This window comes from Dromaius novaehollandiae, chromosome 1 (assembly GCF_036370855.1).
Source record: "Dromaius novaehollandiae isolate bDroNov1 chromosome 1, bDroNov1.hap1, whole genome shotgun sequence".
NCBI classification, from domain to species: domain Eukaryota; kingdom Metazoa; phylum Chordata; class Aves; order Casuariiformes; family Dromaiidae; genus Dromaius; species Dromaius novaehollandiae.
This window is the reverse complement of record NC_088098.1, coordinates 192,448,158-193,601,590: the sequence shown is the minus strand read 5'-3', so window position 1 is coordinate 193,601,590 and position 1,153,433 is coordinate 192,448,158. Positions and strand designations below refer to the sequence as shown.

Genomic DNA, 1,153,433 nt, shown 5'->3' with positions numbered 1-1,153,433 from the left:
GCTTGCATGGTCCTATGTCCAGCTTACAAAACCTAGTTTCTTAACTTGCCTCTTCAGCAGGGTGTATTAGCTCAGGCACAGCACTAAACCTCAGATAAAGCTTTGAGCACAGGAAAAATGAACTGGAATCTATCTACATGTACTCAGTTAAACATATCCCCACCATTGTCAAACACATTTTTGCTGTGGTTGCCAAATTCCCAGTGGTGACAGTTTTGACAGTCGCAGTCAAAATACAACTGTGTAATAATAAGTTTTCATGTGGCAGCTGCTTATAAAGTCCTTGGTGACTACACGTAGATACCAAGAGACCTTGAGAACTGCTGGTTTGAAGATGGCATGACTTTGGTAAAAGTTTCCTGGATGTTAAAGCATCTAATAATATCAAGTTCTACATTTCTGAAAGTCAACTCCAGAGACAAGAGTTGCCATTTCCTATGCCTTCCTATGTTCTTCCTGTGGAAGATCAGGAAACTGATTTCCAGTATCTCCAGAGGGAAGACTGAGGTGTTGACCTGTTCTTTTCCTTCCTTCCCATTCCTCAGTGAATGAACTTCATCATGTCTGTCTAAAGACAGTTAAAAGGACTGCTCAAGAAAGGCTGGTATTTCCTCACCATGACGCTCTCAACTGCCAGTAGAAAATTATAAAATAAAGCAATAAAAATTTAAGAAAACTTTTAAGTGTAATTCTCATCATCCTTTCTTCTTTTGCTTAATAAGGAGCTAAAAATAATGGTGACTGCAGTAGAAATAAGGCAGTGTCACATATACATAGCTGTGAACCAGAGCGAATGCTTTACATGTTATAATCTCTCATCCTCACCCAGACCTAAGAGTCTGTTCATATCAATACAACACTCCACGCTACGATCTGTGTCGTCACTTGGAGATGTTGTGTTAACTTGATCTTTCCCTTCCTTCCCCTTCCTCAGTTGCTGCATATAGCTTCTTCTCCATTAGCTATATCTACAGGTACTTGTTTATCTCATCTATCTTTTGGAGAATAAGATGTCTCAGACCTGGATCATCACTGACTATTTTAATCTCTGCAGTTAGCTGGCATTCACGAACTTTCTGGACAAAGAATCAGAAATATGAGTCACTGTGATCTTTTTTATTCACAGTAAGTCCAATTCTGCAGAAGATTTTCCAATAAGCTTATCAAAACACTGATGCCTTCCCCTTTGTCCTCTTCAGCCTGAGATGGTACAGATCTGCTTTGCCTCTGGAGGATCAGCTGCTGTGTACAAGGTTACACATGCAACCTATTGAAGTATTAGAATGGAGCAAATTATTTCACGCTTTAACATCAATACAATCAATTCTTCTCTCGAATCATTTTGCTTGTTGGGGGATGTAAGCAAATGTAATGAGGCACCCCAGTATACTCCTCCTCCCCCACAAAGAGGACATCTTCATACAACTACACTGCCAAAATAAAAGGGGGGCAGGCAGAAAGACTTCCGATTGTCCACACTGGAGAACTGCTATTTTACTCCCTGTTTCTGTTTTGGTCCACTCCAGCTAGCACTCTCAAAGCATTGGCTTTGTTCATGTAGGAGTAAGTGGATACTTCAGCACAGGAACCAGTCCCAAAAGCCAATATGGACAATACTGCATCTGGCTCCCTCAATGCTGCACAGTCCCAGAAGGCGTTGTGAAACCTCCACGCATTTGCACCTCAGGGCACACAACACAAGCCTCAGTTTCTTATTGGTGGGGTGCAACATGGCCCTGATATTATTTCTGAACTTTGAACTGAAAAAAAACACATATGAGAATAATTATATTCTAGATCCTGGACCAGCTGTTATTCAGTATGAACATGGACAGCCTGCTTTATGTCAGGCTAGCCCTGAACAGTGTTGACATAGGTCCTCCTACCACCGGACCTTAGAGGCAAGACTCTTCCTTGGAGTGGATACATTCAGTGGCACAGACGTGGCCCTTGTGAGGGTTGCAAGCACAGACTTAGGGCCAATCTGTGATTTCCCCCACTACTGCTATTGATTTAATAAAGGAGGTTGCAAGCAACTCTTTACCTGAAGCAAACACCTCATATCCCTGTTTGGAGCTCTAAATCAGTCTTACTGCTGACATGAATGATATGCCCATGTCACCTCCAAACCAAGCAGTCATGCAATTAATCTTTCCTATATTACAGCTGGTTCCTTCAGTGGAACGCTGTTTTGTTTTTGGGGATGGTGAGACTGTCATTTTGAACATAATTTACTGACATGGAGGGGGAGCAAAATATGCTACAAAAACTTGCAGAAGGGCAGGAAAACTAGTAGAGAAAAACATGTGCCAAACACTCAAGGATTTAGGTCAACAGATAGCAGGGGTTTTGGGTAGGTTGCAGTTGTCTTTTTCATAAAAACTCTGTGTCCATTCAGTGGTATTTTTTGGCATTTTCTCATCTAGACTAGGTCAAATTATTTTTCATTATGCTGTTCTCCAGCAGTTTGCAAATGTAAAACTTTCATTTTCTATTAAGATTTTTTCAGTTGATCTTCTGTGATAGAAAATGAAATTTCTATGTGAGCCAGCCACTAGAGAATCTGAGGAAGTGATATCTGGGTTAACAGACTGTTTTAAACACATTCTCTCAGGACCTTTCTCTTCCCCTTCAGCATTTGCAGCCTGGCTGCCTCCTCTTTCCCACTTCTTTATTCAATAATCAGGCCAATTGTGATGTACTTAAAAAGGTAGACTGGGTGTATTAAAGAATGTCTTCTCTTAGAAAGTGAAGATTCAAAATACTGTGGCTGTAAGAAATGTGCTGGAGAATAGGACCCCAGGTAGGGTTGGAGGAATGGTGGACAGATCGAGGTACATTACATAGGACAAATGAGGCCTACTAGTAAACAGCTAACTTTTATCTCATTAATTGCTTTCAAGGTAGCTGTATAGCTTTGATCTTAATTTACAACAGTGATTGCAAAAATAAAGTTTAAAAAATCTTTAAATCTTTAGATTTAAATCTAATCTTTAATCTTCAATCTTGTAGGAGCTGTTGCCCCATATTTACTCACGTTTATCGGCCTCGTGGGTGTACTATCGGTGTGTATATGAGAGCTGGACTGCCACTCTGCAGTCTGCCTGCAAGTGACAGGAAGGTACAGGGGCAGATTTGCACAGCTGAAAAAAACACCCGTTTTCAAAAAACTAAAAATATGTGTACATGCATGTGCTCATGGATGTATTTCATTCTGAATGTTGCAAAAGGAAGTTTTCACAGGTAGCTCTTTGTCCTGAAACTTGCAAAGTTATATTTTGCAAACTTGCAAACCTACATTATAAAAACCCCAGAGCCTGAGTCAATGCTGTGCACTGCCTTTGATATCAGTAGCCTCTATTTTTCCTCCCAGCAGGAATGCTGGAGTTCATTGCCAATAGCTTGGAGGGAAGCTGATGGTATCCAAACTAAAGGAGTGCAGAAAGAATAGCTATTTTGTGCCCAGAAAGCATTAGCAGGTCCAACGAAAAAGGAATCCAAGTTATAACACCCTCAGGATTTTGAAATAACACTCATGACAACATTGCACTGTATTCTGATGTACTATGATCTAACTCTTATCTGAACAACAGGCATTTTAGATTCTATGGAGACAGAACATAGTACTTTCAATGACATAATGATGGACTGCAGTCCTGCAAGACTATGCAAAGATCATCAAATTCACTCAGAACTTTAGGCTACATGATCAAGCACAACACAAATAACACAAAATCCCTTCAGCTCAATTATGTGGCTTTGTCCGAGAGATCAATGCCTCCTATTCTAACTCCACATTTAGCTGCCTTGTGATAGATGTAACAACAGCAGATTTCTATAAAAATAATTTTGAAAAGCACTCGAGGAGCCATGTGTCTGCTTTTTCATATTAAATCCATTTCTTCAATGAACAGTAGACATTAGATTTCCTAAAAATATATAAAAATGATTTAATGTTAATGCACTGAAACAGTGAAAATGATACATAAAAAATACCCACATTTCCTAATTATTCTTCTTTTTTCAAAAATCAGTTTTGTTTCAGGAACAGAAAAGAGTAAAGATTATTGTGTGTAGATACAAAATTACAGAATGTGTTAACTGGCTAGAAATTAATAGTTCCAAGTCATCCTCTCTTTTCCAAAAAATAGGCTGATCACATCAGTGTAGCCTTCAGCCCCATATTAATCAGATCAAGCTGATTTCTTTCATCTCAGTATTACCCTAGCATTTCCAATGTACCTGGGAAGTGGACACCTTTGTTAGTAACACAGTAACACAAAACCAATAGCCATAATCTCTTATTAGCCTAGTGGATGGTGTCATGTGATAAAAATACCAAACTAAGATTCTGGAAATTGGAGATGCTTTTTCACATGTAGCATGTGACCTTGAGTAAATTACTTGGTGCATTTCTCAACCCTGGAAAATAATAACAGCACAATCTTAGTTAACACAACAGTTTCTCACCTGTATTCATAATTCACTTTATGTTAAAGGCAAGAACATACTTCTGGTTTTCTTAGCTTTTCTGAGGCAACAAAGATAAATGAGTCTAAACTGGATTCTACTCTTGCTTATGCGGTGTCAGTGTACATCATTCACTGCATTTCTAGGGACTCCTCAGTGCTTCAGAAAGAAAAGAAGGGTCCCTGACTTTCCAGGTGAAGTCAGAAAGATCAGGCAGTATAACTAAGGGCCCCATACTGGCCTGATGTATTTGTACTACTCCTTCTGCTGCACAAAATGGAAAGACTCAAATTCCCTCTGGGACCCCACACTTGGGACCCTAGGAGTGGCATTTGGGAAGAACAAGCAGTTCTTGTCATCTGTCACATTTGTGTTGAGAATCACTGAGAAATGTAGGCCTATTCACAGTTCAGAGTAAGTCTGCACTGTAATTGTGCTGTACCTGTGGGTGAGCTAAACTCTATAATGACTGTTAAGTGCTTTGATGTCCTAAGAAGAAAAGTGCAATGGACATTCAAAGTTATCTTTATTCAGAGCAACACTGCTGCTGAGCTACAGCTCCTGTTGGAGGGATGTACTGAGCATTGCACAAAAGCCATGATGTAGAAACAGTGCTGCATTCGGGAAGAGAGTGGGCAGATTTGGCAGTGAGAGGATCTTGTCTGGACTGTGGCCACATTGCACAATTCCTGCACATGAATCAAGGTACGCGCTCTTGCGGGGGTATGGGTGCTGCAGACCTTGGAGGCAGGGTGAGCCCCAGCCCCATTACGAACAGGGACACTCTTTGCTCTGGCAGAATGAGTCACAGGAAAGCAATTCTGACAGATTTTACTGTGAAAAAGGATAACCTAATACAGGGCTGAGACTGTGAACGCTGAGTTACATCCACAGAGACAGCCTCACAAATCCAAGTGTCCCTATTATCTGAAAAGCCTCTGACTATTGGCCAAAACAGACATAAGTAAATTAAAGCTCACACATTAAGCCATTCCTATGTAGATAATGGCACTATACCATGACAAAACCAGTTTCAGAGATTAGTCCCAAGCCCTATGGGTAATAACACAAGAAGACCCAAATATATTCACTCACTTCACACATATTCATACTGAAGAGTGTGTCAGCAACATGCAGTTTATCTCAGCCCACAGAAATCTATCCATAAGGCATGTACATGAGGAGAAACACATTACAACGTAGTGACTAATCCTGCACCAGCAGCACTGTTTTCTTAGTCACTTCATAGCTTGGAACATACCCACATTTAGAGCTCAATGACAATTGGAAGTGAATAATTTAATGGATGAAACCAACTTTTTCCTAATTATTTATTTGTAATCTCATGAAAACTTCTTTTCATACTGTAATTATCCGAAATTATTCTCATTTTATCAGTGTACATATGTGTGCGATTATTGAAAGTGTGTGACACAACAGTCAATATCTTTAAGTGATGACTGGTTATGTAAGTAACCCGGTTCTCTATCTTTTCCTTCACTTGCTGAGTATAGCTGTCAAAATTTGGACTTGAAGAGGCCAGTGCAGTGCTGAATACCTCAGAGGAAAGTGGTGTTTCAGGGATAGGTTGTAGCTAAGAGAGATAAGAGCTACATGAAACACTTACATATTCATCCTTTCCAAACTACATAAGACATCACTTAGGCAGTATCCTGAAAAATCCACAGACTCCTACACTCTTTACTGGTATAAGTACAGAATTTCAACTTAATTTTGGCTCACACTACTCATACAAATGAATCATAGAAATGTTGGGCTCACTGGCAAATGTTATCAAAACTTGATACTTCTCCTTTGGGGCTGGAAGAGTCAATAGATCTAATATTTTCCCTGGTGATGGTATTTCTAAACTTCCTGCTGCCACACTTGAGGCCACCAGTATGACCTAGGCAACAGCAGGGGAGCAATTAATTTAAGATATGACATAGAATAAATGTCTGCTATGCTCAGTTGCTACATATATATTGATTAGTGTCAACCTTATGCAGGGGTATAACTGGATCTCCCATGGGTGGAGCTGTGAAGCAAGGGCTTAAAACCAGTCTGAGGCAAGAAGCTGCCTAGTCAGCCCTGTTGCCCCCTCAAAGGTGGTCCCTGCACCCTGCACAGTGCTGCCAAGTGTTAAATGAAAGTTCATGTAATTTGGCAACATTTACCTAGTGCCCTCTCTGCCTCCATTCTTTTATAGATAGATTGTTAAAGTACCTTCCACACATAATGTAAGTTTATCTCTCACTTTTTGGCAGGATACTGTGACATTTGAACCGAAATATCCACAGTTTGCTACCATAACAGAGCTGCTGACATCTCAATGTAACACAGCTTGGCAGGCATCCCTGCAAATACAATAGAATGTTTTATTGCTTAAAAAGTACAGTCTTTCACTACCTCATACTGTTTTAAGGGAGGAGCCCTCGTACTCAGGAAGGAAGGGAACTGCTGTTACCATGCAGAGGCTATTGAGACCTTATTTTTGAGGCTACATCTCATTGCTATTTCTTAAGAAAAGAGAGAAGAGGAGGTTGATGAGCAGCTTCAGGTAAAAAAGAATAGAGAAATGGTAAGTAACATGTAAACAAACCAGTGACAGGACTGGTCATTGAAGATGTTAAAGAAGTGACTCTTAGCATGAGATCTATGTAGTTCTTCATCTGGGAGAGGCACGAATTTGCTTAGAAGTAAAGACAAATCAGGAAGGGAGGATATTGCCTGCCTGTGCTCAGATGCAGGAATGATCTCAGCTGAACACATCTTCACTTCGTAATTGATGTTGATCTTTGCCCAGGTGGCTATGAGGACCACATGTGAAATCAAAGAAGAGGTAAGGGATGGCTTCTGCTAGAGTATGTCTATGTTATAATGAAAAGCTGACAGTAGCTAATCTAGGCATACCTGAGCTAGCTCTAAGTTGTCTAACCCATGTCCTGATAATAGCAGACTCAACTGACAATTACATTTACCCAGAGTTCAGGGCAAGATTTATAACCTGGCTGAATGCTGTGCTACTGCTGTTAAATATTTTCAGTATGTGTACCAGCTAGGTACTTAACCTATATTTGTACATATCTTCAATATTTAACTTGAACATTGCAAGTATTTTTCTCTATATAAATAAGAAACCAGGATCTGGTAGCTACCATCATGCCACATCATGGACCCTCTTCCAACAAAGCTGCAAAGTGAACCTGACCTCCTGATTTCCAGGTCTATGTCTTAGCTGTAGCAGTTGTCTGCGCTGCTGTTTCAGTAATTTCAGATTGCTAAGTGACAGGACCAAGTGAGTTGTGCAGTATTGTGAGTTACAATTGCCCAGAGCAGGTCAGGAATGCTCTGAATACGTGGGTCAGTCATTCGTTGTGACATGGGAAGGCATTGATAATATACATTTCCATACATTTTTTGCCTGCTTCACATGTCTCAGAACTGCAGGTTAAGAAGCTCTGGGTCACGCTGGGTCTATGGGTCCTTATTGAAACCCTGCAGTTCAACCACTCTTGGACTGAATGCATTTCACACCCTCTTTTTACTAGCCCTGTCTTCTGGTTTCTGGCTGATCCAAGTGGGCTTGGTCTCTGGAGGCGATATCCTTTCAAAGCTGCCAGGAGCAGGTGCTTGCAGGTGCTTACAGTGATTCGAAACAACTTGCTAAAGCACGACTTATTTTTTTCTGCAAGATAAACTAAGTGGAGAACTCAGTTAAACTAGCACTGAGCTTTACCCATACTTTAGCTTATCTTCTAGATTTTATTTCTTTAGTTTGGGCATCTCCAATGTCTGGACCCAAATGGATGGCATATCCTTCTACAGCTACTGCCTTGCTGTCCCCCCAACACTGTCTTTCCCTAGGCAGCTTCCACCTCCACTTCTCTTCCTCTCCAGGAAGTTTTTTAACAGCTGGATGTCCTTTGATCTCAAGCCTCAGAACTGGGACAATAAGCCTGTTAACCCAAGCCTGAACCAGACAGGTAGGCGCTTTCAGATTAATAGCCTACCCATTGTTCTCTCAAGGACTCTTAGTATTTCCCCTGGAGATATCTTATCTCTATCACTGAGCAAGCAGGAAATGAAACATAGATTCATAAAGTTTAAGCCCAGAAGGGACCATTAGAAGAGCTATTCTCATCTTATATATATCAGAGGCCCTTTAATTTCACCCATTTATCCTTGTAGTGAGGTCAATAACTTGTATTAGACTAAAGTGAATGCTCCTCCTAACAGATGCTCAGGATTTAAATTCATGCAGTCAAACAAAAAAATATCAAGTACATACATTGAGACAGGTAAAACAGCCATTGAAAAATAATACAGATGTCTCCCTCATTCTCCATAACAGCACTTGTCTGCGTTTTGCTACAGCCTTGGCATGTTTTAATATGCCTTCACAAGTCACTCCAAAATTCACCCATCCCCAGCATGAGAGTTTCTGAGAGTTAAGATATACATTACAGACAGATTAGACACTGTTACAACCTTGTTAGGTAGGGTGCAAAGTACAGTATAGTGATATCAGTTCAAAAGTAGCACAATACCCTGTGCAGGACTATGAATGTCATCAGCAAGTAAGTCTAGACTGATAAATGAAAGAGGGCCACCACTAACTATTCTTACCACTGACCTAGGGGGAAGTTCACTCCCCTGCTCTGTTTTGGCTCACTACAGCTGTCTCTCTCCAAGACATATCTGTTCTGGGGAAGGCTGATCCTCAGTCGTGCTAGTAAAAGACAGTCAGTACTGCTTGGTTTCAGGGTCAGAGCTCAGTCAAACCCTGGCCTTCTTTTATTTAGCAATGTAGACATCAGTCAGCCTAGATAGTTTGTAAAGAAGAGCTGACATCAGTAAAGAAGTCATTACCATAAGTGCAAAAAGAATAGCAAGCACTCTAAGCTGCTTTGCTGCAGAGCAGAGAACACCCCAGAGATCATCAGCCTTTTCCAAATTAACCAACACACCTAATATAACAAGTGCAGTGATCTTACTATCAAAGATAAAAAAATTCAATACAATTATATCTTAGGATACGTGTAAATTATGCTGAGGCAAGGAGGAGCTAAGCCCTTTTGTTGCTTTCTATCTGTATGTATCATGATCATGCACATTTATGAATGGGTGTTATCATAGCAGCATTCCTTCGTAGTGTTGGTAATGAGCCATTGAAAAGAATGGAAAATGTTGAACGAAAGCACACTTTCTGGTTGAGTGCCATCTCTAGCAAGTTAATAATGAATGCAAATATGATTAAAACATTCCTTTTTCTAAAGATATCGCAACATTTAAAATTGACTTTTCCAAGACACCATAAAACGTTGTATTTACATACCACTATTTATTTGGTAGATTTTATACAAATACTGGCCTGCTCAAAGTTAAGAACCCAGTTCTATCTAGGTCAGATAACTTCAGGGCCGTGCTACTTAGATTTATTTACTGGTGGATGTGATCTGCAGTATGCTCAATCAAACAACATTTTGATCTGTGACATATTTTACCGTATAAGACTGAAAGATAAAATCTGAGGACATTTCGAGCAGCCAGTTTCCATTAGCTTTAGAATTTGAAAATAGGCCCATATGAAATAATTCAGTGAAGTTAGTTATCCTCCCTCCAGCATAGTCTATAGCTCTGATACCCAGATCTGAGAGAGAATATGCTATTATTCCTGCAAAATCTCTGCACTACTTATTATTCCTTAAATGAAACTAGCAAACCCAGAACACCATGAGGGAAGACAGTTAAGACGATGCATACGTCCATCCAGGTGGAAGATTTTGCTAACATAGACTACAGTTTCATAACAACGATCTAACAAAAGTTTTACCTTGTGTGTACCAAGGCAACCATTGGAAGAGGATTCTGCTAAAGCTCATGAACTAATTTATAGGAGAAAACTAGGGAAGAACTGTAGGGGCAGACAGCGAGGGATTGGACAAGATAGAATTAAGGAGCCGAAAGCCTTGGGAGGAATAAATAGCAGTATGTAGATAAGGTAGTAGCTGCACGGAATGAGAAGGAGTGATGATGGGAACATGACCTTCGAGAAAGTACCGATCCGGGCTAGAGCTTATATAAAGGGCTTGCTTGCTTGAATACAGTTGATTCTGATCCAGCACATCGGAGTCCGTGAATCAGACTGCCACAAAGAACATGCCTAAAAATGAAACATAGATGAGGGGACCATAAGATTCAACCTGTTTTCTGCAGGATTCCTTGAATTTCAAAAGTTAACTCCATTAAATTCTCATTTAAAAATTCATTAATTAATTAAAAACTATTTTTTACTAGCATGTATGTTGTTTGATTCGAGGACTGTAGACTACAACAAGGAATGAATTTGAAGGACATTGCACAACCTTCACTCTGACAGAGATTTCAGTGATGCCTGTAATTTCAAGCATCACATCCAAAATTAAATCAGCTGCTAGTTTCCAGTTTATATTTTATACCTATGATTTTTTAAGTAGTACCTGCTGATGAGAATGTGTCCTAATCTAGCTCAGCAACTAATCTATCAGTATTAATAACTATCAAAAGACCAATTAGTGTGCACCTGCTATGTGTATTTCAACCATACAAATGTCTTATGACTCAAAAGATGTCAGATAGTACAGTGATCTTTATAAGTGGGCTCTGTGTCCTGCTTACAATAGAAAGCTGAAAACATCTAATGTTCTCAGTGCAGTTCAGCAAACAAAGGACAAAATTTTCAAATTTGGATGCCAATTCTTTTTAGATATTTAATTTTTTGATTTATATGCTGAGTTTAAGCACTTGTATTTGAGCATTGTATTCTGAATGGTGTCTATAATTTTCAACAACGAAACTCACTTTCAGATTTATCTTGTTATGTGCATTGTTCTCCTTAACTTCAATACAAATTGAGAACATAAACTTTCTGCAAGCAATAGGCCTTATTCTTTTCAATTACGCTAGCTTTACAGTGGAGTAACTTCAGTTGTTTCAGAAGAACTAGCTGGTTTACACTAATGTGCATGAGAAGTGAATGAGGTCTAGTGACTGAAGAAAAAAGCATGTAAATCTGTATTTCAATTCTGTAGCCATTGTAATAGAAAATCCCACAGTTTAGAGAATGCCATCTTCTCCATGATAGCCTCTTTTCTACACAACACAGAACTATTGAAGCTTTTACTTCATTATCAGTGTTTGCATACTATTGCAAATTCATGTTTTCCTTTAACTACAAAGAAATCACTTCATTTGCCTTGCTACATGCCTTTTTTGTCCTTATTACTTAATGAATATCATCATATTCAACAATAAAAGTCATAACCTCCTCAGCAGCCCTGCTCCTAACAGTCATTTGTGAGGAACTGGAATAATGTTTGAGAGAACATTATTATGCATATACAGAAAAAACAATCAAGTCATTAAAGTTGTATCTTATTTCCTTGTAATGTTCTCATTGTAATAGCTGGTAAGCACTATGGAATTCATTTGATTGACACGAAGACTAAGATTTTTTATTAACTGTATGGGTGCTGAGTCTCCTCAGGGTTTGGGAAATCTGGAGTCTCCACTCTGCATGGGCATTAGCACAGTCCCTTCCTTCACCAATAACATCATAGATGTTTGCAGAAATCATTAAGTTCCCAGTACTCCTTTGAAAATCTCAGCCTCTTAATTGATGTCATTTTCTGGGCTTATTAAGAGTGGTAAATGCTGTAATGATTCTCACTGGTAAGCAAACTGCCCAAAGGGAGAATGTGTGTGCTGTGTGCCACTATCAGCATGTACCTGCCCCCAGGGAGACCCAAACACTCCAATGACAACAAGCAGATAAGTCCGCCTTTGCGGACAACATGCTGCTCATGAAACATCTTCTGTAACAGCAAAAAAAAAAAAAAAAAAAAAGGGAGTTCTGCTCTCACAGTCATACTATAGAGACGTGGTTTGTTGGGGACGCTGCCATCACTACGAGTTCGAGCCTCGGCTTGCAGAGAGCTCCTTGACTCCTTCAGCCCGGGAATCAGGTGTCTGAGGGGGCCTGGTCCCAAGAAGCCCCAAGAAGCTGTGCTGTCTTCCACAGGAGCTGGAGCCATGGCCATGAGATTAACCCATCCCTTGAAGTGTAACCCCCCGCAATTAATGCCAGCCCCAGGGGTTGATGGCCAGGGAAGGCTCCAGGGGGCCAGGAGCAGCTCTCAGGGCACAAAGTGCAAACTGGCCATTTACCTTCTTTTGGTGTTGAAGACACCATGGCAAATGTCCTTAGGTGTTTGCACCGTTCATTGCTGTCACTCTCAGCAAAAAAAAGAAAAAAGTTGGGGAGAGCCCTGGCACGAGCTGTGCTGGTGCCCCGGGAAAGCTGTGTGAGCTTTCTGCCAGACAGGGAAGGTGACCTGGTGCAACTCGCACGGCGGGGACGGCGCTGCCAGCACAAAACAGCTGGTACCAGGGGCCCTGCTGTGACTCTGAGAAGAGTCAGTTCTTTATATGTAATTGATGATTTTGAAATGCGACAGATATATTGATGCCCTGAGAGCCTACAGCCTCTAAGGGTGTTCATAGTTTACCTAATAATATCCTGAGTTGCTAAGACAGATGTAGTTGCTGCCAACAGCAGGGAAAGAAATGGAGCCAGTGATGAACATAATAGCACTTCCCCACACTGGAGCAAGGCAGCTGCTATGCACTGCAGAGTAGCAGTTTTTTTTTTCTTGCGAAGGATCTTATACATGCTCTCTGCACGTTGTAGTGATTGCTGATGCTTTGTTCAGAAACTGCAGTCTCCTGTTGCCCAGTTTATCACAGAGCGGAAACCTCCTTACCATGTATTTTAAACAGACTTTGTGGTGGATTTCCATTACCATAGCTGGCTTGAGTGAAAGGTACTGTCTGGACTTGGACCCCACTTAGTCAGCTTTTCCTCACACAGTACTCATCAGTGGATCGCATGACTGGGGCACCTGTGCAAGGCTGGTATCTGTGTCACCTTACCTAATGTATATAGTGCCTCTGTGGCCGTGTGGTGTTTGCCATTATGATTGTTTCCTTATAGAGCTCTTTAAATGTTTCATCTTTTACAGTAGGGGTAACTAATACTGGGAGTTCAATGTTCAGTCATGTCACTTTGACTTCATTAATATGCTCCTTTGTACTTCATTTCACTCAATATTTGCATGCGGTGTTTGCAGTGTGCTCTCCTCCTCTCAGGCAACGAGAGGTATGGCCTCTCTTTGTTGCTGGTGGTTTACCTCCACTACAGCTTGCAAGGCCTGTTTTGCAATAGTTTAATTTTTTTAAGTAAACACTGGTGTTAAAAAATCTCTGGGACACAAAATTTTAATTAAGAAGAATTAGATCCATGCCATTAAAATCCTGGCTACAATTGCATTTAAACGTAATTTGTGGCTTGTCTTGACAGCAGTGCAGTGTTGCATAATGCCTGTTTGCTCAAAATCAATAGGCACCTTGTGGCCAACCTAAAAGCTTCCCAGGCACTAAAGTTAGGCACTGTACGTGTTAATTTGAAACCTCAGAGAAGCTGGTATCAGTGCATAACTTCTGCATAACAGTCCTCTAGTTAGAGCAATCATCCAGAGTCAAGGGACCAGAAGCACAGGGCGTGCTGTTTGAACCGAAATCTCCCAACCACCGAGTTAGAGTTAGGCTCTTTTTCTTTTCTTTTTTCTTTTGGCTGCATTAATCTTGCACTTCAGGCTATGGAAAGGACAGGCAAATTCTCTGTTTCTTCCTTTCCTTCCACCACACATTAAAAGACTGCTCTCTGATCATCTCTACAGGGCTACCTTGGGGAGCACATATTTGAGCCCTCTCCATCTGAAGGGATTTTGGAAGCCAGATCACCTGTCACTGGTCTAACCACTGGTCTATTATAAAAAAATCCTATGAGTACAGCCAGTCAGCATCCCTTAGAAGAAATGAGTTCAGCTTACATGAGCAGCTGCCCTCAGCAGTATGGGAAAGAGGACGTATTTTCAGCCTGTATCAGAAATTGAAGTTCCAGGGAGGGTGGGAAGGGCTTCTGAATTCCATGGTTTTTTTTGGATATCCCTATGCAGCATCCTGTTCGACGTCTCTCTTCAGAGGTAGTAGCTCTCTCTATGAACCATCACATGATCTAGACATCTAAATTAGGCAGTCTGGGCCACCTTTGGAAAGGGGGGAACAGACTCTCATTTCTAGTTTTAGATATTTCAGCTAATAATTCAAACACCTAAGGTAAACCATCTAGCACATTTTTTTCCCTACATTCAGTTTCCCACCACCTCCAGAGCACTCCCTGCCAGATGCAGAGGGAGTGCTGAAGCGGACCCCATTAGGTTTTCCTGGGACCTCTGCACTGGAGTCAATAGACAGTAGTTCTCCTGATAGCAACTCCGTCCAGATGAAATCTATTTCAGACTGAACCTTAGTTTTTATTTAACATTAAATATCTTATAGGATAGTCAATTCCTTATTACAACCATGTTTTCAGCCTCTGGATGATATGACTTCACAGGCCATTTCAGCATATTTATTATAGATTCCAAATACATTAACAGTAACTGACAGTTACTGAAGCTTAATCTCATATTCTGTACTGATGTTCTCACTTGCCTAAAGTTAATAAATTACAGAGACTCCTTGTTATACCGAGTTATATACTGTTTAGAACCAATAATGTCAGCCTTTTGCTTCACTCAAGCAAACTGGATGACTACCCACCCCATCATATACTGAGTAATGAGTATCATATACCCACGTAACATACTGAGAGAAAACGGATTTAACTTTGTTTAAACATTTTTGAAGAATGAGGACAATTTTACCATTTTTAGATGAAGTTAAAAATAAATGTGCTTCTAATGATGGTTTCAAGGAAGATTTTCAGAAATTTTTCCAGGGTTTGCCTGTGCAATCCGTACCTTTGTTTTAATTTATAACGGAGGCATTGGCATTCTTCCTGAAATTCCAAAGAGAAATCTTGGCCCCAGTAATTTTATGGTGATTTTACTCCATTAAAATTCCACCCACTGAAGATGGGATTCAGCTCTGAACTGTTAACACCTAGGATGTAGTTCAGTTACTGCACACAGGCATCAATAGCCATGTTCGATGCTGTAGGGTGTAGCGAGGGGCCCCATCTGCTTTTCCAGAGGACACGTCTGCTCTAGGTCTTCTGCCATAGCCACCAGTCCTGTGTGAATCTCAGATGCACTAGGCTGTTTCATACAGCAAAAGACATCAATGATCGGGCAACTGAGCTGAACCCTTGGTGCTTGCAAACAGGTAACTAACTGTGTGTGAGCTATATATCTAAGCTCCTGTCATAGCCAGTTCAGGGAACTATTCATCTCACCGTAACATAGACAGCTTCATTTGGTCAGTTGAATAGCTTTTCAGATTCCATTGACTCTTATCTCAAATAAGGCATTATAAATGTAGCTGTAAACTTGCAGATCGTCTTCACCATTAGTACAATGACTAGTACTGGCAAAAGTGAAATGAAAAAAATTGCCATGCATACTTAAAAAATTCTCATTCTTTCCACCTTAAGCCAGTAACTCTTGTGCATATGAATGTTTCGTGCACTGAGAACAGCTACAGATCCTAATACTTTGAAGGGTTCATAGGGGGCAAACACAGAGATGTGCAGGCACATCTGGGAGCCAAGAAAAGGTGGTTTCAAAAATGTCCTTTCACTCAACATGTGGTAAGCTGTAAGCTTCTCCAACTTATTCTCGGTTAAGGTAGGCTGATAACTATTTTGCAGTTTCCAAAATATGCCTTACCCACTTACAGTATAACAGGTTATAACAAAAAAAGTGTTATTCCTCATTAGGGATGTTCTGGTGCTTTCTAGACAGACTTCTGCTGGAATAAATGGCTTCCTGTTTTATGCCGCCCTTACTATACAAAAAACACTATCAACTTTCTGATGTCTTGTAAAGTGTTAATTTCTGTATATCTCACTGACTATACAGACCTCCTATTTATTTCCTTATTAATCCAGAGCATTGTAGACAAGAAAAGGTGAAGCTAACAATACAGTGTCCTGGAAAACAATCTGAAACTTATGAGATGCAAATCAGTCACTCAAATGTATTTTGTTCTGCCTTATGGTGAGTGATAAATCATATCATAGTACAATTTCAAGACTAGTCATGGGACTCTTAGCAAAAAAAAAGTCTTTCCCTTGTGTTCAGGTTTGCAAAGGGGCCTGAAAATACTGTAGGCTGATATATAACTATGTAAAATTAGGATTTAAGATATAAAGACTTCCTCTGATAGCAAAACTCCAACCGATTTCAGCAGGGCAAGGATTTGTCCCAAGGAGTTGTATGTTCTTAGGCACTATAGTGTCTGAGTGAAGCTGCCTCTAGTAAGTTCCTATAGAAACAAACTCCTTGGAAGGATGAGAAATGTGAACTTGGTAAACAAATTAAGAGCCGTAGCAACTGCCTAAACACACCCACTACATGAATCAAACTGCCTCAGCGGTGTGCTCCCATCATTCAATCTCTGCTGATAAATCTGTGCACAGAACAGCCAAGGCAGGGCTGCGCACTGCTGGGGGGAGAACGTGGGAGAAGTCAGGGCCAAATGCGATAAATTTTCTTGCTACCTACACATCAGATTCCTCTAATTCTACTGGAAAACACAATGCAATATATTATTGTTATTCTTGGCAGCGGTCACCCATGAAAGCAAACCACACACCTCACAGCGCCCAATTCTGGCACTAGATAAATCGGTGGGAATTTGCTATTTGTTTCTCCTCGGGGATGGCTGAATTCTGCCTTAGCAAGTCACGACCATCCTTGTGATATAAAGATCTACCTGTACATATGTGTATACACAGATATATATATTTAGTCATTCATTTTCTCTACATCTATAGATTTCTACCATTTTCAAAAACAAAAAATTCAAAATAAAAAGATTTTTTTAATCTGAGTTCAACAGGTGATATTGAAGACATATTAATAACAATAATATGAGGTGAGCTTTCTCTTTTACTCAATTTCAAAATATTTTATAAAGGAAGGTTAAAGTTCAACTATTGTCATCTGATAAACAAGGAAAGTGAAGCATAAAAAGGGGAAAGGAACTGCGTGAGGTGATCATGTTTCAGGTCACTGACAGAGCTGGGAACTGAACAGAGATCTTCTGAGTTTTAGCCCAGTGCCAGCTCAGCTGAATCACGCCTCTGTCCAAGTACACAGGTGTAAGCACTGACTTGAGCAGCTCTGCTCACCACCTGCCCCCACAAAACCAGGCCCATATGGAGAAATAAAAGCTTTTTGTGCCTTTCAATGGATGTCCATTTGATGCTCTCAGAAACCTGTGCTGGGCTTCTGTTTGTCCTACATGTTTCCCTTTAACTCCATTTCTCAGGTTTGCTGTCCTCAGTTTTACTTTTTGCCTCCTGCCAAGAAGACAGCATGTGCTGAAGAGCATACATTTCATGATTAGGTATCAGTGGCTATATTAAAAGTGCCAACCCTCATAATGTGCATTGCTTCGTCTCTGTGTATTGCTCAAAGTTTTGGTTGCTGGGACCCGCCCTGTTCCCATACGCTCTCCAGGAAAGGTGCTAGGACCATCCGCTGTGTGCTCTGAGCCTGGAGCCAGGGACTGAACTCCCCTATCAGCTCCCTAATGGACTCCCTGGTAGTAACTCAGGTATGAATGCATCTCACCTAATTTTAGATATCTAAAAGTGAGCTGTCTGGTTGTAGCTTGGTATCAAGCCTCCTTCTGTAGTCAATGAACAAAGACAGGCATTTCCAGAGCTCATCCCAAACATCGACTGATGTCGATGTCTGACTGATGTCTAGAATAGGTGTGATAATTGCCCTCTGGAGGTGCCTATGTCTCTTTCTATACATTAAAGGCAGCACCTAGCTAACTAGAGTAGACAAGGTGCCTTACATTTAGATAGCTGTCATTAGGTGAGGTAAATTCTACCGTTAGTACCTTCACACCCTTTTTTCCCCATCTGTTAACTGGGAATAATATGGCCTTCAGTGGAATGCCAGGTGTCCAAGTTTATTAATATCTGCAATTATGGGGAGATTTTTGAATGTATAACTCTATGGAAGTATGAAGAACTCATTATCCGCAACTGTGACAGATGGTAGAACAGTTTTTGGGCACAGTCTACTGTAAATATACCGTATATTATGTATTTTAGGAGATGTAGCTAGGCAGCAGAGAGGTTGGATGACTTCTTGTGCTGTCTTGACTACTGCACTGAGGGTCTGGTGGCCGGTCCCACAAGGAGGACGAGACTGGTCCTGCTAAGACTGCACCTCTCCTGCAAGCAGCTGGGCTAGGACACACTGCTGGACAGCTGCGCAGGGCAGGAAAGGAGCCAGTGAGCAAAGCATGGCTGGAGCAGGACAAACAGCAGGATCCTGAGGGGAGCAGGGGCTGGGCTTGTACAGCAACATGCAGACCAAAAGCAACACCTCAGAAGTGACAAAGACAACGAGGCTTTCCAGGGGAAACTGTGTGAAAGTCGTGGTAGCCCAGGAAGACATTGAAAATTACTGGACTGGAAAGAAAAACTACAAGAGTGATGCCCCTTGGAAGGGCATGGTGGGGAGGGAAAAGATTTATTTTCCAACCTTTTAAAATAATCTGTCTCACCCAGCCACGCTGAGTGAATGCTGTTAAAAGAGTTACCTTGCTCTAGTTTACTGTTTTTGTACTCCGATAAATCTTGCTTTTGGCTGTGGAAGTTTTCAGGTGTCTTTCTGAGTGCGTGCTCTAAAGAAAAGGCACGATAATTTCACCTCTGGCTCATGTGGAGCCATGTCACAACAATAGTCTTTCCTCTCATGCTGACATCTATATTGGCAGGTGTGGATGTCTTTTCTACAAAACTGGATACAGAATCTGATTAAACTTTATTTAAGACTAATGTAAATAAGCAGTCAGTCCTTTACCAGGGGTATTGCACCTGGCATCTTAGCATGATACTTAAAATTTGCTTGACACAAATGATTTTAAAAATGTAAATTTTTGCCTGAAAATAAACAAAGTGCCATTGAAACGAGGAGTAAGCGACAGAGGCAGCTACCATGGAGTAAAGTATTTGCTGTAGAGTAAAGCATGTGCTGTAAATCAATACTCTCATTTAACTCACAATAGCTCCTTCAGAAATTTATGATTGATAGATGCAAATACAAAAAGCTGATGGCGCTGGAATGTCTTAGGCCAGTAGGGAATTTGGCCCATCAGCAATTAATGTGAATTACCTTGAAATAAGAAAATCTTGTCATAGTTAGAAACGTTCTTTGTGTGGTGTCAAATTACAGACTGAAGGCCAGCTCTATCACACCTAGCTCTGGCCTTTTTGACCTCAGCAAAAAGAATAGAAAATTTAATAGCTGTGGTGTTGGAAATCTAGTTCTTGGAAGTGTTCACAAATAGGTAGGGGGCAGGCCAGGGACCAAGCTTAAAGAAGGCATATTTTGAGGATTTATTTGGTCTGGAATGAGACACTGATGTTGTACTGAAATGAGACAACTCTTTGAAGTCAGGGGATTTTGACGGATATTTTGATTCTGCTTTGCATTAAATATTCATTTTGGTGGATTTTTTTCAGCCATCAGATTTATTGCATGCAGTGTAAAGCAGTGGAGAGTAGGGTACGCCATTGTACTGCCCTATCCTCTTTAGTTCTTATAAACTTCATGAATTAAGTAGACTCACACCATTCTGTACATTAGATTTTCTAAAAAATAAATCTCATTTGTGCTCTTCTACCTATGCTGGATTCCTCTTACTTTATCTCACAGGGATAGCACACCATTTGCACCATAATATATGGAAACTCACTGCTCACACTTCTGTTGCAAATGTCAGGGTAATGTGCAGCATCTGTTTACAGCTCCCATGAACAATTATGCTGAGGCAGAGCCTCAGACTGGCATTAAACATTATCTGGGTTTTCGAAATAGTTCTTCATAAAAGGGACAGTTTCAGTGACTGAACTGATATCCAGCCACACACACACAGCAACTCACAATTGACTCAAAAATTCAAAAAGGATTAGCACTGAGCAACCTAATTGCTTAAAATGTTTTCTGAATTTTTTTTTTCATTTTACTGCAATATCTTCAAGGGGAGCTGTTACTGTCTATTTAAATTATTTACCTAATATAATTTCATATAGGCAGACGTTTACCCCTAGGAACTGTTCAAACAATGGAATTTCCATAGGAAGTACGCTTAAGATCATGAGTACCAGAAACAGAGTACTGCTTGCACTAGAAAGCTTTTGTCTCATTTATGAAGAAAGATGACTGTAAATTCATTTTTCATATATATACTTGTCTGAAAATTGGGAATCAACCTCTGATAACAAATATTTCACAGAAAGCTCCTGAAAAGTTCTGGAAATTTATCTTGAAAATCCGTCTAAGAATATGCACAGTTTTAAAACATGTTAATTTATACAGATATGAACCATTCAATTAAGCTCACACTCAAAATGGTTTCCTCTGACAGGAGCTGTCTACCATCTGTTAAGTCAACTATTTCTATTGCCAGTGATCTTAAGTTCATCATTTATGCTACAGTGATTGAGATTCTTAATCATAAATATCATCTGTTCTTTTCCCTCCCTGTCCTCCCCTTCTTCATTTGGGTCATGATTTTTTGGGGGGCTTTCCTGATCAGTGGTTTCTGAAAGTGAAGCTGCAGGAAGAAAGAGTGAGCAGGCTGGGAAGGGGAAAGAGGGTGGTGGTTGTTGCCTGCTGGTTTGCAATGATTTTTGGATGACCACAGTATTATCAGTTTCTGTGCATTTTCCTGTCATCTGATACACTGCCGTAATTAGGAGGGCTGGTGACTAAAGCATCAGGTCACCTATTCACTCCCTTTCTGCATGTCAGTGTTTCCCAAGCAGGCAAAGACCTTTCAGTTTTCATGAAAGGGTCACGTGCCTAAGGAAAAGTAAAAGGCATCTGAATCAGCAATATTTGCTTCAATAACCCCAGAAGCTTTCTTACACAATTCCTGCTAGCCAATCCTTGTATCTGGGGCACCCATATTCTGTAAGTAGCATATTTTCCCAGACAAACAATTACGTTTAACTGAATTTAGGCATCATTTCAGACAAATGAAAAAGAAATGATTGTCAATGTGTCTTGTTATTGCTTTTTGGAGATGTGTAACAAAGTAGAAGACTGAAGAATTGCTGCTATTTTGTTCTATTTAGCAATAATTCATTTTTTCCTGATTCTCTGATACGCATATACACTTATCTATTATCTTTTCGGGGTGTTGTACCCTGACCCATTCTCTCTCATCTGTCTTTGAAAATGTACAACTGCCAAGCCTCTGCCATCAGAAAGAGAGCACGTAAAGGAGAGATAAGGACCATCCCCTTCTAACCCCTCCTTCCTGCGCAGGCCCTGAAATCATCCTTCATGCTGCCGAGCGGCACGGAGCACAGCAGTTTATGTCTAAATTCTTGCTATTAATGTTAGAGTTTGGGGCAAGTGTTCATCTCAAGAGCGCATATATATTGGCCATGTGAAGTCCAGCAAGCCTAGGCTGTGCATCCCCTCTGGGGCCGCAGAAGAGTTGGTGAGCCCCTGCCACCTGGGAGCCGCCGTGCTTGCATGAGCAACACGGATTATAAAAGTTCTCATGGCTCATTCCACCCCCACCCAGTCTCCTGCTGTGTGTTTTGACCTAATGCAGCGACTGAGGCTTTGTGCTGTGATAAAAGATAGAAGGGAATAAGAATACATGCATTATTGACTTTTTACCATATATTTTAGGGTTGTTTTATTTCCCTTCACCTTTCTGACTGTGGGTAATAGGCAACTTATCTGACTATATGAAGAGCCAGGAGAAATTCAGCAATGAAGACAAAAGGGTTTTTATCAGCTGGGTAGCAGTGAGGGTGCTATTACTCTTGCACCACCAGCTGCTTACTACATACATGATTTATGAAAGTGTGACTGACTTCACATTAGCTTCTGCTATTTCAGCACCCCTATTAGCAATGATATTAGCAAAATTATCATTCTCCTGTGTTTGAACAAGAGTTTGGAATGGCATCTTGTTCTTGTAAATCAGACAACAACAACAAAAAAATCCCAAATAGATCGCATTAAGAACAAGATACAGTGATGTGCTGAACTTCCACAACTCCCACTGAGACAATGGAGTGAAGGCACTCTGCGTTTCCCGAGATGGGGAAATCTAGTTCATTCAGCACTCTGATAAATTATAAATACACAGTTGGTTTTACAACTAGGTCTTGATGAAGAATATATTCAGTACTAGAACAATCAAAGAGGAATCGGAGTGGACATTATAAATTCACCAATATTTAGTTGATATGCAAAAATGAACCCATATGGTATGATCTTCTAAGCTACTTGAAATTGATTTTGAAGGGTGTTACCATTTCCATGCCATGTTACATTTCCAGGAAGAAATACAGCCTTTTGATTGTACTGTACAGTATTCCACAGTCATTTCTTCACTGACACATAATTCTTGTGTACTTAAAATATGTATTGAAGCTCTAAAGCTACATTCAAGTTCACTAGTGGTGTGATCTGAACACTGAAGAAACAAGACACAACAGAGGAGATTAAACTGCCATTTCAACACAAAATGTGAATTCCCTTGGCTAAAATGTAAATGCGTTATTACTTTGCTGTTCTGACACCGAGGAATTGGAATGTAATTAAGCCTGATTTGTTTTCTATTGAAAACCCTGCTATTTAATTTTGTATCTAATTTCTTATCAAATTAAACATTATAATAATAATATAAGTTTAATCCCATAGATAGTAGGTCTTTAACCTGATCCTCCATAGGAAACTAGATGGAGTTTCACAGTATGCCATTACTGCAAGAGAAGTATGACTTCTATGACAAAGATCCCCAAACAGACAAAGGGTCCAGATCTTTAAGAACAATGGTATTTAATCATGAAGTGGAACTTTATTTCCCCCTCTAATTTGAGATCTCAAAATCCAGGTCGTGTTTACTAGACATGTCTTTTAAAGCAACTAGTAACCCATAACTCTGTCACGGTTTGTGGGTGTGTTCACTCCAGTGACAGCTGTTCTATACAACTAAAGGAAAAGCAATGGCAGTATCTATTATTGTCAGGAAAGGACTGCAATTTAGGATCAGATCCCCATAGCTATTTAGATGCCCAAGGCTACTGCTGGCATTTCCAGATCTGCAGCTGAGTTTCTGCTCTTCCTGAAGGTGACTAAAGTTTCCAGCCTTTGGTGTCTGTAGAGCTGAGTAAGAAGGCAATGCTGTTTCACTGCTGACTGACCGCTCAGAGAACAAGGTCCAGTTGAGGCCCAGAAGACCCTGAAGTGAGGTTACCGAACAAATGTAAATTTGCTACCGGGAGGAAAAATTCTAAGGTGTTCGTGGCCTTCCTCACGTGCCCGGTTTTAGTGTCATCTCCCAGTGCCTATGCCAGGAACATGAGTGCTACATATTCAGGGGCAGGGGGGTGGGGACGAAAACCCTCCCGTGGTTGTGGCAGACAGGGCAAGTGATGCTCTTCTGGGGTGATGTGACAGAAGGGGTGGACCTGTATATGTCAAGCAGTGTCTACCAGCGATGCCAAGCCTGCACGGGGGGCAGTCCCCCAGCTGGAGCCAGCAAGCTGTTACTGGGCTGTGGCAGGTCCTGCTCCTCCCTTGTGGCACCACTGTGGTTTGAGGAAGACAGACAGTACATGGTGCCACAACTTCACAGTCTGCCTGTGTCTGCTCCTGCTCTTACTTTCTATGCCAGCCTCCCCAAACCTGTAGATACCCTCCAAGAGTAGCTGCGCTTCTGTATGAGGAGATCTAGTGACAGTCCCAATCGGATGAGGAGTAGTCTTGCCAAAATGAACATGAGAGAAGTATCCCACACGGTTTGGTTGCTAGGGCTTGAACTGCCTAAGCAGATGATTTAAAGGATATGTACCCCTATCAACCAGCTGGTTCCACCACTTTATGCATCTAAGTTCTCACTCCCTCTTCTCCACTCCTTCACATTTTAGTCCTGGTGAGGTAGCTTTTTGCATCACTTACAAGTAGATAGGGAGCCTGAGCTCAGCTTATGACTGTATGTACTAAGAGGTTAAGACGTGCAAGCCATAGCAAAGTGGGAGTTTAGCAGGAGAGCCTGGGTACAGAGATAAAGCAGTTTCCCCATGATGAAATAAAGGTGATCTTGCTTGCTTGCTCTGGCAGACCTACGAAATATTGAGTATCCTCAAGTCCTAGAGAACTCTCCCCACACAGCATTTAACCTGTAGAGTTATTAAAATTTGACTTTGACTTTTGTCCATTATTATTACTTACTGGCAAAACTAATACAAGTACATAAGGATTGTCTTCACTTGCCACTCGCTATCTAGAAGCCCTCTAAAATCTGTTCTTATCTACTGCAAGAAAAAAAATCATTGTTCCCTGAGTGGAATTTAGATGATAAGGTTGATCAGGAGAGGCTTATTTGTAACTGGATTACGGAAACAGTTTTATAATAGAAATACAAATTGGCCTTTAATCACACTGATTTCGAAAAACATTGCCTTCCTCTTCTCTGTGTATGTGTGTGCAAGTTAATTAGAAAGTTTGTAGCTTGCCTGTGAAAAACCACCTTTTTAAAAAGTAGTTTGAAGTTGGAAGTTTAATGAGATCTACAGAAGTCTTGCAGCATTATCTGCTCAAAGTCACAAGGCGGAAGAAGTAATATTACAGTCTATTTCCTGTGCTTTTCTTGACCACACTGACTTTCTGGAATATACAAGGCAATTATTAACTCCATGGATAGTAATTACCTCCATACAATATTTAATACACACCAAAATAAAAAAAGAAAATTAAAATTCCACAGTCAAGTGTTCAACACACAAACAACACCAGAATGAATGCAGCTTGTGTCTTACTTCAGACTCCTATTTTTCAGAGAACAAATAAACTTCTTTCCGCGAGGTAAAACTTTAAGACTCATTACACAGAGCTCCACCACTCAAGCTCATGGAGCAGCTGTTCACGGTGGCAGGGTGCCAGTTTCAATGGGCATAAGTAGAGGACAGATGGCATAGTTTCCCGTGGTGTTTCAAGCCAGTCCTGGAGGCACAGCAGACCCCAGAAGCTTTAGGTTCTACTCCCAGCTCTGGAGAGGAGCGTGCAGGGAAGGGCACAGCCGTATCTGCCCTTCTCCCCACTTGTGAACCTTTCTGTTCAGATACAGACCAGTCCTGCCTTTTGCATATGCTTGCCACAGTCTCAACCTCATTCTTTATCTAATCTAAGCCTAGACTTCTCATCCTAAACCTGGCCTTCTTGCACAGTTATTTCCAGTTCCCTCGTTTCCTTTCTTCAGCCTAGTTATCTAAAACCTTTTCCCATCTTCTTATTTCATCAGCTTCTTCCCCCCCCAGTTTTTTTTTTAGTCATCCAATCATCCTGAGGACAGATTCCCTGTCTTCATTTTTCTACTGTGACTATTGAACCAATTTCTGAAATAGTGAGTTCTCCTATGGCTTGTGGCAGGTTTTTAGAGGCTGCCTGTTAAGATCAAACTCCTCAGAAAGCACATACAGGTTTCCATAACATTTACTTTTAAAAGCTGGCAAGAGGAAGAGGCGTTGACTTTCCTGCTTCTCCCATTTTATATAATAGGCTGGTATGTAGAGCTGTCACCTAGGAAGTGGACTCAACTCCATTTTCAGCTTGAAGCATCTAGGTCTGCATGTTTTATTGCTTAAATGAGGCTAGCTAGCTAGCTTTTTGAAGGGAATCTCTTCCTATTCCACAGCTGAAACTGCTAGGGTACAAAATAAAATTCATATTTCACTGGGAGAAAATGTGGGACAAAACATCTGTTTAACCTACCGGTTGCACCACTAGCCCATTCTGGCCCTTGCTACTAAGACTATATCTGTATTTGACATTAAAAATCATCAAAATAAAATACATAAAGCTTCTAGAGACTCAGGCTTCCTTTTTTTCACCTTGTGGGAACTCCAGCCACCACACTTTCAAATAAGATTGTTTTCTCTATATACCTCATTGAAAGTGTCTGATACTTTTTCTGTATGGTCACAGAGCTTGTACTGGACTTTCACATGAGCTAATAGGTTTCCCCTTTTGCAGAAAAGACATGGGCAGCTAAACCATCTGTGTGGCAATAATTTTCCTGCCTTTTATCTGAGGTTGTCCTGTGACCTTAGTAAGGCAAGTTCCCACAGCCCTCCCACAAATCTCTGAATGTTTAGTGGTGCAAAGACTGATTATACATTCAATATTTCTAGCAGTTTCTATAAGTGAATACAACAACTATCAGGACAAAGTAGCTGCAACCACACTGTGGAAGTACCCAGTGCAACACTCTGGATGCCTAATTTGCTCAGGATTATCTCCTGACTTCCTTCAAGGGTTTCCTGAAGGCATTAGGAGTCATGTGACTGCAGCAGTTGATAAAATAGGGAAAACTCTGGTAGCACCCAGACCTGGGAGTATCTTCCAAGAAGATACCCTTCTGGCAATGTGCATGACCCAGCGATGGGGGTATTCGGCCTCAGGCTGAATCATGCCCACATGGCAGTGCTGCAGAGCTTTCCACTATTTAGAGGAGCATTGCACACATAGCCAGCGCTTGTGCCCTGACCCAGCTCACCCACACGGGTGTAAGCAGGTTAGGTCTGTGTCGGGGTTTCCAGGAGCAATTTCCAGTTTCTGCATGCAGAGGGACTCTACAGCCATTTTGCTATCTCTTCTGAGGTTAAGACGTGGTTATGCATCAGTTGCCCCAAATTTCCTCTGCTCTGTGCACACACAGTGGTTGATGGATCTGTGGCTCCAGCGCTTACCTCAGCTATCTGGCTTTCACCTGTAGCGTGCTCCTTTTCTGATCCAGTTGGCTAAATACTGACATTAAGGTTTCCAGGCAACAAATATCTGCCTAGCAACCATTATATTCACCACTTCTTGGGCTGTTTTACTGGAAAAAGAACTAATGTTTCCAGTGAGGGCCCAGTGATAAAGTCATAAGAAATATTTTTTGTTTATCAGACAGTTCTGTACCCATCTTGCCTAACACCAGTTTTGCTCAGCATCGAGGGGTATCCGAGATGACCATTTCCCACATAATATCTGAGAACCTATTTCCCATGCAGTATCTCTAAAATCAGCATCATCAGTGTCCCAGGCCTGAGACCCACAAGCTTGCATTGGAAACACCTGCCAGCCAAGGCCTACAGTCCCTAAAGACTGCAAGGATGGCTGATTTCTTTTTGGATTTTTCCCTTGAGAGAGCAGGTTGCCTTATGTGCTCAGTCAAGTCAGACACTTGGATACCTAGGCTGTCCTTCCCCCTCCTTATCCCTGAAGGATCTGGCACGTCTCACTGGAGTGAGACAAAAGGCTCCAAAAGGCTGCTTGGTGGTGCATGGGGCATGACTTGGGCATGACCTGCCCATGGGCATCTAGTGCCGTTTGAGATGACCTGGAGTATCCAAGACATCCAGAGAGCTGGCAGATATGACATTGGCCATACAGAAATCAGTGCCGTTCTGGCAGGAGAAAGCCCATAGGGGTCTAAATCCTTAGGGGTCTAGGAAATGAAGGGATCTAAAAACAACACTAGGCTCTGATGTTCATGCAGCTGTATTTCACTCAAAGTGTGCATAGTGTGGGTTAGTCAAGGATGGGGTGAGAATTAGGAGGAACTTGCTAAGTGGTCCATCTGAGCCCAAGGGTCTGCAGTGGAGGAGCCTGTGGGGTATTTGGAGATGGGCAGAAAACTTCACCCTGGACTGTTCTCACTGAAGTGGTCCTCAGAAAATTACTCTCAGTACGATTACTCTGAGAGAGTAATTGTAGTGTGCCTGTTCCCACCTAAACTGAATTGATCTTCCCAGTAAAATTCATCAGAGCTATCACAGCTATGGTTTTTTCATTAACCAAACTCAGTCTTTATGATGTATATTTTAAAAAATTAGGTAAACTGGCATTTGGACATGAAGCTGTGTAGAAATGGATGTTTTTACATGTGATTGTCTATAGAATTTCTCAAGCTTGATAAATTTGGCATGGTATGACAATAACTATAAATACTACATAATCAAAGGCATAAAGCAAATGGTGGCTAAAGTGCAATGAGGAGATAACTCACATTCTGCAGAAATTAATATTAGGGAGTTGTGCTATAACCTTATCACAGTGTTTAAGTGTGGATGATAAGCATCTAAATATTACATTAAAATTACAGTCTGTCACTCTGTAACCTATTCCAATGATTAATTATTAGGAGAGAGTAATAAAGTTGAAAAGAGGTGGTATTTCATTAGTAAATTATACTGTCCATATGACATGGCTTATCACCATGATATTAACAAATTCTTGCTGGTAATCATGAATTCAGTAGAGCAAGTCCTTAATGGGAATTTTTATTGGCTTTGAAGCAGAAGTGTTCTTATGGAGAATGCTTTGGCTCTCTACTGCTCTCTTGGAAGTGAAGACGGCGCTTCCATTGCCTTTAGCAGATGTTTAGTCACTCTTTCTTGCTTTTCCTACATTACAAACATCGAGGTTTCTAGCAGACAACCTCCTACAGCTGTCTGTCTTAGGAATTGTTATAGTTACTCTGATTCAAACTGCCTGCTCCGCATGGCTGTTAGAAGTTGGACCCCTATGAAAATAAGTTTTGCGAAAATAATACCTGCAGTATGTGCCTACAGCTGGTGATCAGAATATATTGTTGAGGCACTGTGGTAGAAGATCGAAAAAGATTAATGTTTCGCTTCTCTGAATAACAATTTTGAAAGATATACATTGATTCCAAAACAATGATGAAAGAGAAAATGTATTTGACAAAAGTTTGTATTGGAGTTTAAGAAAATAAGTAGTGATATGCCATGTATGTTTATTGTCTAACAGATAAACAATTTGCTGACCTTGAGATGAAATTTTCTTACAAGACACCAGTCTTTTATACACATACTTGTGAATTGTTAAAATAGGCAAAATCAGAATTTCAGCAGTCAAATAACCAACTTACTTTCTTAATGCAATTTATGTCCTATTTCTGTCATAATTATTTTCTTTGCAAAAACAAGATTGTTAACAGTAATTGATTAGTTATGCAGTGGCCTGGGTTTCCCATTGTTTAGCAGGAGCCTTTGCATACATCAAGTCTCATGCATTTTTCAATGACATGAGTAGCAATTTTCCTGTTTGGCAGCTCCAAAATGTCATTTTGCTATAGCACCTATCTTAGGAGTGGATACAATTTCTGTTAGTGTCTGGGAGGTTTTCCAATTAAGTGAGTTGGAGCTGACAGGACTTGAATGAGTTATTGTCTGTTTTTATATCTTGTTAAAATTTGACTACTTGATTTTTTAGCACTTCAGCTGGGTTGTTAACATAACTTAGACTTTTTGTTAACTTCCCCAAAGTGACCTACACTGTTCCAAATGCATATGCAGCCTTCACTTTGCTGGATTCCTTAACAGCTTTGTGTATCTGGGCCTGTGTTGCTACACATCTGCTCTAATTCCCATTCAGTCAATCAGATTCTTTTATTTTAATAGGACTTAGAGAAAAGCCTAAAAGAGTGGACTTGTCTTTCTACTTCAGCAAGAGAAAACTATATTGCTTTTGGGTGGGAATAAACATCATCATTAATTATCATTAATAAATTATTAATTGCTTCTTTAATAAATATTTTAAAATTACAAAGAAGTAAGTACTTAGTGCCAACTACTAATTACATTTTAAAAGAATATCTGATTTCCCTAAAGCAACATCTGCTTTAGTTATGGATTTCACAGTTTCTTTTATATTAGTTTCCACTGTTTCCATTGTCATTTGCCCTTCAGAAAGTAATTATCTTATTTGTTAGTTAAAACATTTCTTTCTGTGAAATGATACCCAAGATTTCTAGCTTTTCTACTCAACAGGGAAAGTGTAGAAGCTGTTACCTTTCTTACTCAGCTTATTTCTGTCAATTATTTATTTCATGCAAGTTTTTCTAACCTAATCAATTTTCACACATTTTTTTTTTCCACAGTCAGGCTCGAAAAGTAGAGAAAATCCAGTTAGCTGAGGTGGTGACTTCGGTTAAAAAGAATAAGGAAATCTTGTATGCTACGATTTATTTTATCAAATGCCTACTGAATACTGAGGAAAGTTCTGTGTGCCTGATTTCTGCACAATTTACATGGCAATCACAGTGGGCATTTGGTGTTTTTAGTGCTTTTTGAAGTCACGCCTTTGTTTTTCATCTGCTGTTAGTGAGAGCTGTTTGTTTTCAGTTGCAAAACCAAGACTCCCAGTTTTGCAGTCTATCGCTTAGCACTGTGAACAAAGCCCAGCTGACCTGGGTTAGGAGCACAAACCTGGGTTAGGAGCATATGGGGACACCGTCGGAAAGGAGAAGCTCTGCAGCCAGGCGCCAGACAGGACGTTGCCCTGGCTGCCAAAATGCTATAGCTTTCCATCCAATGTGCCTAAATCCACAGCAAAGACGCCAAACTCTCACCAGGGCCACCATGGCTGTTCAATGAGCAGTAGGTCATGGTTTTGTTTTTAGCCTTTGAAAACTGCAGATACAAACCCTGATATTCAGAGGCATGTAGTTTCATGTCTTCTCTGCACATGGAAGGATGTCAGGAAAGTAAAGAAATAATTTAACAATCCTGAGTGTCTCAGAAACCCAAGCTCTTTTATCTCTTTTACTTTTAGTGTGTTTGCCCTGAATGTAGCCAGATGAGACCTGTAGTTCTTGTTTCATGCTTGTACAAGAATGACCCCAAATCTCAAGATAAACTACCCCAAATGTTGCATTAAATCATTGTTTTAGCTGCAGAGTGTATGCTTTCTACACTCTGAAGCCACAGATGATATCAGATGGTATCTTGTTCTCCTAGATGCTGCACAAACACACAGCAATGAACACGCAGGGAGAGCTAGGGAGAGCTTATCTCCTGAGCAGATATGACAGACATGTAACACACAAATGGGGATGGTTTGCAGCTCTCAGTATTACCTCCACAATATTTACCTTGTTCTACGGTTGCAAAGTGGTTTTGTGTATTTTCTTTCTCAAAAGAAGAAGGTGCTCACTCTTCAAACCTGTTGGTTAACAGCAAGAAGGCTTGCTTTAGAGCTATAGAAAGGCAAAGAGTAAAAGCAGACAACTCCATTTTCCCTTCAGATACTTGAGATTTTGAGGCATTTTTGTTAAAGTATAGTCAGAGTTGGAATCTAGAGGTTATCAATTACTACTCTCCCTGATGTAATTTCTTCCTCGTCATTATCCAGCAAACATGCCTGGAATAAGGAGTATCTTATTGCCAGTGAAATCAGGCAGACACTGGTATTTGAGCAAAAAAAGCCTTCTAGTTCTCTCTCAGCATTTCTTTGCTGTTCTTTGGGGGAGCACTTTGCTCCCCCACCTTCAAAAAGTTTGATGAAGCTGATTTGTTCTTATTTTATTTTGTGTTATTTTAAATAGTTTTTGTCTTGGTGATACTGGGGAAGAATTTTGTGTGGTTTATCTGCTTTTCCAGTGTTAGTAAAGAAGCCAAATGTTGAACTATAGTTGTCTCACTAGGAAGTTCACAGAGAAGTTCAAAAGGTCTTAGTGCTTAGTTACTGGTAAAGCTTAATGAACATTGTTTTACATTTTTATTACAGTGATTATGATCTTTTTATAGTATTAATATTTTCACATTCACATTCACATTTCACATTCAATTTCACATTCAGTCACGCCAAATTTTGAAACTTGGCTGGCTAAAACTAAACGGGCTTGTCCATACTTGAACACCTACGATGGAAAACAGTGTCCTGGACCTCCTATATTAGGTCCTTAGGTAGGTGGATTTGTCTGTTCTTTCCCAAGTGAAAATAACCTATTTTTCAATGGAAGTTAAGCATGTGCTTAAATATTATGTTGAATTAGGCTGTGATTACTTGCTTGTTAAAAATTAGGCCCTTCTTCCTATTTTGATTAGGTTTCTTAAAAAAACAAAGGAGCTGTCTACATCTGCTAAAAGGGACTTACACAACAGCAAAATCAGGTGGTCAGTTCTCTTATGCACTTTGTATTTTTCAGAATTTGTATAAGCTAGGATTTAAGCCACTGTGAATACATGAGGGGAAATATAAATTATACACCACAATGCACATCATTTGTAAATTTGTGCCCCGGTCTGATACGATGCCTAGCCACCCAGAGCTCTCAAACTCACCCAGCTCCTGTTATCCAAACCAGATAAAGATAAATCCTCCTTAGAGCAGGAATTCTCAAACTTTTAACAACCAAGTCATTAGCTGCAGGATGTAAGACAATACCAACGATTTCTTGTGGAGAAGTTGTAAAAAGGAATAGCAGAAACAATACCTACTCAGTAGGGCGGTGGGCAATAACAGCCTTCTTTCGCCTGAGGCTACATATCTCATCGTGGTACTTAGGAAGCAAATGAGAAGAAAAGCACTACCCGCTTTGTGGGACCTCCAGCCTGTGATGAAGTGCAGTGCTATGTAGTGCAATGGGAATATTACTTACTTATTGACCGAAGTGGGGCATGGGATAAAATTGTTGAGCAACATTGGTTTAGGGGATAAACCTCATGATATATCAGTAGAATTTCATAAACTCATCAATCTCAGTGACTTTCTTAGGGTTTTTGACATAAGAGTTTTAGGGCCACAGTAGGCTTTTCTAAAATAACATATTTTTAAGGAAATGTGAAGGAAAACTTCAACAGCCTATGAAACTTAATCCCTTGAAATTATTTGGCAGTCATAAATTATAATTACCTTGTATCTACACTACAGTATATTTGTTGAAATTTCCATAATCAGCAAGGTATCTATTCATATCAACAGACTTGACTTTGATTTTTCTAGCTATTCAAAGCTGAGCTCTCTTTAATGCCTCATTTCCCAAAGGCATAGCTTCAGTGATTGCTCTGCTTCAACTCTAACAAGTGCTTTTTCTACAAATGTGAGCAGTGAATATACATCCATCACTCATCCTCTTCAAGGACCCTATTGTTTCCTCTTCAAGATTTTTCTTTTATTTTTTCCAAATGAATGATTTTGAATAGCCATTTTCATTTCTGTTGAAGCTTGACCATTACTTAAGTAAGTAGTTTCAGGAAATATTCTCATTGTCATTATTATTAAAAATAACCAGAAACATGGTTCCAACCTATACGAAAATCTCAGGGGTGAATGATAAAGTACTGTTCTGTCTTCAGTAGTCAGCAAAGTACAAGCTCACTTGAAAAGGGGGAGTTCAGAAGTTCAACGTGATCTCCAAAGTTATTAGGTTCACTTTCCACTAGGGAGCGACAATGAGTGATAAATGGTTATACTAGGGTATTGGATTTATTAATACTTATTATGGCTGCTGAATTCATTTTAAATTATATCTGAATAAATGGCACTGCTGTGACTGGGCAAATCACTCAAGATGGTGACCAGTTAAATATGAACAGATGGGAATAGTCTTAAATCAACCAACTGGTGTCCTTAAAAGATGCACATGCGTGTACAGCAGGGACTTGGAATCAGTATGTGGAGTTGCAAAATGCTGCAGACTGATCCAAAATAAAAATCAGTAACATAGATCATGAAAACTGGCAAATGGGCACTACACATTTTCCCTGGCTGTATCTGACCTTTTTTTTTTTTTTTTTTTTTTTTTTTTTTTTTTACTGCTTTTCTTTGGCTATGTGGTGAAATGACAGGTACACACGTGGTAATACTTGGAGGTTTCTTCAAACCCTGCCAGAAATCATAGACTCCATCGAAACAAGAAGCTGGAAGGGGACCTCAGAAGGTCATTGACTTCATTCCCTAGCTACAAGCAAGGTCAAATGCAGTTTCTGGACTATCCCTGACAGATGCTTCTCTCATTGGACCTGTTCTAAAAAATCTCCAGTGACAGGAATTCCATAACCTTCACAGACAACTGAACCCACCGCTCAAATGTCTTCACAGTTAGGAATTTTTTGTAATATCTAATGTAAATGTCTCTTGTTATAAATTAAGCCAATTGCCTCTAGTCTTGCTGATCACTGCCATGGAGAAGAGTTGATTATTGTCCTCTATATAACAGCCTTAAATATCTTTAAATGATTATAACATCCTGTCTCAATCTTCTCTTTTCTAGACTAAACATTTTCTTCAACTTTTCCTGTAAAGTTTTCTTGACTACTTGTCACTTTTGTTCATCTCCCAGAGATCTCTTCTTGTTTATCTGTAACATTTTTAAATGGTGGTTTCCAAAATGGGACATAATACTGTCATCGAATCTCTACCATTTGTTCAGGAGAGCTTAATAATTACTTAGCATGTTAATAACTGCCTACATGTTAATAATTACCTAGCAATAAGCCTTGAGATTTCAGAATGAGACTTGTCTCTTTTGTGACAGTATTGCAAATGCTGACTCATCTTATGTGACACCCCACCCCAAGCTTTGCTTGAAGTGCTTCCAGTTAACAGGTAACTGTTTTTCTTCATTTTGCATTTATGAATTTATTTATTTTTTCTTCCTGAAGAACATTTCAGTTATCCTTATTAAACTTCATTATATTGATTTCAGATTAGATCTGTAATTTATTGAGTTCTTTCTTAATTCTGATTCTGACCTGTGAAGTGATTGTAGCACTCTTCAACTTGCTATCATCTGCAATTTTATGGGGCTACCCCTCTATTTCATCATCCAGTTTATTAATAATGATATTGAATATTAATGGAGAGAGACTTTTGTAGGGCCTTCTAATTTGTTAGGGCTTTCCATTTTGAAAGCAAATTTTTCATAAATACTATTCAACAATATTTTCTAAGTTTGCACATGAAAATGTCACAGGGATTGTGCTGAGAGCTTTATTAATGGCAAGATGCATAACTGCTCCTTCTGTCATCTCCAGTAGGCCCTATTACCCCACTGAAAGAGGCACTTTGGATGTGGCTGCTCTTGACAAATCCATGTAGGCTATTTTTCATCCTTTTAAACATCCTTTAGGTGTTTTCAATCTTATAGGTTCAATAATTTGCTCCAATAGCTTTCCAAGTAACAAAGTTAGCCTAACTGGCCTATGGCTACCCTTCGCAAAGGCTGAGACCATATTTGGTTTTGGTCCCCTGATGAATAAGTTAGAGAAAATTACTTCAAGGCTCTTTTTTGAGGTCCAGAAAAGAATAGGAACTCTATTGGTTGACTTTCTGACAAAACACAGGGTTTTGAACAGGGGAGCTGTAATACTAATTACAGCCATGCTATTGCTTTCATGTGCTGACAGTCCTTGTGAACTGTATTTTCTTTCTCCACATTGACATGGAAAAGTAGGAGTCATCTGCATTTGAGTAGGGCTAGCATTCCAGATGAAGCATTTATATTCCTGTTAATATTTTTGGTTGGTTGTCCTAGCAGTATAGACAGTTTCTGGAGGCAGAGACTGGAGGAAAAACAAATTCTTTCTTGATCTCAAGCGAGGTGAAGCAAGAGAAATACAAAAAGCATGATGGGTTTATTCCTTAGGCATTGAAACAGGTCAAATTCAGAAGATAGATATTTGGTTACAACCCTTGTCCCAAATTTCCTGAGAGTCACTTTTGATAGTCCCACAAGCTGACTGTCTGAAGGTGCCTGAATATTTCCATCCTTTACTTCACTTTCCATCTGTAAAATGAAAGCAGTACAACTCCTTTTCTTACATGGTTTATCCCTAAATAACTTAGTATAAAGAGATGCAGATGCTTTCTGACTATACCTGTGCTATGTTTAATACAATGGAGCCCTGATACCCGAGGACGCTATGCACTGATGGAATATAAAAATAATAATATGAATGTCAATACTGAGCCAAAGGGGAGGAAATTATTCCTGTTGTCCTCAGATGATTGTACAAGAAATCCAGACTAGGCTAGCTGGTACATGTAAAGAACTAAATTGTCGGAGGGGTGCCAAGCATGATTATACTGTCGAAAAGAAGTATATAGAGGGAGTATGTGTGGGAAACACAAATACAAAATGACATGGGAGCAGTGTGAGAAAAGGACACAATATGACATATAGAGGACGGCGAACAAACAAGCGAGACAGAGAGCAACACTGCATCCTAGCAGGTAAATCAGCCACGTAAGACAGGGGCATGCTGGCGTCCGGTCTCTGCTTCGGCAATTTTACTGCTTGTCTATTAGCTGAAGGTTATTTAGTAGAGGAGCCGTTCTTGTGAGCAGGGCCAGGCCAGCAGGTCTGCCACTCCCAGGTGGGTGCCCAGCGTCTTCCTGCAGGACCAGGCATCTCCTCAGTTGCTTTTGTGTGGGGCGAATCCTGGCTGATTCACTGCCAGAGGCTTTGCTGTGAGGGGAACAGGAGTGGAGCCTGCTCCTGTTATGCACATGCACAGCAGCCAGCAGGTACCCCTGGGAAAGTGGGAAAGGTGAAGTCCTTGGAGGGCAAAAGAGGATTAAACCCAATTTCTCCTCCTTTCTTGGTTAGCACTCTAAACAGTAAAGGTGGACTTCAGCTCTGGAGTATAGACCCCAAAACAGATGTGTTTACATGTGCGGTGAGTATCTAAGCTCCCACAACATTCAGCTGGGATGCGAGTGCAATTCAGTTCCCTAAGTGTAGGTGTCCGTTGCCATTTGAGATACCCTCAGCTATCCGAGGTGTTCACATGGGGCTGGAAGATAGGACTCAAAGCACAGAGGAAACTCACACCTGATGAGCTACAAACCTCCAGAGTGGCAGCTGGAGGGCTAGGACACCTCAAATAGTACTAGACAGCCATGTTTAGGCAAATGTATAGAGCCCTAAATCTCCATTGACAATAATGAGAGTTTAGATAACTGCTTCACATTTTCAAGCGTCCCAATTGATCAAAAATCTAACTCCCAAACTCGAATGCTGTGTATGAGGTTGGGGAAGTGGCTATATTCACCCCTCAAATGATATGGGTAGATAAACACAGAGGTTTTGCACTGCTCTTGCTCTTAATGCTCACCTAGGAAGCAGTGCTCAAAAAAGGGTGCCTCTGAGTAGGTGCAAAAATATAGCTCTAGCCACCTAAGGAGCTACAAACCAAAAATAAATGCATGCAAGGGTTTATGATACTTCCAGAATTAGGAGAGAGTTAAGCAAAGGGGTCTGGTGCCAGGGCTGTGCATTGGGCTTAGTACGTGCAATGGAAGTGTCCTCGCTCCTGCTCCTGCTACGCTGCAGGCTGGCATGCAAGGGCATCCATCCACCCAGCCTGGGGGATAACCAGAAGAGAAACAGTAAATTCTCTCCTTGAACAAAATACCCAACACAGGTGTCTGCATGCTGGGACTGTAAAAGAAGCCAGACAGGAGGGAGAGTGACTGAATTCAGCTGCTGTAAATTACTGTAAGAAAAAAAGAAAAGAAAGAAAAAAACACTCTATACTTATTCAGCAAGGATTTGTTCCCTAGGTTCTGTGCTCTGTGAAAACTAGGCATTATCAGGAGTCAGTTAGGTAGGAGGAAGCTTCTTCAGACTTAATTTTTTAGCCCTGAATACAGGCAGAATGTTTGCTCTCATTTATCTCAGCCTGGGCCCTGTCTTATTCTGATTTTAGCCAATCTGTTGCCAATCTGCAGAGCAAATACTACACATTTGATCAGAATATTTGCCCAGATCCCAAGCAATTTTTGTGATCTGATAAAATCATTTACTTTTTTACTGCAAATGAGGTATTTATAGTAAAAGCTGTAGAGGACTAAGAGAGCACTACCTGTTAGGTACTACTTTAGATAAAATTTTATCTAATGCAGTACCTAACAGACGACCCTGATAAAAAGAGCCAGGTTATGACATGTTAGTTGCAATCTGGGTGCTGTAGTACTATCAAGAACTATACAATAAACAGAGTGTTTAGCCTGGAAAAGTGATGAGTTGGAACTTGGTAGAAATTAAGCAAAATACAGAAGTGACATAGGGCAGTAATATTTACCTGAATTTAAGATAAGAACAAACTTACTTTCCATTATAATGCAAAAAGAAAAAAAGTTTTTATATAGTGTGTAGGTAACTTAGGAAACTCATTTCCATAATATATCACCATGTTCAATATCTGTAACACTGAAAAGAAAAATTAGAAGCTAATTTGAACTAGAACAGTAATGACCATTGAAACAAACCTCTCTTCCCATATATACATAGCTATATAAATCTACATTATATTTTGAGAGTGGGGAGGGAGATCCAGCTACTGTCAACTGGTGGAGGTTTGACAGACTTTTTAGTGAGGAGATTATGGTATTAACTGTACACTGAATTTTAATATAAAATCTTTGGTCATTGCCAGAGACAACACATTTATGAGATGAAAAGCTGATATGATCTAGTATTCCATTTCCATGTGTCTGTTAGTGCACTAACCTGATAGTTCTGGACAATCTGTCTCTTGCTCTCACTTAAGGCATAGATGATGATTGATCAGTGGTCACTCCAGCCTATTTTTAGAAAGATGTAACCAAAAAAAAAAAAAAAAATCCACTATATATCTGGGCAGAACTGACATTTATGCATTCACTGTATGCTTTTATCCTGTGTATTTATTATAAAGAACAAATTTAAACAAAAAACCAAAACATTCAAAACTGGCAGACTGGTTAGAATTGAGATGTGCTGGAGACGTTCTTCAACATGAAGCACGTTACATGGCAGTACTACTGCTCTTCTAATATGCTATGCATGCAATTCATTCAAAATGAGATTCTAGTAATGTGTTTTCCTGATAGAAACAAATCACAGATTTGAGATGTTTCTCACAAAATAATGGCTTTTGAGAGAAAGATATTTTATATGACTGAAGTTTTATAGAAAGTCAGTGCTTGCCTAGAATCGGTAGCAATTGCAAAGATTTAATTGGGATTAGTGTTGTTTTGTCTTACAGAAATCCATTAGGTCTTGTTTGAAGCAAGAAATTTGTATATTTTTAGAGGGAAAATTGCATTATGCATTTTTGCTCTAAGTTCTCCCTTAATCAAAAACTGATATTAGTCCCAGTATCCTTAAACTAAGCAATTTCCTCCATATTTTATTACTGTATGTACTACCATTCTTTCATTTAGCATCAACATGTCTTGCAAGTCATGGAAATAATATTATCTTCATTTTTCATAAGGGGATTTTTTCATAAACAGAATTGAATCTCATGGAAAATAAGTGGTTTGCCCAATCTGACACTGGAAGACCATGGCAGGGTCGAGAATCAGTCCTGAACTTTTTACTATGTAAGATCAGAGAATGTAGCAAGTCCACGAAAATGTGACCATTAGTAGTATGAATGAGTGATGTGAAATTACTAAGGCAATGACATTGCAGACCTGCATACTTTTTCAGGTTTGAACTTAGTACTGGTTATTTACAAGTGGGTGTTTCAACTTACACAGATAGAAATCATATTACTCTGAGAGACAGAGGGAAATTAGATTGGGTACACCTTATGGTATGTTGGGTAGCTGTTTAAATTGTGATTGTATATGCTCTTTGGGCTTACTGTGCTTAACTCTGATCTATGACTAGTATTTTTCCTGTGAGCAATTTCTTGGCCTTGGCTGTAAAGAATGGTATCTTCCCCTAATATCTACAGAGGCACCTATAATACTGGCCTCTTTTTTGTTGTTGTTGTTGTTGCTTTTTTTAGCCCGAGGAATGAAACAGTTGTTCACACCAAGATTTAAATGATCAAGAGGCAGCTGAGTAACACCTTGCTGAGATGAATTCAAATCTCACAAAGTTATTCTCCTTGCTTTCAACCAGCTCGTGTAGTCATGTGTGGTTTGAATGAGTCATGGGTATGTTTTTTTTACAGCTGTGACAACTAGAGACTTATTTTTCACAAAGTTTTTTTGGTCAAAACGAATAATTAGATCATTTAGTCTGATCTGCCACTTACTGTGCATCGACTATAAAACTTCCCTGTCCCATTATGTGGCTGCACTAGCCCTGGTAGATAATTAAGTCTGAGAGTCTAAGGACTGTAACCTTGACCTCCAAAGTGGATAAAGGCGATAAGGGATATGGACATTGTGGCTCATGCAGTACAGAGCCAAATTACATTGCTTCCTGTCTTATCACAATCATAGACCTCCACATGAATCATTAAAACTGTCTTTAAAATGAAAAAAAAATGTTTAACAAAACTGTCAAATTCGTACCAATGTCAGTTCCACACTGCTTATTCAGTGATTCGTTTTATTAATTGGTGATGGAAGTTACACAGCTCTACCTGAGAATGTCAATCCTTTTATCTTTTAACTCACTCCTTTCCTTTCAAAGAGCAACTAGAGAAGACAATATGCATGTGCTGATGGCTTTTACCCTTTGCGTTGTACCCTTCTGATTAGTACACTTTCCCAGGAAGGGAGATATAGGTCATGTTTACAATCTGACCCTACTTCTCTTGTGAGATTAACATAGTCTCCAGGTATAGACAAGCTCTGCAAAGATGTAAGTCCTCCTCTGAAAGGCCGTACCACTTGAGCAGCCAAGAACACGGTGTTCATGAGACCAGAAAGTGAGCAGGAGGCCAGCTATGACTCTAACCAAGTTGTAGTGGCTCTCACTTAGGTTTCTCATGAAGCAAGCTGAGCTTCTGGATCCCACTGGGGCTTGGCCCAAAGTCACATGCCAGCCTGCTCGTGCCTGTGTGCTTACACTCATTCCTTGTAGCAGAACAGGTGGCAACCAGGAACTTGCAGGTCCAACAGGGAAGGATCAAATATATCAGGTGCCTGTGAAGTCAAGCAGTGGTTTTTTTGAACCACAGCTTCAAACACATCTGTCCAAAGTCTTGCTTTAGGTAGATGCAATATCCACAGGGGTCCCTGGTGTTGTAACAGCTCCTGGCAGAATTTTTATGCATGCATGCAAAGAGTAAAGGCACTTTACGCAAAAATCTCCTTAAGTAAAACAAGAAAGGCTTCATAATCAGGTGGCTTTTCTGTGGATTGCCCAACAAGATTTCAGCATCCCACAAGTGCTAACTCCCCTTGCAGAGATTATGCAAAGGTCTGGCCTTTTGGCCTTCGCCTCGCTGTGCTGCTAGAGCAGTTACTCTAGCTGAAATGAAAAGCACCTGGTTCTTCATGTCTTCTGAAGAGCATGCTGAGAACAAATGTACCTCCTTCTGTAACCAGGCTCCCTAGCCAGTTAGATTGCTTGTACTGTACTAATTCATATGAACATGGCAATTTAAAATATAAAGCTTTCACTAGTTGATTCAATCTAAATTGTTCTTAACTTGCTCCATCTTTTAATTTGCAAAATTGTACTTAAGGATAAGCTAAGCATTAAACAGAATTTTGCACTAAGACCACTTAAAAATGTGCTCCTTTTGGGTGTATATTCACTTACTTAACTGCTCTAGTAATCTCAAAAACACGCAACAGGTTTATTTCATCCAGGTTATGAACATGGTGGGCACCAGTAACAGCAGGCAGGACATTTCAAATCTCTCTGCTTTGCTTTTGGATGAATATCCAAATTCCTCACAAGATGTTCTTTTCAGCTACAGTTTAGATTAAATATACATAATTTATTGTAAAGTATTTGTATTACACTTTTAGCATGCTACCAGCAGTGGTTAATAGATTATATCACCACATAATACATGTAAGTCATTCAATATGTTATAATTCCAGGCTATTACTCAAACATGGTTTTGTGTTCTTTGTTTTCTTATTAGCCATACACCTTGGCTAAGAAAAAAAAAAAAAAAAAAAAAAAAAAGACTCCAAAGTGAAAATGAAGTCTCTTTGATAATATTTTCCATGCATTCTTCACACATCTGATGTTAGTTGACCGACACACCTAAATATGCTGTAAGTGAGGATGATCATGCCACATAAACTAAGGAGACTTCAGGCTTCAGTAACAAGCAGAGAATCTGTGAGTCCAGTTTTTTAGAAGCTTAGAAAATATATCGCTGTTACTACAGGGAAACAGAGCCATTCAGCTCATCTTTTTATACCAGCACCTTACAAAAACCTTAATCCAAATAATAGCACTAATACGGTAACATAAAAATACATCTAATACCTTCTAGCTAGCTTGTAAGAAATTACCACTTTAAGGCTTACCCCTGCCAAGTGTGCTGCAAGTGGATGCAGTTGCTGGAGCCCATGTTTTTTCAAGCCATTTGTGTCCAAACTATTTTTAGCTCTTGACAGTAAGGCACACACCCTGCAGCTCGAACCACTTGCCCGTCATCCTCTGGGTGGGAGTGCGACACACACAACCTAGAACCTGAAATTCCGTTTCTTTCTGAAGTGTGATCATCTCTGAGGCCTCCTGCAGGTACCTGCATGGATGTATTTTTACATGGCAACAGAATCAGAAGAAAACCAGGTATCTTCTCCGCTAGCTGAAGAAATTACTAACCCAGTCTCTGCCAGCTCCTCACCACTGTCTTTCCATTGGAGACTACTACACACAGATCTGGAGTTGAGCTACTCACATGAGGACACTCTAGCTCTTTTCGGTCCAAATGGGGCAGTCCAAATAGCTGATTTTTGTGCTCTATCCTCATTTTGACTGAAATGGTTTCATGAGCAGCTCTGAGGAAACAGTACCTGACAGCAGGGGCCACCAATAAACAGCTGAGACAGTGCAGAGAAAGGGAAATTATGATTTCTTTAGCTCAGCCAGCCAGAAATGGACATAATCAAGCACTAACACTGCAGAACTAATCAAATCTGAAGTGCCCCATTACCAAGTTGGTGGTTTCTCACCTCTCCAGGCCAAGGCAGCTGTCAGGAGCACAGTTCAACAGGCATACCTTTTGGCAAGCTTAGACATGTGGCCAAAATGCAGCTCATAATTTGTCACTGTCACAATCACAATCATAGCAGTCTGTACTGTGGTTGAATGCAGCCTTCTTTCTTGTTTATTGCAATAATAAAAGGAAAAACTGTATGAAAATGAATAAAGGGAGATTGAGCAATTCGTATTTTGGATGTAAAATGAGAGAAAACCGTATTAATTTGAACTTTGTCTTCATGCAAGTCAAAATGAGGTTTGTGGGTACCGATAATTCAAGACATGAGGGGATTAGTTCTGGAAAAGGAATTTGAATTAAATCATAGTAATCATCCAAATTGGACATAGAGGAAGGTTTAAATGTACATTTAATTATCCAAACTTCATGGATTAGATAGCAAAATTAATGTAATCACATTCAAAGGATGTGCTTTAAGTTAGCAAATTAAGCTATATTTGAAGTAGTGATAAATAGATTATAGTTCTACTCACTGAGAAAATTATAATATGCAGTAATTCTGCTCTTCGATAGTCCCTTTTAATACAGGAGAGGGATGGGAACTTGTCCACACCTGGATAAGCTGAGTCCCATGTGGAATATCAGCCACAGAGGTGACTCTTCTGACTTTCCCCTTAGTGCCTGTACAAAACCCTCCAGGAGACAGTTCAGAGCATCTCCAGTTGGGCTCCGGTTCTGAATTGTCCCTGAGAGAGACCTTTCCGCTGATTACAGAAGGAGCCTTAAGAGATTAGACCCTCAGAGCTAAACACAGGTTTTATCAATAACCTTCCTAATTTCCTTTTGTTTCTTCTGACTGCTGATTCTGTCTTACAGTCCAGCGTACTTAAACACACTCACACATCTCCCTGTGCTCTCAGAGATGCAATATTTCACAAGAGATATGATGTATTACACATTTAAAAAAGGAAGCACTCATGTGTTGGGAGATCTGATGTAGATAGACATTTAATTTAGCATATTAAATAAAGAGAAACCACAATACAAGCATCCTGTTGATATCCATTGAAACCACTCCTGGCACTACGCTTGGCTCCCTTCTATTCTTTCTTGGATGAGACTCCAATTGCAGAGTGGATGGCAACAGAAAGCTCTGCAATTTAATTTCCAATCCCACCTTGCTCAAAGAAGAAAATAACTGAGCCACAATTACTGGCAGACTTCTTATTCCTGTAGTCCTCGAACTTTGATGATCTAGAAAAAAAGAGTAAAGAAAGAGAAGAGTCAGGAAAATAAGGTCATCTACCCAGCTGATCATACATAGTCTTTTGCTTTTCTTCCTTTTATATTTCTTCTGTTTTAAATGTTTCTATCCGTAAAAAAATGGCAATACATTGTTTGAACAATGACTAATCAGAGATATGGAGTGCAATATATCCTCAATTCACATAAAGAAATTTAATTCTTATTTTTCTTTATAAAACATCTTTCTTTGCCTCTCATTTCTCTCTCTTCCTGTGCTCTGCTCCACCTTCAGGAGTTTCCTCTTAATGAAGGGTAGAATATTTCAGAAGAAGAGGTTATGTTCTGTCATTTCATTTGTCTGCGAGTCCAAAAACTTGACATTCTCTCTTGGAAATGAGTTAAAAAATACTTGCAGAGCTGGACATGCATCTGAAACCAATCTGAAGGTTCCAGAAGGTTTTTCTTTAATGCCACCAATTACTTCCTGCATTTCATTATGTCTTTGTTGCCCTTCACTTTCATGATTCCCATAGGCATCAGCAAATAAGGTTTAAATTGAAATCCATTCGCCTAAACAGATATTTTCTATCTCAATTTACTTGTGACAAGCTTAATGAAATCATATGGACAACATGTATTTGTGTACCAATTAGCTTTCAGGAATTGCCAGCTCATGGCCCCCAAAAAAGTTAGGTATTGGCTTTTGAAGTCAAAATATCTTGAAAATATAGCAATAGTCTGATCTGCAACATCATTAACTACCTGCTTCTCTTCTTTGCTTCCCTGCATTATTTGTCACGCAGCATCAGTCAGAGAATGTCAGAAAATCCAGAAACTAGGCTTCATTTCCTGCTGCCCTGAAGAAACTGTGGAAAGAACACAAAGAGCCACATGTAGTATTTGTACCACATAACGCTATATGCAAAAAATGACCATGTCCACTAATGAGCAACAAAAATCAGATTATTGATAACTGAAGTATATCTTTTTGGCATGACCTTTCTGTTTGAAGGTAAAACAAAGAATAAGGCAGAGAGAAAGAGTTAAGCTAGAGGGAAGAATACAGTTTTTACACAAGCAAATGCAGTATGCTATCTGATAATTTCCAGGAATGTATAAAGCATAGTCTGTTCTTCATATATATAATATTTCCTGATGCTTTGAAAAATATCTCATGCCTAATACAGAGGACACATTTTTCTGTGTAAGATAAAGAGATGGCTTTCCTTGACTAAAGCATGAGATGATCAGAAAGCACAATGCAGAGACCCAAGACAGTACCAATTTTTAAATATATGTACTTGCTGTATATCCACTGTTCCTAATTCATGCATTAGAGTGCTATAATAATATGCCTTTTCCAGTCACATGCCTTTTTCCACTCAGTGTTGCCAAAATTCTCATTGGCCAAAACTTATTTCTTTTCCCTTACCTATTTTGTAACTAGATAAGAATTTAAATGCCACTGATTTTTTTTTTAACTGAGTATGTTTTTAATTGATTTTTTGCTCAGGAAGGGAAAGGTCTAGACAGGCCTACATATGCATGAGTTTTCCATGCAAAATAAAATTGTTTAGAGAACAGGACTGTAATGTCAGAAGATTTTTAGAATTGTGTATATTTATGCAGTAATCCTGAGGTTGTGAGTAGGTCAAGCTGAAGAGAAAAAAGTAAAAGTGAAAGGTCAGGATACAAGCTAATTTTGCTGCAAGGTTTTCCATCATATGACAAATACTTAGTGCTGAAGAAGGAAAAGACGTTATAAATTTTTCACTTGCCATATACAATATTTCCACACAAAAAAGCTCCCACAGAATTCCATTTCAAAATATTTCCACCACCAACACAAGCAAAGGTATTGCTTGTGAATTACATAGCAGAATAGTTTTTCTTGCTGACTGTAATAGGAACATCTATGAATGACCAGTCTGCAATCAGTAATCTTTAATGACCTTTCCAAACTATAGTAATTAGTTCATTATATGCCTTATAAAAAGGAGTGGATAGATAACTGATGTGAAGATAACACATTCTGTAAATAGGAATGTATGGAACAGGTTCTAATTCCATTTATTACACAAATTTAAACTACATTCACTCATCTAACTTCAGAGGAGTTCTATAAATTCACTGTGGTGTGGCTCAGCATCCAGCCCCGAGCTTTTTGAAATAAATGGGTTCCATTTGTGCAATACAATGACCAGAATTTTCTGATATTCAGGTGACTTGAGAGTTAACAGCCTAGAGCAAAATCAGTAAGACATGGATCATAAGGGTAATGTATTTTGGCCTATGAAAATAATAGAGCACACATGCTGGAAGGGATCCCCTGGTTAATTTTTCACAGCATTTTGCATATAAAAGTACACATGCATCTCACTGGGTGAAAACTATTTGTGCATTTAGAAGTGGCACTTCAGCCTAGAAGCCTTTGTAAGCCTTCACTTTCTTTAAACTCAACAGTCCTGCTTATCTGAGTTGAGAAGCGAGCATCACCCGACCTCTGTGGCCAGGCTGCGGGGTACCAGTGCAGCCATCCTCCCAGCCGCTCTCTGCTGATGCAGGTGGGCTGGTGAGTTCGGGAGCAGTGTGTTTGTGTGTGTGTTTGTGTGTGTGCATGTGTGCAGGGGGGATGTTTTTAAACTGTTCAGAAAGTTGCTCCTATAGACTGTATAACTAAAAGTCATCATTACAGATACAGGCACAGCACTGGACACTGGCTGTTGATTCACCAAGACTCCTGGAAGGAGTAGACGTTTATAATGTGTGTGTCCTAATGATGTGAGCAAGTTAGTTAGCCTCTAGCCAGTGGAGAAAACCAGCACTCCAAGGGTGCTGGGAGCTGCTGAATCCAGTAGCCTGATGGAGGGAGGCTGCCGCAGCTCCATGTCCCGAGGCCCAGGCCAGGAGCGAGGCTGAGCAGGTATTCCCAATGGGCATGCATGCACACATACACACAGTACATACACATATACACATGTCCGGCCACATAAATCAACACAGACAGAAACCACAGCATTAACCACAGCCACGTGGGCCCCATGACTTGTGGCCCACCCTCCAGCTGCTGACACTTAGACCTCCATACACACAAGCTCAGAGCCCACTCACACAGGAAAACAGTTAGAAATGGAGTTTGATGAGAAGACAGGACAGACTGAGGTGACAGGGCACAAAGCATGGCCAGACAAGCATACTGTCCAGCAGCCTGTTTACAAGCAACTGGCCCCTTTTATCCCCTCTTCCCTGTGTTTACACATACTGATGCCTCCTCAAAACACCTTGATCCCTCCCCTTCCCTGCTTTTAGTTCTGCTCCTAAGCACCCCGTAGTAAGGCTTGTACAATCCCACAGCGCTCTTCCTTGCATCCCATAATGCATCCCATACTCCTGTAGGCAGTAGCCCCCTCAGTCCGCAAGCTGATCCGGAGAGCCCCTCTGTTGACTCTTGCTGATTTGTGTCACCCTCGGCCCACGGGGCTGACATCTCTTTGGTGACAGTCCTCGGAGAGCAGGGTCGGGGCACTCTGTTTTCTCTGGTTATGTTATTGGGTTTCCTCTGCCTGTCATTGTTCCTCTGTGCTCCTTTGCGTTCAGGGAAATGAGCCTTTAATCACTTAAGCTAATACAGGGTAGAAGCTGCTTCAAACCTGATGTGAATGGCTCAGAAAGGTCAAATGAATGATACCATAAAAGTTTTCATTCTCCCCTTTGACTGCCTAGAAAGCTTATGCAGTCACATGAATTTCAAACTTGGTGGTTATATTAAATAAGGGCAGACATATTTAATAGGGAAGAGTATGGCTATTTTCCTCTTTGAGTTAATTTAGATCCTCCTACACCAGGAGTTTAATCCACTTTTATTACCTTAAGCCAACCCATATTTGCTCAAAGGCAGTCTACATTCATGTGTCTATCCCATGTGTTTCCTCAGCTCATTGGTAAGTAAGCTGCACCCGCTCAGGTTTCCTTACATATTGGAAAAAGTTTCTCAGCAGCTAAATGAACATAGGGAAATCCAACTTACTGTAGGCAATTCAGATCAATACAAACCATCTGAATAAAGATAACAGGAGAGAAATATTATTAACGCCACTATACAAAGGAAGCTGGGGTCTATTATTCTGTACTGTTGATTTATATTAATCAACCTAATTGCAATCTGAAAACTTATAGTAATACATAATTAGGATATTTCAGGTTTGCAAATCTATCAAAATACCTTCAAATGCACAGGAATTGTATTTCAAAGCAATTTCTTTGTTGTGTGGAATTGTATTTTTTCATTACAATCTTAGGAAGTATTCCTGATGGACATTGTGGCAAACAAAATTCCTGCCAGTATTTTAAGACAACCTTCTGCATTTAGTCTTTCCAGATATAAATGAATGTAGATGATTATAAAAAACATCAATTATAAACATCATGGATTCTTTTAAGGAGAACAATATATTCTTCTACGGACTAATTGTCATGCAATTATGACCAGAAAATAATGAGAGCTTCCTACTACGCAACTTTGACCTGTGAAAGAACCTATGAGAGAGAATGTAAAGCAAGTCAATGCATGCACTCATATGCCTCGTCATACACCACAACACGTACAACATACATACAACACAAATAGATTAAAGGCAGAACTTACTTTAATTAGAGATGTGATCAGTTCCAGAGATATCAAGACCTTTTTACCAAAACTCAAAAATTCCTCAATTAGTGGCTTCATTTCATCTAACTCTCATCCAGAAAAACAGTATTCTTCTGAATATGAGTGGCTGAAGAAGAAAGAAATATATAATTGGATTTACTGTACTTTCACAGTGATGGAATGAATTCTGATTTACACCAGCAAAAGTGAAAAGAAAATAATCCTCATTGTCTTGGTGACGTTGGCATTGTCTTGGTGAGAAGCAGTCTGAAAGGGAGCAAGGAGTAGAGTAATAACTAAGCAGTGAGGATGATAATGGATTCAGCACCCAGGCTCACTTTCTGACCCCCTTTCACTTCCTGAATCAAAGAAAGATTTCTCTCGGTGCTTCTGAACCACATATTACAAAACTCCAGCCACTGTCCACCTCGTTCTTTTCATCTTTTCTTTCTGAACAAACCATTGACATGACTGTGGTTTAAAAATTATGAGTTCATCTCATATTCACTAATTACAGTGGATCCCAGCCTAAAACTGAGGGAGCACTTCCATTTGTTATTCTCATTTCAGGGACAGACCTACTGAGATTTTGAGAAAGCAGGAACCAAACAGAATAAGCTGGAAAAAATGAACCTTAAGAAGACAGGAAATTACATTTGAGCTGTTAATTGTAGGATGGCACTGAAATAATTCAAATTAAACTATGATCCTCCTTCTTCTAGAGATAAAATGTCTCTTAGATGAAGCTATTCAAAGACAGGCATAATTTCTTCCCTCACATATCCTGAAACTCTGTCCCACCCATTCTGAGAGAAAAGTACCAGAAACAGTTCTCAGACAAGCAACAAAAAACAAATGATGGTTTCCTAGCAGGAAAAAAGATTTCTGGATAGTTCATTGTTGGGCAATTTCCAGATGTCGTAGATAAATTAGATGGCAAAACTTTCTTTGACTTCTATGGCAACAGGAGCATTGAATGACAAATGGAAGGGCAGGTAAATCCGGAAAGAATACTATATCATGTCTCACTGTGGCAGAAAGAGCATTGGCATCTGCCACCCTGCCTAGGTATTGGGTCTTGTGGTGCCTTTTTAAAATGAGGATTTAATTGAAATTTAAGCTATAGTATTATATTAAAAAAAAAAATCAACTTAATTCTATTCCGTCTGTTGTGGCCCGAAGGGAGTCGTTCAGGACGACCTCCCTCCCCTTTGGACCAAAGGGCCAAGTTCGTGATGCCCTTGGACTGAATTAAGGTGAAACGACACCAGCCAACCAATTTTAAGATTTATTAACACAAAGATAAGGCATGTGGTCAAACAGGATAACCAACTAGCTAGACAAGTCCCGTGCCACACGTTTCAAACAGATTCAACAAAGGAGAGGGAAAAAGGGGTGGGGGGGAGAGAGAGAGAGAGAGAGAGAGAAGATATCACCACCTGTGGATCCAGCGTTGTCCCGTTGGTCCTTTTCCTTTGGGATTCTCAGCGCTGGGGGGGGGCTCCCGTCTGGTGGTAGGTGGGTCGTCTTCACCCTGGGTGTCTCGAGTTGGGTACCTCCGAAGAGGGACCCCGAACAAAGAAATCCCTGGACAATTATACCTTCCAATCAAAGCTCTCCACCCCTCACGTGGTAGTTTGGACCAATAGTAATTTTCTGGGTCTGGGGTCTCCTGCTCCTTATTGGATCTCATCGTTGTTCCTAGGCAGGCTGTTTTCTGCTGCAGTTTCTTCCACAGGTGTGTCTCCATTCCTCGGGTTCTGGTATTATCTGTCAAGGTCCTGACAGAGAGATGGTAACTCCAGCAATTAGCACTGTTTCAGATGCAAATTGTTGGTAACTCCCTTATCGTTCCCGCCTGCACCAGCTCTGGGGCCCTTTCTCACCAAACTAGGGAGTGCGGCCCAAGGCTCCAGCAAATTCAGCCACTCATGCCAAGCAAGTTTCACAGAAGTTGCGCTAGAAACAGACAATAATCTACAGTCCAGGTCCCAAAGTCTCTGCCCAATTGTGGTCTCGTTCAGTGCAGGCTCGGTGTGTCCCGGGTGGTCGCAGGGAGACCATCTCGGGGGTCGCAGCAGCCCAGTCCTGTTTCTGCCAGGGACAGATGGCTTGTTCGGGGTTATGGCCTGCCTGCACCCCATGCACCAAGAAATGTTTAAGGCAAAAAGTTTCATTCATCTGTCCGCCACACCGTCCAACTTAATTCTATTCCACCCAAACCCGAGTGATTATGTTGATACTAAGTGGTGTTTTGGGGAAGGAGAGCCATACTGACACCCACATCAATACCTGAATAATCATACGTTAGTAGCCTAGAAATCTGCCTAGTTTCTGTATAGTCAGTAAAAACCTATGGCTTGGTAAGTGTATAGGATGCAGCATTTCCAAAGTGTGAGGAATGGAAGCAGAAGACAGCAAAGTTTGCCTGGGTCTGGTTTGTAGGGAAAGTTCAGCCACTGTGCTGCTGAAGAAGGTCAAGATTATGTTTATATAAAAAGAATTCAAGGATTTTGTTAGGAGTTGTCAGACCCTGTAGAAGATTAGATGTGAGGCAGCTGCAGCTTCGTGTCCCCAGGTGCAGTCAGCAGAGAGGCTGGACACGTATTCCTAATAGGCACACATGTATACATACACAAATACATGTATACATGGCTGGCCACACAGATCAGCACGAACAAAAAACATGCAGTGCTCACACGGACATGAATGGGCAGAGGGCCTGATCCTGTTCCTCTGCTGCTGATCAGGATAGAAGTCTGCTAGGTCAGCCCTTAATCACACAACCTAACAGACTCCCATTTAGGGATGCTATTTCTGAAAGCTCTGGCAACACAGTGTAATAAAGCAGTTTTTGTGACTGAGAACTTCCTTAAAAATTATTCCTAAATCACCTGCTCTACAGGCTAGGGAAAAAAAATATATTCAACACAAAAAAAACTATTAGGTAGGAAAGGAGGAAAAGTCATCCTCTTGAGATCTTCCTTGAGTTTTTTCCCTTTTTCTTGCATGTTATGTGATTCCTGTACACCACAGGAGACTGCTGAGGTATCTAGCATTTCTTTTTACCTTAAATCTCATGCTCAAAAAAGTTCTTTCAATTGTATCTTAATACCAGTGATGATAGTGATATAAGAGACAGAGACTTAAGATGAGAAAATAAGGCTGAAAATAGCAAAATAAGCTTGGAAGAAATACAAGTTAATTTATGTGGGGGAAAATGGCACCAGATACAGCTTCACTGGGAGTGACATCTCTGGAAAGCAGGAGTGCTGAAGTAGGTGTAGAGGATTTGATCTTTATCACCGTATATGTATGTACAGCATATCTGCTGTATCTGTGTTACAGCAGAGCTTGGCTCTGACCCTTGCAGGAATCAAATATGATTGTTCTGTGTCTTTATGTAGCATTTAAAAGCCCCCGTTGTCCCATCAAACTAGGGATAAACTTAAATGCTGTTTTAATTTCTACTGATTTGGAGATGGTCCAACAGAATTCTCTTTGCTGAGGATGCACAGACCATGAAGTGTTTTTTCTTTTTCTTTTCCTTTTCCTTTTTCTTTTTTTCTTTTTTCTTTTTTCCTTTCCCTTTCACTTTCTCTTTCCCAGTTTCTTTTTTCTTTTTTCCTCTTCTTTCTTCTCTTTTCTCTTTTTGTTTTTCTCTTCTGCAGGTGCATCCTGTTCACCAGACCTAGAGGAGTCTAACCAGCTTAGTCTGAAAGCGAATAAGCCACTTCATTCAGTCCCCTTTTTTAAGTATGGGGCCCATTTTGAAGTAAATGGAAGGAAAACTCTGAGGTTTATATCTCCAACCATGAATTCACAGATTTATTAAACTACTTAGAAACCCCAGAAAGAATAAGCATTCATTTTCTGTGAAGGGAAAAGTGGGCAATCAATTTTTTCAGGACCTTCTGTGCAGAAAATGTTCCACTCCTTCACATAAGTGTGTTTGTGACAGACCATTGGGGCTTGCTTTAAAAAGTCAGCTGTCTAGAGGTTACTAGGTCAATTCTCTTCATCTCAGAGACAGTAAAACTACCATGGTATGCATTACATCTGGAAACACATATTGGCCAATAGTTGATCTTTGGGATGGCCAATAGTTGACCTTCGGGATGCTTATTTCCCTCTCTCTTGGACTACAATATAGTGTCATTGATTACAAATATAAACTCTTCAAAGAATTAATTTTATGTTTAGGTAGGTGAGCTAATAGTTTTAAAAAATGTGTCAGAGACCAGATTCAGATCTTCTACAGTCACTGCTGTTCACCTAGATTGAACTATGCTATAAAAGTCAATAGAGAAATTCCAAAGTGCATCAGTATAACTGAGATTAGGACCCAGTTTACTGCAGGCAGCTGAAGGCTGACGCACGGATGCTGTACTTAAAGGCTGGCCAGGTTCAACACTATCACTTGACTTAGATAATCTGGCAGAGGGGATTGTGAAATGGCAGACTAAAGCTGCTTTAATTCCACTCACACTATTTGCCTATAAAAATCTCTATGTGAATGAAGGATACCTTTCATCCGTTACATCAGCCAATCCTTATTTACATCATTAACATTAACATTCCTGAGTCAGACAAAGGGAAGAGCAAAGCAGGCCAAGGCAACTGTGCAGGCCAAGGCAACTATGCGTGCATTGCCACCTTCAGGTGAGTTGCCTTTGGGTGACTCCGTAAATTTCGCTTGCTTAAGGAAGAGAAAGTAACACAGGAATTACATGGAGAGAAATCTGAATTTTGCTCATGGAATCCAGAAGTAAACCAAGAGTATAACATGACATTTTTAAAGAGGATTTGATATAGTTAGGTATATGTGATAAGAATTTGATGTACACTGTTCCAGCATATCTGTCAATACAAGGAGGATCTGGCCATAAATTAGGTGACGCTATATATATTTTTTTGATCTATGCTTAAAAAGGAGGAAGTATTGCTGACTGGATTTACCAGGTCCCAAGTTATTCTTTGGGGGGATTTCTATTTTCATCTATTTTTTTTAAGTTTCTGAAGTTAGAATAAAACATATTTCTACAGTTCTAAACTTGCAAATCACTAAATGCTCAAGAAAGCTCTTATTCTGATTATATTTAACAACAGTTCTCCCTGTCTTAAAGACATTGTATGGATTAATATGTTCAAGACCATAAAGCACTAGGACACTAAATTTACACTATTTGTATGTTCACATTACTAAACACTCAAAAGAAACATTTTCTAACATGCCTATTTGCCCACCCTACTACCACCACAGGTACTTCCCAATTCCCTAGCCTGCATGTGCATCCCAGCTCCCTTCCATCTCCGTATCAAGCTGAGACCTATACACAGTAAAGTGCATGCCTCTCCAGGTATCAGACAGGACCACAACACACTAAGCAAAAGATTTGGGTGCTGGAAAGCCAGGGCCTCAAGGCATCATGTAATAAGGTCACAGCCAAATTGTACCAGCAATGGTATTTTTTAACCGGTTATATGACAAATAGTTTATACAGAAAGCTGCAGTTGTTTGACTCCAGTGAAATCAAAATTGGTCACCATATAAATGAAATTGCCAGAAAAAAATATGACTCAAGCTGTGAGCCAAATAAAAGGATTTTAGTGCTGCAGTATAGAGCACTGTACTACCTACCTTCTAAGCACCTTGTTTCCACTGCAAAATCCCAAACCCTGCTTCAGGCAAGTGGATTCCTCTTATAATGACAGAGAAGAATTAGTGACTCAGAATGGGACTTTCCAGATCAATCACAGTGAATTGTTCAAGCTTGTGAGAAGGGGAGCAATGACAGAAGGGGTGGATCTCACTCTGCTCTGCAAGAGCATTGCTCAGTCCACTGGGGTTTAAATACGCAGATTTTTCTCTTGCAAACAGCTATCCCAATTTTTTATTTTTTCAAGATTAGAATAGAGATCACTGTTCAGGCCAAGGAGATAATGGGCAGGCCTTGCTGGAGGATGGATCAGTATGTATACTCATCTGACAGCTTCACTGAAACATCATTCAAAGCAGTCCTCAGAGACAGCTGTGATTGATAGACAAGCTGTCTATTTGAGAATGTGCTAAGTTGGAAGGGTGGTACAGGATGCACGGTCCTGCAAAAAAAGTGTATTCATTGAGTGGAGGGTAAGCCAAGGTGAAACACGAAAATCCAGATCCAGAGGAAGGAGCAGTCTGAAACATCATTGCTTTGACTACTGCATAAAGGAGAGTCAGAAATAATGCAGCTTAGGTTTTGTACTTAGAGACATGGTAAAGCATTGTCATGGGCATACATATGGTAACACCTTGCCAGACAACATATTTTTGTTTTGGGTATGCCTTGCTGACAGAAAACATGACTATGTCTTTGCCACCAAACAGATCTTACACTTGTGTTTTATGAGACAAGATTAGTACTGAAGTTTGCAGGCAGCAGGTAAGCTGGCACCAGGTTTACAGTGCTGTAACTGCATATGTACTAACAGCAGACAACAACAGCCAAAGCAAACAACATTGGTGCCACAAAGGAGGACTTGCATCCCTCTTTTTGTAAAATACCTTGACAGTATGTGAGAGACCAAGTTCATTTGCCTCTTTTGCCTCAGTAAGGGATCTTCCAGCCTGCAGGAGCAGGTTGAGAAGTCCTCCATATGAGGACCATGTCTGACCAATCTATAGCCTCATGGTTAGAGTAATCTCCCAGAAGATGTGAATTTGAATCCTTTCAGGTGCAAAAGTAGCTTCCACTTTATATGACAGTGCTCTAACCAGCTGACTCTTACAGGAGGAGATCATCACTTCCTTCTCCCAAAGAACATCAGAGGAAAGCAATCTCCACCTCCGTGTCTTGTACAATCATGATCTCACATGCTCAAGCACGTTGCCTGGATCAAGTTGTTACAGGGTCTACATTGCTACATAAAAGGGTTCTATAAAAGAGGGAGCCCAAACACTGACCAGCCGCACTGCTCAATTCCCATCCCTGATGTAAATTGCTTCAGCTAGCTTTCCCTGTGAGAGATCTGCTGTAAAATGGCTCGCCCTCAGCAGCAGGGTATTACATACATAGCTTAAGGGGACACAAGGCAAACAGAGTCTCTGGTGAAATTCATCTGCTTTAGCTTAGGAAGGTAAAAGGCAAAGTCTACATACTTATTCTAGGCTGCCCTTACAGTCAATGGAGAAATAGGCACCTCTGGGGGTGATGCAACACACTCTAGGATAAGTATCTACACCGTCAGTTCCCATTTCTCTCCCAGGTCCTGAAATCTAGCCTGTCCATGCTGCATGCCTTCCTCTGAGGGCTAGCCAGCCACCTCCCTCAAAAGGGAACACTGGGTGTGTTCAGCAGGGTGGTCCTCCCTCAACAGACAGTATGGCACATTGTACCTGAGGTAGCCTTATAACAACACGCTAGCAGACTTTGCACCCTTATGTGCCCCAGCACGCCCACACCCCACTCCTTTTCATGTAGCACACTCACTAAGTTCTACGCTATGAAAACATGCCCCCTCATTATATTGGATGTGGTCAGTTTTCACTAAAGGTAATACCAGTGTGGATATCAAATAGTCAGCACAACTAGCTTGGGGTTCTCTCCCTAGCACGGACTACAGAGCCAGTAGAGAGGTAGCCTGAAGGCAACTCATAAGAATCGCCCTCCAGAGTGCATATTTCTTTCTATGAGGGGAATCTAGGGTGACATGCTCAGATTTAGATATCTATCTTTTATATCATTATGGATAAGCCTTGAAAAGTGATTTTTCTGGACAAGAGCAGTAAAGGAGCTCAGGAGGAGATAATTTCCAACATAATAAACAAACACATTAATTCTTACTGAGTAGCACTATATTTCCACCCATAATGCTCATGCATTACTGACTATATCAAGAAAGGTTCTTTTGCTGAAGAACATAACATATATTAAAATCACTCTGAAAAACTGGTTAGTATTTATTACGCTTGTGACACCAGGAGAGTTTGATTGACTGATTTGACAGCTATAGTTGATGATAATAGATTTAGAAGCCATTAGAGATTTGATGGCACAAGATACATGCTTTTGTTCCTTACCTAGTACTACCTTATAAAAAAATAGGATACTTAATGCATCTATGCTCAACATAAAGCCTGGGCCAGAACCATACTCTTGAGCCCTAAATCACATTATATGTACAGAGTGTAGGTGAAAGCTAAGCTTATGATGAGCACCAATTCATGTACTATTTTCAGTGCAGAGTCTGGACACACAAGGTCTAGCCCAACTACCATCATATACCTGCCCTTGTGACCTGAGCTTCTCTCGTGTAGGCAAATTAGTTCTGGGACCTTTATTAAAAGACCTTAATATTATATGATGCAAGACCAGATATAATTTTTAAGACAATGAGAATTCATAGTGTTGGGGACACATCTAATCTAACTACCATTGCCCCAAACCCTATTTGTGTGGAACTGCAGGACTGGGTCAGGAGCATATGGACCTATAGCACATTTCAATGTATAGATTACATATTGTATACATCACCATATTTCTGTGGATTTTGTCCAGTCTTGTTTTATGTGATTCTGTACACTTTGGTTTTGCTTCACTTCCTCAAACCAATGGCTTTAGAAATCACATAAGTTCCAGGAAGCTTTGTGTCCAGTCTGAGCACTGTATTTCGGTTTGCAATGTTTGCAAATGAACCAGTCCCTTCAGGCTCCTGTTGAGATTTGTGTTAAAAGAGCTCACTGCACCATCACCTGAACATTACTGTCATCTCTGGATGATAAAACAAACATTTCTGCACCTTCAGATTTGAAACTGAAATAGTTTCTGAATAGCTCGAGCTATTCAGAAAGCTAGAAACTGTAGCTCAAGCTTTTCACAGTTCTGTGTGGAAGAATAGCAGTACTCAAACAACCCTTTGTTCTTTGAGAAAAAGAGCAGATCTCATTCATACACTTACATGTTACTTGAATCTTTGAGCTTTTGGGGGAGGAAAGGCTAGGTTTTGTTGCAAAAGTGAGAGCATTTGATTTGAGTCAGGAAGGTTTTACAGAACTGCAGCTTAGTCAGTGTTCAATAAACATTCAAGTGAAAGGCTTTGGTTTGCAAATCATAGAAAATGAGGTTGGAAACAATCTCAGAAAATCATCAGATCCTTTACCCTGTGAGTGCAAGTTTTTCAGATCTTGAGCCCACAGCCAACCTTCCAGGGCCTTCTTTTTTTTTAGATATGAAGGGATTCTCTTATTAGGTTTATTTGGCTAACATAAGCCTTTTTTCCCTTTCTCCTCTACTATAAGAAGTGAGCACTTTCTACATCTAACCATTACTTAGATCCACTCTTCACTTACTAATTTATGCAAGGTCACAACAGATGCTTTAGCTTCAAATGGCTCTTGAATCTAAAAAGTAAACCTTTGTTCAGTTTTTTAAATACCTCCCTCTTCCTGTTTAGTTCTCGGTCCTAATTATAATCAAAAGGTTTCTACCGGACAAGGACAGAATTTGCCAACCCATATATAAACAGTGATTCCGAAGCCAAGTCTTTTCTCATTAGTCCTCAGTTTGCTGTGCTTTGTTTAGCTGTCGTCAGCTTGCTCTACCAAATTACCAGGGTTCACACTAGCAGTGATCGGAAGGCAAAAGCAACCCAGAGTAATAAAACTAATGTGAACTACAAGCCAGCTAATTCCAATGCCATCCAGCATCTGCCCCTTCTACTTGATAGATAGCAGGTTATTTGGTATCGTTCTTCAGAGTGCCATGACCTCTTCAGCCATCCCATCACACCTGTTCCAGAGGAATGAGATACAAAAATAGCTAGATGTACCCATTTTCACCAGCATATATCAGGAAGCTGTTCAAAGAACAGCTCATATTATCCTATTTACAGATCAGGCAGATCTGTAAAAAACATTGTAAAGAAATCCCTGAGAGCTAATTAATTAATAATTGAAGAGGGAAAAAGTATAAAGAAATATATTGCTGTTGTCCCTAAAAGCTGACAGAGCTCTACAAATAAAAATAAAAAGGCAGAACAAACATAAGCAGTGAGAATAACAAGTAGACTAAGGGAAATTGTAACAGCCGTAAAATGCAGAAATAATAATGTGCCTGAGGTCTGTTGAAATTACCACCACTTCTCCGTCAAGCCATCAGTTATTTCTCTCTTAGTGAGACTAGTACAAGGTTGGCAGGTCTGCATCCAATGCACAATACCAAGCCATGGAGAAAAACATCCCTAAAAACTTCAGCACAAAAGAAGCAGCTGCCTGAAAAGATAATCAGCTCCAGAATACTCAGACAGCCTATTCAAACACAGGAAAAGGAGGTAAATACTAACAGTTGATAAACACACCAAATGAAGCAACTGATGCTTTTATGGTATCAGGTAGTAACAGCCAGTGCACGTATTCACCAAGCTACTCTCCTTTCTGAAGGGAAAAGATTGGTAAGGGGTTTACTCTGGTTTCAAAAGTTCTTGCAGTGATGCTTGCACATGAAAAAAAGATCAATACATTTTCTTATTTCAGGAATTTGGGATTTTGGGGTTCTCTTTTCAATACCTCTCTTGTTTGTCCTACATCTTGAAGTCAGTACACCCACTCCAATGGGCTGTATTCAGCTTTGACCTAAGAGGGAAATGCAACACATACACTGCTTTCGAGGGAAGGGCTCTCAATTACCTTTATATTCTTAATAGCTCTGTACCTGTACTTCGAATTGACAGCACCCTTCTCTTCAAGAAAGGCTATTTCTAGCTGTAGCTTATAAAGCTGAACCAGGGAGTGAGCTAAACTGCAGTGCACTCCCTGAACTATGTCTGTGCCCAGAGATGACACATACAGCTTTGCACATGCCCACCATGTGCAAGGCCAGCCTGGGCTTAACTGCCCAAGGTATCTGCAAATCTAGGCTGCTTCTGCGGCAGTCTGTGGTGGAGCCCATCTAAGAAGGCTTCTCTTAATGACATATCTGTGCAATATCAGCCACTTGACAGCACCACAAGTGCCAGTGGGACACATGTGGAGGATAGGCAGGACTTCAACTGGTCTAGCTGCATGGAGGTGGATGATATGACAGTGAAGAGTAATAACAGGCTAATACTTTCTCCTGGAAATGTGTTTCAGCTGAAACATCTAAATCATAGTCTTAGCATAGGCTTGCATTTGAACAGTGGCTCAGTTGGCAGCAACAGCCAGAAGGCCAAAAAAATATTAGTCATCATCAATAAGACAACTGAGAACAAAATAGAGGTCAGCATTTTGCTGCTACAAAAACCTTGGAATAGCCATATCTTGAGAAGCATGTGTACTTCTGATCTTCACCTCAAGAAAAATATAAACTAAAAGAGGATGGGGGAGCTGCTTTAGGAGAATAGACTAAAAAGGCCAGGACTCTTCAGTTTGGAGAGGAGAAATCTGGGTGGAATATGATTGAAGTCTGCAAAACCGTGAAAGCAGTAGGTAAGGTGAATGCAGAACTGTTATGCACCAAACTGTGCAATACCTGAATTGCAGAAAGTTACTGAAACTGGTAGGAGCTTGATTTAAAACAGGGGATGTTTGGAGTACTGCAGAAAATGGTGTGGCTCCTGTGCCCTCCTGAAATAGCATCTCTTATTGCAATGACAGAGACAGAAAAGTGGGCTAGATGGGCCAATGGGCCACTGGTCTGACCCAGAAAGGCATTTCTTTTGTTCTTATGTTCTTATCTTCACTCTCTCATGAATACAGCCATGTGCTGGGCAATTCATATTCTGGGGACTTCGACTACTTCATTACAAATGATCAAAAAAAAAAAAAAAAAGAAAGAAAGAAAAGAAGAGTCTTGTCTAACAATGATCATTCTGAGTGGGAATCTGCATTATCTTCCAATTCACGAACTACAGCCTGAAGAAAAAAAAAGGAGCTCATCAGAAGTGAAGAAAAAAAGGAAACAAGAAAAATGTTCCTCTTTATTAACGCGTTTAATTCTTTATGCAAGCTTTTGTTAGTCAAGCCTACACGACTGCTGCAGAAAAAGAATACAGTTGTCTCTGAGATGATATAAAGACTAAAGGTGGAAAATGACCAGGTAGGAATATGATTATCTAGTATTCAATTTGTGTGTGACATTCAGAAAGCGGCAGGAAGTGAGTAAGGATAATTCCATCATTATCGCATAGTGCTCACACTTTAATGCTTTTATAATGTACAGTAGCCTTTCTGGGCCTTTCCACAGTAATTGCTGGGTCGACTCAGAGTGCTATCAATATGCTGCAACTGCATTATACTGCATAAAGCTAATGGTATTTAAGAATGACAGCAGGCAAATAATTACAGTGTGAAGCAAAGGGAGAACTGCGAAGGGATAGAAGCACTGGCTATGCTGTGACTCCAGCGAGGTGGGAAGGGACATGGAGGTACTTTGCATAGGTAATATGCCTATATGTAGGGAGGTAGATGATAGGTTCAAAAAGCTATCCTATCCAGTCTGTCACCACCAGAAGACATGATTTAGCACGCATGTAAATACATGCCTCTCCTGAGTATGTAAACAAACCCACTGAAGATCAGGTCACTATTTACTTCTTCAACAAGCCAGATGCTTTAATGCATTTCTGTGTCGGGGCATGTGAGAGTGATATTTCCAAAAGTTGAAAAGGAATATAAATCCTCAGGTTTCAGACAGCTTAAAACTTCTTGATGCAACAAGGGCTAGATATGTTTTAATGACATGAACAACTACTACCGTAAAATTCATTTAAATGTCACTTTGCTGTAGGATATCCACTGCAGCCTGGGCACAAGTTGACACACACAGGGAAAAATAAAATCCTCATTGATAATTGGGGCTATTAACTGGAACTTGAAAAAGAAACCATACCTAAAATGAAACTTTCCCTTCATCAAGCAGCGGGGAGCAAGAAGCAGAGAATGCCTATACTCTTTTCTAATCTCTGTTCCTTGTAAGCAGAGAACATTTATTACAGCTAAAACATATCTTAGGCTTTCTGCAAACAATGCATGAATTATAAATGTAAAATACTTACACTGTTATTGTTAAAAGTTGATTTTCTGCACTTATTTTTTTGTTCTCTACTAGGAACAGAATAAGTTGAAAGATGATTATTTTGAAGGGATTGTCAAGGTCCCTTGCAGTCTTTTCATCTTTAAAAAGATTTGTTTTGAGCTACCAAGGTATAAATGTTTAACTAGTGACCAGAGCTATATATGCTTGTATTTCACAGAATCACAGAATCATTGAGGTTGGAAGGGATCTCTGGAGACTGTCTACAGCCTCCTCCCACTCAAACGTGATCCTGCACTGAGGGTGAGTCCTCCTCGCTCCACACTTTCCCACTGGTCTCAGGGAGCTGGGATTCCTGAGGCCAATCTTACCAATAAAGACCAAGGTGAAAAAGCTGTTGAAAACCTCAGACTCTTCCACATCCTTCATCAGCAGGTCCCCTGCCCCATTCAGCAGCAGGGCCACACTTTCTTCAGTCTTAATTTTGCTGCTGATATACCTGTAGAAGTCCTTCTTGTTGCTCTTCATGTCCCTCACCAGATTCAATTCCAGATGGCCTTTGGCTTTCCTAATCCCATCCCTGCACACTTGGACAGCGTCTCTGACATTGATGTTCCTCCTGGGTTACCTGTCTCTCTGCTTCCACCTTCCTTTTTATGTTTGAGTTTAGTCATGAGCATCTTATTCATCCATGTAGGCTTCCTGTTGCCTTTGTTTGACTTCCTGCTCATCAGGATGGATCATTCTTCAGTTTGCAGGAGGTGATCCTTGAAAATTAACCATTAATTAAAGTTTTGATTATTTTTATCTTGATGTTTTTGCAGTTTTCCTACCTTTTCCCATTTGTGCCTATTTAGTGCTCTAATTTGTCTTAGATGTTTTGTACTGAAGTAGCATATATCATATCAAGCTTGTTACTATTCTGAAATCTTACCTTGTCCTTGTTGAATCAAAAGATTTTGATTGTCTATATTTTTGATTCATCTATATGAATCTGAGGATAATATTTGTTTCCAATATATTTCTGGAGAAATAAAGCTTCAGTAGCGTAACTTGCATTATAGACTTCCAACTGCACTGTATTGCAGAAGGAAAAATAACATTAATGAATAACTAGTTTATAGTAAGCTAATAATTACAAGTACTCATCAAAACAATATCAAACTTCCTTACATATAATCAGTGGAATTTAGAAAATAATACTTTTATTTGAATCTCTAGGACACAGTATGAAGCCCATGTTTTCTCCTTTCTCATCTATTTGTGTCTACTTTTTTTTTTTTTTTTTTTTAACAATACATGAGCAATGAAAAGTTTGAAAAGCTGGAATTCTTTCAGGATTCAGAACTGAAGAAAGGTTGTGAGCTGAAAACACTATGTGGAGGTTTTTTTCAGGGATGTCATTTGGTCTTACATTGTCTATTACCTCTCCATACAAACTTTCTTGCTTCAATTGCATTCTGTCATTGCAGAAAACCATCAATTGCAAAAGTATTTAAGTGATTTCTTCCACAGGATTAAGTCGAAGGAAATATTAAAGAATTATTCTGAACCTGTGGAAACAAGGTAATCCATATCTATCAGAAACGCTGGTCTGAGGCTGCTTCCCTCCCCTAAAATGCTGCAAACATTGGCATTCCTGAGACTATGCACAGCACCACATGTAATTATGACTTTACACGGTTGAAGCGCATGCGCACCCAGTACTGTGCTACGGTAACAAACTTGATTCCGTGCAGCAGAGAAACTGTGAAGACATACTTGTTAAGAACAAAGAATCTGCTTTTGCAATGAATATTCTTGTTAAATGTGTCCTATGAATAGACTTTAAAAGGCTATGTTGTTTGGCAGTTTTTAACACCGCTTTTTACTACTTCATGGTGATGGTACTGTGCTTTTTTTTTATTAATTTTCTTTCCTCCAGGATTTTCATGAACTATAGGCTCTTGGGATTAAAAGGAAAAACTTGATGTAAGAGATAAAACTTGCCACTTCTGTTAAGTTAATAGGCCTTTCTATTCCCTAAAGGAAATCATTCTCTGAGCCTGCATTTCTGCTAACAGTGGTCTCCAGCGGCAATGTGCTTGCTGGCTGTGGTCTGTTTGCAAAAGTTAGCCTCAAAAACAGCCAGTCCCAATTTGAAAGAGAAACAGAACATCTATGTCACATGGCTTTTAGCAATTAAAATTTTTTTAAAAGTGACTTTATGACATAAAAATTATTTACATATGAACTGAGAGCTTTGGTTCTCAATAGCAAATTCTAGTCCTCAGCCAAACCCCTTAAAAATAACTGAGGTGCTTTGAGTTAAACTGTGCTGCTTATACTATCTCAGAAAGATTCCCGAGAAAGCTTTGGATCTCATAAACCACAGTTCCTCCCTTTTTGCTCCGGAGAAAGTGTGAGAAAGCCATGAAAGGGTTAGTCCACATACACTTTGCCTATGCATTTTCGCCTGGGCAGCAGCAAAAATCTTTGTGTCTTGATCTATGTCAGATGAGGAGCTGTAAACAGAGCAGGCTTTGTTGGATGGGAAGGGTGAGAGATTTTTGTTTTCTCTTTCCTGAAACAGACCTGTGTTTATGTCACTCAAAGATGAGTAAAATGAGATGTCATTTTCAACATGACAGTCCTGACTGATAATGCCATGCATTGCACTGTTCTAGGTAATGAGCTGGTTTGCTATCTCCGAAAAAGGAGATAGAACACATTTGTCAGGCTTTTTTACTTTGTGCAGTTGGAACATTGAACATTTTGTGCATTTTAGATAGGCAGTTTAACTGTTTCTTTTATGGGTTCTCTAAAATGTTTTTTGTGGGTAGCTCTTAAAACTTAAATGAAATCTGTAATTTCAACTGAATTTCCAACAGGCCTGCTAACCAACTCACAGTGAGAAACTAATATCACTGCAAAAGTTGTGGTGACAGCTCATCTGGAATACTGTGTACAGAGTGTTCATCCCTGTGAAGAACATCAACCCACACTTGTGTTGAGCCTGGAAAAACTTGAATTATAAGTAGAAAGGTAAAATAGCACTCATTTTGAAATCAAAAGTCATTAGAGTGAATTATAAGCTTCTACATCTTCCCTAAGTCTGTGTTAGTAAAGGTCCAAATATTTCAGGAAAGCTGGGTGTAGTTGCTGTGAAAGGAGTATACATGGAATGAATCTATTTGACTGTATGATAGGATTTTTTAAATAAAAGATGATATCTGTACTTTCCTCCATTACCTGAGCTGGACAACTGGCACCACAGCCTACAACTGAGCCAAGATGATTTCACAGCATCACTGCTTAGCAGACTACAGAGCTTTTCTTCACAGCCCAGATTCACCTGTCTGGTCTGAAGGCACAAAGACAGTCCCTGAGAGAGCAGGGGAAATGTTCTAAATAGTGAGGACTATGTCAAAGAAGAGCAGTCTGGGCACTCTCTCTCTTCTGTCATACCCTCAGCAACTTCTGAAGTCATGGGCCACTGCCATTCATTGGTAGGACATTGCAATCTGATAAGAAACCCCAAAGACATGATGATCTCCAATTCCTTGACATACCAACCAACCATGTGAGTCAGATTTCCTAAGAAACAAAACTGAAGATCAACAAATTTTTTGTCCCAGTCATCTTGCATATTTTCTGTAATGTGTATGTGGGAGGAATGCCTTTAAGAGCTTCCTGGAAGTAAACATTAACCAGTCATTAAATCAGTCAATAGATTATTCTGAATTCTAAAAAAGGACTGTTACTCATGTTATTCACATTACTGTGTATAATTTAACATTATGTCTGTCTACAGTTTGTGGTGAAGGAGGGTGGAATTAAACGCAGTAGTCAATAGCATGAAACAACAGTGAGAGATACAGCGGGAGCATTAAAGCTACACTTTTGCAACCATCATATAGCAAAGTTCCTTCTGATAAACCACCTGCACAGGGTGTCATCCTTGGCAGGAGTCTTAGGGCCAGAACCAAGATTTTTGCTGGGTGGGATTCACCTCATACTTCTGACAGCTGAAATGAAGATGTCCCTATCTGAGTTAGTCGTTGGTAGTCAACAAAGGGGAAGAGGTATTTTAGGCATCTATTGAAGATGAAATGTGCCACAGAAGTGCTTTTATTTTCTCTCCACTGCCAATCAAGATAAACCAGATGAACCAGATGACTGGCTGAGGTGTAGATGTCTACACTGTAAATATCTAAAGTTATATGAGACCTACAGTCACCAATGTTTTTCACCAAGAGGCCATTGCTTCAAAGTATCTAATATATGGTCTGGGATGTTAAACTGGAAGTAAACTTGCTCCTCAAATTCTTCCAGAGCAAAATTAACACAAACTGTGACAAAACGAGGTAGGCATCTAAATCTTACACTACAAACAACATATCAGATTTCTCCCTCTTTTTGGCACTTCCTCTTGATAAGCTTACACATCCCAGTATTCATTTTGCATCCAGCCTTCTCCATCCAGCATAAAAAGAATTGTGATGCAAAATTCTACACTGTGAATTCCATTCCTGTAATAAAGTATCTAAAACACCCCAATTTCCTTTGTAGTGCTAACCCCTAAAATCCTCATGGGCATGTTCAAGAAAGGTGAATTCAGACTGAAACAGGTGCAGAGATGAACAGAGATGATGATCAGGGAACGTGGGTGATCAGAGGAGCAGAGAGCATGTCTTGTGTGAAGAGTTTTTAAATGCTCACATAGCTTAACAAAATTAAGGTGACTGAAAGGTGATGCAATTGATTTTTAAAAATACACAAAAGAGAAAGGAAAATTATTTTATCTAAAGGAAATGCTGTTACAAGCACAACGAGAGATAAACTGTCCAAAGAATATATTAAAACTGGATATTGGAAAAAATCTGTATTTGCTGTTCCAATGCAGTCCTGGAACAGCCTTATGGTAAAACTAATCAGGAAGAATGGGAAGCATATAACTTCAAATAGCTCCCAACCATTGAATGGATGGAGTCACCCACTGCACCTGGATTGCCTGTGACAACAGAGGGCTGGAGTCAGGGGCCCAGCAATCTCCTTGCAATCTTGTTTTCTTCATATTCCCACTGCAGACATAGAGTTTTAGCTTGTTTCTTGCTGGAGTTGACCTCTAGCATTAGCGATGTTTTTCAAATATCTAGAAAGCTACAAATCTTTGTGGAGGCTACAGGTGCCATTTGTTAGCACTGATAATATCACATGTTGATGGCATCCTTTTACTATTTACCCTTTATACTTAGCTACCCTAGGTCTGTGCCATGGCATGTCCAAGCCCAGGAAGACCAGCAACAAGGGAGGGCTGCAGGTCAAATGCATCACAAAGGTGAGACAGAGATAGGAAAGGGATTAAAGCTACCCTGGGCATCCCTTTTGGTACAGCAGAGGCTCAGCTTCCCTCTAAGCAAGGAGCACTTCTGATCCCAGGAGTCAGTTTTACAAGAGGAGCTGCTGAAGAGCAAAAGAAGTGCTCTGAAATGTCCTTTTCAGTCCTGGCCAAGGCCAAATCCAGCTGGGACATGCTAGCTGATGCCAGCTGGCCCTGGGGGAGGGCAGGGAAGGCTTTGCCCTCCCTGCATTTCATCCTGGTCCCTGAAATGAGGAAGAAAGGAGCTGCCCCCGCTGGGAGCCGGCACTGTACTTGTGCCCGGGAAGAGGCCCTGTTATCTGCTGCTGCTGAAAGGCCCAAGCAAAATCTGCCTTCCCATCTTTGGCCTGCACGGTATGCAGGCTGTGACGCAATTTGTGCCATTAAATCAAGGCACTTTGACCAAGGCAGTTTGGCTTCAGGACTCCTTGACCAGCATTGATAATGAAAAATACAAAAAAGTGTTCCCTGTTTCTTTTCCTTCCTCTTTGTGTGGTCCAGTTATGTTTTTCTACCTATTCTACCATGAATTACTAATACCTAATTGTAGCTAATATGCTCTTAATTGCTTTTCCTGTATCAGAGATATGTTCTTGTTAACCAAAGAATATGAAATACAATATTAACCATTAAGGACTGTTCTTTTCCGTAGTTTGAAACTGTAAATGAAAGAATAATAACTGTCAGGCACACATGAGAGCATTTTCTTGTCTTTTCTGGGCATATTTGGCATTGCTGTTTCCTGACTGCTAGAGAAAATGAGATTTGCGTGGTTAGAACGCTGTCTTCAAAGCACCATTCTCCCATGTGAGGGCAAAACTAATAGAGGAAGGCCCGTTCTAATTTCTGGGTTATAACCCAACCCAGAAGACTAGATCTGTGCTTTATAATCCAGATTCTGCTCCCAGATGTGCTATCTCAATAAAGGATTAAGTGCAAATGCCTCACCCACTGCTCTGGCCCTCTAGAAATCAGCCGTTTTCACCAGTCACCTGAAGAGAGTCAAGATTTTAAATCTTCACTAGATCTGAAGTCAGCTCTTGTGCCTTGGATCCATTTGTAACATATAAACCACAGTAGTTCTCAAAATTATCATCCTGCGGCATGTAAACCTGGATCTATACGTACGGTGACAGCCATGATAAATACGCTACTGCAAGTACACCAGACAAACCGCGGCAAACAAGCTCAACAATGTACGAAAGTCTGTCTCCCAGAAGGACTCAGATCAATTTCACTGGAAACAAAAGCTTTTGGTTAGATTACTCTCACACAAAAGAACTGGTGTTACATTTTTCATCTTACTGATGTTAAAAGTGCCTTTTGTGTTCAAGATCATAAGCAACATACATTTAACAGCCTGACATATGTAGGTGAAAACAAGTTTCCTTTCTGCACACCAGATGGAAATTATAGATGTGAGAGTTGGGCACAAAGCAACAACACCTATAAATCTAGTATTTTATCAACCTATTTCAGGCTGTACAATTAAGAAAGTTATCAGTTACATTACCATTCATGATACATACCTGCTGAAGTAACCTGTTTGGGAAGATCTCTATGGAGAATGAATCCTGAGAGTAAAGGATGTACATCACTGAAATTACACTAATCCCAGGTCATGAGCTAGGTTATCTGGAAGCAATTTCATATGTGGAGCTGATGTCAGGCCCCAGGGAGTCCCACAATTTACACATTACAGCCTGTGAATGCACAAACAAAGAGATCACTGTGATCATCCTCATCAGATTGATTGTTCTCACAATCCGTACCCTATAAATGACATTTTTTTAAAAAAGTGGACTATGGATACAGTAGAATTAGGAAACCTCAAGCAGTCAATAGAAACTGCCAAGGAAGATACATCTTTTCTCTTTCTCCTCCTTTGCCTGGGACACCTCTCCCAGGTCAGCAGAGTGCCTCTGCAGCACGAGGCTGGATTCCTCTCATCTACTTTTTAAAGTCTACACTTGAGCTTGTCTGTCTCATGACTTTTACAATGAGCAGAGAAAAACCGGAAATGTCAGCTCACAATTCATTTGATCTCCTTTAGACATCTACCTTAAGAAAAGAGGTGTCATGCCTTAGTGCTTATTTCTCCCCCTCACTATAAAAAAGCAGCTAAGTGGAGAAATTCGGATATTATTTGTATTTTGTCATACAAATTCCACCCTGGGATTTAGAGTTCAAAATCCCTGCTGACCTCAAGCTTTCCTTTTTAGTAAAACACAGTAGGAATACACTGTGGTCACTTCATGCACAAGCAGAAATACATTTGGCAGAAGCATCCCTGTGCTTTTGCCGTCTTACTGTCACTCAACACACTGAGCATGCTCCCATGTCACCTCATTAACTATAGGATTCGTAAGGTCTCCCTCATTCCTACCTAATCTACATTAGAGCTTAGTGGGTAATGAACTTATTCAGGAAATGAGACTTGCCACTTCTAGACCTGTTCCATTAGAAGGAGGCAAAGCTGAATCCACAGTCGTCTCATCTTGGAAGGGAAATGTAACTGATACTTTGGAAACTATCCTCCTTCCTGTTAAAGCTGGGCATATAGGCAGGAGTGTAAGACGCACAGGTCCATAAGGAGAAAAAAGTAAAAAGAAGAGCGTGGCTCCAGTCTTGGTTTTCAAGAACTCAGCTGATTAGAAAAAAGCTGATTATGCCAGTGCAATGATTTGTGTCAAATTCATGACTATCTCCAAAATGAGGTGAGTTTTTGTTTTCCTAATTCATTTCCTTGGTCTGCTTTTCTCAAAATTAATCCTTATCTATTAACATGAGTAAAATAAAGCAAAAAACCCTCTATTTCCTAAAAGATAATGCTGCAAAGAAAGCATTGCTGCAGGGAATGATGCTGTTAGCATTCCAGCTAACCAGGGCTTTAGCTCTATAGAAACATAGCATAATCAGTGCTTTCAAGAGCTATGGTTCCAATTATAATGCAAAGCATATGATAGTTCCCTTGCCTTCTAACTAGTGCTGAAGGTAGTAAAATATAACTGCTACACTGCTTTGGCCAATGTGATTTTTCTCCATCCCTGTGTAGTGAGTGAAGCCTTATTTTTCTAAATGTACTCCAATCAACCATTTTAATTATCTTCTTTTATAACTAAAAATGAATGAATGAGAAGATTTCAATATCAGAAATTTAAAAATATAAGGGTGATAGGAGGGTAATACAAGCTCAGTCTAGGCTCTAGCCTAGTGTCCAGTCCAGTGGCCAGGACCACAAGTCTTTCAGGTACTCACCAGTGAGCTAATACAACCCTTTGCAGGGGGCAGTATCCCCTTGTATTGGTGGCAGTACAAGCTGCCATCTATATGAACCTGGAGTGCAGCTGTCTGGGCCACTGCATGCACAGGCAACTGCCGAAGAGAGGAACGGGGCCACTCAGGCACCCAAGTCCCCCTTGGAGGCCAAGGGACACCGAGCTGCTGATGGGCGCACACCTTCTGCTCCAGCTTTTCTCAGTCCTGACCACCTTTTGCCTATTCTGGCCAGGACTTTACTTCACCTCCAGCTATTCATGCCAGGCACATTCACCTCACCTCATCGGGCCTAGTTTCAGGCTTTTCCTTGACCAGACAGCCTGAGTTTTCCCATTGAGTTCTTCAGTGTCTGCCCATAAGCCTCTTCCCCAGCTGCTCGCCCCTCTCAGCTATCAGCCTGGCCCTCGACCCCTCCACATTTGAATCAAACAATTTCATCCTCCATACTTCCTTGATCCAGCTTGGGAAACTGAGAGCAGAGACGAGAACGTGCTCTCCATTCCCAGTTCAGCCATGACGAAGATTATAGACTGGATACAGATTTTCTTCAGGGTGAAAAGCACATTGCTGGCCCTGGGGACATATTTTCAAATTGTGGGTCCAAAGTATGGGACTGCCAAAATAGCTGCCTGATTTTTTTTTTTAATGCTTTAACTGAAATTGTCCCTAGAATGCAGGCTGACATGAGCAGCCAGCTTAAGGTGTTTCATACTTGGTGGTTAACAAAATTCCAGTAATTGGAAAACACAGAATAATAATGTGAACTGTTGAGCTGCATTAATAATATGAGCATATCAATTGGCTCCACTCATTGTTACCCACCACAGCACCTTTCACATTTCTCTCTTTTCTCTAGCCAGGTGCTGAACTGCTGGATCTGAGTTTTCCTTTTTGTGCACCAGGTTGCCAGAGGTCCTCACTCCTCACTGCTCATTTCATCATCACAGATGCTGCCCATTGATGCTGTTAAATCTGTGTATCTCATATGTGTGAAAGTGGCATTCAAACTAGACATTACTGTGTGACAAGATTCAAAGGGTGTATAATATTTATAAAGTTACTGGGATTATCTTTAATCTAATTTGCAACTTTTCTGTTTATCAAGTTTTATTTGTTGTAGAGATGAACATACAGACATGAACTTTTTGTTTCAAAAACAATAAATAGTGACTCAAAATAGTTTCCAGAAGAGTACAGTTATTAGACTCCACTGAGGGAGTCCAGTTATGATCTGATTTGATTTACAGATTCCTACAGTAAAAAGAAACATCTTTCCCCTTTTGGAAATAGTTTTGAAAGTACCTTCCTAAAAATTCAGCTTTAAGCACAAACTTCTCCAAGAGCTTTCTGAAGCTCCACTGTTCTCTCCTGTGCTGGGAGGCAGCCTACTTCAAAAACAAACAAACACAAAAACCTTTGAAAGCAAAGACTCTGGGGCCCTGTTCAGTCTCACTAACAAAGTAGAGGTACTATCATTTCAGTCGCTGATGCAAAGGACCCTAGACTTAAATCGGCCTGTTTACTATACTGGCAGTACTACAGCAAAAGCTGCCAGCAGGAAACTGAAGAAACTGGTGCAGAACCAGGAGATCTGAAAGTAAATATGAATAAACCCCCACCCCCAACTTCTGAGTTACCGGTAGAGTATAAAGAGTTCAGAAGTGATGGGAGTATTAATTATATATGTGTGATATTAGTTACACACAAGTGGTCAGAAGGGCTAAGGTCTGAGCAGTGACGAGTGCTCTTGGCAACTTCTGTCCCTGAACCACTATCACTACTGCCTGCCATCCACCCTGCCTGATGGCACATCTGTACATGTCAGTCCTTCCCTCACAGGCACAGCTGCCTGCTCCATGAGAGGACATGGTGGCAGTGGGAAGGAATGGGAAAATGTAGTCATGGCCTTTAAAGTTGGTCCTTGAGGCCGTAGCAGCAGAGTGTGGGTTTGCTTGCTGCCATTTGCTGGCCCTGCTCAGAGCTGTTCTCTCCTCCCACTGCTCCTTCCTGACACCTTGGTTACACCTCTGCTATAATTTATCACCTGGTCCTAATTCAACCGCTCTGCAGGAGTGGCCTGAATCCCTCTGCATTCCCAAGATCTGGCTCTCTGCAGCCGTATCACCCTCGTATGTAAGATGAACTATAAATGTATCGTCCTGTCAGTCATATCTCTTTTGCAACAGATGTTTCTGGTCCTTTTTAGGAAATAGCTTCTGCTCCATCGCCAGTCAGATGGCATCATTGCAAAGGCAGATGGGAGCCACGGAGATCGCGCTGGGTCAGGCTCTGCATGTTCACACTGCAGATGAGGGTACACTTGAGCGTGTGTGTACGTGCACATTGCTGCGTCTAATTTGCAAGCTCTACTGACAGTTTTTTTCCCCAGGCAGACCCTATGTTTCATAATAAACCTAGTACAAGTGCTTTTGGAAATGTAAATGGTATATGAATCTGACACAAAGCACACTCTGAGAAAACAGTTCCAAGCCCAGGAAGTGTTTTTGACATAGAGCAAGAACAAGAAACTTGAGGCACATAAATTCAGAGACACGAACTGCCTGGACCAGAAGCTGAAGGTGGCAAAGTACATCAGCCCTTTACAAACAACGTAGGAATGCCCCACGGCAGTTCTGACCAGTCTCCATGTCTTTAAAAAGGGACTATAATTGCTGGAGGAGAGGAGTGGCAGCAATTTGCAGTTCAGCAGGGACTCTCAGGTGCTGTGGTGTTCAGCACTAGTGCTTAATGAGAGGACTGACCAGGAAGTTACCACTGTGATGAATCTTTGTTATTATGACAAGCCAACCAACAGAGGAGATGCTTATGAGAGAAAGCAGGAGGTAGTTGTTCAGCTCCTTATAGGCCTCTATCACTGATTTAACTAAACAACTAAAGCTGGTTAAACAAGGGTGTTAAACTTGAGCACAGACTTTAAAGTGCAAGACGTTCCCCTGGCTGCTATGCCCTGCGGCAGATAGAGTACCACATCTCAGCTCCTTGCTGTGCTGGGTGATCAGTTCAGCGTGAGGAGCTGCATCAGCTCACCAGGCAGTGGGATGTGCTCCAGCCTATCTATGCCTTACAAGCGCTATTCAAAACCAGGGACACCCCAAATGTGTCCCACTGCAGCCCCCATTTTGCTTGCAGGGCCAGTTTTCACTTCCTTGTTGTCTTCTGACCTCCATCTTGATTAAAATGCTGAGCTGGAGGTGGACAGCAGCACAGGGATAACAACAGAGGAGCCTTCAATGTTCAGAAAATAAGCTGAACAAAAAGATTGCAACCACCCTCCACAAGACAGGTTTTCAATTCTGAACTCTAAGGAGGATGTAACTAAACATCATAATAGTGGACTGGAGGCTTCAATCATGTAACAGAAGATTGTGGATTTATTACAAATTGCATTGGTACTAAGGCATGCCTGTACTATGCAATGAAGGACAGTACAAGAGATCCCCGCACTACTGGCGATGCTTGCAATAAGTCAACACAGTGCATTATTAGCCCAGTGTTGTGCTAGAGGCAATTTTTGACCCATAGGAAGACCGACCAGCTAAGGCAAATACCATACCCCTGAGCCAACCTGCCTCACAGCCAGAAAATCAGGCTGTGGTACCACACTCCATGGTACTTCCCATTCTGGGACCATCACAGGCAGAGTAAGCTCAGGTCCCTCTGGACGTGGCAGAGCAGTCACAATGAGGGACAATTTGGGAGAGAAGGATTCTGCCCTCCTGGACAGCACTGACTTTACTGGAGAAAAATCTCATGTGTTAACCGCAGCCGAAAAACCCTCAGTACTCACAAGGTAGCAGCACCAGCCCAGAGCAGGTCATACCACATTATTATTCTATTCAGGCTCTGTAGCCATCGGAAATCACAGAGTAGCACATTAGTCTTACAGCCAGAAAAGGCAGCAAAGGGTTAAACTTTGGCTTCATTGAAACCAATAAGAAGGTTTTAGTGAACATCAGTGAAACCAGGATTCACCTTGGGATATATAAAGGCTCTCACATTAGAAACAGTTTCCAACTCCTGGCAAATGTCAGTAAGCTTATTTTCAAGTGACACTGGAGCAGACTACACTGTTCTTGCAACAAAACAAACTGGCTTGGAAGGGGATTAAGCATACCATACCCAATGCTTTTCAGCTCCATAGCCCATCGAATGGGGGCTAAAAGCTGTATTAGATGTGCACTGAAACCACTCACCTCTCAGAGGGATCTCAGCTCTGATTCTGGCTCCGGTGTTATCCAACTGGCATTTCTGGAGACAATTTCATGTGAGCTACATGGTTAAAGTTCAATCCTGAGCCAGTTTAATGCACCCAACCCCCTGCAATCTCCAGCAACCCCATCTGCTTTGGGATTGACAATATCAGGTAGGAAAAAAAAAGATTCACATTCTCTCCTGGAAGGGCCTGACATGACCTGCTGCAAAGCGGGTGGGATTAGCAGGCAGAATTCAAGCTGGGCTGAATGCCGGCTGCTTGAAAAGGCAACGCAGATGCACAGTGCTGGGCCTCTGAAGCAGCCTCAGCTTCAAACTGCTCCAAGGAACTGTCTGGTATAATATGGACAAGTGCAATGTGGAAAATGTAAGCTGTGGATATCTTCTGGAGAATTGCAGTGGTTTCAGCCCAGCCCCTGACCTCATAAATCACCCCTGAATAAGTGAGTGCTTGGCTTGTGTCAAGGTGCCAGCTGTGTTTGGTGCTTATTGACTTTTGTTGCTGGTACCACATCAGCGTGCTGTTGGTAAGTCTGAACTTGCTGTTGGACCTGCAGCACACCCTTCAGGGTGTAATCTTATTGACTATGGAGCAAAAGGAAGGCCAGGTGTGATAGGACTTCTGTCTGCTTTCAAATATTTCTGGGTCATCACCCTTTGTTGGGTTTTTTTGGTCTGCTTTGATACATGAGACAATTCAGTCTTGTGCTAGGGAAGTATTTGAGCTTTTATGAAATTTATAGATGGTAAGCAAAATCTAGAAGATATATGTGCCACTTTGGAACAATTTTAGAAATGGATGCTTCTAAACAATTGTCGTTCCTCATTTCAGATCACCTTGAGCTTGTAGGACCGTAACAAATGTCCAGCAGTCTTTGACAAACTGATGCAAAAGCCATCACAGCGATGCTCTCCAAGACAAATTTGAAAAGCACTGTTAGTCTCTTGTTTGAAACAGATTCCCTTTATCCAGAGTCTAATTTCATTAATTAGTATCCGGCTTTAAAAACATCTGAAGCAGAGGCAGAGAGATGCAGTCCCTTTCAAGTTATCATCAGCAAAGTATTTTCATTCAGAATTTCAAGATATGGAAGAATATATGATTATTGCTATTTTCTGATGATACTTCACTTTAGAATCTCAGAACTATTTCAAACCTCATCAATTCATCCAGAACTCTCATCGGTCCATTTTATTTAGCTCAAATCCATGAACTGTGTAAAACAGGAAAACAGCTGTCTGTCCTGGGTTTTACTTTGTTTTTTTTTTTGTGGTTTTTTTTGTTTGTTTTTTGGAGGATTTTAATACATTGAAATTAAGTCCTCTGAAGTAGTGTTTCAGTTGCATTTTAAATGTCATTTGAATAGTTCTTGGTCCATATGCAGCCTCTTTTAGCATTTTTATCTAATGAAACAACAGTAACACTTTTTCATTGCATGTGCTTTACCTACATCTCAGCGCTTGAAACTTTTAATTCATTTGAAGCTGCTGGGTACTAACTGCCTGGCAAGAAAGAGCCAAATGGCAACCCCATTAATGAGGCTGTCTGAGTGATTTGTCTGGGCTGACAGTAGGCCTATCAAATGGGCCTCTGTAGGAGTTTGGTCCAAATTCTTGTGGATCCCAAACAGTTTCAAAGGCGAAATACGCACTTGGATCAACAGCTCTAGGAAATGGAGACTCTGTTAGGCATTTGCTAACTGTACTGATTAAACTGATATATAGCACATGCGGCAAGGTTTATCTCACCTTACTGTTTGGATGTCTCCAATGTAAATGAATAAATCTGGGCTGGTCACCCTAAGGCTGTCTTTGTAATCAATAACATAGGTCCCTTTAGGGTGTGATTCATCTCACCTAGCTTAGACATGTAGATGAGAATGAAAAAAATCATTTTGCAAAAGTGCTACTTCATCCCATTAATGACAAAGGCATAGACTTACATTTGGTCTTGTAAATCCCACTTTCTGCTTGATGGAAGTACTTATGGCATATTAGCTGCCTAATGGGGTTAGGCAGGTATTTTTGGACTGCTCTCCAGAACCGAGGTGCCTCGAAGCCTTGTAAGTTTCATTTTTGGCACCCAAGGATTACTTGGACCTTGTCCTCTCAGGGTTTTTGGTGACACAGACACTGGACAGGGAGAGGGATACAACAAGCAAAGCCTTCTGAGATGTGCTGGTTCCCAGCCTCTTCCACAGCAGTATGTCTATGCATTCAGGACTGTGGCCAAGCCACAGCTGCTCTCAAATGTAATTTAAGCTTCCTAAAATCCTTAGCCTACCTAATCAGTCCATTTCCACTCTCAAATCTGGAATGTTTCCCATGGTGCGCTCAACCACATATCATTCACAACCTTTTAGGAGTCAAGGACATTAGATGCTCATTGTAACTGTCATAAATCCATTGCACATCTTCTAAGAGCAATCAGACAGGTTTAGTCATCTTCTCAGAGTTCCTCAGCTATGATGGGGAATGAAACTTCTCTCATGGCAGGAATATCTACAACCTATTTGGTCTGCTGAGGAAATCTAAAAGACTCGTTGTGCGAAACAGTTCAATGAGCCTCTGTGTTAGATCGATACTATAGCTGTCCAGGAGGTATATACTATGCAGAAAAAACATCTATGGCTCTTAACTTAGAATTAACTAAGATGCCTCAAATAGTAGGTACTTACCCCAGTGCTCTCAGTAACCTGTAGAGTCAGGCAGGCACCTCAAAATGGCAATTCAGATCTAGCAAACACAGGTAAAACTGCTATTTGCATGTACTTCTCTCTTTCTGTATTTTACAGAGCTGAGAGTAATAAGATGTCCCATTTGAGCTAGGAAATAATCTAAGACTTATCCAATATTAATGGAAAGACAATGATCAGTCTGAAGCCTCTTTGTGTCCTGGGATAAATAAATTTGTACCTCTGGAAGTACCTCTGACAGTACCATACTATAGGAAGCACATAGCACAAATTCAGAGCTCCCCTAATCTCACAGGTAAATAATTGAACAGTGAGAATATTTTGGCTCCAAGTATATTTAAATAATAAATTCTAGGTTTAAACATAAACATTAAACTACCCACTACCACAGCTCTAGCAGCAATTTGAAGCCTCTGGTACATACAGAGAGAAAGAGACAAAGGGAATGAATTCTGTGAAATGTATTTTGTGGGGCAAAAAAACTGGATGCAAATAGAAATGAGTTTCAAATGTGCTTATAACAGAGCTCCAGCATTCAGCTGGCTGAGAAATCTGTTACTGAAATCCCAACCTTTTGATAGGATTGAATTTTTTCTTTGGTTCAGCAGACTCCTTTTCATCACTGTAAGAAATACTGTAGAGCATGTAAAGCTCTGGATAAAGTACACTAACAGTTGCAGCTGAAAAAAAAAACCTGTGGAGTATGATACAGGATTAAGGGAAAGGTCTTTTGCTACAGCAATTATCAGCCTTGGCCCTTGCTTGCTTGTCTTCCAGAAGATGAAACTGATATATGGAAAGGTTTACAACCAAAAATCTATTTTGAAGTACTGGAACATTACTACTGAAGAACAGAAGAAAACAAAACAAAATAAAGCAAGCTTACTCAATTGACACTAAGGGCAGACACAAGCAAAATCACAAAACTCCAGCAGCTGTCATTTTTAGGATCTGTTTCCTGCATTATGCCCATAACATTCTGTGGGAAGTACATTTCAACATCCTCAAAGATTAAAATTTAATATCACACCCAAGTATGAAATTGTAAAGGCTTTGAGCTAAAGTGAGGGAATTGAATCTTAAAAGGAAAAATTTGGTCTGTGATTACAAGCAAGCAAGCAAGCTCTAAAAGGCAGAAACTGAATTAATTTTCTCTTTGCAGTTTCTATACTGTCAGTGCAATAGTCGAGGTTTTACCGTGGCCAGTACATGAAGTGGGATTAAAGGAAAGGTACGTATTACTGAAGAGATTTTACCTTAATATCCATTCCTAAGTGCAGCTCAGTAGAACAGTACAAGTAGTAGTAAGTCATGGTGCAATTAATGACACAGTCATCAGAGTGGCAGCTGGTAAGACATGAGGTACACGAGGTCCCTCATGTACCTTTCTGTGGAGGTTTGTAGGAGAAGCAATCTGGGCTGTGAAAGGCAGTGGCGCACAGTCACCTTACTGCAAAAATAAACTCTTTAGTTTGGCAAAACCAAAAGAGCATCAATCACAGATGTTTTTGCAGATGTCTTCCATAATGTCACCTATGTGATCTTATCACACGTAAGCTTAACTGTGGTATTGATGCAAAAATTAGGCATTTATGTTCTAGTAGCATACAATAAAACCAATATCCTTCTTGCTATCCTTCATGATGTTCATAAAGTAATGATTTAGAGCTTCTATTTAAAGACATGTAGCAGATCCAGTAAAGGCATGTGCATAACCTGAGGGACTTTGTCTTCCTTTCCTCCCTAATTGGCTTTTGTTTTGTTTTTTTTTTTTGCCTCAGTCTAAAATTAGATTGTTAAGTCTTCAAAGCAGGGACCCTGAACTCAATTATCCTTTCATTTGCTTCAGTCAAAGTCACTGGAGTCTCACTAACAGCAAATTTGCAATAGTGAGTGCAGAATCAGGCATGTCTTACTGTATGTCCCAAAAGAAGTCTGAAGTGCCGAAGTGGGCAATGGAATCAAGTATGTGATACAATCACTTGGGAAAAGTTTGCTGAATACAATGTAAGTTGCTCCGGCTTCCCCATTGTAATTTCTGTGATTATCACATGACTACAAAAAAGTTGCCTGTTACTGTTCTTGCACCAGGAGAGAGAAGTACTTTCTTAGCAGTGGGCAAGGCTTGTTCCACTTCCTCAGCTGCTGTTGTAGTACAGCACATTACTTTACTATGTTCTGTTACAGCTTTTGCAAACATATACCTCTTTCCAAGCATGTTGGACTCATATTCCTAGAGCTACAAAACATAGTTCCTCACTATAAACCCATACTTAAAATCCTCTTCCTAGGAAGGCTTAGACTGATTCAAGTGCTGAACGAGGCTGAGAGTACACGGTTATAAATCCCAAGCAGAGAGAACTTCCCAGAAGTGCACCATAAAGCACCTGACCAACCGTGGCAAGAAGGGGTTAGTCTGCACCCCTCCCTTCCCTGCTTGCTAAGGTACAGCTGCACCTATGCCTATGTCCCTACGTTGACTCTTATGCCTCTCCTTCTTTTGCATATACTCACCCCAATGCACAATGCAGTGGAGTTTAGACACCAACTCAGTAGTGAGAGCCTCGCATAGTTGGTAAGGAGCCAACAGGTTCTTCTGTGAATCTAAGTTTATAAACAGTTTCTTGGATTAGCTTTGAGAGGAGGTGCTGCAGCAACTGGCAGGGTTTGCGCCATGCAGGGGTGCTTGGCTAGCGGGACAGGACAGCTGAGAACAGAGTGACTGTCTACCTCATCTCTGCAGCTCCAGCACAGAGATGCCAATGTGCAGCTGGCAGTAAACACCAGGAGATCTACTCATGGGTTTGTCTTGCACAATGTGAGGGATCACCTGGAAAATGAGGATAGGGTCAGAATATTCTGCAGCCACTTCAGTTGTCCTTGGAAGTGATCTCAAAGATCTTTCATGTGCGGCATGATACTCTGTCAGGAGAAGGAGGACATACTGATGCACTGGTTTCCAGCTGGAGTAGCTGCCTGTGCAACCAGTTCCAGCTTCCCATGTGTCCCACAGTGAGCAGCAACCTGCATCTGGCCCCTGGAGACTTTGTCCTCTTGCTGTGATTTCGGGTGCAGCCAAGGTGGTGACTGGGATTTGGAAAGTCTTCTGGATTCCCAAGGACAGCTTCTGCAGCACCAGGAAGCAGGAAGAGTTTTCTGCCTCACTGAGGACAAAAATCACAGGCTATAAGGGATAGCAGAGACCTCTGTCCAGGCCATTTTCAGGTCAGTGAGACATATCACATAGCAGGATGGCAAAGGAAGTGGGTATCAGAGGCACTCCTGAAAATCTGAGGAAAAACAAGCTGTTCGAACAAGTCAAAGGGCACATGGAGGAAGGGAGCGCTTGTTTAGCTTAATTTATCTTTTCTCTTTGTGAAATTTCCTTCAATTATGTATACATGTTAGAGATACATAGATACCGATAAAGATAAAAGCTCCTAACTGGTCCTCAAATATGATTCTTTATACTGATTCTGTTCTGTTTATAGATGATATGGGTTACATACACATTCAGATATGAGCAGCATGTGTTGTAGAAAATTAAGGCATTATAAATGTCAAAAAGCCAGAACGCAACCCGTTGTACTTCTGTCACTTGATGAACTAGTTGTTTAAGTACACCTTTATAGTTTATTAGCCTTTTTATAAATTGAACCTTAACATAAAATGTGGTGTAATGCTTTATAATGAGTTCAGGTGTTCAACAAGGTGCTGCAGTATTTTAAATAGAAATTGTGTTCACCTAAGTTGTCTCAAAATGAGAACTATTTCTGCCAAACAATAATAACTAGGTTCAAGCACTGTCAGTTTGAAACATAGTGAATAAAAAATAGTTAAAATGAAATTCTTCCTCTGCCCTACAGTCCTCCTGCCATATTTATGAATTTTATTGCTGCAATAAAATTTGAGGGGGAGAGGGAATTTGATTGATTTTCTTTTTGCCACCTATTAACTCTACACTGGGTTTTGAAAGATATGTTCTGACAGGGAAATAATTAAACCAAAAATGCTCTTAAAATGTAAAGAAAATAAGCTGTATATAATATTTTGAGTCTACTTCAGTTACAGCAAGTCATGATGATAAAATTGGAACACTTTCAAAGAGGACTTTTTTGGTTTGCTTGCTTTTATTAGGCTGGAAATGTGCATTTAACATTCTAATCTAAAACTGAATTATTCACATTCTCTTATGTTTCAGAAGAATGAGATGAATTTAAAGCAAGCAGTTAATGTCAAGCACACATATTCTGATTTTGTCTTGAAAAAGTAGTAGGGCTGACAGTTTGGTTTGTTTTTCTGTGTTATCATGAGTTTATGGGTAAAAATGAGATCTATAGCACTATTCATAATAGAATTTTTCTTGTTACTTGTATGTATGTGGAATCAACAGAGAAAAAAAAAAATACTTTCCCAGGCACATGAAGCATACCTGTATGATATTGTCTGATTGTTTGTCCAAGAGATACTTCGTTATGCTACAGTCCTTCTACTGAGGTCTGAAAGGAAGTTCATGCAACTATTCATTACAGCGTGTTGCAGTTTGATGGGCTGATTGTTCCATTTAGACAGTTGGTATCAATAAACTCATTTCAGCTAAGGTTTTAGACTGTGTTTCATGATTTATGATGCAAAGGGTTATCAGCTTTCTCAATGCTTCATCTAAAGTTATTTGAAAAATTATTTTTTCAAAGTCGGAAGTGCCAAATGCTGATGTGAGGTTGGCTGGGTTAACCTCTAGGAACAGAGGACTTTGTTCAAGCATTGAATACACACAAAGGTCCTGAGGGCTTCAGCTTGCAGGCTCTTCTTTCAGCCTCTTCCTTTGCTACCTGTAACTTAGCATCTGAACTCAGACAAGTCACTTCTCAGGGCCTCAGTATACTCAGGCTTAACTTATGATGAAAAATTCTCCTTCAACACAGCAAGAATCGCTATTCAGAAAGTGCTTTCAGACCCATGGATAAAAAGAGCAATAGATATGCCAAATACCATAGCATTATTTTTAACCTTTGAATTTCAATGCTGTCCTCTCTAGATGTATTTAGAAATTTGGCTCAGATTTACGCACATTGAATTTTATGGTCTTCATTTAAAATTAACCCTGCTTCACTAATTCTTTCAATTTACATTTTTCTGTGTACTTCGGATCCCTTTTTTGGTGAAACCATGCATCCAGCAGAGTTTAGAGATAATTTTTAAAACCAATTAAATATTTTCTTCCCACTAATATTTAGGACTGCTGTTGTTTGGTTTATTCATGTTGGAAGGTTAAAGTAAAGTCTTATTAGAGACATGATTAAAGATGCCTTTTGTTACTATTAGTTTGTATGAAAAACAATAGATAGAAAATTAAACTTTGGAGTAACAGTGACCTACAAAAAAAAATCAGATTTGCTCTAGGGATGAATAGTGGTTGTTTAAAGTTACTAATAGATGTTCCAGAGATAAAAAGAGGAAGGGATTTCACAGCAACTCATTAGATACCGCCTACCCCATGTACAGAAAGGATGACAATGGCCTCAGGTACTGTAAATGAGGCCAATGCAAAATTAAGAAAATGAACCAAATTCAAAAGGATGAGGGAGAGTGAAAAAAAACCATGCTGGTTTCTAGTGGGATGTGTTAATCAAAGACAAGCAAGCTGCTTGAAGATCCCAGTTGGTTTCTTCTTATTCGTATGACTAATAGAGCATTCACAGGGAATACTTCTAGGAGTAAAGCAAGGCTGGAGCTGAAGTTGGAGTGGCCTCAGTTTGGACACTGGGCTGGGGTGTTGCTGTGTCACCTTGGCTCCTCCTCATCTTCAGTGAAGAGTCTCCCCGCACCAGGTGTGCGTTGTGCTGTCAAAACCCCTGAGCGCAGGAAAGTGTCTGAAGTCCTGCTCCTCTTGGGGTTGAGGCACTTCAGGCAGAGCCACTCACGATCCTGGGGACAGCAGTGGAGCTGCCCATTTAACCGTAACACCCAAGTTATTAAAACATTAATGAGCCCTTGGGGACAAGGTTCTTTTTGCCCTGAGATGATTTAAACCCAAACCATAGAAGAGCACCCCAGCTGCATAACAACCTAAGTTAGTCAATTCAGGTAACTGTCTAAGCTAGCCATGTGGGAGGGACACTTTGCACCTCCTGGTGTGCCAAGAGGACAGACCTGGATAATGATCCGAATTTTCTGCTGTAACTCATGAGAGAGAAACATAAAATGCACCCAGTGTTTTGTGGGCAAGCACCAGCCCATAGGCTGAATGTACACACGACTCTACTGCCAAACAGGTTAGATTCTGGATTTCCATCCTTACGGCTTTTACATTCGTGGCCACCTTGCAGCGCAGTCTCAGCGGCAAGGCTGCTGCACGGCAAAGTGCTACCATTGCTAAGCCTGCAAGTGCTCTGCCTGTGTAAGGCACAAAGAGGGGGGCATTCCTGTGCTGTGTTGTACTTACGTAGGTCTAGAGTACTGCTGCGGAGGTCACTCATTATCTGAGATTTATACCTGCCGAATTAATCTGATTTAGTCCTCACCCCTCTCTGCAGGTACTTTCTACCAAAATGACATAGCAGTAACAGTCAATAACATAACATAAAACTCACCATAAAAAATGAAAAAGTTTAATACAGGAGTACCCACTGGTTTTTTTATGCTGTTATTTACTGTTTAAAAACCAAATGTCTTTACACTAGCTAATAACCAGTTGATAACAAATATAGACTAGACTTTTTACTTTTTGCTCTTCTATCTGATGCAGCAATAATTCAGGCTGCATGCGAAGGGCATTTTTATAAAAACACATTTTTGATAATTTCTAGTCCTGATCCTTTTTAAAGGGTATGAGTTTCAGTACATTGCTATTACCCACTAATTTCATGGTCCATGGCTGAACATAAGGCTGTAATTCAATTGCCTTTTTTTCCCGATATTATGAACAGCAAGAGTAATGCTGATTTACATTCTCAGTATTCACTGAGGACTACATATTGTTATTTATAATATAGGCAAGGGATTTTGCAGACACCTAGTCATTAAGTTATTTAAAGTCTGTCATGCTGGAAAAGAAGACTTAATCCACAGAATGTAGAAAGGAAGGGATTACAGTGCTGGAGATCTCAAAAGGAAGAGATTACTGAGGAAAAAAACGAGCACAGTATGTTGACTTGCTAAGGAGAAATCACTTGTAGGCAAGTAACAAACAGTGTGCAGTGTGCAGGCATGTACAACCATTTTTTTTAAATAAAAATTATTATGTGGCTAATCAAATACTAAAATCATTGCATTATAAGATATTTATAATAGAATACAATTTCTGCATAATAATACAAGGGAATTAATCAACAAAATAATGAGGATCTCATATCTACTTGTGCTTGTTTTGGCAGATACCTATTTCATGTAACATTCAGATAAATAAGAAAGTACAGTCATAAATGCAGTAGGAAAAGCTACTGAAAGATGTGAAATTAATAGCTGTCCTGAAATTGGTACCTGAAGAGAAATACTTTGCAGGGTGATTAAACTTACAACTCAATGGGAGCCACACACTGCTGCAACACTTGATCTTACAAGAAGCTGAGAAGTCTCGCTGTGCTCCAGCAGACCACGCATGTGTGGATGATGGATAAAGTGCCACTGACCGCACTGGCACTACTCATGTGCTTACATTGAAACTGATCCTTAAACACTTTGGGTTTCGAGCCAGGATACCCAGCACTTTGCAACAACAAACCCTTCAATGAAGAGTGATTAACAGTCCAGAAACAAATTCTTCAGTCCTCAAGGTCAAAATCAAGTTTTGCTCATTCACAGTCTGTGACTCACACTCCTTAAGGCACCTGGGTTGCATATTTAAATTATCATCATCTCACAGTCTCTACGCAGGCAAAATGTTCTTTGGCCTAACTATTGAAGCAGACATACTAATTCTACAGGTCACATTCTGGGTGCTTTATAATAGTGTAATCCTTTTTCTTTACTTGTTACCATCCTCTGTAAATCACGGATGACAATATGTATCACTGACAAAGGAGTGATTTTGTTGCCCCTGCCACATGTAGCAGAATCCACATGCATTGGCTGGCTGAGGTAGGAGAGGAGGAATCCAAGGTGCTCCTGCGTGGAACTTGCGTCTCTTCAGCAGCAGCAAATCCCACTACTGGCAGAGCCGTGCCAAGGAGGTACCAAGAGTACCATGCTTCTCCCACCACCTCCAGCTTTTGCTGATACAAAAGAGTGGAAACAGCTAAAAAAGGCTGAGAATAGAGGAGGCAGCCAGCAACTGGTGTGTCCTGCTGTTGCTCCAAGGGCTGGCTTCGTTGACCCTATCCAGCCACTATGGCTTTACATGCAGAGGAGGGCAGGAACAAGTCAGAAAAGTTGTGATAGAGCTGACAGATCTATCATCTACCCATCATGCTTCTCTCATCCTCTGGAAAGCAGAGATTTGGGCATGCTAGAGTCTGCTCCACTGACATGAGACCAGCCGCTCTGCCCTCCTCCAGCCCCAGGAGTACTCCTCTTTCACACCCTCACTCCCTAATATAGGAAGTTCAGGTGCACCGGTTTCCTGAGTATAGACCCGGGTGGCTAAAAAAGGAAGGACTTATTAAAAATGTTCCCTCTGCTACATACTGTCCTCACCAGATTGCTCAGGGAAGTTAATTTTATTAATGCCTGCCCATGGAGTTCAAGAAAACAAGGACTTGTTCAGCTAAATTAGGATCTCTTTATAATAGAGAAGGCTGGTCAATAAAGATAACAGCATTGATCTAACATCAGCAGAGAAGAAAATATTTGACTTGATATTGTACACTTTGATTAAGAAACTAGGACAACAGAAGAATTTCCCATGATAAATAGATTAAAAATTAGTGAGCTGATAGATCTCAAAAGATAACTGTAAATGAATAATCTTCAAATGCGTGTGCTGCTCTTCAAAGCCTACAGAGATCTATTTTTGCTTCTGTGGTGTTTAATACTATTCTCAGTGACCTGGAAGGAAACACAACATCATTGCAGATAAGATTTGTAGATTGCAGTCTAAGGGAGGGGAAGAGTGAAAAGGACCTGTCACTGATAAAGAGGATGGTGTTAAGCAGTCTCAGACAGGTAAAATGTGAAAGAAGAGGGATAAGTATAAACTCATGTCCAAGATTACAAAATCACAACCTAGATAATGATCTAAAAAGATCTCGAAGACCATAGTGGGCAATCTGAATATAAACAATTATGCCAACACTGTCCAAAAGGCTAAAAGAATCCCAGGATATAAAACAGGAAATTTCCAACATGAGGATTGAAAATAATGTTTTTATGTGTGGCGGGAGTATGATTCTGTGTGTCATGGAGTCATGCTCTAGGTGTCCAGAAGACTGTTGAAAAATTAGATAGAATTCAGGGAGAAGCAACAACAAAGATTAAAGGATTGGAATATCTGTCTTATATCTCCTTCTATTTAGCTTATCAAAGAGGACGTTCAAGGATGGATAGATCAGTTTGTGAGAATCTATGTGGGGAAGAAAACACTGACAATGAAAGGCTTTTTAACTCAGTAGAGAAGGTACACAATTTAAACATTAAAGCCTGTGGTCAATTCTGAAACACGGGAGGTATTTAAACTTAAACTGGCTGTTTTGCTGAAAGAGACATTTTTATGTTTTCATTCAAATACTCAATAATACAAGAAAGGATTATTTTGCCTGTGCTACATGAAAGGTCAGAATACAGCATCTTAATGCCTTTTTCTGACCTTATAATCTTTGAGTGTATATTTTGCAAAATGTTTTATCTCTATAATGTCTTATTTCAGAGCCAATGTTTTGAGAATTTTCTTCTTCCCTCTGGTCTGAGAATTTCATTATCCAAGAAAAAACAAGTTTAGTAAATTAAACTAAATTTCATCCACTGGCCTGGCCAATTTTGCTTCCAAAAGAATAGCACAAGTAAAATGTACTGGACATTTTATGCTCTTTATTTTTTGTCTCCTGAGTACCTTGCTCATTCACAGTCCCATATGTGCAACAAAGCCAATAGGATTAAGCTTATAAGAATAATTAAATTTTCCATTTGAGTGCCAATCCAAAATATTGAAAAAATACCCTCACCAAAATAAAAGCAACCAAAGAAAAATATTAAATTTAGAGTAGAATAATTCATTCTTGGGTATTTGACAAAGAAAAAAAAGAGACAGGTGGACAAGAGTAAAAAAAATGTTGGGAGTGAAAGAGGGAGAGAGAAAGAAGAAGAAGGTGTCTAGGTAATTCAAACTCTCATTCTTGGTGTCAAGAAATCTGTTGAAATCTCACAGCGCTCATCGGACTGCCCAAGGTGCAATGCACTCTGCTTTGAGACCTCTGAAATCCCTTCTACTGAAGCAGTTCTGCTTAGGAAGGACTGCTTAAATATTCACTTAGCCATTGTGAGAGAAAAAGAGAAAATACATCACCAGAGGAGCTGTCAAAAAGAGTGAATGAAAGGGGCATCTGGAATAGGTAGTCTTTTAAGGAACTGCCAAACAGGGACACATGTGGCTAAGCAGTGCAAGCCTTTTAAAGGCAATAGGTCCACCGTTGTGAGGTGAGCAGGAGGCTAAAGCGCCTGGAGTGAGTTTGGGAACAGGGAAAGTACTAGATGTCAGCGTATCTCACTGTTGCTTCTGAGACAGTAATCTCTGACAACATCCATTCTCCTAAATAGAAGAGGATAAGGACCACTGCTTAGCTAAAGGCCAGGTGGCATCAAGCAGCCTGCATCCACTCTGCCCAGGGCTAGCTCCCTGTATAGCAAAATTATCTTGGAGAGCTGAATGAAGCAATCCAAAACAGAGCCAGGGAGCAAGCAGGGGGCATGTGCCTGAGTTTACACCCTGGCCCTTTTTTTTTCCAAGCTCTACGCAGACATACTGCGTATACTCCAGTCTGCCAATGTCTCCATCACCGGGATGCCTGTTCTCATTGGCTCAGCACACATTTAAATACATCCCCCCAGAACAGACAAAAACCAAGAGGATAGTCTAAGGAGTAACCCAGAATACCTTAGACCACGGTAGCCAGGATCTTGTGCAAGAAAGAAGGGGCTTCTATCTGTCTTTCACAGCCTGTGTGAATTCTTTACTCATTGAATAAAAATGGATCACCAGTATCTTGGCAACGCTGCCAGGCTATCACATTGTTTTCTTTGCTTGTATTTAGTGTCCGAAATGAAGGGATTTTGGAAATGGAAGTCTATGTAAATACAGTTTCAAAAAAAGCAAGAATGCACTGTTTTGACATTCTAGTATTTTTTGCCATTTTCACCATGAAAGTTCACAAAGGCTGAATGCATGATTGCAGCTGGTCTAACACTGTTTTTTTGTTTCTTGGTTTTTTTGGTCTAACAAAAGATTAACTGAAAAAAAAAGAAACACATATCATCTATAAACTCCTGGAATCACAGAAGTTGTTACGGGGAAAAACAAATTGAAAGTGGTTCCCCTGCAACCAGAGTGCCAATTTCCATTTGGTGAGAACTCAGGCACTGAGGGAAGGGCGCTGACGCACACCTAGATCTCACCCCACCATGGAGCCAGGATGTTGATTTGTATCCAGGAGCTCAGGACCTCTCGCGGTCTGGTGGGACATAGTGTCCTGCAGCAAGGGGTCACAACAGCGGTGTTCAGGGTCTGGAGAGCAATCCCCCCTTCTAGGAGCTTAGCTGGCCATGCTCAAGGCTAGACTGCTGATAAGAGCTGTTGTGCAGAAGGAGCTGGAGGAAGCCTCAGAGGGGGCTGCTGATGCTGGACCACTATCTTGAGTTTCTGACTTCACCTTGAACCTGCCTCATCACTACAGATTTACTGGGTGAACACTAGCCTGCTTGGCACTCCTCTCTTAGGGAAGTGAGCTGGCACATTGGGCCCTTGCTGGTGACACCATGGCCTCTTCTGGCCTTGCCGTCAGTCCCAGCTCCCAGCTCCCAGCTCCCCTTCCTTTGCAGAGCAGCCTGCCCTTGCTGCTTCCTGACAGGCAGTGTCCTTGGCAGGGATTTCCAGCCAGTCCTTGGTTTCATAGTCACTAGTTCAAATGCAGTTTATCTCAAAATGCCTGGAAGTCCTTCTCCAAGTTTAACTGCCTTCATAAAATGAGGAGTATCAAGTAAGTCAGCTTCCTGGAGATGGCTGTCTACAGCTCAATTCACACATCATCTAATCAGTGTTAGCACAGGTATTCTCAGAATCAAAATGCAGGTGTGCCTGACTATATGAAATCGATGGAATTACATTTGTGTGTGTTGTAACAGACCCTCCGACCCTGAGCACTTAACTTCATAGATCTGACATGAGGCACAAAAGCTCAATAGTGGAATCTCACCCACTTCTTGTGTCATGCCTCTCTACGGAGGTAGGCGGAAGAGTCCAGGCTTTCTGCCTCTCAGTCTATCACCAGTTATCACAGAGGGAATTGCCTATTAAAGTCAAACAGAGAAAGGAGTGAATTAGTGAATGTATAGATCAGTGGAAGTATTTGACAAAGTTAATGCAGAGATATACTCAGAGTGATATGTGGCAGAACCTCCAATGGTTTCCCTGGTATGTAGATGCTGTCACACAGATGCCTTGTTTATGCAAAATTCTATTGTATTCTAAAAGCATAAACTTAAGAGAAACCACAGACAGGAAATTGTAAAGGTCTGAAGGGCTGAATTTACTACTCAATGCTCTTGGCCTTGTTTTTAATCCTTGACTATCCTAAAACTAGTTCCTGCTACTTCTTCCCAGGACAGGAAATTTAAGAACTGCCCCAGACTCTGATCATCTGTTGACAGTACAGCAGAGGATTACTGATAATCTTAACTTAAACTGTAAGGTCTTAGAGGCAGAAGATACTCTTTTTCTCTGTCTTTTTAAAACACCTGGTAAACTGAGGTCCTACAGCATTGTCACGGAAACTAAACACCGTATTAAATTAACAGAACCCTCTCTTCACCTGTCCTGAATTAAATTTCTATCCACCTTCACAGCAGGTGTAGACTGCAAAATGTAAACCCCTTTTTGCTTAAGGAAATCTTTTTCACAAAAATGGAAGTTACCATAAAAGCTACAGGTAAACTAAAATATCTTTATAATAAAATAGGAGGAAGGAAAGCATGTTTAGAAATTAAGTCAGTATTTAGAGTGCAGACTAAGAGGATAATGAGTCCAAATTTACTGATTTTTTTTGAAGGTGAAATCTTCTGCACAAAAATAAAAAACCCTGGCTCCTATAATAACCCTTATAAAGCAGTGAAATGTAAGAACAAGAACATTAAGTTAGAAAATCATACCAATGTGACATGACTACACCTTTTGTTAAATTTCCTAGGGACTGTGATTTTCATCAGAAAACTCATTCAGATAATTATGAATTTTATAAAATGTGCTGAGTTCTGGCTTAACTGCAGTCATCCACTGCAGTGAAATATATAGGCCAAAACCTGACATAAATAGGAAGTGAAACAAAGGGTTAAACTCAGGGGAAAATTAAGTTTACAGATTTGCCCAAGCTACATTTGTCACTGTTGAGCTAAGTCAGAAACACTAGGGGTGAAGGACTTCTTCAGGTAGTGCAGCTACGAATATCCCCTTAAAGGTGCTCTGAGGGGCACCTAAGAAGGAGGTCTTGCAGCCACGCATGGCGTTAGACAGGCGGAGAGGACTCACTGCAGATGACACTCTGACCTGGTTCTGGAGCTATGGTCTACGTTGTCCTGAAAAAGTTTTCAGGAAAAACGGATCTGCAGAACTGTGTAAAAAGCATGTTTAGTGTGATCAGAAGTACCTATGGAGCTCTACGCTTGGCTCAGGAAGAGTCCAACGCAAATATGGAAATTTTTGCTCACGTGCCAGGAAGTTTGAAGTGATCTAACCTGAGAATCTGTTGTTTGGGTCATGCGAATTTGAGAACACAGTGAACACAGAACACATATCATTTTTCTTCTTGATTGCGCTCCCATATTTTACTATGATAAACAGATATGAATGTATACTGACAGTGAGTTATAAGAACAGAGATCAAATGAAGCTGCTGAGGACAGTATTAACAAAATTTTTATTTCCCTTACTGATTTGGGTCTTTGTTCTGCAAAGTTTCAAAACACATGATTTCCCTTGCAGGAAGGTGTATATATATATATGTGTATGTATACTTTTAGATCTCATTGGTGTTAGCAGCAGTTAAGCAACCATTTAAAACATAATGCATCGTCAAGAATTTTGCTGAATATGAATTGGGAAACTGGGGCTGTAATTGCAATTAGCACCTTGAAAAGCCCCATTGTGACTTGGGACATATGTGGATGAATCTCCAGTAGGGGATAAATTCTTATCCTTTTTCTCATATTAAACAGTACAGGATAAAGATTCTATGCACTGAAGTTTACTGACTACTTCAAGTGAATATCAAAATTTTGTCCAAAGGGACAAACATACATCTACTCCAAAGCAGGGTTTTCCAGGTAACATTTTGGAGGACCAAAAATATTTATGTTTAAAGCTAATTTTTAATATGAGAAGATATTGAATGCATTTTAGAAGGACTCCACAGAAACCTATGGTTGTCATTCCTTAGCTGCATGAAAAATATTATAAAGGATTTACATTTTTAACAAAACTTGACTGTTGTAAAAAGTCTGCCAAGCAGAGAAACATCATTTTACTCTAATAAAACAACACAGCTACCATTGTCTGAATTCAAATTGAAACTTAACCACATTTTTTTAAATCAAGCCTGCCAATAAATAAAGGGTATATTTATTAAATGTGGGTGTTAGATAATCCGAATTGTACAACAGTTACAAGCTATGCTTTTTCATCCTAGACATTTACATCACCTTATTCCACTTTCCCAGCAAGTGGAGAGAGAGCTGAGTCAAAAAAAAAAAGAAAGAAAGAAAAAAAGAATCTCATGTAAAACTCGCACTTTAAAGCCTTCTGTCATTCAGGGATTTTTTATATTTCCCATAGAAGAGACTACACACGTGAAAACAACACAAATATCAACTCGAATAAGTTGTAAAAGCCTGCTATCTTTTTTTTTCTTTTTACTTTTGTCATGTCATAATAATGATTACTTTCAAAGGCTGCCGTTTGACAGTCCCACACAGTGTAGGAGGGGTGAATGAAAACTGCTTCTTCTGCCTTCAGAAGACTTGTGCAATAAGCAAGAGCTGAGAGGACGCTACATAGCATTCTTTTGCAATCATTGCTCTTACAACCATGCTTTGAGTTGTTCTTAGATTTGATTTTATGTTTTAGAGGGTTTTAATGAGACTAAGCCTCTATCGTCTTCTAACCCCAATGAGTCATATTTTGTGCTTTTAACTATTTGCTTCAATTTTACCTGTATTTCAATGAACAAGAAGCATGAAGAACAATCTTCTTCAGGCAAAGAAAAAACAATCTTCTATTACGCTGGACTTCTCCTCTGCAAACAGCCTACAAAAGGACCCACCCATGGACATTATTTAAATCTCAGTTAAATTCTTGAAGACTGACCATCACTGCCAGTGATTTACAGCAATTTACAGAGTCATCTCTGATTCTTTGCTGACAAGCTAAAGGAGTGCACGAAATCCTGAGTGGCTGCTCAGTTGTACTGAATTGCACCTGAAATACAATGTGGCTAGATTTAAGTGTCAGTGTCCAATATTTCAGCAAAAAGCTTGAGCACAGACTTAATTTTTTGTCCATGAACAACCCACAGAAATTAAATCATTCTTGGTTTAGTCTGGAGCAGAATTAAGTGCCTTAATTTGTTCTCTTACAATTTATACTGATAGTATTTTTGTTAATTGCTGCATTCCATTACTTATTTGTGGTCTCAAAACTTTATCTGTTACTATTTTTAAGTGTTTCAGTTTACACTTACACAAAGCATGAATCCAGCCCAACTCCCACTGAAGCCACTATGTCTGCATTATGGTTGCTATCGAATCAAGTGCTGAGATTTTACCCAGTCAGGTTCACATGTTGTGTCAGTTCACCCAGCCGTGTCCACACTGCAGGCCTGATAGCTCCCTTATACTTGTCCTGTCCCCTTCATTCTCCAGTTGGGGCAAGATAAATCTGGGCTTACTTACTGTCTTCCATGCTGCCCAGATGGACTACATTGTCCTCTATCACTAGTCCAGGACTTTGATATTCGTATGGTTCCTTTGTCTAACCGTGAAATGCACTGGAAGCAAAGAGTGAAAAGTGTGGGGAGAATGGAGAAGGGTAAGCAGGGTAAGAACTTTAACCCCTCCTTCTTGAATCTAAGCATTTCATAGAAGTTCTCAGCCATCTACCTGACTAACAGCTCTGAATACCCTTATACAGAGCTTTTTGAAGGAAGGGACACGATCCAGTTGGACCCCCCGTTATTTGCAGCACTGTTGGCAGAATGCATTCGCTCCGCAAAACTTCTAGTCACAGGTTAGAAGCACGCTTTGACAGGACTGTATTGTGCTGGACGCATGGCATGAACTGCAAAACCTTCACGTGCACAGGGCCACTGTCATGACCTGTGAAGAGCTGATTCTGTTTCTACAGCAACAGTTTTCTTCCTCTCAGCAATGGAGGTTGCTATCACAGGAGGATGCAGGGGGAAGGAGGACATTAGATTGCCTGTTCAAGAAAAGGACGGCAAGACACTTTGGAAACAGGCAAAGTGAGAATCTTGGATAACCACTTCGGAAGAGGCAAGGATATGCATTACCAGCATTGTCATAAAGACAGCACTGTTCAGTATCACCACTCAGCATGAGATGCAATATGACAAACATGATGGTTGACATAACACATTCCAAAATGAGAGGGAAGTCCACAGAGAGGATGTACATCTTGTTATGCCTATTGGCTCATATAGTTATTCAAATCAGAAAAACTATCACCTATCTTTCAAAACAAAGTGAATCATACTGTTCCCACAGAAACATTAGACATACCAGCCAAATTTATGAAACCCACATACCCCAAAGTCTGTATGAAATGGGAGAGGTTCTGTATCAATGGAGAGTGGGTACACTCTTCACTGTGGGAGGTGATGCTCAATCTCTCTTCAGTCTTGGTAGGCAAGGGACATATAATCATTTCAACCTTTCACTCCTGCCCATGTTTTCCATGTATGCATTCAGACAGCTGAATGGGGAGCTGTTTGCAGTCCCACAGCAAAATCAACATCGGCATACTAAATAACAACTACATAAATGTGTCCCACTCAACTTTACACACTTTCTGCAAGCACGTTACTCTATTCAGAAGTGACACCGGAGGACAGTAAACTGGTCCATGTTCCTAATCCCATGTGTGATGTAATCTGCAAGTAAGTTGCCAGAATAGCCAATGGGCCAACCTAGCAAGTAGTGCCTAACCTGTTGGGACTTCCCTTTTCTATTCCAAGCATATTTTTCCTGCTGTGCCCTTCTTAATAATTTCTGTGCAAATAACAGGCACAGGCTTCTCATGTCCCAATGGTAGGAACACCAAAGTCACCGATGCATCTGCCTACTACCTGTTATTATTTCCTGCCTTGAGGTTTTTTTCTTCCCCTCACCTTCTTCTAGGATGCCACCTATGCAGAGTGCAGCTCACTCTATCCTGCTACTCTGGGAGCAACCCCAGGCCAGAGCACAAGTCCCAGTGATAGCCTCTTTGCTTCACATGGTGGATATCAGCCATTTCAACATCTAGGTTAGCTAAATGTTTTCAGGCCTTTTCACTGCATAATATTCCTAGAATCCTGTTCTGTCCCTTCTTAAGTCTCTGCAGAATACAGGTTGTATAGTCTGCTTGGAGAGAGAGGGTACCTAAAAAATATGGCCTTCTGTGCCCCTAATTTTCCAGTGGCTTTACATTTACCCCTGTTTCAGACAGCCAAACTTGGCAAAGTCAGGAGTTGCTACCCAGATTCACAGCTGTTGACATGCCACACTGCTGTTCTGACTTCAATGGCATTAGTGCAAAGTAACGAACACAGGAAAAAAGTAACTCTATTCAGACATTTTTGCGCTGACAGTTGTGAATTATCAGCAAGGAAAGGTAGCTTGGAGTCATTGTAAATAGCTGGTTGAAACTGTACAAATCTACAGCTGGTCATCCCTGCTATAATGTAGGAGAACTGCAAAAAGTTCAAAGAAAGGAACTGGCATTAAATACATAGTATAAAAATGATGCAGAAGTGGTGAACAAGAAAAAGATTATTCACTATTCCTCACAACAACAGAACCACTCAACACCAAATTAAACTGTCAGGTAACAGGTTGAAAACAAGGAAGGTAGAGAAACTGAACTCTCTAGCAATTATTGCCCAACTTAATTTTTGTATAATGGCTAATCTTCCTTAGTTTACACTTCAAAATTGAGTGAGAGACTATCCATAAGAAAATCAGCCTTAATGGTTACATACTGTCAGAGGTATGGGCAGCCAAAAATGATATTCAGATGGAATGTGTGGGGCATGTTTACTTGCCTTTCAAAGACATGGCATGAAAAATGGAACAGGTATTTGTTACCATCATTTAATAGCAGGTATCTTCATCTTCAGAGAGTCATTATTTTCTCTTCTGCGTATGCTGCTAGTCATATCACCTAAGCCATTATTCCCCAAACAGATACATCATTAAATAATACCGAAAGTGGATTAGGAAAAAGGAACTGAAAAAGGCACCCTCTGGCATGGAAACCAGCTGTGCAGTAGCAGCTGTAATGGCATACCCACAGGAAAGCTTCAGTTCTTCTCTCAGCACTCCCAGCAAACTATGGACATCCTATCGAAGGACTTGCTGAATGCCCAGCCGACACAGGAAAAACTGGGCCGCTGTCATGGAGGGTTCAAACTTCATGAATTGGCAAAAGTTATTGCAAGTAGACAGTGAGAGAGATTTAAGGCAAAAAAAGTGATCTTTTCTGATAAAGCTTTGAATAATCACTTGACAACAACGGCCAGACAGCCTGAGTTATTTTGAATCAGGACAGCAGGAGGTATTTTTGTACACCGAGCACTATAACACAGTGAAGCTTCATATCCTTATTATTATTACTCTAGTATTTATGTCAGCACCAAACAGTTACACCAAAATAATCAGAAAAATGCAATATAAAAATGATATTTACATTCTTATTACTCTTCAGTATGTCATAACAGGAAAGTAATTTCAGGGAGTATAATAATAAGAAAATGATATCAAAGTACACAATAAAATAATCTCTTTTGCACTTCTGGGAATGTATGTAGTTCTCAAAATAAAACCGCCAAGCTTCTGGTTGTCAGTGGAAAATCTGCAATGGCTCGGGTTGAGTGAAATATTCCAATTACATTAAACTGGTAGAGCTGTGTATCTTGCTGTCAAAAATCTGTAATGGAGTAGCAACCTTATCGCGTATTGGACACATACTATACCTCGTTCTGTGTCCTGGACCACAGTAATGTGGGAGAGAAGCTCAGGAGAAACACAGCAGCAGGAAGATGAAGAAGGGTGGAATGGGTGAGAAAGATTAGGATTACAAAAGCACAATGTTTGCCAGATGAAGCAGGTTTTGGAAGAACTGTCATTAATTAAGGGGCACAGTAATAAAAGGTACAATTAAAACTGATTTCTCTGTTCTACTCCTTCCTTCCCTCCCCATGGGCATGAGAAATCATGAGCCCGATGTGTGATTTTCTTTCACTGGTAATTACAAAAAGATTATCATTTAAACAAACTAAGAACTATCACAGCAGGTTATGATGGGAGTCTTCTGGCAGAACAGAGAAATATAAATTACAGTCACCTGTGGGAAATAATCACCCTCTCTTCCATGAATCACAGAAGCGAGTCTTTGAGGGAGCCATAGATTATAAGTAATAAGAACAATAGAATTGTTCTATCTATCTTAAATATGGAAGGAAAAGGAGTAGACTCTAGTCAGAAACAAGGAATAGGATATCAGTTCAGTATGCTGCAATGACTGGAGTCACCTTCATTGCAGCATACCAAAGTCGGAGTTAAAGACAAGTGGAGAGTGACGTGGTAAATGATAAAAATGATCATATGTATGTCAATAAATGTAAAGAAGCTGCTATGGAGTGATAACCCACATTCATTTAAAAGAGGGGGTAGCAGGGAGGCGCTGTCAGCAGGAAAGGAAAGACCAAGCTTCTTCACTTTGGCTTTTTTTGGGTAGTTTTTCCTCTTTCACTGCCAGGTAGGTTAAGTCCTGTTACTATATAGGCATGAAGGCACTGGAGGTAAAAACATGGCCCATTACCCAATTAATAAAGGACAGCTACTGACTTCAGCAGAATCCAGATTTTACCCAAGGTCCTCAAAATGCATGAGAAAATCTCAGATCAGGGATGCTGTTCATTTTTTAAAAACTGAAATGGTACAGCTGAATTCAGCTGAATTTTAAGTTTTGTAGACAAAAACACAGAGCAATTTCATTTAAGTCACTTTGTAATGCAAGCTATAGAACAGCTCTGTAAAGACCATAGCCACTGCATATACTGTCTGTACCCTAGGTTAAAATGTATTGGAGCTTTTCTCCCTCAGCTTACAGGGGATAAAGTTAGCTGAACACCACGTATCCCACATTAGATATCATGAAATATTTAATGAACTGCCCACAGGACTTTGTTTATGGGAAACAAAATAAATGCAATATAAAATGGATTTTTTTACATCCAGGCTATTTTATCAGCTGTACTGACTACAAGACCTTTTGAGGTCTTGAAAGAGAATTGAGGACATATTTTATCTTTTTTCATATCCACCAAAATATTTATATGAAATGAGTTGCCTGGTCCCAAGATGCTCATGACTGCTCTCACAGAGAAGTATGAGATAAAAAAAAAGATTTGCACTTTGAGCAAGAGGGAGTGCTTGTTACTTTTAAAACTTCAGATTACTCTTCACTGCTCATGGAGAAACATCCAGCCTTCCCTAGCATAAAATAATAGATGCTGAATTTAAGGCTTAAATACATTGTTTTTCCCAGTGACATTTAACTTGACCTTTGGTAATCAGACACTGTTTTTTCACAACCCAGAGAAAATTGAGGCTGTTATCTAACAAGGAAAGTTAGAGGTCTCAGGAAATGCTTCAGTATCCTTTCTTCAAAATCCAGTTTGGAAATAGGCTAGCAACTACGGACTTTTTTATTTTGCACACTCCTTTTAATGTGCAATCCTGACCACAAAAATTTTTGCTTCAGTAAACTCTCATTTTTTTTCTATGTAGGATTTAATGCTAGTGAGTATTGCACTATTGCATCTTGAGGCTGGGAGTCTCTAATGTTTTTATTGTATTTTTAGTTCCATTTTAAAAAAAAGTATAACCTCCTAGCAGTTGTCTTTCAGGAGCCTCAAATAATGTTACAGTTTAGAAGCTGTCTGGACAAAGTATAATTCAATTATCTTTTTACTATTAGTACATCGTTTTATGCTAATTCATAATTTCAGCTTCCCTTATTTGACACTTTTATGGAGATCAGGGCCACTGGCAAATCTGTGACAGACTTGTTCTGATATTCCTGGTGGAATTCAGTAAGAACAGCTGAGCACTGAGACTCTCCAAGGTCCATGGGAGTAGAAAGTACCTTTCCAGCCTTCAGAGGCCTTTGAAACAAGTCACAAAGATGTATGGCAATTCTTTTTAAGGAAAAAACTGGTGTGTCACTCTGAGACTACAAAGCTAGTACTTAACCCAGTGCAAGCTGATGTGACTTCATTAATGCTGAACTTCTTTCTATCAAAGTAAGATACGGCTTTGAATTCACACTTTTCATAACATGTGATATCACCTAAGCAAATCTAAGTAGCCTAACTCATAATGTCGGTCAAAGTGTAGCTCACTGTTCTTCTTTTCTCTCCCACTACATACGTACGTATTTATTTCTATATAAGTAGTTGCACATAGGGGTCATGTTATTGGATAATATTTTTAATCAAGAGCCAGACTTTAATTCCTTTATTCAGGATACTTGACCTGAGGGTCAAGATTGGCAGACAGACCAACACAGGCAACATTCCAGTGAGTGTCTGCTATAAACCACCTGATGAGGAAGAAGAAACATCTTCTTCGGACAACTGGAAGAAGTCTCGTGTTCGCAGACCCTGGTCCCCATGGGGGACTTTAAGCACCCTGATATCTGCTGGAGCAGGGCACATGCAATGCAGGAGGTTTCCAGGGTGCACTGATGACAGCTTCCTAACTAAGGAAGGCCAGGGAAAATGTGGCCCTGCTGCTGAATGGGGTGGAGACCCTGGTGAAAAAGGACACAGGAAAGGCAGAGGTACTCAATGCCTTCTTCACCTCTGTCTTTACTGGTAAAACCGGCCCTCAGGAATCCCAAGCCCCTGAGAGCACAGGGGAAGTCTGGAGCAAGGAAGACTTACCCTGGGTGGAAGAGGATAAAGTTTGGGAACATATAAACGAACTGGACATGCACAAGTCCCTGAGACGTGATGTCCATGGCATCCATGAATGGTGAGGGAGCTGGATGATATCATTGTGAGGATAGTCCTGATTATCTTTGAAAGATCATGGCAATTGGGAAAGGTTCCTGAGGACTGGAAGAAGGCAAATGTCACTCCTATCTTCAAGAAGGGCAAGAAGGAGGATACAGGATACTACAGGCCAGTCCTCCTCACTCGATACCTGGGAAGGTGATGGATCAAATAACCTTGGAAACCATTTCCAAACACATGAAGGACAATAAGGTGATCAGGAGTAGTCAGCATGATTTATGAACAGGAAATCATGCTTAACCAATGTGCTAGCTTTCTACGGTTAGATGACTGGCTTGGTGGATGAGGGAAGAACAGTAGATGTTGTTTATCTCAACTTTAGTAAGGCTTTCAACACTGTCTCCCATAACATTCTCATAGACAAGTTGATGAAGTACGCACCAGATAAGGGGACAGTAAGGTGGATTGAAAACTGGCTGAACTTCCAGGCTCAGAGGATTGTGATGAGTGACATGAAGTCCAGCTGGAGGCCAGCCACTGTGGCGGTGTACCCCAAGCATCAATACTGGGACCAAAACTGTTTAACATCTTCATTAATGACATGGACAATGGGAGAGAATGCACTTTCAGCGTGTTTGTGGATGATGCAAACTTGTAAGGAGTGACTGACATGCCAGATAGTGTGCTGCCATTCAGTGGGACCTCTACAGGCTGGAAAAATAGGCAGAGAGGAACCTCAATAAAGTGAAGTGCACAGTCCTGCACCTGGGGAGGAATAAATCCATGCACCAATACAGGCTGGGGGCTCACCAACTGGAAAGCATCTTTGTGGAGAAGGACCTGGGTGTCTTGGTGGAGGGTCTTGGTGGATAATAAGTTCACCATGAGCCAGCTATGAACCACTGCAGCAAAGAAGGCCAATGGCATCCTGGGCTGTGTTAGGAGTAGCATCACCAGCTGGTTGAGGGAGATGATCCTTCCTCTCTACTCAGCATCGGTGAGACCACACCGAGTGTGCTGGGTCCAGTGCTGGGCTCCCCAGTACAAGAGAGACATTGGCATACAGGAGCAAGTATACCAAAGGGTCACTAAGATGATTAAGGGGCTGGAGCATCTGTCATATGAAAAAAGTCTGGGACTGTATGACCTGGAGAAAAGAAGGCTCAGGGGGGATCTCTGGTGGGAAGGTGTCAAGAGGACAGGGCCAGACTTTTTTCAGTGAAGCCCCGTGACAGGACAAGAGGCAATAGACACAAACTGAACCACAAGAAATTCCAGATGAACATCAAAAAACCCACCATTTTCTCTGTGAGGGTGATCAAACACTGGAGCAGATTACCAGAGAGATTGTGGAGTCTCCACTCTGGAGATATTCAAAAGCTGTCTGAACATAGCCCTGAGCAACTTGTTCTAGGTGACCCTACTTGAGCAGGGTAGTTGGGCCAAATGATCTCCAGAGGTCACCTCCAACCCTGACTATTCGCCAGGCTTTCCAGATAACTGAGAAGGACATCACATTGTGTTTGTACTGTGTATAAGGGAAGTGAAGGATAGGAAGGTTTCCTATAGGGAACAAGTTTCTTTTAAAAGTATTTTTTTTCCAAATAAAAAAACAAGGACTTTAAAAGTAGAAATAATTAGAAAATAGGCGGGGGGGGGGGGGGGGCAGGGGGAGGAGTGAGGCAGAAGCAGGGATAAGACCGAGAAGGGAATGATGTTCTATTCTGGAGAAGATAGATAGTCACAGACAATGTTGAGGAAAGAAAAAATGGTGACATGCCATACATCACAGTCATGTCTCCCATCATCTTAAGTTTTACAGATTTTTCAGTGAAGGGGGAAAAAATAAAGCATGGTGTTCATCAAAGCCACTCCTGGACTTTACTCAGAAAGTCAGCAAAGTGCAAGTCCTTTGAAATAGTAATACCTGCAATATCCTGAATGTAATTCAAGCTTGTTCCAAGCCTAGAGCAAACCCATTTTAACACATATAAGCAAACTGTATTTCAAAACTATTACTGGTGCTCCCTAGCAACAATATTAATTGCCTAACATAAACTACAAAATCTTAATAAATCAGGCTTTTATTTAGCTACAAATAGATTTCAGCTAAAACTCTAGAGTAGTGTGTCAATCAATAATACAATAGAACACCTTGTTTCATGGAAGCCACTAATACTGGGCAGCATATCAAACAAATACATATATACATACAAATGAGCTGTTCCTGCAGTAAATTAAAATGTGCACTTATGCTACCGTGAATCATTTCACTTCCTTTTCAAATGCATCTCAGATATCAGAATTCTACTGATTTATTCTGGTACTTTTGATTCCCTTTGAGACTGCTTGGATTCAGCCCTTAGCCAGCAACATAACTGCTCACATTTGGGTCAGTATCAGCATCTTCCCCCACTGGCAGCAGGGAGAACTAACATATGTTTTTGCAGGCTGATGAAAGAGCCAAAGTTGGCATTTCAGGATTCAGTCAGGTGTCCATTTAGTTTAGATAATGGAGAAGATCACAGTCAGTTTGATGTAGGAGGGATTTACTAGACAAGTGCTTAGAGATATAACAAAAGAACCAATTTCAAGTGCTCTGCTGAAGCAGTAAAAATATTCACTTTGAAAAGGTTTACTTATTATGATATTTATGTCTAGACTAAAATATTTAACTCTCTAAAGCCCAATTATATGACTGTTCTTTTGTCATTCTCATTTTTACCATAGTGTTTAATTGACAAAGGATCTTTGTGATTTTATACCTGTTGCCCTTTTATTTTATTCACTGAAGAGCTTTTTTTGCAGCCCACACTTCTGGACATATTTGGAGCTCCCTTCTGCCTGGATTCCACATGCTACTCTAGTGCTCCCAAGAGCTATGACCAGAGCTGATTTCAGGGCCAAACTGGAGAAATTATCTAGAACGCTATAAGGAGTGCTTAAATAGCAAATATAAGTCACCCAGTCATCACACAGGATGAGAAAAGAGGCCTCTCCCTTAGCTTCTAAAACTGAGACACCTTTTGAGCCCATCTCCAGGTCTCTCAGAAAAATCCCCTATTTTTTTAATGTTGGTTATAACTACATCCTTGTTTTTTTGTCCATGAATACCACATCTGTATGTTACTAGATCAACTTGCAGTACAAATTTGATACAGTTAGGTGTGTGGACACAACTACATTTCATTTTGATTAGCCAGAACACCCTATACAATGTTTAACTGGCTTTATGCTTCATGCCAGCTGCATCAAGTCAGAGGATACCTGACCTAGCGGCAAGTCTGATGATTGACAAATTTTTTATACAAGTTTGGACTGGCACAGTAAGTTTTTACTAATTCAGTGGTGTGCATCATGTGAAGGCAGTGTTTCAGATCTGGTATTTTGCACTCTAAAACTGAATTTATTCTTTTATAGAACCACAGCCTCGGTAACCCCTGAAACATAGTCCAGATTTTGGGAAAGAATCCAATTCTCTTACACAGACCAGCACTGAAGTAACCCCAGATTAAAGCTCATTTAAGAAAAGAGAAGGGCTAAGAAGGTCCCTTGGGTATCCTTTATTTGCTATCATGCAATGTGCTATCATTGACATTGTGTAGATGTCCATGAAAGTCCCTGTCCCAGAAATGCACAGATCTGAGGCTGCACACTTGTAAATAGGTCCACATTAGGTGTAAAGTTAAGCATATGAGCACCAGGTTGCATGACTGGGGCCTATATGATGAGCTGGCACATAATTAAGACATTAAAAGGGGGAAGGGCAGTAGGCTGTGGGATAGATGTAAGTCACAAAAATTCAATATTGCGAATTTAGCGTAACTATATATAGGTAGTTTTATAACTGTTAATGAAGTATCATTAATTAGAATATATGCACACATTTGTTACAAGAGGAGGAGCTTGCAGGGCAGGACACAGGCCTGCTAAGACAGGGTACAAGGGAGTATTTCTGCCTCACACACCCAGACTGCCAGGCTGTGTTACTGGAAGTGCAGGCTGGATATATCCCTTTCAGTTCCCATGGAACATCCATTCATGGTTATTGCGATTTGAAAATGACTGCAAAATTTATATGAAAAGGATTCTGAACTGGGGCTTCTGGAAATCTATGTATTTATTTGCATTGTTTACAGTGAATTGGCTTAAAAGCTAATTCAGAAAAACTTGTTATTTTTACAGAAAAGAAATGTGGCAAAGGCTGGAGTTGCATCAGATATTTTCCTTCACATCCACATTTTGACCTGTTTGGTTATTCATTTAGAATTCCGAGGCCTTTTTATTATTTGTGTAATCCTGTATGGGAGCAGCTATCTACAGGTTTAGAATTTATTATCTCAGGCTGCACAAAAGGGCCAGAAGATAACCTCCTCCCCTACCGTTCTGTCATGGCTGATAGCGACTTTAAACGTTTTAATAATGGAAAAGATCAGAGCCTGGCTGAGCAAACAGCTAGCTTTTTTAAAGAGTATATACTAGTAGTGCAACAATCCAGAGTGGGAAATGGAAGTGGAAAAGAGAATGGGGCGGGGGCGGGTGGAGTGAAAGCCAGAGAGATGGCAGGCAGAAAATCCTTTTAGCTTAGTGCTACACTTTGGAAAATCAACCAAAGTCTGAAAAGAAAAAAGAAAAATTCAAAGCAATTCTAGAACGTGAAGCTATTTTAAGCCAAATAGTGCCTTGGAAGGCATTCCGACGTGACTTGCTGACAGCGACTAAGGCTGGACTAGCTCTAAGCTTCCCTGCAACTACATTTGTCCTGTATCATACGCTTCAAGGTCAGCTGTGAGTGTCACAGAGTGCACGTGTCTCCTTCAAACAATGCACTCTTTTTTATAACTTACTGCACACATTTTTTATTTATCTCTCTGCAAATGAGAGAGATGGTTATGCCAGAAGAAAATTGTTCAGCAGCAGTGAAGGTCAGGAGCTGAACAGATTTGTTTAACAAACTGTCTCAGTACCACCTTTTTAATCCTCTGAGAGAGGAGCAGAGCAGAAGTGCTGTTAAAATTCAGTCTACTTCATTATTAATTTGCCTTTTTTCCCCTTCTATTAACTCACATACTATAACACCTTCCATCTCTAAGCAAGGGCCCCAGGCAAAGCCAGACTCTGGCTTTAAGTGAGACACACGTACATGTCTTGCAGGAGCTCTGCAGGATGGGGACGACATGGGGCCTCCAGCTGAGGAAAACACCCACACGCTTCCAGTCACCTTCACTCCCGCTACCCAAACAAACCCTACAGAGAAATACAGGATGCATATACAGCATTAAAGTGATTCTCCATCTCAAACTCAGCAACCACCCACTGTGTTTGCATGGAAGTGCATATGCAGACATGGACTCACCACGAGCGCCACAGCCCTTGAGAAGCGCAGCATAGCTTTAGCACAGGTATGAGCTCTCACACATGCAGTCTCATTCACAGATCTGATTCAAGTGCAACTGAGCACGTGACACACCACAGCACCAGCAGATACCGCTCCAGAGCAGAGTGCGTACATGATTGTTGGCATACAGCCAGCACAGATGGAATAGGATTGAAGGTGTTAAATTTATGCTCCAATCCACAGAACAGATCTATGTACAGAATAACCCACAAAAGGCTTTTCCCTCCATCGCAAATCATGCAGCCTGAGAAGCCAGTAAAACACCTAAATGAAAATATAGAGTAAAACTGACTAAGAAGTTGGAGAAAAGCTGTATAAATAGCTAGCAATCAAATAACATTCAGATTGGGTCCATCTTGTGCAACCGCCAGTATGTGTATGCTAGGAACAGCTCGAGCTTTGTACTAAAACTCATCCTGGTGAGGCTGAAGATGGTGGTAACAAAGGCCTGACAGAAAACAGGCTGGCAGAAGTCCCTCAGGGCTCATGGGCTTCCTTGGTGCGATTATTTGGTGAGGGGTGCTCAGAACCAGGGCAGAATGTTTGCAGGTACTAAGGGCTCCTGAGAAGGGCGAAATTGAGCAGCATCTTTGGGTGAGATTTCTGCTTCCTTGAAGTCTTCCCAAGCAGCATGTCTTTTCCTTGTACCAGCTTGCTGTGGCATCTAACTGCAAGCTCTGCCTCAGGTCTACAGTCCTGACAAAACTTCCCCCAGTGAATTTTCTTAGCTTTCCTGTTTTTTCAGACTCTTTTGACATGTCTCGCCTTTATAAAAAATCCTAGGCTTCACTGGAAAAAAATTCTTGATGACATTTTCCCTAGCTAATTTCTGGGGAGTAGGACTCCTTGCTACAACCAGACCACGGATTTTGAGAGATGAAAAGGAGAGCTCTTGTCCTAGAGTAGCTGTGCACACAGGTCTGTTTCCACCAGCACTAGTTTCTCAGGTCTCATAGACATCTGTCAAGATAAGTAGTTGAACTCCTACCCTGTGGGTATATTACTTTCTCATGTATCCTTCCCATTTCTTTTTACCCATCCCAAGAGAATTAAATGCCAACCTTTCCTTGCAGTTCAGAGACAAGTAGGCACATTGGGTTGCAAACTTGTTTTGTCTCTTGCAATACTGAACTAGGCACTGGGACTGATAATCCAAGACAATCCAAAACCTCCTCCTCAGTTTATGCACCTGCTTTTTCCTTGTGAATATCAACAGCTGACTCATTAAAAAAAGGCAAAGACAAATACTCCATATGTGAAAACAGTGGTGCTGTCCCTGATGTCAGACTCAGGGATACTGACAGTCATGTCCTCTATGCAATAGCAAAAAGCCACAGGCACCAACAGAGATCATATCCTCCTCCCTTGTGTTGATACTGCTGCAGGTGCTATCTTCTAGCAAGCTAGTTCAGGAAACAGATGTAGTAGAAAACATATCAGGGTTTTTCCCCCCTCATGCTAGAGCCAGTCCCCATCATGCTCATATGAGCACAGTGTTTGGGAGCAGGCAATAACGTAAGGCCAAAGCAGGTACATGGTGGACTTCAGCTTAAGCTGCTATGAGCTAAACCCCCCAAAGTATGTCAGTCTGAGACGGTTGAGGAGTCATTTGACTTGTCCCCTTGTGCAGCAGCAGAACTTTTCTAGGTGCCCAGAAGAGTTCCTCCTCCCATTTATTGGCAGAAATGTAGCCCCCTGAGAAACATCCAGCGCAGACACTTTGGAGCCTGTACTCGCAGACATGCACACATTTCACCTAAGTCTCGCTGTAGACACCCCTCTGCTTTTGTGGATGTGGGTCTTAGTGACATTCAAACCTGGAAGAACATTTCACAAGAAAATAGGAGACTTTCGGGGAGAACTTTATGACCGAATGGGGAAATCTGTGTTTCCACATGACTTTCCAGTTATCAGAATCTTTTAAAACATATGTGGACCTTGGATTTTCAGAGAACTGATGATATTTGACATAAATAATACTGGGTTTTTTTTCAGGGATAAGAGAATAAGCTATAAAACACAATATTTTAAAAACAAAATCTCACCCTTTCAGATTACACTACAGTCAATGAAAATCTTTGTGGTACTTTATGAAAACAGCAGAAAATCTTCCCAGAGTTAACAAAAAAATAGTTACCTTTCCAAAACTAGCTATTTCTACTTTTTCCCCAGGCATGTTGTAAAATCTGTGCACTAAAGGTCATGTTACAGGCTTGAGAGGATTCTGTAAATGGAATCACTGATTATTTTCATTCAAGAAGCCTGAAATGAACTCTTACTACCACACTCTTGTTGATAGTAACACATTCACTTCAGAGGTTGAGTATTATTATTACTTTTTCAATGATTCTACTCATGACTGCTTTTGCTTTAGTTCTCTGATTTATAACTAGGTATCATGCCTTATGATGACTTCAAATTTTTTCAAGTAGAAGCTGAATCTCGTCTTACTATCGTTATTAACCAAACTTCTTGATTACTACTTTGGCAGCAGTCATGTAGGACTCATGAAAAATAAGAGGCGTAAATCTTTCTAAAACTAGCCCCAGGATAAAAAGTCTTTCCTGGAGACTGTTTGAAGCTGTATTTATGCCTTGTTAGCAAAGACGCAGTGGCCTTTTGACACAAAGAAAGTCTCATTAAAACTTAGACATCACTGAACTCTCTTGATCAGAACTCCTTTCTGTCAATTCTGTTGTGCTTCACTGAGGAAAAAAAAGCGGTCTCAGGGTAAACTAGCTAAGGGTATTCTATTTAAGTACAGTAATATCTGTTCAACCAAGAGAGCCTACAGGATGGCTTTGTGTTCTGATTAAGAAGTATATGTGATTAAAGGTTTCAAACCAACTCCTAAAATCAATGGAGCTTTCTCCATCAACTTCAACAGTGGTTGACTGGGCCTGAAGAGAGCAGCCTCTTTCATATCTGAAGTAGTTCCCAGATCACCCTTTTTTGGAAGTAAAATGATAGTTCAAATAGGAGAAGGAGGATCCCAAGAAAAGACATGACCTGAGAAATTTCTGAGGCAGAGAATTCTTGCAAAAAGGCTGAAGGCCAGGAACTATTCTGAGAATTTCTGCATAAGACCTGTTTCTTTCAGTTGGTGTTCTGAGCTGTGCACACCTGTTCTCATGGGTGTACGCATAAGAATCCACAGAATAAACAGAAGGCTGACCCTTATTTTTGCTTGAGAGTGCAAATAAATAAATAATACAGATTAATATATATACAACAGAGCTCTGAAGGATTACAAAGACTTTTTTCTGCAAGTGCTGATGAAATGCAATTCCAGTAGAAAACTGCAGCACTAAATTTCCCAAAACTCTTGTGATCTCTTGTGAGAATGTCTGAAAAACAGCTAATTTTAAGGAATATTAAATATTAAAACAATTTATCTGTACCAAACTGAATTGACATAGTCCTTATTAGAAAAGAAAAAAAGTAAAAAGAGCTCTTTGGTGTCACAATGACTGCATGTGAAACTCATTTACAAGTGTCTTGATTAATTGGAGTTGCTTTCACAATTAAACAGCATTGCGGCATTTTAAAAGTATTGTTGTGTTTCACTAACTCCCCTATAAAGTTCCATAATCAAATGGATGAACTGCATTCTGAATAAAGATTCAGTTTAAAAAATTAACAAATACCTAACACAAAAAAAAAGTTAGGAAACTAATTCATGGTAAGAGTCAGGCACCTAGAAATAAGATACATCTGTACATCGACAACTATGATCCTAACTGACGTAAGAATAAAATCTAGATCTTACTTTCCAGATGACTTAGGCACTTAAGCCCCTTCAAGGAGCTGAGTCTTGACACTTAGTTCGTTTTATTCATTAACTTATGATTGGTTTAAGGATCTGGACTGTAGGTCTGTCCCCATCAACCAGATGCAAGATTTTCAATGCTTTAAATGTTTTTATTTTTTTTTAAAAAAAAGCATTTAAATTCTATAGCAGAGGCAGAACAGCAAGATGAAAACTTATGTGAATTTTTGAGAAGGCCAGAGGAGCTGGGAGATAGGAGCCCCAAATATAACTGGCTTAAAATAGTGAAAAACTGTTCTTTTTGAGGTGACTCAGGCATATTGTGCCCCAAATATGTTTATAGTTTGGTTTGGATCTTTTCAAAGGGAAAAATTGTGGTGTAAAACCAATCATTGTAAATGATTAGCCATAGCCAAGAATATCCGTTAATTGTGATTAGTGCACTACCAGCACTAAGGGGGAAAGAGGACAATGAAGAAGGCAGCTAGCAAACTCTTTAGTCCTCATTAAAATATTGTTTCTCATAGCCTTCATCACTGCCAGGTAGGCACCTTACTCCTGACTGTAAGACATCCACTAACTTTGACATTAAAATGCTAAAGAGATGTTTTCTCTTTAGGGTTTGCACCAACAGGGGGAAATAGTTTTGGGGCTGCAGAAATCTTTCTTTGGGTGAAATAGGAGCCACGAACTCCAGACATGTACAGATTAAGAACTGAGTTTAATTTATTTATGTTAATTTTCTTTTTCAGTGTTTGAGTAAACTTTTGACAACTTGTGAAGTGGCAAGTGAATGCTGGTGAGGCTGAGAACCAGAAGCTACTTTGCAAATGATCTTAGCAGGAAAGAGGAGAAAAATCACAGCAAAAGTCACCTGCTTAACTCAAGAATGAGGGTTCTTGAGACGGGCCATCTTTAGTCTGTCGTATTTAGGACCACTTACATGGCAAATAGCCTGGCAGTGGAACTCCTCTCTCTGCACTGATCTGCACAGGGCAGGCGTATTTTGGATCACTGAAGGGGCACCGGCAGGCACTTAAGCTTGCCAGTGTTGGTGAGTGGCTGTGTGTGGTGAGAGACTTGGAAAGGAAAATGGTCACCAGCAGCATTCAGTAGGCTAACCAAGTTAGGAGCTAACAATTGGCCTGTTATTTGACCCACTTAATATATGCCATAAGTCTAGGGAAATTGGCCACCCTGGATTCCTTTAATTTATATTACTTCTGCAAAGCCCATAAGCCTATACTCCTACTGCAAAGCCATTGTGTGGCTGAACAGATGAGCTGGGATGCAACCAACTAACTTGGAGCTTGAGGGTGACTGTAGTCAGTATTACCATGGAGGTTTGTGGTCATCATCACCTTGTACAACGTCAGCTGACAGCTTCCTAGAGCCCAGGACTCACAGCTTCTGCCTAAGCATCCTCGTCACTGGCTACATACTCTTTTTCACTTGCTTTCTTTACCTCCATGAATGTTGCATTCTTTCCTACAGTTTGACGCAATAGTAACAGGTAAGTAGAAGCCCCGGTATGGGCTGCTGCTTTGTGATTTGGACATATTCTTGGGAGGTGAGATGTATGGGTTTGGATTTTTCAGTATAAAAGGTAATTGAACTGAGGTTTCACACCTTGTGGGAAACAATCATAACCACTACGGTACTATAAAACTTGTAGAATTTCAAGCAATAAGCTACTACTATATTTTGGGAGGATGCTATATGGGCTGCCAGTATGTCCACCAGCACATGTACACTACATGCCTCTGACAAACTTCTAGGGCTCGATAGGGGTTACAAGAAATTAGGAATCTAACTTCTAGGACCAGGTTGTTCTAGACATGTGTCAAAAAAGGATGCCTTAGGGAATATTTAGATTTTAAGCGAGGTATTAGTGGGTTTAGAGACCTTCAGTGTAAAGCAGTCAATGAGTGGGAGGATTTTAGAGTGCAACTTTGAACTTTGGATCTGCAGTCCACCTAAGTCCTATTCTAGATTTGGCCTGTAATTGCTAAATGCCACATTTCTTTGCACATGTTCTTTCTTGAGCTGATCTGTCTTAATTCTGACCGTATCAAGTTTTTGAATGAGTATCAAGTGGCACAAGGTCAATGTATCCCACTATTGTTTCCTGCTCATGCTGTTGAATGAAGATTTAATTTGAACAGTGAATATATTAAAGAATGCCAAGAAAGTCTTGCATAATGCCAGCTTCAAGAGAATTAGTGGGCTATGGTGAGAAGCATTCTTGGCATCTCACAGTTCTGATCCCCTTGGCTAAGCCTGTTTGCTATTTAACCACTTCTTAGAAAATGTTATTCTTTTACTTCTCTGACAAAATAAGTGGAAATTATTAGTAACATTTAGTTAAATATAGTGCTTCTTTCACTTTCCTCTATCTTGCATTCCTACAATTTGCGTAGTCTTACTGATTTTGTCCACCCAACTCAGAATGAGTTCTACAGTTAAAAGCCTCATTCTTATTATTACAGTTATTACTATACTGCCTATGGGCATGTCAGTGCAGCATTTTTGGTGTGCACAGTGTTGTGCAAAGAGAAAACAAGAATGCAATCACTGTCCTCAAAAGGATGCTATCTAGGTAAAATAAAAAAAAGCTACAGTGGATATAGACAGACAAGTCAGCACAGAAATAGACAGTAACATTTCTTTTTCTTTCTTTCATTCTTTTTACTTTATCCAGGTTCAGAATTGTTCCCTAGTCCTTTGTCTGTCTTTCTGACTGCACCCTTTAAAGCGTTAGGCCCCAGTGTCCCTACTTGTCTGAAATGGAGATTTTCGGTTCTTACCCCCAAATGCCCACATATTATCATTATGCAGCTGACAAATTGAGAGGAAGAGCATTCTTAAAATAATTTTTCAAAACTTAAAATTCTGAGTATAAAATCAAGTGAGTGGAACCAAGCATCAGTGAAAATTAAAGGAACAAAAAACAAGACCCACCTAGTTTACTTCATTAGGCTAAGCTGGATATGTTTGATTTAAAGAGGAAAATTCATGTAATTGACCTCTTCTGAGCAAGAATAACTTCATCTCTGTTAAATTCCTAGCAACCTGTTCCATTCTCAGGGAACTCCCTTCTTCTGAACCATATTCTCACCCAAGTCAGCATCAGTTCCCAAATATTCAATGCTTTTTATATAAGGCCTGTGTGTAAACTTCTGCATAAAACATCATCAGTAAGCAGTTAGAAGTTTATCAGATTTAGGGGTTGTTTATATTGCTTGTTCACTCAGGAGTTGGTGTAGTGAGCCTTCAGATTTACATCTTAGGTGCAAGGCAGCAGGAGCTTGATTCTCGCAGAAATAGTACTGTTTGCTGCCACCTCCCTGGTGGGACTGACAACTGTGCTGTGGGTTTGCTTATTCTCTGCTCCTGTCCAAAGTCAAACAGGTGAACCAAAACCACCTGCACCTAAAAATAATTACATTTTAAGCTCACCTGTCTGACTTTGTATTAGAAGAGATGATGAGCAGTGGTCTCAACCTGGAGATGGTGAGCAGCAGAAGGTGTGTGCTGAAATCATTCCCTGCCTGTGGCATTTCAGCACATCACCAGAGGATCCTGACAAGCTCTGTTTTCCTCAGTTGTATTCAGCAACTTCATATGCACCAGGTAATATGCCTTAATAAGCAAATTCTAACAGAACTTGGTACACTGGTGAGAAGAGTAGGTACCCATCCGAGTTACAGTCAGCAAGAGCAGTATTTTGGCTTGAGGATCCTCATCTCCTACTCCCTCTGAAGGGGCATATTCATGGAGAATTGGTGCAGCAGACAGTGTACAGCCAACCCTTCACTTTACCCCTGGGCTTAGACAGAGACAGCAGAAAATGCTGATCACAACAAGACTCCTTGTCCAGCTAGATGCAATACTAAATGCAGAGCAAAATCCTTTCTTAGAAGAGATGAAAGAGAAAGGACCAGAAAAAGAGACAATGACCCTATAGTATACTTGGGGAAGGAAGAAAAGAAGAAATCCAGCCTGGAAGGAGAAAAGTGGAAATAGACCTGATGAGTGGAAAGAAGCTTCTGTTCTCAGTTTTTCAAGGATCTAAGTGGTTATTCTCCTTTCCCTAAGGTTGATCTCTAACATTATTCTCCCTTGAAAACCACTCTGGACTTGAGTGTGCCATGATGGGTTTATATGGCATTTTGAGTCCTCCCTGACATATATCACATGCATCCTTCATCTCGATTTTGCCAGCAATTTATTTATTGTTCTTACCCCTTCTTCTTATTCGAACAGGATGTCACTGTTTTATTTGCCATCTGTGAGCTCCATATGGTCACAGCTAATGAAAGCAAGTAGTCTAAAAAAGATGACACCATTAAATAATCTTCATTTGATTAAATACACAATCTACTTCTTTTAGACTATCCTTCACATCACTGAATGTTAAGAGAGATAGTCTTCTTGCAGGATCTGAAAACCACAGGGTATGGGATGGCTGAAAAAAATTTTGGCTGTCAAGTTACAACTTGGGTGAAATCTGTTAAAACCTTTCCAAAGTTTGAAGTCCTTCTGTATCTTTTTCCCTCAGATAAGATACTTTCATATTACCTGCATTCTCTTAACCCCCGGCTCCATCAGAAACAAAAGGAAGCTGCTGGGCCATCATTTTTTTTTCTTCTTCTTGTCCTGGAGGCTCAAACCCATCTATCCATAGAATTTATCTCGGATTCAATCATCTCCTTTATGAACCCATCCGTCTCAGGATGGGCAGTGTGCGAGTCCCCTGCTGTGTTCCCAGGCACCACAGACACCACTGTGTTTCCGAGCATGTTGAGAGGAATGAGCAAGAACAAAACAACTGCATCTCCCTCTCACTTGTCTGTCTCCTCGTCACGCTGTGCTTTTAGTAGAGAATAAAGCATTCTTGGACCTCTATCTGTAACAACAAGGCCTTTTAGACCTGTGCAGGCTGCTTACCCTGGAGGAAGTCTTAGTGACCAAAATAACATGTCAGGCGTCCTTGTGGAGCTCTCTGAGGAAGCCACTTTTTCTGAAAACTCTTGAGAGAACAGGCCAGGGTTTGCTCCTGATATATTTTTATACTTTAGGGATAAAATTATGCCCTGGCTTACATCTGTGAAACCCCATTAAAGCTCTGGCAGTCAGAGTCAGGACCTTTCAAGCCAGTGAGTTTCCAAGTTTGATTTTCATAAGTGAAGTTGAAATGGATGCCAGCATTATGTGGCCACAGCATTGCTACTGCACTATACATGAATAGTGCTTTCAATGATCTGTTAAAATCCCTAGGGTGCTGGATGTTTTAAATATGGTTTTAAAATATATTAAATGAAAATAATTAAATAATGTATTGCTTTTGCAATGCAACTAAAAGGCTATGTAATTAGAATGAGGGGTAATATATAATATTTAATTGTGGCCCTGGTGTTCTTTATTATGAAGTTTGAGTAATTAGTGGGATGATGACTGTGTACTTATTACTTAGTGTGAGGTTTGTGTTCCATTACACAAAACATCAATCACTGTTTCCCCATGACAGCTGTTATGGCAAGTTTCTGTTTCTCTATTTTCCTGTGCCTCTGTTTGGATATCTGTAGAGTTTCCCTAGTTTTTGATTAAATTTTTCACTATCTGTGTTGACTGTTTTGACAAGTGAAGCCAAACTCCACTGTGATCTATATAATGCAGCATGAATGACTCCTTAAAATCAGATTTATTTTTTCTTTTGATAAAACTCTTTGCTGCACAAAAAGGCATACTGCAAAAATGGCAAGTTTAACAGGGTTTTTTGGCTTAGGTGTGCATCTATGAAGATTTTATACTATGCCTATTTATTACAGAATGTAAAAGACCTTTCTGTGCAGCTGCGAAGCTTTCCCCCCCTACTTTCCTGAGCTCTTCAAGAAGTTGTGGCCTCGGGAAAAAAAGCATCATCTGAGATGACCTGCTCTGATCCTATCAATGGTTTTGAAATGGAGGAAATGTGTCTTGCTTCAGTGTTTAATTAGCAGCCAGTACTGATGAAATGCTCTTCTTATCACATGTCTTTTAGGAAGAAGTCTATTCCCCTCAACATCACCTGAAGTTTCACCTGTACCTGTGATCAGTCTGAACCCTATTACAATAAGGGCAGGTTACTCAGAAATGGATAGATTATGTGACTTTCTGACAGCGTGGCCCTTCTTCTCCTGCCTAGAGAAGGAATAAAGAAAGTTTTTCATGTTGTTGTTGCCATATATATCTCTATCAAAAACATGTTAAGGAACAAGCCAGAGCTGTTTTAGTGTCTGTGGAACATCTGCAAAGGTAAAGGAAGGGTTTTGACTGGCTTTCCAAAGTTTGGGCACTACTGTGCATTTCCTGACTATGTTCCAGGCAGCTGTTCTGTGCTTGGATGATATCTGGTGTCGAATAAAGAATTTGCCTAAGAATAACTGTAGTGGATGTTAGATAATGCACTTGGTCTGAACTCTGCAGCCTTTGTATTTTTATTCATTTTTTTTCTTCTTTTTGTTTCTGCATGAGCTTCTATCCCACATTCAAGAAACAGTGAAAGAATCTTCTTTTTCAAGTATTTTCATACATGTTACCTGAGCCAAACAAGACATATAAATATTACCAACTTAAGGTATAGTTTCAGTCCTGCAAAGATGAAGATTTGAAGTTGCTAGCTTGTTTGAACTGATCAAATAAATAAGCGAGAAATTTCCACAGAAGGAACCTTCTACGACAAGCACTTTTGCTTGAGCTCAGATTGACTCATACAGTCAATTTCATTGACTTTAAGCTAACTCTTCAAGGCGCTGAGTGCCCTCAATTCTTATTGATTTAAAACAGGTTTAAAGCATAAGGAATAGAGGAAGCTAATGAGACATGCTATGAAGGCAGAACAGACCCAGAAAAAAACACTGGCAGTGAAGTGAAAAAGGAAAGAACTGAAAAAGGAAAGGAGAACAAGACATAGGGCAAATTTAGTTTCACCTAACTTCAGAAACCTGGAAGCTAGAAGTCTACCCTGTTCTAATTGTCCAGATTCTCTCCATAGTAAGTGAAGAGAAATAGACACCTCCACAGAGACATTAATTTCACAAGTCTTGTCAAATTATTTTAGGAAAAGATGTATCACCCTTCAGGGGCGTCTTTCTCTCTCCGCTGGCTTTAAAGGGAGTCTAGGGAATAAGCTTGGACTGTAGGTAGGTGAAATGAAGCTTTCAGTAAGAGATAAATGCATTCATTTGAAAGGAAACAAATCAGCTGTGGAGCAGAGCAGAGCAAACCACTGTCCTAAAGATAAACCAGTTCATAAGCTGGTCAGATTTCCTGATTTCTACTGTGCGCTTTATTGAACTATGAGGTACAAAAGATCTGAAAGGCTTTTTCGCATAGAAACACTAATAACTTTTGTTCATAGCTCCATTCATTTTTAATCAAACAAACCAAAGTGTTTTAGAGTACCTGAATGCCTATGTACAGAAAATGAACCAGCTGTTATGTGCTAAAAGCAACTTGCACACAGTCATAAGAATTTCCATTATTACCACTTAAGTCATGGTAGGTATGTCCCATAATGTTGGTAACTTCTTCACTGTGGGCTATAACCACAGAACTTAAACATCTAAACCAAGATTTTGGTCAGATATAATCTTCCTTTACAATCTTTAAACCTCTACCCAGCTATAGACATATTTCCTATTTGATGTCTAACAGCCTGCTCCTTTAATATTCTGCAGAATTATTCCCATCTGAAAAATCAGATGCAATGTTCAGTACCAATAGATGCCTATAAATAGATGCTATAAAGCTCTCTGACCACTTGCGGGTTAGGTGCTCCAATGACTAGCTTTCAAGCATCTGGACAGCAGCCTGGAACCAAAGAGCGACTGAGAAGTAAAAAAACTGAGTAAGGAGCTACTTTGAACTAGCCACTAGGAAAGTTTTAAGCACAGGAAAAGTATGGATTCCTCATCAGAGCTGAGGTCTATGTTAGGCTGCAGGGAGTTGTTACTATACATATAATATTCATAAGCCAGAGCCTTCTCTAGAATACCTAAATTAGGTATGGCTGAGATGATTAAATATCTCTTTGCAATGCATCCTGTCCACTCCTTTCACACTCTTCTGCCATATGGTTGATGTTTACACTTGCTAGCATCTATATTTAGATAGCTAAAGAGCTCCTGATCTTAGATGCCCAGGTGTGTCTGCTATCTGCTCACAGCACACACACTCTTTACAAGAGTCTTATGGCCAGGTCCCATTACAGTACATTTCCCTGGCATTTAAATCTTGTGCGTACAAAGCTCATACTTTTTATTCACAGACCACAGCTAGTCCAAACTGGCAGGATGAAACTGGTCCTTCTAAATGAACAGTGAGCCTTAACCAGCAGTGAAAATACACTGATTCCAGTCGCACTTACTTTAGCTTCCGCATGAACAAGTATCGTGGCTGGAGGTAGGACACCAAGCAAGAACCATTCCAGCCTCACCTCTCTCACAGAGCTGTGTGTTATATTAGCATAAAGCAGCTGACAGAAAAAAACTAGGTAGGGACCAATGTGAGACAGCATTAGATACAAGTTTAGGTAATTGGGCAGGGGCTCCAAGGTCAGTTAGGACAGGGCATGAGTTAGGGAGCAGGGAGAATGTGTTTGGACAAGGTAATGGTTGGAGACGCCAGAGGCAGGACACAAAGGAAAGCAAAATATTCCTGTGAGATTTGTTATCATAAGAACACACATTGACGAGGTGTGGAAGTGTGCTCCAAAGGAGAAGACAACCCTGAGGCTATGTCTTGGCCCTAATTCCCACACTTCAGCTCTCTGTGCCTCACGTGGAGAGTTTCAGGGTGAGCACGGCACGGCTGCCTTTGGGATTTCCTCCAAGAGATGCTCTCTATTGATTGTGCAGCAAACATTGTTCCCTTCTTTTAAAGTGTATACAAGTGCCACCTCTGCATCTTGGCCACCAGTCCCTTCCAGCATCTGCTGAACTCTTGATTGGTGGAGGGTGGGAGCCTGTTTCTGCTCCCTCATCAGCCTGAGAAGACTAAACCTCTGTCACTCATGCTCATGGCCCTAACTAGACAGTTATATCCTAGATCGAATGAAGGAGCCCTCCTCTCCTCCTGTTGAAGTCACAACATAGTCGGAGATAAAATCAATCACGATTTCCATAATTAAAAACAGAGAGAACAAACACAGTCAGGTGAGAAAGGGCCTGGGAAACCTGGGCCTATTTTTGCAGAGGAAAAAAAACAACTACTTCTAATAACTTGAAACAGTTTGTACCAGTCCCATACACTTCCTTCTTGTGTGAATGCCCTGCATACTGGGTGAGCAATCATGAGATTTCTTCTGCCTTCTCTTTCTGAGCCTTGAATTTCTGAATTGAATTCTTAGCTGTCCAGTAACCCCTAACTATAGGAGCAGGGCTATTATATATTAATATTTTCCCAGACACAGTCTCTTTTGCAACCCAGAAATCTCATCAATGAGTAGTTCAAGAAACTGATTTTTGTTCAGGATCTCCAGCAGTGTGCTACTCCTAGTCTCCAGGAACAGTACAGCCCTCCAGCAATGGCAGTGAGCATGCTCAGTAGAGAGTGCTCAACCTGTAAAATAGCCAAAAACACTGGAGTACCCTCTGCAATGCATTTGCAGTGCAAACCCCAATAGTTCCCATGCTTTGGGGAATGATTAGGTTTAGCGTGCATGCATCACAGTATGCACATATTCTGGACACATGCAATAAGTTTGATGCTCCAGCTTACTGGGCACATCCTAAATGTCACATATGCACTGTAGTCATCCTTGATACACAGATAGATACTGCTCCATCTCAAAATGAGCAGCGAGAGGTTATATTTAGGTTTCCCATCACAAGGTATAGAAATCTTTTCATGCAGCAAATAGTCATCTAGCATGGACTTGTTTCTCTTCCAGCAGCAGGCCCTACCAGTTAAAGTATTACATTACATAACCAGCATGCAAGTGAGTCCTCCTCTACATTTGGTCCCAACTCCCTGTTCTTATTTACTGAACAGTGATATTCTCTACGTTGTGTTTGCATTTATAGCAGTGCGGCATGAATGCAAAATGTTACTGTTCTGTTTTGTTGACTCTTCAAATTGATTTTAGTCTGATTTACACAGGAGACAAAGGCTCAGGCCATTGCTCATTCAGGCTCACTGTGTTTTCAGTTGCCACCCGAGTAACAGGATTTGCTTAACTTGATTGATTTGTGATAGTCATGATTAGTCTCCCAGAAAACAGGACATTTGTATCCCACATGAAGTCCAAGAATAGTACCATGAAGCTGTGGCCAGACCAAGTGCCATGACTACCAAGGGCAAGAGCAGGAAAAGCAAAATTTCAGCTCTGAGGGCAGTTCTTGTTACTCTCAGACCCTTGAAGGCATTGTAACCCCTTCCAACATTATGTTTTTAGTTTTTGAGAAGTTCATAGCTTCAGAAGAAATATGATTACATGTAATTTTCCCTCTTCCTGGTTCACCAGCATCAAGGATACTAGTCCTGACACATGCTCTATCTCCCTCTGTTACATATGCCAGTAAGATGAATTTTGCAATCTCGTCTGTACTTGCACAGAAGACAGCAACTTGAGGACAAGAGGGATTGAGCAGTGATTCTGAGGTCTGCTTACTTCCCTAATCCAGAGTTTAGCCAGGCTTGCTCTTCTTATCTGACACGTGAGCTTGTCAACCTTGAACAGGCCTCCAAAACCTGCTTATCAGTCTGGCCTCTTACCTCATTCCACTCCCTCTTCAAAAATCACTGAAATATACAAAATATACTTTTTAAAATAAAGACACTTAGAGCACCAACATACAAAAATGCCTTCTCAAGTGACATGTTGTTTTATTAGTATCCCCCTTGTCTTTCCTCTCTCTTTTTCTTTGTTTTGTAAATGCAATGAAAATGTTTGATCTTTAGGGAAAAGGCCATATGTTGACTATTGACTTAAGTTATATGTTGTACAAAAAATTACAGTATGATCAGCAAAACAAACATCCCCAAGTACATAAATTAACATAAATTCTCTAACCTACGCATGAGTTTTGAAGCATGAGTTTATGAATTAAGGTAGATTTTTTTCTCCCGTGACCAGATCTAAAAAGGAGAAAATGGGATGCAATGGTTAGTGCTTTAGAAAGGTAGCTCTCTTTGCTCTTCTGTGTTAGCATTAGCAATAGGTTGTTTGCCAGGACTGCAGCTTAGAAAGGAGTGAAAGGGCAAGTCTTGCATCTCAGTTCTGAAAACTGCAACAAAACAATGTCCTGATGAAATTCTGTGTAAGTGGCGTCGTAATCCCAGAGAGATGGTCATCCTAATTCTGGTGCATTGTTACTCTTAAATTTGTCAAAAATACAAGGCTATCTGCACAGGAACAAATATTCCAAGGTTTCATGAATTTTTATTTGTTTATTTACCAAATATCTATAGATTTTCAAAGATAAATGTGGGCTGTTTTTACTTTGGTTCCTCACATGAGCATTTATTCTTTTCAACTTTAAAGGACTCTACTCTGAAAGACTAAGAACATGGGTATTCGTGGAAAGAGTGAGTGAAAGTCGGCCATCTGAGGCTGCTAAGTATATTAATTTCACTTGGCTTTAAGGAGTGATTCAGAAGCATAAACATAGATGTTTACTGCCATTTGAGATGCCCGTGAATATCTCAAATGGGTTCTAGCTTCTACTGCAGAGGGCGATGCGTGTCCCTCAGAGCATATGCCCTATCAATCATATTCACATGGACATTTTGGTCATCCTACAGTGTCTAAAATGGCACTGGATACATATGCCTAGGTATCTTGATTGCTCCACGCATGTCTAAGTTAGTTGTCAAGTCTGAGATAGTCACTCTTCACAACCACAACCACAACTCTTCACAAAAGGCCAATCGTTTGATCTGTTCTAGACACCTATCTGAGGGTGAAACGAACCACCCTTTGCAGGTGCCTGCTTCTCTTCACTGATCGTAAAGGGGGACTAGAGTGGACAGCTCAGGCCTGATGTACAACCTCTGGACACCTGTCCTACAACAAATAGATCCTACCTCAAATCTTAGGTTCAATTCTGTTCATATTTGGGTTAAAATGCTCTTCATGAGTAATGAAACGGAAATAATAGCACGTGAGTCATCTGACTGTCAGAAGTGGACAATGCACCTCACTCTGCAAATTTTAGGCAGATTCTGCTCTCAGATACACTACTACAAAGTAGGTATAAAATGAATGAGAGCAGAAGCAGTCCCTCAAAATGTTTATGGAGAACCGTTCCTGAGGAAGCAACCTGCACTGTGTAACATGCAGAGCTAGCTGCAGAACAGTCCAGCTCTTTCATGGGCTTCCCATTGAATGGGAATGACACTAAACAGTTCACAATAATTGACTAAGAATAACACTGTATCAAAAAGCCATTTGGGGACTGAAAGTGGAGCCTTTTCTTCACTGTTTCATGTATGGAGGATACAAGCATTTCGGTAGCTACGTTGTTGACCTGGTCAGAGGAAAATCCAAGTTCTGCTCTCAGTCAGAAAAGAGGTTTTCCATCCCTGGATCGCTGTAAATCAAGCAATGACAGTCTGAGACAGTGCTGGTGTTGCTGACTCATTTCTTCTTGAGTGTTGAAACCCATCCACTTTACTATAATCAATTAGTTCCATTTCATTCACCATGTTATGAGCACAGAGAAAATATTAATGGGAGTATGCAGTTAGGATCAGACCATTTACATGTAAAAGGCAAGGTGCTTGTCACAGTGGGATTATATCTTTATAAATAGCCTGTGTTCTTAAAGCAGTTACTGAAAGGATTAGTATATTTTTGAAATTAAAAACAATGAAACTAATCAAAACCCATCCAGCAAACAAAATACTTCTCGCTTGAATCAAAACAGCAAGAATGTCTTCTGCCATCTCTGTCAGGGAAATCCTCGTGCTATATAACAAGGCAGATTTTTTTGTTGTTATTACTTTCCTATCGAACTAAAAGCATTCCAATGTGAAGTCCCGAGGAAAGCTAATTTAAAAGGTCTGGGAACTAATGGACAAGTTAGAAAAAGTTCACATATACATAGACTAGAGAGGAAGGCCAATAGCTCTTGACCTCCTCTTGCTTTCTTGGCAATATTTTCGCTCATGGTAAGAATGTAGTGTTTCCACATGAATTAGGGTGTGATTTAAAACTCGTTAAATTAAGTTGAGAAACTTCTTATTTCAGTCAATGGGAGACAATCTTTACCGACTTTTCCTGAAGCATCCTTCAGCAAGCCTTGTTTTCAAGGATGGCATCTTGCTGGCACAAGGTTCAAAGAGAAACCAACAGATTCAGATTTTAGCAAGCATTCACCAATTTCCTCTCAAAAATGAAAACACACCTTTTTTCCATTCCCGTATAGCAAGGCAAGGAATCTAGATATATGAAGATTCAGTTCAACTCTGCCTGAGATTTGGGATATACACAGATGAGAACAAATGGTAATGTTATGGCAGTGTAACAGCGAATCACTTATTAACTGAGCTGTGTCAGCTGACAGTGGTAGTAGTCCTAGCCAATTGCAATGATGAAGTAAAACATACTACCCTAAACCTCTCTGAGAATATGGATGATCATCCTTCATCTCAAGACAGTTGACGTAGCTGACATAATGCGTTGGAGATACGTTAGATTCGGTTCAACAGGGTACATTCTCTTATCCTCCTGAGTATTTTGAGTATCTGACCACAGCTGGAGATCTGGACCATACACTTCCACTGCCACATCTTTGATTTCTTTAGTTCATCAGTTTGTATAAAACTACCAGGCAATACTAATCAGACTGCTAAAAAAAAAAGAAAGAGCAGACAGAATAAGGAAAGATTAGGAGGGTGCACTGCATCTTGCAACATCATGATCAGTTAACTGTGAAATTACTGCTTATCACCGCTATACATTTTCTATTACCCCATGGACATTTTCAAACTCAGGATGTTGTTGGCAGAAAAAGAAACTTTTTAAAGCTGCAGATTAAGGTCAAGGTTAAGCACATATGTATGTATGTATTTAAAAGTAAAAACAAACAAAACAGAAGATTTTAGTTATAATTTTAAGGCTTAGAAAAAAGCATGCATTTGAAGTCAAGATAATTATTTCTTTAAGCTGATCATTTGAATAAACAGAAATATGCATTAGGAAATCCAGGCATCCTAAATTCTGCCCTACATGTAGGTACTAAGCAGCTCTAAGAGTATCTTATCAACCACAACAAACAGTTCTCCCTGTACTTTGTGCAGCTTGGCTGGGCTCCAAATCCTGTCCCAGAGAATGTATTTTCCAGTGGATATAAAAGGATTATATTTCTCCTTTAAGGGAAACATTTTGCATATGATTAATTACCACAGGGATTTGATATTGATCTAGTCACAAAACTGTATTTTAGAACCAAGATTAAGAAGTGCTAATTCACAAAAATTCCAGTAAGTCATTAAAACGAAGATCTATCCAGGGGTTGTTCATGTATTTATTGTAATAACATCGATCATGACAAAACTGTGATATTTGATAATAACACAGATGACATACATACTTACACAGAAATAGTTTGTTCACTTCTGTACTGCACCACTGAGCCAATATTTTAGTGCTGCCAAATGCCTTAAGAAGAAGAAGCAAACTAATGTTATACTATAATAAACATATTAAGGGAATGAGAAAGCTAAATTTCCAAGATATAAAATTGTTCATTTTTTAAAAGCTGTTTTATTTTAATAACAGACATAGTAATAGCTCATTTAGTTTATATATCTGTACTCTAATTTTGGAATATTTGCACAGTTATGTGAAATATTTGCACCATAAAGATATCGCGATGCTTTGTCATACGAATTAGCATGTAAATAACAAAAAAAATCATGATTTCCCATAAAATATCTTCAAATGATGTTGTGTTTGTATAACAACAAATCCATTAAAAATAATTATCAGAGCCTAAATATTGTGATAGAAGGTAGCAGTGTACAGGAGGAAGTAAACAAATACAATGATAACACATCTAACTAAAGAATATTAAATTCAAGAGTGGAATATTGCCCTAGTCTATAATTGGTCTTCATTTTTGGTCTGTATAACTCCTACTGAAGTGGAAGAAAGGATTTCCAATGACTTCAGAGGAAACTGGATCAGTAACTGTATCCATTAGCAGAGGCACAAGTTAAAATAGAGTTATTGGCATAAGCCAAAAGCCAACAGAATATAAACTAGTGACCTCAGTTCCAGACAAAATGCTCAGCAGCTCCAATTAAATAGCAGGGACAGCAAATAGTATGTCTATTAGGCTATCCAGAGTGTCAAAGTTTAATAGAGCTCTCTGCAAAGAAGCCATGATGGGGCCATTCTCACATAGACACCATTTAATTATATCTTTTAACAGTACAACATTCAGTATGATGTAAATTAATCAGCTTAGTATTTTATCACATGAAGAACAACTTTCAAATAATTAACATGGATGTACAAACTTGATATCCATCAATCTCATGACACTTTGAATCATTCCCCTGTGCTCTCGTTTTGCTACCTAATACCCCTTGCGGGTATAGGTCTAGATAATCTAACTAAATTAAATAGGGGATTAAACTACAGGTATATATTAGTGTTTCAGTCATGTCTGTCCACAGGGAAATATCTCACCTCTTGCAACTAAACGGAGCGGCCTCAAGCTTGTGGTGCCCAGGCTCCGCAGTGCTGGATACCTTTGGGACAGGGCATCCTACAGTGGAGATCCAGCGACCCAGACGGAGATGGGGGCTGCCAACACTAAACCGAACTCAGGCAAGAGGCTTCTCTCACAGTGTTAAAAGCTTTTCTCCAAAGGAACTGTGATATGGGAGATGGCCAAAAAGACATCAGAGGTATGCAGTCCTCTCACCAGATACTACAGCTAGGTTTGCTTAGTCTGTTTTAAAAGCTTATACCGCTAAATCCCCAGACTGCCTTGGCAGTGCGGCATGGAGGGATGGGCCAGGAAGCACAAATCACTGCCGTTATCTCCGTACGAATAGGGCTATGGGGTTTCACCTACCAGTCAGATGGTTCTTTTGTGGTGATCAGGATTAAGTGTGGAATATGCAAACTTCAGTCATGGACATGACACACTTGGGATGGAGAAATGTTTAAAAGGGCCATGTACTCTTTAAATGCAATTTTAAAGGAGGATGGAGATTCTGCTGGGGAGGTAAATAATGCGAGTTACTTTATACTCCATGCTGTGCAATGTAAAGGGTATGAGATCACATAGTCATTGTTAAATGTGACCCCATTTTTATTTCTTTTGACATTTGTGCATGTTCATCCAACTGAAAGGGCAGACAGAACTAGAGCACTGCAAGCCAGTGTCTAGTGCCAGTTACACAGTTGCAATTCCACTGAAGTCTTATCAATATGCATGGCTTAGGTTTTTTGAATGGGGTTGTGTGGTTTTATTTATTTTAGCATTTGCAGGCCAGCAGTGGAATAGTTTTGGAACAACAACTGGAAGAAGAATTTAGCCAATATTATCTCACAGCAAATCACTGTCAGCTTGCATTGGCATCAAATGAAGCAAAGTAAAGGGAGCTAGGTACAGATCTAAAAGCTTAGATTAGGCATCGCTCGCTGAACATTTTTCTCAATAAACTATTGAGTATATTTTCTGTGAAACAGCCTCATTCTAGAAAAAAATATTAATGTAAATTTAAGTGACACTGGAGATAAACAGCACTGATAAATCTCTTAGAATCACGACTATGGCTCTTTTTCTGTTTTTAATGCATTCGCAAGATAATTGTGATTTTTTTTTTTTTTAGTAAGTGAAACTGTTTGTAGTTTCCGGAATAACTTCTAAGGTGAAATATTATATTGTGAACTTTTTGCAAATAGTTCACCCTATTTATTTGCACCATCTGACTGGCTTTCTGTGGTAAAGAGCATGATATTGTTCTTATTCCTTTTTTAAATTATTTAAGTATTGTAGGAACCCATATTTAAAATAGTATATAGAAAAATAATTTCCAAAATGGCTTCAGAAACAAAACATCTCTGATGCAAATTTCACTTGTATTTGTTTGTGCAAGCAGTCATAGTGCTTCTGTTTCCTGCGCAAGTGCTCAATTACAGAATGGTTACAAGTGCACCGATATAAGAACTTATAAATTCCAGAGCAGTAACTGTATGAATTTTATTTTCAAAAATACTTAACATATTTTACTGTGTTTGCCAACCTATGATCACATGAACAAAATGACAGTTTCACACATAGTCTAAAAATGGACTTCAAGAGCTTGAATGCACTTAGAATCACTTCACAATTCTTAGTTAAATCTGGCAGCAAAATACATTTTAAAGGTGTAGCTGTAGAAGGTGAAAAAGAAAATGTGAACTTTACAAGAGTTTTAGATAGTGGATCCAGAAAAATACCCCCTACCCTGCCCTCAGAAACAGTCATTAGGCCAGAGTTGCTCTTAGAATTTTGAAAGATAGAGCAAAGAGTCCCAGCTGGACAGGCTAATTGGTCTCAGATGGAAAGTGTGACACAGAAACCAGCACTAGTCAAAAACTGGAGAAAATTGCCTTGCTGTTTTGAGCAAGTAGCTTAAAAACTTGAATATATTGGATGAACCCAGATCAACTTTTGAATTTAATTAGATCCTAGACTTACAGGTAAATCTTGATTTTATTACTTAGCGAAATTCCTACTGGAAGGACTGGAACTTCGCAAGAACAAGCAAGAACTGAGCATTTCTTCTTCTGCTGCATGACAATAATGAATCTATATGAAAGAACTCGTTTCCAATTCATGGAGTTTCCTTCCCAATTTTCCATACAGAGAAAAGTCTTAGGATGTTTGTGCCCTCTCTCCTCTTCCCTGCCATCCCTTTCAACTAAAAATCTTCAGGAAAAGACAAGGATAAAAAGTAAAAAAAAATTTTTAATGAGTTCTCCAAAATGAAAATACAATGAAAAAAAGTTCTTCCATAGCAGCAGGACCACACTGCTTAAGACAGGCTCAAGCAGCCCAACACCTCCCAGAGCCCATCAGGCCACATCTTTACTCATGAATGAAATGGGCCGAGGCCTTTTCTCTGGCTATTAGGGCAAGTGACATAGGAGAGGCTCCACCCACAAACCCAAATTCCTCCTTCCCTCTTCCAGACAGGATAGCCTCCTGTGAACAGTCCTTGGCCACTGCTGTCCTCTGGACTGTGCATTACCTGGAACGTGCTGGTTCTCATGGAACAAAACCATGCCAGTGTCCATGGAAAAAAAGACTATGGACAACCATAGACCAGTTTGCCTGGTCCAGCCAAGTCCATGCTCTGTCTATGCTTCATTTGTTCGTATAGATGAAACCACAATGTCACTCCGAAGTCATATCCAGTCCCTCATTCAGCATCTGAGAGGATTACAGAAGAGTGCAAAAAAAGGTCATCCTCATGGGATACTTCCCTGATACACTCTCCCAGGCTCCCAGAATGTGTAGCTCACAGAGACTTCTTGAGCCAATCTTTGTATTTTATATAAATAACTTTTCTTCAGTGCAATGTGCTAAGTTGCTTTCCAAATCCAAATAAAGTCATAGCAACCAAAATATCCTGTAGCAAAATGTTCCACCTTCTAAAAGCATGTTTTATCAAGAAGTAGCTCCTTTCATTTCATTTGAATTGCTACCAGCTATTTTCATTTTATGCCCCCTAGTTCTTGTAATAAAAGTGGCATTGAGCTATTACTTTCTATCAACTTTTTCCATGTCATTCATGACTTTATATTACATCAGAGTTCACCTTAGTCAATTGTTTTCCAGGCTGAAAAGTCCAAGTCTTCTCAATCATTCCTCATAGAGCACCTTCCCATATCTTTTCCAATTCCATCGAATCCTGTCAGAGCTGAGAGTAGCAAAGCTGCAAACAGTTGAAGATACTGAATGCAATAAGCATACTAAGCAGCACTGTGATGTTTTATTTTTTATTCTCTATTCTTTTCTGAGCATTTTCCTAATGACATTCTATTCATTTCTGAATGCTCCAAAGCATTGAGCTAGCATTCTCATATAGCTATCAACTAGTCAAAATACCAACACCTGGTATCTTAATTTAGGATTGTCTATTTTGTCATGACTATCACATTTTACTTGTTTACATTGGATTTTACTTACCATTTTATCACACTGTCATTCACTATCTTCAGTCTTTTCTGCAAATCTTAAGCAGGTCTCTTTGTTACATCCTATTGAAATAGTAATGTAAGAAAGCTTTGTCGCCTCACTATTTTCTCTCATTTCCAGATCATCTATGAATATATTGAACAGTTGAAATGTTCCACTGGTGACCGCTCAGTACTGGGGAAACTAACCATTTGTTACTGCTTTTGTTTTCTGTATTTAACCATGTCAGAACTTTCCCTCTTAAATCATAATAGCTTATTTCTTTAACAGTGTTTGGTGAGGACATCACAAAGGAAGTCTGTGATTTTTTTTGTTAACTGAACTCTTTGAAGATGCCTTCTTATTTCTAGTTTAAGTGCTTGCTTGGTCTCTCTAACACCTGTTGATAAGCAATAGACATTTTCTTTGAAGCTCCAATATGTTGTTTAACTATTTAAAGCATTTTATATGTCACTTAAGAACATTTTACCCTTTGGTTGTCCCTTTAATCTTCTTTTTAACAAGCTTCCTCATGCTTATGTAATCTGCTTTTTGACATCAAATCCTACCGTTGCAGATTTGTGGGGCTTGCTATTCTTGCAAAAATGCTGGATCTAGGTACTTTACAAAAAGCTTTTCAGTAACAATTTTTTGGGTGCTGCTCAGAAGCAAGCTGCAAGTTGCTTCTCTTTCTGCGTGTTTCCTGACTAGTTGATCCATGGAGCAGCCAGTCAGGTTGTCTAAAAATTTAGTCTCAGCTTGATCCCCTGCTGTGACATGTACCCCACTGACAGGTGCAAAACTGAGCCTTCTCTATTATTCTTCTGTTTCTTGCCCTTTTGACGATTGCTCTGAGCTGGTCACAGATATCACTGTCATCCTAGTTGGATATTACTATGTTTCTTATTTAAGATGAAAATTTCAAACAGTAGGGTTTCAGTATTACCTGAGACAGTGAGCTTATTTATTTGGTTTGACTGTAGGTTTCTTTAAGATATAGCACCAATGTTCCTTGATTACAACATATGCTGTATTTCCTAAATTGTTTGTGCCTGGTATTTCATGTCCCCCTAATGCTATTCCTCCCATCGAGCTTTTTGTGTGGTTACAGATCACTATACTAGTTTAAAACAATATAACTTAGTTTTTCTAGTCTTATTTCTTTAGCTTTTTAGCATTTCCATACTTTTTTTATTATTATTTTTCAGTGCCTTGTTTAAGTGGGTTTCCATTTATTGAGACTTTTCCTCATCAATTACTATTTTCATTGTGTCACGTTCTGTCCTTTCCTTTACCTGCACATGTACAGTTCCCCACCTTGAACTGTGTGTCCTTCTGCTTCTGCTGGCTTCACCTCACTCCCCTCCTCCCAACCCCCCAAAACTGAAATCAGCCTTGTTCCATTTTAAGTTAAACAAAAATTACTACTACCTATCCTGCAAGGACTTCTTCTGTTCCAGAATTTTACCCAGTTGCTGAAGACTCTAAATGCCCCTTCCCATCTCCCTTTTCTGTCCTGAAAGTCTCACCAGTGAGGCTTTCCCTCCAGCATGTGGCTGCCAGTCTAGAGTGGGGACTGCTTTAAAGAGGCTCTGGGAAGCCCCGTTGCCTCATGGAGGCCCCGTTCCAGACCCACAACCCACTCATTCCTGCAGGGCCTCTTCTCTGTTAGCACTGCCCAGGGGATTTTCTCAGGTGACTTTCCAAACTGTGGCAGCAGAAAACCAGAAAGAGCCAACATAGCTTTGGATTGTGAGAGTCTGATGGCACAGAATAATCCTGGGGAGAAGAGCAAGTTCCTCAGTCCTCTAATTATGCTGAGCTAAGTCCACACCAAGCGTGTGCAGGGACCTTTTTGGTGATATGAGAAGAAAGTGAGTGTGCTACTAAAACAGACAGTTTCTGTAGCATGAGTCTCCTCACCCTGTGTGCAATTAGATGACCAGATCAGTCTGGAGCAGTGCCTAATGTAAGTGAAAAACTAAGGATGTGGTCCTACACAGGAAACACCAGCGAAATAAAGTGTTTTCAAACATAGGGTCTGGGTGGAATTTTAACTACAAATATTTTTGCAGTTCTGAAGAAGGAACACTTTCCGGTTTAGCAACAGATCTGAAAGAAGGGAACAACCGTGGCAAAATAGAGTGTGAACACAGTCGATTCTGCCAAAAGAGAAATCCTTGAGGGAAAAGGAGGATGAAGGTGAACCCTTGGAGTTTTTATTGGATTAGTTCCAGTATAGTGCTGCATGTTGAAATGAACAGCAGCGAGGCTTGAAACAATCTCTGGTCAGGAATAGGGATTTGTTTTCTCAGTTCCACAATGCTACAGATTATGTACAGCTGTTATGTCATGTTCATTAGCTGCACCTCACTAGCTAACCATTTGGCTTCTATAATGATTGCAGGCTTAAGTGATTTCTCTTCATTATTTTAACTCTCTTTTTAGCTTAACTCTCTTTAACTCTTTAAAACTATTTAAAAAGCTCTTCATTATTTTATTCACTCACTGGAGCCTGGAACCCTTGAGAAGTTAACGAGAGTAAAAACTTCCTTGATTTATGTCATTACAACAACTGATTCAGAAACAAAAAAATAAATAAATCAATGAATGGAAATGAAAGAGAGAAAGTGAGAATCAGCTGCAGAGAAGGTTGGGTGAACTGCATTGGTTCACATCCTCCGGTTTTCTCAGACACCCCTTGGATGCTCTTGGAGCTAGTGACAGACTGGCAGACACAGCTTCACCTTTGGGATTACCAGCATTTGCTCTTCCCTTGTGACAATGCCAGACATATAAACCACTGCAAAGACAGAGCTAGCCTCAATGTAAGCCAAAAACTAGAAATCCAATTCACTGTTTTAAATCAACACCTGTGAAGAAGTCTTGACAGATGTCTTTAGTCCTAGACCTCATTTCTCTGTCAGGAGGAAAATCCAGATCCGCAGAACTGTATGAGGAAAAGAGAAAATGGCACTGATCAGTATAGCAGCAGAAGTATATTTCCTTTAATATAACCAATTTAAAATTTGTATCAGCTCACACAAATATAAAATAGCAATTGGTAAAAAATAATAATAATGAGACACATGCTAATTGAATAGCTATATTAAGAAAGGAAAAACGATCTTAGACTTAACGCATTTCTATTAATCAGCCGCTCAATCTCTCTGTCTCTCCAAGGCAGGATATCAAAATATTCTCTTGCTTTTACAGTTTACATCACTTGACAAATTGTAATATCTGGAAAATATCTTTTATCTGAAATCTCAGTTTCTTTTTCACATTTCCAACTTAGCTATGATATCTCTTTTTATCTTAAAAAAAAATGAAAAACCAAAACAGCCTGTTAAACAGCTACCACAAAGGTTAGGATGAAGAAGTTTGTAGGATATGAATGAAAACCTTCAAAGAATGTTCCTTGGCTACAGCTACACTACTGCTTGTCAAACAGTTACTCCAGCTGAAGCTCAGGCCCCATGGCTCCATCGTCCACATGGCTACCTGTTAGATTACCTCATGAGGCCTTTTCTGGGTAAGGAGGATTTAAGCCACAGCTCAGCTTCTTAATGCAAGGGTAAAAAACCTAATGCCCAATCTATGACTGGATATCCCAAATATAGTTCTTCTTCAGCATGGGGTGAGTGCTGTGAGCCCAATCTACAGTTAATCTAACATCACATTAAAAAAAAATATAGAGAGATTATGGGGTTCAGTGTAGTTAATCTGCTCCAAGGCAGCGTGATGTAATCTCCAAGGAGATTTGCTAAGGAATGATGTTGAGAATGGGCTACTTCCACTCCTTTATGATAGACAGAGAAGGCCAGTAATATTTATTTTTATTAAAAATGCAAAAGATGGTGTTGATAGAGGGGTTAATTATACTTGGATAAATATTTGGCTGTAATAAAGAAAGTAGCTTAGCAAGCTATTTGGGATCTCCTTAAAACCAGGACAGTTTTCAGGCAAAAATTCTTTGTCTTTATTTCATCCTACAGAATGGCTGGTGTGTTTTGGGAAAGGGAGCCATCTCCTGACACCTCCAATAGGGGACAAACATTGCACACAGCAGGGGAACAGAAAATAAATTTGGTAGGAAAAGAATATGTTAATACAGGTGTATACCCATGTTTTATGTAAGTGCACTGTTGAATCATCTGCAGAATATTATTGCAATTATAGAACAAGTGGGACAGAAAACCCTAGTTACTGCTGTGTAAGTTTCCATCCAAACTGCCTAATTTCAGTCATTAGCAACTTTCAGGAGCTACCATCTATCAGGTTTTTCAGGTAGCTTTACTGTTCCACAGTAATTTGTTTTTTAAAGTTTAAAGCTAAATAATCCAATTATTTTTGAGAACTGGAAAACTAGAAAAATACTATCCCCATGGCAAATAATGATAACCATTCATAATTTTGTAAAAGCTCTAATGTCAGCACTGTTATCAGACCACGAATGATATCCCACATTTGCAGCTGGAAAAGCACAGCTCCCTTTCTCGTGAAGCAGGGAAGAGTCAAAGATCTATTGGGCCAACACCGTTGGAAACCACACACCTTCCAAGGTGCACAAAAGGGCTCCCATTTGCCCCCCCCCTCTAAAATGGAAAAGGAGTTTGAAGTATTTACCAAAATACCAAGTACCAGTTTTAACTCTTAGGAACTTAAGTTAGACTTTCTCAGGGAGAGCAGGGAATTAGAGGTCACATCTGCATCACCAGCAAGACCGACTGGCTGATAAGAGAAAGACACCACCATCAGCCTTGGAGATCTTGGAGAAGAAGCTGGAGGAAGTTCAAAGGGGGCTCTCCTGTCACCCAGGAGCTGCTTTACACAGGGGCTCTGACCCTGGATCCTTTTTCTTTTTTTCCTCAAATAAACTCTGTCAGAGCAAACGCATTGCAAAAAGAAAAGAGGGCTGACTGATCTGCTTTACCTGCCACTTTCCACTCATGGCATGCTGGGTGGAGCGCAGTTCTGCCTGTCAGTCATTACAGGTTAATGTCACTAAAAACAAGCAACTAATCAGGCTAAAGTTAGGATCCTCCTGCACTGCCTCACCTCACGTAGAGGAAGTACAGAAAGCTTTGCCCCTCAGCTGCAGTAAATCTGTGTAAATAACCTTCGGAATGTGCTTGCCATTTTCCCCAACATTAGCAATCTAAAGTTAGGCACCTTAGACATCTCAGCTCTCTAAATGGCAGACAGACAGGGACAGGCACTTACAGAATGCAATTTATCCCACCTATCTGAGACACCTGTCTCACGATAAAGCACGTCTCCTTTTACTCGGTATAGAAGGAGCTTACATGGCTAGCTTAGGCTAAAGAGTAAATTGCAATGATTTGACGTAAACACTGTTTTGGTGTGTAGTTGACAACAGACTTTTTAAAAGTCTTGTATATTGGAATATTTTGGTTATGAAAGGCAGGAGGTATGAAAATAGTCTTAAATGCATAGAAGTGAAAAAAAAACAGGTAAATCTGATAATTCAAAAAGCAAATTGGCTGCAGAGTCATACCTCTGTGTTATTTCTCAGTCTGTATGAATCAGAACCCTCATAAAGGTTTTGTAAGCTTTATTTTAAATAGGTAGTTCCACTCCACTAGCTACTGCAGAAGAGTAGTTACTGATGCGTTGGCTAATATATGAACTTGGAGGATACTTTATGCTGATTTATCTTGGCTAAGCTTCTGTTCCGTGTGCAAGAGTGGGAGGCAGGGCAGCTGTCTGCAGCCAGAGGCTGTCAGGGGGATTTCACTACAAGCAATGGCAGCTCCTTGCAATTAATTACAGCAAATTAGTACAGGAGCAGTAGTCTTGGAAAGAGGTTTTTGTTGGTTTTTTTCCTGAAACTTCTATAGGTTAGAGAGAGATTCCTTGAATGGGAATCAGCTGTCATGGATCTCCTGAAACCACTGCTGATTTTTAACTTTTAGTCTGGAAACATGAGGCTGGGAGGGACTTGCTCGATTGTAAAGAACAATAGCTTGCTGTTGTAGGCAACCACACTGTGTAATCTGTCTTTGAAAACTCACCTATCTCTGTCTTAACAATCAGTCTTCTTTCTTGTTCCCACCGAGAGGCTGTTCAGAACCTCCAATGTTTATTTACAGGCTCTTCTCTAGTTCCCAGACTCAATGTACTGATGGCAAATGTATGCTTGTCTGGTTTTTTTTATGCTAAAACTGTGTTATCCATAGGTTTAATTAGTACACTCCTATAATTTCCACCTACATCATTAAGAGATGATCAAATAAGATCAGAATCTAAAGAATCTAAAATAAGATTTAGGGACACTATTGGTAATCCTTCCCTAGATTCATGCTTCCTCTTTTGCACAACTGGTTATCTGCTCCTCCTTACCCTCCTTACATTTTTGTGCTCATCTCCTCCAGACTTACTCACTGGTATCACAGCATGTACTTTAGTGAATGACACATACATTAATTCTTTCTCTAGAAAATCAGTTCTCTTATCAAAGAAAGAGATCATGTTAGTCTGGCATTATCTACCCTTAGTAAATCTATGTTACATTTTTGTCTCATTTACTTCCATGTTATTAGTTAGTCTTTCTTTCCAAATTTATTCTAAAGCCTTGCTTACAACTAAGATCATTCTATTTTTGCTGATGTTGCTCAATATTTTCCATTTTTGAAATATGCAATGCTCCAGTCATGCAGCATGACCCAACATTTGACAGGTTAATTTAAAAAAAACTTGCTATCAAGACCTGTGATTTCATATGAACTTTTTTCCCGATTCTAGGATGGTGATTGTCCGATGTGAGCGTATCGTACCTCATGCGTGAGGCTTCCACTCTGCTTGTGGTAATTTCTATTTCTGAACATAATCACCTGTCTTTGCCTCTGCAGTGAATATCATGGCACTTTTTTTAAACTGAAGCATCTGGGGAAGAGGGCAGAGAGGAATGACTAAATCTTATTTGTAGGGGCAGACAGCGAGGAATTGGACAAGATAGAGTTAAGGAGCCGAAAGCCTTGGGAGGAATAAATAGCAGTATGTAGATAAGGTAGTAGCTGCACGGAATGAGAAGGAGTGATGATGGGAACATGACCTTCGAGAAAGTACCGATCCGGGCTAGAGTTTATATAAAGGGCTTGCTTGCTTGAATACAGTTGATTCTGATCCAGCACATTGGAGTCCGTGAATCAGACCGCCACACTTATTTACTCTCAACACCATGCGTATTGTACAGAATTTCCTTTCTCATTTCCCTTCTTAAAAACATAGAAAAAATCATACTGGCTCAGACCAGAGGTCCACCTCCCTCAGCATCATCTTTCCAACAGTAACCATAAGCATTTGCCATGGTAAAGTAACAACAGGGAAGGGAGGATGATATTTCCCTTATACTCTCTCAGCCTTTCAGTACCTACTATTGTGCTCTTCTTTTTTTATTTAACCAATCTGAAACTTTATTTTTCTATTTATTTTAATTTCATATGCCATACTAAACTTAGCTTGACCTGAGACAAGTCCCAGTCTTCTTCCTGAACTTTAAGACATTTTCATTCTTGTTCTTCCCCCTTTTCTATTATTCCTGATGTTTTTTCAGAGGCAGCAGTTTATCCTGTTAGAGCTACAGTCCTCATGTGCAGATTTTTTCTTTACTTGAGGTACAAATTCTAACGACCCGTTGTGCCTTTGATTTAAAGAAATTTCAAACCAACAACATATTAGAGGCCCTGTGCTGTACAGTCTAAATTCATAATCTAGTATCTTTAATTTTTCAGGCTTGCTCTTTTAAAACTGAGAGTCTTAAACAAAAAGATTGTTTTGCTCATATATTAATTTATACAAAGCAAAGCCAACCTTTAGTACTCATTCTGAAATTATATTTTAAAACCAGTTCTTATATAACATTCTCTTACTCCCTAAAAACCCCCAGTCCTGAACAGTAGCATTCATTACTTACTCAGTGTGTTACATTTGCCATCTGCAAATGGCTGTACAGTCAATGTACAAACACTGCCATTTGCACACCATCCAAGAGACAGTGTTTTCTTTTTGAACTCTTACTGACAATAAAAACAAAAGAAAAAAGAAAATTAGAAAATGTTATTGAAAAATGTATTTACAGGTGGTACATGGAAAAGTCATAAAAGAAACTATTCAAATGGGAATTGAGTGCATTTGGAGGGTTTCTGGACTTTCTCACTTTGCTAGTCACTCAGAACTGAAAAAATTAAATTGGTTGGTATATTTTGGATGAGCACTCACTAACACCTTCAGCTAAACCCAAGCATTCCCTGTGTATTTCCAAACTGGTCCTCTTTCAGGATAGTTAGAGAATAGATTTGTGACATAAAGCTAGTGTTCTCAAAGTGTGGCTGGATACTCAAAATCATATTGTATTTCCCACACTATGCAAGAGGCCCATATTGATTTGAATAATTCAAAATCTGAATGAAGAATCTGTTTTAAATCAGAAGATGTTATTAAATCATTTCCTTGGGCCTCTTCCTTAAAAGGGTTTGGTCCTGCAGTCGTGCTCTCTCTTCAGATAGTTCCTGTTATTGCCTCCTCCTCTCACCACTGCCCCCTCCCATGTCCTGCACGGAGAAGAGCCACCACCTCCACAGCCCGGTGGTTCTGTCCCTTCCAGAAATAATGCAGAGAAAGATAATGCATTCTTCTTGCAATGGCATCTCCAAACCATCACACCCTACATATGTGACCATAGACAAATCCCTCAGGAAGTTATTTGTCCTACACAACTGCTTGGCATTTTGTTGAGATGCATCTAACATCTCTTAGTGCTTATCTCTCTATACTGAGCAGCAAAGAGAGTCCATTTCAGTGCTTTACTCAACATGCCTAAAATTATGTGGCCTGAACCTAGGACACAGATTGTGGTTCAGAAAAAACCACTGCATTGCCATGTGGTTAAATTCAATTGGTGTGGTTAAATTGATTAAAATCAAGCTTATAAGTGTTTTGATTAGTAGAATTGAAATTACTGATACTGTGAAATTAAATGTGCCTAAATGCATTAACAAACGGGAGCTTTTCCCACTCTGTGCCTCAGTTTCTCATTCAGAAACAAAAGCAGTTCATTTCTTATACATTCAGACTGTGACATCTCTAGGGCAGGTGGAGCCTCTGAAAGGAGATTTGAAGAGGATCAACGTTGTCTGCACCTCTGTATTTCTTTGCAAAGTTTTTCTTACAGTCATACTTGCTGAAGTCCTCTGGAATCTTGGCTTTCATTTCGAAAAGGGAAAGCTTCTGTGCTTCCTAGATAGGGAGAAAAGTTTGAATACATGTTTAAATTTTTCTTGGCAGTTTAGCAATCAGACAACAAAGAAGGAATGAAAATCTGTAAAGCATCATTACTTTTAAATTGATCTGATGATAATTGGAGCTTCATTTACAGGTTTTGAAATGTTGAAATTGGCAATTCTGATCTTGATAGCACAAAGGGAAGAAAATCTTCATTGGAATCAACCACTGTAAAAAAAATGCCTCATTAGCAGAAGTACACTGTGACTGCATGAGCTCATGTATAGAAAACAGACATTTCTGCCCTGACTTTATCTGGAGATACTGTTTGTGCCAGATTATGGCCTAGAGTATTTGGGCTCTCTGAGTCTCCCTCCTCAGTCAAGGCAACTAACTGCTAAAGAATAGCCAACGACACTGATGACAGAGGGGAGTTCTGGCATTTAAAATGAGCAAAAATGGTGGTCTCAAACTGGAAAAAAAGTTTTTAAATATTCCCATATCTGTTCAGCCAACTGAAACTGAAAAGCCAGACATCCTCAGTAGAGGCTGCTTTTCCCCCTTCTTCGTTGTAGTTTCTCATACCATCAGGAAGTGTATTACCAAAGAATATAAATGTATGTCCTTGTTTTATAAGGAACCTAATTAACAAAATTACTGAGCAATCAGAAGAATCTTTTAAAATAATTCCCAATTGTTCCATTTTTTCCCAATTTTTTCCCAAAGGGTTCTGGTCATTAGTCCTTGCCATACCTTAAACCAAGCACCCTACTTCATCTCCTGAAGGTTTGGCTAGGCCTCTAGTTCCATATACCTTTGCCCATCCACAATTGTTTGTTTTCTGTATGAAAGTCTGGTCCCCAAGACAGCTTCGGGTATTAAATAAACTATGTCTCAGCAGGTTAGCTACTGATAACTGCTGCCACTTGAAAACAATAGCAGTAGGAAAGCAAAATAAGATTATCATATGCTTTTGAGAACAGAACGAGAGACAAGGAAAACAAAAGTCTCTCAGAAAAATAAATACTAGAAAAAGAGTCCAATTATAGAACAAGCATATCTTATGTTCTATTTCTTCCTCTAAACAAGAATAATAATGCTTCAAAAACTGAGGAATTTCATATTGAAAGACCAAGTGCTTTTCAATTACTCCAAATTGAAGCTTGAAAGAGGCAAGGGTGTATTTTTCTCTTAATGCATGTGCTTCAGATTAATAATAGTAGAAGTGGGGAGCCAGACCTTACAAAATACATGGAAAGCAAGATATATCCTAGTATTCTTAATACAACAGACCGCCCCAACGCCACTTATTTGGCCAGCCAGTAAGTGAGAGGCAACACAATCTTTCTGGTACTTCATCTGTCTTGCACATGTTTCCTTAGTAATTCAAAATCTGCGTCACTACCACCCAGCTAGCCAAACAGTACCCGTAACCAAACTAACCCAAATAGCAAGAAAGGAAAGAGGCTGGGCAGAAATGCCCTCCAGAGCTGCCAGCTCCTGAGAACTAATGAGGAAAACTTAGCAATTTGTTTTGGGCTGGATACTGTCCAGTCTTAAATAGATAAATTTAGCTGAGATGAAACCCAGCAAAAGAAAATAGCTTTGTCAAAATGTATTTCTCATAGGAATTAAGTGTATTCCATATAGCATTTAATTTAATTAATTATCTGTTTAATAGGAATCATCCAAAGGTTTCTTTCTCTTAAGGCTCTTTCTGTACTTTTTATAGAAATTGTCATATTTTTCAAATAAGTTTATATCAGTCTCTTCTTTTTATGCTTGGAGAAGAGTGATTCATTTTCTTTTTTAAATATTTTGCTCTGCACTTGGTTAGTAGTGGGGAAAACATTTATAAATTTGCTAGTTCTAATTCTACATTAATCTGTTAATATCTGATTCTGTCATTTGAATATATGTGTAGCCTTATTTCTTCCCCATGGATGTTTGGGAAAAGCCTTAATCTGTAGAAGTAAAACATACTTGAGCTCATACATATGCTTATGATAGGAGTCCTCAGTAAGACATTACATTTTCTTGGGAATGCAAATATTTAAACAAGACTGGAGAAATGTTTTAAAAGAACTATTTTTCTCACACAAGATAATCCACATCTAAACATAAGCAGCAGTGAGGAAAAAGACGGAAGAACAAAGGTTCTTTGCCTTAAAGCACTTACTTACATTTCTTTCAAGTACAGTACATGGAAAAAGTTATCAGTAACGCAAGTAGACATCAAGACAGGAGACATAAATGTTGCTGCACCTTTTGGCCCCAGCAATTAGCCAACATTAAAGGTCCTGCTGCTTATTTCTCTTAGGAGGAGGAAAGGGTGGTGTCAGATATCTTTGATGCTCTCCTGTTTATTAACAAGCAGTGCGCACAAAGTCCTTTTTCTCTTAACACATCAGGAATGAAAAAGCCAGAGGCAGTTTCCATGCTTGCAGTTCCAACCCCCTTCTCAGCTCACCCCTGTTTAATAAATAGCTTCCTTTCATAGCAGGAAACTGAGAAAAGGTAGAAGTACTTCGCTATTTGTATCTTGGCCTCCTTATTGTTTTTTTTGTGCTGAACTGCAGAGTTTTTAGTAATTCTCTTCAACATATAGTCACCCTGCTGCAACTAATTCAGTCTGCCTTCTCCTCCTTTGTTGTTATCTGACATTTGGGAAAACCCTGGAACCACAAGACCTCCCTTAGCATTTAAGACGCTCACCTTGTTGCAAACCTAGGAAATGATTTCTCAAAAAATAAGAGAGGTAACTGATCATTCAAAGTTGTCTGGTGGCAAAATTGCAACATTTCTATTGGCTGCCTTTTTCTTTAGGCCCTTCTCCAAGGGAAGAATAGCCAGTCAGGATCCAACTAGTCTACTTAGTCTGAATAATAGACAGCAGTGTCATCCTACTAATTTCACTGACTAATGTAACTGTAGCATTGGTTTATTTGCCCTCTAGGGGTATTTTTTCACATCGAACAATATCATTTCATCTACCACAGAGCTCCATGGCAGCAGTGTTAGAGCCATGCCCCTGTTTTGCTGGATGCCCACTGAGGTCACCCTCACTCAGCCTCAACCCATGAACGGACCCCCGGACCTGCTATGGTCACTATGGACCCAGCTGGGCATGGCTGCGTGGTAGGCTGAACTGGTGACCATCAACTGGTCCTCCCCAGCCCATCCTGCTGGCCCGGGATCCCTCTCGGCTCCTAGCCTCCTGGCCCTTGCGGAGCGGCTGGCCTTTGTGACACCCTGGCACTGAAAAGGTGGTAAAAGGCAGCAAAGCCACCATCACCAGTAGCACCCGGGAAAACGAGAAGCCTGCAGACACCTGCATCCTACAGGAAGGCACAAGTTAAAGCAATAGTCAGAATAAATGGTTGTTCTGAGTGCAAATAAAGCCTGATAGGTAACCAAAAGGCAGGGGCGTCTTCACTGAAAATAACGAGTGGCTATAATCTTCCTCTTTGAGTGTACGTGTCCACAGGTGCTACTTGGCTTTCTTCCATCCAAGCCCAAAAGACACTGTACAAACATTGCTAGTCATGAAACACATGATTAGGCTACATGTAAATTAGTACTTGACTCTGATTTATTAGCACAATGCCAAAAAACTGTAAGTATATTCTATGTTGCATCTCTTTATAATGGATGGTCTATTCATTTTAATGACATTTGGTTTGAAGATGCCTGGCTTAGTTCATTTAACAAGCCACAGATTTTAATGAAAAAAATATTCGACTCTGTCTCCAATATGAATGATAATAATTAAAATTATTTCAACTACATTATTGTTAGAGGCCTCAGGTTAAATGAATTCAGATCAGCTTCTAACATAGTTACACACATCATAAATCCTCTGTCTTTTTTCTACCAACAAAAACGAGTGGCTGAACCTTGTTCCAGTAATGCTTCTTGTAAGCTTCGGCTTACAAGGAAACACAATCTGAACCACTGTGTTTTTTCTGTGTACTTGTCTACTCTTTCTGGTCAAAGAGAGGCTTATAAACAGATATGCATCACAGAAGGAATAATTCTGATTCAAAACACAGGTACCTGGTAAATTCTTACTTAGCCTATAAACTAGATATACATTGTACCTTATACATTTCAAGTCATATCCAGACACATTCATGGTAAGTGGTAGCTTACTCTCCAAATTATTTAAATGAAATCGGTAATAATACTCATATAGTGAAGGGACACCCATTGTGCCAAAATGTGTATTGTGAAGAAATAGTAGAGAATCTCATCTTCATTGCATAAAATTTAAGACTGAGACTGAAAAATGCTTTTAGCATTCAGGAACAAGATAAAGATAAAGTTTGGAGGTAGCAATACAGACGGGAATCAGAATATAATACAGGAAGATCTGAATGGCTCTGAAGACTAAAGAGAAACCAGTGAAATGAAGGTTAGTAGTACAAAGTGCAGTGCCATGTGTGCAGAGACAGCTCTGAGTATTTGTAGAACAGCACTTTATATTTGGAAACTGCAGAAGAATTTCAGAGAACAGCATGACACACAAAAAATATGCCCACCAATATGACAAGACTGTGAAAAAGGCATCTCTAAACCTAGAATATATCTCTTCTTACAGAGAGAAAGTATGAATAGTATAGTCCCCCTGAGTGCCCACCAGGCAGATCATAAAGTTTAGGTTACCTGTGATCATGGAGATGAATTCAGATAGGCCTAAATTCAGGAAAAATTAAGTAGGCTCTTCTCGAAAATGGAAAACACATTTTATTAGATGAGACTGGCAAGCTTGGCTTGCTTAGCCGAGCAGGAAGAAGACTGAGAGGGAATTGGATTGTTGTCTATGAATACCTCAAGCAGAGAAAGAAAAAGAGACATACAGATCTATTTATGCTAAAGAGCAGCTTTGGCATATATATGAACAGGTATAAATGGACCATGAACACACTGAGCGTGCATTAGATTATTTCCAAACAATACAGTGAAGTGCTGAGCAGGTAGCTTGGAGGCTAAGGGAGAATACCTTAAGTATTTTCAACCTCTCAGTTCAAGAAAGAGATTAATAAGCGTATAACAGGAGATGACCCTCTTGGAGCTGATGACTCAGAAGTTCCTTTCCAACCCTGTGGGACATGGAGTGATGTGGAGGAGGTAACACAGATCAGCAAAAAGCCTGAGATATACTAGGAAGAGGATGCTGGAGACGAGACTACAGTGGTCTTCCTGATCTATTTTTAATGCTATATTGCTCTGAAATACTAGAGTATTTAGTGTTGTTGAATTATTTGCTATTGTGTACAGAGAATATACATGCATTTGAATTGTAAAATAAAATTGTGAAACTATTCTAAAATTGTAAAATGTTATTTCGGTAACATTTATTGGAACACCTCTCTTCCTTAGGGCCATGTCTACACTTAATCACATTCTATATTTACTGTTCACAATGGATACAGAATGGGTTAGCAGAAAGGCAATAGAGTTGTCGAGATTATCCAAGAGCTACAAATTATGCTGCAGAGGGAAGTGAATGCTCTAATATTTAAACTGATTCTCAGATTGGTGCAGCATAGTGAAACAAAGCCTTTTATCCAATGGCAGAAATCAATCCTGTTTTGTCTCTTTCGTTTAACTTATATGATTAGGATATCTGTTACTTCAGCTCCTTGTTATCCTGCATTTCCTTCTTTGGCCCACTAAAATACCAGCATGGTTTTCGCAAGTGCAGGAGGTAAATTTCTCCCTATGTGCTGCTGTTTGAGGCATCTTCTCTGCTAGATCACCAGTACCAGAAATTGCACTGAGCCATAGAAAATCAGTTTTATAATGCTCATGCTATGTTCATTTTTGCAGTGTTTGATGTGACATTTTGTTTGTCTTCATGCCTCTCTGCAAGGGCCCAACGCCTCTCTGCATGGCACTTAGAATGAGGGAATTCTGAAATCTTAGTATTGTCAGAAAGCTGGAACTCGAGCAGGGCTAATGGGGCAATAAGTGACCAATGTCCCATTGCAGCTACCGTTATGGATTTTCAAACTCATTTTGTGGGCTTTTTGAGCATGGTTGTTTTGGGAGGGTGACTTCCTGTCCAGGTCTTCCACCACGGACAGAAGAATTGCTCCGAAAAATGCTCAGTAGTCAGTGCCTCGCTCTGCTTCCTGCATTGTTAGGGCTCTGTTCACCATTTTGTTTCATGCTGTTGGTTTAAGCACACTCAATATCCAGCAACTATGCCACATATTTCAAGGAGTATGCCACTGATTCTCCACACATTTCTCCAAGCTACATCTGTCATGCACGTGACACAGCATTTCACATATATTAAAAGCCCAGCAACTACATTTCCACTGTTCCTGTTGAGTTTGGGGACGTGTGTGTCCCCAGCGTGGGTAATGGCAGACAATAGAGTCCCATAAGGAAGCGCTATTCAATCTTATATCTGTGCTGTCTTCTGTTAGATTGCTCCAAAGGACATGCTGGTGAGGAAGACCAAGCCCGATCTTCCTTGTTCACTTCAGGATTGTACAGCACCTTCGGGCCTCTCCAGCTACCTTCACACTTCAGGTTATATGGGGAGACTTTGGCAATACCAACTCTCCCGCAGGCCCCTGTGATATCTTTTGGCAAAGCTATCTCAGAGCCTAGCTCATATCCTAGTCTGTCTTTAGTTCACACGCCTTCGTAACCCCACATGCCTGTGTCTCAGCATCAATACTGATCTTGCTCTGCGGCACACTGACACAAGCTAGGACTCACAAGTCTGGGAAACAATAAATCCACAGCAACATCACAATGCCTGCTGCATCCCATTATACCCGGGTGAGAGCACATCCTTCTTCAGAATGGGATGACCAAAAGCAAGCAATTAATTTCAGGAAATGAAAAATCACCTTCACAGACCTTTGCTATATTTTTTGGGAGAAGGGGAACAAAAATGCTTCCGGGACCCCATTCGAGTCCAGGAGAAGGAGAGCATGTCCTCTGCCTTTCAGACACGCTGAACCAATGGCATAAGGGTATCCAGCTACTGGGTATCCAAGCACTGCAAGCAGCACTTACCGTCTTTGCTGTGGTGCAGGCCCTAGGACAGCACCAGCACACAGGAAAAGCTCTGTCTCCACCTCATTCCCTACTGGATGTCTGTCAGATACCCCTTGAGACTCAAAGTCATCAGTGATACTTACATCAACTTGAAGCCAGTATCATGTGCTACTGTGTGCTTTTGCCTTCTTTTCTGATGAATGTGAAGGGATTTTTCGTATTTAGGAGACTACAAGTATCATTTGTACACAAGTATATCAATCATCAGCTCATTCACAGTCCTGGTCTCCTGATTGCACAGATGTTGGTTTATTCCTAGGCTCTCTTCCTGGGAAGATCAACCAGTTTCTTCTGAGCCTTGGCATGATTTGAGAGTTTATTTGGGTGACTACTCACAAAAAGCAGCATTGACAAGAATGCACCAGGTTTGGCTTCTGTCACTGAGCTTGACTGAACCAGCGAATCTTTGCCAGATTCCCTAATCTTATCATCAAAACAGTTTGTTATATGAAAAGATACTTATTCACGATTTCCTGAACTCTGACCAGAACCCACTATAAAGTAAAACAGGCTGTTTCTCCTTCCACCTGCGAACTCCCAAGGCCTACCTTGAACTATACACGTATTCCAGCCATTTTACAACCATTTTCCACTCCTTCCTGGCTCCTTTTGACAAATGTCTGGGTCTCAGTGCCCTACCCTATATTCTCGCTCTATTTCCTTCCAAACATACGACTCAGGAGTGCTCTCTTCTCTATGAAAATCTACCAGCTTGCCTTAACCTGTGTGACTGGCCCTTCATGTAAGGACCAAGATATGGTACTTGGGGGATGATCTACCTAATCCCCCTTCCCAGAGGACATTAGGTCAGGAGAACAACACACATGAAATGTAAAAGCTCTTTTTTTGTTCCTCATTGCAAATGAATTTTAAGGCTGCAGATAAACAGGCCAATGAAAAGGGCAAGCCCTAAAAACCAGGCCACATTTAAGAGCACTATGCCATTTGGAACAATAAATGAATACAGAGAACATGTATATGTAAATATAAAGGACAGCCTTTGTCTGGGGCCAATACACTTAATCAAAAAAACCTCCTATATGTACATACGGAGAGGCTTATATATTTTTTTTTTTTGAAAACATTGTGCATTACTTAGGATCAATGGCTCTAAAACTCTTTTTTCCTAGACCCATTGTTTACTTGAGCCAGCATCAATTAGGCAAAATGCTATCACAGAGCAGTGACATTTCAGATATCCTTATTTACAAGAGTTGCCAGGAATCCCTCAGTGACCCTTCAGACTAAATACACAGATTAAATATTGGCTGCAAGCAGATTATTCAAAGAAAGACCAGGAATAGGAACACGCTATCCTCTGAGAAATACAGAGTTTCTTCTACTGTCCAAAACTTCTACTGCTAAATGGCTGCACTGGGGTAATGCCTCCTGGGTGCACAGAGGAGGTGTGACACAGATTGCAGCAAGGACAGAAAAGCTTCAAGACAGAAGCCGTGGGAGCCCTACTCCAACTGACGGACAAGCGCTCTTCTCCAGCTACCAGGATAGTGTCCCAGCAGGGTGACGCTTGGCCTGGTGCCCTGCAGGAAAGACATCTTTCTGCTCTCTGCTGGTGCTCCTTGCTGGCTAAGTAATGGGTCTCTAGCAAACAACAAGTAGCTTCCTGGGTGTCTGTGGCAGGAGGAGGCATTCACCTATGCACCCATAGTTCGAGTAACTCCCTGGGGGTACCCTCGGTTTGAAAGCCTAGGGGTCTGTCTCTTCCTTCCTTCTCCTGCCTGATAATGAAGTTTTCCCCAGTCAAGACTGTGCTAAGCATGGCCAAGAGCTCTGTAGCAGCTTTGCTGCTGAACCCCTTTTTGGAAAACCTTGTATCTGAGGCAGGATTGCTCACCCCACATGCTCTTTCCCACCATCTTAGACTTTTAAGCACTTTTTCCTTGAATGTCAGAAAGATCTGGGCACAGATTCATAAACATTCAGTCTATCTGTGGCAAATTCAAAAAAAATCAAACCCAGGACTCAGTTCTTGAATGAATTTTTCATTCAGTTGTATACTTGACTCCGCAGAAACAGAAAATCTTTGAAGAATATCTGTATTTTTTAAATATTGATTTCAGTATTCTCTATCTGTAGCATCTCCCAGTGTTGTGCTAACCTACAAATACAATAGATACCTATCTTAAGCCTCTTGCATTTCACACACCTGTAGAGAGGCTACAGTGTAAATTACACCCCTGCCCATGGATTTTCTTGCTCTTTTTCCTTCAGGAAGTACCTGGTTTATTTTATCTTTCTTTTTCATTATTGTTGCTCCTGTATGCTTTCAAAAGGTTTCGATAAAACTATTTATTTTAGTTTATTTCCCTAGGTAAAGGGTTTAAACTAACTGTCTAAGACATCACACTTGAGTAACATCAGACATCATTGTTGGAAGCCTATCATTTAGGATTTTATAAAGAGAGTGAGGAGTACAATGAGTATTCCTGCAGAACGAAGGTAAAGTAGCTTTACACCTGAAAGTTAAGAGAAGCTTCAAGAGGCAGAGTGTCAGATAGACATCATTCTCCCCCTTGATATAACATTTACAGTTTGAACATGATGATCTCAATTTAATATGAAGAACTTTTGTAATTCTTAAGACAGAAAAACAGCCAAAGGGAAATGGTATCTTTCAATGCATAGCAGATACATTCACTAAAGGTATAGCAATACACTTTAACAAATAAGAGATCATATGAGTTAATTAAGCTGTTTTCCTCTTCCATTTAATAAGAAACAAAGTTACCATGGAGACTGACTGGATAATGCATTCTATTCTGATAGAAAAACACCTTTTAGAAAGAACATATTTAGTGAGGAATTTTCAAAGGCAGTGAGTGCTCTGAAAAAAAAAATTTACTTATTCTTTCAATTTTTTTTTTCATTTGTGTGTGAGTTAGTGGTTCTGACCCTGTTGTCTGGGGGTTGGCTGGGAAGAGTTTTGTGCTCTCCCTAGAGAAAGAGAACGTGGGAATGGCAGTTTTAGCAAGGCCAGCCACAGCAGCCCTACCTACATTGACACTGCAACCTAACAGGCCAAGCTACCAGTGGACCAGATATCCCTGGCACCTCTTTGAACCACCATTGAGATGCTTTCTAACGCCACAGTGCTAAATTCCCTAGATGTCTAAGCTGCCTTGGGTCTGGCATTACAGCTCCTAACCCGGCGGAAAGGCCTTCACAAGGTCTCTTTTCTGGGCCCTCTGTAATTCATTCTTAGCAGGGATTTGAACTAGGAATAGAGAAAAAAAGCGTGACAAGGGGCTTTTCCTCACTCTTTTCTGTCTGGTAGACACCTAATTCAGGGGAAGGTGCCCCTCTGATAGGTTTTCTACTGACACAAATTCTTCAAAACTGCTCTCATATTGACAGATGGTGTGAAGTGCGTTCTCAGGTGCCAGTCCCCCCTTCCCAGACCATGTTTCTCCATTGATTTAGCTCTATGAGCCAAAGGGATTATCGTTTGTTTACTGTTTATAACTGTTTTGGTTTTTATGAAAACAAAATTATCTGATGGAATACCTGGAGACCATGAATATATTATTGTGAGACTTTGAGTTAGCTATTTATTATTCCAGATTTATATTTCTCTGAAATATTTCATTCAAGTGACTTGGATGGTCTTTTTGTTACCTGAAGGAAGAGTCCTAAAATATTTTTTGATTTGTAATTAAGTTTACCTTGAAAACATATTTTTATGTGGGCTCTCATATGAACACAACACAAATTTGCTTCTCCAGTCACAGAAAGGCAAATGAAAATAAGTAATACTAATCAAAAATTAAATTATTTTCAGAAGTGGTTGAATTGTTACTGAATATTTTTTCTCTTATTCACTTAGTTTCAGAATGCCAGTGTTAAATATAAATTGATGAATCCTACTCAAAAGCAGGCCTATAAATGAATTATAGAATGCATACAATAAAAAATATTTTGAAGGGCATTCATTATCTGTTCACAAGATTAAATATATTTTGAAACTGAATTGCTTATATATACTAATGAGTGGAAAATACCCCATAATGCTAGAGATCTTTTTCCATGTATTATTTCATTCATTTTAAATTCCATGTTTTCCTTTGCATCTAGAACAGTTTAAGGAAAGAACTGCAAATACTTCAATTTATGTGTTTCCTTTAAAAGATATACCACTCTCTCAGCATTTCTATATACAGTGAAGACCTTGGCTGCGAGTGGGCTATTTTAAAATATCTCACAAAGAATCCTTATCTAGCTGGCATGGAGGCAAAAACATCTGGACAAACCTGATTATAGTCTCCAAACAGAGCAGGTAGTAGCTATGTGGAACCAAGCATAATCTATCATAAGAAAAGCTTACTCGGGGCACTTGGTAGAAGTGAGACCATTTAGAGGAGGAGTCATTTTTCTTAAATTTCTTCCCTGAAGGACAAGAGGAAATATTAAATATTTAATGACAGTGCAGAAAAATAAAATTGCCAACCTTAACTCAATTTACAAGACTGACTGATGTTGTATTATTTCTGCAGTAACACAGGTAACTCAGAACTCGACATATGCCCATAGCTTGTTATAGACATACAGAATAGCAACCAAAATATTGAAGATATTACTATCTTTGATGGATATGGTAATTGATCAGAAGAATATTACAGCACATTTCTCCAGCTCACAAGCCAGATAGATACTTCCAAAATGACACTCAGGTTATCATTAACAGTGATAATGGGAAATTTGAAGAAAGTGTTCATAATATACAATTTTTGTAAAATATGTACTTTTAATGATTTTTCAGACAGTAGAGTCTTAACACAAGGCTGTTTTTACTATTTTATTGGTTTGCATTTGCTTTTATAGAAAATGGACGTAAACTTGATTCTGCAGTAAAATTGTAAATGAGCAGTAAATAAGGTCTTAAAGCAGTTTAAAATACAAATCCGTAACACAACTTAGAAAATAAATAAGGGAGGAAAAGCATTAAAAAGTGTCAAAAAGACTAAAATTACATATGCATACAGGAGATGGCTAGCAGTGTTATTAAAGCATAAAATCATTTTTCCTTCCATCAGTGTACCCTGCCAGAGCATGTAGGCGAGGACTTCTTGAGTGGGAGCCATTTGTCTAGCTTAGGATGTCTGAAAGTCGGGTGTCAAGCCTGAGCTAATCCCTGCAGGTTCCTTTATGATTAAGAAAGAAAACACACACTATCAAAGAGGATTCATGTGACCTGTGCTAGACTTTGGTCACAGGACTACATCAATTGAGTATTTCTCTCCACTGATAATAAAAGGAACCCAAGCTAGTGAATCTTCTAATTTTTAGATGCTCAAGCTAAGGAAGACGAACCCCATCCCCTGTATATTGTGAAAGCATAGTTTCTTTCCACATTATTCTCAAATGTAGGTGCAAGAACCTTAAATGTTCTTGTTCCACACATTAAGATGGGGAACAGACTGAGCATCCCATGTTTGTTTGCATCTTGAATCAACAGCAAGGCTCTGGGACTGTTCATTTGCATGTTGCATACATTGCTTACCCTGACCACAGCTTTCCATACATAGCACCAGATAGACTGGTGCTTGAGCTTGGGATACAAAGTGGAGATTTAAGTTCTTTCCTGTGGAATTATAGCTGATTTAGTTAGAGTCTCATAGATAAAATCTCTATGGGAAAATGCATTCAAAACTGTGAATGCGTGTAAAAGGAATATTCAAATACTTGTACTCATTCTACATGTGCCTTCGGATTAACTGATGAATAGTGCTACTCTTCTCCTTCCAAAAGCATGACTAATTAGTAGCCCTAAAGGATAAAGAAACAGAAGCGCAACCGTTGCCTCAATATACTCAATTTATACCTATATTCCCCATAAAATCAGTAGCATAAAAATGTCATCATAGAGAGACCAGGAGAGAGAGCATATTTCTATAATCATCTGTTTCATATATAAATAAAATAAGAAGGATCATGCACTGAACTTTATCAATTGAACTGATCTCCTAATCTGTGGCTATAGCTATGCTGTGGCAAGGCAATGCAAGACTGACAAAGATGTAAAGATAAAATTATCAGTTGTTGCAATGAACATTATTCAGGCTGGAGTAACAGATATGGGGGGGCTTTAAGAAGAAAATCAAAGCTCCTGTTGCAAGATGGGAACAACAATATTTCTTAAGGATTTTATAATAATATTGTTAATGTTACTGAAGAATTGTGAAAAGTGTCCCTAAAATGTCAGAGACCATACAGGTGTTCATTGGAATATAACCAGTATCATATGAAGATTTTTACCTGATTCTGGGCTTCATTTCAGTTAAGTTAGCTTAGGTCTCAAAATGAGCCGGTCGGGTGGCAGCTGAGACATAAGTCTTTTCAGTAAGAGTGCAATGGAGGCAGCAAGAGTAGAAAGAAAAGATGATTTTGCACAGTGTCCTTCAATACCACCTGCCTTTACCTCCAGCCAGAGAGATTAAGCAGATATGAGGTATGTTCCTATTCCACACTTCAAACCTTCTCTGCTAGCAACTGCAGAACAGATAAAGCTATTGGGCTTTTTCTTCATTTTCTCTCCTAGAGATCCAGTCAGGGAACAAAACAAATGCACCAAAGCTACTGGAACTTCAGTCTGAAAATGTTGGTATCTTCAGCATCAGCCAGATGGACTTTTTCCTCCTTATGAGCAAGGTCCATAAATTCTATGATGAGACTGAACATACTTCTATCAGGATCGACTTGCCAGAAATGGTTCAGTAATGCTGATGCTGCCCTGAACATTTTTAACTGAATCATTTAGTATTGTCCCTCCTGGTACTGAAAGAGGGATTCTTTCACTACATTGCCAGTGATAAAACATACATGAGACAAGGTGCAAGTCATCCAGTGAGCATCTCTTCAATGTTTTCTTTTTTCTCTTCATTTTTATAATCCAAAAAGAACTGGCAGATATAGAGCTCTCTGAGGTACCCTGTGATTGCAAGCTCCAGATGTATTAATTTTGCCTTTAAGGACACATCTATTTTGCTTAGTCTCTGTCTGCTTTTGCTATGATGTCACTGGAACCCCTCCTCCAAAGACTGCTGAAGAAAGGAGAAGTTAATGGTTAGACCTCTCATGCTGGTACTACTCATATCCCTACACGTAGTATTGTTCTTCTCTTCTTTGCAGTAAACAAATTCATTACTTTGTTGATGAAAAAGTAGGGATGTGCCAAAGCATTCAGCTCAAACTGTTAATTGTTAATGATGTGATTTTTCAAGCAGCTTGAGGACATAGGGTTTGCTTTTAGTGATTTACAGAATTTACAACTGTGTTCATCACTTTAGTCTAATTTAAAATATGAAGTAAGAAAAGTATTTTGCAGAGAATTTCAGCATTTGCTGAATGATCTCATCAAGCATGTTATGGGCAGCAGTGTGCTTTGCTTAGGAAAACAATTTTGAGAACTTGGTTGGAGTTAGCTGGGATTATTTGGTGAAAGCAACAGGAATTTCATAGATGGACAACATTCCTTTCCATCCTACAGAAAATCAGCTTGTGACATTTTAAGAATTTATAGTACAGAAGGGGGAGAATATGTGTTTTCAAGGGTTTATCCCTTTGGCTTAGACTGTAGGTTATAGAAACAATCAAACAAAAGAACAACCTCAAAATAACAAAGAATATGTATTTTTAACAGAAATAGAAATCAAACAGAAAATGTGATTACACAGAACTAAAACCCAGCTCAAAAATCCCTGCCCTTTGAATACTAGGACTGGATTTTGTCATAGCACCTGAATTCTCTGAAAGCCTGGCCCGATTCTCCCACTGCACCGTGAAGGAGAGGTGGGCAGGAGCTTAACCTCACCAATACTCGGATTGTACCTCCTCTGTACTGTATTCAAAACTCAGTATCAAGTGTCCAAGTTGTTCTCTTGAATAGCTTAAATTCAGTACAAGTTCAGACTGCCTACAAATTCCACCTGCCCTTGTAGCTTGCAACATTAAAGGGCTCCTAGAAAGGCCCTGGGGTCCCTTCAGGAAAGGACTCCAGTAACTCTTTCACCTGACAGCCTCCCTGCAGAGGCAAATCAGGTAGCTGGAGGACACACAGACGAGTCAGCCTGTGTTTACCGTAAGTCTGTGAGGTGGCTACGGAAAGTGCAGTGAACGTTTCATCCCCAAAATATCGGCTGCATATCCGCCTACTAGTAAATGATATGAGTGAATTTGGCCTTGAGCCTGCCCTGTGGGCCAGCCGATACTGCAGTGGTGACACAGCTGTTGTGTCTTGTAAAATTCCAGCAGGGTTTTTCTATTCTGCATGCACACACGTGCAGAACAGAGCCACAAACCACTGGAACTTGTGGATAGTTGGACATGTATATCACCAAAATATATCTGAAACAACTTGCTCAGTGAGCCTTTTAATGATGGAAGTCATCTGCAGTGTTGCTTTTCATTTAGGTGTCTTTCCACTTAATCTAGAATGTAATCATTTGACCTTTTCTGTGTCTTTGTTTCTAAAGTCCGAGTGGGTTTAGTTTTTCCATCTTATTTCAATCAGCGCTCAGAGAATTTGTTTTAAAGCAAAATAAACTTGAAATAACTGCAGACATTAAAAGCTGTTTCTTTTTTTTTTTTTTTTTTTTTTTAATATGTCCTTACTGGAAGCACTTTACAAAAAAGAAATCTGCATAGGATAAAATGTTTCAAAAATCATTTTTAACGAATGGAAATGCAAGTCAGAAGTGAACCATTATATCCTGAGTGGAAACAAACAATTATAGCTTTGCTGCTATGAAGGGAAAAGGCCTGCATTCCACATTTCCCACCCAAACCCAGCACTGAGCGGTAGGTTTTTCAGATTAAATTATAGCCTGCTTTGTGGTTTGGTTTTGAACTTGTAGTCAAACTCATTATACTCTTTGAGCACCAATAGAAGTATTTAAACATATGTCACTTCCTTCTGAGAGGGGGATAAATATTAAAGCCACCATTAGAAAATTTGGCAAATACAGTGCATTTCATTTAGTGTTCAAAATGACAGCATAAAAACTCACTACAGTATGTTGAAGCAAAAAGATAAAATATTCAACATCCTCTTTAATTTAGAGAAAAATAAATGAAATATTGGCAGTGTGGGAGGAAAACCTGCTGAATGGGAAGAGAAGAAGCTGTCGTCTCCGTCAGAACACCTCTTGGTCTGGAGCGCTAAGGGAGGAGGACCCACACTACAGTTAAGATGCAACCACACAGCAGAACTGATATATGATGTTCACCTGCTCGTCCTCCTTCCATTTTGTCAAAGATGTCTGCAGTCTCATTGGCATAAGTTAGGTTTCTGTAAGAGTCCTAACTGCTGATATTGATTGACAGCTCTTTTCTATGTGTGAACTACAGAAATTTGAAAGCTGTTGAAATAATTTCTCAGAGAAAGATAATTCTATAAAGTGGAAGATATTCCATTAACTAATAGCAAATTCGGAGAATAATACACATTTGGTAATTTTAGACTTAAGTAACTGCTTTTGGCCTCATTTTCCCAAATAAAAGTTTTAAATGTTTTACACTGTCACAAATATTTCCATTTTTAAAAATGTCTATGTATTTGTATTTTTTGCCTGTGTGTATTATGCATATATGTCAGGCTAAGCCACTGTTTTTCTTGACTGAACCCTTTACTTTTGTTCTTTGGTGATTTTCCAGGCCTAACAAGAATCATTTTGCCTCACAGCACAAGAACTGAGGCCACTGCACTGAGGGAATCAGCAGACAAGATGCATCCTAATACAGTAAATCCATTTGTTAAGCACTATTATTTGCAGTCCACAGGAGAAATTTCTGCAAGAGTTTGTGGAAAACCTCTGTCACTAATTCTGTAATGACAAAAATGGCTTGATCTGAGGACAGAAATACTTATATGTTTATATGGTGCTTTTTCTTTAGCACTTTCCCCTTGTGCTGAAGTGCATATGTAGAATATTTTACCACAGTTGTCAGTATTAAGTGGTTAAAAACTGCCCCTGTATTAGCACAGTATGCAGAGAATGTCAGCTACATTTTAATCCCAGCTTTATAAACTATCTGTAAAAGCAAGCACATGCCATTTCAGCTCTTTTGCAGCAAGCTCAAAATTGCTGTTTTTCTGTGCCAAACATGGCAGTTGGCAGTTCATATCTTAGCTCACACACTTAAATGGTCTTGGGCAGTGGGCCATTCCCAGTGTATATAGGCAGGAGAGGACACAACTTTCTGGAAACATGAATGAAGTAACTGCACAACCTGCCTCAACCTCTCTGCCCAGCCTCACGCCACTGCATCCTTCGCAGTGTGGAGAATTTTGCCAGCTGAGGCGGGCGCCGTGAGAGCCCAATCTTCTTCTGTGCAGATCACGGCATTTCAGAGACACCAAAAGAAGAATGAGCACCCTGGAGAGGTGCAATTCTGCCACCTCAGTGCATGCCTGAATGCCTTCAAACCAATGGCTCGCTCTTGTTTGCAAGGTTTCTGCAGCTATTAAGCCATGGAGACCCGAACTGCCAATAGAGAAATGAGGAAACCTGCATGCTGCCACAAAGTTTGATTATTGTATTGTCATATTTTACTCATAAGCTTTTCACATCTACTGTTGATTTACCTCCTCACAATAGAAAACTCTGTTATATGGCTCACCTGAGGACTGGTATGCCAGCAGTAGTTTTGCATTTGTATTGCTGTACCAGGCAGAGAGGTCCATATCTGAATATGCTCGAGAAAAGTGTATTTGCTCTGCAGTGAATGGAAGTTCATCATACAGAGATACAAAGATAGCTGTGCCTGTCTAGGTTAAAAGTAATTGGAACAATTCATAAATTTTTTTTCTTGAATGAAGCCACATAATGACTTCTATCATTTTATTGCCTGAAGCAAGGAAGTAACTAGATTATTTCATCATATTTAATAAGATGTTGACAAATTACTGGTAATTTGTAAAGCTATAGACCAGACAGAAGATTGGTACCAGTTTTTCCAGTATAGGTCTCACATGTCTTATTTTTGTGTTTTTGCACAGCACTTATTACGGTGTTCTGATTTTGTAGGTTACACGTAATTCATGGGTGGGATTTAACAAATTGACATAAATCCCAAAGATTGCCCCTGGTGTGGGGCCTGGGCCAGGCTGTGTCTAAAATACATAAACCATCTACTTCATCCCAAAGTTACATAGAAAATACTTCAGATAAACAAAGTGGAAGGCAATTTCTATAAAGGTTAAGACCATGTAGTAGGGAGGTACTCCTTTCTTATCTTGACAAGATGCCCAAAGAAAGAAGACCGTACCTTTGCACCGCCAGTTGCTATACTGAGTCCATCACTACATAAGAGATTGGTCATAGCAAATAATCACATGAATCAGAGGGGCCAAGAAAATGATGAAGATGCTTCCTTCCCTTATTTGAGCAGACTTGCTATTTTGCTCTCTTTCTGTGTGCATGGGCACTTTATGTACAAGTGGACTTGTATGGACAGAAAACAGCATCTATAGAATCCCAAAAGCCCAAACTGTTAAATCTATTATTAATGAGTGTCTTCTAGAAAAAAGAAAAAGTTATTGCATTCAGAAGCATGCACTGAGTTTTATGTTTCCTAAAATTTTTACTACTATGTAGGGAGGAAATAGAGCAGAAGAAGTAAAATGACTACTTTAGCAGCTATGAGCTCTAACTAGAAATGGTGAGTGGTAAAAAAGTCACTTTGGTCTCTGTACTTCTGTAAAACTGGTAAAGACAATTTTACTGCCTATCTTGGTTAATCTTCCTTCATCAAAGATCTAAATGTCCTTCACCACATGATCAATGCCCATTTTCCAGCTGGAACACTAGTTAGACTCAAAGGAAAGGAAACAACTTCTCATTCAGCTACCAAGGCAGAACTAAAAAAAAAAAAAACCGACAGTTTTTTTTGTGCCAACCACATGATTAAATTTAAGTAGCAATTGTATTACTTCAATGACTTGATAATTTGATCTCATTGATTTATTGATTCAATTTCAATTATCACCTTGATTTAATCATTGTGTTAGTCCATCATTAATTAACCTCACACAATAACAGTATCTTTAACCAGTGATGTATATGTTTAATTCTAGATTAGCTTGTTCTTTTAATAAATTTCATAAAAATAGTCTATTTTGGTATATTCTTTTAACTTGTAACATGCACAGTTCCTCCAGAACAAAGGTGTTTAGCTGAGATATTTGAGAACCAGCTGATTTTCTTTGTAATTTCGGACTTATACTCTCACAGTTATGTACAATAATGTTGTGTTTTGATCCATGAATCGCTGTTACTGGCACTCCCAATAAGAAGTTGTCTTAGGAATGTTGTCACTATCACCAGCAGAAACAGAATAAGCAACTGGACACCATGATTTAAGAGAAAGCAAACTGTAGTTATCTTATAATCCAAATGTCTGTTGTCTCAAAATGAAACCTTCAATGCTCCCCTTAGTCAGGCCAACATCTTTTCATCATCCCTTTCCTCCCTAAGTAAAAACAATTATTCAGTCGAACATTTAGTGTGAAAAATATCAAGAATCATGGAAAAAGAAACTTGATTTGGAAGTGGTTTATTAAATTGGTAAGAGAGGATGACACACGCAGCAAATCCTCACTGGATCTGTATACATGACAGGCTGTCCTATGCGGGTCTGTTACAGCAGTGCATCCCTTAGACGTGCGGCAGATAGCCCTGGAATGATGCAGCGGCAGCAGACGTTCAGCATCATGTCCTGCTGCCTGCAGGCTGAAGCCAGTGGTTTGTCAACACAGTCAATATTGTGCTGTAGGATTAGTGTTTCTACCTGTCTCTGTTTCTACCTACCATGTGGCTCTAATACATACATGTGTGAGCTCTCACAGTCACTCAGTTAGACCTGCTTCCAAATGTAGCAGTGCTGCTTTCTGCTCTGGACTCCCAGGAGGAACAACGGCATCAGCGCTGACAACAGATCCCAGCTTTTCCTGAAACAGACACCTTCGCCACAGCTCGGAAGCACAGCATTGCAATGTTACAAGGTTTATCCGCCACCATGTAGAAAGAGGGCTAACGGATCTTGAAATGGGTCCTAGCCCACCCGATGGTCAGTTTGCATATCACTAAGTTTTTTTTCAGATATTAGGTCAATCATTCCAGTATAGAGCTGCATAACCAGCCTCACACCTGGCAGAATTTCATGAAGCATCCTCCATCAGAAAATTACGTAAACACAGTTCATCCCAGACTGAGAGCAAAATGTAGTCCCACCGCACTGTTTGTGGCATCTGGTAATGATCTTGTCATTACCAGATCCCACAAACACTATGGTAGGACTACATTTCACTTACCAGGAGGACATGCGGCCACTCTCTCATGTGGCACTAGTGAGCTATCCTCTTCTTTACCACCTTCCACTGAGTTGGGGTATGCCAGAGTAATTGCATATTTTGTCGTGCTCCAGTTGCTTTCAGCAACTTTGTGAAACATTTTCCTTGCAACCAAAAAAAGCTACTTTTGACACAATGCTGAAGAATCCATGCTAAAAAAGATCAGAAACTATTTATTCATAAGAAATTGGTGGGCCATGGAAGCAAAGGGAAATTAGTACTCATTAAGCTTTCTAGCCTTTTGTAGACCCTAGAGGACTTATGGGACTCAGCTGATAAAGAAAATAATGAGAATTTGATGTTTTCTCCAACAATCCCATTAGATGCCCACAAGGTCTCCAGGTAACACTGCATTGTTATCTACAACAGGCTGAAATTCGGATTAATGCCAGAAATGTGTGCCTAGAAAATAGCTGTGTAAAGCAGTTAAGTAAACCATTAGTACAGATATAATCTGCAACATTAGGAAAACCAAATATATGTGAATCCTCGTCATTACTCAAAGACACAATGTATAATTAAGAAAACTGTCCATCATAAAAGGGTTCTATATGTCAAATATAGCTGTAGCTTTATTGAATCCTTCTATCCTCCTTTGGAATATCCTTTCTTCAGAGGTATGGATTCAGCAAATAGCATTTAATAGAAAATCAAATGGGACCAAGTAATGGGTAACTGAAAAAAATCCTATATATCTTAAAGACAAAAAAAGTCTGGGTTTTGAAATGTTATTTTCTGTTATTGCAATTGTCTGCCCAGTCTGAGTATGTAGTAACATAATTTTGAGTCTTTTGCTCAGGCATGAAACACAGGAATGAAAAAAATTCATGTCTCACCTCATGACAAATAGCGACAAACAAAATGTAATTCCCCTGTTTTAAAGATTGGATTAGTTAGATTATTTTAAAGACAGCAGCCAGTTTGTGCTAGGCACAATTTGTGCTAGGCACAAACCAGTATGACAGATATCTTTCATATGTTAACTATAGGGAAATCCAAGTTTAGATGCTAGGAATAGAGCTTCCTTGAATTCAAGCTATGGGATGTAGAACCCTTGTCAGAGAAATTTAGACTAGGTCTTAATTTGATGTGATTTGTTTAAGATTCAACATCCAACTTTTTAGCAAAGTCTCTCCTTCCTCTGCAATGACATCTGCCCTTGGCGAGTATTTGAGAGACATAAGTAGAAAAAAAAAGAAATTTGGAAAAGGAATAAAGAAAATGGATATTTTGAAAGCAGGCATTAGAATTGCTGAAATAATACAGGGACAATGCCATACAGAATTACAAATGTTAAATGTATTTGTGCAGAGCATAGATGCCAAGATGAAAAGTGTGTGAGCAATATTAGGTATATGAGCTTTGCGTCCCCAGGTTCAGCTGTTACAACTGTGATGCACTATGCTGGGGAAGGCATCCATCACCTCGAAAATAGACATGGCTACTGGTGTGCACTGCAGAAACCTGTCTCCTGAAAAACATTGGCTGGCAAGAGCATACCTGGATATCTGTACTACTGGACACACAATCAAGGTCAAACATCTAATCTTGATCTTGGCCCAGTTCAAAGGCTTTTTTTTCCCCACTATAATTCAGATGGGAAAAACGAGATACTATGCATGAGAGTGCATCTCCTGCTTGCACCTTACTTATGACAGAGCCCACTAGTATGATGATCATGCAACATGAGCTGACCACCTTTCTGGCAAGATGCAAGACGCACTTTTGTCATATTTCATATCACATGCATATTCTTTCACACCTCAGAGACCCTCTGGAAACAGGAAGAAAAACTGGGGGAATATCAGCTAAGTCATACGAGAGAATTAAATATAGTCTTAGGGAAAGAAAGCAGATCTTTGTGCAGATTACCTCTTTAGTAAGGTGAAGGCACACTCATTCTACAGCAACTAGTGTGGCAGATGGCTTAAAGGCATTGGTAATAAAAGTATATTATATCTAACTCAGGTTCTAGTATAGTCACTTGTTTTTATTTTCCTGAAAACAGTATTTTTCCTAATATTCTTATATAAACAAGAATACAATACTTGTATAGCCATTTCTGTGGAATTAACAACATTCTATAATGTAAAATAAGATGTCTAAAAAATAAAAGCTTTGGTCTTAAAATGTTATGGATCTGTAACTACCAGCATACTGCAGCTGATGTTATTTATAGTGGGTCTCTTTCTTAGAACCTGGAAAGTCTTATATATGTTTCACACGAAACTTTTTGAATGCTGTCTTTTATACACCAGGTTTCCAACTGACTGACAGAGATATCTACATATAGAATACTCATAAATTGTCACTCCGAGAGTCAGAAGAGCTGTTAGTGCCAAGAAAGTTACTGACACCAGCAGTTGTCCTTTCTTCGGTAAAGCAATTTAGAGCTGCAGCCAGCAATGACCAGAGGAACAAGTTTTGTACACACACATATGTGCAAACATATACACTGACATTGGTGATGCATTTTTCATTGGAGGACCTCCAATTTGCATTCAGTGCCATAAAAAATTTCCATCGTATTTCCTATTTGCATTTTATCTCCAGCCGTTTTGAAGCTGCTACAACTAACCCTTACTTCTTTAGCTTTTTCAGTTCTAAGAACGAGATCAAAGGTGGCAAAGAAGATCCACCTGATACTTTTATTTGGATTCTGTTTGTGTAGAGGCTTCTTTGGACGACAAACAGTACAGTCAAGATTGCATAGGAAGATGAAAGTAAACTTTTTATTAATCCATTCTGACAAACACACTTATGAAGAGAAAGTAGAATGTACATAAATTTAGATGTAGGCAAATTTAAATGAATTGCTTAACTTAATTTGATTATAAATCTGGATGTAAATGTTCAGAGAAGTAATCTGAAAATAAACATTCACAAATGTTACTCTTTAAGGTGTAAGTCTGTCAAATTCTTGTAACATTTGATTTTGGTACAGCTGGGCCATGTTGGAATGCACTCCTGAGGTCTCATTCAGCCCTATTTTCATAATTTTACAGCCTTTGCTCGTCCCCACCAGCTATGAGGAAAGGAGTAATTTTAATACCAAAGAAAGCTTTAGAATTCCCTGTAAGGAATTAAAACTACTAGACCCAAAATTTTGCCTACATGTTTATATACAATTTCCCCATATTGTTAGCACTTTTAGAAGCAGAATTTTATGTATTACCTGCTGTGACTGTACAGGCTCCCCACCAGGACTAGAAAGGGATAAAAGGGCCACCCATTGGGAAGAAGCACCACATCTGTGAAGCCTAGTTAGCTTAAGGAGCAATTATGAAAGCTAACTGGCAAGGGGAAAAGAATTCAGAGACTGACTCCTACCATGAGGAATATGGCACCTTGCTTTCCCTTCCTGGACAAAGAGGAAACTGTTTGCCTTAAGAGAAGAGCAACTTGAATGCATACTTAAAATGCTTAAAATGGATTCCCCAAGTGACAAGGTGCATTTGGAAAGACTGGAAGGATTGCTTTGCCAACGTTAAGCACAAAGGACTGCTAGTACCTGGAGACCTCAGGTGACAACTGTTATATACACATCTGCATGTTTCATCTTGTTCAGAAACTGAGTATTCCTTCTGGACATACAAACGGATATTTGTACTGAGAGTTCTCACTATTGCCTTATATGCAAGAAAAGATCAACAATCTGATCACTGAAAAACATGTAGTGTTGATGTCAAAGTGAAACACCTCTCTATAGTTTCTACTTTTTTCTTAGAACAAAATAACTGGAAATCATTACAGTCTCATTTGCCTTACTTCAGCTGATATTTTTTGTTTAAAATAGGATGAGCTAGTGAATGATGAAAAGAACATTTTTTTCCAGAGTTTCAGAAGACGAAAAATGTCTTGAACAGTCTTCTATCCATCAAATGACTCAACACTAAGTTGTCAGTATCCATGGACATCTTTATATAGTGTACAGTGTACTATCTATACTAGTACTGAGTAATTTCCAAGTACTTTCATGCATTAGACTATATGTAAAAGTTAATATAGACTTCTGAATGCAGTTTCCTCAGCAGGTTGTTCTAAGACTTTGGTCAGGCACAAGGAATAAATCCTTTTAAGTCATTCCTTACTGCTCTTCAGACAATCACTAGGAGAAGTTTAATCTCAGTATATCATGCTTACCCTTAGGAACTGATGATTCAGCAGTGTGCAAAGTAATCAGTAAAAAACATTTAATTAGTAGATGTTCTTCAGTACTTTAGAGAACTGAACTACTCAGGAGTTATTCACTTTACACACTCATACTTTCAAGTTACATATTTTCAAGTTATATATTTCCTAAAGGAAGAAAGATTTCTGCATTGGAGCACTCTGAAAAATGGAAGCAATCTATAGGCAAGCTATTTAAGTCTTTCCCTGTCTTCTCATTTATTACCAAGTAAGAGCTATTTGGCCCTGTAACTATGATTTGTCTTTCAAACCACGAACTAACTGATGGACTAGAAACAAATCTCTATTAACCTCAACCTCTAAAAATAGCTATATAAAAAACAATATCATCAATTATAATTATAGTGTTTCCATTTTCAAAAACCTATACATGAACTAGCATCTGCATAGGTTTTTGAAACATACCACAATTTTATTAAAATCTAATCCTCATTCTTGCTCAGTCTATGGAAAACAGTACTGCAAAAATAGACTTTTCCAAGCAGCAGAGAAAGCCTGTTTTCTGTACTGGTATCTTTTCCAACAGCACTCATATAAAGATACTGCTCAGTGCCTAGAATCTTCCTCCAAAATTCTTCACCCTTCAAATAAACAGTATCTTCCATAGCTCCATAAATGACCTCTGCTTTTGTTTCTGCTTCTTATCAGACTGTATTCTTAGGAAATCATGACCTTAGTAAAAAAGTCTCAGAGATTTCTTTGCGGATTCAGCTCTTAAACTTCACATACTGATGTCTGTCCATCAGCTTGCATTCTCTGCTCAACTCAGAAACTTTTCTGTTTCAGTGTGCAAATAAACACCTCATTATGCTGCATCATGCATTTGAATGTTTCCAATCAGCAAATTATTTCCTGTGGTCCATCAGAAAAAATGCAAATGCTTAACACACACACACTATAGACTTTCCCGGTTTGGTCAGGGGCAAAGCTGTTGTGTAAATACCTCCAAAAAGATTTTTCTTTCCTTGCTTGGCCACCTAAGCTAGTCACCTTGGCTCTCTCTGTGTCAGTGGGACGAGGCAGACACCTCTGGGATGCAATTCCCACCTGTCTTTGACATTTTTCTTAGGATGGGCTGAACGGGCCTCTCTCTTTCATGTCTCTTTCCCATAAATTTAAGCAGGATACAGGATTATCTTCAAGGGGATGGCTGACTTTTAGAAGGCTAAATTCAGTCAAACTAATTCTGTTACCTGCTCCATAAGAATCATATTATCACTCCTGCATGGTACATAAAAGAAAAGGAGAACCCAGCAACACCTTGCCAAGTTTCCAATCTATCCTTGTCCTATACTTTCTCAGTTGCAGTGCAACAATATTCTTACAGAAATTCACAGTCATTGTGTGGAAAATGGGATTCCTTGCTCACTTCCCTAAAATTACCAGAAGGACTTGAAGGCATTTCTAAAGTTCTCTGGCTTAGGCAGGTCCCCTGATGGGTCCTAATCTGACAGCAGGGCATGACTCTGGTGTATACTCTATAGCTGGGACATGGAAGCCATGCCTTTCTTATGGTGCATTCTGGAGAGGTCTCTGATCTGACATTTAGCGGATCCATCTGCACTAATATTGCAGTATTCATTTGCTATTTAGCTTAGATGAACCTGAAATTCGCCTTCAGCAGAATTCCAGTTTCCTTCCCTGGTGACTTCCTTCTAGGCCTTCAGGTCCATCATCAACAGATGTTGCACTGCACATCCACCTGAAGAGAGGACAGCAGTGCAGCTGCTAACTCTTTCTCTACAAGTGGGAGCATTTACATACAACATCCTTTAAAATAATGATTATCTGACACTTTGACATCATATGATGCTTGGGAACACTCTTAGCCTCCTGTTGTCTACATGCCAATTTGGAGAAACAAGATAGAGAACAAAATACAAGCACACAGTTACTGCAATGTTACTATTAAAATGGTCCTCACACAAGAAAATGGAGTATGTGCCATTATGTGAAGACAGGCCACCACAGGAGGATAGTGTTTTGTTGTGCTATTGAAAAATTACTAGAGAACTTTTTAGGCAGAAAATTTCACATGAGTATAAACAGCAGACTTTGCTTCATATACACACAAAAGCACTACACTCATCATTAAAAAAGCCTCTGCAGCAGAGTAATCAAATTATGTGATGTGAAAATTTTACCTTTCTGAACAATAATAAAGTTAATAAGCACAGGGCAAAAGCCATTTGGTTTCATTACCTAAATTGAACTCCTCCACAGATAATTATTTTCCCTTCAATTTCACATTTTACAGAAAACTTGCTGCACTAAAAAGTATAGTTCTCTTCTTTTTTCTGAATTTACATAAGGTTTATCATGGTATTACAGTCTGTCATTCTTTACACAGTCACACAGCAAAATATGAAACAGTTGGCTTGAAAAAAATCATTCCAAGCTTTCCTTAGATGGTACATCATTGGCAAATGGCTCTCATGGATATCACAAAAATATAATTACAATGTCATGGGGTTTTATCATTCAGATACAGTCCCTATTAGCCCATTTGATTCTAGTGCACGGAACTTTGAGTCTAGACAAAACATGAAAGCAAAACATCAGCTGACAGTGCCTTTCGCTGTCTCAGATATCCTCATCAGTCATATGTTAGTGTGTCAGTATCATCTACCCTGATCCTCTATTTTATCATGAATAAAAATGTATTTTCAAACTGAGTAGTCTTTGATACAGTGCCAGTCTTGAGAATTTATGGAAGATCCATGTAACAAGTTTCTACCTCTTCCTTACAGATATATTGGTAATATAAAAGAATATGCCAGAGAATCTGTGTAAACACAAGTAGAAAAAAATAAATTAGAAGCATAGCCAAGGCAGTAAAGAACAATACAAAACTGTCTTGAATTCTGCAAATTTCCATTATTGCAGTCATTGTGTCAAAGCTGCACAATATGGATATCAGAGTGTTAACTGTCAAGATAAATGAATGGACCAGGGCATTACAACTATGAGCCTATTACAACGGCAGTAAATATTACAAAGAACTCACGGTATGAAGAAATGGTAATGTGCTATTTGCTATGGACACAAAGGCAAAATGGATGGAAACACAGATGTATTTTGTAGTAAACTATGATCAGAGAATGAGCCAACAGACCTTAAGATCTTTCATCAGTGGGAGGAGAGGACACTATTCTTAAAACTCCAAAGGTGGAATTATTCTTGTGTCCTTGTTTCACATCTAGAAATCCTTCTTTCTCAAACCTCAGGACTTATAATGATGTAAAGCATAAAGATGTTCATATTCACAAGATTCTACCAGACTAAACAGATGACCCTCAGTAAAGTGTAACTTAATCAGTGCCATAGCACATCAATTGACACATAGAAGACCAGGATGAGAGCCTGTTTCTTGCTGCTCCTAGCTCCCCTAGTTTCCTTGCTTTCAAATGAAAGAAAAATCTAAAGACTTCACTTACATGACATTTTTAAATTACAACATTTTAACCCAAATACCGTAGACCAAAAATTTTGCAGTAGTTTGAAGAAGAGACTGAGAAAATTCTACTTCCACTCCATTTATTGAGGCTCTTTGTAGCAGATTTGCTTTTCAGATCACTTGAGTATACAGTATTTAAGATTTGAGATGCCAGCGTAATAAAAGACAACTCTAAATTATGTGATATACTTCAGTAATCAAGTGCAGAGACAAATGAAGTAGGCATTTGTGGTCCTAACTTTCTCAGAAGCTGAATAGTTGCTAATTGCAGTAGATAGTATTCTACCCTACTTAAAATACCCAGTGATACTGTATCTTTGTTACTAGGAAACCATTAACATATTATAGCGAACGTGAAATACCATAGTAATGCATAATTTTGTTATTTACTCTTCCCTTTTCACTATGAATCCTTCAGAATGAATATTTTTATGTTTTTTAGAGTGAAGAAAGGAAATGTTTTCTAGCACTCATGAAAGGTATCAAACTGAAGGCAAAAATCCTTTACTTGCCCACGTAGTTGATGATGCATTGGCAGTGCAAATTTACACAAGCTGCTTTGTTAATACACCTCATAACCTAGAACAAGCATTTGAGGCATAAAAGATTTCTCTGGCACTTCTGTGAAACTAAAAAGGGTAACCATTGCTACCCACAGATATAACCTATGTGATAGTACCATATTTGTTGTGAAGCAATTCAAATATGAATAATATCTAGGTAAAAAATACATGAAATATCAATAATTCATAAGTTAAATGAAGTCGGAATTGGCTGAAGCCCCAGTTCCACAATACAGTGGTTTTGGCAGGAAGGCCAGTTTGAGGAGCTCTTGCTCCCTATTTTATTCATGGATCTGAGCTTCAAAAGTGGGTTGAGTAATTTTAACCCCATATTAGTTCACTGATACAAATGGCAATAGCAAGACAGCAGCATGCTACAGCGTGGGGATGGAAGCAAATAGTTAGGTGCACCTGATGTAAGAAGGCAACATTGCTGCTAAACTGCTCCAAATGAGAAACTGAGGTGCTGCAGAATTCAGAACAGGTTTCAACAGCAGTTATTACTAAATGTAAGGCATGTTACCATGCTTTCAGCAATGAACTGCAATAAATCATAAAATGTTTCAAATTAGGATTTACCATTAAGATTGGCAAATAATGGTGGAAAATAATGGAATGGTGGAAATAAATCATTTAATACAGAATATCCATACAAGACAAAAAATGTTTGATAGAGCTACACAATGGGGACTCCTTGCTGGAAAGCAACAACTGAGAAAAGATAGAGGAGTCACAGTGGACAAGCATCTCAGAATGATATCCTTAATATCACTGATCAATGCAGAAGCTGGGGAGTATTTGAGAAGAAGCTGGGAAATGGTTTTTCCCTCTTTATAGCATTCCAGGACTGGAATATTTCATGCAGTTCTTGCATTTACATCCCTAAAAGGGTGTAGAAAAAGTACAGTGGGTACAGGAGATATGGCACAAATTATTCAGACCTACGAAATTATCTTTCGATTTGTAGACTGAAGGAGCTCAACAGGTTCAGTTTATCCAAAGGAAGATTAAATGATGTGTGTACATGTACACCTATCTTCCTGAAGATAAAATATTAGAGATGAAAGGGTTCTGTTTGGAAAAAGGTTTGTATTAGGTTTTAAACATTCTGTTCCATAAGCTGCTGAGACACTTCAGCTTCTAATGATGTTAGCTCTTGCAAATAGTCTCAGTGTCTTACCAAATAAGAATTCTTTGCACCAAAAATAAATTTAGTGGCTGTTTCTTAATACCTCTGTACTTATAGCCTGTAAATATAAGAAAAGGGAATTTAGCTTTATTGGATTTTGAAATTGGATTTTGCTGTTCTTTCTTTCCTTAAAAAAAAAAGGAAAATAAGTGTGTAGCTTAATGTATGTATTTAGGGATGAGGGAGAATCAAACATTTATACTTTCATGAAGAAATAATGTTAAAAAATACTCAGTTTTATAGAAACTGATGATGATATAAAAGTCTATGCCATTCTTTAAAACACCATTTTCTTTTCTCTAACTATATGAATAGCTTTTTAAATTATTATAAAAAATAAAAAGCTAACAGACAAAAGTTTGCCAGTATTTCATTAATAAAAACCTCCAGAAATTCAGGCTGACTGATTTTACAACAGCAAAATATATCATCAGTATATCAGCAAAATATACAACAATGATAAACAATAAGGTCTCTTCCTAACTCTGAAAAGAGAAGCGAGCAAAGAACTGATTATTCCCACGCAAGGGTTAATTTTTCAGCTTTATCAACATGAGAAATAGTTTCAGTGAAGATCCAATTTGGTAAATATCATGAATGTGTGTACAAACATTCAGTGTTCAGTTTCTCAGTGTTATCATCCATTTGAATGTGAATTAAGAATGCATATTTCCTTTTTATTTATTATTTATTTATTGTTGCTTAAATAAAACAAACAGAAAACACAGGTGCGGTAGTATAAAACAACAGCATCACGTTATTCATCTTGCACTTTCTTTGCAAAAATTATTAAAGCAACATGTCACATTTATGACATTCAGGAGAAAGGATCAGTGTAATAAACCTGCAACATAGAGTGTGCTGGCAGGAGATGGACTGTTTTTTTCCTGGCACAGCTCGCAGTCTGGATAATGGCCACCATATTGACTTTCACAGTGCAGGCCATGAGAGGACGGGACGCTAATCCTATCATGTTTGTACAGTGACTCATCTTCCACATAAGTAATAGAGGCAAAGAAGCAGTAACGTCTTTGTAGTACTGGGGGGTGAAACATGGGAGGTAGTGAGGAAGGAAGGGAAATTAGAAAATATGAGCAAAATGGAGGAGGCTTAAAATTGCTAAGCTTTGCAGTTCCACCTCTAGTCTTCCCTGCAAATGAAGATTACTAATTCCCTGCTCTCAGCCAAGGCAAAAGAAAACACTGGAGATTTAAGTCCACCTAATTTGCACATTCCAGAAAAATAAGTTCTACTAGATCTTCCAACTTTCAACTTTTCTTCGAGGAATGGTTAATGAGAGAAGGAAGGTAGAAGGATGAGCCTGGATCACATAGGAGACTGAAAGAGTAAATGAAGTTGCAAATATCAAGGAAGCTGGATTATGGAGTCAGATAGTGGGACAGGAGAGAAGGGTAGGGACTGGTGTATGAGGGGACTGAGTGCATCAGGCTGGCTTCAGCAATAACGAGGTGTCAAGAATTGCAATAGGACCTCTGCAGCTGCTGCAGGGTGTTGGCACGAGTACATGTGAGTATATGATATCAGCTAGTGTATTTGCTGCAGATGTCTGAGAGGGGGTATGAGTTTTTCAGAGGTGGCATTCCTATATGGTGGGGTGAAAGGCAGAGTCATAGTACTGCAGAGAACAGTGTTGTCTCCCTTGCTCCACCATTACACTTCATCTGCGTGGCACTTTCCCATAGCCACTTGCTGTACGGTCAGTGAAAGACAAAGCAGAAAATACACATGACTGGATGAAAAGAGGATGCTAAAGGTCAGGAAGAACTATTGAGTAATGTCAACAGCCCTGTTGAATGTTGAGCATTCCAGTGGGGCTGCTAGAGACATGAAATGCATGTGATTTGGCATATTAGAGAATAAATCTAAGCCTAGAAAGTGCCGTTGCCTGTTGCAGGCTCTCTCTTTTAACCTACAGGGCTTTCAAGCTTTTCTGTGGATGCAAGAAACAAGCAGAGGTTCAACAAAAGCAGCTGTATGTCATCAGAAGGAAGAGCCTGAGTGAAACACTTGGCTTCAGTCCTGGTGGGTGTGGAAGCAGGGAGAAGTAATAAGAGCTGGCATGAGGAGCTTTTTGGTGATCCAAATAGGAAAGGACAAAAAAGATTGAAAGAAGACTGCTGACTGGAGAATTTGGACAAGAAGGCAGGCTTGTTATTGATAATAGCAAAATTGAACTTTGCATGAACTTTAAAGCACATACCTGTTTCTTATTTAGAAGAAGCTTTGGTGACATGGGAATTCCAAGAATTGATGAGGAAATATTGCATTTCTAAGGGTGGCCAGTGTAACACCAGAAAATGGGAGCCGAGCAAATGTAGGAATGGTCGGCCACAGAAGGAAGGATCTTTGAAAAAAGCAGCATTGGGCTACAGAGAGTCATTAGATTTCAATGAGCAGGAATGATTCGGAGGAGCCCTGCATAATGGCATGCAGTTATGAGAATATTGCAGAGATATGGAAAGAGATAAAAAGAAATATTTGTTGGAGAAGGAAAGTGATGGAACAATGAAAGGGCGTGTGGAAATTGTTAAGCAACAGCAGGAGAGACTGAGGAAGAATGAGAAAATACACTACAAGTACATGAGCAAAGAGGAACAGAGTAGGAAATAGCATTGTGATTAGCAGGCATGTTACCTGGAAGGATGCAACAGCACACTAGTGGGAAAGGCTGGAAAAAATTTCCAGAAAGACTGCAAAAGTGAAAGGAAGAAAAAAATTAGGGAACAAATGGCATACATTTTCATCTAAAATGTTATATAATAATGTAATTTGGCAGTTTGTGTGTATCTGAATGCATACAATTTTTCAGGAATAGGAATTATACCATGATTTGCATTTTGTAGAATATCTGCTATTTGGAGATCCTAGTCTTCCCTGTGGCCTCTGAAGATCATTTGAATATAAATATTACATGACAGTAATTTTATTACTTCTGTGCAACTACTACTAAGGAAATAATATCGCTTTGGGTGTGTTCTTTGTGTCTGTGCCTATAAGATCACTTCAGACACACAGAGACACACTTCATTTGGATTTAGAAAATATACCTAGGGTGCTTGGGCACCCTGCCACCAGGGCTTATACACTACTCAAAACAAATCTGCTGACATATATTTTCTGGACATTGTAACACAGGCAGAGAGGATTTTTGCTTCCCACTTAGCCACAGCACAACTTCTGAAAAATCTGTCACAATCAGCTTAATCTTGGGTCTTTCATGACTAGTATTCTAGAAACCTTTTTTCTTACTTTGCTTCCTGAATGCCACCTGAAAACCAAAAAGTTCATGTAGGCACCAGTGGTATCCAGGATTAAAGCAAACTTGTTTTGGTGAAAGTCTGGATGAAAATTACTTAACTCTTGTAACTTGACTGGATTTTCTCTTGATTTCTGTTTGTACAAAAGAGAGCAGAATCAAGCGGCATCATTTCTGCCCATGTTATTAATGCTAAACAAAGAATTATTAACAACAATATTATTAGTCAAAAGAAATAAAAGGAATGAGAATTACTTTTACATACAGAGAAAAAAAGAAATACTAGAGCAAAAGAGTCTAATTAATAAATGAAGAGGAAGAAAATTAGTAATGATGATATAATTGCTGAGTTGCTGACTACTCAGTTTTTAATGAGGGGAAAAAAGAGAGGGAAGTAAGTATGATTAGCAAGTAATGAGGCTTCTCTAAATACAGCTGTTGATAAAATAGAGGTAAGAGAACATGCTGGAAAGTATAATAGCTACATTCACCAGCATACTGCTTTGTACTCAAAGTATTGACGAAGGTTAGATTCTCTTCTAGTTAGACTGGTGTAAGTGAGCACCTATTCAAGGAGCACAGGGGTTGCTTAAGGTTTTCCAGAGAAGTTGCAAATAGCATTTATCCCAAAATATCCCACAGGGAATTGTCCAACAAACTGACTGACATCATTCTTGAAAAGTCATAAAGAAATGAACGCACATCACAGATATGATTCTCGAGTTCAAAATGAATAGAAGTATTTTCTGGAAATAAGCATTTGCTAGCATTGCGTTTGTTGTCTGCTAAAAGAAAAAAACAGTAGTTATCAAAAGTTTTGCAATGATGGCTGTTATATGTTTGAAAAAGGTTCTGTAGTTTCAGTCCATTTCTTAGCAGACTGCAGTACATCTCCACTATCGTCCACGTTATTTGTTATCTCTATTGACATTCCTATCAGACAGGCCAAGATTGAAGTAGGTATTCTAGAGAAATTCACTTTACCTTTAAGGATGATCCTCCAAGGTCATATTTGAGGCACCTAGGAGATAAGTGCAAAGAAATTTGTAGCTTTCCCTGTAATCTACTTGTATACAGGGCAGCCCTTGACTTCAGTCTCTGTGGTCATGGATGAAACTCTTCTCATGACTACAAATTTTACAGGCTGTTTCTGTATAAAATGCAACAGACAGAATTCATGAGGGATAAAAACAACAGCAATCCCATAAATAATAAACTGCAAGGACCAAATAAAGGCAGGAATAATGCATTTAGCACTGTGAAATTTCTGAGACATACAATGTTTAGGAACGGAAGGTAACACGGTATAAGTTGCAAACTGGCTGTATTGGCTTCATAGTCAGTAACCAAGTCAAATAAACATCATTTTTACATGTAAGAAAATCTAAAGGGAATGGGTAAAAAAGAAAAAGCATGTCCTTCATACCTGCTTATCTAGAAAAATGAAAACATTAGTGCTGCTTTATACTTAAAAAGATGTATATGGACATAAACAGTCTGAGTTTCCTTTCACACTCCCAGCACTCAAGTCTCAAATTCAGTTCTGATGTTAAACTAAACCCCCAATGTACCTAAGTTCTTCTCCATTTATTTTCAAGACTGTGTAGCTACAAAGGATACTAGAAACTTTTCTTGCAAAGAAACATTTATTCTAGGAAGTGATATTTGCACAGTGCCTATTACAACAGGATATATCTCTAATTGTTGTCTCTGGCAACATTTAAAACACAAACACATTTAGCCCGCACAGTACCAAATGAAAACAGTATTGAGTTTATCCAACTCAATACCAAATAAATACAAAATTAAGCAACAGTACTGTTTATCCCTATTTTCTAATTCACTGAAGCTGATCAACGATATTTACCATATTTTATATCAATTATAGAATGACAGTGGAGGGAGATCAGGGATGTGAATTGAGCTGAGCCTAAACAGCTACAACTGAAATCGAGATTTAAATTTCTTGTAGTACTCAGATCAAACCATCACTTTGCACTGTCTTCTTCAGACGCAAATTTTGCAATATGATACAGTAAGGCAGTAAGATTGCTACAGTTCAGGAGTTCTACTATAATTGAGGGAGTTCTATTGTAATTGAGAACCCTTTATTTTCTTAAGGATTACTGTTTTCAGAACTCTGAAATTCACAATACTTATTCAAATTGTCTAGAAACTTAAGGCAGTGGTTAAGGAGTTAAGGTCAGCAGCAATGGAAAAGGACTTTTCATAAAGTCAGTGTGCTACATTTATTTTGTATTCAGATCAGGGGCTCAAACTCCATCTTTATTTGTTTATGCTGCAGTCCTTGCACTTAGGCCACTGAAGTTTTCCCACCAGCATTAGTAGATTTTTCCACCTTACTTTCCAAATCCACACTACCTCTAGTGCTCTTCCATTAAACAAGTTCTAAAATCTCACAAAAGAATGACTGCTGTAGGCTTTATTTAATTTTTTGAATTTTGGGTGGGGATTGTTCTCTTACTATTCATATTTGCTGTGCTGACACCTCTCTTGACACACTACTTCTGCACTAGGAGCCCCTGCTGCACTCCTGTTCTTCATGGAAGGGACCCACAACACACACGATCACAGAATTCTTGCCACAGAGAGGGACTCTTGGACAGTCCTTCTCCTTTTCAAAGAAACAAAACTTTTCTGAGCCGTCTTGAGGGCCACCTAGCCGCTTGCATGTGACCCTTACGTCAGAACATACTGGACATGGATTGTCAGCCTATATTTGTTCAGACAAGATTGTTACACTCACCTTTGTTACTTCTAACAAAAAAGAAAGAAAAAAAGATCAGGCAGGTGGATGAGCCTTGCTTTAGCTAAATCCATTCTCTTCAGTTCTTCTGGCTCTTCAGAGGACACTGGTAGATGGCCACTCTCCTCTCATCAGAGGTTCTGTCCCTCTGAAGTACCCAGGTAATGTTGGGCTGCTCAGGGCTATTTCTTGGTGGGGACTTACCGACAAAGGGCGCTCTGTACATTGCGTGCTTCAAGTCATCAAGTTTACACATTTGATGGAATAATTGTGATACATGGCTCCTAACGGATATCTTAAGAGGCCACAAACAGAGCAAGTTGGGTTTTTTTCCTGAAGTGTCATTTTGGGAAACAAAATTCTGTGCCTTATGCCAATGAAGTATATGGTATGAAAATGAAAGAAGATAAATTTTCAAACTTTTTCAGTTTTACCATTCCTCTCTCACAGAAACCAGTTTTTCCTGAGTATCAGGAACAAGTAAGTGAAAGCCTAACCCTAACTGATCTGTCATTCAGCATTTGTACAGGGCACCTACATCCTCTTTGGCAGTAGTGTAGAGCAAATAAAGAGTAGGCAAGCTTAACATTTTTGAAGCATATGAGATGAGAGTGAACACAATAGGTGGATAAATTCTATACACCTGTATTTATCCTCAACTATGTCTCAACCATACTTCAGAGAACTGATATGGAAAACTTTAAAAGATCGGCTCTCTAGATTAACTGTTTAGCTCTTACGAGAAATATGTGTGTGTTGAAAAGGTGGAAATTCATAGGTACGGCTAGGCAATTAAGAAAGACTGCAGACATCTAATTATCACAGCAATCTGGGGACTCAAGGGGATGCCCTTATATTTGTGTTACTTGTGCTGTGAGATACTGTCAGGCTAGAGGTGCAACTGTTAGTCTGCTCCTCTCATTGCTCTCTGTCACTGAACTGGCTTCCAGCCTCTCCCTGTGATACGCTTCTTTCCCTCTTCTCCTTGCCACACTCAGCTGTCTCCAAACTCCTTGAGGAAGCTCAGTTGCTCTTCAGGAAGGGAGCAATCACCCTCCAAAGCATCCTACCTGACCCAATCACTTTCTACTTAAAAATAATAATAATAAAAAAAACCAGACAAACTGAGAGCAATCTGTGAGAAGAACATACACTGTCTATCACAGATGAATATGTTGCTACTTGATTAGAAGTAGGTGTGCCCTATCCTTCTGCATGACACTATTGAATTCCTTCAGATCCTCTAGGTTTAGATCAAGACCTCAGAGCTTGAGCCTGTCTTTGTGCCTCAAGTAAGCTGGAATCTCAGGGTCTAACCCCTCTTTCTCTGAGTATTCATATCTGTTGGGAGGCGCTACATGTCTTCGGAACCGTTGCTTCCAAGTCCCAGATGAATGCTGGACACTGGAAGGTCCTGCCACTTTGGACATATCTGTGCCTCCCTTTGAGAATGTCCAAGCTGACTGGGATAAATGGCTTTAAAGTGAGAGAAGAGAATTAACAATTTTAACTCATAAAACTTGGAAATACAAGATTAACATACATATCACCTAATGATTCGTGTGAGGAGAATGTGTCTGATGTGGAGAAAATAGAAATGCACTAATAAAAACAGCTACAGATAAGAGCAGAAGCTGCACTGGGGGAATTATTATAGGTACACAGGGCCTGGTTTGAATTACATCTCAGCATCTATAGCAAAGGATGTATGAAACACTCTTAAACTTCTGCCTGTGGTATGTGGCTGGTACCAGAAGGCAACAGAAAGCGAGGGTCATCTGCATGTTTGGCAGTGGTATAACCAGACTAGCTGCACATGGTAGTAGAGAAGGAGGGAGTCAGCATATTACAAAAGATGGTAGAAGAAGTGAATGAATCCTCTTTCATACATTTAAAGTTAACTTAACCAAAATTGCCTTTAACTGTCAACATTTGAGAATTATGATCTGTAATTTCTCTCCACGTCCTCTCAGCAACTCCATGTGTTTTTTACTATGACTTTTATTTCTATTCCATTATAAGAAATCATAGAGAGATTGTGTAGATGAGGACTACAGAGGTTTTTTACAGAATATTTACCTATCCACAACAGTGCAGCAAATTTATGTAATTGCAAAAGCTTCAATCTGATTCCTTAGGCAAAATGAACCTTTCTCTTCTCCTTCTTCCAGAAAATCAATGCAAAAAGTGCTAACACAGTTGTCCTTCTTGCTACTTTATGATCTAGTCTATTTAATTTCAGCAGTGAGACATGGATTCATCTCACCTATCTTTATACATTTAGCTGGAATGCTCTGGACCCAGTGGTGTATAGTGACCCTAAGTGCCCCTATAGTCAGTGAATAGAGGTATCTGCAAAGGGTGATCCACATCTCTAGTTGGCATTTCCAAAGCTGCCTGTCCCTCTGTGAGGATTATAGAGGGCCACATAACTCTCAAGTTCTGTGGAATGAATCTTTGACTTAAGTCTTACACCTTGTAGCTACAGAGGCACAAAGCAGTTTTCTGGCCCAGACAGCATTAGTAAGATCAATTAGGGAAGCAGGCAGTGGCCAAGTGAAACAGTGTGTTAGAGGTCGTTCTTTAAGAAAAGATGCAGAGATTGTAAAATTTAGCAAAAGCATAGTTATTTCTGGAAGTTGTTTTTGTATGAATGTCTAAAAGATGTAAGTCAATCCTGTCTCTATAGATCAGCATTCACACATTGCCTCATCAGAAAATGGCTGTTGGACTTGGTCTTACAGTATACCCACAGTTCCCTACATTCCCTGAAAAAAATCAAAATTCAATTATTGCAGGTATTTTTGGCATTGAGTGGAAGGAAAAATTAAATTTGCATTTACCTGTATATTAACTCTGTATTTTTCATGTTTTCTAAGGCTTCAGTTTTGCTACATTCTGGAAGGACATGAGATATAACCAGGAAAACTTAACTCTGCATTAGCAATGATTTTTGACACTGAATAGAGACATCACATCCAAAAAAGAAGGATAAGCTTTCTCTTCTTTTTGCACTGCCAGAAATCATCTAGAATAATTCATTCCAATCTTAATGCTACAGAGATTTTAATAAAATTGGGAGAATTCAGAGATGAGAAACAAATGAATAAGAAGATGGTGTGATAACATGTTGTTGAAAGGTAACTTCTTCCACAAGTAGTGAAGATACAGAAATGTGATAGCATTCAGAAAATATAGAAAAGTGTAAACACAAGGGATGGAAGGAGTAGCTGAAGTTGTTCCAAAGAGTCTACCTCAGTAAAACAGGAAAGCTGTATAAAAAGAACCTAACTGAACAGTGAGAATAAATCAGCCATGAATAGTTCTTTAAAAGAGGTGACACAGGATTCATTGTGAGTGATTCAAAATGGTACTACAGGGCTTATGATGGGTGCTGTAGGGAAAGGTCTTGTATTATTAGGCATAGATCTCTTAACCTGACTATTCAGAGCTGTTGAACACTTGCAGCCATTGAGAGGTCAGAATGCTGAAAGTCTCTAAAATTCAGACTGTTTGCTTGCAGTACAAGTAATCTGCTCTAGCTTCAGCAACCAAGAGCAAGGCGTTTTAGTCAGAGCTAGTAACCACAGATGTTCTTTATAGTTAATGGACAGAATGCATCTCCAGTAAGCCATACAACTCATCCTTAGGCATCTAAGAAAGCTTACGTATACCACTCTCAACAAACAGTTATTTCTCTCAGTTGATTATGAACAGAACAGATGGTGACTGGCTGGCCCAGACTTAGAGGTTCTGCTTCTAGATATTAAGCTAGAAGAGATGACTTTAATGACTTTCGTTCACAGTTACCTAAATATAGATTTAATTGCTTAACTAGGGATATTGGCTCTTGGATATATGGGCATAGGCAAGCCTTTAAGATGATTTCTTCATTTTTCTCCACATTTTTTAAGTTTAATTTTCACTAGTTCAATAAATTGTAAAGGATGTTGAAGCTGGAATGTGAAGCTTATAAAACTTTTTATTCCATAAATATCTGTTTTGAGATCTTACCTAATCTAGGCTAAATTTCTTTTTCTGGAAGTGAATTCACAGGGGGAGAAATACAAAATTACATATTGTAAGCACAGTAACTACAACATAATTGCTGTCACCAGAAACTACCATATAATTATAACACAATTTTTCTGAAGTTTTGACCTTTGCCTTATTCTTAGTAAAACTTATTCCAGTAGCTAATTTATTTTTTAAGTAGAAATTTCACAAACTACCTTGGACTAGTTCAAGAACAGTCAAACAAAAACAAGCAAGAGTTAGCCAACATGAAATATAGTTTTTTCACTGCCTTCTTTTTCTGAGTTATGAATATAACCAAAGTATTTATTGGGAAATATTGAATAAATTGACATTACTCACAGTTTTGTAAATATCAAACCAAGACAAAATTACTGTATATATATGTGTCCTGAATTTTTAAAGTACCTCCTCATTTTCTTCATGCAAATAGGATCAGATAGTGTAAAGAATCGTAATTCCTCAGACACTATTCCCCTTTATCCTCCTTCACAGCTGAAATACAGTCACTAGCATAGAATCAATGGATCATTCAGTCTGGAAGTGATCCTGGGAGGTACCTAGTCCAGCCTCCTGCTCAAAGCAGGGTCAACACTGAATTCAGACCACGTTGCTTAGGGCTTTGTCTAGACAGGTCTTGAAAAGCAGGTGTGATTTACCAACAGCAAATCCATGCTGGCTATTCCCAGTCACCATGCTCTCCTTCATGTGCCCAGAAATAGCTTCCAAGCAGACTTGCTTCTTGATTTTCCCAGGGACTTCCGAAGTTCTTTGGCTTGTCCTTGCCAGATCAGTGTAACATTAGCCTTTTTCCATCAGGAATCTCCATCTCCCAATCTCCATGACCTTTCAGAGGTGATAGAGCAATGTCACCAGCCATCTCCCTCAGCACCACTGAATGCATCCCATTTGGTCCAGTGGAGACAGACATCTGCAAAGAGCAAGTTGTCTTATTTTAAAACAGGTGGTGAATAGTCTTCTTGTTGTGCCTCTTTCTTTCTGTTACAGAAGGAGCATGGGGTGATTACCTTCAAGACAAAACATTATTTGATGAATGTTTATTTCAAAAGCATTTCTAGGTTAACAGCAGTCCTAACTGATACACAAAGAATGGTTTTAGTGTAATTCAGGTGATAGTATGGAGAGAGAAGCATACAGTGAAGTTAGCACCTGTTCAAGCCAGCACTGGCAGCAAAAGAAATGCTTGTCAGACTGCATCCTTGGCTGAATAAGATTTAGGTATCTAAAGTAAGACAAGACAAATCCCACCCCTAATGTGTACACAACGTACTGGTGGAAGTCTGTACATGAGAAGTAGTTGAAGCTCTCTCTTTTTAAAATGACACATCTTCATTGTTTACTGTTATTCTTTTGTATGTTATGTGTAGATAATAAAATTGTAGGAGGTTTATTATAGCTAATGATAAGTTATTTTAAAATATATACTTAGAAAGTTGGTATCAAAGATATGAGGATTTCCAGGTGTGCACTGAATACAAGGTATAATATAATAGTTATGGGCTAACACTTGAAGATTGGTATCTTTTGGATGTGAATATTTGCTTAACTCATTTCCTTGTTTTGTTATTTTCTTTTTGAGGGAAATTCACCATTCATTTGAGCAAATTTTATTCGAAATCTAATCTTTTGGAGGCTTAGCTTAGAGGAAATTAATATTCATTCTTTGTGGAAAAAATAACAGGCAGCATTTAAAAAAATGCCTATGTCCATACACAAATATTTTGGGCATGCTGAGTTTTCTGTATGAGCAATTCCTAGCTTACTGTTCAAGTTTAACTTATTGTTTTTGTCTTTGAAACATATACGCTCTGCTAGACATGCTGAAGTAGCTTAATAATTCAATAAATAAATGCATTCATTAATTATTTAGTATAGTACCAGAGGAAAAGAAAGCAGCCGGCGTCACTTCACAAACCAAGGATTTTCCATTTTGCTAAAAATTATCACAATAGTATTGACATTGTAAAGGAAGAAATATGTATTAGTAGGGCCTGGAAAGTGAGGAGATGAAAAGGGAATGTTGTGCTGCTCCTGGTGCTGCAGTTGTTGCTGGCAGAATTTTCTTCCTGCTGTTATTGATGATGTGGCCTTAGAATTTCTACTCTAACATTACTCAGAGAAATGTTAATGACTTCTCAATCCTGCTTTTCTTTTTTATGTCAATGTTCTAGCTAAGTTCAAGGCATTGTCTTAGAATATATTTATGCTCATAAATTAAATCGGCAGGTGATCAATGTTTAATGTTTACACTCAAGACACCTCAAGATTCTTTATCACCTAATTACATTTGTATTATCAGATTGCTACAGAAAGACTCTTGGACTAGATTCCTATCCACTGCAATATATGACACTGATTTCAGTGAAATTCCATTGAAATGCTGATTTATATAAATGAAGAATCTAGCTCTTAATGTAAGACAGTTTAGAGTTTGTGGGGAGGGGAGGATTAAGAGTGCAGGGATACCTTTTTGTCATTTTTTTCCAGACTTTATTTGCTTTTTCTAGGTGGATGACAGTTAGAAATTCAGACAGAACACAGCTATCTAGCTTTGTATTAACCTAGAACTTGCTTGTGATAACATGTTGTATTACAAAGATTTATAGACTCACTATTACCAATAAATAAGAATATTTAGGAGACAACTTGCACAGCACCACCCTCCATTAGGACCTGTCTGTACATATGGTTTCAATAGCACATTCACTGACATATAATCTAATCGTTAAAGTTCATTTATTTTAATTTTCTTATGGGATGATTTAGTGGAAATTCTCAGTCAAATAAGCAAATTTCTAGCTTTCCCTATGTTCTTTTCTGGATTCATTAAAAGTGGTATTCTCACAGCAGGTTTCATAAATAAGCTGAGAAATCTTGTTTTTACATAGGATAACTTGTTTCATTGTACCAGTGCATCATTTCTCTTACAATTTGACAAAAAAGCATGATTTAAACATAGTATTAGTTACTTAGCAGTACTAGTCTGAAATCACACTTTTAACCAGGGTCCTATTGCATTTGCATTGTATAAGCAAGGGAGAAACACTGTTCTCATGATTATCCTAAAATTTGGTCAAAGACAAAAACTATGATCAGATATTACAAAAAGTGAAAACAAGAAAAGACAAAGGGTGATTTTAGCAATAACAGTAACAGTGACAGCAATACATGGTATAAAGACATAAGCACAATTTGTGTGGTTCAGAATCTTTTTTTAATGAATAAATATAAATAAGCTAGATATCAACAAAGAACATAATGGTTCTTTGTTGTAATATATGTAACAGCCATATAATAGTACTCATCTCTGCAGAGTACATTAACATTTGAGTTATATGATAAGCTAGAGCCAAAAATCTGAAAAAAAAATGACAGGAATAAATAAGAACAAGAAAAACAAAAGTGGAAAATGAATATGGTACTTCTTCTGCCAGGAAGAATATTCAGCACTTTGATGGCAATGAAAAATTCTGCATATTCTGGAGGAAACTGTTTCATTTAAAGGATTTTAGTTTTTTTTTTTTAAGTTCTTTGCTCAATTCTGTTGTATCTAGCCAAGTAAATCACCTAAAGCACTATCATGAATAACTGTGACTCTAGAACATAGGCCTTATTTGAAAATCTGTCATTAAATTTCTTTCTAATAGCTATGTAGAGAATAATATCTTTGGATATGCTCAGTAATGTTTGGAAAGGCAAAAAACTGCTTACCTTGCAGTAACTGGTTCTGTGGGATGTGGGGTTTACAAAGATTCCACTCTCTCTGTGCATTTGTATCCCAGGTATGAGAAATATAATTCCTGTCTAATAAACTAATAAAAGGCATGGCAACTTTATCAGCCTCCCATTTTATTCAATAATAAAAACTCCTAATTGTCAGAACTCCAATTTGTCAAGACAGAACACAGGCTTGAAAAGCTTACTTACAATAATATGAATTATTCTTTGACAGAGTAGAAACTCTTGGTGAGTTGCAAGCAGTGTTATTTGTGGAGATGAGTAAGAGGCCTTCTGTAGTATCAACAGAAAGAGCTCTCTACCAAACCTTTATCTGTGTAAGGGACTGCACAATATCACAATGTGGTATCAAATCATGCATAGAATGCTATATTGTTGTTACAAATCTCAACCATAGAGAAGTTTTCAAAAAGATTGCAGCAGAGATTGTATGAGCTCAGCTCATATAACATCTTTTGCATTCTAGGGTATACTTCATCATTAAAGCAGCATGAACATATGTTATTTGAAGCCCACTCAGACTCTTTGAAGATACCTGCCATTCTGAAAATGTCACCAACAGTTCTGGTGGAAATGTAATTGCAAGTCTAATCTAGACCTCTCAAGGAAGAAGAAAATCAGCTTAAATATATCCAGGATGTAAAGCTGTGCTTTGGCTTGAGAAGAAGGTGTAGGAAAAGACATTGAGGGAGGGATTCATTAATTTGGGGGTGAAACAGTTGCAGTGAAGCACCTAAACTGAAGAGTCTACATGCTTTCATGGAAATCTGCCTAGGAAGAACCACTATGAGCTCAGGAATTCCTTTATTCTCCGAGTCACCCGGAAATCAGTCTACAAGGAAAAGTGAAGAACAGAATAGGTACTGAGGATCTACTCAGCATTTAGCCTGAGAAGTACACGTAGAAAGTTGAGCCCTTTAATCAACCTTGATAAATAGATGTTGACCAAGTACCAACTTAAAGGCAGTGCTCTGCCTGCTGGTGGAGTATATATATCACAAGCTATACAGACTGTCTATGCTACAATATAAGGACAGGGGAGTTTGAGAGCAGAGAACCAGTCCACTGGGTTAAAAGAGAACATGCCAATTCTGAATTTGAAACAATAAATAAAATGTCTGAAATGCTAAAGATCTAGACTGCAAGTTCTACGCTCTTTTTATTTTTGGACTCTGAAAGTAGTGGGAATTGGAAGGCTTTGTCTAGGAATTCTTGAGGTACTTACTCCACAATTTCCAGATGTAGTAACAAGCTGATTTCATGTTCTAAAATCATGCCTTGAAAATTACATCTAAAAGGTGATGAAAAAGGAGCAGTGAGGTTGTGATTATCTGACAGCAGGTGAGACTTCAGAACTTCTTAAGCTCCTAGACTTTGGAACGAAGAAATGCTGTCAGTTGTGATGCCTTCTTGAAACAGTGAGTTCTCTAAAGTAACAGGGGTTATCTGTACTAGATACTATATATATATTATATCTGTTTTATATACTGCTATACAAAATGAGCCAGGGACCATTTTCTGGCCCTGAGGTCAGCTCTTGGACATCTAAACTTCATATTGAACTTTATACATGCATATAACACACAACACCATCTAAACATCTGAATGAGTTCAATCTATGAGATGGTATACTCAAGTCTAAGCTTATCACCAACAGGTCAGACTGAGTTCATTTTACTACAGTTCATTTTCATCAAAAGCCAAAGAGGAGACAGTAAACACTGTTTTTTATATCCTATGTAGACAGTTGTTCTGGCAGCAGCCACTTTTTTCATAATAATCTACTTAATAAACAACAGTCTTTAAACCTGATTTTGAACCCTTGGTTCCCACTTCCAAAGACACTGCCTCAGCCACTATGCAGGAATGATAAGATAGTGGGATAGTGTCTATCCTTTCTGCTGGACCTTTCTGGAGAAAGAAGTATAATATTAAATGGGAGTGTAGAAAGAATAAACAAAAAGAGCTTGACTTTTTAGTTCAAAGAGTAGGAGGCTGGCTCTCAAGGAAGAGAGAGTCTCATGTTCTAGCTGCTGAAGAGAACTTCATTGTGAATGGAGATATTTACTGTGCAGCCTTGATTTAAGCACTCATTCAAACACACCCTCATAGTCACTGTTTCATATCAGTCAGCTCTAGGCAGTTCCTCACACAGGATATGAGAGCACTTACGTACCCAACTTTGGAGGCAATTATATACAGAGATAGTTACCTCAAATAACAGAGAAAGAGAGGTACCTCATTTGATCTGAGTCACTCTTTGTTAGGCACTTGCTTTTCTCTGTTGACAGTACAAAGGGACAAAAGCCCACAGATGATCCAAATCATTCTGTTGTAATCACTGGACTTAATAGTAGGCAGAGTACAACACTAAGTCTGTCAATGGCTCTAGTCAATCAGTGAATTTCAGAGAACAACTCACAGGAGAAAAAAAGAAGATTAGGAGAAGTCATCTGCCCCAGGAAGCAGTGCTTGGGTTAAGAATGAAACTGGATGCTGGAGCAAAATTATCTTCTCAGAAGGCACTGATCTCAGACCAGAAAGCAGAGCAAACAGACAGTAAATGTGAAATATCTATCAGAATGTCTTGGATCATCAGCAAGCCAAAATGGGATTTTATCGGTTTTGCTAAAGAAACAGTTAGCCAGAAGATTATAAGGTGATGATTCTATTTTTGCTTTTAAATGCAAGAGTGAAAGTCCAATCAATAGTGCAAGCCATTCACAAATTGAGCTAACTATGTTTGAAAAGAAAACCTTCTCAGCCTGAGTTTGCTAAAACTGCATTTCAGGAGGCCAACAATCACTTCAAATAAACTTACCTGGAATATGAGTAAGCACAATAATCTGTATGTAGCATGTGATAAACAGATTATCTAAACTTTTAATGCCTCTTAAAAACCAACAATTACAAAATTCTGGGCAAAAAATATGTATAAGAATGGAAAGGCAATCTTAGAAGATTAAATCAGTTATAATTTTGCTTGCCTCTGCAAAAATATAAAGATACAGGTTAGACAGCCCAGTTGTGGTGATATCAGCTTCCACAATTACTGTTATGTGCAAAGAAAGCAGTCAAAAGATAGGGAAAAGATGAATCTCCAAAGGAAAAAAAAGTGGGAATAAGTTACTGTGCTATGATGTTAGGCTCTTGGGCTAAACAGTGCAGAAAAATTCCATGACAAGAGAGATTATGTATGTAACCAATATCCAGACTGAACACTGAGGTTAAAGGCTGAAGTAAAGATTGTCTTGTTTCCCTCGTAGCCACATCAAAGCCAAATATATTGCAGCCTATCTGTAAAGAAATTAAAGATGGCATTGATGTCGCTACCTGAAGTTGGAAACTGTGAAACTGCAAGTAATTGAACTGTGTGGAGGGTAATAAAAAAACAACAGCTATCCAAGAAATAAGTCAAAGTTGTGAGTCTTGACAGACCCTTCCTTTAAACACGCAAACCTTTGAGATGCCCTGTGTACAAGGCACAGTGAGACTGACAGCTCTGAAGAATCAAATATAATGTTGGCACGGTTCAAACATTGCAACTCAGTTATTACTCGCCAGGTCTGTATAACCTGTAGGGGAAATAGTCCGGTGCTATACTACAGTTTCATGTTAGTATAAACAGAAATAGGTTGAAGTTATTTCAATGTTAGAAAAAAAGAACTTCAAATAAACAGAAGTTGATAAAGTCCTATCTAAAATAAGTTGTACGAATATATTCTTAAAAGCTACCTTCCATTCATCCAGGAAAATAATAAATAAGCTGTAGAAAGGACCATTCTACAGTCCAGAAATGCCAAAGTTAAGTTTGCCTGTGCAACTATAACTACTCCCTTGTGCTTACGTGTTATGACAGCCTAATTGCTTGATCACTTACTAATATTCAAATGATACATTAGAATATCTTGCAATAACTTTTACAGCCCTTCTGAGACACATTTTGGAAGGCAGGGTTTTCCTGGAGACTTTTCCTTATTCACTGGGTATCTTAGTAAATAAATGTTATTCGTGGACTTTAACATACAAAAAACTTGTAAATTTGCAAATAGGTTGCTGAAAAATGTATATCATAATGAAGATAATAGTAAATAACTGTGAAACTCAAGACAAACTTGCCACATTACAGAAGTGTGCAAACGGCTTCAGTGAAGTTCAGTCTGCCTTATCAAAAACCCTCCCCACTATTCTCTCTATGCCCCCTTTTTTGCAGTCCTAGAAAGACCAAGTGAGGACTGAACAGTAAAGACCAAATCCATTCAAGAAGAACTTCAGTGAGGGATGTATCTGCTGGAGAAGTTTTCAAAGCTTCTTTCTCTAACATTCCTGTCTTATTGACAAACGTAGAATGCCCAGCAGTTGTGTTTTTCCCTTCATCAATATGTAGTAGTAATTTACAAAAACCTGACTGAGTATTTACACCTTGAGTGTATCACAGCCAGGAGACAAAAAATGAGATGAGAAGTTGCCTGCCAGGCAGGTCATCTAGTATGTGCAGGAGGGAAACATTGCTGTGCTGAGCTGCTTTTATAACTAACACCTAGGGAGTGCCCCTGGCCAGCGATGCTGCAAACAGTATGGAAACAGGAACTCCACAGTCAATAAAGCAGTTCACACAGGAGGGAAAAGTGAGGGAGCTTGGACACTCTTTCTGAGACTGCACAGGATTACAAGAGTGAGCACAATGATAACGGCAACATACCACAATACATGATCCCTAGCATCAGCTGGAATCATTGCTCCTGGCACATCAGACGTCTTGACCTAGACTGACTTCATGAAAGAGGACTTGACCATTCAGGTCTTAGGCTGCAGGGAGCACCTGTTGCTTCTCTTAAGACTGAGCTGTAAGTGATGGTGTCTTCATCTGTATGAGATGGGCTCTGCTTGAAACATTGAGCCACCATGTAAAGGAGACGAGGGAGAAAGTGAGCAGATAGCATAGGATTGGATCTATAGGTCCACTCTATAGATCCTGCTCTACGGATCTACAGGTTCCTCATGGAGACCTTTCAGAGGTCAGCCAGAGGCTACACTTGAGTGGGTGGAAGATGGAAAGACTTGCGACTTCTGTTGACACAAAGATAATTTTTTCTGTAACTGCACACTAGTAATTGGACCACCCTTGCAATGGGGGAAGAAGAACAAGGTCCCTCAAAGGACACATTTGATCCATGCATGGAAAGAGTGCCACTAAGAGGTGGCAGTGGTTGGAGACTGCTTTCTGCAGGAGACAGAGGCACCAATGTGCTGATGGGACTTGCCATATTTGGATGTTTGTTACCAGGGGCTTGGATCTGAGATGTTGTTGTCGTTGTTGGATCTGAGATTACCATGGGCTTGCCTAGCTGTCAGGCTATTGCCCTTATTCTTGTGGGCTCCAACACCACTGTCAAGGGAGATTATAGGGTTCTGGGATCTAGGCAGAAGGGCACAGGATCCCAGACAAACTAGGGTAAGCATGGAAATATGCTGTGAGTTAGCAGTTGGCTGAGTAGCTGGTTTTGTAGGCAGGGTTTTGGGTTTTATGACCACAGCACTCTCTGAGGAATGAAGACAACGGCAGAGAGCTGGCATCTATCAGACAAAATGGGGCATCTTTGTCAAGAAGCTTGTTCACATAATGAGGAGCGCTTTACACTAGGCTTGTCAGTGGATGGAGCCCAAAGCCTGAAGAGAAGTTGAAGAAGAAGGGACAGGAAGGAAGAGTCTTGGGGGACAACATAATGGTGGAGGCTCATTCTTTCCCTGAGAAAGCATCACAACTGGCAATCTAGGTCAAGTGAAATGGGAAGTATCTCAACCTTCCATTACAGCATAGGAAACAAACAGGACTGTCCATAGACAGCCACAGAGCTATGGTCACAGAGTGATGACCTTTTAGCAATCACAGAGGCGCAGGGAGATAGTTCACACGGCTGTAGTGCTGGAAAAGATGGATACAAACTCTTCAGGAAGAACAGGCTGAGAGACAAGGAGGAGGGGCTCTGTTCTAAACAGACAAGATGTTTGAAAGCACAGAGCTATGCTATGGAAAGGGTAACAAGCCAGTCAAGACCTCATGTAACAGGGTCAAGGGGGAAGTCAACAAGGGGAAGCTGTGATAAGCATCTGCTACAGACTGCCCCATCAAGAATAAGAGGTGGATGAAACTTTCTTCAAACAACTGAAAGAATCCTAGTGATTGCAGACCCAAGTTCTCATGGGCATCTGTAACCACTCCATATCTGCTGGAAGAGCAGCATGGTGGGGAAGAAGCAAGCCAGGGGTTTTCTGGAGTGCATTGAGAATAGTCATTTCACACAGATGATTCACAAGATGAACTATGGAGGTGATCTGCTGAGCCTGCTAGTCACAAATAAGGAAAAACTATTTGGGATATGAATATCAATGGCAGCCTTGGCTTTAGCAACCATGTGATGACAGGAATTTAGGATCCTGAGAGAAGTGAAGACAAGCAGCAGAATAACGACCTTTGACCTCAGGAGAGCAGATTTTGTCTTTTTCAGGGATCTGCATGTCAGGATCCCATCAGAGGCTGCCCTGAAGAGCAAGGGAGACCCAGACACCTGGTTGATCATCAAGGACAGCCTCCTCAAAACACAAGAATTCCACCCTGAACTTGATGCTGGAAGTTGAGCAAGTATAGCAAACGGCCAGCTTGACTAAATGAGGAACTCCCGATTTTTGCTCAAACACATACAAAAAAAGAAGTGTATCTGGAGGTGGAAGCAAGGATGAGCTATCCAAGAGCAATACAGAGAGTATCCCGAGTGTGCAGAGATAGAATTAGAAAAGCAAAAGTTCAGCTGAGATTCAAATTAGCAAAGGACCTGAAGGATCACAAGAAGGGCTTTTATAGGTACACTGGCAACAAAAGGAAGAGTAAGAAAAATGTGGGCCCATGGCTGAAAGAGTTGAGGGACTAGTCACAAAGAACATGGAAAAGGCTGAAGTACTCAATGATTTTTGTCTCAGTCTTTACTGGTAAGGTCTGCTATCAAGCCTCCCTAGTTCTTGTGCCTAGTGGCAGAGTCTGGGAGAGTCGAGCGCTACCCTTGATAGAGGAAGAGTGAGCTGGGGATGACTTAAACAAGCTGGACATACACATGCAAGCAGTACTGCTGAGGGAGCTGGTGAATGTCATTGCAAGGCTGCTTGCTACCATCTTTGAAAGGTTACAGTGATCAGGGCAGATTCCTGATGACTAGAAAAACACAAATGTCATAATCATCTCCAAGAAGACTGGAAAAGAGGATCCTAGGAACTAAAGGCCAGTCAGCCTAACCTCACTCCCCAGGCAAATTATGGAACAAGTCCTCCTGAAAACCATTTTCTGGCACATGAAGGAGAAGAACATGATTAGGAACAGTCAGTATGGATTTATCAAAGCAAATCATGCCTGACCAACCTGATTGCCTTCTGTAATGACTTTGCTGGCTTTGCGAATGAGGGGAAAACACTTATGTTGTTTACCTTGGCTTTAGCAAAGCTTTTGACATCTATCTTGTAGATAGGACATAGATTGGAGATAGATGGATTAGACAGATGGACTACAAAGTGTGCACAAAATTGGCTGGAAAGCCAAGCTTAAAGAGTACTGGTCAGCTGTTCAGACTCCCAGCTGGGGGATGGTTATTAGTGGCATTCCTCCAGACTGGATACTGGGGCTGATTGTCAGGAAGCAGTTAGGACTATCTGCTCCACAAGGGATACTGAACTGGAAGCCGAGTGTGATAGCAACACTGGCATGGACAGGGGCCTTGTCAGGAAGGGCCCAGCACTGCAGTGCCTGAGCAAGCTGAACAGGACAGATCTGGCTATGGTAATCCGGGTCAGACACAGCCCAGATATTGCTTGGTAAATCCACAGTGATGAGGCAGCTCCAAGGTCAGACCAGGAAGTCAGCCCATTACTCAGGGTCCAGGTCTAGGTCAGCAGTACTCATGACCAGGCACATCCACGGCTGCAACACAACAGGAGCTGTAGCTCAGGTGGGGGGCCAAATGGTAGAGGCTCAGCTTAAAGCAGCTTCTGTAGGAAGGGGGTGGGCCCTTGCTGAGGCCTCCCTGCAGAGCTGTCTGGGAGCACTCTGTCCAAGGTCACCAAAGGAAGGGGACAGCCCTCAGCTGCACTGTCTCTAAGCTGGCCCTGAGTCCAGGGAGCCAAGCCTCCAGGAGGGGGGATGCTCTTAGGGCCCTTACACTGATATTGTTTAATATCTTCATTAAGGACCAGATTGACTGTATGGAATCCACTGTCAGGTTTGTGAATGACACCACCAAGATGAATGGTTGATAAGACGGAGGGCAGGGCTGCTGTTCAGAGGGACCTCAACTGACTGGAGCCATAGGGTAACAGGAACCTATCAGGGAACAGCAAGGATAGGCTGCTTCACAAGGGAAAGTGAGCTAGGAGCAAGGCAGGCAGGGGCAGTGACATCAGTGACAAGATCCAGAACAGAGTCAGCAAGCCAGGGTCAGGATCAGGTCTGGACACAGTGATTAGGGCCAGTGATTATCCAGAAAGTCTGCCCTGACAAGGCATGTCTAATATCAAGCCAGGAAGCCAAGCCAGCAAGTCCAGGTCAGGATCAGGATCAAGGAGGTACAAGGTCAGGGGCAGACATAGCTGCTGTACAACTGCACTGTAGCATGGTCAGGGGCTGGCGGTAAAATCTCAGCTTAAAAGCAGCTCCCAAGGGAAAGGAGGAGCAGACCCTCACTTCTAGCTTGCTTCACAACTGCTCTTACCAGTGAAGGAGCTGACCTCGGACTCAGCCAGCTAAACTACTAGAAGGGGGGAATAGGCTCAGGGCCTTGACAGCACCTGATGAAATGCAACAAAGTCAAATGCAAAATCCTGCATCTGGGATAAAACAAACCTCTGCAATGGTACAGGCTAATGGCTAACTAGAAAACAGATCTGTAGGAAAGGACCTTGGAGGGCCTAATGGACACAAAATAAACATGAATAAGCAGTGCACTTTTGTAGCAATGTAGGCTTAACTACAAATTGGGTTGCATTAGAGTGTAGCCAGTGTGTGAGCTGAAATGATTATTCTCCTCTAGCTGGCACTTGTGAGATTACATTTGAAGAACTGCGTCAAGTTTCGGGCTTCCCAAGAAAAGAAAGACATTGACAGACTGGTGGAGTGAGTTCAGCAGAGGACAGCCAAGATGGTTAGAGAGCCTGGGCACAAGACATACAAGGAGAGGCCGAGAGAGCTGGGTTTGTTCACTCTGAAGAAAAGAAAGCTAACTGACAGCTAATTGCTGTCTTCAACTATACCATGGGTGGAAACAGAGAAGATGGAGCCAGACTTCTTGGATGTGCACAGTGAAAAGACAAGAAGCAATGAACAAAAGTTGCAGCAAGGGAAATTTCAGAGAAGTACCTCGGAAAAAAAATCACCATGAACATGATCTTGTTTCAATATCAGAACAAGATTCCCAGAGAGGCTGTGAAATCTTCATCCCTGGAAATATTCAGAACATGATGGGACAAGGTCACTCAACAATCAATCAGCTACATTCAATGTTGCATCTAACTTCAAACTTGACCCTGATTAGAGACTGGAGGCTGGGGTGGGGGGGAGGTGGAAGAAGGGAGAGTTAGACAAGGTCACCTTCCAAGGACCCTTCCAGCCTAAATTATTTTATGTCATGCATCTCAACATCAGATATTGAGAATATCCTAGATCATATTCTGAAAGCAAAGCTTGGAAACATGGTCTTTATGCAACTCTAATTTTAAGATAAATGAAGAGCAAGTACTGATGACTCACTGTCCACATGGAAAGTTGTGCCATGTGTGCTTCTGCAGGGGTGACCAAGGTTTGATACTATACAATGTTGTCATTAATGACCCAGATGAGGGAACAGACTGTGTGCTTATTAAATCTACAAAAAACACGAGGCTGGAAGGGACTGTGTGTACACTGGAGGACAAAATTAAAATTCAAAGTGATCTTGATAAACTGTAAGAATGATCTGAAAAAAAAACAGGATGTTACCAAACAGAGGCAAGTGTGAGGTGTTACTTTTAGAAGGCATACAAAGTTAAACAAATACAGGATGTGGCTCATCCAGCTTGTTTGTACTTCCATAGGACAGGATCCAGGGGCAACAGCAGATCATAGTTGAGTAAGAGTCAACAATGTCAGGTTGCAGCAATAAAAGCAAACACCACTGATATTTTTTCTTTAAAGGGTGTAGCCTGCAACATGTGGGAAACAGTCTTTCCACTCTACACAGCACTATAGGGTCTCAACCGAAGTACCAAGCCCAATTATAAGCACTACCTCAGGGAAGATGCAGAACAATTAATTCAAGATCATGACCTTAAACATAAACCCTATTCGAATGATGATGACAGAATAATACTGACTCACCTTCTCTGTGCAACTGTAAACATCCAGAAACACATCCTTTTCCCTGCTGTTTGTTACATCTCTTCTGTTATAGTCATAGATCCAAATGTTTAAGCTAAAATCAATAAAATATCATGAAGGGTAATCCTGAAAGGAAGGCAAAATAACACTTAGAACTTGAGCTGGAGAAGGAACTTGTGTATCATGACTCTTTCATAGATGGCCTTTTCTTTTTTTGGCCATGAATGTGAGAGGAGAAAAGAACTATCCTGAACACATTCTTTTCTTTTTAATGTAAGCAAACAAGCAACTAAACAAATCACTTTTGACAAATCCTGCACCTAGTTTCATTTATGAGACTTCACTGAAGTCAATCACTTTGCAGGAATACAATAAAGATGGTTTTGCTGGGTGTTTTCTTTTTAACAATTTCTAAAGTTAGAGATATAATAGCTGAAAATATATTTTAGGAAGACAATGTCAAATAATACCCATATCGACTGTAGAATCCTGATGATAATATCAATGATATTTCTGTAATTGTTAAGTATTTATAGATGATAAAATTAGACCTTCAAATATATATATACATTGTTGACATAAACTAGACTACCAATTTTAAACCTTCCTTCCAGCTCTATTCCTTGGCGTATAAATGTTAGATCAGTAAAGTTGTAATTTAATCGTATCTGTTTGAGAAAATGCTTGTAATGAGATATGAGAGCTTGCTATAATTTTTGTCTCCTGTTGGTGGTCATACTGTGATATTTAGACAAAAGTTTGTGACAGCACCCTTTCTAAGTATTTATTTGCTTCCCAGTAGTTTAAGCATGAACATTGAGAAGCATACGAAATAAACATCACTTGCCAATGACTTTATTTTTTTCTTCAATAAATATACAGATATAATAGCAATGATGAGTTTGTCACACTATTGCAGAAAATGTTTTCACCAAAAGTTACTTTCCATCATAAGTTGTTGTCTATAAACACATTAAAAGAAAAACATTAGATGTAACAATAATTTAGCTCTTATATATGAAACTCAGAAGAATGCTTTTTTGTTGTATCATTTTGAGAGAGCTGAATTCATTTGCTGAGAGCCACATGCTTTTAGCCCTATTTATAGTTTTGAGGTTATAAGGAAAAGTATTTTTTTCTAAAAATAGCACACACAAATCTAGCTGTAAAAATGTTTTGAACTATCAATGGGTAGTATGGACTGATTTCCTTGTGAATTGGCCATATTGTGATGGAACTTCAAAAAGATGACAATAACTTCAGAGGTCAGCTGTTAAAGTTAGCTGACAGCTTGGTATATTGTAGACAAATGGAGGCTTAACATAGAGTAGGGAATACTAGAAATGAGAGACTAACATAACTTTGCTTAAGGTCCATACTGTTGTCCAGAAAATAGATACTTACAGGTCCTCATGTTACGAAATCCCCATTGTACAAGAGCCAACAATATAGACTGATGCATTTACAGATCAAGGTGACCAGAAAACAGGAACAACAAAATAAAAATCAGTTATAGAGAGGCCCAATAAAGAGGTCACCTCAATATTAAAAACTACTGTAGTCATTTCAATATTGAAAGGTTCTCATGGTTAAGTACATATAAAATAAAAAAGACAAGAATAAAATGGCTGAATTGATGAAGTAGCTCAAACTGATGGCTTTAAAGCAAGATTGGTGGATCAATCACAAAATAAATCCTTTCGGAGCCAAGAACGTAAGAGCTACGCGTTATCATAACAAATTGTGCTGTCTATTTTCTGTAACATTGTTGAATCCTGTTATTTACATGCATGCACCTTTTACTCTGATTACACCATAATAACATACCATATTACCATACCCATTTAGCAGAAGATGACTATTGAAATACATATTTTCATTTAAAATTAAAAGAGTTATATTTAAGTGGTTCTGGTCATTATTTAACTACTTCCAGGACTATCTCTTCTTTTACTCTAAAAGCTTACATTTAGAGAACTCTTAGTAGTAATATTTACAACAAACATAATGTCTATTTTATTTTTACTAGACAGAAAAACAGAGAGAAATTTAATTTTGAATAATATCAACTTCATATAGATATTATTAGCTACAAGTTTTTTAAATCACAACTGAATTATATGGATAATCTATTGCGATAAAAATCAAAATAAGTTAGTGAACACATACTGGCTTCATATGCTTTACCATGATTGAGATGTTTATAATCTCACTGGAAGGCCTGTTACAATGTTTTTGAAATTGCACAGGGTATGAGAAAACTTGCCTCTCATTGGAAGTACATACAAGATATTTTTATTTCATGTTTTTTTCTGTTTCAAGACTAAAGAAAAGGAATTCTAGAGAAAGCAAGTAGAAATTGTTTAAAGTTATAGTACCAAGGAAATTCTGAGTTCAGGTTTTTACTTCTGCTTTAATGCACCCTGTCGTGGGGAAGTTTAAAAACAGTGAATGGAATCATTTGGTGCAATACATATACACAGCAGGGTAAGTTTAGATGCTGTGATAGCCTTTCAGTTTGTATTTCCTTGCTTTTTATTTTAAACTTACAAGAAATCCTACTTTTCAAGAGAAAGGGGCTAATAGCACTTCCTGAGCCTGGCACAGGAACAAATCACATTACCCTTACCCATGAGAATAGTCTAATTAAACACAACAGGAGTCCTCACATGGACATGGTAAAGCAAGTGGTATTTTGATGCTAGTGTGGCAGATAAATGAAAATTCTCTCTTTTAAACATAGCTCAGTCCTGATCTACATCACCTATTTCAAAACATCATAATTTTTCCAGGATTTAGTGTAAAGCAAATATATACCTGTACCAAATAGCCCTATTCTTTAAGCAGATCCATTATTTGTAGCCAAGAGTCTGTCTTCTGGAACATTATTTGTAGCCAAGAGTCTGTCTTCTAGGATTTTTTTCCAAGTCTTTTCAGTTGAATCACTACATAAGCTTTTTGCCCCCAAAATCTTCTGTAGTGTTGCTACAATAATTTATTTTATAACTCAGACAACCATTGAGGTAAAACTTTAAACATTTGCTGGCTTTATTTTCTCACTCATCCGTTTTGTTTATTGCAAGCACAGGAGCATGGATATATGTGGTTTTTTTGTTCTTTGGAGTTATACTTGAGACCATCTTCTGGCATTTGTGGAGTACAGGCTGAGAAAAATTTGAAGGATATCATGAAAGAAGCCTCCCATCTTCTATTACAAATAATGGAAAGGTATGCTCTAGGAGCAAAGGCATTGCTTTCTCTCAGTTCAATCGGGAACAACTGTTGTGAAAGGTACAGAAAGGGATGAGATCATATCCTGGCATCAGGCTTGTCTCTGTGAAGAATAGAGGAATGTGTAGCACAAAGCATCCTCCATACATACTAACTCCTGCCACATCCAGTCCTGTGTCAATGACTGATCTTGCATGCTGAATTGAAAATGGTTATAATCTATGCAAATACTGGTATTTGACACTGCAGAACACCTTGCTGGACTGGGACCAGTTAGCCACTTCACAAATGGAACTGTCACTGACAAATTCACACCGTCTTTTTACTGAACATGTCAATATGAAGGAGAAAAACAGTATTTTTCAAAGAAAAGATATGAATCTTTTTCTGTAGCATTTCTAGTATACATACTCTTATTTTAATTTTCAATCTGATGAGGTGTTAGAATGGAAGAAAATAAACACCAGAGCTGCGATTAGTACAGACTTGAGATTAGCATTACAGATTTGCTGCTCTTTCAGAATGCCAGTGCTCCAGTAACGTTCACATGAGTTGATGAATGGCTCACCTCAATGAAGGTTTGCTTATCAAAAACAAACACTGTTGATTAGGGAAGACAGCTATTCTAAAGAGGTTCAACTTAGAAAAATAATGAGAACATGATTTTGTAAAAATTTGTAAAACCAAATAGAGTTTTTAAGAATTAAAGGAAGCCTCTAATATTAAACATAATGTTGGGAATCCTTCCTTTAAAAGAGCTTTTCCTTATATTATGTACTGTATATTATATTATTTCAGCAGACAAAAATGACTGTCAGCCAGTTCTATTTTAGTTCAAGTCCTAAACTGGAAATCATGTAATGAAAGATTTCACAAATACAGCTTCTAAACAAACTCAGGATTGCAACTTCATCAGAAATTCAATGTGGAGGAATGTATCAATAGTTGCATATGTAATAGCTGTGAACAAATACTACCCCAAATTTGGATACAAGTGTAAATTATGGAATCTTCCATGAATAGTGTGACATATAGAATGGACAATAAAATAGATATCAAGCTGTATTTTGTTTCCCCCACTTCCTAGGGAGAAGCTTATGTGATTGTGCTATTTGTCCATCTGTTTCATCACAAACACAAACAGCAACCTACTGACAAATTCCAAGAAAATTTAACAGTGGATCTCAATGTTACAAAGTACTTCTGGGATTTGTAAAAGCTGATGAGTGGCTAGAAATCCAAATTAATATACCCACCAGTAGAAAAGCAAAGCGATTGTAATTTAGCTCCTTACCCATTTATCAGGCAGCAGGCATCTTACGAAGTAGAACAAAAAATTGGTCAACCAGTCAGCACATACGTGGTTTCCAACCAACTATACTATCTGCAGCAACATGCCCTAGCCAAATAGATATGGAGACAAGAATAATAAAGGGGAGAGTTGTTGAGTATTAGCCATGGAGAGTGTTGCATTTTTTAGTGAATGTTACTGAATTTAGGTTAAGGTTTCAGTTTTGCAAAAGAGGCATGTATTCTTGAATTTTCAAAAATATTTAAATGTATAATTAAATAACTTAAGCTTACACAAACCTAAGGACCTACAAACTCTAAGTTACCAGATAGAATCATTAAGCACATGAAATATTCCTTTTTCAGATTAAGATGAAAATTGGTGGGCAGCCTAACTTAAACATTTGTATAATTTGTTGGTTTGTAGACTAAATTTAAAACTTCTACATATTCAAAAGTTTTACCTTTTGGATTGATTTTGTTTGTTTTTTATGGGAGATGGGGCAAAGTAAAACAAGTAATGGAGTCTTTCACTGACAATTCCAAGTTAAGGATTTTGCCTATGTTTTTTAGAAAATATTGTAAAAAGCTTCTGGAATATGACTTACTTCAGCTAATGATAGAGACAGCGAGATAGAGACAGCGAAAGCAATTCAAGCCATACTGCTCCATCAGCTAATCATCATCCACTAGCTGGAAGTTACTGCCCCCAGGACTCACTCTAAGTGAAATACAATTGCAACAGCTTCCCATCCACTACAGTCAAAAGTCTGCCTGGTTACCTCACAGCTTTGGAGATTTATAATAAGATGGGTGACTTGATACCAAGCATGTAAGAAGTGCTTGTCTATTCAGTTTTGGTAGTTCTGCTCTGGGGTTAGTGGGAAAGGAGCCTTCAAGCCCTCCAGCAGTATTAAAAGTATATTTCTACCCGGAGTGATACAAAACTGCCAAAGCAAGGCAATAAATTGTAAAGGAATTTCCTTTCACAAAAACTTTTTGCTTTATCTCTCATAACAAATCATTTGCATTTTCTCCCCACCTTTTGTGGCTTTCAGAAGTGTAGCTGGTTTTGTGATTCCCAGCTATCCACTGCCTTAGTCATCTCTATACATCTGGGATGTGCACTCTGCCAACTACCTAGAGCTTGCAAACCCCAAGTAAATGTGACATGACGTATTTGTACATATGTATATTTGTATATTTGTAAATATGTAGATTTGTATATTTGTAAATATGTAGAGCTAATGTACCTAATGGTAGAGAGCTGAGGTCTTGATTGAGCTTAAAGCAGCTGCTCTAATCCTGGAGGATGTAGTGACCAAGTCCTGCTGATTCACTGTGTTTATCCAGGTTTTTATCTAAAGCTTGCTAAGAGGGAGACTAGCACTCTAGCCAAATTTTCCAATTTAGGGTTAAAGAGACACGATGAATGGTATTCTGAGACTTGGGGACAGGATTTGTTGTAAAACTGAACCTTGCAGAAATAGTCACTATGAAGCCAAGACAGAAGATGTTTTTGAATAGGGGTGGATTAGGTCCGGCGCATACAGACAAAATACATATAACTTTATTCAAACAGTTATTGGAATAATTCGAGCTCCCTCAAAACACATCAAAGGCACTTCTATCTCTCTGCTGTAATACAGAAGAGGCTTGAAATGGACCTCATTGCCATGAGGCCTCACTGAAACCAAAGGGCTCACTGAAACTCCTATTGACTGGACGCCTCCCACATGATACGGAGAACTAGAAGTACGGATATTAGTAAGACCTTTGGAAAAACGCTCATCATCTGGAGCAAGCAGCACACCAGCCATGGGGCAGGCCCAGCCCAGGGTTTCTCCCATCCGTCCCCAAACCCATGACATCCTGCCACGACCACTAAAATCCTTGTGGCAGCCTCAACACAAAAGCGTCCCCCAGCTTGTACAGACTCAACTTTCTAAAAAAAGAGTAACAAAAGGATCCCGCCCAGGCACGTTTGAGCCTGCACCCGCCCGGGGAAGGCACGGTGGAGGCCGGAGGATGAGGCTGAGCCGGCTGGAGTGCGGCGGGGGCAGTGAGGCCTCCAGCACTGGGCGTCCCGGCAGCCCGGGGGCAGGGGCGGAGGTGGCGGCCCCGCTGCGGCCCAGGCCCGCCCCGGCCCCGGCGCGGGGAGGCGCCACGGCGGCGGGAGGCCGCCAACGGCCGCGGGGGGCGGCGCAGCGGCGCACTGCCCCCTCCGCCCGCCCCTCCCGACAGGGGGAGCCCTGGGCAGGCGGGCGGCCGGGCCCTGGGCCGGGGGCGGCCCCGCGTCGGGGCGAGCGGCGCCGCCCTGTCACTTCAGCCGGCGCTGCGTAATCTCCTCAGTGCGCTGGGGAGCGGAGCGAAGCGCGGCAGCCCCGGCGGGAGGCGGCGGCCCCGCTCGCCAGCGCGGCCCCTCGCCTCGCGGCGGCGCAGCGCCGCGCACCTGCTCACCTGTGCGCCGGCCGCCGGGGGGGCCGCGGCCCGGCCACTCCCCCCGCCGGGCTCGGCGCAGGCGCCCTGGCGGCTACCGCAGGCAGGGGGCGGCAACATGGCGGAGTGAGCGGCGGCTGCTTCGGCTCCACAACAACAGCGGCAGCGGCGATCGCTCGCGCCGCCGCCAGCCCCGCGCGCCGCTCGCCTCTGCCGGGCCGGCCGCGCTCGGCAGCGCCCGCTCCTCCCGCCCCGCGGCGGGGAGGCGGCCCCGGCTGGGCAGGCGCCGGCTAACGGGGCATCGGCGCCCATAATAATCCCTCATTATAGCGGAGCGGGGGAGCGGCTCCTGGGACGGTGCCTGCGCCTCGGGCCGGCTCCCTGCGGCCCCGCCGGCTGCGGCGGCGGTGGATGCTCGGCGCGGCCGGGCCGGGCGGGGAGGCGGCGGCAGGTGCCGCTAGCGGCGGGGGGTAGATGGCGAGCGAGAAGCCGGTGTCGGGGCCGGACCCGCAGCCCGCGGGACTCATCTCCGTCGGGGCCGGAGGAGGCGGCGGTGTCGCGGCGATGGGGGAGCTGCGGGCGTCGGGCTCCGGGTCCGTGGTGCTGCCCGCGGGGATGATCAACCCGTCAGTGCCGATCCGCAATATCCGGATGAAATTCGCCGTGCTCATCGGACTCATCCAGGTCGGCGAGGTCAGCAACCGGGACATCGTGGAGACGGTGCTGAACCTGGTAAGCGGCCGGGCACCGCGCCCCGGTGACGCCCAGCCGGACTGAGGCCCCCGGCAGCGCCCGGCCCCCGGGCTGCGCCCCCGGGAGACACCCCCGGCGCCCGTGGTCCCCCCGCGGCCCTCCCGCAGCCCGAGACGGGCCGTCTTTTCTTCCCAAACTCGCGTGTCCCTCTCTGCCCCTCCGCGTGGGCGGGCGGCAGCGGCCCCTCGGCGCGCCCCCGACTCCGCGCAGGACCCCGCTGGCGCGGACAGGCCGCTCTGCCCCTGCCGCCGCCTCCCGCAGCTGCGGAGCGCGTGCGATTAGCGGTACACAAAATAATGAGATGAAGTAATTTGCAACTCCGAGTTCTCGATGCTGCCCTGTAACCTGGTGACTTCTCCGTTGGCAGAAGAGTGGCGTGGATATAGTGTCTGTTTTTCATTGCGAAAGATTAAAAAAGCAGCCCGAGCTGGTATCTTTTCTTAGTGGCTGAAATGTGTGAAGGGTTTAACCCTGTTAGCTTACAGCTAGTTGTTTCTTTTTTTCTTTCTTTTTTTTTAATGTAGAGAAAAAGGGAGGAGGAGGGAGATTTTGTGAGGGTTTAATACGCCTTAATATCAGCAATAAAGAGTTAGTTGTATTGCAGTATTGTACTGGGTTGCTCATGTCTTCATAATGTCATGCTTTCCAAAACACATTCTTGTTCTCAAAATAAGTGTTGCTAATTTCGTTAAAGGTCTGTGCATTATAAAACGTTGTTGTTGTACACTGGTAAATAGCTTGAAACAAGGAAAGGATACTAAAATGTAGCTCCTTAGTCATCTGCTCACTTCATGGAGTGAAAGAGTTACTGCAGGACTGTATGACTTAATGTTTTTGCGCTACCTACACCAAAGCCTGAGGAACCTACAGAAGCCAAACGAGTGGATCTAAAAATGAATCACTTTCAATTATGTGCAATTTTGTGCTGCTTCTGAATGCAAGATTTGCTGCAGCAAAGCTTTTGAAGCAGTTCAGTCAATGAAATATATTCTATTTTTGCATATAAAATAGGATAGGAAAATGACTGCTCAAAACTGAATGGCAATTAATTGAAACTGCCTTTGTTTCAAATGAGTTTAACACTTCTAACTTATACTCATTTTATACAAAGTCATGAGGAGAATATATCTTTCTTTGAAGCACTCTGCGAGGATGTATTCCTCTGTTTGTTTGACAGTTATTTGCATGTGACCTAGCATAGGCTGAATGGAAAAGCTGCAGCATGCAGAGAAAGACATGGTTTGGTCAGATCGCTTTAATATTTATAGCTTACATGGATGCACAGAGTTAAAGCCCTAATAGTTCTGTGAATATGTCAAAACAGTAATCTTGTGGATATTTCCCACCCTTCTCTACAAGCTATTTGGCACCTAACTGAAAGATGATATGTAAATAAATATTTCTGTAGAAGTGTGGTACAAGTCGTCATAACTTTATTGGATTTTTACCCTGTTCTTTAAAAGTAGCACTCAAAATAAGGAAATGACATGTAGTTATTTCATTAAGTAGCTTCATGTAGATCATGACCGATACAAAAATGTTTTGTCTTTCCCAGTTTTCTCTCTCATCTTGCTTTAGTTACTGATATTTCAGCTTCTTTTAATTCCAATTGTTAATACATCAGCAACTGGGCTAACGTTGGTTTGTCTCTTTAGGATTTTAGAATATATTTTGGTGTTTGGAGGATGTAAAGTGCTTATTACAGTGCTTGGCTACAAGATTTAACTACTAATTAGTTGCTATTGCTGAAAACTGTGCTTATATTTAAAAATAAATGCAAGCGTGTTTAACAGTGCTCTCAGCATCAGGAGACATGCATGAATGTGAAACTGGTTGGGAAGCTGCTGCAGTAGCGTTGCATTCTGGATCAGTCGTTACTTAACAGATGGACTCTAATATACAATAGTCTGTATTCCCACAGCAGAGAAAGGTTACATTGTGTCTTCTAATCTGTTTCTTCTCAGTGCACTGAATGCCTCAAACTTATGCTTGTGTATCCGAAGTTTAATTTACTTGCATGTAAAACAAGCCCAGTGGATATGGCAGATATGAAGCAAAGCTGAAGGCATAACCATAAACTACAAAATGTTTTCTGTATTATGGATTTTAATAGCAACTTTAAATAAAATGCAGTTTTGTATTTTAGAGGTATTATTTTTGGAGGGGGAGGAACTAGTTTTTTTGTTTGTTTGTTTTTCCTCCTCTTTAACCTTTATGCTATAGTATTTGTGAATGATTTGTAATGCAAGTGTGATAATGAGTGGACAGTGCTTAAAGAGGTGATCTTAGTTTGATAACACAGTATGTCAGTCTCTGGCAATAATAGCCCCCATCTAGCCTATACCATTCTGGATATATAAGCCATTTGGTAGATAGTTTTTTAGTTTCTGAATTCCGTATGGCAGTTACTTGTAGTATTACCAGATAGTATCACGAACTTTAATTTCTGTTTTTTTAAATTATTGTTATTATCTGAAATTTCTGCTCTCTTCTATACAGCTTAAATAAATCTCCTCTTTATTCTTCCTGCTCTGCTTTGCAAGCAGCAGCAAATGTCTGAAACAAAACTTTGCTTCAGCTGGCCCTTGTTGTGGAGATACTCAGTTTTCTTTCCTGATAAGTTTCTCTCTTGAGGCTTCTCTTCAATAGTTTTTACTTGTAACCGATTGGTTTGGTGGCCACACGTTGTGGTCTCTGTCACTGTGTTTCAGAGTTATTTGATGTGTTACCTTCTAATGCTGATGGACATGGTGATTTATTGCATCTCCCAGGTGATTAAGTACTTTCATCCCGTGTTCAAAATCTTTTTTTCCATGTGTAATAGGTTGCTGGATTTTCAACTTTTGCCAAATGTTAACAGTTGGATCACTTCTAGCTCAGGCAATGTTTTGTTCTTGTGCGTGCTTCCATTTTTATGGGATTAGTTGTCACTCTTGAGCCTTTTCTTTTTCTCAGTGACATTTCTTTTCCTCTGAAATTACTGTCTGTTCAAAATCGTGTTATACTGATACTTGTTTAATCTATTGCTAGAGCATGCTCTGCTAGTGTTGTTTATATTATTTTTCATTATTTAGCATTACAGCGTGAGACATATTGAGTAAGGGTTCAGCCCTTTCTGTGCCAGTGCCTGTGAACTGCTTACAGTTATCCTTAAAAAGATATAACATCTTTTGACCTTCGTAGTATTAATACTAACAGTTTTGTGATCCGAAGGCTTTTTAATCATAGCGTTCTAGAATATATTCTTTTTAAATTTCCAGAAATTTGAGGGAACTCCTTGTCATATCATGCATTCTTCTGTAATGGTCTTTATTGATTTTTGGTGCTTGGATTTGATGAGAATCCCCAGGTTTTGAGAGGTGTATTCATTGGCCCTTGTGTACTACAAAGCATTAAATTGAAAAAGGCTTTCCTTGCAAACTGTGTAATCCTCTAATTGCTTTTGGTGATTACTGTTTTGGGCTAGTTTGACACCAATCCCATGCATTTACTGATGAGCAGGCCTTCCCTCTTTGAACAGCTCTGTCAGTTTTTGTCAGGATGCTGTCAAGGATGTTATTGCTATGGTAGATGTGCTTGTTGTTGTTCTCCATAGTCCTTTTGCTTCTTTTTACCGGTATGTACTTCTGATATGTGTTAGACTGATGTTTAAAAAGAAGTTTTGCACCATGTGCTCCAGCAAATGTGGTATTAAGTTGGAACTCGGTCAGTCTGCCCATCTGCATTGTTTGACTTTGTGTTTGACTTCAGGTCAGTATTTTTGTTATTTCCTAGTTCAGAATTTCAACACAGAGTTTTAATTAGTTGGTCTATAATGTATCTCCAATGATCTTTCATTATTTTTACTGTCTTGCTTCCTTAATTCTCTGCTTTATCAATATTATAATGATGGGATTTCTTTTCCTTCAGAGTGTTTTTTAACTGTTGTCTGACCAGTTTTGATCAAGTATGACTGCTAAATTACATTGTCTCCAAAATCTGTTTCTGTATTCTAGTTTGAATTTCTTAGAGGTTTTGATTTTGAGTTTTGTAGTGCTGATTCTATGGGAGTGCAAAATAAGAAATGTCAACAGGCCAACTGAAGCTAAAAAAAAGTGTGACTGTTGCTGACACATGCTGGTCATTTTGCCTGTGCATCTTGAGCAGATGATGCGATGCAGACTTGAACAGACTTCAAAATGAGGCAGGTGTAGCTGAGCAGTGTTCTCTCTGTGCAATCTGGAAAACTTTGTTTTTTTATGTATATGTTTGTCAGACAAGAGGGTGCTTATAAGAAGTAGGTCAAGCACCAGGCACAGTTCAAAAAGTCCCTTGCTGTTCTTGTTGACTTCAGCCCACACTCCTGCCTAGCTCTCCTCATTTTCTTGGCTGTACCATCCTACTTCAGTGTTAGTCACCCATCACGAGAGGTAAGCCATTTTTTAGTGTTCTGTCACACTTCAAATTGCAGGAACAGCATTTGCTGCTTGAGAGTAAATGGACTGGACTATATGAGAGATCCTTCTGGCCCAACAGTCTTTCTGTAGCAGCTGTTGTGAGGAAGAGTGAAAGGGGGCATGTGTAAGACTGGTCTTTCCTTTGGTGCTTCTTTTACTCAAAAAGCTGTTGAGGGAGTTCCTGAGCTCAAGTTGGGTTGTGATATTTGGGTTCTTTGAATCCACTTACACTCTTGGCTGCTGCAGCATCCTGTGGCAATGCTCTATTGGTGAGGAGAAGCGCTTTTATTCATTGGATGCTGTTGTGCTCTGAGAAACAGTGGGTTTTAAGACCTTTAGCAGCTGTCGTATGGCCTCTGTTCCTCCCAAGGAACTAGCTTTGCAGGCTCAGGAACTTAATTCCATTTTCTAGGTGGAAGCCTTTCTATAGTTGTAGTTAATTCCCTGCTGGTGGACAGTATTATTCAGAAAAGTAAAGTTTTGGGGAATTTTAAAGGTGTTTTTTATTTATTTATTTTTTAAGTATTATGGAATACTTACATGGAAGTAACAGTTCTTGTCCAAGTTACCGTCTGTCCAGCTGGTCTCTTTTTATCCTGCCATGTCTCCGCACTAAGCTGTACCTGGAAGTGACAGTAGAAGGCATGACAGTAGGAGGCATGTAGCAGATTCATCTGAAGATGGCAGCATCCATTGTTGGAGGTTGCAATAGCATTCCACAGGCAGCAACTTAAGAATACTGTAGCAGTTCTCATTATTTAATACTTGTACAAAAAACTTTGTTCTGATCTGAGGAAAATCTTTGAATGACTGAAATACAACAGCAATAGAGTTACAATATTCACTTAATTTTTTCTAATATTTCTGATCACTTTTAGCTTTTTTTAATGTAATCTCTGACAGGTGTTTAAGGGTGGGAGATTTTTCTCAATTCTTGTATCAGTCATAAAGCACTAGAGATATCTAGCAGGTGGCTTGGAATCTGTTGTAGTTCTGGTATGATGGATTGATATGTTTCTATAGGTGATAACTTTTCTAAATCTGTCGTGATGCACATACCACTGAGTAATTTTTACCACTTAACTCTGAACAGCTATTTTCTTCTTAAGTATACATCTTAAGTCTTCTTTACAGGATTCCAGTTCATGGATTGTATGGGAGATGAATACCCAAGGCTTTTTTCTTCTTTTTGTGTCGCACCGAAATAATAAAGTTCTGAGGTATTATCTGTAAAACACCTCAACTCTTCCCTCCCCCCCCCCCCCAACCTGAGACTCTACCTATGTTTTCTCCCTTTAGATCAAGGAAAGGGTTAGCAACTTTCACCATCAAGATGCCATTTTTACAAAATGGTGAGCTTGTTCCACCTTTAACCCATGTGTTTTACAAGACTAAGTATTTGGTGTATGACTGAGCACACAGCTACTCTTTCCTCTCCCCTCCATATTTTCTCCTCATTTCTGCCTCCTTGAGTTTCAGATCAGTACTAAAGGGTGTAGAAGTCAAGGAGCATGGCTCAATCCATTCATGAGGTTGATGTCTAGGAGGCTGTGATGCAGTTTTTCTTTCATGTTAATATGTTTCGGTGCCTCCACTCATACTTATTAAATGTGTGAATCACTGTGCTTAACTACATGCTTTAAAAACAAAACAAAACTGTGAAATTATCTCTGAATTTCTGCTGAAGGGTCTGTTCCCCCATTCCCTTTCACAAGACACCGTGTTGAATGTAGTCAAAGTGAAATGAAATAAAATCTGCAATTGGACTGGTAGCAAAACTGAGACTGTTACATACTGATGAGTATTGTGGCTTTTCACAGCTTTGTTAACTTCATAAGCTATCTGCACGATTTGATATCAACTTCTTAATCATATCTGTTTATTACTTGGTACTGCACTTTTTTGTTTCTCTGTCTTAGTCTGTCCCAATAAGGCCATCATTACAATTTAACTTTTGTTGCTTTCCAGTTAATACAGCATTTTATAGCTTTGCACACAGAAAAATATCATTGCAGCAACCTTGTAAGTTGATATATGTGTCTGATTACCAAAGAGTCAGTATAGTAGTGTTCATTTATGTCAATGATGTTCCATTAATTTTATGACAGAATTTGATCCTTAATTACCATTCATATTTTTGGAAGTACCCTATCCTGGTGTTTTATTAATTCTTGCATAGAACCTTTAAGCTTTCTTTGTCTGAGCCAAATTTAGAACTCACTTTTATAATCACAGGCAGCAAATCTTTTGAAATACTATTTTTGAATTTGACAATGTACCTACCACTTCTAGCTTATAAAGGTTTGACTTGCATGTAGTATGAATGATATGGCATTCAATATGTAACACTGAGCATAATGATAATTAACAGTAAAAAAAAATCTAGATTCTTTGCACTGAATTACATATCACTTCCTTAATTATAGAAATACCAGCTTCAACTATAGAACTAGGATGGATTTTAACTATTTGAGCTGTAGTTTCATAACTTCAAAATTAGGAAGGCAGTTAACTGCATTCGTCTCTAAAAGCAAGATTATTTGTTGTCTGTGATAGAGAAACACCACAACTCCTGATCAATCTGATGATTGTCTCTGCTTTTTTGCTTTCCGGCAATTTATGTGCTTTAAAGCACCTTTAAAGTATATGGAAAGTAGTAGTCTTCAGAAAATAAGTAAGTCAAAGTAGTTTCTCTGTTACAGAGGTGTGTACTGGTGATGTCAAATTCATTTATATTAATGCAATTCAATTATGTAGACATCCTGCATTAATATAAAATTGGGTTGCATCAGTGAAATTGTTCCAACTTAAAGCTTCACTGAAAGCTCGCATAAATATGACTACTGCTTATGCTAGTCTGTAACCTACTCACAAATGGTTGAGTTCTGTATTTGGGAAATGATGCTTCATGGGCTACCCTTTTTTTGATTACAGTTGGAAGGGTTTCTTGACTATGTAGACTAGGTATTAGTTTTTTAAATTAACTGAAGAATGAGATAGGGCAAGATACTTACTTATAAGTGAAACTGTTATTCTTTTGAGTGCGTATAATTATGCTTTTTGGTACCTCATGGCTTATGTAGTAATGGGCCAGTGTAGAAAGAAGGATGGAAATAATCAAACTCCTGATTAGAGCTTTCTAAACTGTAGTACCAGCAGCATGGCATTGTAATCAGTTTTATATGATCTCACTTTTTCTGGTCTCTTAAGTTTTCAATATTCTGGGAAAAATAGTCAATAATGTAAAATCTTTTCTAACTTTTATTGACTTCTGATTGTTAGTTCTAAGCTGACTAAGAGCCACTTAAATGGCTTTTTCATTTTTTTATCACTTGTTTTGTAAAGAGAATGTTTTGAATATCTGTAAATACAAATATGAATTTTGAAGCAACATATCTGTTGATTTGCAAAGTAGCCTGTACAAACCTATTGAAGTGAAGATTCTTTCACAATACAGAAGTATGGAAAACTGTAAGGTACGCTTTTATCAACTATAGATTAGTAACCATGAACTATGGGTCAAAGCTGGGATTCAAAGCTGAAAGAGTGAGTGAGTGAATCTACCTTATTGTCACTTAGGTTTTTGAATACAGCACTCTGCCCGAAATTGTTCATTAAATACATGTAGACAACTTCTTCATAATCCTGGAAGAGAGTCACCCTAACTGCCTCCAGTCTGGGAAGGAATTGGCTGAAGCCAAAGTCTTGAATGAGCAGCCCCCTCTTAGATTGCTCATCCCTGACCAACCACAGTTTGCCTTCACCCTTCAGCAACTCTTTGTGGCTTACTGTGTCGATGAATATTTCTACATCTAACTGTGAACTAAAAATCTTTTTATGTCACTTTTAAGAGTTGAGAGCGTTGCATTTTAAAAAAATAGATAGCTGTAACATCAGGAGAGAGTTCCTGTTTAAAGCTGAATTTGTGGTTTTTGTAGCTGGCAGAGTGGGAAAACTGTCTGCCTCCTTCTATAGGACATGTATCAAAATGTGGCTCAGGAACTCTGTCAGCTCTAATTGTGTAGCTAACCACATCTCCGTACTATGAGCAAATGTACCTGAGGATTGGGAAGGATTAAAGCAGTAAACCTGAACGAAGATCTTGAAAAGCATACCTTGTACTAGCGTGTCTGAGGGTGTTATGTGGGGAGAATGAACTTCTCAATTGTCTGGGGGATGGACTGAGAGATGTCGCACCTTTGCAAAGGCAGGTTAGCTGAGGCTGTTGCTTTGCAGGGAGTTGGAATGCTGAGGGAGTGGGGCAAAAGCTGCTGCTGCTGCCTGAAATCAGAAGAAAAACCCAGTTTTGTAGAATGGAGAGCAGCTCCGTCCCTCTTCAAGGCATATCTTGATGAATAAACTTATCACGGGACCTCTGAATACTGCATTTTGGGTATGTCCAGTTGTGGAAGATGGAGAGAGATAAAGAACAACCTTACTAAGTGGAGTTTTATACTTTCATAGCGGATGTCTTCTGCTGTTTCCTATGAAAAAAGGGCCTGGTGACTTTCCAGTGTCATCAACTCCATATACAAAACTACATTTATGTTCATTTTTAATTTGATGAATCTTTGCCCTGAAAAAGGTCTGAAATATTCAAAGGCAGGAGTGTAAAACTTTGTAAAAACCACTTTTAAAAAATGAAAATACTACTCAAGTAAGACTTGTGAGACTTAATGTGTCAAGTGCAGAACTATAAAATCACTCATTTGCACAGTTAGCAGGGTCTACTAAGTCATGCAATAATCAATACCATTTTAGTTTTACTTTTCAGTTTTGTTTTTAAATACACTGTTCTTCAGTGATACTTAGCTGGAAGTGCTTCCTGGCCCCGATAAATGCAGAACTGAAACAATATACCAGTCAGATGAATATGTGGATGCTCAGAAATACACGTGTGAATGTTTTGTACAGCCCTTTTTATAGCAGTTTTTCAAATTAAAACAAGGTAGTATAATTATTTAGCTTGTGAGCTGGGCCCATAATTATGTTACAGCATCAAATATATATGATGATGGTCAGAAATAGTTTTTAACCTTAAAATATAACTGACACAGTCATGCTTGGAAGTTTTCTTATTGTAACTTTTCCTAAATCATCCAATTTGAGAGCTTAAATTTGCTCAATTTAAGATTTAGAAACCAAGGCTTCCAAAATGGGACTTGCAGACTAATTAGTAAAAAATCTCTGTCTATAATGGTTTGTGGAAGAACTGGGATTGTGTGTAGTATTGTAGTAAGAGCTTTGGAACAGGATTGAGAGCTCAAACAAAAGCCGTCCTTGTCAGCTCGATTTTTACATGTTCAGCAGGATTGTTGGCCTGTACATGTGCCTCCATGAGCCAGAAATTCACTGAAGTACTGACATAATGCTGTCAACAAGTTAGTATTGGCACTCCCTCTTTCTCTTCTGTTACTCCAATGAAACCTATAGCTTTGGTAAATGGTAAGGTGTGGTGTCAGTGATTCATATCTGTGATCGTTTCCTACTTGGCTGTTAATATTCACATGCAGCATAGCCAGAAGTTATAGAAACACTTCTGTAAGACTACTTTCGACTCAATAAAGTCTTCTAGCAAGATGTTCTGGAGATGGAAGCCACTTCATTCCTCTGTAGTTCTACGGCCCTACGGAGGTTTGTAGAGTCCCTGTCCCATGTATTAGTCTCTGAAGTACCAGAAGACTTTTATTTGCCTTTTCTTCTGTGTCTTCAGCTATGGCATGTACGGTTCCAAAAGACTTTCCTCCAGATGTCTTCCTTTTTTTTATTATTTTTATTTGTTGTAAGTAGCTTTCAAGTGTTTTGAAAGGCTTCCTCGTCCGCCCTGCTCCCCATGGAGCCTGCACTCTCTCCTTTGATACCTCAGAGAACATTATCTGAACATTATGTGAATGCAGAAATGGACAGGAGAGGAGAAACTGCTAGAACTGCATGTACTCTTTAGGGCAACATTGAATTAAGTCCCTAAGAAAAGAAACTTAAACATACTCTCCTAGGTCCATGCGACTTTTTTTTTTTTTCTTCTTTCAACAAAGCCATGTTAATCCCTTTCTTCACCTGTCTCTCCCTCCCTCTTTTTGGCACTTACACTACAAACTCTTCCTGCAACATCATTTTCAGAGCACTTCCATAAGCTAGCAGAATCACAGACATTTCAGAGAACTGTAGAATAGTTGAGGTTGGAAGGGACCTCTGGCAGTCTCTAGACTGACCCCCCTGTGCTAAGCAGGGTCAACTAGAGCAGGTTGCTTGGGGCCTGCTCCAGCTGGGTTTTTGAATATCTCTGAGGATGGAGATTCCTCAATCTGTCTGGACACCCTGTTTCAGTGTTTGACCACCCTCATAGTAAATAAGATTTTACTTATCTATAAGTGGAATTTCCTGGGCCCATTGCCTCTTGTCCTGTCACTGGGCACTGAGAAGGGACTGGCTCTGTTGCCTGCGCTTGCTGTCAAGTATCTGTACACATTGATAAGATCCCCTCAAGCCTTCTCTTCTTGAGGCTAAACAATCCCAGTTCTCTTCAGCTTCTCCTCGTATGTCAGATGTTCCAGTCCTTTAATCATTTGCACATTTAGGTCTTTATTCTTGTGCAACTAATAGAGCTCCATCTTCTAAAAAGTGGGAGGTGGTGCCTGGGAAGCCTTTTAATTATAGCAGCCCTTTTCCTCGTCTCACAATATGAGCTGCAACATCTACTCACAAATAATCCAGTCAATATTGCTATGCCTAACCCAACAAAGGACAATTTGCACCACATGCAGCCAGGAAAGAAAACAGACCTCTATGAACTGCAGCAGCAAATGTTTGCTTTTCATCCACTGCGCCTTCTCGTTTTTAGATAGCCTTGGATGAAACACACAGACCTGATAGTGTCTGTCAGTTCTGGAAATGGTTGTAAGTGACCTTTATTTCTTGGATTTCAGAAATTTAAAGGTAGCTACATTCAATATTCTGCTGAAAATATTTGATGTTAATATTAATTGCTTAATAAGGAATTAATAAAACTTTGACTCTTAATATTCAGTATAAATGTTAATTTCCTCAGCTGATTGGCATGAACTGGAATTAAACTAGAAAAGCTGTTAGCACAATTTTCAAAGTTATGATGCTTGATATCAGTGTGGAGGGAAAAAAAAAAACAAAACCAGCTCTGGCTCTATACTGGAAGTTAGTATTAGGTTTTGCATCCTTTTTGTTTGGAAGAATAGATTCATGACTTGTACATCTAATCTTTACAGATGAAATGTTTGATATCAGTGGTTTTTATTGCATATAAATATATGTAACTTAGAAACTAATATATTAAGCAAAGAGGATTTTGTAATAAAATGATGTAATACCATTTTAATAGGTCATCTTATATGAAGAAAATTCTTGTGTTTCTAAGTAACTTAATGTACAAGAATAAACACATGACTGGAACAATGTGTAGGCATAGTCACTGAGAGGGAGTCAGTCTTTGACAGTTGACACATGCAATATTTGTCATTTTAAAGGTAGTGCTTATTGAATAGGAGTTGATGCTGTCTTTTAAACAGACTGCTCTTCAGCAAGTATGGCTTTCAGTCTATGGTTATAGGTATTTCATGACACGAATATGCAAGTTACTCCTAGTCCTCACAATTGTGGTGTTTTCCCTTGTTACTAGTATAGAAGGTTCATGTAACAAGGAGAAATTCATTATAGTAAAAATGCTTACACAGTAACAATTTGAATGTATCTGCTTTATTGGACGTACTGGTTCAGTTTTTTTTTTTTTTTTAAAAAAAGATGTTGAAGTCCATAATCCTTTTTCTCACTTGAAAGTGTAGTTTAGTAAGCCAGGTATCACTTTCTCAGAAATACAAGCACTCAAACTAGTGCAAAACATTTATATATTGAGAGCCTTTGGTCTATCTATAAGCAGCAACCAAAAGGAAGGGTGGGAAAGGGAGGGGAAGTATCCACTGAATGGGGCTGAACCGTGCAAGCCGATACCTTTCAGAGTGTCAAAGATGATACTTCCCATGTTGAACCTGTTCTGAAAAGTATCAGCACAAAAAGTTGTTAAAGTTATTTAGGCTAAATTTAGCTCTTAAGAAATGATACCACTGAAAGGAAGCTTTATACTAAAATGCACTAACTAAAATGAAGAGTGGAAAACCCTGAGTGTGAACATGTTATCCTCTAAATGATGCAACTATGTCTGCCTGTCTGGATTTGCAGAGAATGCAATGCAATGAAATGAAATTGAAATGGCTGATTATATGGCATTTGGTTCACTTTTGAGGTGTTTTGAGGGAATTACCCCCATCTGTTAAAACCAGAGGCTGAGCCTGCAGGTGGGCTTTGGAATACTTTAAATGTTGATTTATTTTATTTCATTTTTTACAACATTTTAAGAAATGTTCCTTTCAAAACTAAACTTACAGCAGTTAAGTTTCAGAGCATATGTTTTTTCTGATTTTTAAGAAAGTCAGAGATGCCAGAAAATAGGCCAAATTTGGGGTTATTGTCACAGCTTTGATTTGTGGTCCCAGCCCAGTGGACAATTACACTTGTAATTGAGTTCTACTCTGGTACTAATTAGGACATAATTGGATTCTCAGCTTATTTTAGGTCTGTCAATCTCTTTTATCCAAAATTTACTTCCTCCTTAAAAAAAAAAAAAAAAAAAAAAAAAAAAGCAGGATATATAAAACACTTTAATTTGACTAAGATCAATCCTAAATGTGTATTGTACCCAAAACTGATATTATCCAGATGTTCACAAAAAGCCATAAAAAGTTTGAAGTGTTGATATGATCTAAATCATTTTTGGGAAGTCAGAGCAATTTCAGGAGCACCTTGTTTAAGTTATCTAAAATATATCTTTCTCACATGCTCCTTGTGGAGTTTCGGTACATTTTTAGGATGTTCTTAGTAAGTAGATTGGTTAAGCTAGTCTCAGCCTGAACTAAACTGGTACTTTCTTTTTTTTTTTTTCTAAGCAGTATATCTGAACTTGCAATATGTGGTTTTGCTATATCAGGTTTTGAAAAGCCTTGCCTCTAAAAGATTTCTTTCTTGTGTATACATTTTCTAGTATATAAGTTGTTGAGGTGACCACATACTCACAGTATGCAAGCAAAGCACAAGCAAGACATGATACAAGCTGCAGTGACAGTGCAACCAATTAAATCGAAATTAACCAATTTAAATTAAATTTCCTTTAAGAAATACTCAAGTTTTTGGGGGAGGCAGAAAGGAATTGTTTAAAAACAGGTCCTGACTGAAGGAAAACTCACTATCGTTTCTATTTATTTAGAAAATAGAAATCTACCTAAATAGTCTATACTTAGTGTAGCAAGATGGGATCTTTAAAGCACTATACTGAAAGGATACCGAGGCATCATTAAAAATTAATGCTTACAGCCAAGAGAGTTATTGAGGAAAGTAGCATTTTGCAGTAATTGTTAATACATTTTAGTACTGGTATAGTGTAAGCTATTTCCAGCCTCTTGATCTGTGTTATGTTTCCACTGTAATATTTTTAACTGCAGATGTTTTACTCTTCTCACACTTCTGCAAGTTAAGAGTAGGCATTCTAGGTCAATAAGTTTGTATTGTAAGTGAAAACAAAAATTGACCTCAAGTCTTTTACTGTTGTAAACATCAAAATAAGTTGCAAAAAAAAATCTGGCTGATCTTTGGGGGGTAAAATGTCATGGAAAACAACTATTGTGCAGACAGTGTCTGGAATAATGCAATACCTAGCAACTTGGACTTTGAGGGGCTTGGGTTTCTGGGATCTGAGAGCTTGTGTAGTTCTGGCCTTGGAGATGCTGGTTGTGTTTAAATGGTGGAAACATTTCAAAATATAATTATTAAGGAGGTCCTAAAAATCTGAGTGTTAAATATTTTCCCTAATAGTTGTAAGCGGAATTACAGTTTTATGCAGAGATTGGTCAATGTCCAGTACTACTCATTTCTGTGTATTCTTTCAAAAAACAGCTGGTTTAGCTGTTTTGCAACTTTTGCAATCTGAGGATTTTCTTAGTTGGGTTGGCATTTGCAGTGGTGAGCTGTAATTAGATGAAATGTGATTGATCCTTCCAAGTGATGAACAACAATTAGTTATCCATACTGACTTACCTAGATGCATCGCCATTTCTTTGTGACTTGTTGCAAGTACTGGCAGTGAGTGTAGCTCTGCAGTAGCTTTGCCGCTTCCCTCGGAAAGGCTTGTTTCGCTCTGCTGGAATCTGCTTGTTCTCCCCTAGACTCTTGCCTGCAGATTCTGTGGGGATTTTTCTTGGTATCTCTCTCTATACATGTGAAGCTGTTCAGAGACGTTTTGGGGGACAGTGTCACCAGTAAGTGGCTTTTGTTAAACTTATTTTGGCATTAATCACCCACTCATATTCACTGCAGTGCGGATGGAAGTGTTTAACTTTCATGCTGTGGGCTCAAAACTTGCATCTTGTAGGATTTGTCTCATACCTACATTGTGCTTTTTGAGTCATGGGCTGAACAGAAAGAAAAGTAACTGTTCCTCTCTTGAAAGATTTCATAGCAATTGAAATGTTTTAGCCTGCTGGGGAATATTGTAATTAAGTATGTGTTAAGGAGGTAATTAAATGTTTCCTCTTTCTAGTCTATCATACAGCTACTATTATTTGAAATGCACTTGTATAGGAGAAAACTCTAATTTATTTGTTATGAGGGTCGAATAGTAAGTTAAAAATAGAAGTACAAACATATAGAAACTTCTTAAGTTTACATTGTTTCCATAAACTTTAATTCAAAACCTAGCTTTTAGTTAGGCATCACAGTGTTATGGCATGGCTATTGTGTGACTTCTATTTAACTGGAAGGCTTTTTGTAATTTGATTTTAGAAGAAAGGATCAGGGCCTTGTTTGAACTTTTGCTTATCTCTATCATGTAGTATTTTCTGCTTTGGTTGATTGCTAGAGACCAATGTGTATGCATTTTATGCAGAAACATTTGATTGTCTTATCTGTTTTTGGTAGTTATACCATGAATGCTTGCATAAGACTTTTTTCTTTCTGTAGGTGAAGTTAACATTGTTTAGGGTGTGTGTGTGTGTGTGTGTGTGTGTTAACTACAAAACTCTTCCTTTCTTCCTTGCATGCTAGTTGAGATTTTCACAGATGTCTAGCTGATTTAATTGCAAACTACTGGTGAACTGCACTTGCATTGGTTATGTTTTAAAAATTCATTGCAAAAGTGAAAGAAATAAAATGGGATACCTAGTGAGCATTAATGAATTATAGATGTAAATATAAGCATTTTGGAAGCACTTCTGTAGTATGAAAAAAAAACTTAATGTAGATATTGTTATCCAGCTTTGAATCATAGGATTCTGAAGCCTTAAGGATGGACTGTAAAGGTTGGTAAAAACAGAAAAAAAGTCTTGGATCAGTTACAGAATGGTAAATCACGACTCAGAGAATGATTTAGGATGGAAGGTTTCATATTAGCAGTAGTCAAAACTGAGGAAGCATGCATTTGTATGTAGGCTTTGGAGGAGGGTATGACAGAACATGTGCAGAGTTAAAAATCTGACATCCTCCAAATACCAAATTAGTTTAGAAATACTTCCAAAGATCGATGTTATCTTCCTTCAAAAAACACTAAAGTTGTTCATTTAGAAAATGTAGTTTTGTAGGACCTATAAAGTCCTTGTCCTCAATAGACATTGGCCTTATGGCTCAGTAGCTGAAATTTTTTTGGTGAAATATTACTTGCATGTGAATACAGTTTGCTTCTTTGAGATACAGGAGTTCGACAGACCTGATTTCAGGAAAAAGTAATAAAAAGAAAAATACATGTCTGTTTTAAGTAAGCACAGATGACTCAACAAAAGAAGGGCATGGCTGTTTAGGGAGGCACCATATAGATAATGTTACAAAGTGTTCTGCTTGACATTAATAGCTGTTTTAGATATTTATTAGCCAACTAATGATATCTTTGTCATTGTTCAATCAGCTGGCCTTCACTTCTTTCAGAGTGAAAATTTGAACTGATGTACTTAAAGATTCACTTTTTTAATGCTTTGCCATCTTTATTAATTAAATAGGCTTGCATTTTTAAAGTCTCCTTTTGATCTGCAGTAATAAAGTTGACTGTAATCCTTGTTATACATGATGTTAAACAGTGGGTTATGGCTTTACTTTCAAATTGAGTAAAAATTGAATTGTTATGGAGAGCAAGTATTGAAGATGTGTTTCAAGGACTCTATCTGTGAAGTACTGGGTAGGTATTTTTAGCAAAGAAAGCGGAAGCCAGGTATCTGATATAAGTTTTCTGTCTGGTTTATTATTTGTTTGTTTTTTGAAGGCCCATTTAATTAGACTTATAAATATTCTTCCTTCAGCTGCTTCACCATGCAGTTCTCCATTAGTTCAGAGTTTATCTGTAAATGAAGTTATTTCATTTTTCAAAATTCTTAAATCAAAATGTATGTTCTTATTTATTGAATAAATATAGGAATACCATAGTCTTTTATACTGAATAAACAGATTACATTTTACCGGATTAACTTTTCATGAACATCACAACTCTGTGCCTACTCTTACAGTCTTTTGGACTAATTCTTTTCATATGATTTTCAAGAGGAAAATGTGCATGTATTTCTAGCTCTGCTTTCCTGAAAATAAAAACGTACTTTTGAAATAATCTTACAATATACGAAATATGAAGTATTCTGACTGAAGTATTTCAGTGAAATATGTCTTTCCATGAAAGTCTTTGAGCTTGCATTAATTTCACTAGACTGCTTTTCATAAAGGAGTATAGGAAAACATTTTTGGATTTGAATGTTGTTTGTATGATTTCTTTATTTTAAAAAAAAAGGCTTAAATGACAGACTAAAAATTCTAAAGTGAAACCATCTCTTTTGATTGGAAGTCATTCTTTTTAAACTTCTTAGAATACCAGTTGGTTTAAATTGTTTTCTTTAAACTGAAAATTAAAGCTGGTTATTTGCATAATGGAATGCTAAAAAACATCAGCTAGGCTCAGCTTTGGTATGGCCTGTGAAAGTTTTCTTTTCAGATTAATTTGTGATAGACAGATGTATGAAAGGCTAGAATTAGATTACTAAGATCATTTTCACTTGTGAATGCTGGATTTTAGCCAGTATCAATAAAAGCAAAACATTAATTCATTTGTGTCCTGTCATGGTAGATTATATTTCTACCACTCCTCATAGATTTTTATGATTTGTGAATATCAAAAAATGCCCTCCACTAAATGCCTACATGCTGTTGAAGGATAAAACAGGATTTTTAAAAGTATATGAGACACTGTACAAAAAAAGTTCTAAGGAAGGAATCTTTGTAGCTGTGAAGTTTGGCTGCTTTGGTTTACATTTAGCTTAAAGGCACATTTTCAACTTACATTTTTAACTATATGTGTAAGTATCATCTAGTATAGCAAAGGGGAAATATTTTATTTCCTGATTTATACAAAACAAGTAAATATGCATTTCTTACAGCAACATAGTAAAGAGAAATACACATTTTTTTTTTATTTTTAAAGGAAATGCAAACATGTATAAACTGTCCAGAAGTTTTAGTTGTCTTTTCAATATGGTTTTTGGCTTTTTTTTTTTTTTTTTTTTCCTCTCCCCTCTCATGTTTGTGAAATCTGATATGTTAGATCATCTTCTGTTAAATAATTAGTGGAGGAAACAGTTATCTTTGTATGGTGGAGGATACAGTCCAAGCACCGTTTTCCAAGGTAACTCGAGCTCTTCAGCCATTCAGTTCTATTGAGGAGGACAGATACAGGAAGGAGAGTCATTTTGAAAAGTGGGATTTACATAATTATGAAAAATCTCTTCCAGACCTCTTGGTCAACACTATGAGAGACATCACTTGAACTCTTTCAAGTATTTCCTTAGCCAAGGAAGTGGATCTAATACTAATTAATCCTAATGTTAAAATGTATCTTGCACACTCAGATTTTAAAGGGAATTTCAAATTGGTCTTAGACATTCAATATGGTTCTAAACATCTTGTGGAAACCTTACATGCATTATCAAATTAAGCTATAGAGTACAAGTGCTAATAGGCAGTTATGAAGGCCAGTATTTTAACTTTTGTAAACATTTTATGGAAAGGAAAGACGAGAAAAAAGAAATTTCAACATTCAGTAATTTCTCAGTTCCAGGATTTAGAAAGCTGTGTTCCAAAATTGCATGGTATATTCTTGCCATAGGAAGCCTGAGCCCAGCGTTGCCACAACTGTAAGCCCATTAGATTTCTGCATAGGTCCTCAACTTGTGATTGGGGGAGGAGGGAAAGAAGTGCCCTTTTTCTTTTATTGTGATTAAAAAGTGGTATTGGGGTAGCTGATTTAATTGGATATTAACTATATCATATATCAGTAAGTAATTCCTGCAGTGCTGTGAGGTTTTTACATCAGAGTTTTTCAACTTGACAGCAACAGTACATTCAGTAGTTCACTGCTGATGAAACTATAATAACTTGTGTTTAGATACATGTTGGATTGGGCAAACATAACGTTGTTTTTAAAAATAAAAATTTATAACTGTATGTCAGACTTCAAACAGAAAAGGAAATGCTATTTAGAAGCTCAACCATTTGCCAAAACCTGATGCAAAAGTTTAACTGACAAATAAACTCTTGTAACTGAGTGATGCCATTCCAAATTTAAATTACCCTATCGCTATAAAAGGCATGCTCCAAACTTCAGCCCCTTCTAGGGAGACATCAAGAAATTATTTCAAATGGTAAGATAGACTAGATTTGAGAAGTATGAAACTGGAAGTTAAAATTATTTTTTCTGCTAGAATCTCCCTTTCCATACCAACATGGAAGATTCCTTTCTCCCAGATTACAATGTTGGTATAATTTCTAAAACTCTTTTTTAAAATTTACTTTTAAAAACCACTTAAAGCCAAACTTCTTTCAAGTCTCTTAAGATGGGATTCCTCCCACCATATTCCAAAGTTTTTTTCATATTCATCTGAAGGGGATGTTGAGGTATTCTTAATGGGAATTTTGTCTGCCGAAGGGGACTTTGAAGCCAATCTTCCACTCCCTTCAGGTATCACTAGACTTATTAAGTATCGGCCTTAAGCTCCAAAAACCTCAGCTATAAGCAATGCACTGACTGTCTGCTACCATCGACCTGCTTTGTTTTCATTAGGACCTTCATTGCTTGGGAGTGATTCTGAGCTGTGAACAGACTAATCTTGCAGCTAATCTTAACTAACTATTCCAAGGTCAGCTTGGGTCAGTGAGAAGCATAGCAGCCTAAATATGCATGACTCCTCTTGGCGGGTCCCTCTGTGTCCAGAGTCTTACACACTTATACACTTACACTTCAGTCTTGTATCTTCTCAAGATCAGAATGCTTCCATTTAATGTGCAGTTCTCCTGAGGTTACTTTCTGTATGAGGTGGTGACAGGATCATCAAAGTGTCTGAATGAATATGGCCTTTCATCCTCTTCCATCTAAGCTGGCTGTGATTTATTTGCTGATTTGGAGAGCTTATTCGTGAGAGACATGGGCCTACTGACAGCAGGAAAAGAGGCTGCACAACAATGTATTGTAGCTTCCTTAAGAAGCATGTGCCAGACGTTTGTCTTGTGTTCGGGATTATGATGTGCGGGTGAATGACAAGAGGACTGTGTTGCTCTATTTTAACAAAAGGGAATCCAAGTTTATGTCATGAAATGGATCAGTCTTCGTGAGTAGTCTGTAAGCATTAGATTACCTGTCAGAAGTTTCCTTTCTGGAAGTGAAGAACACTTTTTGGCAAACGGTCATGGGCATTTCAGATGCTTAGACTATAAACAGGAAGTATAGTCTGCCCTTCATATCCTTTTGAGGATCTGGATTTACCCTGAGATCAGTCTTTCACTGAGGGCTCAAGTGGAGTATGCCATGCATTCCACTACAGGGCCTAAGTCTCTGTTCTCTGTTGTATTTCTTCTGATTCCTTGGCGTGTGAGACTCTGATGTAATCTTGGGGGGGGGGGGGGGGGAGAAAGAGAGATGAAGTGCTTATGACCCTGCATGTGACTATTGTGAAGCTGAAGTTCCATTGTTATTTCAGTCAGTTGAGCCTGTTAGCTAGGATTTGCAAATCTGTTGTGTTTTTGCAAGACCTGCTAAATCAGAGAATGGCGGGACTGTCTGTTAGCTGAACCTCATCTCCCTTGCAAGCTGAATTTTTTGTTAGGCAGCTTTTTTTCCTAAATTTGTTTTTAATCTTATAAGGTCTGTATGGATTCCACTAAGCGAGACAGATTCAAGCTTGAGTCTTCCTCATGGATTATGATCCTCATCAGATGAAGATGCTTCTTAGACTGTCAGCTGCATTAGGGTCTGCTGTATTGGAGTTGTTCAACATATGTTCTTCAACTGCTTTTCTTTGTTCTCTCTCTCTATACTCCTTTCATATAAGGATAATAAGATATTTAATTTCGTTAGGTAGCCTATATCTCTGTAGGATCTAAAAGTGATGGTGAGGACCCTGTGGGTATCCATTACGCCCTTTGCAGTCTATTCGTTATTTCACCTTTTTCTGAAAATTTTATCTCCATTGGAAGAGTTCCAGCTTTAATGGCAGATTACTGTTGTGCTGGCTATTTTTCCAGTAAGGTATCTGATTGGACTCATCCTGCATTTCTCTTCTAAAGGGTCATAAGTGAGTTTCTCTCAAATTAACTTAATTTACTGCTTCTTCTCCACCCCACTTCCCCCTCCCCCTTCTAGTATAAACGCATTTCCCAATATCATGGATACCAGGGAAATTATCTTCTTACCCCCCACAAACCAAGGTGTTTAAATTCTGTTTTAAAGGTGCAGCCGTCTTTGTCCAGAAGCTATCAAAGTTGTGTTCTGTTGTGTCAAGACTTTTTACAAAACTGTGTAAGTAGATTCAGTTCAAGCTATAATATCCATGGTCATGTTGGAGAGTTCTCCTTACTGGATGACAACAGGCTGCACCTGGAGCTTCCTTCACTTGTCTGCGAAGTACTATGTAATTACAGAATACCCAGGAATGATGCTTTTTTTTGACAGAACAGTTTTGCAATAACTTTTTGTATGGATTCTGAGAATTAGCTCCAGTATTGCGATTATTGTGATTGCACAGGAGACCTCTTGGAATCATCCAGTGTGATTGTGATGAACAGATTAAAGAAAAGGGTGAATTATAAAAATCTATCTTTTTGTATATGTGACTACAGATAGCTTATGGGTGCCAAGAGTTGGTCATTTTGTCTTTCCTTCTAAGAAAACTCTAGCACAACAAGACCCAAGGTGTTTTACTGAGAAGACTAAAGTCGACTTAGAGTCCAGTTAGTCTTTTGGCTAATGAAGTTGAGCTGCTGGTAACCCAGGAATGGAGAGGTGTTAGTAGAAGAATGCTGAATATGTCAGGATCCTATACATCTTTGCTGATGCTTAGCTATGTGTTAGGCCTTGATTGTTTCCTTGGGACATGATTCTTGCCATTTTGTAGATGACCTTTACCAGAACAAGAACAGATACAGTGCACTGTGGCTATATCCACTTTAGCAATTAATGCTGGTACCGGTGGCTCTACAGAGTAACATAAGTGGTTGAAATGACCTCGTCTCCACATGATACACATTTTAGGGGAAGTTAGTTCAGAATAGTTCTAGTGTGGTCCCTTGGACTGAATGTCTGTTAACAATTGAAACACACTTTGTGTTATTTTTGAGGACCTGATTTTACCCGGAGGTGAGTTTTGTGTGTATTTCTGGAGTGTATCTTTCACCTTTGATTCATTCAAAATAAAAAGTTTGTGTTCTTGAAGATCATACTGATGTGAACCAAAGCATTCATATTTGACTGTACTTTTTCTTATTTAAAAGTAATCATTATCATTTGAATTGGATTTTGTTCTGAAATTTCTTTCATTTAACCTGCAGAGTCCCATTATGAGATTAATTCTCTACAAAATACTGAAATGTATTTATTTTTGACAAGCTTTGCATTTGACTACTTTAAGTGTTTGCTGGGGAAAACCTTGAAATTTATTTGATGTTAGCACTGTCCTCTCCTACAGGGATCCTTATACTAACTAAGGAAATGTAAAGGAGTGATTTAATCAGACTTACTGAGATTATAAGAGGGAGAAGCTGAAGGTCATGTTTTGGAGTCATGCAAACCATATCTTACAGTCTTCATTCCATTGTTTAAAAGTAATGTGATTTTTCAGAACCTTCAGGATGTTGATGCCTTGTTTGTGGCCTAAATGAGAAAAGAGGAAATACAGAAACAACATGTTTAAGAAAGTCTGATAATGCAAGTAACTTGGAGATTCCCCCCCACCCCGCCAACCTCCAACTTAATTCCATTATTACTTGATTTTTTTCAGTAGTAATTTAATTTTGAGTGGATGCTATATTAGTGGCAGTAAAGATGGAAAAAATTTTTTCGACATTTCCCTTTATGCGTAACTTCATGTGGATGACCTGCATTCTTCCTCAGTATGAGCTCACTGCATTAAACATGTCTGAAGTAGGATTCTATTTTTGTTTGGTTGGTTCAGTATGCATTTAAACCCATGCATTAAAGCCCACTGCAAGAAAATAAATGGTAGGAAATTAGTCTTGTCTTGACCAAATGGAATTTGTGTGCGCTCTGGGGAAATAAGTAGTCTGAGTCTCTCAGTACAATTGTTAATTCCTTGACAGAATTTTTCAGTGTACCTTTTTCGCTGGAGATCTTGTTTTATTACTTTGAGGTTGTAAGTATCTCTTTTTCAAAGAAGAATTTTGATTGTCTTTCATTAAAATATATTCATTTAGAACATAGGGCTTATTCGAGGTCAGACCAAAGACCTATCTAGCCCGGTATCCTATTTTTCAAAAGCAGTTGCTTAGGGAAGAGTTTGAAAGGAGAGTAAACATGTAATGATGCCTTTGCAGAATGCTCCTTTAGCCACCAGCAATCATGGCTCTGAGACTTCTTAGCCAGAGGTGCTACCTTTGTACTGAATATCCCACAAAGGATTTCCTTCCAGTGAAATTGTCTGTTGTTTTTGAACATAGGTTAAATATAAGTTTTAGCATATATTCCTGTGGGAAGGAGTTCTGTAATTGATCATGTAGTATTTATTTTTAAACCTTCCTGCTGCCACTTCACTGTGATACCTCTTAGCTCTTCTGTTTCAAGAGCTGTTAGGTTTTGTCTTTATCATCCATAATTGTGTAGGTCTCTATTGTGTTTTTCCTCGGATACCCTCTTCAAGCTGAAGAGTCCTAGTCTGCTTCCTTGTTTCATGTAAGAAACTATTCCATAGCTAAACAGAAGAAAATATAAGTGGTAAATTGAACAAGCTTTTAAAACTAATGTTTCAATTCTTAACTTCAGTGAAAAAAAGTGTTTTGTGGAATTATACCTTTCGGTCTTAACTACTGTTTGGTTTTTTGGGCTTCTTGTGTACGAGCCTGCTGGAACAGATTGAAGTCATAATCCCTTAGTTTCAAATCCCCTAGTTTTGAAAACATAGTGGTTTTCCCCACTGCTTAAGTATGTGATGCATGGAGCAAATCCTCATCTGTTTTGTTTACTTGCTCCTGCTGTCTTATTAGGCCTCTCTGCCCTGCATTCTGGTTATATCCTTCTGTCGCAAGTAATTGGGATAATGATGCAGAGACGAAACTGTTTTACTACTACTAAATTTTATGGCCATTCACTTTTTCTTTGCAAAGGGAGTACTGGAGAATTTGTGAAGCACCGTATTGAAATTTAACTGGAAGATTCACACAAACCTGATTTGGACTAAATCTGCTACTTACAGGCAGCTGAGACTGTTGCTATAGTGGCATCCACAGAATCTAGTAGTGATGCTACCTTGATTCTTGACTGGATTTAGCTACCTGTAGATTTCATCCCCTGAAATTGTTTATCAAACGTCGTATTGAGCTTCTGTAATGAAGTTCTCAATGGTTTTCATTTAAGCGGAAATTTTCATTTCTGATGTTCATACGGCTATGATTATTAGAAAGTGGGATAAAATACAGTTTCTGCTCTCTTGCCTTTACAGGGCATGAGAAACTAGGTAAGTATATTTACATATGCTTTACAATGTGCATATTTTTCATTTTAAAATGTTAAAATACCTCAAATATCAGATTGTAGAGATACTTGGGAACACAGAGCTATCAGTGTGGTGTTTCTCTTTTTTTCAACAGCATCTGAGGTTGTAATAGCCACTGTATTTTTTCCATATTTCCAAAACTTAGTTCCTAATAGGAAAATCTGAAAGGTTCTTTTTCTAGCAAATGGTTTTCCTTAAAACTGCAAGCATTTCTTGTGGCCACTCACTTAATTTACTCTCTGATTTTACCAAGTACATTGTACTACCAAAGTAATAGCTAGATCATCTAAATCTGATAAAATGTCTTTTTGTCCATTTTTGAATGTAGACAAAGTTGTGGCCATTTCCCAGTACCTTAAGTTTAATTGCATATATATCTGGTCAGATTATTGTATAACTCCTTCTCAGATTTAGTCCCCCTGATTATGCAAGCTTTTTTCAAATTTGGTTTAGGTGTTTATAGTAGTAAAACCTGCTTTTATAAATTGGTATCAAAATTCAGTGTGTTACTTGGCTACTAAGCAATGTGTTAACATATATACTAACTGGTCTCTACTGAGAAGAATGTGGCCAAAGACATTATGAAAAAATATTTAGATGGCACTTGTGACAACACACCCACACCCCGCATACTTCTTGTCCTGTGACCAAAGCATTCTGCAGCAGGGCTGTGGAATGAGTAATTAAAAATACCATGGAATAGTTTTTCTTTTCCTGAAGTTGAGTCATACCTTTTAGAAGCTGTGTGGTTGGAAGCGTACCCAGCAGTGCATCATGGATGCCCTGACAGCTCTTTTACTGAGACTCTGATAACTATGAACGTGTTGCGTAGGAGGAGAGGAAGGCGGCTGGGGGGGTAGAGAACTGAAATTGGAGAGTCGATGGTGCTTACAGTGTCTAATACGTACCAAGTTTGAGGCTACTGTCGCTGTAGATACTCTTTACAGCTAGTACACAGAGGAAAGAGATAGAGAACTCTTCCAGAGGTAGAAAAATACCTGAATTAGGATCTTTCTTTCAGTTGACCTTAGAAAAGCCTTTTCTTTTTCTTTTTCTTTTTCCCTTGTTTCAGGAGATTAACCCTTTATTTGGGAACCAAATTAGATCTCTAAAATTTGGTAGTGTGGATACCCTCCTAATCACCTAGTGGTTCGTTTTCACTTAATTTGAGATCCATTACTGCAAAATCAATATCGTCTCTCTTCTTGTGGTATAGTTAATGGATCTGGCCTATTCAAATCTGAGATTTAAACTCTGAACTTGATGTTTTATTCTTAGAGTTGTATTATAGTTTTTAACCTAGGTTTTTCACTTGTAGTCTGTTCTTGTATTGGCTTTGCAAATTATTGTGCTGGTATTTGTAAAGATTTTGCTGAGCAATTTGTTACACTCGATATAAAACATCTCTAAGTTTCTAATGGAAAAGCTACGAATATATATGATTTCAGATCATATTCAGACTAAAATTACTGAAATGTCAGGTTCATTATTTTGACTCTTAAGGCATTGTGCATATTTTGCATTGTGTATCCATTTCCTGAATATTTTCTTGTTTATAGGACAGCTGTCTAGTTAAGATCAATGTTTTTATTCTTAGTGTATTTTCTTTCCCAGACATAGTCATTGTTGTGATTAAAAAAACCCCAAACCCAAAAAACTAGCTTTTATTGCAAACTTCATTGTGTTTTTTGCAAAGAGCTCTTATCCTGTCCATTTTTTTTCACCGTAACATTTCAAGCCCAAAGTTAGTAACTGCAATGAGTGATAGTCATCCTTATAGACAGGACTATATTATTTGTAACTCAGTTTCATTCATGGCATTGTCCTTAGAAGTCCTACCACTTTAAAAAAAAAAAAAAAGAAAAAAAAAAGTAAGGAATAATCTGGTTTGCGTCTTTTAGAAGACTTCCATTTGTTATGTGTGAATCTGAGTAATGGATTTGGAGAGCCTGAGTAATAGATTTGTAAAATAAGTATTGTCAAAGCCTTACTTTGTAAAGCTTTAAAAAGTAGCTTCTGGGTACCAAAAAGAAGCAGGATGAGCAGTGTATCCTTACAGTAGTTTTATGAAAAACTGCTTTTCACAACCACAAAAAATGTTTCAAATCCTTGTCCCTATTTGTTTGTCTCTTCTGTGTTGAATACCTAGCCTAAAGCTCCTATTTTGTTCTCTCTGCATCAGTGATGTTATAATTGAGCATGTCTAAGGAGACCGAGGGAGATGTTAATTAGGAGTGATTCCTAAAAGAAATGGTGCTGAACACTGGAGGGCAACGTTACTGTTTGCTGGAACCAGTTGGTCTCTACATGCAGGAGAATGTTTGCTTCCACTGCGTGGAAGCTTTACGGCTGCTGCTTTCTGTGTCTCTTTCTTGCTCTGCTTTAAGGTGCTTCACATATGAATTATAATGACTGTTACTGCTGGCTGCTAATGTGGCCTTTGCTTTGCTTTACTGTTTTCTGGAGTGGAGTTGATTAAACGAAATGGAGTCCCTGTTTTAGTCAAGCTTTAACCCAAAAATCCAAGTACCTCCACTTTTAATGAACAACTTCATTTACAACTACTTTCTAATTGGGAAGAAACTTTTCATTCTTTATAAGCTAGTAATTCTGTAACATTAACTTAATGAGTATTTTTGCCATGCTTCCAAAAGTATAAATTTTTTTATTAGATAATGGCTTGAGATTTGTATCAAAATGAATTTACCTGGTAACTGGGATTCATTCAAATATATGAAACAGTACTTTAACACTTGTTTTTAAATAAAGCTATTCTAATTGTTTTATAAATACTAAAGTATCAAGCATATGTGTGTTAGATATATTTTTAAAGATTTATCAACATACTGTCCCAAAAAATTGAAATTGAGATCAGTGTTCTGAGACTGTTCAGGCATGCCTGCACATTCAGTTAGACACAGATATATATATATATATATATATATATGTGTGTGTGTGTGTGTGTGTGTATATATATATTTTAGAATCTATATTTCTCTTATACCCCCCTTTTTTTAAGACCACAGCGTTTGTGTTCTTATTTGCAACTAGTTCAGATGAAGAAAATATTCTCCTACTTTCCATTAAACATGATGAGCCATTATCTACTTTGCCTCTTTTAAAAACTGTTTGCACACAAACTGCTTATCTTCTGTTGCAACACTTCTCTCTCTGCCTACTTGCTCTAACATGAGACTTGCTTTTTAATTGCATTCTTCCTGAATTCAAATTTACGATTCAAAAATGTTTTTGAAAACATGCTGACAAAAAGCATTTTCTTACTGACTTCTTTTTAATGGTAACTGTTTCTTCATGGACCTGCTTCAGCATAACCAAAATTGTCTTACAGGTGAGAGGTGTTTTTGTTTATTACTTTACTTGCAGTCTCGTGGGATAAATGTCTCATTGTTTACATACAAATTTGATCCAAAAGACAGTTCATATACCCCATGTTTTATGGCATATTAATTTATTTGTAGTTACAGGAAACAATAGGCATGGGTCTTGCAAGAGTCCTTTAAGCTGTTTTAGCAGATGTTTATGAGTGTTTCAGTCATGGTACTGTCTTTATAAAAGATAGATATTGAGGTCATGTTCTCCAGCTAAATATGCTGAAAGAGCTGCCTGACTTAAAGCTTCAGTGTCTGTGGTTAAAGGAGAATACCATGGGATAATCCAGTTCTGAGATGGATTAACTTTCTAAAATAAAAAGCTCTACTAGCAACATGAGGTATGTGCTCGTTGGACTTGGCCCTTTAAAAGTAGTCTGTGGTATCAGAGTGCTGAAATTTGCCTAGGGCAGATTTAAAGAGTAACAGTAATGATGTGCCAAACTCTTCTACTATAATAAATAAAAAGCCCTTATGTCTATTGATTCATGAATATATGATACTACCATAGAAACTGAAAGCCTGGGAAAGAAAGCATTATGGGAGCTGTGAATTAATGAATGGGCAACAGATCAGAAATTGTAGCTATTTTAGTGGAGTTGAATGGAAGATGGAAAAGAGAGCAAAGAGAAATAAGGTGACATATGAATGGTAGTGCAAAGAAGGACTTGGAGTGCACAGGAGTCCAAAGGCATGAAAGAAGAGAGGAGAAGGCTCATGTAAAGGAGGGATTCATATTCTTGATAACATGGAAGAAGTATGTGAAGTGGTAGAAACCACAAGGAAAGACTCAAAAGAAGAAATACCTTAAGTAGAATACTTATACAAACACAGAAATAGAATAAGGATAATCCCAAGATTTGAAAGAGGGAGAGGAGAAAAAGTTTAAAAAAAAAAAAAAAAGAGGAAGGGACAGTTAAACACTATATTTTCTTGATTTTGACTGGAAAAAAAAATACTGTCTTTAGCCATTTGCTGAATTGGTCCAAAGTCCTGGCTTTAACCTTCAATTTCAATTTTCTCCGTTTGCAATTTCAGTTAGTATAATGTGATTCTGATGAATGACAAGGGAGTTCTATGTTGAATTTTGTCAGTCATTAAAGGTGTTTTCCAGGCTACTTTCATTTGCTTTCTGTAGATCAGTGAGTAATTTAAAGTGGCATCATTCAGTGATCATTCTGTAACCTCATCCAGAGCTGCAGAGGCAGATAGTTCTTCCGTGGTTGCTTAGTCTTCAGTCTTAGCTGAATAAGTCTCTGGTTTTGTAACAGTGCTAATCTGTTCCTAGTCTGCCTGTTTTGCTCCGCTGTGTAAAACACTCACTGCTGCTCTGGAGTCATATTTTCCTGTCTCCCTGGAGTCCTGCATGGGCGGCTCGTTGGAGCCCATCTGAGGCTGTTGGCTGTGATGTTCAGCTCTGTCAGGCCCTCTGCCATGATGCCATGACTAAAAGTAAAATTGATCCAAATGAAGGAAATACTCCATTTAAACAGAAGTACATGATTTGCTGTAATTGAAAGATGATTTGCCTTAATCTTTCATCAGATATTTGCATTTTTCAAAAAAAAAAAAAAAAGTAGCTTAAAATGTATTGTAGTGTTTTGTAATATATTTGGAAGTTTTAACATTTTGGAACTAAATATATATTTGTGCAATGTACAAATTGCATGTTACACATTGATCTTCACATACTTAAATATTTGTTTTATTTCAAAATGTCTCTATTCCTGTTGTAGCCTTCGTGGTTTATGGTAACTAGATTTAGAGGAACAGAGAAAAACCTGAGGCAGGTCCTCAGGAAATTAGATTGATTTATCTGCTTCAGTGTATCTTATCATTTGAAAGTACGGTTTCAATGCTATTTGAAATCTGGTAACTTATCTTGATATCATCTTTCTCTTAAGGTGGAACTGGTAAATCTGTAAAGCATGTAATGTAAAATGCTTATAATATCAAATTATAAAATGAATTCTTATCTTCTAGAATAAGTTAAACAATTTATACTTTCTTAATTGTGTATATGTGTGTATGTAAATATAAATATATATAAATATATATGCGCACATATATCTTTTACCCACTTATTAGCCATCTAACAACCTGGTTGAAGGAATAAAATAGTTTTTTGTGCTATAGTTGATTGCAGAAATTTGAAAAAACACTGCTTATGCTTTTACTGGTTTTTATCTTTGCTTTTCTCTTCTTTCATTTTCTTTTAATAAGGTTTCCTGATTCAACACCTGCAAACAATGGCTTTGTTTAAAGAATTAGTTTGAGCTTGTGTCTGCCTATCCAGTAAGACACAACTAGGGTTTGGAATGGTTCTTTTACAGATAAATCTTTTAAATTACATGCCTTTTGTTTACAGAATGAGTTGCATGCTTTCCAAAAATCTTGGTTAAATGATTGAGTGATAAATCTGTAAAAGCCACAAACTTGATATTTTTAATTTTCTTAATCCAGTTTTTTTAACAAGTAAGCCTCGTTTTCCAGGGATGTGAGTCCCTTTAAAATACCCCCCCTAGAAAAAATAGGCAGTATTTTTACTTCCGTTTTTAGAATACTTGCTTTTGTTTTTGCAGCAGGCATTTTAGGAAGGCATGCTCAACAGGGATACTATGTCAACTGCAGCCCCGCAAAATTTATATGGGTGTAGTTAGCTGGTTGCCAACAGAGAGGTCAGAGGCGGTGACCAAGTATTTTATTTTCAAATTTCCTGTTTGTGCACATCCTTTGGACCATTTATGAAAGATACTCGAGCACTCTTCAGCATATTTCTGCCTCTTCACTTGGGTCTGAGAAAACTTTAAATGGTGAAACTAGGAAGTTAGTTCTTGAAAGGTGTTTTTTTTTTTTTTTTTTTTTTTTCCCCACTCCCACTTTTTTAGGATAAAGAAGCTGGTGGCAGAAACTTCTGGAACTTCCTTGTGACTGGTGCCCCCGACTCCCTTTCCCCCCTCAGAGTTTAGCAGGGAGGAAGACTTTGTCTGCCTTTTCATTCTTTATAACTTCTTGGGACAGTAAACTGTCATTGCTTTCTTTTGCTGTTTCTGCAGTGTTTTAATCTCAGAAGGAGGAGGTTCAGTGGTCTGCAGGGTGCATACACCATGGGTGGAAGCGTTGCCTGTGGCTCCCCTACAGCCTCCAGGAGCAAGGTTTAGTCCCGGCTACAGCGCTGCAGCACTAGAAGCTCCTGGTGCTGGAGCAGGTCCCAGTGCTGTTACAGCAGCACCGTGCTTCTGGTCCAGCGCGTCCTGCATCGCCGGCGTCTTCCTACAGCCGTTTATCATGGTAGTCCTCCTTCTGCCGCTCCAAACTCATGAGATCCAGGTTTTTCGTTTAGGTAGTGATGGTTGCAAGAAACTTTTTTTTCAGCTTAGAAAAAAGACATCTCCACTGCTAGATATGCTGTGCGTACTTCAGTAAATTTAAAAATGAGGAAGATGAGGAAGAGCTAGCTCTGGCCACTGTTGAACAGGCTGTAGGAGTGAATGTCCAATCAGTAGCCTAGTCAGATAAAACGTGTAGTACCTTGAAAGTTGAAATATTAATTCATTTTGCTGGAGAAGGTTAGTCCTTTTGTTTGTGATACCCCTAGAATGTGCCAAGGACTGCTTATGTCATTGCGACTATTTTCCCAGGTCTGTTAATGTCTAAAATCTTACTAAGGATTGATTCAAAACCAGATACCTTTATAGGTTAAATTGTGTTGTAAAGATTAGGTCATGACAAAAATATTTTACTACTTCTCTGGACATGGACGGGTGTAGATTAAATGGAAAAATATATATATGTGGGAATTAGGTATTTTACCCAACTTGAACAGAGATTTGAACTTGCTGAGCAGATTATAAAGGATTTTTTGTTAGGACTGTGATCAGCCTATGGTTGGGAGCTGCACGGATTATTTACATTTACTTCCTGAGTACCCTTTCTCAGCTTCCTGAGAAAGAACACTGATATTGTCTGCATGCTTTCCTTTCTTTTTGGATTTTATTTTATAGGCATTAATTTTTCATTTTGTTTTTCTTATTTCTTAGCAATTAACTAATAGTTAAGTAATAAATAAAAGTTGCAATGAAAATCTGAAGTAAATAAGGAATGTTAGATTTTGGAGAGAAGACAAAACAGGCATGGGTAGTATAAAACTTAGAAAAGTGAAAGCAGTCCTGAGGAATTGTGCCGAAGTAGTTTTGCATCTCAGTAATAGCTTTATAAAAATAAAGTAAGCAAGAAATTTTTCTGCTCACTGAGTGAAAGTACGAAAATGTTTGTGACTAAAGGTGTGAAGTATTTGGTGTAAGTCATAGAAATAACAAGATGGAAGAACTTGATACCTTCTCAGTACTAAGGCATTGTATATCCAACTTAGACTGACATCAAATTGATTAGCAGTTTCAAAGGCTAACTTTTGTTAAGTTTAATATAAAACAAAGCAAAGAAGTCACTTGATTGTTTTTCACTAACTACAGCATATTGGGCTTCTTCAGTACCTGAATACCTATAATGCTTTCTTTTGTGTACTATAAATTTTTAATAGTTTGTAGAAGTAACAAACATAAAAGGTGAAATAGCTATAGCACCCTGAATTTTTAAAGGTGAGAAGGAAGCAAAGTATTTTATAAATTTATTAAAGCAATGTGTGTTTCTGGTTCCTATTACTTACAATATGATGATTTGTAAAATTACATCTAAATATTACTCTGAGATAAGGTAATTATTAATATTCTTATTTTAATAGTATGAGCCTGAAACAAGATGTGTCAGATGTGCCTACACAAAGCTGCAATTGAAATAGCTTGATGAGGTTTAATTTACCTACTTAGTATGGCAGAATTTGCGTAAGGTCACCCTGGGTATTGGTGTTAGAGGTAGGTATTATCTTACTGGACCAGTAGTGAAAATACTGGCTTAAACAAAAGAATTCTGCATGTTAGGAGAGCATACTATCTGCATACTCATATCAAAAGATGTGTTGCAATTTACAGCTTGTAAAGGTATAATAAGCCAGCTGTGTGTTCAAGCACTATTATAAAGTGTGTGAAGACAAACTTAGTATGCCCGTGTAATCAGTTTGTGCGTACGTGATCTAAAACTTGTAGTCCGAGGAGATTGATTTTCAGAGTCCTGAGAAGTTTCTATTTGGGTTTTTCTTCACTTTAGTGTTAGCATAGGTAAAATGTTTTTAAATTATCCAAAATGACTTGCTTCTGGATTGAGAAGAACATAAAATATTTGCCTCAAGGAGGTTTTGCAGTGGCCGTTTTCAGTCAGAGGTTAAAAAAATAAAAACTTTGAAATGCCATGTGAACCTAACAAAGACGTAACTACCATGATACTGGTACTTGGTAATTCTTCAACACCACTCTGGTGTTTCAGTGGCTCCTGCAGTCAGTTAGGTGCAGTATGGTGTCACAAAATCAGATTGGAAGTGCTCCAAGCAAAACCCATAAGGTCCTCGTGTATGGTAACTGGGGACAGATACAATCTTCAGGGTCTGTTGTTTCCACTTGCTGATAAATGAGTACAACATCTGTTACTTAATGAATATCTTTCTAAGAAGAGGGGGGGTGGAGGGGGAAGGGAACACAAGGTGTTTTTTTGTTTGTTTGTTTTTCCCTCATTGACCTGCTTATTAACCCAGTACACTTTATTTAATTTTATGGAGAAAATGTGTTGTTTCATTTTGGGAGACTTGTTTATGTTCTTGTACTATCAAATAAAGAAGGGCATATCCTGCAGCATGTTTCAGCATAAAACAAATTTAATGTGTGCAAGCATAAAATCATGGAGCCGATTCCATATTAGGTTATGTAGCAACACTTTGATTTTGAGGGAACTCTTTCTTACGTAATCCTGTCTTGAACTATACTTGGTGCATAGGGTATACATGCCTTCCAGCATTACTCAAGCAATGTGACAAATAAGGCATGCGCATTTTTCTTCCCAAGAGGACTAACTGAATTGGAGCAGAACCCCTTATTTGAACCATTACATTAAAAAAAAAAAAAAAATCCTTGACACGGAACTATTATCTTGAGGTCTTTGTTGCTCCCACATCAGAGATGAGCAATAAAACTGACATTTTTATTACACTTTCAGGATGACTCCATTAAAAATGTATATATTCTGTTGAGGACCCATTGGCAGTGGGACTGCATGAATCTACTAGGATTTGCAGAGGAGCTGTTCCTTGCTGCATGACTCAGGAGTATGTTCAGCAGCACAAGACCTTTCTTTCTTTCGTATTTGACTGTTGTGCTGCTCTGTACTGCTCTGCTGACCCTAACAGGGGTCTGTACATGTTGCATGGAAAAGTAACAAATAAACAAGACCAAGTGATTTTCACCCAGTGTTTCTAAGGAATTCAAGTCTGAAGAAACTGAGTTATATGTGTATAACCTTTTGTTTAAAACTGTCTTTATACCAAAATGACAATGATGCTACTTTTTTAAAATGGTTCTGAGCAGATCAGAGACCTGTAGATCAGTGCATCTGATATGTATACTGGTAAGCTGATAGAAATTATAGAGCAGAATAGAATTAGTGGGCATGTGGGAAAGTTTTGACGTGTTTTTTGTTAAGGACTGTCAGGCTTCATAAACTTAGGATTTTCTGAAGGAAACTAGTGTATGAACAAGAGAGATACAGCTGATATCATTCAAGATATTGGGTGAGATTTGCCATCAAAGGCTCTTAAAAAAGCTTGAACTGTCATGATATGAGACAGGAGAGTCTCACATGTATAAAATGGTATGTGGTATATATGGTTAAAATGTAGAGTGAAAAGGACAGGAAATGTAGAGTGAGAGGACAAAAGGACAAAAATGCACTCATGTTTTTTCAGTGAAGGGAGGTCACCAATGGAATCTGAAAAAGATCTAAAATGAGGTCTCTGCTCTTACTATATTCATAAATCATTTAAAAAAGAGAATAATGAGTTGTCAGAGTTTGCTGACACTACAGGGTAATTTGGGGTAATTAAAAAATCTGAATGATAAAATGGCATTTCAGTTCAATGTAACTAAGTATGTGTATGGAGAGATGGAATAATCCTAATTTTACATATAAACCTATGGTCCTTAAAAGGGTTGTTACCAGAGAATGAAATATTGTAGTTGAAACAGATTAATGAAAACGTTAGCTCAATACTCAGTCACAGAAAGGGAACTCTTCGGAATCATTACGAAAGGTATAGAAAGGAAAAGAGCAGAATGGCACAGGAATATTTTCTAGCAGTTCTGTATGCTGGTCTATGCTATCCCCTTACCACCTGCTCAGAAATGATATTATTCTTTCCTGTACTTTTTTCACTTCTGCAGCAAAGATGATCAAAGGATGATGGAATGACTTCTCTGTGAGGAAATACTATATAGATTAGCCATGCATGGGAAAGACAACTAAAGGAAAATAGGGTACAGGTCTGCTGAAATAATGATGTGGAGAATTGAACAGATTTGCTGTTCCTTCTAATATAAGAAGTAGGAGTTATCACATTAAACAAGCAAGTGAGGAACAGTCAAAAGAAAATGGGATGCTTTTCAACATAATGTGTACTTAAGTTGTTTTACAACTTGCCACGGGCTTTTGCAGCTGAAGCTGTTAAAAATATGCTTGCATTATATACAAGTATATCTACACTGGTTCAAGAAGTCTCCAAACAAAATGCTGGAGGCAGGGGGAAAGGAATTGAAGTGAGTGATGTATATGGTTGCCCAATGCTTATGTTCTTTCCTGTTAACAGCAGATATTTATCTAGATAGATTTTTTTTTTTGTCTGACCTAGTACTGCTATTCTTATGAACTTCTTCAGTATGAAGTCTCTTTATTCGAGCCTCAGGCTCTAATTAAAACTCTAATTAAATTCCTCTCATGAGGGAGAGGTGAGAGGGAAAGGAGAAGTAATGGTTTTTGTTCCTGTTTTCCTACAGTGGTAATATTAATGTATAGTTCTCCTGTAGTCCTGTGTAAATACCTGCTGAGCCTCGTGATCTGAAATTTCTTCCAATACTTTTTGTCATATGGCTGTATATAGATAAGACTTGTTTCTGTTTGTAGTTTGCTTTTCTCTTAATATCCTAATCCTGTTCTCCTGCCAGAGCACTACATTTCCAGCATGATGGCACAGCAGCTCTTCAGTTTCTCAACCCCTTGTATCACATACAGGAATTGGAGGAAGCCATAGTGACTTGCCAGAATAAAAGTTTTTTTCTAGCTCCACTGTGGCGCAGGAAATAATGTTTAAAGCTTTTCTTAACTAAAGGCTTGTCTCACAGACCTAGCTAATCATGTAAACCACCCTCTTTATAAATACTATTCCTCTTCCTTTTTCTGAATTGGGTCAAATTAGAGCAAGCTAACAAGACTGATTAAGGAAACATTATTGACCTGAACAGGAACTTGAACTAGAACTTAACTGTAAGTGTCCCTGAGCTGAAGAAGGAAGTTGTTCTGCTCTGTGGCTTGCTCAGTGTCCAAGGAGACAAGTCTGTACATTGTTAGGGTCATTTTGGGCTTGTTAGGGAACAGTTTGGTGGTTAGACAAAGTTGGAGACATGCTTTGGTGTGAAAATGGGGAAGATTTTTGATGATCCTTGGCTCTGTTGATGTTCTTTGGCCTTGAACTGGCTCCTATAGAAATCTCTCTCTCTGCTATGCAATAAGGGAAAAAACTCATTTGCATGCCTCAAAGAAGTAAATTGTCAGCTGCAGCTTTAAACATGGAATTGTAAGAAGTCTTCTAAAAATCAAAGAAAGAAACTGTACAACCTCCTAAAGATAGATACCAGATCTTTTGATTGTAATACTGTGAGAAAGCAGTAAGGGAAATGGAAGATCAGATGTGGTGTGCTTGTAGCATTTGTTTTCTAGGCACTGAAGACTCTCTGCCCTGTTATGCTCTTTTGCTGTCATCTAGCGAGACAGGGACGAGTTACCATCTACTAAGATTAAACTGAGTTGGTCATCTGGGTTTGGATTACTAGTGGATGCTCATGCTTGAGAATTTAGTGTCACAAAGAGGTACTAAGAGTCATGCTAAAGTATAGACTGAACTGACCTTCAACCACTTGAGAGTTCACCATGGACTGAAAAACCTTCACAATCCTTCCCTTCTTCTGTGGGGCAACTCCCATGTGAATTTTGGCTCTTCACAAAAACAGATCCAAGAAATTTGCAAGTAGGCTACCTGAAAAGGATTCGAAGTTTTTGAGATTAATTGAAACAAAAGAAAATGCTACAATTATTTGAAAGTCATTTTATATTTTTAAACCATTCTTTTATGCTGAACTGTTGATTTTGACTTGTTAATTGAGAAGTGCCATGTGGGTTTTTCATTTACAAAAAAGTAACACTTACGCTGCAAAACTGTTAAAAGTGAGCAGGGAAAAATTCCCAACAAAGAGAAGCCATTTTGGGGGAATTTAGTTTTGAAAATGTAAGTATCTAGCTTCCACATTAATTTCCAAAGTGAAGATTTAGCAGACAAAATAAATATTAAGCATGGTATTTTTAAAAGTATAAAGGTGACTTCCACTAGTTCATGTGCCTATATGTTTTTTCTAGATATCACTTTGAAACAAAAGATACCTTTTTGTACTTCCTGAGCATTTCCAAAAGCAACTAATTTGGTATAATTCTCATGATTGCCATATTTATTTAAAGAAGTTTACTTAAAAGCAGTTTACAAGCTTACTGTTCGTTCCTGTAACGAGCATTTAGAACTACATTGGAATAAGAGACAACTGAGAATTTTTGTCTGCGCTTTTTTTCACCAAATCTCAGAACATATGCTGCTGATACTACTATTTTGTACTCAACTATGTATGTTCCTGAGGGTATTGTGGTCCATGGGGGACCCATGTTGGATCAGAGACACCCCTGAGGGACCGTGGCCTGTGGGCAACCAAGGGCAGAGACACCCCGAGGGACTGTGGCTTGTGGGTGACCCACACCAGAGCAGGGACACCCCCGAGGGGCTTTAGCTCGTGGGCGACCCATGCTGGGGCAGGAACACTGACGAGGGGCTGTGGCCCACCAGTGACCCACACCAGGGCAGGTGCAGTAAGCGACAGAAAGGCAGAAGTCTTCAAGGCAGAGCATCAGAAAACTGTCACAGATATCACCTCCACCTCCTCCACCTCCCCCTGCCTTGCCAGAGGAGCTTTGAGAGACTAAGTGTAACCTGCAGTGAAAAAACAGAAAGTTGAGATGGAGGGGATAGATCATGGAATTGCAGAACGGTTGGAAGGGACCTCTGGAGATCGTCTGGTCCAACCTCCCTGCTCAAGTAGGGTAACCTAGAGCACATTGCCCAGGACCCTGTCCGAATGGCTTTTGAACATCTCTAAGGAAACAGACTCTACGACCTCTCTGGGCAACCTGTTCCAGTGCTCAGTCACCCTCACAGAAAGAAGTTCTTCCTTATGTTCAGATGGAGCTTCCTGCGTTTGTTTGTGCCTTTGGCCTCTCATCCTTTATATTTGCCTCTCATACTAGATGTTGACCTATTTGTGTTCCTCTTTTTTCTTGATCCTCAAATAAGCGATTGGAGGTTTGTGTTGGTTGGCAATAAATTAACTCAAGTGGAATTCCCCAGCTCTAGACTGCTCTGCCTGTGTCAAGTACTAAGAACACTATTTGTGTAGAAATAATCTAGATTTTTGTAAGCAGTGTCTGTTTTTAGTTTGGACACAACTACAATATGAGACAGACTGATGCATAGCTTAGTTTGTGAATACACATTTCCATATCTTACATTTAGGTTTCTTTTACATAATCTGTGTATTGATGGAGCCGCCTATAAAATATTCAATTTAAATAGTATCTCTGTTTTTCTACAAGCTGTTTTTCTACAGTGATACTAGCTAACAAATAAAAAAAGTTGATTGGTATGTAATAGTGGCTAGTGTCTTAGGTAAAGTAAAAATCAAACCTTTATGAGAAATTGTGCAGACTGTCCTCATTCCGACTACACAAGACAGCATAGTTTGTTATGATCACAAGCTTCTTGTTTAAAAAGAAAAAACAACAAAAAAAACCCTTTATGAATGTAATTGAACATGCCCATGTAGAGAAGATATGTGCATGATATGACTTTGGCCTATTGCACATTACTTAATTTAAAATAAGTTTAGCTGTTTGCTGTTTTTTCACATTGGTTTATGTTAGTTTTCCTGTATCCTTTTTCTTATCTTTGAAAAAAAGATAGTTATACTAGATATGGTTAAATTTTTTCCTAGCCTTTTTACAATCGTAGAGTGTGTAAGAGATCTGGCTAGTTTAAACAGGAAAAAAAAGTTTCTGACATGGCTTGCATGCAGTCTGAATTTGACAGTTAAACCCCAGATAATCTAAAATCAACTGGACCTGCTAAAGGCAGAAATTTATTTTAGTTAACATTCAGCTTCATCTTGATATCTTCTTCCTGTACTGAATTGTGGAGGGTGACAAATTTGTTGTTTGATGTGGTATAACTTCTTTATCTGTTTTGTTAATCACTAAAAAACAAGACCACACTAGATAAAGCCAAATTAAGACCTTAATATTGTAAAATCTTGTCCAATACACACAAAATAGTATGTATTTAAAATTAACAAAAGTTTAGTTTTTACTTCTAAAGGACTATGATCTTCAGTGTGATAAAATTGTCAGTGTTCTGGGAATGTCTAGGCTTCTGTTAGATGACATAAATCAATGTTTAAAAAATACTTGTAGTTTTTCTGTTTTTGCTGGAACTTTTGTCGTCTGTAAAAGTCAAGTCAACTTTGAAACTTTCATTGTAAGTGGATACATTGTGGGGCTTCTTCTTTTCTTAAAGCACAGTATCTAAATCTAAAACTAATAATTCAGCATACTTTACCTTCTCATTATTTTCTAGGGTCATGCATGCAAAGGATATGGATATATTAATGGATATTCTAATTTATATAAATGTTTTTACAGCAGACTGATGATCTGATTGAATAAAATGCACAAACTGCATTTTACTTACAGCGTTCAGTTATGGCTGCCATTGATGAAAATTTTTGCATTAACTCCTAACAGTTTTACACTTATATTGCCTTTTTTTTTGTTTTCCTTCCTTTCCTCTGTCTCACATTTCAAATCATGGATGCCTGAACAGTCACTCAGATTCTGGCTATTTGGGTATTATGGCAAGCAGCAAGGTCACAACTCGTGTTTGTGAGGCTGTATGGCATGTGAGAGCAGCTGCTTCGTTAAGATTTTCTGATCAAGGAATTTTTCAGTGCAAAAGGGATAACAAATAAAGGCAGGAGCCATAAACAAAACACACAGAGACACAAACCTGACAGACAAGGGATAACAGAGATGATGGCAAGACCCAAAGTCCCCAGTCACTAATTGATGGGCCATTAAGGAACTGCAGAAATGGCCAACCTGGACTTTGTAAAAAGAAGGAAACAAGAAACATAAGGATTTTTAGATAAGAGGGGAACCTGTGAAACTATGTGAAACTTTCTAACGAACAAAGAGGGGAATAGAGAGCAGGGAGTATAAAAAGTGCCAGTCATTTGTAAGCAGTTGCTGGTCAGTATGCTTGTCCTATTGAGCCCTGTGCCTCATCACTGTAGTCTATCCTAACTTTTTATTAAATGTTTTCTTAACTGTCTTTCTGTGTAATCTCATTCTCTATCCCATGTGTGAGTGTGGTAAGGTGTAGGTGCCAGCAACTGGAGAGACAAGAGTGAGTGAATTTGGACCAGCAACTGGAGTCAAACCTCAGGTGATGTTGGCCTCTGTGTCTATGGTGCTTGCAACTGGACTGAGAGAGGCTCCTGGTGCCAGCCACTGGAGCAGGACCAGGGGTCACAGGGCCTGTGGGTCCTGCGGGCCAGCTCCTGAGGGGGCCGGAGTGAAAGTGAAGTGAAAGTCTCGGTGCCAGCAGCTGGAGCAGGGACCACAGGTTGTAGTGTCTGTGTGCCTGAGCACCAGCTGCTGGGGGGCCAGTGCGTTTGTATTTTCCCCTTGCCTGGTATGTATGTGTGTGCATGTGTGTCATGCAGTAGCAAATTTCAATCTGGGCTAGCTGGTGAGTAGGCGGCCTGTATAGCGGGCTGAGAGTGTTCAGGATCCAGGCAGGGATATCAGACAGATGGATGGGGTATGCTGATATTCAAGGGATCCATGGAGGTGTGTGTGTGCTTGTGAACTAGAGAGAGAGCATGTGTGCGTTTTCACTAGTGAACTTCAGTTGTTACTCCTGGAAAGGAGGAAGGGGATTTGGCTATCTATACTTACTTTTTTGTGAGTTCTGGTGGTGTTACATGTGGATGTTGTGGAAGGCATTGCCTTGTCTGTGGCAGTCTGTGTAGCTGACTGTGTTCATGTCCTGTGTGTGTGTCCGGGATACACGTTTAGCCTCGCTACTGACTTGCAAATGGGAGGGTAGCAGCCACATCCATCAGCATGGGGTGGAGAGACCTCTGGGTTCCCAGGTGCAGTGGGCTGGCCTCCAGCCAGCAGCCAGGCAGCAGGAATCCCTGCGTCCTGGAGCCTGCCAGAGGTGGCAGCCCCTGTACCTCCCTTCAACAATATTGACCAGATAATATCAGTAAGGCTTAATTGCTCAGCACCTAGAATTTAAAGCTTACTAACCATGGCTTTGTTATATACCACAACATAATATTACGTAACTATGCCGGTGTTGTGTAGTTGTTACATTGTTATATTATGTAGTACATGGCTAATTGGCCATGAAACTATTTATAAATACGCAAGAATATTATTCAGTACCCTGATGATGTATTTAGTGCGTGTATCTGCTATTTTTGGAACTATTCTGATCTTTGGTTTGAATTTAGGTAGAATGTGTGTGTGATATAAATGTAAGTCCAAATTATTTACTTCAGTTAGAAGTCTCTTGTTTTTGCTAGCATCTTGGCATCAGATGCGGTCCCACAGCAACCAGCAGTTTCCCTGTTAACTGTTGCATTTGTTTTTTCTGATCATTTCACCCCTGGCCAATACTTTTCCTTAGAATGAACCAATGAAAGCAAATGCTGTCTTTATAGATATCCATATGATTTTTCATTGGTTAAGGACAATTTCAGTGTCTGTGAAACCTATTATCTCCAATACTGGCTATGCTTTATAGCCCATAATGTAAAGTGCAAAAGCATCATTCAGAATTGCTATGGGATATCTCGTGGAGGGGACACTTTGCATGTTTACATAATAATGCTAGATAGAAGTATAGCAATGCAGCGATATCGATCAACAATGCATTCATATCACCTTTACGAAGTTTTGTGTCATTGCAATCATACAGTTTTGTACTTAGAACTACCTCCTGAGTTTTTGTCATAGGTGCTGCTTGTCAGCTATGTCTCTGATTCCCCCCTTTTCTCCCTTCCATTTTGGGATCACTACTGAAAATATGGGATTGGATTTCCATGGTTTCTTTCTGGACATCCATTAATTTACCAGGACTATTTCCAGACTGCTCCTAGGCAGCATTGTTAAATGCTGTGATTAATAGAGTTGCTACTGTGTGTCTTTCCCTAGCTGAATATGAGTGTGCTTTTATGGGAGAAGGAGGGAATAAATACTCTTTAACACACTATTCACTGTACCATTCGATGTATGTGCTGTTTTGCCTCTGCCTCCTTTGTCTGAAATATATCTCCTCCGTAACCATAGAGTGCTTCTGGTCAAGGAAGTCTACATTTTTGATCATCTTGGTGTTCAGTTACTGCTCATTTGCAGAGAAGTGCTCAAAAGAGTTTTCAAGCAAGTTGCACTCAAGCTGTTTTCAGTTAAGTCATTTCAGTTGCTCTCTTGGACAAAACGTTCATCTTTTCTTGGATTCCAGTTTCCTATGCAGGAGCTTCATGGGTACAGATCTTTTATCAAAATTTTGTGTCTGGTTTATTATAGCTGGACATCTATTAGTGTCCTGATGGATATGCACCTAGTTTACTAAAAGATTATATCATTTCTAGCTTGTTATAACACCTCATTTAATGAGGGTATGAAGATGGGGCCTAATTTCTTTTAATGAACACTGCACAGGAAACGCATCTAGATTCTACATAGGTCTCAGGTAGTAAGCACAACAGCAATATGTTAAACACAACTGTCTAGAACAGTTTTAATCTGGTGGAGAACCTTTATCTGATGGCAACTCCATGCTTCATAAACTTGCCAAATGGTAGGCTTGGAGCTGTAAGCGATTAGTTCTGCGCTATTATTAGAAAGATCATTCACGATGCTTATCACCAGAATAACTTATTTCAAGTTCAGGCAATCTGAAAGATCTTTCCAATCGTGGCCAACAGAGAGATTCTCTGTTGCACCAGTTGCATTGTTTGCTTTTCTTCTACAGAATGGGCAGTAGTTGTAAGTCCTTTTGGGAGGGTTCTTAAATTCCAAATTCAATACGAAAGATTTTATAATTGCTCACTTGGTCTTTTAGTCCACTACAAAGTTTTCAGCAGAGGTAGGTGCCGTGATGTCTTTTGTGGACGTCACTGCATACACTGAAGCTCATCCAGAGTAACGTTTTTTGGTTTTTGTTTTTTTTGTTTTGTTTTGAGATGCAGTTTACCACATCTCTTAGTTTCTTTCTGCATTGCCTGTGATTTTTACTGGTACTAATGAAAACCAGAAAAATATACCAGTGTTTGTCTACTTCCTGACTCCATGTTATTAATGATTTTTAAAAAACCTTTCAACTTCAGATTTTTTTTTACGTGGGAGTAGGGTGATTATTGAATTGATATGATATTTTAAATGAGAACATTATTTGTTCAATAATCTTCAGGTAAAGAATTGCAAATACTCCTCTTCATGCTTCTTTAGACAAGAAGTCCTAGGACATGTAAGGACCGTTGGTAAGAACTGAGAATATAAATGATATTTGTGTTTAATTGATTGGTCTCACCTCATCTGGTGGGGAAGTGAAAAAGAAATACTAACTATCAAACAGTTGCAAAAGAATTGCTTTTTTTTTTGTGACAGTGCTTCTGTGTACTGCTTTTAAATTCTGTGCTGACACTTACAGATCAACGTAAATTATTCTGCAAAAGTAGCAGAATCCTTTCGTGATTATTTCTAAAGCTGTTGTAAGACTTAATAGAAATGTGTATCCTGTATCTCTAGAAATATGTATCCTGATTTGGGCCATTTACCTCATGGAATCTTGTGTTAGCTAAAACCTGAAAATGTTTTAAAAAGCTGTAAGCTAGTGTAGTCCATCTCTTGGTTCTTCTTGTTCCATATTTGTTTCTACAACAAATACTTGTGGTGAATTTTTTTAATAAGGTTTCATCCATTTAATGCTCACCTCTTGAGCAAATCAGGGGATTCAAGTTAATATCCTGGAATATGATAAGTGTGGGTAATAGCTGTGTTTTGTTACAATGGTGGTATATAGTTTAGCATATCTAATGCAGATCTGAGCACAATATGATGAGGTGTCTTAATTTTGAGCAGGTGAAGAGAGACTTTCATTTGCCCAAATGGCACATAGAGAAAATAGGTTAATCCCTATTTTGTGTACGGAACAAAAACGTACTTATTAGCAGATTTCTTTTCTATGGAAATTTGTCTGGTTGTAGTAGAGCTCTTTTCCACAGCTGTTCCAGTATTTCTTTTTTCATAAAGATCTTGCATAATGCTCAGATCTCTATGATCATGCAGTCCTTGAATGCCGTGATGCATCTTCTCTTGATCTGATCCTTCATAATGCACACTATGTCCAAGGATGCTTTTGACGTTGTTTATTCCCTCACAGACATTCTGTTGAGAGCTATCAAAGAAAGTAGTCTAACACAACTTGCAAAAATCAAGTCCTTCCCTCATGGTATGGAGAAGGAAGCCTATTGAAGGTAACCAAGCTTGAAAGCTCTGTTCTGTTCCCTTATCCTAAATATTTAGATCTCCTTTGCTTTGACTTAATAGTTATTGAATTGCTTTAAAAATATATGTGTGTGTGTATCCTAAAGTTTCTTTACCACGCGTTATACATACTCTAGAGACAGCAGTTCCACAGAGTTACATAGGGCAACGTGGATGCTATTCAGTTTATGTGAGTTACTCTCTATCGTTGAAAAGATAGAGCCAGAAAGACTTTAAAAGCAGAGGTGTCTGATCAGCCTGTTTCCAGGGCGATGGTGGGATATAAAGTGGAAACATGGGTTGTACCAGATGAAATAATTTTGTTGTTGTGAGCTAGCTGGAGTTATTTTAGAAGAACAGTTAAGAATGTGCATGTTCAGCTGAAAGCAAGCATACTCCCTTTCCACAGATTATTGCTGCTTCTGACGTGTGAGGGGGAAAAGTAAATTAAGCTAAGAAATAAGTTTTATAACTTCTTTTTTGAGAAAAGGCCTATCATATTAAATTGACGCTAGTAAAGGTTTGTCAAAGTTTTTTTTGTCCATCTCCTATAAAATTTAAGAGTCATACTGCCTGTTACAAGTGTCCAGAATGGTCTCATTTATTCATTTATTTATTTATTACTAGAGTGATTTATTTATTACTAGAGTGCACTCTCTTATGCTCTGATTTTATCTTTTTACTTTGGTCAGCAACCTGACTTTTTAAACATATATTATGAAATGACTACAGATTCCTTCCAGAGAATAAGATAGCTGTTTTAAATGATTTAAGTGGCTATCAGTAAGAAGAGTTCACACTAACATTTTAATAATTCAAACAACAAATATTTCTAAGTCAAATGAAGTGATATTTTGAGTCTTTAGCAGAAAAATTCTATCTAACAAGAGAATAATTTTTGTTTTTAAATATTTTAAAACGTGATTTCCTTCCTTAAATGATTTGTGCATCTTCAACCTTCTAGGATATAAAGTGAAGAAGTAAGAAAAGGCTGCTTTGAGGAGAAAGGATTACTTTTTCTCCTATATGCAAGCCAGAGGCTGTAACAAACCTTATTTCAGACAAATCTGATTTTCAGCTTGTAACTTAAGAAGTTGGAGGCAGTCTGAATATAGTGATGTGGTACACTTTGAAAATGCTTATTCTTGGTGATGTTTTCTTGGGAGCACCTCACAGAACAAGCCTTTGTAAGTCCTTTAAAGGTTCTTTTGGGGATTTTGTCATTTATCATCTTATTTTAAATCAAACTAATTTATAAGAGGAGTAAGTGTATATTTTCAGAGTATCTGAATAATAAGAATTGTCCTTAGACAGTTGGTGCATCTTCCTATGCTTTTGTGCTTTTTCAGTTATGTTTCATAAAGTAAAGCTCAATGCTTGACAGTAGTTAAGATATTCTGATATGCCACCAAATAAAGCGTTATTGCTAAGCTTGATACTACCTTTCTGTCAGTAAGCAGCAAAGCTAGTATTTTAGAGCTGTGTTTGTTAGTAAATGTTTTTAAGTGTGTTGATTATAGTTCATTAAAATCAGCTTTGCATTTAAAAGTGACTTAGAAACATTAGGTGACTAAGTTGACTTCCCTGGTTCTTAAGACATTAGAATTATTAGACTGACCTGTTCACTTATATTCATGAATAAAAAGGTGAAGTGGGGAAGGAGGTTTTTTTTTCCTGTATTTTTAAATCCTGTCCTGTTTCAGACATTTGAATGAGTGGATAGGAATATAGACCAAAATTGTAGTAGGCTTTAATAAAAAACAGACTAAAATTATTATTATTTTTTAATTCTATTTATCTGCAAAAGAGACTCTTGCTGTAAAGAGTTGGTTTAGCCTATCAACAAACTTTAGTTCCAGACAGTTAATCAATGACTTCCCTTTGATTAGTTACATTTTTTTCTAAAACTTTAGATGTACTCCTTAGGTGCATTGTATTGATGCTAAAATTACTTAAAATCCAAACTTATTTCAATTATTTCAAATGCAATTTTAAATAGATTTGGTTTTAATAATTGTGTATGAAAAATTTGAATGATTTTCTCAAGGATTTAAGCTGTTCTACATATAAAGAATTGATCTGAGTGACTTACAGATATGTGACATACTCTTCTTTTGGTCTTCTTGCTGATATGTAGGCCAGGCTCACTAAGGGTAAGAATAATTTTTCTGTCCTGTTCACAGTTTTGGTGGTCTGAGTTCCTGAAGGCTCCTTCCATAATTACTGAGAACAAGCAAAATGTTTGTTAAACACAAATCCAAGCAGTTAATTTACAACCATGCAAAGAGCTTTTTGTTGCAACAAATATTGGGAAAGAACAACCGAACATCCAGTTCCAGTGTATGCTAGTTGATTTTGTCTGTCACTTGAACAATTACTGTGCTGCTTTAGGTACCGGGAATCTTACCCTGCTGGAAGTCTTGATAGTGATCCTTCTGGCTACAGTGTCTGTAGGTTTTCTCTAAACCAGACCTCTGTTGCCACATGCAAGTACAAGCCGCTTCTGTATCTGCTGGCCTTTCCCTTACCAAAAGGGCAAATAGCTCAGTATTTGGTAGTAGTAGATAGCGAGGGAGAGAAGGAAAAGGAGGAAGACCTAGCAAAGTGTCGAGGCTCTCTGCGAGGCTTGCAAGACAAGCTTTAATGTAGTCCAGCAAGTGGGCTTTCATTTTTAGCAGAAATAAAAGGAGAGCTGGCTATATATTAAGTTCAATCATTTTAATCTAACACAATCTGCACCTTGTGCAGGAGGAGATAAATTGTGCTAATCATCTACATACATGGTACATTAGAGGTAGCATTTTGGTGGTGTTTTCTGTAGAGAAATGACTCAACAATTAATTTTGCTTTGATATTTCAGAGATATTTTTTTTAACTGACTTAATATCTGAGTAATAAATGGTGTTCAGCTAATGCTGAACATTGCTGCCAGGTGGGGACAAACATCCAGAAGTGCATCTGAGGTGGCAATATTGTGTTCTTACAGAGCAAACATGCCTATGCATGTTGATTTCCAGAGAAGAAATGTACCCTACACCTGTCAGATTCTCCTTACTGTGATAATGAGTAACCAAAAGTAAGAATGAAAGCAAGAGAAGTTCCTTTTAGAAAAGTAAAATATTGAATTCTTGATTACAAAATTGGAAATGTAGTTACAGAAGACAAAATAGAAAAATGTAGTTTTAAATCATACTTTAACTTTCAGGTTAATGACTGAACCATCATTTTGCCTTTTGGTCCACTATCCAAAAACAGCTGTTGATGAAGTTGTTTTGAGCTTTCTGTTCCTTTAGATCATCATGAAATGGCCTTGTCTCTCATGTTATATCCTAAATAAGCATCTCACTTCAGGATTTGTAATGCATCTGGCTATGAAAATTTATTTTAAAGCTTTTCATTGCTTAGCAGAATTGGATTAAAAATGCAGATGGAATAAACAGAACACTTCTACCCTATCTTGTACTCTGAGATGATACTTTTCTCTCCTTTCTGAGAGCTTTATTGACTTCACATTTCAATTTTGTTATTTAATTCGCTAGAAATTGTAGTTTTCATAAGACATAAAATCTTCAAGAGCAAAATTTTATACATACATATATATATATATATATATACACACACACACACACACACACACACACACACACACATATTGATATATTGAAATATTGATTCTAGATGCATCTTACTGAACTCGGAAGTTATAGTGTCTTTTCACGTGGACCACAACAGACATGATAGTCAGTTAAGCTTGGCAGTTAGATGACTACTTCTAGACTGCTCTCTCCCTGCTATAGGCTTACTTTGCCACTGTCATAGCTGATTAAAGAAATAAATTGAAGTTTTTAGAGTAGTTACATTAGGTAGATGAAGAGAAGCAAATGACTATGAAATTACTAATCAGACCAAGAGGACAAACTACAGAAGAGTGTAAGTGAGGTAAGTAAATTTATCACTTCTGTTTTTCTCCTGAAGTTAAGTTTAACTCTTGTATTTTTTAACAGCTGAGTTTTAATCTCTCTTTTTTTATTTTTTTAAAAAAGTAAAGTCTAGTTCAAATAGTTATTACAAAGTCTGTACCAAGTGTATTTTTCAGGAATTTGGAACTGAAAGTAGAGATTTTGGCCAAAAGGGAATGGCATCAATTTATTCCAGTGTTGAAGTGAAGACTTAATGACAGATTTATATCACTGTTGGAAGGCCTTACCCTACCAGGAAAAAAAAAATAGCTAAAAGAAGAACTGGCCAAAACTGTCCCTATGTTGGTTAGGGAATAAAATAAAACTGAGAGGAATTAAAGTTATGAATGGAGAAAAATGTTTAATTGTTCAAAATCTGATCCAAAATTCTTATTAGATGAAGATGGGTAGATTCTTTCTAATTTAAAGTTGCTGGAATTTTTCTAGGCATTATACTAATGTAGATGTTAGCAAAGTATGTAATACTCAGGAAAATGTTTGAGATTGAAATATTTTTGCTTTGATTTTCAAAAGTGAACTCACAGTTTCTCTTTCTTATTCACTGATTCTTTTAAACACAATTTTATTTTCCTATATGGAAACACAGGTTAATGTGCTTACTTAAAGTATATTCAATAAAATACTGTTTTGATTCCAAAAGAATGTGACGCATTTGATCACTTTACTTTTTTAGTTCATAGCATCCTGAAATATTTTAACAAGGTGTCTATATCAGTTTTGTAAACACTTATATGAATAGTGTCCATAGTAATTCATTTTCCATTATTAAGGGTTTTGAAGGTAGGGATTGTACACTGTAGTATATTGTGGCTTTTTTTAAAAAAAAAAAAAGCAGGGGGCATTTAAAACTTCGATTACTATTTTGATATTACCATAGTTCTGAACATCAGGTTTTTCCTCAGGTGAAAACTGAAAACCATAATTTTTATAAAATGTTAATTACATTTGAAATGAATGCGTTATTGAGCATATTATATCCTCATGGCTTCAAAATATCATCTCAGTTTTCTGGCCTTACTTTAACTCTGGTTTGCTCAGTTAATAACATTTCAAGAGCAGTCAGGCAGATGTAAGTTGATGATTTAAGTGTGTGCTATGGGTGTTTGCCAAGCAAGGCAGGTATTATTGTTGAGGTTATGAGCATATTTAAGTGGAGTTTGGTGATGGACAAGAAACACCTTCTACACAGATTTAGTGGCTCTGTTCATTCAGGTCTAGGTACTACTTTCTTCCTCACTGTAGTACAAAACACTAGGAATGCAGTCTGCTCTCTTTCCTGCAGGTAAACCTGGCAGGATGCGTTCCTGGAATGAGTTCCTTCACTCCTGCAATTTCCTCTTTTGTGAGTGGAGCAGGAATGAGAGATTGAGGCAGCAGGGAAAGGAGAGCAGCACAGTCAGCCAAAAGCAGTAGGTTGCTCCATATCATCCCAGTAATTTGCCATGGTCTCCACTGGTCAGCAACCACCCTTCATCCTGATGTTATTCTAGCTATTACAGTCAGCTTCAACATCAATATCATCCTGAAATCTCTGCTGTCCTCTGCCAGGGCATCATCATCAGAGCTACCCCCAGCCCATGACTGTTTCTGGAACTGAAACAAGCTCTGAAGCGATAACTTAATCTGTTTTGCCACTCTGAATTCCCTTTGAGGATCAGTTTCATTTAGAAGTGTGTGTGTGTGTGTCGGGGGGGGGGGGGGGGGGGGGGTTGAGACTGCCTCAAGTAGTGTCCTGGGGATAACAGAAGACTGAGGAGGCATGAGGCTAGGTGGAGGAGAGGAGGGCTTTGGCAGCAGGGTTGAAGAGAATCCTGGTCTGGTGAGCTTTGCAACGCTCCGCTCTGTGCAAGCACCTTCTCCACAATTTATGACTTTGTTGCCGGAAATAGTCCTGCATTAATAGCAAGGAGATGCAGATGCATTTATGTCTCTTTATTTACACAGTCTGAATTAGTTTACTCTGTTAATGGCTTTTTCTTAAAACTAGAAATGACATCTGATTTCTCTAGACTGTATGTACCTTACAGTAAACTAGCAATTTGGAAGAGCTGAATTCATTCAGAAGAGTTTAATAGACAGAAGTTTCAAGGTTAGATTGCATACAGTACGCAAGGCTGAAATATAGAAGAGAAAAATGCTCTTAATATACTGTTTCAATGACATACATAGGTAACACTTTAACTGAGTAAATTTCCAGAAAGTAGTCTATGTACAAAAGGTAGCACAAGTACTTGGCAACTCACTTTAAAAAAGTAAAGCAAAACTCTCACCTTGCATCTCTTCAGTCTCCTCTGTTTCCTCTTTACTTTGAGATTAGAAAGCTTTCCAAAAATGAGTTTAATATTTTGGGATAGAATGACTTTCTTGAATTTATTCTAAGGGAAGAGCTGAAATTCTCCCAATGTAAACAATGATGTAATAATTACTCAGTATATTTATAGAAAGGAAAGGGTGGATTGGGTGTATGCAGGAGGATGTAAGTGACATTTTTCCTTTCTTTTTGTGTTCCCTAATATAAGCCCAAGAGTCTGCTAGATATTCCACCTAATAGAGGAAAAGGGAAATCTAATGGTAGAGTTTGATTTATATCAAGTTTTATTTCAATAATAATTAGTGAGGCTTTCATGTTTATTTCTTGTTAGAGAAAAAAAACATGGAATGAGCTCAGGTATATGTTAGCTGTAATTTGTGGCAGGATTATATACAGTAATCTTAAAACAGAGGTAATTATTAGATGTTATACAGGCAGTCTTTTTCATAAACTGCAACCTAAACATCAGTAGGATGCTAGAGTTTTTCTTCTGAAATTGACCCTCTGATCCCAAAAATGACATGCACACACAGCAAATCAGAAAAGGTTTCTGTTAAAATAAAATTTACCAGGAAAAAGCACAGTGTTAAAAAGTAAGTGTAATAGTGCCATCTGCTGACCCCTGTCATAACATAGCTAAGTTGTATGTGTGGGTACTTGAAAAGGCATTGTAGAGAAAGTGGAACTGTAGTTGGTTGACCCAAACCTAGAAATGAGCCAAATTTGATGTTAATGCACTTTGAGCTTACAGTAAGGTAATGAAAACCAAACCCAAATAAAACTAGAAAAAAGTGATGATCACAAGTTGCTAAGAATTTGACTGGCAATATTTTGGCTTTTGTGTTGACAAATGGTCAAATGTCACAGTAAATTTAGGTCAATCTAACACTTTCCTGCTGCTGAAAAATGGTTTTGACTTCTTTCTTGCAGTCAACATTAATGTGTTTGAAGTCATGTGATGAGACAGATGCATCTGAAAACTAATCCCTAATGAAAGGGAATAGGAATGTATGGATGGAGACAAGTGCCCCAAACCGTGATAAGACTGCTTGTACCTGTGGCAGTGTATTCTTAGACTGTCTTCAGCTGGTCTTCAGGCTGTTCTTAAGACTTCATTTGAATCACCTTGAACATCTTTCTGCCATATTGCCTCTCTCCTCCTTTACTTCTGAGCAACTTTCTATGAAGTTTCCTTTGTAGTATGCCTATTCTTAGAGGAACATGATCTTACTAATAGTTATATAGAAATGTACTTATCACTTGGGTTGAGATGTTGAATAAGCTGGAGAGAAAGATACAGACTTTAGAAGTAACTGGGGGTAAGATCTGGAAGGGCCGTGACCAGGATCTTATTCAGGTCTTGAAACTCATCTTAATCTCGGAAGATCTGATAGAAGTCCTGAAAACTGAGTAAACAGCTGGGAAGAAAAGATTACTGCAGGCATATTTGTACATGTTTGGAAGGACTAAGCAATTGGAGAGACAGTATTCAGTAATAGGTAAAATGTTTGTATTGGCAGTGTTTTTATTTACATACAGGAGCAATAAAAGGTTATAGTTGCAGTATTTCACATGATAGAAGAGCTTTAGAAAGAGGTAAGTATACTAGCTGCAGTTGATCTTCCTTTATATTGCACTACAATAAAACAAAGAAGCAAAACCAGTGGAGTGCTGTGCTATTCTAAAAGCAAAGAGCAAGATAACTGCCAATCTTCTTAAGAACTGCTTTGAAAAAGTCGTTGTTTACGAGAGATTCACTCCAGCGTATCACGACAAATTCCATAGAATCGTTTTGCATAAGAAAACCTGGAGGGTTTCCAGAACAGCAGCAATACTAGAAAAAAGTTTGGGATATTGTAGGAATGCTAGGTGGAACTCAGGCATGATTTAAAGATGCTTTTAATTTAAATATCTACATGTAAGCTATGTATCTAAGCACTTATTTTTGACAGTGAAGATCTAGGCAATATGGCAAGTGAAATCCAGAGAACTATTCAGCTAACCACATGTAGGTCTGTGTTTTTTGGTGGTACAAACAGCCATCTAAATGATGCAATGGAGGGAAGGCCAGAGAGAACAAAAGGTAGCTGCCTGGTCTTTCCTGAAATGTTGAAACTTCTTCCACTGCAACAAGGATATCTCTTAAGGATTTTAGCAAGTGAAGTAGTTCTTTCTCAGCTCAACCCTCCAGGTGTTGAGACACTGAATTTTAGGTGTCCATCTGACTAGTTGAGTCCTATTTTAAAATTTCTTCTACTTTTTACTGGTGTGCCTGAATTCTGTTCAGGGTTCTGCACTTACCTCTTCCAAATCCTGCTTGCAGTTGTCTTTTATTTTCGTGGTGAATCATAGATCTCTTTTTCACTTTTACTATAAATATATACCTTTGGCATAGGTTTTTCATAGTTAACAGGGTGAAACTGGCACCCCTAATCCTCCATTCTCCTATCTTGTTTAGCAGTTTATGCTCTCATTTGTGTCTTTCCTTTCTTCTAAATGCTCTTTTCTGTTTGTCTCTATTGTTGTTAAAATGATTTTCACTGTTAAGTGTATTTTTCTTTGTTTTCTGTCTTGGCCAAAGTGCTACTTTATTACCATTGTAACCTCTGTTACCATCAGCTCTCATCTGTTAAATTACATTCTTGGGACTTTACTGTTTGATTCAAATGTTTTTCAGTTATTCTAGCCATGTTTTGCACCATTTTATGTGCTTTTAGTGAGTTTAGTTTTGGTTTTCTTTCTTGAATGTAAACTACTCTGTTTATTCAGAAATCATTCAATGATGATCCTTCTTACTCCTCATCTGTCCAACTGGCATGCCACCATTCATACAAGTGGACTTTTTCTTTTTAATTGGCCCTGTCTCTTTTTCACAGTGCTATGTCATGTTCTTCCCAATTTTGTATAGAGAGTATTGACTTTTAAAAGTACACAGATATTTTCTAGCTTGCAAAACATTCTTCAGGGAATGTTGTGATCTCTCCTTTAGTCCAAACTATGATTAAAAAATACTCTTATCATGCTCATGCAGTAAAAAAATCCCTCAACATATATTTGACTTACATGGGAGTTATTAAATAAAGCCCTTAGCTTCCAGGTGAAAGATGTAATGTAATTGTTATAGGAATAATACAGAAACTTGCTTTTTTCTTTCTTTTTTCCTTTTTTTTCCCCCCTCCCCGACCTCTATCTGAAAGGACAGTATCATGGAAATTTTAATAACTTCAGTTTTTTGGGCTTTTATCTTATTTTGGAAATTAATAAGCTCAAACACTTTTAAACAAAGATATGTTGGCTTGTGCCCCAAATACATGTGTTGACAATTAGACTAAAAGGACAAATCTCCTTGATATTTGGGAGAGGAGAATTTGAGGCATTTTTTTGCTGTGCTTCCAGAAATAATTGTTTGATATTTGCTTTGTAATCTGTGGTTGACTTTGGCCCATTGAACTGGTATTGCTGCTTCTGATTTTCAGTTTTGCCTTTCTCTGTGCTTCATTATTTTAAATAATTTTTTGTTGTTGTTAAGAGAGTCTGGGACTGTAGCTCTTGTTATTTTACTGACTTACACTGGGTGTAAGTGCCTGTAACACAGTTGGTTTTCTAGATTATTTTATTTCATCTTGCCAGTGAGTTTCTAGGTGTTATAACTTAGTTTTACCTGTCTTTTATAAAAGGAAGAAACTAGAGCTTCTGTGAATTACTTAATTTTACTATTCAGTTTAAAGATCTGTTTGTTTCTGGAACTTAGTCTTAAAGATTACTAATGTATTTCATTTATATAGATATGAATTCGAATCAATAGATGACTGCAAAATGGTAAGGTCAGTGTTATATTTCAGTTTTTTTTTTTTTACGTGTGGCAATTGCTGTTTGTGCTTTTTTAATATCAACTGAGATCAGATCATCTTAAGGGAATTGCATCAGAATGCTAAGAGATTTCACACTTGCTTTGCTTCAGCAATGGTGTAAACCTCCCTGCCTTTAAATCTTTGTGTTTGCTTGTTCCATTAGGTATAGCTGAATATTACTAAACTTTACTTGTATTGCTAAAGTAAAGGAAGATAGTGTTTAAGGAAAAAAAAGTATAATTTTTTATTATTTTTTATTTTTTTATTTTTTACACAGTCTCTGTATCTAGATACTTGCCACCAAAACTACCCAGTGAGCTCTAGGCCTAAATTGTCTTGCTACGTCCAGCACATGTTATGGAGTTGGAAGTTGTCCAGTACAGTAGAAATGTGAGCGGTGTTGCTTGCACATTCCAGAACTCTAAAATTAAATTAGATTAGCTGTCTATGCATGAACTGTTTATTGTTTCAGTATTTTTATTGGATGATCTTACTCTTTGAGATGCATGTAGGGTCTGTTGTTGAAGTACAGAACTTAGTTTGAATTTTTCAACTGTTCTTAATTCCTTGTGATATTTGAAAAAAATAAAATATCCAAATATTTTATTAAGCTCTTGTAATTGAAAAAAACAACTGTTTATCTGTTGTGTAGACTTCCCCCCAAAACCTCAGACTTGTCAGTCCTGATTGGTGAAAGTTAGACTCCTATTCAATTGCTTGTGTAGAAGACCAATCATTTTATCGATACAGAAACTTCTTAATAGGCTACTATAAGACTGTACATTCAAAATTTTTTTCATGTGCATGATTGCCAGATGGATAGTTTTTATAGAAGAAAAGGAAAAAATCTCAACTATTCTATGAATAAGTGCTTTTTTTTTTTTTTTTCCTTGAGGCAATCTTTTTCTCTTTCTTTAAATAATCTTGGAATATATGCCTGGGTCTTCTTTTGGAGTCATTTCTCACTGACAGTGTCAGCTAAGCAAAAGCTTTTTTGAGATTCTAGAAATTGAAAAAGGTGATATTACTGTTTCTTTTTCAATATTGAAACTGTACTGAAGTCAAATGAAATACAGAAATAGCAGAACCTTGAAAACCTGTTTAATGTAAACATTTAGTAAATACAGAACTTCTAATATAAAGTTATAGTAATATATTTTCATTTTAAAATAGAATAGAATCAAAATGATTGATGGTTTGCCATTAAACATTCTTTTGCCTTTGAAAAGTGCTTCTCTTTGCAGATCTTGTAAAAATATTCATGAAAGAAATATTCATATGTTTATTAATGCATGACCGTTTCTATGTAAATAGTTTTGTTACCTATGAAAATCCATCAAGTTTCGCCATAAAAATTACTTCATTCTTCCAGCATCAAGATGCTAAGGATGTGCACAGAAAAGGAGTCAAAAGCAAGCCAGCTGGGCCTGTATAAAAGGCACTGTTGTCTAGCTCTAGTTTTATTACAGCAAGGTCATTTGGAACAGGCTCAGAGCAATGAAACACAAAGGCTTGTGGGATACTAGAGGCTCTTTTGTTAATGCTTAATAAGCGTAATGGGAGGGCAGCTGACACTGGAAGCAGGTGGAAAACCTGAAAGTAATTACAAGCAATGAGCACAGATTTGAGAATTGCCATGATAAAAGATAGTGAATAAATTGAAAACATAAAGTGTACATCTTACATGTTTTATCATTAAAATTTTTCAGTTAGTGGACATCTATTATAGCAACAATAGAAGAGAAGCTAAAACAAGTCTTTATGTGCTTTAACTTAAGACATTTGGTATCTAGGATCTGTACATGCAGTGCTGAATTGTACTTTGCAGTTCTATATGGAATGCGTGTAAGTTGACCCTATACAGTAATTTACTAATTCCTAGCAAATACCCACTTCACGAATGAGCCATTTGTGTTATAATGGCATAGACTGGTTTGTACCTCTAGAAACTAAATATAGGTAACTAATCAGACTAAATCTAACTAATCAAACTAAATTGCTTAAAGAAAACCAAGAAACCACATTCAAGAGAAATCACTTTGCCAACAGGGTTTCTTCCATTAGCAATCTAAAATATCTTTCAATACACAAATTGTTGACTTTGTGTGATTTCTTTAAATAAAGCAGAATGACTATGCATTGGTAACTGATAATACAGAGTTTTAGGCAGAGCAACAGAGGTCTCTACAGTAAAAGGTATGAAAGACAAAGAACAACCTTTTCCCTCAGGTCTGCTTTTGTGGACATGTCTCTACAAATTGTCATTGTGCTTGTTCTACCTTTTTCCTAATTTTGTGTATTAATTTGAAATAGTGTTCTCAGTTTGAGCTATTATTTGATTTTTCTTTCTCCTCAAAGCATTACATCTCTAATGCAGAAAGGTATTTGAAGTCAGGTGAACTAGCTTCCATCTTGGGATAGCCTCCTGTCATTATCCTCTTCATCAACCACACCTTCAAATGTGTTGTTACATACAGATTTACAGTCAGTATGTGTATGGGTTATGGACTGTTTTGATTTTGAAAAGGACATCATCTCCATTACTAATGTAGTTTTCCCCATAGTTTCGGAGTCAAATGCCTTAGCATGCTGCATTTTTCTCATTTAAATGGTGTTTTCTATTCTTACAAGAGCACAGGTAAATGGTAGCGTTCTGCTTGTCCAAAGTCATGGGCAAGATAGTCTTTACTTGGGAAATTTTTACTTCATTTATTGCCAATTAACACAAATTTCTGATCACTGATTTGACTACTGAGGTGGGGAGAAAAAAGATGCAAATAATCAAACATAATCACCTTTCTTCCCCTTTCCCAGGCTTGATCTATGCCAAACACCTATCCTCCCCACTTTCTAGTCTCAGCTTCCCATATTTTCACTGCAAGTTATACTCTGTTCATCCCAGTTCCCCCAGGGAGGTGACGGGTGGCACAGGGGGTCAGAGTCCTTTACGTAATGGGTTTTGCCTGCTGCTTCTTGCTACTTAGAGATTTCCTCTGCCATGCATTGCTCACTTGTTTCCTCTGCAGCTCTTTGCTTATTAATAGTCTCTTCTGCCACTCTTGGCTTCAAGTTTTCCTCTGCCACCCTTTTCCTCACTGTCTGCCTGAGCCGCCATCCCTCGGGGTGTCTGTCCCCTGGCGTGGGCTGCAGCCCCTTGGGGGTGTCCCTGCCCCCACGTGGGTCGCCCAGGGCCGCAGCCCCTCGGGCGCGCATGTGCCCCCATGGCACAGGGCGCCCCCTCCCACCACGCGTCGCCCACCCCACGGGCTGCCGCCCTCCCTTTAATACGTCTGATGGGGGCACCCTGCTCCCCCGAGGGGCTGCGGCTGAGGCGTGCAGGGCGGTGCTGGAACCGGCTGGAACCGGCCCAGGGCAGCTCAGGGTGCCTCCTGCCGCCCAAACCCTGCCCATTCTGCCCGTAGGTAGGATGTTCGTAGGACTTCAGCGATGTTTATTTCTGAAGACAAGTTATGGACCAGATGAGAGGAGGAGGTGTAGGAATGCACGGAGAAACCTGAGGCAATATTTTTAAAAACACTGAGTGACTTTGTGGATGTTTCAAAGCATAGCTCTTGCCTGGTGAATATTTTGCTGTAAATTGGAGGTTCTGTCAGGAGAAATTGCAGAATTTTGTCTGTCTTCTTGAGTCCAGATATGCACACGTTTTCAGTCTGCTGGCTTCAGACAAATTTTGTACTTGTATGATGGGAAATCAGTGATCACACCCATAGTTCTGCTTGTGCCGATGGAGAAGGCTGCGCTGGCCTCTTCTTCTCACTGGCGGCCTCTACCTCGCTCTTCACCCTCGTGTGGTCATTGCACCGCATAAGAACTAATGCTGACTGTGTTTGGATCAGATGTTGTTTGATTTCTTTTTAATTCCAGAAAGGGTTAAATTCTTAGCGGTCACTACTGAATGAGGTAGGACTCTCCTTCTCTCAGTTAAGCTGCTTTACTTTTCAGGCGTTGCAATTTGTCATCCTGAGGGGCGTGACAGAGAGTGGCCCATTCCTGTGGAGATGGTGCCACGTAAGAGTAAATAACTAAGGAGGGACGATTTGGGTTTCAATCTGAGCAGGATGGTTGTTTTGTTTACTTTTAAATTTTGGTAGGAATATATTTTTTCCTGCTATATTATTGAATTTGACCTCTCTATATTTTTATTTTAAAACGTATTGTTTAGTAATAATTTTAGCAGTGCAATGGTAAAATTATTTGTTTTCCTATTTGCTGAAACACTTTAACCAAAAAAAGTGCCCACTTACTGCAGAATGTATAAAGTGGCAAGTGTAGCAGAAACAGTATTCGTTAGGAACATCCCTGGGACTGTCAATGTCTCTATTTTGAGTGCAGAATTCTATATTCATTCGATTTTGTTTCTCTGTGTTTGTGATAGTTTAGGCTACGACCTTAAAAGCTGAGCGTTGTAACGTTCAAGGCTAGGAGCTAGAAAGACTGCTGTACTGGACCTCTGCTTTGACACGATCCAGCATTTTTGGAATAGCGTGTTAATCTAGAAATTCTGCAGTGTTAATTAAAATACTGGGACTAATGTGATAGTTTATCAGCACTATTTTATTTATATGCAAATAACTATATGGGGAAGAATCAGTCCACTTTGCTAAATTAAACGTGCTTTTAATCACTAGAGACTAGAACTGGACCTTGGAGCATTCTTAATTTTTGTATATTTATTTGCTTTTTTTAAGGGAAAGAAATGGTCAAAACTCACATTACTGTACTGTACAAAGTAACAATCTTTTTTATATGCTCCAAATAATATCAGAGCTCTGTGGTGCTAGATGCTGTATACATTTAAAGCTCCTTTCAGTAAAGGTAGGAAGGTCTTGAAATTATGCGGGAAGTAGGTGACAAATATAGCAAATATAGTGCAGATTTTTTGAGTCCTCATTGCATAGTTTCTTGTTTTGGACAACCGAGAAATTAACTGTTTGCACGGGGAAGCATTTGGATCACAAAGTTAATTTACAAAATTTACAGTGAGCGTATAGGAAAAACAGTTTCCAGTGAAACAGTAATACCTCTTTTAGGTCCTAAATTTCTGGGATAGATCTTTAAAGTGACAGACTGAAGGGCATACATTGACTTTTCATTGAACATAGCCCTTAAATTTATGACCAGTAAAATTTTAATTATTATTGTGTTGAATCTTGAAAAATTATGCTATTTTGACTTTGACTGAGATTTCAGATCAGAAGTAAGATTTAGGCTAATATAGGTTTCTGCATTAAAAAAATGTACAAAATACTTGAAAAAAAATTAACAGAGTGGCCTGCAGGACCATATTGGAATTATTCTTGAATTTGCTTCAGTGCTTTAAAAAAGAGGCAAGAACAGTAGATGTGTAGATATCAACACTGTTGTTCAGATATAAGACTGAGGAATTCCCTATAGAAAGGGAATAAATATCAGATTTATAAATAGGCAATAGCTGATAAAGGGGCAGTTAGAAAGCAATATACAGGTAAAACTGAGCATTAACATATAGAAGACAATTCACATAAGCTTTTACTTGTATTTTTATGCATATTTTTATACATTGCTGTTATCTAAATCAGGTGTATTCAATAATTACTGTCATTTCAGTGATTCTTCTTTCGGTACATCTTAGAAAAATTCTTCCCAGTTCAGGAAGTGAATCTAAAAAGAAAGCTATTTTAGTATTCATTAAGAACAGAATAGATATAAAAATTAAAACATAAAAATTGGGTTTATAAACAAACGTCGAACACTGTTATTTAGCTGTAGTCACAGCAAAAAGAAGTTGCATAACTAATGAAAAAATGAGAGGATGATATAAGGAAGAAGAAAAAGTGGCAAACTGGAAAGGAAGAATTTGCAGTTTGGCAAAATTAAATAGCTTTAAACCTATGTATTTGCTGATCTAAGATGAGCCAAGAACTCTGGGATGCAATATGCTTTTCATAAAAACAAAAAATGTGATTAAGAGGGTTTTTTGTTGTTGTTTTAGTTTCTTATACGATAGCTTGAACAGTGCTTAGAAGCAGAAGCATTCCAGTGTGTGTTTATTTAAATTTTTTTTGCAGCTGAAGAAGGAGTTTTAAAAATTCTAAAAGTAAATGGCTAAGTAGGTTTCTCCTAGCTCCCCTCTTCTTTTCCATGGTCTCCTGTCTGTGGTCTAACATTTCAGCATAAGTTCTTTGAAAAGGCACGCTCTCATCAGTTTCTCTGTAACAATACACATATCATACTTTTTTCCATTTTTTTTCTTTCTGTAGTATGCCCAGAGCTTTTGGGTTTTTTTGCCCAAACACTTTTGTTTTTAATTAACATTAGCCTTCAAAACTGGTTTGTTTTCTGTCTGTGGGAGAATATGTTTTGCAGGAGAGGACTTAAAGCTCAGTAAAATCAACTTATCGAAAAGATGAGAGGTGACTTGATTTGAAGAGATGTCCTTGTGATAAATTTTTTTGTTGTAAAAGGCTTTCTAGTGAAAATAAACATAAGAACAGGTGGCCAAAAACTGAAGCCAGGCAAGATGCACATTTTTAATAGAATGAAAAGCTACTGTAACACTTTACCCTGGAGAGTGAGTATAGTATCCATCTCTTTTTATTACACATCTTTGAATAAAGAGTTTGGATGTCTTTAGCAAATCTAAGCATAGCCAAACTGATTTGTTTTATAAAGGCTTTCTAACTTGTCTAAATCTGAATAGAAAATCAAAAAATGCCTTTTTTACAACTACATGTTGTAACATGTTACATTTTAACATTTTTTCCAGATAAAAACAAACTAGAATTTTTTCAAAGAAGTGATTGGAATTTTAATGGGCGCTGTTTTGACTGCAGATTTTCAAAGATATTCAGCCTAGAGCAGACAGTTGGAGGAAGCATTGTCTTGAATTTCAGCTTCAGATGCTTAACCTAAAACTGTATTAAAAGGATTTTCTGAATGGTACAATATAACCATCATGTAAGTTGTGGTCTGAACATCCTTGCAGTTAAACCATCTCTTCTTTTTGTAGCTCTTTATATAGCTATTTAGGATGTCTTAAAGTATGCTGGCTTAATTCCTAAAAGGATGTCTAAAAAAAAGTTATTATCCTCTAAAATTACCTGAGGAGAAGCCGGCTTTTCAGATTACCTAGCCTTTGGACTTACAGGTTGTTAGAACCTGAAACTGAGATCCTGGACACAGGAAAGCTCTCATTCCACTGAGTATTTCTGTTTTGTTTGTGTGTTTGATGTAAACTAATTTTTGCTCACCACTCCTGTTTTTGTTGTTACCAGCTTTGCTGTAAAGTTGGAGATATTTATGAACTGTATTGTGACATAAGGTACTTTTTCTTGGTGTTCTATCTGATACAGCAACAGCTGTGATGACCAGTTGGGTAGGAAAAATGTCATGGTATTTGTGCACTTCTGTATGCAGGAACCAGAGAAAACCATGTTCACAGTGGATAGTCTTTTTAATCTTCTTTTCTTTCAGTCAGAAACCCCTTATTTAGGAAGAGGGGCATGAAGCAAAATAAAAGGGTAAAAGAACAATGCCTTTACCTGAGAAGGTGGAGGACCTGATAGGAGTTAACAGTAATCTCATTGGTGCTTTAGGTGTGGAGGGCCATCAGTTAAATGTAAACCAATTTGGGAACGAAGAAGGCTTTAATGTCTTTTTTAAATTAATCTTACATAAAAACAATATATAAATATTACTAACACTCTACAAAAATGTATCAAGCCAGTTAAGGGTTTAAATTTAATTATCAAAGTTATGATCAAATGAAGTAAATTAAATGTAAAAGCACCTATGTGATGTTATGTTGATTGTTTGCTCAACATGATGACTGATACCACAGAAAATCCTAAAACTGAAAAAGGGTAACAAACCATAGTTGGCGTTCTTAATTGCATGAAGTTTGCTAATCTTCATTAAAATTAATATTTTACTATAATGACAGAAGTGGTTAAATCTGTACTACAGTCTCTGAAGTGTGCAGTAATGTATGGAAAATAATCTCATTCCTCTTTTCCCTGTCATAATAAAAGTACAAAGTGGAAGCTTTTTATAAGCATATTTTGTAATGGAAATTTTAGCAGCCTTTTGAATGAACAATTATTCCTTTGTTTCCATGGAGCTAGCACAAAAATAGCTCGGAAGCAATGTGATGGTATTAGGAACAGAATGTTAGGGCTACTTTGGGGAACTTTCCACCTGATCTGGTCAAGGTGATTTCAATTAAATAATTTGTTAAAAAATGTCAGCTGTTCAAAAGTAATATTTAGGAAGGTATTGGTTTTGATGAAACTTTAATTGGTAATCAGCTCCTCTGTGCCTGCCCTTCCCAATCTGCCCTTCCACCACAGGAATTTTTTCACTTTGTAGGTATAAATACTTAGGAACTGCATGGCTGTAGAAGAAACTTTAACTGTAGTCTCTCACCTATAGGCATGAGTTGACATCCAGGATGCTTGAATTTTGGTAAATGTCTTACTCTGATCATTGAGGACAGTGCATACTTGAATTCCTTTGAAAAGTTTCAGTTTCATTATGCTGTGGAATTGGTGTGTGTATGTGTATATATGTACGTGTATGTGTGTTTTTTAAAAGTTTGACATGGTTAAGCTGTTCTTTTTGTAGCTCTTCATGTAGCTATGTAGGTTGTCTTAAAATATGCAGGCTTAATTCCCAAAGGAATTTTTTTTTTTTTAAATAAAAGTGTTGCTGTCTAAAATTACCTGAAGAGAAGCTGGCTCTTCAGGTTACCTAGCCTCTGGACTTGCAGGTTGTTAGAACCTGAAACTGAAATCCTGAACCTGTGATGATTTGATATAGGATTTTGGTAGGTTTTTTTTCTGATATAGGAAGGAGATTAGTTGAAGCTGACTTGTTGATACTGAAACTGTGACATGTTTTGCTGTGACAGTTCAAAGGTTTGGAAAATCAGTTGTTTTGTGGTGGTTAATGACATAGAAGGTATGTGCTTCCCTTGTTGAACCTCATGTTTTATAGGGAACAATTGTTTCTTACCTTCCTTTACCCTCCTCCTTCCCCCTGCCCAGTCCTGTAACTTTGAGCAAGTCAAGCATGCTGTATTGTACTTTGGGAGGTACCTGAGGTTTCAGCAGGTGCAGCACTTGAAAATCCTTTTTGTGAGTCCTGTTCTATAGCTGAGTACAGCAGGAGCAAGACCTATGTTATTCTATGCCCTGACTAGTAGTTAAAAGTACCTAGTTTCCTGACCTTCATCCCAGCATGCTTTTTCTTTGCGTTTTAGTTTGGTGCAACTGTTGACTTCTCCGAGCTTCCTGAGATTCAGCCCAAACTGTGTCATGCCCACATGTGTAGTTGTCTTGCTGTTTGAATAGGGTTAGTGTAAATGGTGGGACTTTAATTTCTGGGTTGAGCTGCGTCACATTAAACTCCTGTAGTTTAGGGAACTTTGTCCTTCTGTAGCAAATAGAAGATGGTCACAACCACAATTTATTTCTCAAATCCTAATTTATTTATAACAATAGCCAAAATCTTTAAAAGTCATATGAATAAACATGCATGAAACACAGTTTTATCTGTCCGTGAAACATCTTGAGAAGGCAGTGGGGTACTTCCCTAGTTATTTGTCCTTCCTCTTGGTGCCAACTCCTATGTGCTAGTTTGCTTGAAGTACAGCGATACTAACATCAATTAAAAAAAAAAGTTATATATTTTTTGTTCCACTAAGTAAGTAAAACTGGTTTCTAGTAGGCTTTGAAATGTGTAGCTAATAGTTTAATCATGTTTAGAAAAGGTTTCTTTCTTACCTCTTCTCATTTCTGTGGAATTCTGAGGGAAAAAAAAGAGATATCCTAGATTATTCTGGTTTTCTAATCCTTTTAAGTTAGTCTTTTCTTGCAAACAGTCTTATATCATTTGGTTAAACAGATGTTTTGAAGTTTACTAGGCAGAAACTTGTCTGTCTTGTCTGTTACAAAGGCTTGTGGATAGATTAAGTTTTTGGATAAAATTATGAAATTGTAGTCTTTTGATATGTAAATCAAAAAACTACACAATGTACTAAGTGTTGTTGAATGGGAGCATATATAGACTAAATTTCTAATGTTTCCTAATATTCCAGACTGTGTGGTAACGCTTCTTGTAATCAGTTAGGTTCAAGTTCATTCTTTGGTTTGCCTGCAGTCTACTTGTGTGGCCCCCATCTGGAATTATCTTATTACCTGCTTGAACATTCAGCTGGCCTTACCTATGAATCACAGATTTTTGTTCTTTCTGCAAGCATTGTATTGTATCAAAACTTTAATATAAATTCTGTTTTCACTTGTAGTTTACCTACCTTGAAATATGTGTACTTTATGTAGGGCAAGCATTGATTAAAAACCTGAGCAGAACTGCAAGAAGCAGGATGTGCGTGCTGTATCAGGGTAGGCATAGTAGGATAGTCACTCCTAGACAGCTGTCTTCTAGGAGGCAGCAGGCAATCTTCCATCCTGTAATAAGCCACTTCAGGGGCTTTCCTGATGTCTTTCCTGTACCAAACTTGATAGTATGTTGTATTTAGTTACTCAATGTTGACTTTATTCACATTTCCATTGTTCTACCTTCTACAGAGCTTCTGAAAATAACTGTTTAAAGTAAAAACTTATTTGAGGTACACACTTGATGTCTACAGTTAAGCTGATTTCTGCATGTTGTAAGTAGTATTTAATAAAGAGCTTTAAAGTTCATACACTTTTTGCTTCTAGCAGAGCCGTACAAAAGTTTGTCAGTATTACCAATTTTGAACATGTACATTCAGAATTATCTTTGATTGGATCTTATCATTCATAACCATGTGTAAGGTTGCTAGTATTTAGACAGTCTTTCTGTAAGGAAATCTTAATTGCTAATACTGTGTGGAATGTAGCATTTCTTGTAATTTCTTATTAACTTCCTATATGAGAAACCGTGTTGTTCATGGTTTTTATTCTTTGAAAAGATGAAAATTGCTTTTCTTTCTAGGCTTTGGGAATTTCAAATTAAACAGCAGGAAAAATAATCTGTAGCACTTCAGTGTCCTACAGTTTGTGTGTAAAACAGTAAATGTCTGGCCGTAACAGTATTTATTATAAAATGTGGCAGATGAGGTGTTTGATCATCCATGTCTTCTGTTGTATGATTCTTCCTCTCACAGATTGTGTTAGGTCTACTTTGGCCATGATCGCTTATAGCTTAAAAGGTCTTTTCTATCATCCTTTCATTATTTTCAGAGCATGTAACTTCTAATTTGGAACACTTTAATCTTCTTTTTCTATCGAACCTATGAGTTGATGATTGTGTGTTTGTGGTTCTGGTTACTGCTGTTGAAGTAAAGATAAAAACTTCCCTATTGAATGAAATAATAGGTAGCATTTAAAATTTATTACAGAAATGTTTTCTTGTGGTAACTTAGGGTCTCCTTAAAGTTACTGTGATGTTACAAATATGTCCAAGACTCAGTCTGTTGAAAGACTTAAACAGCTCTTTTATGTACAAGTACTTTGTTTTTAAACTTCATGTAAGAGTGAGAAGCTTCTCAGCAAATTTGTAGCAATATAAAGTCTTGAAGTTGAAGAATGTACTTGATGTGGAAATCTTATTTTAAATTCAAAAAAAAAAGTTTAAAATGCTTAAGCACTACATTGAGATCTTCATAGAGAAGCAGTGGAAGGTGTGCAGTCTAGAGAGATGGAGACTAGTTGGGGAGTTTTGATGACAGAAGTGGAAACATACTACTTTGCCATGTGTTAGTATGCTGTATTTTGTAAGAACTGGATGATGCAAAAATGTTCTGCAACTTCCTTCTGATAAAAGTTGACCATGGAAGCTAGAAGTCCTGTGACACTGATGAGAGTCAATGAAGCACAAAGATACTTAGTAAGTATATGCCCTTTTTCTTACGCATAAAAGTGTAAGCTTGATTTAGATTGCAACTTGTGTCATTCTTCAGTAATGTCTTCAATGTAAATTTTAGGAGAGGTCGTAATGAAAGGACTGCTGTTTTTTCCTTTAATGAAATATTAGTACATGTACCAAGCATAGCATACCCTTATTACAGCTGATTATCTACTTTTCCGAAGTAAGTATTTATTTAGCTAACTCACCAGTTACAGTTGGTCTGCTTATGTATGCATCCCTAGTTGTTATGGTTTTAGATAAAAATAATTCTATATAATTAATCTGTAATTTCAGATTGACCTGAGAAAACTAGATTTTATGTTGCTGGTTTAATTATCTATTTTATTGGGTTTAATATGTACTTATTACTGATTAATTTTCTTATAGACATTATTACAATTGTATATACAACTGTATACAGTTTTGTAATATAGACATTAGTTGTGTGTATATATGTAACTGTGTATGTATATATACAGTTGTAATGTTTTACAGAGATTAATACAGTTGTTTTGAAAAGATGGGCATCCTAAAATAATACAACAAAAAGGTGGGAGAAAAACTTTTCCCACAGCATTTTGCCAGTATTCATTTTCTTTATTCCTGTCTACAAGTAATCTGAAACAGAAGATTTAAATTTTAAGATTTAAATACTACTTAGATTATCAAATTATTTCAGCAGGTAGTTCAAAAATATTATTGTTTATCTAAAAGATCATTTTTTTCACTGTTAAAAGTAATAAGACTGGGAATGCTAAATATTTTATATTGAATAAGTTTTGATGCATGTTAAACTTATTCAGTTTTTCTAGAAGCTGTTACAGCTTGAAAAAAATCAATGGTGAAGTAATATCTAAAAGGAGCTGTATAATGTCTTTTGAAAATTATCCTGTAAATATGATTTGGTCTATATTCTCTAAAACATAAGTCAGATGAAAGAACTATGTATACATTGTTACATAGTCATCTAAAATATTTAAAATACCTTGAGCAGGGAGAGTAAGGGTTATGAGAGTTAATAATAGGCCAGTTTCTATCATCTTTATCTGTTTTATACATATTTGCAGTTTTGTCCTATACTGTTAAAGGTAGTTTGGGTGGCTTTTTTTTACCCCTTAACTTTAATGAAAGGAGACTGTCTTGCTTTCATTTTTGTGCTCAGCTGGTCTAATGTAAACCTTCTTTACTTATATACTTAGATTATTACAGCCTATAACAAGACTGCTTTTGTATAAAATTGTTATTTTACTTAGAGTTGCTCTGAAGTCACTTCTTAGAAATGTAGTTCATGTGATTTTATTGCTTGACCACATAATAGGCTTGTTAAAATTTTAATTAAAATCAAATCAGATGTTATTAATAAGATCCTTTATTATGTGAAATTGGTTTTGAGTATTTGTCAATATGTGCTTGTTCCCTAAATAGATAATTTTAGTCAAATATCTTCTCTATTCAGTTTACACTGTATGTCCACTTGTTTCTTTGCATACATTTATTCCTCTTCTACATGAAATTTAGGAAAGCAATGGCCCTCTTCAGATCCCTTTTCCACCGGTTAAGCAAATGGAAAGTAATTGCATTCAATCCATTATGTTCCAATTTGAGAAATCTTCCCCCCCCCCCCCCAAAGGCAATATAATCTTAAGTCAGTCTTCATTTTGTTTCTTTAGTGATTGTAAATTAATTAAGCCTCTTCTTGTAGTGATAGTATAGAGTGTTTGGTATGAACCTTAAAACAAAGTGAAATGAGACTAGCCAATAGTTACTACTGACGGCCAGCTTTTCTGCATGTCAATGCATAGGCCTTTTTGCGGTTGAATTGCCAACTTCTGCAGATTCTTTCAACATGGATCCTGCTACCAGAAGCTCAGTGGGGAGTTTGGCAAGCATTAAGCTGCTCTTGTAATGAACTGCTTAGCCATGATTGTCAAGGGAAGAGGGAGGTTTGTAAAATGCTTCCTCTTCAAACCATTTGTATTAATGATGAAAATCCAAATGTGAAGTCCTTTATGTCTGTCAGACTTGGAGTGAGTTAGTAAAATAATGTCCAAATCCTCAATGGAAAAAGTGTCTAAGGTAGTCCTGAAATTTGCATCAGCATTGTCACTGGTAATAGACTTTATGTGATTTTTTTCAGTACTGGAGACAGTCCTTTTGAACACAGAGGAGACATTTAGAAGCTGGGTGACAGTAGCTCAATGAATGTGTCTTTCCACACAGAAATTCATACGGGAAACATTCAGGCATAAACCATCAAGTGTCATTTGGGACTGAGGAACAAATTCTATATGCTGCTTTGCAGTTGGGGTTGAGTTTGACACCAAAAGTTTCATTGGCACTTTTTGCAGGACAGATTGATGCAGATTCAGGTGTTTTCAAGTAGTAAATATTTGTGACACAGCCATACTTCATTTGCAAACATTATGGTTCTGGCTAGGTGTGATAGCCATGTAACAAAGAATTACCTGTATTTCCAGAGCATGCCCTCTTTTCCTTTGGGAGTGGTGCTGTTTGTGCCCTTTTATAATCACAATAATCATTTTCTTCCTGTCATTAAGATCAGTCAGCATGGCCTATCTTTAAGACTGAACTCTTAAGTATACGTCTCTTCACTGGGACACAGTTGGGATGAAGCTATATTCTAGGTTCATGCACAATCTGTTACCAGAATTCCACCACCAGATGATCAGTCCTCTGAGATGGTAACAGTTGCTTCTGTCTTCTCTGTTTTAATGTGTACTGTGCTTTAATAACTGTGAAAGCTTTTTCTGTAAAATATAAGTTGACAATGTAGAAATGAAGAATCATTTATTCACTTGTTCGTCCTATAGAATTTCAAATTCAAATGTATCTAAGTATTTTTTTATGTGAAACAAGTGTATATTAGATTAACATACAGCACATAACTATAATATTTGTAATGTACTAGTGTTGAGAAATCCCAGTAAACAGGAGAGTTCTGCTATGCCAGATAGCGTTTGGACAGGTGACTACAGAAAAAAGTCTTGTCCAGGAAAGCTTTCTGTCTCTGTCAGGATTTTCTGGGTAGTCTGAAAAATCCTCGAGCTGAAAAAGGTAGGCAGATGAGGTAACAAATGAATGTATTTTAATGGAAAATTTGTTTCACTCATTGTATAACTAATGCTAGACAATAATTATCTTAAGGTATTTCAAAGTCTGACTTTGAAAAAAAAAGATTTAAAGGAAGACTGTAATCACTGTATAAGCTTTTAAAAGCTTTTTTTTCTTCTACATAAAGAGGACAGAAAAAAATGATGCGTTTGAAAGAGTCAGAACTTACACATGCATGACTACTAATAGAAGAGGGGTTAAGCAATGACTGATGGTTAAGGGTAACAAAAGATGTGTGTACTTAGTGGGAAAGAGTGTGTTTGGGAGTGAAGAGAAAGGGGTATTGAGAGGGCGCATTGAAGGAGAACACCACAGCTTATATGGAGACAGTGTTGGAAGAGATATGTTGTTGAAATGGCAAAAGGAGTGCCTTAGATTTATGACAGACTGGGACTGCTAAGGGGCAGGGCAGATAATACTGGGATCAAGGAACACTAAGCGGAAAGTAAAGAAAAAAATGGAAAGAGGGGGACACTTTAAAATGGCTTGCAACTTTTTTTTCCTTCTGTAATTCTGTTTAGGTAGTTATTGTGGTACATATATTTTCTTTCATTGATTTTCCTGCTGCATAAATATATGAAATGTGCAGAATATACAGAAATGTAGAATAATTGGTAAGTGATGTAGCCCTTCAGGATCAGAATGAAGCAATCCAATGGATATAATTTATAAAAAGAGAACAACTTAGTCTGGCTGCTGAAGTTCAAAATCCTGTTAGTTTTGTTATATGCATTGTTGATATAATGAAAAAAATAATTTTCTGCCTCTTGATGTACTTCTATAACTTCTTTTAAGGAAAAATTTAAATGTTAATTTGTTGAGGAGATAAGTCCCCTGAAATGTTGTATTTAAGGTGAAATACCCCAAGCAGAACTAATGGAATAATTGTTTGATTAGCTGGTAAATATAATGTTTTTGTACAATAAAATCTTGATTATGGTATATATTCAATAAATAAAGATAAAAAAGGTTTGCTTTGCAATAAAAGTTGAAGGAGTATTTGGAGATGAACAATCTTGCTAAAGATTGTAGTTATTTTAATGACTATGTTCTTGCAAAGTTCTCATCTGTTTACATGTGGTGAATCATTATTTAGCTTGACACATTTGCTTTTCATTATTATCCATTAGATTAAAGAGCAACCAAATAAATTGTGTATCTAAGCTGGTTGATAATGATTTCTGAAGACCTCATTTATGAAGGAGTTTTTATGGGTTATGATTATTTATATAGCTATGCTTTTTCCATTTTTACAACTGTTCCATTTCCTGTGGAGTAACATTTTACCTAAATTGAATACTGATGCTTTTTACACAAGCAAAAAAGGGGGAAAACATATTCAGTGTTAATCATGACAAATGAAGACAATTGTCTCTGAAAATATTTGTGAAACTTCATACATACTCAATACACAACAAAAACATTTTAAAAGGTAAAAGCACTGAATAGCAAATATAATACTTTCAGATTGCTTTTCTCAAAATGTCTTTGTTGCCTTTTAACCTTTTGCATATTCAAGATACAATTGGGACGTTTAAAATACTTTATGCAGTGAGATTAGGAAAGTACTTTTGATAGGTTTTGTCTGTTTTGCATTATTATATCAATATTTTTAGAGTCAGCTGTAGCTGCAGTTTCTTTTTGTATTTTACTACACAGGAGGAGAAATACCTGAGTCCATCATTTTTTGTAGGCAGTGTTTCAAAGTCCTTTGCTTTGTTTTCATTGCCATTTAGTATTTTATACCCTTCCCCCAAAAACAAATGGTCTGTAAGTGCCTTTAAGACTAATCAAATGCCAAGTCTGACTAGTGCCTTGTAATTAAAAATGAGTTCTAATTATGTAAAAAACTTTCCTTACAAGTCCCTTAGGTTTGAGTCAGTGGTACTGTCCTTTCTACTAAGAAGTTAAGGATTTACTTCTGCCAGAGAGAAGTAAAACAATTAGTGAAATATCAAGGAAAAACTTTATCACACATTTATGCACTTCAGCAAATTTTTATCACCAAAAAGACTATCATGATCCATAGATTATGTGAATTGAAATGATACACAGTTTATGCAGACATCAACTGAGCATAATGTTAAAGGAATAACTGTACCTATCTCTAAAAAATTTTTCTGTTAATGCAATGAAGAACACTTGATTTTCCTCCATTGTGTAACATTTTTATTCTTGTAATTATTAGCACTTCAATTGCAGTTGTCTTTTAATCAAATCAAATTATATGTGATCTCAGCATCACCCAGATAACTTGATGCCATAAAAAGAATGTCTAGTACAGATCGAGCTGTCTGATCTGATTAGCATTGCAGATAGAGTGTTTGAAATTCAGAACACAGCAGTATTGTTTTCAAAACTGGGTCTGAGTCTTGGAGTGCATCCTTTGGTGTCCCTCCAAGCTTCAGTCTGCATTAGATGAGTAAATGATGAACAAGCGTAATACCAAATCATGGGAGAAATTCAGGTTCTGATAGAGTGTTTGGCTACAGTGATATGTTATCTTTTAACCTTATTTTTAGTGAGCACAGTTCCTGTGTTTTTTAACTAGAAACAGTGGTTCACTTTGTATTTTTTGTTAAGCTGTTGGAGGGAAGAGGACTTTTTATCTTACTTCTTTATTAGTGGCATTATCCTTTCTTTTGAAATGACTATACTTAGCCATCATACATAATCTATGATGGGAATGAGGGAGACCTTTGGTGTCACTTACAGAAAACTATGACTTGCTTATATTACATGTTATATTGATATTATGTACGTATTTTCAAGAACAAGTATGTGGTGCAACTTAACACTTCTGGAAGCTTGTTAAGAAGCCAATTTCCTCTATGGTCTCAGAAAGAGTAAAAGAATGTCTAATTTCATTTTGTGTCTGCTACCCTGTATTAACTGTGTCCTTTCACAGATACTTTTTATAAATGATATCATAGTAATATTAGATGGTTGTGTGAAAATTCATTTGGTGCTCACCAGAAATCATAAAAACAAATGAAATATTTGGAATTACTAATAAGGAAAAGATGAGCTAATAAAGAAAGCATTACTATGCCATGATGCTATGCTATGCTACGATGTCCATATATTAGATGTTGTATGTAGTTCTGATAACTTCCAGTTTCTATAAGAATATAGTACAACTAGCAAAAACTACAAAGAAAGATAAGAAGAGTGATTAAACATGGATTTCAGATAAGGGATGACTAAACAAACTAGGACTGTTCAGCTTGGAGAGGAGATGACATGTATGTTTAGAGAAAGAGGTGAGTGATACTGACAATGTGATAGAAAATGATTATGTATTACTTTTTAAAGTGTAAGAACTAGAGGGCTGAAATGAAATCATCCTATAGCTTTTTAACAAAATGTTTTTTTATCATATATAAATAAACTGTGTAACTCATTACACAGTCAATGGATGTTAACGATCCAAAAAGATGAGAGTTCAGAAACTAATTTGAGAATTTCATGGAAGGAAATCCATCACTTTGTTGAAAGAAAGACAATATTTCTGTGTGAAGAAGTTCCTAAGCCATAGGTAGTGGGACTCTGTATTGGGAAAATTTCAGTATAAGCTTATCCTGGTCTTTTACTTTTTGTAGATATTTGGGGGTTTGCCACTAGGACAGGCTAGAAAAATTTTCTTCCTGATCTTATGTTCTTGAACTATTTAAACAGTAGCATCAGGCAAACACAAATGGTGGAACAAGTGAGATACTGAGACTGTATCTCAGTCCCTGTGCTGGAACTTCCCTAGAGCAATAGTTGGGTTACATTTCTCTGTGGCTTTCATCTTTAGAAAGCTAGGTATATATTTTTTCAATTGGTGAGATACTTTGTGTAATAAAGGTCAAGAGTGGTGCATCCCAATGAGCAAGAAGTCAAGCAAAGGGAGGTGGGAGACCTGCATGGATGAACAAGGATCTCCTGGCAAAACTGAAACAGAATAAGGAAGTGCACAGAAGGTGGAAGCAGGGACAGGCCACTTGGAAGGAATACAGGGACATGGCCCAAGTATGCAGGGATGGGACTAGGAAGGCCAAGACACATTTGGAGTTGAATCTGGCAAGGGATGTCAAGGACAGCAGGAAGGGCTTCTTGAAATCCATCAGTAACAAAAAGAAGACTAGGGAGAATGTGGGCCCACTGCTGAATGGGGCAGGGGCCCTGGTGACAGAGAATACAGAGAAGGCAGAGATACTGAATGCCTTCTTTGCCTCAGTGTTTGCTGCTAAGACTAGCCCTCAGGAATCCCAGACCCTGGCGACCAGGGAGAAAGTCTGGAGAAAGGAAGACTTTCCCTTAGCGGAGGAGGATCAGTTTAGAGACCACTTAAGCAAACTTTATACACACAAGTCCATGGACCCTGATGGGATGCACCCATGAGTGCTGAGGGAGCTGGTGGATGTCCATCATCTTTGAAAGGTCATGGAGTTCAGGAGAGGACAGGAAGAAAGCCAGTATCACTGCAGTCTTCAAAAAGGGCAAGGAGGAGGACCCAGGGAAGTACAGGGCAGTCGGCCTCACCTGCATCTCTGGCAGAGTGATGAAGCAGCTCTTCCCGGGTGCCATCTCTAAACGTATGAAAGATAAGGTGATCAGGAGTAGTCAGCATGGATTCACAGAGGGGAAACCACGCTTAATGAACGGGATCGCCTTCTCTGATGGGATGACTGGCTGGGTAGGTGAGGGGAGCGCAGTGGATGTTGTGCACCTTGACTTCAGGAAGGCTTTTGACACTGTCTTCCGTGATACCCTCCTCGGCGAGCTCATGAAGCGTGGGCTAGATGAGCGGACAGTGAGGTGGATTGAGAACTGGCTGAAAGGCAGAGCTCAGAGGGTTGTGCTCAGCGGCACGGAGTCTAGTTGGTTGCCTGTAGCTAGCGGTGTCCACCAGGGGCCAATCCTGGGTCCGGTATTGTTCAGCTTATTCATCAGTGACCTGGATGAAGGGACAGAGTGCACCCTCAGCAAGTTTGCTGATCATGCAAAATTGGGAGGAGTGGCTGATGCACCAGAGGGCTGTGCAGCCCTTCAGAGAGACCTTGACAGTCTGGAGAGGTGGGCAGAGAGGAACCTCATGAAGTTCAGCAAAGGGAAGCACAGGGTCCTGCAGCTGGGCAGGAATAGCCCCTTGCATCAGTACAGGCTGGGGGCTGACCTGCTGGAGAGCAGCTCTGTGGAGAAGGACCTGGGAGTCCTGATGGACAACAAGTTGACCAGAAGCCAGCAGTGTGCCCTTGTGGCCAAGGAGGCCAGTGGTATCCTGGGTTGCATTAGGAAGGGCATTGCCAGCAGGTGAAGGGAGGTGATCCCTCCCCTCTTCTCAGCCCTGGTGAGGTTGCAGCTGGAGTGCTGTGTCCACTGCTGGGCTCCCCAGTGTAAGTACAAGAGAGACATGGAGCTACTTGGAGTGAGTCCAGCAAAAGGCTACTAAGATGATTAACAGGCTGGAGCATCTCTCATGTGGAAAGGCTGAGAGAGCTGGGGAAGAGCAGACTAAGAGGGTATCTTATCAATGTGTTTCAGTGTCTGAAGGGAGGATGTAAAGAGGATGGGGCCAGAGTCTTTTCAGTGGTGCCCAGCAATAGGACAAGATGCAAGGGGCACAATTTGAAGTACAGGGTGTTCTGTCTGACTCTGAGGAAAAGCTTCTTTACTGTGAGGGTGACTCAGCACGGGAACAGGTTGCCCAGAGAGGTTGAGGAGTCTCCATCCTTGGAGATGTTTAAAAGCCATCTGGACAGGGTCTTGAGCAACATGTTCTAGGTGACCCTGCTTGAGGGGTGGGGTTGGATGAGATGATCTCCAGAGGTCCCTTCCAAACTCATTCTGTGATAAAGTCATAGTACTAAATAACAAAAATAGATGCCAACCACATACGTTCAGTATTAGAGTAAATCACATTTTTTTCCTCTTCTTATATGGAAGGTAGTTGCATAATTTCTTCTAAATCTAATTATGTTGTCTTTATGTCTGGATCATATAAAAGGTGAGAAGATAGGAGCAGCAGTACATTTAAATGTATGTGCTGATAGACTGTTGAAGCTGATGGCATTCATTTTGGGAACGCTTGAACAAGTGGTCCAACAAGTTTCTTACAAGGGAAACTCTGTGATTACTGATTATCTTAGGCTTATTTACCTGCATTTCCTTCCTAAAACCCTCTTTTGTGGTTAGAGTTACATTATTGACTTCTCTTTTGCCACATAATTCTTGCCTTTGTTTTTGACTCTGTTCTTGTCTACTGGTTAAAGAAAATATTTTATTGAATAAAGAACTTCATAATAAAAAACAAAACATAATTAGGATACATTTCAGGCTTGTAGAGCCACTGTAATTGCAGTCTTTTCTATGCCTCCTTTAGTAGTTGTGATTTTAGGGTTTATCCCCACCCAAAAAGTCTTAAATCACTAATGGCAGGTAAAACTCTATGGAATACAAGCCTTAAAACACTATTATTTTCTTTCTCTGAATCACTCGTGGTCTATTGTAAGGAAAGGGAATGAATATTGAATAATCTGGATCAAAAATCTAGTCTTTTTTGTAAACAATAGGAGTTTCTAGTGAGGACCATCTGCTTGAAAACATTCACTTGAAAAAGTTTTAAGAATTTTTAAACACAGTCCTGGGCCTTAATAGTTACCCTGCTCACTTGCGAGGACAAGAAAAATGAAACAAATGGTATGCGTTCTCTTAAACTTCTTAAGAAAATAAATGGACTGACTTTACTTGAAAATTTAATTTTTATTTAACAAATGTCTGTGGCTTATCAGTTTTGGTAGCCTCAAATTATATGAACATTGACATGGAATCTCGCTGTTAATTTTCCCAACCCTTAAATCCTATAATTCTTTTGTATGTACAATGTGCTGGTGTCCTCCTGCTTTTTATCACACACCATGCTGCTGCAAGTTATTGTATTTACTGAGATATTCCTGATGCTTTTTGTACAAACCAATTACATTTAGTAGTGTATTGTTAACTATAAATTAAAACTGAACTATGGCAAAGTGCACTTACCAAAAGAACAAAGTAAGCTTTGAGGTGAAATCATGCTTGTTTATACGTTTGACTTGGTGCTTATCTGTAAAATATAGTCAACAGGCATTTCAGTCATTAAGAAGAATTAAGTTCTACAGGAAGCCTTTATTAAAGCTCCATGAATGAATTTAACTTAATTATAGATTATTTGTATTATTATTTGCTGAAATTTGCGCAAGAGCTTTTTAGGAGAAAGAATGCTGCCTCGGACTTTATTACTAACTGGTAGCTCTCTTACCTAATGGAGTCAGATGCAGAGAATTAAGCAGAACTACTTCACATATCCAACATTTGTTTATAATAATAAAGAATAAGCTAGGATTTACCACTGTGCCTAAACTGGTTTATTTTTTCCCATGCTATATCAATATCAGGGCTAATTTCTGGAAGACTCTGTATAGTAGTTAATGCTTTTGGCATGTAATTAAAAATGGAAGGTTGTTGAAAATAAGTATGTTGAAACTGAATGTAGAGCTTCACAAACTGGTGATGAGAAGTGCCACTGGAATGTTTCATGATACCGATACCAAAAATGTGACCAGGTATCCCCAAATTATCTATGCACATGAGAAGTAGGGCATTGAGAATTATGGATACTTCTTTATTCTCCCCCTTAAACTCCTACTTTTCAGGCACGTGGAGTATAAGACCACTATCGTGAACCTTGTGGTAGAATTAGTCCGCTCCCTTCTGCATTGTTCAAGATCATGTATCCTTAGCATTGTGAGGGCTGGGCTATCACTATATCATTGATCATTAATGTGAACGTAATACTTTTTGACATGTTTATGAATCAGTTGGAAAATTGTACTATTATAACTAAATACATTGGAATTGTTCTGCTTTTAAATATTTCACAGCTATGATTTATAATTCCTAGGTTTTTCAGTCTTAGAGCATTTTATGACAAGAGGGAAAAATGTGACTCCTGTATAAAGGCAATTAAGTATCTTAAATAAGTCAAAGTTTAAGAGAAAGGTGGACATGAGAATGGACCACTGTAAAAATGGAGGTTTTAGTTTTAAAATATGCAGTAGCTTAATCTTTATGAGAAAAACGTAAGTAATTCCTTTTCCTACCAAACACCAGTGCAAGAGTATGAACATACAGCAAGTTGGGGTAGTGGCAGGTGATGTTAAGAAAGGAAAATGAATTGCATTGTTTTACAGAAATTTGATTGCAATATGAAAACTGTTTAGGTTAAACTTCTGTTTATGTTCAAATCCTTTAGAACAGAGATTAAATCATTTCTTGGTTAGCTGCACAATATCTCAAATAATCAGAATTAGCTTGTTGATATGAAGAAAAAGGTAGCTAGGGAAAAGTTTTTATCCATAGGCTCTTGAGAAGGATGCATGATGTCAATAGTATCTTAGTCGTGTTGAAACATGCTGAACAGAGACCTGCCTTGTAATGAAAATTGAGTGACAGACCATGCCAGCTAAGTTTGCAAGGGATGTTGAGCAGAATGATGAGGTCCTGGGTAGAGGCAAGTCTCCCTGCTGTTTATCTAGTAAGAACTTGCAGAAGAGGTGCTCATGTGAAGTATATACAAGGGGGGCTCCTTTGCATTGAAGAAAGAGCAGTTAGTGACAGCAAACTGCAACCTCTTTACCTTTGTGTCAGACCACCTCATGGGAAAGAAGGAGACAGTAAGACAGGCTGTAGGCTATTCATTTCAGATTTACAGGCCAAAGGTTGTCTGCTCCCTTGTACAATCTGAAAAAAAAGCTATTAGCATGTCTCTGAGATGCAATATGGTATGGAAAAAAATGTGCAGTTTTGAGTTCTGCTAGTATTGCTCTGGTTAAACATGCTTCAAATACTGTATGCGTGAGCACACACCGTATACATGATATTTAGAAGATGATACTGGGCTAGATAAACCTTTGTGCATGGCTATTTTTGTGATTTTACCAAAGTATGCAGGTACAAAATATACCACAGTCCTCATGGTTAACTTCCTTTGCATGCATTTCTTCTGTAATCGTTAAGCTGTGAATCCCTGATGGGCCTCGGAACCATTTCACAGATTATTCTGAAATGAAATCCACCATTTTTCAAGAGTAAAATTCAATTAAATGTATGGTTACAATTTATTCAAGTCATGGAATGTTCCTGTGAGTTTGAAACAATTGCTTTGACAAATACATTTGAATAACAGCAAATGTTATTCATGAAAACAAAAATCAAATGTTTTGTTTTACTGGAGAGTGCTATTGACTACAATTGTCTTTTAGCTTTTAAAGGAAATACATTTAATTTGTGTGTGTGTGAAGCTGGGGAAGCAGGAGTATGTGTGTGGATTATATATAGAGCAGCATAAATGTTGCTAGATTAGTTAAACTAAAAGAAGTTTGTGGGGTTTGTTACATATTAAAATAAAACAAAACAATTACACTTCCTAAAAATAGCTGCCTTAAAGGAGCTTAATGCTTAAATGTGACCAACTTTGGAATACCACCGAAGGATTTTTCAATCATCTTCTTTTAGAAACTGAAATGGTACTATCTGCAAAAACATTTTATGCCACACTTTTAGTTGTAGAATGCAGATTAGATGAAAAACAGTGCTTGGTTCTTGAAAGTTTAATATTTCTTAGTTTTTCAACTTTTTTGATGTTGTACTCTGGTAACTATGTTAAACCTCTGCAAGGTTTGTTTTACAAAGGTAGTATGTATTATTCAAACTGCTTTTTTGGGGAGGGGGGGAACTCTCAATGACTAGTATGTACATGCTGTGACTCTTTCAAAGTCTTTTTTTTTTCTTTTTTTTTTTTTTTTAAAGCCATTGTAAAGAAAATGATAAGCACCTTGAAGAATAGGTAAGGAACGCTGATGACCTGTTAGATTTGTTTATGCAAGCTATAGTGGTGCAAGTTCATAATTTTATTTTTAGCAGAAAAGGGTACAAGAGTAGTTGCAGAAGCCATTCATTTTCTCAGAGCACATTCAGTTTGTGACTTGGGTAACTCAGTTCTTTCAGTTTCTCTTCTTTCTTCTCTTCTGGCTCAGAAAAAGGATAATATAGGTTAAAGCAAAAAAAAAATTGTTTGAAAATATAGCTCTGTTGAAGGCTGCTGTAATAGAAGGGAGCTAGAAATTAAGCTCAAGGTAAAGATGGAAGTACAGTGTAATAACATGGAAGATGTAATAGGCTTTTAAAATGAAGTTTGCAGAAGTGGAGAGAGGCAAGAATAGCTATGAAGTATTACCAGTAAATTGAATTAGGAATATCTGTTTAGTAATACTATGTTTCATACTCCTTAAGCTATGCTTATTTGTCAGCATTATTATAGCCCATAAAAATCAATTCTGAATTTTCTCATTTGCAGATTTAGTTCTCTTACACATGAAAGTAAGTGGTTAATAAATGTTCCTTTTTTGAGGTAGGAAGGTCCCCTTATCTAACAGACCAGTCTCTATTGGGTTGTCTTGATCATGAGGAATATAGAATAAAAACTAAACCAGACAAAATGAAAACAAGATGATTCTCTTAGTTCTGAGCTTGTTAATAGTTTTGATTTTACTTCTCTGAAATAGAACTGCAAATTCTGTTTCCTAGTCTTTCAGTATTCAGATACAACTGAACTTGAATTCAAAGCTTGTATCCTGCTGTGATCCAGAAAAATGTGTTAGGAGAGCTGTATAATGAATGGGAAAAGTGTCTTCTGGTGATGTAAAAATGCTAGACTAAGAGACTGACTTCTCTTTTATGTTTTGGATTATGTATTTGTATGTAAAATAACTTGATCAGTCTTGAGCTCTGTCATAGTTCATTTGGGTGCTGTTCCAGTTTTCTTGGTTGGCCAAAGTTTATGCTGTGTCACAACACTTCACGCTGTCTTCTGGCATTCCTTCTCATGTAGGACCTTTTCTTTCCATGAGCTCCAGTCTTGTGCTAGTGCAGCTTTTAGGAGGCCAGCCATTTGAACTTTAGCAGCATGATTTCTGCCCTACCCCAAAATAAACTGTTCTTTACAGTTACGTAATCTGAACTGCTGGAGACCTTTGTGCCAGTAGTCCTCTGTGGGTTTTTTTGTTGTTTTGGGGGGATTTTTTTCCCCCTCTAAGCCTCAGTGATACTTAGAAGAGGTCTGTGCTTTTAAAAAGCAATTTACAAAACCAGAAGGAGAGGAGTTGAAATTCCCTCTCGTCAAACTAAAGTCAAAATTTTAACCCTATCTGTAAGTTATGTTGGCTTTGTGATGTATGAGAATGTAATTGCTGCTTGTTTAAGGAAATCATATTGTATATACTTGACTGCAATTGGTCTACTATTGTTTTTGGTGCCTTGGATTAGTGCACATTTCTATTAATATTAGTACTCGGAGTATGGTATTGCATTGTGCCTATAATGCTAATTTATAAGGTGTTCTTAACATACCCCCCTACATTTTTCTCTTGATTTGACTTTTAGATCTGTGCCCCATTCGGAAGATCAGTCTTGTGGCTTCTTTTCCATTATATATTTTGCATTTCATTTATTATCTTTATATTATTGGGGGAGCAAGTTAATAAGACTCAACTAATTTGACCTGAGTAATTAAGATGATAATAACATAGAATATGTTACCAATTTCAGTGTATTGCAGTGTTGTAGCATTCCTACTGAAAGCATGTATGGTTCAATACATGCCTAAAATTTGTGCTTATTTAACACTAAGTAAGAGACTATCATTTCCATCCATCAGGGTGAAATTTCAGCTGAAGAGTTGCAGCACCTCAGTGTGCTCAAAAATCAAATGCTAACTAGGCCTCAGTACAGAGAACCGGTTTGCTGAGCAGCACAAGAAAAATGAATTTTTCCTTTTTTTCATCGAAGAGACTTATAATTTTGAGACTAAGAATCAATGAAGAGCATCTGGAACAATAGCTCAAGATATATGTACAATTTAATTTACACAGAAGCCTTTCGTTTCTTAGGTACAGTTCATTTAAGGATGTTTCTTTTGTACAGTGGGCTGAAGTGACTTGACATTACATTTAGTTATATTTACTTACACATTGGCAATTGCTATTTTGCAGGGTTCATAAAATAAACCAGACATACTCCTTGTGGGACTGGGAGAGTTACAGAGTCATAAGGATAGGACTGAACAGGTCTTGGCAAGTCATACACTTCATGCCTGTTACCATCTATAATTATGAATTCTAACATATGTTTGTTTTCTTTGGAAAATCCTCTGAAGATTAAAGCTCGCACCATCTGTAAGCAATGTATTAGAGCTGCATTTTGCCACTTCTGCCATGTGAAGCAGCAGTGTGATTGTTTAGATTACAGTACTGTTTTTTAATAAACCATCAGTAATGCTAAAACCTCTGTGTAGTTCTTTTACAACAAAGACGGTTTCAGTTTGACAATTGTCTCTGTCCTCTCCTGCTAGAAAATTTGACTTGTGGTGCTGGTGATACTATTTAGAACTGACCTCTCTTGTCAGGACTTAAAGGAAAGTAGACAGCTGTTATAATAACTTTTACCATCTCTTCATGGTTTATGTCCCAAGAAAGCTAATGTCCCAACAATGACAACAGGGGGACACTGATAACTGCAAAGTTAGTCTTCATTGCTTATAGAACCTTTTGTTCTTTCACAACTTATGTTATCTTCCGACCATTTTAAATAAATTTTTAATGTTTCACTTCATGCTTTAAAAGAAATATAAAATATAAAAAAAGAGGAAAAATGTAGGTGTGGTCAAATCTGCTGACTTACAGAAAATGACTGTAGCCTGGGGAAGGGCATGATAAAATATTTTCTCTGTATAATAGTGATATAACATACAACATAGAACATGCTTATTTCCCATTTCAAACAAGCTTGTATTCAGTAAACTTTGTTTTCTGATATTCTGAGACAGACATGAAGTGTTAATTTTTCAGAAGAACTTAGCAGGCCATACTCAAGACTTAGCTGGGCTATGTCGCAATCAAAGTTTACTCTGTCTGATTATGGTTTGATACCTTATTTGATACCATGATACAGTTTTTCTCTCAGCACTGTTAGGACCACTTTTTTAAGACTTCAATGTTAAAGTTACTGAAGTAAACAGTGCTGCTTAGTGGGCAGAACTGTCTGTGTGGAATAAATTCAAAGACGGAGGCCGTAAGTTTTGAACAAACCTCAAGGAGTATCACCCCCCATACCCACCTTCTGAAAGAAAGTACTAAAAGTGAAATTGAGTGTGTTACGTCATTTACATTTTCTCTGCAGGTATAAAGGACATTTTAATTTTTTTTTCCCAAAATGCTTTAAAATTTTCAATAAACTTTTTAGGTAGCATTCATGTATTGGCATACTGCTGTGTGCATACTAAACATTGCTAAAGACAAAAATGTGTTGGAAGCTAAAATGAATGCAAAGGTACAGTAATAGGGAGAATTATGTGCTGCTGTAGTAATTCACATGAGAACTGATCTTTCTGGAGCTAGGTTATTCGGTTATAAACCATACTGTGAGCATACTGAGTAAGATTAATCTGCCATAACTTTAGATGTCTCTATCCAAACTAGCTGTCCTTTTATTGTCAGTGAAAAGTAGTACATTCCTAGGGCAAGATTTATTTTATCCTAAAGTTGCATCTAGAATGAGTAGGATGAATCACTTCCCAGAAACACCTTTTTCTTTCTCCTTTGATGGTAAAAACAATGTTGAAAATTACCTCAACTATCTATAATATGGATCTCTAAAGAATTCCATCCAAAAAATTAAGCATTTACAAGAGAGAAATATATGCCAGTTATGGAAAATACCAGCTTTAAATTTGTATTAATTTGTTTTTCCTCTGTAGTCATACTGATATATTTAGATTAACAGTGAGTACCTGTGATCAGTACACGTATTGATGAGTGAAAAGTTTCATGTATTTCATGTAGCATACTAAGCATTTTACCAAAAGAAATCTTCATTCATACAGCTGAAGAACAATTCTTCTAAAATCCCTAAATTAGTTGATTAGAAATTTAGGGCTTTAGTTAGTGACCTAAAAATAGTATGTCTTTTTCTGCCTGGGATCACAATCTCTTTTATCAGACTGCTTTGTTTTAATGTTTGAGTTGGAGCCCTGTCTTTATAAAAGAAGCAGTAGCAGTCAAATTTCACGTATTTTGAAGTCTCTCACTGGTGGTGGTGATGTAGATGTGATGCTGTGTTTTTAAAGAAGATGTTCCAGTTTGAACAGGAATTATTCTGGAATGCTATATGATGGCCTTTGTTATAAAGGCTAGCTAGTTTACTGATTTTATGACATCTGATTAACTTAGGATTTTAAGACATTGTCATTCCTATCTCAGCTGGTCACTTCTGTCTCTTCTATGTGGAAATTTCTACCCGTTCACTTGTGGCAAATGCTGAGCCAACTGTTTTGGCATGCTTAAAGCATATATGAACATCAGGGAAAGTAATACAATTAATAATCTTGTTTCAGTGTTTGTTTCCAAACTGATTACCACCTGTACTCACAAAGCGAAATTGGTTATCACAATCATACATACATACAGAGAGAGAGAGCGAGAGAGAGAGAGAGAAAAAAAAATATGTTTAAACCTGAAGTGGTTCTTGTAAACTAGTCCAAAATGGGTGAGAATGGTTGTCATGTTGCCTCTGATATGCCCTGATTATTCTCAGCCTTAGAAAAGGTGAGGAAAGTTGAAGAGTAGTTCACGAAGAGAGCAAGGAGTGCCTTGGTGCAGATCTGACCTAGTGTAGCAATTATGCCATTGCAATAATTCAGCTCTTAAATGGCACTGGCTGCTTAATATGCTGGAATTTATAATCTTCATTCAGGTAGTCACATTTGAAAGAAACTAGAAATAAGTACTACTTTGACAGCACTGAACAGCAAATTTGCAGATTTAAATTCCTGGAGAGTTTGGTTTATATAATTGTAATGTACATCTGTTGATCAAGACTAATACATAAAATACAAACCTGTGTTAATTTAGATGGAAAGAAAAAGGCCTTACAATGAAAAGCTTTGGTTTTATTGTAACACCTGGCATCTGATAATTAGAATTGAACTTTATTTTATGCTGGATAAATGTGAAACTGAAAAACAATCTTTGTCCACCTAAAAGTTTTTAAGAAAGTAGTTGATGATTATAGATAATACCTTTTTCTCCTGGTATGTGTCCTTTTAACTAGCATGATATTTGAGGAAGGCATAAATTGTGCAGAAAATTCCCCTTATTCTTAACAGTTAAAAGTAAGTTTCAGATGTACAGAGTAATAGTTCTTAAGTTTGCAGGTCAAAAGAGGAGTAAAGAGAAGCATATGTAAAAAGCAAGCAGAAATATTCAGTTTTGGTACCGTGAAACTTTTTCCAAAGTATGAGCGCGGAACATAGTAAAATAGACTATTCCAATAGATTTTTAACATTTTGTGTGTCTAACAAGAAAATAATTGCAAAGCAAAATGTTTTATTTGATTTTCCTGCAGTTCAAATTTTCATATTTCATTGTTTCTATTGTGTTGGTATTACTCATTCTTTCTTTAACACAATGCACTCATGCTTTTTCCTTTAACTGAAACAATACTAAATGCCTATAAAATATATTCTTGCATCTTATTTTCATGTTTTGATCCTCTCAAGCAATTCTTAGAATCTTTGTTTGTTTGACACTTTTTTTTTTTAACCACAAATGAAGATGTGTTGAAACTATTTGTGCCTTCAAGGTCATTTATAAAATCATCTTAGAATAAGTTCTGACCCATTCTTTCTTTGCAGTAGCCTCTATTTAGTAGCGTTATCGTCCTGGTGTTCTGTTTGTGTATTTCTTCTAAGATTGTTTGCCATCTTTCCTATCTTGTGTTCATGTGATGAGTTTTCTAGTTTAGCAGTCATCATGTTTTTCGCTTCATTTCAATCTGCTCTTCAGAATATGATTCCGAAGAATTTCGTTCTAAAGAATTCTGATTTACACAAATGTGCTAGTGATTTAATTCTGGATGTTCAGCAGCACATATTTTATTCCTTATTTCTAGAATAGAACTGAATGTACTGTAAACACATGTAGACAGTTCCTGTACTTTGCGGAGTATTTCACCTTTGCTCTAGGCCAAAATGCCATAAAAGACCTAAATGTCTCAGTTCTACTTAGATGCAGAAGCTTGGGAAGAAAACACTTTTTATCACAGCATAATGAATGGGAGATTCTTACTGTGCCTGCTGTATTGAGAAAAAATGGAGATTGAGTAGTGCAGCCTGGAGGATGGCAGCGGAAGTTAAGACAGGTTCTTGCAGCAACTTGCAATGAGAGTCAACCTGTCATTGTAACAACCTCAGGATTGGGAAGTTCGCCTAATTTGCTTATAACTTCCAGTTCAGTGCCATGTGTGGGAAGCACAATGTTGAACCTAACTTTCCAGATTGTTTGCTTTTGAATATACTAAGTAGATTCTGCAGAAGTAGCAGTATTTGTTGGCTGTATCCATCTGACTTAGAACCACAATCTGAAAATTGGTTTTCTTCTTCATTTATTACCGCTTTGCTGTGAAAGATGCAGAATTATTAAAATGTGATGCATGACGTTTATAGAATACAAACAATAATTCAAGATACTTAATCACATTGAAAGCATGGTATTTATTGAATATTAAATTTTCAATTGAAGAGTCAAAAGTAAAACTGCTTGACAGAAAAGAAAGATTGTGTTTAATATATAGGTTATGAAAAGAGCATTGATTTATTATATCATTTATGAGCTACTGTAAGGATTTATATCTTAGTCTTCATATTGTACTCTAGCTGAAATTTGTCTTACTATAGATGTCTTCTATGTGTTATATTAAAAATAAGTTACTTTATGGCAGTCTTATTTAATTTTTATGTGTGTTTTTTAAGTAGAAGTTTCTTTCAGTTAGCAGAAAAATCTCATCAATACTGCTTACTCATGTCGGCAATATTGTTTAAGAAAAACCTGGAATAAATCTTAAAAAATATGCATATTGTTACTTTTAGGTGAACTGTTCCACTCTTGTAATAATCTTTTCTGGTTCTCTTAATCTTTTTTGAGATAGAGAGAACGAGAATCGTGCCTAGCTATAAAGATGCAAGTTCATTAGAAGTTTTTGTAGTGGCATGCTGACATTTTTTTATGTGGCTTTGTTATTCAAAGCAGTAGCCATCGGAGCTCCAAAGTCTCTTTTCTGACCTATAATAGATTTTAGAACCTGTCATTTTGTAAATATAGGTAAGACTATAATCATTTTGTGTTACTTTACATTTGCTAACTTTGAACTTTTCCTACATGTTACTGCCTAGCCACTTGCTACCATAAACATCTTTTCAGCTCTTAATAGCTGGCCTTTTTAAGCTGTATTTAATGATTTTGTCACTTCAGCAAATTTGGTCCTTTCATTAGTATCCACACTTTTCAAGATCACTTGAATATGTTGGACAGAACTGTTACCAGGTCATTATCCCAGGGGTACTTTACTGATAACCTCCCTCTGTTGTGAAGACTGACTAATTATTCCTATCTTACAATCTAGATAGAGTATTACTGTCTTTTGCTCAGGAAATGCTGTTATGGGAACATTGTTAGACAATGTTTTTTATACTGAATGCTCTTCTATTTTTTTCCTGGTTGAAATATATCTTCTTTTTCATATTTTAAAGCAGAGGTGGTTGCCTTGTGTATTACTTCTTGAACACTAGTCACTGAAACATGCTTATTTATTTCTGTATTTTCACTTTATTTTTGCTTAGCTTTTCCTTATTTTCTGTAGACTCCACGACAACTGTTAATACTTCTAATTTATGTTGATTTTGGGGACTACTTCTATAAAAAAAACAAAACAACCCCTCTTAAATTTTTACCATCACTGCTAGTTTATTAGTCTGTTTGTTAAAGAAGTTGATTTTAATGATGATCATGATCATCATTAGTCGCTTGATTATGACTAAACTGCTGTTATGGGTAAATAAGCAATAAGGTACATTTTATTGTTCTCTGAGATGGAATAATAATGACTGACTTAACGGTCCCTCTGACAGGATATAGATCTATTGCTGCCAATTGGACAAGTAAAATAATTTTAGCACCTACTGGATAGTCTATATTTCTAGTCCAGTAGAAAACCTTCCATAAATCCCTTTTTAGTAGCATTCAGTGTATTTGTTGATACAGGTTCTATGAGATGTTTTATATGTATAGTTCATTATTTTTTAATAGTACTAACAGTATTCCTTAAGACTGATAGTGAGCTCTATTTCATTGTTTTAACTGTTACATGTTATTGTATTAATTTACATTAACAAGCAGATGCATTGTAAAGTATTTGAATTTGTTGTAAATTATTTTAGTCTGTTTTAACCATACCATGCTAGTTTATTAATTTATATTAGGAAGAACTTCACAACAAATAGTGTTTGAGGAGAGGGAAACTAGTCTGCATTTTTGAACTGTGCATTAAGACCGAGGTATTAATTATTTTTCATTGTTTTTAAGTCCATCTGTTATCAAAAACAAAAGGTGGGATTTATCTCACCTGACATAGGCATCTAAAAGTTGTATATCTAAATATAATCTACTCATGATAGGTTTCCTGCATTTTCAGTGGAGAGAAATAGGCACTTCCAAGAGGTGCTTCGTTTTGTATTAGGATGAGCATCTAAGAGAAGTTAATCAAATGTCTTACACAGATGCCTTCCCCCCTCCCCAATGTGTCTTTAAAATAATCTCAGAGAGACTGATCCAGGTGGAGAGATATCTAAAGTTAACAGAGATAACTAAAACCCAGATTGCTGGTTAGGTGTGCACAGTTACTGCTGTTTCAGAAACAGGAACTCCTCCACCTCTGTTTCTTAAAAAGCATGTGTTTTCCTGTCTAAAACTATTTTCCGATTCTAAAAAAAGACTGACTATAGAAATATTCTGGGTTTAATTTTAACAGTTTCATTACTTTTGGGACACATAATAGATACCAAATATGTGATACGCAGTAGCAGTTTCTAAAATCAAATACTAATCATAATTACGATAATAGTTTTTTTTGAAAGGGATTTAAATATCCCAGGGGAACTAAGGAGGTATTCAGTTTACATATTTAGTATGCTATAAGCTTCTATTTTAGAAGGTTATAAATTGATTATTAGTGATTAATCGGCAGAGGAAAAAATCATTTGCAAGTGTATGAAAAGTAGGGTTGAAACCAAAGCTAATCCTTGCTTAGATGTATTCCATCTGAAGATTAGGACAGGAAGAAAAAGACACTGAGTATTTAGATCGGTTTAATTATCAGAAAAAGATTTGCAAATTATTTCATATTGCTACGTATTTGGCATTTAATTTGAAGGCAATGCAGACTGCTTTTGAATAGGCTGTGAATAGACTTTTATTAGCCACTTATTATAACCACTGAAATTATGTACTTGCAAGAAAGAGGAATTCTTTGAATATATTTAATTTAAAACATCGTATTGCAATTTTAATTATATACCTTCCTGAAACTTACAGAAAAAGAATGTCTTAAAATTATTTTAGAATTAAGGTATTCTGTTCTTTCACCTTTCTAAATTATGTAATGTATTTGCAGTTATCTAATAGTAGCGCATTCAAAATTCCTCAAGGTTACTCAGAGTAGGGTGTCTAAGAATTAGGCTTTGTTTTCTTCCAAATTAAAAGAAGCTTCTGACATTAAAATGGGATTATTTTTAAACTAAGTTTTATACAGTTCAGTAAATTATTCTTTTCAAAATTATGCAAGCGGCTGATTGGAATCGGTGATACGAATTCTGTGGCCTCAAGCGATATTTGGTGTTGACTATATCTTTTGCAAATTTTTACTAGTTTTTTTTCTTTTTTCTTTCCTAAAATATGCCCAGTAGTTCTGTTGTTTAATTAGAAGTCAGGACATTGGATAGGATTTTGCAAGCATCCAGGTAGATGGGAACTGGGCTGTAGTTCAATGGTGCTATTAAATCGCTCTTTGCTTGTGTGCTTGTTCCTCTCCCAGTGCTGTCTTTCCCTTACAGCTGCAACGGGCTTACATGGCCACATGATGAACTGACCTGTACTGTAGTTCAACAAGTTTTTACATGGTTGCTTTGGTCCAGATCAGATCACTGATTCTTTTTCTGCAGATCACCTCATGGAACATTGGGTGGTGCACTGGAAAGGGCATTAAAGTCTAGGAAAAAGGCAGCTGAAGGCAAATGGCAGCTTATGTGAACTAAAAATATAGCTAAGTTATTTTCAGTGTCTTTAATCTTCTGAGTAGGCAAATATCTCTTCAGAAGAACTATAGGAAAGTTTCAGTTGGTTTTGAACTTTTCGGATTCTGCAACTCCCTGTGGGACAGGCTACCATTTTAGTTGCTTTACCATAAAGATTATTTCAAACACACATATATATATATTTGAACATGTAGTATTTGGTACTATGACAAAATTGAAGGTAATATCTTTCATACTAGTAGGTATATTTTTTTTTTACAAGGTATGTTTTGAGTAGCATGATGGTCACTTTGCTGTCTTTCCAGATCATAGGCATGAGTTTCTCTATCATGAAAAAATATTCAGTGTTGGTCAAAATGAAGGTATGAAAGACACTAAAGTATGTATTGCACATTATAATGCTGTTTTTATTCTCTCTTGTAGCTGGTTGGTGGAGAATTTGATCTAGAGATGAACTTTATAATCCAGGATGCAGAGAGCATTACGTGCATGTCAGAGCTTTTGGAGCACTGTGATGTAACATGCCAAGCAGAAATCTGGAGTATGTTCACAGCCATTCTACGTAAAAGTGTCCGTAATTTACAGACTAGCACAGAAGTTGGCTTAATTGAACAGGTATTGCTGAAGATGAGTACTGTGGACGACATGATTGCAGGTATAAACTGCCAACTGATAAGATAATTACAACATTCTTGAACTGTCAGTTTTTTGTGATTATGGTAGGGTTTTGGGTGTTTTGTTTTTTACTTAAAAGTAATATTTTGGTTAGTGTTACTATTGGGTCAGAAGTACTTTTTATCAATTTCAGAAAAATGAAGAGGAGAAAATACATTCTTAGTTTAAAATATATCTTGATATTACTTAAAATAATTGTTAATTACAGTGAAAAGATCACACTACCTTAGTGACAAAATAAAGCAATTTTGAGCATATCTGAGAAGAGCACCTTTTTACATGTCAAACATCTTAGTTTTTAAGTGTATTGATTATTATGATTTATTTAGACATTAGAATTGTTATTATGATCCACTTTAAATATAACCCACATCTGAGAGCCTATCAAAAATTATTCATATGTTTGAATGCTGGGCATTTGGATAATATTAAATGATTTATTTGTGTAGTTCATTTTGTAATATATAACTGTGCTTTCTATGTCTCTGCAGTTTTTATACTTGTCGTTTTTAAAGGCCACATTTTTTTACAGTAAAACAGAGCATGCTTTGTTTGCTCACTGATGAGAACTGATGAAGTTGTTGCACAGCTGAGGTTTTCAGATTATTTTTGAAGACGTCTATACTATTTCATACTACTTTCTCTCAGTAACAGGGTGCAGATTATAATCTTGAATAGTTTGGTTAGAAGAGCAAGTTCAGTTATTGCTTTTAAGTATGCCAGTTAAAAGCTACTTATGATTATGATGTATCTACTCCTTATTTTTCCTTGCAAGGAATTTAAACCAAGCAGTTTCTTTCGGCTCGGTGTGGAGGTTATTCTTCACTTTTGTATAATTTGGGAATAATAGTAGGATACTTAAATTATGAGGCATTTTTAAAAATTGAAGAGGTTCATCTTCCATAATTCTGGCTTTAATATTTCAGTCAAATGAACTGATTGCTGACACATACAGGGTTTGTGGAACAGTAAGACAGTTAATATTAGAGACCAGAAAGAAGAAGAAAACAGCAGCATGAAATCTAGATGAGTCAAGAATATTTTTGTCCTTGGCTTTTTTGAGTGAAAAGGAGTGTGTAATATTAAAGTATTCAAAAAAGCTAGATTCTGTATTTCAAACTGAGTCTTAGTGTATACTTGATTGATTAGAATCATATATGTAAATCCTAAAACTGGCATGTAAATCCTAAAACTGGCAGAAGTGTTATGTCAAATATTGAACTGTGAGATTCATACTACAAAGTGCAACAGATCAATAGATTGGAGGGTGGTCACGTTGTACTTCAGAAAGAGACTTTCCATAGAAAAAACATCAGTAAGTTTGCCCTTCTGTATACTCTCATGCACTAAAGGAGCAAAAATCTTCTTTAAAAACAAAACTAAAAATTGGAATTCTGATGGCATTTTAGCTCTGGACTAGTCAAACTACCTGAGTAGTCCTGAGTAGTCTTCTATATACTGTGAGTGAGGATTTAACCACTTTGCAGGATCTTTCTCTGAGAACTGTAAGTAGATAAGAATGTGGGCTTTTTTTCTTTTTTCTCCCTTGAAATTTTTTGTAGAAAGGCATGGAAATAGCCAAATAAGTAATTTTGATTTTTACTCTGATTTCTACAAGCACCTCTCCACCCTCTGATAAATGGCAACAATGTTGTTAATAAACCAGAAGGAATAAGTATGATCATATAACAACTATTCGAATGATAGGCACTTGATGACACGGTAAGAACTCATGCAGTTTCTGTGCTCCCTAATCTGATATGATGCAGATGTTGAGGTCAGAAGTGATTCCAGATGACTGTAGAACCTTTTTGTCCCAAATATTTCTATCAGCTGTTCAAACCCAAATGGTAAAGTTAAAAAAAAACTTGTGGTAAAATGGCTTTTAACCTTTAGTGAGGATGTTTTGAACAAGAGTCTAATTATTGTTCACTCCTAGGAAGTTAGTACCAGCTCTCTTGAAAGCAATTGCTAATAATCTGTCAGCCCAGTGTTTTAGGATGGTTTTTTATGATCTGTAAAGCGCAGACACTTTTGTTTTGTTTGTTTATTTGGAGGAGGTTGGGGGTTTTTTTTAGGTCATCTTGCTCACTTTCTCCTGAAATCCTGTGAATAGAGCCCAGGTAAGGTCCAAACAGTAGGGATAGGCATATTTTCAGTTGTGTTTTGGCAGCACTGTTTCAGGACCAGTCTAAGTCTGAAGGCATTCTTCTCTTATCTTATGAAAGTGAGAGAACAGCAAACAAACATGAACGCAATCCTTTGCATTGAGAAAAACTACAGCTTCAAGAGCCCCAGCCCCCAGCGTCAGTGAAGATGCAGGCAGAGTCTGTTTCTTGTGGGACAGTAAGTGGTAACGCTGAGAAAGGCAAAGGCTGGAAGGTTGGTGACTTCCTGTACCAGAAGGAAGGCTCCTGCTCCTTCTGAAGGCTTGCAGCTAATGAACAGGTTCACTGCTGTCAAAGCTGAGGAGAAGCTTGATGTGCTTTCAGTGGAAGCATCTGGGCCAATGGACCCTGTGCCATGCAGGAGCACCTGAAGGAAGCAGCGAGTGATAGCAGTGGATAACTCCCCACTGCAGAGGACAGAGGCACCCATCTGCTGACCTGACTTCCTGTCTAGAGAGGTTTCCTACTTGCTGGGGGCTCACATCTGGGATGTTGTGGAGAGACTGCCAAAGCTTATCAGCCCCTCTGACTGTAACCCCTTCTACTCTTCCATGTGGGCACCAATGATACTGCCAAGGGCAACTTAGAATGTATCAAACATGACTACAGAGCTCTGGGGGTGGTTGTCAGGGGTATGGAGACCCAGGTGGTTTTCTCCTCGATCCTGCCAGTGAGGGGAAAGGATGGGAGGAGGCGCAGGCAGATACTTTGAGTCAACAAGCTGCATAGCTGGTGTCGGCAACAGGGTTTTGGATCTATGACCATCGGACCCTGTTTGAAGATGACTGACATCTGCTTGGGAGAGATGGGATCCACCTGACTAAATGGGGCACATGCATCTTTGCCAACAGGCTGGCCAGCCTGGCAAGGAGGGCTTTAACTAGGAAAGATGGGGGAAGGGGAGAGTACAGAGACCAGGCAGTCAGCAAAACAGGGCCCAAGTGGGGATACCTCAAGCATTTGCATGCAGGCAAGGAAGTACCTACAAGACAAGACTATGGGGAAACCTCTTGCACCCCTCCTGGTAAATCAACATGTTCAGATACCTCTCTGAAGTGCCTGTGCACAAATGCGTGCAGCATGGGGAATAAATAGGAGGAATTCGAGTTCTGCGTGCAGTCATGGGGCTATGATCTCATTGCAATTACAGAGACATAGTGGGATAGCTCATATGACTGGAAGGCTGCCACGGATGACTACAGGCTCTTTAGGAAGGCCAGGCCAGGAAGGTGAGGAGGAGGAGTCACCCTTTATGTGAGAGAGCAACCAGGATGTATTGAGGTCTGCCTAGGGGTGAACGATGGGCTGGCCAAGAGCTTGTGGGTAAGGATTAAGGTCAGATTAACTTGGGTGATACTGTTGTGGGTATTTGCTACAGGCCATGTGATCAGGAAGAGGAAGTAGATGAGGCCTTCTACAGGCAGCTGGAAGTAGCCTCATGATCACAGGGCCTGGTTCTCTTGGGGGACTTTAACCATCCCGATATTTCCTGGAGGAACAACACAGCAAGGCACAAGCAATCCAGGTGGTTCTTGAAGAGCATTGATGACAGCTTCCTCATATAGATGACAGAGGAACCAATGAGGAGAGGTGTTCTGCTGGACCTTGTACTTACAAACGAGGAAGGGCTGGTTGGAGATATGAAGGCTGGAGTCAGCCTTGGCTGCAGTGACCATGAGATGCTGGAGTTCAGGATCACAGCCCGTCAGGAGAGCAAACTTTGGCCTCTTCAGAGACTTGCTTGGAGGAAGCCCTTGTGATAGTGCCCTAGAAGAAAGAGGGGTCCAAGAAAGCTGGTTAATATTCAAGGATCACCTCCTCCAAGCTCAAGAACGGTGCATCCCAATGAGCAAGAAGTCAAGCAAAGGGAGGTGGGAGACCTGCATGGATGAACAAGGATCTCCTGGCAAAACTGAAACAGAATAAGGAAGTGCACAGAAGGTGGAAGCAGGGACAGGCCACTTGGAAGGAATACAGGGACATGGCCCAAGTATGCAGGGATGGGACCAGGAAGGCCAAGACACATTTGGAGTTGAATCTGGCAAGGGATGTCAAGGACAGCAGGAAGGGCTTCTTGAAATCCATCAGTAACAAAAAGAAGACTAGGGAGAATGTGGGCCCACTGCTGAATGGGGCAGGGGCCCTGGTGACAGAGAATACAGAGAAGGCAGAGATACTGAATGCCTTCTTTGCCTCAGTGTTTGCTGCTAAGACTAGCCCTCAGGAATCCCAGACCCTGGCGACCAGGGAGAAAGTCTGGAGAAAGGAAGACTTTCCCTTAGCGGAGGAGGATCAGTTTAGAGACCACTTAAGCAAACTTTATACACACAAGTCCATGGACCCTGATGGGATGCACCCATGAGTGCTGAGGGAGCTGGTGGATGTCCATCATCTTTGAAAGGTCATGGAGTTCAGGAGAGGACAGGAAGAAAGCCAGTATCACTGCAGTCTTCAAAAAGGGCAAGGAGGAGGACCCAGGGAAGTACAGGGCAGTCGGCCTCACCTGCATCTCTGGCAGAGTGATGAAGCAGCTCTTCCCGGGTGCCATCTCTAAACGTATGAAAGATAAGGTGATCAGGAGTAGTCAGCATGGATTCACAGAGGGGAAACCACGCTTAATGAACGGGATCGCCTTCTCTGATGGGATGACTGGCTGGGTAGGTGAGGGGAGCGCAGTGGATGTTGTGCACCTTGACTTCAGGAAGGCTTTTGACACTGTCTTCCGTGACACCCTCCTCGGCGAGCTCATGAAGCGTGGGCTAGATGAGCGGACAGTGAGGTGGATTGAGAACTGGCTGAAAGGCAGAGCTCAGAGGGTTGTGCTCAGCGGCACGGAGTCTAGTTGGTTGCCTGTAGCTAGCGGTGTCCACCAGGGGCCAATCCTGGGTCCGGTATTGTTCAGCTTATTCATCAGTGACCTGGATGAAGGGACAGAGTGCACCCTCAGCAAGTTTGCTGATCATGCAAAATTGGGAGGAGTGGCTGATGCACCAGAGGGCTGTGCAGCCCTTCAGAGAGACCTTGACAGTCTGGAGAGGTGGGCAGAGAGGAACCTCATGAAGTTCAGCAAAGGGAAGCACAGGGTCCTGCAGCTGGGCAGGAATAGCCCCTTGCATCAGTACAGGCTGGGGGCTGACCTGCTGGAGAGCAGCTCTGTGGAGAAGGACCTGGGAGTCCTGATGGACAACAAGTTGACCAGAAGCCAGCAGTGTGCCCTTGTGGCCAAGGAGGCCAGTGGTATCCTGGGTTGCATTAGGAAGGGCATTGCCAGCAGGTGAAGGGAGGTGATCCCTCCCCTCTTCTCAGCCCTGGTGAGGTTGCAGCTGGAGTGCTGTGTCCACTGCTGGGCTCCCCAGTGTAAGTACAAGAGAGACATGGAGCTACTTGGAGTGAGTCCAGCAAAAGGCTACTAAGATGATTAACAGGCTGGAGCATCTCTCATGTGGAAAGGCTGAGAGAGCTGGGGAAGAGCAGACTAAGAGGGTGTCTTATCAATGTGTTTCAGTGTCTGAAGGGAAGGATGGGGCCAGACTCTTCAGGATGAGAAGCAGTGCACACAACCTGAAACACAGGAAAAGCTTCTTTACTGTGAGGGTGACTGAGGGCTGGAACAGGTTGCCCAGAGAGGTTGAGGAGTCTCCATCCTTGGAGATGTTTAAAAGCCATCTGGACAGCGTCCTGTGTAACGTGCTCTAGGTGACCCTGCTTGAGCAGGGGGGTTGGACTGGATGGTCTCCAGAGGTTCCATCCAACCTCGGCCATTCTGTGATTAGCCATTTTATCAGTGATTAAAGGCAACAGTACTAAAATATTCAAAAAATTTGCCAAAATAACCAAGCAGGTGATTGGCAGATTTTTTTTCTTGTTTTAATCCTTTGCACAGGATTTTCCCTGAGGCATGTAGTTATTACAGTTCTCTTATTTCCGGTTGAGAAGTAGTGAAGCAGGTCGTCTGCTCCAAGAGATTCTTTGGGATAGTAACAACTTCAAAACAGTCTGAATGGTGGATGAGGAAGTAACCTTAATTCATGCAGAGAGGATGCCTCTCTCTTGAGTCCCACTTAATTTTCTGCAGTTCTGTTGTGGTGCTGTTGGTAATTGTTCTAAAATTGCTGGAACTGAATTCTTAAGGATTGAAATAGTTCCTCGATTTTAAGCAAAAATGTTAATGTTTGGGGGTTCTTGCAGTAACTGGCTGTTAACAACCATTTCTCTTTGAAGTGATTCCATAAGAAAAGCTGCAAAATTATCCTGTTCTCCTTTGCCAGGCCATAGAAGCTGATCAACTTCACTAACAGAGTTATAATTCATAATTTTATGGCCATCCATTTATTAAAAGGTTGAGGAGGAATGAGGTAGTTTTTTCTGAATTTCAAAGGCAAATGCCATACCATTCATTTTGACATATGCTTAATGTTACTTGAGAGACAGCCAGGTTCTTTTACAATTATATTTTCTTATTAAATGATTGAATTAAGCATTACTTTAAGGTTTCTAGTGAGTTTACAGAGCATATATAAACTGCTTAGTATGAAAGTATTCAGAAGGTGCTGTTAACACAAATAAAATCTGTTACATTCTGTGCATTTTTGGAATAAATTAAAATTGAGAAACAGTGCCTGTTTTCTCCTTCTGGCTTTAATTTTATTTTATGTAATCTTGTTTATGAAACGAGATCATAGACCACTTAATATATTTATCTTACTTAATATTGCAGAAAATAAAGAAAAGCTTTTTTAAGAAAAATAATTTCCAAGAATGGCATGCATTGTGACGTTTGCCCATTTATATTGATGAGTAAATTAGTATGATATAAAAAACAGATGTGAATTGAATCTTTTACATGAGATTTTTGTTACATAGGAATGAAGATACATGATAGAGATCTCTTTTAAGTTTTCCTTGTTACTTCCTGGGCTTCAATCTTTCAGGTCTATTCTTTTAACCAGAGTTACATTTTTAGGGAGTTGGCATTTATTTCTCTCCATTCATGTTTTATTCATTGTTTATAAATTTCTATTTTTAATGGTTGCGGTTATCAACATCTTAAGTGGAAATATAAATTTTCCATGAAGACGGTCCTTAATTGTTGAATATCATAAGGTAGTAGAAGGCTATAATAAAAACAACGTAACACATCTTCAGTAATTTTAATAATCTGTCAGTCATTTCTCTGTTTGACTGCAGTAACTTTGCTTTCATCATTTATGTTAGAGGATTTTTTTTGAATGGTGTTCTATTTCTTACCAAAAAATGCTGTTTCTACACAACTGTTTTTCTATTTAAAGGAAGCAAAATTCAAAGTAGCTTGATCTAAAAGCAAGCTAGGACTACAGAATAAGAACTGGGAAATTCTTTGGTAAAAATTAGAATCACTCATGCTGATTTCCATTTCTGAGTTGTTAGTGTTACTGTCCTCAAGTTATGATCGCATGCAGTATATCTGCAATTGCTGCCACCTTCACATATCATGATAGAGAGTATGCAGTGAAGGAGACAGGTGCTTGTAGGGACTAGATGAGGAGCTGGATCATAGAATTCATTTACATAATAGGCAAGATGTTTTTAGTTTTCTTTGCTTTATTTTACTTTCCTGTAAGAAATTCCATCATAAACATGCTCTGCCACTGATTTTAAAAGGAAGATGAAAAAAACTCTTAAATCGACTGTTTAGGGAAAATAAATAAGATATTACTTTTATACTTGAACATTTGGAACATATTCAGATCCTATGGCAAAAATGGCTGCAAGTTACTGTGTTTTTTCTTTTGTTTTTCATGACATGCAGTTTCACCTACTGAACAGCTTCCTATGTCTCCTGTACATTAAGGATTTCATTCATTACACGTCTTTTGCTTAGCAGAAGTTGGTTTCATAGTGAAATAAGTTAATAGATTTTGATGAATTTATTCAAAAACACATACCTAGGGATTTGCAAAGAAAACTTGCTTACAAGCGAAACGTCAATGCAAAGTACTCCGACAGGATGGATATTCATGAACAGCATTTTTGTCAGCATCTCTAAGAGTTATACTTTCATTGATGAACAAAAGGAACATGTAGTCCTGCGTTCATGTCTTCTAAAAGTTCTACACAATGAGTGACTTCACAGAAATACGTATATGTACTGAATGTGACAAAATTTTTAGTAGCAACGTTGTTTAATACTTAGGAACCCAGCACTGTTAGAACTTTAGAAAATACACTTTTATATGAAAAGAATACAATTAAATCAGTGTTTAAATAGTTAATAACGCTGAGCCAAGCTAAAGTACAACTTAGATTAGAAGTGTGATTCTCTTAGCCTAAGATGTTTTTGTTGCCATATTTCAAGATTTTGGTCTTCTCTGTGTGATGTGTTAATTTTCAAGATACACAAAGGTTAATTAAAAAAAAAAGAAGAAGAAGAAGAAAGAAAAACTGCTAGAATGGTTTGTGTGACTGTTCTCATTTTTAGCTGTCCTTGAACAGCTTTACTCAAGTATTGCAGGGAGCAAAGAGAAATCATCTTGGATTATATGCCAAACAGGCAATATCTTATATTGAAAGGTGAATGTCTGATAGCATCTCTAAAAGGCCATCTGGATAACATAGTTAAGCAACATTTAAATATCATTGGTGTTATGTGTTTCCTGTAGTGCAAAGTATTCTGGTAAATTGAAGAGAAATATGGTAGGGGTTAGTTATTTAAAATGTGTTCTGTTATTAGAGAAAAGAGAAATTTAGAGAATGAAGAGAAAAAGTGCTGTTTAGGAATTGGGGTGGGGGAGTTTTCTGATTGTTGAGAGCTGAGGAGATTCAAAAGTTTGGTTAATGCTGATTCTGTTGTGTCATAGCTTACTTGTTTCGAAAACTTTGTACTTCAGATCTTTGAATACAATCTAATATTTTGCATCTGTGAAGATAAGCAACTTGTTTTTCCTCCTGCTAAAGGTAGTAGCAATTCTTAGTAGTAGTGTTTATAGCAGAAGAAGTGCAGAGTATATGGGGAATTCCAGCATCCCACAGGCTAACAAATCCTTAAAGGGAGATTCTCTGTTTTAAAATCAGAATCCAAGCACTGGCAGTGATTTTAAACCTTTTTTTTTTTTTTCCTCTAAAAGACAAGCCACGTAATGCTAATACTTTAAAAGTCTATGGATTTTGACATATGTAATGGAATCTGTATTACTGAAATTCTTCAGCAATTTTGATCATTTCTGCTTATTGTGGTCTTTTATTGTTTTCTCACTCTGCTTTTTTCTGGGCTTTCATTCTGGTAACAATTGGAAGCATTATCACTGTAACAAAGCTGTAGGAACCATATAAATCCTCAGTATAATGTATTGTATCTAAGTTAAAGAATAATATCAAGCATCTTTTAGCTCAGAAACTTCTGAAAAATACTAACTTCAGAGGGAATGAAGAATCCCTTATCCCAAAAATAGGTAGTAGAAAGGGGTAAGCAATAATCTCATAATAGTATTATGAAATGTGGAGAGTTAATTCTTGGTATATTTATGAGCTATTTTGTTCAAAGTGTAAGGCAAAATCTAAAACTGCATATGTAAAATTATTTTAAAAATAATTTAAAGAGTGAGAATATGAAATCCTGTATGAAATATTTAAGGAGACTAACCTACTGTGATTTCAGAATTTGTGAATATGCTTGCTTTTAAGGGCATCAACTTTTTTAGCTTGTTTATCAAAACAATGAAATCCAGAGTTCAGAATAACTTTATTTTCCTTTGAAGATCTTCTAGTTGATATGTTGGGGGTTCTTGCCAGCTACAGCATCACTGTCAAAGAATTGAAGCTTTTGTTCAGCATGCTTCGAGGCGAAAATGGAATCTGGGTAAGCTCTGATCAGATAAAGCATGAAGTGTCATTGCATTAGAGCCTGAAGTTAACATAAATTGTCTTTTGGGGCATATAAAGTTGAATTTTCTTCATGCTGATTGAACGTGTGTTTATAATTACTTTTATTAACTACTTGAGAATTAATTTGCTGTGTTGTTTGAAAACGGTCTGATATCCAGTGTAGCCTAGAAAGTATAAAAATGGTTGTATTGACTTTTCTGCAATTTTCTTTTTTTCACAGCCAAGACATGCAGTTAAACTATTATCAGTCCTTAATCAGATGCCACAGAGACATGGGCCTGATACCTTTTTCAACTTCCCAGGCTGTAGTGCTGCAGTAAGTTTTTTTCAGATATGATACTCCCACTTGAGGAACAAATACATTGCTTCTTCAATTGCGCTTTCTTTAATTTGGTTTTGGAAATCCCTGAAAAGGAAATGAGAGGGGAAGTACATACTTTGGCAGCATAGACCTTGCCTTCCATAGCTGAGGTAGCTCAGCAGCACAATTGTAATGCTGAGAAGTAGTTGCGAGGATGGATTATCAAATAGATTTTTAAGTGGGGAAATTGTCGTAAAAGTGAAAACTGAAAATTACAAGGGAATAACATTATTTGATTTGAATAGTGTAATTGATATTATATTACGTAAAGCAGAGGTTTGAGGAAAATAGATGTGCTTGTGCATGTCATCACAGTTTACAGTGACAGTTTAGTCATAAATTTTATATATTTGTCTTACTATCTGAACTTCATCAGCTGATTCTCTCAAGCCTTGAGCTGGTTACTCTCAAGGCAATGATTAAAACTTACAATAATTTGGCTTTACTATTTGAGATAACTCGTGATCAGATTGTATTCCTCTTAAACCTTCTTAAATAGATATTCTCTCTGCCATTCCATGTGTGTATATTCATGCAAACCCACAGATAAATCCAGGTACTACACGCAGATAAACAAACATGATTATTAGTGCAGCAAATACAAATGTTCTGAGCTGAGAAATCCAGATTTGAAGTTCAGTATATGTTGGCGTGGAATGGTATGGGCTCATGTTCCCCTTACAGTAGAGTTTGCAGTCTTCTGGGGGGCAGTGATCTTAGGACCCTTGAGTCTTCATGTCAGAGCATGAAGGGGGGTATGAGCCTCACTTGGACTGTTCATCTGCATGCATTTCCTCAATAACATTGATAATTTCTTCAAGCATAAACTGCCTTCTCTATTTTTTTCAGTACAGCTCTTTGTGTGGCAGATTACATCAAGGAAGTAATCTGGCTGAAAATAACTTTCTCACCTGGTTTATTTTCAGCTAGATCACTTCCCTGATCTTGTTTGTTATTCAGCTGCACAAACAGATGTGTCAGCAAAATGCACAGGGTGGATTGTGTAAGGATTAATTGCTGAGTTTTGAAAGAGATGGTTTCATTTGCTACTGCTAAGTTAAAACCACAGTTAACTTCTCACCAAAGTATATGCAGCAGCAAGACAGCCGTTGCAGAATATGAATGTCTACAATGACACATACTGCTTTGACATTTCTGGGCTTCAGAGGCAAACACTGATGAAACATCTCTCTTAAGTTTAATTTTCCATTGGAGCATCAAAAAAAGTCTTGCAGGGTAACAGTTTCCTATATATCTCCCTGTACAAAGTGGTGAGGCATTTTGCATCAATTATTGGAAATCTTATTTAAAATCTAGTTTTCAGCACTGACAGTAGTACATTACTATGAAGTTTCTTGATTGAAATGTGCAAATAAGCATTTCTTTCCTTGATTATGATCTTGTTGCAAATAAATGTTTCATGTACCACCCATCATTGACCATGCCCACCTAAATGAGAAAATATGTTTCAAATATACTTTTTTTGAATAGTTCATGTTGGATTACAATATGCAGTTTGGGAGAGAAGTCATCCTCTGAAGTGGAACAAGGGAAATTATTTCTAAAATGTCCCAAGCGCCAAAGCACTTCCTTGAAGAAAAGAAACTGGAGAGTACCTAGTCTGCAAGTGTTGGGTTCAAGTTCCAGTTGTAATGCACGTAGCTAACATTAGCATAGCATCAACACAGAGAAACAGCGTAATGTTTACCTGGCATGATAAATGCCAGATTTGCCCTCTTTAAAGCTACTGTATGCTCCTTGTATAACCAAGATTTTAATAGTAGCATTAAAGGGACAGAAAGGCTGCTGCACCAATTCTGAGCTGCTTCAGTGTCCCAGTAGAAGGGCTCTTCCCAGTACTGTGTTAGGTCTTTGCCAGTCTGTCTTAGTAGCACAGCACAGTTGGTCATTCCATTAGGTGGAGCCCATGTGATGGGGGTACTATTCCACTTGGTGATCAAGCAGCCCCTTTCCCATTTCAGACAGGGAACTCCCTTAGTAAACAGGGATGATACTCCACAGGAGTTCCTTGAAATGCTTTGCACTGAGCCTTTAGTACAACGCTAATATCAGAATCAGTGTTATTTCTTTTGTCTGGTCAAATACTAGCATAATCGGAGCACATCGCTTTATTTAATTATGAAATTTACTTTGACTTACCTATCATTCTCAATTACCTGTTTCTGTTCTCTGGAAACTCCTTCACCAATTGCCTCACATATAAAAATTATGAGAAATCAAGCACAGTCTGTACCATTTTTAATGTACTTTATTGCATTGTCATAGAATCTAAGTTTGGTTATTTTGAATCTATTCACAAAGGACTTGTGTCCATTCTGATTTTAAACAATAAGTGAATTTGCTATTCTTTGTCTTTTGTGTGAATCAGGACTCTACAGATATTAGCAGCCCTGTAGAAGTATTTCTAATAGTATAATTGAAGAACTAAGAAGTATCAGTAATAGTTTTGTCAGTGCAAACATGAGTAACTAGTCTTATCTTACTGGAACTGAAAAATATCAATTAAATGCATTTAGAATTAACATGCCATAATCATTCAGAAAATTATTTTTGTCTCCTCTGCATTCATGCACAGTTTCTTTCCAGAAGTTGTATTAAAGGCTGATATTCCTTAACTACTTCGGTCTAAAGTATTCTATATTTTTTTTCTGGGGGAAAAAATAATTTATTGTAATGAGTGTCTAAGAAAGTCATCTGTAAGTTATTATAAACATTTAATTTCTTAAAATATTTAAAAGACTTTGTTTTGTGCATAGTTGTCATATTGAGAGGAGAAAAAAAAAAGACTTTTTATCTTTTAGTGGTATCTCAAATTTACAGAAAAATGTATTTTGGAGGGGACCTCTGGAGTTCATCTAGTCCAATATCCTACTTACAGATGGCCTAACTTCAAAGTTAGATCACATTATTCAGAGCCTTGCCAAGGGACAAAGAAAAAAGTTCTGTGAATGCTGATTGTTAGTCTCAACCCGGAAGAGTAAAACATTGAAAAAATCCAATTTCTTCACAGCTAGGCCTTAGTATTAATTTACTTAGCTGAGAATGGAGATAAGATTTTCAGTCTCAGTCTCTTACCTTAGTAACAGTTTATAGAAAACATCATATCAAATCCTCAGAGAAAACCTATTTTATACTGTAGTTTTAACAGTTAAGTTGTATTGTACTGTCTGTTGGGATTAATTTGATCTTAACATTTAAATCTATTGATGAGATGAGTAGTTACTGAAAGCTGAATTTGTAGTTTAATGTCAGCATAAGTAGTTTTCCTCCTTTCTTTTTCTTCTTAATTTGCCCATTCAGAAACTTACATTTCATGTCCTCTAACTATTTATGTAGTTAAAAATAAAAATCTTGTACAAGGAAGAGTAATGTATTTGTTCAAAAACATTAGTTGAAGTTTTTGTGTATTCTTCTTTAATATTTGAATGTTAGAGTAGATCTGCATATTTAGAATGACGTAAGTTTAGAAAAGCATTCTCTTTAACAGTACTTTTTGTTCAAAAATTCACTTTGACTCACTGTTTTTTTTCTGGTTTTTTTTTGTTTTTGTTTTTTTTAGGCAATTGCATTGCCTCCTATTGCTAAGTGGCCTTATCAAAATGGGTTTACTCTTAACACCTGGTTTCGTATGGATCCATTAAATAATATTAATGTAGATAAAGATAAACCCTATCTCTATTGGTAAGTAACTCATAACTTTACTCATATAATTTCTTTTGGCTTCCTAATAACAGTTAACCTTTTCTATTTGTTTTTAGTTTGTGACACACTTTTTTCCTCCCAGTATCTGCAGAGTTTAACAGTTGCTTACTGCATATAAACTCTTAAGAGATCATCTGTGCTTATTGTTTTGTAATTTATAAACACACTGGCTTGTACATCCTTGTAGGTTAACCATATTTTTTAAGAAATTTAAAAAATAGGTTATTTCTTAGAGTTAAAACTTGAGAATGTATCTTTGTGTTATCATACTTTGTTTGATATTTAAGATTATGGGCTGATACCAGTACTATGATAGAAATTTCTGTACTCAAACCACACTGTTAGCAAACTAACTAGAGATAATAGAAGGTAGATCTGGGAATATAAAAATGGCTTGCCCATCACCGGCTCACAAAAAAAGCCCTGTTTCCTAACAAGTTGCAAACAGTGGATGTTAAAAGCAAGAAAGATGATTTTAGTTTACTTAGTTTTACTATTGTAGTAAAAGTAAAAATAATAGTTACATAAAGCTGTGATATTTAGAAGTTATGGTATAACAGTTCACGGTTACTCATGAAAATAACAGTGTTTTTCACTTGAAAAGTTAAACATGTATCTACACAAACACAGCTGTCTTAACTGAGTGGAAAGGGGTGAGGGAAAACAGAAAACTCATGTTCTGTAGAGAGAACCGTTTCTGCTTCACCATTCTGTATTTATTTGCTATTTAGTATGCTTACCTTTTCTTATACTATTAAAAGCTGCATATAGAAGTTGTGCAGACAGATAAGGATTGGATATTAGCAAGAATCTATCAAGATTTATTAGTTCAGGGAAACAGGAGTAGCACAACTACAGGGGGAAGTAATGAAAAGTAATGTTTTCCACTTTGTAGTCATTCCAGGTAGGCTAGAAAGTGAAAGTTTGCAGTAGTCTGCTGAGAAGGACACCAACATATGATGTGGTCTTAGGATGTGTTTTTCTTGTACTGGGGAATACATAAAAAATCTTTTTTTTTTTTTTAATTCAATAGAAAGAACAAAATCGTTTGTATTTTTTACAGAGCAAATATCTGATTAAAAGTCATAATTCACATTTATTCTGAAGAAAAATTTGATAGATTTTTCCTAAATTGCTCTCTGAAGTGATGCATTTTCATGCATCCCATTTCTCCTAAGTGTTCCTGGTTATTTTACTGTGGTGATTCTTTTAAGCCATCAGCCACAAATAAGGATTATTAGTATGATCTTTATATTATTTATTTTTGCAGGCTGCCAAGGACAAGCATAGATATAATTACAGGAGTGAGCAGCCATACAGAATTTTAGCATGCTCTTTTGTTTCTCAGTCAGCATCTACATTTGGGAATTTGCAAATTTAGGTGATGCAATTGGTTTGAGGATTTCTTGTTGCTTCAGAACAGGAAAAGCATACTCTAAAGATGCCCAGCCTGTGATGTATGTTGCATTTCTTAGGGATATCAGTGTAGAAAAACATTTAACTTGAATGATGAATATGATCCCCTTTCATGCAAATACAATGCACAAGGAGCAATGGCATTAGGTTTGAATAACGTCAGATGTTGGATATTTATATTTTTTGCTGTGATACAGTTCTGATACTCACTATGATATCATTACAATTTTTATTCAATTTAGTGTTTTTGAGTATACCATGGAGTATAATTTTTACACTGAAGTAATTTTAAAACATCTGTTTGTTAAGCTTTCTTGAATGTTTCTGCATACTTCATGTTTTATCAGAGGAAATTTATTTCTAGTTCCATTTGCTTAAATATATTGATTTAGACATGCAAAACCTGTCTGGACTTGGTCCTGGGCAGCCTGCTCTAGGTGACCCTGCTTGAGCAGAGAGGTTGGACTAGATGATCTCCAGAAGTCCCTTCCAACCTTAACTATTCTGTGATTCTGTGAAAAATAGCCTATATTCACTTTGCTACAAAGAAGTGATACATAGGATAACTGTCATTTATACGCAACATCAGTCTATTAAAGAGATCTTGATTTTGTTGAGTATTTTTAAACATGTCAATGAATAAACCCCACAAAGCTGTCCTCTGGATTATCAAAGAATGTCTGAATTTCTTCCTTCAAAACAGAGTTCTAGGTCTCACTTTAAAAAGCCACTCTAAAGAATAGTTTTTAATAATGTAAATTTAATTAACAACAACCATGACACTTCTATACTTCCTTAAAAAATTTCCACCGGCAGTATGGATTGCCAACAGTAAGTAACTTACTATAATATCTGTTTGTTAGATTTTTTATAATAAAGCATCTAGCTGGGCAAGAAAAGATTTTTTTTTTTCCTACTAGTTTATCTGTCTCCATGTCTGATGTGTGTTGTTTTTTGTTTTCATAAAAATAGTCAAGAGCCTAGACACGCGTCTTCTGTGTTTTGTTGTTGCAGTTTGGAATCTTAGGACGTAAGCAAACATAACCCCAATACATGTGGAGCTTCAGCTTCTTCATTGTAGCACTTAAAAGAAAACCTCTAAATAAATACATGTATTTTGCACTCATTTACTTACACATGCACACTGTTTTGGTAATTTTTGAGGAAACCCACACTAAATGAATGAGATTGTCAACAGAGTTCCTCTTTGGAATTACCTGGAATTCAGCCAGTTGTCAGAACTGTATTGGCTGATAATCACAATGAATGCTGAAAATGGCTTTGCATATTTTAGAAATAGAGCATAATTTGATTTGGTCTTCCTACCTATTTTAGTGCATGATTCAAGTACATAGGTCTTAACTATTAAATCTGGTGTTATTGCTCAGACCTCTTCTGCGCTACTTTTTATCGGGCTTGCAGGAGTGGAAGATTGTCCTTTAATAATTAAAAAACAAACAAAGAAACAAAAAATTCTCCATTAGAAAACAAAGAGGAAAATTAGGGAAAACTTGTTTACTTTAATCTTTCATCTTGGAAGGTTTTCTCATGTGAGAAAATAATCTACTTAACTTTTTCTCTCTCTCCCTCTCTCCTCCTCTCTCTGTCTTTTTCTCTCTTCCCCTCTTCCTCTCTCTCCTTCTTTCTCCTCCTTCCCCCTCCCCCCTCCTACCCCCCCACTCACTCACTCACTCAGTCTTGTACACTCACATCTTTGTAGTTATAATTTAGTATCTTGCTTTCTCATGGTATCTCTTGTTATGGTGTGTGTATATATATATAAAAAGAGATTATTTATCAGGAGTGGAAAAGAAAAATTCTATGACTTTCAAGTTCAAACTTGACAAGTGCTGCATGTGAGCCACAGAAGGAAATGAATCTTAAAAAAATCAAATGCCAAAATTGAGTTCATGTAAGCGTATTATATAAGAGGGAACCTGAATATGCCAACTTCCGGAGCAAATTAAAAGCAATATGAATAGTTGCAATTTTTAAGTAGTGGTTTAAGCTAAGCAGTAAGTGACTAAAAACCAGGAAAAATATTCGAACTAGATCATCCATCTAAACTACTTTAGGCAAATTTTAGATTTTGTCACATGACAGGTAGAGTCACAGAGAGCCATCACCAAGAGGGAGGTACGAATGAAAAATTTGTTGTCTTTGAATGTGCTTTTTGGGCATGTAAGATCTTTTTGTTTTACAAAGTAAAAAAGTTTCATCTAAATTAACTCTTTCTTCATAGTTTCTTCCTAAAAAAAAAAAAAAAAAAAAAAAAAAAAAAAAAAAAGTCTGCTTTGTCTTTTAAAGAATCTTGATTTTAAAAGTAATAGCACTGTCACATAAACAACTTCAAAATCATAGAGTTCTCTTTGAAGTGCAGATGCTGAAAGAACATGTTCTATATTTCTGACCACATATAACCTCGCCTCAGTCAAACGAGATGATGCAAATTGGCAAGAATACTGGTCATAGAGCCTTTTCTAAAACCAACACCTCTTGTTAGAGTGCTGAAAGCAACTGTCGTGTACCTCTCTAAGGTCTGTAAATCGAATTTACAATTGTCTGGAAGCTTATTAGAATAAAAAAATAGATGATAATTGAGGGTGGAACGGACCTGTGCAGATTGTCTTGTCCAACTCTCTTGCTCAGAGCAGGGTCAACTAGAGCAGGTTGCTCAGGACAAGTCAGGTTTTGAGTACTTCCCAGGTCGGAGACTCCACAACCTCTCTGGGCAACCTACTACAGTAACCAACAGTTACAGTACACCAGCCTGAGTAAAAAAGGGTTTTTTTTCTCGTATTTAGACAGAACTTCCTGTGTTTCAGTCTGTGCCCATTGCCCCTCATCCTGTCACTGGGCAGCACTGAGAAGAGTCTGCCTCAGGCTTCCTTACTCCCTCCCATTGGGTATTTATACATATTGATAAGACTCCTCCTGAGCCTTCTCTTCTCTAGGCTGAACAGGCCCAGCTCTCTCAGCCTCTCGTCATAGGAGAGATGCTCCAGCCCTTTAATCATTGTGGCTCTTTGCTGGACTCACTCCAGTAGCTCCTTGTCTCTCTTGTACTGGGGAGCCCAGCAGTGGACACAGCACTCCAGATGTGGCCTCACCAGGGCTGAGTAGAGGGGGAGGATCACCTCCGTTGAGCCGCTGGCAACATCCTTCCTAATGCACTCCTGGATACCATTGGCCTCCTTGGTCACAAGGGCACATTACTGGCTCATGGACAACTTGTCCACCAGGGTCCCCAGGTCCTTCTCTGCAGAGCTGCTTTCCAGCAGGTCAGCCCCCAGCCTGTACTGGTGCAAGGGGCTATTCCAGCGTAGGTGCAGGACCCTGCATTTCCCTTTGCTGAACTTCATGAGGTTCCTCTCTGCCCACCTCTCCAGCCTGTCAAGGTCCCTCTGAATGTCAGCATAGCCCTCTGGTGCATCAGCCACTCCTCCTAGTTTTTTATCATTAGCAAACTTGCTGAGGGTGCACTCTGTCCCTTCATCCACATCATTAATGAAGATGTTAAACAGTATTTGTTCAAATATTGACTAGTGACTGGCCTCCAGCTGGACTCATGACAGTGACAATGCTTTTAGTCCAGCAGTTCAGCCAGTTTTCAGTCAACTTTGCTGTCCACTTATGCAACTCATATGTTTGTCTATGAGGGTTGTCTATGAGTAGTTGTCTTTGAGTTTGTGAGGATGTCATGGTTTTGAAAGGTCTAGTTAAAGACAAGATAAACAATATCCACTGCTCTCTTTTCATCCACTGAGCCAGTCATCTTATCATAGAAGGCTGTTAGGTTGGTCAAGTATGATTTCCCTTTTGTAAATCCAAACTGACTACTCCCAATCGCCTTTTTGTCCTTAATATGTTTAGAAATGGCTTCCAACAGGATTTGTTCCTTCACCTTACTGGGGAGTGAGGTGAGGCTGACTGGCCTGTAGTTCCCTGGATCCTCCTCCTTCAAGATAGGAGTGATACTGCTTTCTTCCACTTGCCATAGCATTTCAAAAATCGTCCAGATTGGCCTTGCAATGATATCAGCTGGTGCCCTCAACACTTATAGGTATATCCCATCAGGTCCCATGGACTTCTGAACATATAGTTTGTTTAAATGTTTCCTAACCTGATCCTCTTCTACTGCTGGTAAGCCTGCCTTGCTCTAGGCTTTTCTACTGGTCTCAAAAGCCTATGATTCCTGAAAGTAAACCTTACCAGTAAAAATGTGAAGAAGGCATTAAATATCTTGGTCTTTTCCTTGTCCTTTGTTATCAGGTCCCCCGCCCCATTCAGCAGTCAGCCCACATTTTCCTTAGTCTTCCTTTTGCTGCTGATATACTTGTAGAAGCCCTTCATGTCTCTTGTCAGATTCAATTTCAGGTGGACTTTGGCTTTCCTAACTCCATCACTGCACAATCACGCAGTGTCTCTGTATTCCTCCTGGGTGACCCAGCCCTGCTTACACCTCTTATACACTTCCTTTTCATGTCCAAGTCTTGTCAGGAGCTCCTTGTTCGTCAGTGCAGGCCTCTTGCACCTTTGCTTGATTTCCTGTATGTGGGGATGGACCATACTTGAGCTTGGAGGAGGTGATCCATGAAAATCAACCAGCCTCCTTGGACCCCTCTTCTCTCCAGGACTGTATCCAATGGGATTCTTCCAAGCAAGTCCCTGAGAAGGCTAGAGTGCGCTCTCCTGAAATCCAGGGTTGAGATCCTGCTTTTTGCCTTGCTTCTTCCTTTAACGATACTGAATTGCATGATCTCATGGCCACTGCAGCCAAGGCTTCCTGAACCTTCACATCCCCAGACAGTTCTTCCTTTTTTGTGAGTATCAGGTCCAGCAGAGCACTTCCTTTTGTCAACTTCTCAATCACCTGTGTCAGGAAGTTGTCATCGATGCTCTCCTGGATTTCTTATGCTTTGCTGTGTTGTCCCTCCCGCAGATATCAGGGTGGTTAAAGTCTCCCATGAGGACCAGCGCCTGTGAATATAAGGCTTCTTCCAGTTTGTTGAAGAAGGCCTCATCTACTACTATTTTCCTTATCAGGCAGTCTATAGCAGACACCAACTACAGTGTCAACCATGTTGATCTGCCCACTAATCATAACCCAGAAGCTCTCAGCTGGCTCATCATCCTTTCCAAGGCAAAGCTCCATACATTCCTGCTGCTGTCTCACGTAAAGAGCAAATTGTTTTCCTCATCATCCTGGTTATTCATAAAGAGTCTGCATGCATGCACTGCAGCACTCCAGTCACGTGAACTATCCCACCATGTTTCTGATGGATCAGTGAGACTGTAGTCCTGCATCTGTACACAGACCTCTAATTTCTCTTATTCGTTCCCCATGCTGCATGCAGTAGTATACAGGCACTTCAGATAGGCATGTAGTTGTGCTGATTTCCCAGAAAAAGTGTCAGTTTCTCCCATAGTGCTGTCCTCTTCGCACTTCCTTTTTTGTCTGAAAATGCTTGAGGCTCATTTTTGTTTTCAAGATATTAACTTCTAGTATGTCTTGTGCCATTTTATCTTCATTATTTCTAAGTCTGAAAAGCAGCAGTGTGAAACTGAAAATTTGAAACTTGGCAAATTCATTAATTCTGAGAGCATTGCTTGAGCAGGGCTTAAAGACTGAAGGTATCAGTTAGGGCTTACTGTGCTCTTTAAAGATAGCTGGCAGGTTGATTTTTGAGAAGGAAATACTAGCACTGTGTTAGTGTGAAGCATTCCTATAAACTTTTACCAATAGCAGTAGCACAGGTCCAGCTTGCTTAGCAGCATTCTTTGTTCCAGTCTTTGATCACAATTTTCATCAGTCTCACAGTGTTGTTGCCTGGTTAGTGTGTCCACAACACTAGCCAGTCTGCAATTAGTTTGGTCCTTCTTAGTTTTAAAAATAAAAAATCTTCATAGTTAAAACTTTTTTGAAGTTAAAGCTTTTTTTTTCTTGTTTTGCTACAACTCCAAAAAATTCTTCACAAAATCTTGTAGAATGTGTAATAGACAGAAATGGTTTAAAGTTCAACACAGCAAGAACTGAGGGCACAATTTTTCAAGGTGCTGACTTAAGAGCTCGCTTTCGAAATGCTGGCCGTGTTTCCCTCCATTTGCCTGCTGCTTTTCTCTCATTGTAATTAACTGCACCTCTAGTTATACTAGTAAAAATTACTGTGGGGCTGCATTTTAAGTGAGACTTTGGCATGATCCAGACTTTATATACCACTGGATTGCAGAAAGAAGTGGCCAGAGCAGGAATGTCTATACTGGTGGGAGGGTGCTGTTAGATCAGCTTGACTGTAATGTGAAACCTTATGCTTAGAAATAGAGAATGAAAGTGAGGGAAGTGAAGGAATACTTTCATGCTTGACAGATGTGAAAGACAACTACTGCAGTTTTGTAATCAGCTGTACACTCAGTGCTGTTTCAAGAACATTAAGCCAATTGTTTAAAAAAAAATCATTGCAGTTGTGTCTAAGGATGGTGTTGGGCAGCTGCTATGTGACAGTCTGTTAATAGTTGTGTGTTAGAACAGTATTGTAGCTTTCTTACTGCTTATGAAATGAGTGTTAACAGTCCTGGAGGAAAGCTAGGAGTCTTTTTGATGGCATTTTTATGGGTAAATAAAAGTGAGGAAATGACTTCGTTTACAGAGCACTCAGGTTCAAATGGTAGGATAAACACAATTCAATAGCACAAATTTTAGTATAGCCAAACAAATACCTAGGAAAAATAATTATGAAAGTAAAACAGTAATTATGAAAGGATATTAATGGTTATTGTAGGTAACCAACTGACCTTAAACTGCCTTTTCATTGTTCTAGCAGAAGGAGCTAATGTGATCTTTTTCAAGGATAGTTTGAACTAGTAGAGAAGAAAGTAAAGCTGGTAAAATCACTTCCTGAAATCTTGGCAAAAGCATTACTGGAACACTGTCTACAATTAAGAATTGCAGAAAACTTGGAGAGAACGCAGAGAACACTCCAGAGTGAACGATGCTCTGGAAACCACATTTTATAGTGAAACTTTCCAAGAAAAAATTATAATGAACTTAAGGATTCTCTTTGACTTCTGCTTTCAGAATTTATGCAGAATCTGATGTTGATGGATTGTCTGAAATCTGAAATCCAGTGGATGGACAGTGAAGTAGGAAAAAATCAAACTTTTGGACAGACAATACAATGATCACTGAAATTATCACAATTGTACTAAGACACAGTATAATGATAATCACAGTTTAATAGATTATTGGAAATGTTCTATCAAAAATGAGGTGCAGATTCTCCATCATACAGGCAGTCCAAATTCAGGGCTAACCTAAAGCATTCAGCTGAGAAGTCTCTGCCCTCTAGAGTTGTTTCTGCTAAAGATGGTGACACCTGCTAGGGTGACACTACTTCTAAGTAAGGCCCGGAGTTAGGTAGGCTCTATCCAGATATTAATATTAATTTTTTTAATAGCTAGTTTGTTTCAAGTTGTGTAATGGGCTCTACATAGGAATTACAGGATAAAATTCAGGCTGGATTGTCACAATTGTTTCTTTTTGTCGTTAAAACATCCAAGTGCTTCCACAACCATTTAAGTTAATGGAGCAATGGCTAAAACTTCTGAAAGAGCTTTTTAAGTTTAATTTTACAGATATAGGGACAGGAAAAAAGGTACTGAAGAAAGCCCTCTAGACTTTTCATTCGCTTTCTGGAGCTAATAATAATAGAGATAATGCAAAACAGTTGCAAAAGCAACATAATGGAGCTCCAAAATTAGTAGAAAAGAAACCCCTTTTTTTCCCCAAACAAGAATTAATATATTCCCAATCTCAGTACTGTGCTCCTATCTTAAATGGCTTGTAATATACTGAGCTAAAGAAATGGGAATCATCCAGCAGTGGATATGAGAATGCTTACCTGCTGTTGAAATGTAATAACATCCAGTAGTTGCTTTGAGAAATTGTCTAAAACTAAACTGGTAACTAAAGCAGTTTTATGTTGTGTAATAAAATGATACAGCAGCTGCTACGGGAGGTAGTTAAAGGTGCAGAAATCTGCATGAGTGTTGACAGTACTGCCTTTATGGTCTTTTCTGTACATTTCATCTTTGTATGCAGCAAATTCTCCATATGTAGGAAACTAGTAAGAGATTCACAGCATCCTAGAGAATAGCCCTAGCCTACTTTACATTTGGCAAGAAATAATAACTGAAGATTGGCATAATCTGTGTATTATAGTATTGAGGTGAAGAGAGGACATAGTTCTATTCTCAGTTTCTCAACTGATCTTACATTAGAATATTAATCCATGTGAAGAAAAAAAGTAAAATCTTGTTGCTTATTGGCTAGGCTTCATGTTCAGAAAGTTATTCTATTCCAAGATGAAAAGAACTGTTCTGCTCAGAAATGCAAAACTCCAACAATGTAAAATGGAAGGGTAGTTAAGTGTCTAAAATTTCAGGAAGAGTACAGTTTGACCACAATGGTGACAAAATCAGTCCAGTAACTGAAAAAACTAAGAACAGGAAAAATTTTAAAAGGTGTAGACATTTCTTGAAGAACCCAATTACTTTTCTTAGGCTTTTTTTCCCAAGGATGTTCTCAATGTGTAGCAAAGTGTTTATTAGCTTTTACCCCTGTTCAAAGTAGTAGGATGCATTTTAAACAATTTTAATAGTGTTTTTTATTGAATAAAAATATGGAGATACTTACACTGATTGATTATTGCTTGGAAATATAAAAAAGCAAGCATTTTATTTGACATCTCTAAGCGAATAATACTAAACCAGTATGTATGAATATGGTGAATATTTTATTCAATGTCCTTCAGAAGGGAATTCTGGTAGCCAAAGCAATTGTAGCCTGTAGAGACAAGATACGACGTTCAAAAAACAAATTTGGGATTGTGGGAGATGCAACTCCCTAATTAAAGCTTCTTTGAATTAAAATAATGCCCTAAAGCCCCAAGGAGGTAAATACAATTTTGAAACTAGCCCATAACTTGTCCAGTTCTTCATATTGTAAAAGCTTTAATTTGCATGTTTAAACTTCATGGTATTGTACAAAATCTAGTACTGTGGTAGTGCAGGTTATATGTGTATGTGGGTAATGTGCTGCTATGAGGCTGTTCACTGCTCCTCTTGTAGGGCTTAGCTGTCTATGGGGTCATTGTATAAGCCAGATCCATGTTGAAAATAACCCTTCAAAACACTTAGGGGAATTGCAGAGTTTTATACAGAGAAGTTTTTAAATGATATGTTGTCTTCATTCTTTAGATGAATGACTTTATTGTTGGAAGTCAGCTGGGATGGAAAGTATCTATTTTTGTCTATTCATTCATAGATTATATGTTAGATTTATTTTAATAGGCGGGTGGCCTCCAAGGCACTCCAAGGATGGTTGTGTGCAAGCCTGTACTAAGGGCTGGGGCAGGGCAGAATGCTCCTTTTCAGGGCTGCAGCTGAGTGTCCTGGAGGGGTAGAGAATTCAGTACCACAGCCTGAATTTGGGAAAATAAAGCTTTTGCAGCACCTTAAGATGCCGTGAGAGGGGAAGAGCAAACCAAGCCATGCCTCAAGGCTGACAAAGCTGCCTTGAGGACCAGAAATCATGATGCAGTTTACTACAGCTCAAAAGCTGACTGAAATCAGTACTGGAAGTAAGGAGCTCCATGCAAGAACCCTGTGGGGAGGAAGGGGGTTCTATAGACATTAATAATGTCTATAGACATTATTATAATATATTATAATAATAATATTTAGTCTATAGACATAATAGTCTATAGACATTATTAATGTTCTTTCCATCTTGATCACTCTTATTTTTTTCCCCCATTTAATAGAAGTATTCTAATTCATTGTAGTAAAAGTGGCTTTCTGGAATCTTTTTCTGGTCTTTTTTGACCTCGTTAAGAAAAGAATTCCCTCACAAGAGAAGAACATTTAAGCTCTGAGCACCTCAGGATCCAGTCACACCACCTTATGTTGTAAGGCGCTTGGTTTTTTCAGAAGGCAGGGATTTTTCAGCTATGTTCTTGACAATGAGGAAAGAGGAAAGTCTGATTCTCTTTCATTAATGTACAAATAGACATTTAACTGAATCTTTTTGAAGATGGAATCAGGTCTATAGTTACACTTTTTTCTGCATATTAATATTAAGATTGTATTACTATAGTGGGATAGATTAAAGATGGAGAATTTCAGCAGCTATTGAGTAGGTTGAAATCTGAACTTAATGTTTGCATGTGCCTCTTGCCTAGAAAAAATCTAGTTAAAGTGTTAGATGCAATGTTACGACAGTGAAACCATTTAAAATGTCATTATTGTAATAATATAAAATTATTTTAAAAGTAGCCTACATTAAAGAAATGAGAACATGTTAATTACAGGGCTATAAGCATACATATATATGTTCAAAATTAGTAATGTCTGTTTTTTATATTTGAACAGCTTAATTACAGAATTTATAGATGAAGTTCACCAATTAGACCTTGTATTTTAGCTGTTGGTTATTTTTATAACCCAGCTGGTAACAAGTTAAAAAAAGGTTTCAGACTAAAAGGCTTATTAAGTGTGCTCCCTATTGATGATAGCAGACTTATTTTTATTGTGCTTTCAGAAGGGAATAGGTGACATAATTGTAGTTGTGGACTTTTTAAAGTGCTGTGTGTGATTTGATTTGTAAATTTCTACCAACTAACTTTGCAAAATGACATTTAAGAACTCCAGAATTTCTCTTTACAATGATTTTATTTTAAAATATAAATATGGAAATATGTTTTGTGCATTATCCATCTTTTTGATATTTTTCACAAAGAAGTTGGAAACCCTTTTCAAGGTTACTTTTTTAAAATTGTAGTTCTTTATCAATAAAGATAAATAAAAAAATAAATCCACAACTCACAAGATTAAAGCTTCATAGATCATTATCCTACCTGAATCTTTAGCCCTGAAAAAGAAATTCTCTGACATAGTAATTACCCTGCATGGAACTTGTGTGTCAAACGAGCCGCTTTGTACTCCTACCTCCATAAAACTGCAAGGCATTTTTCAAAATGTAAACATAGCATTTGGTTCTGTGATGGATTTTTCTTTACAACTTAAACTAGACTTACTATTTTAAGTAATGATGAATTGGGAAACTGAGGGCAAAATCTGACAGATGGGAGATCTGCCATCTTGAATTTCTGGGAATTGAAGAAAAACCCTCTGATTTTTAGAATGTAGCTTGGAGTTAAGTTAGTGATGAAGGTTAGTAGCCTTAAAAAAGGCACCCAAAGAGAAATGGTGGAAAGAGAGGCTATATGGGAAATTATGTTCACTATCCAGATACTAATTTCTTTTCTTTCTAATGGCAATTTAAAATAGTATTTGAACCTCATTTTATTAATCAATACTTCCCCTTTTTACAGTTTCACTAATAAGTTTTTCTTTTCAGTTTCCGCACTAGCAAAGGTGTTGGGTATTCTGCTCATTTTGTTGGCAACTGCTTAATAGTTACATCATTGAAGTCAAAAGGCAAAGGCTTCCAGCACTGTGTGAAGTATGACTTTCAGCCACGCAAGGTAAGCAAAGTAGTATTCACAATAAAGAATAACATTGAAAATGTGACAAAATGCTTTTGGAAGGAAGATGTAAAATTCCTTTAGTGCCATAGTATTATTAATAATCTATAATTTCTTATTTATAAGTAGTTTCTCTAACTGTCATGCATATCTCAAGGCAAGAATCAGGTCAAGAAAAATACAATAATTTATAACTAACACTTCTATAAAGTCAACTTTTAAACAAATACTACACATTTAGCTTTAGATGCAGAAGAATTTAAATATTTTTTTAAATGGTAGCATTTTACTTTTAGAAGTTCTGAACATTATAAAAGTCATTCTATTTTTGAACATTCTGTACTTGGTGAATTTGGTGCTGATGCCTGGAATGGTTCTTTGGGCAGTGGTGAGGTTCTTTATCTGTTGCTGAGAGAAATGAGGCTTTGTATTGTCTTCTGTATCAGTGATGTTTTGCAATGTGTCTTTTTTTTAGTAAATGTTGATTATTTCTCTAGATCGTGTTAATGTTCATTTCTGCTATATGCCTATGACTCCTAGGAGAGCAATGATTCTTTTGGCTTCCTGCTTTCAGCCAGTTGGTTTAAGTGCTGGCTTTTGCGTGGAGCATTATATATTTGTCATTGATAACAGCCCTGTATGTATGATGCTGTGAAGCTCATTTCTTTTTTACTGCCTTATAATTGTGCATTGAATTTCAGTGCTTGTTTTGTTTTGAGAAACTAGTCTTTTAGGGAAGAAGTACCAGTGTTCATTCATCAGGATTATGTTCTATTTTTCTTGGTTCAGATTTCTGATTCAAAATCGGTGGTTCTAATTCTACTTTGTAGGTTTGAGGGTTCTCTCCTTTTTTTTTTTTTTTTTTTTTTCTTAACAAGTAACTTATTTTCTAGCATATTACTAAGGGATGTATTTAGCTTTATAAACCCATATCTGCTGAATATGTTGACATCAGCAAATTCCGTATTGCAGATTTTATTTAGTTTTAAAGCCAGAAAAGAGTTTTGATGACAGTTCAGTTCTCTTTTGAAGTAGCATATTTGATGTTACCGATAAACACTCAACCTAGGAACAAATAAAGTTTTTAGCTTTTGGATTATGCTGTCAATAACTCTGAACTCAGAATTCTGTTCTGGGAGTTAACCGATTATTTATTTTCTTGTTGATACAGAAGCAGTTTTTCATATTTTAGCAAGATATTCTTTTGATAATTTTTACTATGAATGACTGTAGTTTGCTTCTAATTCTGAGATTTCTTTATGCCATCACTGGAAAATTTTAGTTCTTTTTATTCTATTTAAAATAGTTAATTCTGAAATCCTAGTAAATGTATATCTCATTATATGAATGCCAGTTTCAAATTTTAATCTGCTGATTTGCTGAAATATATCAAATTATAACTTCCATGTTAGTTTCATATTTCTCGGAGATTGTGCTTCATACACTACATTGATTTTCTTCTTGTTGTTGTTTGGAGTTTACATTGGTGTCACTGTTTGTACATTGGATATATAGGAATGTATTCAAAAGATGTAGCCATTTACAAAGCAGCTCACGGTCTGTCTGCGTTTTAGTTTTACAGTGTGATATGGTTGTCAAACAGACATACTGTTTTTCTGGTCATTCACTTACAGATGTAGACATTTCAGCAGTAGGTTTTGGCAGAAACATTGTCCTCATTAATCTTCTGAGTAAGGATTGTTTTTATTTATGTTCAGTCACAGTAAATTTATATACTCAATCCACCTAGTCAGACAGCTTTATATAGGCAGATCAGAAAAATATTAGGTTTGTGTGAAGATCTTCCAACTTTTAACTCTATCATTTGCCACCACTGACAGAACAATATGTAATCCTAATATAAAAGTTTAAGGTGCATATTAAGCGACCACTGTAGTTTTTAATTACTGTATTTTAACAGCAACATAAAACAGAGACAGACAACGGGCACACATTTCCAATGGCATATATAGTTAAGAGTGAAGAGATGAGGAGATCTTACAACCGGAGAACTTGATAGCCTGTATTAAAGAAGACTTAGTCTAATCAGATAGGTAATTTTACTGTAACAATAAATAACAGAATTTCCATGCACTGAAGTTCAGTAACTAAATAGGAAGAGCACACTATCTGAATATAATTCAAGCACATGATTAGGATGATTATTGCATTTGCTATATACTGGGGAGAATCAGAAAAGCTGAAAAATTATAAAGCATAGTAATAAAGAAAAGCTTGCATTACTTTGATATAATTTGGGTGACATGAAAGTTCAAACTCTTAAATACCAGAAACATTTGTGGTTTTTCTTTTTTCTTGGCAGCTGTTTGAAAATTCCAAAGGGTTAACTCTTGCTTGACTTTTGACTTGAACAGTGCTTGGATTTGCAGGATTTTTTTTAAAGGATTTTTTTAAAGGAACTGCAAAAAAGCGGGGTAGACTTCTTAAAAAAATAAAAGGAGTATCTAAAAAGTGAAAGTGTTTGATAGCGGTAGAGATATTGCTTAAAGGCAAAAATGCAAAAGGCTGAGTAAATAGACCATTCGTGAAAAAAAAAAAAAAATTGAAAGCTTCTCAAAATGTTTCTAAGCATAGATAAATAGTAGAGTAGAGATTATTCTAAGTAAGAAGAAGTCCTTCAGAAGGTGGAAGTTGTATCAAAATGAAGAAAACCTAGAAAAGTGTTAGTTATAGCAAATTATATGTAAAACCATAAGATAAGGTTTGTTTTTTTTTTAGTCCAGAGCGGCAAGTATATGACTAAGGCTTAATAATTAAATATTTAGTAAATAAATTAAATATTTAATTTAAATATACAGCAGCATAACAAAAAAGCTAAATGAATTACTTGCATCATTGTTTACTACAAAAGGAGGCTAAATGTGAATGAGTCAGACGAAGTACCTAAAACTGAATTGTCAGTGGAAGAGGTATAGAAATCGATTTAAAAAAGCTAAATATTAATTAAATTATTACGAATTAAAATATATTCTTGAGGAAGAAAAAGCCCTCATTGATATTTAGAGGATTATCTAGTGTCATGTCTGAGGGAATGGGAAGAAGGGGTTAGTAAACACATAGATAAATACAATGTATCAAGGACAAAGCAATGTACTATCATACATGGCAGTTTTATCTCCCGGTTCTGTAGAATTATTTGAAGGATTCTTACTGTGCATGAGAACTGTGTTTGAGAACAGGCATTTTGCGCCTCTGAAAGCTTTTAAAGAAATTAAACTATCATGGAATAAGAGAATTGATACTGGTTAAAAGACAGGAATAAAAGGATATGAATAAAGCAAGCAGGACCTTTACTTTTCTATTAATGAGGAGGCAGTACAGACTTTAGCACAGTGGAGTATGTCATCCTGTATTGTGGGAACTAACTTTGAGAAGCTATGTTGATCGTTTTATCTAGATTTATGTTAATTACAGATACGACACAAGGACTAAACATTTTTTTAAATATTTTCACCCAGTAAAAATAAATAACAGTTTAAAATGCAAATTTAGCTATTTCAAGTACAAGAGGCAAATGAGCAAAATAGCAGATTTTTTACTTCAGATGGTTCTGTACCTGGTGCGTGCATGTGTGTGTGCGCGCGTGCATGCATACCTGTACATAAAGAAAAAGTTGGTGCTTTTTGTGGAGCTTGCCTTGCAGGTCAGAGTGACAGAGGTAGATAGTGCTCTGAAATAGTAGCTGTACTAGAGATTCCATCCTATTGCATGAAAGGAAGGAGACTTGGACTATTAAGATACACGATATTAAAGTAAATCAAAAGCTGTGTGCACAGTGAATCGTGGCTGACATGAGAAAAGGTAGTCTCTCTATAGATCATGTCATTTTGCTAAAGTTTGACATGGGCTCCAGTACTGTCTGCAGGAGTCTCTCTTGCTCTTTTTAGTTTCTGATAGGATCTGCGGACAGGGCTGCAACAAAAGATTAATGAACTATTCATTTCCAAATGAATGTGGTGTTTATTTAGTTTAAGCTGTACACAGGGGCAGGCTTACGAAGCTAGTATGTTGCCAGAAATGCTCTTAAAGCTCTGTAAAAGAAAAATCACAGATAGAGGATAAATGGATAAAACTCGGGTCTTATGGTTGTGAGCTTATTCCTGCTACAAAATATCAGAACTGTGAATATCTAAGTACATTGTTATAAAAAGTACAGCTTTTAATAGTACTATTGCAGTGAATGCCAGCTGTTGGGATGGAAGTATTTAAAATCGTCTGCACTTAGTGGATGTTATTGTTAATATTAACCTTTGAAGGAAAGAGATGGCAAGGGAATTTTTCTTCTATGAGATTTGTGTTAGGTAGTGTGGAAGCTTTGAAAGGGAAGCGCTGATTAAAGCAGAGCTCTAGTTGAACACTGTGCACCTAGTTTCTGGTTAGCACAGTTACCAGTTAAGCTTCTAGACTGTTTGAGTTATGAAGACTTTTCTGAATTTATAATGACTGTTCCTTCCTGAAGTAGAATCTATCTATAAACAGGAAAGAAAATTTGCTTTGTGGTCAGGGTTTTTTTGGCTTGCAAAAACACTTTGTTCATTGTTTCTTGAAAAAAAATTAGACTGGCAGCACATGACTTTGGAAACCAAAGCCATAGCAATATGTCCTTAATCTAGTATTACCCAATAAATCTGTTTACTTGGACACACAAGAAGTGAGATAGTCTTACATACTGTTGTCTGGCTAGTAGGGATTTTTTTTTCCTTTCTGGTAACTGTTTAGGAGGAAAAGTGAGAACAGAAGATGCATTTTTAAAAACCTAGAAAATAAATATGAAAACAATCTTTAGAAATATATTGGCATACAGTATAATTCGGGGGCTACTGCAAACTGCAGGATTATTGGCAAAGAACATTTTACTATAAGCTTTTTTTACTTATTCTGTGCTTTTTTGATTTCAAAATCAGTGTGTGAAAAACTTCCTGTTTTTATTTTCTCTGATACAGAGAGGCAGGCTTTTTTATATTAATAGTCTCTGGGTCTACTTGCCCCAGCTCAGAGAGCAAGTCACCAAGTGAATCTGAAACTTATAGCAAGACACTGTGTTGAGAAGTCTAAAAAAAAGTTGGATGCTGATTAACAGGGTATGTGCTCAGTTTTTACTTGATGAGAGACAGAAGAGATCTAACAAGATAAGGTTAGATTTTTGTTTTGAATACTTATTTCCCTTTCTATCAAACTAAAAAATCACCTGCATTATTTTACTCATTTTTTAATGCAAAAAGATCGTCTTCAAACTGTGAAAGTGAGAACCTAGAGGAAACGATGGATTTAAAAAGGGAGTTTTTAATACGTAGCATATATGTATACAGTTTTTTCTTTAAAATAATGATAGCTATCAATAGTAGAATGCTTGCCCACTCTGTACTTCATCTGTTTCATGTCTGCCTTTGCAGCTTGAAATAAATGAAAGAGAAAACTGTTGAAGTTTCCCTGCAAATAGGGTTACTCAAGTTCTGTTCAGTTTTAGCATCACATTCTTCAAGTGGCAAGGAAAAACAAGGCTTTCAGTATGTAACTGATATGAAGTTTAAACATTTCTTTTTCTTCAAAAGTTTAATAGCCACTTTTATCGAAAAGAATTCACTTGTGATTTAAACTTTATATTCAGTAATCAGTATTCTTACTGCTGACACTGAAGTGTGTTCAACTGGAAGAGACGGAAGGATTAATAATATATGCAAGGTGTCATGTTTTGAAAACATATACATATATAAAATATATATAAAAGATTAATATAAAAAAGAAATGTATACACCTGTTACATATACATCTGTGTTTTTTTTAAAAAAAGGTAAAAACTGTAAGAAGTTGTTCAGTTTAATTATCTAAGTTGAAAATTGAATAGAAAACTGGCATTTGTAAAACAATCTTATACATACTAAGATTGCATTCTTAATGATCAAAATTGGTTAGGGCTGCATATTTAAATGTTACTTAGCGGACTACTACTTATCTTGCAAGAGTAAATACGGAGAAGCTGCCTACAGCATTTTTAACTGTATCCATAATTACTGTGTACTGAGGAAAACAGGTCAACAGGTGCAGGATATGAAATTTTTAATAAATCAAAGGGTAGAAGGGGAAGAGAAACTTTTTACAATGCATATATCAGTCAGATGCTTCTTGTGTACATCCAAACTACATGCCTTATCTAGTACTTTTTCAAAAAATTAAAATTTTATGACAAATGTAGTAATGAATTCACTGTTTTATAAACATAACAATGATATGGCATATACTGCAGATGATAGCATTATTGGTGTAGAAGAAAGCAATCTCAGCCTCTTAAAGAATGGCTTCTCCAATTTCTTGACAACTATTCTATATTCTAAGAGATGTGATTGTAAAACCAGCCAAGATGGAAGAAAATTTAAATGATTGAAGATACCAGTGATTTATTGAGATGGGTCACATTTTAAAACCTATGAATTTTTCTGTTTTCTGTGTTGTCTATGGAAGAACAAACTTTAATATGGTCTCTTACCAAGGTAGAACAGGAGAAGGTGTGGTTACAAAATTAACACGTTTTCAATTCACTTTATTTTTTTCATAGTAACAGTGATATAGATTTTTAATATCAGTTATTAGGAGATAAATCCTCCCTGAAAGTTAGCCATCTCAACTAGTCATCTGAGGAAGAGAAAGGCATATGCAGCAAATTATTTTGCAAATGTGTCTAGGACTTGGAGAATGGGATTTAATACCTACTACAAGTGCTCATCCTGCTACACTGGCTATCTAAGAAGCCTAGATGGCCACCTTAGAGTAGGCATCTAACTGAGCCATGGTATTCATAAATTCTCGTAGTTGGATTTACCAATTATCAGTAAATAATTGGTTTACAGGTTTGTATTTTATTCATGAGGTTCTCCAAATGCTAAAGCACCTTAGAAATGAATGAAATAAGTAATACAGTTTCTGCATGAGGGACTTGTGTTGTTCTTGTTGACTTATGTGTGTGTCTCAAAGAATTTTACTCAGTTTTAGGAAGTTATGGAGCAGACATCCAGAGATGTGTTTAGATTTGGGATGTTAAAATGGTTTATATGAGATAGTATAAAAATCACATGAGATCACATGAATTAAAGCTGCTGGAGTTTAAACTATTTGGTGTGTTGCTTAAAGTGGTTACTTATGAGCGGCTACATCTACTCAGAGTTCTTGAAACGCTGCTTTCTAGGATGATCGTTGGCAGTCAAGATCATATAGGTAAGAAGAGTGTACAGCACAACTAGCTCAAGTTATTCTGGCTTTGAAAACATAGTATTACTTTTGAAGACATTTGTTAACTGGGACATGCATCTTATTTTTATGAAAATGCGTGTACTAAGTATTCCTAGAGGTAACTGAGTAACTGTCAAACAAGATAATTAAAATAATACCCCTAGGGATGCAGAAAGTCTCTGTTTTGAAAAAAAGAGACTTGGCTAAACATAAAAATCAAAGGCAATAATTAAAGAAGATGCCAAAAAGGAAAAGACAAGTAACTAGTAAATCACTATTCCAAATAATGAGTAAGATACTTAATAGAATAACAGCACAGTTATTCCTGGTAAGTCCAATGATAAAATCTACAAGACAGCTACTATAACTACAACAAAAAGGGAAAGATAAAACCAGCATTTACAATATGAGCCATTAATTGAGTAAATAAAATTTTCAGTATGGCTGGATCTTTTGAAATGCTTATAAAATGTCTTGAATTGCTAGCTGCTGAGTAATTGCTCTAAATGTAGATATTTTTGATGATGATAAATTTGTAAAGGCCTTCTATAATTATTGAAATATGAAGTAGTGTTTTCAATGCAAATGACCTGAATTTCTTATAGAATCACAGAATGGATGAGGTTGGAAGGGACTTGTGGAAATAGTCTAGTCCAACTCCCTGCTCAAGCAGGGTCGGCTAGAGCAGGTTGCCCAGGACCGTGTCTAGTCGGGTTTGAGTATCTCCAAGGATGGAGACTCCACAATCTCTCTGGCAACCTCTTCCAGTGTTTGACCAACCTCACCGTTTAAAAACAAAACAAAACAAAAACAATCAAACAAAAACCCCACTTTCTTCCTGTGTTTAAATGGAATTTCCTGTGTTTCAATTTGTGTCCTTTGCCTCTTGTCTGTGTCTGTGGGCACTGCTGAGAAGAGTCTGGCTCAGTCTTCTTTACCCTCTCCCTCAGCAGGTATTTATACATATTGGTAAGATCCTCCCTGAGCCTTCTCTTCTGCAGGCTGAACAGTCCCAGCTCTCTCAGCCTCCCCTCACATGACAGATGCTCCAATCCCTTAATCATCTTCATGGCACTAAGCTGGACTGTCTCCAGTATGTTGCTTTTCTTCTGCTTTGTGTGTATTATAGTTATGTATGTGTTCAGTTGCAGATCACAAAGCTTTAAGTTCTGTTCCCAGTGTGTGATCTTAGATTAATTTGAAGGTTGGATTTTAAAGGAAACCTAAGGTTTTTTTCTTCTTAAACTTGTTCATTGGAGACATAAAGATTTATTTCAAAGATGTCCATTATTGTAGGCATTTTGCTGTGATGGTTTGTTGATTTGATTATATAATACTTTTAAAATGATATGACAGTTGTCCAAAATTGGTGGAGTGATAAAGAATACAGAAAGAAAATCTTATAAAGCAATCTGGACTGTTCCTAAACTGGGCTGTAAGATTTGCTGTTGTGATTTTTTTCTTTTTTATTTAATAATTTTCTGTCAGAGAGCTATGGTGGATAGAGAGATATGAAAGTTGTTAACGTAAGTGAGCATAAAACTGGATTGCAGACCTCAGCTGTGTGCTTTATGTTACAGTGTATAGTTTTTAAATTATGCTCTCAGGAATGGAAGTGTTTCATCTTTTGTAATTGTATGCATGCATCTTTGGCTCTAATTCCATAAAGGGATTGAGGTAGGTACACTGTTACATTTAGATGCTGTTCTACTGACTGAACTTGAAATTCCACCGCTTGACTTTTAATTTTAGGGGGTTGCGAGGATTCATCCATTCATATACCTTTACAAGATTAGTCATTTATTTTTAATGCCAGTCATTACATTTTTTTATAGCATAAGCACTGCCACTATATACTAATTTTCCATTTCTTTGCAGTGGTACATGATAAGTATTGTACACATCTATAACCGCTGGAGAAACAGTGAAATACGGTGTTATGTGAACGGTCAGCTGGTATCCTATGGTGACATGGCCTGGCACGTTAACACAAATGATGTAAGATTTCATTTTGTTCCTTTTTCATAGCTTTTCAACACAATAAAATGTTTGATTTTAAAATAAATTGAAAAGAAGTAGAAAAGATATTCTATATTTATTTTCTGTAGATCTTTGCAATTTTTTCTGTAATTTTTTAACTCTGTCCTTTAATCTGTCTTCCTTAGTTATGTATTTAATAAAATATAAGATTATTCACTTTTTTCTTTAGACTGTAATAGGTTTTTATGTATTTTGAACAGCTACTTTAATGAAATTTGTAGAGATTTGATTTGTAGAGACTTATAGCTAATATTTTTCATATGTGGCATTGTATATAGGACAATGATAACAATGATTTAATATTTAGCTTTTTTCCTTAGGAAATCATTGTGGTGTTTAGATTTTACAGAATTAGATAAAAGTCATTCTAAGTAGTTCTTAAGTAAAACTGATTCATTTGGCCAAATGACTATACATGCTGTCCATGCATAAAAAAATGCACATTTTTATATCACATTAAGTTCTGTGTTTGATTGAAGAGGAGGTGTTTTAAATTGAGTTAAAGATTTCTATGGTGTTTGTGTTGATTGAGCATGAATATTAAGTACTTTTTTAATTGCTGTAGAACTGAGTAGCCTGAATTATGATCAGAGTCCTATTGTTTTAGGCATTGTACAAATATAGTAAGAGAGCATCTCTTCTCTAAGGAATTTACAGTTTTAGGACAGAAAACAAGGCACATAAAGATGAAGGAAAAAAATTAGAGTTGGAAAAGAGAAACATGGAAAAATGTCAAGAGATTTATAGCTTTAAGCAAAGTCAGCCATCTTAAGTCTGGCTCACAGTAACAAGTATATTCTGATTCTTTTATTTGTTGACTTGACATTAGTGAATAGGCAATTGACCAATATTAAAGATGCAGTGCTAAGTATTAAGGAATTAATATTTAATTAATACTGTTAACAAATACAAATTAACTGCTACAAATTACATCCCTGAAATATTGAAGAATTTTTTTGAGTAGTAGACTCTTACAGAGAGATGTGCTCCTTTGTTGTCTGTCCAAGCCTATTAAAAGATATTGAAAGACATAATATTGATCTGGCACAGCACTCTACAGTTGCGTGGTTCTACTCATAGTTGAGCTCAGAGCAAAGACAAAGCAATATTGTATCTGCTTGTAGCACAGGCAGAGACCTTTCGTGTTTACCAGAAGGTTAAGTATACCTGTAAGTACACCTGAGTCTGTTAATTGGACTGAGTTTAAATTGTATACTCTCACAGGGAATGCACCAGACCTCAGATTATTGGGGCTTTTTATATATATATAAATTACTTTAATGAAATCATATAAATGCTTCAAAATGTTTCTGTGCATCCTTCTCTTATCTTCTGCCTTGGAAGAGGTGAGAGGTGTTCACCTCATGATTTAGAAAAGAGACACTCTGTTTTTCTGGCCCAGAGGTTTGGATGGGGGAGGCAGACAAAATAATTCTCTCTTGTGCTGCCCCCATATAAACCTGCTGAATTTTCAGAGGTGCTTGATTCATCAGCTTGCCACAGTTTCTTATTTGTAATACTTGGCTGGTTCTGACTGATTTCATTTCTAGACTAAGGAAGCTGTTTTGTACTTAGAGAAATTAACTTGTGTCATTCTCCTTTGCCAAATTCTAGAGTTGAAGTTGTGTTTGAAAGGAATAGAGTTTAAATATTAAGTATTAATAAAAGTGAGAGGGCTCTGCTTGTCAGAGCTCTGATGACCATTCTGTGTTTTCCTGACAGAGCTGACGCTTGCAAGAAAAGGCAAAGCTTTCAGTTTTCACAGGACATGAATTCTTCTTGGTAATCTAAACACTTGCTGCTGGGTGAAAATGTGAGGATTCAAAGGTCAGCTGAGATCTCAGAGGATCTGTCCTAAGTTACTAGTTATTTCTCAGGGAAATCTTTAGTCCTTAATGACAAATGCTTATCCTGTGAGATCTGGGTAAGATCATATAAAGCCCTTCATTAAGTTACCAGTTTGGTGTGTCCAAGTTTCAGACTAGGTTGCTTGAATTTCCACCAGTGTTGCACTCGAAGTTTCATTTTGGGCAGAAGGAAATACATCTTACATGCAAAGCCAAGAGCTTATCGTTAGTCTAATTAAGGTCTTAACAGTCTAATGGAAAAATTATGATCAGTCTGGTTACAATAATACCGACATTTATAGTTCAATTGATTAACAGTTAAAATTATACACACAAAATTCCTAGTATCTACCTCTCTTTCTGATGCTGTGCTCATTCTCCATTTTCCCTCTGGGTCCTGAGGATGATGGCTGCAAACTGGGGGCAGGTGGGTACAGTGAGTTGCCAGCATCCTAAGTGCTTTGGGAGGAAAATGATGTTGGTTTCTTCGTTCTCGTGTGTGGATCCTCGTAGGGTCATCTTTGCATGTGTGCTAACATGCTTTTAAATCTTGCTTTCTCTATTGGTCTGCGATTCCATGTTACATCCAAATTTACTATACATGGTGTGTTCTGCATATGTTGGATGCCTGTTTTTTGTTCTATTTGTGATGCCCAAAGCTGGTTTTACCCAGTTTCCAAGGCTGGATTTCTTAAAGTATCAGTAATTGACTACTGATGCATTGTTTATAGCCCGAGGGCCTCCAGTATCATCCCATATCTCTACTCCTCTACAATGTATCATGTGTCCACCCTTTCAATACTTCTGCTGTCACACTAGGCCTCTCTTTCTCTACACTGCATCATTATGCTATGGTGATAAATATTTCATTCCATGTAGAATAGCTGCTTGTTACTACCATCTGTACAGAAGTTACACTATGCAATTATGCAAAGCTAAGCAAAAGTAGAACAAATTAGGCAATAGTCACCTAGTCATTAGGAAATTGCTGTTACAGCTGAAGAAGCTAACGCAAAGCTTCAGGCAGGCAAAGACAAGACCAGACAAAGCATGACAAGTTCTCAGATCTGTGTTGTTATAAAGCTTGCAGTCCATTGTTGGCAATGGCAACATCGTAGTTACTGGGCTAGGAGGCTACACATAGTTGTAAACTCTTGCTTAAGTTTATCTGTCTACTTGTCTGAATGTCTGATTATTTCTCACAACGATAGAAGTCACTGAATTGTGAGTGTACTTCAGATTTGAAGATATTCTTAAAATTAATGCTTTTTGTTTTCTTTATAAATGAAAGCTTCTTTATTGATGGATCTTGAGGAATTTCATTTCATTATTTAAAAATAAGGGTGGTGGAGAAGAAAAGAAACTCCTATTTTTGATGTTATCTTCATTCAGAACTATGTGGAAGTTAAACTGCTCTTAGCGGGGATAGCTAATTTATTCTTTTCTTCACGATATTCTGCTCTACTTTCTCATATCACAGAGAGTACAGCCTTTTCTTAAGGCAGGCTTGGTTTACTAAGCTTTAGCCATTTTGATTTAGGGTTTTTAAGTTTCTACTAAAGTTTTACTTTTTTATGTCTGCTGGATGATGAAAAATACCAAGTGTCATTAGTTCTCAATATATTTTTATAACAAAAATCTATTAGATCAGAAGTAGGAAGTAGAGCAGAAACTGGGAGGGGAGAAATTTAAGGAGGATATATGAATGCAAGGGTATGTGGAGTGCATGAAAAGGAAAACAGAGGAGTGAACACTTGGGCAGTTTAGCACTATTTTAAATTAGCTAGGAGGAGAAGCTGATGTTGTGCCTGTATTGAAACTTTCCTGTGTCATATGGAGCTTGAGTTTTTTAAAGTAGTGGCTTAAAAACTCTTAAGCAATTATCCAGTTTATCTGTTAACTTCTGCCTTCATACCCTTCACTCTGTAATTTGTTAGGTCTCATACAAGTGTGAGATGAAAACACTGTACCATAATAGGCTTTGTGGGAAAGAAAAAACTATGCAAGTTATCCAGTCATTTCTCTTTCGTTATATCTTATGTTGTGCATAACTCTTCAGCTAGATTTTCCTGATAGATTTAGAAATTCAGGTTATAGAAACAGATATTGATAATTCAGAAAGGGAGGATATAGATAGGAGTTGCATGTTGTTGTCTGCATATATAGTTGAAGGGCAAAGTGCATCTTACTCTTTGCAGGCTTTTCTTTAATAAAAACATTGTAAGATAGTTTGACACGCAGTTTCACTGAGGGTCTTAATTTTGAGAATTCTGCAAATCTGTGATTTTTCCAGGGTAAGAACTTGCCTGTATCACAGATTCATTTTTCCAAGTGTCACATGGTTCTTGCCATCCTCAATGATATGGATACATACAAAATATATTTTTTTAGAAAACATTTTCCAGAGGAAATTTTTTTAATATTTGTAAAATTTTTCTCACTAAAGATGTTCCAAGCATTCCTCTTAACTGTGCTTAAAATTTAACTTTAATCCAAATGTAAGAGATCCCTCCAGGTCTTTTTTTGCAATACTTCTATTTCTTCTTTCTCTTATTAAATCTTGCTGTGTTACTAATTAGATGATCTGATTATACCATAAATATCTTTATATATAAAACCTAAAAATAATACTACAGCTAATACAAGTGAAAGGAGATATACTTTAGGAAATATATTTTATCACACAGTCACAGAATGGTTGAGATTGGAAGGGACCTCTAGAGATCACCTAGTCCAACCTCTCTGCTCGAGCAGGGTCACCTACAGCACGTCTCACAGGATTGCGTCCAGGTGGCTTTTGAATATCTCCAGAGAAGGAGACTCTTCAGCCTCTCCGGGCAAATGGTTCCAGTGCTCTTCCTCATGTTTGGACGGAACTTTCTGTGTTTCAGGTTGTGCCTGTTGCCTCTCGTCCTATCACTGGGCACCACTGAAAAGAGTTTGGCCCCATCCTCTTTACACCCTCCCTTCAGACACCTAGGCACGTTGATGAGATGCACTCTGTCTTCTCTTCTCCAGGCTGAAGAGTCTCAACTCTCTCAGCCTCTTCTCCTCTCCTCATGTTCCTGTCCCCTAATCATCTTAGCAGCCCTCTGCTGGACTCTCTCCAGTAGTTCCATGTCTCTCTTGTACTGGGGAGCCCAGAACTGGACACAGTACTCCAGATGTGGTGGCATTAGCAGTTAACCATTTTAGACTGATTATAGCTTTTATTTGGGTGAATCTGAATAGCTGAGAGTGACAAAAAAGCAGGCTTCCTAATGCAGATTCTACTAGTTTGAGGATTGGTTCAGAAACTGAGGCCATCTATGTACCATGTTTCTGTTAAATAAAGTACATGTGACACAAGGAAGCTGAGAGAATAGCCTTGCAAAGAATGTGGTGCTACTAATGTAGTACTTTGTTGCTTATTGTTTTGTAATTTGCCAGATCTTTGTTCTAGACAGTTAAGCTCTAAACTTTGTTTCATCTGAAAGCTTTTTTTCTTGTAAACACCAGATTTATTTTCTGTAAAATAAATTTAATCTGAAAGAAGAACACGTCTTTATGTAGTGAATAATAGGAAGTGGAAAGATGGAGAATTATAGGAGACCTTTGTGCATCTGGAGGGACAGTTGTGCAAGGAAGAATGGAAAATAACAGATCTTTTGACTGTGGAGGAAGTCGGAAGGGGAGTTTAAGGTCAAACCAAATCATTATAGGCAATGGTCATGGAAGAAGATTCTGCACGGGTTGGAAACTAGAGAGACTCATACTTGTTTTTCTGCTACAGATGTATTATGTGATCTTGGATAATGATTTCAGATATGAACCAGCTCTGGGCTAGGAGCTGTTTAGCTTTGTTGGCACAACACTGAGAGAATAGTGTATTTGAACATGTTCTTTGTTAACTTAGAAATTACTCAACTATTTGAGTAGCAGTGATAGTTCTGATTATAAGGAAGCAACTTCCAAGTTTTCATATTTTCTAGAAGGAAATAGGGAAGGTTATTTGATACTTGAATATACTGTTTTAATTTTCTCTATTATATGTCAAACAATTAATAAAAACAAATTCTACTAGTCAGTCATAACAGAATTATAATACTGAGCAAGTATATACCCATATACATATATAAATAAATGTAATAAATGCTACTATTTTCAAAATGAAATAGTTCAGGTAATCAGGTATCGAAATATGAAATGATTGATTTATTATCTTAATTACAGCCTTCCTTGTATTTTGCTTCATTAGCTGTACATACAGATTATTGCATTGTATAGTTTGTATAACTACAGTTCATTAACACTGCCTCTTTTTTATGCAGAGCTATGATAAATGTTTTCTTGGCTCTTCGGAGACTGCTGATGCTAATAGAGTGTTCTGTGGCCAGCTTGGAGCAGTATATGTATTCACTGAAGCACTCAACCCAGCACAGATTTTTGCAATACATCAGTTAGGACCTGGATATAAGGTAATAATGGTTCTTAAAAAGCATAGTTTTGTACAACTGGAAGTGTCAGAAAATAATTGGTAGATACATTTGGAAAGTTTGTGTGAATGTAAGTATTCCTCTTAGGATTTTCATGTAGAGCCATGTGATTTGTTTTCAGCAAAAGGTAAGGATTTTTTCAAGCTTTGTAACTAATCTTAAATTCCACCAGCTTTTTGAAAGATGCAAGTAATTTCTTTAAAGCATAGTTGAAACATGGTTGTATACAACTCCTATGAGTGTGAGTCATGATCGGATTAGGGCAATTTTGTATTTGGTGTACTGAAAACTGGAGGAACTAACCCTTTGTCTCCTGTTTTATATTTAAAGCTTGAGTTAAAACCGAATAAAATTCAACAAAGCATAATAAATTTAGAAAAATAAAAATTCTAATCAAATACACAGTTTTGAACGGTTTTGCTGAAAAGAGTGGAGCTTTTTACATAAGCTTTGCCAGTGACGCTTCAGGGACCATTTGGTCAAATAGATGGTGCCTGCATAAATGTGGATCTTTAATAAAAACAGTCTCAGTTTTTTTGGGGGGATGTCTGTGTGTAGTATTTCGTAAAGAAAAACAAAGCAGATGTTCTGTTGAAGTCTGTGGAAACTGCCTAGGAGAGAAGGCTTGAAAATGAATGAGCAAATCTAACCTCTGCTACAAACTATTGAATTTCTACCATCAATTATTCTCAAGTTTTCTTTTGCTGATATGTGAAATTTGCAGTGTCATCTGAAATAGACTTTCAGATTCTTAACGTGTACTATATACTTTGAAAATATCAGCTTAAAAAATTAACGAGTAAAAATCAACATTTAGGTTCAAATAATATTAATTTGATATACTTAATTGTAAAAACAGCTGACACTTGAATGACAATGCCAGCTGAAAATATCTTTTATGCTGTGTATGTAATGTGAATAGGTAAGTATATTGTTGTGCCCCAGGGAAGTGTTGTTTCTTTCCAGATCTCTGTGAGAAAGAATGCCCACTCGAATCTTTAAGTATAATAGTATGTTTAATCAGAATATTCAAAGATAGGTGCCAAATAAAGACTAGCAATGAAATCTTACCTCCGTTCTGATGCTGGGAACCCCAAGATGGTTCAGCATCAGACAAACCTTTCAGCGAGGACACGGCACACTGCCCAGATCCTGTCCGTGGAAGGGTTCACCAGCATTTTGGTCTTTGGAGCTCTCAATAGGATATTCTTAGAACAATTCTATTCATCATTCATACTGGCAAGCAAAAGGATGTTCACATGAGAACGTCACTTTTAGATAGAGACGAGGACACACCAGGTGTCATAATCGCCAAGTGGGAGCTGCCTACAGGCTCCTCCATTGCAATTAGCCATCCAAGTTTATCCTATGGGCAAGGGGTATGTACAGTGCAGCACAGGCCTGGGCCTACTCAGGTTAGCTGTTACGTGGATCGCTGACTCTTTGATGCACAATAGTCCTGTGGTTAGGATCGCTACATATATGTCAAGCTTACTTGGAGAAGAGGAAATCTGTTGCATATGGTTGATGATTAAAGCCTTCTGTGGAACTAAAAATGTTCAAAGTCAGTCAAGAGTCAAATAATATCACCTGTGCAAATGAGGAACACTTTATTCCAAACTTTATATGGTATTTTGTTTGGACAAAGACTTTTGCAAATGTTTTTTTTTTTTTGGTCATACAAAAAAAAATTAAAGTATCCTTTTTTTAATAATAAAAGTAATAAACCTTTATGAATTTAATGAGTTCCTGGTTTTGTAGCAGCATGCTAGAGTGATATCAAATACAGATAAGCAAACAGCTTTGTTTGTTTCAAGAAGTGAAAGTTATTATATAATGTTTGTTGAGAGCTTAAGGGGTTCACACAGTACACATGCTTTCATGCTAAATGACATTTCTAGTAGTTACTACATTACCCTCATTACAATGTTGTCAAATTACCTTGCTCGATTCATAGTCTTCCATTAACCTACATTTTTTCACACCTGTAGCTTCTTACTGATTTGTGCAAAATGTTAATTAAATGGAATTTAATACTTCAAGAACATTTTTCTTTGGTATATTGTATTTTTAGGTGTAGAGTGAGTTAGAGCACAGTTAATGCCTGATTCCTTCATGAAGTAGTTTCCTTCCTTGACTAAAAATCTGCAAGTAGTTTGTACTAATAACAGTAAAGATGTTCATTTTTGGTTCCCATTTCTCACTGCAGAAGCCTCTGAGAGGTTAGTCAAAATATGTAGCTAATGTTTTGCCATATAATTCTTTAAGACTCTAGTATTCATTAAAGACTAATATACTTACTGTCTGTACAATGCATTGATATACATTTTCTCTATAATGTTCATCTGCAGTCAGCTACAACATTTGTTCTGATCAGCCCTCACTTCTCAATGACCTTAAATGCCTCATAATCATTTTAGCTTCAGCTTCAGTTGAACTGAGCGTTGGACGCAGGCAGTTAGTTGGCCTGTGCTCTTCTGATGTTGTTTTCTGTCTAACTTACTAAGTTTTTCTTGCAAAAGTTGCTTTGGAATGTGGCAATGCTTATAGTGAAATTAAAATTTAAGCTGTAAATATGAAAATTATAAATCACAATTATTTTAAAGATAATCTTGCATTTGAGGGGAAGTTTTTAATTGCTTTTGAATAGTTTGGGGCAATCTCTGCAGCCTGGCATGGCAATAGCTTCTGTTAGAACTCTTCATGATATTTGTTTCCTTCCTAAGTGGAAAATAAAGAGTATAGTTATGGAATAAATAATTTTAAAAAACTGTAAAAGTTGATTTCAGTTTTCTTTCCATTCCTAAAACTATAGCCTTGGTTGAAAGCATCATACCTTATGTTATCAAAACTAACTAATTTAGACCATTTTAATCATACATGTTTGGCCATCATTGTTGCTCATGGTGATTAGGAACATCGTACAAGTCCTCCATATATCCAGTTATGGCTACAAGAGATAGGTGACACTCTCCCGTATCCCTGGAAAAGTTTTAGATTAATTTTTGCAACATTTTATTATAAATCCTCCAGTAATGGTTACCCTGAGAAGATACTAAAGATATGCAAATTCACATTCATTATGTGTTTCTAAAGACTGTGTATTACATGTTGAGAAACAGTAGAAAAATAATGGCTAGAGCAATATATCAGGGGTTACTTTGTGATTGTTTTAGAGTAGTTGCTTCCTTGATGACAGCCTTGAGGCTGCCACAGGGAAAATCGAAGACATGCGGATTTACTGTCCACAGTCAGCTACTCAGAACCGGTTCTTCTCAGAGTACCAGGGAGTGCCCTCTCTCCTCCCCCAGATTTTCCCCACAACCAAAAAAGTGAACTACCTCCCAGAATTTAGAAATCTTGGAAATGCTACAGATTACTGGCTTTATTTTATGAAAGCCTGAGATGTGCCTTTCACTTTAAATTTGCCTCTTTTGTGTTGCAGTAAGGTGTTATTTAGGTAAATTCCTTCAGATTCTGTGCAGGGGCAGTGATCTGTCAGTTCAGAATATTTCTATATGGTATTTCTGAGCCCAAGGGAGCCTCAAGCAACATGTAGCTGGAATTGCTGGACATATGAGATCACATTCTTGCTCATATGTGACCTGTTGATGCAAGCTGACCTTTTGGAACCTTTTCCTTTAGTCGTTCATTAAATGTGTTATTCATTCTAATTTTGGTACTGTTAGTTAACTGAAGAAATTAGCAATTCAACCTTCCCAAAAGTTCAGCTATTCTAGATACAGTCTGAGCTCCAATTGTGCCAAAGCTTTTCTCCCAAAGGAGAATTATTAAAAATACTTGAAAATTTTTGGAGAATCTCATCATACAGTTCTTTTTTTTTCTTCTTCTTCTTCTTTTTCCATATGACTACCATTTGTGGTAGTTCCCCTGATTTACAATATCTTCTTTAGTCCTGTATATACCAGGATTCTTATTTATTAATTTTTTTTTGAAGGAGAGTGACCATCCTTTATTTAGTGCTCTACTTGCTTTGCTTGTGGGAACAGAGACTGTTACTTGGCCTTTTGTTCAGCTGCCCACACAATCGTTCATAATCGTTTGTGGTCTGCAGCGGCTGTCATTAAGACATCTGGAGTCCAGAGAAATCTGCATGCTCCATGTCAGTGAAATATGTGCATAGTTGTGAGTGTGTAATGTTGTAAATAACACTAAAGCCACAAAGTTCAGGACAAGGCGGATCTTGTTCTACAAAGAAAAGAAAACTGATTCTGTTGCATTCCAACCTTGATCCACCCTTTTTCTATGATGCAGGTAGAAGCAAAGAAGTTTAGGAGTGACTTGAGAAGTCTTTAAAATCAACTGTTACCTTATTTTACACACTACATGCTTATTATAGAAGAGTATAACATAGAGACAGTTGATAAAATTTCTGTGCCAATCTTGTATCTGAGATGGTTTCGCATTACCATCCAGCTCAATGTATTAATATAAAAAGCTGATTTATTAAGATTACTTTGAGGTACTGAATTTTCAGTTGTAGTACAAGGTCTAATTTACATTAACATTTTTGTACAAAAAATGTTCCACTGGCTGTATGAATAGCAATACTGAAAAGCTGCCACACTTGGTAACTATTGTAAAGAAACAACATGTAATCTCCCTCTCTCCCTCTCTCTCTCTCTCTCCCTCTCTCTCTCTCTCTCTCTCTCTCTCTCTCTCTCTCTCTTTTTTTTTTTTTTTTTTTTTTTTTTTTTTAAGAAGAGAAGGGAGGGAAATATACTGGCAATAGAACAGTGCTGTTTGCCTCTTCCTTATTCAGTCTTCCCAAATTTGGCGATAAACGTCTTATTATTTTTAAATTATATTTAGTAGAAACCTATTAGAATTCAGTTGTTAAAGCCTCAGGTCTCCTCTGTAATGAGCATGTTCACTTTAAGTCTTGCAGTTGCTAAACAGAACTTCCACTTACTGAATTGATGTTTTCAGTTGTTAGAGGCTGCCATAAGAAAAAGGAAGCGAGAGCAGCACTCCTGCTCCCCCTGGGCTTTTTCTGCTCCCCATCATTGTTCCCTGGCAGCGAGGGAGAGAGAGAAGCAGGTCCCAGCTGGAATTCTGAGGGGCTGCTAGCACTGAACAGAGCGGCAAGGGAGACAATGTGGGAGGAAGAGAGGCATCTGATGGCAATATTTTGGTGCTATTTACAAAAGGAAGTTTGAACATGCCCCTTCCTAATAGCCCTGTGAAGTCTGTGCCACTGCCCTTAACCTCCCACACAGGCTACAAAAGGAGTTCTCAGATTGTTCTGTGCACTGGTCAGTGCTGCAGCATCAATCACTTTGTCACGTAGGTAGTTTGGAGCAAAAAACGCATTCGTGCATGCACATATGAAGACATGCATAAAGTACTTGTTAAAATACAAATTTACATAACCTGCTTATAAGCGCAAGATAATATTTTATGTATGATTGCTGAACTTCTAGTAACAAAATGGAGTGAATGGTAAATCAAAAAGCAGTGCTCTTTTTCTGATGAAGGGGAGACCTGCTGGCATTTAAGTAGTGGTACTGGTAGGGCACAGCTTCCTATACTGGAGGAGATCGTGCTGGAATAACTCTGTTCTTCCTTTATTCCCATTGTTGTAGGAGCTACAGCTTAACCTTCTTACCTTCTTTTTTTTATCCTGTTTTTCACCATGTTTGGAAAATGTTAAATGTTGGGTTTTTGCTGCTGTTGTGCCCTTAGGCAGATCCCAAGGTTGCATTCCTTCAGTGACCAGTAATTAACCATTTGCAATTTGAGCTTATACACTTGGGAGCCTCTGCTATCTTCCTGTGCTTGTATTCTCCCGAGCCCTCACTGCAGTATGCATATACTGAATTTCTTTTCTCTTTGTGTAGAGAAGGCCAGTATTAGTAATAAAAGATTATTATTTATCTGAATTTATAGCTTTTCTTTCTATCCTATTATAGTAATCTTTGGGCAGAACTTGGTATATCCAGCTTATGATCACTTTGGCTAGGTTGTGATGGCAGAAGATTCCTTTTGTGTCTTTTTTTCCACCAAAAAATGAGATGCAGTGTTATATTGATTCCTAGCTTATCTGCCTGACTTTCAAACAACGATCTTGGGTAAACTCTTGAAGCATTGTAAACTCTGAAAACTAGGAGATAGAATAGAGCTTAAATCTGTTGATAAAACTTTAATTTAGAAAGTTTAAAATTTCATGGTAATAAAATGATACAAATTTTGTGTCGAAACACTTTTATCAGAACTTTTTCATTTCTGTCAACTATATCAAAATGAAACATTCTGAGCTTTGGAATGTGACAAAGCTTATGGGCATTAAAAAATTTGCTGGTAAAAAGTGTTTTCATGTAAAATAACGAAGTATAGCACATACAGAAAAAATATTTTCTGAAATCAGCAAATTCACTAAGCTATTTCTGTCTCTGCAGTATGTGTACAGAGTTTTATCTATATAATTACAAATGCCTTTTGGGGCAAAAAATATCCCCTTCCTCAGGACAAGTCTGTAGTTTGTAGCAGTCATTTTCTGATAAGTGAGATGTAGCCAGCAATATCAACAGAGAGTCAGCTCTCAAGCCTTAAGCATCAGGTTTTTCTCTTTGGACATTTCTACTCCAGCAAATAGTGTGGCACAGGAGGTGTGGAGTGAAAACATTTGGTGCTGAGGGCTGAATGTCCAGTGTGTGCATTTTGGGGGTTTTACTTCAGACTGGCTGTAGTCCGATCCTGCGGACTGAATGACTTTTAGCTGTTGGAGGACATTTTCTAGTTCAGTTTCATCTGGAAGGAATCCTGTTGGGATGTTTCAAAACAGTTTTGCGATATGAACAAAGGTGCAGCAAGAAGGGTTAGTTGGGAGTTTCCCTCCAAAATGCAGTCCTGTTCCAAATTGAAATGCAGATGTAGATTTGTACACTAACTTCCCATTCATTTCCCCCCTTCACCCTTCCTAATTTTATTCACTTTCGCAAAGCCTGTCTCCTACGTTTTCAGCATGGCATTGCTGTTTCCCCTTGACATCCCCATGCATTGGACACAGCTGACTGACAGACCTTCTCCTATGGCTCTCAAGCAGCTGCAGCAGCTGCAGTCAAGTGCCTGCTTGATTCAGTCCTCATCCTTCTTGTGACCCACATACAAAAGGGATGGTTGTCACAAGAACTTATATTGTTGTGTGTCAGTCACTTAAGCAGATGCCCATTCACATCAATTGGCCTTAAGCAAGAGAATTTTGTCAGGGTTGCAGCAGTACTTTGCAAAAGCTGGCCAAGTTTTATGAGCTTGCATAAGAGGAAGGAACTCGTAGTATGTTTGGAAATAGCAGTTGATAGCCTTTAAATTGCATATTTTAATTCTTCCAGGCTGGATAGCAACAACCTCAGTAATCCTATTTTCTGTGGTTGCATAAAACATAATTTCTTACAGGGTTGAGGAGGAGAGAAATGTATTTGCTAGGACAAAAGGGATGAAAACAATTGTATTTTGGACTAAATATATGGTTATATGCAGTGAAAACGAGAAAAATGATTCATAACTAAGCTCCACAATAGATTATTATAAGTTGAGTAAAGATTTTGGAAAATACAACATTCAATTTCATATTGCATTATTAAATGGCGATCACTTCTAACATATTTCCTTGACTTTTATCAGTACTGTGTGTTACTACTAGTTGTCTTTCTGCCACTTTCAAATAGTTGTTACATTCACAAGTAGTTACATGCCAAGTAAATCTGACAGCTTTTTGCAGAAAGGAAGAAATCTATCTTCTTATGCTTGAACTATTTGTCAATGCTGTCAGGAAATCTAGTTCTGGAACAGATATGAATCATGATGTGTTTAAGCATAGTGGAGATTTTCATTCTTCCTTTATAAAAGCTTTAAATTTGGGAATCATTAGTTTGAAATATGGCATTTATAATATTATTTAGATTTTATTTAGTTTTTTTAACATAAGTAGCTTGTTTGCATATATTCCTGACTGTTAATGAAGCATGGGATTTATACTGTTTAAAAACAGCTAATCCCTTAATAAAAATGATATAGGGTTTGATATTCTAATTTGAGGAAATTTATATTAAATATACTAGGCATTTAATTTATTCTGTATTTGTTATATGTTGCCTGCTCTATTTTTTAATTTTAATGTATTTATAGCTGCTTAATATGACATTTTTATTCTATGTAGTTAATTTTGAAACCTGTTAATACCGATGCTGACAGGAGGTGTAAATAATACTACATAAAGTACCAAATAATACTACATAAAATAGAAAATACAATGTTAACATGGTGATGTGGAGTAGAGTAAATATAAAAATGATCTCATTGTTCAGTAGCATTAAGCTACTGGAGAATTAAAAACAATGTAATTGATTCTATATTACTTCTGAAGTCTCATGTATTGTGTACACGTTTTCTGATAAGTATTTTGTTAAAAAATACTTGCCCTATAAAAGTTACTGTGTTTTTGGTTTTTTGTTTTTTTTTTTTTTCAGAGCACATTCAAATTTAAATCTGAGAGTGACATTCATCTGGCTGAGCACCATAAGCAAGTGCTATATGATGGGAAACTTGCAAGTAGCATTGCCTTTACTTACAACGCTAAGGCTACTGATGCTCAGCTATGCCTTGAATCCTCACCAAAGGAAAATCCTTCAATATTTGTACATTCCCCACATGCTCTTATGCTTCAGGTTTGTGTCATTTTTTTTTTAATAATCATAATTCTGGTAATTGAACTAACCACAATAGAAAAGCTATAGTTTAATTGGATGTTGCTTCTAATTATTACTTTTGTTACATATACAGCATTAACAGTTAGTAAGTACATGTTTACACTTGACATATCACTTTGTTGAGGTTATCATTTTTCTCCTTTAAAACATCCCTTTCACCTTTTTTGTGTTCTATGCTCTTTGCATCTTTCTACAAGCCTGGAGAACAGCATACTGTTGTACTGCTATGGCTGTTGTCCATTGCAAAATCTTTATATCTTAATATTCTGGAGAGGAAATTTGAGAACAAGAATATGTAGTTGTCTGAATTGTTTTTGTGTTGCACGCTTAATGCTACTGAGTTCTTGTTATGTGATCTCTATTAGCTCAGCATCACTTGGATGATAAGACAGTTCTTGTGCTATTGTACAAAGAGGTCTTTATTATGTGTTATTTCAGCTCTTAGTATACCTGTCACTTTAACTGACGTTTTTGCTCATTTTTTAGAACAAAGAATTATTTATTCATTAGGAGATATATATCTCATACCATAAGCGACAGTTTGCCATGATACTGAAGTTTCTCTGTTTAGCGCTTGCCTTCTAATTCAGTACAATGATATTTGAAACACAAATAATGAAACTAAGTTAGAATATGTTTCATTTAGCTTTTACTCAACTCAGAGTTAGTGCATTATTAAGTTATGAGATTTGTAATTGTCCTTTCAAATTTAGATTAACTGAAGTTCATTTTTTTTATTAACTTAGGATGTGAAAGCTATCGTAACCCACTCCATTCACAGTGCAATTCATTCGATTGGAGGGATTCAGGTTCTTTTTCCTCTCTTTGCCCAATTAGACAATCGACAGCTGCATGACAGTCAGGTGGAAACAACAGTTTGGTAAGCTTTTCTCAAGCAAGATTAAAAAATAAAATTAGCTAACAATATTTCCAGTTCTGTTGTGGGAAAGTTTTGTCTGTCTTCTTTTTTTAAATGCTGTGATTTGTATTTTACTTTGTTTCTTTGAAAATGATACTATCTTTGAAAAGTAATTTGCTGTAGAGCCATGTAAATTGTAGTAACCTACCAGAAGAGATTCCAGGTGGAACTGGACATAAGATTGATTGGATTAAATAGTGAATTCAAATCACTTTAGAGTCATTAAGGATGGGGGGGTTGACAGTTTTTGCAACTTTAAGATATTAACATACTTTTACCTGGTAATGCTCAATGTATTTGATAATGCTCAGTGTTCAGTCCATTTTCCTGCTCAAAGCTTTGGCTTTTCAATCCACATTTAATAGTATTACAAATTTTAAAAAAGCTATCACATCCATATTAACTCATAGGCAGAACATCGTGGCCATATTTCAATTGCAACAGTGACTGTGGGCATAGCAAGAAAAAATTAAATGGAGTCACATGAAATCTCCGCTCTGACAGCATGGAACTCACTGTAGGCTGCAAAGCCTGCACTGAAGTTGGATAAATACTTTGGGGGTAGCTTGCATTGCACTGCTTAGAAGTCTGTCTATACTCGTGCTGACCTGTTTAAAGCTAGCTCAGCTGCAGTTATTGTAGCAAAAACAGTGCTTACTGTTGAAGACCTTTTGCCACGTGCTATGTCATGGTAAGCTCTTACTCTAGAGGCAGCACAAAGAGTCTAAAATTGTCAGCATGAAGTATGGGGCCTAAACTTCTTGCTTGAAGGGGCTAGAATACTTGCCAGAAGGAGGTAATGAAACTGGAAAAGTAATGCTTAAGAACAGTTTTAGTATGGTTGCCTGCATGATGATATGCCAGAACCTTTAAGGCACTATGAGCTCACTTTTGTGTTTGAATAAATTTATAAAACAAGCGTAATTCAGACTACATAGATTATTCTGCTGCTCAGAATATACTCCAGTATTCATTCTTCAGATTTTTTCCTATTATATTTAATGGTTCAATAATAATTAGTTAACCAAACAGTAATTAAATAATATTAAAATGACCTACAGTTTAAAAAAAAACCTCTGAAAATGGTACATTGGCATTGTTTCTGCTGAAAGCTCATCTGTCTCATTCTAATTTCAGAAATTAATCAATTTGTTAGAATTTTCTCAGATTTTCTGCTTTCCCTCTGGTAAATTATTTCTAGCTAAGATGGCTTTCAAAATAATTTTTTTTCATTCTAAATATGGTGTGAAAAAAACAGTGTATTTCATGTGAGTATTTTCTAGTACATTAGAACTATTACCACAGTCTTAAAAATAACTAATTCTACTTTTAAATAATACTGTCAAAAATAATTTCTTTCAATGTTATGGATAGAAAAGCTGGTTATGTATTCCTTTGTGTGGGAAATTCACTTTTTACTAAACTGTTTTTCAGTATGTATTTTGCATTGTAGTATTTTGAAGTAAGAGGAAGAGGAAAAAGGCTTGGTTTGAAATAACTGTGAAAAAAAATCTGGATGTTTGTATTTACTGGTGCAGCAGTAGGAAAAATGCTTTATTCCAATTTAAGAAAGATTATATATGTGTGTGTGTGTGAATAAAATATATTTTCAGTTCATTAATGAGTTGACTCTATAATAGATGACAAAGCAGTAGCTTGCTCTGTTCAGAAATGGAGAGCTAATATCATGTGAGTTTTAGAAATCCTGATAAAGCCTTATTCTTCCTTAGTGTGTGGTCTTTCCAGTGAAAACATTCATAAACTTCAGTTTAAAATGTACAGAACCATTTATGGTTCTGTAGTTGAACCCTAAGTAGGAAAAAATGTTCTGCTTGAATAAATCAATATATTTCTCCTATAATTAGACTATTTTCTAGCAAAGGCTGGAATTCATTATGCTCTAAGATTGTACAAATGGGCAATATAACAAGATGTGATGCTAACTCAAGAACATATTCAAAAGACTTTCAAACAAATGGCTGCTTGGTGAAAGAGATGCAACCAAAATTACCATACTTTTGGTGTATGTACATTATTTTCTGAATTTTTAATAGGATATCGATAGTGAGGCAAATAATGGAATAGTTTAAGTGAACAAGAAAGTGGGCATATGAGAAGAAACAAAAGATTTCTGGGGCAAAGAAAGATGAAATGGAGAAGGGGGAAATAAACCCTGTCCTTTACATATTTATCTAAGTTTGACATTAGTTGTTGGAGTAGATGAAGATAAATAGTATACTTCTTTGGTCCTTTCCTTTTGTCCCTTTCTTTTCTAGATTGTTCTCTTTTTATTTTTCAGATGTTACTTTCCTTTCGAAATCCAGTTTGTGAACTGCATCTGATACTTGTTTATGCCCTTCTTAGCTGTGAAAATATAAGTGTATTTACTTCAGCAAAACAAGGCTGCACTTCTTTCTGAAAAACAGTTGGTGTTCAACAAATACATATTGTTCTAACAATACTATCCAAAAGTAAATAACCTTTATATCTCTTTGCGAAAAAACAAAAGGGCCAGATAATACTTGATGGCAGTAGACCATTACATTTGTGAAGGCTTACTACAGCTGTAGAATTTATTTCTTTGTGGTGGCCAAATGGAGGGACTCAAAAGTTGTCTCTTGAATAGCTGTACTGCCTTTTATTTTACATGTTCCTGGGAAATGGGAAGTGTAAATGACCTGATACTCCAGTGTCAGTGTCAGAGGTCTCCAGTCTATTTTTTTTGAATCCTTCTTCCCTCCTCCTCTCCCATATATATCAAAATCTGTTTAGCAAGTTCAAGTTCTCAGTTTTGGGAGGATTTTTTTGCATTATAAGAGCTTTGTTAAAAGGCTCAAGAGAACAATTTTTTTCTTTTTTTAATCTCCTTTATCCACTGACAACTTTAATCTTTTCTAAATTAATAGATTAGGTGTAAATAAAATTTCAAATTATAAAGCAGTTCATTGTGTATATAGCAACCTTGTAGTTAAATGCTATTCTTTGTGTATATTCTTTTTTCTTCCTTGTATATTTTTGTGTCTTATCTACATCTTCCATGAGGACAAATATTGAAATATCCTACAGTTCTGCCCTTGAGGCCCTGTGGAGATTGTTATACTTTTGTATACTGAAACTAAAAGAATGGATACTGACTTCATATCTTAAACATGTATTTTCGTATTTGAAATGATGCTCCTGCTATTCGGAGGAGTGGCCCATCAACTTGAATGCCAAGACCACTACTTTTTGTCTTGATTCTCAATACTGTGGTTAGAGTAGAAAATTTAGCAGTACAAGTTAACAAGGTGTTTACGTAGTAAAAAGAAAAATAAGGTGCCTTTGTCTGTCATGGTATAGTTGTTATCTTTGATAATATCCATGGGTAATATGATAGGAAGGATTTGTTTTGTTCATGTGTGGTCCGTTGTTTACAGTTTGGAATTCATTTGGCTCTGCTGGGCATTGGTGTAAAGACTGATTCTGACGAGGTATTGCTTGCAATATTTTGTAGTCACCGAATTCTATCACAGAATAAAGAACAAGTGTTAATTCAAATGAGATTGTTGCTTTTGGTGTACTATATTGGGGAAAAAATCTGAAAGTAGGAGGAGCGATAGCTGTTTGCTTAAATATATTAAGTCATTCCAAGAACAAAAATGAGTCTTGGTTCTATCTTTTATGTGCTTGTTCTGAAGGTTACTAACCAGATTTGCTAGATCAGATGCAATAGAAATAAAAACAGAAATGAAAATATTTTTACTGTTTATCACAGTAAATAAATGCAGTGCCTAGGTCCTCCTTAACTTTCCTAAAGGTGATATATAAAAACACCCTAAAATATGTTGCAAAAAATGTAGATGTCTTTTAATTCTGTTTTATTACTGACATTATTCTGACTCTTCAATATAGATAGTCCAGATAGAAAATATATTACCTTCTTATTGAAGGTAAATCGGTGAAATGGAAACACCAGTGATGGTGGTGGGAAATAACTGCAAATAATTCAATTCCTGCTTTTCATTTTTTCCTCTAAATGTTTTATTATGTTTTTTGCTTTGCTCAATTAATAACTTGTACTCAGGGGTTTTTTTTAGTAGTTTTTATATTCAGATGTTGACTTTATTAGGTTCCTTTCTACAACTAGTAGTGTTGCTGCATCTTCTTTTTGGTAGATGAACTTGGAGAAAAAAGAAACCACAGAGATACAGTTTGATATGAAATATGTTTCGATTTCTCAATTTTTATAAAGTAAATATGAAAAATCTGTGAGTTTACAATAATTATTAATTAATACTGGCATTCATATAACTGAATTGTCTGCAAGATCATGGTAGCAAATCAGGTGAATGTCAGGTGGTATCCTACCTATCTACCTAATCTATCTTATCCTAGCATCATTCACCATTTTTCTTGTTAGCCTAGTAGGCCCAGGCACTTAAATTTGAGGGTGGGTACAAAAGTCATCCCATTTCAACATCCTTGCAACCACCTTTGTGCCTGCAATGGTGCAGGGTCCCAGCCCAGCTCTTCCGCTATTCAAGAGCTTGGAGTTTGCCGAGTCTGGTCCTGATAATCCTTTTCTCGGGCATTACCAAGGGAATGGGGTCAGACGTCACACTTAAAATTTAAGATCTCAAATACAAACCAAATGAAATCAGTTGTACTAGAATCTTCCAGAATGGTCATGACAGGAATATGACTATCCAAATCAGACTACTTGGGTGATAGTTTATAAGAAAATGCAGTCATTGTATGGAGTAAAATCCTTTTTAAACTCTGAAACTGTGGTAGCTCTACATATTCCAGCAGATTCAGAAACTGTTAAGGGTGCTGTGTTATGACTGGACTAGGTATCCCGAAGTGTTATCTCCATGAGCAGACGTCTGTAGTGACCTTCCTGGCCCTCAAGTTCTCACAAGCAGAGACTATTTGTCTCATTCATATCTTTAGTGGATCAGTTTGGATGAAACAAATTCAGTATTCTTCTCTTATTTTCTTTGTCATATAATATGCAGAGAAGGAATGGAAAGAGGAGAGGAAAGTAGTAGTTTCCCCTTTCTCTCCAACAGGTTTACAGAAAATAAAACTTTTTTTTTTTTAATTGGAAGCTAAGGAAGCACTTGGGAGAGCTGCCCTAGCTGTAGGAATTTCAGAGAGTCCCGGAATGGTCAAGATTGGAAGGGGCATTTAGATATCATCTAGTCCAACCCCCCTGCTCCAGCAGGGTCACCTACAGCATGTTGCACAGCACTCTGTCCAGATGGCTTTTGAATATCTCCAAGGATGGAGGCTCCACAACCTCTCTGTTCCAGTGCTCTGTCACCTTTACAGTAAAAAGGCTTTTCCTTATGTTCAGAGAGAATTTCCTATATTCAGTTTGTGCCTGTTGCTTCTCATTCTATCACTGGGCACCACTGAGAAGAGTCTGGCCCCGTCCTCTTTACACCTTCCCTTCAGATATTAATGCACACTGAAAAGATCCTCCCTGAGCCTTCTCTTCTCTTCTCCAGGCTGAACAGTCCCAGCTCTCTCAGTCTTTCCTCATATGAGAGATGCTCCAGTCCCTTCATCATCTTAGTGGCCCTTTGCTGGACTTGCTCCAGTAGCTCCATGTCTCTCTCTTACTGGGGAGCCCAGAACTGGACACAGCACCCTCTGTGTGACGTCACCAGGGCTGAGTAGAGGGGAAGGATCACCTCCCTTCACCTGCCGGCAATGCTCTTCCTAATGCAATGCAGGATACCACTGGCCTTCTTGGCCAAAAGGACACATTGCTGGCTCATGGTCAACTTGTCCACCAGGACTCCCAGGTCCTCCTCTGCAGAGCTGCTTTGCAGCAGGTCAATGCCCAGCCTGTACTGGTGCAAGGGGTTTTTCCTCCCTAGGTCCAAGACCCTGCGCTTCCCTTTGCTGAACTTCATGAGGTTCCTCTCTGCCCACCTCTCCAGCCTGTCAAGGTCCCTCTGAATGTCAGAGCAGCCTTCCGCGGTATCATATTTCTTCTCCATCTCTGCTGTTTCTCAGTGTCTCTCTTCTGTTCTGAGGTTATTTAACCTCCAGCATCATCAGAGGACCCTTCTTAGTGTTGTGGCAAAGGTGTTCTAGTGGCCAAAAATGAATAAATGTGAACGAATGAATGAATTATAAGTCAGTAATTATGTCAGTAATGTAACACAGTAATTTGGCTGATTTAAAACATGCACAACTGTTTGACTTCATGCTTTAGCAGTGAATATACTGTGATGAAAATTCCTGTTTGTATTCCCAATCCATTTAACCTTTTCTGAAAAATACTAATATGTTCTAACATTGAGATCTCATGCGATTCCACAGCATTAAGTGCTTTTTTTTTTGTCAATTAATTTCTCTCTCAATATAGCCAGTATTGAGTTTTGTACATTCTTACTATTTGAAATTAAGGGCCGAGTACCTTATGGAGTTTTCTGTATGAAAGCAAAACCTTGCTTTTGATATGTGATTTTCCTTAATGACACTTTCTCTGTTATAGTAAAGATGAGTTTTCAAAAGTTCTCATACTAATAGTCTTTGATGGAGTTAATCATATGATTTGTCTTGGAGAAGCTGGAAATATGGATAGGATTAACTTATAATGGATCCTTTCCAAAGATAACCAGATAGGACAAATATCTGCTTCACTCCCTTTTATATAGCCTCTTTAAATCATCTCTTGTTGATTGAAATACTTAGATCTTAATAGTTACATGCTTGCTTCAATTAAAGCTGGGTTTTGTAGTGTACAGTCCAATATGAAACTTACAGAAATTAAGGTAAAATTTGCAGAGGAAATTCTCATCAGAAAGGGTAGCATGGAGAGGTTTATCTACACAGTGATTTTTTCAAAACAAAACATAAATTTTCACTTTTGTCCTACCAGTGCACATTCTTAGACTGTTAAGGTATGTTTCATTCCCAAAGATCCTTTATCATATGAGTTTATTTGAATATATATGATGACCAACATTCCAAATAGCATGCTTAGTCTGTAAGTGAAATGATAAGAACTCATTTCATGAGAATAATTTATCTAAATAGTTCATTATTTTAGCTCAATGAAACAGTAATAATTGTAATTTGGCAAAGAAAGCTCTTCCTTGTTCATTGATTGTAACACTATAAAGACTTCATAAACCTGGGATCTCCACTGTGAGCTGCTTTTTTTTTTTTTTTTTTTTTTTTTTTTTTGGCATCTACACAGGTTTTTTAAAATTCCCATACATACAAATAGATATAAATGGATACTTAAAATGTGTATTAATATGTATAATTATTCTTATTCTTTAATGAAAGAGTCACATTTTGGAATTTTTGAATATTTTGAAGACAGGTACCAGCAAAAGCTTTCATTTGTGTGGGTTAGCGCAGTATCACATTTTTAATTAAAGGAATAACATCACATGGCTATAGACTGAAGATTGTAGTGTTATATTGAAACATAATAGTTTATATTAAATCTGTAGTTCCAAATGAATGAGAGAAGCTAGGTAGTACTTGTAATTTCGTAGTGCACATGGCGTAAGAATAACTATCTGGATTATAGAGGTAGGGACTTCATAAATATAACAAATATAGTGAATGAGTATAGACCTGAAATTGTCCTTAGGAACTTCTCACAGACAAGTTCAGACAGTACACTCTGCACACCAATTCTGTGCTCACGTCCTACAAAAATTTTCATTCTTCACTAAAAAGGTTTATGTTTGAGAGGAAGCATGGACAATAACAGTAACAATGTGATTAGTCTTCAGAGTTTTACTGTAACAGTATTCCACAGAGTTACTATCTCTACAATGTGCTAATTATAGAATAAGAGGTACAACAACCTTTGCAAATATAGCATCTTCATGTTTAGGACTTCAATCTTTCTTTTGGCTATTTCATATTTATGGGAAGGCTGCTAGAAAAATTTTCTCCTGAAATTAACCATATTTTCAGTAGAAATCATAGTCTCTGTATAATTTAATGTTCGTTGACGTTTACTTTCCACTGTGTATCTTCTATATCCTAGCTGCACTGAAGACAGGCTAACGTGTTCTAGATGGGTCATGGTAAAGAGCGGATGTAGGAATGGGCTGAAGTATCCTTTATATTTGCCTTTGTATCTAGGGGAATTGGAAATAGGTAAGAATGGAGAGAAATTTTGTATGGCAGTGCACAGAATTTTGCAAGTTTAATGTGAGTCCTGCAGCAATCTGATGCATTTTAGTTACTGGTAAGTTTGTTAAATTCTATTTGAAAAATTGTTCATCTTGGAAGACAGTCTTCTAATAAATTTTACTTCTTGTATGTCAACAGTAACCTTTTTTAAAGCATAATTTTGGCAACCTGATTCTGCTGATACAAATTTTTATATTTAAATTTTCACATTTAATTTATTTTTCTGTGGCTGATATGATTATATAAATGGACTTTTTTTGATAATATGTTAAAATTGTAGATACAATCTCTAAATTAGGCAATCAGTTCTCTTAAAGATTTAACTCTTAGAATTCAATGTTGAGGAAAAAATATCCAGTATTTGATTATGGATTTATTGCTAGATATACACCTAAATGCTTGTTTGAGGTCAGTCTGAAAATGTGGGAAAGGAGAAGTTTTAAAGATAGAGAATTATCAACTGTTGGGTCTCTTCTGGCAGATTGAATGCTCTCCAGCATAAAGTATATATGCTAGAAGACATAGTATGTGTAAAAATAGTGTTTTGTGCAACAGCTGTTATTTAGTGCAGTTTCATTCCCTCTTTTCCACACCAAAAAAAAAAAAAAAAAAAAAAAAGTCACACCTGAACAGGTGTAAGCAAGATTTCTGGAAAAATATCAGACTAAGCATGTAATCTGTTTTCTGCCTGTCTTTTTGATCATTTCCTTCAGGCAGTAATAGCTTCGGTGTTGTATGTGCAATGGGAGTTTTAAAAAACTTCCTTTTTGATTTTACAGTTCTTGCATCTGTTAAAGCATTAGAGATCTTTCTAGTAGCTTGATTTTCCTGCATAACTTTTTGGAACATTATGTTAGTGAAACTCCTAGTTATATTTAATTGTTGTGCTACTATTCAGCAATACTGTTGTCCTATACAGTATTCACCTCCAACTTTGTTGTGTTTCTATGTGAATGTTAGGTGGTTCTGCTCAACTGCTTCTGTCTCTGGTACTTGGAATTTTCCTGTATTTGAAAGTGTAATGATGTATTTATGTTTGCTCTGCCAAGATTTGAATTAATATATACTACAGTCAACTCTCTGTTATTTATGATCATGATCTTGGATAATCCAGGAGGAAGTCTGTAGCTAGAGTTACTCCTTGCAGATCTGAGCTGACTTTTGCAGAGCTGGCTTGTGACTAGCTTGCAAATACCTGGTTCCGCAGATGTGCAGAACCAGTTAGGACTTAGAAATAGTACAGCTTATTCACAGAGGTATTGATTGAAATATCTTTTTCTGGAACTAGAAACGTTAGCAGTCACTTTATAATGACAGTTAATTGGCTCTGTGCAGAGCTAATGTGGTCAGGTAGTTCAGACGTACCCCACATAAAAATGGTTAAAATCTAAAAACGTTATCTGGGCTCTATCTGCATCTGAACTAATAAATTTGCTGATTTGGTCTTCCTTACATAGAAGAAGCTTGCATGTTTATGTGGTAGTGGCATGGTTAAATGTTAAATGGGTTAATCAGGCCATTAATTATTTCTGAGTTGACTGGTGTATTTTATGCCTAATTTAAAAGGAAGAAAGGAAAGAAAGAAAAGATTTTATTATTATGGTGTCAGTGTGTTTTATTATTTGTAGTCCTATCAGAATTTCTAACCATTGCATAGAGATTGTATTAATATGAGATAAGAATATCTCCAGCCCATGAGTTTACTTCTAAGTAGATAGGACAGACTTAATTAAGTTTGAATTAATTGCAATACAGAGAGGTGGGCTTTCGAGAAATCATTCATAGAAGTGGAAGTAGAACCTTCTAAACTTAAGTATAGTGCCATGTTCATGGTACAGCACTCTTTTAAGTCCATTTTAAGAATAATTTCTGATTTTTCAGTATGATATTAATAGCATTCATTATGGTAATTTAGGTTCTAATCCCTCAAAGAAGTATGCTCCTTCTTTATGCTTAACGAGTTGTCCTTCTGAAGTCATAAGGTTACTCATAATGGCTGACAGAAAGCACCATCTATATGGAATTCTTCTTTGACCTGTTCAAATTTTAAACAATTGTTTCTAAATATAAATCTTCAATTTTACATGTGTCAGTTCTGTAGAACCTTTAGCATGAGCTTATTCTGAACTGCCATGGAGTAAAATTGTTGTTCTTAGTAGATCTTGTACTTTAAAATGAATATTTGATTATTTTAGATGATAAATACAATGGAAAGTTTCTATCAGGGTAAAAAAAAAAAAAAAAAAAAAAAAAAAGATGTCTATAACCTGGTTTGAAATTGATGTGACAGTTTGACAAGCTGTTTTGATAAAAGCTTTGGAGTACTGTAAATGGATATTATCTGTGTTCTTTTACTGCTGACACTTTGTGGAGAATACTGTATGTGATTTTAGGCTGATTATTGTGACCATACAATAATGAAGCAAGACAAGGCACTATTTCATGTTCACAGCATGTACCTTGCCTACACTGTGTCCTTTTCACATGGCAACCTTGCTCACCAAATAGAGTATGTCTTTTTTCCCTCATCCCATTGAGAATTTCTTGGTGCTGGCATGGATTATATGATCTCAACATTTATTTCAAAGTAAAGGGTTGTATTTGGAGAGCAAGAGAACCTTTAGCTGACTAGATACTGTAAATAAAACAGAAATCTATAAAATGCAGGTTGGACATTTCTTTTAATTCACTTTTCCATAGCTGTGAAAGCCACAGTTTCCACTCCTGTCTGAATCCACCATCTGTGTGAGAACCTTTATGGCTGCAGATATATGTCTGTACATTTAGGAATTTTTCTGATTATTTTATTTAAACTAATAATAATAATAATTTTATATATTCCCTTTTTAAGCCAGTACAATGCATTCAGTCATTTACCTTTTGAGATGTTCAAAAGATCACCTTTTAAATTTTTTCCTTTCTGACATGAATTGTTTTTTTCTTTTTCCCTTTCTTCTGGGTTTCTCAGCAACAGAGGAATATATTTTTGTTTCTCTCTCATCACCCAAGAACCAGTCATGATTTCTTTCTCCCACTGTCAATGAATCTGTCTTGTGTTTCTGCTATGTGTTGATTTTCGCAACATAGTTTCACTTTCTTGTGAGCCTGACCTCTGAACTCTCTCATATCTCTTCTGTTCCTAAACTGTAACCTTTAGTGACCACTCTTTTCTCCTTATGCTTTCTGAACACTTCACCTACAGAAAGGATTTGAACACTGCTGGGCTGGACTGCTTGGGTGATTTTCTTGTTGCTTCTTGAGTCTCTCTGTGCTTTCCTAACTGGATAAAAGCGATCATCAGCCTTTGTTTGGCCAGGCCTAGATTTTTCTCATATCTGGTCTGCAGAAAGTATAAGGGAAGCTCTCCACCCTGCTGTTCCACTGTGGTCTATGATGGGCATTGTTGCCCACATGCATGTTCGGCCATTTTACCCCTCATTTTTGTGGTACTAGTGACTATAAGGACTGAAAGTGTGGAATGATGATGTACCTAGTGGCTGCAAGTTTTGTTTAGCATAGTACCTTTCTCTGGATGATAAAATTGTTGACACGGCCCCTGCCTTCATCATTTTAGCACTGCCAGCTGGATCCCATTCATCATCTCCTGCCTCTTCCAACTGCAAAAGCTTTGGCTAGAACTGCGAGTTGCAGGACTGGATATTTAAAATCTGGGACAGTTCTGGTCAAATCGGGAGAGCTGATAAAATGATTTTCCACTTCTATTTGAATATGAACTCTTACTCCTAGGATTGTAATATATGAACAATCATTAGAGAAATTTGTCAAAATAAAATACAAGATTTATATTCTTTTGAGAATTTGTTCACAACTTCAAGCCTGTTTCTGCTCACTTAATATCTGGTGAATATCGAGAATGTAACAGACTGATTCTTCAGCATTTATAATTGATAAATGCCTGTTCTTTACATGCAGTGCTACCCTATTGGCTTTCTTGGTTGAGCTTCTTAAGAGTTCTGTAGCCATGCAAGAGCAAATGCTGGGTGGAAAAGGCTTTCTAGTCATTGGCTACCTCCTAGAAAAGGTACGTTTTTTTTTTTTAATCTTTGTTCTTGGTATTTCTACTGTCATTCTGGATATTTTCAAACCCTTGACTCAAAAGGCTAATAGAATACATAGATTTGTGATATAAGACGTTTTCAATTTGTGATATTCCTAAGCTGTCTACAGGAGTCTTTTCTCTCCTTATATGTCAATATTCAAAGAATCAGTGTTCTCCTTCTCAAATCTGTCATACTAAGATAATATTTGTCGTTAAGCTGCCTTTGACAAACTGCTTGAAGATGCTCCTCAGTCTTCATGGAAATTTACCAACTTCCAAGACATCAGTTGGTTGTCTTCTGAGGTCTGCTGCTCAATATCTTGCTGAATTCTCATAGTTGAGACTACGAACAGGATTTGTCGCTGCTCAGAGATGTTCTGTTGTCGCTAAAAAGCAACAACAAAGCAGTCTTGCTGTTAATGTCACCAAATACATTGCTTGCTGACAAAGGACACAATGTTTAAGTTACCTTATATAAATGCACACACGTAACCTATTACTAGCAAAATAATTACTTGACTTATTTTATATTCCAAGAAAAAGAGGCATATTTGGTCCTCTTTAGAAACTATGAGGTGTTAAGATGTTTTGTCCCATATTTTGCTCCATTAACTACTGCTCCCACAGACCTCATCCAAGATGCTGCCCCAAGGAAGACAGTTTAAATTGAGGCCATCAGCAAAGCTTTCAAAAACCCAAGCCTCTGTGGCCACCCTATAAAATACAGTTGCTATGTTCAGAGGAGATACATCCTTTACACAGGTGGTTTGGTATGATCTTTGTCTCAAGAAGTGGATGGAGAAATACCCCTTACAATAGTAAAGTTGAAACCTATTCAGTTTAAAGTTTCTTCTTTAAAATAAATTTAACCAAAGAAAAAGTATTTGGTTATTGTAAAAGAATGCACAATGACTAAATTAGAAATAGTCACTGAAATACTATCACATGTGCTCATCACAGACTGTTTGATTTCTCCGTGGCTTCCATAGTGTACAAAGAGCCAAACTGTGACACACTGCCTGTCATGTTAGAGTGAAACATTAAACTAGGTCAATACTAACATTCTGCCAAGAGAAATAATCTTCTGACATTGTTAGGGAAGAGCTAATGGGATCAGCAGGTGCCATACTAAGAGCTAGAAGGCTCCACTATATTGAATCTCAGGTAGTAGAAGTCACAGTTTTATGGCATGGGATGCTCTGCCTAGTAGCTGCTTATAAAAGATAATGCTGTGGGGCTTTCTGGGGTAAAAGTTGACTGTTGTAATTACTCTTGGTTGCTTATGTACTGTGATCTCGGTGCAGAGCTCTGTTTGACTGGACAGATCACCAACCTTTTGTTGACACAGGCACTTCTGTTGACCTAGAAGACCTTAAAGCCTGTTGTGTGAGACACTTGACAGATTCAGTGTTGTTGGAAATACAGTCTTCTCTGATTAGTTTTTCCACATTCACAGTGGAATTAAAGCTAACTATTTTATACTCAGGGTAACCCAATCAGCAACGAACATAGAAGATTATACAGAATTCTTAATACAATTATCTCACCTGAGACATATAGAAAAGATGCAAGTTTTTTTTCACTATTGATCAATGGCTTCCATATGAGAGGCTGGTATTCTGCTTTTACTGAAAAGTGTATACTTTCTGTAATCGTTTCGCTACTAGCAATTCCCAGTTAATCTAGACATAAAATCCAAGCTGAAGTTGCTAGAGGAAGCAGAGAGTAGTATTCTCTCTGTATCCAGAAGATACATAAGGCCTGTGATGCCAGATCAAATCTTTGCAGTAGCAGTATGAGAAAAAACCTCTAATATGATATTCAGAGGAAGGAAGGAACAATACAGAAATGGCCATTTCTATGTTCTTGTGCTCAGCAGCTCTGTGAGATAAGCTGACAAACATGTACATGACAAATATATTTTTAATGGGTATCAATACATCCAAGACATTGTTCTTTCATGGTTTGTGTTTTTCCATAGTTACTATTTTTCTTATTGTAATTACTGATGAAGTTCTGCAAGTTTCAGTAGAGTTTTCAAGGAATTTAGATAATAATATGTGAAACAATTAGATAACACTATGTGAAAGCATGTAATATTGTTTCTACACAACACACTTGCCTTATATCTTCTCTGGAATAGCATGATTATCTAGTACTTCTTAGTTTTACATTTTATTGGATAATGTAGGAAAGGATTGTTCTTGATGTTAATTTCTCAATAGTAATAACTGCTAGGCCAGTGATTCTGAAGGAAAATCTCACACACAATGCAAAACCATTTTTGCTGTCTACTTGAATATTTGTTCATTCACCCATTCACTTAAAGATTAAAATTTAGGATGTTTTCTCTAAAAGCAATGGGTGCATTAAAATATTTCTGTGCTGTTTGTACAGTTATGCTTTATATTCCATTAGATGTTCTCCAGTTTCTTGTACAGTTCTACATTTATAATAATTTTATATGGAACACAGCATAAATACATTACAAAAATGGTTGCCTTTGTATCCGAAAGGTTGACTATTAACCAGAATGATATATTTTTATGCAGCTTGCAAACACAAATATCAGATTTGTGTTTTTTATGCAATTTTATGATCATGCTCCACTAAGAGAATATGTCTACAAAAATATGTTTGCTTTTTTTTGTTTTGTATTTTTCTCCCTCCTTTCCTATTTTTTTCAGTTAGAATTTAGGGATTAGATTTTTATCTGTCTGTGGTTATTTGATATTTTTCCATTTTTGGTGAGTGAATATTCAGATTGCTATATTATATGTTAAGCTTGATATTAAATTCCACAAATATCTGAAATGTGCCTGTTTCAGTTCTGTCACATTGATAGATCTTTAGTATTAAACATATAAAATTATATCTATCCACCATAATACCTTTTCTGACTTTTTTTTAATATTACACACATGATCACACATGCCAAAGGCAAAGATACTGATGAAACCTAGGGGAGAAAAAGAAGTAGCATTAATATTCCTGAAATGTTGACAGTTTTCTTTGCAGCTTTCTTTGAAACTAAGAAAGGTTGTTATACTAACCAGCACAAATTAGCTAGGGCTGTTTTCTTAGCGCAGAAGTTGGCTAACACATCCATCTTCAGTTTTGCAGGTTCAGAATGACACTAGATTATCAATTTATCTTCAGTTGTTGCCTGTTCTTGTATCAAAGATGATGACTTGGTGTTTGAATCTGTTTGTTTTTCATACCTTAACATAAAAGTTTGCATGTCAATAGGGAAATATTTTTAGTTGACCCTGTTTGTCTAGTTTATGCTTTTCCTTCAGAGCTGTTTGTAAATCACTTCAAATGTTTGCAAAATGAGACACAATACACAACTTTCTCCACTCTTTACCCCCAAACTCTTCTCTAACAAAATTGTATTGTTTGTACAAACATGTCACAGACATGTCAGTTTAGGTCTAATTTTCTTTTATTTGTTGTTAATAAAAATTAACTTAATCCTCTGAGGCTCACTTCTGAAATTGTTGAAATAATTCCTCTGTGCTTTGAAAAAGAAAAATTCAAAATAATTCCACTCTTGAAAGGAACAATTGCAAGGGGCCTTCCCTGTACTTGTATGCTTTTAACCATTATGAGTAGATTTCACAAAGTTGAGGTTTAATTCAAATGCTTGTCTAAAAACCATCATCTACCTCCTGGCCCAAAGCCTTTGTATAATTTAATGTACAATTTAATGACCTTAAAACAAACTACTGTCAGCTGTACTAAGATAATGGTACTCTTACGACTGGATCTCATTGCTTTAACATTCTTGAATGTCTGCTACTGTATTTTTCATTAGCATATGGTCAGTATAATAACAATCATTTGAGAAGGAGTTATGATTAGAGTTTCATGTCTTGTGATGAGCAAACTAAATTATGATAACCTCACCTTTAAAAATGTACTGAGCTTTGAAGGAAAATGATAAATAATCTCTCTCATTCTGCTTCCTGTGTTTTTCTAGCTAGGGAAATATACTCTTATAATAGAAAGAGCTTACCTTCACTGAAGAAGTATGACCTGAAAGAGGATTATTTTCTGTGGTTATACTAAACAAATGTGATTTAAAATTTCAAAGAACTATTCTAAGATCTTTTTTCTAATGGTAGGTTTTCCTGTGGCATCACAAGAATGAACTTACAAATCTCTTAGCTCCACTTCTGCAAGTCACGTACAGGCAGGCTAGTGATCCCACATGGAGTCCCTTTGTCTTGAATAAAGCATGGTGGTTTACACATATTGAATAATTTGCAAGATTGTAGTCTATTTATTATGTTGTACAAGAAATAAGAAAGTTTGCATACTATTCTAATTAATGCCTGCTCCAATTTTAAATTTCACGAAGTCAGAATCCTATTTCTGAACTTGAGAATTTTATTGCATCATTATACTCAGTATGTCAATATTTAAAGGATTTATGTTTTATTTCTGTCACAACATAATTCTTGCAGTGTATGCTGTTTTTTGTGTTTTTGTAATGCTATATTCTCCTGAGTTGCAGTTTTTCAAAAGGATATGTTTTATTTTTTCTGTGAGTGCTTATATTCAGCTAGCATGTATGACAGGAAGAAAACCTTTTGTTTCATATCCAGGCTCTATTTTATTATTTGTAAATTATCTGCAGTTCATCTGCATGTGATCAAATACTTTAGAAAGGATAGGCAGCTATGTTTTTTTCTGACTCAAACATCAAAAGAACCTTTTTGTTCATATTAGTTGCAGACTATTTATTGTGGATTGTGATGTACAAGCCAAAGGAAATTGAATATCCAGGCTGAGCTTATATTACTGACAAATGTACTTCCCTTCTAATAATAACTAATCGGCATGTTCCCAGACTGTATTTATAGCATTAAAAGTAACTGGAATGTGTTTTGTAGGGAAGGCAAGGGGAGGGATGTTTAATGGTTATTCCTATTGGTTCCTTTTGTTAGTTTAGTAGAAAGAAGTTTGTCAAACTCGACATGCCATATTGCTGCATAGGAATAGGACTCAACAGTGATTGTGTAGTATATGCTATGAAATTTAAGGACTCTTTTGAAATCTGAGGAAAGCCTGAACCCAAACCCTTCAAATAGTTACTTATGTTAAAAAAAAAAAAAAAAAGTCTGTAAATGATGTATATTTACATATTGAGAAACCCAATTTTCAGTAAAATGTATAAAACTTACATCACTGAAGAAGAGTTAAGGACTTCAGATGAGGTTCTCAAAGTGCTATGCCACAAGATGTAGCATGCTGACTGGAATATAATAGGACAAGAAAACAGAAGAAGATAAAGGATTTAACCTTAGTTATTGATGAATATTTTGAATTTGTAAAATGTAGGCATTTGAAAGACCATTAATATTATTTATTAGAAATTGTAATCTGTTGATTTCTTCTTTTTATTTTCCTTTTGTATCCAATGCAGTGAAAACATATGAGGTTGCATGTATTTAGTAAAGATGAGCCCGGTAAAAATATTATTTAATATTTCTGCTGTAAGTGCGTTAAGGAAGACCTTTTTAACTTTTGTTCTTTCTCATTATTTTTTGCCAGTCATCTAGAGTTCATATAACTAGGGCAGTCCTGGAACAATTTTTATCATTTGCAAAATATTTGGATGGATTGTCACATGGAGCACCTTTACTGAAGCAGTTATGTGATCACATTCTTTTTAATCCTGCTATCTGGATACATACCCCTGCAAAGGTAATTGTGCACTTTAATGATGTCCTTCCTGTTGTGAAGTGAAATAGAAGTACTCTTATTCCATGGTGCTTAGGTTTTTGTTTTTTCTTTAAATACATGGTACTAGCAGAGATCTTTTAGATCATGAAGGCTATCCCCTGCTTGACTATATCCTCTAATGCCTTTTACGCATTTTTAAAAGCAGTTACATTCTTGCCAAAGGTTCTGGCGATTCTATGGAAAGACTGTTTATAGGAACCTGTTTCCTTTTTTGGTGATTGCATTACATTGTTTGCTTAGAGATGAAGCAAAAAAAAAATATATATATATATATTTTTAATTGTAAGCAGAAGGGTACATGTTCACAGAAATTTTCATTTTAATTTAAATTACGCATTTTCATTTGATTAAAATTTAGAATTTTTTCATTCTTTGCTGATAATAATGATTTTGTCATTTTCCTAAATAATCACAGTTGAGGGATGTGGACCAAAGTGAAAAGTAGCATGGTCATAAAATCTGAAGATATATGTTTTAGTATCAAAAGCCAAAATATGACGCGAACTAGCACATCTCTCATTACCTAAATTGTAGTATCACAGAAAATTTAGAGTGGAAGGGACCTCTGGAGATCATTTAGTCCAGCTCCTGCTCTCAGTAAAGTTATTTGTGATTATTTTTGTTTATTTTTTTATATCATATCCGAAATAAATCCTAACAAAACTTTACAAAGTAAGGCTATTAATATTTAACTTGTATTTATGTAAATAATTATTTAATTCTTCAGGTGCAGCTGTCTTTGTACACCTACTTGTCAGCTGAATTCATTGGAACTGCTACAATCTATAACACTATACGCAGAGTAGGAACAGTATTGCAGTTAATGCACACACTGAAATACTACTACTGGGTGGTTAATCCTGCTGATAGTAGTGGCATAACCCCTAAAGGATTAGGTAAGTACAATGCATAAGAAAGGAATTATAAGCATTTCTTGTAAAGGAATATTCCATATGTTTATGTGTATTCATAGATTTCTACTTTGACCCTCCCCTCAGATATCATATAATTATGTGGGGCATATTTTAGAAATACAGAAAACTCACTGATTTTTTGTTTTCTGTACCAAAGAAATATTAAGCACATCTCATATGCCAAAGAAAAATTTGCAGGGTTTGAGTATCATAATGATTAATTAGTAATATTAAGGGACCTGACAACCATGGAGATAACTTTTGTTCTCACTGGTAAGATCTCTACAGCTGTATTTCCAGGCCAGTAATATTTTTCCTTTGCCCTTATAAAATAGAGGCTGATTTAACTTAGCTTATAGTCATCTGTTTAGTTTAGCTTAGGAAGCATTAAATGGCAAGAACAACAAAATGCAATAATACATAACTGCATGTAGCAGGTGTGTTATTAACCAGAGCATCAAATCATTCTAATGCTATACACTCCAGCTGTAATGTCATTACATTTAACAGACTACTTGTGTAAAGCCAGAAGAATTTGGCTGGAAGTTCCTTAAAAATTTATAGATATAGAGGTAACTTTTTAATTTTCTTTATTCTGTTACTATCCTGCTGAGAAATTCAGAAAATGGGAGAGGTTCTTTCTTCTCCTGTTCTTTAATAATGTCACATACCCAAAAATGTAAGAATGTGAAGAAATACATGTTATTGGAAAATTTGTCAATTATCAGTGAGCTATAGGCATAGAGTTTCCTTCAGTTTTTATGTTTACAAAAAAAAAAAAAAAAAAAAAAAAAAAAGGAAGGAACAATTCTTATCCTACATTAGGTGTCCTAGCAGACAGTGGAATTGTAACTTACTGAAGCTCACAGGAGGAGTTCCTGCTGGAGCTGGTACCTCATTCATAGTTGTAATCTCAGAGCATAATATGAAGCTAACTATATTCTTGAGGAAATTATTCAGAAGTATTTTAGAAAAACACCTAATGACAACACTTTGTGCTTTTGTTCTCTGTTCATTTGAATTAAAAATTCATAATAACAGGTAAGGAAAATTAACCGTTGGAATTACTCATTTAACTTGAAATTTTTAGCAACCATAAAAGATACTTTCTACTGATTATTTTCTGGGATCTCTCTCTCCAAATTTGTTTAAGCTCACTTCATCTTTAGTGCATACAATGTGTGTGTCTACATCTGAGCTAGATGTCCAAATGATAAGCAGTAGAGTGCAAGCTTCAGTTGCTTGAATATGGGTTTCTAGCATCATTTTAGGCTCTGTGGGGCATCCTACCTGGCTTTAAGGGTCTACTTTAGAAGGATGCAGGCGTCCTGTCTATCCTGTGTCATATCTACCAGCTCTCTGTAGATATCTTTGATACGTTATGGCGTGTGAAATGGCACTGATGATAATATTTAGGAAACTGCCCCACCCCTCGTCAGCAGAGCCGAGAAAAGTATTTAGTTAAAGGTAGATGCTTTTTAGGCTCCTCTAGCTGTATTGGTTAGACCTCCACTGACTTCAGTGGAAGATTATTTGCCGGTCTTTCATGTTGACAAGTACACTGTAGACATTTAAAATTAGGGAGAGCCAAATGCTAAACTAGGACTGACTTTATCACAGAATCACCGAACAGTTGCAGTTGGAAGGTACCTTTAGAGATCATCTAGTCCATTCTCCGTGCTCCTTCAGGGTCATCTAGAGCAGGTTGCTGAGGACCTTGTCCAGATGTCTTTTGAATATCTGCAAGGATGGAGACTCCACACCCCTTCTGGGCAACGTGTTCCAGTGCTCAGTCAGCCTCACAGTAAAGAAGTTTTTCCTTATGTTCAGACAGAACTTCCTATATTCAGTTTGTGCCCATTGCCTCTTGTCCTGTACAGCACCCCTGAAAAAGAGTCTGGCCCCATCCTCTTGACACCCTCCCTTAGGATATTTGTATACATTGATAAGATCCCCTCTTAGTTTTTTCTTCTCCAGACTGAACAGTCCCAGCTCTCTTAGCCTTTCCTCATATGAGAGATGCTCCAGGCCCTTCATCATCTTAGTGGCCTTTTGCTGGACTTGCTCCAGTAGCTCCGTGTCTCTCTTTTACTTGGGAGCCCAGAACTGGACACAGTACTCAGCAGGGCTGAGTAGAGGGGGAGGATCACCTCCCTTCACCTGCTGGCAATGCTCTTCCTAATGCGACTCTGGATATCATTGGCCTCCTTGGTCACAAGGGCACATTGCTGGCTTCTGGTCAACTTGTCCATCAGGACTCCCAGGTCCTTCTCCGCAGAGCTGCTCTCCAGCAAGTCAGTCCCCAGCCTGTACTGGTGAAAGGGGCTATTCCTGCCCAGCTGCAGGACCCTGCACTTCCCTTTGCTGAAATTCATGAGGTTCTTCTCTGCCCACCTCTCCAACCTGCCAAGGTCCCTCTGAATGGCAGCACAGCCCTCAGATGTATTAGCCACTCCTCCCAGTTTTGTGTCATCAGCAAACTTGCTGAGGGTGCACTCTGTCCCTTCATCCAGGTCATTACTGATGAGTAAGTTGAACAGGATTTGACCCAGTATTGATCCCTGGGGAACGCCACTAGCTCCAAGCTTCTGACTAGACTTTGCACCACTGAGCACAACCCTCTGAGCTCTGCCTTTCAGCCAGTTCTCAATCCACCTCACTGTCCACTCATCTATACTGCACTTCCTGAGCTTGCCTATGAGGATTTTTAAAAAACATGTGTCAAAGGCCTTGCTGCAGTCAAGGTAGACAACGTCCACTGCTCTCCTCTCATCTACTCAGCCAGTCATTCCATCGGGGAAGGCTATCAGATTGATTAAGCATGATTTCCCCTTGGTGAATCCATGCTGACAGCTCCCGATCACCTTCTTGTCTTTCATCGCCTGGAAATGGTATGTAGGAGGAGCTGCTCCACCACCTTTCCAGGGATCGAGGTGAGGCTAACTGTTTTGAAGACAGGAGTGACATTTGCTTCCTTTTGTTTCACCTGCCTGTATTAAGGGTATGTTATATTCCTTTTCATTTATATCAGTTGAAGACAAGGGACATCTGCTTTCCTAAGGCAGGCAACCAGATGATACCCTGAAAGACAATCAGTGCAAATTACCAGTTTGTTCAATATAACAGCATGACAACAACAAAATCAAAATTACTAAAGCCTGCATAAAGTAGTTGAGAAGGTGTTTAGTAAACTGTGAGGCCATATATATATATATATATATATATTCAAAATATATATTATTATTCAATATCTCTGAATTTCCTCCTTTTTTCATTAGCTTTCTAGATAATCTTTGTTACCTCTTTTCAAGGTTAATTTCAGCTTTCCTCCCTGTTCCATCGTATTATCCTGTTCCTTCCTCCCTGTTGCTTAGACTGCAGAAAGTCTTACGCATTTGATATAATAGTGTTTTGCAGTACTCCCTTTCCTGCCTGTAAGTATGGTTTTCATTGGACTGAGTTGAAGCATGTCAGCTTATCAGGGAGGAAAATCAGTGAGATGGCACTGTGCCACTACATTCAGCATAGCCATGGAATTTTCTCCATGGAAATCAACAGTAGGATTTCTATCTTTATTTTACAGGTAGCTTTTGTTTCTGACTAACAGAGCTGTAATAATTGTGACGATTTGCAAGTAAATGATTGTGGAAATAAAATAATTGCTGAGGTGATGGGATGCTAAATTTAATTTCATGATAACTATTTTTTTATCAACTTCATATTAATTGCTTTCATCAATTTCTAAAATTCCTGAAACTTTCTGAAAATGTTTAATTCTTTGCATATTACATTGCTTCTCATCAACACACTCTCTTTTTTCTTATAACATTAAGTGCAGTCTGTCAGGGTGATGTGCGGTTCTGGTTGATTCAGGTTTATAATCTCAGAATGCTGTAAGAGGAAGAAGCAGAAACAGTATTGCTTAATGCTTTTGTCTTTTGAACTCTGTTTTCATCAACTTTTAACTTTGCTAGTCCTACTAATTCAGAAAAGTTAACTGTTCCGAGAGATTGTTTTTGTACTGATTTTTGTTAGACTGCATGCATCAAGTACTGCCAAATGTAGCCTTCAGGTTCATCATTTGTTAAAATAGCATGTAGAAAGAAGTTTGTAAAAGCAAGAAACTCACACTGTAAAAATTCAATGATATGAATGTTAGAGTTGCTGCATTTTAAATGGCAGTTGATATTTCATAGTGAACAAGAACCTATTTTCTATGAGTAGTGATTTTACTGTAAGTAACAGAAAAATGTCATAATACAAGAAATGGCACATGATATTTCATTATCAGAGACAGGTAAAGCTCTAAGCTAAGTTGACATCAGACTTTTCAGATTTGGAGAAGACTTTAATGGAAAACTTGCCAAATTTCAGCCATTTCTTTGTGTATTACAGTGCTTTCAAATAATTTGCTGTCATATTAAAATTTAAGCTTATTCATGAAGACACTTTAATAGCCTGATGTTTTCTTATCTTACAGGCATATCATTTTTTTATTATGCAAAGTTACTGAAACACTTTTTAATTTTAGCAGTTTGATTTACTGTTACTTGCAGACAGTTATTCTGGTTCAAGGTTTTATCGCCTTCTTTTGTCTTAATGAAGCAGAAACTAGGAGAGTTTTTTTGTACTGACAATTTCATATGCTTTGTTTAGAGCCAAAGTGTCTCAGTATTGAAGCTTTCCATAGCATTTAGCTAGCAGTAAAAACAGCATAACAGTAAAAACTGTTAAGGAGTGAAAGTTCACCTGTTCCTTCTCCTGCTATTCGTCCTTTAAAATAGATGTAAATATTTTGAATTATTTAAAAGGCTCAATTATTGAATTACTTCAAATTTGATTTTGTATCTTCTCATTCATTATTGCTTTCTTATTTCCTACTGGTATTTCTTCTTGGGTTCAGTATATTAATTATACATTATTTGTTTATCTTTTCAAATATTAGAAACATTTTTTCAAAAAGTATACATATCAGATTGCTTGAAAATTATTTTTAGTAGATTGTGCTCTTTGGATATAGATGCATATAGTGGAATCAAATTTTCTACATAGAATTGTGGGACATACTTTCTTTGTCAGTGTTTTTTAATTAAACTATCGGTCATAAATAGATTGCAGGACAAAAGTGACTAGTGTTTTATAAAGACAATGTTAAAGCAAACTCCTGAAATAATTCTGTCATCAGGAATAGCAGCAAAATTTGAATCCATTTCCATAGGAAACAGTCTCCAAATTTTATTATATTTTATATTTGAATTATGGTTATAAATTTTTTTTAATTTGTCACTTATATGTTTTTGTGTTCTAAAAACTAAATTTGAGCATTGATTCATTTTGAAGATTTTTTTAATGTTTTTATGAAAGCTGTGAACTTTTTGGAAAGGTTGGTGTTAGAGATATAGCAGAGGTTTTAAGCTATAATGTTTTCCTTTAAATTGTTAAAATATTTTAATAGTTAATTTAGAACACACATTTTTTACTTTAATCTTTGGGACACCATTAACTGTTGTACTGGATTGTTTAATTTTTAAATTATCCTTTTTAAAGAAAAATAAAACATTTCTTCACTTTTTTTAAAAAAATGCATGTTCTCCATGTACCTGGGTTTGACTTAGAATTTTTGTGAATTTAACAATAGTATGAGAACTTACTAGACCCCGCCAGGATAGTTATACCTTTAAAATATCTTCATTAGAATTGTTTAATAACTGCATGGCATCTCTGAAATACTTACGGACCAACAGTGGCATAAAAATGAGAAAAAAATAAGAAGAATGTAGGCAATAACAGAGAAATAAACTTAGTATAGTGGGTTTCTTCCTAAGAAAAACTGTCTCAGGATACTCAATGTTAACGCAGAAATTTATTCTGCTAAAGTAATTTTGGACTATGTTGCAGAGCATCTCTTTAAATATTTACTACTTCATCAATGTATGAGAAAAATGTGCATCTAAACTATAAACTACTGACTGAGTAGTATAGTCTAATCTTGAGCTGTTGGCCTTTTACTCCACTGTAGTTTCCTGTGTTATTCACAACTCTTATTCTGAGCAGACCTTCATGAGCAGTATTTTGCCTCCTGCTAGACAAAGCATGCTTGTTAATGCCCAAGTTAATTTATGCATTATATAAGGTTTCCAGGAACATATTTCATGTCCAATATTTTTGAACATGAACTAGTAAAAGTAGGCAAATAGTAGCTATAATCTTTCCTTTTGTGGATAAAAAATTTGCAATTATTTCAAGAGTTGGTTTGGATTGGAACTCAATTCTCATTTGCTTTGCCACAACACGATATTTGTATTCTACATAATGTGGGATGTTTGTTTATGTGTACATGGAGATTGGATTCTGCTATCTATATCTTCTTTTATTAATTCGAAAGGTAGAAAACCATCCTTTTTACACAGGGAAAAAAAGCCAGATGGAAGAATTTTGCATTTTGTTGCTTATGTAACTGATACCCAATATTTTATTAACAAAGCCAGGATTAGAAATCATTAATTCTGATATTCAGAGCTCTCCATCAGTGTTTTACACTGTTACGGGTTGTGCTTTACTCTATGAACCAAATCACACTGAAGATTATATGTTTTCTTCTTCCCTCTTAATTACTTGCACAATTATGTTTTATGCCCTTGTAATTGCTCTATGCTGAAAGTATGGGCTGGAGAATGTTTTTTTGATTTTTGTCTGGAAAGAGCTGGCTAACTCCCATTACAACTGTACATTAAAAAAATGAGGCAAATCAGATGCTTTCTGCAATAAATAAATACATAAAGATTTTAAAAGCAGAAAGTGATTTTATTGACTCATCTTGGTGAGGGAAAAGGGGGCATCCTCTGTCTTTACAAATTTACCTGAATGTAGCTATTTTGTACAGAGACTCATGGCCTGTGTACAAGATCTTGACACAGTAAACTCCTTTTTGTGTTTGGTTGGTTTGGTTAGGGTTTTAGTCTTTAGCACTGAACAGACTCACAATGCTGTTACCAGTTTCTGCGTGACACTGAATTGTCCATATCCAGTGAAACGCACAAAGATGATAAGATAGTGAGGAAAACTACTGTTAAACATCTGACCTGAAAATCAAGATGTAATTTTCTCTCTTTACCTTAGTACTGTAATTTTTTTAATTATACAGTCATTACATAGTTATTTTTTTTAATTATAGCATAGATTGGTCAGTAATGCATTTTTTAGATAATCTGTCTAGCATTAGCTCTTCAACTAGCAAGGAAGCCAAAAAGTCTGATAAAACATGATATTTAGAGTGGCAAAATCCTTTTTATGTAACTTTCCAACTTCCCAGGTTTGTTATACTGAATCTATATCAGATAACTGTTGTGTTACTATTACTGACACCCTTTCTACCGCTTTCGTAACTATCTACAGTTTCCAGTTTCTCCAGTCTCTGTTTCTTTTCTCCACCAGTTCTCTTGTTTTAAATTTCTATCGTAATAATGTCTTTTGGGTAAAGGCTGTCCCTTTATTCTGACTCTAATGCAGAAAAGGTTCAAGACACAACCAAAATACAAGGAATGAATGACAACGAAGGAGAGAAGGAAAAAGCATTGTTTTGCCAGCTTGGCAAACGTGCAAACTTTTGTATCTTTTGTGTGCCGAAGCTCTGAAACGGGTTCTCCCACATTTCCAGAGATTCTAGGGGGTATATGAATAAGAAGTATGAAACGCTCTTCTCTTTGAACAGGTTCCCAGTTAATATGGGTTATCCTCTTTTTAATCCCTCCTTAAAATTTCTGTTATAGAAATGCTTTACAGAGCTTTCCATTACCTTAGTTTTCTGTTTTCTCTTTCCTCAATTACAGTTTCTCAGAAAAGACAGAGTGCCTTAGTTTTTAGGCCTGGTTTTTAGAAGGTTTGGATCCCGATAAGATGTAGGGGAAAGAGGGAGAAGTGTGAAGATCCTGATTTCCATGATGCAATTAGAAGGGTGAATTCTGCTTGTATAGTAGGCAAAGAAATAGCTGTTGGTTCAAAGCATGTTACTGCTATAAAAACTCATGCACTATTTGGTGTAGTTGTAGTTAATACCAAAAAAATCCAACTTGGTTTCTGTTTTTACAATTGGAAATATATGTTTCATGGTGCCATTAGAGTTTACTTGTATAAAACTGTTTCTGTATCTTTAAAACCGATGTGATAGGTTTTCACAGCACTATCCTCATTGTTTCGACGTACTGAGGGGACAGGGTTTGAGATTTACTTGCATCATTCTGAAAAGTCCTCAGTTCTCCTTTGTGGCAGTCTGATTCACGGACTCCAATGTGCTGGATCAGAATCAACTTTATTCAAGCAAGCAAGCCCTTTATATAAACTCTAGCCCGGATCAGTACTTTCTCGAAGGTCATGTTCCCATCATCACTCCTTCTCATTCCGTGCGGCTACTACCTTATCTACATACTGCTATTTATTCCTCCCAAGGCTTTCGGCTCCTTAACTCTATCTTGTCCAATCCCTCACTGTCTGCCCCTACACTCCTTCTCTCTTGCTTCCAAGAGACAAGAAAACTTGAAAGGACCGCTCTTTCCTGTTAGTCAAACAAATACAACTCACTTTCAAGTTTGCAGCGAGCACAGACCTAAATTACTCTGTATAATGCATTGACTTCACTTCAAAGAAAGAAGTCAGACTTAAAAAAAAAAAAAAGACATAAATAAAATGTTGGGTTTAACTGGGTTGGAAATAATACTCACTGAACCCTTCTAAGTATACATGTCTACAGTGCAGATACCTACTAGGTGTTTGAACTCCCATTACACCCAATGGAATTCCACTCAGTATAGTTGATAGAACTATTCATTTTCATCCTGAACTGGGCACTGACTAGGGTCAGTTGAGTGAATCTAGTCAATAAAGAGAGTTTTTGCTTACACAAGGAGTTTCAATTCCTAGGTCATATGGAGACATCTATAGAGCATACACTTTCATTTAGTTACATGGATCGAGACCTGATTTCTACCCTTCCTGTTCTTGTGTCTTCGTTTAGAAAAATAAAATATTTGGATTTCTTTTTTTGAAACTGAAACATCACATAAGACATATTGATGTTGTATAATGTGATTCTGAAAGGTTATAAATGATAACATTTGCAAATATGAGTTTTCATATAATGAATAGAATACTAAATCTATAGTAGAAACTGTGATTTCCTGAAGAAACTGTGGTCACTAAAGGAACCAGATTATATTTAAAAGTGGTATATTTTGTTTCTTCCAGATGGTCCTCGGCCCTCACAGAAAGAAATCATATCACTGAGGGCATTTATGCTTCTGTTTTTGAAACAACTTATACTGAAGGTAAAACAGTCTATTCCAGAATGTTATGTTGATGAAAAACTTTAAGATCTGTTATATAGATGTAATGGGTTCTTTCAGAGCAGTGGATATGTAATACTTATCAAATATTTTATCTGTTTCTGCTTACTTTTAATGTTGATGCACATACTTCTTCTATTCAATATAAATGTAGTGAATTCATACAATACTTCTTATTAGTCTCACCAAACTGCTTATATATATTTAACTAAAAGTACTTGCAGAAAGAATATATGACACTACAGAAACCTCTCAGGTATTTGGGACAGGTTTTATATAATAATGATCTACTCTAGTTGACTGATCTAATAAGAAGGTAACGGTGGTTAAGTCAGTTACTGCTTTATTCTTTTTTTGGTCCTACCACTGGTTGAGATCATCAAGGAATCTGTCTGTCACTGCTGAACACTGGTCTTTGAGGATTAATCTGCTTTTTGAGACTGGGATGAAAAACAGCATTTTTTGGCCTGTCTCATTCTTTCCATTTCTCTGGTCTTGTACCAAGGATTGGAGGAAAGGCGGTAATAGCGTCTTATCTTCCGAGGACTGCTCATACTATAAAAAAACCTTCCTAGCAGAAATAGAGGGCTGATTTTAGTCTGTTTTTGTATAGCTGATATGGTAAGGAAAAGGAATGGAGTGAAAGAGAGAATTTAATTCTTTGAGTTTAAACAGTAAATTTGTAGGATTGCTTAACTCAGTGCAAGTCTTTAAAAATACCGTGTAGGTAGTAGATTTCATAATTGTTGGGTTTTTTAAACCAAACTTAAAGAATGTATTCTCTCTGAAGAAATACCTCTTCTTTTTTAGGATCGAGGAGTGAAAGAAGATGAACTGCAGAGCATATTGAATTACTTATTAACAATGCATGAGGTACATTTCTGTAATTACCTGTCTTTTACTGTAACCCATTGTACCAGCTCTATGGAAAGCCTGCTTTTGAGGCTAGTTTGTAGAATAATGTTGATGCTTGTCACACAGGATGAAAACATTCATGATGTGCTGCAGCTGCTGGTGGCCCTCATGTCTGAGCATCCAGCATCCATGATACCTGCCTTTGATCAAAGAAATGGGATACGGTAAGACAGTGAAGTGAGAAAATATTTTGGAAGTAGTTCTCCAGCATCATCCCTCTCCAGACTGATTCTTTTTCACATAAATCTCATAATCGTTTTCCTTTCGAAGTACAATCTTATTTATTTAGGCTATATTTTTTTCAAAAACAAGGTATATTTATTAGCACAAAAAGAGTATTTTTTAATAGCTCTGAGGCAAAAATTTTCCCCTTGGAATTCACATTATCATATCTGAAGGCAAATGTGCTGTTGTACTTGCTTCTCAGTCTCAAATAGAATATGTAATTAACAAGAAACATCAAAAAGCCAAGTATATATCTGAGAATCACTTTGAATATTCTGTCTTTGGATGTTTTTCATAATTTGGAGGGGAGAGGAAAGAGATGAGAGAAATCCTGGGCTAACCTCTTTAAACACTCTCTAAAGACTTAAGAAAAGTATCTGGGCAATTCATATGTTTATCTGTTTGTCAGTAAATTTAATAAATGATAACTATCAGAGAAGTGGTGTTATTTTCGTGTTTTCTTGCATCTAGTTTGGTAACGGGAAGGTTGATTTTTTTTTTCCAGAGGATAAAAGTATTTTTTGTATCTCTTTAATGATTAATACATTTTTTTTTGTTGTTGTTCCAAAAATACTTTAGAAAAATGCAAGAGTCTTGCAAAAACAGATGAACAAACAGAAGTCTATTTATCTCATAAATTCAAGCAGTTTATTCCATAAAATATTAAAAACTCCATGCAACTACTTTAAAACTATTGAATGGTAGTGCTAGTTGATACAACAACAAAGGGGTAGGAAAGATTGGTTGTACTCACATTTAGGATTTTGTTTTATGTCTGTAGTTCTTTTATGTCTTCAGCCAGAAATATTGGTTTTTTGGTATGCCAGGCACCTTTCCAAGAAGAGTAAGACTGATCAAGAGGAGTTAAGGCATCTTTATATAACATTCATAATACTAGTATTAGAATTTTTTTCAATTATGGGTTTAAAAGCTGTTGAAAAAGTGGAGAGGATACACAGTGTTGCAACATTCAAATAATGAAAAAAAATGCCTTAGATAGAATTAAAGGTTGGTCTGTTTAGGTTATCAAAGGGCAAAAGCCTCAGAGGTCACTTGATAATTGTGTAAGTGCTTTCACAAGAGGAAGATACTGTCTGCTAAAGTGCTCTTTAGTGGAGGAGGGGGAAGAGCAGTGGCTGAAAGCTGAAGCTAAGCAAATTCAAATGGGAAAATAAGATAGAAATGTTTTTAAAATGAGAACAAATTAAAATTGGGAAAAAAATGTCCAGTGAAAGAGTAAGTTTTTCTGTCTCTTGGTGTCCTCAAATCAAGACTATGTGCCTTTCTGAAAGACTACACAATCTGTGTTTGACTTGATCATATAATTGGGTTAAACTTTAAGGCCTCTTTTATCCAGGATTTCAAAACAATGTGTTTTTTTTCCTACTTTAAACCACTGCGACAAGCATGTGGCCTTATAGCTATAAGCATTTTGTGCATGTGTGTGTGTGTAATGTATTGCCATGTTTTGCTTTTGATAAATGACATTTCAGTAGGAACATCCTGTTATTCAATGAAAGTACCATATCCTGTGTAGAAAGGACATTGAGTAGTACTCCTAAGAAGGAAAGAAGGTTTTCTAGGAGCATCCAGAAACATCCATCTAAGAAACTGTAAACTCCCCTGACTTCTCCAAACTGTTTCTCTTGTCTTGAGCTCCAACTGCTCAGGCTCTTTTAATTGATTGTTCCAACTTAGAAATATGACAGAAGTTTGTAGCTTTCTGCTATGAAACATTAAACTGAACTAAAAAATGCCATGTCTCTGACCTATGTTTAGACTAACAGCCAAAACTGTACAGAACTTTTGGCTTTGATACATATCCTTTGGTGACTGCCTGAATTATTTTCCTATTTTTAAAGAATTCATAATCAGACTCTTAAGCTGTACTTAGTGTTTTCAGTATATCCATCTATTCTGTGTAAAGTATTAATGTTTTTATTTTATTTCCTAACTTTATTATGAAATTTCCCTGTTTAGTGAAATATAATCTAAATGTGTGATGGTTAGTAATAAACTAAAAGAAACTATTGAATTTGTTTCTCCTTTTTAGAGTAATTTATAAACTGTTGGCTTCCAAAAGTGAGAGTATATGGGTGCAAGCTTTGAAGGTCCTTGGATATTTTCTTAAACATTTGGGTCATAAGTAAGTGTAATTTTAAAATTCTTAAATTGATGTGTTTAAGTTCATAATTCTTGTCCTTTTTTGCTTATTACTGTATACTATATGACAGTCTTTAGGAACTTCTTAGAATATAGTTGTTTTATTTTCTGATTAATAATTTGCAGATTCTATTACCTTAATTGCATTGGGATAAAATAATTAATTTGCTAGTTAACTTGTTACTACTATGAAATTTGAAAGTAAATAATGATTGTCTGCCAAATACATGATATGCTCAAATTTAAGTCTTAAAATGACCTAAAAACATTTTCTCAAAATGCATTTTATAAAGGTATGTTGCATATTCTGCTATACATATTTATGCTTGGTAGGAAACACGAGTATTTTCAAAAATTTGTTGTTCAGTTGCTGACATTTTCAGTGTCATTACAATAAATGCATCAGGAGAGTAATTTTAAAATACAGCTTTTAGAATGGGAGAAAGAAATTAAATAGGAGGATTCGGAAGGAAAGGAAAAGCAAACAGATTAATTAAATGTTTGTAAACAAGGAGGTAAGAACATACTTCCATACCAAAGGTGGCAGGAAACAGTCACACTGAAAATGAACCAATGTGGCAAAATGCATGGGCTTAGTTTCGTCTTCCATTATTTGGTGCTAAGAAAGAATTAAAACACATGCAGTGCTGTGTAGTGCTGCTACCCATGTTTCCTCTTCTGTGTAGATTTTCCAGTTGGAGACTCTACAGTGTGAAATTAACAGTGTACTTCATGATAGAGAGATTTCATCATGCAAAACCTCGTTAGAAGAGAAAGACACTAGGAGTCCAACCAAAGTATTGCTGTAAAGTGTATTGCACTTTTTCAGTTAGATCAATAAAGTATGACTGCATAATTGAGAGACAGTTAGCTCAGAACATGCTCCCAAATGGGATTTTTCTTTTGAGATACGGCAAGCCAAATAGTGTTCTGAGAAATAATACAGCAAATTCATAAGCCACTCAAGAATCTCAAAGGGCTTTTCAAACATAACGTGCTAAAATGCTTCGGATTCATAGGAGTTGGATTAAGATTTATTTCCAATACAGTAACAGGCGTTTTGACCAGAGGCCTGGTGTGTGTCCAGTTAAGTACACTTGTTAAAAGCATTCATCGTTTACCCAATAGTCCAAGTAGCAAATTCTTTTTTAGTGGAGTATTATAGAAAAATAAAAATGAGATTTTCAGAAGCTGAGATCTCATTTTCCGATCTTTAGGATATAACTGTAGTTATGGATGTATCAATGGAGTTTCCATTGTTAAGTGAATGTATTTTTCATGTAATTGGAATCATTGAAATCCACTTAAATGTTCTGTGGAACTTTCAGTGTTTGTTTTGTTTTGTTTTGTTTTTTGAATTTTCAGACCCACAAGCATCTGCAAATGCTCACATTTTATGTAGATTGCAGCAGCTAAAAATGCCCCCTAATTTTCATATTTTACAGCTAATGCTTGTGAGATATGTATTTGTGCACATATATATGCATGCATATGCGTGGTTATATAAAGTTGTGTTCAACTAGAGGAAATTGTAAGCAATTATAAAATTGTAAACTACATAAAATTATAAACAACTTACATGCATAGATTTGTATTTGACACTAAAGAAACAGGCATTCCACTGCTGTTCTGTTTTGATACACTAAAGCAAAATTGTATAAAGAGATGCTGCAATGCAATTTAAGAAATCTGCACCAATACAGTATTAATAACGAAACACAGAGATACAGAACCAGTTACCACTGCTGTAGCTCACCGGCATTCTTTGCAGGTTGATTCGTAGGTGAAGTGATAAGTAATGTGTTAGATGACAGGCTGAATATCTCAACTGTTTTTTGTTTGTGCTGATAGGCTAACTTGTTTAACCTTGAACAGCTGGCAAAATCCTGTTCTTTGCCTTTTCTGCCATCCCTTATTCTTTATACCCTATATATAATTTTGTTTTAATCTGCCTGTTTAAACCTCCCTGCAACAGGAAAGAGGGATTATGTATTTATGTACATTTAATAATTGTCTACATGAAAATACACCATATCTCAAATACAGCAACATATAGCTACACAAATACATTAACCTGTAATATTTGTGATGTTTCTTAATATTTTCTTTTCATAATGATTAGCTATACCTGTGTACAAGTGTCTCGAAAACAAAGATTTCTTCCTTTCTTTAGAAGGATTCATGCATTATGCATTTTCTTAAAAAGTACATCTGTCTTTAGGAATAGTACAAGTTGAACCTGCTAGCTACAAAGTTAAGTTTGGTTTAAGCAAAATTAGCATACATATTCCACTAGATTTTCACTTTAGTTGTTATACCATAGCTCTAAAGGTTTAGTTCTTTTAGTTTTTCCTACCAGTAACTCATCAGCACTCTTCTGTGCACTGAAAAGTACACACTGTTACAAGATGTTAGCACTCTCTTTTATGGCTACCTGAAAATTATAATGAATTCATTTCAAAAGTTCTAGAATGAATCTGTGCGGTTTAAACCTCTGTTATTCATTAATTCATTATTCATTTAAAGCTTTGTTAATCATTAATCACAAGAAAGGGAGTTTCTTACTTTTTAAAAACTAGGAAACTTTACTGTACTTTGTAAAATTCCTGTTGTTTTGGCTCTTTCTTTTGAATATGCTGTCTGATTTTTTATTTTTTACGGCAGTAGATAAGTTTAGTGATGCAATATACAGTAAGCACTCTGTTTATTTACACTGTTATATGCAGCTAAAAGAGAATATTATTATGAGACAGTTGAAATTCATTGATGTTATATTTGCTAACCAGAGGCACTTTCTTCTCTGTTTTTTAAGATTTTAGTGTATTTTGATGCTAACAGTAAAATACTAAGTTGAGTACCTCAGACTCTTGGAATTTCATAACTCTTCAGTATTTGTTTGCATTATAAAATATAATATGCCACAATTTAATTATTTTAGCTACATGAGAGAATGATATATGGAGCGTTTGACAGTTTTGATAAAGTCCGTAAATGTTGGTATATATGTTGAAAGATCTAAGGATACGTAGTCTTGAGCCCTTGAGAAAGTGACAAAAGATATGTTCCCCAGTGATCACATTTGAGCCAGCCTATGAACATCACGAACTTTCTCAGCCTGAGAAGGATAAAAAGGAATTACTTTGTTTTTTTCCAACAAGAAAATCATGGAGGATGAGAACGGTGTGCATTTGTTTTATACAAAAGCCCATCCCAAATACAAAATAGCATTCCGAGAACCTTTGTGTATACTATGATAATATTCATTTTGAGAAATATCTTAAATTATTTTTAATTCATAACAGTTAAAGAATAACAAGTTTTAAAACATTTTAGTACAACATCAAAGTATTTGGCTTTTGTGTTTTTTGCATCTACTTAAAATCTTCAATGTGCTTTGCTTTTTTTTTTCTCATCTAGGCGAAAGGTTGAAATCATGCATACACACAGTCTTTTCACTCTTCTGGGAGAAAGATTGATGCTGCATACAAATACAGTGACTGTTACAACGTATAACACACTTTATGAGGTACAAATTAGTTAAACATACAGATTATGATCTCGGTTGTAAAAATTATGACTTAATTATATTTTTATGATCTTGTATTTTAAAATATCTCAATTGTCCAGACCCCAAGAAAATTTTAATTAGCAATTTTAAGATATGATTGCTTGGTTCAGAATTTATTTTGCTACACTTTGGATAGTTTTATAAACAAAGTTAAACTTTTTACATACTCTCTGTAAAACTTTCCATCTACCTATAGCATTACAAAAGGAAATAGAAAACATTCATCTATTTAAGATGTTCATCACTTTCCAAAAAAACAGTTACTGCAGTCTGGCAGTTGCTTACTCCTCCATTGTTTGTAATGGAAAGTGCTGGAGCCAAAGAGGTGTCTTTTTATTTTTTTGTGCAATTCCTTTGAGGCATACAAATTTCTGAAAAGGGCTGTTTTTCTTTTTTTACTAGTAATGTTGATAGTAAACCGAATAAAAACCGAACACAATCACTTTGATGTAATATAAACTGCTTGAGGCAAGTGAATATGACCTGGAAGTATTCAGTTATCTACCAATCTCTTGCAAAAGTTTTGATGATGAGCAATTCAGTTAAACCAAAATATTATCGACATCAAGTTGATCCAAACCAGTGTCCTCAAGCCTCCAAATGAATAACGGACCTGTCTTCAAATGTTTTTAAAAATAGCGACTCAGAGTTGAATCTTCTATAGTTTTTGAGCATCTTGTGTATTAGGAAGATTTTTTTTTTATTAGACACAAATAGGTGTAACAGCCAGATACTGAGTCTTGGATTCAAAAAAGACATAAAAGACTAAAATGGTATTTGGTATTTACAGTTCTGAGCAATGTAGAAAACTTCTTCCTCTGATTTTAATAACCTGAACATTATGTATTTGCCAATGACTTTTTCACATGTCAGATTTTCTTTTTTTTTTTTTAATTGCATGTATGTGAGGACTTCATTGTCTTTACTAAGCTTGCCCTGCGTGGTTTGACCATTTGGGTTTCACAGTGTAGAAGATGCATGCAGATTTGCTGAGAGCTTCTATGACTGGTGTGCTCAGAAAATACCTAAAATTATGTGACAAAATTGAAGTCATCATGGAGTGCAGCATCCACAGCCATTTACATTCCAAAAACCAGCCAGAGGAGGAGAGGGGAATATAGTGCCATGTTTTAGAGCATGCATGTTAGGCCTCTCTAGCCAGTGGGCCTTTAAGGTACTCTGAGATGGGAACACGTTGAAGCTCTGCCTCTATGCAAGCAGGAATGCAGGATTCATGTACATGTAGAGGGAGCAAGTGAATCTGAGGGTAATAACTAGATTCCAGGTTCCAACAGGTGTGTTTACGCTCTAAATTGTATTTAAAGAGAAGCCACACAATTAAGGAATTCAGTTAATTTGGTTTGTTACGATAGCTATGTTTGTATGTGTGTCGATATATCTACATTTATGCATATACTTTAAGAGATTTGTGTCTCTGGGAAAACAACAAATAGTAACTATTAAATACCTTTTCTTTGAAAGCACTGCTGCTGTCTCTTCAACTAGTGTTATGGACATTCCCCTGTTATACCACATGCTATAGAGTCCCCTCGCAGTCAGATATTCCTTAAGCCTCTGTCTGACAAGTGTTAAACCCCTTTACTTTGTTTCTCCAAGGTATGTCTAGGATGACAGCCTGTTACCTTCCCCCTTACCCTGATCCTTTCCTTAAACGCAGTCATCTTAGTGTTGTCTCCTACCATGTTCCATCTACCATTTTCAGAAGGAACACAGCCCTCTTCTTTATGGTTCTCTGTGAGGGGTTTTACATCCGCAGCTGCTTTTCAAGTTGTAGTGCTGGGACTTTCTAAAAATGCTAATTTATTATATGCAATAGGAAAATCCAATCAAATCATTGGGCTAAAGAGCCTGTATGAAAGATTTGGACAAATATTCATGTAAAATATGAGTTAACAGAAGACGGTGTGAACTTCATAGGGAAACAGCTAAATGTCCTCTCACCAGACTTACTGAAGCTGTATGAACCACAAATGAGGAATGGTTTGCAGCAATCTAGTCTCAATTTGTATATCCTCCATATTCTCAGTTGAACCACTAATAACTGAGTCATCCTAATTAATACAAGACATCACATGATGTGACCTTTAAGCAGCATGCCAACTTGTTGGAGATTCCAGTTGTGGTTAAAAAAACAACAGAAAAGTCATCCATTTAATGCCTGGACTTTCTTCATGAATGAATTTGCCCAGTTGAGGCAATTGAGTCAGGATAATTACACTCCTGTACCTCATGGTCACCTAGAGCTTTTGGCAAAAGGCTAGCCACTTTCTGTTGAGAGTTTAAAGAGTTAAGAAGAGTAAGCAACTTTTTGAAAGAAGTACTGAAATGCCTTCAGTTCATGAAAATCAGTAGTTTTCTTGAAACTTCTTAGGATCTGTAAGCATAATATTTAACCTTACTGATACTTAATATTAACAGTTTCTAACATACTTACAATTTTTTAAAAACAAATGATGTCAAATAATGCTGCAAAACCCCTTTTTACCATATAGAATAGATTAAATTTATTTGAAAACCAGGAAGCTGTAAGAGTGGCTAATTGAAACTAAAGAATACTTTAAAAGTTACATGTAAGTTATTTTTCAGGTACAGTAGCTTCTTGCAGTTGGGACAGAGCTAGGAGGCTGCAGAAGTACAAACTATTTGCCCTATGACTGATGCAGATATTTTCTGTGTTCTCTCGTAAAAAGCATAGTCATATTGTTATTCAGTTTTCAATGACGGTATGTAAACACACATTCAAAGATACTGTGTTTACTGCTGAAGTTAGACTATTGATTAACAAATGAGCTAAAGTTATATTTTGCAATAAATATGAATTACTTGTGAAATGATTCTACTGTGAAATACATTTGCTTAAATATACTGAGATTTCAGCATTAAAAACCATTTAAATTTTTAGCTTTTTTTTAGAAATAGAATAGCCTACGTAAAACTACTGATATCTATCCCAGTATAAAAGGTATCTGCTGTTGTCGCAATACAGACCAATTAGTTTGTCAGGAACAATTCATGAAACAGGAGGATGATCTATCTTGCTCATTATGTGAAGTCACAGAATTCTTCCTGTGCAATAATGTATGTGACTGTTTCTCTTCCTTAGTTGGGGAAAACAGAATCCAATTTAAAAAAATACTGGGTTTGGTTATGGGTGTAATGGATAAGAATAACTTTTGTTGTAATGCATCTATGAAAGAATTTTTGATCTCCAAATACATATCACTATGAAAAATGTGTATGAAGGACACTTTTTAGAAAATGTATTTTTTTTTAAATTACACATGATTAAATCCTCTTCATGATTAAACTACATTCCTATAGTAAGTTAAAATAATAGAAAAATTAGGTTGGAAGGGACCTTGGGAGGCTGTCTAGTCCAATCTTGTGCTCAAGGCAGGGCTAACTTCTAAGTTAGATCACATTGCTCAGGGTCCTCTCCAAGCAAATTTTGAACATCTCAAAGGAATGATGATACCCCATCTATTCCAGTTCCCCCCTTACCTTTCTCTTCTCTAGGCTAAACGAACCCACCTCCCTCAGCCTGTTCTTGTATATTGTGTGTTCCAGTCCCATAGCCATCCGTGTAGTCCTCTGCTGGACTGTCTCCAGTTCTTCAAATTTGGGGGGCCCAAAACAGGACATAGTATGCCAGATGTGGCCTCACCAATACTGAGTAGATCATGCAGCAGCATACAGATCAGTGTATATCTACATCATACACAATACTATTACACAAATTGTTTGCACCCTTTATGTTAAAATAATATATAAAAATGTGTAATCCTATTTTGTCTTAATTTTACAAGGTGTCATGCAAACACTCTTCTGTACGTATAGAAGTGACTTTTCCGAACTGCCTAGTTATAGGGATTTTTGAAAGTTATGCTACAAACATGTTTTCATATTGTGAAAGTTTCAGAACAACTTTTTGATTTTCACGCCTCTTTTAGATCTATAACTTTTCATTTGACTTTTTAGGATTCTTGTTAGTGACATGTTTCTTAATGCAACATACAAATCTGAAGTCTTCTGAGAAGTGATGAGTATTTTCAAACTCTTTAAGAATCATACCACAGATTTAGAAATTTGTACTGCATTTTCATGTCAAAAAGTCTTAAGTAATCTACCTATTGATGGAAATACCTTTTAGTTGATTGATACCAAGTGTTAGTATAGCAGAGACAATTGCCCTGCTTTTATTCCAGTTTTTGAAAAGCCTTTTAACACCCAGAATATCTCAAGTAACTTAAACCAAACTTTTTAATGAAGTATGCCTGTATTTTTCTTACATGTCCCACTGTTATTCCTTAATGGATCTTAAACTTGAATAATTTATTGATTTCACCAGCCTTGTGGTTAAATAGCCTTAGGTCAGTTTCTGCAGATGAAATTTATAAGGAAACTATTTGTGGTCCACAGCAAAATTTAATCAGTTGACTTCACTTTTAATAGCGTTTCAGAAAGCTTCCAGAATCTTTGCTTAGTTGTCAGTATATTTAGCCACAATTGAGTTTAAGATATAAAATGAGACATTCTACTTGTGGTTCTCTTAAATATAGCTGATGTCTTTATTCAACATCTGTGTTACAGTACCTGTACTTAGAAGTGGAGTAACCATTTGGCATACCTTTGGACTGTTTAAAGCAATTATGGTGATTTTACTTACTGTAGCATCCAAATGTCAGTGCTATAAACAACAGTAAATTAAATTTGACGATAGGTAGTCTGGGGACACAAATTACTTCATTAGGAAAATGACAGGTGTTTCAAATAAAACTGTTTCCTTTTCGTCTTTGGCAACCTGTTCTTCTGTGGAAGAATTTTAAAGAGATTAAAATAAACATGTTAAGATCAACATGTTGAAATAGGATCTCAGACAATTCTCTACCCATTGTTAACCATCTTTGTCCCCAGGATATACCATTTTGAGTCAAACACCAACTGTCACAAATAAGGTTTTATCTTTTGTAATGTATGGCTTACACAGACCCACATATTTAAAACACCATTATTGTATAGTTATCCAGCTAAATAAAAAGTTATTTAGCCAACCATATTACATCTGTAAAAGTCTTGCTTCTTGCATAGAGGAATTTCCTTGTTTCCATTCTTGGAGGAATAGAAATATTTTAGCAAAATTTATTATAAGAAATTATGGTGTAGTCATGGTAAATGTTGTTCTTAACAAATTAAACAGTAACAAAGAAATTTTATGATATAGATTTTAAGTAAAAAATGATAAAAGGAACTTAATATTCTGTCTTTTAGATTTTGACAGAACAAGTATGCACTCAAGTTGTTCATAAACCACATCCAGAGCCAGATTCTACAGTGAAAATTCAGAATCCAAGTAAGGACCATATGTTATGTTTATATGATAAAAGTATTGGCTAGGTTTTTTTGAAAGGGGATGTTTCAGAAGACAGAGGAAATTGATTAGAATATCTCAAATACATTTGGGTTTCACTTATTATTTACATTAGTTTCTGTCAGCAACTCTTTTTTTTTTTACAAATATTTTGAAAATGTGTTATGTAACTGATTTGTTTTTTCAAAGTGATTCTTAAGGTGGTGGCAACACTGTTAAAAAACTCCACGCCAAGTGCAGAACTGATGGAAGTTCGACGTTTGTTCTTATCTGACATGATAAAACTTTTCAGTAATAGCCGTGAAAACAGAAGGTATGTTGCTACAAATAGTATTTTCTCACTCGTATAAATGTTAACCTTGACTTGGGTGTAACAGTAGTTTGTTTTACTGCGTGTAGAGTTTTATACCATATGTTAAATATATTAAAACAAATGGAATATGGCTTTGGTAACTCTTCTTAAGCCAGCAACTAATATTTGCTTCTTCTGTTCAGAATATACTTTAAATTCGCTTATTGATCCTGAAGTATTTAAAGTGTGTTATTAACACTGGATTCATGTTCAGAGGAGACATGCCTTATTATTTTCCTCCTATTTTAACCATCTCAATGTCAAAGTAAAGAAGCTTTGTTTGGATATATTTTGACCTAATTATTTCACTTTAGATGTTTACTTCAGTGTTCGGTGTGGCAGGACTGGATGTTTTCTCTGGGATACATTAACCCCAAGAACTCTGAAGAACAGAAGATTACAGAGATGGTTTACAACATTTTCCGTATTCTCTTGTATCATGCAATAAAATATGAATGGGGAGGATGGAGAGTGTGGGTGGATACTCTTTCTATAGCTCATTCCAAGGTAAGAAATGGTTTGTGGAATTTTTTTTTAAATCGTAATAATTCCCCCAAAGTGGCTAGAAATAAAGTGGACAAGATTTAAAGTGATTTAGTGCCATCTGGTGGCTACCAGAATATATGTCAAGGTGGCATTTTATATTGTCATTATAGGTCCTTTGCTGTGAAACATTCTGTGAGCCATATATATTTAGTATTATGTAGTTAGGATTCTAACCTTTTTTTGTCATACTTAATGTAGATATTTGTCCACATAATGTGTTCTTTTCTTTTTAAGGTCACATATGAGGCTCACAAGGAGTACCTAGCAAAAATGTATGAAGAATATCAAAGGCAAGAGGAAGAGAATATAAAAAAAGGGAAAAAGGGGAATGTGAGCACTATCTCAGGTCTTTCATCGCAGACAACAGGAGCAAAAGGTGGAATGGAAATTCGAGAGATAGAAGACCTTTCACAAAGCCAAAGTCCCGAAAGTGAAACGGATTACCCTGTCAGTACAGATACGAGGGACTTGCTCATGGCTACAAAGGTGTCGGATGATGTGCTTGGAAGTGCTGAGAGACCAGGAGGAGGAGTACATGTGGAAGTTCATGACCTTTTAGTTGATATAAAAGCTGAAAAGGTAGAAGCTACTGAAGTAAAACTTGATGATATGGATTTATCACCAGAGACACTGGTAACTGGAGAAAATGGTGCACTCGTGGAAGTTGAATCTCTTTTAGATAATGTATATAGTGCTGCTGTTGAGAAACTCCAAAATAATGTTCACGGAAGTGTGGGTATTATTAAGAAGAATGAGGAAAAAGATAATGGTCCATTAATAACTCTTGCTGATGAGAAAGATGAACCTTCTACTAACAGTACCTCATTTCTTTTTGATAAAATACCTAGTCAAGAGGAGAAACTTCTACCTGAACTTTCAAGTAATCACATTTCTATTCCAAATGTGCAAGAGACGCAAATGCATCTTGGTGTAAATGATGATTTGGGATTGCTTGCACATATGACAAGTAGTGTAGATATAACATGTCCTTCAAGTATAATAGAGGACAAGGAGTTCAAGATTCATACAACTTCAGAGGGAATGAGTAGCATTTCTGAGAGGGAATTGGCTTCGTCATCTAAAGGGTTAGAATATGCTGAAATGACAGCCACAACTCTTGAGACAGAATCTTCTGGTAGCAAAACTGTACCTAATGTTGATGCTGGAAGTATAATATCAGACACAGAAAGATCTGATGATGGTAAGGAAGCAGGAAAGGAGATAAGGAAGATCCAGACAACTACCACAACCCAAGTAAGTTTCAAGTGCTGTAGCCTTGTATGTGTCTGATGTAATCAGTGTTCTTTGCTGCTGGATAAATTATTAGTATGAGGTCTGGCAGGTGCTTAAAGTACATTTCTTTAACTATATGAGAGGAGTCCATCTTCCAAACCTATTTGCTTTCAAAAGGATGATGCCATTATATGTGTAAGATGCTGTGAAGTCTTTTATGACTGTATAGAAAATACGCATTGCAATTGTGGATGTTTTAATTTAAAAACTTAGCTTAGGGAACCTCTCATCCTTTCCCCTTATTTCTTGTAGACAGATTACCTACTGCTCTTATAATTCTGCCTTAGGCCTCCAGGATCTTGCCTGCATATTTTTCATATTTTCTTTGCATATTTTCTAAGATTAGTAATATTTCTGTTTTATTATTTATGAAGTATTTCTTAGTCTTGCTTTACCTTCCTCAGAATGTAGTTTGACTTACAGCACTTCAATGCATCAATGCATTTTCCAGTACAGGAATAAAGGCATAAGTGATCCCCATATTACTTGATCTAGGCATAAGAAAAGGAATGGTTTAGGAATAGTAGAAGAAAAACCGTGATTTGATTTTCCAGACTGGAGATCTTTACTAAAAGAAGAGGTATCTACCGTCTTCTCAGAGATCCTTTCCCATCAAGGGCTGTCTCTGAAAATCCTGCTACTTAATGTTTTTGTGAAAGGCACAGCATCCTTAAAATTGAAAGGCCTAGAATAGAAGCTTATTCTTTCAAAGAGTTTGTGCTCTGTGTAGGCCATAAAAAATTGGGTTCTTTTTGTATTTTTGAATGAATTTCCTCACTGTCATTGTTCAGAGACTATAGCACTTACTCAAAGATTGCTTTTAAGGATATTGTCAGCTGAAAAAAGTGGCTACCTTAAAAATTTGACTACCTTAGTACTGTCACCTGGACTAATATTGATCTCCTACAATTCTGAAGTCAAGCAGACTTCCTGAAGCTGTGGTGGAAGAGCCAATGCTTACAAAAATTGCTCTGCCTAGTACCGTGTAGTGCACGCTGTGTCATCAGAAAGAGTTTCTAAGATCCCCTGACACTCAAAGCAGATGGCTGATAAAAGAACACGGATCAGCTTCTCTGCATTTTTCTTCAGGAAGAGCTTTCAGAAATCTCCAATAAATGTAATTTCACATATTTAAGGAATCCCTGGTTTCCAATACACGTGCTTTTCCTATTAAAGAAAAAAAAAAGCTTACTCAAATCAAGGGGTTCTGACATCCATCTAAAAACTGCTCTTTTGTAGAGGAGAGCAGATAGTGCTTAAAACTTTACATTACCTAGATAGATATGATAAAAAAGTTTTCGATTCTCTTGTAAGTATGCTTTCAAACCTGAGAAAACCCTCATAAGAGAAAATATCAAGCATTCTGTAAGGATTCTTATATTTAAAAGTATTCTGTGTGATAAAGAACAAACACCTAAAACCATTGAGAGGAGGAGCATATTTGTTACTATCAGTTCCCAAACACTTTTTTTCTCAGTCATAAAATTAGGACTGTTCATACCATGGAAACTGATAAATGGGCATGAAAAGAGCAGAGTAAGAAAAAGGAGCAGATAGTTTTTATTTTGAAATACAGATTTTGTTTTAAAGAGCAAAAAGCAAGTGAAATGCCAGTATTCACTTGCTGTGTACATACATGCACACATAAACACAATGAATTTGTAAGAAAAGTCTTTAATGAAAAAATAATCTGACTACGTACTGCTACCATATAACATCCTGTCAGCGTAATTTGGGACCTGTCTGTCCCTTAACCTCTTTCCTTGATGAATTTCACCTATAATAATTGAATTATAAGGCTATAAAGTTATGGAGCATGTGATTATCTGTTAGGATTAAAATCATATATTAATGTTAAGGAACTTTTATCAGATCAATGTAAGATAGGATCAATGTAAGACAGGATCAATGTAAGATAGGAAAAACTCTTGTCACTGTTGTCCTTGTGTATGCAGCATTTGGTCTCCTGTAATATTTCAAGTGAGGAACCTAAATGTAAAGCATCAGAGAATACCTGAAAGTAAGGCAAGCCATAGGCCCCAAATGCTGATTGATTTGAATTGCTACCCCCGCTGGGATAACAGTATCTCCTCTTGCTTGTGCTTGAGTTCAGTTTTAGCCAATCTTTTCTCAAATTCTTTTATCCGTTCCTAAATACATTACACAATCTTAACATGACTTTTGAACTTCTTGTTAATGTAGGCGGTGCAGGGTCGGTCTGTCACCCAACAAGACCGAGATTTGCGCGTTGACTTGGGATTTCGAGGAATGCCAATGACAGAAGAGCAGCGACGACAGTTTAGTCCAGGTCCACGCACAACTATGTTTCGTATTCCAGAGTTTAAATGGTCTCCAATGCACCAGAGGCTCCTGACAGATTTGCTGTTTGCACTAGAAACAGATGTACATGTTTGGAGAAGGTAGATGGTTGCTTCTTATTTAACTCCTACTGTGTTTTTCTGTCAGCAAGGAAAAATTAGATGGCCCCTGTGTTGTACAGGGGAGTTACTGAGATAACAGGGGAGGGGAGAGAGTTACTGTAAGTAACCTGTATCTGTAAGTGCCCTTCTGTATCTTGTATCATCTTTTCAGCCCTTCCCAACCAGCACCAGCTCTATTTCACAGGCAACAATTTCCGCTTTCTTTAGAGATTGTGCAACTCATACCTAGCTAAACTGAGCTGCTGTCTCAGCTTGTATTTAACATTTGAATCTGCTGCTTCTGTGTCAGACCTGAGGAAGACTTGTGGGTCTCTAATTTGCCTCTCTTTCAGTTAGTCTAATTAAGAGATACCTTCTATGCAGACCTTATAAATAAAAACTATTTCCTAGAAAGTTTTCCAAGGAATCACTTTTTCTAGCTGATAATTTTATTTATTTTGCACGCCAGCTTCTGACTGTAGTTAGCCTTGGCAGTTATACTGCTACTTTTGACAGCAATGTGATTTTGTACGCTTTAAAAGAAATATACAACAACTTCTTGTTATCAGAGCCCTTAGGTATAATAGACATTTTTTAATCTAATTTCCAAAATGGAACAAGTCATTTTCAGAAAACTTTCACTTAATTATTTTCAAGGACCAATTTATGTTACATTTAATTTCCAGTTTCATGAAATATTCTGTGGTAGTCACTAGGAAATAGACAGTTTTAGTTTAGGTTTTTTGTGTTTTTTTTGACAAACATCTTTTACTTCTCCTCTGTGTTTTATTAATACTCGGAGTTTAGGAGTTTAGTTTGCACTTGTTTCAGTTTAAGCCATTAATTTTTGTTTACTGGCTGGCAACAACATTGTTTTGGGAAAAGAACATATCATTGGTAGGCCAAGTATTCCTCAATATTCTCACATTGTGATTTATATTTTTAGGGAGTGATTGTTTCATGGGACAATTTCTCACCAGTATGGAGTTACTGAGATTTCCATTAACCATATCATCATCTGTGTAAAGCTATTGCTAATGCTTAAAGTTAATATTAGGAAAATAGCTTTAGGAAACATTAGGAAATATTTTAGTTTTCTCTTATAAGAATTTTCTGCATGTAAGGTTAAGGTATCACCAGATCATCAAGTTACTCTTTTAAGACACTAGCAGAAGGTTTCTTTGATCACTGGCAGTCTAACAGACCAGCCTGTAGGAAAAACAGAAAAAAAAATAACACCAAGAACACTTGCATAATTTCATTAAGTGTTATCAGGGCTGCTTTAAAGTGACACTGTGATATGATGAACTCTATTAATACTGAATATGAACTTTTGCTCTGAAGAAACAGCCCTATTGCTTTGAGTAGAACCACCTGTGAAGTAAAGTACTGATTGATGGGAATAAAAGGTTGTAAGCTGTTATTCTGGGCTGTGTATCTGAAACTAACCCTGCTGTGAAATTAGATAGCTGTGAATTCATAGTTTAGACTAGCTCTGTTTATATTTTTACACATATAAAGTTTTGTAGCAAAGCTTTTGTCTTTGTATCTGAAAAACATTCATGTTCTGGCTGCAAAGAATAATTTAAACTTTCATTTTAAATGTTTGGTTTTAATTCATCCATTTTTCTGTTCTTTCAGTCACTCCACAAAGTCTGTGATGGACTTTGTCAATAGCAATGAAAATATTATTTTTGTACACAACACAATACACCTCATTTCCCAGATGGTAGACAATATTATTATTGCTTGTGGAGGAATTTTACCATTGCTGTCAGCAGCCACATCCCCAACTGTAAGTACAATATTTCCACCTAGTGGTCATATTAGAAGTTGCTGTATAAAAAATAATATGTGCCGCTGTTTGCAATTGACTTTTTTTAGTAGCTCCCCTCCCCTCCCTGCTAATTCCTTCCAAAAAAATTCAAATTTATGATCAAAACTTTTAAGATTCAGTATACAGAATGTTTAGAATCACTAGAAATGTTAATTTTGTTAGAGCAGCAGTAGTAAGAAAGAATAGTTATCTTTCATAGGTATGTATTATTTCATTTGAAAGATGAGACTGTTAGAAAAATGGTTACTGAAAGAAAATTACCTGCTTTATCATGCTTAGTCATTGATACTCATAACTCTGGTCTGCATGGCCACCATTTGCATGCCAAATGGTAATAGAAGTTGTCCCCTCACTAGTCCTTCTTTCAGTAGGTCCTGACTTTCTTTTCCTTTTCTTTATCTCTTATTGAAGGAAACTGATAGTTTTATCCTCTCCTTTGTGGTCACTTCTTAGGTGATTGCAGCTCAGGCAGGTAAAATAGTCTAATGGAATGTTTCATGAAAGAGGGGAGAGATACTTTGTATATATTGCATTATTGTCAGTAAATAATTGCAGCATTTTGTGTGTGGTGCCTTGTCCGTACATACAAAATAGACAGTCATCTCTTGTGTGCTAAATATTTTATCACAAACATCCCATAAGGTTTTGCAGTTAATATTGATCTTTGAAAGGGGAAAAATGAGGCACAGAAGGGGTGAAGAGACTTCCCTAAAGTAGTGCTATCTAGTAGTGCTTACTAGTACTAGCTAGTAAGCACTGGATACTAGAAATATAATTAGCAATATAAGCTCGATTTCTTGTTATAGTCATTCAACAACTGAGATTACTTTCCCTTCGTTAGTATTTCTGGTTAGTTAGGAAAAAATATTTTTCACTATTTTATTTGAAAGATATGAATGTACGGACTAGCAATTGGCTAAACATTAATATTACCCTCAGCCAGACAATGAATGGTTAAATGCTGTATTTGTTTTATTTTCACTGTGTAAAATAGAAAAGAAAATTATTTGCTATGAGCAAAAAATGCAGGACTCATAAGAAGGATTTAAATTCACCGTAGTCACAAGAATGAAATAGTCTGTTGAATAAAAGATTTTGTGAGTGTTACATTATAAGGAAAGTTGACATGTATGAGCAAAACCACACCAGCCCATCTTGAGATGAAAGCTATACTGTGAGTCTTTAGAAAAAAGTACATTGGAGGATATTTCTGAAAACAAACCTTTTAGGCGTTGCTTGAAAATGAAGATGTTTTCTTTGATGTCTTTAATATAAAAATATGAAAGAAGCACAGCTTGAATTAGAGTATAATTCTATCAAATGGTGTTGGTGTCTTTAGCTTTTTTATCCTGTTTTTTGACTTTGCAGAGCCATTGTATAGAATAATAACTTTGCAATTCACCGTTGGCCTTTATTTATTCTGTTTGCTAGAAATCTGGTTTGCATGTAAATACTACAAGCAGACAGCTAAACTTACCCTGGTCTCTTACTGAATTTCATCCTGTTTTATCATCCCAAAATCAGGATTGGGTGGGAATACGCCAGTGTTTATTGCTTGACCTATAGCCTTTTTGCCCTTATATTTCATTAGTCCAGATCAAAAAGCAAATGAATTTTTAGAAGTACATGTACATGTACTACACCACAGATATGACACAGTAGGAGGAAATAAATCAGAATTATTACTTTAAAGTTTCAGAGTGGGTCCAAAGGGTCTGCAGTAGGAATATTATACATGGTTTGAAAGTTGCTAGGCATTAAGGATGAGAAAGGAAGAAATGGGGTAAAATGAACTCATTCTTGTTGATATGCATGTATGTAATCTGCAGGATCTACGAAAATGAGAGGGTTTTTGACAACCTGTTCAAACAGAAAAGCTACACAGAATTGAGATATGAATGTTCAGAGGTACTTAATGGCTTCCAAAACCAGACAGACTAAACCAGGCGAAGACTCCATAGCTTCAAACAGACATAGCAGGAGATATGACTGAAGTCTACAGAACCATGAATGATATGGAGATGAAGAGAAAAAGTGACTAACCATTCTTTTCATAGCATAAATAGTAAGGCATATATAAGGCATAAGGCACTTTACACTTCACAGCAGGCTTAAAAAACCAAAAGCAAGAACTGCTTCGAAGGAGCACAATTACTTTGTGAGACTCATTGGATATGATGGAGGCTATAAGACTAGGTAGCTTCAAAAATATTAGATAAACTCTAGAAGGATAAGTCTCTCAGTAGCTATTAAACATGATAGTCTGGACACCCTCTCTAGCTCTTAAAGTACTCAATGCTGTAAAGGAGTATTAGTAGAGCAATCAATATGCTTGCTCAGATTTCTGTATTCTTCCATAAACTGCAGCCCATCACTATTGGAGGCAGAATGCTAGACTAGACAGAGCCCTGGGCTGACCCAGCATGGCAATTAATGTATGATGTGAGCAGCTTTCTCTTGTAATATAATGCAGTGCTGTTTGACTGAACTCTGAACACAATGCCTAAGTTAAATTCTATTAATGAATTATTTCTTACCACAAGATATACAGTCAAAATTTTGTGTGATAGCTCATGAATCAAATATTTTCCTCAACATTCTATGATAATTTTCTTTTCTAAGCATTTCTGGTAATAATTTTTAAATATACAAACATACAACAAACAATTGAGAAACTGCACTGTGTTCCCTCCCGTGGTGAAAGAGTAGCACTGTGCCATTTTCTTTAAAAAGAAGACTGTTTGGGGAATTTTCCAGTTCAATAAGACTTTTTCCTTTGCATAGTTAGGATTTGTACTGAGATGGCAATTCTACTGGGCTGGGTAGAAGATCACTTTATGTACCCCTTGTCTGCTGTGGAATGGGCAATCTTAATTCTGGAATTTCTTTGCTATTGAATGCTTGCTGTAGAACTCTGTCGTATGCCTTTTGCCTAGCTTTTTTTTTTCTTTTTTTCTTTTTTTCTTTTTCAAGTATATTCCTTATATTAGCAGCCATATGTGTGGCCAACTGACCATGTCTATCCATGAAAGAGAGTAGTTGAAATTTCGAGTAGAGTTTTCTGGTGTTACAGCAAGAAAGAAAACTTAGTCGCTTGAGACTGCATTGGGACTTCTATCAGTAACCACAAATTAAAAATGGAATTCCTGGAAGTATTGAATCTATCTTGAAAAGTTGTGTAGTTGTTTATCTCAAGTACTTTAGATTTCAGAGTATATTTTAACTTTCAAAATATTTGTAAGAATGATATGAAATTCTGAAATTCTATCAGAGTAGTCAGGGTTGATTTCTTTAAGAGCAAAGTTGGGATGTATTACAAATGTTTTGCAGATCATATTAGGATAATTCAAATAGCGCTGTGGATAGAGACCATTAAATATGCATAGGAAGAAGCAAAAACGCTATGTTTTCATGCATATAGCCTGATGCATTGTCTGTGAAAACAGTCCAAGAAACCCCCAAATTTGTGACTGACTCAAGAGCAGAGTGAAGATTATACATTTTTATGAAATACTGTGGGAAGCTTACTGTAATTCTCTGAAATCTATTGCCAATATTTCAGTACTCCCCTTGGTTTCAATTATATACCACCTCTGTCTCAGAGTCTGTGCAAGGACTTGCTTCAAATGCTGGTATTTTTAAAGACATGTAAATTATACATGTGAAAAGAAATGAAATGTAAGCAAATGCTAACAAAAAATATAGCCAGATCTGTTGCTTTACAATAACCTGGAGGATGTTCCACTGCTGATTCTGATGTTGTGCTTATTATATTGAGGGTATTAAATAACTGCCAAAATTACGGGGGCAGAAGGTTTATAAAATACTAAGCACAGATTTACTTTGTTTCCTTGGGGGGAGGTCTTTGAGTTTTCTAAACTACAAGTATAAGAAAGACTTCCTTAAAATAATGTAGAAGTGTTAAATAAGCTTATTTGGGAAATTAGAAGGAATAAGGTTCGCAGAAGACGCCTTCTGTCAATAGCAGCAGCTGGTTGCCAGATAAAATACTTTGTGTACAAACTAGGAATCTGAAATAATCATTTGTTGCTGCGAGGACAGCAGCTGTGGCAAGGACTCAAGGATGTGGAGTGTGGCAAAAGAAATACATTTGAGGAGCTGAAATAACTCAAAATTGAGAGTAAATTTCTGGCCCCCTTGAAATTAATTTGTTTTTCCATTGATTCTGTGAAATCTAGAATTTTAACTCTGGCTTACAGCATTTAAAACAGCAGCTCTTAAACTATGATCTGAAGACCGCTGGTGTTATATGAGTATCTGTATACAAAACTCGATAAAGCATTTACAAACAGCCTTATTGGTTCTGTGGATTAAAAGTGAGGACAGAATATTTTTCTATGCATTCAGTGTATACCATAAGCCTTATTATGTTCATGGCTCATGTGGTGGCACAGGTACAGTGTGATCTGTGGGCAGTTCTGAGAATCAACAGTGGTGTGCTGTGATCTAGTAATCTTGAGAAAACAACCATAGGTTGATCCTCAAGATGCATCCAGCTACAGAAGAGGCAGACCTATTAAAAAATGGCTGAAAGTGATCTTTTCTGTTTGAAAAGGAAAGTGGTTTGTTTCAGATTCTTCTTTCTGCCAGATCAGATTTTTTCCACTACTTAAATTACAAAAATATTGAAATACTCTTGAAAAATCCATTTATTTCTATACTTTTTTGGCATTTTGTTTTTTTTTGTGTGATTTTATCATAAAACATACTGAAGATATTTGGTGGTTTTCAACAGGGAAATATTACAATTATTTTTAAGTACTAGAGAGTGATAACTTGACTACAGATTACATTTGGAACTTTCCATGATCAGTTATCATTTTCAAATCACCTTGTAGTGTAGATAGCATGTTCTTCTGTCAGTCTTCTTTCCAAGATAGTAAGGAGACAAAACTTCTCTTTTCTTTTTTTATTAACTCAGGTTTTACCTAAATATAAACTGTGAAAACTTAAGGATTAGTTTCAGGCCTGTTGTGGTAAAAGAGAAGGTCGTTCTACCCAGAATAAAAACATGAAATTTAGTGCAGCTGTTTAACTGTGAACATTGGAATTTGACAACTAGCCCAGTCCCGGGGACTGGATAAATCTTTAGGATTTTTCTGTGGTGCAAAAACTTTCAAATATCCAGCATGGTATTGGTTTAAGTTGAAGAAATCACACCCGAATGTAATCTATGGAATGAGCTCTCTTGTGTTCCTTCAAATGAAGGAGCATTATGCATGAAGAGCCAGTTTGCTTTTTGTGATTTTTATTTCTTTTGTCAAAGCATTTTAAACATATTTGCCTCCTCAAACAAAGATTAACTATGTTATTACATTTCAGTTGAATGGTTTGTTGTAAAATGCTCATTTTATTTCTATGACTTACACAATCAGTGAAAACGCTACTTTGATCTACAAAATTGCCTCACAAAATCGGTCTATGTACTATATAAAATATGTCCTTTGGTTTGGAGGAATCAGTGTTTACATGAACTCCACAATAATGCAAGATTTACGGTTTTTCCTTTCTTGTGTATAGCAATCTGTGGAAGTCTTTATTTTCAAATGTTCATGCTAAGCTGAAATGTTATGTTATTCTAATTATAAATTAATCAATGCATAATTTCAAGATACTAATTTGTTTCAATTTTACATTGTATTTTTAGTTAACGTAAATAATTTTCTTTTTCTTTTATTGTTGTGATCTGTTGTCTGTTTTGTCTATTGCATGTCCAGGGTTCTAAGGTTAGTATTGCTGCTGTAAGTTTCCGTTTTTGCATTTTCAAAAATTTCTTATTTTTCATAATTTAATATTTTGGCTTTTTAATTTATTTTCTATATCATCTAATAGGATGTGAGTAGGAATGTATTGGGCATATATATTAATTTTTCCTAGAATGTTCCCCTTCAGTCTTATGCACTTAATGCATTGTCAAGTGTAAGGCTTACTGTTAACTACAAAACTGTAGGCAGGTTGACAAGCTATTTTAAGTTATAGATGTGGTTGTCAGTAGAAGATAACTTCAGGCTCTGAACATGTAATTGTATGGGAGACTTCTTATTGCTCTTAAAATATGCAGAGTAGACGTGGGATGGTGATCAGTGCATTTTAAGCATTTTTAAATCACATCAATGTAAAATATTGCGAATATCTGAAGGTAGCTTGATCCACAAGGGAACTTATTTTAAATGTTATCGGAATATCAATGTGCTGTATTTATCAGGTAGAATTGATGGTAAGGTTTGCCATAAAAATGACTGTCTTTTTTATTTTTTGTTTTCTTCTCTCCCAGCAGAACTTTAGGATGATTTTAAAACAGAGATGCTGGTTTTTTTCTATTCAAAGTTTGCAAAAATCCTGATAGAATACACTAAAATGTGATACAAAATAAATTTATGTCATAACTTGGGAAAAATAAAATAATAGATATACTGAGAAGGTTACAGAAATCATCCCCCAATCACAAGAGTATGATTGATGCAATACAGTTAATGCCTGAGAAAAATCTACAGCAGGCAGTCAATAGGCTGCTAGCAAGCATCTCTGATATTATTTCAAGTATGGGTTCAAAGTACAAGTTTCTGTAACCACCTTTTCTACACTTTTCTAGCAGATGACACTATAGATTTTTGCAGTTTTGCAGTCTTTGGATAAATGCTTTTAGGAGTTATATCCCGATCTGTTATGAAAAACAACAGCTTGCTTTTCCAGAAAGTGGGAAAACAACACAACAAAGCTAGGAAGACCTGTCCAAAGAGAGGCTGGTAATAGTTCTTCTGAGGTTTAATTGTCCTTTTACTGTTTGCCTGATCTTGCTGGGCAGATCTGACAGGTGACAGCCCTTCCCAAATCACCCATGTAGCTGACATGTTGCATCCTTATGAGAAATTAAATGAAGTGTTATCTGTCGTTGTGATGACACATGCCACATTATGTCTTGCACATTTCAGAACAGTTGTTTTCTTAAAGCTGTTTGGTGCAGTTTGCACTGATGATATATTATGATCTAAACTATTCTAAAAAGTAACTCTTGAGTGAGAATACTCATTTTTTTAGAAGCAGGGAAATAAAGGAATTTTGATTTTTCCCTATTTTTCTTTTGAAATAAATGTTCTTAACAGCAGCACCAAATGTATTTTAAACTTTTTTTCACAGAACAGAAGAACAAAAATGAGGAAAATGAAAGTAACACTTTTAAGTAATAAATAATACATATAAGTAATACAATTAATAATACATATAATACAGTGTAAGTAATAGGTAATACAAAGTAACTGAATCTGTGTTCAAAAGAGGTTTGGGATCTGAAATCTTGCTGACAATCAGTAAGAATCAGGCATCTACAGAATTTTTAAAATAGTACTTAGGCATACAAATCTCAAATCAAATACTAATCACAAATGTCACAGTCAAGTACTAAATCTAGTTTTCAATTGTGCCTAGCTCCAGAGGTAAAAGTAAGGGTTAGCTACTTATGCAGATTTTTTTTTTTAAATTAAACATACTGTTTACTCACTTATCTGCAGTGTTAGACATCTAAATGCCTTTGAAAGCCTATCTCTACATGTTCAAGTATCTTTTTGGAGAAAAACGTGACCCCTTTTTAGACTTCAGAAATAATGGGCTCATTCACCATTTTTCTGCGGATTCCCATTAAGGAGAGTACAACACTACAGTAGAAAGAAAATTGTGATTCTGTGGGAAATGTAAGCTGCATGCCGTATAACTTCGTCAAATTTTAATTCCTCCATGTCACTCTAGTGAGCAAACATGCTGTCTTCTGATTTCCAGAAGAACTGAAGTCTGTCAGGTTGCTATAGGGCAGTAAGCATTCCCAGGGGAGAAAGAATTTGTGGAAGCAGAGCCAAACTGACTTTCCCCAGTCTCCACCTCTTACATCTACTTATTTGTGTAAAGGATCGTAGGAGCTATACAGAGTGCAATTACCTTAATGTGCTACCGATGTGCTATCAGTTGGGTTAGCCAATGGAAGAACGTAAGAAAATGTTGCATCCAGTTATATCTTGCACAGTTTTACTAGCTGGCCACACTTGTCGTTATGTAATTGCTAGTAATTTTCTCATTTATATTACATTTTTTTTTATTCTCTAATAGAGCATGTGAATGTAAATATTTTTTCTCACTCTTCATGCCGTCTTACTTTGAATTTCACTCATAATTTATGCTAATGGAAATAATAGGAGTTTTTAATAACTTTTTCATGTATTTAATCTACCATTAGTGTAACAATTTAGATTTTAATGTGTATGTGATACCTTTGTATTTAATTTGTGTTCAAACAATGTTTAATTTAATTATCTCCTTTTAAAGACGGAATTGGAAAATATTGAAGTGACACAAGGAATGTCAGCAGAGACAGCAGTAACTTTCCTCAGTCGTCTGATGGCAATGGTTGATGTACTGGTATTTGCCAGTTCTCTAAATTTCAGTGAGATTGAAGCTGAAAAAAACATGTCTTCTGGAGGTTTAATGCGACAGTGCCTAAGGCTTGGTAAGTCTGCAGACAGCGTGCCTAAATAATTACTTACAGATCAATGGACTAAAGCTAGACCAAGTAATGACACATGCAGGAAATGACCTTGTACTGATTACGTTGTGACAGATCAAAACCTCCCAAATTATTGCTGACCTGATACTGTGTTAAGGTTGATTCTATTCCAGCACAAAAATACATTAAAATGACATGTCCAAAATTGTTCTTACTTATGTTCTTCAGGTTGTACATCCTTTCTAGGGAGCAAAAATATTAAAGGAAGGTAAAAGGTAAAAAAAAAAAAAAAAATGTTCTTCCTAAAAATTGCTCTGCTACACACCTTTTGCAAAATTCCGTGTCCAAGTCTCTGTAGATTCAGTAGGCTACTTATAGCCTATGTCAGATTAAAAGCATGGAATGTTAGTGCACACTCTGCAGACCTCGGTATATGTTGCAACATATCATCTCTCTTTGCTATTTACTTTTTTGCATATTTATATACTGTCTGTACTATGCCTATTACAGTTGTACAGTTATACAGCTTTTAGTTTGGTGAGCACATAGTTTGAGACGTGAACATTTTGAATTGACTTATGTAGATATCATATTATTTCTCACTTTTTCCCCTGCCTGTTGTACTGAGAAGAAATTCTCTGAATTGTATAAAGCTCAGGTCAAGATCTTTGCTATATATACAGTTGCAATTAATTTAGGATATTTAAATGTTCTATTCTATTCAACCTGCATGACTTTATACTTCTGAACATTTAATTTGGTCTGTCAGCATGATGCACTTTCTGTAGTGCGAAGTGCCCCATACTTTCTTACCTTTCAAGTACTGAATAATTTTTATATTTCAATTTTGTCCTGCTATTACTCATACCACCTATTGGGTTATAGAGAATTAGTATTAGTATAAAACTAATTAGTATAAAACTTATGGTTTATCCTCAGTGGTCGTTTTTCATCAAATCATAAATTAATCCTACTATTTCTCCTATTCTAGCTGTACAGCCCTAAAAGAATTCTGGCTATACAGAAGTGCTTTCAGGATCTTAAGTTTTGATAACTGATGGACAAGATAGGAGAGCTCTATTTCAAGGACCAATGTTCCATTTTCAAATTTTAATCTGTCGATATAGCAGTTAGATAAAACATAAATTTGTTCAACTAAAAGAATGAAATGAGAAAGTCACCATAATGTTCTGTTAGTATCAACAGAGAGTCTAATGTGAGATCTGTATTGCAGTCACTGTTTGGGCATGATTATCGACATATCAGACTAGAGGTGTATGGATTGCTAATTGGTATTCCGAAAATAACTTTGAGAAAATACCCCAATTTGCATCATTTTATAACTCCTCTTTAGTGTGCTGTGTGGCTGTGAGAAACTGCTTAGAGTGTCGGCAAAGGCAGAGAGAGAGAGTGAACAAGACTTCACTAATCAGCAGTAAAACTCAAGAGACTCTTCAGGGTGTAACTGCATCAGCAATAACCAAGGTAATCAAGTCTTCAGTCACCAGCAGCTTGGGCCAGACTGTACTGCTGCTTTATATGACCACAGAATAATTGTAACTGCTTTCTCAAATACTTGTTGGCAAAAGCTTTTTTTTCTTTTTTTTTCTTTTTTTTCTTTTTTCTTTTTTTTCTTTTTTTTTCTTTTTTCTTTCTTTTTTTTTTTTTTTTTTTTTTTTTTTTTTGCTATTAACTGATGTAAAATGGAGGGGGGTTGTTTGTTTGTTTGTTTTTGAAACACGAAAATGTTAATACAATAGTATGACTGGAGCTGTTTTCAAGAGCTGTGTCGCTCCTGCCTGGTCTACTTCAAATGATCAAGTTCTTCACTCACATCTGCCCCTGTTTACCTGCATCATTTTTTAATCTCTCAAGGCACCTGCAATTCTGATAAAATTCTGCAATGATGTTTTTGTAAGTAGAGCATCTGAGCCCTTGTAACTTCAGTAGAACTTTACATACATAGAGTTCAGTATTTTCAGTCTGATTTTAAGAGTGAAACTTGTTTAATATACACTTACTGCTTAGTCTCACCAGTTTCATTACTTTATTCCTCATCTTTTTATTTTCTCAAATGTGTTGACAGCTTTTAGAATTTGGGAGTCCTTAAGCTAAAATCATAGCCCGTGACTACAATATGGTGTGTAAACTGACAGAATCACTTTTTTGCTACTGTATTTTCATTAATAACTGTAGTGTTTTTTTCTTCTTTAAAGCTTTTTTCAGGTAGTATTTATAAACTCACTACACTGACAGTATTATTTCATTAAATCTCATGAAAATATTATTCCTTCACCTTTTCACATTTGATGCAAAACAAATAAGGAGAAGGAAACCTTTAGATGTTTTGTCATCATTTGTACTACACTGTCATTTTTTAAAGCATAGTACTTTACAGTAATTAGTCTGTAATAATAGTTCTCAAAGTAAAATGAAAAGGAGCTACTTTTGACTATATTTCTGCTCATAGTTCTTACATTTAATACACATTAGAACCGCTATATTGTACTGCTGTGAAACAACTATAATCTGAAATAAATTTTTGTGTGCAAATTAGTACTTTAACTTCTGGGAAGATATACAATTGCTGTGATGTATTGGCAAGATGTAACAATTTATATCTAAATACTTATTATTAAGACAATAATTTAAAATATTGCTCTATTTGTGAAACCCTTGTCTGAGTATTATATTGGAAGTAGTCTAGTAGTAAAAAAGCATTTAAAATTCAGATAAAATTTAGATAGTGGTGTCTAAAAGAGGTATCAAATTAAGGTTCTAGGAAAAATGCTTTCAATTAAGATATTTGGAAAAAAATTTCTCACAACTTTTTATTTTTAGAATCCCCTTGAAAATGTCCCCGGCAATCTTTCTCCTATAAAAGACCCTGATAGACTTCTTCAGGATGTTGATATTAATCGTCTACGAGCAGTTGTTTTTCGTGATGTGGTGAGTAATGTGTGCTGTAGTTCTTCCTTCTGCAAAATCATCACTTATATTTGAAAAAGGTTTTGATTGTAAAAGAATTAAAAATATCTTCATCACAATTCGTATAATATCTAGGAAGCCATCTGCTCATGGCTTTGTAGCTCCTGGCCACTTTCTACACTTTAAATTCATATTGATAAGCTATTTGAGATTAGTAGGTAACTGCACTTTACAGTCAGACTTCATCTTAACCAAATAATCATAGCCAGAACAAATATTGATTGAAAATGTATTACAATATTGTCCACTATTTGTCCAACTAAAGTTGGAGGAGGAATTATTGTACCTATTACAGAACTGCAGCAAGTCAGTTTAAAATGTCAATTTTTACTTCTGCTAAATATAAATATATAAGTATACAAATATATATGTAAAAAATCAATTGTTGTTCCGGTTTATCTGCAGCTGTTTTTAGCACAAGACCATGCCACAATGTGTTTGTTTTTGAAAGCAGTACAATAGGAATTACTTTGTGTGTATGTGTGTATAAATATATACACACACACATATATAAAAATATATACACACACATATATAAAAATATATACACACACATATATAAATACATATATGTATTTATATATATACACATACGCACACATAAAGTAATTTGTATTGTACTGTACTGCTTTTTATATATATATATATATATGTATGTATTTATGCAAATAGCACTTTAAAGATTAGAGTCTCCAACCTAAGTTTAAGTGAAATGAAGTGAAAACTGAAGTTAGGAGTCATTTAGGTCAGAAACACAATTTGTGACAAAGAGAATTTATCTGTCAGGATGACCTGATCAGAACAGAGAAAAGAAAACTAAAAACGTTATTTCTGATGTTTCTATGAAAGAACTTAATAAGAGGATTTCCAGTTATTTTAAAGGGTTATAATGACATGCAGCCAAATTAAACAGCACCCAGAGGAAAATGGAAAGCAAGCACTGGATTTGTAGTAGAAAATGTGTATTTGTGACAATAAGACAATGCAAAACCACTATACAAGTAAATAGATACTGAAAGCTTAATTCTGTCTATGCTGGTTTTTATATTATAATAAAAAATACATTTCAGCTGAATTACAACAACTTAAACACAATCAGAACCACACCTAAGGATAGGTAAAATAAGTATTTGCCATAGAACAGCAGACTATATGAGATGGGAGGAAAAGAAGACAGCAAAGGTGCTTCGGACTTGGTATTTACTTTACTCATGTCAAATGTCTTGAAAAGTGGCATTGCTGTCACAGATCTAGTTGAAGGAGAAGTCAGTATGTATGAGCTGGGATGTACGGCTGGAGGAAAAATGATGGTCATAGCCTTCCTGTCTCTGTGTTACCAGAACACATATACCTGCTAATTTACCCAATGTTAGCTGAAACAGCATCAGCAAGCCCAGTTTTCTCTCTAGGCACTACCCTATAGCTTCTTGTGGCAGGAGCTTTGGGATTCTGGTTGCTGGGGCAGCAAAAGCAATTGTCTTCACTGCTGAGAAGACTCGAATGTGCTATCATGTAAGAGCAGAATCAGGCCCCTACTCTGAAAAGCACATTGCCTTCACAGTCCCACAGCTATGTCTCATTGCCAAATTGCCTGTAAAATTCAGTTCTTAATACGGCTACTTTGTATATTGCATATGGATATGCTGCATACATGCTATATGCATAATACTCCACTGAAAATGCATTAAATCTTTTATGTAATCCATTTACTATTATGTTAATGGATATAACTTCTCAAAAATGTATTATTTATAAAGCTTCATGATAAGCTTGTGTGAAAATTCTATGCAAATGTCCAATATTATAGGTCTGTTCCTTTTTCTCTAACACAGGATGATAGCAAACAGGCTCAGTTCTTAGCTTTGGCAGTAGTATACTTTATTTCTGTTCTGATGGTCTCCAAATACCGTGATATACTAGAACCTCAGCGAGAGACTGCAAGATCTGGGAGCCAGGCAGGTAGAAATATCAGACAAGAAATAAATTCACCAACAAGTACAGGTACATCTGTTTTCTTCAAATGTTATTTTTTATGTGGAAGTTTTTTAGAACTGTAATTATTTTACTACAAAATACTTTTTAATGAACAACTTAATATTCTAACAGGAAACAACTTGCTACTTTGTTTCTCTAAAATCATTTGACATTGACATGCATTGATAGATTTCAATTAGCTTGTATATTTACTCATCGGGTTTAACTAATTTTCATTTGTTTATTTTTTATGCTTTCATTTTTTTAATTTGTATGCGATTGAAAAGAAACAGGGTGCTCGATAGAGTTAAAGTTGTGAAGTACAAGATAGTTCATCAGCACAAGTTCATAAATCTGTTATTTGTTAGTAAGGGTTCTATACCATGTGAAATGTATAAGTGGCAAACACAAAATTTGCCCACATGAACTCCTTTTGTTTGAATAAGGAGGCTTGTGTAAGAATAGTAGTGGAGGACTGTACTTTCCTGAGGTCCTGCTGTGTTGGCGTCTACATTTAAAAGTCTATGCAAACAGTATAATAAAAAGGAAGCATTTCTGTTGCCCTTTTTGACTGATCTGTTTGTGATTTTTACTACTGTTATTATTATTATTTAGTGAAAATGTTGTTCAGCCTGAGAGGGAGGAAGACTGTTACTTGAAGAACCTGGCAGAAATTAGGGATCCAAATTCTTTCCCACTTTGTTTCAAATATTTTATATTGGCAATTCCATAGATCTTTCAAGTCCTATTGGATTGTTTGTAACTGTACCTTCTGTGTTAAAAGAGGTGGAAAACTGAAAACAGTAGCTACATCTCTCCATGATGCTCTCCATTTACATTTTTCTTCTAATATTGAATTTGAATTAATTTCTTCATTTATGGAGTTGCTAATTTTCATTCTTCATAGACTGTATCTTCCAATTTGTGTCATATTTACACTTAGTCATTATTTTCTGATTCATCATTGTGTTTTAATTTACTTCTTATACATTGTTTTCAAAGTCCATGTGTTTATAGACTTTCCATTTTAAATAAAGCTGTATAAATGTAGTCAATTATGAGCAATCATAATTTGATGTGCCTTCCTGGTTATATATTATGGTTTTGCAGTAGGAAACTGCTGGTTTCAGTGAACTGCACCCATGGCTGTCTTGTGTGTATATATTTCTGTGTCCTTTTTTTCCCCGTGAATGTTACTCTTGCAGTACCCAACTAATAGGTATGCTGTTTCCTATCTCTTGATACAGAACTTTTCTTCCTTTAGAAATGCATTTTTGTTGATAATACCATATTTGCATGTTTCAATGAGATAGGACTTCTGTCATGGATCCACAGTGGACCAGGCCACACATGATTACTAGCTGGCTCACATTTGATTCCATGATTTTCTCCACAGTTGTGGTCATACCATCTATCCCTCACCCAAGTTTGAACCATGGATTCCTTGCCAAGTTAATTCCTGAGCAGAGCTTTGCCCACTCATTTTACAAAGGTAATATTAACATCATCTCCTAACCTGTTTGGGTGTTCTTATTTAATGTGATGTAATTCAAGAACTAACTGTGATGTAATTGTTGATAAACAAGTAGACGCCTCAGGTTACATGGAGATCAGACCTGATGATACCTTTAAAACTTTAACTTCCTGCCTACATTTCTCTACAAAATCTCTTTCCCACTTTTACTACCAATAACTTTATTTACTATGAAATAAATAAAAAATAGAGCAGTGAGGTGGGTGTTGAAAATTTTAAGTGCTTTTGGTCTGGGGTTATTCTGCTACAGTATTAGGTCCATAAAAATAAAATCAGGCCTATTTTAAAAACATTACATACCAAATGAAATATATAGTACTTTTGTAATATTCCCTTTCCCCATACCTTCTCCCGTTATTCTTTCTTCCTTCCTTTCTTGCTTTTTTCTTGCCTTCTTGATGGTATGTAAACCTTTTATATTGTATGTACTGTGAATTATTTTATGCCTGTTAGTTAATGTGTTGTGCTGTGCTTTTCTTGAAAGAGACTACTTTTGTGACCAGAGAAACTATTACATGTTATAAGCCTGCTTGTTGTTGTTGTTGTTGTTAACAGATACTATCTAAAGTAAGGAATGTGTTTTTCAGATGTCATAATCTTAAAAGGAAAGGGGTACCTGGATGTAAGTTTAGCCAGGTTTGCATGTACATTTCCCCCATTTATTTGCATGTACCATGCTGAGAATACAGAAATGTCATAGAGGTTAAAAAACTTAATCTGATGAAAATGTTCTTCATATCATTTTGAAAAACCTCCATGGGTAAACAGACTGATTAAAAAAAAACCTAAGAAGAGATTTAAAATTGCATCCTCCTGTTTATAACAAACAGAAATAGTGAACTTCCTGTTTTATGAATAATGCAGCTTATATTTATCATACAGTATTCTCAGAGCATTATACTAAACTTTTCATTAGATCAGCTTAAAATATCACTGTGTTAAGCTGGCATTTCTTAAACTTTGTTTTGTGTGTGTGTTTTGTGTGTGTGTTTTGTGTGTGTGTTTTGTGTGTGTGTGTGTGTGTGTGTAAATTATAAAATGTTTTAAACTCTGACAACTAGTAAGCAAGGACTTATCATTTCCTTTAACGTAAAGACTATTGTCCACCATTCAAAGAACAAGTTTTTATTTTGGGTCATACAATTTATCTCCTTGCTGACTCAATTTGCTGATGTGGTATTCTTTGTTGTGACATATTAGTATATATATGATTTAATCCATTGATGATAAAGGGAACCATTTGCTGTTAGTTCAGCAGAGTGCTACAATACTCTGTAGTATTACAGAGTAGTAGTGAAAACTTAAATATACCTGAAACTTAATTGAATCTTGTTCTCTCATCTTTTTTTGCATTTAAAAAACCTTTTGTGTATCGTGCACTAGGATATTTTATTTTTAACCAGCTACACTGAAAATTGGGATTGATCAGACTGCCTCAAAACACAGAGTGGTTTAAAAACATTTAACTTTTTATTATGTTGTGTGCAATAAAAGGAAATTATGCAACATAAATGAGATTATATTGCTGTTTGTATGAAGCATGACCCTTGAAATGATGGTTAGCAAAAGAAGGGGAAAAAAACAGATAGTTTTTCTTTTATCCACATACAGTATTTGAAATAAAATACACAGCAAAAGCAGAAAAAAGTCTAATAGAGAATGGAGGTAGCCATACACATGTAATAGCTGTGTTCTATATACTGTTGTCTATAATACTTTGACTTGAGATCAAGTAAAATACAGTTTAGGGTTTTTTTTTACTTAGTTGAATAGAATTATAGTAAATATGTGGGCAAGATACAAAAGGAAGGTACTTTGCCTTTAGAAAAAGAGTATTTAATAAAGGACATGTTATCTGTAGCTAGTTATTTTACTTTTTGAAAAACACTGTATCCTTCAATATTTTAAATCTATGGGGTTTCAGTCTCTTGCTCCTAACTCAGCTTCATTCATCACAGAAGAAAAAAGTTTGTGCTTTTTAAATTTTGAAGCCAGTTTTCCAGTTTTGAACAACATCAGCAGGAATTAAAATGAAAAAAAAAGAAAAAAGAAAAAAGTTGCCAACACTGTCAGAAGAGACTAAAAGTCTCAAAACCTGTTTTATCATTTCAGGGATTTTTGGTTCCAGTGCCTTAGCCAGTCAGTTTCCTTCAGCAATCCGACTTGCTTTCAGGTGTTGGCAGCAAACATGTCATGTTCAAATATTATTTTATATTTTAAGGTATTTTAACATATTACAGAGTGATTTAATTTAGCATTTAAAAGTAAATACATGTTTTTAAAGGAAAATCCTATTTAGTAAAAATATGGCTAGAAATTCGGTTCTTTTATAGAAATAAACCCCCTATATTCTATTCACTCTGCGCGACACTAATTGGATGTACAGGATTCGTTTCTTGTCAGTGCAATTCAATACAGCAAATTATATCATTATTGCTAGAATTGTACAAGGGTTCTTTGGGACAGATCTCTACAGATTAAGGGAGAGAGATTGGCTGATTAAGAGAAATCCATTTCTGATAGATGCAGTCTAATTATTTGGGTATGTGTTTGGCCAGGAAACTTGTGAGGGGAAGGGGGGAAGGGTAAGATTGGGAGTAAGTATATTGCTGATATTTAAACTTAATATGATACTGATTTTTCTAGACATTGATGCTTTTTTTTTTTTTTTTTTAACATGTGGCATTATCCTTAGTTTAAATATATTTAAGTTTGGATGAGACCCTACTTGTCGCAAGCACTTTTCAGTATGTGGTTGGTGAATGTTTCTTATATATAGGTATCATTAGTGTCAAGTGCAGGTTCCAGGAATTCTGAACATCATTATACTTGATATGAAACTTTTACGTATTTAAATAAAAGACTTTAGAGTATGCTTTTCAGGGAAATATATAACACCTTTACCTATATATATTTGTATATTATAAAGGAAGGATTTAATGTTTTTTTTTCTATTAATCAAATATTGCTCACAAACTATGTTATTTTATGGTGATAAAAGGGTAAAGGATGCACCCAAGAAGAGGAAAAAAATAAAATAATGTTGCCCATGACTACCATTTAGCAGTAAAAACTATTCAATTTGTTATAGTAATATGAAGCACTTCCATGCTATTCATGGCAGGTGCCAATCCCATCAACGAAGAGCTGGTATGATTCAAGTCGTGACACTTCAGCAAGATGTCAGTCAAAGACGTGTTTGTATAGATACTCTGGAGAAAACTTAGTCTTGTTCATCCTTTTAAAGATATAATGTTTGCTTAGTGCTTCTCCTTGAAATTCAGAAACAAATAAGAGAGATCTTGGACAACAGGATGTTTTCTGAAGGACGGAAATTGACTAATTTTTAAGCACTGCCAAACTTTTCTTCATCATAGGAAGCATGCTCTACAGTTACCTAACAAAGTGGAATCAGATGACTCTGGTTAGCTAGTCCTAAGATTATGCAGTAGAATTTGAGTGTCTGGGGTAATTTATTATCACCATCTTAAAGAAAAATTGCAGATCAGAATTATTCTCTTGCATCTGCTGAATGTCTGAGAAAGACATACTACTTTCTCATCACAATACTAAAGAATTAGATTTGGGGGATATTGAATGGCTCAAATCCTCTGCATTTATGAACACTTCAAAATGGAGACTTTGGATAAAGAATTATTGAAATGCAAGAGCCTGTTGAGTGATCTAAAAAGCCGTCTGGCCTGCAAGGCTTTTGGTTCATCAGATTTCTTTGACTGACTGTGGCAAAGATAAGTTCTTCAACATAATTAAAATATGGAGGTAATAAGTATAGGAATAGCATTAAAAATGTCTGTGTCAGAAAGAGAGACTTGTACTCACTACAGTAGTCATGGAAGATGGAAAATATTCCGTACCGCTCTCACTATCTCTGTGGCTGTTGATATTACAATATGACCAAAATCTGTGTACTAGTTTTCAACTTGTATCTGGAAATCATCAGTCATGTGTTGTACATTCTGAAAAATTTCTCAAGATGTTTCTCTTTTCCATTATCATTATTACTTTTGTGTTCCCCAGTGCAACATTAAGTGTTCTGTAGCTGTTGATTTCTCTGCTTAGAACTTTTGGAGATCTTGTTTAACTGTGGAAACTGCATCTGTTGAACAAGTATCCACGATAGCTGTGCCTTCAACCTAGTTTTATCATGTGAAGTCACTTCATACTTTGGTGAGGAAAAACTAGCCAATGGAACCCTCTAAGATTTATCCAGCAGTTCACAAACACTATGATCAAGTACATTACTGGGGTAAGTACATTACCCCAGATGTGAAAGGGCAAATGTGATGTAAATTTTGGAGTAACATTTTTAGATTTGCCATACTGGAATAATGCAACTGGTGAATTCTATAATCATTTTATTTATATCAAAAATGAATATGTGTTTACATATAGACCTTAGTAATATATTCAGCACAGAAGCTCTCCTGATCTTTATTTTTTAATTAATTTTTTCACATGGAAGGGCTTAAAAGGCAGTTGGCTGGTTGCTTCTGCTCAGTTGCTCAGCATTTCTCACTGAAGTTAATCCACTAATGTGAGTTGGTTATATTATATATCATTTAGAATTGCTTTCTGATGTTGTCTATATTTGAATAAATTGTTCTGCCTCTGCTTATGATTGATTTACACTGTAATAAAAGCTATAGGTTATACATTAAAGGAGGTAAGAACCAGCAAACTACTAGATTTCAGAACATTATAGTAAATGATTCTATATTTAAGAACTAAAAGAAAGACCAGCTGTTAATGAGATATCCTCACAAACTTCATATCCTTATATTCCAAATATCCTTACACATACTTGTGTAAGTACATGCATGTATAAGTACAGACACAATGAACAGAAGTAAGAATTATAAAACAACAGTTGTTCTTAGCAGGATCTTTATAGAATACTGTGTCCAGTTTGTTTGTGTTGTGTCCTTCCTCAAGACACTTATTTTACTCTTCTGGGTCACTCACTTCAGTCTAATTTTTCCTGAACTTTTTCAAAATACCAAAAACAAGCCTGCTTAGAAGGACAAAAGAGAATGGCAGTACTAAAATTCTGGAAGAAGGAATTACATGGCTATATATTAAGAAAAAGCTTGTGAATGTGTTGCTGAATATACGGGCATCTGGTATGGCCATTATGAAAAGATGTGCAATATTCTGTTTCTGAACCATGAGGGAAAAAAAATTGTATGGGTTATCTGAGTTTTAAGTAGAAATAAATTGCCAAGTCTGGTATATTGTAGTCTCTGTATAATTGATATCAAGTAGGGTTATTTGCTGGGAAAAGCAAAGGACAGTTTATAAATTTCAGGTGGTAGTACACTAGAAATATAGCAGATAGTCCTGGATTCCAGCTTTCGCAAGGTTGCTTTTCTTATAACTATCCTTAAATTTCATTCCAGTTATTCTGGGTGAGGTTGCTCTCAGCTAAATCTAGATATCTGTAGTGAAGCTATGTCTGAGCTAGTCATCTTAGGCTCTCTCTATAATTGATGGAGAGAATTTAGGGCACTTTTGGGTGTAATTCATCTGGCCTACTTCAGACATCTGCCTAACAGCATCCTGGAATTCCTTACATCTTTCCATTCACTATAGTTATCATTGTAGATGTCTGAGTTGGTCAAATTAATCCTATCTTCTATGACTATGCTTAACTCCATAGATAAAACTTGCTCTACGACAAAAGCTAACATGAAATTCTTCACTCACAGGCACTTAATCCAGTCTAGTGTTTCCTTTATTATTTCTGGAGTTGAAAATTGTTTTTTTCTCAATATATCATAAACGTACAGTACTTCAGTTTGATTTTATATGTCATGATGCACCCCAAGATGAGACCAACTGTAAGAATTATCCAATTAATTGAATACTTGAACAAAGTGGACCTAATGATGTTATGTGCCTTGGTAATAAATATTTTCATCCCAAAGATAGCTGTAATTTGTTAAATACATGTTCATATGGCCATATTCTTCTTTACTAGCACTACATAGATATGGTCTGAAAGCAGGAACTACATGTCCATCTAAACAGTTATATAATCTCTTTAAGCTAGTGCTTGGCAAGTGTGTTCCCTTTGTAACCGGTGTCTAATAAACCTAGGTAATGCATATCATTGTTCCTTGAGTAGTTCCTTATTTCTTCTCTACCTGTCTAACAATGTGCCATGAAACTAATCAGCACCTTCCTCCATCATGTCATTTGTTCTGCTGTATGCATGTGGGTTTGTGTGGGATGTTGTTTGTCTTTTAAGTATTTAAGTTGTTGGTGGTGGGGTCATCTTTTTTTTTTCACCTGCTGCATGCTTAAGATCCTCAAAGGAAAACTATTCCTGGCAGTCTGATGTTCTAATAAAGCCCTTTTATTTAATCTTTGCCTTTCATCTTCAGCAATAACTCCCACAAAAAACTGTGAGAAATCTTAGCAGTGTTTCATTTAACAGAGAGGCAGTGCTAGGGCTTAACCTTTACTCTTAATGCTTAGGGATGATTTCAAGTCCTTTGAAAAGGTTGGAATGCTAAATTCAGCAGGTCAAAAGTAGTCCTTGTAAGCAAAGCTACCTCCTATGGAGGCAGACAAGCTCCTTCTGTCTTATTTTGCAAGCAAATAGATGAAATTAATGTCAGAGGATGTTTAGGCCTTGTAGGAGGTTTATCAAGACTCTTATAAAGCTTCTGACTTAATGGCAGATTCTGAAAGCAGTGCGTCTTGCCAGTTCCAAAAGCCATTTTAAGATAAAATTTCAGGGGTCGAAACACCATAATGGTCTTTACCTTTGTCCCCTTGGTCAGCAAGTGCAATCCCTATGAATCCAATGTAAAATGCTGAAATGCATATTTTTAGAATAGCAGCAATTGGAAAAACTCATAATATAATGTGTTCTCAGGTGATTTCTCTGGTAAATTTGGCATGTTTTCTTAAAATTGGTATGAAAATACCTGTGTCATGTCTGGAAGGTTGGGGAGTCAAGACTGAAACATTTAGGGCAGCCCTTTCTCCTACAGGGTAGATGGTAATCAGTACATCTTTTGAGAGCAGAAACATTAAATAAGTTGAATATGACATAGTTTCTCCTCTTAATAGCAGCTAATCAGCCCTATTATGTAAAACTAAGTCATCTCTTTAAAATATGTGCTTTTAGTTACAGTGGTCAGGATCACTAAGAGGAGTTTTCTCACTTCTGGCCATTATTGAAACTGTCTTTGCTTACCATGACAGTTCATTTCTTTCAACAGTATGCTGTTGACTAGAAACAGTGCTTTAACATCTCCAGCAGTGGAAAAGGGAAAATAATCTTTTCTACCCTTTCACTGACACCCTGTTATTTACTGAGAACACAATTAATGTTAACCAAATAGTGGGAAGATTTTTTCAGGCAAAAAATTAACATTATCATTTAACATTCAAGAGTGTTTGCAGTTGAAAGCATATCAAAAATGCAACTCGCCTTATATCATATTCCGCAAAGAAAAGCAGTATGTACCTTACCATAACTTTTTATCAAAATGGGTTGGCTTTTCATCTCTCTTGGTACCACTGTCTGTTTTTTTCTCAAAGCATTGTAAACAAAGTGCTGTCATAAAGATATGTGCTGTGGATGGGCTGAAAGCTATTGATGTTTTTCTTAACAGAGCTAACTTTATTAAAATGTTGCAAAAATAGCTTTTTCTTCAAAGACAAGTAAAGCATCAAGGTATTGTGGTCTCACAGGTGTACAGTCTTCTGGGTATTGCATATTGTTACACTTTTGTCTGTATTACTAATGTTGTAGCAGGGATATTTCCTTTATTTTTAAACTATTTTGTGTAAGTGCAGCAGTCTAACTACTATGTAAAGTGGACTAGAGAACTAATTTAATTAAATATTATTCTCAAAATATCCTTTGCCTCCACAAAGTCCTGATAAAATTCTTGGCTCCATCTTCATCAAATGATTTCAAGAAACTGAGTGAAATATTATAAGAAACATGGATAATCATGAGAATCATGAAAGTTAAATTCTACTGTATTTCTGCATGTTGCTCAAAGTTGTTATATGGCTTTCCTGATGAAATATATACCACTTGTATCAACTATTCATCAGAGGAAATGCATTTGGAGATCTTGAGATAGTAATAAATACATCTCAATTTAATAATTTAATAATTACTGCCCTTCGCTAGCTATTTAGGGCCTCTGAAGATAGATTTGCACATACATTTATTGATTCATCCACTATTGCATACCCATAAAGCAGTTGTAATAAATTTTATTTTTGTAAAGTAGCATTAGTAATGACTTTGTACCAATTATAGATGTTTTAAAAGTTCTCTGATTTTACAAAGTATAAGCTTGTATAAAACAGCTTAGTGCAACTTCCATCATTTCTGTGGAACATGCCCTGCTAGTTTTTGTGGCTGGTTGATGGTAACTCAGGTGACAGATTTTTTTCCAATTAGGTGACCAGAAAATGTCTACCGACAAAAAGCTCAGCTTTCTCACAGAGTGGGTCAGAAACATAGCTGTTAACATAGATGACTGCAAACTCATCTATTTTTATTTAAAAAAAAGTAAGAAAAGAGAAAAGGAAAATGTGGACACAAGGTGGAAATCTGTAATGTCCAATGCACTGAAAATTGCACCTTTCTTTCTCTTTCTTCTTTCTTGGTCCACCTTTCTGTCCTTTTCCCTTAGTATCTGTTCCTCTGTTGCTTTCGCTACTCTAATTACTCTGCATAAATTTTAAGTGCTTTTTGACTTTACACAAGACAAATACTGACAAAAAATAAGGAAATTCACCTAGAAAAATAAATATATATTATCATATTGTTCTTAATTTGTATTTATGGCTTCTTTGTAACACAAACAGCCTTTTCCAAAGCTGTTTTTGTACTCAAAAACTAAAATTTCTTTAATACAACTTTTCACTGTCTGGATTTTTTTTTCTTCAGTCTATTTTTGGTTAATGCTGTGGTAAGCCTTGACCTGAATGATTTTAGGACTGTTGGCATTTTATTTGGCAACAAAGCATTCAGTGATGTGTACATGTCTTACCGAGCAGTGAGTGAAAGAGGTTTGGTAGGATCTCAGAGCTGTAGTAAGGAAAGAATCAAGACATTAATTAAAGATTGAATATACAGGTCAAGAGTTATGTCTGTCATAGTGGCTCTCTTAATATTCTTTCTTTGACCAAGGCAGAAGGAGCTGCCTTGCATGCCTGCCTGAATCCAGAAATGACTGGGGAAAAAATAACAAATGATAAGACTTATGAGGAGTTTGAGCAAATGGAAGCAATTTCCAGTGAGCAAAAAAAGAGAAGACACACAGTTACAAGTGTCCGGTTGAGAAAAATGGCTGATGATAGCTCTGCCATCTGCCATGCAGACTCTTCCTCACTTCCCACCCTTCATTTCCAAACCCTAAGTTTCTCCTGCTCCATTTCCCACTCATTTCAGAACCTCTTCATTTTCCCTGTTCCAGAGCTACATCCTTCCACCTCACAAATTCATGCTGGTTAAAGGGAAACTCTCAACTCTCTGTCTTAAATCAGCAGGAGTCATCTCAAGATCTGCACCCTTCCTATTGCCAACCCACGCCACAGTCTTTGATATCTGATCTTCCCCAGGTGCCGTCCCCTGCCTCCTACCTGTGGCTTTCACTCTGCTTTCACCTCTGCATGCGTGCCTGTTCCTGGCTTTCCAGGAGCCACCACAGGCAATTCAATCTGCGCTTCTGCTTTACTCGCCTTGCAGAAGCACAGTGCTGGCTTTTGCTCTGGCAGGAATTTCCAAAACCTAGATAAATAGTTTGTCTAAGTAATGGATAAACACAGACTGCATTTATCAAACATCTTTGTAGATGAAAGCCTGATAGTGCAAGTGTTACAAACAGTAACCCTAAGTCAGGCTCTTTTTCCTCTTTTTTTGTAATCAAATTGACAAGGAACATTTTTAAAAGAAATAGTTATAGCAGCAGATGAATTCTGCAAAATAAAAATCTGTGTTAAGATAGCAGTGCCTCAGAAATAACAGAGCTCCATGAACTCGGTGAGACATAGCCAGATTTGTCCATTTTTAATGTGTAGTTGCTACATAAAGCATAATACTGGCTAGTCTGTCTGTGGTTGCAAAATGAGTACAGGTGATGTTGTTGAGCCATAAGTAGGGTCACTAGACAGGGAATTTTTTTACTACAGTCTGTTACAACTTCCACATAGAAACAGAAGTGCTGGTAGAAGAAATGTACTGAGTAGATACAGAGCAGCTTGACATGTTAATGTTTCTTTTAGTATATTCTCACTATTGTGCTTCAGTCTCTGAGTACATTTCCATTCCAATTCTTTTTTTTATTCCTTTCAATGTAATTTTAAATCAACCCCTCATTCCTCTTTGATTCTGTCCTCATATTTATTTTCTTATTTCAGTATGATATTGCTGCTTCTCATATACAAAACTAGTAGATAGATGTTGCTAAGATTTTTTTTTCACTATCTCTTTGTAGCATGAAGCTCAGGAATTGATTAGTTTGACTCTGGCACCTATGGAGGAAGCTATAATATCACTGCCTTGTTGCTTCGAATGCTTTTTTAGCCTGTGGTGTATGGATCCCTCCAAGTTTGTAGAATACTGCGAAGGAGTCTGTGAAAAGCAGCTAATAAGGTTATTATCAGTGGTTTAAAATGGCTATACAGAAATCCATGTCTACTCATAAATTTTCCAGTGCACGTGCAAACTGAAAGTTGGCAGCACGCTGTGTTTCAAGGCTGACCAAAACTTTCCATTACCAGCGGCTGCTGTATTGTTTGCAGCAGAAATCTGAGAATGACCAGGGTGGCCCAGCTTTCAGAGAAATTCTTCATGGGATGAAAACTCATATGTTCAGCAATATTTTAAGCGATTAAAAATAAAATTTTCATATTTTTTACTTTTGCAGATTTTTATCTTTTTATCTAATAAGTGATCTTAATCTATTGAAAAAGAAAAGAAACAACATAAATTCCTCTCATATACACACAATTTCTCAAAAAATTTTGTTTAGGTAAATAGAGATTAAAAGCAGATTATTTTCTGTTGTCAATTTTTTGTAATAGCAAAATTGTGTTTATTTACCACACACATGAAATGCTTATTTATTTAGGTAATAAAAATCTATATTTTGTTTTTTCTACTTTAATTTGAGGTATTTAGAAGTACTGTGAAAACTATTAAGGTAACTCAGTAGGTTAGAAAATGCAATACACTTCATAAATCATAAGCAAACAAGGTATTTTAGGGAAGGAGTGTGACAGATGAGGTCACCAGATATACAGTATGTCATTTACTTAACTTAAGTCCATATTTTTCCCATAACATAGTAGCTGAACTCATTAGTTACAACAAGAAACAGTAAGAAAGAGGCATCTGGCTTCCAACTGCTTATTTCTGACAGGGTTAAGATCACTAAGTCTAGTAATGTTTTTGCTTTGTCTACTGACATGGCCCAAGTGCTGCAGAAAACTGATGAGGTTTGCTAAAAATTTACAAGCTTACTGTCAAAACGTTATAACATAGACAGATGTAATCAGTTATATTTTTTTCTTCTGTTTGTCTTTAAATTATCATTTAGCTAAGTTGTTTTGAGTATTCAGGACTTTTTTATAAAAGCGTACATGTTACTGGTTTAAGATGTTTACCAAATAACGCTGTGAATGCAGTGGTCAGTACTGTTTCTTTATTCCTGAATTCTGAAGTCAATAGGCTATAGAAGTGCTATGACCCAGTATCAATGAAAATAGAATAAAATGTGTCGATGTGCAGTGTTGTAACTAAATTGGTTGCTTTCTTTGGCCCTTGTTCAGGAATTTATAATTTACCTAAAATAATGATGATAATTCAGATCCAGAAGGTTTTATAATGTATCTTTTCAGACATCATTTCACAACTAGTGCTTTTCTAGTATTTTTATTTGAGAGGCAGAAATGTAATCAGTTTTATCTGTCCTGAATTCATTTTCCTTTGATTTATGAAAAGTAACTTTCATATGCTAAACCCGTATTCATTTGGCTTCCTTGATACTTTGAAAAATGAGACTTAATGCATGGAATACAGGTAGTTTGTAGAGACTGCTGTTCATAATGAGGAATCGGACTAAGCTCAATTGACTTAGTGCCTTGGCTTCTTATAGATACTGGAGGGGCAATAAGAAAAGTAAGGATACAAGTCTGGTTTCTGTGGAACTCAAGTATGCTTACACTTATCTGTATGTACAATAGCTTTTATTGATCTTTTTATTCCAACATAATTTTAATTAGTGTTATATATCAGTGTGTCATATCTAAACTGATATCCACAAATACATCAAATTTAATCCTAAGATGAAACATACCGATCTTCCCTAATAAATAGTGCTTGATTTTTGACTGTTTCTTTCATGTTTGTCTTACCATGGTATTGGTCATGTTTGTGGTTTTATTTTAGAAACATTTTTATTATTTTATTCTTTCATATATATGTAGAAGTGACATATCGGAATTAGAAACTGTTATTTCTAGATCCAGTAAAAAATTAGTTATCCTCTAATTTTTTACTTTAAACAATGCAGTCCTCCCAGATATTTTATTCTCATTTGGGAAAAAAGGAAGACAGGGGACCTGCTGAGTAATTAAGTTCAGTCCCTTATAGTGGAGGCAGAACATCATATAAGATAATCTATTTTCAAACTCTGTCTTGATACTAGTTATGGTTTTTGAACTTGCTACTCTGTTTGGAAGGCTATTAATTCCACATTGATGGCTGTCACTTCCCAAACTAAATTTGTTGATGGTGAGTTTACACTCAGTTTTTCTGATGTCAACTCTTCTATTTAGCTTAAATCCTTTTTCCGGAGTTTGCATCCAGAAAATAAATGTATAATGGCAGTTGTATTCCTTCTCAGTATTAACTTTGCCAAGCTAAATAAGCCAAACTTTTTTTTTTTTTCCTGTAAGAATAGGGCACTGTTGATCTCCATAGTGACAGTTCATCTTTCTCAGCTATAACTACGCATACAGTATTCCAAAACGAAACCTACCAAAGCCTTCTCTAATACCATTAATACCTACTGTTGCTGGAGCTATTTCTCGGGAAAGTTTGGACTCACATTTACCTTTTCCATGGCAGTGTTGTTTTGGTAGCTGAATAGATCACCCAGTGATTGATGTATTGATCATGATCGGCCATTTCCAGTTCATGAATTCCAATTATAATGGAAATCTGTGTTAGTCACTGAATGCATCGCTTTGCACTGTTAAATGTAATTTGCAGTTCTGTCAAAATTCCTTCTTATACTCATCCTTCTATGCATTAATCATACCTCCTAACTTTGTAATCAGTAAATTTCACCAGAGTGTTCCTACTTTTTTTGCTGAAATCTTTATAAAAATTTTAAACTGGATAACTCCCATAGTAGTTTCCCAGAGTCTGATGTTTTTTCTTTTGAAACTTTTTGATGACTTCTGCTTGGCAAGTTTCTTTTCCGCCTTCTGTTAATTCTTAGTTTCTCCAGATTGCGTTAATCTGTTTTGTGACATTGTACTTTATTGAAATTGATTACAGTGGCCATATTTTCTTTGACCAATAAATATTAAGAAAACTCATAATTTTTTAGCAAACCCATGTGTATTCAGTCTTGTTCCCTTCCATTACTATTTGTTACTTGAAAATAAATCCTGAAATCTTGCTTAGTGTTAGCCTTGTAATTGTCCAGATCATTTCCCCCCGTTTCTTAAAAAGAAATACTCTGCCTGGTATTCTCCAGTCAAATGTTGCTGTCCCAACTTACCTGTTTGGCAAAAATATTTGTTACCAGACCAGCAATTCCACAGACTGCATCTTTCAAAATTGTGTTGAAGTCCATTTATTCCCATGTTTTTAATACATTAAAATCTACCAATTGACTGTTTTGTCCATATTTAGATTATGGTCTACTATATCTTCACCATACACTAGATGCCCATGTTCTTTCCATGTCCTCTTTACATTTATATAAAAACAGAATTTTTTTGCTATTTTATTTACCATACGTCACAATATTGAGCTTCATTTGATTTTCAACAATTCTCATTTGCTGTCTACTTTTGAACTTCTAACATAGCTTTCTTTGCTGATCATTCTTTTTTCCTTCATTGGAGGCTGTTTTTTAGAATCAAATTAGATATTTGTTTGATTTCTTTTTAACTATGCTTAAAACGACTGTAGTGGTGATCATGAAAAAAATCTGCTTCTGAGATTTTATAATTTCAGGGGATCTTTTCCTCAAGGAGTAGGGATCACAATGCTTAATTCTCTACAGCTACACATGTAATTTATACATTCTTTTTTAACCAGTAAGAATAAAATTATCGTTCATCTTTTCAAGCTATTCAAATCTTCATTTGAATAACTGTAAAGTGATCACAAGTTCTTCTACAATGTCATGGTTCCTGTGACTATCACCCAGTGTTTGTCAGCTGTAGATTTCTGCCCCAGCTTCTGTGCAGTTGAACTTGCTTTCTTCCCAAGCAGGTAGGACATTCTGTGAAGAGATGCAGTTCTGCTTTAAGCAGGGCAACAATTTGTTTGACTGGTGCTCTAGCGGTACTCTTCCCAACAGTTCAGAAGCATTGTCTTGGTGTGGATGAAATTTAAAGAAACAATAAAACAAAAGATTCAATAGGATCATTTTGTGGGTCAAATTGCTTTCACAGTGTCCTTCTGTGCCAAATATAGGTAGTACTAAGTAGATAATGGATTTTTTTACTTCTTGAACTGACAGATGTTGACTGCATGTTATGCAGCTCCTAAATCCAATTTTTACTTCCTGATTCACAAAATAGGGCTCATATCTATTTGGTAAGATGTGCTGAAGGCAACTAGCAGAAAGAAAATGGCTTCAGCATTTGTGACTGTTGAAAGAAGAAAACTATTCCTTATGACAGGTCATTCTGCTTTGTGTTTTTATAGCCTCTTTGGTTCTTTCTTTATCTGTTCATTAACATTGTTGTATATGAATACTTTTACAGTACCTTTAGGTCAAACAAACAGTCCATATAGATATTTTTTATGTGCACACACACACATGCACTCTTATGCACATGTGGTAAATATGTAGATATTTTACAGGTGATTGCAGTTACAATTGGTAATAAGTTACGTGATTGATATTAAAATTACATTGTTGAGAAATGTTTTGTTTGGAATAGTTAGCAGGGCAGAACTTCATCTAAGTATGTTCTAAAATGCTTTCCAGAATATTTAAACTTACTACTTTATCAGAACCATCTAAAAAAATGAAAATAAAAAAGTGGCCCTAATTCATTCACAGATCAGCTAAGTTTTATAATCAAGGCAAGTGACTGAATGTAAATAAGTTAGTTTGAAAAAAGAAAAAATATCAGTTTGAGTGAGGGCTTTTTGTCATTAAAAATAGCCACAGTCTGCTGCTCTGAAAAGTGTAACGAAAAGGTTGAGTATGTAAGTTATTCATTACTTCAGCTAACTTTCCCCTAAGCATACTGAATTATTTCTGTTCAATTAAGTTGTTGCATCTGTTTCACTGAGGGAGTTAATAAAGGCACACTTTTCATGGTTATAAGGTGTTGTAGAACCATTTCAGTCTGGAAATGTTCCAAACTCAACATATTTCATTTGCCCTTCTCTATAAGCTGTGTACTACAAGTGAAGTTGTGTTTATTTTATTCTTAACTTTTGCCAAAAAGAATTACAGGATTTTACCTTTTCTGGGGCAAGGGACAATTATCTGAAGAATGAACAATAACAGGCTTTTTTGTTTATGTATAAATAAATTTGTTTTTAAGATACTTATATACATGTTTGTGTAAAAATGCATATAACATTTTAAATTATTTTTTTTGCAAACAAAAGGTCTAGCAGTTTCATTTTCTTTTGAATGCAAGCTTAAGATTTGCTGACAGCAATAGCAATCCTAAATTTTGTAAAATCCTGAAGCATATGTGATTCTGCCTTGTTTTTCCAATAGCCTCACAGATCATACAGATATACTGTCTATAGGCTGTAATTTTTAGTGTGTTGTTCTAGGCAGTATTCCGTTATTTGATTACTGTATAAATAATGATCTGTAATTTTTAAATGTCACTGAGCTTGCAAATGCAACTTTGGGCTCTCTCTTACAAATCTTTACATATGCAAAATAGCTGTTGAAACCAACATGTGCTTTATATGTAGAAGGAGCTTCTAGATGTAACCTACTAATATTTATGGGCTTTCTAGCCTTTTATATTTCTGTTTTATAAAACATCATGGTTATATTTGTAAAGAAAAATTTCTAATTAAATTACAAATATTGTTCATAATCTCTATTTCACTGCAGAGACACCAACTGTATTTCCAGATAATATCAAAGAAAAAGAAACACCAACACCAGTTGAAGATATTCAGCTGGAAAGCTCTATTCCTCATACGGATTCTGGGATTGGAGAGGAACAGATGCCCAATATTTTGAATGGGACAGACTTGGAGGCGAGCCCAGGCCCTGATGCTATGAGTGAGCTATTGTCCACTTTGTCTTCTGAGGTGAAGAAATCTCAGGAAAGCTTAACCGAAAGCCCCAGTGAAATCTTGAAACCTGCATCATCAATATCCAGTATCAGTCAAAGTAAAGGCATCAATGTCAAGGAAATACTGAAAAGTCTTGTGGCAGCCCCTGTTGAAATTGCCGAATGTGGTCCAGATCCTATTCCTTACCCAGATCCAGCACTGAAGAGAGAAGCTCAGGCAATTCTTCCCATGCAGTTTCACTCATTTGACAGGTATATGACTGGACTGATTATTTTATATTGATTTAATTCAGAAGTTTGTGGGATTTTTTTAACATGCTGATTCTTCTATTAGTTTGTATTAGAATATATTAAAAATGAGCTGCATTTCTTCTCCTTTTCTGTTTTTGCCAAAACATAGAGAGTTAATCACCTTTTTTCCTCTATTAGCAGTGAATGAAACTCTAAGCAGTACTGGCGAAACAAGTCTGTTTTGAAGAAATATTATGGCAATAAAATCTTTTCTGCTTTAAAGCAACATTTTAGTGGGAAGGATGGGTAATATCTGCTGATATAGAATAGGCTGACCGAGTGGAAATTCAGCTGAAAATTCTTCCCAAAGGTGTAAATCTTAATTGATCTATCATTGCACGTCTTTTCTGGTGCTGAAATGCTTGAACCTTGTCAGATTGTTTGCATGGTCCTGATGGAGACCGGTTTCCTTTTAGCTCTTTGAAAAGTGAATATGCTCAAAAGTGAGTGCTTAAAGATAAATGGCGAACATTTACACAGGGAGTCCTTTGTTTCTCTTGTTAGGCTGTAATTTCCCTGCTTCTAATGAAAATAGTTTTCTTTGAATATCCAGTCCATCTCAATTATCCTGAACATAGAAGTCATGATGAGATGTACAATTGACAACATCCCTCCAGAAGACAGTAACTTACTTCATTCTGGGCTCAACCTTAACCTGTACAAAGAGCTAACTCTTATGCATGTCAACATTATTAAATTTTCCAGTATGACATGATCCCTGCAGTTTCTTGGTTAAAATATTAAAAAACATAAGGAATCAGTAGTCAAGTCAAAGATATGTTAAAACATGTCTCAAACCTTGAAGTAAAGTTTTAGAAGAATATTAGTTCACTGTGTAGATACAAGAGTTAAAATTCTGAGGGAAAGGAAAAAATAAAAGGGGAAAGCTACTATTATGATTTATGAGAAAAATCCATCTTCATTTATAGAAAACCTACAGAAATTTCAAAAATGTCTTCATTATATTTTAAGAAAAAACAATATGCAATCAATGTTTTCAGCATAATGTAAAGTGCAAGAAGATGCATAAGAATTTTAGAATAAAAGTGAAGCACTTTTCATTAGGAATTGCATAGGAATTTATCTATATGTATATGCTGGTACTGAGGCTGCTTTTCTGAAATAATTCAGTAAACAGATAGCATCTGTTGTAACAAAGGAGATCAGTTTGAGAAAGGAAAGTGAAATGTGGCTTAGAAGTGACAAATTTATCCCTTTCTATTAATATTTTAGCTCTTAGAGCCATTTCAGAGAAAGCTTATTTAGCAGCTGTTTCACTAAGAGGATATTTTTTCATTCTTCAAGCTACATGTTGTAATTTTAGAGGGATTTCAAGGTGAGATGAAATTTTTTTTTCCTATAAGGTTATGGACATTTTCCTTTTCTCTCCTTTGGTCCTTATTCCACTTCTGTTAATTCTGATTCATATTCCACTTCTGATAATTGCATTCCTATAGATTTAGCAGTATAGAAATTCATGCTTATGTAGAATTAACAGCACCTAATTGTAACCACCAAAAGGTTGCTTTCTTACTTATTCAGCTAAATTTCTGCTTTGGTCAGTTAAATAAAACCCTCCATTTAGAGGGTTATTAATTCACAGAATACTAGGCACCTAAATTAGACTGGGGCATTTCACCTCATGAAATGTGTCTCTCTGTTGCCTTTAGAAGGAACATAACTTCAAGGTAGTGGAGAGAGTAGTTTTATTTCCAAAGTATAATTTTAAAAGAAAGCTCTAAGAGGACCGCAATATGTTGATCATAACCTATATTTAGTGTGATCACCTATGTAGATTCTTCTTGAAACAGTGTGACTGCTTGGGCATTTTGAACATCATCATAAGTAGCTGCAAATATAGAATTAGGGACTTACATGAGAGGTACTGCACGTCTAGAGTTTATGGATTTGGATAGGCATTTCATACTTCATTAGTTTGCTTAGGAGCTAAAAAACATCTTTTTCTTTTTTTTCTTCCTGTCCTGTTACTCTGCTGCCCAAGTTCTGATTCCATTATGTCTTTTCCCTTAAATGGTATTTATACCTTTGTTTGTCTTGCACCATCTCAACCTGCCGCATTATTTACTTCCTCACTGGAGCAAGAAAGGTGGTAGATGTTAAAGTTTAGGCAAAAACAGATTAATTTGTATCAATTCTGTTGAGATCCTTTGTTTCTCTTTAATAGATCATCCTACTGTCTGATTCTGTAGAATGATACAGATCATACGTTTTAAATACATCTAGCAACCGTGAAGAGAAAGTTGGCAGCTTCAGGCAGGCCCAAGCAGATCACAAATGTTAAATGCTTACTTGCAACTAAACAGACATTACTGAACTGTGGGCAGATAGAGAAAAATAATAATGTTGTTAGTCCACAGGACCTCAACTGACTGACTGCTCCTCATTGCTGTATTATTGAACACTGCCAGTCGTTCAGGCAAATACTTCTTTCTGCTCATGTTTTCAAAGTACTTGGACCCCTGTAGTGATCTTTGGAGGCAAAAGATGGGCTGTTTGATTGCTACTCTTTTTTTAAGTTGTTAAAGAGAAGCAGACTGAGATTTCAGCCCTATAACTTTTCATGGGGGAACTGAAATATAAAAGTTGGGAAAAGAAACTCGGATAGTATGTTAAAACAATATAATTAAAATATGAATTGAAAAAGCAACGTGGATTTTAGATTGTGATGGTTTATGAACATTTTCTGTTGCTTTTAGAATCCTGGTTAACCTTCAAAAACTGAAAAAAAGTTGCAGCTTGGTTATTTGCCTGTGGTTATTCCTGAAGCTTTCTTGTAAGATGTAAATATACTTGTGTTTACTAACCTAAACTAATAATCAAAAACCACACTTTGCATATTTTTTAAAGCTGACGCTACGTCTGTGATCCATTTTTCTGTAGGTTTTTCTGTTGCTGTAGTTTGTGCAGCGTTTGGTACTTCGTTGATCAATGTGTCTGGCCATTTTTATTCTCTCTAGGGAGAATCATAAACGGTGGAGTGTATTGTTTTGTCAGGTTTTATTTGTTTTAGCTCAGTTTTTTTGCTTTTGTAAAATACACAGTGATTTTTTATTTCTAAGCAAATCAATATTAGAGAAATGTATTTTACAGTTCAATCAAAAGATAATCTAAAAAACCGTCCTTGGAAGATTATCATGGTTTTTTGTTGTTTTTTTTTTTTGGGGGGGGGGTTGCACTTGGGTGATTGTGAGTCTTGTAATAAATAATTACTAGAAAAATAATTGAATCTATTCAATTTCAATTCAATAGCTATTTCCTTAGCTATAATCACTCATTTTGTACTTAGGTAAATGCGATATGAAGCAAACTACTGTAACTAGAATTCAAGTTTAGAACTCTGTTTTATCATTTAATATGATATGTTTTGTTCTGCATATTCTCTTTTTAATTGTACATTGTTAGTGTGTTCAAAGGAGTCATTGTGTAATGTACTGCAGTGTATTGCTACTTAGAATTTTTGCATCTATAAATGAAATATAAAAGCACAAAATGTGTCCAACATATTTTATCAAACAGGACTTCTGTGCAGCTAATGTATGCAGCAGTTCAAGTACTATCGAATGTAAATGATGAGGTGATACTGATGAAAGGAGGGGATTGAGGTCTCGGGGGGCGCTGATGACGGATTGAACAGAAGCGGCCTTGCACCGCACGTAACTCAAGTCTGTCGTCTTCACTGCTCAAAGCCGTAATGGGAGGTGGCAGTCTGAAATGAGTTGCCACGGCAAAGAGTATTATTTTTGAAATGCTTTCACACAAATCACTAGGCCCTGCATACAACTTAGTTTCATGCTTTAATGTCATCAGGAGGCACAAATTGGTGTGTCTAATTGTTTGCCACCTGCCAGCAAAATGAGCTGCCAGCCAGCCAGACGGGTTTGATTGTCTGTCAGCCATTCAATAGATTGAGAGTGACAACATCAAAAATTTCACTTCAAACTCTGAAGCTTTGAGCAGCTTTTCAGAGACCTCTTCCCCACAAGTGCTTCTGGACAACTGCATTTTTCAATTAGTTTTCAATATATTGCTGCCTTCTGCCTCATCTGTCTTAAGGTAGCTGTAATTACATTATGAGCTGTATAAACAGATTTCTGGGACACTGGAGCCTGGATTCTCAAAGTTATGACATGTCTTTTAATGTCAGACTGAATTCTTTGAAAATAGCATCCAGGATGGCATTTTTAGAAGCAAACACAAAGGGTTAACTCTCCTATATTTACGAGTAATGGTGCATAACCCACCAATAATTCCTTTCTGCATTCTCATGTTTTGCCTGACAAAAATCAGTCCTTGCTATCGGTTTTAGGGTGTTGGGTTTTCATGTTTTGGGAGATTTTGCTGATGTATGTTTGTTCCACTGTAAGGGGGAGGATGTGAAATTATTTGTGATTCTACCCAGTACTGCATTCTGAAGTTTGCATTTGTTACAATCTACCTTTTGCTAGTAGAGAGTCTTTAGAGTGAAACTGTTATGGCAATTCAGAGCGGGTTCTTGTTTTTGTATCTCATTTATTATTTTTGCAAAATGCAATAATTTGCATATATTTTCTATACTTAGCAGAATTATTTCAATAGGAAGCATTCCTGCATATGCAGAAATTCTTGAGTTCTTGGAAGTGAGATCGGTTATTTTTGCTGCTGTTAAACATCCTTATTCACTTTTAATGCTTTATAATTTCATAAATTGGAATATTATGGGTTTGCATAGTTTAAATGCTTAATGCAGTCTTTACAAGCGTATTTTGAAATAACAAAAGCCACTTTTTGAAGTATTTTAGTCTTTTTTGTTCCCTATAGAATGTCCTTGGGGCCAATTTTAAAAGTATGCTAGAGAAAATGGGCACTCAGTGAGTGTCCAGTCAGGGCTGATACATATACCTGGCATAAGTACTGATAAAGAAGGCATTTAGAAGGTACATTCAGATACATAGCTCTATTTTTTATATGGAGAAGTACTACTCGGAGTCTCTATATGTTTTACTAGAATAACTTTGCTTTTTACTGATTGACAAAATGGGAAAAAGATAAAAATTCAAAAGGTAAATTTAAGATGAAAAGTACTGCAGAGGAAGATTATCTTCTCTGTCTTAACATGGATTGAGCATGTACCACAGATGTAATCATATCAATTAAACAAACTTTCTTGAATGCATAATTATGATACTTAGCATGGGTTTTCCCTAAGAGTTTTTTCCTACCACTTTAAGAAGCAGCATTTAAACCAATGCTAAGAATTGTGGAAAATCCCATCTTAAATCTTAAAAAAAAAGAAAAAGAAAATACTGAAAAGATTTTTGATAATCTGTTTGTATGTGAGAAAACAAAATGAAGGCTCAAATGAAGGAGTTTGGAGCACAAACTGAAATACAGAAAGTTCCACTTGAACACAAGAAAATGCTTCTTTACTCTGAGGGTAGTTACATACTGGAAGAGGTTGCCCAGAGAGGCAGCGGAGTCTCTGTCCTTGGAGATACTCGGAACCCAGCTGGACATGGTCATGGACAGCCTGCTCTAGGTAACCCTGCTTTGCGCAGCGGGGTTGGACAAGATGATTTTTAAAGGTCCCTTCCAACCCCAACTATTCTGTGATTCTGCGGTTCATTATTTATCTGTTCTATTGTTGTGCATCTTTAGGAGATCACTGATTTACACTGGTCTATGTCAGTCATTTAAGTGTGGTATCTAAATTAGGAGACTACATTCGCAGTATAATCAGTAGTCTTCAAAAGATGATTGCTATAAATAGATTTGGTTTTCCTGAAAACTAAAACCAAGCAAAATGAATTATGAATAAACGGTTTCTACTTTTCTTTTTTTTTTCTTTAAGTTTGTGATGAAAAATAATTGGAGAAGGCAAAACACCTTTCCTGTGAATAAAGTTGGCTCAGTTACAGTTGAAGTCTCTACCTGGAGAGTCATTGCATTCCCCACTACTTTGGTTATCACAATAGCTTGTAAACATGGGAATGGAAAAACTTACCAGTAATGTAGGAATCTTGGGTACAGTTAGCTCTCAATAACTTTCACGATTTTTGTGCAATGGAGATTTTGGTCCAAGGGAAAGACTTCAGAGTTCCTTTCCAGAATATCTTTCCTAACGTAGCAGTTAAGATGCACGCCAGGGAATGGGAGATATGGTTTTGGATCCTGTTAGATAGAGAAGAGAGTTGAAGTTGCATCATCTGAACTCCTAGTGAGTGTCTTAACCACTGAATTGCTGAATACAGTCAGGAAGAAAATGTGGAAGTGCACCTTCATCTCAGCTGTTCATTTAGAGCAAATTCATCCTAAACTTGTGAATAGGTTAAAGTCAACAAAGTAGGGTATATTAACCCTCAATTTTTTTCATCAAGCTGTATTCTTAGCCCCCTTGTTTATCATTTAGCAATCTGTATGCAGTTAGATCTTTTTAAACTCTTCTTATAACCTTTGTGATGTGCATCTTTTCTTATTCAATCCCTAAGAGCTGTAGCTATATCTTAAATGAAGTTTTATGTGTGCGTTATCAGGAGAAAACCAGCATCTCTTTACTTTTCAATATGATTAACTGGATGTACAGTTGAAAATTACCCTGGATTTTTGTCTTGCTTAGACCCCAAAAAGGTTTTATAAAGTCGCTCTTAAAGCTTTATTGACTTTCACAGAACAACTGCTTTTCAGCTGTTGAGTTCTGAATTTTTTTTTCTTGGTAGATACAGGATCAAGTTCCCTACCCATCCCCAGTTTACACCTCATATTCTTTGTTCCTTTGCAATTTTTTCCTTAATCTGTGATGTTTCTGGCACTTAATACATGACAATTTAGCATACATTCTGTTCACCTTCTTCAAGCTTGTTAGATTTCCAGTATTTCCACTGTTGTCTGTTCAACCAAGACCGTTCATCGTTATTCATATAGTTAGCTTTTCATATCATATAGTCTTTCCTTGTTTCTTGTCAATATTTAAGATCATTTTAGGTGCTTGCAATAAATTATCTTGAATGCAAGGAAGCTACTAGTGCTTAGAAATTTCATTGAGGACATAAATATTAAAACTCACTCTCCTGCTTGGTCTGAGAGCAAGGAGGATCATTGACCTTTGTGTCCTTTTCCTAAAAACACATCTGAGATGATTTACTACTTTTTTTTCTTTTTTTTCTTTTTTTTTCTTTCTTTTCTTTTTTTTTTTTTTTTTTTTTTTTTTTTTTTTTTTTGAAACAAGCAGTTTTGTTAGTTCAGTAGAGTAAGGTCATTTTATGTACTTTAAAATTTGGATATTTTGGTGAATATATAGTATCAAATGATTGAAAAAGTCAATAATAACTGGACATTCATCACTACATGTTCATTTGCATGGATCTCAAAGATTATATACCTCTATGAAGCTTCTGTCTCCCTTCAGTGCACCTCACATTTCTGTATACAATTTTTCTTCTCCATTTCTGTTGTCTCTGAATTATGTCTTTCCTCTTTGATTTCAAACAAATCTTACCTTAATGCAGTCAACCTTATAGAGGAATGTCGAAAGCAGGGTTCAAAATGTGGCAGTAATACATGCTAACAAACACTTGTTAAAAATTCAAATCAGACCAGAATTGTTAAACTTTCTTTTCAAAGATTGGATTAATTTAACTGTAGAAACAAAGTGAGATGTAATATCAAACTATGCCCCATTTGTCTGCTGTGATTTCTTCTGAAACACCTGGCAGAAGTTGCTGTTTGACATGGAATACTTCTGTGAAAAATTTGCTTGAAATCCGTACTACTTTTTGAAAAAGTACTTATTGAAAATTCTCATGCTTTCTGCTGCTGAGGGGGGAGGAATGGAGGAGCAAGAACATTAATTCAGCCTTGCAAGGTTTCATGAATCCCAGAAAAGTGTACAGTGATGCTGATGTAGTTGCCAGTGCTCAAATAGACAGTACACAAAATCCTGTATTGAAAGCCTATCTCCGACCTCTTGATTGACCAGAGTGACTAAGTTTGAGGGCCTTTGGATATTGAAATGGATTAAAGATTGTGTTTGAACTTGCAAAGAGACAGAGAATATGAATCAGACTGAAAGAGATTTTTTTTTATTTCCACTTTCTCTTTTTACAGTTCAATAAATAAATAGTATTATTTTCGATCTCAATATCTCATGTGAATTACTAATCCCTTCCCCACCTCCCTCCCTCCCCCCAGTTCTGTAGACATTTGCTGAGGGTAGTTAATGAACCAGCAATGCCTGAGTGGTATGCAGGTGGATCGAACACTCAGCTTAATCGTGATTTGAATTCAGGCGTGGGTTTAGAATTTGCGAAGGACACACACAGCAACAGGCTAATGGTCAGTAGTCACAACTAATTTTAGAGTTGTAAAGTACCAGATGAACAGAGAGATAAAATCGGTTGTTATTGTCAATTATTACTTAGCTTTAGTTGACTAAATCATTGAGGATCATTCGGGACCATGATGATGTGATTCAGAAAAATGTGGATCAGTTTGGAACATTTTTAGAAATCTGAAACATATTGTATAAAACAAGACCTAAAAGGAAATTACAGAAATATGTATGACCTTTTCATCTAGTCTGTAGATTTTTGTTCCTTAATGAAAGAAATATCTGAATGCCCGACAAAGATATATGTACAGCATCTGTCACGTTAAAGTCTTCCATTCATGTTACTCTCAGGTAAATAATTGTGCTTCTTACATAAAGTTTTGTTTTGATTTGCATGTTGTCCTCACTGTGTATACTGTTGGAGTGGTTTGATTGGCTAAAGAAGGTGTTTTTTTTTTTTTTAATTGGAAAGCAGTCAGTCATTCTCTTTCACCTTTCTTGTTCTGCTGTTACACTGATTGTTTTTCATGTTTTTGTCCACCCCACTTTGTTGTTCATATAGTTTCTTAGTCTTCTTCATCTCAATGTCATTCTGTATTCATTCACAATATTTTATTTTATCACTAGGAATGAGACATTTTGACAAGATTGCCATGTATGACGTCACAAAACTGCATTTTCTTTCAGGCTAGAACAATAATGTCTCTCTGATTTTTCATATTCTTATTGGAGAGATGTTTCTCATGTTTCTTATAATTTGTAATTTAATGGCACCTGAACTGTCTTAATATCCTGATTCAGACCTACAAAAGAAAGTCACCAATACGTAGAGCATAAATATTTACATATTTTTGGGAGATTGTCCATTCTTCCCATGGGAGCTGATTTTCAACCTCAAACTAAACTCTTAGAAAAACAGTCTGTAAACTTTGCCTTTATGGCAGTCTGGTCCATTTTGTCTGGGAAGTGAAGCTGAACGTGGTCTTTGCTTTGGAAAGTTTGATGATGTTTCAGGTACTCTGAAAGACCATTGAGCTTTCTGAAGATAAACAGGAAGACCTTGAATTTAGCTTCACATTCTTTGGAAAGGTAGTAGGAAATACTTCTGCAATATTTTATCAGCAGTTTAGCGGATACCAATACCAAGTCTTATAGGAGGGGAAGGTGATTTTATTTGAAATAAAAACTGAAACAAAATATGTTTCACTCACGCTCTCACAGTCTCACATTCACAGGCACTAGAATGCATGTGTGTCCAAGGAGTCCGTCCAGCAGTCAGGCACCAGTGCGGGGTGCTCAAGCTGTCCATCCAACGGTCAGGCGCCACAGTGCTTGTGTCCAGATGTTAGGTCCAGGAACCATTGCAATGACACAACAAGGAACACCAGCTGTCAAGTCCTGCTCATATCTCTTGGGTTGGATATGTCTTTTTGTACCCTTTTGGAGCTCTCAGTCATCAGTGTCTCCATCCCACCCCACCTTTGTCAATCGTCAGGATTTGTTCACTGTTTTCTACCTCCAGATGTGGGTATCTTGTGAAGCTACACACATGCTCATGTTCAGGTCATGCTGTGCATTCCGTGGTGCCTCAACACCAAGACATTCCCATTCATTCTCCATTCATACCAGTCTTCAGCTTTCTATTGCAGTTCTCTACAAAGCTTCTGTTGGTAGGTAAAGCAATTAATGCAATCAAGAGATGCTTCTGTTTAAGATACACGTCCTAATTTCTTCTTACATTTATACGGCATTATAAGGGGCTCTATTCTTGAGTACTTGGTATGGCTGAACACCCAGAGCTCAAGTATTTGATTGAAATATTAATTGAGCTAGAGATCTCTGTGGATACATAGAAGTTAACTTTAGGGAATTTTGTAGCGTTAAGGAGCAGATTAATCTGTGTTTTTAAACCTGTGTTTTTAAATGCTGCTATGTAAACATTTCATATCAACAAGGATTGTAAGAGATTATTAACTACCGACCAAAACAATTATTTTAGGGTTGCATATCTTAATTAGTAGATTACTGTGCAAACTCCTCTTCTCCTAATATAAATGGGAGGAGACAGAAAAACCGTCACTATGCCTAGGATAACTTTCCTGTAACACAGTGCTTGAGGGTGCTGATGAAAGCCGTTGTTCAGAGTATGGGGACATTAAGTGGTGCTGTGATGTCCACTAAAAAGAGTGAAGTGTTTATGGCTCATTTCATACACTGTCATGAAAATAAGCAGAGATCACAAAAAATGACATTTGTATGTAATCACAATGGCATCACCAATGCAATTTGCATTACCAATTACATCTACTTGGAAGGAATTTAGATTAATCTTTGAATTAAAATCCATGGAAATTGAGGGCTTAGACATATTTCAACAAATTACAGTACTGTAAAAGGTTGTTATACACCTTTTGATTCATGGTAATTCTGAGGTAATTTATGTTGTTTTACTATTGAATTGAAAGATTATTGAAGGATATTGAGACTGATGCTTCCTTCAGTGTCCTTCATAAAAAAAACAGCCTACTGTCCATGTTTACTTGTGTTTGGTAGAAACAAATGCCGATGTCTAGTAAAAGCAATTGGTGACATAATCAGTTTCTCCAGCTATTGTTGGGTATGTTTTTAGCTTCCAAGAAGGTAGCAAATACACAATTTCTTGAAAATATCTGTCCATATTCTTCATTATTCTTTGTTGTTCTTTGTTTGGAATATGGAAAAATGTGTTACAGGTTATACTACTTTGATAAATATTTCTTTATTTAGAGACGCAAGACAAAAATCATTTTTTACTTTACTTGCACCTTTCCCCGAGGTTAGGGCTAGAGCTTCATTCTTCTTTACATTCTAGTAATATTTTTAGCAAAAGCATTGGAGCTCTTTTAAGGTTAGGTTTAGATTTAGATTTAGATTTAGTATTTATCAGTTCAGATAAACCTGTATTAATTTATTCCCGTCCTCATAAGAATCCTTTTCTCTCTTCTGGTAGCTGACTGAAGGTGTTCCTTTGCTGAGTGACTGTTTGCATTCCAGGCCCTCTAATTGAGGTGAAATGTTTAAAACAAACTGGGAGTGAGACTCCTACTCTCATCTGTTTTGTGAATAAGCATAAACAAACAACTGTGTTGCAAAATGTAGCCTTATTACCAATAGTTGCATTTTCTCGCTCTTTTATTTGATCACAATGATTTCTCTTAATTTTAAAGTGTATCTGCTAACTAGAAAACATGTATGTAATGATGAAAATATATTTTTAACATTTACAAAAATTAACTGTTTCAGATTTGGTTTTCACTTACATTTTCCACTGAAATAGGGTTTTTAGGAATAGTTTTTTTGTGTAATAAAGAAATGGAAATACTGAATGTGAAATAAAATTCTGAATACTGTTGGATGTATGTAAATGTACCTCTCTGACTATCACAGATGACCGCTGTTGAAAAAGTATTAATTAAATATCCCTGTGATCTTTTCCTTCTTCTTCCCTTTTAATCACGTACAGCAAGTCTTTTGTTTTGAGACTTGAAAGAAAAGAATAGTTTATGATTAGATGAAAATGTATTTGTCTGAATGCAATGATGTCATATATTTTTGTATGAAGGCCTTGTTTTCTTCTTAAAAGCTTACAAACTCTCAGGACTGCTTTTTAAATATTATATTAAAATGAGAATAATATCAATATTTTGCAGCTAAATATTTACTATATTTGACTTTGCATATTCCATTTACATCTGCGTGTTGTTGAGTTAAATGAATAAAGAAGTTTTCCACAAGACTGAGTGAAGAATTATGTTTGATAATCAACTATATTTGCAAGCTGAACATATGCGAGGAACTGAAGAATCAAGTACTGTATTTAAATGTTCAGATGACTTAAGAAAACCCCTGTCATCTCAGATAGCTTTGATAAGACCATCAAATGACATATATTCATTTAATACTGCACATGCATTTACTACTAGTATGCTACCATAGTTTCAACACTTAATATTTTCTTTGCAAATTTAGAACACAAGTGCTAATAGTGGTCTCAACAACATGCCAGTCAAGCGGTTTGGTGTTTCCATTTTATGGGCACTGAAAAAGAAATTGAGTGAGTTTTTCCTAATCACAGGGAACTGCAAACCATGCATTGGAATATGGGAGTTTGACTTTACAACTTTCCATAAAGGTTAAAAAATTCAGGCGTTTTTATGTGTTCCTATTCAATAGCAGTATAACAGAGTGGAAATCTATAATAAACAAAAGCTTGTGGTAGCTCCATTGCAGAGTTTCAGTAATCTGTGTTTCTTTTCAACAGGAGCGTGGTCGTGCCGGTGAAGAAACCCCCACCAGGTAGCCTTGCTGTTACTACAGTTGGAGCCGCTACAGCTGGGAGTGGACTGCCACCGGGTAGTACACCTAATATATTTGCTGCAACAGGAGCTACACCAAAAAGTATGATTAATACAACAGGTATTGTCCTTAAATATTTTTGTGACCCTCATCTTTTCCTGTTTGTTTTTTGTTTTGTTATTTTTAGTGGGTTTTTTTTATCATCTTTTCTGTTGTTCTTTTTGTACCTTTAAAATAAAAACCTGGAAGGTTTAAATCTTGTCCTTATTAGAGATAGTGTTTTCTCTTGGTGTATGTTTATAATCTTCAGTAGCACAAACTGGACTTGCAAAGCCTTAAATAAGTGAATAAATATCTCTAATATTGTTTTATAAGCAGTTTAGAATAGAAATGAATTAGCTTTTCCAGAGCTTCACAATAAGGGATGTTAGTATGATTAAGGAGGGATGTTAATCCCTCCTTAATGTCAAAGAAAGTAAAGATTACTAGCTACTTGTGACTGTATCCTAGATTGTAGAGAATTAATATTTTTAGCAATTACTATTTGTCAGTAAATACTATTATATGATTTTGGGGGAGTTTTTTCAGTAAGAACCTACTTAATTTAACAGTAATAATGTCTTAGCCATAGCTGTTCATTAAGTGTCTTATACAAGAAGAACATGGCTTTTTGTTTTTGAATTGTTCATAATAATACCAAAGGGACTGTCTGTCTTGAAAGAGTCTGTAGATCATGGAGACTGTAGAAGGTTATATCAGAAATCAATCCTTACTGGGAGAGCAACTGATGTTTACTTAAACGCCTTTTAAATTTCTGGCCATGGTCTTTTTTTTTTTCCAAACTAAGCAAAAGCACTTGAGAGAAGAGCTGTCTTCAAGGATATCACAACTTCAGTGAAAGGTTGAGGAAATGAAAATCTCCCTGGGGCTGCAGAAAATGGAGGGGGAAGCTTTTGGCATCCTTCTACTTCATGGAATAAAATGAAGATATACTCATTTTTTTTTCTTTCCTTTTACAGATTACCTTTAATACCTGGTAATAGAACTTTGATTTTTCTAAGAATAAAAAAGTCTAAAAATCTAATTATCTTGAGGCAGATGGGAGGAATGAAGGCACTGATTAATGTTTTCACAGTTCCATGTGTGTAGCCACTTCTGTTAATCTTGAATGGATTTCCTTTTAGGTACTTTTTTATCATGCAAAAAATATCCTGCACTGAAAATCTTTTTTTCCAAATGATACTGAATAGTGTAAGATTTTTAGTCTTCTCAGTGATTTAAGATTTGGAGTGTTTAGCTGGAATGTAGTAGTTCTTCGTAAGTAATTCCCTTTAAAAATCAGTCATTTCCCCAGCAATGTTCTTGGTAGAGGACAGTATTGCAGATCCCGTGGTATGTTCACTGTGGATTAAAGTCATGATTTTAGATCATGTATTTTTTTTTTAATGCAACCTTTCTTTGTCTCCTGCTTTACGGATTTCCTTGATTTATGGGAAAGTATTGATTAAATGGTTTTTCAGCAAATATCAGATTTAATTACTCAAAGCTATATATGTACCGAACTTCATTATTTATCTTATTTTGGAAAGCCCTTTATGCCTGAATTCTTCTAAATGACTTTATTGATTAATTCTCTTAAGAAATAGTTTAAAAGCTCTTTCCCATCTGACTTATTTTACAAGTTTGAATTAGATACCAACATTTTAGAAATGCTAAATGCATTAATGACAATAAAAAGCAGTATCACATTGGAAGCATACAAATATATTTTAGTTAAAAACGCTCGCTTCACAATTTTTAATTAGACTATTCCTACAGTAGTTAAAGCAGTGATCATATATGTCTATTTCTGAGGTGTATACATGAAGTATGCAGAAGCCATCTGGTTATATACTTGTAAAGTCTGTAAAATTATCTGGATTATTAATGATTTAGAATCAGTATATAGAATTTCATTAAATAACCCATTTTTTACTATGGTAAAAATAGAAAGTATACAAATTTTTAGAAACACTAGATGTCCCCCCCAAGCCCTCTATTTACAGTTGTTTTTACAGTATGTCACAGATATTCTGCACATCCAGTTTTGTCTTTGAGATGTATTTGGTGCTGGAGTTGTGAGAGTGGTATTTTTTGTTATTTTCTCATGGATTGCAGTGTTCACATTCCACCATGTGCCATCACTGTCACAGTGTAATGAGATGTACCTTATTAAAGCCCTTTTAGTTCTTTGAATTTATCTCTTGGGAGATGGGTTTCCTTCCTTCCTCTCTTTTTATAATAACCTGTTTCTGTAGTTTTTAGAGTAAATTTCTGTGATTCATATCCCTGATTCCTACTTCTATGTTAATCCAGTAGTTCTAAGTCTGTTTGGCCTGCTTTTGTGGGAGCCAGTGATTACAGCTGGTTAACTATCATAGCGACTAATTTTTTAGACAAAAACCATACTGAAAACAGTTGACTGTGAAGGTGAAAGGGAAAAAGTAATATATAATATGTAACATGCTTTTATGAATATAAATATGTAAATAATATGCATGTAGCTGTATACATATACATGTGTAAATGTACATACATGCACACATATGTATATATGTAAAATCTGTTCTCCTCTATATGAAACCTTAATGCCTCTATGCAAACTTTTTTAAGCTCCTCCATTTCCAGCCAAGTTTTTGTGGTTCCTAGCTTGGGAGAGAAGGCCTACTGTATGTTTTTGTGTTTCCCTCTCGGTGTGTCTGGGTACGTTTTACAGTTGTATTTAGTCCAAGTCAGAAGCCTGGATGTCAGCCATAACCCACCTCCCATTCACATTATTCAAACAGCGGACTAGACCAATTCCTGGTCGAATTCCTGAACCTCACTAGCCACTCTAGTGGTCTACATGCCCATCAAATCCTACTTCATTTCTGTATTGTTTTGAGTGTTTAAGTTTACTTTAATGGGCCAGTCAAAAGTCTAATCTATATCTTAATTCTTTCACCAGCAAAAATTTATTCAAAGGGAAAACAAAAAATACTCTTCTCTGCTGCCAGAGAAGGCATTTGGCATCTCTAATTCATTGCCAGCTGGCTGCTTAATCAGTTAAAAAACCACAAAGGTTTTGTAGAGCTTAATTTTTTTATTTGTAGGAAACCGAAAAATAGTCTCCCTGTATGACATGAAGGACAGTGCGATGTGAGTTGCTAAAAGTGGCCAGCAACAGGGAATAAGCAGTTACCATTTTTAAACAGTAGTCTAATCTGGAGTTCTCCAGCTCTCCTTGCTAACTTAGCTAAAGCTTCCTCTCTGCCTGCCCCCCTCGCCTCCCTTACGCTTTGCACGCCAGCTGCAAGACTGTCAGTTGACACCTCTGTTGCAGTGGTGTGTTACACAACAGTTGTGTAGCAGAACAGTAGCAGCATTTATCACGATTTCACTACTGGTCGTGATCACTATGCACTTTTTCTGTTTCACTTCAGAGAGTCTGAACTCTCAGTGCCATTCAGCAAACATGATAGATTGGCACTTAGAGCCTAAGTTTAGCTCTTAGCTCTGACCCAGATCACATAAGTATAAATGTACACTCTGTCTGCATCTACTTTCTGGGCAGCTGTTTGCAACGCACTGAAATCAACCCCCTACCACCCCCCTACTTTGGAGCTCGTAAAATTCTTACTTCCAGGAAGGAATTTGAAAAAGTAGCATTAGAGTCTTGTTAGAGGACTAATATTCTTCAAATGCTAGTTTCTGCCATTACTTCCTGAAGGACGATGCATTTGCTACCTTCTCTGCCATTTTTTCATTTCTATTTTATTTTCTGCCTATAGTTACAATTATGCAGCCAAGAAGTTTGTATACATGTAAAAATAAAATAGTTAAACTCCTATTCTCCACTCAAGCTCATCTTAAATATACCTTTATTTTAGAAAGATCTTGCTTTACAGGATGATGTAAAAATGTTTTCATCTTTGGAATATATTTGGGGAATAATGAAAATGAGGTAAGGATTTATTTTGCCTGATATTCAGTAGCTACTTAAATTTACTATTGTTATACTCACAAAATAAGTAACTAATTGATATGATATTCGTATACCATAAATGCTAGTGCTGTTTTGAATTGTTTTAGAACAAGTAAGAGTATTTATTTTAAAGTAGATGAGTAAGACAAGGACTATGTTAAAAATCTCTCTGAATCTCTCTAAAAAAGTTATATGTTTTCAGATTGAATTAAGACCTGTATTTTTTGGGGGACAGGTGCAGTAGACTCAGGATCTTCTTCTTCCTCTTCGTCATCCAGCTTCGTGAATGGTGCTACCAGCAAAAATCTCCCAGCTGTCCAAACTGTTGCTCCAATGCCAGAGGATTCAGCTGAAAACATGAGGTACCTAAGCTGTATCTTTTCATAATAAGTATAATTTCTCTTCCAACAACCTCATACATACAGAATAGTATAAAAAGAAAAAATATATTTTTAGTTTATTTAATATGTATTAATGTAGTTATTTGTATAATTCAGTATATATTTTTTTATATGTTCAGTACTAAGAATGCACATACTAAAATAACACTTCACTGAGCAGTCTAACTTATTAGAATAATGCCAGACACTAAAACTTCATTAAAAGTAATTCTTTAGTTCCTGAGCTTTTTACGTCTTTCAATAATGGTAGCAAGAGTTTTCCTATCAGGATGGAATGCAAGCATGACGACCTACTCTTGGCAGCAGGGCACTGGCAAGTAGGAGGAGAGGCCCACACAAATTCTTCTGAGCAAACAAAAGCCCTACTGTAAAGTGGAGGGGATGAAACCAGACACACATATTCATGCACTTAACTATATGGTGCTCTAGATCTGAGTTGGTGTAGCATGACACATGTTATGGAATAGTTAATACCTCTCTTATACTGACTAGATAGCCAGGAAAATACCCTCTAAAATTGCTACCACACTGTTTGTTTAATACTTTATGATGTTGTAAAGATATTCATTTGTCCCAGAGCACACATAAAAGACAAATTTTGGACCTTTTCAAAGTGCACCCATATCTGCCCTAAAAATGTTGCACCAGATATGATAAAAAGTTGCCAATCTCTGTTAGTTGGCCAGACACCTCAAGATATAGTCTTAGGAAGGTGGAAATTGAGACAGCAACCAATCCAGCTGCTCACAAGCTTACAGGCTGTGCAGGTTCTCTTTCCATAGGACAGTTTCATTCACTAATAAAATAGAAAGGAAATAAACTTAAATCGAGGAGCCTAGGTAATCTGTAAAGAAGTTATTGGTGCTTCAGTGGTTTAACACACAGTACAGTACCTCTTCTTGCTCGTCCTCTCTGAACTCTCAGATGAGTAATGCAGTTGAAATCCCAGCAATGGATGTGGGACCAGTCTAAAAGTATGAGGGCTCTTGGCTACACTCCAGAAAGGTGTGAGTGATCAAGGAAAGAACAGTGATTATGATTTTATTTATTGCTAGACAGTGTACCAGACAAGTTAGTAAAATTGTGGCCTAAGTAAACCACTTGCTTTGCCGCGTCTTCCTCATATATTAGGAATGTGCTTCTCTGAGAGAGAAGAAGGAGTGAAATCTCTTTTAAAGTCATGTACTGAGTTTACTGTACCAAAATTAAATTGGATTGAATTTATTTTTAAATCATTTTAACCAATGCAATATTCATTTTTTTCACAAGTATTTTGAAACATTTTTGCCCCAGAAGTCAAAAAACCTTTATTTGCAAAATTTGTGTTTCAAAATCAAGAATTCAAATTCTGAAGTCAGAATTTGAACTCAGAAGTCATTGTATTCTGAGTAGTGCCTGAAAATAGTGGCTGAAAAAACTAATATGGGACATTATATTAAAAATGTAGATAATCAACTAATTTAATCTCTTTTGTGTGAGTATCCTTACCCCCCCCCTTTCTTTTTTTTTTTAACGTTTTCTTGAGAAAAATCTAGAACCTTATTCTGATACTAGATAATTTTTGTTTTTCTTGCTTTGGTTTTGTTGTGTGTCGACTTTTACATGATTAAAAATCAGAGCTGTTTGTGGGGTAAGAGAGCATGAAGTGAAAGCCAACTTATCTTAGCCTTCCCTTATAGCAGCTACAAAGCAAAGAAGGTGCTTATGGCTGTGACCTGAGCAGGCAAGTGTGAGCAGGAATATGATCCTGGACTCTTTAAATAGTCTTGATTTGGAGGTAGAGGTTTGGTCTGGAATGAAACTGGGAAAGTGTGTGCCTAGACATCAAAGTATCTTGTCACAACCCTGCTATTACAATTATATATGATATCTAAGGTTATGGGTCTTATTACTTGTTACACTTGATACTGCGTAATGTTACAGAAATTGTATAATAGTACGGAAATTAAACATTTTGATCTTGACTGTGCAAAGCATTTAGTTTTCTCTAAATATTTTTAATTGTCATTCTACAAAGAATTTTGCTTTTTTATTCTAACGTTTTACTTTTCTATTGCAAAAAATATATTTTAATGTTAAAATAGAAATGCTGTTGTTTGACCAGCTATGATTCTTATAATACAATTTTAAATTAAGTTCATAAAATTGAGGGAACTTTTTCTTTTCTGCCACTTCAAAAAATATATATATGATAATTCTGAGTGTTTGTACTGCTTCCCTGGATTTCTGTCCTCCTTACGCATCCCGTGATATATTATCATGCTTCATTTCAAGTCTTTTAAGAGTCTTTAGATATTAAAAAAAAGATGGTAGGCATAGAGAAGTTGTATTGATTTAGTTTCAAAGAGCTGAATGGTTGGATTACTGGACAAAGAGCAGATTGATTTTCCTGTCATTTTACATTCATGGACATGTTACTTTTGGTAAGAGGAAGGTAAACCTGTAGAAAGTGTATTAGCATGTAACTAGTCCTTTTGAGGATAAGATCCTGCTAAGAATGTAAGTCAAAAGGTTCAAATAATGGCTTCACTGTTTATTTTTAAAGTATTATTATTGTGTTGCTTTTTACAGCAGGGAATGCGAAAATTTCCAGAATTTTTTGGCTATTAGGACATAAACTGATGGTTCTGCTCTGCAGTGAGTTTTTTATTGAAGAAGTGAGGGTTTTATTTGGAATTTTATCACTTCCATCAAGAAAAAATACTGGTCTTTAGAACCTGGGTTTTTATTTAGATCTAACATCACCGCACCAAGAACTATTTCAAAAGATGCTTTGGTTCCTTGAGGTTTTATGCTGTATAACATTTGTGCATTAAAAAAAACCCATTCTTTCCATTCTTCATAGGTTTTGTCTTAATCTCTGTTTTCATAGATTGAAATAAACAGATTGCATACCAAAATCTCTCACTCAGTAGAAGTAAATCTCATATATTGTTTCTTTGTGATGAACTGAAGTAATTAGTAGTAAGAACTATCCACATAATTGTTCTTTTCTCACAGTTTAAGAAGTAATTTTTTTTATCTGACTGTCTTCCTGTGCTCTTTTAATCTTCCTCGTTCCAATTTCTCACCTTTACAGAATTTATTTTCTGACGTGTTGCTTTTAATCTGCAAAATAAATAATCTTGAACTTGGAAGCTATTAGGAGTTTATTTATTTGCCTTGAATGTCCCCAAATTGAAAGGAGAAAACACAGTATTAACTGTTTACAAAAACTCCTTAAAAAGTGAGTTCAGTCATGAAAACTGATTACATTAACCCCCATAGGATGTTTAGAGAAGTCTCTAGCAGCAAAAGCTTGGGGTAGATTCATGTAGCAAATGTAAACCTCTATCTAAGCTCGGCACCTGTTATTCAGGCATACTCAGTAGAGGCTTTAGCATAGTGAAATTTGCATCAAGTAATCATCTAAAACAGGCTAGATCCAAAAGGTTAGTGAGGTGAATCCCTCCATAGAATATTAGAAAATCAGCATCTGAATATGAAATAGGAAAATGGTACATTGAAAACAAATAAGCTGCATGACCTCAAAAAAAGTCATTTTAAGTTACTGGAGGAAAACTTTCAATATGTTCATAATGTCAGCTTTGTTTTTAAATAGAGACATCTTTATGTGAGGTTCACATGAAGGTTCACATTTATTTGAAGTTTATACATAGGATACCACTGAAAATTTAAGTGTCAATGTGCGTTCTCTTAGGTTCTATCAATAACTGTAACTTCTTCCTGTAATTGTGCTTTTAAACGCTGATAATATTTTGGTGCTCTAATTCAAGCACAACGGAAATATTCTCTACCACAAGTGGTCTGAGAAAGAACACCAAAAATGCTTGGTAGCCCAGAATATAAATGTGTGTCATTTCATTTATACTTTTGACTAATAGTTCATTTCTTTTTGGTAACACAGAAGGTTTTAAATCTTGGTGTAAGACTTTTATAGAGAGAAAGAGTTACACTCTGTAAAGTTTTAGAAGGGGAGAGGGCAACTGTGCATAAAAGGAAGATGAAGTGATACAATCCTTCAGAGAGAACAGTGTAGCACAGGCTGAGGTTTTCATACTTTTGCTCGACTTGGGTCTTCAGATAGAGTGGTGTTATCTCTAGTATTTAAGAATCGAGCAGAACTCACAACACTACTTCTCATTGTACAAATGCAAATTAAGGAGCATTCCATGCTTCAAAGAGTGTATAGTCTCAGCAGGCAGAGAAGTAGGAATAGAAAGGCAAAGGGACTTACTGGGATCATGTTGCCTCAAAGCTGAAGAATAGAACAATAGTTTTCTCAGTTCCTGAGGTAGTACACTTCCTTATCTAGCATGTGAGTGTCAGATGTTGTTATCTGAGGCTTGAACAAAAACCCAAATTTTTAATGATTATTTTAGATGGAGAAAAGATTCTCTTTTCATGCTTGCAAATGCATATAAAAGGATGAGCTGAGTATAAGCTAGGATGGGACCAATAGATGTATACTTGAATATCTGAGTTTCTTCTTAACATTTTTAAAAATGAGAAAAAAAAATTACCAGTTCTGGAGTATTTTCTAAAAGTTTTAAAACTTGTGAGGCTCCCAGGCTGGTGAATCTGACATAACATTTGCATAAGGTGTTTTAAACATTATGAAGTTAATCAAACTATGATCATTCTGTTTTCTGAAAAAATTTACAGCATCTGTTAAAAGCAGATATAATTTGCTATCGTACTTTTATTGATAATTTTTCTTCCACTTATGTTCTCTGTTTTTTCATAGTATCACTGCAAAGCTTGAAAGAGCCTTAGAAAAGGTGGCCCCCCTCCTGCGAGAAATTTTTGTTGATTTTGCCCCTTTCCTATCCCGTACATTGTTGGGCAGTCATGGACAAGAGCTGTTGATTGAAGGTACTGTTTCTATTATAAGATTATAATATTTTGGCTATTAGTCATTTGATATGAACAGGAAGTGAAACTGTCATTTTAACAAGACTTTATATAACTTTTATATTTTTGATATATAAATGAATCAGTTGTTCATGTGTTGTGATTTCACTTCCTTGCATTTAACTGTATTTAAAATAATTAAAAGTGATGACTCTTGTTCCCTTTTCTAAGTGATAGGCTGCATAAAGATGCATTCTGTTATCTTGGAATTCAGAAACCTTTCTATAATTTGCTTTTTCCTCCTCAAAATAATTATATTATTATACATCTTTCAGCCCGACTTTGAGAAACTAGGGGAAAATATAATCAAAAGTGTAATCAATTCACTTGGAAGAAAGAAAAGTGAAGAGAGCGCTCCAGAATGGTTGATACGTGCATATAGATTTGGTAGGGACACTATTTGCTCAGGTGGATGAGTTGAATTCACGCAGGCATATAATGAGTTATCCCTAGAGGAGAATAAAAAGTGGTGTTTCTTTTAAGAAAAATATCCTAGAACACTTTTAAGGATTTTATCGTTTTTTATGTATTGTCTTTACTACTTTGTGGTTATAAAATTTTGGGAAAGTAATGGATGCTCCTAAGTAAGGCAGTAAATAATGAAGAAAGAAAATAATGGAATGTAGAAATCAGTGCAAATGAAGTAAGCTAGTGCAAGTAAAGAATCAGTGCTAATACAACTAAAATTGTTATGGGGAAGTTGGAACAAGCATGCATTGTTCTCACATCATATACCTGGAGGAACATATTCCTTCCTGAATTATTTTTATACACTATATGCAAAGAGCTACTGTTTGCTGAGGGGAAAAAAAGTCATTCAGGCAAAGCTGATAATGTGTGAAGATCTACACAGAAAAAACATGGCTTTGTGTTCAAATTCTTTGGGGAAAAACTCCTTCTATTATACATATTTTTAATCTAAATATCAGTCTTTCTATGGCCTAGTTATTCCCTGCAACATGGCTCTGTTTTATTCTTAATGATGGAAATATTTGCACCTTGTGACTGAAATCTTCTAACTAGCCTCTTCCTTTTTTGTCTATTTATTGTTTAAAATAAGGAATGGTATTGTAGTGCGGTAATTTTCAGAGGCTCCAGTTATTTTATACTGTTTATTATATAACTATGACAAAGTTGCTATTCTCTTTTAATGACACCTGAAGTTAGTGAGTTGAGCTATTCACTGAATAATGAAATAGTTGTAAGGTGTTTTGATGGATTCCATTCTGAAGTGTTTTATTTCAGCAAAGTTAACTGCAAAATTTGTAGCAATATTATCCTTTTTTGTTTGACAATTGTTTAATTGCACAGTAATTTTTACACAATACAAACAAAATTGGCTTGGCTTCACCTGAGCTCCTTTTTATATATAAACAATTCTTCACCAGTGTTATTACAACTCTTTTGGTCATAATCATAATGTGAACAAGGCTCCAGCAGTTCCCAGCCTGTGACAAAGCTAGAGGCAACAGGAATCTGATTGCAATATGGCAGTATGAGTTTTTGTCATTGCCTGTCCAGACAGAGAAATGATACTGTAGCCTGTAGCATTCTTCTGATACCTTGGATTGCTGCCCCAAGTTTTGTCCCTGGTAGAACTCAGCCATTGAATTCAGTCTCAGGAGTAAGCAAGCACTAAGTTCCAAAATAAGCACCATCTTTCCAATCACTTTTCCTTAATGTTATGTCTAACCATCCCTTCAATTGCTCTCTTATTCTTCAGTTTGAAGAACCAGTGTTTTCTACCTAAGAGGTTGAAATAGCGATCTGTAAAAGCAAATCCAAGCACAACTTCAATTTGAACACAGCAGGCCTCAAGACTTGCATTTCTGCTCCTTCCTTCTAAAATATTTAGGCTCTTTTTCATCTTAACAGGGAACTCTCAGAGCTGCTGCTATAGTCATTGTCTACTTCCTTTCATCCTTTCTTTCTTCATGACCTGCATGAGATCCTTGATCTACACTAACTTGCCTAGTTAAGTTCCCTTTAAAAGAGAATTCTAAATTCTCTGCTGGTCCATTACCTGATTTACTTTGAGAAATTTCCTGTCCTTGTTTACTGAAAGCTGATGGTGGTCTTATCCCTTGAAAGTGCTTTATATGTAATGATTCTGCGAAACAGAGATTATTAGTGGAGTGATTCAAGATATGTGAGTACACAGAATTCGTGTGGGGCTTTGATGATTTAAACTTACTTTAAGGCAAGCAGTAATTAGCTTGAAAGTTTTATATGAAATAATTTGTTGCATTGTTTTATTTGCAAAGATTTTAGTTACAAAGATTTTAATTACAAAGCAGCAAATAAAGTTTATTTAATCTAGTCTGGAGTTGCTGTCTATTTTTCAAATTGGTTAACCTAAATATATCTGCTGTATTCTATAAAGTATATTTTCTTTTGATTATTCAAGCTTGAAACAAAAATACCTTCATTCCTCTTGCTGTCTTTGAGAATGTGGTATAAAGTATTTCCCTGTCAGATTTTGCTCAAATCTGAATACCTTGAGGCATCCTTGATAGCAGAGGAAGCTGTAAGCTCTCTTTGGTGATGCGCGCGCGTGCGCACATTTGTGTGTGTGTGTGTGTGTGTGTGTGTGTGTGTGTGTGTGTGTGTGTATAAAAATTACTGTATAATTACAGACTTCTTAAGAATATGAACAGTTCTGTAACTTTGGTTTTTGCATACCGGAAAAGGATCCCAATAGAAAAGCGAGAGGAGAAAATTAATACTTCTGAAACAGGTTAATTATGTCAACTTTCCAGAAGATTTGATGCTGTGAGATAGGTGGTGTTGACATATATTTGGAGGGAAGTACACAACTTAGTTATGGTTTCACCTCCTTGGAATAGCTGAGCTGTCTCAAACTTTTGATGAAAAAGCTTGCAATCATACCATGCCACCCCATTTTCCTTTGGCTTGTACTCTCATTCTGTCCCAATATTTGGCCAGTTTACTGTTTAAGAAAATAATATTTAATATCTAAGCAGCGTCTTCTTAACTTCTGAGTGGAACTGAAATGAACTAGCTAGAGTGTCTGAGCGGTAACTAGGAGCTCTCACCATTGTTTATTTTTCATGTTTGTTCTTGTAAATTCCCAGACATGACTGATAGCAGAGGAACCCTATCAAGTAGTAATCTGATATTGGAGAAGATATTTATTGGTAAAACTTTTTCGTCTACTTACTTTCTGAAATAATACTCATTTTTGCTTCTTTTCCCAAAACCAGTTCTTTTTTCAAAGACATCTTACACTTCTGACTGTCTATATTTCAGATGATTGACCAACTTCCTAGAGTATTATATAAGTGGAAAATGTCCTCAGTGACAGATTAAAAAATGACTGACTTGCAACTGAATGCAAATAGCTTAAAACAGAATATACCAAAACCAGTCCAATACTTCCATGGTTCAGCTCAGCTTTTTCAATACCTCAAAGAAGAGAAGTTACAAAGGTTAAAATTACCCATATAGAATCTAATTGGAAACAAACATGCAATATGTATAGGTCACATATTTAAGCTTAGGAATGCTCATTGTGGAGTTCCATTTAACACTTGGGCAGATATGTTTTCACTAACTCAATTTCCATATGGTCTGCAAATACCTTCCATGCAAAGTGCATTACAACATCCTAGCTTTTAGGTGAAAATGTTATGGGCAAGTGTAAACTGATCCATATCCAAAAGAAAAGTTATATCCTCTTTTTGTCAAGCACAGATGGGTAAAAGATTTTTTTCGCTGCAACTAGTCCTAGCGTGTCTTAAACTGTCAACGCATACAATTCTTTCCTTTCTCTTTGGTGAGATACCAAAATGAACTTTACCAATTCTTCTCCTTTTCCTATATCATTGCCTGGCTGGAATGTCAGCCAGGTAGCCCTTCTCCCAGTGAGCTCTTACAAATTCTTTGCTATACATTTGGTGTGTTTCTGATACATGCACAGTTCAAATCAGATAAAACAAAATGTTTTCATGCTGATAGGAACAGAAACTGTTTCTCCTCATTAATTCACCACATGGTCCTATGAAAATAATCAATAGAAGTGATGATGGGCTAGGTTCATAATGGTGTGACAGGAGACTTCTTGAAACAATTGAAAAATTGCTTAAGACATTCCTTTGAGAATCACAGATAGAACTTGCATGCTAAATGGCTCTGCTTTTAAAGCTCCCAAAGACTTCAAGTGTGTCATCGCTCTGTGAGCAGTGGATATTTATAACTGCCAATTAATCAGCATGACCCACTTCATTGTACCTTCTTTTCTACAAGAAAAAACCTACCAATACTGACACAATTTGTGTCAGATTTCAGTCTAAAATCTTGAACAACAGCTTTGTAGTAAGAAAAGCAGAGGGTAACCATTTTCCTATGATACTGTGGTGCCCTGGAAATCCTGTATATAGTATTTTTCAGTGCTCCACATTGCCTTTGGCTTTCTCATAGAAACTTTTTAGAGCTTATGTATTGTTCTTGTGTTCAAAAGCACAGATGCTGTGAAGAGGGAGAAACTGCATGATCTTTCAGAACTTATTTTACTATTCCTACAGTTCCGCCACTTTCTTTCTCTCACTCTGCCACATCCAAAATATTTGTTTTGTTCATGTGTCCAAGAATGTTTTCTTTCAACTACTCAGACTTCTGCTAATTGCTTACCAGTCTGCAGCACAGCTTGTGATCAACATTCTGACCAAAAAAAAAGAAATAATGAAAAGTCAGTACTAGCAAGAGAGAAAAGAATAGAGAAATACAGTATTATGCTTTTAAGACATACATTGAAAGGAATTAACAGCACATAAGCAAAAACTGGAACTATTTATTGTGCAGAAACCACTATGAGTCACTTTTTGATCCTACTTCAGCATATTTATTAACAGTCTTGACTACAATACAAAATTGTGCCTGGCAAAATTCACTGATTAGACAAGGGTTGCTTGTGTATGAAATGAGAAGCAAAGGCATTCTGCTGAAGAGATATGTGAATCATTTTGTGGAATAACTACAAGCCAAGAAAAAGCAAAATTTCAATACAGCGAAATGCTGAGTCCAATATCTAGGAACGAAGAATATAGACTATACCTAAAGGACAGGAGATGAGGGAAGCAGCAGCCCAAAGGAATGTAGGGATTGTTATAATTATTAGCATACTCTGAGCTCTTTTAGCTCAGTGCCGGGCAACAAAGACTTGTCCAATCCTTGAATGCTTAGAAAGAGGAGATAAGGAGGTGATTTCATTTCTGTGCACAACTTCAGTAAAACTGCTATTGCCTGGTTGTATAGTCAGCACTTCAAGAAAGATATGGACGTACTGCAGAGGGAAGAAAGAGCAGGGCACAAGAATGATTGAGGGATGGAAGATAAACTCTGTGAAGTAAGATTTAAGGAGCTTGATTTATTCAGTGTACCAAGGAGAAGAGAGAAGCCAATTGCGGTGTGAAAAAAGAAGTTAGATATTACAGAGTGTTTCAGTCTTGCTATCAGCAGAATGCTGAGAATGAGGGTATGTAACACTGGAAAAGCTTCCTAGGTTCTACTACTGAGTGTGAAGATCATCATTAGTTGTAGTCTTTACTACTGGTTTAAGTATCTTTTTTAAATACAATCTTCAGTCCAGCTTCTCAAGAGGAAAAATAGGATGTATTTACTGAATGATTTTGGAGCTTCTGTGTGGCTTTGGAACCTGTGAATCCCCATTGCCTCTGTACTTGAGCCATGCAAGGAATAATAGTCTGCACTGACCTTAATTTGTTCTAACATTGTAATAGCTGAATTTATTCGTATGTTCATATGCAGATGTGCTTCAGAGTCAGCTAGCCACCTGCAGGGGTCAGTAAAAAAAGGTGTTTTTCCCTTGTTCTGCCATTGGCCAGATGCAGTCAAAATGTATATCGTCTTACTCTGAGGCATCAAAGATGGTCACTGTTTAAGCCACTATGAAATAGATGTTTCTCCTGAGGTGGTTGCCATGCCGTATATGTATATACATGAGCAAGCTGATTTTTATTTTTGAGTTAAGAAGTTTCTTAGTCACCATTTGGAAGGTCATTTTGGTATGGCTTGTGAGATATTTTCTCCTTTCTCTGCTTAATGAAGCTTGTCTGTTCGGGCAAGCCTCATATAAGCCTCATGTCAGCTATAGTGTGGTCCTCAGATTTTGAAGAGAAAATGTGTAAATGCACAGCCATGCATATACTTTAATGTGGTTTCTTGCAGATATGAGACTTCTATGATGACATTGCGTGAGGAGGATCAGTCTCTTGCTTCTTTGATAACTTTTGAATATGTTGTCCGGTTTCAATCAGTTTAACAGAGCAGACTTTAAAAATGGTATTTTTCTACAGTTTTCATGAAAATAGGTATCTGGATAAAGAAAAAAAGACCCTATATTATCTTGGCTGAGGCAGTAGTTACATGTGTATTTCATCAGCTTAAATATCTGCTCTGCACCCTCATTTGGGGTTTACCAGCACAGTTCTATCTGTGATCGTGTAGTGAATAAATGGAAAGAATGATTTAGTTGAAAAGTGACTCAGGAGTTGCAGCTGTGTACAGCATTATGGATCATGCAGGACAAGGAGTAATAAGACAACTGATTTAGCAGCACCATCATTCAATGGGTAACTGCAGCCTAAGAAAGAGTGCAGTATGAGTTCAACTTTATTAGGCATCAGAGAATCCCTGTTAGAAATCAAGGTGAATGTTGAAAATGCTTGTGGGGGAAGGCTGTCATGAATGTTCAGACTAGTGCCGTTTGTACTGCGTGCCTTGCTGAATGTGGTTACTCTGGTCAGTCAAGATCAGTAAGCTTAGGGGTTCTTTGGGTTTTACTGGAACATGAACTCTGAATTGTTTTTCAAGGCTAAGGAGTTTCTAATACATTTCTTCTCTGTCACTGTCACCTCCCAGTCCTTTCTTTCCTTGTGCTCCAGTTGTCTCAGTGTACATTCTTTTGTCTAATGAGAGATCATGCTGCCAACTTAGGACTGTTCAGTTAAAGCTGATCAATCCTTGGCTGACCCAAACCTTTGAGTTTGGTTTTCTTAACTGATGGTGCTCACAGATTACTTGGGTGGAAGAGGCAGAGTTTCTGTTCATAGATTTCTTTTTGTCTTTCAACAAAAACATTTGCAAAAAGATCCTAGTGAAATCACACTGTTACCTGAAAACTTTTAATGTGTCCTATTTAGATAATTAAGTTGGAACAAGATGATGCTTTTTTTTTTTTTTTGAAAGTTTAAAAAGCATTCATTATCACTAACACTACATTGAACAACTAAATATTGATACAGGCTTTGAGTATTTGCACATTTGCTCTCTGAGGATGCTCTTTGCTTATCATTTCCATTTTTTAGTTTATTAATTTCTGCAAGTGATGGAATTTGTAGGGGTTTTTTTTCACTGTGAAGAAAACAATAAATAATTTTTAGACAGGACAACAAAACCCTTGAAATCCTCCAGTGGATTTAAAATACTGCTGCTGATTGAAGTCCTACCTGCATGAGGTGTAATCTCTTCATAAACAGAAAACAATAGTTTATTTCAAACTGCTACATATAGGTTGTTGGAATTTGATATGTCAGTTGTGAGAAATTCTCTATCTGTGACTAGCTCTTGATGTCTTACTGAAAAGTTTCCCAATATGCTTATGTTTCTCCAAATACTTTGGCACTGAAAGTGCTTCTTACTAAAGAGCATTGATCAGTCAGATATATATGGAGACAGAAAACAACAGCGATTTTCCAGAAGTCTGGATGGTAGGAGCAATGGAATGCTGAAAGGTTAAATGGATATTCAAATCTGCCTATTTTGTTTACACATACTCCAGCAGAGTCAAGGTTCGAAGCTTTACAACTTCCATACTGTTTTTCAGAATGTGTTACTACTATGAAGACAAATCCCAATATTTGCATTTGGAGGAGGAACTGAAGAACAAGTACCAGAGCAAAAATATCTGCTATTTATCCACAGTGAAATCTTCAAACTATAACAACCCCCACATGAGTTACTGAACATTTTTCCTTCATATAATATTCATTTATGACACCTTTAAGGGTATGTCCTGTAAATACTAGAAAGTGAAGAGGATACACATACATCTGATTTTGAAGATATAACTCTTGAGTTACTGAAGTTTTTGTGCACAAAAATGTGTTCTGAGATGTTTAACATGGGAGGAAACATTATAGATCAGAGATCCAGATAGCAACTAGAAAATGCATAGCATCTGGCACCTTCTTGAAAGTGAACCTGCCAATAATTAATTATATGTATGAGCCACTCTATCCCTGTCTAATGAATTGGACACTTACTGAGATATATTAGACTATGTAACAGAGGTTAACTGCTCATGCCCTCTCCTTTGTCTTTGGCTTGTGTGGTCCCAGTGTAACTTAAGGGTAGAAATGATTGTTGGCACTCAGATTTTATGTCCTATCATTGTTACATTAGTTAATAATCAAGACATTTTTACAATCCAAAATGTAGTAAGTCCTCATTTTCTGTTTCTTACCAACAGAGGAAAAAATGACTGAAAATGTAAGATTAATTTTAAAGTTTAGAATCAACTACATATATTCAGCAGAATATATTAAAATGCAGCAGTAAAAAATACATATACTCTCAGGAAAATAAATGCTGGTAGCTAAATAAAGGAGTAAGATTTACTGAAAAGAGGCTTTGAAAGCTATCCTTGAGAATAAAGAAGCTGCTAAATGCTCGAAATCATTAAATTAATGTTAAAAGTGCTACTATAAAAAAATTATATCACTAGGAAACCAACAATGCCAATAGTTGTGCTTTAAAGTGCATGAAGAAGTGCACAGAATATTGGAGCCTGTATAGAATGAGACAAAGAAGTTTGTGGTCCTCAGATCGCACTTACCTTCAGCCATACTGGCACTTTCTCACATTTTTTTTTCAAGATAGTAGCCTGTATTCCAGTTGCAAGCAATTACGGCCTAGAAAGAACTGGTTTTTTGGCCTTAAAACTCTAGTAGAATAACCTCCTTGACTTCATACTCCTCCTTTGTCTTAGTACCATCAAGGTCAGATGTCCCTCCTTCATCCTTTTTGTTCTAACCTGCAGTTTTCATGCATTTTTTCTTTCTTTTTCTCTTTTCTTTTTTTTTTTTTTTTACGTTTCCCTCATTCTCAAAAAAATTATCAGGAGAGCTTTTTAATGTTGCTTCAAGCAAATTATTTTTAAAAGATTCTTGAGAAATTTCTTTACGTGTACAAGCACTACTGTAACTTAGCCTGTAGGTGGACTCATCATATCAGACATACAGCAGTACTGCAAAGCAATGCTGGACTAAGTTGTACAATTTTTTTTAGAGCAGCCACCTTTTTTCCCCTTATTATTTTCTCCTTTACTGTCCAGGTCCAAAGAAAAACGAGGTGGTATGCCAGAAAGGTATTCAGTATCTACAGGATGTTCATGCTGTGACTGAAGCTCCCCACAGGCAGAGGTTCTCCGGTTCTTATTCCACTTAATTCATCATTCAGAGCTTAGCAGGGGACTGCTGATTTTGGACTTGAAACAGTTAGGCTGGTATTTGCCCCACCCTTTGTCCTCAAAAGGCTTAAAAGTGGAATCAATCTACTTTATTATCCCAGCAATATTTTCCAGAGAACTACCTAACTTTGATAAAGTATAGGGTGCAAATAACATCTCTGTATCAGATTTTGCCCTGAAAGCTGTATTTCTAATATGGTATAGTTTAATAATCCTTTTCCATGTAGCCTGATCTCTGCATCCAGGTTCTTTACAAAACTAATCTCATTAGGGCTGGTCATAGTTTCACCTTCTGTTTTCCTTAACTCTGTGTCTACTTGTCATCTGCTCTTATGACCCAGATTGAAACCTTTTAGTCGGTGCCCAAGTTTAACAAAACTCCCTATACTTGTCCTTATGATTTAAAGGCACTTCTGCAGTTCATCCCTTCGGGTATGGATGTGCTAGTTTCCATGCCTTCAAGGCATAAACAGAGAATGTTCTGCAAAAACTCCTGGATGAATTACCTTGAGAAGCTATTTCAGTTGAGATGTTTTATAAATAGGTATATTTTAAGTTTTGCTTTTGATAGAAAAAGGTTGATGAATCATCAAGCTTAATTTATCCAGATGTTAACAAACTCCCTACAGATATGGTATTATCTTTGCAAGGCTCTGGTATTATCTTCGCAAGGACTGAAAGGCAGTTAAAAAGATGATGCTGTTTACTGTATCCTGTCTGGCTTTATACTGACGTTTACTTTAAAAAAAAACTGCTGAACTTATATGTTGTCTTATATTATGTCTTATTTTTGTATGATGTTATGTGGAACTTTATGCTCAAATCTTTTTATACTAATAGTGATGTCTTGCAGTGGGAAATCCTCAAACCGAAAGAATTTGTCAGACAAGAGACAGTTGTGGTATGTCAAATTAAGATGGTAAAGTGGTGTCACAGCAGGTCTAGGGAGAGGCCATAACAATGTTACTGTCAAGGAAATAAAGGAAACAGAAACACAAGAAATACAAGTTATTTCAGAATATCTGTAACTGTGGTACGGTTTTGTGTTTTGAGAGCCATTGTTTTGGAATGATTACCATTTGTTGGTAGGGCTTCAGGGTAAGAATGAGATCTGATGGCTGCCAACTAAAGTCAGCAAAATCCAGCATGGAAATGGAGCTTTTTTTCTCTGTTACCAGATTTTCAGATAACAGTCATCAAAATACTAGTTCACCAACAATTTGCTCAGCTAGATACCAAAATTATACCATGGAATCCCCTGACTTAGGCTTATGCTACTCAGGAGATCAGGTCTAGTTAAAATAATGATCCTCTTGGCCTTAGAAATTTAGGAAGTTGCATGAGTTCTTTATATTTTTGTTATACTTCCTATCTGCAGCTGTGCTGGTTCCCTCGCTGATCTCTCAGTATGGCCACAAGGTTGCCAAAGAGAAGAAACACAAGGCAGGAGGGAGAACAGGTAAAGAGCAAGTGCACTGCTGTGCAGCCTATCCTTTTCTCCCTTCCCTTTTTTGTCATTCACCATGCACACACCATTTCAATTGTGTCCAGACATGATGATAATATTCCCCCTGACAGTTGGAAAGAGTATAACGGAAAGATTAGAAGAAAGTAGTAGAAAAAAAGGAAAGAAAACCCTATTTTTAAAAGAAAAGGAGAGGCAAAAAAGAAAGAATGTTTAAGCAGAGAAGATATGGCATCAAATAGGAATAAGTTACAGGCTGAAGCTAAGAAAAGAGTTGATAAATTTCAGGAGGAAAATAAAACACCTCACCTAAGAAGAAGAAGAAAAAAAAGCTTAGAGCAATACATTTGAATTACATTCCTTTATTACATTTTCAAGGAAAGCATGGTATTCTTGAAACTGTAATTTTGTATCATATATATTATCTACTTGGTCTAGCATGTCACTTTTGACAGCTAGAGAGAGAACTGGAAGAAGTTCTCGAGATGAGGACAAAGCATCATAAGTCTAGTAAAGGTAGAAAGTGTAAACAAATGCTAGCATTAGTGTGTGGAATTAATGATTTCTGATCGTATACTTTGAAAATAATTCACTGTTGAAGTAATTCTGAAAATTCTTCTTTTCCGTAACACAGACTTGATGGGAGGAGAAGGAAGGAGAAAAAAGAGAAAGGAGGGATAGACCTTTTTTCATTTAAATAAGAAAACTGTGAGATATTAATAGAATACAAAATTTCAGAATAGCTGCTTTTCTCCAAATGTGTTCAGTTGTTTTTATTTAGTAATTTTTGTTCACATTCGGACACAAAATGGCAACTTGATCAGGAAAGGAATGGCGTCTTGAGAGACTGCTACATGATGGAACTTGAAAAATCTTTTAACTTTTTTAACTCAATTTTTAAATTTTTTTCCATTCTTTTTTTCTCACTGCATCCCTTGAAATAACATATCCAGGGTAACAGTTATGGTAGAATTTTAGCTGCAAGCTTGAGCACGCTGAAGAGTGATGTCCTAAGAACAGAGGGGGAAATCAGGAGACCTTCAGGATCTTGTTTTCATTTGCACACTGGACTGATGGGTGATTGAAAACAATTTGGAATGGCCTCCACTGAGATTCCTTTTAGATAAGTAAGGATTTTCCAGAAGTTCTGGTTGAATGAAGTTCATTTTTTAGTTTCTTCCAAGCTTCCACCCCCAAAAACAGTTTACAAGCTACTTGTGACTACCTGAAACTGAAGTAGACTTGAACAGAAAAACAGTAGTTCAATTTTATAGACACTTTCAAGGTTTCACATGTTTTAATGTGATCAGCTGCAGTGAAGTGTGATCAATGGTTTGTTGTTTTGACCTGTTGTCTAGAAGAGGACTTTAGAGGAGATGGAAACACATTTGTTTTCTAAATTAAATTCTAATGTATGCTGAGTACCATCTTGTTCCAAAAAGATGTCTTCTGCAGTTAAGAGGTAATTGATATCTTATAGTTAGCCTTTATGTTTTATTCTTTCATATGAAAAGAATAATTTTGTGTCATTAATGCTAATTAGAGCCAGTTCTCAGTTAATACCTCATAGATTTATATCAGTTTTAGATCTGGTCTGGTATATCAATTGGATAAGTGTATTACTTCACTATATCACAACAGATATTTGAAAAGCATCCAAAGAGATACTATTTTTAAGAGAAGGGCAGAGAAAAACAATTGCAGATATTGAGTAAATCAGAAAAGATTGCTGGCTAAGTAAAAAATACCAAAGGTGCTAAATGATAAACAGGATCAGTTCTGAAAATCTTAGTGACACAATAAATGGAACAAAGATGGTGTATTTTATTTTGTAGATTAAGCAATCTCTCTCATTTGATGAATGAGAATTTGTTTGTGCATCTCGGTAACAATAATGGAAAATTGACAAAAATTCCATATGTTGGTCTAAGGCTAAACTCTTCAGAGTAATGTGGCACTAACATCAGTTTTGTCAATATTACAGCTCATGGCATCACAATACAAAAGTCCATAATTTTAAAAAGTAGATTGTGTACATTGTAATAAATCCCATTTCTATGGAAAACTCTCAAGATTTTTTGCCAGTCTGTAATTCTAGCTGGACATTTTATAGTCTTCACTTAGATTCCTTTTAGTAACTAGAATGGTGAAAATGTGTAGGTTGTCTTACTTTGAGAAAATAATTTATGAAATTGTTAAATAGCATTACGATGCTTTTTATATGATCCTAGTATTAGGATCTCTTATTTTACAACTTCAACTAAAATGATCCAACAGTTTGAGTTGGATTTGAAAAGATTAAAATCTATTATTTATATTGACTTCTTGGTGTTCATTTGCGGTGTTCATCTTAAGATGCAAATTCCAAGATTTCTGAAAATATTTTAAAGGTAATTTGTTTGATAACCTGAATGAATACTTTTTCTAGATGTAAGGTAGCCGATACAAATTATATTATGGGTGTTATACAGTGTCTTGCACCACAACAAAAAAAAAAAAAAATCAGAAATCAGCAGTATAACAGTCTTGACCAACTGCAAAAGCACTGAATCAAATTCACATTCATCTAAATGAATGTTTTTCTGCAACTCTTTTGCTGTATAAAGGAGTTCTACCCGTATAAAGGATGGGTTGGAGTACTAATACATCCATCCTTCATTAGTTGTGTTATGTAACAATCAGGGCTCTTAAAAAGAATTGTTAAATCCATAACTCTGACCGTTGTTCTAGTAAGTGTATGTTCTTTGGAATAGCATCTCCTTTCCTCTCGTGTAAGTAAAGTTGTAACTGTTTTGCATCTTGGCTGTGATTTCCATCTGCAGACTTTCTGCAATTCCTGAATATTTGCCGACCTTTGCTTTTCATAAGTTAAGACCATTAATGTAATTTAAATGTCTACAAAATATGAGATATAAGTTTGATTCTAAAACCAATTTTGAGCATAATCTTGCAATATGTTATATTCTGCATAATACACATCTTGCTTTTGGAGGAATAATGCCATCTTCCTTCCTTCCCAGTTCGTGATATCTCCGTGAGAAGAATAGTCTATCAAATTTAGGGTTTCAGCAGTATGCAGTGTTGTAAGTCATTTGAAAATGAAAAAATAGTGTCCATGCCTTATTCCTTATTGCTAGCTGCTAAATTAGGTCTTTTCCTTCTGGAAATCTGCATGTTTCTCTCGGTTTAATGCAGTTTTGATACATCTTTATTCTTCTAGGAAAGGGTCACCACTGCTGTTTTCTAATAATCACTTTGCTTGGGATAAGAACATCTGTCATTTCAGTTAATAATTTTACTTATGTAGCACTTACTTACAAACTTTCCGTACTAGTCATTTTCCCTCCATAGTATCTCTTTTCAGATCTGTAGTGATCTCACCAGCAACTATAGTTGATTAAAACCATAAATTTGAATCCAGGTTTGGATTCTTACTTGCCATAGGATTTTGATGGCAGAAGAAAGACATTTTGCAAGAACTTAAAAACTTGAAAGAAAAAATGCCATTTGAAGGAAAAAAACAAAATATCACAATTATTTTTGTAGATCTAATGCTGTCCAACCCAAAACATGATTTTGTTTTGTCACCAGAATGAACTGTCATTGGAACTTTGTTGTACCGTTCTAACAAATGCTGAACAGATAAAATGGAAAGCTTGACACGCACATGGTGAGGGGTAATTACCTGTGGAAAATTCCTATTCTGTCTCTTGACACATGAGACAGGATTATGGAAAGATACTTTGGTACTAGTAATTACAATGAACAATTTAAAACAGTGCAGGTTTGTTTAAAGAACGTGGAAGGCTATATCAGTAGGAAATAGAAAATAGCCCACTTTATGAAAGTAAAAAAAATATATAAGTAAAAAAGAGAATGTTAGCATTTTCTGATTCTTTTTCATTAGTTTTAGGACCTTATGGTCCTAAATAAAGTTCTAAATTCATTTCTAAATAAAGTTCATGTGCTATTCATATCTTAATAAGATAATACATATAGCAGCATGTCTTTATTTTGTTATAAGCATTTTTTTCCATACAAAACTCCTGTAGGTTTTATGACATGCCATTAGGGGAGTAGTAAAGGCCAAGTTTTCTTTGTGAACCAGGTTAAATTGAGTAAACTTTCTCAAGCTTTTTGTTTAGCCATACCTGAGACTTCTAGTTAAGTTGAAGCTATAACTGAGTGAAAGATTTTTGCAGGCTGTAAAGTGTCGTTAAGTGCATCTTTTTTCCTGAGTTCAACAGAGGATATAAAACATTTAATGTTTGCTTTTACTAATATTACAATTGATTCCAGCCCCAATAAGGGTTTAAGTTAACACAAAGTAAAATCATTGAGAGAAAATGCCGGCAAACCTTGATAAAGACCAGATGAAATTGTAGTGGTATTCAGTTAGACTCATACACACATTGTATTAATAATAATAAAAAGAAGTTCAAAACCATGATCTTATTTCATAAGGATTTTTTTTTAATTGATTTTATCAGCCTATGTTGTATTTCTTCAAAATAGAAATTCACATGGATTGACTAGTTTAGCATGGTGACTTTGAGGTTTTGAACCTGTGATTTCATTAATGCCACAGGCATGACTAAAATAGTAAATTTGAAATTAATCTTTTTTTAGACATTATTAAGTCATAATGAAAAGAAATAATTAGCATATCTTTGAGGCAACAGAAGAACACTGAAAAAGAAGTCATGTAAACCAGAACATTTAAAGATAATTGCCAGGCATACATCATTTATTCCAGATTAGCTAAGGTCACGCACTTGATGCTCCCGGTTTTTGCATCCATATATGTGGTCATTGTTGCCATCAAATTGCTGCATTTTGATGGCTATATTTAATGGACTGAGAATAGACCATGAAGAAAAGTACTAAGACCAGCAAATATAAAGAGCACGTACTCTATTCAGTTAAACAGTGACCTTTTTAACCTTGCTGTATGCAGGAAATATCCACTTGTATTTTAGTAATTACATTAGCTTCCTTAATGGCATTTGATACAGATGGTATAGGAAGAACTTATCCGCAGCTGAAGAATGCAGGCAACAATTTTAGTTTGAATTGCAAATACTTTTATGACTGGAATTAAGTTGGGGAAAAGAGAACTCTAAAAATAGATTTGTGTGCTAGCCTCAATTAGAGAAGCCATTATTTTTCAAAGCTTGTTATCATTGTTCTTTCTTATTGTATTAAAATTAATAAAATTTTGCACACTAAAAATCTCTACGAAATACTGTGAAAATACAAAGACGAAGAATAAGTGCAGTTATCAGTGTAGTTGGGGCTTAAGAAATTGATTTTATTCTGATTTGTGCTACAAATTCTATTTCTGATTTTGTGAAAATACCTCAACCAGTTTGTACCTTCTCTTTTGTCTGTAAAATGGGAGCAAAGTATTTTCTTCCTCCTCCTTTTGTCTGCTAAAATACATACAGTCCAAAGAAGGAAATTATTTTAGTGTCTGTGCCAAGCCTAAAGCAGTGGGACTGTTAACGTGGGGTAGACTTCTTCAAATAGAGGACCACACAAATTTAAAAGCAAAAGATTATTAAAAAGGTCTTATGTCTGACCTATGTATGAAAAGTCCAACAGGACAGGTATGATGGTTCTTCCTTAACTTATTTCTACAGCTTTTGATTATGTGGGATCTTCATAAACCAGAGATTGCATCCTGGCATTTTTTCCTAATAGACACAAATGGACCTGTCCTCTATGACAGACCTCCTTTGGTCTGTTTTCCTCTCATCAGACTGCACTATATCTTGTGACAGTCAGCTCTGAAGATTCATCGTGTATTGTGTATCAGAAAAAAATCTTTCTTCTCTTTATTTTAAATCTTTGCCTGCTTAATTATGAATCAGCAAAGATGGGAAGAAGCACAAGGGACGTAAAGCCAAAACTATTGGCAGCTGGGAAGGAGGAAATGGAGCATAGGATGAAGGGCACACATACGAGTCCCTCATATGATTTGAGTGGTTGGAGTCCCTGAAGTGCAAGTAGGAGGCTGATAAGCAGGAAGCTTATGACGTGAAATGGCGGCACGGCTATGAATGTTTCCTTTTGCTGCAAGTAAAACAGAATGCAGAAGTGTGGGATATGAATACTTAAAGAAAAAAGAGTGGTGTATGGAGCACACTATACACAATGGTGTTTCTGCTTCCTTCTGCCTTCCCATCAAGTAATTTGTGTTTCCTCATTTTGTGTTATGACTGCTCCTATCTTTGCTTATTTATAACTACAGACCTGCACGCTTTATTTCTGCTTTAGGCTGAGCTCTCTGCAAAGGGTAGGAATTCTTTGCATCCATCTTTGTCTCCGTGAGCTACTTCTATGAGGCCTTCCTAGCTCCCGCTCTGTTTTCACATGTGAAAACTGCTACATTTTTGGATTGTTTATTTGTTTCTTTTTGACCTGAAGACCAGCCTTTTACAATGTCAAATTTCAAAAGCAATTGGTGATGAGAGGTGTTAATGGCTACCATCAATGGGTTATTTGATCAGCAGACAATTAAAAAGCTGGTTACAACTAATGGGTGTGCTGGTGTGCTAACCAGATGTCAGTTCTATATCCTTCTCTTTCTTTTTCTGAATTTCACCAAAATCGGTTCGATTCTCCCTTTTCACACTAGAATGTTCCATCCAAGCTTGCCGGTGATTAGACGGGATATACAAAAAGTTATCAAGTGATGTAGAGACAAACAGAGGAAAGCTATCAACTTTAGGTCAAAGGGTTGTTCTACTCAAGTTGTAAAATAAGCAGGCTTTTCAAAAGTTTGTTGTAGTATATAAACCACCTTATTATCATAAACAGAAAATTTTGCACAAACGTAGTTTTAAGTTCCTTCATACAAAGAGTATGATTTTATCATGTGCACAGCATTTCTGTCAGTAAGACCAGATCATCATTGTTACGTAGGTGATAACAGTGAGTGCTCATCCTCTCTTTGTGCCATTTCAGATGTGTCCATTTTGTTCCATGCTCCAAACTTTTTCCATATTGTCTGAAACTATGCATGTGCCATTATTACTACCAAGTGTCTTCGAATGTTAAGAACTTTTAATTCAATGAGTAAAGCCAGGAAATACACACATGTGCATTTCTTTAAAGTGTACATTTTGCATCCAATTTTCTATTCTTTTTGGACACGTTAAAGATGCAGAGAAATTGCTGCTGATGCATAAGCATTTTTATGTAATTTAATTGATTTGTCTTTATTTTTCATAACTGTGCATGATGCTTACTCTGGAGATATTTGTTCTTTTCATATATAATTAGAAGGTAAAGACATTTGCAAATTTAGAAGACTGTAGCACGGGAATACATTTCTAAGAGCTTTATTTTGCCTAAATCATGTTTTAAAGACCTATGATCTCATTTTGGAAAAGGTGTGTGACAGAATAGGTGTTTTGTTTTGGGTTTTCTTTAGTTTTACAGGATGTGAGGTGGATTCATAGTAGCACAGAGAACATTCTGTGGTAAAATATTTCATATACTCATGCTACCTGCATTGGCTTAACTGTAGAGTTTGAGCTTCTGTTTAGGTTTTCTTTGTCAGCTTTCAAACAGTGGAGGTAGCCTGCAGGTTGATAAGTATCCCATTAATCTTTCTGATCCTCTAGCACTTGAGCATGAGAATAGCTGATCAATTACAGCAATTGTCTCCCTAAATGAGCTTTTCACATCTGCCTCTTATTTCATTAGTTAACTGTCTGCTCATATATCTGATAGAATGGAATCCTAGTGGCTTCTTACAGCTTGTTCTGTGTTACTGTACAATAAGGATGGGGTTGTTAGCAAAATGGGCACAAAAGGGTATTTATCCACTACCCGCAATAAATATACATGCTATTGTGTAGGAGTGCTTTTGTCTCTAATCACTGTTTGTTGAAACCTACTTAAAGCACATCAGTTTGCTTTTCAGCTTCCTGCTTACTCCTTAGTTGTAAGCTTTCTGGTTGTGTATTTATCATTTTTATAACACAACCAAAATGTTTCCGTGCCCTAAACCCTCATATCAATGTGTTGCCTACATGATTTTAGAAAACAGAATCTACCGTATTTAAAGCTAATGATAGAAATGTAATTTCCTCCCTGTCTCTTTAGAACGCATCTTTTATATGCATAGATATGATAACCTTCTCACAGGAAGTAAATTTGCATTTCCAAAGCTGCAAACAAGTATTAACAGTAGTGGTGATGTTGTTATGATTATTCAAATTAAGTACAACATAGTGAGCAACAATTACATTGTTTAATTCAAGGTTTGTTTTAAGAAAAGCAGACTACAAACTATGGATTACAAATTTTAATAGAAAAGATTTCACACAAATGCCTCTTTCATTAATGCTCAAACTTTCAATTACAAGAAAATCTATTACCAGAAGAAAATGTAAATAATTTCTAAACAAAGGCCTCATTCACTTTCTCTTAATATCTGTTCTGGTTATTCTAAAGAATTTACAGCATTTCATTTTCAAAGATTGATCTTTATATTTAGCCTTTATGAAGTTGCTTTGGAAAACATTTTATTTGAGGGGAGGAGGCCTAAAAAGTGAACAGAGCTAAATGCCAAAAAGACTTACTTAAAAGACATTCTGGCCTGCCTCTGGTACGGACTATTCCGGGTGATTCTTCGATGCTTCCTGAACATTTAGGTGTGTTTGAATCTGAAGTGCTCAGGATATTTGTGCTTGAAACTTGTTTCAGTGAATTTGAGTGATGGGAAGCATACAGTACAGAGATTTTATGGAATTTCGAAAACCATGGAGATATAATAACTGAATATCAACAATCTTTTAAATTCACTTTTGACTATTTATTGCAGGTCTGGTTTGTATGAAGTCGAGTACTTCAGTGGTTGAACTTGTTATGCTGCTTTGTTCACAGGTAAGACATTCTCTGGTTTAAACTATTAGTTTCTTTGCACAGTGATAGGTTACTGTCAACCTAAGAATTGGGTATTGCTTGTTTCATTCTTCCCTTTCAGTATAGGAAAATACAAAATTCATCTCTTCTAATAGAAGGTGTATTTTTTTCATGTACCGTATAGTATATCAATATCCATAGGGTGTACAAAGGATATATGCATTTATTTTTTATAATGTATGAAAAATGAACGTTATTCACTTTTTCTGTGTATGAACTCTTTTTCAAGCCAGTTCTTATTTAGAATGTATGGATAGGATGTTGTTTTCATAATTTTATGTTAAAATTTGTCTTTGAATTTGTAACTTTTAAACATCTTATTTGTGGTAACTTTATTACTTTTGTTATACATGGCACAAATTATTGCATATTTTGTATAGGAGTATGGGAACATGGTTTTAATAGCCCTCAAGAACCGGCAGATACAGAATATTTCTATTTCTAAAATATTGTAGTTATATTTTTTAGCATAGCAGTAGTTGTTCTGTGAAAAATCTGAAACAGATAAGATTTTGTATTGATATCACAATTAAAATAATCAAAACTAAAACACTTTATAGTGTTTTGATTATTTACATCTTAATTTTAATTTGATGTCTTTTTACACAAGTGTTATTAGCTAATTTCGTATATTTATAGCCTTTTACCTTAAACTGCCAGTAATAAGTTATCAACAGACATTTTACAATTTTGCTCATTTTATATAAGGCAAATAATTGCCCAACAGTTACAGATAACTTCACAAGATTTTACAATTCTCTAAAGACTTATTAACGGTATATCACTTACCAAGTTCCCCACTAATTTAAAATAGCAGTTACTCATACCAGGTTAGTATATAAAATGCCCAGATTTACTTGTTACATTATTACCAAGAAAAAATACTTCGTAGTTTCTGTGACCATTCACTGTGAACATTGAAAATAGCACCAAAAATGTACTAAAACCCAGTGATTTTCTAGGGTCAATTAAAATGAAGATCTACTTTTCAGGAATTATCTGAAAATAATTAGCATTTACAACTGAACTTGGGGGAGGGGGCTCCAACTTACCTGCTGTTTGCCAGTCCATAGGTTGCATTTCTTCAAGCTTGTGTCATAAGGAAATCATTAGATCTTGTTTTCCTTTTTTTTCCTTCCTTTTTTTTTTCTCTTTAGCCAAGATGGATATTGGTTAGGGAAAAGTAAAAGAAAAATACATCCCTGGCAGGAATCCTCAGTGGGGTTTGAACTTCAGACCTTCTCCTGCAGGGCATTTGAAAAATTTGTTACCTAATGGTTAAATTCTGGGTTCCAGGAAAAGTCCAAAAGAAGGATTTTAAGCCTTATGTTCATGTCTTGAAATTTTGGGAGTTTTTTATAAGAGCTTTTGAAACCTTAACTTTAGAGAAGGAATAACTTACAATCCTTTCGTCCTCAGCCTTTGGTTTTACTGCAGTTCTCAGGAATAAAGTGGAATGCAGCATTAGGGTCTAGTGTCTTTGATGGCCTCATCATCTAATCATAGGTTTAACATTACTCATTTGCTGGCTCCAGGAATTCCTGCCATTAAGGGCCCTAGAGATGAAACTTTGCCTCAAATATTGATTGAAAGGAAGAGAGAGAAATTTAAGCTCTCTCTGCAATGCTTTTTCTTTAGACATCCCAGTAAAGCTATGTAACAAATGCAGCTAAATCAATTTGTATTTGTATGACTCTTATACAAGTTATTTATTGTTTCAAAATAGTCAATTCTTTTAAAAATAAGCTTCATTTTATACCTAAAATAATGTAAAGAGCCTAATTATTTTGAAATTTTGAAAATTTATTCAGATTCTCTAATGTTTGGGTGGAAGAGAGCTCTTTTCCATCTACTCAATTATTTGGGAAAACATCAATTTAAAATTTTTGTATCTCATCTGATATTTTATGGTTGTTTCCTTATCTTCTAAGTATGGAAAAATTTGTACCCTGCTGCCTGTTTATTACCAAGTACTTAAGAAGCTAATTTTATAACATTGTTGTTGGAATGCTACTAAGTGTTTCTATAGGAAATGTTCAATAGGGGGCTGTAGTGGTGCAAATTGCCTTCTCCTCCTCTCATCTTTACCAACTGTAAACAAGCTGCTTTTGTGAATTGTATCTGCACTGGATATTGTGTTTCATCCTATAGGTGCACCAAACATTCAGTTCTGCAGTTCCATTCATCTGCATGAAAAATTCAAATGAATTGTCTATTTCAATTTTTAAAGCTAATTGTCAAAAGAAAACACTAGGTAAATACTACAAAAATACTAATAGGACATGATTTATAACATAGCTACAAGAAAAGAGAGTGGCAGACAGACAAACAACATAATCCAGTATATAGCTAACAGAACTGGGAATTAGGAGATTAGGAGTTAGTGCCCTCAGGAAATGAGATTAACTCATTACTGTATAAAAATGGACAGGGCTTACCTGGTCTCCTCCATAAAATGAGTAGAGTACTGCAGAATGGAAAGACTATGCATACTGTGGGTTTCTTTTAGTAAACCTAGTGTCACTAGGGCTTTTCTTCCTGGCATGGGTAAATCCTTCATATTCAAATTGAATGGCATTCTACAGATTATGTGGGGAAGTTTGAAATGTGTGTCATTGAAAAGATAGATGACTGTATTAAAAACATTTGAAAAGTACAATTTTGTGTGCACGGAACAGAGTAACTTTAGACATCGAAAAGGAAAGGGAAATGCAAAGTTTGTTTTCCTTTCATTTGCTGCAGCAAATTAGATGCTTTTATGCTCTTTATGTTGGAAATTCCATGTTAACGACTACAGATTAGCAAGGATGTCAGAATTTTTTTTCTTATCTGAGCTCCTGAATAAACTCAACATTGCCAGCGGCTCACGTCCAAGGTATGGTCTAAATTTACATGAAATATCACATTACAAATGTCTGAAGGTACATGTCATGGATAATTCAGTTCATATGGGCAGCCTTTTAGGCTCTGAGGGATATGCAATCAAGTCTTTTCCCCCAAAGGAATTTGGAGTTTCTGTGAAAAATACATTTTAAGTTTTAAAGGAACTCTGGGGTTTAAAGGAGCTGTAGGGGTAGTGCATCATTTGTGGGCATGAGGAAGAAAAAAAGTTCTACTCTTTGTATTTTCAGACCATCTCTCATACCATAACTTGCTTCCCCCCAACCTTTTTTTGTTTTTCCTAGTATCAGCTACTTCATTAGACTAAAAATGAGATTAATCTGAGGGCTTCGTTTTCTTTTTTATATTTCCTGCATAAACTAGAAGCATACATTCTTGAACTTGAAATATGTTTCTTCTGTGAAATTTATAGTAAACATGTAATGATTTTCACTTTCCATAAAACAGGCATTTTCATTTGGATTTAGTCTATTTTAACATAAAACACATGAAGATGTGTTATGTTTGACAAGATCTGTGCTTGATTAGCTAGTCTTTGTTCCTTCAGCCTAGCTGTGCATGTCGCAGCTGTGTTGCTGTTTTGTGTGACAGATTTTTTAAATAAACCATACAATTTAAAAAAAAAAACATCAATTTTTGCAGGATAGTTCTTTTTCAAAAGCAAATTTAGTTTTCAGTAAACTTTTTCTTAATTTTTTTCCCAAACACTGCAATAAATTATAATTACTTCCAGATCTTCAGCAAATTTTTCCCTTTGGACATATAGATTCTGCAGAAACAGAGTGATGTTATCCCAAAGGAGTCTTGTCATATAACACTTGTATTTTTCTGTATCTTATCTATTAGCAGGGAGAATTTATTTTCTTAAACAGAAAATACTCTCTTAGTATTTAAAACACCTTACTACTTCACCCATTCAAAAATGCAACTATTATAATAAATGATTACTTCAGAAAGAAATGCTTTATTACTTGCAATTCTAGAATACATACGGAATATCTGACAAATTTCAGAATTTAGTAGTTTTCAACACATCATTTATTCTCTTCGTTTTGCCTCCCATCATGTTTGATCAAGAAGTTTGATCAAGGTCATAATTCAGGAGTCTCCCAAGGAAATATCAAAACAAGAATGAAAATAATCTTCTCCTGAATCAGTGTATTGAGGAAAAGTATTTCTTTTGGATACTATCCATTGTAAATAGGCATTTACAAAAAAATTATTTTGGAAGTGAGGCAAAGGAATATTACATATAACCAAGAACATGTTTTACTTAAGACTGGCAATTAAAACCTGTTAAGAGATTCGCTAATATTGATAACATTCAAATAATCCTTCTTATAATTAAGCTATAGGTAGCTGCTGTAAATATTTTTATGAAATTATTTTTATGAAAAGTTATAGAACACGAAATGTCTTGGAAAACAAACTATACTAAGATTATCTCCGTAACTTTACATAATTGCATAACTAATACATAATCGATGGATAAAGTGGGAGCTAGCTAAAGCATTTTAAACTTTGGTTAACAGTGTTGGCTTCAAAAATGCGTCATGTCTGTTCAAATGGTCTTTCCTTTTAACCTGCAGAGTTAGAAACTGTTTGGATTGAATTCAGTTTCTCTCTCCATATCACAAGCAGCCATGCAGTACGTACTTAGTCAGAAAGGATCTGTAAAAGATCTACTCCCATGCAGCACAGTCCATAAAACGCTCTCCAGCAGTTTGACACATGTAAAACTTAGTAGTTCTATACTTCTATGCTCTTTGCTGTCACAACTATAAGGTGCCAAAATGAGAGGAAGATGGGAAATGAGTGCATTGCTGGTTGTCCTAAGTGAATATGGCAAGAAAAATTTTGAAACAGTATTAAGAAATTAATCCCACTCCAATGAAAACGAAAACCTGATGTCCCGTGCCTGTCGGAGTTGTGAGGAAATTCTCACTGAGTGAATCTGGTGATCACTTTAGCTCTGAGAACATACAGAAGACCCACCAACCAAGCATTGGAGAGATTTCAATACTAAAAGCACTAGCATGTCTAAATGTGCATCCCACATCAAGGTATGGTGTATCTCTTGGGTTTCAAAGGCTGGCAGCTGCCCAACACAGAAGCCAAGCAAAAAGAGAAATCTCTTCCTGGTCCCTACTACTAACCAGCAGAAGCTGTGATATATGGCATTCATATAATAGAAACACAGTGCATGCTTTTTGTTACTAAACAAATTATATTCAAGAGTCTCTAGAAAAGTTTTAGTAGGAGTTCTCCAGCTCTGCTGTACAGTGCCTTCTTATCAAGCACCATGCTAACAGGTCTGTTATCAGGTTCCATCTTAAGACAGTTAAGGTTTCTTTCTGTGCTACACACACGCATGCATACATACCCTATGACTGTTTCAGTGATGCATTTTTCCAGCATGACTTCACAGCGTCACCTCTGTACCAGTGCTGGCATTCAACTGACCCCTCATAAGCCTCTTTAACTCACAAACGCAACCGAAAACTCTACAGACTTTTTTTTTCCCTGGTTTAGTGGGTTAAGCTAGCAGAGGCCTAAGTGCAAAAACATTAGAGCTATTCAAAGGAAAGAGTTCAGGGTTGCAGAGAAAAGAGAGAAAACGTTGTTCATGTTTTTATGGCCGCAAGCTGTAAATTCAGATCTTTGCCTCTAATGGAATCATATTTTTGACTTCAGTTTCAGTATTCAGCTTATACTTATCTTTGATCAAATTGACACTGGCAGAGGTGTCATTTTCAACTGATTATACTTCTAGAGTAGCCATGAAAGCAATAGCTCATAGCAAGTGGCAGGTAGGATAGCTGGGGCTATAGAAGAGATGGACTGCCCTGTGGCTTTATCAGAGTCTTAGATCAGATTAAATTGATCATGAAACCACATTCTTAGCCTTTTTTTTTTTTTTTTTTTTTTTTTTTTTAACTGAGCAGGTGTGTGGAACCATGCCCCAGGGGAACGTCTTCTTGTGGTTTAGGTTAAGTTAGTTACAAGGATGTTTAAGATAAGCATAAGCTAATATCCACCTGTTTACTCTGGATGAAGTAAATCTGTTGTTTAAAAATGAAGTTAAATTTAAACGTTTGAACTTCTATCATACCCAAGGTTACAAGAAGGAAGGATGTAGGGAACTTGCTCTTTTCTGGCTCCATCAGTGCCAGCTGAAGAGATCACTACCTTAGTTGCTTGTCATACCTTTTCCTCTGGAGATTACTGCACTCCACACCATTCTGTCATCAGGATATCTCCTGAGACTCTCCCTAACATACTTCAGCCAAAATTAACTGAGTTAATTTGAATGTTTGAAATAAGATGTATCTGAGTGAGCGAGCTGCTAATTCAGAGGAGGTAGCAATCGCCCATGGAGGATTGCGTTGTCAACTGGCACAGCCACAGCCAACAAAACACATATCTATTCACACAAAGACTTCAGTCCTTTAAATATTTGAGCATATGATTCATTTCATCATATAATATAAATAAGTTAAATATAAATGATCTGATTCAATTTTAAGCATATGCTTAGGTGTTTGCAGGATTAATCCTAAATATATAATAAACTCTCTCTGAAAAGAAACATGATAGTCATTAATTTCCTTAAGTAAATACCAAGAAAAAAAGAGGAATTTTGGCATTTGATGGGAAAAATAAGTTAAAACCAAAAAAAGCCCCACAGATTTTTGTAGACAAGACAAAGTTCTAGAAAGCTACATGAAAACAGTCTGTCACCTAGCTCCAAACTGGGGTTTGTAATTTTGCTTTTTTATCAGTCTAAGATTTGAAGTTCAATAAGTCAAGTCCTTTTAGCTGAAACTGGCACTTTCTCTAATATTGTCAAATATTCTCTAATGTTTATATTTGGACGATGTAATGGTCCAGACAGAAAGACAAACAGTTTCTTCTGTCCTTATCCATTACCAAATATGGCACAACATAAACATCTGCTTTATTTATGTTCTGGTGTTTGGTTTGGGCTGCTCATAATACACAACATGGCCTCTACATAAATATATTGATATACACACTAAGTGTAATTACCAAAACCAGAAGTGAATTCTAACTAATACAACAAAAATAGGCTATTTTTAGGCCTACAGGGGAAGTAAAAAACTCTTTTTCCTTTAAATTTTCTTGCTCTAGGAGTTGAGTGATTTTCTCTCAGTGTTTCTCACTTGCTTTCTAGAATTCTGGAAGTTTTCCAAAAGGTCATCATTTTGCGTTGTCTTTTTAAGCTAAAGGGGTGTCAGAGAATTTCTTTGCATTAATTTCTTATCCATGTGTGGAATGTCTTCTAGCCCAGTCTCAGTCTTCATCTCTTCTCCATCTGCTTCTGATAATATAAATTTCAAATGGAAACCATCAGTGTATTCTTTTCTACTTGTTGGGCAATTTTATTTTCTTGATTATTCTGAGAGATGTCTTTCCACATCCCTCTCCACTCAGAAAGGTACATCTGTGTTTTGCCTTTAGTAATAAGCAGATTCTTTTCTCTCTCCAGTATCGTATTTTTATACTTGGGTCATCATGGAACATCTGATGCTTTCACTGACGAGTCCTTGTCAAAGACTATTTACAGTTATTACAGTCAGTGGGATGCTGATCTGAAACTCCTCTAAATTTGTGCTAAAACAGGCCAGATCAGAACACTGTAGGAATTACCTTCCCATATCCTAATATGTCAAGGTGTCTTCCCCTGACTTCTCTATTAAGTTGCCTACAATTTAGGAAGATGTTAGATAGCCCAGAGGAAAACACTTAGAAAGCCAGGAGCCAGCTGGTATTTTGTGAAGGGCTGAGACAGGGTGCAAGAGTTCATTCATATACCATAGTTCCTTGGTTTTCATTGTTCATGTCATGGAGAGAATATCAAAAAGTTTTCATTCTGCTGGTGTGTTTTGGAAAACTTCAGATCTGCACTGGCTTTCAGCATAATTATCCATATGTAGCAGCACAGGTTGTGAAAGATAATTTTAAAATCTCTTAAGAACTATTTTTCCTGTCATGAAGGAAACTGGAGAAGTTATGGAGATGTACCAGAATTTCTACAAGCAATTAAGGTTAATATTGTATCGCCAAAATAAATTTGCCAATTTCTCTAGTGTTCTGGATAATGTAAATGTTTTTGCAATTTAGGTATTTTTTTTCTCTGTTTGTTTAAATACCAATGAAATGTTCCTCTGAGCACATTTGACTTTGTTTTGGAGAAAAATTGGGTAATTATTGCCGGTGATGTGAAGGGCAATGGGTCTATGTGTTTTCAGGAAAGAAAAAGATTAACGCATTCCTCCAATCAAGAAAACACAGAAAAAATGAGGCTTTAGCCATGTGAAAGTGAAATCTAAATACTTTTCTAATACCTTTGCTGCATTTTTTTAAGTCATGTTCACATAAATTGTGTTGTGAAAGTTTCACGTTCTTTTTCTGTTCTGTGATTTGGCCAGAAGCCCAGTGGATTCCAGTACTTGAGATTTGCCTTGCAGGAGGATGTCATCCGTCATTCTGCAACTTCCTTATTGTGGGAAATAGTCATTTCTAAAAAAGAATGACCTATCATAGAATCCTAAAACTGACTTCAAATTCACTTGAAAGAGTAGACCAAAGATACATTTTATTTCTAATCTATCAGCAGGGTGTGTGTGTGTGTTGGGGAGTGGGGGAGAAGGCAATAACACTGGAATGCTTAGATCTGATTCTTCATTCCAAACAGTAATGGAAGGTTTTAAGACTCCAATTCCTTTACTCAGTTCTTCTAGGAATGGAAGGAACACTCCTATTAACCTTAAAACTGTACAATCTACTTAAAATTTTATTAGGCTGTATCTTCAACTCAGTTAAATTTTCTGCTCATGCCTACTTCTAAAGATTTTTTTTTTTTTTTTGCCATAAAGAAAAAAATTCTTCAGTCTCATAACATTTCCTTTGAATCTTTCCACTTAACCAAAGTAAATCAAGTTATTGGTGATTCTAGGAGGCAACTTCACAACATGGAATTCAAACCCAAGGTAAAATACATGCATGTTGTGAATTGCAAAGACATTTCTGTAAAGTTTCCTGTCTGTTATCCTGATGAAAGGTTACATCTGTTCTGCTCCATACAAGACTTTTCTCCAGGCATATTCAAGGATCCAGGAACAAGAGAATCAATGTCATAGAATTGCATCTATGTCAAGAAATTATGCTTAAAATACAGCAATTGAAGAACTGAAGTATTAACTGAGTTCTTAATATCTAAGGCTAGAAGATTCAATAAAGATTCGGTGAGACAAAAAGAAGAAAAAATCAGCTAAGTGTAGGACATGCAGAAGAGAAAATTCCAGAGAAGCTAAAATTGATTGAGATTGTAACTCTTGTAGTGGAAGGACCGTTGTAGGGTGTAGGGTGACCATGAATCTACCTCCGCACTAACTTCAGTTTGTTGAAAAACTTACAAATTGCGAAGCAATTTTAGACTTCCTTACAGAAATTTAAATGGGTGAGAGCTCTCCTGTAGATTAGGAAAACCCTAAGGATGACTATTCTTTTTTTGTATAAAGATATTTCATGTCAAATTAATTATTTAGTTTTAAATAGTATCACAAGATTTTTATTAAAAAGTTATTTTCTTGCTGATCACCGTGAATATAGATCCAAAAAGGGATTGTAAGCAAAGGTTGCTTTGGAAAGAAATACCGTATAAACTGAGAAAAGGTTCTTAGGTTGCCAAGCTTAGTTGTTTGGGGTTTTTTGGTCCTTCACTGTTATTTTTCATCTATGCAATTTTTCTGGTATCTGTTTAACACGCTACACAAATCAGGAACACTAAATTTGCAAATATTGTCAGGCCTTTATTTTTTTGTGATAAAGACTGGAGAATCTTAAAGAAATGAGCTAGGAAAATACAATCATATAGAAAGTAGACATTGTAAGAGTATCAGAGAATAATAAAATACAAATCATGGATTATAAATAAGTAAAACCATTTGAAGTAATATCTATACTGAGTTATAGCTTGTTATTTAGGAGTTTTAGCCTTTTACTGTCACCCCAGTTTTATTCATCTCCTCTCCTCCTCTGGATGGACAGTTTCATAGCTGGATTCACTCTGAACTTTCTGTCAAGGAATCTGTACTCGTGCTTTCTGAATGCAGTGGTGCTTTTCAAGCAACAATATCAGAAGAGAGGAGGAGGACAAGTTAGGTCTTTTTCTTTTTTTTTTTTTTTTTTTTTTTGGTCAGAAACCTAATCATTTTGTATATTTTCTATAGAAATGTGCATAACAAAATATTTATAACACACCCATAGTGGACAGTAACATAATTCAGTCTCTAAAGTTATAACGGTTAGTTATTGTGAACAAAGACACTTTTTGGATTTTTTTGCAACAACAGTAAAATTAAAAATAAAATTTAATATCCTCTTCCTGATTTTAGTACAAAGAAGTGATAAATGTTGTTCTTCAACACTTTGGGTTTTAGACAGTTTTCAGATGTGTCTCTATCCCTAAGTCTTCTATACCCTGCTTGTGGTCAAGAGGAATTCTTTATCCCATGTGCTGTTGGCAGTAATGGCCATGGCCATCCCCACGGCCCTATGAAATGGGGGCATTTTCCTAAGGGAAGAGAGGACAATCTGCTACTGTAGAAGAAATTTCCTGGTACAGGCCTTTGGCACAGTCTTCCATTACTTCTGCATATAATTGGCATCAGCAGTTTTGATGCACAGCAGAGTCTCCCAGCTTTTGTTTTAAGGCTCAGAAGATGCAGGATACATAATACTCTGAAAACACCTGGGATGTAGTGTAGTTACTCAAGCAGTTAGCTGCTAATAACTAAATGTCCATGCTATGATTCTACTTGCCCACAGTATAAATTTTCCAAGTACTCATCACTGCATCCATTACTTTTGGTGAATATCTTTTGAGTTTCTTGCACCTTGAGGGCTAGACAGACTTTTTGTGGAAACTAAGATAATAAAATCAAATTGCTTCAAGTTCTGTGAGCAGATAGCTGCAAGTCTTAACCTAGTTCTTAAAATTCATGCAGTGATCTGAATTTGGATTGCAAATGCAACTTTAATGATAGCATTTCCAATCCCTCTAAGTATTTTGCTTTTGAAAATAGTATAGTGTTAGGCTCTTCTAAAAACAAACAGGAAAAAAGAAAACCAGATGTCTCTTCACAGGATTAGTTAGCATCTCAGGATCATGAGTCTGTTATATTAAATTCTGCCAAAATTGAGAAGAAATTGTAATAGTAATCATTATCCTCTCATTTGTGGATCAGCAATAGAGGCATGGGATATATAGTAAGTTCTTAGTGAAGCAATGCATGAATGAGGAGTCCTGGCTTCTTTGTGGTTCTGCATTTTTATTTTTTCCACTAGTTTTTGGTAGATAGCAGACAGGTGGAGTTTCACACACCTTTATCATGAAGAACTAGTTTGGCTAAATTGGTGAGGTTTTCCACCTCTGGAGACACAGGGAGAGATTCATTTGCTTCCACATCTGATGCCATTTGGGACTGAGATATGTCACCTAAAATCCAGTTAGCCATTTTGGATGTCCTGAAGTGTCTGAGACATTTGCATGAGGTAGAAAGATCTGATAAAAGACTTGCAGGAATCCCTTGACCTCGTCCAGACACAAGTAGATAGGATAACTGAACATACTTAAAATGGCACTGCATGCCTGCATTTAGGCAATTGAATCCTTTCCTTCTTAGTATATCAGAGTGACTCTGTGCTATACCAGGGAGACTTAATTGCTTCCAATTAGGCTTGCCTCAGTTACTGGATTTGGAAAAGAACAAAATCAGCACCACTTAACAACGGATCCGATGTAATGATTTTCTAGCTCACAAGCTAGTGGCATGAGTGCTGATACTCCATCTTCCCTAATCAAGATTTCTGCTGAGAAATGGGTTAAGGGTATGCTCATTATTTGAGTATTTTAGCACTTTACCTCTCATAAATCCTATCATGAGTACAAGCATATGGTTATTTTTTTCGAAGATGTCTGACTTGGCCAAATCTCCAAATTTCTATGGGATGAGCAAGAAGAACCTGGCTGGTTAGTTAGTAGTTTTCACAAGTATTCTTTGAGAAAATTTCCTAACCCTGTACAGAGCAATTTTACTGCTCAAGTCAGGAAACAAGCATTTGGAATTTCTGCCTGAATTTTTAGGCCTGGAAAAAGGAAATGTAAAATGGAATAGTTCTGTGACTGTAACTCTGTCTACCCATTTTTGCTTATGGTCTGAAGTCTTGGACTAGGAAATTTCTTTCTGAACTGTAATCTAGCTAATGTATCTTGATTTCTTCTGAGTAATCAAAAGGAAGTGTTTATTACACTTAAAGAAAAATTTTAAGGAATTATCCCAAAAGAAAGTTACCTTTACTTGCTAGAGAGATGTCCTGACCTTTTTTATCTCAACTGTCAAAAATCTGTTTGTGGGATAGAGGTGGAAGGTTGTATGACAAAAAGCTATTGTTATAGATTGAGAATTTTCTCTTTAATCCAGTGGTGTATGATATAAAAAGCTGTTATCATTTAATATCTATTAAATGGTTTAAATCAGTTTCAAAAGTTGACCTTGGAAATCCATATTAATATTAAAAGAATTTAAAAGTCTCAGTTTGTTATTAGCTACTATTTTTGTTTTCACTCAAAATGGGAAAAAATGAAGAATGAACTCAAGGATGGATGGATGATACACAGATTATTGCCTGCTTATATGTTCAAATGTAAACAGTGTAACAGTGGAGTAAAGTGATGAAGAAACTGATACCACTGTACTTTGTTGCACCTCATATACTCATTAAGCAACTATACGAATTGGAGAAACAAGGGTTTTTTCCTCCAGACAAGAAAAATAAAGATTGCTTGAAGGCAGGTATAGAAAACATGACCACCTAAAATTAATTTGAAAATCAGAATGAATTACATTTTTTTAAATGATCAGGTTGTTCTCCTTTGAAAGAAAGAACAACATTAAATTAAGAAGTTCAAGCTCAATTCGAGCTCCTTTAGGCAGTTATCCGGGTCAGTTTCAGAAACACTGTTTAAAATCCTTGGTTTCTGATCATGTTATGTTTTATCTTCTTAGGAATGGCAAAATTCTATTCAGAAGAATGCAGGACTTGCATTTATTGAGCTCATCAATGAAGGAAGGTAATTAATTTTAAAGCTTTTGAACAAGTAGTCATTTTGCATTTTATTCCATTGGGTGATAATACTTTCTCACCATCTGTTCCAAAAAGACTGTGAAAAGGCGATTTTAATGAAGAAGTTTATTGTTTAGATACTTTGCCTAACAAATATTTAACTTGGAAATGTATACATTCTTAAATTTTTGTTTATTGACAAAAGAAAATAAAGCCCCCATGGGGTGTATATGGGTCTGGGTTTATTTGAGAGTTGAACCACCATCTTACTGAGCAGCAAGGTTGTTTTACCCAGACAGTCTAGGGAGCCCAATCTGTAAATCCATCTGCTGCTCCATCTGTTTTAGGAGCACTGCATTCATTGTACAGATGCCCTTCATTATACTATCAGTTCATAAGGAATTATTTTTATCTAGAATTTCTGGTCCAATTTAAGTCTTGTGTAACACACAGAACATCATATTTATAAGAGCTGCGTTGCTTTTGCAAGTTGTTAAGATGCTTTATTATCAATCCTCAAGTAATTTTAATGCTATATTTGTTTACATCTTCTAGTCTGTGCAGTGTTTGTCAGTACTTTCAGCCAGACAGCTGGGCAGTAATGGGGCTCTCTTTGGCCTTGCTGGTAGTGGAATGCCAAGGACAAATGCAGCCACTTGTGTCATGTGTGTCACTTTTATTGGCCAGGAAATTAGATCCGTTTAGATCTAGATTTCTTGGTATGTGCAGTTGAATAAAAATCTTCATAGTAATATGCCCATTGAAGAGATTTTGTCATTTTGTGTGTGATTTGGGTTTTTGCTGATAGTATGTCATTACCAATACTGAAATACCAAATCTTCCATTGTTGAAATGGTCTCTTTTTTACAGTAGGATTTTTTTTTGTCTAGCTGTTATTTCAATGGTGAAGCCATGCATTCATTTCAAGAGAAGACTGGAAAATATCAGAGAATAGGAATAGAGGGATACTGCTATCTGGAAAATAGGAATATGTATCTTTATATCAGATTTTTGGCTGTTACAAATTCCCTTAGATTCATTGCAGACACTGAAGTTACGTTACAATATACCAGTTGGAAGTGTAGCCCTTTTAATTGGAAATTATTCTCGCTGGAAAGTGGCGCATGGGTTTAAACAATAATAGGGCTCATCTAAGTAGGTCATCTGCTGCAAATTATTATACAATAAATATTGCACAATAATAGACTGAGTAATTATAATAAGTTCATATTCTTGGATGGTAATATGGAAACCTATTCTGCTCCTTTGTATTTTCTCAACCTTTTTTTTTTTGGAGTGGAAAATTCTTGTAAACTGTTTTTGCTTACAGTAGCATTGGATAGTAAGATCAGATATTATTGCATGCTCACTGTTGAGAAAATGCTTGTTGTGAACAAATCCCATATCTGCCTTTTTTAGCTCAAGTATTAAGATATTGGTAGACTCTCTACTCCCTCTAACAATAACTTTTCGAAAGGTAGTAATAATTAAGAACTGCTGCTTAAATCCAGTCAAACGAATGCCTAATCAAACTGCCCTTAGATACAAGTTCCTCCATATACTTTTGTCATAAACATGTCTTAGAATGAGTGTGTGTGCATTAGTAGAACATTTGCTCTTCTTTACAATCAGCCCATCCATTTTTAATTTATCCTTTTGGGGATAAAGATAACAATCCTTTAAGTGGAAATTGTTATAAATATTTATTCTACTTAATAGCTAAACTTGTGAATGCAATTCATCAATCATAGCTAGAGAATGCAATTGTGCAGTTGTCAACAATTAACAGGACATAAACAGTTGATGAATGTGCAGCTGAATTAAAGTGCTCCCTAGGATAACCTGAAATTATAAACTGGATCATTTAAAGGAATCTAACAAAGGATCTTTATAATTAAAACAAAGCAGGGTTAATGGGATGTAAAATTGCATATAATCGCTGTGCAATAATGATTGAATTTTAAATTATTAAAAGCAAAATGAAGACTAAGAATATTTTGAAGGATTTTCTGGATAAGATTTTGAGAGACATAGGTAATAAATCAACAGTTTTAAGCAAGCTTTCTCATTTGGGGTGGGGAGGAAAGGGATTAGATGTGATATGGAAGATCATAATTTTTAATATTTTCAGTTACATATCTATCTGCTTTAATATGTGGATGTTATTAGGAGATCTTCTGAGTATCTTAATTTTGTTGTTTCTGCATTAAAGCATTTGAATGCCTTTCTGATTGTTGACTTAATTAGAAATGTTCTGAAACAAAATATTTCAGTTTAGTTGTATTTAAAAACACATAATATCCTTATTCCCCTCACTTTAATAAGTTGTGTTTTCATTTTAAATCAGTCGATTCATTGTGTTTGTTTCTGTTTTTACTTGTTTTAGAAAACATTTTGCTAGAAAGGTCTGAATGACACATAATTGTAAAACTGAGAACACAAATACTCTGATAGAGTTTTCTAAAATTAGGAATTTGGAGAAGGAAGAGAGCTGGAATGCCTAAATTTAATCCTGAGTTTGTTCTTAACTATCTGTGAGTTTAAAAATTACCTCTGCATCAGGTTTTCTCATCTATAAAATAAAGAAACTAATTGTTTGTATAAGAGAGTTGTGATAAAAATATTTACAACACGAAGATGAAGATACATTATATGATCACTAAATTTTATGAAAAACTCTATTTTAACAGTTTTTAGTATAACAAGTGCCTCTGGCTATAGATTTAAAGTAATATTTTAAAGGAAAATATGTACAAAGATATTTAATTTGGGAGTGGAGAATAACATTGTCAATAATAAACCTAAATAAACCCTCCCTCCCAGAGTGAGGGAAGGGGTTTACTGAGACAGTTTGCTCATGATCTTGAACTCTATGCTTCTTTTTGATGTCTTATGCTATGAATATCTGTTATTGCGGGTATCACACATGTCAAGAGCTCCATTGACAGCAGCTTAATTAGGATTTCAGATTTATGTTTTGGTGTACATGGAAGTAGGCTTCTTAAGCGCTAGATGTATCTGCAATGTTGGCTGTAAAAGAGAACATCAAAAGAGCTCTTTAGGAATGATGTGGGAGGGAGATTACAACCTGCAGTTAAATGAGGTAGTGATGGATAAGGTCAAAAGCAAAAGATGCAGGGTGATGAGAACAAGAGAGAGAAAACAGGAACACCCACCTCAGATGAACATGTACACAAATGCATACAGCCTGAGAAACAACCAGGAGGAACTAGAGGTCCATGTGTGATCACTAAACTACAACATCATTGGAATAAATAAGATATGGTGGGATAACCTGCATGACTGAGTGCTGTGATGAATAGGTACAAGTTCTTCAGAAAAAGGCAGAGAAAGCCAGAAGGAAGCATTGTCCTCTGTGTGAAGGAGCAGCTTAGATCTATCAAGTTCTTCAGTGGGACTCTTGACAGTCTGGCAGATAGTTTGTGGGCCTGGATGAGAGGAGAGGCCAGTAAGGATGACAAAATGGTGGGAGTTTGTTACAGACCACCGAATCAGGGTAAGGGAAAGGAATAAGCCTTCTTTAAAAAAATCAAGGAAGTCTCTGCACCAGAAACTCTAGTTCTCATGGGGCACTTTACCCTTCCTGACATTTGCTGGAACTGCAAGAAGGCCGGATGCCTTAAGTCAAGGTGATTTCTGAAGGGTGTTTAGGATAACTTTTGATATGGGATTGACCAACAGAGATGACTCATAGCTGGATCTGCTATTCCCTAAGAAAGAAGAGTTGTTTTAGGATGTGTTAATTAATGGCAGCCTTGGCTATAGTGTCCGTGAAATAGTGGAGTTTAAGATCCTGAAGGGGTGAGGAAGAAGAATAGCAGAGTACAGACATCATGAGAACACATTTCAGCTTATTCAGGAAATTGGTAGATGGGATCCCATGGGAGACAGCTTTGAAGGTTGAAGGAGCTCAGAAAAGCTGGCAGACCTCTATAGACAGCATCCTCCAAGCACAAGAATAGATCATCCCATTACTCAGGGAAAAGGTAGATGTATCAGGAGACTGGTTTGGCTAAGCAGGGAACTTATGATGGAGCTCCATTGCAAAAAGAAAGTACGCAGGAGGTGGAAGCAGGAACAGGCTAGTAAGGACAAATTTAGAAACCTTGCCTGGGTGTGTAGGGATGGTGTCAGAAAGGCCAAGGCTCAACTGGAACTGAGACTTGGAAGAGCCATCAAGGGCAACAAGAAAAGCTTCTACCACTTCATTAATAATAAAAGGCTGAACAAGAAAAAAATGCAGGCCTGTTGCTGAATAGGTGGATGATAGAGTGACAGGTAAGGCTGATGTACCCAATGACTTCTTTGCCTCAGTCTTCACCTACAAGGTCTCTCAAGCCTCTATGCTTAGGGCAAATGTCTAAGGAGGAGAACTGCCAGAAGTGGATGAGGACTTAGTCAGGGCTGACGTGAGAGAACTTGACCCATAGAAGTCCATGGTACCTGGTGGGGTGCATCTGATGGTACTGAAAGTCCTTGCAAGGCTGCTATCCTTGTCAGACAGTTCTCTGTCACTTCTGAAGGGTCATGGAGATTGGGGAAGGCCATTGATGCCTTGAGAAAGGCAAATATCACTGTCATCTTCAAAAAAGTCCAAAAAAGCCAGGGAGCTTTAGGCTGGTCAGCATCACTTCTATCCCTGGGAAGATCATTGAGCAAGTCCTTTTGGAACGCATTTCTGGCCGTGTGAAGAAAATGGTGACCGAGAACAGTCAGCAGGAATTTACCATGCCTGACCAACCTGATCACCTTCTGCAACAAAATCATTAGATTTTTAGACAAGGGACAACAATGGATATGATTTACCTTGACATTAGCAAGGCTTCCACACTGTCTACCACAACATCAATGTATCAAAGTTAGAACACCACAGTCTATATGAGTGGAGGCAACTAGATGGTTAGAAAACTGGCAAGATGATTTGGCTCAGAGGGTCAGGTTAATGTGTCATACTGTACCTGGAAGACTGTGACAAGTGGAACAGTGTGAAGGTTTACCTGTGTAAGAGACAGATGTTACAGATATTATTTTTCAGAATTAGATTACTATTCTCAATTCACTTTCCACTTCATTCCCCTTCGTTTTCACTACATTCACCTATGAAAAGAGATGACCTTGTTGCTTCATTTAAAATAGTTTTGTTTAATTATTAAAGAATTTCCTCATTTTGAATAGCAGGAGTAGTCTGATCACAGTCTAAATTTGAGGAAGTACAAGATCATATTTCATCTCAAATCTCAAATGGTAGGCTTTGTTTCTGTAATCCTATTCCTATATCTAAGTCTGATTTCTGCCTTTAGCCATGAAAGTACATACTTTCGTATATGCACCTACTTGGGCCTCCAGATAGACTTAAGATTCACAGGGACCTTCATTTTTAAACTGTGTTGTGTTGAGTGTTGACTAATTTCCTGGAAAGAATGACATAATGTTTAAACAGACTGAAAATTTCTTTTTGTTTAAATGTAGATGAATTCTAGATTAAGTCCTCAACGAAGACTGTTGGTTAACTGCAGGAAATTTTCTTTTTGAAATCCTCTGTTGCAGTTTGGCAAGAGGTTCTGATATGTTTTGTTTGTGGTAAATGAGCTCATAGTCTTATTCTCTCTTTGTAGTAGTTAAATGTTCAGGCCCTTTGTTGGAAGGTATTTCTGTGGTGCTGTTCGCCATGTTGGATTTATGACATGCACATGCAGTTGGATCCCTAGATACCACTTGGAGAACTTGTTTGGCTCTTGGATCCAAGCATACACGGAGAAAGGATGCTATTCCTGGTTCCTGTCTTGGCAATGATCTTGATCACAGGAACCTTGAGGTCAGAATGTGGAGCTCACCTGAACCACCGAGAAATGCAAGATATGTGGTCTTGAGACATCATGGGTATTATGTAGATGTGGGCTACCAGAATGACTTGCCAGGCATGTCTGTCTAACATGCAAAATCCAATATATGCAAATCCTGACAGAAAATAGCACTTTGTAAGCAATAGCACTAAGATGCAATATATAAATAAGAGCAAAAGTGTTTGATCATTCTCTCTTTGACAGATGTAGCCAATTTGTGTTGTATTGTCACCTTCACCAAGTATAATGTGTGATTGGAAGACTCTTTCATCAGCTGTGAATGGGTCATTTTATAGAAAACTCTCCTAAATGTCATCTTCCATCAATAGAGGATTCCTATCATAAATATTTTTGTCAAACTGAGCACTGAATATCTGCATTTCTGCTCCAGCTGAAGCATGAACTTGAGGTCTCTATTAGATGTGCTTTTTTCTAATCTCATACTCTTTACTGCAAGTGTCCTTGTCCCACCTCCAAACTAATAGTCTCTTTTTTTTTTTTTTGGACAAAGCATGCCTTGTTATAACAATCTGTCTCCCTGTAGCGCTAGTACAGCCCAGTTCTTAGATTGTTACAGGTTTTCAGGCATCCTCTCACCTTCTAGCCGTGTCTGGTCAGGTCCTATCTCAAAGCTGAGGCTGATTCTGAGATACAGGACATTGTAAATGATGATATTGGATGTTTACTGGGTAAGCACTGTTTCAAAGAGACAGTTTCCTCTGCATTTAGAAAATTCTTAGGCAAAATAGGAAATCTTTATAAGGAATGGAATAGATTCTTTGTAGTCAACTCTGAGTTTGACTGAGTCTGTTATAGCTTCTGTGGCATTTCTGAAGCATGTGCAGTTACCTTCCATAAAGTTTATCTTGCCGGTATGTTCATCTTGTACTCCAGTAGCTGGTCTTTGCATACTGTACTTTCAGAATTTTCCCTAGTAAATTCTTCCTCACTGCCCTTTTGCCAGACATCTTATGCTAGACACTGCCTTCCAAAGTTTATGGGAACTTTCTTTGAAAGCATTTATAGCAGCACCTCATCTTGTAGAACTTGAAGCTGTTCAGGTCAGGGCAGTTTATTCATCCTGTTGTAGGTACCAAGTACCACAAAAGGTTTCATTTCTTGTGAATACCATTAATAATTGTAAAAACAACTATGTTTAGTGAAAAAGTGGCAAATTTCCAGGCTGCTTCTTGGAAAAAACTTAGCTGTGGGCATCTGATGAAAGTAAGTCCGAGAAACATCTGTTTCCCTGGACATGTGAGTTGGCAGAACTTCAGGAATGAGTAGAGAAAGCAAGACCTTAGCTAAATTATAACAAATGTTCATTTTGTAATCTGTTTTGAAAGTTGCTGCTTGGGAATGGTCTGCTTTTTTAGATTATCTCAAGTGAAAGAAAGATTAGGCAACATAAGCACAATTATTTTATCTAGTAATATAACAGCTAAGAGCCCTCTTTGTCTGTGAATGAGATTGTTACCAGTAAGAACTGGCTGCAAGATAGCAAAGCCAGATAAGACTAGTTAGTAAGATATGACTTTTAATCCTTCAGTTTTGATAGGAAGCCAAATAGCACTGCTTGTCACAGCCGATCCCAAGCCACATTTAAATGTATTGTAAGTGTTTTATGCTTTTTTACATGTTTCCAAGCTAGTCTGGAAATAGTCTTATCACTATCTCTGTTTTCAAGGCTCCAAAAAAAAGTTGTCCCAGGCTCTGGCTTCTGATCTGAATTATCTTTCAGAATCTGGAACTTCACAATCTAACCTTTTTAAAACCCTGACACACACACAGGCTTCTGATTTCTTACACATGCTTTTTAACAATTTCCCTTAAACTGTAAGCACTCTAGACTTTTAAAGTAACCCTGTCAAGGACAGCATTCAGGAAAGCAAGCCACACGGACTTAAAATAACTCCTTACTTTCTCCTAAATAATATTTGCAGATAAGTCATCTTTATGAATCAGCAAGTCCTGAGACATACTCTCACCCAGTCTGCTCTCACTCCTACATCTGAAATTCTTGGATTTTTAGATGAGGCAGAAGCTGCTCTGTACAGCTATTCCTACAAATACGTCAGCACTGTCATGCTTATTTCAGAGCAGCAGCATATCTTAATTCTAGTTTTTTATTTCCATTTTCCATGTGTTCAGCTGGAAACTTCATGCCTATCTGTATAGAAAACTCATTTCCCTATAGAAATATAGCAGGATTTGAAGAGCTGAGTGATCTCAGACTGCTTTGTTGGTGGATTTTTTACTGAAAGTCCTTTGATTAGGACTAAAAATATGTCAAGCCCGTTTCTTAAGGGAGCTTTAACTGTGGGTCACAAATTTGTGGGCATTTGATAGAAATCAAGTCTGTCTTGTACAGAGAAATCGTAAGTTACCAAATAAGTGTTTCATCTTTTCTTTATATTGTAAGAATTGCAGCTCAAAGGGGTAAGAGTTTTGCTGATCATCAGCTCCTGATTGAGATCAGCTCAGCTGGGGAAGGTCGTAGCAGCACACCTGGCTTCCAGTTCTGGCAGGAGTTTTAGTGGTGCACCTACAGGAATTGTCACATATGGTCAAGCCAAAAGTCTTTCTAGGCCAATGTGTTGTGTCTCTGGTCAATCACAAATGACTAGAAAATAGTAAAAAAAATTAGAGCAAGCCTGTGGTGGCACTTCTTAGACAACTCCCTAGCCCTGCAGGAATACAGCTTGTGTAGAGATTAATAAGCATGACCAGAAGGCCAGATTCGTCACTGTCTCAACATAAATCCATCTTCTCGGTCTTTTGAGGGTGATGCTTGCTAAGGCAGGATGAGGATTTACAAAGGTGAGTGAGAACAGTGGGTATATTTTAGTCACAAGAAATGTTCAGTTGTCAGTGATAAGGAGATCTTACTAATGACCATATGTTTTATTTCCAGAGGGTAAAAATGATGCTCCCCTCAAATTTCATATCTCCCCTGTTTAGCAAGTATACGTGCATTTTTATGCAAGCACCTTCTTACTTGGAGTGGTTCACTCCAATACAGGATGATGGTTTAGGAGAGATGCAGAGAATAGACTTTTCCTCAAAAGGGAGTGTTCTGAAAAAACTGTAGATGGGACACACAGTTGAGCAGATGATTGGAATACCAACCACCATAAATTGGGTGGGTTTCAGACCTGGATTAGTGTAAATATTATATAATATAATATGTTATGGAAATGTTATATAATGTAACAGCATGAAACGCAGAGTTCATGTCCTTGAGAACATATTCTAGAAACTATTGGTTCATTATTTGGAAATGCCTGAGGATGTAAAAGACCAGTCTATGGTTGGCACATTCATGTATAGAATCATAGAATATAGGACTGTGCAAAAGGAAAATGCTATTCTAGAATTGCATCAGAAAAGGCATTTCCATTGAGATAAGAAGCATTACTATGCAAATACTTGTGAGAACTTGTCTAGAATGCTGCTGACAGTTTTGGCTATGCACATTCACTAAAGATGCATTCCAACTCTGTATGACATGAGTAGAGACCCACAAGGCAATGTTTTTCATGATTATTCTGGCATACAAGGATAGTTAAAGAGATGTGCTTTATTTAGCCTGGTAAAATGGGGGTCAAGGTGGAATATTAGAAGGTCAACAGAAGGAACAAGAATTATGTAAGCCTAAGGGCACCATTGGCATAAAAATGAAACAGGAAACACTACTGAAGGATACATCTGGAATTGGAAAGTAAAAGAAGGTTTTTAACCTTCAGAGGTTTTAGAATGACCTTCCAAAGCTGTGCTGGAGGTTAGAATCTCGATCACATTTTTATAAACTGAAGAGATATATCATGTGCTAGATTTCATACTTTTCATAAGCTAAGGATAGTTTCTGAAAGAGTTCATATGACGTAGCTGTGTGTTGTAGTGAAGGAGTAAGGTTGCTGACGTAGAAGTCGTCTTAGTTCCCATCTCTTATTTGCCGTGCATAAAGGCAGACTCTTTTGATGTGTTGGCAGCCTTTGATACTGAGTGTGAGATTTTTCCTGGTTTGTGATCCTTTCTGAATGATTTTAATTGTTTTTCCTATGAGAATCCACAGGATAGTTGTAAGCACTTGCTCTAAGGCCAGAAATGTCTGAGGTTTTATTGTTTCTGTTTTTTCCTTTTTAAAAAAAAGTCTTGTGCAATGTATGTGATAAGGATTTAGATAAGTAGGAACGTAGTCAAATGATGGTGATCTTCCTGTACGTGTTCTCAAGTGTAACCCAGTTAGGACAACATGCTGATTTATGCTGTATCTGTATGATTTCGAGATTCAATCAGAGTTAGCTAGATACGATTTAATCCATATGTAACAGTAATAGTGATAACACATTAGCTATCTTTTGCTTAGTAGAAATGTATTTTGAGACTACTGGATAACTTCCTGTTAGAAGCAAAAATCAGTAACAAGGAATTAGATTTTTAAGTAGAATTTTTCAAATTGAAAAGGTAACAATTTTCCTTGAACAAATATACTAGTATCTAGCTTGTGGGCAAGTTGCTTTGCAAAAACCTCTGAAAAAAATTTGCTTTGCTGACCTTGCAGTAGCTGCCTTTCCTTTCAAAGGTAAGAGGACACATTTAACTGCTTCGATGTGTTATGTTTCTTTTTTCTGCCCCACATCCTTATACTTACAAATCAAAACATCCAAGGCCTTGTTTGGATGCAGACAAGATTTGTAAATGATGGCCTAGATTTTAAATAAACCTTCTCTTGTTTTGAAGTTTATCCTTCTGGCAATGGATTTTAAGACTAGTATAATTCTTAGTAGTCTTCTAGAAACAAAAGCATATTTTACCTGTTCTTGAAATTCTCTCTGAGGTGCTTGTACATTAGTGAATCATAATATACCCTTTATGAGCACCCCTTGTTTTAATAGTATTTAATGCTTATATGGAATTAATAAATAGTGGCCTCACTTTTGCCACAATCCCAATGTGCTAACCACCATGCAAACCAATTTTTGTCTTTTTCTTGAAAAACGTGATCAATGATAGAGATAGGAGAGCACAGGAAACAACTGACTAGGCACAGTTAAAATAATACTGAGATATTCCATAGATGAGATTTTTGACAGAAAAATTGGAAGAGAACAACTGTGTGAACTGGCCTGTGTTCATGTAGCTTAGGGTCACACTTGCTAGAGCAGAACATCTGCATCCATCCTGCATAGCACTTAGTCCAGGTCTTCCTTGGAACCTCTTTCAAATCACCCTAAGATATCATTACTATTTTGTCTGTTTAGTTCAGGGTTCCTGGAATAACATGAGTGTTGCATTTTACCCGTTAGAATATGTTCTGTGTTTGCTGGGGTGTGGCAACATGTGTTCTTGGAGAGAGTTGAGTTGTTTAGGTTTCATCCATGTGCCTTCAGTGAACTGTCTCTAGAGCCATGCCCAGGCGTTTTCAGGATGGGAGTTAGAGCAGTCTGAAAAATGATCAAGGAGAAAACTAATGATCTGAGTGCTGTGGACAGTCATGATGCAGGCATGGGTGCTCAGGCATGTTCCCTGGTCCCCTATTATTTATCATTTCCTTGACTTTGTAACTGTGGTCCCTGAAGACTTGCAGCATTTCAAGGTTTCCTAAAAATCTGTCTCGGTTTGCTTAATGTGCTGTCTGAAAGCTATAGCAACTCCAAAATTGTTTCAGAAGTGGATCAGGCTTCTCAGCTTCTGAAACAGAAAGGTCCATCAGAGGGGTGGGAGAGACAGCTGGGGTTGCCAGCAGTTTCAGCCATCTGATTTGAATCATCTGCTGCATGTCTGTAAAAGTTCTCATTCTCTATAAAGCAGCCAGAGACTGGTGTTGTCAGATTTTTTTTTCTTTATCTTCTCCTTGACTATTGACAAGCCATTGATTTATGACTTGTGGAAATTAACATGCTCTAGCAATCCATTTGAAGTGCCCTGTAGGTGTTTTAAGGCATAAATGGGCACTCATAAAATGTGAAGAATACTTCTTATTACAAATAAGGACAACAAAGAGGAAGATGGTGTATATTTTTCTTTGCCTTTTTGGGGATCAGCTCATGGACAAATGCTGCTTAGATGTGTTTATTGGGGCTTAAAAGCTACACACAGGAGTCCCAGCTAATAAACCCAATGAATCCAAGTTGGTCTGGATCTTTTCTCACCAAACTTTTGGTAAGGAAGAGTGTCTAAGGAAACCTATTTATTTCACCTGAAGCCATCCTGAACTGGAAAGCCTGCCTAGACAAAAGCTGACTTAGAGACACTGAATTTGCCCTGTGCTCCATTTATCTACTAACTTATTTATTCAGGGAGAGATGTCCAGCTAGTAGACACCGGAAATCTATCTGTGTGCTTAGTTTTCAAATCCTATTTGATTCCTGATCATCAAAAAAAATTGTGGAAAAATTCAAGAAGACCTGTGATGTAAAATTTTTTTGCAGATATGCTCACTTCTAGCGTTTTCTCATTTCAGAGAAGCTTGTTAAAGTCATGAACGCTCACTGTTAATCCATATCGGAATGCAGTTCTGTGCTTGCTGCTTAACAACAAAAATCTGAACACTTAGCAGTAATGAAATACTAAAGCATATTTTCCAACAGGGTAGATTAAAAAATAAAACCAAATTTTGAAGAGTACAATGGAGGAGGCTTTAATCTTACAGCCTGTAAAGTTTGCCAAAAATTCTTCATTTTCAGGAACAGTAGTGATGGGTTAGATTTGAGAAGACTTATTAAAAGCATGAATATCCACTGCAAAACCTTGATCCAAATTTGTTTGTCTTTATCTCTAAACAGAGATCCCCAAGTTTATCCTCTCCTGTGCCACACTTTTTCATATTAATTAGCTCAGGGTAAGTGATTTCCTTCCTTCACAGATGATAGAACACGCCAAGGAAGGGAGGTTAGAAAACAGTTTCAAATCTTTCCCCTCTTATTGGTGGAAGGCGTAGAAATCATAATTTTCATTTTTCCTCTAAGATCTGATGCTCTTAAGCAACAGACACCAACCTTAGGGTGGGATTTGCTGGTAATTTCACATCCTTAATAAAAGAAAGTCTGAAATGAAGTGTGTTTCCCTGATGCTGCAAGAAGGAAAATCCCAGACTGTGTGCCAGTTTGGCACAAAAAGAGAAACAGTTCTTCCTGATCCTAAACAGGCAGTCCTGTCAGATCTTTGCATCCTGAAGGATATCATTTCTTCCCTGCTGATAAGGAGGGTAAACCAGGTGTGAATAGACTGGGCAACCTTGGATATGGACCTTAGGGACAAGCAAGCAGTTGATTCCATTCTTCCTGCTCAGTAAAGCATCATCATTGTTAAAAACAGTGTCGCTTTTTGCTGCAGTTTTATTATGTATCTCACAATGTTTAGAGATCTGTTTTTCCAGGAGTCTTAATTTAAGGTCTCTGGTTGAAATCCTCAGTCTCAATCCAACCTTAAATTGTTTTTCTATTTCTTTTAAGTAAGGTTCTGTCTATTTCTGATGCCATAACAACTTGGAAACATGATGCACTTCTTCCACTCTAGTATTTTAAAACATATAAAATATATTTATGTTATGTTGCAAATTTAATAGAATTTTGTGTCTTGGGTGGTCTCATGATTTTTGAATATTTTGAATATTTGTGGGTCTCATACTGAGACTGCTGTTAAAAACCTACTGGAACTACAAAACTTCCATAAAGAATTTTCCCCTTCAATAAGAAATTGAAAGCTTTTTTCAGTATAATCTGCTTTGTTCGTGATATCACAAATGCATACAGTTTTGGACAAACTGTATTTTTCATGTCAACTAATTTGGCAATTTCATTACATGTCTCATGAATTATCATTTTTACTGAAATAATTTATTTGAAGAAAGTCAAATATAAAGGTTGGTTTTGATTTTTCTTATTTTAGATTATTATGTCATGCAATGAAAGACCATATAGTGCGTGTTGCAAATGAAGCAGAATTTATTTTGAACCGACAAAGAGCTGAAGATGTCCACAAGCATGCTGAGTTTGAGGTAAGCCTGAGAGTTGGTGTAGTCTTGCTCTTCTGTTTTCACTCAGTTGTCACCTAGACTGTAACTCCATACAACACAGATTTTTTTTCAAAGAAAAAAAATTACATTGAAGGCATTTCAAAACTAGTTTTTAAAAGCTTTGGTAAATGTCAAACACAGGGAACTGGTTTAATTTCTCATCTCTTCACTGAAATTCAGGAAAACATTTACAGCTTGAAGAAATCCCTTAATCAGAATGTTGGCTGAACTGGTACAGCAGACCCTTTGCTTCCCAAAGAGCTTTTCTGATTTATTGCAATAGCAATGCAAATCACATTAGTAATTGCTTTGCTGGATTTTATCAACAATATATATGAGTTTAGTAAAAAATAAATGGTTAGTATGCTTAAGGCACTTCCTGAAAAATAAGAAATATAGATGTTTTGTTAAAAATATTTTTAGGATAGTTGTGCTAGAACATTTTGGATTTTTGAGCTCTTTAGGACATTTACTTGCTAAAACATATATTGAAACATGATGTTATATGTCTTTGCTACTTACTAAGACTCTTTAAATACTGATGATGAGATTATATTTAAAATGTCTGTTGTCTGTAAGTATTGGAAGAAGTAACCCTGCAGCTGGATCGAATAACTCTTTAATGTGCGTAATTCTTACTCCTAAAAGCAGTCAACATTTAATTGCTTTTTTCATCAGTAAGTGTTACAGTATGCAATTCAAAATCCATTATTTGAAAAAATAACAAAAGCTATTTTAAAACATTTGTTTTGTTCTGTATTTAATGGATTTTTGATTATTTCTCTAGGATTAATTTTATTCCTGTTCAGAAAAGTAACAGTGATGGAATAAAGTTCAAATTTCATTTCTGATGTGTCTTTATCAAGTATATTTTCATATTACAGTGTTTTTATGGTGTTCTCATACAACATTTCAGCATCAGTGTTTGTTATCATTTCCAAATCTGCCTGTGTTTGCACACATTCAGATATAAATAAATAATTACACACACACACACACACACACACACACACACACACACACACACGCACACACACTCTTGCACATATTTTAAAGCTCAAGTGACCTAACATTAGGATTAAGATAGACTGACTTAGTAGTTTTGATGATAATAAATAGCTGTATCAATTTATTCATCTGCCAGAAAATGTCAACAAGCACCTCGTGGCTAGAAATAGGATCCAGTAATCTTAGTTTTGATGAGGTTTTTATCTCATTGAAACAGCTCTCTCAAACGTACACTTTGATGTACTAGTTCTTGTGCTCCTTGACCTAGCTGAAAAGTATGAGGCAGAGAGATATCTGTTGTCATTTTGAATACACATAACCTTTACTTCAATTTGTCAGGCCAGACAGCAGACACTTGTCATATGGGATTGCAACAACTTTATTACCAAGCATATACTGGATATTTTGAACTTAGATAAAATCACATTTACAATTAAGTGTGTGTCAGAGTGAAGTTTCATATTGCCTCAACAATAAATAACATTTGATATTTATCAGAGCATCATGCGGTAACCTAAGATGACAATAGAAGATTGAGTTATCTGCTCTTTGAAGAATACATTGAGGTATAAGATCTGTCAGGACTCTAGATAAAATCAGAATATTCAATTAACTTCCAGCTTCTGTTAGCAAATAGGATTTAGAATATTAACTAAATTCCCTAAAGGAATAACCTTAAGTCAATCTTATTGTCTGGTAAAGAAACCAACACATTTTTCAAATATGAAAATTTTCTTTATATTTGTCACATGAAAAGCCTCAGCTACATTTTTAGATGAGTAAGATAAAATCTGCAAGTCAGAAGAAAATTATGAAATGTAGCCTGTGTAAAATACGAATCTTAGATATACTTATCTAAGGTTATGTTTTATATATTGCCTTTAATAATCTTGGGTAAATAACTGAACATTTTATTATTCATCTTACTTGAAAGTAGTAAGGACAAAAGGTTTTCTGGTAGTTTTCTGCTGCATAATTGTAAATCTGTCACTTTGTTTTAATAAGCTGTATTGGTATATGTTCTGGGGTTTAGTACATGTTAATTGTTGCTCTCAGCAAGAAAAGTGAGTGGCCATTTTATTTTTACCTTTTAAACTTTAATCGAATCATTCTGGAAGCAATTATTTTGCCCCAGTTGCATCCAGTTACTATGGTGCCTGTGTTGGGGGGGAGGCCACGGACCAGCATGTAAATTTTGTCCTGCAACTACAGTTATGGTGGGTGCAGGGGAGGTTCCTCCTAGAATGGTTGCTTCACAGTTAACTTTCATTTTGTTAACCTTTGTAATTGTTCAGGAAGAAAAATGAAAATTTAAATTTACTGTCCAATGAGCTGGTGAAATATTAACCTTATTACCAAGGCAGATCATTGTACTAATTGGTGCTTCCCTGTACAAGAAGATAAATTGAAAAATGAATTAACCCTTTATGAAGGAGTGTAATGATTGTTCTTTTCCAAATAGAATACTGGAAATAATGGCTCTAACACGGTGGAAGGACCACTATGAAAATCTTACAAATGCAATTGTGATCTGTAGTAAAAATATAGTGTGCAGATGTATGAAGGATAAACTTCAATCCAGTATGTGGTTAACTTAATTTTAGCTGCTCTTCTGAGCACTGGTATATGGTATGAGTATTGGCTAAACATGTTCTAAAATGGTGCAAAATAATCTGTGGGTGCAAAAATGTAGGTCTCTCTTTTAAAAGGTAATTTTAAAATGAACTGTTAACACTATTTTGAGAATAATCTAGCTTTTGTAATTTATATCTTAGAAAATGATTCTTGTAGTGGATTTATTTTAATTGCTATGGCTGCATTTGCCTTGTTTAGAGATTTCGAAAGGATCTTTACTAGGAGGAGAAATTTAATTTGAACTTCATGTGGTTTTGAAAAAGGAAATAGAAAAATTGTATCATCATGCCAATTATACAAAAAGATTTATCAAAACTAAAATATACTACAGTGTTTTGGCAGTTTTAGAAACAAATTTGCATGAAGGTCAATAGCCACGGCATTTATCTCTTAAAGAAACATGATGAAAATATTAGATCTTTTTCAGATGAAGAGATGAGTCACTTTTTAAACATTAGGGTTTCTTAGAATTTATCTGTAAGTCGTGAACATTTTTCATGTTGTGACACAAGACTGAAGATATGCCTCTTAATTGATAATTAAAGGAGTTTCTCTTTAGTATCCATATTAACGAAATTATGAAATCGATGATTAATCGTAGATCTTATCACATTTTAAAAATCAAGCCAATGTATATAATATTTTTCTGCAAGACAAATCATAAGTTGCATATACTGTATTGATTAGGGTGTTATACCTGAGAATACTTGAAATTTTTACAGATAAAGACAAACTTTTAAGGCATACATGCAGACACACATAAAGACACAGAGATCCATAGGTAAATGTTTTTAATTGCAATTCTGTTGTCTTTGCCATTGATGTTTCTATTTCTAAGTGTTATAACTGAATGAGTACTTTTTTGTGGGTAATATATAATAATAGAACCAATTCAGTTGAAGCGTATGTCCTATTCCTCCTTTAAGTATTTTAATAAGCCTGTCAGTTCTTGACATATGTAAAGATTTTTAGGAAATAATTATTTTAAGGTGGTTTCTAACTAGTCTGTCTTCTATAAAATAGATGTACTTTTCATTCCTAGTCACAGTGTGCTCAATATGCTGCTGATAGAAGAGAGGAGGAAAAGATGTGTGATCATCTTATCAGTGCTGCTAAACATAGAGATCATGTTACAGCCAATCAGTTAAAACAGAAGATACTCAACATACTGACAAATAAGCATGGTGCCTGGGGAGCTGTCTCTCACAGGTAAGAGGCAAACATAAAATGTGTGATTTTTAAATGTAGTTTTCAAAGTTTAAGAGAAGCAATCATTGCATAACTGAAATATGAGTGTTAGAAGCTAGTATTGCTAAAAGGTATTCTTTTTCTGTTGTTAGTCTTTTCCTCGCTTATCTGCTTTTTTAAAAGACCGCTTTACTAAAGATTCACAGAGCAAAGTCCATTATAGATTGCAGACATAATATTGTATTACATCTTAAATAAGTTATAATAGAGTATTTGTCAGTTATAATGCAGCTTACTATTTGTATACCAATAGTTTTTGAGGCTCCAGTATTATGATCTTTCTGAGCTAATGCTGTAGATGAGACTGTAAGAGATAGCTTCCACATAGATACTGACTGAGGAAGGCTGAGATAAAGAACGGAGAGGCAAGATGACTTGTTTAGCATTATACAGTAAGTCAGTATTAGAATAACAATCAGAAACAGATCACTTGAATCCCTGTCTAATGCTCACTTCTCTATGTAGCTTTTCTGTGTAAGTAATAAATCGGTGAGATACACTGGTATGTCCTGACTCTCTTACAGCAAAATAATAGTCAATACCAGCCATACACAGCCAAACTTATATGCTTAATTCAAAATTTACATGTATACTTAAATATAGCATGGTGCATAGTTGAGCATAGCCAAAATGCATGCTTAATTCTGCGGGTACTCCTGTAAAAGAAGCATATTTCTAAATATATAATTCTCACTGTATGTAAATGGTAACATAGTAGCTGAGGTTTTAATTAGAGCTGTATTGAAAACTTCTTAAAAATTTGTTCTATTCAGCATAGAGATGAACATTTTCATATATCATATTAAAAACAGAGCCTTTCTCTTCTAATTCACAAAAATAGCCAGTGGCAAAAGAGCTGACCATCACATGGAAGACTGAAGTTCAGATTGCTCCTTTCCTTAATTCAGAGAAAGGTCTTGAACCTGGGTCCGCCATGTGAGTGCCCTGTCTGCCAAACTGGAGGCTGCCGAGTCTTTTTCTTGTATTTGCATCCTTAGCAATTAATTCTTGATTATTTATTTAAATGGAACAGCTTAAAAAAGAGAGATTAAGGAAGATCTTCTCCCAGATACCCGGGTTTTTATAGTTTAATTTCCTATTCAAGTCAATGCTTCGAGTCAGGCAAGCAGAGCAGAAAGTTTTCTTCTAGTTCTGAAAAATCTTTTCAATGAAAATCTAATTAATACTGATATATTGATGCAAAATCTTTTCTACAGATAAATATTTCTATCCAGAATTCTATTTGAGGGTAGTTTGAAAATGTATCTACAACTTAAGCTTATTGGAAAAGATGTTGAGTAGTAAATTTGGCACATAATAATGTTTAATAAATACCATTTATACTGTTCATTCTTTTTGTCATTCTGTCTAGTTGGCTTTTGCAGTTATTTAGAGTAAAAAAAATGTAATTCTTCCACGTTCATCATCCTTGCATCTTCCAAAGAAATCAGTATTTCCTACCTGATGATGGAGACATATTTATTTTTAGGGTGGTAGAAAGCATAGAAGAAATTCAGTCTTTATAGAAATTCTGCAGTCTAACATCAGAGAGGTTCTGATGGAAATTACAAAAATTACTTTTAGAAGATTATGATATGGTTAATTCAAAACCACCTGAATCCATAATGGATACTCATGTTATCCCTAGTTGAGGCTTAAAGCTGTGTATCTGGAGCTTTGAACCTGATTAAAATATGTGAAAGTTTCAGTCCCTCTAATGTCTTCAAATTTTTGAATAATATTGTTGCTCAGGTTCATGAATGGTTGGAGACACTTTGCAGATGCAGGTCAGTTTCTCTCCTTGTCATTAGTCACTAATATTTGAAGGACACCACCTCTTCTTTGGGCCTGACAGCTTTCCTCTCTGGTATAGTTGAAAGGTCCTAAATGTCAATAGCTCACTACTGCAACTTACTCTGCGCTTTAGTCCATGATAGTTATCAACAGACCAGGAAGCAGCTTGATATCTGTGACGAATCTGTCAAATTTCGTATACCGAGCAAAATAGACTTTTATTTCACTCCTATCATGCCACTTCCTCTGTGTGCCTGCTTCTCATTTACTTGCTCACTTGCTTCTTTCCCATTTCATCACTCTCCATGTTAGATGCAGCCATTGGCCTGGTTGTTTTTTAGCTGCAGGTTGGCTATGGCTGATGCTTAACCTGAAGTGGGGGAGTGGTGACAAAGCAAGGTCTCCAAGTAGGGTTTTCCCATTCACAGGAGCCGAATAGGAAGCAAATATTTTTGCGCTGCAGGCCCTACCATGTGTCCCATGGCAGCTGTGTGATCCAGCACACAAGTGCACTGCCTGGCATGAGACCTAATGGGGCTTTCACATATCTGGACTGTGTGTGGAAAGGACTAGGATGGGAGCAGACAGGAGAAGATGCACAGTAAGAGACCGTATGGGCCTTTTTAAGGATGAAGGTCCTTGGTTCTCAGTGAACGGATTCAAAAAGCTCCACATTCAAGAAGTAGAGAGAGGGCTCAGGAATTAATTAAGCAAAGAAGGCAAAAGCTTTTGTTAATTAGGTAGTTTTCAATAGTTTTTTATATGATAGAAAATAAAATGGATTCTAGAATTTTACATTCCTGTTGTCTTGGCTTGCAGGATGTCTCCTGCAAGTTTAAGTCTCCATTTTTAATTTTCGAGGAACAGCTAGTGTTAGCAATTTCATTATAAACAGATGCATTAAAATTTGGGACTTCCCTGTCCCCAAAAAGATAGAGCCTGACTGGAATACACAAAAATTATTTTACTAAAAAATAACTTGACACTCATGTAGGCCTCTGTACTGCATCATTTCTGTCAGGAAGATTTTTTTACAATTCTGAATGCATACTGCTGATTTCCTGTCCATTTCTTGAATTTGAAAATGTTCTTTGAAATTGTGAATTATGAAAATTGCTAACTGGCCCAGGAGGGGCAGGTGATGAACAAGGTAAACAGTTCATCATGATAAAATTTGGGCAATAGCAATGCCTTCTGATACCCAGAAGGGATGAGCTGGGTAAGAAACTTTTTTGAGAATGAGTGTGATTCTTAAAAGCTTCTTTCTTCTATCACATACACAATCCACAGCTAGTAATTTACTGATAATTGTAGCATATCGTATATATATATATGTATGTTTTTATTTATCTCTGTGTTTTTTTTAAAGAATAACTTTTAAGCTTTTTAACGCAGATGGCCTTGATATAAAATACTAAGATCTGATTTTGTGAAATTTGACTCAGCTGTAGAGGAAAATTTTCCTGTGTTTGGAGTTCAATGCAGTGAATTTGTAAGCCTTCCCGGTTTTTGTGTTGTTGTACAGTACTACTGTACTGTACCACATATACTGTTTTTGCAGAAAACAACAACCAGCACTTACTATGTTTAATCTGTAGGTGCCACAAAGTTCACGCTTTGTTCATTTATTAAGAAATAAAGAAATAACTCGACTGCTGATAGCACTGTGAGTATTTGGAGGAAAACAAGTGGTCTGATGAGTGAACTCTTTAAGCATTTACCAATTATGAACTTGGCATATATTATCATAGGCTGTTTTTGAAATGTCTGAAAAACAAGATTAATGTTGAACAACATGAGTCAACAAAATACCATATGAAACTTTCAATGCTAAGCAGTGACATCTAGTCTGGCTCTGCCCACTAATCTGTATGCTTTGAGTTAGTCTGAGAGTTATTCTTTAACCTTTCTCTCTCTAAATATGGTAAATAACACTGTTTTGAAAATCCTTTCTTTGCTACTGCTTAAGGGTTACCTTCTTCTCCTCTTCACAAATATTTTCCCCTTCCCTTATTAAAGTGAAAACCAAATATGTTTTGCTCCATTTCTTGCAGGTATGAGCATCTCCTCTACCACAAAAGGAAATTATTGTATGATCTTATTTTTTCCTGCATAGCTCAGTCAAAGAATAATGGATTTAAAAAAAATCTCTTTAGTCTGTTGTAAGTCCTGTTTCTGCCCTGAAGCTGAACTAATTCTGTTTTCCTTATTTTGGCTATTTGACACTTTCAGGTATCTTCATAATAGCTTACCCTAAACATAGAGTTTTTCACTTTTTTAATTTTAGCATTTAACCAAAATTAGAATTCTGCAGGTTTTTTCCATTCAGATGAGAAATTAATGAGTTGGTTATTTCTCTGATGCATTGCCACTTATTCAGAGTGAATATGCAACATCCTATTTCCTTGAACTTGGGAAGAATCGAACAGGGTATTTCATAGCTTATTGTTGAAAGCCTCTTTAAGCCAGCACTTATCCTTAAATTTTTTCAGGGTTATGGTCTTCATATCCCAACATATGCTTCCTTCAGTTTTCTCTGTCAGCTTCATATGGTGCTCCTCTTCCTCCCCATCTGCTTCTCTCCCCATACATATCTTTCTTAAAAATAAATAAATAAATAAAGGCTTAGTAAAATCTCTCTATACATACACGTCAAATTCCTTGCCAGCCATATGTATGCCTGTGTTTTGGGTAGTATCCTGTGATTGTATTTGTTTGGAGTGTCTTATTTCAGCTGTTTGATTTAATCAGATATCACAGCTTTTTAAAAATACTTTTATTTAGGAATACTGTATATGGTTGACAGCTTCAATAGGTTGAAGACAATCTAGGGCAATACAAAAAGTTCTGAGTTCCAGTTTGAATTCTAAATCTAAACATGAAATACTTGTCACAGATATTTTCATGTTATCAGTTCTGATATACTCAGGAGGATTACTATAATGAGAAAAATGACATTTAAAAATGAGACTTGGTTCCCTTGCTTTCAATGATTTGTTGAAGGAGGTTCCACCTACGCTAAAGCAGCTTTACCAAACAACAAGTATACAAGGGCTCTTTCTGTTCAAATCCATCTTTGGTTAAACTAGACACCCATAACAAATTAATCATTCATGGTGGAGGGCAGAGCTGTCAAACTCATTCTGCGGTGAAGACCAGATTCGTCTAGGGAAACAGGCTGGAAATAAAAAGTTTCTTGCCAGACAGCTAGTTATGCCTCTCACTACAGCATGTGCTTCTGCAGAGATTGGGGTTCTGCTGGGGGAACGGAAAAGAAGAAGGTCGAAAGAGGAGAACGCCCCTTTCCTGAGCCTATGGGGCTTGGCAGTTAAATAAGGTAATTGTGGGAAGACACTGCTTCTCAGCTGAATGTTTCCAGTTTACAGCAAGAGGGACTAGAACACAGGAATTTGCTAAAAAGGAGCTTCCCTTACACCCAGCTTTTGGCATGTTCTGACTCCATCACTGTACTAGCTGCTGTCTTGGGAAGTTCAGAGAGGCAGAGAACCTAACCTGTCCCCCACTGCAAATCAACTTCATCTGGTTTAACTATTCATTCATTTCTGGTTCATTTTAACTGCTAGATATAAATTACAAAGAGAGCTTTAGGACAGTGGAAAAGATGTGGGACGAGATCCAGCCTACTGGATCCAGCAATGTATTTAACATGCCTGTTCGAAGGCCTGTTTCAGTTCTGTGTTTTTCCACATATTTTCTAACAGCTATGAATTTACTTTGTTCCTAGAATTCCTGGAGTATAATTCTCTCTTTAAAATAGATCTTTTCCCAGGTTAATCGTATGGAAGCTGCACTCTTTTCAGCTTATTCATTGGCTGTTTTGGTTACAAGTTCCAAATATTTAGTTCCAAGATGATTTTATCATGACAAAACATTAAGAAGATGTTTTTTTCTGCCTTCTGTTCTTCTTACTTAACTGCACTACTTGAGATAACATGAGATCAGCACATGTTGTGTCAGCATATTGACATACCCTTCTGTATCAGGGTTTAGCCATAAATGTGAGCATTACTAGTCCTCTAATCTGATCACTTTTTTGCATTATTTTACTATTTCCAATCCCTTTCTTCTCTTCCTCACCACACTTTCAAGTTTCTGTGGCTTCTGCTGCTTTGCACCAATTTTGTTACAGCCACTGCTCATCCTGTACCCTGTTGCTTTCTCCTTCTCTGATTACCACCATGGGGGCAGGCAGACTCTTTGAAGGAGCTCTTGCAAATGGTGCTGCGATGTTTGAAGAGCATGCTGCATATAGGAGGCTAGAAGAATTCAGTATCATTTTTGAAGGATGGGAAGTTAGATGTGCATTGCTATTTGTAGCGTAGAGACACTTGCCAAGAAAGGAGTCTTGTATAGCAAGAGAGAGGCTGTGTGAGTACATAGTTTTCCTTACATGAGACATACTCAGTTCTGTATTTGTGCAAGACTATTCATTTTTTTTGAACAGCAGTGCTTATTATTATGGATTTTCTCTGATGAAAATGTTCTCTCTGGAAATAGATAATATTTTCCAATGTTGGAATTTACAAGGAGGGAAGAGCTGTTCATTTCAAGAGAAAGATCTGTTCCTTGCTGGAAGTAAAGCGTGTTTTAATGGACACTAAAGAAGGAAGGCTTCTTTGTTTTCTTTCACAGTGTTTCTTCTGCACTAGAGAATTAATTTTTCTTCTTTACTGTTTTTTTTTCACTTCTGTTTATTGTGTTCTCCACTTGTGCCTAGAATTTTTTTCCTTTTATTCCATTGCAAACACAGAAGAAATATATGCCCATGTTCTTTCTCTTCAAGCTTTACAAACAACAGATCTTTTAGATATCAGTAGAATCTTCAGCTCAAACAATCACAACAGAAATCCAAATTACATATAGTTGACTTACTACTGCAGTAAGAATATGTATAGTAACAAGGGAATTTTAAAGTATGCATACATCGAGAGAAAGGCCAGCCTTAACAATCTGAGGACTGCTGCTCCTTCTTAAGTCTAGCAATAGTGCTAGCACATGCACTTGCAGCAGTTTGACTTCCAGTGATAAGAGCAGCTGTACTGGTTCAGATCAGGGATCCATCTAGCCCAATAACCTATCTTCAGCTGTAGGTAAATATTCATGAAAGGGTAAGAACAGAGCAGGCGCACATGATATTTCCGTCTAATACTCTCTTAGACTCCTTATATTTTCAGCTCAGTTTCCTGAGCAATCTCAATTTCAATCAGTCTCAGTTTTGAAGTTTCCTCATCTCAGTAGGACATCAAAAGTCCAGCTGCCTTTCTTCATTTTTTACTCCTAGTTCCTGCAGTGGAAACAGCCTCTGCAGTGAGCGTCATCAGATTGGACTAACAGTTTCTAGTATTGGACAACGTTTCTAGCATGTGTGCTTTTTCCCCTGCCTCCAATTTAGACAAAGATAGAATCACAGAACGGTTGAGGTTGGAAGGGACCTCCGGAGATCATCTAGTCCAAGCCCCCTGCTCAAGCAGGTCACCTAGAGCACGTTTCCAAGGATTTTGTCCAGATGGCTTTTGAATATCTCCAAGGAATGAGACTCCACAACCTCTCTGGGCAGCCTGTTCCAGTGCTCAGTTACCCTCACGGTAAAGTTTTTCCTCGTGTTCAGATGGAGTTTCCTGTGTTTCAGTTGGTGCCCATTGCCACTCGTCCTATTGCTGGCCACCACTGAGAAGAGTCTAGCCCCATCCTCTTGACACCCTCCCTTCAGATATTTGTATACATTGATAAGATCCCCTCTCAGTCTTCTCTTTTCCAGGCTAAACAGACCCAGTTCCCTCAGCCTTTCCTCATAGAAGAGATGCTTCAGTCCTTCAGTCATCTTAGTAGCCCTCCACTGGACTTGCTCCAGTAGCTCCACGTCTCTCTTGTCCTGGGCAGCCCAGAACCGGACACAGTACTCCACATGTGGCCTCGCCAGGGCTGAGTAGAGGGGGAAGATCACTGGTTGACCTGCTGGCAACACTTCCTAATGCAGCCCAGGACACAACTGACCTTCCTGGCCACAAGGGCACACTGCTGGCGCATGATCAGCCCCCAAGTCCTTCTCTGTAGAGCTGCTTTCCAACAGGTCAGCCCCCAGCCTGTACTGGTGCATGGAGTTATTCCTCCTTAGGTGAAGGACTTTGCACTTCCCTTTGCTGAACTTCATGAGGTTCCTCTCTGCCCACCTCTCCAGTCTGTCAAGGTCCCTGTGAATGGCAGCACAGCCCTCTGGGGTATCAGAAGTTCAGTAGAAAATACATGAAGGAAGAATTTCTCATTCAGCAGACACACTTTCCTCACGTGATTCTCACTTTTTCTTCTTTGCCACTCTAATAATGTCCATGCAATACAGAAGTGATTCTCCTGTCTTTTCCATATACTGCTCAATCTGTAAGAATAGAAACTAAAGAATAAAAAAGAACAAAAGGCATTGATAAGATTCTAAACCAATAAATATTATATTTTGAAGAAGGCACTTTTTTCAGAAATGAAAATTCTTTGGTTTATTCTCCATTTCCTGACATAAAATGAGTGAGAAACATCGTATTTATAAAAGTCACACTGAGCCGTTGTAGTACCATTACACTCTAGCATTCTTTTCTCATGTGGTGCTTCAGCTGGATTATAGAGTATAAATTCCAAGCTTTAGAAAATGTTTGCTTCTAAGAGAAACATCAATAGCACTTTGACAGACTTCTTAGTTTTTGTTGGAATCATCAGAAATGCATAATTAGACCAGAAGAGAAATCCTAGTGGAGCCATTTTGATCCTCCCTTCCCTGAAAAAATTAATGTCTTGTACTTTCTTATTTGAAATATATTTATGTCCAACCATATGTTTGTAAAATAATTTGAGACATTCAAGTTGGGCGCTGGAAAAGAACTCAAGATTAAATCATCCTCAGGCACAGACATAGGCATAATTTAGAACATCCCTATCACATGTTTTATATCCCCTTTTCTTTGAGGGGGAAAAGAAAGTGAAATTCTGCAAACACCTTAGGAAACCTGTTCTACTTCTTTGCTAGCTTTATAGTTGAACTTACCTAGACATTATAGGTTATTTTCCTTTGCTACAAATTAGACCAGTTATACTTGATTTTAAAGCTAGCCCTTCCCAAAATCTTTAGAAGCTGACACAATCCTTTCAGGGTGTTGTCTTCCAGACTAGACAAACAGTTCTTTCAGCCTTCCTTCATTGGCCCAACTATCTATATCTTACATAATTGTGGTGTCTTTATTGAGATTCCTTCCAGTTTGTCTACATCTTCCTTAGAAAGGGGTACTCAAAGCTGGACACAGCATTGCAAATGAAGCTTCAACAGTGCTAAGTAGAGCAGAACTATTAATTTATGTTTCTGTCACACTATAACTTCAGTGATGCATCCTCAGATGAGACCGTAGGCTCAGTCAGTACTTCCCAGAACCACTTTGTAGACGCTTATTCACTTCTACTATTTGAAAATCATTTCCTAATTTGTATCTGTGCTTCTAATTGTTTATAACAAAGATTGTTGTCCCTCTCTTTCATCTTACAGATTTTAGACATTGACTCCAACTTTTTTGAAGTCGTGTTGAATTATTATTCACTTGCACCATGCTTACAGTTCTCACATCTCAGGTGTTATTATGAGTTTTCTCTGATTCTTCATTGAAGATGGCAATGAAAATGTTTAATGCAACAGAATGCAGAAAACAAACTATAGATTCTCTCACTTGAGAACATGCCCAATCTCGTTAGGGAGGGAGTTAACTATTTCATACTAAACAAAAAGTACTTTCCTCTTTTTTTTCCACAGCCACAAACTCTGATTTGCCTTGGCAAGTTTCTGTGTTGCCAGCCTAAGTTTCATCTGGGTACTAAGACTTCTTACTTCTGATTTCCTGTTTCTCATTCTCCTTATAGCAACATGAAATCAGCTAAGATATGTAACAGACTGATCCATTTTTCTTCCTTGTCTCCTCAATTATCGTGTAGCAATTTACTCCCCCCCCCAAAAAAAAAATTTCAGCTTTCGAGGCAATAGCCGTTTTTGCTTTTTGTGGTATGACATCATGGTTCTTCAAACTGTTTTATATTTTTCCTAAGTTAATGTATCAATATCATAGAGTTCATCTGATGAGAAAGAGAAAATATTTCATCTCTGCAGAGCAGGTTTTTGTTATGGAACCAGCACCCTGTTTGAGGAAACCAAAGACCTCTCAGTAGTATCAGTCTTGTCCTCATCATCTGTAGTCTCCAAATATCCATACCTTTACTATCAACCAGAAAAACACTCTGTGCTTGTGTCTGTTTCACTTTATCTCCTCTAGCTCTGTCTGCAGTAATTTCTAACCTGCTTGAAGTCACATCATAGCAGTACTACTGCTGGCTGCATGGATAAACAGCATGGCACGATAGGCAAGTGAGTGACCAAGTGCTGCTCCCAAGAACCATGTAACAGGTCATGCTTTCAGGTGTTGGAGGTTCTACCTACAGGAGGAGCATGTTTGTTGGATGCAGTGGCCAGCAGTCAAGGCCTTCTCCGTTCCTTATTACCTTAATACAGCTTAGCAGAAAAGTTCCTTGGGTTTGATATTTCTGTATGTATCCTGTCAGCATAGCCTGTATGTTCACAGATATTAAACTGTGAATGTGATCTTTATACAATTCACTTTTGCTCTTCCTGAAAAATATTCCCAGCAGATACTTTTCGTATTGAATAGATAGTCTAACACTACCCCCTCTTACGCTACAGGGATAATCAGAAAGTGGTTAACTCCTGTGGGTTAAGGCCTATATCTGGGGGAGGTTCACTGGCTGGCTTGGGCACCTATGCTTCCAAACAAAGGACGAGCACCAGCCAAGTAGAGGACATGCTGTTTTTCTCCGTTGTCAGTTTTTGCATCTGGAATTCTTTTGCTGTTTAGCTGATTCCTTTGATTATTTTAAAGCCAGTCATTTTAAAGCTCTTTACCCAGTCATCTGAGTCTCTCTCAAGTAACTATTACTGTTAAAAAAAAAAAAAAAGAGAGAGAGAGAGAGAGAGAGAGAGAAAGAGTGGGAGTGAAAAGAATAAGCTTACTCAAGTTTATTCTTACTTTGATTCAGAGACCCAATGACTGTCATAGACTTCACATGACTTCAAGGAGGTTGCTCTACTTGGTAATACTGCTTTCCTCACTGATAAAATAGATGCAATAATGCACACAATACTTCTGAAGAGTAATTAAATCATTCAAGATGATAAGATACTTATTAAAAGTATTGGATAGGTTTAAGTGTTTTTATCATTTGTTTTTAAACAACGCATATAGATTTGGTACATGTAAATTACAGCATTTACGTGTAAATTAAAACATTTATTTTGCTATGCAAATGTTGATTTTCTTAGCCTGTAAGCTCTATTTTATTGGCAATAATATCTGTTCATGTAGAGGTTTGAAATATACGTGAATATATTTCTTGTACACTTACAGACATAAAGTATGTGAGAGTGACTTAAATTGTAAGCTCCTCCCAATATTTGTGCTCTCTAGTATACTGATATCTTTTGTCAATAATATGGGCTGTTGGTTAGGTTGCAAAGCTCCATTGCTCAAGAGTGTTGTATTTTGAAGTCTTCTGTCATGGATGTGTTGTAGAGATAGAAGACTACTTATGTTTATGGCATTTTAAGTAACTCGGTAAGACCCTTTAGATTATACAGAAAAGGCTTGTTTAATGTCATCACTGCTCACTTAATCCTGTGACCTTGACATGATAGTATGCCCGTAAAGCTCCCTGCGGGTAGTTCAATAAAATAGATGAACATCAGAGTCTAATGATTGTTTCAGCTTCAGGAATATACTGCCTTATGCCATAAATATTTCTTAAACATTCAATAGCACAGAACCATTTTAAAACACAGTAATGTAGCAAACTATCCAATTGCCAAGTTTATTAGAGAATCCACAGAAAGATTCATAAGCCACATGCACACTTTGGTTATTCAATTTGAGAATGTTAACCATTGCTTTAAAAAATATTCTGCAATGCCAATAGACTAAATTTTAAATTAATTTATTTCTTGAAGTGTTCTGTACGAACTCCGTTATTCTTTATTATGTTATTGTATAGCTTATGCTTATATATTTATTTTTCAGATTTTCACTGTTTTTCCCTTCTTTCCTCATATCAAATTATATTTGTTGAGTGGGAATGCTTTTTTTGTTTTTCTTACATTCACAATCTGAATCTAGAAAAGATTAATGTGTAAGAAATCTCTTTTAATGATTTACTACAAGTTATATTTGCACTAATGGTAGGAAGCAATAAAAATGTACGTAAAGAGGAAGCTAAATTTGACATCCCTTAGGCCCAAATTAGGAGCGCTACTGAAACCTTTGGGATTCTTTGCCATAATAGGGCCTTAATTTTTATGCATAATATATCTTGTGCTATGTGAAAACAAGGAGGAAAGTAAAGCATAATATATTTGCCTCATGATGAGTGGAAGTGTTGTTACAGCATTAGTAAAGATTTTTTCTTTTTTTTTTTTTTTTAATGTAGAAACATTTAAGTTTCCAATTTTTTTTAGTTAGGCATGTGTTATTTTCACAAAACATAGTATTATTCTACACTGAACAGTGCTCCAACTTCTTATATTTTTGTAAATAAAAAAAAGTTTTGTTTCCAAAGGTGATGACAGCTTAATAGTAGAGGGAATGTATTTGGTGAACTTCAAACAGCATTTTCAATAGTAGAGTTTCATACTGAAATATCGAGCCAGAAATCTATGAAAATGAATTGACTGAAACCTGTCAGAAAAGAAAAGCTGCCAGGAGCATGATGTGGTGTGTAGCCATCAGAACAAAACTGAATCTGCTGTATTTATTGATGTAAGCTCAATTAGCTACCACTGAGAAGCATGGGAGACGGGGGAAAAAAACAGTATTTGGCTAAATGGCAACCAAGGTTGTGTAAGAAAAAACTAATTTCTTTCATTGTAGCCTTTCCATCTGAGATGATCATGAAGAATTAAGTTATTTTATTTAATGAAAGGCTCCAAGTTCTGTTTATTCTTAAAGGACCAAGACAATGAAACTGTATAAGTGTTCCCCAAGTATCTGTTGCTTTTGATTCTTAAAGGTCTTGGAATTAAAAATGCAGAAAAATCGTAATTTGAATCTTATGGTTATGGTAATCTCTGATTATGGCCACGATGAGAACTATGCTATTAATTTTTAACAGAGAAGGTGATATAAAGGTAGGAAGCCTATTAGAATAAAGCAAAAGTATTAAAATTAGTTTAAGAGAGAGATTGGAGTTTATGTTCAATTAAGTAGTGATGGAGGAGTAATACCAATTGTCTTTAAAAACAAGGAAATGACTTTTTACATATGAATTATGTTTTTCTGGTAGTCTAAATAGTCCTTTAGCATATCAAGTATACATTGGCTCAATTTTCTACTTATTTTTTGGATTAATGATATTGTGTGTGCTGTTCTTTTTGTTCATTAATGAATATATCCACTTTCCTCGAAAGAAACAGACATGTTTCTTTCTGAATGAACATCCAGCGGAGGTCAGGTACATCAATTTTCCTAATGTGTATGTTCCAGAGGCTCAAGCTACTTGTCTTATGTTGGGTTCTGGCTATGGTATTTCCTGTGTATCTGAATCATTTGATATTCTGTAGCCGAGCTATGAAAGGCTATTATTGCCAACTGTGCGAAGTTCAAAAGGTTCTGCTGGACACCCCTAAATTCTTATTAGTATGTGACAGAGACCTTTTCTTAGGTATGTCTTATTCAGAAAGTACTAGGATAGTTCCTTTATTTCAGTGACACAGTGACAAACTGCTGAGAGCAGTTCTTTCAATGTAATATTTAGAGAATTCCACTTCTTTAAAAGTAGTCAAGGAATTCTCAATTTGTTTACACTAACGCCAGAAAAAATGTACTTCTAAATTCTTCTTCTCCAGTAGCAGGGTTAATAAAATATCTCTTTTTTCCTGCTTGTTTTGTTACATTTAACTTTTCACAATACCCACAATAAAGTTGTAATGCTGCTTTTTCCTAAAAGTAAAGACAAACACTCCTCAGGAAAAATCTATACTGTCAAAATGAAGAGACCATAACAGGCATTCCCTTACAAGAGAAGTTCTACAAGCTGCTTTTTGTTATTTATGTTTCTCAAAACATTTTAAGGTGTTAAATCACAGCATATTGACAGACCTTAAAAATTTAGTTGTGAAAGTGCAGTTATTCAGGACTGATTTTCATCATAGATTCTGTAGTAGATCTGTGTTACTCAGTTTGCAAGAAAGAACAACTCTAGAATGCGTTACTGCATGTTTAAAAGGACATTATTGAGTTTGACGGCTCTTCCCCCAATACTGCATTAATCTCTGGGAGGTTTTTGGGTAGCTTTTAATAGATGATTGTTTTCTTGGGTGCTGGCTCCCTAAGTTCACCCTTGGCTCTAAGACTAATTAGAAATTTTTGTTGTTATTATTTCTACCCCTACCAGTCAGTATCATCAGTTGTAAAGGTTTGGCAAGACAAATACCATCTGCTGCTACTTGTTCAATCTTATTAGTAATTGGTAGCTCATATCCTCACAGACAGTAAAGAAGTGTAAGTGTCAGTGAACGATATAATTGGCCAGAAGAACCTCTTATTGTCTGGGAACTCTATATTTTTAATCCTAGTTTAATTCCCAGGCCTCCAGGCTAAAATGAAAGGAAAAGGAAGGTGGAATGGAAAGCAATCTGTGAAACTCTTGCTTCAGACTGAGCACGTGATCTGAAAATCATTGTGATGCAATGGATATAGCACCTCATGATGATCTTTTAAACTTAGTTTTCTGTTTAAAACTCTACTTTTTGCCTCATTTTTTCCTCCATAATGACATGGATGAAACAAGCTCAGAACAAGAATAAAAGCAGTTAGCAATCAACTGGTCAGTTCCAAATGTCTCTATAGTTTCCAACACTTCTAATTGTCAACTTTGTTTAACCAGTTCAATCTTAATTTAAACCAAAAAAAGAAGGAAATGGAGATATTTTTGATGTCTAACATTTTTGCCTAAAATTGCTCTTATTTATAAGTATTACACTTGATTCTTGTGTGGACATGATTTGTTCTAAGCCTTTGAGTAACTAGTAACCTTCAGGCTGTTTCTGTTATGCACGCAGCATGCAGGGCCATTGCATCTCTTACCTCAATCTTTACCAATGGGCTGCTCTCCATGTTGCTTATATTCAACTTCTTCAAGTAGTTACACTTTCCTCCTGGCAATAACTTCCCAAGTTCTAGAAATTACAGTCACTTGGAAATCTACAGCAGACAAATAGATGTAGAGGGGGAAGATTTTCATTAATACCATCTAACTGAGGACTGACCAGCTCTCCTCGGGTTTCAGGAAATTGCAAACTTTGTCGGTGCGACAGAAGAACCATTTGTAAAACCTTTTAAGTTTAGACCTAGCCAACAACCAGATTTGGAAGGATCTGGAAGCACTGGTCCTTACTCTGCAGTTTTCATGCTTATGTCTGACATCAGCAGTGAAATTATAATATATCAGTCAAGCATTTGTGTTACTTTTTGAACTGCCAGAAGTTCAGATTAGTAGCACCTTTTTTCATTCTTTTGAGAGCAGGAAAGGAAGTGGTGAATTTTCTCCCATTCTATAGCTCTGTTCATCACTCTTCACTTAGTTTTCCTTCTGATAGTAAAAAAAAAGGCAATTAGGAACAAAATTGGAAGATGCCAATCTGATATCAGTGCAGAAACCTTAGAGTTTGAAGTTGTTTATGAGCTGGAGTAATTTCCAGGAATCCCAGAAAGGAAAAATTTCCTTAATGGAAATTCTAAACTCTGATATATCTTCACATTTTACAGTATGCAGCATGAAGGAGCAAAACTCTGAAGGTCGTTGCCCGAATTTATGGAGGGAAAGATTGATGGTATATTCCAACATTTACTTTATATTTACATAATGACTTCCTTACCTTTTTTTCCTAAACCAACCAGCAGTAACAAAGGGGCAACTTGGTTTACAGGATTTATAGTGTGGATGCTGTGCCCCCTTCCTCAAATTCTCCCTAAACACAATTGTCAGTGCAACTTAATTTAGAGCCAATTATGTGCTTCCATTTACAATATCTAGGTGTTGCCTACCTTCCAAAACCTTCCTGTAGACTTTGAACAGTGAAAAGATTTTAGATGACATTCTGAACTGAGTGAATTTCATCTTTTAATATTTAGAAAAAATATAACAATGTATATAAGAAAGCAGCATTATGGATATTTTTAGCGATAGATTTAATATCCTATGACCCATGGATAGGTACAGATCTATACTTCAGTAATGTTCATAATACTGATTAATTTTTTAAAACTCATTTTTCTGATGCCGACTATATTTTAGTGTAAAATTACCATAAAACTTTAAGATACATATGCAAGTGCTTTATTTACACTATTCTACTAAACTTTAGATCCGCTGTAAATGAGATGAGAGTAGTCACCTTTGTATTTACTAAAACATTCAGTCAGTCTGATGGCTATTTCACATTTTCAGATATTCCTAATTTACATTGATATGTCCATTTAGAATGGCTTTCAAATGGAAATAGTACTTTTTACTCTCTAATAAAAGAAAGTAATATGCATAACTTATCTGTGTATTTCATGAAATCAGGAATTAAGAAAAAAAAGTAGTGTAAAATACTGTTGTTATGTGTACTTGTACCATAGTGTACTTGCACCATATGCACTTGTACCATAGTGTAAGTTAAGTCACAGAGTATAGTTTTGGGGATTTTCTTCAACACTATGGATTAATTATCTTGAGTTTTGTAGATTATTTATTTGAATTTTTGGTCTTACAAATTATATGCCTGGGCATATTTCTTAACAAGCTGAGTAATGCAGGAATGTTTTCTATGTGATTGTTTGGGGTGGTGAGGGGTGGAAGGGTTGTGGGTCACAAAAACAATAGGAATGCAAAAAAGATGTGTTATTTCCATGATCTAAGTGCTCTGCAGCAGCAGCAGCTGAACAACTCACTGTTATTCAATGCTACATTAACTTTTCCATTAATGCTGGTGCTGTAAAATATGAAGCCCTTAAGCACTGTGAAGTTGCTGTCTGATTTTTGTTCCTTTACATGGCTGCTGTATATTTGCATGTTACAACCATTATATGGATAATCACCATCATTACTTTTTAGAAGGTCATTCTCTTATTCCAAATACAGTTAGATATAGAAAAGCCTTAATAGAAGAAGGGTTCTTTAAATACATTCACTGTAAATGCCATCTTTTTAGTTATTTGCCGCTGTGATTATATGATGGCAATCCAAGTGTCAACAAGACATTTTGCTTCTGGCAACAAGACATTTGCCAAAAAAAATCCCCCAAAACAAACTAGATGCCATGAAAGTCCTATTTTATCAGAAAAAAAAAAAAAAAAACGTGGATCAAAAAAGTCTTATTGGGGGAAAACTTTTTCAGAAATTATTACATGTTCTTTTTGCACCTAGTTAAATTTTTATTATGTATTTTCAAAATGCTGCATTTTTTTGCAATTGAATAAGTGATGATTGCAACCATGTTTATTCAAGTTTATCACAGATTTTTTTAATCTTTATGTTGAAAACACACGTATGTATGGGAATAGTGGATTTAATAAGTGCCATTAACAAATCATAGCATCAATTCATGATGGTTGCTCTGGCAAGACATACCAACTGTTCCACCCACTCTCCCCTTCAAAATTCATGGTACAATTCATATGGGAAAGTGAGATTCATTGTTCTGCTTTGTAAGCAGTCACTTCATGCCCGCAAAAATGAAGTTATGATCTTGGTAGTGCCAGTGAGGTGATACCTTAACATTGAATAAATCATTTCAGTCTTTATTTTTCTGCCTTGTTTCGCTCATCTGTAATACATGGATTATAGCACTTTGCTAACAGAGTGATTCAAGATCTATTGATGAAAAAAAAAGAAAACCTAAAAAACTAGTGCTTAACTATGATCTTATTTTAAAAGGAAGATTTTAAATATTCAGTGCTTTTGTGTTTTATTTTTAAACATGCTCTAGCGGTATAGTTCCACAAGGAGTTTTTGCTATGCCTAAAATTCACTTTGTTCATCGTTTTGGTAGTTGAAATTGAGCAGCATCTGAATAAGTGTAAGAGTTCGTGTGATAGCTAATATAAAGTCTTTTCTAGCTGCATGTGGCCATTGTCACTGCACTTAAGAATTGTGTTTCTAGCATTTGTGGAACAGAATGAAAAGGCATGTCTGATTAGACTAGCAATTCTTTATTAGTATATTTAGTCAAGTTGTTTTGCTTGTTAGTCTGCACTTTTTACTCACAGCTTTCAGTCTGCTATCTTACATCATTTTTGTTATATTGATAATTTTTTTGCAAGTTCAGATATTTTGACTTTGGTATTATTTGGTTTTAAGTAAAGTTAGAAGATGATTTTAGTATACAAATTGTAGAAATTACCTTCTATATTCTATAAAAGGACAGGTCCTAAGTCTACCAAGGAATTCTTCCCTGATTTCAAGACATTGCCTCATAGGAAAATTTAAAATGATTATAGTCTTTTCATTACAATAATTTTGCATTTATTTCAGGAATTTCACTTACCTAATATTTAATATAATCATTTAGGAGTTTCTCACTGCTTAGTAATCACTAGTCTGAGTATCAAGTGTTTTGAGTGTGCACTTACTAATCTAAATCCTCTTGGGTGTTACTTGAAGCTCATTCCTGGACTGCGGCCTTCCAACACAGAAGTACAGTTTTTCTCACTGATTTCTCCTATGCTGGTGATGAAATACTTTTGCATCTTTATCCAGAGTATGTTTCCTCTTAAAACCTGTTTAATGTATTTTATGTAATGATGCCCTGGCTGGATATGGTGCCTGTACTTGCTGGCAGCGGTGTAGCATTCAGAAATGTTTATGGTCCTATTTAGGCATCTGATGAAGGGGCTTTTGAGGAATGGAGGAGAAAAGGGTTAAAAAAGTTGTTTGTTCAAGGCTGAAAATTAATTTTGAATCCATACACTTGAAAATGGTCTTACAAAATCACACAAAACTTTCTTATGAATTCAATATTTTATCAGTTTGAATGGACTGTCATAAAATCAGTAACCATATGAGAGCAAAGTAAGTTATAAAAATACAGTGTGTTTTGAATGCTTAGGAATAATAGAGCGCTTAGATATCACAAAAAGCAGACTAGATAAGCCAAAGGTGAACAGAACCCAGTGTTCTCGTCTAGTGTTGTGTGTGTAAATATAGGATAAAAATTTTGTTTCATGAAATAGCTAGCTGTTTCTACTTTAAGAATTTCCTTTTCTTTACATACCTGGAAAAAACGAAAACAAAAACTCTTCCCTGAAGCATTGAGTGGCTCTAAAGTTGTGGGGGGGAGGTTGGTATAGGCATTTAAATATTAACTATGTCTACATATTTTTGCTTGAAGTTCTTGTTTGTCCTTGTATTAGTTAAAACTGAACAGAATCTCAATGCACATGATCAAAAAACAAAGGAAAGTTTTATTATCTTCCTTGGTATGAATCCAGTTAAAAGATTAACAGTATAACTCAGACTCTAAAATGAAAAGGCAAAATATATTACTGAAAATATAATTCTAACAGTGATTAGCTATTATGTGGAAGAGCAGATTTCATTTCATTCAGTAGAAAACTATATTGAGAATCAAAGTTTACAAAATAAATTTCAATATTTTTTAGTATGGCAGGTGATGAATGTTCTCCCACAGAGGTTATATCAGAAAATCAATATTTGTAAAATTGAAACAGTATAGGTTTGTATTGATCCATGTGGCTAAATCAAAATGAAAGGCTTTGTAACAGCTTTCTTAGACAGCCAGCTACCCAGTAATGGCAAACTATCAATTTTTGCTTTCCACTGATAAATCAGCTTGAAAATTGGATGTCAAATTTTTTTTCACTGAAGTAGTGATTTTTTTATGCCCTCTAACCTTTCTTGATGTGTTAGATTGGTTTATAAGACTAAGCTCTGCCTTTTTGAAAGCAGTTGTCAAACTGACATTTAGATATATTTTGAAACAAAACCTAAACTCTTAAAGCCTAATTTTGTCTACTAGCTGGCCTGGTGGTAATTGTATATTTGCATCTGTGTAAAAAAGCATGACTATATTTTTAATACAGTAAATGACTTTGATGTAATGTTTCAGGTAGATATGTTTCTCTGTTTTCTGATCTCTGGAGTTCCTAAAGGTCAGGTCTTCAGCAGCAGCTTTTAGAAACTACTGCTCCAGAAACTATCTGAGCTTTCAGTGGCTAGGAAGATTGATTTTTCTTTAATTGACTGATTTTTTTTTTTAATTCTGTGTTGTTAGACTTTATGAAATGATAACAAGTACATCAGTTTTAGCTGCTGATTGCAATGAGTCCTGAAAACTTGAGTGGTTGTTTTTATTGACAGAGGAAAGAGGATACATTTGTTTTTACTTGGAAAATAGGCAGCAAAATACTTTGTAGTGGTGGGGGGAAAACCCTTAATCTGGGCCTAATGCTGTAGTTTTCAATGACAGTTGACAGTGCCATACCTTCATGTCTGTAGTGCAGAATATAAGTTAGCTTGAGTGGGTATTGATTGTGAAGTTTGCCATTGTATAATTACCTTTTGCTGTAGAAAAATGTGGTGTGTATTGATCTAGATGGAAGCATTTGACTAGCAGTTTCCCTTGGCTAACAGCGAGTGTCATCTTTCAGCCATGATAAATGGTAGCACTCCGGGTCAGCATAATTACGTGGTGGTGAAATGAACCTCCTGTACCCTTCTCCCTCTCCCTCTCCTACCATAATCATCTTTATCTGAAAGCCATGATTTACTGAACTAATCATCCCCTTCATAAAGCCCTTTCCTCCTCCCCACAGTGTGTGCTCCGTTTCGCTGTGGCTCCGTACTGCTGTTTTAAAAGCGGAGCGGTTCTGTTCCCGAGCCACAAGTATAATTCTTTCCTGGCTCTCGTCACGCGACGTCGACCTGCAGGAGGTCACCTCTGGCAACAATCTTTTAACCTTTCTGTTTAGTGTTTACGTAAAGAATAGAGAAAGATTAAGATGTTCATTGTTTTGACGCTCTACTTTTTAAGTCTTGGAATCAAACTTTATTAATGCAGCAGTAAATTAAGAGTACTGCAGTGAAAACTGCCATGTTAATTTATTGTCAGTAGCCCTTTATTTTTATACAGAGCAGTGTAGATTCTGGATGTGCTGTCTTTTGAGGACATATGAGGATGTCTTTTCACAATATGCTGCTGGAACAGCTTCATTTATAATAATCGTGACAACCCATTTAATAAGAGTTTTAAATGTAAGATTTTTTAAAAAAATGTTAGCCTTTTTTCTGTTCCCATTGACTTCTAAGAGGTGACAAACACATTATCAGAAATAAGGAAACTGTATTTATTGCCAGAATAGAAAACTATGATGATTTGTATTGTTTGGCACCTCTTTAATAGGGAGTTTCAATTTGTTATCAATATTTCATTAAAACTTCTTAGCACGTTGTTGAAAATGGATTTGTGTTTACTTGCGAGTAGTGTAATATGGCCCTGGGGTAATGACTTTTTGTTAAGTAATGTTAGTTAAAAAAAATCTGGCAATAGTTTTAGATCATTTTAAGACAGCTGTGAAGGGTTTGGATAAAGGTCATTTTCAATGATTGTGCTTAGTTAAATAAATGTGAAGGGTTTCACAATGGGAATCTTGCTTTTCAGTATGCTGTCATAAATTTCCCTTTAACACATCTGGGAATACGAAGTAAAATGTAGTTGTTTCTGCCTTGAAGGCAGTATATTTTATATTTTCCTTGCTTTGTTTGTTTTCCCCTTATAATGCTGTTTATTCACATAACTAGAGTTCAAAGGTTTTACTTTGTCATAAATTAAACCTTCTATTCTCTGACAGTTTGTGGGACCCGCTGGATATAATTTTCAAATGGTTGTAACTTGAAGATTTTTTGCTGAGATTTAGTCATTAAAAGTGTTAAATTTTCTGACAACTCAGCCTCTATTGTGACCCCAGTTCATTGCTTGTTCTCTCCCTTGGCCACAGCTGGCCTCTTGCTGTTCACAGCTGAAAAGTGAAATCAATGCTGGGTCTAACAAAATGCAGATGAAAGCCATTCTGATCATATATAGTCATTTCCCGTAATTTTATCAGCCTTCAGTTTCTTAAATGATCTCTGGAAATCATTGTTTGTTCATGTGAATACAATATCGAATTTTGTGTTAAAATGTGCTGTCTTTTAGGAAAGTAATATGTTCTTAAGCTTTAGTAGTGATATACAGCTCATATTGACATGGAATGACTTTTTAAAATACCAGTCTGCTCCTTACCCCCTTCCCTCCTCCAAGGAAGCAGTACGGTCCAAATCAAATCAAAGAGCTGCTGGCGAAATTCTGTAGATTTTGAGCCTTTGGAATCTTGTGAATTTAGTTTTTTATGTCCTACAAGCTTCAGGGTTGGAAAGTAAGAACTCTCACCATGTGTCCATCCACATTTCCATTGATCTCTCATCCTCTTTATTTTTATGTGAGCAAGATTGGTTGGAAAGCTATGTTGCAGTTATAGGTGGCAGTGTATGATGTAGCATAATGCTCCAAAGGTCACAGAACTACAATGAGTTTGATGGAAAACAGCCTTTCTCCTTATTTTAAATGGTTCCTGCTTTGATTACAGACATTTATTATAATTATCAAGAGATTAGTCTGTTGTTATAGAATCCTTGTAATGGAACCATTTAAAAGGAATATAATGGCAGTTTATTGGATTTTGCAAAGGAAAAGAGAATAGATAAAGTGGTGTTTTTTAAATGGATCAATGGCTGCCCTGAGCATACTGATTTTTTCTTTTGTTTAACTTCACGTTTCTTTTTTTTCACAGTTTTCAGTTACATACTAAAGAAGGTCCAGTCATGTTTTTCAAAATTTGAAAAAAGACTTTTTAATTATAATATTTTCACAGCAGTCTAATCCTGCTCAATTTAGCAGTAAAAATATTCCTTTCATAAATGGTCTGAAATCATACATATTATAAAATATGTATTGTCTTATACAGTTGCTTTATGATTTTATAATATTCACCTTTTAAAAAACAGCAAAAAGTATTTATTAGAAACAATACCTAACAGAAATTGCAATTTCTTTATTGTCATTACTTGAAGTGTAGCTAGGGTGATTTCTTTTCTATATTAGCAAAATATCATAATATTGTTAAAGCGTGGTGACTTTCTTTCATGTTTGTATTAATTTCCCATACTTCACAGTTTACAGTTAAATTTACTGCACTTATTCCAAAAGAATAAATGTTAAAATTGTAAATTATCTTATTGGAAGATTACAGAATAATATTCATGACCTGGCAGTGAATGTTAGTAGCAGACAACATTTAAAAAAATTAAAAGCTTATAAAATTAGGTTTTTGATACTAGAAGCTATATTTCGAGACCAGTGAATTTCCCTTTTACATGTAAGTGTGTTTTATCTTTTATATGCACACCTTCAGAGGTTTGGGTCAAACTTATATTCATACAAAGAAGAATTTCACAGCTTAAGTCCTCCTGCTGAGAATGTGCTGTCCTATGTTAGTTAACTGAGCAATGGGATGAATTAACCTACTACTTGATATTAACCTGAGGAAGAAAGTTAATTGCCTGAAACGTAGTTGACATGGGGCAATTTTGATGGCACTGGGGAATCAGCCCAAAAATAGCAGTGGAAAATGATATAATTGCAAGCTACAAGAATCGGATCACAAGTATCCAGTATCCATTAGTTACCAGTAGAGGAGGCCTAGGGAAGAGTGTAGCATTTCGCTGGGTGTGTTTATAGTGATACTTCCCCAGTATTTCCTCCCAACTTTCAGCAGTTTGTACCTCAGGGACTTCCTGAGCCAGAGGAGATATTCTTGAGTTTATAACTTTTGGTGTTCTTTTTCCTTTATGAAGGAAATGTATAGTCACTTTTAGAACTCCTGTAAACTCCTGATATCCACAATGTCCCATAACATTATGTTCCGCAGCTTAAGTATGTTGTGTGACAAATTCACATAAGGTGCACTCTTTCATTTATTTTGAACCTGCTGCCTGATAACTTTCAGTTCTCCCCAAGACTTGTATTATGAGAAATAGTGAGTCATCATTGCCTATTCACCAGCTTCGTGCCATTCATAATATTAAAGACCTCTAACATATCCTCTCGGTCATCGTTCTGTTCTTTAGCTGGGAGGTTTAAAATGGCATTGTCCATCTTCCAGGAGACTGACCTAACACTCTGTAGATTATTTTGGAGTAGGTCTCTGTTAATCCTTCCAGCTGGAGCTATTTTACTTTGTGTAATAGCCAGAGAGAAGAGAATGACATACACATGTACTGCTTCGCTCTCTTTCCCCACCCACGCTCCTCCATCTGAGATGTGCCAGGCTGTAGATCTGTTGCCAGGAATGGTTAAAGCATCCTCAACCAAATGCACACATCTACACATCTACACTGACTCAATAGTTTCAAAAGGAGAAAAAATAGTAAAAACTTGGATTCTAAATGGGAGCAATGCAGTCAGAGCCAGGGCTCAAGCCATGTAGATGTAGTCCTTCCAGTCCCTATTCCAATTAATGTTTTACTAGTGTAAAATGAGGTAGCATCGTGAGAAAAGTCTGACAACGTTCCATTCCACAATGCGTTGTTGATTCATGGGGGAAGCGTGTGTGTCAGCCAGAGCTTTTCTTTTATAGTTGTATTTATTTTCAGATAAAATCAGCTGCAACAGTCTAGGCGCAAGTTACTGTTGGAGCATATATTTGTGAAAGAAATAGCTTCCTTGACAAAGGCTGTTTTATTGTGGTAGGCTTTCACAGAGCGGTAAGTAGTCCAGGAGACTGTAGACGTAACGCTCTAAAATGAGTTGTATTCTGGTGCCTGTATATGTTGGTGAAGTTAAGACTAGATCCATATTTCATAGAGCTTAATAATGGTTTATTTTTCTTTTTTTGATATGAAAGGTACAAAGGAAGAATATTTTGTTTGCAAATTTAAACACTCGAAAATTAGGAAGAGCAACCATAATTCTTCCCCAGATGATACACCCTGAGCATTTAATGAGATAAAGTAGCTCTTGGGCAAAAATTGAATTTTGGGAGTAAAAACTGCAATGATGTATTCTTCCACTTTCTGGCAGTTTCCATATGTTCCCAGTGCTGTGTCTACTGCTGCTCTCATATCATTGGAGCATTATGAGTGTATTATGCTCATTTTATTTTGTTATTTTGGTGTGCTGCCAACATTCTCCTATGGAACAGAAATAGAATACAGATTTTTTTCAAGGTTTATATCTTGCTTAAGCCAGATGAGCATTTAATATCAGAAAGGGAATTTTTCTAACCTGATTGTTTTCTTCCTGCTTAATTTCAAAAACCTGCTGTATAATTGAAGGTTTTAGAGATGTTCACTAAACAGTTTTTATAAACATTTACAGTGAATATGCCAAGTATTATAAATAAATGAGGTATTACCCCTTCATCTATCCATTGTCCATAATGCTTCCCATATTTTCCTTCTATTGTCTGTTTTGCCTTTCAATTTTTATTGTGAACCTATCTACTCTAAATCCCAACCATGAACATTTCCATGCCCTGGTTCATTTTAGTGATGGCAGGCTCTAAGGGAAGAAATGACTGAGTCTGAATTTGTGAGTATAAACTAGTGATTGATAAAACTGTAGTAAATTAGCATCTGAGAAGGGTGTATTACTGAGAGACAGTTTTGAACTTTGTGTTTCTTTGCATGATGATGGCCTGTATGGTGGGAAGCAGTGCCAATCGTAGCTTTACAGCCATAGTTATATATTTAGCCTGAATATGTTACTGATGCGTTGCATGTGTTAAGTCCATTTCTTTTTGGTAATTTTTAATGTGAATCTTTTATCCCACATTAGCAGTTCTGACGGCCACAAAGATATCTACAAGTGTCAGCAAAGGGGGTCTTTGTAGTGCAAGCACTGGCGGTCCTGCTGCTGACCAAGGACTGGTCAGACAGCATCACCAGCACTGTTTCCATCAAGTGTCCTGTAAAGAAATTTCAGCAGATGTGATCCAAGTATTGAGAGGGAAAAAGTTCTGAATCATGCTGCTTTCTCACTTCTCATTGAATCACCACAGCCATAGTTGTTCACACTGCAGTTGTTGAGTGAGTGTGTTTTTCCACTATCAGTCTGTAGAGCTACACTGCCTAATATGGCTAAGCTGATATTGATGGTTTCAGGAATTAATTCTCAACACAGTGCTGTAATTGTGATGGAGGTAAGAGCATGTTACAGTGTCTCCATGAAGCTAAATAATGAAAGTATTACCTCTTTTTTTAAGGGTTAAGATAAATTGAACTTTTTTTTTTTTTTTTGCTGGGAACAAGAACACTTGTTTTTCAAAAACACGTAAGATACCTTTGACAGATTCTATATTAAAATAAAAAGAGCAGCTGTCTTCCTGGTCCATAATTCACCTTTACTAATACACGGGAAGAGATTGCCATTAAAACCATGACAGATCTGCTATATATTGTGTCTTGGTTTGTATGTGCAGTTTGGAGCTACATCACTAATTATAGAGAGTATAGAACATTTACGGAAAGAGAAGGTTGCTTCAAGTTGGGTGTGATTAAATGGGTAATATGGGTGTGATTAAAGCAACTTAATTGAGATGGTTTGGAAAAAGAAAGACCCAAGGTCAAGATCTTAATCTATAAATATCTTCAGAGAAACAATATAGATGAAAAAAATGAATTCTGTTGATAGGACAAGGAACTATAGTCTTATGCTTGTTCAGTTAAGTGTTAGGAAGAAATGACGTGTATACTGACCCAACTAATTCCACGTTGGTTTGGTGTAAGTAAAGTCTGAGGTACAAGAGAAAGGCTATTCTAGAACTCACAGCTATGTTACAGATACTTACGTCATGAAGAGTCCTATAAAGTGTGAGATGAGAATAGAATCAACATTCATTGTCAAGAGATAGAAAATGTATCACAGTGACTTAGCTTATCACACTTTCATGTCAATTCAATTCACTTCTTCCAGCATACATTAAAAGCTTTTTATTAGTTTGATATTTCTGTTTGGTTGTTTGCTTTTTTTAAAAAAGCAGGTGTTTTAGAAACACAGAAAAAGGTAACAAATTAACCTGAGCTTAGTTATTATTTTTATGTAATATATAGCAGTTATATCTTAATCTAGCAGTGTTCAATCTGCAGTGCAGAAAAGCACATTGATAGTCTAGCATTAGTTTAAAACAATTTCTGAAAATTTGATGGAGATAAATGCCTAAAATATGGCCTGAGTCATGTTTATTTGAAATATGTAGATAGTGTTATTGACTTTAATGGGATTGCTCATGGGCTTATACTTAAACAAACTCATACTACTTTTTAGGATTGGGCCTAAATGCTATTATTTCTTTAAACATATATATATATATGTATATAGATGTAAATGCGTACTACACAGCAGATGCAGACCGTCCAAAATAATGTTGTTGAGTTTTTAACATCTTATTATGAATAATACAGTGTTCTCATTTTATTTATTTATTTAACTGTTAGGCTCTCTCCTTTACTGAAAGAACACAGTCGGATTTTAAGAAGCATCATCTTTTGTTTTCAGTACTTGAATCTGTATAATTTTATGTTCATTATTTCAGTTCAGAAGAACTCCTTTTCCAGTAAGGCAATTATTGTTTGAATCAGGGGATTTTGAATGCTGACCCTCTGATTCTCCATTGCTAATTTATAGCAGTAAAAATGTAGCCCTGTTCTTTAAAAGAGGAACTTTGAATTTGTTTAATGTACACAGAGGGGATGATTGCTGGGGTTTTTATCTGTTGTATATTTCAAGATTCCCTCTAGGAGGTCATTCAGGTGATAAAAAGAGACATCTGTGTAACTTTAGTAGTAATGTGAGACTGGGACAGGTCGATCAACCACTTTCTCTAATTCTGTCCTTTAACTGGATCCATATAGCCTGTAATTCTCATTTTCTGCCTTTTGGATTTAGCTCAGTGGTGTGCATTCTCAGACCCAATTCTCTGCTTGATAATTCAATACAAGTCATAGGTGCAAGATTCTCTTGTGAACCCCCAGATTTTACTTTCTCTACTAGTCACCTTTTGCCACTTGAGACAAGCAATAAGCACCCAACTTTTACCTAGGTGCACCTAGTTCTCCCCAATGCCTATGAAATAGGCTTGGGGTGATTAATTAAATGTCCACAATGTTGACATCCTAGGTTAGGCAAAAGCAACTTTCAACTCACCTTTCATATGCTATAATTTGTCAACCTGAATCTTCCAGTATATTACTGCTGTTATGACTATAAACTTCCCAGTAATCGAAGTGTGCCTCCCAGACTGCAAGGAAGGAAAAAAAAGATCCACTAGCCAATTTGATCTCTGCAGGAAAAACAGTTTCCAGAAGTAGGTGATAGTCAACCTCATAGCATCTTCAAACATGATTCCTGTTCAACTACAGGGTGAAATCTGGAGCAGCTGAATGAAGTAAGAGGTTACAAAACACCAAAATTAATTAAAAAAGGGAGAGAGCAGATAGTGTTTTCCACCAAGCCGGGCGTTAAAAATTGGAGAAGCTCTGAAGCAGAGAGGGCCTGCTCACAACTCCTAAGCCACATGTGACTTTTCAGCACTTTAAGAGAAGCTCTTTCCCAGGCCCACAAGGGACTTTGGCAGGACAAGTTCTGGATGATCTACATTCACATCTCTGAGAAAGCGAGCAAAAAATACCAACATCACTTGAGACCCAGCTACAGACCAGCTCCACTTTTGAACTCCTGAATTTTGTCTCTTCTCAACTTCTAGCTTTTAGTTCACAGTCACATGAAGGTTTTGATTTATGCTTTCTTTGGATCAGGAAATTGGTTACCTGTGCTCTGAACATAGTGTAGCACATCCTTCTGTTGCCAGATGTATGATTCTGTCTCCCATCAAAAGCCTACCACAGTCCTGATCCAGGCAGATTTCCTTTCTGATGTAATAAATGGGTGCACACTGCTGTTTTAATTTCTGATCTTCCATTCGAATTATGGCAACAGTCTTAATAAATTATGTAGTGAACATGTAAAGGATGAAATAAGCTTAATCAGAAAAGTTGGTTATTGTAATTCCTCATGGGGATTCTATGTGGAAAAGCTTGTAATTTTGCATAAATTTATTCTACTGCTGCTACTGATATTTCTTTAACTAGAAGTTAACAGAAAAGAAGAACATGTACGTTCTATAAAAACATACATTGTAAATACACATTGTATATTATATTTGTAACGCATATCTCTATAGGAAATCGTACTATACAATACCAACTATAGAAAAAATATGAACTATGAAAGTACATGGAAAATGTAAAATACAGATGGTCATATGTCACTGATTTTTGCTACAGTTAAAGAAAAATTCAGCTATCTCTAATGATCATCACAGAATTATTTGACAGGTTAGGTAGCTAAAAGGAGTAAAAAAGTTCAAAATTGTATCTAGGATAATGTATTGCAAAATACTTTATATGCAAAAATTCTTTAGTGTTTATTTCTCAAGACCCACAAAAATAGAAAGGTTTTTCAAGGCAAAAAAACAAGGAAGTTTTAATCTGGTTTGCCTTTTTTTGTTTTTTAAGGTCTGCTCCTTCTCCCCTAAGTTCTGCAGAGCTGAAAATAAATCATTAGGTCATGCTGGTATATTTTGGGATGTTTTATAGAAGACTGTTTCTATACTTCTAAAGAATCTCTTGACTGTCAGAAATATTAAAGCATAAATAGAACAGTTTTGATTTGCTTGCCAAACTTTTTTGTAGGAGTTTCTTAACTCCTACAAAAATTCCCAAGAACAAAAAAATTCAGGGTTAAAATTACTTGACTGTTTATTTGTTACTGCAGTAAACATGGTGTCTGCTAAAGCACTCCATAGCACTCGTGGCGATGCCAGTTGGCAAATGTTTGTTTCATTAATACAAGTTGCATTTGAGGATCAGAATAACTGTACACCAGCCGAGAACCATCCACTAACTGGGCCAACATGTCTTTGTTTCAGTTCTTAACAGTATTAGGTATAAAGCTAGATCTGTGTGCTTTGTCTTAACATTGTACTTATGTGCAATACTTAGGAGGAAAAAAAAAAAAATCTGTCCTGGAAAAAAATAGCTGAACGAGTAATACTTTAGACTTTTGTAAATTTTGAATTCAAAGACTTTCAGTTACCAAACTTGAAACAGCATTTTGTGAAAACAATCATTCCGTTAAAATAGCATATTATTAGACTTGCATTTTAGTAAACAGCTCTGATGAAAATTAAAATAATTACTTAGGTAAAACTTGAGTATTTATTCATTAGATTTCCAGTATTGCTGCTGTTAGTTGATAGGCATCAAGGAAGCTAATTATTTCTTCACCTTGCCAGGTTTATAAGTTAGCTGTCTTTAAGCACTTGCAGCTTGAATAATGTATAAAGCTTTGAAACAGTAATTTGTTACGGGTTTTTCAGAAATAGTGTCAAATAAAAAAATAAGCTGTGTGACTTAGTCCTGGAATAACACTTTTAAAATATTTAGATAAAGCACTTTTTCCTTCTGATTAAACCTTTTGAGAGACACAATTTCTGTTCCTGAATGCCATTGACTTTGACTCATGAGCAGGGATAGCTTCCATTGGGGTATCTGACGAGATTACCAGTCCTAGCTGTCCATACAGTTTATGTTAAAAGTACAACTCTAGATTTTAAGACCAATCATTGCTGGTTTGCCTTGAAACCAGACTGTAAATTGTAGATTCAGTAGCTGCTTCACTGGTTGTTCCAGAAGGAGTTCAGACACCTGTGCACCTGGAACAGAGCAGGCAGGCAGGCAGTGTCCTCATCTGCAATCACATAAGTAATTCCTACTTATAAGTCAGAGCCTTTAATGTTTAACCTTTAAATAAGGCAACAATGCACATATGTTTTCAAGAGCTTCCACAAGTTCTCTTACTTTGGATGCCCACTTTGAAAGCTTGGGACTGTCTTTTCAGTTGATGAAGTACAGCAACTCAAACTGAAACAACTTTTAGCTAGTTCTTAACCTTTCTAGAATTGAAGGGAAGTCAAATGAGTCTACAGATTTTTTTGAGAAGCTAAGAGCCTACTCTTCCTAGTTATCTATTTAATATAATAGATAAAAGAATCCCTTGAAATATAGAGATAATGCAAAAAAATTAAATTGTTGTTCTTGTAAAATGTGCCTGCTCCATTAGAACACTTGCAGTGTCTCGGGATTTTTGTGATGTGCTGGTGGAGTGACATTTACAGAAAGCTGAGGAGAGACCCAGAGATGACCTCCAGATGTGCTTATGAATGACATATTATCTAGCTTTCTTAATGCAAAAGTATTATTGCCCTTCAGACTTCAAAGGGAAAAATAGATTTTTTATTTTTCCAAAAAGGTAGGAAAAACAAGCTACCTAAGGAATCTAATGGTGTTAGCTTAACTCAGGATCAAAGTATTCTATTCCTTATAGGCATAGAGGACATAGTACTCATGCAGAAGGAAAAGGAGGGTACCTCCATGAGTTTTCAATAAAAAATTGTTCTCTGCTTTCCTTTTTCATTGCTATACCTGATCTGAGCAATGCAGTTCTGTGCAAGAAGAGAGTCAGAGAAGGAGATACTATGCTAGAGGCAAAATATAACTACAAAACAGTTTCCCTTCCCCTCCCTTCCCTTACTTTCCATTGGTCGTAACACCAACAGTACTTTTGCAGCCAACTGTTCACCTTCCTAAGACAGAATTGAGTTTCCATGTTTCTAACTAAAAATGTGCTTTGATATTCTTGGCTGTCAAGCTGAACAGAAATATTGAGCTGTATTATTAGGCAAATCATGCCTACAAAATTGTTGCTGAAAGAATATTTAATGTGTTTGAAGCTCAAGATATTAACTACATTGAACATTTGATTAAGAAAAAAGAACTGTAATTCTGTAAATACACGTATACAATGCAGTATCATGTATACAATGTATTATCATAAGGACTTCATCTATTAAAAAGTTAGCCCTGTTTCAAAAAATAGCATCTTTATGGCAAAATTACTATTTGCTGTAGAAAATTTTCCATTTAGCTTATTAAATCATCTTTGTATTTTGTTTAAATTAAGATAAACAAGTTTTTTTCTGAGATGTTTCTCTGCTTTCTTAGAGGATTTTAGCTATCTTGCCAAAAGGTTGTCCTATTTCTTAAGGACTCCTGTGTTGTGTTCAGAGGGCAGCCACATTTATTCCTATTTTAATTTGACACACAGTTTATTTAAGAAGCAAAATAATATTGCTACCAGCAGGTGGTATACTTGTACAAACACAACAGTTGAATAGAAATTTTTATTTTAAACCTTTTTTTGGTCGAAAGCAGTATTTCAGTTTAATTTTTATGTTGAAAAATCAGGTCAGTATAAATTTCTATGAAAATATCTGATTTTTTGTTTTTGCAAATTAATAAAAATCTTCAAAATTTTTCATTTTGAAACTTTTTTTCAAGTTACATTTCTTGGCCACAGTAGGAGTGTGTCAGGTGATGTCATAGTACCTATTACTGGGGCAACATTATTATAGCAAACATACCAGTCAAAATGCAAAATAAATAGATTTTTCCTGTAAATCGGATGATCATTTGCAATATAGTTTTTGTTCTGTGTTTATGTCAGTGAAACTTTGAGATACTTGTACATTTTTGATAAGAGCTACACACTTAGCCTGGGATCTGTTTTATTTAACTTTAGTCATCTGCAAATTATGGTTCTAGTCTAAGCTAATTATTTAGCCTGTCTTTTTTTTTTTTAAGGTCAGTTGAGAAAGAGAGAGTCAATCTCAAAAAGCCATTCATCCCATCTTAGAGTTTGTAATATAGTGACATCATGGTAATACTTATGAAATCATGCTAAGTACACTACTGTGTTGAGATAGCATGACATAAATTAAAGAAAAAAATGTCCTTACATAGTGTATACTCTTTCAAAACATTTTCCAAAATTGATTTCGTCTCAAATTTCCAATTATTTGAACTTGGTGAGTCAAACTGTGACAACTTAGTTTTTGTATCCATCTCTTATGCTGTTGGCTCAGCTGTTCATTCAACATCATTGGTTTAGTAAAAGGAACTGAGTATAAAAGTTCAGGAAACTATCATTTCATCTAGCTGTACAATGACACTTGCATTTGGTTGGATTTGCCAAAGTTATGTCACATTCCTTTAAAGGTATGTTTTATGTTAAATTTTTTAAATAATTAAAAAAATTATACTAATGTTTAGTTTGTCTGTATAGACATTTGGGTTATTATATTTGTCATTTCTATTGCTAATTTTTTAAGAGGCATGTGGCTTTTTTTCTTATGCTTTTTCCGCATAGCTTTGTGCATGATTAGTCTCATATCTATAAAACTACTGTTTCTTGGTATAAACCTTTCAGGTACTACCACAGCTAATTTCTTGGTATAAACCTGTTTCAGGTACTACCATAGCTAAAAGAATATCTTTATTACCACAACTTCCATTTTAGTGGCATTATTTTCCTTTCCAAACTATCTGATTGAAGATTTATACATTTGAAGAGATTTCTATTTTCAGCTTCCCCTTTCTATATTTCATCTTTGAACTTGAATTTTCTTAAATTTTCCACCCAAATTAAGTCCTACAAGTTTCAGGAGCTGGAGGTTTTTTCAAGAATATATCTTAAATGCACCTTTTCCACTGTCTTGAAAAGACAATAAAAGCCACATAAATCTTTCCCCTCTTTTCTGAAAGAGTTGCTACACTTTAAAACATCTCTTAGAAAATTCTTCTGCAGCAGTTTGGTGGAATCTTTGGTTAATCTTCTGGTAGTTTTTGCTGTCGTTTTGTTTGTAGCCAATTCTCTGTTCCAGCAGCTTTGTCCTTCATTATTAATGCAAGAACTTCAGTAACATGATAATAGGAGAAACATTGTGATGGCAGTTTTCCTCTTGCTTTTCAAAAGTGACTCATCTACTCCTCTTCTGATGATTAGTCATAGTTTTTACCAGGTACTTGGTTTTGGTTCATCTACACTATCTTTCACCCATATTGCTAAGTCCCACATGAAAACTGTGCCATTTAAACTAAATTGTATAGTTATATCTTATAATTCTCTCACACTATTGAAAAATTTTGATACTAGAAGTAGGAATTGTAGTTGATATAAATAGAGGATATGGAAAGCAACCGAATCAAATAGGACAGAAAAGTAGGTCATTAAAGCATATGATCCAAAAACCCTTTAAAGTCAATGTCTGTCTTTCCAAGTATGCCACAGGATATTATTCAGGATTTCGGAGATGTATGGCATCAAAGGAAGTTCTGATATATGTGAAGGAAGGAAAGATCAGTCTGAAACTACCATGAGATATGGTGACTTTTATATTTGGAATCTCATCAGAATGTGTAGGTGTGCCTGTACATGTATATATACACATATACATATGTGTGTGCATGTATGTGTGTATGTACCTACATATTTAAGTAATATTTCAGTGTTGTAACATGAATGGATAGTCTTCGCATCACTGACTTGGAAGGTATCCTATATATTATGGTATTGGTGGCTATAATCTGAACATCAGAATAAGAATGCAAAAAGGCAGATTCTAAAACTTCAACTACTGCAGGCAAAAGACAAGTTAGATACTGCCTCTAAGTAAGGGAAGCAAAAACTAATTATAAGAAGTAGTGCCCAAAACCAAACAATTAACAAGAAAATATGAAAAAATTAGAAACATAAGGTCTCCAAGAGAACTGGTAACTGTTAGCTTACTGGGGGGAAATGGAGCAATAAGTATTTTGGCATGGATTCTGCAGAAGTCCTTTGGACCAATTTACTATTTGTATTTGTTGGGAATCACCCACTGTTTATACACGTTCTTCTGGTAGTAAGCATGAATCAATGTCAAGGAGAGAGATAGCAGAGAGGTGACTATCAATAATTTTAAAAATTAACTTAATAATTTAATAAAGTTAGAGTGAGTTCTAAATCATTAGAACCAGTAGCCTACATATGACTTCTGAAGAAAGTTAAGCGTGAGATAACAAAGCTGATAACAAAAAAGTGGAATGCGTCACTAAAATAACATGCCATGCTATGGATTTGGATGGTGCCTGTGTGTTCAGAACTTCAAACCAGTCCAACCGTTTTCAGTGAATTAAATAGTAATGTAAAATGTAACAGTAAAACTACTAGATGCCTATAATACAACAGAGGTGGGGGGAATCCGCTATTTCTATGAGAGAAAAATACAACTTTCTAGTTTAGGGGAATTCTCAAAATACATCAACAAAATAACACATGAAAGAAATCTACAGATGGTTATAAAATGTTTGGATGTTCAAAAGACTTTTGACAGATTGTATCACAAGAATGATTTAGACATCTATGTAATTATGTGAAACAGTTTAGTCATGGATTAGAAACTTTGGTGACAGGGAAGAAAAATCAAATGGAGCAATAACAATAGTTAGGAATAGTTTGTGGTTTTGCATTTGATGCAAGAATTAAGCCTCATTATTTTGAAGTAGTAAACATAAGATATCTTGAAATTTACAGCATATATTTTCCAGATAAATACTGGATTTTCAAGAATATTTGTTAGGGAATCTATAATATGTTTTAAAATTTATCATTCTGAGACTTGTCAATTTGGGCTATTTTTCCATAAAGCAATGAACTCCAGAAATCTGTGAATTTTAGGGTTTATCTGTGGGGTCAGGGATTAATTTACCAACAAAAAAGGAAAAAATGGTTCTTTTTAACAGAACAATGAAACAGCATTATTGTAATTGGCGACGCTATTCTAAATTTTTCATGACAGGTAAAATAGCTGAAGACTCTTATCTGATGAGTTCCATGATGAAGATATTGGACCTTAAAGAACGTGAATTCAACTTCTTTAACATACACTGTTAATCTCGTTTTGTATTCAGTGTACTCCCTCTAGGAGAATATCAGTGTCCAAGCTTTTCAAATTATTCATCAACATGAATAATTACTTTGTCTACAGCTAATTGCATCTGCTATCATGCCACCAATTCATGTAACTGTTGAATTTCTCCTAAATTATTCTTAATATGCCTAATCAAAGGCTGACTGGAGTTAGTGCAAAGACCCTCACCAGCTTCAATGGGCTTCTAATCAATTGTTTCGAGATTCATCCCTCTTAAACTCTGTGATTTACAAATTTTGGCACATACTCTTCACCCTTTTATTGAATTTCAATAAATAAATTGAAGAAATTCGAGTACAGAACCTACAGCCCTTCTGTTGAAAATGACAGCTCTGCTTTCAGTATACAAGACATCATAGATAAAACCCTGGGCATCACTGAAGCCAGTGGAAAAACTTTCACTGATATTAGTCAGCTAGAATTTTAGTCTCTTGTGTTCTCTTAAGTTTGAGCAAACAGAAAATATACCATCTCAGAAGCAAGGGAAGGGAAGCCTAAGAAATTCTCTTTCCGAAAAAAAAGACAACTGGTAAAGCTACAGCACATAAATACTGATCTCTGTAAAAGTTTTTAGTAGGTTTATGAATTGTTTTCATCCTTCACATGGGTGAACAACTTCAAAACTTTCTCCTTCCTATCTGTTTTAAAAACTTTTACCATCCTCCACTCTCCATAAGGAAATTTATGGTGCAACCTATTGTGTAATTTGATGGTAAGCTCCTTCTGGGTTATGTGTGACAAAAGGGAAAAAAGAGAAATCAGTTTTTAATTTTCCACAGTCTCCATTGTCTTGGCAATCTCTTCTTCACGTGGAACAGCCTAGATAATGGGCCACAGGATTGCCAGTTATAAAGGAACGTAGTGGCTCAGCAATTAGCAAGGTTAGAAGCAATGACTAGAGAGGAATGGAAGATGGACAGGATGGAAATACACAAAAATTTGAGAGGACCATAGTAGAAGAATTCTCAGATGGGCAGAAATCTAGGGGTTTGGTCTGTTCACTCTTAGTTATCTTTATAAAAATACGCTGCTCTTGAGATTCCAGTAACCACTGGTATTATCACCAAAACCCTTCTCCAGATTTTTTTTACTCCATTTCTTGAAGCCTTTGTATCTGCAGATGATACTTGTTTTATTATTCATATGGACTTCTATCTGTTCTCATCCACTTTTACAATTATTTCTGTTCCCCTAGTTTCCATAGTTACTTGTTTTCTTCTTACCTCTCTGTTCCTTATAGATTCATAAACTCGTTTTCCTAACTCAGTGTTGCTTTTTCTTCACCAGTCAATAATTGCATCTCAAGCCTTTCATCTCTGCTTTTCAATTTCTTTGTCTCCCAATCTTATCCATTATGGTTTCCCATTTCACAGAATCATAGAAAATATTGTTGGAAGAAACATTTTAATCTATCTATCTGTCTTGCTCCCACTCCAGTAAGAACAGCCCATTGAAAATCATCTATCGGTTAGACCCTATTACTTTTCTTTTTGAATCTCTCACTGCCTAACTCTAGGCTCCTCTATCAAGTCCTTTTCCATTCTTATTTTTAAAGCTCAACTTTGTCTACATTTCTGCTTAAATTTCACCAGTCATTCCATTCTTACCTCTTTTTTTGTTTTAATTTTTCACATTTTGGCAGCACAACACAGAAGGTACAAAAATAGCTCTCATCTCTCATGAAACTTTTGAATATGGCAGTCCTGGCATGGCTTCTAGCCATACTGCTGGGATGCAGTTCATCCAGCTGGACTGCCGAGCACTCCACTCTACCTCTTCCAGCTGTCAGTTACCAGGACACTACTTGCAAAACAAATTAGCAGGCAGTGCCTTTGCTTCCTCTCTCCTTGCTCCCCCTGCAAGTTTGCTGCAATGGTAGCAAACAGGTGGTGAAGTGCAGGAAAATGCTAACCATCCAGCAGTCTGGCAGCAATGGCATGCCCTATTTGCCCACTGCCACAGCTTCACCTGCATCACCCTCCCCAGGTATATATTTCCCATGCCCTCTACACCAGCCTTGTACGCGCTTCTTCATGCCTTGCGTCCTTGCTGTTATGTCACATCACCAATTTTTGAACAAAACTTCATCATCATCTGATACCGTAAGCCTTCTAACTCTGCTTCCAGCAATCCATATACCAGGCATATGGCTTTCCTAGAAGAAATACGCCCAGTTTCTTGCACAAAGTCACAGTTGAAACTTCTCACACAAAAATGTAGTCCCTTAACATTATATTCATAATAAACTTTGAAAAGATTGAATCTTTCCCAAATTTCTCTGAGTATTTAGCATCCCTCTATTTCGATAGTAAGCTCTTTTTCTGGAACTGTCTTTTCTTTTTACCCTTGAACTCCACCAAATATACTCCTGCTGCTTAACAACAGTAATTCTTGTGCATGTGTAATTAAGAGAAATAAAACATGTTGCTGTTAGAAGAATGCCTAAAGATGCTTTTAAACTCCTATTTATAATATTTTCACCATCTTTCTCAATTTGCATTTCATTAGATGTGTCAGGTTCATGGACATGTTTATTTCCTGTCTTGATATTTCTAGTTTTTAGTATTCTTAGCATTATTTATTGAGTATTATTTTTAGCTTTAGTATTTCTAGTTTCATTTCTGGTATTCTGCAGCATGGCATTTGGAAATCATTATGGAGCTTTGTAATTTTTGTAATTAAAAAAGTGTTTGTATAGAGTGATGGTACTAAGTAAGTTAATTAACGCTTCTGATACTTGTTTCTGCCCCTATACAGCAAAGCTTGATTTTCTTATAGTCATTATAATGTGAGATGTGATTTTTGAATATCTGTCTCATGAGCTTGATATAACCAGCAGTCATTGTTTCTGTTTCAAGCAGCAGCCAGAAGAACCTTCAGTCTAATAAAATTACTGTTATTATCTGTTGCTATACCATTTCTGAACAGTATTTGCTTTTTCATTGTTACATACATTGTTACAGACCTTCTGACAGATGGGTTTGAATTTTTGCTAGTATTTTTCAACTGTAATAAATTTTGCTTAAGTAGTAATTTTTATTTTTTAAGGCTGAGTTTTTGTTACTTTTTCTTTTACCATTACAAAATTTCTGCTCTTCATTTTACCTTTGGGAAATGTTTTATATGTTTCCAATATACTTTTTCTTATTTCTCAAAACATAGTCATAATTCTGGACTGTGAAAAGAAGAACTCCTTTTCTTTTTTTTTAAATATGTTACAGAAAAAACAGGAATAATTCTTGAAGTTACAGATCAGGAATTCCTAGTCTTTTCTATGCTGTTACACAGTATTGCAAAGACTGTGGATTCTCTGACATCCTTCCAGTTCTGTGACGCACCTCTTTTCCCAAACATCTTTTCCCCTTCCCCCATGCCTGCAGGCTTGTTCCTCTTCATTAACATATTCAAACTTAATCTCTTCCATCTGGCAGTCCATTCTTTGTCAGTCTAAGGATCTTTTATGGATATGTATACTGCTACTATCCACTGTTTGTATTTGCTTCTAGTTGCTGTAGCTATAGGTGACATACAGCAAATTGCAAATTGTAGCATCCAGTAGGAAGCTGAAGGCACCCAGGCAACAGTGATAGGGAATGGATTTCACACTGTGGAGCTACTGTCACAGATGTGCCATCCTGACTGGCACTGGGGTGAACAAAGTCTTGCCATCCAGGACAGATAATAATCAAAAGTAAAAGAAAAAAAAATCCTTCCCATCCTCTACTTCAGAGCAGTGGTCTAAGGAGTTAACAGAAAATGTTTTCAAAAGTCTCCTTTAACAAGTCTGAGCTATGAAGACATTCTGCAAAGGCAGGGAGGACTTTGCTATGCAGGCTAGCTTCGTACTCCTCCAAATTGTTTTGGTGGCAGAGCACTACACAATTTCTTCTCTAAGAGAGCAATATATGGGGCTCCCTTAAGCACATTATTAAAGGTCTGTCCTAATTAGAGTCTTTGTCCCAAAAGATATGGAAGGGATGTATGGTATGGTAGCAGAGGTACTACACAGAATTGTGGGCAGCTCTGACTTTTAGAGCAACCTGCCCTTGGGAGACTTCAAAGCTGTTTGCTGTGAGTTGTATCAAAGGCCACATTGGCTGTCTGGGGTAGCGTAAAACCACTTTGCCTTTCCATCCCATGCTGACCTTTAACAAGACAAAATGCTGTTTAAAGTAAGAAGACGTATACAGTGAGCTGCTAAATGAGGACAAGTGATAATACTGGCAGTGGAACAGAATTTGTAATCCTTCCATATATGTATTGAAATCGGAATTTTTCCATTATAACATGTATGTAGAAAGTGACACATCTGAAATATTGGATTAAGTTTGCAGTATGCACACCCCTCCAAATAAAATGCTTAATTGTTAGTAACTTTGTAAAACCACTGTTCTATACCATCCCTCACTTATTCTTGAATTATGATAAAGGTTTATATTAGATTATGTTACCGTTTGTAAGGAAAATACCTTCAGAGTTAAGCTCATCAAGCAGATTTCTTTGCGTAGCCTGTTTTAGAGTGTATTTTAAAAAACTGTTCAGTTAAAGGAATACAAATGTATTACCATTTTGAAGTATGTAGAAGTAGCTCATGAATGAATGCTATGAACTTTTGGTTCTTCTGAAAATTTTCATTACAGTATGCATATCTGTGGAGTTTTTCAATAGAACAAGCTTGATTCAAAATGTCACTGGTATAAAATGTGGAGGAATGAGAAATTACATATAATCTAGTCGGCTATGAAAATAAGGATTATTAGTAATATATAATTTATAAAAATAAAGCCTTTTGAAATACTGCACTTGTCACAGAAATAAGTGACTTAGTCAAGTCACTTCTAGGAAAAAACAAGTTGTAGCAGGAAAAGATGTGGATGATTTGTGACTATTCTGTCTTCTAGGATTGACTTGTGCCTAGTGCAGTCTTAGAAAGTGTAGTTCTGCTTGAGTTACTGCCACTGCTTAGAGCTACCTAGAGTCTACCTAGAGTCCTTAAAATCTTAAAGCCTGAAGAATATCCACAGGATTAGAATACAAGTATTTCTAAAGTATTATAATCTTCTCAGCCTAACAGTCTCTTGTGGAAGCAAATGCAGTTTCACAACATGCATGTGTTTAAAAGAGTTTTCATTAATATCTTTACTCCTGTTTCATCATGACTTACTCTTTTAGATGGAACCAAAAAGAAAATGTTGCTTGCCTTTCAAAAAGAAATCCCCATGATAAAAAACTTTTACAATTATTTTCCCAGTCATAATTTTAGAACATAGACTTGGACTGCACAAGCAGCCTTTAAGCTTTCTCCTTTAAACCAGAGAGCGGTTGTCTGCCCATTTTTTCATTCATATCACATAAGAGTCAAGGAAATTTAGCAGGTGTAATAAAACTACTCAACGCTTAGTGTAGGAGAAGAAATGATGGGCTGATACTTCTGGCTAAGATGACATCTGTGAGCTAATACTGTATAGTAATACAAGTACAAAATGGGCTATTTTACCTAGCAAAAGATAATTGGTACTCAGGGTAGCCAGATATTTCTGTCTCACAGCATGCAGACTGGGCCGTTAATGCTGCATCTTCCTCCTGTGGGAGCTCAGAGTCACTGCCTCACCTGCATGCAAGACGCTATGAATTGCTCTTGGTGAGAAAACAGCTCCCACTGAAGTCCTGAAGATGCTTCCTCACTGCTAGTAGATAAGTAAATCAATGCCTCTTCTGCAGTCTAGAGCAGGTCCTTCAGATAGACTCAAGGAGTTCACAGTGAAAATGTCATTCAGAATTCAAACATTTGATTAAAAATTGATGGTACGCTGCTTTTGAAAATTTGTAAGTGGCTGAAAGGTACGCTATACCCACCTCCCTCTAGTGCTGTGTCCTCCAGAGCTGATCCAGGGCTCATGGCAGTAGTTAGTAAATTTGGACCAGAACTCATGCAAGCATGAAAAAAATAGTTAAATGGGCTATTAAAAATGAGAAGGCCTGCTGTGCTTAGCATATTTCTGCATTTCCTCTGGAAATGCCTACCAGCACAAAGCTTTTCAAACTGAAGGCAATGTAGAAAACAGTGGTTTAACTAACACCTAAAGAACATTCAGCAGAGATATAGCTCATACTAGTGAGTCAAAGATTGATTTTCTTCAGCTGCCTTTTTTCCACTGATGCCTAGAGTTCTGCAGATAGAATGAAAATCGCTGGTTTACAGCAGTGGTTACTTAGTTATGGTCTGCGAGGTCATGATAAATGATTGTAGAGTCATATTAAATGTATAGTGTTTTCACTTACAAGTTGGATGATACAGGTGCATCCACAAACATTTGGGGAGTTTGATAGTGGTCCAGAAAGTTTTTAAAATGCTGGCTTAAAATACAGCTTTGCCTGAGTATCCCACAGTGTACATATAAAATTGCCTTGTGAGATGTTCTTGTTGATAGGGTCAAGAAGTAGTTAAAAACGGAACTGGTCATTTCTTTAGAAGTGAAGTTGAATTGGGTACCAGCTGATTGCATATGTGTGTTTTGAGTTGATTATAGATTAACAATGGCTTATATCATTCTATAGAACTTTAATATTGCTTTTGAACGTAAAGAGGCAGTGTAACATGAAGATGGCCATGGTTGTTAATGGCTTGTACTAGCTGGAAGCTATAAAATCATCCTAGTACTCTGTTAGTGCTGGAATAATAATTTACCAAGACAATTACCACATGGTGGAATTTTTTTGCTGCTCTAATTCAGTGTTATTAATAATGAATAAAATTGCAATTTTCTCAGGTTGCTAGGGGCAGTGGGGAATTATTTCAATGAATATTTCAGCACATTAGTTTAATCATAGTTCCACAAAATTCAAGTGGGCAATATTTTATACTTCTAAGTTCAGTCTGCTAAGGGACCATAGTCATTAAATTGCCAACTATTTGCACTGAGGTCCATTCTATGATTTACAAGCCTTGTTAAAAACACTGTAAAAGAAAGCAAGCTGTGCCATTAATACTTGTAATTTGATGCTGCATTTGTTAATGGGCTCACTGTGATTAATGTTTTTAGCAGCAGGCAGAACATTTTGAGACAGGCAGTGCTGAGCTGTATAATGTATAAATGCATGTAAAGAAATGTTAGAATATTGCATTTTTTAGTAATATATGTTTTTACAAGATTGTATTCCTGAAAGAGAAAAGCAGCAGTGAAATTATACTATAATATATGTAAATACAGTTCAGGCTGTGGTAGGTGCTGATGTGTATGTTCTTTATTTCGTAGCCAACTGCACGACTTCTGGCGCTTGGATTACTGGGAAGATGATTTGCGCCGACGGAGGCGATTTGTTCGCAATGCTTTTGGGTCTACTCATTCTGATGCCCTCCTAAAAGCTGCTGTAGAATATGGTCAGTACTAACTCCTGCTTAAAAATATATGTATAATGATGTTTTTTCTTCATGTCCCCGTGTGTCTGAGAATCATATCGCTTATTTCCTAAGGACAGTGCTAACAATTTCTAGAACATATTGTTATGATGGGAAATCTTTCAATCTTTACACTTTAATGAACCAGAAGACTTGAGTTTGTATGCTGTTAAATTCTCTAATCCCCAAGAGATTCACATTATACCTCTCTAGCATTCCCAGACGCTAATTTTGAGACAGTGGTAAAAGTAACCAAATTTGTCTCCCCTGAGTGACAGAATGAAACTGTTAGGCCATCAAACTAATGTGTCATAATAGTTCCATTTAAAACCTCTCATGAATGAAGAATTAACTTTTTTTTTTTTTTTGAAAATCAGATAGTTTATCTTGACATGCATAATCTCACCTAGAAGTATTTTTTTTTCAGCAAATTGTGAAATATGTAAGTACTTGTTTAAAAAAAACACTTTAAGGATGCTTAAGAGCTATTTTTATGAATCAAATAGTGTACTGATCACATAGGAACTTCATTCTAGGAATTTAAGGATTAGATGTTTGATTTTCTTGGAGAGATGGCTGGGATATAATGAGGAGGGAGGAAGATGCTTCCAAATTCCTTTGTATCTTCTGAAAGTTTCATGGGTTTTAGTGACCTCTGAACAGCAGACTGAACCTGAGTACTTGAAGAGTCTAAAGCAAATTTATTTCTCAGGTCTGGGCCAGGGTACTTCTTTAACATATGAAAGACAGGGATTCTTTCAGAATATTAAGATTTTTTCTGTCCATTTTTTTTAATCTGTAGTATTGGAAAAAATGTACTCCCAATATTCATTAGCATTTATGCAGGAGTAAAATTCTGAGTCATTATTATGTTTAGAAACCACATATGACAAACTGAGGAAAAGGAAGTAAATTTACACAAAACAAGCTAAACCTTTTAGTTGATATGTAGCCAAAGACTAATGATGCTGAAAGTTCTCGGGTATGATAGGTACAAAGCCCACTCTGTATAAGTTACACATTTCACTAACTTTGCAGATTGATGAAGAAAATAGCTGAGATTCAAGCAAAATTAAACTTACAAATGAATATCTGCATGTGCAGTTACACTAGCTAGTGTAATTTAATATTTATTAACATGTGAAGGCTATCATGTGCAGAGCTTCAGGTCATAAACTGTTCACCAGTAGGGGTAAGGAAGAAATTTTCCCCAGTGGTATATAGTATTGCACATTTGATGAAATGGTGGAGGGATATTTTATCCTCATTATTCCAAACATTAAAATACATACCTTGTCAGAGACAGATGTAAAACTGTGCTAACTGCTGTATTCCTTCTGTAAGGCAAATATTTATCACAGCAGTGCACTTTCTGCATTATACCAGCTTAAGATTTCTTACGAATATTCTTATTGCTTAATATTTTTAATTTTGGATTTTAAATTAGCATTAAAACAGGAAGAAATCTGATTTATAAGCTATCACCAAGTTTTAAGGGTCGATAGTATCTCTTTTTAAAACAACAGGAACTTTCCATTTGCTTTGGTGGACTTTGTTTCATGCCTTTATAGTAGGAATGTTGTATATTGTCTTTGGGATAAGATTGTGCTTAGAAGGTGTTGGAAATAGTTTGGGCTTTTTATGAGAATTATTATACAAGTGACACTTAAACAGATTCAGCTTGTTGCAAGGACTGCATCTGTTAATGTAGTGTTTTGTGTTCCTCTATCTAGTATTTTCGTTCAGGTGACAGCTGCCTTGTAGCAGAGCTAGCCTGCAAGGCAAGACTACAACCAAACGAAATTGAAAAACTGCAGTAGTTATAGTTTCATATTTTTACCATATAATTTCATACTACTCACCTGTTAGTGCATGTGGTATACAGGAAAATTAAAGCTCAGATATTTTTAGAGGTGGTGTGTATCAACCCTATAGGTTGTATTAAAAATTACAGTGATGAAAGTCATCTTGTTTGCAGTGTTAAAATAAAAAATTCTGAGTATAGCTTTTCCAGGTATGTATTAAAATTAACATATGGAATTTTAAACCAGCATGCATTAAAGTTTTAATTCATGGATACTATCTAGATGTATTTACTCTTCAGAGGCTTAAGCCTTTGGATTTTAATACTGAAACTTTTAGTTGACCTTTCTGTGTAAGAAAACATCCTTAACACTGATGTTATTTTTATGCCTCTTGGTGTTACTAATGAGCTGAATAATTTATGAGGTTGTCATGTGAAAAGGATTTGGTGCAGTTTGATGTACTTTTAGCCTCTGGTGTTGGAGTGTGATTAATAAAGAGCTGGAGGCAGATTTTTTTTCCATAAGGCTTAACTTTCATTGTATTTTTTTATTAGCTTTGTTTTGATAATTTTGTTTGGAACAGTTTGATAGTAAAATGCCTGTAGCTTCCAAAACTAAGCATGATATCACAATACAGAAAGAATTTGAAACATTTTTTTAAATTATACACCATAGTTTTCCAGTAACAGGTTTTTTCCTGACCTCAGATATTTTGTTTGTGAGAAATAAACTGTTCATCACAGCAAAATTTGTTGGGCTTTAGTTATATTAATAGCAATCTTTCATCTTGACTGGTACCTCTAGCACAAGAAAAGCTATTTTGAGCATCAGTAAAATAGTGGAAACATCTTATAAGTTTTTGTTATCTACATTGACTGTCAGTAATCATTTAGGATTTTGTGCATAAATATTGCAGTGGAGGAATGTTTAGTCAAAGCCTAAGTCAGCAAGCTCCTCAGTGTCTACGATCAAAGACATCAACTTAAATAGGTCTGATCAGGCATTGCAGAAGAGGGCAGGCAGTTTCAGCTGAGCAAAAATCACAGAGCAAAGATGACAAAATTAATCAGTCATTTCTTTGGCAGTAAATAATAAGATATGCTGAGGACTGCAGATGAGAGAATTTCCAGGTTCCTTGGAGATGTGCCTGCTTAACACCTGATTTATCTAAGCTTGTGCAGCCATGAAGATATGACCTTGATAAATAAAAGAGTGCTCTACAGCTACTCTAGAATTAAATCAGAGTTGATGTTGGATATATGGATACTGTAATTATATAATACTTTCAGTCATCAAGGAATAGAAAACCCTTGGAAATGAAAACTGTGTGGGTCTATACATATATTTAAGAGAAATAATAACAAAATGTTTTAAAAATGTTAAAAGGGGATATATTACTGCAATATCAAAATACAAACTATAAAATGGGATTTTAAACTATCTGGAAATTTTTTGTAGAATTTTATAATATCAATGGATTTTAAACTGTTCTTATTTTAAGTTTAGATGGAGTTTTAATGTAGTTGATTAATTGGTAGGTTAAAAAGAGGAAAATAGAGATTGTATGAGAGATTATAGACACTATTTCTTTTCCAAGAATTTTACTATGAACAAATACATAAGTAAAATTCAGTAGAATATAACATTGTCATGAAATATGCAGATATGGCCCAATACACAATGATTCTGTACATGTGGTGAAAGAACTGTCGCTTCCAGTTATTCGCTTTAACAGTTTGTAGTCACTGAAGATTAATACAGATGAGCCACTATTGTACCTCCCTGGACAGTGAAACAGAATACTGCTCCACAAAGGTCATCTTAAGAGCAAAAGAGGGAATTTGTTAAGCTTTGGTCTGTCAGTCTTTAAGACTGTGTTCCACAAAGTATTTTCCTGTAGAAGGGGACCAAGAAAGGCAGTTCTAGTTTGCAATGAAGAACATGGACATGAATAAGTGAGTGCCTGCATTCTGAACATACACAAATAGTCTGTACTGTAATATCTGCAGTACAGGTACATGTAACCATGTATCTATCTGTATGTAGAAGTGCACAACACTTCTAGTGTTTGTGCTCAAGAATATTTGGCCCGTTAAATTGTTTATTGTGACAAAGCCTGAATGCTTAGAATAAAAAAAAAGAAAACATTTCATAAAGTAATATGTATTACATTCATTTTTTGAAACATAGCTACAGATATGTCTTAAATGTGCACTATGGCAATTAGTTTTGAACTTGCATATTTTAGGTTACTCATTCTGTTATATATTTGGACATCTAAATAGCACCCTCATTTCAAGAGCTGTTCTAGCTGAAGCAGGCTATATGGCCTCTTCTGGGACTTGGTCATCACTGCTGCAAATTTCAGCAAATGTCATGTATGCTCATCTTTTGACATACAGGTCAATTTCAGTTATACAAACAGATTTAAAGAGCATCAATTTTGGGAATCTGAAATGTTTGAATCTGAAATCTGCTTTCATGAAAGCAGCTGGAGTTTGATCAACTTTCAAAGAAGTTCAGGCAGGATTCCTGGCAGGCAACTGAAGGACTTACAAGTCTGACATCCATGGGATCCTCTACTCAAACCAGGGCTTAGAGTCCGTCTTCAGAACAAGGATTCTAGGAGTCCCGTGGACTCTAAGTCAATATTAAATTTTCAGGGATCCTTAACATTAAAGAAAAACATACCAAGATGAACTTGAAGAAACTGTGACTCTAAAGCAAGTGCTCACTGCTGAAAGTCCAGGGCAGCTGACTCCCAGACCTGCCTGACTGCCTTCTCCTGAATCACTGGGGTCTCTGCTTTCTGCAGTCAGTGTTAGAACAAGATTGAAGGAGAAGACCCTGGCAAAACTGGTAAGAAGTTGGTTTCATTTGGCACTTGCCAAGTGTTGCTCCAGAAAGCTAAATCAGTGTTTTATAAACAAACTTATCCTGAAATTTTGAGGTGATAAGCTTTTTTAAAGAAATCAAAATCTCCTGTGAACTGGAATTCCTGAATTTCACAATCTCTGTTCAGAAGCTTTGCTGTAAAATCAGGTGCCTAATTATATGAAATCTGAATGCCCACCTAAAAGCTACTCTTCCTTTGTTTCAGGACATTCTGCATTTTACGTTCCACACTTCTGTATATGACTTTGTCAACACTAATGACATTGCTAACAGTGTACGTGTCTTTTGTTGGTTAAAATACAAGAGTAAATTCAAGGCTGCCTGACAAAGTTACTAGGTAAATTGTATATTCATTTACTTTTTCTCAACTTCATAAAGTCCTCCAAATTTATTACCTTCTCCCTATTTTTAGTCTGCATTTCTTGAAAATGTTTCCCGAACAGTCCTTGGAAGTTGCCTTAAATTAACAACAGTAATTTCAGAACTATCTTAAAGAAAACAATATTTTTTCAGTAACTAATGCTGAAACTAACTAACACTTCAGTAACTAACACTGAAAGGAGATTGGAGGCAACTGGTACTGGATCATCTCTTACCAGAGTTTTGCTAGCAAACCCACAAGGTGAATAAAATCCAGTTAATTAATTTTCCAGGCATATCTACTCGGAGAGCATTCTCTGTATACCCTGCAAAAGATTAAAGACCAAATTATTCCTTCAGTTTTGTCTATGAAATACTGCTTTCTATTACTGTATCTATACAGCTAGCTTTACAGTCAGGGTCATGGTTGATGTTGTAGATCTTTTCATAAGGCTTTTTTTTTTTTTTTTTTTTTACATTACTTTTACTTCTAAAGTGAACCAGATCTCTTTAGATATTCTTCATTTAGCCTGGAGAAGAGAAGGCTCAGGAGGAATCTTATCAATGTGCATAAACACCTAATGGGACGAAGTAAAGAAGAAAGAGCCAGACTGTCTTTAGTGATATCCAGTGACAGGACAAGAGAAAATGGGCACAACTTGAAACACAAGAAATTTTGTCTGAGCATTGGAAAAAGCTTTTTTACTGTGAGGGTGGTTGAACACTGGGAGAGGTTGCCCACAGATGTTGTGAAGTCTCCATCCTTGGAGATACTGAAAACCTCGTTGGACAGGGTCCTGGGCAACCTGCTGTAGATGACCCTGCTTTGAGCAGAGGGGGTTGGAGTAGACAATCTCCAGAGGTCCCTTTCAACCTCAGCAATGCTGTGATCCTGTGATTCTTACTATGGAGCCACAGCTTGAAAGTAGATGGTTGCCATAACTTAGTTTTAAATAACATTTTTAAAAACTAAATTAGTTAAATTTCAGTGTTCAAGATTAAACTTCTTATGTAAATTATCATGGACTCAGAAACAAAATACAGAGGAAACATTTGGTTGATACTAGAAATGTAATCCTCAACACCAAGTTACTTTAATTTTCATAGAATTTTTTGAGGAAATAAGATTTGCACATAATCAGGATCATCATAAAACACTTGTAATATTAATTTGTTCATGAGGAGCATGATATTTATGAGTATTGAAATTGAATTTGGTGTGATTATATCAGCCACAAAAATGTTTCTGATGACATTTTTCTTTATTTAGTTAACGCATTATCCTGAAAATTAGTAACACACACAATATCATGAAATACCTTCCTCTAGGGAAATGCAGGTGATGACCCTTATCTCAGATAACTTCCAAAACTAATATTTCTTTAAGAAACGTCATAAATATGAATATAGAAGAGAAAGTAAACAAAAGCCTCTACTGAAAAGAATCCCATCCCCTCACCTTATTCATGTACACGTTATTTTAGCCTATAAGCAAACACAAGATGACAAGTAATTATGAGCAGTTTTAAGAAGTAGCATCAACTTTAGAGACAGAAGATACATAGATATTACTTGATGTTCAGTGGTAACCATTTTAAGAACATGTAGTGGTTAAATTAATATGTAACATTTCTTCCAGGTGTCATCAAGTAAGCCCCCTGTGTTCTTTAGTCTAAATGGGATCATGATGAGACAGGCATGTAAACCATTTTGCTTCACTTGGAGCACCATTTTCCTTCCATTTTCTCTGTCTTAGTCTCTATTAGTCTAATTACCAGCCAAGTCCTTCTTGTTATAGCCAGATGCCCAGTGTAAGAAATACGATTTAATATTAAAAAAATATATATGATGATCAGAATGTTGAAAACAAGGATATTCTTGATTCTCCAACACTTTCACTTGAAGTATTCTTATTACACATCTTCCTTTAAGTACATGAACTAATTTCCACATCTGATTGTGGAATTGCCAATGTACACTGAAAAAGTTTGCATCCAAATTGTATGTCTGAAGGTGTCATGAAAATCTGTACACTTTTTAAGATTTGCATCGGCAACACCATAATTGTAGTCCAACAGTGCCATCCACTGCTTCTCCAAATAAACTTTCAAATGTTTCATCCTCGTAGGGCTTTAGGGAAAACATGACATGATAATTGTGTCCTGTTAAGATCTGACACGGTAACTGTATGGATGAGTGAAAATAAAATTTGTTTAAAGTCTCAGTCCCAGAAGGAAAGTTTTTGGGAGGGATCACTTCGGAAGGGATGTGCAAAGCAAGATCCTGATTGGGATGATAAATAAATATAAAATACCCAATTTAACGCCGTCTCCTTTTTAGCACTTCTTAGCCCCTCAAAAATGCATGCATATATTCTCATTAAAAATATCTACCATTACAATCATCCTCATTCTTATTATACCTTACTGTAATATAATACGAGACACTTTCAAGGTGCAGGCTGTAACACAATTTGTTTAGAGGGTATGGAATACTACTGTTTATCTTAGTGTCTGAGCTTCTGCTGCCTGGCTAGCTAAGGGAAACAGAATTGCAATTGCACTGTAACAGTGCTTTGCAATCTCGGAATATCCGCTCCCTGTGATCTGCCATTTTTAGCATACAGGTTTTCATAGCAGCTTTATAGTAAGCTTTGAGCATGGATTCATGAAACAGTCAAATTCGTATCTTGAATATCATAATGTCTATCTTTACTTTTATTCAGGCTTTTAATAGGTCCACATAGCATGTGAAAGCATTTTCCCCAAGACCCTCAGTGTTGGGTTTCAAATGCCTTTCCTCTGACATTTTCAGGTTATTTGGCATGACCTGGATTTTAGCTGCTGTTATAGCTCTGAGCTAATAGATTTTACTGCAGACTTTTCTGTCTTTTTACTAGCAGTTAACATTACTACTACTGTTTCTCACTTCTTCAGCTGAAAGCCTATTATTCCAGAAAGTTCTTGAAGTAATTGCATTGACTAGCAAAATCATTCATAACAGCCAAAAATCACAACCTTTGTCAGTCTTAGATTTCTAGCATTTTTCTCCCCTCCACCTTTATATTTACACATGAAAAGAACACACTGTATATGTTTGTTTTGCCAAATGAAGGTGATTTACTTATCAAAACTAATAAATTACCATGATGTGAAATTTTTTAAAATCCACGTGAAGAGTATATATTTGTTCTGTTAATCCAGCTGTATTGTTAATTGACAAAGAAATAGAAGCTATTGACCAGTGTATATTCTGCAGCATCTCATAGACACATTTTGGAATAATATTCTGTCAGTAAAGGTCTAATTATAGACCTCCAGGACTGCGAACATAGATCTTCAGACTCTGCTTTTACAGTGTGCCTTCCTTCCTATTTTTTATGCTTTAAGGTGCCCATATAAGGAATACAGTGCTTTAAATCTCCCTTGACTATAGTTAAAAGTGCAGAACAATTCCATTTTTAAATTTTCTCCACTCTTCTTATTCATCCCTTCTTGGTTTCAGGAGTCCCTTCCCCATTGTGTATATAGGAAAGTGGAAATACTTATCATTTTTACGGGAAAAAAGTGTTTAATATTTGCAGGTATTGCAGTTTGGTTATAAAAGTCCTCAAAAAGGACTCGATGTTTTGAATACCTAATTTCAAGAAAATGGGTAAGATGGAGAAATTCATCCTTCGCACCGATGTTAAGCTCTCTTATGCTGAGTAAAGAAGCCAAAGTGGCACCTGATAGGTCTAACAATCCGAGATGAAATTCTACAACTGGCTGTACTGAGGAAGATATTTTCTGAAGACCTGGCCAAGAAAGACTGCCAAACCCAAGGCCGAAAGCATGGGCCACTATTTCAGCAGTGCTGCAGCTAGTACAGCCTACAATCAGAGAACATAATAAAGCCTTAAAACAACTTTACTCTCTCCCCCTTTCTAGCAGCCAGTAGGAGGCATGACAGGCTCTCAGGGCTCAGGTTTCTGAGATCCTCTGGGCTATTTACAGGGTAAAGATGCATTAGGTGGACAGAAGTACTCTGTGGGAATCTCTTTGATATAAGTGATTCCTTGTCTGTCACAAAGCAAACAGAATAGCTCTGTATAGATTTTAAAAATACAGAAATTTGTTTTCAGAGACAATATGTATTTTAATACACTTTAAGTGTTTTTACTAGTCTTTTTACATTGTATTATTTTAAATTTATCACTGAAAATGTATTTCTATTTTGTCACATTAAAATTATTATGTAGGTTTTATGTAAATGGTAAGATTTGTGCAAAATAAAAATAGACTTATGTGTAGGTGCACTGGTTATTACATATCCATGCAGGTACAGTGAGTTCCTCGATATCACTTATCTTATGTGCACCTTGTTTTGCATTGTTAGCTTTGAAACACAAAAGTACCAATGTAGTGAAAAAAATTGGAAGATTTTTGTGAGTTTCAACATTGTGCAAACTAAGGGACAGGGAAGCAGAAACATCTAATGAAGGCACTGTATTAAAAGCCAAATTGCACTTTGAGGAAAAATTCTCCAATATACTACTGAACAGCATGTTCCTGAAGGCATCTTGTTAAGAACTCTATCAGTCGGCATATCATACACCTTTCCAGTTATATCTTTTTTCATATCATGTATGCTACATCGTGACAAGACTTTTTTCCTTATACTTACTGTATGCCTAAGAAATATATACTATGCTTATATATCTCCTAGTATATTTACATAAAACTCTGAACTTCATCTACAAATAGACATACTTTCCCAGCTGAGAGGACTGTAGGTAATGCCTGAAGAGTGTTTCATTGGCTTCTCCCTAGCCATATAACATAACACAAGTCATTCAGTCCCAGGCCCTCAAAAAAGCTGATCATGCTGTCTAAATAATATCTCAGCTCTAGTCTGCGTAGAAAATAGTATTGCCAGTGCTTGCAAATTTTACACAAACACAGCAATTTTGCAAGTATCCCTGCATTTGCATAGGAGGTTTGCATTCTGTTATGATCTCTGCCAAGCAGAATGAGAGAAAGACATCACAAACACCATACTAGTTTATAGCAGTTTTATGAAAGATGAAATAAAACATAGCAGTTTTATGAAAGATGAAATAAAATATTGGTCCTGTTTTCTTTTTACAGCTGGGTACTGCTATGATTTCTGTGAGTTAGCTCTCCTTAATGTGCACACAGGCTTCCTACCTGGGACTGTAGTTGCCATTCACCAGTTTCAGAGCCAAAATAATGAAGAGCTTGAAGATGATCTCTTTGAGCTGTGTTGGTAATAGAGCCTTGGACTCTGATTTATCTCAACCATATCTTGTGTACTGCTACTATGTAGCTTTTCAGCTGCTAGACTGTGTAAAACAAAGAAGTTTTATAGCTGCAGCTAATTTTGTTTAAAAAAAAAAATCAGAGTAAAATTCCAGTGCCAGTCAAGCAAATGGCAAAGCTTTGGTTTCAATGTAATAGAGAATTGCATTTTGGGTTCAGAAACTAGGAGCTCATGTTTTTACAACAGACTGGCCCCAGACAGAAGTGCTGTCTGTTACTACTAAAGCATAGTCCTTCAGCAGAGTTAAGAGCAAAACACATATCGCAATGCTTAGGGCCATACTGCTGTCTCACAAATGTGTATATGCTACTGTATATCCTGTATATAACAGCTATATCCAACAGCAATTCTTGTTGCTGAAGTGAAAATGATGTGTGCCGATTCTAAATGTGGTGATCTCTGTGAGGGTGAAATGAAATTTGCACAGATGAAAATCAGTGCACCACACCGAACCTGTTGGTATAATATAAAACAGTGTACTGAAGATTAAATCTAGATGTTCTACTAGGGTTATTATATTGATAAATTTATTATTTATATACAATGGGAACTATGCTTTTAAGTATCAGTTATAGGCGATGGTATGTCTTATATGGGAGACTTTGCCTATGTACAGACTGCATAAGATGTTCCTTCTGTATGCAGAATTTCATTTGGAAAGATTAGCATCCCAGAAAGCAAACCTCATTCCTGAAGACCATTTCAGATATTTTGGCAAATAGGTGCCTCAAAGCACTGATGATGAGCTGTTGAGTCTTTCCTCTCTAAATGAGTCATCTCAACAGAAATTAAAATAGTTACCCAACTACTGGAATTTTGGAAGCTACTATAAAATGATTCTAATCTCACTTCCTATGCCTTCATTCTCTTCACTAGAGAATGAATTTTTCAGCTGTCCTCTTATGTCTTTGTACAATGCTTGTTTTGAAAGAGCTGGTCTTGTTTGGATCTGGCAGCAGTAGCAAATGTGGGGAGGGACAAAATTGCCTTTTAGCAAAGACAGTTGCCTGTGCTTTGGCCACAAAGAGGGAGAATTCAAATATCAGAAAACAGACCACAAACTACATACATAAATCATTTTTTAAAATACTGATTTTTTGGACCATTCCCATCATTTGGAGACTCTGATTTTTAAATATTAGGTAAAGTTAGAAATACTGGTATGGATTACTCCAGTATTGGACATAGTTTCTCACATGCCAGTGCATTACCATTGAGCTGCTAGCATACACTAGGAGTTTCTGTTTCTAAACAACATTTCATTTCATCCCAGGGCTTTGTCGAATTAGCCTTTTGTGTTAGAATTTTTGTGAGCAGAAAGCCAAATTAAGGCTAGCATATGTGGGAACAATTCCTCAGCGCAGAGTGTGCCGGCTAGAAGTCTGACAACTTTGATCCTGCCTTGGGGGTCTGCAAACAGATTGAGTCAGAACATGGCTTTTCCTGTAGAATGGGTGCTGGTTTTAAGTTTTGCAAACTCAAAACTAATCTAAAACTTTCAAGACAAAATCCAGACTTGAATGCTGAGAGATTCCACATTTGCCATTTATATGTAATCTTTAAAACATGTTTTATCAAATTCTGTTTTGAAAGCATAGAAAGCATCATTTATGTTTAACAGAATTATTTCATTATTTCATTAAAGTCATACATATTTAAATTCAATCACCTTTTGCTTCTTAGCTTATTAATTAGATTTTTATATTGAAATAGTTTGATTACCCTCTTCAGTGGCCTGTCTTAAGAAACCTTTGCTTACATGTGAATATTATGAATTAGGGATAAATGAAATTCCTTTTTGCTATCAAAACCAAATTGAGAAAATGCATTGCATGGCTTTGAAAATCAGTACACTCTATTAGCAGACCTGTCAATATAAAAAGTGCATTCCATTTCCACCTCTTGCTCTAATAACCTTTTCTATGTTACTCACAGGCAGTTCACATAATCAGAGTATATTGTCAGCTTACTGGAGTTGGGGAAGCATGAAATGAAAATCGCGTTAATATTGATCCAATTCTCCTACTTGCAAGTGTCCTTGATGTCCTTTCCACTGAGCAATAGATGTTGGTGTGATGTAGTTATTTTCCTCTCGGCTATTACTGTACTTTCGTAAAATGGTTGGAAATACAGTTAGGAAAATTTTATTGCTCTTAGTTATTTTGCTTATGTATCATGTTTGCCTGTTTAAGTGATCTGTAGCATATCAGAAAATTCAGTTTCTTTCTGCAGTTTATCAAACTGCAGAAGACACCAAAAGGCTACATTTCAAGCTGACAGGAATTTGTAAAGGTCATCAGTCAGGAAGTATGAATCCCTTCTTGTGTGTGCAAGTTACAGTGGCAAACTACATCTTAATTCCAATCTAAATATTTGACTGGTTTAAGTTCCAGTTAGAAGGACTTCTAATTCCAGTCAGAATGAAGACTGCCCTTGAGGACTGTGAAAATGCACTGTAACATTCGATCGTCTGGGCATTTCGCACTCTGTTTATGATCAGTACTGAGTCAATGCAGGATTCGCTCTCAGATGTTCTGAATACACAGAATCTCAAATAAATGTAACAAGACTGATGACTTCTACAAATTAGCTTCATCACCACTCTGAATCTTTGTTTTCCTATCTGTAAACTAAAAAATAATGGGTGTCCAACTTGGAAGGTTCATTTTTATTTTTTAAGCAGGGCTTTTTTATTAATATACAACATTTTGACTTTAATTACAAGTTTTTATTGTTCAAAAAAATCATGCTCAAGCTCATCTGAGAAACATGTTGTTCACTTTGGCCTTAACCTTCTTCTCAGTCTCCTCATTAGTAAGTTTGTATCAGTCTCGTTTTTTACAAGGCAAAACATCTGAGAATTTTTAAGGGGAAAATATATACAACAGTAAAGTATTAATTTACACATGACACACATAAAGAAGATCATTTGGAGTGTAAGGACAGGAATAAGCGCGAGGTATTAGGTATAAAAAGTCGATATAAAGAAAAGTGCTTGGAATGCCTGTGATAAAATCCTCAGGTGTTAATATGTTGTAGAATATGAAAAATCGGTTGTTAACAATGTTGTTTTTACTTTAAGTGGAAGGTAATTTCCAATATGAATGTATGCAAGTTTTAATTTCTACACAATTTTCGTAGTTTTTCTCCCTCATTTCTTCAAAGATCTTTAATAATGAAAATAGGATTTATATTCCTCTGGCTTTTATTGAATCTATTAGAAACAGCCTCCCTTTAATAACAGTCACTTCTCTGATTCTCCAGGAAAACTAAATTATATGCCAGTCAAAGTCGCCAGTTTCAGAAACACGCTGCAATTTAACTCCCAGCTCCGGCAGACACAGGTGGGGACGGTTCATCATGGTGTGCCAGCAGCATTCTGCTCCTCCAGAGCAGGCGGCGGGGTTTCTCGAGCAGGCCCCGACGTCCCTGGTGCACGTTGCCCATCGAGCGAGCACAGCCTGAGAAGCACGGGCTCCCTAGCAGTGCAGCAAGATATTAGGCTGGGGGAGTGGTTCCCATGTCGATTATTTAATATTACTGGGTTTTGCAGAGGTCAGTCCACAGACTCCCAAGCAGCTGCTCTCCGTAACTGTGACCACTCTGAGGGTCCCAGTGCCTAATCGAGTTAGTAAAGATTAGAAACGAAGGCGGGATTCTAAACCGTTACAGCATATAAAGCAGGAAGAGTATTTCCTGAAACTTTTATAAGTATTTTCAAGTATTAATCATGCTGAATTAACAAAAAAGGTAGATACCAATACGGCATATCAATTCTGCATATGCGTGATATAAGTTTGATTGTTCCTGTGAAAGCAGAAGTTGCAGTTTGCACAATAAATAAAGACTCTTTTGAGAAAAGCCTAGCTCTTTCCAAGTCACTTGATAGATTGTATTTTAGCTATGATATAATTTTGTGGTCCACATCATGACCTGTAAGGTAGTCGCTTGTGAGGAACTGATTCTGAATTCCTTTATTTAATTGTTAAAAACCACCTTAGATGATTAAAATAGAACAAAAGCAGTGTTTTACAAAGCAGTACATGTCTGTAAGGAGGAAAAAGCAACTTTACCCTCAAAAGTTTCTGAGGAGAGCTAAGCTTCACAGAAACTTTACTTTAGATTCTATAAAAGAGAATTTTTAATTAAATGCAGCATTTTACTGTAAAGAGAAGACTTTACTTATGTCAAAATGCTCCTTAGAAGCCACATAAAGCGGTAAAAGACAATATATGAAAAAGCTTTCTTATAGAAAAGAAGAACACCATCCCATGAAGCAGATTTCCAGATGTTTGGAAACATTAGAATTTCCTGTCAGTATATTTAGTTAACATTAAAATGAGGTTAACTTTCCATTCTGCCATCTCTCTTCAAAGATGAAAGAGAGCTCACTGCATAAATTGCCTTATCGGTAATTTGCTGAAATAAACTATGGAAACAACTTTATAAGAAGCAGTAGTCTCCTTTTGTTGGTTACAGTATTGCCAAACAAACTTTTCTTAAAATTAACCTTATTAACTTATTTCATATTAAATACAGAGAGAATTTTTAAAAGTTATATTTGAATATGTAATAAATGGATATCAGTAAAGAGAGAGCTGAAAACTCCATTTCTGGGTTCAGCTAGATTATAGTAATTAGTGTAACATCTAATAAGATAAATGTACATAAACATAAATATAATCAACCATATGTTGTATTTGTACTGCTCATTAAAAATTTTATTTAAGGACAGTTTTATGGGTTTGGACACTCACAGTATCTTTGAAATTTAACTTGCTTCCCAGGAATTTATTGTGACCTACAGAATCCAATAGGGAATTTACTGATTTAACTGAAAATTGAGAGGCAAAGATACAGATGTTGCAGTAGCAAAAAGAAAAAATTCTCTGAATATTGCCTGTATTAAATGCTTCTAGAGACTGTAGCTGCAAAATAACCTTGAGGTGCTTCTGCTCATGGCAGGTTATTAGATTATTAAATTTTTTTGGTATGCTTAATAATCCCTGTTTCTTTGGAAGGAAAAGCAATGTCACTGGAAGAGAGATCAGTAAATTTTTGGTGAGGGTACGCAGGCTCACTGCATAGCTTTTATAGCTTTCCAGATATATAAAATACATACTTTGTCTTGGAAGCTGGGGTTTAGTACAGGACTGGTGGTTGATTTCTTTAATTTCTTTTAAAGACAAGCTCCTTTTAGGTATCCTGAAGCTACCATAAGCAGCCAATTTTAACATGCACCCTTAAAAAATGCTTGGTATGATAACAGGTGTAACAAAACGTGGATTTTCTTTTAAATAGTTTATCTGGTCTTACACGTACATTTTCTCTGGATATTTTTAAAGATATGGTCTTCAAGTTTCGAGAATTAAGGCACCAACTAAGCTGAAGCTCAGTAAAATCTGAGTGACTTATTTCCTTTTACTTTTTTGCAAAATGTAGTTTTAAGAAATGTTTAGCTGCTTATTTCTAGGCTTTTTTGCAAATCCTGGTCTAGAAAAACATTTTACCTTTAACAAGGCACTTGATTCTTTGAGAACCGATAGCGTCCATCAGTTATGCGTCTGAGTGCCCCAATGTTAAAATGTTGCTTTCTTTAAATTCTGTTTAGTTTAGTTTTAGTTTTTCCTATTTAAATATGTTTGAAACATTTTCTAATTAGACTTAGGAGCTGACATTAATATAATTCCATATTTTGCCTTTAAAATACAAACTCTTTGTGTCCTGAGAAGAGTTTTAAATGAAATATCTGAAACGAATTTCATTTCATAATAATTTTGAGGTGGCTTTGAAAAGATAATTAGAGTTTTGAATTCTTACAAACATGCTGAAATATCAAGTATTCATTTATTCAACACTCCTTTTTATATCATTGTTAACAATGCTAGACATAGTTTTATGTCATATAATTTTTTATTCGGTTTGTTGTCTGGTTTTAAAGAGACAAGTTGTTTTTCTTTTTACTCCTATTTTGAGATGTTCTCCTGTTTTTAAAAAACCTTTTTGAAGTCATCTCGAAATATAAAAATAGAACATCTGTGACAGATCTGTTGTGCACATATTTCACATTTCAGGATCCAAGGAGATCTGGTGGTCTGCAGTATTCGCCTGTTAATTTCTTGATGAATGGGTAGAAAGGCTAAGAAGTGAACGCAGTACAGCACGTCTTCTCAAGATAGATGATCTCAAATAAATTCTATTCCCAATCAGTTTTTGATTTGTTAGGTGTTAAACCATTTCTTTGTAAGGACAGTGTTTACAAGGCTTGTAATGAGACAGCCCTGTGAGACCTTACTCTTCTTGCTGTAATTTTGATAAATGGAATTCTAATTCATAAAGGATATAGTGATTGAAGGGCAACTCTGGGTCTCGTACACTTTCATTTAGATAAATGTTTGGTACAGTACAGCAAAACTGAGGTGCACTCAGCAAAGTGATAAATTTAAACAGCCAAACCAGAGCCTTTTCTATCAAGACAAAGAAGCGCCATTACTATATTTCTTTTAGATGAATGTATGTTTAAAATTATAAACCAAAATGGATTTTGGAAACATATCTTAGGTGCTAAGCTCCAAATTTGCCAAATTTGTTTAATGCCTTTTCCTCTACCACCTTTCTTACATTGGAAATACTTCTGTAATCTGGTAATTGAAACCATCATGACAAAGCAGCTAAAATACACTAAATTTCAGGTTCTTCTTCTGATGCATTTTGAGTGTTAGTAATAATTTGGAGCTTGGCCATTTTCCTGTAATTTTTAAAATATAACTTCAGGCATAAATAATTTAAAGGACTCTAACTAATCCAATCAGTTATTTAAAAAATAGTTGACTTATTTCAAATTAGTACTTTTGAAGTAATTCATTTGAAGAATATCACACCCTGTGAGAATGAGAAACTTTCATAACACTCACTAGAACTACCAGAAAGGAAGAAAACAGTATTTTCGTGCTTCCTTCCTCCACTGTGTTAGTTCATCCTGGACCTGGTCCCCTGCAGTATCAAGTACTTCACAGCATGAGCAATTGCTTGTGTCAAATGATGCTAAACTCCCTTGTAGTAAATGCAATTGTAACAAAATTCTGATTTAGCAGTTAAATACTCGAGACAATTCTGATGTAATAAAACTGAAGGTCAGCTACCACACAGTGCTCTTTCTTACTTTTCAAAACTCTTACAGTTCTTGGGTTTTTTTGTGAATTTAAAAAAAATTAGCTTTGATTTAATACTGAAAGCTTTCTACCCCTCAGTTATTTGATTCAATTTTAAATTAAGTGAGTTGTTCTACATAGCAACCTATGCAAGTGAGTTAAAGATTACAGCCTAATAACTGAATCCACCAAAAATATCAGTACATATATCAGCGTCAGTATTGTCTTAATCACTGTCAATATCAATGCGGTCTTAATGGAGAAAACCTCAGCTAGGAAGACTAGAGATGCTGTCCTTAATTTTGGGGCAGCTTGGTGAAAAAAATAGGCTTTTGCTTCCTTGCTTGTCTTTACCTGCTCTGTAGTTTCAGAAATAGCAATTGGGATAATAGCAGCAATACACAAGAGGTTAAAATTAGACTATGTAAAATGTGACTATGTAATGCCTCAGCCTGTGGTGGGATTCCTCTATTTGTAATAACAAAACTGCCTGACACTTAGATTCCATTCCATGCATGTACCTTCACTAACCTGTCTGCTTATTATACTCCTGTCAGTTGTCCTGTATTAATATGAGGTCATGAGTCTTACTGGGCTTTACTTCATCATTTTATGCCTGCCATAGTAGTTTTCATCACCTAAAGTCCAGGCATTGTGGAACATAGTAGAAATCCATGCTCATTCAGTTCTTCTAGGATTTCACCCACAGCTCTGTTGCTTAATAGGAAGCCAGTTTCCAAATTATGTGCAGGATTTTGAATTATTATGCCAAACTGCATGCAGGAAGGATTAGATTTGATTTCTATTTCTTAGTTAGCAGAACTGAAGATGTCTAGATTTTAAACAAAATAAATGTGCATTGCCCCCCAAGTGTGGCCAGTTCTTACTTGAAAATTTTAAGAGATTCTAATCCAACTAAAAATGAATGCTAAACATAAAAGAGCCCTTTATAAGGAAGGTGGTGCTTTTTCTTTTCCATATAAATAAAAATACGTTATAATCCAAGGTCAAGATGCAGAGATTTCTGTTTAGGAAAAAAACAAAAAGCATTCCAGCCTAAGAAGCTACTTACAAGTGTGTTATACTGAAAGTAAAACTTATGACCTCTCCCTAACTAAGAAAGAAATAGTGGGCCAATCTCACAACAGTATGTTAAAGCTACCAGAGTAGAATTAGTTCTGTTTATAGCTGCCAACCTATAATTCTTCCAGTTACCTTGCAACAGTATCTCTATATTTTTTTAAGTTTTTTTTTAATGTTTCTATCATTTTTGACTACACTATGATTAATTTCTTATATAAAGTGAGCACATTCTGAAAATACTAGTAGGACCTTCCCAGAATGTAAGATGATGCATCTTCTGCCTTAAGGAGCTGTCAATCTGAATAGACAAAGTTGCTTGTAGGCAAGAAGAAAGGGTAAATCCTCCCTGTCAAGTCCTTGTGATAACTGGCACATGTCCATACACCAGCATTTGTATTGTTCTCCTTGAAAAAGAAAAAAAAAAAAAAACACACAACAGAGTTCACTCTCTCTGCATGTCCTTTTTTTGTCTCTGCATAGTTCGCCTTGTTACTGCAGTATATTGAGCTATCCCGTCTCTTACTTCACCATCCTATGCTTCCTGTCTTTAAGACCAAAATTGTGGCATATCTTGAATTCCTGAAAGCATCTCCTTTATTCAGAGAGTAGGTGGTTTGAGCCCTGAGAGGTCAGTCAGAAGCAGAATTCCTGGAGGACGAGATAAATTCCTTGGTAGTGGAAAGCTAGTGGAACAATACAGAACATCTAGCAAATAGGAATTATTAAAAGCAGGACAGTCTTTGTGAAACAGAGCTTGTCTTTTATTCAAGGTATATTTTGAAAGACAGAATGAGGCTGTCTTTTGTAATCCTTGACAAAATTTTAGAAAATGTTCTTTCCCTTTTTCAATAAAGATGATGTATTCTGTATTTTTTTTACTACTTGACTGTGGGGTTTTTTATTTAAAATGTTAGTCAGCTAAATTCACAACCTTTGTAACTTTTATTTAGGCACTGAAGAAGATGTGGTAAAGTCAAAGAAAACCTTCCGAAGTCAAGCTGTAGTAAATCAGAATGCAGAAACGGAGCTTATGCTGGAAGGGGATGATGATGCTGTTAGTCTGCTCCAAGAGAAAGAGATTGACAACCTTGCAGGTAATTATATTTTTCATTACAAATAAGATATGAACCAAAAGCTCTTTTAGGCTTGTTATATCTTAACTTTTGCAGCTGGTCTCTTAATGTTGACAGCTAAGTATACAATTACACTGAGAACAGATTCTTTATGTTCTAGATTTAACATGATGTCTTACTTCCATGAACGAGGGGAATTGATTACCCCGCACGTGCCCATTGCAGTCTTTCAGAGAAATAACAGTAGCTCCAGTGCTCTCTATTAATTCCTGTTACTTTTTGTTGTAAATTCCATCAGGCCACTGTGGAAAGTTTCTCCTTTTGGTTGAAATGGCAGTGGGGATTAATGCCAGTGCTCAGAGTTATGTGAGTCAGAGCATGGTTGTGTACTCTCATGGCTTGGTCACAAGTGCCGTGGAGCTTGCTGAGAGACTCCTGCTTCTGCGCTCTTGCACCACCTGCTCTCGCTCACAGCAAGAGGAAAAAGCTGCCTGTTGTAAACAGGGACAAAGACAGAAAGAAGCTGTAAGCAACGTATGAACTTCTTTTGTTAGAATATGAACTGGGAATGAATGCTGTGCAGAAATATTCAGGAAAGATCTCTTCTCTCCTTTCTTCCTATGTGAAGATGTGCGGTGAGATCTCAGTTTTGTCCCTGTGTTCTTGCGAGCTCTGTTGCAGTTCTGTATTGAGGAAATACTACATTTCCTAAGGAAGTAGTGTGGAAAGAAGGGCACATTAAAGGTTGAAAATGCAATCTCCACACAGATGAAAAAAAAATATGAGACCTGTGAAATGCAGTATGGAATTTTTTAGATTAATTTACTTAGGAATACCTTTTTAAAATTACTCCATTAAGGGGAAATTTTGTGATGTCTCAGCATTTTTTCTGCAGAATTGAGTTTCCAAAATAACTATCTTTGCTCCTGCGCTTTTTTTTATGATGCCATAGTGGAATTTTGTAGCAAAGATAAAATCATACTTGGATGTTTAAAAAAAAGAAAAAGATGCCAGATGGAAGCTGGTCTCATGGTTTGAAACTAAATTACAGGGGGGAAGGAAGGGGCTTTTATTTAGGAATAACCAGCAGCATATGATTATCCCAGTTAATGTGTCCATCTTCTTGCTTTTCTTTTTGTGGACATATAAACTGCTAACCATTGCTGAGACGCTGTTGTCTTAAGTCAATAAAATAGTAAGATAGGCAGGACCATTAATGTGGTATTTTGATCTATATCCTTTTCTTTTTTAGAAATGAAAACTCAGAAGCAGCCTCAGCTAATTTCTTATATCTAAGAACACTGCTTCCAACTAAACTATAGTCTAAAGGCTACAATCTGCAATTACATCTAAGTATTGATTAGAACTGCAGAGTGGCCAGAAAAAAAAAAAAAGTCCATTCTGGAAGTTCTCCCAGTCCACTCTACAGTTCCCATGTATGCCCCAACACTGCCATTTCATTCGAACACACAGATGCAACACAACCCCATAGCTACATCCATCTGAAAAAAATGACGTTTCAGTGAGTCCTTAAGTATTTGTGTGCAATGATCCTCTTACCAGAGATCACTATTTATAAAACATCCTCTGCTCCTGCAGGACATAGCACAGTAATTCTAGTCCCTTGCTTTTATAGGTGTAGAAATTGGACAATATCTTAGATATTAGAAAAGCAGGAATTACAGAAATTGAAACAAATTAACTTTTGAAATATTGACAGGAAGTATGTTATAAGACGTCAGCAATTAGCCTTTGCATTTCCAATCAACACTAACAAGGATAAGCAAGACACCTCCACATATGGCAAGTTGATATGTTAATGGTACTGCATGTATACCAAAAAATACAAACTTCTCAAAAGGAATCCACTTTCCACCACTTCATTTTTACTATCAGATAAACTGTAACATTTGCCACTAAACCCTTGCTCATTTTCAGTAAGAATCTATTCTTTTGATAAGAACAGAGTGAACGATTTTGAGAGGTAATGCTCACGCATGGTATCATGTGAGATTTACCAGTCAGTGAAAAAACTAAATCTGTGAATACCTGCTGTCCGTTTTGCCACATGATTTTCCATAGAATGACATCCCTATTTTACACGATTTTGAGTATATACAGTGTGAATCTAAAACTGGAGACCAGTAACTGATATCGAGAAAAACAGTGGGGAAGGTGGTTTTTGTTCCTAAGGAAGTAAGAACTCGTAGGCTCTGAAGAGCAGGCCCCAGTAAAGCCAGACTGTCATTCTTCATCCAATTCTGGAGAGTGATTATGTACATTCAGTGAATATTATCTGGAAATCTCCAAGATATATCAAGTCATGGAATATCATAATGTCATTTATATCTAGTTGCTTTTCACAGTGAATGACACTTAGCAATTCCTATAGTCAGATATGTCCCCAATTTAACTTTAAAGCTTAAATCAATTTAAACTTGCTTTATAATGATTTGGATTGCCTCAATAAAGAATTGGAATTAAACAAAATCATTATAAACCCGGTTTAAATTGATTTAAGATTGTCTACATTTAACTAGAACAATTTAACGTCGTTTCTTCCATGAAACTAAGGTATCTTTTAAAGAGACAAGACCTTCATTTTTAGAAAACTTTTAGCTAAGACAATATAAATATTATAGTAATTTCATTTGTAAAGTTAAAACTGCAAAAGGAAAGTTTGAAACAGATTGAGACTGTTCTTACGAAGTTATCTGTACATACCTTTTGTTCCAGAGACTCTATAGTTTTTCATCAACCATGTGGCACAAATCAATGTAAAGTTCACTTTGATAAATTACATATGGGATGGAGAATTTTTTAGATAATTATAGTCTGAGTATTTTTATTATATAGTCTTAGTATTCCATATGTTGCAATGGCAGTTGGTCAGATTTCATTATATTAAGTAGCGTTTTAAGAAACTATAAAAATCAGAATCCATGTTCCTATGGAGTTCTTAGAATAATGAATTCTAAGTTAGCTTCCAAATTTTTAACTAAAGCAGTATTTTAACTGTCTTATAGTATAATGAGTTATCAAAAATGGTTGTTCTTGTCTGAACATTTTCATATTAAAACATTTTACATTTTTCTGTTTCAGTTTTAGCTCCTTTTCTTCCCAGACTGTTCACTTCAAGAGGCAAGTCACATCTCTGTTAGAACTAATGACTGAGATAGTCCAGTCTATTGTAGCATTTTTCTAATATGTTGTAAATCTGTGGTAATGCAATCAAATCCACTGTAGTGAGTTTAATATTACTAACTCTTCTCCTTTGCTTTTCCTTTTTGATTTTCTAATGCTGCAGTAGGGCTCTTACTTACTTACCTTTTCTTTCAAGAGCCTGAGAGTGCAAATTTGTTAACAGTTTGTGTTCTGCTTAGTAGATGATTTTTTCAGAATGAAAAATATATGGATGTATTCTAATATCATAGACTAGCATTCCCAAAGGGGAGTGTATTTTAACAGATAATTAATATTCTTTTGGCAGACTTCAAATAACAAAAGCACAGACCTCACACTAGAATAGATCCTAGAAAACAAATAAATGTGGAACCACTTAAGGTTTATTAATTTTACATTTTAGAAATACATTCTCTTTGTCATGAAGTTGCTGTTGGCTTGCTATGAATTGTTTGTGCGCATTTGAGAACAGAATTTGGTCTTAACGACATTTTTCAAAGGTACACATGTTCTACAGCTAGAGCACTTATCATCCATTTTGTCATATGGCTGGTGGCACTAGCAAATAAGCCCAGCCAGGCAGAGTAGCCCTGACAAAATCTTTTGCTAGTCTCTAAACATTATTTTCTGGAAGAGAAGAAAGGAAGCAAAGATAGGAGGATGTGAGGCTTTGGGTTACTTAAGGAAGACAAAAGGCTTTGCAGGCATCTGTCTGGTTACTTGCACAGGCTCAATCAACTCAGAATCTGACTTCTTCGCAAGCCATAGTGAATTATATCCTCACAACAGCCTTGCAAGAATAAATACATATTATTCTCTCCATTATACAAGGAGTCATCCAAGGTAAGTCATCCAAGTAAGCCCATGGTAAGGCACTAACTGACTTTAATGCATCTTAGTCTTATGTGCCTTAGCCTTCACTAGAAAATCTTCCTTTCTTCCTGCACAGCTATCGTTAGGTGGAAGAAACCCCCCCACAGTGCTTATGTGTTAGTAAAGTTTTAGTGAGAAGCAGCAGCCCGGCATTGCATTAGCTTTTATCAAACCTGAACTTCAATGTAGAAATTACAGAAAGCATTACTACCTGCTAAAAAAGAGCTGACCTTCCATCCAAGCTAGCATTGCTAGCTTGTCCACATTTATGTGAGGGCTAAATGCGATAAGCCCTCTCTCCAGACTTCTCAGTAGCGTGCCGAACGTATTGACTTACTGCCCCGTGCTAAGAAGCATATTGTGTCATGGGGATTTGACAGCTTGTAGTATTATTAATCAGATATAAGACCTTTCACTTCCAGGTCATCCGTTTGATGTCCAGACAAAATTGGTGGTAACCAAACGTTATCAACATCTGTTTTGTGGCCTATGCAAAATGAACTTTTTGTCTCAATTCAGACAAACTGACAGAAATCACCACAATTATGAGCAATTTCCAATTGAAAAAAATATTTGATACGGTCTTTGTGGGAAATTGGAATAGTCCCAAAAGTTCTACTCTATAAAACTGTGGTTAAAACTACACAGCAGCACCTCAAATAAAAAAGTAAATTGTTCAGCCCTTAGAGGATATTTTCTATTTCAGATTCTAACAAAGGCTTCATTTACTTTTCTGATAATATTTTGAAGCCTTGCATAGGGCCAGATACAGTACTAAAAACTGTATCTATCACCAAAGAAGTGCATCTAAGGCCACAAAAAGCTCATAGAATAAGTATTTGGGATGGAAAGCTTAAATACAAGTGACTCATGTTTAAATATATGTTTAAATATGTGTATATATGTATGTGTATATAAATCTGAGACTGAATTTTCTTTACCAGAGTTGATCACTGTAGACTCTGGTAGGCTGTTAGCAGCTTTTTCTTAACTATTCTTAAGGAATAATGTAGGAGCTTTTTTTCTTTTCTCTCTCAAAACACTTCTAAGGTATGTTAGATCATTTCCATGCTCATTGTTACCAGATTTAGACAAAGAGTGGATATTCTGAAAGTAAAGAACAATAACATGGGCCTCTAATGAGAAGGCAGATTTTTGAATTTGGGGATTTTGCAGAAAAAAACAATCATTTTCTTTGGGGCCAACCAGTAACAGTTTTCTTAAATTATCTGTCAGAGTAACGTGACAGTCAAAAGACAGAACCAAGTAGCCCATTATATTGTCTCCAGGAGTGACCACAGCCTATCCAGGAATTTGTAGAGAAGAGAGGAGGAATCATCTTCGTCCCTGTCAGGCTCCTGGAGGGCTTCGTGTGAGAACTGTCTCGCCTGCCCTGGCCAAGGCTTCTGCTCCCTCTGTGGAGCACCCTCAGGAGACTGCTCTCCCCAGGAAGCCCTCTCCTGTAGGGTCACAGAAGCCCTGCCTTCCACTCTGTGCTCTCCTCCCCTGCTGTGGTTGCCATCCACGCACCAGCGGCTCCAAATGGCACTGGAGTCTGGAGGGATCCTGCAGGGACAGAAAACAGCAGCCACGGGGGAAGCTTGGGAAAGACTAACAAGTGTGTGGTGGTGCTTCCTACTGATTCTCTCCAAGCCTCCAGCTGTTTGCATCTCTGCAGCTTCCTGAGTCAGAAGTAGTATTTATTCTCTTTCTTTTTTTCCTCTTTCTCTCCCTCTCACTCTCTCTCTTTTTCTCACTTTCTTGCTCCTTTTTCTTTCGTGCTTTCTTTCTTTCTTGTCTTTCTTTTTCTTTCTTCCTTTCTTCCTCTCTTCCTTTCTCTCTTTCTCTTTTTCTCTCTTTCCCTCTTTCTCTCTCTCTCTTCTCCTTCTCTTTCCTTCTCTCTCTTTCTCTCTCATTCTCTGTCTGAAGGTTGCTAAGGTACCCGAAGCTTTTCCTTGTTTTAAGTTTTTTTAAAGAAAGCATGTGTGTATATATGCGCACACAGTCACCTCAGCTGGACAACCAAATGTCAGAGTTTCAATAGAAAATATCAGAACAAAATGTTTTGATATTTCTCTCAGCTTTTCAAGTTTTTCAATGGAAACTATTCACTGAATGCAACATGCACTCCTGAATAGTTTTCTCCCCCCAAACTCCATTTTTCTTGCCAGTTATCATTCAAGACAGGAATTTCATTGGAGGAGGGGGTGTGTGGGAGAAGAGTGATTCTTTTTCCCTTTTTATGGCAGACACACAACCACACAAACCTTGTACTTCCAAACATGGAAATTTCATTCAGCCAGATAACCATAGTTTCTGCTTATTATATATTCAGATTTTGATCCTCAAGTCTAAGTACAAAAAGGAAAAATGTATTTGTATGAGTTTAATTTAGAGTGTAGACTCAGGCATAGACTGAAAACAGTTATATTACTGATATGTAGTTGGCTTTCACATTGAAAACAAAAAAAAGCCCCACAGTGTCTGTAACATTCTATTTTTAGGCATCTCAGTGTTTATTTTAATCATTTTTCCACATTACCATCCAAAATAGCTTAATATTTTATAAGGTGGTTGTCAGTCACATATGATAGAGCTCCTAAGCACAGCTTTGAAGAGCTCTTCTCTTTTCACCTTACAACACCCCATTCTAAAACTGAACAACTTTGACTTTTAAAATGGCAGCTGGGTTTTCTGCTTTCCAGACTTCTGAAATGACTCAGTTCAAACATTGTTGCTTTGTATTTGTGTTTGTGGAAGGCCCTAAGAGTGCTTCATGTGCTCTTAACTATCCACTCACACCAGACTACTCAAATTTCTGTTTTTCGTAACTTGCAAAACTTTTTTTTTTTCCTTGAAATTTCTGGGTCTGCAGAATTAGGCTGCAGTGGAGTCTAGGAAGTGCACGCTCACCTACTGCACAGGTCTGTAGCTTCTCCCTTGTCCCAAAGTACCACATGCTAGGTGCAACTGGTTAGCTGATCAAAGATCAAGCCAAACAGCTCTCTGATACATAGGAGACGGTAGGAGAGACAGCATCCTACGGCACTGCAAAAATACACACCTAGGCATAAGTAGCTAGTTGTGTGCAGTTCCATACTTCTGGGCCTTACTTCGTCTTCACTGTGCAGTTGTCGACATATAAAAATCCCTGTTCTCCAAAATCTTTGTAAGTCCTACATAGATTAGCAGTATATAGGAATATATAGTATCTAAGAGTATATCCAGAATTGTATTAACACTATCTATATTAAATTAAGCACTTTCACTGACCTATGGACAGATTTTTTTCTTCTTTTTTTTTTTTTTTTACAGTGGTATGACAAAAAAAAGCTAAAAATAAGTCAAGCCGATGGTTTGCTTAGTGCTGGTTTCATTGGTCAGAAATTCAACAAGTGGCAACCTCATCCAGTGCATTTGAGCAGTCCTTACTGGCATCTGTTAGGTGGAGATTTTTAGCTTGACTTTTTAAAGAAACAAGGCTTATGTGTGAGCACATGTCAGACTTCATCTGTGTAACTTCTGAACCTGGAAGCCATTTTGAACAAAATCTAACACAGGAGTAAGGTTTTCAGAGGAAATAAAATTCCTACAAGGAAATCAGGTTGTTAAGGAAAAAAACCCTACGTGACAGAGACTGCAGCATCAGTTCTGATTTTATTTGATGCCGGAGAATATATCTGGGAGAGTCTTTAGAAGTTCCCTCAGTGTGGGAAAACAAAACATGCAGTCAACCACTACACACAGTTATATAAGAAAACAGTCTTTACTACTTCTAGTGTTGTTTAGAGATACTCTTTATATTTTCGGATAATTTTGAAATAACAGCTATTGCATCTTAGATGATTCTTATAAATATACCTGACAAGCCATATGCTAATTCAACAACTTACTTCATTCTTCCAAAACCCACATACAAGTAGCTAACCAGATAAATGAACTTAAAAATGTCACAAGCTATCTGAACATAGTATTTCCCTTCACTACAGTCTCAGGAATTATAAGGCTTTCAGTTTATCCTGCAGAGCTTTTCCAGAATGGAGACTACAAGAAATGAATCCTGAGGGCTCACATCTTTCATTTCATTTCTAATCAATTGAGCTCTATTGGCATGACAAGGTACACAAGCTGGACTGTACAAGATACCTGTCAAGTCTGGTTCACTCAGACTTGCAATTGGGATTTGATCCCTCATGTTCCTGACTTATTACAATGAGTTCCTGTTTCAGTGTATATTGCATAACATGATGCTAACTCTGCTTTCCAATTTTTCATGCGATATTAGACATACTTTTCTAAATTGTGGGTTTTTTCCTGTTTACTTTTCGATTAAATAGCTATAGTGGTTCTCTGAGAGAGAAAAACTGTCACTTATGTGGGCATGTTCAGCATCACTCAAGGTTTTCCAGGTTGAAGACAGTACCTTAGATTTCACCTGAAAATGAGGAGGAAGCCAATGCAAGTCATAAAGCATTAGTATAACATATATCTGGATGCACCACTTCACAATCAAGCTCTTAGTTTCTGAAACAGCCTAAATTACTCAGTAGTTCCAAGGTATAGCTTCAGGCAGAGTGCACTGTATGAACCTAATTTTGAAGAGGTAAATGTATGCATTGCAATAGTGGAGTGCCTATCTCAAACGTTCATGTATTTCTGGCCAGATGTAAATCATTATGGGGAGTCTTGATTATTATTAATACCTGATCATCTGGCAGGTTGGAGCTAGCTTGAACATGTCCTGGAACAATACTAAATCCATAGAGGCAGTTCAGTTATAGGACCTATGGGGTTCTCATGTATGCCACAAAATGAATTTGACTTGACCTGCAAAAGGAGGCAAAACTTGATTTCCTAAGTTGGTTTAGGTTGTCTGGTAGACTCACGGCTAATTATTCCACTGGACCTGCAGTGAGAAAATACCTAGTAAGACTGACTTCGGGACAGTGTTGGGCTTTTCTATGCACATTCATGTGCACATATGCACATTCTATGCACCTTAATTTTATTCTTTATTTCATTCTTTATTGAGCGGTTGCTTTCTGTTAGTTTTTGAACAATGTAAAGAGATATGTATTCCTAGGAATTCTGTGAAACACATTTTTTTTCAGGAAGAAGTACTGTTTCATATTCTGCTTTTAATGTGTCCAGGAAGGTATGGAATTTAGGTAGTAATTTACCTATGGAGGTGCATGTGTGGCTTCTTTTCAAATGTATGCAAATTATGCATATGTTCGAGAGAAAAATCCATTATTTTTTCTTAGGTGACACTATCTTTAAGTATTTTTCCCAATCTCATCATAAATAGGTATTTACTTCTTACTGTTTCATTCATAGTAGTACTATGTAAAATTGTTTGTATTTACATTTCATTTTCTTCTTAATCAAACACAATTGTTTGCTGTTATGGCACCACTTAAGAGAGCTGATTTGCTGTAATAGTTTAGTTATTGTTGTTGAAAAAGACCATTCGAGTAGATGTTTGTTGTTAGTTTTAGTGTTATATGCATTCTAGAGGAAAGGGGGGGGGGGGGGAAGTAGGGAAACTTTTGGAAAACAAGGCCTATCCATGCTAGCAGTGGCATTCAAACAAACAATAAAAATCAATCCCTCCCTCACAATATGAAACATATGATTGTAGAAGAATAAAATACCAACAAAGTAAGCTTGGGGATCTCTGAAAACAAGGGAAAGGCATTGGGGATATTACTCAATGGGGGAGGAGAAAAACAAGACCGTAGTCAAGTTTAGACTTAGATCCTGTTTTTTACAATCATAAAATTGTGCAAATTATTCCATTTATTGAAACTGTTGAAAGTGATATGTAAAGGGAGCTATATATATACAATCCTGTAGAGGCCTTGGTTTGAGTGAAGGAGTTACTTGCTGTATCTGCTATAGTGGAGAACAAATGGGGGGCAACCATCCACATGTAAGTTCAACATATTTATTGCAGGGCTTTTAAAAAGCTACTCTGTATCAGGTTTGTGATGACAAGAGGAACAAATAGGCTAAATTTTGACAATTTTTTTTTAGGGATCTAAGTTGTTTACTTGTTGTTTACATGGCAGTGCATGTACAATAATAATTATTATTTTTAATTGGTTGAAATACTTTTTTTTTGCTTTCCTGACTACAGTGCTTTTTCCAAAGCTTTTGGTGGCTATAGCTGTTTCTGCTTCTGTCCTTGTATCTGCTTGTATCGCAGGATTTATATTTTGCAAAACTGAAGGGTTTTGTTGGGGGGGGTGTTACGTTTGAACTGTTTCAAATATATGCACTTCTAGTCATTCTAAATGCAAGCTAATGTCAGATACACTTGGCATTAGAGTTAGTTAAAGTGCTGGATTAATTTTAGTTCTCTTATTTCAGAGAGACTGTGAATGATCTTTAATTATTTGTATTATTTGAAAGTTGTGCTTAAGTATCATATCAAATTTTGATTTATACAAATTTTTGCATCATAAGGTTATTAGTTTTGACTAATCTGGTTTGTATTTTCCATGTTAAACAATTCATGAAAAAGAGATTAAGGTGTATGGGTTTTTTTTAAGGCAATGTCATCTAAAAATCAAACATGACAAAATTCATCACATTTTTATCAGAATGATTTTGAGTAGATTGTAAAATTAAACTGACCTATATGATTTAATATGTTTTCAAAGAATTTGTTCCTCATAGTATTTTTCCATCTATAAATAATCACTGAAATATTTTTAAGTTAGACTCATAAACCCGCAGCAGGTAAAATCGCTTGTTTTCATAATTTAGCGTATAAAAGCATGTATCTTTTCTTATTTAGGAATAACTGTGCCCAGTCATTTTAGCGAATACACTCCAGTGTAATTTCTAGTCTCATAGCATATCTGTAGCTCTAGCAGTTAAAATGGACAATTTATGAAAATGAAATGTTTGAAATAACAGCTTAAAATATCACTCCTTTGGGGCTTTGTTTAAGACCAGATTTATAATTTTATCGGTTTTGCTTAACTAGGTATCAAGCTCTTCAGCTGATAAAACTTTTCACTTGCACTGACTTTCTTTGCTAACTTCAACATACAAGAATTAAAGTCTCCATTCAACGAAAATTAACGAGGGGACAAGGGGGATATTACAGTCTGCTTTTATTCACTGCAGCCTTCCAATCCCACAATCATTTACTTTTGGAAGGGAAATATTATTTTAAAATGTATATGTGAAGTTCCGTTTATTTTAGAAATGTAAATCACATGTGCCGACCACAGGGATCAGTCAAAGTGGAAAATTCGGCATTTGAGCAGATTACCAAACCTGCGGATCTGAAGCGAATTCTGGTCTGTGCCTGAGGCCGGGACTGCGGTGTCGGCAGACACGCTGCGGGCCGCCCCGCAGGGGCTGGGAAGGGGCAGCGAAGTGGCTGTTTGAGAGGTGCCGGGGTCAGAGTGCGGCCGTGCGACCAGCCCCATGGACGCGCGTCCCGTCCAGAAACCCCAGCGGCATGGCGAAGCGGAGCAGCGCGGAGTGCGCCTTCCCCGCCAGGGCTAACCTAGGGAGCGCTGGGCGGTATCCCTCTCCGTCGCGGTGGCCCCGGGGGGGAGCCCGCTGCGCTGCGCTGCGCTGCGCTGCGCTGCGCTGCGGCGGGGCCGCGGCCGCCTGGCCCGCGCAGGCCCCGCGCAGCCGGCGCCGCGGGGCGCGGGCAGCCCGGGCGCGGGATCTTCCGGGCCGTCAGGCGGCTGCTGGGCGTCAGGTGTGCCCGGCTTGGCTTGCGCTACGGTCGTAGCCGCGTTTTGGAAGAGGACCCAGAGCTTCGCGGTAGCTCGGTGCCATATGGAAAATCTGCAGTATTTTGATTATGCGTTATGTAAACATTTTAATATCGGATCCTTAAAATCCAGAGACTCTCCCAAAGGGGATTAAAACATAATCCTCTCTCTATATAGCTGTAGTGGATTAATTTCGTATTCTCTCAGTGGCTGTTTTGCTCCCTGAAGGCTACAACAAAAAGACTCAGTGCTCCTTAAACATGCTATGGAATTGGAAGTTGTAATTGGAGATTTCCAAAGGACAAGTGTAAAAATGACACGCTGCTAACGCAGGATATGTTTCATTTTGAGCTTTCAGGAGAAAAAAAAATCTACGAAGATTTTTTTTAAGTTAGTTTGCACCCCCAGCCCCCAAAATCATCCCATAAATTGGCCAGTGTTTAGAAAACGCTTTCCGCATGTCTTTGCGAAAAGGAAAAAAAAGAGAAAAAAAACAAGCGGGCGTTCTCTTGTCTGGAAAGCACAATAACGCTTACTCCTCGTTGCACTTTAATACCTTTGACGTGTTTGCATTGCAACAAATCCAGGGTGTCATGGTGTTATTTGACGAGAAGCCAGGGCAGATGCCAGCGTACCGGTGTGGGAGCCCGGAGTCTCTTCTCGAGAGGGGAAGGAGGAAGCCAGATTTCCCTGGTTTCCCCTGCATCTAGTAACAGGCTATGCAGTGAATCCCCGCTTCCCCTCCATGCCCACCCCCTCCCGCAGCGCTGCCCCCTCCTGCCGCGCGTGGGAGGGCGCTTGGCTCCCGCACCCGCGCGGCTGCTCGCCGGCGCACCCGTTGTTTCCTCCGGGATTGCGTCCTGGGGGCCTGGCCTCGAGGCCGTTAAGTCGCGGTGACTTTATTTCTGTTTTAGCCACACAACACCGGGGAAAAGAGGTAATTGGATTAAATTGATGGTCGTCCTTCTGGGATTCGGTAAAGCCCACAAACGCCTCCTTAAAATGATAGAAGAGCGGGTCGCTTCCCGAGCGCCGCGGCTGCAGGCGGGTCCCCGCTCGCACAAAGGCCCGGGCCGGCGCCGCGCAGCGCAGCGCGAGGGCGGCGAGGGCGAAGCGGCCGCTCGGGCGGCGCCGCCGGGCAGCGCTGAGGGGAGGCGGGGACGGTCTGCTGCGGGGGCAAGTGCTGCTGCGGGGCGGCGAGCGCTGCCGACCCCCTTCTGCGAGCACAAAGAACGGGGGCCTGGGGAATAGAAACCCAAATCCACTTGTAATCGTGCAGGAGAACCGGGCGTAATTACTCGAGCGGCCTAGATGAAGATTGATGAGCTTTAAAGCGGCGTTTCGGATCGATCGCGCTGCCGGCGGCGGCCCGGCCGGCTCCCGCGGCGCGGCGCGGCTCTGCGCGCGGGGCGCAGGGAAGATGGAGGCGAGGCAGCGGGAGCAGCAAAGCAACCCGCGGCATGTGATTCAGATCAGCTGACTAGGGTCAAGAGGCTACCCTGGTTTATTAGGAGATGGAAAACAATAAAATGAGAGAAAATAGAGTTTGTATCAATATTATCCAGCCTGCCACGCTGGGCTGCTGAAAGCTGTCACTGAAGCTGGGCGTCTTAGCTTCCCCTTCTACACACAGTAATCCGTGCCTTCCTCTTTATTTATTTTGCAGCGTAAATGACAAAACATTGTGCAATACAGTCTCAAATTGGGTGTTACAGTAAAGTAAAACATTAACAACATGACAGATAGATGCGCTGATTCAGGACTAATTTGGGCTAAGTGAGTAATTTGAAGTGTTGCTTGCAGGCTCTGGCAGGAAACCGTGTGCGCGATATCGGGGGAGGAGGAGGAGAGGGAAGGTCGCCTCTGTGCCCGTCAGCCTTAGTGCGAGCTGCGGCCCCAGGCTCGCCTCGTCCGCGCCGGGCCCTGCGAGCGCTGCCTCCTCCCGGGGGAGCCGCGCCGGGGGCGGCAGCGGGGAGCGTGCGCGGGCACTGCCCTCTCGGCCAGGTCTTCGTTACTGTGCAGAGAAGATCGTAACTGCACAACACAGCCAAAACCTCTTTAGCATTCACTGAGATGGTCAGTTTACCAGTTTCTAAAAGGTGCGTCAGTCGGATGTTATACTGAGTTTCTCAATCCTGAGGCTTTTATTATTTATATGTCAGATGTGTGTTTGTGTATGCATGTATATGTGCGTGGGCTTATGTGTATAAATAACCTACGCGGTTTAGTGGCTAACTCTAAAAGCGTGTTTTATTTTTAATCTCTTCATTAAGAGCGAGTGAGCTTCCTAAGCACTGACACTGGCAGCCTAACAGTAGGTTGCATTCATATTGAAGATAAGATGGCGAAAAAGTGATACTCTGTAGTGTCCTTTGCATTAAAGCAGAAGTTTTCTTGACTAAAACCTAACAATTTGTGCGGAAAAGGCTGCCTTTTCTAATAGATTGTCCCCTACCCCATCTTTGCCGTGTCCCTGCAAGTGCCTTGTTAAGGAATATATTTTGAGTGAAATGTTGTTACAGTAATTTTAAAAGGATTAAGTGACAGCAATTCGAAATAAAATTATCTTGCCATAAATACGGTTAACGATGCTAGCCTTTGTGTGTGTGTGGTATTCAAGTAGCTCAAAAAAATCATCTTTTGCGATACTTTCGGAGTCGAGGTGTGCACCCAGAGTTAAAAATAACGCCGCCGGGTTTCGCCGGGCAGGTTTCCTGGCGCGACGGCGCGGGCTGCGCTGCTCGCTGGTGCGGGGCTGCGGCGGCCCTGGCCCGCCGGGCTGCGGTCCCCGCTCCGCGGAGCCGGGTGTAACGTGTCGCTACCACCGCAGCCTGCCGCGCACGAACAGCCGTGGTCGTTAATGAGGAGTGAAAGGGCACGAGAAGTCAAGGAACCTGCTTCTCAGAGGAGGCTATTTTTCATTCTAACTCCTCTGAATTTTGCTCCTCGTTGATTTATCTCGCAGCCCTTCGCCCTGCAGCTCACAAACTCTTTTCCGTCCTGATTGCAGAGTTCAAAGCGCTGAGCGCGGGCGGGAGAGCGAGGAGACGGCGGGCTGCAAGCAGCCCTTGCGAGGGGGAGCGCTGGGCGCTGGCTCCGCCGGGGCGGGCCGGGGCGGGCCGGGCCGGGCCGGGCCGAGCCGAGCCGAGCCGAGCCGGGCCGGGCCGGGCCGGGCCGCGGGGGCCGGCCGGGCGCCTTCACCTGACGCCGCTGCCCTTGTCTTGCAGGCCCCGTGGTGCTCAGCACGCCGGCTCAGCTCATCGCCCCCGTGGTGGTGGCCAAGGGGACGCTCTCCATCACCACCACGGAAATCTATTTCGAGGTGGACGAGGATGACCCGCCTTTCAAGAAGATCGACCCCAAGGTGAGTGCCGCGGCCGGGCCGGGCCGGGCCGGGGGGCTGCGGCCGCCGGCGCTGCGGCAGCCGGGCCCGGGCACACGTGCGCCGGGGCCGCCCCTCGCCGCCAAACTCCGCGCCCCTCGGCCGCCCCTCGCTGCGTTTTATCAAAAAGCGCAATGTATTAATGATGTTAAATCCTCTATTACGGCGGTGTGCACATTTTTCAGCAGTCTTTCGCTCAATGCCTTTGTATGAACGTGGGCAGATTTACTAGTTAAGCCAATTGCTCTGAAATCCCTGGAGGTAACAGCAGTCCCAGACTGCGGCCTTCCTAAGACACGGTGGAGGGTTTTACCCTTTCGGTGGATATCAGACAATCCCTTTATTTCAAGAAAGTTAGTTTCCACAGAAGAAAATACTGCTCATTTTACTAAACATGCTGATTGCTGAAATCCAAGCTAATGCTTATTGTCTGAAAAAAAAAAAGAAGAAGAAGAAAAAGAAACGGCTATCGCGTGGGCATGTACCCAAGACTAGATTCCTGGGAAAGCTCTGTTTTTTCTGAAGTCGTTTACTACTACCAATTCCGCACCCCCCAGAAAAGCCCAGAGCCGGCCGCGGCAGCAGCAGGGCTGCGTGACTGGAGCCTGTGCGTGCGCCCGTCCCCGCTGGGTCTGAGCAGAGGGGCCGGGTGCGGGGCAGGAGGGGGCTGGCAGCGCAGGGCATTTGCTTCAGGGCGCTCCTCGCTCCTGCGGTTTTTTATTCTTACCGTTGTTCTTGCTTTAGTACTTTACCGTTGTGCTAGAAGAATGTCACAAGCCTCTCTCTAGGTGAAAAATAGGAGAGACTTTTCAAAAGACCTTGGGATTTTTGAAGAACTATCACAAATAATTTCCAAGAAAAATGCTAGCGAACTCGTCTGAATATATGTTTGTAATAAGGTGATTTCTGTATTGAATAATTTCTGAAACTCGGAACTTTCTTCGCCGCGCTGGAAAAACAGATTCTTTCACAATAGCTTAGTATAACGGTTTTGCTGAAGTACACCCACTGTAAAGAGTTGCTGTTTACATCTAGTGTTACATAGGCGATTGGCCTCTTTCAGCACTTGTTGACTGTTAGGGTACTAAACAAAATACGCGGTGTTATCTTATATTTTGATCTTAAAGTCGCTTAAAAAAGAGGCATACTTAGGACAGCCTGGGTTGGAGTACGAGCAGGCAGTTTGGGATTGCTGGCAGTTTGGTGGATCTGCACATGTTATTCCCTCTGCGCAGGGGGGGATTTCTGGGAGTGCAACTGGCAATCTTATCACATTCACAACGGATTTGTAGGTCAGGAGTAGTGTTGTCGTTCACTTCATTGGGGCAGGCTTGACCCTTTCACCTATAAATTTTACTCTCTTCTTTATTACTACTTGCGCCTAAATGTTAGTTTTTGTAAGGAATCGGGTTCAGTATGCTGACTCTGCTTCAGGGATATGTTGTGTTTCCTCAGCATTGCTCAAAACCGAGCAGAAACACATCAGCGCGGTATAGTAAATCTTTCAAAACTAGATTTATTTTCTGACGGCTGTAAAAAGGGTTCCTGTATTAATAATGACATCAGTGTCTGACAGTTGCTGATGGTCATCTGGAGCTAAATTCTAGCGTATATGTACCACCGTTATTTCCTTACCTTACAAAACTATTCAAAATGCAAAGGCAGAAGGCTCCCCTTAAGTTTACTGCTTTATAGGATTTAAGCAACTATCAACAGAAAGTCAAAATTTGAAAAACATAGTTGCCCTTCTGATTTTTAAAGTAGAAAACATGATTCAGTATTGAAACGCTTACCCGTATGCATTTTACTTCATTTATTAGCTTGTAATTAAATAAATCAGCAACAGAAATTAAAATCTAAATCACAAAAGGTAATTATCCAGTGTATTTCAAGTGCATTTTCAAATATATAATTCCAATATTCAAGCGTTATTATATAAGCAGAATCCAAATTTCTTTTGAATATAGTTAAATAACATTTCAAGTATATTTATGGAATGTTAGAAATAGAACAAGCAATATATATGAAACGAAAAATGTAAACTTGTTAAGTCCAGACACTTCAAAAGACAATTAACAAAAGTACCATGATAAAATCTACCTTTTTAAATGGTATCTTCTTTAGCAGAAAATGTCCTTGAAGTATCCAAAATGGCAATTTAACTTCTGTTCACCAAATCACAAAACACCAACATCCACAATTTCAAAGACAATGTGAGATCACAATATTTGATACAAATTAAAAGGTACATTAGGGTTTGTTCAGGTGGCATATCCAGATAGCTTTTACTCACAGAGGGATTACATAAAAATACTGGGTTTTGTTATAATCCGTTGGTTAGGCAGAATGGTCACAATCATGTTAAATTACAGCCAATTTTGCTTTCCGGGTAACATTTTTTTTTTTCTCACGGGGAACTGCAAAACTGTGGTGAAGAGGAACGATACTCGCTGTTTTTATTTGTTTTTCTTTCTGAAGAGCCTAAGCTATATTCCTTTTTAAAAGAGAATATTATTTGCATTGTCAAGTGGAAATATTAGACTTTTCGAACAGGAAGCTTAAACTTCATCAGGATATAAGCAGATGTGCCGGTTAGGCCCGTTTTTTATGACCCTCTAAAGTTTCTCCAAACTTTTCGGGTTGGTAAGTATTTCCCTAGCCAGTCGCCACGTTTGTTTGGCCGCGTTTTCCAGGGCCGAGTGAGGTTTGCCCTGAAAGAGGTCTAGGTTGGGCAAGAAGTAGTGCGGGCACCTCCTGCACTGAAGGCAGGAGATGAGCTGCAGTAAAATCCCGTTGAGGCGGTCGCCCAAGCAGGACTCGTCCCAGTCCGACTCTCGGGGGTGCTTTTCGCATTCGTATGAAACCAGAGTCTTCATGTGGTAGTTGTTGAGGGGCTGGCCCGGCAGCTCCAGGTGCCGGTCCCGTAAGGTTTTGAGGATGGAGAGGCATTTCTTCCTGCAGCCGCCCATCTGCAGTCTGTTCTCGGCTTCGGCGAACTGCAGCACCCAGGCGTCGCTCTCGGCGGAGCTCTGCTTGCCGGCCAGCGAGTGGCACTCCTTGGAGAGGAGGTTGAAGCCCTCCGCCTTGACCTCGGCCACCCGGTTGGGTCCCGGCCAGGGGATGTGGGGAAGCGGCCAGTGGGCAGCGCTCCTCGGCCAGATCCCCGTGCATTTGAACGCCGGCGTAATCTGCACCACGTATCTGTCCCTGATCCTCAGCTTCACCTCGCTGGTGTCCGCTACCATCTTTACCACGTCTCTGTAACTGCATTTATCCACGGCTTGAGCCACCAGCGTCTGAAACCTGGAGCGGATTTTGCGTGCGGAGAGGTAGCCGGACGCCGTGATGAACTCCACCCAGAGCGACATACTCCTCTTGCGCCCGTCGCTCAACTTTAGCACAGCGCAGCCCGGCAAAGAGCCGTCGTCCACGAAGTTGAAAACCCCCATTTGGTTGAGATAAAGTACCACTTCAAACTCCGTGGGGGAGATGACTTCCAGCCCCTCGTAGCGGTTGTCCATCTCGTTCAAGGAGCTGATGAAGCGCGGCTCCTGCACCTCCACCTCCTTCAGCACGTCCGACACCACTTTGCAGACCTCGCGGATCGTCTTAGCGATGGCAGCTTTCCTGGCTTGGCATTTCTCGTTGTAGTATTTGTTCAGGTGATACACCAGCTTGGCCTGGGCCGCGATCATGTTGGGGCAGAGATCCGGGTTGTATACCGGAGTCTCGCAGTAGGCTGTGGGATCCAATGCGGCTGCTAGGGCTGGAGCCAACTTCAGAGGAGAAACAGGCTGCTGCGCTCCGAAATGTAACCAATGTTTCGCAGAGCGCTGCGGCTGCTGCGCCTCCGATGCTCTTCCTGCTCTTTTAGATCAGCCGTCGCGAAGTGTGTGTGGCGGGGGGGGTGGGGGGGGCGGGGGACCGGAGGGGGCGATAGTTTTCCTCCCCCTTTTTTTAAAGGGTCCGTGAGTGAGAGGAAAGCATCGAGAGCTGCACCTTCCCCAGCAGCAGGAAAAACAAAAGTTGAACTGAGACCCAGCGAGCCTTCCAGTAGTCAAAATAATAAAACCTCTTCGTATTTATTTATGTTTTCCTGTAGTAATCACTGTGTGTGTGCAGGGTTGTTAATCAGACGGTGGGAAAAGTGCCGTGTGAGTGTGTGCGTGTGTGTGTATATGTCAGGAGGAGCTGGCTGTTGGTTTGTATAAGAGCCCAGATGCACTCGTGTGGAAATTATAAAGGCAGGGCCAGGCAGGCGGGCGGCCAATCGCCACCGGGCTCGTCACTGCAGCCTCTTGCAGCTCAAACCCGGCTAATTAATCCCTCTCCAGCAGACACATATGTGCACACGCACCCGCGCACATGCAGGCGAAGGTAGAAGGTTACGGGCAGAAACGGCGCCGGTCAGCTGTGCGTTGGAAATCAAGAGAAACCGCTGTCCTTTGGGTGTAACCTGAAGTGTACTGGCGTTTTGAAAGGACTTGGCACAACTGCGCTGCTCGGCGCTGAAGCCCTGTCGCTCTCCTGGCGCCGGACCGTGCGTGCAGGTGTAGCAAGGGGCGCCGGCAGCGGGGCAGCCGCGGCCGGGGGCTCGCGGCAGCGGCACGTTCAGCCCCTCACAGGCGGCGTCGCGCCGCGCCGTCCTTTCCTCCTCCTAGTTGTCTCCAGCTGCGAGGGAGAAGTTTTTCTCTCGTGAGCTGGTCAGTGCACAAGGCAGCAGATGCACGGCAATTCAGTGATCTTTGGAATAAAGTATTACGCCAAAGTCTGCGATCTGTGTTGTTTTAAAAGATCTTCTGACGGGGCGTAATCGATTTTAATGAATTTCGGCATCGTCTCTGCCTTGCTTTTTGTATCTTATGAAGGGAGAATCAATTGCTAAACGTATTTGTCAGTTCTTTTTCGCGTTCCCTCCAGAAATCCAGGAGCAGATAGGAGCGGTAAATCTGAGCTGCCAGTTCTTAGCTGCGTTTTTATATTTCGGTGTAGCTCTCCACTATATTGTAAAGAATGTACGTTCGCCTGCTTTTCTGACACTTAGCTGCGCTAGAGGTATCTGCTAATTTCAGACCCGGGCGGTTATTGTATGGCGAGCCGCACTCGCAAGCTGTGCTGAGTAAAGGCGCGCCCGGGAGGGATGCTGGCGCCGGCGCACGCTGCCGCGCCGCTCAGCAGCCGCTCTGGGTTTTCGCGTGCGATGGTTGTGATTAGCAAATTCCTCCTTCGGCACCTGAACTGTTAGCACCGGGCCTTTCCTTTGCAAATGAGCTCGAGCGACAAACTCCTCTGCTTTGCAGCGTTTACTCAGCTTCGCTTCAAGAAAACCCAAAGTTATTTTTTTAGGGGGGGGAAAAACCCCTTTTCATCCCTTGTCTTTAAGGAATCTTTAATCTAAGGCCCGATTATTAATTCTTAAAGTAACTGTCACGGGCACAGCTAGCGCCAAGGAGAAGTCCTAACGCAAAGGAAATTTCACATTGATTCAGCGTTTTAAGGCGACCAACTTTATCGCCTATAGCGAGGAATTCCTGCCTGTGCGCTCGGCTCGCTGGCTCTAGCGTGACGCGGGTGCTCCCCTTGCAGAGGGCCAGCCGACTCCTAGCAGGAATAATTTTCTGTCCGTGCATAAAGGCAGGCCAGGACGTGGGGCTCCCCGCTGGGAACCCGCAGGTGACAGGTCGTCCCGAAGCAGCGATGCTCCTCGCCGCAGCACCCTGGCCGACGGCGCCGGGCGGCCGCTCCCCGCCTCTCCCGTGCGAAGAGCCGCCCGTTTCCAGCGGCTCCTCCGCTCGCCCCGGAGAGGTTCCGCGGCGGGCGGGGGCGGCCGCGGAGCCGGGAAGGCGGCACGTGCCTCCCCCGCCGCGGCCCTGCGCGGGGCCCCGCCCGCCTCGCTCGCACCGCGGCTCGCCGCGCTCCCGGGGCAGGACGGCGCTTCCCGGCCGTCGCGTCCCCCCTTCCCCGCCCGGCCCCCCCCTCCCCGCGCAGCCGCCCGGCCCCGGCCGGGCCCCGGCGGCTGCGCGGAACCTGCCGGCGCGGCGCGGCCCGGCGCGGCTCTCCGCGCCCCGGCGGGGGCTGGACGCGCCGCCACGACGCGGCTCCGGCGCGGCCCCGGCGGGCGGGGGGCAGGCGCGGCCGGCCCGCCCCGCTGCCCCGCGGCCGCTGCCCCGGGAGCTGCGCCGGCTGCGGGAGGAGGGGAGCGGCGGCGGCGGCGGGCAGGGCGGCTCCACCTCGCCGCGCCTCCCGGGGCTCCGGGGGCCGCGGGGCGCAGCGCGCCGGGCCCGGCCTCGTCGGAGGCGGCTTCCGAGCGATCTCCGTAAGAAAGAGCCGCTCCGCGGGGAGGCTGCGGTCCCGCGCCGCGCAAAAACGAAAGTTACGCGGCGCGGACAAAAGGTTGCCTCGTTCTCCCACCTCTCTACGGGGGAGCAGCCGCTTCGCGTGGGGATGGCACAGCCCCAGACCCCTCCGCGGGGCTCGGCTAAGGGCTTTAGGGCTGCGCGTTTCAGATGGGAAGGTTTTCTTTATTTTTGCCCCGTAAGTTTTACCTCAGTAACTCCAGTTTCTAAGGGCGAAATGCGATAGCTTGTATCTTAAACTTTCAGTAGGCTGATTTTCACAATTTAGCGCGATTAATTGAAATAAAATTTGCATCTTATATTCTAAATCAATCTTAACATTATAATGTTAAGAGTAACCTAAAACATCAAACAATGCAGGTTATATGCATTTATTGTATTTTGGAGGTTGTGGGATATATTGTCCATGTTCGACTTAACCCTGGCAGCATTACGTTTAGCACTAAAAGTTACTCTTAATTTCACTACATCATTAGAAAGTTTCATTTCACAAATACAGAAATAAACATTTGGTAGTTTGAAAATACATGGATTTTGGCATCTCTGACACCAGGCAGCAACTGAAATGAGCTGTTCTAAGCTGACCTGATTGTTTAAAATGACAAGAAGTTGGTGCTTTGGTTTGAGATGTTCAAAATGGTGATATTTCAGACTCTTCATAACATAAAATATGATTATTTTTAATGCTTTTGATCACTTACTGGTGTTAGTTTTTCTTTGCAGTTATTAATGTGTGCTTACTAAATTATAAAAGGGAAGAATGCCTTTTCATCGGCGAGTTTTATTTATTATATGTATTGAGTTGTTCTGGAAAATTGAGATTAAAATCATCTCATTAAAATGATGATTGATCATTTGTCATGATAATGGTACCAAAAGATATCGGTGACTTCTACCAAATTACTGTTTTCTGGATATTTCCCCCTAATTAGAATATTATAGCTGCATTTTTTGAAGTGTACCTGTTATTTCAGATATTTCACAATACAGTGCCTTGTCATGTTAGTCTCTTGTTAGCCAAAAAGCCAAATGGTGTTGAAAATGTGTGAATGCACGCACTCGCCCATGCCTGTAAAATGTAATTTGGAAGAAAAAAAGAAGTTGCTAGATATAAACTTCACCAATAATTTCTTTTCATTTGGTGAAAAGTATCAGTTAAAATGCACACATAGATGGACAGGCACACAAAGTGCTTGCATTGATATCACTTTATATTTCTTCTTATATAGTGGTAGTTCTTCCACGCACAACTCTTCATGAATTTTAAAGTTTTGTTTTTTAATATCTGCCTATTGCATTAGGAAGCTAGGAAAAAGATGAAGTTGAGTTGATTAAATTATTTATCCCTACTGCTGCAGTGAGTTTGAAGGCTCGTTGAATGTATCTGATTTCTTGGCTCCTCTTTCTCCCCTTCCCCCCTCATTTCTTCCTGGTTATTTCATCCATATCATCCTGCCAGCAACAATAAATTTACTTTTTCAAGTAGGAAGACTAAAGACAGATATTTTTAGAGAATGTGCTTTGTGTGTCACATTACATGAAACAGGCAGTATCATTTTTGTGATAGACCTTGATGGTACCTATAATTTTCTATATACTTATTTGTATTTTAGTTTGCAACTTCACTTTCATATTTAGGAAGAAATGAAAAGGTCCATTTAAAGGTGAGTAAGTTCCTATCATGTCTGCAAAAATTCCATTTTAATGACATCACTAAACACCTCACTACTAGATTTTGGAGTATCGATTTATGCGTAGTTAGATATGAAAATATTTTTCTTTAGGTACCTATAGTTTCCTGCAAATGCCTTTTCTTTTTATGAAAACATATAATCTAGCTCCTTTTTGCAATACACAATTAGCATTTATTGGTGCTAAACTCAACACATGTATGTATTCTCGTCCCATTAAAAATAAAAACATTAAATGTAAGGGTTCACATTAGTCGGATTTTGTCATCCTAGGTCTTATGGATAAACTGTTAATGCTTTAAATTGCTCTAATCTGCAATCTGCTAAGGGAAAAAAATAATTGATATGTTTTCTTTAAAGTGTTACATCTCAAAACATAGAGCTTGCACAACTGCAAATTGTAATTTTAGCTAGAATTGCAGAAACATTCAAGCTGGAAAAATGTATTGAATTATTCATTTGGTTCACTTCTACACCAGCTTCTCCAAAGCCAGACATTCCTTAAAGTACAGCATTTTATTTAAGCAGTCCAACACTATTTTTTTAAAGGTCTCCTGCTTTGAGAATGCTCTTTTCTACTGGATGCAGAGAGGAGCGTGGAATCAGTGGGGATTAGCGCCTTTTAATCTACTACATCTGTAGTGGGTCATCCAACACTGCAGAACTCTCATTACTGTTTCATGCTGTATATGATTAAATGACTGAAAATAGTCAACATTGACCTTGAAAATAAAGCTGTATGTGTTGGATGAGCAGCTTCCTAAGACTTCAAGTCTGAACTAACCTTTCCCTTTGGTGACTTGTATCCCTGGAATACATTGTCTGAGGAAAGACTGAAACGTTAGAAAAGGTGTGTAAGTCAAAACTGAAGTGTGGTAACATTTGAAATGTATTGTTTTGTAAATTATGACATCATTCGGCCTGTTCCTGCTATGTTTTATGAGTAACCCAACATCTGTTAGTCCAGTCCAAATGGGAAAGTGGTATGTCATGGACATACATACCTCTGTGGCTGGTATTTTTTGTGAGTCGGTTTCACATTGCCTAGCAAATTAAACTGCAGCCGAAGTAAATTTTTATACCTAGCCTCAAGAGCTGTTGAAATCAGCAGAAAATGTATTGCTTAACATCTTTGAACACTAAGCAGTATACAGCTATTAGTAATGCACTGTCTTTTCATATATCTTTTGTCATATTATGTATTTTTTGCTTATTTTCTCCCTGCCAATAAAACAGGCAAGTTAAGTCACTCTAACTCAAAACTAAGCCTGTTCTCTCTCTTTACAATAGCATGGGTATGGTAAACCACCTATGTAGCTCACTTCATCTCAACTTAGGTATAAAAAGACATGCCTTACATATTTCAATGGAGTCTTGTGTTTTTTAATGCAGTGTATAGCTTTCAGGTATTTTCTTTCAAAATAACAGTGAAGGTAGGAGTTGAGTGAGTTGGCCATGAGTGATTAATATGTTTCATTGAACCTTATGAAGGCCCTGATCCTGCGAATGCACACGTGGTTAACTAAACATTCAGCTGGTTGTGGTGAGGTCAGTGGCTTTGGTAGGCTGTTAAGTGCACAGGCAGTTATTTGCAGAATTGGGGCCAAAGTGGGCCAACTCTTGAGGGTTAATTTATGAACAGCATGAACTATGGTATGCCTTTAAAATACTTTAAAAATATCAAATGCAAGCATTGGTGGTCGTTATGAGGAAAACTATTTCTTGGCCCAAATGTCTACTCGTTTGTCAAGCAGAACTTCCCTCTTGATGTCATTGCATTTTGGCAATAGTGTTAAATTAGCTTCTTGAGAAAGGACACTGCTGTTCTGTCCATATTTTAACAGGATGCTCCCATGAACATACAGTCCCTAATCAGTCTGCTTTAAATCCTTCACAAGAAGGTGAGGTTGTTCACAGTAGTGCCTGAAAGATTATGCTTTCAAAATCTCGAAACTGTGTGTTTAATGTACTTTCACATGTTCAAAACTTTTTCTATAGCTCCCCAAAGGTGCAGAATCTTTTAACAAACTTAAATATAAGCAACCTACTTTCTAGAAACACTTACTCATTCTGAAAAATATTCTGACTCTAATGGTAATATAAACATATCATCCAATTTATTATTTAAGTAAGGAGAGGAGAGATCTCTTTAGAAATACCTGATACTAAAATCTTTCTGCCTTTAAAATGCATTGATTTTCCCACCACCACTGCTGAACATTTTTTCTTAACTGATGGAAGGTCACCATTATAGAGTGTCGTATTTTGGGGGGGTAGGAGGGCGGGGGTGAGTGGGAATCAAGTCTCTGTTAGAGCAACAAACCACTCTAGTTCTCCTCTTATTTGCATATGAAAATTTAACCCAGATCACCTACTGTCTTTCCTACTCTTCTCTACCATTTCTTCCCACTTAGCGCTAGGACAGGATACACAGAGTTGGGTCATTTGCAGGACAGAACCAGCATAATTGATATCAGAAGGACTATAGAAGTAACATGTTAACACGTAGTCTTGTAATTTCGTAAATCTCCGATACAATTTTGAAAGAGAAATACTAGCAGTTTACAGAAATATCTGTGTTTATCTCACAGGAATATTACTGTGGATGTTTCTCAATATTAGAAATAGATTTTGCCGTTTGGGCATGTTATAGTTTATAAAACATTAGTGCCATTGAAAAGAAGAAAAGAATTATGGTGTATCTGTCATGATGGTGATAGTGTTATCTTTTAGGTCTCCTTAGTTTTAGATGAGGAGGAGAAGATACCAATATTATTTCCCTTTTTAAAATCTTATTTGTTTACACTTTCAGTAGATTTGGAATAGTTATTTTTTAAAATTAAAGTAAACTTTCAGGAAAAATTAGATTTCTGTTTCTCAACACTGGTTTTGACAGAGTGAATTTACTTCTGTGGTATGATGTATTCATCAAAAATAGATTGTAAATACCTGCATTCCTATTTTTTATTTAGTCATTACAGTGGTAATTTTAGTGGTATGCAATGTATATAGGCCTATTAGGATAGAAATCACTGCAATCAAAACAATTCTGTCTTATTTCCAATAAATGTTTACCATCTCTGTTTCTTTTTTCTTCTGCAAATTAGTTTTAGGTATAAAGAGGCTAATTCTTGCTTATATTTTTTAACCTTTTAAAGGGGAACGATTAATAAGCGGAGAACTCTCTCTAGTGCTCTAAAGTACATAAGAATATCTCAAATTTGCTGGATTTTGCCGTAATGCTTGCAATTTTCAGATGCGATTCTAGAGATTGCTTCTTTAAGTAGGTTAAAATGATGGCAAGTATGTTGGACAACAGTTTTCTCATTATATTCAGTGACTATATTCATTATGTATTATTAGTCTTTATTTGTAGAGACCAAATAATATAACCATTTATCTTGGCAAACCCATTATTTATAATCTGTACCTTATAACATTGTGTGGGACTGCACGCATTTTTCTTTATATGTGTACTATTTTGCTAGGTCTCTTTTAGCTTTTTTGACCTAGGAGATGAGAAAGAACTTTTCAGGTTAGATTTGTTACTAACTTAATCTGCTCTTGGTAGGCAAACTGTGTATCTCGATGCGGGGAGAAGAAGTCCTCCCCCTCTCCCCAAAATTCAGTTCTTCATTTGTTTTGTTCACCACGCTGCATTAACACAGTTTTCCCCTGTGTGCATCTGCCAGTGTACAATTTAGCCACGGGCATCTGTAGACCTTGTGGTGATCAGTATTGCAGGCAAAAGCCATATGTGTTTAAGTAAAAAAAAAATCTCTTTATTTCATTTGCTGTTTTAACTGGATGGATAATTTTTGTGCCTCAAGACAGAGGAAGAGAAAATACAGAAATAATTAATTGCCTCTATTCTTGAGGCAGTTTCATTTTCCCTCTCCAATATGGAATGCTTGTCAGCTTTCCTGATAAATGACTGCATGTATTTGCATAGATTTTACATTAACACAAAAATTAGTTTTATTTGTGAAAAACTAGTTTACATAATAATGCAAAAATCTAGCATTATGGATTATGTTTCCAAATTTGGAAGAGTGTAGAAAATTGTGATTTTTTCTTCTTTTTTTTAATTCTGCTTTTTTAATGTCAGAGCATATTAGTTTCTAGTTTTATATTTTATATTTTGATTCTTTAAAAATAACCAAATCACGGTCCTTTCATGTTTATAAATGATTTCTTCAGTCTTTCATAGATTGAATAATTAATGCTCATATGAAATGGACTTCTCTCATGGACTGTTAGACACTCAACTTATTAAATACACTCTTAAACATGGTTACGTTTTCAAAATCGCATGGAACTATTTTGGAACACATATTGCAGCAAACTGTTAAGTACACACTAAGAATATGTTTTGAGTTTCTCATGCTGCTGTTAGAATGGCGCCCCATCAGGTATTCTTTCCAAGCTTTCACGTACTACATGCTTGTGTTCCAGTGTAGGACTATTTTTTTCCCTGTATCTAACAAACTGCCTATTTTAAGTGATCAGGCATTCCTGACTTGAAGTGACAATACTGTACCTCTAGTTAAAACTGTGTTTTATTTGCAATTTGTCATACCCCAAAATAAAATTTGCGAATCAATCAGTCTGAAGTATCCTTGGAGAAAAACATACTGCCCTAATTTTGAAACAACTGTAGTCATTTTCAAGTTCCATGAATTGGATACTTGTTCACATTATAAGCCTGGTGTGTTGTTGTCTAAAGGCAACTGCTAATTGTATGATATCCGCACATTCCCTGTGCTGACGAAAATACAGATGCATTCACTGCTGCTATTTCATGCTGTATAATAAAAAGAAAATACTGCTCCTTATGAAGCATGCTATACTTAATGGCAGCTTAAGCTAAAAGAGTGCCTTTGCCACTTCTTGAATCTGGGACACCCTAGGTGCCAGCTGTCACTGCTCAGCTAATGATGACAAATGCCCCTCTCTATGCAGATTGCAGAGCTTGCAGGCTGCTATGAAAGGCAGCCAGATTACCTTTCTTCAGATAGTAACTTAACCTTTTAAACTCAAGTGTCAGACTGAAATTATTAGCTGGGATAGTTTCAATATCTGTTTCTTTAAAAAGAAAAAAAAAAAAAAACAGAAAAGGAAAGGAGAAGAAAGCAGAAATTTCAAATAATACCCTACCAGCTCATATTCACAAATCGTTCACACCTCTCTGATGTTTTAAAAATAGGAAATTGCTGCCACTGTGCCTGTGAGCACTATATGGAGTTTGCCAGCAGTGAATACACGAAAATGGTAACTGACCTCTTGGTTGGACTACACGGAAACGGGGACCATGGGGCCAAATTCTGCCCTTGCTTACATCCGTGCAGTGTTAGTGTTACCGATGCACAGATGTGACAGATCACAGGTTAACTGATGCTATTCATAATGAACCTTAATTGAAGTTACATATTGTGGATATACTCAGTTCTCTACGTGATATTTCGTGTTATCATTCTTAATCTATGAGCTGGTGTTAAAGTCCAGCGTATCCAAAAAATGAGTATTTACTTAACTTTATGGATATAAGCAATTTCACAGAACTCTGCGTCACTACTGATGTGGTTAACGTTAAGGTACTAGTTTTAATATATTCTTTAGTCAGAATTTTAGAGCTAAATTCTGGGTTGTCTTGAAAGTAGTCAAAAGATGTGAGAATACTACATAGTTCTTTAACAGCGTGTTAAAAAAGTAGCACACTGTAAGCACTTTGTATGTCCCCTAAAGATCTAGAATGCTTTTTGAGTGTGTATATGTAAGTGTGTCTGTATTTCTCTATGAGTGTATTGTATGTGCTTATACACCTGAATATGCAGGAAAACATGCATATGCATTCATATCAATCTATGTACACATGCACTAGCTTACACATGTAACATCCAAATAACATCCACATATTTCAATGTTTATATTAAAATACTGACATATATGAACATGTTTAATTTGTATATTATGTTTGGCATTAAATCAGTCTGTATGGGGAACAGTATATCTGTATGAATATCAACTTCCCTCTGAGTAAATCACAGGTTCATTACAGTAAACAAGTAATTCTCTCCAGTATTTTCACATAATTAAATCCCCATAGCACTGAGCAATAAGAGAAAACCACAGAAAACATGTGGAAAGGCATCTTAGTGAGAAGACTAGGAACAGCATGGGATATGGGTACAAGAAACTAAAATGATAAGAAAAGGAGAAAAATAAGTGCATTTGGTATGAGATTGGAAATCCCAGACAGAAAATAGTTACTATGATTGGCAGAAAATACAGGAGGCAGGAAAAAATGAGTAAGCTTACAGAGTGAACTGAAGATGAGATCAATGTTGCAATTATTTTAAGATATTTGGTCCTGTAATGATCATTAAAGGAAAAGTAATCTCATCAGTGAATATAACAGGAACTAATATTCTTTTCTCCAGAAAAGAATAGATCTGATTGCTGATACGTGTATTCGCAAAGAACTTCAGTCAGTACTTGCCTGTTTTGGTAATAAGATGCATGAAATGGATATGCTATTTAATATACATTTTCTTTTAAACTTTGGGGATAGGTGTTTGTTTTTGCATGTGCATAAGTATGTTAAATTTATCATTTTGGTTTTGTTTTGTTTTAGTTTTCTTTAAGTCATTATGTTCAAAGTACTTAAAGCTATACACGTTTCATTATTTCAAGTTTAGCACAATCTGGGAAATAAAAAGGACAAAAATCTAGTGTTTCATACTCAGCTTTCTCAGCTTGTTGGTTGAATAGGCATCAAATGAAGTCCAATGCCTATACAAAAGAAATGTTCCTTGTTTGGATTTGCCCCATCTGTGTCATCTGGTGGCTTATGCAATAGGAGGTGTTATCACATGAATCCAAATGCACAAGCCAGTTGTTTTATGGACTCTTTCTGTGCTTGGAGGAGTTTATAAGTTGCCCACTCTATTGTGTGTCACTCCCAGATGACACGTGTGCATTCTGCAGAGCATATTTTGGGGGTAATTATAACTAATGAAGCCTGGTACACAGCTTGTTCACAGAGTGATTTATTCTGCTCCTGTCTGATTCATGAGAGTTCTGTAAAATGGTTATATTGTGCATTCCAGTTTGAACATGTATGGGAGCATGTGGTATTGAGTCAATCTGAGAAAACTGAAATAATTTCTTTTTCAGTATACCACAGACTAATTATGAAGATATTGGATGGGTGCATCTGTTCAAAAAATATAGGAAAGAATTGAATTTATGAACAGGATCTGTAAGTTAAGGCATATTGACTTTATTATTGCTGTTGTGTACTCTTAGGAGACTTGCATTAACCCATTCAGATGTACTGTTAAATTGATCAGAGTTGCTGTGTACCCATCAGTTAAGTTTAGGTTCCCTCTACGCCTTTTAGCAAAGCAGATTTTGTAATACAAGTTAAGCTCTAATATCTGGTGATGCTTGGTGGAAAAATGAATTTAAAAGTTGGAAAGAAAATATTTTGTAACTTTATAGGTAGAAAGCAACAAAACAATCATTACTGAAGCCTGAGTGTCAGCCTTTATTTGACCTTAGCTGTACCACTCATCCTAATTTGTCTTTTCAGTTTCCATTGCAAGTAAATCCACTGACGTTCATGGGGCTCATCCTCTCTACAGGAAGTATTCATACATTTGTTTGCAGGGATGTTTTTTAAAATCTTTTTTGCAAGACACTAACATGTCTCTGAAATCCTGAGACAGTGGAGTGTACATGAGCTGCATGGTTAGCCACTTCACCTATTGAAGTCACAGAAATCCAGACAGGCTGGATGTTATTACAAGGATCTCAACATTAGTCTTCAATCATAAACTTTGCATCTGCTTTCCCCATCTTCATCTTCTAACTCTGTATCCAGATTTGGAAGACTTTTGCATCTTCCCTTTTCAGTGCTTAAACAATTTTTTTTTTCTCCACAGAAAAGGAGAGATTATAAGTTGTAATACTGCCTGTAAGGAATAGGAAGTGAGATAAATACTTATTTTGGTATGGGTATCATAAAAGCATTATTTAAGGATGGAAAACAACCGTATAGAAAATACAGTGCACATTGTTCTTACTACCTGCATGAGTAGAAAACAGTTGCAATGAGAACAAGTTGTTGTTTTCAACTGGTTTTATGAAGACAATCTAGGATGTGCTCAGGACAACATTAACAACATGGTGGGGGAGAAGATACCGCTTGTTCTCAGAGGTGAATCATATGAGATGACATTCGTCAGTCAATATGTTAAGCAAGGGGATGTGGTCACTTGCAGATCTGAAGTTTGCTTGTGACCTAATCCATCCATGTAGTGAAGTTCACACTGTCAGTAGCATTTTTCCAAAACACTGCTTCCACTGGAAAACAAAACAACACAAAGTTTCTCCCTGATTTTTATCTCATGAAGAGAATAGTGGACAGGTCTGCCAGTGACTTCATTCTTGCTCCTAAATTTGTGTGGAGCATGTTCTTTTAGTAAGAGTTTGTAGAGCAGTGTTATATACCTAAGATGGTAACCATCAGAAGGTGAGTGTGTTGGATAAAAGCTTTGTTTATAATGTCTGTGATGATATACTCATATATATTGTGTATAGAGAAACATACAATTTGAAAACTGACTGGTTCTTTGAGAACAATTGTTTCATAACTTAGCAGTTATGCTAAAGTTGTTTTAAATAAACCAAATTTGTTTTCTGGCTATGGCAACAGGGATGTTCGGTTTTATGCTCTGTTCTGGATTTCCTCCATATATAAAACTGTGCTCTGCACACAGTTTTTACGTGATCGTTTATGTTGATATGAAATCTTTGGTTTCAGGTTCACTACTAATACAATTGTTATAGACTTTAACTTTTGGGATAACACTCGTATTAACTACTCACCTACATTTTATGCCGGATGCATGGAATGGGGAAATGTTTATAAAGAAAAGTAGGTTGTATTACAAGAGATTTGCTAAATTGGCAACACGTACTTATTGTAGAATTCCTTAGATGGGATTCACTTCACAGATCAAAACCAGTGTTTTGTGCATTTTACAAGGTTTTCTGGGGTTTTGTTTCTTCTGTGTTAAAGGACCATGACAAACTACAGTGATTGGTACGCTAGAAAATGCTGAAGAATGAGCAGTAATTTTATTTGAAGAAAGATTATTATATACTTAAAGAATGTTTGGTGGGAATTATGTTTTTGTGCTGTTAAAATACTGCAGTGGTTAGGTGTCAGTTTGTTTTCTAATCTACTCATGTTTAGTCAGAGTACATCTGTTACATATCACTTTTAAACATCTCATAAAATATTTAAGATTAGTGGGCCAAATCAAGCACTATGTTAAGTGATGGTGCTAATTACATCAGGTGTAGTTGGGTCAGTGAAGTTTACATGTCATTCTTTCACGCTGACCAAACTTCAGTTGCATGAACTAGTTTCTCATTTTAGTCAGCCTTTTCAAGAGCATAGCACTTTCTCACATCAGAGCAGAGTTTGGTCCTCTGAAAGTTGGGAAATGCAGTGGTAGTTTCATCCTCTGTGCTACTTTTCATTCTTCTGTAAGCTGCATTCATTTTAAAAATTTTCATTCCTTTGCCACTCCACGTGGATTTTTGTAAAAAGAATGACTTTGTCACTAGCGAACATAGACTTTTTTTATGCTCTGCTCTGCTAGATAGAACGTGTATGATTTGCTTATCAGTTGTGGATGGGTGAAAATCATTTTTCATATTAGTATCTAGATATAATAGTAAAATAGTACTCATTACCTACAGTGAGAACCATTTAGCAGAAACTGGAACCGAGAACCATGCACCTTTTGAAGAGCATATTCTTATTTATTAAGCCCACCAGTGTTAGTAGTAGATTTTCCTTTTTGCTGGTAGCCCATGCCCTTCCACTGTTACTGGTAGTCCACCAGATTTGTGAAGCCTGGCTGCCCTGTTCTTTTTTCTAGAAATTTTTAAAAAAATTTAGAAATTCTAAAAAAGTGTTGACTGAAGAGTGTCTGCCGTACTCCACACTGCAGGTCAGGCAGTGGAGATGTCGGACTGCTGATAAAGCAAATGCTTGAATTCAGTGAACATATACAGAATTTGAACTCCAGCTTCACACTGACCCTGTAATACTGTATGTGATCATGGACTGTGCAGGCAAAAGGATAGTGATCTAATTAAAAAACTGATTTTTATATCAATTTAGTTAGTTTTTTGCAGCTTTGTGGAGTAGGAGAAATAAATCAGAACAAGAAGAGAACCAAGGAATTATAAGATGTTTGGCATTAGAAAAAAAGTGTCTGGAAGGGTTGAAGAATGCAAACAGATTGAAGAAAATGGATTTAAAGGGCAGCCATTAGAATTTTCTAGGAAAAACTAATTCGAAAACCTCTGGTAAAATTCGTTTCATTGGAGGGAGAGAACTAAAAAAAAATAATGTAAAGGATCAGTTAGGCATGATTTCAAGAGAAATTAGAGGAAAAATCACCAAGGGAGAAGAAATAGATCTTTGCTATAAATAAGTTTTGAATTAAAGTGGAAAAGTAAGTTTGCTTTATATAAAGATACAGGCCATGACAAACAGTGCCCCCCCCCCCCCCCCCCCAAGCTCTAAGGAATCTCTGCTAGTGTGTCCAAGCGCAGTTGGCCTCAGTCAGGACTCTGATGTTTTGACTGGTGCTTGAGAGTGTGGACGTTTCCGAGGTTTAACCGTGGCTATGTTGGAACTGACCCAGCCTCAGTGTAGTTGCTGCTTTTGTGGACAGAAGTCATTGCTTTGTGAAAGCAAATAAGGTGGTTCTCCAAGAGGTGTTCTCCAGTGCCCCGGACAGTGAAAAAGCAGCCTCTCCAGCATCCTTCACTGACCTAGCGGTTAACCTGTCCAGAAGGTTACACAGTCCGTACAGTAAGGGTTCACTATATTAGGATGGGAAACAGGGTATGTTTGAGAAGACTGAGACAACAGAGAGATTCCAGAAGTTGAGAGATAGCAAATATAATGAAGTTCATGTCACATCTTTTAACGAGCAGATAGTAATATCAACACCTTGGGCAGTATTTCCTTACCTACTAAATTAACTTCTAATGACTGAGGCTGAATGAAATCTTTTTGGGTGCACAAACTGCTGTATTTGCTTTTGTTGCATATTACTATATGTTCTTAAATTAATGTTACTAAACATGGCACTTACAAGGTCTTCATTCACAAGCCTACATTATTTGTTATTGCTCTTGTTTAATATTTGTGGAATGACATACATTTCCGTGTTGCCTTAGAGAAATAAAAATTATGTGATTCTGGCCTCATTTTACAGTCTAATTTTGACAAATGCAAGAAATTATGACAAAAATTGAAAGAAGGGATAGTGGAAAAAGGAAAAACGTTGTAATAAATAATGCTGGCTACTATATTATGTAGGAAGCTTGCATATCTGAATTTTTTTTAAGACAAGGTAAAATGGAATTTCAAAAAGGAAGGTGATGTAAGGAAAGTTCTGTTTAAGGGTTAGGACAAGGAGAAGCAACAGTCGAAAAGCAAAGGTGAAAGGTCTGAGAATTAGGCTTTCAGTTGATGTGATTTTGTCCAGGTTGGTTGAGGCTGCTGAGAGTTTGATTGAAGGTGTTTGAACAAGATGCAGTGGCTAGTGCAGGTAGAAACATCTCACTGTCCTTGATCCCAGATGGAGTGAGTAGAAGACCAAATAGTAGGAAGACTGTCTGTTGTTGCCTGCTAAGCAAGCTAACTGAACCAGACAGAAGTGTTGTTGTTTAGGTTTCCCGGAAAGGCACAGTTCAGTGCCTGAATACAAAAAATTCAGCTGCAAAATTTACTTGTGGATAGGAATGTAGGCTCAGTTTCCCTCCCAAGAACACCTAACAAAATATCTTGGCAATCGCAGGCGGGAGGATGATGACATTTGTGTAACATGATAATACGTTATTTTTTAGACAGGGTTGCAATAATGCCTTACATCACCCTGTTGCAATATTGGACCTGCAATGTTATTTTCTTGCTCCTTTTGAGCACCCCACTTCTTGCCCACCTCTTGCATCTGAACGGCCTGCCACAGTCTGAGTCCTCCTTTGTGAATCTTTGTAGACTCCTTTGTAAAAATCACCATTTTAACCTACTACCATTCTAGTGTTATTTTTCATTGATATTCCAAAATACTTAAGAAATTTCACTCATATTTTATCAAGTGTTGAATGAAAGAATGACTCATCTTGTTAGTCATATAGCCTGCAAAAGTGCTCAGAGCATTTCATAAGTGTGCAGGTGATGTTCTGTCTGGAACACCTCTGCTAATTCAGGAGCACAGAGTCAATTATGTAGACTTTTGAATGGGTTTAAGAAAGGTGTTCTCAAGTCTGGATTTATGCCGCTAACAGAAACAAAATAACAATTAGCGTCGAGGTTTAAATATCTAATTATACTAATTAGGCATGAGTCCCTGCAAAGATTTAAATACAGAACATCTGTACAACTGGATGAAATTATGGTATAAAAGCTGAACAGTTTTATGGCTTTTGTAAGATCTTCGTACCAGGAATATGTTCTGTGTAGGAGGTAATCAGTTTTGCACAAGCACAATTTGTTTTGGTTGAGACGTTCTACTTATCTTGAGTGTAGTAAATAAAAATATATAAACTCTTCATTTGTATACATGAAGCAAGTTGCAGTGGGCATGGTTCCTGTTATTAAACCTGCTCATTTAATAATGTTAATTAGTAGGCAGTTGTTATCCTAGCTAAAAAGACACGCAAAGAAAATAGTTTTGTGATAAGAAAGCAGCTTTGTCTCAAATAAGGCGAAATGGATGTAATGCTCTGCACACTGCGTTTTACAGAAACGCATAGGATCTGTTTACCTGGTTGAAATTCAAATTGTTTTATTATGGTGTCAATTCTTTGGTTTTGGCAGCACTTCTAAAGTGTCTATACACAAAAGAACTACCACAGTGAATGAATGCTAGTGTTGACACCACCTAACAAGCAGGGATTATGTGTTTACAGAAGAAGTAATATGATAGGTCAAGTATAAGAGGCACTTCTCAAGAGCACTTCACCACATAATGAGTGACTGACTAGAAAGTGCGGAGCTGCCACTCTTTGGCTTCGTTTTGGTGTTGATGCCTGCCTCTCTCCTCCAAAGCCCTCTTGATCATGTTCAGCTGCTCTGTTCTCATGTGGTGAATAATAGTAGAGTAAAGCTGCTTTTCTGTCTCATTTTTCTTGCTAATTTACACATTCAAGCCATTTTTTGTTTGCTATCCTTATTTGCTATTCCCTTTTGTCAAGGCACTGTTCTCTTTTTTGCCTCAGGCCTAGGAACTAATTTGAGCTTCTATAATTACTTCATGTTTTACACCTGTCTGCATATCATGCACCCCTTGTCTCTGTACTTAAGCTGTATATTTCCTTGGGAAAAAAAAAGGCTAGTTTTCATATACAAGGAATCCCCAATTTTCTCCTCTCAGTCTTCCTACAGGAGAAACACAATTAAACTGTTGAGATGTTCTCAGCAATGCAGCTGACCTTTTGGGTTCATGAAGGACAAATGAATGCTGTCTGTTCAGACAGTTTGTGTTAAGACATTGTTGAGCAAAGAGCCCTGAGCTTTGTTCCTCTTGAATGAAGCAATGGTTGTAGTCATTTTAAAATCATTAAGACTCTGAATGCACAGTATCATTCTACAGTGTTTGCTCTACAGCTGCTCTTCTGCTTTAATAGTAGCTTATTAAATTTGGGTCAAGCGCACTCTGAAGAGTATCACAATGAAGAAACTGTTCAAAAAGTTACCTGTTTAAAAAAAAGGCAATTGATTAGATTTTTAACTTAAGTGACAGCTGCAATTCATTGCCTGTTCTTTGTGGTGTCCTGCAGCCTGAGTGGAAGCCTTTTGTAATTTGGTCTTCATTTTGTAAAAGCTTTCTTGAATAATCCAGGGTTGCTTTCCACTCTGAGACCGCCTCAATCCAATTAGGAGTTTAACAAGGGTCAAATTAAGGAGACTTTACACTTCATGTTTGCATCATTAGCCATAAGACTGTTCTGTGTGTGCATGACTGTGTGTCGAGGGAGGAGGGGAGGCTGCAGGACGGGGCAGACACAAAGCTGTCATCCACCATGTGGTGCATCCCTTAGCTGAATGGAGGCACAGCGGGCTAGGAACAACATTTCCAGTTGTCTTTTGGGGCTGTCGTCATGTAGATTTCAGCTGGTACATAGTTGTTTGGAGGTTACAGGTGCTAGCTAGGGCTGATGAAGGAGAGTGTGCTGCCCGCCTAGGCTTTCTCTCCTCGTAGCCTATTGTTAGCGGACCAATGACTGGGAAGATACGAAGTTAGAAATCTCTTGAGCATTCATTATTTTTGATGAGATGACAACTACCCCAGTTCCTTGTTCTCACCGCTCATGCTGTTTCCTGTTATTTTTTGAAAACATAATTTTTCTGCATGTTAAGTGTATTGTACAGTGTGAACTTTTTTACACAAGTAGTTTGTTAGCCACCTTTGGAAAATCAGAGCCGCGAGTGGAAGACTATAAACATTCAGTAGTATTTTCTACAACAATAAGTAATCTTATAAAAATGGAACTGGTTTTACTTATGCAATTTTTGACTACGAGTACATTCTGCTGATGAATTATTTATAGAAATTGTTGAAAATTAAAGAGAAAACCGTAAGACCTTCTTTTCTGTGTAAGATTGTTCTTAATGACAAGAAAAAATCTCCTGCTAATCAGTGTTTAGATGTGTGGGATATTGCTAGAGAACTGTTGCAGTGTCTCTTTAGCAAACGCTTTGTGCTGCTACATACAAAGTAACGATTTATCTAAAAATAACACTTTCATTGTTCCTCCCCCCCCTAAACCCATTAATAGGTACTTTAGTATCATGCGAGTTTTCATAGTTTAATCCCTTTTCAAAAGCTTTTCAGAATAAAAGCTCTAAATGGTCCTCAGTATTAATTTGATGTGACTTCTGTACAATATGGTTTGAAACTCTCAGAAGCACATTTTTACAGCTTACCCTTTTTCACTGGATCAGTGTGTGGAAAATACCAGCTAAATGTTTCATGGAGTCTCTGCTGTAAGCCTTTTTTGTTGTCTTGCAGATGCTATAGCTTTCTAGTGATTTTTATTTAGTGCCATCATTATTAGATAATGCTTAAGCCAGATCAAAAACTCTACATATATTATTGTTCATTGAATTTGAATTTTAGGAAATGCCACTTAAAACATAATTAAAAAAAAAAGTTTTGACCTGCCTCTTGAGTCTGATTTGATGAGAATTCAGCTTCAACAGTAAACTGTGCATAATAAATGGTGATTGAGTTTAATGTAGTCTGTGTTTGTAGTCAGTCAGATCTTTGTTTACATTTAGACAGGAATAGCTAGCTTTAGGGCTTTGAACACCCATAAATAATTACATTTTTTAAATGCTCAGTTCTCAGTGAAATAATAATATAACGTGCTAGATGGAAGTAACAAGAAATAATTTCAAACTTGTTCTGTCAACTTCTTTATCAAAATGGGAATGTATTTTCTATTTGGATGGCAGTATGCACAGTGACTTGTGAAATAAAAATCTTCACTATTGAATTTTTTTTTTCTTTTCATAATATGTGTCACCTGTAGTGATTTTTCTCTCGGAAAATACTGCCCAACACTGGAATAGGAGAGTTACAACAGGAACTTTTTTTCCCCCTAGTTTACCCAATTTTAAGGCTTTTGCATAAATTAGTATCACAAATGAATGAAGTGAATGTAAATTGTATGATATAAGCCTGCTTGAAGATGTTTAGGCTGTTCTGAGCTCTGTATATCCAAGAGGATCAGAATAACACATGATTCAGAAAGAATGTCACAGATTTTGGTTCTTTATTACTCTATTTCTTTAGCTCAAAAAGAACCCTGCAACTTAACTCTAATTGCTGGTACTGTTTGCCATGCCCAGGTAAAGTAGGATATCAACAGATGCTGGTATATTAAAGAAAGCTTCCCACACTGATTTGTAGTACGTTGTGTTCTTAACTGACAGCTAAGTGTTTATATTGCACACACAGCAGGTTATTTTATTTAACTTGGTTACATTCAGAAAGATGTTCCATTTTATAATTTGAGGATACAGCAGCTTGGAGAGATGCCCTTTGCAAAACTGTAACAAACTAAAATGCAGAATTTTACTGGTTGTGAAATAGCTACTGTAACATAAAATGTATTTTATCATCTGATATTTTGTGGTTGATAAACTGAAATGTGCTTTATTATTTCTTCAAAATGAAACTAATGAATGCCTTAATGTACTGAGAGAAGACCCCTCTGACTTCCTGCTAGATCCTTTTATTACAGTTTTTTTCACTGGGTAGGCTCTGGAGTACAGGTGATACTCACAAAAAAAGAATGGATTTCACAGTGCCAGAATTTACAGGTTGAAGAAAGAGTGAGCTTACGGCTAATAAATGGTTGGTGACCTTCACCAGCAGTTAATTTGTATTTATCTATCAGAAAACACAATGACAGCAAAAATATTTTGGTTCTGTATTTCAGTAGGTTTTTTTGTAAATACGTATGGAAATTTATATGCAAATCGGATACAACCTTTGGGCTCTTGGGAAGTTATCAGAGCAGACCTTAGCGTCACAAACATCCTGCCTTCTCTTCCAGGATTTATATAGCCATAACAGGACAGACAACAACGTGATTTATGCATCTGTGTAGTTTCTGGGAGATCACCCAGTCACTATTTCATGCCAGTGTCACAGAGATCTGAAGGTGGGAATGGTAATCAGGCTGTTCAAGTAAAGCCACAAAATTTCTATCGGCTACAAAGGTTGGAAGTTTAGGTAAACAGACTCAGAACTTATATACTGTCAGAAATTAAATATTTCTTCTCAGTTACAGTGAGTCTACTGCATAAATTCATAAGAGCAATGAGCTACTAATCTGCAGTACCATTGAGATTCCCCGTATCAGTGTGTAAATTTTGTGCTAGCGTTTAGTGTTATATAGATATTTTCATTGTTTTTATTTTTATATTTTCTCCTATGTATATGTTGGTATAAAAATACAGTCTATCTATATTTAAATATAAATTTGTATGGCTTCTTTTTATAATGAAGTCACCATACACCTTGTTGCTTTAGTTTTTTTTCTTACTCCTAACATACAAACCCATTTACTAAAGCTAGTTTTTCTGTCAAAGTGACTTCAGTATAAAATTGATTACATAGTTATCCATAGGAGGATCGGATGCCTGCTTTATTCGTTTTAGGAGGGTTATCTACACTTTTTGTGTATAATGAATTTAGTTCTCTTGAAAGATGCTGGATTGACAGCCCTGAAGACCAAAGTCCTTTATTTATGCATGAGCAGCACCGGTTCTGGCTTTCCCACACTGCCCTCCTGATAGGCTTCACCCATGACCTGAAGGATCCCCCTTAGGGGTGACAGCTTAGGAGCCTTCATACCCATTCAGTCATCCTGTCCTCTGCGGAGAGTGCCAACAAGAATGCCAGCCTGGTGGTGCTTTTTTGTTGTGGATGCTTGATAACTGCATTTCAGTTCGCAGCGGACATCTCATTTTACATAGATTATTGAGCAGCAGTCGGAGGGCAATAACTTTCAGTCTCTTTGGAGTAATGGCAAGGGAAAGGTCTTAGGGTGATTAAAGGCAAGACCAGGATTTGGTTCAATTATTGTATATAGTCTAGTAAATTAAAGTCAAGTTCTCTAGCCCATTACCAATTTCCTGAGTGAGCCAGACTTCCTAGGACTTTTTTTACAGCGGTACTAATGTTGCTCAGACCCGCTTCTTTCACTCGCTGGAAGGAAAGAATGCTTTTTGCAAGCGAAGGTCACAAATAGCCCAATTTTCCTCTGGCTTACAAAATGCAAAGCATAACTAATTTGATAGTGGATTGCACCAAGTTTAATTTGCCTCAAAGACCTTATGGGCTAATTGAGTATGTTTGTGATCTCATTTGTGGTAAAGTAAATTTGGATTCCATTTGAGTTACGCTAGAGGTACATGTGTGCATGTGAGTAGTACTTGGTTCCCTGTATATAACTTCCATATTAGATGTAATTAGTCCTTAATGAGACATAAGATAGAAATTTACATGCAGAAATAAAATGAATTGAATAGGTACAGTGCTAATAGAATCTCTTTTCCCTGCAATAAATTTGCTTATTGCATTTTGCATCAGCGATGCATTTATATTGTAAATTTGTGTGCTCAGTGTGTCTGAACTGGGATTCGGTTGCCTGCCTTTGTGTATATATTCCAGAAGAATGTACCAGCAGTGTGATTTTATATTTCTAGTTATTGAAGCAAGGGAGCATACATGTGTTAAAATAAATATAGGACATCAGAAAAAGAAGGAAAAGAAGTGCTGTTGTCTGATGCTAAATGGGCATATTTTTAGTACTCAGTAGGATATTCAGATATCCTAAGCCCTATTAAGCTTGTGCATATGGATAGCTCCACATGTGAATTTATTTTAGGAACCTTAAAGGAAGATTTAAGTGTTTGAATAGTAAGATAATTCAGGAACGTATACATTCAAACCATGAAATGGAAAACATTTTATATTTCAGAATATGAGAGATGATTGCATTGTGTGTACATAGCTACATGCAAAGTCCCCATTACATTGTTAAAGGTTATAAATGGCTTTTTTGGGGGAAAATCCTTTAATTTCAATCCAGTTGTTTCATATTTGTCAAAACAATCATGTTTGTAGCAAACTATATTTAAAATAAGCCAAATTTTAAAATGAAATTATTTTTAAACAATCCAGTTCAAGTGTGGCAGGTATTTTTCATTTGCTTAAAATATTTTAAAACAGCAGCCAATCTCTTTCTGAAAGGGTTATGGCATCAGAAAAGGTAGACCACCCCCTCAAAATAATTATTTCAAAATGTTATAATCACATGAAAAACACATTTAATTTAAGAACATTGCCTCATAAAGTTGTTTATAATACTGAATTATTCGAGGAAAAGTATAAAATCCTACAGAATAACGGAATCGTTTGTCAGCATTATAATGGCCATGAGTTATTTTTCTTTCCCCTGTGCTCATTAACTGAAATCAGGGGAAAAATCTAGAAAGAAATCTCTTCCGTGGTTTCTGGACTCCGTGCTTTGCAGGAAGGAAATAAAAAAAAAGGGGGGGGATTTTAATTTTATATCAAAGAAACCCTTGAGGTGGAAAGTTAGAGAAAGCTGCATGGGTTTGCAGCACACAAAATGTCGCTTGGATTTTGCTGCTCAGTAGTTTGATATACTCATTTGCTGATGCGAAATGACGAGGGCTTAGAAAGCAGGGTTTTGTTTTTTAGCTGTCTGTAGAGCTGGTGGGGCCTTACAGAACCCAGTCAGCAGGTCATTAACTCTGGAGAAAACAGCTTGCATTAATATGCTCTAATCCGGTATAATTAGTCAAATTACTGCACGCCGGCCGGCTTGTCATGTGCTGTCAGGTTTGGCATGCAGGCAGGGTAGCCCAGGTCCCGCTGGAATGCCACCCCGGCGCGGGGAAAACTGCTCGTTTGTAGCTCTGCTGCTCTCCTGATGAGGAAGGCAGGCCGCAGCGGCAGCCGCAGCCTCGCAGCGCGGGGGGAAAGGCCGGTCGGCTGTCGTCTCGTGGAGAAACTGGGGGCTCGGGCTCCAGGCACTATTTACAGTTGCTCTCTACCGTTAGGAGTAGAAGGTGCTCTGTCGCTTCTTACAATTTCGGTGTAGCTAACAAAACTGGAGATCCGCTGTACTGTACAAGATTAGCGTTCATAAAAAGATTTAAAATAAATAATTACAAGAGGATCAGCTACAAATTACCTACCACACTGTGACACAGATTATGGAGCTACCAGTGTGTGCGAGCGCGTGCGCGTGTGGATGCGTGGGCTTGTGAGGGTGCATGTGCCCCCTTTTTCCAGCAGGGGAGGAGGTTATTAAACTATAAAAGGGCCATATTAGCATAAATTTACAAGAGCTCTTGTTCTGGCGGCATGATAAAAACCTGTGTTACCTTTGCATTAACACTGAATTGCTTGTTGTGCTTTTGGCAATGACAGATAAGTCAGTGTAATTCCCCATCGCAACGGAAATGATGCTCCAGATTCCAAACGCATCCTGAAGATGTCACTGACAATAATCTTCAAAGAACGGCCAGTGAAAGTGGGCTGTATGTTTGCAGGATGATATACTGCAAATGACAGGAAGAATTATGTGAGTGAAGACGAATCTGTAACATATTATTAAGCAATTTCACGAGAATAACAGGGATAAAAGGATAATGGATGAGGGTGTCATTATTACCTTCATGTAGAGGGAAAGCAAAAGCAAAGGTAGAGAGACAAGATTAATTGAGGAAGGGTGAAGCATTCATTGCTCATCAGCTCTTTTGTACTCTCTGCTCCTGAAATTCCAGACAAAAAAAAAAAATTTGCTCAGGGCTGCATTTTAATGCAGCTGGCAAGACAGAGCAGAAAACTGACAGGGCACTTTTTAGTCACCTCCCTGTTTCCATAAACACACAATGGCTATTGCTCCTGGAGTGCTCCAGTGGTCTTAACAGTAAACTGGTGGGATATTCTTTTCATCACAGCTACTGTTTTTAAGTGTGCTTTCAAACTAGGCAGCTTTATCTGTTGATGCTGAGGCATTGAACAGGTCATTCTGCACACACTGTTTGCATTGCACAATTGCAAATGTAAGTAGACCGTGCATAATAGATGTCTGTAAAAGAGCTTCTGTGTTCTGTAATATCAGTGGCAACACAAAATTATGCCGAAGTATCAAGATTTTGCTGTTGTTTAATATCCAAGATGAAGAAACAGAAAGTGATTTAGCAGCTGTACAGACCAGTCCTGCAGTTTTAACTCCAATACAAGTTAAGTTTTGCCTCCTAAGAAAGCTATTACTGGTTCAATAATTTCCATTAGCATTCTTATTTTGTATACTTTCTCAAAGTAGCAGCTGACCTTACTGCAGAATATATTTTAAAAATATTCTGTGTGCATTTAAAATTTTGATACATGTTAATTTTAATTATTTAAAGCTATACAGATGTAAAGTATTTTCCCCTGATAATGGTGTTACCTCTGTATACATTTTAATTTCAAAAGGATATGGACCATGCTAATTAAGAATATATAACTACTTATATTCAGAGAATGGATCCTGGGTTTTAAGCCTTCATAACTTTTTAAAAAAATATGCGGTCTCCTTGCTGGTTTTCTTTTCTCTGTTGACTTCAGATGAGGAATGATTTTGATGGACTATCCAGAGCTCCCTTTTTTTTAACTGATAAAAATTATTCCAAAGTTTTGACCCCAAAAGAAAGGGAAGAAAATTAATTTCTCAGCTTCATAAGGTAAAAAAATGAAGTCTTCTATGAGCTTTAGTACTAGAAGGGTTACAGATGGAAAACCGCAATCTGATTTAAAAAAATGGGGAATGTGCCTTGATTATTTGTTGTTGTTCCTAGTAGTGAAAATTGGTTTCGATTTAATGAAGTTGTGTATTTTTTAAACTGAACTGTTCACATGCAGTAAAGGGCATATCCAGGATACTGTAGATTTCAGAAAGAATACTTAAGGTCAGAGCACAGTCACTGACGGAGTTTGAAACCTAGACATTGAGGGAGAAGGCATTTTTCAGCTACATGATGCATAACAGCAAGATAAACAGCAAAGGGAGCACACTGAGGGACAGAAAGGGTCAGGAGCTGGTTTAGGTTGGCAAGGCTACATTTTATTACAGTAGGTTTATTGATCATTGACAAATATGAACAAGAACAGAGTAGGCAGCAATTTTATTCAGTGTTATGCTTTGATATATTAACACAAGACTATGAGAAGGTTGCTTGAGCAGACTGGATGCTGTGCTGCCTGGGACTCAAATGGTGCTTACAGCACCAGAAGGCTCTGGTCAGGTTCATTATATAAATTTTCTTAAAAAGCTACAGGTTCTCATGCTCAGATAACTATCACAATAACCTGTTCAAAAACTGTGACTTAGAAACTGGGTCCTCCTACAAGTAGGACACGTTCCTGTGCTTGATAGTTCAGATCATGCTCTTTTTCTGTTGCTTTTCCTTGTTCATAGTATAACAGTGCAGCTTTACGTTTAAAGGTCTAGAATCACTGCCATCATCGGTATCTGATCAGACAGTCCTTGTGAATTTTGCTATTTGTGTTCACAACATTTGTTGCTAAAGCAAATTCAGATTGAAGGAGCTATCTGACCACAGAGAATCATCTCACTCTTTCATCTCATTTTTATTTTAAATTTAAATTAAAAATTATAGGTGATTTCACAACAGTGGTGGTAATTAGACTGCTTAAAATCACCAGTATCTCTCACCAGAGCATATGGTCAATTTTTTTCTCTGTACGAAGGTGGGAAGGTTCAGGTCCTAACTTGCATCCCTCTTGTCCTGAGGGAAAGAAGTCAGTTGGTCCATCAGTCCTATTTTCCCCTAGTTTGGCCTATTCTATTCCAGTACCCTGCAGCAGGCTCTCTTGCAGTAAATCCGTGCAGAACTGACCAAGAGGCATGGAGAAAGTGGGAATCTAATTGTCTTCCTGTCTTCCCATCACTGTTCAGTGTAATGTTTGTTTGACTTTATTGTGCCTGTGTATTAGAAAGGGAAAGTAGGTAGAAAGGAAACTGTTTTGCCTGTGGAGATTATATTTTGCTGTGACTAGTGATACTCAAAACAGTGCAGTGCAGTTTTTCATGTTCCTCTCTTTAACCTAAGCCATGAAAAAATTTATTTAGCTTTGCAGGCAAAATGTGAACACCAAAAACAGATTTGCATTTTTGCTCTACTGGTTGACCTACTGGTCCACTGAAAGGTCTGTACACCTCAATTTTACAATATCAACATATGGCATATGCCTCAGGTGGCTTACAGTTCACTGGTGATTATGTGCAAACAGGAAAGAATCCAGCTTGACATTGAGATTCTCGGCTGAGTTTGCATGACTCATAGTTATAAAATAAATTCTTTCTTTTACACCCAAACTGATCACACGTGGCCTGAACAAGTAAGATGGAACACACTGACTCTGCAAAACTGTCTTTATAGCAAATTTTGAGCAAGTATCTAAACTGATGTGCACTCATACCAGACTAAAGAGCAATTCTTGCCCCGGGAACCAGAAAATCCTGGGGTGTCCTGACAACACATGGTGATGGCATGTATGCCATTGTATGGCATCACCACCTTTCAGCATGCGTTTACAGAATGCAGTGATGTAGTAAAAGATCAGGATAGTGTAATTATATTTTGTCTGTCCAACATCTCCCTCTTTCTTTTACCATCTAATCACTTTTGAATAAGGTGATATGTTCACTTTCTTTCTCTCTGCCTCTAATTGGGCAAGTGGCTAGCAATGTTAGTGCTTCTCCCCACACACTTTTTATGACAAGCAGTGAAGGGATGTTTCTATCGTCAGAGTTCCTCTAAATCCAACGGTATTGAAATCAAAGGAAAAACCTGAAATGTTTTTGACAGGTTATGGATAAGGCCCACTCTGACTAAAATCAAGCAGATTTGCAATTCTGAGCAAATCTTCTGCAATTAAATGTCCATGAAAATCATCAGACGTTACTGGGTCCTACAGACATTAAATTACTGCCATGCTTATCCAAACAAGGTCGTTTATCACAGAAGACAACTCTAATGCTTTCTGAGTGCAGGTTCTTCCTAACTTTATTTGTGTTCACATTATGTTTTTTTTTTAAATAATATCAGGATTTTTATTTTGTGATGGTTCAGTTCAATATTTTAATTTTCCACCTCTGTGCCCTCTAGTGGCCAGACAAGCTCATTAAAATCAGAGCACTACACATCTGGTACTGAAATTACCCATGAGCATATTTATTTTGTTAGAAGCAAAGTTTTCATGTAAAATGTGTCTTGGAATGTTTTTAATCTTTAGTTGGGATCTGCTTGGTTTGTCTGTATTTATGTTGGAAAGTGTTACTTCCTGGTATTATTTGGTATAAGCTTGTAAAATATTGGAATCTTTTTAGGTATATTTTCCTCAATATCATTGATTCAGATCCCAGCAGGATCCTGACTGAAACTTCCCATATTCTGAGTTTTTAATCATATCTTTGAAAAACTGTATTTGTTGAAACATTCCACCATTATACAACAAAAAGTATTTAGAGTGTTCAGGTTTTTATAGAACTAGTTGACATTTCAATGTAAAAATTTTATGTTTTTTCTTAAATAGTAAAAATACCCAACCTTTTTATGCTGCTTGAGCAAGCAGTTCCAACAGCAACCAACTGATTTTTAAAGAACTTTTCCAAGAACTCTCACTAGATGTTTTTAAAATAGACTTTTACTGTTTTATTTTCCATGATAAATATGTTAAAATTTAATAGTACAAGAGACTTATGTTAATATTGTATAGTTGCATTGTAGGATTGAAGTATCCAAACAGTGGGTCTCTATTTTCATTCACTGAGGTGTTTCACAAATTATTATGGCATTGTTTTGCTTATGTTTTGCAAGCTTTTAAAAGTATAACACTGATTCTTAAGGATAAATGGTTAACACCTGGAAGGAGAAATGTGCATATCTAAGCCTCCTCCTGAAGCATATAGATGTTTCTTCTCAACAGCTCCTTATGGGTAGGTGAAAGACCTTTTCACGGGAAGAGCAAGTAAGGTCACTCTATAGGTTTCTGATAGTGGGCATTTATGTATAAAATAAATGTGGAGTCTCCAAAGTACTTCCAGCTTCTGCTTCAAACCTTCAAAGGAAACAGCTGTTGAGAGCACTCAGCATCTTTACAGGCAAGTTCAAAATCAGTATTGAGATATGTGTGTGTGTGTGTGTGTGTGTATGTACATATATATATATATGTATCAGGTATAATAGCTAATGTAGCTTGTTTTAGATGCTCTTTCAAGAGAGATAAAGTGAAATTTTCCCTTATACTTATTTTCTGTGGCATTAATGTTTAAAATTATTTATAGTAATTTATGTAAAATGGATTGTCCTGTTACCAATGCTGATACAACTCATTCAGTGAACTTGGTGGGATAGCATTAAAATAAATGTAGGAAAAAATTACCTCCAGTGTAGGCTTCCTCTCCGTAATTCTACTGTATTTTCAGTTTAGATACTGATTTTTGGCAGAAGCAGCATGACGAGTGATTGTGGTGATTTTGCATACTATTGAATTATTTTCAATGCATAGCTCTCTCTTCTGGAAATATATCCTTAGACCTTGTCTCAGTTTGCCGGTTGTTCTTTCAAAGGAGGAGCAGATCTCTTAGTTGACATTTAAAGTACAAAATATAAAAAATTTACTAGGGTGTGTTTCCAGTGTGTACAAAAGTGATCAAGTGTTACTGCGTTTCAAGAGAATGTATGGATTTAAATTACTTTCATGTGTTTGACAGAGGCAGCTAAAAATGAATGTAATATTATCATAAGATATGGTGATTAACATTAAATTTGGATAGAAGAAAGTTGGATGCTTATCATGATAGGAAAAAGGTTAATATTTTAAAGTGAGGCTAAAGGTTGACAGGAGAAAAATTGAGTTAGTTTGCAAAAAAGAAATTTGTTTCTTTAAGTGAAAATTGGGGTCAAGAGGCCAGAGCTCTCTTTGCTTCTACATGAATGAAATAAATTAAATAATGCTACCATAAAGCAGCAGCGTATAAGCTAATGATAAAATAGTACATGGTGATTTTGAAAAAGAAACTGTCTCTTGAAAAAATTCTGAAGAGAAATGCTGTTTCAAACCAGTGGATTTTTTGTATTACTATTGTTTTCAAATAGAACAGCTTTCTATTCAGTTGGAGACATTTAAATTTCTACAGTACCTTTAATTATTAACAAAGGTGGTAATACTGATGGTCAGACCAAATTAACATTTTAGTAAGTGTAATCTGTGTACCAGAATTTCCTGGCAGTTCAGAGGAGTGCACCGTTCGGTACCACTTCATGACCTGAACTGCTGTGTGGCGGTAGATAACGTTCAGCTGTCTTGGATCCACAAGAGCTGCTTGCATTTCCTTGGGCAGTATGTGGTAATTCCTGTTTATATGAGTAAATATAAGACATTGTATCAATCTCCAACTGGTCATATGAAAATGCCAAATATAGGAGCTACAAAATCTATGGGTATCCTAGCCCTTCACCATGCCAATGTATGCTTTCAACAGGCAGAGCTGGTCAGCTGTATTTAAAGTCACCATGACAAGTATGGCATACCTTTGCCTCTTTATAGTAATGAGCAACTTTTTGCGTGCTCTCTTTTTCAACTCAGTCAAAATAAATTAAACTGCTAAAAGAATTTAAGGTTTCTAATGTCTTATTTCCTGTTCTCGAAAAGATTGTTGCAGACTAGGTTTTTAGAAAATTAGATTATCGATCAAAATATTAATAGGATTTGTGACAATACTTGTTTCTATTGTCCCATCTTTCAGATTTCCAGGGTGCTTTGGGGATTTTAGGTTGAAGTATACATACCTTGGTACCTAGGTTGCTCACAGAAGTGCATTTGTATCTAGGCTGCTCATAGAAGATGCTTCTGCATGTTTGCAGTAAGCCATTTCTGCCTCTGTTCATCCTCTCGGTCTACAGAAGGATTTGGGGTCCTCGTCAGGCGTGCTGTGTACCTTTCTGCAGGGCTGTAAGAGCCAGGTCCCACGCTCCGAGGTCTGGGCTTCGGTGAAGGCTGAGTGCCACCAGTTCTCAGCGCCACTGGCAGTGGACACTGCAGCCAGTCTCTTTCTCTTTTTTTTCTGGTTTTTTTTTTTCCCACAGTTCTAGCCCTAGTAGTTACATTGTGAAAAGATGATCCCTTCTCTCAGGAAAGTAAGACAAGACTTGACTTTCTTATAGTTCAAAATGGGAAAATTTTCTGATCTGTCTACAGGTAAAAAAATTACTTGTTTGGACCATCTCGTCCCTGTAGAAACATTGTGGTGGCCGTGGTTTTAGTCAGTGTATATTTGGCAGTTGAATCTAGATATTACCCTTCCGTTAGGGCCATAGTTTGTTTTAGAAGAGTTATGTACGAATTTTCTCTAAATTGTAGCAGAGGGTCATGAATTAGTGTCTAAGTGTAGGCTTGACAAGATTATTATAGTCCATTTCATGCCAGAAACAAAGATGAATAGAGATAGCAAGCTTTTAAACAGACTTTCTGACATCTATAATGTCAGAAGAGAGTGAAATGAATGGCAGGATGCAATAACAAATCCTCGGTTTTTAGTATTTTATAGGAATTAGATAGACCTACTCTCATTCATAATTTCTTCCTAAAATCATTACTAAGTTTTACATGCACCACTCATTTTCCACCCCAGTTACCTTTCAAAGCCATGCAAATTGTTTACTAACATGTGCATATTAAGGTGCATATACTAGATGCTAAATTGCCTTTGATTTACATTTAGGTGTGGATCAGATATGCTTAGTTAACACTAAATTTTTCTTCTGGCTGAAATTTTTTAAAGCAATTATATTTGCTTCTAGACCTAATAATTTGTTCTGGTGCTTTTGGGGGGAAATGCTTTTTAATTTTTTAAATGATAATTTTCAGCCTCTCTTTCTGTGGATTTACTGATTGTTAAATTTCTGGAGCAGAGATCTGGGTTGGCAATTGTTTATTTTTAAATATCTGAAGTGGAGATCTGTGTAGGCAGTTTTTTAATGAGGAGGACAGGTTGCCTGCCAGTAACAATTGTTCTTTCAGTGTAGTAACTTTGAAGATATATGTTCAAGATTTTCATTTTTATTTCTTCGTAGTCTTTGTATAAATAGGAAAGACCAGGGACCGTAATACTTTTTTCACTTTTTATTCTTAGATATAAATATTTATTTCCATTTAGGGAGCCCATACAGCCCCACCATTGTTATTCTGGCAGTTTTTGACCAAATAATAATACAAGTCCTAGAGTGGTAGATATGAAGAGACATAATACTCAGTGAACTCGCCTTCCTTGAAATAACAATTACGTACCATTAGTCATACATTTTTATAAGTTTAACTTTGCAATGAGTGCAAATCTATTCATATATATTTGAATATAGACAATCAGTGTGTATTTGTAGTAACAAATGCAGCAAAAGCATATCCAGGTGCAGCAGATACTGTCTTATTTTTACTTCTTCTGTAACTGTTGGCATTAATGTGTTTATTGGTCCCCCTTTTTGCTACAGAAAAGGCATAAACAGAGTTCTGTTAATCCAAACTAGCATGAAGTGCTGGTGGCTTTTAATTTTTTTTCCAAAAAGGTATGTAATTGAAGCAAAAAGCGTTGTTTCCATCCTAATTTTTTTTTTTTTTTTTTTTTTTTCTTGAGCCCATCCTGTCAGGCTGAAAGCGTGAAAGTTATTTTCTGGTGGTGTGATTAGATTGGGGCTGAACTCTCCAGCTGGCAGGCCTGTCTATGACTGGCGGCGGCCTGTCCCCAGTGCTTGTCATTTCCTGACATGCCTGACAGGATGGGGACAGCAGCCCCGGACAGGTTCATTAGATGGTGTTTTCTACAGCTGGGCTAAAAATAATAAAAATAAATAAATAAAATAAAAAAGGCCATGCTTTGTCAAGGCCCACGCTGTAGGGGCCCTTCTTGTTGGTTTAAACCCAGGCCTTGTTTTGACAAATTTTGATCCGTGCAGTTTTTAGATTTTCTGACACATTTTTGTTTTCTTCCCCTTTGGCCTGCACTCGTTGCACTCTGCCTTGTTGCTGCTTCAAAATCCTAAGGCTATCTTCCCAGGAGAACAAGGAGCATGCTTACCGAGTGCTTGAAAGAAAAATAGAGCACTACAGTAAGATAGCAATAATTGTTCATTTCCATGGTGATCAGCCCAATGGCACAAAAAACAACCCTGGGACTCTCAATAAGCCAATTACAAGAAAGGTTAAGAGTTTTATAGTGCCAGAAACATGCCATCTACATGAGAAAATGGTATCGTTACTAGCAATCTACGCTGTTAAATACATTGCTATCCGGTGCTGCCAGAAATGTAAGCTGTTTATTTTATTTTGGTTTTCGGAAGATTCCAGTTTGCTGGTGGTATTGTCAGGCTTTGATGCAATATATCAAAAATCTACCAGATTATGGATTATAAGGCAGCTAAAACCAGTAATAAAACAATTTGAAAACATTAGACATACTGAGTGTTGTGAAGTTAACTACATGGATTCAAACTCTGTATTTCCTATAGTTTTGTGTCAGCTCTTGGCTTTAGATTTTTATCATAAAGACAGAGCATTTGCACATCGTAACTGGTTTAAGAATCTCTTAGGATCTATTTTTGAAAAGGAAAAGCCCCTTAATACCTTATTTTTGCTATTGAAATTAGAAAGTACCTATTGACTTCTTTAATTCTCAGACTGTAGCCTGTAGTATGACTGCAAGGTTACCTGCTGTTTATCTTAGGGAAAGCTACTTGATTCAGGATATTGTAGCTAGTTAGAACAGGCTAGTGTGTAAAACGTCTCTTTAGTTACTGCAGAAAGCAATAAACATTTTTGCTGTTTCACTTACTTTGCTCCTCTGCTTGGAGCTGCAGAGAGCATCACAGCCTTTTATGTTTTCTGCATTCAGCTGCTTGGAGGGTAAGCACTACAGCTGAAAACCAAGCCCTTCATTCACAGAAATCCTACCACTTACCTTTCCTTTGTATTGTTAGTTACTGCTGCTTTAGTTCCTGGTCTCTATGACAACTGTTTAAATTGGGATGGGCAACTGTCATCTGGAGTATTACTGAGAGAAAAGTGTTAGTGAGCACACAGTTCCATAGATAGAGCATTTCAATATAATCCAATTTTAATTGAGCTCCAGAGACTTTGATGTGCTGCTGAAGGTTGGGAGAGAGCTATTCCAGGGAGAAATTAAAGCAGCCCAGCAAGGCTTCACTACTCCAGACTGTCACCATTTTAAATAAGCATTAGCATCAGACTTAACCTTTCCCTATGAAACATTTCACTTTTTTTTCCAGCTTTTTGCTTCTTTTTTTTTTTTTTTTTTTTTTTTGCAATAAGTATAGCGGCAGAGACACTCATCTTTTTTATATACATTTTTATATTTCCTTGATTAAGTTTGAAAAGCATGTACTGGACCTGAGACAAATCTGAGGCTGTCTATTGGACCTTGTATTGCAGTTCATAGAAAGAAATAGAGGCAGAGTGAGGATTAGTTTGCAATAGTCTAAAAGCCTGTGTTGGATTTTCTCTCTAAGACTGCTCTAAAAGTAACCTGTCCTTGTGCTAAAAAGTTGAGGGGGGGAATAGTCATTATTTTTGGCTTTGTTTCATCATGAATTTCCTTTAATGCAAGTGAAGAAAAGGTTATATTTTGTGGTAGACTGATTTACAAATAAAACCGTATTCTTTCTATAGCTACATGCCCAGTAATGTTTCTGTACATATAGTTGCAATGACCAAAAATAATCATATAAGAATTGCTATAACAATTAGCAGTCTTATCTCTATTTTAGCACGGTGAGATTAGGAGTAGACTGTAAACACTCTAACAGTTGAGTTCAAATCTCTTACAATTGATTTTATTTAATAGAACTATATTATCCTTTTGTACCATTTTTTTTTTGTCTCTAAAACGTGTATACATACAAAAAACTTACAATTAAAGAATTTCATAAGAATAAAGCAAAATTGAGGATCACACTGTGCTTTCCAATACTTCAACATACATTGGAGCACAGCCTTACGAGTTAGAGAGCTAAGGCACATTTTAACGTGATTCCTTTTCCTTGCATTTACTTTCCTTTTTTTTTCTTTTGGTCTGACTTTCTTGTCTTTCAATAACAGAGAGCAAATCTGCAAGATGCTGATCTCACCTTCTATATGCTCAGTACCCTGAGCTTCCACTGAAAACAGTAAGGGTTGAGATTCTCAGCTGCACAGAAGAGATGCATCTTGCAAAATTGAGTCTATCAAAGATAGACTATTATGTAGTGTGCTTTTATTCCGTAGAAGGAATGTGATATGCATCAAACCTGGACTTAATGGCAATAGGTAGAATGAATCACAATATAGGCAGTAATCTGTCTATACAAGTTAATAGGGTTTATTGTCTACTGAAGCAATTAGCCTGCTACCCACACAAAAGAAAGGTCAAAATCTGAACTAGCAGGAGAATTAGCATAGTGGGCTTCTGTAATCTATAAAAAAAGTAGAAATATCTAATCTCTTGATAAGGCTTGAGGTAAAATTTATTTTGGTAATAATTTTCTTATTTAAGCAAATGTTTTGACTAAATCAATAGACCCTGTATGAGGGAACTGTGCTTGAGAGTAGATTGAGTTTGGCACAGTTTTTCATAGCTGCATAGTACCTGAAAAGTCCCTAAAATCTGCATGTCTGCTGTGATGGAGCGGATTATAGTGGACAAAAACAGGTGAGCATTCACAAAAGTATCTCTACATGCTGACAGATATTGCAGTAATTTCATACTGGGAACCTAGAGTTCACCACAGGAAAGACTGTGAGTATGCCCAAATTTATGAGATGCAGGTTTGCAGTCCAGTTGGCTAGAACTCTAAAGAGGAGGGAGCTGTATGCTAAATCTGCTAAATCAATTCCTCCCTTAGCAATAATAGACATTGAAAGACTGTATGTGTGCCCTGGAATCCATCTTTGGTGGATAGCTAAAGATTATTACCACAAACCTCTTAATGCTCCTCCTCGTTTCCATGAGAATTCTTTTTTAAGGATTAGACCCTCCAAAAAGTTGTACATATCTATCATTTTGACCTTTACCCTGCTCAGATTAAACAAACTGTTAGTTAATTATATGAAAGTGCACACAGAATTTACAGAATACACATACAGAAATTGCTGTATAAATGTAGCTCCGTTTATTGAAATAAATATAAAAATAATTTATAGGTTTTCTATATGCAATTTACATTTGATGTATTACACTTTTTTTCTGCAGTTTTTATGTTTTGTGCTGATTTATTTTTCAGTGCTTACTGTATCACAGTAGGCACTGAAGGCACATAAAAAGTGTGCCTTTAAGCAAGTATGGAATACATATGTACTTTTCTGTAATATTTAAGAAAAATATTTATAATGAAATGCAAAATAATTTAATAATTATTTAGTTACAGTAGGCAATTTGCAAACTTTCCAAGTTAAAATTCTCAGAAGAAATACTGCTGTGCTTTGCTACAATGAGATAATGTTCCATATATAATAATAAAAAACTTATTAGAATTTTGGTTGCTATAGAGCCATAGATCACGTTTTATCTGATGCTATAATTCCTTGCCTTGATCAGCAGTGCAAAAGAAACTCATCTTAAGCTCATCTTAAATAGGAAATTAAAGAATCACTCAGTATGGCAATATATTAGGAAGGCGAAGGTATTTTGATATATACTCACCAAGATTCACAGACAGTTGTTCTTTGGGGCATTTAGTAGTTGTCATAAGGTGGAGCAGCTCTGAAACTGCTCTAAGTTACATCACTAAATTTAGTGACTGGTGGGAGAGGGACATGCTGGGTTTGGAGCCTGTGTCACAGCTCAGCACGTGGTAGCTGTAGAATTTTGAATTTCTTAAGGATCATGTCAGTCCATTACAAACCATCATACAAAATGTTTGGTGGTTTTAGGCCTATATTAACTGTCACTTTATAAATCAGTATATTTTTTTCTCATAAAAATAAATTTTAATAATAACTAAAATTTGAGAAGTAGAAATTACCCCAGCCTTATTCCCAAATGTAGGAATTAATGAAACAACTTTTGTATATGAAGCTAAAAAAATCAACAAAGTGTAACTGATTTATGATCAATCTTGTATAAGAAGAAGAGATATTAGAAACAGAAATTTTAAAAAAAAGCTCTGCAGCAGAAAGAAAGGCTGCCTTCTAATTACTTCTATAGATCTCAGCTCTTATGGGTTATGCGCTGGATAAATCAAATGTGAAACTGTTAAAATCCAAGGCTCTTGCACATGTCTTTTGTATGACATTGAGATTACATCTATAAAAAAGGGGACATAAACCTATCTTTCTACCTGTCATTTGATAGGAAATGGGTAACGTTTCACAAAAAATTATATGCTTTTCTTAAGTCCAATTACAGTTGCCTTCAGTTATTATAATGTTAAGGATTTGCATCATGGTACATTTGAGTCTTTAGGCATTCCTTATTGCAGTGGGCTTTAGAATAAATGTATCAGTATGCAAGTTCTGCAAAAAAAAGACCCCGAGGATTTTATGATGTCTTTATTCTTGGGAAAGAACATATCACGTATTTGTGGATACCATACGTTCTTTATTCCTCAAGCTATTTTTCTTTTTTATGAGTCCTAAAACTTTGTTGGCTCACTGTTGGCTCACTGTTGGATCTGTGCAAGGGAAAAGCTAATAAACATGAGGGTGGACTTAGCACTATAGGACACAATTTTAGAAGGTAGGAGAAGAACGTAAGGTTCTTTATCCCTTCCCAGTACCTGAGTGGTCAGCACACTTGCCCTGAAACTGGAGGCTTGTTGTACTTCCTTGCTATGTTTGAGAAATTTCACTTTGCATTTCCATTCCCTTCTCTAAGTGTTATTTAAAAAGCAGAGCAGCAGCAAGTAAAGAGAAAGAGTCCGAGATTCAAACTGCCTCAACTCCATGACCTGTGTCCGGTGTTTCCCGTAAGGCAGGCAACTCCAGTGGTCCCGGGCCAGGCACTGGGAAACACTAGGCAAACGGACTTCAGGCCGTCCAGCTAACCTGTCCTAACGTGGCCTCGCAGCTTGGTGTGCGGGGCCTCCTTAACAGTTTTTCTCCTCAGTGGGAAAAACGATTTTCACTTAAAACATAGAGCTACAAAAGAGCGTGGTTTATTTTGGGGGTGCAGTTGTGGGGAGGGCTGGGAAGTCATAAAGGAACTGTGACATGCGAATGAGCATTGTCTATTAAAATAACTGAATATAGGATGATCATTTTACCCTTTGAACACTTTCTTTATTCTGTGGTCCCACATGAATGACTGAGGATCCAGTCTCGTGCTACCATGCCTATACTGTCTCAGCGCCTCCTCTGCCTGCCCAGAGAAGTCTTTTCTACCCTCCTTCCGCCATTGTTTCTAAGCAGACCCTGGCATAGGCCAAGTTTAAGACAGCAAAGTAGGGAAATGACAGATGCCATTGGGAAAATTGGCTATTACTTAGTTGGTCGTACATATGTAGGAACTTGCCGGTAACCGCTTGCCTTTCCTTGGAGAGACTTACTGCTGGCTTCTTCACAGCTCACTCTTGCAATGCGCATCCAAGACTAGTGGGGCGCACTTCTCCAACTACGAGCTGCTCATTTATGGCACAGCGGCAAGCTGGAGCAGACAACGCTGGTTGGGAAGGGTGTGACTGGGGTTCACGTTCCTTTAGTAGAGAAGGGAACTGAACCTGAGCAGCTCTCCCAGCTTTAAGTAACAGAGAACTTCCTTTGTGTTCATGCTGGTTTTTGAGTCTAGCTCCACAACTGTTTTCAGCTTAAACTCTGACAAGTTCGTTAAATAAAGTTGCATTTTTCTGGCAAGTAACTATTTAATGAATAAATGTCCAGCTTTAGTTTCAAGTTACAAACATTAATCAACACTGCCTTCTCCCACGTCCTTTCTTTCCATTGCTTTAGTTTTCCTAAAGAGGTTCAGAATGATTCGTTTGTAAAACAAACTTTCCATTTTTAATACTGAAAAAAAAGTTTTCTGTTTTTGTTCAGATCATATCAATTTTGCATCTTATTTTTTGGCTTGTCCACTCAACTGAAAATGTAATTTGTGCAGTTCTACTTGAAAAAACTTGATTGTGTTTCACTGAATGTGGTGCTGGAGCAGAATTGCTGAGAGCAATTTGAGTGTAAATACTGAGACCACCACTAGCCTGCTTAGATTAACCTTTAAGCCTAGGTGTATGGTCAGAGCTGAAACAGCAGACCTGTTAAGAAGCAACAACTTCCTGTTGTTGCCAACATCAACACAAGATCATCTTAAACCCTGTGAGTTAACAGGCACAGTCTACTTCAGTCCTACTATAAACTAGCACTAATTGAACTTCTCTGCTATGTATTTTGCCCCAAAGTTTTTTTCCTCAACCTCTTTGTTTTGAGTTGGACTGTGTCCCACTATGGCTTTCTATGCCACTAGCTGAATGTATTATACAAATATATATTGTCTTCTGCTTATCCGCATATGCTGTTGCCCCAGCCAGGACAATCATCTTTATTCCTGCATTTAGAATACTTCAGTCAGCTGAAACATCTGCTTAAAGCAGTAATTGTTGGAATTTAATTTGAAAACACAGCCTTAAAAGGCCGTGTGTCCCTCTCCTAAGGTGGTGATGTCTGTATCTGCTGCATCTTCATGATGATAATTTTTCCAAGAATTTAAATGCATAGCTAGCATTCTAAGAGTTGCCTAAATTGCACAGAAGGGAAGCAGTGCAAGTGCACACAGATGTGTATCAACCATAACATTAACTATAAAAATAATTATTTTAGAATTCAGTGTTTGCAAAGATAATACTTTCCTATGTCAATAACATTTATCTATGTATATAAAACTATGCGTTGGTATTTCACAAATGTCTTTAGAAGTAATGCATTTAGAATACTTAAGATACTCTCTTTGGATTATTTTGACCAGGATGTTGTCATTTAGCAACCCTGTTTACCTATCTAAGAGTTATTTTTTTATTACAATAAACCTTCCTGCTCACCCTTTTCAAGAAATCCCTGTATTCTTTCCATTACTTTCCTAGAACACCAAATCATAACATGCAAAACCACCTGACCAATGGAGAGAGGAAAATGGCCTGAAAATGGGCCAACTTCACATAATTTTTCAGATGACTGAAAATGAATGTGGGAATAAGACTGTCAGTTACTGCCAGCTGAGTGGGCATTGTTTTAATGGATATAAAAGCAGTATGCTGACCATAGAAAGCAAATTTATAAAAGGTTGGGGTGAACTGAACCTCATGTTTCAAGAAAAGGGGCCTCTTGAAAGCTTAAAAAAACATTGGAAGTAGAAGCATAAGCTGAGAAAATTTGGCAAGGAAGTAGAGCTCTAAACCACAAAAATAATATCTGCATTTTTCAGATCCCCGAAGAGGAGGAGAAAAATGAAGCAAGAGTGCCAATATTTATTTAAAAAAACGTTCTAAGAAAGATTTTAAAAACTGATGTGGACTGAGAAATTATAATGGCCCATAGTACTCAGCTCATCCTGCAGAACATGGTATATCACAAGCGCTATTTGGAGGAAAGCTTTTAAGGCTTACAAATACAGAAACGTTTTATACAGAAACATGTTCTAAGTAGGGGAGAATGAGAGGTTAACATACAGAGAAATTGAGAAAGTATTCTTAGACTGAAGTATGCAGATAAAAGATGGCAACAAGGTACTTTGGTGAGATTTTAGGGGTGTGTACTCTTATGTGACTGTAGGAATTGAGGCAGACGGAGGATGATCTCAAAGTGGATCAAATGTATGTGAAAACAGAAAATAGTAGAGATCAGTGAAACATTAGTATATTAAAGAAAAACTTTATTCATTTCATTTGAATTGTCCTTCCCATCTATTTACATTCTCTGTTTCCCTTTTCAGGAAAGCATAACACAAGCTATTTCATCATTTGAGCTTATCTGTTTTGCAAATTTCTTGACAAATATATTTGTTTTCCTTATACATCTACATATCTTGACACGACATCCCTCTTGTTACAGTTTATGTATCTTTTTCCTGATAAATCTAGAAGATCATATTCAGTACTTTGTAAAACATTTTGAAATTTTATAGTGTTTATTCAGTATGGTATTTCAAAAACCCTAATAGTCTGGTTCTGTGCCATTAGCGTCTGTCATTTCAATCTGTATTTAGAATACATTAAGCAATCACACAGACTGCCACGTATGTGCAGACAGCTCCATGTTGTTATGCGAGTCTGGATAAGGTTTGCTTCATGTGCATGAGAGTCACTCTTTTAACCTGTGAAGATCCGCATTCAGAGTTTCACATTTGCCTTGAAGCAATTGGTGACGTTAGCAAACACATGAAGGAGGGAAATCTAAATCCCTAACGGCGAAGAGGAAAATCAGTAATTGTTTCCCTTTGTCTGGGACTTTGGAGAGCACAGAGAACGGCACGAAGCTGTTTCGTGAAAACCTAACGTGTAACTGAGTCAGGTGCATAGCATGTTTTTGTAGCTGGCTCTAGGTGTCTCCCTGATGAAATAGCTATTCACTGTGGTTTGTTTTTCGGAAGTACTCTGTTTTCTGTTGGCAAGTATCTCATTTTTAAGTGCTGAGGTTTCAAAATTAGAGGCATCCAGTAGGAACTGATCTAGGGAACATACCAGATAAGTTCCTCGAATTTCATGGTTAGCAGGCTGTTATGAAATGGTTAATATGAAATTAAATACTGTTTTATGGCTGAAGAATAGTATTGTTTTTTACTTCCATATAACTCTCAAGGAGAGTAGCTTTTCCCACAACGTGTTTTTACCTTCCTTTCCTTGGCATACTTTTTTCCTTTTCTGCCTATCCCCATAGAAAGAGATGAGGTGACCACAAATGTGGCTTTTAGCTTTTCGTTATATACTGTGTGCCTGTTAGTTCACTTTATAGAGAAAGCAGAAGATGCAGTTTCCACCAGAAGACAGGAAAAAAATCCAAGCAGAAGCCTCTTGGGTGCCTATGAGGATTAGGTTTTTTTCTTTCTTTCCTTTTTCTTTTTTGGCAGGGGCAGAGAGGAGGGAAGTGTCAGGCTAACAAAAACATTTTTATTTCAGTTTACAACAAAATTTCCTTTTAAAAACTACCTTCTCAACCTTAGGGAAAATTCAATATTCATTTGACTGGGGTGGACTTCATAGTCTACGGAAGGAGATTCAGTGGGCTTTTCTTCTCTCCTTGGCAACTGCATTCACAGAAAAGTCTGTCATGAGAAGCTGTGTGCAAGCTTATGACCTGGAAGCCTACAACACTAAGAGGTGGGAACAGAGAAGGCAGTGAGAAAATACTGGGAGACAGACGCTATCAGAGGATAAGTATATGGGTTCTTGCTGACTTAGAGTAAGAGGCCATCTGCTAGAGTTTTGGAATGGGTGCATAAGACAGTGAACTCATGCACTATTTCACTTTCTCTGCAAATTCAGTGGTAACGTAAGATACGACACAAGTTCTCAGTTGCCCAGAAACCCAGAGAAGGGAAAAATGGGGTTGTCCTTACCCTTTTGTAAAGAATTGCAAGGACAGGTGAATTGTGAATGAAGATCATCACCTCTTTTTTTCTCCTGAACTTTTTGCAATAATTTGTTTTCCGTTCATCCTGGAAAATTGAGACAAAGAAATGAGATGAATTTCTTTCTTCCTTCCTGCAGATAATCTCACTAATTCATCCTTCGTTCCCTATTTCCTTTTCCTCCTCCCTCACTACTTATTTAAAGGGCAAAGCAGGACATTCTTGCTTTTGTTCTTTTTGATGACATTGGTGTGAGGACTGCGGTGTAACTGAAATGGTTTCTTCTTCCTGTCTTTTGTTTAAGATTGGTACACATGATAAAGAATAATAAATGGTATTGCAGGTAGTCTGTCTTCCACAAGTGGGTGATGACCGATGAAGAATGAAATATAGACAAAAACCCTGTTCAAACTAAAGAACCACTATATATAGGGATGACAAGAGCCTATTTTGTATTGGATGGAAAACCAATTCAGCAAGCCTGGTTAAAAACAAAATGACAAACAAGGTGCAGTGCATAGTCAGTGCATAAAGAATGTAGATTTACTCATTGTAGATATAGACTCCAAAATTGCCAGTGTTGAGGAGGTAATGCTGAGTTTGGCAAAAATTGCAACCCTAAAGACTTAACACACTGTTAAAAATGGAAAATAGGGAGACTTGAAAAAATTAGCACGGTTAGTGGAATACACTGGGGGCAGATGGTGAATATACCAAGTTTTGAAATGTCTCCAAACGTTTGAATCAGATAAAGGCAAAAGATTGCATTGGTTTGAGCTACCAGGATGCAACAGAAACCCTCTAGACATTACTCAGTTGTAGTAAAGCTATTCAAATGTAAAGTTAGTATTTGTTGAAATTTAAAAGATTAAAGTTGAAGAAGTAGGAGTGGTAAGGTTACAAGGATGAAAAAGGATAAATTCATAAAAGTTTTTTGCATCTCCAGAGGAAAAAAAGAAAGTGAAATAAGTACTACTTGGCAAAGACAATACCCAGCGTTACCAGGTTATGGAGTGTACTCCATGAGCCTTCTAACGGACAGAAGTAATTTTGATGTCTAAACTAAGGACATGCCAGAGCTCTTTTTTTAATGTTCTAACTAAAATACCAGTGTCCAGGTTACAGTCGACAGTTATTAGATTTGAGCAATGAACAAAACTGTCTTCACAAAAGGAAAACACATCTTCAGTACCAGAACTAGAGTGTTCTAGGAACCTATCTGGGTCATTGATAAAGGAAGAAAATTCATTCAGTCTCAGGAAAAGTCCATTTTTATTCAGAATGTTGGAAAGCATGATTCTGAGGATCATTTTCAGAAGCTGAGGAAAATAGTCTGTAGGAACACTTTGGAATGTGTCTGGGAAATGCAGCAAAAAAGGAGCCAATACGGTTATACATAAGTACAAGGCAGCCATTTCCCTTATTGCTTATGTTGTTTGACCTTATTAGTACAAAATGTCAAGAATAATGAAGGAATTCAGAGAATAAGTGCATTGAAAATGAAAAAAAAAAACAAATTCACTTTGCATGCTAGTGACTATAGGCATTCAGTATTAGGTATAAGCAAAGATTGGCCAGTGTTACAAGTAGATACTTTTGTTCAGGAATGGGGTTACAATTAAAATACCCTAACCAGAAATCCAGTTCAAAAAGACAAGCAATCAATTCCCACTGCTAGCAGTAGATTAAATTCAGATGTATAGGCATTAATGAATCACTTAAAAGGGCAATTTAAAAAAAAAAGTGTTGAGGAATAAACAGCAGTTCTTTGCAATAGACTAGAGGAGTGAACATTCTCTGCCGTAAGTTTAGTTACTGAGAACAGGTAGGACTTGTACAGGCTCCTTTCCTTGGTTTTTTCTTATAACACTTCCCTGATTTTGTGATTATTTCAATTCAAAAAAAAAAAAAAAAGAATCAGAAGAAAAGGGTCAGAATATCCTTTTGAAGTGCTCTGACTGCTGCTATGAGATATTAAAAAATGGCATAAAGGAGTAAAAATAAGCCTCAATTCTGAAGTGTTCCTCCTATATGGAAACCAGTGTTTCTGGTCTCCTGGTTTATGTAATAATCCAAAATTCCAGCTGTTAGCTAACAATTCCTAATCAATACATAATCAATACACAACATAACATAATTAATAATAGAAAAATTACTGATGTAAGCTTAATAATTGCATATGTCATGACACCTACCTGAAAAAAAGAAGAGATCTTGGTTACATCAAAAATGAAAATAAATTAAGGTGCTTTCACATTTGAGCCAAATAAGAAAGAACATCAGTAACAGTTCTTTTTGTCTTCTGTAGAACTTTCCATCTGAACATCTCAAACTACTTTACTAATCTAATTTAAGTGTCACCAATAGATGTTATTCCATATTACCAAACCATGAGATTTAGGGATTTTTCATGCCCATATTCAAGTGAGGACCTCATTTTACTGCAATGTATCTTAGCACTTTTTCCTTTTTAGTCTATCATCTGGCCAGTGGACCCATTATTACCTTTAAAAAATACTCATAATTCTGAGTAAATGAAAGAGTTTTACAAGGACAGATAAACTTCAAAACAAATAATTGCAGTTGATATTAAAAAAGAAGAGTGCACTTAATTCAAATGTAGACTGGGTTGGTTGGCGTTTGGTTTTTACTTTATTAAAAACAGCTTATTTGGGCTCTATCTAGAATTCCATGCATAGTCATGAAGTCTCAGCTGTCAAGATATGTCTAGAACAAAAAGCTTTCATGGCTGTTTTTAAGAGACAAACTCATAAGACTATCAAAATAAAGAGCACTGACTTTAAATAGAAGCAACAGCAAAATATTGGATGGAACACATATAATTTTTGGCTTTAAGATTAACCAGATAACATAATTTCAATACTTTTTGGTGGACAAAGTGTATATTTCCATTTTTTTATAAAGTGAAATGCACACTACGTGCCACTTCTAAGAAATGTAAAACAGCCAGGCCCTCATTCATATGATATGAGAAAGCAAAATGCAAAAAAAAATACATTTTAAATAATCTTAAAAGGAGAAAAAGTCTCTTTAAAGGATTTAAACTGAGAATGAGGAAGTTACTTTATATTGGCTCTTATAGCAACAGCAAGAAAGAGTCCTGCAGGAAATGTCAATATTTTGTACTTTCTGTAGTTTTATAGATACCTAATAATGGAAGGTTTAACACATCATTGGAAAATAGTGCAGGATGAATGTTATGCAAATTGACCAAAATGGATAATAGTATATCTTGGACAGGAAAACAATACAGCAGAAATACTGAAATAATTGAGATGATTTGATATTGACATGATAATCTGATATTTGTAGGACTAATAGACAGTAAAGAAGAGTGTAATTGAGGACAGCAATTGAATTACAGTATAGCCTCCTTCCATTCCTCTGATTTTCTGACCTTTTTCCTGTTTTAAGTTCATCTAGAGTGGTATCTTAAGTCATTCATTTTACAGTGGGATGAATGTACCTCTATGAAGTTATCATTGCTGTATACTTGGGTGGAAGAGGAGGGAGAATAATGCAATCTTAATGTATGCTCAGCATATAATGTGCTGATAATATTCATCTATAATAACTAATGTCTGGTAAATATCAAGACTTTGTAAATGAATTACTGTGAATGCTCTAAAATGTTAATACATAGGATCTTATCAGTATTAAATGTCTTTCATTCAAAAAAAGCAGGACAACTTGAAACATTTTTGAAACGGAGTAAATTCCTGAAGTATGGTATTTTGTCAAGGAACTAATTCTTTGACAAATCTGCTGGCTGCTATAGATCTGATTACGGTTATGTATGTTTTACATTTAAAACATCAAATAAAAGAGTGTTCTGGTTATATTAACTAATCTTCAGGAGACTGATTTAATCTTGTAGCTTTTTAAACTTGAGAATTTTATTCTTTCCTCTCTGTATCTTAAAAAGCTGCGTACTTACAAACACTACATATCAGATAGTGGTGGAATACATCCAAAGCAGGATGATGCTGGAATCTTCCAGACTCATTGCTCTTAATCATCTGTATTTCCATATATGTGATATCAAGTGTATCCTAGCATCTGATCTCAATGAGAGACTGAAGGAAAACTTGGTTTATTTAGCTTATCAAAGAGAAAGTTAAGCAGTAACTTGATCACAGTCCCTAATTACCTACACAAGGAAAAGCTACCTGATACTAGAGGGCTCTTTAATCTACTGGACAAAGGTGTCACAAGATCCAGTGGCTGGAAGATGAAGTCAGCAGAGTTCAAAGTGAAAATGAGGTGCAAATTTTTAATATGAAGAGTAATTTACCATTGGCAGAATTTACCACATGATGTGATAATTCTACAACTGGCCTGTGATTGAATGGAGGGAGCATATAGTCTCTCACAGGTATGCGGAGGACCTCCAAACAAATCAAGCCCCTTCCCTTCTGTGTTTATTTAGTATGGGCAGCCGAGGTGGATGAAACAACACTATCAGTAACAATATTGCCCTGACTCTTTGTAAATTCTTCCCAAGTAGATGGGACGGGTGGTTCACTGTGTTCCTCTCGAGTTTCCATCAAAGACAGATCTCGTATTTGAAGACTCTTCAGTATGCTGAGTTTTGTTATCATCATCTCTGAAGTAGACTTATTATGTAATGGAGAAAAAAGTTTAACACCAAACTATGGAGCTATATTAACACAGTGTGTATAAACTTAAACCAGCTTTTTTATGTATGAAGATGTGTTACTATCATGAAGCTACACCAGTGAAAAACTGAAGGAGTACAATCTCCGTTCCCTCAAGCATGGAAGGGCATTGGCAGCTGCCACAAAGGGTGATTCTTTTAAGAGCTCCCTGTTTAGAAGTTGGAAGAGGTTCATGGTTACAAAGGGAAAGACTTTAGCTACAAAGGGAAAGACTTTAGCCAAGTGAGTAAATCACTGTCAGCTGGTAGACCCACAGTTTCTATGTGCCTGGAGAATAGAGAAATTGCATCTCCAGCATGAATCCTTCTTTTGGGGGTTCTGCTTAGTGAAGGTGTTATTTGCATTCCTTTATTTGGAATGGGGATGTCACACTGGGGATGTGACTCTCTTATGAACTGAAATCTAGGTAAAGACTCAGTCAACAGAAAGTGGAAAATGCAGTTGGGTGTGGTGAGGAGATGGACATCCATCCCACACTACTGAGTCCTCGTAGGAGGAAGGGTATCAAGGACTCAGCGGTAGGCAGGGATCAGCTGGGAAGAGGTGGAGGGTTGAAGGTAGCCCTCAAACTGATCAAAATGTTTGAGGTAGGATTGTTCCATGCTGCGTGAGATATTGCTGGAATGTTCACGGATAAGATAGGTTAATAAAGCTGGTACGTAATTAAATTGCATCCTTTCTATCTTGTCTGTTTTTTTTGTACACCCAGAATAGTGAAAGAGGAGTGAAAAAGTTATTTAGTTATAATTAATGTATTATCAGCTAGTCTTAGAGCAGCGACTTTAACTGAGAAACTGACAAATTAGAAGAGCAATGCTGATTTTTAAGTATTTTATTTAAAAATATTTTCATAGTTAATTTATAAATGCAAAAATAAATTATATTTTGTTCATGATTTCAGATATTAAATATTGCTACCTTTAGAAAAATTACTGTAACAACATGCTGTTCTGTCTATTTTTCTGTATTTATTAATGGAATGTAGAGAGTTCTAATCTGTGACCCTGTAAGCTGAATTGTGGGTGTGAATAGCAAATTATATTATTTTGATTGTGCCTTATACAACATACCCGCAGAATTAAATCTATTATCTAAAACTGACCACACTGTCTCATGCACACAGTTGGAACGAAATACAGCTAAGCATAATTGCAACTCCGTCCATTAATCTCTGCTTTATTGTAGAGTTTGCGGGGTTTTTCTGAGGAAAATAAGTTGATTTGACTCATGAGAAGCAGATCTAAGTAGTATCAAGTACTGTTTAGTGATTCTTCTCCAATGGTTATACTTTGTTGTATTTTTAAAAGCCTCAGTTCCTATTTTAGCTCTTGCTTTTTAAGTGTTTAAGAGGGAAGATACACTAAACTTACCTGTAGTTCATTGACGGATAAAATCTACTATGTTTTCATGCAGTATTCTCATAAAAAATTCTTCCAATAACCATCACCTTTATTTTATCTTTAAAGGTCCTTGCCTACACAGAAGGTCTTCATGGAAAATGGATGTTCAGTGAGATTCGGGCTGTTTTTTCAAGACGTTATCTTCTCCAGAACACAGCTTTGGAAGTGTTTATGGCAAACAGAAGTAAGTCTTTGTTTATTTTGTTTGCATAAAAACATGCTAGTAGTTATTTTGCATGATATTTATTAATCTTTGATTTTAAACTCTGGACTTCCTTTGACAAAATGTTTATGTTTCTCTGCAATAATGCTTACTCTTGCATGTATTCATTGTATTTTATATTAAAATATTTGCTGGCAAGCCATTAATATGGGATTTACTTTCCCTGCAGTAATGAGATTGATCTATAAAGACAAAACATTGTAATTGGTAAATTTTTCAAATGTTTAATAGGAAATTTGCTTTTTCTGTGATTTCACCCCTCCCCTCACATTTTCTGGAAATGTTGAAGTGAAATATCTACTTGTTCAAACCTTTTCAAAACAATAAATGCAGGAGTGAATGATTAAATACCTGTTAAATTTTTAACTGCTTAATTAATGAAGAATGAAATTTTCCACTTTCGTTTTCCAATCTTCAACTTGAAATTTGTCCTACTATTAATTAGTATAAAGATACATAAAGAATGCAGTTTACATAATTAGTAACTGCATATGTTTCAAATGATGCAAGTTGCTTATTCTGAACCCCAACTACTGTGAAGCTTATATATAATGTCTACTTTAGGCTTTTATCTTAGGCACAACTCAGAGGACCCAAGTCAGGAACCTAAGGTTTCTAAATTGTCAGTGGAGAGAAACAGGTGTGAGCTGGGATGATTATAGGATGCTTACAGTAGCAGTAAGCATCCTATACTACTTGATGTCAAGAAGTAAATGTAAGTTCAGAGTGAATAATTCTCCATGTATCTAAGATAGTAATAGTAGCTGTACGGTATATGTACTTGCACTTGTAGCCCCTGAACTCAGGAATTAGCACTACCTATTTTTTGTGGATGTTTCCTGGTGGGATTTCCTGGTATCAGTAAATTTTTTCCCATAACTGAGACTTTCTTACTCACTTCTTCTCAGGTGGACGTTTTGCAGTTAGGTTCTAGTCTTTCATTCTGTGAAGCTCTCATGGGCTCTCCTTGCTTCATTTCACTGCTTGTTTTCTTGAAACATGTCTTTGAAAGCTTCCCCTTCCTGCTTTACCCATTTCCTGCTGGATATTCACTGAATAAGAGTATAAAGTTTCAGAGCACGCCTGGAAGTAAGTGGCTTTCTATCGTGTGACACGGACCATCTATCAGGAACAACATGGAATTCAATTAGGAAAAAAAGAACACCAAAATCACTAGGTAGCTCCTTTGCCTTATGAACAGCCAAATTTGTTATTAGTAAGAAATGCCCATTCACACTGGTATGTCTTTCTTTATGTAAATATTTGTTACCCACCAGAGCTCTTATCTTCCCAGCTCTTGGAGCACATGTAGTGATCTGTAGAATGAATTAAACCTTTTTCCTACAAATGAAGCCTCCCAGCTAAATCCAGTAGAATTTGAACATGTAATGACTTCGTCACTGAAGTTTAGCACAGCTAGTATTTAACAAGGTTTTCTACCAGATGCTGCTGAGTAAAAGAAAAATAAACCCAAATGACAATGCTTTGCCAGTTTCCTGGGAAGGAAATTTCCTTTTGCAATCCTAAATTGAGTTAAGCTAAAAAGGACCAATCCAATAAATAGTATGCATGGATCCAGACAGTTTTCTGTATGAAAACATGCTACTTTGAATCAGAATCGAGTGCTTGGAGAGGTGCATCAGCAGACTTTTGCCCTGAGCAGTTCTGATGTAAGGTTTTATTTCAACTGGAAAGAGAGAGAATTAATCAATTTCTGCTCTTGTGTGTTTTAATCCACCAGTTATCAAACCAAATATTCAATCTACTAAACAGCTTCCTGGCCTGATAAGAGATTACAGTTAATGGTAAATCATATTTCTTCTGAGGTATACCTCACTCATGCCTTCTGCAAAATTGCAGAGTTAGTGCCAAGACGTTAACCAGCTAATGCTTCATAGTTATGAAGTATAGCAGGAGTGTCTGTTCTCACTTGGGTCTCCAGGAGGATATAAGTGTAACTGAATTCTCTTCCAAATAAAATCTAAAAAGCATTTTAAAAATAGATTCTTGTGGATAAACAGAGTTCTGCAGATGGCTTACTAGTCCATAATTTCTCTTCTTTTTATAGCTTCGGTTATGTTTAATTTTCCTGACCAAGCAACGGTGAAAAAAGTTGTGTACAGCTTACCACGTGTTGGAGTAGGAACCAGCTATGGTTTGCCACAAGCCAGGTAGTTTGATTAAGATATTTTGTATATTCTGTGCTTATTATATTATATAAATGTAAATTATATTTAAGGTATTTTAAAATATGTCAATACTAAAATATTGTTCCTGTTATAAATCGCTAGATTTTCTATTCTTAGGGTAGTTGGAAAAACAATACTCTTTACTTAATATATAGCCTGTTATTATAGAATAGAAATAAAAGTATTTTAAGTAAGAATTTTTAAAATCTTTATAGGAAATAAGTGAAGGATTAGAAAAAAATGTATAGCTTATCTCTTCAAATTCTGGGTTTTAGTCATGGACAAGTGGTCATCCTTGCTGTGATTAATTTCATGCAGGATATGGGACTGAACTTGATCTGGATTTGCGTTTGCTAAATTAAAATGATTTTTGTTTCTAAGTTTTCTCATTTGCCTTTTATATGAATGCGTGTGGATTTTATTTCATTGTGCATCAGCATAGTGACTATTTTGCACTTTCCAAATTCCTTCCATTCTTTATTAGTGTGATGATTCTTCTGCTGATTAATATGACTATTCTTCCTCTATTTCCAAAATTAAGGTGGAAATACATTTTGAAAAAGACCAATTGAGGTTCACATGTAGAGATTTTCATATTCTACAGAGAAGTAGAGTTTTTATTTGATATCTCATGAACATTAATATCAAATCAACTTGTGGTCAGAAATAAGGCTGGGAATTTTCAGATCCTTTGCTATAAAGGCATTTATATTTCAGTGAAGGCTAACATGACCTTCATGTGTACGGCACAGAGCTGGGGGAAAGTTTTCTGCCTCCAAATGTTTTGTTCAGAAATGTCTGTTCAAAACTAAGATAGTTTTTGAGAGTGCATCACCAAACTGTAATGAAAGTTTTCTCAGGTTCAGGATGAATTCCTCATCAAAATCATGGAAAAATAATAAGAGAGAGAACAGACAGCAGGAAATTCACAAAATACAGTACGTTGGGTTCAGATGTCTGTTTGGCTGGACTTGGCCAAAGGCCAATGACCTAATCATCAGTGTGTTGCCTGGGATGTGTCTTTCTTGAAGTGGTTTTCTACAGACTAAAACTTCAAATTGTCTTTGTTTTATCCCAGTGCAGAATGTGGGAATATTCAGAAATGTCAAAGCATTTGTAGGATTGGAGAACAGTTTCTTTCCCAGCTGAACATACTTCCCTGTCATGAACTCAAGAGTCTCATGATGCCTAAGGCTTGATCTCCTGGATGTGCTGAAGTCCTCGGGCAAACTGCCAAGTTCCTCAGGTTTTCACTAAGATCAAGGGGAAGTTGAAGCATCTCTTTGGAAGGTGCATCTTGTTAACATTTGCACTGCTCTTCCAAATACTCAAATTAAATCTAAATGGAAAGTAATAGTATTTTCTTTCTGAAATAAAAATGGCCACATGTTCTAGAAAAAGCAAAATGCAAATCTCTCAGTCAGAATGTGTGACCTTTTTTACTTTCAAAATTCATATCTTTTGTGCATTATTCAGTGAATAATTGTCAAAAAAATGTTGATAAATAATTATTTAGAAAAATTTCAGCTTCAATATTATAGGCAGTTATTTCTATACCTTTTTCAAAAAAGCTCAGTTTGAATCAAAAAAACTTTTGGAATTTCAGTTTCTTTTCACTCCAGGTTTGTAGAATCAAATGCATTCAGTTTTTTATCTTTATGTGTATATCTACTTGCTTGTTAGCCTTCAGATTAAATCTGGCGTATGGTAGTGAAGTCGTTTTTCTTTCTCGTTTGTGCATAATCACTTTATGATTTATGCACAATAAAGATCCTGTAATCATAGTTCTGCCTTTATTTCTGTCTACGTACTCTTATTGTCTTCAGTAGGATTGCAGTGGAGTAACTGATGGAAAAACTCGCTCAGTAACTGCTCTGTAGTTAGTATTTTGTTGCTGTTAGGATATAATTTCCCTTCCCATTAATACGTTGGCTCTGAAATGCTAGCAGGAATTTTAAAATTATGTTCATTTGTATCACTAATGTAAGGAAGATACTATGCGGAGTGCCCAGAAGGAGCTGTTATATTGAGTAAAATGCTACCATTTTAAAATAACCAGTTTTCCAGATTAAACTGTACTTAAAGAATATTTTAACAAAAGCAGACCTTTCTGGTTGTTTTGGGTAATTAGTTAATCAGTTTTATTTTAGTAAGTAATATTTTTTCTCTGATATCACTCTGATAAAAATTTGATCTAAAGTAAATTACATTATCATAAGAATTGCAATTCAAGATAGAAACATTCTGAAGGAGTAAATTAATTTTAATGAGGTAGATGAACTGTAAGTGCATTTCTGTTTTCATGGAGAAATCCTGTGTTTAACAAAGATGGAAGAAAACACAAGCAAAAATTAATTTTTTTAAGTATGTTTATGATCTACTAATAGCACAGAGGATCAGAACCAGGAGAACTGGTATCTCTTCCTAAGACTGCTACTGACATGCGGTTTTGAGCAAGTCTCCAGGTTGCCTGTTTGCTACCATTCCCACCCTTTGCCTATTTAAGGCTTTGATTCAGCAAAGTATTCAAGCATATGCTTAATATTACATATTATTATAGTAACTGCTTAGATTCATCAAATATCTGGGTGCTTAAAATTAGTCACATGTCAAAGTGTTTGGTCTAGTTTAATAATCAAATTCATCTACCTCTGATATACTCAGTTTTGTTGTTCCTAAAACATGTTGCATTGATTGTAGTGTCCTTATGACCTTGTCATATGATACACCTGGGAAGATAGTATTGTGCCTTTTATTTAATTTATTTCTGGAGTTTCATATGATTCTGTGTAGGTAGAGTAATAGCCCCAATTTTACAACACTATCAGAAGACCATGTTTTTAGGGTTGTAACAACTCAGGTGTGATTTACTGATACGTTTTTATTGAAGTTAGCCTTGCGGCCTAGAAACTGTTTTAACATTTTTAATACCAACCGTGAGCTGCCTAATTGTTTTGTAAGCATACAGAGATCAAAGAAGTGGTAAAAATTACAGTTACAGTATCATACTTCACTATTAAACGTGCACTAGCACCTTATCCTGAAATTCTGTGGGCCATTAATGCATGAGATGAAACGATGGCTCCAGTTATTGAAGTGAAGAAATACAGATGGTGAGGTTGCTTGCTTAAGGAAAACCTGTATCTGAGCTGGCGTGGTGACGGAAATCAGTGTTGGCTCAGCACTGCCACTTGTGCCATGTTAGCAGCATGGTGATGCATTTCCGCGCCGTTGTCTAGCTGGTTGTGGAGGCTGGTTTTGAGGAAGGCAGAGGGGTGGGAAAACGAAGATTTGGTGTCATCACAGTATAAAATTCCTTTTATAGCTTTGATTAAAAGTGAATATTGGCTAGTGTCATGCGAGAGACTAGGCAAAGCCAGCGACTTGCAAACCCTTTTTTCTGAACATGAACGGGCTACCCAATACAAAACGTCCAGTAGATGCTAATGTTTTTGTGAAGTACTTAGAGTTTCTTTGTATGAGATTGGATCGTGGCTAAGTTAAAAGTGACTGTGAAAGGGGGTGGGCCATATTCCACATATAGGATATATAACATCCCTTCCCTCAACTAAATGTCATGAAGTGTTTAGTAAACATACTTAAAGCATATAAAACTTGAGAAATTGGATTATCCCCTTGTATATCAGAGGGTTTTCTGCAGTTTCCATATGAAGTAGGTATTTCACAGGTCTCCAGAAGTGAAGGAAGCGCATTCATTTTGTGGATCTTCATATTTGCGATGCCATATCGAAAGAGAGGCATGGTTTGATCAAAGGCAGGTGGATTTAGCAAAACACAAAACAGTGGGTCTTCCTGTGTTAACTGAAACAAGCAGGTGTGGAACCAATTTATTGTGCATAATTTTTTCCAGTCTCTGCTGAAATAACTGCAAATCTTTCAGACACCTTAGATATAGAGAAAATAAGGAGCTCTTTAAAATATTTTAATTTTCTCCAAAGTTCACTCAAATCAGGCATTCAAATGTAAAGTCCAGCACTTGACAATTTATAGTTTTAAGACTCCCTGGGAGATTGTGGCCAAAGTCTAAAAGCAGTTACTAAGTTGTACTTATGCATAAATGTTTAGACTGAATGCCTGATTCAAGTGAACTTTAGAGAAAATCAAAATAATTCTTTAGGTAAATTGCTCAGAAGATGTGTAATAGAAACAGCTTAAAAATATTAATATTGTCTCTTGTGTACTGGTAAAGCGTATGCACTATTGGCATCATTGGTTTGCTGAAAAATAACGACAGGCAAACTGGCCAGAACTTATGCTTTGCTGTTTTGGGCAAATACAGAGATGCAAAAAGAAGGAAGAAAGTATACCCACAATTGCGTGGTCATTTTTGTATGTCTAATTTGTAACCCTAAATATGACAGGCTTTGACAACCTACACACTGGAGATTTAGACATATAATTGTGATAACTGTAAATTTCAAATGTACATAGGCATACCAGTACTCATCCTTTTATCTGGAAATAGGGCCGAGTGCATGTATAGAAACATGCACATACCTGTTTATAAATACATAATCCACATTTTTGTAACTTCTGCTCAATTTGATACTTTTATATGCCCTTACTTGAGAAATTACTCCATATTCACTATGGAGTCTAGAAATAGTACACTTAGTATGTTTAGGGGGCATCTGAAAGCTGAAATGTCTGGTGTCACTAGTTACTCTTAACAGGCTTATATGCATACATACTATGTATATATATATATGTTTTACATCCATGAATAGGGTAAGCTTTTGGGATCCCCTTTTTTTTAAACAGGTGTAAACATTTTCACTAGTCAGATCACTTTATGTTTCTGTATGTTTCTTACGTTTCTGTAAAAAAGTGCCAAAGGAGAAGAGCTTCTTCTGAAGAATTCCCCTTTTTTCAGCAAGGGCTATTTGCTTTAGAAATGAGTTGTGAGCAATGAAGCTATTTTTCCTTGTTTTTTGCAGATGTTTTTCTTTAATGTATTTTAAATGTATGTCATTTTACCAACAAGAGGCTGTGTATACTATCGGTAATCTAGAATTTGGTGCATGGTATTTGGTTATTGTGCTGTTTTCAAACTGAATATATAATAGCTGAAATTTTGTGCTTTTATCTTCCTTGGCACAGTGGTTGGTTCTTTGACCCTTACCCAAACATACAACTTTTTCAAAATGCATGGAAATTATCTTTGAAATTTCTACTCCTCTTCCAAATTCAAATGAAATGCAATTCAAAAGTTATTACGGAGAGACAGGCAGATGGACATGTGAGCAGATAACTGAATAAACCTTGTTTCTTTCAGAAACCAGGCTATAAATAGAAATCTTGGAGCTTATTGGGAGATAGGAAGGGATCAACAGTAGCTGACCATGGATGGAGGAGGTGCACAAATTGTGGAGTAAATGTCTTCAACCCATGTGCTGGAAATATATGGCACTTTAATCCATCTCTCAGTCACCTTACTGAACTTATCTCAATATATCCTTTTGAAACAGGGAAATGGTATTCCTCTTTTATTTCTGTTGGACAACCCAGGCACCAGCAGGTCTGCAGTTTCTTTTGCTTCCAGTCTTTTAACCAGATTCAAAATAAAATAAAGCACAAAAAAATATTGTTCCGAATTATTACAGTGCTGTAGTATTGGTAAAATAAAATACAGATTTTAATTTTAGTCATTTCTCAAGTAAGGATAATAATGTCGTCTTGACTTCATTAAATGAAATAAAAAAGCCTCTGAGAGAATCTGAAATTAATCACACTAATAACATTGCCCTACATCTTAACATTTAATGAGGCTCTTAAAATAATCATTCTTTAAATGTATTCCCTAGGAGAATCTCTCTGGCCACTCCCCGACAGCTTTATAAATCCTCCAACATGACTCAGCGCTGGCAGAGACGGGAGATATCTAACTTTGAATACTTGATGTTCCTCAATACTATAGCAGGTAAGGCTTCTGACTCTTTAATCCTTCATAATATGTTTATGTTTGTCAAAGTCTTGAGTACCGTGACTTGATGGACTACATTTATCCCTCCAGAATTCAGCTGTACCTTTATGATAGATTCTGAAACATGCACATTAAATTTTATCAGGAAATGCACAACCTATCACTGAGACTTTAGATTCATGTATTGTTGTGGAGGTTGTTCCTTGCTCTCCTTCTGCCATTTCCTCTGCTGACAGCTTTGTCTGAAGCTTTATTAGAGTCAACAAACCATTGCCAGAGAGTGTCTGGAAATAATAATGGGAAAATGTAATTTCGCTACTTCATCATTCTCAGCAACAGCAACTAGACAGCAGAATAACAACAGTATTCTGCCTAGTACAGATGTCACCTGGATTGTGGTATGATTCGATTACAGCATCTTTTCTCGTTTAGTTCTTTGAACTGAAATATAATATCAGATTAGGTATTTAAAATGAGAAATAACTGCCACAAATCCATTCTTTATTGGCAAAAGAAGCATTTTTCTGGCAATTGTCATTAATTAAACATTCACAATGGCATTTTTGTTTTCTCCTTTCCCTTTACTGCACACATATTAACCTCTGCAGTAATTTTAAATGTAGAAAGCAGCGTTTTTCCATATCATATACATAGATTTCTTGGGCGTGTTCTAGTATTATTTAGCACACATTCCTGCTCATGTACCTGCCCAGAAAGAGACTTTCTCAGACCTCTCGCACCAGTGAGCTTTACTTTGAAGCCCAAATTAAATTCCACCAGGCGTCACTTTGTACTCCAGTGTTACAGTTCACATCTTTACCTTGTCCTGACTTTTATGTTTGAGGTTATCCTCAAGCCAGACGTTAGACAAATGCATGTGCAAAACCCAAAGGTAGCACCCAAATATTCTGTTACTCTGACTGGTGTGGACACAATCACGGCATTCTTCCCAATATGGCAGGGGCAAAATTCAGTAGCTGTCAAACCCATCTTTCTTTGAACCTTTCAGCTTTTGCCTCAGTGCTTATATGGTAGTCATCTCCCACATATCTGATCTCGCAGACCTTAATAAATGTGTCATCAAATTATCCCAGTGTGATACAGAAGTGCTACCACTAAACAGTTGGAAATCTGAGAGCGTGTTTACCTTGTGCAGTGGAGCACGGAGCAGAGTCCCTTAAGCTACCAGAGATCTGTGCTGGAAAGCCCATATGGTGCAGTCCCATGCAGGCACACCAGCTTGGTTCCTGAGCATTATAGCCACAGTCACGCAGAGCCTTGCCTAAGGAATGAGTCCTGCCGAGAGTTTATTACCTCTGGCACGGTGCCACAAGAAAGCCGCCATCCAGCTTCTGGACACTGGCCTGTGTGCAGCCGCTCTGTCTCTCACACATTGCTCTGCAGTTCTGGTTCTGGGGAAACGCAGGCAGAGTCTCTCAAGCTCCCTGAACACCACGCCGAAGCTTGGAGAGTTTCCTGGAGAGCTGGGAAGCTAGGCCAGGTCCCCTGAGTCCTTGTGCAGTACGTTAGCAATGAGACTGTCCTTCCCTTGTAATCTCCTTTTTGTGTATTCCTTGCTTCTGTAAGCTCTGAGCTCTAAATGAGAGTAGGCAAGAGCTGAGCCAATTTTTGACAAATTACCGTTCGTTTTTAATCAGCTCATTTATTTTTAGGTACGTCACCAATGCATCCAAACCTGGAAAATACCATTATGTCTGAAGTCAGTTAAGAATTGCAGTGGTGCTTGCACTAATATCCATCAATAAACAAGCTTCATCCATAAGGGATCACTTCAGAGTATCTCAGAGATCTCAAATTAAATATTTTTTGACCTGTTGTTAGATATTAGTGCTGCTAGGCAGGCTTCCTAGGCAAACACTTCAGTAGTCACATAAGGCAAGTTTCTCTTAATGTCATCTAGTATTATTCACCTTCCTTATAACAGGATAGCCTTCCATTTGCATTCCAGGTACCACCTGCTATGTGCAAAATTTGGAGGATTACTGACTTATTTTTCTTTTTTTGAAATATTAAGAAGGCTGCAAACAAGCGCTTGTCTGTGAGCTTATACTGTTGTTATTGCAGCAGCTTGCAGCAGCTTGGTCAGTACCTTAGCAATGTCTCTGTGACTCAACACACCCAATTTCTGGCAGATTTTTTTGTCTCAGTCTCTCACTGGCAAATCTCATTCTTTTCATGTAATCTCATTGTTGTTTTTCATTTTCACAGCATTACCTGTGGTCTCTGCCAAGTCTTTCAGCAATACATAATCAAGTTCAAATTCACATTCAAATTTAGGTAAAGTTTCATTCAGAGACGACATTCACTAACTGAGGGGGAGATAAATTTGAGTCTCCAGAAGAAATTCAGCCTAACTCTTTATCTCTGCCTTTGACTGACTGATTTATTTTGTAATATCTTTTTTTTTATGATGTTTTGAAGTCACATGGATTAACAAATACATGTTTTCTGAAGGAGAAGCAATATGCTGATTTTTGAAAGTTTTGGAAGTGACTGAAATTTGTTACATAAAAGTCAGTACCTATGCACACTGTTCTACTAAGATGCAAGCAAGGTTTTGAGTAACATTTGGGGAAGTTTTTCTTATCACAAAGCATATCCGTTATTTTGATTGTTATTTCAAACCCATCTGCATTACTTGGCTCAAGGGTCCTTACAAATCTCTATATTTTCTATTGCATTTTCATTTTCCAAGAAGGGTTTCCTTTCAAGACTTCCAAGAGTAATCATGTTAGGCTGGGAAGAAAGTATCACTGTACTATCTCAGGAAACATTTTGCAGGAATACCTAAGAGCAGGTTTGGTTCCTGGGTGCCTTGGCTTTTAAACTGTATCGTTGCAGCGCTGCCAGCCGAAGTGCTGTCATGTTTAATAATGTTCCAGCAGTATTAGTGAAATAACAGATCCTGCTAAAATCAGCTATGACTACTCTGTGTAGTACACATTTGTTAGGAAATTAGAATGGCCTTAAATGCAAGGAGCTTGTAAGAAAACAATTGCTGTGCTGTATTGTGTATGTTTGATTTCTGCTTCTTTATTTTTGAAATTTGTTTAGTAATGAGGCTAACATAAAAAATACATTTCACTTGCTAACATTATTATAACATCTGCCTTCACTGATGCTGTCTCACAGACTCTCATGATGTTTTGATGAAAAGGAGAATAAAATTTGTCCTTGATAGCTGAAGTTGCTGCCAACTATACCAAAAACTGAACGAAAAAACCAAAAGAACAAGAAGTCTGAAAACAGCACACGAGAATTAATATTGCCTGAAACCCATTAGGAAATTATAGCCATGTCAATGAGCTTTTTATTCCAGTTTTGAACAAAACCTAAAATTTCTAAATTTTTCACAGAAGGGAAAGTCCAAAAATTATTTTTTGGAAAGTCGGCCTTTATTTGTAGCTGTGATAAATTATGCACTTCAGATAGGAAGCTGATTTCCCAAAAATAAGGAAGAACTTGGGGAAAGTGCAAGGAGTCTCATCATAAAGTTGATGGCAAGCCAGTGATCTACCCATCATGCGTATGAGCTGCAGGTCCCGTGACCGTGGGGAGAGCTTCAGAACATGGTAGAACGTGGTAGAAAGCCACAAGCTGCTTCCGGCCTCCACCATCATATGCCATTATTTGGCCAGGGCCTGAGATCTTGGACTCCGCAGGATCAAAAGCTATGAAGCAGTCTGAATGGCATGACTGCTTTTACAGCTGTGCCTATATTTCTGTAAATCTTCTGTTGAAACCAAGATATTTCTTCAAAATATTTACATGACAATGAACAGGCGTTCTCACACGAATATAACCTGAATATCTCCACCAGAAGTACTCTTACAATACTGGAAGCAGAGTACCCCTATATCATGTTGCCCTTGTCTTGAAAACATTGGAACTGATAACTGTCCAGATATATCTGTGTTAAACAGAAAAAGATTCTTATATCATTATAGACAGGACCTTCAGCAGTCAGAAGAAAATATATGTTCTATTTCATACAAAAACGTGAAGTATTGAATATATTTATGGCACTCTTTGGTAAAAATATATACTGCCAAGTAAAGACATGCCATGTATTTTATTTTCTTTCTTCTTCTGGAAATGCAATTTCCAGATACACTTTTAATTATACTCTTTTATAATGAGATCCTGTAAGAATTTTGTCTTTAAAAGATACAGCCTCTTTTCCAGTAAGTGTTTGTGTAGACAGTGATGGTCTAGTTTTAGACTACAATCATTTGTTTAAGCAACATCATCTTGTTTAATACCATTATTTTTACCTGTTGAGAAATACGTGCACCAACAGTTTTTATCTATGTCATCATTTAGCTCAGACTGGCTTATTCAGCATATCTGAGCCACAGCTTAGTCACTTAAGAAATGTGGATGCTTGCCAGATTATTTCCTGGTAAGTGATACATAGCTCCCTAAGTTGTTTTTTTCTTGTCTTCTGAAAAAGTAGAGTTCTACTAAAAAAGAGTTTTAGTACACCTTTCGCCCATTCTTTGTAGCTTCCTTTCTTTCTACCATAATGTTTAATTCGTGTCTAACCCTTTACAAAATGGTAAGGAATCATTCATGTTTTCTTGTGATCCTTTTCTGAAATGATTGAGAGAGGCACGTTCACAAGTGAAGCTGCTGACACCAGCTCATTTCTTTTTTTGTGACATACGCAGCGGGGTCCTTTCCCACCAGAAGTCCTTTGCCTGCTTGCAGTGCTGTTAATTATGCAGACTGGTTGGACTCTGCGCAGTAGAACCAAATATAAGAATCTGTCCTTTACTCTCTCCCTGGTTGACCAATATGCCTGCTTTGAGAAACATGGCCCCGATCTATTCTATAATATCCTTAATCAATGTTTGAAATACCGATATGTCCCCTTGGAATAATTCTTCTTTCTGTCACTCTTTTTCTTATCTTTACAGCAGCCTGTTGCCACCTGTGAAACATTGTCCAACTTCATTTTTGTTTAACTCTGTTTCTGCTGTGATCCTTACTCATAACTTAACCACTTTCTACTTCAGCTATTATAATTCTCTCTCTCTAAATCGCTGCCTATCCAAGGATATATGATTTCCATCACTTGTGCTGGCCTCATGTCTCATTGTAATTTCAATTCAAAATTGCTCTCTCCATTTTCAAAACTCTCTAAAGTCTTGTTTCAACCTGTTTCTCTGGCCCTCTAGCCAACTATTTTCTTGCCGCCCTGTTCTGTTCCTAAGGTCTTCACCTCTTTCTTGCCCTCTTTTCTGACTTGAGCATATTTCATCATGTTTACAGCTCTGGATTTTTTTCCCAAAGGTAAACACTGCACTCTGCTACTTATCAATCAGTCTTGCTGTTACACTCTCTGTGCCGCTGGTTTTTGTCCTGCTTCTGCAGACATAAGCCTTTCCTGGCCGAGCTTCCCCCTCCTCCTGCCTCCACCCTTCTCAGCGATTCTTTAGCTTTGAAGCCTTGGCAAGAACTGTGATTATATTAATTGTCCCTTCTTCAGGCATGTAGGAAAAGGCCGTGTTACATGCAAACAGCATGTGTGTCAGCTAAACACTTTGGATGATGTAGGAAAAAAAGTAATTTTTATTGTTATCAGTTGCAAAGTTATTGAAAAAAGTACTCAAGAATTATCGTACCACAGTAAAGGAATCAGGAAGAGTGGGGGCAAGGGAACAAGCAGTCATTTTGTGGTATGTTTGTAGTGTCTGCTTTTTTGGTTAGAAGTCTAGTTTTGAAATCTATTTCCCTGTACCTAACATTTCTGCTGTTTTTTTAAACTGCAATATGTTAAATATATGTTTGCATTTGTATTTATTGGAATTTTAATTTTTTTAAATCCTATCTGTCATAGCTTTTAAAAGAAGTGGAGAATAATTGTATCCATAATTTTTATAAGTCATTTCTTGTAGTGGAAAGGGATTATTTTTAAAGGTTTCTGGGAAAAAATGACATCTTCAGGTAATAAATTCAGACCAACTTCTCCTTCCCTTTTTTTTTTTTTTTTTGCCTGTTTAGCATTTTCCACTTTTTTAATCTGTGATGTACAAGCCCTCACTGGTTAATTATGTATATATTTAGCTACTGCATGTGTTGGGCTTATTATTGTCATCTAATTAGATGTAACTTGAACTACTTGCTTCTAGAAAAATCATTAAAAATTCTTTCCTAATGACCTAGAGATGACAAAATGTCTGTAAAGTGTGAAGAAGCAGACAAGCACAGGAACATCGCTCTTAAAGAGTGTTAATCCAGATGCTGCAATCATCTAATTAAACAATATTTTGCTGTCATTAACATTTTCACCAAGGAATTGCAGTTATAATTTCTTTGTCAGCTGTCTCTAGCTCACTTTACCTTCAAAACTAAAGTGCCATATAAAAACATTAAATTGGATGGTTTAATTAAAAAGTTTTTTTTTAATGAAGAAACATATCCAGTATTTCTGAGATCTCATTTACTGTGCCTCAGTTTTATTGTTCAAGTAGATTAGTGTCATAGGCTTGCAATATTTAATATTCAGCCTTTAATATTAATCTCTGTAAGCCTAGTTGGTGAAAAATCTGAAGCTTCTAAAAAGGTACAGTGACTACCAGTAGCAGTACAGGTTTATGTTTTCTATTTATTTAGATAAGGAAGGAAGCCAAGATTCTTGCTAGGCAATTAATGAGATGGCAAAGTATGTTCATCTCTTGGCTTTTTACTCTGAAAATAATCATTGTAAAGTCAGGACTGATCAAGAGAATATTCCTTATAAAGTTAAAACAGTAATATTTATGCATGTTTAGAATTGGGGATTTGTAATCCCATAATAACCCTATATGACTGTCCTCTACTCAGATAACGATAAATATGTGGTCCTGTCACATCAAGTACATGTTTGGTCTCCTTCCACAATTTACAGTAAGGCTTATCTTCCTGAGTCATTTTTTGTTTGTGGATATTAAAAATAAAATTGTTGAATTAAGAAAAATAAATGATTAACTTTTTCCTAAACAACTTAATGGATATCCTAGTAGTTAATCTGTTCATAAATAAAATGTGGTTTATAAATATTTTTATTTGTGGATATTAAAAATAAAATTGTTGAATTAAGAAAAATAAATGATTAACTTTTTCCTAAACAACTTAATGGATAGCCTAGTAGTTAATCTGATCATAAATAAAATGTGGTTTATAAATATTGAAGTAAAGAGAAGTACATACTTTGTTTATTTTATCATAAGACTATGATTGTATTTATCAAATACATTACCCCTCAGGCTCCATATTATGTAGCTTATCCTAAGCTAAGAGGTAAATGACTTCAAATTAGCTCTCATTGTGGGGTTAGAATGTGCACCCAACAGCTACTGCAGTGTCCTGACGTGCAGTTCCTTCTACACAGCAAGTTGTTCATGTGTCCATACTGCAAGTAACCTATCAAAACCACATAGCAAATCAGGACTCTCATACTGTAGCTAGGCTTGAGATTGTTTTTTTCTCGTGCTAGGCACATATTTGTTATTTTTCCAATATGAAATAGAAGCAAAAAGTCTAAATCACAATGATTAAACATCGAAAGGAAACAAGTGAAGTGAATATTGGAATTAAATAAAATCTCAATATCAAAAATCTCAATTTGAAATAAAAAGTCTTTTTGGACAACCTAAAATTTCCTTTCGAAAATGTTACAAAAGGATGTTCTCACCTTTACAGATGTTTTTTCAAACTGTTTTTAATTCAAGATTTTTTTTGCTATGGACTCTTTCCATAAAAGTTGTCTTGATTCTGAAGAATCATCATTTTTGCTTATGCTTTGCAATAGACTGCCATCACCTCAGTCAATCTTTTCCTGATTCTCACATTTCTTTTAGTCTGCTGTCTACACAGACATAAATGTCCACATTCATATAAAGTAAATGCTTCAGTAAATTGTAGGAGAGTTAAATGTATACCTTAATTAAAATTATTTTCTTGCTTCCAAAATATTATGTGGACTTGTTCTTTCTTTTACTTGGATCACTTTTTAGGAGAGGAATATTTTAATATTCTTCATTTATAAAAGAACGGCAATGTATTAGAACAGGAATACAGAGAGTTCAGAAGAAAGCAAGAGGAAAAGTTCCATCTCTGTCCCAAATTCTTTTTTTTTCTTTTGGGAATGCTTTTGCACACTCTTCTATTAACTTGATTTGAGATTGTGATGGTGAGAAAAACATTCATTGTATAAAGGCATATATTTGTATAAAGGCCATATTTTAGAGAATCCTAATTTGAAAGTCTCAAAAAACTCTACAAATTATATGTAATTAATCCCTTGTAAAGGGAAAACAATATTCTGATTTGACAGACATGGAAAGTGTGGCAGAGATATCTTACTTCAAGACTTACAGAGCCAAAAAAAATACAAAAAACTATTAATGTTGTGCCAGATACTACCTTTGTTTTTCCTCCTTCTCACAGATAAATTTTGGTCTACTTCTTGAATTATTTGATAAATTCTCATACAGCCCAAGAATAATTTTGGATTCATTCATTGTAGATATTATATGAGAAATATTTTTGTTTCTACTTGTATTTCTTTATTTGTATGTTGTACACAGTGCTGGTATTACTTTTTTAACTAAGTTGTATTTGCACCTAAATTAATTGTTTTATATTCTTGTGAATATTTATGTGTTCCAAGTGTAAAAAAGCAAACACAAAACCGTTAACAATATCCACTTTTTCTGTTTTCAGTGAGGCTCTAGGTACAAGCGTGCTTCTTTTTCATCAAATCAACTTCTATTGAAAAAATAAGGTGTTTGTAGAGCAGTGAAAGTTTCATATTTCATTAAAGCAGAGCTGATCTTTGTGGCGAATTGCAAACGCTACTCAGAACAAGGAAGCCTGTGTTTTCCTGTGCCAGGTTTTGTACCCCAGGAATCTGTCCAGAATCTGGAAGGAAGCAGTTAGTGAGACAGGGCTGTAAATCTGCTGCAGGACTGGGAATTGTTAACCTGGGTTATTTCTGTCTGCTAATTATATTATATAAATACACACGCACATATATTTATTACCTGATTTTGTTTTTTAAGCCTCATGTTGCATATTGTGTGGTTCTCAGTAAATCATATGGTAGATGGCTCTGTAGTGAGCAACATCATTTGTCTTATCACAGAAATGTTAGTGCTAAATACTTGTTGATGCAGAAATAAGGGCCTTCCCACACACACTTTCCCCTGGCAAAGAATTCATGATTTTCAATGCATTTCAGTTGCAAGTATGTTCTTTCGAAACTGTATCTAAAGCTGGCTTTTGCACGTTTGAACTGCTGGGATAGTAGTGTTGGTTCTTTCATTAAGCTTGGAGAAAATGGCCTAGGGCAGTCAGCTCTGCTTTTTAGCAATGACAAAATGTTTTTTTAATTTTCACAGCGGTTAGGAAGTAGTGATAAAGCCAACATGCCTTCTTCCACCTTCACTTTCACCACTGCAGTGAAGTCTCGCCAGTTCTTCAGTGCAGAAGAGCCTTTGGGAGCAATGGATTAATATGCTTCAATTTAGACCTAGATTTGTAGACCTCGAATTTAGCCTCTTGTTGTGAATGAGTACTTGATCTTTGCCAGCTGATCATACTGCATATGGTTGACAGAGCCAAAAATAGTCTAACAGTCTTAAATTTCAACATTCATGCTATGAAAGTAGCTTCATGGAAATTAAAGAGAGAGACATATTTTTAATTGATTTTGAAAGTTATTTTGTTCTTCGTACTATGCTGATTTCTGTGAATACTGACTTCTGGTTCAAGATAAGTGCAGCTAAAGGATTACTTTGGTCTGTAGATTTATAACTGATTCTGTCAATGAACAGGAATTGGGAACACATGATGCAAAAAATGTAACTGCTAAGTTGCTTTGTAGCTGGAAAATTGGACACTATTTCGTATTTCTTAAAACATGTTTTTTCTTAATAGGACGAACGTACAATGATCTGAACCAATACCCTGTATTTCCGTGGGTCTTAACAAATTATGAATCTGAAGAGTTAGACCTGACCCTTCCAGGCAACTTCAGGGATCTTTCAAAGGTATCGTTCAATTCTGTTAAAGAAAATTAACCAGCCTTTATAACAATAATTTAGCTGAGTTTTAACAGATTTTTAACTGTTAAGGCTTTTTAGCTGATCCTTTTTGACAGATTTTTATCTTGTATTTTTAGTTTGGTTAATAAGTAGGTATTTAAGTCACAGAAGTCTGTATTATACTTTTCTATTTTAGAATTATTTTATACTGGATCTCTACATTGTGCTGTTTCCATCTTCCTGAGTGATCTGGATCCAAAACTGTAACTTGTTAGTACCTTCTAACTTAAAGATCATGAGTACAGACCACTTGATCTTACTAGTTATGTCCCTTAGTTTATGAATGTTGATCCTTTGGAAATAAAAATGTTGGACTAATTTTTCACTTTATTTTGTAGTGACTTGACTAGTAATCTCTCAGTATAATAGCAGCACCTCCTACTGGTTTAATAATTATTCAGCAAACAAGTATTTTTATATTTTGGGCCCTGGAGTAACTGATCCCTATCACTATTTGTGTTTTTTGTCCTCCAGCCAAACTTGGGAATTTAGTAGAGACTGGGGAGAAAGTGTGGTCACCCGTCCCTGCCTGAGCAAGGCAGAAGCATCTGGGACGCTCTGCTTTTCAGCAGCTGGAATAAAGAGAGGAAGCAGGGTCTGAAATTGAGCTGTGGAAAGTATCTTTCCTGGCTCCAAACAACCGAGACTGTATATGCACTTTCCTACCAATGGACGGCTGGTAGCCTCGCACCATCTCCAGCTTTAGGTTTCTGTTGTTCTGCATCTTTGCAACAGTTCCTACCAGCCCAGAGAGAGAAGCTCCTCATACCAGTTGAGTGAGGCACCAAACCACAGGAGGGTATCACTCTCAGGCTTTAGGAATGAGGCTGGAGAGGATAAAAATGATCCCAAGGCCCTCACTGCAGCCCCTGCTTTCCCTTCTGCTGCTGGTCAGGGGTGCGGACTTCCTAGTGCTTCTGCCTTTAAGTCTGCTTTTCTTTCCTCCACTTCCTGCTCACATACATTTTATGCAGCAAGTGAGAGATCCTGCCCACATTTTAGAGTCTCATTGTATCCCTGTTGGAAAGACAATACCTTCAGTACCTCTAGATGTAACCATTCCTGAAAGCCTGCTTTTGTGAGACTTTCAAAATAAATTGAGTAGTACTTGATTGCATCATGGCAGATGAAGAGATCCAAGTTTCCTCTCCCTTTTTTTCTATAAATAAATAAATAAATAAAAGCAGAAATTAAACTACTTTGACAGTATGCCTCGGACTTAAACAAATGGATTGAGACTATTTACGCTGCGTAGAACTTTTGACCTTTCATAATACTATAGCTATGCTTTACAAATGTGTTTTTCAGTTGTATAACATTATTGTAATCCGTGCCAGGAACAATACAAAAAAATCTACAAAAATGAGTTAAATAAGAATCAGTAGTAGTCATGCACCAGCTTGTTCCCTATCTTGATAAAAAAAAAAAAGAGTTTTAGCATTGTTTATAGTGATAGACTTTTCAAGACCCTTAAACTTCTCAAAATCCCTAGAATTTGATTCTTTCTAGTATATGTAGCAGTATGTGTGGTGAATTGCAAAAAGATTGGTCTGTGTCTCATAAGTCCCTCATTAGGTAGTTAGTTTTGGTTGACTTCAAATTTTTATGGCAGCCTGTTAAAGTATTCAGTTGCTGCCGGAAGTAGTGTGATAGCCAAGTTGATTATTTTTTCTTCTGAGTTAGGAAGAACTCATTATGGAATTAGTGCTTGTATAGTTTATTAAGCATCACTGCACTCCTAGTAGCGCTCTGCTATGTAAGGAAATGCAAAATCAAGTCCTGGATTAGTTATATTTCTTCAAGAATCCATGTACTCTGCACAGCAGTATTTTGCCTGGACCTTTTGTTACTCAGTTTGAGTAACTGAATTCTCTTATTCTAAAGTTACCAGTGATTCCCACTGGAAAAGCTGGAGGTATTGACTGCTCTAAAAAAACCACAACTAGTTAAGCAGAATGGTCATTCCTTAGAGGCAAGATCTAGGCTACATTTATCGCTCAGATGTATATGAAATCACATTTGTAATCCGTAAATGTTTTGGGATCCCTCAGAATCAAAGAAGTGTAATTGTGAGATTTTCTCACTGTTTATTGTAATAACATCTGCTAGCAGCTTTTTTGATTTCTTTTCACAATGGGTTTAAAAGGAAAAATAGATTAATGATTTTTTGTAAAAGACAGTGGCCAGTTAGTAGGAAATGTCATACTTCCGTGCACTATGACTCATGCATTTTTTGCATCTTGTTTCCCTGTGTGCATTATCAGTAGAAATCTTCATAGTTGGATCTTACCTGAAGTATTTCCTTGGCAGTTTTGTTTTTGTTTTCCTTATTGCCAAGTATCTCTAAGTAAACCCTTTCTTTCCTTGTTAGGGAAGTGAATCCTGAATAGGCAGAATAAAAAACGGTTAGTGATTTATTATTCACATCGTTGAAATCCGAAGTGCCATCAACCTCCATCACTCTGGGGCAGGCACACACAGTATCTTTTCCGTGAAGAGCTATTTCCTTCTGTCAGATTTTACCATACAGTGGAGAAAAGTTCCTGCAGATTTGATTGCAAATCGCAATCTCCAGCTAAGCTGTTGATGGATAAAATCTCTTTGTCAGTTGTTGACCTTCTGTCTTCCCACAGCTTTGCCCTTAGCTTTCACAAAAGTCTCTGTCCTTAATATTTTGTAATTAATACCACTCGAAAAGTCTTTTGAAACGAATTAGAATTCTAACTCTATTGCATACGTGGTGAAAGCCCACAAAAGCCCTGAGATGAAAAGTGAGCTGCCTATCCTTCTTTGTTTTGTTGGTTTAAAACAGCTTTGGTAGTTGTACGTATACTAAATCTAACTCATTTCAGAATAATTCGTTTGTGCATTATCACACAAAGCTCACACAAAGCTCCAGTGTAATTTATGACAATTGAATAATCAGGATGTCATGTACCTTTTGCATTTAGCTCATACATAAATATTTCAATTTCTGCAAAGCTGGCCTGAACTATAACATGTCCTTTTCTTCTATTCCATTTTATTTAATTTGTATGTAACACTCTTCATTGTGGTAACTTTGCATTTGAAATCACTTGTTCTTTTAGAACAATTATATTTAAATATTAGTCTAAAATTACCCATACCCTTTTCCTTTGTAGTATTTGGAAATTCCCCTTTCAAGGCTTTTTTTTTTTCTTTTACATATAATTTGAGTCTTAAAAACAAGGCACATGGGCATTGAAGATGCTGTATCAGTAGGATATATTGGACCTCTCATTTCATTAGACAGTGTAGGCTCAAGTTTTATTCATTACATATACAAGGTTAAAGGTTATATTTATTGTTTGACAGAATGAAAAGCTAATGAAATAGGCTGTCATAGATACATAGATTATGTTTTCACTATCAAACCACCAGGTGATCTGCTTATTTTCTACTTTACTGAGATTTCCTTCAGAAGAATGCCTATGATAGTGAATATTAGTGTGGGAAAGGTGTGTGCAGCTCTTACTGCGCACTCGGTTTTAGGGGTTTTTGTTTTCAAGCAAAGCACTTAGAATGTAATATAGTTTGTTTGTGCAAAATTGTATGACTTTTACTCCTTATAGTGAATGTGTGGGTTTGACATGCTGCATTGTCCCTGCTTATTAAAGTGTAAATGGGAATTTCTCCTCATTTACTTCCAGTCATACATCCTGTTAAATAAAATGATTTCTTCACCAGGCAAAGTAATACTAATATCGACATGTGTATGAGAAATCACACGTCCATTCAATGAGTGGAAAAAATTATATTTTGTTAATATAGAAGGTGTTTGACTGACGGGTGGTGATAAGCATAACCACTTTTCCTTATTACTGTGCCATTTCAAGAAAAGGAAGTGATAAAGCCCCAAGGCTTCTAAATGTAATAATGCAAATGAACGCACCGAAGTGTGAATATTTCAAAGCAAACCACACTTAATACTTCCAAAAATGTGTATGCTGTGGAATGGAGTTCATGGGTTTACAAGAACCATACTTGCTGGAAAAATGAAATCACTTTCTGTAGCTTAAACTCCTCTCTTTACTACCTGCAACTGTACCATCAGGAGAAAAAAAGAGTTTGATTATGGCTTGGTATAAGCCATACAATTAAACATTTTCTTTTCCTAAATGAAAAGTTAATTTATCGAATGAAACTCCAGTACTTTGAATCTGCCAGAACTGTTATGCCAATTGAAAATTTTGAGATTGATATGCCAATCAAAAAGCAGTTTACGTATTTGGATAAATTTAGAGTTTATTTTAACCTTTAAATTACTGTACTAAGATGTCCTATTTAATTTTTTTTTAATTAAAAAACAAGCAGTCAGGATAACCTCAGCCACAGCCAGATAAACCTGTGTACAAGATTTCTTTTGTACCCAGCTACAATTTTGTTCAGTACATTAGAAAAAGAGATAAACAGATAAGGTAGTTGCTGCATGAATTAGAGTCAAGATAAGCAGCAGTATTTCAGTGGCCAGATAGATAGGATGCTACATTCAGTTTTGCTCTCATGAGAGAATGTAGTTCTATGAAGATAGCCGGCAAAACAGTAAATATTACATGAGCTAGCATAACATGTCTAGTGGATATAAACACTAGATGTATTGACAATATACTGGTTCAAAGGCCAGATGTCTAAAGAGATAAGCCAGATAAAAAAAGGACATGAACAGCAGTGTTTTTAATGTTAAAGTATGTACTTGGTTTTTAAATGGAAAAAGCAACAAAAACTCACACAACAGCTTTAGTATGTCAGAAGTGAAATGGCTGAATAGCCTTTGTCATAGAGTGAGTTCTGCTTGGTTGTAGAAAAGAAAGAATATGTTATAAAACCATTATGAATAGTTAATAGTATTTGATATAAAAGTCCTTACAGAGGGTTTTTTAATAAAAAAAGCAAATGTCTTAGAGAAAAGAATTTTATAAAACTTTGTAGAAAGAACTTTTTTGTTTAAGGTTCAGAACAACTTGTTTGACTCATATTCAATTCTTCTACTAGTCTTATGATTAAGATACTGCACTGAGACTCAGTAAACGGATTCAGTTTTGCTTTCATATTTTTTGTGCAAGTCATTTTAGCTAGTTTGTATGTCTGTAGCATCTCAATGAAATGGAGATAAAAGTATTTTCTTCCATTACGTGAAAATATGGGGCTAGATCCATAAATAGAAGTTATGTCAAATTTATAACCATGGTATCAGATTAAAACTCTATTAGTTGACTTTGTGGACTGAGAATGTAAGGCTATGGAAAAGGGACCAAAACTCCCTATATACCCTTTGAAAGAATAGAAGCAGAAGTGTCTCATTCACACAGAAAGGAAAAGTGAGAGACTACGACTGCTGTAGAAATTGTCATCTAGCAGGATGCGTGCCTTATCAGAGTAAGTACTGGGTTAGGTGCTAGTTTGTACATGTAAGATTTAAAGTCTTTACAGAAAAGACATGTCTTTGCTGAAGGATGAACTGTTTTCAGTTTCCTTGAGCAACAGCATTTTGCCACATGGACATTAAAAAAAAATCACAAAGGATACCAGCAGCAGACTTGGAATTTACCTCATGCTTGCTGTTTTATTTACTGAAATCTTCTCTTCCAGAAATTGTTTGTCCATTTTGTACACACAAGCTAATTTTTTGATTGATAAATTGATTAATCAGCAAGATGTTTAATTAAACAAAAAAAAAAAAAAAAAGAGAGATTTGAGCACTTTCAGTTACAACTTTTCATGTATGTTTTGTCCTGCATGGGCAGCGGTTAGATCCTTTCCGTTAATGTGTGCAGAAGTGGTCCACACAGGGGTTCTTCTGTAGCTGCACAGAAGAGGAGAAGAGTGGGATTGAATGATCCTTGCATTTGCTTGCAGCAGGACAGAGCTGACTGATGTAATTCTGAACCAGCAGTTGCAATGTTGCGTGAGCATAGGGCAGCTCCCAACTCTCATCCCCATGCAGCGCTGCATTTACACGGCTGCACTGCTTCTGAGATTTGGGTTGACCATCTCTGCAATTGTGCCATGTTTGCACACTGGCCATCCTAGAGCTGGCTCGGCAATTTCTAACACACTTCTGTGCTGCCTGCAGTAGTCATACCTAGGCAGTTTACGTGAGAAACACTAGAAATCTTTGTGGAATGACAGAAATGAACCTGTGTCTCCTGAATACCCAGCTACTATCCAGGTCACTAATCCATACTTCTTCCAATCCAGGATCTGTATAGAGAAGTCAAGGGGAGACTTTCTACCTGGAGACATGCTCCATCTCACCTCCTCCTTTCTTTTTTTCTTTCTCTCTGGAACATGGAAGGTTAATTCCCAGAAAAGATTCTTCCCAGAAATTTTCACACGAAAATTTGCATACCATGCGAGAGGAGAGATGAATCTCATGATATTTTACCTAAAGAATTCATTTTATTCTGCAGATATTTTGTGCATTTCAGCATTTTTCCTTCAAATGAATCCTAAAGTAATTGAGAGAAAAATGAATTCTAACTCTGAAAAGAATATTGATGAGGATGAAGGTAATCTTCAGAATACCGTTTCTTAGGTTAATCATTTAATAAATTGAACACTTGTCTTCTGAAAGTAGATCATTTTAGCTAGTTGTGCATGCATCTTTTACTTGAAGATGGGAATGCACAATGTTACAACCTTAAATCTTTTATCTGCTGTTAAATTGAAATAGCACTTCTCCATAAAGAACCTTGAAAACATGGTGGTGTATTTGCAGTAGTGTTTTGTGTGATTTTGGAAAAGTATTATCAAGTTCTAGAGAGAAAGTGTCTTTTGCATTACATGCAACTATATATATAAGTTTGCAAAAAAAAGTTATGGTTAAATAGATTAAGTCATCATTAAAAGTAGCAATGATATTTTTCCAGTATATAAGATAAAATATCTCTTAATTGGTTTTAAGCATCAGTTATTGTAACTATTCCCATTTTATAGGGAATGATAAAAAAGATTATTTGATGAGACATCTGATCTCTTTAAATTATGTATTAAAATGCCTGGAGTTTTGATTTTCAGTCCTGCATTAATCACCATATCTCTTCAAACATAGATTTACAATAACATTATGATAGATCACACCTTTATCATTCATAGCCTCAGAATTTATTATAGCATAGGATATGTGCAGTATCACACTGGAGGGAAGAAATATTCTCAGGGTGTTTTTCCATTACAAAATACAATTGCACCAAATTGTCTGCTGTTTTGTATTTCTCTATGGCGGGGGGGTGAACGTTTCTTGTTAACAGACTGTGATGTGAGTTACTACTTTAGCTTTTGAAATGTTTACTTGGCGGCTGGAATTTCTTCTGTTAGAGCAGTGGGTGCATGCTACCCTGAAGAGGGTGGTATTGGCAGGTCCCATTCACTCCCCAAAGCAGCCCAAAGCAGCCCAGAGCACTGATATAAATTACTGAAGTGCACAGAGATCTGCACAGTTTGTCAATCCCATAAAAAAAGAATGTCTTTTAATAAGTTACTCTTTTGAGAAAGTGGTTAAACAATGATTTTTATGTTTCAGCAGTTTACAGGCTGTAATAATGCCTGCATGTTTCCTGAGAGTGGCAGAATATGTAATGAAACTGAGCATATCAAAAATGCAAATATTTATTTTACTATTTTTCCAGTAGTTGAGAAACCAGCCTGGAAAGTGTTAGGGAATGGCTCATACTTCTCTTCCAAGAATGTTTTGTGAGGTCTTGCAGTGCAATCTGCATCAGATAAGGCCAATCCTTAGGGATTACTGATACATTTTACACATATGAGAAAGCTATTAACATCTCCATGACACAGCAAAGTATTAAACATCCAGAATGTTTCATGTGAAAAATGCAGAAATAATGATGTTTTAAAATGTAACTGTTCTTCAAATACTCCTTTTAAAAAAAAGCTACAATATTTAAAATTGGAAAACAACATGTTCTATGTCAGCCTTTTTAAAAGTCATCTCAATAAAGATAGAAGTGCTGAAGGAATAAATATTTGTAGCTTTTGAAATGTTCAGTTACATACATAGTGTAGTGAAAAACATTGATTTGCCCTTATACTGGTATTTCCATTACAAATGACTGTGGATTTAAACTCAGTTGGAAAATTGTGCTCTGGAATGAAATGTGAGAATACCTGTTAGCATCTTGAAAAGAGTCAAAGTCCTGGAGAATATATTTATTTTCAAGTTGTAATTCCCTTGATAATGTGAATTTATAATAGAAATTCTAACTTTATTTTTAATGCAAAGGCTATACAATTCTTTGGTGTGGAAATGTGATCTCCCCTAAATATTAAACTCTGTGTGTTTTATTAATTTTACTACAAGAGCTAAACTTGAAGATTGTTTGTGGATTGGTAATAGATAAATATGCCACTAATACCTGATCTGGAAAAACAGACTTAAGATAACCTTGCATTTATTCATTTATTCAACATTTTCTTTACTTCCTATTGTATTTTATTTATTCCAATGCCTTTTATATCATACAACGATAACAAATATGTTTTACAGAAAATCATGAGATGAGTAAAATAATCACAGAAAAGCATGTCTCCTCTAAACAATATGTCAAAACCAACAGTTCCTACTGCTGCCTTACATTTCTTTTGGGATTTTACCTAACTTTTATGGCCCGTCTGTCAAGCACACTCAGCCTTGACTTTGTGAATAATTTCCATATTCTATTGTTTTTTAAGTAAGAAGCTTGTTTGTTTCTCAGTAAAAACTATCTTTGTTCAGACAGAAAATAGATCCTGTCTTGCAGGACTGTGCATGGTTTTTAAGTATTTCTGCTTAGGATCACCAGACACCAGCAGCAGTTCTACGTGAAATCTTTTCATTATGAACTGTGCATTACAAAGTATCCTGTGTGAGCAAAAGTCAGTTTTCATTAGCTGTGTGATTATGGTGAATGACAGCAACAGAAATATTAGTTTGGCCTCAGTGCATTTTAAATGCAGTTTTAGAAGTCCATTTCCAGGACAATGTTACTGAATTAATTGGGAAACAACTCATACTTCAAGAAAGTCTTGAAACTTTGCAGATGTGGATCACTTATATTTGTCAATTAAAATAAAAAAAGTCATAAGACTTTTCATATACAGAACCTTTGAAATAAAATTCCAAAATTGCAGCAACCTGAAAGGATTATTACGGCCTAGAATGAGTTTTCTCTACTTAGTTGCAGAGTTTCATATATAGTGAATCTTAATGTAGAACTAACCTGTGACACATAAGACATTGCTGCCCTTCAGCTCGTAATATATTCAGTTTCTCATCCCTTTGCAGCCTATTGGTGCTTTGAACCCAAAGAGAGCGGTCTTCTATGCAGAACGTTACGAGACTTGGGAAGATGATCAGACTCCACCTTACCATTATAACACCCACTATTCCACATCTACTTCTACATTGGCCTGGCTTGTTCGTATTGTAAGTATTTTTGGATCCTGATTTTCGTTACTTACAGCATCTCTCTCTTCTGTCATTTACCAATATTTGGATATTTTTAATGAGAGTACCTTTCCATCAAAATCTTCCAAGTTCTTAAGTAACTTAAAAATCTCACAGATTCTCTATTTGTACTGTGTATACTCATTTGTAGGGATCAGGAGGTCCTTCCTACCCAAACAATCTGCAGTATGTTTAGATGCAAAATTATGGTGTCATAAGGACAGGCAAGCAATATAATGAAGAAAACCATCTAAAACTAAATCCATCTGAAGAAAAGCTTCTAGAAAATACAGAAAGATGATACTGCTCATGTATTCATTTATTACTTACAACTAGAGACAGATATATGCAATATAAAAAAGACTTACACAAAATCTCACTACATTAAGCTGTGTCAGACTGAGATGTGAATTGTAGAACCAAAGTTTTGTATTAAAGTAGCATGAAATAATATTTTATGCAGATGAAATATACTTCTCAATGAGTTAATAACATAATTTTCAGAAATGTAAAAATGCATATTCCCGCTTATTTCAATTCTGGAAACCTCATATTTAAATCCTATCCTCAGAAACAGGTCTAGGGTTGACAGCCAAACTTCAGAGACAAAAAGAATCTGAATTTTCTTTACAAATTAGCACAATGAATTACAGAAAAGGTAGTGTTGACTGGACACTTCAGGTTTCTGGAAATCACAAAGAACTGAATGACTATGTAATTACCAAACTAAAACTACACCCTGTCAATGGAGCTGTACTGCACACAGTGCATGCTGAGCGTGTCTCACGCACAACGAACCAAAGCGGAGCTGGAGGTCTGGCCCCTTGCGTGCACAAACTTCTGGCCACGTCCCGTTGTTCTGCTCAGAAGGGTAGAGTTCATGTATCCACAAGTTCAGGATATACTTCTTAACCACTGGGAAAGCAAACGTTGATTACACTTCTGTATGGGTTGATCATTGTACTCCTCTTAAATGTTGCTAAATTATTCATGTTCTGTGAATACATTTTATGGTTCACATGTGGTTCTTAGTCCCCTTAAAGTGTATTAAAAGCAGTGGGTTTATTTGCATGTTTATCTATTAATTTTGGCTTTTATTCAACAAAAGATACCCTTTTGCTACTCGGAAAATTCTTAAGTCTGAAGAATCTGCTTACTGGCTGAATGTACAACACACCAAGGAGTATTCATTTCCTGTATTAGCCTAATGCTGTGTCATTTTTACTACTGTTGTTTATGTAATACTATATGTGCTCTTGCTCTCTTTCTTTCTTACACCAAAGAGTGAGAGAACAAGGTCTCTGCCATGATGGCCTTGCAATATAGATCTGAAAAAGTGGTGTTTGTTAGAGCAAACGATATATTGTGAGAACAGAAAGCAGAAAACAAAAGGCAATAACATTTTCCAGGAAAGAGATTAGTGATGGCAAGAGGATGAAAACCACTATGGAGAGTTTAAATGAGAGAGCACACCGAGACAGATATTTTAAGTGTTATTTAAATTGGGGTGACCAGCAAAGAGAAGCAATTGCAAGTGGGAGGAGACAACAGAAGTGAAAGAGAGACAAGAATGAGGAAAGTTTAAAGCTCAGAAAAGGGTAAAAAAGAAATAGATTATGAGGTTGGACAGGGCTGAATATAGAAACCCAAAATAAAGATTTGTAAATGAGTATGTAAAGGGACAGTAGAAGAAGTTTATAGCTATGGGGATTATAAAGTCATAGTCATCCTTAAGAACATACATTTTTCTACAAAACAGTGGATAAAAAATACTAAGGGAGAAGATTATACCAATGAAGTTGGCAGAGAAGGCTAAGTCAAAATTCTGGAAGGTAAAGTAGGATTTCTTGCTGGTGAATTTTTGGAAGTAGTATTTTGGTATGAGTTTGTGAAGAATAATATATAAGAAAATTTTATAAAAGGTAAATACAGTCTAGTGCAAGAAAGAGACGGTGAAAATGAGAGATGCAGAGATTTAGAGAGAAAAATTCTTTTTGTATTTTAAATGATTGGATAAAATTCTTGGGAAGAGATGTTTTAAGATAGAACTTTTGGCAGAAAGTGCCAATAAAATGAAGAGAGGGAAAGAGGAAGTGGAAAGGAAAATCATGGGAGTAGATTGTGTTGACCAAAGAATAAAAAACAAAAGCAAAGAAAGAGACAAACGGAGAGAAAAAAAACAAACAAACGAACAAACAAGAATAATTGCTAAAAGTATGCTGGGAATGAGACAGCCCAGATAGATAGAAGCAGAACAAGGGAATACAGAGTAACGGAGATCCAGGGGAAGAAAAAGTCTCATTGCGGGAGAAACAGCAGTTGCAAAAAGAAAGGGTAGTTTCAGGCAGTCTGAAGTGTGTTTATATAGAGTTGTGTAATTGCCACAAAATCTTAAAAAATTTTTTTTGAAGCTTGTGTTTTGGCTTAGACAGATGCAATCTGTTTCCTGTCAGTTCTCTTCAAAATATTGCTTGTAATATCACCTTTCTGAGTCAATTCTGTGATAATCTGCTCCCTACTGCTTTTTTCTTTCTTTCCCCCTCTGTTGCTTCCCTTTATCTAACATATCAGGCTACTTTTATAAAAGGCACTTTATGCCTTAGCCTCACTTCCGTTCTGTGTATATAAATAGATTTAGATGTCATCAGTCTCTGCCTCCATTTTGCCATTAATAAATTGGTTCACTGCTAGTTCAGTTTTCTCTTGAGTCCTATTCTGTATTAAGAGTGTCCTGTAAAAATCCATCCTTAAAACTAACCTGTTTCATTTTGTTTTCAAAGACATGATATGTTGAAGCTAACACAATACCAAATATACCAAATATGGTTAATTTGTTGTTAATTTGTATTTTTCTTCTGCCTTGCATTAGTTAATAGAATAGGGCCTAATCCTTAACTGAGGCTATGAACTGTTCCTGCATCTGCAAGGCTTCTGTTTGTATTTTCTGTGACCTGTTTATACAAGACCAGACGTGCTCCATCCTCCTTTGCGAGAACTCTAGGAAAAAAATGAAGGCAGCTTCGGAACAGGCAATGGCTCAGCTTCACCAGGCCTTGTCATGTTGTTTACAGTTGCTCTTAAGGGTTATACAGCTGACCATGAAACTCTCTCAAACCAAAATAATGCATGCACTCTCTCTGTACAACCCACCACACACATGTACACACATATACATGTATATAACTAAGAATTGTTACTGCTAAGCAGACCAAATATAATGATCTGCAGCACCAAACTGAAATTATTCTACTTAATTAACCTGTACATGTTTATTTAAACTAACACATTGTGCATTTCAGACTGCATCATGGTATCATTCTGAAAGGTCAGGAAGGAACCATCTGACTAGCTTCATCAGAAGTTAACTGAGCCACAGCGTAGAAATATTCACTGCTATAATTACAGATGAATCCCACATGATCTCCAAAAACATTAGGTCAATATCCAAAATCAAATGTTTCATGAAAATGATTCGCATTCTCTGTAAGTTGAGGAGTAAATTATTATTAGATAACTATTTTACAGGGATAGATAAAGAATGTGGAAGTCTACTCTGTTGTTCAGGCAGGTTAAAAATGATGATAAAAGCTAACACTGGCACTTATAATACTGCCTTCCTCTCCTTTGAGGTGTTACTGAAATCAAATCACAGCTAAAGTGTTTTACACTTTACATGTCCTTCCATATTAACCCAAGAAATTCATGTAAATAAAACATGAAGTTCTGCTTAGGAAATCTGAGACAGTATCACCCACAAGATTGCTCCAGCAAACAAAATAAAAGGCATTCTGGAATGGGGTGCACTGTTCTGTTGACATAGTTCCATTTTGTATAAATGAAATTAAGTATTTTTAGTTTATGAGTTAGTGACCTTACTGCCTGGTTTGAGTCATGTTTTTCATGTGCTTTCCATCTGGACCAGGGAATATTTAAGCTACAGAAGGCAGAAGAGTTTAAACAAAGGTACTCGCAGAATGCTACAATAGAAGGCCGTATACCCTAGTGACTTGAACGTCTATCTGAAAAGTAGTACAGCATTTTGACTTGATGGACTTGATTGTGAATACCAGCATTAGTTTCACATTTTTTAGGTGAAATAGGCTATAGTGGTGGTACAACTGGATGCTGTCAGTAGTTGCTGTTGAAGGAGTTGTGTTTTATGTGAACCAGTTACATCTTCATTGAAAGAAAGCCCAGTATGAGAGAGCAGGATTCACTAATGTGGTGATCAAGAAAAAGCTCGTAGAGAAGAGCAGTTGGGTGCCAGTTTCTGTTACAGTCAATGTTTCATCACGTCTATGAGGTAGAACAGATTCTGGATTTATTGCAAGTCAGATTTGATTGAGCCCAAACCAGGTTAGTGGTTAGGGAAATGACTTTGGAGTTTCAAAGGTAGGGAGGATTTTTAAATCCTCTTTGTAAATAGGATGAAGTGAATCTGGGTCTCCTACTCGGTAGGTTTGAGCAGGGCAGCCCCAGATGTATCAGATAAAAGTTGTGCATTTCTGTGACAATATTCCAAATACTCTCTTTTCCCCCACGTACAAATGGATGAAATTACATTTTTGTTTGACTTCAGATGCCTCAGAATGACACATCCTTTCCTCTTCTCTCCCCTACCCCCACCATAAATGATTCAAATGGGACTAGGCTTTGTTAGGAGGGAGATGGAGGGAGAGATGTGCTCTTGAAAGGAAAAATTATTTGTTCCCACATCTCAAGCCTATATTCATCATAATCAAGTACCCCACGAATTTCTTGTCTTGTTGGCAGTGAACAAGGCATGAATTTTATTCAGAATATTAGGAACGAGTCAGATGGGGTTATAATGAAAATATTGTGCAGCTTTATAGCTTTCACAGCAACAAAACCTTTACATGAAATGACAGTAATCTGTATCATAGAATAACAGTATTTAAATGAGTATATTGAATACAGATATGAACTGTATTTATATGATATAAGCACTTGACTTTTCAGAGAATAAAAATTACCTAAAATTATGTGAAAGGTCTGGGATAAAGCTAGTGAAAGCTCTGAATTTCTGCTAAGGATTAAAAAGCCAAAAAGATAGACACAACAGGTCATAGTAGGATAGCATAATAGGGCACCCTGTAGTGCTCAACTATTAAAGGTTTAATCCTTGATTATGAATTTTATTGCTTTTGTATATTTGTCTCAGATGCTTAAAATAATGTTGTCATGGAATTTTGGATTAATGTTTTACATAATTTATTGTAATTACATCATTTTTCTGGTTTCTGCTTTTTTAAATCCGTCAACTGCTTCTGGTTTCAAAACCTCAGCAATGACCCACAGACTGTTTCACAATGATATTCACAACGAATTATACATATCTTGTGAAGAAAAAAGTGATAGGCAGGGGTTGGTAGAAGACAGAATTATTTGTACTGAGGTCAATTATATGTAAATTTTCTCAGTATTGGTAAGCCAGAAAAATAGCATAATTTGCAGAGTTTGCTACTGCAAATATATACAGAGGGTTTTTTGGGGGCGGGAGAGGGGGACTTAATTAAAACCAAAAACATTCCAATGTTAATAGAACTTAATGTGAGTTGAATGTTAAAATTGTAATGTTAATAGAATTTTAGCCTAAATGAATATAGGGAAACTCCTGTGTATATTGTTTTCATTTGGCTAGGTCTGGGTCTTCAAAGTTCTTTGCTGATAGAGTCAAACACTTAGATGAATATACACTATCTGAATAATACACCCTTTTTTAGCTTGTATTTTACATGAACATCACTATATGAAGCACTGTAAAATCTAGGTGTATGAAATCTTAATTTTTCTTTTCGTATTTCAGTTCACTGTGATACCTTTATGTTGGTCACCACGTCGGGCTACTGTTAAATTTTAATATTTTGTTCAACCTATAAACATCTTCCTCACTAGCCGTGCGCTCTCACTAGTCAATATTCACAAGTGAGAACAAAGTCATTGTGCAATTGGAGTGAGGGTCCTCCAAAAAAAAAGATAATTTTTAATTTAATTATTTTTTTAGCTTATATTAGGTTTTTCTGATGGGAAAATATGCACTGCTGAAAGTATAGTCTTTCCTAGATTGTTGCCTATTCTTTTGAATGTATTTTTTGTAAATAAATTCCTAAAGTTTTAAAAGAGAAAAGATAACAAATTTGCCTATTCGGTTAGACAGCAGTAGAATGGCTTGTAATATTATCATGAAAGTGATGTATATGTTTCTTATTTGCACTCATGTACACTACAAGTTAACATACTGTCCCAAGCTAAAAAGAGGGGAAAAAAAAGAAAAAAATCTTTATTTAAAAATAAACTACTTTAAAGCTACCAGCATATTATGATGACAATAACAGAGATATCACATTATTCCTTCTCCTCTAGACATGAGAAATTTAGAGTTCTTCACTTCTTTGAAACAAAGTGACCTGTGTTGACTGCTGTGTGTGATAGAAATGATTAATTGGGAAGAAATGAGGAGTAGAGATTAGAGAAACAATGGTCTCAGGAAGTCCAAGTTCCCTCACCTTCCATGTTCTTTTCTGACTCTTTTCCTACCTTTGCACCCAGGCTTTTCTTACATACATTTAAATTGTTTTTAAATGCTACCAAAACTGAAATACTTCAGTTCTCATTAATCTTGTATAATTTAGACACAATGTGTATAGACATCATTCCCTCAAAATTTCTTCATTAACTGAGGAGTTCCCTGCTTCGTTCAAAAGTTTTTGAAGAGGAAATAAAGGAGGATATATAGAAAAAAATTAAAAATAGTACATGGATAATACTGTAATGTCAATTATAATCTGGTGTTTATAAACTGCCTTGAGGTTTAGCATAATTTCCAAATGATCAGGATATGCAAGAAAATAAATTTGGACATGAATTTAAAGGAACGGACATAATTTTTTAAATTATTCGCCAGGGGACATGGGAGGAAAGGTGGAAGTCGTTTCCATCCATAAAGACATGTTGCCAAATATTAATTGAATCAGAGAGCTAATGGAGTGGTCCTGGAAACCCAGGGAATTGGCATGATCTCAGTAACCAAGTGCTGCTGTCAAATTTAGGATTTGATCCACTGTCAGCTCCTCCCCTGCTGTGAAAAACAATGACATAAAATGGATTCTCCAGACTGCCTGAGACTTCAGCTCTTCCCACCCAAAAGTTAACAGCTGTTGCCAGTTACTAAGTTTAGGGAATATTGTTTCAGCTAGAACTAGCAAAAGAAAATTCTAAATTTTTAGTCTCCATGTCTCTGCAATTTGTTTGTATACTTGTCCTAAAACCATGGTATCTGGACAAAGAATAGAATTGGGGGAAAATGATAGCAGACATTTGGCTGCCCCAATACAATGGTACAGCTAGATATCCTGTAACAGTAGTCTGCCTCATAACAACCATACAGCCATTCTGCCCACCATGAGAAAAAGTGGAACATCCTGAAGTCTTCTAAATTAAATGAAAACCAAAAGAAAATCCAGGCAAGTCAATTTTTTGAGATTTTATTTTGACATACTGTCTTAAAAGGGACAGGCAAAACAAAGTAACATGAATAACACAGAGGATGTTTACAATGGTTGCAGTGAAGTAGGCAGCCGTGGTGAACTAGAGCTGAGCTACATCGGTCTGCCACTTACGGCAGAGTGAATGTGTAGCATAACCTTTCCTGACAGAACTCAAGATTTGTGCGTGCAAGATGTGTTAGCATTAATAAATGTGCTAAGATATTCAGTACAGATAAACATGCATAGATGTGAGTATGAGGTCCCACTGTGATTTTTCCATAATTCTACCTTTATAAGTATTTTGATTAGCAAAAGTTGTCTGCTGCATGATTCCTTCTGCTGTTTTTTTAATCCATCTTCATTTCATTGACTACAGGAGCCCTTTACAACATTCTTTCTAAATGCAAATGATGGCAAATTTGACCACCCAGATCGAACCTTCTCCTCAGTTGCAAGGTCTTGGAGAAACAGCCAAAGAGATACCTCAGATGTGAAGGTAACATATATATTAAATATTAAATTAATAATTGAGGATTTTCCTTTCTTTATGCTGTGCTGTTTCATGTAGGGACAAGAGTGTTTTATATTTCATATCATTATATTCGGTATATTCTGCATATTTTAAATAAAAGGTAGATGTTGCTAAACATTATTGCCCTAATAGAAACAATCAAAGATTCTTTGAAGTTGAGTGGATAAAAGGTGTTTTGTTTTTACAGAAAAACAACCTAAGTGATCTAGTTTAGATCAGATAATCAGGAGACGGAGAAAAGCCCAATAAATTGTTCTTTCCTGCTGTTAACTCAATATTTGGCCCACTCCATAAAACACAGCAGGAATTGGATTTGACCTTAAAGTGTCATATTGTTATAGCTTGCCTAGCTCTGGGTTTGCATTGCCTGGGGCAATTAATAAAGCATTAATGACAAGACCCATTTAAAATGTTGGCTTTTCTGTATAGCTTTAGCTTTTACTTGACTGTGCCTGGGGATATTATGCAACAATACACATTAGATTAAAACAACTTCTACATGATATACAGAAACAGCCGGAGAGCAGGGTGATTTTCCTGTTGTTATTCCTTATCTATTGTTGAATACATAGGGTTATTGTTCATATGCATGGGACTTTGTTAGAAACAAACCAAAATCTTACAATATTATGACTACTATGGTTCTTTCCTGATTTTTGTTTTCTAGTAATAAGGTTTTAGGCAAAGACCATTAACTGCTTTTTTTTTTTTTTTTTTTTTTTGCTTTATTTTTAAATTAATATATGTCTGTTCTACTCTAATACCACCATACTAAAGGAAATACTAAAGTCAAGGTCACATTGCCATTATGTTTTTGACTTAACTTGACAAAAGAAGGAGATGTAAATTTGCTGATTTATTTTTATTCCAGAGCCTCTGTTTGCATAAATACTACAGCAGTCTCAGAAATGTGTCGACAAACTATGCTATTATTATTCAGTTTCTGCTTAGAAAAGTAAATTGTAAATTGTATTGCCTTCTTAACATATGAGAGAAATGCTTTTTAAGAAAATAAGTTAACCTAAATCTCTTAAAACACATTCCATGTGTTTGTTTATATTTTTGTTGATCCTCTAGAAGTCAATTGTATTTTAAGCATTATCACTATTATCTTTGTAACAAAAAAAGAAAGAAATACAGAACTTGTTAGAAGGAATTCAAGTTAGTAGCTGCTGTATTTGAAATGAAGCAATTTCTTCAAATTCAAACTGAAGACATTTTGATTTTTCTTTTCAATAAAATCTATTTTTCCTGGAATTCCACCTGTATATCTGTGAAAATGGCCTCCCAGGAATGAGCCTGAAGCAACTGATAAGAGCTTTGAACTGAGGAATAAGGGAAGACAGTTGGAAGTGACTGTAATCTTCTTGTCTGGCTATAGTACATAGGAGCAGGGCAGTTACGTGCATGAGGGCATAGCAAAAGATAAAGGAGTATCTGTGGACAGAAGGAGAGATGGCAATCAAGTAGGGTATATAATTAGTGAGAGAACTGTTCCTAACATAACAACCAAACGGGTTATCAGGAAATCAAAGAACCAAAATGGTTGTGTGAAAACACCAGGAGTCTGTTGAACAAAATGGGGTAATTTAAATTGCCGCTGCCAGAGATTGTATTGTAGGGATGCAGGAACCATGGAGCGGTAACAGTTACGGTTAAAAACCTTATTTATATTTAAAAAAATTACTAAAATAGAAAAGGTATTAAAAAGATGCTTAAAAGGCATCTTTTAAAAGGTACTTGCCTTCAGGAGAGGCAGGCAAAAGATGAAGATATAGGGTAGCTGTGTAGTTTGATGTCATGAGTTTAAATAAGGGAGTGGGAGATAGCTTGGATAAAATAGTAGCAATTAAGGGTCAGTGTCACACTGGGAGAAAGACTGTGAAGTAATTTATTCTAGAAAAATTTGGGAGTCTGTTGTAGAGTCCCAGGGTCAGATTTTTATGTGTGTGTATATATGTATAAATATTTCTGTTATGTCATTAGCAAGAGAAGTACTGTTTGGAGCTAAGTCATTACAGAAAATCTAATATAGTGCAGATGAGATATGATAGCCAAAAAATGTTTTCTCCAGAAAATCCCTGATTAGTCTGTTCAGGGATACCTTAGGGATTAAAGATGCTGCTTTTAAACATGGTTTTGTTAATTAATAAAGATATAGAGAAGGTGGTTTTAGTAATTAACCTTGAATTGATTTATTATGAGTTGGTTCTGCTTAAGATAAAAGTAGATAAATAAAGGCAGATTTGAAAATAAGCTAAGTCTTTAAGGGCTGGCAAGGCAAATAGAAAAAGTTCTTTGACCATCTAAATAAAAGAGAAAAAGTAAGTAAAAGTACAGGAATGAGAGGAATTTTGTTGATGTATTTAATATCAACATTCAACATATTGCTTAATGAAATTCATTTCTTATATATTGATAGAAAGCCACTACTGGAAGAAGTATGGAGTACACTTTAGTAGCCTAAGTAGTGCATGTAAATACATTGCTATTTTGTGTTCAGCTTAACAAGCAAACCTGAAGATCAACAGACCAGCAGAAAGCTTGTAGTGAGACGAAAGCTACATGCTTAGCATTACAGCAGCTAAAATATCTCATGGCATCTAAATTCCACCTTAAGCAGTCTGTTTTTCCTTTCATTTGTTTCATAGCTCTCATATTCTTGGAGAACACGAGTTTTTGTTTTTGCCTTGCTCAATTTTTAGTACGTATTCATGCTGGATAAAGCAAATCCTTAGTGCTGGGAACTTACTAGTGGAAGTCTGTATCCAAACTGGAGTGAGCCATAAGACTGGTAGATTGATTTGCAGGAAAAAAAAAGTGTGTATGCTTGGGGTAATTAATGCGTAAAGGGAAGACATGGTAACATAAACTCTGTGAAATATGCAAACCTATGAAAGGGAGATATGTTTGTCAGGGGCCAGAGATACACCTCAGAGGAATGGGATCAGAGTTGAAAAATGTTCACCTCGCCAACAGAATTTGGAAAGGTAAAGTGAAACTGAGTATTCTCCAAATTTGAATATCCTCACAAGGACAAGTAATAGAATCCTTATTTCTCAAGATTCATAGGAAAGTAGACTGGCAAAATGCTGGAAAATGAGTATCAGGGACAAGCATGCATTGGCAAGAGGATTATTTCTCAAGATTCATAGGAAAGTAGACTGGCAAAACGCTGGAAAATGAGTATCAGGGACAAGCATGCATTGGCAAGAGGATGCACTAGTTGACCCTTTTGGCCCTTTCCATTTGTACAGTCTGTGTTTCTTAGCCATAAATCAGGAATGAGTATAGCGGCTAATTGTTGCTGTTGTTTGTTGCTTAAGATCTTAATGAACTGCATTTCTCAATGTCGTGACATCAGGGCCAACTTTTCCCTGAGGCCTTGGAGTTCATTCTGCAGGATGGGAAACTGAGCTATTATTAATGCTACAAATACCTCATTTTTTTCAGATTAGTTGTGCTCCTGCTTGGAAGGCCTTACAGGCTTTTTATGCATTGTAATCAAGTTTTCAGGCACTGGAAAAGGAGTGACGTTTGGGCAGTCACCAAGAAAGCTCCTCAAAATCACTGCACACTTTTCCCTCTCTCCTAAGAACAGCCACCTCAGTCTTGCACAATAAAATAACTGCAGCTGTCTGAATGTGAAACAACCAGAGATTCATGTTCAGCTGTCTGATAACATCTAATATTTATATCGTGGTCCTGAAGCTGAAGTGCAGTGAAAGTAGATACTGTGCAAAAGAAAAGATGTGTAGTGCCTGCATGTGAGTACAAAACCTTAAAGCCTGTTCTCTGTCAGTGTTCTGTGTATTTGCGTAGCTTCTTCCTGGCTGCGCACGCAGTAGTGCATGTGGGCCTTTGGCAGTGCCATGTGACTGGTATGCCGTGCAGTACACACACTGTAAATGATTTTCCCACCCGAAGGTTTTATGAGTCCTTCTTTCAGTAAATACGAGGTTTGTGGAATATGGACTATCCATCAAAGCAGCGAACTTTCAAAACTGTTAAGAATAGCAACTGTTCATTTATCGTGTATTCCCTATCATATGTTTTAAGTTCTTCTGAACTGCTTTAAGTACCTTTAATCTCTGATCTCAGTAATGACATTAATTACTGCGGCACTGGTTAGGAAATAATTTAAAACAGGATGGGTAGTGAATTAATCTGATATTTTCAAAGTTGTATCTTGTAAGATGACCACAAATTTTCCTTTCAAATATTGTATTAAAGAAAGATATGAGTTCTCTTATTTCTTTATTAACATGTCTAATAAGAAACCTACTTTTCAAATTAATTCTTTTAGAAAAGCAAAATCTGTATTATGATTTTTTGATAGGTTATTGTTTAAGAAAGTGGACTATGAGCTGTATTCTTAAGTCTCTTCTGAAATGCAACAGCCAGTTTTAGCTTGTAAACTGCCTTTTTTAAGCTGTGCAAACACTTTTCATGACAGCATTCTTCTGCAGCCTCAATGTCTTTTTTTGAAGAAAACTTCCAAAGCGCTTTAAAAAATACTGAATTCAAATTTTAAAAGGAAATACCTGACATTTGGAAAGGAACATGTATCTGTTTAAGAAGCTGCAATTCTGCAGGTCAGTCTCCATTTTCACATCTATGCATCCTTTTTCACACATGCTCACTCTGCCTCTCCCTCCCTCCCTCCCTCCCTGTGCATATATGTAGTCTCCTCTGGAACTAAACTGTTTCACACTGAGATAATGAAAATAAGGCTGTGGCGGTAGTTTGATCAGTCTGTAGAAAGCAAGCCATAATTTGCACTTAATGCTACTCCTTGGATTGTGACAAAAGGTACAGCATCTTTGAAAAATGTAGTGTACGATAGATTACAGCTCAGTAGGTGATTAAAGGTTTACTTCGACAGTTTTGTTCAGTACATTGGTGGAGTTTTGGCTCATTCTCAGCGAGACCTGTTCCCCTGTGCTGGATGAAGGGAATGAATACAGTGTGTGCTGTATTAGAGTGCTAACACACAGGGGAGAACCTGGATACCACAGTTTATTTTATTGTCTCCCTTTATCAACATCGACCTTCTCTCGAGATAATCAGTACAAGCTGGAAGAAGAATGAATGTTAGCGGAGTGACCTTTGAGGCAGCAAGTCACCCGGAAATGACCATAACTTGGCCAGTGAGCTTTCACATTTCTCCCCTGCCTCCCTCCCTCCTTTCAGGTTTTCGGTGACTTCCAGAGAACCCACTGCTCAGGCACTAATCTTTCCTAATGCCTCTCCAACTTGTTATATTACTTTTTGAATAGTGTGTTTAGAAGTCGGAAAGGTAGCTATGACAAAATGTCATTAAGGTGCCATAGTGTAAATTAACACAGTTAATGGAGCTACTCACGGCTGACTCATTGACCCAGTACTAGGCTCTTGTGGAATTAATGGATGCCAGGGGATCAACCTTTGGGGAGAAAAAGAAAGAAAGAAAAAGAAATGGCAGCTTTAAAACCTTGAAGTGAATTATATTAGAAAAGTGAAAACGTCTGGGTTGGATTTGATTTCACTGGGAGGCCATAAAATGGTATACTCTTACCAAAACATATTAAAGAGAAATGTCAGATTTGATGCAAATGGTATACAATTATGATAGTGTTAATAGTGGTCCTCTATCACCCCAAGACATATTTTTAAAGTTTAATTTCTCAGCAGCTTGGATTTGTCACAAGCTTGTAAATTAGAAAATGTGTTGTGGGATGTTTTCTCATACAAAGACGCAAGGCATATAATACTGTTAACCAGACCTTGGGGTTTTAGTATAGCTATTAAAATAAACTAGAGATCATATTTACAGACAAGAAATGTCTGTTATAATATTCATTTTACCTTTTCTTTTACACCCCTCTGTAGCTTTACTGCATCGTTCTTCACCCGAGAAGAGCCAAGCTTCTCGGGCAATTTGAAAGGTAGCTGACTATTAAATGATAGAAAGCTAACCTGTCTTATTAGAGGTGTGAATGAAAGGGGAGCAGAGGAGGTTACCAGCTTGTGAAATGTCAAGGACAACTAGACAGAAATTACTGCAAATGGATTTAGATCACTAGAATCCCTATTTTTATTAACTCTTTGAACTCTAGATATTTATTGTGGTAAGAAATTACCCATGACAGGTTATGTAGTCTGAAAGATTTATTTGGATCCTTTGATATGTTTTGGCTATAGCAAAGAAACCAATAAAATTCACTGAATCGTATTAATTTATGCAAGACTATATGTCAGCCGAATGGAATACAATAATAATAACAATATGCATATGAATTCTTACTTGGCCAGTGAGTATTTTAAAATACCAGACCTTTTTTTTTCAACCTTAGTCTTTTTTGTTTTATTTCTTTGCATTTCCTAATTTTACGCCTGGAAACTGGTGCAACTTCTAGGGAAGTTTATTTTGTGCTGTTATTTATGATGTTTTCCTTTATGTCTTGATTACACTGGCTGACTAAATGCTTATAGTTTAGGAAGATAATATTTTGAGATTTTTCTTTCATGCACGTTTGTAGCTTGAAACAGAAACTTTTCAGAAAGAAAAACTTTCTCAAAATCATGGTAACTTCAAGCAAGCATTCATTTGCGTAGAGTGAGGTTTGCATTGGCCCTTTACCTTTAGCTACAGTAACTGTGAAATAGTTGTTGTAAGGACCCACTTGTCAAATATTCTGTCTGTCAAGCGGAAAACAGATTAGGAGACAGAAGATCCTCTGTGTCCCACCCACTGGTGCAGATATTATCAATGAGAGGCATTTTTCCTCTGCCAATTTCTGAGTCTCCTAATCCCTACCTCAAGGGTGAGTTTAACAATGACCCTTTCCAAAGTATGGAAATTGTCGTTTGTAGGAACTGAGGTTATATGGCAAATTACACTGTTCATAAAAATGAATGAAAAAGGGCAGCTATTAGAAAAATCTGCAATCTTAATCTGTGATCTAAAGACCACTGAAGCTGATAAAAATGTTAATTTTTGTTTCTGTGTGATGAGCATTTGACAAAATATAACAGGGCCAAAGCATGTAAGAGTAAATTATGTTATGCACTGTTTAGAAATAATTCGATAAGGTTCTCTAATAGTTAGGTATAATCAACCAGAAGTATGGTAGGAAGTTTGGGGAGATTAAAAAAAATCTTTCACATCTCTAGCTAAAACTTAAGCAATATAGCAATGTAGAAGGTAAAATCATTGTCATTCATTTGGACTTTTAGAACCTGAAAACATGTAAAGCTGACATTACAAATATGTAATAACCTGTGTAAAGACAAAATGAGTAATCTTTTCTCCAGATGCATCCATTGATGGATAGGACATATAGGATAGGATCATATAAGGAAAGATACAGGCCAGGCATTAGGTCAAACTTCTTCACACGAAAAAGACTGGTCAGTTGATGGAAGGTGTGGAGCTGCTGTCATTCATATTCTGGGACAGCAGGGTAGACAAGCATCTGTCAGGTAGTAGGTGTAGCTGAACTCTTTTGGACCAAGGAATGGGCTAGATCACTTCTTATGTGTGATCCTGAAGAACTAGGTATTTGAGATATTTCCTCCCTCTCCTGAACAGGAAAATCACCAGAACAGCTTACTGTCTTTACCAATTTCTTTATTTAGAATATAAACTGGAACAAACCTGCTTTTGAAATAGAGAAGACTCAAGCTTTCGTTGAGAAAAATTTAAATAGGTTTTGAAAGTAAGCCTAGCGCTTGCTAGCGTTCCTTCTTGTGCTCATTCTTGCAACTTTCAGTGGCTTCTTGGTTAAAACAATCCTCTCTGGACCCTAGGAAAGGTGTCCTCTTTCCATCTCTCCTGTGGTTTCCTCATGTCTGCTCTCTGCTTTCCTCAGCAGTCTCCCAGGTTCTGCCTTTGCTGCCTGCTCTGCCCCTGCTTCCCCTTTCTCTGTGCTTCTCCCAGGTTGTACTTCTCCTCGCTAAGCATGCTCGGGTGCTCCCAGGGAAGGCAGTGCTCGCCTTTTCTTCCTCACCCAGCATCTGCAGTTAGCACGAGGTAGAACAGACAGCTTTTTCCTTTTCCAAAGCAGCAAAGTGAAAATACGAACAGAATAAACTGTGAACAAGTAAACCTTTCTATCACACACCTCTAGATTCCCTCTGATCTTCTATTTTCTATGCTTCTAAGCATCCAAAGACACATTTTGAAGAATTTTCCAATGCTAGCAAGTTCATCATCATGGGATGCCACAAGATTCTGTGACGGGCCTATTTTTTACTACATATTCATTCGTTTCCTAGAAATGGGAAAGGGATGGATTTATCTGAATTGTTTTTAAGTGGTGGTGCTGTTATTTAGTATAGTCAACAGTGGAGGCAAGAACTTTTCAAGAGTTAAAGAATACCAAAGCAAATTGAATGGTTAATGTAAAGTGCAGGAAATATGTAAGTATCTTGGAAAAGTCACATGCTACATTGTACAAATCTCAAGAAAAGGTTCAATTCATGCTATGTAGTACTCAAATAAGCAAACAAAATTGTAGGCTGAACTAAAAATAGCATTGAAGGGAATACTGAGACAAGTGGTTTTATTTAATTTTTTGAAATACTATGTTTAGCTTGGTTAATCTGACTAAAGAAAAATTAACAGAATGTGTAACTGGAATGATATGAGTTCTGGAGAGAGTGTCAGAGTATGATTTGAAGAGGATTTAGAAGTCTGGCACTGCTTAGTTTCCAGAGCACAGGAATAAGACAGGTCAAACTAAACGTATACAATATAATAAATCTTACGAAGAAAGTGATTCGTATGCTTTCTGTTTACTCTGTTTCTATTTATGTTTTCTGCTCTCCCAGACAAGGGAACATTAAATTACACTGAAAGCAAATAGTAACAAAGATAAAATTGCTAGATGGAAATACCATTAAAAATATTCAATGACTTAAATCCCTTTGTTTCAAGATACCACTGAAGTCAAAAGGTTACTTGAATTCAAGTAAACAGTAGATGTGGCTCTGAGTAACACAATTCTTTCAGATATCGTAGATGTAAAAGTTCACAATTAGAGCCTCAGACTTGAAAATTTGAAGAAGAGCCTATATATCTTTGATAGACTAAAAAACTTCCTTGCTATTTGACATTATAGGTTAGTACACCACCATATTACATAAAAAGGTGTAATAATTAAAAAGCAGTGACCTGTGTTTCCAGGATCTTGTTCAAAATAGCAATAAACTTTATTAAAAGGTTATCATTTCTTTCCTTAATAAATTGTTTCATTTGAATATGATGCTTGTGTATTTTGACCTAATAAAATTCCACATTCATAGGTCCTCAAGAATTTGGTGCTTCTTTGAGACAATGCTTTTAGTTCGTCAGTCAGTAATTTGTAGGTGTAATTTGCACATGTTGTTTTGTGGCCAGCCCTTAGTCCAAAATTAATAGTAATTTGTTGGGCTCTAGAAAGATTTCTGTCTGGTTTTCTCCAACTGAGTGGACTGTTCATTCCTGTTAGATAGACTAAAGGACTTCCTCAAGAACCTGAGTAATAACAAGTCCTATTTAGAGGAATGGGCAGAAGTTCGTTTTCTGAAATACTCTGAATAAATTAGAGGAATGTAACCAATCCTAAGATTGCCAGCCAAATAATCTGCTTTCTTTTGACACTGTAGGATATTTTGGATTGCTTTTTGTTTTGCTTTGCTTTAGCTGCTGTTTTACTATTTACCACATGTAATATTTTTTAATATTTTTGGATTTTCGAAATTATGTGTTTTATAATGAGCTATTAATTCAAGCGTAGGCTCACTTGATTAGTATTTTGCACTAGTTTGATATTGGTTGGCATTGTATTTTAGTTTAATCTGGATTCATATTGTTTGTAGTATATTACAAATGATGTAAAGAACCCAAGCAAATTGCTTCCTTAAAAATACTTAAAATTTTAACATAAATATTCATATATTTGTTTTTAGTGATTAAACTTGAAAGAACTATCTATGCTTTAACTGCCCTATTCTCTATGGAGTTGCAGATCAGATTTAATTAGATAAGTTAGTCTCGGCAGTGATTTTTTTACACTCTGCATGTCTGCAGTCTTTGAAAGCACCACAAAGAGATTCAGATTTCAGGTGCTGTGTCATCAGTTTTGATCATGTTACACAACTGAATGCCATAATGCTTTTAACAACTTAATTTAGTAAATTTAATCCATATCTGGATATTAGAAAAAAGATGGTGGGTTTTAAAGCTTTTCCGTTATTGCAGTTCAGTACTTAAATAATAGACGGCAGCAAATGGAGATATTTATTATGCCAAAACTATTGCATTTCTATTTAACTATCCTAGAAATTGGCAAAACACAATAATACACTGCAGATGATCTTTGCTACTCAGTTAATGAATGTTCACAGCTTAAATACCATGTATTTATGTTTTAAGGGTGTTTGCTGTACTGACATTTTTCTTTCCATATTTTTTTCTTATAGTAGTAGCATAGATGAAATTTTCTTAAAGTAGAAAAGTTCATCCATCCTGAATTGTATTTCCTTATGTATGTAACCAAACTGCCACCTTTTCTTATGCAATTAAAGCGTATAGAGAAATAATACCAAAACCATGTTATATTAGCAATTTTTTTCCTTTTGAATAATTTTAGCTAAATAGTGATTAAAAAACCCCAACATATTTATAGTATTGAGGGATCAGCATGCAGTTTTTTGTATGAATTATCCTGATCTGTTTTATTGATATGTACTGCTTTTCCGAATATGTCTTTTATGAAAACAAATACGGGAAAAACAAGTATTTTCTAATATTTAATTATGATATGTGTTTTTGAACTAAAGTACAAGAAATAGATTATAAAATTTCACAGAAACATGAGACAGACAAAAATGTTTTAATGGCTACTACAACAGAGGCTGATTCTAGCAGCAGCATTTAGCATCTCTGTGTAAAGGTAAAGTTACATGGTGTGTTTTCTCCCTGCTAGGAGTTAATTCCAGAGTTTTACTACCTACCAGAGATGTTTGTCAACAGTAATGGTTATAATCTAGGAGTCAGAGAAGATGAAGTTGTTGTGAATGACGTTGAGCTTCCTCCTTGGGCCAAGAAGCCTGAAGACTTTGTCCGTATCAACAGGATGGTAAGCAGCATTTTAGCTTAGCCTGAGTAATGAGGTCTGTGTTTTAATGAACTAACCTACAGCTGTTCTTTTACCTCTTTAGAACTAGGTTTAAAAAAGAAAAGAAAAAGAGCCAATTTTCATTCCGTCTTGCTTGACAGAACTCTTCATTTTACAATGGATTTTCCTTTAATGTGTCCAAATAAGGGAATTTGAAATTCAGTTATTTATTCCCTCATGAGAAGGCATCAGATGGGCATCAGTTGAACCACACAGGACAGCCTGAAAAATTCAGGCTGTTCCTCCTGACTGTCTTGTAGAAGCAAAAAAAAGTTGTTATAAATGATTGTATATAGAAAGAAATAGTATGTTCCTTACATGACCAAAGCTAAGTACTTCCTGTTCAAAAGAGTTGAACTGGAACTGCAGAAATACAAAGTTAAACCAACAACTGTAGTCTCTGAACAGATTTTGCAAAAGAACTGCTCTGATGTAAATCAACATGAAGTCTGCAGAATTTTCGCATGAAAAATGTTTATTTATATTGTATATTTTTGTTTAATTTTTCAGATAATGTGGTAATAATAGAATTAATACATAGGCATGTTTCTAGTCACTTTTAGGAAAAACAAGGTATATCCTGATGTTTAGGCCAAGAATAGCTCAATTTGTAGTTGTATCTTGGAAATGGATCTTCCTTAAAATGTGTGTTACCTGCGTTGCTTATATATTCTTTCAAGCTATGTGCTTCCATACAGTTGCAGAACTGTTCAGCTTATACATCAGTCCCTATAGTGCTTTTGTGGTAGCATTGTAAATCTACCAGTGTTGTTTTTCTTATGATCAGTTTGGCAATTTAATTTCAGGAACTGTATACTGTATTTAAAGGAAATTGTTCAGGAGTTGATGGAAAAAATAGCCGTATGAAGTTCAAAAGACTAGCAGAATATTATAAAAACAAACTTATTCCTAGATGTCCATGATTTAGAAGTGTCCTCTGTTTGGGACAGTAAATGATTTGACATATGTACAGCCGTCTCCTAAGGAAGCGATGGCAACCTCGTCACTTGGGACATACGAAATACACAAAACAAAACATGAGGAACATTTTCCAGGGAGTAGTCCTTCACTGGCAGGAAGAAGCTGAACAGTATTTTCCGTCTTCTTCTTGGCTGATTTCTCTCATAGCCTTATGTATTGTAACATTCTTTATGAAAAACAAGTAATTGTCACAGCTTTTGGAACTAAATTCAGGTGCAATATTATTAGCAAAAAAGGGGTGGACCAAAAGGCCTGCAACCCTCCGCTAGCATTCTTCAGGGTGACAAACACAATCACCGGTGAGTGTCTCTGGAGTGCCCGCAGTGTCACTGCGTAGAGCCCCTCCGCAGACTGTGGCTGTGGCTAAACCTGTATGGGGCCCAGGAGTAATCACACGCAAGTTGACCAGCGGTTTAGTTTTGACATCTGTGAGAACAGAGGGAGATACGTTTAGTGCGATACCTTAGTGAAAAAGGATAAACAAACTGCTACCTATTGGTGAAAATAATGAGAGATGTGTACTAATGATGCCCTGTGGGAAATTCTATAAAGAATGCTCCTTCCTGTATCCTAAATTGTGTTTCTCCATCTTTCCTTTTATAAGTATGAAGATGGAAAAATTAATATGAGGAAGAAAGTCACTTTGTGTTAAGAGATCACTTGAATATAAGCATGATGCGACGTTGATTTCTGTGGTGCAATTTCTGCTTTTGAGAAAATAACAGAGGGAGTTCTCTATGGAAGAGTTTGGTGCTGGGATATTTACGGCTGCTGAAGAACAGCTGCTTGCATGAATTTATAGTGTAGCATTTTTTATGCCCCTTCAGGACTACGCTTTCAATAAAGGATGGTATTTAAAAGCTGGAAATGCTTTTTAAATATTAAGCCATCAGAGCACTAATTCCATATGTGTGTAAGTGTGCTCAGACTGCCACAGGATAGACAAATTTATGTTAAGATCAGAGTAGTATTAGAACTACTGGCTTCAACTTCTTGAGCACTCCTCAGATTCCTAAAATCAGAAATGATCTCACTGAGGTATCATACCCTTCCTGTTCTTCCTTCCACCTGTGTCCCCACAGATGTGAGCATCATGCTGTTATGATATAGTTTTGCCTGGAGGCATTTTCTGCACGGCCTTTATTCATCCCGGCATCTAGCCTTAGCAGGAACGTGATCAGTAGTTAAAGTCTGGCTCTCCACAGACCCATGCTATCTTCAAGTGAGCAGTCTGATGAAGTTCACAGACGATACAAAGTTGGGAATTGTTAGAATTAGCAGAAAGAGGCATACATGTATTTGAATTAGGTGCAGAAAATACACTGAAAATCACCTGGGGAGAAAAGAATTAAAGGTATTCAATAGAAAGCAGAAATCTGGAAACAAAAATAGTAACGAAAGAGAGCAGAAGCAAGGGAAGGGTAATAATGAGCAGCAATGGCATTCTATAGTACTCTGTAATTCTACATGGCACCAGAAAGGACAAGTGTATTTTGAGGCCATTTATGGAGAATCATTGCATCACCGAGGATATCAAGAGCTGTACCTGTCTATGGTCCTATTGAGACTGCAGCTGGATTGTTGGATTCATTTGTGGGCAACTAGATGACAGCAGAAGTATTCATAATTGGATGGAGCTCAGAGGATAGAAACAATGTGAATAACTTTGGAATGTTTAAAGAGCATGATACGTGAATAGTTTTTTATAAAGCTTATTATATAGAAGTAGCAAGTGGCTAAAGTAGGGTAATCCCATTATGAAGTGTAGATAGCATGTATAGTAAGAGGTAATGCAATTATATTTTGAAAGGTAAAATGTGTAGTAATTTATCAGAAAAACTTCCTCACATAGGGATTTATTAGCACATGGAACAAACTGCTTCTACCTTCTTGTTTTGGGCGCTAAAAATAGACTGGACAAAGTAGGAGAAAATGTACTTTAGGGAACAAATTGGAAGGTTTAACATTCCTTACCTCATGTCTGAGTCCCTTTTTTGAACTGGTCAGCAGATGTATTATTCAGTTAGGTCATCCCTAGGCCTAGCTTTGGGTGTTGCACAAGAATCTATCTCAAGAAAAAAAAATTGCATGGGTGTGGTGCTGAGATGTAAAACAGCAAGTGTGTGCGCATTGGGAATTTCCACATGGCTTAGCAAAGCAAGTAGAGAACACGTTTACAGGAAAGTCGCAGAAAAAGGAAGACTATTTCAAGCGTGAACCTGATCCGTTGTCTAATGAAATCAGTGGTAGTCATTTCCTTTCACTGAAAAGCATCCTATGCGGTACCACAGAAGGGGCTCTTGTTTTCCTAGCTGACAATATACTGATGTCTTCGTGTGTATTTTTTGCTTGCTGCAGTCACACATGATGTATAATTTTATATGGGAATAAATACAAATCCTTATATACAGCCTACTTATACAATTATAAATGTAAACATTTTCTTTAAATAACAGCAAGAATTGCAGCATACTGAGACTTAGCAAAGCAAGCAGGGAATAGCCATAGAAAACATTATAAAGACATAATGACATAAATTGACATAACAATTTAACCAAGTAGTTAACACACTTTACTAAAATTGTGTTCAAACTAAAAAAATGTTTTCTTGGGACTGCTTTGATTGCTTGGTTCAGTATTTTACACTCCCAAGTAAACACAGAAATAGAAATGAAAATGATTTTCCATCAAAAGAGATTCCATTAAACTCATGAAAATTAGACTTATTTAGAGCCTGAAATCAGGGATTGTTTTAGCAGTTTTATTTATCCATAGAAAGCTAGACTGATTATGCCGGACTTACTCATGAAACATTAATAAAGCCCTATGTTCAATGCTAACATGATTATGGTCTGACCTCGGTGATGTCAGAAAGGACAGAGGCAGAAAGGGTCCCTGATAACATTACCCTAATGCTGGGCTCATCAATCATAATCTCCCAGTTTACCAGGAAAAAAAAAAAGAAAAAAACACGCATAAAACCTTCCGCAGATGTGCATCTGTAGTCCTACTCAGCCTCTCAATCCCCACAGACTTAGAGCAGCCCTGAGAGCCAGAAATAGAACATAGTCAGTCAGTAAGTCAAGCATGCTAAATCAAGGCAGGGAACACCACTGTGAAACACTGAAGCAGAGCTTTTATAATAAGTGTTCTTTAGTTTGGAAACAAAAGATGCAATATTGTGTAATTCAGAGTTAATTATAATGATACTTTGATTATGGCTTATGCACGTATTAAATTACAAATTACAGTGTTGAGTAAGATGCATTCACTATAAATTATATTTTTGAGAGTCTAAATGGTGTCCTGCTTTTGTAATACATATTTTATCACTATTAGATAACTCTGTTATTAAGACTGAATTTTCTTTCTTTCTATGAAGTGATTTATTTACACTCTTTGCCCCCAATTATATATTTTATACTGTTCCCTGGCTACTCAGAAGCATGCATAGTATTTCATAATTAAAAAGCTTCTTGAATAGTCATTAGATACATATATTATTAAATCTCCATGCTGTAAGGTTCTGGAAGATTCATCTTTTTTCCTCACCATTCAGCAGCAGTTGACATTCCTTTTTTACCAGAGAAGCAGTAGATATGATTTTATTTTACTTTATCAGTAGTAGTTTGTTTGATTTTATTTTGTGTATTTGCAAGAACAATTGCATTTGTTCTTAATGCAATTAAATTCATCCACAGCTCATAAAAAAGTTCAATTTGGAAATTGCAGCAAATTTTTCTTTTAAGCTTTCAATACTGCAGAAGAATCTACTTACATCATAAGTTGCATATGTAAAGGATCAGTTTCCCTGCAAACATCCCTAAACAACCCAAATCTGCAGAATGCGCTTCAGCTTCACTTTTAAAAGATTGTTTTGTTTAAACAAACAAAATGAAATTCAGATTTCACTGTTTCCTGTTTTATTTTGTGGCAAGAGATAAAGAATTTACTCTGATAATCAGTCCAAGAAATGGCAAATGAGTCCTTGAAATACTAGGCTGGGAGAATCTGCACAATTCCTGGCTACTTAGGTGTGCATATGTGAGAAAAGAAACAAGAAAAACCCAGATTGTAGGCCAAGACAGTGAAGTAGCCAATGCTTTATTACAGCAGATCTGCAAAACCAAAATATCTTGGAGTACTTATAAAGAAATATTTTAAACATACCAAATTTAAGTTAATAACAAGAAATGAGTTAATATAGTAGTTAAGAGCTAGCTTATATTATAGCTGTGCATAGTAATATATACTATATACATATGCTAAATCTACATCTCTGTATATATCTATATATAGCTTATAGTTTACTATCTTATAGTATACATTAATAGCAAGAACCCCTACTGTAGTGGGAATTGGAGAAACAGACAGCATGTAGCTTTGGAGGGAAAGGAAAACAAGTCGGGGCAGCATCAGATCTTTTCTCTTCTTGGGTAATACAAAATACTCCTCAGCCTTGATAGCATTAATGAGGTTTCTCTCTGTCCCTGTTCTTCCTCCTGGTGAATCAACTCAGCATATCTGAGAGCCTGCAGTGCTGAAGTAACAGTTAAGTCCTTGTGAGCAGGTTAAGTAAGCCAGAGGTGAAAGAGAATGGGATTTACGTTAACTTTCAATCATGATGTATAAAAAGATAGTATTAAAAATAGCTAAATAGTTGTTTAACTCCTTCCTATGTATTAGAAGGATGTTGGAATAGCAGATTTTATAAATTCAGAACTCTTGGTACTTTCGCAGAATCACAGATTCATTGAGGTTGGAAGGGACCTCTGGAGATCATCTAGTCTAACCCCCCGTGCTCAAGCAGCATCACCTAGAGCACATTGCCCAGAACCCTCTCCAGACAGCTTTTGGACATCTCCAAGGAAGGAGACTCCACAACTGCTCTGGGCAACCTGTTCCAGTGTTCTGTCACCCTCACAGTAAAGAAGTTTTTTCTCATGTTCAGATGGAACTTCCTGTGTTTCAGTTTGTGCCCATTGCCTCTTGTCATGTTGCTGGGCACCACTGAGAAGAGTCTGACCCCATCCTCTTTACACCCTCCCTTCAGATATTTATACACACAGATAAGGTCCTCCCTCAGTCTTCTCTTCTCCAGGCTGAACAGGCCCAGCTCTCTCAGCCTTTTCTCATAGGAGAGATGCTTCAGTCTCTTGATCATCTTAGTAGCCCTTTGCTGCACTGACTCCAGTAACTCCATGTCTCTCTTGTATTGGGGAGCCCAGAACTGGACACAGCACTCCAGATGTGGACTCACCAGAGCTACTCACTGCTGGCAACATTCTTCCTAATGCAACACAAGATGCCATTGGCCTTCTTGGCCACAGAAGCACATTGCTGACTCATGGACAACTTGTCCACCAAGACCCCTCCATCCTTCTCTGCAGAGCTGCTTTCCAGCAGGTCAGCCCCCAGGCTGTACTGGTGCAAGGGGTTACTACTGTCTAGTTGCAGGACCCTGCACTCCCCTTTGTTAAACTTCATGAGGTTCCTCTCTGCCCACCTCTCCAGACTGTCAAGGTCCCTCTGAATGGCAGCACTGCCCTCAAGTGTATCAGCCACTCCTCCCAGTTTTGTGTCATCAACAAACTTGCTGAGGGTGCACTCTGTCCCTTCATCCAGGTCACTGACAACTAAGTTGAACAGGATTGGACCTTGTATTGACCCCTGGAGGACACTGCTAGCTACAGGCCTCCAACTAGACTTCGCACCACTGAACACAACCCTCTGAGCTCTGCCATTCATCCAGTTCTCAGTCCACCTCACTGTCCACTCATCTAGCCCACACTTCCTGGGCTTGCCAAGGAGGATGTTATAGGAGACAATGTCAAAAGCCTTCCTGAAGGCAAGGTAGACAGCATCCATTGCTCTCCCCTCATCTACCCAGCCAGTCATCCCATCAGAGAAGGCTATCCAGTTGGTTAAACATGGTTTCCCCTCTGTGAATCCATGCTGACTTCTCCCAATGACCTTCTTATCCTTCAGATGCTCAGAGATGGCATCCAGGATGAGCTGCTCCACCACCTTTCCAGGGATCGAGGGGAGGCTGACTGGCCTGTTGTTCCCTGGGTCCTCCTCCTCACCCTTTCTGAAGACTGGAGTGACATTGGCTTTCTTCTAGTCCTCAGGCATCTGTCCTGTTCTCCATGTCCTTTCAAAGATCATTGACAGGGGCCCAACAATGATATCTGCCAGATCCCTCAGCACTTGTGGGTGCATCCCATGAGAGCCAACAGACTTGTGGATGTCAAGTTGGCTTAAGTGATGCCAGATCGATTCTCTTCCACTGAGGGAAAGTCTTCCTTTCTCCAGACTTTGTCCCTGGTCTAGGGCCTGGGATTCCTGAGGGCCGGTCTTAGCAGTGAAGACTGAAGCAAAGAAGGCATTCAGTATCTCTGCCTTCTCTGTATCCTTTGTCACCAGGGCTCCTGCCCCATTCAGCAGTTGTATTCCTTTGTATTTAAAAAGCCCTTCCTGCTGTCCTTGACATCCCTTGCCAGATTCAACTCCAAATGGGCCTTGGCCTTCCTAGTCCCATCCCTGCATACTCGGATGACATCCCTATATTCCTGCCAAGCAGCCTGTCCCTGCTTCCTCCTTCCGTACACTTTCTTCTGTTTGAGTTTTGCCAGGAGGTCCTTGTTCATCCATGCAGGTCTCCTGCCCTCTTTGCTTGACTTCTTGCTCATTGGGATGCACCATTCTTGATCTTGGAGGAGGTGATCTTTGAATATTAACCAGCTTTCTTGGACCCCTCTTCCTTCCAGGGCCCTATCCCATGGGTTTCTTTACACAATATATGCTGTGCATTAAAATAAAAAATGAATGCCTCCTCCTGAAATTTCTGTAAAAATAATTTTAGCACCAAATTGGAATTGAAGGAGAGTAAAGTGTGCAGCATTCATACTTAACAAAGCTTGGCATTTTGGGGGGGGAAGAGTTTTAAGTTTTAAGTTCTTTAGACAAGATTTTCAGCTGTTCATAGCTTAAAAGGTTAGTGTTACTGAGGAGCGATATATGAAATTCCTGTATTTTCTCCATAAGTAAAATTGAAAATAGCTGGAGTACTTAACACTGTCTAATGGTAACTTGGCTAGTATTACCTTTAATTTAATTATTTTACATACATACATACACATATATATATATATACACATGTGTGTGTATAAACTTACTAATACATATTTATATTTTATAACAGTTTGAGATCAAATTTTCAACCTGTGGAATGCATGTGCTTACACTTGCATGCAGACACACCGAAAACACACTACCTTCACTTTAAAATATTTATTTGCCTTCCACTGGACACCTAAAACTGCTTACAGTTGAGTATTGACAGTGCAAGTCATCTTACATTTAAAATAATAACATAAGAGATTCCTTACTCAAAACGAGAACTATGAAAAAGTACCGTGACTTGAATATTACAATTTGAAAACGAAGCAGTCATAATATATAACAGTAGTCCAACCAAGTTCAGTTTGAGAGTGCCAAAATATAACTCTATTTTTTTCTGTATATTTTAATTAAAATAGAAAGCAAGGAAGATATTAGCTCATTTCTATTTAACAGTAAGACTCTACTAAAAGCCTGAAATAATAATATATATTTATATAATTTAATGGGTTTTTTATTTTCTTAAATTTCAGATTGAAAATATGCCCCAAAAGTTAAAAGCCCCCAAAATATTTTAAAGCCCAATGTTCTCAAAACTCTGTTTTGCAAGGCAATAACCAGCCTATTTTAAAGATGTTATTATTGTCTTTTTCTGTATGCTGTTGCTACTGTACCTACAAATTATTTTTTTGCGCAGAAAATTCCCTCACCCCATTCCTTACTGAGCCTGCATATCCTTGAGAAACCAAATCATATCCTGTTGACAGTGAACAGCTCATAAATTTTTGGGAGGTACTTAAATAGAGAGGGAGCAGTCTGTGCATTAAAGCAAATTAGGGCGAGGATCCTATAAGTATCGAATCGCATGAATAGCATAACAGAAGTGCTTGTGAGCGGTACCGGCAAGCCAGGTAGCAGCCCTCAAGTCAGCGGCAGGAGCTTTCTCCTGACTCAGCCAAGTCCAGGTTGGAAAGCACAGATCAGGAGCCTGTTCCCCACCAAGGGCTGTGTAGGACTTGGCAGCCTTTCAGTGGCCCATCTCTGTGTGCACCCTATAACTCAGGCCCAGCCGTACTGACAATAATTTTGGGGATTTCCCATTTTGTGTAGAATTCTGAATTTTTTAGTTCAAAAGAATCAAGTTCAACCTGTGGAAATTTCCCCAAATCCTTTATTGCATTTCAGCCTACAGACCTTTAAAGAAGCATGGACTTACACAGTACAATCAACCTGCTTAAAGAACTGGAGACAGAAGACATGATATGCTGCTGTTAAAAAATAGCTCATTTATTTAGGAAGTTATTAAAGAACAGTTCAACTGTGTGAAGTAGAAGTTCTCCAAAACTGCCAGTGTCAGTACGACCTTCCCTGGAATGACAAGCTGCTGAGTAAAGGCTGGTCATGCAAGTTCAAACTGTTTCAGGGAAACATAATGTAGACATTCAACTTTCCTAAAGGGGGAAGAGGGTGTTAGAGAAGATAATGTGTGAAATATGCTGATTTGACCCAAGCATTAATTTTTACAACTTTTACTGTCCTACTTTTAAATAGCATCTGCATCTGTCTAAAAATTTAGTCATTTTCCTGAAATCTTCTGCATACTCTAGAAGTAAAGGTGGTCTTTTTGACCAAAACAAAAAAACTAACATTTTTCTCCATGAATTACTTTATTAACAAATAAATAATAGGTATGGGTGCAAAAAAAATGCTTATAAATATGCAGAACTCAGAGAAGGAAGGGAACAGTTAGACTGCCAGCGGTAAGTTGGTCCGAGACAGATGTTGGAAAGACGACAGGCTTTAAATTGTATTTTAAATTTAATTACTTATAAAAGAACATTAAAAATCGAGCATTTAAAAGTTAAGAAATGCTTTATTTATGGTGGCCTTGGCACACTTAATTTTATCCTTGCATGCTAACATCCTGCATGCTGAATGAGATAAAAGTCCTATAGAAAAGTTAATGTGAGATCATGTAGTTATTGACTATATCATGTTATATGCACTCTCTGCACTATAATGAAGAATCTGGCATTTCTTAATTTATTGGGAGACATGCTTTGAAGCTAAATAGTATTTTGAATAGTATTTACTTTTGAATAGTATTTACTATTAAATAGTATTAATGCTATTTAAATACTATTAGTCACAATTGCATATGATGTCCTATGGTGTTACATGGTTCTCTGCAACATATTTTTTTAGCACCTTGTAGTCTGCTGAACTTAAACCCTTGAAAACTGAGGCACAACGATTAAGACTGATCCTCCCCATCCATGTTGCTCAGGAATAGCATTCCCTGGGATGGGCAGAACAGGGCTGAGTTTTCTTGCATGCCAGAGAGAGTTGCACTTTCAAGTGGAGTGTTGGAGGGAAAATGTACTGGGAATGACTGATCAGGGGAGCAGCCGGGAGAGGCTGCCCTGCGTGCTGCTGCCCCGGTGGTGCGATGTGCAGGTGGGGGGCTGCTCCTGATGGTTACTGCATCACTCAGCCTAACGGCTGATGATTATTTCTGCAGGTGTCTTGAAACTGCTCTTTGCAATGTAAATGAGTAAAATGAAAAAACCAACCAACCAAAGTTTATCTCCCTGCAAAGCTTAAACTTTCCTGGAACAGATATGAAACCCTGTCCTAGCTGGAAAGGATTTCCTTTTGAGTAGTGACAATATGCTAGAATTTCTCGGAAAAGAAAAAAAATAAACCACACAAATCTTTGAGAATGAGAAGTATCAGATAATATAATATAGAGGGTTGCTGCCAACTCTTTCTGCCTGCAGTGAGTAATGGTAGACTTGACATGCATGTTTACATAGTAAATTGTCTTAATGCTGATTTTATTTTCCAGAAACATCAACATAGGAGCCCAAATTTCTCCTAAATGAATGGTGAATAAATAGCTTCACTTTAAGAACTAGCCAGATAACAGTGCACTTTGTTGAATTCTAGCTATGATCAGAAGAAACAATTTTCATACCAGTGTGTTACCATGCGAGAAGTAGTACCTAGAGGTACTTAGCAAATTAGTATTGCTGAACACTACTTTGTATACCTCTTCACAAGACCTTTCAGATTTCCTTTCTTCTTTTGGAATAAGTTATAACATGTTTGATATGCTCAATAATAAAGGCTGTAATAAAATTCATGAAGTATGCTGTCCCCACACCACCTAATTTTCTGTTCTCTGGTGCTCATAACTAGAAAGTATTGATGCGGCACCGAATTCTATATAAATTTTAAAAGTGAGATCAGTGTAAATCATGACTGTGCTTCACTGTACGCAGTCATCTTCCTGTGCTTCTGAAGCTGCTTCTGTGTGCGGGCACAAAGGGATCCTCTGTTCTACAAACACAAAGCTCTATAGTCAGAAGGAATCTAAACTACTGCAGTAACAAAAGGTCTGTTAATCAAGCAAGATCAGTCTACTAATAGCTTAATTTTATGTGTTCAAGCAAACTGATGGGAAGTTAGTTCCCAGATCTAACTCTCCCTGAGCTGAGGGGCACTGGGTATATGACACAGTGCAAGACTAGGACTGTGATGTAGTTCAGGCAAGGACACACGTAAAAACCTTGATAATAGAACAAGAATCTTCATTTTGATATCAGTTCCCATTTATCACAGTCCTTCTCTTAAGGTTGTTTTAGGGAAGATGAAATGAGTGTGCCCAGACACCACCTTGGCATGCCTTGCCGTCCTGCGCAAGGGTGCTCTGCAGCAGCCCTGCTCAGAAGTGCCCCAGGGTCATGGGGCCAACTAAGAATGACATTTATCGAAGCCTGAGCCCCAATAGATAAGATGGAGACTTACTGAGCTTTTTAATGTGACTTATGGTTTCACTTGAATTGTTTTTGGCAATGTTGCAACTGAATAAAAATTGCATCAACTTATATACATTAAAAGGTATGCATTTGCTTTAATTATTATTAAAAATGATGCATGATAAACAAATCCATTAATGTAACACAGTCCACTTAAATACATTCTGAGAGTCTTTATAGGGAAATTATTTGTGTATCCAGGTACAGGCTTGTAGAAAACTAGGACAGGTAGTCTGGTAGAGGAGTAAGGAGAAACTGTATAATGCTGTCAGCCTTTGAATAATCCGGTTCAGGCAGTGATATCTAATAATGCAGCCAATAATGTCTAATAAAGGCAGATTGTTTGGATCAGACTCAATGGTAATACTGTCATGATCTCCTCTGGCTAGAATTAACTTCTTTCCATATGCTGAGCAAAGGAATAGAAATCTTTGAATTCATTTTTAAACTAGCTAGTCATGGCCTATCTTTTCTCTAGTAAACCAACCTAATATCAAAAATAAGTGTGAAAAATGCTTTTTGACTTTGAGAAATTACTCAGTAAGTCACAATTCATACAGGGTTCAGAATTTAATTTTGCTAATAGAGCTTTTTAATCCTTAAGTTACCATTTTATATTTAAGACTAATTAGAACTAGTTGGAAAATGATTTGGAGGATTGGGTTTTTGAAATTGTTTTCTCATTTCCATCAATTTTTCTGACAAATTACCTAGCTTACTTGTCAACTCCAAGAACTAATAATTAAAACCCTTGCAGCTAGGAGAAACCCAGTAGCTGAGAAGAAAAAATTACCTTGCTATAAAGCTGAATAAAACATGAAGAATATGTTTTTAGTTTTTCTCCTAGTATAATTATATATACTTTTTAATGTTTAAAGGATTTCAAATACATTGGATAAACCTAAACAAGAAATATAATCATGTCCATTATGTTTCTTCAGTTAATAGGAGAAGATAAGACATAATTTAGCCATGAAATTGCGAGTTGGAATTTACTGCCTAACTCTGAATTTCACTTGCAGGCCCTGGAAAGTGAGTTTGTATCATGTCAGCTTCATCAGTGGATTGACCTTATATTTGGCTACAAGCAACGAGGACCAGAAGCAGTGCGCGCACTCAACGTTTTCCACTACCTAACGTATGAAGGCTCTGTGAACCTGGACAGTATCACTGATCCTGTCCTCAGGGAGGTAGGTGTTTACTGCCATTTCATTCTGAAAACTGCTGTCTTCTCACAAGAATTGGTACTTTTTCCATCTTTCACTGCTGGAAAAAATTGTAGTGTGTGATTTGATTCAGAACTTAGGTCCTAGGTGACTTCAGAAGTATTAATAAGCTAGTGATAAAACAGATGTCCTACAGTATATTGTTTGCTTGAAATTACTAATATATTTAATGGGCAGCTATGATATGGGAAATTGCAGTGTAATGTGTATTCTGTAATATATATTCTGCTACTTTTTATAATTTACTCTTAATGAATTCACTTAGTAGAGCTGAAAATCTTAAACAAAAAATTGTGTCATAGTCATAGCGAAAAATTCTAACCTTTCAGTCAGGAAATGTAGGAGAGACTGTGTATCTGAATTAGAATAGAAATGGAATAGATGGAAAATAGAAATGATTCAATTACTTTGGTGTTAATTATGTAAAGTATAGTCACAATGTCACTAAAATGGAAAATGTTCTCTAATCGTTGGATTGTGTGCATACAGATATGTATGTTTGTGTATATATGGGTGTATAATATTTATATATGCATATATATACAAGTGTGTTTTAAATTTTATGAGTAAATGTCAAGAAAAATTTTACTATCCTGATATATGTTTTATTTCAGTCACCGTGTTTGTTTTTAGTAAGACTATTAATTTGAATAATTATTTCTCTAATATAATCCATTCACTGGATAAAACAATTGAAATTAGGTGAAAAGTGTGAAGAAGCAACAGCTGCTAGATGAGTACTGCTGTGATGAAGCTGTACACACAATCTTCCATTCCCCCAGATAGCTACCATCTGCTGTATGCAAAACAGTAACAATTATACATTGCCAGGCGATGGGTTATTGTTTGTTTGTTTGTTTTTAAACCTTGGAGATGTGAATCTACAAATTTTAGAAAGATATGCGTTCTAAAAAGCATTTGTATTCAGCTAGATTTTGGGTTTTGTCTTGTTTTTTTCAGTAGTGCATTTTGTGCATCTTTCTACTTTTTATGCCTTATCAGGGGCAGAAGAACTAAAAAAAATCAGACCAGTAGATTGTTATGGCTGGATCTTCACAACATGCACTATAAAGCTTATATTTTGTAAACAGTTAGTACTTCCTTGTTTTTGAGAATGAAATGAATTGCATTGATGCCAATGACTCAAAAGTTTAATGTTAACATCTACATAATTGTTTTCTGGATTGAAAGACTCTCAGATGGAGAAGAGTCAATAAGGTACAAAACTGTTTACACAAAGGAACGATGTTTTCTAAAGTATAAAACAGGTGTCAAGAACCATGAATATAAGGGATTTGCATGGCTTAAGGGCCTGATTTGCATGGGCAGACTCCTATGTCTTGACTTTAAGGGTCTGCTCCCACAGGGCAGCTTGTAGGATTGAGGCCTATCTGTCTATCTGTGCACCTTATTTAACGTCTTATGACATGATGAGACTCTTCAGGTCTCCTGTGGCTCTACTTACATGCACAACTTGTCATCAGAAATTTCAAGAAATTTGTGGAGATGTTTTTGTTCACTCACTTGTACATTTAGCCCATACCCTGTCAGTCAGTAGCATATAAACCTCTTCTTATGCTTTTATTTGAACTGTATAAAATTCTAAAAGCACAATTTTATCTTCACTTCCACTAGTTAGATAAATAAAATTCATTTTTAGTGATGAGAAGACCAAATGTGTAGTAAAAAATGGGTCCTCTTAATTTTTGTTATAGAGAGATTTCTAAAATTGTATGTTTGTATATAGAAATAATATGCTTTTTTTCTCCTCCAAGAGAGTTCAAACATTGGTGGTCTGTGGTTTGGTATAAACAGATTTAAAAAAATGCTTTTAAATCATTTTTAATCAGAACTCTCAGCATGGTTGTGTATACATAGGCAGATTTAGTGCCTTTTTCATTTCTCTGAACTCTGTTTATGAAACTAGCAGACATTCTCTGGCCAGTAGTGAAGCTTTTGACATCTAGATGATCTAGAAGATCAGGTATTTGGATGTCATGTTTCCATTATAGTCTGTTCTATTTAGTCTGTTTTGTTTGCATAATTTTTCATTGTTTTTTTTTGTTGCTTGTACTAGATATTCCAGAGAATAAATTATAAGCAAAAAGAAAAAAAAAATAACCTATGAAGACCACTTAGAAATGCAGAAATGTCAATATAGACACACCAGCAGCTTTAAAAATAATGATTACAATTGTTCGGTATGTTTTACAGTGGTAGGTGTTGGTGCCTGGCATTTTAACTGGGAAACACTGTAACTTAAAATGAATTGAGATTTGCAATTGTCCAGGAAATCTTATATCTCAATATCAAAATACTCTTGATACTTATTTTCTAAGTAGACTGAAACATATATTGGATGTTCTCAATAAATGATTATAAGCAAATCAATGCAACTTTATCAGTAGCAGCCACTATCAGACCAATGAAGTCAAATAAACTGGTAGCCTCCTCAAACTGTGGCCATAATTTCATACTGAGCTGAGTCCCAGTAGAACCTGTCAGATGAAATAAGGCTCCAACGCTTACTGAAACACATCATTTAAAAATGCAGTTCCCAGTGGCCTATTCACACTAATCCATGGCCTTTTCACTTCCACCCATTCCTTGAACACCTCACTTAAACACAGAGGAACAGAGGAATATATTGTTCTTAGCTTTCTGTTTAGAGTGGTGTTAGAGTAACTGCAGTAGCTATCTGTCTGAAACAAAAATAGATTCAATGGTGGGATAGTTCATCCCTCCCATTAGTTACTTCTTTCTCACGTGCACAGGCTGCGCAGGGAGCCCCTTAAGAATTATCATCCATCTAACACTGGAAAAATGTCCTGTGCATTTTCTTTTTGAACTATTCAGTATAAGAGAATCTCTCTGGCCTCCTAAGAAGTTATCCTTTCATTTTCTATTTTGCAATTTCCCAAAGGGTAAAACTGGAATGCTGCAATAGCATTATATTTTAGGTTACCAGAGTGTATAAAATCAGATGTTTCTGTCCCTGTAATAGGTCTTTGGGAACTTAAGAGCTGTATTAGATGGATATACTGATACATCCAAATATACTGATTTCATTTAAACATACTGATTTTGAGATTTCAAAAACTTTGTGATTTTTTGATGCCACAAAATATGTAATCACCTTAATATATTTCAAATAGTGATGAGATCAGAATGCAAGTCTTGCTGTACAGAATGTCTAAACATAAATTTGTTTAGGTCATTTCTGATCAGAAATTTGGAAGCTCTTCAATTCTATCACTTCTAGTGGCTTCTTATTCTGTACATTCCAAAATTGTTTTCATATTATAATAGGGAGGAGAAAAAATATGTAGCAAAGGATAAATATTTTTCAGCCCCCATATTAATTATTCTTTTATTTTTCATTGCCACCTTTTGTATTTTCTCATTTGTAAATTAGTCATTTTTTGAAGAAAAAGCAGTCAGGTGAAAACTCAAATTCAAAGAACACCTTAAGGATATTGATTCATTCTTACTTGACAGGTGAAATCATGGTTGCAGCACTAACCACAGCAATTACAGCATTAAAATGTCAAGAAATTAGAGGTCAGAATAACAGATAATTTTCTTCCTTTTGTCAGATTAAAAATTGACATTCTTTGACAGCAGAGGATCTCTGGTTGAGAAAATTATGACAGCTTAACTCGTCTCGCACTTGTAAAGCAGTAATTGATAATGAACTTTACCATGACAGTCTTCTCCTGTGGAGAAACATGACAGAACATCCCTGGTACAAAGCCTGTATCTCTTTTTAATATGTAAACAGTAGTTACGTTGGACATCAGATGTTATTTGGAATTGTCTTTACTGTTAGTTTACATCATAATCCAAATCCTTTCCTCTACACAAATTCAGCTGACTTCAGAGGGTTGAAGCTAAGAATGCAGATGTATAAAGACCAGTATCTGAAACATGGTCTGTTATGATGCTCCTGTGTTATTAGTCCGTTTCTTTAGGAAAATATAATTCCATACACTGATCAATAGAAACTCTTCGGGCTTAATTCCCCCGAAGTGACTAGAGATTTTAGGGGCCTCTTTCTTCCCAATTTCTGCTTATCCAACTTAAAATCCCTGGGAGAATGTTGGGCTTTCTGCAATTGCCAAGCATCCAGACACCTCAAAATCCAGACACTCAAAGTTAATAAATAGTCTTTTTTATGTTAAGAACTTGTTTTTGCATGATGCAGAGTGTTGTGGCTGAAGAGAGAACAGCATCGTTGTATAGCTTGTTGGAAAACCAACAAAAGAGCTAAAATTATTTTTAGTACTGCCTTGTAGATTAGGCTGAAAATAATTAACTGGGAATGTTGGAACATTCAGTTAGGCTATAATAAGTTAATCACATGGACTATCAAAAGCACATTTTGTGTTGAGCCTCAGAGAAAAGTAATATTTCAGGTTCTCTGTAGTTTAAAATTATTGCTGGTTCTCTGTCCGCTTTTTTTAGATGTTCAACTTGTTTGTGATAAGAAATGTTTTAAAAAACCAAGTGGCACATTATATTACACAGTTACTGGTTTGCACTGTACCTCAGGCTAACTTTTTTTGTTCTCCTTGTGCTCGCTCTTGGTTGCAAATCCAGGGGGGCTGTGCGGAACAGTGGCTCTGCTGCGCGTGTGCTGCCCATTCCGCTGCAGCTTGCGTCCCCTCCGTTCCAACAGGAATTGTCAGTGTGCAGAAAAGCAAGCCGGTATGAAGCTACTGGGTGCAGATATTTGTTCTGAACGGCCACCTGTCAAAATACCTGAGCGTGCTTGCAACTCACACAGCAAATTGAAAAATGATTAAAATTGCTAGTGTTTGACAGTCAGGTGCTGTGCCCATAAAGTAATCCTAGTAGGATGCTTTTGCTGGCAGCAAACAAAGCATATGGCCTGTGCAATATTTATTTTTTTGGTGGAGACTTGATATTTAGCATATTTAAATGATTTGAGAAGTCATAATGATGTGGTAGTCTTGCAGTGCTTTCAGTTACCCTCATTTCTGGGTTTTATTTTTCCTATTATATTTTCTTCTGTTATCTCTTTCTTTGATCTGACAGGAATAACAAAGCATCTCTCTGGATCTGCTATAGTGACATATGCCCACAGGAAGCAGAGTAGATCACATCAGTTTTCACTTCTTTTTTTTTCCTTTTTTTTCTTTTATTTTTTTTCTCCCCCTTCTTGCTGAAACACTCTTTGCTACTACAGAGGGCTGACATGATAGGGCTGTCAAGACCCAGCAAGATAGATATATCTTTAACAAAGGGAGCTGAAATGCTAGCCTTTCCCTGGTGGCTGAACCTGGAAAATTTATGAGGAAAAAATTAACATGCTATCCTAATAGCACTATATAACACTTTCAAGGTAATGCAAGCCCTTGCGACCATGTGCTTGTTCTTGCTCTTGCTCGGAGTTATTCCTTATTTATTCTTATTTCATTTTTAACTTGTTAGATCTTTTTTTTTTCTGTGCTCTGTTTCTTTGATGTGACAAGAATATCAAAACCACTCCTATGGATCTGCTTGATTGAATTGTACCCACAGCACTGGCCACTTACACGTTCGGTTGTGCTTAATTGCCTCCATACAAGGGATGGTCTTAGATTCCCCTCTAGGAATGGTCATTGTTAGACATGGATATGGATAGTTGTGAAATAACTAGGAAACTGCGAGTAGTATTGGTATCCTCTTCTTTCTAAATTAATTTAAGTAATCTGTACAGCAAAAAGAGTTATTCAAGAAAAAGCCTTAATCAAAATGGAAATTATTTGCTTATATGATCAGAATGGAAATTATTTGCTTATATGCTAAAGGCTTTTTTCTTCTTTGAGAAATGTATACACGGATTCTGTTGATTTTTGTCAAGAGCTCTACATCTCCTTCACTGCTAAATGTTTTCCAGGCATACAAAACAGAGTTTTTTATTTTTTCTGAATTTATATCCAGTTCTTTAGAAAAATACCTCAATTAGTTTACAGTGTTTTTGTTTGCCTGTGAGTATATTCTGTATGTGTGAAGAGATTATCAGCAGAAAACTAAACAGATTCTTACATTTCACTCTGGGAGTGTCTGTGTGTATAATCAATTTTATATCTTTCCAGACTGAGTTTGGGAGCTCAGTCTCCTCTCCTGTTAATGGAAAGTGAAGAGTCTTTATTTGCGGTTGCTGTGTTTTGATAGCTCTCTGTAGATCAAGAAGGGAATTATGGGGATTTTTTGAGGGTAAGATGCTCATTTCTGTACATAAAAATTGTTACGGAGGGCAGTGAATACAGAAGGAGACACTTTAAATGAGAATATTCAATACGGAGTTAGAATAAATTGCATCAGGTCAGTTATCACACAGTAATTGCTGAATATATAGGCTTTTATTTTGAAATTTTGAAATTAATGTGGGCTATTTTGCTTGTCCTCATTCAGGGGAAAGGGCATTCTGAAGGTGTTTGCTGTGGAATAGCTGAAACATTTTACCTATGCCTCCTGTTTTACTACAAAATAACTTTCCGTGAGCCCCTACCCTAAGTAATACAAGCTATTTGTGACAAGGAATCAGAAATCATAATCTGGTGCATAGAAGTCAAGACGAAAACCATCCTTATAGCATTGTTAAAAACTAAGTACAAAGTTAAAATCTGTTAAAATCTAACTACAGTTAGATTAATGATTGACCATATTATCTCCAGTTAATTAATGCATTAGAGGTTGTCAGGTAGAAAATAGGGAATATTTTAATGAATAGAAGTGCTGATCTGGTTTTGTATAGTTCCTGGATCATGCTATTATATGTTTATAAGAATTCAGAATCTTTAGATAGTCACAGAAATCCACCGTTCCCAGAAGTTTAACAAATTGTGGCTCACAGGTGGTTTTTTGTTTGATTCAAAATGGCATACAAGAAGGTGTGAGATTTACTTATTATTTTGGATATTTGTGATTAAAAAGTTTGCCATCCAGACAGACCTAAGCACTGCCACATGACATATATGACCAACTGTGAAGAACTGCAGATAACTTATTTAGCTGGCAAGTCTTCATCCAACCTATTTGATAAATATTTCAGATAATTAATTCATCAAAGGAATACTAGGATGAGTTTGTGAATGATTCATAGCCCAGAGGATGTCTCAATCTACTCTGAGTGTTATTTGGAATAAATTGTTTGACCAGTTCTCATATACGTGTTAGATACTTCATATACATTTTTGACAGAACAATCTGGAGTCTTACCCAAAGTGAGTTTAATATTTTGACCATATAAAAAGCTCATCATTAACCACAACCACTCTTTTTTATTGCAAAAATATGAAAAATATGTCTTGTATATGAACATTTCTTCTTTAGTGTCTCTTTATTTTGCTTTTCTCCATATGGCTGACAGGTACTAGTCACTGGTTTTTGAAAACAGCAAGAAGCATTTTAACATGCACTTAAAGTAATATTTTGTGTGAGTGAGAGGGAGATGGAGTGAAAATTACTGCTGCTGATTGTAACAGAAATAGCTGGAAGGGGCTTCTTTTTTTCCTATTAGCACAGATTTCACTTATATTACATTGTCATTACCTCAGCATAAATTAACTATTATTCAAAACATTTCACATACTCCATTTTATTGGAACAGATATTACGCAGTATAAGTATCTAGTCATTCGGTTAGAAAGATGCAAAACTGAGCTTTCTAAATGTTTTAAACATATTGATAATGTGCCTCTTTAATGCCATGTTGAAGCCTGTGTACAGTATATCTATATTATTGTTTTCAATTTATGTCAAGAGCAAAGTGAAGTTTTGAAGAATGTGTTCTGGGAAATAATCCAAACATAATTATTTCTTCATAAGCTAAACTCTCTGAAAATAACTGAGGACATTTATTTTAAAGCTAGCAGTATAACCTATTTCCAAAAATGAAATTCACTTCACAAATGCCGTATGTGACTCACCTCTCCTTATGTATGTTTTGCCTGCTGCCCTGTCAGTCCCTTTTCAGCTTTTAGTTTTGAAGGTTTGCCTGTTTCCTGAGATAGTTCGTGTGTCCTGCAGCGGATAAATTGAAGGCTGGCAGATGTTTGGAGCCTCATCATTACCACTAAATTTGTAGTAAAGAGTATGTGCTTTGCGAATCTCTGAGCACCTTCCTAGGATGGCTACAAGCCAGAGGATTTGGGAGAGCAAAGAGATAATCCAGCATTTCCTTTTCATTCAGTATACCTACAGTAATTATTCATAAGGCAAGAAGTTGTATCTTCATTACAGGTTTTGTCACAAGATTGAGAGGAAAAAAAAAGACAAACTCTAATTAAAGATCATCACATTCTTAACCTAATGCATTTTATTTCATTAGCAAGGAAAGGTTTTACCTGTGATTTGTGCTATCATTTTTTGACAATCAGGCAGAAGTTGAACACAAGCTCACACTTTAATTTTTTTATAATTTTGTATTTATAAAACAAGTAAAGAATAAATTACGGATATTATATACTTCAATTTACTGAGTCCGTTCTGCATTCCAAACTAAAAAATGTTTTCAGCGATCATGTTTTATTTCAGTAATGAACCAGAAGAAAAAAGGTCACAGCTAAAATACATTCTTTAATGATTAAGTACCCTTTCCTCTTTTATTACTGCAAGATTTCAGAAGGCCTGTTCTGTCATTTGCTTCTCTGTTTTCCTGCTTTTCTTTTGTTTTTTCCTACAGGGTATGTTCTTAATTGTAAAATAAGTTGAAATAAATATGGTATGTATTTTCTCTGTCGTGGCTTTTTGAAACATGTGCAAGTTATCCTTCTTCTGGCAGTAGAGATTACTCATTAGTATAGCTATTAGTAATATATATTTTCCAGTAAAATAATAATCCCTAGACCTGATTCGATACCTTTTTTTTTTCCTACATCAGAAGACTGCAGTGTCCCAGTAGTTCAAAAGATTACTTGCTTATGCTTATCTGAACTGTTGTCAACTACTGGCCAAACTGCCATGAGATACGAACAGTCGCTAATAGACCCTCTTTCTCTCACGTTTTGGCTGAACATCCTCTTGAACACTGTGCGCTATTCTATACGCTGTTTTACTAGAAAGTTTCACAAGTTTGGAAAAGAGCATTCTAGTGAGAACGAGAGGTCAGAGGATGAGATATGAATGAGAGGACAGAGAAGACTGATTTATGAGCAGAATTTCAAGAGCTGACAAGAAATAATGGAGTGAAAGGGGACATGTAGCAGAAATCCAGGAATATGGAGGGTTGCTCATGCCAACTGAGATAGGGAAATTACTTGGACTGGTACCAGATTAACTAGCAGTTGCAGGATCAGATTCAGAAAGGAAAATATAGGCTTAATGTCAGGAGAAGTTTCCTATAGTCTATGTGCTGTTAGACTGTATAAATCTCTTAAGAGAACTCTTAAAAGCCTCATTGCATGGGTCATTTCAAACTAGAATGGGAAAACATGCAAAAATACATTGTCAAGAAGACTGTGCACTTTAAAGCAGATAGAAAAACTGAGACTTTTCCATCTGTATCTTTTATTCTGTGTTCTATTAAGAAAATAGCCATGAGCATAACATGAACACAGCTACTTTGACAGTAGTTCTGCATCAATCTGTGCCCATTATTTTTACATTAACTTCCATCATAAGTCATAGCATCTTTTTTATTTCGGGGTTATCTTTATCATTTGTTAGATTTTGATAAATTAATAGTTTCTGTAGGAATTTGTTTTAAAGAATGGTATATGATGGCTGGAAAATTTTCAGTAGCGTCAGGTTAGCATTTTAAAGTTCTTTACTGTTCAATTCGCTCTGCTGGAAATTTGAATATTTGGTCCTCTGCTGACTTAAGTAGACTAAGTCATTAATTAGGTGAAGCAAATGCAGTCAGTGGTATGTGCTGAGCGGCATGTATAGATTAATATCCAGAGCCATAGTTTACTGTACTTCCTGCAACCAAAGCAAATTGTGTGTAATTTAAACCAAGTGATAGTAATTAAAGAGTAGCCTAAATATTCACCTTCTTCCTTTTTTATTTCTTATATTGCCAATTTTTGTCAGAATTTTGCATAAGGTATATAAATGTGTAATAGTTTTACACAATAAAAAACAAAGCTTATTAATGCAAATGTATGAGAATTTCCTAAGATAGAAAAAAGACAGTGTTCAGGAGGGAAATGTAGACCAAAGAGAAGAAGACAAATTGGACTAAGGAAATAATGTGAGGCATTTTTTTAAAAAAAGAGAAAGATTCAGTTGATGGACAGAAAGATAAGAAAAGAGGTGGAGGGTTATAAGAACTTTTATGTTTTAAAAAGTCATTCCCTTCCCAAATAAACTTGTCATGCAGAGACTTTACATTTATGGTTGATTTTAAAGTATTTAACTGTGAATTTTTAAAGCTCACAATTCAGCTTTTAAAATAAAAAGCATAGTTAAAACCAGCTGTAAGCATGTACTGCTAAAGCTCTTAGGCACCAAGAAAAAAATAATAATTAGAAAAGAATGGGCGAAGTTTCAAAGTTTCAATGAAACCTCCTGCTGATATTACTGTTGCATTTTTATGGATAGGATGCCTATGCTGAAAGGCCTCTGTGCTCCTAAAAATGACAATTAAAAACATATATGGTGTCTTAAAGAAAACCAAAGGCAAAAGGAGCTAATAAATAGTATTATACCTTATGTGGCCCCCAACAGATTCTCCCCTCTAATAGCATACAGTAAAATTTCACTAATGTGCAAGAAGCAGAGCCCTATTCAGATGACGTCAGCCTCATTGAAAACCATGGGAAGTCGCCCAATGCTACTTCCTTGGCTCCACTCCCAATTATTCCCTAAAGCACTTAAAGAGTCTATGGTGCTTGTTTTTTATGCTCAGCCCAGCTAGTTCTTCCCTTTGTTCCGACAGCCGTTCAGATAACAGCAAAGCCGGGCTCTTTCGGCTTCTCTGACCTTTTGGCATTTGGTCATGCGGATTGAAAGTCAGGGAGTCCTTCAGAGGTATTCAGTCTCTCCCAGTTCTCTCAGAAATACCACTGCCTTTTCCCGCTGAATGCACTGGATGGTCGATAGCTGTGAATAGAGGTAAGGTTGACCACTTCAGCTTTCCAAACGGGGCTGCAGAATAAGGACAAGGACACTCAGTTTGCTGGGTTTGTCCAGGTGAGCGGTTGTTCCATGTCTCTTTCCCCAGGAGTTCTTCATGAGCAGTAGATGCTTATTCTTTGCTCTGTCTCAACGGAGAGGAAAAACAACAAAAGATTTTCAGAGTACCCTTACTATTTTATAGCATTTCTACTCCTGGACAGTATCTGGAGCTTTATGTTTGTAGGAATGTAAAGGTATGATAATGACATTGTCCTCACTGCGGCAGAATGAGTAGCTTCTGCTTTCAACTCAGGGTTCTGGTCAATATAAATAATAATCACTGATGCTTCAGTTTGAAAAGAGTTTTAAAATTATTTTTAAATAAAAAGAAAAGCAAAAATATCTCTAATTTTCGCTCAGAATAATGCCCTGCATGTGTTTAACTGAACAAGCCAGAGTGAACGACTTCTCTTCCTGTCTGAAGAAAAGAAATAAGAATGAGGGATGAAGACCAGGGTGGGGGGGGAATGGAGTTGCATGGGAGGATGGGCATTTACACAACTCTTGTCTTCTTGTGGGGAGAGAGAGAAAGGGGGAGAGACAGGCCAAGGCACAGTAGGAGCATGAGAATCCAGGTGAACGAGATGGGAGAACTGGACAGAAAGGACATCTGGAGCTCTCGACATAGAGGAGGAGGAAGGGAAAGGGCTAGGAAGGCTTGGGAACCTCGTAGAAGCAGTGAAGGAATTGCCATTGGAACAGAAAGCTCTTGGTATGGTCGTTAATACAGAGAAACGACATTTGTAGTTTTCCAGAGCTTTATGGGACTTCTTAAGCGTGACTTTTTTCATTAGTGTATTCATTGTGATGTTATATAATATAATCTAATTAGGAATTTCTATACGGAAAGGGCTTTTCTTAAAAAATACTTCTGACTGTAAAATTTAGCAGGTTTCTAAATGCAGTAAGTGCTATTTTGAAAAATACTATAGGCAATTTTTAGCCTAGCACAACTGAAACTTCAGGCTTTCTGGCTGTTCCTCACTGCCTTTCACATGTGGAAGCAATTGTAGCATCCCAGACAGCAGCAGTGTTTTTTTAGAATGCCTGTAAATTTTAGTGACTGCCAACTAAGGGATGCTAATGACAGTTTTCATATAATTTTTTCTTCCTTTTCTTCCTCCTTTTTAGACTTTGGAAGTCTTCAGTGGTTCTAGTCAAAAGAGAAGCTACATTTAAAAATTCAGATTTTTTTTCCTCCTTTTATGTATGTAGTTATTCAAGCAAATGTAATAGATGTCTCTCTGCTTTAGAAAAGCCTTAAAAATAATCTTTCATTATTGGAGAAAATGCATTTTGATTCCTAGAAGCCTTTTCAATAAAGAATTTTGATGTCACAAATTTCCTCAGTTTTAACAAAATTAATTTTCCATCCCAAAGATCTAAAAACATTAATTAATATTTCAGCACCCTGGATTGTATTTCTCATGCAAAACAGAAAAATAAATTAGTTAGAAGAGGACATAACGGAGAGAAATGGGAATGCTTGACTTAAGAGCAAAATCTTGTAGGCAGAAGTGGCAAAAAGTGAGAGGTATGATGAACGTAAGACTCCAGTGGTAGAAAAAAAATAAATAAAAGAGATGATGCAGGTGAGGATAGCTTTGCAGGAAGTTTTGGTAGTAACAGTAAGAACTTGAATTTCATGGAACTTGAAACAGGAGACAAACTAAGGAAGAAGGAAGCTGTTTGGGCAGAATAGAAGATAATGTTCTGAGCAAGATCTTTTAAAGAACTAAGAGCGATGTACTAACAGGACTTCTGCAACAGGAGGCACATTGAGACAAACAAGGTTTGGTTTGGTTTGCAAATATACTAGATAGGACACATCTGCAGTTCTGGATGTTGTGATGTTTTGATTACCATCACATAAAGGAGTACTATAGAGGAGTAATATCAACAAATTCTATGTTGCAGGTCTACATTTTTGTAATTTGCACTGCAGAATCAAGATGTCAAGGAGAAGCTGGTTCCGTGGATTTAAACACCAGATGGGAAATATCTTGTAGATTGGCCTTTCACCCAACAAATCACATAGAGCTTTTGTCCATGTAGCCTTTTGAATGTAACTATAAGTGTTGGTGCCTGAATAATGAAAAGAGGTATTGAAGTGCTTCCGGACATGGGCACAGTTGGGTGATGAGAAGTGATTTCAGTCAATCACCTCAAATATTTATCATCCAATAAAAAGACCCCAACAATTACAATATTTTTTAAAGTAGTGAGGGATTGTCTTCAGAAAAGATAAAATTGCTCACCAGATTGAGAGGAATCCATGTTTCTCAGGTTGTCTGTTATGGAAAGGCTATGCCTATGTCTAATAGGAAAATGATTTCAGGGCAATTATCAGTCATCTAAAATTAAAAAGTTCTGATAGACCAAGCTTCAAAATCTTAACTGTTCTTGACATGAAGTTACATATTTAAGGAATTATTATATCATGCTATTACATATCTCACAAAAGTAACTTAGCAGTAAAATCTTTTCTAATGTATTGTACTCAGCAACTTAATGATCAAAGAACACAACGTTTTCTTTTATAAATTTAATACAGATTTGGGGGGATGATGACAGAGCAATGATTTCATTTGGCATGACCTCAATGAACACACAAGAGTTTCAGTAAATGTTACCAGTCTGTATGGGACAGGAATTATTACAAACATCAGCATAAGAAATACAATAGTTCAACTGAAGAAAATAATGACATAAAATTAGAACAGTAAGACAATTCTTTGTATAAAAGACAAGAAAAAGTTTGAATGGAATCATAAACAAAGCTGTGCATGACTTTATTCAGTTCCAGCCTATGTTCAGAGTTTTGCATAGCAGTGACTCCACAAGCAATGGGATTCTTTCTGTCTGCCTTGCATACAGTCAATCAGCAGGGAAGCAAATATACCAAAATTGCCATGGGCTGAGAACAAAGCCCATACTTTTAAAAATTATCACCACTAACTATAAAAAGAAAGTGATGAACTGAGCAGTGTGGGCTGAGGAGCCCCTATAACAGGGCAGACCTGCCCAACTAAGCCTGCACAGGCTGTGGGATAGCCATCTTTATATTATTTTTGCTTTACCTTCTCTGTGAGATATATTGAATTCATTTCCTGTTTTCAGCATCTTTAACTAAATGCATGCTTTAGGATTAAGCCGGCAGAGTGTTTAAAAGATTTTTACATTATGGACTATCAGGGACAAGAATGGGAGAACTATAAGGGGAAGAAGAAAGAACTAGGTATCACAATTAGGTAATTTTATAACATAAATAAATAAAGCTTAATACAGTACATGTGAAAGCCAACAGGCAGCATCCGGGAGACAAATAAGATCACTGATGTGATACACACCTGATAAGAGTGGGAGATCTTAACCTTGACATTCTCCTTCCTCTTGTAGTACTACTTCCTTTCATAAGGGAATGAGAAAAATATTCAGGGGTGGACTTGGAGGAGGCTGAAGGTCAGCTCTGAGCTATTGGTCTTCTGATGGCAGACCATTTAATTGTACACTGGATCCAGAGAGATACCTCCTGTGAGAGGAAGGAGCTTAAGATTGCCCCTCTCTATTGTTAAATTAATAAAGTAGTGACCTGCAGAGAAAATCCATTTCTGTGCCCATTTTTCAGTCCCTTGAGTATCCTGATTAAATAACCGACTGTATCAAAGCCTCCAGACTAGTTGAGTCATTGCTTGTCTTTAAGCTACAGCACTTCTTTCCTCCAAACATACGATAATAAAATGGAAATCAATATTCTTAACCTAACTTATCAAAAGTCCTGAAAATATTGATGCCATTTAACAGCTGTAGATGCAAATAAAAAAGCAATATCTCACACCATTAGAACAAAACAATATCATTTTCAAGCTGCTTATGCTACCCACCAAAGGGCTGTCAGTCATGTTTGTTCTGAAGAAGGCAGTGCTGGGGGCTGTTAAGCGTGCTGGCTGCCTGTGCAGGAGAGCACATTAAGAACTCCTGTATTCACTTGAATACAGAAATGAAATAAACCTTCACGGAAGGCAGATTTGAATGAATATCACTGTGTTGCATATTTCTGAAATGTAGGTGGGCTCTGGTTCTTCACTGGGCTCCATCCCCACACGCGGGAGACAAGGGATTGTAGAAAAACCTGACTGTGGTATACTACAGGAGCAAATAGATCTTAAAGGGCAAAATTGCTGATTACACACCAGTGTTATGGGAATTAGCAGCTAAAAGACTGGAGATAACAATGACAATATAACAATAAAAAGAAACCCAGGTCATATATATTTTAGAAAGTTTAACTTATTATGGCAGTAGTCAGTGAAGATAAATAAAACAAAGCCATGCATCGAGGTAAAAACATTTACATAAAAGTAAAAACATTGTCTTATTATCTCTAATGCAGTCCATTTTCAGAAATCCCTTTCTTCCCTGCCTGACACAAAGCACAAGTATTCATGTTTTTATGTTTCTTGTGTTACGTAGTCTTCACGTGTTTCTCTAAGCAAAGAAGCAGTTTCCAAATGCGATAGACTGTGAATTTCTTCCTCTGTGATTTTACCTGCATCTCTAAAGAACTAGCAAAAGAAAGAATATGTTAAAAGTAAACTGTTTCATGGCTTATACCTTTAGCAAAGGTATACCAAAGAGCAAAAGAAACCTTCACTTTTGTTGTGTTTCAGATGAGTCAATTTTAGCATTTTCATTTAGATTAGGACTGTGCTTCTGAAGTGAATCTGCCCTCATCCCTGTTTGCCATGCTTTGTTTCCCACTGCAGAGCAGTTTCAGAGCATGTGAACTGGCTTCTAAGCTAACTAAATAAGAAAGTGTGTTGCAGAGGTGCAGCTAATGTAGCTCGGTCACTGATGGGCATGCAGCCCACAGACCACGCTAGAGCCAGCCTGGGGGGAAGCCCTGAAATTTATATAGTTTCAGTATGGGTTTCTCAGGGGCAGCTCTTCTGCTCTGGAGGTCTGCTCCTGTTGGGTTGCACTGCTTGCTGTTGGAAACGCTGGTTCTGAGCATTAAGAAATAGCTTTCTTCTCAAGCCTAAAGAAACAGATTACTTACATTACTTAATGGCTGGCTTGATTTGTGTTTCTTTCAATCTATTGAAAAACAGAAAAGAAATAATTTGGTAGACTGCCTTATGAGCGAAGCAGACACATTTGACTGTTCTTCAGGAAGCTGACACTAAGGACTGATCCTACAGGTTGCAGAGGAGCATCCCAGCATCCTTGTGAATGTGCAGTCTGCCTTTAAGCAGAACAGGTGGAACCCAAGAATTTACTGCCTTTGAGCAAAATTTATTGTATTTAGGGTATCACTTACTGTAGCTAAGATCAGTGTCATTCATAAGACTGTATGATTTTATGTATTTATTATATAAAATACATATAAACATATAATACAAACCTCTGCATGCTATTTTTAAATGGCCGATATTAAGCGCTATGAAGCTGTATTTTTCTTTATTGCATAAATGAGGATATTTGAGATGAATGCATTTTAAACTTTGACTTGCCAGCAAGTTAACAGATCTTTTTCTTTCCTTATTCTGCCCTATCATTATCAAGTAATACGCTAAAACTCATTTTATCTTTCTGCAACACATGATCATATCCTAACAAATACTCCCTGAAGTGTCTGGAGTACAAATCTCATTTTATGTATAGTAAAAACAGTAGGGAATCTCAAATCAGCCCACTAAATAGCTTTTTTGCAACACCTTATTAAGAAAGTGAAAACTAATATAATTGCCATTTTGCTGTTCCAAAAGCATTAAATCTGGCAGCTACTGCTTTCCAGGCTTATATTGTTTCTACACGAAGGGCATTTGAAGGTGAAATAAGAATAAATTTTATTAAAATAGATATTAAATTGTCTAGAATGTGTGTTTCAGGGAGTGCTGTAGCACTTTGCACAGAGTACTCAAGCTTTGATGAGAGAAAAGGAATTGATAATTGGAAATTTTTAAGACCATCACATAAATCTAAAGTTTGATGATATGCAGTTCAGGAAAGAATGTGGTGTACATTTACCCATTTTCAGATTGATTTCACATGCAGCAAAAGTCCCCTTATAAACAAATCGGTGTATTACATTATTATTCACATGTCTGTTCTGTACCTGCTTTTCATTTTGTGTCAAGTGATCTGATAGGGCACAACATTGGGAACACCCTTGGGCCAGTCACTGTATCTCTGTATGCTTTTGTTTATCTCCCCTGTAAGTTTGACAGGGTTTTTTATCCTTTGTAAGTATTTTGAGATCTAGAGAAAAATAATAGTTGTAGTGCACAGCTGTGGTGTTGTGCAAACTCTGCTCTCAGTGCAGTAGTCAAATGGTATTGCAGGTATTTTTATGAATATTTTTTCATGTTGTCCAGTTTCCTTAAAACCTCCAAGAGTTGTCATTTTTACAAATGGTAGCTTTGGAAGAAAAAGTTAATACTACTAATCATAGAGAGGTTGGGGGTAGGAGAGTTGGCTTTGTAAGTGTATGCCAGGAAAAATATTAAATATTCCCTGAGTATCAAGTTCTTGATTCTGCATTTGTTTTGATTATGGAAGAACTTAGCATTAACTAAAATGTTTTAAAATGTGAGCACATAAAGTATGTAGGTGAGTATTTACCAGGACATCTTCAGGTGTAAAGTAACAGTTCCTTTTGACAGTTATGTTTTAAGTGTCCATTCCTCCTCATCTAAAAAAATTGTGCTGGTTTCTAATAGTATTCTGCTTCTCTCTCTCAACTCTTGTTACTGTCATAAATCACCCTGAATTGGGAGGCAAAGCCAGTGAAGTTTATGTGTGCAGAATTTATAGCCAAACAATCAGGATTTGCCAAGACCGGACAACATGAAAGTATATGTGTAAATTAGAATTGGGCTGCACTTAAAAAAGTGTAATAATTCATTCCAGTGTGCCTGCAAGAAAACAGAAGTATCATTTATGAGAACACTGTAAAGGATGGTAAAGGAAGATCTGGGTTTTTGTTCAGGATTGCTGCCAAATACAATTCACACCCTTATTTCAGCACAGAATTCTTCCAAAAATTAAAGGAATAACCTTGATAATTATTTGGAAAAAAAAAGAGAGATGGAAATTACTTTCCTCAAAATATTATTGCCAGATCTGTGTAGAAGCAGACACCATGCAGTGCCTGATATTGTTGATTTTAGTCTTTGTTATTCTAAAAATCAAATTCACAGACAAGGATAGGTGCCTTCCCTCCCTTCCACCAAGAAAATCAGTTACAGAGTAATGGACATAGTAGAAAATGTTATCTTCAATTTGATTTGAAGTTAATTTTATTTTCTTACATGAATAGACTCTGCATCAGTGAAGGTATCTGTATAGCATGTAAAGCAATGCTATTTACATGCTGTATAAATATAGATATATGCTGTAGGGATGTGTTCACATGTACACACATACACCCACAAAGATAACATGTTGGCTTTGTGTGAAATTACTTTTTGATTTTAAATACAAAATAAAACATGTTTGACCATTTGAGGTGTAAGGGAGATGATGTTAATAAAAACTGAGATGCTCACCAGTTCTCAAGCCACACTGTGGCTTGGAGAATAGAGTCCACTCTGAATTAGTCAACAAGACAGAAATCGCCAAAACCAAAATAATTACATCATCAAATGTGCTAGGGCTACAATCCATGGAAAGTCCTTCAGTGTTTTTAGTGGATTTGATTAAGTTTCTTTTTTTGTCAAATGTTTGTGGTATTCCATTATATACCTGTCAGTCTAGGGCGTCAGAATTGGCAGACATTAGTGACCTGTTAGGAAATGTCTCTGTAACACCTGTTCTTGCATCTATGCTGTGAAGTGGAGGAAAAACACAAATTGCCTTGTAGAAATTACAAAATGCGTAGATTGAAAGAGTTCCTCTGTATCCTAAAGTGTTTATTGTGCCTCTTACTGTTTTATATCTGAAGGAAGTAACAGACTTTTCCAAGATAGTCATGTTTTGTTTTGGTTTTTTCATGTTGGTTGCATGGTAGCAAATTAAAAATTCATAGAACTTACCAAAAAAATATTAAAGGTCAGTAGTGCAGGGTACAGTGTATATACAGTACATAACACATAGTGCATCTCAAAATCTGCCACTTTATTTTTACCTGAATGCTTTATTCTGGATTTTACAAGATGGACTAAAACAGTAACTATCCATTTGAAAGATAAGCAGTGTTCTTAAACAGTATTGTTATTATAAACAGCAATCTTTTGTCAAAGTTTTTGAAACTATATCTTAGAAATAGTTTTGTTTCAATGAACCGTTTGAGTAGTTGAACCATCTCAGTTTATGGGATCCCTATCGAATTACTCTAGCTTTATTCTGAAAGCAGATTTAAATCTTGAAGAACAAATTGAAATTGCTACGTTTTCACTTCAGAATTATGATGCCCAAAAGGCTGTGGAAAAATACAACAAAATAGAGCACAAAATAAATACTCAGTGAATGAATACTACTTAGGTAGATTTTTACAGTAGTCCGGGTGTGCCCTGGCAGGATTCTTTCCTAGCATTTTTCATTTTAACCTGTTAATGGTGTTGTTGAAATAGTAATTATTTTGTTTTTATTATACATTATCCATGAATTTTATTTCTCCCTTTGCTTTTCTTTCCCCTGATTTAAGATTCCAGAGGCTTATTTTATTAGAGATCCTCATACTTTCCTCCTCACAAACAACTTTATTAAGGTATATGTGTACTTTTTAGTGTAAAACACTCTCTCAAGATAGGAACTGCATGTCCTCACAGGTTAACATTTTCATGTGTAACCCCAGTTACTGGAAATAAGAATAGTTAGTTGGTTAACTGAAGCATGCTTGAAAGGAGAAGCAAAGCTTGTCTACAAAATACTAACACTTGGATGAGTCTGCAGCCTGGGAGGAGAGCACCGGGTGAATTTTCTGGACTTTTTTCATGGCTGACTTGGGATATGCTTGCATTGTCACACAGTGTGTTGACCTCTCTCCTTGATGCATATTGCTTATGACAGTCTCTCTCCCTTCCCCGCAGGCCATGGAGGCGCAGATACACAATTTTGGACAGACGCCATCTCAGTTGCTCATTGAGCCCCATCCACCGCGGAGCTCTGCCATGCACCTGGTGAGACATAACTGCTGGCTGGGAATTCATTTCCTCTGAACCTGAGGAGCCTTTATAGGTCATAAAATACCCATTTAAGCAACACTTTTAATGCCCTCCGTTGCCCGTATCGCCGTACTTTCTTCTCTTTGCAGAAATAGCTCACGGTGCTCTAGCAGAGCAAGATGGAAGCTTGAATAGCTTCAGCTTCCTATAATTGTGGCTTTTCCTGTCTACTAGTGTATGAAATGGCACTATCTTCATAACTATACACTTCATAAGTATGTATTTACATTCTTATTTCTGCAAGAAATTTCTTGCAGAAATAGGAATGGCTGCAGGCTTTTCTTACAGTGAACATGTTGTTTTGTTTTGTTTTAAAGGATACATTGTTAGGGATTGATTTATGAACCCTGGGTACTTGACAGAAATGAAGTATTGTAGTTCAAATCATGCTGGAATCCTCCCACCCATTCCCTTGGGAGAATGCAATGTATATTTTTAATTTCAATTTGAACTTCAAAATTCATTCCCAATGCATTCTTTTGTGTGCTTCTTGCAATGAGTTATATTAGACAGCCAGACTGGAAGAGACAGATCTCTATGCCCCTCAGTGCCTTTCATTAAATGCTTAGAACCAGAAATTTTCTCTTAAGTTTTGTAAATCAAGAGTAATACATGCAGTAATTGTAATTATTTTATCTGGCCACAAGGAAATCATTCTATGTAGCTGCACACTGTGGAAATGAGAGTTGATCTGGAAGTGTTAGTTTAGTTATGTTTTTTTAAGTAATGTTAGATGTCAAACATGCATAATATTTATTTTATATTCCTAAGATATAGATAATATATTTAAAGTAGCAATTTAAACTGGTAAAGAAAATGAAAGGATTATTTGTACTTCTAGAAATAATTCAATTTGATATAACAAAGGTTGAAAAAATTATCATTAAAAACAGTACTTTATATAATGCCATTTATGGTAACAGTGTTGTCTGTGTAAAAGTCAGTCACCTGTAGAATCAGCACGCTGAGTTATAGTTACTTATGGACTTCCTAATAAGTGTATGCTTTACATGGAATTAAATTGTCAGTTTATGTTTGGAACTTTTGCATTTCACATCAGAAGTTCATTAAGGAAAATTAAATATCTATGAGTTTTTGAGTCTCTCAAAATTTATTTTTCAGTCATTATACTTTATAACATTTATATTTATGATGTAGATTGACTTTTTTATTTGACTTGTATCTATATTGTACGAATGTTATCTGCTCTAGCATTTTACATTTGGTTATGTATTAATTAATGCTATTTAATGACACATGGTCATTTTGCGCCCTGTAATGATAACCTAGTGGGTCCTTATCATACCCGTTCTCTGCTTATCCTCATGTAATGATCCAATAATAGCGTCTAATTTTGCTCTCCCACATCACTCGTTCAGATGCGCAGGTAGCATTGTTTTCCCTGTATGTGTACATGCTTGCCTGCTCTTTTTTAACCTTGTTTTCCCTCAGACCTTCTCACTAATTGTGTTATCCCTTCTGTTTTCTTCTGCTCTCTTCTCCTTTCTACTCAACAGTGTTTCCTTCCACAGAGTCCACTCATGTTTAAAGATCAGATGCAGCAGGATGTCATAATGGTGCTGAAATTTCCATCAAATTCCCCTGTCACACATGTGGCAGCCAACACGCTCCCCCACCTTACCATTCCTGCAGTGGTAACCGTCACTTGCAGCAGACTTTTTGCAGTGAATCGATGGCATAACACAGTAGGTAGGTTCTCACAGGCGCATTTAAATCAAATGTAAGGATCTTAACAGTGCACCATCTAATTTCAAGTGGAGTTTAGCTAGATAAGGGTTAATCTCACTCACCTGACTGTACACAAATACGTAGGAAATGTACTGTTTATTTTGGTCTGTGTCAAATAACCAAGGCTTCTGTTTTCTCTGGTGTCATTCCCAGGAACACTCTCCTTAACAGCAGCACATCACCATGGCAGCCAATCGATTTGTGGTTACATCAGAATCAGCCTGTGATATAATGTTTTTCAGGAGAGTGCTGCTATTCTTGACACAGCCTATATTAGTATATCCCAGGTTTCAGGAGCGCACAGTAGTATGCTAGAGGGTGTGCATCACTGTCTGCTATTTGAGAGAGATTTCAGGTCTGCTCAGGAGCTTGTCATAAGCCTTCCCCTGGGTCACTGTAAACTAATGTGGGACCCTAAGCAAGCCTAAGCAGCCGGACACCAAAATGCTCAGAGGAGAAGTTCACTTATTCCCTTCCAAAAGCCCATTCCATGAGGTCATTCTGAATCTCCTTCCCAGCCCTTCTGCTCGCATGTCTCCATATTGCCTCTAGGTCTGACCTCTCTCCTTCCCTGGACATGTAGGTGCTGAGGTTGTCCCAGGCACTGCTTAATAGCAGTGGTGGAGCCATGAGCTATTGCCCCACTCACAAACAGGTCTCGTTCAGTGACATTTTCTAAGGTAACTTGCTGCCGTGATGGCCTTTATGCTGCAGCATATGGAAACTTATCAAAAGGTTTCTTACAGCTGTGAGAAACAAGCTACCTCTTGTTTGTGAGAGTGTGACTCAGTAGCTGACTCAGGGACTTTGTAGGGGTCAGGCTAAAAAGAAAAATCCTCCCTTCTTTACAGCACAGGAGGATCCCCTAGTGAAGAGAAGTGGGCACTTCTGGAGAAGGACTTGTGAGATTTAGCTTAGATGTCTACCTCCAGTAGGCATAGAGGGATTCTAGATTAACTCGGATTTTAACTAGATTAAATGTAGATGTCTCCTCAGTAAATGATTAAAGTTAGGTGAAATAGATCCCACCTTTTATGCACAAGGCTGGCTACAGACAGATGTTACAAGCAGTGCAAGCAATAATTGGAGGAATGAATGGGATTTCCTTTATAGGCATCCATTAGAGGAACTATGAGAGTAGATAAAGCTAATGCTTACCACTGTGAATTCTGCAGGAGTAATACAAGTTTTAATGTGACTTTTATTCGGAATGATTAGCGTAACATTAACGTAAGTATTAAAGTTTAACATTTATTCAGAATTCTGAGCCCAGTATCAGAAACTATTCAAAGGTACAAAAGGTAGAGGCCCATGATATTTTCATACTCCTTTGGCTAAGATTGGTTGACTAGTCCCTAATGAGTTCCCCTGGATTCTTCAGGGGTGCTGCCCAGCTACTCTGTCCCTGTCAATAGGCCCTTTCATTCATGTCTCCTCAATTTGTTAGGAGACTCATTTAGTAAATGACTACCCACTCTCTCATCAGGACTGTGGGATTGATGGAAAACCCTAATTCCTACCTATGCTTTACTGAGAAGGAATCAAGGTCACTAATACTGCAGTAGCCTGAATCTCATGGGTTTCCTTTAAATAATGGTATTTAGTGGAGTCAAATAGTTTAGTAGAAATCATGTAGGTCTTTATGATGCATGTGTCTGTTGGGTTTTAGTTTTCCATATAAACTTACATAAAACATAAGCCACACTGCAAACACGCAGGATTCAGGTTGTGAACCAACTGTGAAATAAATTTGGCACCATTTATTTAAAAGAGATGACTACTTTCTGAATATATAATATGGGAAACAGACAGGAAAGCAAAACTGTACAGAAAATCAAAATTAATTCTAGTGATGATTTTACCTTTCACATCCCACCTGGCAGTGCCTTTTATTTTGCAAGAGGCTATTCCAGGACAGAGTATGAGTTTCCTAATAGTACAGTAATATTATTTTAATAAATCACAACACTAGCGTAAATGATTGATAGATTCATCGGCAGAAACCTGTGCACACAGTGCACGACAGAAACCTGTACACAGAGTTCTTTTACTATTGTAGGTTTTATGTACAGCTTTGTCTTTCTGTAAGAGTTTATAGCAGAAAAGAGCATTTACATACCCATCCCGCAGTAGAAACAAATGAGTCTAATATCAGTAAAAATCTGTCCCAGACTGGCTTGGTTTTGAAAGAAGAAAGAGAAACTAGGGAAGGGAAAGTTGGCCAAGCTATCTACATATTCAGTTTTCTTTTAACTTCTCCAGACATCTATTGCTGTAGTAGAAAATGACAATTATTACTGAATATAAAGGTTGTCAGTGGAGAGTTCCCAATGTGTAACATAAGGCAGATACATTTAAAATTAGTACAAGCTGTGCTCTTGGGCATTTGAGTTTCAGCATAGTCAGGAATTCACTCAAGCGCCCTCTCACTTTAATTCCTTCTTTATGGGGATAAAGGTAGATGCCATATAAAATCTAGCACTTCATCTCCAAACCTTCCTCATTATCTTTGATCTGTTGAAAGCAGTGCAGTTAGAAAAAGCATGAACTAAATCACACAGGGGCTGAGAAGGCAACAGTCTCAATCATGAGTTTGTTCATGTGTGCATTTACCATTTATTCTCCAGAACTCTGCATCTCCTCATATGGGGGATATTCTTGTGCAACATGGCACTTCTTGACAAAAATTGTGTTTTCAATAGTGATCACTGTGACTTATACAGTGGGGGGAGGTCCTCAGAAGAGTCAAAGCAATGCTCTCTCTGCCCTTGAAAGTGGATAACACCATAATGCAAATTAGAACAGCTTAAGGACCGCTCAACATAGAACTAAGTAGGGATAGTTGTGGAAAATTTACTGTAGTCCACAATTACCAAGCTTAAAACTCTCTAGATAAATCCCAGAAAAGGTCTGAGTTTCTGTCACTTACCGTTTTCCCTACATAAGAAACTCATAACTGTGTATTTAGTCCAACTATTTTTCTTTTCTGTGCTATTATAAAATCTCATCCAGTGTTCAAATGTAACAAAATGCTCTGTTACGCTATTTTAAAAAGTTACTTAATGAATATTAGTGGCAGCAGCAATCATAATGAATTAGCAGTCATATTTATACATTTGTAGTTACGTAAGTGAATAATTAACATATATTTCTGTAGCACAGAGGAAGAAATCTTAAAAGACATATAAAACAAGAAATAGTAAGAAGTTACCTGTTTTTTTGGATATAATAACCCCACAATGCAGTTTTAAACCTGAAAAATCATATAAAAATTTCAGGCAACAAGGTTCCCATGTACTTTACTCCTCCTTTCATTTGTAGGCCTTCGGGGAGCCCCAGGATATTCTTTGGATCAAGCCCATCATCTTCCAATCGAAATGGATCCATTGATTGGTATGTCAAGGTGAAAATGTAGCAAAATATTTGAAAATAGCATTTTCAATAATTATTGATTAAGCTACATTTGTATATTATGCTTCATTTAAGACAGAAAATAGGAAGATATTTATTCTTGTCAGTCCTGGAGAATTAAAAGCATTAGTGATTGATGTTGAATGGATTACATGAGTACTATTTGTTACTAACATCACTAGCAATTGGTATTTAAGAAACAACCAATTAAGTCAATCACATTGTCAGCCCATATCTGTAATTCTGTTCTCCTATCAGGTCGCATTAATACAGTAAAAGGTGAGGCTCTGACAGAGTTTACATACTTTCATTTCTCACCACTATTACTGCATATATCACTGCAAATTTAGATTTCTTTTCATTCAATTTGTGATTAGGGTTGCTTCAGTAGGTATTATTAAATTAATTTAAAAAAGATTGAGTTTTAAATTGATGCATGGTTCCATTTTTTAAAATCTAGGAGATACTTGAGAAAGTAAAGTGTTTTGAGAAATAAGAGGAGAATAGAAAATAATTGTGGCTAAAAGTGTTAGAGTCCTATTAAAGAGATTATAGGGACCTGCATTTCTAATGGTCATTATTTCTCTTTAACTGTAACTATTTGGTTTGGGGTTCTTTAGGAGGTATATTTTTGAGATAGAAATTATGTATAGGGAAGATTCTTAGAGCCATTTCTGAAGCATCAGTGAGAAAAAAAAGGCATTTTTAAACTTCTCCACATGAAAAGTTACCCTTTCTCTGTCAGTATTCATGTTTGAAAGGTATACAGGTTTGTCAGGAGAGTTAGCTTTCTTGTTCTGTATACTGCATTTGCTCATCTAATGATAATAGTTTTCAGATCTTCCTCTCAAAAGCTAGGGTACAACTATTGTACCGCCTCTTCTGGAAATTTGGATAATTTGTTGTTTACTACCTTTTAGTGGATGCAGGCAGGAGAAACATGTCTTTCAGAGTAGGTTTTATCTCACCTAACTTATCTGAGGTCAGCTGTCTAGATTCTCTCCATAGTTAATGGAGAAAGAGAAACTGTCCTCTGCAGTTGTCCAGCTTACTTTGCTTGAACAGCTCTTATAGCATGGGATGACTTACCATGTGCGGTGATGTCTCTCTCCAGTCAGTACAGAGGGAGCCTAGATAATTATCTTAGATTGTATACTGAACTTTTAGAAGCTGATATTAGGTGAGAGGGAACATAACTTTACTGTATTGCAAAATCCTGTGTGTTGCATCATGGGGAGTAAGGAGCACATTAGCTGATTGTGCCTAGTCCTTCCTAACAGCTCTATTTCACGACAGTCAGGATGGTTGGATTCTGCAAGGACCATTCATTCCTTTTCCTTCCATCTGGGAAGGATTTCCAGGTGACATTACTAGCAGTGGCCTGGCTGCCTGCTTGATGAGTAGGCAGTATTAAGAATGCACATTGGATTTAAATAGCTTCATTCGTTGAATTCTTACGTCTTTGATCCAGTTAAGTGTCTGCAGTTGCAGAGGGTGGGAGGGGGATGCACAGGTCACACAACACAAGCTGGGTATAATCCTTAGGAGGGGTAGCAACCACCAAGAATTAAATCTCTGAAGTTTTGTTATTGTTGACTTGGTATTATAAATGGACTTCCATCACGATCACTCTATCACTTCACTTTCCATCACAGTTGAGTTTGTTTTTTGGAGAGTACTTCAACGGAACACTTAAAATATTTCCACATATTATACAGTGCATCAGACACTAAGAAATTGTCATCTCTTGTAAAATCTTTTGTCTTATTCAGAGGGAAACAAGGAAACTCATAATAATTTCATATTTCTGACACCCATATAGACAGCTCTAAAGGTTCATATTCAAAATGCTTACTCAACAGCAAATTCACAGTTCATTGAAAGTTAAATGTATTCATTTTCTCCTGTAAGTGTATGACAGGAAGGTGTTGGAATGACTTACTTGTAAAATGTGTTTTGCATTTCGTTACAGCCAATAACTCTGGTGTGAACAAACGGCAGATCACAGACCTTGTGGATCAGAGCATCCAGATCAATGCACATTGTTTCGTGGTCACAGCAGATAATCGCTACATTCTCATCTGTGGTTTCTGGGACAAGAGCTTTCGAGTTTATTCTACAGAAACAGGTGACCCTAAATACAACCACCTGTTTCTTGTGTGCTCTTAGGTCACAAATGGGTGGTTGTCTTAATACCACCGTATCTAATGCCTATGCTTACCCTTCAAGACATAATAAAGGGCGGTTTAGAAAATCCTTCATTATTATCTGCTTATAATAGCTTTAGGATGCTTTTTTGAAGATACAGGAGGTAATATGAAACTGGAAGGCATACAATTTTGTTATTGGCAACTTTTCAAACATACATGCATATATCCAATCAAAAGGATGCACCAAAACTTTTATTACAAGATTTTAATCGCTGTATTGATTTTATCTCGATTTATTTGATGTAATAAGAAAGGAAGTTGCATGGCCTACTACCAGTAGCTGATATTTTGTTTCTTTGTCTTACAACCTAGCCTGATACCATATATTGCTAAAAACTGATTGCGGTATTAGAAAGAGATGACGTTCATAGTAAACCTTCATTTGACCTTAACAGAACAAATATACATTTTTAGTATACTAATGTATCATCATTATGAAAGAGTTCATATGTTTTCTATCTCATGCTTGTCATTCGCAAAATTCTCAAATAATATGTTAACACCATTTTTAAAATACTGATGGAGAAGTAACTCCACTTAATATTCAGTGACTGGAGCACTTGATTTTCAGAGATAAGGCTTGGGCTATGGAGTGACACAGAACACAGCCCTCAAAAGGAGCATGGAAAGAGAAACATTTTAGTTTTATCTTTCTGATATTCCACTTTGTTGTCGCATACAGTGAACTCTAAGGGACACTGGGCAAAAGATATATTTGAACTGAATATTTGTTAATGCTAACTTTAGTTGTACCAAAATGCTGCCGATTTTCGGAAAAATTGAATTTGTATCACTGTGTACTTCCTCCAGGAAAATTAACTCAGATTGTGTTCGGCCACTGGGATGTCGTTACTTGCCTTGCCAGATCAGAGTCCTATATCGGTGGTGACTGCTACATCGTGTCTGGGTCTCGTGATGCTACATTGCTGCTTTGGTACTGGAGTGGCCGACATCATATTATAGGTGACAATCCAAATAGCAGTAAGTATATCCCATTAAAAACACCTTCCTGAGAGGTCCACTATCATGTCTATTCATTTTTAGAATTCCTCTGCTAGCTCAAAAAGATTACCAAATGTATCCATTACTTCATTTATAGATTGCAAGTATCATATGAAAAGCACATCACATGGTAAGTAAATCATTGAGTACTAGCCAAATAAAACATTTAAAGAGCTCGTGCATAGTAACATATAGTAATATGAGAATATTTCTTAAGTTCACAATTGTTTTTATCACTTATAGCATCATGTCATCATAAACTAGAACAAGACAATTTTGGCCTTTAAGTGACAGGGCATATATCACTATATTCTGATGTTCCTTTCCTCATAAATATTTTTTGTCATTTTATGTCAGTAGCTTTTTCTTTTTGTGGTACTGCATGCTATTTCAGCTCCTTGCCTTCTCAAAAAAGAAATGTCTCACATATCTCAGAATTAAATTAGTCTCTTTGAGAAAGGTCTTTCTGTAGCAAGTAAACCTTTGAAGAAGCAATGTGATTGAATAAAAATAGAAAAAGATAAAATGTCAGGAAGAGTTTACACTTCATTTGCAGAGGACTTACTATCAACGCTTTGTATAGTGAAGGGGACACAATAATAATATTAATTTATAAAGAAGGACACTTAAAGTGCAATACTAATTTATAAGGTTCCTACACCTAAGCCAGAAATAGGACCACAGCAAAAGACAAAGGAACTTTTATCTATATACTGTAGCTGTTCTGTACAAGACTAAATCATGCATGTTTTTGTTTAAAGCATAGTTTTCAAACTCTGAATGTGATGGTTATTTTCAGCACTGTGATACTGCCTCTTTGGATAAGCACCTAACAATGCATCACTATCAGTTTTGGTCTTTGGTTCAAGTATAGACTGGAGGCAGTTGTAGATGTGTCAGTTGTAGACATCTAAGTGAAAGTGTTTCTTCAGCTGAATGTCTCATAGAAAAGTGTTTTCTTTATGTGTAACAAAGTATATATTTTGTTAATTTCACAGCAGCAGTAATTTTATTATGTTTTCATTTTCTTCCATTTATCTGTAACCAGAGCAATGAGGAGACAGATAAAAACCTGACTTGCACACCTGACTTGCTTTTGCTTTTATGAAAGAAAGAAAATGGAGGGGGAAAAATATAAAACTGTGTTGCCATAACAAATTTCTCTGACCTGTATGCATAGAAATATTCCTTCTTTTTTCTTTTTTTAAATTTATTTCTCAGATAGGAAGAAAGTCAGTCTGAAGAGTTTCATTTCAGGCAGACTCTGTTTAGCTTGATGGTATTTTGCTTATTGAATGCCTGTGTGATTCATATCAAGTATTGGTAATTTATGCTAAGAATCAAAAAAAAAGTAAGAGCTTGCTCCCTTCATTGAGTGGAAAAAAAAGACTTTTTTTGTGCTTCCTTTGACTATGGGGGGCTTGGGCAGCCTTGCCATTAGTACCTCTGTACTGACTGATACAAACATCATCCCCACTTCTTTTCGAGACAGATTTATTTTAGTTCAGATACCTTTTCGTCATCATGAGGATATCTGAATGTGAAAAGGTGGCACTTCCTGGAATCCCAGGTTTAATATCTCAACTCTCTAACTTTGAAAGTGAAGTGAACTTGTAATTTTATGAAAAGAAAGCCTGTCAGCTAGCAGAAACCATTGTTTGAAAACAAAACCAACTGTATGATTTACTCTCAGTCTCTGCTATCTATACTGATAGGGCACTATTTCACTTAAGAAAAGGCCTTATAGTCAAATTAATAGGAGATTGTGCTGTAGGTAGTCATGTCCATACAAAGGTAGCAGCACTCAGGAAGATTAAATAGCCAAGTTCACTGTGCCACTTTCCCAAAATATTGATCAGATTACTTACTACTCATGCTGAAGACCAAATTGCCATATCATCACTATTATTAGTATCTCTACTCATTGTATTAAAATTAAGAGGCATATGCTAATAATGTATTAGTACTGTGCTATAATCAGAACTTCATGTGTTGTAAACATATCCTGACAGACCTTTTCATAGCCCTATGGCTTTTGGGAACATACAGCAGTAAGAATAGATCACGTTAGTGATAATATGTTAGAAGCATATTCTGCCCTTTAAAACTTCTACAATCACTAAATATTCCTGTTGAAGTAATAACTACTAAATTCTGGTCCCTACCATGAAAAGACATGATAGCTTGTTGTATAAATGATTCCCTATATACTAATTTTCACGAGTGAAGTATTCTCAACAATGCTTATGAAGATATTTTTGAAGTTTTACATTCTTTACATAAAGAAATATTTCCTAATCTACTCCTCTTCTATATTTACTGCTAGAAGATTAGGACTTATCTTGTAGGAAAAATGAAAGTGAGATGTTCACTGTAGGTTAATTCCAATTAGTTAACATCTTTAGAATGAATTTCTAGAAAGATGTGGATGATATTTTCAGGAAAAAAGAAAAGGGGATTAGCTTCTTAAAAGCCGTCATCTGGAGACACAGATAAGGTATTTTATATAACAGACTGTAAGAAGGTGAAGAATTCAAAGAAAAATGTCAGGTATAGTAATTATCTGGGTTAGATACTTGACTTTATAATGATCTTTTAAGCTGAAAGAGAGTTAATTATCAATTTCAGCTTCAATGCATTCAATTACCAAAAGGAACATAAGTTGTTTCAGAAAACAGTAAGGGGAAAAAAAGCAAGCTCCCAGTCCTAAACACTTTATATAGTTTAAAATGTTGTATAGATGAGATATATATTATTTCTTCAGAAAACATGACAATCACAACTATTTATTGTGGACTACTCTGTGGCAAAAGATTATCACAATAAAGTCCTTACAATTTGTGCTAAAATTCCATTTTGCAGAATCCATGAGTTAGATGAAGTCTTTACTAAGCAACATATAGGTCAATAATCTAACCTGTCAAACTCGTCTAGAAACCTCTCCTAAACAATCTATGTATGTACTGTGCTCAGAGGATGACCTCAGTTATGTCTGTGGGAAATACTGAATCAGCTCTGGTTTAAAGAGGAGAATAGAAAATAATTGTGGCTTGGATAAGGCTCTTGCTGTTCCATGGCTGTTCCAGCTCAGCAGTTGACAACTTGCCTGTTAGAGTATGGTGAGCTTCTTTATAATTTTAAAAGAATTGTTCCATATCAATGCATTCATGAAGTTCTCACTTTTATTTTCTTGCAGTCCATAGCAAAGGGGAGTTTCTGGTTCAGTCTGCATTTCTCACATTTATTTTCCAGGCTGTGAGAAGAGTGAAATGTCACCAGATTTTAGATAATTTCTTTTCCATAAAATAACTTTCAAAAATAGCTTGCGTAATAACCGCATGGTTAGAATATTTGTCCAGGAAGTGGGAGACTAAGTTCTTGGCCTCCAGAGGCTGCGGGAATTCAAACCCACTTTTCTCATATTCACAAGAATATGGAGGAGGTGGCCCCCTGTGTACCTCCAGCTTTCATGGAAAGTATCAAGCAAAATTCTTTTCTCTGCTCCTGATGATTGGAAAAAATATAAATAAATCAAGAAATCAGGAACCAAAACTGCATACTTTCAACAGCAGTATGTAGGGCGTACCTTCTCCCTATTTGTCCTTTCTCTAGTCCAACAAAAATTGGTTTCCTGGCTATGTAATGGTTCAGCTGTAATAGCTGTAATAGAAAATACCTTTTCCTAGCCTAGCCTGGAGGTTGGTGCCTGGGGATGATCCTGGAAAATTAGGGCTGTGGCATGAATTGCTTTTGACTGAGGTGGAGTTGAATGCAGGTTTTCTTCTTCCTGGAAGACAACCACCATGTTTTTATGTATGTTTGGATCTGTCTTACTCCTTTAGGCTTGCTCAGATAAGTATGCACCTTTGGAAAAACAGTGAATTGAATGTAGCTGAATCATCCCGCCAGGGCCAGATACCTACTTTCTAAGCCAAAAATGGCCATCTGAAGTAGGTAATCTGAATCTGTACCTTATTAAATTGATGACCACATTATAAAAATCTGCTGCAGTTGAGAGAACAGTGAAAGGAATCTGTTTTCTTTTAGGAAGACACAGCACATAAAAATGATGTAATTTACTTATAAGCAATTTAGCAGCAGAGATTGTTATTCTTTTAAGTGATCTGGCAAATGTAAATCTTTGCAATTCTAAGAGGTTGAATAGAAAAAATATTGTTACAGAGTTTAATGATTTGGATTTTGCTTTTTTCCCCCTCTTATGATATGTAGGGATTTGTTTTAGCTGAGTGCTAATTTGTATACAAATTTCTTCTCACATAGCAACTGTATTAGTCATCATAAAAAGGAGCAAAGAGACTACATGATATGCCCTGGAGTTCAACATGTATCGTTATGGTTGTTTTATTTTTATATTTTATGATTGCTTTATTGAATGTCTCTTTCCAACAAGTGACTTTGAAAATGAAAATTATCTCAGAGTCTTTGAACAGATACCTAAGTAGATGATAGAACTGCAGAAGAGTAAGGGACAGATGCTTTCATCTGAAAGAGACACAAATTCAGAAACTAATTTGGAAGTGATAAAAATTAATTTGCACACTTTAATTGGAATCAGACTCCTGCATGAAAGAAAAGAAGGAGGGTAGGCAGCTTGTGCTAAAAGCTGATTGAATTTTTTGTCAGGTAAGTGTGTTGGACTTGGCTGCTTATCCTCTCGAGCCTCCCTGTGCAATATATTACATTCACCCTGTGACTGGTGTTCTTTAAAAGGATCAATGCTATTCCCGTTTTGTCCGTAGAGCCTGAAATTTCATTGATCTGGGGACCTGACATTTCTCATTACCTATTGTAGCTTCCAAGAGGATGGTCACAAGAGGTGTGAGAGTTAACCCTGATTTTTCTAACTGGGGTTGCACTGACCAACGCAAATATATTGTGTCTATTGGCCCAAAGCTCAGTTTGTTTAGCATTATAACATAGTCCTCAGAGGTACTAACTATTCCTCTTATCCCAGTAAGTGCATTCTGTATATACAGGAAAGACAGGATGAATGCTCCCCTAAAGGAGCTTTGTCAAATTAACCTGCACTTTTGTTTAAGTCTGCAAAGAATTCCACAAAAATACACTTTTATTCTTTCCTTTTTGAAACAGTTTAAAATTGCTTCTAGGTGAACATCCCAGTTTTTGTGAGCCTGTATCTAAAAAAAGTAGTTATTTTGAGCTCAGGATATTCACTGTATTCTTTTATATTCCTCTGCATTTTAATACCCTCTGACCTGCACTAGTTTAACCCCGAAAGGGCAGCAATTTAAAAATAGTCATCAGTGTGTTCTGTACCAGGTGAATGGCTATCTAAAGGCCTGCAGAAGCGTTTTTACACCCATGCAATCTACTCTGCGTGTTTAAAGAGTTATAACAATAATTGCACACTTGTACAATTTAGGTATTAATTTTTAAAATATGGCATCCTGGCACTATTCTGCCAGAGTGTGGTTTAGCAGATACTTACTTGAAGAACTTCCCATGAATCGCTCTCCCCCCCCTCACCCTCCAAGAATGACATTGCTAAAGCTCTTTGAAAATTAGTGTGTGACTTCTACTGCCATCATCTCTGCTCTAGTAGGCAAAGACATCTCTCTCCCAAGACTGCTGCACAAAGGTAAAAGAGCCAATAGTACATCTGAACTAATACAGTTATATCTAGCATTTTACCAACAGATCTCTGTGCACATGTTTTGTTGCATAGCCACTGGGGACAAAGCAATTTAGTGGCAGAAATAGGAACAGATGCTGGGAATCCTTACTGCTCTCTCCTTTATATATTCTTCCTTTTGGGGCTTGGGTAGTTGTAAGATATCTAAAAGTCCACCGGCCTTGGTGAATTGCAGTTATATACAGTGCCACTCGCATTGCTCAGCAAATAAACCGGTTCTGCCAAAGGTGAGATGTTGTGGTATTTACCTTGAATATTTCGCTGTCAGCAATCTTTTTTTTTTTTTTTTAATGATTGCTCCCTCATGTTGTGGGCATTGTGGTTGGCTATTTCCTATTTTGAAATCATACTTTTTGGATGTAGCCTGATCTTTTTGTCAAATCCCATGCATGTTTTTTTCTGACAGTAAAAATTAAACAAAACTGTTATATTTGCATTTCCGTGAAAGCTGTAGTAGTTTCTAAGATTTTGTTTTCTGAGAGGTATCGTTTCAAAAAGTGTTAATAGTAAAGGCTCTGTATTGTAAATGTGATACTTTACTTTCAACAAATAGTTCAGCTGTAGCCTTGCACTTGCTTCCATCAAAGCTAGCGATGAAATGGAAACTGGAATTTGCCTTGTGGTCTCACCTTTCTTTAAACAGAAGACTCCCAGATGTGTCCCCCGAGCAATCTGTACATAACTCCTGAAAAAGGACAACATGAGAAAAACAGGAATACTGTTCATCCTTTTTCTTTTTGTTTTTTCCTTACCATGAGAGTGCCAGCTGTTGCAGGAAAACCTTACAATGATATTAAGCATTATATATTTGAGAGAAAAGGGATATATTTTGTTTTAGACTTTGTAGAAGGACTTGTTTGTTTGGAAATATAAGACAGTTTTTTTTTTTTTTCTTTCATGCCCTCTAGTAATTCTGTTCCGAGGTGCTCCTTTGGGGAAATTATAGGGAGTTTACAGTTATGGTATCTCAGTTCATAGGTAGGATATTTTCACCTGCAATTCCCTCAGAGCTACAGCCTTTGACCTCTGGCTGCATCTGTCAGTGGTGATGTGACAGTGACAGAATATTTTGCTAGATTTTGAATGATTCCTAGAGTTCACAAGTTCTGTTCTTAGCAATAAAATGTAATATGATTAAGGCTCTCTTCCCCATGCCACAAATTTTCCTGTAGAAAATATCATTGAATACATTTTCCTTTGAGCCCTAAGGGGAAAAAGTCCTATTTTCAATTACCATCTGACTTTTACTTCTAATAATGATATTCTATTATTAATTTATACTTACTGGAAAACAGGACTCAAAGAAGATCTGCATTTCAGGACACTTATTTCTTATAACCATTTACCTTTGTAAATTGAATACTCCATCAAATATGCTCATTTTTCGTATTCTTACATTTTGCAGTTCCATAATGTTATACTATTTTCCTAGAAAAGAGTGAGGAAAATGTTCTTTTGAAAATTGCATTTTTTTTTCCCTTTTAAAATTTCTAACCATCTAATCATTTCAATCATTCAGTACTGCTAGTTCCCTTGTAGTCTGATGACCCTGCCATGTGCACCTCTGCAGTCTGCGTTTTAAGGCAAGAAAACCCCTGGGCATTATTCCTTCTCCATAATTTCCAGGAGGACCCACAGAAGAAAAAAAAAAAGAAAGAAAATGAGAAAATTCTAAAGTTTGTTGCAATATGTGTGGGTTTTTTTCTGTATTAGGCTATTGGAGAAATAAAAACATCAGAGGAGATAGGGTTCACAATAGAAATACTGAAGGGGAAATTACAACAATGTAAAACTCAAAATATAGCTAATCTTGAGTCAGATACATATAACATCTTTCTCTGTTTCCTCCAACATCCCTCCTTCCCTAACAGTAATGCCATGTTTTCAATTCATGTCTTCAATTTCCAGGCCCAAAAAATCTTTTTTCTTACAGGCTGGGTTAAGGACTGGGCTAGGATTTATTGGGATAGCTCTTTTCAGTAGAGGTAGGAAAGTGTTAATGTTCCTGTACAAAGTAATGATAAGAGCGTATTTGGCCTACCCTATACTACTGAATCCAAAACTGAGGTCTGTAAATTTGATTAATTTATTAAATGGTTTCTGTGGTGTAAATCTCTACAGTAGAAGACTAGATTCACTGACCCACAAAATTCTGTCCAAGCCTACGTTCCTAAAGCATATTTTTCAGAAATGCGTGCTATTTTACTTTAGATACTCCAGTAGTTCCCTTGTTAATTTGTTTTAGTGTTTAACTGTTTTCCAGTTAGGAAACTGCATTTTATTGTGATGTTGAAATGTGTGTAGCCGTTCACCCATTGGATCTAGTTGTGCCATTAACTGCAGGATAAATTTCTGAGCCATCGGACTTCTTTTATACCTGTAACTCACCAGATGCGGTAGTCAAGTCACCGCTCTGCTTCCCATGCAGTGAAGAGAGAAAGCACTTTAAACATCATGCACACTGCTATCCTACTGTCTATATGAGTTGTATGACCCTCCTTTGAGTTCTTTTTTGTAAATACGGGTATAAGACTTTAATCTTTCTCGTTTACAGTGTCAAGATAATTCCCTACTCCTAGCTGCTATTTTAGAGCATTGCACTGAAATCTTATGTTGAGGCAGTTACTTGCTATAAGCTCTAGGGACTATAGGCTCTATAAACCCTTCTCTGTCTCACTGCTATCCCAAAACAGAATCTCCTCTCCAAAAGCAGAGTTTGTGTTTATCTGCCCAGAAACTGCAACCTTCCATCTGACTGCATTCAAAATAAATAAAACAAATAAAAAGCATTTTGCTGCATTCTTATTATTAACAAGGCAATGCAGAGAACTTTATAATAATTACTTTCTCTCTTCATTAGACATTTCCCCATGAATCTTTGTATCAGCTGAATATTACCCTACCTTACCAGCAAAGATTGTATATTATCTTGTAGATAATGTTACTGGTTAGTATTTGGTCAAGAATCATACCCTGCTATTGCAACAAAATCATACGGTCAGTCATTGAATCAGTTTCTGAACCACCCACAAGGTCCTCAATGGGTTCTGTATAACACAGTTTTTAAATCAAAAAGTTGTACTACTAAGTCAAATGCCTTGAAAAATATATGTGGAGGCCATTTTAACACAGCCATCTTTATCAACTGTACCTGTTGTCCTGTCAAAAACAGACAACAGGCTTTCTTGACTTGCTTGACAAGATTTCCATTCCACGACAGCATGGTGACTGGCATTAATGAGATTTTTCCCTCTGATTCTTTGTTGACAGAATTCTGGATTAATCATTCTGTTATTTTGCCTAGGATTAATGTCACAGTAATTCATCTCTAGTTCCCTAGGTCATTTCTTTTATCCTTTTAAAATATTTGAACTGTACTGGCAGAGCTCCAGTTCTTTCGAATTTCCTCAGTTTTCTGTATTTCATTTGTACAACGTAAATATAAGCAGATGAAATCTCTGTTATCTAAGAAGTTGTTAATTTCTTCTTACTGTTTAACTTCTCTTTGCCTGGCAAGGTGATATCAAATACTGAGTAATTCTCTACTGCATACAGGAGTTTTTCTGTTAAGATATCAGCATTGGTTATTATTAGAAATTATAGAAATGTTGCTGTTTGTCAGCTAATGTTCCAGAAATGCCCCATTTACTTGAATGCACAATCCATGATAAAATAAATTTTTCTCCTGCATAGAGAAACTAAACATCTAAGGAGTTGTCTACCCTACTCTTTAATAAAATAAAATGTCATTAAAATGACACATATACCCACAGTGATATATAAAAATTGTTATATATCCATAACCATCTTTAGTTATAATTTTAATTTATGAGTATTCAGTGTGACTCTGAATGATTAATATCTATGCAACAGTAGTGTCCTTCTAGTACAGTACTGTTCCCCTTCTCTTCTCCTCCTACCCCCAATTAATGAGACAAAATATGGTCATTAATATAGGAACATCCTCAACTGATTCTTTAGGTTGTTCTTAGCAGAAGTCTAGAGACATATATGTTCAATAGCGGATCTTTACACTACAGCTGCTTTAAATACCATCACATTTTGTATTCTATAACTGACATTTAACTTTTGTTATTTTTAGATAATACAGCAGATCCCTAGTGCGTTCCTGTTATCCTTGTGTATTGTTATCAGCCATGCATCCATGCATTGCAAACAGCATGTAACCCATTACTTCTAATACAAAGAAGCTTGTTTTTTGTTAATGTGTAAATTAATGGATTTGGAGACTGTGCATGATATGATACCTGAATGCATTTTTCTCAGAAACCCAAGAATGACATGTAAGCAGATTGTACCTTCCTTTGATACTTACTGATTTAGGACAACTTAGAGCAAAGTTCTTTTGCTGTTAAAGCAAGTTTGGTTCAGAACTCATCAGTTGTTTCGTATTTTTGTTTTTGTTTTTTTTTCAACAGGTGATTATCCAGCTCCTAGGGCTGTGCTAACTGGTCACGACCATGAAGTTGTCTGCGTATCAGTCTGTGCAGAGCTGGGACTTGTTATCAGTGGTGCTAAAGGTCAGAAATCTTTTTATGATTTAAGTCTTAACATTTTTAGAGCCTTTCTTAATGGTACTTCTCAGTCTTCCCTCAAGCCATGTATACTTCAGTTATCCAAAGTCTCCTCTACCAAGATATGTTGTAATTCCTCTGGAATTGGCAGCTGCTTACTCTGAATGTTAATACTCACTACCTGTACGTAGGAGGCTTAGACACAAATTAAGTTGATCATTCCTTCCAACCATTAGCCTGCACTACTTTCCCCACAGATCTGGAAGAGTAGCTGATGTGAGTTTGCTTGTTTGGGAATCTGTGGACAGCATTTTATCCAGAAGACTTTTTTTCAGTGAGCAGTACTGCGAATAATCAGGACAGGACTTTGCATTTGATTTTTTTACAGCCTCATCTGTTAAAATTTTTTTAGTCATTTGTTCGCACATTTTCCCTGTTACTTATTTATAGAATTCAGAGTATCCAAGTTACTGATATAAATGTTCAAAATACCTTTGCAAACCTGCAGCAGTCTGCTGTATAACTCCAGTAATCAATGTAAATGAAACACTTGTTTAAACGAGTGTTTGCCTAATCTTTCCTTATTCCGTTTCTCCTTCGTTTTTGTCTTTCACTTGTTCTGTCCAGCTTCTCCTTTTCCCCTTAATTCCATGTCCACTTCGCACCCCACAGACTGCCTTCTCTCATTAAACTTTTTTCCTCAGTTTTGCAAACTGCATGCTTTTTTCTCTCTTTTCTATTTGTCTCTCCCTTCTTCAGTGGTATTTCCTTTGTGTTATGTTATCTGTTCTCCCTTCTTTCCATTCTTTCCTTTCTTTACTTTAACTTTGTCATCCCTTAAGGCTCTTCCTCCTTCCATCTCTTCCTATCCCATTTCCACTCCTCCAACCACATCCAACTACTTTCTTTCCTGGCTGCAGTGAAGCCTGTTTTATCCATCCGCATGGATATCTTGTACTCCTTTTAAACAAGTTTGCTGCTTCTGAGGGTAAGAACGACGTGATGTTTGTTCTGCTCTTCTGCTCTCAGCTAAGCTTCCTGGGTTATCCTCTTTTATACTGACTTGGAGCTCAACATTTATTTTCAAGCCTGAATATGAAACTTCTGAGTAAAGGCATTATTAATAGGAAATGCTAATGAGTCATTAACTCAAGTAACAGCATACTATGGAAGAGTGGTAGGCCAAATTGACATTTATGAAAAAAAAACACAGTGATGCTGAACACAAAGTTTTGTCTTGCAGTGGTGTTATTTCCTATCTTGTAAGGCAGCTTTATTTACTCTTACTGCCATAATGCTCTACGCTTTTAAACTATATTGTTGCAAACTACCTCTTATTAAAAGAGCTGGAATTTGTACTCAGCTCTCTTCAACTTCACTAATTATGTAATACTTGGGTAATTTATATATTTTTAGAGGCAAAGGTTGCTGGAGAACTAAAGACCTTCACATGAAATCCAGAGTATATCTGTAATTCATCCAGAGAAATGGAGTCCCATTCTGTCAGCTCTTGTCTCCTGAGTTGCTATACCTATGTTCTTCCTTTGCACACCCTATTCCAAATACAAATACAGAGAGAAAAATGGCTTTTTTTATTTGTGTTTCCTAGCGTATGCCTCTTTTAAAGCTTCTTATCCAGTTTCCGTCCTTTCCAGCGTCTTTGATTGCATTTCACCACAGCGCTGCGTTGTTCTGCCTTCCTGCCTGAGCGCTGCCCGTGCTGCCTGGCGGTGAGGAGAGCCTGCCCCTCTGGAGCCCTTTGTGTCACTGCGCTGACACACACAGCCCTCTGGAGAACGTGCACTGAGGCAGGGAGACAGCACAGATAGGGCTCCTCGGAGAAAATCCGGTGTATCAGGTTGATGTGTGCACGCTTTTATCCAACAAAGCAAGAGTGGCTAATCTATATGTCTTTACACTAGATCCTAGATCGGAAGATTTTCTTTGTGCCTTTTTTTTTTTGCTGTCTGTGCTGAGCCAAGGTAGTAGCAGTCTGTCAATGTGCTTAAATATGAAGGTATCATACTTTTATTTTGAAAAGGCTAACATGCTAATTATTCCAAGGGTAGCGGCATCTACTTCTCATAACATTCTGGCACTTCAGTATTTCCAAAGCTAAGACTCAACTATTTGAGAAAATAAATTAATTCCACTGCAGCTGTACCCCATTGACTCAATCAGGCTTGGGGGCTCTCTCTGTATAAGGCTTCTGCAAACACGGATGAAAACACGTACCAGAGGGCTCACACACAAATACATGGGCTGCGATTCATTCTACCTATGCTGCTATGTGAATTTCAGAGCAGTTAGAAAAGCTTAACATAAGGTGGCTGGGTCTGCCAGTACAAATTTGCTTTCAGGGTCATAAGCCAGTTGTATGAGGAAATGATTACTCTGCTGTCCAGGAGTATCCCATGATTCATAAAAGAAAATGTTTAGTATTTAGCATGACATATTACACTTATCACAGAGGAGACTCCTTTTCTTAGGAATACCGATCCCACTTTCAAAAAAGATTTTCACATAGATCTTAAAATGGAAATGGAATGGTGTTGCATCTAAAAATATACACTGTAGACTTCACAGTTGAGTTTTTCTTTCATTACCAATAATGAAAAGACATTAAAATATCATATTGAAATTCATCTGGAGTAAAAGCATTTGTAGTATGTTCTCCTGAAAGTTCTTATAGTCCAGATATCACAGTTACTCTGTTGGCTGTCTGGTGACGTTCCCTGTTAAAACAAGTCAGGACTGAAATCTATGTATGTATTGCATTCACTGGGGGAGAGGACCTACAGGAACTGCCACTGACTATAGGAGAAATATGCAGTGATACGATTATATGCCCTCTGGCAATTGCTCCTACTATGCACTGATAGGGCCCCATCTGTTTAATGTGAATGGGCAGGCTAAAGGGAGTTTGTGTTTTTTAAGAAAAGCAGTAAGACTGAGGCCTCTGAATACTTGGAAAGAGAAAGAATATTTTAAAAGATGATAGACTAATGATAATTACCAGTAGTCAAGTCAATAATAAACTATCACTTTCAGAAATGTATCTGCTTTCTTCATGCGCTAGCTCTTGCATTTTCTTTTCTGTTGTGTATTTTAAATTCTTTATGCAAGGTTTGCATCTTTTTATATCTATGCAGAATTAGTATGATATAAATGTATAGTATACATTTTCTCTTTGCATAGTGTATATAGTTCATATAAGCAACAAATGTATTATATATTATCTTTTCATATGCAGAAGGTCCTTGTCTGGTACACACAATTACTGGAGATTTGCTGAGAGCCCTGGAAGGAACAGAAAACTGCTTGTATCCTCGCTTAATTTCAGTATCTAGTGAAGGTCACTGCATCATCTACTATGAACGAGGACGGTTCAGCAATTTCAGCATTAATGGCAAACTCTTAGCTCAGATGGAGATCAATGATTCAACCAGGGTAAATCTAAATGCAAACAACCATTTGTTGTGTCTCGCTTTTATGTATTAAAATAAATTGAATTTATCTGCATTGTCATTTAAAGGAAATCACACATGTAAAATTGCCATCTCCTGCTTAAGTCATATTCAAATACAAATGCTCTTATCTCCATCTCCAAATGCAAAAGTGCACTTGCGTTTTTTCAGAATAAATAAGAAAAAATTATGATCCAACACAATTCCTGGAATTTTCGTTTGGAATTACATATCAGTGGGAAATATGTCTTTAAAACAAAATACTCTGAAATAAGTCCATTCTTCGTTTATTAGCCAAGACAAGAATTCATGCCTTCAGGGCTCTGCTCTGTCACTAGCACTTAAAACAGCATAAGGAATGCAGATCCCAGCTCTGCTTTAGGTGTTAGTGATGACATTGAGTATTGTAGGACAAACGCAGAAATGTTTTCTGAATTCAAGTCTTGGCAAATATAGTTAAAGAGCTTTTTGGTTCACATGGGAGCTATAATTCCGTATAATTTTAAAGTCACATAAGAATTTTATTTAAAATTCATAGATCCTAAATAGTTTTTGGGGGGGTAGAAGGAGGAGTAGGAGTCTTTGTTCAGTTGATGAAACTGTAGTAATATTGATTGGTTTCCCTAAATGCTAAATGTGTGCATGGTTTTGTCTTACTCTTCTGAAGGCCATCCTCCTGAGCAGTGATGGGCAGAACCTGGTGACAGGGGGAGACAATGGGGTAGTGGAAGTATGGCAGGCTTGTGACTTCAAGCAGCTCTATATTTACCCTGGCTGTGATGCTGGCATTAGAGCTATGGATCTGTCTCATGATCAGAGGTGAGTTTGTCATTAATATTTTTATATAAATGTAAAAAAATGCATGAAGTATAGATCTGTGTTAACTTTATGGTGTGAGTTCCTGGTGTGTACTCATATGAAGGGTATGATGCAAAACTGTGATCCTGGTTGTTACCTTGTTGATTTATATGACTCGACATTTTGTCTGATCCTAAGTCTGTTAATACATTAAGATGAGGTGTTACAGCATTGAAGTCAGTAAGCCAGATCCTCAACTAGGAAAATAATAGTAAAATTACATTAACTTAAGAAAATAAGCACAGCCAAGCTGTATCAGACCACAGTAGTGCCTATTAAAAAACACTTAAGAAAAAAGTACAAAAGTTTGTGGTACATTTCTGATTTTCAACCATGTATTGTTTGAGAACTTCTTCAAGTGGCATAAAGATCATAATGTGTAATACTCTCAGTAGATCTATCTGCCAGGAATAAGTGTAGTCCTTTCTTTTGACCTTCTCTGAGCAAAGGAGATGCTGTGTACATGCCTAGATATTTGCAGTGATTTCTGTAATACTATAGCACTAGAATATGCAATGTAAATGTAAAAGCTATACAAACCAGATCCCTCAGTCTTCTATTTTAAAGTGATTATAATGTAAACCTTCATGTTGCATTTATGCAGAGTTATGAGTGGATTTGCTCTTTACATCATTCATCAGTCTTACATTTTTTATTGATATATAAACTCAAGATGCAAAAAATACATAGGATGTTAAAAAAATCACAGAGCATTCATGTCAGTTTATTTTTCTTACACTTGCTATGCTATGTACCTGTTTGGTAAAGCAGCAAAAACACTTATAAGTCAAATACCCACCAAATTTATTCATATATGAGTAGATGACGTGAAACAAGATTTCTGTCTCAAACTTAGTCTAATCAAAACTAACTTACTGGAAGAGGCCTATTTGCTTCTAGAACTTTGCCATTTAATGCATACAGTACTGTGCTGTGTTTGAAGAGATTTGTTTACACTATGAAAAGATTCTGCTAGCCTAATTTCTATATCCCTGGTTTTAATACTAGGCTGTGAGGCCCCAGCTGAGCAAAGTACTTTAAGTACCTGCTTGGCTTTAGCTGCATAATTAAGCAGAGAATGGATTTTGTATGGTTTGATATAAGTGGTGATAGATACCTAATCCAATTTTAGAATTCACCTACCAGAAGTAGAGGGCATATGATAGTTGTAAAATCATCTCAACTATTTCCACCAGAACTACATAAATGTAGGGGTATATTTCAATATGAAGCTATTTAAGGTCACCAAGTTGTGATTAGCTCATGATTAAGGGATCAACTGAGCTGTCTTCACAGAGGCATCCGATTACATTTGAGAGGCTTCTGGATAACCCACCTAAGCCCAGCTGCCAGTCCAGAGGGCAGAACTCTCCATAGGTCTGGTTCAGAGCTGCCAACCAGTGTACGTGTCACATATCCTGGTGCATCTCAAATGACACCAGGTGCCTATAACTAGGCAACCGAATTGAATTCTAAAACATCTAAAGGCAGGTGTTTCCACAAAGATTTCTGCATGCGCACTAAGGGAATAAGCTGGCAGAATAATCAGTGGATTTACTCAGTCCTGCCTGTGGAGTCCAGAGAACAATTTAGCTATCCCTAAATTATATTCCTGGTGACCTGTAAGGAGCTGGTCTGTAGGCTACACTCAGGAGGTTGACTTGGTTGCCCACCTTTAGCCAGCTGGTACTGTTTGAGATGCCTTGAAGTATCTGAGGTATGTACGGAAATGGCACGTAGGACAACAGACCTAGTTAACACCAAGCCATTCTAGAAAGGCAGCTGGAGGGAAGGCAGGACACCCAAGAGTATCTCAGATGGCACCGTGTTTTCACCTATGGGAAACTGAATGGAGCTCTTGATCTCCATCGTGGGCATTTAGCTTCTATGTAGACACCTAAATTTTGTGTCTCCATCACAAACTCAATCCCACCTATAAGCTTAATTTTCATACAGCATTGCAAAAAGTGTCTCATTTTAGCTTTTTTACTGTTTAATGTAACCCACAGTTTGAGAAGGTAAAAGAGAGTTAACAGTTAAGTAAACAGTTACATGTATCTGAGGACCACCTCTTCTGTCTTCTTCAGAACTCTGATTACTGGCATGGCATCTGGCAGCATCGTAGCCTTTAATATAGATTTTAACCGGTGGCATTATGAACATCAGAACAGATACTGAAGTGGAAAGAAGAACTGACAGCCCAGGTAAAGCTGAGAGCACAAGTGCTGCAATGAAAGGTGTAGTCTCTGGTGGAAAAACACGTCTGCATTGACCTCCGTTGTACATTCCATTACACCCAGCAATAGCTGTACATTGTAGTCAGCAACCATTTTACTTTGTGTGTTTTTTCACAACTGAACACCAGCTGCTGAAAAGCAAGCTTATATCATGTAAATTATATGAATTAGGAGATGTTTTGGTAATTATTTCATATATCTTTGTTTATTGAGAAAAGGTAGTAGGATGCGCCACAAGAGACTTTTGAAAATTCTGAGGAACCTTGTGTCCAGTTGTTTCAATGTTTAGGCTATGAACCTAACATGCATCCCATCTCCAGCCTCTTTTCAAGCTGAGAAAAAAAATACGTTTGATACTTTGTACATCAGATGCACATCTTAACTTTAAAGGGATACTTTTGTAAAAGTAAAACCTTGTATAAAGAACAAAACTGTTTCTTAATTTTATTGTGGAATTACAACTTGCATGTACTTTAAACCTGATGTCTTGGAGGAACAGGTGCATTCACACAAATCAAACTGGAGATCTGTCTAAGGGTACAGCTTGTAGTAAAGGGTTGAATTTGGGTGCAAACAGTAATATTGACATTTTCACCAAAACATGTTTTTCACTTTTTGAATCTAAACGTTACCCCTTTGAAGTGGAATTCTGCTCATGAAGCATTTGGATGAAAAGCCATCATTTGCCATATTTATACTTTATACAGTAGAGAATAAATTCCTCCCTTTTAAATTCAAAGACTAGTAAAAAGGGAGCAAAGAGGGGAAGTTCAGTTTAATGCTCTGTAATGCTTAATGACTCCCAATGCATAGAAAGTGCTATACTTCTGGATTGTTAACATTTGGCATAGAAACCATTGTGGGAGAGAGCCTAAAATATTTTTTTTCCCTTATTTTTCCTCTGAGCAGCTTGGTTTATTTATCAGCCTTAGCTTCATTGCAAAGGTGACTGAGGTTATTCTTTTTGATTCTTCTGAAAATCTCACCTGAAGCCACATTCTCAGACTAAGGCACTTCATATTTTACAATACTGTACTGATAACTATCAGAATAATTTTCTGCACATTGTACTGATCAAATTACACACCCAGGGGTATATACACTTTAATTCATGTTTCTTCTTTGTATATTTGGTGACTGTATTGTCATAGATGTACATATTGTGTCGGTAGGGCTATGAGGCATGTAACAGGAATGTAATTTTCTCAGAATTTACACTCACTTGCAGTCATTTATTTAAAAAGATAATGGATTCTTTGTATTGGCACTTTGCACCAGAAACATATCATTATTTATTGATGTGATTACTTATTTGTTATCCACCTTGTATTAGTAAGTTTAGCACTGAATTTCCTTCTTCATTGTTGTTTGTATTTATAAGATTCAGAAATCATGGGGATCAACGTAATGATTAAGTTATTCATCACCAGTCTGTAAGCAATATCTTGAGTTTGTAGCTTAGAATTGGGAGAATATTGAACATCTGGAAGACAAGTTCATTTCATCTTGAGATCATGGTGAAATATTTTGGATATATAAATTCCTTAAGCTATTGTAACCATGTTTTATTGCAAAGATGTAAAATATGCCAGATGTGTGTGAGTTGGAAATCAAAAAGAAAAATAAAATATGCAAAGAATTCAGTGATTGTTTTTCATTTCAATGAACTTTTCATCAAAACAGTGATATTATCATTAGGAACAAACAAGTATTTTAAAAAATCCTCTTTTATATTCAATGTGTATGGCAAAAATTATGCATGTCTAAGTGGTTTCATTTCCTGTGGTCTCAGGAAATAAAACAGAGGTTACAGAGTGTATTTGCTGTCCTTTTGATTGCCAGTACATAAAGAGAAGCTACTAAAGATACTTTGATCAGCAGAAACAAAAAAGAATCAAAGCCTTTGAAAGGATATTTAGGATCCTTGTGAACAGGCAATAATCTTGTATAACAGACCTCACAGAGAGCAAAGATCTGATGAGAGCCATTCTGCATATCTCTCAATATCTGGTAAGATGGAATTAATTTAATCTTATTTTAGGGTGGAAAGTTAGTTATCTGCAGTCCCTATATAACAGAAGGAAATAGGTGGAATAAATTGCCTTCTGTAAACGCTGAGGTCCCTACAAAGATTATAGTAGATAACTGTAGATAGATAGCTATCTAAATGTTAGATTTCTCATTTAAGATGGCAAAGATAGGCAAAGTGCTTTCCTCACAATTAGAAAACTATTTATTGACTAAAAAGCAGAATAACAGCCAATGACTTAAAACCAATTTGTTGCCCCACTCATTGCCTCTCTCTTTAGAAGCACTGTTCTTTAAATAGTTGTGTAAGTGAATAAAAACAATACTTTATAACCTTGTTATAATACAGTATATATTTTTTGCAGACGTCTATTTAAATCAATTAGCTTTTGAATTGGATCCCCTAACTTGATTGTCTGGGGGCTTGAGGGGAGATGGCGAAGGAGATGAGAGGATTGGTATATTAATACTGGCATTTGGAATAGCTTTGTTGTCATATGTCCCAACCACCATTCTATTAAAATATAAATATCAGCTCCAATTTCATACTTTGCGGAACAAATTGAGTGATTAAAAAAAAATACATCCTTGTAGTTAAACCAAAACTGAGTATTAATGTAATCTTAATTAATACTGTTGATCACATAATGTCTCTCAGCTGTATTTAAAGTACAGTTTGAGTCACAAACTAGAAATTTTTGTGGTCCACAAAGTGGACCATAGGATACAAAAAAAAAAAAAAAAAAAGAAGAAGAGAGAGAAAAGAAAAAAACCTGGCTATATTGCATTCATATATAGAAGTACCTACACAAGTCAGACTCAGAATAATAATAAATGAGAAAAGCACCATCTCCATTAAGTTACAAAAATGGAGTTTCCACAAAGACAAAGGACAAAAAGAATATATTAACAGGTTGGTATGGTTATATAGACCAGCCTGATACAGATTTTGTGGTGTGCATATGAAACACTGCTTTTGGCTTTTACCCTCTATTTAATTTATTTTTTAAAAAGAAAAACCATGTTAGGCTTCTGCCAGAAAATTTTAATGATATTGGGTTTTTTAAAATTTTTTATTAATTATATTATTAGGCACCTACCTGTTGCAGAGTCTGTTAACGTAAAAAGATAGTATATATAGATCTCCAGGTTATGTCACAAGACTTTTCCAAATCTTCAGATGCCTCATTTCTTTCACACCATATAGGAAGACTGACTTCCTTTATTTCCTTATAGACATGAGTTATTGATACCAGGGCATCTCCAAGGAAGCAGCTTTGACCAGTCAGATTATATAAGACCAGTCTCAGCTAAGGGAGACACAGCATTATGTATACAACTGTGCAGCTAAAATATAACCACAAGGAAAATAATACACAATTAATAGGCTGTGTTCCTGCTAGTCAGTCCTAAGCTAAGAACTGGGCTATAAGCTAATGCTGTACCTGAAGCATGGTACAACAGCTATGAGGCTTATACCTTGTCCAGATCCTACCACTGTTGAGGAGGGTGCTGCGTTCCCTGTGAGAGGAAAGATAAAAGAAAGACAGCTTCTTTTTACCCTGAGGAAAGACCAAGTAGATTCAATTTACTGCAAGAGCCTCAGGTAAATAATGATTATGTTGATAGCGAATCTCACAGGCTATGCTTGTAGAGCTAAAACCTCTGCTTGTGAACAACTATTGTGGCAAACGCTTGTTTTAATACAGCGCATCAACCCTGTTGACAAGAAAGCAGGGTGTTTGAAGCAAGCCCTCGTACTGCTGGGGATAAAGCTGTTGGACCAGACACACAGAGCGAAGGGCTGACTTCTGATAACATCAGGAGAACCACCTCCTGATGCAAGACATCTAGTACACATAAATATTTCATTTGGAGACTCTCAGCTGGAGTTTATGCTTACATTTTCCAACGGATTAATTGTGGCTGGTTTTATTTAGTGGTTTTTTTTTTTTTTTCTGGTACTTGCAAATGCTAAAAATGAAAGCCCTAAAATTAAAGCTTATATTTAAAGAAGGAAAGAGGGATTAGAAATTGATTACATTATTACTTAACAGTGCAGAACAGTTTATAGACTCTCTGACCCCTGTGATTAATTTTGCAACATCTACAGTTAAGTTTCAAGATCTGTAACTGACAAAAAAAGAAATCTGGCGATTGTTTACTTACAAGCTGTATAAGCTGCAGCCGTATAATTAGTTTACAAAGGGACTTACTTAGACGAAAAACTGCCAAACAGAGAAGTCAGTTTATGGATCCCTCTATGGTGATATCATGCCTAAGCAATGCTACAGCTCGGCATCATTATCTGTAAGTCCCCTGAATTTCATCCCATTTGCACAAACAAGGGTATGGATAACTAACATGTCAACTAAGTATCTACCTGCAAAGTTAAGTGACTGGAGCAGTTTTTACTTATTAAAGGCTTGGCATAAGGGATCTGTGTGCCTAAGGGTGCCACAATGTGAGGCTGTCAGACTACCAGTACAAAGCAGAGAATAGGCCCTTATGTTCAAAACTAGATACTCAGAGAAAAATGTCTTTAGTGCCAAAAGACTCAGGACAGATAAAAATCATCAGTACTTTTAAGCACTGTTAATGCTTTGAAGAGAGTCAGTCTTGTCGGGATGCTGCAATGACCAAGCCCTGTGTCAAAGCCAATCCTAGTGTCATATCTGCACAAGTTTAAGCCATTATACTGCTGGAAAAGGCAACAGAAAATTGAAAGTGGTCTTTCGGTCTAGGCCTGTACAGCTATCCATATAAATACAGAGCTCATGGTTATTCAGACAAGGTTACCTCTACAGAGCTATCCAGCAGGAAATAGAATAGTGCCTGGTAGCAAGCGTCTACTTCAGCTGGAAGTCAGCAGCACCCCAGGCAGGGGCCTGAGGTTTGGAGAAAAGTCAGAAAGCGAGGGCCAGCTCTTCTCATGAACAACAAAAGAACTGGAGCTGTTTCTTCCAAACAGACCTGAACAGATTGCCCCACCTCCTCTCTTGCATTATCCCTCCTCACTCTGTCCTCCATTCCCCTGCTGTCCCCCTTGGTGGCTCACCCTGAAAAGCAGCTTCTAGGTTAAGTCTCTTGCCACCATGTCCTTCCTCCCTGATACCCATCTCATGCCCCTCTCATCCCCTAACTGCCAAGAAGAACTAAAGGAGACTCAGTGTAAAGTGCACACATATTGAGGCTCCAGGAGTCCAATGCAAATATCTTTTCCAAGCTCTTTGCTGTCCCAGTGATGAGTTGTAGGAAGCAAAACCTGAAATGGAAAGGGAATCACTACAATTCCTATCTTTCAGCTGTCTATTCAAGCAGAACCAGCAGTCATATGGGAGTATTATTCTCCTAGTAAATAACATAGGTCACGGCCCATTCACTGACCCAAAGGCAATAGCATGACATGGCTTCAAGCCATGCAGATTAACTCTCTGGGACCAGCCCTTAACTCGCCCTAGCCTATGCACAGTGCAGGGCAGTATCAGGTTAAAGGGTTGCCAGTTAAGCAGTGTAATGAGCCTGGCACACTGCTCAAGCTTGCAACTTTTGTTGTTCAGGCTGTTAGTGCAGATGTAGCCAAGGCATCTAAAAGGAGTCCCTTGGACTCGATCATCATCCTATCAACCACGCCACACAGTCATAAAACGATAGATTGGGCTTGGGACTCAGTAACAGCATCCCACTGCTACCACTCTACACATGAGGCTGCTCTCCTCCTCTGGAAGGAACCTTCACCAAGCCCTGCACCCTAACACTGTGTATGTCTGCTGGACTACAGCTATATAAACACTTCTTATTGCAATAACTTATGCCTAAGAGCTTAGTACTTTTAGGTGTGCTCAGAATCACTGCCTCCTTCAGTGCTGCCTGTATGTACCTTCACATGAGGCACCATCAGTATTGGATGGAATCTTTTTTTTTAACCTTAAGAAATATTTTAGTGCCGTGTACTAGGCTCTTCTTCATATGCATATATGCAGTAGTGGAGCAGATACTACTGGCTTTCCTCAGCTTCTTAGTGAGTTGGTCTGAAATTCCATGTCTTACAGAGTTTGTGACACATCCATAGCAAACTTTCTGTAATCGGTACAGCTACTTTCAAGACTCTCTTAGTCATTGCCCCTCCTGACTTCACTTTTCTTTGGATGTACCCTTGCACAGCTTCTGCTCTACCCGTGGACCTCAAGAGGCATATGGTCAGGACTCCTCCTTGGCCATTCCTCCATCGAGACCATTGATGTCAAATTCAAATCCATGAAACTGGATACCTTAGAAAGAGGTAACAATCCTTGGAGAAGATTACAAGGTAACTCCAGTTCCTCTATGCCAGTAAAACAAAACAAAAACCCACATACAGAAGAAAGTCAAGGGCAGCATTAAATTACAGGGCTGATCCTCAACCAAAACATCAGATCCTAGAAGACCTGGGTCCCTATCTCCCTTTCTTCCCAAAGGTAGCAGCGCCTAAAACACCATGGTTTATCAAAGCAGTGGAACATCTACTTCAGCACCAATATGAGCCCAAGACAAGCACCGCAAACATATATATCCTCTCCCCCGCCTTGAGGAGTTCTGGGCTCCCTAACACTCCTTCTTCATTTCCACTAGGCTTTAGTTCCACAGAACTTTATTAATACCTTACATGGTGCTGAATGACTTCGCAAGTCTTTAAACCTACCATCAATATTGGTATTGCATCTTCTGCTGTCAGTTTCTTCATCAGGCTGGTGGGACCCAAGGCCATCTATGCTTCCAGGGCTGAGCAATTCCTCTTTAGTTCCCCAAACACATAGGGATATGCAATCAGTACATCAAGGAAAAGAAGAGGCAGATCTTAGCATTGTAGTAATACTTATAACCACTAGGTTTTTCTTCCAAAGAAGATTTATATTGGAAATCATAACCCTCACACAGCTATAATTTCCAAACCAGAAAGCAGACTGCTTGGGGTCCAGCAACAGGGTGTTTTGTTGAAAGACCTGCCAGTTAGGCAGTTTTGTCAGGCTGATAATAAGATCAACCAGAGGTATGAGGACTTCTGTTGACACAACCAATGTTTCAAGCTGTTAAACACTACCTTCATCTAACACAAGATTTCACTGAACACTAGCTTCAGTGATCCCTATCCTCACCACCAACCATCAGCTCTCTTTGTCAAAAGTATCACCAACAGTGGCCTGAAGTGTTTGTTATCATTAGACTGCTTATTAGACTAGACTACTAGAGTCTAGACTATTTAGATATTATGGACTAATTAGATTATTTTCTTAGCTCTAGGCTTCATTTTTTCCTGGGAGGGCCAGAAGATGGCCCTTTTGAAAGGAAAGGCCTCTTAGGGTGCAGATCACTGCGTACGAATCGGAACTCCAGAAGGATATTCAATCTTTGGCACAAACCCTTATTCCAGTCATATCTTCTGCTTCGACATCAGTATTTACCTCAACAATATTGTTTGTTCACAGTTATCAGGATCGATCTTGCAACTACCAATGGGTGGATCAGCAGGGCATATTCTAGCATCTAGGCAGAGATCTTAAAAGCATGGAAAGGAGAACCTTACTGCTCTTCTATCAAGCAGGTGTCATCCTTTGGAGGCTTCCTCTCATGATTCTTACCTGTGTGGCAGACAGTCCCCTCAGACAACTGAATTTTTGACAACCTTTGCCATGACTATTCAACCTCCTCTGATACAACCCAATTCCCCTTTCACATTCCTCTGCAGAAACCCCTCTCAAAGCATCAGCTCAGACTTGGAAAGTAGAACTGATTCCAGGTCTCCTTGGGAAGAAGTGTATCAAAAAGCAAAGCAGACATATTCTGGACCTAAAGAAACTCGTTTGGACATTGAGGTTCAGATAAGTGCTGTGAGAACCCATAATGTTTTTGCTTCAGTGGGAAGACCATTTCATATGTCTTGACTTGAAAGGTGCTTACTGCCATGACTCAGTCAGATCTGTGCTTTGGAAGTACTTACAACCCACAATTAATCAGGACCATTCTGAATAGTGGTTCCTTCTTTTTTTGGACTTTGGTAGCTCCAAAGTTTTTTATGAAAGGCTTTGAGCCTAGCTGTCAGCTTCTTGAAGAAAAGGGATATAAAAATACATGTAGGTGATTGGGTCATTGGGACATATCTATAGGCACAGTTTAAAGAATAATAAATATCAGTCTGGTCTTTTTACATGTCTGGAATCTTAAGTCCCAGCTGAATCCTTCCCACCTGGCATTCATAAGTGCTACAGTAGATGTCTGGTTAGCAGGCTTATCTCCCACATGATAACTTCTTACCCCTGTGGGATTTACAAAGTTAGGGCATAAACCTCTGCCTAACAGTGCCAGGTCACACAGACAAAGCATGCATGTGGTTTTGAGTGCAAGGCTAGCTAGAGATTCTGCATAGGAACTGGCTACAGATAGTTTATGCATATAAACATCATTCCATGCAGGCTAGCATTAGTGTCCCAAGGGGTACTGATCTTTCTCCTTTGATGGATGATCTGGCCAGTACACTAGTCAGGAATGCCTTCTGATTTCCATGTCAGTCCATAATGAATGTGAGAAGACAGCACTTGCACAACTTGAGAGCCCAGGGGTTATGGTTTCCTGCAAAGTGCAATCCATTAATTGAAGGAGGGGGTGAAAGGATAGGTTTCAATGTACGCAAAAACAAAAATTTGAAAGAAAGATCACTTCCTATAATGTTTTTTTCAAGATGAGATGCCTATGGGGACATTTTCAAGCTACTGCTCAACCCCATCTCTCCCAAGTCCCTTCATGTTTCTGGGAATTTGAGAATTCCCAAATTCCCTTTATCACCATGTCTGTGCCATGGGGAGGGAGGGGGCTCATGTGCACATGATATGCTCACAGTACAAATGGATATGCAAGCCTCTGTGTGTGCATGTGCCTATGCAAGACAGCTCCATTATGGATCACTCTTGTTGCTGCTTAAGGAATGTCTTAGCAAAAAACAGACCAAAACAAAACAAACAAACAAAACTATTAATTCTCATGGTCAGAGCGCTACAAGGAGGAGAAAGGGAATAGTGGAGATTCCAGTTTTGGAATCTCTTTAAGTAGAAACTAGGAGCCTTATTCCCATTTCCTTATCAGAGATAAATGCTTAAAATGGAATATGGCATCTCCACTAACAACCCTAGAAAAGATTGGAGATGTGTGTAGGGACCTTTCCAGATTAAAAGGCATAGCCATTGACAAACCAGGGTTTGAAGCACTTGCATTTATATTGCCTCTACTTAAATTCCACTGAGATCTCACTTTAAGAACCTAGTCTCTCTGTGTATCTGACCCACAGAAAATCGTGGTAGTAGAACTGCTAGTCCTGGAAATGTCCATTTCTAGTCATTTTATGCTCATCTACATGTAAATGGACTTAACATTTTGTCCTTATGAGGACTCTGTTTTTCATTTGACATCAGTGCTTGTTGTAAAATGTTTTAAACATCTTTTCAGTAAATGTCCTCTTCCTCCTGCTCAACAATACTCTTATTCAACAACACTTAGCTAAAAAGAGTTTTCTACTTTCTGTAAAATTAGCTCTCAAATACAAACTATTCATGTTTCAAAGGATAAGAGGCTGAGAGAACAGAGAAACATAAGCAAGCATTTGCCTAACTACAAAACAGACCCATTAAGAGACTCTTGCAGAAGAATGCATATGTAATCCTGAATCAACAGTAAATTTATGAACTCAGAAACAAATGCATTTTTAACAGGAATAATAAAAAATTAGGGATCCTGCACTGGACATATGCAGGACAATCAGAATGTCCTCTTTCTGTATCCTTTGTCACATTTAGTCTTTGGAAGGTGGTTTCTAATAGAAAAAGTTTCTTTAGGACTTCACTAAAAACAATACATTTTGGATGAATGTGATACTATGACTTCATGTGATGATTATTTCTTGCTCAAAACATGATGCAAAAATTAGTCAAATGCTTTTTGCAACAACACTTTTATTCATTTTAACACATTTATAAGCACATCAAAAATATGTTGAGTCTGTCTTTTTTTCATAAGTTTGTGTGAAAAGCAATTTTCGATATTTTAGCTCATCTGTAAATTCCTATTAACCATTATTTTGTATGGAATCCTGTCAGGATGACAGGCTTGTCATAATTTGGTTCATTTTTCCTTTTAATATATTGACAAGTCTTTTGCGTGTGTGTGTGTGTGTGTGTGTGTGTGTGCATGTGTGTGTGTGTGTTTTCATCAGTTCCTCAAAAAACAAAGAAAAAAAATCAATAATCTGAAAGACACCTCTTGAAGGAAAGTTACATAATACATTGATTTGAAACATCTCATGTTAGCAGAATGTTTAGCTTCAAGTACTTCGAAATTAAGAAGTCTCTAACTTTCTTTGAGATTTTTTTTCACTGAGAGACAGGTAATGAAGTCGTAGCATTTGCACCAATATGACTTTTTCTTTAAAAAGTCCTAGAAGGATATAATGCCATCTTTGCAGTCCTGCATCTTATTTCTTCACCTTGTGTAACACCACAGGTTAGAGGGATTTCTACAAGAAGTCCTTACACTCGCTTTTCATTCCACAGGGTCAAAATCCAGGGGAGAAAATACACCAATTTTCTCCCAGATTTGAAGCACTAACGTCTTTCTCTGATGTGGATAATTTCTAAATGGGTGATACTTAGGCTGACTGATTCATGAAGCTGTTGTGTGACAATCAAACAAGACTTTTAAAGGGAAAAAAGGTGGTTCCCCTGTGTATTAGCAGATATAGGACTTTCTTCTGTGGAGAATTCTTTGTTCTGATTACATCTTTCACTACATTTCTTAAATGAGGGGGAAAAAGTGGCACAGAAACCAGTTCTTATAAAAAGAGGAGGACATCCAGGACAAAGTGAAATGCCACCAAATCTGGAGTGGACAATGCAGATATGTGGGGCCTTCTCCCCCTTCTGACATAGCTGGTTTTCTTTTTAAAGACTTTGCTGACACAAAAGGCTAAACAAGAGTTGCTAAAGTCAAACTGAATCACTTTCTCTTCCTCATAGATTATATGTCTACCACATTGAATTCTGTCAGTTTACAGTTCAGAGGCATTCAGGCTGGTTATCTTCAATTAGCAAGCCTGAAGAGGTCCCTTCTCATTGAGCACTTGCTGTTCATGGCAGTTTCCTGCTTTTTTTTAATGAATCTGGGGAGGGGTTAGGCAAGGACATCCAAATTTTGAATGAGAGGGCTGTGACAGGACACAGAGGATTTATATCAGATGGACTGGAAGTCAAGAAAAGCTTGACAAACGTGGTTGTAGCCTGCGATTTCACTTTTGTGTCCCACACGTGCTCAGTTTCCAGGTCGAAATGAGGAATTTCCTAGTTACTAACTCAATCCCAGCCTCTGCAGTTCAAGCGTCACTTCTAGACATCTTCCACATGGTCAGTGATAGCAGTGCTGCAGGCCAAATTAGGTGCTCAGTTACCCCTGTGCTGCCCCCGGCCGCAGGTTCGGCTCCCAGTGATACGGGTGTAATCCCCGCGTCGCAGCGGGGCTGGATGGGCATCACTGCCCAGACTTATTCAGTGATTATGTTGATGGCGTGTGAGAGGCACCAGCTGCTCCCTGCTGAGATGGGGCACCAGCAGCCCTCACTCAAGGTGTCCCCCATGTTATGGGACGCCTCGCTGCCCCACTGCGGCCACGACCCCCCGGGCAGTATCGCCCATCATCACCCGAAGGAGGGAAACGCAGACTAACCTGCCTGTGCTAAGGAAACCGAAAAATCTTGTACGTGGCGGTTCTGATAAGCTCTGGTGCAGATACACTTTTAATGCAGCAGTGAGGGGAAAAGGTATTTAATTCTGCAAGAATTTTCCAGTTCACTGTGCTTTGGGTACTAAGATGTGGAGCCAAAACACCTGAGTTAAATCAGATTATTTAACTGACATCCTCTCTGCTCCTTTATTTGCATCTGATTACTAATCCAATAGCTGTTTAAATTTGACGTCCTACGAGAAGAGGGGGGATAGGAACCTGCTGTGGAGAGCTCCATGCCCCACTCCAGGCACTGGAGCCAAGCCCTGCAGGCCCGGTCTCTCCCTGTCCTGCTTCCCTCCAGACCTCAGGGCATCTACATAGATAGGAGGAGGCCACTTGCGCAGAGCACAGCAATTTTGAGCACATGCTGGGAAAATTTCATGTGAAAAGCAGGTCCCTTGGGCATCGGACACTCCCAGGGTGAGGCAGCTGCTGGGGAAGGGCGTGGGACAACACCGACAGGCCACCTAGTTCTTCTCGTGGAGCTGGCCCTTTCTCTCTTCAGACCACAGCAGTTAGACATTTCACAATGCAAACCTTGAGGAGGGATCTGGCCTTTCAACCACTTGGGACAATAAATAATAAAAAGCAGCTTTCATGGCTTTGCAGGCTGCTAGCTAGATCGTACAATAAAAAATAAAGGACTCATAGGAACATACTTTGGGGCCGACTGGAAAATAAATGACTGGAGAGAAAACAATGAAGATATAAAAGACAATCTTATAAATGTCACTGCAGATAAATATACAACGACATTTTAGACAGAAGAAATGTTACTCCAAAAAAGAAGATATTTTCCAGTTTAATGAGTGTCCTAAGTGCTGGTGATGATATATACTGACTGGAGATCTTTTGCATATGCTCTGGGAACGTCCAGTGTAACATAAGATTGGCAACAGATGTTAACGAGCAAATGCACACAACCCCTTTGCATTCTGAACTAAAACTACTCATGTGCAAGACTGATGTTTCTCCTGAACGCTGGTTCAGCAGATGCTATGCTCTTCCTATCTAACGCTTTCTTTCTCAGGAACTTGAGCATACTTCACCTTTAGTTTTTCAGTCTTATATAGATCCCAATGTCTTTTGACATTTACAAAGAAGGAGCTTTAAATAAAAGCTAGATTTTAAGCTACAATAGAATCTGTTAAATAATGAGATCAACATAATGTGGTAATAATAATGTAGTAAGTGGATCTTCTGTAACAAGTAGACCTTCCTCAAGTGTGAAAAAATGTTTTACATATAAAAAATATTTTTACATATAAAGACACCTCTGACCAAACTCCATGAACCTAAAAGGTGATTTTACAGAAATATCTACTGCTTGTGTATGGACAACATGTAAATAAGGACTTCAGGGATGACAGTGGAAATACATAGTTCATTAGTAACTACATTTTTATGTATATACCCATTCATATGCTATCTAGAATCTTTCCATCACTTAGGCCTAGGTCTGTAAACTATGTCAAACACAGGACCCTTGCTGTTCTGTCTTTCCCCCCAGTGCTCAAGCAACTCCAACAGTCACCGTTAGCTCAAAAACTGGTTTTGGCAAAGCTAGTGAGTTTAAACCTCAAACTCTTTTAAAATTGAATGGTAATCCTTTCCTACCTTTTCGTTTTGGTTTCACATGTTTCATGCAATCTCACTCATAGTTATGCAATATATACTATATAATGGAGTTATAGAAACAAAGAAGTTATGCTCTAACCTACAGCTATTATTGTATAAAACAGTTATTACTAGAGTGATTATGTCTAACAGGTGTAACTCAAATTTTGGAAACAAAACTGAAAACAAAAACTAAGGCATCTTTTTATTTGCGAAAGTCTTCTAGAGTTGGCAACCCACATAAACTATTAAAAACATTTCAGACCATGTTCCCTATTTTTGATAGCCATACACACACAGCTGCTAAGGTGTAAGCAGTATGAAATTTGTGGTGAAGCAGTTATATTTAAATGGTACAATAACAAGCCACTAAAAACTCAACTCTTCATGGCAAAGTGACCGAAATTTTATAAGAGGATAAAGTCTAATTACCTTCATAACTGGCAGTTGCACAGAGAAAAATCTATGCATTCTAACTGGTTTTATCATGGAAGTGCAGGGAGTGATTAAATGCTGCTACATTTGTGCACAACTGTTTTGTATGATCTTTTTTCACTATGATCTACTGGTGATGGTGATGGACCAGAAAAATAAGACAAAAAACTTTATTGTAGTGTTCAACAAACTACTCAGCAAGGATGATCAGGCAGCAGACAGATATTTTATGTATTTCTGATTTCAAAAGAGGGCGTTCTGTCAGAATATATTGGGACTTTCTTCCCAAAGTTATAAACTACAAAAGAGAGATCCCATTTTCCCATGGGGTAATGAGAAGGCACAGCTCATACCCGGGTATGGCATTTCAAAGCTTTGCTAAAAGCAGCATCTCACCCTCTTTTCAAAGCAGAGGAACCAAGCTGCCCTCCTGAAATCATATAAAACGCTGCTGTTCAACATGTTGTTCCTCAAAGTAGGAATGTCTGGATGAAAGATGCTGGGAGCAGCACCACCAGCGTCTGAGTAACAAGAGTGCCCCCAGCTTCATAACAAGGAAAGCCATGTTGCTGACAAGCACCCTATTAGCTCTGCCTTTCAAAGTCTTATCTAGGGAGACTGCTGTGAAATCAGGAAAGAAAATACGAATACAGCTGTCATAACACCCTGAGTGAATCACCTGAATGAACTCTCTATCTTCAGAAACCAGTCACTGTAACCACGAAGCAGAGCAGGGGAGCCCACCTTCATGCCAGCTCCAGCTGATAAGTAGGAAGTGACACTTGATAATGTTAGGCTAAATGCTTCTCAGAAAGTCCATACCTGAATTAAAGAAAGACTAGATGCATTCCTTGATTTCATTAAGAAGTTCACTTTTCCTTATCTATCCATTACACTAAAAATCAATAAGTAATTGAGAATGCAGAGGCTACAGGAACTCAAGACACTTATTACACAAGACACTTAAGCTTAGTGCTGTTAACAGTAGAAAACTACACTTGGCCACAAGTTAGTTGTGAGTATCTTTTTCTTTGAAACTTAGAGTGTTTCAAAGAAACTCAAGTGTTTCAAAAAACTATCATCACACAGATCTTGGGGGAAAAAAAAGAAAAGACTCACAGGTATTTAGTTATAGAAGGAAGACATTTCAAATCAACTTTACCACTACTAAATCTAAAGTGATACACTGGCTTCCAGGCCTGGTTAAATTCCAGAGGAATACACTTCTTGGCAACATTTATCTGTATATCATGCCTGACACTTAATTTATCATAGTATTCTCTGTGTCCTCCAGGAGAGGAGAAAACTTAGCTGAAGTCTGACTTTCCAACAAAAGTCTGCTGTGACCCCCGAATTAAAATATCTGATTCATTAGCGTGTGAAAAGTGTAACATCTTGTAATGACATCCCCTGAAGACTGACCATCAAAGTTTACCAGGTTTTGTCTGCTGTGTCCCCAGAATGGCCAATTACCTCTGGGACGAGTGACAGGTAGGATCCTGCACATCCATGCTTTTCATTTAGATATTTACCAATACATACATGAGTATCAAGCTCAATGTGTTGGGGACGCTCAGCACTGAGATGTACTCGCTAAACCTAGGATTTATTTTGCCCAGCTCTTCAGCTGTCTAAGATTAAATATCTAAATCTGAACCAGTCACCCCACTGTCAATGGAAAGATATAAATTGGCACTTGTGGAGAGCAAGTCGTCTGAACTATTTAGATGCCTATCTTAGGATGAGAGAAATCCTGCTGGGGTAATACCTACTTATTTCTCTCCATGGGTAATAAAGGGACCCTGGGGTGACCGGCTCACACTTAAATATCCAGCATCTGGACAAGCGAGGCTGCATTTGACAGGCACTTCAGCCCAGTGCTGGCAGCCCAGCGCCCGCTCACCCGTGGCCAGACCCCCGGTCTCCCTCCCCGCTGGGCTGCCGCAGCTTTTTCTCCCAGCAGCACGGTAAAATGGGTCAGGATGTGGAGTTGGCTGAAAAAAAACATACCTCTGCCCACCTTTTTGGTTTCCGCACTGGGTTCATTTTTGGCTGGACAGCCGCCAGGCAGCTGGACACAGGGAGAGGAACCCTTGTGATGGGATGCTGGTGCTTCTTTCCAAGCACCTGTAACTATGATGTCTTTCAGTGTACTGTAAGCAAATAAATGGACTTGCGTTTTACTGCATCCTGATTTGAATTAAGGATGATTTCACATTACTTGGTTACAACAAGGATTTCCTTAGGATACCGCAAATCTAAACCACAAGGTAGTGGCTACATGAATAAGTGCCAAATTCACCAAAGCCATGCTTGAAGGTATTCAAATAAGAGCTTAACATAAGCTATAAAAGGTGGACGGGCCAGTCAAAGATCTGGGAATCAGGTGAAGAAGTGTCTTCCAGACATCAGTAATAGCCAGAAAAATTCTCCAGTATCTGTATCTGTATTTAAGGGGCATGCTTGTACCCAGAGACATACGCTTATGTTGTGCAATTGCTGACAATTCAAAGCATTTGTCAAAGGGTATGTCTTTATTAACAGATTGGGAAGTACTTTTGCATCCCCAGCTGCAGTTCGCAGCTAGTCCCATCGTCCTGGTGGAGGAAGGAAACAGGCAGGAGAGAAGACTCAGCAGGCTTCAACAGGTCTCTGAGCTGAAGACAGGAGGCATGTCAAGGGATAAGAAGCAAACTTACAGTACCGCGCCCTAGTGAGAAGCCAGAAAAATGACATCCATTTCCTCAAATTTTGTATCTGCCTTTTAAATTCTTTTGGCTAATGAAACATACACCTCCAACAGCATCCCATTTTCTGCTCTTTATGTATGGAGCACAGATGCAGCAAACAGTTAGAAACAAAGCAGAATTAATTTGTTAAATAATTTAACTAAGCATGGTGAGTTAAATAGCTTTCCACTAAATGAAATTCATTATAGCAAGAGGGCCTTACAGATAACACAACACCTGCATGAAGTACCTGGAGAAACTCCACGCAGAAAATTTCAAAATCTCCCATGAAACTGTAAAAATTGTCTTGTGTAAGCTCTTGTGCATTTTGCATGCTATTTGTTATACTGAATTTGTTTTATTGTTGGGGAGGGAAAAGAAAACCAGTTACCGAAAACATCTGAGTTCAGTGCAACTTTTTCTATAATTTTATTTTGTCAACAGATGGGGGGATATCCACTGAACATATAATAGGTTTATCACTTCTCAGATGGAACTGCTGCCAAGTCTCTGAGGTCAGATTGTTCTCTCCGCTATAACCCTGTAAAATCCACAATAACTACATTAAAATCCACAAATACTTCTTTATGATATTTTAAAGGAAACTAAATTCTGTAAAATTAGTGTATTTGTGCTACTGTCTGAGTGCTAACTGGTAATTAGCAAGCAGTATCACCAAAGCAGAACTGAGTTCCTGAATAACTGTCAACATTTGTTCTTAGCTAATGCTGGAACGCAAGTGTATGAACTGACCAAATGCAATATATCATAATTTCTAAGGTTGAATTATACTACTGACATTTTATTACATGAATTGGGCTGTCTGGCTTTTAAAATTTTATGTAGAGTTTGTTTTGGAATGGAGGTCATTTCTGTGGCTATACATTAGTAGTGCAGCTTGGCTTTTCCCACTTTGCTGTTACCTCAGGCCATAGCCGAAGAATATTTTTTTCTGTTTGATATTGCCAACTTTGAATTTACAGGTACACAGCTCACACCAGCAGTTGCCAGAGGCACTCATAAACCCCCTCTCCTAGCACAAACTATCAATATATATCCTCATCACGAGCACACACTGAAAGCAATGGCTCTTTGTTTCTCTCTGGCTTTGAAGTGCCATTGCTGGCCGCGCAGGATTTGGATAAGAGGAAAGCAGCGATAGTTATTGTGCTCTGACAGACTGCCTCAGCAATTTTAACCTGCTGATATACAATACCATAAAACAGGCCTACTAGGAGGCACTCTATAGAGAAAATCTGGCCAGAAACCATATTTGGTCTGATTGCGATGAGAAAAACTCATAGTTAGTGTCTATCTTGGCATTTGGAAGTGGAGAGGTGAATTTGAAGTTCCTCCTCCTCCTCTACTTAATCAGAACATTATGGGCAAAATGAAATCTCTTCCCCAAACTGCAGTTTTTCAGAAAAGTCTGGTAGAAACATCTTTCCAAACCAAGTTTTTACCAGAGAAAGGAAGCTGTGTCTGGAAGGTGCTGATCTGGGATATGGGCATGTCCTTAATTCAGAACAGAGTTTTAAATGTCAAGACCACTTTGAGGAGGGTTCAGCAGGGTCTGACTCCTGGGCCAGTAATTCTCTGCAGACATAGGTATGGAAAGAGTTCACCCTTCAAAAAAAATTTCAAAAAGAGATATTATTGCATTCTTGTGGTAACAAACACTCCTAAACCACAGAATTTACTAAAAAAGAAAAAAAACTTGGTGGTCCTTTATTCAAATCTTCCATGCAAAGACCTTCGCAACATCAATGACAGTTCAAACAGGCTGCAAAATGGGCACTGTGTGGAGGGGAGGTTTTTAATGAAGGCATAAAAGGAGAATGGATGCTAAGCACGACAAACATCTGCCCAAGAACAAAGCAGGTGAAAGCCATCTTCATCTGCCCAGGCCTATGAAAGCTGCCTGGGCCCTTCCTGCCATAGAAACAGGACACTAAAGGCTCAGCTTTCACCATCTCCAAAGACGTGGCCAGAAATGTGGAACAGTTGAAAAATACTTGAGACTGTATAATTTAGGAGATCATAAAACCAGTAGGAGAGTTTGAGAATTATTTAGATTTATGAGCTGATGGAAGTTATTCAGACATCCACACAGTCAGAATCTCTTCCATGAAGTCAAACCGCTTAAAGATCAAAGTATCTCCATCAACATTATCACCAGGCTTAAAAAAAACAAAAAAAAAAAAACAAAACAAAAAAAGCCACGACATACAACAGATGCCCCCTCTGTCTGCCCTCAAATTGTCAAGAGTTAGCAATTTTCAGCGCTATTCGGCAGGGCACACACAACATACACAGGTAACATAGAAGGGAGAGGTTTGGGGGTTAAAGGACAAAAATATTGTCTATTAAGCATTTGGATGGAACACTAAAAATGACCAAAATTTGTACATGCCCTTGCTGCCTTTTGTTCTTTAAGTTTATCTATAATTTTCATGCTATACATATCGTTGTATGTAGAAACTCTGGATGTTAAGAAGTATGCACATTTCCAACAGCAGTGGTGACCAACAAGCATTTCTAAGATGATGCTGAAAATGAACTATACTAATATGCCTTTAGAGGAAGTGTGATAACCATGTTTTATATTAGGAAATGAGACTCCTGCAAATGAACTTCCACTTCAAATGAACCTCCATTACCTTGTGGCAATCACATAAATACATATTGCTTTCTTCTCTACTGTGGCTGTTTATTTGTCCATGTTCTGATGCCAAAGTTCTGAAAATAGTGCTTAACTTGAGGGGAAAGTAGTAATCCATAGTAAGTCCTGTACCAAACTATTCACATTTTTTTTTCAATTTATATGTAAGCTCTCTAAAATTCAGTGGGCTTTAACATTCTAAAAGCTGCTATTTCATATACAAGGAGAACCTTAAATGTGTACACATCCTTTGCCTTCTTAAAATAATCTGTTGTGCAGAAAAGTTTTGCTGAAAACAAAAGCAGTTCCTCACAACTGAGTGCTCTCCCCACAGGCTGCAGTGCTCCGCTGACTCCAGAGGGAAGAAGTAAAGCTGTTGTGGCAGACAGTTCTGCTGAAAGGTAGCAAGTGGTAAGCCATGCTTCAAAGCCCAGATCCCCAAAAGCAAATATGACTGGACTGTGAATCTATTCTTCACTGCAGGTGTTATGCAGAAGTAAACCCCCAGTATTTACAGCCCTCCTCCCTTGCCACTGCCATTCTCAAACCTGTAGATGTCAGAGCTCTCATAGCATCTAGGTTTCCACTGCTGAAGCACTCCTGGTGCTTACACGTCAGCTGTTGTGTGTACAAACAAGTGCCTCCATCCAAACAGTGTTGAGCTTCATAGCACCTAGCTGAGTCCTAAAGCAAATCTGATTCCCAATCTAGGAAGGAAAAAGTCTATCTCAGTAGTAAGGACTGGTGGGTCAGAAAAACTCAAACTCTCTCCCCACCAGCAACCCAACTCTCCCTCTCAAAATGTGATAAAACAAGACCATTGGTTCTTTGTCTGAGGAGTTAGAAAGCTTACCCAAGTGTGGGAGATCACAGAATGGTTGAGGTTGGAAGGGACCTCTGGAGATCATCTAGTCCAAACCCCCTGCTCAAGCAGCATCACCTAGAGCATGTTTCCCAGGACCCCGTCCAGATGGCTCTTGAATATCTCCAAGGAATGAGACTCCACAACCTCTCTGGACAACCTGTTCCAGTGCTCAGTCACCCTCACAGTGAAGACATTTTCCCTTCAGACAGAATTTCATGTGCTTCAGTTTGTGCCTCTTGCCTCTTGTCCTATCACTGGGCACCACTGAGAAGAGTCTGGCCCCATCCTCTTTACACCCTCCCTTCAGATATTTATACACACAGATAAGGTCCTCCCTCAGTCTTCTCTTCTCCAGGCTGAACAGGCCCAGCTCTCTCAGCCTTTTCTCATAGGAGAAAGGCTCCAGTCCCTTCATCATCTTAGTAGCCCTTTGCTGCACTCACTCCAGTACCCTTTGCTGCACTCACTGCAGTAGTTCCACGTCTCTCTTGTACTGGGGAGCCCAGAACTGGACACAGCACTCCAGATGTGGACTCAGCAGGGCTGAGGAGAGGGGGAGGATCACCTCCCTCCACGTGCTGGCAACATTCTTCCTATCGCACCGCAGTATACCATTCGCCTTCTTGGCCACGAGGGCACATTACTGACTCATGGACAACTTGTTGTCCACCAAGACCCCCTCCATCCTTCTCTGCAGAGCTGCTTTCCAGCAGGTCAGCCCCCAGCCTGTACTGGTGCAAGGGGTTATTCCTCCCCAGGTGCAGGACCCTGCATTTCCCTTTGTTAAACTTCATGAGGTTCCTCTCTGCCCACCTCTCCAGACTGTCAAGGTCCCTCTGAATGGCAGCACTGCCCTCAAGTGTATCAGCCACTCCTCCCAGTTTTGTGTCATCAACAAACTTGCTGAGGGTGCACTCTGTCCCTTCATCCAGGTCACTGACAACTAAGTTGAATAGGATTGGACCCTGTATTGACCCTTGGAGGACACTGCTAGCTACAGGCCTCCAACTAGACTTCGCACCACTGAGCACAACCCTCTGAGCTCTGCCGTTCATCCAGTTCTCAATCCACCTCACTGTCCACTCATCTAGCCCACACTTCCTGGGCTTGCCAAGGAGGATGCTATGGGAGACAATGTCAAAAGCCTTCCTGAAGGCAAGGTAGACAGCATCCATTGCTCTCCCCTCATCTACCCAGCCAGTCATCCCATCAGAGAAGGCTATCCAGTTGGTTAAACATGGTTTCCCCTCTGTGAATCCATGCTGAATCACCTTCACATGCTCAGAGATGGCATCCAGGATGAGCTGCTCCACCACCTTTCCAGGGATCGAGGGGAGGCTGACTGGCCTGTTGTTCCCTGGGTCCTCCTCCTCACCCTTTCTGAAGACTGGAGTGACATTGGCTTTCTTCTAGTCCTCAGGCATCTGTCCTGTTCTCCATGTCCTTTCAAAGATCATTGACAGGGGCCCAGCAATGATATCTGCCAGCTCCCTCAGCACTTGTGGGTGCATCCCATGAGAGCCAACAGACTTGTGGATGTCAAGTTGGCTTAAGTGATGCCAGATCGATTCTCTTCCACTGAGGGAAAGTCTTCCTTTCTCCAGACTTTGTCCCTGGTCTCTAGGGCCTGGGATTCCTGAGGGCCAGTCTTAGCAGTGAAGACTGAAGCAAAGAAGGCATTCAGTATCTCTGCCTTCTCTGTATCCTTTGTCACCAGGGCTCCTGCCCCATTCAGCAGTTGTATTCCTTTGTATTTAAAAAGCCCTTCCTGCTGTCCTTGACATCCCTTGCCAGATTCAACTCCAAATGGGCCTTGGCCTTCCTGGTCCCATCCCTGCATACTTGGACAACATCCCTGTATTCCTTCCAAGTAGCCTGCTTCCACCTTCTGCACACTTCCTTCTTCTGTTTGAGTTTTGTCAGGAGGTCCTTGTTCATCCATGCAGGTCTCCTGCCCTCTTTGCTTGGCTCAGTGGGAATGCACCGTTCTTGAGCTTGGAGGAGGTGATCCTTGAATATCAACCAGCTTTCTTGGACCCCTCTTCCTTCCAGGGCCCTATCCCATGGGCTACTTCCAAGAAGGTCCCTGAAGAGGCCAAAGTTTGCTCTCCTGAAGACTAGGGTTGTGACCCTAATTTTTGCCCTGCTTCCTCCTCACAGGATTCTGAACTCCACGATCTCATGGTCACTGCAGCCAAGCCTGACTCCAGCCTTCACATCTCCAACCAGATCTTCCTCGTTTGTAAGTACAAGGTCCAGCAGAACACCTCTCCTCATTGGCTCTTCCATCACTTGTGTCAGAAGGTTATCATGAGTGCTCTCCAGGAACCTCCTGGATTGCTTGTGCCTTGCTGTGTTGTTCCTCCAGGAAATATCGGGATGGTTAAAATCCCCCAAGAGAACCAGGCCCTGTGATCATGAGGCTACTTCCAGCTGCCTGTAGAAGGCCTCATCTACTTCCTCTTCCTGATCACATGGCCTGTAGCAAATACCCACAACAGTATCACCCAAGTTAATCTGACCCTTAATCCTTACCCACAAGCTCTTGGCCAGCCCATCGTTCACCCCTAGGCAGACCTCAGTACATCCTGGTTGCTCTCTCACATAAAGGGTGACTCCTCCTCCTCACCTTCCTGGCCTGGCCTTCCTAAAGAGCCTGTAGTCATCCGTGGCAGCCTTCCAGTCATATGAGCTATCCCACTATGTCTCTGTAATTGCAATGAGATCATAGCCCCATGACTGCACGCAGAACTCGAATTCCTCCTATTTATTCCCCATGCTGCACGCATTTGTGCACAGGCACTTCAGAGAGGTATCTGAACATGTTGATTTACCAGGAGGGGTGCAAGAGGTTTCCCCATAGTCTTGTCTTGTAGGTACTTCCTTGCCTGCATGCAAATGCTTGAGGTATCCCCACTTGGGCCCTGTTTTGCTGACTGCCTGGTCTCTGTACTCTCCCCTTCCCCCATCTTTCCTAGTTGAAAGCCTTCCTTGCCTGGTTGGCCAGCCTGTTGGCAAAACCACTTGTGCCCCATTTAGTGAGGTGGATCCCATCTCTCCCACACAGTTGTCAATCTTCAAACAGGGTCCTATCATCACAGAAACCAAAACCCTGTTGCTGACACCAGATGCATAGACAATTGTTAACTTGCAGTATCCATCTACTCCCTCTCCCATTCTTCCCCCTCACTGGCAGGATCAAGGAGAAGATGCCCTGGCCCCCACATGTCTGACCGCCATAAGGCGCTTAAGTCCTTCTCTGCCTAAGAAAACCCAGAGCTGCCTTAAGAGTGCCTTCAATGAAAATCTGAATTCAAAATCTGCTTCAACTATAACATGACCCTGAAGGGGTAAAGTAGGAGTGAAAGAGATTAAGCTAATAGAAATCTTCTGGGTTTCCTGAAGCCCAGAGTTATTGAGGCTAAGATTCATCTTCCAGGAAGGTACAACAGAGTCAGTGTCCAGGAAGCATACCAGACAGCTGCTGTGTATCTGACACAAAAATGGAAGGGAAGCCTTAAAGGAAGGGGAATAGAAGTCTCAGTCTGCATATCCCCCACTCATAAGGTATATATATGTGACTAGAGAGTCCTTGAGAAGTGTCCCGAGGTAACCCCAGCTCTTTCAAACTGACATCCACAAACATAGTGTATGTAGAGGGAGAGCAGAGAGAACAGACTCCACATGATGATGCTGGATTTCCATAGGAGCTTCACAAATTTCTGTTGCAGCCCTCAGTCTGAGAAAGTAAGCCTCAAAACCTTCTGCCTTAGAAGCACCCTGATCAGAAACACCAAGGTCTTCCACTTGAGAGCCTACCTCCCCAAATCTTCCTCCTAACCCTGTCCATCAGCCACTTTGCAACCCAGAGCTATCATCTCCCAACACTCTCCAGTTCCCTTATTTTACAAGGGAATCTAATGTGATCAAGATATTCAGTACTTCCAGGCTGAAGGAGGAGCAAAGTAGAAACCACACTGAGCTCAGCTCAGGAAAGAAGGCTATTTTGTGTAAGTGTGAAATGGGTACCAGAGCAGCAGCCTCTGCAGCCCATAGCAACAAACTACAAATTCTCCCCTCCTGCCTGTACCTGATTAAACAGGACAGAAATAGAGTCAGGAGCTCTGCTGGCAGGGAGCCTTATGCAGGGTCAAGAGACATGTTTCAGTTCTGAATGACAAAGTCCGTTGTAATATCTCTTGCAGGAATGTTTCCAAAGTCCCTTCCCAGCTGCCGTGAGAAGCAGGTTGCTTTCCATGTGCTCATCGAGCTCACTGATGGTTTCATTGTTCCCAGTGACACAGCTGCTGTGGGAGAAATCTTCACAGGTAGTTGGGGCTGTTCCCAAAGCGGGCTCTGAATACAGGACAAACAGTCTGAAATACACTCTGAATTTAAGGGAAAAAAAAAAAAAAAAAAAGAGTGATCACAGATAACTGAGCCTGGAGGTAGCACGTTCACATTAACACGTTACTCAGTGGACAGCATGCTACAGCTGCTGTACAGTTGTCGGAGAGTTATCAGGGTGAGGTTTTCCCTCTTGATAGACTAAATGGCAATGATTAAGTACAAAAATGAATATGTCATTGTGCTCAGGCCTGTGTTTGGTAGCACTGTGCCACTCATAAATGGACACAGACTTTAAGACTGTTGCTATCCAGTAACAAGGTGCCTTAGAGGGATCTAGAAGAAACTCAGTTATCCTGTAAAATGGGTATTTTGGAAGAGGTACTTTCTAAATCCTAATGATTTTATCACAGTTTTGCTGGAGCTGAACTCCAGTTGCCTTTTTACACAGGTGTCAGTTCAAATAGCAGAGAGGGAAGAGCCATTGCCATTTTCATGTGTGCTCAATCGTCTTTTCAGATTGGCATGCATATGTGGCCATCCCCACCCAGAACAGCCTATATACAGCTAGCTCAGGCACAGATACATGAGCTGCAGCTACATTTATGACTGCTATTCAGACATAGCCTCCAAGAGTCATCCTTCTCATTACAATGTCACTTCTCTACACTGACAGTACTTTGCACTACAGGGGCACCTTCAATCTCTAAAACACCAGACTGCTTATGAATTAAGCCTTCCTTACTCTGGCAAGCAATTCCTGCGGTGAATGATATACCCCTTCCAAACCCCTAAATTCATGGGTCGACAGAAATCATCACAAAGGACACATGGGATCCCTTGCCTCCCCATCCCTCCTCCTTCCCTCCCAGACATATGAAGTGTTGATTATTTCACTGAGACAATAAAATTCTAATAAAAATGTAGATCCACATGTTTTTAAGCATACTCGCTCTACATTACTGTGTTGATTAAACAGTTCAGCTGAAGCAGTAGTTCATGGTTATTGCTTGGCTCTTTGTTTTCTAGTTTCTTTGATAAAAAAGATACTTTCCTGAAAAACCTGAGAATCCATAAAAATTAAGCTTAGGGCAGCAAAGGGTTATAAAACCATTTAGACCCCTGATTAGTGAAAAAATTCCCAAAAGAACGAAGTTCTTTGATTGTCAAATTTCTATGCTGAGAGACTTCCCAGGAAGTTCATTCTCAAATCAGCAGCATCCCAGATATCCAGAAAGTAAATGAGCAGGAACTTACTGCAGTGCCAGACTTCTCTCAGCCATCAGAGCAGAAAAGACTTACAGCACAAGGCTGTATAATAAGCCATTTTATGATGATAAATTAGTTCTTCAAAAAAGGAGATGTGGGATTCTGTGGTTAGGGCACTGGAGTAGAAGTCAGAAAAAAAGGATAATATTGAAGATACTGTATAAGTGATGGCATTGCTGTGTTTCTAGTCTGTGCCAGAAATGGCGCTCTACACCCCGGCCTTGGCCTGGAAAAGACTTTGCGGATTCAGGTTAGGATTAGGGATTGCGTTGAGAGAAAGAGGAAGCCTAGAGGTGCCACTGCTGTGAGTGTGGGAAAGGGATGCGAAAGGAAGGCGTGTGCTGTCAAGAGACCTGTGCTGTGAGTAATTTCTCATTTGGGCCAGAAATAGGGGTCTACACCCTAGCCTTGGCTACAAAAAGACTTAAAGGGGTTGGATTAGGATTAGGGTTCGGGCTGAGAGAAAGAGGAAGCCTAGAGGCTCTGTTGGCACTGGTGTGGGAAGGGGCTGCCAAAGAAAGGTGTGTGCTGCCAAGAGAGCTCTGCTGTGAGGAGTTTCTCGTCTGTGCCAGCAAAGGGGGTCAATGTCCTGGCCTTGGCCTGAAAAAGACTTACAGTGTTCGGGTTAGGATTAGGGTTTGGGCTGAGAGAAAGAGGAAGCCTAGAGGTGCCTCTAGGGTGTGGGTGTGGGAAGGGGATGCGAGAGGAAGGTGTGTGCTGCCAAGAGCACTCTGTTGTAGAATTTCCTTGTCTGGGCCAGAGATCGGGGAATACGTCCCAGCCTTGGCCTGAAAAAGACTTACAGGGTTGGGTTTAAGGTTAGGGTGAGGGTTTGGGTTGAGAGAAAGAGGAAGCCTAGAGGTGCCGTTGGCATTGGTGTGGGAAGAGGCTGCCAAAGGAAGGTGTGCATATGAAGGGAGGCTGTAAAGAGGATGGGGTCAGACTCTTCTCAGTGGTGCCCAGTGATCACATGGAAGGCAACGGGCACAACCTGAAACACAGGAAGGTCTGTCTGGACATGAGGAAAAACTTCTTTACTGTGGGGGTGACTGAGCACTGGAACAGGTTGCCCAAAGAGGTTGTGGAATCTCCTTCCTTGGAGATATTCCAAAGCCGACTGGAGACAGTCCTAGGCAATGTGTTCTGGGTGACCCTGTCTGAGCAGGGAGGTTGGACTAGATGGTCTCCAGAGGTCCCTTCCAACCTCAACCATTCTGTGATTCTGTGAAAGAGGCTTTTAGACTTAGTTTTAGCTTTAGAGTTAAGCCTGGCCTGGCTGCTTTGTATGGGTGAATGTGGCTTTCATCTCCTGCCATCATGCTGCTCTCTGCAGGGCCTCTGTTTTCAACATGAAAACACCCATCACTTCTGCTAACTTGAGAGTTGAACTGCTAAAATGCACAGGGCCTAAACACTCGGGTTTGTGTGTTTGTAAGGTGGGGACCACTACATTTGTAAAATCCTCTTCCTTATACCTGCCAGGGTGAGTTTGTCACTGATCTCAGAAGGGGTATAGATCAATTCACTGTGGGCCATCTTCTTAACAACCATTTTGTTTATCCCATTATATTTTTTTCCCTCTGATTTTTTCTTTGTCTTAAGGTACCACACTGTCTTTTTTTTTTTTTTCACCCTAAGGAGAGCCACTGACAAAATGTCCCAATCTATTTCTAAATAGAACTACCTGCTGCGTGGGCCTTTCAAAAAAGGCTTTGGATGTGATTATAAAAAACAACTCCAACCAACTGAACAGTGATTTATTTTTACTAAAGGTTTAGTTCAGCACAATAATATGCAAAATACGGAAAGTCTGACAATGTTGGAAAGTTTCATAAGCTGTACATAGGAAGGATTTTCAGAATTTTCTAGCCACTTTTAAAAACAGTGATGTTCCATGTTACATGACCTTTAACTGTGACAAACTATCAAAAATAAAAGTAAGCTGATAATGGGAAACGAGAGCACAAATAATAGTTGACAGTTGTTAGACTGAGACACAGGATAGAAAAGCGTATGATAGGTAAATATTTAAACCACAGCTTTTGTATCAGAGCAGAAAACGAAAGTAGGATACATACATCACACCGTGCAACGGCCACACTCATTACTGAATTTATAGGCTGAGCTCGGATGGGCTGCCTGCAAACCTCTGGAGTCAGAGCTGAGCTGAGGCTGAGGCTGGCACTGCCGCTGTGCCGGCCGAGTCAGCTCCGGCTCCACCGCAAGCGACAACAGCGCGGACAGCAGTGCTGAGAAATGCGTGGAGATGGCCACAGTAAGGAATGCGTGGAGATGGCCACAGTAATAGTGTCCTCTTTGACGCAGGCAGGCCTCACATGTGGATGCCACAAGAAATAAGCGCTTGGTGGGCTTCCTTTAGAGGTGGAGGGTGCTGCAAATTGAAGCTGAGAAGCTCTCAGGCGCAGTCCGAGGATGGAGCCCTCCTGAGAACCACACGAGGAAACGTGCTGACGCGGGGCTCGGGGGCTGGCTCACATGTGTGTGCCTGGAGTTCATACGATCAGTCATGTCCTCAGGCTGTAATTCTGCCGTTGTTTCCTGCAACCCCCTTCCTCACACACTCTCTGAGTTCCCCAGGTGGTCTCCTGGGCACACTGTTGTCTAAAGTACATTTCTGTTGTTTCTCCAGTGCTGCTGCTGTGAGTCAGCATTTTATTTCCATAAAAACAAATTAGTTTCCATTTATTCTGTGTGCAACAATTTAGCTCGCTGAAAGCTGAAATTAAAGTTAGTTCCAGGAATTTTATTTTACTCTAGTTCTCAATGGCCACTACTAACTTTAGTTCCACTTATTATTAAAACTGTAACTCAAGCCATTCAATAAAACTTCCCTTTAGACGCTGACTTTTTTTAAATCCCAGAAAACAGGACCTGAAGGGAGCTCAAGAAACGGACCTCTCCACAGCTCTCTCCCAGGATCACATACACTGAGACAACCTTCTGTTAGGCTTGAGCTAACCTCTCCTATGTGTCTGCAGTTTCCAGGCTCTGGTAGCACCTGGGTGCTGAATGGTTCGTCCTTTCGACAGGGTCTGTCCTTTCCAGCAGAGAGCCAGCAGCACGGGTTTCAGGAGGCTTTCTGCAGCCAGTGAGTGTGTGCTAGATCAGGCCCGAGGGACAACCAGGCCGGTGGCAGCCTCGCGCAGCAGCCATTAGCTGGTCGTGTTTGTCATATTGCTAGGTATAGTTTTATGCTAATGCTACCAGAGTCTTGCAGATGTTGCTTGGTTCCCTGCTAAATAGATGTGTGGCTTTCGGTCCTCGTCCTCGTTAACAAAAACTTGCTGCAAGTTCAGCTGTGTTTTCCTGCAGCTGGATGAGCCATATGAACAGCATCCTTTGGGACTCAGTTGCACATTTCACTCTAATCCTAGCCCGTATATGTTGGACCCAGCATTTTGAACTCATGACTACTCCTGGATCTCCAGCACTGCTGATAGATTAACAGTAAAACTGCACTGTTTGATCATTCCCAATGCTGAATGGACAAATGAAGTAAAAGTTGCTGGCACTTGAACCAAACTCAGGCCTGCTGGAGTTTTAGAGGTGGAGGCTTTATTTAGGAATGCAGTTCCTGCTCTTGGCAGCTACCCCTGCTTGTGCAGAGTAGCACCTCAGTGGAAACACTTTACTGTACGGAGGGTTGAACACTGTGTGCTCTAAGTTACACTCAGCTGTACCAGAAAATTTGCTGATTACCAAGTATCACTGAGTCCCAGAGTACAGTTAAGATAGAAAGCTCATGTATAAACACATTTCTTCAATGGCATATGTAAATAATGATGATTTGGAGATCAGTGGTTCAGACACATAGCAGTCTACCTGGGAATATTTTTAATCTCAGAATCTCAGAAAAAGGCAGGTAATTGCAGAAATCTGATTACATATAGACTTACCGCAGGCCACCTGCTCTGAATATTTTTGTTCTTGAAGACTAACAAAAAAAAGAAGCCAAAACAGAAATCCAGGACCAGTATTCATTGTTACTCTTGCTAGAAATGAAGAAATGACTTTGAAGGTTTTGCGGGAGGTAGGGTGGACAGCAGAGGGGAAAATGGTGATAAAAGGAGTTGACTTTTACGTGAAATCTAGAAAATGCCTTAGGCTGAAACTTAGTGTATCGATGCACCTCCCACTACGCTCTGAAAGACAGTATGTGGAGAATCAATAAGCAATGCTTGCAACTCACTAATTCATCTTGTCTAAAAGAGCTTTCAGGAAACTGCTCTGAAAAAGACCAAACTCAGAGCTGTAAAAATTGAGTTCTCACTGCTTTCTGCTATCCTGGCTTACCCACTCAATGGTCGAGTCCCATGCTGGAAACATAAAGATATCCACAAAAAGTAGCATTAAAACTTGACTTAAAACACTGATGCGTTCCTTGAGAGCACTCATTTTTGTAGAGAACAAATATATACAAAAGACAACCATTTTTCTCTTTTTCTTTCTAGTTGTCCAGCATCTTTTTTCTTTCAGGAGCCTGTAGGCTCACAGAGCAGTTCCCCAGCGGAGGCAGAGACACATTTCCCACCTTCCCTGTTACAGAGGGTTAAGTGGCCACCTCAGGTTTTCGGTAAGATAGAAATTTCAGTTTAGCAGATCAGCAGCAAAAGATTATCATTAGAAGTATTAGCTTTGAGAATTGTGCTACTGATGATGTAACCGGATGTTCTTGTGGCTTGATGATATATGACTGAGAATTTGAAGCTCCAAATGATAAAAGTAATAAATCTGAGAGCACCCTGGTCGTCTGCCATATGTAATGGGAAGGCTCAGCATTTGCTTACTCAAGAAATTTCCCTATGCAGACAGAAATATTTTAGCAGCATTTTAACTGTAAGTTTTGGAAATGGTTCACATGTGCTATATCATTTTGTTGTGTAGTGATTAGATCTATGGTTAGGTCTATGACCAAATATTGAGATATAATGAACAACATAATGCGGAAAATGTGTTTGACCCATTAAAAAAAAATGAGAACTGGATCTCTCAGCATAAGTCCACTCGCTGTGTTTGCCTAGAGCAAACAGGCAGGACAGAGGAAGCATTCATGTGGAATGTGGATGAAAATAATTCAGCAAGAGTTACTGTAAATACTGTAGAAAAGTGTTGGTGAAAGCAGATTAAATTTCTCTTACAGACAAGTCCCGAATGCTGTAACACTAAGACATAAAACACAGAGAAGAAACAAAATAGTTTGGTTTAATAGCCTTATGTATACACTAAGGAAGAAGTATGTCTTTCCACTGTCATAGTATCTTCAACAGTTTTCAGAACAGATAGAGGAGCTCTTTTCAGAGTCCTCTTTCAGGGATGGCAAAAATTCTTTATAAATTAGCCTACACAGCTTCTTTGCAGCAGAAAAGTATGTAAGTTATTTTTCAAGATGAGACAGATATCTGTTCTTTTCTTAGGTTCCACAAAGCCATTGCACTGGATTTTTATATTTTCATACATTTTCTTTTATAATTAGCATTTATATACATTTTTAATATATTTTATATTTCCTGTTAGCAAAGGGAAAAATGGGTATCATTGCACTATTAGAAAAAATTATGCATATTTTATTCATTTTATAACAGAAAATGTATAAAACCCTTTTACAGTACACAGAATCTGCTTTAATTCTCATTTTTGCAGAAGAGATTTAGTTCATTGCAGTACCTTCATTATTTCATGTACACAAAGGAATTTACTAATATGTGTTTTTGCTAGGGAAATGATAGAACTAAGTAGCATCACTGGATTCTTTATTTGAAGACTTACAGGTGCTACATGATACATGGGACTGGAAATACTCTTCATTTTTTAAGAGAAAGAAAATGGTTTTCATCAGAGTCCTTTGTTGGGGTAGTGATTTTGGTGCACCTCCTCCATGTTATGGCCATTATGCTGTAACGATCCATCTAGCTGTTGCAAGTAATAGCCTGAGATGCAGAATACTTCCTGAGGGCACACAAGTGCTGCTCAGTGAGATGTTGTGCTTTATAGCACAGGTCATTGGTGGGAATAAGCCAGCCACAGCTGACCACAGCAGCTATGTGAAAACAAAAAATGGTGGACATCAGCTCTTGTTTGTAATTTTATTTTCTTAGTCTTGAATACAATACATTCTCCTTATTCTCCTCCTTACACTTTTCCTTCTTCTGCTTTGCTTCCTTTCTCTGTGCTCCTCTACATGTAATTTTGAAGTAAAAACATATGACTTACAGCCTAACTCTGTCCACTTACTCAGCTGCACCTATTTATTCAATTTAAATTGGAAGGAGAATTTACCAACTTTCAAAAACAAATCCAGGACCAGTGCAGAGCACTGTATAAACAAAGGTCTAATTTCATTCCTACTTCTCAAAAAAAAAAAAAAAAAAAAAAAAAAAGGTGTGTGTGGGGGAATTTTACGAATGACCTTCTACTTAGAAAAAGGAAAGAATAGAGCATGGTTGTTACTAGAATTCTTCCTCTTCAAGACCACAACAAAATTAACAAGCCCTGAGACAAAACTGAGAGTTTAAATTAATCGCTTCTGGCAAACTGTCAACTGATATTAACTTTATCATTCAACACAATGTCAGTTTGAAAAGCTTTGGGATAGGGCATTTGAATGTTAGAATCCTGATTAGCAGATTAAATGAATTCCACTTTATCTTCCAGCCCAGTACTGCAGACCGGGACACCTGAGTTACTAATCTTCTCTGACTTTTGGGTAAGTACCACTGACTGCAGCTTGGCCTCAGACCACTGTAAGACAGATGAGGACAGTATGGCAGATAGCTTAGCTGCTGTTTTCTAGCAACTATTCTGTTATTTTGGCTGGCCAGTTTAGATCCCATTAATGCTAATACTGGAATAAGCTCATGACACATAATCCTAATCTATGTTTCATGTGGCCTGAATTTTCTTGGAAGTAGAGGTTGTTAAATATTTATATTATGTTAGCACTTAGTGTCACTAAGCTCCACAGGCCCATCTTACTGTGTTCTGTAAAAATATTTAGTTCACGCAATCCTTCTGCTAAGGTGCTGTTGTGCTCTGTCAATGGCAGAGCACAGCATGCTTTCTAGCCTGGTCCACTGACCTGTTTATTAGTATGTGCTCATCCCCATTATTAAATCTGCAAATTTTGTAATTTATACCAGCAAATTTTATTTATGTCATTGTTAAGCAGGCATTGTTTTGCAGGTAACATGGCAGCGAGGCCTACAGTTTTCCTGGGGATTTATTTTTATGTAAATAACAATAGCCTTTTGCAGATTTCAGCTCCCTTAGAATTTCACATGCTTCTAGAGTTCAGATGCACAGTTCAGTCTGGGGTTTTCATATGGGCATATGACTAACTGGGTGCACAAAAGCAAAAGACCATATTCACTGCCCAAGTTAATGTGTGCTTGGAGCAGGAACATCCCTAATGTTAGAAATAATACCACATGGAAAAGATTAAAATCATTCTAATTTCCAGACAAACAAATACCTTTGTTTGCAAAACACTATTCTCAGATTTCCTTTCTTTTAATGGACAGGAATATTTTCAGCAGCGTACTTCTGTAAGGAATGATTACGTCATGGAGACAGGTATATTATGGCAGGATGATTTGTAGAGGAAATTCATCTTGGGATGAATTTGGGGATGGAATTCCCCTTGCCTAACATAAGCTGTCTCCATTTGTGTTAGTCACCCTGAATTCTCTTTATAGACAATAGCGAGAAACAAGCATTTTAAAGAGCAAAACTCTGTTTTAAGTGTTTGGTTTAGAATAAGAGGAATTTTACTGTGGAAATTCTTATTCATCTCCTTTGTCAATAAAGGCAACCAAGGACGACTAGCTCGGCTGCAGATGTCTGCTGTGCATACAAACTGCACAATTCGAACCCACTGGATGCCCATTTAATTTCTTGCCCTGTTGCCTGTTCCCAATGACAGATAAAGAACAGTATATTCTTCCCATTCACCACTTCTCCCTGGACTGATCAGCTGGTCAAAGCAACAGAAAGTGGAATTAGTTAAGAAGATATGCCCTGCCATTCAGATTTCTCTTTGGCATGTCTGGTAAGCAAGATCTTCATTTTCATCCACGACAAACCTGTTGGTTCTGCTGTCTGCTACAGAGCTTCTCTTTGAGGAATGTGCTCCTGAAATGCTGTACCTTTTTAAGAGGAAGGAGGGTAGCTCCAAAGAGGGTGCTGTATGCTGGTGAGGCCATGACAGCTGATTAACTTCTGTTATCAGGATGTTTTCTCTATTCCAGTTAAGTCTCTTGCAGACATGTGGTTCCAGCTTATCGCATCACTTTGAAGGGAGCTGCATTTTGTTCTTTTGCTCTTTTGAGCATTCTTCACTAGCAATTCATTGTTTTGCTTTCCCCAAGAAATGTGTATTGCTCATTGACCATGGTTCAATGCTGTAAAACACTAAAATATGGTTTAGACCCTTTTTTGCCCATTCAGAAAAGCACTGCAAAATTGTGCTCCTGCAGCACCTCCCACCTAAGGATATCAAAGCCCTTCGCAGGCAAGAATATGCGTGAAAAAGGAAATATCATACTCACAAGATGGGCAATGTGGCAAAAGGTTACCCAAATTGACAAAGCGGTATCTGGGCAAAAAAAGCAGTGGTGGTCTGTAAACTGCTCAGCCCGTGGTAGTGCAGCACCAAAGCTAAGCTTCGAAACTCATCTGAGTCTGCGCCTTCCCGTGTGGAAACACGCTCAGCTAGAGCTGCTCTGGTGGCCGCCTGGCACGGGCAACACGAGCTGCCCTCCTCCTAGCCCTCACTTCCCAAGCAGCCGCTCAGTGCAGATGTGTAGCCCAAAAACTGAACAGAAAATTGCATTCATAAGAAGGCATTTGTTACTGTTACATAAGGGCAGTTTTCAGTTATGTGACAATATATATAAGCATTTCTCTTTCCATTTCTGCCCACACGTCACTGGCATTATTTGAATCAAACTCATGCTCCTGATCTCTTCCAGAGAAGCTAACGGAGCAGATGTTATTTGAAACATACTCAGTGGAAACATGGCACGTATTTTGTTAATGGACTACGCAGATTTTTGTGAGACAGGACTAAGGAAATCAGCCCATTGCTATTCCTGGCTTTGCTGGCCGGATATTTTTAGCATAGTGTTTGCACCCAGAAAAGCCAAGGACCAGGGCTGCGCAGGCCGGCACAGCCTGGCATTTTGACAGCGCAGGCAGAGGGCTGGCTGGGGAGCACTGCAGTGAGCTGAGTGAGCAGTGGACATGGCCATGCTAACATCTAGATTTTATTCCCACCTCTGCCAGACATTATTTTATATAACCTGTGCGTTATATAACTTGTAAAATGGGTAAAAGATATTTGCCATCCAGCTGGAGAACAGAGGCATTACAGTGAAATAAACGTTAAGAACAACATAGAAATACGGATGGCAATTGGTAGAATACATCAATTTACAATCCCTTAGTTCCCAGCCCAATGCAGACTTTTCTAAGATACATGGTCTCTGTTTCTCTTAAAGCGGTGGGGGAAGGTGGAAAGGAGCTCTTATATAAAAGGTATATATCATGTGTGAGTCTCTGAAGGGCAACTACACAGAGATAACTAAAAGAATGTTGTAAAGTCATCTGGATGCCATCATGTACTATTGTGGAGACATGTGTCTTTTACCAGACCAGCTGAAGAAAAAAGATCAGCTTTAGGACACACAAGCCCTTTGCAGTCTGCAAGGCAGTCATTAAAGTTTAACCTAAGCACCAAGTGAGACCAGCAGCTCAGCACTACTACAGGATCAACGGAGAAACAAAATAAAATCCACAGATAGAGTACCCGGACACAAACAAACAAATAAATACATAAACAAAAACTTCAGCTGTCAATAATAATAATAATCATAGGATTAATGCAGTTAGTGATTGATTTAGCAAAAGAAATTTTCTGCTAACATAGTTCATCATAGATTAAGCTGGGACAGCAACTCTAAATTAAAGCACCAAGCACTTGGGATAAAGCTCTTGCATGTGTGCAGAACTAAAGATGTTACACCTGAGGGGTAATGCAAAAGTTTGTCAGTGGAAACAAATCTTCAAGCAGGTTGGTCTTGTCCTGGTAAAGACAATCCCAAGGCATGGCACTATGACAGAAGGTGAAGATAAAACATGAATGTAGGTAGGTAAAACACAATTCAATTTTGGATGAAGGTTGTGGCTTTTTCAATGTCCATAAGAATGCTAGAGCCATCTTATTTTACATCTCTTCCCAGTAAAAAGCACTGAGAGACTGAGAAGCAGGGTCTTGCCCTTTAACCAGCCCTTCAACTGGCAAGTGTTTGATGTCAAGACACCTGACAGTGACTGCCATGTCAAACAGTTATTTGCTGTTTTATTTTTTCTGGCAGCCACATTTCAGATAACTCTCTGTTTTGCTATCTAATCACTGGCTACTGTGTTGAATTGCTCTCTTTATTAAGCTTTGCTTTCACAGAGACAAGGGCGCAGATTTTTAGACTCATCTTGCAGATCAACTCTGCCTTTGCTCTAGAATCCAGTATTTTGGACTAAAAGGGACTGTGAAATTCAGTAGTCAGTGGACAAGTCAGCCATGTTCATACCAAAGCTTTCCAAGTTGTGATCATCCAGTGCTGGGACAGAGGGCTGGGACAGAGGGCTGGACAGCAAGGCACAGGCTGATCATATAAATCAAAGAGCAGGGTATCAGGCCTAATTCCATTTAGAACTGCAAAAATGAGTCTGTCCCATTTATTTTGCTTTCTGTTTTAATAAAGCTGCATCTCATTATGAAAACCATATGCTATGTCCTCAGTTGGGTGGGCTAATGAAATCTCTGAAGAGGGAGGCTTGATTTTTACTATTAAAAATGGGAACTCGTCTTATACTAAAATTCCTTTATGCCTCTTTTGCCAATTTCTATTTGGTCACAGTCTCTTCAAATCCACTCCTTACTCTTCAGTCCAAGATGTAACTAGGGATTTCCAAAAGGGCAGGGCCATGGGGGAAGGGAGAGCTGACAGGAACAAGAAATGATTTTCTCCAGCATTTCACAATCATTTTTAAGTTCCGCTTTTGATTTCTCTTCCTTACACCCATGTAACTTCCTTGTGTAAGCAAGAACAGATGTTGCAACAAGCAGAGTTCACCCTCTGACCCCAAGATCTCACTGCTTCTTTTCTATGGTGCATGTCTGGATTCAGAGTGAGAACTTCACAAAAATGCATGGGAGGTGGGATGAGACGTGAGGCAGGGGAAGAGTCTAATTTTGGCAAGTCTTCCCTTTCAATCCCTCCCCAAGCTCCACTTGTCTCACTTTATTTGCAAAAGTCCCAGTTCCAGAAGCTGAAGATGTCTGAAATGCACTCAGGTGCAACACTGAGCAGTATCACATCAGGAGAGTCCCCAGGTGCAAGAATTGGATCGCCTTCTCTAAAATTATTCTCAGAAGACAGGACTCTCTGCCATTCCTACAAAGAATAATGCATTGCAGCAGATGGCAGCCCCTTGTCCACATTATCCCTGTGCACACACACCTCTGTAGCGAGGTATGTCTTACAGATCTGTACCTCTTTTGTCCACACACACCAAGATCTCTTACTGACCAATAATTAAAAAAACCCCACAACTGCAATGCTGTTGAGCCCCTTCTTATTTTCCCTATTTTTCTCCATTCTTTGCACACAGATTCAGTGAAATCGTCCTCCCCAGCCTTCCTCCCGCTCCCGCCCAGCCTGGGACACGTCCGCACCTCTGCTCAGTGCCACCCTCTGGCTGGCTCCCATCCTGGACGCACGCATCTGGCGGAAGGCAGGCGTGGGGAGGGCGGGCGCCCGAGCCAGCTGCCTGCATCTGACAAAAACAGCTGCCAAGGACCAAGGACTTGGCTGCTGAGCAGCTGCGAGTCGCGCTGTGCAGGGCTGCTGGCGGGGAGCGCGGCTCTCTGCGAGAAGTTTTGAAAAGCTAGCCTTGTCCCAAGCAAAGCGAGGCTCCTCGACGACCTCCCTTCCCCACCGGCTCGCTGTGGCTGCCAGCACGCCTCAGGTGTTTCCGCAGCTAAGGCAGACCTTCTCCATTCCCACCGCTCCCCTCTTGTCGCTGGTTTTCCTCTCCGGCTGCTGCACTCGCAGCCGGGGTGTCGAGCCCCGTCAGGCTGGGAGAAGAGAGGACTGCACCCTGCACCCTGCCACGGCCGCCGGCCCCCCTTCCCTCTGCACTGCTCAGCAGATGCAGATGACAGTGTGGGGTCCTTGCCCCTGCCAGAGCCATCTCGTGCTCCCTAGAAAAACCCACTCCAAGAACTGAGAGAAAGAATAACAAATAAGAAAATCAGTGCAATTACAGCCACTATATCTCAGCACATAATTCTGAACTTTTTATAGCCCTTTTTCTGGCCTGGCTTTGTTTGTCCAGAAGACCTTTCCTCTGGGAGATTACTTCTCAGCCCTGTCATTCTCAACAGCCACAGTTTTCCACTCTAATTTTTTCTCTTTATGCTTCTTTTGAGACGATACCTAAAGTACCTGTCTCCATTCTTCCTCACATGTACATCTTTAAGTATTTGTAGATCCGAGGTGTCTCTCTGCCTCCTTATGCATCTTCACCTTCCAAATACCTTTTCTTTTCTTAAAACCAGAGGATAAGAGCTGGCTTTCTAAATTTTGATAACTATAATTCCACCAGGATTTGAAGCTCTTTAGAGTAAGTGTTATTTCTTTACATGTGTGCCTGTTAAAAAGAAAAAAAAAATCAATATTTAACAGATGCATAAGGGTACCTTGGTAACTAATTTTCTTTAAAATAAAAGAGGATTTTTTGAGAAGGGAGCAAGTACTGGAGGTTAGAGTTGGCAACTTTCCATTGTGTGACCACTTCTTGTTGCAGAATCCAGCAAGAGATGGTTCTTGCCATTTCCTTTTGATTTCTCTGTGTAAATCTGCTCTCACCTAAAGCTTGACCACATGACAGCACATATTCACATTAAACTCATCATTTCTGTTCAAGCTGGATGTAGAATAGGCACTCTTAACTTCCACATAAAAAATATCCCTTCTGGAAATACCACGATTCACTGCAGAAGGAGATGGATTTCATGTCCCTAAGAGAACCCTACATTTTATATTAACTTCTTGATGATAACCAGGCAAAAGACAGTTCAACCTAACATCTGTGTCAGATGTTGATTAAAATGTCTAGATAAAATATCCAGACACACAGATTAACCTAAAAATGTGCAAGTTTCAGATACTGTAGATCAGATTAAAATCTTCCCAGTCCCAAGAAATTTGAGCCACTTACCACAAGCTGTGTTCACAGACTTACTGAAATAACCTGGAAATAGTTTACAGCTAACTAAGCCCCACTGCGATGCAGGGGAGGAAGAGATGATCCATGCCATGCAGAGCTGGCAGTCCCCTGCAGGTAGGGGGCAAGTACAGAAAGTAAAAGCAGACAGGCTGGCACAGGGGAATATCCTGACTGCAGAGATTTCTCAGAGTGATAACTATGCATCCCTCTTCCTGGAGATACACCATGTGTCTAGAGAAAAAGCACAGCAGTGGTGCATCTTCAGGGTGGGGCTATAAGCAAGCTGGATTAGTTTAAGTACTGAGCATCCTGCTGGGTGATTCAGCAAGTTATCTCTGATGTCCCCTTAGAGCAACAGAAGTATGGCTCTTTCCTCATTTCTCTTAACCTCACAGCTGTTGGGTCAAATGGTGCATTAAATCCACTAATCAAGCAAAAATTTATAGCAAAACCCAATCAGATGCATTTTTAATCCATTGCAGAAGTTGCTGACATCATATAAACACAGGTTTATGGGTTTTTGTTTGGAAAATTAAGCTACAATAGAACAAAACAGATAAATCAGTCAGAAAGACCAAGTATATAAGCAGTTGTAGAATTTCAAGAAGGAAAGCCTATTTATAACGTGGACATGACTCAAAATGATTTAGAAAGTCTTATTAAAAAGGACAGGATGCAGCATTTCAAACGTTTCACCATCTCTAGCTTTGGGATAAAGGTTTCAGGAATTTATAAAATTAAGCTGTTCGCATTGTTGGTTGCACGTCATCTCTGAAGCCACAAGGAAGTACCTGTCATCACGTTATTTGACTTTCCCTCTCAGATTTGTGGTATGCTGTTGGACTGCACACAAGAATGGAGTACAGAAACTCCCATGACTATATACAAACTACAAGCATTTCTGAACAACCAAGAGGTCTGCATACATAAAAGTTATGTGCCAGGATCCCTGTGCTAGGCAGCACACAATCAAGGACTGCTCTGGAAAGATCACAGACCAAGTAACATAAGAAAGAGTGCTTGTATCCATACAGCCAAAGGACTATATAGAAATAACAAGACAATTAGGGACAGCATGGCATCCGATGGTCTCAAAAGAAGAACCAGCAAAAAAATTGTAAAGCCGGAAGGAAAAGATTCTGGAGGGAAAGGGGAATGAGAAGGCAAGCCAAGGGAAACACAAAAGTCGTGCCTTTTTTGTCAGCTTTGAACAAAACCAGTGAAGACTGTGGAGCAACAGGAGAAAAGCACAACAGGAGCAGAGCGGAAGGCCTCACTGAAGCAGAGAAAAAATAGCAAGAATAGTAGAACTGAACAGCAAATAATTCTCCATCACTAAATTCAATGGAACAAGAAGAATTAGCAGATGATGGATTGCAGGCAGCCCTGGGGGGTTATCCAGGAAAGATGAGCATGAGAGACATGACTACTGAAGGCAGAAGATGGCAAAGCATGGCCAGTAAACCACCCCACGAATGGAAGAGTGGAGTAGAGGTAGATGAGAAGTCATCAATGCTGGTACACTAGAATCCACCACAACATCGGGTCTCACTGAGAAGAGACCAGGCGTTTGCAGGGTGTAAATACACAGGTCACTGGAAATTTAGGACTCACCATTCCGCTTTCATTCCCTCCACCAAGAAGGAAAAAGCGCACCTCTGCCTAGGAGTTGCATTTTTCTGACATGGGTAGGAACAAGTGCCAAAGTGAGTACAGAGATAACAGGTAACAGTGTTAAGTGCAAGACTGCATACAATATTTTCTGAGATACCAAGTTCAGCCTCATTTTCACATATTATCATGACCATAATACTTTCAGAAAGTTAACACAAATCATTATGAAACTGTTGTTTCTTCTGCTGCTTCCTCTTGACTTTAGAAGACCATTACCGAGTTTGGAAACTTCCTTCTCATACATTTGGTGATGCTCTTCTTGTGCTCTTCTTCTTTGGTAGATCTGGACACAGCTATCTCCTCAGTCTTCTGAGAAGATCCCTCTAGACTAAGATAACCTTACTCTAACAGTCTCCTTTCATGAGACTCTTCAGTCTCCTCCACCTTGTCTACACTGGGCCCTCTCTACACAGCTTCTAGTAAGAAAACACCTCTACTGAGAATGAGTGATTAAAAATTTGTGAGGTTTCATCAGCAAGAATTAAATCGGCGTTTGCATGTGAAAGTTCATGATACTGAAAATGTCTTGATTGGTCTGTCCTAGATTGTGTTTTCCATTTCCATAGCTATATTATGTTGGTAACTCACAGTCATCTAATGATGTCAGCACACTTTGGACTTAGTTCTTTTCAGCATCATCAGCCGGCTATCTCCTCCCCACTTACTTCACATGCAGGACCTAATCTGCTATGTGTCCACAGAACATACCTGCTGGAAAAACACATGGGACAGAAAATAACCCTCAGACTAATGCAGAAGGTCCTTCTTCTCTTCTAACACTGAAAAAAAAAAATCATGATTTCCAAGAAAAGCTTCCATTCAGCACATAACCTGCCATATTGTCATATCAAATTTCATCTCCTTTCTGTTACTACAAACCTTAAGACTGTTCACCTCTTGCATAATATTCCTTTACTGTATGACTGTTCCTTTGTATTGACAATGCTTCCCAACTTTGTGTTTTGTAGAAATTTCCATAGCACTCTTCTATGCTAAAACCTTTAAATAAAATATTGAAGGTAATAAAATCAATCCTCAAAAAAATCACTAGCGGTTCCAATACTAAACCTTTAACCTGGCAGCTGTTCCTCTGTAAAACAATTTTTTCTTCTTCACTTGATTCCTTATGGTTTCACACTAATTCCCTTCTTGTTTGTGCTTCCATAATGAGCACAATAAATTCAATTTCTCGCAAATGGAAATTTCTTATTCCCATTAGCCATCCCATCTTCATCATCTTTCTGTTTATCTTAATTTTTGTTACCTTAATATTCATTCTGAGTCAGGCTTTATTCATTCAATGACTAGCTCTTCCAGAATGCCCTCACCGGTTACCAAAATCAAGTTAAAACAGTATATGCTCTTTTTAGATCAATCAGCGTTTCTTCAGAGAATACAATTAGCTATGACACAAAGGAATATCTGGGCTGCTCTCTGTATTAGTCTGGAAAACAAATGTTTATGTTCCTAGGAAGTCAAGTCTCTGATGATGCAGTTCCCAGGTGCATTTATTTCTCTAGAAATACCAATATTTTTATGCATACTAGACCTACAGGATGACTAGAACAATTTTAGTAGTACCCCATCACATGGTTTTGACTCAAATTTTGCCCATGCTATCATTTCTTATATTTTCACTGTTTACTATATCACCATATACAGTCTATCCCTCTAGCTTCACTTTTGCATCTGTCTCTTTGAGTTGTATGCACCCTTCAACATCTGACTTCGGCAATGTAGCTATTCTGACACGTTTCTCTTATTCCTCTATAATCTGGCTGCCCCTGTGACATTGAGTTGGGTTTTTTTCTTTTCTTGTTTGCTGGATTTTCATATTTAGGTATATTAAATCTAAGCATGGAGATTATAAAAGTGCCTGCTGAGTTTGCTTTCATATTTCTAAGGTTAGAGCTTCTGGCCTGAGACTCAAATGGCTAAAATCCTGTTATTTAAGAGGAGTCCACGGAAATGCAAAATACCTTCCCTCTATGAATACCTCTCAATGGTCAACATCATAAACCTTCTCTAAAAATGCAAAGCTAAATACCGTCTTCATAGTTTTGTCACACTTTCCCCCTGCTTCTATATGGAAAAGCATGATTCTACTGAGGATCACCTGAGTTTCCATTTCTTCGAGTATCTTTGCTGATCCTGGTGATTATCTTTCCTCTATTCCTATGAGAATCTGGGAAAACCATTTGTCCTGACTTGAAGGCTGACCAATAGATTTTCTTACATAATCCTTTGCAGCCTTGTGTGTGTCCACAGCACACCCTTTCCATTCTCTGCATCTGCTTAGTGATGAGCTTATCATCTCACAGTAATGAGCTGTCTTTTGGTACGTGAAAGTTCTATTCTTTGTGTTCACATTCTTCTCTAATGGATTTCTTTCTGTCCTCAGCTCATTAGTCTTCTCTTCTCTCTGTGTGTCATAATTATCTGAAGAGTATCTGTCATCTTCTTTACACTTCAGTCTCAGATTATGTACAAGGTCTTATTTTCTTTTGCTGCTGGGGCTGGTTTCTCTTCTTTTTTCCTTCGTCACCTATCTTCTTTCTCTTTTCTCTGCCATTCTTCAGCAGTGTAAACCTATTCATTAACTGTATTTTTGCTCTACTAGGCAAACCCTGTCTTCTCCCTGTACCATGTTTTGCCACAGTTAGCAATCTGTCTTCCAACTCTTCTTGTTTGGAAGATTACTGCAGTCTTGGCTTATCTCTTCTTTGGGCTTGACCCTCTTATTTCTCTTCTAAGTCTGAACTCCATCAAATCCATAGTCCTAGCATCCCCTCCATCCACTACTGGGGCATTTCTTGACGAGGAAGTGTGTATTAGGTACTCATTTTAGAAGAATGTAGGTCACCACTTCTGCATTTTCCTCTTTTTTTCCCTCAGATCTATTCTAGCTCTGTCTCAGTAGCCACATTCCTTTCTCTTCCTAATCCCCGTTCTTTAAGCAAAAAAGAAAATCTCACAAATCATTTCTTAGAGTTTTTTAGATCTATAATCCCATTTTCTATTTTCTGTATGCTATCTCATTAAAAATGTATAATCTAAAGTCACATACAGAAAAATGGCAGTTATAGCAGTTATACAAGGAGCATTCCTTTTAATGTCACAACTGAGCATTTAGAGAAAACATTCACATTTCTATCATTCATAAATACCACGTTTATCGCTATTTTGTCACTGTTATGATTCAATGAAAATAATTTCTGAGATTTTTCACTCCTATGGCTTTCCTGCTCAGAGGAAATGTCTATGTAAATTGCAATCAGGATAAAGAATCCTTTTCCTTTCCAGTTCTCACTCTCATTTGCTGTGTAGTACTGTGTGCTGTTCGATTCCTAGTAGGTTCCACACCAGAAGTTGCTATATTTCAATTTTCTTATCCACAGAAATATTTTCAACCTCTTTCTCTAACATTTGCTAATTTTTCTCCTCAAAGCTTTTTATGAATTCACCAGCTCTATAAGGAGATATGTTATTTATATTGGATCTACTCCTTAACCCCTACTTATTTGATTTTACCTTATCTGACACCTTGTTTCTCAGCTCCCATATACATATGCAAATCTGTTCAGAGCATTTCCCATTTTCTATATTTTTTAGTTCCCACAATTACATATCTTCTACAGATTTATTCAACTCCCTATTCACTACTGACATCTTGACACTAACAAACAGCCGTTCACTACAAATCTTTTCCCATGACTTAACTTGGGAATCAGTTGTTCCCCATTTCCTTTGTTTCTCCATAAGTTAAAGCACTAAATATTTTCTTCTACAGCAGTCACACTGGTCTAAGCCAACCAAATTAGCCTTCCTCATGTCCTGCATCATGCATCCTTCCAACACAGAAACTAAGAGGAAGACAACCCAGGCAGTAGATCCTGGCATGAACCCTCTTCCGCTGAGGCAAAAAAAATCAAATGAATTGAATCAAATGACTCTGAAGCCACAGTAACAATCTCTGTACGTGAAGAGCCTCATCAGTATTTCTGCTATTTCACAGTTTATTTCTTTCAGACTCCTCAGATTAATACCATCTGCTCCTGGTAATTCACTGCATTTGTCTTTCTCAAGTTGCTTCATAACTTCCTCCTGAGAGACTGCAGTCTCTCTTAAGGACATCATCTGATTTCCCATAGGAAATGCCCTCTGAATAGCACCTTCCACGGAAAACACAGATGCAGGAAATTTGTTTGACTTCACTCTTAGTTAAGCATCCTTTCCCATTGACTCCTCATTGTTTAATGGTGCACAACCACTCACGCAGCTTTCCAAACACTTCCAAGTAGCCGAGAGTGTCTGACTTCAAACTGTTTTTAGTCTTTGTAGTGTCCCTTTCTGTTGAATATTTATATGGCACAGAGTCTTCCAGTTTCTTTACATTTACCTGGGTAGAGCAAGAACATCAGTTAAAAGGGAATGTTTCAGACAAAGAATAACTAAGAAGTCTAATAAATATTTTCCTAATTTTTACCCATCTTTCTTTATGTTCACAACCACTGTGTTTCCCTGGAAGAATTTCTATTGATTAAAAGTAAGTCTAGCCTTCTACATTCCTCACCTCAATTAACTCCTGCAATTACATGATGAATCTCTTTGTTTTTCACAGTCTCCAAAATGAGTTATCAAATAATCAGTTACTTATGCTCTCAGTAAGCTGCTCCAATCTGCCATCCTGCAAAGGCCAATAAGGTGAGGCACTAATTACGCATCCCTACAGCTGACAGATTAGTAAATCTCTTACAAAAGAACGGCTTTGGCTAAACAGTTGTTTGGATTTGGAGGTCATGTATGGGTGTTGCTTGCCCAAACAGAATCAGTAACACTACTTAAACCTCACTGAATCAGGAAAAATACAGGGAGGCATGCAAATTACTCTGTCAAGCCCACAAAGTAAACAAACTAGGACACAATGAGATTAAAAAACAGGAAAAAGATCTGTGATCAAAGAATCCTCGTCAGCACCTCTCATGCACCAGCAGTCATTTCTCTTGCCAAATGAGCTGTGTAGAGATACAAAAAGGAGGAGGTGGGAGAAAAGATTACCAGAAATGTTTCAGGTCAGTGGCAACTATACTGAAATCAGGCAGGTAGAAAAAGCAGTCCCCAGGAAAACCAAAATCCAAACCACTTAGGGGTTTACAGCATCAAATACAACTCCTTATAATACTCCTATAAACAGCTCAGAAACTAGTAAACCCTATGGAGAACAGCTGTAGTGCAATCCTTCCTGCAAGGATTTCCCATTAATAGGCAGCTATATTCTGTATTTCTGTTTTATGGCTGCAGCAGATCCAACAACAGTGAACTCTGTTCCCTAAATGTTATGTACCAAGTGGCTTAAATAGTCTGCAGCCTTTATTTTTTAGCCAAATGAAAGCAGGATTGAATAAACAATGAACAAAAGGTAGCAAGGCATCCTCTGAACAAAATAATCCAGAGCTAGGTAATGCCAAACTGTTATCCTGTCATCAACATCTGAAAATTACAACAGTGAAAGAATCAATCAGAATATTTTTGTGAGATTTAGAAATAACAAATTGTTCAAAGATTAAAAAAACCTATGAATACACTTTTGATAACACCAGGTAGTATCTATAGGATTCCTTTTCTACAATTTCAGATACTCTCTATAGTAAATCATTCACTCTACAACATTGGATTCAATTGCGTCACTCAAGAGTTTTACTGAATTCCTTGGCTCACTCAGTTTTCATTGGTTTTCTGAAGACAGATGAGGCTTAAAAGAATCATGTGGAATTTGATCTGCAGGCAGCAAGGTTGATACCAGCCAGAAAGACATGAGAAACTTTCCAGGAACAAGTCATGGCCTAACTTACTGGCTTCCGCATGACATTCATTTCTACCTTCCACCATTTGAAAATTGGCTTATGCTTTGAAACATACAGGAAAGTTAAAACTTTCATAAAAATTATTTTCTAGAGAATTTCAGTCATTTCTTTAAAACCTTTCTACTGTATTTTAGATATCTCTATGTCTACAAAGTTGTTACAGGCTTTTTAGGCATTTCATAGCCGTTTAGAACAGCTGCAGATTGTGCAGCAAGAAAAGATGTCCATTTGAAATGTACTGCTTTCCAATTTCATTGAATGCACAATTTTTATATTCTGAAAAAGGGTGAAATTATAGTGCTTGTTCACTTGGTGTTTATCAGTTATTGCTTAGTATATTTTTATTATAACCCTTTTCTCTCTCTTCTGCCCTAAAGGAAGCAGTCCAGGATAAGAACTGATCATTCTCCTTTTTCTAAATGCCTATCACTGATACATCCCCTCCTGATGAAATAACCTGTGGTAAACATATTATACAGTACTATTTCTGGTCTGAAATAACTATTGATATATGTAGATGGCTTCATCTCTGGAATTATTATCATCCCTTTTCTAAAATATTGCTGAGGTTGTTTTTCTTTTTTTTACTGCTATTGCACATTGCATAGAAGTCATAATTACATTCTCCATAATGGTACCCAGGTGTCTTTCCTGAGTTAATTTAGAATTCAGGAATGCGTATGACTAATTAAAACTTCATTTAAGAACCAGATACTCTTGAGGGCTGTGCATAAATGACTTTATGACATTTTTTAAATGTACAAAAAATGAACTGTGGGATGAGTCAGCTGCTCCAAACCTCTAATGTCTGATAAGTAAGTAATTTTTTAAAAATGTCCTTCTTTATCTCAGACTTTTGAGTGCATAGGATGAGCAACACATGAGAAAATCTCTTTAAAAGTGTAAGAAAAAGTAAATGAAGAAACCATAACCCTCACTCTCACGTTAGTTGCTTTAAATGTTGAGGCAAATTTTACAGGAAAAGGCTAGGGAAGAGATTATGCACTATGGATAGCTAAAGCCAACTGATCTTGGACACGATCATTTGATTCTTTCCTAGAGACTCAGAAGAGTCCAAACCCTGCAGGTAACAAAACATAGCTCTGGATTTAAAAAGGAGTATAAAGTTATAAATAGAAATTCACTGTCAAATATTTCCTCAGCATCAGTGGAGATGAGACACAGACGGGGAGGAGATTAAATCTACAGGAGACCTGGGGTATACTAATTAAGTGTCTGAGATTACAGAACACATGTCTGGGGTGAACATAACCAATCTCATCTTGGTGAATTGATTTTCTGATAGTGTCTTGAAGACTAGTGGCCAGTATCCTTGATAAAAATCTTTACATCTACATTACTTAGTGAAATCAGGAAGTAAGCGTCACATTCTGGGCATTTATTAGATTTAGCTCGAATTCTAAATTCTTGCATGGCAAACAGCTACTTTCTCTAGAGTTACCAAACTTATTCTCTATCAGATTGAAAAATAACTGTGAAAAATCTTTACATAAACCTGCTGTGACTCCATCAAAGCCAGGTGTTTTGGCAAGAGAGAATTCTTGATTTGAACTCCAAGTTTCCTAAAACATTACTGCCTCATCTGATGCAAGATAGAAGTTTCAGAAGAGACAGGAACTGCTGTTTAGCTTGCTAACAGAAATGGAAAACAGAGGTGTGCTGGGCACCATAAGACTGTGTCTTTATCATGCTTTTAAAAAGATTTAAACATACATAAACTTAGGCAAAAGCTGTATTAAAATAATTTTACTAAGCTTGCAAACTCAAGTAGCAAAAATAAGGACAGCCAAGGCAGCCTTCACTCAATTCCTCTTCCACTTGTGTATTATCACACAGCATAACTCTAACGCAATACATGATGCAGCCCCATTATAATCAAAAGGAGGTCTTTGGAAAACTTGGAAACAAACGCAAGTTTCAGAATTAAAGATTTATCTACTCATCACAACAGGATACATATAGAGACCTGACATGCATGCATACAAACACACATTGCTAATTTCTCCTTTGGCGAATTGCTTCCCCAGCCCTTACTTACAAATGCACCTTTTTTTTCCAGCAGCCTAGTGATTTCCCCTCCCACACAGATAGGAGCTGCTATAATTTTTCACTCCTTGTGCACTGGTGTAGTGAGGCTTTCTGCTCTTACCCCCCCTCCAACCTCAATTCATCTCTCATCAAAAGTATAAAATCAATGATTAACTCAAATTGATTTGTCTTATTGTACCTTAAAAAGCACTGCACCAGCAAAAGGGAACAAAAAGAGAACCACTAAGAGATCCAGGTTCAGATCTTTTAAGTTCAGAACCCCGTCTTTACAAACATACCAGGAGGATAAGGCAGGAAAAGGATGGGGTGGGAAAAGCTCTATCTGAGAAAAAGAAATATGAACAACTTATTGCATGGTAAACTGAAATCTCAGCTCCTTCTTTCTACTCTCTCCTGCACCAAGACTACTACTTAAATACCCAATAAAATGTTCATTTTACAGTTACCTCTGGCTTTTTTAGAACTCAGTCATGAGCTTTTTATTCTCTTTTATAGCATCTACTACTACAATTGTGTTCTGATTTGTGGTTGGTGCTTCTGTGCAATACTTTATGGTGATGGCAAAAGCTTCCCATTTCAGATTTTCTTCAGAGGAGCCAGTGCAATAGTCAGAAGAAAAAAACCTACTATCTTAATAGTATTTGTTTAGCTAATGTAGCCAAACGAACAACCCATAGAACATTATGGTTTACTATGTGAAACACAAATGTCTCCCCTCTGTTCAATTCTACCTTCTAGTGGCCTCCCCAATCTTAGCGGAGAATACCTGTGTATCACGAGCAGAAAAGATCCTTAAGTATTTAATCTACTCTTTAATATAGGCTAGGTAAGGCTACATGTTTTCTGGTATATAGCCATTTAAAACCTCTTCTGAGAAAGGCTTAGCACCAAAAGAGTTATTACCAAAAGAGCTGGTGTCAGCCCAGAGTCATACAAAGCAGTGTGCGTCTGAGAGGAAGCCCTCGGAAAACTTGAGTTGAAACAGGTTGCTCAGCTCTCCTTTTTTCTACTTGTGTAGGTATCATTGATCCATAAGCAGCCCAAATGATGACGGAAAAGGGCAAGCAGATGACTGCTCAGTTGTTCAAAATAGGAATTCAGCGAGTGTCATGTACTTTATGAATATTAAACTTGCAAGCTTTGCTTTCCTGTCTCAAAATTTGTGCTGCGTTGACTGGTATCTCCCCTGGTCTATGTAGGCTGGATAATCAGTACCTACCATGAACTTCTGAAGTGAATCTTTAAGTTTTAATTCAAAGTTTTGCCAGTCTACTTAAGTAGAAAGACAAATGCATCATGTATATATATATGTATGTGCTTGTGCATGTGTATGTATGTGTGAAAATATACACACATTCATAAACTGTATATATTCTTTGCAAAGGAGCAACAGGTTCAATGAGTAGAAGATTTATCCTCATTTACTTTTTAATAAATAAGTCCTGGAAAAGCTTATGGAATTTGCTAAAGCAACATTGAACTCAGCAGTAGTATTTTACAGCTATTAGTACAAGACCTTGTTGTGTTTTTCTTTCTCCAGGGTCATGCACCTTATAGTGTTTCATTTTTAAAGAGCTTCAGAACTGAACAAACCAGAAACTAAATTAAACTCAGTTGTGGTTAATCTAGGTGTGAAGCATGACATCATGAAAAACAGAGTTTTGCCCAACGATCAGCCATGGCTGCCTCATAAAAGCCAGAGCATGTTCACCAGAAACTGCCAAAATGTTTTCCTTATGGAACCAGTCTGTTTTTTTTTTTTTTTTTTTTTTTTTGGGGGGGGGGAGTTATTTATTAAAAATCAAATCCAAGAACAATTTATCTACATTTTTCCAAATCTCCTAGTCTCCTAAGAAGGATTATAAAATTCAATCTTCTCCTTTATGTTTGGAGATACAGGAGCAACCCAATCTGAAAAAAATGACTTTAACAGAGACCAAATAAAGAAAAAAGGAAGGTCTCATAAAGAAAATTCTTTTGAAAACCTCAGCCTTGCACTAAACCAGATGTATTTCAGTTTATTTCTCAATCAGGAGGTATGCATTCAGAGTTTAAAACTCTTATTTCAGTAACTGAAGCAAGTAGATTCATATCTCAGCTTTAGAAGTCAGTTCAGTACATAACCCAATCCTTGTCACAAATCAGTGTGTGTTCCCCTACTAATTTTTATACTAGTCATACAATGTCCAGAGGTCTTTCCCTGAAACTATTCGTAACCCTCTTTTAAGTTTACACGTATCATTTATAGTTTCTGCCCTCAATGCCCAGTTGATCTCATCAAAAATAAGTATGAAACAGATGACTCTGAAATATACTTTTGTTACATTTCTGTAATGAATTACAGTTATACTGTAAAATGCTGCTACAGTGTGTGATGGACGGCATTCGGGTTTCTCCCTCGGCACTTGTTCATGAGTCTTCAATATACCTGTAAGAAGACTGCCCCAGGTGGGACTCCCAGGCCGAGGAGAAATTGTTGCTGCACTGGGGAGCATCCTGAGGCTTCAGCTGGCATGAGAGGAGCCACGCCAGAAGCCCCAGAATAACTTCAGGCCAGTGAAGTGCCTAACAGCATTTTTTCAATGATATTAGTTGGCTAGATAAAGATTGTATCTTTCCCAGTAAAAATACTGCGATTATTTCTTTCTTTCATAGTAGCATTAATGAAATGTGGAGTTGTTTCCTACATCTTTATGGCTACTGCATTTATTTTTTGCTTTTGCTTTCTTCTGCCCCTCCTAACATGTTTGGTCCTGGCCCATAAAGGGAAATACTGGTACCTTCTGTTCTACAGGTCCATTACCCAACCCCTTTTTCTCCCGTAAAAACTCACGTCTTGCCTCCTTGTACTGCCCCATGTTCATAGTCATTATGAGTTGTAAAGGGCTTTGTATACAAGTAAAAAGCAGAATTAGAGGAGCAAAGGTCTTCAGATGGGTGGAGGAAGAAGAAAAATGGAGCAGAAAAAGTCACCATTTGGATTAGGATCGTAATAGGAGAAATAGGCTGGTAGAGATGGAGGTATGGACCAGTGGGTAGGCCATAGGAGTGTGAGAGAAGGAGGGAGGAGATAGAGGGAACACTGTGCTATGCTTTGAGCCATTTAATTGCTGTGACTGGGAAGTGACCTTTATTCTGTTCATTAACGAGACATTTAACTATCTTCATGGAGTGAAACTTGATTCTGTTGTTTCACAGTGCAATGCTTTCTGCCACGATGATGCTTGGGGTTAAAGGATGTTGCCCAACATCTTATTGCATACCAGAAAGCCTCTATGACACCAACAGGGAATGGATAGTATTTCTGCTTTCCTGCTCCCAGTGTTAGCTCTCCATTCGGTCTAGCCAGTTCAAATGGGCCCACTCTGTTGGATCCTTTGAATCCAGTGGAAATTTGCTAGAGAGCATTTGTTGAGGTTCTGGTTTTACAGTTCTGCCACACTCCAGGGAGAAGAATGACTCGTTGTTAGCTAGTGACTTATATACTGTTGTTACCCAGCTATACTTAGATCAGGCTAAGGAAAAATGCAAACATGCATTTATTCATAATATTCAAAACAGAAAACACAGTCACAAGTGTTTATAAAAGATGTAGGCAGAAAAATAAGAGCAAAAACACACTTAATCTGTTTATACTAAGGTAACATAAGAAAGTTCCCTCTTTCCATTATTCAGCTGATTTGCTCTTCACCTCCTGATGAGATGATAGTCAGAGTTTCTGCCTTTGCCCATACCTTCTTTTTGAAAGCATAGCTTAATTTTATAGCCAAGAGCCCTTGAAACATACTAAAGGGTGAAGATTGGTTTCATCTTTCATCCCCAAAGTGCTTCGTTTTGTGCCTTAGGTAGGAGACAGTCCGCTCATACTAATGAACAGAATAAAGTTTGCTTCCCAACCACAGCAATATAATGGTCTGCTGCTGTGTTTGACTGCTAATGTGTTAGATCAGTTCTAGCTTATTAGTAGTTATATTAAAGCTTACTAATATTTTAATAATGTTAAATTAGTAGTCACCTCCTGTTCTGAACTGGTTAGTAAAGGACTGTTTGGCTAAATAAGGTCTAAAACTCTTGCTCCTCTCCCTCTGACAGCTTGTCGGTATGACTTCAGTGAGGAATGCATCTTTCATTGAACCTTATATTCTCTATCATTTTGTACAGAGAACTGTACATGCTTGTAGCACTCTGGTTGTATATAATTTATTACTAGTCTTTTGACTGAACCCAGACAAGACAGCAATCAATCACAGTGAAGCAGCAATGAGTTTGGGGTGACTGGTCCCTGAGCCTCTTCAGCACAGTATGAGGAACAAACTGAGCATGGATATGAGAAAACAAAATGAGAACAGTGAAATGATTCTTCATATTTTGAGCTTTGTATCTGCTCCTGGATTTAGAAGAAAGAAGAATTGGTTTGATCAGTTATTTGTTTAATTTTGAGCAAAAGCTTGAACTTCTTAATTATTTTTCTTCAGTTTGTAGCAAAGCTGTATTTTGCTGAAATACTCGTTTAATTTTGAGATGAAAGGGTGTATTCTGACTTGTCATGTGCCAGAAGATCACAAGACAGGCACCGCAAGTGCATATGTGTTAAAGACCATTTGTGAGGGACAGCAATTCTTTGCTTAGAATGGACTAAGGGCCAAAGTAGATTTTGTCACACTTTCCTGAAGGTGGCAGAGGGACACAGAGGTAAAAGACATGCCAAGTTACGCAGCTCTGAACAGACCCAAACACTCCCAGCTCTGCATTCTCTACCTATTGGACCAGGCTCCCAAAAAGGAGGATTACCTGAAAGTCAGAGGAACAACTATTATCTAATCAATCCACCAGCTGGTCAAAGGAAATGAAGCAAGACGTTCCACTTGCTTTCAATGTAACATCATGCAAAAACAAATAAGCAAAAAAGCATTTTAACTGAAAATCATCAAAGTAGCATGAATCATGCCAAACTGAACTGGACAGTAACCCATTGGCTGGAAAGAGTTCAAAGATGTATTTATTGGCAGTCTATTATCCCAAAATAGCAAGGCGCAGTCATTAATATTGAAGAATTTGCTTTTGAAGCTTTGGATCATTCACATTCCATATCTGGTTTTAGCCATATAAAACCAACCGAGACCACTGGAGAAGGATCGAGTTACAAGACAAGCTAGATAGATGACAAAGTTAACAAATGAAAGATGAAGACAATAGCATTTCTTAAATTTTAAGTTCTTTCACATGAAAAAAAGGAAAAAAACATGCTGCTTAAGTTAGGAGAACAAAGTAAAGAAAAGAAAGAAACCTCAAATAGGAATGACGCAACCTATAAACCTAGGGGCTCAGGAGGAAAAGCAAAGAGACAAGAGAAAGACACAAACTTAAATTTAAAAAAGAAGAGATTTAAACTGGATGGCAGGGGAAAAAAAAATCCCGTTCAAAAGGTTATTGGGTTAAAGACCAGGCTGCCAAGGTAAGTAGTTCAAGATACAATTATCAAAGAATTTAACACTGGAACTGAAGAGCATCTAGAGACTAATAATGTTTCTATATGCGGTGGATTCACCCTGATAAAGCGAATGGCCCAGACTAGACAGAGCCGTGATTCTCTCCAGTTAAATTTCTCCTATAAAAAACAGAGCAGAATTCCTTTCACTCATTTCCAGTAAATTAAACCACTCCAAACTTAATATTTTCACTTCAATGCTGCAATGTGTCTGTCCTTGCAGTGTTTGTGTTGTGCCTCAGGTTTACAAGGTTAGTGCAGGTTGCAGCTCTGTCATCTGACACATACACATTAATGGTCAGGAGCGAAACGTTATTTCTGTAAACAGCAGTCGGTTGGGGCAAAAGAGATTTCTGATCTGCGTGCCAAAGAACAATGCCAGCTTCTGCTGCCATATGGCACAGGGACAAGCAGCGGGGTCAGCATTTCGCAGTGTGTCACCTGACTTCATTCCTCAGACTGATGAGCGTTAGCCAAGGAACTGTTCACACAGGCGTGTAAGGCGGTGCCACTTACGTAGTCAGCCTGGGTGAATTCTTTTAAAGAATAATTCTGAAGATGTGTAAAACATCAGGATTTTTTCCCCCCATGATCTTCTTTTTTTCTTGGTAAGGGATGAATAATAACTTCTAAGGAAAGCTAGCTGGAAAATCAATTTTTGTTCTGAGAAGAATATTAGAGTTATGAAATAAGAGAATTGTTTTTCTCTCCAAAAGTCACAGGACTCAAATATTGAAAGGGTTTTTTTTCAATGAGAGCTACACACACTGCCAAAAAGTTTCAGAGCAGCACATTTGTTGTTGGAAAGATCCAAATGATGCCATTCCAGCTAGGACAGGAAGCCAAGGAGCAGCCATTTTCATGCCTAATTTCAGTGCATCAGGAGAACTGAAGGACGGGAGAAGGGCAGGTCTCCCTCTTGCCCCTTGCTGCCCAAACCAGCATCCAGCTGGCTTTGCAGCCCCCGTGCCTGCAGCCCCCGCCCGGCACCCAGGCCCCCTTCCAGGAAGGTGGGCAGATGTGACAAGCTGCTGCTGTCGGTCGGGTCTGGGAGCGCTCAGGAAAGCTCCCATTGGCATCTCGCTGGCACAAGTGCAGACAGCTAATTTGGGCTTCCCTCAGCGACCGAGCTGCTGATTTTCACAACACTTGCAGGTACTTAATTATTTTTTGAGAATTCTGCCTCTTCTCTCCAAATTGGTTGAAATCAGCCAACAGATTCAGAAGTTGTTAAGGGAGGAGTGGGCGAGGAGTGGGCTGATGACAGTGGGACAAACAGAGAAGAAAAGAGGTAAGACTTTAACTAATGGTGTGCTGGCACCCAAACTAATGAATTTTTCTCTGCAGATGCATGCAAGCTGGGGAACGTTGACAGCTCTGTGGGCAAAGGAGCCTCATCTGAGTGTAATTTAAGACATACATGAAAGGCAGCACACAGGAGAATGAATGAAAGCCCTCTGGGTCATTTTCTTACACATTTGGACTTCAAATAAGTAGTAAAGTAAGAGTTTGGGCCTTGATTTCTGCTTCAGTGCTGTCACTTTGGGGTTGCAGAGGGGAAAATCAGTTACATTATCTCTTCTTCCAGCAACCTAAAGAGTAGAGAAAAAGCCAAAAATGCATAATGGAGGAAATAGCAGACAAGTGAAAGTAATATCTTAGGTAGCTATGAAGCCTGTGGTCGGGTGGGAATGTGACCAAAGTTGATACAGCAAAAACGCTGGCTGCAGCAGCGAGCGCAGACCGAACAGAAAGCACTTGTGCTAGCAGGGAGCAGCCCGGCAGCCGGGAGCCTCCGCGCTCTGGGAAGGGTGAAAAGGTTGCGGTAGGTGTCTTTTTTCTCCTGCTGAATTATATCGAAGTAATAACCATTAACTGTCCCATTGAATTTTCTGACTTGGCCCAAATTTCCATCAGCTCATTTACATCAAAACTCTTAATAAGCAGGGAAAGAGCTGGGGTAAGGCAGAGCGGAGCAGCAGACAGTGTGGAGTTTGTTACCTTTGGTGCACAGAAATGTGTGGCCAGTTCGTCTCCAAGCACTCATTACTTTCTTTCACTTTTTCTCCATGCTGCTTGTCTCTGTTACCGCTCTCCTCATTAGCTCTCCTGGCTCAGTAAAACTTTCTGGAAAAGTGGTTTGAATTGATCCTCTTTGCACTGTAGCCCAGGCGCACGGCCCCCCTCCCCGCTGGGCTTTGGCCAGCGCCGTGGTTAGCAGGATCCGAAAGCGCTGGGGCTGAATAGGCTTGAAAGCTTTGCACTCGTCTGATTTCCTTTTTATTTCAGAAACATGAGAGCAAAGATGAACACTCTCCTCCTCTCCCAGCGCTGGCAGTGGTGGCAGAGAGGGGGCAGCACAGAAGGGCTGGAAGAGGAGCAAACTTTTAAAGAGGGGCAAGGTTTGACCATTTGTCACTGTCCTAAAACAGCCCATTAATGCTGATGGCTGCCCAAATCCCTGTCCATGCCAGCCTGTGCATGCATGCCTAGACTTTACCGTTGCAGCATTAGTCTGTTCCCTTCAGTGGCCACCAGTCTCTGGTGCCAACGTAGGCCAATGTTTTCCCTGCTGGCTGAGCTGCCTTTGCTAAAACAAATGTCTCTTCTTCAATGAAATGAGAGAAACGGATGTTTCTTTGGTAGCTGGTCACAAAATTTGTCATCAGACTCCTTTTTCTCAGCTGCTTATCGCATTGCTTGCTGTGGCAGGCCTGAGTTGGTCACAGCTTTGAGATGACCCTACCAAAACTTTTCCTTTTCAGGGAACACCCTCAAAAAGATATCTCAAACTCCACAGCCAGGTTGCATTAGGACATAAGCTTAGCCAGCCAGCTCTTTTTCAATTCGAAGTGATCAGGTCAAATAGAACAGAAATAAAAATGATTTATTAACACCCCACGGCTCCCAGCCCATTGGGTCTTTGCAGACAGATCCTGTCTTTCAGGCCTGGTTGCAGACAACTCAACGGCTTTTTGGCTGTAGCAGACTCTTCCCAGTCCATTTTGTTCCTCCAGATGCTGTTTCCATCAACTTTGAGCTCGGGCTGGGTCTATTCCTTGCTCTTTTCAGCAGTTTCCCTGTTTCTGCTGGCTCCCACCCCGATGCCGCCCACCGTCTGGCAGCTCCTCAGAGGAGCACGCTCCCTACTCCAAGGAGAAAGTGCAGGCTGTCTTCCTCCCCCTATGCCAATCAATTGCTTCTTAAAGAACACAACACACAGGCTAAAAATTAACAAACAAACCAGATACTGGTCATCACATATGCCTTAGCTGTTCAAACTAACAGTTCACTTTCTCTCTCCCCTGCAATTATTTCTTTGAAGAGTCTAGGAACTCTGTGGTCTGCTGCAAAGACACAAAATTTGCCACTACGCCGATGTTGGGGTCAGGGAGAGGCCACTTGCTGTTGCTGCAATTTGGGCAAGTTGAAAAGTTTCTAGACGCCAATATTCACACATCGTCACTGGAGGTTATTAGAGCTTTGCTTCTAAAAATCTTCCTACGTTTGATGTGTTTCAGGGCTTCCTATGCGCCAGCTGCAGTGAAGCCTCCCCTGAGCAGAGCATAATCCTGTAGCGCAGACACAGCATCAGAGCTGCAGACAGGAGGTTAAAAGAATAGCAGCTGTCACCTCTTCATTTGTCCTAAAAGAAAATCCACTGGTTTGGGAATTGAGCGGAAAACATAAATTCTCATCTTTTGACCAGGGCCAGCTCGTACCCCCATGGCAGCACGGTGCTCAGGCGAGACCGGCGCAGCCGGCGTGCGCGAGCTGCCTGTTCCCCTCCCAAGCACCGCACCTTGCCATCGCGACGTTGTTCGCACGCTCCTGCAGCATGAAATGCTCCGCAGCCCACGTAGCGGCCCCGCTCTCCGGCTCCTGCGTTGCCAAAAAACCTTGTAGCCCGGGAGTCCCTGAAACCCTTTAGTCTGCAATCTTTTCCTTGGTTCACAGCATGTCGGGCTTTTCTGCTCTCCTTTTCAGCTCATCACTCTGCACCAGGTTTGTTCTCTTGATTTGTGAACTGCTGGTCTCTAGGAATTCGAGTGCCACACGGTTATTTGTGGCTTGGCTCTCTCCATTGACCGGTTTACATATATCCTCGTCTCCATCCCGTTCCAGCTTCTAAGGCTGACTGAGTCCGCAGCCTCTCCCTGGGTTTTACAGGCAGCCTCCAGGCAGAAAAAGGCGATTCCTGCAGTCTGCATTCACCTACAGGCATGCAGCCTTGTATTAAACCTTTCCAGTGGGCTCAGAAAATTTCCACCTTCGGCAGTTACGGTACCATCAACCCCAAGTTGCAGGCAGGAACTTACAAGCCTCTCTTCCAAATATAACTGCTCTAAGGGGGTACAGGTTGACATTTTAATGACAACCACAGCATATTTTATACGAATTAGGCTACTGAGCACATTAATGCATGCAGTCAGTGAGTTAGCTCCTTAACTGATCAGTTTGGGTGAGATGAGAAAGACTGCAGGAGAAGAGGACCAATTTCTCCTGACACGTAAAGAGAACCTGATGACACTTCCTGATCCACTACAGACTCGCTCTTAGAAGAAAATTATATAATTAAGTACCCACAGGTGTTTTTTTAGTAACAACAAAAACACCAAAGGTGTAAGTCCACAGTTCTCCAAGAATGAATGTAGGAATAACATGAAACTTTTCTGCTACACACTGGTGAAGGAAGAATGGTGTTTTTAACCGATGCATAGAAAATTGTAACTAAATGCATTATTAAAAATCAGGATTTTTTCCTCCTTGAGCTGATAAGCCAACAGAAGGGAAAATTTCTGCAGAAGAGCAGGGGAATGATTACACACCTTTGGTGGCACTTAAGCCCAGCATTTCTGTAAAGTGAATAGATTGCTGTGCCGTACCAGCAGGATGGTGGCCCACAACACTTCTCCTTGCTTTGTGTAGCTGCACTGAGCTGGAGCGGGAGCAGATCACAGGGCACCGGCGCTTTCATTTCTAACTCTATGGCCACATTATCTGCAGGTAGAAAGTGCTTGTGGGCCCTGCAGATGTCAATAATTAGATGTTCATTAAGTAAATGTTTTTAAGGAATAATAATAATAATAAACTAGTCCAAAAGGTTTTAATTGGTTGCAGGTTAACTTAACATTGCCTAGTCAAAAATGAGGTCTTTCATATCCTTAAAAAAAAATGGAACTGACAAATTCATTACCTAATCAGGATAATCTAGTAAATTAAGAAGTAATTCTGAAGAAATAAGGAAAACTCTCTAGTGGCATATTAATTATGACTTTCTTTTCAGCTATTAGGAAAGGAGGATTATGGAAGTGGCCAAGAGTATAAAGAGATCTATTTTCAGGGTCAGTGGATTTACCTTTCTACAGGCCTAACAACTCAGGAAAGAATAAATTGATTTCTCTCTATGGAGGTGATTTGAGAAGCCTTGAGCAGAGATGTCTTTTTTTCCTACACTGCATGATTAAACTTGATCTATTTCAAAGTTCATTATCTATTGTTGCAGTAAGTTGCAGTACCACATGTCTATAACCCTGTTGCCAAGTTATAATATCTGTGAACATGTAAATTCATCTTCTAGCAAGACTAGTCTTTAGTTTTGCAGTTATCTCCCACACCCAGAATACGTCTATGAACCAGCTGTTAAATAGCAACTATTAACTTGTAAATGAGAGTGGGATAAAACACATGCTTTTATCAACATAGATAAAATAGCACTTTTTATGCCTTTCAGCAAAAATAATCGAGAGCCCTGGTGGGATCTCATATTACTCAGACTCCTTATTTGTAGCTTCTACACTCCAGCACACTTGCTGATAATGTATGAAGTATGAAATTAAAACTAAATCAATTGTCAGAACAAATGAAAAAGTACACTTTGCAATGCATTATCCTCTGGTCTTTTATTGTATTTCTTCATTCACCTGATAATTCCCCAAATCCAGTCATTTACAATGGATCTTCCAGTCATTAGTAGGATTTAGCAGGGTTCCACTGTAAAATAGTACTCACATTTCTCATGAGAATTGATATGTATAGTGTTGAAGGGCACCAGATACAAAAGCTGTCAGTCCACAGCTATATTTGATTTCCATATGCTTATCCAAACTCACCTCCTGTGCTGGGAAATTAACACATGAAGTGCGAATTTTTTGAATAGGTTTTTTTTTTTTTTTTTTTTTAAATCACGCTCATCAAGACTCACTTTGGTGCAGAGGTTTATGTGGGAAAAACCAGGATGTAGTTGCATGACTAATTTTTTAAAGCCTGTGCACAGTCCCTCAGGAATGCAGCTGGATGCAACTCCTTAGCAGCTTGATTGTGATGGCTATAAATTGAAATATATTGTAATGCTTCTCTGCTCAAGAAACATGAGCTCATTAGAAGTTGAGATTATAGATAAAGTACTAAGCAAAGTGATTTGTCACTTTCTACTCTTTTTTGTCATTTATGTTTTACATAAAAATAAGCAAAAACTTAAAAAACATTCACGTTATCACATTAAGGTGATAATATCAGATCTCATTCCTGTTCATCTACATTTATTAGCATAAATGGCAGGATGTGAAAAATGCCATTTGGCTTCTTGCCTGCTTTTTGTGCCAATATGTAATGTTTAAAAATTATTGAATTAATACCTGGAAAATTAAAGATTCTTCTACATCATTCAAACTGCATAGCAATTTATAAGTTTCCTATTTTTTTAATGGAAATATTGAAAAAAATTCTAAATTGAAATCATTTAGAAATAATTTAACTTCTTTAAAGGCAATCAGTTCCTTAGATGTCTTTTTAGCATGCATGAGAAAAGTGCTATTTAATTTCACACTCAACTAATCCTTTAATAATTTTCTTTCAGGCAGAATATAAAAGGTTATTCTTAATTCCTTAATAAAATCAAAAATAAGTTATAGCGATATGTTTTTAACCTTGGGCCAGTTGCAGTAATTCCCCCCCCCCCCCCGAGAAGGCACCAAAGATCAGCACAAATGGCAAATGATAAACTGGCCTTTGGGAACTGCTCAAGAGTCCCCCTCCTCCCTTTTTTCACATAGCCTTTCTCTGGGAATGACTCTCCTGATCTCCTTCTGTTTTTTAGTGTCAGTCAATCAATTTGACACCCTCCCTCCTTAACTATCAATGGCAAAAGTTGTCAAGATCTGATGTTATTCACCTTAAATTTCAATTCCCAATTACACTAAAGTAATTTCACAAAGATTACACCTAGTTAAGATTCATGATCTATGCCAAATTGTCAGAAGTTCAGTTCATATCTCAGAAGCTTATTTGCCTTTTCCTATGTGCTTGAACTTTGCTGAAGAGAAAACTCTATCACTCTCCTTTGCAAGATAAAGCACCAGGAATTCCATTTTACATTCAATCCATTGCATTTATAACTTGCAAATAATCCTCCTTCTCATTCTCATCAATCCTCACATTTTCATCGTATTATGGACTCCAGAAATACTGCTTGAATAGCTGTGGGCATCCTGTTTAACAAGAAAACAGATACATGCTATTATTTATCCTCTTCTAGTCTTACTAGCAGATGTTGAAGAACATTCGTGGCACCTGAGGTACCTGTTTTAAAAAAGTAATTACTTCTGAATGGTGGTGGTGGTGGTAGTAGTAGCAGTAGCAGTAGTAGTAGTAGTAGTAGTAGTAGTAGTAGTAGTAGTAGTAATGTCAGCTCTTCTTGTGAGTTACTCTGGACAAGTAAGCTAGACTTCTCTTTCACCAGCCCTCTCCTTTCTCCAGGCACCTAAAATTAGATGGGCATGAATAACTCTCATCGCTAACTTTAAAATCTATTAGGCCACAGAAATAGAAGGGATCTTCTGGGTTTCTCAATCCAGTGTTTTCCCATCACAGGAGACACATAGCAGGGCATACCAGAAACATCTCAGGAAGAAAGTTGCTCAGATGAAATTCTACCTGAAAATTGCCTGGAGTTTCTTGATGCCGATGTGCATATTGGGGGGGAGGGGAGGGAACAAACACTAAAATCTGTTTGATCAGCCAGTCAGAAAACCATCTTCCAAATGTCGGCTACATTTATCATGGCTAATGCTAAATTTATAAGCTTTTTTGCTAGCCTTCTGCTTTAGCATAAGCAGTTATTTTCTCAGCCTGGTATTTACTTGCGGCTTGCCAGAATGTTAGGCAGTGTTCATTGTGCCCTTAGGTCGCTTTGTAGGTGCTGTGCATCCAGGTAGGCTGACGCCAAGAAGGCACCACTCTGTCCAGCTCGCCCTCCCCACCCACTCAGGTAGGCTAAACACTTTTGGAAATGACCAAGCTTTGTGGTCCATAACTCAGGTCAATTGCTAGGAAGGGTTAGGAGGACATCACCGTTACTGGTGGGTCATTCCCTGACTCTTCATTACATGGATGGTGGTTCTTCCCTCCGGACCAGATCACTGTTGCAGAAAGCTTTGCAGATGGTATGGTATGAACCACAGCCTCAATACAGCAACTCAATTCTTTCTGCAGGCGTTTGGCGTGGGCTATCCGAGTGTGTACCCAGACAAAGATAAAACACGTAGATGGCACTTTTTGAAAGCTGTCATTTCCCAAAAGAAACCATTAAAGTAGGAGCATGCTGTGGAACTGGTATTACAAGAATTAATCTACACCCATTTTTTAAACACCTAATTTCCCCACTAGCCTGTACGTAACACTACTTCAAACAGCTACACACGGTCTCATTTAGTGAGTATATGAGGCAGAGGTCTGCATTATGTTTGCTAAAAGAACTAGGATTTCAGTTCCATCTGCTGCTGGGTGTGTTTGATTTGTATATTAATTATGCCTGTTTGTAGCTGTAAATTTGCTCCAGATTAGTAGCTGATTGGCTCCATACATGGATTCATTATACTGAGTGGCTCCCTTGCACTTTTATAGTTTTCAAATGATTCCATATTTATGCCTTTTAAAACGCTTTTTATACCTCACTTATTCAGTGTGAGCTTTCGACCCTGTCTTATTCAGACATTTTTTTCCTCTAAGAGGAAACACGTTCTTTTGATTCTTCTCTTTCTGGATACTTTTGACTGGTGTAACTTCAGCCTTGACCATGGTGCTACTCTAAAATGCAAGAGGAAACTGCTTCCTCTCCTCATGTGACAGAGAAATTCAGCAGATTCACATTTAGCATTTGCTACACGGAATGACTTAAACTAATGGCTTTAGGAATTGCATGAACACTCAGCAGGGTGTATATACATACCTGTTACTGAGCAAACTTTAAATGCTTATCCCTTGGAAATAAAGCTATCCCACATGTGGAACATTTTGTGCTCTTGGTAACTGGGTTTTCTCAATGGTTTTCAAAGTGCCCTAAAGTTGTGAGCTGCCAGCTTTGTAGTTGAGATCTCTAAGATATGCTTGAAAACTTAACACGTTGGAAATGAGCTGTGTAAAAATGGCCTTTGTTTAAGTTACCGCTATTTGTATCGGTGGGTGTGAATGTTTGTGTACATTTAGAAAATAAACGTCAAAGAGGTCGAGCTGATTTCCCTCATATTTTAGGAAAAGAATCGCTCTGAGCTGAAAAATTGTATGTCAAGTTTCTGCCTGAAGCAAATTTTTACGATCAAATTAAAAACCTTTGAGAATAAGAGTTTATAATGGAAATACTAACACAGCCTTAACCATGGCAGCACTAGCAGGCACTGCAATAATATTAGGAAAGCTCTCCCTGCCCACAATCTAAACTAAATAAAAAAGATGCCATTTTCTAACATATACCCCAGGCTAGCAAATAAGAATGATTTAATGTACTTGCCCTGTGGTAATATGGTAGCGCTGCAAACCTCTGAGCCAATTTTTCTTTTCTTTTCTTTCTTTTTTTCTTTTTAAACATATATGCCCCATAGGGAAAGGATTGCAATTTAGCTCTTATTTGTGGATATATCGCTTTCATTTCAGCAATTCTTGAAAGCCTTCCTGCTGTCACACGCTACAATATGCAAGCACCCAACTGAATGAAGACCCACCAGGCTTTTTCAGGAGTTTATTCACAGGTTTGGCTTTGCTTATTGTAGTATGCACCACATTTAAATTAGATGAGGGCTACTGTAAAGCAATAACATTGTCAATGGCTGGAATCTCACTTTCCCCTCTAACAGTCTGAAGCAAATTAATGTATTGGTTGTTCATTAACAAGTAAACAGTTTCTGCTACAATGTCAAGGAAAAAGAATGTGTTCATTAATATGAACGATCTTCATCTACAAAGATGATTTACACAATGCATGTCATGAGATAGCTTTCCCCTAACTAGTACACTACCAAACTGAAAAGCTGATTCTTAGGACTTTCTTGAAATTACAATATTGTTTGTTTACCAATAAGAAAGACAGTCTCAGTCACCTATGCCACCATTGTAAGCTCTATAGTAAGTACTTAAAAAAAGAGAGATTTCTGGCATCACTTGTGGAATTAATAAAATTGATAACTACAGACTTACACTGCATCAATGATACATATTATTCCTGTGATAAGTTAAACTAAAAATAAGATTAATTTGGTTATAGAAATTCCTTAAACAACAACACTTAAATTATTTCAAACTTGAATTTTTCCAAGATTTTTCTGAAAAAATCAGCAAACACTGGCTAAAAAAGCAAAGCAGTTTGGATACACCAATGTAATCAGCATGCCTTGTGCTTTTCTGTTAACCCTCTGAGTACAACCATAGTATTCTGGATTTTTTGTACATTAATGCTATGAAAATTATTACTAACAGAAATATTACATATATAATCACTTAATAAATCATGTCCTAAATATAGTTAGGACAGGCACCTCATCTAGTGGGTGCCTCATCCATCCTAAAATTTTAATTATCCCCTAGAGAAGCCAGTCGCTAGGAACTGTAAGGGAAGCTTAAATGACCGGCTTAGATTAAATGCCTAACTCTTGGATGGATACATCTAGATGAAGTGAAGCCCAGCACACAACCATCCAACTAATGCTGTGCTATCACCTACAGTTCTACATTTTCATTTCAAAGTTTGCTTACTGCATGTAAGCTCACTAGAATATTGCACTTAGATTGCAGCCCACGTTACCCCCACTTGCATTTAATTGAGAGGAACTAAGCTGGAAGCTACCCTACTCTAATCTCTCTTTAATAGTAAGTTCAGACTGACAGGCATCTCCAGAGACCAAATATTAGATGACCTGAATCACCCTCTGGAAGTGCTTCTCTCTATCTCCTTGGTGATAGATAGAGCCGACAATGTCTGCCATCCTTAAGTGCCTCAATTAACTACATAGACATAGGAGGGAGGAAGTTGTCCTTGTATATGTAATAAGCATTAAAAAAATATTTCTGTCACATTCAGCACCAATACGATGCAATGATCTGAAAGGGAAACGAAGAAAAAAGTCAGGAGGACCGGTAAGTATTACAGTAAAATGACCACGGTGTGCTGTGTGCTCTCTCAGACTATCACATCAGTAGTAGTCTGTTATCTTTGATTCCTTTTTTCACCGGTGTTTCGAGTATTTTTAGGGCCATGTATTCTGTCTCCACTTACCCCCAGGAATTCAGACATTAGAAAAGAAAAAGGGTAGAAGCTGGCAAACAAGCCTAAACCATTATTATTTCCATGAAACCATACATACATACATATATATATAGATATGCACACATGCATATATATACATATATATATATATGGGTATATTAAAACCACCATGGATACCTCTTTTAAAATAGTTTAAATATTCCAATACCTTTCCTTGAAGTCTAAAAGGGTCTATCAGCAATTTGAAACCCAATCCTTCACAGACCTAAAAATAACTTAAAATAAAGATTTTTATAGTTATGTTCATAAAACATGAACCAAAGATTAGAAGCACATAAGATGTTGGGGACGAGTAGGGATTTTAGGATCTGGGATTATTTTCACATACATTTTAAGCAGTACAAGATGGTGAAAGATGGAGGAGCCAAACACCTTATTTTAATGATGACCCTAGATTCCAAGGCAAAGCAGAAGAGACAGGTTTTTGAATAGTATTTTGCATGCATGAGGTGAAGCTTTTTTTTTTTTTTCCTCTTGACTTCCCTCTCTAATTAAGAAGAATGAACACCGGCCTTTGTTTTAAGACTGCCAAATTTTCCCAATAGTCAAGGAGCATGTGGTATTAATGGACAATTTTTTATTACCAAATATATGTCTTGCATTTACATGGTTGAGTTGTATCTAAAGGGAAGGCTGTAATATAATGTGGGAAAGGCAAGGCTGAAAGAACATGTGCCAGATCCCATCCTACTCTAAATTGATGTAAGTAGGTGGCAAGGGAGGATTTACTTTGGCTGAGGGTTTGGTTCCAGGGGGAAAAAAAATTCCTTGTCCTAGCTGAATGTTACCAGACTAGACATCATCATCACAACAGCTGTGACTCTGCCCTATCTACTATGTGCCTCCAAGGTTGGCTGGGCATGGTCAGTGATCTACCACAGATGCAGGCCCTTCCCAAATCCGGACATTCGAGCACTTTTGCATGGCAGTTCCTTTATACCTTCTCTTGTTGCCCCAGTGGAGCTCGCCAGCAAGCCACCTAGTCACTTCACGTGGGTTAAAATGTTGACCTTTAGCCAACAGACCACTGTTAATTACACATTAGTCAGTCATAAAGACATAAACCCTACAACCTGATGCAGATTCATACTTTACCTTGTGTTTTAAATAAAGTAACAGAGGTCATGCACAAGCACAAAGCTTCTGCCCATGATGTACGTTCAGAGATTAGAGTTTCCTAATGGCTTAGGGTAAGATTCATTTTACTAAACTTAATATTCTGAAGTTTGGTGTCTATGTAAGCTTCCACCAGTAGGTTCCTTGTACAGTAGAGTGAGAGCAGTAGGTGTCTCCAAAGCATGAGTATTCCTAAAATACACGTCTGTGATAGATGAGATGAATCAGACTTGGAAATGCCCATCTCTTTACTGACAAGGAAGTCTAGAGATCTACTTTAGACTAAATGTCTCACTTTTAGGTTATTAAAGTTGGGTGAAATGAATTGCATTCTGTGAGAAATTCCTGTAGCACTTGTGTGAAGATGCACAAGATTGAAATTCCTGTATAAAAAAAATCTTCAAAGCTTTTAATATATAAATTCTTGTGTCTGAAGAAATGAAAGATGCATTTTGAAGGATGGAGAAACAAAGCAATTTCAATGTTTCTTAAAAGATGGTTCAACTTATACTTGAAGCTAGAAATGCAGAAGCGTGTTATACTGAAGCCAACAAGCTGCAGGTACACATTCAGTGCCACAACTGCTTTTAGCAATAGTTCTGTGAGTAAACACAACTCAGAATAGAAATTGCATTATGAGCAACTTGCCCTGCTCCTCCAAACTTTATTTATACTTCCCAGAAAGATCAGCAAAATCTGCCTCTCTCTTTGGGCAGCACATTAATAATTCTATCTGTGAGATATGAAAGAGAGAGAAAGAGAAACAAAGAAAGAAAGAAAGAGAGAGAGAAGGTAAACCACATTTATGTGACAAAAAATGCCATGACAAAACGTTAGAGGAGAAAACTTCAAATATGGTCAATCTTATATAAGTAATAAGAGAAAGAATAAATTTCATAATGTTATTTTTTATTTTAGAATAGGATTTTGGAAGTGTGCCATTTTTCTTTCAAGTGAAATTCTGAGTGAATTTATAATCATTTTTCATCCAAATTATCATATTTGAAACCAAAATTTACAAAGCATAATATTTCTGTGGAAGCCAACTTTACAATAATGATTAAATAATATACTATAAAGCTGTCTTGAGGTTTTAACAAACCAGAAATATATATACTCTGTATAAATGCTCATTTTATTAAAGATAATAAATAGACTGGTAAATCATTTTTAGTTTCTCCATTCTAAGATGAAACTTTCACCAATTCAGTTTAGAAAAGGCTTTTGTCCACAGCTCTAAAAATATTTTAAAAGACTTGCTTTTTCCTCAATTTAGAAATCCTCTAGCTATTTTAAGGGTAATTCTCATTAATGTTAATCTTTAAAAGTGACTCTCTCCACAGGAACAACCGTGGCTATCTATGGAATAACCAGGTCACGCTGAGAGGCTCTCTGTACCTTTCTGAACATGAGGCAAAGGAACCTGGAACTTTTAAGCTAGATCATTACATACCATTACACGACAGAATGTGTCCCCAAGCCATTTCCCAAGACCCTGCACTGTCATTAGCAGCAAATCATATGGGAGCAACCTTTTGAGGCCATCATCATGTCATCTCCTGTAAACTATGAGACCACCCTAAACTGAATTTCCCATTTACCCTGCATAACATCCTCCAAAACCAGTCACTCTTCTATGGAAGCATGAAGCAGGTTTACAATGAGCCGCTGTAGAAGATACTGTTTGTTTCATTTTATTTTTGTTTTTACAGCCCATATTTGCAGCCCCTAAGCAACAGTGTGTTTGATATTGTTTTGGCCAGAAAGAGGCAGGGAACTTTAGGGTACTATAAAAGATATGTGCGTATAAAAGCAAAAAAGCCAGAATAAAACCCTAGTGTGGGCTGTCAAGATAAAGTTGATCGTTTACTCAGAGGGTTAACATGTGCTAAAATTACATACTGCAGTTCCTAGCTTCACTGATGAAAACATTCACTGCTTCTGTCTTTAAATAAAAAAGCAAAATAGCCTTAACCCTTTGAGGATCATATTAGCAGCAAGTTGCAATCTAAACAGAGAACAAGTATTTCAATCAATTAGGAAATTATTCTTACAAAGATTCTGTAAACACCCTTTTGTGTTCCACCATTCAAGCATTTAGCACTAGATAGACCAGATGTAATCACTTCACACAGGTCTGAAGGATTTTCAGGGCTCAAAGGGTTAAAGCCAAGACTTTTGGGTAAAAGTGTTTTATTAAAAGGGTGAGTTAGGTGAGCGAACAGTCTCGGATGAACTTGGTGAATAGTCTTCCGATTCGGAGTTGAGTTCAGGTGGAGCTTGCTGTGCCTTAAAACATCCCCTCACATCCTGGTTGCGTCTTCGTCGGAAAACCTGCCTCTCCTTATCAAGAGCGGTGGTCTGGCAGGGGCATAAAATAAGAATAAATGAAATTAGGCTGTGTGTGAAATGCAAAGCTAATGAAAACCATGAATTTGTATGTGGCCTGCAAATACCAGGGATAATAAATGTTCAGACCAAATTAAACCTGTTCTGTTTCAGTCAGGTCTGAAAGGCTTAGCCCACAACATAGCTAAATGCTTTAAAAAGTGCATTTCCCAGACCTTAAGAGGTAGCATGACATCATCAAGCAGATACAGTACCATGTATATGGATGCCATATGTTCTACTTCTGGATGCTATTAATTTCATACTTTAATAGATTCAAGTTTCAAGTCAAATACCAACTAACCTTCCCCCCACCCTTCTCAAAGTATAAATCTACTTCTACAGGCAAGGCAGAGATGTACGCTTGTCTTTGATTTGACCTAATGAAGGTTGATACACACTCAGCCATGTGCAAGTCAGTGCAATTGGTTAACAAAGATGGATTGTGATGAAGTTGTCAGACAGGATAGAGAAACAAACAGCAAAGGAAGCTAGCCCAGCTCTGTGACACCTCCTCACGCCAGTCAATGGATGTTCGTAGGGAGAACACTGACAACTTCTTACTGAAGGACCCACTGAACTTGACCATCCTGCCTCCTCCTTTTAACAAAGGTCTACCAAATTAAATATTCCACTGACTCTATCTCAAATTGGGAAATATCTAGAAATGGGAAAGGAGATCTGTTACTTGATGACCTTCACTTTTTTGCTCAAATTCTGCTAATGGTGAGAGTATAGGTCTTAAGGTGGCTGTAATTTCTAGCCATGTCCTTTCTTCTGCTTCGTCTGGCACATTTACAGGGTGAAACTGTAACCCAGGTAAGCACTATCAGTTTGGTCAATGATTTCAAATGTGGGACTCAGTTTCACCAGTTTCTTGATGACAGGATATGAGACTGCAGTCCCTGAAGTCACTGGAAAACTGCAAGTTCAACAGGATGGCCTTGATTCAGCAAGAGCACTTTGACACCTATTTAACTGCTTTCTGAAGCAGGGCTGACCTCTTAAATCATGGCCTGTGATTTTGGGAAAAAACAAAAATGGAAAAGGCAGGCAGCTAGTAAGATGACCCACAAAATGCAATCAAATATCTGATCGTGGCATAGGAGCCAAAGATAACTTTGAAAACTGAATAGGTTTAACTGCTAAGGCATGTAAATTTTTTCACTAGTATGAAAATCTCCATTTAAAAGAATGCAGCCTAGAGGTTCTTCTGCTTCAAATGATTTATTCTTTTCTCTTGAGATAAATACTACTGATTTCTCTAGAAAATTTACCAGTTATAGTGTGAGCCTCATCAGAGAACGGAGATATGTTTACAGCCAATGTATTTTTGAGAACAAAATGAAAACTAAATCCATCATACTAGTGCAGAATAGCATTATAGCAATCCGTGCTCTAAAATAATATGCAATCAGCATTCAATAATGATGTAATAAAGACAGAAAGATGGACAAGAGTACAGAGCTACTAAAGTAAATGCATTTAGTTAGGCTAAATTGCTGAACTATTATTTTTGTGTCCAAAACCTACAAAGCACTACTTTAAAGGGGTAGAATAATAAACTTTGATAAGTTCATCCCTGTATTTTAAATAATAACTGCTACAAAATCCAGCACTTATCATCTGCTGAGAATTTCTTTGTTTACTGCTAATCTTTTGGTTAAGAACTCTAATTAGTATTTTTCAATGCCTGGTACATTTCTTAGCCTTGAACCAACTCAGTTTTTGATTATATTTTAATGTGAAACAGAAGAATACCTAGATCTTTTACATATTGTGAATATACTGCATACAGTATGTAATTCTGTGTGAAAATTGAAAAGAATGGCATATATTACCCTTCTATAAAATACAGATTTCCATTTAAAAGATTTTTTATGCTTACAGGAAATAAGCATTTATTTAAAGTTTAAACCATATCACATCATCTTGTGGTAACAGATACTCTCCTCTGAGAAAGTTAAACATTTCTGGTTGAATAAATAAAAATACTTCTATTAAATTAAAAAATTATTTTTAAAATCTGGTGCATGAGAGTGGTAAATGTATATGTAAATGCTGAAAGTATTTAAAATTAGGTAAGTTACACAAAAGTGAATACTCTTGAATAAAACATTCTTTTTGAAATTTAAATGAAGATACATAATTTCTTTTTAAAAGACAAAGTTATAAAATTGCAAAATGAGTCAGATAATTAAATATTATGACATCATTTTAAAGATGTCTTAAAAGATAAAATCCAAGATACTGCTTTTCTACCATTATTAGGGAAGCTTTTGGAGCTATTTGTTTAAATATACCTAAAAGCACTTACTGCCTTAAGAATCAAAAAAGTTAGAGAAGGCAAAAGAAAAGATGATTACACCTAGTCCAACACCTTACACTGTGGTTTGTAGGACCAAATATTTCTGGCTTCCTAACCATTCAGAAACTTCCTCGAATATTATTGAGATGACATTTCCCTTTACATTTTTGCCCAAAGCCTCTCTTGAATTTGATCTAATCAGTCTTTATTTATAAAGATGTGTTTGTAGATTCAGCGGCACTATATTCTCCTGGGCTGAGTGACATACAAAGTCCTTGCTCACCCAAAACACCCATCAAATAAAGACGTGTAAGGTCAGAAAGAGTCAAAGAAGGGAGCATTTATCTAGTGAAAGCAAAAACACAAAGATCACCTCATTCTAATATTTAGTGTTTAAAATGTCAGAACCACGAAATGGGTCAGTTCTTGGGACAGACGGAGCACTCACAATTCCTACAGAACTTCCAAGACTGAGCTAACTCTTCTCAAGGTCACGACGGCATGTTTTGCACTTCCCGTGTCTATTACACTGCCATACGGTATTGCCATTCTGCATTCTGCACAAATGTTATTTTTCATTTAATGAGGCCACAGTTGTTTCTTACCTCTAAAGAATTTCAAAGTATAATAGATTAATCCACTGGAAGGTAGGGAGATGTACACTGGAGTATTGACTGTGTGTGTTTTGTAAGCGCAATTTTCATCTAGTATGTGCATGTGAGCATATTCCAAATGTGATATTATGGTGACAAAAATCAGCATTTTAGTTATTATTACTATTTTTGTAACAAAGACCTCTTATATTCATTTCCTTGGCTTAACAGATTTATTATTTCATCTACTATTCAGCTGGGTGGTTTGCTAGTGCATGAACTGGTCCATTATGGATTTTCAGGGCATATCTACTTTAAGCTACTCTTTCAATAAATAATAAGAGGATATGAAGTGCACTTATGCTTCACAGGGCTGCAAATCCCAGATTTTCATTATCACATTTTGACATTTTTTTTCTCAGCTTGAGGTGAGAGAGTGAGAACTTTGAGGACTATATGATAGTAATGGCAACTAAATGCAAGTATAGCCTTTTTATTTAAGATACGCAGATGTCATCTTACAATCCATATGAAGAAATGTAGAGCTTCTTATCCAGTAGCAGATAAGTGGATTGCCTTTAATAGTTTGGTGCTGATGGATCTGAAGCACTGCATTAAGCACTAATGTATTTTGCATCAACATTTAGTAATCCTGACACCCAGTACCAAATGGTTAACAAGGTATTTTTGGAAACATATTTAATTTGAAGTAGCAGAGCATTATTGTAAAATCATTGTTTCTGTCATATATATACTAAAGGGCAGTTAGCATTTTTCCAGGATTTTACCATGGGGAGTATCTTTTTCCTGATCTCTAAGCCATAATGTTGCTGGACATCTGAGCCATGCAAATTCTTTGTTTCCTGGAAAATGCTGAACTCTGTGCTTATGAGCAGACATTCAAAAACTACATCTGCTTTGATATACATGTTGGATTTGCAGTGGGAAGAGCCTTATTTTAGCTGTGGGGTGATATTTTCTGTCAGGTCAGTAATATTAGATTGAAGTAACTGCATTTTATGAATGCAAGCAGTGACTGTTTTTCTTTTCACTTGTATTAATTTACTGCTGGCCACCAAATATATATATATATATTCATTTCATTAATAAAAGAACATTATTGTGCATTTTGCCTTTTGGTCCATCCATTATTCATACCAGCTAGGAGACTGAACGGGGGATGCAGCTGTTCATGCATTAATCTAAGAAACCCTTCCCTTCCCTTGCTTTCATTCTGCAGGAACATATTTGCAATTTGTTTGCCATTTTCGTGATGCTTTGTTAGTATCTGGAATTAAAAGGACATATCTAATGAAAAATTGGTATTTTTCTTCCAGTGCATTCTTTTATATACACGTATGTGTATGCATGTATTTAAATGTTCACACCTAGATAATCTTATCGTATTTCTTTAGTTTCTGGTTAGGGACCTTGATATGTTGAGATATGCAACAGCAGATTTCCCTATTGTAAAAGCGACCATTAAGCAATGGCAGCAGCTTTACAATGCAAGGCACGAGGGCATGCCAGGCAGCCTTCTGCTCTGGCACTTCTTGTTTCCATGGGCTTCTCAGGTAATATGATTAATTCATGATTCAATGCACTTCTGGACAGTACTTCAAATTTAGCAATGCACCTCAGGCCCAGAGTGAAAGACACGTTATTTTTAGTCCCTCAAGCAAAGCTATAATTAAGTCAAGTTACATGGTGATTTGGAGATGTGCAAATGACCACATCGAGGGGACATATGCATCGAGTGGATTTGAACCTAGACCTCCAAATACAAAAGGCCAGTGCTTTGGTGCACCATGTAACTTCTGGCATGGAATTAGCTAAAATGAAAGTAAAAAGAAATAAAACCAAATCATCTTGATGTATGCTTTGCACTGCATTGGTGAGTGAATACAAAGATAAGTATTCTACAGGTATAACTGCTGAATTCATACTGCTATATTTCAGTTTGTGTTTACTCTTTGACATCCCTCACTTTTAAATACACGATTCCTCAGCTGGTTTCAATTACACGTGGAAGAGACTTAGTGCCAAGTTGTTTGCATGGGTGAATTTTATTTATAGTTTGTAAATCAGTTGTGGTTTTCTTAGTCAAAGAGCAGGAAAAAGAGATTTTAAATAAGTTTAGATGTTTGTCTGTTTTACCAGGATTAAGTTTACAGAGGGTTTTACTATATTGAAAACGGCACTTTGCAGAGAGTGAGCCTCATTCCCAACTACTTTGCCCATTATGCAGCCATTTGGCTGTAACTTTTGACTCAGTAGTGTGTTGTACCTGCTTGGGACAGTTGTAAGTGACTTGAGAGATGCAAATTATGGGAATTAGCTACAAAACACATATGATGGAACCATGGATTTTTAAATGAGCTATTCAGATACTTTTTTACTTGTGACAGTGAGAATTATATTTTAAAAAGCCAGTATCCTGTGAATTCAGTATTGGCAAGATTGACAATTTCATTACATGTCCATGTAATCAGTCCCCTTGCTATTACCATTACACAGATAAGGCAATTAATGACTTTCCCACACATTTCCTGCTTATTTTATTGCTCCTTTAGCTTTTATATAGTGTCTGTGGATATATCAGAAATAACACACACTAACATTTTATATTAACATTACATATAATGACATTACCTAACATATTATACTAATATTTTACATTAGATTCATCCACCCTGGTGTATCTGATTCAGCCCAGAGAAAGCAGAAAATTCAGGCAATCCTGTCAATAGCAGATTAAAATAATTTTAAGATTCAGACAGGAATGTGAAAGAGTAAGGAAATTCAGGGTCAAAGAAAATATTGGTATGTTGTCCAAAGTACTGCCATCAAAATGAGCTGCCATTAGGAGGAAAAGGTAATGCAGCTGAAGAAGGCTATGTACTGGACACTGCAGCACTCAGGTTCAAAGGGAAGGTTTGAAATACAGGAAAATATTCTTAATATTCTGGCTTAGTTACATGGAGGCCAGAATATGTCACACAAATTGTTAAATGTCTCAGTTAAGTAGATCTAAAAAAAGGGAAGTTTCTTATAAGAAGGTAAAGCTACCAGTTATAATGTTTCTTGAGGACAATGTAGGTGCCACTCTATCCCTTTGGATTTTTTGTGGTCATCCTTGCTAAGTTCCAATAGAAGGTAAGTTATAAAAAATGAATCTGTGGGTTTTGATCCTGTTACAAAGTGATCCATTAGAGAATGGGCTTTCTCAGAAGGAAAAAAGATCCGTAACATAACATATCCGCAGAGAGGAATATAGGCGATCTCTGCTGACTTTGACTTGAGTTGACATAGGTGATTTGGGGTCAACAAAGCTGTGACTGCAGCATAGGCAGACATTATCTACCTAGCCCAAAGCTGGCTTTCTTGGCTATCAAGAATGATAAAGTCTTGGCAGCCTCAGTTCAGTGCAGATGGTGCGAGTTTCCCTGGGACCTTGGGGGGTCTCATTCCCCATTGGAGCTACCTTGGCCTTTTGATCGCAGGGTTGATGTTCCAGTGACGTTATGTGTCATTGCTTTTAAAATGTTTATCATCTTTGGGTCCAAATGATTTTACTGAATTGGCCATTGTACTTTTCCTGTTCCTCACATTCAAGGAACACTGAAAGGTTTTCCAGACATCATATCTTACAGCTATTGCTATAAAGAAAGTGAGCTGTATTTTAATACCTCAAAAAAAAGTCACTTCACTTACAAACACTTGCACATACTATCTTCCTGCCACAGAATAAAACAGGATGCAAAATCAGTGCTCGGAAAATTACGACTTTGAGGCACTTTTTAAAGAAGAAAGTCTTTCAGGTAGAGAAAGGAAAAGGTTTTCTGGTTGATTGAAGGAGGAAATAGTGCCATTTAAAAGATATTTTAGAAGACTGCTAGAAACTAGGGATGAAAATGATCAAAGGAGTAGAGAAGAAATGAATAGTTTAATATCAACAAAGGAAGTATTACATTTTCCTTTCGACATGCTTTCACATATTGCTGTACTTCTGAATTCGGGTTAATTTTCATGGGCCTGTGATAAATTAACTGTTTTATATATGGGAATTGATGAACATTTCATATGCTTTGCATTTGGGCTTACAGTCACTACTAAAAAGTAAACTACTGCTAAACTGAGATGGTTTTATTTATACTAAAATGCTGGTCACTACAGAAGTTGCTCTGTAAAGCTCTTGTTTCTAGGAGATGAAAGAAGAAAAAATACAGACCCCTGCCTCTTCTGAGGTACCAAGTGTTATAGCATTTCCTAATTAAGCATATACGCCTATGAGCACCACTTTCCCAATTTGCCTTTACACACTAGGTGCACTGTTTAGAAAGCACTAATTCTAAACATTGTTGTTACTGCCCCCAGCTGGAAAACAGAGCAGTTTATGTATGAATAAGAGAGATTATCGCCCATCTGCTCCAGCCCATTATTCAAGGATGTGTCATTTTGTATGCCGATGGCAGCCATTACTAGTGCTTTAGTCAAATGGCCTTTTTTTATAGCGTTTATTTATTTACCAACTTGCAGAATTAGAGTCTGCCCCCCAACCTCCACTGTCCCAAATGCATATGGTTTGCTTCAAAATCTGGGCTTTGCAGTTAAACTGAGTCAAGGCCAATCCAAGACGAGACACTCTCTTCTACCACAGACTCTTGTTTCAGGTGGTCTGTTCCCTCTGAAGCTGGATTTTTAAAGGATCTAAATACTGAGTATGACAAATGGAAAGACAGTACTGAATTTGTTGTGTAAAACAAAAAATAGTAAAGTAGAAAAGGAGTATAGGCTGATCATGCATAGTAATTAAACTCTGGAAAGACAAATCAGTGATACAGCTCCTAGGAGCTTTCCTCTGTTTTTACAGAGGAAATATTAAATTTGTAATTATTTGACAAAGTTCTCCATGACAAAAGAGGTCATCTTTCCTTAGTAAGTGAGAGGAAAAATATTTCCAATACTACCAAACCCACACGTAGCTAAAGCTGGGCGCTCAGGACCCACAGAAACGCTGGTGATTCCCCCCTTCTTCAAAAACAAAAAGGACAGATGCCGTGCGGTTGTCTCCTAAGTGCGCTGCATTGTAGGACTAGAGTTGTGTGAAGCATGATGCTAACTGATGCAACAGACAAAGCACATTTTGCTATTTTTTGCCAGTTGCAGTGGGTATATAGCCATAAGCACGAATGCAATAGGCTCGAATTACAGATACTCAAACACATCTGAACACTTGGTGTGAAGGTGTTTCTCAATTATTTTTAGCCAGCATTTAATTCATTGATGGATGGGAACTACTTTTCTACTTCTTGGCTGAAAAGGAGGATTTTTCTTTTTTTTTCCTCAGAACATCCATATCAGAATCTACTTAATTCTTAGTGTGCGCTCAGGGAACTGCTAGGTTTTATGGAAACTGTGCTGTAGTCCAATTCATGCATCCAGTGAAATGATACTGGGCGGGAATTTTACTTTCCTGGAAACACTTGCGGTGATCATCTCTGCTGTTTCACTAATGTGGTTAATTTGCTGAATTTTTCCAAATACCTCATAGGTGAGTTTTTAAAGGCTTCTGGAATTGCAGTGTTAGAAAAATGCAGGTTTCACGAGGCGCTTTTAGAAATTTCTCTAGCTATCACAAATGAGGTCTAGTGAGTAATAACAAGGAGAAAAGCCAGCAAATAACCACTTGATGGAAATTGCAGGGTACTTGATCGATTGAGGCGGCGTGGGGGCCTCCCGTGGGCTAGCAGAACAGGATCCCTCCTGCCCCCACTCCAGAATAACCCCCTCCCGCCCAAGGTCCCATTTTATCATACAGGTCAAGCCAACTAACGACAACCCTGGCACAGTTACACAATGAAGAAAAAAATACTAAAAAGATTCATGCAGTATTAAAAAAATAAAGAAAAAGGAATAGATATTAGAAGGGGTTTGAAAATAAAACAGAAAAAATGCACGGTTAGAAACACAAGCTTACCAGCACATACAATGCATTATATTTCATTGAACTTCGGAGAGTTTCTACGTACTATATTATGCAAATGCATTGTTCAATCTAAGGTAAGGATTGTGTTTTGTGGGTTTAAAATGACAGTATATAGATCCACATCTCACATGGAAAAGGAGGAAGATATATGCTGAGACCCTGTTGCTGCTCCATGTGTTTAAAAACAGGAGCACGCAGGAAGCAGATGCCTTAACAAGCAGTAAGGAGGGGGAGGGTGCATACTTCAGCATATCTAGCAGATTTTCTATATACACTGTCCTTTTAACTATAAGGAAAATTGATACTGAGCATGTGCAATGAAGAGAAAGCTGGCGATGCCGGTGTGAATAATGGGTGAAGAAAGGGAATGAGGGGGTGTGGTGTCTCAATCAAGATTCAAATGAAACCGATAAAGCAGCATATGGACTGGGTAACAAATCAAAAAGCATGTTTATCCACCGAAGGAACTGGTTAATGGAGACTGCCAGCACGTTGCCATGGAAACACTGACTGTTGGAGCTGCACCATCTCATACCTTATCCAATACATTCCTGGTTGTTGGTAGTAGTCCAAAGACCCTGATCTCTTGATGGTAAACCCGTGGTCCAGCTGAGCAGAGAGAAACGGGGCAACTCAGTGGATCGACATTATGCTAAAGAATTAAGACTCCAGAGCAAGCTGTTCCTTATTTAGTGCATATTTACGGTTTTCACTTTCAGAAGGCACTTATCTAACAGCCTAAATCTACGCACTGGAGACAGGAAAAAAAGAAAAAAGAAAGAAAGAAAAAGAAAAAAACAAAAAGCGAAGAAGCAAAAGAAAAAGACACTAACTCTAGGTTTGGTCTTGCTAAATTAGAAGCCAATTTATTCGAACTAAAATGGAGCTTGCAAAATAGGTTACTTAATGCATAATGCATTCATTTAAAAGTCTGACAAATATCTTGTTACCTCCAAAGACAGAAGTGCCCTTTTAAGTTGCACATACCAGTAACGGAAAATTATCTTTTGCAATTAAACTGAGAGGTTTAATAATTTTAAAAAATGCAGTGCAACCATCACAAGGAGCAGGCTAGACAGACTACACAAGGCTTAAATTAGGCTGCTTCATAATCATGGAATGTGTAAAGATGAAAAGAATCAGGTTTTGATACCTCATCAATCATGATAATTCATTTTTAAAAATGCGTTAACCTTGGAGAGCAGGACCACTCAGAGCCATGAATAACATTGTTTATCACTTCAGCTTACACCTCATGCTCAAAAAGATAAAAGTTCAAAACTGTTACATTTACAATTGCACCAATTAAAGTCAAAATGGAAATGAACTTAACATTGTGTCCAGCAAAGTGCGCTCACGATATATTTTAAGGAATATAGATCTTTGAAGTGTAGCTTATCACTAACATAATTGTGTGCACAGGAACAAAGAAAATGTGTTGTTTTCTCTAACCCTTCTGTGCTGTACTAATATATGGTTGAGAGAGCATTTAACTGAGTTAAATAAAATTTTAGGGTAAACTATCTTGAGAGAGACGCTCTGCCCACTTTAATATTGGCGACTGCAATGATTTTCTCATTGTGCCCTATGAAGAGAAAAGGCCATTTTGTGCTTCATTAAGAGTGTGGCATATATTTCCAATACTGATGACAGCTACTAATTCTAAATTCAGGAAAGCAGTTCAACGCACTCCTAGCTACCAACTACTCTAAGTGTCGTTAGGATCTACATAACTTTGAAATTTTCTTGATGCCTACATTGCAAGTATAGATTTTAATAATTTATTCCGTTTGGTTAAAACAATGCCTGTTTCATTTTATTTAGCGTTATTTAAAGGACGTTTCCTGTTTAAAAACAGGAACCTCGTACCTATAGTTAATTTTCTGGAGGCTTAACTACACTGGTCTGCTATTGCCATCTACTGGCTTCCTTGTATACTGCATGTAAAACACACAAAAGGGCTGTTTTTTAAAGGGCAGACCAAAAAATACTGTTCAGAAATCCAATAGACAAAAAGAGATACAGAGGAAAATCGAGGAAGTTAGATTTCTAATATGAGGTCAAACAATTTAGTCACCGTGGAAATTATTCTATGAAAAAGCTGATTATACATGACAGTCCCAGAACAACATGTGTAGCTACCAAGTGACATTTAAGTCACAGGTTCTTCTTCAAGCCAAACAAAACTCATAGGCTTGGCTTTTTTTGGCTTACCACCCAAGAAATCCCGTTCCTAGAAATGGCCCTGGTGATCTCTGGTTCTGCTTCGCAGCCAGCAGAACGCATGGAAGTGCCTCCTCGGCTGCCTTCGCCTTCCCCGGCGCCAGGCAGCACCCCGATTTGCATCCTTGGCTAACCGGGGTGTCCTCAGCTTTTAGGAGGCAAAAAGCTGCCGGCTGCGAAGCCTGAGTCCCCGTCACTGGACATACTGCCAGGCCACCAGCTCTCAGAGCAGCTTCTCTCTTTTTCTTTGCTACTTGGTTCATGTGAGTCTCAAGCTGGAATTTACTCCCATTGCCAAGACAGAGACCTCATAAACCCTTAACATAGCGCTATCATTAGTCTTTTCTTCTGTCTTAATAATGGCAAAAATACAAGCACAGAAGTGACAACATACAGGCAAAGCTTTAACACTTCAGACAAGAACACAACTTGAACAATGCTCAGCTGATATACAGAATTACAGCACACCTCCGAATTGCGAAGCATTCTTAAAAATTGATTTTGGCTTCCTCTTCCTTACTTTAGACACTGTTATTAAAACGCATAGGGTCCTGCCATAGGGTATTGTTTGGTGGCCAAAGAAACAATGGGATGACATGCTTGAAGAGTTGAATGAAAAACTCTATCCCAAACTTTTTAAAAGTCTATTTAGTAAATATCCATTCTTATATTTTTACTGCAGTAGCTTTTATAAACACCACGGTGGAATTACAAAATATTACTCCTTTTGGAAAGCTATATGAGAAACCTGATCCCACAAATATTTTGGCACATAATTAACAGAGACATGGTTGTTGTGAGCCATACCAAAGGGGCACCTAATCTAGCAGCCTGTCTTTGACAGTGACCTCTAGTAGATGCTTATGAAAAGAGTTTAAGAATAGGGCAAGAACAGTGATCTTTCTCCAATATACTCTCCCATCAGCAAGCAATGTTTTTTAGGGCTTTCTTAATTTTACTGTTTTAAAAGCTGGTTCTCCAATTAAATTTTGCTGGCAAAGCTATGTTGGTTTAAGGGAATGATTGCTTTTTTCCGACTGATGCTGGCAGAACTTTTAATGATGCTTTAATGTACAAAACCCCCCCTCTCTTTGCTTGTATAGTTAATTTTGTTTGAGGAATCATCTTCAGCTACATCAGAAAAGGAACTGCTTTGCCAGGCATGCAGAGCACATCCATTACAGTAGCTTGTCCAAACCGACAAATCCTTTTAAAGGTGGACAAACTTTACATCTGGACACGCACATGAGAACTCGTAGTATGTCTCCGTCCCAAACGGTCAGAGCCAACTTTTACTGCGAATTACTGTGTAAACAAAGCAACCGTTTATCTGAACAAAAGGAGTAAAGACAATGTATTGCTGAAGGAAGCAGTAGCCACAGTACATACATGTAAAATACATGTGGCTTCAAACTTCCAGCTAATCACGCTGACCACAAACACATTCTTATTAACTTAATTTTCATATTAGTTTTAATTGGTGCATATGATGAATATAGCTTGAGGTCTTTGAGGTGTGTTACTTCTTACCACAAAAGAAAACAGGTATATAATATTATACCAGTGTGAGGACAAATTAAGAACTAAATACCACAAATTAGCTCTGCCTGTACATAAAGGAAGTTATAGATTCAAAATAATGCTAAGATTTATATTTGATAATATTAAGTAATCTATATAAATATATGCACATATTAACACATTTTCACAAACACACACACAAACACAGATGTGCTATATAATATATAGAATTCATCATCATATATTATATACACAAGCATTCTCTCAAAAAGTTACAGTAAACATACAGGCAGGCACAATAAAACTGTTTTTTTTTAGAAAATATACTTAGTGCACTCCTTTAGTGCTGAACAATATGTTACAGCATCTGTGTATACTTTGAAAATTCTAAATGTAGAGCAGGCTTAGTTAATAAGATTTACTTCTATGGTATTTGATACCACAATGAAAAGGAAGATTCCCAAATGTAAAACCCTAATGACTAAGCGTGTCAAATCTATGTTACACATGCTTTTAAATGCAGCAACAACAATTAAAGGTTGTGTTGTTCTGCTTTTGGCTTTATTTTACTTATTAAGTTAGTTTTGTATCAAATAAAGATAATTTATTCTTAAAATCAAAATTATCCAGCCTTCTGAAACATTACCAGAACACTAAAGAGATTTGTACTTCCCCAGCTCCTCCAAGTTTTTAGAAAATAAATGACAATAGCTAACCAAAGCACTTTTTTAATTTTTAAAAATATTCTGAACATTTCTACTTTATAGGCAAAACTGCAGAATTAACCATGCCAAAGTATGACGTTTACCCATAGAGATGACCACTAAAAATAATTTGTTAAATTTTCAAACACTAAAAAAAAAGCCGTTAAAGAATATAAATTAACATATACATATATAAATATATTTTTCTGAAGTATAATTTTTTCAGTGGAAAGATTCACTAAAGTGCCTTTTTTCATTACTCAAGGGTCAAACTGCTGTAAACAGTTCCTTGCCGGAGCAACCGGGGCAAAGAAAAAAAAAGGAGGGTGGGGAAATGAAAAAAACAAAGGAGGCGAGGGATGGATGAGAACAGAGGCATCATTTCTTGCTTCTAAGCTTTGATGTCATTTGCACAGAGGCTCTGAGCAGTAATTCTCATGGACAAGCGTGCTGGCAGTCCATTCGAACAGAACACGGTTTCAGCTAGTCTGTACAGAACATACCTGCATTTCAGATGAGCAATGGGTATGTGATGTTTTAGTTGTGGGAGAGCTGTTGCAGTATTATTGCTTAAAAAAATGAACATAAAAAATGCTGACTATGTTAGCTGATGACCAAGAAAATCTGAGAAAAGCATGAGGGACAAATTGCTTCCAAGTTGAGGAAGTTTAGGGTTGGAAAGAGTAAAGAAAAATTGTGAGAGGCACAGCTTGAAATTGTAAGTACTTATACCGAGTAACTTTGAGAGAGTATCCATTTTGCTGCACAAAGAGATCACACCTGTGAGCCAGATTGCATGTGCTGAGCTGAGTTTACTTCATGCTGATTTAACTCACCACTGAGGGGCTGAGCTGAGAAACATGAAAGTGGAAACAGTACAAGAAAGTGTACATGTGCAGTCACACCACCTGCAATTTATGGACGCTGGGAATGAACACTGAGTAATCCGATATGGGAATGGTTATGTTTAATGTGTCACTTATTTTTAGTGACTATCTGGAGCATTAACATTACCATGCGTAATAAAGAAAAGCTTACAAACACAGGCAGATGTATCAAAAATGTAAATGATGTACATGTTATTATTTAATGGCATTAGTATGAATAATCTCATAAAATGCTGAATATATTCCATTTGCATGTATATCTAATACACATGTTCATCTTTGGAAAAAAATACAAATGTATGTGATTTATGCTGCACTGGGGATGCCACTGAAATCTCAGCAGAGCTTGGTCAAGAGTTTGGTCAAGCTTGGTTTCAGAAGCTCCAATACATTATAACTTGGAATACCTAGACTGTACAGAAGGTAGCAAGAAGCTCTATTAAGCCTTTAACAAATTTAGTCCTTCTGCCCAAAAGGGAAGCAGCTAGCAAGTTGCATGTACTTGGGGCATGTAACTGAATAAAATGTTGCTGCTCAGCTACATCTGAAATGGCTAATTAGTATAAACTACGAAGGTAGCACTTTTCAGTATGCAGTGAGTCATCATAGCTCTCTTTGGCATCTTCACAGAAGAGAAGCTCAGGTTGCTGTACAGATTTTCTGTTACAATTTTGGAGTGATTTCCACTCATTGTAAAGTGCTGCTGTCCTTCTGCTACAACCTCTGTGTTGCCTCAATCCATGTGATGATTCTGCTGCCAAGTAAAATGACATGATCCCACAGTTTAAAATGCTGAATTTACATTGGAGTTAGCCCACCAATCTGCTAAAATGTAGAAGCGTGCTTACTTTTTGTTATCCTAGGGCTGCTAAATAACAATGTGACTCACGAGGAGAATCAATGGAGAAATTGTGCAGAATATCAGTCTAAATATATTAATTAAATGCTAGAATTGTCTACAGATTGACCCTCTCTGGTTTCTCTTGGTGGCATCTCCTAAACACACACTGCCTTGTGGTCACATATTTAAATGTTTCAGCTGTGTATTTCAGATGCTTACTGCTATGACAGAAACTCCAGCTGCCGTGCTGTTCGGTTTAGGGCCTGTGTTGAAATGCTTCTTTATCTTCCCAGCCACTGATAGCTGATGCTCATTCTCTGGAAGGCCATCATCCTGCAGGGAAACAAAACAAAATAAAACTTCAGAGAAAAAATGCAAAATAAAGGTATTGTGTGGTGATTCTGATAGCACCTGTCAATGTAGAAAAGTTCAAGAAAAAATCTGTAATGCAGTATTTGTCAGTAATTGTCCCCATTAAAATATCTAAGCTCTTTGTAAGATGAGTATCATTAATATGAAACCAGCCTCTCTCCTCTTCTTTACCTATTATCTCCCTCTCAAACTTCTGGTAACATTAAATAATAATAATTATTAAATATTTTTCTCTTATTTCTACCATGTCTTAACTTCCACTGTCCAGTTGTTTTTATGTCCATGTATATTTTAATGTGTGATAAGCTTGGACCTATTCCTTATTCTGTTGACTCATCAAATAAATTTAAAGATAATGATCTCAAAAGTAGAAAGTGCCCAAGAGATTACAGAAACCAGAAGTCCAGTTTTGGTAGGAAGGAAAGGAAGCCCCGTGATACACCATTGTGGAGACACTCTGTTTTAAACAAAGTGTCTTTCAGTGTGTAAAAAGAGGAAGTTCCCCTGTAGTGGTGTAAGGGGAAGACTTTAAATCCTGAGGGCGCTTGATACAAGCACCCGCTAGATATTTGTCAAAAATTGAACTGAGATAAGGCGATCTGTAACTCCTGAACAGGACCTCCACAACCCAGTCATAAAGGCCACAGATGAGGAACTACTGGGTTGGGCGAATGTTCCTGCTAATGTTCCAGCTCTCAGGGAGCCCCATGGAGAGGAAACCCAGGCAAGGTGGGAGCTGAGACATGTCTCAACTGAGACCTTCACTGTGGGTGAACACAGGACCTTGCAGATATGAGGATATGTCATGGTATTCCTCTGCAGGTCAGTTTAGGTGCAGGATAACGACTTGCTATCATGCTACCTGGAAATATGAATGACAGATAACCATTTGCACAATTGCAGACTGTGATTTTACCATAGTAAAACTAGCTAAACACCTCCAAAACTCAAGTTTCCTTCACAGAAGTCTGACTGATAATCTATAACTGTAAGCGTCAACAAGGGACTACAGCTCCCTCCCCTGTCACAAGACACACAAGCCTGTGATGCTGTGGGCAAAGCAGAGCCAGGGGCACACGCTGCCCAGGCAGGAAAACAGACAAGGTTTGGAGTCAGCTGTGGGTGGCCTTTGCTTCCTTGCCAAAAAACGCATGTTCTCCACCTGAGCTAACTTGAGGTAAAAGTAGCCACACAACTACATGGACAAGTACAGGCAGACACATGTTCTTCTGCCCTGTGCACCCAGCTAGCCACCTGGGCCATAGCTCCAGTCCAGAAGCTGTGCAGCTGGGCTAGGGAGGTGCCTTCTCCAGGCTACTCTTGCCTGCTTCTCAGGGCAAACACGTATCTATCTGCACTGAGGCACACGGACATGCTCCAGGCAGAAGCAAAACCCGAGCAAAAAGAAGGGCGCTTGCAGCCAGACACAAGTCAACAGTTAAATTCAAGCTCAGAAAATTGAAAACAAGGCCTCTTGTGACTGATTCAGAAGGCAAGAACCAACCAGTATGACTGGCAGGCTGCTCAGGAAGCAGTGCAAAAAGCCACTGTTTGGTGAGATGGTGAGACTTTCTGCCCAGCAGAATATGCAGGATATCAGGAAACAATATGCAGAATATGCACAACAGGCAACAATATGCACAACAGGCAGAATATGCAGGATATCAGGCCACTGGTATCCACAATGATCAGCCTGGGGTGTTACTGCTTTGTACCTGTAGCTACCAACAGTCAAAAAATGATTTTTTAAATACACTTAAATAAACTTGTAGCAGCACATATGTCAACAAGAGACAAGATCAGAATACAGTGAGATCACAAGCATCCATTTCCCCAGCTTCACAGCAATTCTGAGGGCACTTCGCGAGTTACACAGTTGCTGCAGTAAATCATGTTCTCTGTGAGCATATGGGAACTTTAGGGGGGTTGGTTTTGGTTTGTGATTTATTTAGTTTGGGGAGTTTGTGTTTAGAGATCCCTCACTTCCCTCTTAACAAAACGTCTCAGCTGGCAAAATATGGTCAAGTGCACACAGCTGCAAAATACAAAACAAAACAATACAGTACAGTAGCTGATTATTGTCTAGCACTGGGGAGTCTTGGCTCGGTGGTATACGACCCCTAAAAATAACCTGCATTCTGCTGACCTTGCCTTTCCCAGAAGAAAGCTAATCTATAAAGTGAACACTTCTTCACCAGAGGGAAAAAAAAATCATTCTCTTGGCTTTCTTGACCTGAAAGCCTGCCAAACTTTCATGTCATCTTGTCAAAAGACTAAATTACAGAGAAGACAATAGTTACCAAGACTGTGGTAATGTTTTATTGGTGAAGCACCACAAGCACATTTCCAGTGGCAATATGCCAGAAACACATAGTATTGGCTCCAGCTTTTAGATAATATATCTTCCAGCTTAATTTAAGACACAGCATAGGTAGATATGGGAATTATTCTGTCATTGTTAAATATTCTAACTGCTATGGGTGCCACCTGATGTTTACTAGATATCTTTTTTTATCCCAAATTGCTTTATAAACAAGTTATTTTATATACACTGGCTCCTGGAATCACTTCAACCAACACTAGAATAGATAGATATTGAGAGTGAGAGATGACAGCTGTTTATCTACATCAAAACAAATTGCTCTGCAGTTTAAAAAGGCAGGAAGTGAAGAAAGACATCGGATTCACTAGAATCAGCAGGACAAGTTGTAGAATGGTAGAACAGGCTAAATATTCCTGACAAGAATTTCATCAAGATGCTGTAATGGGAAGGATGTCAGGCCCTAAAGAGATTAATAGTTTCTTTCCTCTACTTTAGCCTTTAGCTATATGAATTATTTCTTGCAATGGCTGATGATCACAGAATTTCACCTTAACCTTTAGCAGTCAGGACAAGATCTTTAAAAGATGACTAGTGGTTTTTGGTGCTCAACTTTGAGAACTTTAAAGTGTCATGAGCTTCAGAAAATGCTGACTGCTGACTGAAAAAAGAGCTCTCCTTTGCATGTTTCAAAAACTAAGCATCCAAAATCACTGACCGTTTCAAAATCGTGGTCCAGAATTTGATTTTTCACCTAGACCCTGTTCACTGCTTGGGATCTCGAGATCTTTTTTCATCAGGCTCCATAAAACACATTTTTTGCTCTGTTTGCAAGTACTAAAAAAAAATGAAACCCCACAAAAATGAGGCAGAGGGTTCTGGCATAACTTGAGTATGCAATAAGCACTATTTTCATATTTGCATCATTCTATGAGGCAAGACACATTGCCACTCAAAGGAAAAGAAGTGTTAAAAAGATTGAACAAACTTCAGGATTCCCAGACTCCTACTGCCTGAAGCACTCGGATCCATTTCACAAGCTCATCACAAGAGGTTGACTTGCCATGTACCAGATGAAGAGGACATTATATAAATAACAGCAGAAAATTAGAGCAAATAGAAGTGCCGGAAAAGCTTTTTGACTCTGTTTCCTTTAGGGATTACAAGGAAATTTTTCTGTGGGCAGTGTCCTAGGGTGTGACCAAAAATACTGCAGCTGCCAAACAAGAAATGTCTTTTTAAATTAACTTCCTTACAAATGCTCACTTTATTACTATTTACTGTTTGGTTATTCATTTATTTCACATACAAATCTCCAAGGCAAGTATGGTTAACGAAATATTTTAAAGCAATAGTTTCCCTAATTCTTTTCAGGCTGGGGTACAATCTTCCTCCTCCAGTAACAACACACCACGTTGTATATTGATTAGTTTAACAGAGAAGGCTTTACAGAATGTAATCCTTGTCTTTCAGCATTCACTGATCAGTGCTGTACGATAAATTAGAAAATATTTACTACTCATCCAACAAAAAGAGAGTAGATTTGTCCCATAACTTGCCACTAGCATACTTCAGGTTATATAATATTACCTATGTTTAAAATGTCAGACCTCAAGCTTCCAGCCCCTTTTATAATTCTTTGGTTTTGCAAAGAATTTGAGCAGGTAAAGGAAAGAGCTGGGGTCCCAGTAGGGGAAGTATAAACTGATGGATTTGTTTCCAGGTCTAAGTGTACTGCATCAGAGAGACAAATCCAAATAAACTAAATCGAGGGGGCAGAGAACTGCTGCTGAATTGCATTTAGAATCCAAGATCTCCATCTGTGGCAATGGCAAGTAGCCAACATCTCTTCAGGTTTTGTTTTTTGAATTGAAAACAGCTGGGATATTATTGACATAGGAACTGCTTTACTGGTCTGACTCTGACCATAACAAGTTTTGCAGTTTCCAAGAGGATTCCAGCTATTTTTATAGCAAAAACTGAAACTGAAATGAGGGTTGGCTCCTATTGAAACTGTCAAAGTACATTCCAGGAATCTCAGCAATTTACCGAGTAATCACAGAGTAAGCTGCTATAAAGTAGAATGGTTATTTACAATCTACAAAATGGTTTTATACAGTGTAACCAGTTAGAAAGCGTCTATCAAAGTTTTGATCAAAGAGAGAAAATGTTTCCTTAAAATCATCAAAGAAAATACATGCCTGCTTTTCGATCCAGCTATCCTATCCAGTATTTTAGCTGCAATTTCATTAATCTTACCACTATGAATATGTCCAAAACCAAAATAATAAAAGGAAAAAGTAAGGCCATCACTTGGTGCCATGGAGAAGTATTTAAAGAGGTTAATTAGGAAGATGGAGTGTTACATGAAAATTGCACGAGCCATTTTTCTTTTGGACAGAAAAGGACATAATTTACAAAAGTTGCAGAAAATTGCTCAGGTAATTACGACTTGTAGCTCTCCGAGCATTTTGTAAATATGGGTAAGTGCATTCATCCTGTGTTTAGGGTAAATAATTCAGGGAAGTGACCCTTTATGAAAACACTTATGTGCCTGTTTCAGCTCAGCCATGTTCGGATTTCTCCTGAAGTAAACTAGGCTTTCGAACAATCTAGTTAATTTTCTGCTTAATACTAAGCATTTCCATGTGTGATGCCGCATTGAAAAAGGAGCAAACCTTGAGATGTGCTCAAGTACTTTTCTGAACTGGTCCCAGTGCTAGTCTTTCTCCTTCCAGAAAAAATATCTGGAAGACGCATACGAGAATTAAAAAAAGGTTTTGATCTGTGTTATGAACTGTCATTAGCATATTGCTGAAGACAACATACTAACTCCTCTCAGTTGCTAAGAGCAGTAATTGCACAGAAAAGAAGAGATTATAGAACTGTCATGGAATACTTGTTTCAGATATTTATGGACAGAACTGCTACAAGTTTTGATTGCAAAGAGTTATAAGCAGCATAAGACTAAGAAGGGCGGCAGAACTAGACCAAGAGTGGATCCAGCACAGTATCGCATTTCCAACAGTGGATGGTAGTTACTATTTATGAAACAGTACATTTTAAACAGGCAAGTGGAGCTTGAACTTCCCCTGGTATATCTTCCCATCTGTGGCAATCAAGTGTTTTAGAACTTTCTGAGCCAAAAGTTTTATCCAAACCACCATATTTAATAGGCATCAATGGACTCATCTTCCAAAAATGCATCAAACTCTCTTTTGAATCCATTTATACTTGGCCCCTATAGCAACCCCTGGCTCAGGGATCTACATTTTAACTTGCTCATAGAAATGAGAAATTGCACAGGGTGCTTCAGTAACCAAAGCATGCCTTTCCTGGACTGCTGGAGTGTTAAAAGATTTTAGCCACCTGGCCCTTCTTCCCTCTCTCCCCTTCAGGAGGCACTAGCCAGGACAGGGAGTTTTGTCACACTCATGTCACCTGCCTAGGGCAGCACCACACTCCTGACAAAGCAGCACCTTGTATTCCTAATACATCTTGCTGAAATGGCTTCCTAAAATATACTATAGTGTAGCTTAAGTAGGGGGGAAAAAAAGGAAAGAAAAGGGGAGGATTAACAGTTCCAATGTATTTTTTACAAGAGGAAGATCAGTGGTCACATCCTTCTGTGGCGTAAACAAGTGGTGTTTCAGGAACCTCAGTGGAAGTGTTTGGATTGACACCAGTGGATGATCTGGCCTCTCTGCGGCTTCTGATCAGTAAATTCCCTCTCTGCCTCACTGAGTTTCCAAAAATTCCCACCCACCTCTTCTCCTGTGAGGGAGAATAGATGCCTCAGTAGCTAAAAGTCATTATAAATTGTGGCAGAACACAGTGTCCAAGGACAGTACCTGGCACCAAGGAAAAATACTATTTCTGTTGCTTGAATGTCAGCTTAAAAAGATTTTCATGATACACTGTCCTGGATCCTTGCATTCATCACATGGCAGAAGTGCTCTGCATGATAATAGTATTTACAGAAAAAAAAAAAAAGGCAATAAGTTAGCATCTAGGACTAAGGTGTATACTTTGTAAACAGATCACTGCTATTCTGGGCTATATAGAGGACACTTTTTTAAAAAGAGATTATCATTTGAGACTATTGGATATTTAAATTTTTAGAACAGTGTTCTGGTGAGAAAAATCTGTTGGATATAGCAGCTAGGGGAACCTGTTATCTGAAGGACAAAATAGTATTCCAGGGAGGATTGCATTCTGCAACTCATAACATGCAAAATGAAACATTCTTTTTTCCTCCTTTAATTCTCTTTTTTCTTCACTAGTCCCCATTGTATTTCTTTTCTCAATCTTCCTTTCTGAATTTGAATCTGGATTTTCTCCAATATTTCTTTCTCTTGTCATCCAAATATTTTAAGACATAATAAATAGTCTGAAATAATTAACTAATATTAAGTAGTGTCCTTGTCTCAACATTAATTAGAGATAAATCTCTTTATTCTCTGCCAGAGTTATCCATATGCCACCTTACTGATTACCACTTTTATGGCAAATGTACAGTCACTTAGAGATAAGCCAGGATATATAAATAGATATTTCATGGTAACTCAGATTAAATGGATATGGCAGCACATAAATATATGCACACTGCAACATCGGAAGTTAAAATATGATCCTAAAGGTTTCCCTGTTTCATGCTGGATCAAGTAGGCTTAACACCATGGACTATACTTCAATACCTCTTAATCATGACTGTCAGATTTTTTAGGCCATTTGATTTTAGGAGAACAAAATGTGTCACTGAACCCACAAGCTCATTCTTAAAGGTATAAATTTGTCAAGTGCTTTTGAGATGTATTGAAAGCCTGGCCCAAAATATTTCAGAGAAAATGTAGCTGAGCATGCATAAAGTAGTGAAGACTCCAAGGTATGCGCTATATACTAATACAGCATGTAACTCAGTTTATTTGCAGTTAAATCTGCAGTGTTTTTAGAATGTGCTGGCTCCAAAAGGGCATAGAAAAGACTTGACAGAGAAGAGCTTAAAGATGCCAAATTACAAGCAGCATCTACAAGCCTGAAATTACTTACATTAACCCATGGATGCTCAAGAACTTGCAAGGCTGAGAATCGCAGATCTACATCTACTTGAAGCATCATTGTGATAAGTTCCTGAGAAATGGAATACCAGGTCAAATCTAAAGAACACTTTCATAAAGCAAATCAACAGACTTAATTCACTGAAGTGCTCTTCAACTGATTATATAAGAGTGCTCAAAGACAGAATGAACTACCAACTGCAGAAAAATATTAAAATTATTAAAAAAAAGAACAACTACAAACTGCTGAACTTTAAGCTGAACTTTTAAATTAGCATCTAATGGTACCTTGAAAAGCTGGAAGACAGTTCTGAGTTACAGTTCTGTAGCCACTGGTTAAGAGAAAAGCACTTAATACATAATGTACAAAACAGATGGTCGCATGAAATTAGGTTAGCTTCCCATCAAGAAAAAGCCAAATTCTCTGTAGGAAAAAAGCCAGAAAATCTAGAATTGTATTTTAAGTGCTTGTATAAATGACATAGAAGATATTTTTAAAAATCTTAAAAACATAATTTTTGCTGTTATGTTTTCTTCTGCTACTGCCTTCCTATAGCTTTCAGCTAGCATGTAAATAAACAAATACCTAATTCCATCAGTGCACAGAAAATAAGATGGCAGTATGATAGCAAATAAAGATATATCACCAAAGACAGAGGTTAACAATTCTTAGTAACAAGGAAAAAAAGTTAAACCAATAGGCCTATGCTTCAAGACAGAAATTTTAGAATGAATTAGTCAGAAGTAGGAGCTTCACAGCGGAGGACCACTGGCAAAGGACCTGTGGAGTTCTCATTAGTGAGGCTATAAAATAAAGCCTGCTACAAAACAGTAAGGGGATTAAAGGACTTCTTCCAGCTCTGTAACTGTACCCCATTTGTTGACTTCAGTTTACAGATTAAAATCCTATTCCTTATCACTCTACACATTTCTGTAAAAGAAGGATGGAAATAACTGCACCAAAAAACGAGATTCAAACTTTAGAAAGCTATTTTCTTTCCTCACATCCAGTTCAAAACATCGTAATTGCTCTGTGATTAATTAACCACTGTTACACTGAAAGAAACAGGACAACAATTTTGCGTGAATTTGCCCTACAGGCTACAGAAGTGAACTGGCAGAACACTCATGTATTAGGGAAACTAAGTACTTATCTATATGCTAACCAAGTCGACTTTCTTTTTACATACACACACACACGTATTACCTATCTACCTCTCTATATATGAAACTATAATGAATGCCAAATCCCTAGAAAGTCTGCAAGGTAAACTGTCGCTCTAGTACACTAATGAGAGTTTAAAAACTTCATCTACTCTGTAAGTATGTTAAGTCTGTCAGGATCTGCCTGAGAAAAGTGTGTTTGCATCTGCCTTAGCACATCTCATGCTCTAACTCTGTTGTGCCATTTGCCAAGAGGCTATGAGCAATGAACCGGATGGACAGAGCAAGCCCATATTTTATACCCCTCTGGCAACAGTAAGGAGTCACAGCCAGTGCGAGGCCTGGGTCTTTGCCAGAAAGAAACAACAGACATATCACCTAGTGGAATTAATAAGGGAAACAGTCTCCCCATAATACTATTATATAATGTCCAAAGGCTCCAGGTTGTAACCTGGTCCTCATAAATACATACAAAGCAGAGTCCTGGGGAGCTTTCAAGCTAAGGAGCATACATCAAGCAAAGTTACTGGAATTTTTTCTCAATCAGGAGGGGTTGCTGGTGTCTCTGCTGTATGAGACCCCCACATAGAGATGGGGTTCATTTCAGTCGGGAGTCTAACAGATGAACATTGATCAAATGCAAACATACTTGGTGACCCAGAGGAATTTACATGTGTAGCAGGAGATGTTACGAGACATGTCAAACGGAGCACTGTGGAAGAGTAACGTTCATTAAATACTTCACTATAAATAATAGTGCAGAAGCAAGTATTACCTATATAAACCTACCTTTGCAGAATCAGAAACATTGTCCCAATATGGAGATGGAAAATCCACCTGTCCCATCAAAATCTGATCGAAAAGCACTTCTTGGTCATCTCCACTTCTATAAAGTAAAGAAAACGAAAACAACAACAAAACCCACATAGGAATTATTTCAGAGCTGGTTTTAATAAGCTTCTTGAAAGTGCCTTTTATTGGAGATCCCTCAGGATGCTTTGGGAAGCTGTTTATTCTCCCCAAGCACGCAACCACAGATATGAATTGTGAGATCATAAAATGAAGTGCATTTGGTACACTGTTTCTGAGGTAACCTGCTTGTCTTTAGGACTGACAGCAACTTTTGAATTGGTTTGAAGGGAAGAAGAGATCTTTAAGATAAAAATTGAAACATCCTTATTAAATGGCTTACATTTTCATTACCTTTTACCCACCACAAAATATGTTGTATTTGATCCATGAAAGAAGATGCTTATTTCACTGTGTATTTTAAACATCAGGCAAAGGCACCCACAACCCGTAACGGAGGCTCTTGTTTTGTAATGCAATGAAGTTTAAACTAAAATAAACAAACATGAGACAGAGATTTCACAGTAAAATTACAGACATTTATGGCGTGTAAATTGCTATGCAGAGCATTGGAAAACCCAAACCCTATGAGCAGAGAACTTTTTCTAGTGGGAATCTTTGTGCTTAAGACAGAAGCAGCACAGGGACCATTCACAGAACAAGGATGGCTGAAGAGATCAAAGTCCATACCCACGGAATGGAGGAAAACCACAGAGCAGGATGTAGGTAATCACACCCGCTGCCCAGATGTCCACCTTCAGGCCATATCTAGAAGTGTGAGAGATATGGTTAGAGAAATCACGGTTATATGAACTATAGTACAAGAACAGAGAAAACATTTTCAGAATTATTAATAATTTCTTATATATTCTGACATGAACTTTCTCTTTGCTCTACCTATTCTAATTCTGCTTTCAGATTAAAGACAAACATCTACATCTTAAAACTATGTCAGAACAGAATGTATGCATGTACAGCAGAAATTGTGCTGTCATCTTGAACGACCTCTACTGACAGAAACACTTTACAGGTAAGACAGTTTGCTCAAACCAGTGTGTATTTACTCAATAGAACAAAACAGAAGAAAAGCACAATGTGTGATAATGAAATAAAATTCAGTGAACTACTAAAATTACTTTTATTGTATGTGTACATGGCTTGTTAGTATCTCAGGGTTAAGCTAAGAGCTTTCTACTTTGAGGCTAAGAACTTGCAGAGCAACCTGATGTAACTTCAAAGTTGGCCCTGCTTTGAGCTGGTTTGGACAGATAGCCTCCAGACGTCCCTTCCAGCTAACCTGTTTTGTGGGTCATGATTCCATATTATACTTGAGCAAAGGCAGCATAAAAATCTTAACTGTAAAAACTCCTAACTGACACACTGATGAGAACATGGTCCACTGAGTACACATCAATGAATCATCACGAGAAGTGATTTACCCAGTTTCAGCAATGATTTCTGGAGCTACATATGTTGGGGTCCCACAAACAGTATAAAGAGGTCCATCCACAATTGTTGCTAGGCCAAAGTCTCCTAGCTTCAGAGATTTGCTTCCATCTTGGTGTTCATAAACCTAAATCAGGAATAAAATTCAAAGGTTTAACATAGTTCTAGCAAGGAAACTACTGTATCATTTACTAACTGCCTGAAATGTTGCTTCTAATTTACACTCTTCTTTCTCTTCCTTACCTACAACATACAGAGAAGCATGTTTTGAAATTTCATGACTAGGACAACTTCCCTTAAATGTACCCATTGTGACTGGGAATGCAGACTACCTGGTCAACAAAGGACATATATATTTCTTCTTGCTAGAAGCTAAAGCCCAGAAGCAAAGGTCTGACCTTCCAGCAATGCAGTTCCTAGGTTAACTCCCCAGTGACAGCCAATTCTCAGTGTGGGCTTTTTTTTTTTTTTTTTTGCTTTTTTCTTTTTACTCACACAGAGCTTGAATGCCCATACAGGGATTTCAACTTCTTAGATAACACATCAGTAACTGCACTGATAGCAACAGTAGAATCATCTTCTCTGTGTATTGAAGTGACGAGATGCAAACCTACCTAGAGTATTTCACCTAGAAACACTGTTCTCTTCTTGAACAATTGTTAAACACCAGTATCTTAGCGGTATGTTCCCTACATGATCCATGGATGTAGGTTGGGCTGCAACACTGCACACTTGCAAATCCTATTCAAAAACATGGTCTGTACATCAGCAACATGATCTTTTTGTTTTCTTTTTATGGGTGCAAAGGGAGATTAAGATATAGTCACAAGAAATAGCTAGAAAACTCAGTAAAAACACCCACAATTTTAAAAGCTGGGCCAATGCAAAAGAAAGACCCCAAAGCTGCAAACACTGAAAATATATTAAAAATGCTTAAAATAAATGAGCAAAATGTATTTAAATTAAATATTAGCGCATGAGTCTTTCTTTATGGCAACTGTTGCTTGGGTTCTTGCTCCCCATTTTGAAATTGTTTATGATGTGATATAATGCTTTTTATCATAATGGCACCTTAAAAAATTGAAACAGCCTACAGAAGGGCATCTTAAAGTATGTATGCATCGCTTTAGTTCTTTGCAACCAATTCAAAGCTGCATGCAGCCTGGCTCACCCTCAGTGATACCATGACAGCAACTACCTGGCAAAAAAAGAAGAAGATCATACTTCTCAACAAAAAAGCAAATCATGCTTAAGACCTATCCTGAATAGCTACTCCTGTAGTAGAAATCACACTTAACTACAGCTGTTTGCAGAGGAGAAATCCTAGATTTTTTCCTACCAAAATGCAATAAATTCTACCATCCTTTAGCAGTCCCTTTAACAGTTCACTTGCAGCAAAAATGAAATCTAGAAGTCTCTCCCCACTGTTCGCTACAGATCTTCAATAACTCATAATAATTAGCTATATTATATATGAAAAACAACAGTTCTCCTTTGTTAATGCTAGTAATGTCTAGGGAGGGAAAGAAACCCCTCTCAGTCCTTCTGAAACACTGCTATCAGGTGCTAGAATTATGAGCAGACATTCAGAATTTACAAAATTCTTCTCCTTTCCTTATGGTGTTTGTTTTTAATGATACAACTGGATTTTTAAGAGGAACAGCAATTTGATACAGATTCACATTTCTCTGCTACTAAGCCAGAAAAAAGATAGGTTTATAGAAAAGTAGGGGAAAAAAAGCAATTATGGTTTTATTAAAAACACAGATTGTTAAATACATCTGGTTCCTGAAACTAAAGAAAGTGCTCTCTGAAATGGCAGTAATAAATCTAATTTCAACAACAGTTTTAATTAAAGACTAGAGACTTTAAATATTCACTTGCTGAAAAATGTAAAGTGTTCACTTAGAACATCAGGAGCTAAATCCAGCCTAATTAGCATCTCATATTCTATTTTATGCAGTTATTTTTTATAAAGCCTTCTCTGAATTACGGTAATCTCATGAATGTTTATAATTTCCTCCTTTAGCAGGCCTTGTATGACTTATATGTCTAAGAAATAAATTACGGAAAAGGCTCATTTGGCAATATTTGCCAATGCAGAATATTTGGTACTCTGCATTTTCTAGCATTTTGCCCCATCTGTTTCCAGGTATTACTTTCCTTGGAAAACTACTTCAGTTGACTTGTAAAGCTGAAGAAAGTAACTTTTCCTCACTCTGTTATAACTCCATATAAAAAGGAGCCCAGTGTGAAGCTGTGGTATGTTACTTGCCAGTCAAGGAATGTGAAACATAATTTAATGCTCATGTTATTCAGAACAAACGCTATATATGTTCTACTGCATTTAAATACTGAAGGGCAATTAAAGAAATGGGGATTAGTGCAAATTACCCACTATGTAGTGCTTTCACTGTTTTAACTAAGCAATAAAACTGTGTAATTGTACAACACTAATTGAATGCAGCCATACGTAATTGTGCGCCACCATATGTATCCTATTACTATAAAGACTGTCAGTATTTTCTAAGCTGCTCTTGTGATCACTGCAGATGGCAACAGTCAGAGAAGTTGTTCTCTAGGGTTTATTATATGGCTATAAAGACATCCTATGACTTGACAAAATAAATGTGCTAAATAGCAGCAATTATGAAAAATGTTCCAATTAAAGCATGGAATATACTCTCTAGAGGACAGAAAATATGTGTGCTGGTAAAACATCACAGATATTCAGCATACCCTAAACTCTTGGCCAGTTGGCTGTTAGGTGGCCTTTGCAAGTCTTAAAGATAATACGGATCATTTAAGCACTTCTACGAATGACTGTTGTTTCATAAAGGATGTTGAGACAGGTTCACATGCAGGAAGGTTTCTCAGCAGGGTCTGTGGCTGATGGTGTACATTAGGTCTACCAGAGAAAGTTACTGCTGGGGAAAAGTAAGCAGAAAAGCGAGAGAGAGAAAAGGGAAGGGGAAAGCTCTCCCCTGTGGCCTGCTGAGAAGAGACGTGATGGGAAGACCCCAGAGGAACATCCTTCCCTGGGTGTCCCCCTGTGCAGCAGGTACTACTTGGCCCCCGCACCTTTCCCATCGTGACTGTGTAGGTTGTGCCAGGCCCCGCTCAGGCTGCCTGGTGGTTGTTGCCGCTGGGGAGGCTGTGAGCACTAGCGGGGGCCCGCGCTGGTCGGGGCGGGTGCTGCACGCCGGTCGGTTGTTACGCTTTGCGCGGGCCTGGTATTGGCTCCCCTGCTGTAACCCAAACGCCACGACCAAGGGGTGGGAAAAGGGTGGGGGAAGAAGGGCTGCTTCTCTCGCCGGTGGCAATCGCTTCCCAGCAGAAGGTGCCCTAACAGCACTGCTGGGTTTGCAGGTGCGAGGCCCTGAGAGCAACAGCAGGAAAACAGCATGTGAACAAGCGAAAAACAGTGCCATGGCAGCTTAGGCAAAGGGTCACAGAGCAGCCAGCAAAAGGCAGGCTGCTGTACTGCAAGCAGAAGGCCCTTGGCAATAGAAAGGCTAAGGCCATTACAACATGGTACAAGTGTTTTATAAATGCCAGGAAAATAATCCTAATTGCCATCTTGTGACATAAGGAACAACCATCCCATTTAACAGATAGGATGATTGAAGTAGAAAGGTCAAGAGACACCTAAGGCCACAAGCAGTCGGTGTCAGAGACAGGATCAGAAGTCAGGCGAGACTGGTTCAAAAGCACTCTCCCAAAACAGTGTTCACTTCTGGCAAAGACTTGATAAACCTCAGAGGATGGATATAATTTGTGAATCAAGTACTGGCTTTTGAAAGTTAGGATGCTGCAAGCAGTTCAGCGCTGTATGTTCCTTGCTTAGTATCAAGAGTGATATATGACCTTTACTTGTGCACTACACTGGAAAAAATCACTTGGAAACAGTTTGGCTGCAATGCCAAATCACATGTCTCTTCCTGTAGGCCAGGGAGTATTACCACAGATGGGTGGGTAGGTAAATTTAACTCTCCCTCCACCACCCCCATCTTCTCCCCTTCCCCCAAAAGCGTCTTCTACTACTTTCAGACTTTAGGAATTCAGAGACATTTCAATGTAAAAGCAGGGTGAGCCTTCCCCCCGAGACAGTCCTGCACTTCCCAAGTCACACCGTTAATGAATCCTGACCTGACTGCTATGAACTTCTGCATGCAGCCACCTATGAACATTAAGGCTGCTACAGGGTGGAAGTGGTTGGTGTCTAATGAGCATTCCACCCAACAGGTTTCCAGCAGTTTCCGGAAACCCAGGCCAGCAATGGCTGCTTTTTCACCCAGAACTATACAGGCATCTCTCACCAGAGAGATCTCAAGTGTAAAAATCGCACTCCCCGGAAGTTCATTAAGATCTACTGGAGTCAGCTTTCCCGTAACACCTCTTCAATGTCAAGCAGTACTAAATGCGCGAAGTGATGGCAGACCGCACACGCAGCTGATATTCTAGGTATCTTAAACATTGTTGCAGGGTTGCAAAACATGCTATAACTGGGACATCTTGATAGTAGAACATCTCAGCAAATTAGGGAAAACTCAGAAAACAGTGAAATGATTAGGAGACATTAATTTCTCAGAAGAAACAAAACTCTCAGCTGGAGAACACAGTGACTGCATTCAAAGGTGCAAAATCCCCAGAAGAAGGAGTCATTGTCAGAGGATCTTTTTCATTGTCTTCACTGGTTGGGGATCATACAGATTCAATCAGGAAAGGGAAGATTTAAGCTGTCTATCAAGAAAAGTGTCTTAATAGAAAGTGCTATAGGATTATTTGGGAGATGCAGCAGGGACAGGAAGGACTCTAAAGATCTCTTCCTGGTTCTGCCCTGGCACGTTACATGATAGGGGTCCATCACTTACACCCACTGTTTGTAAAACTGAACTGCTGCTAATTCCTTAGGGAACTGTGCTGCACTGCAGAGGTACAGATTGGTCTATGAGGGGTCATAACAGCTTTATGTTTATGAGAAGCCTGGAATTATGTTGCAGCACAACAAAAGATCACTTCTAGTGACCACTGGAACAATTGTGTCCCAGGGAGCAGACTACACATAGCATCTGATGTTACTGTACTTTTTGTGATAGCTGTTATTCTGAGGACGAGCTTTACAATGCTGAGGTTAAAATGAAACGACCGATGACTTAGAAGACTGAAACAAACCCAAAGGGCAGGTGGGAAAGGAGGGAGAAGCCCAGACACTCTCTCATGCATTCCCAAGTTAGCAAGAACAATACTGAAAGCTGAATTTTCACTTACCAGCAGATTCTCAGGCTTGATATCCCTGTGAACAATGTTCAAGCTGTGAAGATACTTAATGGCACTGGCCAGATTGTAAAGCATCCCACTGGCATCCCGCTCTGTGTATTTGTTGGTGGAAGTAATAGCATCAAAAAGATCGCCTCCCTGGAGCAAAATGACCATGGCACATGAGCAACTTTTACTTGTGAAGTGACTGAAAAAATTAGGGAAGATCAAGGAGCATCACTTATGGAGGAGGAGGAGGAGGGAGAGGCAGCACAGTTTTCTTCCAGCTATAAATTTTGGGTACTGTGATGACACCTCCCCTAATGGAAGCCGAACATACCATTAATTCAGAACTATTTGTCATGGTTTAGCTAGTCAGCCAAGAGGCTGAGTTTCCCTTGCAAACTGTTCCCTTCTGCTGCTTTTGTAACGTTTGGCAGTACTTGCCAACCTGTGTGTTCAGAGCTCCTCTTGCAAATTTCTGGCATGCCTACATACTTGCTTGTCACCATGCTGGATACCAACCCTCACCACTGTTTATTATAATCACAAATAGACCGATATCAAATTTTTGCCCAAAATCTGACAACCTCACAAAGATGATGAATTTCTGAATAAAACTCAAAACAGCTACCTGTCATCACTGCTAGTGTATTTTAAAAGACTGTTTCCATCTCATAAAACTTCGAAACATGGATTTTAGAAACCGTTTTCTCTACACAAGATGTCAGGTTTTTGGTAAGGTGAGGCTCTTCTTGCAGTAATACTGAAGAACTCTTCAGCATATATGATGGAAAATCATACTGGAGGACAGCTAAGAATTAACACCACTGTTTCACCACAGCTACAAATATAGGTGGCTACCCATGCCATTTCCAGATCCTTATGCTGTTTAATTCAGCTAAAAGCTACTGCCAGTGAAGAGAAAACAATGAGAAAGAAAGGAGGAAGGTAGGAAGGTAGGAAGGGAGGGAGGGAGGGAGGGAGAGAGAGAAGGAGGGAGGAAGGAAAGAAAGAAGGAAGGGAGGAAGGAGGAAAATTAAGTGGAAGCCCTCTAAATTGAAATGATCTTGTTTGCCAGGATCCAAGGCAGCCATCACATTTGGACTATATTGCTAGAGCTGAGCAGGCAAGTGGGGAGAGGAAGAACATTTAAGTGTTTGGAGAAAGACTGAAAAAACAGTTTAAAGAAGAGATTAAGGAGGAAGCTGATAGAACAGAGGGAGGAAGAAATCATCTTTTGAGACATACTACTCAGAGGTGTAAGGCTTTTTGCCAAAACCAAAGCGGTACCTTAAACGGAACATGGACTAACGAAAAAAGAAGAAAAGGACATTCTGCAAAAACACACTGTTGCAGTCACAACACCAGGAGAAAATATACCTCACAGGAGTGTATTTTAAAGGAATATTAGGTATTTTCTGGAGGCAAAAGAGGGGATAGAAACAAAAAAGATTTTTTTCCAGGAATCATGGCTACAGAAGAAAAGGTAGGAAAAGATGACCACTAAAGGCTCAAACCTGAAGAAGCAGACATTACTTGCTAAAAAAATTAATAGCTATATATTAAAAAAAGCATTGGGAAGATGCAGCTGAAGTTTGCCAGTGCAGGTTTATTCCCACCGTTGGTGCAAAAGTCCAGCTTTGGAAGTTGCTTGCAGATGACCACTGTCAAATCTGGACCACATCAAAACTTTCTGCTCTGGCTGGTGACTGTTCAAGACACTTCAAGATACATAGTGTCAAGGAAAAGGAGGAAGAAAAGGTCAAACTAAATGAGAGAGAGGATTAGAGGGAAAGGCCAAATATTCGGAAAGAGGTATAATACCATGTACTTCATGGCATTAACTGATCCCTAAGTATTAGATATGAGCATGTGGCAAAATATGTGGGATAAATAACCTATCTTCCTTAAGCTCCTTCCTCTGAAGCCCCTATACTAGCTGCTTTTCAGCATGAGGCAGTGGATTAAGCAGATCTTTGGTCTTATCTAATATGTTCCAGATGCTCAGTATAAGTGTCAATAACATCAGCAAAGGATCTGCCTCAAAAAAAAAAAAAAAGAAAAAGAAAAAGAAAACAATCTGAGGTGAGATGTAATGGTAAAGAAAGCAAGGTGATGAATCTTAAAACCAAAAAAAGTAGAATAAATTTCAGCCTAAAGTCAGAAGAAAGAGAACAAATATTCTTGTACAAAGGAAATCTAAACTCAGGAAAAGATAAACGATTCAGAGTACATTAACAGAAAGTCAAGTCAATCTGAAGCAGAATCATTTTCTCCCATTAAGTAGTCTGCTTTATTCAGTGAAGTTTCTTACCAGATAGTCTGACAAGAAAAAAGAGCATATATTTAGACTACAGGATTCTCTGCAGTTAAAAGAAAGGTGAAACCCTGGAAAAAGTTAATATAGCTGACAACTGTATCATGCAGAATTGTTTTCAGACTTTCCTTTCCCTAAAGAGCACTTTAACCTACAAGAATCTGCTTAGCTGATTCACACGGCAGGTCACTATCATTTATTTAGGCACAAGGGGTGAGTTTAGGTTGACATTTGTCTTAAATCCCCTGTTCTGGACTGAAATCAGACCAGCAATATCTGAATGCAGTTTTTATCATCTGCACACATGAGGAAGTACACTTGGTACAGTAACCAATTATTTATTTATTACCTTGTTATGTAAATGATATAATCTCTCTTTTCTTCTGCAAAAGTGAAATCATATCCTGGAGCAGTAAAGGAAACTGTGCAATAAATCTTGCTTGTTAAATTGGCCAAACCCCTGTTAGGTTTGAATAACAATTTTGTTTCGCTGTGTAAAAAGGCAACGTGCCAGAGACCAGGTCCTTGCTTCCTTTTACAAGCACCACTTGCAATGTGTTTATATTTGTATTTATGAAGTGCTTTTTCTTACACTTTACAAAGCAACGAATGGCCTATCTGCCATGAGGTGAGGGCAGTATTTGCAGCAATCACTTGTGTCAAACATGTTACTGCCAATTAATGCAGGGTGGTATTAACTGAAACCGTGCTCTGCAGCATCAAGACTTTTCTCCTAGAATTTCTTTCCTGTCTGTGAGTTTGATTTAAACTCAAGTCTTCAGAAGTCAGTCAATAACAGATGGTTAATCAACTGTAACAGTGCATGCTGTGAAATGGTAACAGTCAGCAATTGGTGAATTAACAGTTAATGTCTTTCCAGAACTACCTTCCTTGGTGTCCATAGAGTATAACGATTTTTTTTTTCCAATTAATAAAGATGTTTGTTTCAGAGAAACAAAGTTAAGTTCCCAAGATTTGGATATTTCTTCTAAATTTCTTCTATTACTCCATATACAACTAAAGAACTTATTAAATAAATGTTCTCTATGATATCTTAGCTACACAGATGTCTTGAGAAGCTTTCTGTAGCATAACTGAAGCCATAAATATCTTAGTATTTGCAGTGATTCTGAAGAGTGAAGGAGAAAGAGTGTGAGAAAACAGATATTTTCCAGGAAGTGGCTAAAATGGATGGTTTTCTTTATATACTAGGCCAGGTATTTCATGAGAGTTTTTGGTCTTCTCCTCTGTTATTTAGCTGAGTAGGACTTTGATTAAAAGTCTACCAGAAACTACATTTTTCAAGCATAAATAGCACATTAGGTTGCACCCATAAAACCAGCTATATGCTTAAGTCCTGGCATGTTAGACAAGACACAGCTTTTACTTCTTAGCACACCCCATGGAGCCAAGATGAAGGATTTGTCAATACAGGCTGAAGCTGTGGCTTTATTACAGACTGCAACACACTGCAGAAGTACTTGATGTACCTTTAAACAAGTTACCCTGGATACAGAAAAAAACCTACAGTAGCATGGACTTCAGAGTGAGCTCATGTCATATAAAATGGCAGGATTTATGATTAAAACAGGCTCATGGTACTTGATCTAATGCTGCGTCAACTCACGCTGCATGCCCAGGTGCCAGAGAGGGCTGTGACTGTGACAAAGGTGGGACAGCTCCTCCAGGGCCGGCTGCGGAGAGGCACTCACAGAGTGGAAGAGTGCCATTACCTTGCTTTTTTCTTAGGATTTAACTTCTCATTCTGCCCAGAGAGAGCTTGCTGATGAAGATACGAGAATGAAGGTGGCTGCTGGAAAGATTTCCTACCAGCACAATAGCTGAAGAAGGAAGAAGAATCACTAACGCCACAAGTAAATGTGAAAAACAGGTCTATTCTGTTAAAATAATTATGGGGGACAAAATTTCTGTAGTGGTTTTCTGTTCTAATTTTGATAATTTACTCAATTTTTGGATAATTTCTCAAATATATTTTTACCATCTGTTATGCACAGTGACATACTTGTGTATTTCTGACAGCATGGGGGAAAGAGGCGACCTGGTCAGAGTTTCATAATCTGCTTTGAATTTGCTGCTCCATAAAGGAGGGAAATTAATTCATAAGAACTGGAAGTTACTATGAAGAAATAAATAGGACCCCAAATACAAAATATTGTATATATAATTTTACTTTGCAGAATAGAACCATGCTTTAAATAGCAGATTTTTCTCTTTTCCTCTCCTCCTCCTCCAGCTTAAATTTAGATTATATCAAGAACGAAAACCTGACAAGGGGTCATTATAAATCAGTGGGGAAAAAAGACAGTTAATATGGTTTTAATTTAGCATAAACTAATAAAATATAATTAAAATGTATTTGTTATCAAAGAATATTGCATTTTGAAGACCAGTATTTACAACTATTCAGATTGGATGTGCTTTCAACTGATCTGAAGGCAGAAGCATTTCTGGAGGTAAAACTTTTTTAATCAGAATTTTTTTTGATGCAAATAAATTCTGTGGTCTCCAAAGTACTGTCCACAGAGCACTTCTGAATGTGGCTTACAAAAAGTTAGATGAATATTTGAAATGTTTGAAAGCTACAAGACTATTTGGTGGGGGGTTCCACATCTTTCAGCAGGGAAATGGACAAGGAGACCTTCAGAGATCCCTTCCAATCTAAAGTATTTTATGATTCTATGATTTTAGTAAGCTTTAGGATCAGTGACATTTCTGAACGTGTTTGAACAATTCTTAATTAGCAGCTCATCTCCAAAATACCTACCTTTACAAGTTCCATGACCAGGTACAATTCAGTTGGCATGTCCATCTCCTCAATCAGAAGTACAATATTGGGATGTTTGACTCGTCTCAAAATAGATACCTCATTCTGGATCATGTGTTCCTGCCACACAAGAGAAATCTTTAATGACTTTGGATTCATAGGAAAAACTTTCACCTCCATTGTGCAATGGAAAAGGCAGAGACAACTGGGATTTGCATCAGGATTTTTTAGAAAGGTTACAGACGTTGCCTCCAGCAATACGGAAGGAACATGTCTAGTGACAACATCAGTGTGATAACTGAGAAAAGAACGGAGAATTGAACACCAAAAAAGAAATGTAGCAAAAGAGACATGTTTCTGATGCTGAGAAGAGTAAATTATGGAAGCTTTTTCATTTTTTTTCTCCAATGCAAAATCTTTCCAAAGCATTTAAATAATACAATTGCACCTTCTGAAAGAACCTTTTAAAAATTTAAAAGCTAAAAGAAATTCAATTAATATAAAACTGATAACAATTTGATTAACCTCGTGATACTGATTAGATATACTGACTGGTGTTGCTAGAATTATCTAGTGTTATATTGCTGTCTTCTATAGCATCTGGGATTATGAAAGTTAAAGGACATAATTACAAGGGTAAAGAGAAAGAGGAGTGAGTGCACTGCACACTACTAACCAAAGAAACAATACATGCATCTTGAAAGGCATCTAAAGTAATTTAGAAAGTATCTAAATTGATACTCAGAGGGTCTTATGAGGGCAGACAAAGGCTTCAACCGAAAAGATTCTGACACTTGCCAGGAAGGAGATAAATACCAACAGATTCCCAAACTGATCTTGTCTCTCAAATATTTCTTGAAAAATAAATGTTTTGCTCTCATTTGAATTTTTTGTACTTACTTTTCCTCTACATTTACTTTTTTTGATTATTTTCAGAGCATATTCTCTACCAGTTGATCTGAGGAAAGAGGAAAGAAAATTGTATGTTCAATCACATTGAATATTTTTCTCAGTCGAGTTTGTATTTGTCATTTGAGCACAGTATTAATGACTAGGTCTGGGCAAGAATTCTGTTGAAGTGTTTGTTTTGTCAAGAAATGAAGCTTGTATTTGACTGAAGTTGTTTGTGATCTTCAGCCAAATTTATTGAATATTTGTGCCTGAGAAAAAAACATTAAATATGTTTTGGAAGAACAAAGACATTCCAATCTTTTATAAATGAAACCATTTGATTTTTTTTTCATTTTAAACTGGTATTTGTTATTTCTTCTGCACTTTTATCTAAAAACATAATATAGTATTAGAGATCCCAACCTTTTCAAAAATTAAAAGTTTTGTTTCCTATCAAGCAAAAGCTTTGAGCCATGGAAAATACTTATTTTTTATTTAAAAGTTATTTGTTTGCACATCTATACTCACAAATCCTAAGCTAAAAGTCAGTCCTTAGAATACTGTTTTATGTATTCAACAAGTATATGATATCTAGCAATTAAATACGATATTTATGGGACAGAATAAGAAAGGTTCTAGAGATCGGAAGAAATTACAGAGAATAAATTCAGGATGAGAACACTTTTCCCTTTAGGTGTTTCTTTGGAAACCATATAATATCTACCAGTACTACAAATATAGATATTTATTATAGCATACTAACATAGAAAATTGAGCTTGCAGACAAATTCAAGATATTAACTTCCATTTCTTAACCAAGTTACATGACCAACACATGGCTGCAAGGATAAAACCAAGAAACTCCATTCACAAGCTCTAGTTTCACTGTAAGCTGAAATAAATGGAGGATGGGCAATATGAGAAAAAGCTCTTATAAAAGTCCTTTCCTTCTGTAATTAATATCTAAAACAGTTTACAAATGTTACTATGATGCCCTTAGACATATGATTGGTTGAAAACAAAGGAAAAAAGGGCCCCCCAAGCATATAGGGTAATTTTTTTCATTCTGTATTTAGCATAACAGTTAAATTGATATGTAATAACTTTATCTACTAAATTGATATGTAATAAGTTCCATAGAGAACGCTATGTGAATGTGCAGCCTACTGCCTAAGTGTCCACAGCTTGTCAAGTGGGAGATGTAAAGTGAGTCATACACTGAAAACACTGCATTAGCAAAATGACTGGGCATTTTCATAGCCATATTTAAGCATAGAGATGTCTTCTGGCAATGATATACCACTGAGTATTAATTTAAGAACCAATGGGGATTTTGGTAAAAAGAAAAGAAAAATTCCCAGGTCAGCAGGGATCAAAGACAGTCTATATTAAGATATCAGTTAAAAGACTGTGCAAAGAAATCACATTGGATTATGATGTTTACAAGTTGGAAAAGAATACAACATGCTTAGGACTTAAGCAAAGAAAAATTTAAAACTTCTCCTATCTGTACTTCCTGACTAGAGGGTTTAATGCTACAGTTCCCAGAAATGCACCACACTCCACGCGGGTGCCCCTTCCAGGCACTGGTGTTTGGCAGGTACAGCTCCTGCCCAATGAGGTGACAGGCAGAGATACCAGCACTTCTTGGGGGGAACAGAAGGGCAAGTTAGGAGAAGAAGAAATATTAGAAATTAAGATGCTTGGTGTTCAAACTCAGATAAAATATATTCTCTTTCAATAGGAGTCTCATTCAAACTCTTTGGTTGCCCTAGGAATGCTTCCTTTCTGTCACAAGAAAGGAAACTGATGTTTTTTGTTAGCCATGGGAGACTCTATATACTCCAAAACACTGGGAAACATGAGCTAGTGAGGAAACGTCAGAATTTTGAAGTATCTGAAAGTTAAAAATGAACACATACAAAAACACCGCAGGACAAATTGCGCTTATGATAGAGCAGATATGTAACGAGCAGATGACAACTTTGACTGCTCTTTGTTTTGGTAAAAAGAAAATTAAAGCTAGGATAATGCAAATCCTTTCCCCTAAAAAGCTGTAGAACCACAGGCTGTCAGCAACACTGGAACCTCTGTAACCCACTAAAAAATACTCACAGCAATGCCAGAAACCCACAGTGAAATGGGCATATCATCTCTCACCTATCACTTAAAGTGAACAATAAAAAGGTGCCACACAAAGTAGGAAGCACGTATTATTGCTGGACAAAAGTTTGGAACAGAACTACCATGCAGTACAGCATTAGACCTCTAGTTTATAGAGGGGCTTTGTAAGCCACTCCTTGGATATTTTAACCTTTTGCAAAGCTCTCTGAGATTCCTGATGTACAAGAGACAGCAGACTATCTTCATTATTTTTGTGTGTGTATTAAGTGTGTGTGTGCATGCACATGCGTATGTGTGTGGGCATACAAAGGACAGTTAGAAGTCTCCACATGAAAATTTTGAAGACCAGTTTTGGTTTCTATTTGTACTGTATATTGTCAGAGGAAAGTGCCTGTAGATGCATCTGCAGTGTCAGAGTGGCTAACCAGTGCATCCTGGCTGGTCTCTATGGCTATGGAGAAGTATCCGTGTGATCAGTGAAGATGTGTAACAAGACCCATTCCAAACTGCTTAACACCTCACAGTGTTATTCCTTTGAAGTCTAATGCACACAGCAACTGTACATCAGTAGAAAGTGGAAAAGTCCTCTGACCCAAGTATCACCCCACCAATTCCGGCTCTGCGTCTGAAGTACTGTTTTTCACTTACAAAGACTTTAAGAATGTTTTTGAAGTTGTTTTACATTTACTGGCTTTAATTTCTCCTTCCACACCTGTGATGGCAAGGGTATTCTGCTTTAGAAGTGGAATACTATTTTAATTTTCAAATACTCCCAAAGTAGTAATCTCTAACATAAACACAATCTATAGAATGATGTGGCTCAGAGATCATGAGAGTATTTACTTGGGAATTTCTGAGTAATGAGGCTATTTGAGCATATATTCACTAGATACACCATGTTATCAAATACTTCAGGGACCAAGGAGGATAGGCAAGAGGACAGGAAACAGTTTTCATTTAAGCTGTCTGGGATATTACAGTCAGTAGTTCTGTTAGGTGTGGTGGGACCTATATTTAATTTTGTTCATATCTTTTCCTTCAACTTTAGAAACACTTGTAAAGCACACTAGCACATTTAAACTAGCTCTCAGCACAAACAGATTTTTTTAATCAAAGGACTGTGTATCAAAACCTCAAAGTATTATTCAGCCATGTAATGTTTCTCTCAGCATGTACTCTGTTTTTTAGCTCACCTTTTTCTCTTTTCCAATTTATACATTCTCTTCCATGTTTTCCATCTGTCTCTCGTCCCACCCTGCCCCATAGGTCTTTACTGTGCTCTTTTATTTTCATACTGTTTTGCTGTGATTTGCTTTGGTTCCTATATTCTCCAGTTTAGTGTTCAGATTCTGAAGTTTGATCTGAAGAGCTACTGCCTTTTGCATGATCATCTCCACCATAAACTCCCCCAGAAAGAGCTCTAAAGGTCTCACAATAGCTTTGGTCAAATCCCACAAGCACACTGTCAGCTGACACAAAATCCACTCTTTCCCCTTTCCCCAACAGCTGTCTTAATGGTCTCTGGCATGCCAGACTCTTTCAGATCCAGAGTGGGACCTGTCTTTTTCCAAAGAGAGTCTAGTTTAAAACCAGCCAAGCTAATTCATCATCATCTGCCATGAGTTCTGTTCTTGACTTAGTCTCCAGGATTAATATCACACTCTTTCAGGCTGGAGAGCAAATGTTTTTTTTCAAGCCCAAAGGTGAGATTACAGTCCCCCATAAGATTCCCCCCTCTAGGATATGGTAATAGGGGATGTAAAACTTCATCTATGGGATTTCATGATAAGATCTTGACCTGTCTATGGTTCTTCATTTTGGACTTCTCTAGCGCTGGCTGCTTTTTGCCTTCTCTGCACTGCTACCACCTAAAGTGAGCAGTCTCATACTCATTTTGGATACCAGTATCTTCTCTCTGTCTTTTTTTACGTTATATTCCCTTATTTTTCAGAAATATCACCAAAAGGCATCTGCATTTCTGCTCAGAGTATTTTTGGATTTTATTCCCTTCCTTTTCACACCCTTAAGGCTGTGTTGAGTCAGTTCAAGCAGGGTGGGCAAGACTAATCTGAAAAAATCAAGAAACTGACACCTAAGCTAGTCAACCTGGACACTTTCAGTGACACAGACATTAGAGATGACTTCTCTAATGTAGAGTGGATGTCTAAAATCAGTTTGATTGACAGACTGTCTTCAAGGGTGACTATTTCTCCACCTTTCTTCAAAGGCACCTGAAAAGGTTAGATTTTGATGCCTACACTGCAGACTTGAAAGTTAGGTAGGGCTCATATACTGGTGTAAAGCAAGCAAGTGAGAGATAGATACACATTTTGTTACAGACAAACACAGAAGAGGTTACTGCTCCACGTTAGATGCTAAAACAGACAGCTCTAAAGACACCTTTTTGTGCTTTCTACCACCACTACTACACTACACACAAAACTTCCTGACATCTTTACAGAATGCTCTTAAATGTAAAATGTCTCACCTGCTTAGCACAAAGAGCACGTTGCAAGAATATACTGCAAGGAAAGATGTTACTTCAGTGCAACAGGAAAGACTGAACATAAAGAACTGGTAAAACTGTGCTTAGCACAGCAGAAAAACATATAAAACCCACAAATAATTAAATTCATAGATTGTCCCTTGGAATCATTCCTTTTTCACAGGAGAGGGTATTAGCCTAGTTTTTCCATCTCACTTTGAGACATTACCTTATTCCACATGTCCTATATTCTACAAATGAAGACATGATCTAGAAAAGCATGACATTAGTGATTATTTTTACAGTAATAAGCAAATTATCCTTCTCACCTTTCTATACACTCCTTCACAATAGCAAAATTTCCATCTCCTATAGTCCTTCCAACTTTATATCGCTCTGCTATTGATGCTGGAACCTGGAAGCCTTCCTCCAACACTTCTGAAAGAATCATTAGTACATTTTTATTGTTAGTGAAGGAAACACAGATGTTGCACATAACATGCATTTTAAGTCTATGGTTTAGGAGCCTGGAAACCATTCAGAGCCAGTATCTCACTTATTGTACAATGAAACCATGCTGCTGACATTGTATATACTCAACAGGTTTCAGGCAGATACAATAATGAAAAATAAGACTTCTGGGGGCTCAAACATACCACCATTTGAGTGTTACATAGTTTACCATTCCCATTGCAATATGCCCCCACGAGAAAACCAAAATTGTATTTTTTTAATTATGAAGAGGCCTCTGTGATCTGCACAAGCGCAGACCAGCCTCCAAAAAGGGTTGGAACTCCTTGACACAGCATGATTAAATATATGTACCAAAGAAGTCCAACACTCAAGCACTTATTTTATTACATCCTGTAAACTGAGACATCCATAAAACTCCTCATGTGCTAAGTGCTAGTTCTCCCCCTCCCCCAATATTAAATACTTAGTTTTTAAACAAATGTTCTCAATAATACTACCTCACATGCAACCTGGGCACCAGATGTTTAGGTAAAATTGCGTTACACAATGTCGAAGCATAAGAGAAGTTTGTAGTTTCATGTTTTAGTGCTCATTCATGTGCCATTATTTTTTAAATGTATTTGAAATAGTATGTTACAAATACCTAACATGCCTCTAAAAGCTGACTGTAAACTTCAGCTGATACAAACTATATAAATATTTTAACATAAAAAAATGCCTCTCAAAGACAGGACTTAAATTTACACCTTTCAAGACAACACTTTTAAACTGTATCTGTATTTGTCCTTTGTTCCAGTTTAGTATTGAATGTTATGACATATAGCGGCTGGGGTTTGCTTGAATTCCTAAGTGCATGAAGAGTTACTGGCAGACAAGAACATACATACACACTTACGTATATGTGCATGTGAACAGGCAGTATTAGAGTAGACACTATCCTTTAGCCAACTTGTTGGAAGCCTGAGTACGTGATGAGACTAGTCATTTCTGCGCAAGGACTCAGGACAGCACTATGTTCTCTACTATCATGTAGGATGAGACAAAAAATTAGTGAAATAATCCAGCCAGCACTGTGTCACCCATACAACTAATATCCAAAGTATGCTGTGACAAAAAGATTTCTGAATAGGGATGTCCCAGATACAGATCAAATCTCATCTGGAGTGAACTTGAACTGGTTCACTCAGACTGACGAGCCTTCTAACACAGAGTCATCCTGCCTGCAGCGCTCCCACTTTCTCCGGCAGGAAGAATGACTCATTTCCTACACAGCTGCTGTTATCACTGCGTTGACTGCTTTGAAACGTCAGCCTTCCAACGTTACCTTCTGCAGGTCCATCATTTTCGTCCATAGAGCTGCAAACTTTGGTGGATGCTAATGAGGTAGAGGAGCCACTGTGTTGGGAGCTCTGGAAATGGAGAGACACAAATGAAAACAGGTGATCGTTAAAGAGCACCAGTAGCCACAGCATGTTCTTACTGGACAGACGTCCCAGAGTGGCTTCAATGATCTCTGCATAAAGTATCAATTTTCTTTTGTGGAGGGACATGCAAGATGTTTGGTAAGAGTACAATTTTTCCACTGAAGTTATATTTCTGGTACACCATTTAAATGTAGAGATCCCTAATTCATTATATGCAGCTACATATTTATGTAGACTCCACTAGAAAGAGCAGTTCCTCCCTATTCCACACACATTTTGGCAGGGAAAACTGGGGAGCTGCATGCCCTCTTCTGGTAGGAAACTTTTCTCAAGGGCATCAGTAACCTAACAGGCACTAAAAGCACAAAATCTGACTGAAGTTGGTTTTGCTATGGGCTGAATTTGTTGCTTTTGCATATTCCCCTCTGATGAAAACCTCTCCAGCTATGCTCTAGAAGAGCAAATTCACTATGATAATGTATGGAGAGAATAAAATGGAGCATGAATAATGTTTGCTTTTTCAGAAAAGGAAGTGATTGGATACAGCCTACTTGAGGCATGAGCCTGTACCTCAGTTGTAAATCTTGTAAACTGAGTGTCTAAATGAGAAGAAAATACCTTTATAGCCTCCAGAAAGACACCCTGGCCACAATTTGGATGCCAAAAATATAGCAGGCAGGGTATCAGTAGAGAAGCCTTCCAAAGCACCTATCTCTGTCTATCGCTTACACAGGAAATTTAGACATGTACTTTAGGAAGACTGCTTCATTAGGCATCTCGATGGGTGAAATTATACACACACACAAGATGGACTAGATTTCACCCAAAACTTTTATTCTGTGCTATATAATGATTATATGAATGTGTATTCTTGATTCTTCCATCTTCAAAGGAAACTGAAGAAAACTACAAACGTAACAGTGGTCCTTTAATATTACAGCAAAAATGAGCATTTCCTCAGGTGCTCATGCTGCAACACGAATTAGATGTATTCAGAGCATTTCCAAAATTAAAACAAGACCTTTCTTGGGCTCACATAGTTTTCATGCTGAAAAGTTACAAAGTGCTGCAGCATTCAGCTACCTCCTTGAATCTATATATTATATAATTTATAAGCTGTACTGCATGCAACTAACATTAGAGATCACATCCTGGCCTGTGATTGCAAGGTATCTAGATGCCGACAATCAGGCTGTCAATCCACTTTATACATTTAATACACAGTTTTTTTAGAAACTATATTTCATCTACCACTGGTGGAATGCAGGAGTTGACTGGAACAAGACTAACTAACAATGTAGCTGTCAAATTTTTGGCAGAGTATGGAGATAGGGAGGATGCAATTAGCAGAGTTAAAAGCTGACCAGTACGCTGAGTTCATTTGAACAGACTAAGTTTTAACTTCTCCCAGATTAAGGTCAGATAATTTAGACCAAGGCTGAAGTTGGCCTATTTTTTCATTTAATAATCTTGAGAGCTTGCACATCCCCTGTCTACCAAGAGATTCTTTGCTTTTTCTTTTAATCATCACCAGCTCACTCTTTCATCCATCCAAGCATTTCTTCTTAGCTTTGACCAGAATTAAAAATTGCATTCATCAGTTTTTGGACCATATTTGCTGCCTCTCAATGACAGAAATGAGCACTGACTAATTTTATGCAGCTTGCTAAGACATTACTGCCCTTGTTTCATGATTAGGACATGTTTACAGTGTTATTCCTGTTTAAACTCTGCTAGATATCTCAGTAAAAACTTACCTTAGGTTCATTTTCAAGAAAATCTGAAGATGAGGATCAAGGTAACAGGAAAATGCTATGAATTCTCAGAGTTGGAGAAGTCACTCTCAAAGTCACTCTTTTTATACAGCTTATAATGATAGATTTCCTTTACACTCCTGCTTGTAGAATAAGCGGAAAAACATGCTTTTTCTACTCATTTGGCTTCATCTGCTTTTTTTTTTTTAGGCATCCAATTTGGTATTTCATTTCCCATCATACAGCATTTTCTTAAAGGAATTACAATTTAAATATATTTAATATTTGATACATATACAACCAGGAATTAATCTTTACATCGTTTGAAGGGTACAACACAACAAAGGTCAGTGGAAGCATTAGATTTTCAACAGATTACCAAACAATTACCCTATTCAGTTTTGCATTTTAAATGCTGAGATTACACTCTTCAGCAGATGCTAGGTCAAGCACTGCTGACTACACACCACTGCAGCTTTCTTTAGCAGCTTGAGGATCTCTTCACAGAGTCCTGCACTCATTGTTCCGGTCTGTGAGAACGGGAGATGTGTTAAAATTGAGACTTAACTTTGTGGCTAAATTTTCTCAAAATGGGTATCTAGAGACACTCAAATTTCTATTTGGGAACCTGATTTCTCAAGGATCCTCAACTCTGGTTTTGATGAGATCTGTGACTGCTCAGTCCTTCCCAAAGTGGAATCCTTCTAGGTCCCATTTCAGCAAAATACTTCAGTGCTTCACTTTAAACACAAAGAGTCTTAATACTCCATATACATGACTCTTAAATATAAACTCACTCTTAAATAGCTGTCTTATGTATAGTTGCCTAAATATATATTTAGCCTAAGTTTAGTAACCAAACAGAAAAAAGAAGTGGTCCATATGAATTTTAAAGGAAACAAATCACTAATATAAGATCTGGGGTTTTTTTAGGTGCCCCTATTTGTTTTCTTATTGACACCATGTTTGCATCACTAAATAAGAACTAGAAGGCTAAGATGGTATTCATAACTGAAGATGTACTGAAGTGAAGCATTACTATCATATAGTGTATCATAGGTCTGCAAACAAAACATACACCACCTTTAGTAAGAGCTGTGTGCAGAGTACAAGTGTGTGGGTAGATGTATAGCTTGTCAATGACACAAACGCAGTAGCTAAAGAGAGAGTTGATAAAAATACATACTGGGGTTTTTAAAACTACCAACTTGAAAAATATGAAGAAAATGTATAATTTTTATTACCTTTGCTGAACCCCACCTATTAAAATAACAGTTTTAAAAACAAATTAGGAACTGCACATTTGAATATATTTGCAACATCTACACACCGACCACCTTTTTTTACAATTAAAGAGACATTACTAGGCAAATCTGACATAGACTATTTTCCTCTTTATTCAGTCCTCCAGAACACCACACAGGCATTTATTTATTTATCTTTACTTAAGCTAGAAGGACATTCAGTTCGTTTAGACTTTAATTAGCTCATTGTTCCCACAAGCTGAAAGCCCTCCGGGTCCAACAATCCTTGTGGCTCTTGGTGTTCCTTCCAGTTGGCTTGCCCATGGGGAGGCAGTCTGTTGTGCACGCGGTTGCTCTCACAGCTGTAGACCCCATTAGGGACATTACAGAGGGGGGAAAGGACAAACTCTAAGCAAGAGTATAATCTCTTCAGCCCACAGACCTTAATGCAATTAGCTGTTTTAATTTTAAGAGATGCTGAGGCGCTTGAAATGTCATCACTTTTACACAGATTTAAAGGGGTCCAGTCGCACAGGTTGCCAGCACATGGTCATTTTTATGGCACACCTCCGTAAAAGCAATGTCATAAAAAAATCAGGTCTTTGGTGTAAGGATTTCAGATCCTATTCAGGTTTATATAACAGATGGCTAACACACCACACATCTCATTGATGTGAACAGAAACGTTAGCACTATAGAGTTTCCTCCGTGTCTCACTGGGAGATTTATTTAGCAACTGTTTTGTAAATAGTTTGTACGTCAGTGGAAATTCCTCAAATTCAGTGAAAAAAGGCAGTAAAATAAATATTGTTTTAATTGCTCTCTCCCCATACTCACCTTTGTCCTAAATTAATCTTAAAATCGTACTCCAACTCAACAGCAGGAATAACTTTTATGGGCTATCAGTGTCAGCAGTTATGAAAGGAAACTAAACAAGTACATCTAGGAAGTTTGTTAATGGAATTCAGATTCCTGAAACTTGAAAACCAAACACTGTATTATATTTTCCAAACCTCTCAAAACCTTTATTAGAGCATATGGAGTCTACAAAGTCCCCCGACAATAGATTCCTTTGTATAGCGTGAAGGAAGCATCTGGATGAAATGTGAGCAGCAGAAACGGACACAGGTGTAAAGCTAAGTTGGAACTCATGCCGAGTTTTGCTCTTTTAGAAATGGTATTAATGAAACCAAGATCAAAATTAGTAAACAAACTGTAGGTTCAGGAATGAGGCCTAGCATAGGGGGAATTTTAATGTCTTTAAATGATGTCTCCTAAGATTTCACCTATTCCTAAGAATTCTACAGAATTTCAAAAGTCTGGAAAGAGAAAAAGCTGTACACATCAGTAATATGTGTAGGATAAAGTTCAATTCAGCAAAGATAAATAGGATTAAAAACAAAACAAAACAGTTTAGCAACCACAGTCCCCTCTTTGTAGCCTGCACTGTCTGAAGTGTTCAGTCTGGTTATAAACAATCTTTGCAAGGTAGCCGTCATGAATTTCTGACATAGCCCATTCCTTAGCCTGAAGATCATCATGTTTAATGGTAAAATAAAGACAACAGTATGGTGCAGGCATTAGCTTTAAAAGACTTTGAAAGACTCCCCAAATTCCTGTAAAACATAATAGTGGCAAGCAAGAAATAAGTAAGTCAATACAACAAAATAGTGTGTCTCCAGGAAACAAAACACATTTACAAGGTTAAGCAGGGGACAGCTGGTTTGAAAACAGCAAAATAAACGTATCTTGATGCAACTTCTAGAAGACAAAGTCAGTTTATTATTCAATTTAGAGAGAAGCAAAGGGTTAGACTGAAACTTTATCTACCAACTGTCCAGTAAAAAATGTTCCTGATTTTTCTTTAATTGCTTAGATTTTTTGGCCCAGCCAGCTGAGAGGGAAGAAAAGTCTTCATGTAAACAGTACAAAGTGGGCAAAAAATCACTTCACAGAGAAGCATCAAATCCCCAGTCTTTGCGCTGAATGGGAGGCACTGCAATTCAACATGCAGAAAGAGAAATGATGCAGTTGTTTTCTCTTCAAATTCAGACACTACACTACACTGACATGTAAGATCCACATTTATTTATAAACTCCCTTCATCTGGAAAATGTATGCAAGCCTGCTACTTGTCCACAGTTCCACATCCCACACTGCATTTTGAAGACATTTCATTTAAAAGAGACCCTACATGGGGAAATGACACGGTTCTCATGTATGCAAGGCAGGATTTACAGAGCATGGAGAAGAGCTAAGTTCCAACAAGACAAGGGATAAGCGGGTGTGTGTCATTAAGGAGCTTGTGCTGTTTTCCTTCGTGGAGGGATAGAGGGGCAAATGGGAGAGTCTGCAAGAAAAGGGAGCTGAGAGGAGGGAGCTAAATTTTCAAACTGAAGCACTTTGTTCTCTTAGGATCCTCTCATTAAGCTACAGCATCGACTGCTTATATACTCAGCTGATTTGTGTAAAAAGGCAATTCTGAAAGATCAAAATTTAACAGTAAACTTAAACCTGACCTCTGCTAGCTCCACATAGCTACTTCCAAAGCTGAGCTATAACTCAGACTCTAGGCTCACTCAACCTTTGGCATCCTCAAGAAAAGATTGATGGTCCTAAAAAATTAAATGTATCAGATTCATGATATCGGAAGTTGACCTATCATTACTGTAGCCATACTGTGGTTAACATAACAAGTTACATGTGCAGTAGTGCAACCTGAAGGTTTCTTTTTTCCTTTTCTAAAGTTATACACAGGTAAAATTTTCCACTCAACAATGAAATGAAACTACAAAGGCAGTCAAAGGAGTTCCTACTTCTTCCATCTCATTAAGAACTCAGCACAATCATCACTTTTATTTTTAATCTATTTGAGGTGAATTTTAAAAGCTCTCCTGATATTCTTAGCTGTTACTGGGTAGAGACATAAACCTCAATTGTTTTGTTTCTACTTCTCCTCATTTCTATAGTGCTGTTTCCTTTCATGTCTGCATGCCTTTTTTAGGCAGATCTAGTTACTTATAACCAAGAGAGCTTCAAAACTAGCATTTATATCAGCCCCGCAGATCTCTTCAAGAGAGTGTTTGAAGATGATCTGAAGCAGCAGACCAGCAGGAGATGGAGTGTCATAAATTGTAACGTCTCTCTTCCCCAGCCCCCCACCAAATAAAAGTTGGAAATAGATACATATTTTTGAAGAGTAAAAAGATACATCAAGGAAACCAGGAACTTATTTGAAAACACAGTAGGGATGTTTCAGTGCTCTTAGCTTTTTGCAGGCATACTTTCCTAAAAACTGACTTAAGAGCAGTGCTGCTCAAGCTCAATTGTCAGCAGGGAGTTGGTACATTGCTTTCGGTGCAGTATACTGATTCCTCACTTCATACTTCAAATCTTTTTCCTGTCGTGTGCACACAAACTTACCCATAACCAGTTCACGGCGGGTATATTTACTGTCTCTAAAGAAGCAAAATTCTTCCTTGAAGGACCTTTCACATCTACACACTAGAGCCCAGAGTTTATTATTTAAAAAGGTACTGAATGCATCTACTATTTAAAGGAACCCGTTAGGATGCATGATTCCCATATGCTTACACTAAGTGAACTGCTAGTTGGACAATGCTGATCCAAAATGAACATGCAATACCAACCACAGGTGTTTTTTTAAAGCCTGTTAATCAAATTTCCAAAATAAACTCACTGAACAGTGTGTATTTTTTAAATATATTTATTACATCGCTTACACGAATCTACGGTAATGTTAAATCTAGCGAAACAACAAACTGCAACCAGGATGACATGGTCAAATATGAAACACAAGTACAACACAGTATGATGAAACAATGGCACAAAAATGAAGGTGATTTTCTTCAGCTGTTTATATGAAATAAAACATTCATCGGCATTTATTTTTGCAAGTTTTACATTTTTTGTTGATAAATCAACAGCTTTCTTTTTGGTTTGCTGCATCACATTAATACAAAAATGGTATATTTGAAAAAGCAAATATCCAAGCACTTTTGTTTAAAAAAAATAATTGTATGCAGAACTTTGTAAAATCTTTAACTTATGTTGTAAATGTGCCAATATTTACAATATCATAGTGCAACTAACAAAATGAAGAGGCCTTAGCAGAAACATTGTTAGCTCCTCTTTCACTAGAGTTTAAATCCCAAAACACTGTATTGCAGGGCAAACCACAAACTAATTACCTCAGATAACATTAGACAACAAGTACACACTGAATACAGTAGATCTTTTTTCATACTTCACTGCTGAGGATTATTTTAAGCAAACCTGAATATAATCAACATGCACAAATACAGACACTAAAATGCATACAAATACAGGTGTGTGCATTGCATGTGTTTTTAACCTCTCTCTAAACTGTGCATACACAATACATGTATCTACACATCCAATGACTTCCATGGGGAGTTAAGGGCACTCAGTCATTCTGAAAATTCAGGTGCAAGGTGAAATCGCAAAATAAGCCAGGCAAAAAGTGTTACAACAGCAAACATAGCTCAGCTGAGCCTCTGTTCTGCTCTGAAAGCAGGGCTTTCTGAACAGAGGATTTTCCTGTGAAGCATCACACCCTTTTCGAAAGGGTGTGATAACCGCTCGCTGACTTTTATCTACATGTAAAGCTACTGGCTGCCTGATGGAGGATTTTTTTTTACTGATTGCTCATAGTTACAAGATATCCCAACACTAACAGATAAACTGAATGTTAAAATTAGATTAAGAACAATTTTCTCTAAATTGGATATTAGAAATTAGATTGGATACAAGAAAAAGCACAGATGACATTAATCTAGGTATTTTTCAAGTGATGAGGTAATTTAGCATCTTACGGATTTTATATTTGTTCAATTTTCAATTATTTTTTGACAAAACAGTAAACTTGGGTTCATTAAAGATTCTTTTCTATAGTAGTTAATTCATTTTAACATTTAGAGTTGGAGGATATTTTCTGTAACATACTGTACTATATAAAGTTCACATCATAGTGTGAAACATGAATACTATTATTTATTTCAATTTTTTAACAAACCAATATCAACTCAAGTGTTCTTCCAGGCTGTTTAACATTTTGTAACCTTTCTTACAATACACATATATGTTCACAATGACAGATGCATATTTAAATTAATACCTCCAAATTTTCATTTTGCAGCCATGTAAGCCCTGTGAAAATGGTTTAAAGGGCAAATAACTAAATATAACGTGTTGTACCTGAATTATTTTACAAATTGAAAAGCAATTTTCACCTTAGAGCCTGACTGTTAAAGACTTTACAACACACTCCTACAGAAAAACTTTCTAATATCTGATGACTTAATAATTACACTGCAGAACAGTGCACTTCACAAGGAGATGCATGTCAAAAGAATATCGCTTTAAATTTATGATTAACGTTCAGTCCGTGTAAGTATACTTCCATGCATAAGGCCCTTCCCTTCCCACCTTGAAGTCAATCATGGTTTTGCCACTAACTTAAAATGGAGCAGAACTAAGCCCATGTTTGTACAGGATATCTCTTAAAATTGTATATAATCCGAAGGGGAGTTGCTCAGCATATACAGACTGTCACAGCTCCACTCACTTTGACAGAGCCCTGGCAAACCCCACCACATGAACAGCTTCCCATAATACATTTTCCCCACATATTCATTTAAAGAAGCCACAAACGTGACATAATGTGCATGGATTTCAAAACCATTAATCTATATCTATTTGTGTGTGCGTGCGTGTGTGCATGTGCGTATAAACATATACATATACACACATACATTCTGTGCTTCACATGTGAACTGTTTGTTGCATAAAAGAAAAGAGAGAAAAATAACAGAAAGTTGCATAAAGCATTAGGGAAATAATCACAAGTATCCATAAAGCTTAAGGAGAAGCAAAGCATTCACAATCTATACAGGACTTCAGCTACATCATAATCACCTTATAGTAGGCACAAATAATGCAGCATACAGAGAACTATAAGAGGTTCAAACACTATAAAGTTGCTTAAGCTATTCTGTTTTTTAATGAAGTTGATGAAATCTAGCGACAAACTAAACCCTGTGCTGTTGCAAGCAGAACTACAGCATCAAGAAACACAATTTCAGTTTCACCAATAAACTGAAACCTTGTGGTCTTGCTCAAAAGAAACATATCATTTCTGCTCATGTATAATGGGAATTACATTCCACACAAAAAGGATCTAAAGTCTACAAACTGTACCTTTTCAACCTCTAAGGGACTTTCATTCCCTAAATGAAATATTAATGATACATATTGCCCCCAAATAGCCCCTTAATACAAGTCATATGTTGAAATGATTAAATGTTATGAACTAGCATATTCTTTGAAACAGTCTTGATGAAAAACTTACTATGATAACAATTACTGATATAGGGTCCATTTTTCTTTTCCACAGCTAAGCAAAGCCGTGGAATTCACGTTTGCTGGCAAGCTGTGCTCTCTGTGCAGAACAAACCTACTTAATAAACTGCTTTAATCAGCAGCAGTCTATAAGAAAGAAGGGAGGAAAAATAAAATTCCTGCAATTTACTTTCTTTATAGACAAAAGCAATCCTCCAGAAGTCAGTAATTATTTTTTTCAGTGTAGAGGAGTTTTTTTTGCAAGCTGATCCCAGTGCACCTTTACCTAATATGCATTTCTTGGGATTGAGTAATATATTTTACAAAGACATACTCTCGTCACAGGCAAAAATGCAAGTAACTTCACAGCTGTGAACTTTTCCAGTAGAACAGGACTGCCTTTTGACTGGGAGCTGGTGGGGGGGGACTGTTCATGTTGCTGGAAACAGTTTTAAATCTGAAGTCTTGAAGCAGGAATGGCAAAACATGCATTTTAAAATGGAATGAGCTAACTGCTTCAGCAAACCTGCCAGATCAATGACTTTTTCTCCAGGTGAAACAAGAACCAAGTATCGGAAACAGAGAAGGTAAGTTTTGTATTCTGCTGCCCTTTTATTTTTGTAAATATTCTCTGTAAAAAAATGCTAATAATAGAGTGAAGCCATAGTATCACATGCCAACATTTTTCAGCTATGGAATTTTATCATGGGCAAATCAGTGTAAGTGTATTATTTCACTGCATTTAAAAGTCAGCATGTAGTAGCTAAACAATTTCTTCCTACTAAGTAAATTTTCCTGATTTCAACATATATTAAATCATTACTAATATCTTCTCTATAGATTTTTGTTGAGGGTCAGAATCACACCGATTTCTAATTTTTAAATCATTAGTTTTTGAGATACAGAAAGGAAATGTGTAAGACATTAGAAGTGTGTGATCACTATACTATGGCCTTAAATACAACAGATAAATACTAAATCAATTTGCAACGCATAACTGGAAATATTGCTATTATGTAAATTAGAGTAGTTGACTACGATTTGCACAATAAAGCAGCAGAAAACAAATAGAATTAGTAGATATTTGTTAAGCAACTGGTTATAATGCATGATCTACTTAACACTAAAGGAGTTTTGCATATTCATGCTGTACAAAATGACCACCTCCAGGAATTATGAAAACAGAAATTAGGTCAATAGGAGGATGATTCACAGTTTCACCATTTCTATCTGCTTTCATTTTAAAATGACTTAGAAATGGCATAAAATGTCTTATTATAGCAAACAAAAAAATGTTCCTGTCCTTAACATAAGTAAAAAAAAAAATATTAGTTTCTCAGGCCAAATGTGTTTTACCAAAAAGTGTCATCATATGTGTGTCAGATTGTGTGTATGCTGCTAGCCAGCAGGCCCACATATTTCCTGTTTCAGATACTTTTCTCCATATTTACTTATCCATGCAACACAAGGGTGATCAGTATTAACAGCTCTTGCAAGGTAAAACACTCATGTTGCCTGTGAATATCCTCTGTCATCAAATTGTAATACAGCAAAGATAACTAACATTGCTTTGAAAGCATTTACTTTTTGTTCAGACACAGGACTTCTTCCTTTTCTTTTTTTGCTTAGATAAACACACTAAACACTGAAAAGAATGAGATCTGAGAGATCCAGATGTGCGTACTGGGATCAGGCAGCATGGTAAAATCAGTTTAATATAGTAGTTTTTTTCTTTTCCGCAGTTTTACCTATTCATTGGTAAAGCAAAACATTCATTAAGTGTTCATATCAAAACAAATAAAGATACCTATGTTAAAAACAGAACATATAATCAGTACCTTAGATGATAAAAAGAGCACTATTCATAAATGTGCCCACTATGGATTTGTGCGTTATATTCACCTTATCCAACCTTCATCCCTTAAAGTGTGCACAATGCTGTTTTGTATTTGATGGACATATTAAATGGGTCATTCATTATAAATTCTTGCATTTAAAAGCAGTGGTAAAGCCAAAAATGCCCCCACACTTTAGAATTCATTTGGCCCCATGTTTCAAATATTAAATATGCAAAACTCTTTTGTGTGATTCACTGTTACTGTAAATTAGCAGCTATTCTCTTTTAAAATGTTAAACCTTCACCAAATCACAAACCATAAACACTGTTCCATTTTCTCTTTTACACTGAGTCTCCTACTGAATCCAAATCATCCGAAGAGAGTGGGCGATACAGGTCCTGTAAGATGAAGTGCAGTATAGATTTGTTTATTGTGTTTGATTTGTTGCACTGCAACTGTCTTACAATCTTTTGTTACTGTGGACCAGAAGATACTTTTAAACAGAAAATACACATGTTGTATATATTCAGATTTTCAATTTCATATTAATTTTTAACCAATAAACACATGGCTAGTAAATAAATCTGGAGTTTGAATGCACAAAATATTTTAAATAGCAATTATTTTCTTCTTTGATTCTTTCCCATTAAACACTATTAAAACAATGTCTGGCTGTTCTGGACAGTCTCCTAATTGTCTGGAAACTTGGCAATATCAGCTTAATCCTTTCCTTTTTCCAGAATAAGATATATATCCCTTTTGTTTCACAGACAATAGTAGGAAAGTAAATGCTTACCTTATATTATAAGGAAATCAAAACTTGCCACCCCCTGGTCATACAGTATGGATCCAGCAACCCAGAATGCTGGCACTGAATACTTCCATTACATATGTTGCACTACCTGACAACGGTATGTCTTCTCTACTTTTTGGGGCGGGGGCGGGGGGGCAGGTAAAAGGACAGTATGAAAAATGCCCTAGTCTCTGGCTCTTTCTGATGGTAGCCAAGCAACCAGCTCATGGCAGCAGAGAGAATCTGAGTGCATGGATGCACCTCGCTTTTTCAGCACCTGCTATAAGCACCCTCTGGCTAATGGGACAATCTGCAAATGCCAGAGGTGTTCGAGGATGCTGCGCTGCCCCGGTCAGCCTACGCAGCACAAGAGCCTTCTCCGAGACAGACGACAGCGAAGAACGGAAGAGAAAGTTCACCAAGGAGAAGCAGCAGAGAGTGCAGTACTGCCTTCGCAAGGCAAATTAAGCAGAGAGGCTGGTTTAGAGAGGTGCTGATCGGTCCGGTGGCTTTGCAGGCCTTTCCGTCTCCCCAGCACACTCCTTTAAAGCAGCTTTGATACCTTTAAGCAGTTTCTGGGGATCCTTTAAGTATAAAGCATATTTACAAAATACATCAAAACATATACAAGACAAACCATTGGCAAGGTCTGCAAAAATACAAGAGCACACAAAAATGGGAAGGCTAACGGAACCGGCTTTAGCATTGGTCTAAGTTTTTGGGTTTGAGTTTTGCATGTTTTTTAAACCACAGGAAGATAACTGACACAAAATGAACAAATAAACAAACAAAAAGGCCTGAAAGCTATGCTTTGAAGCAAGAACTGCTTAAATGAATGTTGAAATTTCAAATTTACAAAGGTCTAAATAACCTATGCAGGTTTACGTTTCACTTGCAGGCACGATATAAAGGGGATTTTAATTCCTTGGATTGCTCATTCTGCACATAAATTGCTAACCGGCATGTGTACATGTAGTAATGGTCAGGTTAATCTGGCACACACTTCTGAAAATCAGGTCTTAAATAAATTTCTGTATGAGCAATCTAGACAAAGGCAGAATTTTAAATACACAAGCCTATCTCATTTTGAATAGTAGCTAGTTAGTTAATTATTAAAATTTCTTTTGTGCATATCCAGTTTTTGTATTTCTAATATGCAGTACAGAAAAAAATCTTCTGATCTGTTAGCGAGCATAACTCATCAAACTTTTGAATGATATCTTCCAGGCGACTGTCTGCTTACTCCTCTGAATACAAAAAATATGCATTCAGAACTTACAGAGAAGACACTTGTGAAACTGACTTTTAAAATCTTGAGAGTAATTTTGTGTTTACTTTTATATCGGCATGGTTGGTCTAAAGTAAAATCATGCACAAGATCTCAAGATCATATTCTCTGTCCCTTTATACACTTATAAATACTTGATACTTTTTTGAAAATTTTCCTTTCTGATAAAAATTTCCTTGCCTCTAATTAGCCAAAGAGCGTTGTTCAGAAAAATATGAGGGGAATCCTTTTATTATTTTTCACGGATTAATAAAAAGAAAAAAAACTTTCTGTATGAATGAAAGACATTTTGGCCATCTGCAACTCAAAAACTCCTTACATATATCGAATTCAATTTTTCTGTCTGATTAGTCAAGAGGTACCTTAAACTCAATTTTCTATTATTCTGTTGATTGTCATTTCCAGTGAAATAGAAAAAAACATATTTAAAATAATGGCAATCAGTATATTCTAACTGAAGTAATGACACCGATTACAAAACAGTGGAAAAACAAACTCAAGAACTATTACAAAAGCTAGTAAACTAAGATGAGGGGGTTCTTATTATATATATTTATTATTATGACCGTCATGTCACCTTTTCTGAGTCCTTGCCATTAACATACTCTGTTGCAGTAGAACTATATGCAGGTACAATACAAAAATTATTGCTGCTTCTGCTGCTTTAAACCTGAATTGTAGATGTTTTCATCTTCTGTGGATATACCCAATTAAGTATGTAACAACATAAAACAAGAATCTTATTTTCTATTTTCAAAATAAGGAATATAAGAAAACATAACTATAAGAAAACATAATTATAGTACAAAGACTACAAGTTTAAATACTAGGAAGCTGAAAAACACAAAAGACCAAATGATTACTAGTTGACTTTCAAGTGCCTGCATTACACCTACAAAATTAATCCGGACAATTAGTTATATTCTGAAACCTTACCCTCCTCAAGTATAGGCTAATTTTGCCTGAGATTATTAATATATAACTCCAATTTCTGGATACAACCCAGCAATGTGAGAAAGGATGTCAGCAAGTGACAAACGATGAAACTGTCTTTTATGTTCTGGCTCTGGAGGGTTTAAATTGTATCTGTAGGGTTACAGTAGTATTGTTTTCATGATTATAGTATATGCGTCACAGTAACATTCCTGGTCTTACTGAGGTCAGTGGAAAACCTTCTGTCAAAGGCCAGAAAGCAAATTTTTAAAAAGATTCATGATGAAATGTTACTAAATAAGGGCAGCAACCCCTATATTTAAGTTGCCTAATACATTTCATAGTTGGAAGGAATTTTTTCTTTGGAAAATTCTACCGTCTCTATTATTTTTTGCAGGCCTTCGCTATTCACAGGGAGAAATCCCTCAGTTTATGAAAGTTCCTTGCTTTTGTGCCACTGAATTCAAACCCCTGACTTTCTCTCAGCCGTGTTTCTCAGGGAAAATGTGGACAGCCTGCCCGCACCCCTGAGCATTTTAAGCACCAAGCCCCACAACTCCCTCATAACACTCCAATGGGGACACTGAAGAGCTGATCTACTAGTTACATCAAGGGGAATCAGGCTATGCTTGATTCAACACTTGATTCAATGCTTGATTCGATTCCAGTCTTCCAGATCCAGCACATATCAATGGCATCCTGTTTACCTGGTGACATGACAGAGGACAGGCACTCTCTAATTAAAACCAGATGGAGAGAGGGCTACAGAAATAACTAATTATACAGCTGAGCTGGCATTTCCAGGACCAAGAATCTTCTTTCAGTTCAGGAGCACTAGCTCTCCCAAACTCCAAGAAAAAACACCAGTCGGAAACCCAACCATGAACCCCAACCCCAGGACATGGATATAGCTGCCAATGCTATTCTCTTGGGCATGGGCAGGAATACGTCCCATCTCAAGATGAGGACAAGAGGGACACTCAGACCAGTCTTCCCTTCTCTCCTGTATACCCATCGCATGACACCAACACTTCCATAACCTCCTAGGGAATAAATCTTCTCCTGTGGCTGGCTAGTTAGCCCTGTGGTTCAAGTGGTTGAAGAAAATGCAAAATGCTCTGGGTTCAAATTTAGTTTATGACAATATGGTACATAAAATAACTTGTTCTCTAAATAAATATTAAATGGGCACGTACAAAAGATGGCACTGAAGCAAAACAAAACATTATTTAGACTGCTAACACAAGAAATTTAAGATTAGTAAGCACTGTTTTGTGGTTGTTCATACAACTGACTTAGTCATATGAATACACATTATGACCTTTAATGAGACAATCACATGGTTTTGCTCATTCACTTCACAAGTTAAACATGAAAGGACCTGCATTAAATTCTCAGGGCAACTGTAAAGTTTCCATTCCTTAACTTCTGAGCAATGGATTTTTCAACTTAAATAACGTTGTTTTAATGTATTTTTACATGAATATACCCTTTGTTTCCATATGTACAAATATATTTTGTCTACAATAAAGCCTCAAAATAGAAAGTGGCATCATCTTAAACAACGTGCTTGCCTATCCTTCTTGTCTTCCTCTGTGTGACATTTGGGGCTTAACTGTATTCCCAGACAAGCATGAAGTGTTCCCCACTGAGGTCAAAGGGCCTTGATATGAATATCTGACAGCAAAATTCAACTCTTCTACAATGTCTTATCTCTCCTGTAATTTATTTCAAAACTCACTTTCTATACACTTAGCAATCTGATTATATCACCACTGCACAGCCCTTTGCATTCATAAGACTGCCATTTAGTGATCCTGTTATATTTCCACATAGGGAACCTGTTTAGAAGAGACCCATTTGCCTTCCACTTCACATTTAGGAAACCTCGTGGACAAACACACCTTGTGTGTAATGGTGCTGACCACACGGTTCCCATTCATCCATCCACAAACGGTAACAGAAAAACATTTATTCATTTTGGGCATAGAAGCATCAGTGGTTGGGAAGGAAGCTTTGGAGAGTTATCAATGAAAAGAGAAAGCCTTAGAACAAATGAAAATCCACTATATATTGATATCATACATCTTAACAGACACCCTTATATCATCGATGTATAATTCATTTGGAAGACTCTTCCCTCTTCAACAACTTATTAGTGATTCATTCATGAGCCTTGAGAGTAAGAGCAAACAGGTGAGGAAGACATGGTGTTCAAGAAGATTTTAGTACCAACTTACCCAGCCGAAACTTTCATCTTTACTCACTGTGTACCAAACAATGAAAAACATGACTATCCTGAGGCTTCAAGCTGCCACTCAGTGGCTCTATGCCACTTCTATAATCTCTATTCTTTAAGATCACAGAGTGCTTCCAAGTCAGCTTCCAAATCTATAAGCAAGTCATGACAGAATCCCATGGCAGCATCCCAACTTGGGATAAGACTTGGGCATGCACAATTCCTCTGCACGTTGGTATCCATGAGAAAGAAAGAAGGATACACAGGCGAGAAGGGAGTCATGCCATATTCCAGCTATCCCTGGTCTGGATATCTGGGGCATTGGGAGTGCACCAGCTGCTAAAGGCAAGCACTGTCAATTTTCAGTATAATCTCTTACTTCGAGAGACACAAATTATGTCTTTATTTAAAAACTAAAAAGGCAGAAAAGACAAGTGTTCCAACTGCGCTTGTAAACAGAACTCTGGGATACAGAGCACTGCCTTAGGGAAGCTTTGAGAACAACTGATCACAGTTTAGAAAATATCATAAGAGAAGATAAATAGATGTGTGTCCCACTGCTTTTGAATAGCTCCAATTAATTAAATCAGCATGTAGAGCCTTTTGGGTTGGACCAGTAATATTCTATTACATGGTTACAGCAGTTACATAGGTATTACCATCATTTTGGATGGTTAGGTACATTATAGATTCTCTATATACGATGGTAGTGGCAACCTACAGCTATTAACAGCTCTAGTCCAGCAAGTTGCCTGAAGAGTTTCTTGTTGCTTTGCTACTGGTACTATCTTTACTGCACAAGGCTATGATATCACACCTAAACTCCACATAGCAGTCTTTCACTTTGTTTCAAAATCAAAGCTGCTGTAGGTTTTGCAAGTGATATAATGCCTGTGGCTAATATGTTGACAACATCAACAGTTTCTTCCAGTTGTGAGATGCCTGGCAAAGGAAACTAAAACAAAAAAAAGTTTTGAAAAAAAGGGGAAGGACATCCTTTTTTTTTTCTCAAGGATAAAGCAGTTCCCAGTATATTTAGCATTTTGAAGGACACAGAACAGTTGTATTCCACTTAAGAATGTTGTACAAACACAACGAGGATTTTATCCAAGCTCTTCCACCCTATAATTCTAAACACAAGGAATTGCTGGGGAAAAGGCTATTCAATAATCACTATGTCAGATCGTACCCAGCCACTCTCAGAAATCAGTTTCCTTATTTCCTTACCCTCTGTTTCCGTAGACTTCCTGGGCTGGTGGGAGATGGGCTTGGAGACTTCCCAGAGCGGGGAGTAGAAAGCTGGCTACCAGGGGTTCCATTCACTAAGAGGACAATAAATTGAGAAAATAAATATAAGGCATTATTATAAAAGCAAAAAAATAATTAAATCAACATATGCCATTTCTTCTCATTCTTTTTTTAACCGATTCATTTGCTTTTTTCATGTTTTAAACATTAAATAAGGTAATTCACAAAAGAACTGTTTCATCAGAGCTTGGAATCTCATGAAGCCAGTTTTTATATAGAGTCTAAGCACATAATGAATCTGAAGAGACTGCTTAATCAATGAGAGAGGACACTATTATGTCTTCTTAAACTGTATTGTTCCTATGGTTCAAAGTGATGCCGAACAAGGTGCTTTGTGCTTATTATCCTTAACAGACATTTGCTGTATTTAAAGCTTTTCATTCCATTTAGTTATGGCTTCAAGTGCAACCCACCAAGAATAAAAAGCTGTATTGCTTGCAAGAAAAAATCAGCTGCTTGCTGTCACTCACTCACTCATTTCAAGAGATTTTTGCATCACTATCTGACCCAAACATCACCTCAGACTTAACTCAAAAGACCTTTCCAGACGCAGATGAACTGGATGTAACATCTCAAGTCTGAGTTACAGCAAGCCATCACTTTCTCAAATAGATAAGCTCATTCAAATATGTCAGTGCTTTTCATTTTAGAAGCATCTTTTGCATGCATGTGACATTATCCATTAAATTAACAAAACAACACCAGCAGAGGACAGAATTCTACTACAAAGTAATCACAAAAGAGGCTATCAATGTTCACACTAAAGCACTGAAAGAAACACTACAAAGCGTGTATCACATATATATGTAAATATTCTTTAAACAAGCAACTGTCATCACAGTCCATATTTGTCAGCATCAGGACAAAAAGAATCAACAATTAGATTCCCAAATTCTGCATCTTAGGAGAATATTTACATACTAGGATATCGACAAGGCATTTGACTTACCTTCTATGAGTTCTAACATGGACAAAATCTTAGTGTTTAACCTGATAATAGCAAGCAGCAAAATTCCTGCTCTGTACTAAGCCAAGCTGTAGCAAAAATGAGAAGCAGTGGGATTAGTTAAGGATAGCTAGGGCTGTTCACAGAGTGAGCTGAATGCAATGCAGGATTCATAAGCAGAAGCCTTTTCTGCGTAAGGCTGACGTCTTCAGAGCAGCAGTGGGAGGTGCAGGTGCTGTCTTAGGGCTACATCAAAGGTGTCAATTAAGCATAATGCTGCTGCTTCAGAGTGCTGAGCAACTGCAACCCCCACTCGTATCACACGGAGCCCCGAAAGCCTAAGCAATGTTATGTGCTGTGCACTGAATCATAATGAGGTGCCTTTGGGGGCAATATACCAAATGACTCATCTGAAAATAAAAATGACAATAACTCTTGTAAAACCTTGGCTGACTGGCAATCTGGCAAATGCTAAATTCTTTGGAGAATACAGTTGGCATTTTTAATAGATTTTTCTTACTTTTTACATAATACATTATTCTCACTGGCTAATGATATTGAGCCCACATATTATAAGAAACATGTATACCTACTACACTACACAGATCAATAAAACACATTACACTGCATCATAAATAATGATCACTCACTAGTGAATAGGTGCTATTACTGATTAGATCTCCACATCACTTCGTGCAAGGCATTGTTTAAGGTAAAGGTGCAGTATCTTTGTATAACCAAAGGAACAAGAAGAAACAGTAACTGCATTTAAATATGCTGCTTTTATATAAAACCATTTCATTCAGCTAAGCTTAAAATTCACTTTGTACAGAGGACAACAGCTTGTACATATCGGCACTGATTCAAAAGTACTAAGTGTTGGGGAGAGTACCTGCATATGGGCACATTCACTGAAGTTCATACTGCAAAAGGACTCTCAAAGTGTGACCAATAGTACGGTCTATGAGTAATCCCAAATTTGTTATCAATACTTTTGAAAAAATTTAGGAAAAGGGATACAGGAGGACATTAAAAATGAGCTTTTTGAAGTCTCAAACATATAAAGTCTTGAAAGCATTCTTATAAACAAATATGATATCATTACTGCTATTCACATGGAGCTTGTACTCAAGACTGTTCATTAATAAGTCTAGTGGTCTGTCTTCTCTTTAAAACAAGCAGATTGTCTTAGATATTGTTATTACTAGGAGAAAATTTAAGATACAACTATACTTTAGTAAACCTCATATGACAAGGCACCAGATACTGTTCCTCAGAGACTGACCCCTTCCTCATAACTTAGTTTTGCTTAGAATTACTATTCCAGCTATTCCATCCCGGAGACAAAGACCTGAGGCCACCAAGTGCAACCAGAAGAATAAATGCAATGGTGTATTTGACTCTGATGTGTTTCTCACACCAGGTTGATAAGTATATATTTTAGGTAAAAAAAAGTATCTATTACAAACCCTAAAAATTACTCATTTGCCACTATCAGAGATCCCAGAGTGGTCAAGTTAAGTTCCAGGGCTCTCCCCAGCATCATTTTTTTTAAATAACAATTTTTATAGCTGTTGTGTTAGTGTTGGCCATCTGTAACATGTGAAATCAGAGCATAGTTAATGGATCGTGGCCTTCAAGAGATTTCAGTGGAATTTGCTCACCTCTTTACCCATGTCCGAAACAAAAAGGAGCTAGGTGCCTAAATGTTCATACCAGGATATTTCTGAGTATACAAGAACTTCCTATGGAGAGCTGTTTAGGAAACTCTAGTATATAAAAAAAGAGATAACAACTTGGATTTGGGCACGGGATTCATTTTACCAATCTTTAGGTATCTATTATGTAGGCTTCTACTTCTAAACTAGTTTTCTAGACCTCATTTTAATCAATGAATAGGTGCTGTCAGAATGTGAGTTGTACGATCCACAAGTAACCATCTAAAATGGATCTGATGAACTGAGTACTAGAACTGTCCACTGTTCTGCCTTGTACACTTCTAAAGTTAAGCAAGATGAATCCACCCCCAGGTGTCTATCGGATTAGGATATGCTAGAGATTAAAAGAAATCACTGAAATTCTGCCAAGCTACTAATTTTGGTGGATTTTATACCAACCCCTGAACTCCACTAAATAAACTCCGATGACCAAAGTCCATACAGGGTCAGCATTAGAATCAACCTGAACAGGGATCTGGGAGATCATAACAGGGAAGACATAATTCCTATAAAGCTTCTGATAAGTACAAGAAAATAGTCCAAACTGCCTAAAAATTCCCTTTCTTTGTGGAATGCATTCTGGTTTGAAGCTGCTCTCTTGTCCAGTATCTGCACTGCATCTCTCACTGACTGATGTAGCACATGTTCCTACAGGGAACTCTGATGTAGATAAAGACATATGAAATGGGTAAATCACTGTTGCAATTAATCATTTTATTGAGTGAGGCAAGAGGTTCCTTGTCACTTTTTATTCATAAAATGGCAGGGGTCAGTGAGTTCAGCCGAACACACAGTGCTCTTCCATTGTCTCATGAAAAAGATTTATCTGTTCAAAATTTCACAGGTGAAATATGTATTAAAAAGTAAAACAATAACAAAATTATTGTGGCTGCACTGAGCACATGCATGCACATGCTTAGCTATGAAATCCTTTGTTTTCTGTCATCTCTTGCTGAATCTGGAAGCACAACAGGACAGGAACCTGTCTTTTTATTTATTTTTGCAGCACCTGGCACACATATGAAGGTAGATTAAAAAAATCCACAAAACAGAACACTAAAGCTGGATCCATCATCTAACAAGATACATGGAAAATAGGTTTCATATGAAGATGCTTATAAACTAGTTAAAATGTTGTAAATAAAAAGACCTTGACCACATTCCAGCAAATAAATCATCTTGATAGTGTACCATTTTATTATGTAATAAAAACAAAAGTGAGAAGAGCTGAATTACAGTGTCAAGTGCCAGTCTGAGAAGCTGCCAATGCCAGTATGTGGCATCAAAATCATACTCTCCTTATAAAACCTGCCTGTTGATGTGTGACCATCTTGTACTCTGTACATGTTGGGATGATGCTGTGTGTTTACAAAAGTGGTTTGCCAAACACAAAAGAAGTGTACGCAAAAAAAAAGGAGAGAGAAGACAGAGAGAAGGGAATGGTGCAGGCTTTTTCCCAATCACAGCTTACTGAAGACTAGGAGAAGAGAAGCAGTCTAAATTAAAGGATAATTTACAGAAGTCACAGCATGTGTAGGTCACGTTCAGCAACATTAATTACAAAACAGTGACGCAAGATCACTACCTGACCTTGTCCCAGTAACTCTTGTAGTTTGTCACTTTCCTTTTCGGAATATCATTTTTGTGCAAGGAAGATCATGTCATTTCAGAGTAGCTGGGGAACAAAACATACCTTGTCTTTTCTTTCCTTATGCATTTGTATTTTTACTATAAACACCTCTCGATTTTTGTCTTCATTGCAAAAGAGAGATGGTTTGGCCAGAGTGATGATTAAGAAAGCGATCTCATTATCGCTCCTCAGTGAAGCCTTTTGTAGGTTCCTCCTTAGTGCAATAAGTTGAGATATGTTCCAGATAGTCAGTACTGCATTCATTTTAACTACTGCTAAAGAGTCCTTTTTATGTTCAGTCTTTGCTACAGTTTATGCCAGGAAGTTATCCAGATACAAAAAGAAAATCTCTGCCACTGAAGACAAAGCTTAACAGACCCACACAGAGCTTTAACCGCATCGGCAGAAAGGCCCAGTTTCAGGTCAGGTTTACATTCCCGTCCCAGCAGCATCTGATACCTAAGCAAACTTTTAACTAGTCATGGTAGGTCACTGGTACTGTGCTAGCCTCGACATACATTCCAGGCAGCACAGCGCTCAGCACAGACTGCAAAACCCACCCAAGAGGGGAGGCAGATCCTCAGCCGCTTGGCCAGCACTGATGTCTGCGGGGTGGCCACTAGTATGCCACTGGTAATGCAATCTGAAGCTGGCAGAGGTATGCCCACACCGACAAGCAGACTAGTGCTGCAGATGTGCTGCAGACATTGCAGACATGCCTGAGATCTCAGAATACAAGATCCTTCCTCGAAAATACAGCTCCTCAGAATCCAACAGTAACTTTCTGGAGCATCAAAAGGTGAGTGAATGCCTCCTGTTGTTTTTTTCTCTGCATTTTATCTGAATATATGTGGTATCTATGAACTTGGCTGCTAATTTCATGTAGTACATAACCTAGAAAGCACCTACATTTTACATAAGACTTAGTGAAAATCTCTCTCTTTTGAACTGTTTTGCCTAATTAGAAAGACAAGGATTTTCGAATTAGCCTAAGGGAATGGAGTACCAACTTCAGGGCTGTTTTGCTATCTAGTGTTCAACTTTTTAACCCTTTAAGAGGGTTAAACTAGTCTAAACATCTCTATTTCCCTTATTAACTCTCATTTTTTCTAAGCTATAAAATGATAAAACTTAGTTTTTTAATAATAAGTACTAAATATCATCAATATAAATAAAAAATTAAAAGGAACACAGGATCAAAGTAAAACTGTTTTGGAAATCCCTGGGACTGTAGGATGACTCCATCACTCCCATGGGTTTGTATTCCTCAGTACAGGAAAAGTATTGCTTCAGCACATTTATTAAAGAAACCCTGCCAGCTGAGTATATATAATAGTGTGAATAAAAAGATGTCACCACACTGAAGATAATATTATATGTCATGTTCCTTGCTCTGGGAACCAAAACATCTTCTTGAGTCAGGTGGCAGAAGAAGGGTTGCTTCTGGTTAGGGGACAGGGGTCTAAGGATGAGCAAACTAAATGAAAACACCTTTTTACAAAGGAACACACAGCCCTAGATATTACAACCTACTCTATAAATTCTTCACAAACCTTCCCTTTGTCACAGAGAATATATGCATTACTCCAGTTACTCCTGAAAGACACTTGTTGCACTCAGCAACTGAAATTCCTAAATAACTCTTCTTAACACTAAAACTGAATCACAGTTACAAATAACATCTCAAGGATTTGAAATATTTTGGGAGATAGTTTCAGGGGAAGAGGAGCGGAAGAGAGATAAGAGGGAAATAATTCTCAAGGAGGTGCTCAAACTTAAAAAAGTAGTTGTTTTCATTAAGAGCAAGTCCTGAAAATTAGAGTTTGGATTTCAGAAGCTAAAAAGAGTTCACCTGCATGCAATAACTTTCCTTAATTTAAGGGACTGAAGGTATAATAATTCCATCTGTCTCAAGCTGTTCTTGATTTGATTAAAAATAATGACCATGAAGAAGTAAGGGTAGCTTTCTTCAGATCTGTTAGCTCTTCACCTGCACTAAGGCTGCCACCAGTGATGTTAATTGGTAGCTGGACAGAAGCCCACACCTACTGAATAGCCCTCAGACATTTATAATTTTCAGTCACTGGCAGTGGGTTGGTATGTGGCCTCAGTGGAATTCGACATCTCTTTTGTGCTATCCTCTCCTGGATAATACTTGATGCCAACAAAAAATATCAAAGTTTTACAGACTTTCAGAATACATCAGGAAAATTAAACAGAGGCAGGATTATCTATTGCACTTGGAACCAGACTTCAGCACTCTGCCTCCCTGGGAAGTCATGCTACCTTCCTCTGCTCTCGTTCCCCTGCTTTATTCCTGGTTGCTCTTGTCTATTTAGGCTGTAAGCATTTTGGAGCAGACAATACCTCAAATGCATTAGTAAAAATCAGAAAGCAATCCTCCTGCAGTGAGATTTCACTCTTGTGGTATTGTTTTGAAACACTGTCAGATGCAAATAAAAAACAGAACAAAGCACAAAATAACACAGAAGTCTGCTCTTACCACAGATCTTCCCAGTTAGCCTGTATCTTTTAAGAAAAAGTGTTCTCTGTTTTTATATAAAAATAGGATGCATCCACCCTCAGAAGCCAGAGAGGCTACCAGGAAAATCTAAATTTATTTAATCTAAACCTATTAAAAATATGCTGCACTAAAGAAAAAGAAAAGGAAAAAGCAAGGATGGAAGAAGGTGAACACCACCTACAGAAGGACATACTTTCCCCTTCAAAGTGTCAAGAAATTGTGTAAAAGCAGATGCAGCTTTTTTTGCTCATTTTAGATTGTATAGCCCAAGGAAGGGTGAGTAGCTTGTGTCTCCCATTCTCTTACAAGCTGACACACGTTTCCCTTCCCTCATTTAGCCAGAGCACAGACGTGAACCTGCGTGGCACCGAGCCCCAGTGCTGCGCAGCGCTTCAGTGCTTTAGCCTTTTGTACTGCTGAGGGTCTTTTCTCCTCAACCCTGCAGCCTGCCTTCCACCTGCGGCTCTACCCTTTCCCCCGCGCGGCCGTGGCAGTGGGTCCCAGAGCCTCGGAGGCACTGTTTTTCGCTTGTTCACATGCTGTTTTCCTGCTGTTGCTCTCAGGGCCTCGCACCTGCAAACCCAGCAGTGCTGTTACGGCACCTTCTGCTGGGAAGCGATTGCCACCGGCGAGAGAAGCAGCCCTTCTTCCCCCACCCTTTTCCCACCCCTTGGTCGTGGCGTTTGGGTTACAGCAGGGGAGCCAATACCAGGCCCGCGCAAAGCGTAACAACCGACCGGCGTGCAGCACCCGCCCCGACCAGCGCGGGCCCCCGCCAGTGCTCACAGCCTGAGAAGAAAAATAATGTTAACTGAATGTATTAAAGACTGTACTGTACTGTAGACGCATATAGGAGAGAATTAAGGGCAACTCAAGGTCATCCCCTCATATTAGATTTCTGTCAGTTTTAATAACTGATTTTGCAATTTTTACATTTTTTCAATATAGTATTTGTATTTAGTCACAGTGTTTGTGTCTTTTGACCCATGTGCGTATCCATGTGTATCATGTTGATAAGGGCAAGAATTGATGACTGAGCCAGGCATTCCTTTTGTGTAGCAAGAATAGGCAGATTTTTTGAAATGCAGCAAGAGCCAAACAAGAGGAATCACAAACTTTCTAATTACCAACACACACCTCTTTAGGTAGCATTTTGTCCAAAAAGGTGCTCTCACTTAGCTTTTTTTCAGGGGCACACTGCCAGTAATGCCTTCTGCCTGCCCTATATCCCTGCTTTTCTCAACTTTCTGCCTCTCTTTTATGATGTACAAATCTTTACAAAACAGTAAGTGAGGAAGGCCCTCGGTACATACGTGTCTTTGTTTTTGTAATATATACGTATTGCCTGTGTTCTGAACAAGGAAACTACTCTTCTTCTCAACTATTTTTTATGTTTATCTCTAATGAAAGAAAAATTCCTAGCAGTAATTTAAAGATGAACTGAAAACAGTTTGCAAGTACAGAATAAAAAAATACATATATATGCTTAGCACTAGCAATGTGACAGTAAAAGGAGACTCTCATACTGAAAAGATGCTTAAAAATATGGAAGCAATACAGAAAAAATCTGTTGGTATGTGCACTAGATGGTAATTTCTATATTCTGCTGCTCTCATGTGTATGTAACTATAATAAATAGGCAGGATTTTTAGGCCTACTGGAAAGCATAATAGTGAAACCTATATAATATCTGCATTTTATAGAAGAATTTGGGGTTTTGTCTAATGATATTTACTAGCTAGTGTTTTCCTTTTCTTTATATTTAAAGGACCAAAAGAGACAATTTAAACAATAACTATTTTCAGTTGGGAGTAGACTTCTCTTTAGCTTGTGACAGTCAGATTAACATCACAAAAAATTATCTGTGTTTCAAGCTGAATGTTTGATTTAGCCTGAACCATTTCCTCTAATTTAGCTGCTGCTTTTAGTACAGTGTCTAATATCAAGTTGCATATTTTTAAAATCTATTGGTTTTTTATGTGGTCTAAAACCAATTCTTCTTAAGGGCAAGTACCCACTCACACAATATTGCTCCCTTTTATGACAGTAATATTGATGTAAATGTTCATGTATTCAGGTTAGAAATAGGTTTCCTGGAACATTTGCACAACTTGACTTCTTCACTGTTTGTAGAAAACAAACACAAGAGGTACAAACACAAGAGGTACAAACAACCAAATCAAACTCATGTTCTCAATAAAGTTAATTTTTACAGAAACATTTTAAATTGTTCGCCCTTTTTAAGCTGTAACAAGTTATAGACTCCTACTCTTTAACCGGGTGTTCTGTCAGCATCCTGTACTTTTCTGTGGGGCCTCCTCCAATGTCTCTTTCTAGGGTAATCTTCCTCAATACAACGTTCCAGAGATGCTGTCAGATGGGCCAGGTCATGGACTATGTTTTCACAAACTAAGATATGCTCATTTCCTGCAAAGTTACTGTTTTTTAATGAAATATGTTTAAAATAGGTAAATCTGTCAATAACATAGAACCATCCAAAATGGTTTTTATTTTTAATATTTCCATTACCTTGCTTCTTTGCTTATTATAACTTTAATGATAACGTTAATGATAAATTTAATTATTATTGTGGCATGGTGAAAGCACTGTTTTTTTCCATAAGCTGTAAAATAATCTTCTGATCTTTTTCAGTGGTTAAATAAGTAATGACATTCGTCTGAGACTAGTTAAATTAAATTGCAGGAAATTAGAATTTACTCATGTTCACTTCTCCTGCAGGTTTAAGTAAGAATGTTACTATTTATCTCACAACCAAAACCAATAAAGTAGCATGTAGCCAACATGTCAAAAATGCTGCTAGTCTCACATCTGACAGAAACATTTGTTTATGCACAGCAGGAGAGTTATTCCACACAGAAATGCACATACAGAGTTCAGTGTCCATTAACTGTACCCCAAATGAATATTCATGAAAAAAAAGAGTCCATAACATCTACATACCAAATAGGGCCTTCCTTACCAAAGTTTAATTTAACTCTGTTCTAGCTACCCACAAAGAAAGCTACTTAATGTACGTTTATGAAAGAACTAATCTGTGCTTCTCCCTCAGAATCAATACTCCTTTCTGTTATCTCTTTGCAGGCTTCTTCATTTCTACTGCTCTTAGGGGGTGTAGGAGGCCGCCTAGCCCTGCTACTCACTTCTACGCCTTCATCTCTCACCGTCTCTCCCCCAATTTCCTCCTTCTCTGAAGGAGGTTGCGCTGCTGCTCCATTTAGACTTCTTGTAAAAAATGTGGCACCAGTTGACTGAGCTGTACCTCCCCTCTTTGAAAACAGCTCGGAGGACCTGGGCCATTCTGATCGCCACCTCCCTTCCTTTTAAAGACCTTATGGTGCAGGATGCAAATACAAAACAGCTCCCAACATGATGATAGCTTCCTTGTTGGCTGAAGACTTAAGGGAAAGAGTGAGGTGGTTTTCAGACAGCTTTAGTATTTGCCTCTTGCACAATCCGAATCTACAGCAACACTGCAAATGCTGGATCTGTTCTACTTAACTGGCTCCTACTAAGTATTATTTATACTTTCAGGCATCACTACTGGAAAATTATCTAATGTACTTTTTTTGTTTATTTGTTGCTTTTCTTGGGAAAGAGCAGCAGGGGGGGACTAGTCATACACTACTTAGTGGGAGCAGCTGTGAAGGCTGCCAAAGTGAGGCCCTTCAGACAGAATCAGAACTTTTTCAGGCTTTTTGCTGTGTCTTCTCCAGCCAGTACCACTGGCTTATTAAGTCATCTCTGACTTGTCTCTTCCTCAACCATCTTTATACCTCACATTCACATCTGCAATTATCCTTTTTCTCTGCTCTGCCCCTTTTCCTCAATATCCTCATTGTCTTTAACCTACTCTTTCCTCACTGCTGACTCTTAACTCCTTCAGAACCAAAATACAAAAAAAAAAAAAAAAAAAAGAAAAAGGCTGTGGAAACAACAATTTACAAATGCAGATTCCATGCTGTGCAACTTGGACTACTTTCTACACTGTGTTTATGCAGTCCCTAGTGCAATGTGTATCTCTTCTCATCAGTCTTTAGGTATTGGCATAATAATGATGCAAAGCAAAAAAAAGGAAAACGAACCATGATATTGCCAAAGTAAAATTTATAAAACACTGCGGAGTTCTTTTGTATTGGGACACCTCACCTCAGAAGCAGATGCACCTTAGAAAGCAGGTGAACTTTTATTGTCAGCTATTTTATGCATACAATGTTTTGCCAGAAATGCAGAATCTTAAGCACTTTGCCAACTGTATCCAGAGACAATAGCTGTTATTATTAAGAAACATTTCTTGCTTGCTTTACCTGAGCTGGTCGAGGCAGGAGACTTGCTGCGTCGAGATGGGCCTGGGCTCTTGGTGGTGCTCCTACGTGAAGCTGAAGCTATTTTGGTATAGGAAGTGGATTTCACTACCCGACATTCTAAAAGACAAAGAAACTGCACAAATTAGCAATTAAGAAAGCCAGCAAGATTCTGTAACAGAAAGAGCACCGAAAAGCACAAACATTTAGCCCACACTTGTTTTCATTCATCCTGAGGAGTTTTATGAGAAAATATAAAGTCTGTATAGACAGCTCCATTAAAATCCAAGTACAGTATGTACCACTGCACAGCCAAAGAAGTGCTGCAGTAACCCGGACTTTTAGATACCGTGGTTACTGCAGGTACTTAAAGACAGCATAATTTAACAGTGCTGAGGCTACACATAAAATTTATTTGCTTTTGAAGATTTCAGCACAAGTGGTTTTTTTTGCAAATGATCCTGTTGCAGCGTAAGCATTTTTGTCAGCCTAGGCAGTCTCTTGTAGAAGAACCGGAAGGCTGCTTTTATATATCAAAATGTTAAGACTGTACAAGATGACGCAGATGTCTGTCACTCATGAAAGGTCTGAGGAAAGTGAAGCAGGTTTGTTGCTCCTGCTTAATCCTCTGGTGAGCAACAGCCCACATTATATGGCACACGCAATTCATCACAGGTTGAGGGAAATGGCACTACTTGCTCATAAGAGACATCAGTAAAATCAATGAAGAGGCGAAATTACCCTCCCACTTGGGAACACTGCAAGATGTTCAGGTTAGAGTTTATATACACCCACACAGCTCTGTAGGCATTCTTGCGTTACGCCTGCAAAATGGTTCTTGGCCTGAGGATGAAAGAACTTAGTGTGCATAAAGTTGATGTCTTGCAGTCATAATGGATACTAAATTAATCACCAGACATACTATACAGTCAGGAAAAAAAAAGATTTACACCTCTTAGCCAATATACAATTAGAAGTCTGCAGCAATGTTTATACTGTATTCACCCAACAAATCAGTATATTTCACTTGTTTAAAAATACATCAATAACCATTTATTTCTATATCAAACTTGTTCCTCATTTTCTTCCCCATGGTTAAGGTTCCTCCAAATTGGTTAAGAGAAATAAACAAGGAATTTTTTTTGTCTCCCTAGTCAGAAAATACCATGTACAAGCCTGCACATCACAGATCATCAGTGGAGCCTGTAACATAGTTTAGACAGATTAGAGGACAAAGAAAGAAAATTGAGCATAACTAATTAATTTAAATATATCCACCAGAGAATGATGTCATGAGGTGTATTTCTCTTGGCTATCTTAACTGTCTGCATGGTGGCAAGCTGTTGAAGGAAATGGAAGCAACTGATGCATTACTATAGGACTGCCCAGCACAGCTGAGAGTAGAGAATATCAGAGAAAAAGCCCTAGCCTTCCCAGAGAAGCTTTTCTTCCCAAACTCTCCCACCTTCTTAATGCCTAGTAGCAGCTAGTTTCTTTCTGTTGACATTTTGTGTGATTCATTGATGGCTGATCTCATTTTGTACCCAGCAATGAGTGAAAATGGATAAAAAACATTTACTCTGTTGTAAGAGGAGATTATCAACTGAAAACAGGAGGAACCATATGAAAGCTTTCAATTAGACTCCACTAGGTAACTACTGGAGGAATCTTACCCTGACGTATTTGCATAATCTGCTGCTCCAGGAACTGTCTATACGTATCAGATGCAAAGAGGTTCTTTACCTTTCTTGTAAATATTAAAAATGTTCAAACACTTGAACATCTGTTTGTTCTCCTAACGTTTTTGTTCTCATAAAATTAGTAAGTGATTCCAATGTACGTCCCTATCCATAATAATCAGTATGGAAGATAACTGAACATTATAATAGTCACTAAACAAAAAGACTAAAAAAGATCAATTCAATCAAGTAAAAACCATTAGCCTATATTCATTTGTATACTCATTTGCTTAGTGGGAAAACTTACGAATCTGAAGAAAAAAGCCACCTACTTTCTGTAATATCCTTTACTATATAAGAAGCTTTCCTCTACTTCCAACATATAAAGAACATAATACTCACATTCCTTTTTTGTAATTCATGTTATGCGCTAAATCTCAACTCAGCTCATTACAGTTAATAACACTTACTTGAGCTCCCTGAATACCTTTTATGCACACAGAGTTAGAATGAGTTTAGAGATAAGATTCTGCGTTAGAATGTGTGTTTCTCCTCATAGTGTTGGAAAAGACCATGTGGAAAGTGGAATGAAAGGAAAGAAGAAGCACCTAAATGCATAGCCAAGTTATTTTTCTACCCTGCTGATTAAATCCTGTCTAGGAAAATACTCACAATAGCACTTTCACCCCATTCATTCACAAATATCAAGAAAATCAATAATAAAAAGTTATTCATTTTCCCTTTGGATTTGTCACACATGAGCAAGGAAGATGTGGGTCACCTGAACTGCAGCAGCTAAATGCATCCTGTCACCATCTTCCTTCTCCCTGGTCTTGTCTCCTCAGGACAAGCTCCTGGTCACATGTTGGAGAGGGGGCACTACTGTTCCTGGGAAAGCGGGAGGCTGGGAGCTGGTTTCACCCACTGTGGCATTTGGCCACTACTAACTAGTGATGGTCTCCTTAGAGTCCTCGCAGCTAGCTGAACAAAAAATCCCATGGGAGGAGAAATGCTTACAGATGATCCTGTGTTGATACATTCATTTCAGAAATGACCAGTCACCATAGGATCACAGGATTGTAGGATAATTCAGGTTGGACCTCAGGTGATCTCTAGTCCAACCGCCTGCTCAATGCAGGGTCAGCAATGAGGTCAGTCCAGGCTGCTCAGGGCTTTATCCTGTTGGGTCTTGAACATCCCGAAGACGGAGACAGAGCGATCTCCCTGGGCAACCTGTTCCTGCGCCTGACTGCCCTCATGACAAAAAAGTTTTTCCTTATATCCACTACGAATGTTTCTTCTTTCAATTTGTGCCCATCATCTCTCATCTTCCCACCATGCACCACTGTTAAGAGCCTGGCTCCATCTTCTTAATGACGTCCCCATAGACACTGGGGGACTGCTGTCAGGTCCCCCCAAAGCCATCTCTGCTCCAGGCTGAAAAGCCCCAGTCCCTCAGCCTCTTCTCACAGCGCAAGTGCTCCAGACCCTCCACCATCGTGATGGCCCTCCGCTGAAGTCCCTCCAGTTTATCAATGTCCTTCATGAATTGGCGGGCCAAAACTGGGCACAGTGTTCTAGATGTGGTCTAACAAGTGCTGAGTAGATAATTACTTCCCTTGCTCTATTGGCTCTGCTCCTGTCAATACAGACCAGCATGCTGTGAGTGTCCTTTGGTGCCAGGACAACTCTTTTTTCTCTTTAGCTTGAGACATAGAAATCTTCTCTCTTTCCCTCTATTTGTACAAACTCTTTTAAGCTCAGTTTGGAACTGCTTTGGTACAATTTTCTTTTTCCTCTTAGAAAAATCTGCAAGCCCTGAAGTTTTAATACGATTATACTTCAGATGAGCTAATTTTCTCTCTGCTCAAGTACCACTGTGAACCCCAAGATAAATTTTGTCAATTGCTACATTTCCAGTGGCACACATGAACACACATAAACATGAGTTTATTCATAGATCATACGGGCTAGGACATGGCCTGCAGATAAGCATATGGGCAAAATTTCAGTGTTGCACACAGCAGGGTCAGGCAACTCATGCCTTTGAACATGGTGGCCATACTGGGTAAACAGTCTAAACTGATTCCAGTGACAGGCAGAATGCCACCATGTTGCTTGTTGCAGATAGGTTTCAACTCCTATGCACAGTTTATATATGCAATTCTGTTGTCATGTTTGGTTCAGAAAACTAAATTTTACTGCAGGCAAAGATCCCACCCAGTAACCGCACAACCACTGCTTGTCTCCTCTAAGGTATTAGCATAATCTGCCTGTTGCTGTAGGAAAGCTATGTGCACATTCAGAGCAAGCGAGAATGCACCAAAAACACATGGATTTTTAAAAAAACATGTTTTCCACATGGAATCTAAACCAGTAAGGAAATAAACACATATGCTGTCCTCATCAGACAATATTCTGATATATATACAACGGGTGCTTGGTAAGCCATGAAAAAAAATAACGTTTTCCCTGATTTTCTTTTGATGCCAAAACTGTACCAGAAATAGTTCCCAACTCCTAATGGAACAGTTATGCTATCTTTCTCACTCATGTGGGCAGACTCAGGCAAGAAGAAACACAAGATGTTTCTATAGTATGTTCAGTGAGGAAAAAAACATTTCACAAAGATTAAAGAAACAAAATGATGATATCCATGGTAACATGAGGCAAAAGAGGGTCAACTTTTAGGTCTGATCACAGACTTTACTGCTTTCTAACTCAGAATATCAGATAAATAAGAATAGATTTTCAGCCAAAACATCTTGCAATAAGATGTTCTATTGTATAACTACAGACTGAACTACAAAGCAAGAGAATGAATCACAGACTACCAGCAATGAGAGTAACAGTGTAACACTGCAGTCCCTTTACAGCATGGAATATTACCACAGAGGTCTGAAACATTTAATGGACATTAGCAACAATAAGGCTGAGAAAAAAGAGGAAATATCCCAAGGCTAGGGGTTTGCATCATTGAGACACCTTAGGGACAAGATACAGAACAGAGAGTTCCTGAAACTGCAGAGATGCCAATGAGTGGTAGAAACTCGTACAACTAGTAGGAAGCCCAACATATCTACTTGTGAGCTCTTGATTCTTCCTGTCGCCAAATACATAAAATGCAAGCATGAGGTAAGTAAGGGATGTTAACACACGGAACCATAATGCCTCTGATCTTCTGCTCTGTGATGTTCTTATTTCCAAAATGTTTAATTAGCTTATATGTTCATTAGATTTTACAATGACAAGAAAGCAGCAGAGACTGCTAACAAACCTGCAATAAATGCGACAGAAAATGATCAAATTTAACATGTTTCTAGAGATGATTGTGAAAAGTTACCTAAATTACTATGACAGCAAAAAAGCTTACTGGTCAGCTACTCCTAAGATGACTGTATGGACTTCACAAGTTCTTTCTGAGCTGAAATATCACTCTCAGCTGCATTTTGCTTTTTCTGAAGTCTGTGCGGGGAGGACAGCTATTTATTTTTTGGTATCCCTGCCAATCTGTTTCTCTAGGACGAGAACATTTAACTTGGTTTCAGGAACAGCTGCATCCTACAGATAAGCAGGGAGAGAGGATCAAGGATGTCTATGGTTGTTGGTAAGCCACTTTACTGTAAGCCTTAGGCTGGTACTTTTTACCACGGCTTAAAGATGTTAGCCTCACTAGCAATGTCCTCAGGCCAACCAGTAGAACATTACCCCAAACGCAATACTAATTTTAGTTTTAAATGTTAAGAGTAATTTGTTCCATGTTGCTAATTCTTAATGCAGCTAATAAGATTTTACTTTTCAGCTGCACTCATGCCTTCAATTAAAACCAGTAATCTTCTCTTTGCAGAACTAAGTTTCGCTCTCCTCAACAAAAGGGAAATGGTATCATCCTCTCTAGTAGGCACTGGCATATACTGCAGTTCATGCAACTCTACTGATGAACCAGTGGCAGTTATGACTTGCAATTACAACGTGTTCCAAAGGGTAACTATCCTCCAGTTTCCAGAAATAAAAGGGATATACGGTGTTTCACAGAGGTTTAAGGAATTCCAAATCTTCTGCTGTCATGGTTGTGCCTAGTTTAATTTTGTTCTGCATGTCTTCCCATGCCATGTGTTCCGGATGCAGATGGACAGTGATGTATGTGTAGAATACAAAATCCTAAAGTTTTATCCCATGCGCTAAGCTATCTGGCACAGGAAGTGTGTATTTTTTAAGACATCCTATCTTTTGATTTGATTTCTTACCAGCAACCAGCTCTCTGCTCATGATAAAGATTAAGAATACTGTCTATCTAAACTGTATGCCAAATATCTGTAGTAGCAAATACTTAACCCTCCTTCTCCTTTTTTTTCCTGCTGAGAAACATGCTTTGACTGGGATTTTGCCTCCGTATAAAGTATAAGAAAAGCCAAATTCTCTTTCACGTGGAAAAAAACATTCTCCAATTTTTAAGCTGCGCTAAGTATTCACTGACAAGGCAAAAGCTGCATACAATAAAATATGACAAGTTAAAGCCATCTATGCCTAATTCTAACTCAGTAAAATAGAAAATCTTGCAAACTGTTAGGAATCCAAACAGCTACACCCAAGCTAAGAATGTTTCCAGATGTATATACTGCTCCATAAATGCCTTCTAAGTTACAAACAGCAAGGTCTTTGTGAATCTGACTTGAGTATCATGTATTATTACTAATTTCTCATTCTGCTCTAATCCATAGCTTCCAAAGTCCTCATTTGTTTCTAAACTCTATGAAGTCAGTCAGAATTTTTTCTAACAAGCTAAAGAGATTTTTATATGATCAAAGTACTGTTTCCAGTATTTCTTATATTGTCTTCAAACATGTTCCTGTCTATATGATTTAAAACACCAGTGGCAGGATTCAACTCTTCCAGTCATTAGAGAGCTAAAAATGACTAGGTATGAACTATCTACCCGATGGCCCTTCTGGAGCCAATGGAACGTGCTGATTCCTATGACCTATTACAAGAACCTGTAAGTTAGAACAGATGAATCCTACTTCTAAATGCCCAGATATGAATCACAGATTCTGAGTACTACTGTAATCACAAACAAAATATTTCGATGGGCTCTTTTATCAATTCAAAAAGTAACACAAGTATTTGCTGTATTTCATGATCTTACTGTGTAGGAATAGATTTTATCTTCCCTACCTTCCCCAAGTGTTAACCCATCTGACATGAACCTCCATGTTAATTCTTTCTGCTATAGAAAGACTGTGAAGTTAAGTTTTACTTTCCAATGAAGTAGGAATCTGCTATCATGGAAAAATTCCATCCCACAGCAATGGTAATAAGGAGTAAAAAAATATTCTTCATCACTGCAACAGATTCTCTGACACTGCAGAACTGCATTTATGTAAATGAACTTGCATGTCCAAAATACTAATTTCTGTTACTGAAATTGCATTATAAGCAATTATCTTTAAGAACAGCTGAAGACTGAGTTGAGATAGGAGTTTTATTTTTTGGCTAAAACATACCTCTCATCACAGTTATGTGATTTATAACATGTATGTACCAGTATGGGCACAAATTCTGCATCGCTTACAGAGATCTTAATTAACTTTGCTTACTCAATATATTTTACCCAAGCTGTTCCACCCCGATATAAACGTTCAGTACTCTGCCTTCATATTCAGACTCCTCCCTCACATCCTGAAGGCGTACCACACCAGCTACACTGACCAAAATATCAAAAAATTACTTTTAACTGGAAATGGTTTAGATGACATAGACAATTGCAATCAACTGCATGATTTTTATTTATGGACTCACTGTTATTCTTTCTGAAACAAAGAAATATGTGCTCCCTTTGATCATGATTTTTTTTTTCCTTCAGTGACAAAAACTCATTTTTGGGGCATGTGCTGTAATAGCAGACATTGTTTCTTTCTCAAATACCTCTTCTTAAGTCAGGGTAAACAATCATTAAAGCATCTAACTGTATCTACACTATTTGGATGGCATTTTTCCTGGCATTGTTTTATATATGAAACTGGAGGAGAAATAAGGGGGCACTACAAATTCATTAATTCTAACTTTTCTGTTTAGCAAGATCAATGGGTTTCTTGTTCAGCACAAGGAGATAATATTTGCCATACTGTTACAACTGTGACAAAATCACCTTGTTCTTTACTTCGAGAACAGACAGATCTCCTATCCAGTCCATATGGTAAATACTAACAACATCTTCCTAAGTATCAAGTACCCAGCCATTCTGTAGCATTTTTCTGGATTTCAGTGTAACAGAGATGAAAATGTTGCAGTCCAATAAATTCCACTGTTTTTGGTAATACTATTTACTGTATGAAGAGTATCGCTTGTTCTACATTGTCTTCCATTTCAAGTGACTCTTTTGGAAGTTTACAAGCTTAGGTCCCTTCCACAATCAGAAAAGTAAAAAGTCTTCATATGCAGAACACTGGCATCCTATGGAAAGTGAATGGAGGTATTATTGAGAAACACTCAGTCGAGATAGTTAACTTTAAAAAACACATTCTAACCAAGACTCCTAAAGTTACCACTTTTCATTCTACTTGTACTTGTGATGAAGGGGGGTAAATTATATTTAAGCTCAATGTCCTATTTATCTCTGCTTTTGAAGCTTTTTCTTGAGTAAATTTGCATATTTATAATGCACTTATCAGTCTAACAACTTTATCACGCAGTATAAAGTTTTAAAAATCATCCTTCCTTCCAAGAAACAAAACCCACTACATTGGAATAAAGATTATCGTCACAAAGGTTAAGCACAAATCAAATTCCCATGACACTTACACAGCTATTTGGTTAGATTATCAAGGAGTCTTACACAAAGAAAAGAGTCAAAAATAAAAAGTAACTATTAAAAACAGATGAATCTGAGAAGCTGTGAGTTTAATATTTTTTTGTTTGTTTCAGTCATCATTAAAAAGATTAACTACAGTCACGCTGATAACTCTAGCAACATGGGAGTAAAACGGATTAAGAATGGAAGAGGTCAGAGAAACTTTAGATAACATTTTCAAATTAACTAAACCTGGAGAATGTTAAGGCAAATACTCAAGACAATCTTTGACCTACTAGACACTGTTTTTCTAAAACTCTGAAGGACAGATAAGGTTCCAAGAGACTAGGAAAAAGCAAAGCAAGTGCCTGTCTTTAAAAATGGGATAAAGGTGAACACTGGGAGTAGCAAAACAGTCAGCCTAACTTGAATCTCCAGAAAATACAAAATAATAAGAGAAACAAATCATTTGAAGCTTACAAGATAATAAAATGATAAGTAGCCTAAATAGTTTTGTCAAGAACAAATTGCATCAAACTAGCCTTTCTATGACAGGATAACAGGGGGAAGTACTTAGCTATGATAAAAGTATATTCTAGTTGGGATTTTGAAACCAAGCCCCAACTAAGGAAAATATCATCTACAGGAATCTCTTCTAAGATGGGTATTAGAAAACCAAGACAGAGTGTTTATCAGTGGTTTACTGTCAAACTAGGAGTGAATGAGTTGAGTGGAGCTCAATAGGGTCTTGTTTCTGAGCCTGGTATTATTCAATATTTTCATTAATAAGCTCAGTATGCATTTTAAATCTGGAGATGATACCATCACAGGTAAAGCTGTAAACACTTTAGAAGAACATAAATGGTATTTAGAACAATACTGAAAATCTGGAAGTGATCCAAAAAAACAGATACAACTCAATAAGTCCAAAATACTACATTCAGGAAAGAATAAGCAACAGAAACAAGGTAGAAGCCCAATTCACTAGATCAATCAGTTCCATAAATGACAAACAATAGTTCTTCGAAGAGAGACACAAAGATTGCAGTAGGTCACAAACTGAATGACACACACTACCGCAGGAAGAGCAACCATCATCCTGCAGGGATGAACAGGAGCACTGTATGGAGGACATTTAATAGAATTCTTCTGTTCTGCTCAGGACTCCTAAAGTGTTAGCCAAAACAACAAATCCACTTTTCTTACCTTAAGATAAGAAAATGTCTTATTTATGGACAAAGTTTTCATCTTGAGAGGGCTTGAGAGAACAAGAAGAAAGATCAGAAATCTGGGAAACATAACCAATGAAGGGTAATTAAGAAAACTGGGATCTGCGGTCCAGAAAAGAGGTGTCTTGAATATTTAATAGACTGCCAAAAAGAAGGAAAAAAGAGATTTCCTACTTGTTAGTTCTATCACAAATAGGATGAGGAAGAATGATCTTAATTTTACAAAAGATAGACTAAGTCAGACAAAAGGAAAAGTGTTTTTAACTGCAAGAATAGGTAAATACTAGAACAGATCACCTAGAGAACTCATGGATAACTCATGGATAATTTCCATAACTAAAACTTCATGCGATAAGGTTAGCCAGAAATCTATAAAGTCAATTTAGGGATAGCAGGTCTTCCCTTGGGACCTCTCAGATCCCTTCTATGGTTCTAGTGATTAAGTTGTCTTAGTGCGACTCATACAAGCTCCTCAAAAGTTTTTTCAGTATCAGCACTTCTGTCCAGATTCCACTGAAAGATATGTAAAAGGAAGAGAGGCACTCTAATGTAAAACTGACTGTAAGTCCAAGAACATTTTAGCGAGGCTAAAGTGATTGTTTAATGGGAGAATTAAAATAATTATTATTTCCTGAGTGGGGTGATCATTGAGATATAAATCTTTTATTTGTCTCCAAAATTCAGACTGATTAGCTTCAAGAATTTCTCTCAGCAGGGCATTAGCATAAATGAAATCTGAAAAAAAACAGACTTTTTCCTTCACAGACAGCACAGAATCCTGTTGGCTAATACTCTCTCATATCACTAAGATGTGTGCATTTTTTCCAAAATAATTATATGGTGACACTTAGTTTTGAAAAAAGCAGTTTCTTACAGAGTTTCTCATCATCACGGATTACAGTTTCTTATCTTCATGGATTATATTCTTTTTTAGACTACTTGGACAGATCTAAGCTGACTTTGTGACAGGCCATTGAAAGCTGTAGTTGCTCAAGGAGGGATTGCTTTATCTACACCTTTCACAGATCAATCTGTTCTTCCTCTACACATACATAGCTAGAGATGCTGCTTTTTTCTTAAACCTATATACAGACACGTCCAAATGAAAAAGCCCATCATCTTCTGAAGTGGTCTGTACTGAAAACATCTGAAAATGGGATCACTTCTGAATAGGCAGCTGATGCTTACATGATAATCAACACACAGGGGTAGGCATAGAGGGACAGGAAGAATGCTACCTGTGTATCAATATACTGATGTTTATAAACATTCACTTAGGTTATAGTTGGGAGGTAATGCTTTACACAGTAACTTTTTTTACAGGCATTATTTATGATAATATCTAACATTGTTTGGGTGGATCACTGCTTTTAGAGTCTCTTTTTTTGTAAAATGATATCATTAGTGAATTGCACACACCTAATTAATATTAGACAATTCCAGTTTGACTTGACCTGCTTCCATTAAATGAAAGTTATTACTATGACTGACAAAGTATAGTAAGCTTGGCAATGTAGTAACAACAATTCATAGAGATAGCTCATTTTTTGAATTATATGACCCTTGTGATTTTTTGTTGCGCAAGGTGATGTCCAAGAAACATCTCTAGCCCTGTATCTCTTCCATTAACTTTAAAGAAATTTAAACATGGAGCTACATCCATTACTAGATTTTTTTAATAAAAATGAAATTTTACTAAGTAATTGAAGAGGGCTGTCATATTGGTTGACAAAACATTGGGCTGCTTTAGACTTAAAGTCACATAGAAACTATGAAAGATGGAAAAATAATTAATTAAAATTCTGCCATTTTATTCTTTGTGAATCATCCACAGTTTTCTCAGATAGGTTCTTTATTTAAAGTTTTATTTCTGTAAAACATGTATTTAGAAGTCTGGGATTTTTCAGTACTTAAAAGCAGGAGTATTCCCAGTCTTGGAATGGACACAACAGTCAGAAGCTGTTTCTGAAGAGATAAGGAACAGCTAGCAGTAAAGACCTGAGGCAAAGCCAATGTTTAATAACTTATTTTCTATAAATATTCTCAAACAGGCACTTAATTTTCTGCCAAAAATTATTCCAATATACTTTTTTATCACAGTATCTTCAAAAAACAAATACCAAGACTTCCAAACACAGTGGAAACCAAAATAGGACGAATTAACAATCAGGTCTATTCACAGGAAATATTCCTAAAAAAAAATGACTTCTTTCTTACAAACTAACTCAAGCCCATATAAATAGCTCAGTTACAAACCATTTAATTGGACAACAATGCCAAGTGATAAAATTGAGTCTCTAAAATTCCAGGTTTCTATTCTACCAACATCTTGAACCCCCAAAGCTCTTCAAGAACATCACAGATCTGATTCTTAACCAAAATGTAGAAAAATAAAGGGCAAAATATCCTTGTGGTAACTTTCCAATTTCCTTCTAACCTCCCTGTGGTTTTGTCAGTGTCAGTCCCAGCTTCCCATATGTCTGTTCCTCCCACAGAAAAGCCTCTGCACTTTCTCTGACACCATCTCCTATGAATAGAAAACTCTCCCTGAGCTGACCTGCAAAAGGCAGCTTCCTCCTCTGTATGATCACCTGATGATTTTATAGTTTAAATATTGCGATGGGGATGATGTAACACAATGCAAAACAAACAGATGGGCAAGAGATGTAAAGCGTGGCCAGGCCTAAACTGGAAAACATCACTGCCAGAAACGTTGTTGGGCTCCCAGCTGCTGATGTTGCTCCTGGGGTGTGTGCATGCCGAAGCTTTGCTGGCAGCTGTGTTGCTGGCTGAGGTTTGCAGCATGTGGTTCTATTTAGGTGCCACAAGCTGGGCTTTGTCTGCTAACTCCAAATTTACATGTGCCTGCATGCAAACCTGTGGAGATAAAAGGTAATCCTGGATGCCAAAACTTTGTTGTGTAGATCACGCATGTTTTCTTATACTGAAAGAATGCTATGAACAAATGGGAGTTTTTTAATGAGGCATATCTACCTTGTGACTGCAGTTCAGAGATCTGGAGATACAATTTCCTTAGATTTAACTCCAGCACGGGTAGCATAGCATCATAGCCACATAAAAATGGAGCTTAGAAAGGTAAATTAGCATATATTAGGTTCTTGTTGCTGAAACAGAGTGCTTGATGTTTGAGAGGATTTATTCAAATCTCACATGGGCGTCTCTAATATTAAACAACAGGAATTCTGTGATGGTACTGGAGACAATCAATCCAATCTCTTCCTTAATATCTTTCTTTAATATCTATCATGCTATCATTACGTGACAGAAGGTGCAGCTCATCAATAACATAAAAGCAGGCTGCCAGAGACATTCCCCTAAGAAAAATATCTCTAAGGAAGAGTCACTCTAACAGGAAAGCAATATTACAAAAAAGATGCAAATATTATATAGATAAGCTGGCACAAGCACAAAGACAGAACATGGTGAACTGAACTGTCAGGTACTTTGATTGTCCAATCTCTACCCACCACCATATAGATTGCAACCACAGAACAGTGTTTCTGCAGCAGTCGCGGTCTAAAGATCCTGGCAAGGAATATTTGGCGGATTGAGCTGCTCCTCTTAAGTGACCAGCTGGCACACCTGAGGAGTAGTAGTAGTACTATTCTAGTTCCCTGAACTGTTTCAAACAAGCATCATGTCTTAAAGTAACCAGTCTGATGCATAAATTACCTTCTTGCTCAAACAGCTTCTTCCCCTAATATTTACATTTGATAAACCCAAATGATAACTTCTCCATGATTTATAAGCCGGATATTTTACGGCCCTGCAAGACTAAAGGAACCTCACTGGTCAGAAGAATACAGGGCAAACATCTGTCCCTGCAGTCTCAACTCAAGTACAACAAACCTGAGATATCTATAGACATGTAAGTAATATTTTGGGTGGGTTCAAAGTGATTATGAGAACAGTGGGATCCTCAAAAGTGCATGAACACTAAATTTATACCCTATTTCCAGCAGAATGGGATTTGGAAGAACGGAAATATCTGGATTAACATCTGGTCTGCTTTGAAACAGACGAGTGCAAACAAAGATTTTCATTTTGTTCATTATTTCTTTCATTTATACTTCTATGGGCTAACTATGACTCCAAAAACAGAGATTTGGCTTATTTAAACAGAGGTACTCTGGGGCTATTCACAAAAACCTAACTATTTTAACAGGCTTGCAGATTACATACCAATACCAAACAAGGTAATTTAGTTGAATTACATAGATGTTATTTGCAAAAGTGGTCCACTTGCAGTTATTATTCAGGTGTCAGGTGACATGAAAGGAAAGGATTGATGAGGCAGGAGAGTATAATGATCTCTATATATTTTATAGAGGCAAAGGGGTGTTTTTTGGCTATTGATGCAAGGACAATGGAAAAATTTACACAAATGCTCCCCAAACTAATCACAGTTCTAGGCAGAAGACATCATCAGCCACAGTTCCTACTCACAGGCACCTCATCAATGATTTAATATGATGGGGGGGGGTTGCAGCTTCATTATCTTCTGATATTTTATTTATTCATATTTAATTATTGCATATCATAACAACTCAAAACTTGAGACTAGGGAAGGAATGAAGCTGTTATACAGACTATACTAACACATCTGCTTCACAGACCTGCAGGGATTCACTGAGCCACAATATATAATAAAAGTGAAAAAAACACATTCTACAAATGAATTACAAATTCTCCACATTAAAACTGAGTGAAATAAACAATGTTGTCTTAAAAATTCATGTTGTGGACATGAAGAATTCTATTTATCTTCATTACATGCTGAAAATGTTTGGGCCAAAATCCCTAGTATAGGTGAACCATGAGGAGGAAAAAAAATGATGGCAGGGAAAGAAAAGTAACATGACAAATTAGCAGAACCAAACCTCTCCCCCAGTGGGAGGGAGAGATGAAGGCCAAAGGGTAGATTAATCTTGCTATATCATATGGTCTTGATCCTAAAAATTTCTCTGCATGTTTAGTAGAAATCACACACACAATAGGGAGACTTAGAAATGATCAGGAGCCAGAACAGATTAAGATGAAATGGGGCCAGATCCAAAAAACCGTCAACCTCCCACCCTTTCCTGCAGACTCCCATGTGGGCCAGCGATTGTTTCATGGCTCCAAAGTGCTCATCTGCATTCAGCTTGTTGATGAGCGCTCTCACTCCCTGTGTCTCTTCTTTGACTTCTTTTTTCACAGAAGTACAAGCTACAGCTGTGGACACAGGTCTCTGGAACCCCACTCACTTCGCGGCCCCAAATTAACATGCAAAACCTGCCTGATTCAACCATAAAAAAGGGAATTTACATCCAATCCCCCAAAATTTGTATTTTTAAAAAGCAAATGAAACAAAAAAAAAAATTTAGGCCTGTTTCAGAACAGTAAGCTTAAAAAGAGGCTGAGGCAGATGATCAGGTTACGGCAGCTTACGGAGTTACTGAGTGTCAGCTGCGTCACAGCAATTATCTGCATACATCCATGGTAAAAGTGAGTTAATGCAACTAGGCTCAGCTGAGCCTACAATAGAAGAAGATTAAATTATGTGCACATGGGCAAGTGCTACAGCTCAGCTGATGTGTGATTGCTTTTCAAGCTACTGAAATTGCTTGTGTATGTGAAGTTAAAGTCTACCGTAGCCAAGCAAAAAATTTAGAATAAAAGAATTGCAATTTAAAGCATTTTAAATTGACCTATTTATTTAATGAGACACATGACCACAAGAAATGCTGAAGGTCCCCAGAAAAGTCAAAATGGTGTACTAACTACTGAGCTGAAAACGTATTTGTATGAGAAACTGTTTCTTGACTAATTTGCTTTCAGAACAGCTAGCGCAATAGAGCATACGTCCATTCGCATAACTCTAAGCGCAGTGTTCTCACTCTCTTTTAAGATAAAAGATAACTTGTTCCATGATTTATGATCTCATTGACTTCCTGTATTGAATTAGGCAGCTGAAACAATCTTCATCATCCTGTGAATTATTATTAATATAGTAGCACACACACATAGACCAATTGATACATTTTATTTGAATTAATTGTGGGTGAATATAACACAATAATTTTACAAGCAAGCTTTATACATCTACTAATGACAAACTATTAAAAACATCTGCTCAGAAATTCTCTATTACAAAATGCACAAAGTGTGCCAAATACAAACACTAACCTAATCCCCAATTTTACACTGGCACAATTATTTTATTATGTAACTTGAGAGAAACCTTGCATAAATCAGATACTGTGCTTCCCTTACTTCATTATGAAGAGCAATTCAATAGATGCTTTTATAGCTATTGCTACATGTCTTCTTCAGGTGCTATTTTTTATCCTTGTTATTTTTTGCCAATTACCTAATCACATGATCTAAATTTGTTTGCCTTTCCAATATTACCTTATAAATATCTACCGATCGAGTTATTACTCATTGAACTGGACAGAACTGTTTTTTTCCCCTTTCTTTTATTTGCAACCATGACTCCTTGCTGGTTTCCCTCTAATATTTAGATGTGTTAGAATGAAATACTTTGGACTGTACTTTATGCAGTGCATATGTTTATGAAACACAGAGTGTGTATATTCCTGTTTCAAAAGACAGAACAACAGAACAGCCATTTATTAAAGTTTTACTGTTTCTGATTCTCACTTCCTCTTCCCCCTCTGCCCCCTCATAGAATCCAAATGGAACATCTGGGTGCACTGGATTAAATAATGGATCCTTTGTGTGAAGAAAATTTACAGGAAACATTAAACTTCTCTCAAAACAGAAGAGGCGAGTGCACGGGAGGCAGGATGGAAGAAAGTCAGAGTCAAACTGAGAACTGTGACTCTTGGAAGAGCAGTTTAAACCTATCGCATGGAACTGTGAAGCTCTACCACTGAAATCAAAAGTCTAAATAAAGTATGTTAGTGGATAACCATCATGACAGCGTGGGGGTCCACTGCACCTCCGGTACCAGTGGGAAAAGGCAGAAATACAAACCCACCTAAGCAGTGAGGTAGGAACTAAGAATTTCCCTTTCCACGGGAGAATTTCTGCTAGCCTTCTGTGGATGGACCAAAGCTCAAAGAGATTATAAAGAATTTGGTCTGATGTGTTATCTTTGTCTGTTTCTGCACAGCTTTCCACACGTTAATGTTTTTCAAGAGGGTGCATGCTAAATTTTTTGCTCACCTCTGAGAGAATAAAGGGTCTAATAAAATGTGGAGAAGATATACAAGAGATGTACATTGTTTTTCCAATTCAGCTCAGTGAGCTAGATTTTTAGGTCAATAGAACTATAAATTCCCCTTTGGTATAATACACCATGTTGCTTTTTATTATGGCAAGTGAACAATCTAATTTTAATTTGAAAGTTAGTTTAAATAATACAGAAACTTCTGCAGAATTCATCTTAGAAGTTAGGGGTTTTTTCAATCTGCATAGATCTATTCCCCAAAGTTAATTGCAGATCTTCTATATCTGGACACAGTTGTATCCAACAAAAGATTTCTACGGACATAGATATCTGAATATTTTATGGCTCCCCTAGCAACCTGAAATGGAAAATGAATCTCTACAAAAGCAACAGAATTCTAGTACAGCAGTACGCTGCTGATACCCAGAAGATTAATTTTATATCTCAAACATAAGCTATTTTTTCTTTATATACGTAGGGGGTGGGAAAATATGTGGTGATTTTACTGTATTGGTACTATAGATGTGGAGAACACCTACATAAAGTAGAAGCCTTATGCTTCACTTAACTCCATTGGCTTTATTCTACAGTCTACTAAGCAACACAGGAGACAAAGGACAGTCATCTGTTTTTCCCTTGTCTCAGCTTACATGTAAAGAACACTAATCAATTCATTTAAGATGTTATCCTATACAGGACCTAGATTCATATTATGAGACTCACCTCAAAAACTATCAGCAAGAATAGCTGTGTACACACAGTAACGAGAAACCTTAGTGAAGCCTGACCTTCCCTAAGCTAGGCAATTTTTCTCTAAGTTTACTGGTCAAAATCTTAATAATTTTGCAGCTTTGTTAAAGAAACACGTGAAAAAAAAGGAGCTGTGTGTTCCATCTTCAAACTCCAGAAAGCAAATAAAAGAGGCTGCAGCGAAAGATCCTTTTAGCATATTCATCGGTAAAGACAGTTTATTCTCAAAGCATGGTAGAAAAACAAGCCAAGAAGCAATCCAGTCCTACCAATTTTTTCCCCATCAATTTTACAAAACTGTTCCTATTTCTTCCACACGTTTCTTTGGAATTTCCCTAACTTTCTGCCTGTACATCATTTTGACTACCTGAAATAAATTGGCTGAATTCATTTGTACATAGTTAACCTTTCTTTAATATAAAATCTTTCATCTTCATTTTTATGATTTATGTAATTAAATGACCCTGATACATTTTTATCTTTACATATATGGTTTAGAGGGTTAAATGTCTTAAAACAGAAAGCAACAGAACACAGACTTTTTGCAAAGTTTATTTCACTCTCCAAATATTTTTAGTGCATTTTTTTTAAAACAGCAGATGTTTAGTGAAGCACACTTCAGTGCTCATTCTCAGCTTTATAACTTGATTTTAGTTGAGTTATCACCAAGGGACTATGACAGTATATACTGGCTAATGATCTTCCTCTTGGATTGTCTTTGGCTGTATGGGAAGCTTCTAACAAGAGTTCCTATTTTTCCCGTATTTCCTTAGATGAATCATTATGAATATTTCTGCAACGATATTGTAGGTTTTTTTTCAATTATGGGGTTCTGATTATTTCTTTTTTTACTCTGAGCAGGATATAAAAAATGAAATTTGGAAATATGTCTTATATAAGTGAATGTCTAAATGTCTGCCCTCTCCAAATATTCCAGATTTGTAATCAAGTTTCTGTTTGAGTTTGACAGCAGTACCACCAGCATAGGTAGGAATTTCTGCGGGTCACTCCATAAATGTAAGACCACCAAAGTTCAAACACATAAGATGACAAACACGCAATTCAGTTTAAGAATCACGACAGGAAAAAAAATTGAAAGACCTGAGTGCTACAGGATTTCTCCCATTAATGTAAATACAGCTTTCGATAATTCCAGTTTCACAATTACTTCCAACAAATTAGTTTCCACCGGTAAGAAGAAAGTGGCATCAAATTTCCACGGAATAATTTTGGTCTAAAGGTCAGCAATTTCTTAAGATGAAGCACGTCTAGGAAACAGCATTCTCTGGGAACTTCCAGGGCACAGCATCTTGGACTCAGGAACAATATTCATGTGTACCCTTAACTCCAGGGCTCAGCTAGAAACAAAAATACCGTCTACCAGCATCTTGTCACAGCTTGAGGCTTATTCTATCACCTCTCTCCCCTGTTGTCTAGGAGTAGGAGGGGGTTTTGTTTGTTTTTGTTTTTAATGATACACTGAAATAGTGATGGAGTAGGAAGAGAAATGGGGAAAAAAATGCATGAGTTATCTGTAAAGAAGTTACGGCAGAGTTTGTGACCAACAGGGAAGAATCTCAAAGCGATCAAAGAGCAAAAGGGGGCAGGAAAGACTTTGTGATCCAGCAAGGAAGGGACAGTTAGGAACCTTTGAGAAATCAGATTTTGACAGGCTGGAAAAAACACATGCAACACTGGGCCTGCAGCTGGAGAACAGAGGAAGCAATCACAAACAAGAGCATTCGAGAGCACGTGGGGGAAGGACAACAACGGCAACTGGAAGAAAGGTGGTTTTCAGGCAAAGGAGGAGGCCACAGTGTATGAGAGAGACGGGTCCTTTATATGTCTGAATACCAGTTAAGAAAACTGTGAGCAGAAAGTTCTCGAGTGCTATTAGTGCTATTTTGAATCTGCTGGGTTGCCACAGGAATCCTCTAAAGTCCTATTGTGTTAGAAAACAGTCTCTCTTCATCAAGGAGTTCATTTTTACTGTTTCAAATGCCTACCATGTTACACTATATATGCTGGCACTATGAGGAGAAGGGGTACTAAAGAAAATTTAAGCAGGGGGCCAGATGTAACTTATTTTTTCAGTTCAAACATGTCTATTGGCTTAAAAACAAATGTCAAGATTGCTTTCTATTTCATGCCTCAGATTTAATAACATGCTTGGAGCTGTTCTAACTTCTTTTCTTATTTCTACATCTTCTAAAGGCTTCTGACATCAGTGTAACTTGCTTTTAAAATGACCTTTTCTTGAACAGCTAAAACATCAAGCTACCTAAAACATATTTTCTTTCTCTCCGTAAATTAAAGTCATAGAAGATAAAATGTTTTATTACAACAAGTGTTTATTTATTTATTTTTACCAAAGCCAGCTCATGCTCGTATGTCTTGATAACACATTGAAAATGCTTGAAAACCTTCACAGAATTGACTGGCCTAAGAGATGTCCACTGACTTCTATTGCAATTTTTTTGTTTGTTTTTGTGGTCACAATTTATATTTTCAGACATCTCTGAATATCTGACTTTTGTGAGGACTTAGACTCTTAGGCTAACAACTGCAGGATAAATCCTAGACAGCACAGTTACCTTGCTCTCTGGGTACTCTGCTTAATAGATATCTCAATGTAAAACATTCAGTGTTTTATTTGCTGCTGTAGTTAGTAAGACTATTTAAGGTATATTTTTAAAAGAGAACAGTACTTTCAAAGTTTTGTATTTTATTGAAGTGCATGTCAAGAAATGCACTAATACTAAATTATTCCATTCTGTGACTCATATTTACAATGTTGCCACATTCAAAAGGTAAGAGGTTTTGTGCCACGATCTTTCATTTTTCTGCAACTCACGTGTATAATATTGCCTGGAACACATCACCAGCCCTCCTTCCTACTGCAAAACATATTATTGATATTACACTAAATGGAACATTACAGCTCACTTCAACTCAACATGCAATTCAACGATATCGTTGAAGCTGCTTGATACCTCCCATTATAAAATGTTGTTTACTCGTTGCTTATAAAACTTTATGAAAATTTTACCTCTGTAGACTGAAATCTTCCAAACTGTCTGTCTGTCCTCAGGCTGATTTAGTCAATTTATACATCTTCAGCTGATCACCAAAAATTAGTGAATGTTACGGAAGAGTTACATTACTAGCTAAAAGAAATCAGAGGAAGCAAGGCTGGCACAGACCTGAAAACATCTGATTTCTTAAAATTTCTCACTGATGAAGTTCAGTGTTTCTACACTTCAACTATTGACTTGATGCCAGCTATGAGATTTACACAGCTTCAGAAAAGAGCAAAAGTCTGGTCAGAATACAAACCTCTAACAGTGTTTTCATGTGATTAAAATACTTCTTCAGGACCTCACAGGGGTGTTCTCAGAAGATCCTGCCTGCATTGTGGAGGACCCAGCTCCTCTGCAGCTTCTGCCCACTGACCTCATGGTCACATGTGTTCTAGTGCGCAGTCGCCACTGAGCACCTCCTAGGTAGAGCTGTCATGGGAGAAGGGGGAACTTCTCTCCAGTTCCCCTTCCTGACATCCATCGGCTACAGCTACTCCAGGCAAGGAAAGGAGAGCTGGGAGACTCTCAGTGCAGCCCTTCAAAGGATAGCAGGAGAAGGAGAAAAGAGGCATGCTGAAGTCTTGAGGGAGCCAGAAAATGGGGAAGGAAAATGGAGTTCTACAGGCAATCTTAACTTCTGAATTTCCTAACATTTGGGAGCTTTACTGGCTTAATATTTGCACAATATTATTTTAACATATTTGGATTTGGAGATTTTTTTCTTTTTGGATTTTTTTATTTAAAGCATTCATTTGGATTTTTACAAGTGCTTTACATAAAATAGCTGTTCAGAAATAATGAAAGTTTACCAGATAACAAACAGTAAAGAAAGAAATTACTTCTGATCTAAAAAAAAAGCCTGAAAATGGCAAGTGAAAACAGATAGATCATTAAAGGAATAAAATCCCTAAGCAACAGAATCTGTATACTGGCTATTATATTTTTGTTGCCATTTATGCATGCACATACACATGCGTCTATCCAGAAGGTATTTTCAGCTCTCTCCTTATAAATTATCTGCTCTTATTACATTCCAATTTTAGCTATTTCCACACATTATTTCTATTTCTACCCTTCCCTATCACAAACCACACACTACCAGTCAGCTGGTTACAATATGAGGATAGGAGAAAACAAGTGCACTAATTGATTCATTTGGAGATATTTCAAAAGTACAAAAAGACAGAGTACAAAAGACAGAAAAATATCAGCATGAAATTTCTTGAGCTTCAAGCTCTTATGGCTTCTCACTGGCTTCTCTCAGCAATATGAATCATTCCCTGTCCTGTAAAAAGGTAAGCCAGCAAAGATGGGACACAGTTTGCTGCTGAGTGAAGAGTTATATTCTAAGTAGGGGCAGCTTGAAATTTCTACAGGATAGTGCATAAAGCACATTAGCAATTGTTGAATCACATTTGATAATCTCTTGTCATCTTACAACAGAAGTGTCTGACAAAATAACATGGCTAAAATATGCAACTGCTAGCAAAATAAATGATTGTTTTCAGATGTATGTGATGACACCTATTCAAACAAAATATCACTAACATCTGAGTTAACGAGCCCTGGACAAATATGTTTTTGTTTTGCCACTGTTTATCTGGCAAGTTATGGTTTCTAACTAGTCTACGTACTATTTCACATCCCCAAGTACCAGATGTTTAAGTCCGAGATCTTAATTAGTGCTGTATGGCTTTGAAATACCCAGGAGATAGATATTACTGTTTTGTTTTGTTTCTTCTTTCCTTCTTTGTCACTGGGCTTGCAGGCAACTCCAGAGAAAATGAGGCCAACCAGCTAAGCTAGCAATGGTGGCACTCACATATTCTGCCTAGCTAGACGTTTACATCGTAGACAGTATGTGGCATCTAAACACTTCCAGAGTGGAAGGCCTGACAGCAATGCTACTTTTACTGATAAATGCACAAGTGCATGCTGCAGTGAGAGGAATGAACTCAAACTTTTAAAAACTGTGTTTTGGGATGATTCTTTTTTTCCTCACTTCTTTTCTCAAAGCATGAAGGCTTGCTGCGTCAGATCTCATCATGGAGGCCTGAGAATAATGTTGAACACACATCTAAGTGCTTACTAGTTTACTGCAGTTGCTTCCAGATATATGAGGTGCTAAGCATTCACACAAAAACATGGGATCTTTGTGCCGAGGAATGTGTGAGTAAGGGAAAGAAGCATTACAATGGCCAGAAAGAATCATGCAGAACTGTGTTCAGATGTCCCATATATGTTATATAGATCATCATTTCCCCAAACTTGGACTGAAGGACTAACACATGGGATAAATGTGATGGACTTTTTTTGGAAATGTTTATGGAAATGTTTATGGAAAATTGAGCAGACCACTCAGTCATTTCCCTTTGCTTCCTGTCAGCTTTCTGCAATTACAGATATGAAAAAGCCTGTATGTAACTGGATTGCTGACGTTTGCCTAAATTTGTAAGGAGCCCCAAAATAGGAACTGCCCTGATCATGTCAGGTGGGGGTGAACAATGGTATTTTAAAATGTCCCTGTCATTAAAAGGACATGGTGAAGTTGGTGGAACATCAAGAAATACTCCCTACAAGGGAGATAAAAACACAGAAGCAGCTTTCAATAGTTTGAAAAATGTTCACATAGGTTATTTAAAAATAAGGAAAAAAAATGCAACTTCTCCTAATCTACACATCAACTAGTTCCAGGTGCCTGTCCCTCTATCTACATGACAAGGTTCACCAGAAGAAAGACAAGTAACATCACTGAAGAAGGATTTGAAAGAGAAGTTAGAAGACTTATGGATAATTTCAAGAAGGACATTTCATATGTGTGTGGGAGGAGAGGACAGGAGAGCTCTGGAAAACATGGGGGAAACAGGGCACCAAAGCAAGGAATACTTACGAAACACTTGTGAAAAAGCAGCTGACGTTAAGAGCTGTTCAGTAAGACAGGCAGGAGCTCCTGAGACATTTAAAGTCAAAGTCTGTACTAAAATTATTCAGAAAGTATCAATTCTATGATTTTAAAGTAAGCATATATTGAAATTCTCCCTGTGATCTGTAGAGGAGAGAAACTCTTTATTTGGAAATCTGCCATACATAACATGCTAACATAGTCATATTAATACGGGACATTCTTTATCAAATTGTATCCACAAATGACTTATTTTCTAAACTTGCCACATAAGCAGAATGCATCACAAGCTTGGACTCTTAAGAAAGCAGAAATGTGCACATGTATATAGCTATTGCAATGTAGTATACATCACAGAAAGCTGGTCCTTCACCATCCAACAAGGCCTCCATTTTGAGAGCTTAGAGACCCTTTATAGGTTCCAGTGACAAAAAAAAAAACCCACAAGGTAATATTTGAGGACATCAACAAGAACTATGCAAGTTGCTTACAGTACATAGTACCTATAATTTGAAATAGGAGTTATGAAAATGCAAGCACTTTTGGAAATCTTCCAGATGAAAGATTTGCTGGAAGAAAAGACTGCTGGACTACACTACACAGACAAAAAAATACCAAAGAGCAAAATTCCCCCCAAACTACCAAAACCCCAGTAGCCTTATGGAGAAAATGCACCTGCTTTAAAGTGGAATCCTCACTTACACCCAACTGCAGCAATACCATTTGAGCAAATATCCACCCATGGAGCTTCCAACTCAGAATCTTTCAGTTGCCAACAAGCTGGTAAAGAACAACCCCTGAAACAGCTTCTACTTATTGCTAATATACATGCCTCTCTTTTCTTGATAATAACTAATGAACCTCCTTATTCAGCTCTCCAACTTCAACAAGATCTATCTATTTCCAGCCTTATGAATTCAACCGGAATTCATTCTTGATGAATGGTGTGAAAGGGACTGCGATGAAGACCATAATCTGCAAGGTCTCTGTGCTCTTTCATATCAATTCATACAGAAGAACTTGAAACAATTAACCTGGCACAGTGTCAGACTGGAAGCATTTGTCCTTCTCTTTAAGAACCTAAAGAGTATTTATGAATATCCCACTTGAACTCATACTAGTTCCTATTTAGCATTCTACTCATATACACAAGTTACTTTTACATTAAACAACTCAAAGAAGTCCTATCGTACTTTCTGTACTACAATCAATTCTAGCTATATAGCTGCATCTCCATTAGTAAGTGCCTGTCATCTGTAAGGAGTTACCAATACTTAATGAGCACCTGGATCAAATTCAGAGCGGAAAATAAAGGCATCATGGAAGTAGGAAAAGGAAGTACTCAATATTCTACCTCACTAAAAGTTGAAAGCTGTTAAAGCACAATGCAATGTAAATTATATTGGAGCTCAATATAATAAAAACCCAGGCAATGGAAAACCTCGTAACAAAGCTGGATTCATCACTAATACAACAAAGAAATCCATAGTATCAAGGAATCTCTTCTTTTAGCTAGAAAACTATACCTCCACCCCTGCAAAAGGTCTTAATCACTTTGGCCTCAGCTAGAATCAAACGTTGGGGCTGAGGAAGCTACACTTAATGAAGAAACCACAGAAAAGGACTGAGATGACAGAAAAGAAAAAACAACGCATGTCCTTGGGGCATTTGAGCTTGAAAACATTTTAGAACAGCCCTGGAGTCCAGAGAAACACTAACTGATAAGATGTTCAGCACTGCAGCTCATAAATAACTATGGTTCCTGTAAACATTTCTGCTGATGTTATCAACTCTTCAATAGCTTTATGAAAGTACAAACCCTGACAATAACTGATAAAAGCATTGCTACTGCAGACGCTACTTCGCTTTTCAGACCAGCTATCAAACACAGGCATAACGCAGCAAGAATTGTTTGTCACTAGCAAGGCCAAACACTATTAGTGCCAAAAGAGCCTTGAAATTAAAATGCAAACTACATCTTTCAACCTGACCTAGACTCTAGAAATTCTAGGTGTAAACAGGGAGATGAACAGTGAGTTAAATATTTAAATAACATAAGGCATAACAGGAGGAAAAATACTTACACTACATGTGTTAGGTTTTGATACTTTCTATTTTCTTTTTTCCATGATTGGGCACAAGTTTCCTCAAACTGCCTGTAACAGATTTTTGGATTATCTGTACAACTTTAGCTGCCCAGACTCCTCTTGTATTGAAATCCTCCTTGGTAATGTTAATGCTGCAGCGAGTTGCAGAAATCATTAACTGATTGCTGTGGTGACACTGTTGACAAGATCTGGTAATGTAATTTGTAAGATGGTCATTCCTATCTCATTTACAAATTACAGTTTTCTACTTAATTTGTGTTTTGCATAGAAATTAGTTCAAATTTGATATAGGCTCACAAAGGATTGCTAACAAGGCAGTCTGACTCAGAAAAATAAGAAATAAATGGAAGATTTTGAAATTCTAGAAACAGTTTTAAGAATTTATATAAAAATATTTAATTCACATAGTGCAAGGGAAATTGTTTTTATCAGTTTAAAGTAGTAAAAGGGACCCTAAGTTCTCTTTATCAATCAGACGCTGAAAAGCCTAGTGTCTATCAATGGGAAATTTCTCTTGTCTTTGCATCACTAAAAAAAACAAGCATTGTGCTAACTGAAGACTGAATGTTTGTAAAATGACTAGGCTAAATTAATTGATAATAAGGACAAAGATATCTATAAATACAAATTTGAATGTACTGACATGACTAAGGTGCTAGGCCTATTGCATTCCAATTTATAAAAGTGACTGGAAAAAGGACGAAAATGCTTAGGGCTGGATCCTCATTTCCAAAGTTTAAGGTTCCTCCACTCTTGAAGTGGATTCACAGAGCTGAGGCAGGTTGCCAAGAGTGGAGCTCACCTGGGTGGCAAGCTGTAAAGGGACATGTCCATGCCAGCCAGTGGGACAGGGCGGGCAAGCAGGACTGCGAGTGTGGGCACCTCATCCCTTTACCGACTGGCTAGGGCACTAACTTAAACAGGTAGCTGAATGGCAGTGCTCTTTCTGCTCTGATATATGTCCTTATTAGCAGCCTGCAGACACATACGCCTCCTTGCTTCCCATCTCTTTGGTTTCAGGAATCTTGCATTCCTACACACATAATATCACGGCACTTGTTTTGGAGGTGGGAAATGTGGATTAGTGCCAGTAAGAAGCAGATTATTTTAGCCTAGTAGGAAGTCATTGGTTTTGGTATCCAGTATAGCTCATTCAATATGTTGGATTTTAGGCTAATTATAAATTTGCCTATAACACAAATATTAGGTCCCTTGCAACCCTGTCAAAAGTGGTGGACATTCTGTGCTATCTTCATGTGTACCTATGATACTTACTATGAAAACACTGGCATGTTTACTCTGCATTTCTTGCAGTTTTTCCTCTCATATTGTCCTTTACCAAACATCTGTCCATTTAAAATACAGTGCTATATCACAGGAAAAAAAAAAAGTTGTAGCTTCTCTTCACACCTCTTCTCTGTCTTCTCTATGAAGAGCTGTATCCAAAACTAGTCCAATCCACCAATACAATCACACGCTCATCCGAAACAATGCAATTACCCCAAAACACACCTGTGTAACTGGTCTGAATTTGATTCTGGTTGGCAGAAACATGTAGGTTGGTGCGGACTGCTTGTAGGAAAAGGTAGGTAGGAAAAGGAGAGGAAACTTTCAAAACATTGTTGAAAAACAGAGCAGAAATTATAACAGCCATATTTTTGTTCCATTTAAACACATGCTGTTATGTAAGTGTCCGCTGCCGGAAGGTTTGGTTTTAAAGGAGTTAAATATGCATACAGTGCCTCTCTTGCAGTAAACAAGCTTACTTAATGTACCTCAAGGAATTCAGAATATTACAGACTGATTTTTCCATTTAATGCCTCAAATCTGCCTATCATAAGGGTATTGAAAGTTACTAAGCAACGATCCTTAAAGAAGAAAAACATAAAATGATGCTGTCTAAAACCACCTGGCTTTCCGGTGGCTATTTAAAATAGGAACATTGCTCTCCATGCCCTTAAGAAAACAAGAAAAATACCTAAAATGTCAAATATTAATTTTTTTTTGTTTTTGCTAGATTTTCATATAAACAAGAAAAAAACATTCAGCTGTGAAACAAGAAAAATATCAAAGTCACCCATAGCCAAAGGTGTCTATGAACAGACACAGGAAATAAGGCAAAAGATTCACATAAATGCATTATCATACAGAGCGTCTCAACAGTGTATTTTTACATTTTTACGAACAAAATCCTCATACACCACACACAAATACAGCACACCTACTAAAGCAAAACCCCTTTACAGTGCAAAATTAATTAAAAAAGCATTCGTACCTGCAAACACATGCCTTACACACTGAGTTGTGCTGAAACTTATGCAACAAAACCTGTCTGCCATCTACAGCTCCATCCAACTGCCAGCCCACCCACATTTTTGCTTCTTCTACCCCTACTGTGGCACTGCTGTTTTCAACTGCAGAGGACGAACTGCAACATTGCTTTACCTATCATCAGAAAATCCAGAAATTAGCTTCCTATGTTAAAACATATGCAGAACTACCGGACACTGACGTAATCCCTAGATATCTTCTGCTTCTAATATGTGTTCTCCTTGACACTATCTGGCTCAGACCAGCAAAATTAAATTTTGCTATGATTATTTAGATAAAACTGAAGTAAACAGGCTGAGTCATCCTGGCAATAGGCTAACAGTGGGTTATTAGGAAAATGTGGCTTTACTAAGAACATCTGCTAAAAACCAAAATACGTACTGAGGTATGTGAAGTCTCCGTAATTTTTTTTTTTCTACTGAGAAATTTTAAATAATTGCAGACTGAAAGATGTACGTTAGGCTGGAAATAGACTCAGAAGGTCTATGAGACCATCTTTCATTCTGTACCACATTGCACACTTTGGAGATTGTTCAGAGTTTTTTCAGTTTTTTAGGTGAGTTGGTTCATAAGGCCGATATCCCACCTGAAAACTCAAAAAGCCTATTTTTTTGACTGTATGAAAATGGATCTGTAAAGAAATGACAGACAATCTTTACCAATATCATTTTCTTCTGCTTTACAGGAGGATGTACAGCATTAGGATCCTGCTGCTTACTCTGTATCTTAATAGTGTATACGAACTTGTATTTTCCTCAAAAATGACAGGTCTTCCCTGTACAACAAGATGTATTTTGCCGCTGACTTAACTCTTGCATTCACTTTTGGGATTGTAATTTTCATTTCTCCATATATTCTCATTAGACAGTGTGCTCTTCTCTCATGAGACAGTTCATTTTTTCCGAATACAGAAGCAAAATATTGAAATAGTAGCTCTGTCTTTACTGCACTGCATCTTCACTTCATGATTTCTTTTACCCCCTCATATGGCTAAAACTTTTATCAAATTTGATTTCCTTTGCAAGGTCAAAATTAGCTCGATTTTGGCAAATGTTACTTTAAGCCTACATTTTCATGTCTAGGTTTTGCTGTACAAACTTCTTTGCTGACCAATGCTTTTTAGGCTATTTTCTGTCAGTTAAGTTTGCAGCCTTAACTGCTATTTTTTCCTTTGGATGGATGTAAACCTGAGATAGCTTTTGGGCCTCTGATTTAAAGATATTCCAAACCTCCTCTATATTCAAGTACCGAAGCTCATAAGTCCAGTGGACGTTACTGACTAATTTTCAAAATATTCTCTTTACAAATAAAATTCTTAATTGCTGGACTGTTTTGGTTTTCTTTAATGTTCTATTCAAAGTAAATGAAATCAACATATGATTACAATATCTAATGCTTTTTTCTCAGACAGCTTTTTATAATACCTTTATTATTAACAGTACTAAATCTAAAATAATGTTATGTATTATAGGTTTACTACAGAAATCTGTTGGCTTTCACAAATGGAATAAATGTTCCCAGCTAGTATTAGCAGCATTTCTTCTGTAACCTGCATCTAGGAAGTTTAAAGCTTCTCATAACGTATTAGTATTTCTCCCTCTGGTAAAAATTACACAGCTGTCTACCTATATCCAGTCTGAGCTGTGATCCCAGTAGACACCCAGCAGATCTCAGGAGAACTGTTCTCCCCAAAGCGATTTTAACAAAAATCAATCCTGTTTTATTTATGTGGGTTTGTCTTCATTATTAAATGTTCATGTATGAATTTAAGAATTCTATTTTTAATGATAATTTCAAGCAATTTATCTGATCCCAAGTTTAGGCTTCCTGCTCTCTACTTCCCAAGATCAAACCAATTCTTTTTATTTAAAGCAGACAGCAATATATGCTGTCCTCCAGGCCTGCAGTACAGGGACTGCTACTCAAAAATCAGTCTTTCGCATTTTCTCGTCACCTGTTCTGCAGACATTAATGTTTGTAAAACAGAAAGAGCATGTAAAATTAGAGGCAGAAAACATTTTAATAAAGCTTCATGAAATTTGTTTTCCTGCGTGATTTTTTCCATCCTAGATATTGAGTCTTCATCAGAAACTGTCTTGCTCTCTAAGTCTTTTTTTTTTTTGCTAGGCAACACAGTTCTAAGTAGCTGTGAAAGATTTCTCTTTCCTATTTCAGAATAACAGAACAAACTAAGAGATCTGAAATCCTTTGTCTTCTAACCCCCCTCCACTCAGTAGTAAGTAGCAATCTGGCAAACACTTTCCTTGACCCAGGTCCTTCAGCTAAAAGAAAGAGATCTCAGGTCAGTTCCCCTACCGCTTCAATCAATTTTAAGTCCTTACAAGATTTTTTCCCTAAGAAAAAACGAGTGTTACGATTCCTTTGGAATAAAATTTTAAAAAGCTGCGACTGAAGAATAAAAGAACCCAAATCGCAGCTCCATGACCTACCACCTACGGGTGTTCAGTTCCATGGCAACATGAGACTTCCTAATGATTACTCAGCCTCAGATTACTTTTTGCATAATATTAGCATACAGTCCTCCTGCAGTGAGCTATGCTACGAAAAAAAGTTTATTTGAAAGTAACTGTTTACAGAAGCAACCGGAAGTGTCAGATATCATCTTGAATTTGTAAATGCGAAATTTCTGTGGGTTTATTTTAAAAATCATAGCACTGAACCAGTACTCCAGAATATACCCTAAGAGATGATGTTTGCCGTGCAGACCAGCACAGCCATTATACAGAGGTCTTGTACTGGATATATTTCTTGGATGGTAAAACCCTTTATACTTAATATATTTGTGCCTGTATATACAGCATCTAACTAAATATGTATGAATCAAACACCTGTCACTGATGTACTCAGTTTCTGATTTTACTGCTTCGAAATATTATCCACATAGTTTTTGACTCTCTCTCTCAGCTGGTGTACTGGGGTTCGTGTTTGATAAGCTTAAAAAAAAAAAGTCTTTAATGAATATTAAGGCTGAATACATTTTCTTCATATGCCTTCAGAAAGTTTCTGCTTTCTAAAAGCTAATGAATTATGGATTTTGAGTAATTATTCTTATTCTCTTTTCAAAAGATCTTTCTAGTATAAGCGAATCTGTGCACACCCGCAGCCTTACGAAGGCGTGGGCACATTTACTCAAGATTTCTGACAGTCTGCAGGTAGAGGGCCTCTGTCTGGGAGGAGAAGCAGAAAAACATGGTGGTGAAATTTAACAAGTTAATCTCAATTTATTAAGGATGGGTAGATTCTCATCTCTGTGCAAAATCTCTGATACGATGAATACTAACCAATAAACAGGCAGGTCTCCAGGGCACATTTTAATGTAGTTTAGTAGACAGTACACTTCATTCAGGTTCTCAAACTCAGTAACAAAGCACTGTCACAGCAAGAACTACTCATCCCTAAGATGCCTCATACAAACTCATGCTAATGGAAGAAAATAAGATTTTCACTGCTCAGTCAAAGGACCTCCTGGAACAGACAACAGGGTACATCTTTTCAGGAATAAGTCAGATCTTAGTGTTTCCTAGCATTGGGAAGGATCTGCAAACTGCGAAAAATACAAATGTGAATATACCAGCCAAGATTACTGAAATGTTATACTGCATTTCACCAAGCTAATTAACAAGATGAGGGAAAGTACACAGACAAACAAGGGGAAGAGGTAGTCTCTAAGTACCCTGAAGTTAAACTCCTTCACTGAAGTACGTAACAGCCTTGGAGGAGGGAGTTATAATACACAGCTACCTTCTGTTGCTTCCATCTTCACTGCAAGTCTAACAGCAAATAATAAATGAAAGTCTCTCCTAAAAAATATTCAAAGAAGGTTGACATATTTGAAAGCCATCGTCTTTCTGATGGTACAGAGAGAACATAGAAACTCAATCTACGGTCTTGAACGGACCATGCTCAAGGGCTGTAAAATAAAGCAACTTGCACAAAAGAGGAGATACTAGACAGTCATATTAATAACTCAGCTGCCCACAGAACAATATGGTGATCTATCCTTATATCTACTAAATTTGTATGTTACTCACACAACACTGCAAGTTTGTTTATAAAACTCATCATTAAAATTGGAATTGCACTCTTTGCATTTAGATATACAATTGGGATGCTTACCTTTTTTGGAAACTAGCTAAAAACTTTGCTCTAAATAAAAACTCCTTTTCCTGAACCAATCTGAATAATCTAAATATTTCCCTGGCAAGATTAAGTTCAAGAAATTACAACACAAAAATAAAATAACAAAAAGATCAAACTATACAAGACAATAAAAATAAATACATTCTGCCTAGTCTGTTATTAACTACATATCAAAATATTACTGCTATGAGTAAAAGCTCCAGTATATAAGATAATATTGATAATGTTTAATAACATTTTTTCTTTTGTTTGTAACAGGACAAAATTTTTAAGTTATAAATTCTCAATAAAAAGACAATTTAATTAATATGCAATATTATTTAGAAATACTTGATATTTTGAAGCCCAGAGGTTTCAGTACTTTTTAAATTCAAAATCAATTTTATCTTTGAAAAATGTCCAAGGAATATGAATATTCAAACGTCTTTACGCAAATAAAGTGGGAATTTCCACCAGCTCTGATTTATTGGATGATGTTTCATTTATGCTATTTTTAACTGATATCAGAGAAAGCAAGTAACACAAAAAACATATTGAAGAACATTTGGTTCAATGTACACAGTGAATTAGCATCAACTGGAGCCTTACTGTTTGGCTAGTTTTAATGAGTTACTGCTTTATAAGTTTTAGGTGATCAAGATTTTTCCAGCTATACATATATGCAGAGTGTAGAAAAAACGTTTCATAGAAATATTGATGAAAAGTGCTAACTGTGCAAATACACATGCATGTATGGTGAGCAGGTGGGGAAAGGGAAAGAAGAGAGAAGGACTGCAGGGTAAGTCTGGACTGGTAAGTATGTAGGTAATCTTCCTGAAAGCTCTAATGCCCTTAGTCCTGGTTATAAATCTGTCAGTTGGGGGAGCAAAAGTTTATGATTGAAGTGACCAAACTTTCACTGCAATATACACTTGGACAGAAAGATGAGCAGCAATGTCTCAAATAAGTAAACCTGTGAGGCAGAACTGAGAATAGTCAAAGCAAATAGCTTGCAGACACCAGATAAAGAAATAGGCTTACATAATCAAGAACATATCTACAAAAAAGACAGAATGTTAAAAGAGAAATCCTGAGCAGGAAAAAGCCCCAGTTCTGTGAATACATTTTTTATGCAAGCAACTCATTTGACTCAAGTGTTACTACAGATTTTATTTAATAGAACGCTCTAGATATTATAATAACAACTACCTAATAATCATGAAGACAGTCTGTTCTTAATATTTTACTGCAGGTTACGATGCTCTTTTTAAGGGTACGTTGTAATTGAAGGTATGTTTAATGCCGCAAAACAAGTAAGTCAGCCATACACTACCATACGGCCGTGTACTTCCCCACAGCCAGATCCGAGCCTCGCACAAGGGAGAGATGTTTTTAGTACAGCTTCCCAAGGAAACAGGCCTTTTCTCATCACCCTCTGTCTGTCTGTCTGCACAACGCCTGCCACTTCTCCCCAGACAACTCTGAAACCTGTCAGAGATCTTCCACCAAGCTGGACAAAGCTAGCGGTGATCTCAGTGATACTCCTATCAGCTTTCTTAAAACTGTGGAACTGTCACCCTGCTGCATAAAAGAGACACCCCACTAATGTCCTTACTGCGAGAAAGGCAAGTGGAAAAGAAGCACTCAAGAATCCAGAGGGAAGGAGGTAGGGAACTGTGGGATTGTCCAAGACACGGAGATGAGGTGGAGATGAAACTGGAAGTCTTGCAGGAGGAAATAAAGGAGGCACTGGATGGAAATCCACAGGAAAGCAAGCTTCTTTCATTTTGCTCTCTCCGAACAATTAGTTTAAATGGTATATACAGCCTGGCGATCTCTCTCCCGTGCCTTAGTTTGTCTTCTGCCTCGTACACAGAATATCTGTCTCTAAGGCCCAGCAGTTGTTGACATTTGAAAATATCACACCACACTGGAACACTTTATATTTATGCCTCTGTTGAAAGCAAAGTTGTATCTCAAAGTCCCTAGAACCCACCATTATTTTCCCACTGCCAAAGCATGAGCTTTTGATGAGGGCAGAGTAAGTCAGCCAGCATCCTCTCCACTCATAAGTCCGGCCAAAAAATCCTTAGTACATCAGTCTTTGTCCTATAAAACAGGGCAGCTGAGCACTATAACTGATTTCCCCTTTCTCCATCTTTTAGGAAGGACAGAATAATCAAGGTTAGAGAAACCTGACAGTTATTAGCAGGGATAAACACGATACTCCTGGCCTTAACCAAAGTTATTGAATCAGATGTGCGTGCATGCCTCCATGCACACGCACGTGTGCAGACACTACAGGATTCAGATTTTCCTGGCAAGCTGTCTGCTGCTGGCAAGATGATGCACTAAAACTGCTGGCACAGAGATGCTGAGCTGAGGACTAACACAGGCCAGCAAGCCGGAGCGAAATGAGGTTTCAAAGATTCCAGTCTTAGTTTTCCCCTAGAAGAGAGTCATTCTCATCACTGTTTCCATAACAGTAATATGTGCTCTTGACAAGTGATTTGAAGTTGTTTTTACATCCAGACATTCTATATTGGTTACGCTCTGCTTGGAGGCAGAAACTGAATTTGGTCTGTCTTTAATGCAGCGTTTTTACATGATGCATCTCAGTATGTGATGAAGTCTGTCATAGCTAGGAGTTAGACTGTGTGACTCTAAGCTTTCAAAGCACTCAGCCAACACTAACAAAACATAAAAATAATTTAATGTTTTGAAATTTAATTTTGATATTGCCAATCTCAAAAACTCTCATACTTTACAGTGCTAAGAAAGAAGTCTTTGTTTAAGCCAAGGAGATGTTCCCATTTACGGCCAGTTTCTTGAGTTACTTGTATTCTCAAATCCTAACTAGATGTCTAAATAATAGCTGATTGCAAATACTTTTATGGATGTGGCCCTTAAATCCTAATCTCTGCCAACGTGCAAATGGGGGCTATAGAAATGCATCCTCTGATGACTTCTCTTATTTGAAAACTGAATTGCCATCAATCAGAGCAAACCTGGAATTTCTGGGAAAGTCCCCAGAACTACAAGCTAACAATGCCTGCAGCAGCCACTGCCATATCCTAAGCTAAGGAAATTTTCATCTTACAAGCTGTCTGATGTAATGTATCTTTCATTAACATGATTTTTTGTGCTTAGAATTCCCCTCAAAAAACTTTCCATGAACCCAGCATCACCACTGATGTTTGACAAAGAGTATTTACTTCTTAACCTTATGGTCATTCCCATGCATTTTCTTGTCCCATCTGCACTTCTACTCATGCAAATGTATATGGCTGTTATATCTAACAATTAGGTCAGGTATGGAAATGAATCCTAGAAAGGATGATAGTGACGTCTACTGATCCTGTATTTCATGTGATAAACAGTGTGTTTAATATGAAAACCATCTGTATATTTTACCATCAAGGAAGAGAGACTAAAATGCACTGTATGGTGCTGACTGCTTATTATGCTCTTTGATGGGTCCCTAATTAAAAGAGTTTTCTCAATTGATTGCCAAGGGGATATGTGATGCCTCTTCCCAAAAGACATAAAACAGGGAAGGGAGATAATACAAAAAGGGAGCATATCCTCTGTTTCAAGGATAAGTTTGATCCTGTAGTCAAAACAATGAAAGCTTGAATTATTTGTTAATCCTAAGGAAGAGAAAATTGATTGGGTTCATAGCAGTCCAAAGATTTTTCAAAGAAAAAGGAAATCATTTGTTTCCCATGTCCATGGATAGAAGAGCAGTAGTACTGGGTTTCATTTACAGCAAGGCAACCTTGGGTAAGATAGCAGAAAAATGGTGAGGAGAGTTTATAACAGAATGTCTCAGGAGGTTGCAGAATCTTCATTATCAGAAGCTTTTAAGCAGCAGCTTGGACAAGTATCTGTCAGAAATGGAACAAGTAATGTTAATCCCACACTTAGACAGGGAGATTGATTCACTCTAAGTTTCTGATTCTATGGCTTTAAGCAGGTCCTATCCTTTACTCAGAGCAAGCTATGGCAACTGTATAAAGAAAGCTGACTAGGAGCAGTGCAGACTGAGATATCTGTAGTCCTTTTTCCACATAGATGGGGTGGAATTCATCTTACCTTAAAAGTTATTTCAATGGCTTTAGATAAACACAATGCAGATAAGAACATCTAAGCCAGGCCTGTAGATATCCTTTAAAAGCAAAACAGGCATTACTGGAGTACAATTCATCTGACCTGTTTTAAACATCTACTGTTGACTGAGAGGATGTATCGACTACGTTCCACTGACTGAGAAAGGGACTAGTGGGACTGGCTCAGTTGTAGGTGCCAACTCTCTTGATATTTAACAGCTAAGATGATTCCCAGTATAGGTGATAGATTTGTCAGTCCCAGAAATTTACCTCACACTTCTAGTGTCAGGAACTCTGAATCCAGACTGTAGAATAATACCACCCTTTCTCCCTGATAAATTATTCCTTTTCACCAAAAAGACCAGAACCTTAATGGTTTAAATATTTATTTTGTGTTCTTTTCTTTCCCACCTTCAATTTCTGCTTTTCTAATAGCTTAAGCTGCACTACCACAACTGTTATTCTCATCATCTGGGTGAAATTGGGAAACACTGGAGAGATGCAGTGATAGAGATTGCACAGTGATGCTTCAAGCTGCTTTCCAGGGAAGCAGAGACAAGCTTTCCAAGTTGGACTAATAATTTTAATGTTCTTAGATTAACTATGAGGTACACACATATACACAGTGTGATCACACAAGCTTCATTCTCCAAGGAAAATGAGCTAAAAGCTCACTTGCTTTTCTCCCCCCCTCACCCTCCCGCCTCCCGCCAAATCTTGCTCCTGTTACTGTGACAACTTGAGACCTCAGGGAAGGCTGACTGGACCTATGTCAGCCAGCACAACAGCTGTTAATTGCAAGCTGTTTGAACAAATTTTCTGATACCGAACTTCCCCAAAAACGCACAGCAAAGATGATGCACGCTCTGCAAATAAATTAGAAATATAGTTTGGATCTGATTTTCTTCTATTAGCTCCTGCTGTCAAAACAGTTAATATTCACTGCAGCTCTACCTACTAGAAAAACAAATACCAAACACGTTGGTAAAGTTATATTCTCAACCTTGAGTTTCAGCTTATTTTTTTATTTTGACTCAGCATAATATAGGTTTAAGCACAAATGTTCCAGAGAAAGATACTGCTTACCTGCAGAGATGATGATATATCAGACAAATAAAGACTAGGCAGAGCTGGGCTATGTCTGTACTTTGACATGAGACCTCCAAAAAAGAGCTATATACTTCAAAAAGGGATTTAGACAAGTCTCTTGTCAGCACCTGTCCTTTAGTCAGCTCTGGAAAAAGTGCCACAGGATTCGGTGAGGAGAACGGTGAGAAGTGGCAAGTGTCATCTTTCAGATAAGATACAAAACTGAATCCTGACTATGCATTCAATTAAAACTCAGCTGGCTCTCCTCTGAACGGCAAGGACTGCAGTGCTGGCCATATTCTCACCGGGGCCACTTCCCTGCTGCCCAAGTACGCCCCCCCTTAGACTTTTAATATCTATCCTAAAGTTGGCGAGAATTACCTTTGCATTTTACCTTAGAGGCGACTGCACCATATTTCATTATTGGAAGGAGCAAATCTAGTGCACAATTTGATTTTTGTTTCCATATTATAAAGTCCTCTAGAGCAACATATAATGCGTGCTTGCTTTGGTCTGTAAACTGATACAAAATAACATTCCCTTCTTCAGTAGCAAATACCTGCTTTTTAGGTTTGTCTTTCACCTCATGATACAAGCACTGAACAAACCAGATTTTTCTATTCCTATACAAGCTTACGGAACATTGTGCTGGATCCAGCTAAACCAAGAAGTGCTCCAGTTCCACAGGTTAGGGAAATACAATTGCATCATCTTTCATTTTGAATGTACATCAGAAAATAGTGACGAAGTTGTGAAGTTATACAAGCACAGATGACCAGGAAGTAGTTACTGCTGTAACAAAATTTTATTCTGCCCCAGTGACCTGTCTTTTCACAACTTCGATATTTTGAAAAAAGACAAAAGGAGTTGATACCAAAGAATTGCAGACATAGCCTGGACTGAGAAAGAGTGTGGGGGGAATAAAACCTTTGCTGAGTCTTTCTTTACACAAAACCTAGATTTAACTGGTAGCTCTTTTTTTTTTCCCTAAATGTGCAAAGCTTGTAGCTTTTTCTCATTGCTATAGTTCATAATTTAGGAATACACAGTGAAGGTAGACACAAATCTAACATGTATTTTCTTTTCAGGATTATGCACCTCAATTCAATTGTTGTATTAGTCAGTCTCTAAGAAAACAGAGAACTCGCTGAATTTTCTCAGGTGACTTTTTCTGCATTTACTGATTACATTTATCTTCCACATAGAATTGCAGCTTCCTATATCATATTACCTAAGGAGCATTACCTAAATCTGGATTATAAAAACAGTGAGGCTGGGAGATTGTGTTAAAGAACTAGAATAATCTCACGGAGAAAATAAAGACTAAATAAACACTAAGAGAGACTTTGTAAAAAAAGAAGTTCCATAAAACACATTACTATTTCCTGTAGTGTATCAAATTCAGGCTGAGGTAAGGTTTTATGCTGCATTGGCTGATATTCTTCCCTTTGCAGCTTTGTTGTTTGCTTTCAGCTACTTCTTGTTTTCAGTATTTAGAACTGAAAATATAAAAATATTTATTCTGCTTCTGCAAATAGTTTAGATGATACAATTTGGGCTTAATTTAGCATGACAGGAAAAGCTGCCCTCTGCTCTGGTTGTAAATATTTTTAAAAGACATCTCCTTACCACTTTCATCCAGCAAAAAATCGTCCTGGTAACGGAACTTTTCTGGTCCACATGCAATAAAGATGTCATCATCACCAAAGAAATCCTGAAGGCACATCACCTGCAAGAGAAAAGAAAAAGAAGGCATTGTATGAAATACCTCATCATCAGAACTGCAAAAACAATAAATCCTTCCTTGCCTTCATCTACATGAAAACTCTTTACTTTTAATGGAATGAACAGGGTTTCATCTCCAGATAAATTTCAAAGCTGTGCTCTGACCATCTGTTACAAGTGAGAAACTCTTTTAGGGACACTGCAGGAAGAGTAAGATAAGACGAAATGCCGTAACTGTCACGTTTATTACACGATGTATCAGTGTGGTATGAGGTAAATGCCTTTTGTTTATGCACAAGGTATCATTTGGTACTTACTGGATAATTAATTTGCTTTTGGAGCTCACATTCATATTCTTTGACAGTCATGAAACTAGGTAATGGTTTTGTAAACAGTATTAAATGTAGTTATTCCAGTGAAATCTCCCTAACAGGGAATGAAACTTTTATGGTGGAACTGAGTCTCCATCATATGCTCAACACCTTCGCCAGTACAGCTTATGTAAAGTCCGTGTGAAGGCATACATGCAAATAATCAGCTGAGCTGGTAATTATTCTTCTAGTATTGAATAAAAGGATAGTCCCTTTCTGCTCCCAAATACGAACAGTCAGGATTGCGTTGTGTAGTTTTGTGTCCGTACTTGAGTTTTCCTTACAATAGCTTTTAGTTCACAAGGTGCACTACTTTGACTTTAACAAAAACCAGGTTTAATGTTTCCATTCTGATGACTATTTTTTTACTAATATTTTTAAAGGAAAATCAGAAATTTTCCCAAAACCTAGGATGTTTGACTTTTTGAACCACCTCTGACAAAATTTAAGAACAAATTAGATACATGGCTACCTTTAAAGAAAACAAAGACACTTGGTAAAAAATATTATATACTTTTTTCCAGCTTCATGCTTACGAGAAGATTCTAAAAGACTATTTTTGCTTATTTTAATATAATGTTTTATAATTAAATAATACACTGCTGTTTGAACAAAATAATTTCACAGATAGAATTTTATATCAACACTATACAGATAGGAAAGTAGCACATAAAGCATTTATAAAAATCCACACAATAGTTGATAATAGTCCAGCTGAACTAGATCATCCCACTCACAGAAAATAGTCAAAAAGTCAGCATTTACAGCCTACAAAACAAGAAGTGAAAAATTAACTAATGAGATCAGACAGACTTCTCCAGTCACTGGCGCAGAAAACAAACAAATTCCCCCTCAACCTGCAACAACTAGTTTCCAAAGGTTAGAAAACGGGTATCTCACTTCTTGGAAATATGCCAGAAGGCTTTGGCATCTACAACAGTTAAGAGTCTCTATGCTAAGAAATTCTTAAGTATATATATAGTGGTATACGTCGTGACTTTCTTGCAGAGTAAGATTTGTCCTTAAAACTATTTTAAAGATAGAACAGATGAAAAAGGTGGTAAGCAGGGGAAAAACTAGATGGAATAAATACCAGAAAACAGACAAAGATACTCCTAAAATTACTCTTTCTTTAAGCAATGCATGTAAACTCAAATTCAGGTCTACCACATCCCCATTCCTATCCACATTCTCATCTGACACCACAGAGTACATGAACACCAACATCAAATATGTAAATATTTGATGGAGCTTTTTACTGTGTTCCTACTCAGTTTATGTTCTATTAGTGTATCAGCCTCAGCAACCTTTTTATAATCTCATTTACTTCCCATCTTGCTTTTTTTTTTGCCCACAAGACACATCCCACCTATCTTCCCACCCCATACTCCCACCAAGCTTCAAACATCTCTTCACTTCAGTCAAGTTCCTCTGAAATTACCACCCCTCCCACAGCATGCACAAAACTACTAATTTTCTGAATGACATTAAAAATCCTGTGATTTCCTGTGTACTTCCTAAGTTTGACACATTTCTGGGGAGTGATAACCTTTACATTTGTTTTTATATGAAGTACAGCATGAGAACTGAACAAATAATAGAGCAACCCTATGCATAAAGTTGAGCAATTTTGACAACATACATGAATTAAAATAAAATTCATATTTAAAAAATTATATGGATTTATTCAAATCAAACAATATTTGCCTCTGTTCAATTAATAGGGTTTAATTCAAGCAAAAATAAGACATCAAAATGGAAGCAGCAACACCTATGCAGGTGTTCAAGTAAACTAATGTTTAAACAATCTCAACTTAAATCAGTGCAATTTATATGCAAAGAAGAAAAACGGGATTAGCACAATATAAAAATAACATGCTTTGAATGAGTGTAAGATATATTTAGATATCCTTGTTTCTCACCAGATTTTACTCATATAATTCAAAGTATTGTTATTGCTTGCCTCCTCTCCCAGCACTGTCAGTGTGCGGTTACTACCTCGGCTTCCTTCTTTGTACGATGACACCTACTTTTTAGAGTTTCTCTTGCCTCCTGAAATTTTAAGCATTTGGGAATTATAACTGCAGCTCTCAGAAAGCTCACAGCAAGAGCGTAAGTTCCCTCTGGGCCCCTTTCCCCTGGGAAATCTTACAACTTCTCCTCAGGCTTCCAGTTATCTTTTTACGTGGTTTATTAGAAGTCTTGACATGTCCTTCACTACCTGCTTCCTCCTCTGGAGCATTTCCCAAGCTTTCTGTCTCGCCGCCCCTGCTCTGCACCGCTGCCCGACTCCAGCTCCGCCGAGGCTCTACCCAACAGCCTTTCCAGAAGGCACGTAACAAATGCGCAGCACTCTCTTCCAGGCTTTTTTCACAGAGAAATCTGCAAGCACTTTCTGTTCACACTCAGTCATCAACTAAGCAACAGGACCTGCTTTGTATTACCCATTTTCACTTCCAGAGAACACAACTCTCGCAAATTACGGTTAGAAGATCAAGGATTTCTATCACCTGTATTGGACTGTGCTGGTGCTTAAGAGGCCAGTGTGCTCTGCCGCACACGAACATCTTTAAAACCAGTCAGTTTTTAAAAGCGTAAATTACACAGCCTCCTTCAGTCCCCCCCCCCCCCCCCGAACATGTTTGTTGTTTTCAAGTCACAGAATCCTTTCTTCTTCTCCTTTTCCATAAATACATTTCTACCTTCCATATTCCACCAGGACTTTTCTCACGATACGGAGAACAAAAGCTATACAGGAGCAGTCAAACATACAACTTAAGTAATATGAAACTCTGAAAAAATAAATGTTTTGCATCACACGCCTGGTACTAAATACACTGTGACACTTGTAAACAAACAACTTTCTGTCAGGTGATTTTTAAAGTTAATGGCATCTCTCTTACATGCCTTCACGGAAAGGATAAAAAAAAGTAACGCTATCAGAGGACAAGAAGTCTCAGGCATTACAATCCTTTGCATAAGCGACAAGAGAGAAGAAAAGCAGCAGCAAAGAGAACTGATTGGTAGTATAGGCACCGGGCAACGCGCAAGCCATATAGAAAGGACCAGCTTTCATTTATTAAGAAGATAGATACCAGATGCAAAATAGGAGAGGTGGAAGAATCTGTCATGCCTAAACTTACCTGAGCAAGTTTTACAGGCTGAAGCCTGGGTCTTTCTCAAATCCTTGTCTCTGTTGTCCTAGTAAACAGCTTAAAATTTAAGACTCCCATCTGCCCTTCCAATGGGAAACAAAGGAGCCTAGGAAGACCCCCAAACTATTTCCTATCTTGGAGGTTAGTCCGATGCTTTCACTAGAAAGCCAGATGAGACACATGGAGCCAACTGGCCCAGGCCCAGCCGCAGGTACACCACTAAGCAGAGCAGCTGAAATGCCCCAGAAGAAGGACAGAGAGCAGGCCAGCAAACTTGGCTTCCAGCCTAGGCTCAGGACTGGTTTTGCACCATAGCATTGACGCTGTAGGCACCTTAAAAATACTTTCACTTTTCTTTTTTCTTTAAACAGGAGAGGACCTGGAACCAATGCAAAACCTCCCAACTGTTGTGGAGCCTTTTGTTTCCCCTTGACTGACCTGAAGCATTTAAGGTCTTAATATATTGTCACCTCTTCGAAGTTGGTAACTTTATCATGGAGGCCCTCTTTCTTATATCTACAAAATATGTAAGAAATTATGCTTTCTATTTTGGAGCACAGATGACCCAAGAGGAAAGAAGGGCAGTTTGTAGAGCCATTAGCTGGTTTTATTCTCTCACCACAAGTGAAAAAGAACAGTTAGTAGTGGTGGGGAGGAGGCAGAGGGAGAGAGCGAGAGAGGGAGGGAGGGAGGGAGGGACAGAGAATCAATCCTTTCTCTAAAAGTAGGAAATTAAAGCTACGGATGCAATCACCTCTTAAAATAGTTATATTCTGACTGTAGTGAGGAAAGAGACCTTTTTGAATTCTTGCTTTAAAACAAACACAAAAAAACACGGAACAGACCAAAACTTTGTGCGTGTGTCCTCTCCATCACAGCAAACTGAATATGCGCCTACTGCTCTAAAGTTGGACAGGTATCTAGTTAATACTGACTGAAATTTTTGAATACAAATGCATTAGAAATTCAAATGTTCCTATGCATTCATGAATAGCTCATAACACAATATCACCAGCATTACTAACTCTCATGTTTTTATTACAGTTTTCATGATGCTGGGTTGGTGGAGGGAAAGGAAGGGGGAGTGCTATGTGTGTTTGTCTTCTTTTAGTAATAACAACTTAATTAGAGTCATAAAGCTGAAAGCTATTTTGGATGAGCAATGAGAAAATCTCAAGCTGGGCTGCCTTGAGGCAGCACAGTTGCAGGTTGTTGGAAAGCTGGAAAGAGAAGTGAGGACAAAGAAATGAAGGGGAAAACAAGAAAGATCCAGAAGGATGTAAGGACAGCTCAAGTGGCAAATGGGTAGAAAGTTTTCTAAAAAGAAGAAGAGAGATTAAAAGTGGCAAAAGGAAAACATGAGGCTTAAAGGACAGTGAATGCAAGAGACGTGGGTTGCATGGGAGAGAGAGTGTGTACAGAACGTGCCAGAGAAAGAAGTTGATGGGGAAAGAGAAGCCCAACGGAGAGGGGACACAGAGAGATCGGACAGCGGGTGGCCTTCAGATTTACTCCTGCCACTTGGGAGGATTCTGTGTGAATTTAGAGTAGCATTTTTGAACCTGAAAAAATCGCATGTTGCATTAGATTATAATTCCTGTTAAAGTAAAAAGATTTTTTAAAAAAACTTTATCCTTGGAAAAACTCAGTGTTTAAATGACTCATGATTTTAGGACGCTGACTCATTAATTTTTTGTTCTAGAGGGCTGGCAACATTATAAAACTGTGATTTTCTAGGTTTTATTATAAAGCTTTTTTCATGTTTCTGCTACTTTGGGCTCACTCAGCCTCAATATTTAATTCCCAGGCAGGTCTCTAGTTCTTCATCTGTCAAAGAAGCTCACTGTATCTCTCTTCTATTTTTTTCTGTTTTTTTCCTTTGTCTGTTTTCCATACAAAATAAAAACCCTCCTTGAGTAAGGATTTTAACTGATCTTTATATTCTCCCCTCTAACCAACCTAACACATACTGCCACTTTTGCAGAAACTACTTCCTACATTTTCCTGCTCCTGCATTCATGGAGGAACATCGCTTATATTAGACGCGGAGGTCACTTTATTGCCATCTACCACTGGCAGTCAGGAAGAAGTTTTGTGATAGATACGTATTTTCCTGAGTGCTTATAAATTCACACAACAATTTTTTTGTATAGGTATTACACAGTCTTGTTTAACCTCATAATCTACTACAGTTACAGGAACAGAAGAGCTCTCTTACACTGTTACATTCATCTCCCAGCCAGTATAGGGCTGCTTCCTTCACTACATTCGCAAATGCTTTGTTCAGTTTTGTAATATATGCTTCACTTCATATAACTTCCCTTAGCAGGCTATACCATGGAAAGACAGTAAAGTAACCAACTGTTACTCATTCTAGATGACTTCATGGCTTCATTAAAATCAGAAATGAATCATCACATATTGGTGTAACTGCTCTTTAGGTCCTTATTGTGAAATGAGAAATCCAAACAAATCAGTGAGGCTTTCAGGAAGGGGAAAGGAAAAAAATCCCATTATTTCTAAATAAATTTGCTATCAAGCATTTTTTTTCCTTAAATATATGGGAGGAAACTCAGCCTGCTGCATGCCATGTGAACAATGGGATAATAGAGAGAAACATCCTTTCTGATGAAAAGGAATTAGACCTCAACAGAAATTCACAGAGTATCACATTTTAATATTTTCCTCAGATTTAAGGGAAGTCTATTTCCCTTCCTGTTGGCTCGGGCTCTGAGACTTTAATTCGTGCCCTTTCACATTTATCTGTCATTACGCACATGCTACCTCTTGAGATCCAGTTATCTACAAAAAATATAATTTATCAGCATATATGTACTTCCTCTCTTAGCTTCTGGTCTAAGCTATTTCCTAAGGTGGTGGTTTAGCCCAAGGCATTAGAAGGTATCTGCTACGCATTTCTGAAGCTGAACAGCACTGAATGCCGTCTTTTCTGTTGGAATGAAATCTCCATGGTGACAACTGCATCATCAAACTGTGAGAGCTTTCCAGTGAAGGAGAGCATTTTATCACGAGATTCTCATTACAAGAGTGCCCTCTGTAAATGAAGAGGAGATGTTACTGCAGGGGTTCAAGCTGGCGAAAGCTACATAGCAACACTGTCTTTACCAACTGGCTTGTGAGGCCACATATCAGACTAATGCCTCTGAAACAGCACATCTCACACCCCCCGTTAGAGGAATACAAGGCAGCACCGTCATAACCAGCAGTTAGCAACATATGCATTTTCATGCTGAAACTCAGCAGAACTAGCCTGCTAGCCTGCTTCCTCACAGGAGCCCACTGAAAGCAAGCAAGCTTCCCCACACCCAGGAGCAGCGCTGTACCACAAGCACATGTTGCCTCCAGAGCTGCCTGTTGAGATCGACACCTACTCAGAAATGACATCTCTTCATTTTATTCCATCCACCACAAATACTCAATTCAATTCACTGAATTCCTGAACATGTAATACCAGTTTACTTCAACAACTTCTGTATTCATTAACATCCATTTTGTGTTATATACAACTCGGCCTTTATAATCTTCATCCAGTTATGACTTCACAAATAAATTACTAGAAATAAAGTATTTCTTTTTCTCAATTAAAATTGGCATTTCTGCCTTAGTTACTAAGGGCTTTTCATAAGGACGAGAAACTCTTTCTATGCTATGCTTTATACACCAACTGTAATATCCCCCATTTTGTTTTTCTGTGTTGCACTAAATGGTGCCATATTTAAAAGAAAATCTATTTAAATTAAGATCCCAGGTTTTGCAATTGTGTCATCACCTTCTTTTTGAGGAATATGTAAAATTTCTCACAAAACTTTTTAAAAAATTTCAAATCAATGCTCTAAAGTTCAAGTTGTATTATTAAAGATAATAGAAACTGATAGAAACTTGGCAGGTCTAATGCACTGCAAATACTATACCTGAGCCAGACATACTTGGTGAGACCTGAAATTGCTTTGTTAGACTAAAGGCAGTTTCCTAAACCACCTTCTTTGTTATGGATTTTAATTATGGCAGGAGATATCACCAAATATTCCCCAACAGTCAACTCCTGGGCTTATGCATGAATGAAACATTGAGAAGCACTAATATTGACATTTTCATGAAAGGTTTCTCTGTGGGAACCACTAACACGGACAGCTCAAACTCCTCCTGTCAGAAATTGCTTCACGGGAGACAGAATAAGAACAGCAAGAATGTGGCTCCTATCCACACCCAAATATGACTCCTCTGCAAATGTTATTTTCCTTTGACATCTGCAACAATGCACAATTGCACTGACTAGCTAATGTGGAGGAAGGTAACATACATTTATGTGAGAAAGGAAAAACGTAGGTAAAGTCACCAGGCCTAGGATGGGCATCTCATTCTTTCACCTACATCTCCTTCAGCATCAAATATAAATTTTCTGCCCTCATAACTCATTGCTTCTTCCATCTCCTTACTCCACTATTTAAACCTTGAAATGTACTGAAGTTTTATTTCCCTCCGCAACTTTCACTTCAGGAAGTCTCCAGCACTTACCTCTGTTCTTGCAGTTACCTCTAAATTAACACACTACTGTTCCCTCTTCCAAACTCGGCTTCATACACCACACACCACAACAATGTTTCCTGCCCAAGACAACTCCTATCTCTTCTTTTACCAAACTCTATTTCCTTCCTACATATGATTTCTTTGAGCATATTCTTTCCATTCTCTGTATACCTTGGCACAACACTCTGGCAGTACACTGTAATTCTCCTCCCACATCCTCCTCTTCAGCAACCTCAAGAGATTACCACAGGCAATAACTTCTAGCTCTTTCTCTCTCCATCACTCTACTAAGGACAGTATTTGCAAATACAAGAGCAGTCTCTTTTGGAAATGCTTTTTCCTCATTCTCATCATAACTCCAATTTACATCCACATTTATGCCACTTCATTTTCTTTGAAAATCTCCCTATAGGTTTGACAGTACCATATTTAGTTATTCTACTTGCAAAGACTGTGTAATCATTGCATTTCTTGGCAGTTTCAATTTCCTCACCTCTTTCCCACTCTGTCATTTCTAGCATGTTTAGTCTTTGGCCTCTTTCATCTTATTCTAAGCTATGTCCTTGATTACACTAATTAGAAAACTCCACCACATGCTGTCTTTCCAACTTCAGAGGCTACATGTAAGCCAGAAAACTCTACTGACTTGCCAAGTGTATAGTCTTAGTATGTCCCTTTTTGTCCTTACACTCTAAATTTTGGATGCTACTTTGTCCCTTTACTCCATATCTACCAGAGATCTCAAACATTTTGTCACTAATATCAAAAACTTAGCTCAATATTCTCTTGTAGAGATCACAGAAACCTCTTGTCCCTAAACTACCCAATTCTTGCCTTGTACCATCCCAGTTCAACCAAAATAGGTGTTTCAGAGGAATATCTCAGATCTTGCAGCTGCTGGACATGAGATGAATGAACTCCTTTAGTAGCCTCCATTGCTAACAGATGAAGACCAATGAAGCACATGAGTTTCTGCCCTTGTAAAACTGGAGTGCATTGAATGTTCATGCTATCTCTACAACAGCAGAACTCTGAGAACATGTGGAGAGAAGCTGAAAAGATAAGACTGAAGCCTTCCATGACCTAGTCAGTCATGCTCATGACGTTCCTCAGACCCTCTTCTGTTTCTGCTGTATTGTTCTTAAGAGTGTCTGTCCTACACACCTCAGTACAGTGCAGTTTATATAGCAAGTAATAATTCTCCATCATGCTTAATGCATTTTATCTTTTTATTTGGTTTTCATTTGGTTGCCAATATACGTTCAACACAGGTCCTGAGGTAAACACAAACTGACTTACCTTCTTTTTTGGGCACTTCACTTCCCCAGCTTATTAAGAGGTGCCATTGTTTAGTCAGAATGCAAAGTGTGTGTACTACAGAGATTTTACTGTCTAAGTAATCCTAAGTAGGATTACAAGAGATGAATCGATGAAGGAGAGCATTGCATTAAGAACATCATGCTGGTACTTGTTTACATGGATACTCATACATAGGGTCCCAGAACTTCTCTAACTCCAATGTAACATCCCAGGATTGAAAATGATTAAAAAAATCAGAATAGTAAGTTTTAATTCTGCTTCTTTTGGAGCTTCAAAATTTCATTGTTTGGCATTTCCTACAAAATGAGAATTTGCATTTCCAGGCAGGTGTACCCTACCTTTTGACTGGACACACCTTGTGGCATTGGCTACTCCTTAAACCACCCTGAAGTGTCTAGCAAATCACAAACACTAACAAACAAGTAATGACTACAGTGTACAAAAGATCACATAGTGCTTGATCCAAATCCCCTTACAGTCAACAGAAGGATGGACATTTGCTTCAAGTTCTGAATCAGAGCTGTACCCTATCGCTGTGTGGTCTGACAGGTGGCCCATAGCATTTTCTTGGCAGACAGAGGTACTGGCAGAAAGCAAGGAAAAGGTTTCTGCATGTCCTCTACTGTCTGCCACAGTATGACACAGAGAGCGTGATCAAGTGATATTACACCTTGCTTTGGTACTGAGAAAAGGACACGTTATTGTTGGCCTTAAAGACGAATGCTCTCTTCCACCAGCAGCTTTGCTCAATGCATCTACCGGAAGCAGCAGCTGCTGCTGCAGTCTGCTGTTGCAGAAGTCAGAACTACTCTTGAATCCATAAAAAGCCAACAACAGGTGTTATCTCAAAAGGTGTGAGGTGTTATCTCAAAAATATATTTCATTATTTTATTATAATATCACTTATTATTTATAGTACTTTAAATGACTTTAAAACTATAAAACTAAATTAGCAGATAGATTTCTCAGGCAAGTTATCAGAAAAGCATATTCCTGAGCAATCGCAGGGCTGCAATAATTTCTAAACAATGCTTTTGGCAAAGACACAGCAAAATGAACCTTCAGCATTTAGAACTCCAGCTGGATTAAGAAGCGGGATGTCCAACTGTCACAAGTCCCTTCCAAAGCATTCTTTTTCCCTGTCAAATATGCAATGCATATTCCTACAGCACAATTAACTGGGAGACAACTTCACAGCCACAGAGCCAGACAATCTTGCTCACAAAAGTCATACATACAGGTCAATAAAACATTCCTCCTAAATAATGAACCACTTGGCCACATCAAGTAGTCTCCTTTTGCACTGAAGGAAACTGAATCTTCCTAGACACCATAAAATATGATCCTGCTGATTTTCTGCAATTGCCTAGTTAATTAGTATGCTTGTAACAAAAATTTCAAAAAGAAGAACAAAGTTTGCAAAGGGACAGAGAGGAACCCCCCCCACACACACACACACCTATTTTAAATAAATTAGTGTTAAACAGAGGATGGTTTTTCAGTACAATCCAACACTGAAAGAATAGCTGATTTAACAGCAAAAGGCATAATTAATGGGCCAATGAAAATGCAGTTGAGATTTTTATTGTAGAATTCCACATTTGGATTAACTTTTTTCTTTGCCATATTCATACATTCTCCCACTTCAGCTGCAATACAACACTACCATTTAGTGGTCACACACACAAAGTATGGAACAGTATTATCTATAGCTCCCCCCTTTTTTTATCAGATGGCAATTGTTTTAACGATAAATAGTGTACTCACATAATTCTATTAACCAGGAAATATTATAACTTGAATTTGTGATGACTTATCAAAATAAAATTTCTTTGAATATGGGTGCTTGAATATGACCTTGCCAGAGGCCTACTAAACAGTTTAAAAGACTGGGTAAATAAAACAAGGACACATTACAGTTATTTCCAGGAAAAACATGTTGTTATATTAAACAGCTCTGTGGACTTTGGCTGAAAAATATCTGAATTTCAGAAAATGTGTGTGTGAGGGAAACAACATACACAGCTACAAAAGCTATTCTGGAAAAAGATAAATGCAATATCAGGCCTCTGTGAGTTATTTTTGATTCATGATTTATTACTGAATTCTACCACTAAATACTCAGGAAGAGGAATATTAAGCACAGAACATAGCATTCATGTTTTAATGAATGACAAATTCATTCTTCATTCAGCTTGTCGGCTGAATGTTCATCCACTTACAGAAATATAGCTAATATCCTCCATGTCAAGATGGTGCTTATTTTTATTTATTTATTTATCATTCAAATCACTGTACTTCTGCAACTGGACTTCAACAAAAGCTGCTCGTCTTAGAGTAGTCTCTTAAAGTATCTCAAGCACTTGTCAAAGCATTCTTCAAAAAGCAGTCACTCCTGAGAGCTCATTGGCTGAAGAAGGCTATTGTATGAGAAAACCTCTCATAAATGACAACCCTACAATCTGAAGGTCATTTCTATCACCATTTAATCAGTTTACAAGCGAAAATGCTATTTTTTATTGGTTTGGATGGTATTACTCTTTAGAATACTTTGCCAGATATATTCAGAAATGAAAATCAATTGCTTTATTATGTTTGCAGTCAACAGCAGAGCACTGGACTAGATTCATCTGTCTGTGTATAAAGTCCCTAAAATAAGCAAGAGTGAATAATCAAGAATTATCATTGTTCACATTTCATGAGAAATTTTAGCAGATGATTTAATCCTATCTTTTTAGTTGCTTAGAGCAGGCATATGAGGGGGCAGAGACCAGTTAGTCAAACTGAATTCATTCAGAAGAAAAATGTAGTCAGGTGCCAACTTCTGGAAATTAGAATGACAGGTGTTGAGATAAGAAGGAAATGTCTTTTTAAAGTAAAGATAAAAATATTTTTCAGCGTAATCTTCTGGTGCTAGAAGAAATTATATATTGTACTCAGTCATGCTGACTATATTTAATAAATGCATTACATTGGCTTGTTTCTTCATAAAGCATTAGTGGATGTGCTATTTCTGAAGAAGTTTTAATGTATTTTTCCCCAAACCTTGAAGACTTGGATTTTATTCATAAGTCTCAAAAATAAAGTATATGTAATGAATATTTCTCCAAACCTACTTTTTCCAAGTATTTACATGTCAGTAAAGCATTGTGATTGGTATTTAGTCCTTAAACTCAACAGCATCTTATAACCAAAGGCTCTCATTTTTACTTAAAGTGTGCAATACTGTTATTTCTGTTTCACTAATGAAAAATTGAGAGGCATACCAAACACATATTATAAGACAAGTATAATTTCTTGAATTAACTTTTAGAGTAGAAGTACTTGTTTCATTCCTTACTAAAGGTCCACTGTATAATTTTCTAGCAGTCAGCATATTTTTGTGAAGTTCTGCTCAGCAGGAAGCTGTAAGCTAGTTCCTGCTCTGCTTTTGGTTAGCCAGATGCTGCTCTCTACCTTTCCAGTTCAGAATTGTGGCAGCAAGCTGCAATCGCTCTTTGAGACACTGGGATACCACATGGTCTTCCTCAGAAACATGGGAGACAGCGGTCTGGGAAGGTCTGAATAAAATTTACTATTCATCTGGATCCAAATCCAGATGGAAATCGTGTATTTGTTATTTTGCTTTAGATATTGCAAACCTCTCTACAACTGAAGTTGTATTATATACATCACTGACTGATACAAGAAAAGGTTAAAGTTATAATATATACACCATTACAAAAGCATCAAAGTTAGACTACCACGTCACCAGGTCCACCTGTTGGCATTGAAGAAGGCAGTTTCTGGAAAGCCCCCCAAAATCAAAGATTTCCTTTAATTTCATCTAATCTTTGGATTCAAATCAATCTGCTTCACAGTATGCCTTTGTTGGATGTGAGAATACTTCTGACATTCTTGTGAGAGAAAGAGAGCACTGCAGAAACACATTATGTGTAAAACCTATTAATATCTGAGCCAAACCTATCACACCTTGTTCCTGCAGCAGAACCAGACTTCAACCAGTGATTCAAATAGCAGATGGACTATGCAATAACATATAGGTACAGAAATACATTTTGAGGTGGGAGATTTATTTTTCCTTCTTTAAAAACATTTTAATTCCAAAATCCCAATGCTACAATGCAGGCATCACCTTAATGTCCATGATACAATGTTCTAACGTGAGCTTATTGAATAATCGTGGACTCTGGCAATAATGCTGTAAACGGCATTTCTTTCAAGCATAACTATTAATAAAAAGCATTCTGGACATCACTCCATTTATACTGTCTGGAATATAGCTGAGATGTATGATGCCTTTTGGCTAGATACACATGCTAAGTTAAAGCTCAGCATGCAACACTGAAAAAGAGAGACATGGTTGACTTCTAAAAAAAAAGGAGGAAAAGGGAAAACAGATGTCAAGGTTTCAACAAGTCACTGCACACTGCAGCTGGAACCAGTGCAAAAACAACATGAGTATGCTGATAATGTAGCATTTCATGTAACGATAAGGGCAATAAAATAGCAGAAAATGCAAAACCTTGAATGGCTGAACACCTTCTTCAAATTCCAGAGGGTCATTTGGGCCGAACAATAATAGCGATCCTTTCAATAACCAGATCATATGATCCAACTAGTAAGCTTTTTATGCTCTCGAAAAGTGAAAATTGAGAGCTTCTCTTTCTTCCAAATGCAGCATGTGGACAATAAATCTAAAGTGCAATCCAAACAGACATTCAGATGCATGCTATCTCATCACCATCACTCTTTAAACTATTTGGCAATAGTTTCCATTATTACAACAGATGTTAACAAGATGGATAGAGAGCATGTAAAATAAACATTCATATTAATATATAAGTATCTATCTAACAATACCACCGTTCAAATGATATGCTTCACCAAGAGCATTTCTTGGGGAATTAATCAGGGAATTTGTCTTACTAGTAAATGCTGTATTTACAAACAAATGGCAATTCCACTAAGAGAGACTGTGTCCTTCAGAAAAATTACTAAGCAATGAAATGAGAGTCTGGATGTGTAATCCATGACCGTAATGCTGGGATGACTCTTATAACTGGAAAGTCATCATCACTGGGCTTTGGTTCCTTCAGGCAGAATGACAAAAGGCAGGAAGTGTGCAGAGAGAATCTAACTTTAAAAAACTATTTATGAGGTGAATGAGTGCAAGCTTAAAGATAAAGAAAGTGGTGCCGAATCTGGATACAGAAAATGAAAAATAAAAGCTGGTATAGTCATATCTGTCAGATCCCTTAACAGCAGACAGGAACAATAATCACAAAAATCTGGAGTTTTAATTCCAGTTCTGTGATTTCCCACTGTCATCTTCAGCAAGATGCAGTTTCTTTCTTATGAAGTGGACAAACCCAGGTCTTTACTATTAAGGGAGAGTGTTTACGACAGTTCAAATTCCTGAAGCACACTGAACATGGAGATTACATTGTCATGTAAATCTTTCTTATTAGAACACTGACTACTGCTTTATTCCATAAATCTTTAAGTATAGCAATTTCTGGGACATTAAGAAATCTAGCAAGTAAAAAATCAGCAGTTTACAAATCCATGAATGTGACATGAACTTTCAGAATTATAAATCATATCAAACAACAGCCCCCCCCCCCCCCAAGACAGACTGACACTTGGAAAAAGGATTTTGCAAGCAGTGATATAGTCACAACCAACTATTCAAAGATTTGAGAATTAAAAAGAAACTTGCAGAGAGGTAGCTAAACAAAAATACCTAGAGTCAGTTAATGTTAAAAATAAATTCAGGTCAGCAAAACACAGAATAAATTAGGATAACAACAGGAGGTAGAGGGATCAAGAGGAGCTCTCTCAAGTACATCAGAAGGAAGAGAATTGCTATCGAGATGACTCAGAAAACAATTCCTTTAAGAACCTTCCTCTTGCAAGAAAATTTTTTTTTAGTATTTAAATTGTAATCAGCACACTGTGAAAGGAGATACTTTTATTAAGGACAGATACTGAGTTTTTAATTTTAAAGTTAAAACTGTTAAAATATATTAGTAACATTAACAAGATTATTAAAATATACTTGTTGGCTAAAAAAATATAAAGGAAAATACTTGGCTGACATACAACCCTGCTGCATTCATCACTGACCTCATGGCTGCGTATTTATAGATTCCACAATAAAACAGTGTTGCATTCAAGCTTAATTACTAGAGAAAATTCATCCTCATCTGTGCACCTCTAGGGAGACTTTAGTATAAGCTGCAACAACATAGCTAGAGGAAAAAAGTGGAGACACAAGAAATGACAGAGGAATTTGGAAGTGTTTTGGTTCTTTTAGACATAGTAAGATACATTAAACTGATGTCCTGATGCAGATGTGTAACCCTGCTGGCAGTGCAGTGTTCCTTATATGCAGTAGTTGTACCAAAAATATTTCCCAGATGCATTTGCAAATGATATGCAATTTAACATACATTTGAAGAATAACTGACTCAAAAACCAAGTGAAAACAAAAAGATCAAGCAATCTGAGCTCAGGCACTGCAGGCGAATAACTGCTTGTTGACCTGGAGGCACAGGAACTTCAGCAAATCATTCAGCACTTTTGCTCTCCTTACAAAACTTTACAATCTTCTGTCTTTTGACATATATCATCTATGTTCTGATTCTACTACCTATTATGAACTCAAACTTAATAGCTTTCAGCTCAAAATAACTTACTTCTGTGATCTTACATCTTTTAGTGACTTATACAGTAAAGAAACACGAAAGAAGTCAGGCTACAAAATTTAGAAGGGTCTGTTGCATTTGTAATTTAGGACGCTATTCAGCCCAAATATGTTAGAGACAGAATGACAGAGTAACAGAAAACAGCATCACGTTGGGAAAGGAAATTTGCACTGTAAGCAATTTCAACTGTGATAACATCCTACTGTGTTTTTGAATTTCTTTTTCTTTTCACTCACTGATGCTTTTCTTTAGCATAGAGGGCCAGATCCATAGAAGGACAGCTGTAATGAGTACTACCCAGAAATTAAGTATTTGGTTCCAGAAGAAGAATTCAGCAAACTGAGTTATATCCATATACATTTCTCTACACATTCAACATGTACCAATATCAAAAGATCAAAAGATCTAAATATCGCAGGATATAATTTGTAACTATCAGCATAATGAACCAGAAAATGTCAGCCTATATGGAAAAAATCAGACGAAGGTTTGGCCAAACTAGTTATCTCTTCTAAGTCTGGCCACGTCTGTCAAGCAGAGTCATAGCCTGAATTTCCCTGCTGTGTTTGCATGGTTTTTTTAGTTATTATTACTATTTTTAAAACATTCTTTTCTTAATCCAGAAAGTAAAATAACTGGGTTGACAGTTCAGAAACAAAGAGGGAACACGGTACTTATCTTAACCACCTAAAAAGGACAAAGCTCTGGCCACACTGGCTGTTGAAGCTGTTTCATTTATGCAGAAGCAAAAAAAAAGGGGGGGGGGCGATTTATCAAGTCAGACAAAAGCAGCAAGAAGGAACCAGCTATACGGTCCACAGATGGTGACACACTCTGATGGGGATGGAAGTAATTATGAGCTAGTCCTAGTCCTGGGACTCTTCAAGGAGTCCTTGAACGATATTCACAAACATTAAGCATGTGACAGGGATAAGTACTCTCACTTAAATTCATGGCAAGGCTCCAATTATTCAGACTGACTTCATTAGTTTGGAAATGCTATTAATTACTTTCAGTAAGCATAGGTTACGCTTTAGATGAAATAAGAGATGCTTTGCTATTTTGAGAGATACTACAATAACAGCTTGCTATTGGAAGCCAAAGTCTAAGTCTTTATGTTGCTTAAAGAAAAAATAGAAAAAAAGGGAAGACGAACACAGAAGAATATGTATCATAACTACACTTGCATAGCACTGTCAAGCCCACAATTGCAAAGGGGCACTCTGCACGATTATTCTTCTTGATGGAAGTTAGGCAGCAACGTATATAAAATGTATTTGTTTTGCATCAACTACATAATTACAATTTTCTACCAATTTATAACAGGGCATGAAGTCACTTAGACAAAAAAGACCGCAGACATGCCCCTTTACTTGAGCTCGCCTCACCATTTAAACTGGAATTAATTCTTTCCATCCCAAAAGGTACTTCTTTCCATCCATTCTCATTTTTATACAGGCAGCCTTTTGCCTTTTGTCCAAGATGATTAGCATTTAGTATAATTCCTTTCTGCAGAAGGCAACAGGTAGCCAGCATGTTATCCTTTCTTGTAATAAGAAAGATCCTGAAAGCATACAAGAGTCTTATCGTCTATTTAAAAGCAGTAACTTGGTATAGAAATAAGCTACAGGAACACAGAATAAACTCTCATTAGGACTCAAAGAGAGTTTACCATCGAAGTGATGCATCTGTATAAGGCCACTGTTAGGACTCAGAAATAGGTGTTCTAGGTCTTTTTACTTGGTAATATATGATTTGGGCATAGCTAGGTAGTAGTATTCCTTTAAAACTAATTTATAAAAAAAATATGTTTTCCCCCCTACTATCACACATAGAGAGGATAATGTATTCACAAAAGTTAACTCTACCAACAGAAATCTCTTCACTGGAAAGACAGACCCAAAAAGGTGGTTCAGAGCAGAAGTAAAACTTTAAGTGCTTGAAACTTTCAAGAGATATCTCACGCTGCTGACCATGGGGGATAGCTTAAAGAGTCTCAATGAATACCAACTTTACTAGTCAGCCTTCATAAATACCTTTACCTGGCATCTCTGCCTGTCTCAAAATTTCCTAAATCTGTAAATTAGTGCAGGAGAGGAGAGAAGGGAGACAGAGCAATAGGAAAAGAAGAGAGCACTAGTAGAGATTCATAAGAAATATCTAGGGACCCTCCAGACACCACTAGAACTCACCTCTGCAAACAGAAACTTGATCATCATAAGTACTGTATTAATTTATTTTTACCAACACAAATGTTGCAGGAAAAACATTCCCATGCTAGATGGGAGAAAACATTCACTGTTTGGAATGGCACAGTGACTCACCCAACTCAAACACTTGGAAGAATGTAAAGCTCTGTAAATTACTACCCAAGGTACCTTTAAAAATATTTCCCATGCAAAAGCAACTGCCCACTTTAGTGAGTTAATTAGCAGGCCACTTCAAAAGGAATTCACTCCTGAGAAAGAACTGGCATCCTAACTGCATGTAGCAGTCTTGAGTTAGTTACTAAGTCACCATGAATATTCAGGGAAACGAACACTGTTTCTAAATGAGACTAAATAGTTCATTGTCCATCTGAAGTGTCTCTACTGGTTTTCAGTAAATCTTTAATTACCCAGCGGAGACTTCAAACATTTTGCATACCTGACCTGACCTCAGTAACGCTTGAAGAACATGCATTGTTTATCATGAATATACTTTCTGTCAAAAGGCTAATAATGTTAATGTCTAATGTTAAATAAATCAAATGTTTACTTGAAAGCAGTGATACTCGTTAGTATTATGCCAAAAAACCACACATGCACGCCTATATTGTACATGAAAACTGGATAGGAAGGTAAGCAATCTCGTGCGGTTGCTACTCAGGTGAGAAGGAGCACAGCCATCTGACAAAGCACAGTTTGGCTAAAGCAGCCTGCTCCCGTGTGCTGTAATGTCCCATTTACACACACGGTGGAGCTGCGACTTAACAAAACCCGAATCAGTTTGCTCACTGAATGGCAGGAGAGTATTACAATCCAGTCATTTCAGCTTCATTTTTGAAGAGATTTCAGGAACCACTGATTTTTCGTTGTTTTACATTCTCCCCAAAAAAGACTAGTGTTTAATAATCAGCATCTTTATACCCAGGATAGGCTCGAAGGGGAAGAAAAGCACAGAAGTCATTTGAGGATCATAAATGAACTATCCTACATCCTCAAGAGAGTCTTCAGTTCTGAACTCCCAAGATCAATGACTTTTATTTTCCCAAAATTAAAAAAATCTACTGTTTCTACCCAGGAGGAAAGCATTCTCCCTTTCTGATGTTTCCAAATGCAGGAGCTTGTTTTTCTAAAAGCTCTGCTTGTCTACGAACAATCACCAGAGTTCTTGCAATGTAAAATTTGTGATCCGTATCTCCCATTTTTTTCCTTCAGTTCACTTTCTCCTGTCACCACTACCTTGCTTTTTTCTTCTTTTTCTATATTGTGAGCTGCCTCATTTGCCTTCTCCCTGTGCTGTTTTCTCTCCAGTTACTTCTCCTCATCTTCTGTTTCGCGCTCTTCGGTAGAGCAAGAACCTTTTTCCTTTGAGAGGTTCCAGGAGAGGTTAGCTGCTCTGACAATCCGAGCTAAAAATCAGCTCCTGCTGAAGGATCTTCCATCTCTATAGTAACCTGGGACAAGAGGCACTACAGGAGAAGACAATTATCATGGCCAGTGGCTATCAATCCAGGCACATGCATACTGTGTGTAACCAGTAAATGGTACCATTGGTATCAGCATTGGTATCTGTAAGTCGTGAAGCCTGCTAACATGCTAGAATGCAAGCACGTACTTAATTTGTGGAATTGCCACAGACATGGTAAGCATTGTGCAAAAGCAAGTCTAAATTGCAAATTCTTTTCTTTAACTTATTTTTGAAACCAATTATAACGGATAATTAGCTGCCTTCATAGAGTTTAGAAGCAGAAAACTCTTGAAGGTGACAGCCAGTTCCTAAATAGCTCATTCTTTTAAAAAAGCAAAGATAAAAAACCCCACTCCAGTTTAAGTCAGTTTCTTAAAGAAAAGTGGAATAAAAATTAACAACAAAACAGATCTCCATACTTTACAGGAGACAATCCTCATCACCATCAATTCATCTCAGTTTTCCCTATGCCCTGTGAACAAATTCATCACTATCTGCCTGGATGTTTAATCACAAAGCTACCTGTCCTGATTAACCTTACTCCCAGAAGCCAAACTATGCCTGGTTTTCTTCACTAGGAAGAATGATAACTCTACTTCACTTCGCTGTGGCAGGATCAGTTTTAAACTCTGAAAAAGACAAAACCTGTTTTCCCTTCTAGAACTACATCACCTGCCCCAGTGAGGGCACGTAACAATCTTGGAAGACAGCAGTACTAGCTCGGAGTAGTTCTCCTCTCCTGCCTCGAAAAGCTGAAACACACCATACACAAATGCTGGAAAACAAGCCTTCAGTGTTCCTTCAATGTTGCCTCTCTAAAGTTCAGAGCTTACCTGCTAGCATTCAGTTAAAGGGATCTTAAGAGTACTAAAAATATATATATATTGAGGCCGTTGCACTGCATCCGTAAAACTAAATAATTAAGCTTGTTATGGAATGACATACTAAATAACATTTTAAGATTGGGGCTTTCACTATTATTATTTAAATAAGAACAGAGTAACTCATATGAGAGACCAAATAGGAAACCAGTCCTGAGGAAAGACACTCCACTGGACTTCTGCGCTTCATCCGCAAGCCCCTTATTTCCCACTTACAGAATTAAAGGATTTAACCCAATCTTTGTTAGGGATAACTTGGAAATAATTTTACTCTATCACCAATTTTCCTCACTTGCAGAAAATTCTTTCTACTGTTAAAAAGTGCTAACAGTTGAACCAGTTAAGTGTACTGGTATATCAGCTGGCATACTACATGTAGGGGGACAGGCAGCCATGCTTCGGATGCAAGGGAGACATGCAAGCCTGTAGGCCCGAAATTACCATGTGGTCTTGGGCACACAGACCACAACAGGTGAAAATAAGATCTGCCAGGATAGCTGTGCCTTTTGTTCCTCATTCCACTGCTATTTTTCTAATTTTTAGAAATAAATTGAAATCCTTATCCCTTGAGGTTAAAGATTTATGCATTCTTAAAAAAATCCCATTTCAAAAGTAATGCTGCATTCCCATGTAATTCCATTATTTACGTTTGTTAAAACTGCTTCTCAGCAAAAGCCCTTCATTCCAACAATTGCTTACTTTCTTGTTACAGTCTTAACTGTAGTGTCTTGATAAATAGATGTTTCCATGGAGATGACAAATGAGTATCATCCATGTTGCAATGAGCTTCTGATTTCATCTTGAACCATTAGCTTCCAAACCACAGCTTGTTCATTATTCATTTGCAGTAAGGAAATGGCTGAAACCCAGAGCATTACAGCAGATAAAAAGCTGTGCATGCAGTCTGGATGCAAATACATCTGCCACCACACGAAATGAAGAAAACTCACTCGGATTAAAATAACAATTCTAAAAGCTGTACTAAATGCCTACAATTTTTCCCCCCGCAATTAATAGCAAGCATACATAAAGCATGAGAATTAAGATATATTTTAAACATTGAGCCAGGGACTTTCAGAAAGGGGGGCAGAAAACAGTAGTGATGTTCAACTTTTTGTTGCACCATAACAGCAACACTAAATGCTTTTAAGAAACTCAAGAGCAGGCACAAACACACATTATTAAAATTTTGACCTGCATGGCTTAATAGGAGCCTGTACATTTTTCTGCTTGTTAACTGTAATTGAGTATGAAACCAATATCTGATTCCCATTAAGAAAATGCCTTTTTTATATTACTGTCTGACAAGTGACTACCATAGTCTTCGGCAGTTTGAGGGGAGTTAAAGAAGAAGAGGGTGGAAAATAGTTTCAATCTTCCCAGTCATTTGCAGTTACTGTAGTTATTTTTTAAAAAGATACTTAAAGCTCATGAAAGCTTTCTACTCTATCAGAATAAATGTCTATCTTTGCTTGCCTTAGAGAAATATTTTCCCTTATATTCAAATAAATTAAAGGCAATACAGTTTTCACATGGCCATTAACACAGGATATTAGTGCACTCCATCATCTGAAGATAGTTTTTCGGTAGTAGGCCATAAGGAGAAAGTCAGTGTACTCTTACACACAAGCCCTACAAGTACGGCTTTTTGAAAGAAATTTTCTATGTCCTGCCCTTGCACATATAAGGCCTTCACATTTCTGGTAATTCAAAGAATATACAATACCACTTCTTACATCAAGACTAGATAGTAATAATTAAATGCTGATATAAGGCCAGGCTCCTGGAAAGGAAGGAGTCTGTGTCCAGTGCCTGAAAAACACAGCAGACACACATGCTCTGGTGTCACCTAATTCTTACTGTCAGCACATTAGCTGGCATTGCCTACATTAGCATTCAAATTCAATATACTTAAAGGTAGGCAGGAATTTTCTGGCTGTTTTTAATGCTGAAGGTATTTATAGGCATATAACCTGAACTACATTTTGCTTGGATGAAAGTTATCATGTGTCTGAATAAGGAAATAAAACAGGACATATAAAAGTGGGATGTCCCTCACACTTGGCCTGCTTAGTGACATGCACACTCTCTCCATCTGAGCACTGCAGTAGTCCTGGGAAAAGCATGTCAATTAGAATAAGTTATAATCAATTACATGTCTCATCATTTGAATTACTATCCATTAAGAACTGACCTGAGTTTACTGAACATATTTCTTTCATATAATTGGCTTTATATGAGGGTGACAAGAGGTCGAAGGGTAACAAGAAGTGATAAGCAGCGGTTACTTTGTTACCTGAAAAGGGGAGAATGAGCAGTAGCTCACTTTTCCCACTAAAGTTACATGCCATTTTCCATACTACAAAGATTTTTACCTACTTTCTCAGATTACCATGAAGCTGGAATAACTACAGGCTCCACTGCACAAACAGCCATCTCCATGTAGTCTCCTTGTATTGCACAGATGAGACTTTATCCAAGCATAACATAGGCATGAGATGAAGCAAGCAATAAAGGCCAACTCTTTTTCCTGTCAAGAAATATGCAGAAAGTCTGGACAAAGCCATGGATTCTTCCTGCGGAGGTTGCCTCACATGGAGTAGCACCTCTGTTAAATGACCTCTCCCTGCGGAAACACACTTAACTTTGTTGTTGTTGTTGTTGTGGACAGTGGGGAAGGTAGCGGGGAGAAGAAGGAGAAAATGACTGCACGGCCTCTGAGGATTTGGTCCATAACATTTAATTTAGGGAGTTTTTCCACTTTAAACTCAAAATAGAAGTTTCTATTGAATCTGTCCATTATTGCAACTCCCAGCAGTTAAGGCTTAGAATTGCCTAATGTTTGAACTGAGACATTTGGGATATGGGTTGTCAGAAAATGGACTTGTCTCTCAGACAAACTCTTTTCTTATTTGGCTGGAAATGTGACATACTCTCTCCTCATCATGTTCTTCATTTGTCTCTGAGCACAGATCCATAAAAACCACTACAACGTGTTCTCACTCACAGGCACAAATTGTTAAATTTCTTAGGAAATAAAAGCAACAGGCAGATAGGCATAGCCATGGAAACCTTTCACCACAGCATGGCCAAGATTCCAGCATTGAGCTAGATGACTGATGGAGTGAAGCACATGTTCTCTTTCCTCGATAAGAAAAACAAGAAGATGTACCACAAGATGGACCACGGTGTACCAGATGTACTATATTACTGTTATATATATATATATACTGTATATATTACTATTACCCTTTGGTAACAGCCTAAGATAAACACAGACTCAGGTTTTTGATGATGATATTATTGGAGCTAAAATGACCACTGTGAATATCAACTCACTGTAGAGCATGCTGGATCATTAGAAAGAATAGTTTGATGTTTCTAAGTGTTTTGTTTGTTTGTAAATCCTTGTTTAATCTTCACTTGCTACGTCATGCATTTTTATAAACCTGTCACTGTGTGCCTAGCTGCTACAGCCTTTACATATTCCAGCTGGATATGAAGAAATAACTCCTTACACAGACAGCACAAGGTAGTTTGAATCCACTGACAACTGAACACACACATCCTTCAGCAAAAAAGCCACTGTGGCCATCCTGCTCCATTTGGTGCAGAAGCAAGCCCAGCTGTCTGACAACTTCCTCCACTATTATTTTCAATGAGACGCTGTCATGCACAGTATCTTCGACTCTTTGAAATTGAATGACCCTAAATGACTCTAACTCATTGAACGGACATAACCCTATATTTAGTAATGTTTTTTGCATGTCTTACAGTATTAAATACCCTGCAATTTTGACAATGCCCATGGGAGAATAAGGAGTTATACACTTCTGTATCTGACCATGTTTGAGGTGATGACAGAGTTTGAAAACCACAGCCCTAAAAGCCCAGGATGGGAAGCTGAGATCCAGGAAGGGTTAATTTGTAGCAGTAACAGAGTAACTAAAGCACTGAGTCCTAACAAGGAATAAAAGCTCATTCTTCTATAACATTGTTTAGATTTAACCCTTAGGCCTAAGAATATACTTCTTGGTTCTGTTCCAAACTGAATTTTCCGTCTGACCTTTGGGAAGCCACTAAGTGATCTGTTCCAGTTTAATCAGTGTGTTACAGCTCAGATACATTTTTCCCTACAGCTAAAACAGCATTCACAAAGTGTTCTGAAACTGGAGCACATTCAACAGATAGCATAATGCAGAAAACGAGGTTCATTTTCTTCGTCCACTGAGGGAAAACCTAAACCTTCTGCTTTAAACCTGTGATAACACATGTATAGCCTATCACTGAAAAATATTTGGCCTTTATTCAATGGCACGATATTAAAGTAAGAGCACAAGACTCTCAAAAAAATGTTTATGTTAACATTATCCCCTTTCTTATTGGGAACTAACTAAAGCCCCCATAGAACACAGTTCAAATTGTTAAATTGTAAAATAGTGTGATATTAAGGCAGAAAGCAGTATTTCAAGCACAGAAAATCTAATTTGTTTAAGTTGAAGTCACATGCACAAGGACAAATAGGCTTTTTTTCCCTCAAGCCTGCAAAGCACAGCTGACAGCATGCAGCAAGACAGTATGCAGTGTCTATCGAAGGTGGCTCAAGAAGGCAGACAGGACAGCAGAGTCAGACAGTCACCTTGCCTGTCTGAACTCAAACTCAGCATGCAGCACTATTAAAATTATGGGCAATTTTAATCAAAGTTTATAGCCCGCTTGGCAGGAAAACTAGGCAAGGCTCAGCTACGTCCTACTTAAGACCCTCCTAACTTACAGAAAAAAAAAAAACAGGAGAAAGATACTGAAATTAGGAACTGCTAACTTACAAAACCACACTGCAGGATTTCTTCCTTACTATTGCTATCTAGTGACTGCATTAGTGCAGCTTATCTGCTTGCCTTCCTGGTTGGGGTATGTGCAGTGGTCCCCCACAGACACCCCTCTGCTGACAAGCAAAGGACTCAGGGATTTCTCACTTGAAAATTGTGGAAGAAACCAACAACAGGATGGGAAAGTTGGGGTAATCTGTGCCTGTACTGTCACTTAGGCATGGCTTTGAAGCCCCTCTAAGGACCAGACTCAAAAACCTCCTCTCATTCCATGGGGAAGGAAGCGCCCTGGAGAGCAAGAGGAGAAAAGCCTGAGCGTGTGACATGCCCCTGAGTGCAATCACAAGCCCTCATTCACACAGGCCATACGCATCAGGTGTAAGTGGGGCCATGCATGCTTAAGCCCAGCAAGCAGGTTTTGACCACAACTTCTCCTGAGCTTTTAGGCCAAGCTACAAAGCAGCTATAGCTAGCTATGCAGCAAAAAGCCCACTGTGCATTTTCAGAATGCACGTACAATCCCTGCAGTTTCCAACCTCCTCGCTTATGATGTGTAACCAAAACAGGCAAAATAGCACTGCTGCCTTATTGAAAGCACTGCAAGTAAGAACTCCTTTGATTTTATATTACCTCTTCTCTTCTGAAAGAGATTTTTTTTTACTCATGAAAACTGCTTTTCCTAATTTCTTCTCTGCAGAGGGGAAAATTTATGCAACGTGTAGAGCTGGCTGCACTATGTATAGATATCTTCCATATGATCATTTTTGATTCTCATGTTGGGATCTTACATCCATTTGACATTTTTCACACCAGTGTCAGTCCCCATAGCAGTAGGGAAAGCTTCAGCAGCAGATGTTCAGCGATTTCTGGCTGTTACTGGCTATGATAAAACTCACACAACTCACAACTGCTCTGTATAGATGATTCAACTCTTCCATTCTTTGCAGCAGGGACTTGAAAAATACCCAAGCACACTACATCACGGTCAAAGAAAAGCTTCATTATTCTCCCTGTGAAAACTCCAGTTTGGTTAAATTTTAAGGTGCATGGGCATTATTCAAATCCACATCCTATAAATGTGCATTACAATTTGACAACTCCCTTTTCTAGCACTGTACCTCCAGAGGACAATTTCTAGCACCAGACAGTGCAAAGCAGCAGTAGCTCTGATGTGCTCCTGTTGGCTCTATGAAGCAAGAAACTGAAAAAAACAATTTTTGCCTGTGCAATTGCTCCTGCAGCCACCAGATGCTACTGCGGCATTAGAACTGGGAGCTGGGACGTTGCGGCTGCTGTGCTCTCAATAGCCTCCTACTGGGGAATGTACATTATACATAGTCTTTAATTACACCATCATATACTGTCTCATCCCCAGAGCAAGAGTCCTTTGGAAGAGGATAATGAAGAAAGCTATTATCTGTTGGATCCCTCTTCATTTGCTGGAAAAGCTGGTAGCTCTGTGAAGGGAGAAGGAAGGTGTCACAGCTAAGATTGCTAAACAGAATGAAACCGTGCTATTAAAAGGACTACTAAAAAGGGCTGTGTAGTTGGGAGCCAGGGCAGAGACATACCATCGTGGCCATCCAGAAACAGAGGATATTTAAGACACTCTATTTTATATCCCCATGTTTCAGCTGCCTCTGTAAAATGGAGATAACACCTGCCAATATCTTTGCAGTGCCTTTTTGAGTATTAATCAAATACTAGTTCTAACACATTAATGCATTTATACACGAATCATTAATAGCCATAAGATCTGGCACTGGACACAGCACAGTGAAGGAAAAATGAAATATTTAATATGTTAATTAAATATTTAGTATTTAGTATTCAGGCAACTTTGTTGTGTTTTTTTTAAAAAAAAGCTAAATGTGTGCAAAACTTAAAAAAGGGATACCTATCCAACATGCTCTAAGCACCTTTGATAGTATTAAATGTCTAAAATGCAGCAGGACAACTTAAACTCTAATCTTATTCCAGCCATGTTGGATGAAAAATCTAGAAGCGAGGGTTAAGCAGAGGTCAAAAAAATCCTAGTAAAATCTGTTAGATATATCTATTAGATATATATATTTTATATATATATATAAATAAGATACATCTATCAGATATCTCTTAGATAGCCAGAGCACTACAGTCACTGCTTCCTTATTACAGCAAAACTCTAGTTCTTGTTGTTCAGTATGGGGGAAAATGGTGGTCATATTCTGAACTTAGATATCTCATGGGTTAGGCTGATGGAGACAGTCAGATGACAAGAAGAAAGAAAGGGCACAGAGGACAGGAATGAGTGATGTAGCTCACAGAAACTAGTTCAAACAAATATCCAAACTACACTGGAATCCAAGATTTAACTTTTAACCCTTCAGCCATTTGTGGTCCAGTTTTTACCATCATGCTGCAGCCTCAATGCATATCCTATAAGCTTTGCACTATCTCCTTCCTTTTTTGTTACAACAGAAAACAGCACAAATTCTTAAATCTGTGCGCTATCAAATTCAGGGTTTAAATCATGAAGAGAAGGGATAACTAGAACCCCTCCAGCCCCTTCTCACTCCATGATCAGACCTGTGCTTCTGTGTAATAGCACATGTCTGCTCACCCTACAAACAGCTCAGCAGAAGAGAGCTACTGTCCAGGAGGCTGCTCTCTGTGGTTGCAGGGGAGGATGAGGAAGGAGAGGCACAGGGGAAGAACTAGTGGCTGAACTTATTCAAAACAAAGTCATCTTATCACCAAACTGGAAGTAATTATATCACAAAAGCAAGAGAAAGATTCTGCTGAAGCCATCGCTTTTTCTTTTTTTCCCCTCTTTTCCTTTTTTTTTCTCCCGCTTTTATTTTAGGATTGCAATGGCTGGATAAGCAATCTGGACAAAACATTTAAGCTCAACATGCAGAGCCTGCAGCCCCTTTGTATGATCTCCTTTCCTCTGTACAGTGCTTTTCCTTCATCAGAAAGATGTCCTTACTCCTCCCTCTCTCTGCCACACCTGATTCCCAGCTCCTTTCTGGAACCACAGCCAGTTCACAAGCTCAGAGCAGACCTGCTGCCCTACTGTCTGCTGCCTTGCAGCAACTGCCTTCCACTCTCAGAGCCTTAGCCTTGCCTGCAGCCATTGAAGCGTATGGCACACACATCCCTTTCCTCTCATCTTCCCCTTTTTCCTCTGGCAGAGAACAAACGAGCCTGTGACAAAGGCCAGGCTTTCCTCCTCCTCTTCTCCTTCCATATTTGCCCGTTCATTCTGTACTGCAGAGCATTCAGAGAGATTCACAAAGGGATGCTGCTAACGGCACAGCTAACCTAGGCTAACACCAGGCATCTGCTTTTGTCTGTAAGTGCCTGGAGGATGGGGGGAGGCATCTGGGGGGTAAAGGAGAGGAGCAAGATGGTTGAGGGTTGAAGTAGAAAGGGAGAAAGGCAGATATATCACTGCTCTAAAGCAAAAATGGACAGCAAGACAAAGATCTTTCTGGATAATGACTTTGATTTTGGTACATTTTTTCCAGTGATTACTCATTCGGATCTCACTGTCAGGACTGGCTTATGAACTTGCGGTTGGTTAAAGAAGGAAACAGCTTATCATTTTATTTTGAATTTTACTGACATTTCAAAGGACCTTTTTGAAGTGGCAGGACAGCTCTACTCCACTTTCTCAAATAAGTTTGGCAGACTACTTTGCTGATGTAAGCCCCAGTGGGTTTACAGACACAAAGGCAAATGGATGAAAGAACAATATAAATACACGTGTGTGAGAGAGAGAGCGCATGACAATTGCATCTTAATCTTTCCCCTGTATTAGCACAATTATGTGCACCATATATAGAACAATTCATTGATTATTCTAATAATTCATGATTTAGTGAAAAAACAAAATATAGTATATACAAGAGTTTTCTAGTTTTGCTTAAAAAAAGCCCTAAACTAGCAAAGGATTTTTCAGCAGCTTCAACTTCTGAACCATTTGAACACTCTGCCATATGGAGAAAGTCATCAGCTTCTTCACTGCACAAGCATGGCTGGAACACTTGTCCTTATTAGATTCTATAAATTCCATATTTACAAGATCACAAAGAAACAGGACAGTGTGAGACACCAAGCCATCAGAGATAGTCATGCCTGGACCTGAAACCAGGATAATCCAATTACAGACTGCTGTAACACTTAGTGTGACAGAACTTAATCTTTGGGGTTTAGAGTAATATAGGTGCAACTACCACAAAGAGAGCATAAAGAACTAACTATAAATGCTTGCTCCTTCCTAGGATGGGGTCAAACCAGTGAATGTTTTAAGTCTCAGCAAATAAACAAACTAGAACACAATGCCCAAGGACCAGAAGAGTAAACTGGAGCATCACAGTTTTGTCAGGTAATTTCTTGGACAAATACTGGACCAGTGCTCTGGAAACACATGGTAAGAGTGAAATAGTTAACTGAGGGCACAGGAATCAAGCATGAGTGATAATGACTGCAAACACCAGCAAAGACCACTTGAAATGCTCCTTCACTGCCTACGGACAGGTGACTAGAGACCAGTGAAAGATGGGAGCTATTTTAGTCTAGTCCATGCAGTAGATTCTGAAAGATGCAGAAATCAGTAGTCAGTGCCATGTGCAGAGCACTGTGTTTCACAGAATCACAGAATGGTTGAGGTTGGAAGGGACCTCTGCAGATCATCTAGTCCAAACCGCCCTCCTCAAGCAGCGTCACCTAGAGCACATTGCACAGGACCCTCTCCAGACGGCTTTTGAATATCTCCAAGGAAGGACACTCCACAACTGCTCTGGGCAACCTGTTCCAGGGATCAGTCACCCTCACAGTAAAGAAGCTTTTCCTCATGGTCAGACAGAACTTCTTGTGTTTCAGCTTGTGCCTGTTGCCTCCCGCCCTATCGCTGGGCACCACTGAGCAGAGTCTGGCCCCATCCTCTTTACACCCTCCCTGCAGATACTTGTACACATTGATAAGATCCCCTCTCAGCCTTCTCTTCTCCAGGCTGAACAAGCCCAGCTCTCTTGGCTTTCCCTCATAGGAGAGATGCTCCAGTCCCTTCCTCATCTTAGGAGCCCTCTGCTGGACTCACTCCAGTAACTCCATGTCTCTCTTACTGGGGAGCCCAGAACTGGTCACGGCACTCCAGATGTGGCCTCATCAGGGCTGAGCAGAGGGGGAGGATCACCTCCCTCAACCTCCTGGCAATCTCTTCCTAATGCACCCCAGGATACCACTGGCATTCTTGGTTCATTTGTCAAGAACTGTGCAGGAAACATTCACTGCAATAAACCCCCACCCTAAAGAGATGAATACTTGTAATCTTTTATACCCTACTAGAGAAATCTCCAAAAATTTCTTCAGGTAAGATTTTCTGAAGAGGGTAAAGAGATTTTCCGTTCAATTTACCTTCCCCAAAAGAAGTCCCTGGACTAGAATGGAAAGAAAGGGAGTTATTTTGTACTGAGGGCCAGAAAAAAGATCTCTGTAGTTCCTACCTAATGAATCTACCACAATCAAGAGATTGCCTTCTTTCTAAATTCATCTTCAAGAGGTAATTCCTTAAAGGAAAATAAAACCTGTCTGAAAAACAATGCAAAAATAGTAAGTGCCCTCTTTCTCACATGGCTCCAGTCTTAGCTCCTCCTCCACATCAGAAAACAGAAGGACTAATTCCCAAACATCATCTATTTCCATTGAAATCCAGCCCTATATTTCAAAGTTATTAAATCCTCTCTGAGGTCTTCATTTCCTCACACTCTCTCCATTTTTCCTGTATTGCCAGGTTATAGAACAAGCCCCCAAAATGCACCCTTCTAGACATGGTCATTATTTCACCAAGCACGGAGGCAGGGAGGTTTCTGGAGATAAGCAGCACAAATGCTGCACTGTTTCCTCAGGTTTTTAGGAACGGCTTTCAGTCCTCACACTGTATATGTGCCTCAGCGTACTTTAAGGCTGGGAAACCATCTAGAGTACTGTCTATTTCCTACAGAAGGGGGAACTATTCAGAGGATACTAACTCCACATTCATTATCAAATTCCAAGTGACAGAAAACACTTTTCAAAGAGAAGGATATCAGGAACCATATTCTGTATCTTGTATGGATTTTGCTCGCTTTTCAAAGTAACATAAATGGTGAGAAAAGTTTCATTATGTGACATGAAATTCTTCTCAGATTTGCAGTACAGTTCCATTAGAGCATTTTAAACCAGTTTCAAGCAATGTCAGAAGAAATTTCAGTTCTTTCTGTAAGCTTCTTCCATCAGACTGATAGCAATCACATTTTAACCATGGAAAACCTTTGAAAAATAGTACTCAGATGGCCTAAAAACAGTACGGCTGATTTTGATAGAATTTGACTGCCATTTTCTATTCAAAAACCCCCTAAGTACTTGCAGTACATGCTGTTATGCAAGGTAATTTTCCAGTTATAATGAGGTTTAAAATAGCTAGAGAGACAATCTAGAACAAAATAGAGCATATGCAGTAGGTATTTCATATCCTTTTCAGCTTCATTATCAGTAAGGCTTCCAGCTACTTCTTGATGCACAGTAAAGAAATGTGATGTTATTTTGATACAATCAAGTATAAGATTTGGATTTTAAATGATTGACCATGAATGTGAACTTAGGGCTACTTAAACTCCTGAATGCTCACACTTATGCTTCAAAAGATTATGGGTATTTCCTTATTTCTGCCAAATGCAATATGACAGTAAAGTGCAGAGGAATTGCCAGGAATCAGTGATAGAAAGCATCACAGCTGTCTGTCTGCTGTAGTAAGTGAGGGTGTATGCACACTGCGGTATACCTGGGAAGGTAAAGTGGCTCATACTGAGTCTTGTGCTGCCGCAGATAAACTGCTTCCCGTATCAGTTAGTTAATTTAAAACTAGTGTGGATATCTCTCCTGCATACTCTTGTAACTACAGTACAGACAAATGCTGAGACTCTCAAATGCATGTCAAAGTATTATTTTCCAAAAACATACCCTTTAGAAGAAACAAAAGCAAAATGTTAATTAATTTTCATGCAGTAGTAAAACTGCGAGTAAGCATGGGGGAAGTTGCATTTGGATGGATTTTGCTGATCCTGAATAGTTCTTTTCCCCCCTACAAATGCAATACTGTTAATAATGCAGGATATGGAGGATAGAAACAGCTGAGCTCTTTTCTGCACATAATTATGAACACGGGAGATGATAAATTCAAAATGCCTAGACTTGCTGATTTTAGCCTCTCAGATTACGACTGCATGTCTGAAAGAGGCAGGGAGTACTTGATAATTTTCTCTGATTGTCTGTGACCCACTGTTCTAGCAGAATACAGTCAGAGCACAATGACTGCTTATATTCAGCTTTGCTGTATGAGCTACTTAAATGCTAGTAATTCTTTGCCCTCCCCCAGTTCCTACAAGGTGCCGAGCAGGTGCCTAGGAAGGACAGACACGTACTGTCACAATTCATGTGGAGAGAATCACAGAGCAGCACTAACAACCAGCCTGGGGGCCAGCGGGTCCTGCAGCAGAAGGCTGTATTGTGCCCTTCCAGCTTATACGGAACTCCTTCGTTCTTCACCTTCATAAGACTTTGGAGGATTAGAAAACTCATTTGCTAGTTTTCGAATGGTTGATTTATGAAACGCTACCATATAACTCACACTCTCCAAAGCAACTATCTCATCCAAGCATCTCAAGGAAAATAGAGCCATGGCTTTAGCCTGCTAGTAAGTGGCCATATACAACAAGCATATATAGTGCACTGACAGCAGGAACCTCCTATGTATCTGTGCTGCCTTAAATTAAGGTGCAGAACTGCGTTGTGAGACCCTTAATCATCTATACCTTAAAATCATCTATACCTTAAGAGAGGTTTAGCCAATTTTCTTCACACTCTTCTTTCCTTGCTGCCTTTGTGGTACAGCTGAGTTCTGAGGTCAAAGCTCTTTTCCGGTCCAGCAAAAATTTCCAAGCATAGGGAAGTTAAAAGTTAAGCTTTGTTATGTAATCTAATTACATTCTTAATTCTGATTTCTGACCACTTAAAATACTTATTTTAAATTTCACTTCCATACAGAAAAGCAGATGAAAAAAATATGAGTAGTGGGAAAAAATGTAATTACAGACAAGAAATAGTTACCCAAAGGCATTTCGGTTCTCATTTTTTTCCCACCACAATATTCCTTTTAGAAGAGCGTTTAAAATGCCAAGAAGTGCCATTCTGATTCAAAACCTCTCCAAGTACACTTGGCATTTTAGTGCAGCTCAACCTCATTTGCCCCTTTGCCTGTCTGCCTTGCCAGTCACCCCAACACTTATTCTCCACAGATCAGTTTAGAATCAAACTTTATCTCAGTTGCCATTTTCTTCTTCTTCCCTTCCACTAGAATGAACAATACTCTCTTCCACTACTGCACAGTGACCGAGCTTTAACTTTCACGCACTTCAAGATAGGAAATGTATGCCTGACATCTCATGAAACCAACAGTAGAATTTCACTAGATCCTTTTTTTAAAACATACCCAGTAATCTTCCAATAAAAAGCACAACTTACTGAATATGAAATTTGTCTTCTGGACAAAGAACAGTAAATTGACAAAATAAGTGGGTTATTTCTGAATAATAACAATCTGAAAATTACAGGAGAACAGAAACTAGTCTGAGCTGAATGCATTAGTGTACATTTGCAGCTCCAAAGAACACGCTCCCCATCTTTGAGAGGCTACCTATTTCTTTCATAATTATGAGCACAACTGATGATTGGAAAAAATATTAGAACTATTTATTAGGTGTCCAAACCCCATAATTGCATGACCAAGCAAAATCATTTGGGCTAAAAGCCTTTTTTAGTTTGATGGGTAAACAAAAGCAGTTTAAAATAATTTTTATCAAATCACACAAATGGAGATAGAAGGAATAGATAAGTTCCGTAATTCAGGATGTTTTAAGCGTGTCCTCAGCTTAAATAATAGGCATTGCATAAGCTAACTCCCAAGACCTGTATGTTAAGGTCATAAGCATTTTACCTTATATTTGAAATAGAAACTAGGAAGGAACTGGTAAGGAAATAAGACATGATGAAAACTTTCACCTCCGAGACTCAGCTTAATGAAAATATTCAAGCGAATGAGGAACAAAAGCAGTAGCATAGGTTCTCTACGGATCTAGAGGGCAAAGCTGTTAATAAAGATGCAGAAAAAGCCTGTCTTTCCTGCAGTTGAGAAGCAACAGAAAAGTTACTGCTTAATGTTCCGGTCTCTTCATAACTGGAAGGAGTATCAGGAAGTATCTACTACAAAAAACCCTTTTAAAACCAGAACAGCTGAATAAGTAGCTTCCAAAAGTCTAGAAGAGATTAGGTGAAAAAGAGTCTCTCCTGTTGATATAGAAATCTTTTACTACTACAGAATTTTTTAAAGATTGGAAGGTACCAATACAAACTAAAAGATCATTGCAGATAACATTGGCAGGCACACTCTGATTAGGCTGACATGAATCCTGAGAAAGATAATGCATCTGGAAGATAAAGAATCAGAGGATAACGGTATAATTAGTGCTGGTCAATAAAATTCTATGGAATATCTCTCCTGTCAAACAGACCTGGTTTTATTTTCTGATGAGACAACAATTTTGGCTGATAAAGGTAACTACACAGATGTAACAGACATAGACTTAGATGAGCTATTTAAGTTAGTATTGCACGGCATTCTGAATGAAAAACTAGCATTATTCAATATCAATAAAGCACAAGATAACCGGATTAAACTAGCTGACTGACAGTTCTCAAACAGGAGCTGCAACTGGGAAATCAGCTTGAAAAGGGATACATCAGGGATCCATAGGGACAGGGCTTGATGACGTTTAATAGTATTTTTTTCAGTCAGTGACCTGAAAATAAATATAATAAAGTCATCACTGATGACATTTGTGAGTGACAAGAACAGGCAGAATATGTAAAAAGTGCCTTGTAGGTTAAGTTTCATAGATTTCTAATCACTCTTCAGCGTTACTCTGGACCCTCAGGTGACATCTATACAAGTAAATTAAACATTTCCATAATGTTGGAGTGTGCTAGTTAGCTTAAACCAAAATCATTCCAAGAACCTTTCTAACAATTTAGTATTATGCACAACAGAGTTCCAGTGCATGGTGATGTCTTAAAGCCCAGGAAAGACAAAGAGCAATAAAAAATGTATAAAACATGACATATGAGAAAAACTGAACATATTAGAGTTGTTTAGTCCGGAGAAAAAATGACTCAGGTATGTAAGAGACAAATGCACGGGAAAAGGCTATGTGGCTAGGACAGGAAAAAAGTAAATTATAAACACGGAAGATTCAGATTAATCTTTAGGAGGAACTTCTTGATAGTAAGAACAGTGAAGTACTGCAACAGATTCCTTTGAGAAGTTGTAGAATCTCTTGAAAGTTGAGGTTTTAAACACACATTTGCCAAGGGTTGGTCCTGCCTTGGAAAAGGGACATCGAGTCAACGACAAGAGGTCACTGACCTCTTTAGGGCCCTTTCAAATATTTTCTTCCAAAGTTCTATATAATTTTAATTTCAAATATTTTTCTTCCACAAATCAATTGTATAATAATATAATTCCCCAATTCTGGAAGGAAAAATACCCTTCTCCCTTTTACGTTGCCAAAAAGTAAGATATTTACTGCACATATCTTTTCTCCTCAGCACAGATAACAGCTTTCACAAAGTTGCAGAAACCCAAAGCTTAGAAATTTTGAGTTCTGCTTGAGTATCTTCTTGTATTGACCAAAGTAACTGAACGACTCAACTTGGTCACTTCTCTGAATTGTTAGGTGAGATCTTTAAAAAGCTCATAGAAGCTCAGCTTTAAAAGCTGGAATTGTTCTGTACTGCACACTGTATCTAAATGACAGCAGCATCCTCTAAGTCAGGATACCTACAACAATGTAAGAAGAGCAAAAAGTGTTTATTCCTCAAAAGACCCAATCCCGATTAAGTTTATTCCTAATGTCATGCAAAGCTTTGAGACTGATCTCTCTGGGAGACTGTATATGCTCACTGAAGAGTCAATCTAAATCTGAACAATTTTGCAACCTCTTTGAAATTGGTAACACTAAAGCAAGAGCCAATCTTCACAGAGAAAATAGCTTTACTTTCAAACAAAAGTTTCTGGCCTTATCTGTAAATAGAAATGGGGTTTTAAATATCCACACACATGGCATTTACACATGACTTAAATTTTCAGGAAGTTTTAAGCATGTCCTCAGCTTAAATAACAGGCATCACATAAGCTAGTTCCCAAGACACGCATGTTATGGTCATAAGCATTTTACTTTAAAGTTGAAATGGAAACTAGGAAGGAACTGAAAAGCATGATCAATTACACTAGTTCAGAATAAAAGTTATCTGCCCACTTCTCATGTTAGTTTAACATTAATAGTACACAGAGTATAGAACAAACATTTATGATGACTGAGACCAGATTTCTTTAGAAAGAAGCATTGGTATTGACTCTGGGTTTTGTCAAACAGTGTTTCTCCATTTTTAAATTATAATAGTTCTCTGTTTATAAAAATATGAAAAATAGTCTGGGGCACTTAAATTACTGATTTTAATTTGAAGGGATTTTATTCTAATAATTCAGAGACCAGATCTGTCAAAAATACTTATACCTATCACAGACTTGACATGATTTTTGTCCATACTATTCGTAAATGATGATTCAGTAGTCTATTATTTGTATATTACTGATCTCCAGGCCCCAACTGGATTGGGGTCTGTGCAATGGAGGTACTTAAGTGCTTAAGAGTTACAGGATGACAGACAATTTGTGAGAAGAACAAGAACATAGTGCACAGCGCAAAGGGGGATAGTGCACAGGGGAAGAAGTGACACATGTTTCTGCTTTTATTGCTACACAGAAGGTAGTATCGCTAGTCAGTATTTGACAAATGATCCAGCTCACCAAGATCATCTCTGACAGCAGCCAGTGGTGACACTTAGGAAAAGAATGTAAGAACAGGAAACATGCAATGGTCTTGTTAAGGTACATACGCAGATGCCTAGATCTTCACCTGAGGTTTAGTTAACTGAACAAATCATGAGAAGCTACTGGACATGAGAAATTGCTGAATGTACCACGAACAGCGTGAGGAGTTGACAAAAGTTACAGATAGCACCCTGAGGAATGGCCAGAATTGACAGGCGGTTAAGGGAAAAAATGGCCAAACTTCACAGTGAAGAGGAGCATTGGGGATCTTTCAGGGAGTACAGTCTTGCAAAGCCAACAGCGCCTAAATCAGCAATACCACGTAAGGTCAAGATGACTTAAGCAGCAGCATCAAAGATAACAAATTTGGTTATGGATATCGTTACAGATGGGGAACAGGACTGGGCTGTGTTGTTCACATTCATGAATGCTGTGTGTGTTTATGCAGATACAGGCAAAAGCGCTGCTTTCTGTCTCTGCTGATTCATGTGGCTGGCTGCGTACACCTACACACTCAGCTTCACTACTGGCTTCCCTAGGAAAAGCGACTGGAAACTGCAACAGCCACACCTCACATCCTTCAGACTGGGACAGGAGGAACCTGTGGGGCTTAGAGCCCACCAAAGCCAGCTCTAGAGGATTGGGAAGGAGAATGCCCCTGCGTCCCCCAAACCCACAGGATGTGGCTTCTCTTTAAACAGGTCTTTCCCTTAGAATATTATCCCAATCTCTAGAAATCTCCATACAAGCTTTCTGACTTTGAGATCTGGACCACACTAGTATATACTTAATAGGCCATGATGAAACTAATCCTCATGAGAACTAGACTAGTGGGTTTTTTTTGAATTCACTGACTTTTGTTTTTTTTCACAATATTCTATGTTCCTTTATTAAATTTAAAAACTGCTTCATTTATCTATTTAAGATCTGTCACCTGGTATCTTGAGTTTCCTCATTGCTTAAGGAATAAGAAACAATGAACAATAACTCCCTATCTACCTTTTCCATATTATTCATTATTATGGACTTCAACTCCACCTCCCTTTTGTTGTCTTTTCTCTCCACACTAAAAAGTCTTAGTCTTGGAAGCAATTCCAGGTCTTTTTTCATGTCTTCTATTCTTTTCTGCACATATTCTAATCTTAATCCACCCTTTTCAAAATGGGGCTGGCCAGGACTGTAGCAGAACTCGAGCTGTGGGCATGCCATTATGGCACTGCGTGAATCAGCAGCATCTGCTCTTTTGTCTTCAAACCACTTCTAAAACTCCGTTTGCATCTTTGACCACTGCTGAGCATTGAAGAAGACGCTTTCAAAATACAATCCATTTCAACTTCAAGATCTTTTTTCCTTAACAGTAACAGCTGATTTAGAACTGATTTAATGTCTAATTAGGTGCATTACTTCTCATCTGCTGACACGAAGTTACATCTGTGCCTTCCTACTGGTCAATCATTCAATATCCTGAAATACCTCTGCGTTTTTTTGCCATCAGCTTCAGCATTGACTTTCCTGAACAGGAAATGCTTTGTTCCCCCAATACCGACCCCTTTTTCCAGATATTTATGAGGATGGCAAATAGGAAAGTCTCAGCACAGAACCTTCTGGGCCTTCATTATGAATCCAATCTTACTCCTACCATCTGCTTCTCATCTTTCCATTCATTTGTTACAGTCTAAAAGGATCTTTTCTTTCCATGACACTCCCTTCACAGAATCACAGAATGGTTGAGGTTGGAAGGGACCTCTGCAGATCATCTAGTCCAAACCGCCCTCCTCAAGCAGCGTCACCTAGAGCACATTGCACAGGACCCTCTCCAGACGGCTTTTGAATATCTCCAAGGAAGGACACTCCACAACTGCTCTGGGCAACCTGTTCCAGGGATCAGTCACCCTCACAGTAAAGAAGCTTTTCCTCATGGTCAGACAGAACTTCTTGTGTTTCAGCTTGTGCCTGTTGCCTCCCGCCCTATCGCTGGGCACCACTGAGCAGAGTCTGGCCCCATCCTCTTTACACCCTCCCTGCAGATACTTGTACACATTGATAAGATCCCCTCTCAGCCTTCTCTTCTCCAGGCTGAACAAGCCCAGCTCTCTTGGCTTTCCCTCATAGGAGAGATGCTCCAGTCCCTTCCTCATCTTAGGAGCCCTCTGCTGGACTCACTCCAGTAACTCCATGTCTCTCTTACTGGGGAGCCCAGAACTGGTCACGGCACTCCAGATGTGGCCTCATCAGGGCTGAGCAGAGGGGGAGGATCACCTCCCTCCACCTGCTGACAACACTCTTCCTAATGCAACCCAGGATACCATTCGCCTTCTTGGCCATGAGGGCACATTGCTGACTCATGGTCAACTTGTTGTCCACCAAGTTCCCCAGGTCCTTCTCCGCAGAGCTGCTTTCCAGCAGGTCAGCCCCCAGCCTGTACCAGTGCATGGGGTTATTCCTGCCTACATGCAGGACTCTGTTGAACTTCATTAGGTTCCTCTCTGCCCACCTCTCCAGACTGTCAAGGTTCCTCTGAATGGCAGCACTGCCCTCAAGTGTATCAGCCACTCCTCCCAGTTTTGTACCATCAGCAAACTTGTGGAGGGTGCACTCTGTCCCTTCATTGAGGTCACTGATGAATAAGACTGGACCCAGTATTAACCCCTGGGGGACACTGCTAGCTACAGGCCTCCAATTAGACTTTGTGCAACTGATTTATCCAATTTTTGTGCCAACTGTCTGCATGTAACTCACATTACTGTTTCTTGGCTGACTTTCAGAGCTCTGCAAAAATTAACCTGAAAAGGTTCTGAAAAGAAATCTGAACTTGGAGGAGATAAGAAAACTTATGGGAAACTCATGTTAGATAATTCACATGCAAAAAGTGGCACAGACAGAACCAAAAGAAAACAAAATCATCTAAGCCTGTTTAGTTAAGAGCTACAATTTTCAAATAATTTAAGAATATTGAAATGTTAGATATGGAGCCAAGCTTCTCAAAGTTCAAACAGTTGCAGACTTTTTTTTTCATGCGTACTTCTTTTTTTGGACCAATGACATTCTATTTACTTGTGCTAACTAACACAGGGTTTCTGCAGGGAATAAAAGTGTTTTACTGCATTCATGCCTACTCTTCACCTTCTAAAATTCTACATATTTTTATTATCCAGACTTACCCGTAGACCTCTCAGGCATCTCCTCCCACATTAGAGTTCATGCATGTGATGGAGGCTGAGTCAAGTCAAAGCAAAGAAGTCAGAGAAAAAACACAACACAGTGCAGAGGATTGCAGGGGAGTATGAGATAGGAGTCAGTTTTGCAAGTCTTACTTGTACAGTAAAAGACTTGACACTTCCGTTATACTCCACTTCTTTATTTCACCAGTCTGATTTCCCATTTAGTCTATAAATGGTTTAGGAAAAGACCATACCGTGTATCGTCCAAGAACTAGCACAATAAAGTCAATACTGCTTGACCTACATGCAACTCAGTTCAGCTGAAAACTCTTTATAACCAAACCATTCTTTAGGAACACATTCCTTTGTGCTCTCAGCTTCCTCTTCACATTTGTAGAAGTTAAATCCATGCAACCACACATCCACCCACATGCACTGAAAGGGGGCAACAGATCCATATGCTATTGGCCAGCGTCTAGGTAACAAGTACTGCAGATTAAAAGACCTCAGGCCAAGTTGTTCTGTGTTCAGTGATTGTAGGTTACTTTCCAAAAAAATAATTTAGGTTTATTTTCAAGGTTTCTTTATACAGCATAAATCATAATGCTACAGTTGCAAATCTGGAAAATATCAAGAAACACACGCACCTTTCCAAAGCCATTTGCTTGAATTTCCCTGTTGTCACTACTACCAAACTATTCTGAGACCCCACAAATTTCTCCACAGGATTAAAGGTCTCAGGTTGTATGGGAAGGGGATTTCAAATCTTTCTTCCTTTCAAATCTTTCTTCCTTTTTTTTTTTTTTTTAACTAGACAGAAAATTTCTAATTTAATGCCCATCTGATCTCACCATAGCAATTTCCTCTGTTGGCTGCCCCTTGCTGAACAGGCTGTCCTGCACATGCACACTTGCCTCTTAGGATGAACTATGTCTCACAGGAAGCCACAGTCTCAGCTCTACGCTCCCTTTCCAAAGATGCTTGGGTCAGTTCTGTGATAAACTTTACAGTAACCAAAGCTTTAAAAGCTGCAGGCTGCATAAAGAAGTACAGGTTTATCGATCCATATTGCTCTCATTACAGGAGCTGAATTTTAAAGACAGCTTCAAAAATAAATGAAAACAAGCATTAGTACAGGCAGGTATTTACCTACAACATCCTACTTAATATAGAGAGAGTCGCAGTGACACAAAGCAGATAGCATCACTTTTTCAACAGGAATTCTTCACGTCACATCTGAAAATACCTTATTTTTGCCTTCATCTCTAACATTGCATGAGAATTCAAGAACACCTCATACTGTAGTCACACTCTCATAAAGAACTATGGGAGAGTACTTCAGAAAAACTGTTAAACGAGGCTGTTGTGGACTGAACTGTCATGCACCCTCCATGCAGACAAAGGATTTTAACACTTTACACAGCAGTGGGAGGCTGAACTCTTCACCGGTTATCCTCAAGAACGGATGATACATTCTTGCTGATGTCTGGTAGGGCTTGAGATATCCATGACAGAGTAAGGGAAGTGAAAGAGGTTGCTCAGACATAAAGGGGCTAAAACTAGCAGCACCCTAAAAAACCTAAAGAAGCACCTACGTTTTGCAAGAAAAAAAATCTGTTAAAATATTTTTAGCTTAGAAATAAAGATCAAACGTCAAGAAAAAGATTTAATTCACTTGAAAAACAAATGCATCCATTTTGCATCTGCCTCAAAGGAGGCTTGAGAAGGCACCTAAAAGTTGCATGCATCCAGAAAGCAATGTTATTTCCAAACTACACTAACCACTGGGAGGAGGAAGAGCGTAGATAAAGCACAGGTGGAAGAGAAATTAAAAGTCAGTGATGATTCTAAAGTTCTGAAGTTCTGCCCAGTGTCTTCTGAAGTGTATTAATTCACTCCGCAACAGAAATTACATATCCAGGAGAATAATGCTTTCCTATCTGAAATAACAATTACCTACTGAAAAATCTTCAGTTTTATAAAAAAACTTGAAAATCTTCTTGAAAATACTGCTGAAAGGGAGCTCTTTAACACACATAAGTCTTTCTTCTATATCTAGTAAACCTCACTGTTTTACCTTAAAGGGTGGCAGCAAATTTTCCCAACCATGTTCACAGAGACAAAACACACTGAGAATACAATGCACTAGTATGGCAGTAAAGCAAATCTCATCCCTGCTTTAAGCAATGGTATTTTTTCTGCAACCTATACTGGGATCTCTATGCTGACAAAGTAAGATTCCATACAACACTGCTATTTTTGTCAATTTTTGTCTCTAATCTCTCTCTCTCTTGCTTATGATTCATTTGTGCCTTGCCATGTCCCTGATTAGCTTAATTGCCTCAGTTCTTAGGAATGCTGACATCCCAAAGCCAAAATAAAAGTAGTTATGTGCTCTCAGAAATGGAAGCTTTCATAAAAGCAAAGAGAATATTGACAGATTCTCTTGGTTCTTTCATTCCTATAGCAATTTTAAGTATTTCAAGTTTATCATTCCTTTTATCTGTAAAACAGTTCTACAACATCTTGTAAGCTCTTATATTTTGAATATGTGAACAATGCAGCTTTCTCAAATCTTATTCACATGAAATTTCTTTCTAGATTCTTTTACTATAATCCTACTTCTAGTTGAAACTGCAGCCATTATCTGGATTCATTTGATGGATTGATAGGTTTTTAATTGTTATTTTACCTTTTAAATTACTATTTATTGTTTTATTATTATTCTTTTAACTGGGAGATTTATTCCAATAAGGGTTTTCAAAATCTGGCACATTACCAAAAAAATCTGCTATTTAGCACAATACTTTTGTGGATCTCCAAAACTGTAATGTTCTGTAATTTTTACTGAAATTACAAAGGAGACAGTAAGAAAAAGCTTTTCTAAAAATTGAAATAAAGACCCCTCTACCACTCGCGAGATTAGTCATTAAGTCACCACAAGCAAGGTGACATCCTGCAAGATGCCACAGTATACACTGTATGCCAAACTCGGACTGAGCCCTCTAAGGCGCCCAGATGGAGTAAGTAGCAACCACACTTTGCATAGCCAACATACAATGGAAAGTCTCTTTGCCCCTTGGAATGAAAGATTACTCTTTCTTAAAAATGCCCATGCATATACATATATACAGAAATATATATAAAAATAATAAAATATATAAATAGAAAATAAATACATATATCCCTCCGCCAAAGTATCAAATACATGAGTTCGTAACTCTGCCTCTCCTGAACACTAGCTAACAGAATTGGTCAGGTATGCAGTGGTATATTATGAGTAGTAGGGTGGTCCACACATGAGTACTTGGAAAACAACAGTAGCAAGAGTGAACCCTGATCCTAAATTTCCGAATGGTTAACAAAGATCCCTCTGTAGAATGTACCATATGGTCCTAAGGGAATTTATGTGGAAAGCAGACTCACTCTGATTAAAAAAAAAAAAAAAAAAGAAGAAATTAACTGTATATCTCTTATCATTCTACTGATGTAGTAGTTTAGTAACTGCAAGTTACTAAAATCTGAGTGATGAAATTGCACAGAACCATCCTTTTGCATTAGAAGATCCTCCTTGTATTTCGAAAGCATCCAACCACTGTCAGTTGGAATGCAAGACAATTGGCATATCAGCACGATCCAGGATAATAATGCACTAGTTGAAATTAAGCCAAGCTCAAACATTGTATCACTAAGCTACTGCTGTATATCAAGTAATTGTTTATCTGCAACATTGCACACCGAACTTATTTGCAAAGAGGTTCTCACATTTAAATTAAGCTGGCACACATTTTGAGACCTTTCAACAATGATGCAGACAAGCAATTATTTTAGTTGCATTCCTGCTTCTAAGATGTCAGGCCATAATTAACTACCATACAGATAAAAAGCGGAGGTCACATACTTCTGTTGGAAGACTGGTGAAGAGATTGATAGGAAATTGGAAAGAAAAGTATAAATAAATAAATAAATGGAAGGATGAAGAATGGTGCTTATGTAACTGAGATACTATATACTGCAGCATTTATTTTAATTCCAAGAAGGAAAGAAGTGGGAAGCAGAAATGATAGCTTGTTTGAATCTTCCTCATCAATACATTGAATAGAACAAGGCAGAGCAAGGTAACTTAGCTAGACATACCCAGTAACATCAGAAGAACGTAGCAGTCAAAAATATGAGTTCACAAAATTTCTGAATGCTTCCATTAACACTGATATTTATATATCCCACGTATTTGACCGTGACAGCTGAACTCATCAGAGCTTTGGGCAGGAGAAAGGCCTATAAATATAGGCATTAATGACAGTATTAGTGAACCGAGTGAACAGACTGACCTGAGACTATGATACGCATCAACTGTCATGGTGTCATTCCAGTGTCTATTTTACTCTGGCTTTTTACTTATTAGGAAACATCAAAGAGAAACTTTCATCTCTAGAGACTGACATTCAAAACCAGCCATTAGCTAACTGTTTTTAATCACAACTTTATTTTGGTTCAAGAAAGAACAAAGATAGAAATGGTCTGAAGTGTAGATTTGCAGACTTCATCACGATGATGGGAAAGAACAGCTGTAGCAGACAGCCTTAAAATCCAGGAAAACTGATGCTTTGTTGAAGTTAGTTGTTGAACAAAGATCACAACATTTGCACAACTTCAGATATGAGCTGCAGATGTCCTATTTTAGCAGAAACAGTGCAATCAACTCTCTACAATTCAAACTGTGAGGAAAGCCCTTATGACATGCAACATATTTAGAAGCCACACTCCAGAAGAGAACCTATTTAACTAACCAAGGAAAAGCAGGGTTGTTAGTTACAAATCACACTTCAGAATAGGGCTTTCTTCTTTTATTGTAGTTTTAGTTCTGGCCCGTAACTGATAACAGAATATTCCTATCGGCAGCACTGTAGCTGCAGACTGTCAGGGAGTGGCAAGGGCCGGCTGCTCCAAAGGGATGGTGAACCAGAAGCAGAGTGTGATAACAAGGCAGGCAGGAGAGGACCTCACCAGCAAGGAGCTGGGACGCAACGCATTAAGGCTGGATCAGGATCAGGGTGAGAGAGTGCCATTAGGGTCAGACACCATGCAGTGATAACCCACCTAGTCCGCAGGGATAAGACAGGTCTGTAGCCAAGCAGGAGGCTGAGCTGGTGGGTTCAGGGCAGGATCTGGATAAAGGAGGAAGGAGGCGGGGCGCAGACATACCTGCTGTGATGTAGCACAGGCAGGGGCTGGCAGTAAAGCCTCAGTTTAAAAGCAGCTCCGAAGGGAAAGGAGGGGCAGGCCCTCACTTCTGGCTTGCTTCACAGCAGCTCTTATCAGCAAGAAGCTAAACTTGGACTCAACCAGCTAAACTCCTTAACTCAGCCAAAGAAACTCCTAGAAGGCGGATGCACTCTGAGTCCTGAGAGCAGTCTCCCCGCTCAACAAGGTGTGTCCCCACACCTTACAGAGGTCTAGCTTGACTAGGAAGGGAGCCACAGTGAATGCCTGTTTCAGTATCTCAAAAGCCACTTATGCCTCAGGCATCCACTGAAAAAGAACCCCCTTCCTGGTACGTGCTGTTATAGGAGCCACAATACCAGAAAACCCCCTGTGGATTCTCCTCCCATCTGTAACAATAACAGTGGTTGGGGTGAGTCAGGACTGGGTGAGGATCTCAGCACCCTAGGCAAATTCAGAGGCCACAAGACTACAAGAGCCCCAGAGTTCACTAGAGCATGAATTTGGAGGGTGCACCTACAAAGGAAGGTGAGGGCAAGGGGTATTGTGAATTGGGACTTCTAATAAGCACGCCACTGACCACACCCCTCTTTGCTGCAGTCAGGGTAAAGGCTTTTCCAGCATTGTGGAAGCAAGAGGTTTGCTGGGGCAGGTAGCAATGCAATAGCTTGTCTTGCCACTGTTTCCATCTGCATTTTTCCTTTTTGGGCAAGGAATGCAAGCCAGTGTCCTCCACCTCCACGGTCTCCTCTGCTTGCAGGAGCAAGGGAGATGGTGCAGACCATGTCCCAGTACCTATGAGCCTTTGGGTATGCACTCTCCAGCACGCTGCTGGAGTGATAGCCACATCTGAGAGCTGTCCCAGGCTCTGGGGAGGGTCCACCCTGGCCACCTCATCTTTGAGAGCCTCAAAGTGAGCTCATTCCCTCCAGTAAGTCTCTGTGACCAGTCTCTCGTATCAGATTGTGTATTGGTGGCTGGCCGGCTCCCCTGCCTGAGCTCCAGCAAGGCTGTCTCAGCTGCACTGTATGGCTGCAGTCCCCAAAAAACCACTCCAGAGCAGAGAGCAAGAAGTCAAGGTCCTGGACAGCAGGGCCATTGTGCTCCATACAAGAGTGACCCAATGTAGGGCCAGTCCTGAGAGTGGGGATATAACCACTGCTAAGTGTTTGGTATCTGCTGGGTATGGACCTGGGTAAGCAGTGAAGATTATCCACATCTGACTAAAAAGTTGTAACCTCGCTTGATTTAGATTCAGGAAGCTGGGGGCAAGGGTCGCCCTGGGTATCGGGAATGGCAAAGACGCCTGCAGGGCTGCAACCTGCACCTGCACATTAACATAGCTTCCTGCACAATCTGGAAGTTAGCTTGGAGCTGGGAAGTGGCTCCAGGAGCAGACCCTTATGCAGCCTGAGGGCCAGGCCTTGGGGTGCTCGACTCAGGGGAGCTGACCTTGGACTCAGCCAGATAAACTCCAACTGAGCCAACCAATCTCCTAGAATGGAAATGTGCTCAGGGCCCGGATATAGACCCTGTCTGAGAGCAGCACAGTCATGAGATTCCCCCCGTGCTAAACGAAGGGGCAGGCTTGTTACACAGAAAGTTGTGCAAAGAAAAGGTAGGTGGTGTACAGAAGCCCTAACATGTTCTGTCACACACGGGACAGTCCTGAGAAAAGAATTCTGGGTTCTGTACTTCTGTAAAATGCTAAGCTTAGCACTACAGAAAGTAGCCCTAAATAATCCACCTCCATTACTCTTTACAAAAATGGAATCTGGACAGAAACCAATATTCCTAAGCATTGCACGAGAACAATTAACATCAATTTCACATGCCAGTTCAGGGTAACAAGCCCATACTGAAAAAAACCAAACAAATAAAAAACAGAATTGCATTAAACCAAAAACATATTAATTATTTTTGTATTTGGACACTGTTTTAAACTCTAACAGAAATATATAGAACAGCCCCATGGCCTGTAGGGCTTACATTTTAAATACATAATACGTCACTCAGGAAACAGACAGAGAGAGATGAAGTGATCTGTTAAGGAAGTATGTGGCTAGGCTGAGAGAAGTTTCACATATTTTGTCCAGCCCAGTGCCCACCACACTATTTTCTTGAGGAACAAACTTTTTAAAGGAAATGTCTCTTGAGCTTGCAAAGGATGGGGCAAAATGAAAACAAAACAAAACAAAACCTGGACTCCTAATGTTATTTTTCACTCAACCCAGAAAACTGTTCCCACTTTGCTATGGGCTGACTCCATTGGTTTTTTTTTTTAAACAATGCAAATCCCAATAATTTGATTTTTATTTTTATTGCCTGTTAACACTCTTTACTGTAGCATCAAGGGTATTTGTAGTGAAACATCCTTGTAGTGAAAATACTCTACATTCTCAATATAGTTGTTGGTAGAGAACCTCCTATCAGTGACCCCAAATCACAGCAGTCTGAAAAATCTTCAAAATCTTGGAATGATACATTCTCCAGGCTTAGCTTTAATTCATTCTTGGCCTGACCTGCACTTCTGGCTTCTAGAATCCAGAATAAACTATTTTAGCCTTTATTAGTTCAACACCCATTCCTTAAGAACTTTCCATCTGAGAGACAAATCCTCCACACACAAAAATGTCACAGAGGTCAAGATCTTAAGCTTGGATTACTGTGATACCTCAAAGTGAAATCCATTTTAAAGCCCTTCTTCCATTTCTCTTATTCCCACTATTACCCATTTACTTCCATCTTAAACTTGTCAGCACCTCTGAACAGAATCCTTCCTGTTCCCTGTCTCCCCCAAGCTTTGTCTTCTTTTCTGATCTTTCATTATGGATGTCTTGTTTTACAGTTGTTTACAGTCACCCTCTCAGCTACCAGTTTCCACTTTTTTGGGAAAGTTTTATAGCAATTTCCTTTTTGACTTAACCATCTTGAGTTCTGTAACATATTCTTCTTTAATTAGTGCTGTAAACCTCACACTTTCTTTACCAGAATCATTTTGTAAGAATCCCTGTATTTTCAGAATGAAAATCTAACCTTAAATTTAGATAAACTATCAGTGTATAAAGCTTATATATCTTTCAAATGCTACAAAATTCACTGCATGCGACTTCGTAAACCACTTTCTATTTTTGTACTTTCTTTCAAAAAATACTAATTACCAATACAACCATCCCTCTTCCTGCAGAACGCAGCTTTGCCTCCTACAAGAAGCCTGAATAATTGAAACTTTCATTTTACTCCGAACTTCCACTAGTAATTACTATCTAATAGCACCTTTCAAAATCAAGTCAAAATGCTGAAGTCCTAGGAAGGAGTCTTAGAAAAAGGGTGCAGAGTATACTACTCAGCTCATACAGATTCTTAAAAAATACCAGTATTTCTGGTAGCCTCGAATGATAGGTTTTTATCCAAGAGATTCAACAGCAACCACTGATACGAAGAGCTATGATGTGACAAAACTAAAAAAAAAAAAAAGTGGTGTTTTGCAGGCCTCACATCTTTCATGCATTTGAAAAACTAACAATCTTCCAAGACTTTTCCACTCCAGCTTCCCACAGTCAAAAAGAAAGACTGGATGAAATGGAAGTCTTCAAAGCTCTACAACACAGCACTGTCTTAAAATGGATGCAGAAGGTCAGTTTATGATCAACCCCTGCAACCTATTCCATAACTAAGAGTGCAGTCTTATCCATTGCTCTTACAGCTGCAACTGCAACAATCTGAAGTCTAAAAGACAGTATTAATAAATAATACCTAGAAAAACTTAATTTACAGAGTTCCCAAAATGGTATTAAAAATGCCACAGAGAATTTTTGTGGTGTTTAAGTGCAGTGGATTTACACATAATAATGTCTGCCTGTATTTCTGACTCAGTTCCCAAATACTACCACTTGTAGGCTGAAGACCAGCTGACTGTTGTACATGTCCAATTTGCATATCATTCCCAGTTCTTTCTGTCTTATATAAGGAAACTAGAGAGAGTTTTCTGTAAGACTTACTGCTGCTTGTCTAAACCCAGAATACTACTCCCTTCAAATCCAATATGAGCCTGTAAACAGAAATAGAAACTAGCTTTGGTTTTGAGAGAAAACTTCTCATACCCTTTGACACGCTGAACTGCAGATCTCCAGAAGCATCCTGAAGCCATAGCTGGATTTTTTCAAAAAAAACAACACTGAATCACAGTAACATGTTAATAAAGAAATTAATGGCAGCAGAAACCTGGCATACAAAGTTACTGTCTGGAAGAATACTCTCTTGCAAAGCACTTCACACCATCATCCCATATGTCTTCCTTTAAAAACTTGCCTAAGAGTCTTGGCTTCTTTCCAAGACTGCAAAAATCCAAACCTTGACATGTTATTTCTAAGATTTAAGAATAGTATCATCAAAAAAAAGTTATCACCACTAGGTATGTATACGAAAAATAAGTTCAGCAGAGATTTAACTCATCAAGGACCACAGTGGGAAGAAAAAAAAAATCCAGTAAAAAAATGCTAAGGTGGTGCAGGTGACCAATCTTAGTCAAATGCAGGTAAAGTGGTGGATCATATTATTACATACCAAAATCAACATGCAAATAAGCATCTTTGAAAGAAAATACCCTGGAACAATACAGAAACTCCACTAAATCTCTGATTTACCATAAAAAGGTACATTTTTATTTCTGGGTGGATCTGTTTTTCCTGGCCTTGGGTCTAAGTAGGCATTAGGCCATTTTGTAGTCCTGTCTCTTTTTTACTTTTTTGTACCTTGCAAAATTAAAACCTTTGAGATGCAAGCTGAAAAATAAATAATAAAGTCTCAATAACTTCACTGGATACATGTCGCCATATGGTCTCCTTACTACACAGTCAAAGGATGTTTAAAGAATTTGTCAGAAGTCCTCAATAGCAGTTTACAATTGTAATAAAGTCACTTGATGTGGATTTAATCACAAACTGTGCTTGGAAATTCTCTTCTAAACACTGATAATTTTCAGTTACAGTTGCACAGTTTTGCTCCTTCTGCGGCCTGGAGAAGAACACAGGCAGGCTTGTTTTGAAATCTGTTTGATGCTTGGTGATGGTGATGTTATGGTTTTTCAGCAGATGAGGAAAACACATGCAAGCAAAAAAGTTTTAAGTAGCTAGGATAATGAAACATTTCTATCTTCACAGAGGGCTTCAGTAAACACAAACAGAGGTTACTGCCAGTTGAGGAACTCTTAAGATAGGAGAAATAATACGGTCCTGTCATGGAAACCATTCACTGGCAAAAGTTTGCCGGGCAGTTACTCTAGCATGAATTTTGTTACATGGTGACAACATGACTAGACAGAGTAAACTACAATGGTTACCTGTCAAAGAAGAACAGTAGCATGGTTTGGATTCATTTTTTAAAATCGTAATTGTTCCATTTCCTTTGTAGTGGAATAGTTAAAACTTCAGCCTAAAGCTCCTTTAGACTTCCAGAACAGCTCCTCTTAACCGCCTAATGGAAAATTGTTGCTGACTGTATCCTTGCAGATCTAAATTATAATCTAGAAGTCAAGTCCAAGTATTTCTGGTTCATTCCTTGATAGCAAAGAGATCCTACACCAAGAACAAAAGCTAGCAATCTTTGTGGAAGCATATAGCCAAACTAGACCTGAGCACACTCTTAGCTTCAGGCTGGCTCTGCACCATCAGAGACAGGCAGCCATGCAACTCGGGGGATACCATAGCAGCAGCTGCAGGGATGTGTGGTGCTCACTTTGCCTCTCCCAGCACATAGACAGCTGGAACCAATCCTGAATTTTAACAGCCAGAAAAAAATAACAGAGAATACATTTTTGGTCAGTAAAATCAGCAAACACAACTCTGAATACAGCTGCTCAGGATGTTCACTAAGTGGTGCCTTCAACAGAAGCACATTCTAAAAACAGTGCTAAATGATTGTATTTCTTTCCCCATATCACTGCTCCATTGAAATCCTAATGGTGAGAGTCTTACTTTTCTGCCTACACAACAACTCCAAACACTGCTTTATTAATCTATCTCCTTAGCACCACTTCCTCTTGCGCAGAAAAAAGATGACTTAAGAAAACACATCAGTGTTTGTTTTCAGGGACACTCAGTGTATTAGGGCCAAATTATCATCTTAAATATCAGCTCTCATGACCCTAAACTGATGCGGTAGGTACAACTGATTATATATTTCCTAACCTTCCTGAACCTTCTGAAATACACTTTTCCTTTCATTAGGAGACATTTGTATATTAAACTGATGCTGAAAAATTTTAAAAACACCTTCCTATGTACACTCTAAGTTCTTACATAGATGCAAAGACTAACATAGTCTGGTCATCATAGGAATACTTGCAGAACTTGAAATGCTTAGAAAAGGAAAGTGCTTCTCTACTGAATCGAAGCAAAGCAACCATTCTGTTTTGTTCATCCATACTTTTAGTTAACTGTGAATGTTCTTCTTAAGGAACATTTCTAGTAGCTGTTTTTCTCAAGTATATATTTGATTTGAGGCCACATATATATTAAAACCATCCTAGAGATTTTTTTTAGTATGGGAGACAGCATATTTAAAAAAAAAAAAAAGTATCCAAATAATTATTTGGGAATATATCAGTGTTAAAGATGCATTAAAATAGGTAAGCCACAGTGCAGTACTAGAAAATTCTACATAAATGTGGGCAAATTGTTATTTGCCAATGCTAGGTACACTTCTAACAAATACTGAAAACCTACGCATAACAACATACCTTCCCTTTGCACTTATGCTTCTAGGGTGTCAAGTATCAACAGCAAAACCGAGCTTGGCAGTAACAAACTGATGTCTTGGCATGAGCTCTGTTGGTCTCCCTTTGTGTAACTTTGAGTATCTTTAGTATCACTACATGGGTCTTGCTAAGTTCCCAGTAGCAATCTGCCATATCAATACTCTTTTACATATATTGCACTGTATTACACAGTTAGGGGCAGCAAACTTAAAAGCTGAAGATCCTGTTCTTGGAAGTGCTTGGTGAGCAGTGTCTAGTGTGGGTATTTGTATTCGCTGAAAGTCAAGACACAAGGCTTGAGGCCTGTAAGCGTATACGCGTGCTCATTCATGTTTGGCAGACCATATCCTGTACTCTTGACTGGCCTTCAGACTCGGAGTCTGAACAGTCCCCAGTTGTTCATCCTTTTGGCTTGAGCAGAGGCATGGATGGGAGCAACAAAGCTTTGTTCATAACACTGCGGAGAGATATCCAGAGTTGGAGACAAGCAGACAGGTATATCAGAGACAAAGTTCGAGGCTTTCCCTCTTGTACTATGCTCAGTATATTGCTGACCAGTAGCCAAAATTAGTACTGACTTGTAATACACTGCTGTGTTTTCTTTCCTGACCAAAGAAAAGAATTTTTCCACAAAATGCAGCTTTGTGGCTATACCAGAAGACTAATGTATGAAAGAATGAGAAGTAACATTACAAGAACTACAGAAGCAGAGGAATTCTTTGAAAGGCAGGTTTATGAAATACTAGGACCACAGAGTCAAGAAATGAATCAATTTTTTCCCTAGTAGCCTAGCACAGCATGGAAACATAAAAGACAACATAAAGAAGGAATGGCAAAGTGAATTTCTTGGAGCTCCTTTCTCACTCCCAGAAAGACTGAGAAGAGCGTAACAGTCGAATGTTCAAGAGAGCTAAACAGGGTTATCTAAATAATTATAGGCTTGTCAGTCTGACACTTAGCTCTAGTAAAATAAGGTAGGAGCTGACATGAGGTTCAAGTAATTAAAAGGAGGAAACAAAATAAATGACAACCAGGACAGATTTATGGAAAACAGGTCTTGTCAAACTCATTTGCTATATTACAGATGTGGAAATAGTGGCTTTAAAAGACTTGTCCTACCTCTAATGGGTAAATAGATAAACATGAGTCCCTGGCGCAAAGTTAAGATGAAAAGGAGCAGATAAAGTATTTGGATGTAAAAAAAGAGGGAATTTCAAGCAGTGGTATAGAGATGATATTATTCTCATGTTAGGTACTGATGCAAATGTTCCTGGAACGATTACTGAGGGATCAGAACACACCTTTACTAAAACATTCAAGGAGATTTAGCCATTTATCCTGTCAAAGAGAAAGTAAAGAGGACTACAGAATAAGCAGCTACACAGGAAATAAACTTGATTATATATGCATTCCAGTCTTCCTGATAAAGACCTAATCAAGGCAAATTACTGGAAGCTGGAGCTCTTGATTCAGATCAAAATGTGCACCTTATTTCTCAATAAAGGAGATTATTAAGCCACTTAGATTAACTACCAAGGGTTACGGTGGGTTTTCCCATCACTGGGAACTTTTTTGAAAGTCAGCATTTATGCTAGAGCAGATTCTATTTAAACATAGCTACGGACCTGGGAGCAGAAATGAGAACAGTAAACCCTCTTGGGTTTGTGTTACATGGCAGATCGGGATAGGTGGCCACAACAGATCTCACTTGCCTTTTAATCTATGAACCTGCAGGCAATTTCACCTCAATTTTTCTTTAATAGATAAGCACTGTGCTCTGTTATGGATAAAGTCCTCCTGTGGGTTCGTGAGGCACCAAAAATAATTGTTTTGAAATTCACTGCAATTTTGAAGTAAAGCCATTACAGTAACAGCTCATCAGCTCAGCAATTTTAGGGTACTTATTTCCCTGATTCTACTCCTCCTTCAAGACGGCAGTCCCAGTTAGTTTAAAAAGTGATCTGACTACAAAAACAGGTCCAGCAAAAGCACCATCAGCAAGTACTGCACCTCCCATGGTGCCATGTACCATGTTCACAACGTGCTGTAAAATAATTTAGTCTCCTCCTTCTAGACCACAAAGTCCCATCCCAACAAGGTCGTAACAGGGGTTATGATCTCTTAATCAGGAAGACCAGCAAGTGAATAATGAAGAGATCTAATAAAAAGTACATTTTTCCCCCAGTAAGAACCGTGCCTCACTTACTCATCCATCCCAACCACTTTTCTCTGGTACATCTCTGTATTAGACTGACATGCCTCTGGCTCACAGGGAATCTTGAAATCTCTGCAAATGTTATAAGGAAGGACAGAAGTTTGTCCTTTATTTTTTGTCACTGAAGTAATTAGCTGTTGGGAAATGTCTTCACGTAGCTTTACACACATCTGCATGCTGACATGCACGGTTGCCCTGGAAACTAAACTGCTAAAAATGCAATAAGGACAGAAGACGTAGTAGTCAACAGCTTGAGAACTGTTCCCATCATTAAACAAACACACCATTTGTCAATCTCTACATTATTGCAGTAAGTGCTGCTAAATAATTCTGTCATTCGACGTTTTGTCCAGATGTATAGGAAACAAGAGGGTTCCTCCTGACTCGGCAGCTTCTTCTGTATATTTATAGGGTCTGGGGTCTTTTTTGGCGAGGGTGGGGGGGTAGTGTGGGAGGGGAGAGTGTCAGATTCAGGACAGGCTTACCATAGTCCTGGTCATAGCTGGTCATTCAATCCACTGATATCTGGAATGGAGTAAAACCTTATAGTAATGTTTTTTATGTTCCTCATTCACACAAGATGGAGACAGTGAGATGATCTATAAATAATGATCATTTGCCCTATAAAATGCAACAACTTGGTTGACGTTTTCTATAGAACACTATCAGAAAAATAAAACTATTGGGATATTCAAGAAAGGGAGACAGAGGGTGGAGATTCCATGAGCTTCACAAGAAAGCTCTCTTTTACAAGTATCACTCATTTCAGTCTCCATGACGATATACTGGCATGGAGCAATTACAGAACACAGCCTTCACTTGAGCGTTTCAACACTGCGTACTGTCATAGAAGATGCGTGTCCATGAGGAAAGCAAATGACAGCTGCTGAGGGGAACCATTTTCAGATTTATGCACATAGAAAAAAAAATAATCGATTACTTGGCAATTTCATGGCCTTTCTCATTTAATTCTAGAAAATGTATAATTGTCACCAATACAAAAATGAAACATGGGCTTCAGATGACTGTTCAAAATACATCATGCTGGTGAATAAATCATGTCTGAAATACCACTGTGGTTTATTTCAGTGTGAGGAGAATGTGATACATATAGGTACTGGTACACAAGACTAACCTGTGAAGAGCCATTCTTCTGGCTGAGGCAAAATCCTTGGGGTATCAGATTTGTTTAAAAAAAAAACTATCTGTAATACATCAAACTTGCACTAGGATTTGAACAAGCATGAATAAGCACATTAGCATGTAAGAGAAGAATTTTTGAAAGCATTCAAGGTCAGCTTTTCTAGAAGACATTTTTTCATGAGAAAAAGAAAACACTGCTCTGTTCAGAAGAATCTCTCTGGCTCAGGTGATCTTACATTAAATTCAGTAAAGGAGTCACTTCTACCTATGTGCCCCTCTTTGAAATATATCCAATAGCCCAGCAGTCAGAGCATGGGCAAGGATGGAGAACCAAATCTGATCTTAATAAGAGCAAAGACTTCAAACTGGGTTCCTCTCCTTTTCCACGAAAATGTCATAACGATTGTGCTGCTTACAAAGGAAATGTGCTAAACTATGTGCAGAGATTCAAAACTGTAAAACATTTCAGTTTCTCTGTGATGCAGGGCAGTTAAAATAAACAAGTAATGTTGTTTGTAGGATGGTATAGATATGAATTTGCTTTTATTTAAGCCTGTAGGAGAATTACCACTGACTTTAAAAAAACCAAAACCCACAATACATAAATGTGGAAAAAATCATTCAGAACAACAAAATAAGATACTGAAATAGAATTAAAAAAAAAACAAACTGCAACGACAAATAGATATTAAAGATTTAAGGAGATATTAACCAACACACTGTAATACTGTCAGTGTCAGTATGGATGCCATGAGGGCTCAAAGAAATATCAACCCCTGTTTTTTGTTTATCGCTACTGAGGATTCACAGTGTAATTCTACAGTTCAGGTGAAGTCACACCATGGCAATCCCATCCTTTTAATAGTGGTACAAAGAGCTCTTTTTGTCCTACTAATGTGCTCCTCAAAGACAATTTTTTCTGCTTCCACATTTTTGTAGGTACCAGCTCATACCTCTACAGTTCTTGGAGGAATCTGGGACAAGCCTAATCATAAGATGTGCCTTGTTGGTACCAGTGCCTGATTAAGCAGTTCAAAATGACAGCTTCCTTCCAAATTAGTATTGTCCATTCTCTCCCAAAGCACTCAAGAAGCAGAGGAAAAAAGGTTAAGCACATAATACTTGGAGCTTGCTTCCAGCTCATCCCCCCTCTTAAGGCTTAGATGACCCAGGATGTCCCAGACAGCCAACAGAGCTCTTTGCCTTAATCCACAGTACTGCTGCTTGGAAGTAGCTCTCCATTCCTCTCCCTTTACTACAGGCCCCACCTTTGAAATGCTCTCTTGAAATCTTCGTTATATATAATTCACTACTTATTTTCTACCATGTTCCAAATGGTCCTCTTATCTCCCTACAATCAGGCAAAGTAATATGAGTAATTGTCACAATTAATAAACAATTCTTCATGCATTTTTCCTTTTTTTACTTCCACATAAGTAAAGGCAGACTGTGAAAACAGCCTATGACGAAGATGTGCAATGATGAGACAAATATGCGTATATTAGACGACCGGAACAGGAAAATTGATTCTGTGTGAGCTTCCTTTTTGTTTTTCCTGCCCTTCAGCATAGCTGCAAACTTCACCTCAAGGGATGCAGCAGCATCAGTGCAAATTTACCTCCAGACCTTTCAATACAAAGCTCTTCCTGCAATTATTCATACTGAGCTGACAAGCTTTAAGAAGCAATTTCCTAGTATCCTTGCATTAGCCTCCAGATGGTCTTTTGCCACAAGCACAGCGGCAAAAGACCTGCTTGGTGAATCTGTAATCTGCCATGTTGACTGCAGGCACAGCACCGACAAGACCTTCCCAGAAAGGTTTCAGTGTTGGGAAGGTTGCCATAAGATGGCATTGCAACTGGTAACTGCATTGTCTCGTGAATGCGTATCCAGAATTCACGCAGGTGGTGCAGATAAAAAATTTAAGTCATGCGATACAGCAGCTATTATGAGTCTAAGACCTGGACTCAAAAGAGGAAAGGAGGTATGGATACACGAGTAGACTGCAAGCTCAGCAGACCCTGAAATTCCATGTTTATTCCAAACATTATTTTGTAGACAACTAGTGAGTGAGCTTTATTCTCTGTACCTCGCTTTACCTGATGGAACGTATGGAAAGTATTCCCTGTTTTTAGTTCACACAGAGCCCCCATTGTTATATCCTATTCAGCACCTCACATTTCTTGTGTATTAATCTCTCAACTTTTCTAACGGATAGGGAACCAATAGGATACAGGTACAGCTAATTTTTATAAAATAATACTTCCAAGCCAGAAAACCCTAATAACTGAGCTTTTAATATGTTCATACAGTACTAGCTTACAGATATTGTCCCCTGTGCCCAGACATCACCAAGAACAAAAACAGAGACTTAAATGGAAGCACCTCTTCAAAGACTGTCAATCAGGAAAGCTTGACTACCCACAGGCCTTTCTGAAGGTTTCAGAAGGTAGCTGAGACAAGCAAAACTTTAACTGATATTTTTCTTAGTAAAGCAGGCAGTATCAACAAATACATAGAAAATTTATATAGCTGCTATCAGATTTTGTTATCTAATGAATTCATTGCTGTATTTTATGGTGTATTCAATTAATGCACAAATATATATTGAACAATAAACACAAATTAAAAGTCAATCACCAACTGTGAGAGAGCTCTGTTTCTCTTACTGCCCTACAGAGTTTGAGCGAGGCATCTTAAAATGTCTACCACACTCCTTCTAGCCACATCTGCCTCTTGCATATTAAAGCATTCCACTTATAGAAAGTGACAGCTTTTTAGTTTAGGAGAAAGAAGTGTCATTGAACAACTTCCCAAAGGTTCTACTTCTTGCTTTTATCCACAGTGAAACCTTCTGCTACCACCTCACTAAGTGCCCCACTAAACGTGCATTCTTGTCTAATCGTGGGCCCAGTAAAGCAAGGCACCGACACCGTCGTGATTTCAGAGTGAAAAGCTAATGAAATTTTAAAGTAATAATGTCTTTTCATGGCCTGCTAGACAAATCGACTAATGAACCTGGGCTCTGGAAAAAGAAATGCTTCCAGTGACACAGAAAGAAAGGTTACAAGATCGGAGAAGCAGTTTAAAATATATTAACTTTGTGTGAAATTCAGGACAGGGAAGATAGCCTATTTGGGGCTCCGACTATTTGAGTTCTGCAGTAGGAATACAGGGAGAGTCCAACCCACATGTCAGGCTCACAAACATCTGCACAGATGACAGCAACAGGGTTTGTTTTGGGAATGCAGATGATGTAATGTTTAAACAGGCAGTGCACAGTAAGTTGCTACACAGTTGCTAGTCAGTCTTTCAGTTGCAGTAACAACCCTGGGGTGAGTATTCAGGCTTTGCAGCAATCCTTAGGGCAGGCAAAACATTACAGCTTGGTTCTAGAGACACCTGCATTCAAAAACCTAGATCCAGAAATTATAATGAGAATATCTTAGTTTTATTTATATAGTGTATCCCTCATAGTTATAGATAAGTACAAAGCACAAAAATCCAAAAGAAGAGTTGGGAAACTGAAAACAACATCCAAAAGTGCTACCTGATGACATCCCACGAGCAGAGGCAGCCTGGGCAGGCAGAGTGCTTACATCCTGGGAGCCGCTTTGCTTATCTTTCCCGAAGATTCAGCGAGCTGAACAGAGGGCTGTCTGGCAGTCCACAATCAGCTCTGCCTCATTCCTCAGGAGCCCTTCAAACAAGCTCTTAATGCAAAAACTGCTACACTTCCACAACATAGTCCTGGGCAAAGGTATATATACTGCATTCATACCTGGCATCCTGTTAGTCCATCTAGCCACATCCAGAAACTAAAAAGTAACCACAAAAGTATATTTTACAGTCATGGTTAAACAGCCGTATCAAGATACTGGCTGTTATATTACTGAAAACTAATGAAGTAGGGAGTCAGAGACTTTACTAGATGTTTGCATATGGAAACACACCTCAGCACCACAACCTGTGGTTAGATACTGTGCATCCAAGGCAAAAGCACAGAAGAGGAAATACTCTTATTTTCCTGTAAAGTCATCACTCCAATGATTCTTTCACACACAGGAAGAAAATAACAAAATAAAATGAGAAGCCAGGCTACAAACTAAAACATCTTTCAGAGAACAAAGCTCCATCTGAATTCATAGCACAGTGAACAAGCTAGCCTCAAAGATTTATGCTTATAGCACCTTTTACAGTATGACTGCAGAATAACATGACAGTATGTTTCTAGGTGACATTTTCACAGCTTTTATGTAAAGACTGAGCAATAAACAGTGTTGCCAACTCTTATGAGTGCTGCCATTTCAGGTCCTGGTGGAGGTAGTCTCTTAATTATGCAGGAAACTCCAGACTAAATACAGAAGTGAAGTTCTCACCAGTAAAAACCACCCACTGACTAACTACCTTCACCACTTGTGCCCTAAACCAGTAAATCAGAATTTTGAAGTAGACATAGTTCTTCACTTCCCTCTAGAGGGAAGAGGAATTTTTTAGTTAGAGAAAGGGGTGGAAGCATTTAGGAAGTTCAGGGGTATGGGTCCCCTCTTTCCCTTCAGTCCGGCAAAAAATAAGGTACATATCTTACGATGCTCCTCCTCTGCAACAGCAGGTCTGAGAAGGGAAAGAACAGAGCTTGCTGCAGCAGCCACGCAGCTCAGAGAGCTCAGAAGGGCAGCAGAAGTATTCCAAGAGGAACAGCACTGCACGGAGGCTAGGAGGCAAACTGTTTCTGAGAAAGAAAAGACATAGGTACACAGGTGCTGGATTGGGCTCTGGATAAATTTGCAGGATATAATCAGTGTTTGGAAACTGAGTTTTAGATCCTTCTTCCAGCAAATAGCAAGACTTTCAAAAAGAAGAAATAAGCAATCACAGACTAGAGGAACAGAGGTATTAATACTTTTGGTAAGATTCACACATGTAGATGGCAGTTAACAACCTCCATCATTTTTTTTTTTAATACCATGATTATTTGGATCCAACTTGAGCTTTAACTTTGGCATTAACTACACTGTATCCAAAATCCAAAATACATTATTTCAGTGCTGCACAGTTACAAAAGTATGCACAGAATAAAGGCCAGGTACTACTCAGAGAAGCAAAGGAACCCTAACATGTTTTCACATTATCCATTTGCCATGATGCCAAGTATTCCTTAAATGGAAAACCAGAACCATATATTGGATATTTCCCAACTTCAGGATGTTAACACCACCATATTTTCATTCTAAATTTTTATTGAAAATTTCCATGGAGAAGATGGAGAACTCTAATACAATGGTGTAATTATAATGTAGCCAAAGTATTTCTAACTTTTATGAACAGAAACATGCTCCCAGATGTACACTGCCTTGCTGAAACTACTTTTTTCCCAAATATTGGAACTGAGAGGTAGGAACTGCGAACCCCTGTGTTTCTGGGTACATAAGCACTTCACTGGTAACTCATAAAAACAGCACGCTTACAGTATCCCCAAGACCTATGTTGTGTTTCCACTATCTCAGAACCAGCCAGATTTGACTTTAGAGCACTTCTTGATAACACCACCTTTGGGGATAAAGGAAACAAAAAATTATTGATGCAACAAGGGGAGTGAAAACTGCATGCAAGTATAAAACTCCCTGCAGATAGACAACAATTGAGTAAGAAGACTTAACCTTGTGTACATTCATCCTTGACCAGGACTAACGGGGCAGGCGTTTGTCTTCCAGAGCACAAGCTACCCAGGATGTCTCTACAGTACTTAGTCAAATCTCTCAGGGAAAGGATCTAAAACTAAGTGCACTCGGTGGAATATCTGAGCAACTACGAGGAAGCATGAAAAAATGGAGGGAAAGAGAGTGTACCTTAAACACCACCTCTTCCAGTCTTAAAGGCTTCACTTCAAGCATTTATCCACAGTCCAAAGCCTTCTCATAACGGAGAAGAAACAAAAAAGTACTACTTATTAAACATCAAAGGTAATAGACAACAGCAAGATCCTAATGGTTGAAGGAAATATTTCCCTTTCCTCAGGAATGTGCTCTAACCACTAGGTCAAACTGTTCTGGGCAGCAGCACTTAACCCTATAAAGTAGCTGTTCCACCTTGCAAAGCACAATACATATTATTAGTAGTAGTTTAGAAAGCCAGATAACATGAAGGACCATAATTTTCTAGCCCAGATATTAGCATACTCAGGAGCAAAGAAGCCTTTGGTGTCAGTCACTGTGATCACGTCATGCTTTTTCATCATTAATTTTTAGTTTAGTATGCCTCTGGTGCTCTGGTCATGCACAGAAATGCAACTTTTATATGTTGGAGGGTGATCTAGGTTGAAAAACTGAAGATGAGGTGCTTCCAAGTTTAGGGGAGGCTGAGCAGGGTTTAGAATAGCCTAGCTTGTGTTTCAGTTCCAATCCTAGAAGTCCATTTTTTTGTCCCTAACTTTTTGGGCATGCATCTGATTTTCACAGTTGCAACCCATGGTTCATCTATAAAACCACAAAGAGAAAGCCAGTATCATAAAAAGTTACATTTATTTAATTATATGGATAAGTTTACCTCAGAAGTCCTTCTGTCCTTACAGTCCCCTGCCTCTGTCCAACATAGCTCAGATCTCATCACAAGAAGCTTATTTATAAGGCTCCCCTATGGGACACCTTCATCTCTCCATTTTCCTAGAACTCTATTAAGCAGTCCTTGAAATTAGCTGTCAGTTAAAAACTTTTTTTTTTTTTTTTTTTAATAATAGGAAGTGGCTGCTAACGAGTCACATGGAGCCCTCAGCTTCAAGTCTACAACACAGGACATCCACAACATGGTAAATTCAGTTGTTTTGTTTTTGTCTGAGCAAGGTAAGAAGTTGATAAAAGGCAGAAATCAAAGTGTTGACTCAGACTAGAATTCTATTTATATGCTGAATTTTTTCAAAAATTTGTTTACAAAATCTTCAAGACTGATTTCTTTTCAAAATCAAAAGGACGAAAAAGGCAGCTGTTTTAAAACCTGCTGGCGAAGTAAAAATTGTGTTTGTGATTCACTTTCTGGCAGGCATCTAAAAAAGATGAATGAGGGGAAAGAAACAGTGAATGATCTCCAATCTTTCTAATAGCAAGGTGATACAACTTAAAGCAAGACCATGCTGAATGTTTTGGAGATACTAACACAAGGCTTTTCCCTTCAAAGTTTAGTGTAAGCTAGTCACCAGTATTTCAGGTGTCATTTAGACACTTAGATACATGACTCAAAAATTTGTCACTCCTTCCCCACTACTTTTTCCCCTCTTTTGCAATGCAACTTCCAGCAGAGACTAGCTCTTCACTACATTCACACCCGTAATGTTATGAATGTAATCATGCTCAACATGCACTTCCTTTTACTCAGTTTTAGTTCTAACTATCTAACCTCATAAAAAGAGCAGCCCTAAGGAGAGCACATGTCTATTGATGACTCCTTCAGAGCAGAGGTAGCAGCAACTACTGTTAAAATGCTTCACCTATATTTAGGTGGGAAATTTTTGGGAAACAGAAGTGATAATCTATAAGAAAGAAGGTCAAGAAGGTGTCCTAGATGAAAGAAGGTCAACGTAAGATTACTCGGAGGAGGAACGTGTTCCAGCAATACTGAATGTCAAACTGAGTTGGGAACTTCACACAAACTGCCATGAACAGCCTAAAGCTATGCATCTTAAACAAGCAAGCTGTGCAGATTTTGAAATGCAGTGTCCCTGAACTGACTGGTGATGGATCTTGCACCTTCACACAACACATTCAGAAAAATGCAAGGTCACGCAACATGTTTGGGAGTTCAGAGTAAGAAACTCAGAACTGTAACCTTTGGAAGACACTATTGTCCTTTTGCTTTCCCAAACCTGCAGGCACTGGAAAGCAAAAGGAATGTAGTATCTTTGTGTTGCAGAAAGACAGATGGGGGGGGGGGGGAGGAGAATAAGGACAGAGTATGAAGCAGACACTATCTTCCAAACAATGCAGCTCATTTGTCTATTTTTCATCTCATTCCTGGGTTAGTATACATCTGATTCTGGGACCCCTTGCTTCTGAGGACAGTTCTTTTTGTTTAGAACAAATTATGTATTATTTCACAGCAAACGCTGCATATATTTCTGGTTCGCTCATTAACCTGAGCTGGGCATGCTGTACACACAGAGCACTGTAAACTTGCCTGATTCATTTTTAGAATTAAAACAATGGATCAGGCAAAACAGGCAAGATGTTTATTGTCAGCAGCAAATCACTCTAGCTAGTGCCTGAAAGACAAATATTTCTGAAAAATACTCTTAACACACTGAATAGTGTGAATTTTCTTCACAAATTTACTTTTAATACTAAGAGCCAGATGCTGTCTTTTAGAAAAAGAGTACTTAAGCCGAAAGTGTCATCAGCTTGTGTATGCTATAATGACAGCAGAATCTCTACCAGATTATGCCCTTTGATTTTCACATATCCATGCATGCAGATCTGGGCGTGGGAAGGACTTGCAGATTTGCAGTCTGGAAAAAAAACAAATGTGGTTAGCTAAAATCTACTCCTAAAGCTGAGACTAGATACCTACTAGATTCTAACCTGCTTTCATTATCCTATACAAAAAGCACTTATTTTCTGATCTCCAAGGCAAAAACTGAAAACTCCTGACAAAGTTGTTTCAGGAAGGAAAGAGTATAAACCTCTCTGTATCCTATTTTTAATTAAACCCATCTGAAGCCTATCAGCATTGTCTGAGAGGTCAGAATACGATAACAGTTCAAAATGTTCTGTCATATTATCAGAGAAGAACTTACCCCATCTGGCTAGCATTCAGGATGGAAAGTATGACATGGGGGAGCAACTTGAGATTTATGAAATCTGTAACATATTTTCTTTTTTTTTTTTAACACTCCTATTGCCTCAATGAGTTCCCTCCCCATCAGTAGACATGTTCAAGAGTAAATTACATAAACATATCAAGCAAAAGCTTTTATATATCACAAAATATAATTCTACTATCACATAATGTGAACTTTTTATTGATGAAGTGGCAGACCTGCCATATTTATTTCTCATTAATATGTTGCTTTTATTGGCTAGCAGGACACGTAGTAACTATGAAATATAAGGCCAAAGGAAATATTACCACAGCCTCCTAATGCACATTTTCAGGAGATACTGAGGAGACCAAATACTGAGCCACGTTTGACCACATTTGACTTAGGATTCTATGCTAAAGAATTTACAACCTACAAGCCAAGTCCTCCCAACATTATATCCTTTCAGAAGGGTAAGTCATATGAGCAATGAATTGCTACTTTGTGAGTGATCAATGTTAGCGGAACTAATGCTTAAAATGAAGCGAGGCTTAATAAGAAAACACTGAGAATACATGTGAGAAGGAAAAAAAATTAAGTTATCATAATAAAAACATGCAGATCAACATCATGATAACATGCAAGTTTAGCATGCCAACACACGTGGAAATGAGAGAGAACAGGATCCTTTCTATTCATGATAATTGAGGGGGAAATTAGGTTTAATGGACCAGCATCTTTGAGAGGAATTGAAAAAGATGGACAGGATTTACAAACAATCAGACATGATAACTCATTTCACCCCTAAGACAGGCCATTTTAAGCTAAATGTCATGACCAAAAGGCAGATGTATAGACAAGTGACTGAAATGCTGCAGTCCTGCTTCCAAAATCAGGGCAATCACTTTCTGATACATTCACTACAGTATACAAAACATACTAGGTTAACAAGTTATTTTACTTATGCTTGAAACTGAAGGCTTCAAAAGCAGGAAAAAAAAATCTGTATGGTAAACTGTATTTCTCAGTTTCTTCCTGCTGAAATACTTTGAATTCAAGAAGGCAATATCAATATTTATTTCTTTTTAATAATAATTGCAGCACTACAATATTATCTACTGCAGATGAAATACAGTTTTCAAAATGCCCTGCCTCCTGATGAATTCAATGAGGCATAGATCCCAAATCCATAGTTTTTTCAAGGCTGGCTTTGGCCTTTTGATTCGCACTTTAATGAAGTGATGTTCAGGCAGCTGAACCTGTCTAACTACAACCAGCTCCACAGCACCAACAGGACTGGAGGCACACATTAGTTTGATGCCAGTGTTGGCTGCAATAAGATAACAATATCTTCCTGAGCTGTCTGTCTCCTACTGCATCACCCAGCCTTGGTTCTATGCAATTTTACTTCCTTATATTAAGAGTATTAGAATAACTCTTAGAATAATTCTGTATAATCATTAAAGCCAACTTACTGAAAGTAACCAGGAAATTCTGAATGAAAAAACAAATGTTTAACTAACTGCCCTAGGGAATAAAAGAATCCCTGTCAACTCAGATTATGCTAAAAATGAGTTCATTAATATCCCTACAAGTGAACACAAAGAACAAGTACGCAACACGATGCTATTAAATGAAAGCAGGACGCCCCCCTCAACAACTGGACATCTATTAGGCGTAGATTTCCAGTTCCAGGATAGGGTGAGGTAAAGCACAAAAGTCCTGAAAAGCTAGTTAAGATAATCTGGGGGATGGAGTTTAAGATTTTCTTTCCGTAAAGACACAAGCAATCAAAGTAAAAGATTTGTATGAAAAGGAAGACTACACTAGCATGAATAACTGCTGAGAAGATCTAGCAGGGTGCCTGGAAAGAAAACCTACTGCACTTTTATTCGGAGCATCCAAGAAGGAGAACACCATGCAATCTGGCCTACTCCGAGTAACAGTGATAGGGGCCTTCTCCCAGCAGAGCCTCCTTTGGGTTTGTTTTATAAATAAACATAGAACTTTGGACAGTGCTTAGTCTTGAATGAATTTTAAAGAAACAACATTCAGAATGGATTTGTGGTCTTAGATTCTCTGTGTTTTAAGTGCATAGAAAAATCTAGCAGAATCAGAACATTCCTCAAAAGCATAAACAGTGTCTTTGAAATGCAATAGACTGATGACTATTCCATCTTTTTTTTTTTTTTTCCTTTTTTTCCCATATAGGAAAAGTAAATGAAATCCCTAAAACCCGCTCCAACCCAACCACCACCACCATCCTTCAGAATCTGCAAGAATTTTTCTATGAAAGATCTACATATCAAATCACATTAATTTTTCTGATCTTCTCCTTTATTGCTTTTTTTGTAAACCACAGAACCTTGTTGTAGGTAACAATTTCAGTTACCAGACTCGCAAACCTAATTCTTCAGAGGTTCTCAGTTTTAAGTCCACGGAAGCTATATATGCTCAATAAAATGGGGGGGGCACAGACTGGGCACACAATGCACTCATGCACAATACTGGAGCGCCTGTTTGAAAAACTTAACCTAAATATTTCAGTTAGAATGGTCAGAAGGGTACAAATAATAACAGGCTGCTCCCAGGAAAGGCATATCCATGTCTGAACTATTTAAAGCAAATTCCAGCATAGAAACAAAATTAGCTTGTAATCATTTGATATTAGCTGAAGACATAAGAACTTCTAAATAATGCCCAAGTTGAAGAAACAAATACTAATTTAGTCCTGTATTATTATTTATAAAGTTACTTTTTATAAAGTTACTATTTATAAAGTTGTATGACAAACACCAATCTTGTACCTAAGCATGACATACCAATCTAGGAACTGAAGCTGTATTACATTACCAGAATGCTGCTCCAGGTAGTATCTGTAAATCCTCAACATAAACTATTTCTGTAAATGTACCACTACAATGTGAATCACTTTGGTATATTCCCAACTACAGTCAACAGTATTTGCATAGATTCAAGTAACCTGGGCAGGGTGGACTTCAGAGTAACTAATATCTTTTTGTTTATTTTCTGAAAATTAACATTTACCTTTTGAAAATTGTATGTTATTTCTATGGAATGACAAGCAAAATAAACGGGAAATAAGATATTTGGATGCACTGAATTTGATATATGGCTTTTGGAAACATAAACAGAAGTGTCTCGCTCCTAGGTTGACCTAAATAAAGCAACATGAATTTGGTTCCTTTTTTGTAATCACAGTGCAGGAATACATCCTTCCACGAAGAAGTCTTCTTTTGTCATTGATTTCTCCTTTTATTTTTATTAGTGATGGTTAGAAAGTCATTATATTGATTAAGACTGTAATGGTGATTTCCTAAATAATGTTTCCATTTCCTGCAATAAAATATTTTCAGGAAAAAAAAAACATACACACGCATGCACATACAGAAACAATGAGGGAAAATTATGAAACAAGTTTATCACCAGATTCATAAAGGACTTTTAAAGATTTAACAAATGAGAGGTCATCTAGTTCAGTTTCCCACTCCAACTTGTTTTGAAAACAGTAAGGAAAATGCTCTTTGCTACACCTCTTCTCCCCTGCCCACCGTATTTTTAATGCTATCAAACAGTTGGAGGGTAGGGATTATGTTCATGGGCCAAATCCCAGGTTTAACGCTGTTCATATGTGTTTTGAGGATCTCAATACATGTACCTAGGAATTACAAACAAATGCAAGTGAAAAATACCCCCTTTGATCCTGCTTACAATCCCTACAATCAAACAGTCCCACCATCAAACTCCCAGTCAGGAAAGAAGCCTCGGCAACCACTGATTTCTCCTGTTCATGTGAAATGAAATAATTACAATGAATAGATTTTAGACTAGACTACAGACTCCTCTGGCCAATGCCTCACAGTATTTTTGCAATCTCACTCTTCAGTTTTCTCAATCTTCTGCACCTTCCTTTGAGCTTTGTGGCACAAAGCAAGGTGCTCCAGGGTAAAGCAGCAATCCAGCAGAGCTTATTAATGTGGGCTCCCCGGGGTGCACTGGGCACAATGTGTCTGCAGCTCCCCAGTGAAGCACTTGCTCATCTAGTGAACACGCTCCTTGCAGAGGCAAAGCACTTGGAGGCGGGATCTGAACATCACAGTGGGAAAGTTTCAACAGAGAAAACAACTCTTCTGTGGTGGGTCTCTAATAGGCTTGAGTGATGGGCACTGCTGGGATGCAGCAAATCTGGTCCTTGGTCTCAATTAAGTAAAGCTGAGACTTTACCCTGAGTAACCTACATCTCTAGTAGCAAGTGTCACAAACAGTACATTACTGGATTTTCTCCTCTGTCGTCTCTTCTTCTCTCCAGAAACTCTAAAAGTCTAAGATTCATCCATATGGTGAACAGGGGGTTTGAGGAAGTTCAAAATTTGGGAGGGTGGTTATTTCCCACACCATCTCCTCCTCTTCCTCCCCTCTGACACTGAAGCCAGTTATGATCAAGTCACATAATTCTAGTATGGCCAACTATGGAAAACATTTTCTTCATACCAGAAGAGGAATTCAGAAGTTTTTAAAGTATCTGATAAGGAAACAGGCTGTGATCAACATCAGGTGCATTTTTCAGATCCCAATCATTAATACCAGTAAGAATTAGCTTACAATTATCTGCACACTGAAGAAAAAAGTAGGCATCTTTCTCTTCAGGCTACACAGTCACAGTAAGAACAGATACAGCCATCAACTTCTTTGTTTTAACATGCACAGGAGCACAGTGCACACCTTGCAAAAGAAGTAACTGCTTCCTGGCTTACTTTTTAAAACAAGCTAGAAACTGCAGGGAATAAATGCCATAATGCTTCGGACTGAGCACATAACTCTGATGCACAGCTTCAAGGTTGAGTATCATCATCCAAGGCAAAAATCAAATAAAACAAAATCCTGATGAATCAGCAAAAATAACCCAAAATTATTAGGGCCACAGAGCATATACAGATGCTTTATACTAAAATCAACAACAGTATCAGTTCCCTTCATCTTCTGTGTAATTTTCTTATGCAACCGGTATTTGCAAATCCTTCTGCTCATAGCACTACATGCCCTAGATATTATTCAGAAATGAGCCAGAATTCACATGGATTTTATTCTATCCAACCTGCAGTATAGAGGCTAGATGTGTACCCTCAGGACAGTTAATCTGGTCATGCCTCAGATAGCTCCATTTCCTTAGGGCAACTTGCAACCATAAGGAAAGAGTCTTCAGGGCAAAGGCCCGATTCACTTCCCTGGCAGCTGTTGCAGAAGCTTAACTGGGGGCCTTCTCGTAATGCCTCAGCCTGTCCCGTCACCGTATACCTGTACCTCCACGGCCCCCCAGCAATGCCGACATTGCCATACACGCACAGAACAACTGTACTGTGAATGAGCAGTTAATCTGATGCACCCAGGAACAAAGTCTTCTTCCACACAAGTGCAGCACACAGGGCCTGTGAAGACCTGTAAATCCAGTTTCCACAAACCACTGTGGCTAAGCAGAGCGCTTATCAGATGGGAGGAACAGCACATAGCTCTCCTCTAACACTGAGAGAAGATAAACTACTGACAATTACTGTGAATGGGCATAATCGACATAAGTTAATGTGGAAAATGGTATTTTATTTTGTTATTTCTTTACACTTTCCACATTCGAGATTTACTGCTTTATTTTTAATGGGTTGACTGAACCACTCAATGCAGTTTTGATCTATGTGGCTAAACATCTGTTACTTTTCTCATCTCTAAGGGGTAGATGATGATGGATACCATTTAAATGTCTACCACATGTAAGTAAAAAAGTAGAAAACATCAATGCAGTTCCAGCAATCTTATAACTGAAGAGACATAACACAATGAGGGAGGAAAAAGGAAAAACTCAGAAGCAGGTTTTAAATCGCAATTGCTTCATGTTTTCCATGTCTGTCTGGGATTTCTTCTCAGACCAGCAGGTCAGAACTGAATTTAGTCATCATTTTCTTTAGGAACACTGCAGGAAAGTCAAATATTGCAAACATTTTAACAATCTTCACTGCAATATTAGGCATACAAATAAGTTTTTCTACAGTACTTGGTAAGCAGATATTTGCTACTGCTTCAGAGGGAACCTATAACAAAATCTAGGGTAGCACGTAAGACTCCTTTTCTTACCCTTCCCTTTATAAACACCAGATCCTGCTGGGCACATTGGAACAGGCAAACCTCACCTCCAGTACCCTAATCCCACAAAGCTGGTTTCACAAATTCCTCATTAAAGGATGCACTGATGCGCTCTCAGTGCATGTCGTAATAAATATGCTGCCTTGCTTAATTCTGGTATCTTACAGGAAAAGCCAGATCATTGAATAATCAGATTTAGCTATCAGCACAGCAGGAGATCTATGTTTTAAACCAATTTAAGGACTGCAAATACCATATGCCAGCTGACAAAATCAAGCAACATAATTGATTCAGATGCTATCCTCTTCTGTTAGGCTGTTGTTCATTGCAGGACAATCTACCAAGCTATCCTACAAGAATAGTGACAGTTTGTTTTGTCAGAGGCCACTCAGCTGTCAGGCTCATTAAAATGCCTTCATACACCACGTGCATGAATAAATGAAGCTTGGTATTTACCATTAAAGGTAAGTTTAGGGAGACAGAGTGAAAGGAGACTAACATACACCGATTTCTAGTTCTTTTACCAACTGAGACAGCATGGCAGCTTCTCCATCATGTGTTCACTATACAGTCTCCTATAACAGGGGCAGTTTCCTGGGGACGAAGAGAAGCAGAGACTTCTGCAGGGCTTGTTAAGTACTTTGTGGTTAAAACCTGTGCTGCTGTGGCTGAAAAGCAATCTCCACCTGGCTTAAAGCTAGCTCATTATGCATGTGAAACTGCAGTCACACTCTAGACTGCATTGCAGACACGCCAGGAGTCTGCATGAGTACAACCCCCTGGAAGCTTACAGAGAAGTATTCAAGAGAACACATGCATGGCTATGGCTGCCGTCACTCCTGAGCTTTTGACAATCTGGATTTTAGATGAAACACATGCAAAAGATGGCTGAGATTGTGGCTTTCAGTTTAACAATAAGAAATCTTTAAGCTTCCGAACACCGGTTTCATAGGGAAGATATTCCCTAAGCTTCTCTATTTCTTAAAGCTATTACAGTTTCTCATTGTACAGCTTATGTTTGAAACTGGCTGATATGTAAGGGGTAAAGAAGCAGCGTATCTGCTATCGTCCCCCACCCTCTTTTTAAAAATATGGCCATCCAGTAGAGCTGCGCACTACACTGCAGCTCTCAGTTTCTGCTCAGACTAGTACGATTTCATAGTAATTTTGCCAACTTGATATTCTTTGCATTTCTTTAGGTACTGCAAGATTCTTTGGGCTGAATGGTGCAGTACAAGTATAAATTTACCACTTTTATAAGTGGTCTCTTCTGCAGGAAGTCACACTGAAACAGAAAGTTTAAAACATGCAGTTCAAGAAAGTCACATTCCTAAAATGTATGCCCCTGCCCTTCAGCACACAGTCTAAGTGCCTCTTAACAGTTGTTACAGATTTACTTACAGATACACACATACATATATGTACATATATATAATATATAAAGAAAATACAGGGGTTTCATTCTGGGTATGTTGGAGTTACATCAGCGGATGAAAGATCAGAATCAGACTTTGCTCATCTATAAGTTCATATATATCACTGTAATCACCTTTCTATCAGCATAGCATACAACTAAATGAATTTCCTCACACCACAGTACTGAAATATTGTTCATGGCACGAACAAGAACAAAAGCTGTCACACAAAATTTAACTTCTGCAAGTGGTGAACATTCCATTTTTAACATTGCCATTGAAATAGCTTAACTGATGTATAGGATCAGCTCTCACACAGAACTATGACAAACAATAAAATGCAAGTAACCATCTCCTTTTATTATTAAGACAATGCTTCCTTAAGTATCCTTAGGCACTAAAACCACACAATGAGTGAACAATTCAATATTAAACTGCTCAAACTCATTTACTGCGTTGCAGTAGGTTGATAGCAGTGATCCATCCTGCATCTTCCTTATATTAGCACAAACACAGAAGTTAAAAAAAAATGCCTTAAAAACGTTAGACTGCATGACCATATACAAGAAATGAGGAGGTATTATCGAGATGCCCACACATCTTTTTCAGTTTGTGGGCATTCATGACATGCAACAAATGAGTCCAGAAACCTACATGAGAGAAAATAATATGCAAGTGCATAATTAAAAAGGCAGCCTGCGTTCATGCATGGAAGCTGAATAGACTTATGCAGTCAAGAATTAGCATTTTTTAATTTTTGAATCCTAGATTTTGCAATCTCAGTGTTGGTGTTTTCTGAATAAGGAAGTTTTCCCTTCTTTGTTTCAAAATGCAGTTTTCTGAATATTACACATGTGTAAAGAGAAAAAAAAATCAAAAACGTGATTACATACAAGTGGTACAGTAAGCCACAGTCAACAGTAGCATTTTCAACACAAAGAGCAAGGACTGCAGACACAGACTACCACAGCCATGGGCAGTGTCCATCTGTCACGGAAGTTTTCTAGATCTCTGACCATTCTTGGGGCTCTCACATTTGGCTCATCTCCAACTGTCAACATCTTTTGAAGTCTGAGGGCCCACGCAGGATACACAAGATCCTACTCCTTACTCATGTATTTCTGAGCCAGACTAGTGTTACATACAACCATTCTGCGTGTACAGCCAATGGCAATGTTTTCTAACAAGATGTCATTCATAACTCACATTCAGTTTGAAACAACAAGAACCTCAAAATTATTTTATTCAGAACTGCTTATCTAACAAGTTATTCCCATGTTGTATTTGATTATTCACACTTAAGTGCAGCATTCTGCACTTTGCTTTACAGCATCAAAAAAAAAAAAAGAACAAAAAACATCTTAGCATGAGATTCAGTTCTCTGCATCTGATTTAAAAAAACAGAATTCTAGTTCTGTTCAGTAACATAGCTTCCATCTCTGGTATTATTTATAGAAGAATCTTAATTGTTCACAGCATTAATTAGTATCAGACTTCAGACAGGCTACTGCAAAACTGTGAATTTCTCTGCAGCTGAAAACAAATGAGTAAATCATACACTGAACTTGGTGCTGTCTACTTTGTCCAAGTTTCAGCTAGATGGTATTTTTCCACCTTGTTCATAAGAGTGTGAGGAGAGTGTCAAAAGCCTTCCTACAGTCAAGACGTATCAAATCTACTTTGCCCATATCCACCAGGCATGTTGCCTTGTCACAGTAGGAAGACAAACTGATTCAACATGACTTGTCTTTGACAAATTCATGTTGACTGTTGCTTACTACCTCACTTTCTTCCAAATGCTTACAAATTGTTTGTTCCAGTATTTTTCCAGGAATTAAAATTAATCTGCCTGGTCTGTAGTTCTGTTCCATACTTCCTTCCACCCTCCCCTTCAGAAACAAGCACTAAGTTTGTTCTTATGTTTTCCAGAATTTCAACCATTTAATGCATGCTCTCAAGTACAGTCACTAATAGCACCAAAACATTTTAGTCAATTACCCAAACAATCCATCAAACACAAAATTATTTAAGAAAGAACACCAAACTTTTGCCTCTCTATATGCTAGGCTGAGTTCTGACATCTTAGTCCCTGTCTGATCACAGTTAACCCTAAGTAAATTCTCAAGTAAAAGTGGCACTAACAACCTCTTCAGCATCATCTATTGGTGCCTTTCTGCCTAAAAGACTAGTTCTTTCCTTAGTGATTTCTCTTGCTACTAATATATTTATAGAGTATCTTCATGTTACACCTTTGCCAGTTGTATATTGTTTTGCACCTGGCCCTTCCAGTAACATCTCTGTACATGAGTACTATTCTTTTATACCACATGTTCAAAAGGTGACGTAGTATCCACTTTTTTGCATGGCTCCTTCAGTTTCAGATTACTAAAGAACTTGTAATTAGACAGTGGCAGTTTTGGCTATCTTTTTGTCTCAAAGAAACAGGTTGTATTTGTGCCCTTACAGCATTTCTTTAAGAAACCACTAAGTCCCTTGAGCTTCTGTCTTCAGACTTCCACCAATTCTTTGATTTTCTGAAGTATGCTTTTTAAGCCATTGCTTTGTAGTCACTTTCATCCAATTCCCCTTCCTCCTCAATCCATTCCTTCCTATTAGTCAGAAGCAGATATAAGAGACTTTCACCATGAGCACTGTTCATCAAAAGGTTAGTCACCACACTTCCCAAAATTCTTCTTGACCATGCATGTTACAATCCTATTTTTTGGCAGTTGTCCGAGTAGTGGAAGTTCCCCTTAATACTATGTCCTACACTTAAGAAGATATAGGGATGAGAAATATCCTATTTCAGAAACCTAAAGAAAGTTTTAGCGTCATTTTTTTTTCTTCCTTTTACCATTTGAGGCTTTCAGCACTGCATTGTGGATTAAGTAAAGGCATCTTTAACATAGAAAGGAACACTTTTTTCCTCTTACCTCTCTTTTCTTCCCTAAATAAACTGTACTTATTCAGCATTCCAGTCAAGAAAATTATTCTACTTATTTTATTATGCTAAATATTGTACAATTGGTACAATTTTGATATATGAAAATGTTTAGTTCCCCTCATTTCAAACCAATAAGCTCACCCCTTCCACAAGTAAGGCAGAGTCCTCATGGACTGGATCCCAGGCTGAAATAGGAAGGTACTGGGTCCTTACTACCACCTGACTGGAACAGCAACACTTAAGGTGGTACAATGAAAGACATCAAAGAGAGGGCAAATATAGTAGAAAAGTAATGGGAGACTTCAGCTCACTTCTCATCTGTGTAGACTGCAAGCATCACATCATATCAACATACAATACAGAGACCATTTTTTGAATGAAATCAGTGACTGCTTCATGCTTGATACGAAGTCCACAAAAGAAGATGCAAACTTTGACTTGGTCCTAAATATATAGTGGCTCTTTAGCTATAAGATTTTGAACTAATTCTGCATGCTGTAACTTCCCTACAGGAGCAGCAATGATGAAAAATAAATCTACAGTTGCCCTCAACTTCAGCAAGTGCAACATGAGAAGTAAGGAAACTTGCTAAAGAGGATCCAAGATGGTCAGATAAAGAATTTAAATCTTTACAGGCACTCTGGAGACTACTGATAGACATAAGACTGGAAGCACAAGACAGGTACATGTTTCCTATTAAAAAAAAACAGAAAGGAAAAAAGGAAACCAGAATGGTTAAACAGTAGTATAGGAGTGATTCTACCCTCCAAAAAGCTGAAGTCATGCCCTAATAGAAGAAGTAGAAAGGATCCTAAGCTCTGGCAAATTGAATGTAAAAACACAGCAAGGCAGGCTAAAAAAATAATCTGATGAATAGCTGGCAAAAACTAATAATAAGCCTTTCTTCAAACACATCAGGAACAGGAAGCCAGCCAGAGTCTGTGGGACAATTCATGATGAGAGTAGGAAAGGAGCACTCAGAAGATAAAGGCATTACAGAGAATAAACTAAACAGATTCATTGCAGTGATGGTAGCAGTACAAGAAGCTGGGGGAGCTTCTGTAAAGAACTGCAATAGAAATAGTAAGGTTGGTAGGAATGGAGAATAAATGAGAATGTTTGAGCAAGAAACACCAGAAAAAACAGCAGAAGAGGGAATATAAAAATGGCATGTGTTGATGGCACCTAGATCAGCAGGTCAGCAAGACAGAAGCACATCTACATATAGCATCTCAGGATAGCCAGATCAGGAAAACAAAAGGCTACAATAAGAGACTGAGTAATTCTTAATGATGCAGAGGTGGGACAGGATGTAGAGTCTGCCATTGTCAGCTCCTCAAGGGTATAAAGGCACATGCAAAATCGGCATGTCTGCCAAACTAAGGATCCAGAAGATATGATGAGAACTTAATAGCAGGAGTCCCTTGTCCTCCACATCACTGCAAAGAATTCTGGACTAACAACTTGGATACCACACATCTTGGTGCCCGGATGCTAGACAGACTACTTGGACACGCGCATCTTGGCACTTGTAAGTACATACATGCAAGAGGGTGGAATGAAAGGAATGATGCCAGCTTTGTACTGAAACAAAATCACTTCTCCTTCTTGTAAGGTCTCACATGGAGCTTTGCCACAGGCTTGCTACACCATGCAACATTACTTCCTACAGTTCCCATACCAGAACCCTTCCTGGCAGGGGACTTCAAGGATCTGTTTGAAATTGCAATGACTGTATAAGCAGATAGAGAACAGATCAGCAAAACAAACATCAACAAATCACCAGGACCAGACGGTACTCAACCCAGGAATTCTAAACGAACTCAAGCATGAAATCGGTGAATTACTAACACAATGGTATGTAACCTCTCAATTAAGAATATTTGGGTAGCTGTGGACTGTATGGTAGCAAATGTGACAGACTTTTAAGGGACAGCAGGCAAGATCCAGGGACCCATAGACCTGTAAGCCTGAGATCTGTGCTTTACAAACTAGTAGAAACTGTAATGAAGAACAGAATTAGGAGACATCTGGATAAACATGATCTGGTTGGTAGGAGTCAATGTGGCTTTTCTAAAGGGAAGTCCTGACTTAAAACCTACTGGAGTCCTATCTACAAGCAAGCGGAAAAGGCTGAGCCAGTTCCTCTACTTTAAATTCCAAAAGGTTTTCAAAGTCCTTCACTGAAGGCTTTTAAGGAAACTAAACACCTATAAAAGCAAAGGTCCTTCTTGCACAGGTAAATAATGGATTAGAAGACTGGAAACATGAGTGGGGGTAAATGGTCAATTCTTGCAGTCATCAGTGGAGTTATGGAAATATCTGTGCTGAAATATATAAAACCCTAAGCTTCCTGGTCTGAAAAGCAGTGAATAGTGAAGTGACAACATCCACTAACGATAGGAAGTTACTCAAGGTAATAAATGAAAAAAAAACCCACAGAGAACTACTGAAAAAGCTCATGAAAATGAACAGGCAACAAAATGGCAGATGAAATTCAGTGTAAATTCAGTTAAATCTAAAGTGACATACAATCTAACTTAAAATACAAAATGATGGGTTTGAGTTTACCATCACCTCTTAAGAGGTGAGCTCTTATCTGTCTTCCTTCGTCCCTGCTGGTCAGTTCCATGTACCCTGCAACAGCCAGTCACTGCCTCTCCACCTTCTCTTTACTTTTAGAAGGAAGAGGCTACAAGTCCCTACATATGCAGATGGATGGAAATCCCCTGCATCTAGAAGAATCCCTTCCCAGGTGCAAACTCTTTTGGGAAAAGATGGAAAGACCTAGCCTCAGAGCTGGCTCAGGTAAGATATTTTCTTTCCATTATTATTGTTTCTTCAGCTCTCATGCAAAGCTTACCATTCACCACCTAATGGACACCTGTAGCAAGCTGTTATCCCAAAACAGAACTGTGTTTCATTTGTGGAAAGAGGGAAAAAGCCTCTTGTAGCTCAACTGCATCTCTGTACTTCCCACCACACTTTTACCAGCATCTCAGAAGACTCCCTATCTCAAGCGTAGGTACCATGGACAGGATGCCAGAATTATATGTTGAGCTCAGGAGTTAATAGATAACAATTTAAATCTCTATTACAATTTCTCTTCTGGGACCAAAACTACTATGCTCAATGGTGCTGCAAGACTGAAGAGCAGAAATCAAGAAAGGAATGACTTTTTTTTTTTTTTTTTTTTTTTAAGCATTATTAGTTCAATGGCACATTATTCTCCTGAATATCCAAGTCTTAGAACTTTTCTAAGGGAAGCTTTCAGAAACTTTTCATAGTAAAAAAAAGTTGTGTGACAGATTACCTTCTCTGATACTTACAATTCAAAAACAGAGCATAATTTAGTCCTTAGTAGATTTCCCCTCCACACTTTTGGCTCTTTACTAAGACTCAGCAGGATAGTCTTAAGACAACATTTCTGTTAGCATCATTCCCTAAGTCTTTACAGAACAGAAGCATTTAATATGGACTGTTATTTTGATCAGTCTGTCTTGTATGCATTTTCCTATCATGAGATGCACAACAGTGAAAATAATTATATTAACACATCCTGCATTTTAACAATAGCTTTTTACTGCTTGTTAGCAAATGTAATTAGATGCTTAAAGGCCAGAAAAACTACCAGAAAATCTAATTCTCTTGCTGCTGATTAATCTTTTGAGACACAAAGTCATAGTAAATAAAAATTGAAACTTTGAAATAACTGGCGCCTCACCCCCAACTAACTACTGTTTTTCCATTAAACCATAAAAGAAAACTTCCAGCTTTTCTGAAGTAACAAAAGCGCAGCCATCCCCAATCTGGATTCTCTTCTGCTAAAGTAACTCTTTCAGCGGTCTGGTTAAAACTATGTCAAAAAGGTACCCTACACATGGCATAAAGATTAAAATATTCGGATGTCTGCCTAAGTAATCAAATGAAAATCTTCAATGGTTAAAAACAGTATGCAAATAAAGTGCTGTGAACCACATTTCCAGCATTTCTTCACAACCATAATATCTAATAACCTAGAATAAAAGAAGAGATTCTTAAACAAAATTATAAGAGTTCTGAAGCCACATTTTCAAGACAGACAGTGACTACCACATATTTAAGGACAGAAAAATTAGTTGCCAACACTGCAATTAAACACCTCCGAACAGCCCATTTTGTTTAAAATTCCTCAGCAAACAGCATCCTTGGTTTGCTCTCCTCACTGTGTAACTGCCACCATTCTACTGTTGTGGGTGTACTAAAATGGTTGTTATATAATTCCCTGGTCTCTGAGTGAGATTTAAAAAAAACATTTTTTTAAGGTAAGCTATGGTACCGTAAGTAGTTCTATCACTCCACAATTTTGGGGGTGGATTTCCCAGGTAATGGAGAGTCACAGAGTCTTCTTCCTTTTGCCTTTACCAGTGTCCAGTATCATGTGTGTTCTCCCACACTGGGGTGAAGTTCTTCCCTAGCTGCAACTTTCCACAGTGCAGACATTTATGTTTGCTCTGCTTTCCTCAGGCTCCATTCACAAAGAAACATTCTTTTTTGCAGGTCCAATTCACCACATCCTAAAAAAAGATCACGAGTCATGCCTCAGAAATGCCTATTTCTTTTCACTGGCAATTGAAATAGTCTGGACAATTAGCTTAAATGGAGGCGTCTAAGTTGCAAACACTTAAAGTGAGGCAAACGAATCTCACTCCAAGAGACAGACTCATGGCTGTGCACAGCCTCCTTCCCTCCCCATTCAGGTCTGGGCTGCCTTAGCTCCTGTTTTCTTTCTCCTTGGACCTCTGACATATGTCAGTCCTTGACTCAGAGATACTGGGAGCAGAGTTTAGATTCTTAATGACTCCATTCCTGAAAAAACAAATATAGAGCTCCTAGAAATTCCAGAATATTAACCATTATAAAGAATCAAGAACAAAAAATGTATGGATGAAAATATATAGGAATATCTATGACAGAATTAAAAATGCAATTTTCCTGTGTACAAAGAGGAAATTAAGTAAAAATGTATATGAATGAATCTGCTAGCCCCCCACTATCACAATCACACTTTCCCACCAAATCAGTGACTTCACCTTAAATCAAGTCAAACCCCACAAAGAAGCATGAATTCACAATCTTATCTGGGGTTTTGCTACTGTCAAGTCAACAGTATCTACACATCATCTCCTGCTTTGGAAGGTTTCAGAAATGACCAAATCAAGGTAAGTATCTGAAAAGTTACACAGAAGTTTGTCAGTGAGTTAAGAAGGAAGGCACAGTCCAAACAGCACAGGACTTTTCAAAGGCCTTTTCTCACAGCACTTTCTTACACTCATGAAGTCTGACAGCTTTCACTTCTCAGCCTCTTCTTCACTGAGTCAACTGGTGGGAAAGTTTCTCTCAACTCCTCCACTGTTCCTCTATTTCCAAACTTTATTGTTTCTCCATTAACTGATCCTTTTCGCTTATTTGTCTGTCACAACCCCCCACGTACTTGCATTGTAGCCCTACATTAAATTACTTCTTCCCTGTCTGCCTCAGAGGCTCACTTGTCTCCAGTCCCTGATATGGAGCGAATACCACTCCTTGGAGATGGGGAAATTAAGGGGCCAATTTAGGGAACTTCAATATCCAAACCAAGACTGTAAAATTTATTCCAAAAGTCAGAAAGATCAAGCGCACCTAAGTTAAATTTCTGCTCTGAACAGTCCTTTCTCTCTTACCCCTGATTTCAGGAGTTCATCTCCTATAGTTAGGTGTTAGGCTGTAACCCAAGCTAATCAAGTAAATACCTAAGTCAGACAATACACACATCCCCAATGCCTTCAGCTCTTTTACTGCTATATAAAGATCAATGTCCCTTAACTCTAACAGAGACATACATTTTCTTCTCCATTTTTTTGACATTTCAGGTACAGCTGAGGTTTCAGAGTACAAATCAGTGATATTACAACACTTAGCCACATTATGACATTCAGACTGGTTTGCTAAAGGCTATGCCTCAGTGCTACAGAAATCCTGTAATGTGGAGTGATTTTTCTATTTCCACTTAGTATGAATAGCATCTTATTTAAGAAATAGAACAGAAGCATGGGATCTAGCTTTTACATTACTTTTTTTCTCCTTTATGTTTGAATATCATGTGTATGAAAGCCAAGGAAAAAGTATAAATCCCCATGGTCTGCTATTTCAGGTAAATCTCCATAGTGGTTGCAGCCACCGGAACTCTGTATCAAAAAGCTCCTGACCCAGACAAGCAGCTGCTAATGAGATGAGCAGATGTAGCAGCCTTCTACCAGCTGGTACAGAGGGAAGCCAGATAAAGAGAGAACTGCCACTGTCTGGGCTGGCCTGTCACAGCTGTTCCACTTTAGTTTATAGCAAGAGTTTTTGCTTAAACAAAAGTGATTTTCCACCACCACAACACAAAGCATCAAAAACATAGCAGTACACAAAAATCACCTGAAGACTTACTCATCTGTGCTATACATATAAGTAACTGTTGACTCTCATCTGATTCATTTCTTTTTGTAAACAGTATTATCACCTGAAATCAGATGGGAATCATCTTTGTCCAGAAAACATAAGAACCCAGCAAACAAAAGCAAACGTCATGCTTTCTTGATTATGCCCCCATTCACATTGCCATTTTGGAGCAGAGTCACAGACAGTCCACACTAGAACACAATTTCTCAGTCCAACACACTCTAAAAGAAAGATACAAAAGTTTTAAAGGGCAGAAAACAGAACAGCTACAATCTCAACATTTGGGCCCTAATACAGTATATCCTCTGAACTTCCTAGAAAAACTGTGTTAAGAAATGAATGTGCTGAGAAATGGCAAAGCTAAAGGTTAGAGAACAGATCCTGTATGAACTCTGTGAGTATCATATACAGTATCTGCATACACATGCAGCCTTCTGCATTGTATCTTACCATTGACTGACTAGACTCCTAGCGGTGCTGCAGGTATTCCATTCTCTTGGTCCTGCTAATTCACACAGGAGAAGATTTTTACCTTTCTGGTTTAATCTTCAAAGATGACACCAAAATACCAAGTTTTGGATCACAGTTTAGAAATAGCAAAACCTTTTCAAAAGTAATAACAAATATGAAAATAGTAAGGAAATTCAGGGATTTCATAATACCAAAATCACAGGAAAATAATACTTCTCAGCAGCACAGAATTTTTACGCTTCCTTTTAAAAATAATGGCAGCATGTCCATGACTACTTTTGTAAAGAAAGCAGTACCAGAACACTAAAACATATGGCATTTTAGTATGTCAAAAAGTAGATTCTAATATATCATTTTGGACTACTGCAGTACAAAGCCAGACCTAAATATGCCCTTATATTAAAGGTCACAGGCACTTGAATCTGGAGTTTTTCAAGGAACTGGATAAAAATGAAGAGAAAAAAAAAATCCTAAAGAATCTTGTAAGGAAACAGGCCTTATACAAACACACTGCATACTTATCTCCACAAAATTTGAAGTCATTGGCTTTACTCACATTTGACAGAGAAGCACAGGTCTCAGTTATATAACATATCTGTTCATTGTGTGAAACTTGCTATTAATAGAAAGAGAATATAAAAGTGACTCTAGAGGGGAAGAGGCTTCACAGGAGCTTGCCTTTATTGCGTGGAAAGCCTGGACAGCAAAGACAGGTTATGGACATCCACAGAAAAAGCTTCAGTGTTTGCTTCATTAGACACGAAGTTTATCAGCCACAGGAAACTAGCTTATTCTTTTTCTCTTCCTACTTGGAAAACAGAAGAAAAATCTACTTGAAATATTTGTTATTTTCACAAAAAAAAGTGAAGGCCTATGTGATTTTTATTATTTTGTATTTAAAAACAAACATCCCCCCAGCCATTAGTCCTAACAAAAACATCCTGAGGGGAGCCAAGAAATGTTGTTCTTTAGAACATCTTAAGTTTAAAACAAAACAAGAAAACCGAACAACCATTTTTACCTCTGCAAAAGCAAAGACATTTAAACAAAAATGATGCTAGTAGATACCATGTTTCTTTTCAGGGGGAAGAAAAAGGATACAGTGTTTAAAGTAATTATAAATAACTCCTGTACCTTTCATATTAAACCAAGAAGTTTTCATCCCTAAAGGCAATGCACGATGCATTTTTCAATCTCCTATGTTAACAGCAGAGAACAGATTTTAATATGAACACTATATGGCCTTAAAATCCCAAGAGGTTGCAGTAATAGACAGGGGTGATCAAATGGGATAAAAGGTAAATAATGAAAGCAACTGTTCAGGTGAAAACTCGACTTTCTATGCCTACATGTGATTTGAAGCATACCACACTGATCCTGCTGTCAGCCAGCTCTCTGGCCAAAGGCAGGCGCTTGCTTTCCTGAATAAGCAAAAAGAATTATTCTAATGGGCTGCAAACTCCCAGAGCTTTAAGCACCATTATATGCATACCAGTTGAAGAACTTTCCACATGGGATTTCTGCGCAGTCATAAAACGCAGCTTGTCTCTGTTCATCACTAAATACCACTTTAGCTAGAGATGAGAACACAACTATGCCCATCTTCAAGGACGTTCCCTGCCCCCAAAGGGTCATCTTTTAAAAAGAATGTTATCTGCTACTACACTACAACGTTTTACCTAGCACATTACCTAATTTTAGAAGCTTGAAACGGGAAGTCAGTTAACAGAGGTGGCTGTATTAGCCTGTATTTGTTTTCATCACGTAACCAGTATCTCTAAATTGAAGTTCCCTCCCCTGAGGCACAAAATGGCAAGTAGATTAATAAGCTGAGAATTTTTCAAGACTGATGAAAGGAAAAATGAAAGGCTTTTTACATAAAAGGCAAAAAACACATGACTTCACTGTACACTGAGCATCACCCGTCACATGGGAATTTCCCCCTCAGAGCTTGCACTTGGAAGGAATGAAGTTGGAGGCATGCCTCTTATCCCGCAGGCAAAGTCTGCTTGCCTTCCATACAAGAAGGCAAATTCAGTAGCGGAATATAGTTTCACTATCAAGGCTACGAGATCAGTTAATACCATATCTGACCAAAACCATGTCCTCCCCTTCCCCTCCTTTTTACAGGGAACAATGATATTAACCCAGTTCTAAAAATGGAAATGTTCTTCCCCCAAATCTGGCCAAGCTTGATGCACTGGGAGTTAAACTTTCCATGCCACCCTTATGCAGGAAGCCTCCTTAACAAAAGTTCGGGAATGAACAGAATTCCTCATATTAAAAATCTTTGAACTCTCATTTCAATTAAAAGTTCTTGTAATTCTACAGTCTGGAGCACAGACTTTTGATTTGCTTGGAAAGCTACAGCCAAGGTCATGACTTTCAAAGTTCTTGTAAAAATCCTCTTGAATTTGACCAAGTTACAAGGTTCTCAAATGAACATAATTCAAATATATTCAGCAGCTATTTACTAAGATGTGGTTTCACCACCAGCTGCAACCAACCCACATTAGTGCTGCTATCATGTGGCTAGTCACATCCCACCCTTCCACCGCTGGCCAGCACAGCGCTTCCTCCCCACCCCCTGCTTTGTACAGCAACTGCTACGCTTGGGATCCTGGTCAGCCAGCTCCGAGCCCTAGCACTGGCATAGGAGAGGCAATGGGAGACAACTGCATCTTTTGGCAGCACTGCTAACAGACTCTCTAAGCCAAACAGTAAACTGCCTTCTAGGATGCTGTTTTGTGTCAACAGCAAAGTTCTGGAGACTATCTGCACTGAACACGTTAAATATACCACACTTGCTAGAGCTGGTAATAAAAAAACCTGTCTCTCTATGATGGTGAACAAAGGCATCTTAAAAATAATCCTGAATTTCAAAACCAGGCGAATCTCTACTACGCTTTTAATCGCTCCCATAGCTGATCACAGATAGATAGGTACCTAACTGAAGATAAGCAGTAAAATAAGAATATGCTGAAGGGTGATAAGGATAGCATGAAGGGAGAGATGCAGTAACATAAGCCAGCAAATTCATCATGACATCATCACTGCTCCAGAATTTGCAACCGTCACTGGCAGTAACCAACAAATAGCTAGGAAGGAAACCAGCAAAAATACATCATCATCCTAGTGCAATGCTGCCATGAATGTGTTAGAGAAGTACTCATAGATAGAGAAGTGCTCATGAACACTTTTCATCTAGGGATGCGATTTTTAGACAAGACCCAAGACTCTTTAAGTCTCCCTGAAAAATGCACTGAATCTTGCAAATTCCCAAACATACAGCAAGAGATTTGTTTGAAACAGTTTTGGTAGAGGACTGAAGGTAGCTAGATAAAGTCATAAAAGGGTTTAAAAAGAGGAGGGGAGACAGACTACAGTCTGTGTATGCGGTCTATAACCAGTATGCAGTAGAACTCCTGCAAATTCTGTGATGTACAGTTTTAAACAGAAATAAAAATGAAAATATTTCTACAGTACACTAAAAATGGGCACCAGTACAAAAGGTCAGATGTATATACATAGTTTCAATAAGCTTTGACATTCAGTCATCTTTACAAAACATATTTAGGTATATGAATGTATTATACTGATAGGTCATACTAAAAAATGTCTAGCTTTACATACATTTGACTTGAATAATGAATACCAGAAACTCATACAATCTCTCTATAGAACTTTAATTTGCATTGAATATGAAATAGTTAGGCTACTAGGATTTTGAAGGGGAGAAGGTTGTTGTTTTTTTCTTTTTAAGATAAATAGTTTTCAAAAAGGATGCAAGACTAAAGTTTTGCTATGGCTTTAAAAAAATCTAAGAATCTATGCATCATGGAACTTCAGTGCTACAGCACGGTGGGTCTGGTATTTTTACTTGATCCACATTCCTGAAAGTTTTAACACACATAAGTGCACAAATCTTGAATCTTTGCCTATGTCCACCCACAAGTAGAATGGTAATGTAGACCACTGAGGTTTACATGAGGGATACTAATTCCAATAAGAGAATCAGTCCCAAATATAAAAATAAGAGCGTGCCAACAGTTCTAATTTACAGATCATACAAAAGAATAAAACCTCAAGACTCTCAATCCAGCAAAAGACAACAAAATACAAAATCAAGAAGTATTCTTAAAACCAAAGAAATTTGGCTGGAAGGGATCTTTGGAGGTCTCTAGGTGGGACCATTTCCAAGATTAGCTCAGGTCTGCCACAGCTTCATCTAGCCAAGCTCCAAAAACCTCCAGGATGGAAGTTACACAAACTCTGAGCAAACTGCTCCAGTGCTGTACTGCCCTCCTACCAAAAACGTTTTTCCCAATTTCCAAACTGAACTTCCCAAGTAAGCCAGTCCCCTTGCTAAGCTGCTGCACGCTATTGAGAAGTTTGGCTCCGTTATCTTTGTAATTATGCTTCAAGTAGCTACAGGCAGCTATTACATTACCCCTTAGACTCCTCTCTGCAGGATTAAACAAAGCCACATCCAACAACCTCTCTTGATAGGCTGTGTGCTCTAGGTCCCCAGCCATCTTGATAGCCCACCACAGTTTCTCTCCAACCCTCTTGAACTAGGGGATCACAAGCACACACTGAATGCCAGATGCAACCTCACTAGCACCAAGCAAAGGGAGATAATAATTCTACTGATCTACTAACCACACCTCCTAATGTAGTCCCATAAACTGTTTTGCCTCATTGCAGCAAGTGTATTGTTGGTTCACATTCAGCCTAGTGTCCACTGCAATGCAACACCCTTCTCAGCAGGGCTGCTACTAAGCCAGTCTCCTCCCAGGCTCTGTGGTTATTCTGCCCCAGGAGCAGAACTTTGAACTTCTCCTTACTGAACCGCACGACATTTTTGTTCGGCTAACCCTCAAGTTAGCCAAGGTCCCTCTGAACTGAAGCTCTAGCACCAGCTGTGTCAGCCACTCCCCACCACTTTAGCGTCATCTAAAAAGTCTGCTGTGGTGAGATTCCATGACTTCAGACCACATTTCTGATGAAAGTGATGAACAATACTGGCTTTAGTACTGAATCCTGCTCCTACTAGTCACCAGCTGGACACTGAAACATTACGCACTACCCTCTGAGTCCAAAAGTTGTGTCTGTTTTCAACCAATGTAACAGTCCAGCCAGCCCATACTTTCTTAGCTTCCAAATAAGACTGCTGTAGGAAATGCTGTTAAAAGCCTTACTAAGCCAAGGTACATTAGATGTATTGCTCCTACCTCGTCTATGTAGCCAATCACATATCATTATGAAAAGCAATCACATCGGTAAAGCACTATTTGCTCTTGGTATATGTGCTGAGCAGTCCTTATGTTCTTCACATGCTTCAAAACAGACTCCAATATAATATGGTCCACAGTCTTTCCAGGGACTGAGGTACTGACCAACCTATAGCTCCCCACACTCTCCCTCCTACCTCAAAAAAAATAAAAGAATACAAAATAATAAAATGAGCGCAATCTTAGCATTTTTTCAGTGAATAGGGACCTTCATCCACCATGATTCTTCATAGATGATACAGAGCAACCTCACAATCACTGTGGGCTGCTCTTTTAGCACCCTGGAATTAACCCCTTGCAGACATATTAATTTGAGTATGTCCAGCTACTCAAAGAAGTAATCCCTACCCTCTTGCTCCCTCAACACTGGCTATTCCTCTCCCTCTCAAACCACGTTATGACACACAGAGGTCAGTGAGAGAGTTTCGTCTAGGAGGACCGATGTTAAAGAAAGAAAACAACAACAACCACCCCCAACAGACTACTTCAGCCTCTTCTGCATTGCCCATTACTAGGCTGTCTTCCTCCATCCTTGAACAACCCACCATTCTCCTCAAATTTTCTCTTGCAAATATTCTAACTGTAGTATCCCTTCTTGTTACCCTTCATGTCATGCACTAATTTAGCCCACACTTAGCCTCAGCCTTCCCAATTTGGTCCCTGTGTACCTCTTTTGTTACCTATCCTGCTTTCCACCACTATCTACAAGTTAGTTCAAAGTTCAGGCTTTCTGCCGAAATTCACAGCCTTCCTTCACACCAACTCTCTGAAGCTGAGCTCTCAAATAAAATCAGCCAATTCACCTGGGCACCTTTCCCCTTCATGGCTGCTCTCCAGTGGTTTCTACTTAGTAATTCCCTTAATAATCAAAGTCTGCTCTCCTAAGGTTCAGAGTCTCAGCTCTGCTGCTTACACTCCCAGCTTCCTACACACCCTCAGCTCCATCACTGCATGATCACTGTAGCCCAAACGGACATCTGTGATCTCACTTGCCACAACCACTTGCCTGTTTGTGAAAAGCAGGGTCAAGCAGAACACTACCCCAGACATACCTTCTGGCATTTATGTTAGGAAATTGTCTCCACTATTCAGAATATAAACAGTCTAATGAATTTAGTATCTTCGTCTGCTCCAGAATTCATAACTTAAGAACTAAAGGGAGAAATCCCACTACTATACCCCACCTTTAAACTTGAGTTTGTCTCACAGAAGCAAATGGGACTGAAAATTTGGCATACACACAGGTCAATCAGAGTAAGTGCACAATACTGATTCTCAGAAAATGCACAATTTTCCCTCAATATGCAGTATTATATAATATGTTTACAGATTGGAACATAGAAGAGAGCAAGACATGAACAAAGGCTGACACATTACAGTGCCTCTGTTCTGATTTCCAGATAGTGACCTGTCCCAAATAATTCCTAGAAAACTTTCTCCAGCAAGCCTCTCAGCAGACATTTAAATTATGTGTTGGTTCACTGCATGGTCATGGTTGGGGATGGACTGTGAATCTTAACATACTTTGACTTACAACAGTGAATCACTTCATATTCTTCCAGCCTATGTACTCTCTTAAATGCTGAGGCAGTTTTTCCTGGTGAAAGAGTCAGTCTTATTTGACAAGTCAAGCATCTAACCTAGATCCCTTTGTATTAAGTAGCTTCTGTTGCTCAGCCCTATGGTTAATCTTTCAAAAAACTTCCTATTTCTATTATCTCAGGCTGCTGCTAAGTTTAGGAATCACTCAGTATGCTCAGCACATTAAACAGAGGATTGGAGACAGCCCCTGCCCCTATTACAAAAATTGGGAGTCAAGCATATACCATCATTTCTGTCCTGGAAATAGGGCTTAGTGAAAGCTAAAAATTAGAAAGTAAAACTTTCAGAAATAAATTTTAAAAATAATAATAATTTGGGCTAAGGGAAAAAGCAGCACTGTGAAACATGGTGAACTGCTTTATGAGGTGAAATTGCACCAAGGGGTAAATCTACAAGAATGACAGAAGAATATACTCTGTTTTCTTACATACATTTTAAACTGCTGCAGGCTCACATGTTCTCATTTAGAATTATTTCAAGGGACTGCAATATTAAATATGATTTTAATCTCTGCACTGCACGTGCAGGATGTTCTGTTTTCCATATCATAATCCTGGCTTGAAAATGGGGGAACCTAACTTCCTATAGGAGAAAGCAATGCTGCCAATGCACAAGTTGATCAGGAATCATAAAATATTTGGTTATTTCCCTAAAGCACCTGCTTCTGGATTCAGGCAATTAGATAATACCTATTCAATTTAGATTTTAACATACAGTGTGAAGTACCAGGGAAATGTTAAATATCCCCAGCTGAAAGTCTAGAAGAGCATCTGGAGGGGAAAAAAAAAAAAAAAAAGGAGAGAAAAAAAAAGAAAAAAGTGGGGTGGAGAAAGGAAGTGGAAGTGTCTTTTTTTTTTTTCTCTTCTCCCAAGAATACTGACTTGTAGCCTGGTCATGATTGTTTTGTCTTTCATTTTCAAGTCCGTGGGGTTAAAGAGACTGATATAGTTACTAGTCTGAACCCTGAGAAAGCAGCCATACTGATAAATAGCTTCTAGTTCTGGAATTATATCCTAGGATTGTTGCAACAACAGACATGTTATGTTAATACATTGCACAGACACTTTATTCAATCAAAATATTTTTCCTGACAATTAGTCCAAAACCAAGATTAAAAGCTTGTCTAAGACATGACACAAGACTCAAAAGTCATAAATGCAACAGACCACCACTGTTCTGCAACATGGCCAAGATCAGCAGGATGTTGAAGAGCTGTCAGTTTTCAGCTAGATCCTGCAGTTCACCATGTACCTGCCAAATAATGACTCACAGGAGAAGAATTCTCAAAATATAATACAGCAATCAAGAGAAGCATTATGGTTTGCTGTGGAAACACAAGCAAATCAAGGCTGGATTAGAGATCTCCTCTACCTAAAACAATTGATGGATTTAATGTAGAAATTCTGGGTAATGTTCAATACACAATGCATGAGCTTAAAATGGTCCCCTTGCTAATATCAGCCAAACAAGAAACTAATTCAAAAAAAATCCAAACCAAGCCCAAAAGGTATACATATAAGCCACATAGTTTGACTCACTAAACCTATGCTTGGAAGCTTTGTGAGGATAACTAATCTTAAGAACACTAGAGGCAGTGACGGCTACCTTGCCAGTGAACGTTCAGCTGGCTCACTTGCTCAAAACATTCTTCCATTCACTGAAATTGAAATTTTAATTTCAAATAAAAGGACAGGCTCTGTCTTTTGGCAGTGCAGTGAAAATATACTCAAGTTTGTGTGTATTCAACAGAAAGCAGGCATTTCTGAAGTCAAGTGATTACTTTGCCACCTCCTTTGCTCTCTTCCAAAAAGGGTAAGAAAATTGTTGATATCATCTGTTGTTCTGTCAGATGAAGAGGCAGGTTTCTGGATCATCTGAAGTTCCAATAGTGTTACTAAACAAAGCAGCATCACTGTGATACCCTACACTGGAGCTATTCCCCATACACATGCTTTAATAAACCCAAGGAGTTTAATTGAACTAGATTTAAACCTTCCAAAGCAACTCTGAATCCTGGAAAGTATGTTCTCCTGGTGTGCATATTTCAAGTCTCTCTAATATTAGATGTAGCTTATACAAATAATGGGCCAAAGTCATTAAGGCCTCACAACATATACAGCAAAGAACAGTCCAAAAGGCAAAAACTGCAGAAGGTTAATAAGGAAAAAAAATTATCACTTGTTCCTTATCTTGCAAGGGGCATCCTGATTTATTATGAACTATCTCTGTTACTCAAAATAAGAGGGCCAGTCTAATGCAACCAAATTTTCAGATGTCTTTTAATATGAGAGGTAAATTAGTAACAGGTAAAGGAACATAAACATTACCATGTGACACAAGTGGTGGCAAGTTCAACGCTTACCTATATACATTTACTGGTCAGACTAGATTTAAGGGGCTTTACAACTGTCCTTTATATAGACTAGTTAAGAAATTCACATCTTTGTTGAGCATTAAACCAGGTGGCAAACAGAACAGATTCTCATAGCGGAGGTGGGGGAAGGAGGATGGGCTCATGAGCCTTCCAGCAGCTCATACAGAAATGCAGAAGCCGTGCACCGTGCCAGCAAAGCTTACATAATTTTTGATGTGACAGGACGAGACAAAAAGCTAAGAACAGACAACACAGTCTACCCAAAAACTGAAAGAGCCCTGAAGGCCATTACTAGAGTAGAGGGGCGAACCCTGAGTAAAGGTACCTTTTGTCGGACTGCAGCAGGAGCTGAACAAAACAGCACCTCTTCTTTTTAATACAATTTTCGGTATTTACTTGTGAAACCAATATTCCATTCTTAATTTTTCCTAACGCATGGCCATATCACATAGCTGGTATCAATGTCTTTAGTAAATCAACAAGAATATAGCATTAGAGTAACTTTCACCTAATGGTACATTATTTAGATCTCTATTTAGGCAGCAGTGAATGACAGTTTACCAAATGGAAAGTATAGTCACCTGCAGATTTTTAGTGATGTTCCACAAAAGGTCTCAACTCTGTTATAACATTACCTAAATTACTCTTACAAGGAAATTTATTCAAAGAGATTTCTAGGAAGTCATTTACTTGGTCAGCTGAACTCCCTTCTTCAGGAAGTATCGGTATGCTTACAGAATTTTGTCTCACCGTCCAGCTCCAACATGTTTTAAGCTTTAGCCTTGTGAATTTGAAGATACATTGTGAAAATCATGTTTAAATTTAGTCCATCTTCCTCTTCTCAGATACTCTGGAGGCACTATAGAAAGAAGCTAACTTTTAGCTCAAATTAGGATGTGTTTGCCCCCTATGTTAGGAGGCAGACATCTGAAAACCACCCTTCAGCTCCTTTTTGCTGAGCTGGAAACTCAGACTATTAAACACAAACAAGGACTCCCCCACCTAAAGATCCAAACAAGGTAGTACTTTGATAGTACCACAAACTGGGAAGAATATACACTGCAGGGCAAAGGCAGCTTTTGTGCTGACGACTTCAGAGCCATGGACAGGCTGGGAATCAAACCCTAACAGTGCTAGGGTACCAGGCAATGTAGCCAAGTTATAGAGCATTCCCATCTTATCAAACCTGCACCAAACTTGCAATAAAGTGGCTCCCCATTCAAGTCCTCTTCCAGAACACATCCTTTCTAGCCATTATAGGTAGCAAAAATAAGGACCTTTTAAAAACTGATGTTCATGTGCACATTTGGCAGTTCATTTTGGCAGAGTAGACAAAAGAGATGAAATATAGGACATGCATTTTACACAAAACATTTGCATGGATTTTCAGTGTCAAATCTGGATTTTAAAGTCTGTTATGTAAGAGGAGGAAAAAAAATCTCCAATTTCCACAGGTTCCATAGAATTTAGATGGTTAATCTCATTTAAATGAAGGTTAAGTAATCCCACAGGGAGTAGTGCCCACTACTACTTTAATGTTTTCTTCCTTCTAAATGATATTTAAAATAAAGTTTTATTCAATAAATATTTAAACAGTGACCACAGGCTCTAAAATCAACCTGTTATCAGAGATTAGAATACTGTTACAGTTCTCAGAGTATCTACACCACGTGTCTATGTGCTGCCCTGTATCTGGTTCAAAAGGACAATGTTAGGTCAAATACTTAATCAAGTTGCCTGGCTTTTATCAGTCTGTGCTATAACTTTTACATTAAGTATGTTTTAGTACCTAATTGATTCATATAATTTTTAACTAAATCATGCCTCAAGTGACTTGTAAAGCTATTTGGGCAACTGAAATTATTGTAAGTGCATTATACAGAAAGAGAATTCAATGTTCCCCATTTAATAATCCCCACATGGTTTTTTAAAGAACATTGTAGGGCTTGAATCATGGAATACAATATCTGAAAGAGAGAGCAAGTACAAAGGATAGGCTGCTATTTATGTCATTCATTAAAGGATAGGTAACTTGCTCCTTTATTTTCCAGGGCATTCTGCCTTCTATGCGTGAGGCTTTCAGATTATAACCAATTAGAGGCAAAGAGGGGTTTGGGGCTTTCTGTGTTTATGCTATGAAACATCAAGACCATATGCATTGCTTCATTGCAAAACGTAGTTAGTTTGCTTAAACTGCAATACAACATTTGAATTCTGGTATCTAGCTTACCAGTGTTCTGAAGTCAAGCTACTGCTCAGTCTGAATTCCAGCAGGTTTACCTGTGTTGACTTCCCTATAGCTTTCCTTATGAATAACCTCCCTAAGAAACAACAAATTATTTTATTACAACAACATGGCAAATGTTTGTGCACTTCTCCATTTATACTGGAGGGAGAAATAATAAATTTAGTAATAAAGGTGATAACAGTCAGAAATAAAACTATACTTCATTCAGTAACCCACCAAGCTGAGAAGACTATGCAGAGACACTGACTAGCTTGGGAGACCGAACTCCAGTTTTCAAAGTCCAAAGCATTTTTAAGCTAAGCTAAGTCAAAAAGAACTCCTGTAAGTTAGTCTGCAGACATGCCACTTTATCTAGTACTGGATGGTACAGGGCCTAAAGTGTCCAAAACAAAGAAAGTAGTAGCAGTACTTTTTGTCCACACTTAACTCTAAGGGGCTCTATTCAGTGTCTACGAAAGCAGCATAGTTGCAGGTAATAAAGCTTTTCTCCAAAATCACAGAACCAGAGATGCTAGCAAACTTGCAATCACACAACATTCCCTTACCAGGAGAAACAATGCAGCTTTCAAAAGGCATTTTGAGTACAGGAGAAAGGGACTATTCGTGGTCTCTTTTCTTACACAGTTATGGTAGAGTACTATGTGATAGCTTTCCTGTTTCACAGGATTACCTGCATTTCTGCATGTAGAAAATTATTGTATGCTTTACACAATACTCACTTCATCTTCCCCGTGGATATTCCAAATATTAATTGACTCAAAAACCACTGATGAGTAGCACTTGTGTAACACTGTATAATAATGGCACATCATTAGAGAATAAATGACAGGAGTAGACTAGAACTGAGCTACATATTCTACACTGGGGGAGGGACGACCACACTATTTCTGCTTCTATACCAACCTCTAAAGAAGTAAGGAAGAGTCAGATTCCCTCATCCTTTCATCCACGCAGAAGCAGATCTATTAGCATGCCAATGTGCTAAATACATTTTGTGTATTATTAATAAAAAAATCCCTGTACTTTTTGAAGACCTGATTACCACTTACTGAAGTAAAAAGCAAATTAACACTCTTCTTTGTTTCCAATGAATTTCCATTCCAAATGAATTCCTTGACCACTTTGAGATCATGAATTCAGAAATTCAAAGCCATAAAGACTGATGTCTGCAAGGCAGCCTCAAAAAATTTTGCACTAATTCAAAATTATGACTCACAATATGCTTCCTCTATCTGTACTCATTTTGGAAAACTGTCGAATTGATGACAGGTGTCAGTCTGTGCTTCTCGAAAGAAAGATCAGATGGGAATCCAGATTGCAATTATACTGGAGGTCAAATAAGAAAATACTCTAGAGTTTTAAAGACCCTAAGAAGCCATTTGTCCAAAAGTGTTTCTAATAAATGCTTACTTTTAATTCCACCTTTGCTTTGATATGTAGAATGACATCTAATTCTTTCTACAGATCACAGAATCAGGGCCTTCCTACCTTAAATTGTAAAAACAAATCACTTTTTAACCGAAGAATAACACACTTTATTGTAACCACAAAATCAGAGCGGGTTAAATTGTCCCAGAAACATGCATTTCCTAGCACATTATGTATATGCAACTATTACACCTTTCAATGGAAGTCCTGTAGCTGGGTATAAAAGGAGGTTTGTGATAACTGAATTAAAGAAATCAACACCTTAATTACATTTTAAAAAAAAAGTTCCTGCTAACAGTCAATATAGAGGCCATACTTTAAAGATTATCAAGCTTTCCACTGTCTATTAGCACCAAGGATGAAATCACTCCATAGCAGCATTCCTGTCCTTTGTGCCGCAGAAGCTGTTCCTTGGCAACCAATGCAGACAACTGAGTTGCCAAGGAAACAGGAACAACTAATTTATAAAAACTCTGAAACAAAGCAACTGTAAAGGCAACATTAAATAGGGTGGGTATATTCTATATTACCTGCTACAGAATTCCCATCTTAAAAAAAAAAAAAAAAAAAAAAAAGATGACACTGAATCATAGTAAAATTGGGTTATAGAAAGCTGTTTTATTGCATCAGCAGCGAGCAGCCCCTTTCTTCTTTTTGTTCAAGTTGGCAAATATATCTGAAGATTTATACTGCACTTGAAGAGGAGCATTTCCCATTTCAGACTGTAATTTCTCTTTTAGGGAAGAGGTGGACTGAAGAAAAAGGGCATGGGATAATTGTTTAGGGATGTGCCCAGAACATTTGCAAGCTGGATAAAACAAATGTTCACATATTGAAGAGACAAACTGGGTACTGTTAGCTCATTTGACTTAAGGAATGTTTATTCAAGTTTTATTCGTTAGTAAACCAGTATTTACTAGTAGAAAAGTATTTTATCTTCTTTAGTAATTAAACCTCAGAGAGAAAGGCCAGAGACAATCATCCCTTGAATGCATTTTAAACACTGTGTGTGTGTGTGCATGTGTACGTACACACACGCACGCTGAGAGCACATGAGGAATACGTTTCTAACAGTTTCCGTGAAGTCATGGAAACTGTTTCAAAACTGCAACTGATCTTTAAAGTTCGACTTAAGCAGACTAATAGGTTCTAAATGTATTAGGAAGGGACAGAGAAAATAGTCCATATATTTTATTTTCTTGGGAGACTAGACTGAAACTGAACACCTCAGTAAGTTTAAAAGAATATGCAAGGGTAGAATTTCTGGTCTCCTCTTGAAGCTTTCTGCATGTCAAAGGAATTAGTCATACAAATGTACTCATCCCAAGCTATTCGATGTACTGGGAACACTGGTATTCTCACTGAAAGTTGGGGGTTGCTGCCAAGATTTTCAGGTGTGTAAGACAGAGTGGAGCTAAAGGAAAGCAGCTGCTCAGAAGAAATGCTGCACATCAGTAAGTTATTGTGAATTAAAAAAAAGACATATTATGTGCATCCCAAATAAACAATCTCCCTAGTTCCATTAGTTTAACGCCTTACCTGCTATGTAAACAAACAAAAAAAAATTTCTCCACAGATTCCATTAGCTTTAATGCGATGCTGAAGTAATTTCTGACTATAGGATGCTTTCAAGAAGTTTTCAGTGTATGTATGTGTATTATGCACAAACAGCTTATTTTCAGCCACAGACTCCTGACAAATGCTACTGCATACAGATTCTCTGGAGAGTTCACAAAGTATGTATGCTTAAGTTTTAACCTCTAGCTTGAAGGTTAGTGTATCAAATACTATTGTCTGCAAGGTTCTCTCTACTATGATGATCTAACAAAGTTGCAATAACATTTAGATTAGCCTTAGAGAAACCTAAGAACATAAAACAAGATGAGAAGTTGAGTTCTTTTAACTGGACACGGAACAGCACAGTATCTGTGAATGCAGATTGAAATTCACTGTACAGAAATGGAAAAAGAAGTTACCCAGCTATCTCAGAAGTATTTTTGTACTTCAAGTATTTGGCTATTCAGATGCCTTAGAAGAATTAGAGTCATCATCACCTTAGGACACAGCCAAAAAAAGGTGGGTATCGTTCCTTTTTGTCTCCTTAACGACTGTGTGCCGGGCTGTAGGAAGTTTTTTATTAACATGTGGCTGTTGGGTCATTTCACTGAAACACATGGTTGTGCATTTTCCAATTTTCAGAAAGACATGTGGAGATACACTCTGCACCAGGCACTCCTAGTTCTCTTCTGCTGAGGACACTGTCAGTTCACAAGTCTTCCTGAACTTCCCATGATCTCAGGAAGTATAAGGCAGTCAATAAAATACTACCAATGTATCTGACAGAATTATACTTCTATGTATGGTATGTTCAAAATTGAGTGATAAGTCCTGAATTCATGTAAGTAATGAGGAATGCTTACCGCATAGGTATCCAGCCACAAGAGAAAAGATTACAACTCCAATTTGTTATCAAACTATTACCTTATTGCAAGAGGGTACCTGGAATGATTCATGTTAAACCAAGAACATTCAGTTTACTGCTTACTTGAACAGCTCCTTGATTCCTAATCCTGAAACATCAATTGGATTAAGAATCCTCTGTCATTCTGAAACATAAGCAATAGCAAACATTTCCCAGGAATATCTACTTCCACATTTTTATATGGAAGCAACATATTTCAACAGATCAAAAGACCTGCAGCATCATTAAAATAATGACTCTATTGGTGACATTTTTTTCCACAGCTCGAAAAGATTTTAACAAATAATTTGAAGCAAGTGGCAGATTGTTTGCATCTATAATGTAATGGAGCGAGGTCAGGGAAGAATTACCCTGAACCTTCTAATGACACTTTCCTCTCCAAAGACAGCTGTATATGCTATCACATACATGAAAACTATGACAGCTGGCTTTATAAGGAAATAATTAAGGGCTGGTCCAAAAGGGTTCTGCTCAGTACTAGTTCCTAAAAGAATCGAATCTCACAAAACTGAGGAAAGTCTGAGCTACACTAAAAAGTGGGGAGGGGGAACCCACCTAATAAAATAAACTAACTGGGATAGCAGAATGCCAAGTTCATACTCACAAACGGCAGTGACTGGAAATAAAAAATAATAACAAAAAAAGCAGAACAATTTAAATACTTATCTCTCCTTGAGGGAAGCACTGTGATGGTTAAAAGTGCAGGTGTATACACACGTATGCACACAAAGCAATTCTAACCTGCCAATTCCAGATGGGCAAATTACTGAATAGAAGAGATTTATGCAGGTGACCGAAGGAATGAAACCTGAATTATGTATAGTCATTAAAAAGTCCCTTTCAAAAATATACTGATCATATTCCTGTTCAGGAAATTACATTATATTTACTGGGGGAAGGGGAGCAAAAACTCCCAAACCAACCCCTCCTTCATCCTTGCCCCCAAATCACTTACTGTGAGATTCAACCAGGAAAAGTACAGCATGCCCAGCTGTTTTGCAGTGTTAAGTATGCTCAGAAGCAGCTGGTGGTCTTGATTCCTCCATATGACAAATCAGATGCAGGAGAATGAAATAAAAAGTTTGAAGAGAATCTTCAGAGGGTTGGAAATTTTATGAATGAGCGCACTACCACCACCACAAAAAAAAAAGGCTAATTTAGTTTGTTACTCTATCATAGCCCCAGTCACAATACTTTAAACCTGTTAGCATTAGCCAGTTGACTCAGAATGCTATTATTCACAGCACTTAATCTTTTCTGAGAAAGGAAGTTTGAGAACATGAAGCCTAGAGCATGATTAAAAAAAAAAAAAAAAAATACCAACCCTAGTTATGCCTTACGGCTTCAGTCACAAAACAAAATAAAGTTAGTTTTATCAGGCTATTAAGTCCTTTGTCTGATAAAATTTTTATTTAAAAAGTCATTAGCTTCAACTAAGGCTTTGCCAAATTAACTCTTGAAATATGCCTACAGTCCAAGTTCATTCAGGCTTGCTGGAGTAAGATTTACAACTTCAACCTCACCAAGCTACTAACAATTTCACAACTTGGATGAACACGACAGGCAGATTCTGAGGGCGTATCTTACCATACAGCCAAACTCACCCAGACATTTACCAGGCAAGATACGCCCTCAGAACCTGCAAGATATGCCAACATCACGACTTGCGTGGATGGCAAAAGACTCTCTAAATTACTTCTTACACTGGAATTATTTCCTTCATTTGAAAATGGAGGGGTATCTACTGTTCCAAGGTGTCTGGTATTCTCTCTTTCTTCTTTGGGACGCATTACTTGGAACTTGCCATGAGAAACCCGCTTCTCCCTCTGCAGCGCCCACCAGTACCCGCTCTACTCCCAGGGCTCCCATGAGAGTTCCATGGCACTGTGAACCAGGCATTCTTCCTGACCCACACGTAACACAAGGAGGCTCCAGGGAGTGATCTTCAGGTGCCTCTTCAGTAGCTCTGTGCTGCTTTCCCAGCCCCACCATTCTGCTCCACTAGCACATCCACGACCAATCTATATTGCCCCCTCCCCTTCCATCCATATCTATCCCTTCACAGGGGTCAGATTATCCAGTCTCATGCTGATCTTTATGTCTGCTGTTAAATAATCAATAATAAATAATGTTACCCTTCTCTAAGTCTCTGTTTCAAAGTGATTGACACCAGCTTAATTAAGTACTAATTAAAAAGGGAAACATGCACCTTGCTAAAGACAAAATGCCTCACCTTATTTCATGTAAGCCTTCAATTTAACTGTTATCTGGCACTTTCTGCCTAACCTTGCTTAGGACTGAGGGCAGAAGTAGTGCCTTTCTTTCTAATGAAGCACACAAACCTATTGCACCTCAGGAAACTGTTTCAGAGCTCCAGTTTTCAGTTTTACAAGCTGAAAATGACTTGGGCACTTTTTCTAATCTGCTCGAAAGAGTTTTTTGTACCAAATTCAAGGAGACATTTTCAGGTAGTAATCTCAAATAACACAGATAAAACTTTAGCAAAGTTGGTACAGGTTTTCAGCAGGCCTTGTTGCCAAAGAACAGGAACCATCTACTACATTTAAGAAATTACGATGATAATCTCTCAGACTATTCATTGATTTGGGACACAAAACCACACACACTCTAGCTAGGTTCTTTTGGGGGCATACTCTGAAGCAGTGAGGCTGCCTCTTGGTGATGTTAAGTGGTGACAGGCTGCCAAACAAACAAAAAAAACAAAACAAAAATAAAACCCCAAAAAACAAAACAAAAACACTAACTCTGATGACTGTACAAAGTCATACCATACTGCTTCCTGCATGGTACAGCATGACATTCAGTTGTTCCTCTCCTCTTCCCTCTGTAACATTTATGACAGCAGTTGCTAGTGTACGCTGGGAAAGACGACTAGCATTCACTTGGATTCAGTGCAACAGAAACCAGAGCTTGGTTCTCTTTTCTAGGACAGTCTTCCTCCACCTGCAGATGGAAGGCTTCATTTTGACAGGGATGCTGCATTTAAAGGGCAGTCTTCTTAAAGTGTCGTTGAAGACTTTCCTGAGAAAGGAAAGCCTCATTTCCTTCACTTTCCTTCCCCCCTCCCCTGAAAAAACAAGCACCAAAGTATAAAATACAACAGGACCCTATAGTTATAGGGCATATATATATATATATATATATATGAATGAGATATTATTCTCCTATAATGACTTGAATACATCTTTAGCTACTTGCTCCTTTGCTGTTAAGTTTAATATTCAGTAATTTTTTAAATGAACATTCAGCTTCAGCATAATATTTCTTGCTCAGAACTTAATGAACCTGTCTGATTAAAAAATTCAACTGAATAGTCTTCTGTCAAAAATTAAAGTTTTTGGGAGAACATACTCATTTTGACAAATATTTCAACTGGAAATGTTAAAGATTTAACTACTAGAATACTTATATATGACTATAAAAGGTTTTCTTTCCTTTTAATTCTTGTGTTACAAAAACAGAGCCCCAAGGTGACTTTACCAGACAAGTTGCTTGGTATGTCCGTAACTAAAGGTATTGAATATAAGTTTATTTGTTGCCAAATTCAAGCGAAAAAGGACAAAGCTCAAGTATCGACGTTCCTGGTTCTCAGGAAGCTAGAATAGCCTTAGGCTTCCTCTTTCATGCATTTAGATGCTATGTCTCTCTCAACCCTTGCTCACTATACTGAGAACCATCAGTTCTAAGGTTATTCTCATTGTCTTTACATATTTGTAAGCAAGATGCATAAATTTCAGTTTGTCTATGCCTGATGAAAAAAGCAGATGTCACCAACTGCTTTCACAAAGATCCTAATTAACTGCACAACCACTAGAAACTTCTTCCTTACATCCCATTCTCCTACATGTGTTTTTCCACCATTTCATAGTGATGAAGTGTTCAATACTTCCTTTGTTAAAAAGCTTTATATATCATGCTTACTGCACTCTCATCTGGTTTCTGTTTCTCCATTTCTGATGAGCCATTTGATTATTCTTTCCAACATTAACTGCTTGATATTTGTCTTATTAGATTCCATACTGATTGCAGTCTGTGTTCCCAATTCATCACAATCAAACTCTATTTAAACAGATTCTCCAGAGTATTTGCAATGTTCCTCAATCTGCCCCAGAACAGATGTGTTCTGGTTTAGAAACTGAAATGTCTAAATAAACGTATTTTTCCCCCTAAACCCTATAAGCTTTTTTCTTTTTCAGGAGAACATTGAATGCACGAGAACAGAGAAGATATTTTTAAGTAGCAAGAATAAAAGTATATTAGCATTTCAGATGGCAAGAAGAACTACTCAGACACCAGCAAACAGTCTGCCTTTGTGTATTCCAGGAGCATTCACCCCAAATCCAACAGCTTGCGTGGAAACTTTACCACAACCATCATACTCCCATGGGGCACCCACTCTGTTTATGCTCACATAGCTACAATAAGAAGCTCACAGAAAAACCATCAGTTCATGCTGATGAAATAAAACTCCACAACAGGCTGCTGGATACAGTACTGTATCAGAATCAGCCATGTCAGAATCAGCCATGTCATCAACCAGGTCACCTATTCATCTACAGACCTTTTCATGAGTTTCTGTATTTTTAACCTTTTTATTCCCTCAGAGAAGACTTAAAAAACAAAAAACAAAAAAACACACAGAATTATGACCAGCATACATGAGTTTATTCTCATGCAAAAACTATTCTTCCACAGAGTTTGTCATCACCAATGTCTAGTATGCCAGGGCTATTTCCCACAACCCATGCGCATTACCCTCTGTCTCCTTCTCAAAGTTATTTCCTCTCCAAAGAGCATGTAAGTGTTCCACTTAAACATTCTATATACTGCGTTACCTTTAACTCAGATTTTGTCTGGACATAAGATGCAAACACGAATTTCATATATGGAGAACCAGCAGAAGAAGGTTAAGCAGATCTTTAGGTTGGTTATAAAAACGTATGATCTACAAACAGAACAAAAGAGCTGCATTACAAAATCCAGATGCCATGACCAGGAAGCCATCTCACACACAGAACAAACCCCACAGAAAGTGACATTTGTGAGAATCTGCCAGATTTAAATCAACAGGAATTGCAACTAAAACGCACACAGAAAAGATAATATTGAAATACATAAGTGTGGAAATGAGTAATTAAACTCAGAGAAAGTGGAGGAGTCCTCTAGAAAGCCATGAGAAGCAGACAGACGATTAGGAGGTAGATAAGAAACCAAGAAAGGCAACATGAGACAGCAGGATATTTCAGCGGCAACTAGAATAAAGAAGGCGTCAAAGGTTTAACTTTTTGATGCACTCTGTACAGCAGCAGCTATAGTTTGCAATTCAAATTAATGCAAAACATGCGCATAACCTGGCTGCAAGGGAAAGTAGGTGAAGGTATTTTCAACCACATTCTTCTATTTAAAAAGCCAGCATGTGCATTTCAGGCGATAAATGCTTTCCTTCATTTTTAATCAAAGGCATTCTACACTGGCTATTATACAAGATGCCCCCAATCTTCCCCTACTGTCTGGCAGCTTTGAGAAAATCATTGCTTAAACCAAGCCAAAAAGATAATTAAAACCAGTTCAAACTGAGATTTCAGCCTCCATTCACTTGATGAGTAGATGTCTCTTACAGTTTTAAGATATTAAAGCTCAGAGGAATTTTACATAAAAGAAGTTTTTAAGATCCAACATTTAACAGAAAATCAAATCCACCAGAACAACTGATTCAGAAGGGGCAATCAGCCTTAACTACTTAACATGAGTGTTATTTTCAGTAACTTTCAGCTCTGACTCCAAAGCCCTGTATTGCTTTCCTGGTTCCACTAGAAGCATACTACGGTCTTCTATCATACTTTCTAAAGTTAAATTTACTTATCTCTGATAATTTCACACTCGTCTGTGCTCATTTCTATCTATCTCTAAAGTACTATCCTGCATCCAAGTCCTTGAAGACTTCTTTGTTATTCTGTGACTTCAAGAGCTCAATCCTGTCGAAGAAGCTTGAGTCCTTCCTCAGCAACCCAGTCTCATTCAGCTAAAACACCTCCTTGCAGAAGATGTTCTGACCTGCTTTAATAGTTTATGGGGGAAAAGTAATGGAAAGTACTTCACGAAAATTTAAGTCAGTGTGATACACACCTTGCAGTCCTTGTCACATACTATTAGCCAGTGACATGAGGAAAACAGTCTCCAAGGAGATGGCTCAATTTATTTATAAACTTAAGCCCTTTTTAGAGCTCTACTGTCTGCATTCGGTACAATGGAAATATTCTAACCTACTAGTAATTGTATTAGTTCTTAAATCTGATTGAGTCTGGGCATTCTGCCCCCATGAACTGGCACACAATAGTGGGGACTTAGATTCAGAAGAGATTAAGTCAATACTTCCTACAAGATTGAACAAAGGGGTTTCAAGCTTAAAGGTGTGTGTGGGGAGAACATATGCCAAGCATCAGTATAGAACACTGCTGACTTATTAAGTACTTAATATTATAGTCCTTAAACATCCTCTGATCAATCCTGCTTCTACTGAAATTCACAGCAGAAGTCCTCAGGCACACACAGTAAGGAAACAAAATTGTACCTCAAACTCATATTCACAGCAGATTTCATTTAAGAAATAATCTTTCGAGAGCTGGAGACCTGAATTCATCTTGTTTAACTTGACAAGCACCAAAGAAGCGAGTGTCACCGCCCTAGACTCACTCACTACAGAAAAAGAGCCATGAAAGGTGATTCCAGATCAAATAGACAAGAATACCCCCAGAGATTTTCTTGTGCTTTTTTTTCAATGACCATAAGAGACAGCATGACTTCAGAAGCTGGAAAGTATTGAAGAGAACTTAAAATGCTTCATAGTTGACTACATTTTGAGAAAAGAAACTGACTTCATAAAAGCTTAAATATCAAAACAAGGCACAAAGCTGGGCAGTCTGCCACTGCCTCTCCCTCCACCATCAATAATTTTTGAACCATTTGGCCAGTATCAATTACATTTGCTGGTGCTTTAAAGATCTCCATTCCTACAAACGGAAAAAGAGACAGAGAGAGAAAAACAAAGAGATTAGGTTTCACAGAAAAATCAAGCTAGTCATAGAATATTTATGTAGTTTGTCCTCTTAAACCATTCACGAAGCTCTCATTCATGGAAGAATCTTCTACACAACAGCTTTGCAAAAAGGTATTGAAATGAAGAGTAGGTAGAAAGAAGGAAATAATCAAGGACACATTTGTACTAAGTCTCAGGTGCCTGTCCAAACTTGATTTTGATCAAAAAAAAGTTCTCAGCCTTAAGTTTAGTAATTCAACCTTGTCAAGGAGATTGAAAAGATTTTTCAACTGTTTGTGCAAAAATGTTAGATCCAAGAAGCCATAGGATAAAATTATAAAATATCTTAGATTACCAATCAATTATGTAAATTGTCATAAGGAAAAAAAATCAGTACTGCATGCAGGTTAAGAGCTGTAGAATTCATTTTCTTAGGAAAGACAAACGTGCTAGAGAAAATCTTGAGGAACACATTTTTCCTTTGATGATTCTTAAAATTCTGTTAAATGACTGAAATTTCTTAAACCTCTTGTAGTAAATAAATTTTAGAAGGAACAGAAATAACCTAATGAATCCAAGATACATTACCAGTTTTTACTGCCTTACTACATCATACCACTTCAGAGGAAAAAAAAAAAAAAAAACTTATTTGTTCCAGTAAAAAAAAAGTTACTAACAATCACGGCTTCAGAGATTAAGAAGATTCATTTCAGTGAACACAACAGCCTGAAAATACACACTGCAAAGTCTTCAAACTATTGAGTCTAGCTCCTTCAGTCAAAGACATGAAACAGTATCCTAATGGGATTGGGGAGAGGAACAGACAAAGTTTAGAAAGACTACTACTTTAGAGCATAACAAAAGAGATTCTAGCTATTGACAGAGAATGTCTCTGCTCCTAGTGTGTTACTTGTCTTTTCAATGACGATCAATAAGCTTACTCCTTTCTCCAGCAGAGCAGCACAGCTATACAGTGCCATCAGAGAAATTTGCAAGTGCTTTTAAAAAAAGTCTTGGGGGGTGGGGTGTCAAAAACAAAAACAACCAACCCTCCAAGACCCCCCAAAATAACAAAAAAGTCCTAGAGTTCGGAATTGTTTCCTTTTGGTTTACTGCTCCTCCCACTAGTCAGCAATACGCAAATCAGAACTTAATTTTATGAGAAACTCATTTTCAGCTATATTGTGTGTTTAAAAAATATAGTAAGCTCAGATACGAAGCAAAAGGACACTTATTCCAGTAATACTTAAAACTCTGAATTACCAGACAACCTTCTTTCTGCTGAGGCACCGTCTGTCACACTCATGGAATATGAAATTCAATCTTTGAGGAGTCAGAAATGACTCATCCTTAGACAATGGCTACTGACTATACATGAACTCTCCAGTGAGCAGCTGGATATCCTTACAGGACAGTAACATCAACTTCTGTGATATTTAAGGCACACTGAAGCAGATGTGCAAGCTTTCAGTCTTACTCAATAACAGTTTGGCTTTCATGCTATACAGAAGAGAATGTAAAGGTCAAAGAAGACAGAATTTTCTCCTCTTAATTTTCAAAGTAAATCTACAGTTCATAAGGGATGCCAATTAGCAACCCTGGAAACTCCTATTGTGAGAGGGCTTTTAGAGATGGAGCAACACAGTTGTTGGTCTCAGTTTAATAGGAACCAAAACTAGAAAAATGAGTGCACACACTGTTTTCAATTAGGAATGAGCTTCTGTTCACTCCTTTACAGAAGGCTTTCTTATTTGGTTAACAATTAAAATTGTTAGTCAATGTCATAACGTGATATCAGCCCAGCCTACCCACAGTCACAAGGGCTCAAGGACCCATCATTGCTCTCCTCTCACACCAGGACAATTTCAACTGCCAGCAAACTGGCTAAAACCCTAGCATGTCTTTTACTGATTTTGAACCAGACTTTGCTTCTTCTCTTGTTAAGTACACAGTACAATCCATTTTGCAAAGGAAGTCCACTTTTCACAGTAGGAATCAGATGGATCTTTCAAGACCCTCAGAGTCTATCACCACCAGCTGAGATGGATGATTTCTAGTCACCGATTTTTGTTTTGTTTTGCTTTTCAGTCTGTTTTATCAAGAAGCATCATTGGGCCTTTTCCCCAATATTGATAGCCCTCAAACTTAGGAGAAACCTCTCATCTTTGTCTCTCCCCCAAATCAGTTCCAAAAAGCCAAAGCCAAGAATGACGCATCTTCCAGAGGAAAAGAAAAAAAATGGTTGATCAAATATACCAGAGGCAGGATGGAGGGGAAAGAGAGCTGCCTTGCAAGTTGGAGAGATGCTCTGAATTGCTCTTAGGAAGTGTCTCTCACAGCTATGTGATATGTTAGTCTATCCCTGTCCCTCCTTTAGGGCCCTAAACTTTGTGTCTAAAACCAGGCTGCATAAGTATTTTCTGAAGTGTACGATCCTCTTGTGTTCAGATTGTGAGACTTGCAGAGGAACAGCTTGTATAGTATAAGCACACTAGGTTTCCAGTCCCACCATGAACAGCCCAGGATAGCACAACATTAAAATATCACTTCAGAAACAGAAGCACAAACTTCCCCAGCTATTGCTTTCCTGTTAAAATATTTGAGTGATCTGCAGAAGCCATCTTACTTAATATTTGCTTCCAATTAGTTAGCGCAGCTACCTCTCACAGAGAATTCAGAACTGTTCTCTGAACACCACCACCCCTGAGCCTGTGGCTAGCAAGGAGCTGTACTGCCTTCAGCATAGGAGAGAAATTAAAAGTTACTGCACCCAAGAGAAATCATACACAAGATACAACAGCACTTACTGTCCACATTTTTCAAACTAGGAATAATTTTAAATTGTATGCATCGAGTGAATTGTGACTAAAATTGAAGAGCAAATCAAAAGAACAAGCACAACTAGTTACCCTGAAAATCAAATGTCTGTTCTATATTAAGAATGGTACCAATTACGAATGCTGATGTGAATCAAAATTTTGGAGCACACAAAGAGAGTCACTTACTGCACATTTTGTTTAACATTCATCTTGTCTGGATTGTTGTGGGGCATAAACTACACAAATGCTAAGTAGAAAATGTCTTTTCACAATTAATACCTACCTTGCTTTATGTAGGCTTTTCCATATCAAGGACAATCCAGGTCTAGAGAGACACATTTGAGATCTCTAGTCCATCCTAAAAAGGGTAAATTTGTCCAAGAATTTACTTTAGAACACAGGCATTATTACCAAATATTTTTCACTTTTTAAGAAATGAAATGAAAAAAACAAACATAACAAAAAAAGACATGCTCAGTTTAGGTGCAGATGCAAACAGTTGCTTTCTTCTTCTTGACAGAATACCTTCTTAAAGCAGCAGTATTAATATCTTAGTTTTTAATCAGGAGTTAGGTACTTCACAGAACGGGGCCTCCAGGAAATGGAATTTGATTCATAAGATACCCTTATAGTGGGCTTCCAGTAAAAAACAAACACATATTATACTCACTGGAGAAGCTTCATATTCCCTAGCACTGTGATGCGCCCTTCCCCTGCAGTCACTACTTTTTGTGTAGTTATTTCAGTGGCTTAATACAAAGTAATTGAGGGATTTCCACCAACTCCACCCTACACCTCATGTTCACATGCACAAGGACACATTTCTAAAAAGAATGTCCCTAAGTAACAGTCACTGTATTTCATATATGTAAAGCTAATTTTATTTGAAATAACACACAGAGAAGGAAAAAGTCACATGGTAACTTTTATTCTGGTATCTCTGCCACTGACTGCTAATCTACCTTGAGCTGAATACATGGCATAATGAATATATTGAAAAGTAATTTGCATGACTGCATCTACTTAAACTAAACAAACCACCTGTTCAAATAAGGAGATCCCATTACAATGCAGATGTTTGGGGGGGTCTTAAAAGGTGATAAAGCACTTCTGTCAAAATTCTAGTCTTTGTCTAAACAAGCAAGTTGTAAATGCTTTGTATAAATATACACATCACAACACGCCTAAAAATAGCACTAATTTCACATGGCTGTAACGTGTCCTTCATTCACATTCTCCCATTTCAGTGTTCGGTGTTGTTCTAGAAGTACCTCAGTATATAAACCAGAGCTCACGACACAGCGACCTGGCTCTAACTCCAAGGGCAGCTTGTATCCTTGATGCTTGCATTGCATGCCCACACACCACCTTCATTAAACCTCATTTTAATGCATAAACTAAAAATGACATCTGCTAAGAGAACCAAACTGAACTTGCTGCAGCTACAGTAAAGCATAATAGCTCAGCTTCTTGTCTGCAGAAGTACCTGAGAATGTTGACACCTAAGTGTCAACACTAAACATGTCTTTTCATCCACTTAAATAGCCTTTTAATCTAAAAATGAGCAATACTGTTACAAAAGACATTTAAAAAAAGACACTAAGAGAACACCTTCATGATGTGAATTCCTACAGGCGGCCATTAAAACATACCCATTCTATTTTTGCTTTCCTTACACAGCAAAGGTGGCAAGGAGAACACTTCAAAACCTCCCCCTGAGTAGGTTTTAATTTTAGTAATATTACAGATTAAGAGAAAAAGATTTTTCAAACTGCCTAAAGGGTTTTGGAACAGGATATCAGGGCCTGAGCTCAGAAGTCTGTTTGAGAATCCCTTAATATCTCCACAATTATCAGTATCTTACAAAGAACTGATTCTATCTCTTCCTCTAAAACACAAACAGCATCACTTTATTGTGCCAGTAAAAAAATAAATACATCCATTAAAACTATTCTAGACACCATATGAATCCTATCCTGCTTTAAGGAACCATTAGCATTTGAACTGAGGGGATATACCAAAGTAAGGCCCCAAGCTGCTGTACGATCAGATTAAATAACGTTGCATCTTGGGCCCCTATTTGTGCTAATGAAAATACATCCTAAAGTTTTCTGAAACACTGAAGTCGAAATATAGATCTTGACCTGAATTATAAGGAAATGCAAATAATCCTACTATTTGTGATAAATACCTTTAACAAAACTAGATTAAATGCATAAAATCTAGAATAACACCTACCTAACATGGGGAAATATCAAGCTACAGTCCCTGAACTGCTGCTGAACCAGTGAGACAAGATTAGTCAATTTTAGTTTTTCTTTCTTCTGCTAGTCCACGACCAAAAATGGGAAGGGCTACTGCAATACATTTAACCTACCTGATCAAGCTCCTCAGAGTTCTCAGAAACACCAAAGCAGAAAGTGCACCAAGAATTACTAAATTCTCCCTCGGGGTGGAAAAAACAACTGGACGGCATGGGAGAACTGTCTTCCTAACAAGTTAGGCAATAGTATCTTTCCTCAAGTACTGATTCTCCAAGCACTGCCTCCATCACCGAGGCAAGCTCTTTAGTCATTGTCATCAGATTTTACAGGCCATACCAGTTAAATTATTTTTAATTCAGCATAATATTTAGTAGCTTTTTTGGCCATGTAAATCAAAACATTACAACTAACCAGTCTGTTGGAGAGCATTTAAACTCAATGCCTAGTGTCAATATGAGACTACTTCCACCTAACACAGCTGCCCAGCTACGACACTAACTCCTACTGCTTTCTATTGATTGGCCAGAGGCATCAAATGATAGTATGCAACAACTGTACGCATGCCCAGACTCCCTTGCCCACCCACACTATGGTATATTGGATTCCTGTTAACTTGTGTCACAACTCACAAGAGAATGCTGTACAGAAAAGCTTTTCTTCCAAGTTACATTCCCAAAGAATAATCCTAGGAGAGCTTTACTCTCTTATCCTTAGAGCAAATTACTTTTCTTGGCTCAGAGCTGTAAGATTTTATTGCTTTTTAAGTTGGTGGTGAAAGATTTAATCACAGATTTGTTAGATTTAACCACTGAACACAGGGTTTTCCAGAACCTTCCAAGTTCCAACAAGAGCCACAGTAGAAGTTCCCAACTATAAACACTACTGGAAAATTTTTGGATTTACCGTGGATTTCCTCCCAGTAATCACTCACAGCTTGAGTTTAGCAATAAAGAAATCTATCATCATGCCCCCAGCACCATATGGGAGCTCAAGCTCTTGGCAGAGGAAATGGAACAGCAATTGCGTCGCAGAACAGGAAATCAATGACTTCCCCACGTAGGGGCGAACAACAGGTTGCTCCTGCTGAGCGCATGATCAATGATTTCCTTGTCTGCCAACAAAGCTGCTTTATACATTCAGTGAACAAAGTCTCCATTACAGCCAGTTGGAGACACGCACCTTCCCCCAGACCCTGCCCTTACCAATACAGTGAGGCAGCAGGCTATGCAATTGCAACTGAGTAGACAGGGAGGAAGCGAAGAAATGTAGGGACACCTGGTCTCCTGGGACATTCTTTAGACACAAAGCTTTCAGGCTATGACGTGTTTGACAAATGCCTCAGCACACCACTGATTTAAACTTACCTCAGATCTCATGGCTTGACAAAGGATTCAACTGAACTGTGACAACATCACGGCCAGGAACACCCTAGTCATCCTCTGCCTTCCTCCCAGTGGTAGGATACTACTATTTATTTCCAGTAATTAGAGATCTGACACCAGCATCAAGATATTTTGACAGTATAAGGACAAACATTAGAGAGAATTGGGAAAATATGCGATGATCACATCATCGAGGAGTAAGCAATAAGTAAGGAGACAACAGACCATACAGATATCCTTCTAGACTGAATTTCTTCATAACTAAACCACAACAGGGTTATTTGCATAGCCCAGAGAACCTCCCAGTACAAAACAGATATACACTCTGTTTGTGAGAGAGGCTACAATGAGACTCTAAGAATTGGAATATTCACCCAAGATCTCCTGTCAAGTCCCCAGCAGAGACAACCTTTGATCTCTGCAGTTTAAAAAACCCAGCTTCTTCCTGAAGTTTACTAGTCTTACTGCTCCCTGAAGCATGAAGTAACATAAAAAGAACAGAAGTTAAAAGCTTCCCCAGACACACACTTTACCCTTGAAGGACTTCAGGCAAAATGAACTCCATGTACAGACCATCTTTGCCCCAAGACAGAGTTCCCAATGAGGCCACAGAAACAGAACCATTAAAACATGTATGCAGTTATCAAAAATTGAAGTTCAAGTCTGTAACTGGTATCAGAGGTCACTGATCATAAAATGGCAGATGGAAGGGACTTTCGGTCAATCCAGACTTGGCCCTGCTTTGAACCACTGCTCTGAATAAGCAGCTTGTCCATTAACTAGCCACGTCTCAGATCAGAGGATACTGCTGTAGCAGTTTCCAGAGCTATGCCTGCATATTATCTCCAGTAACTGCAGACGTGTTAGATGCACAGATAGATCTGGCTGATGAAGCATTTGAGTATACCAACCATATTCCATATTTTGCAGCCTACGCTGATATGGCTGCACGTCGAGCTATATCTAGGCTCAATGACTACAGATATTACGGACTTATAAGCTGCAAAACATGGTTACAATACAGTAGAAATATATCCTTAAGTCTCTAGTAGCTTCTAGATTTTCAGGGAGACTCTTTGCTCATTTCTCTGTGCACATTTTATATTTGTATCATTTCTTCAGTGTAAAAGGTTACATTTGTAAACTCTAATATCTGCCTTATTTCTCTAGAGTCATCATTGCTCTAAATCAATTCAGGTCATGCTGAAATTAGTCTCGTCCTTCACCAGGTTAACCGCTCCTCTGGTTTTGTTATAATTAATACACACTTATAGATAAATTACAACTGAAGCGAAAGACAGGAAAGAAGTAGGGTTACTCTGTAATATTTGTTCTTCTCCTTCTGTCCTCAAGTTCAACAAGAAGCCTCTGAAATTCTGCCTATGCCCCAGTCCGATCAGTCAGCAAAAAACAGACACTGCGTGAAGATGTTTCCTAGAAGAAATAAGTTACCTACAAGAGATTCCTTAATAAATGCGGGCACCGCAGAAAACCCTACCTGTTTTCCTGTGAAAGGGAAAATCCTCACTCACTGTTTCCTAAGCTTGTCACCTTCTTCATAGTCCATTCTAGCTGCAGTAAGAATCACTTTCATCATGCTGGACAGCAGTAGGCCTGAATTTAGCATTGTAGAATGTGTTCTTACTGTTTGTTCATAGAGGTTATGGAAAGGTAAGTACAATGACTCAAAACTGCTACAAGAAAGAGCTGAAACAAGTTAACAGAGTGAGCTCAGTCTTCTTTTAACGTCCTTCATTCTGGGTTTCTGGCATGCATAGCCAAAACCACATCACACTTGACTGACAGAGTCAGAGCTATTATTTGTCATAAATGGCAAGGCCATCTTTGAGGCCAAGCAATACTTCATGATACATTCTTGAACTGATCACAGATCTTAAGTACATTTTAAGCTGTGGAAGGCCTGGTTCTACATTTTATTGAAAAATATAGTTGTACTAATTTACTACTACTTCCCTTTTAAAAAATTCTTTTTTCTTCATGCTGAGAATGATATGGATGAAAACTCTTACCTGTTTTCCATCTAGTGTGTACAAGCGTTTAACCACTCCTGAATCCAGCTTGATGGCATCTGTTATATCAGTAAGAACCTGTTCAAACGAATGTGCTGTCTTCTTATTAAGCAGAATCCGGACTGCTTTGCGTGGTTTCACTCCACTCCTGATGATAGTGACTAGCTTAGGCCTAATGAAATCCTTATTCTCTTTTGCATCTGGAGTGCCTCCTTTGGCAGTGGCAAGAGACGGCACTGAACGGGAAGTAGAAGTTGTCTTAACATTGACTGACCAGTTTGGGTTTACATTCTTCGTGTACTCCAGTTTCTTGAAGGGTTCTATTGAACCACATACATAGCTTTCCCCTGCAGAAACAAAAGTGCCAGACAAGACAGTCAGACTGGGTGGGGGAAATAATAATAAAAAAAATAACTAAAAACCCAAGGAAAATACCAAATGAAATCCTACTCAATTATTAAACATTATTCTTACCATTCTTGATCTACAGTGCATAAAATACTGATCTCCTACCTTCTCAGATGCTACGGACTAAAAAAATACCTTAAGGATCACTCATCAACCATTAAAGAAAATGCTGTTACAAATTGCCTGAAAGCATCAGTTTTCTTTTCAAAAAACACCATCCGAAGTAGGGACTGCTACTGTCAACAAGCGGCATATGTAGCTAATCAGCTTTCCAGAGCCAGTGCCTTATCACAGTAGTACTCTAGCATTCATGCTTAAATGGCCCATTCCTAACAAAACAGCAAGCCCCAAACACTTCAGAGGAAACAGTATGAAACATTATCAAAAGCGATAGGTTACGAATAACTTTCTGTAAGAAGTGGATGAAAGTATCATAGTAAATTAATATTTATTTAATTTAAAGCTTTAAGTAATATAAAACAGTGAGGCTTCTTGCCTATCTTATTATTCTACTGACTCAATATGTTACATGAGGGAAGAAAGGAGAAGCAGAATAATTGCAGAGTTCCTTCCCACTAAATTTACCATAGTTTCAAGAAAAGAAAAAAAAAAAAGCTGATTATAGCTCACATTTCTGTCAGAGCACTATCTACAACAAAAAATTTTCAGAATTAACACACTCACTTTTTTCTGGGGAACTAACACAGCCAGAAAATACCAGCACATCTGCCTTCAGTGTTGAAGCTAAGGTGAAAAGTGAATTGGCATCTTAATCCAGTCCAATTGCAGGTTGCTGCAAGAGGGCTACCCATCTCTCCCATCCTTTCCCTCATGCTCATGTGAGGGACTGCACTGCCAACAGGTGAGATTGTTGATCTGATAGAACATAAATGTACTAATAAAGACAAAATGAATACTGAAAAGGCTAGCTGATCAAGCTGTCACCCTGTGGCAGACAGGGGACACACACAAAAAACCACAACACTAAATGCAGCAAGACAACACCTTTTGCCAGCCTGCAGTTAAACTGGATTACAAATAATACTAAATCCCATCATCCTGAACAATACTACAAAAATGTTTGAGATGTTTTAATTCTTCTGGGTTCAGTAGTCAGCATATGCTAACAGCATAAAGACATTTATGTTCACATTTAGCCCAAGGTATTAAAACAAAAATGGAAGAAAAACAAGACACTGTACTTCCTGAGCCAAACAGCATGCAAGAAGAAAAAAAAGAAAAAGCCACCTCACATACACAACAAGATAGACTTTGCTAATTATCCTTACCCTAAGAAAGGGATTTCAAGGTTCAATATCTAGATTTCCTTTCTGGCATTCACTTTTAAGATTTAAGGGCCCCTCACTCCAGCCCCACAAGAACACAGGGAATGCTGGCAGACATACGACATTAACACAACTAGCACTGGTGGTGTGGAGTAACCACTGGGACATACGGTCCCAGGGTGCAAGATGGGTTCAAGCCTTACACTGGCACAGTTAGCATGGTGTCTCAAAGGTAGAGATGAAATGGTAACTCCTAATACAGTGATTACCAGAAAGCCAGCAGAACAACTCCAAGAAAAGATAAAGAAGGCAGAGCAACATGTGAAAATGGACCACTGAGCAGAAAAGATAACTACAATGAGAGCATAAGATCAAGCAGGAATCATACACTTTTGTTTATTTTTTAAGCACTTTTTTAAAGCAGAACACAAAACACAAAGCAGGAGACAAGTGTAACATTCCAATGCTTGCTAGTAATCGTGTGAATTCAAGTTACTGCATACTTTGTGGAAACATCTTAAGTGTTAAGAAAGGAACTGAAGAGGGCAAGCTATACTAAATTCGTGAGAGTGTAGAAGGCAAATTCTGCCATTTATCTATATAAATACATATGGAGAGAAAGAGAAACAAGAAGGCTTAGCAGTGGTAATGATCCAAGAGTGACCAAACAAGACACAGTCTCTTCTTTTTTATCCATATCCCTAGACAGTATTTTTAGCACTTACTGTTAAATTACTACAAGGTCAGGACAACATGACCTCCCTCTCCAATACCCCATCTATAACGGTAACAAATTTAAAAAAGAAATAATAGTAATCCTTTGTAGAAAAAACAAAGATCCTAATATGAACAGAACTGCATTCAATAGAATAAATACCTGTTTTGTAAAATATTTTGCAGAAGTCAAAAAAAATCCTAGATTCATGAGATTTTAGTCTCCTCTAACTTTTAAGAAAACTTATTCTTGTGCCCATTGGAGTTGTAACATTTAAAAAAACACTGGCAACACCTCTTTCAGTGGAAAAAAATATTTGGGGATTCCACGTTACCAGAGAAATTTCCCAGTTATTTGCATAAAATAAGATTATGTCCCAAAAAAGTGATGTCATATTAGAGCTCACTTCTCAAAGGTCCATCCTGCTAAATTTTACTTTACATTTCACTACCAACCTAGTTACTCAGAAATGCATAACAAATGGTTGCCCCCATTGTACCCAGAAAATTTACACCTACTTTATTAAGGATTATTTTTTGTTCCCTTTCATGAAAGGAAAATATCCCACATGATTTTTAATACCATCTATATTTAAAGATCAGTTGGGTTCCTAGTGGATGTGTAATAGCATGTGCCAACTCCTGCTTACAAGATTAATTTTGTGTAAATGATTAAGAAACAGACCAGCACAATCAGCGAAGCGATGGGATTGTTTTAACATCCAACTGTCTTTCCCCTGCTTCATTTCCAACAGTACTGCATGCTACACCAATAAAATGTTTGTACCAAGATACATTTTTTTTTCCCCTTGAAGGGTATCAGATTTAGCTACAGAATTCCTAGGAGGTAAAAGAATATCCAAGGCCTTCTAGGGTTAAATATCTTTATTAGGAGCAATTTTATATAGCAAAACAGAAATACAGGACTACTGCCCCCTCATCATGTCACAACTTAAGACTTAACACTTGCTCTTTAAGCCCCCAACACTCTGCTTCAGGGAATTTAGTCTGGGACTGTAGTCAACACAGATGTTCCCAAAGCCCAGACCCATACAAACATCAACTAAATGGTCAAAAGCTCAATACCCTAAAGATATCTTACCTCCTCTACGATCAGTAAACTCTGTTTTATGGTGATATTCAAAGTTTAAGTACTCCTAATACTAGAAACACCTAAGTTCAAGTTTCCTGAACTTAAGGCCCAAGCCTCACATTGACAGCAGCCAGAAATTTCAGTGTCTGGTCTAATCCTTTAGTTCTTGTAGTGTTTGTGTAAGGAGGAAATCTCAATGGAAAGAATAAAAAGCATTCACTTTGATTTTCATCCTCACTTCTTTTTCACAGTTACCTTAAGAAAGGGAAGAAGACTGCAAAGAAGTTTTACAGTGGGCTTAACTACTGCTTCCTGAAGAGTCACTCCCAGCTGCTCTGAGGAGGAGGCAGGGAGGTCTGTAGTCCTTTAGTCTCAGACTAAAATGAGGAAGCTCCTGAATCAGGGCCTGGAATCAAACAGGCTCACTGCAATCAGAACAAGACTAAAACTATCAAGTACAGCTCTAACACTTTTTTTTTTTTTTGGTAACCTTTGTCAACCATTGTCTTGTGGACGATAGCCTCACCACAGTAATTTGTACCTGAGGGGAGACAGAAGCTGTAATTTGCTGACAGCCAACACCAGCAATAAGTTAGTTTCCCCCAGCTCCAGAGCAACAGAGAAACACACCTCTGAGAGGTGTCTGAACCTGAGCACAGTCAACTCTTAATCTGGGTCAGGCCTAGGCACATAATACAGTCCCCAAACACAGGCTTTGACTAACCAACAGGAGGAGGAGGAAGTTAACCTGTACAGGAAATAGCAATCTTCAAACATTAGATTTTTAAGAAAACACATACATGGAGAAGGGACCTTAAGCAGAACTATAGTAGGGACAGCCTACTTAAAATATCTACTAGACTGCAGTCCCCCAAGAGACGGGAGTGAGCACTTCACAGTGCAGTCATCTGTCACTAATGAAATCTTGACTCTTGATTACAGTATCAATAACAATTAGAATTTAAAAAAGGGGCGGGGAGGACATCCAGCTGCTTTGGAACATCTGAAACCTACCTAGGAAAAAAGCCTTAGTAAACACTAGAAAGTACCTCTTCCCTGACAGCCCCCCTTCCTCCTCACCTTCTCCCAGCAACAGTATAAATTAAACACACCCAACTTTATCCATTCAGAAAAAGGATACACGGTGCCCGTTTTCCATTTTTGAACCAGTAATCTCACAATTTAAGTTGTATGAGTGCTCAACACTTAAGAAAAATCTAGAATGTAGCAAACAAAGTAAATCTTTGTATTCAAAGGCTAATCAGAAAGCCAACCCTGTAAAAGGACTCATTTGTGCTAAAAATAAAAGATAAAATAAAGCCTACTACTTGCAGGTATACTTCTGTCAAAATTTAATGCAGCTAAACCACTGGAGCCATTTAACACCAGAGGATAGTTCTCCTGGGTCACAACAGAATGTCATAACATGCCTCATGTTAAAAATATAACCAAAAAAGAAAATCTGTATGCGGAGTGGGTGCTAAGGAGACACTGAATCATTGCCTGAAAATACTGAAGCTTTCCCGACATGAACGTTTGACTCCCTCTCTCTGGTGTATTGACATTAACAGCTTATTTGTATTCTTCAGCTTGCTAATATTCTCATTACTAGAATGTCCTAGCCACTACCTCTTAAAAGAGATTATTCAGATTGTTCTTCCAGGCTGAAGGCAACCTAACCCAAAATGGCCTCACGAAGAAGGCCTTAGCAGGTAGAAAACCCTGGAGAAGGAATAGAGAAGCTCTTTGAATTATGTAAGCAAGGAAGCAACAACCATTCCTGTCGGACAGCATGACTGCTACTTCGTTGTTTAAAATAGTGTTGGTTTCTCATTTGAGGACATCTACTTGGAAGAAACGGTTAATCCCCAAGCCCACCAGAGGTAGAAGAATAGCAGTAAGCACACTTTGTGCCTCCTGCTGAGGCTGCTCAATGCAACAATCATTCATTGCAGTCCATTTTCGCAATGAATAGAACAAAAAACAGACTAAGAGAGCAGGAAAGGGGACTGACACCCCTATCACCCAGTGCAACAGCTATACATATCCTTCCTCACTTCCACCCTTTCCATTTCACACAAGCAAAAGGCAAAGGAACAACGCCCTGAGGGGAAAGGACATAGAACTCTGACAGTCCCCCACTATGCAGAGCAGACTGCAGAAGGAAGATGACCTGAACCAAATAAGTTATTACCTGATAGTTCCCAAATGTGTCGCTTAATAGAGCAATAACCTAGTTAAACTATATTACTGGTGCCTTGTCTTTTTGCAGTGTCTGGAAAAATGCAAGGAGATGAAGCATCTTCAGGAAATAAACCTACCCTACCCAATTTCACCTAGCAATCGGATGCGCCACGAAACTTCTAGAATTTGGAATAAATCAAATCTCATATTTTCAAAAGGACTTTCTTGTATTTTGATTTATAGATGGCACATTGTTCTTTCTGCTCAGGTCAGACTGAAAAAAAAAAGTTTTCCCCCTCTTCCAAACACAAGCAAGAAAAAAAAAATGCACCACCACGAGCCTCAAGTAAAAAATTTCCTCACTCTTGGTACAAGCAAGATAGGCTTTGTACTTGCACAAAAATATCACTGGAAAATACCTAGAACAAAAAAAAATCATGAGACCTTCCAAAAAAATTGTTTAGGAAGACACACTGCATATAATCTGGCTAATGGGTGAATCTTCTCAAATTCATCAAACAATCAAGCAGTGCCAGAAAGTCTAACAGTCCTCAACCATTTTATGCAAGAGGATTATTCAGCTGTTTGTTTATTAAACAATATAAGAATTGCAGACATTTCTGTCACAAGATCCAGTGCAAACTTCACTAACTTTGAGAGACCTGGATAAAGGCCACACTAAATACCCAGTGTAAATTCAGTCCTATAAACAGATGTCCACATAGATCCAGCTCTACTAACATTTAAACAGACACTTCACTATTATTATTTTGATAGTGCATTACATATGCTTATGTATCTTTCCAGCCCATCAGTTCCTAACTGCCGAGGTCAGCAAGATTCAGAAGAGCATTAGCTATAGAGCACATCAGAGACCAGGTCAATCAGTTCCCATGGGCTAATGAGGTTGGGCTCTTCGCCACCACTGCTGGAGCAATGGCAGAGCTGGCAGCAGCAAGAACAAGAAGGAGAGGGGAAGGCAGAGGTAAGAGGAATGAGGTGACAATGGGAGTAGCAAGACCCCCGCACACATACATTGGGAACTGCCATAGCCCACCACTTTAGCCAGGAGACCCTGCTTCCGAATCCTCCACTGGCAGGCAGCTTTCCTGCTGCATCAAACACAAACTGCACTGCCTCTGCTTGGAAGGCTCTTTGGTCTAGCTTCATGGGGTCCATCACCTCCTTTGGTGTGAGATTCCTGTCTCCACAGAGTTACTAGCAGTTATAGCCATTACCAGATTTTCTAACTAGTACATTTGTGCTTTTTCAGACAGATCCTTCAATTAGGATTAGAACTTTGAGATAATTCCCTGGAGACATGTGTTTTTCTTCTTCAGATCATTCCTTAAAACTATTTTTACCACTAAGCCTACACAGTGCGAGTGCATGCATGCAAATCTTTGTAATAGTTTGGCAGTGCACCCAATATTGACATGTGACAATACTGTTTCCTAGTACTCCTTTGCCCATCTTGTGGTGTGGGGGTTTTTTGATTTCTCTTTGATTGCAAGTTCTCTACAGCAGGGTTCATCTTTTGTGGTAGGTATTGTGGAAACCTAAAACAATTGATTCTGGTTCATACCCAAGACTGAGGTAATATTATAATAAAAATTAATGAGAAAGGGATGCAGCTCTGGCTATGGATTGATTCTGCGGTCTTTGTTTCATGAAGCAGGACCCCAAGAATAACAACTGTAAATAATACCCTTTATTTTAGAGTTATCCTGCTCACTTCAATTTATTATTGTTCTTGTTAGTGCTAAATGTTCTTGGGATAAGAACCATCAATCCACCTTTGACTTTGTTTTGAAGATGTTACACTAGTCCTTGGAAAAGCAAATGGAATTAGTCTCCTTTTCTGAGACCTTATTTACAACTAGACAATTTAGTCTTAAGAGCAGCTTCCTCTTCATTGTTCTCAGAAGCTTTGATTACATGTTAAACCAAGAGAAAAAGGCATTTCACATTTGGAAGCCACTCTCTAATGGTAAAAGGGTCCTGAGCATCAGTCTGACAAAGGTAATCTGAATCCACTACATTCTTTCTTCAGCTAAGGTGAAAGGAGAAAGGAAGTTACTGAGTGCGTGAAACTTTTTACAACAGTGCATACCCTGTGTTATCAAAGCCCAAGAAATCCCACATGTCCCAAGTCTTTGAGAACATACAGGGAAGCCCTTAGTTTCAAGTAAAAGGAAGATGTGCTCACAGACTTCAAAATAACCAGCAGCACAAGCACACACACATGCCAGCTCTGAACTGTATGCAGGGCAGAACTAAATGTTACTGACGGAAAATAGCTCCTTTACAGCTTTTGTTCTTCTGGTACTACTTTCATGCAGGTCTATGTATTTAGCTCTTAGATGAAAAGCAGTGGCTATGTTTTCCTCAAGAACTAGTTGCTTCTCTGTCTTTATTCACCAGCATGGGATGGCAGGAGTAGAGCGACTTTGTCGTAGACATAAGAGGAAATATGCATCATCAAATAAAGGCCTTATTGCATTTACCTGACAACGAAATCACTAACTTAGCATCTATGAAAAAAGACTATTATCCAAATTCATAACAGTCTCATGAAGTTAACTCATACGGCAAGGGAACAGTCTCACTATGAACAAAGCAATGCTTTATATTCCAATAGTTCGAGCAAAACTGTCATTTGGTGAGAGGCAAAAATTGTGATTTTCCAGCTATTTAAACATAAAGCAGAGCTGCAAGCTAATTAATGCTGTACCAGACCATCCAAGCTCTATTAAATTTGTATAGTAAAAAGTGGAAAGGGCTTATGTAAAAACCATCACCACCAACTTGAAGCATACACAGGACAAGCAGGTATGTTCATTAGAAGGATAAGGAAGAAAGTCTCACAGAAATAAAAGAAACTCCAGAGCCCTTCTTTTAAAATTAAGCTTATGCCTTGGTACTGACACTCATTTTGACTGACTGATTCATAACTGCAATATTATTATTCTCTAGGAGGACAAAATAAACCAGGCTTATCAGGTAACAGAATTTATTTCATCCTCTGCATTCAGTTTGTTCCCCCCTCCCCCAACAGCTGGTTTTGGCTGGCAGCAAAAGACTGCAAATCAACATTAATATCAATGATACATGCTTCTTGGTGAGCATACCAATCAAATAAGCACAATTATTTATACAGCTAATGAGAAGAAAGTATACAAATGCTGTTTTTAAAGAGATGTTGATTAATATTGGTCTACCCTTACAGAAATTGATTTTCTCCACCAATTAAATACTGCCCTGAAAAATACAGTTCTAAGCTGGCCCTGGAATTCAAGACATTGATCTTAATATCAGTTTCCTTTGTTTCACTAAAACTCTGGTCCCAACCCTGAAAACCCTTACTCACATGGGCAATCCCACCACTCCAATTTTCTCTTTGAACATCCTCATGCTGTTCTGTATTCTGTTTTTTAAGGCAGGGAGGATCATCAAGAATATTCTCTTTTCAAAACTTCTCCTTAAAAAGCTGTCCTCTACTATGAAATCTACAGGAAACAACTTGGTGGTAGCTGAATATCTGCTATGCCAAGATTGGCTTCTCTTTCCAGAACCTTATTCAATCAACATTAACAACTTCTTCTCTCCCCCCAACTTACTCAGCTTCTGATCCTCTCTCATAATATACTGAAAATTCTTTCACCTAGTGCTAAAAATGAAAATCCTGAAGAAATTACAACCTCTGTTACAAATCTAAATGGGCTCTCCTGCAGCTATAGCCACAGAGAGATGACACCCTTTATCAGATTACTTTCATAAGCATTAACAGGCCCATGCCCTAGTCTACAGGGTTGCCCATGGCACGTGGGGCCAGGGGTAAGAGGGGAGAGAGACCAAAACCAAAGTTGTTCAGGCTTTACTTCCTTTCTACAGAGCCAAAGCTATGCCTTTAAACTTCACAGACAAAAACAACTTTGGTTATAGTCATGTACTAATTAATGCTTTCAGGCCTTACATGTTCTGATGTTTTATACTGAGATGTTGCCTACAGATAGTATGTGAAGCCAACTACAAGCCAGGAGCACTTTATGCTGGAGTAACTGTTAATGCTTTATGTTGCAGGTACAGGAGTCTTACGTGAGAGTAATGTAAGGATGCCACTGGACCAGGGAAGAGGAAAAGGAAAAACACTACAGGAGAGAAAAAAGTTGAATCTATTCAAACCATCTGCCCCTGCAGAGCCAAAGATACAACAGTACTCTAAGAGGTTGCCTATGTTTATTCCACTGCATGAGTGGAGAGTACCTTACGTAGGGCTTGTATTACTTGGCTTAATTACTTGTATGGAAGAGTTTGAGTTCTTCACTTGAAAGAGACAGGCTTTTTAAAGGGGGGGGGGGGGAAATCCATCAGAACTGACTTTCATGTAGAGGTGAAGATACCTGCTGATGAGACCTAAGAAAACAGGCACCATGGACCTTGTCAAGTATAACTGACTAGACCCTCGCTGGCATTTCAAACACACAAGTTCAGAATAAGCAGCAAATGAGGTCTTCAAGACCTAGGACTATCACCACTAGGTTAACAGAAAGGGAACACTCAAGACACTTTCAAAAAGAGAGAAGTAAGGAAAGGCAAGAATATTTCACAGCACAATTTAAAATACTTGCAATTCAAGTTATACCATTGGAAATTCTTTTCTCTATCAATAATAAGAATACTATTACTCATTTGTGAAAGACTTAAAGAAACTTAACAAACATTGATTCAAATACAACTTTACACCTCCAAATCTTATTGCTGACCTTCTACTAGCTGGTCCAAGGAGGAAATCTTCTTGGAGCCATCAATTGTGTAGATTGTTCTCACCCCCTGGGGCAGATTCACATTGTCAGACAGAGTTCGGGTCAGATCAGCCAGCAGAGCCTCAAAGGATCTAAACCGGTCAGGGGAGATGGCATACACAATTCCTTTGAAATACCGGTCTCCATTACGATAGAAACGAACTTTCTTAGCTTTTTTCTCAGAACTGAGGGTCTGTAGAGTACGGGTTCGGTAAAAGCTGCAGTGGGCACTGTGGGTAGGGCTAGGCAAACCATTTACCCGGGACCCTCTGCCATACCGCTGCGCTTTATCACGCTCATCAAAATGCTCCAGCTCCATATCTCTCCCAAAGGACATCTTGAAGTTCAATCTAAGGGATGCACAAGAGAAGAGAAAAAGTTTAAGAATTTACACATTTTAAGAGAGCTCATTTTGAGACTTCATATTATATACAGGGCACACACAGAAGACTTCTTTCCAAGTTCAGAAAAAAGCTTGAATGAAGACATATTACATTCACATGTTCATTTTATAGCTCTGTCATGCTGTAAAGCCTAGTTTATAAGAAGTTAGGGTTTTATACACCATAGAGATACCACTCGTGAAACCAACTGCTTAGCAATATGCAAACATAAAAGAAGTGTCCATTCAAATACAGTAAGACCTCCAAAACAAAGTTGAACTACTAGAAAAAAAAAAAAAGCAAACATCAGCTTTCTGCTTTTTCTCATCCTACATTCAGATGATATTTGAATCCTATTAGAAGTGACATAACCAGTTGGCATTCTAAACTGTTTGCCCCAACTAAACTGTTTGCTCCTGCTGTGATCGCAGAAGTTACCATCCCAGAGGGCAATACTTGTTGCCAACCAGTAAGCAATTAAGAACTTTTGGAAGAAAGATGTTGCAGGTTGGTGAAGAGAATCAGGACTGTCACTACCAGTAAGCTGACTTAGTGGGTCAATTCCACTACTAAAAAGCCCTTGCTTATTCCAATCATTGGTTTCCCTACAGCCTAAGCTTTGAAATAAATTACTTCAGCTGTCCTTGTGCAAATACTTTGCACACTCTAAACCAACAGAGGTGCTCAGATGTCACGGAATAAATAACAGAGACCAAAAAAAAAAAATTAAAGGGAGTCATGATACTAGTATTACTCAGTGAGCAAGCTACTTTAATGCTTTATAAAATTACCACATGTATTATTAATATCCCAGGCCTAATATTCAGATTGATCAATGCTGACAGATTCTTTCATCAGGAAAACTATCACTGAAGGATTGCTAAATTCAGTGTCAGCAGGCAAATTAGCAATTTATGTCTTCCATGTTTGACAGCAGCAAAGACACTTCAGTAAGACGAATTCTGACCAAAATGATCCTGAGTGTTCAATATAGTTCACAAAAATGGAAGCTTATATTTTCTGAAATGAAACTAAGGAAGTATATACTCGTTTTCCTTTTTATGACCAGCACAAGATTAACTACCACAAATGGGATGATAATCTTCATAAATAAAATGAACAAAAATGATTCAAAAAAAAAATCAAAAGATCATTAGGTTCAAAGCACATTTCTTTAGCTTAAGAGCCACCTACATCTACAGTTATCTGCAGAATAGCAAAGCACAGTAAGTTTATTTATAGCACAGATACACAAACCTAATTTAGAAGTGGTCTCTCTCATTGATTTCCAATGAAAAGGAAAAAAATAGCAAGCACAAGCTTTTTTCAACCACTAGTAATTAGGTGACCATTAAAAAAAAACAAACCCACAGACCAGCTGTAAAGCAATAGGAAGAAATAAAAAAAATAAAAATAAAAATAAAAAAAATAAAAGGCTTGATACTCCTGAGCTTATACAAGTTTGTATTAAAACAGTGATTACACAGTTGGACCCTGATGGTGCAAAGCTGTAGGGGATGTGCTCAACAAATTCTTAGAGCTGTTCACGCACTTAGCTGAAGCAAGTGCCTAAAGCTAACCCACCAAGGCCCTGCTCTTGCAGGGAAGACATTTACCCTGGCTTGGTTACAGCTCACAGCTTATTCTGTTACACAGGTCTATAGGATCATGTGCTTATGTATATATGCAAGATTTATATTTGTAAATACCTGGCTTTAAAGCTACCTAGTTAACATTTACTGCCTTGTATGTAGGAAAAAATAGATTATCATCTACATCGTTCTACATCAGTGCACTCACACACACCACTGGTTAGAAAAACAAGGAAATTTGCTCTGGCATTTCAGTGACATTTCTCTGGGGGTTAAATAGAAAATATTACTTAATGGCCACACTTAGGACAAATATTATACCACTGTTTCTGTATAAAATATTTATTTGTAAGTGTTTGGCTTCATTTTTAATTCCAATAAGAACCATTCATTCAGCTTTAAACCATCCCAGGAGAACTCACAATTCAAAGACTATACCTCGGAAGCAACGCCCGCGACACGAAAAATGGGTTGTTCCTAGATCTGCTGTTTCATTTGCTCAAATAATCTCAAACACAGAAGAAAAAAAAAAAAAAGAAAGAAAGAAAGAAAAGAAAAAACAAGTTTATATGAAGACACACTTTTCAGTAGTCTTTCAGCTCAAATAATTCCAGATTATGGGGTGGGGGGGGAAAGCAGCGTGAGTCACTGCCCTTTCTTCCACTCACTTACGCTTTAATCAATAATGGCTATAATTCCCACTGAAGCTCTTTAAAACAGAAATAGAGCCCCTTGAACAACGCAGCCCTGCCTTTTACAGAGTTCACACCACAAGGTCAGAGCAGACAAAGAAATTCTAAATAATTTGATCCCATCAGATGTTTCTCTATAAATGTGTGTGTAAAAATATATAAATAAAATAACACGACACACCCCTGGAAAACCACCATGCCCAGTAACTCACAGCCTGTACATCTGTTAAGGGGTTATTTATAATGCAGGTGTGGGTGAGCGATTACATAAAACAATCATCCACGCTAAGCCAAAATACCTGCCGTGATATGACTGAGACCCAATTTAAGACCATTCACAGACTACGAAACAGACTAAGGCACTGGGGGAGGAAAAAAGGCACGAATACAGGCGACAGCGGCTTAAAACAAGGGTTTATTTTGCTGGGTAGGGGAAACGTGTCTGAAATACAAGGGGGCTGCTGAAGCCTCTTACGTGACACCGAGCGCTCGGGCTCTGCCACAGCCCGATGGCGCGACGCGAGCCGCGCGCTGACAAAAACGCGCTGCGTTGGCAGCTGGCCGCACCGGGGCAGAGCCGGGCACGCACAGCAGCCCTCCGCATCCAAGGCGAGACACCCAGCCGCAAGCAGCCGCCGCCGACAGCCTGCTGCTATTTCCGAGGCCGCTGCGGGGAGCGGCGGCGGGTGCCGGCGCCCCGGGCGCTCGCAGCCCGCCGCGGAGCCGCCTCTCCCGCGAGGCCGCCGCCGCCCCACACAATGGGCACAGGTGCACCGCGCCGCGGCGGGCGCCCAACGGCCACGCCCCAACGGCCGCCACAGCGGCCCCGCGCGCCGCCGCCCCGCGGAGCAGGGGGCGGCCGGACCCCCGCGCTTACCTGCTCTGCGGAGCCTCGCGAGCACCTTTCCCCGCAGATCCGCCGGCTGGGCGCGGAGGGAAGGCGGCGGCTCGAAATGGGAAGCGGCTGAAAAGCAGCGGCTCCCCCCCCCCGGCGACCACCCGACTTTAATCGCAATAGTTGCCGCAGAAAGCGGCTCGGATGCCTTTGTTACGCCTCCCCCGGCTGGACAGCGCTGCTGGGGAGCCCGGGCTGCAGCTGCTTCGCCTTTCTTCTGCTGCTGCCGGTTGCAGTGATTTGCATTAGCCCAACCCTCATTGAGATGCGGCTCTTCACACCAGCCTCTCGCGGGCTCTCCCTCCAGAGGGCGGCGCCGCCGCCGCCCCCTTTCCCGCGGCCCGTCCGTCTCCGTCTCCCCGGCGCGCCCGCCCGGCCCTCCGCGCTGCAGAGCAGCGTCCGAGCCGCCTGCGGCAGCGCCCGCCACGGCCGCGGGAGCCTGAGGGCAGCCCGGGGCAGCGGGCGGAGGAGAGGCCCTCGCCGGGGCGGCCGGTCGCCCCTAATGGGCCCCGTGAGGCGATTCCGGTCGCCGCCTGCCGCCACCTTCTCCGCCTCCCTTGCTGCCCCGGGGAGCCGGCGGGGAAACGCACTGGGCCCGGAGAGGCCGCGGCCCGAGGCCCGAGCACCTGTTACAAGTGTGGGTCCCACGCGTGTCGCTCGGTATTCCCACGAGTCTTGCCTGACCCCCCAAGCGCTGAGACCCCGCTGGTGCCCTGTGATGGGGCTTCAGCACTGAAGGTGGCATTGCCGTGGATTTAGGTACTAAGGTCAGCAGGCATCCTCATGGCCTGCGGTGGCTGGCTGACCTTGGAGGTGACTAACCTCCATAGATGCTGCAGTTTTTATGCTTAAATTTCCCAGAAGATGCGTTTGGCCTAAAGCGTCTTGGACTTGATCAGACTAACTAACTCTGCTCATGCTTGAGCCCCTCAGGCCTCAGTGCGTGTCTGCTGAGTCAGCCTGCACACAAAAATTAGGTATGGCTGCTATTTTCTCCTCAAACACTTGGTAATTCTCCTCTTTAATATAAAAATCTCACTGATTGAAGCATTCCCGAGGTGGAGGACCTGGTTTGCTTTCCTCTGTGCAACAAGGATTTTAACTCCTATCTTTTACTTGTCAGGTAAACATCCTAGTGCGCAGTCCAGGGGGACATGGAAGGAAACAAAGCAAACACTTTCTGTCCCTTCTGCTGAAACTGTTCTGTACTCTGGAAGAATTAAAAATGCATTAGATCAGAGAGAGGGAATTCTTCTGTAACCTAGTGGTTAGGGCACTCACTTGAGAAGACAAAAGATGGCTTTGTGTTCCTGTATTGCAGACCGTTCATATATTTTACATCCATAAACCCCAAAACAAGCAATGGAGTGGGGAGTTAAGCCCAGGGTGCCTTCTGCCAGTAAAGGGGCTCCTGCTTAATCTGTCCCTTTGGGCAAATGAAGCCTTCGTTCTACAAAAACTGAAAGAGGCTTGAAAGAAGGGGATGGAGCACTCTCCTTCTTCCCTATACCCCTAGGATAGTCCACAGACAGGCTCTTAGGAGACAGAAGATTCCCTGAAGGAGAAAAATTAATTGTTGCTTTGTCTTCAACATCCTGGAGGAGTTCTTTAATCATGAAACTATTGCATAAAGCAGAGACAGGAGTATTCTAGCTAGACTTCCTGTTTCGTTAGTTTTTGAAAGAAAAATGACCGCCTAGGACCTTCAGGAGAATCTCTGCTTGAAGAAGTAATAGCATTAAAATACTTGAGCACCAGAAAGATTCAGAAGTTAATGTACAACTCTGTCCTCAACTCTTTTTTAACAGCTTGCTTAGTTTTTGTGGATCTCATTCTGAGGCACTTAATTCTCTCCATATATTCAATGTTGAGCTTAGGCACTTAACTATGGACTGTCATTTTTCAGATGCAAGTTCCTAAAAATTGAGCACCACCACATTATTTCACCAGTTATCTTCCTTTTTAGTCTATTAGTTTTGAAAATCTCTAATCTGTGTTTAGGTATAACAGATATGGTGATAGTGGTAATTATTATTATACTTGGTTGGAGAATCAAAAATAATTTTTAAAAATTCTGATAACCTTGCATTAAAATTCTGGTTTTTTAAACTGCTTCTGAGGTAGCTTAACAATGAAATTAAATGTTCATGACAGTCTTAAATTATTATACTTTGATATGAAAAAACAAGAGATCTCAAAGATTACTGCTAGAAAAGACTACCATGGTCTCTAGGCCCATTCTCTGACAAAGTAGGATTGTTCTTTAACATTCTTCAGTGCTGTTTAGCCCAGTTCATTTTAAATGTCTCAGGTAATGGGGCTTCTACTGCTTCCCAAAGGAGACTTCTCGTGGAAGTCGAGTTCCTCCAATTATGTGGAGGTTTTTTCTGACAATCGGGTTAATGGAAAATTTCTTATGTTTAAGCTCATTACTTCTGGCTATAGTGCCCTGTGTTCACGTACATAATTTATTTCTCCCGTTGGTGTTTACATTTCTCTGACATGTATTATTTATGTCCAGCCTAAGTGTGCAAAATACTTTGCAGATGTTCAAGATAGGATCCTCACTCTTATTAGGTTACACTTTAAAATAGAAAGACAAGCACAAAGGAAACAAAGATAAAAAGGCAACAATACAATATAAATCAGTAATAAAGCATAAACCTAATAGACAAGAATCTTTTAAAATATGTTTATTTTTCTATTCACAGCATTGTGTTTAACATGAAGGTACAACACGATGTAGTATGAAATGTTTGCCTTCTTCAGGCACATTTGTCATCTTTTTCTTTCTAAAGCACTTTAAAAGAACGTTCCCCTTTACTTTTTTTATGTGTTTGTCCATAGCCTAAAGTAACACAATGCAATTCTAAATGGAAACAAAATTTGTGTAAATTGTTTCAACAGATATATAGCCTTCCTGTTAAAAGAACTCCATTGTTTTTTCTCATATGAATTTGTCTTTCTTTCTTGCATGGATTTTGGAACTTTATGTGTTTCCAGTGCCCTCCATAATAATACATGCTTCATGATATAGTCATTTAACCTTCCTTTGGATGACCTAAGTAACTTGGGCTTAACATCTTTGTCACTGTTAATCAGGTTTTTCAGATCTAACAGTATTCCAGGAGAGCTTTTCAGAACATTTCTAATTTTTAAGCACCTTTTAGAAATGTGTGCAGGAGAATTGGATACAGTTACATCACCACCCAATGCTAAAGGTTGCACCAACTGCTTTGGAAGATCATTCTGGGAGCTTCCCTTTGGTTGGCTAGCCACGATGAGCTGTAAATCCTTTTCAGAGTCACTGCTTTCCAGGACACTGTCTCCAGTCTTCTAAACGTGACCTACATTCTCTGTTCCTGCTGAATGACCCTGCATTCAGCTGTCTCAAAAAGCATGTTCACATAACCCTGGCTTACTAAAGGATGTCAGTCTCCCCATAGAAAACCTGCTTTGTCTTTCTATTATTTAGTGCTCTATGCATTTTACGCCATCTCCAAATTTTACCATTAACGCTGTTAAATATTCCTTCAGATCCCTGATAAACTTATGTAGGAGCACAGGAATGCATTTTCCAAAATGTGAGGGCTTGACCCCCAAGGTCAAGTGCTGAGGGTGTTTTCAGAGCTCGTTCCACTTCGTGTCAGAGAAGCAGTCAGCTCTCAGGGTGCCAAACCTGGCCCAGGGAGTTGGTGCGAGCGTTGTCACGTATGCCCGTTTCCGCCAGCAGCTTGTGCCGGCTCTCAGCAGCCGTCACAGCAACTGAAGCTGCACCAGCTAGCTGGGTGTGCAAAGGGCACCACAGAGGCCGCGGTGTGGGGCAGCATCGTCCTACACAGACACCAGAAATACATTGGGAAACACTCGCAAATGAAAAGGAACGGAACTCTATGGTTTCTTCGAGAATCACCCAAGGGATAATGATTAGCTGTTTACAGTTACTTTTGGAGATCTATCAGTTAGTCTGTTTTTAATTAATTATTATGTGTTACACTGATTTTGTATAACACTAATCACTTAATTAGATTGATGTACTGCTGTGTGTTGGTTGCTTTACAGGAGCATATGTCGATGCAGTCACCTTTTTCAATCATATTCGGCAATCCTATCCAGAAAGCTACTGAATTTGAAATGCTCATTGGCGCTAATTGTCTTCTGTATTGATTACATCACATAGTAGGACTTAAATTGTTTTACCTGCTACTGATTCCATAGTACCTAGAATGAAATAGTCAAGGTCATCTTCTTTATGTTGTCTAAATACTAGCATAACAATGACTTTATCTGAATTTTTAATACTTCCTCAATATTCTTTGGTTTCTTAGATAGCAACATTAATTGCTCAGAAAGCCCAGGAATAAATTCTTTTTAGATTATGTTAAATTACTTGTGTATTTTTTTTAATTATTTACATATTATTTTGGAAAAAAGCACAGCATTCATCAGTACAATGTGACTGCATTATGCAAAAGTACTCATTGAATACGTCTGTCTTTTTTGCATTGTTATTGACAATTTCAACTTTTTGCTTCTAAGACTTGCAACTTTGCCAAGATTTATTTTGTCCCCAGCACTTCTTTTTAAATTCCATTTTAATACTAAATTCCTTAGTATTTCTGGCTGTAAAATTTCTCACTGATGATTTCTCAAATATCAGTTGTGTGTATTTTATTTGTCCAGACTTAAAATAATGAGAAATATAATAAAGTTTTTACTATATTTTCTCTCCCTCTGTATTTTTAATGGGGATATTTTTAACCAAAGACTAACTGTCCTAACTGCACAACTGGATTTTTGATTCCGGAAGAAAAAATTACCTCCCCTCAATAGTCATTCACATTTTAAGGCTCTTTTTAATCTCTTTTATTCTGTCTATAACTGATTTCTTCAAGAAATTCATCCTTTCAAAAACATATTGGTCAGGACTGAATTCTGTTTGCATACAACAGATCTAGTTACATGCTGATGACTGGACAAGCATTTTTAAAGTTATTTTTATATACCTGTCTACTGGGATGAGGGCCCACTATAAAGGGGACCTGAGCTGGACGTAAAATCACTTTTTGTTTTGGAAAACTGTGGTCGTTCACTTTTTGATATTCCGTGGATATTTTAGTCTTGTCCACATAAGACCTCCAGCATGGTTTGTCAGACTTAATGTCTCCAATTTTTTTTTTCTTTCAGATGTTGTAAGTGCTTGTTTAAAGAGCTGCTTGCCCCATTTGATTTACTATTAGTTAACAACCTGAACCTAAAACCCTGTCATTTAGGATTACCAATTAGAAATTGACTGTGCAGCCGGCAGGCTAAATCCTACCTGTGAAACAACTCCATCCATCTCCAAAATATTCTCTGTCATCATGTATTGTAGCAATACATATATCTGAGTAAAGTGTTACTCTAATCTTTCTCCTTTCTAGGTTGTCAAGAAGCTGAATTGGAGCAATTCTGAAGTGCAGGATCTGAGCAGTCCTTTGTTCAAACTAATTACATTGATATTCTTTGCTGACTGCTAACCTTTGGCAGAAGCATTTTAAATAATTTTGAATATGTATATTCCCAATAACCTCAGCCCAAGTCTCAATAGTACTGACATGCTCTAAGCTGAGGATTTGGGGACCAACTGTCTATTTCATTACGAAGGGAAGCGTGAATGTTTTATGAATATAAATGCACAGATTGTACACAGTTTTTTGAACTACTTCAGAACAGCATGTGTGGTAGATTCATTTACCAGTGTTTTAAAAATAATTTAGTGAGGCTAGGGGTGGGACACGTTTTACAAATTTGTTTTTAAAAAGGGTCTGCTTGCCAAAAGGATTTGGAGAGTGAAATTCTGTGCTAACGAGTGCCACTTCTGGAGTAAATCTCCAAATAGCTTTTCTGCCATGGGGGTCTTGTCAATCAGAAGAGGTTTAGAACATCACAGTAGCTGAGGCAGGATTTTGCGAGGGGAGGGAGAGAGAGATCTTAGCTCATTATCAGGAAAGTAATGAGCCAGAGTGTCCCAAACCACTAAAGCATGTGTGAGGGCAGCAGAAAGATAAGAACAGGGGGAAATCTCAGGTCAATAAAAGAAAAGAAATGTTATGGGAAGATGTTGGTGATTGGGGGAGGTGTCACAAATTCTCCCTTTGTGGAGAAGTTTCCCCCTCTTCTAGATGCCTTTTTCATGATATACTGGCCACATGAGGTAGGCAAAGGGTGTCTGCTGGCTTCCATGCCTTCCTGTGATGACTAGAATCAGGTCTTTGGGGTAGCATATGTCATTTCTGTCTGAGTGAGGCTTTGCATGTCATCCTCTCACCTGCAGTTTGTTCCCAGGTTAGGGATGTAATGCACAGGCTGTTGCTTTAACTAGACTATCACCTCTCTCCTCACACAGGTTGTGCATTATGGAGGGATCCTGGCCTACTGCTTATGTGGTCTGAAAAGGCTTCTTCCCTGGTGGTCCTTCCACTTGACCTCCATAGGGCTAAACACACCACTGGGTAGGACTGATTTTATGATATTTAGTTGAAGATTTATCTACATTACGGTTGAGATTGAATATTCAATTCTCATTAATTTAAAGGAGATTCAACCTCCAAATTATCGTGATAATATGAAAGATTTCATCCTGAGTGTCTAATCCTATTAGTGCACAGATGAATAGTAAGTATTATTTTAAGATGCTGAGGAGCAAATAATTTTATCCCTAAATTATTAAAAATGCATGTCTGGAAAAGCACTCTTTGCTAAAGTCTCTGTTGATGCTAATTCAGGTATGTTTAGCCACCTGAAGTTTGTGCTGTAAGTTTCATCAGGATGAAAGATGAACAAAATGGTCACAGCTATTGATCCTAAATACCTATTGCTAAAGAAAAATGAAGGTAAATATATAGGAAGCAGTAGTTACATCTCTTATAGAGTGGAGTGTTTTCATTATCAATGAGATGGTAAGAGTAGTTCTGACTCTTCTGGCAAGATGGTTCAAGATGAAATCAGATCAAAGTATAAAAAGTTCCCACAGTCATCACTGGTTGTCTCAGTACTGCACAGATAATCAAAGTAGTATACACAGAGGAAAAAGAGTTAGTTAGAGAATCTCTCTGAGATATCCTATGTAAACTAAACAGCTAGCAAATGGAGAAGGCAAGTAATCATAACTGACAGTCTTCTCCCCTTCCTCCAGAGAACTTAAATGCCTAAAACAGGACTCAGACTTAAGATGCCTAAGTACAAAATTGAAATCTACCTAATACCCAGCACTTCCAGATAGTTCCAGATACCTGCAGTTCTACTTCACCAAGCTAGAATTGCCCCAAGGTGCATTAATGACATTGAAAACTCTTAAGCCAGTTCTTTTAAAACTTCTAACTGAAGATGATCTGGAATGATTAAAAACTATCTATCTTTAGGAGATGCTGTTTAGCATTACTCCTCAGAGAAGGTAAGGCAAAAGTTCTGATCTGAGGAAGATAGATGCTTTCTGAAGTTCTTAAAACTCTGAGGATGTCAGCTCAATCCTTTGATAAGAAATAGGGTCATCTTTATCTATAGAGTAACTATGTTTGTGTGGGAAATTAATGAGCCCTAGAAGAGAACAGAGTAGCTGTCAGTTTTGCATCGCCAGCTTTCTGCTTGTGCATATGGTTACAGTTGGAAAATTTAGGTGTAATCAACATAAAATATATTCATATATACCTTTAAACATGAATTTTGATGAAAAAAAAAGAAGAGGTTATTTCCATTATTACCCTGAAAGAATGGAAAGAACTCAAACACAAATCTTAAGATTACGTTCAAACCATTGTTAATAGGAAGGAAAATAGTATTAAGCAACTTAATCCATGTACTTTTAGATGGTAACAAAGTGAAGCATAATTTGCCATGAAAGTGGAATCCAGGGTCCTCTGTTTTGAAAAACTAATTAATTTTGCTTTGGTATAGGAAAGTTTAGTGTAACGAAACCCTTGAAAATTTATGAAGGGCCGTTTTGCATGGTTTTACATAGACATTACAGAATTACATCTCTTTATAGCTTTAGAATAAAGAAGCGTAAATCATGCATGGTTTAAGTTTGTGAAGCTTCAGTAAAGCAAGTCCATGTGGAGAAACAGCATTTGTTAAGCTTAACAATTAAGTGATGATATTGCGATAGGTATTGACACTAAAATCTCTTTTCCTTCTTCCCTTTTGGACAGTCTACTAGACCCAGAGGGGAGTACCTTCAAACAATTATTTTTTTGTTTCCTCAGTTTAATTTTGTCAAGGTCATTATATTTAGAATTATCTGAGCAACAGAAAACCAAATTCTGAGTTTAGAATGTGGCTGCGATTTTTGCTGCCTTGGAATGCCCTTGTGAAAGAAATGAGAGGTTAAGTGGAGATGTGGAGCTAGCGTGGGCCCAGAAGACTTCCCATTTCATGGAAGCTAGCTTCAACCACTGTTCAATCTTATTACACAATTATCAGAAAACTGTAGAGTATTTTCTGTTCTTTCATATGTGAGGTTGTTTTTCAAATATTTCTAATTCCCTGATTAGAATTCCTTTGTCAGAGGTCTTTCACAGTGATGTCAGTATTTCCACTGTAAAGCAAAGCTCCCTTGTAAAGCAAGGTGAAAAACTTAAAACACTAATTTCTCACTCCAATAACACTGCTGTCTAGTGTGATGATAACATCTCACTTTTCTAAGTGGCAAGTTATTTTGGGAGTTGAAGAGTGACCAGTGCCACAGTTTCAGGGAAAGCTTCAGCCTAATCTTTTTTTCAGTCACTCTGAGCAGTTCTATCCCTCAATCAGCCTCAGAACTGAAGTACTCCATTTATCATCCATGACTGACTTACCCAACAAATTTGAATGAGTTTATGTACCTTTGGGCCTCTGTTTCCAGTACACCTGTCTCAAGTGCCACGTAGTGAAACAAAGACTGTAACTGGATCCTGTCTCTCACTCCTCTTTAGCTCCGTCTTACCTCATGCATTTATGAAGTGTAGCACTCCGACTGCTCTCCTGGTCTGTGACTGTCATGTTCCTGAGACGATATTCTGGCTCTGCAGTTCCCTCCCTCCCTCCTCTCAATACAAGGTGCCAGACACATCCCACAACACACTCCAATCTGTGGTGCTCTCTCACTGGAGAAAAAGATAATTAAGCAGTATATAAAGATGTGACATCCTTATTAAAAGCAAAGTACTTTGCAGAAGGAACAAAACCTTTTGAGAGAATTATTTTAAAACAATCTAAAGGTGTATTTATTTTACCTGGAGCCCTGCCATTTTGTTATGGTCATCTATGAAGCCTCAGTCTTAACCAAACATCCCGGAAGTGTTTACTATGTCTCAGTTTTGTTCTTGCAAGCTTGCTAATGCCTCTGTCTTACAGGATCCTTTTTCACTCTGCTGTCCTTCCAGTCAGTGTTCTCAAGCTTCAGCCCTTCTGGTCTTGTCTACTTAGCAGGAGTCTTCAGAGCCCAGGGCTCTGGGCATTGACTCTTAACAGCTTATGTTTGTTATTGTAGCTATATTGAGCAATTTTCTTATTTCCTGCCTGCTTCCTCTAGCAGAATACTGCCAGATTAGCCCTCATATAGCTAGTATCCCATTAAGCAAGCCAACGTACATAATCTCTCTCAGAACAGCACTAAATTTAACATGATCATTATAAAATGCTGTTCGGGATTCATCTCATAGACATGCTACCATTCCACTGTCTACAAAATAAAAGACTAGAACGCAATTTTGATTGTGCCAAATAATTATGAGTTACAATCAGAGTCTCTTAGGATGCATTTACCTGAGAAAGTGAGGGGGCACAGGGAAAGGGGAGGGAATTAAAATGAAGCTGTTATTAAAGCTGTTTTTTTCCTTACTATGCACGTTACCATGTCAACATGAGTTATGCAGCACCACAATCTATTCAAGACCGCTTCAAAAGCTTAGCAACTAACCAGGATGTTATAGATGGAATATCAGCAGATTTTGGCTTCTTTTGCTTGATAAATGCTACTTAACCACATTTTTTTTCTGGTTTAATATCAAATACAACTGAGATAATGTTTAATTATATCCATGCAGATGGTTTATTATATAAGAGCTAATTACTTGGCCCACTTTAAAAGTACTGAACCATGCAGAAAACATGAGTCTCAATCACTTTAAGATGGCAGATAACTTAATATAAATTATTATTTCTTGCACATAGTAGGGGAAAAAAAAACATGCAGCCTCAATATTCTTTGTGCATATTAGTTTCAGATGGTTTAACTGTGATTTTTTTAACCTAATATGTGAATATTTCCTCTGTTCTACCTTCATTCTTGAAGTCAGCATAGCTCTCCACTGCTGTCTGGCAATGTTCTAAACCCTATTTATTGAAAACTAAAGCAATGTAAAATTTGTCAGCTGATCATTCAGAAAAACACTTTTATTTATTCCTAAGTGCTTAAATATATATAATAGCCTTTGGGGGTTTTAGTTTGCTATTTAAAACATCTTACATATATTAAAACAAGTATTACTTCCAGTTTCTGCATGCTAGATTTGAGGGTTATGTAAGCTTCTACACAACAGAAACTGGCGGATGGCAGCTGCTGAGGAATTACAGCTTTCTTACCTGTTTGCGATGCTAGCTGAGCTACTAATGCTTTTTTTAAAATATGGTTTCAGAAACAAAAAGTGCAAGAAAAATATGTCTCAAAAAGCAAAACAAAACTATCAGCCAGGAATTATTTAGATTATCATTCTTAGTAAAGAAACTAGATTTTTTTTTCTGAGTAAATCACTCTTTCAAACCAACAAAAGGGAAAAATGCAGAAGATTTGATTGATAAATTCAGAAATTTTCTTGGAGAAAATGATAAATTCATTGTAAAACACTATGACAATCAATTGGCTAAGTGAAAATAACCAATAATTTTAAAGTGATTAAACATAATTCATCATCAGATGCAGAAAGCTCTCTTGCACTTGAAGGAGGTGCTGAAACAATTTGTTCCTGGAGCATTTAAAATACTTGAGCTCTCTCTTCTTTTGCCCAGCTTGACTACAATTGGCCAGTGGGTGCAGCAGTGGTCAGGAGGCCGCTGATATATGGCTTGATCTCCCAGGGGAGCAGGCTGGCAGTGATCATCCAGTGGTTCTCAACAGAGCCTCTGAGGGAGAATGGATGGTCTTAGCACTTAGCACATGTCAAAATTTCAGGCCACAAAATTTAAGTGCTGAAGTTGCTAGTACTTGCTCCATACTGTAAAAGGACTAATTTTGAATTAAGCCTCATGGATTTTCTGAGTCTCCTATCTTTAGGAAACAAAGCTAAACCAGTTGATAAAAAACTTTGCTTTGGCAAATGCAGACTCTATCAGGCATGTCCACTGATGCAAAGCCTGCTTGTTAATTCTTAGAGCTACCTTGGCAGCTACAGCTGGGCTGCATCATATGCCCCTAAGACCCCTAATCTGAGCAGGAAAATTGTGTGCTTATACTACTTCATATTCCAAAACTAAAGCGGGACTATAAAATAACCTAACACTGTTCTCTGGCTTATTGAGATTATGTTTACAGAACTTGTAAATCAGATGGATAGTATTCAGGAACATAACCCTACTGCCTACTAGTTAAGCTACTCAAAGATGTAAATCCTAGAGTCTAGTTTCCAGGAATTCCACATTTTATCTAATTCTTGTTGATGCTGGATACAGAAATAGTCCAGCAAGCGGTGGGAATCTCAACCCAAGAGCTATCCACAAGCTTTGCGTTTTATGTTTTCTCCCCTTTCCATTGGCAGAAAAAAAAGAGAAAGAAGGAAATGGAAGAAAAGTGCAAAGGTGTTTTAGAAAGAAAGAAAAAAATCAGAATAATAATTACTTTTCAGATGTATAAATAGTTTTGAAAAACATGCCCATAAAAACAGCAAAATATGTGCTTTTGGCAGGCTTATGAGATAAAATAATACTGATAGAGGTTGGTAGTTGTATTTTGTAAGGGAGCTGAAGTGTCCCTAAACAAAGACTGAAATCCACAGTAAGGCAAATACTTGAACATCTGGGATAAAAATGCTTCTTTCTCATTAACCAGGTATGGTTTCATTGTTGCTGGACATCCCTAGTGAGTCCTTTGCTTCCCCATTGTCTCATCCTGTAAAGTGCAAAGCCAGAACAACTGCCCTAGATTCAATATTTTTTCTGTGGCTCTGTCTGTGTAAGAAGACATGAAAACTGCAGGAGACAACATGTTGTAATAGAGATTTTCCTGAACTTCCTGCAGAGTTGGTGTTGTTCATACTCTTTCATTCTCAAAGTAGAGAGTAGACAAAGCTTCTGGATGAGAAAGGATAGAACAAGAACAAAGCTGGGTGAAGAAAATGGGGGAAACAACGTGAAGATAGACCTTAAAAATTATGCTGCATATTATAGGATTCTGACCGTGTCTGATGACAATATTCATGTACAAAATAAGTCTTTGCTGTTATTAGTGGGAATATCTGCTCTCATATATATCTGCTATCATATGCTCTCACAGTTATGTGCAAGATAAAATTAAAACTGTTGTGATTATAGGTTTTAAAGTGCACTAATTACTGCCCATATGCCATTTGTCATGTGCCAAGTTATAACAATAAGGTGCCTCTTCCAAACTGTAAGTAGAGCAAATCGACGTGATGATACCCTAAATAAATAGTTTAGCTGCTATTTTTTTAAGATAAGACTATATACTTTTAATTACTTGCTACTTTCCTTTAGGCATATAGGAACTCTCAGCACATTTTCGCGTGAGTTGAGCCCAGCAGAACAAAAACTGAACAGGTATATTCCTGAGATTAATAAAAGCTGGGCAAGTATACATTCAATGAAATAAGGGACTGTATATCTATATAGCACAGAAAGGGTTGATTGCCATGTGGGAGCTGAGAGGAGGAAACTGAGAAACAGGCTGCTGTGTTGAAAACTGAGGAGGAGAAAGGTTATATAACTGCAAAGAAGAAAGACAAGGTGCTGCCTACAAGCAATATATAAGATGAAATACTTTGGGGAGAGTAAGTGATAATCGGAGACAAACAGGAAAAGAGAAGTATATATACATACACCCATGTATGTACACATATCAGACAGATTGCAAAATTAAACGAGAGGTTAACTGGTTAGTGTCTGTACAGACCTTCTTATATTGTATATCCAGCTTCTCTATCCACTCTTTTTTGAGTTTCTTATGTCTCATCTTTTTGTTCTTGGACACTAAAATGAACTAACCTGTAGGAAATTAAACTGTCTTGTTTTAGAAATACATGACAGCATCCCTAAAAGGAACTTAGCCTATCCCCAGCAATCATAAATCTACCATTCAGAGAGCCAGGGTTAAACCTATTATGTATGTAACATACCTGCCTTTAGAGAGGTATAGCCCATTGGCTTCTCAGGTATTCATTTGGAAATGTTTGCCATGGTGTGATCCGTGCAATACTCACGAACGTATCCTTCCTATCATAAGCTTGTTAAAGAAAAGACTGCCATTTATTTTGTGATTCAGTACAGTGCAGTGAAGACAGAGTAGAATGGGGCCCTTTATGTGTGACTGTAATATAAATGGCACGTAACACAAATTATCTTTAAAAGCTAGGGGAGGATATAATGGACCATTGGTTCTAAGACCCACCATTTCTTCTTAGTCCCCGTTTAGATTGTAATCAAAGACTTGTTAATCTTGCAGTTATTAGGTTATGTGTAAAGTATTAAGGTGTTTACAAAGTTAATAGTTCTGCTATACTATCCGTTGGTGACAAATATTAGTTGTCAATAAGACCAGTAGACTGTAGAAATCTGTGCTTTGTGATAATGGGAAAAAAGGGTATTTCTGCACCTTTACATCTGCCCCTACAGACTTGTAAGTGCTTGGAGAACCCTATGGAGATAAAATGCTTACCTTTAACAGAGGCAACACAGGTATGTCCTGCCACAGCCAGCAGAAGGCAAACCCTTTACCCTTCCAGTGACACAGTTCTTAGTTAAAGGACTGATTACAGGATCATGATACCAGGTCTATTTTAATGAATGACAGACAACATCTACTCAGCTTAGTTACTGCCCTAGAGCCCCATAAGGCTTTAGTCCTTCAGCTTCTCCATCCTCCTGCTGCGCCTCCCTGGTCATCAGGAACAGTATAATTTTCTCTCTTGCTTCTACCATCCAGGTGGAATACATCAGTGTAGGAGTCCTTCATATCCTTGATGGCAGGCTCAAAGGGTCTCTGCTGCCTTCTATGCAGATGTAGGTCATCAAACGTTAAAATAAAGAACAGTGATGATAGTCTCTGAGAATTGTCTCATTTCACACATACTGGCCAAATAAAAGCTAAACAGGAAGTGAAAGAAGAAAGTCCCCTCCAAACCCCCCCAAATGACTGTTATTAGAGTCATTGATTATGAAGTTGCAAGGATCGGGGCGGGGGGGGGGGGTTCTGTGCAGATGGTGTTACAGATTGCCATGAACTATTCTCTGAAGAACTTTTCTGTTTGTTTCCTTTCCAAGATTGTTTTGAAAGAGAGGGGAGGAGATAATTTCTAAGTTTCATGTGTTATCTTGATTGTAGCTGCAAAAAGTCATCTGACTGAAAATTAGTATTGCTGCTGATCACAGTAATAATAAAAAATTCAAGTCAATTCTCTTTAGACTCGGAGCATTTCCATCAGTAAATACAGAAATTCGTGTTGGTGTTTTGTCTTTATTTAGTGATGGAAAGACTGCTTAGGTGGGGAATCTATACCATAAAAAAGTTTGTTTTCTAGAAGTAAATGAAGAATCAGATTCACTATAGACAAATACAGACAAATAGACAATATAGACAAATAGAAAGCAAATATTAGAGGGATGAAAAGAAAAGGACATCTGAAAAGGGAGCTGAACTTCAGAGACCTAGACTGAGTAGTACAGGACAGATAATGCAATTTTATCAAACCAGGACTAGCATTTGCATATATGCTAATTTAAGCTTATACTTAAGCCCCATAGAAATCAATTAAACTTAAGCACTCACTTAAATCTCTTCCTGTGATGAAACTGTAAGAATCATGGAGTTTTATTTTGTTTAGAAATAACACAAAATACTGTGCATGCCTAGTAGTATTAAGAAAAATGCTAGGGAATGAAGAAAAAATGTAATTACACAGGAAAGATTACATCTGCTGCTCAAAATTCTGAGAACAGCTCTCATGAATGAACTCAGCCTCACTAAAGCATAGCCAAGTTTGCAGAACTGAAAAGCTGTGTTTAACTGTTCCTCTTAGCTTTACACATTTGTATTAAAGTAAATATCATCCTGACTCAGTGCATTGCTAACAGCAGCAAAATTCTTAATCATTTCAAGGACTTCAGGAGCAATAGACCTTTTGGATATGAATGAAAGCTGAGGATGGATATGTAGTTTATGTAGTTTATGGTTGGACACTGTTTCCCCAGATCAAAAGGGCATCCATTTTATTACAAGTATAACGTACCCAAGACCTGACCTAATGGTCGTTGAAATCACTAGACTTCAGATATTTTTGTTTAAAAGTCATGATGGGGAAGTCCTATAAAAAGTTGTCTTACTCAGTTAAACCCTGAATATAGTTTGGGACCCAATGCAAAAAACACCCAAGTACATGTTTAGTCACTGAGACCCAATAAAGTTAATTATTTGCATTAGTAAAGTAATGCATATACAGAAGTGTATGCTGAAGTCAGGTGTTTAGACTTGTATAGAATATTTCCTTGGGATTATACACATTAAGGTGTCTGGATGCCTCAGTTAAGTACCAAAAACTTACATGAAATGTAGACAGGAAGAAAGTGTGCATATATGTGTGCAGGAGGGTCGGGTGGGGGAGTTGTGCTGTTTGTAGTTTGTTTCTGCTAACATAGTTGTGAATTTTGCCATCAGTTGCCTAAATAATTGGGAAGGGTTAGTTCCTTTGGCGGTATCAACACTGCTAAATGCATTCACTGCAGAGAGATCCTTGGCCCCATACCACCATGGTGCAGAATGGCTCAGGGCCACACTATTTCGGAATTTTAGCATCCATACTATAGAGCTCTGGGTTTCCTCAAGAACCTACATCGTGTCCTTCTTGCTTGTACACATAATTATGGTATTTTATAGCTCAAAGTTTATGAAAAAATATGAGGGTCATGTTTCAGCCCATCAGAGCAGTATTTTTATATCATGAAACAGAAAGCATGTATTACCTGGTAAGGGGACACATGAGGTTGCTTGAGGCTGCAAAGCCTACTGAGAGTAGAAGAATGGATGAGAGTAGGAGAATGGGTTTTGGAGTGAATTATCCCCAGAACTGCACCTTGTTTTGCAGGGAACTAAATGTTTCTGTCAGTGTTGATGATCAGGGAACCAAGAACCAGAAGAGAATTGGGGGACTAAGATGTTTGGTAGTTTCGAAGTACCCTTTGAGAAAAGATAATGACTACACGATTCCCCAGTCATTAGCTTTGGTCTAATAGCTCGCTGGAAAAATATAAAGAACTCACCTGTGAAGAATGACTCTCTGAATCTGATTACTTTTCTTCATTCAACCACTGTCATACAAAATTCCTTTTGTTTTAAAGTCTCTCTCTAGTACTAAAAATAAATGCATTTAAAAGTCATTTCCATCTCCTGTTATCACAGTCTATTTTAACAAGAAATATTTCAAACAATTCAGGCTCAATGGCTTGCTCTCAATTCTTATTCTTTGCATCTTTCCTTTAACATCAGTCACGTTATTTGCTATTTGCTAAATAACACATAGATTCTAGGTTTTAATGTCATAAATTGTGTAATATAGTGTAACTGTGTAATATTTCATCTCATTTTTGAGATGCTAAAAAATTAATGTATTCAAACAAATAGATGTGAGAAGCAGAAATTGAGAATGGTGTTAGCAGATTCTCCCTTGACACTTCATTCGTAGGCATGGGAACATGCTCTCCAGTGACCTATGAAGGGATGTAATAAAGGTGCTAGAAGCCTAAAAATTTGTGCCTTACAGCTCTTAGGTATCAGAGCCCTGTCACGGATACCCAAGCTTCCCATAAAATAAGAGTGGGGAACTAGGCACATCAAAACAGGCTACAGTTAGGTGAAACAAACTTCATACTAAGTTTCTCGACCTCTGTAGTCTTTAGGTATGAGACATGCTGAGATACTTCGCCTTGTCAAGACCGATGCTTCTGGGCATGCAAAGAAACAGGGTATTATGGGTATATAACAAAGATATTGCAAGCCAAAGAGAAAGGATGTTAGTCAGGTTGAGATGCCTTGGTGTTTAAAAGGCAGCTGAACAGGAGTTTGCTGTGATTAGAATTTCTTGCTCTCCTCCACATACTTGGTGAGGAGAAAAATGACTAAAGAAAAACATTCTGACCTTTGAGGAAAGAATGGTCGATCACATTAGATCACATAAAAGAGTACTGAGATTCTTTTAACTGCATATTGCAGGTGCAGGAACACAACTGACACCAGTCTTTGATATTTTATTTCACAGTTGTATAAAGAAAAAAATAAGGAAAACAAACTATCCTTCAGACTCGGGAGCTTTTTAAATATTGATGTTTCTTGCCATGATAGAAATGTAATCTTATTAAAAGTTGGCACTATTTTGGCAACTGAGTAAAAGTATTGTTAATTAAGTCCTTATGGAGCGAATTTAATTCACATGTTAAAAGTTAGTGAGGATCTTTTTCCTAATAGAATCTCTTATCATCAAATTGACTATTTTAGCAGAACAGTGCCCCACCAGAGAACAAACATGATTTGTTTTATACAGGGAAGTTCTGCTCTAGTTACTCCAGAAGTATCTAGAAAGTACTAGAGCAGTATTTCAAATGATCTATTTTAGAAACTATCGTTTCCTTTCTTTAATATACTAGATACTAGAATAATTTTCAGGAGTTAATTGATTTGTTCCAGCAGAGATCTAAAATAAGTTCTATTTGTTCAAATAGTCTATAAATCACAGTTTTAAGGCAAAAAGTATTACACATTAAGTAGCACCTTATGAACTGTCATGCTATTATAAACTGTTTGAAAATTGTGGTTTCAGGAGATTAAATCCTCAGATAAATGACCCAGTGCTTCAATAACTTAAATAATTAAAAAAGAGTTGCATGTTCAGTTAAACCTTCACTGTAGCCAAAAAAGAGACAAAGGTTTCTTTATTTGGTTATTCAAACACTTCAGGGGACTTTGCAGTCCCGAAGCCAAGAACAGTTCAAGAACAAATAGGGTAATAAGGATGTAAATTGTGTATGATTTCATTCAGCTTCCAAGCTTGTGGCCAGATCTGACACCAGCAAAGTGTCTGTATTTCACATTAATCCGGAACTGCAAAAAAAGGACAATGGATTAAATTAGGTGACTCAAGATACAGCTCCTTGAGCAATTGGTGTCAGTTTTGCATAACAGGCAGATTATAATGTAGATTACCATAAACCCTACATTTCTTAATCATTAACATGCATTCTTCCATTGTAATTTTCCTTAACAAAAGCTTAGCTTTGTTTTTGCTTACTCAGATTAATGCTCATGAGGTCTTAGTACAGATAATAAAAATTTCAACTTTGAAAAGGATGATCTTTAAAAAAGAATAAAGATATATATTTAAGTATTAGATAGTAAAAATTTACTGATCCACATACAACAATCCAGGTGAGCTTCATCAGGTTGAATTTGGCCTGTTGCTATTGACTAATACCCTAAATATGTTTGGCTCTGCAACAGATACTTTGGAGTTTACTGTCTAATAGAGACAGAAAAATAATTTGAAACTAATTAACACTTTGAAAGCATTTGTGCATTCCAACTGCTTTGGTTGTATAAAGCAAGTTAAAAATAATATTTAATGTAACAGTTTAGTTGTCTGAATTGGCCGTAAAACTGCAAAAATCTTAATTTTTTATTAAATCTTTCAGCACAACAGTAATTCTGCATATCATTTTCTTCACACATCTTAAAAAAGCTTTGCAAAAGGATGACAAGTACGTAAAAAGTTTTGCAAAGGATGACAAGTACACCGGTATCTTCTCTGAAGACAAAAGCTAATAGAAGAGAAACAGGGCAACAAACTTTCTATTCAAATAAAATGGCTCCTGCTAAGTAATATATAAGATAACAGAGAATATGTTCCTTCTGCTTTCTCAGATTGGCAGCCCATTCAGAAGCATCATTTTGAGGACATTCTGCTAGTGCTGTTTTCTGGTAGGACTGCATGTAGGAGACATGGAAATAAATCTTGGTATCTCTGACTATGGTCAACAATGTTGCAGCAATAAAGGACTAAAAAAACATCAAAATGTACCGAGAAATAGATTTACTCACTAATGTTGGATCCAAATTCCCTGGAACACAATAGATTTATAAGCCGGCTGCATACATTAGACTCCTACATTAGTTTCCGACCGGTAAAGCCATGGTGCCTTGTATATATATGCAAAAAAATATTTTATACTTAAAAAACTTTATACTTAAGAGAAAAAACAAAGTATCCATTCAACTGTGTTCATGAATTTAATTAAACTAATTTTAAAATGCATGTAATGTTTAGATTAGCCCTTAGTGCTCCATTTCAACCAGAATCTAGATTGTCGTCTGTACTTCTCCAATTTACATAATGATTTTCACAGGATTCAGTAGTGGCGACTATGTACTGTATTTGTAGGTTATTTTCACTTTCCATTTTGTTGACTTTTAAGAGAACCCATATCCACCTGTGCATGAAACCGCAAATTTCTCACATCAGCATCTGCAGTCCACAGGCAATCTGCTGAGTAAACCAGTTAGGAAATGTAGTTTCCCAAGAACGCTTCATTTAGATACTAAGATATTTTAAATAGTCCAGTTGCTCTTAGGCAGCTCACAAGATATTCTCAGACAAAACAGGCAAGCCTTTCACTGAAGTAAGATGAAATCTGACCAAGTATTTGTCAGTCATTTAGAACTTTTGTGTGATTTGCTTCATTATATACACTTTTATAAATTAATTATGTTAGCTTCTTTTTATAACATATGCTTCCCACTTTGACAATGCACAATAACCACATAAAACTGTTTAAAATCAATACCGAACTTAGTTCATCAGACTGATTATTGGTTCCTTACTATGATTTAATACTCCAGCACAATTGTTTTCTAGTACATTGTATGCATTATTTTAATGGAAAACTTCAGAGACTTTTTCTGCTGCAGGAAGCCTTTCGCAAATTCATTCTGTTTGGACTGGGAAGCAGGAAATCAGCAGGGGCCAACTAAAAAACAGCAAAAACAAAAAAAAACCCTTTCCCCCTAGAAGACTCAAACTCAGCTGGAACACAGACTTCTTGTTCGATAGGCAGGATTTTTTCATTATGTAGAAAAAGAGAGACAAATAAAGGAGAAAATGTAAATAATTAACAGCTGACTTCACCCTATGATAGCAAGAATTCCTCTTAATTATTTTAATCAGAAAATAATAATCATAACATTTCAGAATTTAGAGAAATAAACCACTTTTTTCTGCTACAGTTTTCTATTTCCTAGAATAAAACACCCCAGTGTGACTGTGTCACTTGAACGTTTGCAAAGGGAAGAAAATCCTTTGAGTCTCCTTATGCATAGTTTGATTACCTCCTGAAAATACCAGCATCTTCATACACACAACTGGTGTGTAAAAGTCTAACCGTTAAAGGAAGAGGAAGAAAAAAGCCTGGATAGTCCACCTTCACTATCAAACTTTTGTAATCAAATAGTAATATCCTGATTTCAGGAAGCTGAAAAGTTACGTCTAGCATAGAAGTTAATTGAAGAAACAGGACAACAGTTGGTAGAATTGAAGGAATATTATATAGCAGTAAGTAGATTACCAGCGTGCAATGAATTGGCCAAAGCGAGGAATGCAAAATCGTGATGAAGGCAAGAAATTCTGAACTTCATTATGAGCTAGCACAGTGACTATTAATGTCTTTTTTGGTAGGTTTATTTCTTCAAGATGAAATCAAACTGGGTGGACTACTAGGTTTCCTTCAAAAAGCCCCCAAAAATAATTTCTAGAAATCCCTCCTTATAGACATCTACTTAAGCTTTACACAAAAACACACTGGAAAAACAATCAGAGAAAAGAAGACTCCTGTAGGATAGGATTCATCTCACTTTACCTGCCATGAAAGTCAGAGTGGAATTCAAATGTCCAGAATTACATGTATACAGCACAGATATCTGTGAAGAGAAATAAGCATCCCTGAGGCGAGGTTCTTTTCATTCAAAGCTAGGTGTCTAAGTAGGTCAGCTGAATCATGCCGTTTCTCTCTATTGACCGTAAACATGAAAGCAGATTGGTGCGACAACAAAAAGCAGTTGGGTGGGAGCCAAACCTAACATATCCTAAGTGGCCAGCCTAGTCTAGGCCAAAATAATTTGAGACTTCACTTCCCCTTGGCTAACTACGTGCTAACATCTATGTGGCTAATTTCATGTGAAACGCATCCCAACCATATACTTGCCTAATGCTCATTTAATGCAAAGAAAGCTTTCCCTGCTCCTGAATTTGATAGCCCTTTGGCCCATATTCAGCCAGGTAGGTAACCACATGCCCGATTTTTAGGCATGTCATTAATTTCACTGAAAGCATCTAGGTCCCTTTGGTACTTTAAAGTTCAGCATGTGCTTGAATACCTTAACAGGTAGAAGCCAAATGCCAAGTTATTTTATCGAAATGGCAGTTAACACATTACAATTCTGATTTCAGTAAAGAGCTGATTGTGAATCTGTTCTGTAAAGCAAATGGATTTCACTGTAAAAGCCCCTCTAGTGACAGCAATTTTGATTTCAGTCTGCTTCCTTGAATTTATGGCCCAGAAAAAAAGTGAACATTTTTATTTCATTCAGCCATTTCTAATTGATTTGGTACAAGCAGAGAAGAAGCAAGACTGTTATGGTGCTTTTGATACCCTTTGGTCCTTTAACTGTGCATAACAATTTCTTCTTAAATTGTCCACAATGATGAGAAATAATGTGGGTGTTACAGGATGAATACCAGACATATCTCAGGATTCTGACAAGCATATTAAATCCATTAGGAAGATGTTGTATAGCAATAAAAGATAGATACTGTTGAAGTCAAAATATTCAATTTTTTTTCAATATTAGTAAGCAAGTCTCCTTTTACTTCTGTTAACGGTGTTGTAATTCACCTTATAAAAACTATCATGAATATGATTTTACAGCTAAAATATACTGGTTTAAATATTTCCCCTATAGCCCCTAGTACCCATCATGAGATGTGATAATATCTGATAATAAGGATTTCAGAAATGCATAGAGTGAACATTAAAATTAAGGCACAGTGTTTTGGCATGTTTCTAGAGAGATTTTTGTACATATAATAGTTGCTCTGAAGCCTCCATGTTCTCCAGCAGACATGCATATCTGCACACAGATACCTGCAATGAATATAGCCATTTCTCTCAAAATATTAGAATCATAGAGGCGCAGAATAATTTAGGTTGGAAGGAACCTCTGGAGGTCATCTAATCCAACCTCCTGCTCAAAACATGTCCAGTCAGATCAAATTGCTCAGGGCCTTGTTCAGTCATGTTTTGAACACCTCCAAGGATAGAGAGCCCACAACCTCTCTGGGCAACCTGTTCTGGGGTTTGAACACCTCCGTAGTACAAAAATTTTTCTTTATATCTAATCAGAATTTCCCGTGCTCCAAGTCATGCCTCTTGCCTCTCGTCCTATCACCGTGTTCCTCTGAGAAGAGTCTGGCTCTCTGGTCTCTGTATTATCCAATCAGGTAGTTGTAAACAGCAAAAAGGTCCGAGAAGACCTGAGTCTTAGGGCTGAACAGACTCCCTTCTCAGCCTCTCCTCGTGTGTCAGATGCTCCAATCTCTTAATCACCTTAATAGCCCTTCACCAGACGTGCTCCAGTATGTCCATGTCCTTCTTGTACTGAGGAGCCCAAAACTGGGCACAGTACTCCAGATGTGTTCTCACAAGTGCCAAATAAAGGGGAAGCATCTTTTCCCAGGACATGCTGGCTCCACTCTTCCTAATGCAGCCCAGGAGGCTTGTTGGCTGCCTTTGCCACAGCGGCTTATTGCTGGCTCATGGACAGCTTGTTGTCCACCAGGATCCCCAGGTCTTTTACCAAAAAGTTGCTTTCTAGCTGTTGGCCACCTGCCTATATTGGATGGGTTTTCCATCCCAGATGCAGGAGTTTGTATTTGCTTTTGTTGAACTTCATGAGGTTCCTGAGGGTCTTTTAAATCCCCAAAGGCAAATTACATTAAATACTAATTTAATTAAATTTTTCATAGATAAAAACAAAATGAAAATAAAAGCAAGGAAAACAGATTTTCACTCACATGACTCTTTGAAGCACTGCAAACCTGCAGGGCTGCATTCTTCTTATCATTGTCTAACACTCTGCAAATGAAACTGGTGAGTCTAGCATCAGCCTCCAGGCTGGAATATATGAGGCAAATAACCCTCACTGCTCCCCATGCAATAGATATTTTCAGCTAATAAAAAGTCAGTAACTCAGATATATTTTTTTGGTTTAGCTTCAAACATACCATTTTACTTTCACCATGGCAGCTTTGTAAAGTTATTATATTTTAGGATGAAATGTAGGACTGAAGAAATCTTATTCAATTATTTTTTGAAACTTCAAGTTTATCAGATCAGGCATTTTCATACTGAGATCAGACATTCTTATTTATGAGTCTGATGTCTGTTCTACTTTGTGATACTTACAGATAGCTTTATTTATTGCTTGTAGGCATGGATAGCTAAAACCACTTCAGGAAATCAAGATGTTACTAGATATTTTTATTCTAGTTATGCTGGTATTAGCAGTAAAATATATTGCTTACAAGTTCTCCATGGATCAAAAATGATGGTAGTCTAAACAGTCTGTAATCTTCTTATCGGCATGAATTTCACTCCTCTGCAAACTGACAGTGCTGTGCCTGAAAAAAAAAAGGAACTAGTCTTATTATTGCTATTATTACTTGCAGCACAGTTTCTCCTGCTGATGGCAGGGGTAATCAAGGTGATGAAAACCCACACACTTATCTCTCATTCAGTACATTACAAGATGTCAAGAGACAAGGCCTGAGCTCCTTAACTTAGATAAACCTCAGCTAAAGAATGTTGTATGAATAATCATTTACACTCAAGAAACTCGGGCACCTAGCTGTCATTATTTTAATGAGAATTACATATTTCAATACATTTTTTAATCAAGCTCTCAGTTTATATTTAAGTTGGTAATGTCATAAGTAAACTGAGTAAAATAAAGAAGGCAATATTTTACCCTGCCCAGATAGCTAGACGTTTAAAGATAGCACATTTACATGATAATGCTTAAGTATTTGATTTAGCAAATTGCAAAATTTGCTTTACTCTGATAAACTCTATATACATAAGAATGTATTTCAAACTGTGTTTTACAGTGCTTTAAAGTGTTAACTGGGGAAAGATGTAAGACCCTTTAAAGCTTAGTGAGAGATTCCCTGAGGAGAACAAAGGGAGAATGAAGGTCCTCGAGAGACACTCGTGAGGCATTTTCAAATGACAAGAATGCCGGCAGTCCCAGAAGAAATGGAATTAAAGGATCTTGTAATTTTTTACCAGTGCTTACATTTTTTCTGCTTTTTTTTAGCCTCAGGATAGAGACTGTGTGATTTTTGTTACCATTTGTTTATTATTTCACTTTGACTCGTACTGAATTCCTATTGTTAAATAATTCAGAGCAAACTATATGCTACACTAGAAGCTATGGCTGTAATCCTTTCCACATGGCATGAACGCCAGCTGAGATGGTTTAATCTGTAGAGACCATGCTCTCCTTCTCCTGAGAACCTCTGCTTTGAAAGAGCACGTTCCTGTGGATTTCCTACCTGAAGACATCTTGTCTCCAATGGTTACAGGGAAGCCAAATCTGGTTGGCTTCAGTGCTCAAGAGTTCCCCTGTCCCAGTCTCAGTCCCAGAGAGCTGGGCTGCTGCAGTTCTGACCCTAGGTCCAGCCAGTGGCGAGGCTGAGCAGGTATCCCTAATACACACATGCACACACTACGCCCTACCACCAGCAGATCAACACAAACACAAAGACTGTGCCTTTACAGGCACTGCATACACATAAAGAGCACTCATGTACACATGAACAATATAAGTGGCCTGATCCTGTTCTTACCTGCCAGCTAACTAGGCGCAAAGCTTGCTCACAGGTCTCACACCCAGACTCTCACAGACACAAACCTGCATCTGTGGTCACTCCAGCAGCCAGTTCTCAGACCCTGGGCTCTCCACTATCCAGGTCCCAGACCTCTGGTCTCTCTAGTAGTTGGCTCCCAGAGCTCTTATTGTATTCTGGCCTTTAGTTTGCTAGAGTCAGAAAAACACACACACACAGACAGACAGACAGAATAAGGAACAACCTTAGCCAGGAAAACAGTTAGGGACAGAGTATAGTAAGAAGGCAGGATAGGCTGCAGTGATCAGGTGCAGAGCCTGACCAGACCAGTGATTTATTTACACATGACCATCCCCTTTTATCCCTCATCCTCTCCTTTTTACCATGCTTCTTGTTCTCTGACCAACTCCTTTCCTCAACTTTGGTCCTTCCCTTAAGCATCCCATAATTAGTTTAATACTTTTCCACAGTTCCTTTAAAGCATCCCTCACTAAGCTTTACACAATCCCACAAGCCCCCTCAGATACCCCATAATAAGTTTCCTTTGTCTCATAAGATCCAGGGTAATCCTGTTTCCCCCCTTCTTACCGGTTATAAAGTCCTCGTTGAACCTCCTCAAGGCTTTGAGTGGTCCCTTCAGAGGCCTGTCAATCAGTGACCTGAGTGCTCTGGTCTTCGGCATTGCCTCTGTTATCCCCTGTTCCTTAGGGTTTGTGTATCTGGGTATTTTATTACTTCTTCTGTCTCTTGTCCTAGTCTTATGCTGAATAGCCATTAATGAGATACCCTTACAAATCCAATATCCTTACATCCTGTGTATCTATGTAGTCTTTACATTCCATGCATCTTTTGCCTTCCACATATTCTTTCATTCAACATATTCTTGCACAGATTTATGACTATTAACTTTAAACATTCAACTGGGTTTCCTCTATAGTCAAAGGTGAGAGGGAAACTTAATGGAAAATCCAGCTTGCCTCAAATCAGCTTCTAAAAGCAACTCTCTCTCTTCTGTAACTTGAGAGGGAATCTTAAGACTATCCTTCTACCTTGAGGACTGATCACCTCCCATATAGGCTGATAGGCTGGATAATTTGTTCAATATGGGAAAACTGAAAGAAACCAAACTTTCTAACTCTAAGGTTACTTTACTGGAGTTGACCAAAGCAACATTTTAAACATGATTTCACATAACAGGATTTAGTCAAGAAAAGTCTATAGCATAGCAAAATACTGACTAGTCATCCTCCTTGTTCAGTGTTTATAGTGCAGGTCACTACAGCCTGCAACTGAAAGTTGTGGCAACCCATTAGTGTAGTTCCTGATCCAGAATCCCTCCATTCTTCTTGCACATTCTCAGAGAGGGTCTTTTTTTCCTTTTTTTTCTCTGCTCCACTCTTCCAACATGTACATCCCAAGCAGTCTTTCTCCTTCCTGGCTCACTTTCCTACAGAAATTTAGCAACAGTTGGGAATGACTAGATTCAGACCAGCTAGACGTTACCCTTTGAGTGATCAGCAGGCCTCCCATCTGCGCAGAACAGAGCCCCCTCCAAATTCTGAACTATACGTGATTTCCTCCCCCCACCCAAGAGTGAGTCTGGTGCACCTTACGTTACAATCTTTTTAAAAAAGAAGAAACAAATCCTGAACAGTCAGATCAGATTTTGACATATTCCTCATAACCATGTCATGTTGCAGTCATAGGGTGCCTTCACTCATGAAAACCTCTGGCTTAGTGAGGCTCAACATATAAATACAGAGAAACAAGAAGGTTCTGCCATGTACTCATGCACACTTTGACACTCACTTTGAAAGGCAGCTGAGAGTGACACCTTTCAGGCAGGAGTGAAGGCTGAAGTTAGGATTTCCTTCCAAGACAGTCATTGAGGAAAATGGGATTCTGACTTGAAGAACTCCTGGATCAGCACAACCTGCACTCATCTAGCACCAAGGAAAAAATAACCAGTGCTCCTTTTTTACCATGACCGGTTTACTCTTTAACATATGTTCCCACTGATATGTTCCAGCTGGCTTGCTGGCTGGCTGAGCTGATAAAAAAGTGAAGACAGGCACCTGTGTAAAGAAAAAAAGACAGCCATTCACTGTGTATAAGCCAGCTCTGCCAAGGTCCGTAGCAGGATCCTCGGGACAAATGGCAGCCAGATCAGTGCTCAAAGCATCTTTAAACCTGATTATCCGTCCCTGCTTGTTTGTGAATGAAAAACAAAATGTCACTGAAGTCAAATCTGATTTGAATCTCATGAAGTAGCACTGCAAAGTATTGGTGTTTCTTTGACTGTGATATTGCTAGTGACTTCCTGCTGTCTCACATTGCCTGGCTTCTTGGCATATAGCTCCTTTGGCAGCTGCGATGAGTGAAAAATCTCCCTCAGTGGCTTTTACATGGTCATTTCTATTAAATTTCAGAGAGCTGTATTCTAGTGTGTGCTCCAGCTTGTTGGAGAAGGTGACAGATAATCCTCAGCCACAACTCTGGCCTCCCTTTCCAAAAAGCACTGCTCACAGAAATGCACAACTCTAAGACCCGCGGTGAGTACCCCTGGGTACTCTTAGCAGCCTGCCCAGGGACTCGGCCTCAGAGAGCATCTGTGATAGTTCTTTATATCCTTGGTGCCCTTATAATTACATGTACTGTGACACAAACAGCCCAGGTCAACAGCCCAGCAAGACTAAGAAAAATTACTCCTGACAAGGGACAGGTTATGCACTCACCAGGATCCTCTTCTTGTGTGTGTAACATACGCCTGGCTTACTTGAAAGTAAGCTGCATTGCAGTAGTTGCTTAAATGCATTGACAGCATTAACAACAACAATCACCATCTTGGTTTCCTGTTGTAGATGGAAAGCAGCGCTGGCTCTTCCCAAGGAACACAGATAGGTTTTACTCCACATGCCATGGCTTTGTACGACAGTGGAGGACTTCATAGGCAAAACTGTTAGCCTCCTTGAAGACTGATCCTCACAGAAGTTACAATATTTTGATTAAATAGTTATTGGCAACATTTTCTTTAACTCATACAGGCATGAGTCCTAAAATATCAGAAGTGAATATGTCAGAAGGCAAAATAACTCCACTGTTCAAAAAATCGCTAGCATTTACCATCTAGAAGAATTGCTAGTTGCTTCTTGTCACTTCACTTCCACATGTTTTACTGCTTTCTCCCCCTACTCAGCATGATCTATTTTTTTCCAGTTAAATCAACTTAAATATATTGCTTGCTCTTACATGTCTTTTACAAAGAAGACACTAATATTAAACCATTCATCTCTAGTGTTTACTATTTACTCTTTTCATTATTCTATGTTAAATACAAGACTGCATAACCAGCATTTGGAAACTTAGCAAAAATAATAACAGCTCTACCAATTATGAGCCTAAAAGTCATTTATCCTTCACTTCACATGCTCCATATTGAAGTGAAAAATTATACTCTACCAGAGACCATTCACTCTAATATATTTTCTTCTAGACATTTTAAATATTTGAAGTTATTTAAGGTGCATAGTCTCCTTCCCCTGCCAAAGTGTGGTACAGTTTCAAAACACCACTGCTGATTTACATGGAAGTACTATAATAAACTTGGCAGTGGCCAGTTATGGTGTTTTGCTCATAAGGATGCACTTCTTGCTAACTTATTATTGGAAGTTTAAAAATGCCTTGAAAGGAGATGGGCCTCCTTTTTGTCCTTCCAAAAGTTGAGAGAGAAAGAGTGTGTGCAATGGTTACAGTTCTATAGCTTTTCTTCCCATCTACCTAAATGTCAGCCTTTTAAAAATCCTGCTTAAGGATTCATTTTAGCAATATTTGTCACAGGAAGATTTTCCGGTGAGTTAGGTGTGGTGGAAAAGTAGATGTCAAATTGTGATTTACAGACATAAAAAGATGGAGAGTGTCAAGCTGAGAACCCACACTTTTGGGTTAATCATAAATGGATTTCTTGAGAAGTTTTGAGTTTAATCCCTCATTTGTACTGTTGGTCTATTTTTGTTCTGGGATGATGGGAAAGTTTATTTCACCTTTCAGTTCCTATGTAACAAAACAAATATAGAAAAATGTTTACATATCTTCCTGAAGGTTTTTGCTCTGACTATGCCTATTATAAAAGTGCTGTAACAAGAACTCAGGAAAAAAAGTTTCATTTCCTTCCTGCTGTGCAAAGGACAGTATTTTGTGCATACACAATCTCCTTTTCTAGCAGAATTCAGTGAATTTTAAGTTGAATAGGGGCCCTTTATGACTCAGTTGGTTCTCCTTGCTTCATAACCACATTGTCCTAAAACTACCAGTTTATCTGATTGTCTGTTGAAAAAAAAGAAAAAATTTTCAGAGGAAAAAGAGAAGAAAAGAGATGGAGGAAAACATGGATCACAGGTAAGGTTAGTTCACTTTTCTGTTCTTTAAAGAAGGAAGCAAAAAGCAGCAAAGGCAGAGCCGTATCACATAAATCTTTTGTTGTTACCTCCACTTTTCAAGCTACCTTGACTATTTGATCTCCAGCAGGCAGGTGCTATAGCCATTTTTCAGCAAGAGGCTTATCTTTATATGTCACTTATAGAAATCTATTTCATAGTGCATGACAAGAAAAGCTTTACCTGCAGATCTTCAAAACAAATTGACAGGCAAAATGGCAAGCTAGCGTGGTATTATTCTCTTAATTTCTCCTCCTGTGCCTCATTTTTGCATATCAATTTTTCTTTGATCATGCTGTCTCAATACATGTTGGTGCTACTTGACCTTTAAATGTCAAAATCCATTTGAATGGCGTTTACTGTGAACTCCGCAACCATATACCATATATGAATGGCTAATATACACGAGAATCAAGAGATATATTTAATGGTGCCCAACCAGGCTTGTGAATTCATTTTATTATTTCTGCTCCTTCCCTATCCCCATAAAAATAAATCATGCGGAGATCACATACTTTTCAACTAGCTATTGCTATTTTAAGAAGGGAGTAGGGAGAGTATATACAGGCATGCTGATTGACAGAAGTCAGCTAACTCTTCCCGCTAAAGGTCTGAGTCTGCAAGCTGTTTCTTGTGGGTGGATCTCTGTGCTTAGACTGAGAAGCCTGCAGAATTTAAACTGAAATGAGACTCTGCTAAGCTAGAAAGCATAAATGTTTACTTTAAAGGATGCCATCAAGTGAGGAGCCACTTAAAAAGTGATGTTTCTTTACATGCTATCGTTACCGCTTCCCATTTGCTCCCTATCAGTTTTAACATATAAATATTTTCTGTCTTTTAATATTTTGTGCTTGTGTTGCTTTGTGCACGAGAAGAAATTCTTTCACAAGAGGCATCCATGAACACAAGTGAATGACGTCAGAGTGCTATAGACTGAAATCTGAAGCAAAAAACTCTTCTTTTTTCCTGTAAAAGTTATGGAGAAAGGCAGAGCAAGGAAGCCAGTGATGAAGAGGGAACTGAAAATATTTCCAGTACAGTCAACAGTTTCAATCAGGCTTGTCTCTCTAATCCAAAGCTCTTTTGGCAGCGATTCAGTCATAATAAAATATCCATACCCATTTCAGCTATGATAAAATAGCATATTTTGTCCAGTTCTCATGCTAATAGAAAAGGAATTCCTGAAGTTTAACATAACAGATTTTGAAGCCATTTATTCAAACTTATGCCTGTTGCATGATGAAGAAGAGAGCAAATATTTTCATGCCAAGCTGTCCTTTTCATTGTAAAGGTGGACTGGCCTATTTAACCCAGCTAAAGGCCTTTCTGCCATTGAGAAATGAGTTTTATTCTTCAGGAAGGGATAATGATGAATACTGATTAACTTGCCAGCATTTTGTTCACTCTGTGAAACTCATTTGGTTTAGACTGTTAGAAATTTCTGTGACAGAGAAACAGGCTCAGGGCTCTACTGTGCTGCAGAAGCCGTCCATGACCTGAATAGCTCACAGGAAACTAGTCATTGATAACATCTAGATATTACATCTGGCTGGGTGGCCAGCCAATAACTTAGATAATTCCATTTTTAGGTGTACAAAAAATGCAAGTGTGTACAATTTTCAGCATTCATTCAGTTATCTTGTTTCATCTTTCTGAGATAGAAGGCACTGGCTCATTTGCAGGTTTTTACCAGTGATGCCTGTCACTCGGAGATGAAGACACCTCTAGAACATCACAGAATTACAGTCCTTCCAACACCCACATGAAACAGTTGTTATCCCACCAGCAAGTGAGAAATTGAGTCACCATATCATCATCATCTCCTACAGCTGAGCCTAGTGTCCTAATTATAATATCATCCCCTATTCAGAATCATCTTGGTAAAATGGAGCCTGAAGGTAAGTACCTAAATAGCACTGCGGAGTCTTGTCGGCACAATTTGCCTCTGAATTATGGACATCTGGGCTAGATAATGATCTCCAGTGATGTCACCTCAGGAGATACTGTAGGCCAAAGCAAGGGCTGTTCAATATTCACCCCATGAAATGCCTTATTCTAAAAGAAACAGGTCATGGTCATAACCTGGGAACTTTCTGCCCAGCTATACAAAGCACACTCTTCTACGGTCATTAGTACACATGCTAACCAAGAGCTAGGTAAGTTTCCTCCCAATCAAAGAGCTAATTTGATTACTTAGTGGCCTTTAGAAGGCAAATTTCAAAGCAACAATCTATTTTTGGCTGAGCCACTTCTCCTTTCAAAAACATTTTCCCAAGAGCTCAATTCAGATGAATGGGATGCAGGCCAATTGGGATGGCACTACATGTTCACAGAGCTGTACAGATCTACTGCAATTTCCACTGACTGGCCTGAAGAATGTACCTGATAGTTAAGGGTATAATACAGCAAAAATAGAGAAAATCCTCAGATTACAAAACAAAAAAAAATAGTCTATTAGTTTGAAAAAGATCACCTGAGAATAAAATTTAAAGTATTGCCAGTTTGCTTTTTTTTTCCATATATTATCCTCAAGTTTTCTCCTACAGTGCCAATCTCTTCCAAGCGGGCAGCCCTATCAAATATGCACTCCCCACTGAGTGCTACTGCAGTGGGAACATGGTTAATTGTGATGGCAATAGGTACTCACAGAAAACAATTCCTGTATTGCTGTACCCAGTACTGCAAACATTACTTTCAGCAACTTTCAACAATTTTACAAATCAACAGATGGTGATTTCTACATGGAAAATTTGAAAAAAAGAACCAAGACTCATAAATAGGATAGCTAGTGAGGAATTGTAGTCATGTAAGTTATGGAAAAACTTTGGTATGAAGTATTTCCCACGGACATTTTATTAGTGTTTTCTGTTGTAAGTAAAATATATATTTTTAGAACTATGAGCATCAACATTTTGTACTGTGTTTCCATTTTTTTCCATAGCAAGTAGCATCTTATTCTAGAGAAGCTGCAATCCTAGACATGACACATGGCCTCCAGGCTGACTTTGATTTTCTCACTTTTCTAATAGAAAAATCAAGCAGCTTCCTCAAAAACCAGCTGCACTTTTTAGTTTTGTGATTACAGTACCCAATTAAGAGTCAGGTGCCTCAAAGTAACTTTAGTATTCAACTATGATATTGACACCTTTACTGCTTTCACCACAGTCTTAACTTAAGGACAAGATGTGCAGAAAAAGAAACGGCTTATCTGGTAACAGTTCCACACTTGGAGAGAAAAATCTACATGTATTTCTGCACACACTGATGAAGCCTCGACTTAACCTTCCAGAGAGGCACCAGGGTGTCTAGTCAGCTCATAGACAAAATGCTTTTAATACCACTGTTTTGTTAAAATTTGTCAAATTCCCTACTTCAGGCTTTTTAAGTTGTGTTTAAGGTTATTTAAAAAGCAGAAGAGGGAGATTGACATGTTATATTTAAACTAATGCTTCATGGGCAACAATGAGGAAGAATTAACCTAGAAACAACCTCGAAGCGGTCCTCCCTGGGACCATACATACCAGAACTGCTGATTCTCCAGCGAGAGGGTGAAAAGGTTACACAAACCCTCTCCAGCTTCTCAGTGAGAGGGAGACTTTTCCATTTCACTTGATGATTACTCCCAATCTTCTTGTATATATGCATATTTCATAACATAAAGAGGCATATGAAAAAAACATTCTAACACAGCTTTTCTGTTTGTCAAACACCAGAAAATTCTGGCTGACTGGGGAAGACACGCATGTTGCAACATACATGCAATGGTATCAGTGATGTGTTTATTTTTGTACCGCAGAAAACGCAGAAAAAGATAAAATACATCTGAAGGGAGCACTTCACCCTTCCTGGTCACCATCCCAGTAATTGGACGACCGGCCGGCTGGCTCAGGCTTCTCCCCAGTCAGCATCTGAGAGCTGCAAATCTCATCCTTTGATTTCTGACTTTTCACATTCAATGTACAGAGAACATCAGTGACAGATTTAGCATCACGAATTCCCTTTCTGGAATCTAACTTTCAAGCCCCGTATAATTTAGGGCCTCTTTGAATCTGTAAAATCCTTTGAAAAATCTGGCTTTTGACCTACACGTTAACAATGCATCCTGTATTATTTTCTGATTCACCGTCTTTTTAAAATGTCCCTGAAAATTTCTCCTGGGAATTCTGTCAGACAGATGTTCTTCTGTCAGACATCCTTTGCACAGATACATTGGCAAGTACCTCAACTAAACCTACACTCCACATGTAAAAAGAAATGCCAATATATTACCCTACAGGTTTACTTTAGAACATTTTCTCTTTCTTTTTTCTTTCTCTATATGAGAGTTCAACCAGTCCATTAAGCTTTATCTTTGAAAGTAAATAAATTAGGCCCTCAGCAAGCCTCTTTTGGTCTGTAGCAGAAGTACCTTCCTTGCCTGTGAGCATACTTTTAGATTTAAAATAGTCCTCAAAAGGTATTTCTTAAGTAAATCTTTCAAAAACTCTTTACAGAGTAACCTTCTGCCTCTTCCTCTGCTCTGTACCAATGCTTGTTTTAAATTGAATTTTATATGAAGTTTTATACTATGATGTTTTATAAAATGTTAAACTTTCCCTCCAAAATATCTCAAGCCAAAGTCTTTACAGACCAGTTTCATTCCATAAATCTATTATTTAGATAACTCTGCCCAAGAGTAACATAGGATGTAGTTATGTAGACCAGCCTCAAAGAAGTGATGGATGGTTTTTAAGTACAATTTCAACTTCTATTTACATTGTTTCCCTTCTCTACTTTTGCTCACTTTTTTTTCTCCCCCCAGATTATTGGAGCTTTTCCTCACAGACAGCTTTGGCTGGGAAAGAAGTAGGGCCTCTCCGTTATTAGCACGTTCTCTTTTACATTTCCTTTCTCTTTGGGGCACAGACCATTCCCTCTTTCCTCTTTGGAAAATGCCATTGGCGCTGTTCCTAAATAATACTTCCTTGAGATGAGTGGCCACATATAGTCTATATAGCTGTGCATTAAGCAGTAAAATTCAAGTAATCTTCAGCGAACGTTTTGATGATGAGAGCGGGGAGAGGAGAGGATGTTGATAGTGATACATAGTTGGAAAAAGGCACAGCAGGCACCTCTGGGGCCTGCGCTGGCATTAGGAAACAGATAGTGCCAGGAAATTACCAGGCCAGAAAAAAAAATCAACTGGACTCTTCTATGACTCAATCTTGCAGGTGACCAATCTAAATAAAATGAGACTATGAGGAATAAGTTTGCAGTACCGTAAAACTGTAAAATGCTAAGGTGAGAAAGTATCTGCTTTGGGTACTGGAGAACAGAAGAATGAGCAATTAAGTAGGAACGGGAGACTAGAAGGAGGACTGAGACAGATGTTTATGCTATGGTATAGCAAAGTTTGTTGAATATCTGCCATGAAATTTGCTAGGGTTCCATCCCCGAAATCCAGCCCTGGGGGATAGCGTGAAATGCCATAGCTACTGTTTTAAATCATGATATACTGTCAAATGCTGATGTTAAACATTAATTGCATGCATCACCCTCCAGGCCCTGTGGCTTCAACTTACATGTGAATCTTAGCATGAAGGTCTTGGGAGCCGGGAAGAGGCCAGAATAAGTGCGTGAACCCAACGTTACGAGGTAACTTGCACAAACGTGCCATATGCTAAAACGGTAAACACTAGACTGCTCGTAACAATCTGGGGCATGATAATCCCTTAATGAGTAACAGCAGGTGCTAAAGTGCTTAAAGTAAATCACTTCTGCATTTTAGTGAGTTGTTATTTATGTCATTGTTATCAACAAGAACAAACCTGACAGGACTGGCAGCGGCCAGTGACCTCTGCTACCGAACGATTTCTGGTCTCCGGGTTTCCAGGAGCTGTGGAGTGTCCCCGGCCTCTCCGAAGGTGGCTCTGGATGTGACACTGCCAGGCATTACAGGGATGCTTGCTTCTCGGGGCCTGTCCCACCACCTGCAAGAGAGAAGGGCACCCGGGCAGCCAGGGCAGCCCCAGTCCTGGGAACTGGGCACTGCCACAGGGATGGGGATGGGCTGAGGCCGGGATGGGTAGTTGCCTGTGGGTCGGGGTCAGGGAGCTTGTGGCCAGGGAGGGACAGGGTCGTGATGGAGCCAGCACTGCTGCAGTGTTATGGGGCAGGAACTGACAGCCCTGGGCTGGGCTGAGATGGAGGCCTGGGGCTGGGCAGGGTCAGGGAGGCCCTGGAGGTGGGCAGGGACAGGGAGGGCTCAGGGAGCCCCCAAGGCCTGGACACACTGCTCCAATGCTGACAGCTGGCATGTTTAGTTCTAAGCCTTTGAAAGTGTCCCTTGCTGCAATAATACACAGTTTAAATGACCCAAAAGCAGATTTTGCAGAGCCCAGCAATTTGTAATCAGATGCTTCCTCTGAACCTTGCAGCAAAAGCATTGCACACTGGAAGTTGAAACCCATGTAGGCTGAAAGAGAGATGGGGACTGTCAGCATTGCCTTCCTGTAATGCTTGGGAGACTGATCCTTTGCCTAAGAAGGCAAAGGGAAGTAAAGGAAGTCCCACTGTTTGGCTGTCTAAAAGCAAAGCCAAACTGGATGCAACCATCAGAAAATGGTTGCGCTGGTGAACTCACCATGCACTGGATGATCCAGCCCCTTCTTAGAGTTTGTTTCTTCTGCTTAGCCTGCCGGTGCTCTACCTGTGCATTCTCCCAGTGATTTGCCTCCATCCAACACCAGCATTTTTTCCAGCCTAAGGACCTCAAGTTCTCAAATACCACCTTAATCAGTGACACTGCGATAAAGAATGAGATAGCTTCTGTTGTCAACTTTTGTTAGCTATGACCAAAGATTGCTTAAAACTGAGTACAAATGGTTCCAGTTTCACAAATCTGGTAAAAAGAATACTGAAGTATAAAAACCAGATATTCAAATGATTATGCCTAATTAACTACATTTGTAGGCTTGGTTTTGTTGGAAAAGTCTCTATAACCAAGACTGCTGAAAGAAAAGTGGTGTCCAATACCTTTTTGGAAAATTTGTCTTCCTTTTGTTTCCATTCTTAGCAATTAAGTGAGTTCCAGTATCAAAGCCTAGCCATGAAATTCGAATGATCTTTTGTAATAGGAAATGTTTGGTCTTCTAATTTTGATTGGGTTGGAGAGAGGTACTTGTTATACCAGTTCTCTCTCTGGCAAGCATTTTGTTGATTTGGATTGTTAGGAATTCCCATTACTCACCCAGTCTTGCATGTCTGTGAGGGACACTCAGGAACATTAGCCACTGAAGAGGTATTTGTGAAAATTAAGAAATATTAGCCAAGACAGAAGTGAACAAAGCATGATGCAATGGCTTTTTTTAGACATCCCAAGTGGATGTCAGATGTTCAGATGTCCCAAGTGGAAAATAGCACAGAAGTGTGCTCTTTCAGTTCTTTCATGCTCTCTTCTTTCCTCATCAGCTACTAATAAGACACAAGGTTCTTGCACAAGCACTCCTTTGAGCCAGGATGTTGAAGACAGAACAGGAGCAGCATTTGTCGTCTTTGTTCAGGTATCAAAGAGAGACCAAGGGCTTGGCCAGAGAAAGTAGTAAATGACTTCTGATGATAGTCTAAGGCAAGGCAGATGATGTCATCCCAACATTTACAGTGCATTTGGATAAACTTTCCTTGCCCTAAAACTGTATTATACTAATGAAATTATACTGTCAGCAATTGCAGACCTGGCAGTACTTGTGAACTATTTTAATCCTCCAAGAATGTATTTGCCCAGCCAATAATTTGACTTGTCATTAGTAAATTCCTAACTCAGCTTTTTAAGAGACAAGAACACACAAAAAATATTGATCTTTAGGTTACCAATTCCTATCATATGATTACATCAGATTTCCCCTAAGGTGTGTAGCAAATTGATCTATGGGCTGTATTTTCCGACCTTTACATTGGAGTTCCATAGAGAGGTCTTTTGTTTTAGAATAATATTACCACTTGTTTTGCTTTCAAAAGCACACAAAACTTACCAAATCTGTTTAAAGGGAACAAAAAAATAAGGTTATTTGTCCTTGTAAGTGCTGCTGCAACATGGGAATCTATCAGTGGGCCTTGTAAACATGGTGCTTAAAGAACAGGTCCTCTGTTGTGTGCTGGGCTGTGGCATGAGGCATAGATCTACCCAAGGGAGAGTCAAGTGCAGATCAATATTTCTTCTTGGCTCTGGCTCTCTACTGACTGGGGGTACTACCCTCCGTAACCAGACCAAGTAAAAGAAAGACTTTGTCTAGCATAGAATTCAGCCTACCTAACTATGTATTAGATAGCTTATTCTGAATTTGCCATCCTTGAGACTCTTTCTAGTCAGTGGAGAGAAACCCAGTAGATGAATCATCTGACTCATTCTAAATGTTTCTTAGAGTGGAAACACCCCTGAAAGTACCTATTTTTTTCCATTGACTACACTTGGAGTTTACAGTGATTAGTTCAGATTAAGATGTATGACTTCTAAGTTGTACATCTAAGCTAGGACTGACGATTCCCATGCTTAAATTTCCTTCCTTTCCACTTCTGTGCCTTTTCAAGGCATATCTGTATCCCATTCCTAATCAGCACAGAGAGAGTCAAAGGGGCACATTCGTATTGCTTCATCCTTCTCCCAAAATAACCCTTCAGCTGTGTCTGATTTCTCTGCTCCCTAGCTTGTGTTGCTTGGTTAAACCACATCATTCCTTAGCAGATTCCCCGCAAGACACTTGCTAGTTGTGAGGAGGGATCAGACAGCTGCAGGAAGAAGCGCCTATTGCACAGCGTGGTAGGGTGAGCAAAAGTGTTTCCAGCCACACCTTACAAGGGACCCTTCTCTTCTCATGGCTGGCATTTTTTTCTTTGTCAGGATTTGCACAGCAACTGGTGTCATAGTGCTGGGCTGTGTTTGTTGGGCAATACCCTGACATGACCATTGACTGGTAGTTTTTTTTCAGTAAGATGCAGCAGCAACAGCTGTTAAGTTTCAGCACCAACAGAGCAGAATGTTAGTTATCCTTTTTGTGTTACAAGGAAAAAGAAAATCCATTTGATTTTGGTTGGGCTTATCTAGGCTTACTGTATCTTTACCAGCTGGCTTCCTTCTGGCATTGATGTATTTATCTCATATCTCTTCCCAGCTCCAGGAACGTACTGTTTTTCTCCACTTTACAGATGGGTTCCTGAAGCAGAGTTTGTGGTGGTCCAGGCAACAAAGGGAGGGGTGAGGAAGTGACATGGAGACTAGAGTCTGAGAGCTTTACCAGACTGGAACTGAAGCTATGCTGCTTAGATCAGAGTAGACAGCACCCTGGAGCCCTTTGCTATCTAATCCAGATAGGATGGTGGAGATGCTCAAACACAGGCCAGGCCACAGCACCAGAGCACTCCTGGTTGCAGAAGATGAAGAAACTGCATTGCCTCTACCTGGAAGCACAACTCATACTCTGAGCACCATTAAAAACTGCCCAGGTACCCCAAGCACAAGCAGCTGATTAGCATCTCCAGCTAGGTGCATCGGAGCACCTGCAATGAGTCAGTACTGTGTTTTCGGACCTGTTTTGTGTTGGGTTGTAACGGGCAAAATAGTTCAGCATAGGCCCTACAAATAATCTGCCTCTCTAGAAGGAGAAGTGGAGATGTTCATAATGGGCCTGTGCTAAAGGTACACCTCTCCCTTCTCTCCTCTCCAGTCCTCAGCTCTATACTGTAGATGAAGAGTGCAACTCCTGCTGCTGTGTTACTACCATCAGACATACCTCTTCTCATTGCTACCCAGCGACGTGCCAACATCTCTGGTTATAGTAAGGACATCTGAGAGCTAGCTAAAGGCAGTTATAAGCACCACAGAAAGTTCCTGTAAGATAACATCAAGGGCACAGCTAAACCAGCTAGCTGTTACCTGTCTTGCCAGCCAGAGAACACAAAATATACCTCAGTTCTGCTTCATGAGGAATATGAAGTCCCGACAGTCTTTTTAAGAGAATGTGATCTCGGATGCTGTCACCTACACAGAGCATGCCATGTGGAGGACAGTGACTGCAGCGGATGTCACCTATGTGACAGGCATCCTGAATGGATTCACAGCTTAAACCAATCCTAACAGCTTAGCTTTTGTTGGTTCTTGGCCATTTCCTCAGACAAGAGAGCAGTCTGGGTGAGCCCCTTCTGCGGAGTGATGCATCAGTCTGCCCTCCAAGATACACAGATCCATTGGGAAAGCCTGCTCCCATCTCCACTCTGCTCCTGTAAAAAGGAAATGGTAATTCGGGCTACGTGTAGTTCTTGGTCAGTAACTTACAGGACTGATTAGGGAAGTTTAGGAGAACTTGACTTACATCTTGGGATGTAATCCACAGAACTATATACAATGTTTGTATCTTTGGAAGAGTGGGTTAAACTGACCTGTACAACCTACTGCTGCCTTTGTCTGTCTACAGATGTCTGTCACTAATGTGTAAAGAGATAAAACTGTTCCAATTAGCTGTGACTTTTATTCATGCAGTTTACTCCTGCTTCCAAACAGGTTTGGTTCAAATTACTGATTGACACCAGTCTGGCAGCAACAGCGGCAACTGTTTAGCAGAAAAAAACGTAAGGGTTAATTTATTTATTTATTAGCTGCTCTGTTTACATTACATTTCAAAAAATGTCTGTGCAGCAGCTTACACTACTGGAAATGCATTAAGAGTAAATTACACATCTCATCTTTACTGGTGGAGTTGGAATGTCAGAGTAATCAGCAAAGCCACGAACTGTGCCGCCTAGTCAGTTATTTATATAGAGAACCCATCTTTAAACAAAGTATTTAATCAATGAAATATTTTGCTTATCGTTAATAATATTCTGAATACAAGGAAACTCATCTCCCAAGTTCTCTGGAGTCTGTGGTTGTGCTGTCTAGTTACATAATAATCAACCACATGGTCAATATCAATCCAGTAAACATTTTAATTTTATTCTGTCGTAGAGAAATACAGTGCTGCGATACTGATTTATTACAAGAAAATCGTGACTCAATACTCTCTTAAATCATGAGACTTAAAATGAATGGTAGTTTGGGAAAGAATAAATGTTTGCTTAACAGCTTTTGAGTCTTTTAATTCATATTTTCCAGCAATGATGGGGTAAATACTTCAAAAACCACAGTTACTTCAAAGTCATGACGCCTCTGAAATCAGTGGACTTGCACGAGTAACTACATAAAGGAAGCATGGGCTCAAATTCCAAGAATCAGGAGATCCAATTTCTTGGTCCATCAGTTATGAGCACTTAAACTATAACAAGTAGGCCTGGAATCCCAACTCCACTCTGCACTGCAAGCAAAATTAGCCAGATTCAAACCTTCGACTCTGATCTTATCTTCCTGTTATCTTTAGCTCCATTCACTTACTGACCATAATAATCAGCAATTCAAATTCTCTTTTATATCTTTAGATTGTCCACTGCTTAGAATCTTCTGTGCAGAGACTTTAAGAAAACAGAATTTACCTTTTAACAGTTAGCAAACAAAACAGGTAACAAAAGGTTACCCTATCACTAAATCAGGGGGGAAAACAGACTTCACTACAGTCCCATCCCTAGTTTAAAAAGCCAAGCTCCGTGATTCAGTCTTCCGTGTCTAAAATGAGAATAACAGTACATACTGTGCACTGAAGTATTAATTACTCCTAAATGGATTGAAATCCTCATATAGAAGATTTTAAGTACAGACACATAACTGTTCATTGCTTCAAAAGTAAGCAAAAAACATTTCACAGCACAGCAGAATAGTAGTGACACCCCCTCCCCAACAAAAAAAAATCCAGGGATTTCAAAACACCTGTCCAACCCCCAGAAAACAAAACAAAACACAAACTCCAAAATAGTTTGGGAAAACTATTAGAAAAAAAATTAACACTACGAAAGTTTCATTCAGATCAAAAGAAATAACACTTTTGAAACCAAGAACTACTCTGCTGCTGTTACAAAGAAACTTGAGTCATCAAATTTAGTCATCAGGAGTGCCTTTATGTTCAGAAAGACAAGAGGAAATGAAATGCAAAGTAATTTAAATAGTAAGAGCACAGAGCTATGACCATTCTGCAAAGCAAATACTACAGCTGGACACATAACTAGAATGGTGAAACACAAGTTTTAAGGCTTAAGTAATTACCAAACAACTGAGTTTCAAATTCTGAGCTTGCTCTGGCAGGCTGAAACAGGATAATAAGTAGTTCTCCTCAGATCATTACAGTACCAAATAAATGTCTCTTTTTAAGTTTCAAAATTGTTACCTCAGTGAGCACTACTCATGATGGAGGTATTCAAGTCTCCTGCTGTAAATAAATGCTGTTCTGCCATGTTCGTGCAAAGTTTCCAGTTCTTTCAAGGTGTTAGAGGGACTGGAGCTGAATGCATTGACTATTACATTTGATTCACAGACAGGAGTAAGAACCTTCTGCTGCATGAATCCAAGAACTGGATTATCTTCACTACTGCAGATGTCCCTTGTCTTTTATGCCAATGGAACCATTAGAGTGATTTTTTCTCTCCCCTTCTCCACAATGACAAATGCCAACACAATCAAAATCTGGAAATTTTCCATGTGAAAAACAGGAACAGAAGAGTGCTAACCCAGTTAGCTGTGCTATGCTTTCAGTGGTGACTGGGCAAAAGAATAGCCAGGCAGACCAGCCTGCTTATGAAAGAATGATACCAGATGCATTATGGTAACACTATAAATATCTGTTATAATCCCATACTATGCGAGAGAAAAAAAATGGGGTTTCCACAATGAACATGCTGTACAATACTGCAAGTCTTTTTTCCTTGCATTTTTGAATGACATCATTGATCTTTTTCTAATAGTTTAATTACAGCCTCACTTTAACACTCGCAGTAATAAGGAACTATTAGTATTGTTCTCAAAGAGACAAAAAGCTTTATTAGATACTGCAAAGAGCTAGAGATGCTCTTAAAAATAATAAAGGACAGCCGATCAATCCCATTTGCTCTGCCAAGAGCTTTTAAGGTGTAACCCAGAGGTTTGAAGCTTCATTATCAAAACACTGTTTCTGTTGCCATCAAAAAAAATCTTACTGAAGTTTAATGACTAATATGTTGCAGTTAATGAAACTGCAAAAATGATTACATGCTTGAGAATGAAAATACAAAGTAGTTCTAATGTTCCTTGAAGAGACGACTTTGGATTCTGAAAACATACAGATCAGTCCCACTGAAGAATACTTAAGAGATTTTTATGGAACCCAGACTGTGGATAAAAACATTCATCTGAGAGTTCAAATTTCAAATAGTAGCATACTCATATCAGGAAACATAATGTATGTGTAGTGTTTAAAACAAACAACTGCTCCACAAGATATGCTCTGAAGAATCTTCAATTAAAAAACGTTCAATTTTTCTTTCATTTCTCCCTATAACTAGTGCCTAAAGTAGCTGGAAATGGCAATGTGCTTCTAAACCATGCAAACAGGAGAAGATGGTCAACATGGGTTCTGTGGCAAGCCAGCTTTTTAAAAAGCTCAGTATGGAGCTGGCTTGCCTTCTGTGCTGGTTTAAGAAAGCTTATGGAGTATAACACAATTTTATAGTGTAAAGGGATTATATGACATCAGGTAAGAAATCAGACTGGCTAGTAAACTATGTTGTTGGCTTTTTTAAGTAACAAATTTTAAAATGCTACATGAAAGAACGTTCAGCTGTCCCAACATCAGACTATTTGACAGACTCACTGTGTTGCTGTACTGAATGGGGGTGCCTCCTGGATGGAATTTTCTGAGATTTACTGTTTTAGGTAGTGAGATTACATTTCAGGTTATATCACTCTTCCTTTTTCCTCTCAGTTGAGAGGTCAAAAATGTTAGAGGCTGTTTTCAATGGCTGTTGGGAGGCCAAAGAGTCTAAGGATCTACCTGGTACATAAAGAAATTAAATAGATCTAAGGATCTACCTGGTACACAAACAAATTAAATCCAAGCCTCCCATATCCCTGATGCCCAGAATCACAGACGAGAACCAGAATGGGAAGGGTCAGAGACATTAGAACAAAGATGGCAACTAGAAGAACAATTCCATTGAACAAAGATGGCAACTAGAAGAACAATTCCATTAAGCAAAGCAAAACACTTACTCTAAGGCTGCCAAGAAGACATGCCAGTCTGGGTTTGTTATCATAATACAGCACAAATACGTTCACTTTGAATTCAGAAACTTCCAGTTAAATATATAAAAACAAGAATAAAAGTGTTTGGAAGTTCTTGGCAAGAACATTAAATCAGCCCTTTAGTTTTGGAAGCTGCTTCACTCCTACAGTCTTTTTAATTGCTCCTTTTTTGGGATCAACCATCTTCTGATTTCCTGGAACACTGCACCTTCCTCTGAAATAAAATGGGTGAAGATAGTAATGAAATATCACACTCCCTTTAATGCTGCAGAAATGTTAACTGATAGGAAGTTTCATGCTTTTCATATTAACACAATTGATTGTTATGTTTAATTAATAAACCCGAGAGATGGAAAATAAGTGTATTTCTGCTTTTGAGGGCCAGCAGAGCATTTAATTACTCTGTGTACAAACTCAATCCTCATCTTATTATACCTGACTACTTCCTATTATCTAAATGATGGCATTTGAAGAACACGAACTGAATGTTAAACATTTGCACAAAGAAAGATAATTGGCTAAGGAGCTATTTTCATCAGTTACATAATCCCCATCAAGAAATGGAAAAACACTTCTTGTAGATGTAGCTACAGTTCTCTGCAGGTACATCAGTCTGCAGACTCGTGCTCTTGAGTCCATGATCTTACACAGGAAATGCTGGTAGCAGACTTCTGTGATGGCAGTCCTATCATAGATACACCACCTACATGAAGTCTACAAGAGCTGTTTTCATCTTGATCTTCTAAGCGAAATCAGTGGGAACATAAACAGGTTTCCACAGGGAAAACAGTGATTCCACAAACTGGAAGGGTCATTCTCATGATGAAGCAGGATGCATCTCTACTTTTATGCAAAGTACCTTTGTTTCTCTCCCTGTTCATCACTACAGTGGACAGATAGCACTTCACATACTCTAACAGCCATATACAGGGTTTCAATATTTCTCCCAAATAATAAGGGTTCTGAAGGAAAATATATCACATCATCTCTTTATATTCATGATGATAGCTAGAGAAATATTTGTTATGTGGTAGAAGTTGTGACGACATGATCTGGGAAAATTTAAAATTTCTGGGCAAATGGCCAAGAAAGCTGTCCCTAGGGCTTGCTAGTCCTGTTCTTGAGACTAATGGTTCCTTTGTTCCAGCTCTTAAGAGCAGCATGGTCTTGAAGAGAGAGCCCCACAGGCATATGAAGCTGATTCCACTTAAGAGCTTTGAAGACCAGAACCAAAAGCCCACATTTACTCGACAATCAATTAATTATTCAAATTCATATCAATTAATTATTCAAACCCCATTGATTAAAGAAACAGCCACAGCAGAGCTGAACCAAGCAGACAAGGTATGTCTGTGTGGCACTGTGTAGGCAGGATAAGCTCCTTCCACTCACAACCAGCTGGACTTAATCCAGCTGCAAACCAGAAGCCAGATAGTTGCTGTCAGTGCAGTATTAAAATGAAGTTAACAGGCCCTGCTATACGCCTGGGTTAACAGTAAGGGCTCAGAATGACATTAAATTGGTTGCTCAGACTGTATAACAGACATGAGGAATCAAGACATCAGTGTTTTTCCACAAATGCCAGCTGTCCTGTTTTCTTGTTTTACTGCAAAATACCATAAAAGGGCCTCTACTGAACTTGGCTTCTATGTTTGAATGGCCAGTAAACAGAATGCATCAAAAATTAGTGTTCACAATTACCATTCAGAAGTGTTACAATGTTGCTTTAAAACACAGGTTGTGTTTTCCATACCTGCACCTATTACAAAAACCTAACATTAAAACAACCATTAAACACTGTTTCATAGTAGGGTTTGAGATCCAGTGAAGGCAGGTGGTTTCTGAAAAGCCAACAGAAGGGAGGTAAGAACTCTGGGCAGAAAATTTTGAAGTTATTCTCAAGGACAGGTTTAATTTCAATGAGACAGGTCTTCACTTACTTGAATGAAATTATTTCTCATTAATGTCAGTTTGAATGAACATCTTTCAGGCAGTAAATCAATACATAATTAAAAAGGAATAACATAACGATGGCTGTGTTAACCTTGTGATTGACGAGTGTGTACTTACACCTAGCATTTCCTGAAAATACTAACTATGCCAAATCCCTATTCTTATGTCTATGCTGCCAACTAGAACCAAAGTTTGTACTTAAGGTTATAAGTCATTGGTTATAAAAGCCAGTGCCTTCCAAACTACGTAGTCCTTAGTGCTATCAATGACAATGCAAAGGACGAAAAGTTCCCTTCATGTGTGTAAAGTACTTTGAAAAGTTAAAAGAAAAAAATTCTCTGAGGGGGAGTGGATGAAACCGATATTTTGTTACAACATGCATCTTCTAAGACCAGTAATTAAAGGCAATTATATTTTGTTTTGTTTATTATAAAGAGAATTACAGAGACCCACTGTCATATAATTTCAGGGTAAGTAATGATCTGCTAAAATAAATTAATAAAAATAACAGAGCAACAGATAATCACAGAACTGTGCTATTTCTCAGCAAATCTCAGTATCTGGCTGATGGTATTTAATCTCCCCAAAGAGACAGTGAATTTTCCTAGTCCTAACTTCTCATCCTCCTCTACAGGAGCTATGTTAAACATTCACACGGCCAGAACCAACATACTGGTGGTGCATGGGGAATCTCAGCCCCATACAGTGCTTGTTCAATACTGAGAAACTTCAGTTGCAGACATTAGCTCATATTGTACCAATATCCCCTCCTGGAGCATGAAGCTCCAGTGCTGCAATTTAAGAAATCCTGTTATTCTACAGATATAGAATATTCTGCACATATAGAATGAAGGGATAAAGCAGGTAAGCAAGTATGTCTACATAATTTCATGTTTACTCATGTTACTCACTATATTTTTAATGTTGTCAATATGTATTGCGTATGCTTGTTTAATAATACAGTAAGTGTTTGGGTTGGTCTAAGAATAACTTGTTGTGACATAGAAACCACAGGAAGTCTCCAAACAGAAAATATTCGGGAAAGTACCACAAGCAAATATTTTATCTGCCTACCCTGTTTTCACATAATCTTGAGGGAAATCTACTTAAGGCCACTGGAGGCAGGATACTGAGTTCAACATACCTCTGATCTGATTCCCTATATTCTTAGTACTTTATGCTCTTCATGTTTCCAGTTTGGTAAAAAAATAAATCACCTCCAATTTAAAACTTTCTAACAAGGATTAAAACCAGAAATATATTTTATTTCTATATAGCTCCAGCTGGGCTCTGTTCACATTTAAATTTTTGAACCCATATAACTAAAACCTGGCTTTGCTTTGACCAGAAATCTGTTAAACAATTAAGCCTTTACACATTGCCATCTAAAATTATTCACATTCTTATCCACAAAAAGCTTTACAGCCTCTGCTGACTGAAAAAGTCCAGGCTAAGCATCTAATTTAGTTACTCTTAATGGACTAGAAGGCATAATTGTTGCTCATACTCTGCAGTAATATAGAAAAACTGATCCATTTTTTAAAAGAGGTTGAAAGGGAAGAACTTCAAAAGTATTGTCAGATTCCAAAAAGGCCAGTTAAATATTTGAGTACTTCAATCTTGCAACATACTTAATATTAAATAAAACTGACTGTAATGCAGTACCAAAATGATGTTAAACATTAATATTTTGTCAGTAGGATTATGTTTAGTGGTATTTAATATGAGCAGGAAGTTATAGTATTCAAAGCAAAAAAAAATGAACGAGAAAACAAAGGGAACATAAAAGAAACTTACCTCAGTATCTGGTTTTCTCTCTTCCCTGTCATTGCATCTGGTTTTTGCCTTTCAACAAGTTTAAGTGTAGCTGAGGTCTGTAATAGTCACATTTTTACAAAACAAGTTAAATCCTAACCAAAATCACAGTTAAGGAAGTAAAATACTTTCAAACTGATTTAGATCCAATTTGGTCTTAATACAGCAGAGTACTTTAGACACATATTACACTGATATCTTGTTGATTTGGGGACTGAAATACATGCAAAAATTTCTTGCTGTACAAGGATACTATTATTTACTAAAGTGGATAATCAGAAAATACGTTAATTCCAAATCAGCGTATTTTTGGTCATACTGCCTAGAATCAGTATCTTTAATGAAGAAGCACTATGTTTCTAATATACTTTCCCATATGGGAAACAAAACTAATTAAATTATAATGACTTAGTTGTACTTTTGAATGATTAAGTCACTAACGAAGAATAGGAACTGCTTAAAAAAAAATACCATAGCATGGAAATCTCTGCATACTCTCTAAGTCACAACTACAGCACTGGACGTACTGAAAATCTAAGCAGTTATTACCCTTAGTATTGCACATAACAGAATCTGAGCAGGATTAAATCAGTTGGTTTTCTTTCTCCTTAGCTCGCACTGTTGCTTTCTCACCCAGCACTTGCCGGCTTATCCAGCTATCTTTACTAGAACGTCTTCTCAGAGGGACAGCTATAGCATGGACAGAAAAACAGAAAATGTAGCAAGTGTGGGACTTGTCTGGCTGCCTTGCACACTTGTGTGTGTGGTGTAAGTAATGGAATTTTATCAGCCCCTTCAAAGAGATCTGTCAGAAGTATGCAATAAATACATGATAATCATGACATGTATAAGGTACCAGCTATACCAGGCCAGTGAAGATGTTTATGAAAGCTTAGAGGTTGAAAGCTTAGAGATTTTGAGGCTATCTAAACAGGACCCAAGGTTTGGATTATTTTTAACTTTACATTTTAAAGCATGTGTGAAAACATTCTACACTTTTGAGAAAAAAACTCTGGCACTGAAAAGAACCATGTGTTTCACTGCTTGTAAGACAATGGTTTCTAATGTCTTTCTATGCGTATAATGCATTAGGCAAGTATTGAAGACCCAGTCATAGGAAAGTCAGCTATAACTAAAGCAGAATTTTTTTCGGCGTGCACTTGTTAAAAATGGAAGAGGATCTGCATGGACTTAATTTCTTGAAGGCAAGACTAAATTGTTTGCACTGAAGGAACTCTAGTGAAGACCATAGCAAGTATGATCCACCACCTGTAATTTTATGACACATTAGGCAAGGCCTATGCTATGACTGCTTTGACAGATTTTGTATTTATATGAACATACCGTGCCAGGATATAAAATTAATATCCATTGCACAGCTTTTACTGGCAAAGTTTACTCCAGGCCTATCCCAACTAAAATGAGCCACACTAGCATGAACAGTTTTCCATGGGCAATATCTATAATGATGTTTTGTTTTTTTTTTTTCTGCAGAGCAATCTTAATCACAAATCAGACTCTACTATTCTAGTAAAAGCTCATGGTAAAAAAATCTAGCCTGAGAAAAAGGTCCTTGGAAAGATCTGTTCTGGATTTTCTTCGCCTGCTTCTCAAACTTCTGAATATCTGAAAACCACCAGAAAGTGCTTGGGGGTTTTGTGGAGCCCAAATCCAAAACCAACAGTTTTTCAGACAGAAAGCAAAACAAAAAGAGCAAAGCAGAATATACTACAAATCACTGCTGCCTCTAACATGACTTCCAAAGTTTGTGAAATGTTTGGTTTATTTTAACAATATCATTTAAAATTGACTACTTATGGATCCAGACAACACAAACAACAAAAGCACTCACAAGATACATTTATTTTGTAAAAAAGCAGAAAATCACATGATAATTAAAAAATATAATTAAAAGAAATGGCTGCTCAGAAGCCGTTTTCTCCTCTGTTTCTGCTGGAGGCAGCAAGAGGGATCCAAAAGAAAATGGAAAAAAATAAGAAAAGCTTTTAGAATCTGAGAATTTTAAACACTGACCAGTAAAAAGCTTCCATTGTTTTATTAAGAGCTACAGAAAAGCACAAACATAATGAGGAAAAAAATGTCCAGAAAAGACAGTACATCCATTCTCTGTAATTAAGACAGAGTGTCATTGGAATATATTGTCACAGTATAAGAATATCCTAGGTAATATTTACGTTGGCATGTATGGAAAATGTTAGCTTATGAGTAAATCTCTCTTTAACTCAACTGCTGCCAACTTGATAGCACAGACTCTAGGACGGTGAAATTTTGATACAGCCAAAAAAAAATCTGGGCTGAACGTAAATTTATTTATGCCTCCATTGTTAAAATGATCTGTTAAAACTGAAGGCATGCATATGCAGATTTTAAAATAACATAAAAGCAACAATCAACTCAAGTTCATAGAAAAACAGGACCTGAAGGGACCAGATAGGCCAGATAAGATTCTTTTGCAACCAAGAATCAGCCACAATGAGGTTGACTACCATGTTTGGATTAGCCACGTAAAAGGTAAATGTCTAATCTAAACTAATCATCTAAGCTCTGTTTACAGCTCAGGAAGAGAGACAGATAACTCTGCAGGAAATTCATTGCATCTCAATCTAAAGCAGGTGTGATGGTTTGTGCTTTAAACATGGCTCTCTCTCTCCACAGATTACAGAGAATCCTTCTACAATGACTTTAGACTGGATTTTTAACATTCAGAGAACTAAAGCTGGGCAAAATGAATCTGCAGATGATTATTTTGCCCTAAAATTATTTTGAAATAATGGGATTAGTTACTGAAAATGTAAGCACTAACTATCTTCAGTGTGGGTCACAAAATCCTAGTCCCTAATGCCCTCCCTAATGCATACTCCTCACTTCAAAGAATGTTTAAGTACAGCCGAACATAATTTAAGAATACAGGGGGCACTCCTCTTGCTAGCATGTTCAGTAATAAAATCATTTTCTTCCTTCTGCATTTCCCAGTGTCACTGCTAATTCGAAGAAATTAACAGTTATCATTGGCATTTCCTGAGCTTTTACTTGGTCTAATGTTGGAAAACTAGTTTAAGCAATTCTTTCAGATTCCCCAAAGCAGCAATGAACCACATAAGAGAATCACTTGCCTGCTGTGCAAACACATGGAAACATTGCTAATTACAGCCTTTCACCCCAGTTAGCTATGCCAAGGATTCAGTGACAGTCATTCCACTGCATAGTTCTTGAGCATCACACTAAGCTATTACTTTTACATTATTCAGGAATTAAGAGATCTTTCAGAATAAGAAGTACTACGAACCTTTAAAGGTTGCTCACAATTCATCTTAACCATTTTTATGTATCATATAATTTGCAGAAATAAAATCTAATATCTGATTTCATAAAAATAAGGTACCTCATCCCTTCTGTTGTAAATGTAATTGAAGTATGTACTGTTTTGTCATTCTGTGTTGGCAGGCTAACTTGTCTTTAAAAGAAAAAAAAGAGGGAAAATGAAAAAGAAGAAATAAAACTTAACATGAGTGCCACTGCTGCTAATAATTTTGTTCTGTTCATTTCAGCAAATCATTAAACAGCAGCATGCTACTCTCATGACTACTGGGTGGGCAAGCAAGTATCAGACAATTGCTTCGGCTTTCTCTGTGCAAGGCACAATGACTACCCTTCCTTGGGCGCAATGAAATTCCAATTGATGCAAAAAAGAAAAAAAATTTAAAAGTAAACAAACTGCCAGCCAAACAAAGTAATCCTTCAACTACTAGCTCTGAAAAATAATCAGCTTTTGATATGGTAGATGGATACAGTGATAACAGATTTTTACCTCATGGCATTAATAGCTGCTGTTGCTGTATTAAGAGAGCATAATGATTTTTAAAAGCTATTGAGCTACATTATTTTTTCTTACCTGTAAGATCTCTGAGAGGTACATGCGCCGCTCATCATTGGCTTTGTGGTAAGCCTACGTTTAAAATAAGGAATGCATGCTACAATTAATCAAAATATTTTAAAAGCTGAATCATAAGAAGCAAACAAATGCCAGAACATTTTCAGTGATGCACCCTCAGCAAGTTCACAGACAACACAAAACTGGGGGGAATGGCTGATACACCAGACGGTTATGACGGTGCCATTCAGAGGGACCTCAATGTGCTGGAGAAATGGGCAGAGAGGAACTTCATGAAGTTCAACAAAGGGAAAGGCCAAGTCCTGCACCTGGGGAGGAACAACCCCATGCGCCAGCACACACTGGGCACTGACTTGCCGGAAGCGGCTTGGCAGAGAAGGACCTGATGGTCCTGGCAGATAGCAAGCAGAACATGAGCCAGCAACGTGACCTTGTGGCAAAGGAGGCCAACAGCCTCCTGGGCTGGAGTACTGTGTCCAGTTCTGGGCTTCCCAGTACAATAAAGACCAGGATTTACTGCAGAAAGTCCAGTGAAGGGCCACAAAGATTAAGGGACTGGAGCATCTCTCATAACAGGAGAGGCTGAGAAAGGTGGGCCTGATCAGCCTGGAGAAAAGAAGGCTCAGGGGGATCTTATCAGTGTGTATGAATATCTGAAAGGATGGCGTAAAGAGGATGGGGCCAGACTCTTCTCAGTGGTGTGCAGTAATAGGACGAGAGGCAACGGTCACAAACTGAAACATAGGAAATTCCGTGTGAACATAAATGAGGGTGGTTGAACGCTGGAACATGTTGCCCAGAGAGGCTGTGGAGGCTCCATACTGGAGATATTCAAAACCTGGCTGGACATGGTCCTGAGCAGCCTGGTCTAGCTTGGACCCTGACTGAGCAGGGGGGCTGCACCAGACAATCTCCAGAGGTCCCTTCCAACCCCAACTATTCTGTGATTCTGGGATATCTATTGTATGTTCCACTGTTTTAGAGTGTCAGACAAGAAAATGGCTTTTATGGATTAGAGGCAGATAGTGATTACAAACCTTTGCTTCTTGTTCCAGTCTAAGTTCATAGTCTTTTAGCTGGTTCTGGAGACTTTTCTTCTCCTCTTCTAGTTGCTTAAGAACCTGCTTTAAGGAACCCTGTGGTTATAGTAAACAAACCAATATTTTACAAGTATTCCTATTCTGTATAAAGAGAGTCAGAAATCACCATCACAGTCCTTACTCTTCAGGCATTACAATATTTGTCATTCTATTTGCTTATCATTCACTTTTTGTTTACTCCTGCTGGCACATCACAGAGACAAAAGTGATTAACCAGATGCTGCTAATATCAGTTATGCACTACAGAATTCCACTGCGCTAAAACAACATAGATTTAGTTTTCTGCCCTGATGCTCCCTGTTAGGTAAGCCAAATCACCTTGTGGTGACCACCCAGAATTGCTCCCTACCTCTAACTAAAGTTCACTCCCATGACTACTTTTTAGTAGGAGGATTTCAGATCCCATCTGGAGATCCATTTTGAAACCACTTGCCAGGGGAACTGATGGACTGACTGAAGAGTCACATGGCATGTCAGAGGTAACTCACAACAACCTGGCTAGAAAGCAGCATGTTTTGGGGAAACTATCTGTCTTAGACATACAGCCCTTTACTTTGTCTACAATTGGGATGAGCTGGAATAACAGCGGTAGAGTCCATTTTGGTTACTGGACAGTTCTTTCTTTGCTGTGTAGTGAGAACACACTGAAAACATATACCCAGGTGCAACCTCCTCAGTTCCTATCACAGGCAACTGCTTCTCGTAATTCCTTTCATAAATTGATCTACTCCATCCACTCGATATATTCTTATTGGGAGGCTCTAAGAGTTGGCAATTTTTTAATTCCTTGCCTCAAATTATTCAGTCAGTTTATATCTATGTCTTCTTGCTTTATCTTTAAGACAATTGCTCTTCTTCCCTGGTGTTTGCCACCAGGATGTATATATGGAAGACAGGAACATCCTTTTTCCAGCATTCAATTTGCTAGGAAAAATAAGCTAAGCTTTTAAAAAATCAGCTCTCACATAACAGACTGTCCCTTCATCTGATCATCATAGTAGCCCCACCTTGACATAAGTTGGAGCTCACCCTTCTTAACCATGGAAGAGCAGACCCATAGATAGTACTCCAGAAGCCATCTCACTGCCTCGAACAAAGGTAGTAATACTTCTTTGTCTGTATAGAGAAATTTTAGGAGTGCATTTTCCTTTTTTATAGCTGGTGATGGCTTACAGTCAATATGGATCAAACAGCACCTCCATATTCTCCTCCGCAGCTGTGTGCAGGTGATCAGCTTCCAGTTCGTAACAGAATTTGTTTGCTATTGCCTAAAACCTTTGGTTTATATTATTAAATTTTATTCCCATTTTTAATAATGTAGTCCTCAGTGTCATTCTATTTTACACGGCATCCAGATCCCTATTATATTACATAATTAGTATCAGGAGAAAATGTCATATTTTATTTCTACCATGTGTGTCAAAGTCATGAATGAAATGGTGAGATTAGTTGTAAACCTGATCCTGGAAGAACTTTGCTTGCACTCTCCCTCACCAGTCTCCACTACTATGTTCCACTTGCCAGCTCCTTACCCCTTAACAAATCTACTCATTTTCATTTCCTCCAGATTAATCAGTCACTTCCTATGTGACACTTTATCAATTCTTTATCAGAGGTCACAGTGAACAGAATTACTACATTTACCCTATTAATAGAGGTACTGTACCATCAAAGGAAGTCAACAAGTTTTCCCAGCATGAGCCACCTTTAATAAATCTGTATTTCAGTTTGTTTTTGTCCCAGTTATTCCTCTCTTTCTCCATCTAAAATTTACACAAAAGACTTGCTTTTCTCCAACTGTACACAACATCATCATCCACAACTTTATTAAAACCTCTTGCTATCATATCAGTGACATACCAAGCCAGTTCTTTCAGAATCCTAAGGTAGAGATTACCCATTTCCCGCAATTTGAGCATATTCAACTCTTTTGAGTTTTCCTTAGGATTTGGTTACAGTTATGTCCTCTTCCAAGCACTTGTTGACATTAGCTATTTCTTCCTTTGTCCTGCATTTGATTTTTTCTGTCCTCACTGAAAACTTAGGCAATATATACATGTTTAAATTACAGCAAATTAATTCATCATCATGTCATCTAACAGTTTTTGACTGTTTTTTCTACAATGTTCTTCTAGATTTCCTAAGCCTAAAGCAGCATTCCCTCCTTTTCATACATGATTTTGTGATAAAATGTGTTAAATACAACATCCATTGAGATCTGCGCCTCATCATTATTAACAGCATTTGTTTTTCAGTCTTTATTTACAAATATCACATATGATACAATTGCTGGAAATAGTCATCTAATAATATTATATCCAAATTCATATCCATCCAAACATTGTATTTCTATCTATATTTAACTATATGGATGGGATTCAGTTTGAGGTGAGGATATCTAAATTTGGTTGTCCATATGTGAACTGAGCTCCTGCTAGAGCCACAGTCAATAGAATCAATGAAGCTCAGAGAATTATTCAGCTGAGCAGCGATGAAGAACTCAGTTCGCTTGTCTAAACCCAGATGACTCTTGCCATCTGAGATGCCGTAGGGTGTCCAAGAACAGCCATGTGTTGCTGACAGATATGACACCACGACTGCAGAAGGGACATGCCCTTCCGGACTGGCAGTGGGCTACTCTGCACTGAAATGGCTGCAAGTCCCTTTGTTTACACAACTACCCCAGCACAGATGTCTACTTGGATGAATCTAGACATGAATCTACAGGCTCAGCTGACTGTATTGACTAGACCTCCATTGCCTGTAATAGAAGCTAAACATCTAGCTAACATGCAGACATCTATACATAGACAAGTAAATACTGGTGTCTTAATATTTAACTCATTCATATTGTTTCAATATGTATTTCAATATTATTTCCCAACATTATTTCAATAAAAATCTATTTCCTATCCATCCTCAAGATGATTTAATCCAAACAGATGATGAAGCAATAACTAAGTGCATGAATGTAAAAGTCTATCAGTCATATTTGCAACATGGCACATCTCTGTTTTGATCTTTCCTGTGAAGTGCATACCTTTTATACCTCTTATCACATCATGTTCTCATTATCACTATATTAGATTTCAGGCTAGTCAGGTCCTTTCATTTGTCCGCCTAGGCCCCTTGTGTGAAATAAGCATCTGTTTCAGATTTTTTTTTCTTTTTATTTCTAACTCAAGCATTCTCCTAGCCAGAATGGGCTGAATTCTTTCACTCTCTGTACTGACTACCTGAACACTGTCTTAGCAATATCAGTTATTTCCTCTTACTATCCTTAATGCTTTGTTATGCCCTTATTTAATACATTTCCTTTCCTATGTATTAGACACGGAAAGGAAGATAATACAAATCTGTCCAAGTATTCTCCTCTCTTTTGTTTGTATATTTTTTCCTCTACTTACCATGCAAACCCTGGCTCCAGGAGGCCATATAGTCTATTTCTCAGAAAGCTGTTATGAATATTTGTCAATGGTCAAAAAGCCCAAAATCCAATCTTAAACCACCTCTTCATCTTCATGTTATTGTTATAATTGTTCCTTCCGTTCCTTGGTCAGATCACTTCAGCTTCCATTTTTTGGGCATCTCTCCAGCCTAGCACAGTCATCGTTGTCTGTTCCAGAGTGAACTTGAAAATCTCATTCATCATAACTTATACCCTTGACCTTGGACATCATCAATCCCTTGTATTTGCTGGATCTGTGAAGTAATAATCCTGCCAATGGTTTCTAACAACTATCAAACATATACATCTGCCTCTTCTGTTTGAAATCTCTAGTCTTCTCCTTTCTATTATCTGCAGATCATTCTACCTTTTATTTTCTCTGATAATCTTCTGTACATCATTTTTGTTCCTTATTCAGCTCCAAATCTTATTTTTCATTAAAAAAAAAAAAAGTATCTGTTACTGAGATTCTCCTAGGAATGATTTTCATTAAGGTCAGGATTTTGCAGTAGCATGGCAAAAGAGGAAGTGCTTTCAAAAGATGTGCCAAGAGAAAATAACCCCTCCCACTGATTTAAAGAAAAAGCAATAGAAGAGCTATATCTTTCAAGACTGCTTCACCCATGACTGAACTGTTATTAACTTTAATCTGTTATAATAGATGCACTGGAGACATGAAAAGCACTGGGGTTTTTTTTTGTTTTTTTTTCTCCTAATTAAAGCAGAAATACCTTGGATGCAGATGAAACCTTTGCCCTAACACAGAATGCTCCTACATTCAATATAGTAAGAGTTGGCTGATTCAGGGAGAAAAAGTAAACTGCAGATTAAATAGACAATTTGGCTAAATTCCACTGGAGTCCTTCACTCTTTCATTAGGACATCAGTGTCTGTACAGAGTCAAAAGAGACAGACAGAGAAGTCCCCAGCACCTTCAAGCTAGGTTACTAATTTTTTTGGCCTTCTCAACTTGACTGCACCTTAAAGATTATAACCATGTGACCTGCCTAAAACATATTTTGTATCACCACAGTAATTAAACACGGTAAACATGGAAATTCATGCTATTCCATGACTTTCTCTGTGCAAACCAAGGCCCATTTACTTATTCCCCCACTAGATTGTCCATCAGTGTTAAGTAAGACAGCAAGACCTGGCATTGCAGCTGTTAGTCATGACAACTGCATATCTCCTTAGCGATGCTATTGGCCTAATTCCTTTGAGTTCTTCCACCTAAAGAGCAAATTGCTTTTAGATCTTTTTTCATTTAATTGTTTCAGAAGTGTTGTCCATTTTTTGCTGCCAATGCAGCTGGTTCAATGCAGATGCCAGGGTACTGATTCAACTCTGGAGGAATGATGATATCCAAATGCAACAAAAAAACCTGTACCTTTCACTGTACCATTGATTTTGATGAGCAAGCAGATAGAAGTAAGTTAATAATGTGACTAAAGTATATGGTCACCATGTGACTAAAGTATATGGTTACCATCTCCAGAGTGTCTGTATGCCTCATAATTTGCAGTGTATTTAACCTCACAATACTCTTGTGAATCAGAAAGTGGAATTATTCCCAGTTAACAGATTGGGAAGTGAAGCTCCAAATAAAAAAGGAACTTACCAGTCTAAATTGCACTTTAGAGAGAATTTAACATCCTATTCCTAGTAAAGGAATCTATGCAGTGCCTTATATTCTTCACATCTGGTTTTGTCATAAAACTTAGGGAGGCATCTGAACTGTTGATACTGTACCTGCCCACAGGCTAAGCTGCTTAGTTTGCTGCTGAAAATCTTTATGGTGTTTCAAAGCAAAGCTTCCCATTGGTTGTGTTCCTCATGGGACACAATCTGGTAACCATGCTCTACCCATATTACATGAGAAAGAAATCCTCTTCTGCCTAATAGCCTAAAAATTAAGCTCACAAAGAAATCAGAAGACTACATTTTAGTCCTCTACAACCTTAAAGGTCTGAATTCACAGCATCTCCTATCCTGAGAGTGCCTTTGCTATTATACTTAGTAGTGCTGAGATAATTCTTGAAGGCAGGCCACTAAGCAGTCAGGAATGCAAAATTTACAGGGATGGAGAAGAAACAAGTGAGAATAAACTCTCTTCTAAAAGTCCAACAATGAAAGTACTTCCTAAGCTGGAAGTCGTTTAAGGCCTTTTAATATATTTGCTCTAAAGACTTGAATACAAAAAGCATGAGCAGGCCTTGGAACCCAAGGCCTCCTCTCCTCTTCGCCAGGGAAAATGCCTTCATTACTACAATGCCTGGCTGACTTTTGTTTATTCTCCTTGGCCTCCTCCCATATGAAGAAAGGGTTTCAACTCTGAATAGCAGTTACAAAATGGTGTCTAACTCATGGCTGCAAGATGATGCCTTTTCCTGGTAAGATGACAGGATTTCAGACACAATTCTTGGGCATTTCTTACTGACCTCCCATTGGCATCCCATCTCTTCATGCTCTTTTGAGAATTCCAAGCTAGATGCCCCTCTCTCAGCTAATACGTAGGAAACTTAGACACCTAGCTCAGCCTTCTGACTTCTGTGCTTGGGTCCTTCTATGCTTGGGTCCAGGAATCCAAGCCAAACCAGCAATGTTGCAGTGCTCAGCAGGGCCATGCTGAAGTTCTTATGTGAACCTGGCCACATACCTATTCCTACTCAACTAACAGACCTTTCCAAGTCCTTAACACTATAAAATGCTATTTCAAAAACAGACATAAAATTTTAACTAGCAAAACCTTAAAAAGATTCTGAAGACCCATTTTAGCTAGGACTGGTCATAAGTTACCTCTCACTCCTCCTGTCAATGCAGAAATTGAAGAACTAACTGAGACCTTATATATCTGAAGTCTTTAGCTGCTGCACAGCAATACAAATCAAAACATGAGAAACAACAGCACATGAAATCGGTCGAATCATTAAAGGCTGTATTCACCTTTACTGAATCCTATGAGAAACAAGCAGAAAAAAATCATTGAAGCAGATTCAATTAATGAGGCTCATGGTAATACGATCAGATTAGTGCATAACACAGTAAAATCACAATAAAGCAATAACTCACAGAAAACAAAGCTTAACGCAAACAGTAATGCAGATTTGTAGCAGAGTTCTAGGTGCACAGAAAAGCCTCAAAAGCAAGGACCAGGAAGAGATGAAAAGAACCAGAAGGGGTTCCCTGTTACGTAATACTGCCCCGGAAGACGCAGTTGCCAAGAAGACTCCAGGATGAACCAGTAGGATAAATTCTAACAGGAATTTTAAAAAGTCCGGTGACCTTATTACTGGAATTGGTTTAACTGAATATTGAAATACTGCTGAAGTTAGATTTACTACAGATTCTTGTACTAAGCCTTGAATAGCTGGACAATGTATTCCTGGAAAGGAGACATAAGCTGACTAAGGGATTTAACCTAAATTTAAGATTCTTATTTTTCATTAAGTTGCCCATGTCAAGCCACTCTGAGGAAGCTGGTGAGCTAAAAGACACACTGAGATTTTAAATGAATACTTTCTTTATGTAAGGGAATTTTGCAGGGCTTAGCAAGATCTGCTCTCAGAGCAATGATACATTATGTTCCTTGTCCAGCAGTGACCAAAGCCCACAGTTTCACAAAGGGAACCCCTCTAATAACTCTCCAGTTCTTGTGTTCACTTTTCAACTATATAACTTAAGTTACATGTTTGGCTTAACACTTGCCAGAAAACAAAATTATGCAGAATGATACTGCGGCTGAATTTTAAAGCCACCCACATAAGCTGTTCTCATTCTGGATTCTTCCTTGCCCTTCTACCAGTGTCAGCAGAGGTGACAATTTCTATCAATCATTCCGCAATACACAAGGTGACAAATCTGTGACATCATCAAGATGCTCAAACTTGCTTTCATCAGAGCCCAACTCACACAGACTATTGATCCTATGGCAATTCACTCCTAATCCTCTTCAATTTTTCTCCATGAGTTAGCCAACAGAAGAAATACATCTGTCAGTTGTGTAAAAAGAAACAAGAAGCCTTTGCAATCTGCTCTACTTGACATTTTAAATCAAATGCAGTTTTGTTTAGAAAATAAACTCCTCTCCCTCCAAGACCAGCAGCTGATGTTTATCAGCTGATTTAACTGAATCTTTTAACATATCATAGTAATCTCACAAAGAGCAAAAAAGCAATTCTACATCTTTTACTTTTACTGAAACTGAAATTGATTTTTAGTTGATTTTGATAAACTTACTAACTATAAATTGTAGTAATTACTGGCAAAATGATACATAAAGAATTATTTAGCATAGCATATTTCTACATACAATATGCACTCAATATATATGCACTAGATACTGTATAGGCTTCATTACAGATAAAGAAAGGAGTACTGTACTTGTTAAAATGCCAAGTGCCCCCTTGTGGTTAGCATGATCTTTATACTCAAAACCAGACTGAGAGCTGAACTACAGGAATGCTGTGTCCTGTTTGGATCAAATGTTAGCAATGGCCATGACAAAGAAATGAGTCTGGAGACCTGTTGGAAAGTTCAGGCTCCTTCAGCGTAACCAGGTGTGGGATTCTGCCATCCAAATCATTATGCCGATGGTCCCCACTGCATGGCTCGTTGTGGTTGCCTGTGGACTTGGGAAAGAGGAAGGGAAAACTGAAGCCTCTGTTGTTGTGGTTCAGATTGACAGGACAAGATGTTGTTGACTCTGAAATGTTTCGCTTACGATCTCTGCTGCTGGGCATGGAAAAGTTAGAGGTTGCTTCTTTATGTGTTTTCCCTGGGAAACACAGATATCCAGCAGTCCCAGTCAATTGCTAAGGAATTCTTTGAATCCTGACCAGCCACCGAGCTGGAGAACAGCCAGCTAATAAGGCCAGCTGATTGCAAGATTTTTCCCTGATTGTGTTTTCTTTGAAATGCAAGGTGAATTTTTGCCTCCATGAAGACCGCACAGTGGTCTGAGTAAAAAAGTCTGCTGGTCTGTACACCACCACCAGGAGAGACAACTAATGCCAGCATAACAAGGAAAGTAAAAGAAAACAAGTCAAGCAGTAATCCAAAATACTTGTTCGAGGCCAAATGGAAAGAACAGGAATGGGAAGTCTGTGAGGAGGCAGGATACAACTTAGGGCCATCAGACCAGACTACAGAGGTTCCTCCAAAATCCTTAGGATCTTCACAGAAAGTCGGATAATCAGATTCATTCATCACATAGAGCTATTGGTGACTTAATCCAACAACAGCAACAAGGTTCATTTAACGGTGACTTGCTAGAATTGTCAGTATTTCCTATGCCATTATACAGTGCTGATGTTCCCTAAAGGCAGTTAGCAACACCTACTGAAATACAAATTCCTAGCTGTGTGTTTACTTAAATCCACGATGTTCTTCCTGTTATGCTGCCAACACCTTCTTCAACACAACACTGCCATATAGTCTGCTCACAGTTTAAAACTGATGACAAAAATTCTCAGGTTGTTCTGTGGAGGTCTCAGTTCAGTGGTCACTGTCATCTCAGAAAAACAGCCTTGCATAGCAAATATCTGGCCTTTAATGTCAGAATTTCCTAAATTATACTGCTGGGCATTCCTGAATATGGTGATTTATCACAGAAACCTTCATTCCTTGGCTAATCTTAACTAGAGCGTTGCTAAGGCAATGCTATCAGGAGTGTGCTCTTCTGAACTGATTTTGCAGTATGCTTTTCAGTATTTGCATACTAAAGCCTCTATCTAGGGATTCTTTCTTGCAGAAATGGTGAGAGAAAGAGAGATGATTTTCTTTCTGCTTACAGGGGAAATAATGCTTATCAGAAAGCATATATTTCACCAAAACTCGTTTAATGAAAAAATGTAAACAAATAAAGGTAGAGTGTTTAATAGGGGTAAATAATATTCACATCATGTTACGCTTTAAAGAGAGTAATTATTCCTCAAGTACGTACGATATTTGTATTATTTATTGGGATACAAAAGAAATTACTGACTAAACAGTTTTCACAGTTGGAACTCCCCTGTGCTTGTCACTATTTAGAATATTTTTAATCCACCCTCAATACACAAAAATGACTTTCTAAACCCTGGCTGTAAAAATTAGTGTGTTCAAGTTATTAGTTCTACATTTACCGTCATGTGATGCGTTCATCATTTTTGGAAACAAAAAAGAGGAATATCTCAAGTCAGAACAAGGACTTTAGAATGATAAGTGTATTTAAATGGTTTAGGGTTTTTTATAGCAGGGAATCATTCATCAGTATGATTCTAATTCTAAAGAGGAAATGCTGCTAACCATCTGCAACAATTATTGCAATTTATGATTATAGAAAATCCTCTGTGCTTCCTTGTTCATCATTCCAGAATTTACATTTGAATTCTTCTGTTTCATTCAGGTTTTTATAGCTTGCTCATTGCCAGGATCCCTGATGACTAATCTTTTTTTATTTTCTCTGTAGTGCTTGATATTGAGGAAATCTTTTATCCTACCTATCTCTAAATGGAATGAATTACGCTCTGGCCATGCTTTTCTCATTCTATCGACTGCGATAGGACCCTAAATGACTATCTAAGTGAAATAAATCTCCTTACTATCTTTGAACTATCACCTCTGACAAATATGGCTGAAATTGCTCAGTAAGTTAAAAATTATTAGAGGTCCCTACCAAACAGATAAAGAGATTGCATAACTCTCACTTCCTTAGGAAAACAGGGTAAAAAGAGTCACAAATAATATTTTATTTTCTAAATATGTTCCTCAAAATTAAATCTACAATATTAATAATTATTAAATATAATACATTAATATTAATATTAATCAATCAATAATCAACATAATTATATATTAAATATTATTAAATAATAATTGTTTGAATTAATATTGTTGTGTTAATATATTGATATATAATAATTATTAATTATCACAATATTAATTAATTAATAATCTACAATATGTTACAATATTCTATAAATTATGTCATTTTGCTGGAAGAATCAACTTGCTGTCTCTTCACAGAACGTCATATGCAATAGCAAGTTGAAAATTCTGAACATCATAATGCAATTTTGGTTTTATATAAAAACACACCATTTTTATATATACACACTCAGCTTTTTAATTCTGAGCAAATAAGGATTGATGACTGGCTGCAGAGTTCTTCAATTTTGTACACCACTCACCACATCTGTTCTTTATTCTCATCTTTGAAGAAGTTAAATATTCCCCCCTTCTCCCCTGAACAGAAAAAGGGTATGGAAAAACTTATATACATAAACACCTCAGTTTGATCTGTGTATTTTTGACCAATATTTTATCTGCCAAAATTAAAAGAAAAAAAAACGAGCTCTGCATTCTCCAAGAGTATCTATAAATGTGCACCTACTTTTCTGACAGCTTCAGTCAAAAAAACAGCAAAGCCCCCAAAATACATCTACTTTCTTCCCCTCTTTCCATCTCCCGAAAATCAAAACAAATCAGAAGGATTTTCTTTCCTTCTTTTTTCTTTTTTTTTTTGCTGGCTAAGAAATGGAAAAACATATTTCCTCTAATATTGGGTACTGAAGGATGAAGGAAGGACTTCAAACTGCAGGAGAAAAATCTATGGCATGGCCCATGGGCTCCAGACTTTCCTTAGGTGTCAGTGAACATGTCTAGGACTCTCCCAGATGCTTCCTAGACTCCTTCCAGCAGTATGAAGCTTTCAGCTGTGCTGTCACTATTTCCTTCACGGGAATAGCGATCAAACCCCTTAGAATAGCTCATAGATGAGGAGAGAACAGGGTATTTAGTAGAGATTAGAAATGTACTGGGTTGGGGCAGCACAGCTACTTGTAAAGGTCACAGGTTCTCTCACTGGTAATGACACTTTGAGTGCTTGGCAAAAGTGTAATGGGATTGGTGAAGAGAGTGTTGGAAATTAGATGGAAATAAACACCTTCAATACTGTAAAAGCACACATGCCAGTTGACATCTGTGCTTTACAAGTTTACAGAAATAACCTTGTTTGAAGCTGACCCTGCTCCAAGTTTTCTAGACCAATTTTCAGTTTTATTCTGTCTTCAAGACTTTTCTTCAAATATAACTCCAGTTGTATTTCCAAATGAATATGATGAAGCAGGCAAATAGGATGGGAAGGATTTTGTTCTACTTTTTGTTTTTAATTAGCTGTTTTGGGAAACAATCCAGCCAAACTAGAAAACCCCAATAGGGGTGTAGGACAGTACTAAAACTGGCAAGAACATTTACTATCTGAAGGCCAAGGAGCAGAACAGAAAGAGTAGGTAAAAACTATTCACACCCTGCTCACAATAGATGATTGTTTGCACTAAATGGTGTGCAGCCTCCTATGAGCTCAGTGAACTCCCACTAAGCTTCAGAATCTGAAGCAACAAAAAATCAGAGACATTTCTGTGAGGACAAGATGTTCAAATAAAAAACTTTAAAGGCTCCTGCCTCATAATTTTCAGTATTTCTGCTTACATTACAAGACATTATTACATTTATGTCTATCATCTCCCCTATTTCTAAAAGTGGGTGAGAAGCAGAAAAGGTGTCAAAGTAAAAAATTTCAGCAGATGAAAGATTAAGGGAAAAATAGTCCTGAAACTAAAAATGATTTTACTTAATTTCCTACTTCCAATTCCTTATTGGACAAAGTATTTGCTGGTGTTTTCTTGGCATGTTCTCCTGAGGATCATGGAAAATATTAAACACTTTGTTGAAACACAGATGGTAAAATATGAGTATACTAAATAACATTTAAAAATTCAAAACAGGTACCTTGTTTTGTGTTGCAAAAATGGTGAATGTACTGTACAATGAGGAATTTTCCTATAAATGTATTATGCAAAATGTAAAAGCCACTGATTATAAATGTTAAAATATACATAAAGGTCTTATATTTTTCCATTTGTTCACAGAAATAGTTTAGCTACTCCATCTCATACGACTCACTACAGGTTCAATCATACAACCTTCACTCAGCCCAAGCTTTCACTATATAAGATGATCCTTCCCAATGCTCAGTTCATATGTACCTCCTATGTATTGATTTTACTATATGCCTTATAAATTTATAAGGAACTGCATATCTCAAACAAGGAAAAAGTAAGCGGAATTGATCATTTTGGCTTCTACACAGGATTGTTAATATTTTCAGTGTGAAACTATTATATGAATTCTTTAATTACATCATGATTTTGATGCTTGTGCAACTAAATGCCACTGTACTCACCACGGGCATTTGATCAAAGGTACGAACAGAGGACAATTTATCTATAAATAAACAAAATATGTAATCGATTTATATCTTTTCAACATATAATCACTAATTCTATATAAAAATACTTAAGAATACCCATTTCTACCTGTTGGATTTCCACGAATAAGCTCCATCTTGGCTTGAAGTTTAATAATTTGTCCTTCCAGCTGTCTATTCAATTCTATTTGTGTCTCGTATCTAGTTTTCCATTCATTACCTTAAAAACAAACACAGGGTTACCCTGTTTCCCAGATTATTTCATGCTGTTGCAAACAGAAGCTACTATTTTTTCAAACTCTTCCCACTTTCTTCTGGAGACTAAGAAAGTCTCCAGTTAGCCATCCTCGTAACCAGGAAGTATTCATTTGTATACAAAGCAGCTTGAAAATCAAGGGAATTTTTTCCACTGGGTTTATTGTGGTCAGAATTTTAACCAACTCACTGTATAAATTCATGTTATCTATAGTTGCATTAATAATTAACAACAAAAAAGCTAACATGTAGCATTTAGTATTCCTTAATTTCACATTTTCAATAACACACTTACAAAAGTCATGTTTTAAAGGACAAAACTTCAATTTCTACATAAGAACGTGCATCTCTGTAGGGCCGACCCCAAAGAATTAACTGACTGTCTCTTATTCAATTGGGAAGACTCTGTTGCAATTCACTTACCTTCATCTTCAATACTGCTAAGCCTTTTTTCCAGTTCTGTCACTGTGTTTCTCAGTTCAAATATTGAGATTTCAAGCATCTGCCTGTGATATTTGGAGAAGTCAATTAACTGGCTATAGCATTAATCTTGTTATTAAAATCGAAAGACTAAATTGAACATATTTTCAGATGAAGTATCTGCTGCTCTTTCCTGTGTAATTACATCACCTAGCTCATGGTTTTTTTAATATATTTTCTGTAGAACTGCTATCAGTGATTAAAAAATAGAAGTATTTCTGGTACTTCGTGAACAGAATCGCTTTCATAACAAAACAACACAGACGTTTCTTAAAATTTAATAACTGTCTAGAGATCATGAGTGTTAAGCAAACTTAGAGAACACACTGGCCTTAATTCTTCATCCAAAAGAAGATGCCTGAGAAAGGCACTATTTGAGACTCCGAATTCTTTTTTTAATTTTGACGCACTTCTCAATGGTTAATAGTAATTATCTAAATTGTATCATATACATGACCCACAACAAAATCAAAGCATACCATTTTATTATAACTACTAGAAAGGAAAGCCAGTGATCAAAGTAAGATGGGTGTTACCAAAAAAAAAAAAAAAAAACCCCACAAAGCTAAAGCCACTGTTTTTTCAATAACCGAAGCTTAATCTTGTGGGGAAATATTTTTTTGCCCATTGATTACTTTTGTATACTGGTGGGCAGCCACATAACTCACAGGTAGGTTGATATGGACATTGGACTCTTTTGCTGCCTTGGAAGGCCTCACCAGAAGCAGAAGCTAGTAGAGAAAGAGACTGATGAGAGCATGACCCACTGCAACACATTAGATGAGCTGCTGAGTGACTCTTACTCTTGTAAGTAGGAAAATGGTAGTGTGGTTTACTACAACAACCATAGAATCTAGAACACCTTACAATTACTCGAAGAGGAAAGTACTACTAACTAAATTATTGACAATACTTATGACACAGCCTGGTTCTTCTTGGAGGTTTCTATGGAGAAGCATCCCTGCCTGTAAGATCTCAGGGAGTAAGCTGACAGCAGCATAGCTGCAAGCAAAACACAATGGTACACAACACAAGAGCAGTTTGTGCTTTTGTCCCAAGCAGTTAAGTTTGGAAGGGCAAGACATCCAAAAGCAAATGATTGTTGGGTGCCTCCATTTTTCAATGTCCAATTTGAGATGCCCGATATTTCAAAAGGACTGAAGACAACTCTGCAAATAAGACCCTTTGGAAGATGCTTTAGAATACTCACATGAAGAGTAAGACTGGTTTTAAAATCTTAGTTTTTGTGCATTAAAACAGACAAGGCGGAGAGCCATTATGTTCCTGTGCTGTCCTATTTCTTGTTTTGGGGTATTTTTTTGTCAGTTTTTAACAGGACAGCTATGTCAACATGGATCTTCCCTCTCTGAAAATGTTCTGAATGAGATATGGTCTTCAAAAAATAGTTACTGTTGGTTCCATCCTCCTCTGCTAACAGGGCTGATCACTGAGAAATGGTATCATCTGTTGCTCTCCACATGCTCACTTTCAATTAGTGAAATTTCTTTTCCATAGCTTGGAACATCCTTTTTCAATTAAAAGCTACAGAAGCAGAATCAGACCAACTGATCACAAGAATCAGAAGAGATATGCCTGGAATGCGGGGGGGGGGGGGGGGGGGGGCTGCCATGGCTATGAAATGTAAACAAAGGACAAGGTACCAATAAGCAGAAGGTAATTCAAGTAAGTCTCCAGTCAGAATGAGACAGAAACCTCTAATAGGGGAGGAACTAGGAGACCTACAATTCCCTCGTTGCTCTATTGCTCATTTTTGCCTACCAACTTTAAAGAAACAATTAAAGAACCGGTAACCTGTTGACAAGACAGCAAGTTCATGGGGTAAGTCCCAGCAAAAGACAGTTGAGAGAAACACAGCAGTTGAAAGGACAAGATATGGGAAAACTGGAGGAAATCTGATTTCTGCTGCTGATTTGCTCCACTCCAACTGAAAGAGGCAGATGGCTAGAAAGAAGAAAGTCAGTCTTACAATTTTGCTGACATCATTGCAATACAAACATGTTAGGTCTCCTTACAGCAGATTTCAATCAATCTCATAGGGCTTGGAAAAGAGGAAATTATGAGGATGGTGAGTATTAACATGGGATTTCAGGAAGGTAGTAACTGCAAATTAGATACAGTTAAAGCTGTTTATAACTACAGCTGAGCTGTACTGACATCAAATTAAGTTCTCCTCACAAAGCAAATCCTAACTAGGTGCTTGTATGAATGCAGAGGAACAATACTGTAAGAATGAGTTCTTTAAATCCAATGTTTTCAGTTTTTAATTTGTTACCATTTCAAAACAATACACAATTCTTACAGTGTAAGTTACACTCCATTCTTCCTTCTGCATCCTTAGCAAAACTGCTAGCCAACTTCCAATTATGCTCCTTCTTGACGAGGAAGTATACAAAAATGATCAACTTGAATTTCCAGGTGTCAGACTGTATCTGCTACACTGACAGAAAATCTTAATTTCATTTGAAGATTGAAATCAAATTTAAAAAAAAATCTAATTAGTATTAAACATTACTATTCCAACAGCACCTAGAAAGTATCCAGGTTGAAACCTCATTATTTTAGTCACTGTATATGTAGCAAATTACAGTCCCTGCACAGAGAAGAGATGGAAATAAGTCATTTTGACTGACTTTGTAAATACTGCAGGTTTTCACTGTATTGGAGTATTTTGTGTTGCCAGAGTTATTTCTAACTGTGATAGGAAGTGATGGTTCTGGCCACATGTCTATTACTGTGAATTTAATGCAGCTATGTATAGTTGCCTGCCCAAACAGGGATTTCATCTGTACTTTGAGAGACTGTGGAATGATTTTACCTACAATCTCATATTTATTAAACATAATTAGACATATTAAAAGCCTGTGAGTCTTTCTGATGTTAATGGAAAACTTATAGTCACCACAGTGGAAAGCACATAAACTCTGAGAGCTGGTGTTGAAGTAATCATCACAACTTAACCTCATCTTTGCATTCTACACCTCTAACAGAAATGCTCTGCAGATGAAAAGGAGAAAAAAGCTGCAATTGAGATAAGAAAGCTGTGACTGAAGTTACAAAAGAAGAAAATTGCTGAGTTTTTATTTAAGGCAGTTTACGCTTGTTATTTCACTTCAACATGACAGCCACTGAGAATGAAAGCCATTTTCCTGTACATTTTACTATCCAGATCTGGGTATCTGGTGCACGTTATCAGACAAAAGACTGCCTGAAGCCATTTTCTATAGTGGAGAGAGAAACAGTGAAACATTACAGGAGAAGCTTAAGGCAAATCTTCAGTTGCAGGGCATCAGCTCTGTAACATGGCAGACCTTTAGTGATTCCTGTAGAAGAGAAAATATACAGATGCATTCATAATCTATGAACAAAGCAGAAACAATACCACACAGTGCAAAAGGCAGCACAAGGAAGAGAACATACAGTACTGAAAGCCTGAACTTTGAAACATCTGCAGTGACCAGCATGCTGGGAAAATTGTACAACTTTCCTCATTATGAAAGCCACAAAAGCAGAAACCTCGCAAGCTGAAATAACAGGCAACTCTATCAACGTTACTAAGTATTTGATAAGCTTACACGTATGGCTTTGTCTCTTTGTCTACTAAGAAGTATACTACAGTACTATATGCCATTTCTCTCACAGAAACATTTGCTGTGAGATTTCCCAAACAAAACCTGCAACTGAATCCTGACTATAGTAATTCAATTCAGATTTACGCTACTAACTTCCATTAACATTTTTGAAAGATTTCATAGTATTAAATCAATAATCATTAAGAATTGGCAGGTACGTAGGTACAGACCCCTTACTGACATGAAGGATTTTTTAAGTTTTCTCTTGTAAGTAGAAGTCTCTTCTTCATGAGTGTTGAATGAGAGTGGTAGGTGGGCTGTTAACAAACTGTCTAAATGGAGTAAAAATCAAATAAACCAGTAAAAAGATGACAAGGCTGAGATTCATCCCTAGGAATGCATCTATCTCCAAGCTTTCTAGATACCAATGGAAAGAAGCAGGCACTTCTTCAGGGCTGATTCATCTCATTCCAAAACAGATATCTAAAGTAGGTCAGATGAATCACACCTTAAAAGGGCCTGTTCGTACTTGTTGACTATAAAAATGACTGGTTCAGATGTAGATTTCTAGCAACTCTCATTATTGACAGTTAGGTTGGGTGAATGAAGTCAAATATTTCACACTATCTTTACTGCCTATTTGTACACACAGGATATACAATGAAAATCACTGTAGAACCTACCTGGAGCAGCAAGTTTTTTATTCTGTCTCTGTCATGCCATAAAAACAGAGGTTTTCTATTTAAAATATATTTTCCTTTGATCAGCAAACAAGTCACAGCTTCATAATGTGACCTAGGCTTTGGGCCCAGTCTTGCAGAAGACTCCAAGAGGCATTAGCAAGAACTTAAGGTGCATAAAGATATCAGGCTTTCATTAATTCAGCCAAATATATTAGAGCAATGAAACAAAGCCAATACTGTTTTGCTTTTTATCTGAACTCCGATAATATCAAGATCTTGTGTACAGTAAAAGACTTGGTGTATGCAGAAGATAGTTCACATATTGTGAATCACTGTTATATTACATGAGATTCACTATAAACACATTTGATTATACATAGGTGCAAAAAGGTCCAAGCTCCTTTGTTAGCCATTTTGAACGCAGAAGCTGCCCAAACATTTTGACTGTCAATATTGTCTTCTCCCTTTCCATGACTGAATAAACACTCTTATAAAGCCCACAACTATTTGCAAAGAATCTCTAGTCTGGACACTGAATGAAAGACTGTCCCGGGGAAAGTTAGTATAGAATAGTATGTTTGAAAATTGTACTAAAATGCAAGTATTAAGTGCCTGAATTTAGGCAGCACAGTAGCTTCCGACACTTCCTAATTTTTAACTTAATATTCAAAAGGCAGTAATGTTCTTTAATACAGTGAAAAGCATGTAATTTCCTAGGCAAAGTGTAAAAACAGAATTCCACCATAAGCCATTGCGTGAACATCCACGCAAATCATCAGAACGTCGAAATGTCTGCTGCCCAAGTAAGGGGCTAAGTGGTAGCAGTACCGAGTAGTCATCTCCTCTGCCGACCCGCACCAGTGAGGGATGAGGCGCCTTCCCATAGGTTTCAGAGATATTTATTGGTAGCAGAGGAAGAGTGAAATCCAGCTTTGCAGTTTCAACACAGCTCAACACTACAGGAAGAAGGTGGTCTGGTGCTCTTCTTCCCCCAAACAGACAGTTGGGCACGCACACGTGGTCTTCTCTTGTTCCCATACACCAGTTCTCATCCCCACACTGGCCCCCCATCCCAGGCCCATCTTCCCTGCCCGTACAGTGCCAGACACACTTCTCCGCCTAGCTTTAGAGTTCCTGAACGGATATTTCTTATTTCTTCAGGCTCCTCATGCCAGTCCCAGGCCCACAGCCAGCTCTTCCTTCTCCCCAGCTTTGCCTAGCCCGCCCCAGGTCTTCCCCCAGCCCCACACTGCCCTGCTCCAAAGCATGTCACCTCCCTCCCCGCCCTCCCCGCCACCCAGCCCTCCATCGTCGCAGGGTACGTAGGTAGAGAGCCACCCCTCCTCCTCCTCTCCCGGGCGCAGGTTTAGCCGAGGGCCCTCGCGAGCCCCGGCCCCGCGTCCAGCCCACCAGGCCTCAGCTCCGCGGCGACACCCGTGGGGGCAGTCCGATCCGATCCGATCCGGTCCCGTCCGGTCCGGTCCCGCCGGGTCCCCAAGGCCGCCGCCTTCCCGCCCTCCCGCCTCCCCACAGCCGGCCGCGGCCCCGAGGAGCCGCCCCCCGCCGCGCCGCGGCCCTGGGGCAGCGCGGGGCAGGCCGGCGCCTCCCGCCGCGGCGGCTGCCCCGCCGCACTCACTTCTTCCGCCTCTCCCGCCCCAGCTCCGGCGCCAGCCGCTCGGGGCCGCCTGTGCCGCCGCCGTCCCCGTCCCCCATGGCGCAGCCCGCGGCGGTTGCGCGGGGCAACGGCGGCGGCGCCGCACAGCGCGGCCTGGCCCCGCGCCGGGACCCGGGGGGCCGGACGGTGCCGCTTTGGCCCCCTTAAGCCAGAGATTTGGCCCCGCGGGGTGAAGTTTGGGCGTATTCAGCTTCCATGACCTGCGGGACACAAACATGGGCTGATTTTTTTTTCCTTAACGCTTCTTTTGGCTGGAAAGTAGCAGGGTTTTAAATACATGCTTTGACCCACATGTGAAGGCAGGCACAGCACAATGGGGCCTCGTCTTAAAAGAGTATCTAGTCTGTATTTTAGCACCCTTGATAATTGTAATCTGTGCTGGGCATAAACTAGTTTGCAAGTACCTAACTCGAGGCAGGAGAGAAGAGCTTAGAATAACCAGTGTTAACTGTCACAGATCAAGACACATATATATGGATTCACAGATATTAACATTTTCTTCAGTATATTAAGGTGTTCTGCATTCAAACAAAAGTGTTTCATGTTGCATTTTTCAAACAAGGGGTTACAGGTGGGTTTGTGGCTTTCTCAAGGTGAGGCTTCGTGAGGTGGGCTGCATTTATCTAACAGCTTAATACTGCAAGAGTGGCACCCCGCCTGCTACCCCCTCCCTGCCCGTGAGTTTTAGTCCTAAGGCTGTAGTTTCTTACATTGAAATGGGCCAGTCTAGTTTACTGATGTTGAAACAGCAAAGTCCTGATCCTCATGTTTATCTGCATACAGCTGCTGCTTGCCTTGTGCCAGTGTTGGCACTTGTCAATCTTCTCTATGAGCCAATTCAATTTGCAAATCCAGCAGAAAAACAGGAGGAAAACAGCCAAAACCTAGACTGCCGCCTTCAGGATTAGCGATCCAGCAGGATCTAGTGTATTGGGGTAGGACAGCAGGGAAGTTGAAACTTGACTATAAGGAGAAAAATTCATTTTAATTTCATTTTTCTGATATATGTTAGGATGGGAGGTGATTTCTGACAGTCTCAAGTTATAATTGATGCTATTATTCTAATCAATGAATTATCACTTGAGATGCGGATTGAATGCAAAATTGTCGGAGATACTTAATCAGAAACATAAATTTAGACAAATATTGCACAGAAACTGCATTTAAATTTAGCTGCTCATTTTGCCCTCAGGATTTACTGAGTATTTTAAAGACATATATTGAAAACACATACCACACCAAACCAGTAACTTTAGTAATGACTTAGACCTAGTAGCATTCATAGCTAATTGAGTATACTGCCTGCAGTAGTAAAAAAAATAACAGCAATGGTGTTAACGAGTACTTTTTTCTTTTCAGTTTCTGAAGCAACTGTTTCCAGATAAACTTAACCAACCTACTGAACAGTTCTCAAAATGGGCATATTTAAAGAGCTCAGAAAGAGCCCTGGAATCACAAGAAAGTCTGAGAGCAGAGAGCAGTCTGTAACTGAGCTGTATCCCGGGCACAGTGTACTCTCTCTGCCCCAAGAGACTTGCTGGTGACCTCCTCTCAGGATACCTTCAGGTCCCAGCCTCAACGCAGGGATTACTAGGTGTCCTAACTAGGTGAGTTCTCAGGAACTAGGTCACAGAGTGCATGTAAGGATGAGCCCAGGCCACATTCGTCAGGTTGGCACAGGACAGCAGGTCTGACTATGTGCTTTGCCAGATGGTTTGGGAGCTGGAGTGGGGGAGGAGAAGTGTCTTGTGGACTGAGGTGTTATGTGAGTGGGTTAAAAATTTCAAACCAGCAAGATTCTTACCAATTATTGCAGTAACATAGTGACACTTGCAACACATGGGAGTTTTCTTCCATTTCTTTATTCCAAATAAATAGGTTAAAATTAGATATATGGATACCTATAAGTGTATTTCAGTTAAGACTTTTAATATGATTTTTAGGCTAAAATTTTCATTACTCATAAGGAGTTAGGAAACTTGGTTGCAACACAGTGTGGCTTGAGAAAAAGAAACTAAGGATCTTATACTTAAATGCATATTTTCACACTGTGTGAAGAAAACAAACACAGATAAGGAGTTACTTAAAAAGTAAGGTATACCAGTTACTGAAGGCAAACTTTCAGATCATGACATTAATTTTGACTTAAGGATTGAAGATTCCTTTCAAAGTATTATGACAACTCATAAGTTTTCTTTTTTTTTCTTTCAGAAGAATGCAGCTAACAGTAAAGTTAGTTACTTCAGTATCACCAGTAAATCAGCTATGATGAGTTGATAGCTGTGTGGATAAGGGGAGAACAGTGGTATGCTATGTATTTTGAATTTAGTAGGGCCATTGACATCAGCTCCTGTAGTACCCTGAGAGATATGGACTGGGTAAGCAGGCAATAAGGTGGGTGGAAAACAGGCTGGGCCATCAGGTTTAAAGTGTGATGATCAGCAGTACAGCTGCACAGCTCGGGAATCAGTATAAGGGACAGTACAACTTAACTCTTTATTAACAACCTGGATGACAGGATGGAGTGCACTCTCAGCAAGTTTGCAAATGATAACAAATTGAGGGGAGTAGTCCGTATGCTGGAGTGCAGGGCTGCCATTCAGAGGGACCTGGACAGGCTGGTGAAATGTTCCAACTGGAACCTCATGAAATTAAACAAAAGCAAAAGTGAAGTCCACCATTTGGGATGGGAAAACCCCATGTACAAGCTGTAGGCCAAAAGCTGGAAAGCACCTTTGCAAAAGAAAATCTGGGGGTCTTGGTGATCTTAAGTCAGCAGAGCAGCTTGAGCCCTTGTGGCCAACAGCCTCCTGGGCAGCATTAACTAGAGTGTAGCCAGCAGGTCAAGGGAGACCAATCTGTTCAGCACATGTGAAACCACATCAGGAGTGCTATGCTTAGCTTTGGGCTCCCCAGTACAAGACAGATGTGGACATACTGAAGCAAATCCAGTGGAGAGGGCTGCCAAGCTGGTCAGGGGGCTGGCATACATGACATATGAGAAGAAGCTGAGAGAGCTGGGTAGGCTCAGCCTAGAGAAAAGGCAGCTTGAGGAGATCTTATTGCTGTCCACAACTACGTAACAGGAGGGTGAAAAGAAAGCAAAGCCAGACTCTTTTCAAAGATGCACGGTGGATGGATGAACAGCAATGCACAGGAGTAATTTTGACTCAATGCAAGTGGAAAATATTTACCAACAGGGTCAAGCCCTGGCGCAGGTTGCCCAGAGAAACTGTGTAAGCTCCATCCTTGAAGATAGCCAAAACATGACTAGATGCAGCCCTGACCACTTGCACTGAGCAGGAGAGGTTGAATTAGAGACCCCTAGAAGTCCCTTCCAACCTACACAATTCTTTAGTGATTCTAAATAACTGAACCTAGTCAATATATTTTGGTGGAAAGTAGTTTTGTCAATTTTTTTTAAAGGATTACAGATTTACTTCTTAAGGGAATATCAAGAAATAGAGCATCCCAAAGTTTTTTTTTTAATAAGCATTAAGCAAAAACCTTGCAATCTAGAGGAATCCTTTCAAATGCATAGTTCTAGACTTGAGGTCAAGAACAGTTTTTAACCTACAGACCGGTGGAGATGCCAGAGAAGGTAGTGACATAGAAGAGGCATTGTAGGTAATCTTCTCCATACAAGACTTAAGTCAAATACTGTAGCAGAAAAACCTTTGAATAAATAAATTTGGAAATAGCAACGTAGTAGTTTGCTCTGTAAACAGCATTAGTAAAACTACTACTACGACTGCCATACACCAAGAGAGATGTTCAATGTCCAAATGAGAAACAAACAAAAAAAAGCTGGGAATAGAAAATAAACCTAAAATATGAGGCTTAGGGAGTCCAGCTTGTATAGAGGGTAAAAAAGGAAAGGCTGAGTTAACTCAGTATGTGAAGGCTGTTTTATATGGAAGGGGAATTGGGGAGAAGCCTATTGAGCTATATGCAAAAATCGAAATAGGGCGGTGAAGGAACATATAAATAAAATATTTTCCTAATATAAATGCAATTCATAACAAAAATGCTTTTGCTAGTATGAAATCTGTACTACTCTGAAACTGGTCACACTTGCCAACAGTGACAGATTACAACAAAAAAACTGTTATAATGTACTTTTGCTAGACCTTTTTACTGTGAAATATTTTAAGCTGTAGTTGATGATCAGGTTTCTATTGTAGATATACTCCAAGACTGCTTGTTCTTCTATTACTTCAGAAAAAGTCCTAGTTTTTCCACTCACTGATCCATACAGTAGCTTCACATTGTAAGAAAGCCAAGCACAGTTTAACCAATTTTAATTTAATTTAATTTTTATTTCTGTAAATCAGTCCAAGTTACACTTCAAGTGGTTAGCCCCTTTGTTTTACTTTTCTCACGCTAAAGTACACACCTATAATAACTACCACAAAATGTGCTGTTACTCTCCCAGTAGATATTTTTGTTACTGCATTTTTTTCCAAGCTGATATACAAATATCACTTGCTAACAATCATTCACCATTATTTTCTCCCATTATTTGATATGAAGACAAGTTGTAAATTGACAGTGTTCCATTTGCTGCTGGACCAGTCAAGACTAGAATGTATAGCAGCTTTAAAACCCACTAATGAACTTTAAATAAGCAGCAGTGAAAAAGGACATCTCAAAAGGAAGGAGGACTCTTTTCAGTTGTTCTATGTGGAGTTATTTCACACTGCAATAGGATGAAAAAGCTACACAGTAGTGTCTATTATATTCCATACACATCCAATTAAAGGTGCTTGTCTTCATACCCTTTAAAGATGTACCTTGTGCAACTATGAATTCATTGGAAAAAAGGTGCTGACTGTTAGAACTACTTCTTGAAGCAAATACTGCATGTCTTCTATTAGAAGTCATATATACTATGACTCTTCATGGACTGCCTGAAAAGTACAGAATGCATAGACATTTCTGGTGGCCCCTCCTGAATGTTTTTACAGAAAAATATTTTCATTTATGCAGAAATGCACTTATCTTCTCCATATAAAAATCTCAATTTCAAATAGTCTTTGAATATTACTTACAGTGCCAACTTCAGAATACATTTTTTCTAGAGATGCAAGTACCCACTTCTTAGAGAAAATGCTTGGTATCTTTGGTTTGGTCATATGCTGGATGGAAAAAATACTTTTAAAGGGAATGGCTATCTAGTTACCTGAGGTTCATCTTTCATTTCTTCTAATATGAACTTTGGATAAGATTTGTTTTCTAGAGAATTTCTTTTCACAGCCACTAAAAAGCCAAAGAATAAAACACAAAACTTAAATAAGTAGTGCATATTAAATAACGCTTAGTTTTAGTAAAGCTTAGTTTTTGTAAAACTAAACATAATTAAGAACAGAATTAGTCACCCTATTTGTTCACTATCACTGCCTTCTTTACAAATATAAAGTATTACAAAAATATTCACAATAATGTTTCTATACTATTCTACTGTTTCATATTATATTTTGAAAAAAAGTGCTTACAGAAGCAAGTTTATTAACTGCAAACTCATATCTTTCAAGCTGTCAAAATCCCAGTATCAATACAGAATGATGAATTAAGGCAACTTTCATTTTTCCTTGTAAGAATGCCTCCCCAACCTTTATATTTTCAGGTCAAATTAAGTAACAGTTGCTTGAAAAGTATAGTATGATTTGTGTTAAATCACAGTTTAGCAATATAGTTACTTCTAAATAGGAAGTTTCATCTCTAATGTAACGCTTTGAGAAGTATTTCATTGTTCTAATTTTTTATCCTTTTTCTCCTTATCCAATACTTTATATTCATCCAACACAGCATGGCCAGTTTCTTTTGCAGTTCTCTTCACAACAGCTTTGATACCAATGTTGTCAATGTTAAATGCTGTCACACCAACATTGATTGCAGAATTCATAGCATTGTCTGTAGCATGGCCAGCCTTATCTCCATACCTTAAGACAGACAACAGATTTGTAGATATATATAGTTAGCACTTTTTTCTTCATGAGAATTTTTTCAAAAGCAACAATTTAAGCATAACTGTGAACTAGCATTGGGTATTTATTTTCTTAAGTGCACAGCTTAAATGACTAAGGAGTAAAATTAAAAATTACTGAGTCATTTGAGTAAGCGCTGCTACTCTATCAGGCAGCAAGTTCTGAATTAATCATTTTCTCTTTAAGGATACCAGTATGGTTCTGTCCTTTTTCCTCAAAAACTCCTGCCAGTCCTTCCCCATAGTCATGAAGAAAGGATTAGAAGGCTTATCTAAATACAACTGCAAAAAGTATTTTTTATGTGCAAGCTTGGTCCCCCCTCGTATCCTGTATTCTTCTATTTAGTTTCTCCAGGACCAGAGCTTGCAGCTGCTCAGATTGCTCAGTCTGTACCACGGGTAGCAGCACTGAGGAGGAAAGAGGGTGAACACTGTCATAATTGCCTTCTTCACTGTTAAGACAAAAAAGGACCAGAGTCACCTTAGGCATTGCTTTCACAGCTGGTACCACCATTGCCAGAATAGTGCTTGGTTAGTACTTGTTCTGTATCACCCCTGCCTTTGTCTACATGGCATAGTGTGATATTATTTCTGGCATAGACCAACAGGCATTGTAGTTCAAAGTCCCCAAAGCAGTCTCACAAGTTAGTGTACCACTGTGACCAAGCAAATTAACTGAGGTCTCATGGGTGCAGAGAACTGCTGAAACAGCTATGCTCATATGCCAGAGGTAGCTAAAACGATTTGTTGCAGGGCCCCTGCAACAAATTCTATTGTGCAATGCAGACCTATCTAAAGTAGCCTGAAGTCAATACAATAGCAAAGGAGAGGAGATAAGAGAAAAAGAAAGAAATACTAAACAGCAAAAGCCTCAAAGCAGCAACCTTGAGGACAGAGTGAAAATTAATGATACATATAACCTCTCATCTCTCCATTTGGTTGTGGTCCACCTCCTTTATTTGTTAGAGGGGAAGTTAGCAGTCACATATCCTCATTAGATAAATTACTCATTTATGAAGAAAGGTAATGTCTTGATAGTAGTAGAGAGAGCAAACTGAAGGAGGACAGAAGTATAGTGAGAGCAGTAATTCCAGCTGTTCCAGGCAGCTAAACATTTCCCCAGAGAGCACTGTAATCAGCAGTTAGCTGAGTTGCCTTTGCCCTGCTCTTCTTTTGACCAGAAATTCTTTGAGGCCCTCAAAATAAGGCTAAAGAGAAGAACAGGATATCAAAGGATCCCGGATCTATCAAATTTTATCAAAAAAATCTCTCACTATCAGTAGAGTAACAATTACAGATAACAGCTGGAATCAATGAAACTGAATGGAAAAAACTAGTGTTTTTTTTAAATTTTGTTTTGTTTTTGTTTTTAATTCTCTGATAGAGTAACAGCCTTCAATCATCAACATCTGATTTACAGATCACAGAATTAGTCTCACAGCAATAGCAGTAAATATTTGCCAATGTGATTAGTTATTTTCACCTCAGGAATAATAAGCCAGTTTTCTGTAACACCAGTACAACAGGCAACTTCATTTAAAGAAAGATCATGGCTCATCTAATACAGATAAACTAAAAATCTCTTTAATATTTGATAGTTGATTTTTACCTTGCCTATCTCAATTGCATCATTTGTAACTTTTTTTTAAAGAAAAAAGTTGAGCAGATGCAGATACTGTAGTTATTTATGCCTTTGTAAAAACCCAGTAAGTTAGAAGCAAGATACTTTTGCAGAACTAGTACTTCTGCAGACACATTTTCCCCCCAGTTCTGACTGACTTACACTTATGACGAACATATCTTTATAACTCTATCAGGAAAGTTAATATAGCTAAGTTTTAGCTGGGTTTGTTTACATAAAGACACTGTGATGATGCTCCATTAGCACTGTTTACATTAAGTGGTTCACTGAAGTACTTGAGGGCATAAGTCTTTTGTCACTGAGGCAAAAAACAGCTTATAAAAGAGATATTATGTACAATTTTTATGTTTATATAGAATAGAATCAAAAGATGGAAGAAATCCTCAATTATCAAATATTGTAAATTCTATTGTAGTTAACTGCAGCATTTATTTACTTATTGTTTTTCACTCTTAAGGGCTGTTGATTGCTGATCTCCATATTTCATATTTTTATATCTAAAACAAAAACATTATTAGGAATTTATGTGAAAAGCGTACCAGCACAAAGCCTTCTGGCAGTCCTGTTGAAAACAAACATGTTAGCAATAAAGCAGCATTGATTAGCAGCTTGATATCTTGCCTCATGTCTGTAGCTTCCTATCTGAAATGCATTAGAACAGAACCCTGGATGTCAAACCACTAACTTCCATATTCTGTTGTTTACCTTGTTATCTTGTTTCCTGCTGCTAATGGTCTATATGCATTTTCAGCATCCCTTTTTTAAATCTCTTCTGCTACGCTTATCATCAACTCCATTTCACCTACATGCTTTTGCTTACTTTTCACATTCCATTATTCCTACTGCACTTTGAGGGGTGTATTTCATAAATTTTGCAGTTCTTTCATAATCTCCCCTTATTCTCCCTAGTATCTCTCACTGCACACAGTCAGCAACTTTGTTCCTTCCACTGTCTTAGTAACATGCTCCCAAATGTTACTATCCTCTTCCCCTACTACCTTTTTCTAGGAACATCTGCATTTTTGAAGTTGTGACTAGTGTCTCTTCCCATTTCGTCCTATTATTGCTACTTATGCTTTAGATCTCCTTACACAAATTTCTTTTTGTACCTCCTCACTTTGGTCTGATCTGCTGATAGTTGAAGTCACTTCTTCATTTTTCTTAAAATTTAGTTAAGTTCACATAAATTAAGGATCATAACTGAGAGGTTTCAAACTAACTTTTTTTGTAATGACATTATTATATTGTAGCAAAAAGACAAATTGGAACAGTATTTGTCAACATTGCCTGTAGCTGTAATACTTCTAGAACAGAGCTAGAAGAGTTTCAGAAGCATTGATTCATTTCATATTTTACATAAAGAGCACTCTGGTACACTTAACAGCATGTCATGTGCTGCATAACCAGAACAAAACAGATATTTTAGTTAACTTTCTTGCACTTCCATGAGCCTTGTTTGCCAGTATTCATATACAATGACAATATGTTGTAGAAGATGAAACTAATAAAAACATAACTTACTTGTATTTGACAGTTTTTACAGTCTCAGTTGAAACACTTTTAGCAATGCACTTGGCTGCACTTTCTAAACCTTGCCATACTGTTGAAAACCCTGTAAAAATGAACAGCTTGAGTTCATAGCACTGATAAATAACTTGGCAATTAAAGAAAGTATAAGGAATTTTGATTACCTTGAACTCCACTTGCTGCTACCACCAGAGCACCATCAAAAGTGGATTTACCATCTTTGTCTTTCTTAAGAGATTCTGGAACTAATTTGCTGCCATGCTTCTTCACATGTGGAGCCAGCTCCTTTCCAACACAGCTTGCTATAGAACACACTCCCTCAACTATTGTAAAATAATGGCATACAGATTATTTAATAAGAACACTGAACAGTTTTCTTTAAACCTCCTTACTTTTAATTAAGAAGTAAGCTTTACTGAAATCTAAGGTGTTACTTCTATTTTAATATGCTGATTCTGAAGACAGACTCTAATCCACACTTAGGTATCCAAAAGGTATAGAAGCAGCCTTATTTTCAAAATCTGAACAGCTGCAATTCCTAACAAACAAATAAGGTTAATATTGTGGCTAAAAGCACTTCAGAAGAAATAGATACTTGTCACATACTCTTATTTAAGGCACATTTGGAGTTTAATCCAGCAAGGGATGTCAAGGATAGCATGAAAGGCTTCTTCAAATACATCAGTAGCAAAAGGAAGACTAGGGAAAATGTGGGCCTGCTACTGAATGGGGCAGGAGCCCTGGTGACAAAGGATACATGAGAAGGCAGAGATACTGAATGCCTTCTTTGCTTCAGTCTTCACTGCTAGGACTGGCCCTCAGGAATCCCAGACCCTGGAGACTAGACAGAAAGTCTGGAGAAAGACAGACTTCCCCTTGGTTGAGAATTGGGTTAGGGATCACTGAGGCAAACTTGACATCCACAAGTCCATGGGCCCTCATGGGATGAGCCCATGAGTGCTGAGGGAGGGGGCAGATATCATTGCTGGGCCACTCTCCATCATCTTTGAATGGTCATGGAGAACAGGACAGATGCCTGAGGACTAGAAGAAAGCCAGTATCACTGCAGTCTTCAAAAAAGGCAAGGAGGAGGACCCAGGGAACAACAGGCCAGTCAGCCTTCCCTCGATCCCTGGAAAGGTGATGGAGTAGTTCATCCTGGATGCCATCTCTGAGCATCTGAAGGATAAGAAGGTCATTGGGAGAAGTCAGCATGGATTCACAGAGGGGAAACCATGTTTAACCAACTGGATAGCCTTCTCTGATGGGATGACTGGCTGGGTAGATGAGGGGAGAGCAATGGATGCTGTCTACCTTGCCTTTAGGAAGGCTTTTGACATTGTCTCCCATAACATTCTCCTTGGCAAGCCCAGGAAGTGTGGGCTAGATGAGTGGACAGTGAGGTGGATTGAGAACTGGATGAATGGCAGAGCTCAGAGGGTTGTGTTCAGTGGTGCGAAGTCTAGTTGGAGGCCCGTAGCTAGCAGTGTCCTCCAAGGGTCAATACAGGGTCCAATCCTGTTCAACTTAATCGTCAGTGACCCGGATGAAGGGACAGAGTGCACCCTCAGCAAGTTTGCTGATGACACAAAACTAGGAGGAGTGGCTAATACACTTGAGGGCAGTGCTGCCATTCAGAGGGACCTTGACAGGCTGGAGAGGTGGGCAGAGAGGAACCTCATGAAGTTTAACAAAGGGAAATGCAGGGTCCTGCACCTGGGGAGGAATAACCCCTTGCACCAGTACAGACTGGGGGCTGACCTGCTGGAAAGCAGCTCTGCAGAGAAGGATGGGGGGGGGCTTGGTGGACAACAAGTTGACCATGTGCCCTCGTGGCCAAGAAGGCCAATGGTATCCTGGGGTGCATTAGGAAGAATGTTACCAGCAGGTGGAGGGAGGTGATCCTCCCCCTCTCCTCAGCCCTGGTGAGGCCACATCTGGAGTGCTGTGTCCAGTTCTAGGCTCCCCAATACAAGAGAGACATGGAGCTACTGCAGTGAGTCCAGCAGAGGGCTCCTAAGATGAAGGGACTGGAGCCTTTCTCCTATGAGGAAAGGCTGAGAGAGCTGGGCCTGTTCAGCCTGGAGAAGAGAAGACTGAGAGGGGATCTTATCAATGTGTACAAGTATCTGCAGGGAGGGTATAGACAGGATGGGGCCAGACTCTTCTCAGTGGTGCCCAGCAATATGACAAGAGCCAACGGGCACAACCTGAAGCACAGGAAGTTCCATCTGACCATGAAGAAAAACTTCTTTACTGTGAAGGTGACTGGGCACTGGAACAGGTTGCCCAGAGAGGTTGTAGAGTGTCCTTCCTTGGAGATATTCAAAAGCTGTCTGGAGAGGGTCCTGGGCAACGTGCTCTAGGTGACGCTGCTTGAGGAGGGTGGTTTGGACTAGATGATCTGCAGAGGTCCCTTCCAACCTCAACCATTCTGTGATTTCAAGTGACTGTTTCCATTACTTTGTTATCTCCAAATTACAGGTAGGGAACAAGCTGGGGGTTTTCCTCATCTTGCCTTCTGGACAAGTCTTTCTTACAGTCTTATTTCTTTCTTAAAATTTGTTTTTCTCACCATCATTCCAACTTTTCAAAGCAGTTTTATCGTATCTGGCACAACTGGATTTTAAACACCAATGAGTCACTAGACACTAAATCCTAACATTAATACAAATAAATAACAGAATGAAGTTACTGAGGGCTGCTCTGATTACTCGGCACCTTTGAACACCAAGCCAGTTCTATTTGGAAGTCTATACCTAGACTAACAGACTTGTTTCAGGCATGTTTAAACTATATGTGCATGTGCACACATACACATACCCTCTATAGTGGTCCACTGTGTACCTTAGTAACTTGTGACTCTACAGCTTTTAAAATACATTATTAACTTAAGAAAAAGAAGCCATTTTGAATTAACTATCTAAAACCTTAAAAAAAAAACAGAAAACCAACCAACAAACAAACAAAAACCTTAAGACCATAAAAATACTCTGCTATAGAAACTATTCCTTTAAGAAAGGAAGACATGCCCTCAAGGGCATACAATAAAATTATTCCTAAAGCATGTTCTCTCACACAGGGGATAACTAAGCCCAAAAACTAATCTCCGAGTTTCATCAGATCAGTCCCTCCTTTAGTTCATTGGCTAGAGACACCAGTTCTCAGACTATTTATTCATTAAGGCAAAAATATATTGTGAGATGAAACATTTTACCTAAAAATTGGCTGACTTTCACAGCTCCTCCAGTAGCCTGTTTTGCTACATGAAGCCCCTTTGCTACAGCTGGATTGACTTCCAGAGGTTTTTCTTCTGGTTGAATGTGTTCTCGCAGTTTAGAAGCTCCTTTGTGGATAGCCTTGCCAGTATATTCTGCTCCTTTCATTAGGCCCCAGCTTACCCAAGATGCACCTTCAAGACAAATTATTTTTCTTAATATGTGCAGAATTTTACAGACTAGAATTCTGAAAGCTTTCCTTCCTCTGCTTCTGCAGCACTGCCTTTAGCAATACTTCTGATTGTAGTCTGCAATTACACACTTCCCCGAGTGGGCCAGCATAAATTCCTGCAATGATTTCTGCTCCTACACCACATAAATAAAATGAGATGGAAAAATGTAAGTCCACTATAGCCAGCCTTCACCAGACACTCAGTTTCTTAATGGATACTCAACTCCGAACAGGGTCAACAGTAATAATGCTGCACATATCAATGCTATTAGCATTCTGAATATGTAAAACCCAATCTTCTGTCTTTTCATTAGCCCTTCCAGCAGCTTCATATTTCTTGTGATCTGCTGGTGGTCATTTATGCATTCCAGTGTTTATCTGCATAAACCACAGTAAATGCACACTTTAACATAACTGCTTATACAAGAATAAAACTGTTCCATCACAGTGGTTTGAGTCATACACGGCGATAACCTAATTCACATGCTTAACTTAGGAGTCTAGAACATTTGCTATAAACAAATCCTTTGCTGGCAGGGGATTCAAATTCTGCAGTTTTAAGAGAACACATCAAAGTATCTTTAGATGACTACAACTGGAAGTGGTGAATAACCATTTCTGATCACTTTACCAGCATACATGCATTTAAGTATTACTCACAGAGCTCTGTATTTAATATAATCCCCTTACTATGACAGTACCTGACAAGATTCCATGGGCAACTTTCTCACTCCATTCTGGCAACTCTTTCTCTTTTTCCTCTCCTTCAGCTTGTGGTTGGATATGTACAATCTGAGGCAAGTTAATCACATCACTAGAGGCTTCTGAAGGCTAACAAGTGAAAGTAAACATCTGAGAATCTACTTCACAAGGTACCAAGATTTTTTAGATGGTCATACAGATCTGTTATGGAAAAAAAAGCCAATGCTGTGTGTTCCTCCAACAAATGTACAGAAAGTCAATGGAAGTTTGTGATTCAATCACTTTCCCACAGAAAGGCTGTATATTAAGAAAAGCTTATCAAACAGCTAAGCATTCTCTGTAAACTTTCTTCAGTTACAATGAGAAGACTTGCTTGCCAACAAGGCTGTCTGGTCAAGTAACGAAGTAGGGGTAGCTGACAGTACGATTTAACTAGGAGAAAAGATAAAAATGATAGATGTATAAGTATCTTATCTTCCCAGAGGGAAGTCAACTCTGTTTTTCAGTATGGGAACTGCAGTCCCTTTTATTCATCTTTGGCCAGAGAATCCAGCTGCACTAAAAGAATACAGCTGTTCTGGTTGTTTGCTCCTCATCTTTCCCTCTCAAATTTCTAAATAAAGGAGATTATTCATTCCATGTGCTGCTGATGCTTTTGCAGATTGGTACAGCCAAGGAACATTTCAGAGCTGTGCATGATACTGCTCCCCTTGGGTGGATAGATTCTGTGTGAATTTCTCTCAAACTTGAGAGTTTCTGGAGTAGACAGTCATTAGTTATTAGCAACCACAGTCACAGTGTTGTTAGTGTTTCTAATAACTGTACCATGACTTTACATAGTTTTTAGACAAAGAATAATTGAACTTTAACTAGAGAAGGCAGAAAAATTATAATAAATTTAGTTTTTAGATAGGATTCTACAATATAAATATCAAAAAGTAAATGTTTCAATGATTTAAAACAGCACTGATTAACAACGGATACAACAAAGACCTTTTTTTCCTTCTAGGAATGCTTTCATACAGGATCTTCTAGATGAGAGCTATAAACAGAATAGAAAACACAAAACAATAATATTTGATATTACATGGAGCCCTTAGATTCCCCTAATTTATTTTTTGAAAATAAAAATAGGATCCTGCACAAAGAAGGCTGTTGCAGAAAAAAAAGAAAAAGAAAAAAAAACAGTAACAGGAAAGACTAGCTTAAGTCTTAGTAACTTGCTACCCAGAAGGCTAACAATGTATCACTATTATTTTGTATACACTTGTATCATATTATTATTCTTCTTTCCAGTATCACTGACTTGTAGCATACCATCAATTACCACTTGACAGTGGCGTGAAATCTTGTTTTCAAGATATGTTTCTGCTTTTAGCATTTGATTATTTTGCAGAAGGGGTGCAGAAGTAATCTTAATATACAGAGCTATAATTAAAAAAAAGGCAAAAAAAGCAGAAGAGGAGAAAAACCCACAAAGTACGCTACAAATACAATTTAGTAATATCAAAGTTTGGGTTACCATGTAAAAAAGGGTTCAGTGAGCCTCTGCTAAGGAGCAGAAATGGGTTCTCTAATGTGAAAGACAACTCCATACTATACATATAGTTGTTAATTACATCTGCAGGCGTACTATATAAAACAGATAAACAGCCAGCAGACTAGGCTTTGAAATGTTTTGCCCAAAGGAAAATTTAGACTTTGCTGTATGACAAAATTTTTAAGATTCCAGAAATCTGCTACTGATTTTTAGAATTTAGAACCCTGCAGTAATTGAACAAACTTTAAGTTAAAGGGGAGGGGTGGGGGGTAGGATCAGGACATGTGGGATATGGAAGCTGGTGGGAGTATAAACTGCTGCTGTCAAGCAAGTCTGGAATCTCAGCAGTTTTGAGTTGTATTTCAGTGACAATTTATATTGTTCACTAAAAAAAAAAAAATTAGAATCACTATCCCAGAATTTACCTGCACTTTGTGGCCAGACATCTCTTTTAACTTATCTTCAAAATGTGCTCTCTCAGTTGCTGGGAGCTCTGAAGATAACCCTACTTTCTCATGGGATCCTGGCACCTGTGACATTGTATCAGGGAACATTAACAGAAACATGGAATTTTAGGACAATAAGGGATGACTATAACCTGAACTTCTATGCAGGACAGATCACGGAATTTTACCCAGTGTCTCCTGCACTGAAACAAATCAAAACATCACACAATTGTGTAGTACTTTTAAAGTTAAAATTAGTGGCCTCTTGTGCTAGTACAGTACTCTGCTGAACTCAACAGGATTTGTAACATAACCAAGCTCCACCCAAGTGACATGTTGCAAACTGGATCCTTCCAAGTCACTGTATTCAAGTCAGTGATTCAACAAGATGGTATCTTTCATGGAAAAATATACTCTCGTTATTAGCTTTTAAGTGGTTATTGATTACCATTCTTCCTGAAATGTTGCTCCAATGCTCTGTTACAGCCATCATTAATATTTTCACCTTATTTCCAGTCAGTGTTTCTGACTGGATCGGGCCTTTGTTGGATTATGTTTTTTCTATTTTCCCTCTGCTTAAAATTCTGCTACAGTAAGGCACCAGGTTAATCTCTTCTGAGAACCCATTTTAAGGCAGATTTTTGAGGTATTCAGTATTTTCACAGCTCTTCTTTGAAGCTGCTTAACCTTTTTAAACTGTAGACGTACTTGGACACAGTATTTCAAGAATGGTCTCATTGAAACTATATACAGAGTGCGTGCACGCATACTCCCGGAAGAAATGTGCTTTCTCCTGAACAAAAATTTTCATTCATACCTATGTTCTGTTCTAAGAAAACAGTGAAAATACACAAAATGACCGTTTCTTTTCTGTGCTTACAGTTTATTTTAAAATTTCTATCCTCCCTATCTTATGGTACACACAGTTTCATTCCTAGGTGTGCTTAATCTTGTCTACATTATTTATTTCACATTGTTGATCTCACCAAATAAGACACAGAACTTTGCAGTTTTACACAAGTAAATATAATCAGGAAAATACACTGACCATTTCTACCTTTTATTATTGGTTTAAAAGAGGCAGCCCTGGAATTTACCTGGATTCGAAGATCAGACATCTGTTTTAACAGATCCTCAAAAAGCTCTCTGTCAGCTGCTGGAAGTTCTGAAGACAACACTACTCCCACGTAGGACCCTGGCACCTGTGACATTGTGTCAGGGAACATGTAGACTCCAGTACTGCAGCACAGAACAGGAGACTGATTACACATTAGAGGATACATCCAGTCACAAACCTGGAAAAGATAAGTACATAAAGGAAAGATTATTTCTACAAATTAAAGGATCCTTTTAAAAAGAAAGAAAAAGAAATGTACCCATTAGCACTGAGAACTTAGTTTTCTATACAGTTTAATAAGCAAAATAAAAGCCTTATGCCATCCTGAAAAAACAGGAACACAGACAGGAAACTCCAACAAAAAAGTCCGTGGTTGTGAGAATATCATCCTTGATTAGCTTTGACACTCTAATATAGAGAAAATACTAATTCTCATAGAATTATAATTCAGCCTGGTAGCCTCTTAACTGAGGCCTAGTTATTGACACAGATGAAGCATTCAGACAAACAAATCAGGATTCACAGTGCCAGAACAGGTTTGTATGGCAGAATAAAGAGAGGCTGTCATTGGCATAGCTACTGCTCGGGAATGCCAGCAGAGGTAGAGAGGAGTGAGTAGAACCCAATACCACAAAAGGTTTTTCTGTTTCTTAAAGCTTCCTCTTCACAGATAAGACCTCCCAGAGCCAATCAATCTTAGCAGCAGCAAAGAGATCCAAAGTCAGAAACTGACCAGAAACAGTATGTGTTACAGAATATGCCCAAATGAGCAAGCAGGGACTAGAAAATCCAAATAACGTCTTTTCCATTTGTAGTTCAGAGCAGATCAACATTCTGAATTATCAGTTCTCCAAGTTAACTGCAGTATCTGATCACTGGTTCAGACAAAGAAGCGAGAAGTGCATAAACCTATTTTATGCTGAAATATTACAGTCAACATGTCTTCTCTATTTGAAGAAAAGGAAGTTAATTTTATAACATGAACAGAAGTGTTAGGCCAACTCCCTTAGGAAATGGAATTCATCAAAACAGTAAGCACTCAAGAACCTGGGGAACACCTAGAGGACATTTCTCAGAAAAGTCATACAAATGTACATTTGCAGATAACCGTTTCCCCAACATGAAGAAATTCCTTCACATTCTCTCACACAGCTTTAGGCTCAGGAAAGCAAAAGCTTAAGATGACACCCATTTAAAATTTTATGACATTTTTGAAATATAATTAAAGAAGAAATTTATTTTCTTGTTTTATCGTGCTTTATTTGTTACCTGAAGAAACGCAGGTGGACGATTCCGGGCTGCCTCACTATCTGTATCCAAGAACTTCACGATGCGTAGATATCCAGGATATGAAGGAGCACTAACTTGCCCATCAGGAGTCACAAAGAATATCTGTACTCCTTGGGGAATCAAGATCAGCTCATCTGCATCCACTCCCAGACTTTCAAGGGGAGGTGGCTGATTACACTTTCTGTAGTAGTCCTCACCTACAGATGAAAACTCCCCAGAGTCTGTGCCATAAGACACAGTAAAATGGCCATCGGTAGCTTGAGGCGTGTAGGCAGGAGGTGCTTCATTTGGCAGACAGAGAGGTTTTGGTGCTGATGGACTCACAGCTGGAGTTTGTCCCTCCCTCACAGTTGCACCACTTCTGCTTGCCACAGGTGGCTGGCTTGGCGCAATCAGAGAATTAGGCGCAGGAGGTCTTTCTGGCTTCCCTTTAGAAGGAATAGATGGATATAACATGGGCACCTCAGCAGGGGCACCTGTTGCAGCAGGACTTGTTTGCACAGTGGGGGTGTCTTGTTCTAGAACACTGAGTCGAGCATGAACATTTTGCAGGGTCTCCTTCATCTTTTGTTGCATCTGCCTGGCGGACTCCCACTGGGATCCTACGCATACAGGACCCTGCGATGGAATGCTAATTCCTCGGAGCAAGTGGTCAAGTCCTTGCTTATAGTAATTTTTTGCCTCTTCCTTCTGACCCAGTTCATCTGTATTCAGTCCTTTACTGATAAATATAAAGGCTTTCTGGTACTCTTCATTAATAGCTTTAATATTTGCATCTTCTTGCATAACCGAATCCTGCACTTGTTCCATTACTGCAAATTGAAATAAGAGTCAGTAAGATAGTTCATAGATGAAACGAAGCAAAATTTACCTTATAATAAAACGCCTTCTAACTGATTGCTAACAGTGTTCATACTGAGTGTATTATCACACAGATATCTAGTTGCTTGGTACAAAGTCTGATTTGTTATGGTTATCTCCTATTAACCTTTAGATTTAGGATAAGATTCCAAGGTGGCACGGAATTTAACTCTGTAACCATCAAATCTAATTACATCACAGACATGTATTTCTTAAAAGTTAAGTATCAGAAGAATACAGAGATGCCTGGTATCAAACCCTCCATCTAAAAAAGTCTTAACAGCAGTAGCAAGTTGTGGAGGAAAGAAAAAAAAAATCTAAATTTACTTTTGAAAGTGTTTTCCAAAAAAACACCCAAGGCGTTAAAAAGCTCTGTTAACAATCTATCTATTTAAATAAAGGCCTGAGCTTACCAACTCAGTACATTTTTACTATATGATTTAAGGGAAAGCACTTAATAGATTTAGGCAAATCTTAGTATTAGTTGGTGTCAACTAATACCAACACACACAACTGGAAGAAATATTTTGAACAGTTAAAGTTGTGCTTTACAAAATGAAAACAGTAAAATCTTGCATTAAGGGAATTACTGATTTTCTTTACAGTGTTTATAAAGGCAGAAACAAAAGTGGCGTTTTCCCTCCCTTGCTCCCCAGATGACAAAAACCTGATGTGCTTATATGTACAAAAGACTCTAGCTTTCACTTTCATTTTGTAATGGATTACTCAACCAGCTAGCCTCATGTATATTTCAACAGCTGAAGAGCAGAAAAGAATCCCATAGCTTATTTGAACTTTAAAATGTGTACAATCACTGTTTTAACTAAATGCAGTTCTTCAGTCTTGTTTAAATGCAACTGTATAAATTATTCTTGGATCAAGGCAATATTTACAGCACAAAAAATGTAAAAAAGTTCCAATTAAATTTTCTGCTGATAGCATTGAGATTCAAAGAAAAAAAGAAAAAAAATCAGACTATTATACCAGAATACTCAACTTGGAGAATAACAAAAATGGGATACTATTTAAATGGGAAAGAACCTACATTTTCAAGAGAAATTGCTGTAAGTTGGGAAGAAGAAAGGAGATGAGAAATGGCTATGAGAAAGGTAAGTGAAATCCAAAGGAAATGAGGAAAGAAAAAGATGCTTCCATTACACATACAGAACTATTAATGCCACTGTACAAAGCATTGGTGAGACCTCGCACAATGCTAAGCCACATTCAAGAAAGCTGCATCGAAACAGGAAGAGAAATAAAGAAGGGTAACTGAAATTTTCTGATGAATTAATTGCTTGTCTGCAGGGAGAAGAAAAATATGTTTGGCTTATTGAGCTAGTAAACTGGAGAGACTGGATTAGGCTCTATAAATACACTGGATGAAAAGTAAAGAACACCTGAAGAAAGTAAGCCATGAAAGAAGAAAGGAACTATTGAATACAAACTTTTGTTAAAATCCTAAAATAGTACCTGCATTTCAGTTTATTTAAGCTCTCTTCTTGTTTTATGCTATCAATAAAGCAAAAGGAAAAAATTATAAATGGGAAAATATCCTTCCTCTACTCAACAAAACCTACAAACTTTTAAGAGTTGCAGGTCACAGAGAGGTGCACCAAGATGCAAAGTCTATGTACTGTGCCCTATTCCCACATCCTTTATGAACAAAATGCAGGTAGCACTTACGTGAATGAAGCATCTCTAGCCACATGACAGAATTATCATGTAATCTGGTACGCTTCTATATTTCTATGATGTGGCATAATCATCCTTTGTGCAAAGCCACTGATGTGTGCTTTTCAGTTCAATGACAGATAAGTAGCTAGAAATATTACAGGAAGCAGCCATGGAGCTTCGAGAAGGCAGCCCACGTGGAGCGGGTCACAAGCCACTCAACTCACCTGGCTTGCAGCCCATTCTCTATTATGCAGCAGAAAAATGAACCTTGGGCTGGAGAAGCTTTTCTGGTTGACCGCAGTCACCTACTAGCTATAGGCTCAGCATCTTTGATTCAAGCTGAAGAACAACATTGGCATAAGAATGTGCATTTAATAACCACCAAAGACAAAGATTAAAAGTTATAAGCATGCTTCTGATCAGTAGAACAGCAAACAATTATACTGAAAGTAACTGGAAAGAAAACCAGCAAGATGGTGCATAAAGCTGTATTCTTATAGGAAAGGTTATATGACATGGCCAAATGGATTTTGTGACCCAGAAGATCCTTTCTCATCATTCATAAAACATCCATTGGTTATTAAGGTCCCCGGTAATGAAACAGTATAGACATTAATCAAGTATATGGAATAATTTAAGATATGTATGGTCAAATCATTTGTTAGCAAAAAAAATGTAGGGACCGCTAAACCACATCATCTTGTGCTGACACTTGTATATAGTAATGAAAATCACTTTTTTCATTAAAGAAGTATAAAAATTAAAAGCAATTTTACAGTGAAGAACTTCAATTTAAAAATTACTGAAAGCTTCCGAAACACAAAAAATGTTTAGGAGAGTGAGAAAGACTACAGCTTAACCTAACATCACAGTTTACTTCTTTTTGAGCCAAACTCGGTATTTCAACACTTTTAGTGGCTCTGAAGCCAATTCTGTAACAAGTCCCTTACTGAGTCTTAAGGCTTTAAGTAAGCAATTCACTTGTGTGAACACAATTCAGTCTCATAGCCTTTTTTGCCCCATGTGTTTGATTTGTTGGGCTAAGCCAAAGATATTACCCAGAATTTAAGTATACCTTTTGCTCATGATTATTAATATAAAACAAAAAGCAACATCTAGTAAAACACAGAAGTCATAGCTACATTTCAGTTTAAGGCTGAATTAATTTATTATTCATTGTATGCCTGTAGCACTGTCAACAACATTGTTCTTGCTAAAGCACAGGCTTTGTTAACACTAAAATAGATCTGTAAGAAAACAGAGATGTCAGCATGATCAGTGTATAGTGGCAGTAGTGTATGACCAAGCATAGCAGAGGTACATAAGCCAGCCGGCTCAGCAACTCTAAGCAGCAGGAGTGTTATCACTCATCTCTGATTCTTGTTTGAAACACCTTGAATTTGTGGTATCTGCATAGCACAGCTGCTGTCAAACTATGCATTTTGGTGGCAATGCACTTAAAGATGGAGGAAGGAACTCACAGTAGGGTTTAGGTTTAGCTAAAGATGACTAAAAGCCTGAAGAGCTGAATTTAATTCATTCTTATTCATTGTTTTATTAAAATAATAGACATAAAGAGGAATGAATAAGTAAGATAGGAAGCCACCTTCACTGAGAAAATTGTATTTAATCTTGAGATAAATTAATAACTGGAAATAGGGAAGTTATACAAAATAATGATAGTATATCAAAGTAAACAAGGCAGCTGAATTGCTCTCTCTCAACACAAGAGCAAAGAAATATTCTCTGAAAAAGAACATTTAAAGAGTAATATGTTCCTATGCTGTCAAGCTCCTTGTTTATTAATTAAGATCATATACTGAAAATAATGTAGTATTTAAGTACCTTGCATGCCTTAATATTTATCCATAAACCATTTATGTGCTATACAGCATCTTCTTTCCTCCATTTTAAAGCTGGAATGGATGGCAAGGTGCATATTGCTAAATAAGAGAGAGCGCGAGCCACAAACCAACCTTTGGTCCCATGGCTGGATGCACAGATTTGCCCTGATTTGTACTCCTTAGCACTAAACAAGATTTAGAGTAACTTGTCTTTGAGAAAGCTGGTCCAAAACAGAGCTAAAAAAAGAGCTAACTGGCACTGTAGATAATCATGGATCAGTCCAGTGCTCACACTCATTCCTTAGCACCACAGAGTACATCTGTGCTGATAAATGAAAAGGGGCTAAGTGACTTGCCCAAGGGAGGCTAAAGTGCAACAGGGAAACTTTGGTTCAATTTGTTATTGTAGGCTAATACCTCAACTACTTGGCCACTGATCCTGTGAAGCAGCACACCTAAAAAAAACCCACTTCATTTTAAAAACAGCTAAATTGCGGACCTCACTGCCAAAAGGTAACTTTGAAGCCTAAAGCTTATTAAGAGGATTAAATATCCTGACTGACAGAGGTCTCTAACTCCCTGTTTTTGAAGTTGGGGGGGGGGGGGGGAGGGAATGGGGGGGAAGGAAGGCAGGGAAGGAAGGGAGGAAAACAAGCAAACAAAAACCAAAACAAATCCCTTAATCCAAGGCCTCTTCCTATATGTCCTTAATCTAAGACCGCTTCCTATACATCAACTGTTTTTCTATCAGTCATTGATTTCAAAGATGAAGAGCATGAATGAGAACTACAATGCAGACAGAATTGTTTAAGCCTTGTTTTTTTAGGGAAAGAGCAATTAAAAGATTATTGGTATCTTTTGAGAATAATGAAAACATACTGAAGTAAACCAAGCATTATAAAGAATTTAAACTAGTAAGACAGTTTCTAGCTGATAAATGTAGGTATTTTTTTCTTTTATGTAAATCAGTTTATTTAAAAGTAGTCCTTACATTTTTCATTATGTGGTGGCTTACAGCTAATTTTTAAGCACTTAAGGCTAGATAACAGCAACTGAACAAAAAAAGTAAGTCAGTGATCTGACCTAACATGGTAATTCCTTCTCTCTTACAATCACTGAAGTCTTTGGTATAGCCTCTATCTTTTAACAGTTTATTTATACCACCTTCTTACGCCAAGAACCTACATTCACCTAGCCAGCATATCTAATTTTTCCCCCCTTGGTATTGCTGCCATCTCAAGCCTATTCTGTCCCAATAAATGCACCTCCTTCCTGACCCCGTGCTCTGTAGTCCCATCGATTCCTCTCAATGCAGCGTTTTTAGGCTTTTGAGTCCTCACCTACCTGGCACTTCTCTAGAAAGGAAAGGGAAAAACTAGTAAGACAGGTAATTCCTGTGCTGCCCAGCACTTCACAGTACTCAAGTACAGGAAGAAACATTGTCACAGTCTCGTACTCGGGGGGCAGAAATTCAGCCAACATCATGGAAAATTTAAGAGTTATGCAAGATCGCTATTTACTACGCTGCCATTAGCAGCGGACCTGTCAGTTTCCAGTCATGACCCGACAGTTTGCCACACGCAGATAGAAACACGTCGGGCTCCACCCACATGACATGAATCTTTTAAGAAGGACGAAATACAAGGAGCAGCTTTCCACACCTGCAGGTCGACCCGCGTTTCCCTGCGCGACAGGACGCGCTACCCGAGCGCCCGCTGCGGGGAGCCGCCGTTCTCCCTGGGGCCGCCCCCCGCCCAGCCCAACCGCCTCACCGCGGCCCAACCGCCCCCGCCACGCTGACGGCTGCCCGCGGAGCCGAGGCCGAGGCCGAGGCCGAGGCCGAGGCCGAGGCTGAGGCTGGAGCTGGAGCTGGAGCTGGAGCCGGGGCCCGGCCACGCTCACCGAGCCGCACCACCGCCGCCGCCGCTGCCTCTCGCGTCAGGCAGCCGCGCGCGCTCCTCCCCTCGGCGGCGGGGCGGGGCACGCGGCCGTGACGTCACTGCGCAGCCGTTGGCGGCGGAGGCGGGGCGGTGGTCTAACGGCGGCGCGGGGGCGACGCGGCGGGCGGTTTCGACCGCCCGGCGGTGTCAACTGCGGTGTCGCAGCGGGGTTTTCGAACTGGGAGCGGCCTCTGCTCCGGGTGGCGGGCGGAGCCCTTCGGCAGCGGGTGCCCGTGTGGGGGGAGGGCAGGAGACACGCGCGCGTGAGGAGAGACGGTGCCCAGAGCACTGTTATAATATCTGGTATTAATAAATCCGAGATTTGAAATACGTGGCTCTGAAAACAGGCTTCGTGACTGGTGCAGGGAAAAACAGCAGGATATCTTCCTCTAAGCGGGGTGTCTAGTTTTGTATTTGCAGCCAGTAGCCAAACAGGAATTAAAAAAAAAGGGCTAAAAACTGATGATCATTCCAAAGCTTTAAAATCTTCTCCTTTTATGTCACATATTTCAAATTTATTTTGACTGTTACTTCAAATGTGGTCACGAAGTGAATTAATTCTTTGTTAGGAGAGATGCCTTGTTTGCGGAGGTGTTTTTTTTAAGATGAGGCCCCTTTCTGACCGTGGGGAACCTGAAGTAGGCTGTTTCCTAACCGTATCATCTGTGGGAGTTAGGAGCTGCATTGCTCCACTGATGTTATAAAAAAACCCAACCAAACAAAGGAAAATGCCCTTGCTAAATTTCCAGCACCCGCCTTAAACTAGGAAGACCCCAGACTTCCCAGTGGAAGAGCTGTTAGAAGTTTTGCATGTAATCAGGCAGTATATTATTTACTTGCTACATTTAGAATCATAATACTAAGAATATTCTGGAATTTAACATAGCAAATTTCAGACCACATGGTTTAAGTCTAACAAAAGCTCTATGTGTATTATTACCCTGTGCATGGTTCTTCACTTGAGGTAGCTTGAGCTCTATTCTGTGTGCCAGGAATGGTATAGCTATTTTACCAGAAAGCTCTGTTAGAGCTAATTTACTTGCTTTTGTAGGTACAGTTGTTTGGCTGTGCCTATACCAATTGTGAATCAAGTTTCTCTGACATACCCAAAACCATAGATCATAGAAAACTGATAGTAAACTTTGTGTTTAGTTGGTGGTAGCCCCACCTAGCACAAGTCTTGGAAGATGTATTTGTTTCTCAGCCCCATTTAGCTCTGGAGTATTTCTAGAAATTTGTTACATATTACAGTTTCTAGAACAAAACTTGTCTAGGAATTGCGTTTTCCTGACTTACGACTTAACTGCTCTTCACTCCCTTTCTCTGCTAGCGAGAAACAGAGACCAGCCTGGAAGTGATAAGAGTTTTCCAGAAATCAGCTCCTGGGACAGTTCCTCTCTTCAAATAAACATGATGAGGATGACATTTGTTAAAGAGCATGAAGTAGCATGCAGATGAATGAGCATAGTAGATGTGGTTTGAGCTGGTGGAGAGAGTGCTAAACATTGGTTTAGGCAGATGGTAGCTTGGGCTCGAGTAACTGTAGATGACATTGAATTATGCTATGTGGATATATGCAGGGTTTATAAAGAACTAAAAAACAGTTTTATGATGGAAGGTGACACTCAACTTTGTCTCCAAGCAGTACTGCAAGCACTGATTATTTTATATGCATATGCAGGCATGAATTTGCCACGAAAAGATAGAGTGACTCCAGCCCTGCCTGTTAGTGTCATGTGGTGCAAATCATTTGCATTTAAGGACAGAAGAGCTGCCGTAATGGTTCAGATAAAGTGTCCATCTATCTCAGCTGACCATCAGTGCAATTCCATGTCCTCAGAATTGCCTGAAAGGCAAATGCAAAGTCCTGCACCTGAGATGGAATAGCCCCATGCAGTCAAACACAGGCTGGGAGCTGACCAAGAAAAGCAACTTTTCGGAAAATGACCCCAGTGGACTACAGTTCGAACATAAATCAGCAGTGTACCCTCGGGGCTATGAAGGCTAACGGCATCCTGGGCTGCACTGGGGTGAACAGTTGGCTGACAGGGCAAGGGAGACAGTTATTTGCATTTACTCATCATTCATGAGAGCTCATTTGGAACACTGTGACCAGTTTTGGACTCCCCAGTACAGGAAAGATGTTGACAAACTGGAGTGAGACCAGTGGAGAGCCACTAGATGGTCGGGGGTTGGAGCCCATGATGTACAAGGAGAGCCCAAGAGAGCTGGGTTTGTTCAGCCAGAAGAAGAAAAGACTAAGGAAGAGCTATAGCTGTCTTCAGCTACCTAATGGTTGGTTTGGAGAAGACAGAGCCAGACTATTCCCAGAGGTGCATAGCTGAAGGACAAAAAGCAATGGACACCAATTGCAGAAAGAGAAGCTCTTAATTCAATATAAGGACTTTTTTTTACCATGCAGATGATCAGATACAGGCACAGGTTGCCCAGGGAGGCTGTGTAACCTCCATCCTTGGGGGGATTTAGAAGTCAACTGGGCAAAGCCTTGAGCAACTCCATGTACTTCGGAATTGTGTACTCTCTGAGACAAGAATTGGACTAAATGACTTTCAGGAGTCCCTTCAAACCTATTTTTTTTCTGTGAAATGAATACTTAAACAGAAAAAGAAAAGCCTAAAAGAAAATGGTGGCCATAAGCAGATGCCTAGACAAGAGTAGGAACAGCACATGATTCTTCATCTCAGAGCTTTCCTGCTACAGTTTGGTTCCCTGGTTTAAGCAGAATATAGAAATAGATTAAATAAATCTTCTGAAAGACTGCTGAAATACAGGTTAGTCGTGGGCAGATTTAAGTGATGAGGTGATAGATTGTTTTGAGTTCTTTAAGAGCACAAGCTGTGAGTAGTTTATATGGATCACTTGAAAGGATGCCTCCTAAAGAGAACAATTTAAATCAGTCAGTAGAGAGAGCTCAGCATTTTCAGTAGTTCAGCATCTTCCAGAAACAGGCCTAAGTAATCTCTTTTGCCGTCATCATCTTCATTCTTATCTGCAAGTGATAACTCAGTTAGTGGTGAGCTATATCTGAAGATTTCAATCTAAACAACCTCTGTGGGCTTGCTTCATTTTTGTCTGCACTTTCACAGAAATGACTTTTCCCCAAATTTCTTCTTTTTTTCTGCTTTAATAAAATATACATGTTTTGCATGAGCTAGACAATATATAATACATATGTAAAATGTCCTTGCTCCTCAAAATCTTTGAGTGATCCCAGACTGAACTGTAAAAGTTAGCCAACTTGAGTCCCTGGGGACTATGAGATTGTGAATAAAATATACAAGAATTCTCCAAAACCACTTGCCAGTATGCAAATAAGTTTCATTGACTTATCCAAATGCCATTTTGACTGTAAACTGGTTAAACATCTGATGGAATTGTGCTGTGTAGACACAGTGCTTTAAGTCAGCAGTCCCCCAAACATTGACAGAAGCACAGTAAATCACTGCTGTGACCAACAGAATATAAAATTAGATAGTTTGTAATAATAGTAAAAACTACTGTCATGGGGAGTAGACGGTCTTATCTGTGATGCTTATCTTTTTATGAATGCAAACACCACAGTCATTTGCAGATCATTTGTCCTCAAGCAAATTGAGAAAATGGCACTAGCAGCTATCTGTCAGAAGGTAATAATCCAGCCTTTTAAAATTCGGTCTGTTAGTGACCTTAGAATAAATTGGCAGTCCAGTAAGGTGCAAGGACCATCTTCATTCTATATGCTCAAAGTTGATAGGTTTGAGCTACAGGTGAAGGTAATGCATCTAACAGCCTAGACAGTAGGTCAGCGTAAATCAGCTGGAAAGGGCAGCTGGCTCTTGAAAAAATCAGATCTGCAATTCTGCACTCCCAAAGGTGCATGGAATAACCTACTTGTTAAAAGTATGGCCTTGGGAGGGAAGAGTGCCTACTAATTCAAAGATACAGAGACAGGTACAGGTATCAGATTTGAATTACATTTGACTGTCAAACTGCAGCCATCCCGAACGTGATTTTTTTCCCTGCCCTTCACTGTGAGCAATCATTTGCATGGGTGTAATCATTAAATGCTGCCTTCCTAATTTGCCTTATTCTTATGCTGAATGAGGATACCCAAAGACCCAGAAAACCCTGTCCATTTTTTGGGGCACTAGGTTTAACATTTCCTACCTTCAAAGATGTTACAGGAAGGCCCTCAAGTCAAGTTTAAGGGAGGGTTTCAGGGAAGGGGTCAAAGTGATTATAACTCTTCATTGTGCTATGGGAGGGTCTGCTGCAATGGGGACAGGTATGTTAGAAACAGATAGATGATGGATTAGCTTAAATTGACTGGAAGTTCAGTTTTTTAATGCAGTGGTTCACAAAATAAGTTGACAAGAATGGTCAGAAGAGAATATTACTAGGAAAATACCTGTCTCTTTAAAGACGAATGCTTAAAAGACCATGCTTTTGGGTGGTATATGGCTAAACAGATCCCTGCTGTGGCACATTACAGTAAAGCTGGGCATCGCAGAACTGCAGTTATTCACGTATGTTGATTACAGTAGTAAGATGTTGCTTGTTCAGTGGAGAGGAAAAATAAATTAAAATGCTAATGGAGTATTATATCATGCTCCTTTGTGGCACTTGGAATAGTGGCCACTTTATTTAATGAAATAGCAGCTACATGTTTTCCGGAACCAGAAAAACAAATGGCAACATAAAAAAGTACAACAGCCTCAGTATCTTGTCCTAGATCTGTTGTAAAAGCCTACTGTGGATAATAACTCCTCTGATTCTTTGTGGCTGACTTGTAAAGTCTTAAAATATTTCTGAATGATAGGGCAGAAGGGAAGAAGCAAAAGGAGATGATCTGCCTTTTGCTTGTTCATCCATAGTTCTGCCTTCTGAATCCAGGCAAACTCAGCTGAATTCAATATAATTTTTCCAGATTAAACCTTCTCCCCCATTTTAAGAACCCCAAAAGAGGTAGCTACCGATAATAGCAGTACAGGAGAGCACAGTAGTTTTTCTAACTAATTATTCAATATCCATAAAAAAATCAAAGACCTCTGCGACTTCATTTAAGTTTCACAAAACTCCTTCCCATTTTATAAGTAGAGAAACTTATTTTAGCTCACACATCAAGCTAGTGGCGGAGGTGGGACTCAGAGTTTTGACTTCCTGTATCTTGCAGTTATATAATAAATTCTGGAGTCACATGATTTGACATACTGTTAGGTGGCAGAGAGTAGCTCAGGTGCAGGGGTAGCCCAGGTAGCTCACTAGCTCTTTTTTTTTTTTCTTTTAGCACCAAAAGTGCATATTATGCTGCCGGAAAAAAGAGACTGTGCAGGGGCAAGGACTTCACATTTCATGAGTTTGGGAGTGAAATTTTATGCAATGACTAATCCTGAATTATGCAATTTATCCTGTTACTTTTGGGGGATTACACAAGGGACTAAAAATGCAAATTTAGAAAGCAGTATATCTCTCACCATATCTATAATTAAACATTTTTTAATGCTCCTGATCTTTTGGAGGAATAGATGTTTGCATTTTGATTTCACTTCACCATAACTTAATTTCTCTGGGAACATGGAATATAACTTCTTGTTTGTCTTCTGGCTTCCTCTGGCTAATACCAAGATGAGACACTAATATGTAAAACTGAAAAATGTGTGTAGCCCCAGTGAAATGAAGTGTTTCTTTTTCTACTATTTTTCAATGACCAAAGTCGTTCAACATTTGTGATAAACTGAGTTAGTCATTTTATTATCTGTAGTCTTTCTATCATTTAATAAGAAGTTGTAACTTTCATTCAGCTCTGTGTGTGTGTGTGCGCGCGCGTGCACGCACATGCATGTACGCAAGCACATATACCTAAATTTCAAAATATGCTATTCCAAAAATGGTTTTGGTGGAATTAGGGCCTCGTGATTTGCCACAGATATGGACAGCTATCATCCAGATCTTTTTACAGAAGAAATGGAAGAACATCTGTTTTTCTAATGATGCAGTCTGAGGCCCTGCATGTGGCAACTCTGTTTTTTCTTCACATAGTCTAAGGCCTTTGTGTTTTAAAATTCAGGTGAATCACCAATTTCTTGGAATAGGATGGATCTGAGGACTGTTTTTCTGTAAGTAAAAACAGATTTTCTTACATCTTCCTTCAGAGAATCTGGTAGTGGTCAGTTTTTGGACTAGACAGTTTCTGTGATCTAAACCTATTCAGGGATATATGTCACATTGTGTCTTCTCTCCTATATCCTTACCAAACACCAGCTAAGAGAAATCTGCCTATGTAGATTCCCTCTCCTTCTCTTTTATGTTTAAGATAAGTCTATCTTTGGATAAATTTCTTTTCTGGTTGGTGTGTGTGCTAGCTTACGTAGACTTTTCCTCTTGAGGTGAGAAGTCCATAGCATTCCTGATTGATAGGTTTATATGTAGAAATGAGACTGGATGTAGCCCTCATTCAGCTTATCTGAATGTACAAAATGTGGAAAGGTAGTGTGGAAATCAATCCCTCTAGTTCCCATCTCTAAGTGCACAGAACATCCGTGGCCCTCTCTATGGGGCAGGCAAGTCCTGCACATGTCTTCCATCTCTCAGTCCTTTGGTTACCCAAAGAGGAGTCAAATGGGATGGTTGGTGGATCAAGATCTTGAGTGTGCAATGATGTGCAACCAAAGGTGGCCCCATATGGCCAATGGCATAAACTCAAAGAGTACCATTTGAATACTGAATGTTCAGCTGAGCACTCTATCTAGTTTCCAAACAGTTCACAAATTAAACGTAATAATAAAGTATTTGTCAAAGCGTGTTGTAGAACTCCTGATCTTTTATAGATGAATCTCATCCTGTTTAATAGGATCTAGACTTCAGTTTACAAATGTGTGTTTTTAACTTATATATATGTTGCCCTTTTCAATTAAAAGTATGTAAAAAAAAACCATCAAAAAATAAGATCTTGCATTTGTAAAATAAATCACTCACAAGAATAATGGTGCCTTTTAAACTAACAGAAATGCAATTGGAATTTTTGTATCTGTTCCAAACTAAAACTGAAGAAGTTTGTATATAGCAAGACTGGACTAAAGAGATACTGTTACTACATAGCTAGATGGCAGTATTAACATTGCTTTGAGAAAAACTAGCGTCATTTAAAAGATTTTCAGAAAAATATGGCTCCTATGTTACGACTAAATGACCTGGTCATATTTTGAAATGTACTGCATAAGACTGTCTGGATACCTAATACATCTGAGAATCTGACCACTTCATTTAGGTGTCTAAATTGGAGAGGAATAATTTGGCCCTGCAGGTGATGAGGATGAAATATAGTATTTCCCTGTTTATCTTTTTTCTGATTATGCATCTACATTTTTCAAAGCAGGTTAAGATATATAGATTCTTTTTACTTGATAATTTTGTAAATAACTAAATAATACTGTAATAAAATAAAATAAAACCTTTTTACAAATATGTGCAATTTCTTTAAAATTTGAGGCAATATTCATGAAAAAAAATTGAATCTTTGCCATTGACTCAACAGCTTCAAATCCGAAGTTATTTTAAACAGCATTAAAGGGAAATGCAAGTTTATAGTAGTATCATAAAATACTACAAGCTGATGGAAGAAAATAAGAATTTTCTTTCTTTCAGATACATCACAAAACACTTAACAAAGACTCTCTGAATGGCCAACAAGCTCCGTCTATCGAGCATACTAACCTTTAAGTCATGCATACCCCCCGCACACACACACACTTCTCATTTTATCCTGTAATGGGATAAGAACACCTTTGAAAATGTTGTGACAAGTGAGACAGAAACCTCCCCTTCCCTAACGTGTCAGCCCACATGATGGTGGGCCTGAGAAGGTCCAGGGTGGGGAAGTTTGGGCCTCACTGGCTCACTCAGCATGAGGTGATATAATGTCCACTGCGAGCAACATTGTGAGTTGGCTCCACATGGTCCTCACAGCTTTCTGGGAGATGTCCAGTATTCCAAAGCTCATTTGCTAAAAAGTCTGCTTTGCAATTAGGTGCAACCTTGGATGCCTCATGCTTTATGAGAAGTAGTGTTTGCTTGGACTCAGCTGAAGACCAGACTGCATTACAAGGAGCTGTGTGACCAAAAAGGATGGAGTGAGATCAGGAAGGTATGGGTATAGGTAAGGTGGATACAAGTGGTTTGGGGCAGTGATTTCTGTGCAACATAGGCAATATTTTGCATATCAGTAAAGCCCACTCTAGTCAGAGTCTTCCTAGAGAAATATATGCTTTTATCCTTATATACTAGTGGTGCAGAAGATGGAGAGGGACTAACTGGTGTTTGAAATGCAGTGCCATACAGAACAAGGATCTGCATCTACACAAATGGGTGGGAGAGTGTAGGTCCACAGCCGTGCTAGTTTCTCCAGCTGACTTTCCATTGATGTGAATCAGGAACTAGCTCCAGTCATGGTCTTATATGGGGTCTTTCCTTAGTGAGGCCATCACTGTGGAAAAAAAAGTGGGCTTCCTTTTTTTGTGGGGTGGGTGTGGTCTTTGTATTTGGAGGAGAGAGATAGTGGTTGTAGTCATAAACCTGATGAGCTATAGTGGTATAGGCAGCTCAGGAGATGAAGAAGATGTATTACTTGTGCTGCTGAGTTTAGGAAGAGGCGCATGGGGTGGTGCTAGACTGATATGAGGCATGTCATGGGGAAAACAGTCAGCTCGGCCATGTAACATTGCAACGAATGTACCTACTGTTGGATGCAAAATGCTTCATGAAGGACCAGTCAAAACTGGATCATTTAGGTCATTTGAGGGACTTTCTTGGAAGGTGTTAGAAGAGCTGAGCGCTCTGGAGATTTCTTCTACTCTCCTGCTCTCCCTAAAGATACTCTGAGAGCTAGACCAGATATACTCTTGGGTTCTTCAGTCTCAAAAGCACTCCTGAAGCGCACTGACTGTACTGCATGAACACAGTTTATTGTGAACTCTTTACTTTCATTTTAGTAGGCAGTTGCTCACAGGAATAGTTTGACTGATTTCATTGCTAACTGCTTACAAGCTGTCTGTAAATGTATGCAAAGTTATATATTTATTAATTAGTGAGACAGTATTTCATAGACTCCCACAGTCCCTGACATTCCTGTGCTAACGGCTGCATAGATATAAAGAACAAAAGGGAAGTTCCTACACTGGAAGAACTTGCGTTCTAAGTAGGAGACTAAAGACAGCAAGCAGGTATAGATGAAGAAGTCCAAGAAAGCCATAGGACTCTTTAGAGCCATATTCGACCTTAAACTAAAGTAAACTAAAGAGAAAATTAAAGTAATGTAAAGAAAACTGAGATCTGAAAGTAGGGTCTACTCCACACTTCAAAGACTACATTTTGGGCAGGCTGGTTTCTTGGCAGGGGAGAGAAGAGGAAAGCTGAAGCTGGGATTACAGTTCACAAGAGCGGCTGTCCTCAGCTGCTAGCCACCATTGCAACTGTGACACTAGTCATAAGATCCTTTAGGATCATGCTGACTTGATCTGGAGGCAAAGGAGATCTGGGCATTACTAAGATGAGGTAGGCATACTGTCATTCTTCTAAGCTGTTGCTGTTTGCTCAGCATTAAAGCAGGGCTGAGTTTAATCCTGCTATCACAGTTCAATTATTTACGAATTTCAGTCTCACTGTCCTTGGAGGTACTGCTGAGAGAACCTTTTCTGCTGCTCTCCATACTTTCTTATCTCTAGTTTATAAACTAAACTGTAGAAAGTAGAGTGCGAAATATGTATTATGCAGAGGTGTCAGCCTGAAATTCAGTAATGCTGCAGCAGAATCAGGATTTGCTCAGAGTATATTTACACTGTAGACTATAGGATAGTACAGAGATACTTATACTGAGATCCGGCCTCTCTGTTTGGTACCAGAAATAGTTTAGTTTGCTTGTTGGAAGAATAAATCAGCCTCTGGAATTCCAGATGTCTTATTTAAACCTATTTTGTGTATTTCTGCAAAAGCTTATACCGCAGACATATCATTTTGAGATCATTATGTAGACCTTTAAAGTATGATTTTATTAGCAAAAATGCACCATTAAATTTCTATTCAATAATTCTAGCCTTGCAGCCCCATTCTGACTATTTTGTTTGCTAACCAATAGTCTAAGGGTTTTATGAATTTTCTCTGTTTATATAAATACAATGACTGTGCTTTTTAGTTTGCAGAAATGATTTTATATTTGTCAGATCAATAGAAGAAACCTGCCAGCAGAACCTGAAATGAAGCTCCAAAGTTTTCGTTAGTGCATAATACCGACCAAAGGTCAGTAGTTCATTAAATCTCATAAACAAAAGCTGTGTAATATCGACCAAAGGTCAATAGTTCATTAAATCTCATCATCAGAAACTGTAAAAGTTGGATGAAGAAAGCACCTCAAAGTTCACCACTTTTTCATCAGTTCTCACATAGGGAGCTCAGTGTGAAACCTTGGCCTTGATTATTCAGATAAACACACTAGGTAATGCATTAGTTATCGATATAGTTGAATTTATGTTTAAATTTGCCATAACATAGAGCAAAATGAGACCATGCTCATGCAGACATAGGTACATCCTTAATTTCATGCATAGACTTCTTGTCAGTGCACCTATGTGTCCAAGTGTCTAGAGAATTTGTGAAGATAAATCATTCTATGCTTATGTTAATTCCTTATTCCTAGGTGAGAAGACTGTATCCTTTCCTCAGGGATACCTCATGGTTATTTCAGCTTGGCAGTCACTGTATTTATGTAGCTGAAGCATATATAAAATGCAAACTTTAAACAAAAGCTTCTTTCTTATTGGCTCTGTGTATTTCCCTAAGTAAATTATCCAGTACAAGTGTTGGCAGGTTGTTATAGCATTGTATAAATAAATCATGATTTGTGTATAATCAAATCAAGTCTAGATTTTCATGTACATAGGTCCTGGTATGTGCTATTAGGGAATTAACCCAGTTTGAAATCTGTACTTGTAGGACCAAAATATCCTTTCACTTTTCTTCTTGCAAAATAAATGAAAACATACCCATTTCACTCTTAAAAAGCTCAAGATTTCATGCTTTTTGCAGACTAATGGAGTGCGAAGAAGCTGAGGTTCACTCAGCTGAGGTCCACTCACCTTAACAGTTAAATGATACTGGTTTAAAACCCAACCAACTAACCAACCAAACGAACTACTTCTTTTCCTTTGCTTTGGCAAGTTTTTTAATACTACTGATGCAGTTTACGGTAGGTTCCTGTCACAGTCACATCTGCACAACTGATGGGAGGATGAACTGCAGCACAGAGGTGGGAATGAGCAGTGTGAGAGGGGGCAGGAGCTTCTTAAAAGAGCCTTGCCACCAGAGCAAATGGGTCACCCAACGCCTCGCTGAGGATCTAAAATACACCCCCTAAGCTATTTCTCTAGTGTGTAGTTGTTGCATAGTTCCTTTCCTTTGTAGCTTGTGCAGGCAATAGGACAGTGATCACCATTCTTTATGGGAACAGTGGCTTTGCAAAACAAAGGTATAGTTTGAAAAGTAGACTTCTGTGCATAAAGCAGCACATGTATTCGGCAGATGGTGGCTTGCATTGTCCAGGAAAATAACACACCTCCACACACTCTGTTTCCAGTATCTGTAGCTCTGAAAGCTAAATTAGTCTTCATTACTCTATGCCTTGTTCTATCTTTGACTGTTGAAATGATTGATATTGTTCTAATTTATAGAAAACAGATATTTGAAGATATTAATTCTCTCCAAGTTTTTTTTAACTTCTGAAATGCTTTGAATTTAATAAATATTCAATACATATTTACTCAAGTGGAACTTTTTCCACTGTTCTTGTCTACTGTGTAAATTTTACAAACCTTTTCAAATGCTGCATGAGTAAAAATATATATACTGAAGAGCAGAGTTTTGTTTTCCTGGCCTCAAGGGTAGGTAGTTAAATGGCTTGTACAGTTCCATTGCTTTGTTTGAGGCCTTTAAAAAAGAAATAGTTCCTATAGGTGTTTTTATCTGGTAGAGATGAAAGTAGTTAGAGTATAAAAAATGCTTTTGGACTGAAATTAACATGCTAAATTCAACCCAAATTGAGTTAATCCCTTTTGAACTGAATTCTGTATTAACAGAATTATACACATCAGAGGTGAGATAATTTCTAGTTCTTTGTTTAATTTAGTTTGAAATACTTAAAGTAAGAGGGCTTATATCACCTCCTAAGCAGAGCTCTCACAGGAAACATGTCATTCTTTGTACTGAACCCTTCTACTTCAGCTCTTACACTTAGGGTAAAAGCAGATTTCCCAATATTATCAATTATAGCCCTGTCTTTAATATTCCCTTCTGGAAAAGGCTGTAGCCAAAAAGATCTGGCAAGATCTGATATTCTTTTTTGTCCTTAACCCTTTCCATTTGGTTTCAAGCCTGGTATGCGAGTCCTCTGGTCCCATCAGTCAAAAGATCTCCCGTTGGCAATGGATGTAAATGGAATATCCACATGGATTTTCAAATGTTGATGCTTTTTGATGTTAAAAGTATGGCACAGCAGAGCAGAGATGATAATCACATATCCAAAACATGTAAATAAACTGTACCAAATCAAACTCTGACGGAACAGCTGTTAAGCACTTTTTGTGCAGCGACTGTTTCTTGTTGGGTAGATTTACAGAGGGGCCATTCAAATGCTGCCTGTGTGCTGCCATCTTTAAAAATCATGTTTTAAACTGATGACCTCTGTGCTGCAGGATTTGTTGTGCTCTTCAAAGAGTAAAATTCTTGTGGTTTAAACAATTCCTTTGCTATGTCCATGTTCTTTGCCTTCTTGCTGGATTGTCCCTAGAAAAGCTGATTAGCAAGGCCAGAACACTCCTAGGCTGTGGGGCTCTGGGAAGAAGGTTAAATAATGCAACAGGGGAATTCAAGAGGCCCTCAAAATTGATTTTGAAGCACAGGATGACTGGATGACACTACACCATGCTCCAGGGAAGTGTTCTGAGCCTGGGAGTCTGCTCAGCAGATCCAGAATTAGAAACAAATAGATCTGAGCCAGATTTGTTTGCTTAGAAGAATGTACCACGGCCCTGAGCACATATAAAGACTCTGCAACTTCTTCTCCTCCCCACAACCTTTCTGACAGGGTTTGGCTGCAGGTGCTCAAAGCCAGCTATGGCATGACACGGCTGTAACCTTGGGTTAGGCTGCTGGGAAAGACCTGTGTGAAGAAGAGCCATGTGAGGAAGAGCTGTGGAGAAACCTTGTCTAGGGCATCCCAGGATCAGGAGCTTCATTTGGGCTCAGGGCCCAGCCTTCAGCTGGGGGCTGTCAGGGGCCCTTCGCCCTTGTACCTTGCTGTCCCTGGCCCTGACACACTGACTTGCCTTTTCTTGGACCTGCCCCATCACTATGGACTCATCTGGCCATTGGGACTGTCAGCTGGCCCTGGTTACTGTCACCGAATCTCCCATTGGGGTACCGGGGGCCTGGACCCTTTTTGTGGGTCTCTGCCCTGCCTGCCTTGCTGCCACCCTCAGCTCCAGGCTCACCTTCCCTTGCAGAGCAGCTCTCCTCTTGCTGCTCCCTGGCAGTGTGACCATTTTCAACAGAATGGGCCTAGTCAGCAGGATACATTGCCATTTTTTAATAGCCAGGGGATACTTTTTGATATTTATGCCACAGATTTTGCTGGTTTAGCTGAAATTACTTGCCTAAAGTCATAGAGTCCTTGGCAGAGCTGAAAACAGAAATCTATTCTCCTGTTGCTTGATGCAAAGCACAGACTGGACCGTATTCTTATATTTACATTGACACTCAAATCAGAAACTTCTAGTAGGGCATTTGTTTTGAAAATGTATTTAAAGGATAAAGATTAATTTTTCACTTTAGAATAGAGCCTAGGACATTTGTTAAAAGATTAAGTGACTGGTGAAGGATGCTCTATCACTCTCTAGACAACAGTCAAAGGAGAATTCAAACTCAAGAAATTGTGCGGGAGGGGTATAATAGTTACCTTTATGCTGTAAATTATCACGGAATCACAGAATGACTGAGTTTGGAAGAGACCTCTGGAGATCATCTAGTCCAATTCCATGCTCAAATCAGAGGCACCTAGAGCAGGTTGCTCAGGGCCGTGTTCGGCTGGATTTTGAGTATCCATGAGGATGGAGACTCCACAATCTCTCTGGCCAACCTATTCCAGTGTTTGATCACCCTGAGAGTAAAAAAGCTTTTTTTTATGTTTAAATGGCATTTCTTGTATTTCCGTTTGTGCCCCTTGCCTCTTGTCCTCTCACTGTATACCACTGAGAAGAGTTCGGCTCTGTCTTCTTTACTCTCTCCCATCAGGTATTCATACACATTAAGAAGATTCCCCTGAGCCTTCTCTTCTCCAGGCTGAACAGTCCCAGCTTTCTCAGCCTCACCTTGTATGTCAGATGCTACAATCCCTTATCATCTTTGTGGACTTTTGCTGGACTTTCTCCGGTATGTCCATGTCTCTCTTGTACTGGGGGGCCCAGAAGTGGACCCAACACTCCACAGGTGGTCTCACCAGTGCTGAATAGAGGGGGAAGATCACCTCCCTCGACCTGCTAGCAATGCACTTGCTAATGCAACCTAGGAGGCTATTGTCCTTAGCTACCAGTCACCTTCCCCATTTAGCAGCAGGCCCACATTTTCTGCCTTCTGTTGCTGATATACCTGAACAAGCCCTTCTTGCTGTCCTTCACATCCCTCACCAGATTCAACTCCAGGTGGGCTTTGGCTTTCCTAACCTCATCTTTGTACGCTCAGATAGTGTTGCTATATTCCTCATGAGTCACCTGCCACTGCCTCTATCTCCTGTACATTTCCTTTTTATGTTTGAGTTTAGTCAGGAGCTCCTTGTTCATCCATGCAGGCCTCTTCCCATCTTTACTCAACTTCCCGTTCTTTGGGATGGACCATTCTTGAGCTTGGAAGAGGTAAGCCCTGAAAATCAATCTGTTCTCTTGAACCCTTCTCTCCAGGATGGTCTTCCATGGAATTCTTCTAAGCAGACTTATGAACAGCCAGTTTTGCTCTCTTGAAATCCAGGGTTATGATCCTGCTGTTTGTCTAGCTCCCTCCTCTCAGGATATTGAACTCTACCATCTCATGGTTACTGCAGCCAAGGCTGCCCCTAAACTTCACATCCCCAGTCTCTCTAGTTATGAGATGAACATTGATGACCATCATACAGTCAAAGCACTTACACATTTGTAACACAGCTTTTTGTTGCAAAGGTCTTAAATGATTTTGTCTCAAGGTGCAGCAGTTGTAAAATGCAAATCAGTTCTGCCATGCCCTGAAACACAGTACGGACACCAGTTTACAGTAATATCAGGTCCATATTGTCCTTGCACAAAGTCCTGTTAGTGAAGATACCTGAGGTTGCAATTCATGATGAAAAGACACCCATTTATTTCAGATCATTGCCAGCAGCAGTGTAAGAAAGTTTATCTAAGATGCTTCTCAAAAAAATTTGGATGGATGGCTACAGTGATGGGATATTTTCTAATCTGCTGTCAGTGCTTTCCATCTATAATGATAACAGACTGTTTACTGAAGTAAGCTGCACTAAAACAGATATTTCTATTCTGATTAAGAACTACAGGATTTGACAACAGTGCTTTTAGCACTAGGCACAGTGTGGATGCTACAAGCAGATTCAGGATCTAAAGAAAGCTCACGTAAAGCAATATGTGTAGCCAGTACTCCATTTCCCTACATACATACAGGGGATGCTCTTCCTAAAACCATTCTTGCCTCTTGTAAATTTACTGGATGTAATTCTGCTCACCTGTCACCCCACATTGATTACCCTATCCCATACAATAGCACATGATGTCAAGACCTATGAATGATCCTAGACTTTATTCTGTATTAAATAAATTCAAATAGAGGAGTATTATGATACAACTAGACTGTAATATTAACATGTAGAGGCCCGAACCAAACTTTCAGAGGCTGATGGACAAAGAAAAGATAGTAATGTGAGGAAGCTGGCAGGCTGACACCATGTGTAATAAGGAAATATAAGACAATGTATGATTTAAATAATCCGTACAGTATAGATATGGTAAACTGCAGGGTTTCACTAACAATTCAGCAATAGCCACAACACGGCACTACCTGGGCTAAAGAAGAGCTGATGTAAGGGCTTTGGAGGGGAGAAGAGCCCTCTCCAATCCATTGGTTAGGTACTCTTTCTATCTGTAACGCAGGGAAGCTTTCCAAGCTTAGATGAGGTAATGGGAAGGCTTTTATTATTAAAAGGGATGGGCCAACAAATGTTCATGATGATTCTTGATTAATCTAAAGTTAGTACCTCAGGCAACCAACCTAGTTGGTATAACTAAATTAGATTGGCCAGTTATGCTAGAAGTACCCACATCAAATTAAAGATGATTCAGAAATTCTAATGGACTTATTTTGTCATTAACTGCAAGAAAACCTAGCTAATTATCATATTACAATTTACTGTTTAAACCTTATCTGTGATCGTGGGTAAGTAACCTAAACCATGATCAACAGATTTACTTTGTGGGAACACCCAGGGCTGCAGGGCTGCAGTCCCGGGGCAGCAGCCTGGGGAGCTCGCCTGGGGCCGAGCGACAGGTAACAACAGTTGCTTGAAAATGAACAAACTCCATCTCACTTGACATCTGTCAAGGGTGACATACCAAATAATTGGGTTTCCCATCCTCCTTCCATCGTACATCCTATCATACCGAGAGTCAGCTGCCTACATTGACACCATGGTTTTAGAGTAAGTCAGTGTCAGCAACAACTCCTGTGTATCAGTTTGATCAGCTGACTTTCATAGTTTATCCTTTATTTTTCTGCAGAATTTCTGTGGGCTCTTCCTCAGAAATGGCTGTGATTCCTTTGTCTGGCGTGCCCAATTAATGAAAAAACTCAGGGTGAAAGACTTTTCTGAATGAAAGGTTCTATATGAATATAAGTCAAAACTTCTTTTGAAGCCCTGCTTATCTGGATATTGTTTTGCGTAGCTTGGTTCCTTTAGAAAATGGCACAATAATGTGTCTTTTTCTGTTGTTCTAGTTTTCTGGATGTGCCAGCATTATCTTTCCTAGTAGACATCGTTTCACTGAGCAGACATCAACTCGTATTAGGAGACGGCATTACAGCTTAAATTGTGCATAGCAATCACCTTGAATTTGCTGGTCTGTCCTGTAAATTTTAAGCCAAAAACCCATTAGTAATACTTTACTATATCTGATGTAGATCACCTTTACAAACAATTCAAGTATTAATAAATTAAATTCATTCAAAGAAATAGTGTCCAGTGCTCTTGGAAATGAAAACATACTCTATCACTTTACCATTTTCTAATTAAAGCTGGACAAACACCGTTTATGCTTTGGAGGTAGCTAGTAAAGAAACGAGTTGGATTATGCATCCAATCTCCATTTCTGAGACGAGTGTTGGCTGGAAGCTGCGTATAAATATTCTACATTGTTCAACAAACAAATGTTGATAAGTGCATAGAGAAGAAGCCTCTTGATAAACAACCTTTTATAAAAGACTTCATAGAGAAACTTACCAGTGAAAGAGAGGCTCCCCGTATATTTGTTTTCGGTATGAGTTTCTACAGGTTGATGTGTACGCTAGTCCTAATTAGTGTGACTGCATATCAGCTTGAAGCTCTCTGGTAACTAATAAGAGCCATGCTACAGCTAGTTATATAATGAAGAAGTGCATGGTGGTCACCACTCCATTGTAATTACACAGATATTGCAGTCTTTTAGAGATTGCAGGTTAGGAGACCGGGTATTTTGGATCTTAAAGCAATAGAAATAAAATCTATTCAGATCTCCAGGTGCATTAATAATATCTTGGAAATACACTGAACAAAAACCTTTTTTTAATCTAGATATAGACCTCTTCACTACAGAAGCTGCTTGCCGAATGCTAAAACAAAAACCAAAGGATGCTGGAGAGAAACATTCTTGTAATCTTTTTGCTTCTCTTCCTCTCAGCTTCCCAGCAGTCGTTAGCATTCAGTTAAACAGAATGGCGTAAAGGGATGTGCCTTGGAGTACTCCCTCCCCCCCCCCCCCCAAGTCCTGCTACCTACAGTGTCCAGCAGCAGCAATGTTATTTATTTTTCTTCTTTAGCTATGTCTTAGCTTTTCCTTGAATCTATAAACCCCGTGGTTTATCCTTTCTTATTCATCAGAGTGGGGAAGCAAGAATTAAAATCTTTATTCCAACAGTGATAAAAGCGTGAGAGGGAGAGGTGATGTCTTGCATTTTCCTTTGAGTCAACAGAAGTCTTTCTGAGAGAATGCCATGTGCTTTAGGTTGTGTGTTTAGGATTAAGGAGATGTGTTGGGCCAATGTACGGAGGGAACATGAAAACAGGACAATTTGCTTTGGCCTCCTGGCAATCCAGCAGGAAAAGATTTCCAGGAGAAAACTGCTGTCACCAATGATTCATATACATTTTTATTCCACAACATCTGTATTTTGGCAGGAAGGGAAGCAGTGACAAATGCTTCCAGATCATGGG

The 1,153,433-nt window shown here is 37.8% G+C and overlaps 5 protein-coding genes and 2 long non-coding RNA genes across 28 annotated transcripts; 2 read left to right on the top strand and 5 right to left on the bottom strand.

The window, feature by feature from the left end:
• Positions 1–44,222: 44,222 nt before the first annotated feature.
• On the bottom strand, positions 44,223–49,226 carry LOC135330367 (uncharacterized). The gene is made up of 3 exons (XR_010392358.1): positions 49,116–49,226; positions 45,233–45,336; positions 44,223–44,479 (listed from the first exon to the last, which is right to left on the bottom strand). It is a non-coding gene; the product is annotated as an uncharacterized LOC135330367 (long non-coding RNA).
• Positions 49,227–198,950: 149,724 nt separating this feature from the next.
• Positions 198,951–732,002, top strand: NBEA (neurobeachin). Of its 4 annotated transcripts, XM_064504927.1 has the most exons (60): positions 198,951–199,464; positions 290,080–290,311; positions 300,233–300,333; positions 300,580–300,675; positions 304,301–304,422; positions 317,276–317,402; positions 326,526–326,645; positions 332,845–332,991; positions 341,499–341,696; positions 342,485–342,618; positions 354,748–354,856; positions 360,434–360,586; positions 361,353–361,521; positions 370,780–370,859; positions 371,688–371,750; positions 371,859–371,956; positions 374,071–374,163; positions 377,598–377,706; positions 383,038–383,119; positions 383,327–383,450; positions 383,804–383,996; positions 384,270–385,289; positions 387,531–387,748; positions 389,390–389,543; positions 395,324–395,347; positions 397,920–398,100; positions 399,452–399,582; positions 400,939–401,046; positions 402,918–403,086; positions 404,456–404,551; positions 420,931–421,369; positions 434,032–434,186; positions 438,305–438,431; positions 443,218–443,345; positions 454,271–454,351; positions 463,194–463,255; positions 476,290–476,354; positions 490,105–490,213; positions 493,917–494,083; positions 537,243–537,367; positions 556,952–557,095; positions 560,177–560,215; positions 572,100–572,236; positions 624,724–624,841; positions 626,949–627,051; positions 632,895–633,010; positions 642,959–643,071; positions 652,427–652,567; positions 660,473–660,592; positions 671,581–671,733; positions 684,719–684,886; positions 705,082–705,171; positions 706,734–706,926; positions 710,287–710,358; positions 712,349–712,504; positions 713,397–713,567; positions 723,702–723,803; positions 727,051–727,247; positions 727,932–728,083; positions 730,210–732,002. In XM_064504927.1, the coding sequence occupies exons 1-60, from the start codon at positions 199,207–199,209 to the stop codon at positions 730,298–730,300; spliced, it is 8,943 nt and encodes a 2,980-aa protein (XP_064360997.1). In that variant the 5' UTR covers positions 198,951–199,206; the 3' UTR covers positions 730,301–732,002. The 4 variants fall into 4 exon arrangements, with proteins under 4 accessions (XP_064360997.1, XP_064360998.1, XP_064361000.1 ...); XM_064504928.1 differs by lacking the exon at positions 454,271–454,351 and having other exon boundaries at positions 198,952–199,464; XM_064504929.1 differs by lacking the exons at positions 454,271–454,351; positions 560,177–560,215 and having other exon boundaries at positions 198,953–199,464.
• Positions 574,053–577,425, bottom strand: MAB21L1 (mab-21 like 1). Its single transcript, XM_026098314.2, has one exon. It carries the CDS (start codon positions 575,947–575,949, stop codon positions 574,870–574,872), a length of 1,080 nt encoding a protein of 359 aa, XP_025954099.1. The 5' UTR covers positions 575,950–577,425; the 3' UTR covers positions 574,053–574,869.
• Positions 732,003–749,964: 17,962 nt separating the features above from the next.
• Positions 749,965–754,833, top strand: LOC135330364 (uncharacterized). The gene is made up of 3 exons (XR_010392346.1): positions 749,965–750,042; positions 752,657–752,738; positions 754,702–754,833. It is a non-coding gene; the product is annotated as an uncharacterized LOC135330364 (long non-coding RNA).
• A 39,684-nt stretch (positions 754,834–794,517) lies between these two features.
• On the bottom strand, positions 794,518–1,039,215 carry DCLK1 (doublecortin like kinase 1). 4 transcript variants are annotated; one of them, XM_026098293.2, is made up of 18 exons: positions 1,038,904–1,039,215; positions 1,035,321–1,035,709; positions 1,024,870–1,025,216; positions 911,605–911,704; positions 872,574–872,690; positions 861,350–861,444; positions 843,553–843,637; positions 842,084–842,192; positions 837,155–837,212; positions 836,255–836,374; positions 831,162–831,308; positions 825,884–826,017; positions 825,135–825,212; positions 824,385–824,481; positions 822,424–822,504; positions 814,902–815,015; positions 809,042–809,115; positions 794,518–799,589 (listed from the first exon to the last, which is right to left on the bottom strand). In XM_026098293.2, exons 2-18 carry the CDS (start codon positions 1,035,694–1,035,696, stop codon positions 799,532–799,534), a joined length of 2,190 nt encoding a protein of 729 aa, XP_025954078.1. In that variant the 5' UTR covers positions 1,035,697–1,035,709; positions 1,038,904–1,039,215; the 3' UTR covers positions 794,518–799,531. The 4 variants fall into 4 exon arrangements, with proteins under 4 accessions (XP_025954078.1, XP_025954077.1, XP_064360996.1 ...); XM_026098292.2 differs by lacking the exon at positions 809,042–809,115 and having other exon boundaries at positions 1,038,904–1,039,214; XM_064504926.1 differs by lacking the exons at positions 809,042–809,115; positions 1,024,870–1,025,216; positions 1,035,321–1,035,709; positions 1,038,904–1,039,215 and adding an exon at positions 915,215–915,237.
• Positions 1,039,216–1,057,044: 17,829 nt separating this feature from the next.
• On the bottom strand, positions 1,057,045–1,110,982 carry CCDC169 (coiled-coil domain containing 169). 7 transcript variants are annotated; one of them, XR_010387275.1, is made up of 13 exons: positions 1,110,832–1,110,982; positions 1,104,866–1,104,948; positions 1,104,297–1,104,407; positions 1,104,164–1,104,204; positions 1,091,427–1,091,525; positions 1,090,390–1,090,443; positions 1,086,459–1,086,535; positions 1,074,346–1,078,789; positions 1,064,106–1,064,296; positions 1,062,783–1,062,878; positions 1,060,060–1,060,120; positions 1,058,249–1,058,346; positions 1,057,045–1,057,255 (listed from the first exon to the last, which is right to left on the bottom strand). XR_010387275.1 is itself a non-coding variant. In XM_026098317.2 (8 exons), the coding sequence occupies exons 1-8, from the start codon at positions 1,110,906–1,110,908 to the stop codon at positions 1,082,820–1,082,822; spliced, it is 645 nt and encodes a 214-aa protein (XP_025954102.2). In that variant the 5' UTR covers positions 1,110,909–1,110,982; the 3' UTR covers positions 1,080,533–1,082,819. The 7 variants fall into 7 exon arrangements, 1 of the variants encoding a protein (XP_025954102.2); XR_010387274.1 differs by having other exon boundaries at positions 1,057,046–1,057,255; positions 1,064,171–1,064,296; XR_010387273.1 differs by lacking the exon at positions 1,064,106–1,064,296 and having other exon boundaries at positions 1,057,047–1,057,255; positions 1,074,346–1,074,507; positions 1,075,161–1,078,789.
• Positions 1,110,983–1,115,159: 4,177 nt separating this feature from the next.
• On the bottom strand, positions 1,115,160–1,134,950 carry SPART (spartin). 10 transcript variants are annotated; one of them, XM_064504923.1, is made up of 10 exons: positions 1,131,330–1,134,713; positions 1,128,550–1,129,382; positions 1,127,261–1,127,458; positions 1,126,143–1,126,247; positions 1,124,177–1,124,306; positions 1,123,243–1,123,437; positions 1,120,190–1,120,348; positions 1,120,020–1,120,110; positions 1,119,038–1,119,060; positions 1,116,736–1,116,812 (listed from the first exon to the last, which is right to left on the bottom strand). In XM_064504923.1, exons 1-10 carry the CDS (start codon positions 1,131,343–1,131,345, stop codon positions 1,116,772–1,116,774), a joined length of 1,791 nt encoding a protein of 596 aa, XP_064360993.1. In that variant the 5' UTR covers positions 1,131,346–1,134,713; the 3' UTR covers positions 1,116,736–1,116,771. The 10 variants fall into 10 exon arrangements, with proteins under 10 accessions (XP_025954088.1, XP_025954086.1, XP_025954087.1 ...); XM_064504924.1 differs by lacking the exon at positions 1,119,038–1,119,060 and adding an exon at positions 1,118,935–1,118,995; XM_026098303.2 differs by lacking the exons at positions 1,119,038–1,119,060; positions 1,131,330–1,134,713 and adding an exon at positions 1,134,852–1,134,950 and having other exon boundaries at positions 1,115,160–1,116,812.
• Positions 1,134,951–1,153,433: the final 18,483 nt, after the last annotated feature.

Bases quoted from the DNA above. Each gene is read 5' to 3' on its own strand.
- NBEA (XM_064504927.1), top strand. From the start codon at position 199,207: ATGGCGAGCGAGAAGCCGGTGTCGGGGCCGGACCCGCAGCCCGCGGGA. The intron at 557,096-560,176 runs GTAATTATATTT...TTTCTGTTTCAG, and splicing joins AGAGATTGACAACCTTGCAG to TTTTAGCTCCTTTTCTTCCC. The intron at 633,011-642,958 runs GTAAGGCTTCTG...TTTTCTTAATAG, and splicing joins GTTCCTCAATACTATAGCAG to GACGAACGTACAATGATCTG.
- CCDC169 (XM_026098317.2), bottom strand. From the start codon at position 1,110,908: ATGGGGGACGGGGACGGCGGCGGCACAGGCGGCCCCGAGCGGCTGGCG. The intron at 1,091,526-1,104,163 runs GTGAGTACAGTG...CTATAACCACAG, and splicing joins CCTTTGATCAAATGCCCGTG to GGTTCCTTAAAGCAGGTTCT. The intron at 1,090,444-1,091,426 runs GTTTGTAATCAC...TTTTAAACGTAG, and splicing joins GACTGGAACAAGAAGCAAAG to GCTTACCACAAAGCCAATGA.
- DCLK1 (XM_026098292.2), bottom strand. From the start codon at position 1,035,696: ATGTCCTTTGGGAGAGATATGGAGCTGGAGCATTTTGATGAGCGTGAT. The intron at 872,691-911,604 runs GTAAGGAGATGT...TTTGTCTTTTAG, and splicing joins TTTTTTGCTGGATGAAAGTG to AATGTCGGGTAGTGAAATCC. The intron at 826,018-831,161 runs GTAAGTGAAAAT...TTCCTGATTTAG, and splicing joins TCAAGCCTGAGAATCTGCTG to GTTTATGAACACCAAGATGG.
- SPART (XM_026098299.2), bottom strand. The intron at 1,123,438-1,124,176 runs GTACTGTCATAG...TTTGTCTTGAAG, and splicing joins TGCCCATGGAATCTTGTCAG to GTGCATCTTGGGTAAGCTGG. The intron at 1,120,111-1,120,189 runs GTAATCAAAATT...TCATTTTTACAG, and splicing joins AGCAGCAAGTGGAGTTCAAG to GGTTTTCAACAGTATGGCAA.
- MAB21L1 (XM_026098314.2), bottom strand. From the start codon at position 575,949: ATGATCGCGGCCCAGGCCAAGCTGGTGTATCACCTGAACAAATACTAC.